The sequence below is a fragment of the Vipera ursinii genome (assembly GCF_947247035.1).
Source record: "Vipera ursinii genome assembly, chromosome: 3".
NCBI classification, from domain to species: domain Eukaryota; kingdom Metazoa; phylum Chordata; class Lepidosauria; order Squamata; family Viperidae; genus Vipera; species Vipera ursinii.
The window spans coordinates 56,193,740-57,237,104 of NC_139516.1; the positions used below are offsets into that span (position 1 = coordinate 56,193,740).

Genomic DNA, 1,043,365 nt, shown 5'->3' on the forward strand with positions numbered 1-1,043,365 from the left:
TCACGGCCACTATATGATCTTCCAGGGTAAGCCGTGAATCTAGGAGGACTCCCAAGTTGCGAGCCCTATCCATGGGGGGTAAGAGCTCACCCCCCATAGAAAGAGATGGAACATTTTGAATGTCCCGGGATGCCGGGATGTACAGCCACTCAGTCTTGTCAGGGTTGAGTTGAAGTCTGTTCCTCCCCATCCAGACCCAAACCGCCTCCAGGCAACGGGACATCACAGCGAGGGCATCACTGGGGTGGTTTGGGGTCGAAAAGAAAAGTTGGGTATCATCGGCATATTGATGATAGTTCAAAGGCCTCAATTCTTACATATACATATACGTGTGTGTGTGTGTGTGTGTGTGTGTGTGTGTGTATTGTTTAGAAATTTCATATTGCAATTTAAATGGAACTAAAAAACAATATTCATTTTCATTTTAGATGACAAGGAAAGACTCTTTTCATCATAATTTTTGCTTAACAGAGATGTAACATTTAAGTATTTGAACTGCGGATTATCTGGTTATTCACTCTGATTAATTTTGCATTTATTCTTCTAATCTGATATGATGTAATCCATTTTTATTATTTAGATTTTAATTTCCTTTGGCAATAATTGGGAAACATTTTTTAAAATATGTAAGTCTTTATAGAGTAAAACAAACTGACTTGAGGCATGCAGTTTATCAAGTTCCAAATTAAAGTGATGTACAGGGTAGGCAGCAGAATTCATCATACGCTTGATCAGTGCTAAAAAAAAGTCTATATCAATTATATATTATATAATTTGATCTAACAGTAATACTGATGTAATATAGCACAGTTTAGGTTCAGTGAAAACAACTTGGAATATATTTATGTAAATCAACTGTACACAGTTTTCAGAATGAGACTGCAATTCTCCATGCTTACCTGGAAATAAGTTTAAACAAAATTAGCATTTAGTACAAAGCCCTGGCTGGTTGAAGTGCACCAATAATCACTACTTTAAAACAAATGAAGCATAAAAACACAAAGTCATCCTGCTAATTTTTCATATTATTTATCATGGATTTTCACATATCCCCACCCCCAAAATCTAAAAAAGCGTAGACATTAAAATTTATAGAGAAACAGCTACATAGCTTTAGTTCTCCAACATTTTTGGCAATATTGTGGAAAAAGAGCCAAAAGCTATTGCATTCAGCAGAAGTGGCAGCAAATCCATTTGAAAGATAAAGCATGTCCTAATTTTCTGGGATGAAAGTACTATGAAAACTCATCCTGCCAGATCTGCAGTTAAGACAATTAAAGAAACAAGATTAAAAACCTTTACAGTATTCTTCTGGAATCCCATTAATTTCATTGGCATTACTATAGCACTAAGAACTGAGATTTTATTACCTAGCAAATGGGGCTAATAGCACTGGTGAGAGGCTCACGGCTCAGCTAGTGCTGACACGAGATTCACGGATCAGCTAGCGCCAGGGCAAGGACCAGCCACTCACACAGCCCAGTGGCCAAGAGACCATGGCCCGGTAGTGGGCCACGGCCCATAGATTGGAGACCTCTGTATTAGAATCCACTAATTCCCAGAGAGCTCCATACTGGATGATCATTTCTAACGCACAAACCAGAAACAAACTATCCCAAGTTAATGGATAATGACACAAAAGCATATGCTTGGAAATAAGGCACTAAGGTATACAAATTGAGCAGCCATTTAAGTTTGAAAAAAAGAGATAAAACAGACACCAAGATGAGTAACTCCATTATTTAATGTTATTACAGTTACAACAGAATGTCTAGTACTCTCATCAGTACTTTTTCTTGTGATAGCTTTCTCACTCATGAACATGTTAATATAGATAAGTTGCTATAAAATTACTTTTGCCTACCAATCTACTTAAAATAGGACCGTAAAGGAAAATTTTCTGCTAGTTTTCAAACCATGATTGTTGAATCAAACTTTGATTTCTACAGATAAGGCAGTTACAACGAAATGTTTATTTATGCATGCAATTCATGCCATAACTCCTAAAAGAGATCTGCACCGAATGGACCCAATTCCTCCTCCTAATTCTATCTTGTACCATATACATTTCAATGGACAATAAATTCCTATTTGCACAATCTAACTTCGCCGTCTTTCTTTCTGCTAGAAGAAAAATCTGAGAAATGAGAGAAAAAAGAAATACAACAAAGGAAGCATCTAACAAAATAACTGAATGGAGACAGTGCTGTTCATATTCTATAGCTCCACATAATCACACCGAATATGGTATATTAGACATGGATAAATTAAGGAACCTATGTATCTCAGAAAGATTCCAATAACTGGAATCTTTGGAAATTAAATTAAATTAGATTAAATTAAATTAAATTAAATGAGCAAGAGTTCTTCCAACTCTTGGCAAATGACAGAACCAGCAGTATTATTTAATATATAAACTCAATCAACAGAAGAGGTGTATGCTGGTATCTTCAGATTGGCCATACTAGTGAGAAGAAGTGCTTTCAATGCAACTGTACATGAAGGAGATGCAGTGAGTAGCATAGGAGGTAGGATATGCGCGCAGATGGCTAACGTGATCAGAGTGCACAAAGTCAACAGTCTTAATAAGGACCTGTTGCTGTCGTCGAGCCTGTACCATGTCCTCGATGTCCCTTGCTAAGATGACAGAATCAGCTTTGGAATAGAAATAGAGCTCAGGCCATTTAGAAGGTTGGTTCAACATTGCTTCATAATGGCTCTCATGTATAAAGCGGGTCACAGGATACAACACAATCCGCAATGTCCCCACCAACACTGCAAACGACAGTAGAAGAAAGTACTTTATGCATATATTGTACGATGCTAAGACAACCGAGAGGGCACGAACCGCACCCTTCAAGTTCTTCCTGCCAGGTGCACTATCGAAAACAGTCCCCACTACCCTCAGATGCTGGAACTGCTGTTGAGTGTGAAGAAGTTCCACAATGTAACGATAGAGCATGAACCCGCCGTTGCTGAAGACATGGAAGAGTAGAGGCTTCGTCTCCACTTTGTAATCAAAAAGGAGCTCCAACAGCTTTGTAGCCAAAGTCTGCATGGATTTTATACCCAAGGATTCTGAAAAGAACACAAGTCTCCATGGAGCTGTATACCGGATCACTACACACCCCTGTGAGGAATACACATGTTTTAGAATAGGTTTATAATTTCTCTTTTTTTAAAAAAAAATGACAAAATGTCTCAACAGGACTCATGTTTAGTAAAATCAATATTACTCTTCTCAGTGTCAATAACTCAAGCAAGTGCTCATAGCTTATAATCGCTGTGCAGTTAACACGGTATACAACCATTCACAGATAGCACAGTACAGCAACTGAAATGTCAGACCAGGAGTGGGAAATTCAGGTTATACTTCACCCTCGAATACAAAAGTTAAAACTGGGTTGTCTTGAACTAGTCAAACTTTCTCACCCCCTTTTCCCTCAGGGTTATTCTGCGAAGAAAAAAAAAGAGGAAGAAGAATTCTGTACGTGCTGCTTTGAGCTACTGAATAAAACGCAGGACATACACCTACCTATTGAAGGTGGTAAAAAGATGGACTTATGACAGGTCCCCTTAGTTATGCCTGTTGCAGAGCCTCTGAAGCCACATGATCAAAATTTGGGCGCTTACAATCACAGAGGTCCTTCCAACTCTCCCCAGGTTAAATTCCATCTTAGTTTTTTTTTTTACATATAATTTTCACAAAGAAACTGATTTCTGGTTTGATACTTTAACAATTCTGAATAGGCCTTTTGTGGGAAAGGTGAAGATACTACTCCTGGTATTGTTGTTGTTGTTGTTTTTTCTTGTTGATTTCTGAGTGAGCCAAGAATGGTTTCTTTCATTTACAGACAGCAGCTGTAAATCGGCGGTCAAGGAAGCTGAATTTAGGTATGAAAAATAATATTCACCTTCTGTAGATAGATGGCGCCGTATTTCTCTAGGTACCTGTCCTTGCAGCCAGCCCACCCGAGCATTATCACCACCGGAGGATTGACTTTATCTCCTTTTTCCGAAAAAGTTTCTGAAAATGAAAAGAAAAACAGAGCTTGCATCTTAGTAACTAATCATAGCGCTATGACTCTAAGAGGATACAGGTGCATTTCAGCATCGGTGGCCAGAAAAACCTCCTCGTTGTACAGCAGGGCTCTTCAAACTTGGCCCTTTTATGACTTGTGGACTTCAACTCCCAGAATTCCTCAGCCAGGCACTCTGGCTGAGGAATTCTGGGAGTTGAAGTCCACAAGTCATAAAAGGGCCAAGTTGTTGTACAGTATAGTCCAGGGGTAGGCAACCTCGGCTCTTTTATGACTCATGGACTTCAACTCCCAGAATTCCTGAGCCAGCATAGCTGGCTCAGGAATTCTGGGAGTTGAAGTCCATGAGTCATAAAAGAGCCGAGGTTGCCTACCCCTGGCATATAGTCCCTTTTTTTTTTCCTGATAAGTTCACACAAGCACCTGAGCGGTGGAACCCGATCCCGGACCTCGGCCAAAGAAACCGACCTCGGCTCTGATTACGACGCACGTTAGACGTGCCGTTTCCACCCTAGCGGGCGCCTCACCCACTCTATGCCGGGCCATTTTTCATTTTCATTTTTTCCAATTCGCTCACTCACCAGCGCTTCGTTCCAGAGGAAACTCCACCACGCAGCCCAACTCCCGCGCTCGCCTGCCCATTGCTGCACCCGCGTTCGCCACTGCCGCTTCCGTCTTATTCCTCCTCTTTTTTTTTTCTCCCCCCTCCCACCACCCGCCTCCGCCCCCGCCGGAAATGCCCGACATTTTTGTCCACCTAAACGGGCAAGATGGCCGAGCACGCGCGACAATTCTATGGCGCTCTCCTTAGCAACTTAGCGGCCCTAGCAACCGAGGCACCCTGCGGCCCTGCAGGAAGAGAAGCCTGGTTAAGCTGTCGGCTGGGCCGAAGGGCATCCCGACCGAAAGGTGCGGAGCGGAGGCTCAAAGCAGTTCATACGCGCCGGGGACGTGATTTATTTATTTATTTATTTTAATTCCATTTATATCCCGCCCTTCTCCGAAGACTCAGGGCGGCTTACAAGCTTAGCAGTAGCCTTATTATTCCACCATGCAGTTGTTAGTCACAGTACTCCTGGTGTGTGTGTGTGTTTGCACCACCCCCCCCTGTGTGTGTACATACATGTGTGCGCACAGTAGAAGTGTCAAAATAAAACCTGGTTTTCAAGGGACAAAGACTTGCAAAGTTTATTCTACTTTGCTCTTCTTCCTCTGTTTCTTTCTCAGAGATCAGCTGTGAAGTGCAAAGTAAAACTGTAGTTTACCTGGCGCTTAATATGGGGAAAAGCGAAGCGAGGTGGTATCTGTGGAGGTTCTCAGTCACCCAGGTCACGGTTGTCCCAAAGGTGCTTTTTTCAGGAGATTTAGATTTTATTAGATTTATATACCGCCCTTTCCTGAAGGACTCAGGGCGGTTCACAGGGCATTTTAAAATCACATCAATATAAAATACAAAGTTAATATAAAATACAAAGTTAATATAATATAATATACAGGGCATTTTAAAATCACATCAATATAAAATACAAAATTAAAAGAGAATTAAAAGATAAAATTATCCCTGAAAATAAAACCCCATTTAAAATTCTCAGCCTGGGTCAGAGAGCTCAAAGAGCCAAGTCTTCATGTCCCGGCGGAATGAGCGTAGGCAGTCCTGAGCTCCACGGGCAGCTGGTTCCAGAGGGTAGGCGCACCCACAGAAAAGGCCCTCCCCCTGGGTGTTATCCGCCGGCAATCTTTTACCGGCGGCACCCTGAGAAGACCCTCCCTCTGCGAGCGCACTGGACGAAGGGAACTTGATGCTGGCAGCAGGTGTTCCCTCAAATATCCCAGACCCAAGCCATTTAGGGCTTTATAGGTCATCACCAGCACTTTGAATCTCACCCGGAGGGCAACCGGAAGCCAATGCAGCTCACGGAGTAGAGGTGTTACATGGGAGTATCGGGAAACCCCCATCACAACCTGCGCGGCCGCATTCTGCACCAGTTGTAGTCTCCGAATGGTCCTCAAGGGCAGCCCCATGTAGAGAGCATTGCAGTAGTCTAAACGGGAGGTTACGAGCGCATGAGTGACTGTGCGTAGGGCATCTCGGTCCAGGTAGGGTCGCAACTGGCAGACCAGGCGAACCTGGGCAAAAGCTCCCCTGGTCACGGTTCGTATATGATCTTCAAAATTGAGCCGTGAGTCCAGGAGGACGCCTAAGTTGCGAGCCTTATCAACGGGGGGGGGGGGGGGTAACACCTCACCCCCCATCATTAAAGGTGGAATAGCTTGGTTAGCCTGAGATGCTGGTACGCAAAGCCACTCAGTCTTGGCAGGATTGAGACGAAGCCTGTTTCTCCCCATCCAGACCTGGACCGCCTCCAGACAACGGGACATCAAAGGCAGTTGGACAAAGGCAGTTGGACTTTCTTGTATGTCTTTGAAGACGTTTCGCTTCTCACCCAAAAAGCTTCTTCAGCTCTGACAGGGGGAATGGAAAGATTTCTATTCCTTGCAGACAGCTGGGCGTTTGGATGGTGCAAGAGGATGAACGGGGTTTCCAGAAAACATTGTGTACTGCAGGAACCATTTGCACTTCAGTTTGAGATGCAGGCAGCCTGCGCCTGTCTTCCAACAGGGAAGGGACACAGGGCAGAAAACATCCTGCAGCCAAGAAGGCTCCACACACATCTGCAGTGCTCAGGTGACCCTGAGGACACAGGTAAACCTCCAAATGGCTTCAAAGACTCTCTAAAAGAATGCAAATGCCTAGCTGTTTGCAAGGAGTATAAATCCCTCCATTCCCCCACCATCCAGTCAGAGTTGAAGAAGCTTCTTGGATGAGAAGTGAAAGGTCTTCAAAAAAAAACCAAACCAAGAAAGTCCAGTTGCCTCCAGAAGAAGCACCTTTGGGACAAGCGAGATGATAATTGAAAATAGGGATTCTCCTAAGCAGAGAACTGAAAAGGAGGGAGGGCTAGAGAGCACCGGATACTTCAATAGCCTGAAGTCTGAGGGAGCTTTGGGGGCTCTTTAAGGCAGCTCTTAAGCAATGAAAGTTTTAAACTACAGTTATACTTTGCACTTCACAGCTGATCTCTGAGAAAGAAACAGAGGAAGAAGAGCAAAGTAGAATAAACTTTGCAAGTCTTTGTCCCTTGAAAACCAGGTTTTATTTTTACACTTCTACTGTGCGCACACATGTATGTACACACGGGGGGGGGGGGTGCAAACACACACACACACACCAGGAGTACTGTGACTCTAACAACTGCATGGTGGAATAATTCTCATCACAGACCTGAAGGCAAGAAGGGGCTTACTGTTGGGACAGCGGGGGTCAGTTTTTAGCTCAAGGTTTAGCAAAAACCTGCCTATGGATATTGTTGTTTTTTTTCTTACATACAAGAAAACCAGCTAAATGATAAATAGCACCAACACAGCTTTATCTCAAGAGGCTAAAAGGGCTGCTCTTGATTTGACATGCAGAAAGAATTTTCAGGAAATTTGAGAGATGCAAGTACACTCAGAAGTCAATAAATAAATAAATAAAATCGGGCAGAAGGCAGCAGTGAAGTACTTTATATATTGTTTCCAGGAAAATACTTGAATGTATCTATGAAGTCACAAGTTGTTTGTTTTCTAGTAACAAGTGAAGCTTCTAGTTTTTGCTCTCAATGAGCATTCTAGTATACAAATTAGTAAAGTTAAATCTAAATTGCTCTTTTTTGTTGGCAGTACTCAGCTATTTCTAAGGATGTATTGTGCTGTAATCCTTGCCTTCTGGGCTCAATTATCTAAAATGTTTTTGCATTGTCAAGCCTCAAATTGACTTGAACAAATAAGACCAGAAGCAGCTAATTAATTTTCAAAGAATAAATTGCATTAAAGGAAATGTGTGGCTGCCAAAAGTATTTAAGGCTGTTGCATATTCTAAGTTTAAAAAGCTGAAACCCAGAAATGTTTGTTTCATATTATACATTATACATAACTAAAACAAATGTATATGCTTGGAATAGCTACTGTTTCCTACAGAACATTAAAATGAGATGAATTTTATCCAGAATAATAGAATTGGAAGGGGCCTTGAAGGTCTTCTAGTCCAACCCCCTGCTTAGCAGGAAACCCTATACCATTTCAGACAAGTGGCTGTCTAGTCTCTTCTTAAAAGCCTCCAATGATGAAGCACTCACAATTTCTGAATGCAAGCTGTACCACTGGTGGATTGTTCTCACTGTTAGGAAATTTCTACTTAGTTGCTTCTTGTCTTGCCTTCTGGTGCTTTAGATTAGAAAATAGGTTGATCCCCTCTTCTTTGTGGCAGCCCTTAAATATTGGAACACTTCTTTTCACTAGACTAGCCATGCCAAACTCCTGCAACTGTTGTTCTTATGTTTTAGCCTCCAGGACACTAATCATCTTTGTTGCTTTTCTCTGCACTATTTCCAAAATGTCAACATCTCTTTACAATGTGGTGACCGAAACTGGATACAGTATTTCAGGTGTGGTCTTACTAAGGCTTTATAAAGTGGTACTAATATTTCACATGATCTTGATTTTACCCTTCTATTAATGCAACCTAGGTTAATTCTCTCCATGTAGATACAGTTCCATTAAGGATTACACGTTGAGTGCAGTTGGTCAGCCAGTTACAAATCCATCTGGTGGTGATTTTGTCTGTCCCACATTTTTCTAGCTTACCAAGAAATAGATTGTGGTCTACCTTATCAAATGCTTTACTGAAATCCAAGTGTTCTATATCCACAGCACTTCACTTGTCCACTAATTTAGTCACTTTGTCAAAGAATGCAATGAGATTTGTCTGGCATGATCTGTTTTTGACAAACCCATGTTGGCTTTTGGTTATAACTTTGCTTGCTTTTAGTTATTCGCAGATCTGTTGCTTGATTATCTTTTTCAGGATCTTCCCAGATGTCAGACTGATTAGTCTGTTTTCCTGGATCTGGTTTTTCCCCCCTTTTTTTGAAGATGGGAACCACATCAGCTCTTTTCCAGTCTCTGGTAGTTCCCTGGTGCTCCAGGATCTTTGAAAGAAATGGTTCCATGGTTCTGAGATCATGTCTGCTAGCTCCTTCAGAGCTCTGGGATGTAATCTCTCAGGTCCAGGTGGTTTTATCTTATCTAGAGCAGACAGGTGTTCTCTTACCATTTTCTTGCTAATTTTAACTTGCATTCCTAGTCTGTCTTTTATGGTTAGGTTTTTGGTATGTTGGGCTATAGTTTCTTTTTATGTGAAGACCAATGCAAAAATGACTTAAGCAGCTGTACTTTCTTTCTACTGCACATTACTTTCTTGCCATCTTCTTCCATTAGTGATCTGATTGTTTCCTTGACTTTTTTTTATATGTTGAAACAAACTTTTTTTATTATTATTTTTGATATTTGTTGCAAGTCTTACTTCATTCTTAGCCTTAGCTTTCCTGATTTCATCTTTGCAAGTTCGGGCTATTTGTTGGTATTCTGCCTTAGTTATGTGTCCCTCTTTCCATTTTTTGTACTTATCATTTTGTCTTTCAGTTTATCAGAGATGTTTGTGCAACCAAACCACTTCTTGGATTTCTTGTTTTTCTTCTTTTTGTTAGATTCCATTAAACCATTTAAATGCCTAGCAAAAGTGTTTATTTGGACAAAACAGGAAGCCAAACATGAATAAATATAGCATGGATAGATCAATTAATACAATGTGCTAAACAGCTCTGGATTTTGAATACTATCGTACACAGATGAATCATTTGGCATGGTTGCCAAAAATTAATAATCGAGAGAAGATGACAAACAAAAGGACACTGATCACCAACTGAAGGTGATGTTTTTGGAGCTTTTTGCCTTCAAGAGTTATATAATACCTCCAATTTTCAAGTCTAATTATGGGATTAATGGAAAGAGGATGTCTTCCTTGATTCTTTTAGCCAACGTAATACTTAAGACAAAATATGTACCAGGTTTCAGCCGAATACAAAAAGCAATGTGTATGTTAATTGCCAAATGGCATAAATAGGCAGCCTCCAGGAATCAATATATTATAGGCATTATTCATAATAATATTTGGAGAATTATACAGTAAAGTTTGAAAAAGGGATCTAATAAATTCAGGTTATAGTCCGGAAATATGTAGAAGGGTAGTTCCGAAATGCTATTTATCTAAAAATAAATAGTATATGTGGTATGAAAAGAGAATTGTATAAGAAAATGGCCTACAGCACTGCTATCTTACTCTTTATATAATCTCCATATCTCATTTCTTGCTAGCTAAATTAGAAAATGTAGTTAATGGAGGGATTTAAGAAACAGGGTAACATTTTATTAAATTTGCTAGAGCTGTTTCTGGGAAGACAGCCTAATTAAAATTAATAGAATTGCTGGTTTCTATTTCCTAAGGTTCTCAAATTATGACTGTTAAGCATTAAGATGAATAATATATTTTTCAGTTAGTTGGATGTCATTAAAAGAACCAAATCTAGTAACAAGAATACGCACCCTAGCATTTAGAAATTCTAGCTGGCTGATACAGTCTCACATATGTAATAATTAACCAATTTAACCTGTTGGCTTGAAGCTGGCTTGAAGCTAAAATTGTCAAACTGAATTTATGATTATTTGCTCCTTTTGTTCAGAATATACTATTTCTCACCATTTGGTTACTTATTCACAATATCAGTACAGCATCAGGAGAAATCTGTCTTGTGCAAAGGGACTTTATTTACTGTTATTTCTTTTCTATCATTATCAAGTGATTCAATTGCCCCTCCAAACCGCTCTTTCACTAACTGTCTGAAGGCAGACATAAGGGACTATGAAAGTTGCAAGATAGAAAGGAATTAAATTCCCCTTTCCAATTCCTTTAATGGAAGAATGGAAGTTGAACTCTAACTACATATTATGTATTGTGTGGTATTATTGTATCAATAATAATAGAGTCTTAAATTGGCACTTTTTTCAGAGATGCGTCAAGTCATACTGATATATTTATTTCAGTTTGGAATGGATTTCTTTAGGATAGATTCTATGCATAGTTTTTTTTAATCAGCTGATTGTCCATAAATGTTGATTTGCAACCTCAGGTTTCACCAACAGAATCTTATGCACTCAACAAGATAAGTTACTATATATTCAACTTTGTTTTGTTTTAAATTCATTTATTTGATATGTTCATTTTACTTCTTAAATTATTTGAATGTCATTGAAGAAAGAGAGTTGGCATGTGTCCTATTAATATGTGTTATTGACTGAATAACTGAATCTGATCTTCAGCTTCTAGTGTGTAAAAGAAAAACATACCCACATGTAGTTTTCATGAACTGAGAAAAAGATATGCTATTCAAAAGTTATACAACATGCAGATTGTACTCCTGCCTTGATCTCTCAGTTACTTCTAAAATCCATACATAAATAGTGGTCCACAGTTCCCATTCTGTCTAAAGTGGGAATACAGGCAGTCCTGGACTTACAACCATAAATGGAACCAGAATTTCCATTGCTAATCAAAGTGGCTATTAAGTGAATCGCACCTGATTTTACAAACTTTTTTTTGTGAATCCTGCTTCTCCCACTGACTGCCAGTTGAAAGCCAACTGGTAACGTCGCCAATGGCAATCATATGATCCCGGGACACTGCAACCATCTTAAATTCATGCCAGCTGTCAATCACCTGAATTATGTTTATATGACAGTGGGGATGCTATGACTGTTTTAAGTTCAAGGACCTGTCATAAATCACAGTCGCTAAATGAATAGTTGAAAGTCAGGGACTCCCTGTATCCTTTCTCTCTTCATAGGTCTGTTGCTGTACTCTGTGTATTTTCCATAATGGAGTTCAAACATAAATGTCTTCATAATGGATGATATTACTCATTTTCTTAAAGGATCATTGCACACAGTTGCTTTTGGCTAGAATGGTTTATATATTAAATATGTTGAATAACTTTATTCTCTATTTTAAACAGTGGCAGAACTCTTTGGTTACAAGAAAAAAGGGAAATCCCATTGTATGAACGTGGGCTTGTCTTAGGTATTAAAGTTCTTAGTAACATTGAGGATATGCAGTAGATATACCACAATGAGCTATAAATTAAATATGGATGGCTCAATAAAAGTAGTATCTTTTTTCAAATGCAAATATTAGTTATAAATAACAGTTCAGAAATTTTCTGTAAATGAAATGATTGAGATATGCATTTTATATTTTGCTCTCTTGCCAGCACTAATATTAGTTATGGCTAATAAATTTTCAGCCATAACTCTTTGAGAAAACTGATTTATTCTGAACTTTTTTCCCATACAGATACTCTGCCATAGACAAAAGCTCCTATGGATCAGTTTGCTAATTGTGTAATGGATTTATGTGCTTTTGTCAGGACTAATTTGGTTTTGAAGATGTGATAAATTATTTACATAAGTTTAATTTTGCCCTAATTGTCTTTTTCTAATTGTTAACACCAACATTCTTGTGTAAGAATCAAGAGTGAGTTTTTGTACCATGTGTAGAACATAAATACATGGTTCAGTGTTCTTATTAAATATGCATTTATTATCAAGCTGGGAGGTATGAAAACTATATTTTGAATGGAATTGAAAAAATGCTGCAAATTTATGAAAATATTAAGATATAAGATGAAAGCATGAAGGAACCAGAGTTGTGAATAACCTTGGCAAAGGAAAGTAATAGAGAAATAATGATATTACTTCCAAGATGGTTGTGTAGAGAGTTTGTTTCAGATCTATTTTAATTAACCATTCTGAACCACTTCACCAAATCTGCCAACTTCTTGAATCAAGCTATTAGCTGGTGAATCTAAAACTATGCAATTGAAAGTTGGCTTGGATTCTGGTCTTGAAATAATTCTGTTAAATATCAGAAAGAACAATATGGTAGTTTTTGTTCTGATTTAAAATCCTGAACCCAAGGATCCTCCCAAATAATTTGTTCGATTTTTGAGACCATTTACGAAAATATCAAAATTGAGATAATATATTGGCTACAATTAAGGTATTCATCAATTATGTATTCATCAGTGGGCAGATTGGGAAAGCTAATCTGAGAAAGTTAGCTAATTTGGATCTTAATGTGATCTTTGTTTTACTTATCAAAAAAGAAAATTAATTTTTCTACAAGCTTGCCAATATTTAAACTCACATAAGAATAATTTTCTTATTGGCAGATGTTATCAGAGATGAAGGAAAATGACTTTAACGGGTTACCCAGTAAAGTTATAATCTTGTTTCATGAAGCTTTTCAGTTGAACTCATATGGGTAAATTGACCATACAATCTTTTATTACACCATACATAATATTGTGCTAGTTTTTTATTCCATCCATTTGTTGAATGAGCTTATAGTACCCCAGTTTACACTAAACCATAAAAGGTAAGTATACAAATCAAATTTGATTACAGATTCATTACTTACATTACGTGCACTGGCATCACTTTATAAAATAACCTTTCACGATTTATTATTTGTTTGAATTGGATCTTTCTGTACTCACTTTATAAAAATGTCTATTTAGGGTTCAATATAATTAAAGTTGCAGTTCTCTTTTTGATTGATACATACTAGTTTTATTATATTTTTTGTGTTGATGTGTGTATACGCACATGCTTCAGTGGCATGATTTTGGAAACACCTAAGAAAATGGCTATGTACTATCTTAACTAAAAAGCCTGGGAAAATAGATTCAAAGAAATGTTTTTGCTGCAGTAGAATGGGTTTGCATATTTGGAATAAAGCTGTCAAATATAAAAATGTGTGAGCAAGTTCTTCGAAAAATATGGAAGTGTGTAGTTATTTTGCCAAGCTGTATATAATGAAACGTAGAAAGGACCTTTCGTCTAAATCATCAAACTAGACAGACTGTCTGAAGATTGCAAATATTACTCTAATAAAGAATCTCTCTTTTTCATCTTCTCACTAGAAAAACCATACCAGACATGACTTCTGTAAAGGAGCAAGCAGCAATCAGTAGATTAATAACTTTCCTACAAGAATGGGATAGTGCTGGCAAAGTTACTCGAAAACGTATTCTTGAAAATTTCATACTTGCTAACCAAGGCAAGACTGGTCCAGAACTTGAGATAGAATTCTCTCAGGGAGGCAGTTTGTTTCTGGCTCGTATAACTGCCTGGCTCCGGCTGACGTATCCCTTTGGAGAATTGATGGTTAGGTAGAGCAAGGAAATACTAGGAAACAATGTTGATGTTGCCAGGATGGGCTACATATTGTAACTACCCCAAAAAGCGCAGTTTTGACATTTGTAGTCTCGGATACAGAAACAAATTCTGAAAGGGTATTCACAATTTTTATTCTTTCATGGCAAAATAAACCCGCCTGTTTGATAGTTTCTTAAAGCTAGCACATTTATTATAGCAGAAATATAAGCCCAGACACAGGATTTTTGTAAATGGCTTTAAAATAGGCAAAAAAAAGGATAGGGGAAAAATAAATAAATTCAGCTAAGGTTTATTCAGCAGAATATAATAAAATAAAAGCCTTAACTAAGACATGATAGCTATATGTACGGAACATGCCTGGAACAACAGTTACGATCAGTTGGCATCTTTCTTTCAGCTGCAAGCGGGTGAGTAAATGATTTTCAGGAGTCAGAGGAACCTTACAATTTTTAGCCTTCTATGTTGTTGAAAGAAGGAATGTTGTTTATATTCTCCTTGTATTATCAAAGGATGTACAGGTAGTTCTTGACTTATGGCCATAATTGAGCCCAAAATTTCTGCTGCTAAACAAGACAGTTGCAAACTGAGTTTTACCCCATTTAATGCCTTTCTTGCCAGAATTGTTAGTGAATCAGTGCAGTTGTTAAGTTAGTAACATAGTCAAGTGAATCAGGCTTCCTCATTGACTTTGCTTATCAGAAGAATGCAGAAGGTGGTCATATGACTCTGGGACACTGCAACCATCATGAATACATGCCAGTTGCCAGGCATCCAAATTTTGATCACTTGATCATGGAGCTGCTGCAACGGTCATCAGTGTCATAAGTCACTTTTTTCACTGCTGTTGTAACTTCAAATGGTCACCAAATGAATGGTTGTAAGTCAAGGACCATCTATATAGGAAGTTCTGTTGGTTATGCTTCTGTATTTTCTTGTTTGATGAATCTGTTTTCTGCACATTTACATATTTACAAGTTCTTGAAAATAAAATGTGTGTGTGGGTTTTTTTTGGTTTTTTTAATCCCATTTATATCCCACCCTTCTCCGAAGACTCAGGGCGGCTTACAATCTAAAGCACAATGTGCTTAGCAATACTGTTTTAAATATTCTTTGGTAGCATCAAGGATACACTGCTTGAATAGTAGCTTATACCAAATTGGAGAAATGTTATATAATCCTTTATAATACATTTGCAGATGTTATCACATTTGAAATCATGCAACATAGCTGCATACCAAGGATAGAAGCAATTCCAGAAAGCATTTTGATGAAATCTGAACCACTATCCCCTTCAGTTTGTCTGGATGGGATGCAGATTGCTACATGTTAAACAGAAATTGCAAGGTCTAATTTTCTGTGATAAAAGTATTGCTAATTTGTATGTCATCACAAAAAAGAAAAAGAGAAACATTGAGGGTGATGACAGTTTACTGAGAAGGCATCAACAAACATGAAGTAATGTTAAATAGTATTCTACTTCACACTCACACACACAAACAGAATTGCCATAAAGCTTTTTGTTTTGTTCTTCAAATTTTTGCAGCCAACGGTACCTTCTTGAATTTCTGGAAATTGGTGGTATCCTCACCTTATTGGAAATACTTGGGCTGAAACAACTGAAAGAGGAAGACAAAATGGAGTCTGTAAAACTTCTTCAGTTAGTGGCAAAATCTGGCAGGAAATTCAAAGAGCTTATCTGTGAAAGCTATGGTACGCTTATTTCAACATCTGTTTAAGATAAGCAGTTTGGAGGTATCAGGATAATTTATTTTCTTACATAATTAAAATCTTTCCTGTCTCTGAACTTCATTGAAAGAAAAGAATTGTTTCCCTTCTGTAATTCAGCAGAATGATGAATCATTTCAGTGATCCAATTTACATTAATTTTAAAACAATGGAAGTCTTTGGTCTTCATAAGTTTATTTCACTTCAACACTTTATGGCCTTTTTTTCTTTATTGCAGTATGTTAGAGCAGGGTTCCCCAACCCCCGGGCCGTGGACCAGTACCAGGCCGTGGCATGCCAGCAACTGGTCCACACAAACAAGCAAAGCCCGATCTGTGGGATGCAGGCAGCACACAAAACCACGCCCCCTCTTCTCTGCGGAAAAACATCTCTCCATGGAATGGGTCCCTGGTGACCAAAAGGTTGGGGACCTCTGTGTTAGAGCCATGCTTAGAGTAAATTGAAGCATAATTCCGCTTTGAAATTGCTGCAAATTGCTAACTTTCTGAAATTCCCTTACAGTATTCCAGCTACTAGAAAGTGAAAAGTTAATTCCATTATCATATATCTCTAGATCTCTATGCAGTATCTATGTATCTATATCTACAGCAGGTTTATCTTTACTATAACTCTATATATCACCCGCTCAGTTGATTCTTTTCTCTAAAATATGGATATATAGCATGTGGAGACCAGATGCTGAATCACAAATTCCCACAGTCCTAGCCAGTACAACCAATTATGAGGATGCTGGAAGATGTAATTTAGCAACATTTGGCATCTAACCATAAGAACTCCATAAGGACTTCTAAGGAACATTTAGTTTTTTATAAAACAAACACAAGAGTGTGCAACTGAGATGTAATCCCAAGCAAGTTAGTTGGATTAACTTTTCATAAGGATTGTAGGCTTCAGCTAGCACAATTTCAGAAACTGGCCTACTTAAAAAGCCAAATGTTCCAATGAACGGTTCCTTGCTTCCAAAACACCATGCATACGAGGGCAATTCGGAAATACACCTCCATTTGGTTATCAATGACAGACACTCGCAGATACAGAACTTTTATTATACACATTAGAAAACTGCAATATTACGTTACTTTTCAACATAATCACCATTCAAATTGAGGTAATTGTCATAACGTCTTAAAAGGTTTGAAATTCCTTAGTAGTAGTTGCTTGGCTCAAAATCTGGGCTATGGGGGAGCTGATGAAAAACATCCCAACGGAACTGCTTCAAATGTTCTTGGGTGCATCTAGCAGTGTGTGGGTGAGCATTATCATAAACCAATACCACACCGGAGGTCAGCATGCCCCAATGCTTGTTATGGATGTCTGTAATGTTTCACAGTAGACTTCTGAATTGATGGTTGAACCACGCTTCAGGCACTAGCAGTACTCCTTTGGCATCTTCACATTTGGCGGGATTTTCTATGGCACCACTTCCGGTGTGATGTTGGTTCATGTTTTTATTGGTTAATATTGCTGATGAGTTCAAAGGAACTCATTATTGGCAGATTTCTCTTAACCTATTTGTTCAGAAAGCTTTTTCCTACACAGGTGTGCGATCAATTGCTCAATTTTTGGCCACTTCCAAGTCAGAAGCGACACAAGAGCAAGTGCAGATTCTTCTGGATACTTTAGGACACGGCAACCCGAAATACCAAAACCAGGTGTACAAAGGGCTGATTGCTCTTTTAAAGTGCACTTCTCCCAAAGCCCAACAGCTGTCGCTACAAACACTCCGGATAATACAGGTCAGCAAAATCAATGAGAAGCGGGATAAAGTATGAAGTGTTGCAACCTCAGTTTTATGGATTGAATAGAATTTACATTAAGGCTGTTTAAAGCAGCTATTTATAACAGGCATATACAATGTAATGGGATCTTAGGCTTGCTCCTAAATCTTCCGCTCCAAAAATTATCCCCTGCAAGCTCTCCTGCTTTGTCCCTGTTTTACTTATCTCCCTCCCTCATTTCTGGGCTTATCAAGAGGAAATGAGAAAAAATGGAACTGGCTGGATTCACTGTAATACGCTCAGCACAGTTCACTTTTCTCCTGGCTCTGCTCAGCTGAACACCTACTGCTTTTCTATTAGGGCAGGGGTAGGCAACCTCGAGTGCAAAAGTTGGGTTGAAACTTAACATTAAGAAAACCAAGATCATGGCATCCCGCCCTCTCAATTCCTGGCAAATAGATGGGGAAGAAATGGAGGTAGTGACAGATTTTATTTTCCTGGGCTCCAAGATCACTGCAGATGGGGACTGTAGCCAAGAAATTAAAAGACGCTTGCTCCTCGGGAGGAAAGCCATGGCAAATCTAGGCAGCACACTAAAAAGCAGAGACATCACCCTGTCAACAAAAGTGCGTATAGTCAAGGCTATGGTCTTCTCTTCCCAGTTGCAATGTATGGCAGTGAAAGTTGGACCATAAGAAAGGCTGAGCGCCAAAGAATTGAGGCCTTTGAACTGTAGTGCTGGAGAAGACTCCTGCGAGTCCCTTGGACTGCAAGGCGATCAAACCGGTCAGTCCTAGAGGAGATCAACCCTGACTGCACTTTAGAAGGCCAGATCCTGAAGCTAAAACTCAACATACTGTACTTTGGCCACCTGATGAGAAGGAAGGACTCACTGGAGAGGAGCCTAATGCTGGGAAAGGTTGAGGGCAATAGAAGAAGGGGACGACAGAGAATGAGGTGGCTGGATGGAGTCACTGAAGCAGTAGGCGTGAGCTTAAATGGACTCCAGAAGATGGTAGAGGACAGGAAGGCATGGAGGAACGTTGTCCATATGGTCGCGATGGGTCGGACACGACTTCGTAGCTAACAACAACAGGCAACCTCGGCTCTTTTATGACTCATGGACTTGCCTACCCCTGTATTAGGGGAACAACCTCTAATCAGAGTCTTCTCCCAGTTATTCTGCAGAGACCAGGGCTTCACCTGCGATGATAATCCCCTCCATTCTGTCTTGAGTCTTGGGTGTTGGTATCTTCTCTCCGTTCCCTTCTTCCAGGGAAGTCAGCCATAGATCTTTCTTCTCCCTTTTCAACCAGAACCTGGCAACTGCTTTGCAAACTCACTTAACTTCGCTTTCCAGCCTTTCTCTCCAGCCACTCTGTTTTGCGCAGACCTTTTCTCTCCTCTCCTTTGCTCCTCCTATCCAATTTTTTATTTTTTTTTAGTCAGACCAGCCACATGGCCCCCAGCAATTGAGATAGGTGCTCCCCCGGAGCTCTAGTCCCCAGCACCTGTGCGCAGGCTGGACCAATAGGATGCTGTTTCCACATCTGCATTTTCTAGCCACAAATATATTGTGCATAAATTTCAGTAAAACAGAATTTGTTTCCTCTGCTGCCTAAAAAGTCATCAAATTGGTAATTATAGAAGGGGAATCGTGGGAGGGATGGGGGCTAATCTAAGAAAGAAAATATACTGTAATACAGAAATGCAAGCTGTCAACTTACCTATCAACTTGGGGAAATAATGTATGCTTCCAATAAAGTGGGTCTGAAAGGCTGCTATAATAAATGTCCATCTTTAAGTCTTTGTGAAGGGACGTGGTGGCTCAGTGGGTTAGGACGCTGAGCTTGTTGATCAGAAGGTCGGCAGTTTGGCAGGTCGAATCCCGAGTGTCGCGTAGCAGAGTGAGCGCCTGTTACTTGTCCCAGCTTCTGCCAACCTAGCAGTTCGAAAGCACGTAAAAATGCAAGTAGAAAAATAGGGACCACTACGGTGGGAAGGTAACAGCGCTCCGTGCGCCTTTGGTGTCTAGTCATGCCGGCCACATGACCACGGAGACATCCTCGGACAAGCGCTGGCTCTTCGTCTTTGAAACGGAGATGAGCACCGGCCCCTAGAGTCGGAAACGACTAGCACGCATGTGCAGGGGAACCTTTACCTTTACTTTACTAAGTCTTTGTGCAACTATTTATTTATGCTGTACCACCTGAATATATCTCACCCTCTGAAACTCAAATTGAATGGAAATGGTTTTCATATCTGAAACAGATCTTGTCTAATAATAATTAGGGCCACTGACTTGTCACAGCAATACATGCTTGATTTGTAGAACAGGGATTGTCTAATGTGATTTGCTAGTGAGAAATAATTATATTATTTGAAACAGAGATGACAATAAAATCCTTTGGCTAAACGCTATTTCAATATCTTATTCAGCAAAAACATGATAATTAACAGAACTAATGCCAGGAAGTTGTTAGCTCCTCAACCAAGCTTTGCCTTTCACATTAGTAAAACTAATTTTAAGAAATCATGGGTTCAAATAACTACTCAAATAATAACCACTGTACGGTCTTCAGCCAGCTACTATTTTTCATCTGAAGAATGGCATAACTTTAATAAAGATAAAATGTAACTGCCTTCTGGCAACTTGCAGCATTATGAGGATACTCCATATCTGGGAAAATTTGACTTTATTGTTCTATTTGACGTGTGAAATATTTTCAAACCAGGCCAATTGTGCATAATTCCTGAAATTTATGCTCTGCTTTAATACCTACTTAAATATTTCTTTGCCAGAGGTATTTATTTCTCAGGCATATTTCTTTAATGTACCTAATTTTTAAAGTACTTTATATGCATGCTTTTAATATATATATACCTGCAAAGATAACTTCAGTGAATGGCACCCATTTGACATTATACATTTACATATGATTTGAATATTTATTATGTATTTATTAATCAAATTTATATAACTTCCATTTCATGAAAAATGGCACATAGTGATATACAATAAGCGGTAAAAAAGAATACATATATAAAAACAGACCTTTAAAATAAAAAAATCAGCATTAAAATATAGATGATTGAAACTAAATATATATATGATAACAATACTGTTTTGTCTCTCCCTTGCATTTTACCTTGTGTAATCTGGTGATTATATTACATGTTTTTTAATTGTATTGTTTTAACCTTTTTTGTTGTTTGCATGGTTTTGTTTTTTGCTTTTTGGTATTATGTTACGTTTTGGCATTCTTTATGCTATCCAGAGTCACAAATGAGAAATGAAATAGATAAATAAATAAAATTAATAAATAGAATTAAAACTAAAAGCAAGTTCAGAATTGTCCAAGGGCAAATACGTAATCTGTTGCTAAAAGGAATTCAGCTGTGTCGGTCAATGTAGTGTCTACTGGAACATGCTAAATCTAAATATTTACATATTTCTGACATGTATTCTCCAATTTAATTGGGCACATGCAGTCTCTCTGAAGTATATGGGCGGTTCAAAAATGTGAAAAATAAATAAAATTAAAATTTTGAACTGAAGCATTCTAAGATGAACTTATTATTTTACAGAATCCAGTTCGGGAAATAATACTCCCTTATTTCTTTTTTAATTTGCCAGTCAATTGTGGGAAAAGCACATCCGAGCATTGTTGATTCTGTGCTGAGTGTGCTTCGCTCTCTGAATTTCGAGGTGCAATATGAAGGTAAAACTGTTTTTCCCCCCTCTCTTCAATGGTTATATTAAGGAAATACATTTACTGGAAACTGAAAATTAGAGTTTAAATGAAGGAGTGAGTAAAACTAACATTTCTAAAGCAGGGGTGGTGGGAGGGGAACTGACTTGAAAACTAAGATTGTATGTTAAGCAAATGTTACACCCAACATGAAATATTATATAAATAACCATAACATTTTCCTTACCTGAGTCATTTCAGATATGTTGCCTATACTGCCCATCATAACAGTTAATCTTGTTGCCAAGGGAGTCAAACCATGTGTGCATAAATTATGTTAGTTTAGTTTTACTGAATAGATGGCAACAAAGCCAAGAGATCTCTTGAGACTAATAGGAAATAAGCAAAATGACTGTCTTCATATGAAAGTAAATGTTTTTATGTTACTAATCATTGTTTTTAAATTTTAATTATTTAAATAAACTTCTTAAAGTTTTGATAACATTCTACAAGTTCGTTATCAAAATTATCTAGCATTTTACAGATCATATTATTTCCACATATCCAGTGCAGTGACAGAGTAAGGCTTAGAATCTTTTATAAAACAAATATAATCCCTCTGGATCCTATAGAAATAAGAAAATATCTTGTATCTTCAGTTTATGAGAACATCCAATACTTTTTTCAGTAGAGCCATGGACCAAATTTTGCTATGACATTTCTCAGTTGATAAATTATCTAAATATTTCCAGTGCTGAGTGATTTACAATTTGTTAATTTATGCTAAATGTATTCTTATAGTGTAAGTCCAAGTTTTCTCCATGATATATAGGCAATAAACATAATTTTGGTGAAACTTTGTTTAGTTATTTAGCAATTATCTTATTCCAAAAGTCTGACAGTTTTTCATATATCTACCAGCGCTGGAAGACTGTTTCCCTTCTGTTTATAACCCTCCAACATTTTGTTGCATAATTATAATTATGCAACTCTTACAGTGGTTAAAGGCTATCAGTGGAAAATCTTCCAATATAATTCCTACATAGAAGCTGTCAGAAATTTCCCAGAGTTCTGCAGCACTTGCCATTCGTTATCCAGATGTTAATTTCTCAAAACTCTTTCAACTTTAGGAAAGAATTTCCTATATCTGTTTCCTATAATTACATATACATTTTGGAGATCATTTCTTTAGATTGAGAAGAGTAATTTAGTATCAATTTCTCAAAATTTGTTAATGGACAGTTGTAAATTACGGTTATTTTCTTGTAACTACATAGTGTAAGTATGACTTTATTTGAATCCGTAAGAACCCCAGTATTTCATATCTTAATTGAAGTTACTGAAGTTACCTCTTGTTTATAAAAATCTCTTATGTATATTCCCTTATCTTTCCACATTTTCCATTAGTTCTAGCCTATATTGATCATAAAAGCTGAGATATCCCTCCTGTATGAGTATTGTATACTCTTCCTCTGGATCTGGATAATGTAGTAGTAATAGTTTATTGATTAGTCTTGCAACCTTATCAATAAAATAAAATAATAAAATAATAAAATAAATAAAATAAAATAATAAAATAAAATAAAATAAAATAATGATAAATCATTGACCTAGAAATTAAAAAAATACTGGGGTTAGAATACAACCCTGTCTGGGATAATAACATATAAATTCATTATTTATTTTATTATAAATAGATCTCAATTCTTTTATATTTTCAATTTTCACCCACTGTTTTGCTTCATATTTCAAAATGAAAGGGATTGTATTAACCTAGCTATGCAGCTTGATAGTATTATTTTAGACTTTCCCCCTTGTCTATTTTTTAAAAAGACAATTATTTATATTTTGCTGATTTCTCCAATAAAAAGAGGTTAGAACACAAAACACACTGTAAGGGCCTGTGCAATTATTGGCTGAGAATTCATGGCTGAATGATTATGTCATAATGATCTTCCTATTAAGATCAATTTTAGACTACATATAACTTTCATTTTTAATAGACACTTCCATTAAACAAAACAAAAATGATCTATAAATTTTAATGGATTTGTTTTAAAAGGACTTAGTTCTCTTTAAGGGATAAGATAGAAAATCTAAAGATAAATTGCATCTTAATTGTTTTACCCAGGACATGAGTAATGGCTGATTTTGACAAGGGCTGATAATGCTGTTTTGGGGAATACCTTTGTATTGATCATTTGGTTGCTCTATTTTTTCCCCTGAAAACAGATTTGCAACTTAATGACATGACATCCAAAGTACATAATCATTCTTGACTGATCTTGTAAGCTGGACAAAGTCCACCCTAGATAGTACTTGAATGGAAAATTACCTCCTCAGTTATGAGCTAAAATATTAAAGTTTAAAAAAGGCACACTGGGAAAAGTAGCAATCCAAGTTGGTAAGACTGATATGAAAATTACATGGAAGTAGTTGCCAAGAATTGAATTCAAATAGAGAGTGTCTTTAGTATTCTGTAATTCCTCCATCATTATAGGCCATTATAATGTCTAATGTTCCCGTGCATATTTCATATATGTCAGCGTCTCTAATGGCAGAGCCATTTTAATGAAATCAGACCATAGAGAATCAGAGCTAAATGATATAATGGGTTTTGTTCCATCCCCCAGAGTCTACGGAAAAAACCGAGGATGTATTGTATAAGAGATACTATCTAATTAAAACTAGCTTGTGGCAAAATAGGAATTTTGATATCTTCCTTCTTGTAGCTATTCAACTGATCAAGGACCTTATGACTTATGATGTGCGACCAGCTCTGCTAAAAGGCTTGGTTACATTACTAAAGCCATCAAGGCAAGAGACAGCCAAGATGCAAGCAAGAATCCTGGAAGGTAATATGTTGAACAGTGGTGTTTGGATTTGTCCATAAGGAAGATGGTTCCTACTTTAATACAGGTGGTCTTCAACTTCCAACAGTTCATTTAGTGACCATTCAAAGTTATAACAGCACTGAAAAAGTGACTTACGACCATTTGCATCAGCCCCATGATCAAAATTCAGATGCTTCACAATTGTCTCATATTTATGATGGTTGCAGTGTCCCAGAGTCATGTGATCAGCTTTTGCAACCTTCTGACGAGCAAAATCAATGGGGAAGCCAGATTCACTTAACAACTGTGGCAAGAAAGGTCGTAAAATGGGGCAAAATTAACTTACAAATTTCTCACCAACGTAAATTTGGGACTCGATGGTAGTCGCAAGTCGAGGAGTACCTGCAATTATAACTGTATTTGCAATAATACAATTGTATTTATAAGTGCATGAGTAGAGGGGAAAATTTTGCTGTCAGAGGAAGCAACATGAAATATATATTATCTAGCTAAATCCATCTCAGTTTCCAAATTTTCAGAAAGTAAGCCTGGGTTCTGAGGCGGTAAATCCCATTATAAAACTTCACCATTGATTGTAGCTGCATATGTTGAGAATGGGAGGACAGGACTGTGTTTTTCAAAGGAAAACATACGTCAACATTGCTGAAAAGTCAAAAAATCAAAATCCCTGTCTTTACTACTGAAATGAAAAATAGCTATCCAAGTCAAATACTGCTGCTGCTTGAAAGCTGGAGAATTTGCAAATGCTTTTCTTGGGAAATCTGATTAAGAATGTTCTACCTAGCTCCAACTCAAATCAAAAACAAAACTTTGAGAAAGCTATGAGATACTGTATTTGATTTCTATATTATATCATCTTTTCAGAAGCCGGCTCTTTGCGCCTGATGGAATCCTTGCCAGCATATGTACAGCAAGCTGCAGCAGCCAAAACCATTGGGTAAGAAATTTTTAGTTACTGGAACTAGCTCTCTAAACATTTAAAATAACTGCTCCGTGTAGCAGAAGAGGTACAAGGAACCACCAGGTCCAAGGGCAAAACAGAACAAGTATGATACAGGCACCCTTCAGATACTTCTTTTTTTTAAAAAAGTTGTTTTGACAAACATCTTATATGTATTCCTGCTTGGTATAATAGAGAAGACTATTATTCCTATGATACTTTACAATTAAGACTTTTATCACAATTACAAAGGAAAGGGAGAAGAAGCAAATACTATTTAATGGGATGGATACATTTTAAATCTTTGCACCTTTTCATTTATAAGCTATTGTTATGGAGGAGAAAAACAGGTAATTCTGAAGGAGGGGATAATTAAATAATTGAACTAATTAGAATGTATTTTTAGGATGTATTTTTAAAGAAATTATACCAGTCCAAATTAATAATGAAAGGTCAGTAGTTGTTTACAAAGATCAGAGTAATTGGAATATTATTGTATATGGACAGTTTTATTGAATGCGGACAGTATAACTGAGTACTTATTATTTTGTCTGAAGCTCTGTTGGTATTCTGATCTTAATGTCCATATTGACATCTGATTTACATCACAATAAGGACAGTGATGAATATCATGCAAGCAGTCATTGAAGGACAGTGATACCAACTACGTATTATTACAGTATTATTGTACAGAGACAGTATTACTGAGTATTTAGTTTGGAGCTTTATTGGTATCCTAAAGAAGGCATGTTTAATTGTTTAGATTGTCATCTTTGAAATGCAAAGTGGTTATTTAAATAAGTGATTTAGATGTTATTAAATTATTTAAATTATGCAATGTAATACATATTTCATAGTAGAGTACACAATGTATATCGGTTCAAGGGCCATATCACTCTTTGCCCAGTATCTTGAATGCTGCATTCCCAAGTGGGGGGAGCAGTTTTTCTTTTTTCTTTAAAAAATAATTGTATTACTTTTACAGATAAAGTGGTATAGCAAAATCAGGCCCAACTCCAGCTTTTTACTTCATCAGAAAAGGATGCAATGGCATTTAAACTATGCTGTTGTTGCTGTTGTTATTCCATCATCTTTTTCCCCCCAACTGGTTACAGTATTGTTATTTCTGTTGCTGCTGTTGTTACAGGGGAAAAAGCAAATGCCAGAGAAAATCTGGTGTATTTATTTATTCAGTATTCTTTGAGATTTGTGTGGATTTAAAGGACAAAATAGATTTTGAAAAAAACCACAAGCAGCCCTTTGCTCTTTAATCACCCATTCAAAAAGAAAGAGGGAAAAAAAACATTTCAGTCCCACTTGTTTTGAGCACAGCAAAAACGAGTGCTGGGGTAGGCCACGTGTAGCCTGCAGTGCTTGAACTATTACTTCATAACAACTACTTCAGTGTTGAACTGAAACACCAGCCATGCATTCAGACCGTACCAAACCAGTCTGGGTTAGTATTTTAGTTCTAAACTAATCAATATTCTCCTCCCAGAATTCTGGCCCAGGAGTCTAGAGAAGTGGCTGAGGAGCTGATCTTCTTGAATGTGGTACATGGCCTTATGTGTGCCATGGGCAACAAAGACCACACCAACTGTCAGAGACAAGCTAGCATCACATTAGAGGCAAGTACCATTTGGAGCTAGGGGGCAACTAGATGTAGTTTATTCCTGTCATTTCTGTAACTGAAATTAAGAGTTTGCATATACGGTTGGGATTATGGTAGTTGAACTCAGGATCAGACTATGGCCGAAGTACAGGGAAGGAACATGTTGGTATAGAAAAGGGAATTGCTTCCATATTTAAGTAAAGCTGGCAGAATGATATTCCTATAGAGTTTTTATTTTAAAACTGCTACCGATAGTGAGTAAAGCTTCCCTCATCTCCCTCTCCACTCTAGCACAAACACAGGAAGAAAAAAACAAAATACCAACTAAACCTGCCTAAGAATTCCTACATAACGTTTTGTTTTAATCGAGCAAATAATTTGAAAGGGACAAGTCACGCAGTGATTTAGTACAAGTGAAGCATCTTAGCAGAGAAGCATCTGTTACTACCTAGGATTGAACTCTCAACCCACTCAGAAAGTTGAGAGTTCAATCCTAGATAGTGGCAGATGTTTTTCTGCTAGGGCACAAAGAAAAAATAGCTGCTGCAAACACTGCATGGTGTCAGGAAGGACATCCATCTAGTTCTAGTAATATGCTCAGCTCCATCCAGTGACCCCAACTCTTCCCCAAAGTAAGGGATTAAAGGGTCACAAAAAGAGGGGTTTTTAAAAGCATTCTTTCCTTGGAGTAGTTGCTAGTGTTTCAAATGCTGCCACTGCCTGCCTACCTAAGCAAAAAGGGTTGCCAGAGGACATACACAGTGATGCAGAAAACCAGTTAACTTTCCAGATGATGCAGCTATTTTATCACTTCAGGCAGGGAGGTGCTTTGGAAAACACTTTGTAAATGTTTCAAATGCTTGCAAAATTGTGATGCTTTTTCTTATAGCTGGACTGATGTTTCCTTGTAGTATTTTGTACAGATATTTATAGTGATTGAGAACTACGTACGGAGGGCCATGGGAGAAAAATTGTTTGAGCTATTCATGGTATGTATATATTGTCCTGTATATGTTGTGCTTGCCTGATGGATTCTCCATTTTAAGCACCATGTTTTATATTTTAAGGGCAAGATTAAGGATTAAAATCAAAATGTATTTTTAAAACATATTTCAATAGCTGCTGAGTACTGTATCTCACTAAGGGAGAACAGACTAAATAAATACCACAAAAAGTCAGAATATCAGCATTTAATAATAGCCAGGTATTATATATAACTTTAAATTAATTACACCAATTTTTCTGAAAATGTTTTTGTTGTTTATATTGGTATAGTGAAAATAGCTTAATATTTTTTTTAAATATTTGTACCATTAACAAACATAGTAATATTTAAAGCGTGCAATGTAGAGGGGTATACATTTAGAGAAATTTAACTGACAGTATTAAAAAGGACATATCGTTAAAACAACAAAATGATTTTTTCCAAACTTTCTATTCCCAACTTTCCAACGAGACTAAATGTAAACATTATTCTCCTCTCCCTGCTAGGTATTTTTAAATAGTCCCTAAATCTGTTCAATTTCGATTTTGTTTTGCATGATTGCCCCACAGCAGTAGTGGTTCCTAGATTTAAAGAAAGGGAAGAACCTGGCAAGGCATAAACCAGTGCTGCTTAGCCATGGCTACTGGATAAACACAACACAGGGGTAGTTCAGACTTAAGGCTAGGAAAAGAATGGCCAAAAGTCCATTGACCAGAATTGGGTGGAAGAAGCTTAAAACACTGGGACAGAGACAGGCAGAAATATAGTGGTTTCTGTTGTTTGCCTTAGACAGATCTCCTGACTATATGACTTTATTGTCCATTTGTTTGTAATGTCATTATTTTCTGACATGTCCCTGCTCCAATATTCTTTCGTCAATTTTGCAATTCTGGCTTGCTCATGACTGATTTTTCTCTTGTTCACAGAATTCTTGCCATACAGCTTCGTTAACCCTATTAGCAGAGGTTACATTTTGCAATTTTGGTACACACTGTATTATAATTGAATTTGTTTACCTGGTATATTTTCCCTTTCAAAAGTCTTTAGAATCTTCTCCATTTCATAATAATTCAATAATGGAGATCAAATTAGACCCATAATGGCCTGGTCTTTATTTGTATTAATAGCACTTTCAAAGGGAACTGACTGCTTAAAAGGAAAAAGGACACATCTGTAAACCTATAGACCATAATGCCTATGCATAATTGTGCCATATTAAGTAAGCCTTATCATTTTATAATCATTTCCAAACAAAACTCCCCATAGAAATGTTCAGAACCCAGAGACAAGATCTTCTGGGTTACTACCAATTATGCATGAATAGAACACACAGCCTGCCTTAGACTGAGATCAAAGGGCAAATTAATTATCTAGAGAAGATTACTGAAATCTGCTATTGCCAAGACCAAGTGTGGAAATCTTTTGCCCCTCAGATTTTAGGAAATTGTAGTTCCCAGCAACCATAAATTTAATTGGACTTAAAACAAAGGCTAGTAATGAATTGGCTAAGCAATTTATATTACTTCATTCCTCAGTGTGTGGAATATAATTGAAAGGTGACAAGTGACTGAGTGAGCACATGAAAAACAGATTTTTTTCCTACTTCATTAGTCACAGTTGGCATATCCAATGTGATCAAAAGACTGGGGCCATCAAAACCCCAACTTAAGGACCAGGACATTAATCTGATTCACATATGCATGTTCATGTCTAATTAAACTGCAGCATAATTACATTAAGACCTATGTTAACTTTCCATTGAAAATGTTTCATATGCTTGTCCATGCATCAAAGTGAAATCGATTGATGCACTTGTATGAACTTGCCCTTTGTTTTCAGTAATTTGTGCTATAAGCAATCATCATGGGATTCGAATTAGGAAGATGTGTACAGAGAATTTAGCTTGAATGGTTTTGAGACAGGCAAACACAAGAGTCATTTGCGATCTCCATGTTCTCAAATTAAAATTATGAACATTTTTCTTTCTGCAGCAAGATGCTGCAAATTTGTACTTGAATATGGATGCTGTACAGGCTGATATACTGGCTACCAATATAGTCAATATTCCAGCAGATTGCTTGGCTAAAGGAAAAACGCTTTTAACAGGTATGCTTTTTGCAGTCATGGGCAAAATCTACAATAAGAAACATATATACAGAATTGTATATACAATTTACAGAATTGTAAATTCTCCTTTGGTACAGAATCAAAAAAGCATTTAACACATACAGCTAAATTCAGAAACTGTTTAAATTAGTCAAGCAATAAAAACATAAAAAGCGGTATTTTTATATATGCTTTTGTGTATGTGTGTTTGTGTATATAAAATCTATGGAAGGAAATACCAGCTAACAACCTAAAATGATTTGGTCGAATCGCTGTGTTCTAACTTTATTGCAAGATAAACTGGTCCATAGTCATTTGATTAATTTTTGCAGCACAAATCTGTGATTTAAGCTGAAAGGTGTTCATGTGTGTACATTAAGTATGCATATACATACATACTTAAAATTAGTCCAATGCTTCAGTAATAGATTCAAGACTAAATTGTTTTTCTTGGGATTGAAATTGTTTTTCTCACCAACCTAGAGAGAGAATCGAGCCCTGAAGAGGAATGGCAGTCTGAAGACAATGAAGTACTTTCTGAGCCACTTGCTTAATTTCATTCAAGCATTAAGTTTATTGTTGATTTTAATCTTTTCTCCATTTTTCTGCACCCTTTGCACAAAGTACCTTTTTCAAAATCTTTTCATGCATCCCTATGAAGAAAGGATGGAGGACTATGTAACTGCAGTGCAAACTATGTGGTAGTTGAGACATTGGGACAGGTGATTCCTATTTTCATTGACTAGATAGTTACTTGCCTAGTTTTCTCATCTGTTGCGGTACAGATTGTACTAAACTATAGTTCCCATAATCTCACAACAGTGGTTCAATACCACTGGAAGGCATAAAGCTCTGGAAAATGTAAGGAACAAAATTGGCTCTTACCATTGCATAATTTTTGGCCAATGTCATAGTCCTACCCTGATTCATATCATTATGAATTATATATTAATGTGAAACAGCTCCTTGTACAACTAACCTAGTCTCTAAAAGAGGAAAAGGAAAATCGGTGTTAAATAAAATTGCATTGAATTGTTGCATTTAATCTGCACTTCAAAGTTATACTTACCTTTAAACTAATTTATTTGCTTACTTACATGAATACACACTTTCTGCTACATTCTCTTATAGCCTGTATGATTGAGAACATATTTCCAATTATGCGTACATGTGTTTGCTAAAAGACCAACCTTAAAGCCCAACAGATTAAATGTTTTGAATTACAATTTTCATTATTCCAGCTGGAAGGAGACTGTAGTAGTTACAACTCAACAACTGGAATAGAGCAGTCTACTCTGAAAGTAGTTTTTCCTCAAATAAATTCATAACGATCATTTATTTGGTCTGAAAATAATTGAAAACATGACTCATCTTTTCTAATAGCATTAATTATTAAATATATAATTATTTATTTATTATTCAGTAGCAAACAAGGTTTTTAGAAAATAAAAATATTGTTTAATAAAGGTTTCTATCTTAAAACCTTTGATTTTAGGTGTAACTACACATACTCAGGGCTATTCATTTCCAGAAATTTATATTTAGAGCAAAGGTTGATATTCATGCTAAGTGATCTATCCATTACAATGTTCAGAGCACTGTATCTTAACTTTATCTCAGTTGTTTCCAATCCCCAAGATTGTAAAATTACATTTTTACTATCTTGTGAATCCTTCAGTTCTGAGCTTAATTATAGCTGTTGACTGCTTTTTTAAAAAATTTAGTCAATAACCCTATCTTTATGTGTGCTTATGGCAATCATTATTGGACAATAACTATCTGAAAGGAACAGCAAAATTTGCTTATTTAACAAGAAATGTGTCATCCAGTAGCACAGCTCCTACCATGAATACTCATCCAATTGGATTCTTCACTCACAGTGAAAAGGTCAGAACAAACTAGAGACCTACAGAAAATGTCATAGTGCTTTTGCAAGGCAGAAGTTAATGAATTCAGGAAAATTTATTTAAACAGCTTCACTCGCTTTTTCTATCTTAAGAACAACAAACCCAGTTTAAGATTCACTGGTTTGTGCTCAGTGGTAACAGATAAAAATATTTAGTCAAAGATTCTATATACACTAGACATATGCACATGCTTAACATGTAACACTAACAAGTCTCTCCTATGCAGCTTTCAGTACTGTAAAAGAGAGGGGGGGAAAGTCCCTGAAATTTCACGCCGAGAGCTGTCCCTTTCCTGCATCAGGTTTAAAAGACCCACTCAAAAGCAGATAGGCTGGATTATCTGTTTGCTTTTAAAATGCATTAATTGCCAACCAAAGAAGTGACAGACAAACAGTGAGGGGCAAAGGTTCATTTAACAGATGGGCAGTTATTGAAGGTGACGTTGATTCAGGTGCTTGCTGGCTTGTTCTTCCATTTGCATGGCTAGCGTTAGTTCATCTAGAGTCTCTGCGGAAAGTGGAAAAGAAGAAAAAAGGCAAGTCAGAGTGAGTGAAGTCCAGAGAATTCAGAGAAAGTTTTTTTCCTTTCTATATTGGAAGGAAATAACCCCGCATGAGCCCCACATGAAGCTTCATTAAATAGAAACATTAACTGGACTAGGACAAATGGAAATGAAAATGTTGGTTTTCCCTATACATCTGAAATAGGGAGCACCTCTGTGCTAGAATGACAGTCACAGGTGCTGGTTTCTTTCATTAGTTTACATCCTAGCACTGTAACTATAAGTAGAAGGCAAAAGGAGAAGGGAACAGCAGTGGATGACATAGCGTCATTGACTCAGTGGTCATGGGTTTGGGTGGACTCTGGGAGACAATGGGGGGGGGGCTGGCATGTTGTGGTCCATGGGGTCCCGAATAATCGGTCATGACTTAATGACTAAACAACAATAAATTAGAGCTTAGAATGGAATTTTGCAAAATGTAATAATAAAGCTTAATCAATAATTCAAGATGAATACAAATGCAGCCTTTGTACCTTTCAGATTGAGGAAGCTTTTGGATCCTTCATTTATGAAGCATTGGGTTTGGTACACAAAGGCCTCTAGGTCATATTCTGGCTGCTCCGCAATGTCCAGGAGATAGTTACAGTCATTCATTTTCTGAATACAGAATATATAAGAAAATTGGGATGGCTTTGTGAGATAAAACAAATTTACTGAATTGACAAAAATCAATGAAAATATCTGCCAAATTAGCAAGAATATGTGAAGGGTTTGGGGGTTTTTTGGTTAATAAGCATCATTCTACAGACATAAGCATAATATTATTATCTATAGCATAATACCTCAACAATATTAGTCACTTTAGAAAACAGGATCTGAATATTCAAATATACCTCCTTGACTTCCTTCAGTTCTTCTATTGCTTTCTCTTCAAGTTCACTAATCCGGGTGAGAGCGTCACGAAAACTGGACAGATGAGGAGACAGCTCATCTTCAGAAAGCTGCTATTCAAAAGGAAAAATATTAGCACAATTGCACCTGTTTCGCTAAATAAATTGGTCTTAAACTAGGCATATACATACTTCAAGAATATGGTCTGATTCTTCTCTGCTAATCTCAAACTCTTCACTCTCAGTTTCCATACAGTTTTGTGCCTCACCAGCTGTTCCATTGCTGGGAAGTTCCTTCACTCTGGAAAGAGAGCAGAGGGATTTCAATACAAGTCCAGCTGTTGAAATAAAGAACTCAAGACAGCGTGATACATAACACAGATAAAGCAGCACAGGAATAGTACTTCAACTTTTGTTTCATATGAACAAACATCCTGCACTCATTTCTTCAAGCAGGGCAACACGGACTGAGCAGAATGGAAAACTTCTATCTGATGCAGGGAGTAACTGTATTAGGCTTTCCTTCCCTTGTAAATTTGACTACAAACGGTCCTGATAATCAGTTTTTCTTCTGCTGCTGCTGATACAGCAAATACTTCCTGAGATTAAGTTGTTACTGAGACATGTCTAAATTGAAGGGTTTTTTGACATTTTGATAAGACTGTTTTTTGAGCAAGGGAAAAAAAACCCCACCAATTTCTTTGTATCGGAAATTCTGGGCAAAATTTGCCATTTCTAATGAGGTTCTCCTACCTGAACCAATTTAGAAATGGCAATCTTAAAACAACAACAACCATAAATCTCTTTTCCCGTTTTGTCCCCAAGAAATGGTAATATTTGCAAGTTCAGATATCACTCACCTATCAGCATATCGCAAGGTATTTAGAGTATATTCACAGGAACTCATGCCTGGAGCAATCATTGCAATCTAAAAGGAAACAAATTTTTTACCAGCTTGCACTCAGCTCTCACCTTCTGCTAATCTACCTGCTTGAACTGACACCTCTGCTATCTTGTCCTTATTTATAATGAAGCATTTAAACTTTTGTAGATTTTTTTTCCACAATAATTACTCAGAATTTAGGGTCCCACAAACTCATAACTTTTCCAATCAAATATGCACCGACCAACCTCATTTAAAAATCTTTTTCCAAAAGTGTAGATTAGTTAAGATCATAAGACCTTGTGTTAAGATCATAAGACCTCCTACCCAAGTTTTTTTAAAAAAAATTATCTCGCCTTTATTATTTTCATAAGTAACTCAAAATGGCGAAGGGAACATACCTAGTACTCATTCCTCCTCCCATATTCCCCACAAAAACAACCTGTGGTATGAATTGGACAGAAAGGCTTACCATGCAGGTTCTGGAATTTGTTCCAATGAAAGAATCCCTCAGCACCTGAGTAAGTTTACTTTCCCGAAAAGGTGTATGTTGTTTATTTTGACCTAAAGCACGAATACATTCCTAAAAGGTAGGAAAAGGAGCAAGGATAATAATTTCCCCATGTGTTCAGAGCCATAAACAATCAGTAGCAAAGAAAGATTGAAGGCCCAACATTATCTGGGCAACAGGGCAATAGGACTTTTCCTCTTGATTGAGGCCAATGATACACTAACAATGCTATTATGTTCTAGTCTGTACCTTTAGGGCCAGCAAGCTTTTGTTTATTTCTGCTGCTTCCATCCGTGTCTGACGATCAGCACTAGATGTATCAGCACCTCTCTCATTGCCAGCTAAATCCACCAAGGAGAACTTGCCATGAAGCTTTCCTTTTCTGCGCAGAATAATTTGAAAGCAAGCATGCGATCGAGAGGAACTGGAATTGGCAAATGTATGTCCAGATGTCCTATAATGATAATAGAATTACTAATTACATGATGCATCAGTAGAAGACAGTATATTTTGGTTAGTCTTACCAACCAAAAAATTTATTGTCAACATCACTATGCTGTGGTATAGCCAACCAGATGCAGTGGCCAAACAGCAGTCAGAGAGGCAGGGAACAAGGGATACAGAATTTAATTGCCTTTCAATTTTCACTTTTAACGTGGGAAGGTCCTAACTGGCCAAAGGAAGAGATGCACAGTCCTCTACTTCTGTGCCTAGTAGGCATTCAAATCATCTACTAGGCATTAAGAAAATACCCATTCTCCTTACTTTGAACTCAAAAGGGACAGAAAGCCACAATGGCTTGCCTCCATCACTGTTCTAAGATAATTCACTAAAGTATAGCTTCTTTCTCAACTTCCCTTGTATTCTCTGATAAAAAATATGCACTGTGCCCTCCATGCTTTATCTTTCTTCCCATAACTTGGGCCCATCTTATCTAACATCATATTTCCATTAGTGTTCCCAGTTCCAAATTTAAGTATTAAAATGTTAGCATATCATGGTCACTAATCTTTGTAATGACCGCAAAAAGACACTTTGCTATTCAAAGTGACACTTGTGTAACTTAAATGATAAAATGCCTTCTCTTGATTATCTCCCTTAATCTCCCTCTAATTCTTTTCATCTTTCTTTCAGAATTATTTTTTCTAATAACCAAAATATTGTTGGATTTTAAAAAATATATAAAAAGAACAAACATGTTTTGTATAGAATTTGATGCAGATTGTTTCCTTGGAACAAAGTTTCTTTTCATTCTGTAATCATGTGCCTATGCTATAGGATATCTTAGCACTTAGATCCTAAGAGTTAAGCCAAACCCAGTCTCTACAATAGCAACAGCACTTATATACTTTTATATACTGCTACATAGTGCTTTACAGGCCTCTCTAAACGCTTTACAGAGTCAGCATATAGCCCCCAACAATCTGGGTCCTCATTTTACCGACCTCGGAAGGATGGAAGGCTGAGTCAACTTTGAGCCGGTGAGGATCAAACTCCTGGCAATCAGCAGCATTAGCCTGTAATATTGCTTTCTTACCACTGTGCCACCGTGGCTCTTACGTAATAGTCCCTTCTCCCCAATAGACCTGGACACGTTAAGAGAACAGGAAACGGGCTAAGCTAAAACGTGGCCAAAAAAAAAAACCAACAACTTACCTGCAGGCACTTCCTATTTCAATCATTCGGATAACATCCTCAGCACAATTTACACGCATTTCTTGTAGGCCAACAACTTGGACCTGTTGTTTGCCATCCTCTAGCACCCGCAGCTTTGCTTTTTTGTTTAAAAGATCAAATAACTGAAATAAGAAAAAAGAAACGTATTAAAACGAAGACACTAAAATGTACAAACTGAAACACTTAAGAGCCCAAGTCTCTTCTGAGCTTTGGGCTGCAACTGAAAAAAAAAATTTGCAATATACAGCTCGAACAATATTATTAAACCCAATAGCTGTCTTAATTCTTTTCTTATAGTAATGATTCCTTCCTTGCATAATAACGTTATTCAAATATCCAGCATGAGCACGGATCTTCATATCCAGTTAATAGTTTGACAAAACTATATTCAGATGTTTTGAAAGGTCTCTGCTTATCACTATGTTAACAACACTGTGATAAAGCTGTATCTACCAATCCACGTTTCATTGGCTAATAAAGAAGGACCAAAGAGCATGCAAGAAATGCAGCAGTGCCAAATGAGTTTGCCATTTATCCAAGCCAAGAGAAGTATCAATCCCGTCAACTCCCTAACAGCAATACATTTTATACAAAAGACTTTATATATATATATATAATTTTTGCACTCACGAATAACACACAAATATACATGGCCTCACCTTTCCATTATAGATCTCAAAGAAGGTCACATATATGTCTAGGCCTTGGGCCCTATACCGTGGCTGATTCTGAAGGAGGAATACATCCTGTGCTAGTAAGAGAAAGAAAATGCCAAAACAAGACTGTATCAAGCTTATGCACTTTCAGCTCATGCGAGTTCTTTCACAGTTGCTTCTTTCAGCAACTATATTGGAAACTATAGGGGTGTTAGCAATCACACAATATTTAACTAGTAACTTGGGGAAAGGTTAGCATGGGCTTCTTGCATCCTACAAGCCTTGGTGGAGCAGTGGGCTAATGCCTCCTTAAGTAACACCAGCTGCCTGCAATTAGTGCAGGTTCACATCCCACCAGGCTCAAGGTTGACTCAGCCTTCCATCCTTCTGAGGTAGGTAAAATGAGGACCCAGATTGTTGGGGGCAATAAGCTGACTTTGTAATAATGCCGCTTTGGGGTGTGTGTGAAAGCCCTAATAAGCAGGCATATACATAGAATGAAGGCTACTGCTAAGCTTGTAAGCCGCCCTGAGTCTTCGGAGAAGGGCAGGATATAAATGGAATTAAAATAAATAAATAAATAAAATACTCTAATGTTCTTGCAGCAGAGAGCATATAAGCCATGCTTGGTCTTTGAACACTTTATCATGAGACCATACTCAAAAACATAGTATGAGCCAAGACAAACCTAAACTTTTTTTTAAGTTAAAATTTAATTGCATTCAGTTGAGATGGTATTTCCCCATATATTTTAACAGCTCTCCCTCCTTCATATTAGAAATTAATATGGCAGTAACATTTATAGGAATTTTGGGCACTGTGTCCAATATTGAGGAGGGTAGCAGGCTGTCCAAAGTTATTGATTTAATTTTTAAAATATTCAAATTGTGATAGTACTTACATGCAAAAGCGTATATTCCTTTTGAAGCCTTCTGTACTTTCCCAGAGAAGTCTCCTCCCATAGTCTAAAAAAGGAACATATATTAGAAGACAAGATCTTAACAGTTAAACAGGAATCTCATTATCTACCACTTTGATTATTTGCAAGCAGATTAGATTTTAATTACTGCTGATACTATCCAACATAATAACCAATTTCATCAGGTTTGCATTCTTATAAACTCTGTAAAAGTAGCATGCTTTTAAGCCAAGAATTTTTCAGTTAATCATTTAGAAGCAATTCAGACTATTTCTGCTTTATTCAAGTTATTACCTAATTCAGGGAAATGGAAATTAAAAATATAACAGAAGCCAACACTCACATGAGTTTTTCCACTACCAGTTTGGCCATAGGCAAAACACGTAGCCTTCCCTCCTTCAAAAACAGTGTGCACAAGTGGCCTAGCAGTAAACCTGACCAAGCATAAGAACAAATAGAAAACATCAATGAATGAAACTATAAAAAGCAATCTGTAAAATATTATCTGCAGCAATTACATCTGTGGTCAATAAAATATTGACACAGATCAAAATTCTAGACATTTTCAGGATCACAAGTTGTTTTAGTAAAAAACTCAAATGCTATTGTTATACACAAAGAAAGGAAATAGGACAATGAAGAGCAGAATTACCTTCTAACGAATATCCTCCACTAAGTATGGATAATTTTCACTATCCTCCAGTGAGCAAAAAAGGGGGAATTCAAGAAACCTTGATTGCCCATGGATACATGGGAGATTAATTTCTATCACTTCCAAAAAAACCCCCGTCTATAACAGCTCTCTATGTCAAATCATGATTCTGGAACTATGGCTTCTTGAAATATATTAGTTGTATTTTATTGGAATGTTTCATTCTATAATTCCAGAATGTAGAATTACTGCAAAAATGCAGCTGTGCAAATATTTAAAACGTTTACAAAACTTTACAAAACACATTAACACAGGTGAAACACCCCTCTTCAAAGCATTAAAGTAGCTGTATGCTGCAAAAGTTGCAGGTACTTCAAAGGCTTAATCTGGCCTCTGTCATGTATGTGAGCGTACAGGCAACATTTCTGTTTACCAGCGCAAAGCTCATGTTAGCAAAGCCCACATAATAAATATGTATATATACAAGTAGCCCCAAAGCACTGAAAAAAGGGACTTATGACCATTTTTCACATGACCATTGTAGCAACCCCAAGGTCACGTATCAAAATTTGGACATTTTACAAGTGACATGAATTTACGACCATTGGACAGTATGCTAGAATGTTTGTTTATTTGTTTGTTTGATTTCTATAGTTGCCCATCTCAGTCAGTGACTCTGGCAGGTTTATAATTATAAATTATATATATAACAATTTATATAACAATTTCCAGATTAAATCTACATAGGAACAAGATAGTTGGCCAATCAGGTAAAGATGCCAAAGGAGCCCTCACAATAATCCCCACTACCACCATAATTCAAACCAATAAACTGATGTGCACTACAGCCGCTGTTATTCTGGAGATGCTAGGATACACAATCAAAAATAACAGCAGTACATACTCCCTCCACCCACCAAAAAATATTAGAGGCTAAGATTAAGGCAATTTAAGAGAGAGGATAGTCAGCAGATAGAATTACGAAAGGACATAAGATTAAGGATAAGACTCAGCTACTGAAAAAGTTCAAGGGACTGACTCCATCTGAGGCCCTAGAAACTGCTAAACAAAGGCTCACAGCACTGGCTACAGATATACTAGAGAAGTAGAGGACAAGCAGATAAATGTCCTCTTTCTTCAAAGAACCATCCAAAATGTACTCCCAACTGGAAAGCTGAGCCACCCATAGCAAAAACTGAATAGTAATGGAAAAACAGAGAATTCCTGAGTCAACAATAGAAATGGGAGGAAGATCAAGCAGAAGAGGTGCCATAGCAAGACAAGATCTTGCATCTGATGTACCATCAACAGACAGATGAATCCTACCAGTGGCTGGAAAGGGCTGCACTAAAAGACAGCATTGAGGCAGTACAAGAACAAACACGAAGCACCAGATCCATAAAAGCAGGAGTCTACCACACTAACTAGGATCCAAGGTGAAGGCTACAGAGAGATCTCAGATACTGCAGTACATAGTGCAAGTTTTTTATGTATTGCCCTGTTCACCGCCCTGAGTCCCTAGGAAGAAGGGCGGTATATAAATTAAATAAATAAATAAATAAATAAATAAATAAATAAATAAATAAATAAATAAAGATGTATGATGCACGCAGGAACAGCATACATTGAACGGCACAACCAAATAGCTGGCATTGCGTGCAGGAACATCTGCACAGTACATGGGCTAGACTTCCTAGGTCCAGACTGGAGATTCCACAGAAGGTTGTGGAGAATCACAGGGCTAAGATCCAGTGGGATTTCTAGATCCAGATAGGCAGGTAGGTACTGGCCAATCAACCAGTCATCATGGTAGAAGGCAAAAACCAGAAGACAGCAGTGGTGATAGATTACAGCAGTGCCAAAGGGCAGCAATGTAAGGAAGGAGTATGAGAAACTGGAGCAGGTTGTGGAGAAGGGCCTTATGGAAGAACTAGAGAGAACGTGGAAAGTAAAGGTTAAAGTTAAAGCCCTAATAAGCAGGCATATACATAGAATGAAGGCTATTGCTAAGCACGTTGATTTGTGCTTAAATTGTAAGCCGCCCTGAGTCTTCGGAGAAGGGCGGGATATAAATGGGATTAAAATAAAAAATAAATAAATAAAGTGCTCCTAGTGGTAGAAGCACTCAGGGCTGTGACTCCTAAGTTGGGGGGAGTGTCTCAACAGATCCCTGGAACAACATCACAGCTCTCTCTCCAAAGAGTGCAATGCTAGGAACAGCTAAGATACTGCGCAGAACTCTCAAATTCCCAGGCCTCTGGTAGAAGACCTGAGATTAAGGAAGACACATGCCACGTATAGGGATAAGAAAGGTGTTTAAATTTTTTTTAAAAAGATACCGTATATACTTGAGTATAAGCCAAATTTTTCAGCCCACTTTTTGGGCTGAAAAATTCCACTTCGGCTTATACTCCAGTCAACAAAAAAACTTACCGAGGGCTTGTGCGCGGCCGAGGCTTTGGTGCTTCCGGGATCGCGCGCACCTCTCCCAAGCCACCGCCGTCCGAGACCTGCCGAAGTTTGGGGAGGTTTGGGGAGGTGCGCGCGCACCTCCCCAATCCTCCCCAAACGTCAGCAGGTCTCCGTTCCTCCGCGCCCTGCCTGCCTGCTTCTTTCCGCAGCGGAAAGAAGCAGGCAGGCAGGGCATGGAGGAACGGAGACCTGCCGACGTTTGGGGAGGTTTGGGCGCCTCCCCAAACCTCCCCAAACGTCGGCATGTCTCCGTTCCTCCTGCCGACGTTTGGGGAGGTTTGGGCGCCTCCCCAAACCTCCCCAGGTCTCCGTTCCTCCGCGCAGACCTGCCGACGTTTGGGGAGGTTTGGGCGCCTCCCCAAACCTCCCCAGGTCTCCGTTCCTCCTGCCGACATTTGGGGAGGTTTGGGCACCTCCCCAAACCTCCCCAGGTCTCCGTTCCTCCGCGCAGACCTGCCGACGTTTGGGGAGGTTTGGGCGCCTCCCCAAACCTCGGCAGGTCTCCGTTCCTCCTGCCGACGTTTGGGGAGGTTTGGGCACCTCCCCAAACCTCCCCAGGTCTCCGTTCCTCCGCGCAGACCTGCCGATGTTTGGGGAGGTTTGGGGAGGTGCCCAAACCTCCCCAAACGTCGGCAGGAGGAACGGAGACCTGGGGAGGTTTGGGGAGACGCCCAAACCTCCCCAAACGTCGGCAGGTCTGCGCGGAGGAACGGAGACCTGGGGAGGTTTGGGGAGGTGCCCAAACCTCCCCAAACGTCGGCAGGAGGAACGGAGACCTGCCGACGTTTGGGGAGGTTTGGGGAGGCGCCCAAACCTCCCCAAACGTCGGCAGGTCTGCGCGGAGGAACGGAGACCTGGGGAGGTTTGGGGAGGTGCCCAAACCTCCCCAAACGTCGGCAGGAGGAACGGAGACCTGGGGAGGTTTGGGGAGGTGCCCAAACCTCCCCAAACGTCGGCAGGTCTGCGCGGAGGAACGGAGACCTGGGGAGGTTTGGGGAGGTGCCCAAACCTCCCCAAACGTCGGCAGGAGGAACGGAGACCTGCCGACATTTGGGGAGGTTTGGGGAGGTGCCCAAACCTCCCCAAACGTCGGCAGGTCTGCGCGGAGGAACGGAGACCTGGGGAGGTTTGGGGAGGTGCCCAAACCTCCCCAAACGTCGGCAGGAGGAACGGAGACCTGGGGAGGTTTGGGGAGGCGCCCAAACCTCCCCAACTGTCGGCAGGTCTGCGCGGAGGAACGGAGACCTGGGGAGGTTTGGGGAGGCGCCCAAACCTCCCCAAACGTCGGCAGGAGGAACGGAGACCTGGGGAGGTTTGGGGAGGCGCCCAAACCTCCCCAAACGTCGGCAGGTCTGCGCGGAGGAACGGAGACCTGCCGACGTTTGGGGAGGTTTGGGGAGGGGCGCGCGCACCTCCCCAAACCTCCCCAAACTTCGGCAGGTCTCCGGACAGCGGCGGTTTGGGAGAGGTGCGCGCGATCCTGGAAGCACCGAAGCCTCGGCCGCGCGCAAGTCCTCGGTAAGCTCCGGGCGGTCACTTGCTTCGCGTCTCCTGAGGGAAGGGGGGGCGACTGGAGTGGGCGTGTTTCCTCGCCTGCTGGGCGCTGCGATTTGCCTGGGGAACGCGCGGGCCCCGAATGGCAGCGTGGAGCGAGGAAGTGGACAGCCAGGGCTTCCCCGAGAGCCGCGGCCACACAGGGTATTCCTGTGTATTCAGGCTTGCAAAATGGCGGATCGAGCCTCTGCCGGCGGCAGAGGCTTGCAGAATGGCGGATCGGCTTATACTCGAGTCAACAACTTTTCCCAGTTTTGGGGGGTGAAATTGGGGGTCTCGGCTTATACTCGAGTCGGCTTATACTCAAGTATATACGGTACATGTATAACAGCAAATACAAAGAGCAAAAGTCTTATTCCACAAAGTCTCTTGGCAGCATAGCACTCAGAAACCATCATGTATGATACATTCCTCAGTATCTATCGTTAACCTTGCAAAGTGTCACTGTTCTGCCAGGGGAAAAAATGCATTACCAGTAAACCATCTCATTGGTAGCTTTTTCATCAAACGAGAAGTCAAATCGAAAAGATTGGTTTTCAAGATATTTTGTCAGATCCACCTTCATCTTTGGTTCATGCACCAGGATGCTGTTCTTGCTAACAACAGTGATTATATCACATTCCTTCTTTCCAAGTTCTGTTTGCAAGGAAAAAGGTAGGAAAAAAAATATTCCATGAATAGGACTTTGTTAATCCCACAAACATTTTAATATGCTAGGAAGACAATAGTTTGGATGATTACTGTTGCAGAAGATCAATAGCCTTAGTACACAATTCGTGATTGCTATGGGAAGTGTAAGAAAACAATTTAAATAATGACATTTGCTTTAGTTGAAAAGTCATAGGATAATTAAAATTAGATGTGATAAATTATAACTCCTCTCCACTGTGGCCCCAAGGAGGTTTGTTCAAGAGGTCTAGTAGTAGTGTAATGTATTCTTCCCTGGTTTCCTGTTTTTGTTTGACATTGCTTTAAAATGATACTTTAACTCAGTTAACAGTACACTAGCTGTCAACGGATAATATCTGAAGACACAAAGAACCCATTAAGAGGAACAATAGTGAATTGAAATATGAATATGTAAAAATGTGAAAAGTATTGAGTATCTTACCTTGCTTATTTAAGGGTCGTTTTCTCACACAGACACAAATTCTGTGCTCTTCTATCTTAAAAAATATAATTGCAGATTGCATTAAGGGACATGTTCAGAAAACTTTTCTCACTAATCCATCAGGGTTGTCCATGTGAGGGAGGGGAATATCAAAAAAGTTAATAATTCAGGCATAGCTATATCTACCACCTTTTTATGACACACATCAAAAAGAGCCAGGGTTTTGACTGTATAGTTGTGGCCATCATCTTGACTAGTGGCACCCCAGAATCCATGCACATTTTAAGAAAAAAAAGCATTAAAAAGCTCATAAGAAAAGACACTTTGTTAAGAACTCTGGATGACCACAAAATGTGAGCCTCAAGGCGGTTGTGGGGAAAAATAAGAAGCAAGATATGTTCTCTGCCTTGAGTTTTATATAAAAAGGCAGGATAAAAAACATTATTATTATTATGAATAGAGATTGAAAATAGTAGTGTTGTTGCAATGAAGATTTTAACTTAAAAATAAAATTAGTTCTTTCAAAACATCATGAAATCTAAGAAAACTCCCTATGTATTATCATAGCATCAGATGATATATACTCAAAAATCTTTTTCAGAAATTTAAATCTGCGGAATGCTGAATATAACAATTGTTAGTTTCCCCTACCCCAGGGGTAGGCAACCTCGGCTCTTTTATGACTCATGGACTTCAACTCCCAGAATTCTGGGAGTTGAGGTCCATGAGTCATAAAAAAGCCGAGGTTGCCTACCCCTGCCCTACCCCTACAAACACATAAGCATCCAAAATTACAAATATTTCAGTTGCTCTCACTGACATAAGTTATCTGCACAAAGCAGATTCGCAAATATTGTAAGGAAAATTAAAAATAGTCTAACGTTAAGTGCCGAAGAAACCAGGAGATTCAGGCAGTTCAAATGAGTATAAAGATTTATTACAAGCTTAAGCTCTCTACAAGAATCTGATCTACTAATGGTCAAGGGAAATTACCGTATTTTCCGGCGTATAAGACGACTCGGCGTATAAGACGACCCCCGACTTTTGAGAAGATTTTCAAGATTTTTCGTCTTATACGCCGGAAAATACTTACATGCCAGTTGCCAAGTGTCTGACACAAGCCCGATTCAGCCCCATCTGATGCAGATGGTGCAAAGCCTCCCTTTTGAAGCCCAAAGGGGCTTTTCCTTCCACCCACCCATTTGAGAGCACATTTGCAGACGGAGCAGCTGCGCGTCTGGAGCCAAGCCCCACCCAGGAGGCAGTCAGCCAGGTGGGCTCGGAAGACGCGCTGGAGAGCTGGGCTTGGGGCGGCCATGCCGAGGCCGGCTGGCAAGGGCCGCTGTGTGGTCTGCGAGCGAGAGGGGCGCCAGACCCACCGGACGTCCCCGGAAGTTCCTGGAATGGCCTGGCGGCGGGCGGGCGCTCCCTCCCCGACCCGCCGGGGAGCGTCTCCCAAAGCGCAGCATCTGGTAGCCGGGAGTCTGTCGGCCTGGTTGCTGGCGAGCTGGCCCGCGGCTGGGGCCGGGGCCCAGGAACCGGTAGCTGGGTGCGGGTGGGGGGAAGGAAAGCTGGGCGTGGGCTTCTGCGGCTGGTTGCGAGGCTGGATGCAGGCGTCTGCCGGATCGCCGGTGAATGGTCTCGAGGCCCCGCTGAATGTCGGGCCCGGCAGGGCCCGGAATGTCGGGCCTGGCCACCCCCTCTACCCAGGGTCCTCCTGCAGGGGTAGAAGACAACTGCCTGGAGAGATAGCGGGTAGCAGGGCGCGCTCTGCTTATGCTCAGATGCCGCTTGGGTGAGGGGGAGGGGCTTCCTGCCGCTCCCAGGGTCTGGCATTTGCAAAGGGGAGGGGAAGGGGCTTACAGGCTCTTGGGGGTGGGAAGGGAGAGTCATGTTGGAGGGGGGACTGGACTAAGGAGGCTTGAAGTTGCTTTGCACGAACGGGGATGCTCGATTGATTTATGTACTATTTTCCGGCGTATAAGACAACTGGGCGTATAAGACGACCCCCCAACTTTTGAGAAGATTTTCATGGGTTAAAAAGTCATCTTATACGCCGGAAAATACGGTAGTACGAGTTATGAATAGAAAGGAATTCAAGGTGGGCTGGACTTAGATCTCTTGGCGGCACAAAGGGACTGATGACATGTTTGACCCCTGACTCAGGCTCACCCTGATCATCTCCTACATCTAGTGAAATCTAAATTGCTATCTTTTCCTCTTTAAATTAATTATTTGTAAGTACACCTTATGAATAATGAAGACATTTAAGATAGTTTACATATCTTTACTTACTGGATCATTCATTGATAATGATTGACAATTAATAGTACTTCGATATTCTTTAACCATTCGTGCAAAATCCCAATTTGGACAACTACTATCAAATTCCTGTAAGATAAAATAGGTGGTCTTAGATTAATGACAACCAAGGATCCAATTTTTTTCCCCTCTTAACTATATGAAATGCTAATTTGAAAATAGAGGGAATATAGAAAAGTGAATAATTAAGCAAAAAATTCCAGCTAGAAGTTTTCTGTTGTATTACTTGGACTGTAGTCTTCTTTATAGAAGCTTTATCAGGTAATAATTTAATCTGCTTGTACAAATAGGAAAGCAGATGCTGTTGAAGCATAGTTCTCATTAACAGTTTGGGTAATCATAAGCAATGCTTGGAATGACAATGCACCACCGTCTGGAAGGCCAGGACTTTATAGACCTTGGCCTGAATCAGAATTTCCCAACTTCCAGAGATATGGACTTCAGCTCCTAGAATTTCACAACCAGCACAGCCATTGCGAAGAATTCTGGAAGATGAAGACCACTCATCTGGCAGCTGTCAAGGTTGGGAAATGGCTAATCTAAAGAAGTCGGCATTCCCAGATCGCTTATTGCAATATACATCAGGCTTAAATCTTTTTTCAGGAGTATAGCCAGTACAGTGCAAAAAGATCCCCCAAATGTTCCAAAAAGATATCACAAAGTACTGTAGAATGTTATATTTCCCGTGTCACACTGATTCTGATGCTGTGGGGTGGTGAGTTTAATTGAACTGAATTGAACTCAACTGAATTCTTCACCTGACAACACTTCACCTGCAGCTCGGGAGAGGACACGAGGCTGGTTCCAGGCAGTTATATCTGCTTCCTTGAGTGAGGGTAATTTCCCCGCCGTCTTGAAGGAGGCGGTGGTGAGACCTCTCCTCAAGAAGCCTGCTCTGGACCCAGCTGTTTTGAATAACTTTCGTCCGGTCTCCAACCTTCGCTTTCTTGAGAAGGTTGTTGAGAGTGTGGCGGCGCATCAGCTTCCCCTGGTCCTGGATGAAGCGATTATCTAGACCCGTTCCAATCAGGTTTCAGGCCCGGGTACAGCACGGAGACGGCATTGGTCGCTCTGGTGAATGATCTCTGGAGGGCTCAGGACAGAGGACATTCCTCTGTCCTTGTCTTATTAGACCTCTCGGCGGCTTTCGATACCATCGACCATGGTATCCTGCTGCGGCGTCTCAGGGGATTGGGAGTGGGAGGCACAGTTCTTCAGTGGTTCTCCTCCTATCTCCTGGGACGCTCGCAGTCCGTGTTGGCAGGGGGGCAGAGGTCGACCCCTAGGACTCTCGTTTGTGGAGTTCCTCAGGGGTCGGTCCTCTTGCCTCTCTTGTTCAACATCTACATGAAACCGCTGGGTGAGATCATTCGTGGTTTTGGAGTTGGGTACCATCAGTATGCCGATGATACCCAACTTTTCATTTCGACCCCAAACCACCCCAGTGATGCCCTCGATGTGATGTCCCGTTGCCTGGAGGCGGTTCGGGCCTGGATGGGGAGGAACAGACTTCAGCTCAACCCTGACAAGACTGAGTGGCTGTGCATTCCGGCATCCCGGGACATTCAAAATATTCCACCTCTTCTTATGGGGGGTGAGTCCTTACCCCCCGTGGATAGGGCTCGCAATTTGGGAGTCCTCCTAGATTCACGGCTTTGGAAGACCATATAGTAGCCGTGACTAGGGGGGCTTTCGCCCAGGTTCGCCTGGTGCGCCAGTTGCGGCCCTATCTGGACCGGGATGCCCTGTGTACGGTCACTCATGCGCCCGTGACCTCTCGCCTGGACTACTGCAATGCTCTTTACATGGGGCTTCCCTTGAAGACCACTCGGAGGCTCCAACTGGTACAGAATGCGGCCACAAGAGTTGTCTTGGGAGTTTCCCGGTACTCCCATGTTACACCTTTGCTCTGTGAGCTACATTGGTTACCAGTTGTCTTCCGGGTGAGATTCAAGGTTTTGGTTATGATCTTCAAGTCCTTACATGGCATCGGTCCGGGGTACCTCGAGGACCACCTGCTGCCGGCGTCAACTCCCCTCCGCCCTGTGCGTTCCCACAGAGAGGGCCTCCTCAGGGTGCCTCCGGTCAGGGAATGTCGACTGGTGGCCCCCAGGGGGAGGGCTTTCTCTGTGGGCGCTCCGGCGCTATGGAACCAACTGCCGGTTGAGCTCCGGATGGCATCGGACCTTCGCTCCTTCCGGCGCGGTCTGAAGACCCACTTATTTGAACTAGCTAGTCTGGCCTGATGGGGAACATTAGGGTTTTTTAATGGGTCTTTTATTGTTATTGTAATTTTTAATTGGGCACTTGTTTTAATTCCTTTTTAATTTTTGTATTGTTATTTATATATGCCCTGTTAACCGCCCTGAGTCCTTCGGGAGAAGGGCGGTATACAAATTTAATAAAAGTAAAAGTAAAAAGTAAAGTAAATACTACTTCCAATACAGAAGATTAATTTTCCAGAATGTTTGTTGTTGTAGTCCTTATAGCTAGGGAACATCCTGTCAGTTGCAAGTACCTCGTGTGTGGAACTATATTGTTGGACATTACTCACCGAATGCAGAATTAATTTTTTATGGAAAATATTCATGAAACACAAAATATTTTGCATGAATGGAAAAATATTTTATGTTACCTGAGACACTGACAGCATTCAGCTGTTAAATGAAACATCATATAGAACATTTAATTGAAGAATTAAGCAACATATTCTTACCTGTGCACGCCTGTTTCTTATTTCAGAAAACTGGGCTTTTTTCTCTTCCCTTTTATTTTTCATTTTTTCCATTTCCTTTACAATATTAGATTTCCTCCGAGCTAGAGAAAGCAGTGTTATTATTGACAAAAACCAAACTATATTCAAAATTGCTATTCTATCTATACATGTTCAGTATGGCCTGAATAACTGAAAAGTTCACCATTTTATTGCCCTCAGGGAAAATATCAGTTAATAATATTAACTTATAATAAAGTATACATATATAGGTTAAAATTTATATATTTTATACAGCATGACCAGTAGCTCCACCTACTACTACATTTAACAGACAGAATTGGTCAGCTGAGTATATTTCGAATATGTGAGGTAATACTCCAAATTGCAGAGCTGAATTTTTTTAAAATTTTTGACTGGTAAAATCAATCCAATTTAAAAGCTAAGCTTTAATTAACATACTCAGTTATCAATTCACCAGCTCCATAAAGAAGACAGTAACAGAGGCTCTCTGCCAGATTGAATACTATTCACTAAAGAGACAGAATTAAGGTGGAAACCTGAACACATTCTTCTACCTTGAATGGCAGCAGACACAATTCTGAGAGACTGTGGAGGTTCTTCTGTCACTTCATTACCATTAGGTTGTATACTACATCTATCAGAAGAATAATTACTTCTAGTTCGAGCTCGTACAACTGTTGGAAGAAAGAAGCTACTGGTTAAAAGGCAGCATAAAAAAATAGCACAATGGCTTATAATATTTAATTCAGAGAAAGAGAAAAATTAACTCATAAAAGGCCTCCAATTTCTCCCTTGACTCATTGTCAAATTGATATCCAGAATTTAATTAAATAATTATCCTCTGCCATCCTTACAGAAAAAATATTAGCCAAATGGTACTTAAGCATTTGCTTTATGCCACCAGAATCTAGTCCAAAATACATCTTTATTTATATATTTTCCCCAGATTTTCTCAACATTCTTCTAAACCAAAATGACACCAAATGGTACTCATAGGCTCAACATTTTAAAAACCTAAAACTTGAACTTTTTTCACTTAAAAGCAATCAAGCTCTTGCAAGTCAAATTCTTCCTGGAAGAAGTGCATCCTTGTTCAATATCAGACAATTGTAATATATATATTTGTGTATGTGTATGTATATGCATTTATGCATACACAGAGAGAGAGTTTATTTTTTGGCGTTTGTGATCCTGCATGAAATAATGAGAGTGTCCAACACATGATCACTGAAGACTATAACATTTGGCTAGTTGGCTATATAGTTAGCCACCAAACTATAGGATTCAAATTAGGAAGACAAATGAAATAAACCAATTGTGTAGTTGCAATAGTGTTCTGCAGCCTTCCAGTGACAAACCAAACTATATCAAACTACTTGATATAAAATATCTGATCAAGACAATAGAAGCAAATGTTTAGTTTTGCAATTAACAGGTAAAAAAAAGTTGGCATTAGACTAAAATGTCAATCCATTTTCAAATATTTAGGGGAGCATTCAAAACACTGATTTATAAGATGTTTGAGAATATTGAGAAATGAACAATATCTTTCTCCAGTTTACTTGCATAAATTAAATATATGGTCAGAATATGTCATACTAATCCAAACTCACCAGGAAGAGCTGACTGGCTTCGAGCTGGTACAGAAGCAGAGGTTTCTACCTCCATATCATTTTCCAAAGGAGTGTTTGGTAGTTCTGCTATGACCGACATTTTGCTGCCTTGGAACCTCGGTGCTAAGCAAAGAACAAAATATTGTTAGGAAGCATCTTAACAGTATGCAGCCAAGATAGAAATTGGTTTAATGGAGCAAATCTAAGACTGTGAATGTGGGGAGGGAGGATATAGCTGATGTCAGAGTATATGGGATCTAACAATGTAACATATACTCACTATTCAAATGACAAGTTTCTATCCATGTGTACAAAAATGTGGAATAATTTAATTTTCCTATGTCATTTTTAGGGGATTTGTTGTTCTTGAGTCAAACTCTGAGCACTGGCATTTGAAGATCCATAATCAACAGTTGTAAACCTCAGAAGAACACATATCTTGGGGCTTAAATTTATGTTATTCCATTACTAAAGATGCACTTAACTATTTTAAATCCTACTTTTCTACTGAAATAACAAGATAATTATGAAAGAGATTTGAAATTATGGCTTACAATGAAATATACTATCAGAAGATTTAATACATCAGTCAGAAATATGACATGGTTAATCAATTAAAGATTTAAAAAATGAGCAAAAGTCCTCAACTTTATGCCTGAAGACAAGAACTGGAAGTAGATGAAGTTTGAGACCAATAAAATACTCTCAGTGGTGTCATGCTTTTTAGGGGTGTGTGTGATATTAACCTTTGATCAAAGTCAAATCAATGGAGAATTCCTTAACACGATTTTCCTTGCTTCTTATGTTCATAGAGCCTTGGTGGAGCAGTGGGCTGATGCCTCCTTAAGTAACACCAGCTGCCTGCAATTAGTGTAGGTTCGCATCCCACCAGGCTCAAGGTTGACTCAGCCTTCCATCCTTCCGAGGTAGGTAAAATGAGGACCCAGATTGTTGGGGGCAATAAGCTGACTTTGTAATAATGCCGCTTGGGGGGGTGTGTGTGAAAGCCCTAACAAGCAGGCATATACATAGAATGAAGGCTACTGCTAAGCTTGTAAGCCGCCCTGAGTCTTCGGAGAAGGGCGGGATATAAATGTAATAAAAATAAAAATAAAATAAATATCACATCACAAGAGTCACAGATTCATAAAACTCTTTTGGTGAAATTATCAGTTTGACTCTAGTATTCTGATCATCATTTTATAATGCTGTTCATTTACCAACCTTTTTTGATGTGGAAAAAAATCAATTCCTCCCTCATTCAAGGTTCACTATTCAATTTTTGCACTTATGTTCCTGTTATTATATAGTGTCCCTTAACATAGAGAAGGATGTACTGCACAGAACCTTTCAAGTCTAAAGTAACATGCTATTTTGAGAAATATTCAAATAAGTAATAAAAACAAGTATTTCCAACCCTCAGAGTATAATTCCACACCTACTTCACATTAATTTATGGTAGAAGCAAAATATCACTAATGTTTAATTGGAAAATTCATTGGGTTCTTTCATCAGCAAAACAATCACTGCTAGCAGATTATAGAGGTATAAAACAGAAAGAAAATCCTACTAAGCAAGTGGAGATTTGCTCAAAGGATATGAATTTGGGTATTAAGATCATTTGCTGAAAAGATTAATTACTCTGTATTATATCTTTATAATGTTCTAGCTCTTAAGAAAATAAAAGTAAATTATTACAGTATAATAAAAAAATACAATGGTTTAAATAGTAGTGAACAATCATATTGTTATGACACATATTCAGTAGGAGTGACATTGTTGATGTCATACTAAATTGCAGTTACGAAAACCCTAAACATAAAATACTTGTCCAAATCCTTGCTTGGACATGGACATAGCTATACAGAATTAAGAGGCTTACACAGTTTATTGTTACTGATCACGTGCCACATGACTAGCTTCAGGAAATCATTTTCAGGACAGAAGACTGGAACTATTTGTAATATTTATGGCAATTAAAATACTTTTTTTACCTTCTTTGGGACCAGGGATTTTTGAAATTGTTCTGCGATTTTGTCTCTAAAATAAAATAAAAAGTTCCAATTTAATAAATAACAAAAGCATGTGTGTGTCTGTGTCTGTCTGTATTGCTAAAAACACATGGAAAACACACCAACAATGAAAATTACTCTCTTGAAAAATTAATTTAACTGGGTGATATTTTTAGGTTGGTTGTGAAGAAGTTGATTGTGGGGGAGGAGGAAAGAGTGCACAGAATTCCTTTATCACCTACAATAGCTAAGAAACCTGATGGCTGAAGCACATGATCTTGAACATGAGAAAAAAAGTACTTATGTCCTGAAGATAGATCAGTTAATGCAATTCTTATTATTTTGATAAATAACAGTTGAGTATATAGTTTTTCCAATATTCCTAAAGAATAATAATCATATTCATATTATTAGTCATTTTGGTTGCCTTATCATAAATCCTGTTACAACAATTATTTCAGTTTATTTCTCCCACCAATATTCTTACTAGTGACAATTTTCTCAACGATTAATTACATTTACATTGGCAGATTTAATTCTATTTTTTCCATATAAGCCCTCTCACATTTTTATATTTCTTAAAAAATAGATAAAAGAATAAAAAGAGAAAGAAAAAAGAAGAGAGAAACGAAAAGGAGAAAAAAAGCAAAAGCAATGAGATATAAGAAATAACATACTACTTAAAATATATATCCCTCCTGTTAATATATATTTCCTCAATTTCTTATTCTTTTTAACCATAGCTGAGAATATATTTAATCTATTTAATCTTTAAGCATTCCATTCAATAGATCTAGTCATCTAATCCCTTAACTCTAATTCAAAACATTTTTTAATACTTTCCTTAAATTCAGTCACATTTAACTACCTAAAACATTTGCTTTATTTAAGTCATTTCAGCTTTTTTTTCTTTACAGAAGCAAAAGAAGCATACTATTAGTTGGAAAATTCATCCCTCTAAATGTAATATATTCCAAAGTTTTTCTATTTCTTTAACCATATTCAAACAAATGCTTCTCCTGGACCGTTTGGGGAGACCGCCGTCTCTCCTAAGTCCCTGGGACTTCCTTCCTTCATTGCCACCTCTCCGGGGCAGCTCCTGGCCCTTTTAGGGTCCCCTAACAGAAAGAAATTCAGCTGAAGGGCTCGGCATTCCAAATCCTGCTTCGCTGCTCAACAGGAACCGGAAGCTCCAGCCGATTTCTTTTCTTTCCACACAGTTGGCAAAACATAAATAGTATTCCAAATGTACAACTTGGGAGTCCTCCTAGATTCACGGCTCACCTTGGAAGATCACATGGTGGCTGTGACTAGGGGGGCTTTCGCCCAGGTTCGCCTGGTGCGCCAGTTGCGGCCCTATCTAACCCGGGATGATTTATGCACGGTCACTCACGCGCTCGTGACCTCTCGTCTAGACTACTGCAACGCTCTCTACATGGGGCTTCCCTTGAGGTCCACCCGGAGGCTCCAACTGGTACAGAATGCAGCTGCGAGAGTTGTGTTGGGAGTCTCCCGATACTCCCTTGTCACACCTCTGCTCCGTGAGCTGCATTGGTTACCAGTTGTCTTCCGGGTGAGATTCAAGGTGCTAGTAATGGTGTTTAAACCCCTACATGGCAGGGGTCCGGAGTACCTTAGGGAACACCTGCTGCCGGCGTCTACTTCCCTCCGCCCTGTGCGTTCCCACAGAGAGGGCCTCCTCAGGGTGCCACCGGTCAGAGAATGTCAACTGGTGGCCCCCAGGGGGAGATCCTTCTCTGTGGGCGCCCCGGAGCTATGGAACCAGTTACCGGTTGAGCTCCGGACAGCGCCCGATCTTCGCTCCTTTCGCCGCGATCTGAAAACATACTTGTTCGAGCAAGCCGGCCTGGCCTGAGGGGGGATTGGTGGGGTTTTTTACTATTTTTATTGGGGGTTTTTTAGTATGTATTAACTGTATTTTTTAATTGGGCATGTATTTAATTACCTTTTATCTTTTGTAAATTTCTGTGTTTTATTCTTGCCCTGTACACCACCCTGAGTCCTTCGGGAGAAGGGCGGTATAGAAATATTAATAAATTAAATTAAATTAAAACTATCAGCTGGGGAAAAATGTTTTGCTGGTTTGTGAAAATGCCCTTTTTGTTTACTAGGGTTATGATTTATGATTTGTCTGTTTGTAACCTTCAACTGGGTGAAACGATGCATCAATTTTTTTTGAATCAATGTGCTTCAAATGGGCTAACTTAAAGACTGCATCCAAAATCCAGGACCCCTGACTCCCATGGGATTGAAATTTGGAAAAATTGTAGGGGCTGCTGTGGTCATGCGATCAGCATTTCTAACGTTCCCTACAAGCTTGCTCCAACAAAATCAGTGGGGAAACGGGCAGGAATTTAGAAGTTCCAGACTGGCAGGAAGGTACGTGGTTGCTGCCAAGTGCAGGAAAAGGCAGAGGCGGCACCGCATAAGACTGAGGAGAGTGCACAAGAGGTACCACATGGGGTCAGGAAGGATGCAAGAGGGTGCAAGAGAGGTGCTGTTCAAATAAATGAGTGTGCAAACGGAAGCAACAGGATGGGCAAGATGCACAGGAGTGTGGAAGAAGTGCCAATCAGATGGGGATGTTGCCCAGGGGATTCAGCATGGATTGGGGAGTGTATGTGAGTGGGTGCATCAAGGGGCTGTGGTGAAGGAGACATGGCGCAAGCATAGGGGGATAGTGTGTGGGCTGTGTAGTGCAGATTGGGGAAGATTTGTGGATAACTGAGCAGGGATATAGACATGAAAGGGAAGCACAGAAAGGCTTGGAGAGGAGGTGTAAAAATTAAACTCAGGTAAGAGAAAAACAGTGTCATATGAAAACCAGAAGTGTGCGTGTGTATATATATAATGTAAATTCCCTGCTTGAATTTACCTATTTTAAATATCATGATACTTAATCAAGAATCAAAGAAATAACTTGAGATTAATATACCTGTACAGTTACATTGTTCTGAACTAGAATTCTCTCTTTTGCATCAGCAACTACTGCAGCTGTAGACAGTTCTGGATTTCTTGCTATCACATCATCAAATTCAATCTTCAAATAGGAAAAAAACACACAAAACAATGAAAAAACTAAAATATGCTTAAGCATGAATCACAAACATCAATTCAATCAAATCAATAATTTGCTTGGCACGGCAAATTAAGCAGTAAAATTATTGTTTCAGTGATTTTTAAGATATTAACTGACCTGTCAACCAATATCATTTTCACAGTTCCATGAGAGGTAGTATATTTCAAGATTGTGGGAAAGCCATTGACCACAAATGCTTTAAATCTTAGTACATCCCAATGATTTCTTAATATTTACTGTAAGACAGTGCAAGTATTACTACTTACCGAACATTAATTTTAAGAAAGACTGACATTAGAAAAAGGGTATTCACTATCCAAGACAAAAACAATAAACTTCTGCAGATGACTTCTCCTTCAGTTTTATGCATTTACAGAAGTACAGTGAATGTCATAACCACCAAGTCTACTTGCTTGAACTTAGAATGACATCACAATCCTATTACTACTGCTGCAATATTCTAACAGCCATTTTCTTGATCTGTAAGCCACCTAAACCAAGCACATGAATCTTAATTTCCAGATAACAATTCTACAGGTATTATATTGGCTTCTGAAAACTGCCACTAATAAAGCAGTAGGTTTTGATTTCAATGTATACATTATATCAAATTAATGATTTATATGTATATGTTTAATATGCATGTTACACGATAATTTAATCCCAGTTGTGTTTATCCTGATGATAAACCCTGTCATATTAAGTATAACAACTCCCAATTACCACATTAGTACTGTAGCCTAAATAGCCAACTTACTAATTCAACCCTTTGCTTTTAGAATCCCTGCTGTATGATATAATATATAGCAGGAAACATATGTATAAATATATGACATATAGCAGGAGAAGCTATTCAACAATAATTGGAGTATATACAGTGGGCAAATAAGAGAACTAGTTATTTTTGTTGCCTTAATACACTAGTATGTAACAGAATCTATTTCTGGTAAGGGACTACACACTAGTGGTGCATCTCTTAAACAAATAGCAAGAAAACAATATAGTAAGACAAATAGATTTCATTTCTTTGATATTTAAAACAAATATAATTGATTTAATAGTTACTATTTTGTGTCACATTAATTACAATGCACTACATATGAGAGTCAGTTTGGTCTAGTCTAGTGATTAAAGCACCAGGGTAGAAACCAAGACAGTGAGTTCTAGTCCTAGTTTAAGCATGAAAGTTGGCTAGGTGACTTTGGACCCAACACTCTTTCTGCAAGCTTGTTGTTGTGGGGAAAATAGGCGGAAGAAGGAGTACTATGTATGTTCACCATCTTAAATTATTTATACATAAGTATAAAAAAGGTGGGATAAAAATAAATAAGGCAGTGCTGGGAGATAAGTCCTTAGTGCTCTATTGCACATGCAATACGGGCAACTTAGAAACAACACTGTGCAGTCATAACCCAATTATTACATTCATCACGAGCAGATATATTATGTACTTATCAGAGTCAAACGATAAACTGTTAACATATTGAAATGTTGCTAAATATATATAATGATGATTACTCAGTTTTGCTTGAAAGTATATAGGGATATATAAAGTCTATTTCTAAGTTGGCGATTCAGGATGCTCAAATTTTTTTCTTCTTAATTTAAATTATAAATTTGGTGGCAACTTTTCAAATAATTCTGGAGACTCTATCCATGGCTTGTAGAAGTTGTATCTCTGTTTCTTTAAGAACTTTGTATCTTCATGGAATACAGATAGTCCTCGACTTACAACACTTAGTGACCGAAGTTTTGGTTTATTGAAAAAAGTGGATTTATGTCCATTTTTCAGACTTATGACCGTTGCAGCATCTCCATGGTCACGTGATTTACATTCGGATGCTTAACAACTGACTCACATTTATGATGGTTGAAATGTCCCTGGGTCATGTGATCACCTTTTTCAACCTTCTGACAAGCCAAGTCCATGGGGAAGGCAGATTCACTTAACAACTAATTTAACAACTGCAGTTGTCAGTTAACAAATGTGGCAAGAAAAAACTCACTTAACACATTTCTCACTTAGCAACCTAAATTTTGGGCTCAATTGTGGTCATAAGTTGAGCACTACCTGTACTCAAATTCATTTGACATAAAACATTTATGTATGCTTTATCTTATAAGCAATCTCAGCAATGTACAGTTTCTATGATTCCTTAAAATACACTGCCATTTAAAATTTCCAATAAGAAAATGTCAACATTTTTAGAGAAACTGCTACTTAGTTGGTCTTCAACAAAAAGAATGAAAAAAACCCCTCTTCCTATTATCAAATGAGAAAAGAATAGCTGTGGACAAAGTAACCTTGAAATCTATATTTAATAATTTCCAGTTAGACTCATCTTACTAATTCTACATAAACCTGTTTTATAGATGATTTGAGGCAGGCTTCAACTCATAATTAAGGAAGAAAAGTGTGCTAAATAGGTCATACTTTCAAATACTCACCTCTTTCCCTTTGACACTGTTGTTTTCAATCCATTCTACAGATACAGTCATTTTTTCCAGACTTATATTTTTGATAGTTGCACCATGGACTGAACCTAAAATACAATGTTATATTTATTTTATTATATTTAATTATTATGTTTATATTAATTGTGTATATGTATAAAAGATATTTCAGAAAAGTACTATAATAAGGGCTAGAAAATAACAGAAGGAAATTTTCATAAAGGTTAGTTAATAAGAAATTAAAAAATAACATGAGTCTATGACAATTTGCCGTGGCCAACTCACCACAGTCAATTCACCGCAGCCAACTTGTCACGGCCAACTCTTTGGGACAAATTGCCACAGCCTAATCTCCATGGGACAATTCACTGCGTGACAAGAGTTACACTAATATCAAAGAAATGGTGAAATAAATCCATTAAAGAAAAGATGCAAAAGGAGGATGAAATGTGAATGACTAAAATTAAAATAATTTATTTTAAATAATTAAACTGAATTGTTAAATTGTTCTGCAACAAGTTGTCCCATGGCAAGTTGACCATGGCAAATTGTCCCGTGGAGAGTTGGCCAAGATTTTTTTTTTAAATTCCATTTATATCCCGCCCTTCTCCGAAGACTCAAGATGAGTTGGCCAGAGCAAGTTGGCCGTGATGAGTTGTCCCATTCCGTCCACAATAGTCTTTTTTTTATCCAGAAACTGGAGGTAAATGCCGGTTTCTGGCCCAAAATTTGTAAATTGTGGTCAGGATACTGCAAATGGCCATAAATATTGACCAGACGCCATGCACCCAAAATGCAGTCATGTGATTTCTCAACCTTCCTAAATTGTCTTTCCCCTCAGAATTCCTACCCATGAAATCATTCCTATTTTTTTTCCCCTTAGCTTATTAAAGTCACTTCTCATGAAATCTAGAAAACACTGATCTGGCTCCTTTCAGTTCCCCCCACAGGGAGTATAGTGTATCTATCTCCTTGTGAAAAAGGCAGTTATTTACAAGCCTTATCCACAGCACCTACATAACTATCATCTCCAGCTGAAACAATACGGACTCCAAAGATTCTGAACATTAAACCATGTTATACAGGCCACGTTTTTATATGTTCTGCAAGGGGGGGGAAAATAAGTATCAATGAAATTCTCATCGGAAATTATCGCCTGGTTGTTCTAAAAAAAGAGGTGGGGAACTATGGCTCCTTTACGACTTGTATACTTCAACTCCCAGAATTCCTGAGGCAGCCAAGCTGCCTCAGGAATTCTGGGAGTTGAAGTCCACAAGTCATAAAAGGACCATAGTTCTCCACCCCTTGTTCTAAGCACCAAGGAGCGAGCCACATGGAGGTGCTTGGCTCAGCACACGCTCAACCCGCTAGCCCAGGGGTAGGCAACCTCGGCTCTTTTATGACTCATGGACTTCAACTCCCAGAACTCCTGAGCCAGCCAAGCTGCCTCAGGAATTCTGGGAGTTGAAGTCCACAAGTCATAAAAGGACCATAGTTCTCCACCCCTTGTTCTAAGCACCAAGGAGCGAGCCACATGGAGGTGCTTGGCTCAGCACACGCTCAACCCGCTAGCCCAGGGGTAGGCAACCTCGGCTCTTTTATGACTCATGGACTTCAACTCCCAGAATTCCTGAGCCAGCCAAGCTGGCTCAGGAATTCTGGGAGTTGAAGTCCATGAGTCATAAAAGAGCCGAGGTTGCCTACCCCTGCGCTAGCCAGTCCCAGCGAGTAACATTGGGCAAAACGGGAGTTTTAAGTTGCTTCTTTGACTCAGAAGCAGCTGAGGGGGCGGCAAGGCAGAAGAACCCGGAGAGGGGAACAGTCTGGCATTTAGTCCGGTTTCTGCATTACAGGCAAGCGATTAACGCCATGAGCATTAATCTCACGGAGCCTCCCGGGAACATCCAGGCTACGGCAGGAGGCAAAAGACACTCCAGAACAAATCGCATTTCTCCTCTCGGCACTCACCATTGCTGCGTTCGATATTAATCGATAACCCAGGCTGAAGGCACTGGTAAATGTTGGCATCCATCTTATGCTACCCCAGAGAAATAAACCTCAGACGTCTGCAGACTAGCAACCCCTCTTTCAAAAAAAAAAAAAAACCCGGTATCGGACAAGAGCACTCAACCAACTGCCGCCGCTTTGAATGCGGCGCGCCGAAAAGGCTGCCGGGAAACGACGTCCGTCGGGAGACCTCAACCGTTTTGCAGAACTACATCTCCCAGCATGCAGCGGGGGATCCTCTCGTTGGCCATTCGTCTACTTTAAAACTACATTTCCCAGAGAGACTGGGTAGCAAAAGTTGGTAAACTCGATTCAAATCTGATACAGACAGTAGAGGAAGCGGTAGTCCGCTAAGAAATGAAACCACTTATTGTTCTCGTGGTATTTGTAAATCGTGTCATCTATAATGGAGTGCATTTGATGGCTGGTGGTCTGTAACTTTAAAAAAAATGGGATATTTTGTTATTTTTTTTTCTTTTAAAATCTTTATAGAAATGTCCCGCTTTTTACCAATATTACTCATATTTTGTTGGTCTTTATGCCCCCTAAACAGGAAAAAAATAAATGAAGTCAGAATTAGTATCATTTTCGGGGAAAGAAAATGCTGGCACATTTATTAAAATACATATAAGTCCTTCCCAGGCATACATAACTCTGACATGTTAAAATTTATGAAAAAGTTTTTCAGTTTTTTTGAAATATATAAAAAAAAATCTTAGTTGCATTGTTACTTTAATTAACTGGATTTCAAACATACTCCAACTTTAGATGTCGGTATAAAAGAATGTTATCAGAAAATTGATTGCCAAGCTCACAAGTCCCTGTGCTGTCCTCTTGTGACTCTTCAAAGCCTTTTTTCTGATATTTGAATCTACCTACTATTACAGACAAGCTGATTAATTTTCTCCTCTGGCTTTATTGCTGTTCGGCTCATCATTAAGTAACACCAGCTGCCTGCAATTAGTGCAGGTTCGCATCCCACCAGGCTCAAGGTTGACTCAGCCTTCCATCCTTCCGAGGTAGGTAAAATGAGGACCCAGATTGTTGGGGGCAATAAGCTGACTTTGTAATAATGCCGCTTGGGGGGTGTGTGAAAGCCCTAACAAGCAGGCATATACATAGAATGAAGGCTACTGCTAAGCTTGTAAGCCGCCCTGAGTCTTCGGAGAAGGGCGGGATATAAATGGAATTAAAATAAATAAATAAATAAATAAATTATGGAGACCCAGAGAGAAGGAAACAGTACTTGCAACTAACTAAGGCTTGTTGAACATCATAACCAATACACTCACTGGCTGCTGGAAAGTATTATTTGCTTTAACAAACAGAAGAAAGTTTGGGCTATAATTTTGAGAACGCTGAATACATTGGGGATGCTTTAATTAGTTCCACCAGAAGAAAGAACTATATAGGCTAGAGTTATGTCTGCAAAGGTGTAAGGCTTTTTATTAGCTTTTCTACCATCTGCACTTCTAATAGTTAATAAATTTGTTTATTTAAAATGCTAGCTTTTTTCCATTGCTTCTGCTTCTCCAATAATTCTCAGATTCCATGGCTGATTTTCTGGGCATGACAGGTTCATGTATTGTGCTAAGCTATGACTTGTTCAGTCGTGTTTTTTTGAACAAGACACAATTGGCTGAATTCATACTAAACTGAATGATTTTGCAAACTTCAACAGAGTTCATGCAACATTCTACATGAAAACTAAACAAGCAGCATTATTGTTTACTATTGTCTAATACACTGTAACACTAAAGATGCACTTTCTTTTATATTATGCACCACATTTATTCTTCCTCAGGATTTGGATTTTATCAGTGTAGATGTCATCCCGGGCCTATTCCAGGCATGCCAGCTTGCAGTGTTGGAAGAATTAAATATAGAGATTCTAGATATAAAATAATAGGATTGTGAAAGCAGCTAGTTGTCCAATGCTTATGTGCACCACTGTCATATTCCAGAGAATAGCCAATTTTTTTAAAAATCCCCCTCCATTACAAATTCCTGAGTCATCTTTCCGCAAACTAATAATGTTCACGCACACTGGAACGGCACCTTCTAGACTTCTAGCCAGCTTGGCCAAAGGATAAAAGTTGGGAAGACTGCTCATTGTAACCCTGGCAATTACAAACATAAACAGTAATAACTGGCATGGTAGCATTTCAAACTACTGTGTGCAATCCTCTATTATTTTGTCAGGATGGTTACACCCCATAACTACCAGCATAGCAACTGAAACTCCAAATGATACTACAGTTCTTTCCTACAAGGAAATATGAGTAGCCAGTACCTTTCAGATACTGATAAATATAACCCTTTGTAAATATCTGGGAACGCTTTTCAAAATGACAGATATAGCATTTTTCCACTGTCGTAACTGTGAGATGGGGTTCCGTTCCAGACGACTGCTAGAGAAGCACACTGAAAAATTCTGCATTGGACGAGAAATGGCAATGAATATAAAATACTGGCACAGGCAAGCAGAGCGTAAAGGGAAAGAGCCCAAGAAAACAGAAATGGCAGACAGCATGGTAAAAGGAACGGCGTGATTTTTATTAATGAAAATTATTTTGAAAGTTACTTTGATTGGCCTGAAGATCAGAGCAGGAGATTGCTTGATAATGGGCTTGATAATAATCCTGCACTTTATACCTGCATTTTTTTTCTGACAGGGTAGTAGGAGATTAAAAAAAATGTTTTTGTATGCTGAATAACCACCTACATGAAATCATCTTGTTTTTCCATGGGGATAACTATGTTCCTTATAGTTTGCTGATATTCTCTATTGGTCTCCTTTCTTCTTTATCATGGTATTAAGAATAATCAATTAACTTGGCTTTAATTTAGGATTTTCATGGAAGCTACTTTTGTAAAACCTTTATTCTAGGGACCGAAATTTTCAACTTGAGAGTCTTCAAAGGAACAGTCAGTGGAGTAACCCATGGAAGTACTTGTATGTTTCAGCTGTTCAGCATAGGAATGCTAAGTTTGTCATCAAGTAAAATAAGCTTTTTAAAATGTTTAGAAGAAAAAATGGCACATGAATGGAGAATTATAGTAGTGCTCGGTGCTTTTTTTGTGAAAGAAAAAGGTGCCAGAACTCAGACATGTCATACAACCCGCCTTGCCTACCCTACAAGGTTCCATCCAAAAAAAGGTACCGGAACTCCGTTCTGAGCGTTCTATGAGAAAAAAAGCCCTGGTAGTGCTCATATACAGTATGTCTGTAATTATGGCACTCTAATGATTATGAGCCACCCTTGATACTTGAATAAATTAATTTCATTCAATACCTCCTTATTGCAACCAAGCATTAGGAAAAGATTAGATGCATCCATTTGTTTATTCTATTTGTACTATTACTAACAGTACTATTAGTAGACAAATTTCTAATTTCTTCTCACAAATATTTCATTTTCCTCTTGAAAGTATAGAATGAGTACTGCTAGCTGGCAATTATGGGAGCTATAGCTAATATATAAAAGACATTCCAACCTTCTTGAATATGTACAGTATTGATTTCTTCGCTCCTTTCGCCGCGATCTGAAAACATACTTGTTCGAGCAAGCCGGCCTGGCCTGAGGGGGGATTGGTGGGTTTTTTTTACTATTTTTACTGGGGTTTTTTAGTATGTATTAACTGTATTTTTAATTGGGCATGTATTTAATTACCTTTTTATCTTTTGTAAATCTCTGTGTTTTATTCTTGCCCTGTACACCGCCCTGAGTCCTTCGGGAGAAGGGCGGTATAGAAATATTAATAAATTAAATTAAATTAAATTTATTTTCTCTCTTGGTTGCTGGTATCTAATGGATCAATATTATTAGCTTCATGTGTCAAAGCCAGAAAAAGACCATTTCAAACATGTGAAGGGGAATGGGGAACACGAACAACAAGTCCATAAAGTTCGAAGCTCCAATGATAATGGAAGAGTTTCAGATAACCAGGCGTTGAAGAAACTGACTGAAGAGGTAAACCTTTCTTTGTCTTTCTCACAGATGACTCTGCTCCTGTCAGCTCATCAAGCTCTACCAGAGTAATTAACTGATTTAGGACTTAGACATTTTAAACTGTACTTTGGCTTTTGGATAATTTTGGCATATCAAATTTCCAGCATCTAGTTCAGATTTCTCCTACAGACTCCTACCACATGGTATTTCTTGGTAGATGAAATAAGTTAATAGTGTTCAAGTATGAATCTTGATATAGCAATAAATTAATCAGTGTTTTTTTAACCAACATTTATAAAGGAAGTATGCTATTTAGTAATTTTTCTGTTTTACAGTTCCACAAATTGAGGATATCACTTGAAGGCACACTTCCAACATTTCGGACACTCCAGGTAAATGAACGTGAGAAAATTTAAAATAATAAAGTGATTCTTAAGAAGACATTGACTTTCTTAAGGCTCCAGTAAAGATTTTAAAACTAATCAGGACCTTGAACAGGTGGTATTGAAAGAATTAGTACAGTGGAATGGAAGAGACTACCTCACCTATACCACTAAAAAGATCTGGTTTTCACGCGCGCCACCTTTTTCTTGGGTACACATTTGCCCGGGAGACAGATATATATCATTGATGCTGATGTAATTAATATTTCCAATGAGATTTTGCCATGTATTTTACCAGGAAACATAAATAGAGCAGGCTAGAAAAGTCAGTGCCCTCCTAACCAGACCCAAGCACTCCAAATTTGTTCGCGATGTCCATTTTGCTGTATTAGTTCACAGTGACCTAACCCTAACCCTAAGTGGAATTTTACTCCAATGGGATTTTCCCATTTGTTTTCCCAGGAAACATCGATAGTGCACCCTAGAAAAGTAAGTGCACTCCTAACCATACCAAAACACTCCGATTTTGTTGGCGGTGTCCATTTTGCTGTATGAGTTAATGCTGACCTAATGCTAACCCTAAGTGGAATTTTCCTCCAATGGGATTTTCCCATTTATTTTCCCATGAAACATAGATAGGGCAGCCTAGAAAAGTAAGTGCTCTCCGAACCATACCGAAGCACTCCGAATTTGTTGTTGATGTCCATTTTGCTCTATGAGTTCTTGGTGACCTAACCCTAATCCAGGCTTTTCAACCAGTGATACATTGGCACCTGGCAGGTGGTACGCAACCATCCTAAAAAAGTGGTAGCGGGGGAATGGAATGAGCTGAAACAGTGGCAGCACCACACAAGCCTTAGTGAGAGATGGCTGGAGCTGCAGAGCTGTCAGGGTTCAGCAAAAGCGCTAGGATCTGCACTTCTTCGGGGCTGTCAGGGCTCAGTGGAAGCACCAGGATGAGTGCCAGGCTCCAGCTGGAGCTTGGCGCTGATCCTGGCACTTCTGAGCCCAGAAGAAGCACCGATCAGCTGGAATGTTGCAGCATCTCCAGGGCCTTGTGATTTACATTCAGATGCTTGGCAGCTGATTCATATTTATGATGGTTACAGTGTCCCAGGGTCATGTGAAGTAATCAAAACCTTCTGCAACCACCCAGCAGATGAGGGGGAGTAAAAACCAAACACCCCCCACCCCCACCCCTGCTACCAATTGTCAACAGAAATGCTCACAACAATAAAAACCTTGGACAGGAGGAAGAGCACCATTGGGCGGGCAGGCAGGTGTCTTGCTCGGCCTGTGGCTTGGGGGGCACTTTTTTCACTGCCATTGTAACTTCGAACAGTCACTAAGCAAATTGTTGTAAGTCGAGGACTACCTGTACTTCATCACTTTTTTCCCTTTTTTTTGGTCAAGTTTTTGACACCTTGCTAGGCAACTGGTGGTACTCGGATGTTGCCATATCCTAAAAGTGGTACAATGGGTGAAAAAGTTGAAAAGCCCTGCCCTAATCCTAAATGGAATTTTCCTCCAATGGGATTTTCCCATGTATTTTACCAGGAAACATAGATAGGGCAGCCTAGAAACGTATGTGCCCTCCTAACCATACCGAAGCACTCTGAATTTGTTGCCGATGTCCATTTTGCTGTATGAGTTCATCGTCACCTAACCCTAACCCTAAGTGGAATTTTCCTCCAATGAGATTTTCCCATGTATTTTACCAGGAAACTTAGATAGGGCAGCCTAGAAAATTAAGTGCCCTCCTAACCATACCGAAGCACTCTGAATTTGTTGGCGATATCCATTTTGCTGTATAAGTTCATGGTGACCTAACCCTAACCCTAAGTGGAATTTTCCTCCAATGGGTTTTTCCAATGTATTTTCCCAGGAAACATAGATAGGGCAGCCTAAAAAAGCTAGTGCCCTCCTAACCATACCCAAGAACTCCAAATTAGAAAAGTATGTGTCCTCTTAATGATAGTGAAGGACTCTGAATTTGTTGGTGATGTCCATTTTGCTGTATGAGTTCATAGTGACCTAATCCTAACCCTAAGTGGAATTTTCCTCCAATGGAATTTCGCCATTTATTTTCACAGGAAACATAGATAGGGCAGCCTAGAATAGTCAGTGCCTTCCTAACCATACCCAAGCACTCCAAATTTGTTGGTGATATCCATTTTGCTGTATGAGTTCATGGTGACCTAACCCTAAGTGGAATTTTACTCCAATGGGTTTTTCCAATGTATTTTCTCAGGAAATATAGATAGGGCAGCCTAGAAATGTATGTGACCTCCTAACCATATCGAAGCTCTCTGAATTTGTTGCCGATGTCCATTTTGCAGTATGAGTTCATGGTGACCTAACCCTAACCCTAAGTGGAATTTTCCTCCAATGGTTTTTTCCAATGTATTTTCCCAGGCAACATAGATAGGACAGCCTAGAAAAGTATGTGCCCTCCTAACCATACCAAAGCACTCCGAGTTTGTTGACGATGTCCATTTTGTTGTATGAGTTCATGGTGACCTAACCCTAACCCTAAGTGGAATTTTCCTCCAATGGGCTTTTCCAATATATTTTTCCAGGAAACATAGATAGGGCAGCCTAGAAAATTAAATGCCCACCTAACCATATCCAAGCACTCTGAAGTTGTTGGCAATGTCCGTTTTGCTCTCCAAGTTCATGGTGATGTAACCCAACCCTGAATAATTTTAGTGTTAGGTACCTGTACTTTTTGTACTGTTTCACGTAGAGATTTGAATGCTGATCCCTCTTGAAACAGCCAGAATAAACTCAAATTTAATGGGATTAAACAAACTACTTTATTACTCATTCTTCCAATCTCAATAACTCACAGTTACAGCACTGGTCCATCCAGAATGCAAGATTGTAATTTGAATCCATCTCATTAGGTGAAAAAATGATGAACTTTCCATCCTGTGCAAAGTTGCATGTTGAAGATGGAGCTTGATATTCCCAGCCATGCCAGGGTTCATCCAGAGAGATAGAACAAAGACAAAGGCAGGAAGTTCTGCCATAAATTATGAAACCTCCACCCACTTAACTAGGAAGCATAGTATTCACTATACAGACTACAATTCCCATAAGGCATCTGTTGAGGAAATAACATTTAACCCTATAAATGCTACATGTTCTTACATACAATGCTACTAAAAAGGCTGTATTAACCCTATAAATGCTGAATACACTAACACAGTTCTTACTTCCAAAACTAGAAATAAAATGGAGCAGCTGAATATATACTGGTCCAGCACAGTATCATTGGTGCTATGCTTCTGATGTTGCTGCATTATAATTCCCAGACATTCCACCAGCATGGTCAGTGTTGATGGAAGTTGGAAGATAAGGTTTAGCATCTGCCTTTGGAGGACTACAATTTGTTGCTCTTGGCTGTAGAAGAAACAACTGTTTGAACCTGGTGTCTTTCCTTGACTCTTAGAATGAAAACCAAATACTTCACCAGCAAGAATACTGTCAGCGTCAAAGGCAAATAGTAGATGCACATGAGCGCCAGTTGGCTGAAATCCAAGCTAGCAACCAACACTTGGAACAGCAAAAAGATGGTAAGTTGAAAATTAGAGATTTTGCTGAATTGTCATCCTTTTGTTCCTGGTTCAGGTTAAGGAGATACCTGAAGCGGAGAAAAAAGTAACAAAGAAGGCTAAATGGGCTTTCATTTAACCAAAAGTGTTTGAGACTAGCACACAAGGGTAATTATGCCACGTGTACCAGATAAGAGACGGAAGCAATTAGTCAAAGGATACCACCTCAATGGTGCTTGTACCTGATATTTTATGTATGGAATTTCCCAGAGGAGACAGAGGAGACCTGGTTCTCATCAAGAGGAGGTTTGGGTGTGGTGTATCAGAGTTGTTCAATCCAAAGGCAACAAATGAGCTCTACGTATATAAATTACAATTTGAGCAAGAAAAGTTCAAAACCCAACTTTCACTCTAGCATGTTAGATTACCTTTCTGTGGTCTTCTTTATGGAGAACTACTTTATCATTTGAATAATTTTTTAAAAAAATTCCATTTATATCCCGCCCTTCTCCGAAGACTCAGGGCGGCTTACAAGCTTAGCAGTAGCCTTCATTCTATGTATATGCCTGCTTATTAGGGCTTTCACACACACCCCAAGTGGCATTATTACAAAGTCAGCTTAATTGCCCCCAACAATCTGGGTCCTCATTTTACCTACCTCGGAAGGATGGAAGGCTGAGCCTGGTGGGATGCGAACCTGCACTAATTGCAGGCAGCTGGTGTTACTTAAGGAGGCATTAGCCCACTGCTCCACCAAGGCTCTATAATTACTTGTAGTGTTATCATATGATTAAGGTGCAGGTATATATATCTCTGATCTATGTAGGAGATGTCCAGGCTGAGCCCAAGGGTGGGGTCAAAAGCATCACCAGTCATGAGTCCCTTCATACCCACAAGAGATCTAAGTCCAGCCCACCTTGAATTCCTTCTACTCCTATCTCCAGCTAATTTCCCTTGGCCGTTGGCAGTTCAGATTCTTGCAGAGAGCTCATAAAGCTTCAATATATCCTTATACCCATTTGAACTGTCAGGATCTCCTGATTTTCCTGGCCTTTGACAATCTACTCCTTCTGAGAAACAGGCCAGAAGAATATATATTAATGAAACACGTATACAGTGTTTCTGAGCTAAATGGATTAGGATTCCAATATATTTTTAAGGCAAAATGGCATACTGCACATCTAATACTCTGTGTGTGTGTGTGTGTGTGTGTGTGTGTGTGACCATTGCATTAATTGATGCAGTTGTTCCAGCACAATTTGTTCCATTTTTTATTTACCTAGAAATTCGTACACGCCTGTCAGAGCTGAAATTAGGGAACTCATCTTCATCTCAGATAGAAGAGTTGTTGATGGAGCTGAATACCCAAGAAAAAAAGAACAAGATGACTTTGAATGCACTGGGGGAACAGGTGAAACTTTTGCAGGCAGCAACAGGGAACAGGTAAGACTCCAAGACAGAGACCTCTGGAAAAGAACACATTCTTAAAAAGATCTATATGACAATGTTTTAGTGCGTGCTATGTGGGACATCAAAGATAGTTCAGACCATATTAATAAGACTTGTAATATGAGTGTTGTAGTGTGCTCGAGAACATAAATAAGCATCACCAATGAATGGAGAAAGCAAAAAGGCCCTTGTATAACAGCCAATTCCCTGCTAAGAAATTCCAACAGGCGAGCTTTTTTCCGTTGTGGCCCCATCCGTGTGGATCACTCTAGCACCAGACGTGACAACTGTTCCTACCATTTTAGCCTTTTGGAAGAGCATTAAAACTTTTGCCAGTTGGCTTGGGGCCCTGAGAGCTGTTGACAGGGTAAAAAAAAAATCTCATCTCTGTGCCATCTGTCTTAATTTTGGTTTTTGTATTGTTTTTTTTAAATTTTGAATCTCCATACTTTTAATATTTTAATTTAATTTTAAGGTGCAAGCTACCCTGAGCACCTTAAAGGGGAAATAGGTGGCATAAAAAATTAATAAGTAAATAAATAAATGCCTCCTTTTTCATTTTTAGAAGCAATCTAGAGTCTGCCACCAATAGAAAGTTGGATAGCACCCTAAATAAAATGGACGAGAATGCCATCTTCAAGTCTATGCTGTTTCCAGCAGCTGTTGGGCCCCTCTCTTCTGAGATACAGTGAGTTGGAAGATGCTGTAAGCTGTAAGAACATGTAACATAATAGTTTCTGTAAAGTTAGAGTATATAGGAATTATTATATCTTTAATTGTTTCTGCCTATAAAACTTTCCCACCACATAGCAAACCTGCATCGGCAACTCTTAAGGCCATTTCCTCTAGCATCACTCAGCTACCTTGTGGCAATATAAAACTGTACTTTTCATGTTTCTTGACATGATGATGACTGAATAATAATATAAAATATCACAAATTTCTAGTGACAAAATGTCCTAAATTGATTTTCTACACAAAATGTGGTCTCCAACAATTGAAATGACAAACTTTTTATTTATTTTATTTTATTGAATTTGTATACCGCCCTATTCCCGTAGGACTCAGGGCGGTTTACAGGGCAGTTAAAACCATGAAATACAAAAATTAAAATCAATTAAAACAACTAAATTAAATTCAAGCCCCAAGAGTAAATCTAAAACCCAGTTAAATTAACAACCCCATAGTCTGGACCAAACAGATCAAAGAGCCAAGTTTTCAGGTCCCAGCGAAATGCGCGAAGGTCAGGGGCAGTCCTAAGTTCCGTGGGTAGTTGGTTCCATAGGGCAGGCGCAGCCACAGAGAACACCCTTCCCCTGGGAATAACCCACTGGCATTCATTAACCGGCAGTACCCTGAGAAGGCCCTCCCTGTGGGGGCGCACAGGACGATGGGAAGATGATGCCGGCAGCAGGTGTTCCCTTACTATTTGGAGAAGGCTTAACTCCCCTCCTAGTGGGACCAGTGAATTAACCAAAACCCTATAGCAACTGCATGAAATGCAGTAACTAAACAAATGCATCCTTTTTCATCAAGTTATCTCCGTGCCATGAAAAGTTGTGTTTTGAGGGGAATGCAACTATTACATATATAGAGAAAAAATTGTAACAATTCTTGATGATGACTGTTCATATTCCTGACAGGATGCTGTACCTGACTTACTTGCAGAATGGAGGCAGTGACCATCACATCCTCCGTCAGATGTATGAACTGCAGCTGGAGGCCACAGCCCTGGAAAAAAATGGCACAAAGCCTGAACAAAAGGGTAGAAAGAAAAGTGAGTTATGTTTTCCCAATCCCAAATTTGGATATTGATCCGACACTTAAGCCAAGAATGTTTGCATCTCTCTTGAGCTCAGCAAAGTGTGAACAGCTAATCACTAGATTCATACCACATGCCCAAACTTAAACTATAATTTATATCTTCAGTGGTTGGGTTCATCCAAGACGGTAAGCCAAAACCAAATAAATTGCAGTAAGCTTAATGTGAAGTCTTAACCCAGTCTATGAGGAAACTGTCTTCCACTGGCTAGTATGACCTTGCCCATGAAAACCCATTTATTACGCATGTGTGAATCTTGAAGCTGAATTATTGATAGATCTTGTAAATCTGAAATCAGCAAATGCTCCTTTCCTCAGTCACAACTTGTAGCTGTCCTTGCTTCTGACTGACTCTCCTTCCTATTTCTGCAGAACATGAAGATAGTCTCAACTCAAAAACTTTGGATGCAGAACTCTTGTCTGTTGAGCTAGAGAATCAGCGTCTGGAAGATGAGATACTAAAAATGAAAATTCTGAAGGATAGAAGGAGAATGGAAAATGGTAGAATTCATAGCCTTTTTTCTTGACTGAGTAAAGATAGCGGCCACAAAGCCAGCATTTCAAATTAGTCCACAAGATGCTGAAGGGCAAATTACTTTCACAAGAGTTAAGAAGACATTTTTTATAATTAGAGGCTTTGGTTTATAGCAGGAGTGACTGGCTGGGGAATTCAGGGAGTTGAAGTCCACAGGTCTTAAAGTTGCCAAAGTTGGACATTCCTGGTTTATAGTTTGCATCTACACATGGCAGCAGTAAAGTTTGGGAACCAACTTAAATATGCTAGCTTAGAGAAATGTTGACTGCACATTCAACCCTTTTCTGCCTTGAAATGAAAACACAGAGGGTCAGCCCATGCATGAAATGGGAGGAGAAGAAAGGCAAAGAGGGATACATCTCCTTTGATTCCTGTGTCGCCAGTGCGGTAAGACACTCTTTTTTGAACACAGGTCTATTGATCTTCTGAAAGCCCAGGTCACAAAAGGAATGCTAAACATGTTTACCCGCCCACCAACATTCTTAAGATTGGTAAGCCTTTGTCCAAAAAGAGCTCAATTGTTAGATCATTGGGACAGAGAAGGGATGTAAAGTAAAGGTCCTGGCTATCCTTCAGCCCGTTAAGAGCTGAGCTATTCTTGAGGTTTATCAAATTTACCAGAAGGCCTGAAGAGGGAAGAGGGAATGGCCTTAATGGACAGGAGGAAGAACTGATACCAAGGCAACAATCAGTTAAAAGGGAGCTGAATCCTGGACAAGAACGTAACCTTGTGTAATAATAATAATAATAATAATTTTATTTGTATACCGCCCTTCTCCCGAAGGACTCAGGGCGGTGAACAGGGCAAACATATAAAAATACAAAGATACAAAAGTTAAAAGAGAATTAAACAACTGCCCAGGCTAAAACAATAGGTAAAAATATTTACAACAACAATAAAATCCCAAACCCATCCCCCATCAGGCCAGGCCGGCTTGTTCGAACAAATGAGTCTTCAGATCGCGCCGGAAGGAGTGAAGGTCGGGCGCCATCCGGAGCTCAACCGGCAACCGATTGTAAACATCTCAGACAACCCCCTCCCTAGTTCACAGGAACATAAAGGAGGAGTGAATTCAGACTTCCAAACTTCTATCACTACGGCTTCACAATAAAACGATAACTCACCTACATGTCATTGTTTTCCTAGTCTAATCTACCTTGAATTGCTTTAAAGGCCAGTAAATGGTTCTACAGCTTCTAGTTAAATGAACTAGAAGGACAAACTGGTAGAACATGTGTCAATTTTATTCTGTCTGCAGATATCTTAAATGCTAGCATGGGTAGCTGCAGCACCTCAAAGCATCCTATAGAACACGAGTGTCAAACTCGCCACGTCACGTGACGTGTCGTGATGTATCGCGACTCTTTTTGCATTGCCGGCAGTGGGGTGGGTGCGGCTTCGATATGATGAAACCGGCCCGTGGGCCAGCAGTTTGGCACCCCTGCTGTAGAATATACAAATATGATTACATAGGCAAAAAATGTACTGATTATGATGATGTTATCCATTCAATTGTGTCTGACTCTTGGTGATTCTATGGGCCAGATCTCTCCACATTTACCGATCTTGCACTAATTCTTTTGAGGTTTTTCTATGCTCTGGCTAGTGTCAGCTTTGACGGTGGGGGAAAAAAAAGTATTACTTCACTGCATTGTTCCTCTGTTAGACAATCAGCAAGAGACCTCAGGTGAAGGCAACTACCATGTTCTGTGCTTACACCAGCTGAAATTCCTGACCTATTCAGTGATTATCGGCATCCCTCTTATATGTCACCAATGTGCCCTGTTCAAAAAAAACCCCAGCATTTTCATGTACATAAGGAGGCTTGAGACATTCTTTCCAAAGCAAAGTGTAGTCAGGATTTTCTATGTGAAGATTCCTCAGTAGAATTCTGGCAGCCCATATCAAGATAAAATGATGACAGAGGGTGGTCAGCAGTGCTGGTGAGGATGAAGCATGCATGCAACATATACAACCCAACATAATTCAACAAAATAAAGTGTTATAAACCAGGCACACAACTGGGAAGTGCACCAATGTTATGCTCTTATAACACTGGCAAAAGGTGAATACTTCATCATGGAGCATATTATTTGAACATTCTGTAAAAAAGGGAAAGATCTCCCATCACTATAAAGTGGATGGTGACTCTGGACCAAATTACAGATTCCCAGCTGACATGTGTATTAAACTCTTGAAAGATCTTATAAGGTTTCCATTGTATGCAGGAAATCTTTGACTTACAATCAGAATTGAGAGCAGAATTTCCACCACTATGCAATACACAGTCATTAATTGAATCCCATACAATTTTGTGACCTTTTTTGCCACTGTTGCGCAGCTAGTCACTACAGTACAGTTATTAAGCAAATCCACCTTTCCCCCATTACGTTTGCTTACTGGAAGCTGGTTGGGAAGGTTGCAAATGGCAATAATGTGGCCCAGAGATGCTGCAACCACTGTAAATACATGCCGATTGCCAAGCGTCTAAATCACAACCATGTGACCTACAATGTTCATAAGTGCAAGGAATGGTTGTAAGCCACATTTTTTAGCACCATTGTAACTTTGAACTACACTAATGGTTATAAGTCAAGGTTTACCTGAATTATCTTCTTACTGTATGATAAACTTTCTGTGGGGTTCTACTTACAGATTCTTAGTGACTATGTATTCAAGACCTGTATTCCTGCCCTGGAAGGAATCACATAAAAAGAGCATTGCTGGGTCAAGAAAAGCCCTATCTAGGTTCAGTGTTCTGTTTTTTGCAGTGGTCTATCAGATGTCTCTGGGGATATCTCCAAGTAGGAAATTGAAACATACACCTTCTGGTCTGTTATCCCCTATACCAGGGGTAGGCAACCTCAGCTCTTTTATGACTCATGGACTTCAACTCCCAGAATTCCTGAGCTTGGCTGGCTCAGGAATTCTGGGAGTTGAAGTCCATGAGTCATAAAAGAGCCGAGGTTGCCTACCCCTGGTATAGGGGATAACAGACCAGAGGTATAGGGCAGGGGTAGGCAACCTCTGCTCTTTTATGACTCATGGCCTGGCATAGAGTTGGTGAGGCGCCCGCTAGGGTGGAAACGGCACGTCTAACGTGCGTCGTAATCAGAGCCGAGGTCGGTTTCTTTGGCCGAGGTCCGGGATCGGGTTCCACCGCTCAGGTGCTTGTGTGAACTTATCAGGAAAAAAAAAGGACTATATGCCAGGGGTAGGCAACCTCGGCTCTTTTATGACTCATGGACTTCAACTCCCAGAATTCCTGAGCCAGCTATGCTGGCTCAGGAATTCTGGGAGTTGAAGTCCATGAGTCATAAAAGAGCCGAGGTTGCCTACCCCTGCCCTATACCTAGTATTTGGAGCCATCCCTAGTATAACCTGAAAGTAACATTAAGCCTTCATTGCTTCAGACCCTTGAGCTGCCCTCCATTAATTTATCTCTCTTTAAAGCCATCCAGTTTAAAGGGCCTTGTGTTAATGAATCCCACAGGTTAATTATGCACTGTGTGAAGAAGTACCGTTTTTATTTGTTTACACTATTTCTTCTAATTTCCTATTAATCAGTATCAATTCAATATCAGAGACAGAAAAACTTCTCTTCATTCACTTCCTTTATGCCATGCAAGATTTACTGGCTCCAGTCATCATCTTTTTTCTAACCTAGAGTTCCAAATGTTATAGTGTACAAACTTCCCAATCATTCTGGAAGTTCTGTTCTGCAATTTCTCAGATTCATTATATTCTTTTTCAAATGCGGCAACCACAACTGTGCATACAGTATATTTCAGTCCCTTTTATAGACTTTTTTAATATAGCATTTATAGCGTTCACCCTTTCCACAGCTATGGCGCATCTACACTGAGCTACCTGCTAGGACCCCATCCCAAGATCTTTTTGTTAATTAGTTATAGACAGCTCAGAATCATCAACTGTATATAGGACGCTGGGAGATGGAGAGTTGCCCTTACTTTAAATTTTTAAACTAGATTGTTTTTGCTATGCACCCAGTTTAAATAGGCCCTTTTAAAGGTCTTTGTAATCATTTTCAGTTTTCACTACTCTGATTAGTTTGGCGATCTACTGATTGATTTTGGCAGCTAGCATGCCTGGGATAAGAGTCTGCTCCGATTATATAGTCTTGGCATTCACTCCTGGTGTTCATCAGTCATCACTCCCAGAAAACATGCTACCTGAATGAGACTGCGCAGCAAGAATTTGGGGGAGGGGTTAGTTTGGTATTACCTATACATTGAGGAAACTATATCCTGTTGAAGGTGTAGCTAAATGTTGATGTCAACCCAGCAAAAATGGAACAGGGCCATGAACTAACTGATGAAAAGCTATAACACCAAAAGAATAAGCACTGAACATTTTCCGCTGATTTAGCTATTAATTTCCCATGTTTAATCCACGTTCTCCAATTAGACCAGCCATCCCTACATTCTTTACTGGCATTTGGAAGTGCTCTCATTGGATACAATGCTACATTAATGAGCTTTTGTGTGTTGTTCATTTTCATTAGGTTCTTTGGACTTAGAGCTGGACAACTTGCAACAAGTACACATGGCAGAAATGGCTCAGCTACATGCTGAGATTGGCAGGCTGAGACACAATAGTGAAAGAAGAAAACTTCAGTGGCCTAGAAGGGGATCACCACCCCTTCTGCCACCTCCTCTAGCACCGCCTCTGCCACCTCCTCCTCCTCCTCCTCCTCCTCCTCACCTTGGGTTCCCTGATCCCACCATTCTGACTAGAAATATGGTGAGTGCCATTTTCCCTGGAAAAATTTGAGAGAGGTTTTGCAGTTATATAAAACTTTTTGGTCTGCACGATCTGCCGTGCTTTTGCTTACAGTGCATATTTTCTAACAAAGGAAGGCAAGAAAACATTGCTCCTATAAGCACAGAGAAAAAGTAGGCAGAGTTTTCTCTAGGATGGGACTTGGTTTTTTTCCCTAAATTCAGCTCAAGTTCAGTAGATGGATCGTGAATCTAGGCTTTGAACAAAATTCAAATTTTGACCTCTAGCTTTTATGACAATATTTTTCTGTCATATCTGTGATGATTTCATTAACTTTAACTCTCAGTTAATGTGCAGTCAAGGAAACAGTGTTGTGGAAAAATGAGCAGGACAGACAATCTATACAACGAGTGGCTGTAGTGCACTTTTGCCCATAGTTTCCTTCCTTCTTCCCTTATTTCAATACTTTGCCGCAGGGAATATACAAGAAAATCTTGCAGTTTCTCTTTCCAACAAATTTGCTTTAGCATCCACTGGCCCTTGGTTGCTGAGTTGAAAAATCAGCAGCCATAATTAGTCACAATTACAGATCCATATTTACAGATATTTTTGACTCAAGTGATGGCATGCCATAAAATGTGTTCAATGTTATATTGAAAAATACACCTACTAGCTACTGGAAGAGGGAAACGAATATACGGTAGCAAGACATTTTTGCATTTATACGATCATCTTAAAAAGTACTACCGTGCCAAATTTCAATGTCTCAGAACGGCTTTTGCATTTAAGAACTCTTCCACATGGCACAGTTCCCCTTTTTCAATCCTTGCCAAGCTTCTTAAATTCAACCATCCAGTCATCTTAAATCCTGAGCGTGAAGGTTCGTTCTCCAAGCTTGAGGGTTGGTTTCCAAACGTTTCGTTACCAGGCTAGGTAACATCTTCAGTTTCATTGGCAAAGTAAAGTAATACGGTAATTCAGTCAATAGTAATAGCAAATATTCTCTCAACTTCAGTCTCCATGTGGGGAAAAATATCCTAGTGATCCTTAGTCTTTTCAGGAAAACAGTTTGGCTACTCAGATGTGAAGATATCAATATCTCTGCATATAAATTCCATCTGAAAATGTGATTATGATATAACACCATACTTTTGCAGCCAGGCATTTTTCCAAATAGGTACTATCAAGGTTGCAGGTTGCACGTTAGGTCTTCTGTGTGCATGTGGGCAAGGGGGATTTCTGCTTGCATATGTGGGGAATAAAAGGACACAACTTGCCATTAATGTTTTTTTACAAGGGTACTTTAAACAGTTCATAGGTATGGAGTGGGGTGGGCATCACAGGGGTCTGGTAATGAATGCAGCTCACAAGTGCTTGGAGGGGTATGTTTTACCACCACAATTTGTCTACCATTTAATCTTTCCAGACAGTAGCATGTTGGAAGAAGTCCTTGGTGGATATGTTTAATTAGGATATGCTGTTAAAGAATTAGTTGGATTTTGCTGATAAAATTCATAAATGTCCTCTTTGTTATAGAATCCCATGGGATCATCTGCTACAGGAACAAATCAGTACTTTCTGGATCCCTCTGACACACTAGGACCAGCTCCATATGATCCAGTGTATGTAGTACTGTAACCTATAATATTCAGTCCTGAGAGACATTCATGGACATGTACAGACAGACAGTCCTTTCTAAATAAGTTGCAGTTAGAATTCACTGCTGCATAAAATATTTGTTGTTTTTTTAATCAAGTGGCCACTTTCACATGAAGTAAATTTATTCATCCTTCTGTTCTTTCTCCATCCAAGCATATAGAGATTTTGATCAAGCTATTTGGATATGATGGTTCTCATCCAGCTCTACAGAAAAAGTAGCAACATGGGATACTATGAATTTAACTACGGTAACTCTATTCTCTCTCTGCAGATCTGGTTTTGTAATATTCTATGATTTTCTTTTGGGATTGGATCCTATGTTCTACCATGTTCGCCTGGTCTCTGGCCTGTATCGTAATGGGCAGCAGCTAGGGAAGTCCACACCTCTTCCTATTGTCTCCTCCGATATGGGGCACTCTCCACAGTCTCTGATGGACAGGCAAAGAGTATGCTGTGCCATCTTAGCAGCTAGACAGCCAGTCCCAAGGTGAGCTTCCAAGCTATTTCCATCATGTCACATCTTTTTTAACCAGCAAGTCATTATGTGGACAGCCATTCAGTTGGCAGTTCTACTATGGTTTTGTAACTGTACAAATTATTTCTAAATTCTAGAAAAATATTTTCTTAATAGCAGCACAAAGTAAAGTTAAAGGCTGTCAAAGTAAAATTTTTGAATAATATAGTATTGCTATTTAATATTTCTATATCTCCAACTGAGTGCCAGCTACTGTCATTTCTGTTCTGTGGCTATATTCATGAGGTACCATAGATTGTTTAGTACACCTTGTAGTATTATTTTAATATGTCAGATTTATTCTAAGAACTTTTGAAAAGTTTCGGCTTGTTTGCACTGGGAACAATATGTAACCTAAATATGCACAAAATGGCTTCTTTTCATCCAGTTTCAGGTTTGCTAAATTCTGTTTCTTCCTATTTAGGAGGTAATTTTACACTAACTGTGTATATTTTCTTAAAAGTCATGGTCTATGCTACAGCACATTATGAAACAGACATACATTGGATCCTTCATCAAAAGTAGCCATATTATTGTGGATTTCCTGTGTTTTTCAGAATCCTTCCTTCAACGTCCATCAGCCTTGTAGCTGAGCTTCAGGCTTCTGGAGGTTTTGATGTTTATGGGCAGGAAATCCAGAATCTGGCCCCCAGAGGATGGGCTAAAATCAACATTTTTGACCACCTGCACCAAGTGATGAGTGGGCATTGGAAAGTTCCTATACGGCTACTTCCTGTAAAACCAAGTCTTACTGAAGAACAGTTGAATGGTGTGCCCCAGGTAAGAAGGAATAGAGCAGAACACAGCAACAGCCTTCCTACCCAAACAATTATTATTTATAAAAAAGGTATTCCAGTAGTTTTTCATAGCCAGCTTCTTAGTATTTATTGTGTTTGAGATTTTAGACAGATTCTCTGCCAGATCTCATCCAGTTTACCACTGATTCTCAAATTGATTATTCATTCTTAGAATACCTGATCTTTGGCAATATATCAAATTATATATATGCTCAACCCGTCGTGTTTGCATTCATCTGTCTGTTCTGATCATATAAAATTCCCTTTAATTTCTCAGGTTGGCAAAGCTGAGCTTTATTTGCGGCTGGTGAACACAAGAGATGCTGATATGCAATCAATGGCTGATATCCAACCTGGCAGTGCTTCCTTATATAAATACCCTCCTACAGTGAGTTGCCATGTCACAAACAAAATATATACCAAATAGGAACAGTTGGAACAGTTAATTTCTTTTGCATAAAACTTTACTTATTGCCTTCCTTCTATATATTTATGCATGCTCAAGTACGCTCCTGATGCTGAAACTGTTAGTATTTTAAGCATCTGTGTGTGGAGGCGAGGCTAATCCTAGTGCTCCAGCTTGAAAACAGAACTTCTCTGAGAAACAAATACACACGAATATCCAAAATCATAGGACAGATAGGAGAGCACTTTCCAGACATGCTGCTAATTCAAAGTGTCAAGAGAGTCAGATTGATCCTATATTTTTAACCTAGTTAGCAACTATCCCAGTCGTACTTTCTTTCTACTGGATCTAGGTAAAGTAAAGGTAAAGTTTCCCCCGCACATGAGTGCTAGTCGTTTCCGACTAGCTACTGGATCTAGCACCACACAATTGCAAGAACTGGCTCAAGGACAGCCATTTTGGAAAATACAGAGGACCCATTCAAATCTTCTAGTTCCCCTAACTGGTACTGCAAATTTCTGTGCTAGGCGAAGACTGAAATATTCTTTAGACAGTGAGCCCTTCCCCATTTGCTAAAAAGACAACAATGCTCCTGACCATGTATTTGCTTGGAAAATATAAAAAGCATGTGTTGAGACAGCAAACTCAGTAGCGGTTGTTAGTATGAAATGGGAAGACTCAAAATATCATTCTGTTTGACCATGGCTGTACTGTATTCACCCATAAGGATGTCTAGGGAACATCTGTTGTAGAAAGAACCTCTCTACTGTATTATTTTATATCACTTTCCAAGAGAAGAAGCATTTACAAACTTAAGGTAGTAAGCTTGAAAAAGGCCAGCAACTCCACATTTATATTTGAAACAATAAAGTTGCAAGCTCTTGAGCGGAGTTGCAATCTTCAGAGTTAAAGTGCATTGGTTTGTTACAGCAAACATGCTTACATTTATTTTATTTTATTTTTATTTTTTTGAGAGGAAACCAGCTCCAGAAAATTTGCAGTGTCCTCTCCTATGGACATGCTGCTTACAATAATACTCTTATGCTCTCTTCTCTCCTACACAGGCATCCAGTTCCAAAGCGCCTCCTATCAATTTTCCTCCAACCCAGCATTCTTTCCATCCTGCCCCCACCAGCCTGTCCTTTTCTGCTTCTCCTTACACTGGTTTAGTTGATCCTCCTCCTAATCAGGAACAGTCTGTCCAGCTAAAAACTAATGAAAGGTGAAAAAAGGAGGATTAACCATTTTCTCCCTCCAAGATTGTCTTTCCTTTCCATTTTAAAACAAATCAGCATAGCAACATAGCTCCCTGCCCCTGCCCTGTTTGTTTAAAAAGCTGTTATAATAAATTAAAAAAAAATTCTAATAAAATACAGTCATGGCCGAAATTGTTGGCACCCCAGAAAGTTTTCCAGAAAATCAAGTATTTCTCACAGAAAAGTATTGCAGGAACACATGTTTTGCTATACACAGGTTTATTCCCTTTGTGTGTATTGGAACACAACAAAAAAGGGAGGAAAAAAAGCAAATTGGACATAATGTCAAACAAAACTCCAAAAATGGGCCGGACAAAATTATTGGCACCCTTAACTTAATATTTGGTTGCACACCCTTTGGAAAAAATAACTGAAATCAGTCGCTTCCTATAACCATCAATAAGCTTCTTACACCTCTCACCCGGAATTTTGGACCACTCTTCCTTTGCAAACTGCTCCAGGTCTCTCTTATTGGAAGGGCGCCTTTTCCCAACAGCAATTTTAAGATCTCTCCACAGGTGTTCAATGGGATTCAGATCTGGACTCATTGCTGGCCACTTCAGAACTCTCCAGCGCTTTCTTGCCATCCATTTCTGGGTGCTTTTTGACGTATGTTTGGGGGTCATTGTCCTGCTGGAAGACCCAAGATCTCGGACGCAAACCCAGCTTTCTGACGCTGGGCTCTACAGTGCGACCCAAAATCCTTTGGTAATCTTCAGATTTCATGATGCCTTGCACACATTCAAGGCACCCAATGCCAGAGGCAGCAAAACAACCCCAAAACATCATTGAACCTCCACCATATTTCACTGTAGGTACTGTGTTCTTTTCTTTGTAGGCCTCATTTCGTTTTCGGTAAACAGTAGAATGATGTGCTTTACCAAAAAGCTCTATCTTGGTCTCATCTGTCCACAAGACATTTTCCCAGAAGGATTTTGGCTTATTCAAGTACATTTTGGCAAACTAATCTTGCTTTTTTATGTCTCTGTGTCAGCAATGGGGTCCTCCTGGGTCTCCTGCCATAGCGTTTCATTTCATTTAAATGTCGACGGATAGTTCACGCTGACACTGATGCTCCCTGAGCCTGCAGGACAGCTTGCATTCCTTTGGAACTTGTTTGGGGCTGCTTATCCACCATCCGGACTATCCTGCGTTGCAACCTTTCATCAATTTTTCTCTTCTGTCCACGACCAGGGAGATTCGCTACAGTGCCATGGGTTGCAAACTTCTTGATAATGTTGCACACTTTGGACAAAGGCAAATCTAGATCTCTGGAGATGGACTTGTAACCTTGAGATTGTTGATATTTGTCCACAATTTTGGTTCTCAAGTCCTCAGACAGTTCTCTTCTCCTCTTTCTGTTGTCCATGCTTAGTGTGGCACACACAGACACACAATGCAAAGACTAAGTGAACTTCTCTCCTTTTTATCTGCTTTCAGGTGTGATTTTTATATTGCCCACACCTGTTACTTGCCCCAGGTGAGTTTAAAGGAGCATCACATGCTTGAAACAATCTTGTTTACCCACAATTTTGAAAGGGCGCCAATAATTTTGTCCAGCCCATTTTTGGAGTTTTGTTTGACATTATGTCCAATTTGCTTTTTTTCCTCCCTTTTTTGTTGTGTTCCAATACACACAAAGGGAATAAACATGTGTATAGCAAAACATGTGTTCCTGCAATACTTTTCTGTGAGAAATACTTGATTTTCTGGAAAACTTTCTGGGGTGCCAACAATTTCGGCCATGACTGTATATACTTCACTTTATGTTTAGCAGTTTGTCAAGTACTTAGTACACATCAAAAGTAAATAAACATTATTTATATTTCAAATCTTAATGGCACACCCTTTTCTTTGAGCTAAAAATCAGACAGTCTGGTGAAGTAGTACTTTTTTCAGATTAACTAAAGGTATCGGCCTTTGAGCGCTCAGCACACCATCAGAGGCATGTGTAACTTGATGTAGGATTTAAATAGAGATGCAAATTGTATGCTACACAGATTACACGCACCTTTTCAATTCAGTAGGGTAGTATGTGAAAAAAAACCATTTTTAAGATCCTTTACATCACTTTTTATATCTAACTATCAAGCACTAAAGGTAAAGGTAAAGGTTCCCCGCACATGCGTGCTAGTTGTTTCCGACTCTAGGGGTCAGTGCTCATCTCTGTTTCAAAGCTGAAGAGCCAGCGCTTGTCCGAGGACGTCTCCGTGGTCATGTGGCCGGCATGACTAGACGCCAAAGGCGCACGGAATGCTGTTACCTTCCCACCGTAGTGGTCCCTATTTTTCTACTTGCATTTTTACGTGCTTTCGAACTGCTAGGTTGGCAGAAGCTGGGACGAGTAACAGGCGCTCACTCTGTTACACAGCACTCAGGATTTGACCCGCAAACTGCCAACCTTCTGATCGACAAGCTCAGTGTCCTAACCCACTGAGCCACCACGTCTCTCAAGCACTAAGTCCCATTAAATTATGTGGAGCTCACTTTCAGACAAATAGGCTATAATTAGCCCTGCTTTTTGAAGAGATAATTGCTGTATAAAACTTTTTAAACTATTAAGCAACATTTTTTTTAAAAAAGTCCCTAATGTACTAGTGAAAATTTATTTATTTATTTATTTGACTTGTTTGCTGCCCATCTCTTCTAGAGGCAACTCTGGGTGGCTTACAAACAAATGTACATAAATAGTCTCCTGAGTAACTGTGAAGTTTTCTAAACAGTTGTTATTGGAAAGCTTCTCACTGAATATCCATAGCTGTGGTTATGATCAGTGACCAGTGTTACAAATTGTCTGACTGAAAAAGGCACCACAGTGATATACAAACAAAAACTATATAGCTGAATTCCTGATGATTTAAATTAGAACTTTCTAATGTTAGCTCATTCTAGATTACTCTGACTTTAGCTTGTTTGTTGTGTGTGGTTTACTCTTTGTTATTGCTTTGGGGTTTATTTTGCTGTGCCCAATAGTTTTCCAAATAAATGCAGTGATTAATTGATCAATTACTTGTTTTTTCTTCCTATGTTCCTTCCAATTTGTTATATTGTACCTACCTGTACATCTATATCACCAATTACCTTTCACTTTCCTCTCTGCTCTCTAACATCCAAATGGGTATGTATTGGGTTTCTTAAAGAATCTTCTGGACTTTAATGTTGTGTTCTGTTCATATTCAACACACACACAACCCCCCTCCTTGTTCATGTCCCCCTTCTTCCACTACACTATTTTCCTGACTGTGGCATTGGCAGCACCTAGAAACAGATCAGAGGCTTCTCCAGCCTATTCCAGGTAAAGATTCAGTGCGATTCGGTTTTCAGATTAATTTTCTTCTCTCTCTCCATGTTGGAAGATTTATTTTCTTAGGGGTTTTTTGGTGGAAAATTATTTTTTCCCCTGGGGCCTGATAAAGATGGTACATATTGTTTCATGAGGTGTGGAAGAAGAATATCTGAACTAATCAGCATCTAATAATTCCAGCAGAGGTGAAAAAATACCCCCAAGTCCAATTGCCGAGCAGAGAAACTGCAGGCAGCCAAAAAAAATACGACTGGGAATCATTCTTGATAAAGTGAAAGGTGCCCCACCAGGCAATGGGGCCATCCGGTTGACAGGTTACCATCAGAAAACTGGTCAGGTAGGTAGCAAATGTGTGAATTTATCATTGGTTAGTCCTTAGTTTACTGAACTGTGACTTACTGAATTAGCCTAAAGGTCCAAGTTCACACATTGCCAATCACATTTTAAATGTGTTCTAAAAACTGAATTTTAATGTGGCATAACATTCAATTTGAAGATGCAAGAGTACGCAAGTTAAATATAAGTTCGTACATCTGTATTTTATGTCTAGGTACAAAGGAAGTTAATTTAGGTAACCATTGTGATGTGTAAATATAATTTTCTACAGTGTTTCTTATTAAGTCAAATTTATTCTTTTATGTATAGTTTAGGCATGTTTGAATTCTTGTTGCACTTATGCATATCTAGGAGATTGGGCTTAAATACTCTTACATTCTAATTTTTCTACGGGAGAAAGGCATATTTCATGCATTCAAAAGGCACAGCCCTTGGTATCTTTGTGAACTGAAAAAGATATGTCTAAAATCCCGAGATCTATTGCCAGACAATAGACAATATTGTATTGAATAGATGAAACAATTTGACACAATAATTGCTTACATTGGCACCCATTAGATGCAGAAGAGTATATTGTCAACTGCAATTTGTGAGGTGCCTGAAGCCAAGCCAAAAACAAGAAGAGCTAAGAATTATTGTAATCTAATGTTATCCAAGGTCCATACTGTATATTTGGACTATAGCATCCCTCACGTTTTGTAGTCTGCAATTCATGTTATTAAGCTTTACTGCAACAGAATCATCCAAGCATTTGACTCAAATATAAGAAATGACTTAAGCAAGGAGACAAACTCTATTTTTCTTAATCCTCTCAGGTGATTTGCACCGGCAATACAGGATTTAATTATTGCACTAATTTCATCAGATCAGATATCAAACACAGTTATTTCATATTTGGAGAAGAACAGGTATGCAGAAGGTTCAGATTGTGGGACTTATATTTCTACAGGAAATCTTTATACTGATCTTATTACATATTCAATTTTCATCCTGCCTTTATTACTTTATAAGTAACTCAAAGGTGGTGAAGATACATAATGCTCCTTTCTCTTCCTATTTTCCCCACAACATAGGATAAGAACGAGTGACTTGTCCTAAGTTACCCAGCTGGCTTTCATGCTTAATGCAAGACTAGAACTCACAATCTCCGAATTTCTAGGCCTGTACCTTAAAACCATTGCACCAAATTTACACAACAGATAATTAATTAATTCCCTACTCTTGCTAAAGGCATTTCTTCTTGGTCTGCAATGTTGAAGCTTTGCAGAGATGGTTGGTGAGCATTTCCAATTCTGCCTCTCAATTTTCAGGTCTCCATTCCCCATTGTGTTAAGAGATTCTTTTACAGGCGTGTCAATGGTTGAAAAGCTCTCTCATAGCAACTGCTTGGATTTATTTGCAATTCATTGTCGTGCACAATATGTGAAAAGGGAAGGAGTATTATTTGAAGGATATTCTCGGTTGAAGAAAACACCGAGTGTTTCTAGGTCTGGAGCAGTGAAGGCAATCGTAAACCAAATTGTTTGGGAGGGATTGGGGAATAAAAATCATGATACTATAAATAGGCCCTTAGATCCTTTATAGCTCACAGTAACATCGTAAGACAATTTATCAAAAAATGTTATTGGAACTGCCTTATAACATAATTGTGAAGATATAAAGAAATTAGGCAATCTTATTGCAGGTAGTCTTTATTAATGAAGGCAATTGGAACTAACAAAGGAGAATATTTGTAGCTCAGGGCTGACATGACGGGTCCTTAGTGCTCTCTGAGCTTACTTGTTTTTCTTGCAGACATTTCATTACCCAGACTAGGTAACATCATCAGTGCTAGTAAGGGGTGCTCCTTACTACACTCCTTACTAGCAATGATGATATTACCTAGTTTGGGTAATGAAATGTCTGCAGGAAAACAAGTAGATAGATAACCTTTATTGTCATTTTTTTACTATGGGTACAATGGCACACGTTAAAAATTAAATTTAGTTCCTTGATCTCAAAGTGTACGCATACATAACACACATTTAAACATACTATATACAACATATGTATAGACCTACACCCTTACATATAAGTAACATATAAATATTAAGTAAGCTCAGAGAGCACCAAGGACCCCTCAGTTGGAACTGGAGTTTCCATGGCTAACCACAAAATACAATGTCACGTGACCACACTGATTAGCGATGGTAGTTCTGGTTGCCATCATTAAGTGAATCCCATACAGTTGTTAAGTACAATGGCATGTGGTCACCATTTGAGACTTCCTGCTGACTTCCCCATTCACTTTGCTTATTGGAAGTCAGTGGCAAAAGTTACAAATAGCAACCATATGATTGTAGGATGCTGCAATATTATATTTGTGAGCTAGTCACCAATCCTCCAAATCACTATCCTGTGACTTCAGGAATGCTGCAGCATCCAGACTTTGAGAATTTATCCTAAGTAGCACTCATCCAGCATTGTCACAAGTTCAAAGAGTCTCTGAATGAATGGTTGTTAAGCAAGGACCATCTTTTTCTACCAAGTAAAGTTGCAAAAGAAGAGCATTTTTCAGAAATGCTGATGCAAGCAGCTGATAAAGAAAAACGGTACTACGACTCTCTGTGAGAAGCTAGTTCACAGATACAGGTAGCCCTTGACTTACAGCAGTTCATTTAATAACTGTTCAAAGTCACAAATGCACTGAAAAAAGTGACTTATGACCACTTTTCACTTACCGTCTGACCTTTGCAGCATCCCAATGATCTTGTGATCAAAATTCAGATGTTTGGCAACTGGTTATTTACGACCGTTGCTGTGTCCCAAGGTCCTGTGATCACATTTTGCAACCTTTTGACAAAGTCAATGGGTAAATCAGATTCACTTAACAACCGTGTTACTAATTGAACAACTGCAGTGATTAACTGCAGTTGAATAAATAAATAAAATAAATAAAATTATTATATTATTATTATTTATTATTATTATTATTATTATTATTATTATTATTATTATTATTATTATTATTGGAGTAAAACTCACTTAGCAACGTAAATTTTGGGCTCAACTGTGGTCCTAAACCGAGGACTACCTGCATAGATTTTGTGGTGAGAAACACCTATTTAAAGAAATGATAGAAGGAATGGATGGACAATGGCAAAAACATTAGAGCCATACAACTTTCTACTGAACATTGTAGATTTCTTTTGATCTCCTCTCAGGTAATATTTTGGGATGTTATGCCACAAGAAGATATGATCCTTGTTGCTCGCTTTTATCACTGCCCCAGTGGAAGGGAAACGTCTGCATTCTGGGACAACAAATTCACCTCCCATTATCCATCTTTAGGGAGTGAACAATGGTTAACTGCCTGGGCTGCGTTCAGACTAACCAAACGGTTTGAATCTTGTGAAGTGATGTTTGCAGGTATGTGCTGCTGTTTTAGAGATCTTGAAGCTATGATTGTCTTCAGGAATCAAGATTTTCATGGTGCTCCTCTCTTACAATAATAAAATGATCTCCACTCTGCCTCTATAGGTGCAAAGAAGGAAAAGGGATCCAGAATGACTACGTGGAATATTGGAACCCATACATCATCTCTGTATCAAAGTCCTGTGCCACCTATAACAGTTTTGCCCACTGTGGTAAGTCCACTCAAATGTAGCATGCCAAGGTTTAGTTTAGGAAATAGTAAATGCATTAAAATTAAGGTAGCTCCTCCTCCCCCTCAGTTAAGAAAATGTTATTCACATTGTAAAATGGGACAATCTGGTTTGCTTTTAGCTTAATGTCAACTAAATTAAGAGCCAAGGTGGCGCAATGGTTAGATTGCAGAATTCCAGCAGGCTAATTCTGCTGACTTGAGGATTTTGTTGAATTCTGACTAGCTCAAGGTTGACTCAGCCTTCCATCCCTCCGAGGTCAGTAAAATGAGGACCCAGATTGTTGGGGGCAATATGCCGATTTTGTAAACTGCTTAGAGAGGGCTGTAAAGCATTATGAATTAGTATAAGTCTAAGTGCTATTGCCAAACCAAGCCATTATTTATCAGCAATGATTTACAACTTTGTGTATTATATAAGCCTAGTACGATTTAGTCAGTAAACAGTAGATTGAGCAAACATCTACATAATATGCCACTCAGTTGTAAAAATCCAGAGATGGCCTCAGATCCTATTCTTATTACTTCAACATTCTTAATTGGCCTATTTCAGTAGTTTTAAACATTAAACCATTTTAAAAGCCATGTTTTACAAGCCATAGAAGCAATGTCATGTGCGTTAAGAATCAATTGATTTAGCTTTCATTCTACTCTATGGGAATGTTGTGTCTTAGTCAAGCCTTATCACTTCTGTCTTCATTTTAGCCAGAACACAAGAGGTATGGTGATGCTACTTTGAGGCTACACATCTTTAGCACCCAAAAACCTGAGCTGCCTTTCCCACCAGAGTCACCAGCCATACTTGATCCTACAGAAGCCTAATCCTATACAAGTGCTAGAGGAAGAATAGTTTGTTGTAGTAAACTAGAATGGCTTGGACTCATCTATTCGAAACAGAATTGGTAGAAGAACCCAAAGGTTTTTTTTGGAAAATCATTCAATTAACATGGAAAGAACTCAAGTGTTTTTCTCCAGTTCTGTTTGTAACTACTCAAATACATGCTGTATTCACATGCATTCAATTTGTCTGACAATTAAATAAAAGGGGTTTTATTCTTCATCTTGAGGATTTTGTTTTTGCAGTGATTTGTTTGTTGTTTTGCGACCTTCTTGAATGAATACATTTTCTGATTTGGAAGTTACAGATAAGTTTATTGATCTAGGTTTAATAATCTACCATATGAAAAACTATTGTGGAAAGAGCAGGGCCAAAAACAAGTTACTCTTACCTTGGAAAGATATCAATCCCTGTATAATCGTATGATTTATAAATGATACTGTTCACTCTGCTTAGGAAGTAGATCTGCACTAATATAGCAATAAAAAGGCTGATTTATATCATTCTATGTAATCAAATTAATAGTGTTTTAAAACTGTTCCTTTTCCATTTTTCCCCTTTTGCATACTTTTTCCTTTACTTCAGTTAAATAAATTATTTTTGCTAATGTAACTACCACTTCTTAAAATGGAATATGAATATTCCCTTCCAAATAATTTAAATGTATTTACCATCACATTCTGTATTTTTGATACTTAAAGATCTTATATTATTTTCCATCATCTTCCTTTAGGTTAATGGTTCATTCAAAGAATTCAAGGCTAAGTGGATTTGAACTCAAATTGAGCATTTTTTAATGAGGGTGTACAATGGTGTAAATATATTTGGCTAGGCAGCACAAACTGTTGCAATGGATGTAATTGCCTATTTATGAATACATAATAAAACTTTTTATGAAAACAAAATACTGCAAGATGCTAAAAACTAACACACGCATCTCTCCTAGTTGGGTCTAGTGCTTAAGGCAGCAGACAAGAAAGCAGGAGACTGCAGAGTTCTAGTCACACCTTAGGCCTGAAAGCTGCCTGGGTGACCTTGGGCCAGTTGCTCTTTCTCAGCCCAGGTTGTCGTGGGAAAAATAGGAAGGTGTGTTGGATATTTGCTGCCTTGAAGGAACTTAAACTTGAACTTCAGTGAAGTTGTCATTGAGATGCCCATGTGACCATTCCCCTAAATTGCAATCCTGGCTCTCCCAATTGCAGTTAAGCAATTAACATAGGGGTGCCTCAGGGGGTGAGAACCCCCCCCCCAGTGCTCATTGGTATGCAGAAATCTGCCATGGGCAGGAAGTTCCTGGCAATGGTGGGATTCAAATATGTGAACAAACGGTTCTCTATGTGGATGCTGCTTTTGGAAGACTATTCTGGGCCTGGACAACAAAAAATTAGCTACTGGTTCTGCTGCAGTGGCGCGAACAGGCTGAATCCCGCCACTGGTTCCTGGCCTTTTCGTTATTCCATTATGCTGGGGGATTCTTTCCCTGTCCCACAATTCCTGGATCTTTTTTACTTTTGCCTTTTTCTGCAGCTGCTGACAGGTATGCCCAGCTGATGCGAGTCACAACTAGGAAGCTAACAACAGGATCTTTCTTAAGGCTGAAAAGAGCTTACCAGATATGGTGGGGAGAGAGAAGACCCAGGCCTCCTGGTATGGTGCAGCAGGAATAAGTAGTCACTGAACATGCCAAGGCAGTTTTGTGCATGCTGGTGGGCTGGGCGGGCAGTTGAGATGGGAGGGGCTCACTTAAAAGGAACTTACATTAAATTCAGCACTCTTTACCATAGAAACCAGTCTCTTCAAATAATATCTTCAATCAAGCACACATATGAGGAATAGATTTAACTAAAGGCTTAATTCCCTGAAGGTAGCTCTGGGGGGAAAAAATGGCCAAATTGCACAGGAGATTTTTTTTTTGCCAGAGTGAGTGCAGATTGTTAGATGCTCTGACAACAGTGCTCTGATGTCTGCTTTGCCTTGTATAGCTATTCTGGTGAAATATTTTTAAAAGTACATACCTAAAAAGATAAAATTATTTTGAAAAAAAAATCTCTTCCTGGAACATTCCCTTCATAGACTACTAGTTTTGATTGAGGAAGGAGCTTATCCATCCCATTAAGCTGTACCAACTGGAACATACATTTCCAGGAGGGTCACCTACAATGGGCAAGTCATAGATGAAAAATCAGATTAAATATAATCCATTGGAAAAGAAGCAGTAATCCATTCCAGTATTGTTAAGAAAACCAATGGACATTCATCATAAGCAGTGCACCACCAGCATATTGGAAGATGTTAGAAATTATCCAACAAACTACTAGAGGAGCAGAGGGAAAACACAAATACTATTGGTACTTATGTCATTAAACTAAAGCCAAAAGGACCTCCAGTCACCAATATGACTGAAGGCAAAAAGAAATCCAGCACTGTAAGGATATGTATACCAGTGCATACCACTGATGGAATGTCAAAATCACGAACCAAGGCAAACATGATGTTGTCAGAGTAAGACTGAACTTTGACATTGTATGAATTAGTGAACTGAACCACTTCATATTAAAAGAACATTAAATTTACTGTGAAGGAAAAAATCATAAAAAAAAACCGATTATCGTCATTATTAACAGAATGTTGATGTTGGTGTTCTGATACAACCCCCAAATGATAGAATTATCTCAATTTTGGTCCAGGGCAAGTGAATCAATTACCATAGATATAAAGGAAACAAAGCTGAATGAATTTGTGATGGTTTGCCACATCTATTCAACACCAAAAAGAAAAAGATGCCATAGTACTCTATGTGACTGAAATGATGAAAAACAGAAAAATCTGGCCTTGGTCTATAAAATAAACCATGACACAGAACAGTTCTGCCAAGAAAAAAGCAATATTTATAGCAAAATACCTTCTTCCTATAACCTAAAAGAAAACTGACTCTACACAGATATCATTGAAAGCAAATTAATTATATATTCTGCAAGTAAAGATAGAAAAATTCTCTTTCATCAGCAAAAGCAAGACCAGGTGCTGATTGTAGCTTTCTCAAACAACCTCTTATATTACTTTAACCTAAAACAAATAAAATAATCAAAGAAGATACAATTTCAGCAATATTCCATGATTACACAATAAAGATTTGGTAAGATTAATTTTTATAACTCAAAATATACTATAGTTCAGGAGTGTCAAACTGCCAGCCGGCCAGCCAGATGCATCATGGTGAAACTGCACCCACCCCATTGCCGGCAATGGAAAAAAAGTCATGATATGTTGCAACATGTCACATAATAATGTGAGTTTGACACCCCTGTTATAGCTGAAAAAATTCAGAAGGTGAAAGACAACTGGTACACCAAATAAATGCAGAATTCCAAAGAACAGCAATAAGAGACAAGATATAGTTAAATAAGTGTTGCAAAGAAATAGAGGCTAACAAGAAAGAACAAAAAACGTATTTAAGAAAATTATAGAAAGCAAGGGAAAGTTGAGTTATATAACATGTTGCAAAATACCATTGGAGCGGTACTTCCCAACCTTAGCAACTTTAAAATTGTAGATTTCAATCCTCAGAATTCTCCAGCCATCCAAAGGACTTGAAAAATATCAATTTATATTCCAATACTAAAAAGTACGCTAAAGAATGCTCAAATTACCAACCATCAGTCTCTCATGCAAAGTAAGGCTCAAGTTTGTATTCTGACTAACAACATATAGAACTGCCAAATATCTATAGGTCTCTCAGAGAATAGTTTAACTAGATTCTATAAAGACAAAAAAAATCTCAAAACACAAGAAATTGAAACAATGTATTTTCCACAGCATTCCTACCCAGAACAATTGTTTTTAAGTGCAAAACATTTGCACTACAGCTGTACTTTTCTGAAGGAGCTCAGTATCAAAACCAATGATGTACTAGATCAGTGCCCCCCAAATTTTTGGGCACCAGGGATTGGTTCCATGGAGGGGTTTTTCTGTGGACCGAAGGGTGTGTGTGATTTCCTGTGCTGCCTGCATTCTGTGAATGGGGCTTTGCTTGCTTGCCCTGGTTTCTAGCATGTTGTGGATTGGTGCAGGTCCAGAGACCAGGGACCCCTGTACCAGATCACTGGTAGGCACATATCCTTCTTTACGTACATATACCACAATTGCCAAAGTATTTTGCAATTATTTATAACTGCTGGACCAATGGAAGTCTGGTGCCAAACATTTCAGAGCATAAATATGCTTACTCCTTGCACTATATTCTAGTTGAACTTTTCTTTTCTTAGTAAAGTTAAATGTAAAACTAGGAAAATCTCAATCGGAAATCCATTACATCAGTATATTTTAGTTTTAGTCTGAAATTGAAGTTGCTATCTCAATAAGTCCATGTCAGTTCAGGTACAAGGTTCAAATGGATACATCTCAAGAGTCTCTATTTGCCCATATTAATAAAATGCCATCATTAGTAAATCTTCCATATTCTTATATTCTCATCAAATGCTACTTTCTTATGTGTCTCAGTCAGCTCTACCTCAAGTCTTATTTTATCTTGGTGCAAACAAGAAGCTAAAAATATATCATGTATTAGGTAAAAATGTTTAGCAATAAGGCTAGTGATGAAAAATATCTCATGTATTTTTAACTCCAGGGAAGAATCAACAAATTGCATCCACTTGCAGAGTAGACACAGAAAAGCATAGTGTGTGTACTTACTTATGGGGAGAGACAATGATCGGTCCAGTGCAAAGCAAACTATCTAGTTATTTCTCTGGAAAAGTTGTTGTCTGGGCATGATACAATTATAGAAGAGCTTTCTTGAAGGAAGTTTATCTTTCCCTTAATTCTTGCTAACTAGGTACTTAGTTAAAACTACATTTCAGATTGTATACTGTTACTAGTAAGATTGCATCGTCTCATATTTAATTCCTAAAGGAGTTTTGGAGCCATTGATTTTGTCCTATCTACAATCCAAAAAGCTACATTTGTTTGGATCAGGGTTCAATAAGTTCATATTATTGAGTGGTTTTTCGGCTTTGACAATTTATGAATCACTTTTATTGAGCACTAGGTAGTAATCCTTCAAAATGGACTATGTGCAAACTTTCTGACTCCACCTGGGTTTTCCTTTAGTCCAGACATGACATCACGCAACGTATTGGGACAGTTTTGCCATTGCCAGCAATGGGGTGGGTGCGGCTTCCAGATGATGCGTCCAGCCTGTGAGCCGGTAGTTTGACACCCCTGCTTTAGTCAGTCATCTTATGCTTTCCTATGATTTCTTAAACTGAGGTTTTGTCATAATCTTGACACTTTGTCTCTATGAAATTTCAAAACTACATTTTAAAAATAAACAGAAACCTCACATTCTAGACTAGAGAGTTTTAAAAACATACTTTTCCATACATTTTTCTTTTCCTATCTACTTATTTTGGTCTGAGATTTTTTGGAAGATTTCCACTTTAATCTTGAAAAACTTATTGTACCAAAATGGTAAAATTCAACAGTACTTCTATTTTAAGTATAAAAACCCCCATACAATAAGTAACTACCATGCTGATTACATGTAAGGCAGATAACCAAATTTTGAAGCCATAGATTTTAAGATTTAATTTTACATATCTTAAAATGACAATGTTAATGTTTGAGTACAATCTTTATTGAATACAAAAAGTTGCCAAAGAGTGAAAAAATACATTATATACAAAACCCACAATCCTTGGGAGGCAGCATGTCCAATATTAAAGAACTATCATACGGTACTTTGAACTGTTTCAACTTGTGGTCTTCCCCCTGTCTAAAAAGAAAAAGTTTAATAAATATATTTCTTTAAGAAGGCTAATTAATTCATGCGTTGTTAGAGGATTTGGTAGTTTGTAAGTCTAGCAAATGGACAATTTGATAGAAGATATTAATATCTATTAGTGCTTAATAATCCTGTTTTAGTATCTTGCTGCACATAATATACACATATGATGCTTGCATAATAGCACTTAAATAAGCTCAAGATTTAAACCCATGTATAAACTGTATGCAATTATCAAGAAGCATACACTGCTATACTTTTGTTAGGAAGCATGAAGTCTGGCAAGGAGAAGGTATTAAGTGCAGTTAGCTTGGATTCATTGTACAACCGCAAAAAGGCTAGGACCCTTAAATTTCTTGGAGTCTTATATAATTGTTCTCATGGGTAGGCTGCCAGAATAAGAAATTCCTTATAGGAAGAACACAGTAGTTAGCCTAAATTCTGCATGTGTGGGTCTGGTTGTTTGCTCCCAACAACAAATTAGGTTTTCTATTTAGATCTGATATATCAATATGTGTTTTAGCATGGATACATTTCCAACTTCAAGATGTTTTGGGAAAAAACCAGCAAGCAATCAAACATAGCTAAGAAAAAAATGCCCAGGAATATTATTTTTCTTTATTTCAATTTATGTGACTCCTGACTGAACTGCCCACCTCCTGTTCCATTTTCTCTGCAACCTCATTTCCATTGGGAGCTGCATCACCACCACCATTGACAGCCGGCTCTGATTTAGATTTCTTAGCTTCAATGTCTCCCTGATGAGGTTCTTCCTCTGGTTTCCTCTGAAGACAAAATTGTTTAGTCATGTGAATCTTAAGAATATTTAGTTATCATTATGCATATTTTATTAAATAGCAACTGCTAACTGCTTTAAATTAAGCAAGATTACAAACAACATGAATATTTATTTGGTCCTCTTCAACTGTTTGAAAATGTAAAAAGTTAATTACCTCAAGTTATTTAGCCTGCATATTACTCTAAAGAGCAAATTTAGGACCAGAATTCTAACATTAGACCAGCAGTTCAAAAAAAAAAGATTAATTATGAGGATCAAATAATTGATTTAAAGGACAATATTGATAATATTGCTCAGGAACTCATATAGTAGTCTGAACATACAATAGAAGAGAATACATGTAGCTCAGGGTTGAACTGTAGAGTCCTTGATTAAAGTGCAGATATTTTATTAAGTGACTAGGAAACAAAACAAGACCTCTGCAAGCAAGCAACCAAGCTCAGAGAACACTGCAATACAAAGATAGCTAAGTAGATTATTCGAGATTGAATGCTAGTGAATAAAATTCTCCATTTCCATTTAAAATAAGGGAACTCAGTTCAGCTTCTATGGATGTTATGTCACCTTTGTACTCTGAAGCAGGGGTCCCCAACCCCTGGTCTGTGGACCAGTACCGGGCCGCGGCATGCCAGCAACCGGTCTGCACAGACAAGCAAAGTCCTATCCATGGGATGCAGGCAGCACACAAAACCATGTGCCCTCCAGTCCATGGAAAAACCTCTCCCCATGTAACCAGTTCCTGGTGCCCAAAAGGTTGGGGACCTCTGCTCTGAAGGACTACCATGGATACTTCTGCAGGTCCTTAACACAGGCAAGTTGAAGTGCCCGCAGAACCCACAAAATCAAGCTTTGAAATTAAACCAGCGTTAATAAAGAGGGTGCTGCACAGCACAAAACCATAAAAGCTATTAAGGAAGCTAGATGGTTCCCAGACTGACTGGCTCCCAGTGGAAAGGATTTTATGCAGGATATATAAAAACTGTACAAATAATGTGATTTAGCTTTTTAACTGCAGGATTAGCTACAAGCCAGTAAGAATTGCATTTATTTAAGAGAATACGCACCTTTTTCCTAACAAGATGGGAGATGTCTGTAGCTCCATCAGTTTTGTGTCCAGCTGGAATCTATTACAGAAACATTTGAAGTTTCTATGAAATATTAACTATGATGGCATAAGGATGCTTGCTATTGCTAGTGTCACTTACTGTTGAAGTTGCACTACTTTCAGACCCTTGTGAAAAGCTAGAAGATCCACCAACCTGGAAAGAAATAAATCCTTTTAAGATACTATTAGAAAGCCTCTAACTACTGAAACTCCAGAAAATAAACAGATTAGGGCAAAAATGCATTTACTGAAATCTACCTCTTGACTTATTGAACACATCTGAATAGTTTTAAAAACAAATATTGCAAGGTCATTTAAAAGCTTAATCTTTAAATCTTCAGCAAACTAATCTTGCTTTCAGTGACAATTATAAATAAGATCTACAGAAACATGGTTATTTCATATTGCATTCAAATTTCAAGATCATTGTGATCAAATGTCATTGTGATATTAAAGATCCTCTGCTCAGATTTTAGGTTTCAGACCTATTAATCATTTTTCATAGTAAAGTACATCCTGCAGGCACATAGATTTATTTGCCTTGATACAAACATTGTTAAATCTGTTTATTTCAACAGAAACAATGATAAAACTTACTAGAGTTGCTTTCAGAGCCAGTTCAGTCACTGTTGCACTGTTTTGAGACTCTTTTGAATCCTCTATCTTTTCTTTGATTTCAGGAAGCAGGCCCTTGAGTTCTTCTATTTCTTTTTCATCCTCAGCTGGTCCCTCTCCCTTTGCTTTTAGTCGCTCAGCCAACATAACTGAAAAAAGGTTACAATATAGGAGGCCATTAGTACTTTTTGTAAGAACAATTCATTTAATTTGGCCACATTATCACTTGGTACAGAACAACAAAACACAATCCTCCCCCCACCAAACAAAATCAGAGAGCAGTAACTGATCAATTTTCTGTAAATTGACCCAATGAGTTTTAAAACAGCTTTATAATGAAACCCCAAATTTTAAACCAAACGTTGGCTCAAGAAAGGCAGAAAGCAAATGATTTGGATGAGGGGAACTCATCACATTTGCAGATGACACCAAGCTGGCAGGAATAGCCAACACTCCAGGAGATAGGTTTAAGATACAGAAGGATCTTTACAGACTTGAACATTGGGCACCATCTATCAAAATGAAATTCAGTGGTGAAAAAAGTAAGGTTCTACATTTAGGCAAGAAAAACCAAATGCACAGATGTAGTTTAGGAGGTACCTTGCTCAATAGTAGCAACTGTGAGAGGGATCTTGGAGTCCTAGTGGACAATCACTTAAACATGAGCCAGCAGTGTGCTGCAGTTGCCAAAAAAGCCAACACAGTGCTAGGCTGCATCAATAGAGGGATAGAATCAAGATCGCATGATGTGTTAATACTACTTTATAATGCCTTGGTAAGGCCACACTTGGAATATTGCACCCAGTTTTGGTCACCACAATGCAAAAAAGATGTTGGGACTCTAGAAAGAGTACAGAGAAGAGCAACGAAAATGATTGGGGGACCTAAGGCTAAAACATATAAGGAATGGTTGTTGGAATTGGCTATATGTACTTTAACGAAGAGAAGGGTGAGGGGTGACATGATAGCAGTGTTCCAATATCTTAGGGGTTGTCACAAAGAAGAGGGAGTCAAGCTATTCTCCAAAGCACCTGAAGCAAAGACAAGAAGCAATGGATGGAAACTAATCAAGGAGAGAAGCAACCTAGAACTGAGAAACTTCCTGACAGTTAGAACAATTTATCAGTGGAACAACCTGCCTCCACAAGCTGTGAATGCTCCAACACTGGAAGTCTTTAGGAAGAGATTGGACAGCCATTTGTCTGAAATGGTATAGGGCTGAACTTGATGACCTCCAAGGTCCCTTTCAACTTTTTCATTATTATTAAATTTAGATCTATTAGATTTTCATTTGTAAAAACAAAAAAAAAACAACCACAATTATTTCAATTATCACAACAAAACCAGAAACAGATTGGTTCATGGTTCACAGATCACTTGTTAAGCTGAGATTAATACCTTATATTTATTATAGGTAGTCCTCTACTTACAATTGGTCGCTTAAAGTTATAACACACACACACGCACACACCTAGGACTTATAACCCAGTTTCAAAGTTCCTGTCTCCATGGTCATATGAACAGATTTTGGGCATTCAGTAATGAGCCTGCATTTATAGCTGCTTGCACACTCAGTAGCCATGTAACCACTATTTATGGTTGCTTTCCCAGAAACTTTCTGGCAAAAACTGGTCCATGGCAAAGGATATGTTCCAACCTTCTCAATTTATGACTGTAATTGCCAGGCTCAATTGCGGCCATAAATCAAGAACTAACTACCTGTAATTTGTCTGAGCAATTTATAAGAAGGTAAAACCAATCCAATGGAACAATCCACTAAGGTGGGTCTCCATCTCCTGGACTGATACCAGTCCATGGCCTGTTAGGAACTGGGTCACACAGCTGGTGATTGGCGGGCAAGTGAACCCTATGTAAACTGCACATGCGTGAGGTCAAGTTGCACATCCCCCCCCAATGAAAAAACTGTCTTCCATGAAACTTGTCCCTGATGTTAAAAAGTGTGGGTGCTGCTGCACTACTGAACTGTTGCAAAACAAAGCCTTAAAGGCATTGTGAAAGCAGGGGGAGGAATGTGATCTTGAATCTCAGGTGACAGTGTTCCCATGTATAGATACATTAAAGTTACACCAAGAAGATACTCTATTAGCCTCAATTCACACAGGCTGTGGATGCTCAGCAGCCCTTTTCAGGATGAGCACACACAATGGATTAATAATCACAACAACCAAAATCCAGAGCAGATATTACTAAAGATGCAGGTGGGAGATTGCATTTTGGACTGCATGTAGTTTCTGAGTTATCTTTGAAGAAAGCCCCAATGTAAATGTGTTGCAGTAAACTAAATACATAGTAATAACAGCATAAGTTTTTATTGGCTTGCAACTATCTCATCAGCTGAAGCTGGGCAAACTTGTCTCCTGGCCACAGGTTCCTCCTGCCTTTCACTTGTTCCCTCAGGGAAAGAGTGACTCTATCCCAGATCAAACTCTTGCTGAAATTTACCGTATTTTCCGGCGTATAAGACGACTGGGAATATAAGACGACCCCCTACTTTCCTGTTAAATTATAGGGTTTGGGCTAATAACTCAATATTTCACTTCCTGGCACACAATCTGCATATTAACAACTCGTTTAGCGTTAGTACCCTTTTTTTATAAGTGCCACGATGTTGCTAAAATAAGAGGTAAACTTTGTGATCCTCCCAGCCCGTGCATAAAACAGAAATGAAAAGTCTTAACCCTTTCCCTTCCCAAATACCAAGGTTTTCCCCGAGTTTTGCGCGGTTAAACAAACGGCATTTGCGTATTAATGTTTCTCCACGAAGCACAAAATTCACCTGAATTAAGGAAAGTGGGGAGCTAAAGAATCTGGGGCTACGGGGAATGCCTCTGGCATGACGGGCAACCCTGGGAAACACGAGGACTGTAGTGGCACCCTCAGTTCGCACATTCCGATCCAGAAAGCGCCCGGAGCCTCCTCCGTTACTTCTATCGGAACGTCTCCACGCCCACGTCCCGCCTTTTAAACCCCGCCCTTTCCCCGTAATGTTTCCCTGCTCCGCCTGCTCTGTGATTGGCCCAGCTTTGCTCCTTCCCCGCCAAAGGGGGGCCTCGCTTTCTTTCCTCTGAGCTCTCTCGCTTGGTGCGCTGCTGCTCTCAGTTCTGCACTCCGTGACTGGGTAAGCAATTCTTCTGGTCGGCGCAGGTCAGGCGGTGCCTCAGCGGGACCAAAGGTGCTCCCTTCCTACTGTCGAGCGGCGTACCTCTGGGGACTGCCTGCCCCTCCTCTCGTCGGGGACCTGACAGCCAGCATTGGAAGCGCCAGCATGGCCAGTCCTAGAGAGAGCAATGGCGGCGGCTGCAGTAGCCGCCCCAGGAGCTGACGAGAGTTTGCCCTCCATCACCCGTTCGCCGTCGGCCGCTTAACCACGGGTCGCCATCGCCTACCTCCATTCACCCAGCGATCCTGCCGTCCAGCAGAAAAGAGAAAAGATCAGAGAGGTGAATAGTATTTTCCGGTGTATAAGACAACTGGGCGTATAAGATGACCCCCAACTTTTGAGAAGATTTTCATGGGTTAAAAAGTCGTCTTATACGCCGGAAAATACGGTAAGTTTGTTCTGATCGATCCAGTCCCTTACATACTCCAAACAGCAAGTAAACAACTCCACAGTGATTATATGCAACAATGTACCAACATGATACTTCATTGTATGTTAAAGGCTTTCCTCCAAAATTTCAACATACATTCACCCTATACTGAAATAACCAATGGATCAACTGTTCCCTTCCCCAGAGCTGAGCCACACACTCAGAAAGGAGCAAAATCACATTCACAGTGCTTCACAATTTCCTTCTCTTCAAGTTCCTACTCATATCATATATCAGAACAAGATGCTTCTGTCTTCCACACAGGTGTAAAACTGGATTGGAATTGATCTAGATAACTCATTCTTTCTAGAATCTTCTGTAGCTGAAAACTGACTTCTCTAAAATCTTCCTCACTCCCCCCCAAAACCAGAAATTGTGGAAGTTGTCGAAGGAAGGTAATGGCAAATTGCACCCAATGTTAATTTGAAACTCGAAACAAGCAGGGAACAGTAATGGAGTAACATAATTAAAAGGATGCAGAACTTCTGCTTTGATTTACCCAGTCTTTTGTCAATTACTTCCATTGATTTACTGAACTGCAGCACTGCTTCCTCATACTGATTGTTGTAGTGATATGCCAATCCAAGGTGGTAGTGAGTCTCTGCAAGCAAACGGTCATAGGCTTCTAAATACTTCTGCTGAAGAGTCAAGCAGGAATGGAACTCCTCTATAGCTTGCATGTAGTTTTCTGTAGAAGACACCAGAAAAATCATGATAAATGTTATCCCCAAAGAAGACAAACTCAATTCTAAAAGCAATATAGAAAAATATTCACATTTGTTTAGGAAAATAATTGTATCATATATTGGAGACAAGTAGTTCAAAGGTACAATTATAATTTTGCAAACCAGGAATTTAATAGCTAACAAGACAATATGCATCCTCCATGTTATCTTTTTCTCTTCTTCAGCCATCATACAGGTAGTCCTCAACATAAAACCATTCACTTAGTGATGATTCAAAATAACAGCACTGAAAAAACATAACTTACAATTGGTCTTCACACTTACAACCACTGCTGTGTCCCTATGATTACAGCATCAAGATTTGGGCACTTGGCAACCGTCATGTATTTATGACAATTGCAGTGTCCTGGGGTCATGTGATCACCATTTGCAATTTTCCCACCTGGCTTCCAATAACCAAAGTCAAAGGAGGAAACTGGATTCATTTAACTGTATGATACACCTAACAACTATGGCAAAAAGGTCAGTAAGATTGGTCATGTGACAGCTCACTTTGTGACTGTCATAACTTGTGTCTGCAGTGGGGAGACTCCATTATGGTTGTAAGTTGAAGACCATATCAGTTTAATTAGGAATTAAGTGCTAGAACAGTGGAAAAAATGCCAGCTATACAAATATAATTTAATTATAATAAAAAAGAAACAACTTTCAATTTATAATACACATAAAAGCATATCAAACTTGTCAAAACACAGTATATGATACGCTTGTTTATGCTACTTCAATTTTGTATAATTTTAATGTAAAATATGACTGAAAGGTTGATAGTCAATGCATAACAGACATGCTCTCATATACAGTCACAACATGCAAAACACTTTAGAAATAGCATGTCTGGACAACTTTAAGTCAATTACCAGATTCAATGCTAACTTCTCCTAGTTTTAGATGAGCCTGAGCAGCATGGAGCTGTGCTTCTTTAGTGTCCTGCCTAGACCAAAAAAGCAAATCAGAAAATACACTGTAATAACATTCGTCTGTAGTATAGTTAAGGACATTATTTTATTAGAACTTCCAAGACAAACCTTTTATATATTACTTTTGCTAATTCCAGCATATCCCAAGCCAGTTCTAAGTTTCCAACTTCATCTTCTTCACTCTCCTGAAGGAATATGATTTATTAGTCATATTAGTACCAATTTCCTATCCCTTAATAGCAATCATAAATATTGAACTCTGCACTGAGTCTTATGAAAATGATAGTCTTTCTCATAGAAATACACTTAAGAGAAGATTTCACACAGCTTTAGAACAGATTATCTTTTTTCATACAACCAGAAAATATTTCTTAAGGAGTTTTTACCATAGAAGAGCCATCTCTTTTATCTTCTAATAGGACATTTTTCTCCTGCATAACACTAATAGCTTTTAATAGATGTGAATACTGACTTATACTTCACCTTTTCTTCAGTTGTAGAATAATTTTCTTTCTCCTCTTCAGTTTTATCATCTTCTTCTGACCCTTCTGTCTCTGTAAGAGGAGTTTCCTGTTTATATACACTAGTGGCATGCTATTTACTTGGTTATTTTATTCAATACCATTCTGACAGCATCATTAACAAGCTTTCTAAACTCAACTGCATGCTATTGTTTTATAATTGTCAAGACATTCAGGAAACATTCATAATTTTAAAAATATCTGCAGATTAAGGATTTAATTTGAAGAATACTTCCACATTTTTAACCAGTTAACTCATTTCTATTTATATGAAATTTTCTGATGCATAAACTGAAAACAGGAAAAGGTACTTGACTCTGCTACATAAAAATTAACTTTTAGAACAGTTCAGTGCATTGATCAGTTTCTCTGGTGAGGATTATTTACAATGGATCCAATTCCAAAAGGATTAATTAAGGTGGGATAGTTCAAGTTGTTAACTCTGCCAGTTTTGAGAAAATATGCTGTTTACAGAACAAGTAAACAGTATTTTTCTGCATCTTACTGGTTTTCATTTAAATACCTAAATACAATCTTTTTTAAAAAAAAAACATTTAGGAGGTAGAATCTGAAGTTTCTGCAAAGTCTGAAATATGCTTACTGGCATGCCTCTTTTAATATATCAATTATATTTTGCAAATAGTTGCAATTATTAAGACATTTAACTGCTTAAAAATTGAACAGATAAATTAACAAAGTCATGTTATAAGGTAGGAAAAACAGCATGAAAATTATGAATTTGCTAGTTGCACCATGATATTTCTAGATATGACAGCAAATTGTTAATTTTTAGCATAAATCTATAATCTCAACATCTTAATGTAATGGTACTATTGCTTTGGTATAAAATGACAGGAGAAAAGCTATGCTTTTGAGTTGATCTTGCAATATCAGAGCATGCAGTGAACATCCATTCAGCATTCTCTAATGGCCACTGCTTTTTAGACAAACAATAACCCCAAATCAGTCAATAGTTTTCCTATGTCCATCAGTTAACTGTTTGGGGGGGGGGAGTAATTATGCTATTCTGTGCACTTTTATATTTCTCCCTAGCTACACCCCTTCCCTCACTCAAGGCAAAGAGAATTCTGAATGGATTAGTGTTTTACTTGGGTTAGCATTCTAACAAAATCCACCAAGTATTTTCTATCCCTGTTACCTTCTCCCTCTCCCATCTCGTGATCCTTTTCTTCTTCCTTTTCTACCTTAGCAGCAGCTTCAGCTTTTTCTTCAATTTCTATTTCACGTGACTGTTCAACAACCCCTGGAGAAGTAATTTCATTTGGAGCTGTAGGCAACGTTTTCCCTGAAGTTATAGGTTCTTTCAATTTTTCCTCCTCTTTCAAATCCACGTTTTCTTGTCCGACGACAATGTCTGTTTCTTGAATAGGCACAGGTGCTTGTTCTCCCTTCTCTGCCTGCCTTTCTGCTTCATCAACAGCAGACACCAATTCTTTTTCCTCTGATGTTTTTGCTGATGTCTCTACTATTGAATTTTCTAGCTTTGCATTTGTGTGTTTTTCAACTGCCAAAACTACAAGCTTTTCTTCCTTCTGTTCTTTCTTTTGTAAAGCCAGCTTTTTTTCTTCTGCGGTCTCTTCCTTCTGTATACTGTCTCCACTAGCTGCTTCTGCAGCCTCTTCTGTTATTAGCTTTTCTTCCCCAGGCGTTTTATCTACAACCAATACTTTCTTAAGTACAATGTCTTCCTGGGTTTCTTCTGCTGCTAGTTTTTCTTCTCCAGCTCTCTCTTCCGGCTTTTCTTCTGCAGCAGCACTACCTTCTAATGAATCTTCCAGAGTTATTTCATTGATACGTTTTTCTTTCACATCTTCTACTTGCTTGGTTGATTTTTCTTTTTCTCCAAGATCGTTGTCTATATTCACAGCTGCCTTTTCTTCTCTAACTTCTTCCACTTCTGCATCTTTATTTTTCACTTGTGCTCTAGTTTCTACCAGAGATTCTTCTGAAGTTTTTCTTGATTCGTTTTCCCCCATGGCATTATATACCTGATCTCTTAATTCCTCCCTTGCTTCTTCTACATGAAGAAGGAAGATGAAGCACAAAGAAATCTTCGAATTTAGTGATAAGCATTTATGATCTTCACATCCCACCCTATGTCCCACTAACACCTTGCTGCCAAAATACCAGATGCTTATTTTTAATTTAAGAACAAGCACCTCTGTAACATTTATGAATTGCAAGCAGTGGAGCTTAAGCAATGAATTGTGTGCTAGCAGGAGTTAACAGCCAAGCAAGAGATGCCAAGCTTCTGAGACACCAAACATTGCAGAGGAAAGCCACTATAAATTGAGGGGCTTAAGCAAATTTGACAAGCAATTATACACTCTCTGAAGTGAATTACATTTATACTTACAACAGAATTTATACTTCAAATCTTATATAATAAGATTAGAGAGCTCTGCACCATATATAAGTTGGTTGCAAGCCCAAGTGTTGTATTTTTATCTGGTTTAGTCTCAAAATTTTTCTTTTAAGGTTTACTTCAAATTGTTTCTAAAACAAGTATAGAAATCAAGGTTTTCATCAAGAAAAAACAATTGATACTCTCTCCCATGAAGAACAAGTGGCAGGATTTTAATTTAATAGAAGCACTGATTTAGCCAAAAAAAATTTAAGTACTGCAATTTTTACTTAAGTGACCTTACTAAATTACTGTAATTTTAAATTTTACAATTTGTGTTAAGAAAATCTGAATTCATGCCTCATATTCATTCAGAATACATAACAGCTTGGCATCTCTCTAATGCATTAAGACAGCTCTACATACCATCTATATTATCAGCGCTTTCTACCGTTGAGTCTTCTGTTTTTTCTTCTTCCTCTTCCACCTGCACTCCTTCCAAAGCATTTCCCAACACCCCGTTTTCCATTCTAGGAAAACAATATTGATGAAATGATTTACAGGCCATGTGTTATTGTGTCATTAACCAGTGTTTAATAGAAACATTAATATTTTATTCAGGTAGTTCAGTATTCAAATTCTAATAAATTACATGTTTAATCTAGGAACACTTGGAAGATTTTAGTGTTATGATAGCATAACACAAACTGGCCCTCATTTCATATTGCATATTTTACTCTGGAATACATGGCTCATTAAAAAGAACAGCTGGGAATGGAGTATCCAAGATTAACCAACCCAAACAAATAAAATAAACTGTATCTTTCCAATTTTTAGAACTATAGTTCATAAATATTTACTGACTTCTACACTGGGTCTAGGAAAAAGCTATTAGGTTCTGATACCACATCTTCAATAATAAAATATCTATAAAATCTATTCTGGTGTCTTGAGACTTGTTGGCAGATTTGCGTTAGTTTCAGAGCAAATATTTAGTATGAATATATATTCACACACACACACTTATGAAAATATGATTTTGGGGTCTTTCTTGGAAAATAAATTGGCATAGAAAGAGTCTCTTGCACATAGAAGAACTAAAGCACATGTGAACAATAGCAATAAGAATTATATGAATTATTGACTGGTTAAATTTTAAATGAATATACTGAAGTTCGGCTTCCGGTTTGCCAAGTCAGCCAACATAGACATTTGGAGGACGGCTCTTGTCTTCCACGCCTAGTTTTGCATCACTGGGGGGTCCTAAAAGGGCCGAAGAGCCACCTTGGAGGGGCGACCAGATAGAAGGGGCTTTTGCAGAAACGCGAGGGAGCCGCAACCCCCCCCCCCCCGTTGGTGCCTGAAAGACTGGCCACTTACCATCAGGCAACATTAAAGCAGAGTGGAAGAGAGGGGGGGGGGAGAGGAAGATTCCTCTCTTATACCTTAATCATCTTCTTTTCACCTAAATAAGCTGCTAAGTACCTCCCCCCTATGGAGGAGGGGGGAATTCAACCCTCCCTTCAAATAAGCAGTGAGCAAGCCCATGGGTGGTTTTTTTAAAAAGTTGAAACGGACTAAAAGAAAAGAATTTTCAAAGTACTTGGGGGACACTCAGTGGCTAAACCTGAAATTGCAATCTGACTTTCTCTTTAAAGAAATCAAGAAACTATTTAAGAAAAACAAGATAAGATTAACCTTGGAACACCAGATGTGAAACTTCACTATGGAAGTTTCAAAAACAAATCTATGCTATGTGGGAAATATCTTATTAAACTTATCAGTTCCTTTTTTCAGCTGGCGATGAAATAAGAGCTTTTGGAAAAGAACTACAAAGCATCTCGAAGAAACAAACTCAAACTGTGACTACAACTAATATTTTATTGGGACAGAACTTAACAGAAGAAATTGAACAATCAAATACATTGGCAGAAGAATTAAATATTCAACAAATACAGACTTTTGAAGATTATAATGGAAAACAGGTGGAAAAAAAGTCTATTCAGACCAGGACAATTATATCAAGAGGCGAAAATAATGAGAAGATTTGGTGCTGTTGAGTCTCCTCAATCCTTCAAAAGTGGAGACTGGAGGGTTACTTCAATATGATATATCAACACAAGAATGCTTTGATGACCCTGAGGCAAAGAAGCGAAAAATGACATGGCAAAGGAAGAAAGCAAGAATAAGTTTGAAGAAATATGGACATACTTAAGAGGCCTGAAATAGATAATACCAAAATAGACAGGATTGTACTTGGATTACGAGATTGTTTTGATGAGTAGATAAAAATACGTAATTAAAAAAATAAAACACAAATGTATGAATACTAACATTGAAATATTGAGTTCCTTAAATGATATGGATTAAGATGTATATATGTTAAAAATGATAGAATGTTAACTAATATATTTGGATGTAGTGACATGAGAGGATGTATTAAATGTTGAAACGGAAGAAATTTTGGTTAATTTTTAGTATGTGGAAACTATAAATGAGAAACAAGAATATTATATTGTCCTCCTCTTTCTCCTCCTTGCAATTGTTATTCTAATGACTACTATTCTAATATTGTACTACTAATATTGATATGAAAATGAGATAAATAAGAAGTGTATTATATTACTAGGTATTGGAGAAAATTGTGTAAAGGGAAAGGAGGTTATTTAGCAATATGAAAATGAGAAATTCTAAATGTTTAATTTTAATATCAATGTAAAATTAAAGCTAGAAAAATATGTAAGGTGTTTGATGTTTTAAAGATGGAATGTTAAAATATAAAATATACTAAAGTATTGATAAATATAAGAAAACTATTAAATGACTGATGGATAGCAATGAGAAGTATGTTAATTTAGATAAGAGATAATATGTATTAAAGGAAAAAAGAGAGGAAGTATTGGTTACAACAATTTGGAGATTTGTAATAATATGTATTTGTCTGAAATGGAACTATTTTAACCGACACCACATTGCTTTTTAAAGATACTATTGTAATATTGGAAAACTAATAATAAAAAAGAATATACTTAAGTTCACTTGGCTAAATGATAGGACATATTTACCTTGCCAACTCCAGAAGTGATTTTCCATAAAAAAAGAAAGCTTCAGCACACTCATTCGCTGTTTCACCATACTTCTTGCCCCTAAAGAAAAAATAGATATAAATTCTCCCCAGTTTTTTAAGAATTACTTCAACTGAACTTAAATTGTATTAAGGGATAATCAGCAATTTCAAATTAACTCATTAACATACTTTCCAAACTGCAGATCAACTTACAACAGTTCATTTAGTGATCATTCAAAGTTACAACAGCACTGAAAAAAGTCAGTTTTTCACTTACAACCGTTGCAGCATCCCCATGGTGATGTGATCAAAATTCAGACACTTGGCAACTGACATGTATTTATGACAGTTGTAGTGTCCCAGGTCATGTGATCACCTTTTGCAATCTTTTGACAAGCAAAGTCAATGGGCAAGCCAGATTCATTTAACAACCATGTTGTTACTAACTTAACTGCAATAAGTCACATAACTGTGGCAAGAAAAGTTGTAAAATAGGCAAAACTCACTCAACAAATATCTCACATAGCAACAGAAATTTTGGATTCAATTGTGGTTAAGTCGAGACCTATCTGTACTGAATATTAACTCATACTGCCATGTAAATAAAAAATAAGCTAGTAAAGAACTAGATAGCAGAGGCCTGAGTAAATTAGGTTGTGTTAAAGGATTTATTCCTTGACTGTAAATGTATTAGTCTTAACTACATAAAGATGTTGTTACGGCTTGACTGAATTGGAATGTAGCTCAACAGACAAAATCTATTCACCTGCTTATTTGCCATGTTAGCTTCTTAATGAACCTTTAAACTATGTAGAATATATAAAAAATAAACAACAGAGAAGACTAAAATCTTCAAATACTAAAAATATACTAAAAATATAGTTGTGTAAACATCTTTTACCCTCCCATTATATATAATCTCAAATCTTCGACATGCTACACCCATTTAAAAGCAGATTTATAGAACGCTCTAAATACTTACAAAAGGCTAGCGGCTTCCTGAAACGCATTAACAGCAGATGGAATATCTCCCATTACCAGATTCTTTTGTCCCAAGCCGAGTAATCTCTTGGCTTCCCCATCTACATCAATACTGGAAGTATGAAAATATATATTGTCTTCCCATAATATAGCTTTTTACATAACAATAGTCAATACAACAACATTTAAAAAGAAAATATACAAACTAGAATATAATTAATTTTAAAAACTTAACATTATATAAAGCACAAAGTAGAATAAAAAGATTAGGTGAAGAGATATTAATTATTCAAGAGCCATCTAAATATGTTGTCAGTCTCTAGGATTCCAAGGCCTGCTTAAACAACCAGGTCTTGAGAAACCTCCAGAAAGCTGAGGGGAAGGATGTTTATTAAAGGGAGGGTACACAGCAGAAGAGGCCTACTACCCAGGATCTGCCGTGAAATTCCTTAGTCAATGGGACTCCCAGCATGCCCCCTCAGCTAGATTTGGTGGAACAAGTAGATGTTAATAGGGAAAAGGTAGTCTCATACCATTTAGGGCTTTAAAGGTCATAATTACTGGTAGCACCAGAACAGGTTGGTAACCAATGCAGCTAGCAGAGCAGAGGCATGTTCCTCCGGATTACTAATTTACACTAGTTTTTATACTTACTGTTTGGCCAAATAATATACCCTCCAGTTACCTTGTTAAAGGTTTTCACACAAAAAATTACCATATCACACCAGCTCTAAAATCAATAGCACCAAATGCTCAAAATACAATTGTGTCATCTTTATCAGCTTGAGTGAAGAGTGCTCAATTAGTTCATTATTCTGTGTCTCACGTTTGTTTTTTATCCAATTATTTCTTACCTCTCTGTTTTGTCAGCAGAAGTAGAGGGAGCAGAAGCCTCTTCTGTCATCTTGAAACTGAAAATTTAAGTTAGGCAAATTAGGAAGTTTTCAAAGTTTAGCCAGAAGGCATTTGGAACATAAACACTAAGCGTTTTATCACATTTTCAAGTATTTAGGCTACCACCTAAATTACTAAGTGTGGTGTAAAATAACTTGCTACCGGATAAGTTGACTATTTTTCTTAAGTTCTCATGCAGTGGCAAATCATTAGCTTTGCCATTGCCAAAAGAGCAATACATGAGTAATATTAAGATTGAAAACTCACAATTGGTTTAAAAGCAGCTTTAAAAAGGGTTTCTATATATTTCAATATACATAGGAAGCATATGTGATCTGATATATATTCCAGTGATTAAAAAATCCCAGCACGGACAACTTGCTATTTCCCATAGCTTTAAAGGACAAGCTATACCAAAGAAGAAATATATGATCTTCTGAAATACCTACACAACAACATGTGAACAATTACTGGAAAAGCTTAAAAAAAATATTTTGCACAACTGCATTTGAAGCTTTTCGTCCCTCAAGCATGTTTCATTTTCTGTCCTCATAAAAACCACAGGGGCTCAAGCTTCACAAGAACCATCCAATATATATATACCCAGGCCCTATAATACGCCCAAATGTGTCGAGAGGCATCAGACTGGCACCAATACCAATAACTCAGGTTTCTCAAACATGTTTTAAAGCCATTTCTTCTGCAAGAGGAAGCGTCCCGCTGCCTGCGGAGGCCTTCCCCTGAGGAGACAATGGGGCCACTTTCTCGCCTCTCCTGTCAGCGCTTTCGGCGCCAAATCTCAACGGCCGCTTCTGATGGGCCCAGACTGCTGGCCACGTGACTCGTTTCCTTCCTTCCTTCCACCATCCCCTCCCCTCCCTCGCTTTGGCGCGCGCCAGATTGATAGCTATTGAAAATGGCGGCATAAACTCCAGCCAGGTCACGTGGTGTCTCGGTTTTTTTTAAAGAACCGCCGCCCCCGTCACGCAGAGGACGGCCCGTAGAAACCCACTCAAAACGGGGAGGGGGGAGGGGAGGGAGGGAGAGAGAATTGGTGAGGTTTCAAAGAAATGGAAGAAAAATTACAGGCTCCAAGAAACCGGCTCCAAAACTGTACAGCTGCGTCCGAACATCACCAGATTACGACCTGAGAACAAACGCTAAAAGGCTCCTTGGTATCGCGGCCGCCGTCGCCCCATCTATTACACGAACCCACCGCTCAACTCCCCCTTCCTGCTTATCCAGCTCGGAGGAAAGAAATCCTGCCTCAAGCCCCTTGTACCTTAAAAGGCGATGGTAACCAACGACCCGCCACAGAAAATCAAAAGCGAAGCAATAATCAGCAGACAAACGCAGCCCACTGCCCCTCCGGATGCTTATATAGCCCTTGAGGACACGCCCCAGTGGCGCGAAGCACGTTCTCCCGGAAAAGAAACTACGTTTCCCAGAATGCCTTGTGGTCTCCTGCTAAGGGCTTTCGACGAACCTCCGGATGCTTGTATAGCCCTTGAGGACACGCCCCAGTGGCGCAAAGCACGCTCTCCCGGAAAAGAAACTACGTTTCCCAGAATGCCTTGTGGTCTCCTGCTAAGGGCTTTCGACGAATCGGAAGGCGTCTTCAAAATAAAGGAATGGCAGTCTCTTGACAAGGGTCGTTAATACCAGTAGCTACTATTGTAGTAGAACTGGGTGGTTCCCTCTGCAATTCGACTGGCATTTTGGGAAAGGTAGTCCAAAAAAATCGGAGTAAATAAAGCTCACCAGCTCGGCGTCCTGGAAAGTACAATCTCACAACGTAGTAGATGTGGGTTCCGCGCGTGAGAACCGGCTTGCAAGCATTAAAAATAATTGGTTGTGCAATATATTTGTTTCAAACAAATTCCCCGGGATTTTATCCCGTTTATAACGTTATTGCTTTAACTTGGATCAACTAGTCTATCCCGAAATAATCCCGAAGAAAAGGTTGTACGCATAGGTGCTCCCAGTCCGCATAGGACAAAATTTGTGTGAAATATGGCTTACTTGATCCTCCTCTCACAGAGATGATCAGGACAAATCTTAAATCTTTTATGCAACTAAGCGCACACCGTTCTATCCACTATGAAAACTTTGTGGAGGAAAGAAGTAGCATTTGCATTTGTGGGAGCAGTAATTGGTGGCTGTTTCCACATTAATCCTTAATTTAAAAAATCATTGTTTACTGAACTAATTAATGTTATGGTCTGCATAATACTTGAACCGTAAATTAACCATCCTTTCAGCGTTCAGACAGAACACAAATTAGCTAACCATACAGTATAATGTAAAAAAATCCAGCTCATGAACAAATCTCATAAGAGGAAATGCTGTATATGAGTTATTTGTAAAAACAGCAATAGCACTTACTTATATTTCTTAGTACTAGATAGGGAGTACTCTCATAAACGAGTAGATGAAGTATTAGTAATTCAAACAAATAATTTCTATGATTATATCAACATTTAAGGGTGATATAAGCTAAAATACTCATCTTTTAAGAGTCCTCTTATAATCTCTGTAGAGTATTACAGTAAGATTTAGTGGATGTAGAAAGACTACAATAACTAAAGTGTTTGGTCTGGGTTGCAAGCTTTCATAAAGGCATCACACTGAGAAATAAAACTTCAGAACTGATTTTTTGCATTGAACATTATTATTGTATTGGTATGAGACGCTTAAGATAAAAAATAAACAAAATTTTAGAATATGCTTCTCTACAAAAACATTGGCCAAGCCCCTATTAGTAGCTAGATTAGCTAATGAACGAATGTAGCCAATCATATTTTAGCCTAGGGTGTGAACCTGGCCACTATGGTTAGTATCAGGTAGAACTTTTGGTCAGGATAGACCATGATTCTATTAACTAGTCTATGGTTAAACCTATTATGCCAAGAAAATCCATGTGTGCATTCATGAGCCATCACTTCTAAAGTCCTTGAATTCATACATTCTTCTATGTGGCTATCAAATCTTTTTTTTGGTAAATATTTTATTGGATTTTTTTTAAAAAACATAACATAAATCGTTGTAAAACAATGTTGACTGGGTAGCATTTATAAGATAATTCTTAACAATTTCTGTAATTTATATTTCATATGTTAATTTCATTTGATTTCTCCTTTCCCCAACATATCTTTCTTTGCAAAACCTTTTCTTGCTTAGCAACAGTTAAATATATAGTTTCATTAGTCCTGTGTATCGTTTTATTTGCCTTATCATAAATCCTGCCACCATGTTTATTTCAGTTTATTTCTTCCCCCAAATTCTAAATATTTTTGTAAGTGACAACCTTTACTAGCACTTAGCTATATTTACATTGGTGGATTTCATATTTTTTTCCAAACCCTCTCATGCTTTTATATTTCCCAATCAATGTAAAAAAGTAAAAAGAGACAACCACAACATAAAAGAAAAAGAACAGCTTATTTCTCCCTCCAAATTCTAAATATTCTTACAAATAACAATCATTTCAACATTCAACTATATTTATATTCGCGTATTTAGTTCTGTTTTTTCCATATAGACCCTCTCATATTTTCTATCTCTAAATAAGAAAAAAAAGGAGACAGAAAAGAGAAGACAAAAACGAGAAAGACAGAGAGAAAAGAAAGGGGGAAACAAAAAAGAGGAGGGAGAAAAAAAAGAAAAATAATTACAAAAAATAACATATAGAAATATATATTTCTCCTAACTTAATATGTATTTATTCCCTCGGTTTCCCATTCTTTTTGAACTTAACTAAAAATATATTTAATCTATTTAAACTTTAAACATTCCCTTCAATAGTTTTAATCATCTAATCCTTTAAAACTCATTCAAAACATTTTTTTATTTTACTTTTGTTTAAATCATTTCAACTTAGAAGATTACAACAAAAACAAAAAGAAAAAGAAAAAAAGAGTCACAATTATATTTAAAAAAAAGATAAGATTTCCCTCTAAAAGTAATACATTTCAAAATTTTTCCATTTCTTATCCATATTCGAATAAATGTCTTTTTTAAAAATATTCTTTCTGATATACTCCATCTCTCTCCTGGAATTTCATTTTAATCTTTTTAATCTTCTCTCTCTGGTCATTGTTTTTCTTAATACCATTTGAATTAAATCAAGGTTTTTTATTTTATATAGTTCCATCGTCAAGTCTTTATCCTCAGAATTATATTTAATCATCTTTGCTATATTTTCCTGAGAAAGTTCTTGAAGTGAAATTAAGTTGAAAATAGGTTGATTGGTGCTTTCAAGACTCCTCTGCATTTTCTTGTAGTTTAAAGTTATTGTCCTTTGGAAATGTTGTTGCTTGTCATATACTTCCTTTTGTGAAATGGGCATTTTATAGAGTTCCTTCAAATCTATATCTTCAGAATTTTGTTCACTCGTCTCTACTGTATTTTCCTGGGAAGTTTCTTGAAGTAAAATTAAATTGAGAATGAGTTGGTTCATACTCTCAAAGTTCTTTTGCATTTCTATGTAGAAAGTCATTGTCCTTTGAAATTGTTGTTGTTCATCACTTATTTCTATTTGTAAAGTATTCATTGCTTCAGCTGTGTTGTTGTTTAAACAGATGCATTAAAGCTTAGAAATTCAGGAAGTTCAAAGGAAAAAAGGAAAAAAAATCCTCATCCACCAGCAGATGTCAGCATTTGCTCATTTATCATGTCTTTCTAGTTGTTGGTTTTTTTTCTTCTCTAAAGTGTAGATTTCGCCGCCTAAGCGAGGCGGGGAGGAATGTAAGTCCCCTCAACCCTTTTCTTTTCTTTTTTTTAAAAATTCCATTTATATCCCGCCCTTCTCTGAAGACTCAGGGCGGCTTACAAGCTTAGCAGTAGCCTTCATTCTATGTATATGCCTGCTTATTAGGGCTTTCACACCCCTCCCAAGCGGCATTATTACAAAGTCAGCTTAATTGCCCCCAACAATCTGGGTCCTCATTTTACCTACCTCAGAAGGATGGAAGGCTGAGTCAACCTTGAGCCTGGTGGGATGCGAACCTGCACTAATTGCAGGCAGCTGGTGTTACTTAAGGAGGCATTAGCCCACTGCTCCACCAAGTTCTTCTTCGGACAACTCTTATTTTGGGAATTTCTTCTTCAGGAAAATAGGTAGGATAGAGGAAATCAGTATTCTTACCCAGATTTAAACATGCTGTTTATTATTCACTGAGTTTAGTCGCTTATGACTCCCTTTGTTTCAGCTCTGCCTGGACACGACGTTAGCCAGTCTTTTCTTCTGTTGGCTTTTGGGAAGCTTCTCCTGGGCTGTTCGGAGAGATTGCCGTCTCTCCTAGGTCCCTGGAATTCCTTCCTTCAGTCCACCCCTCCAGGGTGGATTCTGGCCCCTTAGGGTCCCCAACAAAAAGAAATTTCAGCCGGAGGATCAAGTTTCCCCTGGCTGACTTCACTGAAACCGGAACAGGAAGTCTCGTGGCTATCAAATCTTAAAATGTATCTGTGACTTAACCTAATTACATGATGCTTGTAGTGAAAATGTAAACAGTCTGGGGCTTTATATTAGAAATTATCTTTTTTTCCCCCTGCTACATTTCCCAGCCTCAGCAACTTTAAGGTATGTGGACCAACTCCCAGAATTCCCCAGGGTTAATTTTAGGGGAACCTGGGAGTTGAAGTCACACCTTACAGTTCCTGTGGTTGCTACAAGGAAGTAACCTATTTATTCAGATTGCAAGATTCATTACTTAAAAGGGATTATTAAAAACACTGAAACAGATTAATACACAAACTATAGCTCCCTAATTTCTGTATTCCTAAATTCTAATTAAAGAAGCATAATAACTTTCACAGTGATACTTCACAGGAATAAAAGCTACAGAACAAAAATGTTACAAAAAAGCCTGAAATATCAATTTACTTGCTTGACAGTATTGTTTTGGGAAGGTGACAATCTGTTATTGTTTCAGGTCAGGATATAAAACAAGACTACTTTGATGAGTGATCTGCACTAGGAATCACTAGAGGAGTTGCAGTGCTAGTACTTTTCATAGAATCTTTGGTAACTAATGTCATTGGTCATGGCAGGGGCCACGCTTAAAGCCATTATTTTAGAGTTGTTTCAATGTTCCCTGAGAGATTGCACCATAAGATAGTGATGGAGGAATTACCATTCTATATCTTAACTGCTAAATTACTATGTTCCACAGCATGTTATCTTGTTCCCTATGAAGTTAGATCTCAAATCTATACAGAACTGTGATGAGATACTGTCGATATGCTGATAACACCAACCTCTATAGTTTCCCTCCCAGAAAGCCATCAGTACTCTTGAATACCACCTAAATTCTATAATGGATGGGAGCTGGGAAACATGTTAACGTGATTCTGGGAAGCCTGTTTTACTTATTTACTTATTGATTTTTATCCCATCGTTATTACAAGCAAGGTGGTGAACATACACAATACTCCTTCCTCCTCTTATTTTCCCACAACAACAACCCTGTGAAGTGGTTGGGCTGAGAGAGTGACTGGCCCAAAGTTACCCAGATGGCTTTCATGCCAAGGTAAGATGTAAGGCAGGATCAAAGCTTACAGTCTCCTGGTTGTTAGGCCAGCATCTTAACCATTGCACCAAACTGTTTTAGATGGGATTTCAGTTTTTGTGAAAGAGTACGTCTTTAAGCCATGCGAGACTTCTTTAAATTTCAGCTATGATAAATTCTAGGGTGTATGTATTCCTCTTTGCACTTTATTACATTTTGAGAAAATACTTTGGTCCAGATGTTAAAAAAAAAGATGCAGAAACGTGTTAGTTAAGATCTTGTAAAAATTTTTCAGGTTGTACAATTTATATTGTTAAACAGTTATTTCTCTCAAACCATTGTTAACTCTTCAGGATTAAATGCAATCCTACAGATATAAAACATTATTTAGGTTTTTTTAAAAAAAATTCTTAATTGATGGCACTAGGAGTCCTGAACGGAAATAGACCTCTCATTTTGATAAACTCTATGAATTAATATGGATCATTGAAGGGATATAGGGGGTGTCCAGCATCTCTTGCTATCATTTTGTCCCCCACCTGTGAAAGACAAAGAAAAGTGTTAGTTAAAAGGAAACAATTGTTTCTATTATTTCAAAGTGAATATAGCATTCTCTGACATTTGACTTTATTTAATAACAAAGTCATCATTTCTACTGACAAAAATTGATACTTTTGTATCAATTGCAACCTAAAATCAGCACAATGCAAAAATAGATATGCAAAAATAGCAAATATATCACTAAACTACAGTTTAGGCATCTGAAGCAGCACAGCTTGCAGCTTGGTTTTTTTTTTAATATATAGTAAGAAATCAGAGAAATGAAACAAAAGCTTGGCGAGAACTGTAAACGTTTGAAATATTTACATTTGCTATATCAGATTTATCAATGTATAGTTTTGAAAAGAACACTTTAAAAGAAAGGAGACATTGTACTTTTGCAGATGACCTTAACTAACATTTAGAATTTCGAAAAGGCTTTCAGTCACATTGATACCAGTGATCCTTTGCCATAACCAAACAACCATACAAATTTGATCTCCGTGGAAGATTTTCTGTAGATCAACTTCCCTTTCATAACTCTCAGAATCTAAGTATTGGCAAGGTAGGGAAAGATGATGTGTCCTGGTGCGAGACTCTTCTCATAAGAGATGGTGGGAAGCAACTATGCAGGTTGATCTCATTCTTTCTCAGTGAGCCTCTGTTGAAAGTATCTCACTTGTACACACATTCGTGTTTTATTCATGAGTGTATATAGGTAGTCCTCGACTTACAACAATTCACTTAGTGACTGCTCAAAGTTACAAAGGCACTGAAAAAAGTGACTTATGTCCATTTTTCATACGTTCGACCATTGCAGCATCCCACGGTCACATGATTTATGTTCAGATGCTTGACAACTGAGTCACATTTATGATGGTAGCAGTGTTGTGCCATGATGTGATCATCTTTTGCAGCCTTCTGACAAGCAAAATCAGTGGGGAAACCAGATTTACTTAACAACTGTGTAACTAATTTAACCAGTGATTCAGTTAACAAATGTGGCAAGAAAAGTCGTAAAATGGGGCAAAACTCACAACAAATTTCTCACTTAGCAACATAGATTTTGGGCTCAATTGTGGTTGTAAGATGAGGACTACCTGTATATGCACTGGCCTTGTTACTGATATCCAAATGAGACAAAGGCATGTGACTTATATAGTAACAGTTTCCTAAATAAAAATGATAAATAATATTAAAATGATTAAAATGATTTCTAAGCATACAATCAGAAATGAAATTGCTTAGTGTTTTAGGTTTGTGGTAGTCTGGGAAGAAAACTTCTGACACCTGGCAATGCTTCAGAGATTTAATGGTCAAGATTTTATGTTTTTATATCAGGTCCTTCATCCATATGCTTACAGGAATAAGAACTAGAGCCATCTTCCCCTTTTCTAGAGGGTAGAAAGGCATAGGTAACTGGTGCACTTTTCATGACTGATTCTAAATCTATTTCACCCATGAAATAAACATTATTTGAAAACTAAAAATGCAGCTTTCAAGCTATGGGTGATTCTTAATAATGCTCCTTGTTATCCTAAGGACAAATTCCCATTACGTAATTAACTATTGACAGATATCACTCTCTTAGGCCATTTATAAGAATCCATGAACTGATTAACATCACCAGGAATTTCCAAGAACAGACTGCCTCATCAAGTAGCTTATAAAGAAAAACAAGAGGAACATTTAAATAAACTATTGCAGTATGCAACTGAGATGACAGATAAGGTGATGACTATCAATTTATGTAATACAGCTGAAAGTCAATGAACGACAATGTAATATTATATAACAATGCAAAAAAAATTAAGATATAAAAAAATTAAGATATAAACATTTTCAGCCACCTAGTCATGTTTCCTTCAAAAAAGTCAGCAAGCCCAGCAGCCAAGCTTGATCTTCAACCATTCACTAGTACAGTGTTTCTCAACCTTAGCAACTTTTAAGATATGTGGACTTCAAATCCTAGAATTCCCCAGTCAGCATGCAGACCAGCATTTCTCCAGCCAGCAGCCATCAAGCTGTCTAAGGAATTCTGGGAAATGAAATCCACCTATCTGACAATTGTCAAGGTTGAGAAATTCTGTAGATATGGACATCATTATATCTACAGTATATTAATATGACCAGCGCAACCAAGGTAAAGGTTATATCTAAAGTTATACTATTCTCAAACATATATTCTGTTTTCTTATTATTGTTTGTTAGCTTTATGTTAATATTTGAAGTATTTTAATAGGATGAAACATGACTTCATTCCTTTAATTCTACTTTTTTGACATCGTCTTAGGTTTATCAAATTGTGAGAGTTTTGAAAGGGAACCTTTGTAGCTGGCAACAGGGTCACTATATAATTTTGTTCTATAGCTCACAAGCCGCTAGAGGGCACACAGATTCTTACTTTGAAGAATTAAGCATGAAAATATTGTTACTGGATGTTATGGACTTATTTGTACCTTAATCCATTTCTTAACTGCAACTTTTAATTGAAAGCATTAACAAATATAAAGTTGAAACATGTATTTGTTTTTTGGCAGAACAGGATAGACCAGCTGTTGAAGGGATAGGAGACTCAACACACTCAGTGGGTATTTTACAAATTTCAGTTTCTTTTTATTGATTTATTTTGTATGAACAGAAACAACTATTACCGTAAGCATTGGCACAATATATCGCCAGTTTTTATTCAGGCCCTCAATAAAGCTCATCTCTTCAACGGTCAGGCTGAAGTCAAACACCTAAAACATGTAAATACATTTACTGTTAATTAAGGCTATGATTTTCACTGTTGCTGCTTCATGAGCTGTCTTAATAGCTTAAAAATTCTGCTTGTGGAACACATGTAAATGGAAACAGGTGGAGAACATATCTAAGCAATCAGAGCTGTCTACTAAGAGATGTGCAATGCTTTAGTGCCAAAGCCAAAAGATGCTTTGAAGTGGGAATGGGTGTATATGCTGCATCTCCTTAAAGATGCAGCTTCTTTAAAGTGATGCAGATAGATGTGATATGAATGCAGCCGCCCACTCGGAAGCACATTTTTGGCTGCAGGTCTAAAGCATTGCACATCTTAACCACCCAAAGAAAACATCGTTTTTTGTCGGCAAGCATGCCTGGCATATAGAAATAATCTTTTTCAGTGTTTCTGACACTTTGTAAAAGATCTAAGTGTGGAAAAAAAATCTTCATCTGTAAAGTTTCATTATTCTTAAATTGTGAAGTTATCTCCTTTATGATGACTTCCATTATCTAGCTACTTATAGCACTATACAGAAATAGACCCAAACTTCAGAAACTTGGTGAAACTATTAATACAGGACATCTTGCAAGGAAACTGATACTGGAGACCTTAAAAAAACTCACACTTTCTACTAGGCGGTGCTATATACCAGCGTTTCCCAACCTTAGGAACTTGAAGATGCGTGGACTTCAACTCCCAGAATTCCCCAGCCAGCATAGCTGGCTGGGGAATTCTGGGAGTTGAAGTCCACGCATCTTCAAGTTCCTAAGGTTGGGAAACGCTGCTATATACTATACATTTGGAGTGTAGATTATAGAAATCTTGTAATTTTTGCCTCAATGAGATATACAGCAGAAAAACAAGTACTAAAAAAGCAGTAATCTCTGAACACAGAGAAGCAAATTCCACAGGAGTTCATATTAATAAAGTTTGTTTATTCCTTGCAAAATTTTCATCACAAAAAGCAACTTCAGAACATTATATAATTTGGTGAAAACTGGTGATAGTGGACAATGGTGACTATTGTAATGAGTTGGGAAATTTGTGATCTTTCAGATATTCCTCTAATAATCTCAGCATCTCACACCATTGTCTATAGTGGCTGAATTCACTGGAAATTGGAGCTCATTAACATCAGATTCATGAGTCCTGCTGTAGTAGCTTTATTAATATTCCAACAAGGCTGAAGAGTTACATGGAAGATGTTCAATCGTACGCTCATAGCTGAATGTGTCACAATATATTCAGGCATGTTACTGCAGAAGCTTTTGTAAAGATCCAAGAAAGTGCCATGGACTTTGAAACTTTCTCAACATGCCTAATATGCCATAGTTATTCAAGCAAACTAAGTTACAACGCAACAATGAGAGGATAGTTCATGACTATAGAAGAAATTTGATTTCTACTTGGGATTTCATCATCATGAACTTTTGCAAAATCAAAGTAGCAGGTGATTTACCATGAAAAGGTAAGGCCAAGTCCTACAAAATTGGCTTCCTGAGTTAGGCTAGTGCTGCCCAGCTTACAGCCACCTTCCTTGACTGACAAGATGCCAAAGTGACTATTACTGATTTATTCTCCTGGATTAACTGTTCATTTTCCCCATAACCTAACAAATTTAACTGAATAGAAGACGCAGGAGCAATTTTCTTTCCTGGGTTAAACAAAAAGAATATTTTTTTCATAGATAAGAAATAAACTCAGCAATAATTCTTTGGAAAGAAAAGCACTGATATTAATTCTGCTTCCTATCATTGCAAAAAGAGTAACTTTCCAAATATCTACAGGTGTAATACCTCCCCAGGTAATATTAGAAATAACATAAAAAGCTATTAAAAGAAACAAGAATTTTGCAAATAATTCAAAATTAATCTCTCTGAGCACTTCAGGAGTTTACAAATAAGATAGCATTAATTGTAACACTTTCTGGATAGCCACGGCTCTGTTATTTAATGATTTCTAAATAAGAGGGCTGATGGAGAAGGGATTTATATTTATCTGATGTTTTTTCTAAAGCTTTTGAAAAATATCAAAGGGATTATAACAACTTCAAAAGGAAATTGCAGCATCAAAACAACGTTTGAAGTGCAGTTTAAAGCAACACGGTAATATGATATCACACAGAAATGTTGGATTCTACTGCACCTATCAAGATCAAAAGGGGAAAAAATTCTTTTAAAGTCTGGGAGGCAGAAGCTTACAAGTGAAGACCAGTTAAATATATTGAATGCGCAAACTGCAAGCACCAAATATATTAAACTAGTACAGTGTAGCATGTACAGTGTTACTAGTACAGTGTTACTCCTTAAGTAACACCAGCTGCCTGCAATTAGTGCAGGTTCGAGTCCCACCAGGCTCAAGGTTGACTCAGCCTTCCATCCTTCCGAGGTAGGTAAAATGAGGACCCAGATTGTTGGGGGCAATAAGCTGACTTTGTAATAATGCCGCTTGGGGAGGGGGTGAAAGCCCTAATAAGCAGGCATATACATAGAATGAAGGCTATTGCTAAGTACATTGGTTTGTGCTAAGATTGTAAGCTGCCCTGAGTCTTCGGAGAAGGGCGGGATATAAATGGGATTAAAATAAAAATAAAAAATAAAAATATCGCCACATAAACAAGTCTAGAATCTGTGGTAGTAAGATTCAATAGTAAATTAGTTGTTCAGCTGGTGCTTCAAACAAGTCAGAATGTGCATGTGTGCCTTCATCGGCTCTAGTAAAATGATACCAGGACATATCAGTTGAGAATTATATTCTTCCTATAAAGGTAGTCCTCAGTTACTTACTGCACTGGGACCCGCAACTCTATCACTAAGTGACACTGTAATAAAGTAAAACACCAGTGACCACACCTTACAGTATCAGTTCTGGGTGCAGGCATTAAGCAAACCACTCATTATACATAATGTATGTGACTATGACTTGGGACTTCCTACTGGCTTTTCCATTGACTTTGGAAGCCAGCTGTGAAGGTCGGAAAAAGAGATCACATGATCATGGGATGCTGTGACTGTCACACGTGTGTACCAACTGCCAAGCACTTAAACCATGATTGTGTAATTGCAGGGACACTGAGATGGCTAATGAGAGGACCAGCTGTAAATCTCTATTTTCAGTGCCATTATAACTTCAAATGGTTGCTGAATGAGCAATCAGTAAGCAAGGACTACCTGTACAATGTATTACCAAGGAAAAGACACAGCTAAAGCTTCAATACTGTTGACCAAAGCTGCCTACAAGTAATGTCTTCTTGCAAGTCAGTCGGAAGTCCCACTCACCTGAAGATTTTGGAGTATGCGTGCAGGAGTAACACTCTTGGGAATAACAGCTACTTTCCGCTGAACTTGCCACCTGTTATAGAATTAAACAAACAGCTATGATTTTCTCATTCAGAATAAACAAAATCCAAAGTGCTCTATTCTGACAGGGAAAATATTTTCTCTACAAGGCTACACAATCTTAGGCTGAAAGTTAAATATAATGCCACTGTAACACAGAATATAGAATACTAATCAGGGTTCTTTGAATAGAACTTCAGACTGTATTCCTAGAATCCGAGGCTCTTTTAAAAAAACTGAGCCGCTTCCATGCTTTTGCTGGTTTAATTAAAATGTTTGTAAAGCACCTTACATTGCAAATCTTCATTTTAAACTACAGTTGTTTTCAACAGAATAAAAACATTAATATTGTATAATAAAATAATACTGTAACTATTAACAAAATATAATAATGTTTTTGTTATATAGCAAAAAATAACATTCTTTTTCCTCTTCCTTATTTATTTATATCACTCCTTTATTATTTTTATAACTAACTTCAGGATGGCAAACATGTCTAATGCTCCTTCCTCTTATTTTTCCCACAACAACAACAACAACAACGCTGTGAGGTGAGCTGGGTTCAGAGTATGAGTGGTCCAAGGTCACCCAGCTGGCTTTTCATGTCTATGGTGAGACCAGAACTCAGTCTCCAGCTTAACCATTAAACCAGCTTCCATTTCTCCCTTAGGGAATTTTTCATTCTAAAAAAAAATTGCATTATAAAGGTCTCAGATTCAATCCCTGACATCTCTTTATCAATGCTTGTTTGGAAACTGGAATGCCTCTGCAACTCTTCAGAATGGCCTAGGGCTCAGCAGACCTGTTGTGATTCAGCGTCAGCCTGTGGTTCCGGCAGCTGAGTCAGATGATTCTGAAGAGGAGAAGGAGAAGGGGTTTGGAGAGCCTTTGGTGTCAGAGGAAGGTTCAGCCTGGCCCCTCCCGTCTTGTTCCTCCTCAGACTCAGCTGTGTGAGCATGAGGGATTGGAAGAAGACGATCCACAGTTGCCTCTGTTCAGGGACGCTAGGAGCAGGAGGCAATCAAACAGAACAGAGGAAAGCAATGAGGCAACTCAGAAGAAGGCAATGAGAAGCCACGCCTTGGGACTGCTGATAAAAGGGGAAGGTGTGGGAGGTCCTGGTTGCTGAAGGCAACCGTTTGAAGATCTTCTGCTAGAGTCCCAGTCTGTTATTCTTGTTTAACCTTTTGGTTTAAGTCTTGTTTGAACTTTTTGTTTAACTTTTGTTTGAACTCTTTCTAAATGAATTTGGTTGGGTTTTTTCCAGCCTGTTGATTATAAAAAGGGGTTGTCCTTGACATTCAAACAGGGCTGGTCTTAGGCTGGAACAGAACAAGACCGATGGCCTGACTTGGTGTTGGAATTATATTTCTACACTGTCCTTTCAAGAAGATACTAAATTCGCTTAGCCACCACAATCACTGCAATATTTCAGCACTACAGAACCAAAATTCAAGCGTTTACAAAATCGGGAGTGGTTGGTATCCTTTTGCCATCACATCACAACATTGCAACGCCAATTTTTACTGTACGGTGTTTAGCGAAATGTATTAATAAGGAATATAAAGAGCTTTAGGGTCCAGTTCTCTGCTCTTTTAGATCTTCAATGCTGATCTCTCAAGAGCTAATTTATTAATACCTGAGAAGAATCTGAGCAGGAGATTTGTTGTATTTTTCTGCCAGCTTCTTTATCCCAGGTTCCTCCAGCAATACCGGCTCATCTGGGTGCTTCCACATCCGGTCAGGTGAACCAAGAGGACTATAAGCAGTTACCACCAGCCCCCGCTGATGGCAATGAGCTATTAGTTCTCTCTGGGCTAGGTAAGGATGACATTCCACCTATTAAGAGCAATATACAATAGTGAGCAGACTAGTGCCAAAAAATTAAAATCACTTTGCTGAAAGAGTAGATTTTAGAGTAGTAAGTTCCAACCATTGACAATTTAGGGGAAATTGAGTCCACCATGATCTGTGGGTTGATGGCAAATGTGTAGCTAACATTCTGGCAGACAGTATTGAGCTAGAATCTATGCTGCATTTTTGTCTATATTAGATGAACACTATGTGATAAAAAAACCTGTATGAACACAATCAAGATAATGAAGCATTTTCAAGCGGTACATTCTTTTTTGGAGAAAAACCTCCTAATTTTAATGTCAAAAACGTAATGGCAAAATGTAGAAAGGCCTGTGATAGAAACTGTGTGTGGTTTGTAAGTTGTGCTGCACTAACTAGAAGCAAGATTACTTCACCTACTGCATTATCTCCACTTTGCTTTACATTTTTCCCTCTCGTACCACCATTACATCCGTATCAAGGTCCATAAGGGTAAAGCTTCAGAATAATACAAGGTGTCAAACAGAAGGCCTCACAGGGAAAAATATGAAGATCACTCTTCTTCCTATACCTTCATTCATTGTGGCTGGAGTCGGACATCTCTGGCCCTCCTAATACCCAGCAAGCTTGGCTAGTGACCAGGGATCAAGGAAGTTGCATTCAGCAAGATCTGAAGGTTCACAAATCCCCCATTCCTGTTCTACTGGATTTTAAATTCCTTCTGTAAAACTAAGTGGTTCCATTGTTAATAAAAATGCACTTAACACAAAGGTACATCCTCAAATTACTTTAGGTCAGGGGTGTCAAACTCAATTTCATTGAGGGCCGCATCAGCATTGCGGTTGCCCTCAAGGGGCCGGGTGGGTATGGCCAGGGTGGGCGTGGCCTACTGGGTGGGCGTGGCTAGAGTGCGTATGGCCTGCTGGGTGGGCGTGGCCAGCTCTACATCGTTAGCATCAAGGGTGCCTATGGGGGCCTGGGCAGGAGTGGGACAGATCTGAGGGCCTCTGGCAGAAGGAGGGTCTCTGGGCCAAGGCAGTGGGGGCCATTCCCTCACTGTTTCCAGGATGGCTTCACAGGCCGCATGAAACCACTTTGTGGGCCGGATCCAGCCCCCGGGCCTTGTGTTTGACATGTCTGCTTTAGGTAAAGGTAAAGGTTCCCCCGCACATGCGTGCTAGTCGTTTCCGACTCTAGGGGCCGGTGCTCATCTCCGTTTCAAAGCCGAAGAGCCAGCGTTTGTCTGAGGACGTCTCCGTTGTCATGTAGCCAGCATGACTAGACACCAAAGGCGCACGGAACGCTGTTACCTTCTCACCGTAGCGGTCCCTATTTTTCTACTTGCATTTTTACGTACTTTCGAACTGCTAGGTGGGCAGAACCTGGGACGAGTAACAGGCGCTCACTCTGTTACGTGGCGCTCGGGATTCGACCCGCCAAACTGCCGACCTTCTGATCGACAAGCTCAGCGTCCTAACCCACTGAGCCACCGCGTCCCTTCAAATTACTTTACAGGAGGGGGAAAAAAGGTGCCCCCTCCCCATATCTTGGAAATGAGACATTAACATCAGAAACAAGGGACACTTTTTTGTGCTTTCTCCCTCTTTTCAGGTTGGTTTTAACTAAAAACTATAGTGAGGAGGATATATGATGAAGGAGGGAGAAAGCAAAAATACCTGGAAAGCAGGAGTTGGAAAAACAGAGCAGAATAAGGAATAGGGATGAGACAGCAGAGTTAAAGTAAGAGCTAATTGCTTTGGTCACTAATCCTGCAAGCTATGGGCAGGAGGGAGGGCCTTGGCCAAATGAGAATCAAAGAACAGGTACACCATGTAGTTGTGAATGAAAGAAGAAAGTAATGTAACATTAGATATATCTGCTTGCTGCCAACAGCAGGAACAGAGAAAATGATGCACCGTATAAATGACACTAATTTAGCTAATTTCTCCGTCCATTTTCCTGGAGTGGAATTAAGGCTGAGGACTGACCTGTTGATTTCCTACAATATAGACATGGCTCTTGATCTTCTTGATAGGATCCAAGAGAATAGACACTCCATATGCAGGAAGGAAAGTGCTGAGACGGAACATGGCAAAAGCTAAGCTTTACTGTGGGTTGAAGATAATGTGAGGAAGCGCATAACATGTAAAGAGAAGGGATTGCTAATAACAATGGAGAAAGGAGAACTGGGGCTAGATGGGAAGAGAACTGGAGATAGTGGCCTAATTTTTTTGACGGGATTGTGGAATGTTGCAAAAAAGACTGAGTGGGCAGAGAAAGAGTGATGTTAACCGACAGATTTATGTTGGTGGAAAAGATGGATAAGATTCACCTGAAGAAAAAAAAAGACAGTGGTAAATAGCAACTTTCTGCATCATCAAGGCTCCATGGAAAAAGGGTTTGGTCACTGCCATTTCTGAAGAACCTCAAGTAGCTGAGATATGGTAAGCTGAAAGAGTAGCAAACTTCACTGTATTTATGGGAAATCTGGACCGGCACTGGGACGTGGCAAAAGCAGGTGGAATGGAGGACCAACTTCCAAAGGAGGAAAAGGAAGCTTACAGCATGAGGCAGCACTCTTTTTTTTTCTAGAGGAGAGCCAGGAAGGGTAGAATAGGGGGGAAAAAACCTAAAGATGGAATTGGAATGGAAGGTTACATTGACTTCAACAGGGAAGGGGATGAGAGGGAGAAGGGAAGGGATAGCTGGCGGGGGCCCATGGCCCATTCTGCTAGGGTAACTATATTCTAAATGGCAGAATGGTTATTCAAAAATACAAACAGGATGGTGACAGGATTGAAAGGCTGGGGGTGCCCTGTATTGGGGAGCAGAGTCAGGAGAGGACCGAATGGGAAAGGATCAAAGTAGTGATGGGCAAAGGGAGTATGGGGCATAGTGAAGACAGACTGTTACAGACAAAGGTAAATTGGACACCTGATACCAATCTCCATTTCCGTCCCCCAGCCCCAAGAACCTAGATTCTGAATTGCAGGAGAAGTTGGCCTCAACTTGACTCTTTTCAATTCCAGTTTTATTTAGAGCAGACATGTCAAACACAAGGCCCGGGGGCCAGATCCAGCCCGCAAAGTGGTTTCATGTGGCCCGCGAAGCCATCCTGGAAACAGTGAGGGAATGACCCCCACTGCCTTGGCTCTGGCCCAGAGACCCTCCTTCTGCCAGAGACCCTCAGATCTGTCCCACTCCTGCCCAGGCCCCCATAGGCACCCTTGATGCGAACGATGTAGAGCTGGCCATGCCCACCCAGTAGGCCATATGCACTCTAGCCACGCCTGCCCAGTAGGCCACGCCCACCCTGGCCATACCCACCCGGCCCCTTGAGGGCAACCGCAATGCTGATGCGGCCCTCAATGAATTTGAGTTTGACACCCCTGATTTAGAGTAAGAACACGTCCCTACATGGCCTTGGGTTGGAGGAGGCAGCAGACATGCATGGGCGTGTACCTTTAAGACTGGATTAGGTGAGAATGAAGGATGGCTTTTGTCTTAAGAGCTGCCTGGTCAGGTTTTATGAATATACCAACTTGATGCCAAGGTTGGGAAAGAGGAGAGGCAATAACATTCAATGAGAAATTGATGTGAACAGATGCACTCTTGTAGTAATGACTACATAAAGGTCCCGTACATGAAACTGGGTATCAAGGACAAGCAGGGGAACTGCTAATGTAATATCATCCCTGCTGGCCAGTATGCTGCCTTCCAGAACTGCTTAACATTGTCTAGCTGCTGGTCGACTCTTCCAGACAATTTCAAACTATTGGAAGTATGTTATAGGACAACTTAGAAGTTTATGATTGCATTAACTTTGTTTATGTTTTGTTTATGACTGCCATGAAATCATGGCTTGCCCCAAGTTACCACAGTCCTTACTCAGACAGGAGTCACACATTAGATTGGCTTTTTACCTCAGACCAACTCAAAGACATTAATACCAATCCTTCAAAATGGTCAGATCACTTTCTGATATCCTTGATATTCAAAGGCCACTAACAACCCTGTAGGGAAGAAAGCAGCATTAAAGGGTTGGCCTCAGGTCACTTATGAGTCTGCTTGATTCAAGGGACAACATGGGGACTTTCTCAGCAGTCTACTGAGGAGTGTTTAATTGAAACTCTTAGTTGAATTTAGAAACACAGAACTGAGGAAAATACTTGACAGAATGCCTGAGCATCCTCTCCCTGTGCATTGATCTGGGGGGGGGGGGAAGAGTCATCTTTGGTTTAGAGAGATGCTTCAGAACATAGTACAGGAGACACCCGGAAAAATGGCAGTGAAAAATAAAAAGAGAAGTTGATTGAACGTAGGTGGCAGTAAGGGTGATAAAGCTTCAATATTTCTCCAGTTAGTCTATTGGCCATCCAGCAACCTTATTTAATGTGACCTAAATCATTGTTGGATCCTCTAGTAGGCCACTATGACCACCTTACTAGATATTTTGCCGACAAAATCACTCTTATCTGTTCAGATTAAATGCTTAGAAAGTCTTGTGAGATGACAAAGGTAACATCTTACAAAGTCATCTGGGACTTTTTCAAGCCTGTGACAGCTGAGGACAGGAACAGAGTTCTCTCTTGGATGAACTTCGCCACCTGTATTTAGATAAATACTCCTCCTGGATAGTACATGTGACCAGAGAGGGGATAAAAGGTTGGATACAGGAGTGGTAAATGAATCCTTAGGAGAGCTGGTGGTGCTGGCAGTTTTGAAAGAGGAAGGTGTGGTGCACCCCCTGCTTAAGAAGCCACTTCTTGACCCAGATATGTTGACATGCCTCTCAAAAGAAGCACAACTTGTTTCTTTTACATTGCACTTCCATTACTCTAATCATAATCTTAAGAATCAATCACATCCTCTTTTCCTTTTTCTATCTTACCTGTAAAACTGCTGGCTTGACAGAAGCTATGCTGAGAACATCGTCAATCTGTCGACTATTGAAATTTGAAAGTCCAATAGCTTTTACCAAGTCTTTTTCCACCAATTTTTCCATAGCCTTCCATGTATCTTTGTAGTCAATATAATCATAACGCATTGTACCATCAGGATTCTTGGGGAAGAGATTATTTCCTCGCCTATAAAAAATAGTTAGAAAATCCATTGGAAACGCCGTTAAGAACAAATGCACTTTAAAATAATTACTTAATTATTATTTATTAGCTTACATTTTTATCCTTATGAACTGTATAAATTTTCATAGTATTATGAACTATACAAATTAATAGTAGCCCTCCAGAATGAACATGCAGAACAAAATCAGGAGTCATATGTAATTTTTCTTAAGAGTCTTAGCACTATGCTGAACAAGTAACATAACATCAACATTGTGATAGGAGTTGGATCACATATCACTTCCCCCACCACATTTTTAAAAAGGAGTAAATTTCAGCCTCTCCCTCTCTGTTCCCCGGCCCTGTGCCCCAGGTTTAAATAAATAACGAATTATGGTTTAATCTCTTAATTTTTCTCTTATTAAAACGCACTCGAAGGCATGTGGCCAGTGCATAAGGTAGAGGTCTAGGTAATCCAGCTTTAGATCTTGCAGAGTCTTCCTTAAAGCTGGCTCCACATCTTCTGGGTGGTGTTTGGTGTTCCATAGCTTTGAGGTAACAAACAGTTCTTCCCTTTTAACAGCCTTTAAAAAGAACAACAAATAGTGAAACATTACAAGTGAAGACATGTCACCAAAGAAGAGCATCAAAGATGAGCACTAACTTACATATTGCTCAATTCAATATCACTGCATTAATATTTCCTGTTCTATTTCTGGCTGAGAAGGAAATGGACGAATCTGTGTAGAATGGAAGAAGCTTCATTCCAAAGTACAAATCAATTCTAAAATTCTTACAAGATTGCTTAGATCTCTTAAGACCTCTAAATAAATCCATTTCTATGAAAAGGTGTTGTGTTTCAAAGTTTTAACACACCACCCTGTCACATTTAACATAACTTTATGCCAAACATAACAAGCAAATTTTCATTCTGTCTAAATTATGTTTTGCATTTCTGTTTTATTACAGCCCAGCATTTTTCCTTACATCTCCCGCTCAAGGGGTAACCAGGTCCAACACTGCTTAACTTCCAAGCTCAGAAAAGCCACCATCTGCTAAAACTCTTAATTGCTCTATCCTGATTTTAAATACTATTTTCTTCCTCACTGTGGATCATGCTTACTCAAAACAACCATGTATAAAACTGTTCCCATTATGCAATGATTTTTATGTTTCCATTATTAAGAATCATTGGGGCATGAGACAAGCTCTACATCTGATCAACCGGTTTTTTTATGGCAGGTGGCACAACATAACATTTTACAAGCTTTTGTGTGCACTAGACATTAAATATTTTTTTTTAAAAAAAAATTAAACAAAATGAAACGTAATAAGAAAAATAGTCCTCTTATTTTGCAAGAGTTTGAGTGTTTAATTAAAAAGGTCTTTTGTTGTGAATGGACATGTTTAGGGAAATTTTGGGCACTGCAGGACCACTGGGCATTATTTGATTTTGTGGACTGACTTTGTCAGGAACATGCAGTATACAAATATGACAAATACATAAATACATTTTGCCACCTTCTCATTTGTATGTTACATGCATTTCAGCTATAAAAATATCAAGATATAATACTTTATAGAAAATTGTTGGTATCCTGGGATTTGTGTGGTACCAATTAAGTTCATAAAAAATAATACAAGCAGTCTTCGACTTAAGAGTGCAATTTAGACCAGAATTTCAATTGTTAAACAAGGCAGTTGTAGTCCCAGTTGCCGTTGTTTACTAAATCCCACAGTCATTAGCTGAGGCAACTTCCTGCTGGCTTCCCACAATCAGAGGGATTGATATAGGTTGAGGGACACCTGTATGCCGATTATATAAGATACATGTCCAAAACAGAAAACAAGACATACTTCTTCAATGCATGATATATTTCTGATTCATTCTGAATCCTAGGATTGCTTACTGATTAATATATATATACATATTGTGTGTCATCTGTATTATGAATACGATCCTGGCTTTCACTTTCTGCTCACTATCTAATAAAACTTCATTTCCATAAACAACCAACCTCGGCTTCTCTTAAAAGTGTTTCTTGCGAAAACCTCAGGAGTGAAAGAATGTTAAATAAATAGAACCAGGCAGAATTTACAACACAGAATCACAGCAGAACATTGCTGTTGATGGTAAAATTACAGTACATAAAGAGATCCAATTATAATTGTTCATTAAGTAGAACTGATACGAAATAGACGTGGTTGTGCACAGCTGGCCTTTCTGCCATTCCTTTTTAACAGGAACCCAGAGAGATTCCTTATTTTACCTTGTCCGCCCCAACAGTCTCCTGGAGTGCTTCACCTATTTCGGCTTCGTTGCTATAAGCTGTAGCACAGTCAATGTGGCAATAGCCCACACTAAGGGCATACTTTATAGCCTCCTTTACCTAGAACAGAAAAATGAAAAGAACACAATGGATTAGAATGAGAGAAAGCATATTTGTTTTTACCAAAAAGGCTACTCTTAATAAGTAATGATAAGACAAATAAAAGAGTTGTTTATGATATGTTGCATAGGGATGGGACATGTACATATGCCTAGAGGAAAGAAAAGAGAATGACAGAAGGGAAAAAACTGTAACTTTCATGGCATACTCAGGAGAACTGGTGCATTCTTAGGAGATTACTATGTAAGCACAATTGTCAAAGTTGCCACAGAAAACAGCCCAATTAGAAATGCGTATTATTTCTGTCTTTTGACAAAAACCTGAAGGCATTTATTTTAACAGGTTTTCCTCATCTACAATACTGCCTTGCACCTGATTATTTCACCAGCATTCTTGCCTTAATACATAGCTACAAATTCTAAGAATGGGGAAATGGCTTTAGGAAATATCTTGTTCAAATCACGTAAAAGGAAAAGATCCCTCTTGAGTTGAATTTGGCTCCTGGTGACTTCATGAATACAGGTTTTCTTGGTGATGCTGGGGAAGTGATTTTTAAAACTTCCCACGGCTGGAATTTCTACATGCTCTCCCATTCAAACATCACCACGTCCTACTCCTTAGCTTTTTCAACATCAGCCAGAGTTGCTACTTGCTGCAGACAGGTTGAATAATAGCTAAACTGTAACCTTAATTCTGCAAATTTCCTTACCTCCAGCTGTGCCTCTGTAACTACTTTGGTTTCTCATTGTGTTTCAGTGCTCTCTGCTACACACAGTAGTATCTTGCCTTGACTTCTATTCATTGCACTATTGCTAGTAAGCTGAATTTAGCATATATGCTTCTGAACATAACCGGAGTTCTGAAATAATACTATTTAGATAGCAATAATAACAAAAAAAGATTTATTAAGACGACAAAAAACTCTTTACTTTCGCCCAACCTATATCTTGAAGACAGAGAAGCATAAAAGAAATAGAAAATTCCTATTCTCTTTTAAACAGAGACTTACTTACTTACTTAACTAACTAGAGCAGGGCTTTTCACCCGGTGGTACATGTACCACCTGTGGTACATTAGCATGTGGCAGGTGGTACGCGGCCTGCCCAGCTAAGTGAAGTGGGGGAGGGAACGAGCCAAAGTAGCACAGATTTGCCGTAAGAGAGTCCTCTGGAGCTGCAGAGTGGCTGGGGCGAGGGAAAGGCTCCAGGATTGGCACTTCTGGCTCACCCGGAAGAGAAAGGAGGACAAAGGGGGGCAGAGACAGGAGAGGCTATAAAAGGAAGCAGTTTGGGCAGGAAAGGAAGAGAGGAAAAAAACCTTGGGAGGAAGCGGAGTCAGCTGTAGCTGCACTGAAGGGAAAGAAGGAGGAGGGTGGGAGGAAAGGAGAAATCAAAATCAAATGAGTAGATATACAACTTCTGTGGCAGCCACCTATGCTGGCAGCAATCAACAGGCAAGAAACAAAGCAGGGGAGGGGGTCGCCCTCCACGAGGAATGAAGAAAGGCAGCATCGGCTGGAGGTGAGGCACAGAGGAAGGGAGATGGCAATGAGAAAGAAGGAGGGGCAGGAGGGAGCGAGGTGTTGAATGGCAGAAGCGAAGTGCCATTTCAGCTGAACCACAAACTGGGAGAGTGGAAGGATTCTTATGTGCTTTTGTGACTATGAAGTTCTGGGATTTGTGCAATGTGGGGTTTGTTTTCTTAAGGAGTGTTCGGGAATTTCTATTTGGATGATGGCTGATGTCCCATGTTAGATTCTATTGCTCTGCTATTGTTAGCTGTAAGTTTTGCTGCAAGGGATTTTGAAGTATTTTTCTCCTGAATAGATTTTGCCAGTAGCATTCCTTTACTTATGAATGGAGCCATTTGGGGAGGCTGCCTTAGTCAGCAGCCAATACTTATTCCTTTTTTTTTCTTCCTGACTCCTTAACTTTCCTTTCTAGCCAGTAGCTAATTCTTAAAGGGGAATGTGCCTTTTTAAGCTAGTTCCCTCAGCGGCTTGTCTTTTCTGTCTCTGGAGGCTTTTCCTTGTTTGATAAATATATGGAAGAGGGAAAATACGGGGGGCGGGTTTGGGTTGGGTTCAAATTCTTCCTTCAGAAGGAAGGAGGTGGGAATGAGAAAGAGGGAGGCAGGGAAGGAGGGAGGGAGAGAAGGAAGTCCCGCCTTAGCACTTGGCTACCAGCAGCCATGCCATTGACTTTGCTTGTCAAAAGGTTGCAAAAGGGGATCACATGACCCTGGGACATTGTGATCATCATAAATATGAATCAGTCGCCAAGCATCCAAATATAAATCACATGACCCTGGGGATGCTGCAATGGTCATAAGTGTGAAAAATGGTCACAAGTCATTTCAGTGCAATTGCAACTTTGAACAGGTTTTTTTTTGTTCATCAAGTTTTTGACACCTTGCTAGGTGGTACTCAAATATTGCCATATCCTAAAAGTGGAACAATCGGTGAAAAGGTTGAAAAGCCCTGAACTAGAGTTCATATGAAAAATGATATAGGGCTTTACGTGTGAACACTTGTCTGTCTGTCATCATTTAGCCTGGTAGTCAAAACAGGTTCATAAATACAGAATTGATGCATTCTCCAACAACTATATAATATTGACTCTGGCCTCAAATTTCTTCTAGCTATAAAATATGCTAAATTACTTTGGACTGGTCATACTTCACACTTAAGTCATAATTTGGTACATTTGTTCCTTTGTTCCTTTGGCTGGATGACACAGTGGCACAAAAAAATTTCTTTGTGTCTTTGTAGTCTTTGTGTGGTCAACCATATTCTAGTATATTAGTACATATTCTTTAGACATGCCCCTTGGGAGTTGGTTGGTTAGATCAGGGTCATCCAACCTTGGCAACTTTAAAACCTACTGGCTGCGGAATTCTGGGAATTGAAGTCCACAAGTTTTAAAGTTGCCAAGGATGGACAACCCTGGGTTAGACATCTTTGTTATGGTGAACCAGATTCTTGGGAGGAAGGTAAAGTTTAATGATTTCAAATGCTTGTTAAATTATATCCCAGTGTACAGAACGTGTCAATGTATGAAGAGCTCTGTATATAGCAAGCTTGGACCATCACAAAAACCAGGATCCTGGAAGAACCAGTGCATACTACATTCTAAAGGTTGGCTAAAGGAAACTGGTTAACTCTCAGCCTTTCATTTGGCTTTACAGTATTAAAAGAAAAATAAAATATTGGGCAACATAAATCCATACGGAGGTGGTTTACTCTGGGTTTTTTAAATCTGAGGTATACTAATATGTATAGAGATGGAGCTATTATTCTTATAGTGTATACAGAAGTGTTTTTCTTTTTCTCTGTTCTTTTATTTTTATTTCTTTCTTCCCTTATGTGTTATTAGTTTCTATTATCTAGATTTTTTTTGTACATTTTGGAATTCAGGTATCTTAAAGAACAACATCTCTTATGTAATCCCAACAAGTTCTGGCCCCAGCCAATTTTGGAGATACAACTTTTGGCTGTAGCTACTTGAAAAGAATCTGAGGATTACAAAATGCATCCTAGTGGGTCACCTGAAACTTCTAAGGCTGCTATTTTTACCCCTGATTTGGAAGTATGGGAAAATAACCACTAAAGTAAATTAGCAATACTGTATTTCAACCTTGCAGATTGAAACTGAATGTCATTATAAGGTCTACTGATTCACAACATTTGCCCAGCTTCTCAGAAGCCTAACATTAAGGAGAGCACAGGGTATCTTCTTCATAATTTCATCAGGAGATTCCATTCTTTTTATGAAAATTGAGTATTTTGTAAAAATTTATAAAGTTTCTCCCCTTGAAAATATCGTGCCTATATGTTTTGATCAATAGGAACATCACTGGGAATTTCTTCTTTTGACAATCACAAGTCAAGCCTTAATTTTAGAGTAAATGTAACACCGCTTATGATTTATGTCAAAGGCAAAAGGGGCTAAGAAGGATGGAAATGTAGAATATAATATGATTGTGGAAGAAACCTATTCCTTTCTCCCAAACTTTTAATTAACAAATAAAAAAAACTTTTCCATCAACATACAGAATTTAAGATCTTAAATACTTTAACTTCCCCAATTTAATAGTGAACTACTTACTTGTCCAGCGTCACTCTTCCAAGTACCTAATCCAACCAAAGGCATTCTTTGTCCAGTGTGAAGCAAAACATAGTTGCATTCAAAAGGCATCTTTACCTAAACAAAATGTAATGATATTTTATATTCTAATTGTTTAACTGCACAAAATAGAAAAACTGTAGATTGGACTGCATTTTTAATGTTGATAATGCCACTCAGTTTAAGAAAATAATAATTGGATGAAGTGTTATATTACATCAACATTTTAGTTAATATTCAGTGCATTCATTTTATATTCTGTCAAGGGCAACAATTTTAAAAGAACCATACAAAGTATAACAATAAATAATAAAAATAAATAATGGAGAGAAACAACATATTGAAATATTATAAAATGAGAGAATAGCCTACTAAATCAACCAATCCAATAGCTTCAGTGCCTACCTGAACAAAGTCACCTTGTTCTCAAAAACAAGGCCAAGAGAATAGTAAATGCAAAAATATCTTTTATTTTTTTTATTTTTATTACATTTATATCCCGCCCTTCTCCGAAGACTCAGGGCGGCTTTACAAACTTAGCAGTAGCCTTCATTCTATGTATATGCCTGCTTGTTAGGGCTTTCACACACACACACCCCAAGCGGCATTATTACAAAGTCAGCTTATTGCCCCCAACAATCTGGGTCCTCATTTTACCTACCTCGGAAGGATGGAAGGCTGAGTCAACCTTGAGCCTGGTGGGATGCGAACCTGCACTAACTGCAGGCAGCTGGTGTTACTTAAGGAGGCTTGGGAAATAATGTTGGGACAGGTTGCTTATGTTGTTTATGCATAATTCAATGTGAATGAATTTTTGTTTATATGCATGCAGACACTTATTGTTTAGAACCAGATTCTATTACTTTTTAAAGCCTACAATGTGGACAAAATATTTTCAATCTAAATAGGGCTATATTTTAGATTTGGTGGCCAACACCTTTGCCTTGCCTTGCCATTTTCACAGCACAATAGGAAACATTAAAAACTATTGTTCATTGACTAACCAGTGAATAAGCATTTGACAGATTCCTGGGTTTTCAAATTACCAAATGCAAAAATTGTGTTGCTTTGTTTGGTTCTGGAGCTATGCACAAAAATGGCCAAATATAATTTGTTCGTTTTGAACAGGGATATTTCATTTCAAACTAAGAATTTAAGATTTTTTTGTGCATGCTTCTAGATTCAAGGTAATTTGTAGATGGGCAGTCTAGGTTAATTCTTTATGCGAGTTCCTATACAATCTTGTGAACTATTCTTGGCAAAACAAATTATTATGGTTAACAGTACAGTGCTGTAATACTTCTCCGTAACTAGTTCTAGGAACAAACTCTGAAAATTCTGAGCATGCAACGTAAAAGTTTGACACTAGAAATTTTGCTTGAAATGATTTTATTGGAACTTGGAGTAAAAGGATCTTGTTTACTCCTGCTTTTACTCCCCTCACTCTTTCTTGAAATCATTTCCTTACATTTAACTTTAAATATATAAACTCCATGGGTAAAGATCTGTGAACCCTTTTTTCTAAATTACCAAAAATACGGAAGTGCTACAGAAACCACGCATATCATATTTTACACTAATAAAACACATAGATCCACACATGTCAGAATGTAATAAGAAAAAGCAATCACAAATTTCTAAAGTGCATCAGGGAACTGAACATTTTTTAAAAAAAAATAGGTATTTTGGAGATCAGATTCTAACCTGTAGAGAAATATGGAAGAGTCTTGAAAAAAATATGTATCAACCATTGATAAAACGTAAGTTTAGTCTGTGAAAACAGGACTTTGTAAGAAAAACTCAAAATTGTCCCACTTTTGATTATCTTTGATATAAGGAGGATAGAAGGAAAAACACTATCCGGCTTCCAAGATTGTTCTTTCTTTCTTTCTTTCTTTCTTTCTTTCTTTCTTTCTTTCTTTCTTTCTTTCTTTCTTTCTTTCCTTTCTTTCTTTCTCTTTCCTTTCTTTTTCTTTTTCTTTATCTATCTATCTATCTATCTATCTATCTATCTATCTATCTATCTATCTATCTATCTTTCTAATATTTTAGTATTTCTTTCAATAGACCTGGTCGGCCTTGAAGGTCTGACAAATGTTCCCTTGGATTCCTAAATGTTCTTATCAGCCCCTGCTTCAAAGTTATCAATGGTTCCCTGATAGTAATCACTTTCTAATTTGTATGTTCATGCTATGAAAATATTTATCTGCTAATCAAATTGCTGTTAAGAAAAATGACAGCACATGCTGCACATTTTCCAAGTTAGTTGGCAATTATTATAAATTATCAGAACAAATAACTTTTATGACACTTCCATAAATCTAATGTAAGAATGGAAGTACTGGCCCTGTACAGTTCAGCTTTTTACAGAGAGAGAGAAAGGGAAAAGAAGGATTGGGCACAGGAGATTAAGCTCATTGTCCTACAGTTAGCTGCTATCCTCCCCCGCCTTGAAATCAAATTTTAAGATAATATGAATTTACAGTATGTACTTTGGTTAGGAAATCTGTGCAGGAACTACAGACAGGTTTATACCTGAAGTTTGCCACTTACATGATTGTATTAGTCATTTTCTGAACATAGGCAAGCTTATCAACCCAGCAATCTCATTTGTGATAGAGTGATAGTGAAATCTGAATTTTATAGCAAACATTATAGAATGCCAGATATTCATTCACAAATTCTGTCCATTTCCACATCTTAAATTATAGATAAGATTATTTAACTCCCCCACCAATACCTGTTAACGTGGCTAAATATTTTTGATAATCTTGAATTAGTAAGCAACAAAAAAAGTCTTTCTTTAAATAATGCCTTATAAAACTGCTAGGTGAGCTAAGAACTTTTCTCCAGACGAGAAATTAACACATCAAACTCAATTAAAACTTTCAGTTTCATATCAGTACATCAGGTGTTACTTCTCACTGACAGAATATTACTCATGAAAAAACATTTTATATGCAAAGTAACTGCCAGCTTCAGTTTTTAATGCTCTTATTATTTCTGTGATGGGAAAAGATACAACACTACAATATAAATGGCATTCAGCATTGGATTTTAGTATTCCTTAGATGCTGTGACCATAAGCCCGTTTTGCTTCTATACACACTTAGAGACCAAGATATATTTATATGGAAGGAGCCTCACTAAAAGCAATTATTTGGCGAGGGAGAAACCAGGCAAAAGGACTACAGGGACCCTGCAGGGAGGTATGGCGGAGGGAGGAGAGGGACAGTCCCTGAGGTCAGTTATAAGAGTGAATCTGCACAAATTTTGTTCATGTGACCGCAGGGATGTTACAACTTCCATAACTTCAAAACTGGGTAGTAAGTAGCTTGGGGTGGGTGGGTTTCCATTGTAACTTCTAACGGTCACTAGGTGACCAGTCGTAAGTGAAGGACCACCTGTGGAACATGTTGCAGTTATCCAATCACATGGTGATTAGGGAACAAATCACTGTGTACAAGGCACCCCATGTCTAAAATTGGCACATTAACTAAAGCAAAAGTGACAACAGCTGGAGGAAGAGTTCAGCAGGATTATGAGCTCTCCTAAATCACAGAACTCTTCCTTTGAGGGAAGAATCATTACAGAAAGTGTCTTACTGTAGCCAACATTAGTAGAATCCCCCAACCTTATTGATGATAAGCAACCTAACCTAGGTGGATTTAATTTAAACTTGTTTTGTACCATGTAGATCAGGGGTCTTCAAACTCAGCCCTTTTATGACTCATGGACTTCAACTCCCAGAATTCCTCAGCCAGCATGCCTGGCTGAGAAATTCTGGGAGTTGAAGTCCATGAGTCATAAAAGGGCCGAGTTTGAAGACCTCTGATGTAGATCCTGACAGCCTCCAAAACCCAGTTTAGCTGTCAAAAACTGATCCAGCATACGCTGGTATGGCAATGTAGAAATTGTCCGCTTATTGATAGCACCGTACCATGAAACAAACCTTGCCTATTAGCTTCATATACATTAAATACCATGGGGGGGGGAAGCTACACCCCATATGGGAGTGGTCATGGATTCAAGCAATGTTCCCCTATGATAATTGAGTGGAACCCAATCTTAGGTAGGAATGCAGTGTTTGTAACTCAGTGCCTCAAGCTCGCAACCTTAGCAGACAATCCAGAAGGTCATTATGGTCAATGGTGCCAGGTGGCATTCAAAATGCTAATAGGAACAAAAAGGTACATTTTCTCAAGATAGTAAAGGCCACTGAGCAGAACAAATAATGTCCTACCTGTTCTATGATAGGATCTAATACCTGACAAGCATGGATCCAGATAATCTGTTTCATGCAGGACCCCCTAAATACCGAACACTCGCGGCTTTCAATACAACTTTCCCTAAAAATGGGACACTGATGATTAGACAAGTCTGTCTGTCTGTCTGTCTAATGGGAGATTTCAATTATCCTCATGTCTGTTGAAAACTGAACTGTGCCAAGAGTTCATAGTCCAAAGATTTCTCCTTTCTTGCTGACAGTCTCATTTCTCAGGCAGTGGAAAAAGGAAGATGGGTAAGTCTTATCCTTTTTTTTTTAGTCTTTCCTGGCTTATGAAGAACATTTTGTTTCTAAGAGGAACATCCTGCAGTGATCTAAAAGTTGTTTTACATGCTTAATCATAAGAGGAAATAATGTTTCAAGGGCTCTCAACTATGCAACATCCTCAGTTTTTGCTAGGATCAGCTGTAGAGTTTTTCCAAAGAGCTATTTATTTTCTTTGCCTTCATTGTTCGTGTGTGTGTGTGTGTGTGTGTGTGTTCTATTGTTGTTTGTTTAAAAATATTTTAATGATTTTAAGGTTCCCAGAATCATTGGGAGTTGGGTGGTATTTAAATAACAATAAATTATTATTTTCTCCATGAAATACCACCTATATATAATTAGAGTCCGCTGGAGTTAGGTGGTTAATAAATTCACATTAATAAAATAAGAATGGTTTTTAAATAATCTCTCTACTTCTATAATTAAATTTCTAATAAAAATAATCTTTTTGATACAGCAAATAAGGAAAGCTCACTTAGACTGCAAACTGTACAAGCACTTTACACTCTTTCAAATTACATATTAAACTATGCATCTGCCTTCTTCAAAGAGATAGTTACTGATGCATCCATTTTAGTCAGAATTCTTTTCATTTTTAGATAAAACAAAAGGCAGCAACACCGAAGGGCAGCAAATCAAAACTGAAGGCATAACCATGACACACTGTGTTTGATCACATATCCATCACATAATGTACCCTAATATCTTCAAGCAAGAACAATTTTTTCACTGCTACTATTAAAATTAGACTGTACTACTTATCAAATTAACTTCAGTATTAAGAATTATTATCCTTTCCTTTGGAAGTGAAGGTTGCATTTTGAAGAAGCAGGATAAGAGTAATGAACTGTTGGAGAAGACTCCTGATAATACTGTAGTCAGCAAACAAGCAAAATCAAACAAAACTCCAGTTCTCACTTGAGGCACAAATGGCCAGGCTCAAATTATCCTGTTCTGGACATATTATGCAAAGATCTAGTTCTCTAGAGAACATTTTAATGCTGAGAAAGATGAAAGAAAATACAAGAGGATGATCTATAACAAGGTAGACACAGTTACAATGGTGAGGGGTACCATTGGAAAGCACTAATTGTCATGGGAAAAGCCTATCTATGTGATTGCTAAGAGTCAGTATCAACTTGATGGCACATAATCAAATTCTTTCCTTTGGCTTGGCCAGCAGATGTCTTGAACTAATAGATTTCAGGCAAGCACTTCTGAAACATCGGGTAGAAGATGAGACTGCATTAGTACCTGATTGCAACAAAAGAATACAAACACTACTGCAATCTGGTGATCATCCATTTTTTCAGCCTATATATATATGTATACACACATACACACACACACACACACACACACAGAGAGAGAGAGAGAGAGAGAGGCAGGCGCCTAGGGCCTAGTTAAAGAGAATATGTAGGCTGCACATGCTGAAACTCTATACAGCTGTTATAAAGCAGAATTTCCTTATTTTTATACAGGGAAATGCTCTAATAATATGTAACATAGATCGGCATAGAGCAAGCTATGAAGGGAGAGCAATAAATTCTGATTGTGATATATTCTAGTGGGTTTTTTTACGTTCCTGGGAATGAAATCATTAACTTATCATTATTGTTCCTGGTCCAGCCAAAAATGTGACATACTGTCTCAGAAATAAATCTTATAATTTAAATGGTGTCCAAGAAAATATGGATCGGAGTACAGCTTACACACTTTACTTGGAAAAAAAATTCCACTCGGGCATACGACTAAACGTGCAGTTTGAAGTCCATAAAAGTCACGCATTGTGATTAATATCCTAATACTGTCTTAATACTTTGGCCACCTAATGAGAAGGAAGAACTCACTGGAGAAGAGCCTAATGCTGGGAAAGATTGAGGGCAAGAGAAGAAGGGGACGACAGAGAATGAGGTGGCTGGATGGAGTCACTGAAGCAGTAGGCGTGAGCTTAAATGGACTCCAGAAGATGGTAGAGGACAGGAAAGCCTGGAGGAACGTTGTCCATAGGGTCGCGATGGGTCGGACACCACTTCGCAACTAACAACAACAACTGTCTTAATGTTCTCCGGTGCGTTTAATTCTTTTCCCGTTAACCGGATTGGAGATTCCCCTCTCCGTAACGCTGATCTTTTTACAGGTAGAGGAAAAGGAGAGCGAGTGAAAGAGCCTAACATACCCGCCAGTTCAGCCCCACGTTTCACCCCACCCCTCTGCACAAACCGGACTGACGCAAATCAAGACAAAGGAGATCAGCTTCGAGTAAGTCACAACAGCTCACTCACTGCACACCTTCGAATTCTTTAGTCCTTCGCTGGAGTTCCCAAGAAAGTAAAAAAAAAAAACCCACCCTCGCTTCTGAATTTAATGTTTCCGTTTCCGGGTTGAAATTTAACTGCCCATTCCTCAGTCTTTCTGATTTTCCAAGCCACGTGGGCTTGCGGAGCACCGTATTTCCCTTATTTTGCAACTTACTGGGAGCCGAAACCAATTTCGTTCAAACTCCGGCCGTGCAATTTAATTGAAGAAAAATTCCGCTTACTTTATCGGCTTTGGGGGCGTATATCAAAATGGGTGCATCAAACGTTTAAATAAATGCAGTGCTGGTCATTACGATGGAAAAATGATGCCGAGACCTTCAAAAGTGTGCAGAGAAGTGGCTAACTGGTTTGAGGAACGGTTGAGAGCGCTAGGGTAGGTATGTCTAGCTAGCGCCTATCGAAGTGAAGTGTGTAAGTTGTACTCCTATCCATATTTTCTTGGACACCATTTCAATTATAAGATTTATTTCTGAGACAGTATGTCACATTTCTGGCTGGACCAGGAACAATAATGATAAGTTAATTTTGTTCTCAGGAATTCTGGGAGTTGAGGTCCATGAGTCATCAAAGAGCCGAGGTTGCCTACCCCTGGGTTAGGGGGAGCCATGAAAACCGTCTTCCAATACTTAGGGCAGACATGTCAAACACAAGGCTCGGGGGCCGGATCTGGCCCATGAAGTGGTTTCATGTGGCCCACGAAGCCATCCTGGAAATAGTGAGGGAACGGCCCCCACTGCCTTGGCCCCGGCCCAGAGACCCTCCTTCTGCCAGAGACCCTCAGATCTGTCCCACTCCTGCCCAGGCCCCCATAGGCACCCTTGATGCGAACGATGTAGAGCTGGCCATGCCCACCCAGTAGGCCATAGGCACTCTAGCCACGCCCACCCAGTAGGCCATGCCCACCCTGGCCATACCCACCTGGCCCCTTGAGGGCAACCGCAATGCTGATGCGGCCCTCAATGAAATTGAGTTTGACACCCCTGACTTAGGGGCTGTCACAGAGAAGAGGGGACTTATTCTCCAGACTAGCTAGCACCTGAGCTCTGGACAAGGAAATGTTGGATGGAAGCTCTTAAAGAGAGATTCTACCCAGAATTAAGGAGAAATTTTATGACAGTACAATGGGTGAAATAGCTTGCCTTGGAGTTGTTAGTGCTCCATCACTGAAGGTTTTCAAAAATAGATTAGACAACCATTTCACTGGGATGCTATAAGGTCTCCTGCCTTGAGCAAGGGGTTGGACTAGAAGACCTCCAAGGCCCCTTCCAGCCGTATGCTTCTGTCTTCTGTGTTCTTAATTTTAAAAGCATGATTTTGTTTGCACAACGAAGGTATCACAATTTAACTATCTGTAATCACATTTTAGCCTAGCGTGGCAAACAAACCCATCCTGTGGCTTGGCAATTAAGTATCCTCCATAAACACAGCCAATTAAGTAAAGGGTTAGCCATCAGCAAGATGTATGAACATAATCACTGATTTTATAAAAAAAATGTTCCGTCAGTTTCTGTTTTAAAAAGTTTCTACTCAGGTGTGTTAACATTAATTTTTTAATTTTAATTTTAATCCCATTTATATCCCGCCCTTCTCCGAAGACTCAGGGAGGCTTACAATTTAAGCACAAACCAATGTGCTTAGCAATAGCCTTCATTCTATGTATATGCCTGCTTATTAGGGCTTTTGGGGGGGCCCCAAGCGGCATTATTACAAAGTCAGTTTATTGTCCCCAACAATCTGGGTCCTCATTTTACCTACCTCAGAAGGATGGAAGGCTGAGTCAGCCTTGAGCCTGGTGGGATGCGAACCTGCACTAATTGCAGGCAGCTGGTGTTACTTAAGGAGGCATTAGCCCACTGCGCCACCAAGGCAATTATGCACATATGTGTGTGCTGTATGTACAGACTCAGTCAGGTTCATGACTGGGAGCTAATTCATCAAGTACACATCATGGTAGAATTCAGCTATTCTCAACTGAGTTCTTACAACATGCTAAATAACAAACAAATTATTTTAAATGGATAAAGCTTGTTAAAGTTACTAATCATCAAATGTAAAAAATTGTTTCCCTTTGGGATCATCAGATCTAGTAATTTACAGCTATTATTTTAATACAGTATTGCAGCTGTGGCTGATGGTTAGATAACTACATAGAATGTGAGGTGTGGGATGGGAAAAAGATGATGATATTCATTTGTTGCTAAGCAGCCCGGTAGATTGCTTATTATTAGGGCTACGAATCAGAGCCCAAAGAACTTCATAATTAGTGGCTGAATTGATCTCTCCAGTCCTCTAACTGCTACACACTAGACAGCCATTATTATTTCTGTTCAAGCCTTATATGATCTGTCTGGACAATGTTTTGATAATACCTCACACATCACCTTTTATGTTAGAATTTTCCTACCTACCTCAGCATTCTGGAGTAGAATGAGGACATGGGGGCAACCACACCCAGTTTACCATGGACTATTTTTCTGGAAGTGGACAAACTACCCCCAAAAGTTCAAATTAGCCATATGGTGTTGGGAGAAATGGAGCATTCTGGGAATGGACCACAGTTTTGCATATTCCTAATCACAGGATACATATTTATTTCATAGACCTTCATTCTGGTTTTATTTGAACAATACAGTTAATACACAATGTGATTTGTTTATCACGTTACAATTGCATTTGGACTCATGTTGTGCAGCCAGTTGTGGTTTATTCAGTAAACTACGGTTAAGTAAATTATTGCTTAGACTCGAGTGATTGTATCTGTGAATGTGACAATATTTCACATACTTCTTGGCATAGTCTAGGTGGACTTTGAAATGAATTCTGTTTCTTATTGATTAATGTATCTTTTTCATTTTTGCTGTGATTGGCACTTTGCAATTTCTCAAATTTATATTAGTTAAACATTAACCACATTAACCACATATTCTGTATTGTATTTTTAAAATTATTTCCAGAGATAAATACTGCAATACAATTCACAAGAAGCTTCTTGCTGAATCAGAATAAAAGCATTTCAGCTTGTTTCCAACATTACTTTTTTCAACTCCTGTGCATAGTTATTTGGAACTAAGAACCACTTAATGTCATATATCTTATACTTGTGTAAACACTTCAAGAATACACTGTATATCTTGTTCAGCCTCCTATCTTGTTTAATGTTAGTTCATTTTTGTAAGCTACTGCTGTTTTAGTAACAAGATTTTTCATCATATTTCCACCATTGACTGAATTTGTATGTGTATCTTTATGGAAATACTGGCACATTCATAAAGGCAACTGGGATTTGGGCAGGTGTTATTTGTTTCTGAAATGATTTATTATTGTATTCTCAGTCTAACATCACAATTACTCCATGCATTTGGCCCAAATCCGAAATGTAGAGAAGCAAATCCCAGTTTGCCTTTCACATGGTTATACCTCAGTAGTGTTATATACCCAGGGGAAAGTAAAGTTGAGTAGGAAAATAAGTTGAAGAACAAGTAAGGAAAAAAAATACTACAGGAAAAATAAGTACTTCAGAGTTTTTATGCCTCACTGAACCCTAAACTAATTCCACTGATACTAGAGCAAAATCTGGTTCAAGTATCATTCAACGCATAATTATTGAATTGCATCATTTATAGAAAAATAAACCAAGCACCCATATAAATACATGTTGAATAGCCCAATACACACCTCCTGGAGACAGAGAAGTTCCATGAGGATGGGCTCCAGCATGAGTCCAAAAGCTTGGAAGAATAAACCTCTGGTCCCAGTGACCAACTCAGATTAGATCCTATAAAGAAATAACAAATGCATTGGCACATATGGTTTACCATGGCATATTTAACTATGATTTTTTTCAGTTTACTCGATTCTCATAGCACACTGAACCATAAACCAACAATAAGGCTGGATCTATACAATTCATTAGGCTAAAACATAGTTGTATAGATGGCTGTGTGTATCATATAAAGCCAGATATCTTGTCAATAATACTGATAATTTAACATAAAACTGAATAGGTTTTCCTGCTTGAGTAGGGGGCCAGATTAGAAGACCTCCAAGGTTCTATTCTATTCTATTCTATTCTATTCTATTCTATTCTATTCTATTCTATTCATCTACTCACAATCATAAAATAATGTGCAAGCATTTGGCATGTTGAAATCATATAAGTATGGCAATCAACATTTTTTTAAAAACTATCATTCAAAATTCAGGATAGTTAAAAAAAAATTCCTAAAATTGTCACTCTTAAGAGACTTTTAATAAACAGTGACTTGGTATTAGGTAAGAAATGAATGACTTTTGTGTTAATTTTGTCAATTCATCATCCTGAATCCAAGTACAAGGTTTAATTTCCACTGTCATTAATGGTAAAGTTCAGTCATAAAATATAGCGTGATGAGTTAAATCATATGCAATAAAAACATGCTTTTGAATCTACATTCAATGATTGAGTTTATATGTGGCACAATATCAAACCTAACAAAGCATGAATAATTGTATTTATGAACCTTGATTCAGGCTATATTTGCATAACATATTGAACCACATTTATGGCAACTATAATCCTATAGTATTTAGTGTGCTGTACAAATTCAATTACTGTGATCAGTTTATAGTTCATTAAACATGAAAACATAGGAAATCAAATACTGGTTAAATTTATGTATGTAATTAATAATGGTTAAATTTATGTATTTATTTGATTTTTTATCCCATTATTACTCTACAAATAACTCAAGGTTGTGAAAATACATAACACACTTACCCCACAACAATAACCATGTGAGGTGGCTTGGACTGAGAGAGAGTGACTGGCCCAAGATCACCGAGCTTTCATGCCTAAGGTGGGAATTTACCATGGCTAAACATATTATGCAATATGCTTTGAACCTTTTTCTCATCATATAATGATTTGACTGAAAGTGTTTAATTCCAGTCCATTTCAACTCACCAATACCTAAGACCTGTATATCCTTCATTGTGCTGAGCTTTCCCACGTCCACACTTACAGTTAACGTTCCCACCATAAAGAGGATAAAATAGAAACCTTTTAGACACCAGATGTCAGATTGCTACATGTGAATCTGGCTACTATGGTTGTTAAGCAACTTACAGTTTTGCATAGCATTTTAAATATTCAAGGTTAAATATAGTTGCCAGGTTGTTGTGTGACTCCTGCTAGCACACCGTGGAACCTAGGTTTGGTTATTTCAGTAAAATATGAGTCAGCTGAGATAAATTAGCACAATCCACTATTTTTCTAGATAAAGGTAGCATTGCTGAGTTGACCAAATAAATTTCCTTGGGCCTTAAGCTCAATTCTTTGAGATGCTCAACTATAAACCAGGGTAAGAATGCTGATGTGTAATGTCTATGAAGATTCTCAGTTGTCCCGGTCATGGTTGTCCCAAAGGTGCTTGCTTTCAAAAGGTAACTGGACTTCCTTGTTTCGTTGGAAGACATTTGGCTTCTCATCCAAGAAGCTTCTTCGGTTCTGACTTGTAGAGATGGAGGTCAAGGATATGAAGGGACCGTGCGCAGCAAACTGCCTGCCTTAGTATCCTGTTATCCACATGTCTATGAGCTCATTCCAATTAGCACTGCCAAGAACCAGCTAGATATGAGAGACTCTGCCCTGGCTGGGATGTTAGGATGTTCTTTTAAGATTGACTAGGGCAGGAGTAGGCAACCTCGGCTCTGAAGTCCATGAGTCATAAAAGAACCGAGGTTGCCTACCCCTGGACTAGGAAGTACACCAATAAACAATGCTTTTGCTGTGCATTATTTCCTGCTAGTTAAAACTGTATAAATACAATAAACTCTGCGTAGGCAGACAGACATTTTGGGACACCCTGCGATGACTGGTCTCTGAATCCCACACTGACTGAATGGTGGAGAATGGAAGGATTCAGGCGACCCTGAGGGTGCAGATAAGCCTCCAAGTGATCTCAACCATTTTCAAGACAGAGGGCTAACGATCACATGACTGCAAGGAATATAAATCCTAACTTTTGAAAGAAAACACTTTTGGGCTGACGTGTAATGCAAACGTTTTGTTTAGAAAAGGCCAATTCCTCATGACTTTGCATTTTTGCACCCAGGTGACACAAGAAGGTTTCGGTAATATACGTGGAGCGGTATCTAATTACTTAGCAACATTATAATGAGCAATATTAGCAATATCTGATAACGGGCTCCAAAAGAACCACTCGGGAGGGAGTGTTTCCCCCCCCCACAGGAAAAAGCACAATACGCCGCCAGACTGCCTCGAATTCTATTCATTCATTTATCCTTCCGTCACTCCGAATTGTAATCTGAATGCTCTAGAGCTGCGGTCTTCAAACTTGGCCCTTTTATGACTTGTGGACTTCAACTCCCAGAATTCCTCAGCCAGAAATGAGGCTGAGGAACTCTTGGGAGTTGAAGTCCACAAGTCATAAAAGGGCCAAGTTTGAAGACCCCCCTGCTCTAGAGTCTAGAGCAGAGGTAGGCAACCTCGGCTCTTTTATGACTCATGGACTTCAACTCCCAGAATTCCTGAGCCAGCATAGCTGGCTCAGGAATTCTGGGAGTTGAAGTCCATGAGTCATAAAAGAGCCGAGGTTGCCTACTCCTGGTCTAGAGTCAGACGAGAATCATTCACGCCGAGCGCCGAGGAGCAGCAAATCTGCGAAGTCATGCTGGCACTGCAGCTCGAAACAATGGGCGGGAAGAGAGCGGGCAAAGGAGCCAACCGATAGGAGTATCGGCCTTGCGTCACTTCCATCGCGAGATTTCGGACGGTATAAGATCATGTAAATCGCGCTCCTTCCTCCCTAGCTCGTACTGGGCCAGTTCATTGTTACGGAGTCCCGTCTTGATTCGCTTTAGGTAACCGCAGCTGGGCGAGAGCCGGGCTGGCGGGAGGTTCGTTTGTTAGCCGGGGCTGGATTTGTGGAACGGCTTCTCCCAAGCAAAGCGGGGGTGGGGTGGGGAGGAGGAAGGGAAAACGTAGTTTTCGGTGACGTTTAATTGCATGCTGGAGGGAGCAGGGTGAGACTTTTTGTAATGAAAGCAATGGGTTTAACTTCCGTTGTTGAGTAGTTGGAAGGTTTTGCTGGCTTTCTCGCAGCAGCTGCCTCGTGGCTTAACATGGGCGGAGGCGGAAGAAGGAGAAAAATCTGGTTGAAAACAAGCGAAAACAGTTTACTGCACGGTGTGCGTGTGTGTGGGGGGGGGCACTGATTGCGCTGCGTCTTGGGTTATTAAATTAAGTTGCACTGCCAAGCCACTAAAGGTTTTTGCATTTCTTGTAACGATGTTGCGGTTGAATCGGCTGGAGGTTACAACGAGCTGTTTAAACAAGGAGACCGTTAAGACGAGTCTCCTTTGCAAGAGGCGCTCGGTGCTCTCTGGCTGGAGTTTCTTGGGGATTACTAGACATTTCGATCGAGATGTGCTTCCAGTTCAGACCCAGCGTGGTTTGTTTTAGTTCTAATCTGGCTTGTTTCACTTGCTGGGTATGTAACGTTTGAGCAATTAGCAATTAAGCAATTAGCAGTGGGCTAATGCCTCCTTAAGTAACACCAGCTGCCTGCAATTAGTGCAGGTTCGCATCCCACCAGGCTCAAGGTTGACTCAGCCTTCCATCCTTCCGAGGTAGGTAAAATGAGGACCCAGATTGTTGGGGGCAATAAACTGACTTTGTAATAATGCCGCTTGGGGGGGCCTGAAAGCCCTAATAAGCAGGCATATACATAGAATGAAGGCTATTGCTAAGCACATTGGTTTGTGCTTAAATTGTAAGCCGCCCTGAGTCTTCGGAGAAGGGCGGGATATAAATGAGATTAAAATAAAATAAATTAAAAAATAAAAATTCGGAGGTTAGCGCGATGTACATACATTCGTTCGGGCTTGCAGTTAATGGTAAAACGTGATAAAAGGCTGTATTCTTTACAAACTGATCGGAGAAAATGTCATTGAGCTCACTGGAGCTTGAGAGAGAAATTTGCAACAGCCGCGGGATGGTGAAAGCAACTCATAAACTAACTTCCTCTTCAAGGGTTTCAATTTAGGATAATTACATAATGGAAACGAAATCTATGCCCCCAGAGTAAGCCCCTCTGAACTTGGATTGTTTAAAGATTGCCTTTAAGATTTTTTTTAAAACTTGCTGGCTTTAATATTCAGAATTTTTTCAGAATGCAATGGCTAGCTTGCACAGTGAACTTTGTAAAAAAAGCTGGTTATGCATTGGATTATGTCAGATTGTACACTTAATTTCCCAGGGTTTGGAATATTGGGAGTACTTACATATATTACATACATTTTCTTTCCTGGCTGATAGGGACAGCACCTAGAATTATGGGGGTTCATTTTGGGTAAAGCTAATTTGCATTTAGTTGTGTTTTTTATATTTGGTACAGATTATGACTTGAATATATACATTTAATTGGTATTGTCTACAAATACTATTTGTCTACAATGTTTAGCTTTTGCTGGTTCTTAAAATCTGTGGTAAATAGTATGCTAGAAGTTTGTGCTTGATTGGGGATTGGAAAATCTGTGGCTGCATAAACTTAGCAGAAGGGTGTACTGTATAAAGAACTTTAGGCCCAGTAGGATTTAAAATTCAATTTTAGGAATTGAGGCAGCTAGAATACTTGCTGGTTTCCTAGCATAGTCTAATCCTAGCTGATGGTTGATGTAGAAAAAAAATGCAGTCCTGTATTGAGAAAATCTGTATGAACAAAAGTATGTTGATCTGTAGTTTGGGTAATTGTTATAGGTGAATTCTAAAACGAATGATTGTTTAAAGGCTTAAGATCATTTGTCTTTTTAGGCCATTAAATTTCAGTTTCTAAAATTTATGAAGTTCTGAATAGTTTGGCCAGCTGCACTATCAATCCTCTTTCAGGTGATAACAAAATATTTACTAATCATTTCTCTCTCTTAAGCTTCAGTCAGAATGTCGTCAGGAAATGCTTTCATTGGAAAACCAGCCCCAGACTTCAAGGCCACAGCAGTAATGCCAGATGGGCAATTCAAAGATATTAAACTTTCTGACTATAGAGGTAAGTCCAATAAAGCTTGTTGGATTGGAGGAGGTGGTGTTGTAGAACATTATGCAGATAAAAAGGATCCTGGTCCAAAACCCAGGGTCTTTTGAAATATTCTGTTTAAGATTACAAAAACAGTTTGAGCATCTTACAAGTGATTTATACCAAAATGAATTATGCACACGAATGGAACAACATTAAAATTATAAGAAATGAGACCATATATTTAGGATGTTACTATAAATAAGTAGTTCGCTGCTTATAGAATTGTGGTCTAAAAGAACAGCTTTTGGGGGCAGGTGTGTATATGCAATCCTGAGATCCTGTTCAGAAGATAATTACATCTTCTGAACAGGATATGTTATAAAATAGGATGATCTAAATTAGCCAGCTGAATATAACAGTAGTACACAGTTTGCATATAAGTAACATGAAGGAAGATAATTATAGCAATCAATTGGTTCTTTTGTTTTACACACACACACACATGCACGCACACACACTTTGTTACCTAGCCTGGTAAATGAGACATTCAGAAACCAAGCCACAAGCTTCACCTATATGTATATATGTCTTTAATAATAATAATAATAATAATAAATTTTTGGAAGGGACCTTGGAGGTCATCTAGTCTAACCCCCTGCTCAGGCAGGAAACCCTATACCATTTCAGACAAATAGCTGTCCAGTCTCTCTCTCTCTCTCCCTCCCTCCCTCCCTCTCTCTATGTATGTATGTATGTATATGTATGTATGTATGTATCCCAAAAGCAAAACAAGCCAGTTCTCCTTTTACTTCATATTAATTGTGGCTGCTCAGTGTTAAAAGGCTATGTTGGTTATGACTCAGCTAAATGTTATTTGGTAATGGAGAACCAAGAACCTGATGTTTCCAGGAATCTGACACTTGAGGCTCATTGAATAAATCCAGAGTAAGTTATTTGGCAACATTGTGGCCCTCAGCACATTACTGTAGAAATATGGCTTTTGATTGTGTGTTTGGAGGGAGGGGGGCACTATATTGATAGCACCTACTTTAACTTATCATGGCCTTAAGTAGTTACTGCAGGTGATAGCCAACAGCTGAATTATGCTGGAAATACTGATACCGTACTTCCCCAAATATAAGCCTGGGTCTTATATTCATTTTGCTCCAAAAGACCCATTAGGGCTTATTTTCAGGTGATGTCTTATTTTTTTGCCCTTCAAGCAGCAGGTAGAGATAGACGCCCGCCAGACATGCCACACAGCTGCCTCTCTCCCCCCCCCCCCCCCATGACTCTGCCTGCGGCTAGTGCCACCAAGGCGAGGCAGGGCCATGCCGCAGCCCCTGCACACTTGGCCTGCTAAATCTCTCTTCACTAAATTGATCACACTGGCTAAAATTCACCCAACAAACTCGCCACCAATCCCCTTGCTTGCTGCAAAGCCAGATTTGGAGCTCTTGGGTTGTTCCTTCCAGCCCATTTCAGAGCCAGTCCAAAAGCAAAGGGAATTGTTCTCACCCCACCCGGGCACTTCTGGGCTTTGTTTCCAAAGACCCTCTGCACAGGCTCCAGACAAACCAAGATCAGGGACTGAAAAAGCAGCAACTGGAGTGAAGGGCTGTTCAAAGGAGAAGGAAGAAGGAGAATGTGGGAGAAGCCACTCCCAAACAGGCGAGGCAGGTGGTGGGACGAGACTGGTGCCATGCCATGGCCTCTGCATGCTTGGCCCCCGCCATCCAACCTCTTCCTCCTACGAGCCTGGTGCCCCACCCGTGACAGCCCCAGCGAATGGGAAGGGCAGGGAGCCCCCCCATCCCCAAGAGGCAGTCGGGACTCCCTGCCCCACCCAAGCCCAGCCCCAGAACTGCCCCACACAACCCAAGAGTGTCGGTGAAGCTCCTCCGGTAAATCAGGCCCTATTGCCCACCCTGGTCCTGCCCCTCCTCCACCAGAGACCCCTGGATCCTCCCTAGCCCCACCTGGGCCCTCACAGGTGTCCCCCAATGCAAGTCATGTTGAGCTGGCCATGCCCCATGTCTCTCCCCCAGCAACCACAGTGCTGGGGCTTATTTTTAGGGTAAAGCTGATATTACGAACATCCTGAAAAATCATGCTAGTTCTTATTTTCTGGCTGGGTTTTATTTTCAGGGAAACACGGTAGGTATGTAGCATAATTGGTTAATGAAGGAATAATACACTACCATTGTGCTAATATATCTGGTGCTTGGTGTTTTTGTGTTGAAACTTGCATGCTTTTAAAGATAGGTGCCTACTGTTTTATAGAGTTGTACATGAAGCGCCCACAAATATGGCTGCTTAAGAAGAACTTTCGATAATTATATCATTCTCAGTTTGTACCAGATATCTTTTGTGCTGTTTGGCAATGAGCAAATCTGCAGAGATCCCATAAAATTGCTCTAATATTTGAATTCTGGAATACGGGATTTAGAACTAGGAATGTGCAAAAGCATCCCATGCATGATTTTGGATGATCTGTGGCTGACGTAAAGTGCATGTGTTTGAAAGTTTTGGTTCATATTCTGAATGAAATGAGGCAGTTTTGTTCTGGTTAATACATTCGTATAGGGCAGAAATTGTTGTAGGGTAGTGAAAGTATAAGGGCAGAACAAAGGAGTTGAGTGACCACTGACTTTTCTTTCAGTCACCCCATGACAAATCCAAACAGCAGAACCTGTGGAGTGCAATGGTTTGTTTTGGTTTCAGAATGCTTTCCATTTTGTGCGCATCCGTGGTAATTATATCTTGCTGTAACTATACGGATTTGCGTATGAAAGAAATTCTTCCATGCTATTGACTGTCTTTTCAACTTTTTCCTAGGGAAATACGTTGTATTCTTCTTCTATCCACTTGATTTCACCTTTGTCTGCCCAACTGAAATTATTTCATTCAGTGACCGTTCTGATGAATTTAAGAAGATAAATTGTGAGGTGATTGGTGCTTCTGTTGATTCTCACTTTTGCCATCTAGCTTGGTAAGAATCTTTGGGTTTAGGGCTTTCGTACTGTCAAAGAAATTTTTTCCTAGAAAATAGAAACCTGTTTGTTTCTGTTCAAACCAAAACCTTTGGGGTTAGTGTGGTTTACCCTTGATGAACAGGTACAGGTTGGAAGATGAGTACAAATGAAATGGAACAACTGCCCTGGAAGTGATTTCATCAGCAAGCTTTATATTTCTGATGTCACTTTAAGTACTAAACAATTCATATGTAGTAGAGATGAAACCTAATTCCTGCTTAACAACTTGAGAAACTGATTGCTGAAAAAGAAGTGAATCTCTAGATAACTGTCACAACCTTGCTTATGCGGAGGTTTAAATATTTTTAGAACCTGTTAAAGCTTAGACTAAATCAGTGGCTCCCAACCTTTTCTATACCCGGTACCCCTAGAACACTTCTGATATATTCTCACACCGCTTACAAAAGTTCAAAATGACGGCAACGAATTATGCATATACACTATAATTTTGAAAACCTAAGTTTTCACACCCCCTGGAGTGTCTCACACCCCCGGTTGGGAACCCCTTGACTAAATGAAGCCATTTTTTCCCCTTCCATCTCATAGTAGCTCTTTTAATGCTAAGGAGCTGTGAGTTTTTGTGGCAATTTATATTGCACAAGGACAGTTGGATTGCACCACCAAAAAATTTTCCACTCTGTTTCTATAATGGAAACTGACATTTGGTAATCTGGAAAAGACTCCTTAATCTGAGGAGGATAGTTTTAGATCTCTGCCTCATTGCAATTGTTAAAGTTGCTAAAATACTTTATTTTTGTACATTTGTGCTTCAGTTGTGTTTGGTCGTTTTAAAAGTATTTGAAAAATTGTATACCAATTTTTGAATTCTTTCTTAACTTTTCTTAAAGGATCAACACTCCCAAAAAACAGGGTGGACTAGGCAATATGCGCATTCCTCTGGTTTCTGACACAAAACGTTTAATTGCTAAGGATTATGGTATACTAAAGGAAGATGAAGGCATTTCTTACAGGTAATGTAACAGTCTCCATCTGATTGGTATTCATCAAGCAGATAACCTATTTTTTCCCCTTCAGATAATTTTTCTAAATTGAATTCACTCCCATTGAATTGTTAGTGTGTTAACAGGATCTTGTTGATCAATAGTTTGTGATTTGAGCTATCAATGCTTATGTTTAAATACAGTCACTATTGAGTATCTTTTCAAGTCTACATTTACTTAGTTGCAAAACCAAAACATGTGAATCTGAGCATGCATTATCAAGTTCAGATAGATCCTGTTTTAAAAAAAAATCCTTGCTTCCCTTTTTAGGAAGAATTGGTTATGTAAGGCATGTACGGAATGTCTGTAAATAAGGAATTTAAACTATTTCCTTATAATATGTGGAAACTTAGAGTTCTGTGTGTTTCAGTAGGGAAAAAAAAATCAAAACTGGAAGACTTGAGTTGTAGTCTTTCCTTAGGCATGAAAGCTAGATAGGTGACTTGAGGCTAGTCATTCTCTCAGGGTTATGCGAAAAATGGGAGGCAAGAGCAGTAAATATGTACACCACCTTGGCGTGACAAATAAAGGCAGGGCAAAAATCTAATAAAACATGTTCTAATGTTTTTCATGGCTGGTTGAGTTACAGTGACATTAGTGGGTTCAGCAGTGCCCCTATTTGAAATTCTTTATGCCATATGTGGAACTGGAATTTACTACTTTCAAACTCAGGAGGTTGGTCACCAATTTTGATTACTTTAAAAGGGAATTAAATAAATTCTCAGAGGATAAAGCTATGAGTGCCTCATCCTCTTTCAACCTAGTGTGTATATTTAAAAAAGCTACTGACAAAGTGGTAATAGGGGGGGAAAAGGTGACATTCTGATAACCTTCAAGTAACATGTAAAGTATGTAAACTTGTCAAATGCTTGATAAATCTTAGATACTTTTTGTCTTCTATTCAGTGGTTGTCTTTGCCAGTTTGGGGGAAACAAAGTGATGCCTTCAGGTTGCTTTCCGATGGCCAGGCAGGGGCGGGCTGGATGGGAAGTATCAGCATTGGTTCAAACCTGCTAAGACTGAGTGGCTGTGAGTTTTAGGGTCCCTCATGTCCATCTAATCACCGTATCTAGTGATTTTCCATCTTTGGGAAGCCTTGCACATCTATATCTTATGTGCCAGTAGTACCCTTTCTTCGATTGGGAGTACTGCTCAAAGTCACTCATGCCTTAGTCACCTCCCAAGAGACTATTCCAGTATGCTGTAAATTGGACTTGAACATGAAAAGCATTTGAAAGCGTCTAGTTCAGAATTCAGTAGCACTGAGTAAGTGTAGTGAGAGGTAATAGTGTTGTTGTGTAACCTGCGCTACTTTCAGTAGACTTTCAGGTGCAGTTCCGGGTGGCGGTTGTCACTCTTAAAAACCTACATGGCCTAGGGCACAGGTCTGCAACCCGCGGCTCCAGAGCCCCATGCGGCTCTTTTCAGCCATCTCCTGCGGCTCCCAGTCCTCTGCCATGTGCAGTCCAAAAAAAAAAAGTGGGACTAAAAAAGTTCAAACAATCAATTCAAATATGCAGGGTAGGTGCATATCTCGCCTTGGCTCCACTCTTCAGTCAAACCCTGTTCTGCGTATGTACGCGCATGCGCACGTATTTTTTGCGGCTCCTAGTTTTTCCTTTTGTGAGGGAACCGGTTCTGAGTGGCTCTTTCACTGTTTCAGGTTGTTGACCCCTGGCCTAGGGCCAGGTTACTTGCAGAACTGCCTATCCCTGTTGTTTTCTGCCTGTGCTGCTAGATCTGGCAGGGTGGGCATGGAGGAGTCCCCCTAGTGAAAGAATGCTATCTAGTGGGAACTCAGAAATATGCTTGCTCTGTCATTGTGCCTGCCTTATATGGAGTAGCCTCACCCTGTCCCATCCCATCCCTGGAGGGATAGATGGTGCTGATTCTTTTGGCTTTTAGGAAAGCTGTGGACACCTGGCTTTTCCCCCAGGCGCACTGGAGCCAGGATGTAAATAGTGCTGGCACAGGGTGGTTGATGGATGAATGTAAGCTTTTATCAAGGCCTCAATGTTTGTTATTTTAAAGAGTGTTTTTATTGTGTTTTTAATTGTTCACCGCCTTCTGGTGTGGGTGGACAGCTAGGTGAGTTTTCTTCGATAAATAATACCAGGCAAGTTTCATCATCTCATCTATTATGTTTCTTATACTGTTCAAGGTAAAGAAATCTGCAAAAAGCTAATGTTTCACATAGCACACGCAGGAATCAGTGCCTTATATTTGCTATTTGCTTTGACCTCTATTCTTAAAAATTAATTTAGGGGAAATTGAATTGCTGTTTGCATAACCTTTAACTTTTTTTATTGCTCTTTTCTATTTTAGGGGCCTCTTTATTATCGATGATAAGGGGATCTTGCGCCAGATCACAATCAACGATCTGCCTGTTGGTCGTTCAGTTGATGAGACACTCCGACTAGTTCAGGCTTTTCAGTTTACAGACAAACATGGAGAAGGTGAGATAGTTATACTTTGTAAAAATGTACTGGCTTCATAACCCTAGTGGGCTCTAGCAGCTTACAAAACTAGGGAAATTTTATACAAAACTTTTTATATTTGCCAGCTTATATTGGTAAAGCAGGAAATGGAAGGTATTGGTTAGCCAGAACATGCACTCAGAGCCAGTTTGGTGTAGTGATTAGGATCAGGCTAGTAATTGAGAGACACTGAGTTTTAGTCCTGCCTTAGGCATGAAGCCAGCTGGGTGACCTTGGGATAGCCATTTTCTCTAAGCTGTAGGAGAGAGGCAATGGAAAACTTATTTCTGAAAAAGTTTGCAAGGAAAACTCTGGTGACTTGTCCAGGCTTTGTTCTTGAGAACTGGACATGATTGAAAAGAAGAAGAAAAAAAGTACGATTAACATTTTGTCTACATAGCAAAAATATTTTTAGAATTATGTAAATTACATACATATGAATACTTGAGAAATTTTAGCACTTTTTCAATACATTTCAGCTGCCACTTGGATTGTATTTTTATGATTAAGAAGAAAGCTGATAATGTTGGATGAATAGAAATGAGCCTTGTCCACAAAAGATTTACTCATTTGTGGTACAGGTTTTTAGGCTGACTTGCACAGAGAGCAGTTGGTGAAGTGACAGAGTTTCTTTCAATGAAAAACAAAAACTTTAAAGGTTGAGGATAAGTTTATTCACCATTGTAAAAATATGTTGGAGTTACTTTCTCTATAATCAGTGCAAACAGAGTTTAGTGGCACAGAGTGCCACATGTGATTTACATAATAAATGAAATAAATTTATTATCAGAATTATCAGCTTAGTGTCTGTTTTTCATGTCTCTTGGAGAAGGCTCAAGTTTTTTATTCTGAATATTTTTAAGCAACAGTGTTTAGGGTTTATTTGATCTTTCCCATCTCGAAATATCAGAAGCCCATGTTGCTGATTTTCAGCAGATGTGATGAGAAAGGGTTCTTGGTATCTCAAAAATGGATGTGGTATTGCACATGTTCCCAGTTTATGACAAAGTGTAATGTATGACCTCAGGTGGTTGTGGCTTATTCAGTAACATAATTCTAGATTTCATCATACTAAATAATGGTATGATACTGTCTTGTATTGCTAAAATGTTTTCTAATTGAGAATATGAAAGTTGGCAGTTTATGGCCATAATAACTCTTTTGGCCCAAATAACCCTATGCAACAGGGTTTTTCCAACCAATACAATTCTAGTCCTGTACAATTCTTGTTTTCTGCTAGGTTGGGGGTATTGATCTAGTTATGAACACACAACTCTGTTTTTTATATGACCCAATAATGAACTTCAAATGTATTTTCTTTAGTGTGCCCAGCTGGCTGGCAACCTGGAAGTGACACTATCAAGCCAGATGTCAAGCAGAGTAAAGAGTATTTCTCCAAACAGAAATAAATGTTGCATGTTGTGTTTTGTACAAAAAAAGTATACTGTAACGTATGACAGAGCAGTCTTCCCATTTCTTATTTAAAGAGTAGCCATGTTGTGAACAGATTGGTTTACTGCCTCATTTCCTAAGTCTTTTATTTTGGATCGTGTGGATCTGAATAAGTGGATTACAGATTGACATATTTTGACTAATTATCTAGCTTATTCACCTCAGCCAAAGTGTAGAATCTGCTCCTTGTACTCATGCACGTAGCTGACAGTTGTTAGCATAGTAGTGAATCACTCCAGTACATGTGGAACAAATGGCTTTTCTTGTATTTTGTACTGTTATTAAACTTCTGTGAAAAACTAGAAAAAAATGTGTCAATTATTCTCAAAATAGAAACACATGAATACAGTCCTAATAACAACATAGTAGCCCTTGTGACTTTGAATTTGCAATGGCATTGAAAACAGTTGCAACCAGTCCTTAAAGTTGATACAGTTGAACCGACCCAAAGTCACATGATCAAGAGTGACTTGACAGTCGATGCCCATTTACAATGATTGTAACATCCTGCGATCACGACCGCCTTTTGTGCCCTTCACAGCTTGTGTCTTGACAAGCGAGGTCAATGGGAAAGCCTGCAGGAAATTGCAAGTCGCTTGAGTATCTCACTTGATAACCCCAGCTGAAATTGATACAGGTAGGCATGATCATGTGATGTCACAAATATTGTGCTGCTTAGCAACAAAGTTGCCAGTCCCTCTGTTGCTACTGGGGAGGATTGCCTGTATGAGTGATACACTGTTTTAAGATGCAATGTTCTTGCCAGCGGAAGGGAACAATGCTTTAGTAATCAGTATGTGAATATCGGATTACTGCCTTGACCTGTCCTTTTGTTTCTCATTCAGCCATCTATCAACTATTGTCACCTTCAAGCTAATATTTCAAATATTAATTTATGTGCACCATTTTCTGTATACATGCAATACACTGAATTAATTGTAGGTTTGATTACATTGTATATAACTGTCTCATTTGTGTCCAGTGTGCTGCAAGTATGAATTGGGCCTTAAGACCTCTTAATCAGTGTTATATTAACTATTCTGTCATTAGCATCTTCCCACAACCATTTATTTTATGCAGCAGCAATCTAGTCAATAATGGCACTTAGATTTATTTACCTCTTCATAGTGCCTTACTACGCTCTGTAAGGCATTTACAGATCATATTGCCCCCCAACAATTTGGGTCCTCATTTTACCGATCACGGAAAAATGGAAGACTGAGTCAACCTTGAGCCAGTGAGAATCGAACTGCCAGCAGTTGGCAAAATTAGCCTGCAATACTGCCCTCTAAGCACTGCCACATGGCTCCTATCCATGTAATAGGCATCAATTGTATTTTGGATTTTTTTTAAAAAAACCACCACAATATCTTAGTACCATAATCTCAATATCTTTTCAAGCCCCGGAATAAAAAAAAGATGCTCAGGTGTTAATATCAATACTGGATTATCCTGTCTTCAAAAGAGCTTTGAATAAGCATGTGTAATACCAGAATTTTTTTAAGAACCTGCAAATGGTTTCAAAAAATATAATGAAGGCTATCTTGTATTTTAAAATAAAGATGATAAGGGCTAATTTTGTATACTATAACAGATTTTGATATAAAATTAGAGCAAAACGAACAAGCTTGCATTTATTTTGGGTGTCAAAGCAGTTACTTTTTATTTTAGCTTATAACTGACCATGTGAAGTGCAGCAGATTGCAATTTCAATTTATGGCAATCAACATTTCCCTGCTCTACAGTCAAAATAAATGCAGCACTGGCATGTATTTGCATTTTTAGTGTGATATAATTTCAGACCATAAAATCAAATTTTATTTCCATTATTGGAGGTTATACATGAAGGGAGAATTCAGCATTTTTTTCTCTCTTTTTAAAGTTTTCCCTATTTTCATGAATACATAGTTGAGTAATTACATTTAAGTAAGCAAGTCTGTTACCATCCCATTTGTTCAACTCCAGAGGGGTGGGTGGGTTTAGGGTTAGGGGTCAGCTATTTGTGACTCAGCTACTGTAAACTATGCCTTTTGGCAATGTGGAAACCCAGCTACACAAGCCTGATTAAAAAAATCATGATTAATACAAAGTGATTTAGTGTAATATTTGAACTTCCACCAAGGTAGAAGCCAATCCTGTATTCTATCTCAATTGTTAGAGATACCGGTCCTCGGGGTAAGATAGTCTGCTGATAAAAACAGAAATTCCTCTAGGACAAACTTAACATCACATATTTGTTCTGCAGAGAGGTGACTGCTACTCTCATGTTAATTTCTTTCCTTAGTTGTAAATGTAAGCACATCGTGTTAGTACATGAACCATGGTTTATAACCCCTGTGACTAAGAAGACAAAATCACACATACTAATTTCCTGCTACAAGACTCTGCATGCTGTTGAAGCAGGCAAGATTCTAAGGCCACAAAGACTTCTTGGTTGCTTGTTGAACTTGGACCTGGAAAGTATGTTGAGTTAAACCACACTTTGAAGAGTTTCAAGTTGAATTAATGAAGCTAGGGGATTAAATACTGTTCAGAGTTTTCTTCTATTGGAATAGTTTATAAATAAACATTGTAAAGAAATAAAGGGCTTATTTTTTAAAAAAAAAACACAAATGCTATGTGTATTTAACTTGCAAAAGAAAAGACTAAGAGAAGATAAGATAGTGATCTACAAATATTTAAAAAGATCATATGCAGAGGGGGTGAATTAGTCTTGTTGAAATAGAGCAGAACAAAAGTCTTAGCATTTGGTCTGCTTAATTGCAGATTGTGCTTACTTGTACTGTGCTTGTCTAGTTTCCATAGTGAATTATTAGTGCATACTAATGCAATGAGAGGGCTGTTCTTCAGCTGGGTTTTCACAGAGCCTGATGTTATTTTTGGTGAGAGGGTGATTGACCCAGCCTAAGAGACTCTAGAACCTGTACCTTGATTCCTAGTCTGGCACCTTAATTACTACACCACGCAGACTCCTTACAATAGACTAAGATCTAGGAGCTTAAAATTAAAAAGGAGACTCAAGCTGGCTAGTAGGAAGAATTTTTTCATGGTAAGAATATTTAAGAAATAGAACAGTTAGCCTAGAACAGTATTAGATTCCTCCTTGCTAGCAATATTCAAATGGGGAAGGAACATCCATTATTATTTGTTAACCACTATATTACAATTTGAGAGCCATTTAATTGTAGTGATTAAGGCATCAGGCTAGAAATGGGAGACCATGAGTTCTAGTCTCACCTTGGTAATGAAGTCAACTGGGCTGTTTCTAATACTGCTACACAGGCAAGGTAGTAAACAGCAGAATAATTTTCCAGCACATAGAGCTAAATCCAGACATTGTCATGTTTAGACAATTAGTGATAGCACTTAAGCATGTTTAAATGAAATACAGTAGATACAAACAGAACTACTTTGGAATTCCTATCTGGATCTATCTGCCATACATCCAAGTCAGGTCCTTTAAGCTTAGCATTATGTACATGAGCATTTTGTTTGTTTGTTTTCAGCAGGAACGTGTTGCCAGCTTTGTCTGGTAATGCTCAGACCTTCCTCATGGAAATCACTGAATTACCAATTTGCTAGCCCCAAGCAGATAGCATCTTTCTGTAGCTATAGCACATTTTAACTATGATCTGAAATGTCAAGGCTTCCTATCTTTGGTTTAGTGTGTCAGTTTCTAGCTACCTTCATAAACATTTACCACAAGTTCTTATTTCCTCCTGACTGAGCAGAAGAGCAATGTGGACTAACAGCCTCTTTTTTTCCCCTGACAGGGCATTTTAAACAATTGCACAACAGATAGAAAATCAAAACCCGACTTCATTTCATAATTTCAACATTCACTTATATTTCAGTCTGCTATTTTGCAATTAAAAACTTATATCATGGTTGATTCCTGGTGGCTGCCTGCAGTTTTCTTGGCAAGATTTCAGAAGTAGTTTGCCATATGGCTTTATGCCTAAGACACGACTAGAACTCATAGTCTTTTGATTTCTAGCCCATTGCCTTAACCACTATAACCAACATACACTTCTTCCAGTCAAAGTTCCTAGGTTTATATGTTAGATCATTATTTATTATAATCCTGGTTAAATTCAGTGGGCCAGCTTTGCTAGGAGTTTGCAGTGTATAAATAAACCAAATAAATACCTGTATATTGTTATTTTAAAATGCATGGTTGTTTTTTCATGTTTGATTTATGCCAGTCAGTCAGTCAATCACACTTTATTGTGACTGATCTAGACTTCATTAGAAAAAAGAAGAAAAATTACAATACTACAAATTGCAATGTAGTCCTGTAATTACGTAGTCATATGTAGCCTATTGCACTTTGCTGTGAACAGTGTGTGAATTCTTCAGGCTACAATGTAAACTTTGCAAGTGTTTATTTTGGAATCTTCATCTTTATCTGGCAGAAGAAGTTGCATTTAGAATTCTTCCGTTTGGCCTGGATATGAGCTTAAAGGAAGTATTAGTCTTATGGGTTCTTGGGGGATGGGATTCTCTGGAAAAATTGCAGTACAGTAGGATACTATCCCGTGATTCAGGATTCCCATGTCCATAGGGACAAATCCTTTTAGAATAGGTGATTTATCCTCTGACATTGCTGATAGTTAGAAATTCAAGTACAGTGGTACAAGGACTTCCCCTCCCCAAGTCTGCTTATTTATAAATTGAGCCAGATGAAATGCTGATTTAAAATTAAATTTGTTATGCCCCAATTGCGCTCTTAATAACATTCTTGGCTTTTAGCCAATATCTAAGCCTGCATAGCCATCCCCTTGTTATAAACTCTGCCTGTGAATGTGCAGCAGTGTTAGGAGCCCTACTTGAAATAGTTTTCTTAGGAAGCCAGATTAAACATTCTCCGATTTTTCATAGTTGAGACCTGGATTTAACTGCACTACATAGAGCGGCTGTGAAATGGTCTTGGCTTCAAAGCAGCTGGAATATTTGGGGTTCTTCTGGAGCAAAAGAGAGAGTGGACTGCTACTGAGCTCCCCTGAGCATGCAAAGAAACCCGAGAGATGTGAGTATGTTGTTTCCCTGAATAATGCAGAACAACCCTCAGATATGTCAACAAGGGAATTGTTCAATTATGTGTCCTTTGAAGGTCCAGTGAAACTTTTTGAAGGCCTGGCAAAATGCATGACCTTTGTTTTCACATAATTAATATTTTAATTAATATTAATACCTTGGGGAGCACCTGCAGCCGGCGTCAACTTCCCTCCGCCCAGTACGCTCCCACAGAGAGGGCCTCCTCAGGGTGCCGCCGGTCAAAGAATGCCGACTGGTGGCCCCCAGGGGGAGAGCGTTCTCTGTGGGTGCACCGGACTTATGGAACCATCTTCCGGTAGAGCTCCGGATGGCGCCCGACCTCCGCTCCTTCCGGCGCGACCTTAAAACCCATCTCTTTAAGGAAGCGGGCCTGGCCTGATGGGATGGGGTGGGTTTGTTATTATGACTTTAATTTTAAATTTGTACTATTTGTACTATGGGCATTGTTTAATCATGTTTTAATAATTTTAACTTTTGTATTTGTCTTTTATGTATTGCCCTGTTAACCGCCCTGAGTCTCTTGAGAGAAGGGCGGTATATAAATTAAATAAATAAATAAATAAATATGTAAAGAGCGTTCTCTACAGAAATGGATCAATGATTCTGTGGCTCTTCTGATACCTACTGGTCTCTGTGACAGTAGCTCAGCTACTGTGTAAAGCAGTAGATTTACTAGTCACTTTTGAGGGTGTAAAACTCTCCCTTGCCAATGGCATTTACCACTACATTACTATAGTAATTAAAAAAATACTGGGGGCAAAATGCATCCTTGTTTAACTCCTTTACTAGCTGGCACTGTATTTGAGAAATGCTGAGAGAGGGTACATCTCACCCTCAAACCGGTGTACTTACAAAGTATATACAATAGGGTTGATAACTATCTATCTGTTGCAGAGGCTCTGATGTTTTTTTCCAGTTGCTCTAGAGCAGGGGTAGGCAACCTCGGCTCTTTTATGACTCATGGACTTCAACTCCCAGAATTCCTGAGTCAGCTGACTCAGGAATTCTGGGAGTTGAAGTCCATGACTCATAAAAGAGCTGAGGTTGCCTACTCCTGCTCTAGAGGTAAGAGTCAAAAGCTTGCCTGAGATCTACAAACAAAAACAAAACAGCTGACATAGGTAATTGAGAGCATGTAGTCCTTGATTTTCGACCATAATGGAGCCTGTCCATTCTGGTTGTAAGTTGTGACAGTTATAAAGTGGGTCACCCATGTGACTGACCTAATTTTGTGAGCAATTTTGTGGTGGTTGTTAAAAAACGATGCCTGGTTTTGCTGAAAATCAGAAGTAAATACTGGTTTTCAACAGAAAAATATCATAAAATGAAGTCATGTGACCGTGAGAGGGTGCAAACAGGCAGAAAGGTGGGTTGGTTGATGAATGCTCAAAATGTGGTCATGTGATCATGGGAGGCGTGTCCTGACGGTTGTAACTTCAACACTGGATCATATGTATTCCCTGGGGAAGTTCATGATCATTTAAGCTAAGCAACTGATCATAAGTTGAGGTCTATCTGTCTATTTTTCAATGAAACGGGAGAGTATTATTCCTTGACTGAACACAAAGAAAACTCCCTGAAAACTTGCCTGCTGAAATCTTCTCCGTTCCTCCACTAAGATCTTGTTTCCTTCCAGCCATTCTAATAGGGTTCTAATAAAGATGTCTAGCTAGATTTTATATATTGTATTATGTTAAACCGACTCACTGGGCATATAGGTAGCCCTCGACTTATGACCACAACTGAGTCCAAAATTTGCTAAGTGAGAAATGTACTGAGTTTTGCCCTATTTTACAACTTTTCTTCCCACGTGTCTTAACTGAATCACTGTCAGTGTTGTGACAATTAAGAAACTGCAACCATTTTACCTTTCGCTTTTACTGTGCTTTTTCTGCGGTTTGACATATTCAGATGTAGAAGTGGGGAGGAGGGGAATGCTCGAGCGTTTTCAGTTAGCCATAACAATTGCAGCTGTGTGTGTGGTGTGAACTCAAGGTCAATGTTAGATAAAGTTTTGGCCGGTTGAGAAGTTGGGAGGAGAGCCCACGTTTTAGAATAATTGGTGAATGTGATTGATGACAGCCTTTCTGGGGTGGGAATTACAACTTGTTACTGGGGGAGGAAACTTCAGTCTTGGATTCAACTATGTAGGTGCCGATACTTTGTTTCCTGAATAAAATGTTCTTTAACATTGCCTTGGAGCTCTTTTAATTGGTTTCATCTATCGGAACCATGATAATCACTGCAGTTGTTAAGTTAGTAACATGGCTGTTAAGTGAATCTAGCTTCCCCATTGACTTTGCTTGTCAGAAGTTTGCAAAAGGTGATCACATGATCTTGGGACATAGCAACGGTTATGAATATGAACCATTTGCTAAGCATCTGAATTTTGAATCACATGATCAAAATGCATGGGGATCCTGCAAAGGTCACAACTGTGAAAAATGGTCATTTTTCTGTTGTAATTTTGAATGGTGACTAAATGAACTGTTGTAAGTCAAGAACTACCTGTATTTACCTGCCCTGAAGTCTACAAGGCACTGATAACTTTCATAATGGGGAACTAACTGTTGTTACTAACTTAACAACATCATCTGCCTATGGGGGGAAGAGTCAAAAATAGCAAGGTGGCTGAGACTACTGAAGCTCCAGTTTTGTTTTTTTTAAAAAAAACATGCATCTCTGGCACAATTAAAAAACTGTGGAGTTTCAATCATGCATTTGCAGCTGTGGTTTTTGCTGCTTTGACCCTGTGCAGATGACCATGGAGTGGATAGTGCTGGATTGACAACTGAAAAACTCTGGTTCAAAATTCCATTCCATGAAACCAACTAATCTTGGGGCAATCACTCAATCTAGCCAAACTCAAGAGGATTTTTGGGAAAATAAACCAGAGGGGTAAGAACACGTATGTCACCTTATTCTTAGACCAGGGGACAGATATAGTTAAAAAAAAGAAAAAGAAAAGAAGCAGCAATTTCTTCTAAGTGAACTGCAGTTATAGAGAAAAGATGAAGTCAGTTAAAGGTTAAGCTTTAGCAAATATTTTATAACCGTGTTAACCACACTCATATAACTCAGGGTCTTTGTGCAATTTGTTGTAAAGGCAAACAAGACATAAAGCAGGAAAGAAGTAAATCTATCAGAAGATTTTGACAAGGAACGCATGACTAGGAATAATTTTTAAATTTGGTACCCAAAGCAAAAATGGATTTGGTCATATGTGTTTGTGCACATGTTTTAAATAAAAGACTTTGCTTTAATTTGTAATGCTTCTGATCCATGAAGATACTGAAAATGAAGATTTCAAATGCAATTTCAGATAGTTTATTTCCACCAGAATGCAGTATTATTTTTACTCAATACATGATGTATCCATTTTCATTACTTTTTTTGCCAATATGTCAAGAATACATTTTCTTTACCAGTTCATCTCATAATGTTCTGCTACTTATTTAAGCTTCACCCCAAACCTTCTGACTACATACGGTGAGATGTATATAGAAGCAAGTAACATTTTTGTAAACCTAGTTAATTACATTTTATTCTCTTGATTCTGGCAAACCTTTTGTTTCCAGGATCACCACATAAACCACAATCCTCAAATTAGCCATCCAGGTCCATGGGTATTAATGTGCCAGATTTATTTCCATTGCTCTCACTTAGTCTGTCACCCTTCCTCAAATCCTAATTCTGATCCTCATCCCATCTTTCCATTTTAGTTAACTACTTTTCTGAACAGTTTCAGGCTGCAGTGACTGTAATATTCAGGTTACACTGCATACTTCATTGAGTACAGAAAAGTAGGAAATGTAAAGGTGGGGAATCAAAACTGATTTCCCAGCAGCAGCAGACTAAGTGCATACAGAAATAGAGAATACTTATAGCTCAGGATTGAATTGTGGGGTCCTTGGTGCTCTCTAGCCTTGGTGGTTTTCTTGCAACTGTTTCATTACCAAACTGGGTAACATCACATGAACTTCTAACTCACAGAATTTGCAGCTGGTGCTATATAGAAAATTCTGGGAGCTTAAGTCCACATAGAAGATAGGTGTGGTAGTGAGAAATACCAATCTGTGCTTCCACAAAATAGTCTTCTGAGAGACAATGTCTGGAACCTCTAACTCACAGGTGTGAAACTGGCGGTCCGTGCCTGGATGCGTCATGCACTGGCCACACTCACCCTGGCTCCGCAAAGGCAAAAAAAGTCATACGTCACGATACATCACGTGATGTGATCGAGCTTGACACCCGTGTTCCAACTGTTCAACCTATGGGCTCAGCCCTGCCAATAAACCACTCGAGTTCAAGTTAATTATTGGTTACATCACAATGAAAGAAAACCTATTATAGATTAATATGATATTGTCCCTCTGGAAATAATGTGGTTTCCTCTGGTCTCTCTTATTGTGAGCCAACATGGAACCATTCCTTCCTGAAATGTATAAATTTATTCCTTAGGTATTTCTTATATTGCTTGCTTAATTTTTTTAGTGTAAGATTTTGGGGTTCCTAACAATTGTATTCCTAACAGAGTGTGTTTCCATACTGTAGACATTTAGTGAGATTCCCTTGTGTGGTGGTTAGCTGAACGGTTTTGAGAATGGAGGGATGGTTGGGCTGTGTTAATTCCCCCATGGTGGGAATGGCTCTGGACTACGTGTTTGAAATTAGGCGTTTCTTGATTTTTCTTCCCAGGCTGACTTTTCAATACTTCCAGGCTCTTCACTTTGTCTCTGTGAGCCTCAGTTGTCATCACAGGAGTACTTGCTGCATTATTCACCTGTGAAATAGTAGTAAGTTCTGACATATTATAAGACGGACTCAAAATGAAGCCAGATGGAACAGTTTAAGGGTGAAGGAAAATGACATATATATTATTCTGAAGTGATCTACTTGCTACATGTTTATATTCAGCTGCGAACAAAGCACCAACTACCAAAGTGAATTAGCTTTGCAGAATATGTTGCTAGTCTTCTAGCAAACATAAATTCTTCTTCTGTTGCTGACTCACTCAAGGCAATTTTTCTAATTTTAAGAAAGTGGTTTTAAAAAGTACGATTCTTGTAACCAGGTGCTAAGATTATAGATTTACACATAATAGATTAAACAAAATTAGTTCAACTGTTTTATCCCTGCTTTGTAGACTATGACATAGTTGGCTGGATTTGCATAACAAATTATGGCAGAAGATAAAAAGTACAGCTCCACAATATATGTCATAGGAAGGAGGGAAAATGAGGGCAAAGATACCCTTGCATTTTGATACAAATATCTATTACTTAATAGATTTCTCTCTTCTCAAAGCAATTTTTTTATTATATTTACTTCCTATGTTAGATAGACAAAGAGAGTCCACAGGTGCAGAGAGACAAACTGCAGGTTGGCATGTCCCTTTAGCCTTGACCAGGGGTAGGCAACCTTGGCTCTTTTATGACTTGTGGACTTCAACTCCCAGAATTCCTGAGACAATGATGCTGGCTCAGGAATTCTGGGAGTTGAAGTCCACGAGTCATAAAAGAGCCAAGGTTGCCTACCCCTGGCCTTGACCATCATAACCTGCTCTTTGACCTGATTTGTAACTCCTATTCAGCCATAGTGGGTATTGGTATAGCATGATGTGCAAATCAAGTCAACTGCTCTTTATTCACCAGTCGTGGTTAAGCAAAGTAGAGTTTAACACAATGTGTGGATTCGGTCAATATGTAACAGAAACAGACCTGGATGTAAATAATTAAATATGGGCCCTTTGTGTGACTCTAAAGTTATTCTTTCAGATCCTTCAGCGCAGTCCCTCCTATTACAGCTAAAGATACAATTGAAATATTCCAGTTGTGCTTGTTCTCGTACACTGTGAAGGAAAATATGAAACACGCCTTCCCTTTTACTGTATTTCTCTCATCCTCGTTGAATAAAATGTGCAAACCAGAAAACGTGGAGAATTCTTAAGTATCAAAAAATAAGCTGAGCAAATAAGAAATGTCCGGCTTAAACAGAAGAGCTAAAGAGAGAGAGAGAAGACTTAAACTCTTACCTCCTGACTGCTGTTCAGATAATACCAGGAACAATTGCCACAATAGTCTTTGTGGTATGTGTAGCGCACAGCTGCCTCAACATATGGTAAGTGCAGAAAACTGTATGGCAACTGGATATGGAAAGTGAGCTTCTTGCACCTGCAGAAACCGGACGCCATGGAAGAAAAGGGCAAGAGGTTTATTTCAGAACACTCATCCATGCATGAGCAGAAATGGTTATAATTTGGCTGAGCTGACATTTTTTATCAATGATAGAATGAGAAGAAAAGGTCCATGTCTAAAGGGAAGGAACACGCCTCTTGCCTTCTTTCCTCTACTGTATGTGCTCTACAGATAGGGTTGTGGTTTTTTTTTTTTTGCTTTTAAGCTTTAGCCCAATCAGTTCCTTTCAGCCCCCACTGTAGAATCGGTAGGAGATGATAAGGCTGAGCTCGAGAGAAGGGCCAAATGCGTCATAAGCCTTCAGTATTTACGTGCCTGCAAGAAATCTAAGTCCAGCCCACCTTGAATGCCTTTCTTATTTCCAGCACATTTCCCTTGACCGTTAGTTGGTCAGATTCTTGTAGATAGCTTAAGCTTGCAATAACTCTTTATACTCATTTGAACTGTCTGAATCTCCCAATTTCCCTGGTGCTTGACAGAATCCAAGAGTGTTACAATCATGTTGTATCTGTATATCCACTTGAAAGGATTCTTCCCTGTGTCAAGTACTACCAACCTGTCATATATCAGAAAGTCATCCTTGTTGCCCTTTAGAATTTGCCAGACATCAGATTCCAGGATTTGTTGCTGGTAAACTGGGATGCCTTTGGGTGCATGTCGTTTGAGCTCCCAATACATTGCTCTGGAGAAAGGGGTCTTTTCATTCACAATCATGAAACTGACACTGGCCATGCCATCGCCAGACAATTTCTCTTGCAAGCTGCCAAGGCTGGTTATAAAAAGAGCAATAAATACACATGCAGAAGTGTAATTCTCAGCGCCCACCCATCACTAATACTGGAAATTCAGATGTGTTGGGCTGTAACTCTCACCATTGGTTAGGAATTATGAGATTTGAAATCCAAGGCATTTGGAGGGATAAATTAGGAAGGGTGCTTTGTATAATTTAGGATAAAATCTGTAGAGCAAGAGAAACCATGCTATTTGATGTCTCACTAAATGGCCTATTACAGCTGAAATTCTTTTAGAGATATCTGACTACACATTACGCAGTACTGAAATTCATGAGTTAAACTATAGCAATTCCTCTTTGTATATCACATCTTGCATATTACAGCCAAGGGTTCATTTTACATCTCGCTGAACAGGAATTGATGGAGAACCAATTTCAACAGTTTAATCAATGCTGCATTCATTTCAGTATTTTCCGCAGAAACCTCAATGCCAAAGACGTGGTTTCAGTTTAGGCTCTTTATAGCTCTTGAAGCAAACAATCTGTTCTATGGGCTGAACTCACCTGGCTGCTTGCTTGAGACAGAACTGTCAGCTGGCCTTCAAAAGAACCACCACTGTCACCTGGCCCTCCATTCCAGCCATTGGGTCTATGCCATTTATCTCCCAGAGTGGGGCTGGTTGGCATATTCTGGTTTGGTTCTCAACCACAACCCCTTCTGCTATTGTAGTAGCAATCATTATTCCCAGCAGCAAGGCTTTTGTGGTCTGGGGCAAGTAGCCCATTGCAACTACTTCCCTTCAGCCTACAAGAAAAGACAACAGATTTAAGGATCTTTCCCAGAAAAATCACTTTCCATGGCATAGCCTATTTTGCACCACAGAAAATAAGCAATGCTATCCCATTATGCAGTGGAGTTCAGTCTTTAGTCGTATGTTGAGGGTTGCAGCCTGGATGTTTGAGAGAAAGATCCCAACAAGGCTTCTATCTCATCTACTATAGCTTTTATCACTAAAGCCAGCTGCTCTGTGCATGAATACAAATTTTGCAAATCCATAGTACATACATACGTATCAACTCATCACGTTGTTCCCTTTTAGGCACAGTGCAGAAAAGGAATAAGAAATAGTCTGCAAAAGTAATTAAAGACATGAGATAAAACAAAATTAAAATGAAATGTAGCTACCGGTATATTTAATTTGTATCACTATATCTACTACACCTATGGGAGAAAGGGAAAGAGAGGGGTGAGAAATGCACTCAATTGGTTATACTAAAAGAAAAAATGAGGACTGAAAAAATATGGAGGAAAATTACATGGGTTGAGGGGAAGGGAAAGAAAATGGTGGTTGCATGTAGCTGATAAGATCTGCAAAAACCTTCTCTAAATAACATGTACCGTAATGTACCATACGCTTTTTTCATTCATTTCCCAGTAACACGCTGAAAGCAAAATTGTGGTCTGCCAAAAAGCAGCGCTGCATTTCCCAATTTTTTTTTATCATTTTCACTTGTACCCTTTCAATCATAGCTGAGCTGTCTCCTTTTTGTCCCTGTTTATCAGTTAAGTTTAGAAGTTACATTTCCATTGACAGACAAGGATACTCAAGACTCCAGGAAAATAACTCTGGGGCTCTAAATTATAGACTTGGGTCCCACGTGTTTAGCTTAATAGAAGTCCTGATTTCATGAAAAAAAATACATTAGGACACATCACAGATATCAGAAGTACAACCAAAGAGCGCAAATAAAAAACCAAATATTTATTTAAATGGCTGTGTCCTGATCGTAGAAAAGAAGCAATGTAGGAAGATAAAGTTCTTTACGCTGGACAAATTAAACAGTTTTCTTGGCCAATAGTCTTCTACTACTATCAGCCAGACATGTCTGGGGCATTATCAGCAGCTCTTTTACCAACAGCAGTGTTGACATACCCAGAAATCATCTATAGCGTTGTCCTCTCCCCATTTACTTAACACTATGCAACAGGTCTGCAATTCCTGGCCTAGCATTGGCCTAGCAGTCCCCATTCCCTTCAAACATGCGCTTTTCTATCTTCCTGCACTCAAGAAAATAATCTGGTAATAATAGAAAAGGGCAGGATGTCATGCTCAGAAAATACCTATGAAAAAAGTTACAATGCCTTCCTGCTGCAGGATTCAAAACCTGTTACACTCTTAACCATTGAAGTCAGTCTGGTGGAAATCCTAAAGGTGCTTTTCAAAAGGCAACTGGACTTTCTTAGGGGTTTTTTTCCCCCTCTTGAAAATGTTTCACTTCTCATCCAAGAAGCTTCTTGGGTGAGAAGTGAAATGTTTTCAAGACAAAAAATAAAATCTAAGAAAGCCGAGTTCCCTTTTGAAAAGCACCTTTCGGAGAACCATGACCCGGGTGATTGAGAATCTCTGTGTAGACCAGGGGTAGGCAACCTCGGCTCTTTTATGACTCATGGACTTCAACTCCCAGAATTCCTGAGTCAGCTGATTCAGGAATTCTGGGAGCTGAAGTCCATGAGTCATAAAAGAGCCGAGGTTGCCTACCCCTGGTGTAGACAGTCTAATGGAAAGTGATGTGGCATCCAAGTTGTGCCCTTCAGGAGCAAGTCCAGATATTGACTAAGAAAGAATTGTGCTTTTTTACATCTTCATTTACTTCCTCCTACCCCATATTCATAGTGGTAATCTTTCTGGGTGGAACCAATCGAAAATCCTTAATTATCTGCAGAAATCAAATTCCACTATGTAGAATTCCAAACAAGGTCATACGCTACCTTTTCCCTGGTGAATTTTGCCGTTGTTCTGCTCCGTCCACTGAGAAAGCTGGGACTCTCCTGATGTTGCTCTGATGGGTCTAACCTCCCAACTCTGCACTGACCTCTGGTGTAAGTTAGTTTTCATTCCAGATCTCTCCACCCAGAAGGGGCTGGGAGAAAGGAGATAGCTGGGGGAAGAGCCAACTACAGGCGTGTCCCTGGAGATATTCATAGCACTAGGCTTTGTACTTACCACAGCCTGTCTCCCAGCTGTCCTTGTTTTTCTCTCAGATTCATCACATAAGAAATACCATGCACTGCCAGGCAGTGAATGCAAGAAAATATAACTTTGGAGGAGGGCAGCAACTAATTCCTAATCATTTAAACTATTACAAATATTCTTAAGTTAAATTGCTAATAAGAGTGGCTGTGGTCATCTGAACTTTTATCTGGGGCCAAAAGTGAAGACGTGAATAGATTTTCTCCCCTAACAAAGTATGTGTAGTTGCAGCCCTATTCCTATTTCCTAGGACAGGGGTAGGCAACCTTGGCCCTTTTATGACTTGTGGACTTCAACTCCCAGAATTCCTGAGAATTCTGGGAATTGAAGTCCACGAGTCATAAAAGGGCCAAGGTTTCCTATCCCTGTCCAAGGACTTAGTCCTTCCAGAGAATTGTTTTTCCCTCCCAAAAAGAAGGTGGTCTTTGTCCTGCCAGGAAGAGGGAAATCATTTGTATCTTTTCATCTAGGCAATAGGCATTTGCCACCCAAAGACTTCTTTGCTCTCTGCTATCCTATGATCGCTAAGGTAAGGAGTAGGCTCCAACTTCTATCCTGTCTTTAGATGTATCATACTAACACAGAAAGAGTTTATGCAGGGATCAGACAAAAGAGGATTGTATGGAAGGGATTTTATTATGCTTAAGGTTGATATTAGTAATATTGATATTAGTAATGATACTTTGTAATCATATATATATATGTATTTGTTTATGTGCAAACAGCTTTGTAGCTGCTTTATATTGGGAAATTAGTTATATAAAAGCAAATGTTTTATGCTTTAGGTACAGGTGATTGCTTACATCAGACATGTCAAACACAAGGCCCGGGGGCCGGATCCGGCCCGCAAAGTGGTTTCATGTGGCCCACGAAGCCATCCTGGAAACAGTGAGGGAACGGCCCCCACTGCCTTGGCCCTGGCCCAGAGACCCTCCTCCTGCCAGAGACCCTCAGATCTGTCCCACTCCTGCCCAGGCCCCCATAGGCACCCTTGATGCGAACAATGTAGAGCTGGCCACGCCCACCCAGTAGGCCATATGCACTCTAGCCACGCCCACCCAGTAGGCCACACCCACCCTGGCCATACCCACCTGGCCCCTTGAGGGCAACCACAATGCTGATTTGGCCCTCAACGAAATTGAGTTTGACACCCTTGGCTTACATGAAAAGAACATGGTAAAAGGGGAGGGGCAAAAGGAGTTATGGTGGAGCCTGGGTTGCTGTGTATGAGTCATTATCTAAGAATTATTTTTCTGTACCTTTTGGTTCCTAGTCTTTGTTCAGGAAAGGTATAAAAGGTGGAAGACATCTTTCCTGGTTGTTGCCTTCATCTCTCTACCTGCCACGAAGAGAGATGTGGCCACCCAACTCTATTTTGATCAAAATAATAGTTGTTTGCTTCTTGAAACCTCGGCTCAGGAGTTTCTTTGGCTCTGAGTGTAAAACCTTACAACCAATATAAAGCACCTACAAAGCTGCTTGCACATAAATATATATATATATATATATATATATATATATATATATATATATATATATATATATATAAAGGGATTTTATTATGCTTAATAAAATCATATATATATATATATATATATATATATATATATATATATATATATATATATATATATATATATGATTTTATTAAGCATAATAAAATCCCTTCAGTATCAAGCAACAACAGATCCTTTAAAAATAAATGCTTAAAGGAGATTAGGGAGTCAGAATTATATTACCACCAAGTCTCATAATCCAGAGACTTATACAAGAAAGCAGTGGCAACAGGCTCAAAGACCTGTTTGTGAAGTAATAATGCTAATATCCCAAAACACATTCAGTGATTTTTCTTATCCCTGAAAATAACTGCTACCTACACTTTAAAATATAATACTTCAGGACTAGGATGTTGGGCCTGTGCGCACAAAGAGCATTTCTGATCTTCCCTTCGTCTGTAGATTTCAGAAATACAATCAGATACATGACTTTCAATTTTTTTTCCTGGTTCTGCCTTGCAATGGCAAGTTTACCAGTAGAATATTCTGAGATTAAAGTACTGGTAGCTCTCAATTTATAACCACAATTGGAACCAGAATCTCCATTGCTAAAGAAGGCAATTAAGTGAATCATGCCCAAATGTATGACTTTTTTCTATGGTTAGTAAGTGAATCACTGCAGTTATTAAGTGAGTCATGGGATTATTTAGTGAATTCAGCTATCCCCCATTGACTGCTTGTCAGAAGCTGACCGTGCTGGAACACCGCAGTCGTCTAAATCAGGGGTCTGCAACCTTGTGGACTTCAGCTCCCAGAATTCCTCAGCCAGCTTAACGTAGCATAGCTGGCTGAGGAATTCTGGGAGCTGAAGTCCACAAGTCTTAAAGTTGTCAAGGTTGCAGACCCCTGGTCTAAATATATAATGGTTGCCAAGCGCTCTAATTTTGATCACACGACTGTGGGGATGTGATGGTTGCGTGAGGACTGGTCAAAAGTCATTTTTTTCAATGCTGCTGTAACTTGGAACAGCTGCTAAAGTGTTGTTGTTGTTAGTTGCGAAGTCGTGTCTGACCCATCGCGACCCCACGGACAACGTTCCTCCAGGCCAGGGGTCCTCAAACTTGGCCCTTTGATGACTTGTGGACTTCAACTCCCAGAATTCCTCAGCCAGGCACGCTGGCTGAGGAATTCTGGGAGTTGAAGTCCACAAGTCATCAAAGGGCCAAGTTTGAGGACCCCTGCTCCAGGCTTAACCTGTGTTCGGATTCAGCTGCAGATGATGAGAATGACCACGAGATGGTAACAGAGTACCAAAATCTCTCTTTGCTGCCATCTAGTAGTGGGTTGTTTTTTTTTTTACAGTCCTCGGACGTTCATCATTACATTCCTTGTCCGAGGTCTAAACCCTGAAGGAATACGGACCCCTGTCTTTTAAAACTAACTTTCCAATTTAAAAAAAATACAAGCCAGTCTCTTCTTCCCAGAGAGAACAGCCGCATGCCTTGCCTCACACAGCGCCTCATTCTTTCTGTTTTCCAATTGATATCTGAAAAGAAGGAGCGCTGGGGGGGAGCTTAGTGGTAAAGCTCGTCGTAGCCCTGGATTATCCAAATCCTGTAAAAGCTCGTCGTAGCCCTGGATTATCCAAATCCTGCAAAGTGCGGTGCAACTGCCTTTAGGCGCAATCCCATCCTCGAACATCTTCCGCTTCCGTCTGTGCTGCGGAGCTGCTACTTTTAAGGTCAAGGTGGTGAAAAAGTTGGCGTTTTGCCGTGTTCTGCCCCACCGCCGCCGTTACGCATTCATTCCCGGCTGGAAGGAGAGAGAGAATAATAATACGGCAGGAGAAATAAGGAGTTCAAATCAGGTGAGAGGCGAGGGAGTGGATGCGTGGAATCTGCCGGGCAGCAGCAGATGGAATCGGCACGCGGCAGGGGAGGAAAGAGGAAATATTCACGCTGCCGAGTAAAAGAGTACGAGTAAAAAAAAAGAAAAGCAATCCTTGTCTTTTCGAGTGAGAATGAGGAGTTGGGAGTGGGAGGGTTTGGATAAAACGTGCCTCTTAAGATTTATTGCAGGGGTGTGTGTGTGTGTGGGGCGGAAGATCCCCTTTCCTTTTTGCAACTTGTTCCCTTGAGGAAACGTGGTTTTATTTTTAAAGATAAAAGGAGCAGGTATGGGAAGTGTTTTAAAATGCAACATGTTTCATCTTTCATCTCTCCTACGGATTGATCTAAGCAACTTGAAAGACAACATGCTTGTCGAGAAAACTCTTTCTTTTTAAAGGAACAGTTTGTAGGTATTTCTTACTGTAAGCCCAGAACCTGTTTTCCTTAAACAGTCAAAGAAATGGTAACTCTAAAGAAAGGAAACCAACCTCAAATAATATGATCAAATACAAGTAATATTTAAAATGGCAATTTTACTTCACTGTGGCAGGACAGTGTCACTCATCCCTGCCCACTTCTTGGGGAGAGCTGGTTGAAATTGACTGTGTTAACTCTTCACCACCAAGTTTGGAACAATTACCAAACACCCCCCCCACACACACACACACACTAAAGTCTACATTTTTGGTTCATGTTGTATCTGAAGAAAATGTAATTAGGAAAGGAAGCTGCAAAGCCAAGAAGGTAGCCATGGAAGACCAGTGCCTCAATGAATCTAAGATGGTCAAGAGGTAACATGAGGTGAGAAACTTCCAAACCGGGGGTCTTCAAAAGTGGCCCTTTTATGACTTGTGGACTTCAACTCCCAGAATTCCTCAGTCAGCTTGCCTGGCTGAGGAATTCTGGGAGTTGAAGTCCGCAAGTCATAAAAGGGCCAAATTTGAAGACCCCTGTTCCAATCCAACCATCTGGCCCTCAAGCACTACAGGTTCAACCATTTCAGTCAGGAAGATTAGTGCAATTTCAGATATATGCATCTGAACAAGAAATCAGTTGGCTCAGCCACCGAACATGATGGCATGGGATCACATAGCTTTGGGCTGTGTAAAGGGATCCTGTAGGACAGGGATCTTTCATACTTGGTCCTTGTTGTGATTCAGGGTCAGCCTGTGGGTTCGGCAGTTGGGTCGGATGATTCAGAGGAGGAGGAGGGGGGTGTTGGAGAAGTGCTGAGGGTGTTGGAGACCTTGCTGATGAGAGCCCTCAGCCAGGCCCCTCCCACCTGGTTACCACGCAGACCCAGCTGTGTGAGCCTGACAGCGTGGATGAAGATGACCCACAGCTGGCCCTGTTCAAGGACGCCCGACGCAGGAGGCAGTCAATCAGGAGTAAACAGAGGAAGGCAGTGGGGCACCTCAGAAGGAGGCAGAGAGAAGCCACGCCCTGAACTGTTTAAAAGGGGAATGCGTGGGAGGGCTGGTTTGCTGAAGGCAACCGTTTGGATAGTTCCTGTTTCATGGTTCGTGTCTTGTTTTGCTCTATTTGCTTTTGTGTTCATAAATTTGGCAGGCTTAGTTCCAGCCTCTTGCCTTCTTGTAAAAGGGGTTGTCCCTGCCTTATCTGCAGGGCCGGTAGTAGGCTGGTACAGAATAGTCCTTTTATGACTTGTGGACTTCAACTCCCAGAATTCCTCAGCCAGCATGCCTGGCTGAGGAATTCTGGGAGTTGAAGTCCACAAGTCATGAAAGGGCCAAGTTTGAAGACCCCTGCTGTAGGATGTGAATCTATAGTAGAAAGTCAAAGCAGTTTCCAATATTTGCTTTAAGATACATAGCATGAGATCATGTAGCTCTAACTGATTCTGGAGAGGCGCAAAGGCCTCTTTTATGAAAAACCCTCAGTTGTGATGAATGACAGAGATAAATATCTTCCAACAGAGATAAATATCTTCACTTATATACAAATGTAAAGTAAGATTGTAGGGTGGCTAAAATAGCAGTGGAGAAATGAAATGAAATGAAATGAACCTAACAAATAAAATGGAGGTTACATCCTTTTCCTCTGTGTCTTTTAGAAGAGAGCAGGGCCAAACCCAGTTCATCAGTTTGCCTAATTCCATATAAGCCTGCTCATCAGCTCACAGCAGAGTCTAAGGGCAGCCTTAGGAACAAAAAATGCAAAATTGCAACTTTTCATCCTTTATCATCTGATGATCTCACTATTCAATCTTTCTTTGCCTAATAATAGAATTAATCCCAGTTACACTGATAAGGACCAATCAGGCTCCTAGGATTTCCTATCTTGTAGCCCTCAACTTGTATAAAAATATTTGTTTTCCCATTGTTCAAAGTCCCTCTTTCTTGTAAAGCAGGCATCCATGCTTGGTTCTTCTCTTTAGTGTTATGTTCCTTCTAGATGGGAATCCATGACAAAGTGTACTTTTAAAAACAATAAACTCTACAATCATATTAATGTTTCTCATATTGTCATAATAAGCAGGCATATACATAGAATGAAGGCTACTGCTAAGTTTGTAAGCCGCCCTGAGTCTTCGGAGAAGGGCGGGATATAAATGGAATTAAAATATATATATAAAAAATAAAAGTGCATCATATCACTGCACTGAAATAGTGGCAGGTGGCTTTGTTGAAAGACTTCTGTGCATATGCTCGGAAGCGCTCTTGTTTAATGGTGATGGCAATGTGTGCGTAGCTCTGTGCTTTTGAATTTCTTTGGCTGTTTGGGGGTGGGCCTGAGTGGTGTAAATGTCTACTCTGTAGGAGCCAAGAAACTTTGCTCATAGCTACTGTTATAGTTTTGCTGTTTCTATGCTTCACCAATTGTGCATTCTATTATCTCCAGATGTCCTGTTCTTCTCCTTTTCTGAGTGGGAATATTCTGAGACAGGACTACAAAGTGAGCAAAAGGCATTTAAGATATATGTTTTCTTTACTGTGCTTGAAAACAGAATGTGCCTGCAACCTAAAGAATGGAAACTGAATTGCTGGTTTGGGCAGGACAGAAGCCTGGACAAGTTCTTGTAGTTTTCTTGGCAAGGTTCATTGGAAGCAGTTTGCCATTGCCTGCTTCTAGGACTGAGAGAGAAGGATTGGGCCAAGGTCAATCAGCTAGCTTTGCACCTAAGGTGGGATCAGAACTCTTGTCTCTTGGGTTTCTAGGCTGATGCCTTAACCACTACAACCAAACTGGCTCTTCCTATGAAATCTGAGGACCTTTCATTGGCGCAAGAGAATAGGACCCAGTTTCCATTCAGTTCCGGTCTGCCACTCCTATCCCTGTCTTAAGATATTGATCTGGATTTTTTTCTTTTTGTTTTCTAGATTTAATAGCAAAAGGATATGTTGCAACTAACCAACCACAAATTTCACCATGTCTGATGTTCTGAAGCGGTTGTGTTACATTGGATTCCATGTTCTTCAGGGTCAACAGCTGGCCAGTCACCTGGTGCAAAGATTTGGCTTTGAACTGTTTGCTATACGGGAAGCAGAGAGGAAGAGGCAGCAGGCTTTCCGAAGAGGAGATGCTATTTTTGTTGTCAACGAAGAGCAGGAGCTGACTGGGAAAAACATTTTGTCTTCAGATTTACCTTCAAACTGCTATAAGCATAAAGGGATCCTGTATGATGTGAACCTGCAGTACAGAGTCAGTACAGCTTCCAATATTTGCTTTGAGGTAGAAGATGTCCCTGGCATCTCCCGAAATCTACAAGAGAAAGGCTGCAAGATCCTTATTCCTCCTTCCACTGAAGCAGATGAAAATGGCTTTGTTACTTACTCTGTAGTGAGATCCATTGTAGGCAATGTAAGCCATACTCTTCTTGACCGATCCCAGTATTGTGGGCCATTCCTGCCTGGTTTCTATGAAGTTGAAGTTGCCCCCAAGAAACTCCAGAAGGAGACCGTACATTTTGACCACATCACCTATGCCTGTCCGCAAGGTAGCTCGCAAGCTGTGCTGGACTGGTACAAAAACTGCTTTGGTTTCCAGCGCTTCTTCATCCACCAGCAAGATGACGCTGTAGAAGGCTTTCAAATTCAGGGGGAAGACATGGGCCTTCGTCTTACTGCCATGCAATACAGTGATGATCCATCGTCACTCTTGGAGCATGACTGTAAATTTGTTCTGGCTGAGTCACTGCCAAGGCAAAGGATGGGCCAGGTGGACACTTTCTTACAGCAGCATGAAGGTGCCGGCATCCAGCATGTGGCCCTTTATACTGCAGACATCCTAAGTACTGCTGCAGCCATGGCCAAGTCAGGAGTAAGCTTTTTCAAACCGCCAGTATCGTATTACAATGAGAAAAGCAAAGAGGAGGAGATACAGCAAGTTGGGCAAGATCTTCAGCTCCTGAAAGACTACGGCATCCTTCTTGATGCGACAATGGACGACGAAGGACAGGACAATCGCCCTAGCATGCCTGAGAAGCCATACCTGATGCAGATCTTCACTAAACCTCTTTTTACAGAAGAGACCTTTTTCATAGAGCTCATTGAACGCCACGGGGCTGCAGGTTTTGGTGAGAGAAATGTCCGTGCGCTTTGGAAGTCTGTACAGGATTATATGGATCGGCAGCAAGGACCCACTGTACTTGAGAACAAAGTGTGACAAGATGTTTATTTTGTTCTGCTCAAGAGACGCCTTGAATTGTAAGATGGGCCCCAAATAAATTGGATCAATAAATTATAGCTGAACAATATAGTGCTGCCTCAGATTTGTTAACACAGGATTAATGCCCATGTTAGAACAAAGCATAGGGACTGATATGGTTTAAATATGTACTTTCACTATTGATTTTGCAATCAGTGCTAGCTTGCATTAAAAAGTATCCAAGTGACCTGGAGGCCATCTAATGGATATCTGATGAGAACTGAAACCTGACTGAAGCAAGGTTGTGACAATAACCACATCTGAAAACATGAAGGTTTTTGCCTTGCTAGCTGAACTACTGAACTGGTAATTGATTTTTCTCTAACAAAACACAAAGGCCTGAAGGAATGGCTGTTATATTTTCCCTAGGAAGAGAGAAAAGCTCTCTGTATTAGAATAAGTGACTGCTATCTGCGGAACCCCCACAGTCTTTGGGACCATGGAGTTCAAATCTGAAAAGGTACAAGATCCCTGTTGCTTAGCTACAGTACTCTTAGTGAAGAAAATTACCAAGTTAGGTAACAAAAAGTCAATGAAAACAACCAAGCTCTGAAGATGCCAAGAGCAAACTTTGGACTATTTGGACTCTCTACTATTGGAAGAAAATCAGTTCTCCCTGTTCATACTTGCATCCACCAAATTTGGTGTTAACTGGAGAAATAGGAGGCAAGAGAATCTGTTAGCCACTGTCTCATGAATCAGGACATCTTTTTAAATACCAGAACATGGAACCACAGGGAACCTTTGGCATGGATCCAAGCATATATAGTACTGATGGAAAGTAGCTACTGTGCTATTTACACTCCTAAAAAGTGAAAAGAACCCGACTTACTCTTTATCTAATATGAAGAACTGTGTATAAATGTTGTGATTCTCAGAACATATTGCTAATAAATCTTAATATATGTCCAAAATTGGCTCAGTAGTTCTGTAGAAGGGCCCTTACTTGAGAATCCGTTGACTATGAAGAGATTTACTCAGTTCAGTTCTTTAGATGTTACTGAAAAGTATCCATGGTTTAATTAATTTAGTGGTTACGTCTATTAATAAAGCGTCTTGTCATGTCCACTTGCTGTTACTGAATGCTACAGCTAGAAAAGTGGTGAAGTGGTAACTGCTCTCCCTGTACGTTTTCCTGCTCACAAATATCTACCATAAACTATTTCTTGTCCAAATATAGTTCTATTTGTTGGATGTTCTTGAATAGCAGAGTTATGTTTCTCCTTGCTAGATCAAGTGAAACAAATCACCGTAAAATAAAAGAAAGGCTTATAACTCTATACACTGTATCTTGATTTAAGAATCAGGGGGATAAATTCACTTTTCAACACCTCACTCTCATAAATTTAGTAAGTTTTGGGAAAACAGCTAAAAATGGAAGCTCACTAAGTTTTTTTTAATAATCATTAAAAGTTTTATTAGTGAAGCCAGAGTTATAAAACAAGACATTTCAAGCATTAAAATAGTTGATCATTCAGTTACTTGTTCCCAAAAGAATCTGGCTCTAATAAAAAAAACCTTTATCCTACTTTTGCCACATTTCTTTCAATGTGCCATATCACAAAAAATGCTAGTTGGTATCTTTCTTTGGCACATCTATAGCTGCAACTCAGATTGTGGTTGGGCATGCAGTGCTAAGAACCGTGGTTATTTAATAAGACATTTAGCAAATGAGTAGGAAATCAAATGACAACAGGATGTGTTCCAAATTATCTCACATACTGGGCAGACACATCTCACTTCATGAGATGTGAAGGCCTATTCCCAGGCCTTTCAAAAGGTGATTGACCCAGATTTCAAAGTACTGTACAAGAATATTGGGAGTGCAAAGATGTACACTTTTCATGTTTTTTCTATACTGTGCCTGAACTTGCAGTCAGCTATTGAGATCAGCTCTAAGAAACGAATGCAAAGAAAGCAGGTTCTTGGAAGAACTAGTCTGTTCTTTAGGCTTTAATTGGCTGGTTCTGAGAGAGTCCCGTTTCTTCTTCTTCACAGCCTGTACAATGATAAAAAGGTGGAGATTTAACAGAAAACACCCTGCAAACAGTCACCTGTTTCATCCTCTCCCACCTGATCCTGTAAGCAAGTGTTCCCCAATCTTTCCAGGGTGGCAGCCGAGCGGGGGGGGGGCAGAGGGGATGGTTTTGTGCAAAGGGAAGGTGCGCATGCACACATGCACAGATTCATTTGTGTGAGGAGTGACACCTGTCACTCGCATGAGTGGGGTTGCGAGTGCCAGCATTCACAATTCATGTGAGTACAGCTATGAGTGCACTCTGCTGACACTGCCTGGTCCTGAATGGGCCACGGCTAGGGGTTGGGGATCCCTGGTGAAAGCACTACTGTGATTAGTACCTTGGCCAACCACAAGTTGTGTTGGGAGTTTCCCGACACTCCCATGTCACACCTTTGCTCCGCGAGCTGCATTGGCTTCCAGTTGTCTTCCGGGTGAGGTTCAAGGTGTTAGTAATGACCTACAAAGCCCTACATGGCATGGGTCCGGAATACCTTGGAGAGCACCTGCGGCCGGCGTCAACTTCCCTCCGCCCAGTACGCTCCCACAGAGAGGGCCTCCTCAGGGTGCCACCGGTCAAAGAATGCCGACTGGTGGCCCCCAGGGGGAGGGTGTTCTCTGTGGGCGCACCGGATTTATGGAACCATCTTCCGGTCGAGCTCCGGATGGCACCTGATCTCCGCTCCTTCCGACGCGATCTTAAAACCCACCTTTTTGAACAAACCGGCCTGACCTGATGGGATTTGGTTGGGTTTTATAAATTAACTTTTAATTTGTACTAATTTATTACGGGCACCGTTGTTTAATTACTTTTAATAATTTTTAATTTTTGTATCTTGTTTTTATTATGTATTGCCCTGTTCACCGCCCTGAGTCCTTCGGGAGAAGGGCGGTATACAAATTAAATTAATAAATAAATAAATAATAAGTCAATCACTGACCAATTTGGGGACTTCCTTTAAAAAGAGGCAAGAGACTAAGAATAGGCAGCTAAACAAGGCATGAGCAAAAGCTGCTTGGTTCTATGAAAAGATAAATAAACTCACTTGGGCATTGTTGATGCTACAGCTCCATTTTTCATAAACTTTGAAGACCTAAAAAAGAAAATAGAAACTATACTCAAATAACTGTAGGGCCATTTTTAATGTGGATAGTATGTGCCAATGCTCAGCCTATATATATATACACATATATATACATATATATATATATAATACATATACGGTATATACATATATATGTATATATATATATATATGTATATATATATATATATATATATATATATATATATATATATATATACACATACACACACACACATATTTATATATATATATATATATATACAGTATATATATATACATATATACATACATACATATACAGTATATATATATACACATACACATACACATATACATATACATATACATATACATACACACACACACACACACACACACACACACACACACATTCGCTCTTCTGGGAGAAGCCACCAGCCTGAGGATGACGGATGAGATTTCGTCGAAACGTTGCCCTGATACCTCCAATTCTACGTGGGAAAAAACCCGAATGACCAAAGATCTACATACAAACACCCACGAAAACCTCAGAAAACACACACAGACACACACACACACACACATATACACACACACACACACAGATATATATATATATATATGCATGCATGTATGTATGTTAAATGTTAAGTATTTAGAATACACTTGACAAACATGGGTATGGCGGACTGATGAGAACAAATAAGTTTGAGATCTTATCTGTCTCCCTTTATTCTTTGTTAGCAAGCCAAAAAATTTACACACACACACACACACACAGTGTGTGTGTATACATACTGTGTGTGTGTGTGTGTGTGTGTGTGTGTGTGTGTGTGTGTGTGTATATATATATATATATATATATATATATATATATATATATATATATATATATATATATATATATATATATATATATATATATATATATACATATATATGTTTAAGTATTTGTCAAGGCTTTTTGAATGGACCTTGCTAATTAACTCTTTCATTCCTGTTTTGGCCCGGCTCAGGGCTTATCCACAGGAACTAGTCAACTTATGACAGCTCATTATTTGTGCAAATTATTCAAATTGCTAATAAAGAATTTGGGAGGCTAAGATGATCATTTTGAACTCTTTTTTGTTCTTTTATGTTTTTATGTTATGTATATATATATACATAACATACATACTGTATATATGTGTGTGTGTGTGTGTATGTATATATATATATATACAGTCATGGCCGAAATTGTTGGCACCCCAGAAATTTTTCCAGAAAATCAAGTATTTCTCACAGAAAAGTATTGCAGGAACACATGTTTTGCTATACACAGGTTTATTCCCTTTGTATGTATTGGAACACAACAAAAAAGGGAGGAAAAAAAGCAAATTGGACATAATATCAAACAAAACTCCAAAAATGGGCCGGACAAAATTATTGGCACCCTTTCAAAATTGTGGGTAAACAAGATCGTATCAAGCATGTGATGCTCCTTTAAACTCACCTGGGGCAAGTAACAGGTGTGGGCAATATAAAAATCACACCTGAAAGCAGATAAAAAGGAGAGAAGTTCACTTAGTCTATCCATTGTGTGTCTGTGTGTGCCACACTAAGCAAGGACAACAGAAAGAGGAGAAGAGAACTGTCTGAGGACTTGAGAACCAAAATTGTGGACAAATATCAACAATCTAAAGGTTACAAGTCCATCTCCAGAGATCTAGCTTTGCCTTTGTCCACAGTGCGCAACATTATCAAGAAGTTTGCAACCCATGGCACTGTAGCGAATCTCCCTGGTCGTGGACAGAAGAGAAAAATTGATGAAAGGTTGCAACGCAGGATAGTCCGGATGGTGGATAAGCAGCCCCAAACAAGTTCCAAAGAAATGCAAGCTGTCCTGCAGGCTCAGGGAGCATCAGTGTCGGTGCGAACTATCCGTCAACATTTAAATGACATGAAACGCTATTGCAGGAGACCCAGGAGGACCCCACTGCTGACACAGAGACATAAAAAAGCAAGATTACAGTTTGCCAAAATGTACTTGAGTAAGCCAAAATCCTTCTGGGAAAACGTCTTGTGGACAGATGAGACTAGGATAGAGCTTTTTGGTAAAGCATATCATTTTACTGTTTACCGAAAATGAAATGAGACCTACAAAGAAAAGAACACAGTACCTACAGTGAAATATGGTGGAGGTTCAATGATGTTTTGGGGTTGTTTTGCTACCTCTGGCACTGGGTGCCTTGAATGTGTGCAAGGCATCATGAAATCTGAGGATTACCAAAGGATTTTGGGTCGCACTGTAGAGCCCAGTGTCAGAAAGCTGGGTTTGCATCCGAGATCTTGGGTCTTCCAGCAGGCCAATGACCCCAAACATACGTCAAAAAGCACCCAGAAATGGATGGCAAGAAAGCGCTGCAGAGTTCAGAAGTGGCCAGCAATGAGTCCAGATCTGAATCCCATTGAACACCTGTGGAGAGATCTTAAAATTGCTGTTGGGAAAAGGCGCCCTTCCAATAAGAGAGACCTGGAGCAGTTTGCAAAGGAAGAGTGGTCCAAAATTCTGGGTGAGAGGTGTAAGAAGCTTATTGATGGTTATAGGAAGCGACTGATTTCAGTTATTTTTTCCAAAGGGTGTGCAACCAAATATTAAGTTAAGGGTGCCAATAATTTTGTCCGGCCCATTTTTGGAGTTTTGTTTGACATTATGTCCAATTTGCTTTTTTTCCCTCCCTTTTTTGTTGTGTTCCAATACACACAAAGGGAATAAACCTGTGTATAGCAAAACATGTGTTCCTGCAATACTTTTCTGTGAGAAATACTTGATTTTCTGGAAAAATTTCTGGGGTGCCAACAATTTTGGCCATGACTGTATGTATGTATGTATGTATGTATGTATGTATGTATGTATGTATGTATGTATATATATATATATATATGTTTTCTGAGGTTTTCGCGGGTGCCTGTATGTGGATCCTTGGTTTTTCGGGTTTTTCCCCGCGTAGAATTAAAGGTGTAGGCGCAACGTTTCGACGGAATCCCATCCGTCATCATCAGGCTTCTGCTTCCTACTTCTGGGAGAAGCATGTGGCTCTTGCTCTTTGTTCCTCTTTTTTAAACTGCCAGAGGGGGTGTGTTCTGTGGAGGTGTGCTCTGATTGGGTAGGGGACCAAGTGTGTTCTGATTGGGTGGGAGTGTGTTTTGAATGGTGGGGGTGTTCTGATTGGGTGGGGGTGTGTTCTGAGTGGATGGGCTGGTCTCAGCTGCCAGCTCCAGAACTGAGCTGGTGAGTTGTGCTGCTTTTGTTCGGCTTCGTGTTTGTGGTGGTGCCATGTTTTTATAGTGGGTGTCAGTTTGCTTATTGTGTGGTTTGGAGGGGTTTAAAGTGGCTGATGTTGCAGCTGTAGTTAGGTTTCTGTTTTGTGGTTGTGTGTCTTTATCGTTGTGGGTTCGGATTTGCTTTTTGAATGGTTGTGTGGTGGTGATGTCATGTGATGTTATCATGAGTTTGGGTCTGGTATCATTCTTGGTGGTTGGGCTTCGTCTGTCAATCAAGGCGGGTTTCCAAATGGCTGGTAGACGAGAGGTATCATCTCGTTTATTCATGCTGTGGGGGCGTTTTTCTATCTCAATGGCTTCTCTGATTATTCTGTTGTTAAAATGTTCAATTTTGGCGATAGTTTTGGTTTTTTTAAAATCAATTTCATGTCCCGTGGCTTCAAAGTGTTGGACCAGGGATGAAGTTTGTTCTCCCTTTCTGAGTGAGTTTTTGTGCTCTTCAATGCGTGCACTTATTCTTCTGTTGGTCTGTCCGATGTATGTGGTGGGGCAGGTGGTGCATGGGATTTCGTATACTCCTTGGTTTTCTAACCCAATTATGTCCTTGGGGTTTCTTAGGATGGTGGATATTTTTCTGTCTGTGTAGAATGCTGTTTTGATGTTGTGTTTTTGGAGGACCTTGCTGATTCTGTCTGTGGTCCCTTTTAAGTATGGGAGGAGGGCTTTGCCATTTTCTTGTTCTCTGTCTTGGGTTTTTGTGGGTGTCTCTCTTTGGATTAAGTTGGTAATCGTGTTTCTTTGGAATCCATTGGCTGTTAGTACATTAGTGAGAGTGTGTAGTTCGGTTTTTAGGTGTTGTTCGTCAGCTAGGTGTTTTGTTCTGGAGATGAGTGTCTTGGCTACGGAGTTGATCTGTGCTGGGTGGTGGTGTGAGAGTGCGTTCAGATAGCGGTTTGTGTGTGTTTTTTTATGGTAGATAGTGTGTCCTAGGGAGCCGTTGGATTTCTTGTAGACTAAGACATCAAGGAAGGGAAGTTGATTGTTAGCTTCTGTTTCCATGGTGAATTGTATTTTGGGGTGTAGGCTATTGAGGTGTATGAGGAAGTCATCCAGTTTTTCTTTGCCGTGTGGCCAGATTACGAAGGTGTCATCTACGTATCTGAGCCAGAGTTTGGGTTTGTGGTTGGATTTTTCCAGAGCGAGGGTTTCAAAGTGTTCCATGTAGAGGTTTGCGATGACAGGTGAGAGGGGTGATCCCATGGGTGCTCCTTCCATTTGTTTGTATCTTTGTCCATTGTAGATGAAGTATGTGTTGGATAGGCAGTGGTTGGTCAGATCTAGGATGTGTTTTGGGGGGTTGTATTTATTTAGGATAGCTGTCAAGGCTTCTTTGATTGGTACTTGGGTGAAGAGGGATACAACATCGAAGCTCACAAGTAGGTCCCAGGGCTGTAAGTTTAGTTTACTTATGATCTCTATGAATTGGAATGAGTTTTGTACGTGTGAGGTGATGGAATTTGCATAAGGCTGTAGTTGTTTGGCAAGAAATTTGGCTAGATTTTGTAGAGGTGAGCCTATGGAGCTGACTATGGGTCTGAGTGGGGTTCCTTCTTTGTGTATCTTGGGCAGACCATAGAGCTTAGGACATCTGGATGATTTTTCTCTGGGAATGATTGTTTTCTGGATCTCTTCACTGATGGGTGTGGCTTTTATTTTTGATTTTGTGGTTTTTTCCAGGTAGGTGGTGGGATCTGTCTTGAGGAGTTTGTATGTGGAGTCTCGGAGTAGGTTGGATAATTTGGTATGGTAGTCAGATGAGTTCATTACCACCGTGGCGTTGCCTTTGTCTGCTGGCAGAATGATTATGCTGGTGTCATTTTTTAGGTTAAGTAGTGCTGTCTGTTCCTCTTTGGGTAAGTTGCTTTTGGGTGGTTTGCTGGTGCAGAGGATGTTGGTAACTTCGAGTCTGATTTTGTTGGCATCATCAGGGTTAATTTTGGTCAGGCTGGATTCGACTCCGCATATAATGGTTTCCGTGGGAATGTGTTTGGGAGTGACTGCAAAATTAAATCCTTTAGACAGGACGTTGGTTTCGGCTATGGTGAGAATCCTATCTGAGATGTTGTGCACAGTTTGTTTCATGTGTTGCTGTGGGAGAGGAGGGGTTTGTTTCTGGCGTTCCTTTAGTCTTCGGAGTTTATTGGTGTGTGTGTCTGTTTTGTAGGCAGTCTCTGTTTCAGCTCTCCAGACAGCGATTTGTTTGAATTTGTCCCAAAGTGTGGGGTGGATCTTGTTGCTGAGTTTGAGGTGAAGTGTGAGGAGGTCTCTGTTGATTCGGTCCAAGAGGAATCTTTTTGTGTGGAGTTCGTTTCTGATTAGGGCCAGTTCTGTTCTTATCAGGATGCGTTTGATGGCTGCAGAGTTGGAGTGGAATTTCAATTGGAAGGATGTGGGGATTAAATTTTGGTCTCGGCAGTTGCGTAGGAATGTGAGGTCACACAGGATGGAAGCTCTTCGTACTTCGAGTTTTTCGTAGGTCTTGGTTAGCTGGTAGATTTCCTCCCCGTAGAGGTAAGATATTTGTTTTCTGAGGTTTTCGCGGGTGCCTGTATGTGGATCCTTGGTTTTTCGGGTTTTTCCCCGCGTAGAATTAAAGGTGTAGGCGCAACGTTTCGACGGAATCCCATCCGTCATCATCAGGCTTCTGCTTCCTACTTCTGGGAGAAGCATGTGGCTCTTGCTCTTTGTTCCTCTTTTTTAAACTGCCAGAGGGGGTGTGTTCTGTGGAGGTGTGCTCTGATTGGGTAGGGGACCAAGTGTGTTCTGATTGGGTGGGAGTGTGTTTTGAATGGTGGGGGTGTTCTGATTGGGTGGGGGTGTGTTCTGAGTGGATGGGCTGGTCTCAGCTGCCAGCTCCAGAACTGAGCTGGTGAGTTGTGCTGCTTTTGTTCGGCTTCGTGTTTGTGGTGGTGCCATGTTTTTATAGTGGGTGTCAGTTTGCTTATTGTGTGGTTTGGAGGGGTTTAAAGTGGCTGATGTTGCAGCTGTAGTTAGGTTTCTGTTTTGTGGTTGTGTGTCTTTATCGTTGTGGGTTCGGATTTGCTTTTTGAATGGTTGTGTGGTGGTGATGTCATGTGATGTTATCATGAGTTTGGGTCTGGTATCATTCTTGGTGGTTGGGCTTCGTCTGTCAATCAAGGCGGGTTTCCAAATGGCTGGTAGACGAGAGGTATCATCTCGTTTATTCATGCTGTGGGGGCGTTTTTCTATCTCAATGGCTTCTCTGATTATTCTGTTGTTAAAATGTTCAATTTTGGCGATAGTTTTGGTTTTTTTAAAATCAATTTCATGTCCCGTGGCTTCAAAGTGTTGGACCAGGGATGAAGTTTGTTCTCCCTTTCTGAGTGAGTTTTTGTGCTCTTCAATGCGTGCACTTATTCTTCTGTTGGTCTGTCCGATGTATGTGGTGGGGCAGGTGGTGCATGGGATTTCGTATACTCCTTGGTTTTCTAACCCAATTATGTCCTTGGGGTTTCTTAGGATGGTGGATATTTTTCTGTCTGTGTAGAATGCTGTTTTGATGTTGTGTTTTTGGAGGACCTTGCTGATTCTGTCTGTGGTCCCTTTTAAGTATGGGAGGAGGGCTTTGCCATTTTCTTGTTCTCTGTCTTGGGTTTTTGTGGGTGTCTCTCTTTGGATTAAGTTGGTAATCATGTTTCTTTGGAATCCATTGGCTGTTAGTACATTAGTGAGGGTGTGTAGTTCGGTTTTTAGGTGCTGGAGCTGGCAGCTGAGACCAGCCCATCCACTCAGAACACACCCCCACCCAATCAGAACACCCCCACCATTCAAAACACACTCCCACCCAATCAGAACACACTTGGTCCCCTACCCAATCAGAGCACACCTCCACAGAACACACCCCCTCTGGCAGTTTAAAAAAGAGGAACAAAGAGCAAGAGCCACATGCTTCTCCCAGAAGTAGGAAGCAGAAGCCTGATGATGACGGATGGGATTCCGTCGAAACGTTGCGCCTACACCTTTAATTCTACGCGGGGAAAAACCCGAAAAACCAAGGATCCATATATATATATATATATATATATATATATATATATATATATATATATTTATATATATATATATATATATATTTGTGTAAATATATATATATATATTTGTGTAAATATATATATATATATTTGTGTAATATATATATATATATATATATATATATATATATATATATATATATATATATATATATTTATATATATATATATATATATATATAATTATATATATATACTGCTCAAAAAACTAAAGGGAACACTTTAACAACACAATGTACTGTATTGAATAGTAGGATGTGTTATTTTTGTGTTCCCTTTATTTTTTTGAGCAGTATATATGTATATATAGCAAGACTAAAAAAGGGCATGGGACAAAGCAAGTTCTGTTCTCAGGAACCCTGTATATCTGGTTCCATTTTGTAAATGCTCATATGTTGTGCAGGAGTATATTGAGAAATCAGTTAACTGTTTGTGAATGTATCAATGATTAGAAATCTTGACATAACTACACATGAACTTATCAACTCTACTGCAGAATGTAAGAGACATCTATGTGGCTCCAAGTTGTTACACTGACAGGCTGAGAGTCTGCACAGAGTTGGTTCTAATTCTAATGAGGACCCAGATTGTTGGGGGCAATTAAGCTGACTTTGTAATAATGCTGCTTGGGGTGTGTGTGAAAGCCCTAACAAGCAGGCATATACATAGAATGAAGGCTACTGCTAAGCTTGTAAGCCGCCCTGAGTCTTCGGAGAAGGGCGGGATATAAATGGAATTAAAATAAAAAATAAATAAAAAATTCCACAGAGACATGGGCAGAAAGGATGGCTCCTGCTTCTGTGCACTGAAGTCTTCTATCAAAATCTCAAGGGAGGAGGTTGGGATAGAAGAAAATGGACAACTGATTGCTACGTAAGTTGTTACGCATTCCTACAGGAAAGGCAAAATACAAATAGAACACATTTACCTACATATTGATTCCTCACATACCACTTTTTAGAGATTTGCAAAGAATCCACTGCGACAGTGTTTAAACCTCAGATTTTCAGTACCTTTTTCATAGCTGTGGAGATGGCTGCTACCTGCAATTCTGTTTTGGTCACCCATCGGGATGCTGGCAGTTCCACATCCCTATTCCAATTTTCTTCATCTTTGTCCACATTCAAAAAATAGATCACATATGTTTGGCGGATGTGGGAGAAGATATGGATAACCTGTGGAGGGAAAGATGGATATGTGGATGGATGGATCCTGTTAATATTATCATGGGCAGAAGGAAGACACTGAATAGCAGAGACAGAAGCTAAATGCCCCAAGGAGAGGGATCCTTGGAGTTCTTTTTTACTATTCCCTGCTTTGAGACAAGTAGATGCAGGGATATGATAACTGGATTTAGGAGCAAAGATATGGAAAAAAAATATTCTGCTGCATTGTTATAACAATTTGGATAATGGCTAAAATTGAAATTAAGATCAATACTTTTGTAATCCTGCAAGTTTTAATAAGACAATAATAAACTGATAAATTTTGATGCCCACATTTCTGGGGGAACTAATGTCATTGCTCTGTAGCTATCTCTTTGCAACCTTGGCTAATTTCAACATCAAGCAACCATTTCCCCAATATAATACATTCATCTTGGTTCCGTGCAACTACTCTACTCTAAAACTTTACTATAACTGTAAATATAGCAATAGAAATTCTAGTGCTAATGCTATCCCAAAATGAACTGGGCTGAAGATCCAAGACACAGTGAAAATATGGGAGAAACTTGTTGGAAAACAATCAGCTAACAATGGCTGATTATAAGAGCATTACCAATTCCTTTCTGGGATCCAATTTACCTCTCCAACATACTGTAGTTGCCTCAGTGCCAAGTCATTGCCAAACGAGGCTAGAAGATGATCTGCCAGAATCACTTTCTGTTGCTTTTCCTGCCCTTGTTCAAGGAGGATGCTAGGAAACTCCCACAGTCCAGCTAGCAGACCTACAAGAAAATGTCTAATCAGTGCAATTTAATATAACGTGTGTGAACTTGAACTTTCTGCTTTGAAGAAAAAAAAGCTACTGAAATGCTGCACACTTTCAGCTAAAACATTATTTCTACAGTAATTGTATATGGAATGAGTATTCTCTATTAAAGGTAGTCTTTCCCTCACATAGGTCAAGGAATTCAATAAATTTTGTTATTCAAATGCCTTCTCAATGAGAATGGAAAAACATGACATTAATCAAAACATGCTTGGGCCCACACCACTGGGTAGTACTCTGGAATGGACACACAAATAGAATCAGCTCTTGGTTCAGAACGATAGATGCTCACATATTTGTAGTTTCTTATTCAAAGCTACCAAGATAAAATTGGCTTCTTTATCCTAAGAAAAGCCGTTAAACATCATCAGAGAAACAAAGCTTCCTGGTAATTTCTCCTTTTTAAAAAATTAGACAAAAAGAGACTTTATGAGCAAGATCCAAATTTCCGTAACTGCTAGAGAACTAGAGCTGGAGATGCAACATTAGCCTTCCTTGGTGTCTTCCTCGGCTGGTTACCTGAGCTGGGCCTCCTCACAAGAAAGTACTCTGGATTCCCATCACTGCATCTCCTCTCTAGCACGCATGTGGCTGTGTGTTCTATTCTGGGCTGCTTCTTGGTAGCTTTTCTTGGGAAATTAGTGACACCAAGGCTGGGCTCCCATGGTACTGAAGGAGGCAGGCAGAGGGAACAGCTTCCTGAGACAGCAGCTGATAATGAGAAGGAAGCAGCAGGCGATCAGGCAAACTCTGAAATGCTGTCGGTAGTAGGAGTAGTGCTTCATTATAATCTATTTTCATGGCCATCTAGGACAGGAAGGCTTGGCTTGGCAAGAAGAACCACAGTTCTTCTGAACCTGCCCGTCCCATGGTTACAAAGCTCAACCCACCTCCAATTCTTCCTTCCCAAGGAAGCCTTGAAAGCTTAAATTAATAAACATAACAGAATAAAATACATTTCAAATAGAAATATTAACAAGTATAAAATAAGCATTACACAAGGATGTTATTTTTTTTATCCATTTGCCATGACCTTCAGATCGCACGATTACATCCAAAAATGATAGCTGAATGTCACCTGCAGCAAAGACGACCTCAGCTTAAAGATGCAAAATTTCCAAACAAGTAGGCTCTTTAGAAGCATACCACACATTCAATCCACTTTTTCCCACAGGGACAGTACCAAAGCCTTAACAGTGAAGGTAATTGAAGACAAAAATACAATTTATTTTGAGGGACTAAACCAGCTGATTTGAGAGTATGAACAAAATTCTGCCCCTCCTTTTCATGCAACTATCAGGAAAACGAAGCAATGTCTGTGGAAAGAGGTTAATTGGGAATGAAGTTGTGAGAGCCTTCCTCACTTTTATAAAACCTTAATTCTCATTCTTAGTGTAAACAATTATCCTGGTAATATAAATTCTTATTAGCACTTACCACATTCCTCCATATCTAGCACGGGGAGGCTTTTAGAAGCAGATTTTCCTAACAGTCTCTTGGTGGAATTTAACCGATCCTTTTCCACCTACAAAAGATAAAGGGGTTTTGTATCGATAAAAGTGTAGGAAGAGGGTGCAGATGACAACAGGGAGAGACCTGTCTGGAAGGACACCAAGACCTGCCTATTTAAGGGTTCAATTAATGATTCCAAATAAAGATTAAGCCAAGTGAAAAATTGGACTGCAAAGTTTGTTATGCAGCAGCCTCTCTTGTACAAATTTTTGTTGTAAATAAATAAGGTGCAAACTTCAATTTTTAGAACTTCTCAGGTAAAAGATGGACACTAATCTCACAATCGATACAAAAGTTATGATGAACAAAGAGCCATGGAAAGAAGCATGCTCGGCATTACAAGACAAGATAGAAAGGCCTGCACATGGATTAGAAAACAAATGAAAGTGTATGACATCACCAAGAGAGTAAAAGAATTGCAATGGGAATGGGCTGGTCACATGGCAAGAAGAACTGATGGCAGGTGGACCAAGGCAGTCATAGAATGGATCCCACTTGATAAAAAGCATCCATGAAAGAGACCTAAAACAAGGTGGATCGACAAAATCAACAAGTATTGCAGGCCCCATTGGCAAAAGGAAGCTCAGGACTGTATCGGTTGGAAGCATGCAGACGAGGCCTTCATCCTGCAGTGGATAGACAATGGCTAAAATGATGATGGCTATTATTACTAAGAATCCTGGGAGTTGAATTCCATGCAACTACAGTATGCTCTGATTGGGGAAGGTAGTCAACACTTAAAAAAAAAGAGTTGTAGTAGAATTAGTATGTGGAAGAGATTGTGAAAAATAATTTTCATTCTGATAAGAACAAATATAACGAAGCCTCACTGGGGCAACATTATTAGGCTCACAATGCAGGCCTATCCAAATGCACTCAAAAGTATATCTAAGATCTTGAAGAATGACTTATTTCTGAATATATATGCATTAGGTTACAACTTTAATTATATTAAAGCAATACATTAAGACTACAACTTCCCAAATTCCCAGTCTACAGAGAAGGCTGTATTCCCTCTCAACCTCAAGATTCATTTGTGATCCTATTTATTGTCTTCCTGGAATCTTCACCTATTCCATACATGTATGTCCATATGGTGTTTTAGTTTAAGATACAAAGTCAGTACACCACACCTCACAAAAGAACAAAGCTTCCATCATATCATTTTTGCATATCTGGTGGAACATTGAAACAAACAGGGTGTCCTTACTTTATGGTGACCTCTGCAGTGCTGTCTCACTGGACATTCCGTGCATAATGGGGTCTTGGGAGTACACACAGTTGCACCCAATTCCATCATTGCTTGATTAAAATCACCTGGATGGGTCTGATCAACCAGAGTGTTGGCTAAGACCCTAAGAACAATAGTCATGTTATTCATTAATGCTATACTGTAGGGGAGGAATTCAAGTTAGAAAAGGATATGATTCACTTATTCAAATGTAAAAAGGTAAAGGTAAAGGTTCCCCTGCACATGCGTGCTAGTCGTTTCCAACTCTAGGGGCCCATCTCCGTTTCAAAGCCGAAGAGCCAGTCCGAGGACGTCTCCGTGGTCATGTGGCTGGCATGACTAGACGCCAAAGGCGCACGGAACGCTGTTACCTTCCCACCGTAGTGGTCCCTATTTTTCTACTTGCATTTTTACATGCTTTCGAACTGCTAGGTTGGCAGAAGCTGGGACGAGTAACAGGCTGTTACGCGGCACTCGGGATTTGACCCACCAAACTGCCGACCTTCAGATTGACAAGCTCAGCATCCTAACCCACTGAGCCACTGCGCCCCTATTCAAATGAGTCTCCTGCTATTCCACAAAGTGCATTGCATACAATTTGGAATAACATGAGACAACCCTGCACTCTATGGAATGGTCAAGATACAATTAAGTTAATGTTTTTTTCATGAACTAGAAGCTAAACCAATAAGAAATGTGGAGTAACAAGTACATTAAAAATTATGTGTAGTTTTTTCTTCTTCAAGGTGAGAACATTATATACTGTATTTTGTTATGTGTGCAGAATCTTAAGTATACTAAAGCCCCGACTTTTCCCATTGCAACAGAGATTTCCCCACAACTTTCCCTAAATCAAAAAACACCACCAAATCTTCTTTCTCCATGATGTATGCCATCATTTACAGCATATTAGGATGCAGCTTAAATACTACACTGTAATCTGCTTTCTAGGAAATGACATCTTATTTCGTTATTCATTACTTTCATTGTTAAGTCTTTGCAGGTACAGGTAGTCCTCGACTTACAACAGTTCAGTTAGTGACCATTCAAAGTTACGACACTGAAAAAAGTGACTTAGGACCATTTTTCACACTTACAACCATCGCAGTATCCCCGTGGTCACGTGATGAAAATTCAGAGGCTTGGCAACTGACTAATATTTATGACAGTTGCAGTGTCCACGGGCTCTTGTGATCCCCTTTTGCGACCTTCTGACAAGCAAAGTCAAGGGGGAAACCAGGTTCACTTAACAACTGTGTTCCAGCTTAACAGCTGCAGTGATTCACTTAACAAAAGTAGCAAGAAAGGTTGTAAAATGGGATAAAATTCATTTAACAACTGTTTCGCTATACAATAGAAATTTTGGCCTCCGTTGTGGTCATAAGGCAAGGACAATCTGTATTAACACTAACCATCACCTGTAAAACCTCTATAAATCCTTCCTCTGAAGTGGAGTCAGACATTAGTTTACTATTTTAGAGTACTTTGGACCTAAAATATTAATATGAGCCTATATAACTTCACTTTTTTATTTTAGTAACTTCAGGATAGATTATAAGAAAAAAAACCTGATATAGGCTGTCCTCATCTTACGACCATTCATTTAACAACCATTTTAAGTTACAATGGCACTGAAAAAAGTGACTTGCCCAGTCGCAAATGTGATTTGGGTGCTTGGCAACCAGTATGTATTTGCAACGGTTGCACCATCTTGTGGTCATCTGACCGCCATTTGCAACCTTTCCAGCCAACTTCCAACAAGTAAAGTCAATGGGGGAAGCTGGATTCATTTAATGACTGTATGATGCACTTAACAACTATGGCAAAATCTTTTGTATAATTGGGCACGATTCCCTTAACTGCATCATTTAAGTGACTCAAGTTCTGGTCCCAATTATAGTTGTAAATTTGAGGCTACCTGTATGAATGCTAATTGTTCAGCAAGTATGTTATTTATCTTTTTCATTCCATTCTGGAAAAGTCTAACATGTTGACATGACAGACAAAACTTATTACTAAGATATTAATGTCTTAATACTTGTCTAAAATATTAGAGATAGTTATGACCCCATGTATCTTGTGAACATAAAAATTTTGATTTATTATATTATATTGATGTGATCATTATTTCTAGGAATATTGGGGAAAAATCATATATGTAACTATTATTTATCAAAATAATAAGAACTGTATTATTTCAAGGTTTGCAAAGAAGACATTTTGGGGAAATCAACTAAACGTACTATGTGAATTATGGATTACAGAAACCAATTGTTAATGATTTTTCTTTACAAATGTAAACCCAGCAAACACACTGTACCAAATTATTAAGTGATTTATGTTTGAAAAAAATCAATAAAATATATGGAATTTTTTTTATATTATGCTTCCTACTTCAAGTGTGTCCAAGGCAATGGCTATGGGGAAGAATGTGCAAATAAGCACCTCTGTTAAATGAAAAATAAGAGAAAAACGTATTTTGTTTAGAAACAATTATCTGACTGTAAGCCACAGGAAAATCTGGCCAACAAATATCTGCACTGAGCCCAGGTTTAAAAGGTTATCTAGAAATGAATGAGAAAAATATACTCTTCCTCTATAGAATCTGATGGCATAAACACATCATTTTAAGGATCTTTCATTTCACTATTTAAATAAGGGTTTTGAAACCTCATAGTTGTGGAAAGATTTTGAAAACATGCAAACAATGTCCTGGAAATTTAGCTATCACTGCAAGCACTATTTTTACGTATGCTATCACCATTCTTTATAGCCTCTATTCATTTCTCAGCATATTGTTTAATTCAATCCTAAATGATCCTTGTGAGATTTAAATCTTGCTTCTTCTGCAGGAACTCAAGGCAGCTGTAATTGGATTTCTCATTTCATCCAACAACAATCTGGTGAGGTACACTGGACAGAGACCTCTTAAGTCCTCTTGATTTCAAAGGGACTGCTTACACGCAAAGCACTGCATTCTCTATTGTATGAATTATTGCTTTATAAATCTTAGTGCCTTGTAGGAATGAAAGTATTTCCTTACCAGAGTGTGTCTGCAATAGCTGAATTGGCAGGGTCAGCACCAATGGCTCTTGTGCGACACAAAACTCGAGTCACGTTCCCATCTACCACTCCCGTCACCTGTGTATTTTGAACAAAAACCTACTGGTTCATATACTTGAGAAAACTTGCGTTCAGGACAAATGAAAGAGAAAATCAGATGCTGAATGATAACAAAAGGCACCTGCAATCTGTCTGAAACAACTTTATGAATTTGAGGGCACTACAGTGCAATAACTAAAAAGCAGTTAAAATCCTCTCGCTCTCAGGAAATTACTTGGTAGTCTTAAATAAACTAAACTCATTCAGCTTTGGGGCCTCTATTTACAAAATGAGGGATGATATTAGTACTAAGCTTCCTTACAGGGCTGCTGTACAGGGTTAAAATTAGAAAACAAACACAAAAACCATATGAATACAATTTGAGAGCATATGTCAAAGAAATGCCTCTCCCCAATTTGATAAATTAGTATTTCACTCTTCCTTCAACATATATAGTATTCTTTCTTTCAATGATTCCCCATAAGGCATGAGATACATCTGGCTCAAAATCATCCAACAAGCTTTTATGCTTGAGAGATTTCAATGAGTCTTCTAAACATACTCATGACCACGGTACCCTACAGGCTGTTCCACCTTCCATGAAGGGAAGTAGATTGTTACAAGGGAGAGGGCCTTTTCGGTTGGGCCTCCAAGGTATGGAAACCCATCCCCAGTTTGCAACTGATGTATTTTCAATGCCAGGCTAAGACTGATTGTTCTTCCTTCCAGGCATTTTACAGTTCATATAGACATCAGGAGCTAAGCTAGAATAAAAAGATTTATATTTATGTCTGTGCATGCACATGGGGTATTATGATAACAGTGTTCCAATATCTCATCAGTTGCGAGTCAAGAGGGAGTCAAGCTATTCTCCAAAGCACCTGATGGCAGGACAAGAAGCAATGAATAGAAACAAATCAACGAGAGAAGCAACCTAGAGCTAAGAAATTTTCTGACAGTTAGAACAATTAATCAGTGGAACAACCTGCCTCCAGAAGCTGTGAATGTTCCAAAATTGGAAGTTTTTAAAAAGAGACTGGACAGCCATTTGTCTGAAATGGTAAAGGGTTTACTGCGTGAACAGGGGGTTGGACTAAAAGACCTCCAAGGTTCCTTCTGACTATTCCATTCCATTCCATTCCCATGTATGATAGACCTTTCCTGTGCTACTTATTTTATTGTTTACATTATTTTAATTTTTTAGTAATTTTGTGATGGGTTAAAAGAATCTCAATTATTGGATGTCACACATATTACTAATTACTAATGTATACCATAAAACTTATGTAAATAGAGCCATTCTTTCAAAAAATAAAAGCAAGAAGAATAGCCTCCATTTTACTGGTTCTACTCCATCCTACTGGAAAATATTTCATCTTTTCAATGAGCCCTTCCAGCAAGGAGAGATGCCTTTTTTTGTCCCTAAACACATAAAACAGGAACAAAATAGAAGAAGCCTAAAGCTGCAAAAGGGAGATGTTCGGAGAGCTGGGAGTGATCATTTTTGCAAAACAGAGACATAGATGCCGATGTTATCTTCCATATGCACCCTAAAGCAAAGTTAAACACCCATAATGATGGTCTTGTTACCTGGCCAAATGCTATGGAGGCAATAGCTCCAGCAGTGTACTTCCCTACTCCTGGCAGCTGCTTTTGCAACTCTTCTGCTGTTCTTGGCATATGACCTGACAGTTGTGACATTACCTGTAAAAGACCAGTGAAGAAAGCAATTCAAAACAAAGGGAAACAAACAAGCTGAAGGTCTACTGTACTCTTAACAAGGTTGCACTGCATTCCACAGTATTTCCCAACACAAGGATCTTTTTATTAAAAACACATCTCTAAGAAGTTCAGATATCCTGTTGAAGGCTAATAGTTCTTTAAGATGTTCCCAACCCTGTTGACATTATGTAGGATCTTGAAGACCTGGCCTAGGGCAATGTGTTGGATGAGCCCATTTATAATAATTGGCATGTGAAAAGGACTAAAGTTTGGCCTTGGATGTGCTTATTTATTTATTTAAATATATTGGCCACCCAATTCCAGTGGAGTCTAGGGTTGTTGGTTGGTTGTTTCCCCCCCCCCCTTTTTGTTGGCTTATTCTTGGATTTAATCCTATATTAACCACCCAGAGTCTCAATTTGTGAACTGACTATAAGCCAAATAAATAGTAGCACCTTCTTGCCAAAGTTTAGCACCACAACCCAGTCACCTAGTCACTCATTAATTCTGTCTACATTACCTTATGCGCGCCTTCCTGGAGTCTTTTACCTCGAGAATAGTAGCCAAGGCCTGCCCATAGTTCATTCACTTCCTATTCTCAAAGCAGAAATGAGGAAAAAAAACACCAAATTAACCCCAGAAGGATAAGGTCATACATATAAATTTCTTTTTCCCTTTACAGTTAATAAATGTGTGCATATTCATAAATGTATTTAAAATCTTTATCTTTATCTTTATTATATTTGTATACCGCCCTTCTCCCGAGGGACTCAGGGCGGTGAACAGGGCACATAAGAATACAGAATACAAAAATTAAAAAAGAATTAAATAAGAGCCTGAGCTAAAAACAGTAGAATAATAAAAATCCCCAATAAAAACCCCAGCACATCCCCCATCAGGCCAGGCTGGCTTGCTCAAATAGGTAGGTCTTCAGGCCGCGTCGGAAGGAGCGAAGGTCAGGTGCCATCCGGAGCTCAACCGGCAGCTGATTCCATAAAGCCGGGGCGCCCACAGAGAAGGCCCTCCCCCTGGGGGCCACCAGCCGACATTCTCTGACCGGAGGCACCCTGAGGAGGACCTCTCTGTGGGAACGCACAGGGCGGAGGGAAGTTGACGCCGGCAGCAGGTGATCCCCGAGGTACTCCGGACCCATGCCATGTAGGGCCTTTTTACCTCTAATGAAGCTTCAGCTAAATCCTGCAAGGTTGGCCATTTCTACATCACAAAGAAAAACAGGTGTTTATTTATTAGAACAGATGCACAAATAATTCAGAAGCCAGAATACTGGTGAATGTAAATGTAAATTGGCCACAAAGGAAGGAACTCAGGATCACCTGCATCCAACGATTGTAGTAATTAATCACTGAAGCCACTTGGGTTTGCTGGAGCATGATCTCCGATACCCACACTGCAAGCACAAAGGGGAAACAGCAGCATCAGAGACTGCTGATTAAAGATGCCTAGATCAAGGAAGCATGATAAAAGAGGTATACCCCTTAACAATTATATTAATAAAAAATAATATATAATCAAATATATTACCCAAGCCAAACTCCAATCAAATCACTTGCTTTGTTGATAAGAATTTTGGGGCATTTAATATAAAGGTAAAAGGTAAAGGTTCCCCCGCACATGCGTGCTAGTCGTTTCCGACTCTAGGGGCCGGTGCTCATCTCCGTTTCAAAGCCGAAGAGCCAGCACTTGTCCGAGAACGTCTCCGTGGTCATGTGGCTGGCATGACTAGATGCCAAAGGTGCACGGAACGCTGTTACCTTCCCACCGGTGTGGTCCCTATTTTTCTACTTGCATTTTTACATGCTTTCGAACTGCTAGGTTGGCAGAAGCTGGGACAAGTAACAGGCGCTCACTCTTCTACGTGGCACTCGGGATTCGACCTGCCAAACTGCCGACCTTCTGATCGGCAAGCTCAGCGTCTTAACCCACTGAGCCACCGCGTCCCTTATATAGACCCCCTGAAATAGTTGAATTATTGCTCTCACCAGCATATGCTCGTCTGTCATCATCAGTTTCAGTTGCAGCCTGCAATAGAGGAACAGCAAGGATGAAAACCCAACACAATAATTATCTCCTTATTTCAAAGAAAATAAAATATTTCTGAACCACCCCTTAATTTTTCCATACCAGTTGCCTCCATGGCAAATCTCGTTTATATTTATTATACCAAGACAGCAGTCTCTTCTGGAAGTCTCTGATTTCAACTGCATCACTGAATGTGTGAAATACAGACTGGGAACTTGGCACTTCTGTAGTAAAGAGAAATTAACATTTTTAAATTAGCATTTCTTAGGGCTACATTGAGGGGGAAATCAAACTGTAATTGAGTTTTTCTGCAATTTCTTAGAATGTATAATCAAATAAAAGATTGTTAGGTGTTATCACCCCAAGATAATAACACTCTAAATTATATTTTATTCAATACAATCAATTAGTACAGAGCTGGAAAGGACCTTTGGAGGTCTTCTAGTCCAACTCAAGCAGCCCTGCTCAAGCAGGAGATCCTATACCATTTCAGTTAGGTGGCTGTCCAGTCTCTTCTTAAAAACTTCCAGTGATGAAGCACCTACAACTTCTAAAGGCAAGCTGTTCCACTGGTTAATTGTCCTCACTTTTAAGAAGTTTCTCCTTAATTCCAGGTTGCTTCTCTCCTTGATTAGATTCCATCTACTGTTTCTTGTCTTGCCTTCTGGTGCTTTGGAAAATAAATTGTCCCTCTCTTCTTTGTGGCAGCTCCTCAAATACTGGAATACTGCTACGTCACCCCTAGTCCTTCTTTTCTCTAGACTGGTTACACCCAATCTGCAGCTGTTCTTCATATGTTTTTGTCTCCAAGCCCTTAATCATCTTAGTTGCTCTTCTTTGCACATTTTCCAAAATCTCAACATCTTTTTTGTAACGTGGTGACCAAAACTGGATGCATTATTCCTGGAATACTGCATCCAGTTTTGGTCACCACATTACAAAAAAGATATTGAGACTTTGAAAAAATACAGTATTAGACTTTTCATTCTTCTGTTTCTTGAGCAAAATCTTTGTGTAGCTCCATTACCTTTGTAAAGTACAAGTCCTTTTTTCACATTTCTGTGATGATTTTTGGATTTTCCCATTTTGCTGCACTTTGACGTTTGACGTTTACTCATTGCCAAGCTAGGAAGAGCATAAAGTACGTTATGATTAGATTAGATCAAACTCTTTCCAAATCTAAATGTAACCATTTGCGCAACACTCTATATAAATACTCCAAATTGTTACCAATTTAGTATGCAAACAGACAATCACAAATTACAAATATGGGCAATCTGGAAAAATATGTTCTAAGGAGAAATCAGGGGCTACAAAGTCTTTTTTTTTATTCTTGAAGGACTCACTTACTCACATAAGACTGGTGAATATTCCAAAGCATGAGTGACTTCACAGTGCAAATAAAGATTTTGTCCCCCCACCACTATATAAATATAAACCCTATATGAAAACTCTATGTGAATACAAAATAAAATTAGATCAGGCAATCTTCCGCTTGGCAACTAAATCCTACTTTTAGAAGAGTGCGATTTCCTTCACTAACCTAAATTAATGCAAACTATTCTAGCTTTCCATGCCTAACAAAGCCGTCGGTTCTCCTCACCATGTGCCAACAACATCCGTTGTTCTTACACGCTCAAAAATGGAACAATTATTAGAAACAGACGTCCTTTCAAAGGAGGCATACAACGTTTCCTTTTTTCCCCCTTTTCTCTCATCTGTACGGCTCTTTGTAGCCCCAGAGCCATCACGGAAACGCTACCGGTTGGCCATGCACACAAACGGAACAAACCACGAACTACACAAACAGCAGATTGAAAAGGAAAGGGATATACAAAGCTCACCAACCGCAGCGCTATTGTAGGAAGCACAAAAACCTAGGCTCTCCAACGGTTATTTTCTCTTTTATCGATAGATTTCTCTCTTTGGACGGAAATGAAAGTAAAGGATTTTACCGTACTCACGTATTTTCCCCCTACAACTGGAGGCTATGCACTTTCTAACGTAATTCTTACTCCGTGTACAAAGAAGTGTGTTTCTAATAGAGAGGGGACGGTGTTCTTTGCAAGCTGCCCTGCAATTAATTAATATTTCAAGCAGCAAATAGACTTGAGACTTAGTTTGTGCTGTTCTGCAGATTTTGCGATTTGGAGGCGCGAAGTTTTAACTCGGCGAAAGCATTGGGGAGGAGCAGAGACTAACTCTTTCTCCAGATCTTTTTTATAAATCATACCACCAGGTTTTATGTAGGTGGTTTTATTTATGTGATTGAAAAACTAAGATCTTAGTAGCTAAAGCCTGCTAGGAAAAGAATTAATCCTCGTTAAGCTAGCGCTGGTCATTTGATGAAAAACAACCAAACGTGAGCATGCCAGTTTACGCTTATGTATAGTGTAACTGCCTGCTTGATACTATTTTGTAATTCGCATATTTTAATTTTTTCTTCAAACGTTATTAGCTACTTTCCCGCAGCCAATTATGAAATAAAAAAGTATATCGCTGATTTATTTTTTTAAAAAAATAAATGAGTTGTTGATAAGACTGCAATGGAAAATCTTTCCTCCCACTCGGCAATTTTTGTAAAATATTGAATTGAAAACTCTTGCCCGCTTCCAAGTCCGAATATGATATTTTAAAAATGGTTTTTAAATGCATACTTGCATCTATTCTCGGCTTGTAGGGATCTGCTTTCAAAGTAGGCTGGATGCAGCGTTTACTTTAATATGCCGCAAAATGAAATTTTTGATGACCTCGGAAGTTGGGTTAAATTTTTTTTAAAAAAATATGCAGAAAACCCCACAGTTGCTAAACATATTACCCCATCGCCTTTATTTTTGGATAGCATGCCAAAAACTTTTAAAGCGTCTGGGCTAGGAAAGCTGGAATACTACATTCATTTTTCTGCGAATTATATTAATTTGAATGAGACTCCTGTTTAGACAATCTTACATAACTGCGCTAGTATCCAACGAAAGGCACTTAAATAGGCAGCTAGATCTGTACGCCATCAGCAGGAGAAGGACCCTTGAGTTCGTAATGCGCCGGAAGTTTATGGGGGTATCAGCGGGAGACGAATTCTACTAAGCTTTTAAGGGTAATAGAAAATCTGAAAACTTCCAGGGATTGCTACAGTTGAATGTGAGTTGCTGGATTCTGTTTGTTTTGATTTTTATCTCCTTTATAGTTTTCCCCAGGCGGTTTGGTACCCAGGAACGCAGAGAAAATAGCTCTGCCAAACGCAAAGCCTGCTCCCCTTTAAACATTAGCCATTGCAGTATGATTCTTTTTGTTAGAGCTACCATTTCTACGCTGCACAAATCCGGAGGACCGGTAGATGGCAGCAAATAGTTTCCTGCGTCTCTGCTATCTTCTGCAGGTTGTCTGGATTCTTGCAACTGAGACATGTCACCTATATTTTTTGAGCTTTGATGGAAGAGATGGTGTAGGTGGAGAAAATGTATCAGTTCTTTAAATTGACTAGTTGGCAACCTTTGGCTTGTTTTACTTTTTCACCATGGTTTCCCCAAAACAAAGTTAATAACTGGATTATTAAAATAACAGATCATATGTGACTTGTTCCCAACAGCTGTATTATAATGGCCTCTTTAAGGGTGCCCGTCATTGATGTCCAGGAAGACAATTTCAAGGAGCTCTGGCCATCCATGCTCTTGGCTATCAAAACTTCTAGCTTTATTGCTGTTGACACAGTGAGTAGAATTACTCTTTATTGGTTTTAACTTTGGAACAAGAGAAAAGGGAAATTGCAGTCAGACTCCTGAGAGTTAGGTAAAATTTATCTCTATTTTATGTAGTTGCATCTTCGATCGAAGACTGAAAGTGTTATCTTTATCCATAGGAACTTAGTGGGCTTGGAACAAGGAAGAGTTTGCTGAATCAGTAAGTACTGTGCTGCCACTCTTTCTCTTCTGAAGTCCTATGGTCAACGTGATATCAAATTCTGAATGATCAATTTGTTAATGTTGAGCCAAATATTTTATTCACAATACTTACTAAATATACTTGTCAGATTTTTAGATAGAAGCATTCAATAAGTATAAGCTTTAGATGGAATTGATGATTTGATTAAGATTATTTAAGCAGTTGTCCCTTCTGAAAAAAAAAGACTGTGTTAACTACAGGTATAGGCATCACTGCACGTGTCTAATACTCTTGGAATTGGGGAGGATCTTTGTCATGTTTAAAGTTAGGGGATGTAGTTAGGTCAATGACAAGATTCTGTCGTCAGATCAGAAATCATACCGAGTATTGGCAGCTACTTTATAATGATCAGATTATTGGTCCATCTAGATAGGGGTTATCATGCACTCTGCAGATTAAATTTTCTTTCTTTGCTTTTTATTAAATTGCCTAATGTTTATCACAGGTGCATTGAAGAACGATATAAAGCGGTTTGCAATGCTGCTAAAACACGCTCTATTTTGTCTCTTGGAGTTGCTTGTTTTAAACACCTTCCTGACAAGGTATGGTGCTCATCTTGTGTCTAGCCCTCTGTTGATATTTCTGTGAGGACAAGAGAATCCTACCTATGATGAATATTGAATGCAAACCTTAGAAACTTAATCTAAAGATGATGTCTGGTGTTACTAGCATTAGTTTATAAAACTTTTGAATTTTTGGGGTATTATTGTATTCACAGAAAAGAGAGAAAACCCAAATTTAAAACAATTATCCAAAAAAAAGAAAGAGTAGACACAAACAGTGCTGGAAATCTAACAAACATTTTATTTTGTGTTCAGCTATCTCAGTTAAGATTGCTTACTGTAGCTGAAATCAATGCTGGAGATTTTCTCTGCACAATAAATGTGTACATGCCATATACACATATCTGAATGTATGTATGAGACATATCATATTCCCAACAATAGTAATTGTTTCATTGGATTGGCTTTTATTTTGCAGACGGAGGACACATATCTTTCCCAGATCTACAACTTGACCTTGCTGTGTATGGATGATTATATAATTGAACCACAGTCAGTCCAATTTCTGGTGCAACATGGCTTTGACTTCAACAAGCAGTATTCTCAGGGCATTCCATATCACAGGGGCAATGATAAGGTACAAGGATTCCTTAATTTAAGGACTAAATCTGATGGAAATATAAGAAAGAAATTGGGAAATGGGTTTGGATTTCTTACCTAGTAGATTTCACAGAATATTTTGTTCCATAACTTGGTGAAAGTTTATTGTCAACATCAGGTTTAGAAACCAACCCAGGTCGAAGCTTTTTGATAAAAAGGTCTCATATTACTCTCAGCTATTGAAAGGAAAGTTACCAGTAGTAGCATTTTTCTGTGACATTGGAGACCTTACTGTTAAGGCCATTATTTAGATGATGTAGTTCTACATTCAGTCATTTAGTTGGTAGCTAACAAATGGTAAGCAAAACTTTATTGCCTATACAATACTTTACATTAGATTGTATTTTCTTTAGATAATAGGTCTAGAGGAGATAACTTTTGGCACCCCATTTGCCCCTCCAAATCTAAAGGACTGTCAGAAGAGGACTTAGTGGGATGCCTAAATAACATTGTTTCCATTTTGTTTACTCACAGGGAAATGAAAATCAGAGCCAGTCAATTCGTACTTTTTTCCTGGAAATAATTCGAGCAAGAAAACCTATCATTCTGCACAATGGCCTAATTGATTTAGTTTTCCTCTACCAGTGCTTCTATGCCCACTTACCTGACAATCTGGGCACTTTCACTGCTGACCTTTCTGAGATGTTCCCAGCTGGCATCTATGACACCAAATATGCCTCAGAATTCGAGGCACGTTTTGTAGCGTCTTACCTAGAGTATGCCTATAAGAAGTGGTATGTATCATTTAACATATGCTGTAAACACCCTGCAGATATTGGAGTTGTATTGCTCCTCTTCAGTTTCTTGTTTATATATAAAAAGATTTCAATATTCACATGACCAAGTAGGGTAAGAAGATAACTATCTTTATACCGATTAGTCAGGAGGCAGTTTTTAAGCTGCTTATAGATCATTCTCTTTATGTATATGTTGGGGCAAATATTTAAATTGAATGTAGTTCCAAAGCAGTGCTTTTGACATTTTTAAAAAACTCTTTTCCTTCTTTTGTGAAAATGGGAGGGAAAACATCAGAATAACTTACATAAATTTTGGTTGATTCACTAGCTAGCCATTTATGATTATCGCTGGCTTTATTACTGTTCTGAAATGAATTTTAAAGTCTTTTTTCACTCTGTGCGCTGGTGACTATACTGATTCAGAATAACGCTGAAGTGTGGCAATTAAATGCATGTCAATCTGCATTCTGTGTTCTCCATGTGGTCCAAAAATAGAGAAGGAGACATTGCATAACATGTTAGAGTGGAATAGGAATGGTAGGGTTTTTTCCTTTGGTTAAGTAACTAGAGGCAAGGCTCAGCAAGGCAGATATCAGGAAAAATGCTAGTGACAGTTAACTGGCAGTAGCATTTGTATAACTCTATCAGTAGACAAATTATACAGTTACCCAACAGCACTTCTGTATTAAATTTCAGCTCAGTGATAATTGTGTTTGTTTTGAATTTAATTTTTCCCCATCATACCTCTTTTTCCATGTTTTCTAAATCTTTTGTGTGATTTTGTAAAAGAAAAATCCTGAAAAATCACTGATTATCCCCATACATTTGCTATTATAATACTGCTCTTGATTTTCAGCAAACGAGAAAACTTCAGGTTGAAAGACTCTAAGAAACCATATCTCACCATAGAATTCTGCAGCTATCCTGCCAGCATGGATGCCTATGTTGAATATCGGTTCTGCTCTCTGCCTAATGTCAGCCTGGCTCAAACTGACAGCGCTAGCAAAATTGCCATCTGTCAGCCATTTTCGGTTAAGTATTATTGGCTCTTTCCTCTGCATATTAGGATCTTAAAAATCTCTATAAAACCAAATTGGAAATAACTCTTTTAGTGCCTCAGATGTTGATAGATACAGACTATGAAGACAAGCTGCCCCGAATAAAAGAAGTCTGTCTTGCTAGATCAGCTTTTCTGGCCATTAAAATATGCTACAGGGAAACCAGATATTTTTTAATTAAATGGGTTATTTTAAAAGAAAGAACAAAACTGGAGTTTTTTGCTTCATTGAGGAAAGAGCTACCTTGGGGGGGGTCCAAGTGAGGAGGTTTAGAATCAATGGTTATGCATAGTGTTGTTTTCTAGGAAAGATCGACTGGATTCCAGTCAATGCAAAATTTTCAGATTTTTTTAAAATCTATCCTAATAGTTCTCATTCTCCTTCACAGGCTTATGGCTGGTGCCCAGATGGGCTGAAATGTACACAATCTCACAATATTGATCTAATAATTAATGAAGATGAGAATCAGAAAGAGGGGAAGCGGAAGACAAGAAAACAGAAATGGAAACGGCGGAAGAACTTAGCAGAGTCGACGAAAGAAGTTGAACTGAGCAGCCCCATGGATGATGTAAAATTAGCTTGGAATAAGGAAAAAGGTTCCCCTTCCAAACAGTCCTGCCCTATTAACTTGATTGTTCCTATTGTAGATAGTGCAGATGCAGAAAGAGCATCTGGTAATGGGGAGACTTCAATGGATGTGGAACAAGAACTAGTTTCCCACAGTGCAGTTGATGCCAGTGTTGATGGCAATGTTGCCATTGCCATAGACAATGAGAATGTCATTTCTTCACCATTCAAAGACTTCCAGCAGGAAAAGGAAATAAAAAGTGAAGGAGCAGAGCCAAAAGCCCAGTTACAGAGTGATTCGCCCGTGACTTTGCCTGTCACAGATAACGTAGCACCATCTAACTGTTCACGAGGGAGTATTCACCGGGCTGGCTTTGATGCCTTCATGACAGGTTACATAATAGCATATGTCCAGATGCTCAAGAATGATAAACAGAGAGACTCAAATGATGGGCCTTGGTTACCAGATTGCCATAACAAATTGTACCTTAGTGGAAAGTCTGTGCCTCTTCAGATTGTGAAAAGTTTGTTTTCTAAATCTTCCAAAGCCCACAACCAAAAGATGAAATTGGCATGGGACAGTAGTTAGAAGCAAAACACCGTATCGCTCAGGATCACAGATAATGCTATTATTATCAGTTGTTTCCTCAAACCAGAGCTACTATAGAGACATTAACAAGACATGATAGAATATGTGCAGCAGCCTGAATATGGATTTATTTTTAAACGTTTGTAAAATTATGTATTAAATTTTCCCATTGGGGATAGATCCTTTATATTGCAGATGAAGCATTTTTTTCAGACACTTAAGCAAGCGCTTTCTTTTATAAGGCTTGTACACCACTTTAAAAAGTGTTTCCCATTTGTTTATGTATTCATACACAATGCCTCTTGAGGAATGGCAGTGCTGTACATGTATGAGAAGACAGATGGCATCAATTTTCAAAGCAGCCTTGTAAACTTTCCCAAAGAATCATCTGCATAAACATTCAGAGAAATGTTTTCTTTGTACCAGGGGGATTGTGGAAAAACATTTTTTACATGGATCACCTTGCACCATCCTCCATCCTAATGTTTATAAGATCAGGTAGTTAGCTGTATCCCTGTTCTCTAACTTCTGTGTCTTCAGCAGATGAGCTGAAGTCATTACAGCTCTCCATGCAGTCTAGATGCCTACTTTAGTAGACTTTCAGATTTATAGACTAGTACTTGTTTTTAAGCAGATGCTTAAAACAGCATTAGTTCCTTTTCAGACATCCCAGCTTGTAGAGCCTGACCAGAATAGGTAAGAAGTGCATTACCTACCTTTTTAAGCACTTGTGCATTCAAGTGAATATTTGAGAACAGTTATTACACAGGTGTCAAACTCAATCGCATCATGTGACATATCACGTTTTTTGCCTTTGCGGAGCTGAAGTGGGCGTGGCCTGCACATGACACATCCAGCCTGTGGGCTGCCAGTTTGACACTTGAGTTTATTTCTGTTCTTGCTTAACTTGTTCTTTATTACATTTGAATATTTAAGCCCCAACTCTGTATCACAAATTTCTAATCAGTTTCTGAAATTTTGTGAGGCTTTTGTTTTGGGGAATAGGAATGCAAATAACAGTATATCAAATATAAATTCATCTATTTTTATAGCAGCCCAAAAAGGAGACCGCAGCCATCTAAATCAACTACAAAGCTCTCAAGGCTTCAGAAATCTAATTCAATCTAAACTACCATAACATAAGGTGATATCTGATTTTCTTGTATTACAGTTTGTCATTAGCAAACAGCTGGTTGTCTCCTGTTTCTGGATATCCTTTTGAAATCACGCCCTCTAAACTGTTCTTACATGTGTTTTATATTATACTGTTTTGTTTTTAGTTATTTTAAATCCTTAAGATAGGACAACAAAAAAATAAGGAAAAGATAAGGAATTATTGCAGCCTTATTTTCTAAATGCAAATTAAGCTTTCTGTTGAGAAAAAAACAGTAATGCAGGATAGAGTTACAAATCAACATCTGGAAGGTCATAGGCTCCCAGTCCCATTCTAGTGTAATTATTCAGAGGGATATCTTTCTTCTGTTCCATCACCAATCTTTGTTGAAATAAAATATTGGTGTTTCACTTATTAAATAATGTTTAGCTTTTTGTATTAAAATATTTGACAGACTGGAGGCTTTTTAGCTGTTAATTTATTGTTGCAAGTCTTATTGTAATACAGATCGTGAAGTTATGTATTCCAGTTACACACAACAAAACAGTAATGAGATCTCTTGGAAGCTAAATAATGATTCTTTTATTAGTCTTATCTGTTCCAGATACACTGCTGGAAAGCACTGATAACAGCTTTATTGGGGTCAATAATGTTCAACTTATTAAAAACTGTTGCTGGGGAGAGCAATGAAGTAGCTAAAGCTTATCATTAATACCAAGTTAGAGAAACAAAAGCTCAAGCTAACTGAATAGCTCTAGCCAGATGTTATCAACATGTGGGATGGACAGCAAAATGACAAAATTTGAAATCAATGTAAAGTGATGCAGCAATCAGACACAAATTTTATATAAATGTTAATACTTACAAATTTTATTATTTATACGTTCACAGGAATTGAATAAAACTATAATTTTGTATCCATCTATATTCCAAACGTATTTGATATTTGAAGGATAACTGTTAAATGTGAAGTCAAGAGCTGTTTTTGGTATAAGAAAAATGAAAGCATTTAGACTGTTTTACTCTGTTTTCCTTTAAGGAGGTATAGAAATGAGGTGGCAGATTAAAAATGGTTAGTAGGTTTTATTGTACACTGCCCAGAATCCCTCTGTGAAGGAGATGGGCAGTTGTTAAGTAAGATAAATAACTTAAACAGCAGGGAGAAATTTTTGCTCAAAAAGAACCTTGAATCATTTAGTGAAAGTTGATTGGTAATTCTGTCCTTCATTAATGCAGTTAACTTGAAAACTTCAAGATGGATACATAGATTACTTAGAAAATAGAAATAACCAAATTAATAGAGCACTGATCTGTAGCACAAATGCAAATGCCTCAACAGGACAACTGTCCCGTTACTTGTTATATGAAAGCATTTAACTTACCAACAAGACAAGAAGACATTGGCTCCAGTTACTATCTTTTTAATATAAGGTAACTGCAGCTTACACACCATGAAATGTGACGTGTCTTGTCTAGAAAGAAATGTTAGGATAATCTACCATCAGCATTAATTTTTGGTGAATACAAAATTGAAAATCTGAAAAAGTGAAAGCACAATAAGGAATTTCTTCTGGAATGAGACAAAGACTCTCCTGGAATCTGACTGTTGTCACTTGCATAACAAAATACTGGAATGTGTGAATATTAAATCAGAATGGGTGTTTCCCAGAAATTGTTTAGAACCATTTTATATTGCTTCTTTGCGTCACACGTTTTGTCTTCTCAACCACAAAAACATATTTGTTTTTCTTCTGACAGTGAACTGGGGAATGGTTTACAAAAACTAATAAAGAAAATTTGCAGATATTTTAAACTACATTTATCTTTGGTTATTTTTTTTAGTCCCAGTGAAACATACTGCTTACGTAATTCTGGGGGGGGGGAATCAGACAATAAGAATCAACACACACAAATCAAGATTTGTTTTCTTAAACATTCATAAATATCTAAAGTATTAGAAAACTGCTTTTTCAAAAATCCTTTTCCTGGCAGTATTAAATTATACACATGCTATAAATTTTTTTCCTAAGCTTTAATGACAAAATTTAGCTATTTACAGACGGCAAATATTAAGACATAAAATTCCTTCATAAATATGAAAATAGATCTTATAAAGATCTATAAACCTTAAATCAAATATTTGGCTACCTCAAAGGTTATTTTTGCATAGAAATGTAGTGACATGCAGTATAAACAGCAGCATTAAGTGCAAAGAGGAATTATTCAAGTGTCTAGTTAAACTGGCAAGAAATACCAGTGTTCTTGGACAAGATCCAGCAACCAAGAATCCATAGTACACTTTTTTTCTACTCAGGCATCAATTTGTTACATTACATGTATTCACAGTCTTTCATCAGTTGACCACATGAATATCCTCTGATATGCTTATTAAATGTAATTTAGACAAAATTAATGAATTAAAAATCGACTGAAGATCTTACAAGTGTTTTCAGGTGGCTTGTCAAAAAGCAATATGCAAATCAAACATGCTGAAAAGCAAAACCATCTAGCATTGTTGTGTTTGTACAAATTATGCACTCATTTGGCCACATTCTGTAGAGTACAGATGATGGCCCATAGCTGCTCCTCAATGCTGGCTTTCCATGGTGTACCCCAGGGGTTTTCAAGCTTGGCCCTTTTATGACTTGTGGACTTCAACTCCCAGAATTCCTCAGCCAGCTTTGCTGGGAGTTGGTCCACAAGTCTTACAAGTTGCCAAGGTTGAAGACCCCTGGTGTACCCAAAGGATGTGATAATAGTGTTTACATGTTGTATAAAAGGACAGGTTACTTTTCTGTTTAACCATCCAATAACTGTAGTTTGCCTTCTAAAGCTCCTATGAAGCCAACTTTTATTAAATGGCAGTCTAGAAAGACTTACTTTTGCATCAAGGACCTAGGTTGTCACTAACACTCTACCAAGAAGGCAGAGCAACTGCAGTAGGAATCCATTATCCCCTAACAAGAGAGGGTACCACTTCTTAGAGTCTATAAAAAAACCAGGAAAATACAAAGGGGAGGGGGGAATGTGACCAGAATGGATGTAATTTGTCACATCTAGCCTTCAAAAGCAGTAAAAGTGAGATATTGAAAAGCTACAAGAATTATAAACTAATAATAAACTAATTTGAGTGAAGGAGTGGAATACTTTCTGGAAGTGAAATGGCCTCTGAGACACATTGCATGCTTGGTGCTTTCCAGAGCTGAGCATAAGTTACATTCAATTGTTTTGCTTTGGATGGGGTGGAGGAAAATGCTACCAAATTCAAAATCGCGCCACCTGTTTAAGTGGTTATACTTTTTAACTGTTTAAATAAAGCAGCCTGATAATAACCACTAGGATTCTTTATCACTAATTCTGAAAGAGGAAACAACTGAACTAGAATATGGTGCTACTTTAGAAATTTTCAAATGAATAGTTGAGAAGACAATTTTGTTCTCCAGCTTGAGGCTGTCATCAACTTCTATAAACAAACATAGCTTGCAAAACTGGTCTGCTCAATATTTGTGACCCTGCTTTTATTGCTTCATATTTTGTGAGGATTTGCCCTTTCTATAGTTCAGTTTTGAGGAATGAACATGAGGAAATCTATGTTCACCAGAAATAATTTCAAGTGTATTCTAACTAGAGGCAAGATCTGGGAGTTTAATCCTTTTTATATAATCTATATTAACTCCTATTAAGTTCTGAGCATGTAATGCTGGTCTGGATGTGCTAGTTCTGTAGCTACACTTTAAAATTCACTTTCCATTTGAGAAATTTCAAGCAACCTATCTACAGAATTTATATAAATTGTACACATGGACCATGTTTAAATTTGAGTGAAGCACATAGACTAATTGAAGATATGCATGCAAAACTGGATTTTTAAAAGATGTTGACGAGAGTTCTTCCATGCCAAACATTTGATGGTCATGTGTTTCATGCTTCTACAATAAAGGGAATGAGGTTACTGAAGAGATAAAAAATATTCATCTCATTTTGTTTCATGAACAATTTATTCAAAAAAGGAACTTTGCTGTTCCTTCAGTAAAATGGCTGATGGAAAATTTCCTTACCAGCAAATAAAACCTGGACAAGCAACTAATAATTTAACAAGGAATGCCTGAAATAGGAATGTGCTCAGTGCCTCCACTGTTTGCAACTGGACTGGAAAAGTTAAGGAAGCTCTTGTAGCCAAATCTCAACTCATTTAATAATTTTTATAGAATTTGGAGTCATATTCTTCCTGTTCATTTATAGCAAGAGTGGGGAAGTATCATTGCAAAACATTCTATTTTGGTTGATCCAAAATAGGATATTGTAGAAATGAATCAATTCAAAAATGATTTCTTCCAATCATGGACCAAGGTTTTTTTGAGTATGGTAGAAATGGTTTGATATGTTGAACTACTTCCAGAGTAACTGATTTTGAACCTGAAATTCCCATGACAAAAAGTCTTGTATATGTTTTGGGGCAACCTGTAATAATAATGGACTGCAACTCATCAGCCCTTGTTAATGGCCAGAACAGTTGTGGTTGTAGTCCAGTAATATCTAAATCAACTGTCCTTAACCTTAAGCAACCTCAAGTATAAACTTCTATTCCCAGAATATTCCAACAATGGACATTGTTCAGAATACTGGGATTTAAACTTCATACTTTGAAGGTTGGCCAGGGTAAGTAAGACTAGTCCAGGACAGTTTGCCCCTGACTCAGGCTACTTGTTATTTTAAATATTTTCCACATAAATATCTATTGCTGCTCAGCATTTTTACTGCTAATGAGACAAAGATTTTGAAGGTTCAAGGAGACACTAAGTTTTAAAAAAAATTTAACAGAACGTAAACAGTATGAATAACACAAATAGAAATATGGAGAGATGTCCATAATCTCACTCTCTCTATATAACTGTGACCCCGCATGAATCAGGCATTCAACAGCAACCCTTATTCCTGTATTAGTTTCTTCCTGAGGTATGCTGAGAACTCTTTTCACACATCCTTGCATGCATACGATCTCTCATAATACGTTTTAGAATTTTCAAATGGACTGGTTACATTTCTATACTGTTTCAGAGACATTTGACACAGGAAGTTAAAACCATAGTTAGGAGTGTACCATCTCAATCATCCAATGGCTGGTTTTTAAATGTCACATTTTGGCTGTCCACTTATTGATGCTGGTGTGTCTGAAGGCAGCAGAGAAACATTTGAAGTGTCACTGTCCACCACTTCAAGGAAGGTGGAGTCTCTGCCTTGCTCTGAGGAAGGATTAATACTGAGCAACCGTTTAGAAGATTCCAATTTGGTGGAAGGAATATTCCTTTGAGTTTCATCTTCCACCTCCATTTCTTCAGAGGTGGTACAGCTCATGAACATTTCTGGGAATGGATTTTCTGGGTAGTCTAAGATATTAGCCACTTGGCCAGAAGTGTTTTGCAGCACTTGTCCCTCAGGCTTCCCAAGTTCTGGCTCTTCAGCTGAACATTTTACAGAATACCCATTTTTGTTTAGAGGCTCCAGTTCATCAGAACAATCCATTTCCTCCTCTTGCAGAAGCAGAGGATGAGAGTCCTGCCTGCATTGTTTAACCTGAAAAGGAGGGATCTCAGATACACCATACTTACTACTGCATAGTAGCCTCTGGCGCACCTCAGCCCCTAGCTGCGTGGGATCACAGCTACTGATTGTTGAAGAGAGATCTCCAAATGTACTATAATCTTTATGAACAAATTCAAGAGAAAATGGAAGTGATCTGCTTCTCCTCACAGGAAGGAAAGAAGAGTCTTGCCAATCACAGGCATAGGTGTGCTTGAATAGTGGCTGGCTCATATTTAGACATCCCGTGGCTTCTGGAGAGTGCAGGTCAAATACAAGAGATATCACGGATTTGCTAGGCAAGTCAAAAAATTTTATCTTCCCCCCTTTCAAGTCTTCCCTAGAATTGAAGGGGTTGACTTTTCGACTTCCCCCTTTGCTTGGTGTATAATATGGATCCTGAACATTTATCTTGTGGGAAGGTTTCCGAGAGAAGATGTCTGACTGACTGCGTGATAGCCAGATGTTGCGCCGTGGCCGGGGTGATTTAGGTGGAATCTTGTCATCCAATGAGCTCAGCCTTTTGATACCTTGTCCCCTCTCTAGCAATCCTAAAAAATAAAATCAGATTTAAATCCACACATTACATCAGTGACAAAGCTAGACTCATATACACTCACAGGGAGAGATAATCAATATATACTTGCTGTTCTCATATCCTCCACAACCATACACCCTTAGGAAGTTTACAAATTCTCATAAAGCTCTACTTTTTTTCAATCTCAAATAAATTTTGTAGAAGCCATTTCTGTAGATAGAGAATGCAATCCATTACGTATTGTTATATTTTGTCTTTACACTCTTCTACAAGTCTTCTATCCTTCAAATGCATAGACATATTTAGAAATAGCTAATATGACAAAAATATATTCTTCCGATTGTTTGTATACCCTAAAAGTCTTCCCAAGAGTGAAAGTTAAAGAGGACACTCCCCTTTTAATTAACTATACCACATTCCATGCTATTAATGACAATAGTTTCCAGAAGTGAGGTTTCCCTGGAGCAAAAGACACCCTTATGCTGTGAAAAGGGCAGGCAAACAATAATACTTCCCTGTGGAAGTGGTTATTTTTCCACATCAGCCTTGAAACAGCACATTGTCCAATGTAGAAACTAGGATACACAGCACTTGAGCTTGGGGAAAAAATCTGTTAAATACATTTAAATAAAAAGTCACTAAACAAAGCAGCTATAAATATTAAGGTCAGATGGAAAGTGTTTAGCTACATTACAAAAAAATTCTCTCCTTTTAAGATATTTGAGTTTATGTTTACATTTTCCTAAGCATAACACAAAGCACCCTGATACTTTAAAACAAGAATGGATAACCAGCGTATAGCCTACAGCAGGGATGTCAAACTGCCGGACCGCAGGCTGGACGCACCATCCGGAAGACGCGCCCATCCCATTGCCGGCAATGGCGAAAAGGCTCTGATACGTTGCGCGATGTCATGTGACACGTCTGGCCTATAGGATCTCAAGATCATGCCATCAAAATTTTGGAACATTCTGATTTGGATAATTTAAGAGTGGGAATAGTACCATTTTACCTCCTGAAAACCTCACACTCCTATTCAGTGCTTTTTTTGTAAAAGAAAAAGGTGCTGGAACTCACACATGTCATACAACCCGCCTTGCCTACCCTACAAGGTTCCATCCAAAAAAGGTGTCGGAACTCCATTCTGAGCGTTCTATGACAAAAAAAAAAGCCCTCCTCCTATTCCATTCTTCCCTCTGGAAGCCAAAATCAGCAGTTTTTTGTGGGACAGATAGTCCTCATTTAGCAACTATCTCATATAGTAACCATTTAGTTACAATGGAGATGAAAACCTAACTTTATGATCAATCCTTATGTTTATAATCTTCACGGGTCTGTAAAGTTAAAGGAAAGCTAAAGTAAGATCATAAACACAGTCACAGTTTCACTTTGTTTAACGACGAAGTTGCAAATCCCAATTGTGGTTGCTAAATGAGGACTACTGAATCAGGGAAATGAAACAATGGGAATGGTAATTTGCCCCCTAGATGTTTCCAAAAGTCTTCCAAAAACACCAACATTTATAGTCACAGTACTTTCAGCAACATCCCATCACCAGATTGTTTCCAGTAGCACTCCAAAGATCATTTTAATTTAATGTTTATATGTTTCATTTGTATTATGTTACCACTGCTAAAATTAAGTATCTGGTATTGATTTAAAAATCTGTTGTAAAAAATCCAGGGTCTTCATGGATTTCCTCATGTTTAAGAGCCGTTTCATATGGGTTTCTGTTAAAAAAATGTAAATACATCTTTTGGCCTGAAAACTATGCCAAGCTTTCCAAGGCATATTGAAAGCTGCATTCATAAATATGGACTTGCTTTTGGGAGAAATTCTAAGGAATGAGATGGATGCTTAAGCATCTATTTTGCTCAATATACAAAATTAAGGACCATGTTTTGCTCCTTAAACTCCAAAAAGCCTTCCAATAAAAGGAGGTCCAACCATTGTCCCAATCTTCTCTTGGGATCACAGAAGACACATGCTTGTGGAGTACAATTTATATATCTGGTCCTTAAGAATGAAATGAGTGGCAAATTCAAGATTTAAACTGGCTCAGCTACGGAATTCTAACATAACTAATTTAAATTTCCCATCTAAATGAAAAAAAATGTCTTAAATCTTTATACTGTGGTCATAGCAGTAAAACCCAAAAAGCCATAATTTAGAATTTTGTTTTAATCTCGCCTTTATTACATTATAAGTTAACGCAAAGCCATGAACAAACATAATACTCCTTTCTCCTCCTATTTTCTTCAAAATAACAACTTTTTGAGGTGGGTTGGGTTAAGAGAATGTGTCAACCAGTTGGCTTTTGGATTGCCCAAATTTTAATTCAGCCTCCATCTTTTTTTCTTTTCTATTTTTAAAAGTTGCTGCAATTCAAGCTGATAATAAATATCTCACAAGACTTATGGTGATTCAAAATAAGATATCCCAAGCCATAAAGAAAAGCACTTAATTTGGACTAAACTCCAAGAAAAGTTTATACCAAGGACTCATGAGACACAAAAATCCTTGAACATTTTCTAAAATTATACATCATAAGCAATGATCAGAACATAAAAAGCTGCAGTAATAATAATAAAAGTAATAATAATTACTTTTGTAATATTTTTCTTAGCCATAGAGTTAGAATTTGGGTGTCAAACCATCTAGTCTTTACAAGACAAAATAAAAATGACCATTATCAAAGATTTAAGTCTACAAAAGAGTTCTTTGGAAAAACAAGGTAATTATACCAAGTGACAGAGTTGTCTTCTACACCATTCTGTCACTAAAAACATTAATAAAGCATGGATACTTCAGTCGAGATGCTAACCACTAATCACCAACATTGCAAAGTGATTTTACACTTTTCCTTTGTAATCTGATTAACGCACCAAGCCCCTAATACAGGGGTGTCAAAACGCCAGCCCATGGGCCGGATGCATCATGGTGAAACCATGCCCACCCCATTGCCGGCAATGGGAAAATAGTCGCGATACTTTGCGACACATCACATAATGTTGCAAGTTGGACACCCCCGCTCTAGTTAGTACAACCATTTTATTGTGTTTACTACAAGACTTCCTTATACTACATGCAGGGCAATTCTATTTGTTAAAATCTATGTGATATTCCTAATCTACTGGCAACAGATTAGGAGAGAAAAGATCAGAGAGGAATGGTGTTGCTAACTTTTCTCATCATTTTTGTTAAAAAAAATGTTCAAGATTTCAGGGGCTGTTCTTCCACTGTTGGGGCTATGATGATAAACTGGGACACTTGTGATTACAACAATTTCATACCACGCACGCCAACTGAGTCCCTTTTTCATGATTCCCATTAACCCTAATGTGAGAGTTGACAATTTTTCGGGGGGGGGGGGGGAAGAGAGAGAGAAAAGTCCTGAGACTGCTTCTGAAGTGGAAAGCCTCTCTTTCATATGAAAATGCCAGTAAACTCTGAGTCTGTCTATTTAGAAAACTGATTTGGGCCATCTTCTCCAAATCTGCCTACACATTTGAGGTTGGAAGGAATGTTGTAGATTCTTGCCTTTCATTATAAAGTCTGTGGAGGAAAGACTAGAAAGCCAACTTTTTCTATGGTTGCCCTAGGTTGCCTACCATGGTTCACAATGCAGGTAGTCTAGACTAATGTTGTTTATGTATCTCCCTCAAGTTAACATGAACAACAACATCAAAATTAAACTCCAACCTATCAGAGTGACTTAAGAAACTATGTGTCCAACAAATATGTCTGTGGACTAAATCTGATTCTTCAAGGAAGACAGAAAGTGAATTGATTGGATATACTGTGAACATCAAATTGTATTTCCAATTAAACGATTACTTTTACAAGTAAATTAACTCTTATTCAATATACGATTATATTTAGTTAGACTTTGTTAGAACATTATAAATACAATGGTTCCTACTTATAAATAAAAACACAATTCATTAAAATAAAATATTTAATGTTTGCTTGGCAAGCTGGGCAGTTTTATGACCATATTGCTTGATCCTACCTTTGGAAACAGAGATGGGTTTTCGATCTGTAATATCCAGATTTAGTAGCTTCCTTTCTCTTTCATCTTCTTCTATTTTCAAATTGCTCAGAATTTCCTCCAGTGTTTTGACAATATCAGTAAATGAAGGGCGTAACTTTGGGTCCATCTATGAAGATAAGAATAAATGCTAAATTAAACACATAACACAAAATCTATGCTTGTATGTCACAGTTAGTCCTCAACTTATGAACAATTGCTTAGCAACAATTTGAAGCTGACCACCCCCCGAAAAGCTACTTACAATCTAGTCCCTAAGTTACAGCTGCTGCAGCGCCCCCCCAAAAGTCTTTTGCCTTTATGACTGAATGATGAAATATCTGTTATCAGAACGCCCCCTGCTTTCCACCACATGGGATCCTACACCTTCCTTCTCACCTTGCTTCAACCCTTGCTACTTTTATTTCAAAGCTCTCCGGAGCTCTGAAGCTTGGGTTAGGGAAGAAGGACAGCCCACTCTGTTGTTGTTGGGCTATGCAACATGATCCCTGAAGCAGCTTCCATTTTCCTAGCAGCTGCATTGAATTCTGGCTGCTCAGAAATTGGCAATTCCATTTGGAATCACGCTGCATGACCCAGCAAGTGAGTGGCTTGCTTTGCTTTCCTAAAATGAGCTCTAGAGCATTTCGAAAGATAAGTGTGTGATGGGTGACATGGTGTGAAGACGAGGGTGTGGGGCTGGTGGGGCCCTACAGAGACCTTAGGGGTGGGAAGCAAAGCAACCGGTACCTGGGGGGGTGGAAGATGCCTTGGGAGGCCAAGGGAAGGGCCTGCATTAGCCTCAGAGGCAACCCATGCTCCACTTAACGACTCGTATGTTCATTTAATGACCACATTGAGAAGAGCAGGGATGGGGGGTTTGTAACTGAGGCAGACATGTGGGTGCTTCACTCAACAGCTGTCACAACTTCTCGCCATAACGGGCAAACTCCATTATGGTTATGAGTTGTGGACTATCTGTATTCTACCAATATAAAAATGTTTTATCATTAACATTTTGTGCACATGCACATATAGAAACACTCTATAAAAGAAAATTTACTGGATGCTTCATTTTCATAAAACCTTGTCTAATATAATATAGGAAAGAAGTATAGTGACAGCTTTTTATATCCTTACTTTATATTTTGCTCATTTTTATACCAAATCTACACATAAGTAACAAATGTTATAAACAAATTCATACAAATCATTCATATTTTCCCTTCAAAACACTTCATAATTTGTGAGCTACAAAATCTCCCAAATCATTCAGCATTGTATTTTTAAATTTAACATAAGCTGGGATTATAATTTTTTTTTGAGGATACTGACGTTGCAGCAATTGAAGGCTAACTGGAGAAAGTCGGGAGGACAATCCCCCACCATGTGCTGAAAGGCATCATAATCCAGTCCAAAATTCTACATGAAAGAAGAAAAATGCTCTGTTAATAACTAAATAAAACAAACGCGTATTAAAGAAAGCAGTGGGGAAATTACCAGGGTTAAAAGATAAAACACAACAGATAGAGAACTTCATTCTCCTCCTGAGCTCTGGGTCAGTACTTCTGTGGATTGGACAAAGAGATGCTGATGTTATTTTCTCCTCCTTCATTGGCCTAACAATGCTTTCTGAATCCAATATAATATTGTTCCATCCTTCTCATTGCTCGGCTTGATTGCCGACTGTCTATTATCATCATTTCTCAACCTTGCAACTCTAAGATATGTGTGGACTTCAACTCCCAGAATTCAAGCAAAGAAGCAACACTGGATGAGGAATTCTGGGAGTTGAAGTCCACATGGCACAGAATTGCTAAGAAACACTGAGAAACCTGCAGCTCCATCCCAGAAGCAGCTGCCAGTTTCTGATTGCCGACTGTCTATTATCAGCATTTCTCAACCTTGCAACTCTAAGATATGTGTGGACTTCAACTCCCAGAATTCAAGCAAAGGAGCAACACTGGATGAGGAATTCTGGGAGTTGAAGTCCACATGGCACAGAATTGCTAAGAAACACTGAGAAACCTGCAGCTCGATCCCAGAAGCAGCTTCCAGTTTCTGATTGCCGACTGTCTATTATCAGCATTTCTCAACCTTGCAACTCTAAGATATGTGTGGACTTCAACTCCCAGAATTCAAGCAAAGGAGCAACACTGGATGAGGAATTCTGGGAGTTGAAGTCCACATGGCACAGAATTGCTAAGAAACACTGAGAAACCTGCAGCTCCATCCCAGAAGCAGCTGCCAGTTTCTGATTGCCGACTGTCTATTATCAGCATTTCTCAACCTTGCAACTCTAAGATATGTGTGGACTTCAACTCCCAGAATTCAAGCAAAGGAGCAACACTGGATGAGGAATTCTGGGAGTTGAAGTCCACATGGCACAGAATTGCTAAGAAACACTGAGAAACCTGCAGCTCCATTCCAGAAGCAGCTGCCAGTTTCTGAGCAGCCAGAATTCAATGCAGCTGCTAGGAAAATGGCAGCTGCTTCAAGGGTCATGTTGTGTGGCTCAACAATGGAGCAGCCTGTCCTTCCTGAACCCAATCTACATGTTAACCAGCAAAATTCCAAGGACCGATTTAATACTACATTTCATGATTCTAAAACATCCACAAGTATATTAGTTTGCTTGCAGACCATGAGATTATTTCTACAGCATGTACTGAAACATCTTCAGCCTGTACATAGCTCAGATAGATGCACCATGCTGAACGAAAGGAAAAGAGAAAAAGCAACCCAGAATGCTACTGCATTTATTCGGGAGTCAGTTCTGAAACTGAAACTAGTACAGAGAAATACCGTAAATGTTTGCCTTTCTGTCTATGCAGAACACTCAGCTCTTTGAATGTTGGAAACACAGCACCAATTCAGCATTTTAAAAATACATTTGGAGAAAGTATTCCAAGAGATAATAGTTTCAATCCCATAGTCCAAGTTAACTCCTCCAATATAGTCTAACATTTAGAACTGTGAAAGAGGAGATACATAGAGAAATTTATAAATGTGTCCAGACCAAGAAACTTAGCCGCCAAGAAGTCTAGCATGAAATGCATTTACAAAAGAAAGCACTACTATACAGTACTTGGCCAATATCATATTACAATGTAGAAACAATCTGCACAGTCACTTTGTGATGCAATGACAACATAAACCACTTATGACAGTAGTTTTGTAATAACTTTAGTGCGGACTGCTTATAACATTGCTAGTTTTCTTAAAGATGATTCTTAAGAATATCTCCGTATTTCACCTACATAATATTTCACAGAAATGGGCTCTGCATTAGCCAATTTTGTCCATTTGTTTTGGAAGCAGCTCTCAAAAAGTATTAAAACAGACCTGTTAATTTGATGTTGAACATGATAACAGCAGCACGGTTACTGGTGGGACAATATTGGAAGAAGGATAGTTTGCCTACTAAAGAAGAATGGGTGTTTAAAGTTTCGAATCTTGCAGAAATGTCTAAGATTTCTGCTTACTTGAAAGATCATTCACAGGAAAGATATATTTCAGTTTGGAGGAGATGGATAGATTATATTCAGAATAAATATGGGACTAAAAAGTTCCATTTATCTTATGAGTAGATTTTAGAGGGATATTGTTATTGGTACTTTGTAGGTAGTTATGTTAAAGGGGAGTTAAAGCACATTATGAATTTGGTCAATTGTATATTATGCCTAATTTTTATTTAGAATATGATTATTATATTTAGCTGTATTTAGCTCTGGGAAGTGGGGGGGACGTGGGCGGGTTTGGGGTGGGGGGGATTTGGGGATATATTGTAAAATCTTGTTTTTGTAAAGCTCTTTAATAAAAAACAAACAGACCTGTTACGTCAACTGCTATCTAATTCTTTTTACTGGGCTTGGAACTTTCAAGCACAAAAACAGTGTTCTCTCACTGAACTAGAGTTTTTTTCGCTTTAACATTTGTCAAGATTCCTAATGCATGTACTTTAAAAACAGTGTCGATGTAAAGCAAATAAGTGATGATATAGTATAAACAAAATAGCCACCCTTTCATCATGATCTGTGAAAAGGCAAAAAGATGCGGGTGAAATCTAATCAAAAGAAGAAAATGTCCTGATCAGATTGCCCTCTTCTCATGAATGAAGGAGCCATAGAAACGACTTTGGTATTACGACAGTTAATCTCTTGAAAAGTGGCTGATTAATACAATATTCAGTCCAATATTATGCAAGGATAATTATGTACTTTAAATGAGGAAGGGAGGAGAGAGAGGGAACAGCATTCTGTGCCAAGCTTGGCATATAAATGTAACAAAGGATTAATGTTTTATTGCAACTTTTATAGCCCATTTGGCAACTCTATGGAAATTAATGACCCATGTAGCTAGTTTTTTCCCCCCTTGATAATCCTTATCAGTGAACTTTGCTCACCTCTGTTCGTGGGAGATAGTCTGGGTCTGCCTGGATCCTTGCAATAATCTCACAAAGGATGATCCCATATGAGAACACATCTGCCTAAAAAAGAAAATATAATCCCAGATTTATTTTGCAGATATACTCTTTCTCTTCTCTTCCATCGCTGGTTCCCCCCCCCCCCCGTAGTATAAGAGTATTCCTATCACATAATGCACGCAAAATGGGTGCCTAACACATTGCAAAAGCTTATATTACCTACTGCACCATTTCTAAACTTCTGATGTCACCCAAAATTCCACCAGCTAAGAAAACGACTGCAGTATTGTTTCTTTATCATTAGAGGGAGCTATAAAACTTGAAAAATATTTACCGGATTTTTTTTTTAAAGCTACAGCTTATTGGAAGAAAGAATATTGTTATTAACAAAATTATAAATTAAGGGAAAAAATGGCATTGTCCCTTGATAAGTCATGTAACTTTGATTTACATGATTTAAAAAACACTATTTCACAAAAGATGGATAAGGACCTATAATACTGTTCCCAAAGTTAGCTAAAAGTAAAATCTAAAATTTTAGATTCTCAATATAGAAAGCAAACAATTGCCCCATAGTATATCAAATTTATCAGAGACAACAGCATTTTCATGAGGTACTCTAGCTAGAAAGAAAAATAGAAAATATATCTTATGTAAAAGAAAACAGGCTAGATACAAGTAAACATTGCTTGCTTAAACATTCCAGGGCAACATTTTATTTTATTTTACCTTTTCATTATATGGCTCATCTCTCAGCACTTCAGGTGCCATCCAGTAAGGAGAACCTACCACTGGCAACTTCTCACTTCAACAAATTTAGAAAGGTAATTATTAGAAGTGTTTTCTCATATATTATACAACCCCCCCTTTAAGTTCAGCCAGGGAATGACTACCATTCCATTCCAAGCAAAGCATATAGGACAATGTCGTCATTATTTCACATATTTCACAATCCTGAAAGGTATTCTACCAGGAAGTATATTACAAAGTCTATTGAAAGAAGAAAATATTTACGTGCCACAGTGAAACGTTTAAGCAAAGTTATACCTACCTATGTGTGCAAATCATTTATACATACATGGCAATCAAATCTAAATGGATATCTTAAAGTTTTTTTTAAAAAAAACTGTTAAAACTAAAAAATAGCTCTTAAATACATTTAGTACCTGCATCAGTTACCTATCACAAATCTGCTGTTCATGCATATAGAGAATGATTATATTCAAAAGCTAAAAAGTAAGCAGTTCAGTAAATAATCCGAAAGACTTTTTAGTCAAATGCTGAATCTTAGAAGGCAATGATCAGTGATTCACAATTGTTTAGCTTAACATCATAATATTATTAAGCTCTAATTGGTGTTTACTGAGAAATAATGCTTACCTATAATCAGGAATTTTCTCTGCCAACCCAAAATCACCCACTATAGCAGAATATCCATTCTCATCATTCTTTATTAAACAGTTCTAATAAAAGCAAAGAAACAATAATGAATATTAAGTAGGCATAGTACCGCTATAATATCGCTGCAATAAACAATTTGATTTTGATTCTACCACCTATGAACATACCAGTATCTGCCAACCTCTTAGCCCATTCTGCCTTTTAAATGTTGAAAAGATTATTTAACAACTAACAGAATTTTAAAAATGACATGCTGCAAAGCTAAGTGCTGTCCTCAACTTTTGATGAACAGTTCCACATAGGACCCATGGATAGACTTAAAAAAATAAAAATGGTGAATGGGAGCAGCTAGTGCTTTGTTTGTAAATACAATAATGGTAAGCCAAGGATTGAAAACAAGTGGCCTTGAGGAGGCAGTAAAAAGTAATAGCAATAGCAACAGCACTTAGACTTATATACCGCTTCACAGTGCTTTACAATCCTCTCTAAGCAGTTTACAGTGTCAGCATATTGCCCCCAACAATTTGGGTTCTTTTACTGACCTTAGAAGGATGGAAGGCTGAGTCAACCTTGGGCTGGTGACAACTCAACTGCCAAACTCCTGGCAGCCAGCAGTGAGCAAAAGTAGCCTAAGCACTGTTCCATCATGGCTCAAAAAGTAAGCCTACTATTTGACCTTTCCTTCTACAATGGCTATTTGGTGAAGGCAACCTTCATGTGACAGACATTTCACCAAGTGCCTACAACCAGATCTCAAAATATTTACATAGGTTGAGGACCTATCTACATGGTATAGTACTGTTCTTTATTTCTCGCCAATTAAATAATTTCTGCTCCAACTGTACTGAATATTGTGCATAGCATATAAATACATATCTGTTAAGAGTAAGCAAGAATGAATATCAGAATAGGTTGAAGGCATCTTGTGATATTAACAATATTGATCATGAACAATTTAAAGAATAAACAATGAAGTTGGGAAAATACATTTCATTTATTTGTATCCCGCTTTCATTACTTTTACAAGTAACTCAAGGCAGTGTGCATACCTAATATTCTTTCCTCATCCTATTTTCCCCAAAAAACCACTCTGTGAGGAGAATTGGACTGAGAGGGAGTGAGTGACTGGCCCAAAGTCACCCAACTGGCCTTAACCACAAGACCAAACTGGCATTATACTATCAAAACTTCAGCATGTTTTTTCATGCACAAAGATTTTAATTCTAAATATTAATTCACACCTAAATGAATTTTAGAATATACAGCTAAATTTGGATTTCTAACTGTACATAAAGCCACCTGAACTGTGCTTACCCAATGCACTTTGGATCTTTTCATCTATGACTATTGTTATTTCTAATTAAACAAATGTATTCATTTAGTTTATTTGAAATTGAATATTTGTTCACTGCAAAATGTACATAAATCCTAAAGGAATAACATTGATCATAATGCAATGTTAAAAACATTGTAAAAATCCACACTTGAAACTAGCTTTTTGTGGGTAGCTTCAATGATTTAATGATAGTCATTTGTTTCCCTCTCTCCATTAGCACATAAGACTGTTGTTTGATTTGTAAATATTACAAAGGAATTATTTAAAGTACTATTTTATTAAGGTTCAGTAAAGAACCATATTTAGAATTTGTGAAAAAGATATTTATCATAAAAGGAACAGTGATTTCTTAAATTCTTGGTTAGTTTAATCCAAAGCTCTAGGAGTTATAGGCAATTGTGTTCTTTTGCTACGTACTGTTGGGAAGTGACTTTAACATACACATGTACACTATGCAATTTTATTAGTATGACAATATTTGCAAAACAATTGTAAAGAAATCCCAGCGTTAATTGTGTAGGAATAGAATACGGGCATATTGTATGTCAGAGAAGGGGAATGTAAAGCAATACGAATATCCAGGCCTTTCTTCATGCACCTTAAAGTTGCTTCTTTAAAATCTACATGAAGAGTCAATTTTTTGCTGCTCGGTAGGGCGGGAACAAGGGATTGCAAGAGTAGCAGAGAAACTGTTACAGAATGGAACTTTGAAAATGAAGATCAGGCAATCATAGCAACAGCTCAGTAGCAGCCAGCGGTACTGAAGCAACCACAACATTTCCTAGTTGCATTTTCTCTGGAGTTACGGATCCCTAATGTAGGCACATTCTGTAAGTTAGCCCAGCCTTGGTTCAAAAATTGTCATCCTATGATGCACCAATTCACCCAGGTAAAGGTCATGAGAATTTTAGTAGTATATAGATATTCCAGATTCTCATTTACAGTTCTGGCATATACACAAGTGACTAACTTCATTAAAAAAAATAGGTATATTTTAAATATGTATATTTGAAGCACAGTTTGAAAGCAACACCACTACTCATTTTTAATAAAGTATTATGTTTTATACCAACAGATTAGCCCTAGAGCAGACATGTCAAACTCGCGATGTCACATGATGTCGCGCAACGTATTGGAGCTTTTTCTCCATTGCCGGCAAAGGGGTGGGCGCGGTTTCCTGGTGACGCGTCCGGCCCGCGGGTCGAAGTTTGACACCCCTGCCCTAGAGTGTTACAGAAGTTAGAAAGCTATAAGAACATTGCACCAAATAAGTTAATTTTACATTTATTTTCCTGGAAATATAATTCTTAACTCACAGTTGCAGTTTGCTTTCATCTGATAATAAGACAATACAGCTTTGAGAAGGGATAAAGAGATCAAAAGAATTCCAAGAAATTTGCTGCCAGCAAATACAATCAAACTGAAGAACATTACCTTGGAAGTCAAATCTCTGTGGAAAATTCCTTTATAATGAAGATAGCTGAGTCCAAGAGCAATATCCAGTGCCAGCTTTACTCGCACTGTCCAGGACAAGTGGTGATTACTATCTAACAATTGTTCCAGGTTACCACAGTTGATGTACTGTAAAAAAACAAAGCTGTGATTAAAAATGTAGTTCAAATAAAAAAAAATACTGGTGAGAAAAGATGGTACATTTCAAAATGGAGCTGGGTTTAGTGAAGAGCTCTTCTTTGTCTAGTACACTAACAAATTAGTGTAACTGAATTTAAATATCCTATTGTAATCCAATACACAGTTACTGAATTAATACACTGTGATTAGCTCCTCTAGTCAAGCAAAAATTATAATTCTATATTATAAAGATAAGATTAAGCACTTAAAGAAGATACAGTAATTTTTAATTTTGATTCTTACTCTGCCTAATTCCTTAAAGTGCTCATAAAAATAAACAATGTAAGTTTAAGAACAACAGGCAAGTAAAAGTAGAAATTTATAACATAGTATCCTGGATTTTCATAATTATAGTTACTATTTACCAACAAAGGTGATGAGATTTAAAGCCTTTTTCTCCCTTATATTTGTATAATAATTTGTTTTCCTCTATCTCACTTATAAATGTTATGATTAAGAACTATACAATTTTGTAAACTGTGGGTGAAAGGGGAATTGCAAAGAGAATTTATAATTTGGGATCGCTGATGTAAGGGTTACACTAACATGGGAAATTATTTCTGATAATGTTAACTGAAGCAAAATAGATGAGCAACTAAGGATAATAACTATAATTGCAATTATTTTAATTACTGCACTTCTCAAGTTCAAACTAAAGAGAGGAATAAAACTAGATCCTATTACTCAGGTGAATTTTACTACCTGCCAAATTTTACTATCTGCCAAATGCCATAATTATGGCTTTTCAAAATGCCCAACAGGATTAAGTTGAATGCTTGCAAAGTGTTTCCTAATTCAAAAACCTGTTGTAAAAGGGGAGGAGAATTTACCGCTTTTTCTTTTCTTTCAGCACCCAGCCAAGGTGGATCCTACATGTTAAATGCTAAATTTAATTGACCGCTTTTCCTTCTTGGTTTGTACACTATTTTTTTTTCCTTATTGTTAGGGTTGAATGTATGCTTTTGTTTTGTTTCATTTTGTTGGTTTGTTTTATTGTTCTGTTTTGTAATTTATTCTCTATGATAAAACAATAAATTAAAAAAAACCTGTGAGTTTGACAATAGTCAATGGGTTGAAAGTTCTGCTGCTGAACACCCAATGAATAGGAAAACACGAGTTGGTCAAACTGTTTTATCACAGACCTCTTTCAGGTTTCTCTGCCTGGATTCTCTACGTAGCAGCAGGCAAAGATACAGAACTTTAGTGGTCTATTATGATATTATTATTTTATTTTATTTTATTTTAATCCCATTTATATCCCGCCATTCTCCGAAGACTCAGGGCGGCTTACAATTTAAGCACAAACCAATGTGCTTAGCAGTAGCCTTCATTCTATGTATATGCCTGCTTATTAGGGCTTTCACCCCCCCCCCAAAGCGGCATTATTACAAAGTCAGCTTATTGCCCCCAACAATCTGGGTCCTCATATTTAGTGTATATTATAATATACACTAAATATCCTCATCTTATTTTGAATGTGAGTTTCTGAAGGGTGGAATTCTAGACATAATAGGCTCTCCGTTCCTAAGCTTTCTGGCCCACGGAAGCAACTGATACATAAGTTTTCCCAAATTGTTTTGATAAAGATCACCCTTGAGTTAATGCTTTAACTTTATGACTGGACTTTGGACATTTTATGGATGTGGAAGAAGGTAATTAAAGTGATCCACACTAAAAATTTATGTATCTAAATAACTTCTCAATGTTCCTTACAAAATTTCTTAGCATTTTAGCAAGCATTTTTCTTTAAAAAATCCTGTTTGATTTCATTTTCCAAAATGCAGAAATGAGCTGAGAACATGGCAGAATGTTCAAGAGCATCTTGTCAAATTTGAATATAGTACAAACTATAACAAGCTAATATACCAATGAATTGTATGGTTTTATTTGTTGTGTTGGGCTGTACTGATTAGTGTTCACTGTAGATGTTTAATTATTATACTGTACACTACTCTGTAAGTCACTAAGGATTATTTGATTGTGGCAGGATACAAGTCTAGTCAATAAATCAATCAGAATACCGGTAGTTATTAAACAGCCAACCAATGTATTTATAATAAGAGAACTTTGACTCTGCAGGATAATAAAATATACTGAAACTGAAATCCAATATATTTGCAAGGCAAGAGGATGAGTAATCTGTTCAGAGATCTGGATGGCTCTCAGCCTGAAGGTGTTCAAGAACCTACTAAAAATGAACTTTCACTCTCACCTATTAAAAAACTGGTTATTTTCCCAGTCTCTGGGGAAGAGCAAAGATTGAGTCCACAATGGATGGATTTTTTTCAGTTCACGTTGTTTCTAGGGGTGCTCATGTTTTTCTGAATGTTGTACATTATAAAAAAAACCTTTTAATTATAAACTGTTCAGGATTTGGGCAGTCTATAATTGTTTAAATAAACAAATAGCCTCCAAGGCTCTGTATGTAGTAGTATCTTGGCTCCAGATATTTCTGAGTGCAATAGATTGTCCATTTTAATCTAACTTTATATATGGTTATGGAACAGACTTCAGATGGCCCATTATAGACCCTGACCTGGTGTTAAGGAATGCTCCTCTATTGGTTTTGTAGAAACTCTACAACTATTAATATCATTAATCCTTACATACAGTACATCTTGACAACTTATCTAAAATGGCACTAGAAATCCAGTGGTGCTAATCCTTTTGAGAAGCACATTTTCAAACGATTTGCACTATGAGATACCTATTTAATAACATAATTATTAGTTTATGGTATTCCTCGCTCAACACAAACATAACCCCTGAAGAGATTGTTTATAGTTTGGGTACTGCTGTGACTATTTCTTCATATGGTGCCTGTTTTGGTTGTCTTGCAACGTTTCATAACACAAAATATACATAGGGTTTCCATGACCATATTCTCCATTGTTATGGGAAATAAAAATTTAGAACAAGATGCAATTTACAAACTACTACTATTCCATTGTTATGTCCCAACTGAGGAAAACTGATCTGTAATTTGAACAATCATTGTTCATCTAAGCAGAATAAGCTCTGCATCCCATTTGGAATATACTAGGGACTCCTATTTTAAAGATAGATGCTGACAACCTGAAACCATGCTATGGAGAGTGGAAAGAGGGCATATGTATAAGTAACTCACAGCTATTTAGTATCATATTAAACTACAGTTCAGAGATAAGTGAAGACTTACCACTATTCAAAAACTTTAATAATGCAGCTATATCCAGTTTCATAATAATTGGCTACTTTGTTTCAAGAACTTTGTTCCTTGTAACACTAACTTAATCTAATCTCAGAGCAATTAGCAGGTGAAAAAGGCAATTGCACAGAGAACATATTATACGACCCAGGGGGGAAAAAAGTAATCTGGAGAAGCAGAGAACTCGTTTATGTTTTCCATAGATACCAGATCTGTGCGGCAAGATTTTGCATCCTCTGTGACTTTGTTGTCATATGGTGGGTCTTAGATTTTTTTTTTCAAATCTTTCTCATATCCACAAAGTCTTACAATTTATTTTACCTTTCATAATTCTCCCTAATCAAAACCCTTAAATGAAAGATAATCACATATTTACGGCCCAGATGTAAATATGGGGAAGAAACAGCAAACTGAGAATGGCTCCTTTAAAAGTAGAAGTGACCATGGTGGAACGAAGAGCCAGCAAGTAGACTGGCTCTTCTAAATACGTCTCTGGACAAGAAAAGGTCAGAGGATCGCCCAAAGTGCTCCATACAGTTTTTCTTCACACAGAGATCGTAAGATACCAGTCTTTGGCTCTGGAAGATGAGGGAATGCCATTTCTGCCCAAACTACAGCCAGAGCCTTTATGGAACTGAGCTGCGTGCTTCCTTTTCTAATCACTTTTGGAAATGGTTTTGTCAGAATCCATTTATATCATATTCATAAATGGAATGTTTCAAACATATCCCATGGATTCTGCCATCTCCCGAAGAGAAGAGGATAGATGTGTATTGAACCGGCAATAGGCATTTCAAAGGAAAGGAGAAGCCTTTTGAACTGGGGAAACAAAAGGGGGGGCTAGCATCTGGCTTGTGTCACGGAAGACAGCAATAAACAAAAGGGTCCTAACTTCCTTTTTCCCACGAGGTGGATGATACGAGAGGAAGGATGGGGGGACTGACCAAATGGGGATTAAGGGGGGAACTCTTTATAAGAATTTACATTGTGGAACCATTAAGCCCTGTCTCATTTCCTACAACCAAGCATGTCATAGTAAAGATTTCTTTTGGACTAAAAACCTGACTCCAAGAGTTTTTGTCTTCCTAAGACGTGGTTTGGGGTGGGTCCTGACAGGTTTGTTAATTGCTTTTCAGATATTAAGATCTTTCAGAATGATATTTTTATAGCCCCAGGTGAATTTCCTTCAATCCTTAGTGAAGTAAGTTTTAAATACAAAATTTATTTGAAGGGATTAAAGATTAAGATGATAAAGTCAGTTTATCTGATCAAGATTAAAATAGATTTGTTATCTCTGATAACCCTTAGTGGACTATTGGTGACTAGGACTGTATGATGAAGCTTCTAAGCTTTATAGGTAAGAGAATAAATATCAGGAAAAGATCTTTTGTTGAATTTTAAGAGAAGTAATACATTATTAAAGTTGTTTGTATTTATTGCGATGAAGAGGGAAGTCATTTATTATTATTTTTCTTAATTATATTTTTATTTTTTTCTATTTTTCTCTGTTCTACACTTTTTTCTTATTCTTTTAATTTTAGTTCGTATTAGCCTTTGTATTTTATTTGCAAACTTTAATAAAATTACTGCAAAAACAAAAAAAAAAATGGACTGAAGGCCAAGAACACTGATTTCTGGGTCAGTAGATATGACTTAGCACAACCAAATATTTTGACATTTTCTTCCATAATCTTTTGAGAGATTTATGTAGATCTGGATGCAGAGTCTGGAGCAATGAAAAATCTTTCTGAAATAAAGAAAGGTCTCAAGATCATCTACATGTCCTCCATTTACTTCTCATGAGTAAACCCTAGAAAAAGATGTTTTGTGATTGGCTGGTGGAGCAGTTGAGAGATTCTATTGGAACTTACAGCTGTTTTGGAGTCAAAGTTCTGCTGATTCTCATTTCTTAATTACTGAACTTTTTAAAACTACTTTTCAAAATATTAAGAAACTTTTAGGTTTTCAGCGGGTGAGATTTTCTTTCAACCTTTTGCGAACAAAGTTTTAAATATGATTTTAAGATTTATAAAAAATTATAAATTTTCTGTTAAGGAGTTAATAGCAAAAGGAGAATTGAACATTGTTTTTGAAAAATTAATTATGGATGAATGGTCCAGATGAATTTATTATAAATGGATTAAGGAAATATAAGAATTTTCCCCGTGGGAAAGAAGTTATGTTTTACTATTGGCATGTAAACAAGATGGAAATTTGAAAATTGATCACTAGAAGGTGCCAGAAGTGAACAGTACAATGGATGACTAGAGAAATGGGATCAAATGGCTCAAAAATTAATCTTAAAGATTCTGCCACTGTTGATAAATTTATTGACAAAATAGATGATGGTAGAGAAGAAAAAGAAATATTGTGCTGGACAAGGAGCCAAAGATATTGTACTGAACAAAAAAACCTGATTTAACAGTTTTTAAATAATAAAAAAGACAGATTATAAGAAGGACATAGAACAAGATGACTTAACCCAAAAAGCATGGAAACTTACAGCCATAGACTCTGACCTATATCCTGAGATTGTTCAGAATTTCCAAATTTGGGGAACAGTATCAACAAGTAAAATCTCAAAGGTGGAAAAGCACAAAAATATGAGGAATGGTTTCTTGGGAATAATGCCCTACTCAGGAACCCCCATTTGAAAACTCTGTAGTCTAAATTATGTATGTATCAGTTGGGGCTTGGAGACAAAAGCTAGAAGTCTTTTGTATAGTCTTCAGTTAGAAAATCATCCCATTATCAGCTCAATATCTTACATACGACCTGTGACTTCCTATCTTGAATCTTGCCCTGGACTTCTGGACTGATTTTTTGGACTCTGACTCAGTTTGTATTCTGACTTTTGCCCACATCAGTCTGAAACTTTGAGTATATGCTTGACTGACTTTGAACTGTCTTTACAGTACATTTTCTGCCCAACCATTTGATTACATATTGATTATCTTTGAGAAGCTTTAAGCCTATCCAACTATATCTGCGCCAATTTTGGTGAGCTCACTGCCTGAGACAAAAGGAAAAATGAAATAATTGGAGAGCCATGCTTTATACCTTTACGTACTCATATGTCGCAACATATTAATTTGGATCTTAACATTTAAGATCTATATTATATATATTTTCCTATAACAGGGAGTAGTTGAGAAAATTTATTCTTGGTTCCAAAATCAAGTCTACATAACTCACATATTCATGCCTAGACTATGAAAACTTAAAGGGGGAAAACCCATACTTAGCAAGATCTTTATTTAAACTAAGCCATGATACCATATTTTCTTTGTCAGAGGGGTGTTGCTCCCTATTGCTTAATGAAACACTAATAAAAACATTTCTATTGTGCTGTTCTATTGTTTATGCTTAAACAGTTGCAGTACATTGGCTTAATGAGTTTTATTTTAGGAAAGAATGCGGTATTAAAAATTAACACTCCAAAAGGCAATTTTTGTTTGAAATGCAGTAGACTTATAACTCTTTTGTTATCCTAGTAGGATTGAGGCAGCATATAAACCAGTGGTGGGATTCAGCCGGTTCGCACCACTTTGGCAGAACCGGTAGCTAGTTTTTTGTTGCCCAGCATAGAATGGACTTCTGGAAGCGGCATTCACACAGAGAACCGGTTGTTCACATATCTGAATCCTACCAATTAAGAGGCTTGGCCTCTTAATTTTCTCCACAAGATTCCTATTATGTATGGCATTGCATCAAGGAAACATCATGTGCATAAGATAAATCAATATATTAGGAAAGAAGTCAATAATCATTTCTACAGGAATAATGACACATGTTTTGCAGCTATAGAGAGAGATGCCACCATCCTAAATGTTTAGATACCTGGCACTTAATTCATATTAAGGATGGTTTATGCATTTCCATTATTGAAAGGAATCACAGTATCCAACAGTGTGAAATACAGACTTATTTCAACCATTATTTATTTAACTAATATAGGTACACAGAATTATAAGTACACATTTTAATTGCTAGGCTTTTGAGCACTTGTACATTCTTATGAGATGTTCTTATGTGTTAATCCTTCAAACATCAGCCATCTAATTCATGCTAAAATAATGGGCAGAGTCCTATTGAAATTGACATTTGAGTGTTTTGAAAGTATCCTAAATGGCATACCAATACTAATCATGTGACAGCCTATATTACCAGAACTCTAAGAGACATGCACACTTCCAACATAACAACAGTGTTAAAATAATATGGGTGGATTCACTCTATGGGCTGACTTACTCATAAGTAATAAAACATAAAACACAGTGAATGTTCAAAGTTGCAAAACAGGGAATATAAAGTTTTCAAAGTACTGTATGAAGCTTGTAGACTTTTCACTTTTAACAAAAACCTTACTTACATAGAAGAAAATTAGATTGCAGTTGGAATACATAGTATTTATGTATATGTTTATTTTTTAATTTCAATATTTGAGGCCATCTAGTCACTAATGAGTCTGGGTGGCTAAAATGTCCAAATATGTCATATTATTTTAAATCAAATACACAAATAAAACATTAGGCAGATTAAAGATTATTATTTTTAGAAAAAAAATTACTGTTGTTCACTATATTACTGGAAGAAGATAAAATCCATCTTTTGAGCAATCGGGAGAATCTGAATAGACTATGACTCAGTTAAGAAGCATTAGCATCACAACCGGCAACCAAGACTCTTGAGATCTTGCATGCTTTTCATACAATTATCCTCAACTTGCTGTTTATTAACTATACTGTGTCATTACATACAATACTTAGTACTCATTACCAAATTATGATTCACAAAGCCATTTCACTCCATGTTCTCAAACTGTGGCTTGGTAGATTAGCGAAAACTAGAAATTGAGGAAAAACTCCAAGTAAAAAGAGGGGAGGAGGAGAAATGGTTTGTTGGGATATTCTTCCACAGGTAATAACTTAATATTACATCTTAAATGACTCATAATGGAGGTGAAGCTACAAAACAGCTTGCTTCACTGCAACCCATTTGATCTGCAAATAATTTCATCACCACTATACATATTTTGCTTTCTGCAATCCTCATCAACTGTGAATCACACTTCCCTATTTTCTGTGACAATGCAGTTCATGAACAATACTTTCATCCAATTATTTTTCAGACTAAATTATCCAACAGCTGAATGCAAAAATACATCCAAATGCAACTAATCAATGTGTAGAAGCCCCATTCCCTTTCACAGTGAAAGCAAACTTTGCTCACCATTTCATGTTTTATATGCATGACATTTATGAAGTTACCACCTCCTTCCCCTAACAGGCATTTGCCTTTTTATCTATCTATATGGAACCTTATTAAACATTCCCTCTCAGAGGCTCCACTAACAGGTATTGTGCAGAGGTGTTGTGGAGGCACCGGACAGTCACGGGACTCTTTCAAGGGAAGAATTCATTGTGAACCAATTAACAAGCTCACTAAAAAGCTAGAAAAGCTTATCCTGCCAAATCAGCTTTGTTGATGGAGTGTATTTCACATAGCTGAGAGTTTTATGCTGGCAAAGCAGCATTCCTGGACTTTTCCATGACTAGGGATGATGAAAACAAAGTAGGGAGACAAGGGATGCAGTAAGCATTCTACCCAATAAGATGATCCCCAAATGTATCCATCTGTCTTCACCTTGCATCTTTACAGAGGCAAGGAACACGAATTACCACGTTTTTCAGGGGTGACGTGATTATTGAGTGACAGGCCATTCACAAATTGTAACGTTACATCCTGCAAAAAAAATGGGGACATATAGTCCACATATTTAATTTTATAGGTATGGTAGAATTCATAGTCCCTTGACTCTAGTTATTGTAAATTTCCCTAAAAATTCTAATTATAGGGCAGGAGTCCACAACCTGTACGCCATGGCCCACCACCGGTCCATGGCCTATTTGCAACGGGTGGTGTAAGTGGCTGGCTGGTGCACACAAGTGCCGTGGGCACTTAGGGCCCCAGTCATGCAGGTGTCACAGGCACTCGTGGCCTCACTCACGTGAGCGTCACAGAAGCTCATGGCCCACTTGTGTGAGTGGTGCTAGCACTTGGGACCTCACTTGCAGGAGTGTCACGGGTGCTCTTGGCCCCACTCACACGAGCAATGGTTGTTCATGCATGTGCACATGCACGCTTGCCCCTCCCACAAAACCATCCCCTCTTTCTCCCCCTCTGGGCTGCCAACCTGGAAAGGTTGTAGAACTCTGTTATAGGGGAAGCAATCTTTGATGACCAACATCTTCCCAGCTTTTTTAAAAGAAGCAGGAAACATTATCACCATGTCTACTCCTCTTTGCTATAATTTATGGAATGAATTGCAGGCTCTTGTTTTTGCAATGGTTGCTGCCAGACTAATCTATAGGATGTATTGTACAGTACAGATAAAATCTGAAGCTCTTCCTAAATATGAAATCATCTCTAGAAGTTAGGTAGGATATGCCTTTGGTACATTGTGAAGCAATTAAATAAAACTTATTCAGTACACAATTTTAGTGGAATGTTTTAGGTATATAGCACAAGTTACTCAATAATTCCTCTAACTGCAATAAAACAATTTTATATTGGAAAATTAAATTAGGTCAAGAAGCTATTCAGTTGGGTACATTGAATGAACATAGCTAATATCTCCTGGACAGAAACAGTTTCAAACTTTCAGCTCATAATATAGCACAGAAGTCCATTTTTAAAACAATCTAAAAAGTCCACTGACTTAAACAAACTCATGGATTCGTTTAAATTAGTTCCTTGGCTGGCCCATTGTGCTTTGGATATGTTAAGAATATGAGATGGCCAAAAGTACTATGGAGGATTTTCAAGGCAGAATCTCTTTTAAAAAATGCCATTCAGGATAGCTTTCATTTAGAAAATAAGATACCAGTTATCACTCCGTCTATTTCTTAATTGTTCATGTCTAATCTCTCTTCCTTTCCTTTTCCCACCTCCCCACAACTTCTCATCCTCATCCAAAAACCTCAGTGCCAGAGGAGAGGAAGATCTTTACCATTTAAAGCTCTGTGATGCCTTCCTCAGGAATCAGAGGTTCAGAGCTTACTAGTTTATTGTGAGAAATATGACAAACCCTTCCAACAGTGCTTTTGTGAAAATTATGTCGTTTATTTTCTTTTCTTAAATCAAATGCCCACGTGTACATTTAACAGATAAATCCTGAATAAGAAAAAGACCATCACATATCAGTAATATCTTCTATTGTGCGGGAAGAGTGGTAAACTCTGTTCATTTTTTTTTCAAAAGGCCATGACAGTTACTAAAAATAATTTCATGAAATATGCATTAGGATCTCAAGAGAGTTCGCTACTAAAGTATCTGAATCATTTGGAGACAGTATCCAAGCCAAAAATAATACTGTTTTTTTTTAAAACTACACCATGTCTTCTTTTGTTTTGAACAAAAGTATTCTCATACAACAATAAATATTTCTTTTATTACTGGTAAACATGGGACAGATTTTTCCTTGATCCAGTGCCAACTAAGCAGTATGTATCTTCCGACAAATCACTTGATTCTAAAGGGAGGCCTGTGTTAAAAGAGACAGCCTATCCACAACTCCCAGCTCTGTCAAAGCAACTTTCACCAGTGCTCAGAATGTTTCTCTGTTAAATAGGGCCTCCCACTCTCACATTGTTTACTGTTTCTATATCCAATATTTCAGGAAAACTTTGCCACTTTCTTTCGCCTCACAATTCCCACATTCATTGCAATGGTGCTACAAGGATTAAAATAAGTGTAATAAAATCATTTCATTATGTATGTATGTATGTATGTATGTATGTATGACTGATGAGAACAAATAAGTTTGAAATGATCATATCTGTCTCCCTTTATTCTTTGTTAGCAAGCCAAAAAAAAATTACACAAATATGAGCTGCCACTGCTGTGGCTACTGCCTGTAGATGGCCTTAGGCTAGGCTGAAACAGGAAATAAGATTTGTCCCGTGTCTGGGACCAAGCAAGTGCATTCTAAATACTTAACAAAGATTTAACACATATCTCCCTTGCTTCTCAGCTAACAAAGAGAGAGAGAGAGAGCCTGTGGCCTAGGGGTTAAAACAACTGCTTAAGACGCAGTCGGCCCAGGTTCGAATCTCAGAAGGGTATGGCTGACTGATGAGAACAAATAAGTTTGAAATGATCATATCTGTCTCCCTTTATTCTTTGTTAGCAAGCCAAAAAAATTACACAAATATGAGCTGCCACTGCTGTGGCTACTGCCTGTAGATGGCCTTGGGCTAGGCTGAAACAGGAAATAAGATTTGTCCCATGTCTGGGACCAAGCAAGTGCATTCTAAACGGGTGTTTGTATGTGGATCTTTGGTTATTCGGGTTTTTTCCCCACGTAGAATTGAAGGTGTAAAAGCAACGTTTCGACGAAATCCCATCCGTCATCATCAGGCTGTTGGCTTCAGCTTCCTTCTTCTGGGAGAAGCATGTGGTAGTGACTGTTTGTTCCTCTTTTTTTAAACTGCCAGAGGGGGTGTGTTCTGTGGGTGGAGGTGTGCTCTGATTGGGTGGGGGATTAGGTGTGTTCTGATTGGGAGGGAGTGTGTTTTGAATGGGGTGTGTGTTCTGATATATATATATATATATTTGCCCTCCATCTAGCTGAAGAGAGAAAAAACTAGTTAATTTTGTCATTCGTTTCCCTATCAGAAGTTGCATGTGCTACTTCTGTAAGTAATAAAACTACATGTTCTACACATCTCTCCCCAAATGAAATTGAAAGCATTCTCCCTCAATCCCTACATCAGTTTGCTATAGTAGAGAAACTTCTCTGTCAAAGGCCATGCTCTATGAGAGGCATTTCTCACAAATCCATTGGTGGAGAGAAAGCACCTACAAACACTACCTCTTTTCTCCCTCTGGCCAAGAATCTAAAATTATTTTCTTACAGAGCTTCTGAAAATACAATGAGGATTATATGCCATATTATGATTATAGCCTGTTATCCTTTTCAAATTGAAGCTAGCTCTTAGGACCTTTATAGTAAATAAAAATAGGAAAAGATAATGGCAGAGGAAAAAGTCAAGTAACTAAATACAGAGGTGTTAAAACCAAAAGCACCAGATCCTTTCAAACTAAGCTTTTCTTTTGACTTTCATAGGTTTTTTTTTAGTAAAGTACATTAGCAGCTGCATTTTTAATTACTTCTGATAACTTAATCTTCTTCTAGACAAAATACTAAGCTTTTATTACTGTAGTTTCAGATCTCTTGTATAATATAATCAGTGTAAGAACTGAAGGTAAATTCTACAGAAAGTAGAATTTCAAATAAACTCTACAGAAGCAACCAAGGACAATAATTTTATCACAGTGCAAGGTTTTGTAACAACTGTTCGGAGTTCATAAACAACTCCTGTTTATATCTCTTATTCATTTGTATAGGATAACCTCTACTTTAGTGACACTTTCTACATGTTCAGAAGTGTATTGCAATAGTTTTAGATAATACTGGATAGAGGAAAGAAGGATACACTTCTTTCTCACTAGTGCTTACTTTTTTTTCAAACAATGCAAATAGGTTCTTCAACATTAATTTGCACCAAAAATCTTTCCATTGAATGAAATTCCACTCTTTAAAGAATAAGGAAAACAGTAAAATGGAAAAGGCTGAAACATTATGCCAGTCAGTTATTACAGCATTAGAGGTGAGGAATTTAGTTCAGTTTGGGAGAGAGAGAGAGACTGAAAATATACATTCCATGATGTGAGATGGGCCTTCCATGATGAATTTAATGTCTTCTTTTACAAACTTTCAAACATTTTAAAGTCAAAATCCTGTGTACGTTTATTCAAAAATGCAGTCCTACATACAGAGATTAGATAAACTTTTACCAATAGGTCTATTACAGTAAAAACTAATGAAGATCATAGCAGGACACAAGAGTCCTGTTAAAAATACCTAAATATCTGTGAAATATACCGTATTTTCCGGCGTATAAGACGACCCCCGACTTTTGAGAAGATTTTCAAGATTTTTTGTCTTATACGCCGGAAAATACTTACATGCCAGTTGCCAAGTGTCCGACACAAGCCCGATTCAGCCCCGTCTGGTGCAGATGGTGCAAAGCCTCACTTTTGAAGCCCAAAGGGGCTTTTCCTTCCACCCACCCTTTGGAATAAACGCAAGAGCTACGTTCACACAATGCGCTCTTCCAGGCCAGACTCTGCAAACGGCACGCCAGAAGCTGCAACCACCGCGGGAACTCCGAGTCCCCGCCTTTCGGCAGCCTGCACAGCCGAGCGCAATCCGGCTTTGAGAGTACATTTGCAGACGGAGCAGCCGCCGCGTCTGGAGCCAAGCCCTGCCCAGGAGGCGGTCAGCCAGGCGGGCCCAGAAGATGCGCTGGAGAGCCAGGCTTGGGGCGGCCATGCCGAGGCTGGCTGGCGAGGGCCGCTGCTTGGTCTGCGGGCGAGGGGCGCCAGGCCGCCAAGTACCGCTGTCCAGACTGCCGGGAGAGATAGCGGGTAGCAGGGCGCGCTCTGCTTATGCTCAGATGCTGCTTGGGTGAGGGTGAGGGGCTTCCTGCCGCTCCCGGGGTCTGGTGTTTGCAAGGGGGAGGGGAAGGGGCTTAGAGGCTCTTGGGGGTGGGAAGGGAGAGTCATGTTGGAGGGGGGACTGGACTAAGGAGGCTTGAAGTTGCTTTGCAAGAATGGGGGCGCTCGATTGATTTATGTACTATTTTCCAGCGTATAAGATGACTGGGCCTATAAGACGACCCCCCCAACTTTTGAGAAGATTTTCATGGGTTAAAAAGTCGTCTTATACACCGAAAAATACGGTAGCATATTTAGACAAGGCACCAGTATTACTAGAGGACATAGATTGGCAAGAAAAATGATAATGATCAAAGGAATCTTGAAGAAAATGGTTTTAGAATTTCTCCTAAATTAAAGAAAATAAACATATACTGGCATAGAAAGAAGGGTGTCATGATCACAAGAAAAAAGTTGTTTTGTGATAGGAATGGAGAACAAACAGTGTAAGTCACACAAAGCAAACCATCAGATTACAAAAAATATCAAACCCAAGAGTGTATGCCATGTCTATGGATATTTGGTAAACCAAACTGGTACAGCCATTTGTCAGTTTTGGCCTATCACATTAAATAAGACAGACATTAGCACATTCTACAGAAGAATCCCAATGGCAGTTAAGTTCTACAAGCTGAAGTTTCACTTTACAAATGTAAAATGCAAAATTCCTATTGCAGAAAATATTACACGTAAGACATCTTACAATTAATGAACAGATGCATGGAAAATGTACTAAAATTAACATGCAAGAAAACCATAATCCAAAAAATAAAATAAGAACATAGTTCTTACTTCTATACCTTGCAACTGGAAACCAAAGCAGAAATCAGTATGGAACCTTCTAGTTCCACAATATATACGCAACTCAAAGCAAAAATATACGGAAAAGCAAAAATCACAGAGAAAATCATAAAACAAAGTTCAGAGATCTTTGACCAAGTTAAACAACTCTTAATAACATAAATATTCATAACTCCCACAATATTCAGTTAGTAAGGATAGCTAAGAATTGAAATTAAAATGTCTCCGAGTTACCAGGTTGCCTATCAAACAAGATGTTCCATGTGTATGGGTACCATTATATACATAGCAATCTCGCTAAAATGAAGCATTGAGTGATGAAAGGCTACCTGGAAACTCCAAAAACGTTATCTTAGCATTGTTGATAGATGAAATAATGCAATCCATAATGGTGACTGAAAAATATTTGGTTAACAAAAATCTAACATTTCATTTTCATTCACTAAGTCCTAACTATAATTGACACTCACAAATATGCACAAATATTACAAAAGAATAACCTACAATTGATTAGTAGAGCGACGGCTTCTTAATTGAAGAGCTACTTTACTTTGTCCTTAACTACTTCGGAAACAATGAGTTTGCTAAGAGAAAAGTGTGTCTAAAGATATTTTCACTGTGCAAAAGAGTGGGATAGCTGAGGCAATGGGGAAGAACAGCCAATCAAAAGAGGGCAATGCAGGACACCTCCTCCTAGATTATATTCCAGGAAAAGAAGGTTGGAAGTGGAGGTGGATTTTGGAGGTGGATTAAACTCAAAGAAGCCCAAATCCCAAACCTCAGAATACATACTACGGTCAGGAAGATAGAATAATTTTAGTAACAGGGTAGGCTAGTATTGATAGGCTAGTAAGGTATTTTCTAGAAGTCAACCCATTTTAAATTATTTCATATAAATGAACTTGTCCCTTGTTTCTATGTTAACAAAGTGCTTGTTCCAACCTATATCTTTTTCCATATTCTACCTAGTATTGTTATTTTAGATATTTTGAAAACTAGAAAGAAGATTTAATGATGGCAGCAGAACAAATAGATAACTGGGGCGGGGGGGGGGGAGAGAAGGGTATGCAACTATAAGATGAGATACATATTAAATAAGTGAATAAACATCAAATTAACATTATGTGAAAATCCTCAAATCCAAAATATTTTCTGAACATAAAGATCCTTATCAAAAACTCTCAAAGCATCTTCCTAAAGTTTCAGCTTACAAGCCTAAATTAAGCATTTTATCCTACTTTTATTATAGGCTGCCAGGCTTCTGACAGAACACAAATGTAAGGAGCTTAGAATAGAAGAAGCCATTCATATTTTTGCACAGTATCATACATAAAAATAAAAGATCCATTAAAAGAAGGGCTAAAAAAGAATCCATAAAACAGAAAAAACAGAATCTATAATAGACTGATACAAAATGCATTGCAACTGTATATTACTACTACTTACAAGTAATGATATACAGTCATTTATAGAAATGCTATGTAGCTAGAAAATGTTAATATCCCTCCTTATATTTTAAAAATTGTATTGCATTTAAGAGATATTTCAGTTTAATGCCATATGGTATAATCTGAAAGGGTAAAAATGATTCAACCATGACAGCAATTTTCCATTTTGATAAGAAACTTAAAACATGTTCATGCCAGATTAAATACAGCAGCTACAATCATTCTATAAAATTTGATCTGCCTAATCACTAACTGATATTTACACACACACGCACTCACATGAATGTAGTGTGTGTGTGTGTGAGAGAGAGAGCCCTGGGCCCTACAAGGGAAGGATGAGTTAGAAAAATAGTTGCAGAGCTGTTCTGAGGAATTTTCTATGCATCTGGAGGATAGAATTGCTCTAATCTACTCAGAAATAGACATTATCTAAGCAAGTCCTAACATAGTAACAAAAAATACTTTTTGAAAGGTTATCTGGGATAAGCCTTTGAGTCCTAAGTAAGTAGACACGTTCTCTCTAATATAAACTCTGCAATCAATGGTTTGGATGTTCGTTCTTCCTAGTTGATAAAATATCTCTAGCGAGGTAAATGAATAACTGGTCCAGGGTGATGGTGAATTCATCCTTGGAAAAACAGATGCTTCTGCCTGTCTTGAAGGTGATGGGGTGGGTACAATCCTTCCTCAAGGGTCCTTCATGTACCCCAAAATCCAGAAGAATTATGGATTTATTCAACTTTCTCTTTCTGGGAAAGGCTACCGAGAAGGTGGTGAGACTGCAGTTGCAGAAAAACCTTGAAGAAGCATTACCTGAACCAATGTGATTTGTGTTCAGAAATGAACACAGCACCAAGACTACACTGCTTTCTTTAAATAACTCCTGACGAGAGTGGGAAAATGAACATGTGACCCTCCTTGTGTTCTTTGATTTCTTAATAACTGTTGATTTCATAAATAATAGTAGCATTTTAGACCATTTCCAAGGATTGCAGGGTACTCAAAAGTACTATTTTGTTCCTAGGGTACCTACGTGAGAACTATACTAGTCAACTTCATTAAATACATTGTTTACCATCACCATAAGAAACTTTGCAAAGCGGAGGGAAGGAGAGGTAATCAGCTTACCTCAGTAAGGGCATGCAACTGTCCTTCATGTACACAGACACCCATAAACCTACAAAACAGGAGTAAAATCTTAAATCAGAAACAGTGGATTTTGTAGGGGTTCATTATTTTTGAATCATTATAGTACATATGCAGTTTTAAAAAATTAGAAATATTGGATGACACCAGTTCCAAAAGCATTACACAACTGTTCTGCAATCAAATATACTACTTTGTATGTAAGACGGTAACATTTTCCTTTTAGTTCAAGCATAAATAATGAACTAGTGTATTTGACAACAGGAAATAAGTTCCAATTCTCCTATCCTTAAATCTACGTGGAAGTTTCAGAATGTATGTAATTGTTCACATTTTCATAAAAAGTTTAAAAAGTCTTTTATGAAGAAGTCTTATGACCATTACAACATCCTTGTGGTCATGCGATCAAAATTCAGACGCTTGTCAACTGACTCATGTTTATGATGGTGACAGTGTCCAGGAGTCATGTGATCCCTCCTTTTGTGACTTTCTGACAAGCAAAGTTAATGGGGAGGCCAGATTCACTTAACAACCATGTTACTAATTTACTAAGTGAAGTGATTTACTTAACAACTTTGGCAAGAAAGGTCTTAAAATTGGACAAAACTCACTTAAATGTTTCACTTTAGCAGCAGAAATTTTGGGCTAAATTGTGGTCATAAGTGGAGGACTACCTATATGATACAAACTTTTTAATAAATTAGAACTGAAATAACAAGTGGATATAGGGTAAGTAGACCCATCCCTCATTTTAAGCAGAGTACCAAATTATGTTTTGTTAAACAGCGATAAACAATTTTAAAGACTTGTAGCCAAAAGAATACATAATTTTACATGCAGCAATAATAAAACATCATAACAAAATTAGAAAAAGCATGACCTATTTATTGTAAAATGTTACATTAAATGAAAGTTTTTTATACTATAAGTTAATTATATGGTATTTATAGGCCTTATTGCATAGGAACATATCTTCCTAGTTGCTCACCAACCCTCCCTTCTCTATTTTATTTTAGGAAGAATTGGAGAAGAGAAATTATTTATTTTCTAAAATCAACTTTTCTGGCTAGAAAGCAGCTGAACTTTGGCCTCCATCCACAATACACCTATGAGTCTCACATGTACATAAGGCATTTTTCAAAGTGAAAGGAATCCAGAGCTCAGTTGTTTCCTAACCACTAGCCAAAACTTTAAAAAAAAAAACATAAAAGAGGGATAAGGAGAAGAAACAGTTCCTGCAGTGAGAAACAAGTGGTGGGAATGGAAAGGTCACAATGAGTGAAACAGAATCTTGCATCCCAAGAGCAGAAGGAAGAATAAAGAATGGAATCTGAGACATGACTGTGAACAAGAACCAACAATGAACAGACTTTGTACTTTATGGTTTAGACCAGGGGTCTCCAACCCCCGGTCCATGGCCTTGGTACTACGCTGCAGTCCATAGGGAACCAGGCCACACAAGTGGCAGGCAATCGTGTGAAACCATCCCCTCTCCCCCTCCCAATGTCCCTGCTACTGCCAGTCCATAGAGTAGGAAAAGTTGGGGACCACTGGTTTAGACATTACCTCCACCATTCAGTTCTTGGGCAATATGTTGCTTTTCTTTTAACATCAGACAAGTACCTCCCTCAAATATTTCTTTGGTATTTTGCCATTTTAGTAACTGCTATTCCTTATGCAGCTAGCCACTTTCTAACACAGCCTATACCATTTTCAAAGAATTTTATAAACTGAATTTGAAAATGGAGATCCAGATTAAGTATCATGAAACCTGAAAAATAAAATTCTTGATAGGTTATATCATAAGCAAATGAGTTCTTAGTATTTTATATTGCTGTTGGGAAAATAGCTTTAACTATGTCATCTCGGGGACACGGTGGCTCAGTGGGTAAGGACGCTGAGCTTGTCGATCAGAAGGTCGGCAGTTTGGCGGGTCGAATCCCAAGTGCCGCGTAACAGAGTAAGCGCCTGTTACTCGTCCCAGCTTCTGCCAACCTAGCAGTTCGAAAGCACGTAAAAATGCAAGTAGAAAAATAGGGACCACTACGGTGGGAAGGTAACAGCGTTCCGTGCGCCTTTGGCGTCTAGTCATGCCGGCCACATGACCACGGAGACGTCCTCGGACAAGCGCTGGCTCTTCGGCTTTGAAACGGAGATGAGCACCGGCCCCTAGAGTCAGAAACGACTAGCACACATGTGCGGGGGAACCTTTACCTTTACCTATGTCATCTCAGATGACTGCAAATATACATGTATCATTTAGTTCAGGACAACACTAAATTCTGGAATTTTTCACTGAAGAACTGAAAATATATTTCAATAATAAAAGTAGGAAATAATTCTGATGAACTAACTTACAAAGAAAGTGCTATTTTACATTCTCAAATACCATTTTTAATACTAAAAAGTTAGTATTTATGAAAATCTGTCTTGAATAGAAATTAATTCTCAGCACCGAGTTGCCTATTAGCAGGAGCGAGTTTATTTATTTACCGGGTTTATAAGGCATTCCAATTAGCCTACAGTTGAGCAGCACACAACTCACCAGTACATAATTGGGATTAAAAACAACACAAATTCAATTTAGAAACAAAATATTATAATAATACACATCTAGTAGATACATGCAGAAAAAATTAATTCATCCTCAAGATGGATAGTAATAGAGAACTGGCCTTCCGGTTAGACAAAACAGCCAGGTTTTCAAAGCTCGAGAGGGAACTATTGAATGTTGGGGGAGGGGATAATATTCCATAGGAGGGATACTGACAGAGAAGTCACAGTTCTATGATCCATGAAATGGCAGTCTCCTATCAAGGGCATATGAAATTAGTCCCATGGTAGATCTTATAGAGGGCAGAAATACTGGGAGAAAGCAGTCCTAAATATACCAAGACCATGAACTATAGAATTTTAAAGGTGACAAACAGCACCTTGAATTGCACCTGAAAGCTAAATGGCAGCCAGTGCAGCTCTTGTAGTAGAGATGTCTTGTGGAGGGGCATAAAATGCGCTTAAAACTAGTCTCACTACTGTATTCCGAACCTGTGATAATTTCCAAATATTTTTAAGGGCACCTCCCATATGGCGTGCATTGTAATAGTCCAATCAAGAGGTAATTCAGGCATGAATGACTATGACTATTTCCTCTCACTCCAGGAAAGCCTGCAATTGGTGCACAATATGAAGCTGTGAAAAGCCCTCTTGGCCACAGCTGCACTTGCACTTAAGCAGGAGCTATGAGTACAAGAAGATCCCTCCCATCCCCAAAATCAGCTCTATTTGGGAAAATGCATTCTTTTCCAGATCTAACAATGGAATCTCACTGGAATTATTAGGCCTTCAAACCTCAAACCACTCCTTCCACTCTCCTTTCAGTTCCAGACAACTTCCATATATATGGTGAGCACTTTGACAGGATCATCTAGGAGTCAAGTTAGGTATCATCAACATAACCCAGGGGTAGGCAACCTCGGCTCTTTTATGACTCATGGACTGAGTCAGCTATGCTGACTCAGGAATTCTGGGAGTTGAAGTCCATGAGTCATAAAAGAGCCGAGGTTGCCTACTCCTGACATAACCAATAAAACCTAGGCTTGTACCAACAGATTTTGCTTTAGTTACGTAAATACTGAATAGAAATAGAACAGTGAGCCCTGTGGCATCCCACAATTGAGAGACACAGATCTCAGTCTTTCCCACCACACTAAAAATGAAGCTGTCCCTTCAGAAAGGAGAAAACAATGCCCACCCTGCTCCTAACTCCCACAGATGTCTCAAAAAGATAGCATGATATCAAAAGCCATAGACAGATCAAACAGAAGCATGAAGGTCATTCTGCCTCTATCTCAGTCTCATCAAAGATGACCTATAACTGTGTAATCCATCCACTTTCTCTGCCACCTTCCCACAAAAATTGTCCAGTATATCCAGACTGAATGGTAGTTTCTTGAAGAGGGGGGTTTAAAAGAGGGTAGTAATACCTCCCCTCTCAAAGATGAATTCACTATTGTCCCAACTTAGCTCCTACTATAGTAGGCTTTCACCAATCAGGAAGGGCCAGAGTCCAAACTGCTATTCACTTCCTCAGGATTCACAAGATCAAACACAGCCTCAAATTTATCAAAGTAGAGTCCAGGAAAAAAAAAAGGAAATAAGCAGTCAAATATTTTGAAAATCAGTTTATATCTACGGGTGTGTGTGAAGTAACACTACTACTTCATCTTGCAATTAAACTGGAAACAAGGACTGGATTAGTGTAGCACACGGACTCTTTGATGAAAATTTTATTTTCAAGTGGTTGTGCTTACTGTATTGTGCTATTAGAAAGTGGTTAATATAATTATATATTATATTGCATATTCCTTTGACATTTCAAACGAAATGTCATTAATTATGGAACATAAAGCTAAAACCCCTTTTTTGTTTTTCAAAACTTACTTTCACAACCTCTTTGTAAAAATAGAAAATGCTGACAGAATGTCAGAGTTATGAAATTTTTATTTTCCTATGTCAGCTTTTCAGAAACAAATGTATTAAGATGCACTGGAAATCCAATTTTATTATAGAAATTAAGTCCCCAGAATTTCTTAGTTTAATCTAAACAGAGCATATATGTATGTACTAGTTATTAGATACAACTTCCAACAGTTTCATATAGTTGGGAAAACAATTTTGTAGCCAGAAATAATATTTGGAGCTATTGATCCATAATTTCAAATGATACATGAAACTTTATTGAAAGTTTAAATTCTAAATTCTCAGTGTAGTTAACAGAATCTACCAAATGAAATATCTCACTATTAAAAAATGGTTTCCAAACATAATTCAGTGATAGTTTTAACCTATAAAATTATAAATCATCTAAGATGGCAGTAATTAAAGGATCACCTATTTGATATGAGTACTTATTTCCTGTTTACTGAGATCTTAATCAAAGTACTACCTCAGTGTTTTAATTTAATTGTAACTTTTTAATCCTTTTGTTGCTAGTCATCTTTGGGGAAAGAAAAAACTGGCTATCAAAGTGGAAAAGCAAGTTACACATTTGTTTACATGAAGAATTGGAAGAACTGTAGAAATTAAGTTATCAGCATTTCCAAATAATTTTTTCCTAGCTTGCATAGTGACTGCAAATCAGAGGTGACATAAGATTTCCTTAACCTCCAATTCTTGATCATCACTGGAAAGCTCTGAATTTGCTGGGGGAAGACCTCATAGATTTTTTTAAAAAATAATATTGCATACCTAGGATTCACTCTGTAGTGCTGATCTGGCACATAATGAAGAGGCGGCTTTTGAAGCCTCTTGATGTGCTAATTAATTTTAAAATTGAATCTTCCCTTATAATCACCTCCATAGAAGTCTGTGAAGCAAAGCATTTTGCATGTCACCAGAAATATATTCAAATACATATGATGAACACATGGACTAGGCACGTATTAGAAAGGAACACCAGAAACCCATTTGCTTTCTGTTGGAAAAGGCTGTTAATTCATAGAGAATTAAAAGGTTTAAGGGCAATAAATACAGTAATGAGCCTCTGAAGCAGAAAAAAAATAGCATCGAGGGTGACATCCTCTGGATTCGGCTATCTTTAGAGCTTTTTGAAAGTTCCAAACTCACAAGCAGGTAAATAATACCATGCTGAAACAATTTGCAAATGGTAACAATAGTGTAAAACGGGACGGGGGGGGGAGAGGGTTTTTTTTAAAAAAGTGCGTTGGAATAATTAGCAAATAGAACAGGGGTGTCAAACTCAATTTCATTGAGGGCCACATCAGCATTGTGGGGGGCCGGGTGGGTATGGCCTCGGTGGGCGTGGCCTACTGGGTGGGCGTGGCTAGAGTGTATATGGCCTACTGGGTGGGCATGACCAGCTATACATCGTTCGGATCAAGGGTGCCTATGGGTGCCTGGGCAGGAGTGGGACAGATCTGAGGGTCTCTGGCAGAAGTAGGGTCTCTGGGCCAGGGCCAAGCCAGTGGGGGCCGTTCCCTCACTGTTTCCAGGATGGCTTCGCGGGCCACATGAAACCACTTCACAGGCCGGATCCGGGCCCCGGGCCTTGTGTTTGACATGTCTGAAATAGAAGGACTAGCAGTATATCAGATCTCTATGTCCATATAAAGCTCTTTTGCAAGATCCCTCCGTCTGAAGGACAATTTACATGATATGTCTGAATTTTACTTTCACAATTTTATTTTTAGCACCTTAATTTTAAAAATCTTATCATGATGGATTCAGAAGTAAATTATCTGATCCAGATTCTTTTCCAATCTACAATGTTCTTCTGCAAAACTTGCTGGAAGAGTTATATTTCTATTCCTTCCTAAATACTAACATACAATAATATTCTCCCAAAATATGGATTGTTCTTTTGCAATAAACAAAAACAGATGACATATAAAAAAGGAACGTTTGGAATGACTCATTTCTGCTTTGTTTAATTTGCTCAGGATGGGTTTAATTAGCAAGAGAATTGTTAGATTTGTGTAACTATAAAGCAACTCTGGTCCAGTCACAATTCTCAGCCCAACTCATTTCAAAGGATTATTGTTGTGGGGAAAAATAGGAGGAGGAAGAGGCATCACTTATGTTCACTGCCTTGAGTTATTTATAAAATAAAGATGGAATTAAAAGTAAAATAAAAAATAACTACACATAAATTTTTTCTAGCATCTCTTATTTTGGGGAACTTGGATATTTGAAGAAGTTTTCATAATAGCCACATTTTTTACAAAGACAAAGCAAAGAAAAAATGAAGAACTACAAAATTAAACTGTAATTTCTATTATAAATAGAAAAAGAGCACATGTCAGATCCTCAGAAAACCATTTTTATCCTGAAAAATATCATAGTTTCAAGTCATCTTTCCTATGAACCTGAATGCAATATCATGCCTTTCCTCCATCTTCTTTTCTGCAGATGGTTCATCCATGACAATAATCAGACAATATATATCAACAACTAGATTTTATCAATATCAATATTGATAAGGTTGACATATCAAATTATATACAGAGTCTGATCACTGATCCATTTAGCTCAATACTATCTATTCTGACAGCAACTTCTCAAGGCCTTTGATAGAGAACTCTCCCAGCACTGATAATCAATACTGGTTTTAACTTGAGAAATGCCAGGAATTGAAGCTGAAATATTTTAAATGCAAAGCAAATTATATTTTTCTTCGCACAGTTATAAAGCAAATAAATATCAGATACTTTAAACCAGGATACAAAAAATAGACTAAAGTCATTTCTGTAGAACACATGTAGTAAAAGCTCATTTCTAACAGAAAACTACTATGAAGCCATGTTCAACTATGGAGGCATAACACAAGAAGTAATAACTCAATCATTGGTTTAGAAAGCTTAGAAAAATAAACAAACATCAGTAGATAGTGACTCATAAATTTTACCAGTGTTAATTGTGAATATTCTATAATATATAGGTAACCTTTGGCAAAGTTGCTATTATATACACAATAATACAAAATCAGAGCTGCCAGTTCTTTAGCTGGTGTTGCCTTCATACGTATCAAGTTCTTCCCAAGAATGTTGTTGTTAGCTGCAAAGTCGTGTCTGACCCATCGCGACCCCATGGACAATGTTCCTCCAGGCCTTCCTGTCCTCTACCATCTTCTGGAGTCCATTTAAGCTCACACCTACTGCTTCAGTGACTCCATCCAGCCACCTCATTCTCTGTCGTCCCCTTCTTCTCTTGTCCTTAATCTTTCCCAGCATTAGGCTCTTCTCCAGTGAGTTCTTCCTTCTCATTAGGTGGCCAAAGTATTTGAGTTTCAACTTCAGGATCTGGCCTTCTAAAGAGCAGTCAGGGTTGATCTCCTCTAGGACTGACTGGTTTGATCGCCTTGCAGTCCAAGGGATTTGCAGGAGTCTTCTCCAGCACCATAGCTCAAAGGCCTCAATTCTTTGGCGCTCAGCCTTTCTTATGGTCCAACTTTCACTGCCATACATTGCAACTGGGAAGACCACAGCCTTGACTATAGGCACTTTTGTTGACAGGGTGATGTCTCTGCTTTTTAGTGTGCTGTCTAGATTTGTCATGGCTTTCCTCTCGAGGAGCAAGCGTCTTTTAATTTCTTGGCTACAGTCTCCATCTGCAGTGATGGAGGATGTTCTAATGTACGGGTGTAGTATACCATGATGATGATTAGTCTTATTTATTAAAACTGTACACCATCCAATTTTCAATAACTCACAAAAATCAAAGAAAAAAGCTACAATAAAAAATTAATGTAACTTAATTTTAAAAAATTAAAATCTTTAAATAAGTGTATGTCATATCAAGGTGCTTTAATAATTTAAGTCTGACAATACAGGGTTAAGAGAATGACTAACAATAGATACAAAATTAAATATGCTTGCTTTGGAAGCATAAGTATTTATTCTGATTTATATAACTTCATTTTCCCCCCAAACTAAGCTGACTCATTTAGAGAAAAAGAACACACAAATCATGCGTGACTTAGTTTATTATGCTTGTTTTTATATTTTTAATCTTGAGAATTCATGTTCACATTTTATAATATTAATGTCAATCATAGAATGATTAGAGTGGGAAAGGACCACAAAGATCATCAATCCTCTGCAATGTGCAAGAAAACCTATTAAACCTTCCTTGGGAGGTGGCTGTCCAGTCTTTTCTCTAAAACTTTGAGAGATGCAACCAGCTGTCAATTAGATCCTTGCCTCTTCTGATCGGTGAAATCCTCCATTATAGTGAGGACAAGGTGGATTCAAGCAGTGATAAATTCGTCACTGCAGGATGGGACATTTCCGGACCTTTTAAGGAGACCCTGGTTCACTCTCTCCTTAAAAAAAACATAACTTGATCCCACCTGCCTGGACAATTCTATCTAGTTTCCCATTTTCTCTTGCTAGGGGGTGGTAGAAAAGGTGGTTCCTTGGCAGCTTCAGGGGGTTCTGGATGAAAGGAATTATCTAGACCCCTTCCAGTCATGATTCAGACCAAGTTATGGGATAGAGACAGTGTTGATCACACTTGCTAATGATCTCTGGTGAGAACAGGATGGGAGTACTGCAATTATCCTTGCTCTCTTTGACCTCTTAGCACAGACATGTCAAACACAAGGCCCGGGGGCCAGATCCGGCCCGCGAAGTGGTTTCATGTGGCCCACAAAGCCATCCTGGAAACAGTGAGGGAACGGCCCCCCACTGCCTTGGCCCTGGCCCAGAGACCCTCCTTCTGCCAGAGACCCTCAGATCTGTCCCACTCCTGCCCAGGCCCCCATAGGCACCCTTGATGCGAACGATGTAGAGTTGGCCATGCCCACCCAGTAGGCCATACGCACTCTAGCCACGCCCACCCAGTAGGCCATGCCCACCCAGGCCATAACCACCCAGCCCCCTGAGGGCAACCGCAATGCTGACGCGGCCCTCAATGAAATTGAGTTTGACACCCCTGTCTTAGCAGCTCTCAATACCACTGGCTATAGTATCCCTTTGGGCCGGCTATGGGGTTTGGGGATGGGCAGAAGTCTTGCGCTGGTTTGGCTCCTTTCTCCAAGGCTGGTCCCAATTGGAACGGAGTGAGAAGTCCATCCCATGGCCACTCCTTTGTGACATACCACAGGGCTCAGTACTCTCTCCACTTCTTTTTTAACCTCTTACATAAACCTGCTGGGTGAGATCATTCGCCACCATGTGTTGAGGTATGATCAGTACGCCGATGATACTCAACATTATATCTCCACCCCTAGTGATCCAAGTGATGCTGTCATTGTACTCTCAAACTACCTGACGTCTGTGGTGGCCTGGATGGGGCAACTGGTTTCGGCTGAATCCTGGCAAAGCTGAATGGGTTTGGAGGCATAGAGCATCAAGACTTTAATTCTGGATAGGGCTGCACTTCCCCAGACAGACCCAGACTGCAGTCACAGCTAGGAGAGCTTTTTCACAACTTTGTATTGTATGCTAGCTGTGGCCCTTCCTTCATTGGGAGTCCCTATATCAGTCACTGAAGCCCTGGTCATCTCACATTTAGAGTACTGCAATGCACTCTACATGGGGCTACCCTTTGAAGAGCATTCGGAAGCTACAACCAGTCAAAATGCAGTTGCATGGGCAGTTCTTGGAGTCTCTACGGTGATCCATGTTACACCACTGCTCCATGATTACTCTATATTATATTTTAAGGCAACACATTATATCAAAATATTTATTTCCATGATTCCAAGTCACATGAAAGAGGAAGAGATCCAATATCAACCACAGTACTTAATTTTTTCTATATTTATTATTTTAAAAGATTTTAAAAATAGGAAAATGTATTTTAGGAAGCATAAAATATGAATGGAATTTACTTTAGGTTTTTTTTATAGATATCAAAAATCATAAATATTTACATCTATTTATGTTGAGTTTATTCTTGCTACTACCCTTTATAGGTGGACAAGCTGCCATCACTTATCTGAGGAGCCATCTCACCCCACTGGAGACAGCGGAAGAAGCCTGCCACAGATGCATCTGCTGAGCAATTCTGGCAGGCAGGATCAGGCAGAAGAGCTTTTTCTGCCGTGGCCCCATTCCTGTGGAATACTCTACCAATGGAGAAGTGCTACCCCCCTTTTGGTCTTCTGGAAGGGTATTAAAACTTGGCTTTGGCAGTTGGTTTGGGGCCTCAAGAGGGGCACTCACCACTGGGAGGAGTTGACGGGATAAGACGACTTTATCCCTGTGCTGTCTTCTTAGTCCTGTTTTTTGGTATGGTTTTAACTTTTTAATTTGCATAGTTTTAATACTTTCATTATTTTTCTATTTGACTTTTTATAATCTGTAAGATGCCCAGAGTCACCTATAGGGGAAATGGGTGGCCTAAAAATTTAATAAATAAATAAAGTTTAATAATTTTATGTTCTCTTAACATTTCATGAATTCCGTTCAGTTATATTCCAGAAATTTCCAGTGCAAGCTAAAAATTAAATTAGTAGTCATGTTTATAGAAATTAATAGCATACATGACACATTTCAAGGGCATATAATTTTAATGGAAGGTTCCTCATATGGTAACATATTTCCGTAATTAGTCTAGACATACATCTGAGAGCTAAAAGTGATTATTTTATTTATTTTGTTTATTTTTATTCCATTTATATCCTGCCCTTCTCCGAAGACTCAGGGCGGCTTACAAGCTTAGCAGTAGCCTTCATTCTATGTATATGCCTGCTTATTAGGGCTTTCACACACACCCAAGCGGCATTATTACAAAGTCAGCTTAATTGCCCCCAACAATCTGGGTCCTCATTTTACCTACCTCGGAAGGATGGAAGGCTGAGTCAACCTTGAGCCTGGTGGGATGCGAACCTGCACTAATTGCAGGCAGCTGGTGTTCCTTAAGGAGGCATTAGCCCACTGCTCCACCAAGGCTCTCAATTAGGAAAGGAATTCATGCAAGCCATATTTACTTCTTTAGACCTTTATGACAAATTTTCAATCTGTTCAGTGTACCAAATATTGGACCTGATACGTACATCAATACTTAGACTGGACATACATATACCGTATCCTACACCAATACTTTTGGTCCTTATATTTCAAACAAATGCTTAACAACAAATGTGAACATAACCCAATCTCCTTTCTGTGTAGGTTAGATCCAGTATCTACATTTTACATTTTGTAGGACTGTGCAAAGGATTCAAAGGAGCTCTTTGAGTGACACAGGTCACTAAAGCAAAGCAGTGCTACAAGGGTAGCTGATTCAACAGCTTTCTCAGATTATAACTGCATACACATGCACTTCACTCCTGTCAATCCCAGGAGAAGTGCTATTTATTTATTTATTTATTTGTTTGTTTTTATAAACCGCCCTTCTCCCGAGGGACTCGGGGCGGTGTACAGAGTAAGGTAGGTATACATATTGAAACAATACTGAAAAACAATAGTCAAAACAAACTGGGACCCCAATTAGAGCTATCAGGCCAGGCCGGACTGCTGGAACAGGTAAGTTTTTAAGTCGCGCCGGAAGGTGTGGAGGTCGGGGGCCATCCGGATTTCAGTTGGCAAGCAGTTCCAGAGGGCTGGCGCACCCACTGAGAATGGCCTCCCCCTGGGGGCCACCAGCCGACATTCCTTGAGCGGTGGCACCCTGAGGAGGCCCTCTCTGTGGGAGCGCACAGGACGGTGGGGTGTTGACATTGGCAGAAGGTGCTCCCGTAGGTAGTCCGGACCCATGCCATGTAGGGCTTTGTATGTCATTGTTAGCACCTTGAATTTCACTCAGAAGGCAACTGGAAGCCAGTGCAGCGCACGGAGGAGAGGTGTGATATGGGAGTATCGGGAGGCCCCCAAAAGTGTCCGTGCCGCTGCACTTTGCACCAGTTGAAGCTTCCGAGTGGATCTCAAGGGCAGCCCCATGTAGAGAGCATTACAGTAGTCTAGGCGAGAGGTCACAAGGGCATGGGTGACTGTACGTAAGGCATCCAGGTCCAGATAGGGTCGTAGTTGGCGCACCAGTCGAACCCGGGAGAAGGCCCCCCCCCATGCATAAAGGCTACATGGTAAGGTCTCCAATAAGTCACAACTTGACTCTCATGCCTTAACACTTTTAAGGTGTGATTTGTTTGTGCCAACATGCTTGGTGAAACTATTCTTTGAGTGCTTTTCACTAACATTTTCATAAATGTATTTGATCCAGGAGGCAAGTGAATAGAAAGGACACCCAGAAATATAGCATAGACAAATAGAAAGGATTAAGAATAATAGAAAGAGACAAGGAACTAAGAATATACATAAGCCCGAGACAACATTGGCTTCTGAGCTTCCAAAGAGCACTGTCTGAATATTTAAAACATGAAGGATCATATGCAGTATGTAGTAAAATTAAAATTAATTTGCACCTATACAGACAAGTGTACTTTAAAATTTATTTGCACCTACACAGACAGATGCACTTGTGAGCACCCAGTCACATACATGCAAACACACACACCTTTTCTTACTTTAATATGTTTGGGTGTGAAAGTCTATTCATGAGCTGAACTTCTTTCAACATATTTGCACGATTGCTGCTTAGTGTATTCATCTTCAGGGCCATGACTTGATCTGATACTTTATGCCGCACCTAAACAAATCCAAAGAAGAAAAAAGATGAATTCATTTTCCCGGTGGAACATAAGAAAAACCCATTGATTCAACATAGCCTATAACATGCAATTTTATTTAAAGCACTCTTGACAAATTAATAAACATTCCCACAACTTTAGAGGTTATGTAATTTCATTCTGTTTTATTAATCTATGTACATTTGCTTATGCAATTAGTGAAATCTGAATCCATGAAAAAATGCATATATTTCTTTTTTATAGCTTCATTGGCAAATTAGCATGTTTAAAGGATTGATGTACACATTAGTTCACACTTTACATTTCACAAGCCATAAAGTCTTTTATGGTACTTCTACAATAGACAGCTACTGTTATACATCATAATGCTAACAAAAATAATGTATTTTAATCATTGGACCTCTTGTTCGAATGCTAATATTCCACAGTGAAGTTTTCTGATTTGTCCAGTGTTCGCAGTTGAACACATTCCCTTCAACTGCAGTTATTAACTGGAAAACCATTGGAAAGGCTTTACTTCTGGGCTGGCTTGCACTTCCTGGGCTGATGGCCTTTGTTTGAAGACCAAGTAGAGGCCACAACCAGGATGGTCTTTGTCCAACTTTGGCTGGTGTGAAAAAATGTGGTCTTTCCTGAAGTAGTGGCACTAAGGACAGTCAATCCCATCCTTTCTGCCGGATTACTGTAATTTATATGGTGCTGTCCTTAAAAAACCACCTTGAAACTTCAGTTGGTACAAAATGCAGCTGCGCAGATGTTTTATAGGACAGAATGCATGATAAGAGAGTGTGTCTGCTGTGGATCCCAATATACTGTGGTATCCAAGAAGAGGAGGTGTGGAATCAAGCATTCCGTTACTGTATTTGCTCTGGAATGAACAACAGCCTTCCCTTTTAATATTACAGAATCTTATCAAGACATGACTATTCTGGAAGGCCCTTAGTCATTTCCCCCATACCCAAGTTTAGAATGATGAAGCACTAGAAATAAATGAGGATGAAGAAGATTATAGTATTACAATTAGTAATAGGTTGTGATATTAATATTGTACTGTTTTATATGACTGTTTTTATCATGCATATAACCGGATTATGAACTACATGGGTTGACTGTAACAGGATGGAATAAGATTTCATAAATCAACTGTTAATTTATATGGTTATTCACAAATCATTTTATATAAAACCTCTCTGTTTCACAGAACTCAGGAAAAATACAATAAAAATACAACACCGTACACTATTGCCTACTAAATACATGCAAAAACTTAAACCTTTTCTGCATACCAACACAACTGCATCGAACCACAAATGATAAAACAGGGAAAGTATTTGTAGGTCTTTGCATATCCCATGTTCCAGAAAAGAACCTGTTGAACAAGATGCCACAAATAACCTTCTAAAAATGCCTATAATTGACATTTTCATTTTATACTAGACATAATTTGGTCTGAAAAAAGCTTTCATCATATTTGTCTATTATTTTTCCTATGATCTTGCACACTAAGAGAATTGGTACTATCTATTAAGCATAAATTATTTTCAGGTATATCTCTCAGGTGACTGAAGGTTTGCTAAAGACATCAACACTTAGGAACTTTTTGGAAGCCCTGGTGGAGCAGTGGGCTAATGCCTCCTTAAGTAACACCAGCTGCCTGCAATTAGTGCAGGTTCGCATCCCACCAGGCTCAAGGTTGACTCAGCCTTCCATCCTTCCGAGGTAGGTAAAATGAGGACCCAGATTGTTGGGGGCAATTAAGCTGACTTTGTAATAATGCCGCTTGGGGGGTGTATGAAAGCCCTAATAAGCAGGCATATACATAGAATGAAGGCTACTGCTAAGCTTGTAAGCCGCCCTGAGTCTTCGGAGAAGGGCGGGATATAAATGGAATTAAAATAAAAAAAATATATTTACATTCTTGTACTGAACAACCATCATGCCTTCAAATGATAAATCCTGCCAGAATGGACTAAGAACTTCTGAGACAATGCCTTACTATCCTCCTCAAATTGCATGAGGAGGATCTTCCACTGTAATCCTTAGATTGAAGACTTTGCTCTTCTGTAGAGTCCTTGGTACTCTCTGAACTTGGTTGTTTTCTTGCAGATGTTTTGTTAAGCAATTAAATAACATCTTCGGTGCTAGAAGGAAGTGGGGTTTGTTCTATTTATCTACAGTAGATTGTCCTGGATTGTTTGCTTTGTTATCTCTTCCCCCTCAAATTTTAAATAAATATTTCACTACATGATTTTTACTATTTTGCTTTAGTAATTTAATGGTAAATTGCCTTGAATGTGCTGTTTGGGAAGTGTTATCTTAAATAAATAAACAATCTAATTCCCTGCCCACCATATGTTGCATGAGGTTACACTGCTTTAAGTAAGTAGTTCACTGGTTAGAATGTTACAGCTAAAATGAAGTATGCTGCTATTTAATGCTGGACAAACTCTTAGAAGAGTCAGAACACTAAATAAATGGATTACTTTTAGGGAAAGTTTAGCGTGGGGGAAAATCAGAAACTAACTTTGAAAGTTCCAATTTAAAAAGAAGTTTGATTCAAAGTAAAAATCAAGTTATGAATTAGTCTTGCCTATTTAAGTATTCTCACAGAAATAGAGATACTAAGTAGTTCCAATTTAGATTTATGCCACAAAAGTAATATCTATTCTTCTCTAAACACCCCAACATGTCTAATAAATATTATACACAATGACATGTACATATATATGGTCCTTGTTTAACAACTACTAATTCAGTGATAATTCAAACTCATGACAGTGCTGAACAAATGATATTTATGATTGGTCCTTAAACTTCAGCTGTCACAGTGCCCCCACGATTACATGACTGCAATCCAGGTGCTCAGCAACTTGCAGTGTCTTGTAATCACATAATTGTGATTTGCAATTTTACCTGCTGGCTCCCCACAAGCCAAATCAATGGGAAAGCTGGTACGAAGTCAGAAACAAAGTGAAGTCCTCACTTAAAAAACCCATGGTATGCAATACCATATGGTATATTAGAATACAACTAGTATAAGTCCTTGGGTTTCATGAGACACTTAAAACAGGAGACATCATAAATCAGTTCATCAAATAGAAAAGAAAATGTACATACAATATATATTCCCAAACCACAGAGCATTGTGTTTTATTTTTATTTTTATATTGGGTTTTTTGTTTGTCTCACTGGTTGCGGTTTTTTGCATTTGGGTTATTTATTTTTTACTTTTGATTCTTAAATTTTTGGGACTTCTTTGCTTTGAGTGTTTTACTGATCACATTATGTTTAAATATTATCAAATTTATCATTATTATCTAATTTATTGCTGCCCATCTTATGGTTCAAGGTGACTCTGGACTGCTTACAGTAAGATGTAAATAATTATTTTAATCAAGAAATAAAGCCACAGGTTATCATTAAATCATTTATATTGTAAGCTTCCAACGTATCACTTGATATATTCCATTTTTTAAAAAAAAAATGGCACTGTGTGGCCTATAATTCTAAATGATGATGTACAATACAAACCTATAACTACTGAGCCAGTCCCTTGAGACCAAATGCCAAGATCAATGCCTGTGAAAGGAAGTTATCCTGAAAGCCACCTGTTCTATAGCAAGGAAAAGGAATTTTTTTTTTCAAACTAAATCAAATTGAGATATAAATATTTAACTAATAGTTAGTGAGAACTAAGAATAAGCATTAAACTTTGCCAGCAAATGCATACTCTGCAATCAACAAAGAGACAGAAGTACTGTAACTAATTTTTAAAATAACCCTATACATTATGTTTTACATATTGTTGATATGTTATTATTTATTTATTTTATTACATTTATATACCGCCCTTTCCCGAAGGACTCAGGGCGGTTTACAGGGTAATTAAAAACCAAAATACAAAAGTTAAAAACAAGTTTAAAAAAATTAAATTTGTCCCTGTATAAAATAAAACCCCAATTAAAATAAGATTAATCCTCAGCCTGGGCCAGAGAGCTCGAAGAGCCAGGTCTTCAGGTCCCGGTGGAATGAACGGAGGTCGGGGGCAGTCCTCAGCTCCACTGGCAGCTGGTTCCAAAGGGCAGGCGCCCCCACTGAGAAGGCCCTATCCCTGGGTGTCGTCCGCCGGCAATCTCTTACCGGTGGCACCCTGAGAAGACCCTCCCTGTGGGAGCGCACTGGACGAAGGGAACTTGATGCCGGCAGCAGGTGTTCCCTCAGATATCCCGGACCCAACCCATTTAGGGCTTTATAGGTCATCACCAGCATTATAACTGAAGGTATATAGGTTTAGGCATAGAATTAAGTTGATAGAACTTAAGTTTCCCTGAAAATACTGAGATATTGGATTACAATACAGCCCACCTTCACTTAATTAATCTAGACCAATACAACACATAGGACTCTGAAAAAGTGTCACCATGTTTGCAAGTTAGTAAGAGTAGTAAGAGGAAGTACATACTTACAGTTTTAAAAACTAATTCATAGGAATTTGCACAAGCAGCAAGGAACTGTGGCTACACAGTGTTTACATCAATAAACCTCATGTTCTAACTGTCAAAATGAAAACTCTTCATATCATCCCCCATTAGCATCTATGATACTAAATTAAATTTGGTAAGAAACGCAAAGTATTTGTTTCCTAGAATCAACTGAACATGAAGAAACTGAAACTAAAAAGTAGGTCTATTATTAATCACTTATCAAATTTGAATTATTATTGGTATGAGATTTAAATTCATAACTTTTTATAATAGTGATTAGATTGGGGAGGGTTTCTTTTGGCAAACTTACAATAAGGTAATAGTTTTCATAGTCATTTAAGTCAACATAGTATTCCTTTGGTAAAATGCATACATATGTACAAATGTGTGTGCATGTGGAGAGAGAGAGAGAGAGAGAGAGACTGTATAAATATATACATTATGTATATGTAAATATGAATTTAAACTACAGACTTTTATTTACTTTTATCTCACATTTTAAAGAGCAGCCTTAAAAGAGTCAGGTTAAGAAACACTAATGCATAGAATGAAACTCTTTGAATTTGGGAAGAGCCTTGGTGGAGCAGTGGGCTAATGCCTCCTTAAGTAACACCAGCTGCCTGCAATTAGTGCAGGTTCGCATCCCACCAGGCTCAAGGTTGACTCAGCCTTCCATCCTTCCGAGGTAGGTAAAATGAGGACCCAGATTGTTGGGGGCAATTAAGCTGACTTTGTAATAATGCCGCTTGGGGTGTGTGTGTGAAAGCCCTAACAAGCAGGCATATACATAGAATGAAGGCTACTGCTAAGCTTGTAAGCCGCCCTGAGTCTTCGGAGAAGGGCGGGATATAAATGGAATTAAAATAAATAAAAAATAAATAAAATGTATTGCTCATCTTAGGTTTTCTATGCCATATGATTATTTTGCAGCTGCTACTTTATCTTTCCTTTTTATTTGTTTCCTTTTTCATATCTTTATTTGCCACAGTCTTCTTCTAACATATTCTTCCTCTTCCCTTTTCAAAGAAGATTAGGCTGTGGTTTTTATACTAAATATCAGAATACAAACAGATGAAATACTATGGTCTCATTTTTACAGCTAGGTTGTTCCAAAATTATTTTTCCTCCATTAGATACATCAGCAGGACAGACCAGAAAGAAATCTCATAATCATGATGAAATATATTAAAATGTTTTTAAGAAAGGAAGATTATACTAAATGGTAATATTATCTGAAATACATTCATTTGACAATCTTAGCATACTTAGAATTAAAGGCCCAACTTGACTAACAACATTGCTAGAATTAAATACAGATCAAATTATAATAAAAATCATTTAGTCTTAAATTTAGCCACCCTAAAATTTTAAAACATAAACCCTAGGTATTTCTGTACAGTCCTAATATAGCAAGCTGTAATTAGTTGCAATGCATTTTGATAGAAGGACATCTATCAACTTGTTTTTCTTCTAACAGATCTCTCCTTGTAAGCTTAACCACACAGAGAAAGTTTCTGTGAATTAGCCACAAAGAAACTAATTTTCCGGATTACAAAACCTTCCTGTCTGGGATTTGGCCCCTTAGAAAATAAACCCTACATGTTCTTAAGTACCGTATCTGAAACAGACAGCTAAAAGGAAAGAATACAGTATCAGCCAATTATTGGAGAATATTCATCTATTTCTCATCCTATCACATCTTATTCAATGGGCTTGTTCACATGGTAACTCAAACCATAGCATGTCACTCAAAGTGACTTCTGATACGTAGCTGGGTTTATAACAGGGACCCTTCGTTATAAGTGGCAATCATGCTTATAGTACATTAGTTCATCTGAATCTATTCAAATCCAGACAGGAGAGTTAAGCAATGACTAACTCCTCCTTCCAGCTTCCAAACACAGAATCAGTGAACAGGAGTAGCTATAATTTTAATTCTTGAAGTTGTCTCCATTACTTTTAGAACATATTTTTTTAAAAAAAGTAACAGCACTATTTCACCATTCTGCACATGACATCCATACCATTTGGGATAGACAGGGACAGTTTTAGGCATAAATTAAGCAAGCTATATCTTAGGACAGTGGTGGCAAACCTATGGCACGCATGCCAGAGGCAGCACTCAGCCCTCTCTGTGGGCTCGTGCGCCATCGCCCCAGCCCCACATCCCCCCTGCGGACCCCTCTTCAGCAGTCCCCCCAGAGGAGAGTTGCCTCCGAGTGTGGCCCACATGGAGCAGCACAGCCAAGGACATAGCAGCTGGGAAGCGGGGACAAGACTCTGCCGTCATACCCCATCGCACACAGTTGATGCTGCAGGGTGCCAGCGGAAGGCATGGCTGCCATGGCACTGCTGAACCGCCTGGGGGATGTGCAGTGGGCCGTGGAGGTGGTGGGTGGCCCTGTGGGCGGATGGGCTGGGACAGGGGTGGGTGGAGCATGGGTGGAGCCAGGACAGGATGGGGGCGGTGTTACATTTTGGGCATTCGGTCTCTAAAAGGTTCGCCATCACTGTCTTAGGACTTTGAAGTCTGAAGGGATCTCTCAAAATTTCAGGGTTTTTTCCCATGTTTTAAAGTTTTATTCTGATTTCATATCTGAAGTCTCCTAAATTAAGCCCTCATTAATATATTTTTGCATTCAGCTGTGGGCCTTCTCCACACCACCACAAAACTGTTATGCATTTTGCTAGTGTAAGTTGCAAAACATAAACTGAATTGTTACATAGCCTTATTCTCTGTTAATGCTTGCCAAATATAGTAGTTTCCCGCAGCTTAAGGTCTCACCATGTGTAAATCCAACCCTGGGGATGGGAAGGATATTTTTTTTAAAATCAAGCCTGAAAGGTTTACCTAGTGACCGTTGGGGTGCCTAGGATACCAGGAGAGGGACTGAGCTCTCCATGAACAGGTCTCTTACTCTTAAATAATTCAAAAGCTGGATAGGCATGTTGTATAAACACTTATCTACCATCTAGAAAATGAATAGTAAATGTGGCTTTATTTTCAAATTATCCTTAGATAAGCAGAATTTAATTGTGTCAGGGAATGGTTCTACTGTTCTGTACCAGCCTGCTACCGGCCCTGCAGAAAAGGCAGGGACAACCCCTTTTACAAGAAGGCAAGAGGCTGGAACTAAGCCTGCCAAATTTATGGATACAAAAGCAAACAGAACAAGACACGAACCATGAAACAGGAGCTATTCAAGCGGTTGCCTTCAGCAAACCAGCCCTCCCACGCATTCCCCTTTTATACAGTTCAGGGCATGGCTTCTCTCTGCCTCCTTCCGAGGTGCCCCATTGCCTTCCTCTGTTTACTCCTGATTGACTGCCTCCTGCGTCGGGCGTCCTTGAACAGGGCCAGCTGTGGGTCATCTTCATCCACGCTGTCAGGCTCACACAGCTGGGTCTGCGTTGTGACCAGGTGGGAGGGGCCTGGCTGAGGGCTCTCATCAGCAAGCTCTCCAACCCCCTCAGCAACCTCTCCAACACCCCCCTCCTTCTCCTCTGAGTTGTCCGACCCAAATGCCAAACCCACAGGCTGACCCTGAATCACAACATCTACAATGGTTACATTAAAGGGAAACTTAAAGGTCAAAAATCAAAATGCAACTTCTCTAACCTGGATTTACACTTTGAATTTTGACCACACACACAGAATGTTTGTGAAGACTGATGTAGCTATTAAATTTGAATATGCAATTTAAAACCAGAATACTGATTGTGTATCGCCACTTTTTCTAGTTTTCTGGTAAATCATGGAGGATGTATTAAGCAAATAACAGTAGATATTGGATACCACTGTCTATGACTTTGTTGTCTATAGTGAAATAGAGATAACTATAAATCTGAATCTCATCAGTAGTCACAATCCGTAGCAAACCTTGCAGCTGGAATGAGCTGATGAGCAATTACTTTGATAATTTCTTTTTGGTGGAATTCTACCTTGAAGAATTATACTTGAATGCTATATCAGATTTCTCCAAAATGCATTTAAAACCTCCTTTATGTGTTTTTTTAATACAAGTATACTGTATTCTCACTTACATTTTAGCATTTCATTTTTGTTCTGTATATTTATATGTTACTTTATGTTTTTATTCAAATCACTGGTTCTATTTGGAAAAAGGAAGTTAAAGAGGTAAATATAATGTACTATATATGTTTCTGAAAGTAATGTGAACAAATTAATCTACAAAGTTTTTTTTATATCGTTTCATTTAGAATCTTTGTCACACAATTAACTTTGCATATTCAAAACTTTTCAAGGAAAGACTATTGTACTATAACTAGGCTGCAAAAAACAGAAAATCACATGACAACAAAAGGTTTTCCACCATTAATGATCATTTGTATTTCTGCAGTCAGATACAGTAACCCTATATATTATACAGAACACAGGATTCATTATGTCTTGCTCCAATTACTGTATTAAAGAGAAGATGAGGAAATAATTGTCATTACTCACCTTGAATACTTCAGAGAAGAAACCAGATCCTATTTTCTCACAGGAGAAGTCATCAAGTCTTGTAAGTCTTGAAAAGGCATTTATCAAGGCTTTATATGAAGAAGTCCAAACTCTGCCCATCTGGGACATGGTCCCATCATTTCCGCCACCCCCATCAAAGTCTTCAATGCGCTCTAAACGTGGTGGAAATCCCGCTATTGAATTTCGCTTGCTCCGATCCATTTTGTAAAAACAATCCTTTAGAAGAAGACCTCTCACATCTTAAGTGGTTGACCTCTGTTTCTTCCCTCTGGCTGAATACTGAAAATGAAGGATACATCAATGTTTTCTTTTTCCAAACTTTTCTTATTTAAAAAAAATGTGTGAAATTTACACGGGACAAATCAAGAAGAAAAAAGAAATTTTGATTAGTCAAGGCTTTTAATCAGATAATGATAAGATTTCAGTCCAGGAGATCAGAGGAGGAGGTTCTACAAATTATTTTTTTTTCCATTTAGGTGACAGTACATGTTCATATAGTAAATGATTTAGTAAACTGTTGTAACTAGTAGAGATAGTATATCTCATCATTTTCTCTATAAAATATGGAATAATTTCATCCAAAACTTGCATTTATACAATATGTTAAAGTCTTTGCTAAATATTTGTGAATGTAAAACTGTCAAGCACTAGAACTCCAAAGAAATAATTCAATAATTGAAAATAGTGACTGGTTTTATTCCACAATATTTTAGATCAGCCTAAAAGTATTTTCTATCTGAATTGTCCTGTCAATTGACTGTCAAGTATCTACACAGCCTAGTAGGTTAGGGGAAATTCATTTTTATTATAAAAAGTTTCATGATGCAAATATTTCATCTCAGTTACCAAAAAAAGAACATAGTAGCTTGGCCAGGTACTCCCTCTTTAGATAGAGTTCAGATATGTGCTTTCCCTAGCCATAATATTTTAAATAAGAACTGTTACTAGTGCACACATACATTTACACAATAATTCATTCATTCTTGCAGGACTCTGCCAGAAACATACAGGTTTCAATACTATAATCTAGAGGGGTAGGCAACCTTGGCTCTTTTATGACTCATGGACTTCAACTCCCAGAATTCCTGAGCCAGCCAAGCTGGCTCAGGAATTCTGGGAGTTGAAGACCATGAGTCATAAAAGAGCCAAGGTTGCCTACCCCCCTGATCTAGAACCATGTCACAGAAATTTATTTCTCTATAGTTTTGCACTAACAAGGTAGTTCTTTCTTCTTAGAGGTTTGTTTCTTTAAAGAAACAAATTTGTCCTTTCCCTTATACTACTAGAATAGAAATGGCACTTGAATCATACAGTGTATATACCCCTCACTAGTGAGGAGATTCCAGAGTTGCCTATGATGGCTGGGAGCGGTAGCCTCAATACATCTGAACTGAGGGTTACCACCAAATTGAATTGACATCAATATCTTGTTGACAAGTGTTCAAAATTACCATTAGCCTGTATTCATATTGATTTAACATTGTTTTCCACTGATGTAGTTATCACTATATTAGATAAGAAGTAGGATGTGAATTGTTAGATGTGAAGTTATTTCCCCATTCAGATAGCAATGTGCTGAATAGGTTATGGGCCCTCATTTGTCACAAAGTTATTGGAAAGAAGAACTATCACTTCCTAAATTCTCTGGAAGAAGGATAGGATACCAAAATATACCAAGCAAAACCATTATACTGTTGATTGATCACCCTATTCAAATATGTCTCCTGTTCAAATAGGTTTCCATACTTATAACAGTACATCTAGATGTGTTCAATGAGATTACCAGGGCACCAAAAGCATAAAGGATCGCAGATTGGAGTTAATTAGCCCAAGAAATAGTTACAGAGATAGCCAGATCAAAGTATGATGATGTAATTTGGAAACAAAGTCTGTAGTGCAATTTAGATTCTTGAAACGTGAAAGTTCAGGTTACAAGTAAGGCAAGGTCAGAAGAACTAGAATTCAAAGCCAAGAACTGAAGAAATGACTATTTTAGCAACTACCAACCTTTAGCTGTTTTAAAGAACTCTACCCAGGGGTCAACTGTAAATAATTAGTGTACTTCTCAATGTCTCCTTTTCTTGGCAACAAATATATTGGTAGAGAAATTTCCAATTGATCCAGTTGGGAATTTCTTTATTACAAATAAATCTTGGACTCTTTCCAAATTCCTTGCACAGTATAACCAGGAAATTAACCTAACATCTCAAGCACCATGAACCTCCTGGCTAGCATCAGTTTTGCCATCAGACTTGATAAAAAGGGATAGATTGAATGGTTTAAATCAGGGGTGTCAAACTGCTGCCGGATGTGTCACGCCAAAACCATGCCCACCCCATTGCCGGCAATGGGAAAAAAGTCACGATATGTTGCGACACGTCATGTGATGTTGCGAGTTTGACACCCATAGAAGAGGAGATAGTGTCTAGAATATTTTGTAGAAGATACAGCATATGTGAACCTGATGCTGTATCATTCATTATACCACTTCATAGTAAATATATGTGATTTTCTACACATGGAATTCTTGACTATGGCTAAGTGATAAATTAAACCAATCTGCTCTGACACCTATTTTAATCTAATTTCTCTCCCTAATAGCTTGATCTTCATAAAAAATGTAGGACTTCCATTACAAGAAAATAAAGTTTATACACCAAAATGTTGCAACACTATAACACTTTCAGTTTTTACAGCTAATTATAATATTCTAGAAAATTATAAAAAACATGAAGCTCATCATTCATTTTTTAATTTGTATGTTTTCATATTTACCCATTTTAATGTTCAATAAAAACATACAAAAGTTTTCCAGAAGGTCCATCTGTTTTTATTTTATTTGGAGGAATTTGAGTCAGTTTCTGACTCCTGGCAACTGTCCGGATTAGTCCCTGCAGTTTTCTTGGCACGTTTTTCTTTGGAAATGATATTTTTGGAAGTGGTCATTCTCGGCTTCCTAGTACAGAGAAAGAGTGACTGGCCCAAGGTTACCCAACTGGCTTTATGTGCAAGAAAGACTAGAACTAAGCATCTCCCCATTTCTAGACTAATGCCTTAATGACTACTAGCTAATTTGTAATAACCTAACCATACTGTACTTTTCATGATAGTGTACAAAGTGTATGGTATCATTAATGCATAACACATTCCTTTTCTTATGCCAGCACCATTTAACACCTTTGCTGTAATTTATAAAATGTAATTTACTAAAAGTCTTAGCAATTCATATACTTTTCCAGAAATATTCATGCCATTTTCTTTTGTAAATTGGGAACATTTTCATACTTAGCAGAGTTTATTAAAGCATGTTGTATCTTTATTTCCACCTGTCAGCACCATATACTCTTTTCAACATTGGAAAAACGCAGTTTTGGTGCTAAATGGGGATTAGAACTCTGTATCATGATGAAGCTGAAAAAAACTTTTAGGGCAAGAATTGAGAAGAGCACCAGGTTGGGAAAATGTTTTAGAGTACTGATCATTTAAGTTTCAAATATGAAACTAATCCAAATATTTGACCTTATTATCAATTTAGAGACAATAATAGTTTATAGCGTTATTTATAAAAAGTAAATCAGACATGCCTGAAATGAGATCATAAATTCTGATTTACCAATCTATACAGCCTTTTCTAAAAATAATGGCACGTTGTCTTAACAATGCTGAAAAACATCCAACAAGCAAAGATATGAAAGTTGCTTCCTGCCTGAAAACATGCTTGTATCCATATGAAGGGCAGATTTTTAATTTACAAGAGATAATTCTACCAATTATATACACAAAAAAGCATATTATCCTGCTGTATTCAGAGACTATTATAGAAGCAGCAGACTGCATTAATTTAAAGGACCTCAAAAGAGATGCACACATAAATCCATGTGCAACATAAAAGGGACAAAGGAAAACTCCTCACAATTAACACTCAGCTTTTCTATTCAGGACATGCTACTATGCTGTACTGCAGAGGTCTTCAAACTTGGCCCTTTTATGACTTGTGGACTTCAACTCCCAGAATTCCTCAGCCAGTGTGCCTGGCTGAGGAATTCTGGGAGTTGAAGTCCACAAATCATAAAAGGGCCAAGTTTGAAGATCCCTGCTGTACTGAATGAAAAACCTAAGCAGAAGCCACAAATCTTAAGATTCCGTGGCACTTAATAGTATCAACTCTATAATTTCAAAACACCTACGGAAACAAGCTCTATTTAATAACACTCAATAAGATTTAGTGCTTCCTAAACGAGAAGATAGTCAAGCAAAACATTACAGTGTGCAACAGACACAGGGGGAAAAAAAAGAGGTAAATAAAGGAAGTTATTTTTTCGCCTTTCCCCATTAGCCTCATCCAGGTGGTCAGATACTCCTCCATTTTTGACCGGGCTGTTGCCTGGTATCGCTTTTTTAGGACTCAACATAGGGTCCAATGACAAGTTACCCAAAGTTCTGCTCAAGCACAGCCTACTACCTCCATACATGTTTCCTTCGGAGCCCCGACATACTTATCTCTAGCAACTCTAGATAAGTCTTTAAGTCTTATTCTTCGGGTATTGACCTCCAGGAAGTCACCCGGATCTTCACGCCTCTGTTAACGTCGGCATGCAAAAACTTAGGGAGGCGCGCGCGGGCGCGCACACATCCAGGCATTCGCTCGCTCGCTCCTGCTCGGCTCAGAATCCACCCAGCCCTGCTTCCTTTCCCTCCCGCTGCACACCTTGGGAAGGACCCTTTCCCCCACCACACACACACACAAACACACACACCCCTCCGCCTCGACAGTAGGCACTGCGATTCGCCATCCCGCTCTGCTGCCCTTTACCTGCCTCGAAGTGGAGGAGGAAGAGAGGCGGTGCATCCCGCATTCCAAGGGACAGCTCCTATTCACAGGCCTTCCAGGACAGTGGAAGCGCGATACACCGAGTAATGCTCCGCAGTAGATAGCCAGGCAAGGTAGCGGGACACGGAAGGGAGCAACTGGTCGCTTTCCAGCAGACCCAGTTACGCAAACCTGGGCCGCAGCGGCCGCGGGCTCTTCCCTTCCCTCCCTCCTCTCCGCCAAAGTCCGCAGCACCGAGCGAAAGAAAGAACGGCGGGCGCGCGCCCAGCTGAGTTCCCCCGAACCCTACAACCCAAACTAAATCGCCCGAGCTGGCTGGAGGCCACCACAGGGCGAGGAAGGGCGGGACCTGCCTGCGGATTGCCACCAATCGAGAGAGCTTCCTGTTGGACGGGCAGCGAACGTAGCTAATCGAATTGAAGGTTGACTCACAGCCGCGGTCTGTGTCTCCTCTTTGGTTAAGAGAGAGAGAGAGAGAGAGCTTGAGTGGCAGCTCAGTTTGACTTCGGCACAACAACAGTTCCCGAGCCAACGCAAACGAAAGGGCGGGACGAAGAAAGAGCTGAGGTTGGACCACGGATTGAAGGCGGATGAGGAATACTGTGTGGGAATGTCAAGCCAATGAGAATAAGTTTGCCCCTGAAAGCGAAAGAGGAAAGCATTCTAAGTTGTTTGCACAAGGAGGGAAGAATTCAGCTGTCAACCGAGCCAGAGTTAATTGTTTGCTGCACAAGGCAATGCTACCTAAATTTGCTGCACCGAGTCTTTTGGTAGGCGACAGATTTTGTAACAGACTACAGTGTTGCACACGGGCGCACTAACAACTACTAATCGGTTTTGGAAATGATATAATTCATGAAAGTCCTCTCTGTCCCGTGAACAGCAATAAAGCAAAATTACCACAAGACTTTTCACTTACCACCTTCCTTTTCACTAAGACCTTTGTTACTGGGAAAGTGCCATTAACAGGGTACCATACGACTTACCTTCCTCAATGTCTTTAAACTGTGGGTGTCTTTTGCATTGGGGCATTTAGGCTTAATAATGAGCACAGTTCATTTCATCCATGGGACTTTCTCCTGGCTAGATACCAATAGGATTTGTCTCATGAAAAATTATCCCTTGTAGTGGTATACCTCGAGACTTCCATACTGAATCATACATATATTTAAACAAAGGGTCTGATGCTTTGTCAAAAATTTTTTTAACGTGTCACAACATCACAAGGCAAGCTCAGCCCTTCTTATAAGTGTGTACAATATCACAGCATACGTGTAAAAGGCATGGAGCTTGGACAGCAATGTCATAATTTCGCCATTTATACCCCTTTGACTACTCCCAATAGTCTTCTATTTGAGGTGAGGTCAGGATACCTGTTGTAGGTGAGACTACAAACATGGTTTTGGCATGATGAAGTGTGGGTGTATCCATTCCTCTGACTGTTCCAGCCTCTGCAGGAGCCATTTCTTTTCCAGTAATTACCCTCTTAGATTAATGCTTGATTTCCTGAATTGCTTTCATTTACATCACCACCCCATGTCTCTTTTTCAGAAAACATTTTATATTGCTTCTTATTTTATGAATGTTTGTATTCAAAGTAATTTAAAATAAAACTTCATTTTTAAGTTGGTTTCTCCAGCCTTAATGGAGTGTAAAGCTTACTGTTTTGTGAGAAAATTACTAATGTTTATAGCAAACTAAAAGCTGGAGGGTTTTTTTTGTTTGTTTTTTTGCAGACTGAAAGAAGTAATCTCTTGAAAACCCTTTAACTGGACAGGGTAGCCAGCCTATATTGCCCATAATGCAGTACAGTTGCTGCTAAGAAACTCTTTGCATTGAGCCACCTTACCAAAGCCATGTATTGTACTTCCATATTTGTGCCATTAGAACTACCCATCGGAAGAAATTGTGTGATTTTATTGACTGGAATATCGGCAGTTTCTCAGCACAAGCAAAATTCTTTCAGCTGTCAAATCTTACGTTCTGATGACTCTTAGTGAAATCTGGCTCTGGTTCTGTACAATTAGTTCTCTGTTTAACAACACAATACTGGTTACTGTATAGAAAAACAAAATATCAGCATGATAGACATTGTCATGAAACAGAGAGACCTGAAGGAAAAGTTGTTCAAAAGAAGAGATGTGTGTGTTTCATGCAGCTGCAGGTCAAGGCTTTTCTTAAAAAGAAAACCAGTTCCAAAAATATGTTCTTGTTGCTTATTTTTTTAAATGGTGGGGAAAGCACTTTTCAATGAGCTGTCATCATTCATATGGGACCTGAAGACCTGATCCCATATGGAAACAGGTAGAACAAATTCCTGCTGATGACTTATTTAAACATACACACACATACATGTTGTTTTTCTGGTTATAGTCCAAAAGTAGTTTACCATTGCCTTCTGGGATATATTTTTGATCTACAGCCCTGGTATTCTCTAGAGGTCTCCTATCTAAATACTAATTAGGTTTAAACCAGCTAAACTGATCTGTTTCTGCTTTGTACCTATAAAATCAATGAAAGAAAATTATTTGATAAACTGATATGTACAAAGAAATATTGTCCAGGCAAAATAACAGAATGGAAGAAAGAAAAAAGCCAGCACATAAGCACTTGGCCCAAGCCATCATAGATTTTGGAAATAAGATATTTCCATTTTTATGGCATTCTGGTATAATTTTCCAAGTAGATGCTTGGCACAAATGTTCTTGTAGGATGGATTTTCCCTATTTGGAATATACTTGACAAATGAGAGAAAATAAATGGAATTGGAAGGTCTAAAATCACTGCTTATTTATAGAGTTAGCTGGAAACACAGGCTCTGCCAAATTCTCTAAGGCCTCCTTAAAAACCAAAAGCATTCTTCAAAATGTTTCTTGTGTAGGAAAATACTTGGCAGAAGTAGTATTGAGCAGTAGTTCCCAATCTTTTTATGATGTTTGGGGAAAACTAATATATTCTAATTAAAGTGTAAAATTTGTCCAGGATAGCATGTTGGATATGTGTCTACAACTTTTGCCCAGGAAATTGAGCTATAAATCAACATTTATAGGTACATGTATCAGTCTGTGATTCAATAAAAGTTAAAATGAGAGTGACATCTTGTGTTCAAACTACAGTAGTGAACAAAAGGTTCCAAATATGTAAAATTAAAATCCTTAACATTTTGTGTAACAGTTCTACTTCTTTAGAAATTAAGATAGAAAAAGTATTTTAAATGGAAATGGACAGGAGGCAAAAACAAAGCTGGTGGAAATGAATGAAAATATGAGACATTACTGAAATAAGTATCGACAATTAATGCTAGGTTTGAAAAAGTCTCTCAAAGCATTTGTGTTTGCTCTGGAATGCTGGCAGAGCAATCCCCTTTTAGGAGTGACAGTAGCTTTCACCCAGATTACACTTGTGCTACTTCTCTGTTCATGGGTTCCAAGGAGGCTTCTGGTTTTTAAAAAAAAACTCTGGCAGATAAAATGGCAGAAGAGAGCGGAAGAGATGCCTAGAGTGTTACTGGGGAAAGATGAAGATCAAATCCGATTAAACATGTATAAGTCTCTTAAAGGATTATCTTCTCATGGTAAGAATATCAAAATATAACTATTTTCCCACTTTGATAACATCTCCAGAACGGGGATTTTGCTAGGGTGATACCTACACACCTCTTTCTTCCCATCCAAGTCACTGCAACCTGAATGGCTATATTTTTAAGGCCTGCCCTAGATCTGGTCATTTCCCATTAATGAATTAGGTTGGGTTTTCCCAAATAAAGCTGGTGTGTAATTTGGGGTTTCTTCTAGATACTTGGCTCCTTCTTAAAGACTAGGTAGCAATCATGGCTAAAAGAGTTCTTACAAAAATCGTTATTGCTCACCAACTGAGCTCATTCCTAGATGGAGGTTCTGCTCACATTCACTCATACCTTGGTTACCTCCTGTCTGATAACTGCAATGAACGCTATATGAAACTGTCCTTGTAGATTACTCAGAAGCTGCATTTGGTCCAGAATGTAGCAGTACAAGTTATGGGCATACCATAATATGAGCATATAACACCAGTTCTTTGTGAGCTGCATTTGGCCCCAAGCAAGTTTCTACAATAAAAGATGCTGGTTATATTTAGAGACCCCCTTCAGGCACAGGGCCAGGTCATTTGCAAAATAGCCTGTCTGCACTTTTTTCTGCCCAATTCATAAAATATGACAGGTTGGACATGCCCTTCTCTTAAAAATATCATTTTTATTATTTTTAAATGTATTTTTATACCGCCTTTATTATTTGTACAAATAACTTAAGGTGGCAAACATATCTAATATCCTTCTTCCTGTTTTCCCCACAACAACCTTCTGAGGTGGGTTGATGGGATCCAGGAGATGTATCTTTTGATACTGTGCCTACATTGTGGAATTGCTTTCAAGATCAGGATGGTTCTCACCTATCTTGTCTTGTTTTTTCTCTCAAGACTTTGGACCAGGAAGTTAGGTAAGCTCATGTTTAGAGAGTTGAATTATTATTTTTTTATTTATTTTATTTTAATTCCATTTATATCCCGCCCTTCTCCGAAGACTCAGGGCGGCTTACAAGTGATATGAAGTGCCTCATTGGGCTTTGACTTTTGCTAGTGGTTTTGTTATTTTATTTGGATTTTAGCTGCTCAGAGTTGCATATTTACAGGGAGGAAATAGAAATGGTCCCCTCAGTTCAATTTTATTCACAACATCATCCAGTTATATTTTGAAAGCTTCTGTTTAAGATAACCAATATACTTTCTTCAAAAGGGATTACATGGGCAAAATATACTAAGTAAGTAAAATCTGGTTGGCTAAATTATTCAGTAAGTTTATTTACACAACACTAAACTATGATTTACTGCATTTGATTTACTATGATTTACTCCACCAAGAGCCTTGGTGGAGCAGTGGGCTAATGCCTCCTTAAGTAACACCAGCTGCCTGCAATTAGTGCAGGTTTGCATCCCACCAGGCTCAAGGTTGACTCAGCCTTCCATCCTTCCGAGGTAGGTAAAATGAGGACCCAGACTGTTGGGGGCAATTAAGCTGACTTTGTAATAATGCCGCTTGGGGTGTGTGGGAAAGCCCTAATAAGCAGGCATATACATAGAATGAAGGCTACTGCTAAGCTTGTAAGCCGCCCTGAGTCTTCGGAGAAGGGCGGGATATAAATGGAATTAAAATAAATAAAAAATAAATAAAATGTATTGCTCATCTTAGGTTTTCTATGCCATATGATTATTTTGCAGCTGCTACTTTATCTTTCCTTTTTATTTGTTTCCTTTTTCATATCTTTATTTGCCACAGTCTTCTTCTAACATATTCTTCCTCTGGTTAGAGATCAATAAGGACAATAGAGATAGGCGCTCCTGGCGCGTAAATGAGAATTTGTTTAGAAATCAGAGAAATGTGGAAGAATGTAAAAAGCAGATGAAAGACTTTTTTGAAATTAATATGAACAAGGATACTTCTATGGACATGGTTTGGGATGCTAGCAAAGCTTATATGAGAGGGGTGTTAATATATATGAATAATAAATACAGACGTAATATGGAAATTAGGAGGAAAGAACTGGAGAATGAAATTAGGGAAAAAGAAAAGGCCCTAATTTTGAATCCATCGGATGTGAAGATTAAAGAGGTTATTAACTTGTTAAGAGGACAATTTGATAAGTTGATGGCTGATCAGGTGGCAACTAACTTACGGTTTGCTAGGCATAACACTTTTTGCAATGCCAATAAACCAGGTAGGTGGTTAGCCTACAGGTTAAGGAAAAAACAAAGGGCCTCTAACATAGATAAAATTGAATACAAAGGAAAGGTTGTGTTTCAACAGGATCTTATCAAGGAAGCCTTTGTGGATTTTTATTCTAAACTATATGTTAAGGAGAAGATTAATGAAACAGATATTGATGTATATTTGAAGAATGCTAGCATCCCGGTTCTTACACAGGAACAAAAGGAGGAGATTAATCAATTGATAACAGAAGAAGAAATTTTTATAGCAATTAAGGAATTGAAGTTGGATAAAGCGCCAGGTACGGATGGTCTGACGGCGGTCTACTACAAACATCTACAATTGGAGCTGATAAAGCCATTAAGGGAATTGTTTCAGACAATTCAGAAGAGGGGAAAGGTGCCTCCGTCTTGGAGAACTGCTTTTATTTCTTTAATTCCGAAGGAAGATCAAGATGCTACTCAAGTAAAAAACTACAGACCAATATCACTTTTAAATACAGACTATAAGATATTTGCTAAGGTATTAGCTAATAGATTGATGAGGGTTTTGCAACAGATGATTCATGGGGATCAAACCGGGTTTATTAGTGGTAGACAAATGAAAAATAATGTGAGGCATATAGTTGATGTGGTGGAGTTTTTGGAAAGGAACAACCAGATCCCTGCGGCGCTAATTTTCTTAGATGCTGAAAAAGTTTTTGATCAATTGAATTGGCAATTTTTGATGAAAGTTTTAGATAAAATGAATTTTGGGGATAAATTTTTACAACCAATTAGGGCATTATATCAAAAACAAACTGCCCGAATAATAGTTAACAATAGTCTGACTGAAGTATGCAATATTGAGAAGGGCACAAGACAAGGGTGTCCGTTATCACCTTTATTATTTGTTTTAACATTGGAGATATTATTGATAAAAATACGGAATTCGGAAAAAATTAAGGGTATTCAAATTAGAGATCAGGATTATAGATTGAGGGCGTTTGCAGACGATCTGGTTGTTATGGTGACTCAGCCAGAAAGCTCTGTTGTGGACCTGATGGAGATAATAATGCAATATGGGAAGGTTTCTGGATTTAAGGTTAATGTACAAAAAACAAAAAATTTGGCCAAAAATATGACAATACCGCAAAAGGCCCTTTTAGAAGGATTAACTGGATTTGAGATTGTTAAAAGGGTTAAATATTTGGGCGTGTATCTGTCACCCTCAAATGCAAAGTTATATAAAAATAATTATGAAAAGTTATGGGGAAAAATTCAAAAAGAATTGGAGAGTTGGGAAAAATTGCAATTGTCTTTACTGGGAAGAATTGCAGCAGTGAAAATGAATGTCCTGCCTAAATTTTTATTTTTATTCCAAATGATACCGATTCTTAAAAAAGATTCTAATTTGGAAGAATGGCAACGGGGTATCAATAAATTTGTGTGGGCAGGGAAAAGGCCACGAATTAAACTTAAGATTATGCAGGATACTCGTGAAAGAGGTGGTCTTAAAATGTCTAATTTTAAATTATATTATGAAGCTGCTGCGTTGTCAGGAATAAGTGATTGGATTAATTTGACACAAGGGAGATTATTAAATCTTGAGGGCCACGACTTGTTATTTGGCTGGCATGCATATTTGTTGTATGATAAGAAGGTAGATAATGTATTTAAAGTGCATATTTTAAGACAGGCATTGTTGAGAGTTTGGAAGAAGTATAGACATAAGTTAGACTGCAAGATGCCGTTGTGGGCAATCCCGAAACATGCAATAGAAAACATAAATGTAGGCTTCAAACATGATGTGACTACGTATAAGGAGATCTTAAGTTTGGAAAGGAACGTCTGGTGTTTGAAGCCGTACAATCTCTTGCGAGATGAGAAGATTGTTCAAACTTGGTTCCAATATACTCAATTACGTGCCAGGTGGAAAGAAGACCAGAAAATTGGTTTCTCAATGACTGATGAAAATTTGATAAAGCAAATTAGAAATCAGGGTCCAGCACATATTAAACGGATTTATCTCGCATTGATAGATATTGACTCAGAAACAGAACTTGTTAAAGACTGTATGATAAAATGGGCCCAGAATATCCAAGAAGTTATTACAATGGATATTTGGGAAAAGATCTGGGTGAGGAACGTAAAATTCACGCAAGACCAAAACCTAAGAGAGAACTTTTATAAAATGTTTTATTGATGGCATTTAGATCCTAAAAAGCTTGCAAGTATGTATCTGAATTATCAACCTAAATGTTGGAGATGTGGTGGTGAAGATGCAACGTATTTTCATATATGGTGGACCTGCAAAAAGGTTAAGGATTTTTGGATAAAAATTTGGTGGAATATGCAGAAGATCTTTAAGCAAAGGATAAAGTTTTGTCCGCAATTGTTTTTGCTGGGCATAATTACAGACGCTACTGTTGTGGACATTAAGTTGATGTTGAATTTAATTACAGCAGCAAGACTATTAATAGGTCAATATTGGAAAAAGGAGGAACTGCCGACTATAGAAGAATGGACTCTAAAGGTTTCTGACCTGGCGGAAATGGCAAAGATTTTGGCTTACTTGAAAGATCATTCGCAAGAACGTTATATTATGGAGTGGAAAAAGTGGATTGATTATATTCAGAACAAATATGGGACTAAAAAGTTTCATTTAGCATTTGAATAAGTTTCCTTTTCTTTTTCCTTTTCTTTTTCTTTTTATATGTAACATTAGTATTGCTTGTAGCCATTTTATATGAGCTAGAGGGCGATAGAGTTAATAGTTTATTGTTTTTAGCATATGGATGTTTATGATTGTTCTATGTTTTTATACCTTGTACTTAGCTCTGGGAAGTGGGGGGGGGGAGGGGGAATGGGGGGGAGGGATAGGGAGGGTTAGGTAGGGGTGGGGGGAGGGGGGATTGTTAAAGATAAAATGTACTGTAAAACTTTTCAATAAAAAAAAAAGGTTGACTCAGCCTTCCATCCTTCCGAGATAGGTAAAATGACCCAGATTGTTGGGGGCAATTAAGCTGACTTTGTAATAATGCCGCTGTGGTGTGTGTGAAAGCCCTAATAAGCAGGCATATACATAGAATGAAGGCTACTGCTAAGCTTGTAAGCCGCCCTGAGTCTTCAGAGAAGGGCGGGATATAAATGGGATTAAAATAAAAAATAAAAATAAAAATTTGGCCAATTGGCTGACTCTGCAAAACACACTGCATAAAAATTAACCCCTCTAATTGGATTTAATCTGGCATAATCTGTCAGCGAACTAGCCACAGTAAACACTAGGCCATTTTTTTTCTTTTAATGACCCTGTAATCCCTTGCATTGGGGTCAATTTGGGGCAACTGGATTTACTGGCCGGGTACCCTTCCTGACACCTATGTGGAGTTCACAGCAGATATTTGCACCCAGAGAGAGAAATATCTGCCACTACCTAGGATTGAACCCACAGCCTCCTGATTGTGAGGTGAGAGCTTCATCTCTAGGCCAGGGCTTTTCAACCTTTTCACTCATTGTACCACTTTTAGGATATTGCAACATCCAAGTACCACCAGTCGCCTAGCAAGGTGTCAAAAACTTGATGACCCCACCCCCCCAAAGAAAAAAAGTGATGAAGTACAGGTAGTCCTCGACTTACAACAGTTCGCTTAGTGACTGTTCAAAGTTACAATGGCATTGAAAAAGTGCCCCCCAGGCCACAGCCGAGCAAGACACCTGCCTGCCCACCTGGCGGCACTCTTCTTCCTGTCCGAGGTTTTCACTGTTGTGAGCATTTCTGTTGAGGATTGGCAGTGGGGATGGGGTGGGGTGGGGTGTTTGGTTTTTATTCCCCCCGTCTGCTGGGAGGTTGCAGCAGGTTTTGGTCACTTCACATGACCCTGGGACACTGTGAGTGTCATAAATATGAATCAGTTGCCAAGCACCTGAATGTAAATCACAAGACCCTGGAGATGCTGCAACATTCCAGCTGATCGGCGCTTCTTTTAGTCTCAGCAGAAGTGCCAGGATAAGTGCTGCTTTCCAGTTGGTTGGTGCTTCTTCAGCTGGAGCCTGGTGCTGATCCTGGCGCTTCCGCTGAGCCGACAGCCCCGAAGAAGCGCCAATCAGCCGGAGCCTGGCACTGATCCTGGCGCTTCTGCTGAGCCCTGACAGCCCTGCAGCTCCAGCCATCTCTTGTTCAGGCTTTTGCAGTGCTGCCACCAGTTCAGCTCATTCCCCTCCCCCTCTACCACTTTTCTAGGATGGTCGCGTACCACCTGCCAGGTGCCAATGTACCACAGGTGGTACCTGTACCATTAATTGAAAAGCCCTGCTCTAGGCCACCACAAAATTTCCTCTAATTCAGGGGTATCAAAACTGCCGGCCTACGGGCCGGATACGTCATGCCAAAACCGTGCCCACCCCATTGCCGGCAATGGAGAAAAAGTTGTGATACATCACGACACGTCACGTGACGTTGCAAGTTTGACACACCCGCTCTAATTTATTTGGTACTAGCCCAATATAGTTTGTGCTAATATTAAGAAAGTATGCTATGAGAAGGTTAGTTGCATGGGCAAATTACACAACTTGGATCATTTTGTGTTGATTTCATGGCACATAATGATTCATCATGGCTCATACTGGTTGCCAATGTACTAATTGTTGTAATCTATAGCCTGACATAACAGAATAGCCAAAATGTGTATTTTCCCAAAAAGCCAAGTGTCTGCATTAGAAATGCAATTTTCCTTACACACAGTGAAGCTTATTTGCCTTTAGCAATTCTATTAATTAGTAGTAATTAATCCTGCCCTTCATTACACATGTAATTATATTTCAATGCAGAGGAATGCTTGATTTTCATAATTACTCATAGGTTAAATGGACATATTACTTTTAAAGGATGTCATACATCTATGACAAGTTTTAGCAAGCTAGTTCTCCTGTCAGTCACTAAATTTATCCATTAAAATGGTGCATAGTTTATTGTTTGTTATAGTTGTTCTCAAGTACCATACCACCATAAAATGGATGTCTTCTGCAGTGTATTTTCCTTATCATTTTTCCATTGTATCCTACAAAATTTATGTAAAATGATGCATAACCACTACTTTGTAGTTTTCATTCAGAAGTACACTATTTTACATAGTATATTTCATAAAAGGCTTTAAAAATAAAATGTCACATTATTTTTCTAAAATTGCTAATTGTTTGAAAATTAGAAATTCACAATTAACTTTTCAACATCTATAGAATGTCTTATCCAGAGAAGAAAATCTTTGACAGCATTTTCCTTTCCTCTTAATAATAGTCAACATCTGACAATTTAGTTTTTTTCTCACATCATATATTTTCTCCAAGAAACTCTTTGTGTTTGTCTATAATTTCCTTCAATAGCATTCTAAGTAACTATTCTGATACTTTTGCTATAATGTATATTTAATTTTCTAATCAAGTGTCAGCCTTTTGAGATAGGCAAGGTCAAGAAACAGATATCACAATAATTTTTGGAACTCTTCTATATTGTTGTAGGTTACATAAACAGCAACTTGAAAAGTTAAAAGTATTTACTTCTGCACTCTCTTTTGGCAAAGACCATCAAAGCAGAATTATCTTCAATTTCTTTCTTGGGTGTAAAATGATGTTTATTTCACTTGCTTCTTTTTTCAGTTTTACCTCTGAACTCCTCTATTTTCCCTGGAATGTTCATATTACACCCTGTTTCATGTGTATTATATTTTATGAACAGTACAGAAAATTTAAGGTGAAGAGTTGGTTAGCAGGCTATTAGTAACTATTATTAACAATATAAATAAGCCAGGCCCTGCTTTGCTTAACTATATTTTATTTAATAAACATTATAGGCTCCATTCAGACATACCAAATAATAAATTATGGTCTATAAACCACAATTGTTGGATTCACAAAGACAAGCACACCATATACATACGCTGCTATCACGCAACATGCTTCCGATTTATGTAAACACAATTTACCTACCTTCACATATTAATCGCCTACTTTCACATATCAATATTGTAGCTGCCAAGATATATTTCTTTTGCATTTAAGTGCCAGGGAAATGCCCCAAACCGGGACACCTTTTGAGTTTTCCTGCCTGGTTGAGGACGGATCCGTGTAGCTTTTTTTTTTTTTTTTTGGAAATGTTCTACCTTTTCTTTTTCCCCCAGGATTTTTCACGATTCACCCTAGCGGGGGGCTCTGCCTCCCAAGTCCTAATCAGATACATGTAAGCTTACCTTTCCAACATCAGCCAGGATGAGCTAGGAGGTGCTGCCACCTAGTTGGGTAAACCTGTTAGATGGTAGTTTTAACGAAGCATTCCGGGCGTGTCCGCTCAAACATATAATTTGAAACTTTTTTTCCAGTTCTGCGGACAGGACTTCCCGATTCTCCTTCGGCAATCCGACTCTTCTTCAGCCAGCACGGATGACTGTTAAAACAGATTCCCAAAGCTCCTTCCGTCACCAATCGCCGAGAGCAGCGTTTCCCAACCTTAGGAACTTGAAGATGCGTGGACTTCAACTCCCAGAATTCCCCAGCCAGCATAGCTGGCTGGGGAATTCTGGGAGTTGAAGTCCACGCATCTTCAAGTTCCTAAGGTTGGGAAACGCTGGCCGAGAGGATGGTCTGCTTTGACCCGCCGGCGCCGACGGTGAAGGGGCGGAGCTGTTCTCGCAGCGCCGGTCTCTTTCCAGACTCCGTCAGTGGGACGGAGTCCGACCAGGCAAACCTTTCGTATCGGCTCCTCTTGTTGAGCTTCTAGATTAGAAAAGAAAGAAAAAAAAACTCTGGCCAACTGCGGAGAAAGCCCCGGCTTCTGACTTTCAGCTGGAAGAGGGGTCGGCCCCCGACAGTGGGGCAGATTGTTTTTGCAAGGGGGCGCGAGAGTCGTGTGAATGATGCGGGAGGACTGAAGAAACTCGGGCATTTATTTTTTTTTTGCAAGAGTTGGGGAGCGAGAAAAAGGCCTCAACACGCCCCGACTAGTCCCATCCTTGTGTTTGTGAAATAAACCACGTGGCAGTGACTCACTCTCCACGACCAGATCTTCACGGACGTTGCTGGGGGCGCCGGTTCTCTCTTTATTTTTTTTCCTCTCTTGCCCTGACCGATCGCCGCTAGGGCCGGCCCACCATGGTGGGAATTCGTCGCAGCCTCTACAACCTCGCGGCCGTTTGTTGCTTCCTGGCTGGGAGCCTCCTGTCTCTGCCAGGTACGTGCACCGCTCGCTCCATCCCTCCTGAAAGGTCGGGTCTCGGGTGCAAGCAGGCGCGTTTGGAAGCATCCCAAACTTTTGAGGAACCTCAGAAGCCATTGCAAAACCAAAAAGTCCCTGGCAGCCCTCCCCCTGGCGAGTCTGCCCGTCTTATTTGGGTTGGACGCGCCAATTTTTCTGCCATCTAAGAAGGCGTTGCTCTCCTGCCTCCGTTAAGCCTTTCTCTCTACTTCACTTTCAGCCTACATTTCCTGGAGGGGCTCATTGGCCAGCTAGTGATTCAGACTTTCCTTACTTCACTGGGTGATGGGCTATGGGGTGCCTTTCCTTAGGACTGGCACCCAGTTCTTCTCCCCAGAGCTGAAGCTCCCAGGTTTAATGCAGGCCCTCACTACCCCTTGGGCTTGTTGTTTACCGAATGACTGGTGTTAGAGCTGCCACGTCCACCACCAGGGCATTTGGGAACTCAAATAAGGCTTGATCAGAACAGTAGTTTGGAAAATACACCCAGAAATGCTCTTACCTTTTCTTTGTATTTTTTTTACAAGCAGACTGCCAGCATTCAGAACAGTTTGGGTCAGAGCTCTGGTTCAAAACCTGGCTTTCTTTTTTTCACTCAGGTTATATGTTTAACTACACGACTTAGCAGAAATTCATGGCTTTTCCTTGCTCGCTAAATTTCTTCATTTCTGTTACCTAGGAAGTCACAATGTTCTTTCTTTGGTGTATGTGCTGCACAGTTAGAATATTTTCTTCAAAACGTTTACTGATTGCAGATTTAAGATTTGGGGGTTCAGGATGTGGAAAATAAAAATGTTGTTTTTGCATCAGACCAAGTTTAACAAATACTTGGAAAATGAATGTGGCCTAGGATAACAAGAAAAAGCAAAGGTTTAGAAGCACAGGAACTGTCTGTGGTCTTAAAACAAGCTAGCTGACATTTTAACCAAAGGAGTCCCAAAGGTGCTTTTTCAGGAGGCAACTGGAACTTCCTTGTTTTTCTTTGAAGACACTTTTCGTTCCTCATCCTAGAAGCTTCTTCAGCTCTGACTGGATGGTGGGGAATGGAAGGATTTTTATTCCTTGCAGACAGTTGATCATTTGCATTCTTTTAGAGAGTCTTTGAGGTTTGTCTGTGTCCTCAGGGTCACCTGAGCAGTGCAGATGTGTGTGGGGCCTTCTTGGCTGCAGGATTTTTTCTGCCCTGTGTCCCTTCCCTGTTGGAAGACAGGCAGGCGCAGGCTGTTGGGGATGAGTCTGTGTTGTCTGCATCTCAAACTGAAGTGCAAATGGTTCCTGTAGTCTGCAATGTTTTCTGGAAATCCGTTTATATTCCCTCAAAAACAAGAAATTCCAGTTGAATGAGAATCTCCATAGACATCAACCATAAGAGCTTGCACATAATGATGAAACTAATTGCTTCTGCTTATGCAGATGGGTTCAAAGAGAACAGGACCTTGTAAGCTAGGCAAAACTGCACACACACACTGCTAATAGGGAAACTAACTTAGAAAAAACAAATGAGGAACATGGGTATGACACTGGTAGGGGATTTACATGGGGGAATTAGGCACTTCGGATAGGGTGTGAACCTTGTGGCCTTGTCACATGCAGTGGCAAGGGAGGGACTTTTGCTTTGGACTTAGTTAATAAAATGGTGCTGAAATCTATCTTTGGGTGTGCCTACTTTGCTAGCCACCTGTTCTTGCAAAAATGTATTTTTCAATAAACTGCTTGCTGCTTCACTTAGTGACTCTGTCAAATTTCTGACTGGTGAGTGCATTTCTCACAAGGACATCTTAATGAGGTGGGATATGGGAAGGTGAGACTTCTTCTGCCCAAATAGGCGTGTTTGTACAATGTACCTAACTGAGTCAGTTATAGATCCAGTAGCTGTACTTACCAGTTACATACCTAGCCTCTGAACTCAAAACTTTTGATTTTGTGCATACGTATGTGTATTAGCATGTTAGGCAAATTCAACCTGTTTGATTGGCTTATAAGTCTATGTTTAAGGAGAACCCAGTAAACAAGTTAAGCATGGATGAATTCAGGCATAAAGCATGCCTGTCCCAAGGGTTCTTTCTCTTGGGGTCCAAAGTAACAATCACTGAACTTCTTTAAATCCAAACTTCCTATCACTGATTTGAAAAGCAAAAGGACCACAAGAGTGAAGACAAGTGAATTGTTGCCTCTCTTATCTACTTATAATTCTATGGCTCCAGACACTGTTGGTTCTAAAGCAATTTTTTAAATGACACTTTCAGGCTATTTAGAAGACCATAGCATTTTAATAATGGTATTTATATATCCTATACTAACCAGTTAACAAAGTAACATATTTATTTAATACCTGAGTCCATAAAATGAGAGAAATCTACAGAAGATAGAGATTTTTAGAACACTTAAAATAATTTTAGAGCTGGGCTGACTGCATCCAAAAACACAGTGCTGTACAGTCCTTCATACTTCTGACAGGGTCAACTAAATCAGCTACTCTATCCAGATAGATATATAGAGGATGTTTTTAAAAATGTAAGTTCAGTGTCATTGATTGATTTACTCAGATTTGTATGCCACTTCTGTTCTTTAATTTAATTCCAGTATGTTTTATAAGACTTAGAACTTTATGCAAGTTTTCAAGGTCTCATTTCACAAATGGCAGACTGATATGCCTTCCCTAGTCTTTTATGGTCTTGTAAGGATACAAATATTATACCTCAAACTATATTCAAATAGATGAGAGTTACTTAACTGATATTTTTATTCACTCTTGTCAATAGATTACTGTAGAGATAGTTTGTGTGACTTTATTATTTTGGTTGATTTATATAAATCATTTATAAGCTGAGATTTTAGATTTGTATGGAACAGTATTTCCTTTTATGTTCACTATAGTGAGGTAAAAGTTTAATAACAATTACCAATTTGAACATTGTTAGCTAATATAGATACAAAAATTAATGAAAAGACTATTTTTGTTTGCAATGATGTATCTTCATCATAAGTGTTTGTTGATAAAGGTTAAAATATTTATATATGACTACACGTATGCTATCTTGCCATATTCTTTATTTAAGAATGACAGGATAGAAATCAGAGATGTACCATTTCTATCAACTCTATGATTATGCAAAATGTCAGAAACTATATTCCCAAAGTTTAATTTTCTCCATAAATTTCAAACATAACACAAAATCTCTCTTCCCCCCCCCCCTCCGCTCTCTCTCATATCATGGATTAAGCATTTTGATTTTTCTTTTGATTAGGGGAAAAGAGACAATAGCACCATAAATATACGGAGGTAATTTCCCTTGAAAACACACTCATGCAAAATCTGATGTTTTTAGTTACATTTCAAGTGATACATCTTTCTATTTAATCCCCACTGTAGTTTTAAAAATATAAACATGTTAATGTTAATGTTCCTTTGGCTGGTTGTAGAGTGCAATGAAAGAGAACAATTATATTTACAGTTTAAAAAGAAAATATTGACTAAGCCAAGGGCAGGTGCTGTGCATTTCCTCTCAGTATAAAGTTTCTGTGGAAATTTTGCAGTATCTGTTAGCAATTGCATATTTATAGCACTTTCAGTTTTTAATTGCAGTAATCTTTATAACAGTCATGTAAGAAAGTCAAGTGTGTTTATCTTCACATTGCATATATAAGATTTCAAATTCATTTGACTATGAAATGTGAACTTCCCAATTTACATTTGGGAAGGAGAAGATGGAGTATTTTATCCTGTCATCAGCTAAGGATTCTTCAGATAGATATCTCAACTTCCTGAAAATATTATAATCTTTACTTTTGGAGGAGCTCTTTACAGCCTTTGCTGCCTCTCCACCATCTTGGCTCCGCCCCCCTCAAAAATATTATAATCAAAAATTATGCTGGATATTAAAAGTTACACTGATGTCAAATTAAGGTTTAGTTTATTGTTATATTTTCTCCCAAAGCTTTATAAAGAATGCTAATAAGTGAATCAGTAAATAACTTTTATCATATGGAAATGTTTAGGAAACTTTTTCTGAAGACAAAAAATGATGTATTTAGCTGAAAGATTTCTTCAGATGATTTATTTTTTAAATGAAACATCCTCAATTACCTGAGAAAATGAGAAAAATGGAAAATTAGGGGTTTTTTTTTAAAAAAATCTAATCTTTGTTTAGGTGCAGGTATAAATTTAGGATTATCTTTCTTTGTAAATACTTGGTATTTTTTCAGATTGTTTATTGTGAATAGCATTGGCTTCTAACATAAAATGAGGTTGGAGTGGAAAAAAAGATCAGTATGAAACATTTGTGGACTGCAATCTTCCTCCTTTTTCTTCACCTCTTCTCTCACAATTTATTAAATTGTAGTCACTGTTACAGATTAATCAGTTATCAGATTGTTCAACTGATAACTTTCCCTCTTTTGCTAATTATGTTAGAAGAAAGTCTGTGCTTATTACAAATTTGCCAAGCTCACTACTGTTTATAAAATGATTCCTTTGAAGTAAAAAACCAGAACTGGTCCAAATAAGCACTGGTTTCTTTTTTAAGAAAGAATTCCCAGCACTGCTCAGTTGTTAAAGTTATAAATATACTGGAAGCAGTGTGTAACACATAGTCATTGCGGATTTGCCATATTTGAAAATTGAATGGAATGTGTTCAGTTCAAGAGGTCTTGTGCAGAGAATACAATATACACAGAAACAGATTTGTTGAATACAGTCTGTGTACTATTGATTTTGGAAGAGAATCCTTAACAGAGTGTCCTGTTGAAATAGCTTATTCTATTTATAAAGCTTTTAGACAAATATTGATATATTTCTTTCACTTGCTGTTAACCATTTTTAGATATTTTGTGCTCAGGTAATATATTTATTCTTGGGCTTCGACTCTTGGCTTGCAATTAATGTGTTGGATTTGTGCACTCTGTATTAGTATAAGCACTGGGATGAATGAAAGAGTGTCTTGAAACAGTTTGGCAAGCAAACATACCTTTTTCCCCTTAAAGTTCTTAGACACATTACTCTTTGAATTAAATGCTCTGGGCAAATGTAACATATACAGGCAAATCTTAATTTTATCTGGTCACAATGGGTTCATCATATACATCAGCCTTTCTCAGCCTCATCCCCATAAGGACTGCAGTTCTCAAAATTCCCAGTCAACTTGGGAATTGAAGACCCAATACATCTGGAGAATACCAAGTTGGGGAAGGTAGTATATGCAGTTCTGAACACTTCTGAAGGAGTGTGCCATACGAATACTGTATGAGAGTTACTTTATTACTGAGCAAAAACTAAGCTGAGAGATAAAGACAATCTCTCCTCTAAGTGTCCCTATTTCTTCTAAGGAATCACTAGCCAGATTGTACATCAGATTAACATGTACAGTAACCTAAATCAACAGTGGTTGATTTAGGTTGATGTACGTGTTAATGAAAACAGTGTAGCATTCATTGTACCAATCCATAGCCATACAATCCATAATGTTGTTCCTATAAAGAGTACACACATTTTTAAAGATTATGTCTGTTTATAGCATAGGCAAGTGGTACAAATTATAAGGTAGCACTGAAATTATGAAGCAAGAGGCCCTGTAGAAAAGGAGAAGTAGATTCATATCCAAAACAATTGCTGTGAAACCGACAGCGAATTGGGGAGTAAGTGTTTTTTCTAACTGAATTCTTTTCAGAAGATACTAACGCTGACATATTTTTTACCATATGAACATTTCCTTCCTCTAATAGAGAAAGCTTAGTAAATGGAAGTAATTGGAAGAAATTGTGTACTGTGATAAAAGAGATCAAACTATACATGATCACCACTGTCATTTCCATGGATGGAATTCAGGGGGTATCACCAGAATTACCACATCATGAATCCAACAGAATAATATTTCTCCTGAGCTATGCTTGCATTTTTGCAGATTTAACTATGTTTTGGACTGTTCTAATTTCCTTAGAAAAATTGAAAATAAAAGAGACCTTTGTTGTGAAAAATGTTGCTTGGGGGGAAGGGTGGACACCACTTTCAGACTTTTGGACCATCAGATCCAGATTTCGTAAACTAGACTCTGATCTGAGAGTGGAAAAAGGGAATTACATGCAACTGTATCAATACAAGAGGTAGTTGGCACCAGGTCACTTTGCCTGGGCTTAGAAACTAAACAGGACTGGACTTGATTAGTTCTGAGATGAGAGCATTAGGGAATGCCAAATTTTTTTTTATTAGGCAGACAGAAAACAATGCACATGCAAAACCTGGGTGTGCCTATTTTATTCCAATTAGAACAGGGAAGATTTTACATTAAATATTCATTCAGAGTTTCTCTCTGGCTTGAAAATAGTATTTTGTATTGCTCTTTACCCACCTTAAGTCTTCTAGATTGACAAACTGGATGTGAACAATATCGTGATCCTAAACATGAAAACTGGGACACAGCAATCAACATGTTTCAAAGCACCAACTTTACAAGAAAGGTTCTCTCTTCATGCAAAGTGAAACTAATAAGTATTAGATAGATCAGGGTTCCCCAACCCCTGGGCTGTGGACTGGTACTAGGCTGCGGCATGCCAGCAACTGGTCCGCATAAACAAGGAAAGCCCCGTCTGTGGGATGCAGGCACCACACAAAATCACTGGTCCGTGGAAAAACCTCTCCCCACGGAACCAGTCCCTGGTGCCCAAACATTTGGGGACTTCTGAGATAGATTAATAGTAGCAATGAACCATTCACAGCAGCAGCACCCTAAAGGCCACACACAGTAAACCTATTTCTTACAATTCCTACATTTACAACCTTAAAAAGTTCTTATTCCTGTGTTCAGTGTTTCCTTTCTCATTTACAATGCTTCTAGAGAGAACATCTGAAAGTCAAAAAGCAAGTGGAACTTAACTAACAGTAAAAAAACCAAAAAAAAACCTCCATGTCAAATCCCAAACTACCACAGGTAATATTTATTTAAATTATAGAAAAAACAATCTAGCGCCCATTTAGTATTAATTAAAATAAAATATAACATTGTACTATTTGAGGTACTTTTTGTAGGAAAAAACTCAAGATTGGTTTTCTTTTCTATGCAAAAAAGAGGTATTGGATAAAAGCAGTTAACAAGTTAGACAGAAATATCTGAATAAACACTTTTCCCTAAAAATTGTGCCCACAGTAAATGTAATCCTCGACTTACAATCACAATTGAGCCCAAAATTCCTGTTGCTAAAAGAATCATTTGTGAAGTGAATTTTGGCCCATTTTATGACCTTTCTTGTCACAGTTGTTAAGTGAATTTCGCTTCCCCATTGACTTTGCTTGTAAGAAAGTCACAACATTTAAATTATTTGTTAGAAAAAACACTTGCTCCCCAATTCGCTGTCCCTTTCACAGCAATTGTTTTGGATATGAATCTACTTCTTCTCCTTTTCTACTTATTTCTCCAGCTGATCTTCTAGGGAAGGACATATGTTGTAAGGATGCTGCCAAATTTTATTTTCCTGTTTGTTTTTCCTATCCTAGGAGATGGGAAGAATGGGTCATCTGCTTCATACAGCACAGTTTCTCAGTTCACGCTTCCTCACACCGAGGCTAGAAGCTTCCAAGCCACAGCCACCAGTAGGGATGACATTATCACAAGCACCTCACAAATCAGTGTCAGCAGCATCGGTCAGATGGATTATCTGACCACTACTACACCTGGCTATTTGAATACCACAACAGGGATACAGACTCAGACTGCAAATAATGCCTCTAATAGTAGCACTGATCCTTCTTTATTTCTTACTCCAACTACAAACTTACTGGAAACTAATACGTTGGGTCTGGATGATGATAGAAGATACATCAGTACCATCACCTTGCTTACTTCCAGCAGCAAGATCCCGGCTACGGAAATTTTCCAATCAAAGGAGACACAAGGTAAGACTGGGCAATTATCAGTAATTTATAATGGCAGGTGGTTTAAATAAATATGGCCAGGATGACTTATTCTGCTTCATAGTCACAGCCTGTAAAAACATCTTATTAGATTACATTAGATACTCTGTATTTCCCAAAAATGGAAAAAAGAAAAGAATACACCATCTGAGCTAAAAAACACTTAAGTTTGCAAAGTTATGGTTAAATATTTCTGTGGCCTCAGCATACTAAAAAATATGTTACCGAAAGAAGGGAAAATTTGTAGCTCAGGGTTGAACTATAGGGTCCTTGGTGCTTTCTGAGCTTGGTTATTTTCTTGCAGATATTTCATTACCAAACTAGGTAACATCATCAGTTCTAGTAGAGAATTAAGCTTACTCTCATTTTATATACCAGTGGCTTGCCCTGACAGTGTTGGTAAGAGTGGTCTTGGTGGTTCCTTGATTAGGCTGTTATTTACTGTTAGCTTGCTTGGCAATTTCTTAATTGATTATTGTTTGCTTCTTGATTGTTAGTCTAATGTTAACCTTAATGTTAATCTCTGCTTATCTGTGTGTTGATTGCTCTTGAGAAAGTTTTCAGGTCTTTTTGTTTCCTTTTTGGCTTTGTAACTGTCTATTTTGAATGGTTTAGTACAGGGGTTTCAAACTCAATTTCATTGAGGGCCACATCAGCATTGTGGTTGCCCTCGGGGGGCCGGGTGGGTATGGCCAGGGTGGGCGCGGCCTACTGGGTGGGTGCAGCTGGAGTGCGTATGGCCTACTGGGTGGGCATGGCCAGCTCTACATCATGGGCATCAAGGGTGCCTATGGGGGCCTGGGCAGGAGTGGGACAGATCTGGGGGTCTCTGGCAGAAGGAGGGTCTCTGGGCCAGGGCCAAGGCAGCGGGGACCGTTCCCTCACTGTTTCGAGGATGGCTTTGGGGGCCACATGAAACCACTTCATGGGGCGGATCTGGGCCCCGGGTTTTGTGTTTGACATGTCTGGTTTAGTAGATGTTGCTCATGCCTAATGTGCTTGTTGATGGCTGATTTGTTTGAGTCCTAGGGTTCCAGGAAATTTCCAACATTTTTGGACTCGACTTTGTCCTGGATACTCACAGTTTCCCAGTTGAAACTATGGTTAGGTTTGCCCATGCATGATAAAATTAAGGAACTTTCATCATGTCTTCTGACTGCTAATTGGTGTTCATGGATGATCTGCCTTTTTGTCTATGTAATCCTTACATTGTATCCTATAGTTGACTCTTTTTCTTCCTGGGTTGCTGGGTCTTGTGGTTTACGTAGGATGCTTGGAGGGCTTTGGTTGGCTTGGGTGCTACAGTGATATCATGTGATTGTAAATAGTCTATTGGTGGTTTCTGAGATGTTTCTGATGAATGGCAGTGTTATTCTTTTCACAACATGTATTGGTTGTCCTACATCGGATTGAGTGGTCAGGCACTTTTCAGTGACATTGTGTGGAAAACCATATTGTTGTAAGATGTAAGAATGATGATCTGTTTTTTTTTCTGATGTTCAGGGTTGCTGCAGTGTTTTTGTGCTCATCTAAAGAATGTTCATACACAGTTTCTCTTGTGGGAAGCTCAGTTGTTACTTTGCTACTGGAACACTTGGTTGGTGTGGGTGGTTTTACAATAGATTTGTTTCTGATTTGCCGTCACTGCCTCTACTGTTGAGAATATTCAGGTTTTGTTTTCATGTGAATTCTCTACTTGATCCTTTTTGATTATGATAGGGGTGTCATCTACATACTAGAACCATATTTGGGTTGTATATGTGGGAATGCTATTGATTCCAGGCATTCCAGGAACATGGTTGTTAACTGAATCGGGTTTCCCCATTGACTTTGCTGGTCAAAATGTTGTAAAAGACAATCACATGACCCTTAGGACACTGCAACTGTCATAAATATGTGTCAGTTGTCAAGCATCTGAATTTTGATTATATGACCATGGGGATGTCTCAACAGTCTTAAGTGTGAAAAATGGTCATAAATCATTTTTTTTCAGTGCTGTTGTAATTTTGAATGGTCATAAATGGACTGTTATAAGATGAGGACAACCTGTATGTGGTTAGGTAGAGATTGATAAGATTCATGATTTGGGGTATTTCAAACTTGGTGTATTTGTTTAGGCTGGTTGTGTGCTGTGTAGTAATGCTGTCATGGATTCTTTGGCAAATTCTGTGTCACTGGATGTAAAAGTGCTGTGACATCAAATTCTTCCTCACTCAAGGAAGAATTTACCCCTACTAGCACCCGGTACCTAGCCATATATCATATTTATTTTATTTATTTAAAAGGTTTATAGAGCCACTCATCTTTCAGCCAGTTCTGGATGGCTCCCAGTCAAAGATTAGAAGGTACATGAAAATGATAAAAACTATAATACACAATCAGTAAAAACATAAAACATTGAAAAAAATGTTCATGTTTTAGTCAGATAGGATGAAAATGGATCTAATATACAGGTGGCTGAGTGGTGGGTGCCCCAGTTATCTTTATAGAACCTTTCCCAAGACTGGAATCTAACTGTGGACTTGCTTTATTCACATACTTTTTATTAAATTTGCTAACTACCAAGATTTATGTTAGAACTGCAGAAACATTCAGAAAAGGTCTGGCCGAAATAGATTCTCTTTATTTCTGAATTAAGAAGAGGCAGGATTGCCAACCACCTTCACTTTACTGACAGTTAAATGTTTCTCTGCAGGAACATCAGCTGCTTCCCAGCCAAAATCTTCTACATTCATCACCACATGGCTGGCAAAAAATACCACACCAGTCATGGATCCCAAGGCTTTCACAGAAGAGAACACTGTTGCCTCCACATCATCTCCAAAGACTACTCTTGGTGAACAAGTGATCACATCCAATACTTCTCGATCAGTAACGTTTGAGGTTGCCTCCTCTACGTTCTTACCTCACAAAATCGTATCAGCAGAGACAGAGCAACCAGCTAAACCTGAACACAAGACAACTGTATTTGATGTGGGAAACAATCAAGGTACACATTTAGCAATCTTGTCTCATCTAGGGAATAAATGATTTAGAATGGGTTGGTGAGAACCGAGAAATAGTTAAACTCAATCTTGGATAAAACTATGGAAGAACTACTGTATATAGCATAGTGACAAATCATATGCTCTGTATGCAGAAGGAAAAGGCTACATAGTCAGTCTCTGACATCTCCAAATTAGGCTGGGAATTACTTTTGCCTGAAAATAATTTTGGGGGAAATATGTTGGGAGAGGCAACGCAAGTTTGTATAAATAATACTAAAGACAATGGTGGATTTGGGTTATGCAGCTCAATGTATTCCTCTGATTGTTAAAATATGTAGCTATGTGAGCACCTTCATAGCTTTAAAAGATGAACTACATTTTATTGCCTTCTTCTTGCTTTCAGATCTGCCCAGTATACCAGTATCCAGTCCAATAGGAAAGGATCCCCTGGTGATTGCTGTCATTGTAATTTTTGTTGTGACAGTAGGAATTCTGAGTCTCCTGGGTTTCTTGAGGTATCGACAACATAGCAGTAGACTACGGTTTAGACGTCTCCAGGACTTGCCTATGGTGAGCATCTGTGTAATCAAGTTGGGCTTTTACCCATTCTGTTATTTTTCCTCTAGTTCTAGCATTTCGAAGGGGAGGAACAAATGTCACAATCCAAATGTGTACATAGAAAGGTGAATGTTGATAATAGATCCTTAGGAGCATTCAGATATAATTAGTGAAGGATTATGTACTGAGAGTAGCAAACATAGTGAATATTATTATATGCATGGAGTTAGGAAAGAAAAGGGATTGCTATGCCTGTAGCTAGACTTTTTCCAGATTAATGGAATAGCCTTATTTGAATAGTCTACAAGTTGGTATCATGACAGCTATCTAAATCAGTTCTCCATTTCAAGCTTAATGAACTATGTAATATACTTTATCATCAGGAAGCATGAGAATCTGGTCTGGGACATGGCTTCATTGCCACTGTACCTTAATATTAGTTATCTAGTCTGTCTGTTCCAAAGGGTAATTCTTTGAGATGGCAGAGGCTCAGATTCATTAAGTGATGGTTCAGAAGTCACTAAGAATATATATATAGTACATAACTTAGTCTTAGATATCTCCCACAAGTGTCTTGGCTAGCACAAAATTAAAGTTTTTCTCTTTCTTACAGGATGACATGATGGAAGACACACCTCTTTCCCTCTACAGCTACTGAACAACAGAAAGACTTTTTTTTAAAAAAAAAATCAGAACCTTTTAAAGGCTACAAAACTTGTAAAGGATCCCAATTGGGGAGCAACTCTAAAATTTTGGAGCTGCTGTACTGACATGCAAATAACTATAGAATTGCAAGTCAAATGACTTACTTTTTTAAAATGCTGTCTTTTTTCCCTTACTTTTGAAAATCAGCTTAACCAAGACCTTTTTCCTCAATACATACGCATTTTCTGTGACTGGATACATGCAATGCTGGAGAAAAATGATTCAACAAGCTTTTCAACTGCAGGCTTCATATCAAAGATAGGTGTGTTGGATTCTGAGAAAATACACTGTATAGGGTGCTTTTTTCACAAAAAGTAAAAAGTATGAATATGGAATATGATGTGTTTCTTGAGAATGGAAATGCAACCAAACTGTGACTGAGAGATCAAGTTGGCTTTCTTATTTTTCTTGAATTACATTTCAAGTTTCTATCAAGATTTAAAACATGTTTCAGAAGGAAGTAGTGATCTCATCCTTTTAATCAGGGCCCTCTGAATTATACTAAAAGAATTAGTCCAGCACTCATTTTCATATGGGGCCATGCAAACGTCTCTAGCAAGTTGAGACAAAGTTAAAAGCAATAATCTTCTATTCCAGTTAATGGTATTCAGTATTCACACTGCATAGTCTGACTACTATTACTGGAGTACATTTTCCCTCTACAGTGTTTTTGCAGAGAATAAGAGTAGCTGTAGTTTATACTGTTTTCAGCACTTGATTTAACATCAGTTTACCAAGGAAATTGTACTCCTTTATTCAATACTAAGGGATGGCACGTGACATGTTTTTTGTCATTCTTAATATTTAAGTATTTGTTTAATCCTGCCAGTATTGTTGACAATACTTCAAACAATAAGATTGTGCAATACCTCTCAATTGGTGCTGCTGTTTGAAGGCTGGTCTAGCTTTCTGTGTTACTATTTACCAAGCTCAAACAGTCCTGGCTACTTGGAAGGCATGAATATCTGAAATGTGCCTGTTTACACATGCAGCTTTTATCAATTCATGTCATTTATCATATTCAGAAGCTGTTATGTGTTCATGTATATGCTGGGTAAATATACTAAAATAAGCCTTAATGCTGTTTATTTGGTCAGACATGTCAAACACAAGGCCCGGGGGCCGGATGCGGCCCACGAGGTGGTTTCATGTGGCCCGCGAAGCCATCCTGGAAACAGTGAGGGAACGGCCCCCACTGCCTTGTCCCTGGCCCAGAGACCCTCCTTCTGCCAGAGACCCTCAGATCTGTCCCACTCCTGCCCAGGCCCCCATAGGCACCCTTGATGCAAACGATGTAGAGCTGGCCACGCCCACCCAGTAGGCCATTTGCACTCTAGCCACGCCCACCCAGTAGGCCACGCCCACCCTGGCCATATCCACCTGGCCCCCTGAGGGCAACCGCAATGCTGATGCGGCCCTCAATGAAATTGAGTTTGACACCCCTTAGATTGAACAAGATGGGTAAACCCAGCAATTGAGTTTTTTAACTCAAGGTTTATGGCTTGGCATGGTGTAAATCCAGTTATTTGTATCGTAGTCAAGATACCACATTTGAAACATGGATGCAGGATGATTTGTGATTTACTCTGGGATTGGGTTAGCTTAAATAGAGAAGCCTGAGAGTGATACTTGTTGAGGATCTCTGTACTAGAATCTCTAAGTGTCAAGTGGACCTTTTGCAGGACAAAACAACCATGGAGCCAATTTTTAACCAGCCTATAACATCAAAGGTCTGCTACTTCATTTCAAGATCACATTTTCTTATTTTATTTAGTTTTGTTAGCCTGCTTTTCTTACTTTATAAGTAACTCAAGGCAGTGAACACACCTAATACTGCTTCCTCCTATTTTCCCCACAATAATTAGGCAGGAAGTCACTAAATAATATAATTTTCTTATGACAGAAATGTAGTAATACCATTAACTCAAAGCTTAGTTTTCTAAAAACCAACAGCTCTCTTCTGAAAACAAGACCAGTGATTTTATCTAACAGATTTTTTTTTGCCCAGCATCATTGCCATACTTTCTATGGTCTTCAGCACCAAAAATAAATAAAAGAGCCACCAGCAAAAAGGCTTGCCTATCCCTGTATTAGACTATTTCTCAGAAGGTCTTCAATGATGATGGGCCTCAAATGTATCAAGGAATTCCTAGGCAAGTCTGCAGGGCATATTCTACAGGTTCTGTTAAGCTCAGCTGCCTCCTTCAGCATTGTAGCTTCCCTGAGGCTAGTACAAAGGGGTACTCAAGGTTTCACTTCACAAGAAGTACTCTTCAACAGCATTAGTGGGCAATGTGCCAAGTCCTTATAGATCCCTTTGAAGGTGACAGAAAGCTTTGATAGCTTGTGAGTTAATTTTTATTAATTCCAGGCTCAGGTATAATTGTGTTCATTGGCAAGAAACTAGAAATCACTTTCAGTGATTACCTTTGAAGCTAGAAAGGGTGGGACACTAATCAAGATAAAAAGAACTCTATTACTGCCGCCAATCTGTTTACCACTGCAGTATGCATTATGGTATAGCTACCCGGTATCAGATCAGGGCTGCAAAAATAGATAGCCACTAGATGGCATCAGGACAATACACAATATAATCTCTGCTACAATTTAGTGATCAATTCACATCTTAGCTGTAGTAGCTCTACTGTGTATTTTGTTTACATATTTATGGTAAAGTATCAATACAGACTTGCTTTCTGCAGAGCAGAAAATTCATGGCCTTAAAAATTAATTGAATAAGTTTGCTAAAAAGGAAAATTACATTCAGGGATGAAGAAGAAAAACCTACTTAAGTAGATTTTTATTCTGAGTCATCTACAGCACTGAAAATGTAATTAGACTTTAAATAATATCAATATCCAATTATATCTCTCAATTCCAAACTGACCAAGTGTTGCTGCTAAGGTCCTGGCTAAGTACCTGGAGGTTGTGTAGGCCTAGATAGGAAGAAAAGATTGACTTAATCCTTCCAAGACTGAGTGGTTATAGATATTAGGGCCCCCTCAACCTTCCATCCAAGGACCTTCCACCCATACTCTTGAATGGGCTAGCATGTCTCCATTTGCAGTGTGTGCAATGGGGGGGGCCTTCACATAGCTCAATCTAGTGCACAAGTTGTAACCTTTCAGATAGTCACTCGTTTATCCGTGTCACCTCAAGGCTCAGCTACTGCAATGCACTCTACATGGATGAGGCTGCCTTTAAAAACCACTCAGAAACATTTGATGCAGAATGTAGTGGCGTGTGCGATGGAACATGTTTTAGTATGTCACATGGCATCTCTGTTCCTCAGCTGCATTGGTTGCCAATCTGTTTCTGACTGCAATTCAAGGTAATTATTACCTGTAATGCCCTACATGACATAGGGCGAGTTTACTTCAGGAATCACCAATTTTTCATATATGGCAGTATATTTGGCACACACTGAGTCTCTTTGATTAGTGTCATTTACAGTATTGGAATCTGGGAAGTGGACCTCCCCGTCATGACACCTGCCCTTTGGGATGCAATCTCTCAGAAATCTATGTGGTTCCCATCCTATTGATGTTCCCTAAGGACTTGAAGGCTAGCTATTCTCTTCCTAATCCCTTCTCATTGTTCAAAAACTAAACCTCAGAAAAGGTTTCTACCAACGTCCAATTTATTGATGAATACATGCAAGCTTTATTGCATTAATACAACCACATTCATTGTGACAAATTGTTCTGTCCAGAGATCACTGAATTAAAGATTTCTGTTTATGCTTCCCCAAATCTGAAGCAATGAATGCAGTGTGTGGGAGCAACCATTGCTTCTTTCCATCACTCTCTGAACTATTGGAATATCCACTGATTATATCTCCTGTTGCCAAATCCTCATCTTTTCTCCTCTTCTTTGCCTGTAACCGTTTTCCTCTTCTGAAATTACTTTTACCCTGAGATTGGGGATGTTGCTATTCAAGGCTTTTTTTCAACATAGGATATGTGAGAGATGCAGCTTTGTCCAGTATGCTGATTTGCCATACCTACACGAATGCCAGTGGTTTCATTAATCAGAATAAGATTGAGGTCTTTATGACAATTTTAGCAGGTCTCTACTCCTCCATCTAGGCCTTGGGAAAAGAAGATGTAATTGTAAGAGCTGCAATACAAAATTAGTTTAATCTTATCTTCAAAATTGGATGGTTCAGAAAAATATAAACAGCTCTTGCATTAAGCCGTGGTGGGAAAGTGATTAGAATGCAGTGTACTGCAAGCTACTTCTGCCAGCTGCCAGCAGTTCAATTCTCACTCGTTGACACAGCCTTCCATTCTTCCGAGATCAGTAAAATGAGGAGCCAGATTGTTGAGGGCAATATGCTGACTCTGTAAACTGCTTAGAGAGGGCTGTAAAGCACTGTGAAGTGGTATATAAGTTTAAGTGCTATTGCTAATATATTCTAATTAGTTAATTTGTCACTATAAAGATGTGTAAGTCTGGGACCTTCTATGATTAAGAATTCTGGGGTTGCAATTCAGATAATAGTTTTCTCACAAAATTTATTTGCTCAATATACTTTTCTGCTTCCATGGAGTAAAATGAGAATCCCACATATTGAAAAATACAAGCTGAAGCACTGGGAAGGAAAACATGCCTTATTTTTTAAGTTTTTTTAAAAATCTGTGGGTAGTCCGATCAATGAGAAGAATGCATCACTGCATAAATTACCGTAAATCCAAACTTTAACGAAAATGCAAAGACTACACATTTGAGAGATGTAAGTTTAGAGATATCTAATATGCTATATTCTTAGTTTTATTTTTCATACATTCATGATTTTTCTGTTAATAATTCCCACAACTGGAAATCTTTGACTTTAAAAATTGCAAGGATGTCTTGCATGTGTGTATGATTTTAACCATAAAGCTGTCAAGGAAAAAGTAACCTTTATTGCAATATTCCTCTGTTCAAAAGTGTAGTGACACAATGCAACCTAAGGAGTACTTAATCACAAATCCATGTGTACTTTGACATATTTCCTCATTGACTTAAATAGTATACACTTAGTTTTAGCTTGGATAAAAACCTAACTATAGCATGACTCTTAGATTTTGTTCTAACATTTGCCACACACTGAAAATGACTCAAGGCATGATAATTAAGAAGTTACACTTATTTCTTCCCCACCTGATCCAAAATCAGTAACCTTGGACATACTGTCACTTAGACAAATTAGTTCCCTTATGACTCCAAAGGCTACAGTGTAGCAGCTCAGTGGCGAACAAAACAAGATGGGCGCACACAGAATTGTTCAATAATTCCAGCTGCTCCTGAAAAAGACATGATGAACCACACTGCCCTGAAAATTTGTCTACTACCACAAAACTAATATCCATCCATCCACAGAAAAGTTTGTCTTAGTCACTTGCTGGTACATGTGGCAAAGTAACGGTTTTATACATGTAATACAGTAAAGACTCTTCTGGCCTTTAGTAGATGCTTCATTCATGGATTATAGATACTGACCAAATTAACAGGCTTTGTAGTTTAAGATGAATTAATTTCCAGAACATCTTTTTTGCCTGTGTTAGGTTACAGACTATGTTAAGTATTTGAAAGAAAGAGATATATTTTATGTACATTGGGGTTCATTAATACCATTTTTTCATTTTCAGAGAGACCCTGCATGCTATTAACAACCTTTGAAATGATTCCAAACCTAATCCTGATGTACCAACATGACCCAGGATAAGGGCTAAGATCACTCCTCCTCCTAACTCATGCAACATCTGTACAAAAGCAGCTTAGCATGTTGAAAACAACGCCTTATGTTTTTCTCTCTTTAATTTGTTTCCTCATTAAAAAGCATGAGGCAGCCCTTAAGTGATGCTTTAAAGGTCACTGAAGTTGAGCTCAGGCAAACTGGTGGATAATTCACTGCTGATTTCTGCCGTCTCCAACATGCCACCAATTGCCTCTCCGGGGATATTCTCCAGTTCCAAACTTGGTAAAGAAACCGTGTTATCTAAAAGATACAACAAGTGTAATTAGCATATTACTATGAATCATTAAATAAGTTAAAACATTTCCAATAGGACCTTTTATTTATTTATTTGAATGTATTAGCCACCTAATTTATTAGCCGCCCAATTCCTATGGGTTCTGGGTGGTAAACAACATTTAGTGGGTTTTCTTTTCCCCAAGTGATGCATTTTAAAAGAGCTGCAGGAGACCCTGTTAAATAAATATCTCTTTGTAAAAAACAGGATTGTTCAGCTGACATCAAAGGGCATACGTATATGGCAAAATGAACTAGTGAAGTTGCAAAGTACTGGAAGCTTCTTGCATGAAGGAGTGGAACCAAATGTACAAAAGCTGGGAACTGCCCATCTTTTTCTTTTCTTTTCTTTTTTTAAAAAAAGGTAAATTAACAGGATTAGAACAGAACAAAATCCAACTAAATTTAGGAAAACCATTCTTCCAAATCATGCTAATGAGAATGCTGAACAGCTTAATGAAAGGGTATTAATCTCTTGGAAAAGAATGTTAATCCTATTCTCCCAAAACATTTTTTTTCAATGTGATGAAATAAATAGGCCTTGAAGTTTCAAGAAGTGGAGAAAGAAAGAAAGAAAGAAAGAAAGAAAGAAAGAAAGAAAGAAAGAAAGAAAGAAAGAAAGAAAGAAAGAAAGAAAGGGAAAGAGGTATCTTTTTAGTATTGCCTTCCCCTTCTCCCCCCCCCCCCCGCCCCCGGCAACATCATAGTTCAGTATTTCAAAGCAAACTAGTGCTTACCAGCAAGTTGTACAACTTCTGGTTCACTGAAAAGTTCATCTGAGCTGACATCTGTGAGACTGAATTCAGAGATGGAATCATCACTACTCAAGGAGGACAAGTCTTCATACAGTAATTCTTCATTCTTTTCTAGCAGACAAAACAATGAAAAGAGATCAGGGATCCAGCAGCAACTCATAACCACAAGCCCAATTTTCCAAAGGAATATGAAAAAATAAAAACTTATAAAAAACAACAACAATAGTGCACCTTGTTCCATCTCGGCCATTTGTATTGGCTGCACACTGGAATTTGCAACATGAAGTATTAGGAAATGTGTTTATGTTGTACAAACATTTTTAATGGGTTTTTTATTATTTTATTGTTGTTGTATTTTAATTGGGCATTGGTTTAATTTCTTTTTAATTTTTGTACTGCTATTTATATATGCCCTGTGAACCGCCCTGAGTCCCTCGGGAGAAGGGCGGTATAGAAATCAAATAAACTTAAACTTTTCACATTATATTAGAGAACACTAGTTAAAAGATTATATTGAATTACCATTTGTAGACTGAGGGCCATTTTAAATTAGTAATAGATTTATTTATTTATTTATTATTATTTATTATTGGGACTTATATGCCGCCCTATCTCCCGAAGGACTCAGGGCGGCTAACAACAATAACGTACAATAAATACAGTAGTTAAAATAAAAATTAAAATTAAAGGCCCCTGTAGAATAAATAAAAATAAAAATTAAAATAAATTAAAAATTAGAGTTAAAAATTAAAAACATAATTAAAATCCCTGTCAGTCCAGGTCAGCCAGGTGGAAAAGGAATGTTTTGAGGCCACGGCGAAAGGACTGGAGATCTGGGGCCATCCGAAGCTCAGGGGGGAGCTGGTTCCACAGGGCTGGCGCTCCCACAGAGAAGGCTCTCCCCCTGGGGGTCGCTAGCCGACATTGTCTAGCCGACGGTACCCTGAGGAGGCCTTCTCTGTGTGAGCGTACTGGGTGATGGGAAGTTGTTCCCGACAGCAGATGGTCCTGCAAGTATCCCGGGCCTAAGCCATGTAGGACTTTAAAGGTAAGTACCAGCACCTTAAATCTCACCCGGAGGACAACCGGTAACCAATGCAGCTCACGCAGGAGGGGTGTAATATGGGAGTATCGGGTTGCTCCCATCACTACCCGCGCAGCCGCATCCTGCACCAGCTGAAGCCTCCGGGTGGTCTTCAAGGGTAGCCCCATGTAGAGCATTGCAGGAATCTATACGGGAGGTAACGAGTGCGTGGGTGACTGTACGTAGGGCATCTCGGTCCAGAAAGGGGCGCAACTGGCGTACCAGGCGAACCTGGGCAAATGCCCCCCTAGCCACGACTCCAATATGATCTTCAAAACTGAGTCGTGAATCCAGGAGGACGCCTAGATTGCGTGCTCTATCAACGGGAGGTAATATCTCTCCTCCTATAACCAAAGATGGAACCTCTTGGACTAAACAAGATGCCGGTTTGTAAACCCACTCAGTCTTGGCCGGGTTGAGCCGGAGCCTGTTCTTTCCCATCCAAATCTGTACCGCTTCCAGGCAACGGGACATTACATCAAGGGCATCACTGGGTTGGTTCAGGGTGGAGATGAAAAGCTGGGTATCATCAGCATATTGATGATACCTCACCCCGAAGCCATGGATGATCTCTCCCAGTGGCCTCATATAGATGTTGAACAGGAGAGGCGAGAGTACCGACCCCTGAGGCACCCCACAGCTAAGGGGCCTAGGGGTTGACCTCTGCCCCCCTGCCAACACCGTCTGCGAACGGCCCGAGAGGTAGGAGGAGAACCACCGCAAAACGGTGCCTCCCACTCCCAACCCCTCAAGACGACGCAGCAAGATACCGTGGTCGATGGTATCAAACGCTGCTGAGAGATCTAATAGGACCAGGACAGAGGAATAACCCCTATCTCGGGCCCGCCAGAGATCATTCACCAGCGCGACCAATGCCATCTCCATGCTATACCCGGGCCTGAAACCCGATTGGCACGGATCCAGATACTCAGTTTCCTCCAGGACCAAAGGAAGCTGCCGTGCCACCACGCTCTCAACAACCTATATAAGCAGATAATTCTGGAAAACAGTCAAAATTAAATTATTTTCTGTCTTTAATTCACTGGGGACTAGGAAATTGCCCCATCCCTTGTCAGTCCCTCACTGACCAAAGAGAGATTACCATGTCTATTCTCTAGCAACCACAACGCTACATCATAGTAATTGCAACTACAGATCTGCGTAATCAGAAAAATAGAAAAAAGAAATACACTACATCTGACAAAAGTATAAGGACTATTTCACTCTATTCTGCCTTAAAATTACTGTCAGGAGAACCCTTAGAGCTGTTTTACACTAGTTAGCACTTATCCATGTAAAACCCTAGCCCTCTTTGGAACTTGTATGTCATTAGCAAAATGAGTTAACTAGGGTGCTAACTAGTATAAAACAGGGAACAGGATGCTTGTACCAAAAGATTTGCATTGATTGCCAGCTGCTTACCAGGCACAATTTAAGCAGCTAACATTGATTTTTGAAGTTTTAAATGGCTTTGGACCTGATTCTCCCATTACAAATTAATCCCATTGTTTAGATCTATAATTTAGCTTAATTTTTAAATAAAATAGGAAAGGACCCTTGTAGAGAGGGCCTTTGCATATTTGTCTCCACTGCCAGAAGCACTCCTTTCTGGTAACATTGAAGAAGGCTTCCTCCTGCATTATTTTCAGACTACTGAACAATCCTTAGAAGTTTCATTTTGCTCTCACTTTCTCCCTATTTAGAAAATCTACACTGGCACATCTCTTACACAGGCCACTGAATGGTTTTAGCATTAATTTTAATCTGTTTTAAAAATTTTATGCTTTTATTTTTCAAAACATTTGTCAATATAAGTACTTTCAAGATTAGAAAAGTAAGCTATATATCAAATAAATTAATAGTTAAGTGGAAAGCATGTTGTTTGTTGACTGGTAAGAATTCAGGTTATGTTTAAGGTAAATCCCAAGTATTAGTGTCTAGCTTATGTCAGACCATTTCCTTGATTATATGATTTTTTTTACACAAGATCATGTGTATCTCTTCTAACCAGGTATAACCCTCATGTTAAGAGTACAGAGAAGAGCAACATAGATGATCAGGGGACTGGAGGCTAAAACATATAAAGAACAGTTGCTGGATTTGGGTATGTGTAGTTTAACGAAGAGAAGGATGAGGGGTGACATGATAGCAGTGTTCCAATATTTGAGGGGTTGCAACAAGGAAGACGGGGTCAACCTATTTTCCAGAGCACCTGAAGGCAGGAAAAGAGGCAACTAATGGAAACTAATCAAGGAGAGAAGCAGCCTAGAACTAGAAGAAAATTCCTGACAGTTAGAACAATTAACCAGTAGAATGACTTGCCTCCAGAAGTTGTGGGTGCTCCAACACTGAAAGCTTTAAAGAAGAGATTGGATAACGATTTGTCTGAAATGATACAGGGTTTCCTGCCTGAGCAGGGGGTTAGACTAGAAAACCTCCAAGGTCCCTTCCAACTCTCTTATTCTGCAATATTGTACAAACAAGCTCTTACCCAGATCAGTGCTATCCTCCTTGGGTTGCATAGTATACTTGTCTTCTAAGCTGAGACATTTCACCTGTTCTTTTAGATCAGTCACTGTAGATCTGATTAAAAAAAATAAAATCCATAGTAGTACTGGTTCCAAAGGAAGAAATACATGGAATCCGAGACAACCTTTAATTCAGGGCAGTTTTAAAGAATTCAAAGAGTTACAGTAGAAAAATATTAAAAAAGTATTCTATTGTGCTTGTGGACAGAAACATAACCTATTTTGACAGATGCTGTTGTTCAAAGCAAAAGGCTCAAAATTGCAATAGGGAACAGAATAAAGGCAATTCATCTTACTAATCAATTTTCCCTGTATGCATCAAATTCATGGAGTGGTCAGGCACTTTTATTGGTAAAGTAATTATGTAAACAGCGGGCCTCCTGGTGGCAACTGCCTGCTATCCCTACATTTTCCCCCTTCATTACATTGTCTTCTGAATAACAGCAATATGTACCAGAATTTAACAACCATGTACTCTCCAATCCTTCATGAAGCTCTAAACATGTTCTCTAAAGCAGAGTTCCCCAACCTTTCTGGCTTTGTGGACTGATGACAGGGGGAGAAGGATGTTTCCTTGCGTGGGTGTCCAGCAAGCGTGCACACACACGCCGCTCCATTTGGATGAGCAGTGCGCAAGAGCCCACTGCTCACACAAATGGAGCGTGTGTGCACACGCTTACCCACTGCTCGCGCAACTGGGGATGCGTGGGTGGACTCACCCGCCTTTCCATGGCCCACTTTCAACAGCTCATGGCCCACTAGTGGGCCGCGGCCCAGAGGTTGGGGACCCCTGCACTAAAGCATACAAAGCACAATATAGAATGGCTTACTTGACAACACTGAGCTCCTGTTGAGTGTTTTGAGTTTCATTCCTTGTTTTGTCAAAATCCTGAACCTGAGTTTTATGAGTGTTTATTAATTCTTCCAACATCTGGAAAGAACATAAAAGTGTAGTTGGAAATATAATTTTTCAAGATGAACAAGAATGAATTAAAAGGGTATTTTTTCTTATAGGTAGACAATTCACAACTCTCCTTAGAAGACCATATTGTAGCTGTGACTAGGGGGGCTTTCGCCCAGGTTCGCCTGGTGCGCCAGTTGCGGCCCTATCTAGACTGGGATGCCTTACGTACGGTCACTCATGCGCTCGTGACCTCTCGTCTTGATTACTGCAACGCTCTCTACATGGGGCTACCCTTGAAGACCACTCGGAGGCTCCAACTGGTACAGAATGCAGCCGTGAGAGTTGTACTGGGAGTTTCCCGATACTCCCATGTTACACCTTTGCTCCGCGAGCTGCATTGGCTACCAGTTGTCTTCCGGGTGAGGTTCAAGGTGTTGGTTTTGACCTACAAAGCCCTTCATGGCATGGGTCCGGAATACCTTGGGGAGCACCTGCAGCCGGCGTCAACTTCCCTCCGCCCAGTACGCTCCCACAGAGAGGGCCTCCTCAGGGTGCCACCGGTCAAAGAATACCGACTGGTGGCCCCCAGGGGGAGGGCGTTCTCTGTGGGTGCACCGGATTTATGGAACCATCTTCCGGTTGAGCTCCGGATGGCGCCCGATCTCCGCTCCTTCCGGCGCGATCTTAAAACCCATCTCTTTAAACAAGCTGGCCTGGCCTGATGGGACGGGGTGGGATTTTTAATTAATGAATTTTAATCTTAAATTTGTATTAATTTTATGGGCATTGTTTAATTATGTTTTAATAATCTTAATTTTTGTATCTAGTTTTTTATGTATTGCCCTGTTCACCGCCCTGAGTCCCTAGGGAGAAGGGCGGTATATAAATTAAATAAATAAATAAATAAATAAATAATAATTCCGTTTACTTATCTATACAATCAGGAAAAAATATATAAATATACAGAAAAGGAATTGGCAAATTTATATTCACATTCTTGTGGCCAACATTATGACTAAATTCCATCCTTAAGAGGAATCTAAAAGGGCAACTGCCATGATATTACATTATGCTTATATAATTGGAAAAATACAATGTATTGATGGCTGCATATGCTTATTCCCAGCATAGCACTGTCTTGGTATAGTCTGTTTTCCTTATTCCACCCTATTTTTGCACACAGACATTCCTGATGATGCTAGAAGAAAACAAAAAACAAACTAGCAGCAGCTTTGTGTAGCCCCTCCTCCAAAATTATAGAAAACTATTTTTAGGAAGAAAGAATGCTTGGGCAAATGAGTCATGGATGGATGATTAATTTTTCCATTTAATTCTTAGAATTAGCGAGGAATTACACTGTGATCCTCAATAGTCACTTCCAATTTATTATTATTTATTTTGTCTTCTATAGATAAGCTTCATTAGACAAAGACTGAAATTCACTTTTTATCTGGGGGTAGCACTGTTAGCACTAAATCACTGAGCAATAGAGAGATTATAGTTGTACCTTACAGTACCGGTTTTGGATTCTCTTAATCTCATGAGTTGCAGAAACTTGATTGTATAGTTCATCTTCTTGGCAATCTAAAGCATAAAATATACAATTTTTGAGCTGCATATCTCTTTCCCTCTTCTTCGATAGGGCCACCAATAAGTGGTCCTTTGCTTGATGCAGAAGAAAGCTATGGGAACAGGAACCTTAAGCATTACTTGCCAAGTTTACGTTTCAGCTGTTCTATCTCTCTCTTGATGCACTCATATTCTTGCCATAGGATTTTTTTACTGGAATAAGAAGAAAAGTAGGAATATCAGCTACAAGACAAGGGCTAGTTCTTTGAACTAACTACAAGCTCCCTTAGAAAATGAACTCTAGTTTTAAATTATTACCAGAATTTGAGAACTAGCAAATAGGCTCTCTGTAATTTTGATGTACCGAGAGATAGTAAATTACCCAGCTGCTTTTCATGGGCTAGAAACGTCTGGGACAGACAAGCTCACGCATTCCTAATTATAATAAGCCATCTCATTAATATTATTTATTACAAGCAAATCACTGTTAAAATCACCGTTCAGAAAGAAAAAAGCATTCTTTCTAATCCAACAGTTTCATGGTATATTCAAGCTTCTGAAAATGCTCTTAAAAGTTCTTAACGACATATAGGAATGCATGTTCATCCCGGTAAGCGTGTCTTCTAGATGATAGTAGAAAAGTATAGCTGTTGTTCCCTACCACAGTAGCCTGCCAAGTTATTTATGCTTGTTAATTCATATGGCTGACCTCTCCAACATATCTTGCATGACGCCAGGCCGGGAAAACAGATCGGGAGTACAATCCCCATCTGACTGATGAAGCACCTGTTGCTGAAGGCCGCGGAACTCACTCTTCATTCCTTTCATGCTGCATCCCAGCAATGACTCAAAGCCACCAGGCGAATTATGTTGTAGGCGATCCATTTCACCTGCATAAATAACCAGGATAGGAAAAATAAAATTAGCTCATGCCATGCATTCTAGCTGCTAGAACAGACAACAATACTTGGCTTTAGTGTCATTTACTAAGTGTTAAGTATTCCAGCGGAGATTGATTTATCCCCATTTCAATAACAAATTGTAAAAAAAATCTCCAAAATCTACTTGTAAGAAAAACAAACAGGGTAGTAAAAATAAGGCATTTTTTATAGCTTAGGATTTCAGTACCATTCTCCATAGCCACTGATTTTCACCACGGAATACATTATACACTTATACATGTCTACAGGTTTCACTGTCACAAAATAAGTGGATTTACAAAAAGAAGGTATCCAAGGCATTTAATACTACAAACAGAAGCTTATATACTTCTCTTGCCAGTGAGGGCGTTCATATTCAGTACATGATCAGAAAGAACTGAGAAAGACTACAGTACTATACTCAAACCATTATTATTTAAGACCCACTTTTGTTTTTATTTTACCGTTAACTGAAGTTTCTATGAAGTGTGGGATATAAAAGGAATAAATACTGATCATTCTGAATTTTGCTAAAACTCTCCCATTCAATATCATTCACCGCTTTTTAATTTCCATTATTTCTTCCAATAATGGGCTGAAATGATGCCAAACCCATCCTGTGTTTCTGAGTTCAGGGAATAGAAATTGAGGCATTTTTTCATTTTTAATTATGGCAGGTTCTGGTATTTCAACAAAGGTACCATAAACTGTAAATGCTAAATTTATCAGGGCAGGGGAAGCAGAATCACTTCACAGGTTTTCTGGGATTAGAGAAACTGTTTGGAAAATTCAAAGGAATGTGTCAGCTTTGTTTTGATAACGCCTGTTTATATCTGAAGATGGGAAAACTTTGAAGCCACTGAATTGTTAATTATTTACTTTATAGGCGCAAGTGAATTAGGACAAGGTTATGTAGATAATGTCTTCCTACTAGAATCTGCTCCAATATCTGCTTCAAACCTTTTTTTTGGTATTTTCCCAAGAGATTAATTAAGTGTGGGTGGAATGTACCAAGACCACAGTTCTATAGCTAGCACCTCTAATCTTAAAAGACTATCTTTGAATTGTGCTTTTTTAATATGATCAAATTAGAAATTTTGGGAAGAGGTGTATTAACATTTAATATAAATTTAATTTTAGTCCAGGATAGGCCAGGCCCTGCCCACTTTAGGGAGATCGGTCTCCAGCACACCCCTCAATTAACAAATGTGGCCTCACTTTTAAAAAGGCCACAAATCCCCATGCTAGGCTATGGAATTCAATTTTGTGAGAAACCCTCTTTTATCACATGCCTGAGGGCTTCCTCCTAGTTTGCAAGGCCTCTCTTCCGATAAATATTTTGCCTGCCAATTTTGCCAATGTTTTAAATTGCTATTTAAAAACTTGGTATTCAAGTTTTTAATCTTTAAACTAAGAGAGTGAACCTCTTTCGTGAACTGCTTAAAATCATTCTTAATCACCCTAAATATTTAAGTAGAAAAGGGAGTAAGATTTTTTTTTTAAAAAATCACGCTCTTTTAATTTTCTGAAGACAAGTTTTGTCTCAAAGATAGACCTCACAGTAAAGGGTGGGGAAAGGTTTTGGAAAAAAAGAACTGCTAATCTTTCATACCTACTAGGTGATTGATACTCTGCTGCTGCTGCTCCTTCTCTTGTTTGAGCCGACATACTGCTTGGGTGAGTGACTCTATAATCTAAAAAAGGCAGAAAGGAGAACCAGAGCCATAGAATCAGTAAACATCTCCTAATTACATGTTCCGAAAACTTCCCAAAATGAATAAGGCTTGAAAAAGCACCTAAATTATTAGAATTTTGGTATTTATAATTTCCCTCCTCTGCAGCTCCTTTCCACTTTGAATTTAATTCTTCCTTTCTTGGCTACCATTCATGGGCTTTACCTCTATCCTCTTCTAAATATGGCCTCTTTGGTGAACTAAACTATGGGAATAATTGGACCAATCTGAACAATTGCCTGATTCATATATAACATTAAGACAGTTTTTACGTCAGGTGCAAACAACAAGAACCCTACGTTGTAAGGCATTTCAAACTAGCTACATTTACTTCTATGCCTATTCCATACGAAACTTCCCAGACTGGTAGCTTTCACGTGGGAAAGACTAGATAAGGTTCAGGGCATTCAGGGAGGCAGGGGGTCAGACCTTGCCCTGCTGTGTTTACATGACAAATCCAAACTAATTTCCCGATTGGGATGGTTGCTCTCCAACATTTTCAAACGCATAATCTATTAATAAGCCATAATATTTTGGCCCAAGAGAATGTTAAGCTATGATAACTGGACTCACACATCGTACCCAAACAATGTGGATGCAAATTTACTTGGCTCAAAGGCTACATTCATATGAATGTCAACATATCCAAAATAGGTCACTATAACACTAAAAGAATCCAATTCCAGAGGAGGTAAACATTGTTATGCTGCAAAGAGGTGCTTTAATCTCTACAAAGCTTAAAGCTTCCATCTGAATCTTAAAATTTCCCCATCCACTCTTAAAAATGGGTTGGAGTTTTGACTCTGCCTACTCTAGAGGCAGAGTACAAATACTTTGGCCACCTAATGAGGAGGAAGGACTCACTGGAGAAGAGCCTCATGCTGGGAAAGATTGAGGGCAAGAGAAGAAGGGGACGACAGAGAATGAGGTGGCTGGATGGAGTCACTGAAGCAGTAGGCGTGAGCTTAAATGGACTCCAGAAGATGGTAGAGGACAGGAAAGCCTGGAGGAACATTGTCCATAGGGTCGCGATGGGTCGGACACGACTTCGCAACTAACAACAATAACAACAACTCTAGAGGACTTCTGGATGCTATAAAAGTAGTGTTGGTGGATTGTATAAGCCGTACATTTTTTTGCTTTCTGCACTGTACCTAAAACATAAACAATGTTATAACTTAGCATTATGTATGAATAAGACTAATAATACTAAACAGTAGTTTGGAGGCCAGACCTATCCTTTTTGAGCACAATTACTCAACTGTTTTAAAGCATATGACACTTCATGTTTTGTTGAATTGTTTTAATTGATTAATTTGAGATCACCAAGCTATAGACAATTTCACAACCTTAACAAAGAGAAAACAAAATCTGTACGCATCTACATATTTATGTCTGCCCCACAGAAAAGAACTATGTATTGATGCAGTATAAGTTACCTGGGCTTGTGAATGTAGTTGCTGGCTGATAGTTGAAAGCTCCTCATTGGCCATTCTACAGCACAAGTGAGTTCCACATGTGAAATGCAAGGGTGGTAGTCCAGTCTGTGGCTGAGTCAGAACAGTACTCTCAATATTTATTCTGCCCACTAACAAATCAGCTGCAGGGGTGGAAAATAATTAATTAGACTAAGCTTGCAAGCATGGAAGCAACAGTGTTATTTTATTTGTTCTAACTGCTAAATATAAATTCCAGTTACATTAATAATAAATAATTTTGTTCCTTTCATCTTCCTTTATTTTAACTACTCCATAAGCAGGCAACTGGATCTGTTGAGATATTGATCATTATCTCAACTGTATTGCGTAAAAGTCAGAATGTTTATATTTTCTTCTAAATTTTCTATTTCAGTCAGCTTTATGGTTCAAATTTAGACACAGAAATTGTTTTTTTAGTCCTCACTATCATTCTCTTTCAAAATTCATTTTAGCGTTTTAATGTTTCTCAGTTATTATTTCTAAAAAAAACCTTTTTTATCTACTGAGAACAGTAAAATCTTTACTCAGGCCCTTTCTTCTGTCTTATCTTTCAGTTCTCTTGATGGTTATCCTTTTGTTATACAGGTGAAACTCGGAAAATTAGAATATCGTGCAAAAGTTCATTTATTTCTGTAATGCAACTTAAAAGGGGAAACTAATATATGAGATAGACTCATTACATGCAAAGCAAGATAGTTCAAGCCGTGATTTGTCATAACCGTGATGATTATGGCTTACAGCTCATGAAAACCCCAAATCCACAATCTTGGTAAATTAGAATATTTTGAAAAGGTGCAATATTCTAGGCTCAAAGTGTCCCACTCTAATCAGCTACCGTATTTTCCGGCGTATAAGACGACCCAGCGTATAAGACGACCCCTGACTTTTGACAAGATTTTTAAGGTTTTTCGTCTTATACGCCGGAAAATACTTACATGCCAGTTGCCAAGTGTCCGACACAAGCCCGATTCAGATTCAGCCCCATCTGATGCAAATGGTGCAAAGCCACGTGCTCTTCCAGGCCAGACTCTGCAAACAGCATGCCAGAAGCCGCACGGCCAAGCGCGGTTCGGCTTTGAGAAAGCATTTGCAGACGGAGCAGCCACCGCGTCTGGAGCCAAGCCCCGCCCAGGAGACGGTTGGCCAGGCGGGCCCGGAAGACGCGCTAGAGAGCCGGGCTTGGGGCGGCCATGCCGAGGCCGGGTGGTGAGAGCCGCTGCATGATCTGCGGGCAAGATGGGCGCCAAGTACCGCTGTTCCGCACTGTGACCAGGCAAGCGATTCTTCCGGTCGGCGCGGGTCAGGCGGTGCCTCGGGAGGAGCAAAGGTGCTCCCTTCCTACTGTCTGTCGCGGACTATGGGCGCAACATTCAGCGGGGCCCCTCTTCGCAGCACGCCGCACGGGCCTCACCTGTCTCCCCATGGACGCGCCTCCCTCGCTACGGGAGCCACCCCCGCCATCCCTGCATGCCACAGACGCAGGCCCACCTTGACTCGTCGTGAGCCTGCCTTCCGCGCGTCGGCTGCTTCTTCCGACCGTCCGACGCCGCGTCCGTCTCTCCAGCGATCGCCGGCCTGGCTCGGAGGCAGGGTAGGCTCACGAAGAGGAGGCTTCTCCCTCCCGTCCGAACCCCGGTGGCGATGGCGACAGCGGCAGCTCAGCTCCAAGCCATTCCGTCCACTCGCCCGATCCGATGAGTGATTGACACACCGATGCCCAGCAGCTGGCTAGCGCATGCGCACGCGCAGGACAACTCTGCCAGGTCTCGCCTGGTGCCAGCGGGCTCTGTGGCGTCCTTGACCGGGACTGGACCCATCCGGGCTGCAGTGCCTAGACGCGGTGTGGGCTGGGAAGTTTGGCGGTGACATGCTGGCTGGGAGGAGGCTTTGGAGCGCGTTGCCAGGGACTGCAGATCAGAGAGGTGAATAATATTTTCCGGCGTATAAGACGACCCGGCGTATAAGACGACCCAACTTTTGAGACGATTTTTATGGGTTAAAAAGTCGTCTTATACGCCAGAAAATACGGTAATTAAGCCATAACACCTGCAAAAGGTTCCTGAGCCTTTAAATGGTCTCTCAGTCTGGTTCAGTAGGAATCCCAATCATGGGGAAGACTGCTGACCTGACAGTTGTGCAGAAAACCATCATTGACACCCTCCATAAGGAGGGAAAGCCTCAAAAGGTAATTGCAAAAGAAGTTGGATGTTCCCAAAGTGCTGTATCAAAGCACATTAACAGAAAGTTATGTGGAAGGGAAAAGTGTGGAAGAAAAAGGTGCACAAGCAGCAGGGATGACTGCAGCCTGGAGAGGATTGTCAGGAAAAGGCCATTCAAAAGTGTTGGGGACTTTCACAAGGAGTGGACTGAGGCTGGAGTCAGTGCATCAAGAGCCACCACACACAGACGGATCCTGGACATGGGCTTCAAATGTCGTATTCCTCTTGTCAAGCTGCTCCTGAACAACAAACAACATCACAAGCGTCTTCCCTGGGCTAAAGAAAAACAGACCTCGTCTGTTGCTCAGTGGTCCAAAGTCCTCTTTTCTGATGAGAGCAACTTTTACATCTCATTTGGAAACCAAGGACCCAGAGTCTGGAGGAAGAATGGAGAGGCACACACTGCAAGATGCTTGAAGTCCAGTGTGAAGTTTCCACAGTCTGTGTTGATTTGGGGAGCCATGTCATCTGCTGGTGTTGGTCCACTGTGCTTCATTAAGTCCAGGGTCAACGCAGCTGTCTACCAGGAGATTTTGGAGCACTTCATGCTTCCTTCTGCAGACGAGCTTTATGGGGATGCTGACTTCATTTTCCAGCAGGACTTGGCACCTGCCCACATTGCCAAAAGCACCAAAACCTGGTTCAATGACCATGGGATTACTGTGCTTGATTGGCCAGCAAACTCGCCTGACCTGAACCCCATAGAGAATCTATGGGGCATTGCCAAGAGAAAGATGAGAGACATGAGACTGAACAATGCACAAGCGCTGAAAGCCGCTATTGAAGCATCCTGGTCTTCCATAACACCTCAGCAGTGCCACAGGCTGATAGCTTCCATGCCACGCCGCATTGAGGCAGTAATTGCTGCAAAAGGGGCCCAAACCAAGTACTGAGTACATATGCATGCTTATACTTTTCAGAGGTCCGATATTGTTCTATGTACACTCTTTGTTTTATTGATTGCATGTAATATTCTAATTTACTGAGATTGTTGATTTGGGATTTTCATGAGCTGTAAGCCATAATCATCACAATTATGACAAATCACGGCTTGAACTATCTTGCTTTGCATGTAATGAGTCTATCTCATATATTAGTTTTCCCTTTTAAGTTGCATTACTGAAATAAATGAACTTTTGCACGATATTCTAATTTTTCGAGTTTCACCTGTATATATTCAATTTATTATCTCCAGATTTAAGTCTCTCAAATCATCCCATTATTTGTATTTTTCCTTATTCATGTTGCAGCTTTCTCATGGCTGTTTAAACATGGAAGTATTTCCTTTTAAGTATTCAGTTGGTCTCTTTATCTCATCTAAAAAAAATATGAAGATTTATATTTTTTCCCTCATTCTTCCCCAAAACCCAGTATCCGTTTTATAGTTACTCTTCTCTACTTGTAGGTTAATTATTATTTCTTTCTTCTCTTTAATCGTGTCTGATTTTCAGAGACTGCCTAGACAAATTCTTTCAATTTTCTTGGCAATTTTTTTCCAGAAGTGGTTTGCCATTGTCTTCTTCCTATGGATGAGAGAAAGTAACTAGCCCAAGGTCACCCAACTGGCTTTGTGCATAAGGTAGGACTAGAACTCACAGTCTCCTATTTGTAATCTGATGCTTTAACCACTGTACCAAATTGGCTCCCTAAGGTTAATTATAGTAACTTTTAATTGATTATTCTTCACTAACTCCTTTCTAGCTAGCTCATTTCCTTTAGCCTCATGTTGTTTTGTTAAGATTGTGGAAGAAAAAAATTGTTCTGCCTTGGTTGGTTAGTAACCAATAACCTGAAAATTTGATTAAATTTCAGTTTTAGAAACAAAGCCTCAAATTAAAAAAGGAAGAAAAGCAAGATGGGGTAAATAGCACTGCCACTGATTAGATTTAGTAAACATTAAGAATTCTCTGTCTAAATCAAACCAAGTTCTGCCTCAAGGATAAAGAACCTATGTTTCCAGATGATGCTATACTGTACTTCAATACTCTCCTTACATAGCTGCCTATTCAACTTCTAACACACCAGTCCCTATAATGCTATTAAAGCAGGGCACCTAAATCATAGCCATCTTTTGTTTGCTTGAAAAATATATTTTCTTGAAGTATATCCTCGGAAGAAACATACCATTAAAATTCTAGCAGGAGTTTTTTTTTCTCCCTTGCTGAAAACGTTTTGCAATGGAACAAATTATACAAATCTCTAAGAAGTATTCTGAAAATATACAGAACATGTCAATCACTTTTACCTTTGGAAGAGATGCTGTCTGTGTTTAGATGTTCCTGCAAAAGAGAAAGAAACAAGATGATTAGAAAGTTACCACATATTTCAAAACACAATTTGGAAACAATTATGAAACAAAAATGCAACTTCAAATTGGTATCAAATATGAGTAAGTTTTGTAAAACCGTTTGAACAGAAAGTATTAGATAGAATGTTTTCATTTATTATATCACTTTAATTGGCATGCAATTGGAGAAAATGTATTCAACATAACATAAGCAAAAATAACATTCATTTGTAACTTCAAATAAACATTCTTTCCTCATAAAAAGAATTCAAAATTGTTTCATAACCACTATCTCAATATATAAAATAATGCTGAATATATCAAATCAACATTAAATATAATTAAAATAGTTAATTCAAGCCTATAAATAAATGGTTTAACAGTGGGGAAAATACACAATAGGACCGATCTGAATGAAATCAGTGTTTTATTTATTTAGCCACATCAGCCAGAAAGTCAATGAACAGCATTATTATATAACCATTTTTTACTTCATTATACTTCCAAAATCTCAATGTGCTTTACACTACATTCAATGTAAAATATGGAACACTACTAATGCAAGGCAAAGAAACATTACAACAATAGCAGTCTCAGGTCCACTGTCCATGTTCTTAAGGTTTTTAGAATAACCACTTTGCAAACAAGGTAGTCTCTTTGTACCTCAGGGACAAGGCGTTTCATAATTCTAAAAGTCTGTGGAGTATTTTTTTCCCCTGGAGACTAGATGTAAGCTGATATAGGGGTGGTTGGTAAATCCCTAACTATATGAACATGTATAAGGGATGAAGATTTCTCTGAGATAACTCAGACCAAACTACACTATCAACTCCCCAGCACTTTTTCATACCACTGATGACAACTGCAATACTGCAAACATATGGAGGGCCGCATATTCCCCATCTGTTCTACTCAACAAAGCCCGTAGCTTATGTTAAATCTTGATACATCTCTAGGAGTCTACATAATTAATTCAATACAAATCTAATGGGAACAAGTCAGAAAGAGGTATTCAACACTTTCCATTACCAATGTAAAGGTCAGTGTATCATCCAAAATATTGTCATGTTGCTCTACTGTTTGAACTGAGCATTAAAATAGTGGTCTCTTTAGTCAATACTGAAATATTTAAATATGACCTCAATGCAGATGGCAGCATGTAGCTGAACAAGCAGGACGGGTGCTACCAAGTACTTGGATGGGAAACTTATCACAAAACATATGCTGTGGACTTTCCAGGCTAGTAGTTGAAAAAACACCCTAGAAGAAACAATTAAAAACAACTTATGTACTGTTTTTAACAAGCTGCACATATATGTCCCTACAAAGTCACCAGGAGTCAAGCCTCAATTAAACACTTTATCTTTTCCTTTATCCTTTCCCTTTTTATTTTGGCACTTATTATAACTTGTTCACTTGCCCGATAGTTGCAAAAGCTTGGTGGTCAAAAGTTACAGTATTAAAGACAGTGGTTTGGGTTGGGGTTTTTTTGGTTTTTTTGGGGGGGAAACCATCAACATCTTTTCACTTACCAGAATACATCTCCTAAGGTGTTTTTGTATCTACATATTTAGGATATGTTTAGCATATGTGTGTGCATACAAACAGAATACTCAAGCACCAAATATTTTTCACCAACAGAGTAGAAAAACAATATATTGCTCTGCAGCTTAACTTGCCTTAATTTTGGCCATGTTGCTGTCTGTTTCAACCAATATAGAACTGAGTCGTGTGTCCCAATCCATGCTGTTGAGGAAAAAGATGCCTTTTAGAAATCCACTGGTTACCAGTTTGTAACCTTGGGAAAATCTTTGGCTAGAAAAAGAGTATCTGCAAAAGCAGTCAGAAAAAATGTTTATTTTTCCGCTGTTATCTTCACAAAAATATATCGTAGCACAAAAATAATGTCATCACAAAATGAGGACTTGAAACTGCAGGTCATTCTGTATAAAATCCGCTGCAAATTTTCTGCAAAGCAGCTGAAGCGTACCCAATATAGAAAATACCATTAAAAGAGTATAAACATATACTCTCCAGAATTTTTTTCAAGGTCCCAAAATAGATGGAGAATGGGAACTATGCAAAATATTTGTAATATGTGAGAAGTATCTCTTTAACGTTCAATGGATGAAAACAGTTTTAAAGTAATAATATTGGTGTACAAACTGAACAGCATAACCAAGTATTAAGAAAATGTTAGTATGTGGTGATGCATTTCAATAAAATGGACTGAAATACTACAGTGACATTTTCATGTTGGGAAAGGGACTCACAACATTCTTTAAATCATCAGACCCAGATTTTAAACTACATGCTTCAGAACAATCTTTATTTTTTAATCAAAAGATAAAACCAGGTGGGTTCCTTTTCTAAGAGCGACTGGGTAATGCTACCTCTTTTTACCTGCAGGAAAAATTAAAAGTTGCTTATATTGGGGAACAAATTCTTTTCCTGAGTACTTTACACCACACGATAAAGACGTTTTTATGACAGGGAACAGCAGAACCCAACTTTCAGTAATACTAGTTGGTTGAGTTCACAGAACTACTTCTGGGACTGCCCTGTATTGGCGCCTTACCAGCAGGCTTGTGTGCAGAGGTTTATTCAATGAGTATTTTCCTGATAAGGTGCACCCACAGAAGAAGAAATCTTAATTTTCCAAACGTCAATTGGAAGGGGAGGGAAGAGAGCGAAGAGGAAATGGGAAAGATTGCCAAAAATTCCAGTTGTCTTCCGGGTGAGATTCAAGGTGTTAGTAATGACCTACAAAGCCCTACGTGGCATGGGTCGGGAATACCTTGGGGAGCACCTGCGGCCGGCGTCAACTTCCCTCCGCGCAGTACGCTCCCACAGAGAGGGCCTCCTCAGGGTGCCACCGGTCAAAGAATGCTTACTGGTGGCCCCCAGGGGGAGGGCCTTCTCTGTGGGCGCGCCGGATTTATGGAACCATCTTCCGGTCGAGCTCCGGATGGCGCCTGAACTCCGCTCCTTCCGGCGCGATCTTAAAACCTACCTTTTTGAACAAGCTGGCCTGGCCTGATGGGATGGGGTTGGGTTTTATAAATTGATCTTAACTTTTTAATCTGTATTAATTTATTACGGGCATTGCTGTTTAATTACTTTTTAATTTTTGTATCTTGTTTTTTATTATGTATTGCCCTGTTCACCGCCCTGAGTCCTTCGGGAGAAGGGCGGCATACAAATTAATTAATTAATTAAATAAATAAATAAAAAGGGAAAGAAAAAAAAACAAGGACTGCAGGAGATGCTTATTTCTCGGTTCCTCCCACATGATGGTCTGGAGAACCCCCTTACCTGGGGCTGGGAGACCAGACAGAGAGGACAAGTTGAGAGCATACAGGAAAGAAGCAGCCATCCTTTGTCTACCCCAGGGGTAGGCAACCTCGGCTCTTTTATGACTCATGGACTTCAACTAAGCTTGTAAGCCGCCCTGAGTCTTCGGAGAAGGGCGGGATATAAATGGAATTAAAATAAATAAATAAATAAACTCCCAGAATTCCTGAGTCAGCTATGCTGACTCAGGAATTCTGGGAGTTGAAGTCCATGAGTCATAAAAGAGCCGAGGTTGCCTACCCCTGGTCTACCCTTCCCGCCACCGTGTTGACTCCACCTGCTTTTCCCCTCTAAGCCAATAGCGCCAGGGAAGAAGTGCGAAGCCCGCAGCCATTGTGCCAGCGAGTAAATCTAAATGGATGACGAGCGATACGGTTTCTCCCCCCCCCTCCCTTCCTCTCGAATTCCTTCAAAGCCGGCCGCCTTTTGAGGAAATTGCATCCACCGACTCCCCATCCGAAACGACCCAATTAAGCCGCCTCTGGCCGAGTCAGTGACCCAGGCCAGCCCCGCTTCCGAAAGCCTTTGGGGGAAGGCGCCTTCACCCTCGCTCACCCTCGGCTCTTGCAGCCAGCCGACGGAAGAAAAGCGGCGGTCGGGGGGGGGGGGAGACTCGGAACCGGCCTCGGGAGGCTTTTAGGCGACGATCCAAGCAGGAAGCAGCGGCCGCTCCGCTCCGCCAAAAACTCCGGGCGATTCCGCAGACTGCAAAGAGCCCGAGGTTGGCCGATTCCGCCTTCCGCTACGCCGCGAAGGCTTCTGGACGGGAAAGTCCGGGCGTCCCGTGATTTTAGTCTTGAGCTGGGATGTTACTGGCCAGGCCGCGATCGGGGACGTCCGGGGGATATAACCGAAGAAGCTTCTCGCCGTAACTAGTCGCGGGATACTCGGAAGAAGGACGTCGCCGGCAGTCGCCCTCCCACGTACCCTGGATCGTTGTACACCTCTGGCCGCGCCGGGCATGTGGGCGAAGGCCTTTCGTGCGTCGCGAAAACTACATTTCCCATAGGACCTAGCGGCCGAGCACCATGGAGTTACATGTGGTCCACCTGGAGAGAAAGATCCGCGACCTCCTGGAAAATCTGGGTTTTGAGATTTATCCGTTTAAGGTACCGCGTGCATGTTAGGGGCAAGAGCGCTCAGTTAAGGAGGGAAATATATACATATATACATACACGCACACACATATAATTGTTCTGTACTGTCAGGCAGAAAGGCGTAAGTTGTGGCTCACAAAATATGTATTAGTCCAGGGGTCTTCAAACTTGGCCCTTTTATGACTTGTGGACTTCAACTCCCAGAATTCCTCAGCCAGACAAGCTGGCTGAGCAATTCTGGGAGTTGAAGTCCACAAGTCATAAAAGGGCCAAGTTTGAAGACCCCTGTATTAGTCGAAAAAGGTGATACCAGACTTCTGATTTTTTTTTTGCTTGTAGAGTAGACCAATTTTTCCCCCCTCCCCCCCCCGTAGATCAATACAGCTCTCCAACTATAGTATTTAGAGAGTTTCCTTTCCTTGACGTAATGCAGTGCTTATAATATTAAGGAATAACCGTCGCTGTGTGAGTGTGGGTGTAAGAGAGAGAGGAAGGCGATTATTGATTTACTATTTTTTGGACTTTCCTACGCATTGGACGTATTTTAATTACACATATGGGAATTCATATGTGATATAATTGACAATCTTTTAATATTCGTAGAAACAATATATGAGGCCTCAGAACATTTTGCTGCAGCATAATTTGGCAGTTTTAGGTGAGTTACAGGTAGTCCTCAAACTCCAACCACAATTGAGCCCAAAATTTCAATTACTAAGGGAGACAGTTAAGTGATTTCCCCCCACTTTATGACCTTTCTTGCCACAGTTGTTAAGTGAATCACTGCAGATGTTAAGTTGGTAACCCGGTTGTTAAGTAAATCTGGCTTCCAAAAGCATTTGGGGAAGGTGCTTTCAGAATAACTTTCTGAAGTACTATCAAACCTGTGGCATTAAGAGGAAGTACTGTTGATAGGTATAAAATTAGAGATACGGCCAATAACAGCTTATATGGAAATGAATATCAAATAGCAAGTTAAACATTTATGCTGAGCAGGTAAATCGTTTCCATAGATGCAGGTCCCACCTGTAACCAATGGTGCAGTGGTTAGAATGCAGTATTGCAGGCTAACTCTGCCTACAGTCTGGAGTTCAATCCTCACAGGACTCAAGATTGAGCCTTCCATCCTGCCGAGGTTACTAAAATCAGGGCCCAAATTATTGGGGGCAATATGCTGACATTGTAAACTGCCCAAAGAGTGTTGTAAAGCACTATGGAACAGTATTATATGTCTAAGTGCTATTGCTATTGATTGAATAATCTGGGCAGTCAAAATAAAATTGTACATACAGTAAATTGCTGTTTCTAGTTGTTTCTTCTAACATTTGAAGAGCTGAAAGACTTAGAGATATTCCTATTTCTAATTTAAAAGGGAAGTATTTTATTTGCATTTTCTAACAAGTCAAATAGACATTTTTCCAATCAAGTTGATTATAAGCTACCAAATATGAGAAATTCTTCACCAAATTATTTAGGGTATCCAACATGTCAGATAAACAAATTGTGTCAAATGCCATTTTTAAAATAGTGCAAACAATAGGAATGTGATGCCAGTTCTGCAGAATTTCTCTGTTTTAAAATCAGCAAAGCAACCCTATTATCTTGCCACAAAGTTGCCAGCCAGTGATCATATGAAGTAATTATATTATAGTTTGACTTAGCCAAACCAAAACAATAAATACCAGTGCAAATGGGACATAGAAATCCAAATGACTAGGTTTTATTCTATTAAAGTTCAGAACGTCAACTATACACACAGCCATAGTGTTCTATATAACAATGTTTTTTTTAAAAAAAACATTTTTAAAAGCAGTAGTGCTCCCTGTAAACAGGTTTGAATTCTTTTACAGAAGCTGGCTTCTCACTGAATCAGGAGCTAGTCATAAAAATATGCAACACATTAACCCCTAGTTAACTGAACCAAGGGTTCCTGAATTAATACAGATGTCTCCACTTTTTGTAGATAATCATATATTTGATGATGCACATAAAGTCCTGGCATCTCTGAATTCAGGTTCATCAAGGTAGCGTAAGGGAGGACTAGATTGCAATTAAAAGAAGCATACTACTCTTCTAAGAGCCAATGTTAATATTTTTATTGAATGGTACACTAGGAAAGAAATGGGCAATGCAAGCTTGAATATGGAATGAATAAAAGTCAAAGGTAACAAATCTGAATAAAGTCATACCTGGGCAGAAATAATTATTTTAGAGGCAAAAAAGGCAGAGGTAAAAAAAAGGCAGGTCCTTCCTGCACATATGATGTAGGAAGATTGTAGAAAGGAAAATACAAAATGGGCATATCATGGCATAGGTCCAAATGTAGATGCTAAACCATGATTGTATAAAGTGGTGATTTGTCATTAAACAAGAGGACACTTAACACTCACCTTTTGTTCATTGTCAGCTCACAGTGTACTATATTGTGGTTTGTTAAATAAGACTCAATAGCTAGATTCACATAACTCCCAAATCTGTGATTTGCAAACTTAATGTGACATGTTCAGTCAAAAATAAATAAATTATATTATGAATTAGTGCAATTTATAAACCCAACCTTGACTTCTTGCATCGTTTGAATAATCTCTTACAAGTTTTCTTTATTCAAATGCAGGCTTACTCTCCTTGGTTTCTGGGGTGCACCAGTTCTTGCCTCAGCAGAATATATCTTTATGGTTTTTCTTTGGTACCAGATTTCATGGTCCATCACAGAAGTAGTAATAGGAATTAGCATCCTTTTTCTTATCTCAAGTGCTGAGCTGAGTCCTTGTAATATGAAGTCTTTTCAGCTTCCATTTAGAGTTCAAGACTTGCATACATTAGAACTATATGATGGTAGGTAGGACCCCATCAACTAACACAGACTGACAATGATCAATTGCTAAATCCAAGCTTTTCTTGAACAGTTTCAGAGATCAGTTTGTAGAACCAGCACCCATTAATAGGCTTGCCCTCCTTTTTTTAATTGTAATTGTTTGTGGAGGACTTTGCAAATGTGCATTCATCTCTCCATTTCTTAAGCTAAAACAAAAAAGGAAACGGCTTCATTATGCCCTTTTCTCCTGATACTGTTCTCTTGAACTTCATTGGAGGGATCAGCCTCCACCCACTCAGAAAATTTTGTTTTTTCTTACACGGCAGACAAGGAAAAGAAGATTGCTTCCCTAAAACCCAGTTGCACAGTAGTTGTTTATGTCATGGTTCCGATGAATAAGACAAATCAACAAGTGATTAATGTACAGTAGTGGGTAGTATAATCACAGAAAGGAACTTACCCCTTCACTCTAAGGAATTGTAATAATATCTGTGGGTAGTGTATTTGTAATGTTCCATGTGTCCATCTGTGATCCTGGAAAGCAAAAACATACGTGTTTGGCTAGCAGTAGCACACTTTGCTTCAGCATGTTATGTGAATCATACTGCAGTGGTTTCAAAATCAGAGTTTATGACTTAATGTGTTATACAAACACTTAGGCAAGTGAGGTTTAGTGAATAAACCATCGGCAGGGAAACTAAGGCTTGGCAAATGTGAATTATGCCATTCTACCCCAACTCTGGGAAACACTGCTAGCTACTTTGAGGGTTTACTCAAAAGTATAGCTTCCATTGATTGCAAGGCCTGGGGGAAAATGAGAAGGTTATCCAAAATAAAGCTTTCCTAAACTACCTGTATAGTAGCTTTCTCCTTATAACTTCAGCTGAAAAATCCTGTCCAAATGTTTGTGGAATCCTAACACAAGGAATCTATGGTAGAACATGGTTTCTGGGGGAAAAAAGATTAGCAATCTGCGCTATTCTCTTGGTCATAATGTTTGTACAAGATCTTCCATTTTGAGCAATGTTTTCATAATAATAATTTACTTTGCCCAGTTGCATGGCATTAAATTATAAGATAGTACCATAGCATAGGCTTGGATGAACAAAACTTGTCAGACTAAAATGTCATTAGTATTTTGCAGCTAAGTCATGCAAATAGCATATGACTTTTTTCTAAGGCTGAGGTTGTTTTAAGCATGTGAAACAAAAGGAAAGGGAATAAAACTCTATTCAGCTGAGTAAGGGGGCTTCATGGCAAAAGTTTATGTGATGGTATGGTTGGATTAAAATTAGCCCAAATTTTATATGCTGGCAGTGCAGACACAGGAAGAAGGAATGAGCAAGTCATTATGACCAATGTACCACCCCCCATGGTCACCTGAACACAGTTCTGGTGCTTGGCAGCTGGCTTGCATTTATGACTAGTTGCAGCATCCTGTTGTGACATGATCACAATTTGCAACCTTTTTTGCCAACTTCCAGCAAAAAATACCCACTGAAGAAGTGGAGTCACTTGATTCTGTGATTTGCTCAATGACTGTGATTTGCTTAAGAACTGTTGTTAAAATTGGAACAACCAGATCTCTGCGGCGCTAATTTTTTTAGATGCTGAAAAAGCTTTTGATCAATTGAATTGGCAATTTTTGTTGAAAGTTTTAGATAAAATGGATTTTGGGGAAAAATTTTTGCAACCGATTAGGGCATTATATCAAAAACAAACTGCCCGAATTATAGTTAATAATAGCCTGACAGAGGCATGTAATATTGAGAAGGGCACAAGGCAAGGGTGTCCGTTATCGCCCTTGTTATTTGTGTTAACATTAGAGATATTATTGGTTAAAATACGGAATTCGGAAAAAATTAAGGGGATACAAATTAGAGATCAGGATTATAGATTGAGAGCATTCGCAGATGATCTGGTTGTTACAGTGACCCAGCCAGAGAACTCTGTTGTGGACCTGATGGAGATAATAACATAATATGGGAAGGTTTCTGGATTTAAAGTTAATATACAGAAAACCAAAATTTTGGCCAGAAATATGACAGTTTCGCAAAAGGCTCTCTTAGAAGGATTAACTGGATTTGAGATTGTTAAAAGGGTTAAATATTTGGGGGTGCTTTTGTCGCCCTCTAATACAAAGTTATATAAAAATAATTATGAAAAACTATGGGGGAAAATTCAAAAAGAATTGGAGAGTTGGGAAAAATTGCAATTGTCTTTGTTGGGACGGATTGCAGCAGTGAAAATGAATGTCCTGCCTAAATTTTTATTTTTATTTCAAATGATACCTATTCTTAAGAAAGACTCTAATTTGGAGGAATGGCAGCGAGGTATCAATAAATTTGTGTGGGCAGGGAAAAAGCCACGAGTTAAACTTAAGATTATGCAGGATACTCGTGAGAGAGGTGGCCTTAAAATGCCCAATCTTAAACTATATTATGAAGCTGCTGCATTAGTAGGAATAAGTGATTGGATTAATTTGACACAAGAGAGATTATTAAATCTTGAGGGCCACGATTTGTTGTTTGGCTGGCATGCATATTTGTTGTATGACAAGAAGGTAGACAATGTGTTTAGAGTGCATATTTTAAGACAGGCATTGCTGAGAGTTTGGAAGAAGTATAGACATAAGTTAGATTGCAAGATACCACTGTGGGCAATTCCAAAACATGCAATAGAAAATATACATGCTGGTTTCAAACATGATGTGACTACGTACAAGGAGATCCTAAGTTTGGAAAGAAATGTCTGGTGTTTGAAATCATATAGCCTCTTGCGAGAAGAGAAGGTTGTTCAAAACTGGTTTCAATATACTCAGTTACGGGCCAGGTGGAAAGAAGACCAGAAAAATGGTTTTACAATGACTGATGAAAATTTGATAAAGCAAATTAGAAATCAGGGTCCAGCACATATTAAACGGATATATCTTGCATTGATAGAGATTGACTCAGAAACAGAGCTTGTTAAGGATTGTATGATAAAATGGGCCCAAAACATCCAGGAAGTTATCACAATGGACACGTGGGAAAAGATTTGGGTGAGGAACGTAAAATTTACACAAGCTCAAAATCTAAGAGAGAATTTTTACAAAATGTTTTACAGATGGCATTTAGATCCTAAAAAGCTTGCAAGTATGTATCCGAATTATCAGCCTAAATGTTGGAGGTGCGGTGATGAAGATGCAACATATTTTCACATATGGTGGACATGTAAAAAGGTTAAGGCTTTTTGGATAAAAGTCTGGTGGAACATGCAGAAGATTTTTAAACAGAGGATAAAGTTTTGTCCGCAGCTTTTTTTGTTGGGAATAATTGCAGATGCTACAGTTGTGGACACCAAGCTGATGTTGAATTTAATTACGGCAGCAAGACTTTTGATAGGTCAGTATTGGAAGAAAGAGGAACTGCCGACCATAGAAGAGTGGACTTTAAAGGTTTCCGACCTGGCAGAGATGGCGAAGATTTCGGCCTATTTGAAAGATCACTCGCAAGAACGCTATATTATGGAATGGAGAAAATGGATTGAGTTTATCCAGAACAAGTATAGGGTTAAGAAGTTTTATGTAGTATTTGAATAAGTCTTCTTTCTTTTTTTCTTTTTTTATTTTAGTTTCTTTATATATATTTAATATTACTAAGGCTTGTTTTATCCTATATAAGCTAGAGAGTGATGGATTTTAGAGTTTATAGTTGTTAGTATATGATTGTTTATGATTGCTTTTTATATATATACCTTGTATTTAGCTCTGGGAAGTTGGGGGGGAGGGGGGGAGGGGGAGAGGTAGGGGGGGAGAAGGGAGGGGGAGGGGGGTTTTAAAGGAAAATTGTATGTTAAAACTTTTCAATAAAAAAAAAGAACTGTTGTTAAAATTGTTACAACATCAGGTCCAACTTGACTTAAAACCATGATGACTTATGACAGGAATTCTGGTCCCAATTGTGCTTGTAAGTCGAGGACTACTGTTATGATTTACTGAACACAAACTAGCTGATTGTGTTATGTCAACCCAGCCCATGTAGCCAGTTAATAGTTTGCTGTGTGCTTATCTAACATGCTTATCCATGGTTAATTTACACTCAATTATAAACTAGCCAACTAGTCAATCATACCGGGGTTACACAAACACTTAACCACAAACTAGCCAACCACATTGTAGTTTTGAGTTTTATGTGGATTTGGCCCATCTGATGTCAGCATATCTGACCTTTTGCTTGAATAAAATTGTTTATATTGGCAAAGTTTCAACAGCTACCAGGATAGGTGTTTCATCCTAGAGTTGAAAGGACAGCACAATTTAAACGTAGGCTTGTACTCACAGTGGTACAAAGATCTTCAAATCATTTAATCCTCATTTAGATTTAGAGAGAGAAGGGAGAACAAAAGCAAGATGCTATCGCTGAGTAGAGATCTTCCTATTCATGGATTATCCAATTAGCCCCCTTTTCTGTGTTTGAATGATATACTATATACCAGGGGTGTCAAACTGCCAGCCCACAGGCAGGATGCATCATAGTGAAACTGTACTCACCCCATTGCCAGCAATGGCAAAAAAAGTCGCGATACGCCACAGCACCCCTGCTATATACTGTGACTTGGAGTCAAATTAGGTACATGTTAGAACCATGCGACTTAACCCAGTCATGTAGAAATAAGTTGCAGGTAATAAGAATTTTTACAACAAAAAACGTCTGTGTGACTTTGTGAAGCACACAGAATCTTTACCATCTTCTCTTCCCAATTTGTTTCTCACCCACAAAGCTACAATATGCTGTGTTCAAATCAGATATTATTGGAACATATTACTGAGAATTGCTTCATCCCCAGTAAAAACTTCATGCTTCTTTTTTTAAAAAAGGGGTTTTGTTTAGTAGAATACAAGCACCTACTTTTAAAGTTGTATGCCAAAATGCACTCAAAATTGCAATCATATCTCTCTGAGTAAATAAGTATCAGATTGCAGTCTGATTTTTAGACCATTAGTACCTGCCTTCAAGTAGCACTTTCAAAATGTGTCTGGTAATCTCCTGCTTATGACCCCAAGTGTTTTGTTTGTCTTTTAATTCATCTTTGGGTATGAAACACATAGTTCAATGGAGGCCCCAAGCTTCTTGCTTACTTCTGTTCACATCCCTTATGACATCACAAGAAGCAAATACGCTATGTCATTAACTCACATCAGAGGTTGTAAACCCTAAATTAATTCCAGTTTTCAAACAAATCAATTAGTATTCAAAATTAAAATTTAAATATCTACAGTTTCATTTTTTGTATTATTGATGTTTGCATTGTAAAATCATAGTTTGAAGTTATTTAAATTCACGTTTCCTAAACTTACAATCATAATTTGGTCATTAATACAGATGCATCAGAAAGAACACTGGTGGTCCTGTTAAAAGCTTATCTTGGCTAATTAGGTTGAGATAATGATTACTGTTTTATTTAGTCCCTCCACACTTTTATTCTGCTAACTAGTTCTAGTATTAGCCTAACAGATAAATATGCAAACCAGCTTCCCATTTCTCTGTTTCTATTCAGGCCTTGAAAGATAATTGATTTTGAAATTTTGGAAAGCTGCATCTTAGGAAAAACATGCAGCTGTTGTTCAGTTTCTGTGTGTTTATCTGGTCTTTTTTAAAATACATCCCAAAGAACCAGATTATGGAGTAAAGAGGTCTGGAACTTTTTTGATTGTTTAAAAAAATGTAACTGCTACTTTTTTTCTTCTTTTCAACAAGGAAACTTCCTGCATTCAGACTTTGCCATCCAGTCATTCTTAAGAGGCCAATCTTCCTATTCTTATAGCTTTTTTCTCTCTCTCTTGAAGGTAGGATGGTACAATGAGGTCCTTGCTCCAACTTGGCATTTACAGTATTCTGACGATACTCTGGCATTTGTAGTACTTAGCATTCCTGCTATGTTTGATAAGGCATTCAAACCCTTCCTGAAGAAACAACTGAAGAAGATTCACGATCCAGTGGATCAATGCATTTCTTATCATCTCTCGCTGGTTAGGAAGGTAAGACTCCTCTGTTCCTCCCTTTGGTCTCCATGCCCCCTCTGGTCCGCAGAAAAACCTCACCACAGAACCGGTCCCTGGTGCCCAAAAGGTTGGGGACCTCTGCAGTATCCTATTTCTAACAGTAGGTAGCCATTACATCCACGCACACAACTAAGGCCTATTATTTGCATTTATTCAAAGGCAAACTCATGGTTTTGGCATCTAAACACAATGCTGGCATGGTTTGGCAATGCCTTTTCTGACCCAGACAAGCATGTCCTGCTCTGATATGTAACAAAAGCAAGCTTATGGACTTTCGTTCTATTTCACTCCTACAGGAGGTCTGTGGCTGATCTCTAGTGCATGATTTAGCATTATGTGTTAACCCGAACAATTGTAGTTTATTCATGAAACTGTGACCAAGAATACCATAGTTTTGTATGTTCTGCAATCTCAGCTAATATGTCTAAATATTCACTCACTTTTCTCAGCCCTCTCTACCTCATGTGGAGTTACTATGAAAAAAGGTAGAGAGAGAAAGCATGATATATGCCTCTTGGAACTGCTGGATGAGCAGTAATATGAATCTAATAATCTAACGGATTATCTAGACTCGTACCAATCGGGCTTCAGGCCCGGGTACAGCACAGAGGCGGCATTGGTCGCGCTGGTGAATGATCTCTGGCGGGCTCGGGACAGGATGTTCCTCTGTCCTAGTCCTGTTAGATCTCTCAGCGGCTTTTGATACCATTGACCATGGTATCCTACTGCGGCGTCTCAGGGGGTTGGGAGTGAGGGGCACTGTTTTACAGTGGTTCTCCTCCTACCTCCTGGGCCGCTCGCAGTCGGTGTTGACGGGAGGGCAGACGTCCGCCCCGAGGCCTCTCGTTTGTGGAGTTCCTCAGGGATCGGTTCTCTCTTCCCTCTTGTTCAACATCTATATGAAGCCACTGGGTGAGCTCATTCGTGGTTTCGGGGTGGGGTATCATCAGTATGCTGATGATACCCAGCTTTTTCTTTCCACCCTGAACCAACCCAGTGATGCCCTCGACGTGATGTCCCGTTGCCTGGAGGCGGTTCGGGTTTGGATGGGGAGAAACAGGCTTCGACTCAATCCCGCCAAGACTGAGTGGCTGTGCATACCGGCATCTCGGGAGAACCAGTTTTGTCCATCGTTAACTATGGGGGGTGAGGTGTTACCCCCCGTTGATAGGGCTCACAACTTGGGTGTTCTCCTGGATTCACGGCTCAGTTTGGAAGATCATATAGGAGCCGTGACCAGGGGGGCTTTTGCCCAGGTTCGCCTGGTGCGCCAGTTGCGCCCCTATTTGGACTGAGATGCCCTACACACAGTCACTCATGCACTCGTGACCTCCCGGTTAGACTACTGCAACGCTCTCTACATGGGGCTGCCCTTGAGGACCACTTGGAGGCTTCAGCTGGTGCAGAATGCGGCTGCGCAAGTTGTGATGGGAGTCTCCTGATACTCCCGTGTAACACCTCTTCTTCGCGAGCTGCATTGGCTTCCAGTTGCCCTCCGGGTGAGATTCAAGGTGCTGGTGATGACCTATAAAGCCCTAAATGGCTTGGGTCCGGACTATCTAAGGGAACACCTGCTGCCAGCATCAACTTCCCATCGTCCTGTGCGCTCCCATAGGGAGGGCCTCCTTAGGGTGCCGCCGGTCAGGGAATGCCGGCGGATGATCCCCAGAGGGAGGGCATTCTTTGGAATGATTTACCTGTGGAAATCCAGACTGCCCCCGACCTGCGCTCGTTTCGCCGGGACCGGAAAACCTGGCTTTTCGATCTATCTGGCCTGGACTGAGGGGTTTTTTAGTTTTAAGTTTTAACATTGTTTTATTGTTGGGCTATTATTAATTTAATTCTTTTTAATTCTATTTTTATCTTAATTTATATTGTCTTTTAAATATTGCCCTGTAAACCGCCCTGAGTCCTTCGGGAATAGGGCGGTATAGAAAACTAATTAATTAAATAAATAAATAATAAATTCAATTCTTATCCATACATATTAACATTTTCTTTAATACAATATTATGCTAGCTTACCAGTTATGCTACATATAATTGTTGATAGTTTTAATAGTTAATAGAGCTTTCCTGATTTTTCTTGGGGCTGTAATGCTTTCCATAAATTTAGGCAAGCTAGAATTAGGTTAGCAGATCCTTCGTTTCTTTTTTAAAAATAAAATCAGTATTTCTTTTCCTGCTTTCCACTCATTCTACAGAAGGCCAGTTTTAGTGACCAGTTGCTTGTTTTTGTAAAAGGGTAACAGTATTACATTTGAATTTTTTAAAAAGCTCTGTATATACCAGTGAAATACAGGTATTTGTTTTTTATTTGCTATTTAGCTCTGAAGCTTCTTCTCTTGTCTTTTATTTAGCTGTTTAATTGTTCTTATTAGGTGTGGTCATAATAAAAAAAAAGTCATAGAGTGAGTCGGGGAAGTAAAATAGGTAGATGAATAGAATTAATCAGCAAAGGACCTTGAAGCATTTTACAATATTTGTTCTGTTATAGAAATGGAAGTGTTATTGGCTAGTCTTTACAATAGACTTCTATAATCTGGGTGTCCTGGCCAGAGATTAAGGGAATTCTATCCTGATGTATCTGGAGGCATCAGTCTGAAAGGCAGCATGAGATTGTTGCTATGGGAATGAATAAGAGTAGAATGCCACATGGCAAAAGCAAACAATACATAGTTGGCATTGTACAGACCACAAAGCACTTATCAGGCCCAAGAATCCAATATCATAGAGAGGCTAGAATGACAGCAAAGAATCAGGCTTTTCTGTATATCTTTGCTGCCATCTCTTTGTAAGCTGGAATTTTGCAGTTCAGATATGATTGCTCTGGTATATCCATGAAAATAACTAACGGCTATGGTAATTGCATTAGATTAGCTGGCTGGAGAATTCTGGGAGTTGAAGTCCACACATCTTAAAGTTGCCAAAGTTAAAACAAACACTAAGTTAGATCACTGCACTTTAGGGAAACGCACATCTTCATTTTTATCATTAACAACCTAAATAAAAGAGACAGCATATCTTTCATAGTTCTGATTGTATTTTAATTTGTAGAAGTCATAGTTATGTTTCTAATTTTATTGTGATGATATTACACACAGATGATTTAATTCACTTTAGGCTAAAGGTGAAGGATAATTTTTCTAAATATTTGAAATTTTGATGAGGGAAAAAACTAGTACAAAGGTAAATGTTATTTATACTGTATCTGCAAGCAGACACAAACAAACATCCTTCTTAAAAACCACATGTTTTCAACATGTAACAACTTAAACATGCTTTTCCATATAATAAGAGAGAGAAATATAGAAAATTATCTTTCTGCGCAAATCTTCCTTAGGAAATTGTGGAGCAAATAGTTACCTCAGACATTTGTTTTAGTTATTATCTTTGCATCAAACTCACAATATGCTGATGCAATTGAGAGAAACACTTTGTGGAGTTTATAGCTTTGATTCTTTTATAAGGAAAAGCATATGATCGTAAGCTGTCCAGAGTTACCCTGAGGTGAGGTGAGCAGCCAATAAATTTTGTATGTATGTATGTATGTATGTATGTATTTATTTATTTATTTATTATAAATAAATAAATCCATCATAATGCCTTTATGTCATGGGACATTTCACTTTTTGTGGCTTTTCTTCCAATTTAAAAATGGCTTGACAGGTGTGCAAACACAACAATACATCTTTCCATTATACGCAGACCTGCTGAGTGGTTGCTTCTACACACAGAGGCAATTATGGCTGTTAAGTTTCTGGCATAGGATAATTTTCTTTGCTTTAATTTGGTTTGCTCCAATATCCCTATTATAACCAGGGTGATAGACTTTGCTTGGCTATAGTTAAGTTAGTGCTATATAAAGGTAATTACCAATAAATTTGACCCTTCAGAGTAGTTTTTCTTGTTTCTCCACTTTCCGGTACGGTATTTAGAATGTTAAAATTCAAATTGATATCATTCAGCTGCCTCAGTTTAATATGTATGCAAACAAAAAATAATGAAACCTGTGTGTGGAGACTTTTTTTTTTACTTTAGGATTGTTTATAATCCACTTACTGAAGGTCTTGCTTCTTCTACACATGAGAAAACCTATGAATTTCTTAAAAGGATTGATGAAATAATTTGTGGAATCCCAAGATAAAAATCAACGATACCTGAGAGAATACAATGTCATGTATGGTATTTCAGATCTTGCCATTGTAAGACGTTGTAACTTCCTCATCACCATTTCATGTCATTAGACAAAGCAGGAGTTTGTAGAGATGGTTCGTACATTTCTACACATATCTGTAGCCACTATTCCTTTACATTGCAGGTTCATTTGTAATGAAAACTCTTCTTTCCAGAACCTTGCTGACCAGAATATGGATATCATGTATGATTATGAGGTCCTGTCCAACCGGAAGCCCAAATTCCTGGCCCAGACAGCAGCACACGTGGCTGGTGCTGCCTACTTCTATCAGAGAAAAGATGTACATCAAGATTCCTGGGGAGAAAAAGTAAGCAGATTGGGAACAGCAGGGAAGGTATTTTTCTTTGAGAACTGATGGGTCATTCCTGAGTTATCAATTCAGGAGGATCAAGTATATTTTGCAGATTGTGCACTGTACCTGATTTCCTCTTCCATTCTACCTGTATTATTATCAAGCTTGCATCTTACACCTTGTAACTACATACCCAGTTCCATGGGTATGTGCAAGACTATTTGCTTCCTTCCCTTGGACAGGTTATAAAATTGGAGATCAGTGTAATACAGTTACCTTTCTTTAGTACAATATGTTTGTCTGTGTCTGTGGAGATTCTCAGTCACCCAGGTCATGGTTGTCCCAAAGGTGGTTTTTCAGGAGGCAACTGGACTTTGTTGATTTTCTTTGAAGACTCTTTTCGCTTCTCATCCAAGAAGCTGCTTCATCTCTGACTTGATGGTGAGGAATGGAAGGATTTATATTCCTTGCAGACAGCTGGGCATTTGCATTTTTTTAGAGAGTCATTGAGGTCATTTGGAGGTTTATCTGTGTCCTCAGGGTCACCTGAGTAGTGCAGATGTGGGTGGAGCCTTCTTGGCTGAAGGATGTTTTCTGCCCTGTGTCCCTTCACGGTTGAAGACAGGCTCAGGCTGTTGGAGATGAGTTTATGTGGTCTGAATCTCAAACTGAAGCGCAAATGGTTCCTGTAGTCTGCAATGTTTTCTGGAAATCCATTCATACTCCTGCACCATTTGAAGGGTGTTCGTCCCAAAGTGCATAGCTAAATGTCTGTGGAGATTCTCAGTCATCCAGGTTATGGTTGTCCCAAAGGTGCTTATTCAGGAGGCAACTGTACTTTCTTATTTTCCTATCATCCAGTTAGAGCTGAAGAAGCTTCTTGGATGAAGAGCAAAAAGAGTCTTCAAAGAAAAACAAGAAAGTCCAGTTGCCTCTTGAAAAAGTAACTTTGGGATATGTTTTGTTAGGTTTTTCAAATACCGTATATACTTGAGTATAAGCCGACTCGAGTATAAGCCGAGACCCCCAATTTTACCCCCAAAAACTGGAAAAAGTTATTGACTCGAGTATAAGCCGAGGCTGGGAAATGCAGCAGCTGGAGGCTGGATCCCCCTGCTGAGATGAGAGAACGGGGTGGCAAGCCGCCGAGAGAATGGGGCGGTGGAGTGCTCCGCCGAGAGAATGGGGCGGCTTGCTGTTCTCTCGGTGCAGCACGGCAGAGGCTGGATCTCGCGAAAGAAGTCTCCGCTGAGCGAGAGAATGAGGCGTCTCGGCGCCCATTTTCTCGGTGAAGACTTCTTTCAGGGGATGCAGCTTCTGCTGCCCCTTTCTCTCAGCTGCCCAGTGGAACAGCTTGCCACCAGAAATCAAGAGTGCTCCATCACTGGAGGTTTTTAAGAAGAGACTGGACATTCACCTGTCTGAGATGGTATTGGTCAGTGGTGGCGAAACTTTTAGAGACCGAGTGCCCAAACCGCAAGCCAAAACCCACTTGTTTATCACAAAGTGCCAAGGCAGCATCGGCATTCTGGTGCCCTCGGGGGAGGGGACAGGGAGGCGCCTCTGAGTGCCGTCTCTGGCACGAAAAAAAAGGGGGAGCAAAAAATGGGCCACCGTACCGCAAGGCACAAAAACGCCAACCGCCGTGCCGCAGGGTGCAGATACAAGGCACCGCATCACGTGAGAACGGGGCTGGGCTAGTGAGTATCACGCAGGCACTAGCCCCGCCCCCTTTGCAGCATGTGCCTGCTCGTGGCCCCGTGCGCGCATGCACGCATGTAAAATGCTTCCCCCTCCCTTTTCTTCCAGTCCACCAACCAACAAGGACCTGCTGCTGGCAGCGGTGGTGGCGCACGTGCCAACAGAGAGGGCTCTGAGTGCCACCTCTGGCAGGCGTGCCATAGGTTCACCACCACTGGTATAGGTCCTCCTGCTTGAGCAAGGGGCTGGACTAGAAGACCTCCAAGGTCCCTTCCAGCTCTATTCTATTCTATTCTATTCTATTCTATTCTATTCTATTCTATTCTATTATTTTATTCTATTCTATTCTATTCTATTCTATTCTATTCTATTCTATTCTATTCTATTCTATTCTATTCTATTCTATTCTATTCTATTCCATTCACTTTCTATATTTCTATTCTATTCTATTCTATTCTATTCTATTCTATTCTATTCACTTTCTATATTTCTATTCTATTCTATTCTTATTACCATTCTCTATTCTATTCTATTCTATTCTATTCTATTCTATTCTATTCACTTTCTATATTTCTATTCTATTCTATTCTATTCACTTTCTATATTTCTATTCTATTCTATTCTATTCCATTCACTTTCTATATTTCTATTCTATTCTATTCTATTCTATTCTATTCACTTTCTATATTTCTATTCTATTCTATTCTATTCTATTCCATTCACTTTCTATTCTATTCTATTCTATTCTATTCTATTCACTTTCTATATTTCTATTCTATTCTATTCTATTCTATTCTATTCTATTCTATTCTATTCTATTCTATTCACTTTCTATATTTCTATTCTATTCTATTCTATTCCATTCACTTTCTATATTTCTATTCTATTCTATTCTATTCTATTCTATTCTATTCTATTCTATTCTATTCTATTCTATTCACTTTCTATATTTCTATTCTATTCTATTCTATTCTGTTCTGTTCTGTTCTGTTCTGTTCTACGTTCTGTTCCAATCCATTCCATATTTTCTATTCCATTCTGTTCCACTGTCAGAGCCCATCGGAGGCAACCCAGTCAGCCCAAACAGGAGTTACACTAAGGCTACGCAGCCTCTCCTCTCAACCTGAACCCCTCCTTTCCTTTCCTTTTATCTGCATCCTATTTTTAACTGCCGGCTCTGCCCTGCCCTATTTTGTCCTTGAGCACTCGTGAGCTCATCAAGAACAGAAGGTAACCGTGGTTGGAAAGGCAGGGCAAGATCTGCAAGATCCCCATTTGCATTTGACTTTGCCATCCCATCTGGTTCGAGATAACACACCACACACACACACACACACACACACACAGAGAGAGAGAGAGAGAGAGAGAGAGAGAGAGAGAGAGACGCACACCTCAGCAAAAAAGAAAGAAAGAAAAAGAAGTATTAGAAGAGGCAGAGAGCCCCTGTGGGTAGGAGTGAGGATGGGGAGAAACAGCAAGAAGACCGGGTGGGGTGGGGTGGGTTAATCACTAAACCTTCCAGTGTTTAACCAAAGCAGCTTTTGCATTTGTCAAGCTCTGCTAGCAGGGCACTGGACGGGCCTGGCGGAGCTGCTGAAGGTGAACGGGAGAAGGTGAGTCTTCGCCGAGAAAATCTCAGCGCCCATTTTCTCGGCGAAGACTTCTTTCGGGGGATGCAGCTTCTGCCGCCCCTTTCTCTCAGCTGCCCAGCTAAGAGAAGGGGTGACAGAGGCTGGATCCTCCGAAACAAGTCTCCGTGAGACGAGAGAACAAGGCATTGGAGCGCTCCGCGAAGTGTGGGGTGGGGAAGCTTGCCGCCCATTGTCTCAGCGACGAAGACTTCTTTCGGGGGATGCAGCTTCTGCCGCCCCTTTCTCTCAGCTGCCCAGCTAAGAGAAGGGGTGACAGAGGCTGGATCCTCCGAAACAAGTCTCCATGAGACGAGAGAACAAGGCATTGGAGCGCTCCGCGAAGTGTGGGGTGGGGAAGCTTGCCGCCCATTCTCTCAGCGACGAAGACTTCTTTCGGGGGATGCAGCTTCTGCCGCCCCTTTCTCTCAGCTGCCCAGCTAAGAGAAGGGGTGACAGAGGCTGGATCCTCCGAAACAAGTCTCCGTGAGACGAGAGAACAAGGCGTTGGAGCGCTCCGCGAAGTGTGGGGTGGGGAAGCTTGCCGCCCATTCTCTCAGCGACGAAGACTTCTTTCGGGGGATGCAGCTTCTGCCGCCCCTTTCTCTCAGCTGCCCAGCTAAGAGAAGGGGTGACAGAGGCTGGATCCTCCGAAACAAGTCTCCGTGAGACAAGAGAACAAGGCGTTGGAGCGCTCCGCGAAGTGTGGGGTGGGGAAGCTTGCCGCCCATTCTCTCAGCGACGAAGACTTCTTTCGGGGGATGCAGCTTCTGCCGCCCCTTTCTCTCAGCTGCCCAGCTAAGAGAAGGGGTGACAGAGGCTGGATCCTCCGAAACAAGTCTCCGTGAGACAAGAGAACAAGGCGTTGGAGCGCTCCGCGAAGTGTGGGGTGGGGAAGCTTGCCGCCCATTCTCTCAGCGACGAAGACTTCTTTCGGGGGATGCAGCTTCTGCCGCCCCTTTCTCTCAGCTGCCCAGCTAAGAGAAGGGGTGACAGAGGCTGGATCCTCCGAAACAAGTCTCCGTGAGACGAGAGAACAAGGCATTGGAGCGCTCCGCGAAGTGTGGGGTGGGGAAGCTTGCCGCCCATTCTCTCAGCGACGAAGACTTCTTTCGGGGGATGCAGCTTCTGCCGCCCCTTGCTCTCAGCTGCCCAGCTAAGAGAAGGGGTGACAGAGGCTGGATCCTCCGAAACAAGTCTCCGTGAGACGAGAGAACAAGGCGTTGGAGCGCTCCGCGAAGTGTGGGGTGGGGAAGCTTGCCGCCCATTCTCTCAGCGACGAAGACTTCTTTCGGGGGATGCAGCTTCTGCCACCCCTTTCTCTCAGCTGCCCAGCTAAGAGAAGGGGTGACAGAGGCTGGATCCTCCGAAACAAGTCTCCATGAGACGAGAGAACAAGGCGTTGGAGCGCTCCGCGAAGTGTGGGGTGGGGAAGCTTGCCGCCCATTCTCTCAGCGACGAAGACTTCTTTCGGGGGATGCAGCTTCTGCCGCCCCTTTCTCTCAGCTGCCCAGCTAAGAGAAGGGGTGACAGAGGCTGGATCCTCCGAAACAAGTCTCCGTGAGACGAGAGAACAAGGCGTTGGAGCGCTCCGCGAAGTGTGGGGTGAGGAAGCTTGCCGCCCATTCTCTCAGCGACAAAGACTTCTTTCGGGGGATGCAGCTTCTGCCGCCCCTTTCTCTCAGCTGCCCAGCTAAGAGAAGGGGTGACAGAGGCTGGATCCTCCGAAACAAGTCTCCGTGAGACAAGAGAACAAGGCGTTGGAGCGCTCCGCGAAGTGTGGGGTGGGGAAGCTTGCCGCCCATTCTCTCAGCGACGAAGACTTCTTTCGGGGGATGCAGCTTCTGCCGCCCCTTTCTCTCAGCTGCCCAGCTAAGAGAAGGGGTGACAGAGGCTGGATCCTCCGAAACAAGTCTCCGTGAGACGAGAGAACAAGGCGTTGGAGCGCTCCGCGAAGTGTGGGGTGGGGAAGCTTGCCGCCCATTCTCTCAGCGACGAAGACTTCTTTCGGGGGATGCAGCTTCTGCCGCCCCTTTCTCTCAGCTGCCCAGCTAAGAGAAGGGGTGACAGAGGCTGGATCCTCCGAAACAAGTCTCCGTGAGACAAGAGAACAAGGCGTTGGAGCGCTCCGCGAAGTGTGGGGTGGGGAAGCTTGCCGCCCATTCTCTCAGCGACGAAGACTTCTTTCGGGGGATGCAGCTTCTGCTGCCCCTTTCTCTCAGCTGCCCAGCTAAGAGAAGGGGTGACAGAGGCTGGATCCTCCGAAACAAGTCTCCGTGAGACGAGAGAACAAGGCGTTGGAGCGCTCCGCGAAGTGTGGGGTGGGGAAGCTTGCCGCCCATTCTCTCAGCGACGAAGACTTCTTTCGGGGGATGCAGCTTCTGCTGCCCCTTTCTCTCAGCTGCCCAGCTAAGAGAAGGGGTGACAGAGGCTGGATCCTCCGAAACAAGTCTCCGTGAGACGAGAGAACAAGGCGTTGGAGCGCTCCGCGAAGTGTGGGGTGGGGAAGCTTGCCGCCCATTCTCTCAGCGACGAAGACTTCTTTCGGGGGATGCAGCTTCTGCTGCCCCTTTCTCTCAGCTGCCCAGCTGAGAGAAGGGGGTGACAGAGGCTGGATCCCCCGAAACAAGTCTTTGCCGAGAAAATGGGTGGCAAGCTTCCACCGCCCCATTCTCTTAGCGGAGGCTTGCAGAGGTGGCGGCGGAGCTGCGCGCGCAGCTCTCCAAACCGCCGCAGCCCGTTTGGAGAGCTGCTGCCTTCGTCCATGTTTGATGAAAGCAGCAGCTCTCCAAACGGGGGTAGAAGTTCTTTTTTTTTGTTGTTGTTGACTGGAGTATAAGCCGAAGTGGAGTTTTTCAGCCCAAAAAGTGGGCTGAAAAATTCGGCTTATACTCAAGTATATACGGTATTCTGATGAAGATAGCAAAGTAAGAAGAAATCAAGATCAATCAGCAAGATTTCTGGCTCTCATGTTTATTTTATACAGGTAACGAGCTGAGATTAGGAGCATTCTCTTAAAGTGAGTGCTCCTAATCTCAGCTTGTTATCTGTATAAAAGACACCTATCCACAGAAGCAATCATCAATCATAATCCAAACTCTCCACCATGGCCAAGACCAAAGAGCTATCCAAGGATGTCAGGGACAAGATTGTAGACCTACACAAGACTGAAATGGGCTACAAGACTATCACCAAGCAGCTTGGTGAGAAGGTGACAACAGTTGGTGCGATTATTTGCAAATGGAAGAAACACAAAATAACTGTCAGTCTAACTCGGTCTGGGGCTCCATGCAAGACCTCACCTCATGGAGTTTAAATGATCATGAGAATGGTGAGGAATCAGCCCAGAACTACACGGGAGGATCTTGTCAATAATTTCAAGGCAGCTGGGACCATAGTCACCAAGAAAACAATTGATAACACACTACGCCGTGAAAGACTGAAATCCTGCAGCACCTGCAAGGTCCCCCTGTTCAAGAAAGCACATGAACAGGCTTGTCTGAGGTTTGCCAATGAACATCTAAATGATTCGGAGGAGAACTGGGTGAAAGTGGTGTGGTCAGCTGAGACCAAAATCGATCTCTTTGGCATCAACTCAACTTATTGTGTTTGGAGGAGGAGGAGGAGGAATGCTGCCTATGGCCCCAAGAACATCATCCCCACCGTCAGACATGGAGGTGGAAACATTATGCTTTGGCAGTGTTTTTCTACTAAGGGGACAAGATAACTTCGCCGCATCAAAGGGATGATGTACAGGGCCATGTACCATCAAATCTTGGGTGAGAACCTCCTTCCCTCAGCCAGGGCAGTGAAAATGGGTCGTGGATGGGTATTCCAGCATGGCAATGACCCAAAACACAAGGCCAAAGCAACAAAGGAGTGGCTCAAGAAGAAGCACATTAAGGTCCTGGAGTGGCCTAGCCAGCCTCCAGACTTTAATCCCATAGAAAATCTGTGAAGGGAGCTGAAGGTATGACCAAATGTTACCCTTGAAACCTTAATGGCTTGGAGAAGATCTGCAAAGTGGAGTGGGGAAAAAAATCCTTCCTGAGATGTGTGCAAACCTGGTGCCAACTACAGGAAATGTCTGACCTCTGTATGTAATAATGGGACCAAAAGAATGTGTAAAAATTATAAAAATTAATACCTCTCGCAACTAATTTTCAACTTTGTTCAAAACTATTTCTTAAAGTAACTGAAAGGAAAGTTTCTATAGGCATGAGGGTTTGAAATATGATTGCAGTAGAAAACTCCAGGTCAAATCCTGTTACTAAAGTTCCACAGTTATCTTCTGAAAATAATAAAATTGGGACCATGTACGGTATCTATTTAATGTAATTGATTATTTTGCCATAAGGCATTGTGTGAATCCACTATTGTACTATGTTTAACAATCCAGGGATTAACATGATGCATGTACTGAGTCAACATTTGTCTTTAATATTTAATATTTTTTAACTTTTGTATTTTTGTATTTTTTATATCTCTGCCTTGTTCACCGCCCTGAGTCCTTCGGGAGAAGGGCGGTATATAAATAAAAATATTATTATTATTATTATTATTATTATTATTATTATTATTATTATTATTATTATTATTATTATTATTATTATTATTTTCTCTGCATAGGATTTGAGCATTGGTTTTCTTTAAATACATGTCTTAAACCTGTTTTCTTTCATTTCAGAAGATCTATGGTGTTTGTATTCACCCCATTTATGGAGGTTGGTTTGCAATCCGGGCTCTTCTGCTTTTCCCAGATATTAAGGTACCCTTCTTGTTGCAGAAAAGCCCTAATGATTGTGTACCAACAGAAGAAAAAAGAATAGAACTGCTGGAGAAATTCAATTTCCACTGGCGGGACTGGAGCTTTCGGGATATTATTGAAGTGAAAGATAAATACTCAGAAGAACAGAAAACCTACTTTGCAACTCCTCCAGCTGAGCGGTTAAAATTGCTGAAACTGGAAGAAGAATTGCAGAGAAAGATAATAGACTAAATAGGTATTTTCACTGTGCAAAAATATACAAAACGCATTCTGCTGTGCCCACTGCTATAGGGACTGAATTGATGGGTGAGTTGGTAAACCCAAGATGGAAGGCAAGTGCACTTTCCACAGAGTCAGTGAGCACAGAAGGACTTGCTTTCAAATAAACACAGAATTGGATTACAATATTAGTAACGCCTGTTTATTCAGGCATAGAAATGTGTAAGTTTTATTTTATTAGAAATTGGGGGAAGGGGTCAGAATGATTCTTTGGTAGAAGGGGTGAAATTATATGCTCAGGAGAGACATATTTATAAATTGCACTTTTTGCTATCCTGTGGGAGAAATTCTCCATACAGCAAATGTTTTGAAACATAATTGTCTACTATTTCACAGTATAAAGATATTTTTGGTACGATACCATTTTAGTAATTCCCAGCACATACTCTGAAGCTTTGAAATAATTTTCATTTCGCTTGCTTGGTTGATTTCCAGGCTTTCCAGTGGGGGGGGGGGGCTCGTCTAACCCCTGTGATGAAAGAGAACTTAAACAGTTTTAAAGAAAGCACAATTAAAACAAGCCGAATGATCTGACTTTTTATTATATGTTAATTATGTGAAAATTGTATGGCAATTATGCAGTTTAGTGAGAAGACATACTACTGAATGACACTGAACAGCAGGTTAGATTCACATTTTTGAGAAAAGCAATCCTGCAAAATTACGCTGCTGAAAATGGATAATTTTGCTGCCAAATTTTGTGTTAGATCCCTGTGTTGGTTTTAGAGCACATTTTGTCCTCCCCTGACATGGGGGGGGGGGGTAATATGGAAACCAGTGCATGCAGCAGGAAGTCTAATTACATTATAAAAATGCTTCATGATCTCTAATGGAAACTTCTTATGGTTGAAGAACAGCCAAAGGACAATTGACTCTGTAAGTTTACAGAGTGGACCTTCCTGTCTCACCTACTGGTATTATTACTTTATCACTATGGTTTTAATACAATCTTCAAACAGTTTTGATTTCTATTGTTCCATCGCTCCCTAACCAAGGTTATTTTCCTCTCTCAATTCTTTCAGTAAAACATAACTTTTATAATAGTCTACTATATGGCAATGCTTGCGCTCACTCCTGTAAGATTTGAATATATATTTTTAGTCTTCTTGTATGACTGGAAAATGCAGTGCAACCCTTAAAATCAATTAAAACAGTTAGTGCAGAAACATCTCCCATCTAAACCAGGGAAAAGGTGACCTCAGGGCTTGGCCTTATTATACATGCAAAATAGCCCTGTTCACCTTCTTTTGTAGCCTCTTATACAGTCTGCCTTCACCAAAAATAATGTATGGTCATCCAAAGGTTGTTAATCACCACTCTGCTAAATAATAATAATAATAATAATAATAATAATAATAATAATAATAATAATAATAATAATAATAATAATAATAATAAAGAATACCTGTACATTATTTGTCCAAACTGACTACTGGTGGGTGAGGAAAATGGAACAATACTGTGTACAGCATTAAGAAATGATTCATAACATGTATCCAGGAGAAGCCTTAATGGTGTCAAAATGATGGCATGTGTGTCATGATGCTGTTGGGCAAAGGATGAGAATATTGGGTTTGTGTTAATTTGCAGCAGATTGCATTGTGACACAGTTATATCACTGGGTCATTTGTGTTAAGATATACATATGGCATTATTTCCCTGGCAATACAGATATAGATATCAACTCTTCTGTATGTTAGTAGCATGTAGGCTAATCTAACAATCTGGTTTGTTTAGTTTTGTCTTAGCTTCTGGGAAGCTGAAATAATTTTTCTGACAGGGCTTTTAGAAATTAAGAACTATGTTTTTCCTCTCCGATCAGCAGTGTGGTTTCTTTAAATTTGGGATTGTTTTTATTTGCATGATTTGACTTGTAAATTATCTAAAGATGGATAATCTGAATGGTACTGAAACACTAGAAATAATATAAATATTAACTTCCCATCGCCCTGTGTGTTTCCACAGAGAGGGCCTCCTCAGGGTGCCGTCGGTCAGGGAATGTCGACTGGCGGCTCCCAGGGGGAGAGCATTCTCTGTGGGTGCGCCTGCCCTCTGGAATCAGCTTCCGGTTGAGCTCCGGATGGCTCCCGACCTTCGTTCGTTTCGCCGCGACCTGAAGACTTGTCTATTTGAACTTGCCGGCCTGGACTGAGGGATTGGGATTTTAGATCTTAAATTTTAAAAATTTTAAATTTTAGAATGTGTTTATTGTTTAGGGCTATTTGATTTAATCTCATTTTAATTTTTATACATTGCGTGTTGTTTATAGCGTTTTAATTGCCCTGTACACCACCCCAAGTCCCTTCGGAGAGGGGCGGTATATAAATCCAAATTTTAAAAAAAATGTGTCTGTAAGATGTAATTTGGTATTTATTTTGAAAAGAGAATAAAGCTGCAAAGCAGACAGAATTTAATCAAGTAATGTGATTTATTTTGTTCTTAAAAATGTGACTGAAGCTCATTATAGTGAAATCAAGGTAGTTTCTTTTCTTGATGTCAGTGCCAGTGTTTTGGGACAAGAAGAATCCCAAAATGTCAGAGGGACTTACAACCTCTGAATGAGTCAAATATTTTAGGGGACTTGGCAGACAAAGTTGGAAGTACAACTAGGAAAAATATGCCTACAGAATTACACAGTTAAAACAAAACCTACATTACTTTATGCCAGAACCTGGGAGAAGAACACTATTGTTTCTATCTGAAATCCTGAAAAGAACTTAGGTTACTAATTTACAGTTCCAGCTAAAGTGGTATCTGAGCTTTATAGTGACTTTCTTAAGGGAACTGTGGAAGTCCTATGTTTATAGCATATCCCAGAATTTATTTTATGTTTAGGTAGCTGAGAATAGGTGAGGTCAGTTTTACTCATCCTGGTGACCTCTAGATGGTTAGACTACAATTTCCATGAATTCCAGCCAGTGCATTGTGATGTGTTCCTCTCATTCTTTCACAGTTTTTCCATGTTTATTGAGAAGCTCATCTCCGATTTATAGCAGAGCAAGCTTTATTAAACAATACAATTTATATGTGTAAATCTGGGGTCCCCAAGGATGAAATTATATTCCTTTGGTGAGTTAGGAGCCAGACACATTTTTCCTATGTTTGAGACTATGTTTGGTTTGCTTGTTTTTTCCCTTGGCAGCTGTTCGGCTGTACAAGGCTGAAATCCTTCTGCATTAAGTGGCAAATTGGGTGTTTAATCCTCACTGGCTGTCATCATAAGCAGCTAGGATTGGAAGCCCGTATCTTAAACAGTCATGTCTGCAATCTGCCAGAGGATAGCTAATTTCTAAATCCTTCACAGCCCCTTTTTCATTGGTCTTCCTTTTGCAGCTTGTCAGCTGAGGGGCTGCTGCTGGAAATCTTAAGAGCAGGGTCAGGCGCAGTTTTTCCTTGGTATTTCTGCATGAACAGCTTGATACCTGGTGATAATATAGGCTTCCTCTGAGAAGCAAATCAATTGTTATCCTGATGGAGGATGGCAGCTGCCATCCAGTCAGTTACACTGTTTTTATTTGAAAGAATTCTGATGTTTAATGTCAAGCTCCTTTCTGGCTGTTGTTATTTTTTACTTTCTGCAAGGATGATATCCCATGGCTGTGTACCATGAAGAACTGCTGGAATGTCCTGCCTGGGTGCCTTGAAATTACTTTTTACCAATTGATTCTACAGTCTAATGGAAAATAAATCTGCCCAGTAGAACATTAAAATGGCAGAACCTTAGAGAAAGGTTACATCCCATCTCCTGCAGATTATTGTGGTATCTACATTATATGCCAACAACAGAGTCCAGCAAAAACTTCAAAGGAGCCAAACCTCTTTTCTGAGATGAGAAGAAGTTTAAATTCAACCAGCCAACTATCAGCTCAACTAACATTTTACATTTTGACTACTTAGGATTGTAGGTGCAATTCTTATTATTTATAAAAGACAACATTAGTCAAAGAATATGCTTGGGGTCAAAAGAATAAAATTGAAAACAGAAAGTTGCATTAAAATTCTGTTTATTGTTTAAGAAAACACCCACTGAATTGCATTATTTCAGAGGTCTTCAAACTTGGCCCTTTTATGACTTGTGGACTGGCTGCCTGGCTGAGGAATTCTGGGAGTTGAAGTCCACAAGTCATAAAAGGGCCAGGTTTGAAGACCCCTGCATTATCTTCTCTGTTCCAGAAATAGATTACAGAAATCTTTTTCTTTTCCACTTCTACAACAGCTGGAGTTACCCAGTAAAAAAGTTGGAGAATTGCCAGTGGGACTTCTTTGTAAATATTTCCTTAGAGGCAGCAGCTGAGATTGAAAAAATGGACAAATAGAAATACAAACGTAAATAAATCATATATCTGAATTCTTAAATTTAGATCTCTCCCCATTGGTGCACCTATGACTTTAGGATGGAGGGAAAATTCAAAAAGGAGTATTTTCTTATCTCTTTACTTGATTGATTTATTGAATAGCTAGACATATAAGTGTCTAGATGAATTCCCATAGTCAATCAAACAATGAAATACTTGATGAAATAGTAAGGTTTTAACAATTTTCTGAAACACAAGAAGGGAAGATGCCATTTTTGCCTCCAGGAAAAGCGTTTTCCATACAAAGTTATCTTCACTCATCCAGGCTGATCAAATTGACATTGTTTGCTCAGAGTTCTTCCCTCTGTGTGATTTATGAGACTTGGACAAAGTTAACTTTGGCAAAGCAATATATGACATAGCCCCTTCTGATACAGGAGCAAAAGCAACATAATAGAAATTATATCTTTACTGTAACCTGGTCCATAACTATGTGTTTTGCATAGTATCTCAGTTGGTGTTAGTCAATAAACTAGAATAATAATAGAGTTGGAGGGGACCATTTCAGATTAGGTTAATTGTTAGGAATTTTCTCCTTAATTCTAGGTTGCTTCCCGATTAGTTCCCATCCATTGTTTCTTGTCTGCTGGTGCAATCTGGATAATAGGTTAACCTCCCCCCCAACTTCTTTATGGCAGCGCCTCAAAATATTGGAACGCTGCTAGTCTTTCTTTTCTCTAGACTTGCCATACCCAATTCTTGCAACCGTTCTACATATGTTTTAGTCTCCAGGCCCTTAATCATCTTGGTTGCTCCTCTTGGCACTCTTTCCAAAGTTACCCTAGTTGCTGCAGCCATCTCAAACCAGTACCCTTCAAATGAATTTGTTTTTCATATCCATAGTTCCCAGTAAGAGATCAGAACATTTCTGCTTTTTTAGAGGTGATTGATTTGAGGCCAAGATTGAGGTTTCCTGATAAAAATGCCTGACAGCACTGTCCACTTACTGCCATACTAAAATTTGATAGTAGTCTGATGAAAAGAGAATATAAGTTATCCTAAAGACTGATTTTAAATGTTTTGTTTATTCCTAGTTGGTTTTGTTTTATCCATGTTTTTTTCAAGTTGGTAAAAATTACCAAGTTATTTTAGCATTTCGTATTAGTAGAGTCAATATGAAGGATTAGGTAAAGGTAAGATTCCCCCGCACATGCGTGCTAGTCGTTTCCGACTCTAGGGGCCGGTGCTCATCTCCGTTTCAAAGCCGAAGAGCCAGCGCTTGACTGAAAACGTCTCCGTGGTCATTTGGCCGGCATGACTAGACCCCAAAGGCGCACGGAACGCTGTTACCTTCCCATCGTAGTGGTCCCTATTTTTCTACTTGAATTTTTACATGCTTTCGAACTGCTAGGTTGGCAGAAGCTGGGACGAATAACAGGCGCTCACTCTGTTACGGGGCACTCGAGATTCGACCTGCCAAACTGCCGACCATCGGATCGACAAGCTCAGCGTCCTAACCCACTGAGCCACCGCGTCCCTCATGAATGATTAGAGGGAAGCATAATTTGTTAGGGCTCCTTTTTGCTGAATTCAGCACTGCTTTCAACCTAGGCCAGCTAGGCCAGGAACCCTTTTTCCTGGATTGGTGAGTCACGTTCTGGATCTTAAACCCTCTTATTAGCATATCTTCTCGAAGGATGAAAAGGACAGCAATTCTTTCCGCAAGGATCTCAGGCTTTCGTTGCAGCATCTTTCTATTTGTTAGCCTATGAAATAATTGTTGGCTTCCAGAGAAAGGGGTTTTGTAACTGAAGAATAAAATAATATACAGGATTACTTTTCTGTTATACTCTGTTATATTTTGTTAGTGGTTGGGCACTGAGTTTGAAGGAAAGTATAGTCCATTTCCTCTTAGTTTATTTACATTATGAAGTTCAGACAGTAGACTAAAAACCAAAACAGAAGCAGAAATCTGGAAGACAATTATCAGTCCATTTAGTCATCTTGTCAATTAATACACACATGAAGGAGTATTATTATAATAAATATACTCCAGTGAAAGTTCTTTTTACCCTGAGGCCCCCAACCTTTTGGGCACCAGGGACCAGTTTCATGGAGAGAGGTTTTTCTGCAGACTGGAGGGTGTATGGTTTTGTGTGCTGCCTGCATCCTGCGGATGGGGTTTTGCTTGTTTCTGCGGACCATTTGCTGGCATGCCGCAGCCTGGTACTGGTCCACATACTGGGGGTTGAGGACCCTTGTTTTAATCCATCTGACCTCTAGCCAATTCTTCTAGATGTCCTAAGGCTTGGCTGAAAAATTCTGGGTGTAATCCCCAATGATCTGAAAAATAAGATTGGTTTAATGCAATTCTTCTTAAATTTTTCCTTTGTTACCCAAAACCACTTATCAGAAAGTCCTTATTTAAATGTCCCTGTTTTGATTGGGTAACAGGTTATGTTGTTACCCAAAGAAAAAAAAATGCTTTAACCCAATTTTGGGTAATTTACTCAGGTTTGGGAAGTTTTGGTTTAATGTGAATAAATGAAGAATTATGTGCCTTTTGTCAAGAATCCTTTCACCACTCAGAATTCCAAACAAAGTCAAACTAGCTAGTTACAGGTTACTGTTTAAGCAAGTTTGGGGATTAGAGGATATATAGAATTCATTGCAAAGAAGATAGCTTTGAGAGAGAACATTTTGGCCTCTTGGTAACTGTTTTGAAACAGACATGAATTTGAAGTGCATATTTGTATAATCTGAGATAAAACCTGGGAAAATTCAAACTGCCTGTTATTTTTTTTTGTACCACAATGTCAGTGGTCCAATTCTAACTGGATAAACCATTCTGTGAAAGAATCTAAGTATTAGATCTAGACTGGGATACAAAAGATGAGATTTAGTTTCTTGACATGATGTCAGCTTGTCAGATCTTCCATGGGGATACATCAGAACATAGGGATTCCTCACAGTACAATATAAATATTGAATTGTGGATTTGCTGGTTGTTGCTCTGCCAATATGTCTGAGGCTGGCAATGGAAGGGATTGTCCTTCTACTTTAATTAGGAAAGTTATGCCATCTATTTCTACTTTTGTTATATTCCAACTGAGCACTGTGATTATTTAACTCTAACACCTTGTAGATATTCAATTAATAAGTTATTGGGTACATTTCAGGTCTATTAGCAAAGATCTTCTGTATTCTTAGACCTTTACCCTTTATCACTTAGCTTTTACCCTCTGTCAAGAAAGAAGGTCAAGCGGGAGAGTCAGCACCCCAAGACTATGCAATATCTGTGAGTGAAACTCCATCTTTTTGTAAAGAAAAAAGATATCTCTGGAAAAATGTAATCACACCTTAAATTTTGTTTTTAAGGTGAGCATATAGTATATGAAAAATCACCTTTTTGTTAATTGTCAAATACTGAGTATAAGCTTACACACAGAGAGGCATGCTATATAGATATGTGTATGGTTTCATGGTCTAGAGCAGGAGTGTCAAACTCGCAATGTCACGTGACGTGTTGTAACGTATCACAACTTTTTTTCCATTGCTGGCAATGGGGTAGGCGCAGTTTTGCCATGACGCATCTGGTCCGCGGGCCGGCAGTTTGACACCCTTGGTCTAGAGCAGGGGTCAGCAACCTGAAACAGTGAAAGAGCCACTCGGAACCGGTTCCCTCACAAAAGGAAAAACTGGGAGCCGCAAAAAATGTGTGCGCATGTGTGTACATGCGCGAATGTGCAGAACAGGGTTTGACTGAAGAGTGGAGCCAAGGCGAGATATGCACCTACCCTGCATATTTGAATTGATTGGTTAAACTTTTTTAGTCCCACTTTTTTTTTGGACTGCACATGGCAGAGGACTGGGAGCCGCAGGAGACGGCTGAAAGTGCCGCATGCGGTTCCGGAGCCGCGGGTTGCAGACCTGTGGTCTAGAGGAAGCGTACACTAGACAAGTGTTTGTCAGTCCTGGCAACTTTCCTTGGCAACTTGAATATGTGTGGACTTCAACTCCCAGAATTTGCTTGGAGGCAAACCAGCTGGGGAAAACTGGGAGTTGAAGTCTTCACACATTCAAGTTGTCATGGTTGAAAACCTTGTCCCAGACAGAAATTTCACTGCAAGTATCCCAAGAACTGCTGCAACTCACAAAAGGTTAATGTACGTTAGAGATCATCTTTCATGTGTCTGTTAGTTACAACTGAACCATACATTGATTTCCTTTTTCTACCACAAGAGGGACTTCAGTTTTAAAACACCATTACTTAGATTTAAGTCTGCTTAATTTCCTTGCAGGAAACAAAATTGCACCTCTCCCTTCCTCCTCCCCAGAACTGTAGAAAAGGATTAAATGATTGTTAGCTTTCTCTTATTTCTAATTTGACCCAAATGAGCTATAAAAGGGTAAAACTATTACAAACAAATGAAATGGGGGTGATAGGGAGTAGTAAGAAAGTTTAGAGAATTCCCTTTTCTCCATGGCCAGTAGGAATTTAGGGACTTGCTGCCAAATGATGATAGATTATAGGCAAATGATTGCAGTGCATGGAGATAAGCATTTCCCTTAACCCGATTACTTATTGTCTTCAGCAATAAATTGAAACACACACATGCATTTGGTATTTCAGTTGTTATCCTAAAATAGAATTTATACAGCACCTTAACAGTAAAGCTGCAGGCTTTAATATATTTAATGACTGACTACTAAAGGTAAGAAGTGCATTTCAAACTTTATGTCTTTAAGAAATTTGTGTCTGGACAATGAGTTATTTGATTGTAGAATAATCACTGCCTAGCTATATTGGTATTCACACATGTTATAAAGGATTTGGGGGGGCACTTGGCACATAATTCATTGGTTATCCTAGTCAAGGCTTCTGGTCCAGTCTTCCACAGCTGTTCACGTATAGTTTCATTTTGATAATTCAGTTTCTTATCCTAAATAGTTATGACGTGCACCCCCTCCCTCTCTATTTCCCTGTCTGTCTAGTTGCCTGATACTTTTTTCCCAATTTTGTCAATACTGCTATAGGAATCATTCTTAGCGATCAGAAGAATGACAAACAACAACAACAACAACAACAATCTCACTACTTTACCTTCTTGGAAGGGTTCCCAGATGGCAAGAAGAAGATACAACTTTCTACATTTCTATCTTATCTTCTTGTAGTCGTTCTGAATATTACAGTCCAGAGGTGATAGCCCTAATTTTGTTATTGTTCACAACTACCAGAGCACTGCAACAATTTTTTTAAATAACTTACTCAGTGCAAACTATTTATCTGTCCCCTATCCCAAAAATAAGTTCACCTTGTACTAGTATATGATAAGGCTTTGTGGGAAGAAAGATAGAACAAAGGGATCCTTGGTGTTCTCGGAGCTTGGTTGTTTTCTTACAAACTTTTCATTACCCATTTTTTAGTAAAAATCAGAAACAGATATTGAAGATATCATAAAGGACTCCTTCAAAATAATGGGGCCTATTAAAGGCAAGGCAATAACAGAATGAAAGATCAATTTTACAAGATCCTTGATTCATTAATTCACAAGTCCTTGATATACAGTGTAGTAACTGATTAGCCACTGGAGAGGAGCCTAATGCTGGGAAAGATTGAGGGCAATAGAAGAAGGGGACGACAGCGAATGAGGTGGCTGGATGGAGTCACTGAAGCAGTAGGCATGAGCTTCAATGGACTCCAGAAGATGGTAGAGGACAGGAAGGCCTGGAGGAACGTTGTCCATAGGGTCGCGATGGGTCGGACACGACTTCGCAGCTAACAACAACAACAACTGATTAGCACTGATATTAGTTGATAAGAATTTGATTTATAATTAATCAATATTGATAGGAATCAGTATTGATTTTTACAGTCTGTGCCATCTATTCTATGTCAATTGACTCTATTTTGAAGATCTGGATATGCTGTCCAATCATAGGTTTTTCTACTTCTAAACTGTACATCTTTCAGAAGCATACAGTACATGAGGACAAAAGGAAAGACATTTATTGTCATAGGCTTTTATTCACAGAACATGCTTAATTCTTCTATTCATAAGACCATGTCTCAGTCCTGAAAAATTAGAACATTGCCTCATGTTTTAAAAAATGACTTATTTAATTAAATGACTTCCTACATTCTACCATAAAGGAATGTGTGTTGTATTAACATTGTATAGTGGGAGTGTGGATTATTAGAAAATCATGATCTGAATGCATTAGGAAGTGGAGCTTCTGATTTATTTATTTTTGAGATTTATGTTCCCTCTGCCAACAAGAAAGCTAAGAATTATATTTTTCACACATTAGCTAAAGCACAGCAAAACACTCTGTAAAATGATCAAAAATACAATGTATTCAGTCCAGATCTGCTACAGATCAAAACTATATCAAATACTACTTTTCAATATTGCTTGAAAGGCTACCTCAGGAAAATCCATGTAGACTATTGCTCTGCAGGAGAATTTGTGAATGCTTCAGGATGTCTGTGTAGTGCTGGTGACAAGAGAAGAATCCTCCGTTTTTAAATATCCAGGCAGCCCCAACTGAAGTATGTAGTCCTTTAGGTAGCTTTATAAGTCATAACTAGCAGTTTGAACTGTGCCCAGAAACAGACTAATAGGAGATCCGTTTTTCAAAAATAGCAAGGACACAGAATTCTGGAGTAACTGTACTCTGAAGGATTGGAGTTCAATCTATGAATACCAGGACCAGTAACTTTTCTTATGCACATAGTGTTCCAGTCTAATCTGCAAGAGAGGAGAAGTGTACACACACACACACACTCCTTTTTATCTGTCACAACCCACTAAATACTTTATTTGGTGTGCTTTGTTTGTGTCCTTGTCTGTTATTTTCTGCATTATCCACTGTTCTCCACAGACTGGTCTCCCATTGGTTTGGAACCTATTTTACATTGCATTCAATTTTTGGATACTCCTAGTTGTTCCTCCACAGGGTTATCGGGCAGTTAGCACAAAATGTATTGTTGCCTACTGTATATTACTACAATAAATATCCTCTCTTTTGCCCTTCACACATACACACATGAAAAAAAAATGTTCAGGCATGCAAAATCTAAGGTAGGAGCATCATATTACTCTTCTTTTTATAATCCTGACTAATCATCAAAAGCATAGATCATGTTCATTTTTTTTGCATTTTATGCAAAAGGCTTACAATCAGCAACAAATGCAGATAATATCTTTTCTTTAATCAAAGAAGTCACTTTATCCATTTCAGCAAAATCTTGCAATTTCATCAACCATTCCTCCATAGTGGTAGTGTCAAATCTTTCCATCCCGTTCACATACAGTAGCAATTTCACAGCAGTAATCTACATTGAAATAATTTCCCATCACTTTTTTATAAATGTTTCTCCATTAATCCTAAAAGGAAAACTTCCAATTTCTAGCAATCCTTAAAATCCTTTGTATCAAACTATATATTTGAATCCAACTTTTTTTAGCATTTTACGTGTCCATCAAGCAAAATAAAGTGTCCCTTCACATTGTTCACATTTGTAATATACATTTGAAATGCCTTTATATATTTTTTGGTATCCTATACCAACAATACATCATTTTATAAAAGGTCTCTAAGATGATAATAATGTAAATTTCAACCACATATCTTCCCATTCATCTATCTATATATGACAAAAAAAATTCTTAGTCCACTTTATCATACATTCTTTAACTTGTTTTTCCTGTTTAAAATTTCAACAAAAGTTCGTACATTTTAGAAATTATATGTTCATCATCAGTACTCAATTGTAGTTCAAATTCTGACTTACTTTGCACCATTTGTCTTTTAATCCATTTTAAATCTTCCAGATAACTGTAAATGGGAAAATTATTGACAACTATATTTTTCTGCTATTAATTGTTCTCTTGATTTGATTTTAAATTCCCCTTCATAGTTTTCAAATAAATCTTGGTATATCAATTCTTTATCTGCAATTTCTCTAATAATATGCTTCTTGAGCTGAGATCCATAAAGGTGTTTTTGCGCACAACCTGGGTTTATAGCTCTATCATGTTCTCAATATGGCATATCTGATAAAATAACTTTTGAAGTTCACATTCATTTTAACTTTTCCATCTCACAAATATCCATGCCATCCAAATCTCAAATTGTGATTTTCTATTTGTAATTTGATTATCCAGAGGAGATAATATGATTTAACTTTAGAGAGAAAGGTTAAAATATTTTTGTACTTATAATTACTATGAAGAGTATCGGAAGCCACTTATTTATATCTTTTTTTTTCTATTTTTCTTCTATTTTTTTCGTTTCTTCACTTTTTGCTTTTTGTTTTCTTCCTTTTTTCTCCTTTATATTAGTTTGTGTTTTTATCTTCCAGTTTTAATAAAAATTACATAATTAAAAAACAGCTGAGGTTGAAGCATGTTTTCTTTTAGCCAAAGTTCCCAGTTCCTGCTTTTTACTACTATTCCCAATGAAATCAGCCACAGAGGTGGAGGCGGTTGTTGTCAGTTTGTGTCTGTGTCATATGAACATATCTCATACCCCAAAGGAATGTTGTTGTTTTTCCCATGGGAGGGACTTGAATGTTTGTCTGAGGAAAATTATGTGTACTCTCTGCAGGCTCTTGCCCAAACAACACCCTTTGCTCCATGCCTGGAATGGACTTTCCTTTCCCATTTTCATTTTAAATATAGGGTACTGTAAGAGCAGTTACAGAAATGTTCCTGTTGGTTTGAACTCATTGGTCAACCTTGTACCAGTGAAGATGGTACTTCCAATGAAGATGACTTCCTAACCAACATTATTGGTGGCATTTTTACCATGGGACTGAACACAACTAGGACCTGAAGCCCTGTGGTTGGCATACTACCATATTTCCATTCTCAGTATACCTAGAAGATAGTTCTATTAATGATTTTATTGTAGGGATTACCATAAAAATGCATAAAATAGAGAACATATATAAATGTTTAATGAATTACTACCTCTCTAAGTTAATACATACTTTTTAACACTGCTTTGCTATCTACTAGCAAAAACTAACATTTTCTGCATGGCACAAAAATTCCTTCTTCCCTGTGGTAATCAAAATTTAGGGAAATATGATTTAGCTTTGTATCATAAAATAGTTCATATAGTTCTCTCATTTCTGCAGACTTGCTTATTGGCATGGCTTTTCAAAGCATTGAATAAGAGTTCTGCGTGTGTGAGTGTTTTGCTTCAAAGAAAATAACAAGCTTCTACAGAATATATGGCTGAGTCAGGCACACATCTTGGTTTGAGGAATTTAACCTGGGTGAAGATCAGGTTTAGATGTACAAGTTTTGCCCACCAATTTATAGTTGGATTTGGAAACTTCCTGCTAGCATATGCCAGGGTCAGCTGTCAGGTCTGAAGAGATATAAATAGGAAGGCCAATTAATTTCAGTAAACAATCTACATTATTTGATTGTTATAGTGAAATAATTACCGTATACTCTAGGTAAAGGTTCCCCCGCACATGTGTGCGAGTCATTTCCGACTCTAGGGGCCGGTGCTCATCTCCGTTTCAAAGCCGAAGAGCCAGCGCTTGTCCAAGGACATCTCCGTGGTCATGTGGCCGGCATGACACCAAAGGCGCACGGAACGCTGTTACCTTCCCACCGTAGTGGTCCCTATTTTTCTACTTGCATTTTTACATGCTTTCGAACTGCTAGGTTGGCAGAAACTGGGACGAGTAACAGGCGCTCACTCTGTTACGCGGCACTCGGGATTTGACCTGCCAAACTGCCAACCTTCTGATCGACAAGCTCAGCATCCTAACCCACGGAGCCACCGCGTCCCTCGACCTTCTGATCGACAAGCTCAGCATCCTAACCCACGGAGCCACCGCGTCCCTTAATTATACTCTACATATGCTCAATTAATCTGTGCACTGTTCTAAAAATGATAAATACCCAGTTACCTTCCTTTTAGTTAATCTATGTACAAACGCTTAAACTAGAAAAAAAAAGGCGTATTCATTTTTTTTTAAAGTGAACATATTGGGGACCTTCACGTTTCAGGAGGTATATTTGGGATGGAAATCATTGAAAAGATCCTTTGAAGAACACTTATTCATGAGAATAGAAATAGCGATTGCTTGCTTTGTGGATTTCTGGTAAAACGGCAGGGTATTTAACTATATTTACAACAGGGGGCCCTATGGAGTTCTTGCTTTTCGAGAAGGCACTTTCTCCGTGTTAGACTTCAGTATGATTACTGGCTAAAAAAAAGAATATTAATACTGTCGTGAGGAGTCACAAAAACGGATTTTGCGTAGTGTGAATAGAGAAGGCAAAGCCGCGTTGGCAAGACGGGAGACGCTTCCCTATTCGACGCCGCTTCCCTATTCGATGCCTCGTTTCTAAACCAGGAGGTGGTGGAAAGTTCAAGCGCGTCCACCAGCCTTGGCACACCAGCCTTCGAAGTGCGGCTTAATCCTAGGTGCAGCGGTGTAGGGCGGGTTGTCAGCACCTGGGGCAAGGCAAGTAATTTGCGCCCCCTAACCCGTAGATTTTAGCACTCGAGTCTCTTCCACTAGCTTAGTTAAAGAAACCCTTACCCCCCCTAACCACATGTATTGTTTGTTATGAAAATAGTGATGTAATTAAAGTAAAATGCATCTAATGTGCCCCCCCAGATGTTGCACCCGGTGCGGCCGGGGCCCCCTGCACCCCCCACGCTACGCCACTGCCTAGGTGAGAGACCCGACAAGCCAGTAATCTCCCGAGAAAAGTCGCTGCTGGAGCCGGGCATGCCGTTTAGAGTCCGACTTTTCTTTCCAGCCAGGACGCAGCCCACGAAGGGGCTGCGCGGCGAGCAGATTCCGGAGCAGAGCTCTTGGCGAAGTAATCATTCCCCGTTGAACATCGTCCCCGCCGGCAATCTTGCTTCCCTGAACGCGAACAAAAGCATTCTTTCTTCTTCCCGCCCCCCCCCCACCGCTTTGCGGCCATTCAACGCAAAAGGAATCCTCGGAAGAGGAAATCTCGGTCAGATTAAGAATGGGAAGCGCTGCGTGAGAGTGCGGAGGGGGGGGGGAGGGAGAAGTCAAGTCGCGAGTAGACAGCCCGCACCTACGCAGGTTGCAGACAGGACGGAGTAATTGTTCGGGAAGGGGGGGGGCTAAATGGTAGAGGCGGGGACCACGTGACCCACCTCCCTGCCTGCCTGCCTCCCTCCCGCCGCGGGTCTCTGGGGCAGCTGCCCACACCGGGGTGCCCGTCCAGCCTCCCTCCCTCTCTCCCTCCCTCCCTCCGCTTCCCCGCCGCCGCCGCCGCCGCAGTCTCCTCCCTCTACCGCCCTCCGCCCCCCCCCCCCCGCGTTCGCGGGCGGGCGGCAGGCAGGCACCGGCTGGAACTCAGTGGGTCGGACGCAGCCATGGCGGAGGGAGGCGAGGGAGAGGAGCTGCTCCGACCGCCGCTGCCCGCCGCGGGCTCGCCGGGCCCTAAGCGCCTGTGCTCGCGGGTGGTGGGGGTGGCCACGCCGGCCCGATCCGGAGGCTGCCCGGGAGGTCCCGTCGGAACGGCGGCGGCGGCGGCCGGCGGTGACGGCGGCGGGACGCGGGGCTGCTGCCCCCCGGGCGGGCCGGGCACGGGGCCTGGCTGCGGGCCGGAGAGGGCGCTGCTGCCGCTGCTGCAGCCCGAGTCGCTGCTGGACGCGGCGGCCAAGCGTGTGGCGGGCAGCTGGGCCTTCGAGAGGGTAGAGGGCCGCTTCCAGCGCATCCCGGAGCCCGTGCAGCGCCGCATCGTCTACTGGAGCTTCCCCCGCAGCGAGCGTCAGATCTGCATGTACTCCAGCTTTCAGCCCGGCCGAGCCAGCTGCAACGGGGCATCCGGCGGTGCCTCGGCAGCGGCGGGCGGCGGCGGGACCACCGTCGGAGGAGAGGAGAACCCGGCCACCGTCCCTGGTCCAGCTATTCCCTCGGCGGCGTCCGGCCCGGCCCCTCTGCCGGCCGCCGCCAGCGCCGCCATCTCCGAGGGGCTCCCGTTCCGCAGAGGCATCCGCCTGCTGGAGAGCGGCGCCGTGGATAACGTGCTGCAAGTGGGTGAGTGAGTGAATGCCCTGCCACGGAGCGCCGACGGGAGGTCGCTTCTTCTGCCCCGTCATTCCAGAGATCTTTTCCTTTTTTCTGCCCTGTCTGCCTCCTCCTCCTCCTCCTCCCGTCTGCCCTTCCGCTGCCCTCCCGCCTGTCAAGTTCCATTCCGGTTTCCAATCTCGCCCTCCGCTTCGCTTCCCTTTCCACCTTTATACCCTTGCCTTCTTCCTCCCCCCCTTCCCCCCTCCGTTTTATCGTCTTTCTCCCGTTCCCTTCCGTACCTCTGTGCTCCAAGATCCAGACACCCCCCCAAACACACACACACACACACACACACACACACACACACACACTCACACTCGCAGCCTTTGTCTGCTCTGTTTGTAATTTGACAGTACTTCCCTCCGCGCGGCCAGCTCTGAAAACCGAGATTAGGGGTAGGAAGAGAAGGATATGTGGAATGTGTGTTTGTGGCAGTTGAGAAAGGAGCAAGCACTATTATTAAGGTTATATTTCTGTAACGTTATTGGTACATGGGAATGTGGCTAAGGGTTGGGAGACAGACGTTGTTGGGAAGTCTCTGAAAGCATTAGGCAGCGGCCAGTTGAATTGCTGAACTAGACCGAGTAATACACCTTTCACCCAAATTGTGCCTGTAGCATTGCTTTCTTGCCCAGCCACTCCCAACTATCTCTTCCCTACCGGTGAGAGAGCTGAGAGCGGGACAGCCAAAAGGCCAGATGAGGATAAGAAAAATAGCATCACCTAAAAAGGCAATTTGGGAAACTGTGCAGACTATACATCACTATGATGCCTTTAAAATGGAAGACAATGCTGATTTCTATCCAGAGAATCGTAACTTCCCTGGATTGTAACAAACACTATTTCTTAGAAAACAAAACATGTTTAAACTCTGACAAGTACCTGTTAGTTAACATTTTACTATTCCCTTTTGTTTAATGTAAAAAGATACAGCTTTTAGTACTGCATTTTATTATTCCATTCAAAATAAAAAAAAGACACGAATCCTTTGACTACCTTGACATAATGCACAAAGTTCATCGTTACTACATTGATCAGAGGCTTATGAATGAAAACAAAGCAACAATATGAGAGAAATATTTTTTTAATCTAACAGAAAATAATCTCATTTACATAGCTAATAGAGATAAATGACATGAGTGTTCTCATCAAAACTGGTATCCTGGAAGGATTTGTTTTGCAAATCTGAAATGTAAAGTTATGTGATATTGAGTCTACTGTTATTCATCAGCAGTAAGGTTGGCAAATCCCCTTAATTCATTTTTTGAGTCATACTGATTCTTTTTTTTATGCCAATTCAAAGAAGGAAAGATACAGTGGTACAACATAGACTTAATCCAAAGGACAAAGATATTATATAATGATTTTGGTATCATAGTCTGATATATTTACATGCCACAATGGTAAAGAGATTATTTCGTTAGATTTTTTTTTCCAGTCGGGAACCTTGTCCAGTTTTGATAATAGATTCTAAAGTCATTTAAGATAATTAAAAAGGGTGAAATGAAACAATACGCATAACAAGAAATGAGTCTTAATAAAGACTTCATTAGAGTCTTCCTCTAATAAAATATTTAATTGTCTACCCAATTTGGTATCTCTACATGATAGAACATTTCGGACTAAAGGAATAAAAAGTATTAAATTTCTTATAAAAGAATACATTAAATAAGTAATACATTTGGTATGTGAATGTGGGGGCTGGGGATTTCAGGATTGATTTAATGTATATAAATTAATTTGGAGTGATTTTTAAATGATTTTTGTTGCAATCATATGTACCACGATGTGGAACAATATGGGTAAATTATAAGTAGCTTGCTCATTTATAGGAATCTTCATGTCATGCTAAATTCTTTAGTATTCTATTATCAATATTTGCTATAACAGTTTAAAAATGCTTCCTCTAAAATGAGTACTCTTAAAACGTAGGGAGTAAGTAAACAATTTATAAGTGATAAAAATTATTTCAGTCTCTTAATTATAATAACGATTTATCTATCTAAATCACAAAGACACATTTCTTCAATATGGAAAAGAAAATATTAAGTTTGTAAAGGTGTTTCCCTAGTACAATCATGTTCAGTTTCAGTGTAAATCAAATTACATAGGCCTGTTGATGCTTATAGCTAAATTATGGGCATTGTTACAATAACTTGGCCATTTTATAATTCCATAGTTCAAATATCGAGACTTGTAGATAGTAACAAAACTTCTTATTTTGCTAGGTTCTGTATTAATAAATGTAAACTTTAAATGCAGACTGGTATTTTTAAGTGAATTACTCAGCACTGTCAGTGATAGTTTACTAGTTGAACTATGAATCATGAATACGTGCTTCATGTAGGTATGTAGCCTATTCCCATGATACCAAACAAAAGTTTTCAGTTTGTACTGATGCTCTATCTCAGGGTTTTTTTTAAATCCAAATCTTAAACTAATTCATAACAGGGTTGGAGAAAGAGATGAAAGATTGCTTACTTAATAGGGGAAGGAGTTAGTGTTTATTTGCATAATACTGTAGTCTGTTTGCCAGAAAGGGGCTGAGCAATAATTAAATAAAACAAACATAGTCTGAGGTGACAGATGTTTATTTTGTTCAGGTGGTGGGGCATAGCTTATTCTGTATCTCTACAGTAAACCACATTTTTTAATGTAAAGAGAGGCATAAACCTAACCAGCAAAGAAATTAGTTAGGCCTAGAAATATTTGCACTGAAATTGGAAATTTGATGCCTGGATATACTTAATGGGATCATTATATTTTAATGGCAAAAAAAATCCTACCTATGAAATCAGTTCAGCTGCCAATTTATAATAAACACTACCTGTGGTTCTGCGTTTCTTTATGTTGTTATACAACCAATGCATTTTTATGTCTCTTTATACCTGGTAAAAATCATAGAATAGAAAATGAATATTGTTTCAAAGGAATACAGACATTTATAAAACAAATGGTTGTGTATTTATGCTAAAGTAATAAAAAAATAACAGAGGTGGACAGGATAAACTGATTTTTGCATGTAACCTTTTGGTACCTACCATTATGGACAGTTTATTGCTGTGTCATATTTGGAAAAGCAAACACTCTTTTATTTTAATTTTACAGTTATTAAATTGAGTTTTCATATTCAGAAAGCTGTTGAATTTAAGCATCTAAGCACATACTAATACATATTTAGTTTTGTGTAGCAGTGGTGGAAGTATTTAAAAAATACTAGATGCATTAAAAGATAAAAGTATACAGAATCTTAACATGAAACACTAATGTCTGGTGGGATTTTCTGAAAATCCAAAACATGAGGATATTAATATTTAGTAAGCTAATTTTCATATTTTTTCTGCAATTGTGTAAATGGAGACTATTTTTTAAAAAAACAGATATACTCAAACTTTGTCGTGCTAAATAAGTATATTTGTGTCACCCATGTTAAGGATTTCATTTGGGTTAGAACTAGGCAAGGAATAAATGTCGCATTTACTGAAATACTGTATATGTAACTTTCATGAGATATCCTATGCTCAGGCTTACTTTTAGCTGGGCTACTGTAGATTAGCTTCTGTCTTAACTGCCTAATATTTTTACCCATTTTGAAAGGTTAGGAATTTATAATGTTAAAAATGCAGTACTGAACTTTGATAACAGAGAAAAGTATATATATAGACAACTCCAGAGATTGCAGATATATTCTTATACATCATGTCATGTAAGTGTGATAGGCAGTATAGAAATTTGATAAATAAATAAATGTCATGCTAGAAATCATGAGCTGGTGGGAAACCATTTGCCAATTGCAGTACTGCTGTGATTGACAGATATTTTTGACAGATGGCTTAAGTGGATCCACAGATTTAGCCCTCTGTCAAAACTTTCTTCAGGCTTTATTTTTCACCCTGACAGTATAAGCTTGCTGTGGCTTTAAAAATATTTTGCAACTCATTTCTAAATTTCTCATGTTTCCCCTGGAAGCAGTGACCTACAATTTGAGAACTCCTATTCAGTGGAACTGTTGCTATTATACATGTACATGTACGTATACGTATACGTATACATATACATATACATATAATAATAATATAAAGTTGGAAGGGACCTTGGAGGTCATCTAGTCCAACCCCCTGCTCAGGCAGGAAACCCTATACCATTTCAGGCAAATGGCTGTCCAGTCTCTTCTTAAAAACCTCCAGTGTTGGAGCATTCACCACCTCTGGAGGCAGGTTGTTCCACTGGTTAATTGTTCTAACTGTCAGGAAGTTTCTCCTTAGTTCTAGGTTGCTTCTCTCCTTGACTAGTTTCCATCCGTTGCTTCTTGTCCTGCTTTCAGGTGCTTTGGAGAATAGCTTGATTCCCTCTTCTTTGTGGCAGCCCCTGAGATATTGGAACACTGCTATCATGTCACCCCTCGCCCTTCTCTTCATTAAACTAGACATACCCAATTCCAGCAACCGTTCCCTATATGTTTTAGCCTCCAGCCCCCTAATCATCCTGGTTGCTCTTCTCTGTACCCTTTCTAGAGTCTCGACATCTTTTTGACATCGTGGTGACCAAAACTGGATGCAGTATTCCAGGTGTGGCCTTACCGAAGCATTGTAAAGTGGTATTAGTACTTCACTTGATCTTGATTCTATCCCTCTGTTAATGCAGCCTAGCACTGTGTTGGCTTTTTTGGCAGCTGCAGCACACTGCTGGCTCATATTGAAGTGATTGTCTACTAAGACTCTGAGATCCCTCTCACAGTTACTACTATTGAGCAAGGACCACCTATACTATACATATACATATACATATACATATACATATACATATACATATACATATACATATACATATACATATACATATACATATACATATACACTACGGTATATGTAATATAGTTTTTCCTTCAGTGGCTTTCATGCTTAAAAGCTTGTATTGTATTGATTTTTGTTATACAATTTATAGAATCATAATCAAGTTGGAAATTAAAACATCCCAGCTGGTTGAACACATCTAAAAGAGAGCTCAGCATCTCTGTGGGTAATTTGCTCTAAACTGCTGTGATAGAAATTTTTTCTTAATGTTCAATGGGAAACTGCTTTCCTAGAATTTAAATCCATTGTTCTGTGTCTGACATTTTGGAACAAGAGAGAAGTTGTGGACCTTCTTCTATACAGTTGTACCTGGGTACTTGTTAATTGGTTCTGGGAGTTGTGATAAGTACCAAAAACAATGAGTACTAAACAAATTTTTTCCATAAAGAATAATGCAAATAAATGCTATGCATTCCCAAACCAATGACAAGGCACATTTTTAAGGCAATATGTAAAAAGATAGGGATGTGTATCATTGCATGAGAAATAAACCTAAGAATTAATAAATACTTAGATTAAATAAAACAAAAACTTTACCTATTGTGGTGGGAACAAAGCCCCAAAATACACAAAATGACCACAGAAGCTAAGATAAGGCTGCAAGGGGATGTGCACAGGGCAAGAGCTACCGCGTGATTAATGCGTCACCCTTTGTTTTGGCTGGAAAGGGTAGCGAGTCACCAGGCTGCCAACACCGAAAAGTTTTACCTTGCGTGTTGAATACCAAATAAATGACGAGTACTGGGACAAACTTTTCTTGTCAAAATGAGCTGAGTACCAAATTTGATGAGTTTCAAAGCAGTTGAGGTACCCCTGTATAACATTATTTGAGGTATTATCATATTCCTCATTTCGAGATTAAAATTACTACATACCAGCTACTTCAATGAGTATTCACAGGACTTCATGTCTAGTTTCTTGGTATCCTTATTGTCCTTTGTGGAATTTTTTCCATTTTTAGTTAGTTATTTAATTGATTTATATGACGGTCCTCTTGCCACGTGACCTTGGGTGGCTAGCAAAGTGAACAGAATTAATAGAAATTCGTCTCAGAGGTGCTTTTTCAAAAAGCAACTGGAGTTTGTTTTTTCCTTGAAGATGTTTTCCTTCTTGTCCAAGAAGCTTCTTCAGTTTTGGAAAAGCTTCTTGAATGAGAAGCAAACCATCTTCGAGGAAAAAGCAAAGTCCTGTTGCCTTTTGAAAAAGCACCTTTGGGACAACCATGATCTGGATGCCTGAGAATCTCCATTGACATTAATAGAAAGTTGTAAAATAATAAACAATAAGGTAAAATATATTGTGCAGGGGATCAGACACAAAACACGTATCTGACTCACCTGCTTTCCTCAGACAGTACCTACAAAAAAGTCCAGTCTTCTGGTCCTTCATAAAGGGTGACAGGGATGGGGCCAGTCATATTTGGGGTTGTTGAGGGGGCCTGGAGCTGCATAGGGCAGATGCTGAGAGAGTGAAGATATATATACCTTATGGTTCCTATATGTTGGCATTATTTGGTGGGGTCTATATTATCTGTTAGATAATATAGAATGGGAAAAGACAATAGTAGATAAATAACCCAGACATAACAAGGGCTTCATAGGAGAATCCTTTCAGTGAATCCTTAGTGTAATTTATTTATTTATTTATTTATTTTATTAGATTTATATACCACCCTTTCCCGAAGGACTCAGGGCGGTTTACAGGGTATTTTAAACCAAACCAATAACAAAAGTTAAAAACAATTTTAAAAAGATTAAATCATCCCTAAGAAATAAAACCCCAGTTAAAAATTCTCAGGCTGGGCCGGAGAGCTCAAACAGACAGGTCTTCAGGTCCCGGCGACATGAACGAAGGTCAGGGGCAGTCCTAAGCTCCACGGGCAGCTGGTTCCAGAGGGCAGGCGCACCCACAGAGAAGGCCCTCCCCCTGGGTGTTATCCGCCGGCAGTCTTTTACCGGCGGCACCCTGAGAAGACCCTCCCTGTGTGAGCGCAGTGGACGAAGGGAACTTGATGCTGGCAGCAGGTGTTCCCTCAGATATCCCGGACCCAAGCCAGAACTTGGAAGAAAAATCTGACCAAAACCGAATAAAGTATAACTATCATTTCTTATGCTTTGGAAAATGTATGTCACTTGATGTGATTCAAAACTGTAGTTGCTTCTTTGTTTGCTCTTTTGCAATAACATCATATTGCTGCCTCATATGCAATTTGCAATTCTGAGGTAATAATAATATCGAGTACCATTATCAAATTATGTATCCCCCTTACTACAGCTCAGTTGTTGAATTTTGTTTCCAACGTGAAAAGCTGTGCACAAAATTTGTGTTAATTTTAATTCCATTAATTTCAATCACTGACTCTGCAAAGATTGTACAAGTACTGTACTCCTCGACTTAAAACAGTTTGTTTAGTGACTATGGTTTGAATTTTTGTAGTTGAATTTTTCTGCACTTGAAGTACCATATGCGTCTGCTCTAGAGAATATTAAATGTGTTTTTCATAAGAGGTACTGTACAAGGAGAGGCAGAAAAATATACATATCTGGCTAATTTACAATTGCTCAGTGAGGAATATTTGATTCCTCTAGATAATTATCCTGATGAATTGAAAAAAATTGACATAATTAGGAAATGAATTTAGCTTGAAATGATTGTAAAGTCTATTCAAATAGACATCTTTAGGGTTCTGATTCCAGGGTTCTGATAAAAAAAATGTACTGCAGTCAATTCTCTGAAATCTGCCTGACTCAGATTATAAAAGGTAAGCATTCCAACATTTTGACATATTCTAGGCTTTTGAGGACTGTTAGTTAAGTAAAATTTGAGCATTTTTTGTTCCTTGGGAACCAGTAAACAGATTTTGCAGATTTTTGTATTGTTAGTAAAACCTCTCATCTTGTACCTAATTTACTAGACATGATAATGAGACCAAAGAAATAATACACAGGGAGTCCTCGAATTATGGCTATTTGTTCAGCAACTGTTCACAGTGATGATGATACCGAATAAAGAAACTTGTGCCCTGCTCTCAGTCACTCTGATGGCCCCAAAGTCACGTGAACAAAATCTGGACACTTCGCAACTGGCTCACATTTATATTGGCTGTGGCAGTCACGTGATCGCCAACTCCTCTGCTGACTTCCCACAAGTAAAGTCAGTGGGGAAGCCAATGGGGAAGATGACAAGTCATTTGGGTAAATCTCCCCTCCCTCGCGCCTTCCTTCACTCTCACACATCATCCCCTTCACTCATTCACACCCAGCAGCCCTTTCCTTCCCCATCCTCCCTGCATTTGTGAATAGACATGCATCCACCAGCTCTCTCCTTCCCTGGACTTTCCTGCGCTCGCACACAGGCATGCTCCCACTAGCATCCTCCTTCCCTGGCCTCCTTGCACACACAGACATGCAGCTACCAGCACCCTCCTTCCCTGTGTCTTCTTGTGTTCACACACAAACGTACATGCACCTCTCACACTGTTTTCCCAACCTCCATGCATCCCACGCCCTCTTTCACACACGTCCTTGTACCCTACACCTTCTTTCACACTCTCCTGAGGTTCACTCTGCAGTGCAGCACACACACACACACACACCCCCCAATTTGTGCATATCCTGCACTGTGTCTCCCAGGGCCTCCTCCACCCTCTCTGTAGCACCCAACTGGTCCTTATCTGAGGCTGCCTTTGCATCCTACTGAACAACCTGAAGAACTGCCTAGATAGCTGATTGGTGGAATTTGGTTAACAACCGCCACAGGGGATGCCAGGATTGCCATCACTAAGTGATGCACTCATGCATCACTCAGGGGCAGCAATCCCAGTCCCAATAGCCATTGTAACTAAAGGACTACCTGCACATGTATACAGTGTAGCCCTTCTTAAACCATTTTCAGCTTTGAACATTATTCAGTGTTAAAAACTACATTGAATTTTTATCTTATCACTCTGACATCTGACTTCTTTTGAAAGTATCCAACACATTCTCCCAACATGTTTGATTCCGCTTTTCTCTCAACTGTCTGCTTTTTTCCAAGAATAATTTTTGGGGAGTTCTTTCAGGGTCACTCATGAGAAGAAGAAGGGGCAATTAGAGGGTGAAATAGGAAAGGGATAATAAAGAAATAGGATATATGTAAGCATCAGTTTGGAAAGCAGTAGTCCTTTTCTAATGGAGAGTCCAATGAGCAAAAAGGCTCTTATTGGCAGTCCATAGTAGCATATGATATGTGAGCACCTTTTTCAGTTGACTGGGTACTGTATCAAATGTTCTATGGTGCAAAGAGCAGAACATTGTTGCTTTATTAGTAAAAATATCACTGTTATTTTTCTTTACAGGTAGTTCCCAACTTATAACCATAATTGAGTCCAAAATTTCTGTTGTTAAGTGAGACAGTTGTTAAGTTAATTTTGCCCTATATTATGAGTTTTCTTTCCACAGTTGTTAGTGAACCACTGCAGTTGTTAAGTTAGTAACACGGTTGTCAAGTGAATCTGGCTTCCCCATTGATTTTGCTTGTCAGAAGACTGCAGAAGGTGGTCACATGACCCAGGGACACTGCAATTGTCATAAACATGAGCCCGTTGCCAGGCATCTGAATTTTGATCACATGACCATGGGGATGCTGCAATTAGTGTGAAAAACAGTCATAAGTCAGTTTTTTCAGTGCTGTTGTAACTTTGGTCACTAAATGAACTGTTGTAAGTCGAGGACTACCTGTATGTAGAAATAAGGAAGGAATATTGTCTTCACCTTCTATGGAAAGAGGAATCTTATGACTTTACAAATATAGCTTTGCGTAATGGATATTTATGATGGTGATGGGGAATCATAGCATGTAGTTAGCTGATGCGGTTAATATGTTCTTTGAATCTCCTATTATTTTTGTTTTCATCTAATTTACAGGTCTACAGTGGTATATGACCTGTATTTGTGTAAACAGCAAGTGTGTCTAGAAGAAACCCACTAGAACGGTGCCACATAGATAAAAGGGGTTACATTATAGATCCCACTCCTGATGTTCCTGGATATGTATTGGCAGTGAAAAATCCTCTGCAGTTGAAGCTTGTGTGAAGAGGATGGGCAGACACAGTAAAATTAATGTTTCTACATACTTAATAATTATGCAGGAGAAGAAGTTTCAGCAGTTGATTTTCATACAAGCTGTACTTCCTGTTCAGTGTTAAAGGTACCCCTTACACTATTTTGCATCCAGGCATCCAATAAATGCAGCCTTAGCTTAACAGGGCTCATTTTTATAATTGTAGCATATTTCAGCTCTCACGGCAATGGAATTTATTTCTGGTTAAGTACACCTTTGTGTTTCCTCTAGGCAATATTTTACATTTTAATCTTCTTTGGTTTAACAACTATTACAGGTTACTTATCCTCAACACATTTTGTAAGGATTAAGTCTCACTAAACTACATTAACAGAAAACCTTTTTTGACTACTGTACTAGACCTGTTTGGGTGAGGATGTAGTGATATAAAGCAGGGCTTTTCAACCTTTTCACCCATTGTACCACTTTTAGGATATGGCAACATCCGAGTACCACCAGTTGCCTAGGAAGGTGTCAAAAACTTGATGACCAAAAAAAAAAAGAAAAAAGTCATGAAGTACAGGTAGTTCTCAACTTACAACAGTTCGCTTAGTGATTGTTCGAAGTTACAATGGCACTGAAAAAAGTGACCCCCAAGCCACAGCCAAGCAAGACACCTGCCTGCCTGCCCAGCGGCGCTCTTCCTCCTGTCTGAGGTTTTCATTGTTGTGAGCATTTCTGTTGAGGATTGGCAGTTGGGGTAGGGTGGGGGTGTTTGGTTTTTATTCCCCCCCTCTGCTGGGTGGTTGCAGCAGGTTTTGGTCACTTCACATGACCCTGGGACACTGTGACTGTCATAAATATGAATCAGTTGCCAAGTACCTGAATGTAAATCACAAGACCCTGGAGATGCTGCAACATTCCAGCTGATTGGTGCTTCTTCTGGGCTCAGCAGAAGTGCCAGGATAAGCGCCGAGCTCCAGCTGAAGCATGGCGCTGATCCTGGCGCTTCCGCTGAGCCCTGACAGCCCTGAAGAAGCGCTGATCCTGGCGCTTCCGTTGAGCCCTGACAGCCCTGCAGCTCCAGCCATCTCTCGCTCAGGCTTGTGCGGTGCTGCCACTGGTTCAGCTCATTCTCCTCCCCTGCTACCACTTTTCTAGGATGGTCACGTACCACCTGCCAGGTGCCAATGTACCACAGGTGGTACCCGTACCACTGGTTGAAAAGCCCTGATATAAAGCAAGGAGTAAGAGTCTATGTTATTCTACAAAGCAGCTTTGAGGACAAAATAGTTAATATAATGTTTGAACTGCTTAGTGACATTGCAATAGATCCGTGGTGGTGAACCTATGGCATAGGTGGCATGCAGAGCCCTCTCTGTGAGCATGTGCACCATTGCCCCAGTCCTAGGCCTTCAGATGGATTTTATAAAACCTTTTCACTTAGTCCTCCACCTCCATGTGCAAAAAAAAAAGGTTCAATCAATCAATTTCAACCTCTTGGGGGAAAAAAAGATCTTCCAATGTTGGAATTGATTGATTGAACTTTTTAGTCTCACCTAGTCTGCCATTAACACCGCAGCCACGTCTACCCAATGGGCCATACCTACTCAATTGGCCACACCCACCCGGCACCTGACAATACATAAGTGGGTTTTGGGTTGCAGTTTGGGCACTCAGTCTCTAAAAGGTTCGCCATCAGTGCAATAGATGTAGTCCTCAAGTCACGACGGTATTTGAAATCAAAATTTCAGTTTGCAAGGCTAAGCAAGTTGGTCCTGGTTTAATGATCTTTTTGCCATGGTTGTTAAGTGAATCACCTCAGTTATTAAGTGAATCACATGGAAATTAAATGAACCTGGCTCCACCCATTATCAGAAACCTGCTGGAAAGGTCACATATGGCAACCACATGACTTTGGGATGGTGTAAATACATGCTGGGTGCCAAGCACCCAAATTTTGATCATAGGACTATGGGGATGCTGCAACCGTTGTAAGTGTGAGGACTGGTCATGTTGCTTTTTTCAGTGCTGTTGTAAGTTCAAATGGCTGTTAAATGAATGGTTGTAAGTCAAGGACTACCTTTATTAGATCAGTCTTCTCAGAGATAAATCAATTGGTTTAATGGAATTTATCCTGGAAATATACACTATTGAATATGGATACTTCTAGATGGGCTATTTATACTTGTCCAAGGACACAAAACAAACAGGATTATAGGTTGCTAGAGTTAAGCAGTCATAAATTCCTATTGTTTTCTGTAGAAGATTAAATCAAAGGCTTTAATTCTTCCATTAAATTTAATAGGGTGCTATGATTTAAATATTCTGTTTGCAGTTTTGACAGTTAAATATTCATAATTCGAGCTTTAGAATTAGATCTAAGTTGTTCTTTTATGTAGAAAAAACAGCTTTGTCTCAATGCATCTGATAAAAAGTCTTAGGATTTTAAAAGTTTACAGATTAACTTTAATTCTTATTCTTATTAAATGATTAAATAATAATAAATAATTTTAATAATAAAATAATAATTCTTATTAAAGCTTTTAATTTAAAATATGTAATCTTGAGAGATTTATCATATAACAAAATGTAACATTTTTTAAAGAAAAAGTATAATTAAAAATATGTAAATAATTTCCACAACTGCTTTCTTGGGAACATCTAGGTCAGGGATGTCAAGCTGCCGGCCCGCGGGCTGGATGCGTCCTCTGGAAGCTGCGCCCATCCCATTGCCGGCAATGGCAAAACTGTCCTGATACGTTGCGCAACGTCATGTGACGTCGCAAGTTTGACATGTCTGATCTAGGTCAAATTATGCAAATATGTGTTTGGATGCTGTAGGTAATTCTTAATTGTAATGTAGCACTTGTTCTTAACTGTTGTGAAGCTCTGGGCCAAATTCCAACGTATTCTATACTGTATGTTGTATTCAAGTGCAAAATAATGCATTTAAACGAAGCCATTTTATTTTGCACTTTGCAAGCAGTGAAACTGGGAAGAGGAATGTTGAGCAATGTTAAGGGATAGAGCAAATTTTGGGGAAGAAGTGGAACAGTTTTGCCTAAAGCAGACCTAGAACTTGCTGTCTCCTGATTCCTAGGCCAGTAGCACTATGCCAAACTGACATAATATGTTTTTAATGCTATGTGCTTTGCTTTATTATTTGTTTTCTGCTGTATACCACCCAGAGTCACATTGTTTGAGTTGGGCAGCCTTATACATACATTGAGTCAATAAATAATGGGACAATCTAGATAGAAGGAGAAGAAGACAAACAGGAAGTGGCATAAGCTCAGTAACAATGGCAAAGGGGACACCAGTGGAAGACCTGAAGGGCCAAATTGGGGACAGGACTATCTGTGTGGTTGCTAAGAGGCAACACCATCTTGATGACACATGATCACTCACTCAATCAATCAATCAATCAACTTTAGGTCAAGTAGTTTTCAGAATCTTTTCTCCTTTGCTCTTTCCTTTTTAAAATCCTTTCCTTGTTTCTAGCTTCATTGTTATATAAGGAGAGAGGAATCTTGGTGGCTAGGTGCTACACCTAATAGTTTTTGTAGCCCGAGGGCTATATTAGGAAATGCTGCAAGGTATTTGGGGATATATGCCATGCCATGTGGCTGTGGCAAAGCAGTTTTTTGCTTGCTTTTTTCTTTGTTTTCAAGGGGAGTTTGATGAGATTTCTTTTTTCATTATTAAAATAAAAGGTTTCTTATTTGTTATTACATTGAGTTTTTAAAATTATTGTTAAGCATGATCTAGGGATTATAGTAGTATATGTTTCAAGATCAAATAGTTGAAAATTGTGCTGCCGGTTTTCAGCAACTGTAGGTGTAGAAATGTGTGGGCCTCACAAAAATTTTGTGTCTTGGTGGTTTAAATGGTTTAAATGGTGTTTGGCTTTCTTGCCTTTTCATTCTCCAGCGCTCTATGCTTCTTTCATAACTGGATTCAGAGCCTCTCTGTTCACACAGGGCTGCTTTGCATTTCTTTGCAAGCCATGAACAGCAGCAGTTGTCTCCAGGCCCATAATTTGCTTTTGCTTTCAGTTAAACTAGTCTCTGTCTCGTGAGGGACTGTGGCTAATACCTCTTGCCACAATCGTTAGAAGACTCATAACGTTCATGTTAGAGAACCTCAGATAATGAGTGAGTCCCTCACAGGGAGCAGGTGGTTCTTGAGAGACCAAGAGAGAAATAAGCATGATTCAGCACTGCAGTACTAGAGCAGTCAAAAATACAGCACCTTTTTCCACATAATTTCAAAATAGGAAAGATTTAGTATGCTATTTTGTACATAATAAATATCTCTCTCTCCCATTTCTCTCCGTCTTTTTTTCCTCTCTCTCTCACGCACATCCACACTATTTATCTATTTATTTATCTATTTACCTATTTATTTATCTATTTATTTACCTATTTATCTATTTATATGTTTATGTTTATGTCTATCTATCTATCTATCTATCTATCTATCTATCTATCTATCTATCTATCTATCTATCTATCTATCTTATCTATTTCCCACCTTTATTATTTTTGTAAATCAAGGCAGTGAATACAAACAATACTCCTTCCTCCTATTTTCCTCACTACAACAACCCTGTGAGGTGAATTAGGCTGAGAAAGAGTGGCTGGTCCCAAGTCAGCCAGCCAGCTTTCATGCCTAAGTATGGAAGTAGATTTCGCAATCTCCTGTTCTTCTAGCTTGGTGCTTTAACCACTAGACCAGGGGTAGGCAACTTTGGCTCTTTTATGACTTGTGGACTTCAATTCCCAGAATTCCTGAGCCAGTTGGCTCAGGAATTCTGGGAGTTTGAAGTCCATGAGTTATAAAAGAGCCAAGGTTGCCTATCCCTGCACTAGACCAAAGTGGTCTAGTTTTTTTTTAATTTAATAAGTACAATATGTTATCATTTTTTCCCTGAAGCCAGTGGTTGTAATGTAGTACATTTGAAGTTGTATGAGTTCCCTTAAAAGCAATAATCCCTGAATCAAAAAAAATTTTCATTAAAAAAACTATGAGTGCAAAGCACAAATGACATAAAAGAGATTGAAAAATTGTGAAAACATCAATCGATATTATTCTTTCACCTTTTTATTCTTTGAAAAGTACATATTCATTAACTATTTCAAGAGCCTTCTTGTGAGAGATAAATGTTCATGCTTTTGTTTGTTCATGAATGTGCTAGATGTCAATATGCCTTAATTAGCATTTTGTGAACATTTTTATCAATGCTGTCATTGTAAACTAGAAATCACAGGATAAAATAAAATATGCATTTGTTTACCTGTATTTGGGCTCATCTTCTGGCACAGTGGAGCCTGAGCAATTGTGTTAATCCACTCTCAGCTGATGACATCCACAAGTCACGTTTCTTGCCCCTAAAGGGAGTAAAAATGCTCATGTGCTTGATTAGCAGAGGTCAGGGTGGAATTCTACAGATTGGGCAGCCTTAATTGCCCAGTCTCTGTACATACTTTGCCTGGTTCAGTAGAATAAATGTCTAAATACTAAATATGGGGTTTCTGAAACTAGAATGAACTGCATATCTGAGTTTTAGACAAAGTCATATGTTCAAAACTTCACTCTGATTAGTAAGCAATTCCTTGTAATGTTGGACAAGCTGTATGTGGGGGAAAAATGTTTGTATATGAGTAAATTGCAAATACATACAAGTTAACGTGTTAAAATGTTTACATACTTCTTAGTTAAAATGTAGAAACTAGAGAATATCATATCATATCACATATACACTCACTTAAAAGCTGTGCCTTCAAGCCAGTTTTGACTCCTAGTGATTCCTCGCTGCATTTTTCAGAAGTGGTTCGTCATTGCCTTTTTTCTCTGGTTGAGAGAGATTATCTGTCTCAAAATTACTTGGTTTTATATCTAAGGCAGAACTAGAACTCATAATCTCTCAGTTTCTAGACTGCTGCCTTAATCAGTACACCAAACAAGCCCTAGATATAATTTGCAAGTCACTAATCAGTGATAATGGTGATTGATAATTTGTAAGCACTTAAAATTGTTTATTGTTTAAAATGTTATTTCAATGTAAGAAAACTTAAAAAATAAAACATTACACACAAAAAATATTTACATACTGAAGCCCCCTCTTCTCCCTCTTCTGTCTTTCTTCTGTGGATGCATTTTGAACTTATTTAAACTTTAATTATGGACAGTCCTTTACTTATGAACAGCTTACATTCTGAGAGGCTGTTCATAAGTCACATTTTGTTTGCGAGTCCAACTAAGTATAAAATATATGAACAGTACGGTTTTTTCCTCACATAGGTGGTGCTTACATTTAATTCCAGAAATACTATAATTCACAATCACTACACAAAAGAAGTTTATTGCAAATTGAACACTACGAGATCAGCAAACAGATAGGAATGGATAGCAAGCAAAATGGCACACGCTCAACTTCCCAAAGCATAATGGTGCTGCCTTCCAGGATCTTCTAGGCTGGAGTTGCAGATTGGTTTGTTCGTATCAGTGAAAGTTCATAACCTGAAAATTTGTAAATAAGAGACTGTTTGTACTATTAATTTTAAAATTGAAATTTTTATAAATGTAATAATTGTCATGGACCTTGTATGGCCTGAAACCCAGCAGTTATTAATTAAAACTTTTGAGAAGGGGGGTGGGCTTGTGGGGTCTGTTAGGAGCCACCTTTCAGTGTGGAGCAGGCCTGTGGCATGATTCCTTTGTCTATAGCAGGGGTGTCAGACTCGCAACATCACGTGACTTGTTGCAACGTATCACGACTTTTTCTCCATTGCCGGCAATGGGGTGGGCGCGATTTCGGCATGATGCATCCTGATGTGCTAGCTAGGCCCAATGTACAGCTTTTAGCTGCAAGACTGGGAAAGGACTGCTGTCCTAAGCAAAAGGCGCTTCTCCCAGAAGCTCTCGCTCAGGCCATGCTGTGGCAGTGCTGAATGATCACCATTGCTCCAGTAAAGCTGAGACTTCCTATGTGGCAGCTTGTGTAGGAATCCTTGCTAGCCCAGTGTTTTATGGTGCTTAATTTATAATAATAATAATAATAATAATAATAATAATAATAATAATAATAATAATAATAATAATAATAATAATAATAATATCATTGCAGTCAGCCAGATGTTCAGACTGGATTTGGCATTTTTGTCTACCTATCGAGTCCTTACCAAGGACCTGGGATAGGCAGATGTGGATGTTTGATGGTATTATAGATATCGTCGCAGGATGGAAGCAGTTCCTAGTAAGGCCGCCTTTTGCAATTGACTAATGACAAATTTGTCAATGGCAATGGTGTTCAAGTGGTGCTCCAGTTGTTTTGGGATTGCACCCAAAGCGCCTATTACTATTGGTACTTCCCTTGCTTGCCTTTGCCATAGTCTTTCTATTTCTATTTGTAGGTCTTTGTATTTTGTTATCTTCTCCAGTTCTTTCTCATCTATTCTGCTGTCTCCAGGCACTGCCACGTCCACTATCCAGCCTTTTTTGTCCTTCTTATCAACAATTGTTAAGTCCAGAGTGTTATGTTGCAGGTGCTTGTCTGTTTCAATCCTGAAGTCCCAGAGCAGCTTAACTTTAACATTTTCTATGACTTTCTCTATTTTATGATCCCACCAGTTCTTGATTACAGGCAAATGATATTCCTTGCAGATCTTCCAATGCACCATTGTTGTTACTTTGTCATGCCGCTGCTTGTAGTCAGTCTGCACAATCTTCTTGCAGTAGCTTACTAGATGGTCCACTGTTTCTTCAGCTTCTTTGCATAGGCGGCACTTACTGTCTGTTGCTGTCTTCTCAATTTTGACTTTGTATGCATTTGTCCTTAAGGCTTGGTCTTGTGCAGCCAGAATTAGTCCGTTGGTCTCTTTCTTCAACTTTCCTGCTTTTAGCCATTGCCAGGTCTTGTTATTATCTACTTTCCCAGCTATTTTTTTAATGTACTGGCCATATAGTGCTTTGTCTTCCCATGCCTCTATTCTGTTCTTCATTTGGTCTTTCTTGTAGGCCAGTTTGGTCTCTCCAGTAGTCAGTAAGCCTTCCTGATATACTAATTTCAGTGCATCTTCATCATTGTCCTTCAGATATTTTTCCAAAGCCATTTTTTCTTCTTCAACCATCTGATGTACTTGCAGCATTCCACGTCCACCTATTTGCCTTGGTAGATAAAGTCTGTCAATGTCACTGCGTGGATGAAGGACATGATTCATTGTCATTATTTTTCTGGTCTTCCTATCCATTGCTTTTAGTTCTGCTTGAGTCCAGTCCGCTATTCCAGCTGTGTATCTAATGACTGGAATTGCCCAGGTGTTGATTGCCTTCATGGTATTTCCTCCATTGAGTTTGGACTTTAAGATCTTCTTTACTCTCTTGATGTATTTACTTCTAATCTTTCTCTTGAGTTCAGTGTGCTTGATGTTGTCAGCTTGAAGGATACCCAAGTATTTGTAGTAATCTTCCTCAACCATACTCTTAATGTTATTTTCATGGGGCCTCTTGATTCCTTCAGTTTTCACTATTTTTCCTTGTTTGAGAGTAAGTGAGGCACATTTGTTCAAGCCAAACTCCATTGCAGTATCTTGGCTACATATATGGACAGTGTTCAGCAGCGATTCTATTTCAGATGATGTTTTTCCATACAGCTTCAGATCATCCATGTAAAGGAGGTGGGATAGTCTGGCAGATGTTTTTGATGTTTGATAGCCATGTCCTGAGTTATTCAGTATTGTTGACAGAGGAAATGGTGCAATAACAAATAGTAGTGGTGATAATGAATCTCCTTGAAATATTCCTCTCTTGATATTAACCTCTCCCAGTCTTTCACCATTGACCTGCAACTGTGTCTTCCATTGTGCCATCAATCTTTGCACAAATTTTCTGATGTTTCTACTGACTCCTGTTATTTCTAGGCACTTGATTATCCAGTCATGTGGCAGAGAATCAAATCCATGCCACATTCAGGTTGGTCTTCCTTTTCTTGCAGTTTTCCAAGATCATTTTGTCTATTAGGAGTTGATCTTTTGTTCCTCTGCTATTGAGGCGGTTTACTTTCTGCTCAGGTGGAAAGAGATTGTTTTCAACTAGATGCTTTTGTACTGCATCAGCTACCACACCAGTTAGCAATTTGAAAGTTGTTGGTAAGCAGGTAATTGCCCTGTAGTTGCCTGGTGTTGTCCCTTTTGCTGGATTTTTCATTATTAAGTAGGTTTTCCCAGTTGTTAGCCACTTTTCAATTTCTCCTCCTTGTGGCATATTGTTGAACTGCTTGGCAATGAGTAGGTATATAACAGTTAGATGTTTCAACCAAAACCCATGCAGTTCATGTTCACCTGGTGCTGACCAATTTTTGATCTTCCTTGCTCTTTTTTCTACCATTTTTGTTGTTATTACTAGTTCTTTCTTTTCAACTTTTGTTTTATTTGCATCCACCTCTTTTAACCAAGCCGCATACTTGTTGTGTTTCTTTGGGTTAGGATTTAGAATTAGGATTTATTAAATTTATATGCCGCCCTTCTCCCTAAGGACTCAGGGCGGCTCACAACAATAAAAATTAAGAGACATAAAATACAAAAATTAAAAAAGAATTAAACAATGAATATAAGAAATACGGGACAATTTAACACAATAAAAACCAAATTTAAAACCATAGTCAGTCCAGGCCCTTTTGTTGGAACAACCATTATCCATCCCATATCTGCTTCCAGAACTGCACTGTTTCTTCCTTGTCAGGTACTGACTGATTCATTGCAGTTTCTCCATTGATGGATTGGTAGAAACGTTTCTGATTGGATTGAAATTGGAGGTTCTGCCTGTAATTTGCAATTTGAGCTTCGTATCTACTGATTTTCCTGGCAATAGCTGTTATTTGCTGCTTTATTATTTCTAGTGCTTCCTTGATCTTCCTTGTTTCTAAGTGGTATTTCTTGATTAGGTATTCTTTGGTCTTGTTCTTCAGCTTCTTTTCTTTCATCTGTTCTAGATTGCTTGCATGTGATCTTAACTTGCTGATCTTATTTTCTAGTCTAACCTTCCATTTTTGTGGTGCACTGTTTGTTTGTTTTTCTTCTTTGTTGATTTTGCATCCCAGGTATTCAGTTATAACTGCAGCTGTGCTGTATATTAGTTGGTTTGTTTCTTGCAGTGAATTGGTGCTTATACTTGATATTGCAGTGTTTGCATCTTTTAATGCTTGTGCTAGCTGTTTCTTTGGAACAAGCTTCAATGCAGGCAGCCTTATTCTGTTGTTTTTGTGTTGTTCTAGATCTAGAAGATGCTCAGTTATTCTTTGTTTCAATTCTTTTATTTCTTTAGTTAGAGGGCTTTGTTCTTCCTGAGGAAGAGGTGCCTGGTTTCCAAATGAGAACAGTTGTATATCTCTGCTGGATTCCTTCACTGCCAACTCCCCCTGGCTTGCCTCTACATTCTGAATTACTTCTGGCAAGGCTTTGATTTCTTTGCCCTGGGTAAACCTTTGCAGTTCATCCAATTCTGTTTCTGTGAATACTTTATTTCGTATTATAAATCGCCGTTGATCTGCTAGTCTCTGTTCTGTTATTTCTGATTCTGGATGTTCTTCTTTCCAGAACTGGTGCATTCATTTTAGATATCCTCTTCTTGTTGGACTTGATCTGTAATAACAGATCATTATTTCCTGTTTTCAATCACTGTGTATTTGTGACGAGTAAACACCTTTTCTTCCAGTAGTTCTGCAGCTGCTGGCCCTGGTTGCTCAGCCAATAGTCCTGAGTCCTGTAACCCATTTTTCACCAGATATCCAGGAACTCCAACATCTAGCGCAGACCTTGTTAACCTGGGCGACATCCGAGCCGGTATTGCATTCTGAAATTTACGTCTCACCATATTTTTTATGGGAGAGACACTCTTTGTCTGAATCCTCTGATGAGACCTGTCCAGTATGGTTGGATCTCTGGGATAGCTCTCATGTTCCTCAGAGTACACAAGCCCCACAACCACATCAAGGTAGTGCCTCACTGGGCATTGTTGTTGTTGTTATCATCATCATCATCATCAAATTTGCAGATGCTATATCAGTCATTGGCCTCATGTAGACGGGAAAACAACTGGCCCTGGGGTGCAGCTTTAACTATCTGAAGCTGCATACACTTAAAACTGTAGAGATGAGAGTGGACTTTAGGAGGAGCCCTTCTATTTTACAATCTCTTACTGTATTCAACAGCACAGTAGAGTCCTTCAGATTGTTGGTTTCTGTCATCTCCCATGACTTGAAATGGACACTTAACATTAGAACCATCATTAAAAAGGCACAACAAAGAATGTTCTTCTTCCATCAACCCACGAAGTTCAGACTGTCCCAGGAGCTGTTGATAACAGTTTTACGGAAGAATTATTGAATCTGTCATATGTACGTCTGTAACCGTCTGGTTTGGTACAGCAACCAAACAGGACAGGTACAGACTTAAACGGATAGTTCAGACTGCAGAAAGAACAATTCCAACCAGTCCTCTTCCATAGAAGACCTGTATATTGCATGGGTCAGAAGGAGGGCTGAAAAGATATTTGCAGATCCCTCATATCCTGGACATAAACTGTTTCAACTCCTCCTCTTGGGATGGCACTACAGGGCATTGTAGGCCAAAACAACTAGACACAGGGACAGTTTTTTTCTCCTCAGGCCATCACTCTACTGAGCACCTAATTCTCACGCTGCTGTCTAATGTCTATGTGTAAGTAATATGGCTGTGGCATTATTATTTATCCTTCTTATTATCTCTCTTACTCCTTATTTAATAAAAAATATTTCATATTCTTTCATTTTTTCCTTCTCTTTATATTCTTTGATCAGATATATCATGTTCTTTAATGTATGTTGCCTGAAAACATGGCACTTTCTCACTATCACTCTTACAGGAAAATACAAACCAATCCAAGATTTTTAGTTAATGTTGTTATACGCAAGGACGACTTCCAAGAGGGTATGATCAAACAGCTTATTCAGAGCTTTCTGTATATATTAAGTACAATTTGCACCATATGAAACTCTGACGTTTGTCCTGCCACAGCATATTTGAAATTTTCTTATCTATGTGCTTGTTCTGTATTGTTTTGTAATATCTAGAGTTCTATTAAATGAATTTTCTCTTTGACCTTTATCTTGAAGAAAAACAGGCTAAGCCATTTGTAAAAGAAATGTTGCAGTCAGCAAAACTGTGCAAGGTTCTGGTTTTGCATGGCAGATAGGCTGGAAGAATGTACTGTGGACTTTGCTTTAGGAGACAATATCTACTAAAATAAATCTTTGTCAGATGCTAGAACAGACAAATAAATGCTGTTCTTTTTTCTTACCTTATTACACCGCTCTCCAAAGAACCCACTATTGGTCCTTTTAATAACATTAAAACAGTTTTTATGCGTATTATTTAGAACAGGGATCTTCCCTTTTATGACTTGTGGACTTCAAGTCCCAGAATTCCTCAGCCAGCACAAGTCATAAAAGGGCCAACTTTGAAGACCCCTGATTTAAAAGGTATCAATAAATATTGCAAGGAGTAGTACTTCTTTAAAACATAGTTTGAGCCAATGGATGTAAGCTTTTTGGTCTGAAAATATCAATAATGGATTTTTTAAAATTGCAAATGTCTGCTTGTTGCAACTGTAGTGTTTGAGTATAAAGGCTAGAAAAAGTATTTCAGTGATCAAATGGCATAATTTTTTTTAATATGGAACGAAGTCCAAGATGTTACCGAGCCTGGTAACAAAACGTTTGGAAACCAACCCACAAGCTTAGAGAATGGACCTTCACCTTCAAATATTCATATTTCTACTGATAGTAATGGTGTATCATATACAAACAGGAGATTTTATAGAGCCGTTGTGGCCTAGTGGTCAGAATGCAGTATTGCAGACTAATTCTGCCAACTGCCAGAAGTTCGATCTTGACCGGCTCAAGGTTGACAGCCTTTCATCCGTCCAAGTTTGGTAAAATGAGGACCCAGATTGTTGGGGGCAATATGCTGACTCTATAAATGGCTTAGAGAGGGCTGTAAAACCACTGAAGTGGGATATATCTGTCAAAATGATGTTGAAGAAATCACAATTAAAGAAGAAAACTATACCAAACATAAAAAGACAGTAGCTAAATCTAAAATTAATCATAGGTACAATGACCTAGACACAATTTTGGAATAATTTTTTAAAGGAAAAATTGATATAAACAATGTTTGACTATTTTGGAGAGTGCTTTAGCAGAATATTTTCTCCATTTTGTTTTAATAGAAAAAGTAAAATAATACATTTTCATTCTTCTAATATACTTTTACTAAATTTCTGCAAAAGATAAAATATAAAAAAGAAGAAAAGATTAAGAAAAAATAGGGATGGGTAAGATGCAAAGAAATAAGGAGAAAAGAAAAAAAATTGAAAAAGGGTAACTTTCTATTGTATCTTTCTTTGATACAGTTACAAATATAAAATACATTACTCTTTTGATCTAAAATTCAATGTTATACAGTGCTGCTATAATTGTAAATAATTCTAATTTGTCAAATCTCAAAATTAATATAATTTCTTTTGCTTTGTAGCAAGAAGTAATGGAAACCAAAAGTGGTTTCCACATAGAAACAAAACTAGACAAAGTCTTTTCTTTAATCAAAGTAGTTAATTTTGCCATCTCAGCCAGTTCCATTAACTTCACCATCCATTCTTCCTTTGTGGGAATTGTAAGTCTTTCCATCTCTGTGCATACAAAAGTGTCCCTGCAGTTAACTACATATAAAACAGAGGCCCATGATTTTTCTCCATCTGGTTATCCAAAATTTTCATTCTTTTGAATGTTATTTCTGGAATTACTACTACAATGTCCTGACATATATAATATCTTTACAATTTTTAAAGTGTTAATTGCCTGTTCAAATTAAACTATTTTAAGACCACAGGAGTTCCTAAAATAACAGATGCAATTTTGTTTTGCAGCTGAATAATAGAAACAAAAAAACCCATAGATGTATGGAAATTCAAATCAATATTCAGGCTGCACTAAGACTGAATATTGTGGAGTATTCTAGTCAATTTTATGGTAACAGGATTCTTTGAAAATAAATGGAAAATTCAAATATTACACCTTTCTTTTGCAAATAGCATTGCCTTCCTCAAAAATCTCTTGGAGCTTGCTATAGGTTCTTGGGTATAAAAGATTTAGCAGTCATAGTGAGCTTTTCCACAAAGAAAATCTGCATTGCACTAAGACTAAATAATATGACATTAGAAATCCTCCTTGAAATTTTCTGTGATCACTGTCATTGCATGCATAAAAATTCACTGCCTAGAGCTCTTAACCATTCATTTTGAAAATACATTCCTTATCTTACCTAGAACCTGCCATTAAATTGATTGATAGACCATCAACTGCATAGCTTCCTTTTCTTGTAATGCTGTAAAAATAATTTCTGTAGTAAATCTTAAAATACTACTCAAATAAATAGGTAGAAATTATTTGCTTGCGGCATTACATCAGTGACAAGACTGTTTGACAAGTACCAATTAAAAAACCAAAATGTTTATCTGCAATTAATTGGTCAGACACTGGTCAATCAGAGCTTTAATACCCAATGTACTACTGTATGATTAATTTAAATGCAGTTAGTATTGTTAGTTTAATAATCTGCAAATATAGAGAAAACAGGCCACTTAAGGAATAAAAGACAATACAGTATAGTTCTTTTTCATGCAGTTGCCATTGCTTGTTTCAAATTATTTTGTACTATCTTGTGGTCTGCAGCAGACTCCCCTAAAATGTTCTCAATTCACAGTAGTCACAACCATATTCTTCGTAATATGACAATCAAACTATTATTTTCTAAAAATTGGAAATTTTAGGTGCTATAAATAAGGTATCAATTTCAGTAAAACCTCATGTTTTCTCCCCAGTTACACGTAGTCCTTGCTTAATGACTGCCTGTTTAGCGACTGCTGAAAGTTATGATTTGATTGGAAAATAAACTTTATTACTGATCCTCTCACTTACTTTTATTGCGGTATCCTCATGGACACCACATAATTGAGATTCAGGCACTTTGCAAACAATGGGTATTTATGACTGTTGCAGCATCACTGGATCACAAAATCAACATTTGGGCATAGCCAGGCTTCTGAGAAGCAGAGTTAATGGAAAAGCCAGCAGCAAGTTGCAATTATGTGGTATCTTGCTTAATGACTGTGTAGCCTAGCTATTGAGTTGCTGGTCTCAGTTGTGTTTGTTAAGCAAGTACTACCTGCATTGTAGGGACGCAGTGGCTCAGTGGGTTAGGATGCTGAGCTTGTCGATCAGAAGGTCAGCAGTTTGGCGGGTCGAATCCCGAGTGCCGCGTAACAGAGTGAGCGTCTGTTACTTGTCCCAGCTTCTGCCAACCTAGCAGTTTGAAAGCACGTAAAAATGCAAGTAGGAAAATAGGGACCACTACAGTGGGAAGGTAACAGCGTTCCGTGCTCCTTTGGTGTCTAATCATGCCGGCCACATGACCACGGAGACATCCTCGGACAAGCGCTGGCTCTTCGGCTTTGAAACGGAGATGAGCACCGGCCCCTAGAGTTGGAAACGACTAGCACGCATGTGTAGGGGAACCTTTACCTTTACCTTTACCTTTACCTGCATTTTAATTTGTCACTCTTTGAGAGAGAATAGTTTTTTTTAAATATATTTGTGCTTCTGAGGACCATAGTGGTATGAGTGTTTAGACATTTGCAGAATGGTGGGAGGATGCAAATAACAAAATGTGTCATGACACTACGGTACAAATCATGTGACTTATATATTTACACCCAAAGTTTGGACCTGATACAAAAGACTGAAGGTTGCATTATGACATCACACTGTACATTTCATCATTTTGGTATCATTGCAATTTGTGTGGGAGGCCTGTGTGTGCTAATATACACAACACAAAAAATATTTAATTAGTACTGCATACTTGAAAACGACAATAAATTGTTTCGAAAGGCATATGCTTGGTAAAATAACTAAAGATGCAAAGAATATAGAATGTCAATATTGGGGTTGTATCTAGATGTTTGATTCTCACTTGACATTGATCAGAAAAGGCAATCATTCTGCTTATTGACTGAATATTTATATCAATGTACGCAATGTCAACTTTGGTCATATAATAACAATAACAACAACAGCAACAATAATAAAGTTGGAAGGGACCTTGGAGGTCCCTTATGTATTTGCCACAATTTCTGAACACATCTAACAAAAATCCATAGCAAATAATCAACAGGGTACAAAATTGGAATGATTCAGGTTTCATTTTTATACCCACCTTTACAGTATTGTTTGATAGGTTTAAGAGGTACAAATCAAAAGTTTTTTTGAACAAAATAAATCTCTTGAAAAATGCACAGCACTGAGCTGCTTACAAGTAGTCCATACAATCTGGAATCTGAAATTTCTGTCATGAGGTATCCACATGATGAATCTAATTTTATGACATTTTTACAGTTGATGTTAAGCAAATGCCACAATAGTTAAGTGGACTTATTGTCCACAATGGGCATTTTCCCCCAGGAACTGGAAGTAAATACTGTTTCTGACACTTATGAGCATTGCCACATCCCCATAGTCACATTATCAAAATTCAGATGCTTGGCAACTGGCACATATTTATGACGATTGCAGTGTCACAGGGTCATGTGATCACCTTTTGCAGCCTTCTGACAAGCAAGTCACAGTGGGGAAGCAAGATTCATTTAACAAGCATGTTATTAACTTAACAACAGCAGTGATTCACTTTGACAAAAAGGGTCGTAAAATGGGTCAAAACTCACTTAACAATTGTCTTGCTTAGCAATGGAAATTTTGGACTCGGTTGTGGTTGTAAGTAAGGGACCACATGTAGTAAATCAGTCACATGACCACAGAATGCTGCCAAATAGTCATAAATACGGACTGGTTACCAAGCATTCAAAATGCAATCAGGTGAATGTGAGGACGGGCGGGGGGGAGAATTTCCTAAGCCTTCTGTACTTTGAATCTGTCATAACTTTGATTGGTTGCTAGTCATAAACCAAGGACTACCTGTATTAAATGGAACCATTATGTTGCAACAAATAGTAGAAACTATTAAATACGGTAAGTGAAATTCAATAAGGCTTTCTGATCCATGTAGCTATCTTATAGATTGGGGTAAAGCATTTGCTTGCTTGCTTGCTTGTTTAGTTACTTACTTACTTACTTACTTATTTGATCCTATTTAGAAGGAGCATGGAACCTGTTCTAGCTATATATTGCATTAAAGTTGGTAACAAATCCCAGTCTGAAAAGAACTGAAGTTGTTGGGCAAAAAATAGTGTTAACCATCTTTGCTCAATATCATTTTATTAATCTGTATTTTAACCGTTGCCTAAAGCTTTGGTTCAGTTAACACGTTGATCCTGGCATGACACCCGTGCATCAGATTTGGAAATTCTCAAATCAACAGTTAATTTTTATGCAGATTAAATGTTAAATGTTACTATTAGATATTGGAACTTGCAAGAAACTTGAAATAAAGATTTGGATTATCGTGCATTAACAAAAAGCTTTAAAAAGTGTTAAATATATATTTATCAGTTTAATATGCAATTAAATAAAAAAGTTTAGTTATATGTTTATTGGATGCTACAGAGGATATTCAATAAGAAATGGATTTAACTTTTGGTATGCCTTTGGCGTCTAGTCATGCCAACCACATGACCACGGAGATGTCCTCGGACAAGTGCTGGCTCTTCGGCTTTGAAACTGAGATGAGCACCGGCCCCTAGAGTTGGAAACGACTAGCACGCATGTGCGGGGGAACCTTTACCTTTACCTATGTTAAAAATCTAGTATTAGATAGTGAATGTTGATTCATATATTTGGGGCTCGTTTTATACAGCATACTGGAATATTAATGTTTTTAAAGTTATTGTGTTGTTAATCTCCATATTGAAAATGTGTAAAACTATTATTATTCTGTGATTTTGTCACAAATAGAGATGCTGATATGTACATTGTCAAAAGAAACCCTACACAGAAAAAGTGCTTTAACAAAAAAGTGAAAGAAATACAAGAAAGAAAAAAGAAAATTATATGTCTTAGCAATAAACACTTAGAATTCTACATATGTTTGTCTAATGCAAACATTATTCAAGTATGTATCTATTTCTAATACATTTATACAAGTATGTGTGGTGTACATAGCTGCCTTCCTTGTTTATATATTAAAGGAGTTAACAAATTGAAAACAATATTCCCACCATAAGATATTGAGACATCCCAGATACAGGTTTCACAAAATGCATCTGTTCTGAGTTGGCTGGCACTGATGTGGTTTCATTATATTTCTTTTTAAGCATAGAGCAACAGTAAAATGTTTTGGAAAATATGAACTGTTCTGTATCAAAAAGGCCCCGGATCCCTTTATTTTGGAACATGGAGACTGTTTTGTATCAGTAAAACATTGGTCTGTAGCAAGTAGTTTTGGAAAATAAATGTTTTCTACCAGAAATTACTGGTTTGCAGTTATAAACAACTTCTGGAAGTAATACTAAAGTCTAAAGTCTTTTAGTCTTATTGCTCTATATCTACCTAGCCCAGGGGTAGGCAACCTTGGCTCTTTTATGACTCGTGGACCTCAACGCCCAGAATTCCTGAGCCTGCGCATGGCTGGCTCAGGAATTCTGGGAGTTGAAGCCCACAAGTCATAAAAGAGCCAAGGTTGCCTATCCCTGACCTAGCCAGAGGGATAAACTGAACCACACTTTGGATGACTTATGGCCCATTGAAGCCCACTCATACCGGCTCACAACAGCTCATTGTTATATTTTCTGTGAATTGGTTGAAAGCAGTGCAGAGCGATGACACCTAATGAGCTGGTTAGCTGATTGGTGGCTAGTGGCATGTGTGAAGGTGCCAATGGAGACGGCAGACCTGGTTGTTATATATTTATCAGCACACTACTGCTTATGGCCAGGACCTCAGTAATAACTGCAACAATCAACTCTTATGTTCTACATTTCAGCCTCTTGTCAGTTCAGACTAGTTGCACTTAGGGTGCAGACTCAACAGTGCTGATCAGGGAAACAGATGGGAAGCAGGGGTGCAGTTTCGTGGTGAAATGGCATTTGTGATGGCTGTGGCTCCATTCCTTGGGCTTCCCTGATGCCACCACAACAATTTGCGGGAAGGTACTAGCCTGAGATTTTCTGGAGCATGTGTTTGAGGCATGATGACTTGCTCCAAATCATAATTGCCCCAATCAAACAGGAATAGTTAGCAGACATGGCACAGTGAAACACAGTGTCATTTCATGGCTTTTGGCTGTTACAAAAATTATTTAGCCTAGAGTGACGTCCTACTACTATGCACTTCATATGGCAGAGGTCAAAGAAAGTGTAAAATTATAAACTGGAAACTATGACTGTGATCTGACATTGAGATTCTGTCTGCCCAAAGCTAGTTTTATGTGCTATCATGCCAACATTTGCTTTTTTTGAATGTTTGAATTATGACATGTAAAAGAAAGCACTATTAGAATGATAGACCAACTGTTTTGGCTCTATGCAGTATTTGAATGAGGTAGTATTTTTCCTGGCATACAACTAAAGAAACATTGTTTTGAGACAGACGTTTGCCCTTGATGTTAATAATGTTTGCATTAACTGTAAAAAAAAGAAATTTAAATAACTTCTTGGGTGTTGAAGAGCACTCTTGGAGGTATTATCTACCACAAAGATATTTAACCCATCAAAATGGCATCTCTATTTGATATATCTAGGTGTTGAAAAGAAAACTTAATTTTAGTGCAGAATAATTTTAAAATATTTTCTGCATTTGAAGCTATCTGGAATTCTGCATCAAGAGAGAACCTTGCTAAGTACAAAGCAAAATATATCCAAGGCCCCCTTATCTGCACAAGATAAATTACCATTGTTTAGGAAAGACACTCCAGGGACTGGAGAATTTAATTAAATACATAAAGGTTATGAATATGCATGTAAATTAGACAAGGTCGAGCTGAAGTAGCTCTGCTGTAACTGAAGGATGTTTTTTTTTACTTCAAATGAGATTTAAAAGGATATTTTTTTAAAAAAAATCTGAGTATAAAAACCAGTAAGCATCCTTTTCTATTTTGTCAGCCTTGATAACCTGATAACAAATAATAGCAAATCATTTGTTGACAGCCTGTAAAGATGGCACACTTGATCCTTTTTCTGTTATCCTGGCCCTAATGAATCTTGACAAGAAACACTAGGGTAGAAATTGTGGTTACACTGACCCAGATAAAGGACTGGGAAAGCAGGGAGGAGGTGTTTTTATTGTGCCTGAAATAGAAGGGATAACGCAGGCTAATGAAAGATTGGACAGGTTTCTGCCTGCTTACATTCTGTGATTAGTCCCTATGTAAACAATATGCATTTTAGGTTTAAATGATTACTGAAGAATTCATATTGCCTTTGCTGTTGCAATTGTAATAAAAGGGTGAGCCTAGTTAATGTTCTAATGGCTGGATATGGCTTTTAGCACAGAATTCATAATGTTAAAGATATCGGGACTATTGCTCATATTTTAATTCCAGGCATGTGTATTGAAAGCTTCCCTCCCGTTGTCATTTGTACAAATAATATCACACCAAATTTGTATGAGTAAATGGTGTTGCAACAGAGAATCTCAGACTATATTTACTTCAGTGTATTTGTGGGAACTGAAAACTGGTCACTCTCTTTAAGAGCTTGGGGAGCTGAAAGTTCATTGCGTGTTTATTTTCCCTTTAACTGCACCCTGATCTCATGTAATAGTTCTTCACTGACAAATAAACAGCATCATGTAGAGAAATCCCTGAGCTGAAATAATACTTGGGAATATATTTTACCTGATTATTTACTATATCTTGAATAAAAACACTGATCCATCTGACAACTTAAAATATTGAACTATATTTTGGATGACACCTCTTTCTTGTGTAGTACCAGAGACTAGATACATCAGGTGCCTACTCTGAACAATTTCTAAACTTTTTAACAGAATGATTTGCCTTGGTTAGGTGAGATATTCATGTGCATTGTTTTTAAATTCTGAGATGTTTTTAAAAGATGATTAATTGTGTACTATATTTTTGTGTACATATTAAAGAATCAGAAAAAAAAATAGTAAAGCACCTGGGTGCTTTATGACCTCTCTATGTGAAATGCTAGAAAAGAAACTAGCAGAATTACCATTAAAGGTGATGAAATTTGAATAATAAAAATAATACCAGAGTTTGGGGAAGAGGTGTATATAATGGAAATACACAAAGAATGGAATGATCTGAAGAAATGTTAATCATATACTGTAGACCGATTTATTAAAAGTTGATTACAAGTTATTTACCACTATAGTAACTTAGCATGTTAAGGAGTACATTTGTTAAATTATACATACAGATCAGATAGTTTACACTTCAAAAAGAAATACTACACAGGGTATTTTCATTTTTTGTTTTCCTTTGTGTATTTGTTTATTTTGTTTATTTCCTTTTGTCCTTAGGATAGTGTTAATTGCATGGTAGGAAGTTGGTGGCAAAAAGTATTGCTTTACTATTGGAGAACAAAGCACATCTTTTATTTCTATTGCCAGCAGCTCAGTTAATAGTTAATAAAATCTTATTGTTATTCCAGTTTAAGGCAAGCTAATTCTGATTTGTAGGAAGATTGATTATGATAATGAGGATACTATCTATTCAGTTCTGTCAGATTCTTGTTGATTGAACTTTTGCTTAAAGTATGCAGTTGGACTTAATATGCCAGATATTTTTTTCTGGACAAAATTTTCACCTCTTTGTAACCATAGAAATTTGCTTTTCCTTAAACATTAATGATTTGTTTATGTTAGTATTTTCAAATTCACACAGTTTTGCAATTTATTAACAAAAAGGCACACTCATTCACACTGTCCTTGTTTTCTACACACCTTCTGTAGAGGCATTCTTGAAATATAGAAGTGATACGGGACTGCATCCCAGAGTTTCCTTGAAAGTATAGCCATTTGCTTGGAAAGAAGACAGAAATAGAATGAGACGGTGGAAAGCATCCTGTGAAATTTAAAGAGCATCTTGAAGAGTAACTTTAACATTTTGTCTGTCTGATAAACCATCGTAGCCATTTTGTAGGAATGCTTGTAACGTGCTTTCAGAATTCTGAATAAAATTCTGCTCTCCAGTTGGGACAAGATTTTGGAGCTCAGTACTAAACTGTTGTTTGGGCAGAAGACTTGGAGAGAAAGAAAGAGAGAAAGGAGGGGAAATTTGCCTCCCTCTCTACCCCACTGCTGGCATTAATAAGAAGATTGACTCTACAGCTGGCAACACATAGGTATTTTGTCCAATGTAGGCTGATTTCCTTGGTAAAGGATAGAGTCTATTTTCTTTAAAGCTAATCATATAAAGAAGATACTTACTTCCTGAGGATGAGGTTGAAAGTCCCTGGGAAAAGAGGTTTTAAGGTTGTCTTCCAATCTACTACTAGTGTTCCCCCTTTCAAGATCCCTAAGAAACAGCTGAGCTATAACAAAGGAGGAGCTGCTATTTCATAAGGTCATATCTTAAAGAGTTTCAATTACTGCACATTGAATGGAAAAGATAAAGAAGGATGCTTTACTCAAGTTCCTTATTGTGAAAGTGAATGATAACGCAATCTTACAGGAACTGCTATCTCAAGATGCTTCAGGTGACTCAGCCATCCAACACACTGGTATTCCTGCAAAGATTTGGTGATTCAGAGGAAGGTCTAAATCAAGATTTTGGGGGGATTAAATTTGACCTGCAGGGTGGATGTTCCCAACTACTGATTTAGGTAATAAAAATAACCAACATGTTATTTCTTTACCCTAAGATTTTAGATATGATTTTAATTTGCTCTTACAAGGCAGGAGTGAGACTTGAAAGTAAACATCAAGGCTCTAGGCCCAGAAAAGATTGTGTGGCACAGAGGTCCCCAACCTTTTGGCCAACAGGGACTAGTTCCATGGAGAAAGGTTTTTCCATAGACCGTAGAGTGCATAGTTTTGTGTGCGGTCTGCATCCCATGGATGGGGCTTTGATTGTTGTGCGGACCGGTTGCTGGCATGCTGTGGCTCGGTACCAGTCAACGGACCAGGGGTTGGGACCCCTGGTGTAGCAGTAGGAAGACAAACTGTGTAAAAATTCACAGTCATATTAATCTCTTCCCTCCCTTAAATATATGCTGTTCTCAAGGGAAAATGCTCTTTCATTACTGTAATGGATTATTGTTTACAGATCAGGCTCTGGATTATATTTCTTTCTGACAGTGTATTGCTTTATATAAATTTGCCCTTTTCTGCCAAGATCGCAACTTGTGTTTTCAGACTTTCTGTATTATAGTGGTAACAAAGAAACGCTGCTAAGTAAAGAACAAAACAAAACTTGATTATAAAATGTTATTGAATGTTACTGTTTGGAGGAATTGAAGAAATAATTATAAATATTAGAGAGATACGAATGCTTATGTTCTCTACATTATGAATATCAAATATAAATTTTCTATCGGTTATTGTTGTGTTCTCAGTTGATGCAGAATGATAGAGTTTGAATTTATGTTACAACCAAGATATGGTTGTTACCAGCCTTCGTCTCCTTCATCTCCATTATCTTTGCAATATCCCACTAATGTATTGTAAATTTGAGGAAGAATATTGTCTGATACTATACACATTCAGTATTTCTTTTCTTTTTCTAGTTAATTGGGCTCTTGTTAACAAGAATCTGGTGGGAGTTGGATTATAGCTTTCTTTCATCAAATGCTACTAGAAGGATGTATTTGAGGAAGAAGTTGCAGATCTCAAAGAGAATGAACCATTTGTTGATGGACAATGATCTTCAAAATTTCTTCCTATAATAAATCAGTATATTTGACTGAATATATACAGTTGAATAAATAACAGTGTAATCTAAGATAATTTTACACATTAATTTCGTATTTTGGCTTGTTTAGAAGCCATTAATAATTACTTTCTGGAGATAATGTAAAATTGATTGTGTTATCTTTTTGGTATGTTTCCTGCTTGTGCCAAAAGAACAACAAAGTTGTTATGTTATTCATATCCTGGCTTACATACTGGACTATTACTGTATATGCAGTGCTTTTTTTCTAAAAAAAAAAAGGTGCCGGAACTCAGAGGTGCTGTCACTGGGAGCGATGCTGGTGTCTTGCTATGGCGTCGCCGCCCATCCTTTGCACCCTGCCCCTGCAGCTCAGAGCCACATGCCACAGGGATTCCCCTTCCCGCAGTTGCCACGCCGCGGCCTGTACTGAGCCCCCACCCAGAGCTGCTCCGAACCCCAACCCAGAGCTGTGTTCCTCGTGGCAGTGGTCTTCGGCACCAAACAGCTGATGTCCTCCAGCACCGGCACTCGTTCACTTACTGCCCCGTCGCTTCCAAATGCAGTAAGTGAGTGAGCGAGCAAGTGGCGTTTCGTTTGGAAGCATTTGGAAGCGATGGGGCAGTAAGTGAGTAAGTGAATGAGCAAATGGCATTTGGAAGCATCGGGGCAGTAAGTGAGTGTGTGAACGAGCAAATGGCGTTTGGAAGCAACGGGGCAGTAAGTGAGCGAGCAAGAGGCCTTTGAAAGAGATGGTGTGAGTGGGGGAGAGACTGAACGAGGTGCCTTTGAAAGAGACGGAGGAGTGAGTGAGAGCGACTGGAGGCTTTTGTGAACAAAGTGTGAGTGAGTGGGGGGGTGCTTTTGCAAGCAAAGGGTGAGAGAAAAAGGGAAATGTGAGGGGGAGAAGGGAAAAAGAAAAGGCACTGACTTCTGACTTCCTCTGTTACAGGAGTAGAAGGAAGCATTAACATTGAACCTCAACTTTTTGCTTTACTATAATATTATAAACTAGCCATTTCTATAACAATAAATGAATCTAAGCAATGAAACCCAAAATACCCCCCTCTTTTTTTTAGTCATCAAGTTTTTGACACCTTGTTAAGCACTGGTGGTGCTTGAATATTGTCATGTCCTAAAAGTGGTACAATTTCTGAAAAGGTTGAAAAGCCCTGATGTAAATGCAGCCTAAATTGTTTATTGCCATCCTATTTGCAAATAATATCTTACTTACCTAGTTGAGGTGGTGTAGTTGGGCAGCAGGGAGAGGTGCAAAGTTCCTGCCTTTGCTGCAGACAACTTGCCTGTGCAACGTTTGCCGGCCAGGTCTTTTGGCGTGCTCAGCAGCAATTTCTATTGGCTTTTGAAAGCCAATAGGCCAGGCGTAGACAACCTTGGCTCTTTTATGACTCGTGGACTTCAACTCCCAGAAGATGTTACATAACCTAACGTCTACTGGAAGATGTTAAACTGTCCTTCTGTTTCTTTCCTTCCCAAAAATTGTGTTAATGAGTCCTCTCTAAGCTCTGCTAATCAGCTTGTCCTGGATTGTTTTGCTGCAAAATGGAATTGTTTGCAAGTTGCAGTTGAGACATCCCATCTCATTTTAGATATATCACCTATAATTGAAGATTGTAATTAGTTGCGTGTGCACGTTCAGCAAGTGTGATGTATTTGTACTGGCATTTCTAGGCCTCTTTCCAACCACATCCAGAAAAATTTGTAACAAACATTGGAATTCTCAAGGCCATGTTTGGTATTTCCCAGCAATCTGTTACTGGAAGGAATTTGCATGTATGCAGGTATCCTTAGGGTGCCATAGTTATGGATGAGAAATATTGGTTGCAAAGTTGGCATTTCTGGATGTAATACAGATATTTTGGACTTATTTTTGTTTCTTTGCATGTTTGATATTTTTAAAAAGGCATATGCTACTGACTACGCTTATCCACATATGTAACATCTTTTGCAAGGATACATGTCCACTGCTTGTCCAGAATATGAAAAGTGAAAGATTGTGACTAAACAAAATTTTAATGTACAGAAATTATTTTACCCTTTTTAATAAATGTTGTTATTGATGTTAAGCTCACCATGGAAAACATCATACAGTTGCAAGAAAAAGTATGTGAACCCTGTGGGATTATGTGGTTTTTTGCATGAATTGGCCATAAAATGCGCTCTAAACGTCATGTAAGTCACAACAATAGAAAAACACAGTCTGCTTAAAATAATACTACACAAACATTAGCTGTTGTCATGTTTTAATTGAACATAAGATGGAAACATTCACAGTGCAGGGTGGAAAAAGTATGTGAACCGTTGGACTTAATAACTGGTTGTCCCTCCTTTGGCAGCAATAACCTCAACCAAACGTTTCCTGTAGTTGCAGATCAGACCTGCACAACGATCTGGAGCAATTTTGGACCACTCCTCTGTACAAAACTGTTTCAGTGTAGCAATATTCTTGGGATGTCTGGTGTGAATTGCTCTCTTAAGGTCATGCCATAACATTTCAATTGGGTTGAGGTCAGGACTCTGACTGGGCCACTCCAGAAGGCATATTCTGTTCTGTTGAAGCCATTGTTTTGTTGAATTACTTGTATGCTTTGGATCATTGTCCTGTTGCATCACCCATCCTGTGCAGAGCTTCAGTTGGTGGACAGATGGTCGTACGTTTTCCTGCAAAATGTCCTGATAAACTCTGGAATTCATTTTCCCATCAATGACAACAATCCGTCCAGGCCCTGAGGCAGCAAAGCAGCCCCAAACCATAATGCTCCCTCCGCCATGTTTTACAGTGGGGATGAGGTTTTGATGTTGGTGTGCTGTGCCATTGTTTCTCCACACATAGTGTTGTGTGTTTTTCCCAAACAACTCAATTTTGGTTTCATCTGTCCACATTTGAAGTTTGCAAAAGAGCACCTGGATGTTCCACAGCACTACTGGCAAAATATACTGTGGACAGATACTGTTGGCTTTTTTGAATTAGCTGTTTTAGATTCTAAAAGTTTAGTTCCTAAAGAAGTAACCTTGTAAATAATTTTAATGTCCTCCTCTAGTGCAAGGTAGGCAACCTTGTCTCTTTTATAACTCAAGGACTTCAACTCCCAGAATTCCTGAGCCAGCATGGCTCAGCTTGGAAACCTCTCTCTTTCCCCTCAGCGTGGCTGGCTCAGGATTTCTGGGAGTTGAAGTCCACGAGTCATAAAAAAGAGCCAAGATTGCCTACTCCTGCAGTAGGCTTTTGAAAGCCAATAGAGGGAGCTTTTTTTTTTGCAAAAAAAAAAAAGGTGCCGGAACGCCATTTTGAACATTCTATGAGGAAAAAAAGCCCTGTGTATATGTATCTGATTATGGAAAATATAGAAATAGGACTGGTAATCCTTTTGACTTCAGCTTTGATAGAAACCAAAACTCTTCAGTTTTTCTCCAGGGATGAAGTAGATGCATGTTTAAAATAATATGCATCAACCTTTTCACAGAACAGTGAATAATCCTGATTTATCTATAATCCTGACATGCACATTGCAGACAAAGAAGCCTTTGATAGGGGAATAAACCCAGGCTTCTTAGCAATCAACATTTTGTGTTGCACTGTGCATTACAAACACATAAGAATCCAATGATTTATTCATTCTTTGTGTCTATGGAACAAAGCTGCATGAGGTCACATGAACTACATGAGTTCAGCAGCCAGAAAAATATAAACAATTTTGATTTCTTATAGAGGATAGAGATCTAAGAATAGTATCTACCATTTTTTTTATGAGAATGCATTTCATGTGATATGCTGATGAACCAAACTTTCAATTCCCTTCTGCTTATACTTTGATAAGAGGCACAGGATTTATCTGTGACTACTATTGTAGCTGTTCCAACTTGATCTTTTAATTTTGCTGCTGAGGAACCACTGAATAATTTATTATCAATGAAATCTGATTATTTTTATTAAAATGAGAGTAGCACATATAATCTAGTAGTACTGAGGTTCAGGTTGATTTCCATCTTCAAGCAAAGGGAATCATGTAAGAGCTTTCTGGTCTGTTGGATAAAAGGACGCCAACTTGATTTGGAGCAGTAGTGTAAAAATTATACTTACCACTGATTAAAATTTATGGAGACAAAGTACCAGCACGCATGGAAATTCTTTAAAAAATACTAATTCTTTCTATAATTGATCCTAAAGAACTTAATAATTGGATACTGGAGCCTCTCCTTAGCATTGAATTTGTTATGTATTTATAGATAATTAAATATTTGTACAAGAGAATATTGAAATACATGACTTCCACTTATATTAAAGGAATATTCCTCACTTTATTATTTTGAATTCATAAATTGGCACTAAACCTAGCTTATTAGTTAATTTTTTTAGATATAAAGCAGTATTTATTTAGGTTTTTTAAAGTCCCTGTTGTTGAATTTGAAGCTGTATGTTCAGTATTTACAGAGTGAAGCTGCTCTTATTTTTTCCTGTGCCAAACAGCATTTAGAGGAGTCCTTTACATGAGAGAAGCAGCAGGAAAAAATATGTAATCTTTTTTTCGATAGCCCAGGCTATCCTGCTTAGCTGTGACTATAATCACTATTTGCAACAGAAATCAGTGTTGCCTTCTTAATTACTAGAAAATATAAAAATAAGTCCAGACTGCTGCAGCAAGTATTATCTGATTGTAATAGATGTAAATCAAAGTCACTATTTGAAATCTAAACAGCAAAATTAATTAGCAGCAAACACAGCTGACATTTTGTTCCTCTGGAACCATGTACCGTAATAGGCCAGCAATCTCCACTGGGATCATTTATCAAATTCTTTTGATTACATCAGCACAAAGACATCTCAGAGCCTAGTAAAAATCTTCATTTTGCTTTGCATATAGAAGTAGAATACCGAGCGACCTTGGCTGATTTTGAAGAAAGCTAAGCAGGGTCCTAGGCCCACCAGGAAATCTATGTAGGCTATATTGGCAAATTGGGAGGGAAAACATAGAAGACAACTAGTAAATTCCTTATTGTTTATGTTTCATGGAGCACTTATATAGCCACCAGGAGTCAAACATGACTTGAAGGAATTTTTACTTCAAAAATCATTAATCCTTTCTGAAACTCCTACAAAATCAATTTCAGTAATAATTCCCTTAAAAGTACCAGCTTTGGATTGAATGAACTAATTTGTACGTACTGTTTTAAACTAAATCCTTTTTTCTTTCCCCCAGTTTTTTGAGTGTCTAATAATGTATGGATGTAAAAAATGCAATAAACAGTTTTGGAATCACATGCATTAAATAAATATATTCCTCAGGGATCCGAGATAAGATACTAAGTCTCTGAATGGCGTATTCTTCCTGAGCATTTGCTGTCTTTGGGCCTATTTAGAAAACAAGTATTCAAACCCTCTGAAACATTGGCCAATTTAGGGTCCAGTTATACTAAACAGGTATCTTCATTTTCCAGCTTTAAAAGCTACTAGTAACTAGACATATTTGGTTATTGATAGATAAGTAGTTAAGCCAAGATTGTCAGCAATTGCTTCTTTCACTTCTTATAAGCTCAGGCCTGTGTTCTCAGTGGCAGATCTACGATAACTTGCCACAGCCGACTAACCATGGCCAAATTGCTGCAGCCGACTCACTGTGGGACAAGAATTACACTTAATATTGAAGAAACAGTGGAACAGAATCATTAAAGAAAGGATGTAGACATGGCAAGAGTAAAATGTCAGCAAAAAGAAATTTGAATACACAATGTTTCGCAGTAGCGGCTTGAGCCCTGTTTAACGCTCATAGGTTGGAGCTGCAAGGCGAAAGAAATCATAATAATAAAACTGCAGTATAGCAAGTTCAAAAACCCATAGTGCATTGATTAAAAAAAACAAAAAACCCATATGTGTGTGTGTGTGTGTGTCAATGTCTATGTGTATATGTATATATGTAATATATACAGTATATATATGGTATATATATATAGTATATATGCGTGTGTATGTGTGTGTTTGTGTATATATGTGTGTGTGTGTGTATCTGTATATGTACAGATATACTGCATGTCTTATTATATTGTAACAACAGAAAGCAATAAGACACACCAATAGCAGATTTCTTGGTGAGTTTCTGACTTTCAAGAATATTTTAGGCTATTCCTAAGTTTAAAAGTTTCCTTGGTTTTTAGTTGGGGAATTGCAACAAAAGTCAAAAATAACAACAACAACAAAAAGTTTCTTTCAACCTGTAAAAAACAAGAAAAAAGTCAACGAAATGATTGGTCCATTAATGGGAGAAAATGGCAAGAAGGTGATAAAAAGAACCGTTTAGCTTGGAGATAGGGAGAAAGCAGAACTATTTAACTCGTTTTTTGCACTGGTCTTTACACAAAGGGAAAAAACAAAAAACAGTCCATCCTGTCAAAAACAGTTCCGTAAAAAACAGATTAGGAATGCAAGTTAAAATAGGCAAGAAAATGGTAAGTCAGCACCTGTCTACTCTAGTCGAGGGAGTCAAGCTATTCTCCAAAGCACCTGAAAGCAAGACAAAAAGCAACAGATGGAAACTAACCAAAGAGAGGAGCAACGTAGAACTAAGGAGAAATTTCCTGACAGTTAGAACAATTAATCAGTGGAACAACCTGCCTCCAGAAGCTGTGAATGCTCCAGTACTGTAAGTTTTTAAGAAGAGACTGGACAGCCATTTGTCTGAAATGGTATAGGGCTGTGGTGGTGAACCTATGGCATGCGTGCCACAGGTGGCACACAGAGCCCTCTCTGTGGGCACGTGCACCGTCGCCCCAGTCCTAGGCCTTCAGCTTGGTTTTATAAAACCTTTTCACTTTAGGCCTCTGCAGCCATGTGCAAAAAAAAAAAGTTCAATTAATCAATTTCAACTTCTCAAGGAAAAAAAAGATCTCGCAAAGTTGGAATTTATTGATTGAACTTTTTAGCCCCGCCCAATCTGCCATTACCATTGCAGCCATGCCCGCCCAGTGGGCCAAGCCTACTCAATTGGCCACACCCACCCAATGGGCCACACCCACCCAGCATCCGACGATACATGAGTGGGTTTTGGGTTGCAGTTTGGGCACTTGGTCTCTAAAAGGTTCGCCATCACTGGTATAGGGTTTCCTGCCTGAGCAGGGGGTTGGACTAGAAGACCTCCAAGGTCCCTTGCAACTCTGTTATTCTACTCTATTCTGTTCTGTTCTATTATGTTACATAATGTTACATATTTTCATACAAAAACAAATCAATTCATGATGATTTCTTTGGTAATTTGTTTTCTGCCTTGTAAATATACTTATATTGCCCATATGAGTGCCATTGAGTCTTGATAGCTGCCATGCCATTCTTACTCTCATAAGAATTAGCTAGCTCAAAATCAGGAAAAAGGGGGAAATATGTGCAGGCTTTATCTGTTTATAAAACACACACACACACAAACACAAGTGGGTTTTGGGCATCTGGTACTTTGGACATGAAAAAAATCATGAAACATAAATGAACTTTGGTGGATAAAAATATAGAGTACTGTATGATCTTGTTTGCACCCCAATGCTTTGGGGACCAGGAATTTCGAGAGCATGTCGAAATAGTGTTCTATTTAAGTGGATAGCTTCCCATTTGCTGTTTTTTGAAAAAATCAAATGCATCTTTTAAAAAAAGTCAAGGAGGCTTTGCACCAAAAAGATATTTAGCAGATTGGTTGGTGTCCAAAAGGCACTACATTGACTTTCTCTAGGATAAGCTAAAATGGCTCTCATCTCAACATGTGCTGTAAATCCTATTGCCTGCCGAGAAGCTGTTATGCATTCTTATCCTTTTGCTCTTGATACTCCACCCTGCTCTAGGGATTTGGCTTCAAGGATTTAACAGTTTGAATGTTGTAAAGCTTTCTTTCCCCAGTTGGTCCAAGCCTATTTTTAAAATGTTAGCAAGTCTTTTTTAAACATCACTTATCTAATCTCATTAAGTTTATCTGAAGCCTTAATTAAGTATGCAAAAGAACCCCCAAAACCTTGGAGATAGGGAGGAGTGCTCACCGCTTCTGACAGTGGGCCTTTACTCAAAAATAGTTTGCTGATTAATTGTCCAGTTACTATATACGATGTAGAGCTGAATTCTACTCTCATCCTAAGGAGGTGTCTAATTTGTGCCATTGTTCTTTAAAGGGCTTGCATATGCAGAAAAAAAATGTGAAATTAACATATATATTTATTATGGAAAGAAAAGGGGAAGAAGAGAGCAGAGAAGGACAGGGGAAATCAAATCAGTGTTCGTCCCTACCAAGCTTATGAGCTTTGCCAAAATCCACAGAGACCCCCTCAGGCCTCTCTCAAGCATGCAAATGTAATTTTCTGTCCAGACAACACTCTCTCTTCTCAAAGTTCATTTAAAAATGAACGTATATTAGAACCAGGAGATAATGTTATAATAAAAGACTAAAGTAATAAACAGTTGGGGAGACATCGAGGGGTGGGGAGTGACTGTGTAACTCTCAGAATTTAAATAGAAGTAAAAGATAATGAAGGTAAGGGGAGTTGTAAACAACATTGTTTGGGGCCTCTTCAATCATCCACTGTGTCTGCTTGCTGGCTGAGGTTTTTTGCAAAGCAGGGAGCAGGAGCAATTTATGAATACTCACTTGAACTGAAATCAGATTAATTAGTGGGAGGGGTCCTTTGTATGTGAGTTGCTTTCTGCCTTTGGCTTGATTATGGTAACATTACAAAAAAAAGAGAGGATTCTTTGTACAGTTGTGAATGTGGAAGTTCATCCATGTGAAGGGGAGGAGGGAGACCTACAAGCTGAACGCAGCCAGTCTGGATAATGTCTGAGAGAATTTCTCTGTAATCCAGGAGTGTAAAAAAGGAGGGTACTCTAATGTCTGGGATGAGACTCTCTTAAACTGATTGACTGTCCTTGTTTGTTGATTTCATTAGGTCTCCTGTGTTGGCAGAAACAAACGTATTGCTATTCTAAGGGTTTCCCCCACTAATGGTGTTACCCTCCCATCTTTGAGTCAGCACAAAATAATACCTATATAAAATGTGCTGTTGCCATTGCCAATCTTTCTCCTGCCTTTGCTGTATCTGTTCCAAGTTACTGTTGAATGGCACTGAATTGTGAGTTATGATAGGCAGAGTGATTGATTTTCTCTTCTGACTATGCTGCTGTGCTGTCCCCCTTTAGTACGTCACTAACTGGCTGGGACAGACGCGCCATTAACAGCACTGCAACAGGAACAAGGTAGGACAACTTAGTTCAATATCCCTCATTTTCTGAACACTGCAAAACAGAAAAGTGAGACTGCTACATATAATGTTAAAGATAATTTCAGAATAGCTTTATAAAACACAAAAACAATTCCCATTCTTATAGTAGGGGATGGACATTAAAGAAACAAATTGCTAGTGGAGAAAACAAATGCTGGAAGAGAAATAGCTGCTCTGGAGGTTGACCAAAAGGGAATCATTTCAGCATTAGCCAAATATTGTTGCATCACATCCAAAATTAATCAGTGGGTCCTACCTCTAAGATAATGTATGACAAAGCTTTACAGATTTCACACCTTTTGAAGATGTAGTAGGATAGTGTTGGCTTAAGGGAAGAATGGTACTTTAAGGCAGACTGGGGCAATAACATGGGCATGGCAACTCCACTCTTGCTGCAGTTTTGAGAGTTGAAAATTCTATTGAGTTGGAGAAGTCTTTGAGATTTTGGAAATGAAAAAAAAAGGATGAGCAAGTTTGTTTTTTGTCACTGTTTTATGTCCATATTGCAGCATCTTGGATATATTTCCAGGGAGTCTCCTTAAAATGATTACGGGACAATATATGCCTTGAAAAGGTCACAGGATTTTAATTTAAACTGAGCCTTTGATTTGAGAAAAGCTTTATGCCAGTGGTGGGATTCAAATATGTGAACAACCGGTTCTCTGTGTGGATGCTGCTTCCGGAAGTCCATTCTGGGCCTGGGCAACAAAAAAATTAGCTACCAGTTCTGCCGAACCGGTGCAACTGGCTGAATCCCACCACTGCTTTATGCTACCACAATATATATTACAGTTATGGTTGTAGACTATACCTCACTTTCTGGTTCAAGAATCAACATTAAGTCTACTCTATAGATAACATTCCTACTTAGAGTTGAGAGTTCCTTATCAAAGGCATTATTAGAGGGAACAAAAAGTCATTGAAACTCTTGTCACATGACAAAGAGAAAACAAATCAGAGTGAATACTAACTGCTTTTTACCAACAGTAGCATCTTATCAAGTTCCTGTGAATGTACAAGACAGCTTTTCTTCTTTGCGGAAGAACAGGGTAGAACAACAGCTAATGACCCTCTTTTACCGGTCTACCATAGAGAGCGTCCTCTCATATGGTATTGTGGTTTGGTATGCCGGTCTGACAGCCGCGGATAGGAAAGTATTACAGAGGGTAGTGAGCACAGCACAAGACATTGTGGGCTGTTCCCTGACACCACTGGATGACATCGCCAGGGCTCGTTGCCTTGGAAGAGTGAGGAAGATTCTCAGGGATGACTCACACCCTGGACGGTATCTCTTTACTCTCCTACCATCCGGTAGGAGATATAGGAATATAGCCAGCCGTACCAACAGGCTGAAGAATAGCTTTTATCCGTGGGCTGTTAGGCTTTTGAATGGGATGTAATCTTATGCAGAGTTGACTTGGGAGGCCGGTGTGTGGTGTAGTTGGTTCACATAGTGTGGTGGGATGGAGGGTTTGTTGTCACTGTGTGTTGGGTGGAGAGAGCACAGGGGGAGGCTCAGCTAATCTCAATGTACACATGTTGTACTTTGACAATAAAGGTTTATTAAACAGGTGATAGTTTCTGTTGCATGTATGCTGTGAACAAGATCATAATATCAGCCTGTCCTTTCTTTGAAAAAAAAGTCATTTTATTTGAGTGTTTGGTACCAAAGCAACTATTCGCCAATTTAGCTCTGTTTATATATTTTTTTCTGCTCCCCATGTTCACCTTTGGTACCTTTGATGTAATGCAGTGATTTCCCAGGTTCTTTTTAGAGAAATGACAAGTTATTGATAGCAAATGTTTATTAAAATATTTCATTGAGTTGAACTATACTAGTAGGAGAGAATAGCAGAAGAGAATTTTCTGTTTTTCTGTTAAGTTCTTTGTCAAAACTTTGGTCTTTTCTCTATTTATTATCAGACCTGCAACCTCACCATATTGTTCTATTATGGCCAACAATTTTGTGCTTGTTTCCAGAGGTTCTTCCAGTATAAAGACCAAGTCATCCGCGAATGCCTGCAATTTATATTTTTCACCCTTTATCTCCAGTCCTTTGATCTCAGAGTCTTGTCTAATATTTCTGTTCAATACTTTCAAGGTTAATATGAATAGCAATGGTGATAAAAGACATCCTTGTCTTGTGCCCTTTTTAATATCAAAGTTTTCAGTATAGTTTTGACCAAAGTGTTGACAAAGAACTTAACAGAAAAACAGAAAATGCAACTTGCAAGAAAAACAAATCTTCAAATAGTTAAAAAAAGTTAAATACTTGGGAATTTATTTAACAGCAAGATGTATAACAGTGAAAGAGGACAACTATACAAAATTATTAAAACAAATAAAACTGGACTTAGAAAAGTGGAAAAATCTCCAACTGTCAATATTGGGGAGAATAGCTACAGTTAAAATGAATATCTTACCGAAAATACTCTTTTTATTTCAAACCATTCCGGTAAAATTAGAAAAAGCCTTTTTTGATGAACTGAATACCATAATATTGAAATTTGTTTGGCAAGGGAAGAAAGCACGAATTAAAGTGAAATTGCTACAGGACATTAGAGAAAGGGGAAGACTTGGACTTCCAGATTGGACGTTATATTACCAAGCAGCTATTTTAATGTGGATTAAAGAATGGATAACACTTAGAGACAAAAGATTACTATACCTAGAGGGGCATGACCTGCAGATTGGCTGGCATGCCTTTCTGTGGTATGGAAAGAATAAAGTGCATAGATATTTTCAGAACCATGCTATAAGAAGTGCACTTCTCTTAGAACGGGAAAAATAAAAGAAAAAAAATTATACTAAGATACCGGAATGGCTCTCAACAATGGAAGCCTTTGCTTACCCAAACTAAATTAAATATGATAAACTTGTAACATATAAAGACTTACTGGACAATGAAGGAAGATTGAAATCTAGACAAGACTTACAACAACAAGGTATTGACCTACCATGGTGGCCATATTTACAAATTCAATCGAGATATGAAAAAGATGTGAAAGCAACGGGGCTGTATAAGGAACAGACAGAACTTGATCTTGCATTGTTAAAAACAGATGAAAAGCTGATTAAAAAACTATAGATTACTGCTTAACTTAAAGATGGAGGAGGAACAAGTTAAAGAAACAATGATAATATGGGCAAAAAATGTAGGTCATACTATAGAGCTTGAAGAATGGGAAAACCTATGGGATAGAAATATTAGATTAACCAAAGCTGTATCATATAAAGAAAATTTGTATAAAATGTTTTATAGATGGCACATGACTCCAGTGAGACTAGCTAAAATGTTTAAAAATACTTCAAATGTTTGTTGGAAATGTAAGCAAAGACCAGGTACTTATTATCATATCTGGTGGACATGTCCCAAAGCAAAAAGATTTTGGCTTAAGATACATTTATGGTTAGAGAAGATGATTAAAAAACAAATAGAATTTAAACCAGAATTGTTTCTCTTAGGAATGATAGGCCCTAACTATGATAAGGAGAGCGGATACTTAATGTTACATGTATTGACAGCAGCGAGAATTATGTATGCCCAATATTGGAAAAATGAAAAGTCACCGACTGAAGAATTATTAATTAAGAAAATATTGGATTGTGCAGAAATGGATAGATTAACTTTAGAGATTAAAGAGAAAGAGCATTTAGTTTATTATAGAACTTGGAATAAATTTTATCAGTGGCTAGATAAACGAGTTAGAGAGAAAGGAATGTGATATGCAACTTTGAATTTATTTGAGTAAGAATGATATCATACATTGAAAATTTAGTATTGTTTTTGATAACTTATTATACCTGTCAGTGTTATTGTTAGCCTTATTATCTTTATTTATGTATGTTTACCCAGACAACATGCTGTTTGCCAAATATTGAATGTTATTGGGGGAAAACCCAACCCTCATCCCCAATCTTTCCTCTACCCTATCCCAAATCCCCATTTCTCTACCCTCCTTTTTAACCCTATAAAAACTAATAAAAAAATTTTCAAAAAAGAAGAAGAGAATTTGAGGTAGTTCAATTATAGAACAGCCAGCACATCAAGCATATATTAATGACAAGACATACAAGGCTTCCTCTTTGAGAATAGGGCTTTTTTTCACTTTTATGTTTAGAATGGCCCAGTCTTTTTTGAAAGGAGAAAACGTTCAAAGTTATGACTGTTTCAGTGCTCGTATGGTCATGCAATCAAACTTGGCGAACCATCCACACTTGCAACTGCAAGGGCACTTAAAATCCCCTACTTGCCCATCCTCCCATCTCTGCCCTTTTGGCTGCCCTGCACAGAGGCACTCATCTATGGTTTTGCTGGGGCTAAAGAAAAGGCTTTAGCAGGCTTCAGCAGACTCATTTGTCATCACCTCTGCTGGGCCTTTAGTTCAGCCACTAAGGCAGGGGTGTCAAACTCAATTTCATTGAGGGCCGCATCAGCATTGCAGTTGCCCTCAGGGGGCCGGGTGGGTATGGCCAGGGTGGGCGTGGCCTACTGGGTGGGCGTGGCTAGAGTGCATATGGCCTACTGGGTGGGCATGGCCAGCTCTACATCGTTCACATCAAGGGTGCCTATGGGGGCCTGGGCAGGAGTGGGACAGATCTGAGGGTCTTGACAGAAGGAGGGTCTCTGGGCCAGGGCCAAGGCAGTGGGGGCCGCTCCCTCACTGTTTCCAGGATGGCTTCGCGGGCCGCATGAAACCACTTCACGGGCCGGATCCGGCCCCCGGGCCTTGTGTTTGACATGTCTGCACTAAGGCAATCCTTAAGGAGTGCTGCCTTAACCTGCCAGCCTTGCCACCCTGCACTCCACTGGTACTGTAGGCCTACTAACCCTGCTGCCATGTGCTCACTGGCCCTGCAGTCCTCAATTGACCTTCGTTGGCTTCATTCTGCTGCTGCTGAGGTGCACCTGGACTGGCCTTAATGTCAGGCAACTGCTGGTTATACTAGACCATGGGTATCAAACTTGCCACATCACATGACGTGTCGCGATGTATCATGACTTTTTTTGCATTGCTGGAGCTGGGTGGGTGCAGCCTTTGTATGATGCAACTGGCCTTCCCCCCAAGGCTGCTCATACCATTTTCCAAATAGCTTGGGCCATTCTCTTGATGCTTCGGAAAGCCTTTAGAAGACTTTTGAGGCCTTCATATTATTCTATTTTCTGTTTCACTTATTCTCTTTTGTTGGATTATGGCTAGTATATGTGGCTGTGGTAGTGATTAATTTCTAAAAGGTTTTTAAATTAAAAACCATAATACAAAAATAGAAAATGTTCGTATGCAGAATTCAAATTCAAACAAGGCCAAATTATTTCTGATAGATAATGTTTGTGCCTTAGACACTTCTAAATAATTCACTGATGGTGTAAATTCTTTTGAATGAAAACAACTGAGTTGCCAGCAACCATTTGAATTTTGTATATTTAGTAGAGAATGCACTCAGCCTCACATCTGGCTAACTATGGCACAAGGATGCCTGACTAACTCTTTTAAAAGGATGCCAGCTTTGATACCAGCTTTGTCTCATCCCCTGCCCTCTGAGAAGGCAGCTGTTGTGTAGTGAGTTCTTCGCACAGGAAAGGAGACGAGGCAAGTGAGTTCAACAAAGCTCATGGTTTATTGCTTGCAGGATCTGAACTGAGAATTGGGCTGCAGCTTGCAGCAATTTATAGCAACCCATTGCCGCCTAGGGGCAGCCAATAGCAGCATTGGAGACCTGGCGTCTGGGTTGCTGGAGAGCCGTTAGCTGCTCCAGCTTACCACGTGGTGTTACAATCGAGCCCAATACATAACACTCCTCCCCTCTTAGATCAGACAACATCATAGCAATAATTGGCAAATAGTACAAGTTACAAGACTTAACATTATAGCAACTTTTGTAAAACAGTACAAGTTACATTAGAGCATCAGTTAGCCAGAATGAATAGACTTCCATTATAGTACACAAGACAGTTAACATCATAGCTCCAATACTGTTTCAGTACAGTGACAAGTTACAGTACAGACAACTTTATAGTTCCCTTATTTTACAACATAATCAGCTAGATAAGAAGGAGGCTTGCGTGCCCTTGTGGAACGCCTTGGGGTTCCAGTCATTTTCTGGTCTACCAGCTTACCCATCAGGCCAGGTAGACCAATGTCCCTTGGTGCACTTGAGTCAAAGGAATTAGATGCTCTCTGGTTGGCCTCTCCAGGTTGGCCCACCCCAGAGTAATACTGATCAGCAGAGTTGGCACAGCGGTTGTTAAAGTCTGGTTGGCTTGCTCCTTCAGGGGATCCATGTTGTACCGCTGGACTCCCCTCCTCTACGCCCAGTTCCTCATTGCTTAAGAAGGAAGGGTCTTGAGAGTCCATGTATGGGCTGGCTTGGCTGCCAGCTTGGGGACTTTGGGAGGGACTTATGATGCAGTCCTCGCTTGGTGGCTGTTCTGGAAACCATTTTCTGAGTTGATCAATGTGGCGGCTGACAACTCACCCTCCCTCCAGCCCCACTTCGTAAGAAAGGGGACCAGATGATTTGGTAATTTTACCAGGAACCCACAGATTCCCATGTCCATAGTTTCTGGTCCATACCCAATCGCCCACTTGCAGCTCCCTTGGGGGTTTTGGTCGAGAGGCTTCTGCTGCCACTCTATCTGGATACATCCTGTCCAGTTTAGTGATCAGTTGCCTCCCCCAACGAAGTTCTGCAGGACTTTTGCCTGTAGCAGTGCAGGGGGTAGAATGTTGGCACAGTAAAAAATCTGCCAGTCTGTGATGCTAGTCACCTGTTACGATGCGTTTGAGTGATTCCTTTGTGGTCCTTACCATTCATTCAGCTTGACCATTAGAGGACGGGTAAAAAGTGGCAGATGTTGCATGCCTGATAAGATTTGCTCTTAGGAAAGCCTGAAATTCAGCAGCAGTGAATTGGGCCCCATTGTCTGAAACTAAGACATCTGGCAACCCATGTGTGGCAAAGAGTTTTCTCAGCACCTGGATGGTCCTAGCAGTAGTCATGTTTGCAACTGGGATTACTTCCGGCCATTTGGAGTGGCTGTCCACCACTATGAGGAAGAGCTGTCCCTGAAAGGGCCCAGTGTAGTCTATGTGAATTCTAGGCCAGGGAGTGTACGTTTTTTCCCCACCTGTGAACTGGAGCGTGTGGCATCTCAGGCCTAGATTGCTGGCATGTATAACAACCATGTATGTACCTGTGCCTCAATGTCCTTGTCAAGGCCAGGCTACCAAAGGTAGCTTCTTGCTAAAGCTTTCATTCTGACAATGCCTGGATGGCCCTCACATAATGACTGTAAAACTCTGTCTCTCAGTGAAGAGGGGATTATGACTCTGTTTCCCCATAGGATGCACTCCTTGTGAGCTGATAGCTCATGTCTTCTGACAAAATAACTCTGAAACTCAGAGCCTGGGCTTTTATCTAACCACCCCGTATGTACCCATGAAAGTACTCTACTAAGTGTTCTATCTGTAGCTGTTTCTGCAGCAGTGTCCCCAGCATGGAGGGGAAATTCTGGTAGGTCCTGAATGGAGAGAATTCTGGCCACAGGGGCCGGGTCTGGTTCCATTAGTGGCAGTGGAAGTCTGCTGAGGCCATCAGCATGGCCCATTTCTTTACCAGGTTTGTGAACCAATTTAAACATGTATGCAGATAAGAAAATAGACCATCTCAACATTCTTGGGGAAAGTATGTGGGGGGGTTGTTTGTCTGTTGTGAAGAGTCCCAACAGTGGTTTGTGGTCTGTAAAGACCGTGAAGTCCCTGCCATATAAATAGTCATGGAATTTTTAAATTCCTGCTACAATGGCTAAGGCCTCTTTGTCAATTTGAGCGTAGTTACGCTCAGCAGAGGACAGTGTCCTTGAATAAAATTTATTTATTTATTTATTTATTTATTTATTTATTTATTTATTTATTTATTTATTTATTTATTTATTTATTTATTAATGGGACTTATATCCCGCCCTATCTCCCGAAGGACTCAGGGCGGCTAACAACAATAACATATAATAAGTACAGAAATTAAGATAAAATTAAAATTAAAGTCATCTGTGCAATAAATTAAAATTAAAAATTAAAAATAAATTAAAAATTGTAAACATAATTAAAATGCAATAGGGACTTGTGTTCCATTCTTTTCTAAATGACTCAAGACTGCCCCCACCCCATACGGAGATGCATCACATGCTAAACAGACTAGTTTAGACTTCCTAAAATGAGTTACAGTGGATTTAACTGACAATAGTGCCTTTAAGTCCTGGAAGCTTTTTTCATGAATGCTGGTCCATTTCCATGGAGCTTTCTTATCTAAGAGCCTGTGAAGAGGCTCTGCCAATGTAGCCTTGTTAGGCAGGAAGGCATGGTAGAAGTTGAGGAGGCCGAAGAATGCTTGTAGCTCTCCTTTGGATTTAGGACTAGGAGCCAATTGAATGGCCTTCACTTTGGATTCAGCAGGATGAATACCATTAGCTTCAATTCAGAATCCTAGAAATTCTGTTGAAGGAACCCCAATACTACATTTACTCTTCTTTAATTTGAGGCCTGCTTCTCGAAGCCCCTATAAGACAGCCCTGAGCCTGCTGGCTAACATTTCTGTAGATTCTCCAGCAATAAGTACATCATCAAAATAAGGGCAAACACCCTGAATGCCTTTAAGTGTTCGTTCCATGATTCCCTGAAAAATGCCTGGAGCAACGCTAACTCCAAATTGTAAATGCTTTACTTTGAAAGCCCCCCTTTGAGTCACGATTGTCTGAGCCGCGGCTGTGGCCTCATCAACCGGCAGTTGCTGATAGGCCTGTGCTAAATCTAATTTAGCGAAAATAGCTAAATCCTCCTGTACCCAAGATAATCCTAAAATCTCATGAGAATTATAAAAGGTGGCTTAAAATGCACCAAAAAGCAGTAGCCGGTAAGACTGTATCTACAAGCCCTTTCCTTATCTTGCATTAAAGAGAAACCCCACTCCCTGGCCTTGCTCCTGAAGCACCGTAGAATTCAGCAATGAGGACCAATGTCATTCATGCTGGAATTCTTTTCTGCTTACTCATGAGGAGAAAGAAAACACTTGAGCACAGCTATAGCCACAGCTATAGAGTAAGAACATCAGAATTCAATTTCGGATGTACGTACATGAAATGTAAAGGGACATTACAAAAATATATTTCCCTCCAATGTTGTGCAAATTGTAAAAAACGTAATACCATTGTAGCTGTCAATTGTTAGCTGAGGATTAGTTTGTTTCATAAGATGAATATGGTCAAACTTCCTTTCTCGTGAGCCTATATTTTACTTGGCTAGGTCTACAAATTTTGATGTCAATGTGTGTCTGCCCTGATCTGATCCCCATGCAAGATGGTCTCAATAATAGAGAGCTGATATTAGTCCAGACTGTCCCAGCTCCTCAAACTGCAGTGAACTTGCAGTATACTACTGAGGAGCCAATGGCTGCAAAATTTTATCACTGTGTATATGTGTGTGGAACAGTGTGTAAGTGGGAGACATTTTTGTGTTTTTTAAGCATGCTGTGACTATTTTGTAGCTTTTCATATTTTCATCTCATAAACAGTTGTAGGAAATTTGTTGCCAATTTTCAGTAGGCTTATGAGACAGCTCCAGGGCCATAGAAAGTGTTCTGTACCAGCCTGCTACCGGCCCTGCAGAAAAGGCAGGGACAACCCCTTTACAAACGGCAAGAGGCTGGAATTACGCCTGCCAAATTTATAGCTACAAAAACAAACAAGACATGAACCAGGAAACAGGAGCTTTAAGAAACACGAACTATCCAAGCGGTTGCCTTCAGCAAACCAGCCCTCCCCACACATTCCCCTTATATAGAGTGCAGGGCGTGGCTTCTCTCTGCCTCCTTCCGAGAAGCCCCATTGCCTTTCTCTGTTTACTCCTAATTGACTGCCTCCTGCGTCGGGCGTCCTTGAACAGGGCCAGCTGTGGGTCATCTTCATCCACGCTGTCAGGCTCACACAGCTGGGTCTCCGTGGTGACCAAGTGGGAGGGGCCTGGCTGAGGGCTCTCATCAGCAAGATCTTCAACCCCCTCAGCAAGGTCTTCAACACCCCCCTCCTCCTCCTCTGAGTTGTCCGACCCAACTGCCGAACCCACAGGCTGACCCTGAATCACAACAGAAAGGGGACCTGAGGAATGCATATAGTTCTGAACTACAAGTTGCTCACCTAGGCAGCTGGATGCTATGCTTTGGTTCAGGCAATTAATTGTCTTGTATGATTTAATTTGATTTAATTCACTGAGCGTCTTCCCTATCACAGAAATTTTAAGTGGTTATTTTTTTGTTGTTGTTCCTTAAAGACTCACAGTAAAGTGTATCTATATATGAATGCCTAGTAAGAGGCAGAAAAGGAAGACGCTAAAGAAAAAGAATTTAAAATACTCATGCAGGACCATCAGGGGAAATTCATTCCATACTCAGTTTAGGAAAAAGCACAAGTTGGAAGCTTGAGGTTTATGAGCAGTTACTGTATAAGATAAATGATTATTTTACTTTGCCCCCATGTCATTAGTGTGCAAAGTACATTATGTAATACAATATGAAAGGTTTCTACCTAAGATTATATAGTCTAGAATTGAGACAGGAGAAAAAGAATAAGGGATGGGTAATAAAACAGAGATGGGCAAAGAAAAATGTATACCTAGTTCAAATATATTCGATTGTTTAGATTTGCTGTAGGGTTAGTGAAATGTAAATTCAAGTTGAACTAAAGGTGAGCTTTGAAAACAATGGATGCTGGTAATTTGAGCTGCTGTAAAGTCTTTTATATAAAACAGACGTCACTTGCTTATTAAATTAGATTTAAATTATTGAAACTTTCTAGCTGTGATAATTGTCGTTGATGCCTTAGGCTACAATCTCCTGCCTGATTACTTAAGAGCAAACTTCATTAACTCAGAGAACCAGAACTGAACATTTTCTGAGATGCTGACTAGATGTTGCTATTTTGTACGGAATCTTATAAACATGCCACTGTTCCTCCTGAAAATCAAAGAATTTTCCAAAAGCACAGGCAATGATTAAGAAAAACATTATCTTTCCTCTTAAGTCTAAAATATCTATTCTAATTTGAAACATTAATTACTTGCAAGAAAGTATCTCTTTGTATACTGTAATGGAAATTAAAAACATATTATTTTGTGTTTAATCTTAACTGCTAGTATTTTAGTTTTAGCATATGGTGCTTCTAATTTTTAATATGAAGTATGATCTGTTTTTGTTTTAAACAGATAATTTCAGAGCTTAATTTGAACCAAAACTTCCCTTGAAAGTATAAATTATTAAAAGAGAGTGCTTCTGAGTAAAGATTTTTCCCGCCAACTAAAGCAATAATAAAATCACATCCATGCGTTTTGAAATTAAAAGAATGTACTTTTTAATTCTGTTAGTTTGGTTTTCATGCAATATTAATGTGGTCCCTGACATTTCTTGCCTGATTCTCCTTTCAACCCCACTGAGTGGTTTGGGACTTCCAAACAAAGAGGAAGAGAATTGTGTTGTATGTTCAGAAGAAGAAGGGGCCATGGAAACTTAGTGTAGTGACAAGAAAATGTAAGTCAGGACTGCAAACTGATGTTAAAGTTGGAAGCATCCAAAACTCTAGGTATATAGGGATCAGTTCAGTAAATGATAGATGTCTGATGAGATATGGGCCATTATTTGTTTTGTAAATTCTTGCCTACTGTGGTTATTTGCATTTTATTAGAGAAAAGAGGCTACATAGATAGATATAAGGAAATAGTAATGATGCTGAGTCAGAGGAAGCATATCTATCTTTGGTTTAAAAGAGGCAATTGCCGAGTTTTCTTTTAAGAATCTCTTTTTAAGATTCAGAAAACTAATAACAATGCTGTGGTGATGTCATGATTAAAGTGTTGGACTTGGACCTGAGAGACCCAGTTCAGACCCACCCTCAGACACTGTTGATTGTATAACTTTGGGCCAGTGTCTTAATTCAATTTACTCTACATGGAGCGAGAGGGAAAATTGGGAGGAAAGGATGCCCCTGGAAGACAGGCAGAATGTAAATTAATGAAGTTTTCCCACAGTGCAAATGTCCTTTTGGAGGTGGAAGAGGAAGTGCAGTTTTATTGATTCTCTTTCGTTGCTCAACAGCTGTTGATATAATTGACAATGATATCCTTCTGAATTGATTTTGTGGGTTGGGAATAGTAGTCATGCTAATTCTTCCTGCAATGGTAATATTAGGGAATTGTGCTAAGACCTTCCAGAGTGGTTCATGAACCATATCCTCCCCTGATTAGAATTTATATGGAGTATTGTGTATTATTGGGTATTGTGGTAGATTGTGATGTTAAAGAAACTAACTTGATGTTGAACATGATAACAGCAGCACGGTTACTGGTGGGACAATATTGGAAGAAGGATAGTTTGCCCACTATAGAAGAATGGGTGTTTAAAGTTTCGAATCTTGCAGAAATGTCTAAGATTTCTGCTTATTTGAAAGATCATTCACAGGAAAGATATATTTCAGTTTGGAGGAGATGGATAAATTATATTCAGAACAAATATGGGACTAAAAAGTTCCATTTAGCTTATGAGTAGATTTTAGTGGAATATTGTTATTGGTACTTTGTTTGTAGTTATGTTAAAGGGGAGTTAAAGCACATTATGAATTTGGTTAATTGTATATTATGCATAATTTTTATTTAGAATATGATTATTGTAACTATAATCCTGTATTTAGCTCTGGGAAGTGGGGGGGAAGTGGGTGGGTTTGGGGTGGGAGGGATTTGGGGATATATTGTAAAATTTTGTTTTTGTAAAACTCTTTAATTAAAAAAAAGAATTTATATGGAGCCATTGCAGAGTCTGAACCAGAGATTTTTAATGGACACACTCAGGGCTTTTTTTCCTCATAGAAGGCTCAGAATGGAGTTCCGGCACCTTTTTTTGATGGAACCTTGTAGAGTAGGCAAGGCGGGTTGTATGATATGTGTGAGTTCTGGTACCTTTTTCTTTTACAAAAAAAGCACTGGACACACTTGTACATATCTCTCATAACTCTTGAGTTATGTGGGGCATAGAAACTCCTGAATTAAGGCCTAAGATGATATTTAGTTTTGATAACAAACTAAAGCCGAATCCTCTCAAGACAGATTCATAGTGGATAGCTAGCTCTGGAAATTGTTTTTTTGACATACAAAATATACTTCCTCTTCAAGGCAGATACACATGGAATGTGTTTATAGAACCCACTTTGTCACTAGAGTTTAAATTGATCTTGATAGAATAGAATGATTTTTGCCATAGGATCAGGAATTTGAAAACTATAGGTGCTGTGGTATCCTTCTAGTTGGATTATTGCAGGGTTATTACACATGGGTGCTCCTTGAATTTGATGCTTTAGTTGATGCAGGAGTTACCTATCATTGCTTAGGTTATGTAGGTAATACCACTTTCGAAAAAACTCCAAGGGCATATTCTTCATTTGATGCACTTTCGTCCTATATTGCTCTGTCCACTTTCTGATAGTTAGGCAAACTTTACCAACAAACCTACCACTGATTTTTATCTTTTTACTTTTAAAAAAATTCTAGACAGTACAATACATACGTACACACACATGCACACAGACACACATATGTATGTGTGTATATGTATACTAAAATGTAATATTATATATAATTATTTTATACTCTTTTAATTGTTAATTGAAAGTAGATGCATTATATTTTGCTCTAAATTATCCCAGAAAATTTACTTGCAAGGTAGAATAAAATTTATTCTTATTCAGACTTTATTTTTTCTAATTTATCATTTATCTTTTAACATCTTCCACATTCCAAAACCAAGACACTTAGTTATGAAAAATCTATCAGTTACTGCCTTGCTTAGGAAGGCAGTCTTTTGCCATTCATCTGCAGGGAGGGTAAAAAAAATCATATGGAAGTAACATCAATATGATTGAGTCTTTATCTTCTAGTCTAGTTGCTGACAAATTATATTGATTAAACATTCATATATATATAAGATGTGTAAATCATGATTCATAATGCAATTAAGAACAAAAAAAGGCCAGTTTAGTCTAGCAGTTAAAGCACCATGTTAGAGACCAGGAGATTTTGAATTCTGGTCCAGCCTTAGGCACTTAGGTGATCTTAGGTCAGTCATCCTCTCTCAGAAGGATCTACGACAACTCTCTACAGCCAACTTGCCATGGCCAACTCATTGCAGCCAACTCACCATGGGACAATTCAGCATGGCCAGCTCACCACAGGACAACTCACCATGGGACAAGAGTTACACTAATATCAAAGAAATAGTAGAATAGAATAATTAAAGAAAGGATGCCAAAGGAAGGACAAAGTGAAATGTGAATGACAAAAATTAAATTAATTTTTAACTCTCTTAAATAATTATATTGCATTGTTGAATTGTCTTGCAGCGAGTTGTCCCGTGGCGAGTTGGCTGTGGACAATTGGCCATAGTGATTTGACCGTGGCAAGTTGTCCCAGTCCACTCTCAGCCCTAGGAACAAGGCAACCTCAAATCACTTCTGAAATCTTCCTAAGAAAACTTCAGCGTCTTGTCCAGGTAGTTGCCAGGAATCAACACTGACTCAAATGACAACCCACCCACTGCAATACGGATATAGGATACTGGCTCCTGAAATGTTACAGGAATGATTGACTACTACTTTCCTATTTTATCCTGATCTTCTCCTGGTTGTGTTTCATTCCATGGATGTAACCGTGAATACTGTTTTCAAGTCTACTCCTATGAGGATATTACACTCTTATGCTACTAATCAGAGAAAACTTACCAAGGTATATATGTGTGTTAACCTTTGTGTATGTGTTTGTGCAATGATTTAAGAGTCAAGAAAGAGACAGGAGAATCTTCCACTCTTAAAGTTATGTTTACCATGTAATGGCAACTTTATGGGATATTTTGACATCCAAGAGACCGAGCATAGTATTTTGTATCATCTTAATTATCCTTGTTTAGCTGCAATAATATCTCAGCACTTTCTAAAAGGAAAATATATTTTAGATTCAAAACGATAAACTAGATAGTTTTGATAAACAAAAAGCATTGGTTGTCTCTATGTGATTCTTGTGCTAAAATAACAGGTCAGTAGTTTTGTAAAAGTCACTGAAGCAGTAGGCATGAGCCTAAATGTATTCCAGAAGATGGTAGAGGACAGGAAGGCCTGGAGAAACGTTGTCCATGGGGTCGCGATGGGTCAGACACGACTTTGCAACTAACAACAAAGTTTTGTGAAATATTCAACAAAGAGACTTCTCTTTAGAATGGGATAAGAAGTACTGATATATTCCCCAAATATGAATGTGTCATGGCAAAATTGCTCCAGGTGTTCCTGAATGACACATGTTCCTTAGACTGTTTTCAGTGTTGCTTCTTATCTGGTTACATAAACAACAAAAGTTTATTTACTTAACCTGGAAATAGAGCTGATATATTTCTCTGTGTTTGCGTTGTCTTCTTAACAAAGTTAATCACTGTGGACTATGAATTCTTCTTGCACCATCCAGATTATTTTAGGAAAATACATGTTTACATTGGATTACCATATCTTATTCTTGTCAGAGCAGTCATTCACAATATTTACTGATGGCTGTATCCAGTGATAATTTAGTAAATATAATTAATACAGTGGGTATCCCTGTTTCTCTTCCATTCCGCAGTTACCTCTCACATTTACCATTTTGCTAAACCAGATTTAAAGAATTCATTTCCCAATGTTGCCTGTTCTGCTGCGTGAAAGAGGAACATCTGATGCTCTTACTTTGCTTTCTAGAAGATACAGTAGAAAAGGTTGGACAAGTTAATATTCTCATGATAGAATGAAATATTGGGGATACATCAGTGGTGGGATTCAAATATGTGAACAACCAGTTCTCTATGTGGATGCTGCTTCCAGAAGTCCATTCTGGGCCTGGGCAACAAAAAATTAGCTACCAGTTCTACCGAACTGGTGTGAACTGGCTGAATCCCAACACTGGGATACAGTTGCAAGAAAAAGTATTTCAACCCTTTGGGATTATGTGTTTTTTTGCATGAATTGGCCATAAAATGCGCTCTAAACGTCATGTAAGTCACAACAATAGAAAAACACAGTCTGCTTAAAATAATACTACACAAACATTAGCTGTTGTCATGTTTTAATTGAAGATAAGATGGAAACATTCACAGTGCAGGGTGGAAAAAGTATGTGAACCTCTGGACTTAATAACTGGTTGACCCTCCTTTGGCAGCAATAACCTCAACCAAACGTTTCCTGTAGTTGCAGATCAGACCTGCACAATGATCTGGAGTAATTTTGGACCACTCCTCTGCACACAACTCTTTCAGTGTAGCAATATTCTTGGGATGTCTGGTGTGAATCGCTCTCTTAAGGTCATGCCACAGCATTTCAATCGGGTTGAGGTCAGGACTCTGACTGGGCCACTCCAGAAGGCGTATTCTGTTCTGTTGAAGCCATTGTTTTGTTGAATTACTTGTATGCTTTGGGTCATTGTCCTGTTGCATCACCCATCCTCTGCGGAGCTTCAGTTAGTGGACAGATGGTCATACGTTTTCCTGCAAAATGTCCTGATAAACTCTGGAATTCATTTTCCCATCAATGACAACAATCCGTCCAGGCCCTGAGGCAGCAAAGCAGCCCCAAACCATGATGCTCCCTCTGCCATGTTTTACAGTGGGAAAATGAGGTTTTTCCCAAACAACTCAATTTTGGTTTCATCTGTCCACAGTATATTTTGCCAGTAGTGCTGTGGAACATCCAGGTGCTCTTTTGCAAACTTCAAACGTGGACAGATGAAACCAAAATTGAGTTGTTTGGGAAAAACACACAACACTATGTGTGGAGAAACAATGGCACAGCACACCAACATCAAAACCTCATCCCCACTGTAAAACATGGTGGAGGGAGCATCATGGTTTGGGGCTGCTTTGCTGCCTCAGGGCCTGGACAGATTGTTGTCATTGATGAGAAAATGAATTCCAGAGTTTATCAGGACATTTTGCAGGAAAACGTATGACCATCTGTCCACCAACTGAAGCTCCGCAGAGGATGGGTGATGCAACAGGACAATGACCCAAAGCATACAAGTAATTCAACAAAACAATGGCTTCAACAGAACAGAATACACCTTCTGGAGTGGCCCAGTCAGAGTCCTGACCTCAACCCGATTGAAATGCTATGGCATGACCTTAAGAAAGCGATTCACACCAGACATCCCAAGAATATTGCTACACTGAAACAGTTTTGTGCAGAGGAGTGGTCCAAAATTACTCCAGACCGTTGTGCAGGTCTGATCTGCAACTACAGGAAACGTTTGGTTGAGGTTATTGCTGCCAAAGGAGGGTCAACCAGTTATTAAGTCCAAAGGTTCACATACTTTTTCCACCCTGTACTGTGAATGTTTCCATCTTCAGCTAATGTTTGTGTAGTATTATTTTAAGCAGACTGTGTTTTTCTATTGTTGTGACTTACATGACGTTTAGAGTGCATTTTATGGCCAATTCATGCAAAAAACCACATAATCCCACAGGGTTCACATACTTTTTCTTGCAATTGTACATGCATATTTGACAGCAATGAAAATGGTATGAGTTACCCAAATGTGAACGAGATTTCTAGAAATGTGGTGCTTTCATGGAAGCAGCCCTTAACTGAGATTCAAAGCTTTAACCGCACTGAATTTATGTTTGTGTGTGAACATCTGTTACACTGGAGTAATAATATTTAAACTACTGTATGCCTCAATTAAGTCACAGCTCCTGACCTCTTCACATCCTTTTTCTCTACTTACACATTTGAGTTTCCATTTAATAAAGAAAAAGTAAAAATAAATAGGGAAGGAATGAAAATGCTTTATACTTCACAAATGTTGTAGACATAATTTGGCTTTGACCAATATATTCTAATATTGCAGTAATTAATTAGAAAGTAGACTATTGTCTATTTCATTCTGCTCCTTCTGCCACTTGTTTTATTTTGAATTGAAAACTTTAAAAAGAGGTGCGTATTTGTTTTGGCTTTCCAAGTGTTATATAGTTATGGTAATATCTATAGTGCAATTTATATACATGATCACAAGAATATTCTAAAAAGGACATGTAGGAGAAAAACTAATTGATCTGAAGGTTAATCTAAGGACAGCCTCAAGTTGCATAAAATCTATTAGCCTGGAGATAAAACCAGGTGATCTGTTCTGGATATGATGAGAGATGTATTTTACAAGTCATGAATGGTAGAGGCAACCCTTGACCAATTAATAGTCAAGAATTCCAATTATTTGGAATAATTGTTTCTTGAATTATGTTAATACACATCAACTTTCTTACCTGATTAGCTACTGGGCTACCATCTTTCTTACTTTACTTATTTTTATTGCAGAATTTCAGCAAAGTAGAACAGAGCCGAACAGAGATCTCCACAGTTTCATTTAGGGAAGTAGAGAGAATGTGTACATATTTGCCACTGTCCCTAGTTTCAATCATTTTGCCCCCTATTCTTCCAGTAAAATAAGGAGATGTAGTTGTCATGCTGCAGATCAGCTTCATTTACTACCCCGCCCCGCCCCCCCTACACAACAAGGTCTGTCTCCTTCCTGCTGATAGCTACTGTATTTCTGTACTGATGTTGTCTCAAAAGTTTATTACATGTTATTGTAACATGGGGGAGAGGAGGAACAGACATATTAGCTTACAGAAACACAGACAGTCCTAAAATAAGACCCATCCCATTTCTTTCACAGAGTTGCGACAGGTAGATATTTTTCCTTGCGGCCTCCTGAAAGGGAGAGGAAGCAAAGCTAAAGAAAAAAAAATTCCCCCAAAAAACTTTGAACAGTAGGATAGATTCAGATTGGCAACAGGGAGAGGATTAACATTCTCATTTTTTGTTTATATTCTTAACAATTTGAAGAAGGTTAGAGGAAGATTCCCTATTGCAGAAGACGTACTTTTTTAAAATGAGGCTTCCTCATGTGTAGATACAATGATTTTTTAAAAAGTAAAGGTAAAGGTTCCCCCGCACATGTGTGCTAGTCGTTTCCAACTCTAGGGGCCGGTGCTCATCTCCGTTTCAAAGCCGAAGAGCCAGCGCTTGTCCGAGGATGTCTCCGTGGTCATGTGGCCGGCATGACTAGATGCCAAAGGCGCACGGAACGCTGTTACCTTCCCACCGGAGTGGTCCCTATTTTTCTACTTGCATTTTTACGTGCTTATATAATTTATTATTAATACTTTTTACCAGTTTAGCTATGCAGAATATTAGAATAAGAGTATTATAATTTCTTTTTTATTCTCTTGAATATTTGGTGTTGTATTAGCTACTTCAAATCCTGTGGTTAAGAGGCCAATCTAATTACAGTTTGCATATTTTATCCAAACATTTTGCACATTAATGTTTGGATAAAAGTTAGTCATGGATTGTTGAATGTGGGGAGCATAAATCTCTGAAGGATTTCTCAGTTGACAATTTGTAGTTAAATGTTTATTTGGATAATATGTTTAATTTTGGCAGATAATTCTAAAATAAGTTTGCATTTCAACAGTTCTTTAGCTACTTTCCTCCCAAAAATCCTCTTGTGGAAATTGTCTAAAATATTCTCCAGTGAATATAAAAATAGTTAATTCATTCAGTTTTTCTAGTATCTCCCTAGTGTTTTTCTACAACTCTTTTACATCTTTATTGGCACCTACCAGAATTCCTGAGGATATTTTCCACTTCTAATTTTCACAATGCTAGGCCATACTATATTAGTTCATTCATATGCTAAACTAAAAACAAGCAAGTCTCAGTATGGTTGAGGGTAATACATAATTTAGACCAGATGGTTCAACCTTTATAGATAAGAATATGACAGAAGAGCCAGCATGATTGTAACAGTTCAAAGATGAACTATCTAGATGTAAGTATTAATCCATTTTCTAATATTATGAACTTTTAGATCTCTTGCAATAATAATAATAAATATGTATTTACTGTGTTCCTTGCTTCATAAACTACTGCGATCTTTACCTGAGGAGCCAAGTGTAGTGCTCATTTTATAAAAGGTTTTCTTTATCTTAGCCAGAACAAATTAGTCATCTTTATTTGTTCCCAGTCAATTAATGTGGCTGGTTTCATATGGGAAAAATATGCAGTAATTCCCTCATATATTTATGAGACAGATCTTTAGGATAGTAAATTAGCTAATTCCTTCCTTTCCCCTCCCTTATTTTGAAGTCATACTTTAATCCTTGCAGTCAGGAAGTCTTAGAATCAAGTGACAGTTTACAAAACTTTTTTCAAGTTATGCTTTGTCCATTTATTTAATTTTCTTGTACAAAGTTAAGTATCTACATATGGTTTGCAATATTATCTTTCTGCTTCCCAGGTCTTTTACAATCAGCTGAATGCTTTAACCAACATTCTGGGTTAAATGCTGTGCTGTTTCTCAAGACAAAAAGTGACCTGTGATTTTATAAGTTAATTTCTTTATACAGATTACAAATGGACAAATCATCCCTCTAAAAATTCTCCTCAAGCTGAAATGATAGGTGCAAAACATTTATCCTGCATCTCTTCTTTTGATGTATAAGATCAAAAAATGGTCTCAGAATAACAGAATATCAGAGTTGGAAGGGACATTGGAAGTCTTCTAGCTCAACCCCCTGCTCAAGCAGAAAACCCAGTACCATTTCAGACAAATGGTTGCCCAATCTCTTTTTAAAAACCTCTAGTAAAGTCTCCAGGAGTTGGAGGTTGACTAGTAGTCATTTGCTATTCAGATATCCTTCCAGAGGACTGTGGGATGTGTATTGCTGTAACATCAACAGATATTTGGGCTCCTTTTTTCCTGTTTTGTGGGGATTTTTGAGGGGGAAATTGGAGCAACAGTTTTGTGTGTTGCAAGTAATTCCCATTCTCTCCCTTTAAAGCCCCTTTCCTTGCCTTCCAAATGGTCTGAAATGGTGTGAGTAGAGTAGTTAGTGTATTAGGATTGTGCAAATGCTTTGAAAGAAGATAAATAGAAGAGGTACTCTACTTCAGTTAGGTCACATAGGATTGTCATCCTTTGGGACCCTTCTTTGAAGCAATGTAATCTGACAGGATCTAGGAAGCTTGATCTCTGTTGCAGCATCTGCCCTCTGGACCGATCCTTTTCTCCTCCTCTAGTCCTCCGCTATATGGTTGGCCCTCCACCATGTTGGCTTTCAAAAAAGCATTAAAAACATGGTTCTTTCTTTGAGCATTAGCCCCAGGATAATTTGAATTTCTTCCAGGAGGTTTTGTAGGCCATATTTGTGTCCCTAATCACCTTTTAATTGTTGTTATCATTTCAGCTATGCTATTTGCTTATTGTATTACTTGCTTACTGGACAATGTCTAGAGTCAGATTTGGCTGGGATTTTATTTATTTATTCATTCATCCATCACATTTCTATATCGCCCATCTCACCTAGTGATTCTTAGATTGGACAGCCATATAAACTCTTAAATAAATTAATTAAAGATGAAAAGCAATTTTGGACAACATCAGCGAACCCTGATCCCTTAGTTGCTTAAAGTAGTATCATAATATACAGTGTACATTAAACATATTTACTAGCTTTTACAGTAGAACCACTTAAAATAGTCTAGATTTAAAATCCTGTGAAAGCTGTAATATATAAATGTTAAAGTCTGGAACAGACTTGCAAATACATTAAATTCATTTCTCAAAGATACTAAGATTCCATCAATCCTGCAGCAATTGTTTAGATTTAGCTCTTTTATTAAATGAATGTAATCTAAAAACATTTAAAGAGTGAATCTGATGTTCGGGACATAACGGGGTAACACTTTTAATATATGTCCTCAAGGTAGGGCTGGGTGAGTCATTGGGACCCAAGAAAGGAGGATTACATTCACACGATGAGGTAACTGTTGGTTGTGGCAGACGCTGTTCCTGGCAAAATTAACAATTGCATACCTGGGGTGTGTTCATTGGTTAGTAATAATCTCTTCAACTGAATATAAGAAGTAAAAAAAAGGAACATTTAAGGATCTGCCGTTAATCAAATAGAACAATCAATCATTCTCATCTCCCTCCCCTACTGGCAAAGCTTGTCCCCCACTGTGTTCAGAGAAAGGGAGGAGCTCTCACTTGTATCTCTGATAAATTTTAAAAGTTGCTATGAAGTGCATTTGGCATATTTTGAAAGCTTCGCTTAATTTTTAAGAGAATAGTTTTTCTTTGAATACAGATAGAATAAAGGATATTGATTTAAAACATTAAAGCTGGTGTTATGGAATTTAGAAAAAAGGAAAAAAAAGAAAATCAGGAGATTTAGTGTTGGCATTGCTTGCTGCCTTAGGCTTTTGGTGGTTTCTTTTTTCCCCCCTTTTGCAAATAGGGGGTTGCTGATGGCTATGTATGGTGAGAGAGAAGGCAATTGTGTTTGAAGTCTGGTTTGCTGGCAGCTGGCAGCCAGCTGTGAGACACTCCCTGAATTGTGGTTTCCTATTCATGTTGAAATGTTTGATATGAACTCCCAGGCCTCCATGTAAGTGAAGTTAAGTGAATTGCACTGGTTTCCTGCAGTGTGGCTGTAGAGTTGCTTAGTCTGATTCAAAGAGTCTGCAGAAAACAAAGCAATGGAGGAAAGGAACAGGGAAAATTAGGTTTGTTTTCAAGTCTCTGCCAGCTGCACTTTTATGCTAGAAGTGATATTTGTGGAAAGCACATTCAGAGCAGCAACCTGAATAACTCAAAAACAATTCAGAGGTTGTGAAGAGTATTCAGGAAATACAGAGTATTTTGTAATGCAATGGAGCAATCTGAATTTGAAGGATGAGGAGCAGAATGCATGGGTGCAAATTTCGCACCTGCTGGCAATTCTCTAAAGAAGCTTAATCTTTCCTGGTTTTCCCAGGAAACGATCCATTTGATATAGGGAGGTACCAACAGACATAACATATATGTTCCAGGTCACTTTTTCCCCTTGCAATTCAGACTTTTGAAAATCCTTCTGTTTTCAAGGTAGAATTATTCTGATAATAAACTAGATTGTGTAACCCAGCTTTCAAAATTCTGGAGGTATTTGTATTAATATTAATTTTAGTAAAACTGTAATAATGTATGATAAGAAGCTTGAAGAGGCAGCCCTCTTGTAATTCATACACAAATGTTGTTCCTTGATTATTGAATATACTCTTCTAAGATTTATGAATTCCACTGTGATATGATTGTTATCGAACAGTATTTTCTAAACTTTTTCAATTGTGGATCACTAATTAAATTTTCAGGAAATGTGGGGAATCAAAAGATACAAGCGTATCTTTTTCATCACATAGTGATTACATTTGAATTTATGTATGCCTTCCCTTCCTATCTGTTCCCCTTTTAAAGGCTTTTTGTATCAAAAATGAAACCAAATTAAGTATTTACACATTATTTGATGTTTTGTGTGCTCACACTATGACAATAATTCTTAGGATTCATTCGCTCACTGATCAGGAACATAGCTCAATAGAAATCTCTTTGAGTAATAAGCAGATAAGGGATGACCAGCTCAATGAAATTCTATTTTAACATACAAATCATTGGTCCTATTTGAAGACTTATTTTGTGGGGTTTGGGGATGCTTATGGAAGATCACAGTTCCACTTAGCACAGCTCAGGAGAATTTACAATCAGTAATTACATTTGACACTCTTTCACTGTTGTCAGGTTTTGAATGTTAGTATTTGCATTACTACTTGTATGTTGTTGACTGTGATCTATATTGTGAACCAGCCAACTGGCAGGGAACATGGGGAGGCAGGCTCTGAGATGGTTGAGCACTGATTGACGATGAATGTTAGTAGGCTATAGTACAGGATATCTTGTGGACTCTGTGTCCACAGATAGTGCACAGACGGCAATTTGGACTCACTGGTATAGAATAGTAATCTTCTGTTTTTAGAGCTGCTGCTCCTTGATTTAAATATATTTTCTGTGGTAGGAATTTTGTACTCAAATAATCCCAATAGCTTTATGAGAATTAGTTCACTAGCCCAAGGTGTCCAATGCTGATGCCTTCTCATACATTGATATGAAAATCTAGTTAGTACAAAATTAAGAAAATGAAGAGTCTCCTGTTATGCCAGTAAACATAAATTTATTAAATTAAAAAAACTTTGCTGTTACTTTTTCATCATTTCATTTGGCTATTTAGATTACAGTGATAGTTGTGCCAGGACAGTTGAGATTCTGACCAAGATTGAGACTGAGATTGTAGGAATGGCTCTTAGTTAGGGAGCCATTGGTTCTATGGATAAGACTCTGGGAGCCTTGTTTTAATTCAGAAGTGCTGAAAGTCCAGGCACAGATGCTTCTTCCCCTCCTATTAGAACTGGGCCTGGGCTATTGTGCTGCACTGAGCTCATCAGTCTTGCCATGGTCTTCCAGTGCAAAATCTTCCCTGGGAGAGTGAGAGAACAAGGCCATCACAGCATGGATAGGGCAGCTATCTCATCTGGTATTGCAGCTCATTTTTTGCATCAGGTTAAGCTGGAGAGATGCACTTCTTTGCTCTGGTGGGAGAAACCAAGGAATGGGTGCACTCCTAGCCCTACATCAAGGTACTATCACAACCAGAGCCAGGACCTGTTCCTACCACCATTGCCATTGTTGCAGACCTATCTTGTTGTAGAGTTTGGATGAGAAATGCAGGCCTGGCTCCTTGTGATGAGTATGCAGGTACTGATGCCTTGAAACAGAGCTGGGATATCCCTCAACGTGACCTGCCTTGGTGTGGAGTTGTTCTTCATACTCTAAAACCATAGTCAGGAGGAGTGGTGAGAAGTTAGGCTGGCCTTCCAACTTGTCCCACATTTTCCACAAATGTCACATTCCTGCTTACAAGTAGTTGTCAACTCTGAAGAAAGATTACTGTCAATCTGATGCCTTCTTTGGTTTGCATTATAAGATAAAAGTCACACAATATAATTGGAGGATTTGAGACATCTGTGCTATGATCCTTTCCCCGCAAACCGACTGTTTATACGTACTTCTGTCTGAAAATAACGTTCCATACATTTGATGAAGAGTGGATTGTATTCCACAAGCGTTTATGTTAAATACAGCTCTTAATTTTTAAAGGACCACAGTACACTATTCTTATATGTAAGAATGACTTGCAGCAGCAGCCTGACTCACATCTGAAAACTGGAATCCCTTTTATTGGAATCACACTTGAAAAGATTAACGAAAACTTCTCCATCTGCATTAAATGAGGAGGTTACCATATGTCCGCCCTATTTCACAAATGATAAATTTATAGAGAACAGCTTCTAAATCTGGTTTTTTTTTACTTTAAAATGGCATTAATAGTGTGACTTTCTGAAAACTAGCTTTTCATGTTTTTTAGAGTTTGTGAATTCTAATGTCATTTAAATGTGTGGCTGGAGGTTAGTGATTGTAGTGCATGTGCTAAATAAATGGATAATAATAGATAGATAGATAGATAGATAGATAGATAGATAGATAGATAGATAGATAGATAGATATTGTAGTTGGTAAATTTTTCATCTGTTTTCTCAAACTGTATATACTGATGTCACATCAGTAACATTCTTTCAGTGCTGAGATAACCCAGTGCTTTCTGAGGCTATTTGGTTGAGGCGGCATTTGCATGCTTCCACCAAAGGACGTAACTAGGGTAACAAGTTTAAGAATCATAAGGCACCTTATGATTTCTGAATCATATTTGTGTCCATGTAGCTCTTTTTTTCATATTGCTCTCCTTATTTATGCCCAGAATATTGAAGTAAAAAAAAGTTTTACGTAATCACAGTTTCTTCTAATTTGCATTATTAGCCAAGGTACAACAGTTAGTCAGCTTTCACATATGTAAACATGGATGTATAACCATCAGCAAAAGATCTGACTAGTTTAAATTGATAGATAAATTAATCACTTCACTTGTCCCAAGGTGCTTTTCAAAAGGCAACTGGATTTTCTTCATTTTTTTTTCTTGAAAACATTCTTCAGAACTGAAGACGCTTTTTGGATGAGAAGCGAAATGTTTTCAAGAAAAAAAGTAAGAAAGTCCAGTTGCCTTTTGTGAAGCAACTTTGGGACAACCATGACCTGAATGTCCTAAAGATGCTTTTTCAAGAGGCAACTGGATTTTCTTGTTTTTCTTTGAAGACATTTCATTTCTCATTCAAAAAGCTTCTTCAGTTCTGAAGAATATTTTCAAGAAAAAATACTAAGAAAATCCAGTTGCCTTCTGAAAAGCATCTTGGGACAAATGATGTGATTACTTTATTCACCTGAATGAGCTGAATGATTGAGAATCTCCATAGACCATTGCTTCACTTGTTCCTTGTCTCTGATTCCAGTTTAGGGTCATTAGTAACTGAGCATCCAGATAACTGTAATTGACAAAACTTTTCTTGCTTAGACAACTAATAAAGGAACAAGAGTCTTGACTCTGTTCCTGTGGCTGTAACCTTTTTAGTCCATAATCCAAGCCTTCCAGACTTTATTTACTTGCTTCTTGTAAATATTACTTACCCTCTTGTTGCTAGGTTCCATTTGAATTTTTGCCTCTGTTCTATTTGCCTCAGTTCTGTTTTTCTCTACTACTCATGCTTTCCTTCGGTGACTGAGTCAGGCGGTATCAACTTAGTATCATTGTGAGAAGTTTTCTAAGGATTCTCATGTAGCACGTATGCTCTCCTGACTTGAGCACAGCTGTTTTATTCTAGATTTTCCTTGCATCAGTTCTCTGCCTTTTATGTAAATCCCTTAGCTGCACTACTCCAGAACATTTGGAATAATCTTCTCCATTAATATCCAGTTATTAACATGACTGGAGAGATATGTCAGTTTTTCCTGCAGCAGGCACTTCTTCTGAAGGTAATATGAGTAGTGGTGTACACAAACTAGATTTATCTGAAATACAACTCTTTTATATGATGGATCCAGGGACTAAGAGTGAGTAGGCACTGGCTTTGGGCACCAAAGCTTAAGAAGCATCCGTGCTCTCTCTCCTTCCAAATCAGTCTACAAATACAAATCTTTGTATCTGTGGGAAGTGGCAAAGTGGCCTTGAGGCACCATATACTTTTGAGACAGCACTGCATGAACATGTCCTAAGTTTAAAAGAATTTTATGTTAAGAAGCATTGAAAAATTCATTTATCCTCCAGAAAGCATAAATGTTGGAACTTAATGCTGATTGCATAATTGGCATACTGTATAACCATAAAGAAGTAGCATTGTCTCATATACTGTTTACTGTTTATGTGCCAGCATTCTTCTATCTGCTGTTGGAAGTAGTGACTTATGTCTACAAGAGTGATGCTCTAGATCTTGTTCAGATGAAAGTAGAAATAACTGATACAATGCATTCATCCTTTCTTTTGTTGGGACCAGTAGGCACAGTTGGCTCTCTTATAAATAGGCGACTCACAAAATACTCATAATCCGGAAAGGAGACAAAGCATTGGCTTGCAACTACTGCAAAAACACTTTCATTTTTTAAAAATGCCTCTGGGATCTATGTGTGGCTGAGAGATTTTGCTGGAAATACAGGTTATGCTTGAGTCTACCATTTTATTCTGAAATTCCAGTATTTTTTTTAATTAGGAGCATCTGAAAAATTAATATAGGAACTAGGTAGGTACGTTAGTGTTCTGGGGCGCCATGATGTGGATCCAGCTATATCAAGTACGAATGATTGAATATAAAAATTGTGAAGCTGAAAAGAAAACACCTCATTGGGCTAAAAAGGATAGCATAAAACATTTTTATGCCAGATAGTGGTAGATGCTTGGTTCTGAGATAGGACAGAAGAGCATAAAAAAAAAAGATCTAAGATAAATCCTTTTGGAAATCTCCTCTTCTCTCTATTGTACAAACAGATAATATGAAGGGGGAAAAAGTTCTCCTAGAGCAGACATGTCAAACACAAGGCCCGGGGGCCGAATGCAGCCCGCGAAGTGGTTTCATGTGGCCCACGAAGCCATCCTGGAAACAGTGAGGGAACGGTCCCCACTGCCTTGGCCCTGGCCCAGAGACCCTCCTTCTGCCAGAGACCCTGAGATCTGTCCCACTCCTGCCCAGGCCCCCATAGGCACCCTTGATGCGAACGATGTAGAGCTGGCCATGCCCACCCAGTAGGCCATACGCACTCTAGCCACGCCCACCCAGTAGGCCACGCCCACCCTGGCCATACCCACCCGGCCCCCTGAGGGCAACCGCAATGCTGATGCGGCCCTCAATGAAATTGAGTTTGACACCCCTGTCCTAGAGTCTTTAGTATATGAGTATGAAGACAAGTATAAAACTGCCTCCCTAAACTTGGTATAGTCCTAGTGTATTGTGATAACAAAGCCCAACATTTCCAACCAACATAGAAATTGCTTTCCAAATACAAAGTGAGGGGATTAATTGAAGAAAACTGATCTAAGGTCAATATCTAGCTGTGTTCTATAAACTATATTATGGATATAAATATCAAGATTTGTGGATGTGTAGCTGACAGGTAGGTTGGCTTGGTTGCTAAAAAGTGAGACACTGGTGAAGCAGGCACAGCAGCACCTGCACTTTCTGTATCACATGAGACAAGCACAACTTCCTTCTCCTGTCCTTCCCACTTTCTACAGAGGGACGATCGAGAGCCTCCTATTATATTGCGTTACAGTCTGGTTTGGAAGCATTACTGCTTCAGACAGGAAGGCGGTGCAGAGAGTGGTGAGGATGGTAGGAAAGATTATTGGCAGTTCACTTCCTTCTATCCAGGACATAGTATATAAGCAATACGTGAGCAAGGTCCTCAGGATTGTCTGGGATGCTACACATCCTCTTCATGACCTGTTTTCCTTGTTACCTTCTGGCAGGGGGCTTCGTGATACCCGAAGCAGAACATCCAGATTCAGTCACAGTTTTGTTTCATATAGTATCACCTTGTGAACTTTCATGTTTTTTCTTTCTGCTATGTATTCAAAATGGACAGTGATTAAGATATACGTGTGTGTGTGTGTGTGTGTGTGTGTGTGTGTGTGTGTGTGTGAGAGAGAGAGAGAGAGAGAGAGAGAGAGAGAGAGAGAGAGAGAGAGAGAGAGAGAGAGAATATGGGTATATATTTACTTTTTTTGAGAGCAGGTAACAGAATTTCATTTTTAATGTGTGCCAGTGTGCTCACAGTAAAAAATGACAGTAAAGGTTATCTCTCTACCTACCTACCTATTATCTATCTATCTATCTATCTATCTATCTATCTATCTATCTATCTATCTATCTATCTATCTATCTATCTATCTATCTATCTGTCTATCTATCTTCCAGAAGAGTAGAACAACAAAGTAGAAAGGTATATAGAATATAGCTTATGGAATTCTTTCCAATAAGTTAATAAGATCTTTGCTGGTTTATATGATTAGGACATTGCTTAATAGGAACGAGTCAGTAACATTGCCCTTCCTATAGGGATGCATTGGGGAACTTTTTTCTGAATTTTTCTTCAACCTCCACTCAGGCACATCTGTCTGATTTTCTCCTGGTTTCTCCTCCCATCTGAAGTTTGATTCTGTTCTGTTCAGCTTTGGAAGAGTTATCTTGCTGATGAACAGAGGAATATTATGGCAAAAAATGCTCAGGAGTAAGTTTTGTCAGTCTGCAACATATTCTCTCAGATGCTTTTCCTTTGTAAATATATAATATATGGTTGTTAAATTGTGTAATCTTGAAGTATGCTTATTATTTATTAATATTTATACATTATATCTATAAAATATAAATATAAATATATATAAATAATAAATTTATTAATATAAACTTATTTTTAAAATTTAGATGCCGTCCACCTCACTGCCCAATGTGATTCTGGATGTGGATTGTGATATGTAAATAAGAAAAGACATAGAGTACATGTACATTACAGTAAACATGAAATATATTAAGCATTGGAAATTGTTAATTTATGACATGGAAGTTGTTAATTTATGACAGTTCTATTCAGTGCTTTTTTCTTAAAAAAAAAAACCTCACACACGTCATACCTACCCTACACGGTTCCATCCAAAAAAGCTGCCGGAACTCCGTTCTGGACATTCTATGACAAAAAAGCCCTGGTTCTATTTCATTTTCATTAATTTAATCTCTGATTTTGCCAGTACCCAATTCTCCTTGAAAGTTTTTCTCACAAACCAAAGGTTTGAGAGAGATGGTTTGAGTGCAAGGTCTACTTTTTCCAGATCAGCCAAGTGTTGATCCATTGGTTGCAACAGGTGTCATTGCCTGAGCCTGACATCATGAGCTGAGAGAGAATGACTGGCGCAAAATCACCTAACCAGTTTTTAGCCCTAAGGCAGGATTAGAACTTACCATGTCCTGGTGTCTTAACCACTAGACCAAACAGGATCTCTTGTGGTTTATAAAACACATTTTTAGAGCTGGGATCCCTGCCAAGCAACCTGAAGAATTTAACTATTAAAATGCAGATGTATGTTATAAAAGGTAAAGGTAAAGGTTCCCCCGCACATGCGTGCTAGTCGTTTCCAACTCTAGGGGCCGGTGCTCATCTCCGTTTCATAGCCGAAGAGCCAGCGCTTGTCCGAGGACGTCTCCGTGGTCATGTGGCCGGCATGACTAGACGCCAAAGGCGCACGGAACGCTGTTACCTTCCCACCGTAGTGGTCCCTATTTTTCTACTTGCATTTTTACGTGCTTTCGAACTGCTAGGTTGGCAGAAGCTGGGAATTACAAAATGCTTCCATGTGTTGGTTTCAACCAGGTTGATATTTAACAGCTTAGTTTCTTATTGCAAGAATGCAAAGCTTGTCAATTTATATGAAAATTGTAATTTGAATTTAAAATTTCTATATGCATTTAATGTAAAAAAAGGAAAATAATCCACAAATTGTTTGTATATTGGTTAAGACTTCTGAAATAAGTACCATGGAGTGTTTATGTATTTACGTTAACACAGATATTGTTGTAAGAAACTGAACAAGGTCTCTGCAGCATTATATATCCAACCTATGATAGGCCTGGTGAAAAATTCTGCCTACCTCTTATGGCTTCTCCTTTCTATTTCTACTCCAGGAGGTTATTGGTTGTATATGTAATACGTTGTCTTTCAAAGCCACTCTACCTACAAGTCTAATTTTGTTCAGTGATAAAATTCTTATAATGCAAGCATCAATTTTTTTGGCTTAAATAATTTGCTCAATATCTGAAAGTAATCATTACTATGGAAAAAATGCTAGGCTTGCAAGACAGGTGAAATTGCCCCCTCACTGTCTTTTGCTTGCAAGAAACAGTAATCGCACAAAGGTGATTTATAGGGATTGTTTTAATTAATTTTCCATGTCATCAATTTGTGTGCCTCGGGTAGGTACGGGAAGTGTTGGGATTTATAAAACACTCTCCATTTGAAATGTGGTCAAATGTGCAATTGAGGGAATATATTTTAATGTTTAGTTCCATCAGATTCCTTAAGCTAATTCAAGAGACTTTTAATAGGTTTTTGTAATTCTTTCTGCAAGGCAAGCTCAGAATTGCTTGCTGCAGCAAACCTCTTTGAAGTAATTCTTATTCTACTTATCAAACAATGTTATTATAACAGGGATACCCATCTTTTTTTTACCAGATGGCATCTTTGGATTTTGAGTGTTTATTCAGTCATTTGATCCCAGTTTTCCCGCAGGAACTCAAGGTACGATATGGGATGGGTCCTTCTCCTATTGTTCCTGCTGCAATAATCCTGTGAGGTAGATTGTGGGATCTAGGTTGCCATGGGGTGTGGCTTGCCTCTTCACAAAATAGCTGCTGTAGTGGCACAGCCAGTCACAAGAAAAATCATCTGAGGGCATCTTGGTACACACAAGTTCTACATTAGGGATTTGTGCTGTACACGAGGTACAGATACCATCAAAAAGCATTTTTTATTCTGTTAAATATGGCTTGAAGAGAAAAATATAACTTCAGTAGCCAGTACTGAAAAATGAAAATACCTTGTTTTATTTCAATTATATTGCTTCCAGAAAATTTATCTACACAGAATGAAAACAGAGACAGAAGAAGATTAAGAAAGATAGTAGAAATATCTTCCTTCAAGGGATTTTCTGATGAGATTATTGTTGAGTTGGTATAATTGGCAATAATAGGATATGGATATTAAGTGATCAACATATTTTGTTGATTGGCTCCAGCAAAATCGTTAGTCTCTTTTTTCTGATGAAGAATCCTCTACCAGATTGCTGAGAATAGGGGCCACTTCACACATTACAAAGCTGGCACTTTAGTGTAGAAAATCATTGACATGCAGCATGAAAATAATTGTATATGCTAGGTCTATGTGTCCATCAGTCTCTGTATAGTCATACAGTATTGTGATCGTAATATCCATTTTATACAATATTCGCTGTAGAAAATAAATTCTTTGCAATTATTGCTGCATAATTAAAACTCCTCACAAAAAATTCTTTCAAAAATTATATGATTTAGTTTTCTTTATTCTGTAGAAAAGCCTACTTGTTCAATCCCAGAACAAATTGCTCCAAGGTCTCCTTGCTTTTCTGGCTTAAAGTACTTTTTGAAAATGCACAATAGTGCAATAGTTCACTATTGTCTTCTAACTGTAGGATACAAATCAAAATTAGTGCATGGAGCACAGAAATACAGGTACAGTATACTTCAGGATGTTCAGTAATATAGCATAGTCCTTTCACTTTGCAGCACTGTTTTAATTAATTAAATACAGTGGTATGCTGCAGCTGGCCAAAATCTGTTTTAGATACAACAGCTGAATCTGCATTTTGTGGCCAGAAGAAAAGCATTTTGTTGAAGGCAATCATTAGAGCAGGGGTCTTCAAACTTGGCCCTTTTGTGATTTGTGGACTTCCAACTCCCAGAATTCCTCAGCCAGCGTGCCTGGCTGAGGAATTCTGGGAGTTGAAGTCCACAAATCATAAAAGGGCCAAGTTTGAAGACCCCTGCATATATGAGATAGGGGGGCGGGCAGGCTTGGCTTAACAAAAAAAAACCAGATTGTTTTTAACAGCATTTCATATCTTGCAGAAAGCAAGACCACCATTGGAATGAGTGTATGGGTGGGGAAGAAGTTCTCTTATGGACAATGAAGGGACTTGTTTGATTTTACTGTACATCTTTTACTGTACATCTTTTTTCTCTTAAAAAGCTAGAGACTGAAGGACAGATTCAGAAATAAGATGAAATAAAAAATTCTGAAGACATGCTACAATTTCAGTAATATTTTGAAAAGGGCTTGCTTTATATGATTTGATAGATTGGTGGGTGGCTACCCATGGGCTAGCCATGGTAATGAGACTGTCTAACCACCCCACAATATAGTCATATTCTCATATACCATATAGACAGGTATGGAAACGTTTCCTCTTAAACAATGGGAGGCTTTTGTTAACTTGCAAAGTAATTGGGAAGGTCACAGACCCAGAGGGTGAATTAACTTCTCTCTCTCCACACATTATATCCCATAGACAAGCTCTCCCCATGCAGCTGAGTTGTATAAAACTCCAGTATTTCTTTAGTGGGAGACTCTTCTGGAGCTGAATTTTATTTATTGGTTTACTTTGTTTCGGTACTGCCAAAAATATGCATGTAAATCAAAAGTGATGTGATATAAAACCAATAATGATAATTTGTATTTGATGACATCGATCTACAGAAGGATCTTGATAGACTTGAACATTGGGCGCTATCTAACAAAATGAAATTCAGTGGTGAAAAAAAGTAAAGTTCTACATTTAGGCAAGAAAAACCAAATGCACAGGTATACTATAGGACAGTGGTACCTTGCTCAATAGTAGTAACTGAGAGGGATCTCAGAGTCCTAGTAGACAATCACTTCAATATGAGCCAGCAGTGTGCCGCAGCTGCCAAAAAAGCCAACATAGTGCTAGGTTGCATTAACAGAGGGATAGAATCTAGATCACGTGAAGTGTTAATGCCACTTTACAATGCCTTTGTAAGGCCACACTTGGAATACTGCATCCAGTTTTGGTCACCACAATATAAAAAAGATGTTGAGACTCTAGAAAGAGTGCAGAGAAGAGCAACAAAGATGATTAGGGGACTGGAGCCTAAAACATATAAGGAACGGTTGCTGGAACTGAGTATGTCTAGTTTAATGAAGAGAAGGGCTAGGGGTGACATGTTAGCAGTGTTCCAATATCTCAAGGGGTTGCCACAGGGAAGAGGGAGTCAAGCTATTCTCCAAAGCACCTGAAGGCAGGACAAGAAGCAACGGATGGAAACTAATCAAGGAGAGAAGCAACCTAGAACTAAGAAGAAATTTTCTGACAGAACAATTAATCAGTGGAACAACCTGTCTCCAGTAACTGTGAATGCTCCAGTACTAAGTTTTTAAGAAGAGACTTGACAGCCATTTGTATGAAATGGTATAGGGTTTCCTGTCTGAGCAGGGGGTTGGACTAGATGACCTCTAAGGTCCCTTCCATCATCATCATCATCATCATCATCATCATCATCATCATCATCATCATCTAATATTGGGAGACCTCAGTTTCCAAAGACCCTACAGGCTAACTGTGTTCAGGTAGTTTTTCAAAAAAGACCGGACTATAAGAGAAATCTTCATAGTTTGTTTTGTCGATAACTTCTTTGCTGTGCGTAAGTGGTCTCTCTGTATTGGTTTGAGTATATGTTTCTGCCTGAAGAGAGTATGTAGAAATAGGATATATGCCTATGGCTTGGGCTTTGAGTATACCTGCACATGTATATTGTTCAGAGAAGACCCGTTAATGTTGTGGAGAAAGTTTAATTTATTGAAACATTTGGGAAAATATGTGATGTTTTATAATTTGTGGCAATGAGGCAATTCAGAAACTGCAGTTGGTGTTTTGAGCAATTTGCAACAACTTATGCAAATGTTTCTAAAGTAGGATGGCCTGCTTTATTACCAGAGTTAGAAGGCTGCTCTTATTATTTCTGTAGTGTGTGTATAAGAAAAATCTCTTAAAGCTGGGTGGTGTCTTAAATTATGAATTAGTGTTTCCTGGAAGGCTGCCATATGACTGGGATTGAAAATCTGTTTTAAATGAGTTGGATTTTGGGACATCGTTTGCTTACAGATTTTCCACTACTTCCTTTTCTTAGCAGAGAATTTTGTGACTTGTCAACAGTGTTGTTTTTAAAATGATTTATTGCTGTAATAAACAAAACATATTTCAAGAGGAACTTTGTATACTTGCATATCTCTATTGCAAATGTTTAAATATTTGTTAAATCATCCAAATGTCAAAAACCTGTTAAAAAGTTGTAATATGCTTTGATGAAAGTGTAATGTTTCATCAGAAAGTGAGGTTTTTAATGTAGTTGAAATGGACAAAACCCATTTCTGCATTGTCTGAAATTGCAAAATTAAATTAGCAAAAAACATTTCAAAAATCCCAGAATGAAAAAACAGTCCTCCAACACAGAATTAATTTAACAAATTAAGTTGCTTTTATCTTTTAATTTAGAAAGATATATAAAGGCACAAAATACCTTAATTACTGAGCTTGGGAAATGGAAAATCAAATAAATTGAATAGTTTTTAAATTTCAACTTTTAAAGGAGATATAACATTGTACTATAATTGTATTATATTATATATAATAAAATGCTTTTATTTTGATCATTCATCAACATGAAATAAGATAGCTAATATGAGATTAGGTCCTAATCACAATGATGCCAAAATGATAAAACATGCATAATGCAAACTCCATCCTCTAGTCTAGTACTTGTGTTGTGTCATCAGATGCAAGTATGTAAGAAGTGTTTGCGTAGTCACACAGCAAACGAGCAATACTTTTATCAGCTCCATAATTTAGAAATCACATATGAAAAATAACACAATATACTAAGGTACCTGCTGACAGCTACAAGAACAAATCTGGTACAACATAATAAAATAGGAACCTTGCTAATGTTAGTAGATTGGGAGAATATGCAGCAAAGACAAAATTCACAGTCTGTATCCATAATAGTGGCACAAATCATCAGGCTTAAATGATCTTCTTTTGGACACAATATGCAATGTCATCTTTCCCAGGTTGATCAGATCTGTGAGGTGGGTTGGGCTGAACGTGTGTGAGCTTTCATGCCTAAAATGGGACCAGAACTTACAATCTCTTGGCTTTTTTCCTAGCATCTTAACTACTACACCAAATTGGCTACCAAGCTCCAGTTTAAGTTTCAAGCTCTGCTCTTAAATTGATGTTGTTATCGAGTCCCCTAGTTATGCTCCCAATCCAAACTCCAGACAGGAGTCAAGCCAAGATGGGTTGTGACTTGTGATTAGAGATAGAAAATATACTATGAGAAAACAGATTTGTAGAAGAAAGTACTGTACCATCTCATTTGCATATTTCAAATGGGGGCAAAAGACAGCAGATATTAATGAGAATTTGAGATCAGAGAAATCAAGTACGGTAATGAAAAATGGTGAGGCAGGGAGAGCAAAGTTAAGTTTGGAAAGTGGATTGGATTTAAAATAATCAGTAGGGATCCATTAGCAACTACTATTGCTGTTTATGGTATATATGTGTACTCAGTATAGTATTAGTCCAATATTTCCTCATAAAGACATGCTTGTTGTAGATGAATTCTTTAGGTTGGTTGATTGATGAATTCATCCTGATACCCAGCCGTCCTGTGAAGTCTGTGACCACCTAGATCAGCTGTATATTCAGAATTATATATAGGATATTCAAGTACTTCCTGCAATCTTGTGTGTTTCTCTCTCTCTCTCTCTCTCTCTCTCTCTCTCTCTCTCTCTCTCTCTCTCTCTCTCTCTCTCTCTCTCTCTCTCTCTCTCTCTCTCTCTCTCTTTGTGTGTGTGTGTGTGTGTGTGTGTGTGTGTGTTGGTTGGTTGGGTCAGTGTTGACTTGTGGCAACTCCTTGGACAAGTCCCTACAGTTTTCTTGACACGTAAGTGACCTTGCTACTATAATTTAACTGGGTGTGTGTGCTGCCTCCCTATACTGTATTAATCTGTATCATATCATTTCTTTTTAATCAAAAATACCTTGTCATGGGTAGTTCGTCTTACAACAGTACTGAAAAGTCACACATAGATCAAGATTAAAAAATGCATTTTCCCTTGCCCTTCCCGCTTCTAGCTGTGACCATGGTGGCGTCAGATCAAACAGTGTGCTCTGGTTGAGTAGAATATGAAAGTAATAAACCCTTATTGAAAGATTTAATCAACTATGGCTATTTTTAAACAAAACAGCAGTGCTCTCCGCTTCCAACACACATGCACAAACTGTGCACTTTAAAGCTCTCTCAGATTTTGTTCATGTTAACATATTAGACTGTTTTGTAAAGATAGCTTCAATTGCAGGTACTGTATTTGCATTACTTGACTACCATTTTAACAAGTGCAGTTTTAATAGCTGGAGCATCCCAATTGGGCATGAGGAACAATGCCAGAAAATCTAATAAAGAGGTATTAGGAGGTTATAGCTTTCTCAAAAGGCAGCGTCTCCAGTGGCAAAAGGATTGTTGCTCCTCTGCTGCTGTTGGATCGCTCAGAATGCAAAGCCAGCTACCCTAATTCCTCCAAAATTATGTGTTATAATTCATGACTTTGGCTGAGTGCCTGGAATGGCTTTCTTTCTGAAATGCCTCTTCTTGCCGAAGCCATGGGGATGGTTGCAAAGTGCTTCTGGAATGCAAGCCAGCATTCCTGCATCACAGGCTCTGCTAAGAAAATCCAGAGGGTTATTGTGTTAGGCACGTGGCAGGCATTGGTGCATGGAATGGGGGGAAAAGATGTGGCTGAGGTCTTCATAATTTTTGAAATGGATTAGGCAGAGTACTCCACGTTCTTAACCAATCAGTTTAGTTTCCAAGATTATGAAGAGTTTTAGAGTATCAGTTGCATGGAAAATATCAGACAAAAACTGCTAAATGTCCAACATCCTGTCTCTGGTTTTAAAACATGACTGCAAATGAGCAATTTAATGAGCTGGAACTTTGCCTTCCCCTTTTTTTATTTGCCAGCCTTGGATACACATTAGGTGTACAATATTTGCATTGTACATCTTAACAGCCAATATGGATAAAAATGTAGTGCTACATTATAGAATTCAGCGGTGCGATATGAGTTGAAATGCATCCTGGCAAGGCAGAATAATTAAAAAGCCAATCTATATTTTAATGTCATAGTGACTCAGTTGCTTTATGCTGAGCAAATGAAGTCCAGAACAAAAAAAGACTACAGGATGTGAGAGAGACGTTGCCAAGTACACTCCCAGAATTCCTTCTGAATGTGATTTAACACTGGAAATTAATATTTTGTTTCTTAGGAAATAAACTCAGAAGGAAGTGGGTGTTTTAATGGTTTGCTGTCAGGTCCAGTTTCTAAGTAAATTGTGTAGATATATATCTTTGTAATTATCAGAAGTCAAATTTAACTTGATATATTTTACCTTTAAAAAAAAGTGTATGGTTTTCAACCTTTTTTTTAAAAGCATGCTGGCATTTATAGGCCAGATTAAGACAGTTTTTTGGAATATTTCTGTGCACAATAGTAGATCACAGTGTATATACATTTCATGAATGATGCACAAGATGAATGACGTACGTGCTGCAGACACACCCTAATTTTTAAAAGTTGTTCCCTTAATTCCATTCCAGCAATATCCTAGGGAATTATTTTCCCTTTTCTAAAATCAGGGCTGTGGATATTGTCTGTCATAGGCAGCAAAGATCTATCAATGGGCTTATGTTTCCAGAAAATAATGAGCTTTGTTTATAGCATTATATACAATGTGATTTATGTTGCCATTGGCCAGCAATAATCTAATGCAGGGGTGTCAAACTCAATTTCACTGAGGGCCGCATCAGCATTGTGGTTGCCCTCAGGGGGCCGGGTGGGTATGGCCAGGGTGGGCGTGGCCTACTGGGTGGGCGTGGCCTACTGGGTGGGCATGGCCAGCTATACATTGTTCGCATCAAGGGTGCCTATGGGGGCCTGGGCAGGAGTGGGACAGATCTGAGGGTCTCTGGCAGAAGGAGGGTCTCTGGGCCAAGGCCAAGGCAGTGGGGGCTGTTCCCTCACTGTTTCCAGGATGGTTTTGCGGGCCACAAGAAACCACTTCGTGGGCCGTATCCAGCCCCCGGGCCTTGTGTTTGACATGTCTGATCTAATGCATTCTACATAGTCCACTCTCTGTGCAAATCAATAAAGACACAATCTGACGTTAGAAATGACAATATTCAAAGACCACGGCTGACATTAACCTGGGTATTTTTGAGCAAAGAAACTTCTGTGGGAGCTGTATGGCAAGCACCTCTAGATAGCTAGATTAACAAAAGCACCCCAGCATAATTTGTTCTCTCCCCACAGCCAGTCTCTATTCTGTACCACAAGAGGGTTTGACTGGTACTCTTATGACTGTTTTATGTGAGCCAAATTCAGGTGCAGCTGCTGGTGATTTCCTTTCTCTTCCCACCTGCATTCCTACTCCCACCTACCCGGCAGGAAAAAACAAGCACCAATTGCTGTCTTTAAGCCCATCCTGGGCTAAAAGCAGAAGCAATTTGATAGTGTTGACAATGAAATTGAAAGAAATGCTCTGTGCCACATTCCAATTTCCAGAAGTGACAGGCTGTTGGTGTAAATCAATCAAAATGTGTATCTATGTGTGTTTGTTGCAGCAAGGAGTTGGATCTCTCTCTGACTCACTCTCTGTGTGTCTCTTTCTCTCTCTGTGTGTCTCTCTGTCTCTCTCTGTACTCCCTTCTGTACCCTCCTATCCCACTTATTCCAATGTATTTTGCAATGATCACCAAGGCTGCCATGCTAGGAATAACTGAATAGATGATGTGGTATGTGGGAATGGCCTTGGGAAGTCAGCAGGAAGACCGTTGCATAGGCAGTGATGGATAGCAGTCTTTGTGGCAATTCCAGTATCAATTCTTCTATCGGCTAGTAAAAAAAAAGGTGCCTGGGAATCAGAGTGAAGCTGAAGAGAGTTTAGTTAATGATTTCTCAGTACTCCCCACTGCTTCTTTCCATACTGAGACCCCTTTGTTTTAGCATGTTAACGCCATAATATATCTGGTGGATGATTGAATGATGGAATATTGCAGGAACCACTTGTTATCGATTAGCAGCACAGAGATCACCACCTAGAATGAGAGCAGAAAGATCACTGTGCACCACTGTTTCATTGGGCATCCAACAGAGTTCCAATGAAAAGCTGTTCTCATGACGTATGTTGTGGTTTCTTGAAATTTCTTTCATTGAAGTATAAATCTTTAATAGTGATTAACAATACATCAGTGCCAGAATCAGGCTTTCTTTCACAGCAAAGTTAACCATCTCTGCAATTTTTGGAGAGCAAAGTCTATCACTCTTACTGGTGCCTCTCACAAGACCATTTAAGTTACATTATGGAAGAGGTTTATTGGGAAGCCAGATATCAGTTCAGCCATGCAAACCAAAAGCAGGCATGGAAAACGATGCAATGGCAGGGAAAAGAAATATGTATGGTACAGTTGTAAGCGGCCTTTAGGAACTGGGCAGATCTGTCTCCCTGATGGCATCATCACCATGGTTACTGCCCAAGTGTGACAAATTGTGCCTTCAGTAGGACTTGTGATCAGAGAAGGTAGAAATCACCAGTTTCACATTGGTCACTTACATGGGAAGTTAGCTATGATTTGGAATGGGAGGGAGCATGCATCATGCGCACATGTCCTTTATAACCTGCTGTGAAACCAGTGAAGCATTGCTGAGTCAGGAGATAGGTGGATATGTGCATGGTATGTCAAGATGTTCAGTTCTATCTTCTGTCATTTAAACTGGGATCTATTAAAAAAAACTCACCATAATTTAATTAGCTGATGTTTAGGTTATCAGCAACAATTATTTTGTTCATGGCCTTTGCTGATAATACTGTTTTCGTGCAGTTCGTAAATCTTTTGAGCTCAGCAGTGAATGATAACTTATGCTGTGAGTCACCTGTTAGCCTTTAAAGGGCTCAAGATTTATTTATTTCATCTATGTATTTATTTATTTTACTGCAGCGAGTTATTTCTCTGGAAAAGCATGTCAGATTTCTTTTAAGGATTTGAAATGTGTTTGGAGAATTAAACTTCATTTAAGAAACTGATATAAGGGGCCTCCGATTTTATTTCTGAAATATAAATCAGCCTTGCTTTGTCTAGCTCTTGTTGTTTTTCCAGACACATGGTCACTTAATCATGAAATAGTGAATAAAATAGCTATGTATTTAAAGCTTGACATCAACTGCTTACTTGATTAGAGCTCTGTCAGAAACAAAGCAATTAAAATTATTAATCCAAAGTAAATGATTGAATTCTCCAACTAAATTCCATTTATGTAATGTGCAACTTCCTCGCAACCTGATGTTCTCCAGATGTATTCGGATTATGCGGTACTGTCAGATTTTTGAAGTAGGCCAATCAAGAACAGACAGCCCAGGATTCCAGGAACGTGACTTTATTGTTGCAATGTATGATAACAGAATTATGAAAGCTTGTTCACATTTCTCTCTTTTATACTAGCCAATTTATTCTGAGTTTCTTCTTCAATGTCTGGACTGTGAAAACTCTTGTCCAAGTTCCTCCTTAATGATTCTTTAATATCTTCTTCTCCAAGATCACCTCTATATTTGTTTACAATAACTGTTAGGATTCTCAGAGAAAATATAGTCCCAACATATTTTTAGGTTGTCAGTTTAGGGAAGGCCATGCTAATTTACAGGTCTGTCATGTTAAGAGCAAAATTCTTACATGCCTGCTGGATATAAAGGTATTTATCTACTATCCTACTGCTATAAATATTAGCATTATACCTACTTGGAAGGTTATTTGAAAGATAGAGTTAGGCTGAGCATGCATACAACACCACTTTGCTCTTAATTAAAACAGTCCAAATTTGCTTGGATTTAGTTATGAGCTTGCAAAAAAAAAGGCATTGCCAAGAAAACTGCTGCATCTCTTTTCCAGGCTGATTGAATAGCAAATATGTATAGCTAAGGGCTTCTCACACATGTGCATATGTGTACAAACTTTAATGGGCAAATTGTATTAATAGGCTTTAATAAAATATGGCCATTGTTCACTGTCATAATCCATACATAATCTGTCAACTATAAGGAATTCTACAAATTGCCATTTATGCCAAGTCTTCAGTCCAGTGAATAACAGCGCACATATCTCCTGTAGTAACATTTTTCCATTTCACTTTGAACTAAGGAAAAATTATATTTTATAGATTTAGATGACCTTTGAAGTTTTTGGTTGATGTCCTTTAAAAATTGGTATAAAATTATACTGATCTTCCTGCTTTTGCCTATGATTCCTGATTTGCTTACCCAAAGATAATGTGGCCCTCAGACTAAAATAAATATTCTTTTACTGAGTAGTAATCAAGATGCATTGAAATATTGAGCTTGCATCTCTCACATCTATTTCTGGTTTCTGTTGTTTTGCCAGATATTAATATATATAAGAACAGGTACAAAATTATGATTTCATTATGAATTCATTAGATAGCATGATCTAACTATATATCTAACTGTAGTAAGAATACTGAACATTGGTTGCTATAGATATCTGAGATCAAGTCAGAAAGCTACCAGTGAAGGGACTCCCAAAGGTGCTTTTTCAAAAGTCAACTGGACTTTGTTTTTCCTTTAAGTTGTTTCACTTCCCATCCAAGAAGCTTCTTCAGTTCTGACTGAATGGTGGAAGATGGAAGAATTTATATTCCTTGCAGTCATCTGGTTGTTAGCATTCTTTCTGAGAGACATTGAGGCCACTTGTTTTATCTCTCCATATACTTTCTTTATACAACTTTCTATCTTCCTAACATCTTCTTTCATCTCCTCTCTCAACTTCAAAATTTTTTCATCTACCCTCTTTTCAAAATCATATATTTTATTTTTTATCTGTTAAAAGTTTCTGAAGAGTGTCTGTGTAATTATTTTTTCTGCAGGTTGCTCTAGTGAAACCCTCCTGCCCTTCTTTGCAATTTTTCTAGCAGCCATTTCAAAGTAGTAATCCAAAGATAAAGATATTTCAAGCAGGCAAAGTAAAAAGACAAGCATTTTTTTCCCTTTATTATCTTTTTATGGTGTGAACACTTTAGTTTTAATAGCTCTCAGTAGATTCAGCCATGACAGGCAACACATCTCCATGGAAACTAAACATCACAATCTGATTCTTTACCTCATCTTTTGTTATGTAGAGTCTGCCAATGAAATGCACCCTTTAAGAATAAATAAAAAGTATTCCCACACCATACTGGTGTCTTTAACTAACTTATTGAAAATTTATATCAAAGCACCTTTGTCAAAATTAAAAAAATATATAGTGAGGAACCACTGTCTGTAGAGCACTTGGTTTATCTCACAATCTCTTTTGATCCAGTGTGTTTATGCTGGCCAGAAATTGCCTTCCAACCAATGTTTATAGCTATGATGTCTCTCTCTATATTCGAGGGGAGAGACCACCATGATTTCCACCCATGGAAGCTCTTCATGCTTTATGCCTTACTAATCCAGCTATTGCTCCATTCTAGTCAACCTTGACTGATCTCAAAATGCGAAGTATTTTTAAATCTCATCTCTGTTTGGATGAGAGATCACCAAAAATATCAGGGGAAGGAAGGAAGGAAGGAAGGAAGGAAGGAAGGAAGGAAGGAAGGAAGGAAGGAAGGAAGGAAGGAAGGCTGGCTCCTAGAAAGCATCAGTGGAAATTACTTTCACATTATTTATGGAGATTTCTTTTGGCAACATAGCTATGAATTCATTAGGAGTTGAATTCAGCTCAAAATAATTTTACTCAAGCTGTAGCAAAGTTATTCTAGTTAAAGGCAATTGATAAATATGGTCTACTATGTCAAATAAAGCAAAAAATCTGAAAAATTGCAGGTAAAGGAGAGAGACTATCTTGCTGAAAAGCAGGTTGAGAATGGAATGTGGAAAACAAAGGAAGTAATAGAACACAGATCACAAATGGAGAAAATAGATACAAAGAGACCACTATGAACCATTAATAGGATTAAGCAGACATAGCTGTTTATTTTCTTCAGATCGGGTTTCTGATACTAGGCAGGACCTGAACAAATTCTTGGAACAGTTCAAGGAGAAAGGAAATGGTCTTAGCTTTTGACAGTTCTTGAACTGAGCAAAATAAAATATTTACTCTACAATTCCAGAGTTGCTTCCAGGTTGGACTTGGCAGTCATCTTTGTCTCAGTTACATTATTGTATAAGAAATTCAGAAATTGTGATTTTTCACTTGGAAAACTGTTTTCCTGTGTTGCTACTGTGTTTTTGTAAAAAATAATAGAACAACCATAAAATATTTAATTTAATTTAATTTAATAATTTAATTTGTATACCGCCCTTCTCCCGAAGGACTCAGGGCGGTGAACAGGGCAATATACGGTATATAAGATATAAAATATAAGATTCACATTAAAATAGATAAACAGTGAATGATTGCAAGAATACTAAAATAAATTAAAATAAAAATCTGTGTATAGCTTTTTCACAAATAAGGCTTTGATAAAAGATGGGTCTTCAGTAGATACTATTTCAGCCTAGTAGATGTCTTTCAAATATCAGTCTGAACAACATTGTAAAGACCATATGGCCATACATTAGTGACCACAATATGGTAGCTTACAAGTTCTGGGTCATGGGCATTCAGTAGCTCCTTCCTGTATAAATAGTGGAACAATTTGCAAAAAGGCAGACAACATATCAGTTGTCTTGACCCAAAGATGGTTAGGGCTTTATATGCCTTCAAAGAACATCGAAACACTTTTTTAACCTAATTGGTAGCCAATGCAGTTTCATTAGTACAGATGTCATATGCCCTTGGCCAGGAGCCCCACACCTAAACATCAACTGAAACGTCCAGACCAGAAACAAGAAAAAACTTGTTAAAAACAGTAATCCAAATGTGAGGTTAGCAATGAATAAATAGCAGTAGTTACATTATCCTTGTTAGGATATAGCTGAAACTGGAATATGGGATTCCTCGCCAGAGAAATCAGCTCTAGACAACACTAGCAATCATGAAGTTTATAGGAGCATCCTTAGATTTTATTTCTCTTCTCTGTGGAGGAATGCAACCCTATTTAGAATAGGTTCCCCAGTTCTCATAGCCAGAAACCATCCATCTTGAAAGTCTATAGACTCAGATTATTTCTTATCCAGTCTGTGATTGCATCTTGGCACAGTTCATGCATGGCCTTTCCTGTTTCAGATAGAAGAAGTAGAGCTGAATTTTATCAGCATATTCAGGGCATCTTATCCCCAAACTCTTTACAGCTGTGTCCAGTGATTTTATATTGATATTAAAGGATACTATAGACAACATATTTGTCGGCAATGTTGTAAATGATTCATCAATAGAATGAAATGGATTTTAAAAATGGAATTTCAGTTTATTTGCAATATTTTTATTAAACTTTGTTGAAGTTTAATAAAAATATTAAACCTTGTCAAACCATATACCCTTTGTCAAAGTTTACTGAAATAGCTTTATATATTCTAACTGTTGTATGGATATTTTATACTTCTTTTAGAAAAGGTCATCACTTTCCCTCTTTGGAAGAATAGTTTTGTGGGAAATAATTTACTACCTTAAGAATAAATCTGACATAGAATATTAGTCAGAATAGAAACTATTTCTGGACTTTAATACATAGATTTGTACCTTGCCTCAAATTTTAGATTTTCAGAATATATTTCGATTCAATCTATTGCAGGAAATAATTTTATTTGGTGATTTATACTGTGTTGACTGTGATTATTTATCCTTGTTTAATTGTGATTTGTAGTTATTTAAGGCAATGCATTATATTCAGCCATAATTTATCAATGATATGTATGAAAATGTTTATGAGCATTGGCTTCCAGAGAAAAAATTAGCAGACCAAATATAGCTCTGCAAAAAGTGGAGCTGACGATTGTAATGAAGAATGAAAAGCTGGTTAGTAGCCCTTTGGAATTTCTCTGGGCAAGGAGAAGACAGGAGATTGGCCACATGTACTCCAAACAGTTGCTTCTCGTGAAGAGACCACAAGAAAGCCATCCTGGGCAGGTTTTGAACACTACTAGATAACAGGAATAACTGTCTGGCTTATAGCTGTGGTCAGCACCTTTTAACACTAAGTTTGCAAGTTTCCATTTCTAATATTTGGAAATAGCTATTATTCAGATTGAGAAGTCTGAAAACACTGGGAAGGCTGCCTCCATTCCTTACCGAAAGAAAATTTTAAACATAAGTTTAAGATTTTTTTTTAAAAAAATGAAATAAACAGGAAAAAGCTAAATAAAATTTTGATCTTAGAAAGTTATGAACAGATTAAGGGTCCAAATAAATTTGGAATTAATTGTAAAGAATCCTTCTGTGAAAAAAATAGATTTGCTTGGACTTTTCCAAGACACAATAAAAATAAGTAATTTTAAAAATTGGATGCTAGAGCGAGCTAAAGATTTAGGTAAACTAGAAAAATACACAATCCTGATTAAGAGCTAGTTAATTAGGAACTTATAAAATGTTGCAAAACATGACATTTGAAGAATGAAATCAGAAATTAGTATCAACAATGTCAATAGTGATGTTTGCTTCTACAGATAGAGCGTGTCCAAAAGATGTTATGGAAGAAAGGCAGATGAGGACAAATTTTATTTGACAACAGACGTGGCATCGAAAGTAGATATACAAATGAGAGGCTATGAGAATGACTTGGATATCTCACTGGACAAATGAAAAAATCTAGTTGTTTTAAAAATCATAGGGGAAATACGAACAACAAACCCAAACAATGACCTGTATGTTTTTATACTGTATTTACAAAAAAGGGTTGTTAAAGCTTTGAAGAATTTTGTGAGGAGAGGCAAAGAAGAAATGAAAAGAAACCAAACTCTACAACATTATATGAATAGACTAAAGATTAAGTCTGTTAGAATAGTTGACTTAACTGATCAAAGTTAAAGTGAGATTTTTTTCCCCCTGGAAACATTTAATGGACTTTCTGCTGTCACTAGGACTGAAAAGGTGTTTTATGGATTTGGGTATAGAGAGGAGATGGAAGATGGGATAAAGAGATTATTGGTTGAAAACTAAGAGGAGGTGAAGAGTTACAAAAAATTGTTTTTACTTGTGATGAAGCTGGAAATCACTTTATACATTTCTTTTCTTTTTTCTTTCTATTTTCTTTTTTTTCTTCTCCTTCTCATCCACATGGATGTAAGTGTCTTCTTCATTTTTGAGTCCACTACCAAAGACTTGGGAGTTTGAGGGTTCTTGTTTGTATGTCTGCTATGTGGCCTGCTGATAGTTCCACCTCACTTTCCCTGTCTTGACTACCATTAAGCCACACTTCTCCATTCTTTGAATGAATCCCAATGTCCTTACTAAGGAATTGTGTCAAGTGGATGAATGAGGAAATGTCTCACACTTAGCATACAGTTTCATGCTGTGCATGTAGAGGTGATGGTTGATGATAGTTCTGATTTTGAACTCCTCTCCATATCCAGTCCTTCTGATTAATTGGCTGAGGAAGTTCAACCCTATGCAAAACAGCAACAGGGACAGTGCATCACCTTGGTATATAATCCACTTGATGACTGCTTCTATAAACTATTGACTTCCAGTGTTGTCTTACACTCCAACTGAGTTTTTGAGGGAGATCCTTAGTGTCCTATTAACTTTGTATAGCACCAGACATTCTCGGATCCATTTGTGTGTTATTGAGTCTTAGTGTCTATGGAGATTCTCAGTCATCCAAATCATAGTCGTCCCAAAGGTGCTTTCCCAAAAGGCAACTGGACTTTCTTGGGGTTTTTTTCCTTTAAAAATGCTTCATTTCTCATCCAAGAAGCTTGCCTTTTGAGACATTGAGTCATAGGCTTTCTTGTAGTCAATCCAGGCTGTACTCAGATTGATCTTTGTAGATCTTGAATTTTGGGTGTCCTGAAGTTATGGAACCTGCAGCATACACACCCTGGTCACAAGCTCAAAATTCAAGTACTTGACACTCTGCCCACATTGACTGTGGGGAAGCTTCAGCTCCTCCCACCTACCTATCTCCCACCATCTATGACCTTTTGGTCCCCTGCACTCCACAACCCCTGATGCCCTAGTAGTTGACCTTCATCTTCTTGTTCTTATTGTTGACCAAACACGTCCAGTCCGGCCCTTCATGCAGCAGCTGTTGACCTTGTAAGGCTTTCTTCCCAAGGTTTTGTACAGTGGTTTACTCGTGAGACCTGGGGATGATGGCCTCACATGGCCAGCAGCTACCTCATGAAAGGACAAGGCAGGCATGCCTCATCAGCAGCAGGTAGTGAAGAAGGTAGTGAAAGTCTGCTGTGGTGGGTAGAGTGCTGGTGGCAGAGGCGTTAGAGTGCAAGGTGGTGAGGTTGCTTGCAGCTGAGACTGGACTGGGTTGGCTGAAGCTTCCCAAGGTGACTGCAACTTTGCAATATGCACTTGAAAATTCCTGGGGAAGCAGTAGGTTTTCCTGCATTGCTGAGGTGAGCTGCAGCTGCAGCTTCACACCATGCTATGTGGCTGGGGCAGTGGAAATTTTTGGGGGGAGCCGCAGCTTTGTGCTGTGTTATGGGTCAGGGGCTTCTTGCAGCCATGGAACTGGGGCACACCAAGAAGCCCCTGAAGCCACAGCATGGCTGCTTTTCACCTTACAAGGCAGGATGCAGGCCAGCCAAAAGGGCAGTGTTGGAAGGAATAGGCAGTTAGTGGAAGCTGAAGGCGTTAGGGTTAGGCTCCCTTACCTTGGAAGAACCAAGGCTCAGAGCTGGGAGGAACCAAGCTCGGAATGACTTGGATTGGTCCTTGATCCTTAGCTAACACCCAGTGGAATTTGGTCAATAACAGCAACCGGAAGTGCCAGGATAGGCTAAGCAATGTGGTCATGTGACATGGTCATGTGACATTACAACTGCATCACTCAGCAATGGAAATTTCTGATCCAATTACCATCCTAACTTGAGGACTAACTGTAACTTACATTGACTGCATGGTGGCCTAGAGACATATCTAATTCCTTGGCGAACTAACAGAGTATGCATGTATAATTATGAAACTCTTATATTTCTTTCCCCCCCCCCCCCCTCGTGCAATCACCATTAATTCACAGGGTCAAATAATTTTGCTTTAAAGGAACAGTATTGGTGTTTCAGTTAAGCATGTTTATTTTATGCTTGCAAATTTAATTCCTTGTCTAGTATGGTTTTTGAACACATCTCTTTTTCTCAGAGGTAAATAAATAAATCCAAAGCTATGGTATTGAATCAAAATACTCTTGGTTGATTTGCTCTTGATTTTCTATAGATGAAAGTATATGTGTTTGTGAAGAATTAGTATTTCATTTGTTTCAAATTTGTAGGTTGTTTGGTTTGCTACAAAGTGAGAATACACATATCTTCCACTGTTAATATGATCAAAGACTTGTATGATTCAGCTGACAGTTTCTTCTGACTGAAGGAGCAGACTTCGGAGAAGAAAGTGCAATTACAGGGGAAGTGGTCTTCTCAAACAAAGGCTTTTTGAAAAGTTTTTTAATTTAATTTTTTTCTTTCACAACAAACGTGATTGCATGAATTTGGTATCTGAAAAGCAGGCATGGGAAGATTAATGATCCATTTCACTAAGGAATGACAGCCTAGATGCTAGGGTTGGCTGTTGCCTGGATCCGGACTGGAAAAGCAGGAGATAGCCTAGGGCTTTTGTTAAGACATGTTTTGATACATTCTTCTTATCTTCTAATAATTTGCCTCAAATGGATATGGTAGATTTTTAGGGTTTGATTTGTTTTACTGGAAAGAAGCACAGAGAGTTCTAAGCTGGCCAGTGGGAAAAATTCTATCATTTGGCTTCCAAATTAGCAAACATTCCAAATCCTGTATGCATAATAGTAACAAACAGTGAGAAATTGAGTTAATACTAGGGCATCTGGGTAAGTGAATGCTTAAACCAGGCTAGCTGCATTGTTCTTTAACTCTACTAATGCTGGAACAGATGGGAAGCGAAGACCACTTCACGCATTAGCTGGCGCAGATAAAGAGCAAAGCAAAGGAGGGCCCTTGTGGGTGATTAGAGGTTAACAGGAATAGAAACTAGCAGACTGACTCTTGATTTGCAGGAGGTGTTCTGGGAAAGGAACAGATGGCAAGAAGAACATCCCTGCAGCTTATTCAGCTGCTCTGAGAACTTTATAGCGACCTCTAATATAAACAAGCCAATTTAGAATCTTTCATTTCAAGGCAACTCTGTGCCGTTTCATTCCATTGCCGAACATGGCTGTTCACCTAAACATGTGGGTGTTTCCTGCTCCCTTCAATGTGTTGTGTGTATTGGCTTTCTTAAATGTAGTATTTCATTTTAAAATGTTACGTGAGGCAGGTTGGAAAGTCAAGGTTTTGTTGTTGTTGGTTTTTTTTTAAAAAAAAGCTTTGTTGATTTTTTTTCCCCCATCTGGGTGAATTATTTATTGTTTCCATTTTCAGTAGAGCAGGATCCTGGCTTGGACATTGGTGTCCAATAATGTGGAGCAGGAGGGAGGAATAGGAAGACAATTGCAAAGTTAATGAAATACCTCCCTATTTTGTTGCATCAGCATTATTCCCGAATAAAAGCAGTCTCCTCCTGCTAAAGGGAGGACACACAGAAAAAGATCTTTTCTGCTTCTGTGCCTCCCTGCACATTGTCCAAAGGTCCAGTTGCCTTGGAAAAAATATAGCTTTCTGAGGAGAACGCGTATACAGATGTGAGCTTACTCTTCTTTGTTGTAGATTTTTGCGAAAATGAACTTACATACCTGTGTTTGAGAAATGATAATATTTACTTCTCTCTTTCTCCCCCTCCCCCATTCCTTTCTCTTTTGAGAAGTGAAAGAGGATATGTTATATTGCAAAGATTAAATTTTCTTTTCCCCCTTTGTGTGTAGCAACACCTGCCCATGGAATCTCTGAATTAGAGGAGCAGCAAGAAAAGCAGGTTTAATTGCATGCATCTTACATGGAGCCTTTCTTGCACTTATAACACAAAAGACCGTCACTGAGCTGCTTTCACTGAGTTGGGGAGGGCCGGGCTGTGAGAAGAACTCTCCACGGGTTCTCAGAGGCAAGCAAATCACTTTGCAGGAGCATTGTCATGTGGAAATGAGTTCACGAGCCCATCTTCTTTCCAACTGCAAGGTCAGGGATAGAGCAATTGTCAGTTTCAGTTGGCTGGAGCCATTAATCTGTTCGTTAGAATGTTGCTTATTTAGTTCTTCACTGTGCCAGCATAGTCTTATAACCATATACACAAATGAGCATAAACGAATATGCTTTCACATGACATTGGCTTAAAGTAATTCATAGAAAGTAGGAGCTGATTAGCTTTGGGAACGAAATGTGATCACTAGTCAATTAATGGAATTTGTGGTGGGTAGGTCTTTTTTCTTGAAAAAGTATAAAGGTTTCTTTCTCCTATCCTATCAGCCCATGTAAATATTTGTACATTGAGGAAAAATTACAATTTTCCCTATTTTTCAGATCAGACAAATATAAAATTATTTTGGATCATAATAATCTTACCTTGGTGACTTTTCCAGAACCTGCACATATTTCCCTAGCACTTTTAATTCCCTCATTGGCCTTGTTTGTTTGTTTACACTGACTTGGTTATCTGGAGGATAAGACATTGAATGTTATTTTATTTACAGGCAAATCACTCTCTAAAACAGGGGTGTCATATTGGCGGCCCACGGGCTGGATGCATTAGATGCAGGCCACGCCCATCCCGGCTCCACAAAGGCAAAAAACACTGTGATAAGTCACATGACGCAATCGAGTTAGACCCCCGTGTTCTAAAAGGTCCTGGAAGTTTCAAAATTGAAATTTGCTTTGGCCTTGAAGGATAATGGATTTAAGGAGAGGAAAAGGCTTGCTCATGATTCAAATGGAAGAAAAGACCGATAAAATTAAGTTGATTCTGGATGAGTGTGCAGTTTTAGCCGATTCAGTATTATGTTTCCTTGGTCTTGATAAGGGTTATAATCAGACAGCAGATTGTTATGTACAACAGAAACACCCTTGAAATTAGGTTTGCCCAATTAGATGTCGGTATTTCAGAGCTAGAAACAGAACATGCTCAGTAAGATAATATGCTGTCTCAGCATGATGAAGAGAGTCAGAAAGCTGCTTTGTTTCTGAGCAGGTGCAGCTTGCTGGTCCCATACAAGAAAACTCATCTGGGTTGCCTTTTCCATTCTGTAAAGTGAAAATGGCAAATTACAGTTTACAGTTCATAGAAGGCTTGCGAGAATTTTAACTCATACACAGCCATGTTTGTATGCATGCGCTGGCAACGTTTCATGTTAATTTGGTCCATGTCCATGGTACACTCTTTGTATCATCCAGTAACATTCTTCCCTAATTTTGTGCTTATAGAAAGAGACAGTTGTTTAGGTTTCAGATAGGAAAGTGAAGATTTGTAACAAATTGAAAGACCTATTTAAGGATGGAACCGTAATTAAGCTTTTTATAATACATTTATAATTGTTACTAAGGAATAATTATTTGTCATAGAAAGTTTGGAAGAGGAGAGCTGGTTCGCTTAATTTGAACAGAAAATATAAATGAGGTAATTGTGATATATATTTTCTGGTACAGCCTGGGAAAAAACTTTAATGTTTGCTTCTGCTAATTGTAAAGGACTGATTCCCTACTGCTTCCTGGAAGTTTGGAGAGTGGAGAAGATCACATAGAAATAAGAAGCAGCAATAAGCTGCTTGCAAGCCTCTTAAAAACTTTTTATGAGATGATTTGAGGAAGAGGGTATGAAGAAATGTCCCCTTTTTGCTTATTTGTTCTTTGAAGCTGATACTTCTAGACAGCAGGCTTTGGGGAAAATCCCTCATTTATATGAACCCCTGTAAACAAACTTTTGTGGTTTGGCAAACATTAAAAGAAAACCAGACATTTATTGGGAGCTTGGGGTGTTGATATTTAAATAAAACATATGATGTTATTCATCATGATTCTTTGGAGAGCTAACTTTTTTAAAGTTTAGAACATAAGAGTATTTCTGAAACAGCCCAAAGACCTATCTGGTCCAGAATTCCACAGTAGCCTGTCGGAAGCCAATGGGAAGCTGGATATTAAGAAAACATTTTTATTACGAATGAAGGTGAATATACGTGTCCCAGGATAATGCTGCAGGATTCAATCTGGGTTGGTCTTCCAAACTTTCACCTGTGACTATGTAGGACACATGGGGAGGAAGCTAACCACTATATTGCAAAAACACAAGCGAGTAGTCAGACAAGGAGACCCAAATTCATTGGGTCATATTGCAATAAACAAGGACACACATTCAACTTTGCAGCTACTAAGATTGTTGGATGAGCAGGCACAAAAACAGCCAGGGAAGTGATTGAAGCCTGGGAAACAAGCCCCTTGTCAGTTAACAGGGGTGCTGATTTACCACCAGCCTATCAAGTACTTAGAAGGCGAGGGCTGGGCAGCACAAGCAAACAACAGCTAATGACTTAGAAGGCAGTCATCAACACACTCCAATCAAAGTCTAAAAAGCCACTTACAACAGGCACTATAAATACCACACGCAGAACAGCACACACTGTGCTAGAGAGAAGTTCCCTGAAGAGGGGCTCTGTCACGAGTCCGAAAGTGGGATGACAAAACCTCTGGCCTGGTGACTGACCCAAGTTGGATCCTGCATATTTTATTACCTTTGTTGTTGTCCCACAGGAGATGATAGAATATTGATTTCATGAACAATATTCTCATTTCCCTTAAAATAGCTTAAGTTGATTACTATCTTTATATCCTCTTAATGAATACCATACAGAGGAATCTGTTAGATTTATATCCCTCCTTTCATGCAAGAATTCAAGGCCTCATACCTAGTACTTGCTCCACCCATTTTTCCTACAAAAACAATCCTATGAGGTGAGTTAGGCTGAGAAAATGGGCCCAAAGTCATCCCATGGTGAGTTTCTGTAGTTGAGATTGGATTAAAATCAAGGCAGATCCTGAATCGTAACTATTAGATAGGCTATATGTCATGAATCTATCATTCAGACTCACTAGATTATTCTGCTTTCTAATAGAATAAGAAAGAAAGAAAAATATTTCTTTACTAATTTTCTTCATCTGCTGCATAATTTTAAGTAGCCCTGTCATGATTCTGTTTTTCTGAATCTTTTTCAATACTGCATTCTTTTTTTCACACAGTAAACAGTATCACAACCAATAGATTGCATTGTGTGGTGGCTGTATTCTAATGGTTATTTCTTTTTTTCTCAGTATATGATATGCAAAATGTTTTGAATTCAGTCTGGTTCAAATAGAAGTCAGTTGTCTCAAGGTTTAAACAGTGTCAAAGTTTAAACAATTATTCAGTCTCAAAGCTTAAACAAATATTTTTGGCCTTACAATGGGTTTCAATTATTTGTAAAGTTTTAAACTCGGAATAGCTTTGTTTCACATTCTGTGGTTGAAATGCAGAAATAAGGCAGAAGCGATCCATTTGAAGCACTAAACAATTGATTAACTTGGAAAGACATTTCAAATTTGAAATGGTTAAATTAAGAGTATTTTTTCAGATTCTTAATATATTTGCAATTTTATTATATTACACAAGAAACAAAATGTGTAATGGCTTAACTGTTAATAATGCGGTGTACGCTAAAATTTTAAAAAGAAAGAAAATGTGAGGTATATTAATTTAAATAATTATATTGATTAATTAAATAAAAATTGGCCTAGTTTGTTGTAAGGTTTTTTTTGTTGCTCCTTTGTAAAAAAAAAGCCAAACAAAAATTAGATCAAAAGTTGGCAAGCAAAACAAAATATCAATGCACTAATGCTGAATTAAAATATTTTGTGAATGCTGTGAATGATACCTTTGGTCACCTCCAAAGAGAAAAAGGCTTATAGTTCTCGAGGTCTTGACTTAATAAAATCCACTTTTTATTCCTGATGCCATTGTCTCTTCTGAAATGCCCATCAGTACTTGAGTGGCTGCATGTTGAATCAACTGTAATTTCCAGGTAGTTTTCAAGGGCAGACCTATGAGGGCATTGTAAAAAATCAAAGATTTTAGTCTCTATTTTTAGCTTTAGGAGCAAGTTGCTTACATGGAGCTATCCATGGTCCTGTAACTATCATACTGTCTTGCTAAGGCCCTGTTAAGGCCAGAACAGGACATTTGTACATGCCATTTTATTTCGTTTATTCACCCGTTTTTTCATATTTGAAACCTGCTTATTTATTGGTTTTGAAAATGACCACTGTTTTTCCCTGCTCTTTAACTAGTTGGTTGATTCGTAAAGGACCTAATCTTTAATCTATGACTACCGAATTTTCTCAAGAGTGACAATTGTATTATCAAAAACCTTTTGAAAATTCAAGTATACTATGCTTATCACATTATGATTTATCATTCAGCAGATTGTGTGTATGTGTATGCCACTTATTTGCACTTCAACCTTGTATCGAAACCATCTCAGATGTAAATGGATCTTCCACTATTTCTGAAAAAAGGTTTATGTCAGTTACCAAGCAAGGAACTGGTACTACATCCAATGCAGATTTATTTGGAGCAGGGATGTCTAACCCTAAAAAAATATGTTTTTTTTTCCAGCCTCAAGTATTCATTGGGTCATAGTGACATTACTAAAGGGGATTGGGTTGAGGTGCTTGGTGATTTGATTTGAAGGGAAATAAATAAGTTAAACCCATGGTGGATTAACATACCTGATTTAAATTTTTGGATTTTTTTTTAAAAAAACCTTAAGGATTATACTCTTAAATCTGTGTATTTTGCTGCTTAAATATGGGGCAAAATCTGGCAAAGGACAGAGGCTATGTGTTGTCCACTTCTGCTGTGGAGTGATGCATCACAGGTAATGAAATTGTAGCATGTTGAAAAAGAAAGACTGAAGCACTTGATTTCTCCAGTCTGTGTTACTAGGATTCCCCAGCTTGTGCAAAATCTTTCCAGTTAGAGGAATTTTTTTCTCACCTTATTAATCTAGCAATCTTTGTTCCTTACACTTCCTAAAATCTCTAAGCCAGAAAGCAACTTTTTCTATATTTCAGCTTTGTTATATTAATAGGATGCATGTGTGTGAAACATCTCATGGTTAAACTATACGACAGCCTTTTCCAAACTGACATCTGAGAAAACAAATCTAAGCATTTCCCCACTATTCTCAGGTTTGATCATCTAAAACATCTAGAAAGGTGGTACTATGTGTTATTTGCTTTCATAATGCACGTTTGAAATGAATGAATGCATATATTTTTCCTCTCTACAATACAAAAATCCTCTCTTTCTCAATACAAAATGTATGTTCAACAGCATCTGAGTTTGACAAACTAGATTTCCTGAATAGATAGAAACAGTGATATTTTGTAAAAGTTGTATTCTTCATTTCTGGCTTCTGGTTTTCCGGTACTATTAGTGGTTTCCAAGAAATTTGGCCAAATGCATCTGAAATGCTAATATAAGTGAACTATTCATGTTAACATGTCCTGCCCCCAAAAACTAGTGTTTAATCTCTGGCTAAGCTTTTGATAAATATTTTGCATATGCTCTTCCCTAGTTAATCTTTGACAGTTTATTGTGATGACAGCTAGAAATTAAAGTGATTTTTGTTTTAAAAGCTTAAACATTAAAAAAAATTGATGGACTCTGGGCACATTTATATCTTACTTAATATAAAAAAGTGAATTGCACCCTCTTTCTTGTAGACTGTCTCAGTCTTCGAAATTGGCTAAATGTACAATGGGTAATCCTCATTTAGCAATTAGAGTGGAGGCTAGGAACTTACTCATTAAGGAAAGAAGTCATTCAGTGAAACTGACTGTGCTTACAATTTGATTTCAGCCCTCCTTTGCTTTATAGACCTGCAAAAGTCATAAATGTCAGGCTAATTGAAGCTTTATTTGGATTGGTCACAAACTTATAAACTGTGAATAGTTGCTAAATGAATCAATTATTAAACAAGGACTACTATAATATGGCACTTGGTTACCATTCACAGTACCTGAAGGAAATTATATTGAAGTGGAACTTTTACTTGGATCCTGATCTATTTTATGAAATTCCACACTTTTAACTATGATAACATCAGCCTACTAATAGTACTGAGCTTGATTTTACAGCGAGCTGGGAATGTGCTGCAGACTTGCAGGCTTTGTCTCTTTCCTGTGTTTCTGAATTGTATTTTGGCATGACACTGGAACTGGGCATACTCCAGTTAACTTTAGAATCCAAACCACAATCTACAATTTGTTTGCAATATATGTACAACTTCCCAACCGTTCCAACTCTTGGTGATATATCAGAAAGCATTAATACTTCATATGTTAAAAATACAATATAATTTACCTTAATAGAATAAAATACAAATGTTTACTTTTTAATCATCCATAGTCAAAAGAACAGTTGGAACAAGATTGCACAATACACTGATTTGAGATGGTATAGGTCAGAGGTAGGCAACCTTTGCTCTTTTATGACTCGTGGACTTCAAATTCCAGAATTCCTGAGCCAGCATGAGCCCTGGTGTAGGTTCTCCTGTTTGAGCAAGGAGGTGCACTAGAAGACCTCCAGGGGTCCCTTCCAGCTCTATTCTATTCTAACTATTTATTCTAACTATGTGGAAAGCTACCACTGAAAGGCTGGAAAACAACAGAATGATTTTTAGTTTGGATGTCATGACATGTTGTCAAACATATAAAAATGTAGATACGTAGCAAGAAAGGAGTCTGTAAGCCTATAGCACCGTGCTGGCGAACCTATGGCACATGTGCCACAGGTGGCACGCAGAGCCCTCTCTGTGGGCATGCGCGCCATTGCCCCAGTCCTAGGCCTTCAGATGGGTTTTATAAAACCTTCTCGCTTTAGGCCTCCACCACCATGTGCGGGGAAAAAAAGTTCAATCAATTTCAACCTCTCGTGGGGAAAAAAAAAGATCCCGCAAAGTTGGAATTGATTGATTGAACTTTTTAGTCCCACCCATTCTGCCGTTACCACCGCAGCCATGCCCACCCAATAGGCCATGCCTACTCAATGGGCCACGCCCACCCAATGGGCCACGCCCACCTGGCATCTGACGATACATAAGTGGGTTTTGGATTGCAGTTTGGGCACTCAGTCTCTAAAAGGTTCGCTATCACTGCTATAGCATATTCCAAATATAACAGCATAAATTGATGCAACATTTACCAAAGGGTTAGTACTGTTGTATTCAATGTTTTTTTTTCATGGCAAGTACACTTAGGATTGCATTCTTAGTTATGGTAAATAATTTACAATAAGCTGTTGAATACTAAGTATGTCAAGTTACTATTTTTTAATAGACTTGCAAAAATCCTATAAGAAACTAGTTCTTTTCAGGGTCTTTTCACGCAGCCTACTGACTAGAACAGGAATATGCCCTCCTTGGCAATATTTTTTTTCCTCCCGTACCCAGTCTTGTCACCTTCATCCTGACCCAAGTTCATGAGTCAGTTTAAAATTATCCTTAGCTGTTGGTTAAAGTAGTATTTTCTTCCTTTCTGCCACTGTCCAGCAGCGTATAAAATCTGTTAGGATTTGTGATGCATTACCTTGTTGCGGAATGTGCGGTGGGTGGGAATCAATGACTGCAAGTGATTTGATACAGAGAAAGGGTAGGCTTTGCTGGCAGTTTTCTGCTTGCTCCAGAATAGGTACAAAGTACTTCTGTTCCAACAGTGGAGAATAAAGAAGAAACTTTTAAAGCAATGAGATCGATTATATAATCCAATAGAGTAAGAGTATGTTATCTTTCTCTTTTTCATAACTTTCATTTCATTTAAAAAAAAATCAGTACATTCAGAGATGCCTCTGTCTTAAAAATAGCCCATGTTGAACTGTATTGAACAGCCAAACATCAGCCCAGAAAAAGTTTTCTGGAATATTTTGCATTTTGTCATAAACTACTTTATGATAATGTCATAAAACATTTTATAAAATTTGCCAAATTTCAATTCTACAGGAGTCATGGAGCATGGATTAAGGACTCCAATTATTTATTCAACAAACCATGGATTCTTTTTCTGGTTAGTGTAAAAGCATACTAGTTTGTTAGCCATACCCATTCATACAGTTGAGATAGTGTAAATGATCATCCTCATTCTTGACTAAACCATATCACTTATTAGTATAATACACAAATGGTCCTGCTGTGGTATAGTAGAGCCTGCAAATTGTTTTATATGCTATTTAAAGTGAAATATATGAAGAGAAATGATATAGTGATCATAGAGGTTTTCAATGGATAAGACTTCTGAATATATTTCTGGTTTTTACATCAGTCTAAAAGCTTTCATGTCCTATTTACAAGACTTATTTTTAAAAATCCAGTTTTTAAAATGAAACACTCTTCAGTCCTTAATCACATCTGTATGTGGGTTTTGGCACTGCTTTAAAAAGAACAGCATTATATAGATAGTTTTGATGCTGCTGATTAAAAACCTCTGAAAGAATTTGTCTTATAAAACTTGTAAGAGTTGGCAAAAACATAAGGCATATATGCAGTTAATCATTTTTTCATCTTTTGTTACACATACATCTGACAGTTTGATATGAATTTACATAAGAAATACATTTGTGGAATATTTCTAGCAAGCAAAAAAATATAGAAATGCAATAAGTGAATTACATGAAAAACTTCATAGATTACATGAAATACAGTAAGTATCCAGACTTTGTATATAATCATATTATGAATTTAGGAAAGACCACTTATCTTGTACCTTATTATTGTCTTTTTTAAAACAAAGACTGCCTCAAATTAGGCTCAACACTTATTGATAGGCCCCAGTATGTACGAGCTAGGACTAATATTTCTAACACCATTTTCTTGTGCACATGTTCTCCTCATGGCCGTGTCCTAAAGTCTGCTGCTGTTCACCCTGTTGACCCATCTGTCATGCCAGGTTTGCCACCAACCATATTGTGAAGTATCTACATGGTGTGTGTGTGTGTGTGTGTGTGTGTGTCTGTCTGTGTGTGTCTGTGTGTCTGTGTGTTTGTAGATATACACTTTCTTCTGAGAGCAGGCAATAGAATTTCATTTTTAATTGGGGCCAGTGTGCTCATAGTAAAAAATAAAGGTTCTCATATCTAACTCCTGATCTTCTTGGTAACAATATAGAAATGCTATTGCCAAGATCAATATAGAAAGATTTACTTTTTGTCTTGTTCCAACATCCTAAGCATTTCTAATGAAACTTCATCTCCCAGAGCTACTCAGTAAAGCAAGGGGACAACTGGAGTTGATGAACAAAGAGAGGCTGCTTGGGAACAATCTTGTTGAGGCGTCAAGTTGCCTTCTGTTGCCAGTGGCTACCCAGGCAATCAATAGAGCTACCTATCAGGTTGCCTGGTAAATCACCAGCTGCCTGCTGAAGTCCATCTGGATTCATATGGTGCCTGGGGCATGCCATTTTAATCAGTCTACTCTCCCTGCAGGGATTCCATGAATCGGACAGTCTCATCTGGACCATAAAATGATCTGACCATAGTAAATGTTAGATGACACAACCTCCGAATCCAGTTTATCTAGCAACTGCTCTGAGGCAAACACAAAATCAAGAGTGTGACTGCTGGTGTGAGTCAAGCCAAGATGGTTTTGTATAAGTCCATGGTCATCATTGAGACCATGGAATCTCAAGTCTTCTCAAGGCTTTGCCACAGGTCATGATTGAAATCACTCAGTGCCAAAAGATGTTGTGATTTCAGCCTTGAGAGTAATGGAGAAGCTTTTCAAAGATTGTAACAGGCAGCACAACAGCCAATGCACAAGAAGAATCTTTAACTTGTTCCTCTAGTTGAGTGTAACAAACAGGCACTCAGTAGCCCTGTCCCGAGTAAGCTGCCTCTAGATCAGAGCTTTTCAACCTTTTCACCCATTGTACCACTTTTAGGATATGTCAACATCCGAGTACCACCAGTCGCCTAGCAAGGTGTCAAAAATTTGATGACCCCCCCCAAAAAAGGAAAATGTGATGAAGTACAGGTAGTCCTCGCCTTACAACAGTTTGCTTAGTGACTGTTCAAAGTTACAATGGCACTGAAAAAAGTGCCCCCCAAGCCACAGCCAAGCAAGACATAGCCTGCCCTCCTGGTGGCGCTCTTCCTCCTGTCCAAGGTTTTCATTGTTGTGAGCATTTCTGTTAAGGATTGGCAGCGGGGGGTGGGTGGGTGTTGTTCGGTTTTTATTTCCCCCCCCCCCGGTCTGCTGGGTGGTTGCAGCAGGTTTTGGTCACTTCACATGACCCTGGGACACTGTGACGGTCGTAAATATGAATCAGTTGCCAAACATCTGAATGTAAATCATAAGACCCTGGAGATGCTGCAACATTCCATCTGATCAGCGCTTCTTCTGGGCTCAGCAGAAGCACCGGGATTAGCACCGAGCTCCAGGTGGAGCATGGTGCTGATCCTGGTGCTTCCGCTGAGCCCTGACTGCCCTGCAGCTCCAGCTGTGTCTCGTTCAGGCTTGTGTGGTGCTGTCATTCCCCTCCCCCACTACCACTTTTCTAGGATGGTCACGTACCACCTGCCAGGTGCCAATGTACCACAGGTGGTACCTGTACCACTGGTTGAAAAGCCCTGCTCTAGATCATTGCTACTCCCAGATTTCCCCATCAGGCTTTGGCAATAATCATAAATCCAGTGTCTAGTAATGCTGGACTATTATTGTATTATTTAACCCTTAATTACAAATGAAATGGTTGATGCATAGGATGGTTACAAAGTAGGCCTTCTGACAATACTGTAGACATGTTACAATGTGAGACTTTCTGATTATCTATAAGGCTGGGAAGGAAATAAATAAATTGAGCAAGGATGGGCAGAACAAATGCTTTTATTTCTGCTTTTCCTCTTCTGAATTGCTTTCAAGGGTGGGAAATTATAATCACTGGGAGAATAAGTTTCTGGAAATACTATTTTATAGTGGAAACTCCTGGCAAAGAGATACACACTTACGCTGCATTAAATGAACATCATTCTCATTATAAAACTGGGCTGCGCTTCCATTCTGTCTTAAGGTTTTCCAGTAGTCAATTGTCTTATTGTTATTTAACCTGGGGACTTCAAGCTTCTGCTCAATTCTGGTGGCTAGAAGTATATGCACCCCTAACCTTTTCTGAGAATTTTACCCTTCATTTAAAAAAAATAGAAGACCACAAAATTGGAACTTTGTAAATAAGCAAAAAGGAAAAACTGCATTGTTTGTTAGGTATTCTGAAAGTTTGTGCTGATGCCAGCTTTGATGGTGTCTAGTCACCATGTCTTTTGTGGCCTACCACGATACCACTTTTTATTTTCACTGTCCACTTGCCTCTGTCACAAAATACAACTTGTTTATCTTTACTGCTGTATATTATTTACAGTACTTCATTTTCCACTTTAGCAAATGAAACCGTGCAGAGCATTTGTATGTTTTTCAACTGGGTGAACAAGGCAGTGTCACTATACAGATTGAGATCTTGAGTGGGAGTGGCTTAAATATTTTAATGCAGTGTGGTCTCACTTTTCTGAAATTAATTGATGAGGTTTACACGTCTTGCACCATGAAAAAAGAGAAGTAGCTTATATTGATGTGCTTTTATTATCAATTTTGCAGATTAGTTATGTTTGGGGGTAATTTGCTGGAATTAATACAGCAAAAGAACCCTCTTTCTGGTGGTCCTGTCCATCCTAGATGTATTCTGTGGCTGGTTTTTTTAGCATCTGTGACTCATGAGATTAATAAGTGATGCGTGTGGCAATTTTCTGGTGGAAATGGTTCTAATTTTGTCAACCTTTTTTAATGTCCATCCATCCACGAAATATGGCATATCTAAGGATACTTTGTCCAAAGTTAATGTACATTTTGATAATCATGTTGTACCTTGCATAAGTATCTGACATTCAGATAAGTTTGAAAGGCTTGCCTTTTCTAAAATATGTTAAATCATATTTTCTGGAGGTGACAGTTAACAAAAGTGACATGTTAAATTTCATTAGCCAGGGCTAGGAAGGGTTGGGTGGCGGGAGGGGGGGAGGGATTGTTAAAGATAAAATGTATTGTAAAACTTTTCAATAAAAAAAAATTTCATTAGCCATCAGATGGAGAAGTTAAGTAATGTTCATGGTAATTATTGGTAGTAAAATGAAGCAATGATTACAGCGGCCACATTGCTGCTAGGTATTTACTGGAATTATCCTAAATATTTTTCCTTATGACAGCCTAGTAAGCATGTGGGAATATTAGCCAGCTTAAGACTTGGCTGCACTTCCATAGAGGTGGTCCTCAACTTACAACAGTTCATTTAGTGACCATTCAAAGTTACAGTGGCACTCACTGAAAAAAAAGTGACTTACGACCATTTTTTACACTTGCCACCTTTGCAGCATCCCCATGATCATGTGATCACAATTCAGATGCTTGGCAACTGACTCATACTTATGACCGTTGCTGCGTCCCAAGGTCATGTGATCACCTTTTGCAACCTTTTGACAAGCAAAATCAATGGGAAGTCAGATTCACTTAACTGTGTAAGTAACTTAACTGCAGTGATTCACTTAACAACTGTGGCAAAAAGGTCATAAAGTGGGGCAAAACTCACTTAATCAATGTCTTACTTAACAACAGAAATGTGAGCTACCTGTACAGAGTTCTGTGGCACTAGCCCTCTGAAGTCAATGTATCTTACCTCTTATAAGATGCCAGTAGGATTGCATTCCGAATCAAGTTAAGTTGGAATGGGCAATGGGAGCTTATGTGTTTCAGAAAGAAACTGAATATTGTGTACACTCTTGCATTTTATAGTTATTGTTAACTGGCTCAAATCAAGAACACAGGCTGCTCAGCTGGAAGGATGTTCAATATATATATATGTTGATATTTTGATAGAGAAGATTATTACCTTTGCTGTGGTTGGGCATATAGGGAATTATGTGCCAATGCACCTGAAACATACCAGGTTGGGGAGGGCTAATGAACACATCTTGTGAACATGGGTATAACTAGGTAGTGGTGTGTTATAATAAAGATCTCTTCCCTAGTAATCTATTTCTTTTCTTTTTTTTCCTTTCAGGATTCCACCTGAGTGGCACTGTGACAGAAGCAGCAACTGCAGCAGAACCAGAAATGACCTACAAAGTGGCCATCAGCTTTGACCGGTGCAAGATAACCTCCGTGACATGTGATTGTGGGAACAAGGACATTTTCTATTGTGCTCATGTTGTGGCACTCTCCCTCTACAGGATTCGCAAGCCTGATCAGGTCAAACTCCGTCTTCCCATATCAGAGACTCTTTTCCAAATGAACAGGGACCAGCTCCAAAAATTTGTTCAGTATTTGATTACAGCCCACCACACTGAAGTGCTCCCAACAGCCCAGAAATTGGCTGATGAAATCTTGTCCTCCAACTCTGAAATCAATCAAGTGCACGGTAAGTCAACGAGGCCGAAAGAAATTCAGGCCAAATCATAATAACATGCTCAGTTCCTGATGAACCTGAAGATGAGAAGAATCTCTCACCATGTTTATACTGTCTGAAGCACTTAATTCTTTAAAATATAGAATCTTTACAGCTCCCTGACAAATTGTGTGCAGGCTCATATCTTTCACCAAAAGATATTGGCTGTCACAACTGTTTGTCTCTCTTCAGGAAAAGAAGTTTATAACCACAAACAATGCTGGAAGTGGTTGAGTACCTAATACTCTGGACTCTAAATATACTGTGACACTGTCAGGTCATATGTAATGTTTGTACTTTCTGCTTAGGAGCATGAACAAGGAGAGAAGCTAGTCACTTTTTATAAAGTAGCATTATATTTCTGTTCTGAAGGTTCCTTCCTTAGCGTTGATAGAACTGCTACTTTTCTCCAGTCTGTTCATGTGGGTAGGTATGATGAGAATGGTTCTCTCACACATAAGGAGCTTGCCTTGTTGAAAAAGCCAAGTACAAGTGAAATTTGATTCATAGTGACTATATTTAAAAAGGCCCACATTTCAAGGAAAGTTGAGAGTGGTGTTCAGTTTTTTCTGTTCTATAACGACTGAGTTTTAAAAGTTAAATGCCCTGTATTTGTTACTGTGTGGGGATTTATCAGCTGCCATGTTGCTCGCAGAAGGTTACTCAGAAGCTTGTTACCGTGATGTCAGAAAAGACGTGGTTGCTATTTCTAGGTATATTAAAGTGAGAATGAGTGATTTTTTTTTTACAGTCTCAATTTAGACTCCAGCTAATTATTTTGAGTTGACAGATCAGCTGATGGTATACTTTGTGCTCTCTGAGCTTGGATGTTTGCTTGCAGAAACATCAGCAAGCAAATAACCGAACTCAGAGAGCACCAAGGGCTTCACAGTTTGACCCTATGTAGATCAGCTTTTTATATCATCGCTTTTTAAAATTCCGCCTTTATTATTTTTATAAATAACTCAAAGAGGCGAATGTAATACTCCTTCCTTGTCTTATTTTCCACAAAACAATAACCTTGTGAGGTGAGTTAAGCTGAGAGAGATTGATTGGCTCAAAGTCACCCAGCCGGCTTTCATGCCTAAGGTGGGTTTAGAACTCAGGCTCCTGGTTTTTAGCCAGGTACATTAGCCATTAGACCAAACTGGCTCTTACAGCATCTTGCTTTTTTTTTTAGCTGCTAAATACAAAGCTTATACAAGTTCTCATCCTTTAGAGACTGCTTTGTTTGAAGTTCTCTTCACAGTTACAACAATAATGAAAAAGTAAACTTGTAATCAATCCTTGCATTTACGACTTCCACAAGTCTGTTAAGCAAAGGAAAGCTGAAATAAGAGCATAACTTACAGTCTCCTGGTTTCTAGCCTGGTACCTTAATCACTAGGCTAAACTGGCTGCCTAATTAATAATTTAGGAAAAGGGAATAATTAAGGCTTAATAATTAAAAGAAAGGAAAACAATAGAAAAACAGAAAAACGGGTGAACCCAGAAAAAAAACACATGTTACATGACACAAAGAAATCCACCAGGTACTCGACCTAACCCAGGCTCAGGAGCACAACTATGTTTTTATAAAGTCGTGGAACTCCTAGGGCAGGGGTGTCAAACTCGTTGAGGGCCGCATCAGCATTGCGGTTGCCCTCAGGGGGCTGGGTGGGTATGGCCAGGGTGGGCGTGGCCTACTGAGTGGGCATGGCTAGAGTGCATATGGCCTACTGGGTGGGCATGGCCAGCTCTACATCGTTTGCATCAAGGGTGCCTATGGAGGCCTGGGCAGGAGTGGGACAGATCTGAGGGTCTCTGGCAGAAGGAGGGTCTCTGGGCCAGGGCCAAGGCAGTGGGGGCCGTTCCCTCACTGTTTCCAGGATGGCTTCGCGGGCCGCATGAAACCACTTCGCGGGCCAGATCCGGCCCCCGGGCCTTGTGTTTGACATGTCTGTCCTAGGGGGTAGAAGCTGCACAAATCTTGGGGGTGGGGGGTAATGATACACTAGGGAGTCAGACACCATAACAGAGAATGTACACTTCTAGGAGCACAAGGATGGGTGCACCCAACCCTCCCCTGCCTCTGTCAGAGGTAATTGACAAAGACCATTAATGCTGTCTCCACACTGTATCCTAGTCTCAAAGCCAATTGAAATAGATCCAGATAATCTGTTTCCTCCAAGAACTTCTGCAACTATTGTCTAACCATCATCTCAACAACCTTCCCAAGAGACGGAAAGTTGGTGACTGGATGATAACTGTTCAAATGAGTTGGGTCCAGTGACAGCTACGTAAGGACAGGAGCCATTACCTCTTCCTTCAAGGCTAGAGGGAGAATCCCATTCCTGTGAACTGCTAAATGCCTGTAGCTATCTCCCTTCTTTCCTCATGCACACACGCTATTCTTTCTATTTGGCTTTGATTCTGATTACCTACCACTGTGTGAATTCATTGGAAGGCTGCTGTTAAGAAGAGGGTGTTTCTATTAAAGAGACATAGAGTTCATCTACCCTCAAGGAAATGCTTGAATCAGTTAATTCCTTTGGAAACAGTTGGTTTCAGGGATATCAACCTAGTTAAATCACTATTTAAATTTCATCCCAAAGAACTGTAGTAAAAGGTCTGTAAAATTTTAATACAGACCAAAATTAAATTTACTGATTATTAAGCTTTCCCCTCATAATTGTAGGAATCACTCCGGATGGCCCCCGACCTTTGCTCATTTCGCCGGGACCTAAAAACCTGGCTATTCGAGCTTGCTGGCCTGGACTGAGGGTTTGGGTTTTTAGTTTTTAATTTTCGGGGCTATTTAATTTAATTCTATTTTAACTTTGTATATTGTATTGTTTTAATTGCCCTGTAAACCGCCCTGAGTCCTTCGGGAAATGGGCGGTATATAAATCCAAATAATAAATAATAAATAAATAACAGACTTAAAATATAAAACTGGGAATAAAAATAAGAGTTGCCTATTTTGAAACATAGAAAGAAGTATAAACAGGGCAAACCTTGATACTACTGTCAGTTGGTTCTGGGCGACACGATGAGTACCCAAAACAAATATTAAACAAATTTTTCCCATAAGAAATAATGTAATGAGTCATAAGGCAGCTGACACTAACAAGTTCTAGCTTGTGCATTGAGTATCAAACAAAGGATGAGTACCGGAAGAAAATTTTCACATCAAAATGCGTTGAGTGCTAAGTTCAATGATTTTCAAAGCCATTGAGTACCAAGGTACCATTGTATTGTTTCTTTTCCTTTTTTCTTACTCTTGCTTTGTTTAGAAAAGTAATTCACTTGTGCTCATCCTAGAAATAAAGATTATCTTCTTTATAAATAAAATAAAATCAAAGTTGACAGATATTTGGACCTCCCATTGTCTGACAGTTGTAAACCAAATAATTGTTACTAATATGTGTAAAGATAAAATCGGTAATGAAGAAAGCTGGAGAAACATTTCATTTACTGCTGGTGAACCTGGCCCATGATTTATGGCAGACATGTCAAACTCGCGACGTCACGTGACGTCGTGCAATGTATTGGAGCTTTTTCTCCATTGCCGGCAATGGGGTGGGCGCGGTTTCCTGATGATGCATCCGGCCCACAGGCCGGCAGTTCGACACCCCTGATTTAGGATGACCAGAAATATTTTAATGACTTGAACATTGAATGAAAGTCTTCCTGCTTACGAAAGTCCAGTGAACGCTCTGAAAGTTGGGGTAATTATAGACTGGTACTTTTTCTGTAAGGTACAAATCAAACCCTGAGGCTTGGCAGGCAAGCCTCTTCACTGATTGTTGAAAACTCTGGCAAATAACCCAGTGAAATCAAAAGGTTTTGAGCAACAAGTCCTAAAATCCTTTGCCAGTGGCTGGGTTTATTGAGGCTGATATAAATTTAAATTCAAACTTATCTACAGAATAATGGATTACCTGCCCCTAGTTTAAATGATAACTAAAGTATACATAAAGGTGGTCAATCTGTTCTCCAAAGGACCTGAAGGCAGGACATGATGCAATGGATGGAAACTAATCAAGGAAAGAATCAATTTAGAATTAAGGAGAAATTTCCTGACAGTTAATTAATCAGTAGAACGAGTTGCCTCCAGAAGTTGTGGGTGGTCCAACACTGGAGGTTTTTTAGAAGAGATTGGATAACATTTATCTAAAATGATATAGGGTTTCCTGCTTGAGCAGGGGTTGGACTAGAAAGCCTCCCAAGGTCCCTTCCAACTGTGTTATTCTGTTACTTTCAGTTGAAGATGCCTAGGGATTGCAAAAACTGCTTTGCCCTATTGCTCTGCCCTGTAGTTCTTATGAGTCATCCGGCTTCTATCTGATGGGACAGTTACAATATCATTTTTCTAATTTCATTGTTATAATATATTGGTTTGGCTCCACAATGCTGCTTATTTTGAGAGTGTTAATTGCCTCTGAGTAGGATTAAAGCAGGCATTTACTGTCCTGCTTTTTCTTAATGGTGGTAGAGATGGAGCTTTATTGACAAGGATAAATCCAGTTGACTAGGTTCAGTTGGAAAGGGCTGCATCTATCTTTTGCCATGTCTCCTCACTCCAGTTATGAGCTTTTAACTCACTGAAGAGTAGTAAATAAACATTAGAGAAATGGGATAAAGGTTAGTGTTGCATGTTCCGGGCACCACGATTTATCCCTAACTGAAATTACCATCCCGGAGTTTTCTTTCTCTTCTTTTGCATAAGCCAGTATAAGATTAGGATTTTTTATTTTGGTTTTTGTTATCTAATGTCAGACATCCAGATCGATAATGTTGGTAATTTCTGTATAGAAGCAATTGTCTTTACAAAGTTGCCATTGAAGCATTTCAGTGATAAGAAAACAGAATATATTTTTTCTTAGCTTTTGAAGTTGAGTACAACGATATAACAATGTGGAATGCCATCTAATTTCTTGGGAGTGCTGTACAGCTGAGTGCCTTGTAAATATTGCCTTATTCTCTCTTTTTCTAGAGGCTTCAAAAAATAAAAATAAGTGCTCATCAATTTGGCATCTCACTTTATAGCATAGCTCCTTTTAACTTTAGAAATATTTTTGTTTAGTCTTATGGCATTAAGATGCTTTGTGAGGAAAGATTTCGTTGTGACTAGCACATCAGTGAGGCAGTCAGCTGTTCTTACAGACAAATTGTGCCACTGAAAAGTTGAAGCTTGAAAAGTAAGCAACGCTAAATGTTTGCATTTATTGCAATGTGTTGTGTAGGGGAAAGACATTGAGAAGCAAGAAAAAGGACTTGAAGCTCTGGAAATAGAAAAGTCTGCTTTTTGGATATGATTATTCTTCCTTAATAAGCATTCTGCTGCAACCTTTAAAAGTCTGAGTCTTAAGTGCGGAAACAGACAATACATAGTTTGCAGAAGTAAATCTTAAATATTTCCAAGGCTGTAGTTATCTAAAGTAATGTAAAAGACCTTAAAAAGTATTAAAGCAAGAGGATTCTAAATGATTAGGAGTCAGTAACCTATTAAGTCCAAGTCTAGTCTTACTAACTTCTCCTTGACCTCATCCATAAGTGGAAAAACATGTAGGCATGTTACCAACAATATACATAAAAGTACGTACATGTATAGAACTTAATAGCTTCCAGAAATTACTGCAGCTGTTCCTGACTAAATAGGATTTTTCCCCAGCCTTCTTGTGTTGTTTCTTACTGATTGATGAAAGATAAAAAAGATTTCCCCATTTTCCAGTTTATCTATGGGATGCTTGGGCCATCCCATACATACAGTACTCAGGAAATAGTTTATTAGCTAAAACTATGTTTGGGATCAGGAATTGAAAAACACTAAACTCTTCTTTAATGTTTGAAGGCTTTCTCAAAGCTCTTGAATGATAAACTGGCATCTAACGTCTACTATTTTTGGTTTTCTCTTTCTTGAGTTTGGCTTGCACAGTAGATAGGATTGTCTTTATATCTTCCATTCAGCAGGCATACTTTAAAATCAAATATTTTTAGTGTCTTTTTTAGTGTCTTGGTTTTTCAGTAGTCAATGGGATATTATTCCAGAATTTCATATAGCAAATATTAATTGCCTCAAGATGCTACCCAAAGTAGGGCTATCAGACTTCAAGCAAAAGGAGGACAAATCTTCCATCCAGCAGGCATACTTTAAAATAAAATATGGTCTAGCTTAAGTGTCTTTGGTTTTTCTTTGGGTGGGGGTATTTTCGGACTTTTTTCACAATGGCAGTCATTCAAACTTTTATGTATTGTGATCTTTTAAATTGCTCTTTTTCTATGTGAATAAACTAATAGCCTAAATTTACAATATTTAATTTATTTCCTGATTCCAGCAATCAGGTTAAATCCATCCCCTTCAAATCTATGATCCCTATAACCGGTAGATTATACAACTTGTCATATTTTCTATGGTGAAATTTGAAAAGCATGTCATCACCAATTCTATATTACTGCCAGCATCTGTTCTTCAAAATAAAGATTTGTTGGGAAAATATTATGATTAGAAAAATCAGTCTTTCTGATGATGGAAAAAGTGATTTCATGTACATGTTGGCTGAAATAGGGCTTTTTGCAAATTTTTGCTGTAATTTTTGAAATGGATGCCAAGAAAGTTAAACGGTATGTTTCTCTTTTGCAGTTGTTCACATCCTCCTTTGCCTGTACAGATATCTGGTAATCCTAGCCAAAGGAATCCTTGATCGATAACTTTGTAATAGTAACAACATTGGTTCCTTCACTAATAGAAAGAAATCACTCTCAAGCTGTTGAAGATAATGTTTATTTTGGCCCCACCATCACTGGCTTTCATTGCTTTCAGCCTGTTTCATGTAATACTTAGTCATTCTTAAAATAGTCAACATAGCTAAGATTAAGTGTGTCCGAAGAATGTTATCTTCTGTATGGACATCTCCAAACATTTTGTGAAACCTCTGGGCTCAGCAATGTATTTTTTTTGTGTGTGTGCTGTCTTTGAGAAGTTCATGGCTTTAGACCAGTGGTGGTGAACCTATGGCATGGGTGCCAGAGGCAGCACTCAGAGCCCTCTCTGTGGGCACCCGCGCCATGCCCCAGAGGTGGCAACCATCCCTCTTCAACCAGCTGCCTGCTAATTTGCCGAGGTCCCACGTGGCTGAATGCATCCCGGCACGGCTGGTTTCCCTCCCCCACATCCCGTCCTTCCTGGCCTTGCATGCTTTCCTTTTCCCAGGCACGACCCACTGCATCACCTCTTCAGCTGTTGGCCGATCATCCATCTCGGAGGTGGCTTCTTTGAACTGCTGGTGACGGGCTGTGGAGCCCCAGAGTGCGCCTGTTGAGGGGCTGGCAGGCTGTGGCTACTGACGGACACCGTTGGCCCCCATGCGCTCACTGGTCTCTGTGTGCGGGGGCCGATCGTGTCAGGCAGCAGCTGCCCCAGCCCTTGCCTTGCCCCATGGCAATGGCACCCCCACCCTGCCTCGCCTCACCCCCACAGGATAAGTCTCCTGCCTACCGCCCCACCTGCCAGAGACCTCCTGGAGCTCCCCAACCCTGCCCACCCCCCACAGGTGTCCCTCCCCACGAGCAACATTGAGGTGACCACACCCACCTTGGCCACACCCACCCAATCTTCCATGACCACCACAGCCACACCCACCCAGTGGGCCATGCCCACCTGCCACCCAGTGATAAATAAGTGGGTTTTGGTTGCAGTTTGGGCACTCGGTCTCTAAAAGGTTCGCCACCACTGCTTTAGACTCTAAACTTGTTTAGAGAGATAGCTTCTCTCTTTTGAGGCCCAAGAAAGATAGTCATATATGAATTGCTGAGTAGACATCAGCATAGGAAGACCAAGTATAAGTCTTGGTGGGAGTCATTTGGATCATCTTAGAATTTAAACTGGACTTTCTTTGCCTCCTAAATTTATCAGGAGGGCCTCAGTGGGGAAAACTGAGCTAAGGAGACTTTTCATGTTAGATATTACCCAAAATGATGCATTATAAAATTTTTAGTAACAAAGAAGGGACTCATTCTTACTTTGTTTTTAGCTTACAGAAGGAGCAGTTGTGAGGAATACTACCAACGTCAAGCCTTTTATGGCATAATAGAGCTGAAATTTCTCCCTTGCTTTTCTGATTCTTTTTAAATAAAATTATTTGGGCCAGGACAATAATTTGTTATTTTACTACCTTTACAGTATTTTATTTGGCTCTACAGCTGCAATTAAAACAAACATAACCCTACATTTTTTGTTCGTTTGAAAACAAAAGTACTAATTTGAATATTGTTTTTTTTTAATTACACATACTGTGGTACTACACTGTTGTTTTTTCTAAAGAACAGTTTGTTTTTTTCCCCCTTTGTATATACCTCAGCACTTGGTAGAAGGTGGCTGAACCCTAACTCTAACCCTAACCCTGTTTGTGCTTGGAAAGTAAGTAGGTTAGAGCCTGCTTAATAACTTAGATAGGAGACTGCCAAGGAATACCAAAGATATAATTTGGTATTTAACGGAAATCCTGGAAAATGAAATGACAAACCAGTTCTGTGTTGTGTGGATGTGTAAAGTCACCAGGAGTTCTTCTCCATTTATGGAAACCTTACAGCAGTGTTTCTTAACCTTAGCCACTTTAAGATGAATTTGGCTAAGGAATTCTGGGAGTTGAAGTCCACTCCTCTTAAAGTGGCTAAGGTTAAGGAACTTGTTTTACCGTATAATAGAGTTAGGGATAATAGGCAATTCCACCCTTTTAAAGCCATGGACAAGGTTTCTTTTAACAGCTGAGTTTTCTTGCCATAGGTGCTCCAGATCCTACTGCAGGAGCCAGTATTGATGATGAAAATTGCTGGCATTTGGATGAGGAACAGGTTCGAGAGCAGGTGAAGCTGTTCCTCTCCCAAGGAGGGTACTATGGCTCTGGGAAGCAACTCAATTCCATGTTTGCTAAGGTGAGACATAGATTCCCTTTTCTGTCACGTTTGCAAAAACTTCTTGCCCTTGAAGTTTTATAATATTCTTTCAGTTTGCTGTTCTTTTCTCTGTGGAATCAGCTTTGAAACATTTAGGTTTATATCCTTCAGTCTTTTCCAAAGAATGGGCTGGCAGTGGCATGTTAAATTGCATTGGTGCAATGGCCACTAGGAGTCAAAAAGTATATTATATCTTACACTTATCATTACGTATTTGGTTTTGGTAGACATTTTTGGTGTTTTCTGATGATTAAGTTCACTCAAGAGAGATGTATCAATCAAACCCTTATAGTAGAGATTTTGGTTTTAATAAAGGATTGCAACATAGAAAAATAATAGTGGAAAAAGTGGAACATATAACCTTGTGTTTCTCCATTGCTGGATTTTGGCATGTGCATGTATGCAAACATGCACAACTGCGCCAATACTTTTTATAATGAGTAAAACTAAATGATACAGTATACAAAGCCATCTGAACAAGTAAGACTTGCTTATGATTCAATAGCAGCAGTGACTTTTTTTAATCATTCTCCACGACAGTCCTGTAAGGTGAGTTGGGCTAAAAGAAAGCGACTGTAGCGGTGATTTCAAAAGCAATTACTAAAGGCTTTTTTAGAAGTATGTGCTACTTTTACTTAGAATTTAATGCTCTTGGTTTTTATTCTAAGTCAACAGAGTTTGAACAATATAGCAAATTGTTCTTTCACATGACTATCATGAAAAAAGAATACCTAGAATCTTTCTTATGAATACATATAAATTCCAATATGAACTGTATGAATGAACAGAACATCAGTATGTACTGACAGTGTATAAGAGTGTTGAAAGTAGTATTTTCAAGAAAGTATAAGCATTCAGATCAATAAACTACAGTATATAAAGGTATTCACATTGAATTGATCTATGCTTCTGACAAAAAAAATAGTAAGTACATGGCCTGAGATTAATCCATAAGCATTAATGTCTAGTTTTTCATAGCCAAGTGCAGTCAAGATGGTCTAAATATTAATGATATACAAAAGTTATTTTAAAAAATAGGCAGAAAATACTTGTATGTATGCATAATTGCAAAGTTTAGTTTTAGAACTGTTCCAAATATGTTGTTGCAATTTTATAACAGTCATTCATTGATAGATGGAAATATATTTAATTGTATTTAGGGCAATCTATATAATTAAGGATATAAACAGTCCTTGCTGGATCAAACCCATAAGGCCACGTAGTCTGGCAATCTATTTTCACTTTGGACAACTAACTATACAAGGCAACTCACTAGCTTGTCTGCAAATAGCCTTAGAGGCAGTTACACGGTCATCAGGACTAATAGCTACTGACCCCCATAACATATTTTGTAAATGTTTATACCTCATATAAATCAAAGAATATTTTCAGTGTATATCTTATTCTAAAATGTTCCATCTGGGGATTCCACATTTTGAGAAAATATTATTCAGGGACCTAGTGTGTTAGAGAAATTCTAGTTAGATCAAGTGATATCTTCCCTTGCAGAATCCAGCATGTAAGAAATGATAAATGGCATTCTGTAAGCAATTCTGTAATTGTATCTCTTGAGCAGGATATACGCCTTCCTATATTGGAAAATGTCCAGGTATGGTGATTCCACACCTTACTTCGAAGATCTATTCCATAAGGCAGGGCTTTTCAACCAGTGGTATGGGTACCACCTGTGATACTTTGGCACCTAGCAGGTAGTATGCAACCATCCTAGAAAAGTGGTAGTGGGGGAGGGGAATGAGCTGAACCGGTGGTAGCACCGCACAAGCCTGAGCGAGAGATGGCTGGAGCTGCAGGGCTGTCAGGACTCAGCGGAAGCGCCAGGCTCAGCGCCCGGCTCCAACTGGACCTCGGCGCTGACCATGCACTTTTGCTGAGCCCAGAAGAAGCGCCGATCAGCTGGAATGTTGCAGCATCTCCAGGGTCTTGTGATTTACATTCAGATGCTTGGCAACTGATTTATATTTATGATGGTCACAGTGTCCAACCACCCAGCAGAGGGGGAGGGAAATAAAAACCAAACACTCCCACCCTACCCCACCCCCACTGCCAATCCTCAACAGAAATGCTCACAACAATGAAAACCTCGGACAGGAGGAAGAGCTTCACTGGGCAGGCAGGCAGGTGTCTTGCTCGGCTGTGGCTTGGGGGGCACTTTTTTCAGTGCCACTATAACTTCGAACAGTCACTAAGCGAACTATTGTAAGTTGAGGACTACCTGTACTTCATCACTTTTTTCCTTTTTTTTTTTTGGTCATCAAGTTTTTGACACCTTGCTAGGCGACTGGTGGTACTCGGATGTTGCCATATCCTAAAAGTGGTACAATGGGTGAAAAGGTTGAAAAGCCCTGCCATAAGGCATTAGATATCATTGAAACCAAAACTTTCTCTTTTAAACAGAGTTTGCATCAGATTACAAGATTAGACATTTTACTTGGAATTGTTCAGATTTTCAAGAACCTATCATTAGGAGAGATTCAGAGTCTGAAGTGAAACATCTAACCCCCAAATTATAGAACAGTAAAGGGAGACAAGCTGATTACCAAGAATTCTCATAATCTAAACCTACATTTCAAGGTATTTTTTTGAGGAGGGAATTTGGAAGTTCAGTAATCCACAGAGCATTTGGAGTTGAACGCTGTCGGAAATGGGGATCGTGATTTGAGTTTATCTGGCTTAGCCGGTACTGGCTGGAGAATATAAAAATCACCATCTGGCTTATCATATTCTTTATTAATGATTTTGTATGCCACTTATTCTCGGGAAAAATGCTTTCTTTGGCTTGTCTGAATAGCTTGATATTTGTTCAGCAAGATCTACTCTTTAGAGACATTTTCAAACCACGTAGGCAGCTTAACGATGGCAAGCTTTTAAATCATTTTATAAGAAGTACATAATTCCATCCACCCCCCCCCCCCAAAATCTGGTATCTCCGTTCCTGTCAGTTGCAGCCATCATGATCACCCGGGATAATCAGAGTTGTAATTTAGCTCCAAATGTATGGTGGGATATCCTATGGGCAAAATGTGGCAAAGATTATGTAGAAGCTAACCCTTAATCCAGTCCCCATATGATTGAGAGTATACATGCCCTCCTCTTTTATCTTAGGTCCGTGAAATGCTGCGCATGAGAGATTCTAATGGAGCTAGGATGCTGACGCTGATAACAGAGCAATTCATGGCCGATCCACGTCTTGCTCTCTGGAGGCAACAAGGAACGGGCATGACTGACAAATGTCGACAACTGTGGGATGAGTTGGGTAAGTCCAGTAGTATGTAATGCTTGAGGATAGAAGGAACTCAGATCGGGAAGGCTGCAAGAAAATAGCCGATCTGCTCTGAGCAGATGACTTATGGTGGCAGCTGGAAACTACACAGAGCTGGGAATAGCATTACTATAGGCCAGGGGTGGGGAACCTTTGCTCTTTTATAACTTGTGGACTTCAACTCCCAGAACTCCTGAGCCTGCTGGCTCAGGAATTCTGGGAATTGAAGTCCACAAGTCATAAAAGAGCCAAGGTTCCCCACCCCTGCTATAGGCTATAGACTATATGAGTTAGTATATGCATTTGTGTCTATGTCTGTGGGGGAGGGAAGGAGAGAAAGAATGGTTCAAAGTCAATTTTAAAATTAGTCTTCTCCTCAAAAATAGGAAACAAAGTTAATCGTAAGATATTTCCCATTACCTGCTAATTGATTCGTTCTAATAGAGATGCCAGGGAATTTTTGTGCACAAAAATATTCTCTATAAATGATCTATAATCTCTCCTAAAACTAATGTTCCTCTTTCCTTAGGCTGGCTCAGGAATTCTGGGAGTTGAAGTCCATGAGTCATAAAAGAGCCAAAGTTGCCTACCCGTGCCCTAGGTCATATGCTTGCACTGGAATTTAAAGTCTAATATGAAAAAAAACCTTTTTGTTTTTCTTTCATCAACTACATAAAAAAAAGGTTAATACCCAGAACTTGCCTGAATCTCTGGATTTTGTACAGTCATGGTAATATGAGCAGAGTCTGCTGTGGAAATAATATATTTGACCTTAGCTTGTGACTTAGCACTGAGAATCAATATCTAGGATGTCGATTGATGTTGGACGCATATGGACATTTTGAAAAACAGTGGAATATCATTGAAAGGTTGCAGTAGCCCTTGGCATGGATGTAAGATCTTCAAAGTTTTCATCTCCATTCTTGAATAATCACAATGCATAATTACATTTGAAACTTAAAATGAGATTAAACTTAATTAGATGCATCAAGTGGAGCTTAAATCTTGCACTGACAAATGCTAGCCATCTTGACCAGTCACTAGCAATAACTTCTGACTGTTTTGTGAATATTCCAACGAAACTTTTTGATTGTGATCTTACTGAAAAGAGTTAAAACTGGTGAGGCAAAGCCCCCCCCTCCCCGATTCTCACACTGGCTATGACCATGGGAGAGTGTGACAACAACTTCAAAGTGGCAGGTGCAACCAGGTGATCAAAGTCCTGCTCTTTTTAAATGTGTGTTGGAGACATTTAAAAAGGGGAAAAGATTTAAATTGATCAGTCATGCTTTTATTATAGAGTAGATGACCCCCCTCCCTTCCTCTGCATATGCTTCTATCAACACCAGAAGTAGCAGCTTGGTAAACAAAGGGGTAGATGAGAGAATGCTTCAGTGAAGCCAAAAATCCATAGTCTAAAAAAGAAGAAAGAAACCCAGGATTTGACCCTTGGCACTGATACACACAGAAACATGCAGGGCAAGATTCCTATGTGCTGGCAGAATTATTATTTTTTTATTTGTGCATTTGGCTTTCTAATCTAGTAAAACTGCTTATGTAATCTTATGTTAGGGGACGCGGTGGCTCAGTGGGTTAGGACGCTGAGCTTGTCGATCAGAAGGTCGGCAGTTTGGCGGGTCGAATCCCGAGTGCTGCGTAACAGAGTGAGCGCCTGTTACTCGTCCCAGCTTCTGCCAACCTAGCAGTTCGAAAGCACGTAAAAATGCAAGTAGAAAAATAGGGACCACTCCGGTGGGAAGGTAACAGCGTTCCGTGCACCTTTGGCGTCTAGTCATGCCGGCCACATGACCACGGAGACGTCCTCGGACAAGCGCTGGCTCTTCGGCTTTGAAACGGAGATGAGCACCAGCCCCTAGAGTTAGAAACGACTAGCACACGTGTGCGGGGGAACCTTTACCTTTACCTTTTTAATCTTATGTTTGATTGGAAAGGCAGAACTAAGAAAGAGAGAGTTGTATCACACTATCTTTGGCAAACCGTCCTGTTGTTTACCAGTTGCTTTGTTTCTCTTTCTCTATGTCCAGCTTTTGTAACCACACGTTCCATTGGTAAAACCATTGCTTTCATTATTCTGATCTTTATTGCCACATTCTTCATGATTTTATTTATGTTTTTCATTCCTTCCTCCTTAGTATTAACATTCTCTTTGTTCTCCAGCACATAGTTTTACTGTTTGGGAGCTTGGTAAAACAAAATTACCTAACTTTGCTCCGCCATCGATTGTACATTCAGTACGGTTGATCTTGCCTTTTTTACTTCAGTTTTAACATGAACTTAGATGTTTCACTTTTGCTTTCATAATAAATTTTCCTACATGTTTTACTTTCAACAACAAAATAATGCTATCTGCATCCCTCAAATTGTAAAATTGTTGAGGCAGTGAAGATAAGTCATTGAGACATTTTGTTTAGTAGCAGGAACTAGAATGAATATTTTAGAGTTGGGTGTACAAGTCTATCAATCAACCTGGCTATCCTTAATAAAAAAAGGTATCCAGATAGTCCTAATTTAGCTACTAATTTGTTTAGCAACTGTTCACAGTTATAACAATGATTGAAAAAGTAACTTTGTGACAACCCTTGTATTTATGACCTTCAGAAGCCTGTCAAACAAAAGAAAACTGAAGTAAGCTTGTAAGCCCAGTCATGGTTTCACTCAGCAACTACTTTGCTTAATGACTGAGTTGCTAGTCCCAATTGAGGTCACTGAATGAGGAGTACATGTAATTATTAATAAACAGTATATTTTCATGGTTGCTCACACAGTCAGCTAAGTGCTTAGATGGGGTTTGACATTTTTGGCCATCTGTCGAGTCCTTCCCAATGACCTGGGATAGGCAGATGTTGTTTAATAATCTTAAAGGTATTGTTTCAGGATGTAGGCCAGACATGTCAAACATAAGGCCCGGGGGCCGGATCCGGCCCGTGAAGTGGTTTCATGTGGCCTGCGAAGCCATCCTGGAAACAGTGAGGGAACGGCCCCCACTGCCTTGGCCCTGGCCCAGAGACCCTCCTTCTGCCAGAGACCCTCAGATCTGTCCCACTCCTGCCCAGGCCCCCATAGGCACCCTTGATGTGAACGATGTAGAGCTAGCCACGCCCACCCAGTAGGTCATACGCACTCTAGCAATGCCCACCCAGTAGGCCACGCCCACCCTGGCCATACCCACCCGGCCCCCTGAGGGCAACCGCAATGCTGATGCGGCCCTCAATGAAATTGAGTTTGACACCCCTGATGTAGGCTATTCCATGTAAAACTGCCTTTTGCAATTGACTAATTGTGATTTTGTCAGTTCTGATGGTGTTGTGCTCCAGACTGTTTGGAATTGCACTGAAGGTGCCTATTACTACGGGTACTGTCTTTGCTTTCTCTTGCCACAGTGAGTCTACTTCTATTTGCAAGTCATAATATGCTACAGTTTTTTCTAGGTTTTGTTCTCTTCTCTTCTGCTATCTCCAGGTATTATGATAAAAACAAATGTACATATATTTATTTTGTTCTCTCCAAATGTCAGAATACAGCTTTACAGGGTATCAAGCCAACCTTAATTATTGCCCCTTTAGCAAGGCTTTCTGATATTTTCTCAATCTGAAGAAAATTAGATAAAAAAAACTTCTTCCTGTTATTTGGAAGGACCATCTAAATGGTTGATGCTCAAATAGAAAGTCTCAGAATTATGACCTGGTTTATAATTTAAATAAAGAGGGCAGGGATTGAAAAAGGAAAGTTTTTTCAAGTCTTTTCAAGACATTGAAAAATCCATATAAATGTTCCTACATGATTCTGTCAGCTGAAACACAAGAGGAAAGCTGGTATCATAACTGAGAAATGTTGAAGCTTTAATCCCATTGCAGTGATATTAAAGATTAGATCCTAATTGAGTTGAAAACAGTTGGATTATAGCTCGACCTTAATCTCTGAGAAGCTTAATCTTTATTTGTTTACAGCTGGACACCAGAAAGGGGAAGAAAACAAAATGTGGGAAAAATTGGCTTGTTTCAAGTGAAACCTCAAATGAAACAAATCTGGAGCTGACATGCTCCAGTTATTTCTCTGTTGGCCCTTTTGCTAGAATCTGGCAAACTGTGGTTTGTGTAAACCAGTTGGGAAAAGTGCATTAGCTGGAGGCTTGATCTTGTAATTCTCTGGCGTTACATCTGAACTGAGTAATTGTATTTTTTTAATTGAGTTGTTGCTAGAGTTACTATTGTTCTTCCTTCTGGTCAAGAGTAGTTTCTCCTTACAGCATTGGAGTTACATATCCACACTTGAGTAGTATTGTCCGGAACATTTGTCTGTAGTTCTAGCCATACATGCAGGATCAGTGAGGTTTAAGAACTCTACTCCTATTCTATACCCAAACAACATTACCTCTGCTATTAAAGTTATTATTATTGTGGTTCTCCAAATAAATATTTAAGATTGTGTCCTTTGCTCATTTCTAATCTGGTTTTTCAAAAAATGCAGTTATTTTATGTATATGCATACCAGTAGTCTGAGATTTTGAATGATCGAAAAATATGCCAATTGGGTATTTTATAGGAGTCTACACATTTAAGTGGGAAAATAACTTTAAAAAATACATAGGAAATTATTATGGAACAAGAGGAGAGCAAGGGTTCAACCAGCTTTGTTCATAAAGGATAATCATTATAGCTAATGGTTAACATACATTTCTGTAAAGGTAGTCCTCCTCTTAAAACTATAGAATCTGTTTGTAAGTCATTATGGTTGTAAATTACCATAACGACTGGAAGTAATTTTTTGGTCTTTTTCATCATGGTCATTATATGCAAAGGCAGCAGTGATTAAGTGAACCCATTTTTTGAATGAGCAGTTTTTACCAGAAACCAGCAAAAACAATTTGCCAGAAAGTGGCAAATAACATTGCAAATTGCAGTCATGTGATTATGGGAAGCCGCAAGAGGTCATAAAGCTGACTCACCCAACATGTGACCTCTGTGTGTGTGTGTGTGTGACAACTATTTACAAAGGCTGAGGGTGGTTTACGGGCCATAAAGCATACAATGGCCATTGTAACTTTCAGTTGTCATAAAACGACTGATTCCAAGTTGTAGATTACCTATACAAACATAAACATGCATATTTGAAGGTAGAAATGGGAATGCTATAGATCAGTTATGCCATCTGGGAAACATACTACAGCATTAAGAAGCAAAAAAAATCTCAAATATATTGCTTTGATACCTTTATACAACAAAACAGGAATACTCATTTATGATCCCATAAACATGTGCAAAAAAAACCCCATGTGTTTTCATTAGAACTTCAGAAAATATCAGTATATGCCCAATAGATGTCTACTGAACCCTGATCCATGTTTATATTATCCTTCTGTTGACATATTGTTTCCACAGACAGTAACTGGGACCATATTTTAGAAGAACATGTAAGGGAAACAGGGCAATTAGAGAATTTTCCATCCCCTGCCATTCATTGTCTATACACCAATGCACATAGTATGAGGAATAAACAGGGTGAATAAGAAATTCAAGTAAGTGAGGGCAGATATTATATTGTTGCCATTACAGAAACGTGGTGGGATAAAATCCACAAATGGAATATACAGCTAGAGGGATTTAAATTATTTAAAAGAAACAGACCAAATAAAGGAGGTAGAGTTACACTATATATAAGAAATAACTACATCTCTACAGAAATAGAGCACAACAATGATGAAAACTGTCTTCAATGCATTTGTGTCAATATAAAAGGGGAAAGATGACATTGCCATAGGTGTATACTATAGGCCACCCAACCAAACAGAGGAAGTAGATGAACTTTTTGCCAGTCAGTTAACTAAGCTATGTAGGAAGGACATCACAATAGTAATGGGGGATTTAACTACTAATATCAACTGGGAGACAAACTTTGCACCAAGTGGAAGATCAAGCAGGTTCCTGACAAACCTAGCAGACAACTTTGTCTCCCAAAAAGCAGTGAAGGGAACTAGGGGATTAGCCATATTGGACTTAATTCTCACTAACAGAGAGGAAATTATAGAAGGTGGTAAAGCTACAGGAACCTTGGTGAGGGGAGTGATCATACAATATTGGAATTCAGCATTATACAAGCACAAGAAATAGAACATTATCAAACTAGAGTCTTGGACTTTAAGAGAGCTAATTTCAATAAACTTAGAGAGAGCTTGGGAAGAATTCCATGGATGAGAATCCTCAAGGGGAGAACAAGCCAAGAAGCTTGGGAAACTTTGAAAACTCTAGAACAATACCAATGAAGAATAACAGCTCTCAAAAGAAACCAACATGGCTATGTAAAGAACTCTGACAAATTGAAAGAGACAGAGACAAGGACAAGTATAAAAAGTGGAAAGAGGGGCACATAATTAAGACAGAATATCAGCAATTAGCTCAAACCTGAGGCTCAAAATGAACTACGGCTTGCAACAAAAGTAAAAAATAACAAGCTACTTTCAACATGTAAAAAACTAGAAAAAGGTCAAGAAAACAATTGGTCCATTAATGGGAGAAAGTGGCAAGAAGATGACAAGCAACAGGGAGAAAGCAGAACTGCTTAACTTGTTTTTTGTTTTTTGTTTTTGCATTCATCTTCACACAAAAGGGGAAAAAACCAGTCCAACCTATCAAAAACAGTACCGTAAAAAACAGATTAGAAACACAAGTTAAGATAGGCAAGAAAATTGTAAGTGAGCACCTGTCCACCGTAGACAAGTTCAAATCACCAGGACCAGATGGATTACACCCCAAAATTCTGAAGGAACTGGCAGACATGATCTCAGAACCACTGAACTATATCTTTCAAAGATCCTGGAGCTCCAGGAAACTACCAGAGGACTGGAAATGAGCTAATGTAGTTTCCAACTTCAAAAAAGGGGAAAAAATAGATCCAGGAAACTACAGACCTATCAGCTTGACCTCAATACCTGGGAAGATTCTGGAAAAGATAATCTAGCAATGAATCAGTGAATACCTAGATGCAAACAAAGTCATAACCAAAAGCCAACATGGGTTTGTCAAAAACAGTTCATGACAGACAAATCTTATTGCATTCTTTGACAAAGTAACAAAATTAGTGGATCAGAGGAATACTGTGGATATAATTTACTTGGACTTCAGTAAGGCATTTTATAAAATAGACCACAACCTCCTACTTGATAAGATAGAAAAATGTGGGTTAGATAGCATCACCACCAGATGGATTCATAACTGGCTGACCCACCGCACTCAATGTGTAGTCCTCAATAGAACTGCATCTACATGGAGGAAAGTATGCAGTGGGGTACCCCAAGGCTCTGTTTTAGGCCCAGTACTCTTCAACATCTTTATCAATGAAGATTATGGGGAACTCATCAAATCTCCAGATGACACCAAGCTAGCAAAAATAGCCAACACTCCAGAAAATAGATGTAAGATACAGAAGGATCTTGACAGACTTGAACATTGGGCTCTATCTAACAAAATGAAATTCAGTGGTGAAAAAAGTAAGGATCTACATTTAGGCAAGAAAAACCAAATGCACAGGTATAGTATATAGGTGATACCTGGCTCAATAGTAGTAATTGTGAGAGGGATCTTGGAGTCCTAATGGACATCACTTCAATATGAGCCAGCAGTGCACTGCAGCTGCCAAAAAAGTGAACACAGTTCTAGGCTGCATTAACAGAGGGATGGAATCAAGATCACATGAAGTGTTAATATCACTTTATAATGCCTTGGTAAAACTACACTTGGAATACTGCATCCAGTTTTGGTCACCACAATATAAAAAAGATGTTGAGACTCTAGAAAGTGCAGAGAAGAGCAACAAAGATGATTAGGGGACTGGAGGCTAAAACATATAAAGAACAGTTGCTGGAATTGGGTGTGTCTAGTTTAATGAAAAGAAGGACTAGGGATTACTTGATAGCAGTGTTCCAATATCTCACTGTTGCCACAAAGAAGAGGGAGTCAAGCTATTCTCCAAAGCATCTGAAGGCAGGACAAGAAGCAATGGATGGAAACTTATAAAGGAGAGAAGCAATCTAGAACTAAGGAGAAATTTCCTGACAGTTAGAACAATTAATCAGTGGAACAACATGGCTCCAGAAGTTGTGAATGCTCCAACATTGGAAGTTTTTAAGAAGAGACTGGACAGCCATTTGTCTGAGATGGTATAGGGTTTCCTGCCTGAGCAGGGGGTTGGATGAGAAGACCTCCAAGGTCCCTTCCAACTCTATTATTCTCTTTTATTCTATTCATTCCCAGCAGTCTGAGGTTGAGATGAGTTGTTTTGTATAAAAGAAAGAAAGAGTCTAAAAACTTGCCACCCAGGAGTCAGATCTATGTATTATTTTATGCTGAGCATTGTGGCTCTTTATCAAAAGTTCTGATTCTTTAAACTGCCAGCTTTGGAAAAGAGGCCACTGGACATCAGGAGCAGACTTGCCAGCTAGGAAACTTCAAAAAAGCCAGGTCTGTAAAGCTTCTTTTTTCCTGTTCAGTATGAGGAGGGAAACTCTTAGAAGCTCAGTGATGGCTACCCTGCATTTATGGTTAGGCTCAAAAAGAAAACCCCCAAACCATCCCAATTCCATAATGAAGGGGACAGTCTGGGAAATATGAGGGAACTTGAGATGCTTAGTAGCAGGGGAGGCTGAAAGTGGCTATTTACAGATTCAGGGCCCTTTCAGTCTGCCACTGGTTTCCTAAGCACGCAAAAGCAATTTGTTTTAAAGAAGTCCACACTTCTACCAAGGAGAGCCAAAAAAATCATTAACTTGCCTCCAGTTGATGCAGGAGTTGGAGGAGCAAAAAGTTTCTTACTTGCTTCTACAGGTGAAACTCAAAAAATTAGAATATCGTGCAAAAGTTCATTTATTTCAGTAATGCAACTTAAAAGGGGAAACTAATATAAGATAGACTCACCGTGATTTGTCATAATTGTGATGATTATGGCTTACAGCTCATGAAAACCCCAAATCCACAATCTCAGTAAATTAGAATATTGTGAAAAGGTGCAATATTCTAGGCTCAAAGTGTCCCACTCTAATCAGCTAATTAAGCCATAACACCTGCAAAGGGTTCCTGAGCCTTTAAATGGTCTCTCAGTCTGGTTCAGTAGGAATTACAATCATGGGGAAGACTGCTGACCTGACAGTTGTGCAGAAAACCATCATTGACACCCTCCATAAGGAGGGAAAGCCTCAAAAGGTAATTGCAAAAGAAGTTGGATGTTCCCAAAGTACTGTATCAAAGCACATTAATAGAAAGTTATGTGGAAAGGAAAAGTGTGGAAGAAAAAGGTGCACAAACAGCAGGGATGACCACAGCCTGGAGAGGATTGTCAGGAAAAGGCCATTCAAAAGTGTTGGGGACATTCACAAGGAGTGGACTGAGGCTGGAGTCAGTGCATCAAGAACCACCACACACAGACGGATCCTGGACATGGACTTCAAATGTCGCATTCCTCTTGTCAAGCCGCTCCTGAACAACAAACAACGTCAGAAGCGTCTTACCTGGGCTAAAGAAAAACAGACCTGGTCTGTTGCTCAGTGGTCCAAAGTCCTCTTTTCTGATGAGAGCAACTTTTGCATGTCATTTGGAAACCAAGGACCCAGAGTCTGGAGGAAGAATGGAGAGGCACACACTGCAAGATGCTTGAAGTCCACTGTGAAGTTTCCACAGTCTGTGTTGATTTGGGGAGCCATGTCATCTGCTGGTGTTGGTCCACTGTGCTTCATTAAGTGCAGGGTCAACGCAGCCATCTACCAGGAGATTTTGGAGCACTTCATGCTTCCTTCCGCAGACGAGCTTTATGGGGATGCTGACTTCATTTTCCAGCAGGACTTGGCACCTGCCCACACTGCCAAAAGCACCAAAACCTGGTTCAATGACTGTGGGATTACTGTGCTTGATTGGCCAGCAAACTTGCCTGACCTGAACCCCATAGAGAATCTATGGGGCATTACCAAGAGAAAGAGACATGAGACGAAACAATGCAGAAGAGCTGAAGGCCACTATTGAAGCATCCTGGTCTTCCATAACACTTCAGCAGTGCCACAGGCTGATAGCTTCCATGCCACACCGCATTGAGGCAGTCATTGCTGCAAAAGGGGCCCAAACCAAGTACTGAGTACATATGCATGCTTATACTTTTCAGAGGTCCGATATTGTTCTATGTACACTCCTTGTTTTATTGATTGTATGTAATATTCTAATTTTCTGAGATTGTGGATTTGGGGTTTTCATGAGCTGTACGCCATAATCATCACAATTATGAGAAATCACGGCTTGAACTATCTTGCTTTGCATGTACTGAGTCTATCTCATATATTACTTTCCCCTTTTAAGTTGCATTACTGAAATAAATGAACTTTTGCACGATATTCTAATTTTTCGAGTTTCACCTGTATATCAAAATGGAAATAAATGGCTTGCTCTGCACCCCGTCTACATCCACATCCTTATGTCATGCGTTATACAGTTTTCTGATTGTGTCCAAAAAAGAACAACCCTGAACAATTCCCAGAAGAGTTGCTGCCAAGCCGCAATGTTTCTTGAAACATCTGCTGAGGGCTGAAGCCCTGGGTGAGGCAGTAGTTTCTGGAATTGGGAAAGAGACTCTCCACAGTTCTATGGGAACAACTAATTTATTGTGGTTTTTAAACATACCATAGCTGAGCCAGAAACAAATCTGCTTGGCTGTCAAATACAACTGGTGTCATGGGATCATAGATTTCTAAATGATGGTTTCAAATGGAGCGAAATTCTCCTATGAAGATGTCCCTAGAAGTATATGGAAAAGACTGGAAAGGGAAAGATATAGATATAGGGTAGATTGAATAATAAAAAGACTGACCATCAAGTTCAATTTATTTCTTTGTTTTGATGTAGACTGCCCAAATCAAGAGCAACTCATAGTTTACACTGTAGAAGAGCAAAAAGAATGAAAACAACAAAAGAGATTGTGTACATCTGGGCAAAATATATTACATATACTAGGAAAACACAACTGACGGAGGCTCCACAAAAACCCTTCCCCAAGAGCATGAAGCAGTAGCCAGGTTTTTAAAGATTTCCAGAACACATCCAGATGGGAATCCTACAATTTCTGGGGGAATTTTGTTCTAGAGGGCAAGCATCATAACAGAGGAGGCATGCTTCCTGGGACCCAGAGAACACCAGCTCTCTCCAATCTTACTGGATTGGCAGGAGTCATGGAAGATAGCAATCCCCTCAGATAACCAGGCCCTGCACCACGATCCAGTCTGCTTACTCCATTCTAAAGATAATATTTGCACAATTCTGTGTCACAGATACCAAGTACACAAATGTATAGACTTCTGTTAAACCAGTGTAAGCACATAACTGGTGAACATTCAGCTCAGTGAATCGCAAATCACAAAGGCCTGTAATCCCTGGTTTTGAATGAAATTGGTTCAGGCTTAGGAGAAGGCCCAGCCAATTCCAGTTCTAAGAGGTGTGAAACCTACTTAAAGTGCGCATCCTGAGAGTTTTAATTTTCTGGGTATAGAAAACCTTTTCTTAGAGCTGCTTGTACAAGTTTTCCAGTTATACAGAAATCTGCACACACTGTTATTAGATACTTGAACATATATCTGCATTTACTGCATCTTTATGTGTCTTAGGATTTCTGACAAAAATATTTTAATCAAATGGAATAATAATAAAATCTAGAGAAGCTTGCTCACAGGCAGAGAGAAATATTTTAAGAGATAGTTGCATAGTATGAAGTATATAATTAAGAACAGCATATAAAAATAGAGGTAGCCACAAATCATGTGATATCCATAAAACTCATAATCTCTCTTTTAAAACTGTAAACAACCATCCAGAGTTAAGTGTGGTTTTTTGGGCTTTATATCTGTGTCCCTCATCAGCATCTAATTGACCTCAGCTGGCCTGAAAAACTTAAGTGTTGAGCCTGGTTGGGATAGGAGATCACTGGAAAATGCAAGGGTTGAAGGCTAAATTGGAAACTGAAAAAAAGCATTGTGTAATAAAACATTTTTTCCATAGGGGTGCCAAGAAAACTATATGCATTCCTGGCCACAAAGTCATTAGAAGTGAAACTCAATTGAAAGGCAACTGTTCCTTTAGTCTTTGCTTAATTTCAGATTCTTTTGCCAAAGAGTACTTAATATATATTTTTACATATACAGCATTAACTGGCCTGCAAAGCTGAACTACAGTACTGGGAGCAGTAATTACACTGTTGCTGCTGATTATGGGGCAAATGCCACTTGCCTACTGCTTTTCTAAAATGGAGTAAATGTGCAGTATAGAAATTGGGCTATCATGTGGTGATTCCAACACTGGGACTTGCTGGCATACATTTAAGCAGTCTTTGAAGTACAGTTCAAACAGTCGATCTATCCTGGCAGACAGAAATAATCTTGGTTGCACATTGCCTCTCCATTTTCAGCTCTGAGGGATACAATTAAGCTGATTTATGGAAGATGTTTTCTTGAGTTAGTTAGCTAGTTTCTTTTATAAATTCTCCCTCTGGGCTCAGTGCAGTCCCCCGAAACAAGATGTAAACATTTCCAAAATCTTCAAAGCAAAGAACCTAGGGGGGGGACTCTTGTTGCCTGCTCAAGTAGAAAAATACTGAATGCATTTTGACACTTGACTTGCTCTTACAGGGGCCCTATGGGTGTGCGTTGTATTAAATCCACACTGCACGCTAGAAGAAAAGGCATGCTGGTTGCGACAGCTCCGGAAGTGGGGTGATATGGATGTTTGTCCACTGGAAGATGGAAACTACAGCAATGAACTTCCCAACATCACTAGTGCACTTACTCAGAGCTCTAGTCACAGGCAAAGTAAGTGTCTATTCTGTAACATCTTACTCTAGTTTCCATAAGCAGCTAAAAATAATCTTATAAGGTCCCAGTTGTGGATTAATAGCAATCTAATTCATGCCATAGGACTGTTGTTCTGCATTTCAGCTGGTAGATCAATGAACAAAAGAATCTTGCCTGATATTACATGCTGTGCATAATGCTAATCTGCATTCCCGTGACTGTTTGATTGCTTGTAACCTTCAATTGGGTGAAATTGGTGCATCATAGAGCAACAATTTTTGAGTCAAATAGGCCAATTTACAGAATTCAGGACCCATGACTCTTGCGGGCAAGATTTGGAAAATTTGGCAAAATTGTGGCTGCTTCTGCGCTGCCACAGTGGCACAGTCAGCTGCAGTCATGTGATCATTTGCAACACTCCTTGCCAGCTTTCTACAAGGAAAGTCAGTGGGGAAGTTGGCAGGAAGTTGGAAACCATTCCTCCCTCCCACTGTTTTTTTTTTTGCTGGTCAGTGGTCATTCTGTTTCCCTGTTAACGTAAGGGATTATCTTTGAAATGATGGGGCACGGGTTGTCTAGTTCTTATTAAAATGTCCCAATTGAAGGAAAATGGTTTTGACTCAGATTGTCAGGAGCTCTATAAATCTTGTGTTCTTCCTAGCTCCCAATCTCATAATGGGATGGTGGCCTGTCTCTCTCTCTCTCTTCCTCTGTTCCTGATTTTCTCTTTACTTCCCTCCCTGTATTCTTGCTCATTTATCAGTACCAGGCAGTAGTTGGACCCTGCTGTAGGTTGTTTTTTGTTGTTGTAATATTAACTGGAAATTATCCAGTTTAGAAAAGAATTGATCAGCATTATCTGTCTCCTTAATTATTTCCTTATGCTGTTTGGGGCTGGAGATGCTATAATTTGTATAGCTGGATCTTATAACAATATTTGTTATGACAGTTTTGCTAACAATAGTCAGCAAAAGCATCATTTATATCCTTTGCAGTCTCAAACAATTCCTGCCCAGCCTCAGATACGTACATTTTGTTTGAATTAAAGATCTCAGTCAGGCCCTAAAATGAACCACCATGCAGGTTGAATGCATAAAAATTGACTCCTATTACTTAATATATAATATGTCAGGGGTTCGATGTCACAATCTTTATTTGCAAAGTTTCCAAGTCGTTGCTTCCCAGTCTTCATATTGGGAGAGATATTTTCAACATAGCACTGCAACAGTGTTCTTGCCCTGACTTTATATTGGAAATGGCAACAAATGCTGCTAATAGAATTATTATGGTGACAACAGTCCTGGAATGTTATACAAAGATTTTGATGTTCTCCGAGTCTGTTTTTTTTAATGCCAATAGGTACGGTAGCTTAAAAATTGTGTGAATAGCACAGCATAGAGTTCCTGTAATAGTGTGTAAAAGAATGCAGTCCTTGTTACAATGACCTGCTTAGAACTCTTCCTAGCCCTTCTGTCAGGGGTTGAGTTGTAGTATCTTTTTCCTAAGTTCAGTTTTGTTCTTGCGAGCACTTCGGTGGTAAACAGGTCCATTGTGACAAACGGATTGCCCCAAGCAGGGTGAATAGTTTGGGAAGACTACTCTGTACTTGGATGTTCTGTATGATTAGCCTTGATGGATGAGTGACTGCTTTTGATGGCCATCTGCTGAAAAATTAGTTAGCTTCCTTGAGCAATTGACTGTCCCCTGTGAGAATCGATGCCCTGTTGGATGGAACAGGGGTCTGATCCAGCAGGATGCTACTTGGGTTTTTATGTTCTTACCTGTTTTTTCCCCCCCTTATAGGCTCTTTAACAAGGCCACGGCGCACAGTATTCACTCGTGCCATTGAAGGCTGTGACCTCCACTGGCAGGACAGCCACCTCCAGCGAATAATCAGCAGTGATTTCTACATTTCTCCATCTTACCCCAGGGAGGGTGAGGGCCTTCTGTTCAACTCACAAGGACAACCGTTGTGGCTGGGTAAGCTTCCTTGTTCTGGTTGCTGTGCAGTTTTATTTTTCAAAAGAGTATTTGTTGAAGAGAAAGTGGTGATCCCTCTAGGACAGAACAATATTCTTGCATTTGTGGGTGCTGTCGCTCTCTAAGGAGACCTACTTCGCTTACTTACTTTCTAGAAGGTTGAGAAGCCTCAGTCTCTGGCAATACTCAATACTCACAGGGCCTTCGGAGGCAAGGTGGCCCTTTTTTTTCCTAGCTCTGTATTGGAATACTGTGTATTGAAATGCTCCTAATGCAGTATGGAAAGAGTTTGCTGCTGGTGTAATTAAATGCAATAGTGCATTGGTAACTAGACCAGAAATTCTACTAATAACAAAAGAACAGATTGGTTGAAATTAAATGAAAGGCATTAAAACTGAAATCTGTAGCCAAACCCTGAAGTTATATAATGATCGTACAGTAAGACTGTAATGGGTTTTTCATCTATATCAATGAACCCTACTATACTAAATTAGTCCCATATCATAATGTTATAGATCCACTTCTTCACAGCTTCGTTAGGAAAGTAGGACCCATGTAGCACAGAGTGTAGAAATCCAGGGATACAGCGTGCATGGGACCTGGGTTTGGTGACAAAACTTTTTAGCCATCTCTGCATCTTTCTTCACCTCCTCAATCCTTTTTATTTGAATTGGCCAAAGACATAAATGAAATGCATTGTCCAGTCTTCTTGCTTCTTTTTCTTGGAGCTCCTCCTGGAGGACATTGAGAGCATTGAGGATTTGTTTTTGATTTGCCAGCAACACTTGAATGGTATAATTTTAAAAAGGTGTGCATACTATACATACAATGAGCAAACTTTCTTGAAAGGGATCCAAGCATGTTCTTCAAGAGCATTAAAACCCATGGAGCAAATCAACTGAGGATTTGGAGGACGACAAGGAAAGGCGATGTGGCTATCATTACAAAAATAGTTTCTTCACAGATTGTGACTTTCTAACTGCATTCCCCATGACAGGGACATTTCAAGACGAAGAAGTCCTTTGCAGCTTTCCCACCACTCTGTGTCATCTGTTCCTCTCCAACTCACTGTGACCTTTTTTGGGGTAGGGGGTGTGGAACAATAATCAAGAACAGATTAGTTTCTATGCCATGCAGTTGTGTTGCCACGGGACAGATTGTTCTCTCGTGGTAATACTATCAGGAACGGCACAGAACATACACTTGATACAAAATCACTTGCAGAGAGATATTCTAGAGGTTGAGCAGAAGTTATAAAATATAGGCTTCTATTTCATAAAGAGCTTTGAGTACAGAGGAGGTTTGAAGGATGGAATTGTAACTGTGGCTCCATTTGACTGCCAGATGTATTGTTTTAAGACTGTGGGACCAGGAAAAGTACAAAACATACTGTACATAGACAACTTTCTTTTACAATAAAATTAGAAGGTTAGGAGAAAAGGCAGTTGTTCGCTCGTTTGCCTTCTTTTTTCTGAAAGGGGGATCTTTTAATATTTTCATTTAACATTATATACTATAATCAGGGGAAATGTTGCCTTTGTGTATTTGGGTTATCTTTTGAATGGAAGGAGTTGAAAAATCTATTTCATGGGTGAACATTATACCATTATGGGTTTTATTTGGTTTTATTAAAAACACAAGGTTAGGACAATAATTTGTTTGGCAGATACAAGAGCTGAAAATATAGTACATGAGCTGCATATTACAGCATTCAATGCTGCCCTATGAAAAAGGCAAGCAAAAAATTAAGCAAGCATCATGCATGTTTGTCATAATTAAAGGGGAAGGGGGAAATCAAGAGAACAGAATATATAAATAAAGCTTAACCTTAAATTCCCACTGTGTGGTTGATTCTTTAGCATAAACTGTCTGTATAATTCATTTGTCTCTAATTGAGGCTTAATTGCCTTCTTATCCTTACATGATGCCATAGAACATGTCCCAACTGCTTGTGCCCGGGTTGATGCCCTACGTTCCCATGGATACCCCAAGGAGGCACTCCGTATAACTGTGGCCATAATCAACACCCTGAGACTGCAACAACAGAGGCAGCTGGAGATATACAAACATCAGAAGAAAGGTACGAATTAGCTTGTGTTTGTGACTTTGGTTCCATTCAAACTTTCTGAATGTTAATTTGGAATTCTTGATACATTATTTTTGTGCTGTTTGGAACATAACAGATCCCTAGTTTGCCATCCTGATCTTTCCAAACAAATTTTAACCATAGAGCAATTATTTTTGCAACTATCTTTTAAAGAACGGCTGTCCATTTGTAGTTGATGTTGCCCGCATAAAGGATACTTGCATGTGTGAGTGCTGTTCGACTGAGTTGGCCATTGGTCTTTTTGTAAACACAGAATGCATGGAACTTAGAATACTTCAAAATCTGAAGCCAAAACTGGGCACAACTTTGTTGGAACGACCTTGTCAGAATGGAAGAACAGAGTATAGATACAACTAATTGAAAGGAATCCCTAATATCTATTGCACATTTTCAGGGATAGTTTTGAACAATATGTTTTTGGAAGATGAAGCCAAAGAGGATGCCCCCTATGACCTTACTCTGGGATTTTTCTTGTATTGTGCTGTCCTCTAGAACTATTGCAAAGAGGAGCAACCACCATCACAAACCTGGAAAGCTGGGTAGGACATCCTCTCAATCCGATTGGCTGCTTATTTCTCACTCTGACGGAAGCATGTCGAATAGAGGATGAAAACAGCCTTGATATTTCAGGTATGAGAATGAGAACTCCAGGTTGCACGCTTTGAATTCAAACCAGCTTCTGTTCTTTTCCCTTTTGTTCAGTTTGGAGCCATCCACAGATTCCTGTCATTGTTATTGAATGCTTATTTTTTTGTCTAAAAGCTGTATGTATATGAATAAATAAGAAAAGCCCAGCCCACAATTTTCAATGGAAATTTTCCTGTGAGAGAGGAGATGCAGCCTTCCACTGGCCTTTAGATTTTTGTCATGTAGCTCTCTAGCTCTAGCTGATAATAATAAGATATCTTTGACGTTCTGCTCTTTGGCATCTGCACTTGGCATGGTTGACTTCTCCTGCTAAGCACAGGATATTCCCCAGGGACTGAGGAAATCAAGAGAAGTCAAGTTCTTTGTGTGAAAATGCAAAAACAACGGTTCCAGAAAATATTCCACCTACTAGCAGAGTAAGCAGAATTTCACTCTTTTCATTTGTTCATAGTCCAAAGGTTTGTTTAATGCTCCTTATGATTCCTATGCAGTGTACTTCTCCAGGCAGAAGGTGCAGGATGGAATTAATGAATCTGTGCAGCTCAGCCCAGCTGCACCAAGCATAATTGAGCACATGAGTTGCAGCAAAAACAGTCACTGTGTTGTGCTGTCAGTGGATAGTTTGGACCGATAGCATCACTAGAGCCAACCTGATTGTGCGTCTTGGAAGGCGTGAGAAGAAATTACAATTACTATATGGAGTCTGATCCTCCTATCCTCTTAATTCTTTCCTTTTGCCATCAGATGCTGGTGAGTCAAAACCTCCAGTGTATCAGCATGTGCCTGTGGCCAACAATTGCCCTGAGAGTGGGGAATCCTACCTATCTCTGGCTTTGGAAGTGGCACTGATGGGGATGGGGCAGCAACGGGTGATGCCAGAAGGCCTTTATGCGCAAGACAAAGTGTGGCGTAATGAGGAACAGATTATTGCCTGCCTGCAAGAGCTGGAGCTTGATGCTGTATTGGTGCAGACCCTACGCAAGCAGTGCATTCTGCTTCTGGAAGGTGAGAGATGTCACTCATGAGAAACTAAAGCTGTGTCTGCAACCCAGAAATTTTTTTAGATTCCCTCTGGTAAATTCCATATCGGAAACCCAGTCAGTGTCCCTTGGTCACAATAGCAAATGCCAATGAGATAATGCTGTCAAAATACTTTTGAATAGAAGAATTTGGTAATAATATGTATTGGAAAAGAGGTTAGGAATATCAGGATTAGATACTAGATTACATAGTATTAGAGATTGTAGGAAGAGAATTGTGTTAGTCTTTGATGGCAAAAGATTCAGAAGGACACTGATAACTCTTTTTCTGACTAACCAGTTTTATTGAAAGACACGATTTTTTGTGAGTTGCAACTCACTTTATTAGACAACAGAGTGGCTAGACGTATATAGGTAGAATTGGAGTGAGGGGAGCAGAGTGGAGGGGAAGACACAGTGGTGGTGCAGGTTCTGTGTGAAACAGATTGAAGAACCTTATTAATTAGCAACAGTAATGAGGAACGCATTGTGTTTGATGAGACATTTTGAGATTGCCTTGGCTTGATGGTGCTGTTAAAAGTCCAGCTTTGCCAAATGAAATCATTTTGCAATCTGCAGTGATGTACCCTGGCAAGTTGCAATGTTCTGATATTACTTTGTCCTTGTTTTGAGTCTTGATATTAAATTTGTGTCCATGAATTCTTTTGCACAAAGTTTGTTCCATTTGTCCTTTGTAGCACGCAGAAGGGCATTGCTGGCAGATGAGGGTATACACATGACGTATCACATTGGAGGGAAAGCATATGAAAGGCCTCTAATCTTTTGTGTGTACTTGTTGGGGCCTGTGACAATGCTGTTGGCATAGATGTGAGGGCAAAGAGGAACTCTAGGATTGTTGCAGGGGCTGGTTCCCATGTTGTCTTTTGTGACTTGTGAGAATCTGATTCAGGCTGAGTGGCTGTCTGCATGCAAGTATGGGCCTGGCACTCAGTGCTCCAGAAAATTCAGTATCATTGCCCAGTATAAGCTGTGGATTATTAACAACACATTTGAGTGGTTAGAGCTGTGAGCTGTAGGTGACAACCAATAGTGTTCTATTCTTCTATTTCTGTGGTCTGTCTTTTAATATGTCCTCCCTGGGAATTTTATCTGGCTCTATTGATTTGTCTATTGATCTACTTCAGTGAGTAGTTTAGTGCCCTTAACCTCTGAGCATTAGAGGGGCTACACAAATATTTTCTTAAATTTGAATTTTTAATGTATATATTTCCTCATCCCCTACTTTCTTTTTTTCTTTACTGAAACAGGAGCCCTTTGCAGTGATTGCTGTAGCTTCTTGTCTAGAGGGCTCTGGCAGTTGAATTTATAAGACAATCCATGTTAGTGCCTTGCACTGCTTTAAAAATGCTGCTTCTCCCTCCTCATTTCACTGTGGGCTCTAAAGCCTGTGTATTCATGTGTGTGCAATTTCCTTTGAAAAGTAGAGGGAATTAATGGGTAACTTGGCCTTTGCCATACAGATGGAAGGAGAGGAAGACAAGGTTTTTTTTAAAATCCCATTTATATCCCGCCCTTCTCCGAAGACTCAGGGCGGCTTACAATCTAAAGCACAAACCAATGTACTTAGCAATAGCCTTCATTCTATGTATATGCCTGCTTATTAGGACTTTCGCCCCCCCCCAAGCGGCATTATTACAAAGTCAGCTTATTGCCCCCAACAATCTGGGTCCTCATTTTACCTACCTCGAAAGGATGGAAGGCTGAGTCAACCTTGTTGTGTCTTTCTAACCACACTGAGTTGAAAATGTCAGAAAGATGAATAGGAGAATCTGGTTTTAAATTAGATGGCGGGAAGAGGAATATCTCCAAACCATTTGTGTCATAACATTAGAGATCCAGGTTCGTATCCAACATTAGCCGTAGTAGTTCACTGGCTGACTTTAGGCCGGTCACGTACTGTGAGCCTAATCTACCTCATAGGATTATTGTGCGACAGTTGGAGGAAGGAGCACTTTGTGTGCCATCTTGAACTCTTGATGAAAAGATAAAGATATAAATCTGATAAATAAGGTTGGTTGAAGGAGAGACGCTGATAAGTTTCTGCTTTTGCCTAGGTGGTCCCTTTAGTGGCCTTGGTGAAGTAATCCACCGGGAAAGTGTGCCTATGCACACTTTTGCAAAATACCTCTTTTCTGCCTTGCTGCCCCATGATGCTGACCTGGCCTACAAGCTGGCATTGCGCTCCATGAGGTTGGTACCACTTTTTTTTTACTCCCTTTGTTAATAAAATCAAAGTGAAAACATCAGTGATAATTTTTTTTTTACTAAAGCTTGGCATATGTTACATTCTTCTCAACTTTCTCCAATATCAACATTCTTGCAGCATTTTAATAGATTTTTAAAGAGACCATGTTCACATATGTTCATCTTTTTTTTTAAGTATGTGAAAATAGAGTTGCTGATTAGCAAGTGTGGTTGGTCAATTTCATTGATAAATGTCAATTCTCTACTATAACTTAGGATTTACATTTTAATCAAAGAGTGGGTCCATTGTTGCAAGTTTCAGTGGTAAAACATAGCTTCTGCCACAGGCCCATAATAGAGAATACAAAAATCAAGAGCTTAATAGGAAGCCTTCACTTATTGGCCACAGTTGGGACTGGCAACTCTGTCATTAAGTGCTACACACATTAAGCAAAAAATCATGTGTCCGCACCAGGTTTATATCACTTCCACTTCCATCATTAAATACAGAACCATTCCAGTTGTTAAGCAAGATACAGCAGTCACTTGTGATTTTACTGCTGGCTTCTCAGTTGATCTGCTTCAGAAGCTGGTTGCAAAATGCCGAAATGGTGAACACATGATCACAGTGATGCTGTGACCACCATACATTTGATGACCACTCAAAAAACAGGTGTTTCTTTTAACTTTGAATGGTTGCTAAACAATTGGTGAGGACTACCTGTATATTTCAATTGCAGCACAGCTTCCTAAACCGTCTACTGCTTGTTGAAGTCGCATGTAGTAATGTGCATTGCTGCTCCAACCAAATGTTTGGAGGGTTGCTTAGACTCAATAAGACAATTGTAATTTGCCATTACCAACAAGGTTGTAATAATAAACTCGGAAACCGTAGCCTGTCGATAATTGCTGCAAATCCTGGGTAGAAGAGCTTGGGGTTCACGTTTCCTAGATTCCCAAGCCTCTTAACTACAGTACTTTCTTAATGACCAAGAATGGTTCAGTAACCATTTGAAGTTATGCTGCTGCTGCTGAATGAATACTATTTCCAGCAGGTACGGCACACCTAGCCTGGCTCTATGTAAAGCAGCCCCTGGCTGTGCCAGGCCTTCTTCTTGAGTCTGCTTGTGCCATTCTCCAACTCGCATGTGCTGTTCACACAGTGATTCAGGAGGCCTGCAGAGGAGGCAATCCCTTACTTTACTGAGGCATGGGGCTGGGAAGGATGAAGCTGGGAAAGATTTGGATTGTGGTGGGTCCTCATCTAATAGTCAGTGGGATTTGGTTAACAATGGCAATGGACACTGCTGAGATTGCTGTCATTAAGCAATGTGGTCACGTAATACCATGCTTCCATTCCTAATCATCATCATAACTCAAGGACTATCTGTATAAACATGCGAACAAATAGTTCTAAAGTGCATAAGATACCCAGAAAGAACTTACACCTGCACCCCAGAGCAGAACCAGATAACTGCAATGCAAATCAAGTTTTGCTCTGACATAAAACTGTAAGAAATGTGTACATCTAAAGTTTTGTTTTTCTTTACAAGTATTTAAATCCCTTCTTAGTTCTCTAGTGACCTTTCCAGTTTGTTCAAGATTAGTGTGGCAACCATATGCTTCTGAAAGCCTTTGAAAGGTTTTCCACATCATCTTCCCCCAGCGTGCCACAAGAAGACAAATCAGAGAGGATTTAATATGATTACCAGCAGGTATCCTTCTATTGACCTAATGTTGTGGCTTTGTTTTTCCTAGGCTGCCTGTTTTGGAGACAACTCCCTCAGGTGATGTCGCACATCCTCACCATATTGTTTCAGTGGTCCCTAGCAGGTATCCCCGTTGGTTTACTTTGGGGCACTTGGAATCGCAACAGTGTGAACTTGCTTCCACTATGCTGACAGCAGCCAAAGGTGGGTGAAGGATTCCTGATATAACTGAACATAGACCACTAGAGATCCAGGTGAAATATTCACCCGCTGGCCTTTAAAAGAAATCTATTAGAAAGTCAATATTTGTACATGTCAAGCAGAGACTGCTCTCTAGCAGAATAGTGGATACAGTCATTCCATTAAAAACAAACGAGAATTATAGAAATAACTTTTCCTGAGTAACTGTTGGATGCAGCAGTTGTTTTCAAGAATTTCTTTCAATCTGGACAAGAACGTTCTGACAACGAGACGTTTTTGATGCCTGAGAAGTGAAAAGAGGTGTCGATGTGCATGAGCAACTGGGAACATCAGCTGTATGCAGATAGTGGACCTACTCACAGCCTTTATGACTAGTACCAGCAAACTGCAGACTATTTCTTGCTGGGCTATATATATGGAAGAGGGAAACTGCTGGGCAAGATCATTCTTTCTCACTTTATCAACAAAGACAAATTGCATTTATTTATTTATTTATTTATTTTAATCCCATTTATATCCCGCCCTTCTACGAAGACTCAGGGCGGCTTACAATCTAAGAAGCACAAATCAATGTGCTTAGCAATAGCCTTCATTCTATGTATATGCCTGCTTATTAGGGTTTTCGCCTCCCCCCCAAGCGGCATTACAAGTCAGCTTATTGCCCCCAACAATCTGGGTCCTCATTTTACCTACCTCGGAAGGGAGTCAACCTTGAGCCTGGTGGGATGTGAACCTGCACTAATTGCAGGCAGCTGGTGTTACCTAAGGAGGCATTAGCCCACTGCTCCACCAAGGCTCCACCAAGGCTCCATTGTTGATGTGAGCCCAGCTGTCTATATTAAGAGGAAGGGATACTTACCTTACTGGATGGTGGGACTCCCAGAAGTCCAACACTCCCAAAAAAGCAAAGTTAAATTACTCTCAGGTTTCCCATCTGATATATTGCAGTGCAGGGGTTGGTTCTGTGCTGCATTTAGGAGAGTTGCTAATACTGGAATGATGGGCCAATGGGACAAACTACTGTGTGACTTACATAATTGCCTCCTTCGTGTCCCCTTTTCAGGCAATTACTTTTCCTACTTAAAAAGTAAAAGGTAAAGGTTCCCCCGCACATGCGTGCTAGTCATTTCCGACTCTAGGGGCCGGTGCTCATCTCCGTTTCAAAGCCGAAGAGCCAGCGCTTGTCCGAGGACGTCTCTGTGGTCATGTAGCCGGCATGACTAGATGCCAAAGGCGCACAGAATGCTGTTACCTTCCCACCGTAGTGGTCCCTATTTTTCTACTTGCATTTTTACGTGCTTTCGAACTGCTAGGTTGGCAGAAGCTGGGACGAGTAACAGGTGCTCACTCTGCTACGCGGCACTCGGGATTCGATCCGCCAAACTGCCGACCTTCTGATCGACAAGCTCAGCGTCCTAACCCACTGAGCCACCGCGTCCCTTTTCCTACTTACTATTGAGGAAAGCCTTGAGACCCTTTCTTTGGTTTGATTTCTGTATAAGAACTGTAGATCTAATGGGATTCCCACTTACATAGGGCTCATCAGTTTGTGGCCCAGGTATTCTTCCTGAACTGTGCTTAATATTTGGCCAGATGTTACGAGAGAGACAGTTCTGAAACAAACCAGAGCAAATCACGCTCATTAGCTACAGTTTTGCTGAACTCTACTAGGACCCAATTGCTCTTTGTCTTATTTTGAGTGGTTGCTGGCTCTCACTGCTGTCTTGCTTTCTGCATGACACACTTGATAGTGTTTACTCTCTAACCACTTTTAATAATAGTTTTGGTTCTGATCTATATGGTCCACCTAGCGAGACAGATGGACATTTAGCTACTTGAGGTGAACAAAAGGCCAGGAAATTAAACCTTTGGGCTTCGGAGACCAAAGACATCTCCAAACTTATTCCATAGAATATATTTTTTATCTGTAGTTGAATTTTTTAAAAATAAGTTTTGCTGTTGTAGATTTTTTTGACTTTCATAATGCAATCTAATGTGAGCTAATATATATTGCCAGCATATTTTTGTCTGGTAATTTATGATTGCAGTTCAGATTGCAAATGATATACATTGTGTAACAGCCTTTTATTTCTGTGCAGTACCTGTACTTATTTCCTTACTTGGCTCCAGAAACAGACAAAATGCAGATTTGTCATAGAATCCCTTGCATGAGCTGAATTAGGCTAAGTGGAAAGACACTGAAGGGTTTGAGAAGAAATCTGTAATTGAATATTTGAGCCCTCTAGCAGGATATACAAAATAAGAATAATGTTGCTTAGGCTTACCCAGTTTACATAGGAAGATATTTACTATTATTTTAAAAAGGTTTATTCGATGGATAATGGATAAACTTTCTTATACTGCAGGTGACATGCTGCGTCTGCGAACTGTCCTAGAAGCAATTCAGAAGAATATCCACTCCTCTTCCTTGATCTTCAAACTGGCTCAGGATGCTTTTAAGATTGCCACACCCACTGATAGTAATGCTGACACAACACTGCTTAATGTGGCACTGGAGTTGGGGCTACAAGTAAGGATATTAATAATCATCAAGAAAAATGAATAATTTCCAAATCTCCATAATAAGATGGAAGCCCGCCTTGAAGGTTAATGAAATGTCTATGAGCCAAAGAAAAAGTCTGCCAAGTTGTGATCTTAAGCACTAACCCTGCTCTCTTACAGGATTGTGGCCATACTGGCCATTTAAATCAAGGGTCCCCCAACCCCCGGGGGCCATGGCCCAGCACTGGGCCACATTCCATTGGAACTGGGCTGACCAAACAGCAGGCAAACGCATGCGAAACTCCATTTGTGTGAGCAGCGTGCGTGCATGCTCACTGCTTGTGCAAATGGAGCTGAATGCACGCCTGCCCCTCACACAGAACCATCCCCTCTCTCCACCGCCACTAGTCCACAAAGCTGGAGAGGTTGCGGGGGGTGGGTGGGGGGTGTCCCTGATTTAAATAATTAAATAATAAGCACACTTACATTTCTCAACTGAAAAATTCAGAATGGGCCATTATGCTTCCCACGTGGCCTCCAATCTAGGCAGTTTATGAAGCTAGAAGCCAGACCTGCTAATCTTCAAAACGGGTTGAAACCATTTAAGTTGTTATGATATGCTGCTCTAGGTGGAACACAACCATTTCTTTGGATATCACTGGTGGGTGAAAAAAAAATGATTTCTGTTTATTTCTACTGTTGCAGGTGATGCGCATGACCTTGTCAACACTGAACTGGAGACGGCGGGAGATGGTGCGATGGCTGGTGACCTGTGCTACAGAAGTTGGTAGGTATTTCATGAACCTATACTTAAAATGAAGACTGCAGCTGAGAGAGAGCCTATTTCAGCCTTTCTCAACATGGGCTTGAGATTCTGAGAGTATAACTCCCCAAACATCAAGAAGGTATGCATGTGTCGTATGTTCTGCTCACCCAAAAGATATTAAGATGCTATTGGGCACCAGAGCCAAATTTGGATGACAAATTCATGATAAAGCTGAGTGATTTCTAACTCAGTCTGTTTCTCCCGATATTGGCTCTCTAGGTTGCAAATATGTAAGGATTTAATTATAAAGAAAACATACCAAGCGAAGATAGGATAGATAGGATATATGACATTTTCCAACTGAATTCAGTAAGTAGCTCAAATTATAGCAATCTTTTAAATCTTTTTTACAATGGAGCTCAATCCTTCATTGTAAAAAAGAGAGGTGTCATCTCCTACAGGCTAGTGCTAAGCTAGACAGTGATATGCTATTTTCAAGACAGTGAGAGACAAAAATATAATTGACTGCAATATTGGTCTCCTGACACAATTATGACCTTGGTGATGAAAATACAATTATTGCTCACTGTACTTACCACCATTGCATGAACCTTCTTCACTACTGGCTGAGCAGTTCACGATTCTTTCTTTGCAGGTGTTCGGGCCCTAGTCAGCATCTTGCAGAGTTGGTATTCACTCTTTACCCCTACTGAAGCAACTAGCATAGTAGCAGCAACGGTGATGTCCCACAGTACCATCTTGCGCCTCAGCCTGGACTATCCACAACGAGAAGAACTGGCTAGTTGTGCTCGCACGCTGGCCCTGCAGTGTGCCATGAAGGACCCGCAAAACTGTGCGCTCTCAGCTCTTACCCTTTGTGAGAAAGACCACATTGCTTTTGAGACCGCTTACCAAATTGTTATAGATGCTGCATCCACTGGCATGACTTATTCCCAGCTCTTCACCATTGCACGGTATATGGAGCACCGTGGGTACCCATTACGGGCCTTCAAGCTGGCATCGCTTGCCATGACACACCTCAACCTTGCCTATAACCAGGACACACACCCTGCCATCAATGACGTGCTTTGGGCATGTGCACTCAGCCATTCCCTAGGCAAGAATGAGCTGGCAGCTATTATTCCATTGGTAGTAAAGAGCGTGCACTGTGCCACAGTGCTGTCTGACATTCTGCGACGCTGCACCATGACAGCACCAGGCCTTGCTGGCATTCCTGGCCGCAGGAACTCTGGGAAACTGATGTCGACAGACAAAGCGCCTTTGCGCCAACTGCTGGATGCTACAATAAGCGCTTACATCAATACCACACACTCCCGTCTTACCCACATCAGCCCACGGCATTATGGGGAGTTTATTGAGTTTCTGAGCAAAGCTCGGGAGACGTTCCTGCTTGCTCAAGATGGCCACATTCAGTTTGCGCAGTTCATAGACAACCTTAAGCAGATCTATAAGGGCAAGAAGAAGCTTATGTTGCTAGTGCGAGAACGATTTGGTTGAACTTCTGCATTAGGGAAAAAGGAAGAAGGAAACCCTGATCATTGTTGGTGGAATCATGCTTATCAGGCAAGACTAATTGTAGTTGTCATCGTAGAAAAACCTCCCGATTCTTTCAGGAACATAAACCAAAAGTAGCATGACAGGAAGAGTTTGCTTCTCAATGGCCACTTACTTGCAAACACTTCAGCAATACCAAAAGGCTAACTAGGAAATTGAATACCTCTTTCCCAAACAGCATGGTGGATGGAGGCAGAGAAGCAGCCAATATGGAAGCACATTACTCAGTCTCTTGTGCTGCCATCTGTATTCTCAGCTGGTGGATTTTGAGATGTGCATCCTGTCATTACTGGCATCACCATCTAGTGCAACCTTCTCCAACCTGGTACCCTCCAGATTTGCCAGACTTCAAACTATTTGCTTGGCTGGGGAATAGGATGAGTTGCCTCCAGAGTAAGTGGGGTGAGGGAGGGGGGGTTATAGGCTGGGGGGTGGTTGGTTTAGTATGTGTGCAAGTGGGTGCGTATGAAAATTCTTAATTAAAAAAAAAAACTAAAGTTAACGGTTCTCAGGGATTGCTTTACTAAAAGTAACAAGCATTTATGATACTGTAAATACAATAGTATATGTGTCAATTATTAAATTGTAAAGTTCTAATTATTTATAATTATTCTTTTTTTTTGTTTTGTTTTGTTTTTGTTTGTTTGGGGATACTTGAAATGTGTTGTGGGCTGGGCTAAGCTTTTCCAAACATGAGAAATATGAATATTTCTCAGGTTTTCTCCCAGCATTGTTGGCAAAAAAAAAAAAAGACAGGTGGGTGGGGTTTGACCAATGGAAAATAAATAAAAGCTCGAGTAGACCTACCACAACACACAACCTTGGAAGAGAGGAGACCAAGGTGGAAACCGCAAAGCCAGATACACCTCAGCATTTCAAGGCCATCAGGGTGTGGACTTGGCCCACTGGCTATAAGCCACAGCACACTACTTGACTCTGCTACTTCATGCCATGGTTCCAAATATGGGATGCAAAATGATCCCCAAGAAGCTGAAACAAGACTGTGAGCCAGTTGAGGCCATAGTGTAAAAAGCTCTATTTTTGGCCTTTCTCCACGTGCAAATGAATTGATTTGTGCAAGACTTGCATTACTCTGTGAATTTAGAAAGGATTCTATTTTTATTTTATTTTTGTCATCTCGGGAGCAGGGGCAATTAGTCTGCATATGTGTCTTTATTCTCAATTTCATTTCAAAACTACTGTCTTTGCTGGCATCTGCTAAGGCTGGTGCCTTCTTGAGGACAGCTGTCTGCCATAGCGTCTGCTACTTTTATCTCCTACTATGGCTTTGGATCCATCTGAATGTTTAATTCGGTCCCATGAAAGGGAGTGTAGCAGGAGCAAAATAGTTTTTTCCCCTTTTCTAAATGTCTTTGTGTTCCCCTCTTCCAGTGCATCTTAGTTCTAAAAGGGGCAGGGAGGGAATGGATGGGGCAGGGGTTAAGATGAAGCGTAGTTTAGGAAATGTGGATTAAAATTACGTATTGTCTGACTCCAATTTGTTTTTTATTTAAAAAAAAAAAGAAAATCCTGAGAAACTGGTTCGAAGACCAGACAAGCCCTACTCACCCAGTATTTGTTGCCATAAAAGTATCATTCTTCTGTCTCTTTATTTTGTATGTACAACTTCTTGATCTGATGTTTAATAATAATAAAAAAGGAAGCCATTCATCGTATCACTCCAGCCCTTTTGGTATCATGCTGCCAGTCGGAAATCATGAAAAGGAAAGCCATTCAAAGACAATCTGTGCTGCTACTGAGATAGGATCATGGAGAGGTTACAGTTCCATATTCTGTAACTGGAAGGGGAGGATATAGTTCTCCCTTTTCTGGTATAATCAAGGTAATTTGCATATAAGCTAAAAGGGGAGTATCCTTTCCTCAGACACAGGATACCTAACCTGCAAAAGCAGACCATTCAGGCATATGCATGAGGCATATCTTCTCCTTCTGAGACGTTTTGAACATCTCCCCACATCAGAAGCACCACTCTTGTGCCACTTCTGCATATCAAAAGCAACCAAAACAATAAAAAAAGTATTTCTGCAAGAAACAGATGGGTAGGAAGCAAGCTAAGACGGCCAAATTCTGTGCGGAAGGGCAGATGAAGTTCACTTATAATAAAAGGTGTTCGCTGATTGTCAAGAGGTGCTCGGATTAGTTTTGTAACCGGTAGGAGCAATTTGGGGATAAAAAGTACACAGCTGGGGCAATATATGTTTCATAATGAATCCATTTTCTATGGTAGAGATTGAGAAGAAGAAAACATATGTGTGAAAAATCTGCACTATCCGATTCCTTTTGCTACTTCCTGCAGCAGCCTTTGTAGCTAATTACACTGAGATCCTTTCCAGCATGGTACCTCTCAAAAACGGTTACATTTGCTTAGCAGATCATCCATTTCTTTTCTTTTTTGCTTAAGGACTGTTTTCTCCGAATCTCTAAGAACATTTGTTCAAATTGCGAGAATGCATGTGCACAGCATCCACAAAAGCCCCTACGTGTTCTGGATCGATGTCAGGATAGAGGCCGTGGCCCAAATTGGCAATGTAACGCTGGGAGCCAAAGTTTTCCAACATCTTTTTTACCAGCTCCCCAATCTTCTCCTATGGGAAGTGAAAAATGATTAGCAGACCAGATAGCAATAGCAATAATAGTACTGCTTCACAATGCTTTACAGACTTCTCTAAATGGTCTATAGAATCAGCATATTGGCCCCAACAATCTGGGCCCTCATTTTACCAACCTGGGAAGGGTGGAAGGCTGAGTCAACCCAAACTCCTTCAGTATCGAACTCCAGGTTGTGGGCAGAGTCAGCCTTCAATGCTGCATTCTAACCACTGCGCCATCTCGGCTCTTTTACATCACATTCTCAATCTTCAAAATTATTGGGGAACTGGGTAGACATTGCCTAGCATAATTCCTTTGCTCTTTTGCCTAGCTTGCTGTCACATTAGATAAATGGTTAAGAGTTGACTGTAGTTTATGACCAATATATGCTTGCAGGCAGTCTGAATTAGAGACAACCACGTTTTGCTCACACTATGCAAAATTCTGAATGGGTTACATAAGTGAAAAAGAAAGCGGTGCCTTCAAGCCAACTTTTGTTGTTTCCATAACAAAAGCGTGGCTTGAAGTCCTTGATTGCTCACTTGATCCACAGCAAAAGAAAAACTGGTTGGTAACAGCATTTTGACCTTTGTTAACCTATAAGCAAGATTTAGGATTTGAAAATTATTTTTACTCCATAGCTGAACTTCTCTGTCAATGAAAGGCCTTGGTTACTTTTTTCTTTAAAAAAAAGACAAGAACATGAGTTTTCAAAATATTTCAAGCCGCAGAACCGATTTTAAAAATAAAGTCTCAAAAACCCTAATCAAGAGGGCAGGGGCTTATCCATGTCAGTTACACTGTTCCTTAGTGGCTAAGAAGAAGAATAAACTTTCCATTAAGGGCGGAGGGGAAAAAAAGTCATATTTCTAAAGATATTTTTTTCTTTGTCACCAAGATTTTTTTCCCCTCCTCTCTACAAGGGACTAAGATAAAATTCTCTGCAAGGGAATTTTTCCCCTTTAATACTTTGTAGTTTTTTTTCCCTTTGTCCCACAGAACCCATTCAAGTTCCATAGAACCAGCTAGACAACAAATGAATTTATGTAAGAAGTTGCTAGCTGCCGAAATGAGTATAACCCAACAAGTTAATGCATGTTTCCTTACCTTAGATGCATATAGAGCACATGGATCTAAATTCCCTTGTAAGGTGACATTTCTTCCTGTCCGCTGGCTGAATCAGGAAAAAAAATAAAGTAGAAGAAAGGCACTTAACCAAGATAAAATTGCTTGTTGGACTTCATTGCCTCAACATGCAGTGATAACTGCTAATTTTAAAATAAAGTGTGTCTCTCAGAAGCTATTAAACAGGTGGCCTTTTGAACTGAAATCAATAATAAGCAGAGAAAAGCTACTATGTTCTGTAGGAAGACCCAGATTCTATTCCACTCTCAGCCACAGAAAAAGTGATTTTGAGCCAATCACTCTCTCTCTCAGCTCAGCTTACTTCACAAAGTTTTTTGAGAGGAGGAGGAATAGAAAGAGGGAGTTCTACACACATTACACTACCTTGAGCTCCTGAATAAAAGGCAAGCTATTAGTCAAATCCAGCTTCCTTCCTTCCTTCCTTCCTTCCTTCCTTCCTTCCTTCCTTCCTTCCTTCCTTCCTTCCTTCCTTTTCCCTCCCTCCCTCCCTCCCTTCCTTCCTTCCTTCCTTCCTTCCTTCCTTCCTTCCAGCTAACTCCAGCTGAAATGCTGAAGCAGATGAAAGACGTTAGGTAGCAGAGTCTTAAGTAGCAGAGGGAAAGCAGAAAATTACTCATTTCTCTATATGGTTTCTAATGAACCAAACCAAACTGATTTCGTAAAGGGAAAGCAAGAGAACATTCTGTTCTATCTGTTACACTGTATTACCCTAACCCGGGGGTAGGCAACCTCGGCTCTTTTATGACTCGTGGACTTCAACTCCCAGAATTCCTGAGTCAGCTATGCTGAGGGGAAAGACAGAGGTTTCCAAGCTGAGCTATGCTGGCTCAGGAATTCTGGGAGTTGAAGTCCACGAGTCATAAAAGAGCCGAGGTTGCCTACCCCTGCCCTAACCTGTCCTAGAAAACTCATCTCTATGCAAGTATAATATTTCATGCACAGCCCGTGATTGGTATCTTTACTGAGTCTTACCTTCAGCTACCATCTCTTTATGTTTCAAGTATCTTATGTGGAAGGGATTTGACTTTTATGACAAGCTACTCTTATTATTGCAAAACTTGAGGAAATATATCATTAGAAGAGATGACACCCATACAAAGCCCCCAAGGGAATACAACCCATTTCTCACCGAGCCTCTTGGGGACACATGGTCCAGTCCAGGCTAACCACGTCATACCCAGATTGTGCCAAATCCTCCAATGCATAGTGGGCATCCTTAGCAAAGATGATCTAGTAGGTGGAGAGGGGAGGAGAATATTAAAAAATAGGATTATGTGGACAGGGTTACAAACACTTCGTAATATAGGAATTCAAATTTTGTATGAAGAAAAGTTATATTATCTCGAGTAAATATTATGCAGAGTGACATTCACTTGCATATTATCCTTTTTTTTCCTAGTTAGGCATTAGAGAGGGTGAAAAAGAAGCTTCTATAAAGAGGAATGGAAGTGCAAGCCTATTGTCCACCACTTCTGATTATGGAAAATCTGCACTATAAAACCAAACTTTGGAATGCCAGCTTTACTCCCAGTTATGGTTTGGGGGGGGGAACTGTTTTACTTTAACATCCAAATTGTAGAAACTTACTTCGTATTTTAATATTGTTTTGATACATCAAGAAATAGTTATGACAAAGGAGACTAAAGAAAGAGAAAGAAGAGAATAAAGCTTATTCTCTTTTTATTGGCTACTAAATCAGGGTAGCTATGAAGTTTCTGGCAATAGTCGATGCGACATATTTTGCAGTAGTAGTTGCTGGAGTCCGTAACTAATTATACTCGTATCCAACTTGCAAGCACTCCCTGGCCATCTGAATGTGGGATTATGTAGGTCTGATCCAGGTCTTTTTACCATCACCTAAACTTTCCCTCTCCTTTATGTCTTCTAGATTAGAAAATGTCTGTTAATGGTTTTTCAATCATTGAGAAAAAACATATAGGTGAAAAAATGAGCTTCAGGATCTACCAAAATGTGATATTTGTCTTTAAAATAAACAGAACACTGTCATTCTGGACAGAAGTGCTGTAAATTCTGGGAAATAATTCAGAAAAAAAGCAGAAGGAAGCAGCTCTATCTCTTTACCATTGGCACCACAGGGAGAGCATTTTCTTGTAGCTTATTCTTCACACCCTTGGCAATAGACCGAATGAATGGGAGGGCAAACTCTGCAAACTGGTCTGGCCCCAGATGTCCTGCGTGGGAGTCAAAAATCTGCAGAGCCTGGCAAAAAAAGACAAGCAGAGAACCAGAATCACTTCCTGGTTAACAGCTGTTCCCCCTCTTCCCTTCCAGTTATCTGGAAGGCCCTCCTCCCACTGTACAATGCATTCACTCCAATCTGTCCTGGCATAGAACATATCATTCTAGGGTTCTTCAACTGGAACAAATCCAAGTTTCAATTGCCAAAATGTATTTAAGACAAAAACCCTCAGGTTAGTAGTGTTCATTGTTCTTATCTTTCTTGAAGGTTTTGTCCCGGGATTAGATTGTCACACGATAGTTGCAGTGTTTAATCCTATTCTCAAGTGAAAGAATACAGACGACAAGGTTGCAGTTCCTATATATTTGGTGTAATATAAGAATGAGCTTTATGTAGACAGAATCTATACCGGTATGTTCAAGAAGCCTGGCATGATTGCCAGTTACACTGGATGGATCTCAGTTTCATCATAATAGTAACTGCAGGCAGTTGGAAGAAGGGCAAGGGGGCTAGTCAGCAAATGCTTACTGTCCTGGCTATATATATGAACTAGCTGCAAGAAGTCACCTCTTGAAACATTTTGGGAAGAAGAATAATTTGGGAGAAAAGAAAAAGTGCTTTCTGGAGCTTATAAAGCCAGATCAAAAATATCAAAAGTTGAAGGTGACTGGTACTTTATAAATCATTTGCTGTGGGGGAGAGTTGTGCTCTGTCCAATGCCACCAAATTCAGCTTCAATCTGTCCTTGTGAGCTCCAGAAATCTACTCTTAAAAAACACAGAGGAAATACAATGAGATATTTATGAAAAGCTATGGTCTAGGACCAGTAGTCTAAATGATACAGTGCTGATTTATTGATTCAGTTAACCTTCCTTGGAAGAATCCTTTTCGGCAGAAAGATAAAAGGGAATAGTACACCTTCAGAAACCAAGAACCGATCTATTTAATGAACTGTGATGTCTACAAACTTACAGACAGAAGCTGTTTAGGGTCTACTCACCTGAGCACCTGCAGCCACCTGTCTCACCAGATATTCCACAATAACGTCAGTCAATAAAGTGAGCAGACGACAGCTGGCCTCAGGATGCCGGTAGAGCCAAGCCTTGGCTTTGGCCATGGTGTTGGAGCCACCACCTTCAATCATATAGGACATCAAAGTCCACTAGGAATGAGAGCGAGCAGAAAGGAAAAGTACATATGAATAAAAAAAGTCTACTTCCAGAGCTAAGCCAGCTTCTGCAACTACATGAACTGTGCAGAAACACTGAAGCAGTTCTACTACAAACAGATTACATGGTTGGCATTGTACTGTGCTCTCTTCTGAAACTGTATCAGCACTTTGCTCATTCTGGAGAGTTACACAGTCCATCCCACGAAGTACTTAGTTTGTGAAACAATTAGTTTTCATGTTCAACCAAGTCTTTTGGGATGACATGCAAAAGATACAAAACCTATCTGGCTCAAATCACATGTCACAAAATAAAACTTGGTAGATCTTTGTGGAGTAGATGGTTGGCCAGCCAGCTGATCAACGTATTATGTTAATGGCTAAAGAACAAGAATATAAAAGGTCAGGTTGAAAGTATTTGAGAACAAAGACATTTTCTCCATCCTAATGACTTATCTAATGCTGTTGCCAAAGACCACAACCCTCCTCGTGTCCAGTAACAACACAGAGTTCTAGCACACTCCCATACTACCCAATAGAAAAGTGCATAGACGCAAGCAGGGATTTGTTGTGATATGTTTTTCCAAACAACTGAACTTACTGGGGCACCAGAGAAGCCGATCAGAGGCACCTTCCCCTCCAATCTGTGCCGTGTCAGTGTGATAGCCTGGAAGACATAGGCCAATTCTGTTGCCACATCAACCTTTTGCTGAAGCTTCAGCAGGTCCTCTACTTCCTTTAGTGGTTCTGGAAATGTGGGGCCTTTTCCTGGTACCATCACCACTTCCATGCCCAATGCCTGAAAGAGACAAGTAATGTGGGACAGAACTCATTCCGGTTGTGAAAGTTTTGTCAGTCCTCTTCTCCCAAGTAAAATCATTAGCAGCATGTCCTTGTCCCCAGCCATTTCCCATACCTGAGGCACCACCAAGATGTCAGAGAAGATGATGGCAGCATCGAAAGGAAAGCGTCGCAGAGGCTGAAACCAAAGAGAGTAGAGACAACACCTAAACTTGATTTTTAACTAGGCTTGATCTGTACGTATATATTTGAAACAGGTGAATCTAGCGTTCAGGATGGTGGTGAAAATATTCGAAAATGTAAAGCAACTTGATTGACCAAATTCAGAGAAAAAGTAAAATGGAGCTAGGATTTTTTTTATGATGCGTAGTAACTGCCATTCTGTGTGGAGCGCTTTTCTATATAAAAGAAAATTAAGAAACTGTAATTGTAGGCCTCCCCAGAGGCAGCTTTAAGTGCTTCCTGGATAATTAACAAATCCGGCATTGCTGTATCAATGGCACAATCTTGCCTACCATACAGACATATACCGAGCACTAAAGAATTTCTCTATAGACTAGTTCTACTGCTTTTCAGAATCCACATCACCTCTGATAATACTCTCTTGTTAATATTAGTCAGGTTGAACCAATGAGGCATCACCCTTTTAAATATAGACTGAAATTTACAAGGAATGCAAGAATGCCTAACTTAGCAGGGGGAAAATTCTTGTATATAGTCATATAAAATATGATAATTAATGAGGATCTTTTCAAGAGCTACAATATGACACTACAAGAACCATTGTGGCATAGTGGTTAGAATGCAGTATTGCTGGCTAATTCTGCATTCCCACTGCCAGCAATTCGATCCTGACGGAGTTCAAGATTGAGGATCCAGATTGTTGGGGGCAATATGCTCACTCTGTAAACTGCTTAGAGAGGGTTGCAAAACACTATGAAGCAGTATATAAATCTAAGTGCTATTTCTATTGGAGGGTGGCAATAATTGTGGGTATATACTCTAGTCAAAATTGCAAAATTGCAAAATTGAAAAGTAGCTCTGACGAAGATAGTGTATAAAGTTGCCAATGAAAGTATTGAAATATCATGAAAAGTAGTGATTAAAAATATTATAAAAGGGTGAATATTAAAAAGTTAAATTTTAAAAAACATAATTTCTATTTTAAAACTAAAATTATATTCAGGTCAAAAACAAAACTTTCAATGGGCCAAAACAGAATAAGATTAATGTGTGGGGGGGGAAAAGAAAAGAGGATTTTTTTTCAATATGAAAATTATAAAAACAGACCCAAGTAATGTTTAAAGCGATGCTGTCAGTCTGACAATAAACACGGAAAAAAATACTGACACGTTTATAACAATATGACAGATAACAAAGGAAGCATTATATAAATAGAAGATTAAAAAGCGGAAAAAGAAATCCCAAAGCAGTCAACAGTGTATATAAGTGTTTTGCAGGCAAATAAATGAAACTTTAGGCTATTAATATGTTTTCAAAAAGAAAGACAAAACTACACTGGGTAAATAAAGATGAATGAAAATAAACCTAATGAAAATATTCCAAATTAAGTTCTAACAGAAAACATTAAGAAACACAGGCAGTATATCAGTGCAATAAGGATGAATAAATAACAGGAGCAAAGGAGGAGGAAAGACACTCAGGATTCACAGACATTAAACAAGTGGAGCAGAGATAATTTTAGAAAAGAACAAAACGAAAACAGACTTAAGAGCTAAGTGATATCCTGAACAGAACTTCAGTCCCGAACATCAGTCCTAATTGAAGGACAACATAAAGCTCCCTCCATACTTGCAGTGTGAGTTCACAGCATGTCTCTGGTGATCGACAGGTTGCAAAGAAATCCTGAGCTGCTCGAGTCTCACGGAATTCTGCAAAATAATTAGAAAGTGGATTGAACGTGGATCGAACGGTTATAAAACAAACTCTCGTAAGTCGAGGACTACCTGTATTCACTCCCAGGATTCTCCCTAAGAATCTGATCTTTAGAATATATTTTTCCCGTGCCCTCTTCTCACTTGACAGAAATTGTATTCTCACCTCATAATTCATGGCTTATATATCTTATTAACAGGGCTTTTTTTCTCATAGAACGCTCAGAACGGAGTTCAGGCACCTTTTTTGGACGGAACCTTGTAGGGTAGGCAAGGCGGGTTGTATGACATGTGTGAGTTCCGGCACCTTTTTCTTTTACAAAAAAAAGCACTGCTTATTAAAATACCCAACTCAAGACAGGCAGTCTGATATGGTGATTAAGGCATCGGGCTACAAACTAGAGAGCTCTAGTCCTGCCTTAGTCCCAAAACCAGTTGGGCAATTTGGGGCCAGTCACTCTCTCTCAGTCCTAGGGAGAACAAGCAAGGGCAAATCACTTCTGAAAATCCTGGGCCAAGAAAACTGTCCAGGCAGTCAACTGGAATCAACACTCATTTGAAGGCACAACAACCAAAAGCACCTCAAATACTACAAATCACTTTTTAAAAGTCACAAGGTATAGACTAGAATATCTAGTCTCCCTAATTCAGATCAACTAGTGGGTGTTCTGTACCAGCCTGCTATCAGCCCTGCAGAAAAGGCAGGGACAACCCCTTTACAAACAGCAAGAGGCTGGAATAAAGCCTGCCAAATTTATTAACATAAAACAGACACCAACCATGAAACAGGAGCTATGAAACAGGAACTATTCAAGCGGTTGCCTTCAGCAAACCAGTCCTCCCACGCATTCCCCCTTAAATACAGTTCAGGGCGTGGCTTCTCTCTGCCTCCTTCCGAGAAGCCCCATTGCCTTCCTCTGTTTACTCCTGATTGACTGCCTCCTGCGTCGGGCGTCCTTGAACAGGGCCAGCTGTGGGTCATCTTCATCCACGCTGTCAGGCTCACACAGCTGGGTCTGCATCGTGACCAGGTGGGAGGGGCCTGGCTGGGGGCTCTCATCAAGCTCTTCAACACGCCCCTCCTCCTCTGAGTCATCCAACCCAACTGCTGAACCCACAGGCTGACCCTGAATCACAACAGTGGGGTCCCTTTTCTCTTTGCCGCCATCTAACAGCTATCTGGATTTTAACAACTCAGATATGACACACTGACTAGACAGCAGAAACAGTATCATTGGGACTATAATTCCATTCAATTCAACCAATATGGCCAATGACTAGGAATAACAGGCACTGCAACTATTTGAAAGCGATAAACTGGGCACCCTCTTATATAAATTCAAGTCAACCTTTCTGCTCTACTTACCTGGCAGGTATCTTCCTGCCTGTCTCATGCACCAAACAGGAGCATATTTTGTCTCTTCTCCACGTGCTGCCCGCAAGAACGTATCATTTTTCAATTCAGGAAACCCTGTAGGACTAATCAGAGGAAAACAAAAAGCAGTGTGAACATAGAAGATGGAGACTTTGAACTTTCCAGATCACTATAACGGATGGCATTAAACGGTTAATTCTCAATATAAATTCTATAGCCTTCCTTACTCTAGGTAGGAATTCTAAGAGTGGAAATTCTGCATCCGTACAGAGAAAATCGAATAATATCTTTAAATTCCTCCTTGGATTAAGGATGCAGTCAAAAGCTAATGGTTTCTGCCAATCAATATTGTGACAGTTGATTGCAAAAGAAAAACAACGTCAAACGTGGCTTTGGGAAATCTTTCCAAGCTGTTTACCAATGGGAGGCATCCGTACTGAAGTAACATGCTGCATTTGTGTAGGAGCATTTTTGTTCCTGTCCCGTGGTGTCTGCGCACTGGGAGGAGAGTGGGCTCCATATGTTCCACTCTGGGGCACACAATTGTGTGTCTAGAGGAGAGAGCAGGAAGGCTGCTTACAAAAGAGAACTGACAACATTCAAAGCCGTGCCCCTTAGGGGTGCACTGTGGGCATTTGTTCAGGATTTCTTTTTCTATGTGCTCCTGGCTGTGTCAAGCTCATTTTGATCTTGATCATTTTTTTCCCACAGTGTCTGTGCCTACAGCCTTTTTGGACCCATTTTGTTCTCTTTCCAGACTGTTATCCTGCTGACAGACAGACAGGTAAGAGTCTCAACCTATTCACATTTCTTTCCAATATTCCAAAGGGTTGGAATAAATAGGCAAGGTATTCATAGCTTCTGGAATTCTTTCCAATCCCCTTCGCCCCGTAAGCAGCCTTAGGAAGCATCTGTGTTTCCTCCCATATAATGATGTGGTGTACTGGGTGCACTTTCTCCCCAGGCACTTGTTCTGTACCAGCCTGCTACCGGCCCTGCAGAAAAGGCAACCCCTTTATAAACGGCAAGAGGCTGGAATGACGTCTGCCAAATTTATTACTACAAAAAACAAACAAGACACGTACCAAGATACAGGAGCTTTGAAACACTGTCTGAGCGGTTGCTTTCAGCAAACCAGCCCTCCCCAAACAATCTCTTTATAAAGAGTTCAGGGCGTGGCCTCTCTCTGCCTCCTTCCGAGAAGCCCCACAGCCTTCCTCTGTTTACTCCTACTTGACTGTCTCCTGCGTCGGGCGTCCTTGAACAGGGCCAGCTGTGGGTCATCTTCATCCACACTGTCAGGCTCACACAGCTGGGTCTCCATGGTGACCAAGTGGGAGGGGCCTGCCTGAGGGCTATCATCAGCAAGATCTTCAACCCCCTCAGCAAGGTCTTCAAGACCCCCCTCCTCCTCTGATTCGTCCGACCCAACTGCCGAACCCACAGGCTGACCCTGAATCACAACAGCACTAAGCAGGCTGAATGAACACATAGATACACACATGCATTAGAGAGACATAATTGAGTGAGTGTATATGCAGATTGCGTATGTTTGGGTGCGCTCCCCTTATGTTGTACATGTGTGTATTATTTATCCGTATGTGCACCCAGGGAAGCACAAGACAGATGACATATACTCTGTCTCGGTCATTCGATCATAGTGAATGCAGAGTTAAAAGGGAGGTGCCATAGATTCACATTATAATTTTTTTCTGCACTTTTTTTCCTCTGCAGCTCTGCAGCTTCTTCTGATCCATTTTCAGACTCGCTACCTCTATTGTCAGCTTCTCCCCAGATATCTATCTATATATTAATAAAACTTTCATTGCTGTGATCTTTAACTGGCTGAAATGGTGCATCACAGGGCAATGGTTTTTGGACCAAGGTACCTTTAATGGGCTAACTCACAGAATTATGTTCAAAATCCAAGATCCGTGACCCAAGGGAATGAAATGTGGGAAAGATGATGACTGCTGCACCCATCACATGATCTTTATTTTCAAATTTCTTTTACAGTTTCTCAGTCAGTCTCATAATACTTTGCTCCCTCCCCACCCAGCAGCAAATTATCTGTCTTCTGGGATGGGAAGGGATGGGAAGGGGAGAGAGGAAGAGGAAGGAATCCCTGTGCAGCCCATCTTGCCCCACCTGTCCCCACCCCCTCTGCATGCTCCCCCGACCTGTGCTTACATCCCCACACACCTTCCCAACCCCACACACATTTTCCCCAACCCATGCAACACCTGTTATGCAACCTCATGCACTCCCTGACCCATGCTGCCTCCTTGTCCATCTTCCTTGACCCACATGGCATGTCTTGTGCGCCCCAATGCAGCTTTCCTGACATGCATTGTTCCCCATGTGTCATCCCTGATCCACAGGGCACCTCTTGTGCACGGTCATGCCCCCTCTCCAATCCGTGCCCCTCTGGCACACCTTCTTGACCCAGGCAGCATCTTTTGGGAATCCCCATACACCCAGGCTGCTTCCCTGGCATGCCATCCCTGACCTGCACAGCACCTCTTGGGCTCCCACTACTCCTTGATACCCTTCCCAATCCACATTCCTCCTGTGAACCATCCCCTACCAGTGCAGCATCTCTCGTAATCCTTGTGACCCCCCCATGCACTCTTCTTGAGCCGCATTGTCCTCTGCATACCTTACTTGAACCACGCAGCCCCTCTTACACCCTGTGATCTCCACATCCTTGTTCATCCACACTTCCCCCACCACCACCTTGCATCCTACTTAACCTTAGGCACCTCGGACACCCTTTCCAACCTACATTACCATCTGCACAACCTCCTTAACCCTGATGACATCTCTGATGTGCACCCACATATCCTTCCCAAACCACATAGTACCTCTTACGCACACCCAGGTATCATTACTAACTTGTATCTACATGCACCTCTTTGCTGGCTTCCTCGCTGACATTCTCCCTGTAAACTTTCCACAAACAAAGAAAATAGGAAGCCAATAGGAATTCTACGGAGGAAGGGAGGAAGATAATAACAGAATGATAGGGAGGGAGGGAAGGAAAGGAGGATTTCTGGTGCTCCTTGCCAGTTTCCCACAAGGAAATTTTTAATGGGGAAGCAACAGGAAATTGGAAGTCACCCTGTTTAGACTGCTTTTTTTGCCTTCCCACAGTCATTCTGTTTCTCTGTTTAGGTAAGGTAATATCTCTGGAATGATGACCCAATGGGCATGGAGTGGTCTAATTAGATATCAAATTAAGTTCCATTCTGTTCCATTTTCTGAGAATTATCCTAGTGAGGGCCAAACAGATAAAATCCTGAGATCCTTTACATAATTTCTTTCCAACAGGGGCAGAAAGCTGAAAATAAATGAGGCCTCCCTCTCAATGGCTAATCTTTTAAATAAAAAAAATATCAGGTGTTGGTTGTTTTTCTGGAAATGATTATTGCCTCAGTTGCAAAAGGAAAGCATTCTGAAGATTTTTGGAAATATTCTTACTTCTGATTCCTAAATAAAAATTATAAAATAAGCTTTACTCCTACATGCAAACCTCAAGTTCTGAATGTAGCATCCTCATTTCTTATGGCGATATATCCAAATGCTTTTAAACCCAGTCTTGGGTTTTGTATATGCAGTTATGTAAACAGTTCTCAAATGAAATCAGATTTTTCTGTGTTTCTCAAGTAACATAAAACAGATGACAGGAAGTATGTGGCAGCTGAACCATAATTAATTTTTGCAACTTGACACCCCCCCCTCCAAATAAAGGTGTTTACTAGCAGTTTCTCTTCTCAGTTCGATTCCTCTTTATTTCTTTTATTTCCTTATATTAGCTATAAAATCCAATGTTTCAAACTAGAAAATCACCCCACACATATACACCAAACTACACTATGAACTGTCACTAGTTATCAGAAACAAACACTTGTACTGAATGAGGAATGAAATATATTATAACCTACTCTAAAGCCCTTCCACTATGCCACTATTTCTCCTCACCAGTTCCAAAACAATCCATAATCATCTTCATTTACTGACTCAGAAACAGAATAAGTAATTAAAATCATTACCCCATTCTAAGCATGTCTCACGACCTGCACCTACCAAATATACCCCCTCCCCCCACTAAAATAATTCCTGCAAACAGAAGGAAAATATATTCAAAAACTTAATAGCTTGTCTTTGAAAGGGATGGTGCCTTGATAACAGAAATGGAAAACCGATTGAAGCCTGACAATACAATATAAACCTTGGCTCCCTTTGCCTGGGGTTCTGAGGCAGAGATGCAGAGCTGCCGAGTCAGCATTCTCCTTGCACAACCTGTTCGGGTGCTGAAGTTTAGGGTTTGGGATGAGAGAAGAGATTTGTATAATGGTCATAATACATCCTCCAAAAACTCTGCAGAACTCCAGCCCTTTGAAAACTAGCATCAGAGCGGTTCCTCTTACATCATAGCAGAGCTAAAGTTAATTCACCTCAGTTGTCAAAGAGACATAACAGTATAGGATTACACGTGCTTAGAGTTTATCCAGAAGCAGCTATATATCTCAAGTGTCCTCTAGTCCAGGGGTAGGCAACCTCGGCTCTTTTATGACTCATGGACTTCAACTCCCAGAATTCCTGAGTCAGCTACTGACTCAGGAATTCTGGGAGTTGAAGTCCATGAGTCATAAAAGAGCCGAAGTTGCCTACCCCTGCCCTAGTCCCTATGCTACCGTCACAGAATAACAATGTTTTTTCTAACTTAGCAAAATCTTTTTTCATTGTCTGAAATGCAGAGTAGCAGTTAACTTGTTTACCTGCTTATACTGTCAACATTATTGGTCAAGCAAAGAACAAAAAAAAGAAATCTAGGATATTAATGTTTTAAATGCAGGGTGATTCTGAAAGAACTTACCCTAAATTCCAGGGGCTTATTCCCAGGTAAGTGTTCATAAGGTTCTAACTTCAAAGGTCCATGTACATTTTTACAATCCCCTTCCCTGAGATATGTAAAATTGTACTGACCCACACTTTTAACATACTATCCCAAAATTAATTCCTATTCAATCACTAATGTCATCAGCTAATTCAACTACTTCCAGAAAAATGTATATATTTTTTTCAAGTAATCATTTCCTCCTAATTGTACTTCCCTTACAAATGCAAAAAATAATAATAAAAAAACAAATACTAGGCTCAAGGTCCTATGGACCTGTGACTCTCAGAATTCCAGCCATTTTGGTTACAAAGTCCGTGAGCTGAAGTAACAATACAAATTGGGAAAGAAATGGCTGGGGAAAGCCATTCTCTCTAAAGAGGTAAAAGATACAGTAGATAAATTCACTCTGTAGGCATAGGATCATGCATTGACAATCATAGCAAAACTGGGACTTTATAAATGTCCCTTTGGACCTCAAATTGAACTGGACTGTGTACCTGTACTTTTTATTGCAAAATGTTCTTATCTGAAAATTATTTCAAAATATCAGCTTTACAGCCCAATTCTGTCATCCCACTTTGGGATGACAGAATTGGTTTCATGTCACCATATATATTACAAAATGATTACATAATATTTTCAATTCTTTTTGCATTTATATTTCTGGAGAAAAGTAACATAGAAAAGGAGGGTGGCGTGTAATGTTCCAGATGTTATGAATTGCAATTCTAATGTCCCCTGACCATATAGGCCGTGCCAACTGGGGCAGACAGCAACTAGACTCCAATCATATCTGGAAGGTTACAGCTTTGCCTTCCTTGAACTAAGGAACAATTGAAGAGAAAGAGGGATTCTAAGAATACCATGTTCTTAGGCTGCTTCCCACACCCACAGATTATCTCAAAAAAGGGGGACAAATGAGACATTTGAGCCCGATTTTTCTACCGAACAAAAACCACTACTAAAACCGAATCTCTCCCCTGTCAGTAGTATCTATTCACACGTTAAAAGCAAGAAAGGCGAAGGGGAATGAGCTCCTTTAATAAAGTCCTGCTTTTCATTCTTGACACATCCAGCTCAGGACGGACTGGGAATTTCTCGCTGGCTGCTGCTCATCCTTGTGTGCAACAGGGCTGCAGACCACGAGATTTAATAATAATAATAATAATAATAATAATAATAATAATAATAATAATAATAATAATAATAATAATAATAATAATATAAAGTTGGAAGGGACCTTGGAGGTCATCTAGTCCAACCCCCTGCTCAGGCAGGAAACCCTATACCATTTCAGGCAAATGGCTGTACATTTCACAGTAAGTGGCTGTCCATTTCTCAGTAAGTGGCCTCCTTTTCCTGGGCCTTCGATTTTGGGGAGCAGGTCGGTACGTGAAGCCACCTGCTGCACCCCCTGAAGACCTAATGACTTTGCCATATGGGGTGGAAGGGGGGGAAAAAAGCAGTAACTCCATTTCTTGGAGCATAACCCGGTGCCTCTGAGAAGCAGAGTTCTCAACTCTTGGGCCTCGTCCCCATGCAGCCCAATTCCTGCCGGACGGGTTCGTACACCGCTCCCTAATTTGCCGTACGCCAATGCCCTCCCGACCGAACCCAGGGCAGCCTCCCCGACCTTGGTGCATTGCCAGTTACACTACATTTCCCAAAATTCTGCCGGCCTTTAGCTAATGACCGCGAGACTTTGGAACTATGGGAAATGTAGTCCCGTAACCTAGAAGAGCAGACAAGAGAAATGTTATTATTCGCTCTCTCCGTTTCGTCTCCGCAGCCGCTACTCACACGACCATCCCATTCTTTTCCATCTCGCCCTCTACGCGGCGGTGCGTGTCTTTTTCCCGCCCTGCTGCCTACCAAAAAGGAAAAAAAAAAGCAGCACCCCTCTAGACTTCCGGATTCTTTTCCCGCCTGTCCTAATTGGTGCTTATGAGGACCGCCCAAGGTTTGCGTCAGAAGAGCGGGGCACCATTACCGTAATGATTGCTATAGTAGCTCCGAGGTAATAATAATAATAATAATAATAATAATAATAATAATAATAATAATAATAATAATAATAATAATAATAATAATAATAATAATAATAATAATAATAATAATAATAATAATAATAATAATATAAAAAAAGAGCAAAACCGAAGGCGGCTCTAAATTGCATGATGCTGAAACCATAAGCTTGAACTCGTTTAACATTCAGCTAAAATCATGTTAACTTAATAAGCCATCATTTATTTGTTCATGTTTTTTTTTGATGGGGTTAGGTGTGACAGTGTAATTTTCAAATATCTAAATGTTATGTTTACTCAGAAGTCCTCTTGAAGGCAGCGAAGCTTTCTTCCAGATGAGCATGCACACAATTACAGTTTACATGTTCTTAAAGAAGCAAGTTTATCAGGGCCTGTGATTTAATAGTTAGATAGTTGCAACACTCATATGACAGATTGACTAATGCATCTTGTTAAAAACAAGCTAAGAACAAATATTGCATATGTGTCAAGAAATTTTTAGATACAATCTAATCATAGCAACTAGGAACATACCCACGGTTTCTGTGTGGTAGAATTTGACTGAATTCTGCATCAGATCATCCAGAATTCCCAAAGCCTAAGGCTCCCTAAAAATACATGTAAAATTTGGGTACCAGATCTGGACTGTATAAAACTTGATTCTCTTTGCAGTCATTGTCCGTATTTTTTCAAATCAGATCTGCTAGATTGAAAAAGGATCTCCAAGAGGTTGTATCAAGAACTGAACTTGCAACTTTATATAACCATGCTGTATGAATCTGATTATGCACTTTTGTAATAGGATTAGAAAAAAACTCTTAGGATTATTTTATGACAACTAATCCATAACTTACTAGCTCAGTCTATCTCTCCACCCAGGGTTAAGTTAGGCCAATCAATTCATTAAATTATAATTTGTGAGCAGCAAACAACAGTATTACAGCTCTTTGCTACCATCAAGTGGTTACCTGGATTTCTGCAGCTCTAGCATGACAGCAAACGGTCAGGCTGTGTGCATAAAAGAAGAAATAGTACGCTACTGAGAAAAAAATGCTCAACTTCTTTTTTGTCATTTTTAATTTTTAGAGATCCCTCCATTTCTCCTTCAAAATTCTCCAAGGGTTGAAATGATCCTAAACATAAGGCAGGACAAGAAGCAACGGATGGAAACTAACCAAAGAGAGAAGCAACCTAGAACTAAGGAGAAATTTCCTGACAGTTAGAACAATTAATCAGTGGAACAACCTGCCTCCAGAAGCTGTGAATGCTCCAACACTGGAAGTTTTTAAGAAGAGACTGGACAGCCATTTGTCTGAAATGGTATAGGATTTCCTGCCTGAGCAGGGGGTTGGGCTAGATGACCTCCAATGTCCCTTCCAACACCATTATTATTATTATTATTATTATTATTATTATTATTATTATTATTATTATTATTATCATCATCATCATCATCATCATCATCATCATCATCATCATCACATACTGCTGTTTTAGTTATGTAAAACTGAGTACTTGGAAATGAAGTGTACAATATACCATATTTTCAATGCGCTGTGGATTCTCCCGCCGCCCCCCTCCCCGCCAAAATAGGTTGAAACAAAGAAACTGATAAAACTGGCTTTGACAACACCACAGGTTTTTATCTATAGAATTCTGAATGGTGCTGTGGTTAAGGCCATTTTTATCTGCAAGCAGAGTGCATGGTGTATCTGTAGAAGAGTCATGCATGTTTTTTATCAGCTTGAAGCAGAGGTGGCCTTTGACAGTTAATATAGGAAGACAGCACACAATTCAGAGCTCAGAACTTATAAAAATCCCCAAATACTTAATTACCAAACATGTAATGATAATATAATTAATAAAGATATACATGATTAGCAATATGCTGCACAGTCATATGCAACACAGAATAAAATTGATTTCTAATGTAAGCAAACAGACCTGAGCTTAAGGCTTTAGCCATCACCAGCGTTAGCCAAGGCATTTTGCTGCCTCAGGTAAAGTGGTAAATTTCCCCTTCACTGCTGTCACATCATGGTATAACACACCCACGTTTGGTCAAGCTATTTTATTACCTGATGTGTAAAAATCTTACCATTGCCTCTCCTTTCATGCCACCCAAAACCAGGACATCAAGAAAACAATTATCATTTAATCTAATGACATAGTTTGCATCTTCATCTGTTTGGAAGTGCCTTGAAAAAGCTATGTTATATTCTTCCCCTTGGATGAAACCCTAAACTGATTCCAACATAAGTGCTAAAAATGAATGACTCCCATATTTACTTTTAGAGGCATCAGTGAAAGTTAGATCCTATACTGACATATACCTTTAACAGATAACCATCTCTCTCTAAAGTTTTTCTCCCTTTGACAATGTGACTTACATTTACATACTCAACTTACATTTGAGAAAATAATTCTCCTGTAAGAGATGTAGTTCAGTGGCAAACCACTGGTTTCTACAATGTCTCAGTTCAATTCTTGGCATTTATATAAAGGCAGTGGGGAAAATTTAAAACATTACTACAGCCAAACAAACAAAAGTACTAAACTAGCTAGGCAAGTGGGTTGATCCAGTGAATAAAAGGCAGGACATTAGGTTTCTAATCCACAGGAAATATGGTCCTGGGCTTTCTTCAAAGCAAACTGCTTGCTGAAATTTCAAGATTAAGAGAGGTACTTCTTTCAATCATCCTAGAATGTTATTAAGAAAACAGACAGTGAGAAAATGATGCTTGATTCTGGGAAGGAAGAGGCAGATGACAGAATTAGCATGATAATCACTGATCCACTAAATTAGGAAAGCATGGGCTGGATTCAGAGACTACACTAACACAAAATGGAATCCATCCAGTATAATCTATCCTTACAGGTTGGAAAACTGTCTGAATCCAGCCGATTGTGATTTATCCAATAAGCTCAGGTAATATCCTGGCTTAATGCGTCATAGGGATACAGCCAGAGTGATGTACATATAATTCCTCAGACCTTGGTCTTTCCATAAGTCAGAGTAAGTCAAAGGAACAGAAGAGGCATTGGAGGACAGAATAGGGATAGAGAAGACATAGCCGGTTATGTATGCCAAAAACTAATAAATTGCCCACTGATGTAATGCAGCACAGGATCTTATGTGGCATTAACATAACTACAAAATTCATTTAAGGTATCATTCATCATTTTTTAAATTGTTCTTTGTTATTTATTGTAGTGGTTTTTATATATAATGCCTTCTGAGTGTCTCAGACATTATATGTCATAGAGTAATAAGAGTCCTATTGGATTGTAACTGGATGTAACTGGATTAAAAAACAAACAAAATACATACAGTATCAGTACATATATAAAATGCAAGCATCAAGCAAGCCAGTTTCTATACCTGGAATGCCAGTGGGAAGTCATATTGTCTTTTGCTTCCAGCTTTGAATCCAACCTATCGAAAACAGTGCCACCCACCACTATTTCAGCATTACCAGCTCAGAAGGCGGCCTGTCCCTCCCACTCTGTGGCACCTCCAATTAAACCCTGAAGTGAAACTCTAAGACAGTGGTGAAAAGTGAGACCATGCCTCCCTGCATTGCTCCGCCCAAATGGGTAGACCAAGCTGGATGGATTACCGACAGATCAATCCACAGACGGCCCTTCTCAATTGGTCACCCTCAAGGTGGGAGTTGGGTATCCCCAGAGGAATCCTGGGAATTTTAGCCTTGAGGACATGGGTGGGGTGGGGTGGGGGGAGTTAAGCCTCTTCACATATGTGTTGGCTGGATTTGCCTAGGAAGATTCAGGTTCAAATCCACTTGACTATGGACTTCAGGGTGGGCATTCAGCCCAACGCTACTTCCCAGAGTTATGGAGAGAAAATTAGGGAGGAATCCCAGGTAAATCATCTTGTGTTCTTTCAACAAAAAACATCAGTACAATAAATGCACGTTTTTTCTAGACAAGTTAAAAGTTTTGCCGTCTGTCTTGCTGTTTTAAACACCAGATATTTGTTTTTCCCGTTTTCTACTGTATTCATATTAAAAATAAATAAGAAACTGAAACGTGGACAGTCGCGTTATCCAATAAATGCCTTTCCTTTCCAACCTTTGGACCGAAGCCTCAATGGAGGAACCCTTTTGTCTGCCAGTAGTATTAACATCTGCCCAAAAAGGTTTTTGCTTCCCGCAGACGTAATCAATCGGTGCAATGTCCGATTGGGCACATACATCTGTAGAGGTGACTGTCAATCATCGATCGATAACCTAACCCAGAGGTCTTCAAACTCGGCCCTTTTATGACTGGTGGACTTCAGTTCCCAGAATTCCTCAGCCAGCATGGCTGGCTGAGGAATTCTGGGAGTTGAAGTCCACCAGTCATAAAAGGGCCAAGTTTGAGGACCCCTGACCTAACCCTAACCTTAACCCTAACCTACTTGGTGGGCAAAAAGTATGAGGCAGCCAAAAAAAAAAGCAGATCTTAATTGACTGATGTGCGAAACTCCCCGGCGGGCAAAAAAGAGCAAAAATCTCGCCGCTCGCTAGCTAACTGAGCCATTTCCCACGCCGCAGCCTCGCAAAATCTCTTCAGCGCGACGGCCCTGATTTACTTTCCGCCGATAGAGGATGCTTTACGGTAGAGGAAGTAGGAAGCGACTTCGGTGGCCGCCTCCTCCCGACCGCCGTTGAGCTGTCGCCGGCTGCGGCAGGGAAGGAGAGGAGAGAAGCGGTGGAGCGGCCGCCGCAGGCTCCGTCCGCCCGAGAACCGTCAGGATGGTTCCCTCGACTGACAGCGAATCTCCGCACCTGCTGCTGGGCCGGCTGCGCTTCCTGAGCGAGGCGATCGGGTGCCTGATCCGGGCGGAGCCGCTGCCCGCCACTTTGGGCTACGTGCCCCGCGAAGTGCAGTACAAGCTGTGCAAGGATCCCAGCGCCCAGGGCTCCGCCTCGGGCCGGAGCCTATTGTCGGTGTGGGAGAACCCAAGCAAAGCTGCGGGCGGTGCGGGTCCCGGCATCAGGAAAAGTCCAGGCAGGGCCACCATGGAAGTGCGCAAGGGATCGTGTATTCGAGCCAGCGGCGAGGAATACTGCAACGGGCACGGGCTCTGGGTGAAGCTCACCAGGGTGAGGGACAAGGCGTGGCTCTCTCGCGCGCCCTTTGGACCTGGAGGCTAAATCCGAAGAAACTGAGCGAAACCCTGGCGGGTCTGAACCGTTTAGATCAGGGGTAGGCAACCTCGGCTCTTTTATGACTTGTGGACTTCAATTCCCAGAATTCCTGAGACAGCTATGCTATGCTATGCTGACTCAGGAATTCTGGTAGTTGAAGTCCACGAGTCATAAAAGAGCCGAGGTTGCCTACCCCTGGTTTAGATCCTGTGTTAGTTCCGGGTGGATCCTGATAGTCAGATCAGGAAATTTCTCTAAAGAGAGGCTGGGCTGCATAATGAGCATGCTCAGAGGCACTCCAGAGTTACTATTTGAAGCGTGCCAGGGCTGAGCTGCACTTCAAATTAGAAAATAAAAAAAGAAGGGGCTTAATGCATATATGATTTGAGATAGAGGTGAAGATTCCCATTTATCCCATTCTATTCCTTTCCATTTGTGGCTGTCTGGCACCCATGGTCGGGGTGGGGGGGGGAGGACCTCAGAGTTCCCATTTTTTGCCAAGTTTGCCTCCTAATGATTCCATGGGTGTACCTTGTAGTTTCTTAATAGATGGGGTTTACCACTGACTTCTTTCAGCATGATTTCTTCCCCTCCCTCTGCAGATTCCCACTCCATCCTATAGCCTTGGGTTTCCTGGTCTCCATACCTTGCTTAGCATTTTGCAGATCACTTGCAGCCAGCCAGGTGCAACCACCTGCTATAAGTCTTGTCAGTGTTAGAGTTGCAGGAAACAATGGTTAGTTCTAAACTTGGAATAGACTATAAAAGAAGTGCATGAACTGTCGGATGTCAGACTAGAGGCATCACTTCATAGCCCTTGAAAGCTTATGAGCTTATGGGCTAGGAAACCCAAGGCTGTAGGATCAGTCTGATCAGTCTTACAAATATATGCCAAATTCTGAACATCCACGTAGAAACTTTTATAATTAATCAAATTGCCAGTTCCATAGTTTGTTGTATAGGATAACATTTTGTATATTGCTGTAAATATACCTTTTTGATTTGTATACATCTTTGGTTTCTTCCAAAAATGGGAGTGAATGTGAATAGTGAAGCTTGCTATTTATTATTTTATTTTACTTTTATTTTATTTTATTATTTTATTTTATTTTTATTTTATTTATATATTTTTCCCAGGACCTGAGAGCAAAGAAATATCTCTTTGTTTTAGCCCCACTATACTAACTCTCTGAGTTAAACTGGGCTGAGAGAAAATGATTAGCTCAAAACCACACAGTTCTAGATGGCTCTTAGCTCTAGTTCACCATCTTATTCCCTGTATTTTATTGACTCTGGAACTTGTACCGGCATATTTATGAATCACAAAGATACAAGTTGAATTTAAATAAGGATTTAATTGCTGCTGCACATTTAGTGGTCCAAATAAATAGTGCAAAGCTCTTGCGTATTTAAACTCTATATGTTTATACTGTGGTAATGAAGCCTCTTTTTGACCAATTTAGATTTTACTGCTCATGTAACTTTGTGTTCTGCCCACATAGGAGCAACTTCAGGAATACAAGACTGGTTGTGACCTGGAAGAAGGTTGGGTTCTTACGTGTAAACATGCAGATAGTGGGGACAGGCTGGTGCCAGTGGAATCAATGGAGAGGATTCAGAGGCAGCAGCAGCTCTTTGGGATGGATTTTAAACCAGTAATCAGGTACAGAATCTCACTTCTGCTTGGTTGGCTTTGGAGGAGACATTGTGGAGGATGCTACAAATGTGACTGTAAGCAAATATATTTTATTTGTCCATGAACCTCTGTTTGTCAGAGCATTCTCACAAGAAAATGTGCGGCACCCAAAGGAAGATTCTGGAGAGGGGCTATTTTTTTCTAAAATATGTAGGTATGCCCATTTTTTAAGAATACCATTTGTTGAATTCTAGTTAGTGAATCGTTTGTCTGTAAAAGTTGTTTCACATTTGTTGATTAATTGATCTGATAAATTTGTTTCTATAACAAAATAGATTAGAATTGTAATGTTGTTGCACCTTCCACAGATAGGTGGAATATTGGTCCTTTGATGTGTTCTTAGAACTTTTCTAAGCCAATCAGTTTCTCTAACCTGGAATTTAAGTTTATGGTTTCTATTGCATTTTTTTTAACTGCAGATGGGAACAGGTAGTGGATTTAACATATTCCTTGCATCTTGGAGCAAAGCCAAAAATCATGGAGCCAGATGTGGCTGCAGTAGAGAGACTCCGGTAATTTCATTTTATTTGGTTGCTTGGGGTAGCCAGTGCTATTACTTTGGAAATAGTGGTTCAGCCTATGGAGTTGAGTTAGGCTTTGTCATCCACCATCAGTGGAAACAGTACTTTGGTATAAAGCTGACTGAAATAACATGCATTATGGGATGAGGAGATGAAAAATACGACTAAGAATGGAGGAATAAATAGAATACAGTTTCTGACTATACGCCTCAGTGCTCCTTCTGTGCTACTGACCACCATCACTGCTTTGTAGATTTGTACCACCCACATGGAGCTATGAATGTGATGAAGATCTGGTGCATTTCCTTTATGACCATATTGGCAAGGAGGATGAGAATCTGGGTAGTATCAAGCAATATGTGGACAGCATTGATGTCTCCTCTTACACGGTATAATATTATCAGTGGATTGGATCTCTTTGTAGAGGAAACTTCCTCAGAATATCATCTGGAACTTATTTATTTATTTATTTATTTATTTAATTTATTATCAAAGGTTATGAATTTATAGTCGATAAGCAAAAGCTAAGGGTTGTCTCGTCTATAAATTGTTCCTGCAACTTTCACAGTTGATGATGAAGGATGAGAGGCATTGTCTGCTTACCCAGCTCAGGTCACAATAAAAGCACCATTATTTTAGTTTTAGAATAATCACTATTCTTCAGACTGGTGCCCTTCAGTAATACTGAACTTCCATTATTCTTAGCCAGTGTGGCCATGCTGGCAGAAGATAACACTACAAGCCAGCACTTTCACATTTCATTTACTTGCCTCTGACTTTGGAACTCCCTTTTTTAGTCTTTGTAAAGGATTAGATACATAGAAATGTGATGACCTCAAGGATAATCTACTCCACACATCCCACCTCATTCAGTGCAGATTCTGCTACACTAGAGCACTCTCTGGCTGACACCTTGTACAAACTGAAAGTTCCTGCTAAGCTGTAGCATGAATCTTATCTCCTGTTTTAACTAAGTAGATCTTGTCCTCTAGAATAAGAGAAAATAAGTACACTTCTTATTTGTATACACACACACAAGGGACGCGGTGACTCAGTGGGTTAGGACGCTGAGCCTGTCGATCAGAAGGTCAGCAGTTTGGCGGGTCGAATCCCGAGTGCCGCATAACAGAGCGAGCGCCTGTTACTCGTCCCAGGTTCTGCCAATCTAGCAGTTCGAAAGCACGTAAAAATGCAAGTAGAAAAATAGGGACCACTACAGTGGGAAGGTAACAGCGTTCCGTGCGCCTTTGGCATCTAGTCATGCCGGCCACATGACCACGGAGACGTCCTCGGACAAGCGCTGGCTCTTTGGCTTTGAAATGGAGATGAGCACCGCCCCCTAGAGTCGGAAACGACTAGCACGCATGTGCGGGGGAACCTTTACCTTTACACACACACACTGTTCTTCTGAGAGCTGGCTCTCCTGAACTTAGACCTTTTCTTAACTTACAGTTTGTTGGATATGGTACTCCAAATGAGGTCTGAGCAGGTTAATAGATGCAGTTCTTCATTGAAATGCTTCTCAAGTGAAGCATATTCATCATGAACATGTCTGTGTGAATAAGAAGGGCTGGTTCGAATGTGCTAATGTGCTGCTCTGCTTCTTTAGGAAGAATTCAATGTTTCATACTTGACCGACAACCACGATGACACCTACTGGGAGAGTGATGGATCCCAAGGCCAACATTGGGTCCGTCTCAACATGAAGAAAGGAACCATAATAAAGTTAGTAATTAAATCTGTTCCTCCCTTTCCTAGCTTTTTCTCTGTATGGCAAGATTTTCTTTTCTGTCATTAGATACAAAGTGATTTAGGATCAGTCTTTGCAAACAGTTTGCTGCTCTAATTCATGTGGCCTTCCTGAAAAACAATTATTTTCTGTATTCCATTGAATGTAGACCAGGTAGCAAGAAAGGTTTAAAAATATGGTTTGTGTGTCTGGCCCTGATTTGTGCCTAGGCATTCTTTTTACAGAAAAATTGGGAAATGTTTAATAACAGAAAACATCTTAATTTTCTTGCACAATAACCTCAGGCGCTCATCCATTACTATGGCTTTTCAATTGCTTCCAGTATAAATGTAAGGCTAAGACACTATATTAGATTGCATCACAAAATCTAATAAATCTAATAAATCTAATAAAATAAAATGTGCAGTTCTACAATCCCATTTCCTTTTTAGGTCAGAGAGAGATTAACACTTTCTCTTCTTCCAGTGGCTTTTTCTATTAACAAGGACCTGAAGCTGAGTGACACAAAGTAAATCACAGAATTATGAAGCGTACACCCTCTCTTCTTAATTCAGAATAGGCTTATTTTTTCCAATCTTTTTTTTGAAGAATATTTGAAAAAGTCCAAGTATAGTCTTTCAGAAAACACGGAATCTGATTGAACTGTTTTAAGGTGGGCAGTTCTCCCTTCCTCTTTTCCCTCACATTTTCTCTGATTTAAAAATTGCAGGAGAGGGTTGCAAGAATGGATGCCAAGAGCGTCTTCATGTTTCCAAACATCTACAGTGATGGCTTGTAAGCATGCCAAACAATCCTTTATTGACAGGAATTGTAATAAATGAGAAAGTTTTCAGCAGGAGTTTTTTGTTTAAAGAAAGCTCCTTGTGAGTTTCCAGCCTTCACAGAATTTTCTTGCATGTGAAAGTTTTCCCAATACCCATTTGCTTTGCCTCACATTTGTTGTTTCGATTCTCTCCATCAGGAAACTCTTTCTGACCGTGGATACAACAGATGAAAATTTCATGCCAAAAAGGGTGGCTGTATATGGCGGTGAGGGTGACAATCTGAAGAAACTGAGTGATGTCGGCATTGATGAGTGAGTCAGGGCAGTGAGGGGAGATGGGGCTAGCTGAAAGAAACCATTCTACTAAATTTTATTCAAGTGGTTTAATAATTGCCCAGAACTGGTCGTTTCTTGTGATATGAGAAGGAGAAGGGGAGAATAGAAAATGAAGAGTGTTGTCTTGATCAAATACTGCTGCAAAAGAAGGAATTAATGGTCCAGTTTCTGCAGTGAAATAAAGATTCATAGGAAGTTGTCGATTTTTTATTTATTTATTTATTTATTTATTTATTTATTTTAATTTATTTATTTATTTAAATTTTTATACCGCCCTATTCCCGAAGGACTCAGGGCGGTTTACAGGGCAGCATAAAATACAATATAAAAATAGTATAAAATTAAAATAGATTACATTAATTAAGCCCAACAATTAAAACAATATTAAAAGCTAAAACCCCTTCAGTCCAGGCCTGATAGATCAAAAAAACAGGTTTTCAGGTCCCGGCGAAATGAACGCAGATCGGGGGCGGTCCGAAGTTCCACCGGTAAATCATTCCAAAGGGCAGGCGCGCTCACAGAGAATGCCCTCCCACTGGGGATCACCCGCCGGCACTCCTTAACCGCTGGCACCCTGAGAAGGCCCTCCCTGTGGGAGTGCACAGGACGATGGGAAGTTGATGCCGGCAGCAGGTGTTCCCTTAGATAAAAGATTGTTGATGTTGGGGTCAATCATATCCCAGGGAATTAAGGCAGGAAACAACATTATGAAAAAGCCCACAAATCATTACTAGCTTGATGCTTTTATTAGCCTGCCTGGAATTAACAGGGTAAGAAGCAAGAACTCTATCTCTTTTGCTGTGGACTGATCTATTGTCAGGTTGTGTAGAGCAGGGGCCAGCTATGCTGGCTGGGGAATTCTGGGAGTTGAAGTCCACAAATCTTAAAGTTCCCAAGGTTGGGGACCCCCGGTTTAGAGAGAATAGAAATTCTTTCTTTGGCAATCTGTTTAGTTTCTATACTGGGTTCACATAGGGACCAGCCAATTTTGGACAATTTGCTGGTGTGTAATTCCTTGTTACCTAATGCCTAGTATACAAATAAAAATAGAGGACTGCATTATTAATATCAGCATAATTATAGAAAGAAACATTGCAGAAGTAATCCTCCCCTATCAGCTGCCTCATTTAGCATTTAGCAACTGTTCACGTTCCGAAGGTATAACAAATAATAGTTTTGCAATAAATCTTTACATTTATGATTTTCAGTGCTTTGTTTTGTTCCTGACATCTCTACCGTCCATTTTATCCAAGCTGTTTTCTTGTCCTCAGATTTATTTTGTAGTCTTAAGGGATAGATTGTTTTTCCAATTCTTGTGAATTTTTCTCCACTAGGATTAAATCATGTTTCCTTGTTTTGTTAACTTCCATCTTTAAGTCTCTATTCTCAATTCTATATCCATTTATCTGTTTTATCTGTTCCTTCTCTGTTGTTGTTTTCTGGGAAATTTTGTTGTAGAGTTAACTTAGAAATAGATTGATGTATATTTTCAAAGTTATTTTGGATTTCTTTGTGGTTTAGTCATTGTTGTTTGAATTAGTTGCAGTCCTCCTGAGAAGCATTTATGTTTTCTTGATATGTTCTTTCTACATGTTTCTTATCCATGATGGCCAAGAATTTGAATTTTTCTCTTCCTTTCTTTTCTCTGCAAATGGCTTTAGAGTCCCAATTAAATAGATATTTGTAATCCAAATAGTTCAAAAAATTTTTTTTCTGAAATTTATAATTCTCTCTTTGTCTACAGCCCAGATTATCTTTTTTTTGGTCACAACTGTTCTTTGTTGTTAAACCTTTGAAGGTCACAAACACAGATTAGCTTTTCCCAGGTTTTGCCAAGTCTTATATTAAAGTCATAGCTGTCATAGTCTTCATCCACCACTAGGTGTCAGCAACTATTTGTTTTTCAATTTCGAAAATGAACAATTATTTTTAAAATGAGAGTTTAAACCATTCAAACAATTTTAGATTTATCCAGATTTAAGTTTTAAATTTCAGGTTTTATATTTATTTCACTTCCATATATTTTGATCATCCATAAAAAGATTAATTCGCCGCTTCCATTAGTATAAGGGTGGGGCAGAAATCCCCCTCCTTCCCTTTCAGAGGTATTTTGCTTCTTGGGGATCTTTTCCAGGAAATTAAATGTACAATAGAAAAGAGAAGATCGAATTCCTCACCCAGTTTCAGGCACATTGTTCACAGTTGTGCTAGTTAGTGCTTTTGCAGTTCGGTTGCTAGTAGCTTGTGCTGGTTGATGCAATATGGCCAGCCTTTCTCCTGTCGGGCTAGAAGGCTTTCCCCAAGTCAAATGGAATGGCCGCCACTGTTCCAGAATCGCTGGAGCACACTTTTTTCTTCATCACCTCTCTGGGGCGACTTACTCATTTAGGGTCCCCAGGCAGGGCGAAATTAGCTGCGGGAGTGCGGAGAATCAGCAAGCCCTCAACCAGTTGCTACTGCGCAAAACCGGAAGTCTCACCATTTGCATGCTTAACGACTGGTCCCTGACAAGCAGAGTTTAATGGAGAATGCAGCCATAAAATGGCAAATCTCAGCCACCCAACGACTCACTTTAGAACCGTAATGATTCATTTAACAAGGCAGTCTTATGTACAAATAGATATAGGCAATATCTATATTTTTTAACATCTTGCCTAATACCTGTAGGCAAGCTCCCTTATGTCCTATCTGACAACACTGTTTTAGGAGTCAAATTTCCATCATCCCTCCCCTCCCCCATCAGTGGGAGTTTGACAGATCAATTTGTGCAATTCAGAAGGTTGGAAAAACGAACTAGGAGTCTTTGGGTCCCAGTTCCCATCCACAACCCAATCTAACTTGCTCCCAGTTTTCAGATACATAAAATTAAAGGTTTGGCAGAGGGGAGAATTATACTACTATGTGCAAGATGAAATAGATGTGGTGTTGTGTGTTTTTTTTGTCCCTAGGAGCTACATCGGGGATGTGTGTGTGCTGGAAGACATGACTGCTCATTTGCCTATCATTGAAATCCGCATTGTGGAATGCAGAGGTGTGTAGGCGTCAGTTTGAGGATGAAATTTTTAATCCTTGGGAAGATCATTTGATAATTCTGAAACGGATTTTATTCCATCTGTATATAAGTACAAGGAGACAAATTTAACAGTTTCCCTATCGCCTGTCCCAAGACTTCAGTTATGGGCTCTGTTCTTGAGGAAAACAGCAAAGCCCATTATCTGTTAGCACATAAACTAAGGGAGGTGGTGATGATGATGGATAGATAGATAGATAGATAGATAGATAGATAGATAGATAGATAGATAATGTAGTTTTAAAAGGAACATAAAACTACATAAATTTATACTGAATAAAGAAAACAATGAAAGAAAAACAGACAAAAGGAAAAAGACACAAGTGTAGAAGAAAAGATATAGGAGCTTCCAATTTTCGTTACAGCAAATATGGGTATTATTATTATTATTATTATTATTATTATTATTATTATTATTATTATTATTATTTATTGAATTTCTATACCGCCCTTCTCCCGAAGGACTCAGGGCGGTGTACAGGGCAGTTAAAATACAACATACAAAAGTTAAAAGTAAAATTAAATTGTTTTAGCCCTAACAATAGTTAAAAATAAACCCCAAACCCTTAGTCCAGGCCGGCCTGTTCAAACAACCAGGTTTTCAGGTCACGGCGGAAAGAGCGAAGGTCGGGAGCCAGTCGGGAGCTCAACAGGCAATTGATTCCAGAGGGCAGGCGCACCCACAGAGAATGCTGTCCCCCTGGGGGCCGCCAGCCGGCACTCCCTGACCTACGGCACCCTGATGAGGCCCTCTGTGGGAGCGCACAGGACGAAGGAAAGTTGACGCCGGCAGTTTCTCTTGCTCTGTGTTTCCAAAAATGCTTACTTTTTTCTATTATGTAATTTTTTTCTAATCATCAAGACCACAGGTCATAAGTGCACTTTTTTCTGTTTCATGCAAAAAAGTCTATAAGGGGTTTTCAGTCAGCCATACATGTAGATATTTTCTTTTCTCTAATTAAGGAAATCAGATTAGCCATCTTTGCAAGTTCCATTCATCTTCACCAAGCATTCCTCCATTGTGGATAATGTCAAATCTTTCCATTTTTGAGCATATAATAATTTTGCTGCAGTTGTCATGTATAAAAATAAAGTTCCATAGCTTTTTTCTAACTATCTCCATTAATCCTAAAAGAAAAGCCTCTAGTTTCAATTGAACACATTGAACACATTCTGAATTAGTGTATTTATTTGTATGCAAAATTGTTTCTTTTTTATATGTCCGCCTTACATGGATATGATAAAATGTCACTTCACATTGTTCACCTTTCCAGCATAAATTCAACAAATTCTTTCTGTAGCAAAACATCATTTAGTGTCTATCTGAAAGAACTAGATTTTATTTTATAAACCAGGCTCATAGGATTATGGTTTGCAAAAATCTCTCTTGGTAAAATCTCTACTTTGGAAAAATCTAGTTGCTAAGTCTGTTGAAATCCAAATCATGTCCATTCTTTAAAAAAGAACTATATCTTTCTGAAAAACCGTGTATTTTCTTCAGCTGCCATTTTTCTGCTTCATAGTTTTTTCCCTACGGTAATTTCTTCTCTCTATACCAGGGGTAGGCAACCTTGGCTCTTTTATGACTCATGGACTTCAACTCCCAGAATTCCTGAGTCAGCTATACTGACTCAGGAATTCTGGGAGTTGAAGTCCATGAGTCATAAAAGAGACGAGGTTGCCTACCCCTGCTCTATACAGAGGAATTAATTATTTATTTAAATTATTTGCTCGCTGCATACGGTCCTTTCCTTTTATGCAGATGACGGGATTGATGTCCGGCTCCGGGGCATAAAGATCAAATCTTCTCGGCAACGAGAATTGGGACTCAATGCAGACATGTTTCAACCAGCCAACCTAGTGAGGTATCCACGACTGGAAGGGAGAGAGCCTGATGTGCTTTATTGGCGTGCTGTGATCCTGCAAAGGTATGGAAGTGCTAGTTAAGAACGCCAAGAAAAATTGGTAAGAAAGAAGGTCTGATGAGCCACCTTTCCACAAACTGTGGGTGGGAATAAGAAAATATGTGAGAGGTCTCTGCGAGCAGTTGAAATAATTAAAAAAAAGCATCAAGTTCTTTTTCATCACTATCCCATCCTAGGCGTGTATCAGTTTTCTTCTAGTGTATGTGGGAAAAACCTTGGGAGACTGAGCCAAGAGAAACTGCCTAGGAAATGGTCAGATAAGAGATAGCTTAGCCTGCAGCTCCATAGTGGACAGGGAAGAAGGCTCTTCGGACACTCTCTAATTTCTTTGGCCGTAAAGGAGATTCGGGGAAGAAGGATTGCACTTTGAGACTTGCAAGATTGATGTCAGCCTTATTAGGCACAGGAAACAAGAAACATGACCAGATGACCTAAGTCTGCTTCATTGTAAAGTTGCATTAATGTCTCAGAATACAGTTCTTCCACTGTCTCCTTTACAGGTGGAAAAATTAGGGAGAGTTTCTAGCTACGGGTTATGCTGTCTCTTATCTGACCATTTCTTGCTCCAATCTCCCAAGGTCTCCTCCGTATACCATTACACCTAGGAACACAATAACTCTTTGATTGCAATGCTGAAGCACTGCTTTTTTGAATGCTTACTTCCATAAATTAGGAAGCCTCTCATTCTTCCACTAGCCTTTCCAAGTATTACGATCATGTGAATTCTCTTCCTTTTCATCGCTATTCTTCATTTCATGGTCATGTCTTCATGGATACCTTGCAAATGTTTTTAATTATAAAAGGCTCAGAGAATTTGTTTGGGTAGAAGATAAACAACGCTCAGTGGTAGAGGGATGCATAGGAAAACTGTAGGAGGAAAAGAGTACTATCTTGAACTCCTCGTGGACAAATGGAATATAAATCTAATCATACATTGTTTAATTTAAATTACTGTATGGAATCACATTGTACCCTCATCATGCATCACTGTACGTCATTTAGATATTTTTCCACATTCTTGGTGCTGTTTCTTTTTGTTGTCACAGGTTTATCAAGATCTTGGATAGTGTGCTTCATCACCTTGTACCAGCCTGGGACTACACGCTCTGCACCTTCAATGAACTAAAGGTGACTAAAAATCCTACCAATGGATCAATATCTTTTTTGTCTTCTCACAATCAATGCAGTGATAGTGATCATTTTGTAGTAGCCAAACCTGCCTTTACTTGGAAAACAATGAAACAGTTGAATAAATGTTTCTGCTCCTGCCTAACGAGACAATCAAACAGGCTAACGTTGCCATCCTGTTCCTTGAAAGTGAGTTGAAAGTGACGTAGCAGAGAAGATGTACAGATGCTGTTGCTGGGAACTCTCCTTCAGCCATTATATAAGCAAGCCCAGCATTTTAAAAAGCAGGGCTCTCTTAACTTCACTGTAACACGAAAGCGCACTTTGTATTTTCTTTTCATTTTCAAGTTCATTTTTCAAGCTTCAGGAAAAGTCTTTTATTCGTCATTCTAATGAGATCCTTTTATATCTGAATTTAAATTAACACGGCAACTTAAAACTCAGTGGAATAACTGAATTTTAATTCTTTCTCCTCAATGGTGTCCACAGGTAGTCCTCATTTAACCAGCCCTCATTCAGGAACAAATATGGCAACTTCTTCTACAAGATTGCTCATAAATCTTCAATAAATTATCATTTTTAATAACAGATGGAAACGACTCTGTTCATTAAATGCACATTTTCCTTTTATCAGAATGTTTCTAGCAGGAAAAAGAACTAAGTTATCAACGTATCAAGAAGAGTTGGGGGTGGTCATGATGGCTGGAAAAGTTGAGGGAAAGTGCATTAGCTATTGCCCTCTTTGAATCAATTGTTATCCCCTGACAGCATATCAAACAGTTTCTGTTGCTGTCCAAACGACGCACAATGCTAATCAGTCAGTGCCTCAAGGACTCTGAAACCAGCAAGCCCAACTTCATGCCGCGTCTCTACATCAACCGGCGCCTAGCCATGGAGCATCGCGACAATCCTGCTCTTGACCCTTCCTGTAAAAACACTGTCTTCACCCAGGTAAGGGGAAACAATATAATAGCATGCCTTTCTCCACTATGGGATCCTCCAGGTGTGTTGCGATAATTCCCAAAAGGCTGCCTGATACTCTGGGAGGTATGGAACTCGCATCTAATGAGGACCCAGATTGTTGGGGGCAATAAGCTGACTTTGTAATAATGCCGCTTGGGGGGGGGGCGAAATCCCTAATAAGCAGGCATATACATAGAATGAAGGCTATTGCTAAGCACATTGGTTTGTGCTTAAAATTGTAAGCCGCCCTGAGTCTTCGGAGAAGGGCGGGATATAAATGGGATTACAAAAAAATAAAGAGTACCAGAGTAGGAAAACTTGCACTAAATATTATCTCGGAGAAGTAAGTTTCCTTCTGTACTTCAGAATGTTTTTTTTTACGCTATCCTCTTGATACAAGGTCCAGAATGAAATGCTGTTGATGTTTATATCACAGCTGACAAGCAACTATGGTGCAGCCTTTTCAAGATTGGGAAGCATCACTTTGGGCTCCTTCAATTTATAATAGAACTTTTACAGGAATGTTAAATTTGTGTAATGTATGTGTGATGCAATTAAAAAATTGAATTTTAATCCTTTGTCCTCAACCCCCAAGCCGCGGCCCACCACCAGGCCATGATGATAGCTATGACCAGTCCTTGTGCTTATGGCCACCACAGCACCTCCACGCTCACATGACTGCAATTTGGATATTGTGAACTTTATTTTCTTCCACTGTTAAAGCTGCATTGAATAAAATGAAATAAAATAAAATAAAGCTTTAGCTGCACTTTATGCTCTTCCTAGGTATATGAAGGCCTGAAACCTTCTGACAAGTATGAGAAGCCACTGGATTATAGGTGGGTGATCCTTGAACCATTTGTCTTTCTTCCTTGCCCTTTTCTATTTCAAGTTTTTGGGGATGTGAAATTTAAAGGCCTGGATGACAACTATCTTGGGATTTGCAAATAAACCAAAAGGTCATTTTTCAAGGATAGGGATTCTTGGTGCTGTCTGAGTCTGGTTGTTTTGTTGCAGACATTTCATTACCCAAACTAGGTAACATCATCGCCATTGTTTTGGGATTGCACCCAATATGCCCGTTACTATTGGTATTACCTTTGCTTTCTTTTGCCACAGTCATTCTATTTCTATTACAAGTTGTCTAGCGGTTAATATAATCATCATCATAATTAGCTCTAATATTTTGACTAATGCCTAGCCCACTTGATAACACTGATTTTTATTTTATCCCAGGTGGCCATTGCGGTATGATCAATGGTGGGAATGTAAATTCATTGCTGAGGGCATCATTGATCAGGGTAAGTATGAAACTCTGCATAGTCCCAAATGATGGCTTGCTTAAATTTAACCTTTAGTGCCCTGCATTGTTCAATAAAAGTAAGGCAAATAAAAGTAAGTTTCTTGACTTTGTGTTTCAGTTTTGAGGAAATGGAATTAAAATGACCACGTAAAGGTCTAAATAATCTTTCTGTCTTGGTTCCGATTAATGAGACAGATCAAAGAACATTCATTGTTTTTCTAAAAAGTCTATAATAATGAGAACGAAGCATGGGCACTCACGGATGGATGCCAGAATCTGGATTCTCCTTCACTAAACACATCATATCATACACAGTTCCCTCCCTTAATTACAAGTCATGAATCACATTCTCCAATTAGTTTAAAATGCAAAGTTTCACTTTCTTTTTGTAGCCTCTATTTCTTATCTTATCAAAACAACCAGGTCAACCTTCTCCTCCTCCCCCCCCAGCTTAATTGATTAAAAGCAAAACAGTTTAAAGGAAAAGGCTGCCTCTTATATTGTCAGAGCAAAAACATCCAATGTTTGCAGCGTTGACACTTTCATGTTCCTTGCTCCCAATTTGTGTTATTTTATTGTGCCCACCATTATCACAATTGTACCTGCAGATATTACTGATTTTGATAAAGCTTATTTAGACCTTTAGGGGGACCATGTTTGGATTATAGGCATGACATAATCAAGGTTATAGGATTTCAGACCTGGAAATTTGGCTGTTGCAACAGCCACAAAAATAGCTATTGTGTAACTATATTTTTAGTAGTATCAAATTTTATTTTCAGTACAAAAGTCCTGCAAAGACCTGACCAAATAAAAGTATATTAAGCAAATCATAATTTTGATTTTTTCCCCCCTGGATGTATTCTCCCCATTAAAAATGGACTTTCTAAAGTGATGGGAGTGGGAAGATCAGAAATCCAGTGAAAGTTGATGTTTGGCAAACATGTAAAATGGACTGCCCTTTTTTTGATTTGTTTGTTTTCTTTCTTACAGGTGGTGGTTTCCGAGACAGCATTGCTGATATGTCTGAAGAGTTGTGTCCTAGTTCATCTGAGACACCCGTCCCACTACCTTTTTTTGTCCGTACATCCAATCAGGTCCTATTCTTTGCTCAAACCAAAATTAGATCAAGTCTTTCAGGTTGTTAAGACAAAGATAAAAGCTACCTAAGAAGAAAAAGTGTCAGAGGCATTGTTGGCAAGGAAACAATGCTTAATTTTCTTGATCTTTTCCTGGTGCCGTTGAATTAAGTGTTCCAGAGCTGCATTTTTTTTATTGAAAAGTTTTACAATACATTTTTTTAACAAAACAAAACCCCTCCCAACCCCCTCCCCTCTCCCCAACCCTCCCCAACAGCTCCCTCCCTTCCCCCTCCCCCCTCCCCGACTTCCCAGAGCTCAATACAGGGTATAAAAATTCAAACAATCATAATCTACCTTATGCAAACAACAATAAACTATTAAATCTATCGCACTTTAACTCTTATAAAATAACTACAAGCAATATAAATATCACATCAATACTTATTCAAATGCTAAATGAAACTTTTTAGTCCCATATTTATTCTGGATATAATCAATCCATCTTCTCCACTCCACAATATATCTCTGTTGCGACTGGTCTTTCAAGTACGCTGACATCTTTGCCATTTCCGCCAGGTTGGAAACTTTTAAAGTCCATTCTTCTATAGTCGGCAGTTCTTCCTTCTTCCAATATTGCCCTACTAAAAGTCTCGCTGCCGTAATTAAATTCAACATCAGCTTAGTGTCCACAACAGTAGTATCAGTAATAATGCCCAGTAAAAACAGTTGCGGACAAAACTTTATCCTTTTCTTAAATATCTTTTGCATGTTCCACCAATCAGAGCTGCATTGTAACTGTTATCTCTATTACGGCGGCTTGTTCTGTTCAGTGTATTAAAAGTGCTTCAAATCAAGTTTAAAAAAAATTCTTATGTCCAGGTTAAGGCACTAATAGATGCCAGAAAATGATGCAGTATCTCTGTTGGCCTTTGATGGATTATGTATTGCTAGGTGCCATGATGTTGAACAGGGAATTCTTGTATGGAGTTATGCTGATAGAATCATTACACTCTTGCTTAGTTGTTTTGTTTTAAATAAGATATTTGTCATTTTAGGGCAGTGGAACTGGAGAGGCCCGAGACATGTATGTCCCAAACCCATCCTGCAAGGAATTCCTCAAATATGAGTGGATTGGGCAAATAATGGGTGCAGCTCTACGTGGCAAAGAATTCCTGGTTAGTATCCAGTATTGACTAATTTCTCCTTGATACCAAATACCTTGATACCAGAAGGGAGATATTGGAAAAATGTCATTCCAGAAAGAAGAACAGTCCATTTCTTGAAGATAAGTGCTTCATTTTTATTTATTGATCAAGTTGAGGCATATGTTCTCTTTTTTTCTGGGATTCTTTTATTTATGTTTATGGTCATTTCCTTTCATAGATGCATTTGGTTTGTTCATTCAAAAACTTTGTTTCTTTTTAATTTAGAATTTTGACATGGCTTAGGGTCAAGCGTAAGTTGTCTCTTTCTCACATCAAAACTGACCAACAGCCCCTAATTGTGCTATAGAGCTTATTCTCATCAGGCATTTGAGATAACTTGGGACAATATTTCCTAGTTTGTTGTCACAAATTTAAGTGTTTTTAAAAGAAGCTGCATTGGCAACAGAATACCTTGCACCTGACCCTTGGACATATAATGCAGTTAGGAAGGGGCAATGCTAAACTATAAATATCCTTCTCAGTAGACATTATCCTTATCTTTAATGGAGGACTGTTGACCAAACAACTCCCAATTCTGGATATACAAATAGCAAGTTCCTTAGCCTTAGCATTTGTCAGCTCTTCCAGAAAAATTTGACGATGACAAAAAACGCTAACACTGTTTTATTATAAGATTATAGTGACAAAATTTTGCAAGTCTAAATGTGCTTTTTCCTCCTTTTATTCTCAGTTATTTCTACTCCCCTTTTCATTGCCTAGGTTTATGGTATGATCTGGAATTAATGCCTTAAATTGGAGACAATATTCGGTTTTATTCTTATGTATATACATTTCTTAATTTTATTTTTAAATACCACTTTAATAAAAAGCTCAAGGCAGCTAACAAAAAGAAATGCACTTAAAATAATATAAAGATAATGAAAAACACTAAAACATATCACAAAAGAAACAAAGTAGCAATATTTGAACTAAGAGTATCCTCTCTCCATTTTTGAGCATCTCTTTAGACATAAAGAGATCCAACTGACTGCAAATACCCTTAAAATTCTGCTTATCTTCTTTTTTGTTCAAGGTCCTTGCCTTGCCTGGCTTTGTTTGGAAGCAACTGACAGGCGAAGAAGTGAGTTGGAATAAGGATTTCCCTGCTATTGACTCAATGCTGGTAAGTCACGAGTGGTGTTTCTGTTTCATGAATAAAATTGGCGTATAGGCTTCTCTCTATTTACTTGCTGCTGGGGATTAGAAATATGGAACAATACATAATTGAGCTGATGGCTTGAACTTGTTTTTTAAAATAGTTATTGAGAAGGAGGGATAGAAATTCCTTGCACCTTAGTTTTTGTAAAGGATATAACCTAGAAATATCAATATCTATCAAAACCATCAGAATGTATCTCTTTAAGCGTAATAATTTTTTGTTCTTTTGAAAACACTTTGACCCTATGTTATTACACCAGGTAATGATGGCTTCAATTTAATCAGAAACCCAGTGGCCTCTTTCTAATTTCCTCTGTTTCTTTCCATGCTGTCAGGTAAAACTTCTGGAGATGATGGAAGGAATGGACAAGGAGACCTTTGAATTCAAGTTTGGGAATGAGCTGACCTATACCACAGTCCTGAGTGACCAGCGCATGGTGGAACTTATTCCTGGTGGCATTCGCACTGCAGTACGCTATGAGAACCGGCTGGAATTTATCCATCTGGTACAGAAAGCACGGCTGAATGAGAGTAAGGAACAGGTAAATTCATTGTGGCATTTTAGAGATATGATCACTACTTTTTTCTCTATAGTATATCATCAGTCTGTATCAACGTGTTTTAGGAAACGTTGGGCATTGTTTAAGTGAATTGATTACAGAGCTAATATTGAAGAAAATTTAACAGAAAACTATTTATTCTCATGGACTTGTCAGAAAACAGTTACGTGACTTCTTTCCTATGCATTTGTTTTTGTTCTTACATATTCTCTTCTTAACTTCTTTTTCCTAATCTCCCAGATTGCAGCCATGCAGGCTGGACTTCTGAAAGTAGTTCCTCAGGCTGTCTTGGACCTACTTACTTGGCAGGAACTGGAGAAGAAGGTCTGTGGTGACCCTGAAGTTACAGTTGAGGCCTTGAAGAAGCTCAGTATGTATCTCTGATGCTTGGACTTCCTGTTGTGAATGAGAATGCTCTCATCTTGAGGAATATACTGCACACATTCATTATACCTACTGTTAGCGCCACATGCAATTGCTACTTAGTACAGAATCCCAGCATAATTACCTTATTTAAAAAGTGTATGGTGAGCTTATTTAGTAAAAATTTGTGCCTCACAACTAATATATCTTCCTCTCTTGTCAGCATGTAGTTGACATTACTGTCTCTGCACTGTTTCTAATTTTATCTTACAGCTCGTTTTGAGGATTTTGAACCATCAGACACCAGAATTCAGTATTTTTGGGAGGCCTTGAACAACTTTACTAATGGTATGCAGAGTAAACAAATGTTCACTGTTGTTTATTAAATGGTTGCAGAGCCAAGCATATTTTAAGAAACTTTTCCCACTGATACTACCATAGTTTCTCCCACAGAACCCATTGCTGAAAAATCGAACTTGCTGTAAACATTTTTCTTTTCTTAAAAAAATAGTTCTTTCAGATGAGAAGGACGGAAGTGGTGATGGATTAAGTAAATTTCAGAATAGAGAGGGTGAAGCCTTCACCACAACTGCTGTTATATATTTGGTTGCAAGTTACATTTTGAGCCACTGAATAAAAAGTAATTCCTGCTTTCCAAGGCTAGCATATTGAGATCTATTTCACTTTCAGGGAGGTAGATTATGGAGAGGGACTTGTGATGAACTGATGAAAGTCATGTGCTTTTCTCCTTAGAGGATCGTAGTCGTTTTCTGAGGTTTGTTACAGGAAGAAGCAGACTTCCAGCTCGAATTTACATCTATCCTGATAAATTAGGGTGAGTTCCGCTTCCCTCTTTGGGAGAAGACTGATTACTGGTCCTTTGGAGTTTTATTATCTGGTAGATTCTTCTGACTTAACTTGTTTTCTTCTGTCTTATGGCCAAGCTCGGAGACCACCGATGCCCTCCCTGAATCATCCACTTGCTCCAGCACACTGTTTTTGCCCAAATATGCCTCGTAAGTCTTATTCTAGAAAACTTCTTTATGATAGAGCAAAAGTGGGAAATGATGCTCCTTTTATGATTTGTGGACTTGAACTCCCAGAATTCTGCTGGCTCAGGAATCCTGGGAGTTGAAGTCCACAAGTCATAAAGGGGCCATTGTTCCCCACCACTGTAATAGAGAGACACAGGAAGGACAATTTGGGGAAGATTATATAATAGCAGAAGAACATCAAGGACTGTTACATGCTGACCAGGGAAATGATATTCACAGTAGAGAATGAGAAGAGAAGATAGTTATGGAGTGGAAGAAGCAGAGAAGTGTAAGCCGGAAAGTATTACTCTGTACCACAACACAGGCAAATAGGGAGACTATGATAGTGACATAACTTCCATTGAACAATCACAGACAGGTAAGCTAGAGATGTACTGGGAATTTTCAGAATACCTGGAAATGTTAACCTGGTTTTTTTGTATTATTTCTAGTGCCAAGGTTTGTGAAGAAAAATTGCGTTATGCAGCTTATAATTGTGTCGCCATTGATACAGACATGAGTCCATGGGAAGACTGAAACTCCACACTGGGAAGGATGATGGTCTCGCTAATGGTGGTCTGATTTTTGTCCTTGCTACCTGGAAGAAGCTCTCAATACTATGTTCATCATGACCCACCCTCCACAAAGTGTATATGGGTGTACATATCTAGAAAATAAAGTATCAAATGTGAACATTATATTAATATGCTGCTTTTCAAGAGAAGCTTGAGCAAAAGCGTCTTGTTAGTGAAAAGTTAGATAAGATTTATGGTTCAATAATTCAGTAATGCTTTTCCTTCTCTGAGAAAATATTTTTAAATATAGTAAAATACTGCTTTGAAGTAGGATTCTTTCATTTTTTGGAATCAGACATATTTTGTGACACAGTTCCCTGCTGGAGTCTTTTTACTTTTTCATTTCTGTTTCTTCCTTAGACTGCAGTTGTATTGACATGTATCTGGGAGTAAGCTTAATGGAGCTCAGTGGGGTTTACTTTTTGATTACACATTTGGACCCCCCAAAAAATGGGTGAATTACATGTAAAACATACTTTCCTGTCCCTAATTCATTCAGAGATTATATTTCAGGGTCTCTTTTGCAGCTTTGCTTCCCTTTTTTGCCTGAACTCTTATTCTGACAATTGTGCTTTAATGAGTTTTCTTTTAATAGCTGCATAAACACCTCCAACCACGAGTGGGCATTATGGAACCATAATTGGGGGGGAAAAAAACCTCCTTTAGTCTACTACAGTTAAGATCATGTTTTGGGGTTTTATTTTAATGGTCAGCGTCTCCTTACCCTTCTTTCTGTATACCTCTGCTCCATACAACCCCAAAGGAAAGGAGGGCAATTCTCTGCTTGTGATGGGAGGAAATCTTCATCCGGCTTGTCCCAACCGAGCTATTTCTTCAGCCTAACTCCCTTAAAGCCTTCTCCTAAAGTTCTAGAAGGGACGCGGTGGCTCAGTGGGTTAGGACGCTGAACTTGTCGATCGGAAGGTCGGCAGTTTGGCGGGTCGAATCCCGAGTGCCGCGTAGCAGAGTGAGCGCCTGTTACTCGTCCCAGCTTCTGCCAACCTAGCAGTTCGAAAGCACGTAAAAATGCAAGTAGGGACCACTACGGTGGGAAGGTAACAGCGTTCCGTGCGCCTTTGGCGTCTAGTCATGCCGGCCACATGACCACGGAGACGTCCTCGGACAAGCGCTGGCTCTTCGGCTATGAAACGGAGATGAGCACCGGCCCCTAGAGTCGGAAACGACTAGCACGCATGTGCGGGGGAACCTTTACCTTTACCTAAAGTTCTACCTCTCGATTACCATCTTGAGTAACGCTGCTAAAAGATGCTAGTTTCTGAAAGCTAAAATACCAGATCCATATATTTATTGTGCAAATAAGGGAAGGTACAAACTGGAAATAGCTTTTGGGGAGTGGGGGGGGGGAAGAGAGACAAGTTTTTTGACAAGCGATAACAGAAGGCAATTCATACCGCCTTCACCCTGATTCATACTGCTGACCTCCCCCTTTTACTGTACTCCCATGGTCGCAGCTGTATTGGTACATTATTTGCCTGTTGATGCCCCAACATGAGGACTTGCGACAGGATGAGAGACAAGAGTCCTCTGCCAAAATGCGCAGGCTGCGGGCTGTAGGTTAGCCGCCTGGGTGGGCCACCCGAGCTGGCGGCTATTGTTGCCACATAATGGGGCTCGATTGGGAATTGGGGAAGGGAATTTGGCGGGAAGGTGCGGGGGTGGGGAGAAGAGGAGGGACGGTGCCATCTCTGCAGCTGGGCTTTTGTCATGCAAAGCGGGGAGCGGGAAGGGAGGCTTCTCGGTATCTGGCAGCTTCCCTTCGGGGCTGCTCCCTTCTTTTACGCTTTATTTCTTCTTCTTTTTTAAACCCGTCGCCTTCGTTTCGTCTCTCCAGACCAGCGTTTTCCAACCTTAGGAACTTGAAGATGCGTGGACTTCAACTCCCAGAATTCCCCAGCCAGCATAGCTGGCTGGGGAATTCTGGGAGTTGAAGTCCACGCATCTTCAAGTTCCTAAGGTTGGAAAACGCTGCTCCAGACCAGCCAGGCCTCTCCGTCTGTCGCCCTAGCGCGGACCAGCCGGGCTTTCCGAGGAAGTCCGCGCACCCTCGCCAAGGAAGGCGCCCTTGCAGCGTGCACGACGAAAGCGTCGGGAAAAACCGACGCCCGCTGCGGAAAGTGGGGAAGGGAAGGGAAGGGGGAGGGAGAGAGAGAGAGAGAAAGGCGTCCGATTCTGCCGCATTCATTGCGCTCTAGCACTTCATCACTGACTCGGACAGGAAAAGCGGGGGGGCGGGAGACGAGGGTCTCTCGGAGGTGCTGGCGGCCCCCCGAGGCGAGTAACAAGAACCGGGGATTAGGCGGGGAGGCCTGCTGGGCGAGGACGTGTAAGTCCCGTACCGCCTGCGGCGGGGGATTAATTACGGACCACCCAGCAGGCGGGGAAGGCCCCGGCAGGCCTCAGTTAGGAAGGTTGTGTCCCGAGTTCAAGAGGCAGAGAAAGACGCCTGTTGGCTGCCCTGCGCCTGCGGGAAGAGAGGAGAGGAGCGCCCCGCGCGCCGCCTGGCTTTTTCCTTCCTCCAGGCTTCCCAGCTCCGAGGCGTGTTTTTAGGACGAGGTCGACACTGAAGGGCTGGCAAGGCAAGCCGAAAGCCAGGGATGGACGAGGCTTTTGGGGGCAGGGGTGCCTCGGCCCCTGGGAGATGAGCTTTGCTTTGCTTTGCTTGGGCTTCATTTTCCTTTCTGAAAGAGCAGGGCAGCATCTCTCTCTCTCTCTCAGAATTGGAAGGGACCTTGAAGGTCATCTAGTCCAACCCCCTTCTCTCGCCGGAGACCTATACTGTTTCTGATAAATGGCTGGCCAATCTCTTCTTAAAAGCTTCCAATGATGGACCCACGAGTTCCAAAGGCAATTTGTTCCACTGGTTGACTGTTCTCATTGTAAGGAATTTTCTCCTTAGTTCTAGGTTGCTTCTCTCCTTGGTTAGCTTCCCTCCATTATTCCTTATCCTGCCTACTGGTCCTTTGGTAAACAACTGGAGCCCTTCTTCTCTGTGGCAGCCCTTCCAAGTAAGGGAAGATGCTGTCTTGTCATCCCTGGTCCTTCTTTTCTCTAAACTAAGCATACCCAGTTCCTGCAATCATTCTTTGTACGTTTTAGCTTCTAGGCCCCTAATCATTTTGTTGCTCTTCTCTGAATTCTTTGCAAAGTCTCAACACCTTTTTTGTGTTGGGGGTGACTGAAACTGGATGCAGTATTCTAAGTGTAGTCTTACCAAGGCTTTGCAGAGTGGTACTAGAGTCGGAAACGACTAGCACGCATGTGTGGGGGAAGCTTTACCTTTACTAGTACTTCACATGATCTTTTTTCTATCAATCTGTTAATGCAGCCTAGGATTGCATTGACTTTCCTGGCTGCTGCCAAAAAAGCCAATGCATTCTCATTCATTCTCTCTCTCTCTCTCTCTCACACACACACACACACACATGCACACACACTTTTTATTAGTTTATAAATACGATAAAAGAAAAATATAAATATGATAAAAGAAAAATATAAAAAAGAAGTACCAAGAGATAGAAAAAAAACATAAAAAGTAAGAAACAAAGATATATAAAAAATGTCTCCCCATCCCCTCAGACAAGCATAAAAAACTTTTGTAATTTTATATCTTCTCTAATATTTCAACTTTTAAAAAAGTTCTCTTCTTCCCTTTTCTCAACTCTCATCAATAAATCCTTCAGTTCTAATCAGCAAAAATCTAGAGCTACCGGAAACAAGTAACATATTTTAACCTTGAACTAATAAATCCATTTTGTATTTCAATTTATCACTTTCAGTAATGGAGCAAAAAGAAATATCTCTCCATTTATAGAAAGGACAGCATTTCTCAAATCTTATCCACTCAGTGATACCGTAATTAAGTAAACATTTAGAAAAGAATGGAATTGCCCAATTAAACATCTATCTTACGAGGGGTGGGGAGAGTGGGGGCTTGTCATGTTTTTTTGGTGAACAAGAGAATTATAAATGCATCTGTGTCAAAGACCTAAATTTGTCACAAAAATAATAAAAAGTCCAAAGTCAAGTATATGTTTGCTAGTTGAATTATTTTATGCAACCTCTGGAAAATAATTATTAGCAAACTTAATGGTCAAGAATGCTTGTCTAGAAATTTCTGAGGGATAAATGGACTCTAACCTCAGGGAATCCCACTTTAAATATTGCTGTAGTTCCTGTTTGCACTTTTCTTTGGGACTTGTGTGAGTTCATGGTTGGATTATTGCTTGCAGGACCAGTGAACCAGGTTGCAGGCCCTGAAGCAGTTTTGCAAATTTGACTGGTGGTAAACCAGGGGTGTCCAACCTTGACAAGTTTAAAACTTGTGGACTTCAACTCCTGGAATTCCCCAGTCAGCATGTTGAAGTCCACAAGTCTTAAAGTTGCCAAGGTTGAATACCCCTGTGGTAAACTGAAAGAAACTTGTGGAGGGCAGCTTCAGAATCCCTGTGGTTTGAAGCCTGGGCAGCAGCTGGAGACCAAGTCCCTTTATTAAGGTGGCCATGGGAGCTGCAGGGAAGGGAGATAAGGTAAAAGGAGGGGGCTAAAGTCTCAAGGGACGCGGTGGCTCAGTGGGTTAGGACACTGAGCTTGTCGATCAGAAGGTCGGCAGTTTGGCGGGTCGAATCCCGAGTGCCGCGTAGCAGAGTGAGCGCCTGTTACTCGTCCCAGCTTCTGCCAACCTAGCAGTTCGAAAGCACATAAAAATGCAAGTAGGAAAATAGGGACCACTACGGTGGGAAGGTAACAGCGTTCCGTGCGCCTTTGGCATCTAGTCATGCCGGCCACATGACCACGGAGACGTCCTCGGACAAGCGCTGGCTCTTCGGTTTTGAAACAGAGATGAGCACCGGCTCCTAGAGTTGGAAATGACAAGCACGCATGTGCGGGGGAACCTTTACCTTTTACGTAAAGTCTCAAGGGCTGTGAAAAGATTAGGAATGGTGAGAGCTGGGTTCTATGCCACCCTTAGCCAATGACTTTGGGCTAATTGTTTTCTTCTAGAAAAATGGTTGATGTCGGGAAAAATAGGGAGCATTTTGCTTGCTCCCTTGAGCTGCTGAATGAAAGGCAAGAAATAAAAGTGAGCAGGCTTTTTTTTTTTTTTATTGAAAAGTTTTAAAATACAGTTTTCCTTTAAAAAACCCCCCTTCCCCTACCCTCCTCCCCCCCTACCTCCCCCCTCCCCCTCTCCCTCCCCCCCCTAACTCCCCCCCTCCCCCCCTCCTTCCCCCCTACTTCCCCCCCTCCCCCCTACCCCCCCCCTGACTTCCCAGAGCTAAATACAAGGTATATATCTAAAAAAAAACAATCATAAACAATCATATACTAACAACTATAAACTCTAAAATCCATCACTCTCTAGCTTATATAAAATAAACCAATCCTTAATAATATTAAATATATATAAAAAACTAAGATAAAAAAAAAACTAGCGTCATTCATGTTAAAAAAGAAAAAAAAAACAAAAAAAAACAGAAAACCTTCCTCCACTGTCTACATTCTTCCACAATTATCTATTTTCTAAACAAATTGTCATTTACACACCACAAACACCTATCCCTATTATCCTAATCACTCTCTAACCAAAATAGTCTATAATAGATAATTCTTACACAAATTAACCCACATTAACCCATAAAACTTTCTTCCATTTCCTCTGTAGTAAATTTAATCCATTAGTTCCACTGCTTAACTGTAAGTATGTAGCAAATTTAGTCCATTGTCCACTGCTTAGCTGTAAGTACATTATAGAAGTTCCATAGATTTCTGCAAGTCTTATTTTTTAATCTTCTTTGAACGTTTTAAAGCAGCACGCGTCACTCTCTGTTCTCTAGGGTCATCCAAAAGATTTATGGCTTGATCTCCTCCTACACCCTTCTCATCTGTTTGTCCATCTTCATCCTCTTGATATTCTCCTTCTCCAGATCCCTCTGCATCTTCCGAAAGTATTGATGGGATTACTTTTAAAACATTGTTATAAAAATCACGCGCTTGCTTCACAGTAACCAAACAATACCTTTTGCCTTCATACGTCAAGCTCAAGCCAAGTGGAATCTCCCATCTGAACCTTATATCTCGTTGCTTAAGCTCTTGCACAAGAAATATAAAGTCCTTCCTTCTCTTTAAAATCTTTGGAGGAATTTCTTTTAAAACCAGAACTTCTTGATCAGCAATCACAACTTTAGTATCATAGGCAGCTTGTATAACTTCATCTCTAATTTCCCTTTTTAAAAAATAAACCACCACATCTCTAGGCAGCTTTCTCTGTTTAGCAATCCACGAATTCACACGAAACACTTTGTCCATGCCTTGTTTTATTTCAGATGCTGGCTGATTCAATACCACCTCAAAAGCCTCTGAGACCAGCTGCTTTAGGTCTTCCTTAATATTCTCTTTTAAACCTCTAATTCTAACAGCAAACTGCATCTGGTAAAATTGAGCCAGACTCAGTTCGCTATCCATTTTGTCTTTTAACTCTTCGATTTCCAATACTTTTGCTTCTAATATAGCATTCTTTTGAGACAAATCTTCCACTTTTTCCTCCAGATCTTCCACACATGCAGCTACTTTATGCACTGAAGTCAAAATGTCTACCTTCATCTCTCTAAATTTTTGTTCCATCCTCTCTTCCATTCTCTCCTCCAATTTCTGCAATTTCTCCTCCATCTGTAGAAATTTAACACCCATTGATTCCAAAATTAACTGGGTATGCTTTTCAAGATCCTTCAATGTCAATACATCAGAAGAGTGCAGCGCCTGCAGTAATGAATGTTGTTGCACCGGAGAATTTCCTGCACTCCGGAAAGTTTTAGGAGGAGGTTTAGCCGCCATCTTTTACTTACAGTTGTGACGCACTTTCACTTTAAGTTTTAGAAAAAGTCCATCAGCTTTTTTGTTTGTTTGTTTCTTGCCAGGAATTAAAGGTCATCAACTGGACTCAGATCCCAAACTGAACAATCTTAAGTTTGTTGATTTGAGTTTCCACAAATACAGTAGTGGCCAAAATTGTGGGAACCTTTTGGGAAAAGTGTACAGTAGAAATGCCACCTTTGGTTAAGTTTCCACCTATTTTTCTTCTAATTTCTTTATAGCTGTAGCCTTGTTCACGTAATAGTACTATTTTACATCGCTTTCTGGGCAACCAGTCAACTCTTTGCACCATTACTTTAATTTTATTACGTTTTACAAGCTCACTAAATGAAAGAACACAAGAAAACCCAACCAACTGGATAGCGATCACATAACACACCGACAAATGTCCTCTCAGCTTCAAGTACATGACATCAATAAGTGAACCCTACTGTGATCTGATTGGCTCATTGCCAAAACAAGATGACACCTGATTGGCTCTCTAAACACTCATGCTCATTGGCTGAAATCAGGTGAAGGAAAGCTACCTGATATCAACCTAAGCAAGTTGTGCTTCCTTTTTCTGGTTATTTGGCTATAACTTTTCATAGAATACAGTACAGATAATTGAACAAACTTTGTTGCATTACATTCTTGATTAAATTATCTTTCCATTGATATATAATTTTATGGTACTATTCCCCCCCAAAACAGTGGTGTTATTAGCCATCAAACCTCAAAAATATACTTTTCCCAAAAGGTTTCCACAATTTTGGCCACTACTGTATGTATATTCCCTTCACTTTTCAGTTCAGTGGTATAATTTATGTAGATTTCTAACGTGTGTCATTTTAGTGCTGCTGCTGTTGTTAAACAATTGGAAACTAGATATCTGTATATCATCCAGAAAACTGCCAATAGATTTTTCTGCCTGTCTATTCTGGGAACAATGTTCAGGATTTTGAACTATGTTAAATGCTGAATGCAGCTGAAAGAGAAAAGTCCTACGCATTGCTCAAGCTGGCAATACTGAAGTTGGATTGATTTATTTACTTACAGGGAGTGCAGAATTATTAGGCAAGTTGTATTTTTGAGGATTAATTTTATTATTGAACAACAACCATGTTCTCAATGAACCCAAAAAACTCATTAATATCAAAGCTGAATATTTTTGGAAGTAGTTTTTAGTTTGTTTTTAGTTATAGCTATTTTAGGGGGATATCTGTGTGTGCAGGTGACTATTACTGTGCATAATTATTAGGCAACTTAACAAAAAACAAATATATACCCATTTCAATTATTTATTTTTACCAGTGAAACCAATATAACATCTCAACATTCACAAATATACATTTCTGACCTTCAAAAACATAACAAAAACAAATCAGTGACCAATATAGCCACCTTTCTTTGCAAGGACACTCAAAAGCCTGCCATCCATGGATTCTGTCAGTGTTTTGATCTGTTCACCATCAACATTGCGTGCAGCAGCAACCACAGCCTCCCAGACACTGTTCAGAGAGGTGTACTGTTTTCCCTCCTTGTAAATCTCACATTTGATGATGGACCACAGGTTCTCAATGGGGTTCAGATCAGGTGAACAAGGAGGCCATGTCATTAGATTTCCTTCTTTTATACCCTTTCTTGCCAGCCACGCTGTGGAGTACTTGGACGCGTGTGATGGAGCATTGTCCTGCATGAAAATCATGTTTTTCTTGAAGGATGCAGACTTCTTCCTGTACCACTGCTTGAAGAAGGTGTCTTCCAGAAACTGGCAGTAGGACTGGGAGTTGAGCTTGACTCCATCCTCAACCCGAAAAGGCCCCCCAAGCTCATCTTTGATGATACCAGCCCAAACCAGTACTCCACCTCCACCTTGCTGGCGTCTGAGTCGGACTGGAGCTCTCTGCCCTTTACCAATCCAGCCACAGGCCCATCCATCTGGCCCATCAAGACTCACTCTCATTTCATCAGTCCATAAAACCTTAGAAAAATCAGTCTTGAGATATTTCTTGGCCCAGTCTTGACGTTTCAGCTTGTGTGTCTTGTTCAGTGGTGGTCGTCTTTCAGCCTTTCTTACCTTGGCCATGTCTCTGAGTATTGCACACCTTGTGCTTTTGGGCACTCCAGTGATGTTGCAGCTCTGAAATATGGCCAAACTGGTGGCAAGTGGCATCTTGGCAGCTGCACGCTTGACTTTTCTCAGTTCATGGGCAGTTATTTTGCGCCTTGGTTTCTCCACACGCTTCTTGCGACCCTGTTGACTATTTTGAATGAAACGCTTGATTGTTCGATGATCACGCTTCAGAAGCTTTGCAATTTTAAGAGTGCTGCATCCCTCTGCAAGATATCTCACTATTTTTGACTTTTCTGAGCCTGTCAAGTCCTTCTTTTGACCCATTTTGCCAAAGGAAAGGAAGTTGCCTAATAATTATGCACACCTGATACAGGGTGTTGATGTCATTAGACCACACCCCTTCTCATTACAGAGATGCACATCACCTAATATGCTTAACTGGTAGTAGGCTTTCGAGCCTATACAGCTTGGAGTAAGACAACATGCATAAAGAGGATGATGTGGTCAAAATACTCATTTGCCTAATAATTCTGCACTCCCTGTATTTAGTAATGAAACTTCAATTATCATAAAGACAAAAAAAATCTGGGTCAAACATCAGATTTCCTAGGATTGATGCTGTTGTATGTGTGAATATGAGCATTAGTATCTATAGCATATGTGTGAAAGGCTGATTACCTTCAGTTAATTCAAGGCTGAAGGAAGTCCCTACTTGCTAAAGGGGTTTGAGAGAGGTTCTGCCTCCTGGAATTTCTTTTACCCTATTAGTTAAACAGGGACACGGTGGCTCAGTGGGTTAGGACGCTGAGCTTGTCGATCAGAAGGTCGGCAGTTTGGCGGGTCGAATCCCAAGTGCCACGTAACAGAGTGAGCTCCTGTTACTCGTCCCAGCTTCTGCCAACCTAGCAGTTCGAAAGCACGTAAAAATGCAAGTAGAAAAATAGGGACCACTACGGTGGGAAGGTAACAGCGTTCTGTGCGCCTTTGGCGTCTAGTCATGCCGGCTACATGACCACAGAGATGTCCTCGGACAAGCGCTGGCTCTTCGGCTTTGAAATGGAGATGAGCACCGGCCCCTAGAGTCGGAAATGACTAGCACACATGTGTGGGGGAATCTTTACCTTTATTAGTTAAACAGACTTCAGGGTTTAAAAACAAGATGAATTCTTTTCCCATTCAGTGTATCAACAAGCTGAATATTTATTTTAACAGCTGACTCTCTCTCTCTCTCTCTCTCTCTCTCTCTCTCTCTCTCTCTCTCTCTCTCTCTCTCTCTCTCAGAAAAACAATCATTATTGCCCATCCCTTGCCATCTTCATTTGACATTCATAATTCACCTTTTCTCTGAGCACAAATGGGCCGAATGCCTCAGGAACAAGCAGCCTTGATATTGAGTATCGTGTTATCATGTTATCCTGTCCTGCCAAACGTCTTTCTTCGAAGCCTTCTTTGCTCTCTTTAAGTTACAATTAACAACTAGGATTGCAGTCTGTGTGCTGATTTCAATAGAAAGGTTAAAAAAGGGGCAACTTCCTGACTGTTCAGATTTAACCTGGCATATGACAGATCTATCTTAAGGAACAGATTTGGTCTTTTAATAATTGTCATAAATGTAAGTAGAAAAAGGGTAGGTTTCTTCATATTTGTAAATCTGGAAAAGAGTTATAAACCACAGGGTAGTTGCTAGACTTTTCTTATAAAATGCATGAGATAGTATGATAGATCAATCTCCTGTATGGGTAGTCCTCGGCTTACGACAACAATTAGGGCCAGAATTTCCACTTCCAAGAATCAGGAAGCTGATTTGTCCTGAGAAATGGATTGATATCATGCTATGAAGCAACTGGCTTGAGAACAGAAGGATTGGTGCTTTTAACAGACAGACACTGAGCTTGGGACCCTATAAAACCATTGTGAGTTGGTATAAAGGGATAAGAAACAGCTTAGCTACCTTGTTCACCTGATACTAAATTGGCAAGAAGATTAGGGCTTGGCATTGTGATTTCTATAGGACTTACATCAACAACCTTGAAACAAAGTTTTTGAAAAGGACTATTTCTCATCTTATGCATTCTAGTAACACCCGATTAATTGCATTTTTACAGGCTGAACTTGAATCCCTATTGTTCAACATGGACAGCTACTTTAGTTGCTAATCGGAAATTAACTGGCTTAGCCTTCTAGGAAGATTCTACATTCTTTCTCTTGGGAGTAGCCATACTTTTGAATTAAAGTTATATGTTGATGCATCGAACATCTGCCTCTCCATATGCTTTGATTGTTTTCATAATCAAATTCTTTTGCTAAAGCCATTGCACACTGCAAACTACAAAACAGTAGGAGAAAGGAGTCACACTGCTTTTAAAGCGAACCCCTAACTGAACCTCTAGGCTTCAGTGCTGTGTGAGAGAACTCGGATCTCTATTTGTTTTTCTTCGTTCTGTTTGTTGCTCTGCTTGTGGAATTGGCGCAGCTGTGGTCCCTGTGGCTGCTGACAAGACACATCCATGCACATGTAGATCTGCGCTGCCTATGGGCTATGGAAAAATAAAAACTACCAGACAGCTGCAGTACAGACACTACTAAGAGGAAGGTGGAGTAGAAAGACTGATTTTTTTCCAGGAGGACTGCATTAGGGATGGGTTAACTCAAGGTGCAGGCCTTTCTCTTGCAGTCTACCTTTCATTTTTAAAATAGTAAGCTAAGTTGTATCATCCTGGAACAATTGTTTTCACATTGTTCACTGAGGGTTTTTATGAAGAGACTGGACAGTCACTTATCTGAAATGGTATAGGCCCCGGGGTGTCAAACTCAATTTCATTGAGGGCCGCATCAGCATTGTGGTTGCCCTCAAGGGGCCGGGTGGGTGTGGCCTGGGTGGGCGTGGCTGGAGTGCGTATGGCCTACTGGGTGGGCGTGGCCAGCTCTACATCGTTCGCATCAAGGGTGCCTATGGGGGCCTGAGCAGGAGTGGGACAGATCTGAGGGTCTCTGGCAGGAGGAGGATCTCTGGGCCAGGGCCAAGGCAGTGGGGGCCATTCCCTCACTGTTTCCAGGATGGCTTCACGGGCCACATGAAACCACTTCGCGGGCCGGATCCGGCCCCCGGGCCTTGTGTTTGACATGTCTGGTATAGGGTCTCTTGCTTGAGCAGGGGGCTGGACTAGAAGACCTCCAAGGTCCCTTCCAGCTCTATTCTGATTTATTGATTTATTGATTGATAAGCCTCAGTTCTCTGCCAGTTTACTTGGAATTTTCTTTCCTGCAGAGTTATTGCTATCTGAGTCTATAAAAAACCCTCTTCTTGAGAGTCTGTTTGCCGATATCAAAATTGGGGCTTTTTTTGTACACATTGCATAAAAAGCTTTGACATTTACACTTGGCTTTAAATACTCTTTTCCTGAATTTTGTTATATTTTCTTGTCAATATTCACAGGTAAAAACATAAGACTAAAAAGTTACTTAGTATCAAGAGAAGATAATATATGCAGCTCAGAGTTTTACTATGGAGTCCTTGATACCTTTTGAGGTTGGTTGTTTTCTTACATTTTGTTATCCAACTAGTTAGCACAGATGTTGCCTGATCGGTAACAAAACATGTGCAAGAAAACAACCAAGCTCAAAGAGCACCAGAGACTTATTTGTTGAACCTGTGAAAGCTGACCAGGAAAATCATTCAAGTTGCATTTAAAAAAGTGCAACAAGCTGAAAGCACAAAATGAACACTGAGTGGAACCCTTTTTCTTGCCTGCAATTAGTGCAGGTTCGCATCCCACCAGGCTCAAGGTCGACTCAGCCTTCCATCCTTCCGAGGTAGGTAAAATGAGGACCCAGATTGTTGGGGGCAATAAGCTGACTTTGTAATAATGCCGCTTGGGGGGCCCAAAAGCCCTAATAAGCACATAGAATGAAGGCTACTGCTAAGCTTGTAAGCCGCCCTGAGTCTTCGGAGAAGGGCGGGATATAAATGGAATTAAAATAAATAAATAAATAATGTGCTTTAAAAATGTAATTTAAAATTATATCTGCAGAGAGCAATAATATATTTGTACTGTATATATTAAATGTAAATAAATTATATATTTTGTCTATAGCACTTGCATTTTCTTGAGGCAAAATTCAGTCTTAATGGAAGACATCCAGCTCTGTGTGAGTATGTGTGTGTATCATACACACACACACACACACACACACACACACACACACACACATATATGCAGGTATTTTATACAAACTGATATAATCCAGACTTTTTTAAGATGAATTGAAGGAGCCTTGGTGGAGCAGTGGGCTAATGCCTCCTTAAGTAACACCAGCTGCCTGCAATTAGTGCAGGTTCGAGTCCCACCAGGCTCAAGGTTGACTCAGCCTTCCATCCTTCCGAGGTAGGTAAAATGAGGACCCAGATTGTTGGGGGCAATCAAGCTGACTTTGTAATAATGCCGCTTGGGGTGTGTGTGAAAGCCCTAATAAGCAGGCATATACATAGAATGAAGGCTACTGCTAAGCTTGTAAGCCGCCCTGAGTCTTCGGAGAAGGGCGGGATATAAATGGAATTAAAATAAAATAAAAAATAAATAAGATATAGGCAAGAGGCCACAAATTTATAATGAAATCACTTGGGCTATCAGTGTAAACTTTTGGCCAAGCATATTTTTCAGATGGAAATCTTCCACTACAGGTCCACATCTAGAAAAACCACAGGTTCTTCGACATCAGCATGGAACAAAGAACAACACACAGGGTCACTAGAAGATAGGTTTATATATAATATATATTTACTTTTAAAAATAAAAATTCCATTGCAAGGCTAGAAGTCTGTACAAACTACAAAAATAAATTTTCTTTTTCATATAAATAATTTATATGGCATGACAACATTATCAGGTTAACAGATCTCTAGCACACCCAACTACATACTCTCACACTCGCACATACGCAAATACACATACAATGTGTCCACTTTTCATCATGTTTCACTGGTCCCAGATTTGGTGAGGGGGAGGGATTGATTTTTTCAGAAGCACTCAGTTCTTTTTAGTCAGTGGATGGAAGGAAGGAATTCAACGGTGGGAAAACCTTGATCTAAATGCTGGCCAGGTCAGTGGCCCTATATAGTAAATTAGTTTTGGGAAATTTCTCTGGACTCCAGAAATCAGTGATGGTTTAAAATAAACTGAATGTGCTCATTTTAACAAGAGACATAAACCTACTGAAGTTTTCACCTTACACAGATGTGAAAATCTCAGGAGTACATTCCCTTGGTAACAAGAAGTGAATGCAACTTTGGCTGGGAAATAAATTTACAGCAGTTCTTGGTGAAGGGAAGGGGTTAAAGTGCCTGGGGTTTAGAAGGAAGAATGTCAATGGATTCCAACAAGAATCAATTCTTGTAAGAATATGGGTTGATTGTGATAAGTCTCTGTGCTCAAAGTGATGATATCTTTTTTTTTTCTAAGCATGTCACAAGTTCAAGTGAAGCCCTCAGAGTGGCTAGCAGACAATTACACTGACAATGCTTTAAAAAGTTAACTTACTGAACATAATAATGCCACGGTTAAAATGGCAAACTATTAGTGTCTAAATGTTGGGCAGCATCATGCCTAGAAGTCTATAGGGAGGGATTTCCTAACTTCTGAAATCCCCAAATCAATAATCAGGATCAGCTAAAACAATTTACCTGCCTTAACTGGTACATTAATTTTGTTTTGAATCATTTCATCTTTTTTGTAAGAAAGCTGCGTGTGTTCGCATGTATGTAAATAATAGGTTAGATAGTTTCTATCTCAAGATGTCAAAAATCCTTCATTTAAGTTTTGCCAGTTGCAGGCTCAGCCTCTAATTTCTTGCAACCTATGTGGGCAGGCAACCTAGTACCTTCTTGATGTTTTGGACTACGACTCCCACAATTCCTTGCTAGCGGCCATGCTAGGACTAATGGAAGTTGAACTGCGAAATATTCAGAGGGCATTGAGTTGCTTGATCTCCAGTCTTTTGGATTGATGTAGGTGGCTAATGAAATCATCTAAATCCATATGCCTTGCTTTCTTATTCTTTGTGGAAATTTGCCATGTTTGGCAGGCTTAACATCCAGCAGATGAAAGAATAGTACATTAAGGAAATTTATCATTCAGTTCAATGCTAACTTAAATAGGGAGTAGTTTAACATAAGGAAGTTGGTAACCTTATGTAAATAGACCCCATCCAAAGAAAATATTGCTCCAGCTGCCATCTTTTCTCCTTTGGAAAAGGACAGAAAGAAAGGAATAAATAAATAATTATAAGCTGTTTTAACACCAGGAAAAATTGCATTTTAACATATGTGGTGTCAGTTATTCTCTTGCGGTGCCCAGATTAGACCTGGCCAGAAACCGTCACTTTAAAGTTCATGGAGAATGCAAGCTGACATTCTGAAAGAGAATGGAAAAACCAAACTGTTTTATAAAGCAATATTGACTTGGTTATGCAGAAACCAAGCCCATATATTGGAACTGGGACTTCTCCTCTAGAAGCTCTTGCTAAATGTTAATACATTTTTAATTTTCTACCAAAGAAGTTGAACTAGAAGTCTTCAAGAACAGAACCTGCAACTGTAGGTTTTAGGCAGGAGATCCTAAAGATTTCTGCTTTAACAATTGCACCAAAATCTTACTCAATGGGAAGGGTTTCTGTCAGCTCAAAATATCTCAAAATAAAATCAAAAGTTTCTTTTACATAAAAAATTTCCTCTGGTAAAGGGGAAAGAAATGATTAGGCCACACTTGGCTACCAAGTGCAGCTTGAGTATTTTACTATAACCACAAAGTTCAGGAAGCCAATCATCTCAGCAGAGGAAAGATATTATCTGTAAAAAGATCTCAATGAGTATGCATGACACCACCCCAATAATAACATGGAGTGAGTGACCTTATTTCATAACACTCTCTCAATGAGGGCACTACGCAAAATCCTTGTTTCTTCTTTGAGTGTTTCCCCCCCCCTAGATATCCTCAATCCTTATGTGCAACACAGGCTTTGTAATCAACGTATGTATGCAACCATTCTGTACCCTGGCATTGTGCCACGTACCAGGAATAGGGATGAATCTATCTTTCTCTGATGTTTGAAGACCCGACTATGTTTTTTCCTGGGGGGGGGGGAATTTAAAAAACTCTTCAATAATCCCTTATTTCTATTAGTCATGAACAGAACATTTCAACACTAATCAGAAATAACTTAGGGGACATTTGTGTGATAAACATTTTCAGTTGATACAAGAGGCAAGCAACGTAAGAGAAAGTTTATACAGTATAGGGATGGGGGTGGGTGGGTGTAGGAATGGGATTCAGAATAGTGACATCCCAGATGCTAGGACAGGCGGTACTACTGGTGGGAACCAGATAAGAATGCAGTCTGTCCCACACAGTTTGCATAGAAACTTAAGACACATCGTGCCCCCACCATTACATTCTCCTTTCACTCCACATTACAATAGGGTGACTCTCCCTATTACAACTTCACCCTGGTGTTTCCCTTCAAAGGGAAATTGCCACATATTTACTGAGAGAGCCGTGAAAATAATAAAAATAATTATTATAATTATAAGGGGGAGGGTTGGTGACTCTTTTTATACAGTTTAAAATAATAATAATTATTATTATAATAATAATATTAATAAAATAAAAGAATAGCAGCACAATGTGGGAGAGTTCCCCACACCTAGTTGAGTCCTGTTTTCTCCATGGAGGGTGGCTGTTTGAGCAACAAGCCCAAAGAAGGCCATGAGATGGTTCACATAGCTTGTGGAGAATGGTCATTTTCATTTTTCAGATTCAAGTAGGCCTGATATTAAATGGGTCACTTGCCCGAACTAAGGGTACAAAAGCTAAGCCCTGACACCCAGGAAATCAAAATGCTTTTTGGTGCCAAATACACCTGGAAATGCTGAGATATTCCCCTATCAGCTTTTTTGCAATATCAATACTGATCTGGTCTCTTTGTTCTCAGCTGTACTGATCGTGCCCGCAGTTGGTTAGATGCAGTGCAAGAGTTTCCATAAATACAGCAAACTTCACAATCTCTGATGTGGGATGTTTCTGGCCCCCCGTTCTCACTTGGGATGCTGGCCAGCCCTGAGGCAAGAGTTCTAGAGCCAGTGACTTGGCTTGGCAAATGTGGATGGCTAATGATTCTGCTTTAGGTCCTGTAGTTCCAAAGCGTCAGATGGTTTGGGGCCAGGTTTTTCAGAGCTTTCATCAGATTCAAATCCCTCGTGTGTATAGCCCCGGCAAGATCCAGGCAAAGGTGGGTGCAAGGCCAACATCACCGAGGCAGTAGCTGTTACTGTAGTGAAAGTGCCACCAGGTCCTGAAGGTGGTATTTTGGTGCCATGAGTAATGGAGTTAGTCTGAAGAGGATTGGGAGTAGGCTGAGCCAACTGAGACCCTAGTCTGTGATTGGGCTGTTCTTGCTGCTGCAAACAACTTCTGATTTCTGTGACAGATGCTGGCAAATGGCCACCAGGAGTTGTGGATTGGGTCCATTCTGGGCTGCACAATGATAACGGTGATTCTAGGCTTGTCTTGTAGCTTTTTACCACCTGCACGGGAGAGCAAAGACTACTGTGAGCTAGTTAGGTATAGAACGAAACAGCACAGTAATACAACATTGCTCTGAGTGAGCATTTCTCATGACAGTGCTTCTCACAAACATTTAGAAATAAAAGCATTAGCCGTACAAGGAAATAATGACGCCTAATTCGTTGTTGTTCACCGTTTATAAGGTCATGAGAGAAGACTTTTAAAAAGTGACTCCTCAATATTTCCCTTTGCAATACTATTATTTGACCTTGGAATACCACCTAAAGTCTTGTTTTCTCAGTTTCAATGACTATGTGTCAATGTGCTTCTCCAATGTTAGGTTCTTGGTGCTCTCTGAGCTTGGTAGTTTTCTTGCAGACATTTCATTAACAGACTAGGTATTATTATCAGATGTGGTCTTCATTGAAAAGTGCCTAACTCCATAAGTCACCAGAACATAGCAATTGCAACCTACTAAATGGACAATACTTCTGTATGTCAAAAACATCTCCAAGGCAACCAACACACTTCCACAATTGGTCAGCATCACTGTAGCATGCAAACCAACAACATCCCTCTAAAACATTTTAAGCAAATCAGAAAACTCAGTAAACAATGAAGAGAATAAAAAACAGGTATCATCAACACCATATTATGCAAAGACTGTAACAGCCACTGTGTAGGAGAGACAGATAAAAAAGTGGCAGACCATATCTACCAACACCAATTGGCCATGATGAAATCTTAACACATGGATAGACTCAACTGAGAAACTGTTAATATTTTAGATCCATCCAAATCCAAAAATGCTAGAGAATTCCTGGAAGCTTGGCATTCAAATAAATCAGTCATCAGTAGATACATAGAAATAAACTCCATTTACATATTATTAAAGGTGACAATCAGAAGCCAAGGAAGGAAATAAAAAGCCCAGAACATATCCTCCCCCCCTACACACACACACACACACAGCAGCCAATATCCAACTAAGCAGAAAACTGTACCAGATAAACCATCAGGGAGAAAATGATACCCTAAACAAATAACATCAAGGAGGAATCAAAGATTGCTAGCATAAACTACTACATATAAACAGCTAGCAAAGTCTAATCTCTCTTGCACTAATGATTTTACCTAACCTGGTAATGAAATGTCTACAAGAAAACAACCAAGCTCATGGAGCATCAATAACTGAATAGTTCAGTCCTGAGTCATGTATAATCTCTTCCATTGGCTCTTCTCCACTGTGCATAGAAATATAAGTGGGGGAAACATCCTAAAGCAGTGGTTCCCCAACCTTTGCGGCTTGGCAGGGGGTGGAGAGGGGAATCGGGCCGCATGAGTGGCGGGCTGGCATGCATGTGCGCAGCAGACTGGCACACATGAGCACACAGTCCAACTTGCATACCGCACCGACACTTGCACCATTCAAGCTGCATGTACATGCGTGCTCGCTGGCCCGCCGTTCGCACAGCCTGGTTGCAAGTAGGCCTGGTAGTAGGCCAGGGCCCAGAGGTTGGGGACCCCTGTCCTAAAGGATTAGTGATAAAAAAAATCAAGAATCTGATTTTGTCCCTCCTCCAATTAAGGAAGGAAAATATGCTCTTATTGGGAGCTGCAATCTAGGAGCCTTTCTTCTTCTCTTTTTATGATGTAACACTGACTATCCAGAAAAAACAAAGCTGGTTGTTTTGAGCCCTGATGGATACTTACAGTGATTTGGGGGAAATTAGGACTTTTGCTGGCCTTGACCAAGATCTGTGATTGTGCTGGGGAGATGATATATGTGCTGCGGTCATCTTCACCAGTCTCTGATGCACTAACTGTCTCTGAATAGTACTCTGAGTCTGAGGAGTCACCGAAAGCATTTCCATGTTGGCGAATGTAGAAGCTATGATGGTTGATAGGTGGTGGGACAGGTGATGGTGTTGGCAAGCGGCTGCCATTATCTGCTGGAGTGACCTGTATGATGAAAAAGAAAGAGACGTGTACAGAATGAGGGAACTATGCAAAAGTTCTCCGGATGTTGTGCTTTCAAATGTGACCCTCTAAGCAACCAGCTCAGTCTGAGGTCATTACCGGAATTGCTTAAAAGTTCTTATAGCTGAAGAGCACATAACTGGAAAGGGCAGCTCTAGTTATCTGTGTATAGCAAATGGTAAACCACAGCTGGCATATATTTCTCTTAATTCTATTAATCTAAATTGGCACTTCCAGTAAGAAAATGACATAAGACCCCTGGGATGAAATAGTGCATATCAGAGCATCTATATCCTATTGTATTGTTTTGTCAAGGAATCACAAACTTCGAAGGAGTCCAGTTGCCTGATTGGTGCAGGAATCCAGGTTAAAGCAGTACCAGTCTTCTGCATGAACACATTCAGGAAGGAAAACTTGCCTTCTCTTTTGGGGATTGATGCTCTTTCTATAAATAATTATTTTGTAGGATTCAACTTTACCCTGCATCATTATTCGGTTCTCAGTCACCAGGTACTTAAAAGTGTAATTATATCTCCCACTCACATAATCTACATTTCAAGGCTAAAAATTGCCAGTTCCTTTATCTCTTCCTTAAAAGATTTAATTTTGAAATTTGGAATAACTTTTGTTGCACTTGTCTGCACTGGTTCCAAATTTTTGCAATTTTTTCTTAAAATAAGGTGGCCAAAATTCAATCCATTCTGACAATGCAGAATATAAAAGAACAATTCCTCTTTCATTTCTGTTTTAAGCTTCTTGAGCAGAAATTATGCTACAAATGGTACAATCCAAAATTTTATAGTCAATCATTTTGCTGAAATCAAACATAATGGAATATATATTCCTCTTCTCTGAGAAGACTGACTTTGCCACTTTTTTGTTATCTATTGCTCTGTCACTTTTATGAACAGCTTTTTCCCTTTCCTTTTATTTTGAAGAATGTATTTGAAGAAACCACTACAGAGTCAGAAAACTGAGGGTTTTTTTATTGTTATAGTTCTTAACTTCCCTCAACCATCTCAGCTCATTTGGAGTTTTAGTTTTGAGACGCTACAGATAGTCCTCGACTATGACCACATTGGGACAGGGATTTTTGATTGCTAAGTGATGTGGCTGTTAAACAAGTCATCACAGGACCAGACTCGATTTTACAACCATTTTTATCATGGTTGTTAAACGAATCACATGATTGTTAATAGTTAAACAAATCCAGCTTCCCCAATTGATTTTGCTTGTTTGAAGCCAGCTGGGAAGGGGACAAATCGCAACCAAGTGACTGTATGATGCTGTAACTGTTGTAAATGCGTCCAACATGCGGGGGATGGTAAGATGGGTGGGGTTGTAACTTCAAGAATGGTTCATATGTCACTTTTTCTAAGGCTGTTGTAACTCTGAAGTTTGAACCATCATTAAAGAAATGGTCGTTATGTCAAGGACTGTCAGTATAGCTTCAGTTCTAAGGTTGTCTATCTATATATATATATCCACTTTTCACCTCCTATATGTGACCTGCCTCATCTTCACATCTTTCCTGAAGTTTTTCTTAGGCTGCATAGGCTCCTTCATCTACCCTCCCCCCCACACACAAACATTACAATTGTTTGCAAATGTGTTTTAGTATCTCAGTCTAGGAATTCCCACCTACTTTTTGATTTCTTTCCCATGTTACTAAATTTTTGTCCATGGAATCCTACTTATTGTTCAGAACTTATTATGTTTTGCTTTCTTAAAGTTCAAAGTATGTCTGATTATATTTGATAGTAACTACCCTTAATATTAAAACTTTCATAATTATACAGCAAACCCTATAAGGGTATTGATGGTAAACAAAACAAAACAAAATAAACCCCCAATGTCCAATCTACTTATTGATAATGAATTCCCATAGTACCTGGACAATCTCTTAACAAAATCTGCCCATAGGACTCAGAATCCTTTGTTCTTTCTTCCCTATTAGGTTTTTTTTAAAAAAAATGTATCCTGGAACATGCTATCTGGGAACAGAAGATCACTTACCTCTGCAGGTGGTCCAATAATAGAAAGTAGCACAGGCAACAGTACCAGGCCATTAAGTAGCCCCAGAATAGTCAGGATAGTAAGCACAGCAAAGAAATACCTGCAGTGGAAGATGGAATTTAGTAATTGTTGCATATTTGGTTCATCTGCCCATAATACCTTCATTGCTGTACTGTCATTTTTCCTACTACTTTCATTCTCCATTCTGGAGCATGTAACACAATATGTAGGTTCAGATGACATGCTAAACCATAAGCAAACAAATCACATAATAGATTGGTGCAATGTATGAACTTAGCCAGGGGGAGAGAAAGGCATTTATCCAGAAGGTAGTTGTGAGTCCCACTAGGTAGTCCTGACCAAGAAATCAAACACCATGGGAGCGCTAAAACTGCTTTTATTGGGAGTGGCTGCAGTGGCTATAGAATCTGGCAAGTTTAATTGTGCTGCACCAATTCCCTCTTCCTATGCTCCAGTGAATCAGGAAATCTACCTGAACTGCTAATCTCTTAGGTTAGTTTACTACTTGTACTTATTCAACTGAAATTCCCCATTAGCCATCAGGGGAAAAAAAAGAGCCTTCTTCTTACTGATACCCTAAGACATGGACCAGCAGTTTCAAGTTGTTGTTGACATACCCCAGAAGGCCAAAAAAGGATGTTGACTCATGATCTAAAGCTTTAAGACTGTCCATAGGACATTTGCCATTTTGTTCGAATATATACAGAGAATCAATCTAATATTCAAAAATACATATTTGATAAATGGAAAAGAAAGAACTGTACCTCAGAATGAAATCAAATTCTGAGCCTGCCAACATAAGTACACCAAGCAGAGTGGAAACAGCACCATCCATTACAGGAGCAAACATGTGCTCTAAAGCCACAGTGGAGCGCAGGTTCCGGCTGCCAATGGCAGTGACAAACCCCTGAAAATAGAATGACAGTCAGAACATAGCATAAAAGGATACTTTACAGCAGGGGTGTCAAACTGCCGGCCCGCGGGCCGGATGCATCATAGCAAAACCGCTCCTACCCTATTGCCGGCAATGTCAAAAAAGTCGCGATACGTCTCGACACGTCATGCGACGTTGCGAGTTTCACACCCCTGCCTTACAGCCACTCTTAGAGACTACTAACTACATAGACGCTGAGAGGATCTAATAGGCTGGATCAGTTCTTGTGCACAGAGTTAAGTACCAATGACAGGAGTGCAGAAAGCCTCACCTGGAAATGATACTTCTCACTCTAGTTCTTTCAAAAGAAAAGTACCTTCTAATACAAAATAATCAAGAAAGATACCCAACTATAGAGTCATGTATCATAAGTTAGAGTAGATTAAATTCTCCTCTAACCATCCATATTAATTTTAAAGAGAGTACAAATCCATTTTAAACTATGATACTAGTTCATTGGTCCCATTCTTTTCAGTGTAGATCTAAATAAATATATTTTTTAAAAAAATAAAAGCTTGTGCCCACAAAATCTAATGACAGCAAAATGCATTCACACAATATTTTAGCTTGGCCACCCAATTAATGCATAATCTAACTAACAGGTTAGCTTTGTCCAGCACACTAGCCATACCCAGCTTACTGTGTTGTGCAAATGAACCACTAGCATAGTTAACAGCAGTAGCACTTAGACTTATATACCACTTCATAGTGCTTTGCAGTCCTTTCTAAGTGGCTTACAGAGTCAGCATATTACTCCCAACAATCCGGTCCTCATTTTACCATCCTCGGAAGGATGGAAGGCTGAGTCAACCTTGAGCCGGTCAGGATCAAACTGCTGGCAGTTGGCAGAATTAGTCTGCAATACTGCATTCAAACCACTGCACCATCACGGTTCTAGTTAAGCATGTTTTGTCATCACAAGCCATTGAGTCTTATAGCAATGCAAATATTCTTAGGTAAAATCTTACTTACCAGAGCTACATGTACAGTGAATTCCACACCAATGCCTACAGAAGCAATTAGGATGACAACAGGGATTGCACTCAATTTGATGCCCATCAAGCCCATGATGCCAAAAAGCTCAACTGTCATCATTGCCAAAACAAATACCTATATATGAGAGAAATCACCATGAGTACAGCATTTAAATCCAATGGGAAAACAGAATGCTTATGAACACAATTCCACAATCGGTGATGCATGAATAATGTTTCTTGTAGAAAATTTACAGCTGCTAAAGGTTTAAACACATATTCTGAATATAGAAGGAATTGTCTATAGCCATGATCTGTTGTTAAAAAAAAAGAAAATTAAATATTAAATATATTAATTACACTTGTGTCATTTAACTTGTGTCATTTAACTGTTATGTCTTTAGTATTCTTTTATATAATAGATGCTCTTAATTATCAATATATGTTCCATGTAGTTATGGATATTAATTAATTATAAATGTTAAAGCCCCAAATATAACTATTCTGAAAATAGACTAACAAGCATAGGAATAATGTGAGGAATTTTATGAGGAATAATCTTACAGAGTTGTGGGGAAAATAGGAGGCGGAAGGAGTATTATATATATTGCTGCCTTGAGTTACTTATAAAGTAATAAAAGCAGGATAAAAATCTAATCAATGCATCTAACAAGCTAGATAATTAGTCCTTAAAATTCATTGTCGGCCATTAATCTTCCACAAACAGATTATCTGCTAAATTGTTAATATGATAAAATTTAATATTTTTTTTTAAAAAATAACAATTACTTCTTAAGCAAGCAAAGGAATAGCACCAGTGCAAGGCTGCAGATAGACATCCATCTATTCTATAATAATGGTTAAGGAGAAAAATGCAGTGTGCAGACTTCTATTAAAGTGGATCAGCATATAACACATCAGTTTGTAAATAAACTTTATGTTAACTTAAACCTGTCAGAAATATAGAGAGAAAACTGATGATAGAAATAGGCTGATCCACATTTTATATGGTAACTGGCATCTCTCTCTCTCTCTCTCTCTCTCTCTCTCTCTCTCTCTCTCTCTCTCTCTCTCTCTCTCTCTCTCTCTGTGTGTGTGTGTGTGTGTGTATAATGCAAACAACCAAAATAATTATTTATTTTGCAACCAAGATAAATAATGCAAACTACATCAACATATTTTCAGAATTATATTCCTGTTGGAAAAATTGAGTATCTGAAGAATTGTAATTGTTTAGAATAGCATTTTGGGATAAAAATTAAACATTTTAGAGTATTGTATAGATGAGAATAAAATAGAGGCTGAAGGGGAATAGTAGTAAGGCAAGAAAGGGAATCAGGGAAAAAGTAGAAGTCCTCTAATCTCAGGAAGCTTCACACAAATTAACCTAACCCCGCTTTTAACCTTGCCCCCTGACTTATGAGGGCTAGAAATGATACTGATCTTACAAAGCCAATTTGAAAGTCATACATACATACATACATACATACATACATACATACATACATACACACATACACACACACACACACACACACACACTACAGCAGATAATGTTTGAACATGGCACTTAAACATCTCTGTTCTTCCCCAATAACCATAAATGAATATACTTACAATGATACTGGCACTCCAAGGATTGAGCAGCAGCAGGGTGCACACCAGAAATGTGCAGGCCAGCACAATGCTGATGGCCTGCAGAAGCCAGTGGCGCAGGCCAATGTACTGCTCCCAGAAGAGGAATGGATATCCACTGGGGTAGCTAAATACTCCACGTGTCTGGGCCACCTCATCACAGATGGCACGCACACTCTCAATAGCTGCCACGAAGTCCGATGTCTGTTGCAGCCCATTGAGGTAGAAAGGGAACTGAGCAAACTCCAGGGGCTGTGCAGCTGGGACTAAAAGAAGCAGAGGCAGCCATTAGGAAACGTGACCTCCTGGTCCCCCTCTTGTTTCTAGGCCCCAAGGTTGATGGTTTCCCCCTTTGCCCACATGCCCCCCAAATAATGAAGCTAGGCAGGTGATTCCATTTGTGTAGCTTTATGGCACGACAAAATGGGACTTGGGTTGAAACACTGAAATGTGACACAAGGCTGAATGGAAATGGGGCTTTCATAAATACTCACTTCGAAGGTTTTCACCGGTAGCGTCATATTTATCGTGGATCCATTCTGGGGGTGGCGGATAGAAGTTGGCCTGGGAAGCAGCAAAACCAAGCGGGTCATTGCTCACCCACACTGTCAAGCAGATGTAAAAGATATCAGGGGGAATTATCCCACTTTCATCAACCAGACGACGAGCTGTTAGCTGTGGGGCAGATGGAAGAATGAGAAAATCGAGCAGGATAAAACTCAATTTTCCAAACGAATGCAGATCTTTCATGTCCCTTCAAACCTTTATTTCCAAGAAACACCCGTTGCATAACTGCAGCAGGGAAACATTCCTTTCCCTATATTTATTTTGCAGAAATTCTCTTCTTGCAGTTACTATATTGTTCATTCTTATGGTTTAATAAATACCATTCATCTATCCACTTTTTTCTCCCTATCAACTTACTGAGTTATTCTTAATGCTTACTTGATTTAAGTTGAAAGGCTCTTTCTTGTTGCCCGTCTGGATAAGGAGTTTATAAGCAAGAACACCATCTTCCGAACCATTCCGATAATTTTCCCTGGTGATGTGCCCAGCTTCCCAGTCTTGGTCAAAGGCTGCCTGTAGATCTGGCATTCAGAGAGTTTAAAAGTAAATGACAGCTCTCCAAGAGATCTGCCCATATTTAGCCCCTCTTCGGGCCATTGCTCTTATGCTTTATCACAATAATTTCAGCCATGATGCACAGGAAAGGATTTACATAGTGAAGAGAAACTGACTTTGAACTCTTACACACAAGGCATTTAATAGAGTTAAGCAATATAGGAATATGTGATTATTATCAAACAGCTTACTGACAAATAAGAAAAGTACAATATGACTAATATGTGCATCAACAGATGTTTTACCAGTGGGAAAGAAGAAAAACACTGTTTTTCAAGAAAGTATTCCAGTATTCCCTAGCCTCCAGTCTCTGCGTACAACAATATTAACATTAACTTATAAGAACACAGTTTCAGTTCTAAAGAATAAGAAATATTATGTGGTTCTATATGTCCTATATGGGCAGCAAGACATGCACACACAACACTTCAGTGTGCAGATAAACATTGCCAGTTTAAGTTTACCTCTGTGCAAAATACAAACAAGCAATTCCTATATGAAACACAGCTCTGATGAAAATGTTGCTGGGGTTAAAGTGTCTACAGAAAGATCTATTAGGGTTTCTGGTAGCCTAGAATATATCTTATCCTGAGTGCAGTTAGGGTTAGGGTTAGGGTTAGAGTGAAATAGAGATATGAACTTATCTTCGTTAAACAAAGTACAAAATCCTGGTTGACCCTGAAATATAAACCAGTAGGTTTATACTCAAAGAATCCTGCACAGAGAACTAGAAAACATCATTTTTGATGTGTTTAGAGAAGAGATTGCAGTCTAAGAAAAGTGAATTGCTAAAGAGAAATTAATTCACCTTGTAGCCAATCTCGGAAGTAGTGCAGCCACATCTTTGGCAACTGGCGGTTCTCCTCACGTACTACATACTGGATGGCAGCAAAGGCCTGATGCAGGCTGTAAAGAGCTTCCTGTGAGCTTGGATAGTCAAAGCCTCCATTTGTTACCACAAACATGTTATAAAAGGAGAAATACTTGAACTGAGCTGAAATGAAGGCATGCTCCTTTGTACCTCGTGGTACAATATCCGTCAGGTAGAGTCCATCATGCACCTTGGTGGTACCATAGAGGCTGAGGCCCAGCAGGGCTAGGAATAGAGCTACCACAATTCCCTGAAAATGCAGGGGAAAAAATGTGTCAAGATGGGTGTGAGCAAACAGTACCTTGCTTTGCATAATCCAACTTTTTCGCTTTTGTTTAATATGAGATTTGGCCCATTTGGTTCTTTGGAAATTGTATTTCCAGGGTTGGATGATAGGCCAGATGATGCTACTGAAAGCCTTTCCCCAGATTCAATTAGTTATCAATGCAGGATGAAGCAGACAGACATGTTTTCCCATCTTATGCTGCCCAAAGGCAATCTAAGTATGATAAAATGGAGGGAGCCATTGCTCCCAGTTTGTTCAACTCCAAGTACTTTTTCTATGTATGAGGTAAAATAAAAGTCATTGTAGCATCTCCTTCAGTACAGAGAATGGCTGTGGATGCTCCAGATGAAGAAGTATTTGCAATGTGCTTCTTACAGCTTGAACTTTTTTTTAATGTTCCAGGAAGGCTGCTAGAAGAGCCTGCAGGCTGGTTATACTTAATCCCCTAGTGGGAGATCCTAATGCTTGAAAGAGTGGGGTGAGTTGCCCTTCAGACCTAGCCATTTTATCTTAATTTACTCAGTTCTCATTCCGAACTGACTAAATGTACAAAGGATCCATATCTGCTGTGATAAATATTTCCCTCTTGTGGGCTGACTTGGCAAGGCACGACTAACTCAGTGTTTGTTAGAAGCACACAGTGAGTACATGGTTTGCAAAGGAACACAACTCTCATTTCCAGTTGGTTGAGATAATCAGGGAAATTTAGCTTCCAACTGGCTTTACTCCTTGAATTGCAAATTGTGCCTAGGACGATACAGTCTTTTTTCCCCCTACACAGATCAAGATGCCCCACCCCACCCCGCGACTCTGTCCCCTTGAGAATGACTCTGAGCTGCCTACCTTAGTTTGGCTCTGCAGCAGGAGGGGCGCGTATTTGTCGCGAGCAAAGCTGGAAAGATTCCATCGACAAAATGGCAAGGGTACACATTCTTGGGCTCCTTTACTTTCATCTAGCTGTGCCAGAAGATCTCGAGTGGAATTGGCAGGAGTGAAGATTTGTGAGCCCAGAGGATTGGCAGGAAGAAGAGTCGAGGGAGTGGTAAACACATGCTGTGTGGGTGGTAAAATAGTGACTACATGTCTCCCAGAGGAGTCACACTGAGTGAAGGCCTGTACAGTGGTGGTGATATGTGTGCTGGCTGTCAGGGCTGGATGACCATGGGGATATGTCGGAGCAGTGTGGTTATCATTCACATCAGCATATTCTTGCGGTTGGATCTGGATGACACGGGCAGAACAGAGGCTGTGGGTGGAAGAAGTCATTGAAAACTGTTACAGCAAAGGCAGGTACACAGGATACATTTTCTGGTTATGACCAGACATAATTTTCAGACTCTGGAATGATGAGGAAGGACAGCACTCTCCCAATAGTTTTAGATCCCGCATGTCAATTTTTAAACCTCTGTTTTTAAGAGACATTCTTGAATGATAAAAACTAATATCTAGCTTTTGGTGGCTTTGGCATTTTTTTTCAGAACTGAATTTGATTTATTTTATTTTTTTGCTGTATATAAGTGCTTTTTTTCAAATTATTCTCCTCTCTTAGAAGCCCAGTTTGCAGGAAAAGCGTTAAGAGGCCTCAGAAAGATACTTGTCTTTTCACTCCACTCCTAAGATAGTACCTGTAGAAGCAGCAAAGAATATCAAGCCTCTTGTTTTCACGCCTGTGAAGATCCAGACTCAGAATGGCAGGAAAAATGAACAGCACCATGGCAAAGTTAAAAACAACCACTACTGCAGCCTGCAATAAAACAAGCAGATTTTTTTTTTAAAAAAGCAAAGTTGTCACGGAAGATTCAAAGATCTTGAATCATGGAATCTTTTATAAATGAGAATTTATTCTTCTACCACTAGTTCCCTTTAAGTGAATGGATCATTCCGCTTGCTAGAAGAGGCCAGAGATGCTAAGGGACAATTGCACATGACTTTATGCATCTCATTTGCTCTTCTGCGTAAGAGTTTTTCCCCCCACAAATAGGCAGTCTGAAGGACACACTATGAAATGGAAGGCGATATTCTACTCTCCATTGTACTTCCACTCATATGATTTGGCTTTTACATAAAAGCAGAGAAAAGCAGCAGGGGATTTCACCTGTAGGTGACTTTTAAGGCCCTTTCCAACTTTAGGATACTATGATTCTATAAGCTTATTGTATGAAAGCTGTTAGCAGAGGAGCTTACCTGTAGAGAGAAGGCACGCAATGCTGGGATAGGCACAAGGGCAGCCATGAAGAAGGCAATCATGTTATTGACAGATGTGAGTGCCACACTGGTGCCACTACGCCGCAGGCATTCGCCAGTCCGTTCCTGGGTAAGAAATGTGAAAATGAGCAACACAAACTTAGAATGGATAGACAATAAGGGCTGAGGATACAACTGACAGTACACAGGATCCCAAAACCTAGACAGAGATACTCACCTTGACAGGGACATGTTGGCTAGTCTCTGTGAAGGCATGTGCTAGCAAGAACATGTCATCCACGCCAATGCCAAGTGCCAGGAAAGGCAGCACCTATACAGGTCAGGATGGAAGCATAACAAAAGGAATGTGATCAGAACCAATCCAAGTTTTGCAAAATTAGACATAGCTCTTAGTCTATGCAGGAAAGAGAATGGCTGGAAGTAGACATTGGGAATCATGCTAAATGCTTAGTTGAGCTTTTAGGTTTAGGCATTAGAAAATGCTAATATTTTCTTGAAAATTAGAACAGAGGTTTCTTAGGCTTAGTTTTAAATAGGGTATAAAAGACCTGACCTTAAATGCAAAGGAGCAACAATGCTTAGCCCTAGCGATCTATGACTGCTCTACATTTCCTCAACTGCCTCTGAGTGTGGAAACAGTAGCTAAAAGGCTACAGCAGGGCTCTTCAAACTTGGCCCTTTTATGACTTTGTGACACGTGCCTGGCTGAGGAATTCTGGGAGTTGAAATCCACAAGTCATAAAAGGGCCATGTTTGAAGATCCCTGGGCTACAGGCTTTTGAGAGCTGAAAGCAGTATGGGGATAATTTTGGAGCCCCAAGAGTAACCACAAGTTTGAAATACTCTCTACAATTCAACTTATTCACGATGTCATGCCAGAATAATGGGTTAAATCCAACTCAATGCTTAATGTTGAAAAATCTAACAGGCTGAATAATAAACCTTTATTGTCAAAGTACAACATGTGTACATTGAGATTAGCTGAGCCTCCCCCCGTGAATGACTAATACTGCAGAACAGGGAGAAAAGAAAGGATGGAGAATGAAAAGTTACATTTTTAAAAATAAATAAATAAATAAATCAGGAAATCTAGACCTCTCAAATGGGTTCTCATACCTGAGTGGTGGCTGCATTGAATGAAAGTCCAAGTAAGGAGCAAAGTCCAAGTCCTGCTGCTACTGAAAGAGCAACTAGGAGAACCCCAGCCAGGCCCACAGCACCCTGCGACTTGGAGCAGTCCCAGCGCAGCAGGGTGACGCAAGCGTACGCTAGCTGCAAGGAGATGAAAACGGACATTGTAAGGGTAAGAGTACGAATGGGGAAAGTATTAATTGGCCATGATTTATAGTGAAATAAATAGGGAGGGATAGATGGGAAGAAGCTACTACGCACCATTAGCAGATAACCACCAGCCACACGGATGGCACTCACATCTGAAAAGGACTTCATGATATCACTGAGTGTGGTGGTAGAGAAGGCGTGAATAGTCTGAGAATAATTGGAAGGCAGAGATTCCTGGGCCACCTGGAAAGAGACAAAATTTGTAAGACACTGCAAAAAAAAAATAAATCTAAGGAAATATTTTGCTGACATTCATATAATAAAACAATCTTTCTCACAAATATGCCTAGCACACTCCTAGGGAAAGCATATGCTCACAAAGAAACTATTGCTCAATTAACTCACTGTCTTGCACAAACACTGAAACTTTTCCAGGGGGAAAAAAATTCTCCCGCAATCAACCTCTCGCTTGGCATGTCAGTTACGTCCATCCCTAGAATCCAAATCAAGTAAATCTCTTTCTGATACATTCTGTACAGTCCTCATTTGGCTGGGCCTTTTTTATCACTAGGTAAATGGTCATAAAATGTCAAAGAGATTTTTAGGCACGCATGAATCTGTATGCTGCCACACGTATCACATATTTAAATCTTAGCCTGGGCAATAATTGGGCTTTTTTTTTTTTGCTTGTTAAAGAAAGAACTCTGCTTAGCATGTGATTCTGTGTATTTACAAGCAGTCATGCACAAGCAGTCAGTTTTATATTTATAAGCATATGTTGAACATAGCTTTGCATGATATATAATCACACACACACACACTGACACATATTTGTGCCTCATTCTGCATGCAGCTTTTAAACTCTCATTCCATCCTTGCATCAGGCAGCCCATGTCGGGCATCACATCAGTGCCACTGCCAAAATAACCCTATTGGCACCTCACCTCAACAAACTCCCGCTGCCAAGCTTCCAGCACAGCAGCGGCCTTCTCCTCACTCCAGCTGATATCATGTATCTCGTAGTCATCCCGGTAGTGCTCATAAAGTTGCCGTGGGCTCATCAGCAGGAACATGCTTTGCAGGGCTTCAGCTCTGGAGAAAGAGAAGCTGGCTTAGAGACTCCTTCTTCTGCCCAAACTCTGCAGCCAAAGCATTCTGCAGAAAAACCAACAGCCTGTCCCAATGGCCCATGATGGCCAGTACTGTAGGCCTATAATTTGTGCCTGTGGAGATGATTGCTCATATTGTTCACCATGGGTTTGTTCCACCCATTCAAAAACACACGCCTTCATGCACTGAAAGAGACACTGTTAGAAGGTTTACTTTCTAGAATATCTTGTACTTGCATCTGAATCTTTGAAAAGGAAAGATGTGGGCATGTTTTTTTTTAATTTCCTGATTGCTTTGTTGCATTTATTTTTAAAATGAAAACGGCTATTTCTCTTCTCATCAGCAATCTTTATCTTTAAACATTTACTGTATCTGGAGCCCTTTGCCTTGCCAGACACGAAAGAGTTCAGGGACAGAGGCATCCACAATAACTTCTTTCTAGCATGCATAATGTACAAGAACATTAAGTGATGATCCTGATCGCACCAGGATGTAGAATATGTCCTACTATACTTAAGTAGCAGTAATCTGGCCGATAAATGGCTATGGATTCAGCACTGTATAAAGGATGACAAAGAGATTGGAAGAGGACCAAATTTACAAAGTGGTCTTGGTACAGGGAACAGTTTTGAAGGTCAGATTATGTTGAGAAGCTCAAATGTGCCTATATATGAGCTCCCTCTAGAATCTGATGTTCAGAGTACTAAAAACAGGTGTTTTAGTTTTAAGGCAGCATCCACATTAAGTGGAAGGGGTTGGAGTGAGCAGTAGCTTCAGGAAGGAAGGGATAACACCAGCCCAGGTTTCAGGGATCAACATAAATCCCACGGCTGAGAAATGCTTGCCAGTTGTTCCTGGGGTCAAGCCATAGACACGCACCCATCACTCACAGAAATTGAAGCCTCAGAAGCATCAGGTTACATGCTGGCTCAGGGGCCAACATAGCACCATTCCAAAGGGTAGAGGAGAAAGAGTGAAATCCACTCATTTCCCAGCCGCATGTCCTTCTTTTTGCATTGAAAAACAAATGTGCTGTACGACACTGGCCCTCATCTTTACTTTTCTTCTGTGCAAAGGGAAGTCTCCTGATCTGCAGGCAGAATTTCTTGGTTGTCACATTTCGTCCAAGACAGAAACCTTTCCCTAATATACAGAGGGACTCACAATCCAACTTACTTTTGCAGTTTGCCTTGAGGATCCTTTACTGTGCCCCCCAAGATGAGTTCCTCCTGCCAGTGCATGTATTTCCGGGAGAAGCCATGGCAGCCACCTGTGAGTTCAGAAGGGATGTGTGGTTTCTGGCAGGCACAAAAAGAAGAGAGCGTAAAGTGAGTATGCTACCGGTATCAAAGAGTTTTCCATAGTAAGCGATTTCTAGCTCTTAAATTACAACCATTGAATCCCCATGGAGCCCTGTTTTGCTTAAGACTGATTATTTACTGCAAATGCCCACATACTGGTTACTATGGCAAACAAGAGTAAATGTTGCTTTTTGGATAATGTCAGATCCAAAATAAACCAAGACGTTATGAGAGGCAGCAAAACCTAAAAGAAAAATATCAAACTGGGCTTAAAAAGGTAAAGGTAAAGGTTCCCCCGCATATGTGTGCTAGTCATTTCCGACTCTAGGGGCCGGTGCTCATCTCCGTTTCAAAGCTGAAGAGCCAGCACTTGTCCAAAGACGTCTCCATGGTCATGTGGCCGGCATGATTAGATGCCAAAGGCGCACGGAACGCTGTTACCTTCCCACTGTAGTGGTCCCTATTTCTCTACTTGCATTTTTACGTGCTTTCGAACTGCTAGGTTGGCAGAAGCTGGGATGAGTAACAAGCACTCACTCTGTTATGTGGCACTCGGGATTCGACCCACCAAACTGCTGACCTTCTGATCAACAAGCTCAGCGTCCTAACCCACTGAGCCACCGTGTCCCTACTAAATTGGGCTTATGAGAAAGCAAAAACATTGTAGTATACACACACACACACACACACTGCTCAAAAAATAAAGGGAACACTTAAACAACACAATGTACTGTATTTAATAGTAGGATGTCTTATTTTCTGTTCCCTTTATTTTTTTGAGCAATATATATATGAGCTGTCACTGTTGTGACTACAGCCTGTGAATGGCCTTGGGTTAGGCAATATCATTCTATGAGCCTTTTGGATGAGTGGAGTTCTGAACTTGTTTGCCAAAAAGACTTTCTAAATCCACACTGTTCATGCTTTAATCTATCTCTATCTATTCCATCTGCTTGCAGGTTTTCCATACATCAGTTATGAAAGCAACAGAGCACCTAACTAGACAAACAAACAAATCCAATCGGCATTGGATCATATCTATCAAAATAAAGACATATAAAAAGTTCTAGTGATCATGTCAGGAAACGCTTACAGAATCTTTCTGGTTTTCTATGACTGTGAAAAATGAGCAAACACACGCTGATTGCATTTGGTCAGAAACCTTTCTAAATATAAAACCCTCTTTCTGTCTGTGTTTGTGCACACATACACCCAGGCACAGATGCTTGACCGCCGGCACATTGGGTATTTTCTTTCAGACCTAAAAACATATCTTTCCTTTTTCTGTGGTGGAAAAAAGAGAAACGGGATAGCCATAATGATAACAGTCTGGCTTTCAAGCCAGGAAATGTGGAATTATGGCTGCAATCCCGCCCTCCCACTCGCTGAGCTGGTCCTCCGTCACAGGGCTCCCAGTCTGTGTGTATGTCAGTGTTCACAGGCTGCTGCTCCCTCCTCCTCTGTTTTCCAAAAGCTGCCATGCTGCCATCTGTTCTGGGACACATTCCAACCATGACCACCTGCTGGTCAGCCCTTGCACTACGTCTGCCTGAATCAGCACTATCAGTCCAGCCGAAGCCTCCTTGGCATAGGGCCATGCAACCCGCTTCTTTTATTTGGCCTCCCCATACCCTGAATAAGAAGGGCAAAGCTAACGAAACAGGGGACCCTATAATTAGTTGAGCCTGTTGGGCCATTCATAGTCTGAAAAACGTGCCTCTGGCCTTCAAGAAACTACCATACGTTTTCATACAAACATATATTTCCCATTCTACGTGGGGAAAAACCCGAATGACCAAAGATCTACATATAAACACCCGCAAAAACCTCAGGAAACATATTACACATATATATATATATATATAGAAGAAGAAGGAAGCTAAAGCCTGATGATGACGGATGGGATTCCGTCGAAATGTTGCGCCTACACCTTTAGTTCTACGCGGGGAAAAACCCGAAAAACCAAGGATCCACATACAGGTACCCGCGAAAACCTCAGAAAACATATATATATATATATATATATATATATATATATATATATATATATATATATATATATATATATATATATATATATATGTGTGTGTGTGTGTGTGTGTGTGTGTGTGTGTGTGTGTGTGTGTGTGTGTGTGTGTGTGTAAATTACTTACGAAGAATTAAGGGGTAAGAGGTAAATACACTGCCTAATATGCAATCAGCCCAGGTTCGAATCTCAGGGTATGGCTGACTGATGAAGACTAATGAGTCAGAAATGCATTTCAGTCTCCCTTAATTCTTTGTTAGTAATTTACACAAATATATGAACTGTCCGGTGTGACTACAGCCTGTTCGATGGCCTTTGAGATAAGGCTGAAAACAGGAAATAAAGATTTGCCCCATGTTTGGGGCCTAGCAAGGTAATCTAAATAGTTAACATTTGACACACACACACACACACACACACACACACACACACACACACACACACACATATATATTGATGTTTGCAAGTTCATCTACTTGGTTCTCTCCTCCTCTCAACCCAGAGAATCATCTCTCCTTAAAGCCAATCTCTCTCATTTTCACACATACAACGTAATGTGTACTTGCAGTTATCTTGTAGCAAATAGCTATGAATGACAGGAGAGAAAAAAAACAACCCCAAGTCTTTTATTTCGATAATTTATTTTAAGCACTTGACTATTCTTATTCATTTTTCCTTTGTTTATCAAAAGAATGCCAATTTTCAACTTCTTGCTCCTAATTTATAGGAGTCTAATTTTCTAAAGGGATGCGGTGGCTCAGTGGGTTAGGACACTGAGCTTGTCGATCAGAAGGTCAGCAGTTTGGCAGGTCAAATCCCGAGTGCCGCATAACAGAGTGAGTGCCTGTTACTCGTCCCAGCTTCTGCCAACCTAGCAGTTCGAAAGCACGTAAAAATGCAAGTAGAAAAATAGGGACCACTACAGTGGGAAGGTAACAGCGTTCTGTGCGCCTTTGGCGTCTAGTCATGCCGGCCACATGACTACGGAGTCGTCCTCGGACAAGCGCTGGCTCTTCAGCTTTGAAACAGAGATGAGCACCGGCCCCTAGAGTCGGAAACGACTAGCACGCATGTGCGGGGGAACCTTTACCTTTAATTTTCTAAATTCTTTGCACCGATGGCAATTTTTGTATACCTTCCACAAAGTATTCTATATTCTTTTTGAGAATGATCTGTAATGTTATAATGATCCCCCCTTTATTTATTTTTTAAAAAAAAAAACATACTAACTGGATCATTATAGAAATTCAGCACTGTGAATATCTTGCTGTATCTTGTCAGATCCAGTCATAATGGAAAATAAGAAAAATATTACTTGGAACAGTAAACTATTTGCTGAAATAACAATAAAAATAATGGCAATGACTCTCCAAGATTAGCAGCATGTATAAAAATACTAGGACTATGGGAGGGTCAGATTTAAAAAGAGATAATAGAAGCTGATTATTTCACATTAAAGCATTGGTTTATCTAGCCCAATTTGATACAATTCTGGATTGGTATTGAATGGTGTTGGCATAGCCTTGGACTTAATATGCAACACTAAACTTCAGAAAATGATAAGAAAAAATACTACAAAACAAAACAAAACCTTAAAAATTCATAATAAAAAATATCAGTGAAATTGGAGAAACAGAGAGAATAAAATTCAGTATTTGATAAATGCTCAGAAATTATCTTTATATATTGTCAAAATACAGGGATATTTACCCCGGTTGAATATAAATGTCACTATTAAAACAGATTTTCCCCCCCAGTGACTATCGATACTCTGAACAGCAGGTTCTCATGAAGAAATTCAGTTTAGACTGGGGAAAACAACATATGGAAATGAATTAAATAGACCAACAATCAGGGAGTAAGCAATGCCCTAATCAAGGAATTGCCTTGCAAGCTAACAGTAAACAGCCCAACAGAAGGACTTCCAAGACCAACTTCCACCAACACGGACAAGGCAAGCCACTAGAATATAAAATTGAGAGTAAAACCCACTCCTTACTAGCACTAATAATGTTACCTATTTTGGATAATGAAATGACTGCAAGAAAACAACCAAGCTCAGAGAGCATCAAGGATCCCTCCTTTCAAGCCCGAGCTACAAATATTCTCCTTTAATAGATTAAATAACCCTTTAATGGATTAAATAACCGGTCAGTCGTAGAGGAGATCAACCCTGACTGCTCTTTAGAAGGCCAGATCCTGAAGTTGAAACTCAAATACTTTGGCCACCTAATGAGAAGGAAGGACTCACTGGAGAAGAGCCTAATGCTGGGAAAGGTTGAGGGCAAGAGAAGAAGGGGATGACAGAGAATGAGGTGGCTGGATGGAGTCACTGAAGCAGTAGGCGTGAGCTTAAATGGACTCCAGAAGATGGTAGAGGACAGGAAGGCCTGGAGGAACGTTGTCCATAGGGTCGCGATGGGTCAGACACGACTTTGCAGCTAACAACAACAACAACCCTTTCCCACAGCCCAACTCCCTCTCCTCCTTCAGCAAATTACTTTGAACTTAAACTTTGAAAAAAACACATTAGGTTGGCTCTTATTCTCATAAGTACACCAAAAATCAGGGAAAACTCACCTTCCTGTTTTGGCTGTTGGGAGCACTAGGAGGACACTCAGGGTCAAAAGGATCGAGACAAGGTCGCTCCATATAGGCCTGGCCAACCTCTGCCTTATCCAGCATCTCCTTGAATCCTTCCAGTGAGGCAAATTGACCCAGTTCCTCCATCAATTGAATAGGATCTAAATTGGTCCACTGAATATCCCGCCGGCCCCTGTAGAGAAAAAATGCCGTAGATTAATAGAATTCAAAAAGTATCAGTTGGCCCTACATATCCGTAACACTTAAAGTGGTGATACCTCTTATACTCATGCCCACTTTTTAAATCTCTCCAACCCTCAAAGCCACATCCACTCTGCCTGGATCTGGATATCCCAAAAGAGGTACTTGAAGGTGCAGTAATGAATCATTTCTCCTGCTCGTGTGAGAGAGAATTCCACTTTGGGAATCTGAGAGTTGTTAGAACTGAAAAAAGAGTTTTGAAAAATAGAAAAACAATAAATGTCCACTGAGGATGCATGTGATGAGGACATGGTGTACTAATTAACAGTTAGGATTAAAAAAATACCCAGGACTGGGAATGGGACTAAAAAATGAGCGGAGTCATTGGAATTTTGAATGAGAAGCATTCCACACCACCACACTGTACTGCAAATTTTATTGCATTCCTTCTACTTATCTTTTTCTTGCAGTGAAATAGTCATAAAAATGTTACAGGGTGGAACTTTAAGTAGCTCTTTGCCTCTAACTGCCTTAAGAGAGTTGCTATTGATTTTGCTCCAAAATTGCTGATCTTAATTGCATTGGTTGGATTTTAAGGAACATTTTTAATCCTTTGTCATACAGGGGAAAAAGACATTTTGAAATTCAATTATTGGAGTGTTTTGATTTGTATTTTCTTTGCAAGAACAACAGCGGCACCAGTCCAGTAGGCCAGCTATTATTCCAAAGAGAGTTCAGCTAAGAGGAAGCTGTAGAGGAGGACATAACTGCCCTGAACTGGCTGCAAAAGACTTATTTAGGGATAGGAGGGATTTGTGCAGGGTTTCAACAGGGCTTCATTCCCTTTGTCCCCATATGTTAACAGGATCAGGCGTACATCTGATGTATCTATATGGAACCTGCAGTAAGGTACGGATAACCATACATTGGCTTCTATACACCAGCATAATTATCCACATTTTTTTAGCAGTGGCCACTACTGGTGGTACTAGCAAACATAAACAGAACTGCTTGTTCCCTTCTACATCAGAATTCAAACAAATACTGACGGTGTGTGATCTGAATGGGTCCCTGTTCTTGTCTAGGCCAAGGTGGAAGATACTACCTACACAATTCTGCTGATGTACTGATTATTCTAGTGGAACCTTCCATAAATTGGTGCCCTCCAATGGTACTGGGATTACAGCTTTTGGAATTTACCAAATAATAAATATTGGGTAGAAAAAGAGAGTTGAGGTCCCACCACATCTAAACAGCACCAGGTTGGGAAGGCTGCCCCATCCATCACTAATGCCTTTATCCACTCCTGTCCTATATCTGCTATGGGGCAACAGCTAAGTCTACTGAAAAGCAATGAGAGGCGGTACAGCAACAACATCCCTTTTGTTACGAACTTGATCGTCTTTTTTTTTAAAGAATAAAAATTATTCATACATCTCTTTTCCAGAAGAAGTAGTCCTGACGCTGGGAAACAAATAGCTATTGAATTTCTGGGTCTGTAATAGTGTAATCGTACGTGGGGATGACTTTGGCAGATCAGTCAGATCAGATAAGAGGCAGCAGAGTCTGCAGCTGGCTTGCGCATGGGACAAGAATCTCAGCAAACCCTCTCTAATTTCTTGGGGGGTAAAAGGGAGGGGAGAATTGTATTTTCACACTTGCAAGATTCTGAAATCTTGCAATATAACACACCTACATACATATACTTACACACACACACACACACACACACACACACTTGTGTAAATTTTTTGGATTGCTAACAAAGAATTAAAGGGAGACTAATATGGCCATTTCAAACTCATTTGTTCTCATCAGTCAGCCATACCCTTCTGAGATTCAAACCTGGGCCGATTGCACATTAGGCAATTGTTCTAACCTTTAGGCCACAGGCTCTTTCTCGCTTTGTTAGCTGAGAGGCAAGGGAGATATGTGTTAAGTGTTTGTTAAGTATTTTAGAATACCTTGCTAGCAATCCAAAAAATTTACACAAATATGAGCTGTCACTGTTGTGACTACAGCCTGTGGATGGCCTTGGGTTAGGCTGAAACAGGCAATAAGATTTGTCCCGTGTTTGGGGCCTAGCAAGGTATTCTAAAATACTTAACAAACACTTAACACATATCTCCCTTGCCTCTCAGCTAACAAAGTGAGAAAGAGCCTGTGGCCTAAAGCTTAGAACAATTGCCTAATGTGCAATTGGCCCAGGTTCGAATCTCAGAAGTGTATGGCTGACTGATGAGAACAAATGAGTTTGAAATGGCCATATTAGTCTCCCTTTAATTCTTTGTTAGCAATCCAAAAAAATTACACAAATATAAGCTGTCACTGTTGTAACTACAGCCTGTGGATGGCCTTGGGTTAGGCTGAAACAGGCAATAAGGTTTGTCCCGTGTTTGGGGCCTAGCAAGGTATTCTAAAATACTTAACAAACACTTAACATATATATATATATATATATATTTGTATATATAAAAACATATCCAAGTAATCCTCAACGACCACAACTGAGCCCAAAAATTCTGTCACTAAGCAAGACAATTTTTAACTGAGTTTTGCCCCCTTTTACAATTTTTCTTGCCCCTGTTGTCAAGAGAATTGCTGCAGTTGTTCATTTACTAATATGGTTGTTAAGTGAATCTGGCCTCCCCATTGACGTGGCTCGTCAGAAGTTCGCAAAAGGTGATCACATGACCCGGGGACATGGCGACCATCATAAATATGAGTCAGTTGCCAAGCATCTGAATTTTTATCACGCGACCGTGGCGATGCTGTGACAGTTATCAGTGTGAAAAAATGGTCACCATAATTCCCTTTTTTTCTCCGTGCTGTCGTAACTTGAACAGTCACTAAATGAATTGCTGTGAGTCGAGGACTAGCTGTATATGTTTTAACGTTTTGGCACTGGAATAGCAAAATATGTTCCTATTTAATAGCTGCCCAGCTGAAAGATGTTAGAGCTGACTTCTTTTTCTCATGCAAAGCTGGCAGCTTCCTGTAAATTAACCCTCCACAATGTGGTGTCTGCCAGATGAATGGTGACTGCAGTTTTCAGAGTGCTTAATCAGTGTGGCGTATCAGAAAGACTCCAGGTCAGGGAAGGCTGATGCAGGATTCTCCTGGCCAGATTGACTGGTCTGCTAGCCAACTTCTGCGGGGGGGGGGGAGTCAGTTCTTCTCCCTTCTGTCAGTTTGTTCAAATCAAACATAAATCTCTCTTCAGAGCCTTCTAAAAATGTGATTGTCTCTCCCTAAACCTGTGGTGAATTCTTTAGCGTTTTCCTTGCCTAAGGCTATTATGTGACTATATCATTTTAACTTTGAGAATCAAAAGAAAAGGTGACCATAATATTAATAAAATATCGATGATTAATAAATTATTAATAAAATAGATTTTTTTTCTGAGATCTTCAACAAGAATAATGAAGGACGCCTTGAATTTTTTTTTTTATGGTAATGGATAAATACTAAAACTCAAAAGATGGGAAAACGATGAAAACTCAGGCAGAGTAAATCTTGTCGTGGTTTTGGCAGAGCCACTCTCCAATCATTCATGAAATCTCAGATCCCGAGAAGTTTCCTCCTTGCTTGATTCCCACATTCCAAACAGCCCAGCTCCTGCCTCTAAAGAGAGCTTCTTTTATCTCCTGTTCCTTGCTTCACTGAGCCAAGTCCAGCCCTTTTGTTTTTCCATAGATTGCTGCCTTTTGTTCTCCGAATTTTCACTCCCTTTGCGTTAAAAGGAGAGAGGAGAAGACAGAGAGAGAGGGACCCTGAACTGAACTGAAGCGGAAGCTGGAGCAAAAGCTCCCCCATTCCAGACATTCAGAAGAAAAACTTTTGGGTGTGTGTGTGTGTAAAATATTTAAAGAGTAAAAAGTAGGATATAAGATAGGAAAGGTAAACTCAGGAACCAAAAGACAAGTGCAAAAACAAGGAAGCAAAGGCTTTGCATTTAGTCCTGTCCACTGTAGTGTCTGAAAAGAACTAAACAACCTGGTCAATTGTCCTTGTTGTACAAGATGTGTAATACTTATGATAATCTACTTTAAAAGAAAAAAAAAAGGTTAAGGATATTGTAATCAGGTGGTTCCTCAAAATCTCAAGCATGGTTTTGGCAGCTTGAAAGAAATCATGCTACATTCCTGGGGGTGAAGAATAAATCTCGTCTTATTGACCCAAAAGAGCCAGTAACCATGTCATCAACATCCAGTGCAATGAAATTAGATCCTGTACTGCTTGCCTTGGATTTGTGCTGCTACTGAGTTCAAGGGGAAAGCATTGCACGTCCCCATAACCTTTCTGGCAGTTGGATGCTGTAATCCCTCCCTCTTTGAATGTTTTTGTTTTAGGAATCTGTTTTCTCCTCCTTTACTCACTGTCCTCTTCCACTCAGCAGCAGACTGAATAAAGCCACTATTCCATTTGTTGGGCAACTTGGAGCTTTCAAAGTATCATTAGCATGAGAATATGTGGTGTTGCCATTTGCTGACAAAGCATAAGTCTCCAGGGCCCCTAACAGACAAACACACTTGTAAACAGAAAGAATGCCGGCAATTGTCCCTGGCCTTCCCTCCCCCTCCCCCTTCCCTGCAGAGGGCTGGTCTCCACAACTTCAGTCTCCCCCTCCCCCCATTCATCCCCCATTTTGTACACCTTAATAGAAACATAATTACAAGGCAGCAGAAGTAATAAAACAAAGCAACTGGGCCTAGAAAATTTGGGGAGGGGACTGATGACAGCAAGTGGTACCCCCAACCCCCTTTGATTTGGAAAGAGGACAAGGAGCAAACTTTGGGGCTGTAGACAAGAGCCCAAAATCCGGGGCAGTGCTGGAGGACATAATATTTCTAGGCTCTCACCCATAGACTGCTATCCTCTTGCATTGAAAGCAGGTGAAAAAGGCACGCTATATTTCCTTTTTCATGTTTTGTTTCATACAAAAAGAAGGTAAACAGTAACACTATCAGGGTAGAAGGGAGCTCTTTCCCTATCCAAATCGACATTACGAAACATTTCCGCCTATGCCTCGGTGTCACATCCATTCTTCAAGAGAGAGGATGCTGAACAGCTTAATTCCTGATATATCTGCCCTGAGATCAATCAGAATGCCCACTGCTTCCTTCCTTATACAAGCAAGGATCTTGAATACATTCTGTCATAAACCTAAATATCTTGAATGCACCAGATGCAAAGTGAGCCTTATCTAAAGTTGTCAAGGAAGAAAGCTATTATCAGACAAGGATCCTATGGTTATCTGTACAGGAAATCAGTAAAGGACAAAATGTTTTCAAAGGAACATTTTAAAAAGGTCTCCTTTCCAGTATCATCAGTTAGACCAGGGGTAGGCAACCTTGGCTCTTTTATGACTCGTGGACTTCAACTCCCAGAATTCCTGAGCCAGCATGGCTGGCTCAGGAATTCTGGGAGTTGAAGTCCACGAGTCATAAAAGAGCCAAGGTTGCCTACCCCTGAGTTAGACTGTTCTACAGTCTGCCTGAATTAATCCAACCTTTCCCCTAAGGTGCCCAGGATAATTGAGTTTGAATGTTGTGCCTGAACAGTACACAATTTAAGAGTAAACCTTTGCAATGCCCTCTTTATGTTTTTGGGCTAGAACTCCCTAGCCTCCATTTTGTAGCCGATGACCATTCCTTATCACAAATATTCAATGAACCCTTCCCTTTTTTAATCAGTGATCTCAAATCAGTAACGCTGTCCATCCTTAATGGACATTACTTAGCAAATAGAATCCTGTAATACAGTAAACTAGGAACTGGAAATCCTAGATTTAAATTTCTACCATCCACAAACCACCAGGGAAGTCTCCATTTCCTAATTAACTTTCAATAATATATCCTTTAATATTACAGTGCAGACAGGAGCAGCTCACTGTTTATAAAAGGAAAATAGCAATAAAGGGAGGAGACTAAGGGAAGTAGAACAGAAAAGCGGTATGCTGATAGCCAGCAACTTCACTAATCTTCACAATGACAATGTCAGTAGAAGTAGGTTGTGTGGCAGTTTCCTCTGTGAAACTCTGACCATATAAGTTGGTTATCATCGTTATTGTGATTATGTTAGCTAAGTGCTTTCAGTGTTTACGGGAAATGTTTCATAATATTATGAATAATATCAGCAACAACCCTTCCTTTCTCCACATTTACAGAAACTGGGTTTTCCCAAACTTCTTAGCCTTGTCAGTTAAGTTCTTTTTTTTTTAAATTCCATTTATATCCCACCCTTCTCCAAAGACTCAGGGCGGCTTACAAGCTTAGCAGTAGCCTTCATTCTATGTATATGCCTGCTTATTAGGGCTTTCACACACACCCCCAAGCGGCATTATTACAAAGTCAGCTTAATTGCCCCCAACAATCTGGGTCATTTTACCTACCTCGGAAGGATGGAAGGCTGAGTCAACCTTGAGCCTGGTGGGACTCGAACCTGCACTAATTGCAGGCAGCTGGTGTTACTTAAGGAGGCATTAGCCCACTGCTCCACCAAGTTCAAAGAGTTGGGTTCATACTTAGCACATGGTACAAAGCCTATCAATCTGGTTTCATTCTATTCCAATATATTGAAGAAATGCAAAAATAATAATAAAAAATAATAAGTAACCAAATTAAGTTTGTTGCAGAACCCAGGTAGTTAATGGAAGAGCATCACAGTGCTCTCATTAGCTGAGGGATTCTTTGAAAGAAAATACTTTTAGTGAATATTAAATAGAAACATTTAATGGGGTAAGTGGAAAATGCAATTAGAGGAGGGCACATATTATTGCATTGCACAATTATTATCCCTATGAAAAAACAAAGCAGTGGTGGCTAATCACATTACATCTTTTCATCAGAGTTATGCAAGGTAAGGGCAGAAAAAACTCTAGTCATAATAGTCACTGCTTAATGAACTGTACCTTTCTAAAAATTAGGGTCCCATCATGTGGCTGCAGGATGGAGGGACAGAATGATATAGCAAAAAAAGCAGTCACTTACGGTAGATAAGCAGATCCGCCTTGCAGTTTGGCACCATCCCAGAAACAATCCAGTGGAGTCACAATAACACAAGGGAAGAGCTTCTCAATCATCTGGCAATAAAAAGAATAATAATCATGACACATAAATATAAATTCATGCACCCAGTTCTCATATGTCTATGGGGATTCTTTCCTCTATTTTAATTTATTATTATTTTTTTCATTTTACTGCCTACCTGATTACTTATTCTGCAATTCTTTCTCTAGTATACTAAAATCTAAAAACTTATATTGTTTTTTTGGAATAGAAATTTGCCCTGGGAACCAAGGAGTACCATCTTAAATACAAAGTCTACAATCTAAATAACACCTTACTCTGTAAGATATTGAATGCCAAGTCCTAGCGTTGGCTAGTCAAGTCATGGGAAGTCTTCACTTTAAGGATAGCATCCTGACTAATATGACAGTAATTTGGTGACCTTGTACAAAGGGTCAAACACTGCAGTTTCTTACAATCCAAGCCTAAGTACGGTAATATAAAATCCTTTTTAGCAAAGATCAGGCACTGCTGAAAACAAAGAAGGACAAAATATATTTTCCTATTCCACAGAATGGAATGGATATAAAAATTCACAAGTAGCCGATATCTTGAATAGAGATGAGTGAATATTATTAGAATAAAAAATCCAGCATATTAAAAAACAATTTCTGAATCCAAAAGGATGACTTGGAAAGCTGCTCTTTTGTGATGGCATTTTTAAAAGATTCCACCTATTCCCATAGCAACCGTAAGATCACCTCTAGAATCTACTCCATTCTCCAGTAAAACCAGGAATCCTCCAGGAAATTACAGTATTCGACAAAGAGAACTTTCCCACATGTTTCACCTCCTTTCTGTAGCTACTACACAATGTTGGGACAAACGGTGTTTTTGTTTTGCCTGGCAGCTGCATAGATATATGTTTTAGATCAGTGTTTCTCAACCTGGGCAACTTGAAAATGAGTAGACTTCAACTCCCAGCATTCCCCAGCCAGCCCATGCCAGGTGAATGCTGGGAGTTGAAGTCCACCATCTTCAAGTTGCCCAGGTTGAGAAACACTGCTTTAGATCCTTAGGAGGACATGTTTGTGTAACTGAAAATAGTTGGCCTTTGGAGGTGGGTAAAGGTATTCATGGATGTGTTGTTTTTTTTAAAATCCCATTTATATCCCGCCCTTCTCCGAAGACTCAGGGTGGCTTACAATCTAAAGCACAAATCAATGTGCTTAGCAATAGCCTTCATTCTATGTATATGCCTGCTTATTAGGGCTTTTTGCCCCCCCCCCCCAGCGGCATTATTACAAAGTCAGCTTATTGCCCCCAACAATCTGGGTCCTCATTTTACCTACCTCGGAAGGATGGAAGGCTGAGTCAACCTTGAGCCTGGTGGGACTCGAACCTGCACTAATTGCAGGCAGCTGGTGTTATTTAAGGAGGCATTAGCCCACTGCTCCACCAAGGCTCTTGCTTGCAGAGTTCTAGTGATTCCCTTATATACTCACCCGTGCAATCATTCCATTTTCAATTATTGGGACGCCTGATTTGTAGCATATTTTGTTGAGATCCCATGATCTAAGAGTAAGAGCAAAGACAGCGAACATCAGGAAAACAGGAGTTCTGGGAGAGAATTGTCCTAACTAATACAAGGTTTATTTGAAGATATTTAAATGAGACTTCAATATATTTCAAGTCAATACATTTCTGAACATCAGATGTTGGACAGAAGACCATGATTTGTATGCCCTATTTATGATTTTGGGGTAGCATATAGTTAGTAAGTGACTACAACAGAATATTGAATTAACTAGATCTTGGTTTACTCCAATAACGGGTAATTCTGCAGATCAAGATTGCTTGTGTTCCATTACTATGGAAAATGCAGTTCAAAGAGCCATAGAAAAGCCCAACTACTTTCCCAGTTGCCGTTAGCAGATAGAAATCTGCAATTATTGCCATCGCCAGCCAATTGATTTGCTGGTGAGTAAGGGATGATAGTAGGCATTCTGACTGTCTTGTTGGTAAGTTAATTAGCAAATCAGCTAATCGGCGGGCAATAAACAGTTGATTCTACATCTAGTAGAATTCTGGAAAAAGGAGGAAAATGTCATGGCTTCTTTTGAACCTGCCCAAAATTAGCAGGAGGAAACCAGCCACCTCCAGCAGAATTGCTGAGAAGAAAGGGATGGTGTTACTGAGCTCTACCCAAACAAACAATAAAACTGCCAATTTCCTGCAATGGAAAACCAGAGATCTGCAAATAGGAGAGGGGCTTCTAATCTAATGAATGAATGAAAACAATCCAAAAGAACAATTCTTATTATTAGTGTAATACAGCTGCTCCATTTCAGACTTACTTTCCAAATAATAAGACTTGCACTTTACTAGCAGCCAAAGCAGCTTCAAGATGCATTTCCAAGGCATCTGGAGTTAGAATGTTTTCTCCTTCCTGTTTGGGAGTTTGTATTAGCATCTGGGATGTGTAGAGAGATTCTTCACCAAGCTTTTCTCTTGTGTATCGGAGCTCTTGGCTGACACGACTGCCCTCTGGAGAGAGAGAGAGAGAGGGAGGGAGAGAGAGAGAAGAATGGAATCAATGTACCTTTCTCTTATCTCTGCCCCCGTTAAATCAGTTTTTACATTACAGTACCATCAGTCAAGAGATTAAAATTGGGAATATGTTCATATAAAATGCAATTCGGTTCAAGTTTTATGTACTACTAACTTAATTTTAAGGGACGCGGTGGCTTAGTAGGTTAGGACGCTGAGCTTGTCGATCAGAAGGTCGGCAGTTTGGCGGGTCGAATCCCGAGTGCTGCGTAACAGAGTGAGCGCCTGTTACTCGTCCCAGCTTCTGCCAACCTAGCAGTTCGAAAGCACGTAAAAATGCAAGTAGAAAAATAGGGACCACTACGGTGGGAAGGTAACAGCGCTCCATGCGCTTTTGGTGTCTAGTCATGCCGGCCACATGACCACGGAGACGTCCTCGGACAAGCGCTGGCTCTTCGGCTTTGAAACGGAGATGAGCACCGGCCCCTAGAGTCGGAAACGACTAGCATGCATGTGCGGGGGAACCTTTACCTTTACCTTTTTTTTAACTTAATTTTAAAAGTAGTCCTCAACATATACCTACTTGGTTTGTGGTCTTCTGAAGTTACAATAGCCCTGAAAAAAGTGACTTACGACTGGTCTTTGCACTTACGACTGAAGCAGCGTCCCCAAAGTCATATGATTAAAATGTGGGTGCTTGGCAACCAGCGTGTATTTACGACTGGTGCAGCATCCCAGGGCCGTGTGATCATCATTGCAACCTTCCCAGCCAACTTCTACCGTAACAAGCAAAGTCATTTAATGACATGATTTACTTAATAACTACAGTGAGTCACTTAACAACCATGACAAAAAATACTGTAAAATTGGGCACAACTCACTGTCTTACCTAGCAGTGGCAGTTGTGGTCCCGATTGTGGTAATAAATTTAGGACTACCTGTATTTGTTTCAGATTCAAGATGAATAGTTCAGTAATGCATTTTTCTCATGCTCAGACTTAAAATGCAGATTCAACATTCTAATATATGTCATAGTAAAAGACTTGAGCCATCACAGAGAGTATCTACACCAAGCTAGCATCAATACCACAGTGTCGTATTCACACAATGTCATTCTTATTGGGTATCCTAGCTGATTAGTAGGATCACTCATCTCAGCCTGCTGAATTGTCCGGTAGATTCCACAGTCTTACCAATGAAATCTAAATCCTTCTCAGCAGTTTTACAACTTTCATAAAAAAATTATCTTGGTTGTTTTTCCCTCTTTACATAATCAAAATATATCAACTAACTAAATGAAATACTTCAGGTCAGCTTAAATCAATTCCATAATCTCTCTTAAAACAAATCCTGCAGATAAGCAAAATGTTTTTCCTAAATTTTTCCCACATTGCATTTTTCAGTCTTTAGGCTCAAGCAAGTTGTCTCTCATCTCTCCAACCCAAAGGCTGTGCATTGCAACTTACAGCCATGGTTGCCCCATTTGAAAAAGACTTGGGTTGTAGTTTTTAATTAGAATGTATATGAAGAAAATCTGATCTGATAGTCAGGTTGCTTTGGTAGAATGTCAACAAGACAGATTTATGTACTTTCCAAAACAGACAAACACATAGCATGTACTGAAAATGAGGAGAAAACAGTTATTTTTTCTCTTTTTTGCAACATGTAAGGATATGCTCATTAGTCCAGGAATTGCTGTAGCTCAGATGGAGCTACTGATTGACTGAAAATCTTTACACTGGCCTGTTGGCCAGCTGGAAAGATTCATGGCGTTCCTTGCCTGTTTGTAACATTCTGAAGTCAGCAGGAATAACTCTCACTGCACAAATGACTTCAAAATGCCTTGAGAACTTGGGGAGTTGAAGCGGTAACATTAAAAAGTGCTATAAATGGAGCTAGACAGAAACAAATGTTAGCTCTGTTGAATCTTGAAAGATATAAGGTAAGAGATGTGCTCAATTCCCATTCTTCTTTGAAAGCAATAGATGGGGGGAAAATTAAATACACCAGCTCCACAGCAGGAGGCTGCAAGAATGTAGACAGCTGGATCAAGCAGATCCAAAACTGGTTCTGATTCACTTCTGCCCTGAAATGGGACCTTCTGTTGGCTACCCCCACTCTTTTTCATCTGCCAAAGAACAGCAGATACTTACATTATGATGGAGTTGCCTCAGCAATGCTTTTATCTATGAAGACTCAATAACTTGCAGTCCTAATGTTTTCCAGCTATCCATTTTAAGGGATTGGGATTACTTTTAACTGTGTAATTAATTAAAACTGCCTAAAATACACAAATTAAGAAATGCATAATGTTAAATGCACCTAGCATTTTACATTTCTAAATTTGACAAATGTAGTTTCAACAGTTATCAACTCTCTCCCTTCCTTTCCAATTATTTTTCCACTAACATTCACCTGCCAAATTGTCTTCATTGTGGAGGATCTTTCATCTAAAGAAAATATTGGGCAAAAGCATAATGCAAGGCAGCAATTTCTGTGGGCTGGGCCTAGGAATTGGCCCTTATACATCTCCCACAACAGATTTCAGCTTTAGTGGTTATGGTGTTTTCTGTTTGTGTTTTAAATAAAAGCATAAAGGTATGGTAAGACAAGTGGACAATAAAGAGGACAAACTTGATGGGGAATTCTATCAAGTTCCGTTATCAACGCAACAACAAAAACTTTGCTTGAGTCTAAATTATGGGGAAGATTACAAACACCTCAGATAGACCCCCCCTCCAATCACATAAATCTAAAAAAAGAAAGAGGGGAAACACAATTAGATTTGCACAATTACATTACTATTGTCATGGTTTTGACTAACAACAACTATATATAAATAAAGAGTTTCATGGACTCTATTTCCTAATCTGGTTTACCTTGTAGAGTAGCAAGGAATCTTACATATGCAGAACACAATGTGGCCATTAATTTTGTGACATTGAAAATTGACTATTGTACATTGTAGTGTTTCAGGATTCACAGAAATGGTATAAGAAATGAGAGTTGCTGTAAAGTGAAACAGGATGGATTTCAAAGAGCAAAATACTTATTTGTATCAAGAGAGGTACAATGTACCTTGGAACTGTAGAAAACTTTAATGGTGACCTCCTACAAGATAACTCTTCTTCTTGTCCATCAAATTCACATAAAAGCAGTCTCTTAGACATTCTTATGTCAAGGTGCCTAAAAGCTAGTACAGGCAGCCCATTTCTGACCTCTGCCTAGGCACCCAAAACTGTGCCATTCCAATATCTTATCTCTTTAAAAATAGACAGCTTTCAATGATGGACCTTTGCTCTCTCAGAAATAACTGTGAGAGCATAAGATAAACAACTTTAAGTTGTAAACTTAAAACACGTCCCCCCCCCAAACCGTCTGAAATTATGCTGCCAATCCCACTCTGCCACCAGATTTGAAGAGTGGTGGCGGTTGAAATTTTTTTTAAATATTAAAGTGGAAGTGACTTGCTTCCAGAAATTTCCTGCTTTCTTTCCCATTCTTAATACTCCTAAAATCCAATCCACACATTCTAGAAGGGTGATGGCATCCGGTATAGTTTTCTAGCTAGTTAAAGCAATGTGTTATAGCCCAAGACTTGAGAAGTTGTAACCTTCATGGCTCTCTCTGTAGTCAATCCTCTGTTCAGTTTCCTGGGCCTTAAATATTCTTATAAATCTCTTCTTGAGATTTGTAGCTGGTGGTTTCAGTTAAGTGTCTCTGGGCAACTCATTCCCCTTTGACTTTGCCTCCACTCATATCTAAATTGGGATCACTTACTGGGGAACAGAGCAATACCATTCCTGTTGCCTACCATTAGCAACATTGCTGGCCCTCTTCTAGATGCTCCCATAATAGTGTTGATTTCTCCAATGAAGTAACACATGTAGAGCTAGGTACTTCATCTCAAAACAAACATAATGACTTAGACTAGAACCAACACTGCTCTCCTTATCCCTCCACCAGGGTCAAGATTTGCTGCATTGCATCTTAATGAAGTGGGAGGGGGATGTCTGCTAAAACATCTTGCCAATTTATCATAGAAACCCATGAATATCACAGATGAGTTTAGAATATATTTTGGAAGCGCAGTGAATTCAGGCTGTGAAATGCCCAAGTCTCTGGTCTTATTGTCATCCTGGACAAACTAAGAGCGCACCTGGCACAGGCATGTATCCTCTGTGGCTGCATGTTGCTTGGTGTAAAAGATGAAAATGGACAGTTAAAGCAGCATTTCAGAACTATTCAACTAACTGATCCGTCTTCTCATTAAAATGCATCTCCCTCATATTCTTCCCAGGATCCCCATGTTGAAGATATTATTTTAAGCTACTTCTTATAAAACTATATTTCTTCACTTTGCTATAAAATCAGTTACTTTAGGGTACAAGCAACTTTATATTCCTTTTGTAAATTCACTTTATTATTTTAAAGGGACTGACATTCAATTCAAAGCACCCCCACAAAAATGACACAATTCCTATGTTTTTGGAGAATGGTCCTACTGTTACACCAATCCCAAACCATTTAAATCTACAAAACAAGTATATTTTTGATTAACTTGTACCATACTGTAAGGGCACAACTGCTCTTTTATTTTATGTAGACAAGGAGAGCTCAAGGCACAGAACTTCCAAGACTGAATTCTATTCTGCATCATATTCTCCCAGTTTCATGTCTAATGCTCTGTTTTCTTAGTCTGCTAGAAAACATACACAACACACATAGTAGACACATTTCAATTGCTAAAATGCTACAAAAGCTGTTAACAGAATTTCACTGATAAAGCAATTTTCTAATTAAAGTTAGCTTATTCAGAAAGATCAGTAACAAAGAAATATTACGCATCCTCACTAACTACAAATTTTAGGGTTCATTACTGAGTACGAAAACCATATTATGAAAAAATCAAAATTATGATGCAAGTATGCCTTGTGGAAGAGCGATGGTCACAACAAAAGTATTGCACTAGAAAAGTCCTTAGTAATAATCAAGTTGCTACTCAACCTACCAATAATGTAGCTAAATTAAAATAAAGATAACCTAAATATCTGTATTGTTTACAGCAAAGGTTTTTGATTATCAGGGCATTTCATTATCAGGGTATTTATCTTTGGCATAACTTTTTAAAAACATTTTTAGATTTGTTAATGAGGACATTAACAAAAACTATAATTTAATAATTATTTTGGGCTAATGTTGACCTGTTAGATGAGATTCTTTAACAAGGATTATGGTATATACTGTATCTTCTAATAAAGATAGCCTTTGTTTTTACGATAATGTCATTGCTGAAAAGCTACTATTTTGTGACTTTTCAGTATAAACTATAATTCTAATATTTTGCATTAGCTGAATTTTTTTTAAAGAAAAAGCTCTCCATCTCTCCCTCCCTCCCTCCTTTTTCTGCAAAGATACTCCTGGGATGCCAGTAAGGGAGGATGCCATGCCAAGGAACGTAGGGAGGGGATAGACACACTACATCCTTCTGAGCTGGAGGGGAAGCATCAGACTCAGAATCCAAACCATTCCAGGCTGTTTGGGAGGCAAAACACCAGGAGTCATGCTGCGCTATGCTGATCTTGACTAGGCCACCCAGGAGGAAAACCACACATGCAAAACCAGAATCTGAGGAAGGGCGGAGAATATGTTCAGTCCAAATTTTAAAGCCACAGGCAAAGATGGATCCCAAAATTTAAAAAAAATCCATCCTGATGGGCTTTAAGTATAGAATCTCATTAACAACGGCTTGGATATGGTTTTATGTTGTACAATGGCCAGGGCAAAAATAAGCATGGAGAGAGATTGGCATGCACACAGTCCCTCCCTTTGGCATAAGAAACTGGCTTAACTTTGCCCTTCTCATTATCTGCATTGTAGAAAAACTCCTGAACTGAGCTAGCCTTGTTTTTGCTCTTAGGTGAGTAATGGTGGTTTAAGAGACACTAGAGGCATTTATTTCTTTATTACACCCTTTGTAGTAAAAAAAAAATAGAGAGCATCTGCAAGCGTTGTGAAGAGGAAAGAGAGGGGGGGCTATTCTTATAATTAAGTTTAATTTGGAGCAGGAAAATCTGAAGCTTCAAAGTGGATTGAGGAAGCCTCAAATTCCAACACCTTAATTAACCAGGGAGCAGCATGAAAAGGCAAGGCAAACTGTGAGAAGCTGCCAAGTATGCTTATATGGGGCACTCTCCTCTCTGACAGAAAAGGAGTTAAACCAGGAACTGTCAGTCATTGTACACCCTCCCCTTCCACATCTGCTGCTGTTCACCTCCCCTATACTGAGAAAACTGCTTTGTTTGATGCAAAATTGAGAGAGGAGGTTCTAGGATCCAATGAGGTAGCAACAGCAAGCATGTTAATGAGAAGCCCTATGCAAATTCTTTGTTATTCCAATTAACAAAGGAACCCCTCTCCTTTTTCATGCAAAAGAGCCTCTTCCTCCAGGATCAAACCTCAATTGTATTTCTGCTGAGTATTAGATTGGATTATCTCTCATTCCTCTTCCATACATTGCACACATAAACACAGGAGAGATACTATAACCCATTCCCACAGCCTCTCCAAAATTAAGTTTCCTCATCCAAGAGAAGCAGGGATACAAATATTATGCCTGTAAACTGTAGACATCTTGGATCCCAACTGTGCAGTGCATCACACAGGATTTGCACCTGGATTTGTTATTGCAGACCTAGTGCAAGAATCTGTTTTGAAACCTTGCTTGCTACAGAGTATTGTTAGATTTATTTATTTATTATTTATTTATTTATTTGTTTTTATATACCGCCCTTCTCCCGAGGGACTCGGGGCGGTGTACAGAGTAAGATTGGTATACAGATTGAACAATAGTGAAAAACAATAGTAAAAACAACTGAGACCCCAAGAGCTATCAGGCCAGGCCGGACTGCTGGAACAGGTAAGTTTTTAAATCGCGCCGGAAGGTGCGGAGGTCGGGGGCCATCCGGATTTCGGTAGGCAAACAGTTCCAGAGGGCTGGCGCACCCACTGAGAATGCCCTCCCCCTGGGGGCCACCAGCCGACATTCCTTGAGCGGTGGCACCCTGAGGAGGCCCTCTCTGTGGGAGCGCACAGGATGGAGGGGTGTTGACGTTGGCAGAAGGTGCTCCCATAGGTAGTCCGGACCCATGCCATGTAGGGCTTTGTATGTCATTGTTAGCACCTTGAATTTCACTCGGAAGGTAACCGGAAGCCAGTGCAGCGCACGGAGGAGAGGTTTGATATGGGAGTATCGGGAGGCCCCCAAAAGTGTCCGTGCAGCTGCACTTTGCACCAGTTGAAGCTTCCGAGTGGCTCTCAAGGGCAGCCCCATGTAGAGAGCATTACAGTAGTCTAGGCGAGAGGTCACAAGTGCATGGGTGACTGTACGTAAGGCATCCAGGTCCAGATATGGTCGTAGTTGGCGCACCAGTCGAACCCGGGAGAAGGCCCCCTTGGTCACAGCTCCTATGTGATCTTCCAGGGATAGCTGCGAGTCTAGGAGGACACCCAGGTTGCGGGCCCTATCAACAGGGGGTAATAACTCATCCCCGATGTTAAGGGATGGAATGATCTGAGTATCCTGGCTTGCCGGTACGTATAGCCATTCAGTCTTGTCCGGGTTGAGTTAAAGCCTGTTCCTCCCCATCCATTCCCGGACCGCTTTCAGGCAGCGGGACATCACGTCGAGGGCATCACTGATGCTGTTTGGAGTTGAGATGAAAAGCTGGGTGTCATCAGCATACTGATGGTACCCTACTCCAAAACCACGAATGATCTCACCCAGCGGTTTCATGTAGATGTTGAACAGGAGAGGCGAGAGGACCGACCCCTGAGGGACTCCGCAAACGAGAGGCCTCGGGGTCGACCTCTGTCCCCCTGCCAGCACTGACTGCGAGCGACCCTGGAGAAAGGAGAACCACCGCAGAACCGTGCCTCCCACTCCCAGTCCCCTGAGGCGCCGCAGCAAGATACCATGGTCGATGGTATCGAAAGCCGCCAAAAGGTCTAATAAGACTAGGACAGAGGAATGGCCCCTGTCCCGGGCTCTCCAGAGATCATTCATCAGAGCGACCAATGCCGTCTCCGTGCTGTAGCCCGGCCTGATGCTACACTATATTTTATTCTTGCAAAGCCATAGCACGCCACAGCCTGTGATTCATTACATGGGACTATTATGTGGCCATTCACAAAAGCATCCTAACAGATTCTGGGACAACCCAATCAACTATCTTACCCAGCTGAGAAATGGACAGTTGTATAACTGAATTGCAGATGAGATCAATTACTGTTGTTGACAAAAGCAGTGTTTCAGTTAACACCATCTTTCTCCTATCTCTCTCCCCTTGAATACTGCAGAGCAAAGCCACATCTCCGGCAGTGAAACTTCACAATTATCCCTATAATTATAGGTTCTTGAATAAACTGCTGGACACCTTCTCTTTCCTGGGTGGGCCACCCAAATGAGTCCCCTTAATAGACCCTCCTGTTTTGCTTCCAAACCACCTATAAGAGTCCAAATTAAAGAAGATAGGTTAGAGTTTTTATAGTTATTGGTCCCCCTGGCAAGGGAAACTAAAGAGAAGAATAGCAAAGGAAAGGAATATTGTAGCCTTACAAACATTCTTTGCTATTGAGTACTAAAGCAAGGGTCTTAGAGCCCAAGATCAGATGAAAGTAATTAGAAGGAAGTATCTCTGTTACTCTTTTGCAAGCAGAGACATTCACATAGACATTTGGCAATTAAACTGACCCCTGAAGTTTGTTTTAATTAGGGCTGATGTTATTCTGCTTATTTATATTTTAATAGTGCTAAGCCGCCTTGAGCACGTTTTTGGCATATAAGCAAAATATAAATGCCATATCTAAACAATGAAAATAATCAATTGACAACTCTTCTCCAAGAACAAATGTGAAATATTTGTGTGTAAGTATAATTACCATATCTAGGTTCCAAAAATCTAGATGACAACTACATAACAGCAAAGATACAAGAAAATTTGCTGCTTGGATTTTTATAGCCCAAATATGGAAGACCTAGAGTAATTTAGAACCACAGCATAGGCCAAAGATTTAAATCCTTTTCCTAACATAATCCTCCTCTAGATATTTATTTATTTATATAATAGCACCTTGGTACTCAATTGCTTGAAAACTCATCGAATTTAGTATTCAGTGCATCTTGACATGAAAATTTTTATCTCGGTTATCATTGTTTGTTTGGTACTCAATGCACAAGCCAGAACATGTTGGTGTCAGTTGCCTTGTGACTCATTATACTATTCCTTATGGGAAAATTTGTTTGGCACTCATCGGTTTTGGTACTCATCATACCTCCTGGAACCAATTAATGATGAGTATCAAGCTACCATTGTATTTCTCATTTTTAGATCGCCCAGATTCCTATTTCTACCACCAATAAATGTTCATTAAAAAGAAATAATGTCCAATAATATATTGTTTCACACAACCTAGTTTATGGTTAAATGATCAGAGCTGTCTTAGCTCCTGCTGGACTTTGCCTGTGCACAAGCAGGCAGGAAACATGCACTTTGGGTTCTGATCTTTAGTTGGTATAAAAGAACTAATGTTCTACTCAGAGACATAGAACACATTTTATTTTCCATGCGTGGATTGTTGGGGAGCCTAGAAATGGTGAGGGAAATCTCATGCTACAAATATGTTCCAACCCGGAAAATATATGTTTAGAACAGCGATGGCGAAACTTTTAGAGACCGAGTGCCCAAACTGCAACCCAAAAGCCACTTATTTATGCTGGGTGCCAGGTGGGTGTGGTCTACTGGGTGGCTGTGGCTGTGGTGGTCATGGAAGATTGGGTGGGTGTGGTCAAGGTAGATGTGGTCACCGCAATGTCGCTCGTGGGGAGGGACACCTGTGGGGGGTGGGCAGGGTTGGGGGAGATCCAGGAGGTCTCTGGTAGGTGTGGTGGTAGGCAGGAGGCTCATCCTGTGGGATAAGGCGAGGCAAGGTGAAGATGCCATGGCCATGAGGCAAGGCAAGGGCTGGGGCGGCTGCTGCCTGACACCATCAGCCCTCGCACACAGAAGCCAGTGAGCGCATGGGGGCTGATGGTGTCCGTCAGTAGCCACAGCCTGCCGGCCCCTCAACCGGCACACTCTGGGGTTAGGGTTGGGGTTCAGCAGTTCAAAGAAGCCGTCTCTGAGATGGATGGTCGGCCGACAGCTGAGGAGGCAATGCAGTGGGTCGTGCCTGGGAAAAGGAGAGCATGCGAGGCCAGGAGGGATGGGGTGGGGGTGGGAGGGAAACCAGCCATGCTGGGATGCATCCATGTGGACCTCGGCAAGTTAGCATGCAGCTGGTTGAAGAGGGACAGTTGCCACCTCTGAGGCATGGCGCTGGTGCCCACAGAGAGGGCTCTGAGTACCGCCTCTGGCACCCGTGCCATAGGTATGCCACCAGTGGTTTAGAATGTCCAAAAGACTAAAATTTTAATCTAGAAAGAAAAGCTATTACTAAAATGAAGATGGGATTGTTAACATGTGATAAGCACTAATATGTGCCCATGGTTCCCAGGCAACAGATTTGGATGATAAGAAACGTATCTTAATCTTTTCAAATATTGTAATTTTAGCATTGGAAAAATTGCTGAATTCCCTGAGAAAGGAAAAAATCCAGCACTGCATCTTCCAGTTTAAAAGTGCAAGGAAGCTCAGTGGGGAAGCTGGCATGAAGTCAGAAGTTACTCCCACTCCCAATGCTTTTTTGCCCACCCAAGGTTATTTATTTAGTTTAATGTTTAATGAAGAGAAGGACTAGGGGTGACATGATAGCAATATCCAATATCTCAGAGGTTGCCACAAAGGGGCTGCCACAAAGAAGAGGGAGTCAAGCTATTCTCCAAAGCTCCTGAAGGCAGGACAAGAAGCAATGGATGGAAACTAATGAAAGAGAGAAGCAACCTAGAACTAAGAAGAAATTTCCTGACAGTTAGAACAATTAATCAGTGGAACAATCTGCCTCCAGAAGTTGTGAATGTTCCAACACTGGAAGTCTTTAAGAAGAGACTGGACAACCATTTGTCTGAAATGGTATAGGACTTCCTGCCTGAGCAGGGGGTTGGATTAGAAGACCTCCAAGGTCCCTTCCAACTCTATTATTGTTGTTGTTGTTGTGATGATGTTTAGGTGAGGAAATATCTCTGAAACAATAACCCAGAGGGTACAGGCTGTCTAATATACCAGTAAAACTCTTGTAGTCATGCTGTTTAACTGGGCAAATCAGTGCATCATAGAGCAACAATTTTTGAACCAAAGGCTAACTTACAAAAATATGTCCAAAATGCACTATTTATAAAATACAAATAAGGCTTCTTCATTTAAATAACACATGACATTTTCTGTGTTTAAATAATTTTAACTGCATAATATACCAGGAATATACAGTATATGTAGAACAGTTGAAAAATCTTTTATTACCACCATTGTAGACTTTCCCCCTTCTTTAATGTGTCTTTTTTCTTTTTAAAATTTTGTAAAAAATATTTTAAAATGCATATGTTGCTTAGAAAGTCTTTGATTTCTAAGATACTGTACAAGTTGCAGTCATTCCTAAACCTGGTAGAAAGCACTATCTGTTGGAGTAAGAAATTGAGCACACAGAAGCTTCAATAAGTGGTCCAAATTGCTTTTTTGTTACGCAGAAGTACTAAATTGCCCTCAATGAGACTGCATTTTGAAAGCATTTTTAATTCCCAAGTGTGAAATTTGTGATATTCCCAGCCCAGAAGAAGACAGTCTTATAATGACAGTCTGATAAATTACATGTTTAGAAGCAAGAATAATTTGTTATATTTATAACTTCCAACATCTATAAAAAATAGGTTGACTTGATTTAGATTATATAAATTCAGGGTATATTGTATAAGATGAAAACTGAAATATTTGCTGAGGACTAGCAGCAAACAGCCTAACATTCCTAAGAAAGCCAGCATTCTCACTTGGAGCATTCAAGGATTTTCTCTGAGAGAGTAGAGAATACAAACAAAATCCTTGTTTTGCTCATCCAATTGCTTTGGGTTTTAATAGGAGAGTGCTTTCCTTTCAAAATCTTCAGAAAAAGTCATTGGTATAATTAATTTTTAATTTTCCATTATTTTTAAAACCACTTAGCTTGATTGCAAAACAGAGAAGAAACAGGATAAACACAAGCAATAGATAACTAGGTATACAGATCCACAACCTGCAATCCCTCTATCTGTATCTGATCCCATTTTCCAGCTACTTCATTTCAGAGCTACATGGCTGAAACAGTTATTCAAGATAGGAGCTGCTTGCATTAAGAGTAATGTCTTAATTTTATATTAAAAAGCCTGGCACTGCCACATAACATCTGAACATACTGTGTCTTAGGCAACCATCTCATGATGATACTACATCACTATTGTGATGACTACGGTATATATTCCTGCCACTTCAAGAGCAGAATTCACTATTTATACAAAATTACTACAAGGTTTGTATCAAGGCAGTCTCAATAATCAAAATGAAGATATTGGAATCTAAAGTTCCTATCTGTGGCAATTCACTTGATTACATTTGCTCTGCTTTTCCTCCTGCAAATATTTGTATACTGGAAATATGCTACTTATTCATGGCATTCAAAATTTTATGAACTGTTAAATACTAAAAGTAGTACATCATATATATAGTATCTTGTATTCTGCAGTTTTCCAGTTCAGTAAATGATACTGATTTAAAATAAAATAGTATTATATTAGTCTATAGCAATCTGGAAAATATGTTTCTTATCTGGATCTTAGGGATGTTCAGAGCTGTTTTGAGTCAATTGAATGCATTCACTTTTCTCCTTCTACAATTCCACATTTTCAAAAGAATAAACCCAAATCCAGGCCTTAGTCTAAAAGCTGAAGATAATTCTTACTGCTTTGTGCTCAAGTTCCAGCTGGGATCTTTCACAGCATTTGCCAGAAGAAAGGCTTCAGTGATCAGATCCCAGCAGCTGAGTGAACTCATTTGAATTGGGAGGAACAATTTTCAAAGCTAGCATGTCTGGAATAGATAGAAACAATCTGAACTGTTCTTGAAGTGAGTAGTGCTCGAACCAACACAAGTTTAAGGAAGTTTAGTTGAGAAAAAAAAGATTTCGTTCATATGCTGTACTAAGCCCTGGGGTATTAAAACCATGTTTTTTCTTAATAAATCACAAGTGGTTGGATTAACACATTTTAAGCCAAAAATAAATTACATTATAGTTTAGCGAAATGTGTGAATTGAATCACATTCAAAATAGGCAGGTTTAACCAACAAAGTGAGTTAAGAATATGATAAAAAATGAACATATTTAGAAAATATTCAGTTTGAGCCCTTATAAATAGAAGAGCACTGACAAAGACATCCCCAAAACAACGCTGAAGATGTTACCTAGCTTGGTAATGAAACATTCTGCAACCAACCAACTCGGAGAACGAACCCTCATCCTACATCCGAACTACAGATATTCGCCACTATTGCACATTCAATTTAAATTGTCATTCCAAAACACATGGGCTGTTCTTTCAGATTTGGATAAGGCATTCCTGTAGTAGTAGTAGTAGTAGTAGTAGTAGTAGTAGTAGTAGTAGTAATAATAATAATAATAATAATAATAATAAAGCTCTTGCTTCTCAGCATCTTAATGCTCTCAACTATAGTGTCATCTCAAACTATCTCTATGAACTGGGAAAGTGAATGTACCTTGTTATCATGATTCAATTACTACACAGGGGACTATTTTCTGGAGATGGGATTTGATATGCTTTGTAGTATTTTAACATCTATTGAGGAAATATGCCATAGAGAGTTGAATTTATGATGAAACTAAATTCCATTCTTAGGTTGAGATTTATTGAGTGTGAGCTAGACCAGGGGTCCCCAATCCCCAATCTGTGGACCAGCACTGGTCCGTGGCATGCCAGCAACTGGGTCCGCACAAACAAGCAAAGCCCCATCCACAGGATGCAGGCAGCACACAAAACCACACACCCTCCGGTCCACAGAAAAACTTCTCTCATGGAACTGGTCCCTGGTGCTTAAAAGGTTGGAGACCTCTGAGCTAGACAATTTGCCTGCTTTAGATTGAAGAGTTTTACAATTTGATATCTTTGTCGGCAAAGTCTCAGACAGCCTCAGTGACTAAGAAGTATCTTTCTCCTGCATTGAGTGGAACAGCAGGAATTCCTTGACAGAAAATCCTTAGCCATTATAACTGATTCTCAATATGCTAGTTTGTTGCAATGTGCTCAACCAAGAACTGCCTCAATATCAGTTTAGAAGACTCAGCTAATGCAATGCACAGCAAGTAGAATGCTTAATAGAACATTAATGAACACATTGATCCAATGCCAGGAATTGCATATTGACTAGCTATTCATTATCAGTTACAGGGTTTTCATACTGAATTACAAGAGTTTAAATAGAACAGGAATATCTTTTAAAAAAACCACTGCATTACTTATACAGTGGTACCTTGGTAGTGATTGTTAATTGGCTCCAGGAGCCACGATAACTATTAAAAACAGTGAGTACCAAACAACTTTTTCCCATAAGGAATAATGTAGTGAGTCACAAGGCAGCCAACATCAACAAATTCCAGCTTGTGTGTTGAATACGAAACAATGAGTACCAGGACAACATTTTTGTGTCAAAATGCATTGAGTACCAAATTAAACAAGTTTCAAAGCACTTGAGTAGCAAAGTACCATTGTAAGACATATTCAAAATAAGAAGATTGCATTTATGAAGTCCCAGTTAGCATTTTGACAACTTATTAAGATTATGTAATTTAGAATTGCTTCATGGAATGGAGTGGAGGAGAACCGCTTCGCGTTGATTATTATCCCATGGCTGTGAACACTGTACACATCATTTTTATCCATGGTTAATGCAACTGTTTACTCAGTTGACTCTATATTCTAGTTTCACATGGCACAGTGTACTGAACCACTCTGACTACAAAAGCTAGGTTTAATTATTTGCCTAGTAGCACCTAGTTGACATTGGTTGATTTAAAAAGTTATGGATGGTCAGAGCTGCTTAGTACTTAGATGGGGGACCACTGGGAATTCCAGTGTTGCTTGGCAAATCACTTCTATAAAACTGCTAAGAAAATAAATCTATGTATGTGCAAATATTTTTGCTTAGATACACTCCATGAATAGGTGTGCCAGAGAAGTGGGAGAAACCAGCTAAAATTTTAGCATTTGATGTACTTTTCAACGAAAGTCAGGATTTTCTCAAGGCAATTACAACTTTATTGAACAATATAAGAGCTCCTAATACAGGCATCATTCAATTTACAAAGCTTAAAAGAAAAGGTGTACTAAAGAGAAAAGCATTTTTACTTTAAATTCTTAATTCTGCTAAAGCAATTCTGTTCACTTATGTTCAGCATAAGCATCAGAATTGGAAAGACTCAGTCACAAAATATTTGAAGTTACCAAGAGCCAGTTGCCTAAATTTCCTACTTCCTGTTAGATTGCCTATATTTATATGTACATTATATTTGTATGTATCCTGGGGGAACTACTCCTTTTGTCCAAGAATCTAGAGCACTGATCTCTACTGCCACTTGTCCAAATTTCCCTATTTAAAGAAGAATATATCCAGATGAACCTTTCAGAAGATATTGATTTAGTGGAAAAGAAATCAAAAACTTTCCTTGGACACAAAACCTTTCAGCATTCTAGGTATCACAGCTATCAAACATAACACAAACCATAAACAGCCCCCCAAAATTAAAGCACTTATAAAGCGCATCTAATTCCATTTGCTAAGTGGTATTAATTCAAGCATATCATTCTCCATAAAGCCCAGAGAGAATCCTTATAATGTTATTGAAACAGATTTGTTATAGCTAAATCTCTACAAACTGTCACTTGATTGACTAAATACTAAACTGAGCATTTCTATTGTAGAGCTAGCCATGTGCTAGCGAAAATCTATCAGACTTTCTGCAAGATGCTACACCATTCATATACATGAATGCATCTTGTGAATTTAGAGATGGCATTAGAAGAAAACTAGAGCATCTCCAAGAACATTGTCTACAAAATGTATGTTGGAAAAGTAAATGGAAATATAAACATTCTGATACTTGATACTTTTGTCTTTATCTAGTCCCGAGGGCGGTAATGATTTGATGAACCCAGAGAGAGATATGGAATAATACCCTATGCTCTTTTGGTGGCATTATATTTTTTTATTCTATAAAATTTTGAGTTGGCTTTTTAAAAAATCATTTTTAGGTTCTTTGTTCATTATTGATATTTGATCCTGAAGACTACAAAAAAGAGCAGAATCTCCTTGGTAGTAATCTTCTTTTTCTTTATGTCAATTGCCTCTTCTAAGCTAAGAAAGGCACAGCACAGTTATTTTCATTTTGCTGTGATCAGAGTTCCCTGTCTGCTTGAGCAAGAAAGCAAGAATATAGAGATATTTCTATGGATGAGATGTAGTGGCGAAATATGGGAAAGGATACACTTTAAATAAAACAGGCGGTCATAAATAGTGATTCGCCAAGAGAAACATAAGCCACCATCTAGGCAGAAAAAGCATCCACTTTTGTTGCTACTTGGAGCTAAGGAACTGTGGAATTGTTACTGATTGGCAATGTACAAGGTAGAGTGTCTGTTTTTCACTTGATGAGGCATATTTATGCAGATCTGATTTTCAAGATATACAGCAAGAATAGAAAGCACAGCCTTCTAGGTCAGGCTTGATCTTTACAGGATGGTCTCTCCCTAAGGACATCTGCCTGTTCTACAAGATCAGATAGGGTGCGCATGCTCCTACTTCAGTCCTAAAATGATGCCATTTTATGGGACCTAGGCAGCATGGCTTTTCCATGGCAATCCCTGGCCTATGGAACACCCTCCCCCTGATGTTTGGCAGGTCCCCACCCTTTCAACTTTGCAAAAAGCACTCGGGACCTGGGCTTTTCCTTCAATCACTGGAATAGGTTTAAATGAACTTGTGAGCTGTACAGTTCTGCTATGGTGCCAAGTCTTACGGTTTTACTGTAATATATTTAATTGTAAAGAAGTGTTGTTTTATTTTTTTGGTTGTGAGCCACCCAGAGTTTGGTACACGATGGGCTGCTATATAAATGTTTTAAATAAATGACCAAAATAACGAAGAGTTCACAATATAAATAAAGGAAAAATATTAAACACAGTACATAATGTTTAAAGTAAACAAGATAATGTGCATTTTGAAGACAAAGTAAATTATTTTTTCATATTTATAAATGCTTTGCCAAAGCCCAAGTGCACTTCTTATTAAAAGTTTGTGAAAGTTTAACTTGGGTAAACATAGAAAAATGCAAAATCAGGGAATACTGCTTTTTCCCCCCCTCAGGCTAAAATTGGCTTACATTTGGTCCTCAAGTATCTGCAACCAACATATTCTTTTTTGCTCTTTATTCCTGGTTTTAGCTAACTTGCTTACCTTTTACAATTCAGAAACCTTGTACATTTTTTTCAATTACGTCTTTTGAAGTTTAATATTTTTGGGGTCTGGAAAGGTTTTTTGATATTACAGCCAAAACTGTGTGCACAAATATTTTGTGCTGGAATCTAGAGAATTATAGGCCAAAAGCGATGACAGTAGTCTCATACTAATTTACAATATTTACATCTGTATGCATTGTTATACATTGTAAGAGCCTAACAGATCATTTAAAAAAGCACATCTCTTACTGGTTTCCCTTCTTATTTAGAAGAGAAATAAAGCAAATGTTTTAAATTTTAAAATAAGGTAGGGAAAGCATGCAGAACATAGTTTCTGGAATTCTTTTCCAATCCTTTACCAGCAGCATAGGCAACATCTGTATTTTGTTCTCTGTTATGAAGCAATTAATTTTGTCCATGGGTATAAACATCTCCTTTCTCCCAAATATTAAAAAGGTGTGTGCATATGTGTGGCACCTCTCTGTGAGATGTGACAGTTTAATCAGAGTAAGTCCATATGTGGTGCTCCTGTGGATGGATGGTTTGGTTTAATTAAGGTTTATATATGTATTGCCACTGTGTGCATCTGCCTCTGTGGTGATGTGCAAGTGTGCACTATGAAGGTTGCTCCACATACACTCCAATCTGATTTATATGATAAGGGGGGAGGATAGTTTGAAAGGGAGGAATCCAAGCAACTGTCCAAATGCTTCTCCCATCAGGATGCACTGGAGATTTTTTTTTCTTCACAACTCCTGTCTAAATGCAGCCCATTATAGAGCTAAATCTTTTTCTGCTGATTTCTGCTGCCATAATGGTTTGGTTTTGTTCTGTTGCATTTTGAGTTCTAGTTGATGGACAGACATACACAAACCTAAGCTCCTTTTTCACCATGTATTTCTATTGCTGGATCGGTTGGGAAGAACAAAAAGCAATAATTAAAAAAATCACTAAAGGAAATACCTTAGGATTAGTTATTATGAATAGTTGTATCCATGATGATTCTTTTTTTGCTTTATAGTTGACTAAACTAAAAATATGTCTTAATATTAGATATCAATGCTATGTTACATAAACTTGTTGCCTAATACAAGAATGTGTCAAATGACAATTTTTAGGAAGAATTATATCATATTTTGTCTTCACTACAGTCCTATAAGGTTTATTTTGGTTTACAGACTTGAATTATTATGAAACTTGTAAACTCCTTTTTTAAAGGACTGAAGAATAAAGTCTGGTTGAAGCCTTCATGCAGGCAAGTTACCCCATATCCGCTCACTGCAGTATTAGGAAACTCCTCAATAAACAATTAGGAGCTGCCTTATAAGAAGTAAAAAACTAGTCTAGATAGACTTGGACTTGAGCCAGGTTGACAGTAAGGCTCCAGCATGGACAGTTTATGTTTGGTTTAATCCATGATTACTCCTATCAGCAATTAACTGAATAATGCAGCCATAATGGAAACCAAGGGGACAGCTGTGTCCCCTCTAGTTCCATGTGGGGATCTGATTTCTTGACTGACCTGAAAAAGAAAGCAGGATAGTGGAGCAGCAATTCCCTGACACACACACACACACACACACAAACACACACACACGGCCGTGGCAGCAGCAGCCACCCCTGAATCTTGATTTTTTTTTTTTGGAAGCGTCCCCTGCACAGAGTAAGCAGCACGCACATGCCATGGGCCACCTTCAAAGTGTTGAGGGGCGGATTAGCTGGATTAAGGCAGCTATGAAAGGAGCCATGCTGCTCAGGAGGAAGTCTCGCTGGGGGCAGGCTAAAAGAGCCATTTTTACCTGTCCTAGCTGCTCTGAAAGGCTGGCTGGCCGCTAGCTGCCTACTGCTGTCAAAACACATCCAGCCAGGATCCCGTTCCTTGGCTGGCTCCATCAAGGGAAGAAAAGGTGCCTGGGCACCCTATTAAGCTTAACCGCTTGGGGCTAAACAGTTTGAGATAGGGGGAGATGTGCTGCATCCCCTGGTGCTTGTTCTCTAACAAACCTAATGGGACAAAGACAGAGACGCCAAGCTGCTTTCTAAATAAACAAGGTGGGGGGGAGCACTGAGCCCTTGGCAGGCTGGGCGGGGAGGGGGGATCCGGCTTTAAGAAGAGCAGTGAAAGGCTTGTTTGAGGCCTATTCCCCAATCCTCAGGCCTGGCATGCCCTTTGTTTATTCCAGACCTAAATTAATGTCTTTATTTACCAGACATGCAAAGGGCTCAGGTTCCCAGTGCAATGGGGTGGGGGCGAGCGGGGAGAGGAATGGCCTGAAGGAGCTTTGGCCAAAGATGAGGGGAAGGCCCGACCCCCAAAAAAGAGGGCTAAAAGAGATTCAGTTGGGAGCCATTCACTGCTAAGACTCTTGTCAGCATTGACATAAATTTCCACTGGTGTTGGCATTTACGCATTTGGCATTTCCATATGTATAGAGTTGCCTGGACTAATTATGCTAATCATCTCCTCTGTTGGCCGCTGTGAAAAATGCCCACATTAAGCACTCCACTGCCTGCTAATGTGACTTAATGTGGGGTTGAAACATACATTCATCCCCCTCTGAATGGTCAGATTTTTCCACATTGCTGCCTTCATTCAGGCAAGAAATGAATTTTTTGAACTCAGACCACTTTTCCAAGCCGGGGGGGGGGGGGAATGAACCAGAGAATAACACTCCTTTCTCCTTTTTGCTTTCTTCATTTTCTGTCCTATAGTTAGCCCCTTGCCAATAAAATAACATTTAAAAAATCTCAACATTTTTCCTCACTTATGTCTTAAAATTTTGATTGCATATTTCCAAGCAGATCAGCAAGGTGATTTTATTTTAACTTGTCTTTCCTACTTCTTTTCTCTTGTTCAGATTCCCCCCCCCAAAAAAAGGCTTCTTCCTCCCCCAATCCTTCAATTCTTTGGAAAACTGAAACAGCCCAGGAGTGGCAACTCTAGCAAGTTTCAGCTAGTCTTGAGAAAAGAAAGATCCTTTCAAAGCAGGCCATCACAGTTAGAAGATGCTTCTTAGAGCAAATGTCAAAGCAAAGACAGTAAACAAAGCAGATTTGGAAGACAGTGGGCAAATTTCTTTTTTTTTTGTTATTATATTTCTATTTTTAGGCTTATCTGAAAACACTTTCACTCTCTAGAATTAACTATCGGTTCAAGAAACTGTCAGAGCAGTTATTAATAAGGGGGCTAATAAATAATTACTTTGCATGAGAACTTTAAATTTTCCTGAAGGCTTTATTGCCAACATTCTATTTCTGACATTAATACCACTAATATTATTTTGTACTACAGGTATAAAATACTAACTTTTTGGCAAGCAAGGAAAATGTTTTCTTCCTCTTGTTTTTTTTAAAAAATATGCTTCATTTTCTATTTTCAGTGATCAATACAATGTGATTTTTGTCTCTGATCCAGAGTCACATATATGAGATGGGTGATTGTATAAATTTATTAAATAAATTTATACCGGATGCAGGCTAAAGTGATTATGGGAGTAACTTATTTTCTTAAATCATCACAAAGGGAAATTCATGTAATTATTTTTTGTGATAGAGTTGCCATTTCAGTAGAGTGGTTGGCCTATCTATGAGTATACATTGTTTGTCTAATTTAAGGAGCCTATCAGCAGATACTTCTTTCATATAAGAAAGAAAATAATTAACAATCTGGCTTTTCTTTTGTAAACAAGGCACTTTCTATAGAATTTTGAGAATATGTGATAATTCTTTGTAGCCTGTTTCTATGAATTACCTAATTTCTTTGGTATTTGCTGGATCCTGATGCTTCACAGCATTTTGAGATATGTTTTTATGCATATGTTTCAGTTTGCTGTTTAATAATAAATTTAATGTTGGCTATTCAAGATCGATATATACTTCATGTGGTCAATTGTGTTATCTCAAGTTCTATTTCCAATTTCTTTTGCATCTGTGAAACACTATGAGAAGTACATTTCAGCCTATGGCATCCATCTTACCCATGGCTTTACCCTTTTCAGATTTTTTCCCTTCTTCCCTCTTATCAGCACCTAAACCATTCAGAGCCTTCAGCTAGCCAGTAGGCCACCCACCTCTGCTGCCCACCCAAGAATATTACTTACACATATACATTGAAGCCCCTTGGCCTCTGCATTCAGCTGCCTTGGGGGCTTGTTTATTTATTCGTATGAGTGAGGTATGCAGACCCCACAGTCACAGTTTATTTATCTGTTCACAAGGCTGGCTAAAGTAGAAAAGCCTAATTGAACATATGATGGCCCATCTAACATTCTTCAAATTGCCCACTTTGATGGGGTTCATCTCCAATCACAAACATCCTGTGGTCTGATCTAATTCAAAGATAGCTTCATTCATCCCATATGCAGAGGCGTCAGGCTAAATCTGTTTCCATCAAACATCAGCTCTCTCTGAATGAATATGTATCTTCTATTTTCAAGTCTCAGCACTCTATATACACAATTCTTTCATATAGTTCAGGCATTCTTCATTGAATATTATATAAAGAAATGTTAGATCACGGTACTAACAGAATGGAGTTAACATGTCAGGCTTGTATATTCTGGGAATATCCAAATATCAGAATCTTTCTTCCTCTTATTCTGCCTCAAGTCACATATTATATTCAAATACACAAGTTAACTTGCTCCTGTATTACTAGCCCCTTTCTATGTCACCAAGCTAGAACTGAATCTAGGATTTGTTCTGTCCCAGTCTACAGGATAAAATCTGTTGTCATCTCATCCATTATTTAATGTGCTAATTAAGTCATTTGATTTTGACTACTAAAAGAAAATCAATCTTCCCTGAATGATCCTATTTAAGAGGAAGATCCACAGCAAAAAAAAAACACCCAGATGTAACTCCTGGAGCAGGAAACACAACCAACTATCGTTTAATCTATCCGGACATATTCAAGATATGGAAACATATTCAAAGTCAGAAGACTCTTGTCTACCACTTTCGAACAATAAGCATCTGTTTGTTCACTAGCACTTTCCAGATCTCTGGGTAACTAGCATTTCTTCATCTTTTTTTTCTGTTCTTGTCCACTTAATATGAATGGGCAAAAAGCCTTCCATATTTTTTTTCTATTTTTTGCACATTCTAGGGAATGCAAGATAAAAGCGTTTAGTCTGCCAGAATAATCATCCAGTAGCAGCTACTTTTAAAAAGGCCCTGCGGCCAGCTACACTAAAACATTCTAGTTAAAAATTAAACCTGCCTTCTTTGAGGTCACCCTGGCCTATAAATCAGCCATGACCTTTTGCCTCCATAATACTTGCTTGTTTCCAAGCCCCAAGCTTTAGATTTAATCCCTAATGAGCAGTCTACCATGGTTATAACTATGCCAACAGGCAAGTGCCATCAAAGAGATTAACCTATAAGGCCTTCTAACCAATCCCCTTGACATCGCTATCAACTTTTTCTCTAGTATGAAACTGGTTAAGATGATCACTATCAGTATTACTCATAAGCATGTTTAGTATTTTGTACTCTGATGTGCCTGAACATTAAGAGGTTCCTTCCTTGCTGTGAAATTTCCAAAAAACAGGTACTAATTGGGGAAAAAAAATCTTTATAAACCAAGATAAATCCCTTTTAGAAGAGTGTTTGGAAAACAGAACAGCACCTGTGCAAGCTCCCACACATAGTTTAAAGTAATACAATCCCAATATTATCACCTTGACTTTCACATTTATGTTAAATAAGGCTTAGTTTACTTATGAATGAAGATACTACTATTCCCATCAGTTGATTCTAAGTGAAGCCTTATAAATCTGCCTAGAGTAGACCATGTGACATGAAAAAAACCCTAATCCAGTGAAAAAAATGCCATGAGCTTTCAGAGAAGTGTTTAGTTCAAGTATTTAGGATTACTCATTGTAATAAATACTTGTAATATATAACAGAGTACAGCATACAAATTTGAGAAATCCTCTGGATGCTTATTCATCAAAACTTAAACAAAAGCATATTATTTATGATTTCAATTCCATGCCAGTTTTTTTTCTTTCTAATGAGGATGCTGTTATTATCAGGCTATAACTAACCACCCATCAGTACATAGAAAGATGCAAGAGATTGAAAAAAATAAAGATTCAGATTTATAATGCTGGTCTTTGTGGGGTAATGTAGAATAAACTCATGTTTTTTGTTCCAGAATACTTGCAAACCTCCATACTATTCCTTTATCACATTTCTAATTATAAGGTGCCAATCCTGAATGTTGCTCATGGAATATATTTAAAGTATCTTAATTGTCACTAGCTCTTGACAATTTTTTATGCATAGAAAACACATCTTAATGTGTCCAAAAATGATCCTTTAGTAAAAATTTAGTTAAGGAAGAAAGCTTATGAAAAAAAAGCTTGAACTATCCCTGCTAAAATCACATTTCAGTGCATAAAATTGGACAATCATTTGTACTCAAAACTTGAGATGAATAATGTCCACCTAAAAGAAGTAAGAACTTAGTGTATCTTTAGATCCATGGAAAAGAATCTAGCCAGGATATTGTATTGCCTTCTGTCTCTGAGTCATTTAAGATATCAGCAGCAGAAAAAGTTATTTTATTAAAAACAAATAATGGTTTGATCTTTTTCCAGAATAAACCACAAAAGATTTAACAACCTCGAAATCTTTTAAACCATTCATAGTTCAAAAACATCAATTTAATTTGGCAATTGCATTGTCTCAAACATTCTTACAGACTAAAAGGCATAGCTTGCAGAAATCTTTCAAACAAACATTTTCCTGCTACCATTCCCAATCAACTGCTTTACCTTCATATCATTCAGTTCTGAGGTAAAGAAATAATGGCCTCAGGATGAGGGAAAGCCTGAGTGCCTTTAGATGAGGAAGATCATATCTACACTATACAAACCAAAAGCACCAAATCCAGGTGTAGATGGCAAGTCTTATCCACACTTGTATCTATACCAAATCTTTTCCAATCTGGTATTCTTCTTGTGTGTTAGGAATCATGGTGAGGAATGACAGGAGTTGCACTCTGAATGGTAAGAGTCTAAAGAAGGATAATTTATAACAACATTGCAGATAGAATAATTAGGTGGAAGGGATCTAAAGAGGGACGGTATTCAAGAACAGGAGGCAGCCATAATTATTTTGATGAGTAGAAAAACAGAAGATCAGGTGTGATGTTGATTTCTACAATACCTATTTTCCAAGTTCTTTATTTTGCATAGTCTCTGCTATCATTTTCATAGACACTATAAACCAGACATGTCAAACACAAGGCCCGGGGGCCAGATCCGGCCCGCGAAGTGGTTTCATGCGGCCCGCGAAACCATCCTGGAAACAGTGAGGGAATGGCCCCCGCTGCCTTGGCCCTGGCCCAGAGACCCTCCTTCTGCCAGAGACCCTCAGATCTGTCCCACTCCTGCCCAGGCCCCCATAGGCACCCTTGATGAGAACCATGTAGAGCTGGCCACGCCCACCCAATAGGCCATACGCACTCCGGCCACGCCCACCCAGTAGGCCACACCCACCCGGCCCCCAGAGGGCAACCGCCATGCTGATGCGGCCCTCAGTGAAATTGAGTTTGACACCCCTGCTATAAACCGATAATTTTCTGCTTTAAGAATCAATGTTCTGTTTGAAGGATGTTTCCCATATCCATTGTAATATCCATACTGATAAAATAAATTCTGAGAAGTTGCCACTGATATGAACTGACAGAAAGAATTATACTACAGTAGGATAGAAGAAGTCTCTCCCTAGATCAGGGCTAACAATCTGTGTCGTGCGATCCACATTCCACTTTCAACCTGTGGATGAGCCCAGATTTAAATCGGAAAGTTTAGGGAAGAGAAAAAGACGGGGGTAGGGGGGAGGAATTCAAAGTACAGAACAGAAAACAGGATTCCCATGAAGCCAGTAGTTCTGTTATCTGGCATAAATTATTTCTTCTTCCCACAAGAATTACCTCTATATGAGGAAAAAAGAGGCGGATAAGACAAGGGAATGGGCAAAGAGAGGGGGGGACACACCCACTTTCAACTCTGGTCTATCTATTTATGGTTTCAGCCTTGTCAATTTCTGAAATGCAGAAAATGTTTTCCTCTCATTATCCAAGATGTATCTGTTTAGGGTTTTTCTCAAATCAAAACAATCAAAGATGACTAAGGATGTAGCACATGTCAAATTCAGTCATGAATCCAAATAGATTTGCCTGCTTTGTATTCTGGATTGGTAACATAGATTTAGAAATCAATATCTTAATAACCAACTTATATTTAAGAGACCCACAATAACTACAGAGAAGAATGCAGAAGCATTCAAAAAGCACTTTCACATCAGTACTTATTTCCAAGAAAGAAGCTGTGTTTTAACTAGCCAAGGATTTATAACCACATTTATAGAATAGAAGATGGAGGAAAGCAAGAAAGGAGACATATAGGTGCAATCTTCCCTTACTTCCATGTATGCCAATTTTGTGTATCCAAATTTCCCAGCACATAGCTATCCATAACAATCTATCTCAAATATATTGTGCCTGGCAAATTCTAGTCAACTGACAACATTGCATTTCACTGAAGTACAAGCACAACCAGATAATAAACAACTTGTGGTGTTGAGAAGTATAGTGTACATTAAAATGGGATCGGTGAGAATTTCTTTTAAGACTGTGGATAGGTTCTCTTCAATGCAGCAGTCAAAGCTGAGCCCTAGATCCTGCAAGCGGCAACTCAACACTGGAAGAGGCAACAAAGAAGAATCCTGCCCTAAAGATTGATCAAACTGTCAGTGTCCAAACAGTAACTAAGAACAAACCCAGTTCTGTAGGTTCTCAGGGGGAGGCTCTTGATTTGGACTAAGATGTGTTGATTACAAAAAAGGGAATTTCCCACCTTTAAATGTTTAAACAGCTGCAGATTTTTGATGGGTCTCCTTTTTGCCGTGAGACTCTATCACACAGAGGCAAGAAGTAGGGGAGGGAAAAAGGCTAAGGCTGAGGTATTTTCTTTTTTTTTCCCAATCCCCTTTCAGAGTGTGAAACAGGTGGGTAAACTTTACTGGCATTCATGTGAGTGTGGTTTTATTTAAAAGGGAGTGGGAGGGTGGAAGAGTAAAGTTGCCTTTATTGTTGAACAAAATCCAAGAGTAGTTTAGGACCACACAGGGAGTTTGGGTTGTGCAGGGGGAGGAGGTGTGGAACGCCAAAGATCGCTGACAGTCATCACAGAGAAACATCTGCTCTTGGAAAGCTCCCAGGCTGTTTGCAAAAAAAAAAAAGTATAAATAAATAAATAAGTCCCAGGGTGTGAAAACTCAGCACAACCTGGAGTTGGAAGGGAGAAGATTGCAAGGGACTGGATGGAAGGGAAAGAACGGGGTGAGAAAGCAATAGTTTTTAAAAAGATAGCATGCTGGATTTCCTAAAAGCATCCGGGGTTTTTTTTTATCAAATTAAGATGCATTCCTAGATGATACCATTATTTTGAGCTGGCTGCATTTAACCTGAATTCATTCTCAGTTGCCAGAGAGTGGGATCCAAACTAAAGTACAACTGACAGCTTGGTTGCAGATTGTAATTATTCACTCCTTCAGTATCACCTTCAGAAAGATAATTCAGTGTTCGAATATCAATAATGTAATGAACCAATCAGGAAGTGGTGGCAAGAAAAACCATAGCTGAGGGAAGAATATCAATTTAATTATACTTGTATTTGTGGAGGAATGCATTTTCACTGATAGAAATCTGGATTGCACACACTTACAATGAGACAACGTGCATAAGCACACATGTGCAGAGTAGCAATAAAAGGTTTATACACATACACTCCTACGAACAAGTCTGGCACAGGAGTCAAACTGTCTCTTTAAAAAAAGTCATTAAATCTTTGGCTTGTGGGTGAGATTTGCTTCCTTAAACTTGTTGCTTTAAATAATTTCTTAATAGATTAATTTAAATGTGACTGAACAAACCAGAGATTAAAGGTCAGTCTAGAGATTAACCATGATTTCATTCTTATCAGAAAATGGCCTGCAGAATGACTAAAACTCTTTTGCTTAAACTATATAGGTGTGCCTCTGCATAATTCTTCACATGCCAGACTAGCAACCTGGAAGTTTCTCAAAGAGAAAGCAAAGTGTAATAAATAGGTAAACAACTAAATAAGTAAACATCAAAATCTATGGTTTCCCAAAATTTCAAAAGCTCTCCCTAAAATGTTGCATCTCATTAGTGAAACCCTCAAAACAGATACCTTCTGGATACCTTTTAGCCATACAATCTGTGGAGCAGTCTTAAGTGACAAACAAAACTGAAGTAAAACCCATCTTTATTTTTTTACTTTGTGGTTGCCTATAATTCCATGAGAACTACTGTAAAACATGGAAAGTCTGTACTCCATACTTTTACAACATCTGCCATAGAATAGAATAGAATAGAATAGAATAGAATAGAATAGAATAGAATAGAATAGAATAGAATAGAATAGAATAGAATAGAATAGAATAGAATAGAATAGAATAGGAATTTGGAAGGGACCTTGGAGGTCTTCTAGTCCAGCCCCCTGCTCAAGCAGGAGAACCTATACCATTTCAGACAAGTGACTGCCCAGTCTCTTCTTAAAAACCTCCAGTGATGCAGTACGTAATTTAGGAAATGTCCTAAAATTATTGTTTCATAGAAAAATATTGATATACCAGGTCACAATTATTTTTCATTTTTGCGCTCATGAGATTTGCATAGAAGTTGCTTATACATGTATATATTCCCCATATAACTATTCTTTTAAATAAAAAGATCTATTTTGCCCAGTGGTTCTGGAGATTGTAGAACATACTTTATGGTCACACTCTACACTTCTTTCTGTTACATTCACTGCATATCTTGAAGACAAGAGATAAAATCCCTCAAAATGGAAGAAAAAATTAATATCCAAGGGATTAAATATAGACTTGTTGCTTGGTATCAGTCACTTAAAAGAAGGTGTGCAAAGTGAGAAGCTCCATGCTTCCATCCCGCATGAAATTTTGGAGTCTGCTAACATCTACTTTGCAAAGGCATTTAATTGCTGGTACCAAAACTAAATTTTATTCCAATGTGTTAGACAACTTCTATCTCACTCCTAACACACTCCATGCTACACGTAGTCCTTCTAGCATTCACATCAACCAGGAAGAAACTTACCTTCTACCCAGAGCTGTTCAATGTCAGTCTCGATGGAGGCTACTCGCAGCCCTACTGCCAATGCCCCAAAGACCAGCAGCCCCACAAAAAGCACTTTGCCACAATGACGCTGGATCCAGCAGCCCAATGTAAACAACAGAGCCTGGAACTGGGCTCGCAGCCACAGTGGGGCTTTCTGGCCAACAGCCTTACCCTGGGGAGAAAAACTGAAAGTTAGCCAAAATGCTTTCCTTACATGGAACATCCTGTTTGAGGATTAGCTAGCACTGGGGTTAAGGAAGATTTACTATCTTTAAATAAAGCATTCCTGTGAAATCCTACTCACAGATTTGGGGACATAGGTGTTAACGTGTAGTCAGTCATCTGTTACGGGGTCAATTGAATCTATTTGCTAGTAACTTATTCATCTCCTTGCTGATTCTTCCCTTCTAGTTTGAAGATACGAATTTGTTCACCCTCCTTTTGCCTTCCTTGTGCAGTTCCAGATGCATTGGACTGTACCCCATAATCTTCACACACTGTATTTTAGGGTTGTGTTGGCTGAAAATGATGGCTTTAAGCCTGCTACACTAATGACTGGTGCCTCTAAAGATGGGCCCATTCACACTTATATTTTGGGCAGCTACTATGCAAAAAATGAGAAGTCACTGCAAAGTTTACACTTAAGACTTGGTGGGATTGTCCCACCCAGATGACGACTTAGAGAAGGATTCTCACCTCCTCTTTTTCCTGAACACCGCTCTTAACTGAAGCTTCTTGTTTGGTGTCTGTAGCCTCACTGCAGCTAGAAGGTCAAGGATCTGGTCAACTTAACTCCCAGATACTCTCAAGGGAAAGAGGGGAGAAGAAGAGGTGTAAGCTTTTTCTCCCCATTTGTCAGCTCTATCTTTTCGTCTTATCTCAGTCCCTCATCCTCTTCCACCCTTCTCTCCGTGGGATCCTTTGATCCTCTCCAGTGTTTCTTCCAAAGCCCTGACCAGGACAGGACTTCTCTTTCCACATGACTAGGGGAAATCCATCCTCCTACTCACACTCCAGCGAGCCTGGGTGGGTCCTCCTGTTCCTAAACCCCTTCGCATCTTCTCAGGAATCTTTTCGGGAGCGGGCCTTTCCTGACTCCCCATTAGGAACAGTCCCCCAGGACGGCTCTGCCTCGTCTCCCCCTCTTTTCAACAAACAAGCTTCGGGGACCCCAGAGCAGACTGTCTCTGGAGCACGCATGCGAGAGCCGGCCTCCTCCTTGCATCTCCCACCCCAAAGAAGCCTAAGGCAGCGTTTCCCAACCTTAGGAACTTGAAGATGCGTGGACTTCAACTCCCAGAATTCCCCAGCCAGCTATGCTGGCTGGGGAATTCTGGGAGTTGAAGTCCACGCATCTTCAAGTTCCTAAGGTTGGGAAACGCTGGCCTAAGGGACTCTTGGAGGATCCACCACCGCGCAATCCCCGCGCCCGCGCGAGCTGCTTTCGCCTTCACCCCTTCGTAACGGCTCCCGGAGAGGAGGAATCCCCCAGGTTTTGCCCACTCTTCCCTTCCCCGTCCGTGGGTGGGAAGGGAAGCCGCCGTCCCGCTTCCTTACCTTGGAGATCTGCTTGAGGGCAAAGGCTGCGTGGCAGTAGCTGGGTCTCCGAAGGAGATCGGAGCTGGCCGCAGCTGCGTAAGGGGACGGGAGCTCTCCCAAGAAGCCCCGGGGACCGGGGACCGGCTGACCCGACGCCATGGTGCGGGGTCGAACGAGGACGGCGCTGCCGGGCAGCCGGGGAGCTCCGGCGGCTTCCCGAGCGCGCTTAATCCACCCGAGCAAAGTGCGGGCTCCGAGGCTTCAGAATGGCTTCGGCGGGGATCCCCTGCCAACATTATGGGGGCGAATCCGGGGCCATCCAGGCGCCCCCCCGGGCGCCGCCCAGCGTGGCCCTTAGACACGCGGTGGGAGACGGCGAGCGAGCACTCACACAACCTCCGAGGGCGAGAGGAGTAGCGCTCGGCTGCCCGGCTCTGCAGTGCGCCTCGGAACCCGTCCCACCAACATTTGGAACCAACAGCCTCCTTCGAGATCCTGAAAAGAGGAAAGGGGGGGGTGGGGGGGTGGAGGAGGAGGAGAAAGGAAGGTTTGGTTTGATGGGAAAGCGCTCCAGTTCCCATTGGCCGAGGAAGAGGCAAATTACTCCGCAAACATCTCCTATTATTAGCTGCTAAGCAACAGCTCACCAAAGTGGAGAGAGAGAGAGAGAGAGAGAGGAGACCACCCAGGCAGCGCCTCCCTCCTCCCCGCCTCAAATCAATGAGGGCAGAGGGAGGGGGGAGGGAGGAGGGAGGGAGGGAGGGAGAGAGCCTGGCCTTCCACACAGGAATTCTGCTCCATGGATTTTCAAATGCTTACTGCCCGTTGTCCCTTCCCAGCTTCTCCCTCCCCCCCCCACTCCCCACATCCAAACCAGCTCCTTTATTTGTAATTGCAAGCGGACGTTCGGATACATCGAGACAGCTGCAAACTTGAGGGGGGGGGGGAGAGGGGGGGGACGAGAAACTTTGGAGTAGGGTGGGGGGGGGGAAAGAATAAACCTTTTAGTTTAAGGAAAGGGGAGCTTGGTGGGATTTCAGGAAAAGGATAGGGGAATCAAACTTGGAACTAACTTACTAGGGCATACAAGAGAAAGAACGGTCCCTGTAGAGTGGTGACGGGAAGGAATGATTTAAGTAAGTAATTGCCAAAATACAGTGCAAAACGTCCGGTGCTTACATCAGGAGTTAGGCAGGATCTGTAAGCAAAAGGAAGGGTTTAATCATGTACAGAAGACTGTGATTTCCCCACAGAGAAAAGTGCTTTCTCTAAACCCTGTGGGCCCAGAGAAGGAGGGGATCAACAGGGATGGCTGTGAAATTTCCAAAAGAAATTGAGTCCCGTCATGTGTCACTTAGAACTTAAAGTCAGTCTGTTGTTACCCCTAAATTTGTTGGTTTTTTTTTAAGGGAAACTACAGTCATTAACCTAACGCATTCAACAACTATCTTATCGCTTTTGGTCTCTTTCCGCCAATTTTGACTGTTCCAAAATCAAACGGTATGTCAATGACCCATTTTCTGCCATATTGAGCAAGGAAAATGGTTTTGGAAATGTGAAGAAATATCCTGTCTTCACAGGCGAAGGATTTCTGACCACTCATTTTGACCTATCTTAATTTGTCAGGAATGGAAACAAAATCTATAAAATGGAAATAAAACCTGGTGGTGTGGTCAGAGGAGAGATAAGCCAGGCTTCAAATGGTCCAGGATGATGCTTCTAGATAGGTGACTTGTTCTTTTAAGATGGGGAATTGAGCAGCATCCTTCACCACATCTAAAGACAGAAGACTTGCTTGGAGGCCAAGGGTAAACCTTGGCATACCCAGGTATCTCCGCCTCTTCTTTCAATCATACAAACCCTAGCCCTAACCCTGCTTCCTTCTCATCACTGATAAAACACAACCAGGCCAGTTATCACCCCCCAAAAAAATCCCTTCCTTTTCCATTCATTCAATTTTCCTATAAAATTAAAGCACTTTGATGAAGGGCGGTATACAAATATAATAAACTATAAACTATAATGCAAGCTGCCTAATGCAGTGACCCTGTCAGCCACCTCCCACACGCTAACCTATCTAAAACAAAGAGTAACTGAAATTTACAAAAAAATAATTTCCCTATCCTACATTATGAAGACGGGATGTGGACTGTTCAGATGTAGAATAGAAGACCAAAAGAAGGTTTCCTGCCAATTCTGAGGCAAGTGAGTAAAAAAAAAATCTGGGTGGGGTGAGCTTCTTGATGGACAGTCTTATGCTACTGATCAAAAGCCATCACCTCTTTTTGCTGGAAAAGGGATGCAAGTAGAAGATGGTATAGTCTGGACTGCCCCCCCCCCCGTCCCAGATAGGACAATTACAGAATAAAATTCTCTTCTGGAGTATGGTATAGGGTTAAAGTACTGGATATCTGGGGATACCTGGGTTCAAGTTCAGACACATACTTAGAATTTATTGATAATTTTAAATACACTACTCTGTGGAACCTCCTATATCACAGTGTAAAGGAAGAACTAAAGGAGACAGTGCTATGTACACTGCCTTAAGCTGCTAAAAGAAAAGCAGGATGTACATTTAACACACAACAAGCCACATGAATAAGCCACATGATTACCTACCAGTGCTGTTTAGATTACAGCAGGCAACATCTCTCCTTTCCCTATTGTAGTCAGTTATCAAGTAATGGGCCTTTAAAGGGGATATTTTCTTTCAGCCTGCAAGACAGTTACTATGTTTATACTTCTGTCAGGAAGCAGGAAGAAGTGTGCATGCATCTAATCAGTGCTTTTTTTGTAAAAGAAAAAGGTGCCGGAACTCACACATGTCATACAACCCGCCTTGCCTACCCTACAAGGTTCCATCCAAAAAAGGTGCCGGAACACCGCTCTGAGCGTTCTATGAGAAAAAAAGCCCTGCATCTAATAGATACTCATTTATATAGCTACAGACCCTGAGCTGGATGAAAATGGCCCACCGTGTAGGAAAGACCATCATGTAACCACCATTCCGAAATGGTGGGTCTAATTTCTTCAAGGAGATGTGAAGCAGTCTTAGTATAGTCACACGATTCTTTGAAGCAAAGCTCAGTTTGGACAACCCAAACAGATCAGAGTTGTATTTGTATGCATTTCTGTATCCTCCTTTGACGGGAACGAAAGCTGTGTTCAGTAATCCATCATGGTAGAGTCACCACCACTTTCTTATCAGGCAATAGGACAAATATGGAGGATCCTGGGGAAATGGCATAGTGGAATATTTTATGAACAGATCAAGTGAAAGAAGGGAAGTTCTCAAAAGCAATCACACAGAATTTTGTACAATCCATTTCTAGAACAAATTTGGTAGCTCATTACAATGGAAACAATGTTCACTATCATTATGTCTGAAGACAGTAAGGAAGATTACTTGAATGGAGATATGTGGCACAAAGAAATGAAGCATTTTTTAAAATCCAGAGAATGAGATAACATTTGAAAATGGCTCAACCTTCCTAATTCACTCCAGAGGAGGAGGAGGAGGTATAGCACAAGATTTTCTCATTATAGCTAATCTCAATAAAAGTAGCTTTAGTCTTCCCGGGGACTTGATTTCCTGGTCTGGACTACCTTGTATGGCTGATAATACAAATAGTCCTCGACTTACAACAGTTTATTTTAGTGACCATTCGGCACTTGTGACCGTTTACATCGGCACTTGTGACCGTTTTTCATGCTTACGACCGTTGCAGCATCCCCATGGTCACATGATCAAAATTCAGATGCTTGGCAACTGGTTCATACTTATGACACCTGCAATGTCCCAGAGTCATGTGATTTCCCTTTGCAACCTTCTGACAAGGCAACGGGGAAGCGAGTTTCATTTAACAACCGTGTTAGTAACTTAAAACTGCAGTGATTCACTTAACAACTGTGGCAAAAAAGATCATAAAATGGGGCAAAACTCACTTAACAAATGTCTCACCTAGCAACAAAAATTTTGGGCTCAGTTGTGTATCTCAATATAAGAACCTTAGTGCTTCTGTTTGTTAGTTTCATTTTTGTTGCTACCGCAGTAGACTGCTACTACTCCCACAACAATGGTTTTATGTCTTAACCATTAATAGTAAAAAAAATCATTTTTATTTTCCGAGAAAAAGTAATTTAATGGGTTGCCTAGTTTTATCCTGGACTAATTGTCTCCTTTATGTTTCCTTTAAAGTAGCCTTTGCCTTAGTTAAGTTGCAAAATCTGCTGGAACTGAGCGAAAAAAGACTGGAGAGAAAAACTAATGCTTTTTGAAATAAATTAATCCAGTCTTCATATAGATCAGACATGTCAAACACAAGGCCCGGGGGCCGGATCCGACCTGTGAAGTGGTTTCATGTGGCTCGCGAAGCCATCCTGGAAACAGTGAGGGAACAGCCCCCACTGCCTTGGCCCTGGCCCAGAGACCCTCCTTCCGCCAGAGACCCTCAGATCTCTCCCACTCCTGCCCAGGCCCCCATAGGTACCCTTGATGCGAACGATGTAGAGCTGGCCACGCCCACCCAGTAGGCCATACGCACTCTAGCCACGCCCACCCAGTAGGCCGTGCCCACCCTGGCCACACCCACCCAGCCCCTGAGGGCAACCGCAATGCTGATGCGGCCCTCATTGAAATTGAGTTTGACACCCTTGATATAGATCACCGGTGATGAATCCATAGCCTTTCAGATCTTGATGAACTGTAATTTCCAGCAGGTTTGCTTGCCCAGTAGAGGCAGGAAAAGTTGGAGGATAATAGGTTCCCACTCCAGATACACTGCCCACTCTTTTCTGCATTACGGTGTGTTTCAGCCTTATCATCTTTAAGACATGTGGACTTCAACTCCCAGGAGTCCCCAGCTGGCTGAGGAACCCTGGAAGTTGAAGTCCACACATCTATAAATTGCGAAGGTTGAGAAACACTGCTTTAATACAATCAAACAGCATTGAAACAGCATTTCCCAATTTGATGCCTTCCAGGTACCTAGATTCCAGTTCCTGTCATTCTCTTTCAACTCTGTGACAACTGGGATTGTTGAGATGTTGAGTCAGATACATTTGAAGGACATTGGCTTGGGAAAGAGTCTTCTAAGCCATCAGAAAGTCAGCAAAACTAATGTGATTTTAAGATTCTGAACTGGACTGGTCTCTATTAGTAAAATATTGCCTCCGACCTTTTCCTATGAGGCAAAGGGATACTGACATAGTTAAAAGAATCCAGCTAATGAGAACAAGTTCTCTGCATAACATCCCACACATTCTGTCTGTTTATGAGTCTGCTGCAGCAGCTGCAGTGACAACCCCCACTCCATGCTGATTTAGACTTCCTCAGTGCTCAACTACCAGCTTGGTCTGCTTCTAGGCAACAATATAAGTAAGGTCCTTAGGTTTCCCCACCTTGAAGTACTGTCAGCTATTCTGGTGTAGAATTTGAAGCCCTCAAAACATTGCTGAACTACAATTCCCAGCATCCCTCACCACTGACCAGGCTGGGTCAGTCTATCAAACGTTGTAGTCCAACAACATCTGGAAAGCTATAGTTTTTCACTCCTATTTATTGGCTATTTGAAACCGGAGGGCTTTTTTTTGGGTAAAAGTCCAAAAGGAAATCTCCAATATTTCTTTTTCAGGCTAAATACTTCATTAACTGATAAAATAGATTGTTTATGCTATAGCATGTTTGTTGGTCTTTGAGGAACCACAAGGGACACTGTTTTTGCTACCTTCTATAGAAGATTATAGGCCCTGAAAAGAATATTCTTGCAGAAATAAACTTTGATTTCCATCTGCTATACTGTCTGTTCAGCATAGGTGTTCAACTAAAACAGGTCACATCTGAAGAAACTATCTAGTTTTTACCAGCTTTCCTCAGCTCAGAGCAGACTGGGACTACAATTTCCAGGTGGTTATTCTACACTTGAAGATCAGTTACTCAAAGAAAGATCTCAGTAGTAATACTGCAACATTCATTGCTCTGGTTTTGTACAGAAAAGGCTGTGCTTTTCTCCACAAGTAGCACATAAAGTCTAATTTATGGGCAGGATTCTTTTATCTCATCATTTACTTTTTAGCTTTGGTTTCTCTTCTGGGGAAGCAGAAACTCACAGACCAAATTCAGTTTTCTCTCAGTCCTCCAGTGTAGCAAATTTTCTTGATGGGTATTGATAGCAAACACTCCTTCCCATTCTCTTTTTTCTGGTGAATGAGAAGAATTAGAAGTGGTCCAGAATAAATCCATAAGATCAGTCTTAGCCTTATCCCATGTACACTAGCAGCAATGTTATTATAATATTGATGTTATCCATCAATAAATATAAAGGTAAAAAAGCAATTAATTTCTGAAACTTATGCAGCAAAACAAGGCTACCATGAAAAATGTAACAGTACCAGATGGATAAATTTGTGTCTAAAACTACTCTCACAATGCTTGTTAGAATGTGCAAATTATCTTAAACTATTGAGGGACTACTTGTTTTTTAAAGATTTTAAACAAGATAGATAGCAAGAATATAAGCTTAAGTTAGCTAAACAGTATCCATTTTTTCAAGAAGGACAAGGAATGTCATACTATTTACATCCCATTCGCTGGGAGAAACCCATACAGGACTTCACTTTCAAACAAAGCCATCAGCCATTTAGAATGGAAGATATAACAAGTTTCCAACTAGTTACCCTTTATGCTCTTGTAATAACTTAACAGGGGAAGATTTTACCTATTACTTATTGCATTGCAAACTTTAGAAGGAACCTGGAGCTAGATTCATTACGCCCTTGTTAATCCAACTGAATCAGTGTAGTTTAGAAGAAAAGAATCTTTTTGTTGTCTGATGAAGACAAATATGTAATAATACAAATTATATTGTTTGTATTAGCTGCAAGGCAGACACAAAAGCATATTCTGACAAATGGTGCTGTTACTAATAAAGGGGGTATATTGAACTGATATGGATTGCTGTAATTTTATTTGAATTTTGCTAAAATCTATCTTTAAATGTTTCAATAAAGGAGAATATTTGTAGTTCAGGGTTGAAATGAGGGGTCCTTGATGCTCTCTGAGCTTGGTTGTTTTCTTGCAGACGTTTCATTACCCAAACTAAGTAACTTCATCAGTACTAGTAAGGAATGGATTTGCTTTTAGTTTCTATTCTAGTAGCTTGCCCTGTTAGTGTTGGTAGGGATGATCTTAGAGCACGGGTGTCAAACTCGCCACGCCACATGACGTGTCCCAACGTATCTCAACTTTTTTTTGTGCAGTTTGACACGCCTGTCTTAGAGGGTCTTTGGTTGGGCTGTTTCCTGTTGGCTTGTTTTTCAGTTCCTTGATTGGGGTATTGTTTACTTGACTGTTGGTCTGATGTTAATCTTGGAGTTAATTTATGATCATCTGGGTGCTGATTGCTGGTGGGTAGGTGTCCTGGTCCTTTTGTTCCCTTTTTGGCTTGTTGTCTCTTTTGCATTGTATATAGTATAGATATTGTGTCTATTTGTCTATGGCTAATTTGTCAGAATGCCAGGCTTCTATAAATTCCCTAGCAGTTTTGGACTTGGCCTGGTCTAGGATGGTCACAGTTTCCCAATTGAAACTATGGTTAAGTCTATCCATATGTTGTGAAATTAAAGTGTTTTCATTTTTCATTTTTAAAGATTTAAAATATTTAAATTTTGTTTTGCATTTGTTTTTCCAAATAATTTTAATCATGCATATAGAGTAAGTGTGAATTTCTATTTCTTTTTTGGCCATCTCGTATCATTTTTTCCAGAGAGCTTAGCTCAGTATCTTCAATAACTCAATTGGTCATTGAAATGGAATCACAACTTTAAAGGAGAAAGAAAACGAGAATCCCCCTAGTGGACAATAATGGAAGAAACTGCCCAAGAATATCTTTTTTATGCCCTTATATAGTATTCAGAGTAAACTATACTGCTTTATTATACATCTATTGATAACTGTGACAAAACACTGATAATGTTGACAGTCTTAATTATTTAGTTGATTTAGATTAATGCTGAGATTTCAGAGGGGTTATCTGATTCCCTATTGTTACTAATGCTCCTTTTATACACTTATATACTCCTTTTTAAAATAGAATTTTAAAATCTTTACTTATGAAATAAAAAAAGAACATTACATTAGAAAGTGAGGTTATCCTGTGACTGATAATAATGGAGCAGAATGGTGCTGTCTCCTTGAATAATAAACTATTTATCTTCCAGCTTCATCTACCCTTGTTACCGTAAAAAGAAATGGATATTAAGTCTACTATAGATGACTGCATGCAGGCAGATACTGAATTTCAACATCGTCTCTGATGTTCATTAGGTAATTAGACATCAAACAAGCTTGCCCTAAGCATTTTCAACAGAATGGATTTTGTGTATTAAACAGTCTGTTGTTTGACCAAATTGAGTGGGCTCATAAGCATCCAGTAGACGCCATGGTGGATATTACATATATGATAGCATGACACAAAATATGTAGTTAAATACAAATGGTATAATTTGTCCTTTATACGATGATGTCAGGATGCACATGATGCCATTTGTCTCCACCTATCCATATTTGGGCTTCTGATACTTAAAAATAAAAACAAAATAATTTTGTTCTAATTCAAACCACTGGTTCATTTAGCCTGCTGGAATTGTTTACCTCTAGTGCGGATGATCACCAGTTTTGGGGCATCATACCCCCCCACCCCCAAATCTAACCTCTGTATGCTCCAGAGCCTCTTCCAATCCTAATTACTGAAGTGTGGTGCCATGATTTCGTTTTAAGGCAGGAAAGACAGAATAGCTATAAAAGATACCTTAATGCAGATTTAATCCCTCCAGAATAATACAAGAAAATCCTGGCCTCATCTACTGTATAGCATTATCTTGGTTGTCTCCAAAATGTTAAACCCAGCTATTAAAAGGCTGGCCAACTGTGCCTTCTATGATTGGCCATATCCTTCGAGGACTTCAGACAAGAGTCGGTTCCCCTGAAGATGCCTTAATTGCTTAGATTTTTATCCCACCTTTGTTATTTTTATAAATAACTCAAGGTGGTGCATATACCTAATACTCCTTTCTCCTCCTATTTTCCCCACAGCAACAATCCTGTGAGGTGGGATGGGCGGAGGATGAGTGCCTGGCCCAAGATCAGCCAGCCAGTTTTCATCTAAGGCAGACATGTCAAACACAAGGCCCGGGGGACGGATCCGGCCCGCGAAGTGGTTTCATGTGGCCCACGAAGCCATCCTGGAAACAGTGAGGGAACGGTCCCCACTGCCTTGGCCCTGGCCGAGAGACCCTCCTTCTGCCAGAGATCCTCAGATCTGTCCCACTTCTGCCCAGGCCCCCATAGGCACCCTTGATGCGAACGATGTAGAGCTGGCCACGCCCACCCAGTAGGCCATACACACTCTAGCCATGCCCACCCAGTAGGCCACGCCCACCCTGGCCACACCTACCCAGCCCCCTGAGGGCAACCGCAATGCTGATGCGGCCCTCAATGAAATTGAGTTTGACACCCCTGATCTAAGGTGAGACTAGAACTCACAATCTCCTGGCTTCTAGCCGGGTGCCTAACCCAGAACTTTTATTCAACACCTGTATTCCATCTTTCAGACTACCTGTTCTTTTTAGGCTCAGTAGATAGCACTTTTCTCAAGTTTTTACTTTTTTTTTCAGTATTTCACCTGTATGGAGTTTTGTTATTTTAATAATTAATCAGCTGATTAATCAACAGGCAGTTCAGAAATATGATTCATTTACTCCTCAAGATTCAAATCAAAATACATTTACTTTTGAAAACGTCCCAGTCTGTGACCTGCAGGTATGTTAACGTACAGTGTCTATATGCATTTGTAGTCCTACAGCAAAAGTTCACTGACTGAAAAGCAGCAGGATTATAGAATCAGGTATCTTTGATATTATTTACTTGTGAGTAAACCCTACTGGATTGTGCCTTGTTACTTGTATACAAGTATATTGAGCTGCCTAGTATCATTATATGAGATAGGAGGTCATATACTGTATAGCCCGTAAAAAAATAAGTAAACAAATAAATATGCTCTTAGGCCAAATGCTTCACTTGTGAAGAGAAAAACAGCATTTAGTAAAAATCTTACACCTAAGCACTTTTAAAAAACAAAATTAAGTAAACCTTTTGGATAGAAACACATCTGGAATCTGGATATGACTCATATCGGCAAGAATCTATACGGCTAGAATGTATATTCATTGGGATTCACTAATTCTGTGCCGACTTACTTAATGTCTCTGAGAAAATGTCGAGTGTTTTTTTCCAACTAATCTCTACTATGTCAAGAGTAATTTTTTTTATTAGAACAGTTCCTAAGCATGACTAATTTACAGGTTTGAAAATTGAATTATTGTAATTCATAATGTTCAAGCAGACAATCTAATGACCCAGAAATGAAAGGATAAGTAAGTGGAGATGGATGAGAAGGAATAGAGGGCTGCTCAAATGACTTTTTCATCTTCCTGACATATCTTAATCAACTGGCAGGGTACCTGCTTATAGGCAGTGAGGGCAAAACTGTCACCAGGGCAATACCATCCCAAACCAATCAGAAGCCAGATCCGTGAGCAGTACAGTACTTCGCCCTTCCAAAAGCTATGATTTTAGGAGTAGTTTCCAAGGCTGCAAGAACAAGTCTCAAACAAACTTAACAAGTTTGGCTAGTACAATGCTGCAGTTGACTGAGTTTCTATATGAGGCTAATACAGAGAATTATCTAATTTTCCACCATTTCTAATATCAAATTTTCATTGGCTCAAGGGTTTTGCATTGGAGCTTCCACAGGGCTACTAGATTCGAACTGCAAAACTCTGGACAACCATGAGGTGCAGCAAAGAGATTTTCTGAAACTCTCTTTCCTCCCGTCTAATAGTCACTCAGATTTTTATAGCCTAGGATCTAATAGCCTTAGTAGCCAAGCAGGGGAGGGGGAGGATGGGCTGGGGAATAGAACCTACGCATGTTGGTGAAGTAATCTGCACAGAAACCAGTGTGTATCAGTGGGGTAACATGGGGTGGGGAACAGGCAAAAAGAAGACAATTCTGTACTCAACTCTTACGGTTTGTCTCACACGCCAACTGCCTACCCAATGCTTTAGACTGGACCTGATGACACAACCATCACTGCCACCTTTGGAGACAGAGGGCCTCGCCACCCACCGCCAGCCACAGGATTAATTATGATAATGTATTTCTTTTCCCTTTTGTCACCCTAATGAATGGTCTCCTTTAAGATTTTAAGGCCCTTTGTTTGTCCTGTTTTTAAGGCGGTATTGTAGGATAGGGGATAGCAGGTGGCACGGCCAAAACAGGGTCTTTTGTCTTCCTCAGGCGCTTTTATTTTTCTACAGGGGGGGCTGGGAGGGGGAGGCTGGTTGAAGATGTAGGGAGCAGAGAAGAACAGAACAGGGAAGCTCCTTAGTCACTTTTGCTGTACTGACAGTAATGGAAGAGGAGGGGGAAAATGGGAGGAGAAAGTGCACTTCTGACACATTCTCTGTGCGTAACTCTTCATTCTGATCCACTTATTCCCAATTTATATTGCCATTGCAAGATTCACAACTGAGGAAAACTTAACCGGGGATTGCAGGCAGATATCCCTGATCAAACCATCCACATTAGTTATATCAAATGTTGGAGGCAGCTGGAACTATTGGAAATCAGGAATGTCCATGATATCCTATGTGGTGAAAATGTTTGTGTGGTCAGTTAATGTCTTCTAGCAATTCCTGTTCTTTTGAGGAATCTAATCTCAACCTCCTTTGTCAATTCAATTTGGTCAACATGTAAATCTGCTTCAGTTCCAATACGCCTAAATGCTAAGCCAAATTCTGGAGGTTATTCATGTTTTGAAATGCCTAAAGCATGACATGCCTATGCACAAAGTAAACACATACATACTTGTGGAATTTATTTTGTCCTGTAACAGACAATTTATTCATACTACTAAGACTGAAATGCACCATCGAAACTCAGAGAGTGCTTTTGCTCCTGTGTCCAAAACACAAGAAAGCAGATGAAAGATTTTTTTTAAAAAAATATATGCAAAGGAACAGATAAGCTGAGCTTCCAGGACATATTTTGTTCAGAATCAACTACCTGGAGGCCGATATAAAATGGTAACTCTACTAGTTATTTAAGGAAGAGTTATGCACAGAGCTCGTTCAGTCAGAAATTACTTCTTGGTATCATAATTGATATGATTCTTCTTTCCTACAAAAAGAAATCATTTTAAAAATAACATTTTGTTCATTTCAGAATTTAGGAAGGGAGAAATTATTTTACAAGGCTCAAGGTTGACTCAGCCTTCCATCCTTCCAAGGTAGATAAAATGAGGACCCAGATTGTTGGGGGCAATTAAGCTGACTTTGTAATAATGCCGCTTGGGGGGGGGCGAAAGCCCTAATAAGCAGGCATATACATAGAATGAAGGCTACTGCTAAGCTTGTAAGCTGCCCTGAGTCTTCGGAGAAGGGCGGGATATAAATGGAATTAAAATAAAAAATAAAATAAAAATAAAAATTATTGAACAGTAATGAATTAGTTATGACTTGCAGTTCTGCACTGCAATTCGTCTTGGGATCATTCCGTTGATTTTCTGTTGCCTCTGTTATACAAGAATAGCAATAATATCTTAAAGGAAAATGGTATGAATCTGTATAGTTGACAATTTCTTAGGTACACAAAGGGAACCCTGTATATTATTCATTAGCAGCATACATTATAATTAATCCTAGAATACAGTTACAAATCCAGATGCCCAGAAGAAAAACAACCATTTGAATCATTAAAACATACTCACTTAAACTCATGGTTTTAAACCTGAGCAGAGTGGGGACCAGATATACCTGGGGGGGGGGGAATGGGGAGAGGAAATGGTGTTCCAGAAGCTGGTACTGTGACTGAAAGTACTTTTCCCAGGTCCTCTCAGATGACAGTGTTTAACAGAGGGGATCTGGAGCATACCAACTCTGCCCAACTGTACAAACCAGGCAGAAACTAAAGAAGACTAAACTGGAGATCCTACAGCCTGATTAATTATTTTCATTTGAGATTTGTATGAAAGCACAACATACACACATAAAATGTACATGCAATTAATATGGAGAGATCACAACATTTTTACAACATGAAATTGGTCTTCAGAATATCCCAATAACGTGGGACACTGGGTAGTGCATAGAAACTGAAATTGGTCATATTGGATAGTGTCGGGGTTTTTTAAAAACTTAATATTTGACTAAATAATGTTTATTCCAACTTTCCTCCACCGAGCACTTGCAGTTGTATTGGGTTTGTAGTTCTCAGAATTCCCAACAATTCCCAAGGGGTTGGGAATTATAAGAGTAGCAATCTCAACACAGCTGGAATTTTTCTCAGATTAAGAAAAGCTGTTGATGCTCTTTCCCCAAACAAGATTGACAGATTCCATCTGGATTTTGCATAAAGTTCAGTCTGCTCAGCATCTCTCTGAAGATTTAGGGAAAAAAACCATTAACTCTAAGAAAAGCAATGGCAACGAGATTGTCCAAGTGCCCTTTTACTCAGCACATCAAATATTTGTTCTTTTTCTTGCATTTCCTGGGACATATGCAGAAATAATCCTCACATCATGCACCTGTAAGAATTGCAGCAATACCTTTTATAAGCCCAGTATCTATCTAATTATTGGCCGGGACACAAAATAAAAACTCCAGCTTTACCAAACAGGCTGAAGTTCTCCTGTTGCTTAAATTGCAGACAGACAGAAAGATAGGCAAAGCCATGAAGGACACGTATCCCAGCAGTCCTTTTCACACCCAGCTCTGTTTATGAGGGAGGAAATTGTTTGCAATTTGGAAACACAGAAGCAAATGTAGGAAAGTGCCCTGTGACGGTGCAGAGGTCAAACATCCAAGCAAACACCATGAAACTTGGGTGGCCTCTGCTTGATCAGGCAAGAGCACAGCTTTTTATCTCGTCCCTGCTCTTCACATCTCATCTCGCCCTTCCTCCTCACACCCACAAAATCTGCATGAGACAAACAATAAGGGAGCAGTTCTTTGCAACAGGACATTGAACTGGGGCTTGCCTGGAGGAAATAGGGAGGGAAAGGTCCATTTTAGCAATGAACTCACCCACATAGATTCCCAGCACAGGCATTTGTGCATACAAGTTAGAACAATCTGTTTTATGTACATACGCATACATGAAGAATGAAGGCAATGGCTGTCTCCAACACAGATGACAATAATAGATATGTAAGTAGAAGGCCACAATTACACACACATATTCCAGGAGAAAGTGGGTACTACTCAAGATTCCTACCTTTCTCTATTAACCTAAGAAGTAAAATAATTGAACGCTATTTACTGTACAGTATCATTTCTGATTCAAGAGAAGATTTCAGTACATGCAGGAAGCAAAGTTCTATCAGGCAACTGTCTGTAGCATATGGCTATACCAGAGTAAACCTGGTTGGTCAACCCTCCCAAATTATAGTCTGGGACATACATCATGCTAAGTCATGGCTTGTTTAAATAATTTAAACTGAACAGATTCAAACAACATGCCCAAATACTCCTGTTTAAGAGCATTCCTTGCTGTCAAGTCAAAGGTGCAAAAAAGATAAAGAGTAGAAGCAATGACAGGGCTAGGTTGCTGGCCATTTTGCGAACCCGCTTCTCAAAGTTAGTTTCCTGTACACTAGCTGTTGACATAATATAGATTGTGTTTGCTGTCATAGCGTACTTAAACTCTATCCTTTGGCTTACTTTGCCTCTTTTAAAAACAGCCTAGGTTTTGTCCAGTGCTTCAGTTTTTCTTGGGCTCTAAAGCCTCAGGCTGTTAAAACAACATTTGAAGGCCTTGACAACAGTTGAGCGAAAGAAAACAGAACTGCTCTTGCATTGCCCCCTCCCCAGGCACACAGCAAACTTACAGATGAGCGAGTTTTCCACATATTTGTCTTGAGGACTAGCCAGGCCTTGTCTCCTACCAAGCAACGTGTTCCTAATTTTTTGTCGTTTTAACTCCAAATTAATTTGTAAGGGATCTGGATGCCTTGTTGTATGAAGGATACCTAGCTTTGCAAGGGGAGGGCCTGCCAGTTGAAACTTAACAGGGGGTAAAAGGAAGGCAGGGCAGACAAGCCTTAGAAGCAGAATCTCTGTGAGGGCTTAATGAGGTGCTGGCCAACCTTGTTTACAGACTGGATTAAGCGTCTGTGACACCAGAATACAGGCTGGGGTAGGAAAGAGAATTGATATTCAAGTCGGTAAAAAGTGGGGAGGGAGGCTGTCCAGCAAGGCAGAGTAATATTGAGCCCAGTGCCAAAGAAGACGAGGAAGACAAACTGAAGTCCACTCAGAACTTGTTTCATAGCCTTGTGGCAAAGAGGTATCATTGGATTGTCTCAAATTTTTCCACTGGGATTTGGTAGCCTGATGGAGACACCAGGGTGGGTCTTGAGTCACCTAACTCTGATTTATCATGACAGCTGCACCTTATTCAACAATCCATGGTTAAAAGAAACTATGGCGTAACCTCTCTTGGAGGCACGGCAGTACATTTAAATCTTGATTAACTCAGAGCACTTGGGGAGATTTTCTAAAATAGTATACAGGCAGGGCAGGTATAAATGTATGACCTTATGAGGCAGGAAGAGGAATCACAGATAGGATCTGTGAAAGATGTCTGCTCAGAAAAGGGAGATGAGAAAGTTTTCACTCACAAAAGGGGATGAGAAAGGTTTCAAAAGGGATCCTGTCTCGTTTGTCAGAGTAAAAGGAAAGGAGAGGAGGCACCAAGATTCTGTTAATGTAGCCTAACAATAAAGCTAGAGTTACTAGACTTGGTTGTGCTGCTTGTATGGACTACCTCACGGGGCTAACAGCAGACATCAACAGAGGGGTCTCCTACTCTCTTTCTGCTGCCAGAAACGGATGGCAACTCTGAACATATGTGTTCGGTGAATGTGCCTTAAGTTATTTTTGCAATATAAGTTTATCAATGACATTTTCACCAAAATTCATCAAACATCTTTTTAACGTTTTCGTCAGAAGCATCAACTTAGCTCCTTCTCCTAATATCTCTGTGTAATTTATTTAGCCCCTGGTTTAGCACTGTCATTTGACTGTACACTTCTATCCAAGGTACCCTTCATCTGCTGGTCGTCAGCCAAATCAAGCCTCTAGAACAGGGGTGTCAAACTCAATTTCACTGAGGGCCGTATCAGCATGGCGGTTGTCCTCAAGGGGCCGGGTGGGTATGGCCAGGGTGGGAGTGGCCTACTGGGTGGGCATGGCCAGCTCTACATCGTTCGCATCAAGGGTGCCTATGGGGGCCTGGGCAGGAGTGGGACAGATCTGAGGGTCTCTGGCAGGAGGAGGGTCTCTGGGCCAGGGCCAAGGCAGTGGGGGCCGTTCCCTTACTGTTTCCAGGATGGCTTCGCGGGCCACATGAAACCACTTCGCGGGCCGGATCCAGCCCCCGGGCCTTGTGTTTGACATGTCTGCTCTAGAACAAGGGTCTTCAAACTTGGCCCTTTTATGACTTGTGGATTTCAACTCCCAGAATTCCTCAGGCGTGCCTGGCTGAGGAATTCTGGGAGTTGAAGTCCACAAGTCATAAAAGGGCCAAGTTTGAAGACCCCCTGCTCTAGTGGTATGCCTGCATTTTCTTGATTGCTGCCGTTGATTGCAGCATCACAATTAAATATATATTTCCTATAAATTAGCTCATACCTACTCCACAAATTGGATAAGCTGCTGTTAAACTAATAAAGCACACCACTATATCGGAGAATATACTGTTGCTGATCAGAATCCTGCAGCAGCAATCTTTCCAACAGGAACATTTCAGAGAATTTTTCATCAGTGTCTATTTTGTTGCACATGTGTAACTGGCAAATAAAGAACACAAACTCTAGCTTTTAAAGTACTCATATAAATAGTAAAGAGACTGGACAACGATTTGTTTGAAATTATATAGGGTCTCCTGCTTGAGCAGAGAGTTGAACTAGAAAACCTCCGAGGTTCCTTCCAACTCTATTATTCTATGTTCTGTGTTCTGTATCACAACACTAAATGCAGCCAATCGTGACTGAACAATTTTTTGCAGTGGCTTCTGGAATGAAGATGTTCATTTTTGACTAGCTCACCTCCAAATGCTGCTTCATATATTGGATCCAAGTTAGCCAGGACTGACAGACATTCCTACCATAGACCAAGGGTACAAACCTAGTGATACAGTCTAAATCAGATCTAGCTCATAAAAAAGTAAAAGCTGAGGCCAGCCCTGAACATAAAATCTAGGCATGTATATTATATTCCCTGACTGAGTTATAGTATTTGGAATTGTCCTCCACAAATTCTGATGAAGAATTGAATCCTCGTAATAGCTGAGGGGGTCAACATTGGCTTAGTGTGTGTGTGCGTGTGTGTGTGTGTGTGTGTGTGTGTTCAATTACTTTATTTGTTAGATTGGGAACAGGAAAACTGGGTTTGGTCTACCCTCAGTCACAGAGGTTCATCAAGTGGCTTTGGAGTAGTCAATCTTACTCAGCCAACTGACCTGACAAGGTTTCAGTTATGGAGAAAAGCAGTAATAGGAAGCACCATATATGCTGCCTGGGGCTATCTATCAATAAATCAAACAAATAAGAAATGAGTATAAGCCTAAAAGTCCCAAATGACACCGACTAGAGTCTAAACAACAGTGAGAATCAAGCTTGTATGATCAAGAAGTGGATTCCCACATCATTAATTGGTTCGATACAATGAAAATATCTATTTTTTCCAATGAGCAAGAATAAGAATGAGGGGTGCAGAGAGCAGAAAGGTAAGCAAAAGGAGAACACAGAGGAGGTTAGCAGCTGTGCTAGAAAGGTGTTATCCAGGAGTCAAACCTTTGGGCTGAGGAGATCAGAAGAATTCTGAATTAAGGAAAAATACGGGGGTGGGGGGTGGGGGGGGAAATAAGGAATGAAGTCCAAATCTCAGGACTGCAAGCCAGGTTTTACTTAATGATAGTGCTAGAAACTGAGCCAGAAACGTTTTCCAAGAGAAGCAGCGAAGAGGATTTATCCCCCTTTGGAAAGATGCTGTGAAAAAAACAGAAGACCAAAGCCAAGGGAAGAGCAATTGTGTGAAAACAGTTATAGTTCAGTAGTAAGAGGACAGGCTTTGCGCACATATTGTCCAAAGTACAAATCCCTTGCATCTGACTTCTGTCTGAAATTCTGGGAGCTGCTGCTAACCAGGACAGGCAACGTTAGGCTCAGTGGATCAGTGGTCTGCCTCAGCACAAAACTTTCTATGTTCTGCCGAGGAACCCCCCCCTCCCAACCCCCCTGGAGGGCAGAGGTCTCACAAAGGATGAGTCTGCATAGGTGTGGAGAGTGAAAGGGGTGGTGTGAGTCTTGCACGGTGGCTGCAGCAACAGAGATAGCAAGGGAAGGACGTCAAAGAGTTCCTGGTAAATTCCTAGTGAAGAAAACAAACCTCTATACTGTATTTTGAAAGGAGGAGCGCAGACATGATTAAGTTGGCCCAGGGCCTTGCACCATGGGAAGCATCAAGGTTTGATTTGGCTTGCAAAACGTTTTAACTTTGGCATGTGGATAGAAACGTTTTTGTTCCAAGAGTTGCTCTAAGTAGTACCTAGTAAAGCTGGCTGAATCTCTGTAGACTGTCCAGCACTCATCTCTGGCCTCCTCAGCCAGGAAGGGAGGAGGCCAAACCCACAGCAGTTTACCAGCATCCCAGGGCTCCCTACTCTTAACAGGCCACAGCTAGAAACAAGGAAGTCTCTCACTCCCACTAGGAGCTAATTAACGGAGGCGGGGATATTTTTAAAGTCTGCCAGATAAGCAAGCAGGAGTGTCAGTCCCAATGACAACTGTACAAACTTGGCTCAACTGCACCACCTTTACTGAAGAGTCATCCTACAAGCCTCTGCCCCCTTACATACACACATAAACACACAACTACTGGCAAGCTTTATGAATGATAAATTCACAAATTCATTACTTGTGCAAAATGCAGTGGTAGCCTAAGTTATTTGATCATTGGATTAGATGGATAATTCAGCCTTTAGAAATCCAACCAGCATGCAAGATATAGAAATGTTTAGGTGAGAGGAGAAAAGAACCCAAGTCTGAATTTAGCGGGAAGTGTTCTATATATAGCAGTAGCACTTAGACTTATATACCGCTTCACTGTGCTTTACAGCCCTCTCTAAGGGGTTTTACAGAGTCAGTGTATTACACACACACACACACCCAACAATCTGGTTCTACATTTTACCAATCTCGGAAGGATGGAAGGCTGAGTCAACCTTTGAAAATCAAACTGCTGGCAGTGGGCAGAGTCAAGCCTCTCTTATCTTACTTCTGAATAACGAAATTATTCCACTTAGTTAGCTAAAACTGCTTCTGAGTAGATATGTATAGAACCATGTTGAGCATCATTAATTTAATCGTATTCAGTGCTATATAATATAGAGAGACATGATTTGGCAACTTTAAGACTTGTGGATTTCAACTCCCAGAACTCCTCTGCCACAAGTCTTTAAGTCCACAAGTCTTAAAGCTGCCAAGTTTGGAGAGCTTTGTTCTAGGTGTCAAGATACTCTGAATCTAAAGATGCTCAGAGAAGCATCTCTAAGTACTCCTTCATTTAACAACCACAGTTGTACTGGTAACTTGCTCATTAAGCGAAATGGTTGCTCAGTGAACCCACAATGGTGTTTATGATCTTACTTCAGCTGTCCTTTGCTTTAGAGACTTGTGAAGCTTGCAACTGTGAGAATTGGTCATAAAGTTACTTTTTAATCACCATTGTAACTGTGAACAATTGATAAGTAAGGCAGTCACTAAATGAGGACTATTTGTATACTCCTCCTCTCTTATTCCTAGCTTTGGACTTATTTGAGGAAGCTGCAGGTTCAAATTTATTTTCAACCCCAGAAGCTCAGGATAACCTGGGGCCAGTGAATGTTAGTCTAACCTGTTGAGGGAGGTGGAATATACGCTCCCTTGAATTCCTGGAAGGAAGGCAGGCTATGCATCTACTGCATAAAAACACATCTTTGTATCAGCCTTGTGAGGGATATCAGGATAAAAGATAATAACTAGTGACAGACCTTATAGTGAGCTGCAAGGCTTAGTGGAGACAAAAGTACAACTCTCCAGTGTAGCACCTCCCCCATTATAATACCTCTAGAGCAGAGCACTTAATGATCTCATGGTTCATCAAGGTTCCACATTATAACAAGTAGTACAACAGGTACTTTATGATAAAATATGCAACAATCAGCTAGCTTCTGGCCAAAAGCATTAAAGTTTACTCTGAGTCAGTGACTAATTAGGAAATATTAAACTAAGACCATATCCTACCAGTGTGTTCCATTTCCTTCTTTTCTTCTCTCCCCCCCTTCTGAGACTACTTTTAAAAGAGAAAGGATGATGGATTCTACAGTATTTTATTGGCCTGTGGCAACTTAGCCATACCAAGCCCTGAGTTAAAAAGTGCCTGAAGATTAAAAACAATCCCAGGAATTTGTTGCAAACTTCCTGGATGATTCCCCACACGCAGTGGCGTTTTCTTGGCTGCTTGGCTTATAATCAGCAGAGTGGAATGTTGTAAATTAAATATTTTTAAACAACTTTGCTCTCTCCCTGGTTAAACATTGCAAAGATTGCTCTTTCTTGTCTGTTTCATGCTGGGTGGTCTCTCTCACCCCCCCTCCATTTGCTGTATGTCTTCCTCAAATACAATTAACCATTTAGATGTTGCACAAAGGATTAGCTTATGCATACAAGGCCAGCCACTAGTCCTTTTTGTTGGGGAGGGGGCTGAAAGAAGGGATGAGAGGCAAAGAACTGGGGGCAGATCTTTTACTTTCCACTAAAAAACAAAAGCCGGGAAAATTCACTACTCTTCAGTTTTCCTGGAATCATAAAGACCGAACTATAGCTTCCCACATGTTTTCAAGTCTGAGCTTCACAAGCCAACAGCTTTCTTACCTTCCCAGTTAAAGTGTACCACTTTTTGTGACATTCCAGAAATTTTAATACCTTTTGAACCTGAGATTTAATTAAACAAGCTGTTTACATATTTTGCAAGATTCCCTGTCAGGATTACAACTATTCACAACTTCATTCATTGTATGGCTACCTTCTATTCTCAATAGAAAAGGGAAATATAACATTTTTTAAGATATACTGATGCAATTAATGTTTAAACTTGTGTATTTTCCCCCTTAAATAGGAACAACAGCTCAACCATGAGAAATCAGGCTAACCGTGAAGTTCTGCTTCTGCAGAATTAGCCGTATTCTCAACCTGAGTTACCAGCACTGAAGAACAAGACTTCATAAAGGTAAAGGTAAAGTTTCCCCCGCACATGCGTGCTAGTCGTTTCCAGCTCTAGGGGCCGGTGCTCATCTCTGTTTCAAAGCCGAAGAGCCAGCATTTGTCCGAGGACGTCTCCGTGGTCATGTGGCCGGCATGACTAGACGCCAAAGCCGCACGGAACATGTTACCTTCCCATCGTAGTGGTCCCTATTTTTCTACTTGCATTTTTCTGTGCTTTCGAACTGCTAGGTTGGCAGAAGTAGGACGAGTAACAGGCGCTCACTCTGTTACGTGGCACTCGGGATTCGACCCGCCAAACTGCCGACCTTCTGATCGACAAGCTCAGCGTCCTAACCCACTGAGCCACCGCATGACTTGAGAAGTGACTTGATGCTAAATGCTCTAACTACTACATTTCCCCTTGAAATACTCAGTTGCTAACTAACCCCATCCTTGCAAAATCCTGGATGTGCTTGTGGGAATTTTAGAAGGAAGAAAGGCTGCCGGATTGTCATTAAATGCAACACATGATCAGAATACCTCATTTTATATTTTTATTGTTGTTGTTGTTGTTGTTGTTAGTTGCGAAGTCGTGTCCGACCCATCGCGACCCTATGGACAATGTTCCTCCAGGCCTTTCTGTCCTCTACCATCTTCTGGAGTCCATCTAAGCTCACGCCTACTGCTTCAGTCACTCCATCCAACCACCTCATTCTCTGTCGTCCCCTTCTTCTATTGCCCTCAATCTTTCCCAGCATTAGGCTCTTCTCCAGGGAGTCCTTCCTTCTCATTAGGTGGCCAAAGTATTTGAGTTTTAGCTTCAGGATCTGGCCTTCTAAAGAGCAGTCAGGGTTGATCTCCTCTAGGACTGACCGGTTTGATTGCCTTGCAGTCCAAGGGACTCGCAGGAGTCTTCTCCAGCACCATAGTTCAAAGGCCTTAATTCTTTGGCGCTCAGCCTTTCTTATGGTCCAACTTTCACTGCCATACATTGCAACTGGGAAGACCATAGCCTTGACTATCCGCACTTTTGTTGACAGGGTGATGTCTCTGCTTTTTAGTGTGCTGTCTAGATTTGCCATGGCTTTCCTCCCAAGGAGCAAGCGTCTTTTAATTTCTTGGCTACAGTCCCCATCTGCAGTGATCTTGGAGCCCAGGAAAATAAAATCTGTCACTACCTCCATTTCTTCCCCATCTATTTGCCAGGAATTGAGAGGGCCAGATGCCATGATCTTGGTTTTCTTAATATTTAGTTTCAACCCAAGTTTTGCACTCTCCTTCTTCACCCGCAACAAGAGGCTCTTTAGTTCTTCTTCACTTTCTGCCATTAGAGTGGTATCATCTGCATATCTTAGGTTGTTGATGTTTCTTCCGGCAATCTTAATTCCAACTTTTGATTCATCTAGCCCTGCCTTTCTCATGATGTGCTCTGCATATAAGTTAAATAGGCAAGGCGACAGTATACAGCCTTGCCGGACTCCTTTCCCAATTTTGAACCAATCAGTGGTTCCGTGTCCAGTTCTCACTGTTGCTTCTTGGCCCGCATATAGATTTCTCAAGAGACAAATAAGGTGGTCTGGTATGCCCATCTCTTTAAGGACTTGCCAGAGTTTGTTATGATCCACACAATCAAAGGCTTTAGCATAGTCAATGAAGCAGAAGTAGATGTTTTTCTGGAACTCTCTAGCTTTCTCCATGATCCAGCGTATGTTGGCAATTTGATCTCTGGTTCCTCTGCCTCTTCGAAATCCTGCCTGTACTTCTGGTAGTTCTCGATCCACATACTGCTGGAGTCTAGCTTGTAGGATTTTAAGCATAACTTTACTAGCATGAGAAATGAGTGCAATGGTGCGATAGTTTGAACATTCTTTGGCACTGCCTTTCTTTGGAATTGGAATGTAAACTGATCTTTTCCAATCCTGTGGCCACTGTTGAGTTTTCCAAATTTGCTGGCAAATTGAGTGTAGCACTTTTACTGCATCGTCTTTTAAGATTTTGAATAGCTCAGCTGGGATACTGTCACCTCCACTAGCTTTGTTGTTGCTCAGCTTTTCTAAGGCCCACTTCACTTCACATTCTAGGATGTCTGGCTCGAGATCAGTGACCACCTCATTGTGATTATCAGGGACGTTAAGCTCATTCTTGTATAGTTCTTCTGTGTAATTTTGCCACCTCTTCTTAATCTCTTCTGCCTCTGTTAGGTCCCTGCCATTTTGGTCCTTTATCATGCCCATTTTTGCATGAAACGTTCCTTTCATCTCTCCAATTTTCTTGAAAAGATCTCTGGTCCTCCCTATTCTATTGTTTTCTTCTATTTCTTTGCATTGTTCATTTAAGAAGGCATTCTTATCTCTTCTAGCTATTCTTTGGAATTCTGCATTTAATTGGGCATATCTTTCTTTTTCTCCCTTTCCTTTCGCTTCCCTCCTTTTCTCAGCCATTTGCAAAGCTTCCTCAGACAGCCATTTTGCTTTCTTGCATTTCTTTTTCTTTGGGATGGTTTTAGTTGCTACCTCTTGTACAATGTTGCGAACCTCTTTCCATAGTTCTTCAGGCACTCTGTCTATCAGATCTAATTCCTTAAATCTATTTGTCACCTCTACTGTATATTCAACAGGGATATGATTTAATTCATACCTGACTGGCCTAGCGCTTTTCCCTACTTTCTTTAATTTAAGCCTAAACTTTGCAACAAGAAGCTCATGGTCTAAGCCACAGTCAGCTCCTGGTCTTGTTTTTACTGACTGTATAGAGCTTCTCCATCTTTGGCTGCAGAGCATATAGTCAATCTGATTTCTGTGTTGACCGTCTGGTGATGTCCATGTGTAAAGCCGTCTCTTGGGTTGTTGGAAAAGAGTGTTTGCTATGACCATCGTATTCTCTTGACAAAATTCTATCAGCCTGTGCCCTGCTTCATTTTGTACTCCAAGGCCAAACTTGCCTGTTATTCCAGTTATCTTTTGGCTTCCTACTTTAGCATTCCAATCCCCCATGATGATAAGGACATCATTTCTGGGTGTTAGTTCTATAAGGTGCTGTAGGGCTTCATAGAACCGGTCAATTTCATCCTCTTCAGCACCGGTGGTTGGGGCATAGACTTGGACTACTGTGATATTGAATGGTTTGCCTTGGATTCGAACTGAGATCATTCTGTCATTTTGAGGGTTGTATCCCAGTATTGCTTTTCCTATTTTTTTATTGACTATGAAGGCTACTCCATTTCTTCTGAGGGATTCTTGCCCGCAGTAGTATACCTGATGGTCATCTGAATTAAATTCACCCATTCCTGTCCATTTTAGTTCGCTGATACCTAAGATGTCAATGTTTAGTCTTGTCATCTCTTGTTTGACCACGTCCAGCTTTCCTTGATTCATGGATCTTACATTCCAGGTTCCTATGGAGAAAAAATCTTTACAGCATTGGACTTTCCTTTCACCACCAGACATATCCACAGCTGAGCGTCCTTTCGGCTTTGGCCCAGTCACTTCATTCTTTCTGGCGCTACTAGTACTAGCCCTCTGCTCTTCCCCAGTAGCATATTGGACGCCTTCCGACCTGAGGGGCTCATCTTCCAGCGTCATATCGTTTTGCCTTTTGGTACTGTCCATAGGGTTTTCATGGCAAAGATACTGGAGTGGGTTGCCATTTCCTTCTCCAGTGGATCACATTTTGTCAGAACTCTCTGCTATGACCTGTCCGTCTTGGGTGGCCCTGCATGGCATAGCTCATAGCTTCATTGAATTACGCAAGCCCCTTCGCCACGACAAGGCAGTAATCCATGAAGGGGATATTTTTATTACTATCTTTTAATTTCAGCTTCCCTCCTAATCTATTTTTATTTACTATCTTTTAATTTCAGCTTCCCTCCTAATCCATTTTAATTTCAGCTTCCCTCCTAATCCATTCCTCTCAGTATAATGCAGAATGCATTCTCTTCTGTCAAAAGATGTCTACAAATTTACAAGAATGACCACTTAATCACAATGGCTAGGGTAGCTAGCACTGGGGACACCCAGTATGTCTTTGAGTCTCAGCCTTCACCTTTGCGTTTCATTGCCTGCAAAAAGCCCATTCCTTACTTCAGCTCCCACCTGCCACATTTACCATCAGTCAGCTGATCAAAATATATGATATAAAACCAAAAAGAGTTCTGTTGAAGAACTTTTTTAATTAAATTTATATGCCACCTATATTGCTATCAATATTCTTGACCAGCAAGTTATTACTGACTACTTATAGTTACTATATGTTTGGGGCCATTTAATTGTATGCTATCCAGAATTGCTCTGAATCTCTAAATGAGAGGGAGGGAGGAGGAGGAAGGGGGGGGAGAGAGCTAGGTGATAAATAAATACTTAATTTTGGATTAACATTTTAACAATTTAGTCTTAAAAGGCCTTTTAAAAAATGGAGGAGGATGGGAGCACATCATGCTATCAGAATAAATTTGTATTATGAATTACATAAACTCCCATGCTCTTAACAATGAAAACATAGGGAGAGAGATGGTTGTTGGTTTAATTGAGTGCTGTACGGGTTAGGACGCTGAGCCTGTTGATCAGAAGGTCGGCAGTTTGGCGGGTCGAATCCCGAGTGCCGCGTAACAGAGTGAGCGCCTGTTACTCGTCCCAGCTTCTGCCAACCTAGCAGTTCGAAAGCACGTAAAAATGCAAGTAGAAAAATAGGGACCACACCGGTGGGAAGGTAACAGCGTTCCGTGTGCCTTTGGCATCTAGTCATGCCGGCCACATGACCACGGAGACGTCCTTGGACAAGCGCTGGCTCTTCGGCTTTGAAACGGAGATGAGCACCGGCCCCTAGAGTTGGAAACGACTAGCACACATGTGCAGGGGAACCTTTACCTTTACACGTTTATGAGCCATGAACACAAATGATTGAAGAACACTGCTTTAGATACTATGCAACTCCTGTCCCATTCTCAATAGAAAGGCAGCAGTTCCAGGACTTCAAGAATCGCCAGTCTATATCATAAACAGACCATATTATATGTTTCCCCACCTTTGTCATCAGTAATAACCTGATATGAAAACAGGAAGGGCTACAATCACTGTATCATTCTTTGCCCAAATAAAAAATCAGAAAGCACACTCAAATTACAACCTCAACAAAATTCAAGGACCATATAAATCAATATGCCAAGAAGCTTGGATCTAAAGCATTTCCCTCCAATTGGTTCCTTCCCAGATATTTTGGCTGCCAAGTCTCATCATCCCTAATCAATATGTTTCTTCTAGTCCAACAAGTTTAAAGCTAAAGGTAAAGGTTCCCCCGCACATGCGTGCTAGTCGTTTCCAACTCTAGGGGCCGGTGCTCATCTCCGTTTCAAAGCCGAAGAGCCAGCGCTTGTCCAAGGACATCTCCGTGGTCATGTGGCCGGCATGACTAGACACCAAAGGTGCACGGAACGCTGTTACCTTCCCACTGTAGTGGTCCCTATTTTTCTAGTTGCATTTTTACGTGGTTTCGAACTGCTAGGTTGGCAGAAGAAGACTTCATAAGATATTATAAAAAAGGTGTTTCTTTGCTGGAGAATTTGACAGTGGCTGATAAATCTTATCCTAACTTTGGCTTGGCAATAGGCTACAGGCTACAAACAACTAAATTGATAGCAATTGTATAATGGGTAAAATCTTTACCTAATACTCTATGCAGGGCAAGACAATGAGAAAGCTGACAAAACAGGTTGGTTTATATAGCATTCATAGATAATGGAATTCCTATGAAATTATGTGGGATCTACATAGGAGAGGATATCATTCTAGTCTACTGGTTTGTTTAAAGCAAATGATATAAATGTATGAATGAGTGATGTCCAGGCTAAGCTTGCAAATGTGTTCTGCCCAGTGTATGTGGGAATAAAAATGTGAGATGAGCCATTGTTGGCCTCCATTGTTGATCTGTATAGGGAGACACACTGGAATTGTGAAGGACAGAGGAAATAAGGCAGATGGCATTGGATAGGCTGTTGCAAGAGAAGACTTGTATACTGGAATGGAATGGAATAGAATATTCCCCTCAGATACTGGAATATTGCTATCATGTCTCCCCTATTTTTTCTTTTCTTTAGACTAGCCAAACCCAAGTCCCGCAGCTGTTCTTTGTATGTTTTAGTCTCCAGGCCTTTGATCTTAGTTGTTCTTTGAATTTTTTCCAAACCCTCAACAACTTTTTCGTGATATGGTGACCAAAATTGGCTCAAGTATTCCAGGTGTGGTCTTACTAGGGTTTTATAAAGCGGTACTAATACTTCATGTGATCTTGATTCTATGTCTCTGTTTATACAGCCCCGGATTGTATTAGGTTTTCTGGTTGCTGCTGCACACTGCTGGCTCATAGTCAAGTGATTGTCCACTAGGACTCCAAGGTCCCTCTCACAGTTACTGTTTTTGAGCCAGGTCTCACCCAATCTGTACTTGTACCTTTGAGTTCTGTTCTTCTAAGCCAGTTGTTCCAGTTCTGGGAATTAACAGGTGTCTTGGTTCCCAGCTACTAAATGCCAGATGAATAACCCGATTGTTTCTGCCTTATGATCTGGTGCTAATTGAGTTTACAAACTTGATTGGACAGAACCTTCTAAGGCTTTTAGTTTTGGGTGATTTAAGCATTTGGGTGATTTAAACATTCAAGTCTTGATGGAGGGGCCAAGTGCGCATCATGAATTCATGGTATCCCTGTTGATCATGGGCTTGTCAAACTACAGCCCCAGAACATGTTGCTAGCATGCAATTAGTCTGGTCTTTGCTTTGGAGCAGACATTAACTGTTGATGAAAGACATTAAAATTTTCCTTTTGCTGTAAGTAGGTCACTTGCTTTTCATACCGTAGATCATGGATGTCCTAGACCTACACAAGGGTGGTGGGTCTATTAGAAAGATTTACCTGAGGTACCCAGTAGATTCAGAAAGTTTCTAAAGTATGCTTTGGCATTTCCCCAACAATTTGGTAGGCAATTCCTTTATGTCTCTGGTTGATATCTAGAATGTGCAGATGGTCAGGATATTGGATCAGGTTATACCTGCAAGATTTCTATCAGCTTGCTGATTCCAAGCAACTCCTTGCACCACAAAAATTGAAGCAATTGGAAAAATGTTAGAACAATATTGCACAAAGCCACAAGTGGACATGTCCAAGCACTGTAGATACCTAGTTCTGCTTAAAGCAATCTAAACCCTTTTTGAAAAAAGGGCAAAATATTGCACAGGCTCAACAAAATGCATGATTTGAAAGTTTCTTGTAGATAAAGTTGCTCATATCCTTTCTAGTTGGAATGTTAGCTGAGCAGAGTTGATTGTGTTGAGTAAAACATTGTGACCATTTGGGACTCTTTCAAGCTTATGAAGTATACTTTGAATACTGCCATCTGTGAGCTAGCTTCTTCAGGCAGCCAAGTGGAAGGCAAGATTTGGGAGAAAGTAAATATTTATTTGAGGGAAAGTAAAATGCCACCTGCTTTGAAGGTAGTAGTGTGAATATCTTTTCTTACAGTCTGTGCATGAAGGAACTGTTGACAATTTTTCCCAAAACTTTTGGCGTTATCAATCATGCCATTCTTTTGGACCACCTTCAAGGATTTGGAGTCCAGAGCATCATATTATGATTATTCAGATCCTACCTGAATAAGTGATTCTAGTGATTCTTGGGAGCGGGGCGGGGAGCTTTTTTAAAAATATTTTTTAAAGTAAAAAAATGAGATAAATATTTGAGCCCTATAGGGCTTGTTGCTCTCTTGTATATTATTTAACATCTAATTGAAACTCTTGCATAGATTACAAAGGATTATCTTGACAGAAAGAAAGCAACAGATAAACATGGCTTATATTTGTAGATAGATAGATAGATAGATAGATAGATAGATAGATAGATAGATAGATAGATAGATAGAGATACATAAGACAGGTGCCCTATTAATACATTATTTGATTACTAATTAAATAAAGCAGTATGGGGTGATATATACTTGTAAGTGCTAAGTGCTAAAAGAGGGAGGATGAGAAGCAGATTCAGATTGTAAGATTCTGTTACTATAGCCATTCTAATAAAAGTAGGCCTACATGGTGTCTGTTTCTTGATTTGATCTACTTTGAAGGGATGACACCTGGAAGAGATCTTCTGTCACTTCTGTAACAGTCAGAGTCCAGATGCCTGGAGACAGTTAGGAACTGGGTAGGGTAAAACAAGCTAAAATTAAATCCTATCAAGACAGGAGTTGCTGTTCAGTGGTAAACATCTGGACAATCTAATGGTAGTTACTCTGAGGGTTTGTGCTCCGTCTGAGGAGAGGTAGTTTGCGACTTACTTTCTGGATTTGTAGTTCCCACTTAAACAGCAGCTGCAAATCCAGAAACATTAGTAAGTCACAAGCTACTCTCATAAACCTTGAGTACAAAACCCTTAGAGTAGTCAAAAAGATCTTCACTCACCTCTAGCTGTTGTATCACTAACAATCCTACATAAGTCATTCATTTGGACAACTGTAATACATTTATGTGGGTCGGCTTTTATAGGTGACTCAGAATTTGGTATAGTGGCAAGTGTGTTGGGAGGATAATCCTACCACTGTAGAACCAAATAAAGGCTCTAGGCTAGACTTTTGGGACTAATTCAAAATGCTGGTCATTACCTGTGACACCAAGATCCATCTTACCAAAACCAAATCTACCCATCCAGTCCAAGCATTGATTAAGGACCTGTTGAAAATCCTTTTTAAGAGATACATGGAGTGTGGGCTAGGCAGTAGGTCGTTTTAATATTGGCTCTGAAACTATAGGATATGCTTCCTTTGGAGGTATATTTGTCTTCATCCCTAATAATAATATTATTTTTCATTGTTTAGTTTGTAGAATTGCTTTTATTCTTGCTTAGTTGTTCATCACTTACAGTCTTAAAAGATTGGGCAGTTTAGAAACATTGTAAAAGTAAATAAAAGTATATAAACACATTTGTATTTAGATATGTATAATATGAAGCTTCAGTCCTCTACACAAAACCTTTGAGTTTGGCAATTGTTGCTGCAACTTTATTTTGATATGTATACTTTAAACTGTATATATCTAATTAGATTTTGTGTAAAATAATTAGATTTGTTTTGGGGGAGGTGAGTCAAGCTATGGAGATTTCTAGACCTCCAGCTATAACTTAACAGTAATTAAAATTAAGAAAACTAAATCTCCTCAGTAATTAGTCTATTTAGAGAAAATGCTATTTAACCGTACCAAAATTACAAGAGGTAATTGACAAGGCTTTGGCCACACACCTGGTTAGACCAAAAGCACAAGATTTGCCTTGGATCAATTTTTAAAATTACATTAAAATGTTGCTTTGTATTCAGAACAATTTTTAAAATTAGCAACTAACTTTTTGAGATGACATTTCCATAGACATATTAGTGTCTATACAACATGCTGATTTCCTAACAGAAATAGAAATCTGTAAAAATATTACACAGCCAAGAGTTCTGACACAATATAAACTGTAATTTATTGGAATTTATAAGAATACAGCAATCTAGGCCAGGTTATTTTTTCCCCATTTTCTGATTATTAGAATATTAGATTCTCCAGATACCAAAACCACATTACAGGATGAGTCTTTGGGGGGGAAAAAAAACTCTGGAAGACAGAACAGAATGAAATAGATGAGGTCAGTTACGTTTATCCAATCCCCAATATGATAATCCCATTTGGATATGTGTTTTAGAAAACTAGAGGGATAATATAATGCAGTTTTGGCCTGATTAAAAAAAGGAAATGTAACAGGATTTGGACACGTTGTTCCGTGGAAAATAAAGTTGTCTACACAGATGAGGAAAAGAGGTCATATTTTACAACCAAAGGATGCCATTTTTAATCCTGGCATCTCTAATTAAAAGAATCAAGTAGCAGGTTATGGAAAAAAAACTTGAAGTGACTCTACCTATTAAAACAGATAATCTAATACTAAGTCACAACTCGAAGAAGAGGCAAGGAGCAGTTTGTTATTAAGCAAAGAAGTCCACCACGGCTTGTTCAGTACACCACCAAATGAACTAGGGAAAAAAAACCTCAAGTTAGCTATACATGAATATAGAATTAAGCTAAATGGACAAAATGATCTTATGTAAGGTACCAATAAAGGAGAATATTTGTAGCTCCAGGTTGAAATGAGGGGGCCTTGGTGCTCTCTGAGCTTGCTTATTTTCTTGCAGACATTTCATTACCCAAACTAGGTAACATCATCAGTGCCAGTTTCCTCATTGTGTAAAGAAATTCCCCACATTCCTAATAAGTTGCAATTCCTATTTCCTGGTGGTGTGGCAGAAAAAGTTTATATGCCAGGAAGTGCCATATTGCTTTTTATCAACTGCACAACCCAAGATGTTGCTATAATTTTTTTTCTAGCCTGTTAGGAAGTATGGGGTAATTTCGCTACTTGCCACCAGTATATATCCTGTATTGGGATGTATGAGAAGTATGTATTGAAATTATTGGGAAACTATATGCTTATGCTTACATCCCACTCCTAACTATGGATCAATTTTAAGTATTAGAATTTTGTTGTTGTTAGTTGCGAAGTCGTGTCCGACCCATCGCGACCCTATGGACAATGTTCCTCCAGGCCTTCCTGTCCTCTACCATCTTCTGGAGTCCATTTAAGCTCACGCCTACTGCTTCAGTGACTCCATCCAGCCACCTCGTTCTCTGTCGTCCCCTTCTTCTATTGCCCTTAATCTTTCCCAGCATTAGGCTCTTCTCCAGTTGAGTCCTTCTTTCTCATTAGGTGGCCAAAGTATTTGAGTTTTAGCTTCAGGATCTGGCCTTCTAAAGAGCAGTCAGGGTTCATCTCCTCTAGGATTGACCGGTTTGATCGCCTTGCAGTCCAAGGGACTCGCAGGAGTCTTCTCCAGCACCATAGTTCAAAGGCTTCAATTCTTTGGCGCTCAGCCTTTCTTATGGTCCAGCTTTCACTGCCATACATTGCAAGTATTAGAATACTTGCATATAATAATTCAGTTATAGATATATATTTCTACAGAGAAATTGCTTGAAGCATATGGCTTCTGAGGTACAGTAATTGTCTATCTATAGTTAGTTGGCTTGTGAATTCTTCAAATAATAAGAGTAAACCAAAGTCTGCCACCTCCTATACAGTAAATGGAGCTATCCGAAGACTGCCTTTCTGATAGCAACAGACATGTAGGAAGTTGCTTTTTCAGGATGGGATCCAAATTCTTACCATCAGACCATTTGAGGGTTAAATTCCTAGCAACGATCCTGCACTTTCTGAAGGAAAACATTATTTGGAATTATTTTTCATAATTGCAGTACTGCCACACACGATGTCTACATCAAGGATGAATCTTTGCTTTGATAATCTACTTTTATCTTGCCCCAAACACCTGCAGGTTATAAAAGACAAAAAGGAAAAGTCAGTGTACCATTTGCAAGTTGCAGAGTGCACGGATTAAAGGCCTTGGTTCTCATTTGCACACTTTATCTTCTTATGGCTTTTCATCATACTGCAAAGTAAGAGCATAAAGACAGGATGACTCCTCAGATGTGGGAAGTCAGTACAGAAAAACGTTATAAAAACTATGCGAACTTCCTTGTGAAGGCAGAAGAAGGAAGCCATTACTTATGCGTGGAAAATAGGGATTACATCAAGGATTGCAATATCTATCTATCTATCTATCTATCTATCTATCTATCTCTCTATCTATCTATCATCTATCTATCTATCTATCTATCTATCTATCTATCTATCTATCTATCTATCTATCTATCTATCTGAGATAGATGATAGATAGATAGATAGATAGATAGATAGATAGATAGATAGATAGATAGATGATAGATAGATAGATACCTAAGACAGGTGCCCTATTAATACATTATTTGATTACTAATTACCGTAAATAAAGCAGTATGGGGTGATATATACTGAGATAGATGATAGATAGATAGATAGATAGATAGATGATAGATAGATAGATAGATGATAGATAGATAGATGATAGATAGATGATAGATAGATAGATAGATAGATAGATAGATAGATAGATAGATAGATAGATAGATAGATAGATAGATAGATAGATGTGGGCCCAGATACTTGTACAAAGGATGGACACCTTGCATCATATGAGAATGGCAGTTCTGTTAATTTTCCTTAACAAAATTAACAGTGTATGTTTGTATTGTATGATGTTTGCATTATTTCAATCAGTAAGCATATTAACCAAATCACAGAACATACAGGATTAGACCTAGGTCATTTTGCCAGTGTGAAGTGGGTTACAAGGGAATAAGTTAAAGGAAGCATGAACATGGGTCTTAATTTGTAAACTGAAATATGTGAGGCATCATCCAATTTGCTAGTCTGAATTTAAAACCTTATGTTTTATAACAGCATCCTCACTATGTAAAGATCAAGACTCCCAAGTGATAAAGTTCTTTTACAGTAATAGATTTTATGAGAAAGCTTTGGAGCGCTCTGTTTTCCCTTCAGCTGAATAAAGAAAAGGGAATGCCACTTAATTTGATGAACTTTTTTTCTGGTAAATTTAGCAGATTTGCAATTTTATACACTTAACAAATGTCATGCAAACCAGGCACCAGAGAAGCTTGTGAGGTTAATTTGGGCTAGCGCAAGTATGTATTACATTTGTATACACATACACACATGGAGACCCAAGAAACCTTTCATCTGAGACAGCTGCTGCATCACATTTTTCCAGTCTAAGCCAGTTCTTTAATGTGGTTTATTTTTCATTTATGAAGGATTGGGCAGGGCTGGTTTATAATTTTAATGCTCCTGTGTGAAACAAAGAAACAAAAACAAAAAAAAGATCCCCTCTGGGAGGAAAAAGATGAGGAAGATGTTTATCACACCAACTAATGAAAATGAACCAGTATACCTCTGGGTCATTTGCTGGAGGCCTTTACAGGTGCAGATATGTGTTTTAGAATCCTACTTGAAAGATTCCTGCAAGCCAAACATTTTAGGGAGAAAACTATGTGTTTCCAAGAATCTTTAGTTCATCACGCTTCAGGCATATTTTAAATTGTTCATTCTTGTTTTTCATTAATTTCTTATAATCTACCTATTATTGACAATTGATTAGAAAGATAAAATGTAATTTCATAATAAATAAAATACCAAATATAACCCAGGTATGATTAGAATTATTGCATTAGGATGCCTCTGTAAAATGTGATCCAATATAATATTTTAAATCTAAACAATCACTCTGTGTTGAAAGCTTGGTCAAAAATATTGTAAAAATAGTTTGAATCAAGATTGTTCTCTCACATGGGCCCCCAATCTAAAAGATATGGGTTATAGATTCAGCAACATCACTGCATAGTTTGTATTTTCATAAAGTGGATTTCAGAGTCACAAGAACTACCAAACTGACCTGGTGATTTCAGAAAGGCTATGCAGAAGCCAATAGTAATTGTATCCAAGTAGTTACTTGTCCACTACAAGTAATTGTCTTAGTGGTCAGGACACACTTAATGTTGATCAGATAATGGTAATCTGTGCCCTTATATGCTTGTCCCAAGCTGGAATGAAAATGTTCATTATACATTTTTTGGCAAAATCTAACAATACTCACTGTTGACTTACAAATTGTCTACAGTGTTTTTCCTCTCTTTTCCAGACAGCTTTTTATGATTGAAATAGTTTGGACAATAATTTTTGGAATTACAGACAACAGAAGCTGGTAATTACTTCCACTCAAGAAAAAGATAAGCACACTATTCACAGTCCAAACTGATATAACAAGAGAGTATTTTTCTGACTCTTCACCACTTTTTCTTCTCCCTTTATCTAATGTTTTTTAACCTCATATGCAAAGTTGAATCAACATGCACTACCTTCCTTTTCTAATTAGTGGTACTCAGGGAGCTGGCACTTCCATTGCAGCTACTTTGGCTCAGCTGTTCTTTTGGTGGAACACAATCTGTGTGGTCCTTGGCTCTTAGCTTGGCTGGCAACAAAGTGCGTTCGTTGGATTTACAAGAACCATATCAGCCTCTGCAAAGCAGCCTGCCTGTCAATGAGAAGAGGAGCAGGGAACTAGTTAAATGAAGGAGACAGACAGATGCCACTTGTAAATATTTCTTTATTAAGAGGTAAAGAAGAAGTCGGAGCAGGGGTGGCTGTCAGTGTCAGTTATGCCAGGAGAAATTCATGTAGCACAATCTCCAGCTGAGCTATAGGTTCAGGTTGCCAGAAATCCATTCTTCAGTTCTGCCAGACTCAGATTTCCATCAGCTGTTCAGTGCCCATAATAACTTCATTTGCATGTTTAGCTGAGAGAGAGAGAGAGAGAGAGAGAAGTTATGCTTTGTACACTGTGACACAAAAGAGACTATGTGGTGCGTATGGCGGTGATGGCGGTAAAAGTGAAAGCCTCAAATATAATGTTCCAATCTGAGTCAAATACCTGATTTCAGAACTTGAATGAGGAAAACTTTCATGTCTGTATCACTGCAGTCAAGTAACACAGCTGGAATGGAAGAAGCAGTTTTTGCTGGCAGGAACAGAATCACATAACATAAGCCTAAAGGGAAGGTAGTGCTCTCCAAGCCTAAGCACTGTTCAACTTTCTTGGGTTAGCCCTACGTGGAAGTGGGCCCACAATTACTTTTCAATTCCTGGTTAACGCTTCTTCAACTGGCTTCATTCTGTTCTCAGAGCCAGATAAGAATTTACAAAGTCTCCACCTCCTCAGAAATTTTTGACCAGGCTGTCTTTTATTTGACATTGGCAGGGCTACAGATGCATTCAAACCACACAGAAGAGGGATTAAAGAAGGTACTTTCAAAACTGTCCCAGAATTTGCTGGCATGAATGCTTCAGACCAAGAGCATCTCTGGCACACAAGATTTGGAGCCACAACAGAATGTCAGGGAGGCAGGTTGCCTGGCACAGGGGTCCCAGGAGCTCCCACCCGAACGGCTTAGACTCAGAGAATGGAGCACTTATTTTACAGGGGGTGCAAGAAGAATCAGACCTTGAAAAATGTAGGTGTGACAAGCTTACAGAAAACCCGGGCTCTTGGAGTTTATGGACTACAGTATCGTATACAACGGTGCAATCTGAGCAAACATAAGGACAACAATGACTCTGTTCCAACAAACTCTAACATAGTACTGGATACTAATGGCAAAGTATTCTCTCCCCACCCCAATTGGATAGCGGATATCTTCTGGCAGCATCTCTCCTTGAGAACACTGCCTTGGGGTGAATATGAAAGCATCTCCTTGTTATTTGCTCAATTAGCCCCAGACAGAATGCTGCTGGTGGTGGTGGCAAAGCTAAGCCATAAAGGAGGAGGAGGAAGAGAAGGAGGAGTGTGTGGGAAGAGAAGAAAGAAGGGGTTAGGGCCAAAACCCAGGACCACCACGAAGCTCCAGCCCTCAGGGGCTCAAAAATATTCAGTTTACTCACTCAATTACACAGTGTTTCATAAATCCTTTTAAATAAAATACAGTACAGTCCCTGGCACCAAATTAATCTTCTATTATATAGCACTGCCGAAAGACTCTGCTACGTATGAACACTTTTTAAAAACTGGAGACACTTTTAATAATAGCGTTTAAAAAAGAAACATTGAGTCGAGCATAGGAATGAAGCTACAGAAATGTAGACATACAAAGGATCGTGTATGCACCTCCACGAATGTGGCTTTAAAGTGCAACTCTTTTGGTCCCTATTCCCCCAAGCATAAGAGCTTTGATGACACTAAGAGCAAATGCAAGAGCTGAATATTTATTTATCAAAATTTGAAACTGCCCATCACACTCATAGTGGGTCAGGCACACCATCTGTGCAGAATTCAAGCTAATTACTTTATTATATTCTGCCTATTATTCAGGAATCTCCCCAGACTGATTGCCTTCTCTTGGGAGCAAATAAACAAGCCTCTAGGGCAGGGGTAGGCAACCTCGGCTCTTTTATGACTCATGGACTTCAAATCCCAGAATTCCTGAGCCAGCCATGCTGGCTCAGGAATTCTGGGAGTTGAAGTCCATGAGTCATAAAAGAGCCGAGGTTGCCTACCCCTGCTCTAGGGAGTTTGGGGGAGAGGGTGAGTTGTGGATTTCTTGTGGCTGTGCAAGAATCCAAAGCTAATTCCCCACTTGCGACCTCCTCACTGCTTGGCTTAATATTTCCCAACACAAATCTCTGGGTGGTGTACAAGTAGGAGAGAAGAGCTCTGGAAATTCCACGTAGTTAGGAGAGAAAAAGGAAACAGGCTATTTAGCGCAGAAAACAGGAAGGTATGGCCAATGTGTTCCACTCATAGATTTTATTTTGACAGTGGATGGAACTCAGGGCATTTTCCTTTTGGCATCAAAGCAACAAACATTGGCAGCTTTATTGTGGGTGCAATTTGGCATGCTTTACCAACTATGCTGCTGATGTCACAGACAGTGCTCTTTTTTTGGCCATGGGATCAACTCATCACTGTTTGGCTAGTTAAAGCTGGTGTGGACATAACCCAGCTCCTCTGGCCCCTGTCCTCCATTACTTTGGGCAACAAGGAAGCTTAGTTTTTTCCAATCCACACCAAACCCTTATACTGGTCCTGGGACCTGGTTCAACCTCCCAAAGGGCAGCTGACCAGCAACCTTGGTGGTGGTGCAGGATTGTGTGGTGAAGCAAAAGAGAAAGAACCAACCCTTTCTCTGATGATTATGGCACAAAGCACACGCCTGCTGGCTTCCAGAACAGTATTAAGCCCATAGCCCAAAACTGCTCAACTATCAATTGACAATCAGGCTTTCTTTGAATATACCTGCATAAAACATTTCTGCAAAACAATAGTGAGTCCTGATGGATGCCTAAACCAGCCAGACCTTACTGTATATTTTGGCACCAAGTAAAGCCATTTTTTTATTCTTCCAAACCTCTAATGCAGGGGTGTCAAACTCAATTTCATTGAGGGCTGCATCAGCATTGCGGTTGCCCTCAGGGGGCCGGGTGGGTATGGCCAGGGTGGGCGTGGCCTACTGGGTGGGCGTGGCTAGTGTGTATGGCCTACTGGGTGGGCGTGGCCAGCTCTACATCGTTCGCATCAAGGGTGCCTATGGGGGCCTGGGCAGGAGTGGGACGGATCTGAGGGTCTCTGGCAGAAGGAGGGTCTCTGGGCCAGGGCCAAGGCAGAGGGGGTCGTTCCCTCACTGTTTCTAGGATGGCTTCGTGGGCCACATGAAACCACTTTGCGGGCCGGATCCGGCCCCCGGGCCTTGTGTTTGACATGTCTGCTCTAATGTGTTAATGCTTTCGTGTTTTCAATTTTTCATTCCTGCTATTAGTTTTAAGTTTCTATTGTTTGTCTGTTTGATTTGATTTTCTCTTTATTCACTGTTTATATAATGTCTAGAGAGGCAGTTTGGTATAGTGGTTTAAACATCAGACTAGAAACTAAGAGACTGAGTTCTAGTCCCATCTTAGGCACAAAGCTAGCTGTGTATCCTTGGGCCAGTCACTCTCTCTCAGTCCTAGGAAAGAGACAATGGCAAACCATTTTTGATAAACCTTGCCAAGAAAATAGCAGGGATTTGTCAAGGCAGTCCTTGAGAATTGGATAAGATTGAACAAAAAAAATACATATAGTGCTTTAAAGCATGGGTCGCCAACCTTTCTGGGTTGGCAGCCTGGTGGGAAAGAGAAAGACAGGCATCTTTATGTGCGCATGTGCACACACGCAAGTGTGGCTGCACGCAAATGTGGCTCCACGCAAACGGGGCTGTGAGCATGCACGCTCTGCAAATGGGGCTCCTAGTGCCGGCGAGAGGCTTGTGGTTCTCCTACCGCCGGCTTGCGGCTCGGCTAGCGCTGGTGTGAGATTTGTGGTTTAGCTAGGGCAGGCACAAGGGCAGGGGCTGAGCATGCACACATGTGCCCGTGCACTGGCCAGCCACTCACGCGGGCCGGTGGCCAAAAGGCCATGGACCGGTAGTTGGCCACGACCCATAGGTTGGGGACCTCTGCCTTAAAGTATGTTTTTTAAAAATGTTTTAACCCATTGTAACTTTAATTGTAAATCTATTTAAGATTTCTTTTCCTGGAAAGCAATAAATAAATGATTAGAATCAATGAATAAACTTCCCTGGACGTGAGGAATAAATGCCCATTTTTCTAACCATAGCAGGAAACTACTGGCTCTGCTCCAAAACCTGAATTTCACACCTTCCCATACTTCTGACATGATACCTATATGTTGTAATTATTATGGAGGAAAGAATAGATTCAGTAATCATTTGCTGACCCGGACTGCTTCCCATATATTTCAAAGCCAAGAAAGCGCGAGAGCCTTTCAATGAGAGGAAGACCACTGATTATGTCTACCAAAGGGCTGATGTGTCCTTCTTTTGTTGGGAAAAACATTCAGTAGGTGCCAGGGGAAACTGGAAGCTTAATCCTCTCCAAGGATTGCAAGCTAGGACAGAAAGAAAGAGAAGCAATATTCACAGGAGAAACAATCAAAATGGGGGAGCTCACTGGACTCAGTAGAGAGGAGACAGGAAAAAAGAGATTTCTTTCAAGGGGGGACTTTCATACAACCCACTGGGAGAGGGAAGAAGCTTATATGTATTTAAGATATTTTCCCACAAACTCTTTGATACCTTGGCTAAGGAATGTAGTTTATTAAACGCCAGATAGTTTGACTACAACGCCCAAATGTTCACCCAGGAGGGATTTTAGGACTTGATCACAGATTTTAGTCTATGATATCAGGTTGCCTACATTTATCTAGGGGAAATGTGTCGCTCTGTGTGGTTACTTCAGAATTAATATCTTCTGTAGAGTTATGAGTGCTGATCAGCCATAAGTTTGTTTTCAAAATCAGAGTAGGGGAACCAACATTTTAGAACTCTCTCTCCCCCATAGCACAGGTACAGTGGATAATTTTTTTAAAAAAGGTTACTGAAACTTCACTGTTTTTCACAAGCTTTTTTCCCCCCCCAGTTCCAGGTTTTAATTATCCTATACTATTCCTTACAGTTTGCATTTGTAACTGAAGGCTATCACTTTTATAAATTATAATTAAATATTGTATTTTAACGTGGGAGTTTTTGTACTATTTATAATATGCTAAGCTACAGTGAATGCTGCTTTGCAGATAAAAAGCATACAAATATCTCTCCGTGTGTATGTAAGCTGAGTAAAAGGCGTTATTTGTGGACAGATTTTAAAATTAACTGTAGCAGTAGCAAGATGAAGAGAACGAAGAGAAGATTTTTGCATATCCAATATCTCTTTTACACCTTTTTACAGTTATAAAAGATTGAATGAACAGACTGCTTGCTGAAGAGTCTTATTGAACTAGGAAGAATTATTGGCGTGCCAGAAGATAACCTGTATTTTTGTAATGCCTTTCCTTTGTCCTACCTTGCTTTGCCTTCTCACAGGTGCTGTCAAGTTTCCGAGGTATGGGCTTTTCAAGTGACTCTGAGGCATTGTTTACCTTAAAAGTCCTTTATTAGCCTAATACAACGGGAAATGCTTGCTCGAAGGAAGCTGGAATCTGAAATCTCCACCCTTTGCACAATATAATTAAACACAATTCTCCACCTTTCTAACTTTGTCATTAATCATATTCTCCAATTAATTTAAAGAATCAGCTTCCCTTTGTGAGAAGAACCGCCAATGCCTTATCTTCTTTAGAGGGACAAATGGCCTTCAGAGTGCATTCCTACTCTTCCCTCCCACCAATTTTAAACTAAAACAATACACAAGTCTTAAAGTAATACACAGGTTTAAGCTACTTCTTCATCTCATGTCAAGCAATAACATTTGATGTTAGCAGCGTTGACAGGTGCCTCTCTACAGCAAAAGTACTTCTATCTTGTCTGCCTAACAGGTTACTACTCTTTGTGAGGAACTTTCTAAATTAAGTCATGGCAGCGAAAGAGCAAGTTGTGCAGCAGTGCTCTGCAGTCATCACCAGTGAGCGTAAAAGCTGGTGGTCTGCATTTGAAGGGCTCCCTAGCCCATCTTAGAAGGGAAAGTAGGAAGCAATAACAAGGAGATATATGCGACTGCGGATTCTTGGCAAGGGGTTTTTCATATACAATCAGAGAGTTGGGTCATATACAGATGGCACTTGATGTACACAGCCGGTTCCCTAGAGTTAAATTTCTAAGACCTTCCAGATGCACAGTTGCTATTATACAAATGTCATATGGTGATTTGGACTGCTAACAACAAGGTCTCTGACTCACATAGGCTGTTTACAAAGAATCTCAGGCCACACAGAACAGTTTCCTGTTGTGGTGGATTCTAATCCAGGATAGACTTCTGCATTCAAAGGAGCTTTCTCTCGACCTCTTGACTAAAGGATAATCATTATTACAGAAGAATTATGAATTTTAAATCGCTAGGTGACAAGCAGTCGAGGCATGGTTTCTGTTGGAATTTGGATTAAGACTACTGACAGCTACTAGCTAAAGAGAATCTGATTAAACATAATGTAGAAGCTAACTATGTATGTTATAGACATCAGAAAGCAGAATATATGTCACTATGGATAGAATCAATTTATCTTGATTATGTTTTTTTTTAACTTACAGTGCCGTAATAAAGCAACTTATCAAACTAGCAACGATAATTTATATACAATACTTATTTCTTTTTCAAAAAGATCTTGGATCTTCAATTTCAAAAAGTATTGCATAGTAAAAGATGTACTAACATTCATACTTCTGAAACACTTTAAGGAGGCAGTGTTTCAGCACCTCGGAAAAGAAAGGTCAGAAATACGGATCAGAATATAAATGAGAATTTGCAATGAAAAGATTATAAAATGGCAAAGTGAAGTGATTTAATTAAACATAAAATAACTAAATAAGAAAGCATAATACTACAGTTCTGTGGTACTTTGGCTGAGTAGTAATATTCTGAATTTTGGCTATATATTTTAAATTGAAAAAAAAATCCAATAGAAGCCTCAAAGGTAATTCCATTTTCTTCCTGGCTCATATTAAGACAATAAAAACTACCGATGTTTCATAATTTAAGATATTGTTCATCAGAGAGGAAAAAGAATAAAAGAAGTTACCAAATATTGAATTAAGATAGAAAACGTATGGGGTAAAAAGAGAAACTGTAATTACTTTTATAGCAGAATAAAGCGAAGATAGAAAATAGTTCCTTCTAGCTGTAAAAATAGTCCAGCCACCAAACAAATTACTCTGTAATGCTAGGCATATATTTTCCTGAATTAGCATCCTTCAGGTCTATATTAAGGCTTAAGGATTAAAGAAGGTTACTTTATTCTTGAAAGCCGATGTTTAAAGCAAAAGAGAGATTGAAGCAAGCTATACTTTGATGGAATGCAGAATAACATCCAAGTGACAGAAGTAAGGCATAGGATACTTTCAATATCAAAAGAAATGATGAAGTCAACTAGACTTCCTGGGCACTTTCTACATGTGTGTGTGTGTGTGTGCTTGCGTGTGCATGCGCATATATGTCTGTCTGTCTGACTTTCAAAAAGATGTTACTGATTGCTTTAAAATATTATCCATCTCTAACTTTCAGATCCACAAATTTAGGGATAAATTTGTTCAAAAATACAAAATACAAAAAAAAAATCCTGCACAGGGTTTGTCCATACTCTGGAGAGTTAACTGCCTTAGTGTCCAAATTAAATGACAAAAACATAGTGTAAATACTTCTGCAATAAACGTAAATACAGTGTATATATAAACTCAGCCAGTCTTTCCATTACAAATTTTGAAGACCTTAGAAGCACATTGCCCCCACCACCAGCATATCCAGCTAGCCTGTAGTGTTTTTCACAGGCCCACACCTAAGCAAAGGCAGATTAGCACAGGATTAGGCAAAAAGTACACGTGTAAGTGATTTTCAATACATTGTCAAGGGGTTGTCTCCTGGTTTTCTAACAATAATACTTAAACCAGAGTACCGAAAAAGAACATTGGTAGACATATATGTCTGAATCTGGCCCAACCATGTTCTCACTTGAACTAATGATTTGCTCTTTGCTCCTGCAAGTACATTTCTGAGTTTTAGTAAAAACAACAACAGATGCTGAAAGTCTGAATAGCAGGTATCATTTTATAAGGGACTGGCATAAACTATTGGAATCAGCTTTAAGACAGGGTTTTAATAATTAAGCTCTAAATTCTGCATGCTTTCTGCAAATATTCAAATGGTCTCATAAAAGTGGTTACCTACCAATATTTTGTGCAATTTACTACTCTTTACATGGCCTAAGTTTTGTCATTTTGAAATTTAATTTTAATCTACAGTGAGCAACCAAAAGTGCTTCTACTATTTTAATTTGGGTTGGACTTCTAAAGCATTGCTTCTGGCAGTTCCTTCTACAATTACTGTGTTATTAAATCTATAGAGTGGATTAAAAATGAGCTAGTTCATTTGCATAGCTACAGAGGACAATTCCAGGAACAAAGATGGATTATAGCAATGTTTCTCAACCCCAGCAACTTTTAAATGTGTGGACTTTAACTCCCAGAATTCCCCAGCCAGCATCGCTGAGGTTGAGAAATACTGGATTACAATATCAGCCCTTTTAACAATCACTGGTTAGATTCCACTTACAATTAGTTTCCAGGTGCTGGCTATTTCCAATCAAACAGTCCTTGAGGTCACTTCCTTTCTCTATCACAGCATGATGGCAAACAACACAGTTCTGTAAATTGCATCTGTAAAGGTAAATGAGGATTTTGAACAAATATAGAAATTAAAATAACCATCATTATTATAACCAAGTAAGTGCGGAAGTGATGGGGACGCAGGACATTTGCAGCGGTTCAGAAAGTCAAGATGGCATCGGTGACTTTGCAATTGAAGCCCCTCCCCTTTTACATATGGTGCATCCACAATGCATGTATAAAAGGGGCCAGGCTTCAGTCACATGGCTGCAGCTGTCATCCTGATCATTCCCACAGCTCTTGATGGAAGCCTTGTGGGAAGGAGATAGGCAATATATTTAAGTGGCAAAGTATATGGTTTACAGAAAATTAAAGCTTTCTCTCCATTTAAAGAGTAGATAAATGAAAGTACGAAAAATCTTCTATCCAAAATTCTGGAAAGCCAATGGTCAATCACGGTTGACAACTTTGGCGGACATGGTTAAATAATTTCTATTTACAAGAGATATCACAAAGGAAGCACACAAAAAGGAAGCTTTGCATAAAAAAAATATAGTAGGGAAGTTTAAGGAAATGCAGAAAACTGTTATATGGCTTTAGAAAATCTGGCATCAGTTACACTGAGGGAGCAATCAATGACCCGCAAGCTGTGAACTTCGTTTATTTTTCTGCCCAAGAACAATGTAAACTATCTCCCAAGAAAATGGAAGCTCTGCCTTCTGCAGAAAAAAATACTGAAAGAGATTCAGGTATTTTCACTGCATGTCCCCCATATACTGGATGAATGAACGGCAGAGAAAGGAGACAAAAGGCAAGGAATAAGCAAGACCACCATATTTGGACTGCAAAAATCCAAATGGCCAAAAAAATGGCAACAAAGACTTACTAATTGCCATCTGATGTTTACAGCCCAAATATGGTAGCCCAGGAGTTCAAGAACATGACACATGATCCAAAACACTCAGGAGGCATTCAGTGCCACTGGAATTCTATAGTAGTACCAGGTTTTTCTTGTGAACCTCGACTATTGGCAGATAATAAATCAAGCAGCGCTAATGAAAACATTCAGATCTACCCAGAAACACAAGTGTGTTGATCACATCCCTCACATAAGAGGAATGAAGGCACACCAATTGCAAACATATCCTGATGACTGGAGTTTGGCCTCCCAATGACTGTATTCAAGATGTGAGTTAACACAAACAGCTGAATACTATCCTTTACTGCTCATCTATACGTTGGAACAAAGAATGTGCCGAGGAAAGTTTCTAAAATTTATGAGGTTCTAGGTAGGAAAATGAAGGAATGAGAGTTACAAGCATGTTTTAATTACTCCTTCCTACAAGACAGAAAAGGATAGGGTAAAGAAAGGGGAAACTATCTGGCAACAACGAGGGTATCGTCAACAAAAAATATTTTGGTAGATCTTGATATCAACTATGAGGAGTTCCTTCAGAGTGATGGGGTATAAATTCTAAAATATTGGCAAAGTACTTTTTATAATTAACAATACTAATTCCTAGGAGCCAACATTGGTTTGTCAAAAATCTTGCCAGATTAAACTCAATAATCTTTTCCTGGCAATCAATAATTTGATGGATACTGAAACAGTAAGAGCACAAAGTATTTCCTACAATATCCTTGTTAAATGAGACAGTAAACATAATTAACGACTGAATCTTGGAAGATGAAGCAGTAGCTTGAAACTAAATGAGAGAATTTAATCTCTCAATAAAATGAGACTGAATTAAACAAATATGAAGAGGACCGGCTGACAAACAGATTTTAATTCAATAACTTCCCTTGAATAAGTTATTTAACAGTGAAACAGATTGTCTATGTAGCCAGTGAATTCTCTTTCTCTGGAAATATCAATTAATAGGACAGCTGTCTTGAAATAGAAAAATAAAAATTCAGTTCTTCAGTTATTCACACAGATCAGGTTGTATCATGTTGTTTACAAACTTGAGTTTCTAGTCCTCATGGAAAAGGAGAAATCGTGTTTTTTTTAATCTGCAGACAGAAATTCAGTCCTATAAGGGGTTAATGGGAAGCTTCCAGTTGGTTGGACCGCAAAATAATTTCTCAGGCCTTCCACAGGGGTTTCATAATGATGAACCACAAGGCTACTTATGCTAATACTCCACATTTTCCATCTGAAAGCTTCCAGAATAATTAAAAGCAGGCAGTTCTGTATTCAGGGTTATAATCTAAAAAGACATGGTAGAGAAGGAAAAGACAATGGGAATGAGAAAGAAAAGCAAGGTACAACTTTTTACAATGACTAGGATGATGTTACGGGAAGCCCTACTGGTTGCTATGGTTATTCTTCCACTGAAATATTGCTGATAAATTAGGCAGGTCATCCACAGTTAAGTGTAACATATCACAACAGAGATCTTGATTTCTTAAAGCTTCAGAAGTGCAAATGGAGTTTGACAAGAACACCAATTTTTGTCATACAAGTAGAAACTGGTCTTCTATGGTCACAGCCAAACTGACATCTCCTACAGTCTAGGGAAGAGTAGGTCTATGGTATGAGAAGGAAGAAATATTTTGAACAGGAAGGACTTGACTCAAATCTTAGGCCAGCAACCTCCCCTTTCACATAAGACAGAGTTATGCATGATGGAGTCATCTAGCTCAGGTTGCCTTGGCAAAGCCTCTTATTGAGATCTTAATTCTAAGGGAAAGTCTGAACAGACAGCTCTTTCCCTTGGTTTCTTATTCCTGCTGCACTGACACAGCTGTTTTCTTTCCAACTGCTCCAGCAATGATGGCAGGAAGATTAACCACCCACTCACATGGGCAACAGGATAAAAATGTCATTGATCCACGGGTTTACACACATTTTCTGATGTGCCCAATAAGATAAGATAGGATAACCTTTATTGTCATTTTTTACTGTGAGCACACTGGCTCATATTAAAAATGAAATTCTGTTGCCTGCTCTCAAAAGAAAGTATATTATTCACCCATACACATACATAACACACATATACACATGCTATTCACACACACACACAAATATATATACATACACACTACTACACGTACACACACACACACAAATATTAATCACTGTCCATTTTGAACACATAGTGGAAGGAGGAAACTTGAGAGTTCACAAGGTTGATACTATATGGAACAAAGCTGTGTTGAATCTGGATGTTCTGCTTCTGATAACATAGAGCCTCCTTCCAGAAGGTTACAAGAAAATAAGTAAATGGGAAAATAAGTGTTGAAGTCATCTTCTCTTATGACTGGATGATTAGTATTCTATTCAAAATACTATATATTTGGAATCACCCAACCAAAACTAATTTCAGTGCTGATAATAATTCAGGAAATAGACTGCTGCTAATGCATTTTGAACAAATTGTGAAAACCAATCATGATTGAGTATATTGCAATTTTCTATAGTTTGGAAAAATATCAATATCTCTTGCAGCAAGTTAAATGATTTAAAACTTAGCTAATTAATACACTTGTTACTGAATTTAAAAGATTTATCTTCCATTTTCACTCAGATTTCCAAATATATAAATCTGTCATATGAATAAGGCTCAAAGTTGCATTTCCATTCAATGTTTTCCAACTATTCCTTATACCATGAAGTAAGAGTTTTGACTAGAAAATAGGAACCAAACTTCAGTTATATCAGGAGCCCCATAATAACTTTCATAAATATGTCCACTATGGTTTTTGACTTTGGCCACTTAAGATTCCATAAAGAAACAGAAGTCAAAATGTATGCATAGCAAGAAAGTTGAAAGTCGGGAAAGTTAAAGCCTCATTATTGTATTGTAGTTCTTCATCTGTAATTTAGATAAAGAAAATCTTGGGGGCTCTCCCATTAAAAAGTTTCTTGGTAAACAATCTACCTGAAATACCTTACAGATATTACCATGGGAATCATACGGATACATATATAAATCTTGAAATAATATTATTTTTACAATATTTATCCTTCTGTATAGTCACTGAGATCTATTTATATAAATATTAATCGAAAATAAATTTGTTTAAGAATGTACATCTAAAAAGAGGAATTGGGGGAGGGGGAGAATAAATATTCCAAGATATTCTGAAAATTAAAACACTAATTAAATACCAATTATTTTCCAGATTTTCATAGATTACAGTTTTTAAAAGTAGGTGAAACTTACTTCAATGAATTGAGTAACCTGATATTTTACAAACTGATGTATTATGTCTATAATCTTAATATAGAACCTTGATAATTATCACTACAACATATTTCATGAGCATGCAATAGTGATTTGTGCTGCTCTCTACTTTTATACCCAGGATGTACTTCAAATCCTAATAAAGAGAGGCCCACGATAACTGATATTAAATGTAAAGAGGAAAAATATTTTTGATGAATTCCATCTTGATAATTCACTTTGTAATGACTCTGGTCAAAGGAATAAAACTCCAGATTTTAATCCAATTAGCAGGAAGGAAATCATCACTACAAATCCTAGAATGTACATCTTAAGTATACAAGTAACCAAGATTAGGTAAGCAAGATTTCTCAGCCTTTTTCTGATACTTGATAGCACAGGACAGACAGTGAAACATGATACCATCTATGAATAGTCTAATGCTAATGCTGCTGTCAGATTCTGAGTTCAACAGTTAGCAATAACAATAGCACATAGACATATACCACTCCACAGTGCTTTACACCCCTCTCTAAACAGTTTACAGAGTCATCATATTGCCCCCAAAAGGAAGGATGGAAGGCTAAATTAACCCTGAGTCGCTCAGAATCGAACTCCTGCACTGAGCAGTGAGTTAGCCTGCAGTACTGCATTTTACCACTGCACCACCAGAGCTTATCTAAAATATCTGGGTACAGTTTGTAGAAAATCAGCAAAATTTTTACCAACCTTCAAAAACATCATTTGAAAAAGCATAACTATGAATCTCCAGCAGTAGAGGAGCAAAACCTGTTTTTTTTGATAGTGCATAGGTCTTTTGTTATTCAACAGGATAGCTATTAAAATTCAGCTTTTTTTCTTGTTTTCATAAGATTTAATAGTATTTATTGACCAATGTAGAAAATATCTATCCCTTCTGAAAAAGATAACTAAGCGATTTCATAGTTAACTACAAATGTCATAATAAACAATGGTGCACATAAAATGCCAGTGTTTTCATAGATAAAAGGGAAAAAAAAGAATTGTCATTCATCTGAAATAAACTTTTCAAAGAACTAAAAAGAAAAATACTATAAATAGAAAAAAACCTGCACCAAAACAATACATTTTAAACAATATACTCTCTCCCCCCCCTAAAAAACTCTAATGCTACAGGAATTTCTTGAAGACATGTCCTGAATATATATATATATATATATATATATATATATATATATATATATATATATATATATATATATATATATATATAAATATATTTTTGGTACATAACTTTTATATATCAACATTTTGACTGGCAAAACCAATCCTAATCAATCTGCAAGTTAGTTTGAAATCATCACGAAAGGGCTCGTAATATAATAACCCCTCCATCTTTTTTAAAACATTGAGCCTATGGAACCTTTAAAAAAATATCTCAATAGCTACGTGTGACTTTCAGTTTGTTGTATAAAAACATACAGATCCTTCTTCTTGTTAGGAATTGCTGGAATTAAAAAAAAAACCCACCCTACAACTGCACACATTTATTGAAGTTGAAAGAATCAGTAAAAGCGCAATCCTCATTTTGGAAGCTAGCAAAACTAGAGTAACTTCTCCCCTGACAACAGGATGATTGAAGCATACCAGGCCTGGAAACAGTTTAGAGTTCAATCTCTGTATGTAGGATTTCAGGCACACATTGATAATTCTAGCTCCTGCTATGGCCCTGCCACACAACAGAGCAATTTGGCTAGTATTTACCACAGGAGTAGAAAACAAATTGAAGCACATTTTGTGGGTGTTCCTTCCACTCACTGACAGCTGTAATACAGCCATTTGGAAATTAGTTGCAAATGCCTTTTTTGTGCACATTTTGAAAATCAAACCGTAAAAGACTGCCAACAGAAGAAGTATATGTTTGCTGAATTTCAATCTCATTTCTGTCCTTCCTTACCATCCAGGATAAAGAACTAGAAATAAATTTATATTCTTATATAGCAAGCACTTTTGTGTTGTGGCCTTCTAATTTTCAATTCTGAGCAGTGCCACTTTATAAAATTACAAATATTAACATTTATTAGCCCTTGTAAGTGGGTTGATAGCAGCTATCTATACAATAACATATTTGAAGCAGTGGTTTCTAAGATTAATGGTACAGATTGTTCAGAAATCATGATTTTAGAGCTTTTACAACAGAAAGGCACACCTCATCATAAAGTTGGAAAAGGTTTAAGAGTTTATGTTTTGAGCAGTAAGTGCTAACCTCTCTAACACCATGTTAACTTGCAAATTTGGGGTATGGCTAAGTCTGCCCCAAATGTCCTGCTATGCTCTCCCTTGTGGCAGCAAGAACTGCTCCTATGAGGGGTGAGTGGAGAATGCCAGCAGTGTATGCCCAGAGTATCTTTCCTAGTAGGCCACATGGAGCCCAGCGAAATCAAATTGACTATATTATTGGTAAAAGACAGTGGAACAGATCAGTTATAAATGCGAAGTTGTACCCTCTCACAGAGGTAAAGCAGCCCCCTCAACCTAATACCCTCTAGATGTGCTTGGGCATGACACCATACAGGTAGCAGGGACCAGAATTTCTGTTGCTAAGGAAGGCAGTTTTTAAGTTGCCTTGAGTGGCCATGTGTGAGTAGGTGGCAATATGGATTTTCTAAATAAAATAAAATAAATAAGTGAGTTGCACCCAATTTAACAAGCTCTTTTGCATGGTTAAGTGAATCACTCTGACTGTTGTATAATTCACATGAGCAAATCCAGTTCCTAGGTTGATTTTGCTTCTCAGAAGTTGGCTGGGAAGGTTGAAAAGCATGTGATCCTGGGACACGGCAACCGTTGTAAATACATGCCCATTGCCAAGTGCCATCATTTTGATCACATGATGTGAAGATGCTGAGATGGTCCTAAGTGCCAGGACTGGTTGTAAGTGCCACTGTAACTTCAAACTGTTGTTAAACAAATGGTTGTAAGTCAAGGACTACCTGTAACCCCCATCCAGCAAGACTCCCACAGAATTATGGGAACTAAAGTCCCAATTTACATCTATATTGGAGTAAAATATGAATTCTAAAACTTCAGTGTAAAAATTGATATATGAAAAAGAGGAAACATTCAACAATATTTTTAGCCCAGAGCTTCTCTCAGTTGAGAAATGCTCCCCCCCCAAAAAAGGAACTACTTTAATCAATTATGAAAAATTAATTGTGATCATGAAGATTCCAAATAAGTTTTATTTAAAATGTACTGTCAATTGTTACTTGCTATTTACAAATATGGAATTAATTTTAAAATGAAATATGAAAACATTTGGCAAAACAAAGAGTCTGACTAGGATTAAAGCCTTCTTAAATGTTTGGGTAATTTTATTAACATTAATATGCTAGAAACAGCTGTTTAACTTGATCTTTTACAAATGGAATACAGTGATAATATTCGTAATGTACATTTTATACATGTTATAGTATGCTCTTTTGGGATAAGCAAAAGTATGCGAAATGCAAAAAAACAAGCAAGAAATAGCAGTGAAGGGAAATTATGCATAGGATTAGAAAAAAGAAATATTGCTAAATGTCATTTATATCAATACCAGTCACTATCTCTCTCCATATTTTATCTGTCTGTATTTTCTTCTTGATCCATTCATTCTTTTTTTGGAAATTTGATCATTCTTTCTATATGACCAAGCTGTCTCAACATATTTCTTACATACAGATCACTTGTGTTAGTATTCAATCCACAACAATTCATTATCATTCATTCCTGGCTTGTCTTCTTTTGTTGTTGTGTTTCTTATGTGCTCTATTCCCACCGCATACAATTTACTTTTATGTTTCTTCTAACATACCCAATTCTCACTTCCATATAAGAAAACAGGCAGAGATATTCCTAAATGCAGCCAGTTTTGCTTCCTGACAAACATTTCATCCATCTTTATTAGTCTATCATGGTCCACAATTCATCAACTTCTTTTAACATTTTTGCCATAAGCCATTTTTCTTATATGTTACCTGATGAGAAACAAAAATTTCCATTCCCCTGCCCAGCATAAAGCCCTACTAATGTTCAATTTTTCTCCTTTTTCATTGCTACCTTTCAGTCATTCCATTGTTTGCCATGTACCTATAGTTCCCATACATAAATATCACTTTCAGCATTTTTCACTTTTGTTTCATTTCAAATTGTCATTGCTTTTTGTTCTATTCATGCTGCTGGGGCTCCTACTTTAGCTATTTTTCATCTACCTCCAAAACAATTATTTCCATCAAAATTTCTTTGCATTCTTCTGTGTCTATTGACCATTCCTTGCTCTCCCTTACATTCTTTGCAACTCTTTCTCTATAGAAAATCTTCCTCTCATCTGCATTTTTGCATTCATTTTCAATTTTCTCGCGTGTGCACTGACATAAGCTCTTAAACTATGTATTCAAAACAAATAAATTGTCTTTTTAAGCACATTCTCACCAGTTATCATACTCATTCATTCTTGGATATCTGAATGGCCCAAATAATCCATTTGCTTTTCCTGGACTCTCTCATCTTGTTCCCAGCATCCATGCCAATTAACAGAATAAATTTTCCCAGGAATTTATTTATTGAGAGTGTTGTGCAACTTTTTCCAGAACTTATCTCTGATTCTTCCAGATGTCACATGTAATGTGATCTTTTGTATATCTAGTGGAAGGATTCTAACCGTTACAACATACTGGCTTGAATTCAACCGTGTCTACTGATCTACATGACTGATAAATGTCCTTACAATACCCTTTTTTCCCTCTGTCCACTTCCTAGGGACCCAGCAATGTGATCCTAAAAATGGGGGCAATATAGTCTTGATTTGGGAGTGGGTATAAAAGACCTACACAAGAAGGGGAGGGAAAGGAACTTCCATCTTGTAAGCTGAAGGATGTCATTCATTTGCTTTACTTTGTTGAAGCATGTCTACAAATAAAGGGTTGTGCAAAAACATGCATTCATTTATGAAATACTGTGCTGTATCTGCCAAAAGAGCCAATGCAGTTGGCATCAATAGAATTATGGGGTCAAGTTCACAGGAAATGATAACATTGCTCTATGTCACACCCGTAAATACACTATCCAGTTCTAGCCACTACAACCCCAAAAAGAAAAAATGTTGAAGAATTAGAAAGAGTTCAAAGAAGAATAGGAGGTGGTAAGGGACTTGGAGACTAAATTCTACAAAGAATAGGTAATGGAAGTGGGTACATTCAGCCTAAAGGGACGCGGTGGCTCAGTGGGTTAGGACGCTGAGCTTGTCGATCAGAAGGTCGGCAGTTTGGCGGGTCGAATCCCGAGTGCCGCGTAACAGAGTGAGCGCCTGTTACTCGTCCCAGCTTCTGCCAACCTAGCAGTTCGAAAGCACGTAAAAATGCAAGTAGAAAAATAGGGACCACTGCGGTGGGAAGGTAACAGCGTTCCGTGCGCCTTTGGCGTCTAGTCATGCCGGCCACATGACCACGGAGACGTCCTCGGACAAGCGCTGGCTCTTCGGCTTTGAAACGGAGATGAGCACCGGCCCCTAGAGTCGGAAACGACTAGCACGCATGTGCGGGGGAACCTTTACCTTTACCTTTTTACATTCAGCCTAAAGAAGAGAAAGTTAAGGGGAGATATGATAGCAGTCTTCCATATATGATGGAATAGCATCGCATAGAGGATGGATTTATTCTCCACAGCACCCAAGGTAAAACATGAACCAATCAAAGGATGCTCTGCAGGGAGAGTTGAAATAAGGATGAGTTTCCTGGCTGTGAGAGCTATTAAAGCTCCGTAAGTGGTGGATGCTCTGTCGCTGGAGGTTTTCCCAGAAAAGATTGGATGACTATTTGCCCAGGATGGTATCAGAATACCTGCAATGGACAGGGTGCTGGAATAGGAAGACTTCCCAGGACCCTTACAACCCTATGATTCTATGATTTTTTAATTCACAATTGAGGTGTAACCTTAACATATATGTATATAACCTGTAGACTATTTGTTCAATGAATTCAATTCTGAAGAATGTAAAAGCTTGTTTATTTAAATTTGTTTAAAGCAGAGCTAAAAGTCGATAACCTTTTACATTAATAAGAGAGAATTTAACCTACTTTGGGGTTTGTAGCAAAAGCACAGCTAGCATATTATTTAGATGTGATGAAAGCCAAGAGGGTTTGGCTTCTCTTTAACAGAGGGCACATGGAGAAATGATGACCAAGAAGACAAAAGGGAAGGCAGTAGATTTAAGTCTTTAAAGCAGAGACCACCTAACAAGATAACTCTGAAATGCTTCTAATTTCAGTAAGGCTGCAACTTGCACCTCCCTCTCATTGTAAACAACTAATCCCAGCAGAAAACAACAGAGAGTAAAATGTATACTCATTCTGCAGCATTCCAGACCCTGCTTTATCTTTTATTTATTTTTCTAAGAGGTCAGAGATTGGGGGGTGGGTGGGTGGGAGGAAGCCAAAGACACAGGCCATCTCTTGTGTGGCCTTAAAGGAAGCTGTTTTAAAGGCAACGTCCAAGAACACACAATCTGGAGTTTTTATAGCAGAGCAATTCCAGGCTGCATTCTCTCCTCCCCGCCACTCTTTTGTGGTAAAGTTACACAGCTTTAAACCAAAGGACAGGGTGGTCGACTGCTTCGGAAAGAAATGTAAAGAGTTGGGAAATAATTCCTTTTCCTGTTGAAACTATAAATAAGAAAAGCTGATTTACAGAGTGCCAGGACTGCTGACTTTCGGAGCTTGCTATCTATCTATAAATCAAGTGTGTTGAGCAAAGTTAACGAGGGGGGGGGAGGGGCCTCTTTTGCCTAAAATACTGAGAGTATCAAAAAACAACAACAACCCTGTGGCTTTGCATTCTCTTTAGTCCAAGAAAACAGAAATGGACAAAAATGAACACCTAGGAAGAGTCAGAATAATCAGGGAGGCTGAAATATGCACTGTTCGCAAACAAGAAACAGATTGCAGCAATGCAAAGACAGCCCATAGTTAGAGGCTATATACCAATTATTTAAGACTCATTGATTCACAGCATGATCAATCCTTGCCTTATAGTCAGTCTGCAGATATCAAGAGGTAGAATACATCTGCTATTCTACCTGGGCATTTAAATGCTAATCCGGGGTATCAACCAACTCTTAAGCTGCACTTTGCAGGGAGCATATTCTGCTCCACTTACGGTTGGCTATATGGTAAAGCACTTGCCTGGGAAAGGCAAAGAGAAGTGGGGTTGACTGATCTGTAAAACTGAATCTTCCTGGTTGAACATTCTACGTGAAACTGTTGTCTTTTCTATGTCTGGGATCTGAGACAGCTTGGAAATCTTATATGAGATCGGGTACTCATAGATTTTTGGTTGACCTGTCCTAGAGCCGTCACTATTATCTTCTGTTTTTTTCCGACATTATCGCTGTTTACTCTGGAAAAGAATTAACACCTCTGCACTGTTTTTCTCTCTCTCTAAAACATATTAGGCACAATAAGGAACTGCTTTGAAGCCGTGAGAGGGGTAATAAATAGAAATGACTCAATTTTTCATGCTGGAATTTAGTATCTTGGTAGGATAACAGGGAGACATGGTATCATAAAAAGCAACACATTTCACTCAGTGGGCATTTCCATTAGGTCACAGGGCACCGTGCCATGGTTCTGGGTGGTCTGCTTACTTGGGTGTTCCATAATGGCGAAGGACACTTAAGGTGTCAGTGAGCGACATTGTCTATTAGTATAATGCAGTGCAGAACTCATCCTGGAGCTCCAGAAGCATAGCTGTCCAGGCCCAATGCCAAAGCAAGCATCTTGCTGGCTGTTTTTTTTGTTGGTCTCTGGCAAGAGCTATTGGATTTAAATATAAATCTTACAAGGAGAATATTTTCTGTATTTGGGCCCTTTTTAAATAGCGACCAACTTCCACAAAGATTATGGAACACACCTCCATATTCATACGATCCCATATCTGTTTTCAGAGTGGCTAATATGAGATCTGTAAGGATAAAGTTAGTATCTTGGTTTGTTTCCTCTAATTCTTCCTCTTTATATTAATTCTGAGACACATGGCTTAGTGCACGTTGCCTATACTATGAGAATCTGTTCTTTTATGGGATCTAGTGCTCATGGTCCTGCACACTGGGATAAATGTGGCATGCATGGCTAATATGAGAGGCACTCAGCAAGTCCTGTGAAAGGAAGATACCATCCCAAGAGTATAATGTAATGTATTTGATTATCTCCACATGACTGTCACATTATTTGCAGCTTTGCAAACTATGAAGTTGGAAGCAAGCCTCTTTTCTCCTGAGGGAATGTCCTGTAAAAAGTGTGTTATGACGGTACAGTATATAAATATCACTTTGGAACAAGTTTGCTCTAATGCATGCATTATATAAGATGGACAGTGAGTGAAAAGTTTTGTGCTGCAGCCTATGAATCCCAAATCCTCCATGGGATTAATTAGAATTTGTTCAGCTTGTCCCTAGCTCTGTACATCAGGCACTATTAAGAAAACCACCTAATCACTCCATGATTAATTTTCAACCAGTTTTATTGCTTTCTTTTTAACTTCTCTTTTACTTGGCCATATTCTCACAAAAAATAGCATTAAATTGGAGACATGTGGTAGGTGGCAGCAGGGTTTAACTAAACACACATGCTCTCCCTCATTCATAATCTTGCAGTAAGAACAAGACTATACCATTTGCTAAGGCAAATTCACTTGGCTTATGCATGAGCTGCAGAACAGCAGCTCTTGTTTAAGGGCCCAGATTTAACAGGTTCAGCAATATGTTCTTTAAATTTTTATTCCACATATCTATACTATTTGTGTTCCAAATGGCTTACAAATTACAAGACAGCAACAGTGCACTAAAACAATTCACAATAATAATTTCAGCAGCAATAACATCTCTAGGCAATATGAAGAAATAAGGTTTTGAACTTGTATCTGAAGTTCATCAGAAAGCAGCAAGGAGACCAAATGTTACTGTTCTTAAATGACTATAAAAGATCTGGCAAGTCAGCTCAGTTAATTTTCATATAAATCTTGTAGTTATTCTTCTTCATTTCTTTCAAAATCCACAATTATTATCCAGGATTGCCATCCAACCTTGGGTGAATGTTTCTCACCTCACTAATCACTTGGGTATTCAACAGTAGTCCTCCCATGGTGGAAGGTGATGTGACAACTCTAGTCCAAACCAAACTTGGGGCTGGAAAGTAACAGATATCATCACCATCATTTTAGCCACTGTCTATCCACTGCAGGATGAAGGCCTCTTCCGCATGTTTCCAGCTTATACGGTCCTGAGCTTTCTTTTGACAATTGGGCCCACGATATTTGCTGATGTCATCAATCCATCTTGTTTTAGGTCCCTTTTGTGGACGCTTTCTATCAAGTGGGGTCCATTCTATGACTGCCTTGGCCCACCTGCCATCAGTTCTTCTTGCTATGTGCCATTTCCATTTCAATTCTTTTACTCTCTTGATGGCATTGTATACTTTTGTTTGTTCTCTAATCCATGTGCAGGTCTTTCTATCTTGTCTTGTAATACCAAGCATGTATCTTTCCATGGCTCTTTGCGCCACTCGTAGCTTTTGTAACTGATATATATGATACTACTAGACACAAATGACAGTTGAAAACAGGTTGGTTACTTCTGTTAGGATTCCCACTCTTTCACTGGAAGAGTTGACCTAGAAGACCTTTTCTATGGATTATGACACTAGGATCCTCTGATACAGGTATCAAAGTGTCTATTGATATTGGTCTTCCATCTCCACACCTATTCACAAAAACCTTGCACAAATCCTAGTAGTGGATCTAAATGAGTCCAATTGAGAACCTTTCTTTGAATTCTGTTTTAATAGAGACCAGGGCTTAAAGCCATTTAAGACTTCCCTGTCTTTAAACATGTTTATTTAATATATTCCAATATTACTTCCTATAAAATAATTTCAAAGCTCTTTAAAAAGCTCTTGAGTTGTTCAAGACAATATGGCAATGGCAATATACCAAGCAGTATTGTGAACTGGCAATGAACAACAATTGCCATAATTCCCAATCAATATGGCTGTCCAACATATCTGAATGACACATATCTGAATGACACAAGTTGAAAGTTTGTCTCAATTATAAAACGTGTCCTCTTATAATAGCCTCTAGTCCGGTGGTATATTCTATCTTCTCTCTCTCTCTCTCTCTCTCTCTCTCTCTCTCTCTCTCTCTCTCTCTCTCTCTCTGTGTGTGTGTGTGTGTGTGTGTGTATGTGTATCTTTGAGACATTCTACATACCATAAATTGGAGTTCAATATGGATTCTCTGGGCTAGAGAGAAAATTATATTAGAGAGATTACCATATTACCATTAAAGTTAGATCAGAAAGCATTTTGTTGATTTTATCTATTCACACAGACACAGATGCAACATTTTCTGTGCAACTTAACAAGTTTAAATTCATGGCTTCTGGGAACAAAACTGAGTATATACTCAAAATAAAGAAGAGTAGCAATCTTGCCAAACATGTTTCTATTACAAATGACATCAGTTTTACTCTGACATCCACTGCTACTTTAAGCTTGTCATCCAGCCAGCTAACTTCCCAGATGTGCTATGTATGCTATTAGATTCATCCAGCCAACTCACTGCTGTGAGAAATGGATTGCCACTTCTAGTGAAAAGCTGTGTATAGCAAATTGACTACATTAAAGTGAAGATTTTAAAAAGATAATATTATAGCACCTTGGCAAATAGTAACACAATCTCTTTTCAGGGAGTTGACTCAGCATATGATTAACACATCAGATACTTGTTAAAATGCATACTGATAATCTGTCAATTAAGAATCCTGGAGGTGTTTCCCCTATATTCATTTACTTGTCAAAAACTGGTAAAATATTGATGTTTGGGTTTTTTATAACTCAAACAAAATATAAAATTGGGGACTACCTTACAAGAAAATTACCACTTGAGGTAGGCCATTATTTATAAAATGTACAAAAGCTATAATTTATTACTTAAGTTCAACAAACTTGGGATAATATTTCACAACCAAAACCACATTGTCTTGACTTAAGGGTATTAATATCTTTATTCTTTCCCCATCTCACTTTGGAGAGAAAAATATATACTCAAGGCACTAATACAGAGATTACATATATTTTCCATGGGAATCAGCATACATGTATTGAATCTCACTTATTCAGGTTGATTATTAAGTAGAATTCATCACAGGAAACTGCCAATATGCTGTCACAGCAATTGTTATGGAGAAAATTAGAAAAAGAACAAGAACTCTGCTTTTTATGGTATTTCCAGTGGTAATGCTGCGAAGTTGTGTCACGATGGGTTGGACACGACTTCGCAGCTAACAACAACAACAACAACAATGCTACTGGAGGGAGAATGGGAAAAATATTTAGTTTTTTTAAAGCAGTTATTCAAAATTAATATGCAACCTGTAGAGGCATAACACTTCTATTCTTTTATTTAAATTTTTTTTTGCCAAAAATCGATGGTGTATTTCAGCAGCTCAATCTGGGGGAGCACTGAAGGTCACAAAAACAGGCCAAGTACATGCTGCCCACCCACCTATGGATTAGAGCAGAGGTCCCCAACCTTTTGGGCACCAGGGACGAGTTCCGTGGAAAGAGGGTTTTTTGCGGACCGGAGGGGGCGTGGTTTTGCATACTGCCTGCATCCTGTGGATGGGGCTTCACTTGTTTGCACAGACCGGTTCCGGGATGCCGCGGACCAGTGCCAATCCACAGACCGGAGATTGGAGACCCCTGGATTAGAGAGCCAGCAAAGCTTATACCTGGTTATACAGTAGTTTTTCCTTATACCAGCATGAAACAGGTTCTAGTAAGTGACATAAATAAATGACATCCAATGTAGCATGGTGGTTAAGGTGTATCCCCAGGAATGGGGATACCAAAAAAGTCTACCCAACCCCTGAAGCTCATAGGATGGCTTTGGGCCAGTCACTCTCTTTTAGACCAATCTATCACGCATAGTTATTATTGTGAGGAAAATGGGAGGAGGGATGCTAGGCACATTGCTCTGAACTCCTAAGAAAGGGTAAGATATAAATTGAATGAATGAATGAGGTGAAAGGCAGTACTATTTTTAAAATTAAGAATATTAGAAAAAAAACTTTTTATTAGTGAAGAGGAAAAAGAACCATCTATATGTACTAAAGTCAACTTGAGTGCAGAAATTTTGGTTATAAAAAAGCATCCGCTTCCTTAAAAAGTCAAAGAGGGACAACTTCCAGGATGGCTATGTGATGTAACTGATACTCCTTAATTTGTTACATATGACCCAAGAGGGAGCAGAAATGAGCCAAATATAGACAGGAGATATATAGTCAGAATTCTCCCTTCAGTGCTAGATGCCATCACTCACTGCATGCTAAGCAGCCTGAGAACAGAAATTATCCTGTTCTTGCCAAACTATTACTAAAATAATGAAACCAAGACTCATTTTCTGCTAGATTGAAGGAATCCAGAAATTACTGTGCAGCGTGAACAGAGGCACCTAGATGACAATCAAAAGGCCCCTGCAGCTTGGTTAATAGAATTATTTCTTCCAACTATACATTTTGATGTGGCCATTTCGCATTGATCCTTGAGAATTTTGTCATAGTTAACAAAAGTTAAAAGCAAAAACTAATAAACATAATTACAAAATGTAAAATCTAAAAACTAAAACATAAAGTAGCACAGGAGATCTCTGTAGTCTGTCAAGTAGATATAAGGCAAGGATCTACAAACTCCAATACCTTTTCAATCTTAAGACTAAAAAGTTGAGAAAATAAGGTAAAAGGTTCCCCCGCACATGCGTGCTAGTCGTTTCCGACGCTAGGGGGCGGTGCTCATCTCCGTTTCAAAGCCGAAGAGCCAGCCCTTGTCTGAGGACGTCTCCGTGGTCATGTGGCCGGCATGACTAGACGCCAAAGGCGCACGGAACGCTGTTACCTTCCCACCGTAGCGGTCCCTATTTTTCTACTTGCATTTTTATGTGCTTTCGAACTGCTAGGTTGGCAGAAGCTGGGACGAGTAACAGGTGCTCACTCTGCTACGCGGCACTCGGATTCGACCTGCCAAACTGTCGACCTTCTGATCGACAAGCTCAGCGTCCTAACTCACTGAGCTACCGCGTCCCTTTGAGAAAATAAAGAATACTTTATTGCTCTTTATAATGTTATTTATTTAAATATTAATACCCAATAGGCCATTTTAGAAAAGCTTTAATTGGGCCACTGACACATGAAAATCTCTCTCACTCTCTCTCTTAGTAGAGACTGTCTAATTCTATTTAGAAAATTAAATGTGTACACTCTTATCTCCTCAATTCTTCATTCTTTCCAAAGAGCTACTCCTCTCTTTGGTGAATCTCAACAGAAGTATAATTTATTGTTTTTTACAACAGCAGAACCGGCCTTGTCTGAAGATGAAGTGGAAATTATCCTTTATCTTTATAGTATGGGAATTTAATTTATAGTATGCTGGTAATTAAATGTGACAATTATATATATTATATATTATATTATATTCACTTATAACCTAGTTTTGTAACTGCAATGTGCTTCAGAAATCTAAGCTTTTTGTTCACATTATACAAGCATGTGACTATGATAATCAACTTCAAGGAGCAATTGTTTTTAATTCATTGCTTAATGTTTTTAATTCACTGATACAAGAAATTGCCTGCAAAGGGAGGTGGAGCTCTTATACAACAGCCATCATTTACATAATAATTTAACTTTTTCAACCAATACAAGAACAGTATGGGACAACCTATTGAGAAAGGACAACCTATTGAGAAAAACCTTGCCAAAATAAGGTTTGTGGGAGCAATTCCTATGTGAAATAACACATATAAAATATGTTAAAATAAATAACTGTGTAAAGTTAATCAGCATTAATACCAGTATTTTTCCCATCTACTTGATCTATATTGCATACAATATAATTTTTCTCCAACATGTCCCTGTCATTAATCTTTTAAGTTAAACATTCCCAGTACAATACTGTTTCCTCATAGGGCAGTTGCTTTAGCCCTCTGAGTCTTCTGGTTGCCATGGTTTGACCGACTACATTTTTTTCACTGCTCCAATAAGAATTAATCCAAGATAAGTCACGCCATAGTTTTGGAAAGTTCTAGAAAGTTATTATAATATCAGCAACTGCTTTTTTCCATAATAGAGAATTTACTTTTTGAACAAGAGTCTCAATAAAGAACCAAACTTTTCCTGGTCAATCAATTGTCAGCTCAAGTCTAGAGTTAACCACTTGTCAGAATCCATTTATATCACATTCATAAATGTATGTTTAAAACATTATTCCCCCCCATGGATTCTGCCATCTCCCGAGGAAGGAGGAGCGCATGTGGATTCAGCCTGCCTTAGGTTATTTCAAAGACCAAGGGAAACCTTCTGAACTGGGGGAACAAAAGGGAGGGTTAGAGAAGAAGGCATCTGGCCAGTGTCTCCATTTGAATCTGTAGTGGAAGAAGGCAATAACCATAAAGATTCAAAGTTCCCTTTTTTCACATGAAAGGGATGACACGAAGTAAAATGATGGGGGGCTGACCAAATGGGGTTGAGGGAAGGGGGGTTGAACCAGGAACTCTTTATAAAGTTTCAATTTGTAAAGCAATACCAAGTCTTGTCTTGTATTTCCACAACCAAGCATGTCCTAGTAAAAATTCCTTTTGGACTAGAACTGACTCCAAGAGTTTTTATTTTCCTAAGACGTGGATTGGGGTGGGTCCTGACACCACTGGCAGTTCTCTTTCAAAGGAAAGTCTCGTAAACAAACAAACAAACAAACAAATAAATGTACTTATCACATTTATATAGCAATCCATCTCAGGTAGTGACTCTGAATGGCATATGTACTAAAACAATCCAAACAGATAAAATTCATTAAAAATACAACCAAAATAAATTAAAAATATTTTTAAAAACGGTGAAAAGAAAAACCATGCAGAGTGCATTCAGTCGATCATTATGTAACCATCCAGCAGGCTTTTCTCTATCACAGTATCCCCACAACATCTCACATATATATGTCTTTTAATAATAATAATAATAATAATAATAATAATAATAATAATAATAATAATAATAATAATAATAATAATAATAATAATCTGGGCTTTTTTTTGCTTCTACCATATCTGTGTTAAGTACCACTCTGATATGCATCTACCATTCAAAAATACCGTCCCTTTTTATTTTAATCATGTAAAATCATTTGATTTCAATAGGGGAAAAAAGGCTATTTCACCTTGTATACATAATTTCAAAATTGTGATTAATGTTCATTTATTTCTCTTTTGGCTCCCTATTCTTAAACAGTTGCAATCTATAAGAGGATCTTTTTACTATTAAACTGCTGTATCTGCTCAGGAGCTTGATGAAGGAAAAACATTTCTTGAAAGGACAAGCAAACAATGTTATCTAAGTGACATACAATCAAACTACTCTACAGCAGGGTGTCCCCCAGCTGTGGCCTGGTATCGGGCCGTGGCGTGCACAAGTGGACGAGTGTGAAAGCTCCATTTGTGCAAGGGAAACCATCCCCTTCCCCCCTCCCCCGATGGCACTGTTGCTGGTCCATGGAGCCAGAAAGGTTGCACTGATGTACAGTGTTTGTGGTCATAATTTACTTCTGTAGAATTCATTTAGCATTTCTTCATTATTTGAAGATACTGAAACTTCTTCAAGCTATTTTACTTTCATGTATCATCTTCCCACCAATTTATCCAAAATAGAGCTATTCTACTTGTAATTTTCTGAATGTTCTCTGAATCATATTTAAAAAGCATGGCATTACTCTTGTTTTTAGCTTCCCATATTATATGCCAATGGTGATCTTTTAAACACTACTTTAACTGACTATGTATATCAGGACGTTTTAATATTTCTCAGAGGCACCTTGCAGGAATGAAGGCTTTCATCAAATTGATAAAAAAAGAGAATTGCACAATCATGGTACAGTACATGTACAAAAGAGGTACAGCTTGCATCACAATGATACAATGTTGGTTTGTACCCTCTTGTGGCCCTCTTGTGGATGCCTCTATTCTCATTCATAATTCTGTTTTCTCTCCTGGAAATAAAGAAGTGGCATCCAGCCAAACAGGGTATGCTTTGGATATTCCATAATTAGTTCATGCTACATGTAATTCATGTAGTTAAAGCTACAATTCTCTATATAAAAACCACAGAATTTTTTTTTAAAGGCCACCTACCCTTCTTCAATTCTGACAGAATTCATGATGATGCAGTTGGTAATTTTAACTTTATCTTTGATCAAACATGAAGTACCAATGACAGAATGCTTTACTGAAGTCTTTTCGCCTATTTGAGAAGATGCACCTACAATGCTGTCAGATCCAACCTGCGGAGGAAGAGAAAGAAACTGAACAATATCTTCTCCTTGAGTTGCTGATAGCTGCCAATTAACAGATTGAACAGACCCAAATAAGCTTTAATGAAGCCTCAAAAATCCTTTTCTTTTTTCACGGGAAAAGGGTCTATTTTTTCTGCTGTATATTGGAGAATACATAACACTCTAAATGGATTAGTAAAAAAGAACTGGAGAATGTTTGAATATGTTCCATAGATACTAAATTGATGTTCTGGTGATTTAAGATTTTTTTGACTGCACTTTTCAAGAACATAAAAAGAGATAATTCTGTCATCTGGCACTTTCTCTGAAGTTAACTGTTTCCAGTCTACTGGAATAAATAGTATACATTATAAATACATACGATAGTCCATTGCAGGTAGTCAGCAAACCCAGACCTAGACAGATATAAATGCTATTTTTTTCTAATTAACAAAAAAACAGTGCACTTTAGCAATACCAACCCAGCAGGTCAAGCATACGTAATAAGTCTTGTTTAACTATCTAGGAGAGTTCTAAGAGAAGCATGACCTACACAAACACACGAACAAGGGGACAGGAATTTTGTTTCTGCCATGTGAGAAAAACTGACCTGATCAAATTGGAAGGTGGTCATTTCACACAGTTCTACCTGCCTTGTGCTCGTACCCAGACCCATTCTCTTTCTCAGCAAGTCTGAATGCAGTGCATACATTTTTTATGGGCCTTGAGGTTTCCTGTGCAACTGCCTCTGCTTTATTCACAAAAGAGTATCATCCACATAGCAACAGAAAGTTTGTTAGCATCTGTCCTACTTAGTTTTGCCTAAACTAAGGTTTTCTTTCTTAGCTGCTCTAAAACTCAGAATCTTAACCTACTGATTGACATTGGTATAAGATGCTAGCTGTTCTGAAGCTGAAACCACTGCTTCCTACTTCAGAAAACAAGACAAAACAATACACTTATCTGTACATGCAGATGTGCAGAGAAATGGCTAAAATACAAAGGTATGATTGTCTGAGTACAGCTTGAAAGAGCTTTCGTTAGAACAATATTTACCAGGAAACAACATCAAGAACCAGGAAAACAAATTGCACAGACTCATCCATATTTATTTACCTCTACCTTCCCATTATCCTCTTCTTGCTACTCACCATGCACTTATCAATAATCGATGCAGAACTATGAACCAGAGGTTCTTCAGGACAAAGTGAAGGCAGCATTTTGGGAACCTGAAAGAAAAATTTTGAAATCATACATTAATGGCCCCCAGATACACTCCTCTTTATAATATAAACATTACCCTCAGTTTACTTAATTAAAATTATTATCTTCAAGTGACTAAAAAGGACGCATGATGATTTTAATTTTCTAAACAGGTAGCAGGCTTCAGGAGACTATATAGGAAGTTAAGGGTACACAAGCTATTTCATATTTTTAGTCGAAGTTTGAACATTGCTTGGCAATGGCAAAACCATCCTGATACGTTGCACATCATGTGACGTCGCGCGTTTGACATGTCTGCACTAGAAGAAGTATTTAAAAATTATATTGCCTATACTGGCGTATATGCTCATTCATCTCTTTTTATTGTTAACTGGCTTAAATTGTTCTTTTAAGGGTAATATGCGCTGTGAATTTATGTAAGGTTATTTCTGTTTAGAACATAAAATATACATGCTTGAAAGCGTCTCTCTAAGATGGCGGCGCCTGGAATGGCTGCGGCTGCATTGGCTCTTGAAGGCCAATAGTTTTGGGAGGGATAGTAAGGGTTATAGGCCACATGAACAGGAAGATTTTAATGTGTTTGAGCAACATGGTGGAACTAAGGTAACATACGACATTACGGCCGACAATCTTTGCTGGCATGGCGAGTTTCTAGTTGTTTTGGAACTGTTGGTGAGACCGTTAAAAGTCGTTGGCGCTGTTTGAATTTGTTCTACCAGCAGCAAGATCTGACTGCTGGCCCAGTGATGGATTGTATTGCAAATCAGGGCTGTTTCCAGAGGAGGCAGAGGAGGAGAGGACCTGGAGCTTATGGAGCGAAGGAACTGGATGAGGCTGTCAGCAGGCCCAGAGGAAGAGAGAGAGGCTTTTGGAGGAGTTGGTGGCGGCGGCAGCAGCGTGCTCCAGGGGCGAAAAGAAGCAAGGCCTCTTTAAGAAAAAGGTGGAAGAGTCAGGATCAGAAAAAGGAAAGAAGGCCAGGTTGTCAGAATACAAGCTAACCTGAGGGCTAATCCACATGGAGCCCCATTTCCATCTGTCCTGTTTGCCATCGTTCACTCCCTAGAGACTAAAATGGACAATGTGAAATTTGAGCGGGCCCCGAACAAGGAGTATATATCGGAGGTGGTGACCCTTTGAGAGCTGTATGCAACGAAATTTCATTTTGATGTATGCCAATTGGTGTACATTCAAAGTGACAATAAAGTTATCATGTTGCCCGTCTCTCTCTCCCCCCCACTTCCTACCTTTACGTATAATAAAAAAAATTAAATATGCTGTTATATGGGAAGCAACTAGTGAGACAAGCAGTGGCACAACAGAATGGTCAGGGAGCGCCGGAGCCGAGGGGAAGTTTAGTTTAACTTTAGGGTGCTTTTTTTTGGGTGAAGTAATCTACTTCTTATTCCCAAATACTACTCCCTCCTGCTGCCACCTGCCCACACAAAGGGAGCAGCAGACTGAAGAGGTCAACTGAAAGAAGTGAAATATTTCCTAAGTAGAAAAACAGGGGACTGAAGTGCTGTTCTGTTCCTGCTGCTAGTTCTAATGCATCAGCAGCTGCTTCATGGGTTACGAACAAAAAAATATAGACTGTGCTCACGCTTCCATATTTGTGCAAGCATCTGTTGCACAACATGGCTGTATATGATGACACTACAATCCGTCCCTTCTCCTTTCCGTGTGTAGAAACAACGGGACACTCAGACTAGGCAGAGCGACCTTACTCTCAAGCTAGAAGACATAAAGGAGGCAGCAGAATAATCATGCTGCATATAAACTTCACTGAATGGACTTTCTGAATACATTCCTGACTTGGATAGGCTTTCAGTGGAATCCAGTTGCTTAAGCTAGCTGACAAACAGCTAGAATAGATGAATAAATTTTCACATATTAAAAGAGTAAGGGAAGTGTGAAGCAGAAAATAAAATATCCACAAATCAAAAATTATGGAATATTGGGAACCCACAACAGCTTAAGCAAAACAAAAAGCATAAGACTATTAGAATTCTCTTTAAAATGTGAAAATTCTCTGAAGGATTGATAGTTTGCCTTATATTGCCATTCCAGAAAAGATACTATTGAAGAAAATTTGTCTCTGATCACTGAATGTTTTGTACAAAAATACAGTATATATATATATTGGAATTATCACATGGGGAGGGAATATTTGGAGTACTGACTCCAAATGAATAACATATTTAGACAGACAACTAGAGTTTGTTCTTCAATTCATTCTTGCACCTTCTAAGAATGTCAAACTGCACCAATCTTCTTTCCTTCTTTTAAACCCTTGAAATTAAAATATAGCGATTGTGCATTTTTCTTTCTTTCTACAAAATGAGATCTTCTATCTACTATTCCATATTACAGACTCCAAAATAGCTCACCTCTCATAGGACAAAATAAGTTTTGACTTATTATTAAATGTGCCTTAAAGTCAGTTCATACAAACATGCCATGAGAGTGTGGTCACTCCTAGAAAATGGCTTAACTTTCATAATAGACTTGATAAGGGATAAATCCAGAAAATATATACATGCTATTGATGAATAATTAAAGGCTTTTATGACTCTGATTCAGTCTATTGTGGATGAGGTTTCACTCCTCCCGAAAGACCAAGTCCACAGTTTGGAAATATTCCTCAGCTGTTACTATTTTCCTAGATGACAGTTATAGTGAATAGGAAGCACAATTAGTGTACCAACTACAACTGTCCCTCAGCAATCAGATCTGATATCTATGCCTGTGTTATCCTTGAAAAGTGTCAAGGCACAAGGTAATGGGCACCAAGTGTCCAGAAGCTCACGTGAGCAACTGGTGCAGGGACCCCTTGATCTTTAAATAAGTCAAGGCCTGGACTTTTTTAGATGAGGCTTCCCTCCGCCCAGTACGCTCCCACAGAGAGGGCCTCCTCAGGGTGCCACCGGTCAAAGAATGTCAACTGGTGGCCCCCAGGGGGAGGGCGTTCTCTGTGGGCACGCCGGATTTATGGAACCATCTTCCGGTCGAGCTCCGGATGGCGCCTGACTTCCGCTCCTTCCAGCGCGATCTCAAAACCTACCTTTTTGAACAAGCTGGCCTGGCCTGATGGGATGGGGTTGGGTTTCATAAATTTGTTTTAACCTTTTTAATGTGTTCTAACTTATTCATGGGCATAGTGACTTACATATATTGCCTTGGTGGAGCAGTGGGCTAATGCCTCCTTAAGTAACACCAGCTGCCTGCAATTAGTGCAGGTTCGCATCCCACCAGGCTCAAGGTTGACTCAGCCTTCCATCCTTCCGAGGTAGGTAAAATGAGGACCCAGATTGTTGGGGGCAATAAGCTGACTTTGTAATAATGCCGCTTGGGGTGTGTGTGAAAGCCCTAACAAGCAGGCATATACATAGAATGAAGGGTACTGCTAAGCTTGTAAGCCGCCCTGAGTCTTCGGAGAAGGGCGGGATATAAATGTAATAAAAAAAAATTGTTGTTTAATCGTTTTTAATTTTTGTATCTTGTTTTTTTAATACCGTATATACTTGAGTATAAGCCGACTCGAGTATAAGCCGAGACCCCCAATTTCACCCCCAAAAACTGGAAAAAGTTGGTGACTTGAGTATAAGCCGATCCGCCGTTCTGCAAGCCTCCGCCGCCGGCTGCTTCGTTCCGCAGCAGAAAGAAGCAGGCAGGCTGCTTCGTTCCGCAGCGGAAAGAAGCAGCCTGCTTCGTTCAGGCTGCTTCGTTCCGCAGCGGAAAGAAGCAGGCAGGCTGCTTCGTTCCGCAGCGGAAAGAAGCAGGCAGGCTGCTTCGTTCCGCTGCGGAAAGAAGGCTGCTTCTTTCCGCAGCGGAAAGAAGCAGCCTGCTTCGTTCAGGCTGCTTCGTTCCGCAGCGGAAAGAAGCAGGCAGGCAAGGCACGGAGATCCGGAGACCTGCCGACGTTTGGGGAGGTTTGGGGAGGTGCCCAAACCTCCCCAAACGTCAGCAGGTCTCCGGATCTCCTCCCCAAACCTCCCCAAACGTCGGCAGGTCTCGGGATCTCCGTGCCTTGCCTGCCTGCTTCTTTCCGCTGCGGAAAGAAGCAGGCAGGCAAGGCACGGAGATCCGTAGACCTGCCGACGTTTGGGGAGGTTTGGGGAGGTGCCCAAACCTCCCCAAACGTCAGCAGGTCTCCGGATCTCCTCCCCAAACCTCCCCAAACGTCGGCAGGTCTCGGGATCTCCGTGCCTTGCCTGCCTGCTTCTTTCCGCTGCGGAAAGAAGCAGGTAGGCAAGGCACGGAGATCCGGAGACCTGCCGACGTTTGGGGAGGTTTGGGGAGGTGCCCAAAACTCCCCAAACGTCAGCAGGTCTCCGGATCTCCTCCCCAAACCTCCCCAAACGTCGGCAGGTCTCGGGATCTCCGTGCCTTGCCTGCCTGCTTCTTTCCGCTGCAGAAAGAAGCAGGCAGGCAAGGCACGGAGATCCGGAGACCTGCCGACGTTTGGGGAGGTTTGGGGAGGTGCCCAAACCTCTCCAAACGTCAGCAGGTCTCCGGATCTCCTCCCCAAACCTCCCCAAACGTCGGCAGGTCTCGGGATCTCCGTGCCTTGCCTGCCTGCTTCTTTCCGCTGCGGAAAGAAGCAGGCAGGCAAGGCACGGAGATCCGGAGACCTGCCGACGTTTGGGGAGGTTTGGGGAGGTGCCCAAACCTCCCCAAACGTCAGCAGGTCTCCGGATCTCCGTGACCTGCCTGCCTGCTTCTTTCCACAGCGGAAAGAAGCAGGCAGGCAAGGCACGGAGATCCGGAGACCTGCCGACGTTTGGGGAGGTTTGGGGAGGTGCGCGCAATCCCCAAACTTCGGCAGGTCTCCGGACGGCGGCTGCTTGGGAGAGGTGCGCGCAATCCCGGAAGCACCAAAGCCTCGGCCGCGCACAAGTCCTCGGTAAGTTTTTTTTGTTGACTGGAGTATAAGCCGAAGTGGAATTTTTCAGCCCAAAAAGTGGGCTGAAAAATTCGGCTTATACTCAAGTATATACGGTATGTATTGCCCTGTTCACCGCCCTGAGTCCTTCGGGAGAAGGGCGGTATACAAATTAAATTAATAAATAAATAATAAATAAATAAATAATAATTATGGGTCTGTCTGGCCATGAAGCACTGCAGGAGAGGCCCTTGTGAAGATATCTCCAGTGTCAGAAGTTTACTTATTTGACACGCAAGGGAGGATCTTCACTTACATCATTCCCAAGCTTTGGAACATACTATTAATTTGTTGTCACTCTATTTTTTAAAAAATGTTGTAAGTCACTGTGAATGATTTCTGACCAGAAAGATGGGGGTGCAAGTACTGTAAATATATGAACAAATATACTTGGGTCATTCAGTCATTTCCCCCTTCATAATGTAACCAAGATAAAGATATTTCAATCTAATCTCCCCATTCTATCCCTCTCTTAATTGTCATAATTACACAAGTACCAGTCCTGAGTTAAAAACTTTCTTTTTCTATCTTACCTGCCTATTTGCTTCAATATATAGTCCAAGAGTGTTCACTCGGTAACATAGTCCGTCTCTCATGATGTGTACATAGCAACGAATTTTCCCTCCATGGAATGCCTCTTTTACATCTCCTCTGCAATTGTTCCAACACATTTTGTCTGTACCCAGTTCCAACCAGCTATCACCCTTCATAAAGTTATAAATGTCTGTGGAATACAAAAATATAAATCATAAACATTTTAAATGGAATCAAAGTAAGCATTATATATGGCCTATTTACATTTCTTTCTATGCACAGAATGAATGGGTGGGCACAGAGTAGCTGAATTTACTCTTCACAAGTGACATTATGTCAATATTTGCCACTGCCCAGAAGAACAATGGTCCCTGGGATTGTTGGCCTATAGGTAAAATATCAGGGCAATGAAAAAAAAACAGTGTGGCCTCATCCACCGGCTAGAAAAAGAGCTGCTTCTGGAAGAAATTGCTCGCTAACACCCAAAAGATCCCTGTTTTAACTGAGACCAAAGAAACAAAGAATCGAAGTACCAGCCAAAAGAAAATGCTTTGCTTTTTCCTCCCAGAAATAAGACTAATTTCTGCTTCAATTATAAGAGAATACTGTACTTTTGTAATATATGAACAAGGCCCCATAAGTTCCTATCTCTTATATGGCTGCCAAATGACAAGAGTTTCTTTCTTTAAAACAGACCCAAACTCCCTCTTTCAGCCAAATTCAGGAACCCAATGTTTGTTTAAACTGATCTGTTAAACAAGCCGAGTGCCTTATTATAACAAATGATAACTTCCCAGTTTGGATATAATACAGAACACTCACATCTGGCATAATCGAACTGATCACCCTCATTATTTTTCCTTTCACCTTTTACTATGTTGTTCCTTATCTTTTTCAACCTTGGTGGAGCAGTGGGCTAATGCCTCCTTAAGTAACACCAGCTGCCTGCAATTAGTGCAGGTTCGCGTCCCACCAGGCTCAAGGTTGACTCAGCCTTCCATCCTTCCGAGGTAGGTAAAATGAGGACCCAGATTGTTGGGGGCAATAAGCTGACTTTGTAATAATGCCGCTTGGGGGTGTGTGTGTGAAAGCCCTAATAAGCAGGCATATACATAGAATGAAGGCTACTGCTAAGCTTGTAAGCCGCCCTGAGTCTTCGGAGAAGGGCGGGATATAAATGGAATTAAAATAAATAAATAAATAAAATAAATAACCCTGATGGCAACAATCTCTTCCATGTTTATTTCTATATGGATCACACTACCAACATTTTACCAGATTTTTAATTGAGACAAGCTGTTTTATTTGTCAAGAAGCAGGCTAAAAAGAGTTTATGAACCGGGAGATAACTGCTTTCCCTATATTGGAGTCATATTTCCCGAGTGACATTCATTGTCTCCTGCATGGTTTTTTTGTTTTTTTTTTGGACTAACCTGTTTTCTGGTCCTTTTTCTTTTGGCCCTGTTCTTTGTACTTTGGGTCCTGTTGAAACTGTGCAGGCAAGGAAAACTGCTTTCTAACCAAGTACGGGATCAGTTCACTTCTGATTGAAGTAAAAGTCCTAGGGAAATTAAAAAAAATAGCACTAAAACGTAAATATATTATTTACAAGTTCCTTAGGGAGGGGGGAGAAAGGGTTTCTTCCTTGTGTCTGATGTTCAAGTAGCTGTTGGTGCAATCTAGATTCTAAACGAGAGCAGAACACTTCAAGAGTAGTCAAAACATTAGACTATTAAGACCATTAGACGAAGTTTGTAACTAAACTATAATATTGGTCCTCCTGGTATCCCTCCCAGACCAGCTCTCAAATTGTTTCCCAGCTGCAGTTTGTGTTTGCATCTCAGGTGATTTATTTCTGACTGAGCTGCAATGTATCCAGCATGGCAAAACCAGTTCTCCCTTTTTATAGCCCTGAAACTGAGCAGAACTTGTGAGTGGTCCATTTTCTCTTTGCCGGGAATTCTTGCCCCCCACCCCCACCCCCGCCTTTCAGCAGCAACAGCATAATGGTCACAGTCCATTTAAGGGGAATGGTGGCTTGACACATTCTCAGCTCCCTTTTTTTGCAGCCAATCGAATGCAATCCAACCAGCTGATTTCACTACAAAATGGAGCTGTCATTGACATTGGCTATTTGGATTATTTATGGATCCTTTTAAATGATTTTGAATGGCCCAGTAATGCAGGCGAAGGGAGGTGGGTAAAACTGACCAAACTGGAATGAAATGTATCAAACTGCTTAGGTGCTGTGTTGTTGGGTGCAGCTGTTCCACAGGTGGGAAGCCCGTAAATGCTCATTTATATGTCCTCTCCTATTAAATATCCTGGTGACCCTTTGCAGGAGCACTGAATGGGCTGATTGTATCTGTCCATCTGATGCCTGAGCAGAGCCCTGAAAAATACTTTGGGCATCTGATAAAATGGACTACGATGAGGCACACACAAAAAAAAACAGGCATTATAAATTAGTTAAGGTGCCACAACATAATTCTTGCTGCAACAAGATATCACTGCAATCTCTTCAACCTGCAAAGTATTTGAAACACATGCTAATATTATTTCCTAGCAGGAAAAAAGCATAAAATCTACTTTGAGTCAAGCTCAATACTTGGTGACGTTATTACACTGGAACACTCTGAAATGTTGTGGAGCTCACATTAGCAAAGCAAAGTGCTTCATTGCTGGGCTGCATGGCATATTCCCGGAAGCAGCCATCATCCTAGCGGCTACAATTCACTGTGATCACTTGAAAAATGTTGACCACTTCCAGAATTGCACCATGAGGTCCATCAATGGAGCAGTCTGTTCTCCTTCCTTAACCTGACCTCCTGAGCTGTAGAAATCTACAAAAGGTAAGCGAGGAGGAAGGTGTGGGTAGGGGCCAGTGGAGTGGGAAGAATGTCTAAGGTGCTGCAGAAACCCAGTGTGGGGAATGAAGGGGGTGAATGGGCAGGGGGGTGCTGCAGAGTCCCTGCAATCGGTTGTAAGGGCAAACAACTGCAGACACGTTGCGGCTGCCACAACTTCAAGACTATGTTGTAAGTAGCTTTTGGAGAATCTGCTGTAACTTTGAATGGTTAAGTGACCAGTTGTAAGTGAAGGACTCTAGCAATTTTAACAGAGAAAGAAATTCTAGTCAATTATTTAAAAATATCTTATAGATTTAATTCTGCTGTATTTCAGAAAATGAGACACAATAGTAAAAATGTAATGGTAGTGGTCAGGGGAAACGTAAAACATATTTTTTTAAATAGAAGAAAAAGAGGTGAAAAGAAAAGTTAATTGTGAATCCTATAGGTATATAGTGAATTCAAATACTGTAATAAAACAAGTTATTTTCCCCCGCTCTCTAATATCCCGAGTTAGAAAAACCAGTTACCATTCCTTTCTTCCCATCCTGACTGCTATAAAGAAAAGTCAATTCACTTTAAAGAATAAAAACAATGCTGAGAACAAGGGCATTAGGGAAATGATATTTATATTCTAGCCAACATTACAATCTCAATGCAAAAGCAGGGAAAATTCCCCTACTATATACTCCCCTTGCTTGTCTCTTCAAGGAAATGGGAAGAGAACTGAAAAAGAGTTAATGCAGCCTCTTGTTAGTATCATCTGCCTCTTTGACTCCTTAAGTCAAAGTTTGGGTTGATCTCATATAATATGGCTTTGGTGACCACCTTCTGAGTTTGCAAACAAAAAAAACTCTGCTTGATCAATTTATTCCTTTAAAATGTACAGAGTTTCTGAGATAGAGAAGTAAGGTTATTGGTACTAACGGAAAAGTTAAGCAAAAAAATCTGATTGCAATCACATCATTTTCCTCTCCCAGCTCCTGAACTATACTTTTAAATGACAAGCGAAAAGAAATGTTAAAGTAGTCAGGCAGACCAGGATATTATAAGTAATTCCATGTGCATTACTCAAATTATAACCACTGTGACTGTAAGTTTAACACAGCATGCCTGCCTTTGTGTCATTCGGCTGTGAAATTTTATGGCACAAGAGGACCAAGTTTAAACTGCTGCTTAGGTTCAAATCTTTTTGCAATTGTTTATTATACATAGGAAAAAAATAGGAAGAGCTGAACATGACTTCTGGTGACTGCATAGACACCTCTACTGAATTTCAATGGCAACAATATGGGGACTGGCTTTTTCCAGGAAAGTTTTTTTCAATTTCAACTAACCTGGGATTTTCTGGCAACTTCTCATCCGTGTACTAATCCTTCGGCACGCACAGAAGTTGGTTGCTTTCCTTTCAGACTAAATCAAATTGCACCTAGCATGTCTCTCAAAAGAAGCTTTCCTCCTGGCTTGATCATATTTTAGCTCTAACCCTTCTGCAAAATAGACACAGGGGCGTGTTTGCTTTGCAAATCACGCAGGGATATTCTGGCTATCATGTGCAAAACACACACACACACACATATTATCAAAACCGAAGTATTATATAAACACCAAAGAGCTCAGGTTTCAATAAACTGAACATGCAAAAATGAAATTTTACAATTCACAAAACTTAGTACTAAGCTTCACTAAAAATGATAGCATCAGGCTGATTACATCTGAAAGCATGCTCTTCTGACACCTGAACGTGTAGCTGAGATGAGAGAAAACAGGAGAAAGTCTGGACAAAAAAAAAAAAGCTTATGGAACTTCCTATGCAATTTCCATTCTGTTCATGGTTTATCCTCACTTGCTGCAAAACAATTTCCAGTGTTAATTGCTTCCTTCTCTGAAAGATGTCTCTTTGCATTTTTTACTCCAGTAATCTGCAGCTTTTTCGGAAGGGGTTTGCACGCTTTCTTTTTAAAGCAGCAGATGAGTAGTCTTGGCTTCCTATCGGATGCACATTGAAGCCGGAGACCCAACTGGCCTCGGTGTCTTAACCTTTTATCAGCTTAGGCAAGACAGAATAACCCTTGCACGGACTATTCTGTTTAGATCAAAGAAATTACACGTAGGGCTTATTCTTAAAAACAAAGCAACAAAGTTTGTTGAAGAAAAGGCAGCTCATCTGAAAAATAGGACTCGTGGATACGTTCACCTTATGCCACGGTTTCATCAGTGGAACAAGTTCCCAGCCCATTTTTGAGCTCAAAATCTAGTTTTTTTGTTTTTTTAATTCCTTAAATGGTTTCAGGCCAAATTACTTAAAAGAAACAATTCCTCACATATCTACCTATGTGATTCTATGTTCACGTACGGCTTTTCCGCAAGTGCCAATACCAAATGAATGAATCAGGATCACGAGAGGAAAAAAAACTTTTTGGTAGTATCTTTCGGGTTTGTGGAACAGCCTCTTCTAGAGAGGCTCTTTTGAGCCTGTGCATATAATCCTTGCCCTACGACCACAATCAGGGCTGGAATTTCCTCCATTAAATGATGTGGTTCTAAAGAGTGACATCTTAGCAATGGCAATCTAGTTGCCATCGTAACTCTAGAGGCATAGGTTGTTAAGGAGAACGTGGAGGGGGTTCCAGGTAAAGATCAGGGAGGCCAGGAAAGAGTGCATGGTTGTGAGCATAGGGAAACTGGGGAAACTATACGTTGCATCTCAAGGGCTTCTTGGTGTGCCATGGTTTTGTGGTTGCAAGAACCCCCTTATCTGCAGCAAAGTGTGAAATGCAACCTCAACCCAGCCCAGCAGCACAGCAGAAAACCGCAAACGCCCCAGTCTAGCCCCAACTGTCCTCACTTCCTTGCACTCCAGCACTTGCTGCCCTACATGTGGCCACCACCCCATGACCTTAACTATGTTCTTGTTCCTGCTGCTGACAAGCATGCCCAACCTGGCTCTTCACAAAGCAGCTGCCAGCCACACAAGACTACCTTCTCCAGATTATGCATGGTCCTTTCCTCATGAAACCTGGGCAAGATGGCTTCAAGTAGTCAGCATTTGCCTCACAAAGGGATAGGCTGGGCATGCTTGGACAGCAACAGAAGAAAAAAAGATGATGAAAGCCAACTAATGTCAGGTGCAAAGGATTAGGATCATCCATTAAGTTGCAGCACCGAAAATTTATTCAATCCAATACACAAGAATATGGTCAACAAAAGTTCAACACTGAACTGGTGCCAGATAAGGGCAAGTGGACTTTCACCATTTGTGGGAACATAGCAATTCTAAGCTGATGATAGGCTTAACTCCGCCCCCAGCTCTGTCTTCTCTCCTCCTCTAGCTAAAGCACCAGGGACCACAAGGTAGGTGTGTGTGTGTGGGGGGGTATAGATGGGGAGGGGAGATAAGTGGGTATGAGGAGTTCAAGCTGCCATGAAGTCCAAAGTACAGGCAGGCTGCCGAGTGCCCAAATTTTGATTACATGATGTGGGAGTGCTGCAACAGCTATAACTTCAGAGATCATTTGTAAGTCCCTTCGTTCAGTGCCACTGAATGAGTGGTTGTAAGTTGAGATCATCTATATCAGGGGTCTTCAAACTTGGCCCTTTTATGACTTGTGGACTTCAACTCCCAGAATTCCTCAGCCTTCTGGGAGTTGAAGTCCACAAGTCATAAAAGGGCCAAGTTTGAAGACCCCTGATCTATATTATGATTCTTTGGTATCACTACTTTTTTCCCATGACAATCAGAAATCATTTTAGAACACCGTTTGCTGTTATTTTATTGTAATTGCAACTGTATATTAGTCTTCTTATTGCATCAATTTTATTCTATTTTACTCCTTGTTTAGTGCTTACAATTAGGACCAATAACTCAGTTGTTAAACGAAGTGGTCAATAAGTGAAACTGCCACTGTGCTTATGATCTTCAGCTTTCCTTTGCTTTACAGATCAGCAAAGTTGTAAATGTGTGGACTGATCACAGATTTTTCATCACTCTGGTAACTGAATGGCTAAACAAGACAGTTACTAAATAAGAACTACCTACATTTTAAATTGGGCTTGTTTTAAACTGTATGTTTTAATGGATTTGTAGACACCTAGTAAACTGTTGGTACTTTTAAAAAATCAGATGAAAGAATGCAGAAGTATTACTAAGCTAGATATGGGAAACAAGGAGCTAGAATATCTTGTTTTAATAATTCAACAGGCAAGAGTTCTAAAAAATATTAAATTTGTAGTGTATGTTCTAAAAAGTGATGAATAGAAGAAAAAATGATTTTTCATTTTCAGTTTACTACAAAGGATACTAGCAAGGCTAGATCTCAACCGTATGTTGCAAGCATAATTTTACGGAAGACTTTGGGCATATTCTACAGCTGTATTCATTTGGTTTAATATTCAAAGATTCCTAATACGGTGTTGGAATAAGAAAAAAATTACAGATGTGACTGTGCTGCTAAATTATATATGAAACATTTGGAAGTGAAGTATGAAGAATTCTAGATTTACAGTGTGTGGTCTGTGGCTAGACAGACTGCTGTACTTTGATGAAAACACTCTAGTACACCTGCTTTAAAATCCTATATTAAAGACATATGTTCATCGTCCATATGTCAATTGGTTTCCTATCAGCACAGTGGAAAGGTCCAGTCAACATTATTTCATGTGACCAAAATTTACCTCACTGTTTGGTAATTTTTTGTTTGTTTTATATGTATTTCATAATTATAATTTGCCTATTCCTCTATGGTCCATTTCTGTTTGTGATTCTTGATTTTATTTGGCTAATGTCTTTATATATTAGTGCAATAAAAAATGGGGAATACTAAGTTTATAAATTATTTCTCTCTGAAGCAACCTAAAACTCTCTGTGTGTGTGTGTGTGTGTGTGTGTGTGTGTGTGTGTGTATACGTACTGGCATGAGGAAAAGCAAACACTTGACTAGCCAGTATTGCAAAAAGTGATGCTAACAATAGGAATGTTTTACTGTGACTATGGCTAATTGTAAACGGTGATCTCACCAATCTGTACCTCAAATTCCTTACAGAGCATGACAACTGTATACCAAATACAAACAAAAAGCAAGAGTTATATTTGTAGTGTGTATTGCACATTAACACTAATCACAGGTGGCTTCAGCCACCAACAGTTAACCGCATAGGAAGAAAAGAACAGAAGCTGAGGGCACAGCAGGAAGACTAATCAGGGTATTTCAGGTTGTGGAGAAATCCTTCCAAATGGGCTCCTTTTATGTCATAACAAGCAGGAATTTTCAAAGCACTCCAAACAACAGCTGTAGATGTGAACTGCTCTGCCAGCTGCAGATTGGACACAAGCAGCATTAGAAATATTCAAAGCAAATTCATGTAGATTACGGCAAAAATATCCAAAGGATTTGTTGCAGCTGCAAATTCCCACAGTGCCAGACAAGGATTGGATGTGAACACAAAGAGAATGAAGAACAGGTGAAACATACAAATATGGAAGAGCAGTCCTGCCGCACTTACATCTAGTTCTCCTCCATTTTTATTAGTGATTCACCAACTTTCCCAACAGAAACCCACAGGACAGATTCTATCCTGAGAACCAGTAATACTAAAAAGCACAATGTAACTCTCCTTGGTGTACAACATTTCCCCTCCATTAAAAACATGCTTTTTGCTTATGTTCCTTTGCATACAGTCACCTTACTGTTTCCCCTTAAGAGTTGCGGATCTGTTTCACAGACCCGGCACCATGACTCTGGAATAGTGTGTTTCAAACTTGGCAACTTTTAAGATGTGTGGACTTCAACTCTCAGAATTCCCCAGCCAGCAATCCACACATTAACTTTAAGAAGTTGCCAAGTTTGAAAAATATTGCTCTAGAATCAGTTTCATCCTACGTTTTGCTCTTGAAAGTCAGTTGGCTTTTAAAGACGTTTTAGGGACATTTATTATTATTATTGGGTCCTGGTTATTTTACCCTATTCCCATTAAGACTGGCAATTTGGGGGTATTTATTACATATGATTTCTGGATATATGTGAGCTCTGCAGTATCATAGGACACTCCTTTAAATATGTATAAAGGTAAAAGGTAAAGGTTCCCCCACACATGTGTGCTAGTCGTTTCCGACTCTAGGGGCCGGTGCTCATCTCCGTTTCAAAGCCGAAGAGCCAGCGCTTGTCCGAGGATGTCTCTGTGGTCATGTGGCCGGCGTGACTAAACGCCAAAGGCGCACGGAACGCTGTTACCTTCCCACCGTAGTGGTCCCTATTTTTCTACTTGCATTTTTACGTGCTTTCGATCTGCTAGGTTGGCAGAAGCTGGGACGAGTAACAGGTGCTCACTCTGTTACGCGGCACTCGGGATTCGACCCGCCAAACTGCCGACCTTCTGATCGACAAGCTCAGCGTCCTAACCCACTGAGCCACCGCGTCCCTTATCAAATATATATGTTGTATTATAATTTTACTTGTTGCTATTATTGGTTGATAAGTTATAAACTAAGTTATTGAGTAGAAATTTATAACTAATTATGTAACTTTTTTTTAATCTACACCAGACATGTCAAACTCGCAACGTCACGTGACGGTTTTGCCATTGCCGGCAATGGGGTGGGTGCGGCTTCCGTGTGACGCATCCGGACTGCGGGCCGGCAGTTTGACACCCCTGATCTACATCATCCCTTGGTAAAAGCGAGTACAGTACTACAATCCCAAGGGTAGGATAAACTATTAATACTTGAAGATGAATTGGCAATTCATTCTCAAAAAGTTTATTGATACACAATAATTATTGTATTAGTAGTAGTGTGGCTGGGATGAGAATTGCAATAAAGTAAGCAAAGTGCTCGCTTACGTAGTTGCAGCAATTCTGTTTCCACTTGCAGTTGTAAATTGGGGACTATTTTTACAACCAATACATTATTATTGGGCATAAATAAACATTTTGAGAATGAATTACCAGTTTATCTTCAAGATAACAATCCAGGCAGTCCTGGTTTGGGTTGTAACTCCAGACGTGTGGGTCATTATGTGGGAAGCAGAGGCTGTCCCAGGTAAAGATATGGAGGTGCTGCAGCAGTGTAGGGGAGGCGCTGGGAGGTCCAGTGCAAGTCACACACAAATTTGTGGGGGGGGGGCACGGTTTCTGTGGTATGCTGCAAGTTCAGACAGGCTACAAAAAGAGGATGCAAGGGTGAGTACAAGTACCGGGAGGCCAGAGAAAGAAAGTGTGGGGTTTGTGCAAATGCAGGGAGGCCAGGAGGTCCAAGAAAAGAGAGCTGGGATGCATGCAAGCAAAGGAAAGGAGGAAGTTGTGGGGCATGCAAGCAAAGAAAGGACAGTTGCCAAGTAAACTTGCGGTCTTCCCTGCTGGCTTCCCCACGGACCTTGTCTGTGGGAAGCCAGCAGGGAAGGTTGCAAATGGCAATCACATCATCGAGGGGTGCTGCAAGTGGTTATAAGTGCAAGCTAGCTGGTTGCCAAGCATTCAAATTTTGTGCATGTTACTGTGGGGGTATTGCAACAATCAAAACTTTGAGAACCCACTTCATTCAGCACTGCTATAAATCCGAATAGCTGCTGAACAAAATGGTTATAACTTGAGGACTACTTGGAGTAAACTGATACTTGTGGAAATGCTAATCACCCCTAAATCTTTCCCTGTAACACCATTTAAATTTTCAGTACATCTGCAGGAATGGCCTACCTTTAGCTGCCTCTTTTATATTTTTCATTTTATTTGGCCATTTTGTCTGTCTGTCTGCATTTTAATTCCTAAATTTTAATCTGTTCTCTCTCTCTCTTTTCATATGGAAAATACTCACTGTATACAATCTGAACTTTTATCAGGAAGAAAAATGCACTCCAGCCACAGAACTGACGTGCTCTCTCTTCAGTATCCACGCGGCAAGCTCTCTTTTTACAGACATTTATCCGGCAGGAAAGAAAGAAAGAAAGAAAGAGAGAGAGAGAGAGAGAGAGAGAGAGAGAGAGAGAGAGAGAGAGAGAGAGAGAGAGAGAGAGAGAGCATGCATTAAGGCAGAAAAAGTCTGACTCTGCCAGACCTCCCTCACAGTCCATAGGCCTTGCCAGGAAACACAGGTGACAGCGTGAATGATAAAAAGGCATTGAGAGGGAGAAAGCAAAACTACAGACTGGTTTAGTCTGGGCAATATCTTAATGTAAACCTGCAGGGGCCTCTGTGTACAACATACCACGCAGCAAATCAAGCAGAAGCCCGTGGACAAAATTTACTCTCATCAACCAAAACACAGCTCCTACCCTCTGGCAATCTTGGTAGTAGTGTTCATGGAAGGTACAGAACTTTGAAGATTTTTCTTCACAGCATTCCTTTCAGTCTGCAGCTCAGATGGAAGAAAAAATAATCTTTTTCTGGAACAGCTTTCCAGAAAAGGTCTCTATAAAGATCTTGGGAGACTGGCTGAAGGGAGGAGGAAGGGAATGGCAGAGGAAGTGGCTTATCAATAGCCAATGTTTTTAAAAGACACATAAATGCTTTTTTTTCTTCTTTCCCAAAACATATCTGATACTTTGCTTCTCTGAATACAACCGAGCCAAGTGTTTCCGCTTGAACATTAAACGCTTTTTCTGAAAAGCAAATTAACTTTGCTCGGGGAAACTGCTCCACGTAGAGCTATTAAATCTGACATTTATGGGTTCAAAAGTAACAAAATATGACAAAACTAATTACTTAACTTATTACTCTTTAGACTTTATCCACAAGAGTTGTTCCTAATCACCCTCACATCATTTCTTGTGCTGTGGCTAGCTCATAGTTCTATTTTTGTCTTCCTTGTTTCCAGGGTCTAGGGATGGGAAAGATACAAATTCAAATCCATCGCCTTTAAAAATGTACCATCTTCCTCTGACTTCTTCGATAAAGACGACGTGATGGTAAAACCAGAACAAGAGAAAATGGACACTGATTTGAATTTATTGGGGAAAGGTGGGAGGCAGAAATATAATAACAGATAAGAATTAAAAATGTCGTTTCCATGTTTAGATTTGGGATATTTGTAGCTCAGGGTTGAACTGTGGGGTTCTTGGTTCCTCTGAGTTTGGTTGTTTTCTTGCAGACATTTCATTACCAAATAAAGTAGTATCATCAATGATTTAGGTACAGCTATCAGGAGTAAAAAAAAATGTTACAGTTAAAAATCTTTAAATTTGTCCATTGCTGTTCCAACTGATAAGTTGGCACTATAATTTCAGAAGGCTTCTGTTTGAAATATTCCACTTTCTCCTACTGGAAAGATTTTGAATCAATCCAAAGGTGCTTTTTCCAAAAGACAAAAACTCCCTTGGTGGTTTTTTTTCTCCCCCCTTTGAAAATGTTTCACTGCTCATCCGAGAGGCTTCTTCAGTTCATTTCAGGAGGATATAGGTAAATATACCTGTAGAACAGGGGTGTCAAACTCAATTTCATTAAGGGCCGCATCAGCATTGTGGTTGCCCTCAGGGGGACGGGTGGGTGTGGCCTGGGTGGGTGTGGCCTACCGGGTGGGCGTGGCTAGAGTGCATATGGCCTACTGGGTGGGCGTGGCCAACTCTAGATCGTTCGCATCAAGGGTGCCTATGGGGGCCTGGGCAGGAGTGGGACTGATCTGAGGGTCTCTGGCAGAAGGAGGGTCTCTGGGCCAGGGCCAAGGCAGTGGGGGCCGTTCCCTCACTGTTTCCAGGATGGCTTCGCAGGCCACATGAAACCACTTCGCGGGCCAGATCTGGCCCCCGGGCCTTGTGTTTGACATGTCTGCTGTAGAAGCTAGCTATAGGTCACATTGATAATAACTGGGATAGCGGCAAAAGAAATATTGAAGTAGGATTCGTATATTAATGCAGAAAATTCTTTAAGTGAACATAAAGATTAAACCAGATCAAACTTTTCTTCTAGGTCTAATGGGAAGAGAACTGGGGGGAAAATTTGGAACTCTGATTTTATATATGGTGACGGCAGCAAGATTGCTCTATGCACAAAAGTGGAAGGATGCCTCGATTCCTGCCATGGACGAATGGTTACAAAAGCTGATGGAATTAGCAGAGATGGCCAAATTGACTGTGCTGATAAAAGAAAAGAACTTAAGTACTTTTGTTTCTACTTGGAAGCCGCTTCTGGACTTTGTGCTTGAAGTGGGGAAAAAATGATATTACGATTTTGGGTTTTACTGATTAGCCAATGCAGAAATGGCTAGTGCATACTACTAGAGAAATGTAAAAAAAAAGTCGAGATTTGATTTTAATGTCTGATTTTACTGCAAGAGTGAGTCGGAGGTCAATGCCTTTTGTTTCTTCCCCTCCCTTTCCTTCCCACTTTTTTTGTTTTCCCTTTCTCTACTGTGGTCCCTTACTATTTGCTTTTCCTAATTTCACATGTTATGTTATAAATGAATAAAACTAATAAGCAAAAATAATTGGGATAGGGAACTCTATTGCTAAGCAATGACTGTAAGATGTAATGTCATGGGGCCACACAATCTTATGAAGGCAGTTAGGGCACTAGTCACAGAATCCCATGCTCACGTGATCACCATTTGCAACCTTCTGCTGGCTTCCCCATTGATTTTACACGTTGAAAGCAGGCGGTGAAGGTTGCAAATAGCAGTTCTTGGGGAACCTTACTGGAGAGGTAAGCGCTATGACAGATAAGGAGCCTTTCCAGATTCCATACAGACGGCAATCTTTAAATTTGGAGCATACCAATCCTGCTGGATTGAAGTGGCCAGGAAGATATTATGGGAGACAGAACCCTAACCCTCACATAGCTGGGCCCTGCGCTATTTAGGGCTCTGTAGGTAATGACTAGTACCCTGAATCACACCGGGAAGCAAGCGCACAACTGCGGCATCTTGTGAAGCAAAGGCACACCAAGGCGTGCCCATTCCTGTCCATCCTGCCACATTCTGGACTAGTTGAAGCTTCTGGTGGTCTTCAATATTAATGATCTGGAATATTTCAATAAAGAGAAGCTAACTGATCAGGCCGTTTACATGAGGATTAAGAGGAAAGCAGCGTCTTTTCTTTTGATTTATATCTCAGGAAGTAGTAACTTCTTTTCAAACTGCAGAAACCTAACTGCCTGTCTCAGTTTGGTAGCAAAGCACGTAGCAAATTAAATCTTTACCTTACATCAGGGGTGTCAAACTGGCAGCCCGTGGGCGGCAACCCCATTGCCAGCAATGGGGGGAAAAGTTCCGATACGTCGCACGTCATGTGACCGAGTTTGACATGTCTGCCTTACATCCTACAGATGTATAGAACTATCTTTCTTGTAGCTACACGGTTGGCATGTAGCCAATAGCCAGCCAGTAGTAGTTGTTGTAACAACTTTACCATGAATTTATTATTAAGCAGAGTACAGCTAAATCAACAATACTATAACATGCTATCTACTCTATCTAATCTAATACATCAAAATATAAAATAAGTAGCCTTTAAACTAAAAGGCTGATGAACATAAAAATATCAAGTTTATACATTCAAATGCATGTGCAAGAGTTGTTTTGAAAATGGTTTTGTAGAGGCCCATGCAAAGAAACATTCTTAGGACTATTTTAAGACTTTACTCACTACCTAATCTGTTTCTGCCCATCTGTCCCTGCCATAATCTGTCATGACGTTTAGGGGAAGAGGGAATAAAAACAGGTCTTCTTATTACAGAAATCTATTTACTTGTAGGGAACTTTTTTTGCACATTGGTCATCCTTCACCTCCTTACTTGTCTGTCATAACATTTAAACTCCATCCTTAGCATCTCATTTTTTTCTTTAAATCAACTGTGGCTTCTGCAGTATTTCAAAGGAGCAAATATATTCTGGAACACATCTGTTTCAACTCCAGCAGCATCTGGAGCAGGTGGGACCGAAAGTTATGCCTGGGGTTCAGCTTTAAGTTACTTCTAGTTTGAGGTGAGTACATATTCTTCATTACCGCTAAACCATTATACCCAGGATCTCTCTCATCTTCCATAAAAGGCTGTCTTTCTTCCTCTCAGTAGGTGGTCACAATTTCATATTAGGAACACCGCAAGATACACAGGATGTATCAAAAATAGTCAACATGAAGATTTATCCAGAGAAGTCTTGGATTTACAAATAGACAAAAATAACGTACGAAAAGAAGACCCATACAAAAAGAACAGAAATGCTCATATTACTGCTGCACAAGAATGCCCTAATAAATACAAATGAAGACAAAGCAGGCACGTATTAGGTTTCGGTATGAAGTCAACAAGATTATTAGTTCAGTGTGCTAATCCTCCATTGTCTAATGCTACTGGGTGGAAAGTTACCGTCATATACAAAAGTGAGGCAGGGGAGGTAATGGGTTGGATTTAATTTCCAGTGTCCAAACAACTTGTTTAGGTCTTGTCAATTAGAGTTAATTGTCTAGCATTCATGTTGAATAAACTTGCCCCTCGCTTGATATATTCCAGAAAGCAGACATCCTGCAGATAACTCTCAGTTAAATGGAACTTGTCACTGTCGCCTTCCTCTTTAAACTGATCTCCCACTAAAAACCAACAAAGTTTGGGTGGCCTTGATGGCTAACAAAAAATTGTACTCACTTACACATGTCCCAACCTCTGAAAGACAAATAGAAATGCTCCATAGCATCCCTCCAGCTAAGGAACAGGAAGAAACTGAGAACGCTGAGTGATTCCCTATGCAACAAGCAGAGAGGTAAACTTTTATTTCCCCATTCTCTTCTTCCAGTTCAAAACAAGTGAGATGTGGTAGATACAGTTGGATTATCTTTAAAAAGCCATATGGAAGTTTAGAGGTGGGAAAGAAGGAGAACGCTGCCATGCATTTTTCATAAGAGCTTGCCTTTTCAATGCAGCTGTCCTACATAAGTCTTCCTCCAGCCCAATTATTTTAAAAACATATAATTAAACCTTACTCACAGATGATGCTTCATTTGCATGTTCTGCAGCATACGTGAACGGTAGCAATAATTTTAATTTTCTCAGGCACCCTGCTCATTGTTAAATCTCATTTCGGAAAGGCAGTGGAGTGGGCACTGGAAAAACTCAGCCGTTGTTTTGAAAGGGAATGCCGCCGAGGCTGAGAACAGGATTGGAATAGCTTGTAGGAACGTATTCAAAACTGAAACATGGTACCTAAGAGGAGGTAGGAAGACGAAAGGATCCTCTCCGTGTTTTCTGCTTCTCTCATCGCTTCTCGGCCTTTTGGCTAAGATCAAGTATGTTTTCTGCTTCTCTTTCGCTTCTTTTACACTTGTGAGAGCCCATAAGCAGAATAAGAGGTAGAACTGCTGCAATGCACTGTACATCATTAAAACGCACAGTGCACACCTTGCTAAAAGGAACGCTCATGGGACGTCAAGGAATTGTGTCCGTATGATCACAAACTGAAGAGGGCGTTCTTATATTTAAAGCCAGAAAAAACACTAGCCGTATATTGCAATCCTGTAGATTAAACAAGGCCAAGGATGTTTCCAGTGTGACATTCAAACCTTTTTGACGTGAATTGGGGTCCTAGATCCTTTTCCTTACCTGTTCTCCACAAGGAAGTCTATGACACATTTCTTCAAACAGTACAGATGAGCATCCGTCAAACCTGTCCTAATGTGAATTCGTGAATGCCTGGAGAGGAAACAACAGAGAATGAAGTCACTTAGCTCTGCATTCCACAGTTACTTTAAGAGCTCCACTTTAAAACTTCTTGATGGTAAAATTTTACAAGGGCCATCTGTGTTCCCAAACCTTTGCTATGGGATTAGTGGGAAGGTGAATTGTGATGGCTCCCATGACTTTAATTTGTCATACAAACACACACCTGCTTATCCAGTTTGTCACTGATCCCATTCTGTAAGTACATCAGGCTCTAATCCATGAAAACAGATTTTACATTAAATCTATGTAGCAAGTTCTTCCGCAGGAGACTTCTGCTTTAGGTTTGGTATCAGAGGGAAAGACCGACATGAACCGTAGCAACATTTTAATTTAGAAATACCAGTGTTGTCTAATATTATTTCTACAAACTATTTGCAATGTTTTCTTTGTAAGATTCTCTTCTGCTTCCATACAAATACATTTTTTTCCAAATAAATTTTACCAGTTTAATTTCTTTATTTCTTTCTTTTGGGGAAATACAACAAGAACATGACATTTAGAGAACATCACTTTGGTAACAACAAATATTTCTAACCGTGGAAGGCACCGGTTCATATTGGTTGTTTCCACTGATTTATTTTCTAAAGTTGAATTTATGAATTTTAGAGAAAGCTTTAGGAACTGTGATATCGTGTATTTTATAAATCCTTTGTTCAGCCAGATAAGTGTGCTCAACTTGTGTCTTATTTACCACCGTAGTAACAGGAAATGTAATCTATCTGAGATAAGATTTTCAGAAAAATAATAATCTCTCTATTCTATTAATCAGTCTTACCCAACCCAATGTTATCACATCAGGAAAGCACTAAGTTGAAGAAAGCTATTTTCAGTCACCTAAGAAAACAAATGAAAGGAAAAGATAAATCCAACCCTTTTTGATGCCCCTGAAGATATATTTGTTTTGATGGGGATTTCAAACATTGGTTCTAAACACATAACGCCTCTAAATAAAGAATGCACAGTAGACCTTGCTTAATTTCCCTAACTGTGACTTCTAAGTGAAGTGGTGGTTAGGTGGAACATTACATGACAGCACTACTTAGCAACAGCGGTTTCAGTAGTCCTGGTTGTAGTTGTTATGGGAGGACCGTTCCATCATTAGGTAAGAACTTCTGCCTTCTCCTGCCCCGCTGCATCTCCCTCTGTTTCAACATTTCCATCCATCACTCTCTCTCCCGTTTCTGCCCTTTTGGCCACCCTGCGCCATCTTTTTCCCCTCCGAGATGACAAAGGTCAGCGACGGCCAGCCAGAGGCGGTAGGGGTGAGTGGTGGCAGTGGAGTGCAGGGCAGTCAAAAAGGGGAGAGAAGGGGGGAAGTTGAAATGTCCCAGTGGACGATGTAAATCAGGGGTCCCCAACCTTAGCAACTTTCAAGACTTGTGGACTTCAACGCTGACGGAGGAATTCTGGGAGTTGAAGTCCACAAGTCTCAAAGTTGCCAAGGTTGAGGACCCCTGATGTAAATGATGGCAGGCTGCTAAGCGCCCAAATTTTGATCTGGTGACTGCAGGGGAGCTGCAATAAATGTAATTTTGAGGACTGGACCTAACTACCCCGTGTTCAGCACCATCATAATATCCATCAGTTGCCAAATGAATAGCTGTTAAGCAAGGAATATCTGAACTCATTTTTCAGAATAGAACAATTCAAAACAGCAATTTCAAAGTCATCAAAGACCTTGTAGGTATTGACTTGTAGGAGAGCAACGGGAGCTTTGGATTTAGAAAGCAAGTCTAACTTTTAGATTTACCGACTCAAAGAGATTAGAACGGAATGAGAAGGGCCTCTCGAAAACAGGAGAAACATTTTCTGACCTCTTTGAGCATGTATTGTATCTTATTTTTTCCATTAATCCTCATGTACTTTCATAACTATCATGTACAGAAAGACATATATAAAAATGATAAACCTACAAAAATACTTGGAAGGGAATTCATAGATTGCTACCAAAAAAAACTCTAAAGAGGGCAAACTGGGCTATTCTGAGCTAGAGGTGGAAGTGGCCCTAGGCCTAGAGTCAAAAAGCCTATTTTCTGCCATGAACCCAACCTCTGGCCACAAAAAATTTGCCTGTCCTTGGAAAATGCCAATAGCAACACACTTAAATAAATATTCTAGATTTGATCCTACTGTATTTCTGTCATTTATATCCCTGATCAAAGATGAAAGTTAGAATATGCACAAGTATATGGCTCTATCATCAGAAGCAAGCCCATCAAATGGACAGTGTTTAATGTTCATATGTTATGTATATGTAGGGGTGTAGGTCTATACACATGTTGTATATAGTATGTGTATGTTGTATACAGTATGTTTAGGTGTGTGTCATGTATGTGTTCTCTGTGAGAGCGCTCAACTAAATTTCATTTTTGATGTGTGTCATTGTGCCCACAGTAAAAAATGACCATAAAGGGTATCTTATCTTATCACTAAATTTAAGGGGATTTTTCACCCTAATAGGCAGGATGATTATCTGGAGGTATTGCTGAACATAACAACACTTAATATTTTGTAAGAGTGTTTTATGTTAAAGAATGTTCCACAAACCAAGTCTTCTCCATTACCTCCAATGACAGGAAAGCTTATATGCTTAGCCAGTTTACTGCCTTCGAAAAAGCCCTTGGAAAATTCAACTCTTTCTCTATCCTTCTTAATTGCTACAGATTCTGAAATTCTCATTTGTTCCTACTCAAATCCAGGGAATCTGCAAGTCACATTCAACAACAAAAGCCCCATAAGCATTGCATGAACAACACAAAGCAGGAAACACCTCCTACGTTTGGGCTTGTACACCCACAAAAAATAACAGGGTTTTTGTTTATATCTGAGTTTTAAGAGAGCAATTCCAGAAACTGCAAGTTCTTACATGTTAATATTGATTTAATTATCCTGCATAGCACATTTTGTTTGTGCTAAAGAGACCTCCAACACATTTATTAAAATGGAGTCATAAATGTTAACTGCTTGCTCAACTACTTAAAGATGACCGAGAGAGAAGATATTTCAAATCATCTGAAAACTTTTTACAAGTAAATGCAACAAGTTTTAAGTGAGTTCAGACTGCATTTAATTAAAAAAAATTATCCAGTCAATCAGATCATACAACTATTGCAACCATGCCAACAGTCAAATACAAATTAAAGTTATGAAAGAATTCTAGAAATACAAACCCTGCGGCACTCCCGCTCTATTCCTGGCAATGAGGACAAATTTCCATGTTAAAACAAATCTAGACACCAATAGGATTTTAAAATAATGTCCCATTTAAGCAAAAATGGCTCCTCTTAGCTGGAAGCTAAATTAAGATTCAACTTGCAACTTAACAAATTAATATGAATTGAACAATATCGACATATTCATAATTATTCTTAAAATGTTTGCTTTCCTAGGTATTACCCAGATCAGTAATAGTTTACATTATCACAAAGCCTAAAATATAAGGCAACAAGATACCTAAACTTCATAAATTAATAGAAAATGCTTTCAGAAAAGGTATTCATGCAGCTATTGATTATGATTTAATAAAGAATGAATGAGCAATATATTGATGCACGCAATCTGTTAATTCATCTTACTCCTCATTTTCGACAAGTCATTCAGGGCTGATCTGCACGACTAGGCTACCATGTTAAGTGCTTCTGGAGGGGAGGAACATACAATGACAACCGTTACTCAACCCTGCCCCCTGCCTTGCATCAAAAATAGCGTTTTACGATTTCTACCATTGCAAGCAGCACTGTCCAGTTTGCATTCTGTGTACTTTTATTACAATTAATTACTGTGTGCTGTGGTAGGAATTGGTTGGGCTACCTTCCAGGGTAAGGAACAGGAAAATTGGTAAAAGGTGTTTTCTTTTTTTATTTTTTTTATTTTTCCCAGTCCGTGGATTGGCACACAGTTTGAGGCAGAGCCAATGCAGAAGGGTCCATACAAAAGGTCTGTCAATCGAATCCACATGTCCTCAACGACTTACTCATGGAAAGCAAAACCATTGTTGCTTCATTTCCTGGTATGGGCCAGAGGAGTTAAAAGAAAAAAAACAAGAGGCGGCCACTAATTGGAGGGCACAGTCCAGAGAGAATACCAGGCCCTTATGATGGTCAAAGCAGAGGAAGTAGTTGAAATCTAGGACAGGATTCTTAAACCAATTTCATTTCTGGGAATCAAGCAGCTTAAGAATGCAGTGTGTGAAAAAGCCCTAAGCAAATATGAAAACAAGACTGGCAACGTCCTAACTGGAACTTTATAATGGATTCTCCCCGATTTCATACAGCATTCGTTACTGCCTTGTTTAGGTACAATAAACCACTCTCTCAAGTTTAATAGCCAAAGATTATACAGTACCTCCCTAATTGACTTATACTATTACACAAACCGAGAACAAATGAACCAGTTCATTAGCCTACTGCTTGTTTAAATTTCAATGTATTAAATTGAACGTCGTGTCTTAAAATGACATGTGAATATCACTATGTTTCCTTAATTCTTTTCCGTTATATACATTTTGCATGGCATAAATTTAGAGATTAAGTTTTAAACCAACCTGAAGCCCATGCATGCGTCAGTGGACAGTTACGGTAGTAATACGACCCGCACAAGATCCTAAATTGTTAACATTATGTGATTTATATACATTAACTATATATTTTGTATTCGGCCCAAAACAATTCCTCTTCATTCAATGTGGCCCAGGCAAGCCATAAGGTTGGACACCCATATATTAAGTCTTAATGCCCAAATTATGGCCACCAGTTTCATTGAGCTAACGAGAAAATTATTTTGGGGCATCGTCCTGAGGCTGAAGAGTGAGCATACAAACAAGAAGATGAAAAAATCACTGAGAGAAAGTGGTCTTATGAATCTAATTTTATTTAATGGTCTGTCCATCCGTCCGTCCATCCATCCATCCATCCATCCATCCATCCAAATCTAATCTAATCTAATCTAATCTAATCTAATCTAATCTAATCTAATCTAATCTAATCTAGCTACAGAAGCAAGATAAAAATTGTTTAAATGTATTAAACTAGCCACACAAATGTTCAAAAAGTATAAAAGTTACAGCAGGGGACTACTTGTTTGGGTTTCAAGATTCTACATCATGGTGCTGTTCGATTTGAACAACACATCATAAAATGACAATCCACTGAAACTGAAACAATGGCTTTTTCTTTATCAACAGGACTGTTGGTAACAGGAGCAATTTAGAGCACAACGTGGCTACAGAACTTGACATGAAGCCCAGTGGCCCACTGAAACTCTGCTATCCAAGAAGTCTAACAGTGAGGTGGGCTGACTGTTTGAATTCACAGCTGAAACTCTCCTATTGTAGACACCACTGTTAACAGTACATACCAGATAATTTTTATAAATATTGTAATCTGTCTGTTGTAACCCTCTGCATAAACATTAGTGTCTTCTTTTAGTTGTTTCTGTTTGTAGAGTGTCCATGAGGAAGGAATATATTTTAAGCCATTGGGCTCTAGTAAAGCTAGTAAATTTTATTGGAACCTGGGATTTTTATTCCGTCTCCTTTCAAACCAGGGATCCACGTAACAATGGAGGCTGTTCTATATTGCTGTTTTTCATTTAGGCTCTATAAACGTTGAGAACATTTCTAATATGCAAGAGTAATTCAACAGAGATTATTTGTACGTTGTGCTAATTATATCATATTCACACGAAACGTGTTGGTGTAGTGCAGGGCTCTGCAACCTTGACAACTTTTAAGACTTGTGGACTTCAGCTGCCAGAATTCCTCAGCCAGCATAGCATAGCTGGTTGAGGAATTCTGGGAGCTGAATTCCACAAGTCTTAAAGTTGTCAAGGTTGCAGACATCTGGTCTAGTGGTTAAGACCCTGTCTTGCTTAGCAACAGTAATTTGAGACTCAATTATGGTTGTAGGTCAAGGACTACCTGTAATGTTGACAAAATCCTAAAGAATGGAAGGGTATACCAGTCAGGAAGGAAGAGTTGTGCCAAGAGGAGCTTCATATATTTTAGCCCTAGGTTTTGCGCAGAAGGTTTTCCAAGTTATATAAATGGAGACTGAGAACTGGCAGATCTGTGAGGAAAGTATCGTCAAGATCAAAAGCCACACTTAGTAATTCAACAAGAGATTATTCGTACGTTGTGCTAATTATATCATATTCGCACGAAACGTGTTGGTGTAGTGCAGGGCTCTGCAACCTTGACAACTTTTAAGACTTGTGGACTTCAGCTCCCAGAATTCCTCAGCCAGCATAGCATAGCTGGTTGAGGAATTCTGGGAGCTGAATTCCACAAGTCTTAAAGTTGTCAAGGTTGCAGACATCTGGTCTAGTGGTTAAGACCCTGTCTTGCTTAGCAACAGTAATTTGAGACTCAATTATGGTTGTAGGTCAAGGACTACCTGTAATGTTGACAAAATCCTAAAGAATGGAAGGGTATACCAGTCAGGAAGGAAGAGTTGTGCCAAGAGGAGCTTCATATATTTTAGCCCTAGGTTTTGCGCAGAAGGTTTTCCAAGTTATATCGTCAAGATCGTCAAGTTATATCGTCAAGATCAAAAGCCACACTTAGATATTTCACATGAAAAAGCAACATTAGCAAAGGGAAAACCTAACTTTTCTGTGGACATACGGCTGCTTCTCACTAATCAAACCAGGACAACAGGAAAGTGAAAACACTTTTTTTTACTATGAAAAGATGAAAAAAGCAAAAGGAGAAATCTCTGCCTCCAAGTACATACCATTTCTTAAGGCAAATTCAGACATAAAGTACTAAACAGGATATGCTTTCTACTATTTCCAGCTTGCAACAAAACAAAACAAAAATGTACAAATGCCTCCAGCAAAAAAAAACCAAAAAACAAACCCCAACTCATTTATTTTTCTCATAGCAAAAGTCTAAGTTGCTACATCAGATGTTTCCAAAACCTGAAAAAGAGAACCCGAATCACCTGCACACTACTTTTTGGCACTTCTGAACAATACCTGGCACCCTCTAGTTGAGTCATTCCTTTCATTAAGTTTATTGGTAACATCCAAAGTGACACATTGTAGGTTAAGCAAAACTCCTTTAACTGTAAAGCTATGTTCAAATGCTTTGATATATATGTAGATATAGATAGATGTGTGTTTGTGTGTGTGTGTGTGTCTCCACAGTATCCATGCACAATAGTTAACAGTTAGAACAGAAGGAAGTCTTTCACATAAGGATTAGACTCTGCCATCTTCCTCTCAGAAGGTCGTAATATATTTTAGTTGTGTGATGAGTGAAGACAGAAAACTGCCACAGGAAACAGGATTAAGAAGCAACCTTTCTCCTTTAAGCCTTTTCCTAGCTTTCTTCTCCATCTCCACTTTAGACAGACATCAGTCACACATCTTATTGCTTTAAAAAATAATAAATTAGTAAATTGCAAGTTAAAACTAGTTGGTATTAGAATCTTTATTTAAGGATTAAAAATACCTTATACAATGATGAACTAGGAATGGAGTATGTTATGTAGGCTGAATCTCTGAGTTAATATTTTTATGATAAACGATATCTTTCATACAGGTATAGATGCAAAGGAGTGTTTTTTTTTAAAAAAAACCAAAAAAACAAACTCTCACTTTTGTTTATGTCATATTATCTCTTTGTAACAAGATGAGTCATGCAGCTATAAGACTCATGCCTACCTTTCAAAAGGCCTATTTCATTTCTACACCAATATCATAAGGTATATCCAAAAGAAGTTGGGATAGGAAATAAGAGCAGAGCATTAGGAAGCACTATAATTTTTGTGCAGATGATACACTTTCCCATCTTACAAGGGTTAATTGCATTTCCCAAAACAAAGGGGGGAAAAAAACAAACCCCATATTTCAAATACCCCCAGTTTCACTAAGAACGCTTAGGATAAAAGAGGGGACCACAAGTAATGTTACAGCATAGAAATACAATAATTTTGACAACTGCAACTCAAGCACTCCATTAGGATAAGAATGCTGCTGAATGGAGGGAAAAAGTCCATTATTCTTTCAATAGAGTCTGGTACAGCTAAATATGTGCCCACAGATTCTTCTTCCTGAAAAGCTTTAAAAATTCAATAGCTTCTTGGCCTGGGAAAAATATGTGCACTGAAATCCTAAGGCATGGATCAAGCATGAAACCCTACATTGCCTGAAGAACAATATTTTCAAGTGCTCTTAAAAACAAAGGCTATAGGAAGAAAGGAGTCTGAAGAGTCTGAGCAACCCTGTTCTCAGGGTTGTTAGAGTGACTTAAGCAAATTGTATCTCATGGCCACTCTTTAGGGGCAATTCTTCAGCCATAGTTCAAACCCCTACATTGCAAAGATGGAAAAATTATATCCTTCCAAAAATAAGAAAGCTTGCCAAAAAGCCTCCCCCCCCCCACAAATGGCTTTCATAACAGTGCAAACAAAAATTGGCCTTTCACCTCGTTTTTAGATGAAAATTACCAAATATTGTTTACTACTTAATACAATTCCACTCTGGCTGAGATACAGTGCTTCAAATGGGGGAACTCATTTTCAACAACTTGCCACTTACTTGACCGTCCTGAACATCTAGACAGCTAGACCAAAAGCTCAGCAAATTGACTGGTGGTCTTTAAACTTCTGCATGAATAATTTCTAAAGCACTATGGAGGATTTTGCTCTCCTTTCCTTTTTGCTTTCATAAATGCCAGTTACAAGCAAATTTGTACAATATTTAACCCTTTGCATTGTTACAATAAATTCATATAAAGTAACCATCCTTCCCAGCAAAACATCCCCATCAACAGGGTATCAAATTGAAGAAAACAGATGCAGAACATCTTGGACATAACATAACATAGGAAATCCTGCCTGGTTTCTAACTTTTCTACCATATTACTAAGCAGCTATATGAAGCCACAAGGAAGAGTATGGGTTCTAAGCCAATAGCCACTAGGACTCTGATGCTACCCAGTTGTATTTTGCCTTTCCTGCAAGCTCAGATATATTCATGCACTAGTAACTCTATGTTGAATAATCAGTAATTGTTCAAATAGTTGTACTTAAGTTATTTGCCGAGAATCAATTTATCATATCCCTTGGGCCCAGACTGTTTATGCCAGTACAATTTACCTTGCATTCTTAGATCTTAAGACATATTTTGCAGATACCGCTACAACAGTTAATTCTACTTTTTTCATGTCAGGATCTAATCTATGCAACAGTTTGCTGCTAGAGCCACCACCTCCCCCTGTCATTCAGAAGGACTTAATAAAAGTATTTCTTTTTTAGCATTAAGACAGATTTCTTCCAATGTGCCTTAGCAATGAACAGAACACACGTTATAGTCCTAATAGTTTATAGTAAATAATATGAAATACAACTTAGTGAAATAGTAGAACTACCTATCCCTGACTTTTCCTCCTTTCTTTCCTCTCTAAGATTATAAATTCCAGGAATGTGGAATTTATTACACCTTATTTTTTTAATATCCTATCCTATATAACAATTGTGTTACCTACAAACACATTCATAGGGGTTTTTTTTACACACAGGTTTACTCAAAGGGCAAGCAAACAACACAACCAGGAGCTGCAGTGTCATGGCAATGATCCAATAAGGATAAACCGCAACCAGGAGTGCAGCCAAAATTCCTTCCCTCCCTCTCCCCAATCTGTTTTCTTCTTAACTTTTTGAAGTTGATTAACAAAATAGGCGCACTGAAGATCTGCTCTCTGGCAGCTCTGCCTATTTTACTTCTTCTTAGACCAAACTTAAAATATGCTTTAATTGGCAGATTGCTACCTACAATGTATGTTGACAGTTTCTTCCTTTTCTCATTCTCTAACATCTAATTTTAAGCTTGTTAAGTTAAACTGGTGTTATATTATATAAAGGTAATGTTATAAATGTTCCCCCGCACATGCGTGCTAGTCGTTTCTGACTCTAGGGGCCGGTGCTCATCTCCGTTTCAAAGCCGAAGAGCCAGCGCTTGTCCGAGGACGTCTCCGTGGTCATGTGGCCGGCATGACTAGATGCCAAAGGCGCACGGAAGGCTGTTACCTTCCCACCGTAGTGGTCCCTATTTTTCTACTTGCATTTTTTACGTGCTTTCGAACTGCTAGGTTGGCAGAAGCTGGGACGAGTAACAGGCACTCACTCTGTTACACGGCACTTGGGATTCGACCCGCCAAACTGCCGACCTTCTGATCGACAAGCTCAGAGTCCTAAACCACCATGCAATTGTTCCTTTGGCCACTTTTTGCTATCAAATGTGTGGCATCAATCTTGACCAGGATCACCATCATTCTTCCTTTTTCCCTTCTCTGCCCTTGAACTATGGCTTTCTGATATTTATTTCCAGTATGGGGCTTTTCTTTCTTTTGAACAATAACACAGGAGAAGATAAATTTCAGAAAGCAGCAAGATGAGAGCAGGGAAACTCATGCTGACTTTGTCACTTTAAAAGGTAGAGGCTGCTATATGCTCTAAATAAAAAACTCCAACTTTGAGGGGTTTATAGGTATATTTAAAATCAAATGAGTGCTCTCACAAAATGACTGCCATGAGAAAGGAGAATTGGGTCTAGGTTGGATTAGATTCATTCATAAAATAGCTGCCAGCTGTTAGCAATCACAAAATACATTCAGGAGAAGGCAAACTGGGGAGGAATCTCCTGCCATTTTTGTTACCCTCTTAATATGTTCTCAGCTACCCCAGCTTATCATGTTATGGGCAATGAGTATATTCCCAATAAAACTTTGTGTTGCCACCGCTCAGCATTTTTAAATTCTAAGAACACCTATGGGGCCCATATGGGGCCTGAGACATTTGTAGCATGGCTGATTTCTACTTTACCGTTCCCACAAAATGAAAACATTTTTTTTAAAAAAAAATAAGTCAGGCAATCAAATGTTCTTGAGGTTTAATTTTGCCCTCTGGTTTCTTAAAAATAAAGAACAAAGGAAATAATATTTCTGGTCTCCCATACAGACAGTCCTTGACTTACAATCACAGTTGGGACCACTCAACCAGTTGTTGAGTGAAACAGTTGTTAAGTGAGATGCCCACATGATCAGTTTGCTCAATGACCACAATAGTTGCAGTTGTTAAATGACCGTGTGGGTCGTTTGAGTGGATGGAGCAATATAATTGCCTGCTGAAGGAACACAAGTAGCTCCCCTACGTGCATGGAAGGGGACCCCCTGCAGCAGGGTGCAGAAACAGAGCTTAGATCTTCAGGATTCTCCATTTATCCAGCCTAGTGCTGGAATTCCCCTCCCCTCCATGAGCAGACAGAAATTCCTGTGCTGGGCTGGAGAAATAGAGCTCAGATCTTCATGATCCTTGCTTTGTTTCTCCAGCCTAGTGCAGTAGTTCCTCTCCCCTCCATGCATGGAACGGAAGTCCTGCAAGGTGCTGGAGAAACAAAACTTATGATCCTTGCTTCATTTTTCAAGCTCAGTGCAGGAGATCCCCGCTGATTTCCTGGAGAAACAAGCAGAGAAGTTTACAATTGGCAATCCCATGGTTATGGGACATTTCGCACTGGTCGTAAACAGGAACAGGTAGTCAAGCAACCAGAACGTGATCACGTAACCAGAGGTGTGTGTGTGTGTGTGTGTGTGTGTGTGTGTGTGTGTCTGTGTGTGTCTGTGTGTGGCTGGAACTGTGTATGGACCATAAAGCAAGCTTTCGGAGCCGTCATAACTTCAAACAGTCCTTAATGACTAGTCTTAAGTCAAGAACTACCTATACAGCCAATCAGTAATTGCTATAGGAATTCTCTTTGCCTACAAACAAAAAATTACAGTTCAGAAAACCATTCACACTTAGGTGACTTCCCAATTGGTCCATTACTTTGCAACGGTGATTCCTGCTGCTATTTGGTTTTGTCAACTTTCTCAGCCAAATTGCACCGCTGTGATTGTGCTGGTTATGCATTGTTAACCCAGCAGCCAATGCAGTAAGTGTAGCAAATTGTCATTATGTAACTCCAATTAGTTCAATCAGTACCAAATGTAACCATAATTCTGAAAACACATTCACTGGTATGTCTTTTTAGAAAGCATTATGACTTTGAACTAAAATATAGGGTTGATATAAGAGTTCTTTCAAGCTAGCATTTCTTGGAGGACAACAATTAAACAATTCCCATCGGTATTTCCCTGTAACCAGCTAGAAAACCCTCTTATACTGCTCCATATTTAAGATTGACTAGATAGTTTAAAATAAAAAGCCTCAGAAACTGCTTAGGCTTTGTTATCACAGATCTCAAGTATCCCAATGACTGAGACTATTTAAGATTTTAGGAAAGAAAAGACAAATGCCTTATGCTATTCTCGCAGTTGCTTTATGTAATATTTTCTCTCTCCTCTGCTTCTTTACATTTACTAATATATTTACAACCCGGACTGGGGTGTTAACTAACTGCTGCATTCCAGTCTGCTTTGCGTCATGGAGTTCCACAGCTATTGATGAGTAACATATGTTTAACATGTGGCCAAGAAGACTCGGACTGTGTTCAAATAGGCATGGATAACTCTGCTGACCTTAGACTCAGTCTTCTATGCCATCTGAACAGCACAGTAAAGTGATTCTATGAAGTTAAACAAGTTAGGAATTGTCCACTGAGAAAGATCCTGTAAACATTCAAAAGACCAGGGCATTATCTCTTTTATGGTCTGGTACTAATGTGTTGGATTACACTCTCATGGTCTATTGTCATGCAGGCTGGGAAAGACGAATTTAAATACAGCTAGGTGGTAAAAAAAATGGAGGGTTAATTTATATAATTTATACACACAGACACATGCTGAGCTTTGACAAAGTAATCTGAAAAGAACAATTAGATTCACTCACTATTTGCTCCCCTGCTGAAATCCTAATGTAATCCTCCCCCTCAAAAAGGAGCACGGTAGGTTATAATTAAAAAGCGGCATATTTTTAAGAAATAGAAATTCCCACTCAGGAAACTTGATTATGTTTTTTTCCAATGTTTTTTTCCTTTGAAAGATAGCAGAAATACTAAAAATGAGAGAAGCTCAAATTGTAAGTATGGATGCACCAAAAGGTCAGTCTCTCCAACTGCCCTAAAACAAGTCACGAGCTCTTTACCTTTGAAATCAGAAACCATAGTTTTACTAAGAGCGCTATAAGAGTAAAACAAAACAAAATCTATCACGGGCAGGATGTTGTAAAACAAAGTAAATATAACATGCTTCTCCGTTCATCCAATAAGCAGGTAAGCCAGAACAGAAAAAAACGAAAGTTCAAATTCACTGATCAGTTTGACTTGGAGGCTTCCCTTTCTGAATGTATACACACCCACACAAAGGCAAGGGAAGCATCTAGAACAGTGTTTCTCAACCTTGGCACTTTGAAGATGTGCCGACTTCAACTCCCAGAATTCCCCAGCTTCAAGTATGCCAAGGTTGAGAAACCATGATCTAGAACAGGGGTCTTCAAACTCGGCCCTTTTACGACTCATGGACATCAACTCCCAGAATTCCTCAGCCAGACATGCTGGCTATGGATTTCTGGGAGTTGAAGTCCATGAGTCATAAAAGGGCCGAGTTTGAAGACCCCTGATCTAGAACATAATTCGTAGGCTCTGAAGTACTGATATATCTCAATCATTTAAGTATGTTAAGACAGTTCACACATGCTGAAGACAAGAGCTCTTTTGGCTGTACTATGATCCCTTTTTAATGGAATTTTTGAATTCAGGTATAAATCTATACAATAATCTTCCATTATTTTTATTCACACCTTGGAACTCTCTTTTTCACTCTTTTCTCTCCCAACTCAACCTAAAGAGTCTCATCAGTTCCAAAGACTTGCAGCTATTTCCTGAGCACTTAATAGTGTGTAATTAAAATGTAAAATTAAAACATGAGATTTTCAAGTGCAGTATTTCTGTAATTCTGAATTTCAGCTACTCGTCTCTGCTGTATTCTATCATTTGCCAATCCCAACAACCCTGCATTACGCATACAGGAGTCCTTAACTTACGACCACAATTGAGCCTAAAATTTCCATTGATTAACAAGACAGTTGTTAAGTGAGTTTTGTCCTGTTTTATGACCTTTCTTGCCACAATTGTTAAAATGAATCACTGCAGTTGGTAAATTAGGTACATGGTTGTTAAATGAATCTGGCTTCCCTGCTGACTTTGCTTGTCATAAGGTCACAAAAGGTGACCACATGACCAGTTGCCAAACATCCAAATTTTGATCTATAACCATGGTGATGCTGCAACGACCCTAAATGTAAAAAATGCTCATAAATCACATTTTTCAGTACGGTTGTAACTTTGAACAGTCACTAAATGAATGGTTGTAAGTCGAGGATTACCTGTATATTAGCGGTAGAGTAAGTGGTAGATTCAAAAGTTTTTGTTTCAAATCATCCCTCAGCCAAGATGTTCCTTGGGCAACTTTGCTTAGTCAATCATTATCTTCCAGCCCAACTTACTATGCAGATCTCTTGAAGTAATGAATTATATTATCACAAGATCCTTGATAATTGACTATTTAAAGAGCAAAGATTTATCAAAAGAAAAGAAAGCAATTAAAACTGCAATAATGTTCATTCCGTTCTATTTCTGATGGCAAGATTTCAGACATCTAAGTCAAAGATGTGCAACTGTTTTTGGGATGAGAACTGCCCTTGGCCACGAATGGCATGTCAGGCTCCATATTCCACACAGTAGGAAATGCCGGGAAACATCAGTGAGGCTAGGACAAAAACTGAAGTTGATTTCCTTTAATTTTAAATTATTTCAATTAATTTAAATGCAGTTAATATGATTATGCATTTAATGTTTTTCACTCTTACTTTAAAAAGTTAAAAATTCAGGAAGGCCTCTGAAACAGAGCTCCCCAACGTGAGGGCCACAGCCCACTAGTGGTCCGTGAGGGAATTGCAACCGGGCTGCAAAAACGGCCGGTGACTGCACTCACGCGCATCCTCATTTGGAGGAGCTGTGAGCACGCTTGCCAGCTGCAAGCGAGAAATCACCCCCTCTGCCCCCTCCCACTGGTCTGCAAAGCCGGAAAAGTTGGAGAACTCTGCTCTAAGGGATCACATCCAAGGCTTTTAGGAGCGTATATGACCTTTGGACCTCAAATTGGAAACCTCTGTTCTAAGGCATAGCCTACAGCAGCAGCTGCCAACCTTTTCTCTACCCCGCAACCCTAGAACACTTCTGATATATTCTCGCACCCCTTACCAAAGTTCAAAATAATGGCAACGAATTATGCATATACACTCTAATTTTGAAAAGCCAAGTTTTCACACCTCCTGGAATATCGTCTCGCACCCCCAGGGGGTGTGAACACCCCACCCCACTCCGGTTGAGAACCCCTGGTCTATAGCAAGAATCCAGAAACAGACTTTTCTTCCTCGGCTTTCCTCTCCTTCCAGCAAGTTTCCCTCCTGAGTACCAAATTTTCTGCCTGGCTTAGGAGCATCAGCTAGAGACGAGGTAGGTAAACACCAAATATGGCTTGGCTCACTTTAAATTTCCTATCCACTCTGGCACAAACATGTAACAACCCAAATAGCGTTACACTTTTTTGTTGTTCAGTGCAATGCAAATGAGTGTACAATTCAAAGATTAATTGATTGTAAAAAGAAAGTTTATAGTTCTTTCCAAGCATGGCTTTTTCATGGCAGTTTCCTCAGTATATTATCATGGCTATCTGAAGCCAAGAGCATGTAAGGCATGTGCATGCGGACATTTGCACACTCGTTGTATAGGCAGCAATCAATTTCATTTAGAGGAGTTCCCTCTTCATACTATTTTGGGATAACAGCTAAACTTTACTTACAAAAGTAGGGGGAAAATAAATTGACTCTTACAAAGAGAATATTCTCTTAGCTACTTAACATGCCGTTCTCACTAGGTAGCCCTTTTCGAATCATGATGATTTACAATGCCTTGGAGGCAACTATAAAAACCTCAACATTGACATACAATCCCTAATTAACCTGAAATATGCGCTAACATTATGGAAAGTATGCAATGTTATGGAATTACACTGTAAAAAGTGTAACAGAAGTTCATAGAAGCAATTTCATGAGAACACCACAGTAATAAAGATTACTGTATCATTATAGGATCCACTCCTTGTTGTTTAAAGAAACCTCCGCTGTAAATAACAAAAATGACATAACTAACTTTGTACTCTCTTAGTATTTCAGAGGTGCCTAATACATTTCTGTGCCTGAACAATTCTTTTAACGATTCATCTCCACACTTAAATATGATTTTCCTCCCACAAAAGGATTTTAAAGAGGACGAAGTAAAACCACAATATCCTTTTCATACATAAAATGGGTTAGGTCTTTTGAATAGAGACCGCATTGTCACTTCAAAGCCATTCTTGCCATTACCCAATATATATTCATACAGGAGGTATTCCTTTTTTGTATGAGGTAATGAGTGGGCCCAATTGTGGCTGTGATTTATTAGTGCATCCTCTTTAGAGCAGCACTGCACCTGCATTTACAGAGATGGGACACCCACGAAGGTGGATGGCTTATTAGGGACAGCTCATCCCCAAACAACCTACAGCATTTTAAGGGGAAATGATCCAAATTTAGACCTGCTCTAACAGGTGTCTTTTAGAGTATTTTTTAGAATACAGTCATAAATATCTCAGATGAGGCAAACAATTCTTTGCTTGTAGTAATCACTCCATGGAAACAAGTATAACAGCTCCACCATCACCTTTGAAGGTGAGAGGTGGAGAAAGGGCAATGGAATTCTCATTATTGCTCAATGTTGTGGCTTGCCAAATGCTTAAAAAGATAGAGCTTAGTGAAGTAAGACTTCAAAGTACATACCAAATCCCCAGATCCAAACTTCTATCCAATATTTATCCTTAGGATAATGCAAAGGTGGAAAGTCTATGCCTCTCTAGAAACACTGCCCATAGTGAGTGATGCTATGAATTATAGTTCAGTAAAATTTGAAAAGATACAGATTTCCTATCCTGGTTTAACATAAAGGTAATTCAACATTTCTTCATTTGGCATAAATTATGACTTAATGTTTGGGTTATCGCAGCTAAGATTTGAAACCTGGCAAGTGACAATGGAAATGAAGAAATCCATTGTAAATACAAAACCCACTTTTCTTATAGCAGTCTTCCCCAGCAACCTTCCACAACTTGGCATATTCCACATATATTTTGCATGCTCCACGTATATTTCCCATTCCCAGCATTCCCACGGCTACTGCTGAGAATTATGGGAGCCAAAATCCACATATCTAAAGGGTATCCAATTTGGGAAAAGCTGTCTTTAAAACTGAATGTTCATTTGACTTAGGTAGATGTATGTATTAGAATGGTCTTTGGTTACCATGATACTAATAGCCTTATTGATCAGTCAAAGAGCTAAATGTATCTTCCTAGGCATTTTAACTATGAGTTTAAATGCATTTTTTTCGGAACAAAGATGAAAAAAGTTAAGAATTTCCCAAATCAAGCTCAACTCCTGATGTTTGGACACTCATGTAGTTCAAAAGTGTTACATGAAGGCAACTGAATTTAGTTTCAGAAGCTAAGTATTTTTCAGATTCTAGTGATAAGCAATATTTTAAATTGAATTAAGATTATCTAGTAAGGACTGACAGCCAAGTAATTAAATGTTTAAAATTATAAACAAAAATTATTATTACTGTCTGAATATAGATAATTTTCTTCCCTCTGTATTATAAGATCTAATTCAATGTAAGATGTAGCTCCCTGCTAAAAGTCTACTAGGAATGAGCAGGCTATAAATATTGTGAAAGGAAGAAAAGAATTTGATATTACCCAAACCCATACACTTTAAAATTATCCTAATCTCAGCATTATGCAAAGGGCCACATGTGTGTGGCTGGGTAGGTGTGGCTGATGGGCGTGACTGGGTCAGCCTGACTAGATAGGCATGGCCGGGTGGGTGTGGCTGGGTCACCGCAACTAGGTAGGTGTGGCTGGGTGGGTGCATCCAGCCCAGCCCCACTTCTCCGAGGAGGTGCCCGGCCACACTTAACTCCTCGACGTTGCTGCTGCTGTGCTTGCTCTCCTCGGCCAGGTTGCTAACGGTGGGTATGGGAGGATAGCCGGGGGTTGAGGCTGGTAGGCGCCACTCCAAGGTGGCTGGTTCACCCAGTGGGCTGCGATCTTCCCAGACTGGATGAGAGCAGAAGGGTGATGGGACTCCTGCTGGTTCTGGCTGCTGCTGCCGGTGCCACCACCATGGGGGTGAGATGAGGCATGGCGAGGCAGGTGGCAGGGTGGCAGTGGCCTGGCTTCAGGGTCCCAAGGTGCATGAGTGCGGTACAGGTGGGGTGGGACCGAGCGTGGCTTATTGGATGCTCCAGGCTCACATCCAGCTGGCTGTCACTGCAGACAAATCAGCGGCCAAGGGGCTAATGAGCTGCAGCTGCTGCCAGGCCCTATCAGGCCCCACGTGATCACTGCCTCCTGGGGAAACGCCCAGGGGAATGCACAGCCGGGCTGGGGTGGGCCGTGGCTGAGGTGGCAAGGGCTGGCCCCTCGAAGTCTCCAGGGCAGCGCCACGGGCCTGGTCTAAACATACCATGGGTCAGATCTGGCCCATGGGCCTTGAGTTTGACATATCTGCCTTACATTGATATTTAGGAGTAGTTATTTTTGAAGCCCTAAACTAAACCAACTAGTTGGCTGTGTTGCTTGTTATACTTTTAATTTTAATTCTTATAATCAAGTGGCAATGATATCACAGTGATTCAAGTTTATATTCTAGCAACCCAGGGTCAATTTAAGATTAAGTGGCACCTAAATTGAATAAAATGGATACAAACATACATACATACATGTACCCCTTTTATTTATTTTAATTCTACTTGTCTACCTTATAAATCTATAATTTCATTTGCTTAGTGATTTTCCTTTACAGTTGCAAGAAAAAGTATGTGAACCCTTTGGGATTACGTGGAGTTTTGCATGAATTGGCCATAAAATGCGCTCTAAACGTCATGTAAGTCACAACAATAGAAAAACACAGTCTGCTTAAAATAATACTACACAAACATTAGCTGTTGTCATGTTTTAATTGAACATAAGATGGAAACATTCACAGTGCAGGGTGGAAAAAGTATGTGAACCTTTGGACTTAATAACTGGTTGACCCTCCTTTGGCAGCAATAACCTCAACCAAACGTTTCCTGTAGTTGCAGATCAGACCTGCACAACGATCTGGAGTAATTTTGGACCACTCCTCTTCACAAAACTGTTTCAGTGTAGCAATATTCTTGGGATGTCTGGTGTGAATCGCTCTCTTAAGGTCATGCCACAGCATTTCAATCGGGTTGAGGTCAGGACTCTGACTGGGCCACTCCAGAAGGCGTATTCTGTTCTGTTGAAGCCATTGTTTTGTTGAATTACTTGTATGCTTTGGGTCATTGTCCTGTTGCATCACCCATCCTCTGCGGAGCTTCAGTTGGCGGCCAGATGGTTGTACGTTTTCCTGCAAAATGTCCTGATAAACTCTGGAATTCATTTTCCCATCAATGACAACAATCCGTTCAGGCCCTGAGGCAGCAAAGTAGCCCCAAACCATGATGCTCCCTCTGCCATATTTTACAGTGGGGATGAGGTTTTGATGTTGGTGTGCTGTGCCTTTTTTTCTCCACACATAGTGTTGTGTGTTTTTCCCAAACAACTCAATTTTGGTTTCATCTGTCCACAGTATAATTTGCCAGTAGTGCTGTGGAACATCCAGGTGCTCTTTTGCAAACTTCAAACGTGCTGCAATATTTTTTTGGACAGCAATGGCTTCCTCCGTGGTGTCCTCCCATGTACTCCATTCTTGTTTAATGTTTTCCTTATTGTAGATGTGTCAACAAAAATGTTAGCATGTGTCAGAGATTTCTGTAGGTCTTTAGCTGACACTCTAGGATTCTTCTTTACCTCATTAAGCATTATGCGCTGTGCTCTTGCAGTCATTTTTACAGGACAACCACGCCTAGGGAGAGTAGCAAGTGCTAAACTTTCTCCATTTGTAGACAGTCTGTCTTACCGTGGACACATGAACATCAAGGCTTTTGGAGATACTCTTGTAACCCTTTCCAGCTTCATGCAAGTCAACAATTCTTGATCGTAGGTCTTCTGAGAGTTCTTTTCTGCGAGGCATGGTTCACATCAGACAGTGCTTCTTAAGACCAGTAAACCCAAAACAAGTGTGTGTTTTTAAAGGGCAGGACAGCTGTCAGCAACACATCCAAAATCATCACACTGATTGGAGTCAAGGTTGGCTCACTCCTGGCTCCAATTAGCTCTTGGAGAAGTCATTAGGCTAGGGGTTCACATACTTTTTCCACCCTGCACTGTGAATGTTTCCATCTTATGTTCAATTAAAACATGACAACAGCTAATGTTTGTGTAGTATTATTTTAAGCAGACTGTGTTTTTCTATTGTTGTGACTTACATGACATTTAGAACGCATTTTATGGCCAATTCATGCAAAACTCCACGTAATCCCAAAGGGTTCACATACTTTTTCTTGCAACTGTATGCTAGTTAATGACCGTAAAAGGAATTAATGATAAAGCTAATTTTGTAATTCTACTTTATTGTGTTAAAAAGGTTAGAAAAGAAAATGCCTAGAAATTATTATTCCAATTAATGTTGTCAAGCAAAATGAATTTGGAATTTCACCATCTATGTTGCAGAGAATCTTACTGCAAATATTCAATTTTAATTGTAATGTTAATATACAGTCTATTAGCACCACCTTTGAAAGGAGCATTAATGAAATGCCTTTTTAATGAATGCTTCAGGGGCTCAGATTTTCATACTGTGGTTTGTATCAAGTTAGAAAAGAACAACAGTAGATAAACATAACATAAAATAATCAGTACCACATGTATTTATATGGAAAATTCAGAAACAAATATTATTCTTATATTTACATTTTGAGATATCCCATTTTGCATTATCTTATTTCCTCCTTCCCAATTTCACTTTATCAGTAAATGTTTGAAAAAATGAAAATAAAATGAATCTATTGGCTTTCCATGTTAGTTCTACTTGCACAATGATGAAACAAATGGGAAACAAAGATAAAGAAATTGTAATAAAAGGAACAATCAATACAGTAGCTTATCTGCTGTAGGAGAGAGTTAAGAGGCCGTAACATTCACCCCATTTCCTCCTGGATTAACAATAAGGTGTGAACTAGCTATAGGAAATAAATAATTAAATTGCTCAATTTCATATTACAATTTTATGGTGCATATTATTATGCTTTATAATGAATATTTAAAGACCTTGTAAATATCCTTGAGTAGCAGCTTTGAAAAACATATATAATAACTATAAATACACATCACAAAAATTTAGATTCTGGGTGAAATGGAAAATTTTGAATATATACAGCAGCTAGCCTTCATCTCCATAATTACTTGTTTTCACTATATTTCATAAAACTGTTAATTTGGAAAAGGTGAAGTCCAAAGCTTACTTTTGAAGGATAGATCTCTTAATGACAATTTCTTCATCCAGATCTGCTTCATTGGCCATGAAAAGCAACCTCTTCCCTGAGCTATCTACTCCAATGAAGTCACGCTGTTCCACTGAAATAGAAAATCATAACATCACTCTTTTATAATCCTTCTCTGTAACCCAGGAAGAGTATGGGTAGACCAGGGGTAGGCAACCTCGGCTCTTTATTGACTTGTGGACTTCAACTCCCAGAATTCCTGAGCCAGCCTGGCTCAGCTTGGAAACCTCTCCCTTTCCCCTCAGCATGGCTGGCTCAGGAATTCTGGGAGTTGAAGTCCATGAGTCATAAAAGAGCCAAGGTTGCCTATCCCTGGGCTAGACTCCTGAAACAAAGTATATACATGTAGTCCTCAACTTATGAGCACAATTGAGATTAGAACAAAGCAGTTGTTAAGTGAGTTGGACCCTATTCTATGACCTTTTTTGCCATGACTGTTAAGTGAATTACTGCAGCCAAGTGAATAATGTGGTTCTTAAGTGAATTACAACTTCCCCCATTGACTTTGCTTGTCAGAAGCCGGCTGGGATGGTTGCAAGTGGTAATCACCTGGCCTTGGGACGCTGCAACCATCGGGAGTACATGCCAGTTGCCAAGCATGTCAGTTTTGATCCTATGATTGTGGGGATGCTACATTAGTCGTAAGGGAGAGGACTGGTCATAAGTCACTTTTTTCAATGCCACTGTAACTTTGAATGGTCAGGAAATGCATGGTTGTAAGTTGAGGACTAACTGTTGAAATGTCAACAAAGTTTGCTCATTAAACCTGAAAGAATTTTCCGGAAAATTCTAGCAAGGGTGTTCCAACCAGGGAAGAACCAAAGAAATATAAAAAAAGTTCCACGAGAGGTCCTTTAGCTATGTGTGGCTATAGTTTGAAAGATGCTTGTATTGCCACTTCCCTGCTTCTACAATTTGAATTATTGAATCAGGGATAACGAGGGAATAGCTGTTTTTGTCTTCTCACTAAAATCTTATTATTTGGGGCATAGCTAGCAACTATTGAGAGACATATTGTTTCGTATAATATTCATTAATAGCTAGAACCTTGGACTTACGTAAAAATAAAGGGTAAATTTTCTAAGAGAGATTCCAAAATCGAGGAATCATTTCTAAAAGAGACATTGCCAAAGTTAATGAATACAAACAGGAGAACCTAAACAGCAGTGCAGCACCAATTTCATTTCAGAAATGTATGTTTATTCTGCCTAAACAGAATGGTGATGGAATGCCACAAACAAGAAATATTTTGACTATTATAAGATTTAAAAAGTAAGTTGCCATATTAAGTATTGTAGGAAGAGAAGCTGTGTTAGTCTATGGCAGCCAAAATCAGAAGGAATCTGGTAGATTCTTTTCAAACTAACAAATTTTTATTACAGGCATAATCATTTAAGTCAACCATAGTTTATTTTGGGGTTCTGATCGTGCATTTTACCTGATGGTATAAATCAATCCGATTCAATATTATTGCTAAGTACTCAATCTTTTGTGATTAGGAATAGAACTGCTGCTAGAATATAACAGAAAAATGACAAGGCTTATATTGCATGGTAACATCATAATACTAATTATAGTAATTATATGGTCATCAGGAATTGGAAGAGAAACTGAGATATCATTTCAGCTTGCATACAGCTTGTGAAAAGTGTTAATACTCTGCAAAAACTACCAATTCTTGTGAAACTACCAGTGGTTCACATTCCAGAATAAAGCTCACTAAATTACCTAATTTTTTCTTTCCTTTTTGTCCAGGTCCGAGTTCGGTGGGTTCACAGACCTTCTTCATTAACATGGAGACTGTGGCATCATGAGTTCGGAATAAATCTACTACTTCATGAAGAGCAACATCTGTAATTAGATCACAACTCAGCACCAACACATCTGTCTGTCAAACATAAAAGAAAAAATGTTTCCTTATAAACATGTAGATGCATTCTTTTGAAATATGAAGAACAGTACACAGGACGGCTTCTCAGCAAATGCTGCTAAAGCCATTAACATTCTGCATTAGTCCTACAATACAGCTTTTTATTATTTTATAGGTATTATCTATCTGTTTATTATTTCTTGCCTTTTAAAGGCACTTCATCTGCCAGACATTTATCTTATTTATTTCTTATTTGCCGCCCCTCTTGCTGTGGGGTTATTCTGGGCAGCTTACAACAGTAGAAAATTATAAAAACGTAAATATAAAAATAGTAAAACAACGGAACAATGAAAATAAATAATTAAAGTACAGCAATATGACTTAAAAGGTGGGCAAGGGGGGAGGGCAAGATGTGCAGCAGGGGGAGGCGGGTCAGCTATTAGTCCAATAGCCACCTTCAGTGTGGTACTCCCGCAATGCCTCTGCCAGATATGTTATTATATTGCATAAGACTTCAGCAGTATATTACTTTAACATTTCTGTTATTACCATTATATTTGCTAGTGGTAATGAACGTTGTCCATAGGGTCGCGATGGGTCGTTCACGACTTCGCAGCTAACAACAACACAACAACAACAATTTATTTTAATCCTCCCTGTGCCATGTAATTCTGGATTGCAGAATGCTAAAAACGTGCACAAGTTTATTATTTACAGTGACAAACCTGACGTTTCCTACCCAACAGCATATACCATGGCATTAAGAGCAGCACTTGGGAAAGGTATTCAGACATAGTGATGTGTCTATATCTACCAATATTAAAATAGTGCAAGAAATAGTATTCCCTGTGACAATCTCTGGAAGTGAAAGTTGGTATCAACAGTACAGATGTTCTTCAACTTTCATGTTGGAAAAGATTCCAGAGAATATAGTGGACAGGCAGAAAAAAAATATGGATCACTGGAGATGTCAACCCAGAGTTCTCGCTCAAGGCACAAATTTCCAGGCTCAAATTATTCTATTTCAGAAGATGATGACCAGCAGCAAACTGGATGGCCTCAGTTATCCAGTAATAATGGTTGCACCATTAGAGGACCTGAAAGACCAGTTAGGGACAGATTGTAATGGAAAAAAAAAAAATCTATGTGATTGCTAAGGGTTAACACTGACTAATTAACCAAAGTGCAGCAAGTCAGTCATACTGAATTAAAGCAGTTTACATTTTTCATCCTCTTGTAATTTTAATTTCATTTTATGACTTCTTAGTTTTAAGTTTTAACATTGTTTTATTGTTGGGCTATTATTAATTTAATTCTTTTTAATTCTATATTTATCTTAATCTATATTGTCTTTTAAATATTGCCCTGTAAACCGCCCTGAGTCCTTCGGGAATAGGGCAGTATAGAAAACTAACTAACTAACTAACTAACTAACTAAATAAATAAATAAATACCTCAAGAATTCCCAACAGGAACTATTTATTTATAAATACCCCAAGTCCATTATGCCAAGGTACTGTACTTTATTTAAATTTCACCGACACAAAATGTACTACGAGATAAGATTAGTTCAAAAAACATCATCAATGCTATTCCAAATTAAAGATTTGATAATTCTAACAGATCTGTTATTAAAGAAAATGTTACAGGCGAATATCTGGAATACTACAAAGCAAAGTTCAACTTCCGCTCCTGCTTTTATTTCCAAGAATGCTACTGGGTCTCATAAAGTTTCTTAGAAAATAAAAATGGAGCCATGCTATCTTTGGAATGATGCCCATCTATCCAGAAAAAGGGGAGGGGGGGAACGTGAACAGTAGGAACAGGAAACATCTTATAGAGGAGGGAGGAGGCTGATGCAATGATGTTTTAAGAATGTCTACAAAGTAGGATGTAGCCACCTTCTGAAGAGGTCAGCCTGCCCAGGCAAACATTGTAAACATGCAAACAGTCCAAACTGGGCTTCCTGCTCCAGCAAACCGAAATTTATAAACACATATTTCCAACATGGAAACTATGACAGTTTTTGCACTGTTGTACCAGGAAACTATCTGCAAGGTATGGTATATTCTGTTAATATCAACATTTAGGTTTTCTTTTTCTAGGAAATACGTGTTTTTTTTAAAAAAAAATTATTAAAAAAGAGAGCGGGGGGAAAGCTCTCATTATTCACAGTGAGCATGACATAAAATATTCTCCGCAAACCAGGCAGGCATTCAGGTTTTTTGTCTCTGCATCACTTTTATATGAATATACACCTTACCCTTTGTGCATTTACAACACTTGTAAGTTACATCTGTAGGGAACAGATACACTAAAGTGTTGTAACTATTCAGCACTGTTTCCTATAGACATAATTTCATTCCACCTATTAAAAATCATGCTTTAGATTACTTCTCCGTACAGGCTGCTTAGAGAGTTTTGTACCTGTGAGAGTGATAGAAATAAGAAACTGTAACCAAAGATTTCATGCCATAAAGCTACCTTCCTCAATCTGACTTATTAAGCTTCAACCCCAGTTAAGTCTTGACTGAGGTGGCCAAGGACACATGTTCCTGGAGAATTCTAAAGCCCCCAAGGTTAGACCGCTTAGGTATAAATATGTAAGTTTAATAAGTGTCTAATTTAATACATAATAATAATCACTGAAACCTGTAATAAACAAACAAATAAATAAATGTGAGATAGATGTTGCGGCAGCGTTTCTCACCTCTTCCTCTATCCCACATAATAAGATGTATACTCCAAAGGGAAGGCAGAAATGAAGCTGTCAGCTTTCCTAGGTAGACCAGGCAGGGAACAGGACCAGATCAGCTAGTTCTACTTTATTATGAGGCTACATTTATCAGAACCTTGCAAGTTTGATGGTACAAATCTCCTGCTGTCTCTTTGACAGCCTGAGAAGTTAGGGAAGGATCTTTTCTGAGTCTCTTTCTCTGCCCATTATGCAGCTGTGGCTATGCCCTGCCTCATCTGATTCTTCCCTAGGGGCCATCTTTTCTCCGCTATCTCCTTAGGTCATCCCCATATACAGAAGCATACTAACTAACCAATAAGTTCAAGACATTCAAGTGACAGCCTGGTATTTTCGTTTTAGAATTTTACAGTGTACACTAGTGCCTACGGAGGGGGAGCTGGTGAGATTACAGTGAAGCAGCAGGAAGGAGGGATCACATTCCAGAAAACGGAGAAGGGAGCACAGCCCGGAACTAGATAGAAGACAGAGGAAGAGAGTTAGAATAGCTGATCCCTAGAATCTCTCGGGTTATATCCACTAGGCTGGGAGGAGTAAGGATTTAGTTCAGGGGTAGGCAACCTTGGCTCTTTTATGACTCGTGGACTTCAACTCCCAGAATTCCTGAGCCAGCCATGCTGAGGGAAAAGGGAGAGGTTTCCAAGCTGAGCCATGCTGGCTCAGGAATTCTGGGAGTTGAAGTCCACGAGTCATAAAAGAGCCAAGGTTGCCTACCCCTGGTTTAGTTCGTATTATGTATATGCAAATAAAGAACTGAACTCTGGCTGAATTGTTCTATGTTCTTCTTAGGCTTAGCCTGATATATATGAATGCCAATAAGAGGATTAAGGAAAACATTTTCATTATCCCACACAACTTTTCAATTTTCATTATCTTATCTTGTTTGCAAGTACTGCATTGAGTCTGAAGGAATGGGATAGGATAGACAGGACATCAGCTAAAGGATGCACTGGATTCCTCCCTGCTTTGCAATTCTATATTTTATATAGAGAATGTTTCTTTCTACATAGCACTATATTTTTTTAATGAAACTTTAAATGACTATGAAAGGTAAAACACAGGAAAGCAATCTAGATAAAAAGTTGATTTGTAAACTATTTTTTTTTCTAATTCTACTTGAAAACCATTTTTTTTAAATGACTGAAATGAATTACCACGGCTATTGTACTAAAAGTATTGCTGGGAACAATTTTACAAGGTGATTTGTATTATCTAAAGATAATTTTCCCCCAGATCAAATGTGTCGTTTTCACAGAGACACATCATAGCATGTTATTAACAAAGATGATCAATGTTGCCAAAAATCATTCCATCATTGAAAACCTTTGAAAACCTTTTTAGACAGGTGACATTACATTAATTTTTCATATTGTGCAGTCATTATAAATAAAACAAAAACAATTTATTTCATCTTAAACTATTACAGAAGTTCTGTGCTATTCACAATATTCCTTAAACAGAAGACATTTTAATTCCTCTTCCTTTAGCTTCAGGCAAAATTCTGAACCTATATTCCTTTAATAGAAGAATATAAATATTGCTGGTTTTGAAAAGAATAACATCAGCCTGGAATGATAGAGTCATTGGTTTCCTTCTCCTCCTCCTCACCCACCCTCCATAAAACCTTCAAAGAATAATGTGCCAGTTTCACTAACTATTAGGTAATAATTTAATACTATTACAGTGTTAAATAGAGAGAGTAGGACCTAGGTCATATCCAGCAATGGGTAAGATGTAAAATTTAAAAAGAAAAGTATTTGCAAATACACTACAAAGGTATCCCCTTTTTAACCAATTTATCCGCATACAAAGCAGCTTTTCAAAGATAATATTTCAGAATATTTCACAGGAAAAACTGAATAAATAAAAACTGATAAATAAAAATGTATCTGCCTATTATAAAGTAATCCCACGTAACCTGACAGGGGCAAATAAAAAATAAAATTCCACACCAAACAATAATTTGAATAAATGTTCACATAACTACTGGTGGTGCACACAACGAGCCCTTAAAAGTTAGGAATTGTATCTGCCAAACATATGGCGACAACGCAACATTTTGTTGAAACGTTGTGGACAAGGTTACAGTTTAATTGCTTTTAAAGACTAGATCTTTTTCCAGTAGGATACCTCCTTCTTCTCAATGATGAAAGGCACCTCAGGCATGCCTTCATTTTGGACTTGTTAACTCCATCTTGTAATTATTTAGCTACACCATTTTAATCTGTCATCCTCATAAACTGCCAACAAGGCTTTCATAACTGCGAACAGGCTTCTCGGGGTTTTTTTTTAGGATGAACTCTGGCAGAGGCTGAATACAAGACCCCTGAGGGGCGTAAGGGAACAGAACCACCAAATGTCTGGTTGCCATCTGTTCTACCCATTTACTCTTCAATATGTAAATAAACGTCAGAGAGCACAGGGACCAGTGAAACACACGGTTGCTAAGTGAAGCCCAAATTTCTGCCTCTCCTCCTGATGAGCAGAGCAGCGGCCTCAGATACACGCTGAGAGTACACCATGAAAGGCTCTTTTGGGATTCAACAGCCTCCCCTTTGAAACACCAACACCCTCATAAATAAAGTTCTTACTGTCTGATGGATGCCCTTTTTCCAGTATGGAACTCCTGAAAGAATAAACTAATGCCTGAATGAAAAATAAACTAGGCAAGCACCCTAGTAGTCACTTCTATTTTCCTTTACTTTCAAGGGTTGGTGTGGCAGAAAGAGGGGGAGGGGAATATGGTCTGTATTTTTTTAAACTACTTAGTAAGAAAATCTAATTTATCCTAAGTATGACCAACGACTGGGGAAAAATCCTATGCCCGTCCATTTGATTAAAAAAGGCAGAATGGTATTATTTTAATTTTACGCAAAACTGATATAATGCAAATGGAAAATACAGCAGTGAAACCACTATGAAATACACAGCACATCCAAATTAACAATTAAGGCTTTCTGATGTAAGATATAACATGCCAATTACGTACATACAACAGATTCAAGTAATGTAAGCAGAGATTAAAATCAAAGCAACTACAGATTTTGAACATACGTTGCAATGCTGACAATTGGATTTAACCCCCAAGTTAAAAATATAATTGATTTAGATAGCCCAGAGAAAATCCCTGAAGACAGATGATCCAGGATCACCCAGTCCACATAAAGAGACATGTTATTCTTATTTCAAATTAATACAGTCAAGCCAGTATTTTTTTAAAAAAAAATCCCTAAAAAACATGTGCTGCAGTCCTATGCTCATTTAACAAGGACACTTTACTAAACTCAATAAGACAGTTTTGGAGGAGGCATCTAAAAGATTGCAGTCTTAAATTGTTGAATGCAAAAGAAATAGTGTATTTCTTTTGCACTGAGATCATAACTGAGATCATAACTACACAGAGTTTGTGGGTTAAAATCTGGCCACATAAGATTCTGTTATATTGCAACAGAAATACAGGTATGTTTAATTTAATAACGCTCACAACAATCCCTACAGTTCAGAAAACTGCGCTAACAATAGAACCCTGTAATAATATATATTACAGTAGATCTTTGTAACAATATATATTACTATAATAGTTTTCTAAACATACAGAATTAGTGTTATAAAGTTTATTTTTATTTATCTATCAAATTTAGATACTGCAATCTCATTCTTAGAGTGACTCAGAGCAGTTACGTTAAGCAGTACCTTAGCTGCTTTCCTAGGAAACCACTTTCTTAAGTGGATAAGCAACTCCAAACAAGACATTAAAGAGGTTTTTAAAACATTTTATTGAACATTTTTAATGCCTGAGTATTTTTTTAGTTCACAATATCAGAATATGGCTTTATCCAATTAAGTTGGATATCAGAACCAATCAAAGGAAACTTTTTTTACTTGACATAAAATCGTAGGTTTTCTTTAAAAAAAATGATAACAAACCAAGGGTCCTTTAGGGTGTGGTTCTTATTGCATATAGTCGGATTTATAGTTTTTACAAGAGTTTTCATTTAAAATCTCTTATGTTTTTCCCATATTCCAACTTCTGTTTGAAGACCTCCAGCAAGGCAGAACCACTTTCCAATTACCTGCTTCTAATGTTATCTATTGATGCAGTAGTTTCTTCCTATTTTTCAACTAATGCATTAAGTCCCATCCAACCCATCTCTTTGGAAACTATAATCTAGGTATCTACTATTCCAAGTCAGTCAACAGATCCCTAAGGCTAAACACCTGTTTCACCCCAGACATGAACATGCAGGATTCATTCCAGTTTTACAATAGTTAAAGCAAGACATAAAATATTCAGATACACTGTAGTTGGTTCATTTATCCTTATTGGCTTTGTTTTTAAACTGCACTAGAAATTTTTGCTGTACTGTATAAATCCAGCAGACTATATGGTTTAGGAAACCAAAACTATAAAGCTTTAGTGCCCCCCACCAATTTCAGAGTTTAGCAGTAGTGTGTGTATGTGTGTGTGTGTGTGTGTGTCCACGCGCACACGTGCTTGCACACACATCCACACCTTCCACCTGGTAATTGACAGATCATTGCAGTTTTCTTGACAAGATTTTTCAGAAACGGGTTGCCATTGCCTCTTATGCGCAAAAGCGACTAGTCTATGGTCACCTAACTGGCTTTGTGCCTGAGGCAGGATTAGAACTCATGTGGTCTCACATTTTCTAGCCTGGTGTCTTAACCACCATACCAAAGTGGCTCCTTTTATAATATTATTTACCAATATGTTATTATATAAAACACGATTATCTTTCTTTCTGATCCTTCTATTTGAGTAAAATATCTAAGATTATAATTCAAAAGTCTGAGACTTTTGGCTTAAGATACACACGTGGTTGGAAAAGATGATTAAAATACAGACTGAACTTAAACCAGAACTGTTTCTATTAGGAATACTAGGAGCTAAGTATGAGAAGGAGAATGAGTATCTAATATTGCATGTATTGATAGCAGAGAGAATAGCATTTGCCCAATACTGGAAAACTGAAAACCGACCAAATGAAGAGATCTTAATCAAGAAAATTTTAGAGTGTGCAGAAATGGACAGATTAACTTTAGAGATTAAAGAGAAAGAGGATTTAATTTATTTTAAAACATAGGATAAATTTTACCAATGGTCAAAGCGAGAAATTTATTTTATTTATTTATTTAGTTACATTTATATACCGCCCTTTCCCTGAGGACTCAGGGCGGTTTACAGGGAATTAAAATCCAACATACAAAAGTTAAAACCGAATTAAAAAATATTAAATTGACCCTGTACACAATTAAAACCCCAATTAAAAATTTCTCCTCAGCCTGGGCCCGAGAGCTCAAAGAGCCAGGTCTTCAGGCCCCTGCGGAATGATCGGAGGTCGGGGGCAGTTCTCAGCTCCACCGGCAGCTGGTTCCAGAGGGCAGGCGCTCCCACTGAGAAGGCCCTATCCCTGGGCGTCACCCGCTGGCAATCTCTCACCGGCGGAACCCTGAGCAGACCCTCCCTGTGGGAGCGCACTGGGCGAAGGGCATTTGATGCCGGCAGCAGGTGTTCCCTCAAATAACCCGGACCCAGGCCATGTAGGGCTTTATAGGTAATAACCAGAAATGAATGTGATATGTTATTTTGAATATATATTAGTAAGGAGAATGATATGTATTGACTGATACCGTTTATGGTTATTGTTTAGCATAGATATTACAGCTATTTACTGTTATATTAATTAGCGTTAATTAAACATATGTACCCAGACAATAGTCTGTTTGCTAAAGCTTGAAAATATTATTGGGGAGCAACCCCAATGTTGTTCCCAACCCTGTTCCCACCCCAATCCCGATCCTAACCCCACCCTAAACCCTAATCCCTACCCTGGTTATATCCCCTCCCTAACCTTATAAAATTCAACTTTTATATATATAAAAAGTCTCAGACTGAACTTAAAAATGGTTATTTTTATCTCACCTTGCCAACAACTGGATGAGACACACCTTCACTATCACCAGTTTATTTTTCCCTAATCAATACATTATAGAATATAGATGGAGAAAACTGAAAAAATGCCAAATTGGTTTTGTAAGATGTTCAGAATTTCTACGGATAAATATTTAAATTAAGCTTTCCTTTTCAAGAACTGTATCATTCAACCAAAATGACAATAATTTAGAGTTATCTATCAACATTACTCTGATCCAAATCATTACAGATGGGAATCTAGACCTATATACACATTCTAAAGTTGTGAACAAAAATATAGCAATTGCATAACTTCTGTGAGAATCTCTGTAAATAATTTCAGGTATTACATACTATTAAATTACAGCACAGGGAATAAAGCTGTTTATATGGAGGAGATTCGACAGGAATCAGCATGAAAGAAGATGTAACCATCTTCTTTAAGGACTATATATCAACTTCATATGTACAGTACCAATACACTGATACTAATATAAGTATATACTGATACTGTGTTGCACAATTCCCACTAAGTATTTGGGGAGCTGTAATCCACATTTACAACTTACCACTACTGGTGAAGATTTGTCTAGACACACATATTTATATAATTTCAATATGGTCTCACTGAATTGATAAGACTTATTCAGCTTATTATATAACTTTAAAATAATCAGCGCCAAGAATACATTTTTTCTGGAGCTCAACTTCAATCAAATACCTTATCAGTTTCTGCCATCCAGGAGACTCAAATCTTGCCATTTTTTTCTACTTTCATGATCTTTTAAAAGAGAATATAGCCCCCATTTCTCTTCAAAGCTCTAATGGTCTATACCAGGGGTAGGCAACCTTGGCTCTTTTATGACTGGCTCAGGAATTCTGGGAGTTGAAGTCCACGAGTCATAAAAGAGCCAAGGTTGCCTACCCTTGGTATGGACCAATAAAATATCCATAGTAAAGAAAGAATAGTAGCAACCTAATTCTCAATTCTAAGGATAATAATAATAATAATAATAATAATAATAATAATAATAATAATAATAATAATAATAAGAAGAAGAAGAAGAAGAAGAAGAAGAAGAAGAAGAAGAAGAAGAAGAAGAAGAAGAAAAAATAGTAGTAGTTGTTGTTGTTGGAAGGGACCTTGGAAGTCATCTAGTCCAACCCCCTGCTCAGGCAGGAAACCCTATACCATTTCAGGCAAATGGATGTCGAATCTCTTCTTAAAAACTTCCAGTATGGAGCAATCACAGCTTCTGGAGTCCGACTCCCTCTTCTTTGTGGCAGCCCCTGAGATATTGGAAAACTGCTATCATGTCACCCCTCACCCTTCTCTTCATTAAACTACACATACCCAATTCCAGCAACCGTTCCCTATATGTTTTAGCCTCCAGTCCCCCAATCATCTTTGTTGCTCTTCTCTGTACCTTTTCTAGAGTCTCGACATCTTTTTTACATCGTGGTGACCAAAACTGGATGCAGTATTCCAGGTGTGGCCTTACCAAAGCATTGTAAAGTGGTATTAGTACTTCACTTGATCTTGATTCTAGAACTTTTGAGAATACACCCACAGGAGAGGTAACCCTTCTTCTCTTCTACAGCAGATGCAAAAGAGGTATCTTTTCTATCCCAAAGGTGCTTTTTCCAAGAGGTAACTGGAATGTGTTTTTCTTTCTTTGAAAAGATTTCATTCTCATCCAAGAAGCTTCTTCATTTCAGCTTGGAGAAGCAAAACATTTTCAAAGAAAAAAACAACAACAAAAACCAAGAAGGTCTAGTTGCCTTTTAGAAAAAGCATCTTTGGGACAACCATGACCTGAATGATCGAGAATCTTCATAGATAACTTTTCTAATTTCAATAGTAAACAGACTAATTCTGTTTTGAAGAAGCATCATCAGTGCTTAGAAAGTATTATAAGCCATTCCATTCCAAGTTTTTATGGGGCACGTTGCACTACTTTACAAGATGGGCCTTACAGATAAGTTGCTGCACACGTTTTTCCACCCTCTTCCAGAAGTAAAATAAGGGAACAGCAAATATACACAGTGACCTTCAGCAAGATGAACAACTCCATACTTCCCTACCACATATGTACCGGAAATACATTTATTGCTTTGATCAGCCCATAGAGGAAAAATGTTTACGCAAGAAAACTGGATTAACATAACCTTAATTGAACTCGACTTTGATATTCCCTACAGTGGTCCTCTCTGTAACCATTCCCTTTTCATAATAGGATCCAGATTTAAGAGAGAACTTCAAAATGAATTCGTATCAAGGATGAGCAAGATAATATTATTATTATTATTATAGTTTTGTTTCTGGATTGTGTGTGGTGACCTAAGTATTTTCACATATATTCCACTATGAGACACAGACCATACCAAAACTCCTATGATTTTCTGTTATTTATTCCACTGTCAATTTCTTGAACTCTTATGATTTTTGTTGTATAGACGTCTCTGTGATGTTGTTAACAGAGGTGAGTGAGGCATTCTAAAATATTTTTACTGTAGAACTATACACGGCGCTTCAGAGAGCATCAGTTAAGCCTCAGTAAAAGAGGTCTGGTAAACTGCTTTAAGAAATGAAATGCTCTATTTATTTATTTTAAAATTAACTCATAAGCAAAGGAGTAAAACATCCATTTGTCTCTATGCACTTATTTCATGGTTTGTTTTTCAATCCACCAACAGTCCAAAAACATCTCTGTTACAAGTTATGCTTTTTTTCCATGGTCACCAAACTCATCTCAAGTGTACCAGAAGCAGAGATTCCACTTCCCAGCCATTACAGTGAGCTTTCTTATGTCATGTATTTGGAAAGGAGGTTTTTTAGCAGAGGAAGTGAAGCGCTAAACTTGTCTGTCCAAAACTACATGGATCACTGACCCTCAGCAGCATACAGACCACTGCTGTGACATCACACTTTCCACAATATGGCTCCAAAAGATGTACCCAGCACGCAAATCTGCATTGCTTAGCTCTTCCAAGAAATAACTGCTTCTTTCATTGTTTATACAATACAATAACAGAGTTGGAAGGGACCTTGGAGGTCATCTAGTCCAACCCCCTGCTGAGGCAAGAAACCCTATACCATTTCAGACAAATGGATGTCCAATCTCTTCTTAAAAACTTCCAGTGTTGGAGCATTCACAACTTCTGGGGGCAGATTAATTGATTAACTGATCCATTGATTAATTGTTCTAACTGTCAGGAAATTTCTCCTTAATTCTAGGTTGCTTCTACCCTTGATTAGTTTCCCTCCATTGCTTCTTGTCCTGCCCTCAGGTGCTTTGGAGAATAGCTTGACTCCCTCTTCTTTTGGCAGCCCCTGAGATACTGGCAACCCCTGAGATTATGAAGGATCATGGGAACATTTTTGTAACTTTTATTTATTTTATTTTATTCTACGTAGACCACCGATCATTACTTCACAGTCAAAGTCCTACTAGTATCTAACTGTATGGTTAGAGGTTCCATTAGAATAAGTAAACATTCATTAATGCAGGAAAATGTACATTTTTCCACTCTGTTATACTGCTGGAATACTATATTTTAATAGCTGGTTAAAATGTAGTTACTGACATAAATTGGAGAAGACCTTTGACAGGATGAGAGGGAAAAATAATGCGTCAGCTTTCATCTTCATATTCCAAACCAACATAACATTATCTATGTACATGCCAGCAAAAATGGAGGGTCTTCTTACCAAGGCAGTACAGTTTGGGGCCATATCTGTGGTTCTATATGTCTCTGGCTCACACCGAACAGAGCAAGAGCCCTTCCCATCATTACTCTTAATTGCACAGGGCTTTTCCTTGTAATTTTATAAAGAAGTGAGAGTGTGTAGGAAGTGCTGACGGTGGGTTTCCTTCTCATGCCAAAATTGCTTCTACTCCCAAGAGAAGTAATAATAGCATTTGAAGCAGCTATGCCATGGGCTCTTCCCGCATAACCTGAGTCTACAGATGCTGCTGCCAAACCTCAGGAAACAGACGAAATATTGCCCAAGTTCACACACTGCTTTCTGCCAGGAAACAAAATATTGCGATGAGCTGGATGCAAGGCCACCGAAACAGAGAAGGAGACACTTTCCCCCTTATTAAAGAGCTCCAGTCAAAGAGCACCACGTTAATTTTACGAAACCAGTTCTGTTCGCGGCCGCAGCGATAAGAAGGTCCAGTTGCACCATACCAGAAGTGGATACACAGCTCAGACTAAAAACTTATTGCCAGTGTATCTTTTTTTTTTATTGAAAAGTTTTTCAATACATTTTATCTTTAACAAAACAACCCCTCCCCACCCCCACCCCCCTCCCAACCCAACCCAACCCTCCCCCCCTCCCCTTCCCCGACTTCCCAGAGCTAAATACAAGGTATAAAAGTAAAAAACAATCATAGACTACCATATGCTAACAACAATAAACTATTAGGTCTATCGCACTTTAGCTCTTATAAAATGACTAATACGTTGCATCTTCACCACCACACCTCCAACATTTAGGCTGGTAGTTCAGATACATACTTGCTAGCTTTTTGGGATCTAAATGCCACCTATAAAACATTTTATAAAAATTCTCTCTTAGATTTTGGGCTTGCGTAAATTTTACATTTCTCACCCAGATCTTTTCCCAAGTATCCATTGTAATAACTTCTTGAATATTCTGAGCCCACTTTATCATGCAATCTTTAACAAGTTCTGTTTCTGAATCAATTTCTATCAATGCAAGATATATCCGTTTAATATGTGCTTGACCCTGATTTCTAATTTGCTTTACCAAATTTTCATCAGTCATTGAAAAACCAATTTTCTGGTCTTCTTATTGCCAGTGTATCTGATGCAACAACAGGTTCATTTCATGACCTAAGGTTATGACTTCCTCAATTTTCATTTCAGTGCTTTTTGATATTAGTGATGTAGATTTCAAATTATTTAAATTACTGATTAAGAAGTGATTAAATTAAATGTTTAATTCAGCATCCAAATAATTTATACTGGATCAAGGTACCTCAGAAAATGTTGAAAATTAAATATTAACCTTAAGAACATGTAATCATTAAGGAACATGAAAAATCAATAACCTAGGCCTGAAATATTCTAATGAAGTTTGATTTACATGCACTTTAGTGTACCTATAAATACAATATTGTTTCACACTGGATAATGAAAAATGGGGTCATACCTAGAATTATTTTTGTTCCTGTGTTTCAGTTCTCACTGAATTTAGAAATAAACTAGGTCTCTTAGAAGAAATCTATGATCCATAGTGAATTTATATTTATTTAATTATTTGTATCCCGCCTTTATTATTTTTAGAAATAACTCAAGGTGTAGAACATACTTTGTATTAGTATTAGCTTCTAAATAGATATATGAATCCATTTTTAACATTATTTAGCAAATGGATTTCTCTCTCATACTTTCTCAAAGATGTGGCACACATTACATTATTGTTCATTGGTTGGCTTAATTTGTTCATCTTGTCCCTAAAACTGAATTGGACACAGCAGCAAATAAAGAGTTCAGAAATGTATACATGCTTTACAAGATATAAACATTTCCTAAGATGAGGATTTATCTTAGTTGCCCAGAATCACCTTGTAGGGGAGATGGGCAGCATAGAAAACAAACAAACGAACAAATAAATAATATTATGCAACAGCACTATACATAGATAAAATATGGGTAAGATCAATTTGAAGTAGTCAGTGGAAATAATAGTAGAAATTTATCAACAATGCTCATATTTTCAGCTGCCGGTGGAACTCCGGATCGCCCCCGACCTTCGCTCGTTTCGCCGGGACCTAAAAACCTGGCTATTTGAGCTGGCCGGCCTGGACTGAGGGGTTTTTAAGGTTTTAAATTTAATTTTAAAGTGTTGGGGCTATTAATTTAATTGTATTTTAATCTGTATATTGTATCTCTTTTTTAATTTGCCCTGTAAACCGCCTTGAGTCCTTCGGGAAAAGGGCGGTATATAAATCAAATCAAATCAAATCAAATCAAATCAAATAAATAAATAAATAAATAAATATTTGTGTACATTCATTTTTAACACAGTATTTAGATATTTTAAAAGTTTGCTTAATCTCCTTAGTGAACACTGATCTATTGAATTCTTTCTATATTTCACTCATATACACATTACTCATAGTATGATCAATTAAAATGATTTTTAAATACTTAGTATTACCTTTATTTTTTCATGAATATGCCGTAATGAGTCTGCAGTTCCCATATCTGCATCATCAGCAATACATACAATATCCAGCTTCAGTTTTGTCTCCAAGTTTAGCACTTTCTGAACATCTTTCGTTGTAACCACAATGACTTCTACAGAAGAGGAAAAAAAGTTAATAGATCTATGAAATAGTTTACATTCTTCAGATCATTTAATTTTAAATAGTTTAAATATAACTTTTAAATGTAAATGTAAAGTTTAAATAGTTTGAATTCTTTTAAAGTCGTAAAACCTTTAAAGGGACCTTACAAATTACAAATAACTTAAGCAAGTTCTTCAAGGTTTCAGAAATCTCATAGGCCAAAATAATTTACTGATCAAAATACTAAGATGTGAATAGGTAGCATTATTCCTGCAGAAAAATAATTTATACTATTTTAATTAATATAATTATTTTGTAAGACCTCCTAAGCAAAATATAAGATAGTAAATCTAAAAAATTATTAGGTAAACTGGCATTTCTGTCACTATTATATCTATGTATTTAACACAAAGCTACATACTAATAAAGATATGCAAATACAACCTGAATAATGGAAAAGTTGAGAGGAGAAAACATCTATTAATCTTAAATGTCTATTAAATCTAAAAACATATAATGCATACTAATTTATATTATTTGTGCAATGGTATAATTACACATTATAGGGACGCGGTGGCTCAGTGGGTTAGGACGCTGAGCTTGTCAATCAGAAGGTCGGCAGTTTGGCGGGTCGAATCCCGAGTGCCGCGTAACAGAGTGAGCGCCTGTTACTTGTCCCAGCTTCTGCCAACCTAGCAGTTCGAAAGCACATAAAAATGCAAGTAGAAAAATAGGGACCACTACGGTGGGAAGGTAACAGCGTTCCATGCACCTTTGGCGTTGTCATGCCAGCCACATGACCACGGAGACGTCCTCGGACAAGTGCTGGCTCTTCGACTGAAACGGAGATTAGCACCGGCCCCTAGAGTTGGAAACGACTAGCACACATGTGCGGGGTAACCTTTACCTTTACCTTATAATTACACAATTGATATATATTTATGCAAATAGCATAAAGTACCTCACCAAAGTTTCTTTGGATGCAACCAATTTGTCCTTTATTTTAGGAGATCGTCTAGATGGAATTTTGTCTTCCCAATTCAAATTCCATTAAATCAGGCTCTTGAAAAAGCACTTATGAGCCTTCCCATGTAACATTCAGAAGAATCTGAAATACCTGTTCATTTGATTTAATTGGTTTTAATCCAAGAGTTCTAAAAAAAGTCTCCCATATAAAATTTCCTATCCCTAAAATCAGCAATTGTAGATAAATGATCTTGAAGGGGGGGAGGGAGAGAAGAGAGAGAGGATAGAGAGAGAGAAGGAGAAAGAGAGAGAGAGAGACAGAGAGAAAGAGATAGCCAATGTAATACCAACTTTTTAAAGGATTTAAGAAAGCACAAGCTTTTCAGGATTACATTTATTCCTGATATATTGCCAAGTTGAGAAACTGTTTTAGAGAGTCCCAATGTGGATGTGGACAGTAGTAAATTCATATGCACTGATTATTGGGATTCTCAAAACACATTTGATAGATCTCTCACCTTTTTTCTGAATAAACTAACAGTAGAATGAAGGTTTCTTTATTCATTTATAATTATCTGATTTGCAGACCTTAGACCTTAGATTAGGAATAAATGGTCAACTTTCACAATAGTTGAAACTAAACAATGGTACACCCAGGGAGTTGCACTGAGACTACCACTTTAAATTTATATTTATGAATGACTTAGAACAAAGATTAGCATAGTAATCTCCAGATGTTTTGAACTCCCACCTGATGTATAGGGTTAATCAAAACATCTAATCTGCGACTTCTGGTGGCGACGCGACGCCGAAGACAGCCGTTTTCGGGCTGCCCGCTCCGCAGCTGTGTTTTTCCATCGTAAACAGCGCCGATCAGCTGTTTAGATGGATTTGAAGCCCCCTCCTCGGGAGAAGAGGAGGGGGTGAGGCCCCAGGTAGGGGTTGAGCTCTCCGGGGCCGCCTGAGCTGAGAGCTTGGGCGGCTGAAGGATGAGCCCCCCCGAAGCCTGGGTTGCTCCGAGCTGCGCAGCGCCTCTGCTCTGGGATTATTGGAGCAGAGCCAGGCGTTAGCAACCACCCCTGCCAAAAGGAAATACTTTTGATTATCAAGATGCAGGCAGAGTGGTACAGGAGGTCAAGGTGAAGTGGACTCTTTATTTTTACTATCTAGCTCAATGGATTTTATAGCTTTAAAGTGAAAGTGCGTAATAAGTGAAAGTGCGGGAAGATGGCGGCTAAAACTTCTAAAGCTCTTCGGAATGCGGGGTCTTCCCTGGTGCAAGAGACCTCATTGCAAGCTTTGCTTCCTCCTGCATCTCCCCCGGTATTGACGCTTAAGGATTTACAAGACGCTCTTGGAAAGCATGCACAATTGATGTCTGATATGATGGATGAAAAGTTGAAAAAGCTGGAGGAGAAAATGGAGGAGAAAATGGAGAAATTGGAGAAGAAGATGGAAGAGAAGCTGAGAGCAATGACGGTGGACATCTTGTCTATAGTTGAATCCGTAGCTGAATGTGTGCTACAGCTGGAGATAAAAGTGGAGGATCTCAGTCAAAAGAACTCTATATTAGAAGCAAAGGTATTAGAAAATGAAAATATAAGGGATAAAATGGACGAAGAATTGAGCCTTGTTCAGTATAATCAGATGCAGTATGCTATTAGAATTAGGGGTTTAAAGGAGAATGGTAAAGAAGATTTAAAGCAGCTGATTTCTGAGGCTCTGGAAGGGGTACTGGGCCAGCCAGCATTTGAAATTGAGGGAAATATGGACAAAGTTTTTCGTGTAAATTCATGGATTGCAAGACAGAGGAAGTTACCCAGAGATGTGGTGGTCTATTTTACAAAGAGAGTAATTAGAGATGAAGTCATTCAAGCTGCTTATGATACTAATTTGGTAGTGGCTGAGCAAGAAGTTTTGGTTTTAAAAGAGATCCCTCTGAAGATCCTAAGGAGAAGGAAAGATTTTGCATTTCTAGTACAGGAACTTAAGAAACGTGATATTAAGTTTAGATGGGAGATTCCAGTTGGATTGGTGGCGACGCACGAAGGTAAAAGACATCGTTTGGTTACTGTGGCTCAGGCACGTGATTTTTATAGCAATGTGTTAAAAGCAACCCCCCTATCATTTTTGGAAGCTGCAAAAGGATACGGAGTGGGAAAGCTTCAAGATGTTGCAGATAGACAGACAGAGGACAATGGTGTTGGAGGGGATCAAGTCACAGTCTCATCGGTTGCTGCAGGAGGCCAGAAGATGACGCGGCACGCCCTAAGAAGAGCGAGACGAGAGCAAGAGCAAGACCAGCAGAAAGCTATGGAATTTTCAAAGTGTGCTTACAGTGAAGATGTGGGAGGAGAGCGGTCTAAAGAAGTTTTGGGGGTCATGACAGAGGTGCTCCAAAAGTTTTGGGGCGTTAAGATTGCTGATTAAATTTTAAGATTAGAATGTCAATGGAGTAAAATTATTATAGAGGAGAAAGAAAGTTTTTTTTTAATATTTTACATAATTTAAGATTGATGTTATTTGCTTGCTAGAAAAGTATATTAGGGTTATGGACTTAAAGTATGTGTTGAACTAAGAATGGGTATGTAAGCTCTTAATTAACAACAAGTTGTCTTAGAGATTGCTTAAATCTTTTTTTTATATGCTCTTTTTATTTGAACTTTTATTTGAACTTAAGGATGATTTGGAACTGCGAGACATTTGGTGTGATACATGCAAGAACTATTTTTGATCATAATTTAGTTGGTCGGAGATTATTAAGATTAACAGAGATAGGCGCTTTTGGCGTGTAACTGAGAATTTGTTTGGAAATTAGAGAAAGGTGGGAGAATGTAAATAGCAGGTGAAAGTTTTTTTTTTCTTTTCTGGTTTTTTTGAAATTAATATGAATAAGGACTGGGATTAAGAAAACTTATTTTGAGTAAAGCTCTTTTTCTGTTTTCCTCTTTTTCTTTTCTACTTTATTTGTAATATTAATATTGTTTGTATTCATTTTATATGAGCTAGAGAGAGATAGAATTTATAGTTTATTGTTGATAACATAGGGGTGCTTATGTTTGTTTTTCGATTTTATGCCCTGTATTTAGCTCTGGGAAGTCGGGGGGGGGGAGGAGGGAGTGGGGGAGAGGGATAGGGAGGGTTGGATAGGGGTGGGGGAGGGGGGATTAAAGTCAAAATGTATTGTAAAACTTTTTAAATAAAAAAAAACATCTAATCTGCATAGGAATTAAATCCAAAAGGAGTTTTGAATCAACAAGGGAACAGCTAGGCAAATTCATTCATAATGGAAAAAATTCAGAATTAGGTTGTTTTAAGCCTAGAATCACTTCACTGACTATGGAATGCATTGCCAATAATATTTTAACTTTGAGCTAAATGTCTATTTCTTTTGGGCAGTGAGAGGGAAACTTCTGTTCAAATAGGATAAACTTCTTAGGAAATAATTTGTTATTTTATTAAGAGAATTTTATTTTGAAATGGGGTTGGGTTGGACAGTTTCTCATTAAGTCAGTTTTCTCTTCCAATCTAAGACCAAGTAGAAAAAAAGTCTTCTGCATTTTTCTCAGTTTTGAAGTTACTTCAAAGAAGGAAATAATTTTGGAAAAATTCTCATGGCTGGAATTTGGTGTGGTGGAGGTTGAAATCTTTTGTTTAGGCATTTGAACATTACTGAAGGTAGAAATCTGACTTGAGCAATGGTTAGAAAAACAAATTTTGTAACTAACATAAAAGAGATTTCTAGGAAACGCATTATAAGCAAAGTCTAGTATGGAGCTAACTACATTTTGCCAGTTGCAAGTACCCTAAACTCATGGGAAGAAAGACAGAAGGAAATTGAGATTAACCATTTGTCAGACAAAGAGCAGGCAGAGTAAAAGGCAGTGTGCTAGTATTGAAAATTAAATTACATTGTCATAGAACTCTAATCTGTTCAGGCAATTAGCTCTGATTTCCTTTGAAGTAGGAATGGAAAAAGCAGAATTAGTTAATTCGAAGAAAACAGGATCTAAGGCTTTTGTAATAATTTCTTATTCTATTCTCTGTGCCAGAAATCATTTACTATTTCTCTCTTTATCCTTTCTTCAATGAAAATACATATTAAACATCAATATTGGAAATAGTCAGTAATCATACCTCATATTTAGTTCCACTGATAATAACTAGATTAGTTTCTATATAGAAGATGCAAGAAGTAAACATATTAAGCATTTCTTGACACATCAGCTTTGAAATTAATTATTTTAGAGAATGGAATACTTTCTGCCATTTAGATAGGTGTATTTACTGTTGCAAGGGCAAAGCCACACATTAAACTGGAACAATTTATGACAATAGTAGACATGGCTCATTCTCTATTCTAGCTTCAAAACTTTCTGAAGATTCTCCCTGAAGCCTCCATAATACAACCTTAATAAAGAATACCTCTTTATTACTGGGTTATAAGAAAAAAGTGCATCTACCCCAGACTTTTGCTTTGACATGGCAGAAAATACAAAATTCTTGGCTCAGAGAAGAGATACAACCTGTAAAAAGCCTAGTGCTTATTTATAAGCCTATTTTGCCAACTTTGTTTTAGAAACTTTACCAATCATATGATAATTAATTCATAGGAACCATGAATAAGAATCTATTAGCATCAGAATTTCTAACAAAAACTATCCTAAAAAGGAAATGACATACTGGAAAAAAGCATCTAACAAGCCAGAAGAACAGCTTGCCTTCAGAAGTTGTGGGTGCTCCATCACTGTAGGTTTTTAAGAAGAGATTGAATAACAAAATAATAGAGTTGGAAGGGACCTTGGAGGTCTTCTAGTCCAACCCTGTGCTCAGGCAAGAAACCCTATACCATTTCAGACAAACGGATGTCGAATCTCTTCTTAAAAACTTCCAGTATGGAGCATTCACAGCTTCTGGAGTCAAGTTGTTCCACTAATTAATTGTTCTAACTGTCAGCAAACTTCTCCTTAGTTCTAGCTTGCTTCTCTCTTTGACTAGTTTCCATCCATTGCTTCTTGTCCTGCCTTCAGGTGCTTTGGAGAATAGCCCGACTCCCTCTTTTTTGTGGCAACCCCTTAGATATTGGAACACTGCTGTCAGGTCAGCCTTAGTCCTTTTCATTAAACTAGATATATCCAATTCCATTTATACTAAAACTTCTATAGTTTAGACCTTTTTCTTAGAAGACTGTAAATGCAGATAGAAGATATAATTCATCACAAACTAGTTATGAACATAGGTGATACGATTGGTCTCTTACACTGGGTTAAGCCAAGAATTGTTAAAACGCTGACCACCATAACAGAATTGAAGAGGTAGATTAAAATGTAGCACTAACTATATTATAATCAAGCCTAATTATACAACAATATTACATGCTTTTTCCTATGATTGTACAATTTTCCTGCACAATTCCACGAAAAAGCAAGCTGTTTTAAGCAACTATACACTGGTGCGATATTTGTGCATTCCACTGAGGATCCATTTTGCCTTGAAATCTGAAATACTGTATTACCCCACTAAATATCCATTATAAACCATACCAGTTAACCCAAACTAATTATGTTGAAAGGAAATGAAATGTTTAATATAATTTGCTTATAATGTCATGTATACAGCAATGAAAATTCTAGATGAAAAATATAATCAGTGAGCGAAGTGTTTGGAGAAAATCAATAAATTGTGATTCTACAGATTGCATATTATTCTCGCATAAAGCCTGTGAAAGGAAAGGGTGGTTTACACTGCCTTTACATATAAATATGGCATTAGTGCAATCTCTCTCTCACATGCACACACATACACACACTCAATCTTCTTGGAAGTTTCCCACAGAGCTTCCAAAACTACTGTAATGTTCTTTGAGCTACATTAGAACTCAGGCCGGTTTCAAAGCATAGCCAGATGCTTTAACCACTACACTGGCTCTATTTTGTTAATAAAAAGGTAAATGTCCAGTCATGTCTGACTCTAGGAGCATGATGCTCATCTCCGTTTCTTAGCCAAGGGAGCCAGCGTTGTCCAAAGACATTTTTTGTGTTCTTGTGGCCAGCATGGCTATATGACAAAGGTGCATAGAACACTGTTACCTTCCCACCGAAGTGTTATCTATTAATCTACTCACATTTCCATGTTTTTGAACTGCAAGGTGGGCAGAAGCTGGGGCAGGAACAGGAGCTCGCCCCACTGTATGGCACTCAGGTCTCGAACCTAGCCTGTCAGCTTTCTAGCTGGCAAGCTTAGCATCATCGCACCCCCTTATTTTGTTAATATTCACATCAAATTCCCAGAAAAAGAAAAAAGATAAGAAAAATTACAATGTGTGCATTCTTTATATGGAGTGCTTGTATATGTTTACTTAAATATAGAGATGATCTTGAACATATAATCTCCTTCTTCTAAATTATGTTAGAAGTCAAGTGGGACATTCTGAATTAACTGGACTTCCAGCTATGGTGCCAAAGTCCTTGGATTTATTGACATAGCTCATTTCCAATACTGCTGCAAACAGTGTCCTTGACTTTCTGTTATGTCATTACTCAACAGAGCAAAATATCATATTCAAGTCTGCTCACCTTCAAAACCAACTTGTTCCAACAGGTTGAGTGGGTACCATATCAAAGGTTTATTACCAATAGGAAGAAGAGCTTTAGGGATATTTGAGGTCAGATCCATCATGCGGGATCCACCACCTACAGCCATCACCACTGCTTGAAACTCCATACCAAAATCTGAAAAGATGAAATAATCCAAAAAATCAACCAATAACCAGACAGCCGGTGCTCTTTACAGGAGGAAAAAAATGCAGAACTAGTAACGTCCCATAATCCATAGTAAGATTTTAACAACCCAGAAAAACCAGCATCTTCAGTCTTCTGTTTTGCCATTTAACTATCTCCCTTGTGTTCGATAACTACAACTAGTGTAGCCAATGTTGGAAAACGCAGAAAACTGTAGGTAAGCCTCCGAAAGATTATACATTTCCCATTCTTGTGTTAAACCTTTGTTTTCTGAGTTACAGCAGCGGAAGACCTGGTCACTTTAAGCTGTAAAGAGATATTCTTCTCTTGCTCATAGACTTTATTACCTCATTTTTCTTTCAGTTTATTAATCTAGACCAGGGGTAGGCAACCTCGGCTCTTTTATGACTCATGGACTTCAACTCCCAGAATTCCTGAGTCAGCATAGCTGACTCAGGAATTCTGGGAGTTGAAGTCCATGAGTCATAAAGGAGCCGAGGTTGCCTACCCCTGATCTAGACCAATCTGCTGTGTTCTTCAGCCTTAGTACTGCCAGGCCTAAAACCACGGCAAGAAGGCAAAATATGCTCCACGTGAATGAACCCCCGTGTTAAAAAACTCCGTTGCAAAAGCCAGACATCAATTTTATACCTAATAAGCATGCGAATCCAATAATTTTCTGCTTTATCCTCCTGTCGCAGCGGAAATAAATGATAACTGTCAGGCTACGCGGGGAAAGGGTGGGCTTCTCTTCCCAACGTCTCACCAGCGCTTTGGTACCTGAAGCCTAAAGGGCTGCTGGTTTCACCGTGACAAGGAGGAACCAATAATAATAGCTTCGCTTTCCCTCCGGTGCACTTCCGCGTCTGCGCCGCCGTCAAAACGCGCACACGCTCGCCGCACCGTGTTTACTTGCCGAGCGAATCGATGAACAGCCCTAACGAAGAACACCGAATAATCGATCTACTTGTTACTGGTAGGGGAAATAATCAAGTTAAAAGAATACCGAGCTATCGATTTCGGAAGAACGGGCGCCTTACAAAGAGCCCAGAGATATCGCTTCCCCTCTTTCCTTTCGGAAGAGTAGTGAGAAAAAGCGGGGGCGAGGGAATAGGTTGCTGTTTTCCTATTTTTCTGAAATAAAATAGCATTCGTTCACGGTGAAAACACATCCTATAATTTTCCAAGTTTAACCGCAATGATCAGGGTGCTTTTAAGATTAAGAAACAAAAAGGACAGGGCTTGAAGGTCAGGTGCCAGTGGGTAAAAAAAGTTTAAAAAAGGGAAATTCTATGCCTGTAATCATTGGCAAACCAAATAGAATTGCCAACATATTATTATATAAATAATCTATAATGAAACTATATTTGGAGTGTTAAACCTTGTACAGATCATTAAGTTTTTTTAAAAATAGAAAAGATGCAAAGAGAAAAATGTGGGAATAATACAGCACCTTCCCTATATAGGAAAGATTATAGTAATTGGTCCTTTAGCCTAGAATGGAGGGTAAAGGGAGATGTGACAGACGTTATAAAATCGTGCATGTTAGAACTTGAGGATTGAAACTCACTGAAGACAGGCCTAAGGGCATCAGCCTGCAGGTAGGGTAGCATGCGTGCCACAAAGAAAAGAGGACTGTTGATACAATTAGCAATGCAGGTTGCACAATTCTGTGTTAACTGAACTAGCTTGGGATGGTAAGAGACAAACCTCCCCCCCCCCCATTTTGGGTAATCAGTGACAGTTGCCCAGTTACATTTTTTGTCTACCAACTGATAAGATGCTGTTTTCTAGGGAAGATAATTTACAACATTTTGTCATTCAGACCTGAGTGATGACTTGGTGAAACAAACTTATGATAAACATATTTTTATGGATTTCCTCAAACAGCTGAGGGCCAGCCATTTACCATACCTTCCCGATTGCTAGCAACCTGCTCAATACCTAGCTGTGTCCAATAGTGAAGGGCAATTGCTGCCTCTAAAATATCAACTCACATGTATCAAGCTTATTCCACTGACCAATGACCAATTTGATCAGTGGAACAAGTGATACTGGGATGATCTCTGACCCAGTCACCTGAGAAAGGTGCACTGAGTAAGAACTGTATGGTTCATCTGACTATCCCTTTCAGTCTCTCTGAGCAACCACTAACCGAATGTATAAGTTCAATCTTATGTAGAATAAGCTCCACATGGGCTTATCTAGCCCCAGCACATCTGAAGGCACTGAGATTCAACTCCCATCCCTCTTATGGCTCCTTTCTTTCCAGAGTCTGATTCCCATGACTCATCTATTTTCAAGAATAACCAGTGATGAAGCAGCTGAACCTCAATACCTGATCATCCTGGATCAAAGACAGTAATGAAGGTGATGTCCAGAAGCAGGCCATCATTCCAGTAGAAATCATCAATATTATTTTTCCTTCCCCACAAGTTCTATGCTGTTGGTGTGCTTTGGTTCATTTAGCTCTTTTGGATTTTTAAAATTTTGGTAACATTGATTCATTCTTGCATTCTGTACACTGCACTTTCTTGCCCCTATTGTTTGTACAGATTTCATAGTACATTTCAAATCCAGAAAAGTCATGGTTAGCCTGCTAAGCAAAGCAGAAACAGGTTGGAAGTGTGCATCTTGCTCATGCTTTTTTTGTAATACTGATGGGGGCATTTTTCTGCAAAGGTATGCTTGTCCTTGAGTTTTAACCTGTATGCTGCAGTTCTACACTTTTAGCATTTCAAGTGTAAAAAGGGAGAGTTGTTTTGTTGAGCAAGGGTGTACCCCTCATGATCACTCTTTCATTTTGTATGCCAGACATGTCAAACACAAGGCCCGGGGGCCGGATCTGGCCCGCAAAGTGGTTTCATGTGGCCCGCAAAGCCATCTTGGAAACAGTGAGGGAACGGCCCCCACTGCCTTGGCACTTGCCCCGGTCCCATCTCCTTTTGCCAGAGACCCTCAGATCTGTCCCATTCCTGCCCAGGCCCCCATAGGCACCCTTGATGCGAACGATGTAGAGCTGGCCATGCCCACCCAATAGGCCATATGCACTCTAGCCACGCCCACCCAGTAGGCCACGCCCACCCTGGCCATACCCACCCGGCCCCCTGAGGGCAACTGTGATGCTGATGCAGCCCTCAATGAAATTGAGTTTGACACCCCTGTTGTATGCTGTTGAGGACTACTGATGTAAATGTAATCTACATTTAGCATATAAAAGCTGGCAGCCAGGCAGTGAAGGATATTTATGTGGTGTGAAGCTTGTCTTATGGGGAAGTACCTGTCACTAATCATTAAGTTACCAGATAGAAACCACAAAATTCCTTATTTTGTTTTTTTGGCAGCCTGTTTCAGGTAAATTTTTAAATGGAAGAATGAACAGAGTTATCCTTGATTGTCTGCAAGATTAGTTTTAGATGTAGATTTAGGGGGGAAAAGTATTTTCTTAAATGGGACCTACTAGAGTTATTTTATTTCTTCCAGTATAGCCTTCTGCCCTTAAGACGTAGTGAAATTAAAAGTTGGTCTCTTGTGTGAGAGATAAAACACAGAACCAATGTCTTTCTGCTTACATTCCTTGCAGTGAAAATACCTACACTCCAGGCACAAATGTTTGTTCTAGTTTCAAGGGAGTTACCACATCTGCACTGTGAAACTACAGATGACCACTAGATGGCAGCAGAGAATGTTCTGTAATGTTTTGCTTCTATCTGGTGGTTGTCCAATTTTTTGCAGCCCTTCCAGATCCCAATTTTCCATGCCTGAAACATCTGAAACTGCTCTGAGTTTTATTTCTGTTGAAAGTGAATCCACTACATTAATTCAGGTTTTTTTTCTGCCCAGGGGTGCCCATAGGGCATGGTCAAAAAAGCCAATATGATGGTATGACAGTGCGTGAGGTTTTTTATGTGTTGCAAACTGCCATGGCTGCCATCTTGAGTTTCTGACCAAAATTTGCAGACACCTTTGTTTCTATGAAACCAAGATTGACTTGAAATGAGGCAAATTGACTTCTGGAATGTAATGCTTTGTTTCAAGTTACAGACGGAACTCGTTTTCTGTTTAATGCACACCCATGATGATGAGAGGACATTTGAGAGACTGCAAAGAAAAAGAGCCAAAAACAGAGAAACGGGAATACTGTTTAGAATGTATTTGGCAGGGTTAAGCATGGCAGTTGGAATTAATTCAGTGTTACTTATTTCTGCACTTTATTGTTCTTGCCAGGAGAGGCTAAAGATACTGTACTATATTTTAAGATTGAAATTTCAAGGTGGAACTAATTTTGAGTGGTAACATCACATTCTGGAAAACTGGTTTATACAATATATAGTGTTGCAGGGGTTACTATAGCCCATTGCTATACTATAAATCAGACTACTCTATATTCAACAGTATTTTAAACCAAGATTTTTTTATAGCTGATTAGTTCCCCTATAAGAATGCTGAATACTAATATACTGTATAGCCTATTGTAATTATTTGAATTATACAAAACTCACATAAAAAAGCAAACTATATTTATGTTGTATGACCACAAAAATGGAAGAGCTGTTTCGTTTTACTTCTGTTGAAAGAGTTAAAAGTTTCCAACAAAAAGTCTACATGCCTGCAGATGTGCTTTCCTGTATCATAAAGCCTGTATTTGCTATTGCTTTGATAACTTAAAAATTTCCATATTTAATTAGTCAGGAAAAAAATCAGGATTAAGGAACATTTTAGGCAGCAATTGAATAACGGTGATGCTTTTATTAATCAGAGCAGCCCTTCTTTAATATTTCTCCTGAGTGAACTCTTAACTTATTGCTGAATACTTTATTTCTTAAATGCATTTTCTACAATCCCACATCTGGAAGCTTTCTCAAAATATAAGTCTCCTGAGCATGCCTGGACTAAATAAAGCCGAAATTGGAATCTCCATTCTCACATGGCAGTCTGTGTTTTAAAATTCACTTTGAATATGGATAAAAAAACATTGCAACCTCCCTCTATTTAAAACAAAATATCAGAAAAAAATACATAGGTAGCCCTCACTTAGTGATCACAATTGGAATCAGCAATTTTACTTCAGTTTTCCTCTGCTTTACAGATGTACAAAGATTATAAATGTGAGGATTGGTCATAAAGTTACTTTTTCACCACAAAGGTAAAGGTAAAGGTTCCCCCGCACATGTGTGCTAGTCATTTCCGACTAGGGGCCGGTGCTCATCTCCGTTTCAAAGCCAAAGAGCCAGCGCTTGTCCGAGGATGTCTCCGTGGTCATGTGGCCAGCATGACTAGACGCCAAGGGCGCATGGAACGCTGTTACCTTCCCACCGTAGTGGTCCCTATTTTTCTACTTGCATTTTTACGTGCTTTCAAACTGCTAGGTTGGCAGAAGCTGGGACGAGTAACAGGCGCTCATTCTGTTACACGGCACTCGGGATTTGACCCACCAAACTGCCGACCATCTGATCGACAAGCTCAGCATCCTAACCCACTGAGCCACCACATCCCTTATTTCATCACTATGGAGCTGCAAATGGTCCTCTATAAGGCAGCCACTAAACAAGGACTACATATAAAGTAACACTAAACACTTCCTCTTCATTAGCACACCATTCTTTTGTTAAAATCCACTGATAACATAAAGTTGGTTATAATGGCAACACATACACTGTGGTTATGATTGATTCTGTAGTGATTGATTCTCAGTTTTGCTATGATTCCCCTCACCTGGAATATTAATAGATGTCTGTCTCAGTACTCTAGACATGAGAATCCAACCCTACAGACTACCCCATTCTAACTACAATAAGTTCTTGGAAGGATAGTGGATAACGTATAAACAAGCATTGCTACCAAGAGTGCCTGAATTATTACTTTCTCCCTTGCATCTTAAACCTTTTCCCATGTATGAAAGCTTTCTCTTGCTATGTTGTTGTAAAATTCCCTTGGGTCTTCCATGCAGAGGCCAGTTCCTCCATATGACTGGGCTACCATGAGAACTCTTGTCTTTCAACATCACAGACTGGATGCATAGAACAGAATGAGCTGTGCCAAAAGAAATACCAAAAGAAACTAGTTGTTTTCATTGTCATTGAAATCTTCTCTCCCTTCAGGTTTCAACATTCAAGCGATAACTTTCCCCTTTTTTCAGGCACAGTGTTGCACAACTGAGAGTTACACTTCTTTGTTCCCCTTCACTTTTGTTCTCTGTAGGCTAATAGGTAGAGCTGCTGAAGCTAACAAACCATCTTGCACATCATGGAGATTTATGACATCTCTACCATCTGTGGCCAGGATGCCCTCCCATTGGGGAACAAAATGACTGTGTACTTATCCAAGTCCACAGAAACACATTTAAGAATGTGTTCAGAAATGGGAAGGTCAGTGGTTAGTTTTGGGGATTGAAAAACTAGGCTTAAATGCTCCCACAACCATAACATTCATGTACTGTCCTGTAGTGTCTTTAAACTAGTTTCTTTTTTACATCAAGGTCAATCATTGTGCTAAACCATCATTCATTCATTCATTTGTTCAACTTCTATAGTTGTCCATCTCACTCAATGACTGGATGGCTTACAATTAAAAAAAAGATTACAATTAAAAATACTAAAAACATTTTAAAACAATAAAAACACTAAAAACATCCAGATTAAATATATATACGAGCAAGGTAAAAGGTAAAGGTTCCCCCGCACATACGTACTAGTCGTTTCCAACTCTAGGGGCCGGTGCTCATCTCCGTTTCAAAGCTGAAGAGCCAGCGCTTGTCTGAGGACGACTCCGTAGTCATGTGGCCGGCATGACTAGACGCCAAAGGCGCACGGAACGCTGTTACCTTCCCACCGTAGTGGTCCCTATTTTTCTACTTGCATTTTTATGTGCTTTCGAACTGCTAGTTTGGCAGAAGCTGGGACGAGTAACAAGCGCTCATTCTGTTACGCAGCACTTGGGATTCGACCCGCCAAACTGCCGACCTTCTGATCGACAAGCTCGGCGTCCTAACCCACTGAGCCACCGCGTCCCTTATAGGAGCAAGGTACTTAGCTAATTAGCAATACACCAGGAAATGGGGCCCTTAGTGTGTCTGATTTTCACTTAGCTTAGCACATTGTAGAAATCTAGCTAATAAGCTTTTTAAACTAAATTTTTATAACTTAACTGTCACCCCAGCCAATAGTGATTTATCGAACAAACCATAATTAAATCATACTTTATATTAATTCAGTCATAGATTCAGACTGGTGGAATTTTGCACAAACAGGAGCAGTGCAAACCTTGCATAATGTCCTATGCACCTTGCAGGAGTTTAAAATAAATATAATGATATAAATTGTAAAAATTATAGTGTAGCTTGAATTTCCACAAGCTGTTGCTATTCCCTTTAATCTTTTATAAATATTTTGGACACTTAAGTGGTTGAAGATGGGGTGAGTTATCCCATACTTAATATTATCACTGGAGAGACAATATCCTAATTTCTATTTCGTTATTTTTATTCTGAACATTTTTCTGAAGTGGCGTGAGCATGATTTTGAAGCTAGTAAGAACATAATTTGGAGGAAGAGGGGAGAAGGAGGGGAAGAGGAAGAAGAGGAAATGGCAATTGCAGCAGAAGAGGAGGAAGGAGAAGGACAAGTAGTTGTTATTGTGGGAGAGGAGAGGAGAGACGGGGTAAGATGGCAAATGATGTGTCACAATGCTAGCCCTACTCTTTTTGTATTATGTCAACTTCACATACATGGTGCAGGACTTATACGATGACAACCTGCTTTTAATCACCACTGCTGCAGCTAGGAATCCACAAGCAACAGAAACTGAAATTTATCCAGAATTACAGCACTCATTGCAAGTAGCAGGTTATCACGTTTTATGAACTATTGTTGTAACTGTCAAGAGGTAATTTTCAATTCTCGCTAAGGATCAAGAGAGCACCAGTTCATTCAAGTTTTTAATGGATTGTCTTTGTTTGTTTTTAGTTATAGCTGTAAATAAGGCTGGAATTTGTGAATAATTTTATTTTAGTAATGGACATAAATGGACCTTGGAAAAATCTTATCAAACAAAATGAATGTTTACAACTTAGTTCTGATAAAAATAACCCATTTGGCTGATCATGTGTAAACATACTGCTACAAAAGAAAATTGGCTTGTTCTTTAAAGAGTTAGTGCAGAACAGCATCTCTGCCTATAATACTTATTTGACTATGGAGTATTAAAAAACCCATTTAATCTATACCATATTTAATAAAACACACTAACTTTTATGTGTCAAAGATATGTAAATGATTTGGCATCCAGTTGGCAAAACAAGATTTTTTTTGCAAGAGTGTTCTTTCCTGATCTAACGAAGTAACTAGGATATATGGGGCTTTTTCCATCATGAGTTCATATCCATACAAATTTTTATTAGGAAACTAAGAATTGTTGGAATCTTTGCCAGCTATGTCATCAAACATGTTCCATAATCATCCCTTTTAATTTTAATGATTTCCAGCTATATTAGCTTATATTAAGTTTGCTTCCAGCAAACGGGTCCTAGAACTAATAAATCACTGGTTTTTTACAGTTACGTATCAGAATATGATGATCTTGGATAGAGATGTTGCATATATGATTGGAATACATTGGGGAAGATCCAAGTAATCAGAACATTGTTTTTTTCAAAAATAGAGGTCAGCACATATTTGTTCAAGCATGATTAGCCATTATGACACATGAAATGTAAAACAAATCAAGCTTATAATGCAGGGGAAAGAGCACAGTTTGTTTTCTATTACTTTTGTGAGTGGGGCAATGGATATTTATCCATTGGATCCAGAGGAACCTTAGGATTAAGCATTTGGGTATTGTAGTGGGGGTGATCTTGGAAAAAGAGATGCAGCTAAGGAAGACTCAGATAAAAGGCAACATAGCCCACAACGAGGCAAGAGACTCAGAAGAGACTCTCCATAGTTTCTTGGGCTGTGAAGGGGAAGGAGAGAGAGATACGCTTTTAGTCTTGCTAAATTCCGTTAGTGTAATCTTATAATAAAGTAGAATTATCTCCTCTAGTTATGTCTCCTGTCTGATTAAAAGAAATCAAATTATTAAAATGGCAGCTGAAAAGCTGTTTTTCTTCGTCTCAAAATTTACGCATAAAGACTAGCAGCTATTTAAAATTACCCTGACAATGTTTCAGTTAAATTACCGAAATACAGCTCTACTTATCCAGACACAGATAAAACTTAATAATATGCTGCAAGGTAATTTGTTATGAAATGATGTCATCGTAAAGAGTTATGCTGTAAAGAGTTATCGTAAAGAGTACCTCGGGGAGTCCGGAGTACCTCGGGGACCACCTGCTGCCGGCGTCAACTTCCCTCCGCCCTCTGCGTTCCCACAGAGAGGGCCTCCTCAGGGTGCCTCCGGTCAGAGAATGTCGGCTGGTGGCCCCCAGGGGGAGGGTCTTCTCTGTGGGCGCTCCGGCTTTATGGAATCAGCTGCCGGTCGAGCTCCGGATGGCACCTGACCTTCGCTCCTTCCGACGCGGTCTGAAGACCCATCTATTTGAACAAGCCGGCCTGGCCTGATGGGGGATATGTTGGGGTTTTAATGGGGATTTTTATATTGTTATTGATTGTTTTAGCTGGGCTACTATTTAATTCTTTTTAATTTTTGTATCCTGTATTTTTTATATGTGCCCTGTTCACCGCCCTGAGTCCTTTGGGAGAAGGGCGGTATACAAATATAATAAAACTAAAAACTAAACTAAACTATGCTGAATCTGTGCTTATTGCATCACTTCCAGGCTCAACAGAGTCCTCAAAAACCACAGGAGGGTTACCAACAGATGGTAGTAACACGAAAAAGATTCCATAAAATGTGTGAATAAAAAAATGTGATGCCACAATGCATCTGGTGCAGAAGCAATGTTGGCCTTAGCCCCTCCATTCTTAATTTTCATACATTTCTATACAGATGACTCAAGATGTCCTTGGATCAGGTTTTGTTTCTGGGGAAAATTTCCATGCAGTTTTCTTGGCCAACCCTACAGGAGTGCTTTGCCAGTGCTTTCTTCGAGGATGTCTGATCAATTTTCCAAACTAGCCTATTCCTCTGGAATTCCCTGGAGGTTTCCCATCTGAATACGCACCAGGTCCAATCCTGATAACCCTCCAAGCAAAGCAAGGCTGACCAGATGCTGCCATCTGCTGACCCTTGAGAGATGACACCATGAAAGCAATGAGCAAGTAAAAGTAACGGAGGCTGTGGACCCGCCTGTCCGACACTCCCAGGTTTACTGATGGCTGGTTATTGTTTTCTGCTGGACCCAAGCAGTGTTGCCTGCTCAGCTAATCCCCATTGCTAAATGAGGCCATCCTCTCTCGAGCTGATAATGGGCAGAAGGGGTAGTTGAGCTGCATCGGTGAGAGAGACGATAGCCTCTCTCCCGTGCAGACTCTCTCTCCGGTCCCCAAAAGCCCTTTCTTTCTATTAACCCAGAGATCCATACACATGTCAGAGAGAGAAAGAAGCCTCCTTTTCACTGTTCTAATCCTCATCCTCCTAATTAGAGCCTTCAACCCCCTCCTCAAGTATGTTTTTCTTTCTATTAGGGAAACAGTTACCAACTGAGGCAGGAAAACACCCGCCTACCGCTTTATCTCCGGGCTTCCAATTCATTCCTGGGGCCTCCTTGGCTCGGGAAACATTTCTAGTTCACCCCTTGTAAAGAAAAATAGCTGCCAATCAGGGGCCTGAGTAGTTTTGGGCCCAGTTTGCTCACCTGCTTCTGAAGAAGATGCTCAGCAGGCAATTGCTCTGAGAACATCATAACCAATTAAAATCATTAACCCCAAAAGTATATTAGAAAAGAATTTAATCACAATACTAATATAAATATTCTCTTGAGCCTTCATCTACCTAAAGAAGGGACTATATTTGAGGGCCTCATTCTTTGACTCTCCTAACTTTTACAGAGTAAGTTTAAAAAGGAAACAAGACTAGGGACAATTAAAAGATAGGATGCTGTAATCAAAGACAAGGACAAGGCAAAACACATTATTATAACTACAGTTATTTCTCTTGTGAACATTATAATTACCCATTGTAGCCTCCAGAGGGAATAACTCAAATTTGCTCTGGGTGTGTGTATACTTCCTAGAGGCTGAAGACATATGTACCTCTGAGGGCGTGCACAAATGTGCAGACATGTTCTTGGGATCACACCGTGGGTGGCTTTCTAGTGGAAACTCATCCTCCCCACCCCTCCCCTCTCACCCAGCATTTGACTTCAGAGCTGCTTACTCCCTGTCTGAACAGAACTTGGAAGCCTTAGCAAAGCCAGACTCACTAGGGTGTCTCACCCACAAAACCAGCTGACTTCCTCACAGTGCTCCAGTCTACCAGATGATTATCATGGAAATGCCTCAAGCTGCCTCTGTGTGTGTGTGTGTGTGTGTGTGTGTGTGTACACGTGGGGGTGTGCGCATGCATGGGGAGGGGATTTAAGGAGGAAGGGAGGAAGAATCAAATCCAAAGATGTTCATAATTACCCTCTTTCAAAGAACAGCTAAATGATGGTACAGGCAGCAGGGTGGAGTTAAAAAAAACCCACACATCTTGAACATGGTGACTCATTCAGCTGGTGGGTACCCACCCTTGCTATAGCAGCCTTATTGAAGCTGTCAGTCAATCACTGATCATCGGCTGACATGCCTGATTATGCCAAGTAGCAGAGTAAGTTCCTGAGCTTCCAACTTGTCTGGAGACGGGAGAACAATAGTTTCCTCGCTGCTTTGAATGAGATTCCATGCTGAATGTGTGTTTTGTCTCTGTGTGAGGGAGAGGAGGAGGGTGCCACACTTCTCAGCCAGATCCAGAATAGAACGCTGTCACAACATGAAAGAAACATAATCATGGTTTGTATAAATCCTGCCAGTGTTGGCAAGATCTGTGGATCACTTAATGGCTAGATCCCACCCCTACCTCACCATTTGCCAAAAAGATTATTGGATTTACTTGAAAAACATAATTAACACCAAACATGGCTTGAGGAGAAAGAGAAAAGCATGCAGGAATTTCAAGCATACTTATTTAGAAATAAATTCTAATGAGCTATGTGGGTTGTACTTCCAAGGATTAGTATTGAAAAGAAAGAGAAAGACTGAAATAAAAACAAGAAATTCTCCAAATTCCACTTCTGTAAAAAGGTTACCAAGAAGACAGAATCCTTTCTATCAAAAATGTCATGGAGTACTGCTTATCTATCCTGAAGACATAGATATTAAGTTCCAAATGAACTAAGGTAGGTTTCACGTTATGATTAATGTCCTTTGGAACTCCCTTCCCTGCAGTATGAACAAAAGTGAAATTTAATGGCCAAAGTTAGATAAACTTTCTCGGAGTTCAGGGAACAAGAGACTGACTCTTCCATTACATATTCATGCAGCTTCTTAGATCAACAGATTTTATTTATTTTATTTTAATTCCATTTATATCCCGCCCTTCTCCGAAGACTCAGGGCGGCTTACAAGCTTAGCAGTAGCCTTCATTCTATGTATATGCCTGCTTATTAGGGCTTTCACACACACCCCAAGCGGCATTATTACAAAGTCAGCTTAATTGCCCCCAACAATCTGGGTCCTCATTTTACCTACCTCGGAAGGATGGAAGGCTGAGTCAACCTTGAGCCTGGTGGGATGTGAACCTGCACTAATTGCAGGCAGCTGGTGTTACTTAAGGAGGCATTAGCCCACTGCTCCACCAAGATACCGTTCCACATTTTAACAATACACTAAATATATAAAAAAGCTGTTAGCTCTCACAAATTTAGTTATCTTTTTCATGATGCCATGATATTTAGAGATTATACTAATACAGGTACTCTTCAACTTGTGACTACAATATGATCCTGAGCTTGCTTTTGCCAATTGGGCCTGCAATACTTGCTGATGTTGTCGATCCGTTTTCTTTTAGGTCTGTTTCGTGGATGCTTTTTATCAAGTGGGATCCATTCTATGACTACCTTGGTCCACCTGCCATCAGTTCTCCTTGCTATGTGACCAGCCCATTTCCACTGCAATTCTTTTACTCCTTTGATGATACCAGTATACTTTTTGTTTGTTCTCTAATCGATATGCAGGTCTTTCTATCTTGTCTTGTAATGCCGAGCGTGTATTTTTCCAAGAAATATATGGATGAGAAAGGATGAGTGACCACCGCTGTAAGTACTCTTACTTCAGGTGTTCAAAATAATGAGGAAGGATTTTAGATCTTTAGGGCATTTCCAAAGGCTTTTGTGGGAGGGGGTTTCCAGGTATTGCCATCCTTCATCTTTTTTTTTAACTGCTGTAAAGCTGTTGAAGAGGGAAAGAAAAAAATAGTAGGCACAATGATTGGTAGAAGGAGATGTCCATCTAGAGGCTCCTGAGTCCTCTTGCAAAAAGGCATCTAACTCTTTTCTCTCTTTTGCTGCCTGAACACAGATCCCACCCTCTCTCGGTAAATATGAGAGATCAGAATGCACCTACTCCTGGGATTTCCCCTACACTTGTATTGGTGTGCTATAGTTGAGCAGATCATAAACAACATTCCTAGCTCAGACCTCCCTGGTGTTACTCTGCTGGGTCTCCTTGGTTCTTGAGGATAGCCTCTCCCTTACCCACTTCAAATCTTTCCAGGCAATCCTTACAATCAGCCATCTGCTTCATCTTTACATGGGATGGGAAGGGCTGCTGCCTCCCTGTGTGGCCCTAGCATGGGAAAAATTGCTTTAAGATGGATACAAAATCAATTGGCAATTTGTTCTTTGGAAATAGTAGTTAACCAGTCACAACCATCTGGGGAGGCTGCACTAAGTGAAGCTGGGCCAGTGGCTTATCATTCGACCCCTCTTTGCCCATATGGTTCACTTGCCTAGAACAAAAGAGCAGGAATCACAGCTGCAAAACAAGAAAGCAGCAATGCATTTTCCAAAATGTAAATAGGTCTGGCGTTTGATTACTGATTAGATCTGGACTTAAGAATATGTTTACAAATAATGCTTTTTTAAAAAATCCACTGGATGTGTATAAGATGCTGGCAGCTGTCACACTTTCCCAAGACATTCTGAGGATAAATATAAATATTTGTAATTGCAATATAAATAGGAGCAAGCTGGTACAGAAAACTAGGCAAATGACCATAAGGAAAACTCAGGATGAGGTGATAGGGTGAAAAGCCGCAATGACAAAAATAGGGCTGGGTGTTTCTTCTATCTCTTATTTCCAGTCAGAGAACAATAAACACGTGCTCTTTTCCAGTTTGCCTTCTTCAGAGGAAAATGTCTTTTTTCTTTCTTCGAGTAAAAATATGGAAGATTAGAAAGTAGCATGCATTTACTGAAGATAAGTGAAACATAAATATTCCAGAATAAGGCAAAATAACTTTGAAGCTATGTTGGGCAGATTATATTTCTCAGTGAAAGTTTCCTTGTTAATCGTCATTCCCTCACTTTTCACCTGGCTTGGTGCTTTCTTTTGCTTTTGCTTTTCAAATACATAATCTCACTTTCTACTGTTAACTACAGTGACGCTGTCTAGAAGTCCTAGGAAATCAGTCTTCCACAGGACCACGTTGATTGGAATTCTGGCTGTTGCAGTCCTGACACATGCAATCTCAAATTAAATGGAAGATAGCACATTGAGGATGATCATTTTAGAGACATTTCCATGAAAAAAAATTAAGAAATTACACAGTTCCTCAATGTGAGGAACATTCACCTAATTCTTTATTGTTATTACTTAGTATTCTCCAACTTTATCTATGGAGTTTCAGCAGCAACATGTCACAGAAACAGAGGCTCAATTCATACGGCTTCTTAGTATTAGGGATGGGAGAAGATGCCATCTTTGTCTCAGAGAACAAACGGTCTCAGGCCAGTTGTAGCTGGCTCTTGCAAGCAAGTCTTTCTCTTAGCCTAACCTCTGCTCTTTGCAGAACATCTGGGTAGATAACGTGAGAGAAAAGAAATATGGTTATGAAAGAAGAATAGGACAAAGTATTTGGCAATGGCAAACCAGCAGTCATCTCTCCGCTGATCTATAACAGCCAGGTGCACTTGCAAAACACATGCATGGAGCTTGAGGGCAATGCTCTCCCCTGCATCTGCTCCCTTCTTCTGTAGTTCAGTAAGGCCTGGAATGTTGTTAGAAAATAAATTTGGTGGATCACAAAACTCCAGAGGTCCAGAAGCCTGTACAAATCAAGTTTACAATTCCCTGTTAACACAGAGAGGTGGAGGGGAAAGGCAGAAACAGGCATCACCCCCCAGGCATATCTGTCACATATCCAGGAAAAGAGTTAATGTCATACCTGTAATGAGGCTAAAAGAAAAATATGCAACCTTGATTATAACCTTGCATGTACAGGTCAGAAGAATCAGAAATAATTCTCTGTGGCTTTTGCTAGGGTTGATCAATGGCTAAGCTCCAGTTAAAACATAGCTAAGCAGCACCATCTACAGGTACCAGTAGTACGTTTTTTATGCCTGCATGTAGATGCAATAATACTCTGCTTAAAAAAGAATATAAAGTGAGAGTGAAACTATGAAAACGTTTGCATATTTAGAAATAATTAGTGCTTTAACCATCCTCCTTTCCTTTCCTTTTCTTTCCTTTCCTTTCCTTTCCTTTCCTTTCCTTTCCTTTCCTTTCCTTTCCTTTCCTTTCCTTTCCTTTCCTTTCCTTTCCTCTTTCCATCATTGTATCACGTGTTATTGTAAGTTTGTATTTTGAGATCTGTAAGATGCTCCAGAACTTTAGGCATTCTGTAAAATACATACAGTACATACATATACATGCATTATAATAACATCGCCCACCACAGCTGCAGTGCAAATAATTTTAAAAGGTTTTTAGTTTAACTTTTCATTATATAAGGCACTAACTCCACTTACATTTGTAATCTGAAAAATAGAGAAATACAGCTCTGATGATACTAAAACTCTTGTACCGAGATGATTTTCCTCAAATAATTACCTGAGATTGTTGTCAAGCATCCCAAACTGACTACATCTATACCAGACATGTCAAACTCACGATGTCACATGAAGTCGTGCAATGTATTGGAGCTTTTCCCCCCACTGCCAGCAATGCGGTGGGCACAGTTTCCTTGTGATGCGTCCGGCCTCTGGGCCGGCAGTTTGACACCCCTGATCTACACTCTGATCATTAACCTAATTATTGCATTTTCAACTATGATGAGTAGACTTCCTGAATTTATTTGTTAGGAAAAAAACACCTACATAGAATTGCATCAACACTGGAGGTCAGTTTCATATTTTTCAATCAACCAGGACATCCATAGGGCAACTTATCAAATAGCCAGGAATTTATCTTATGGTAGTCTGGAAGTCTTGCAAAGATTCTGAACTGGTTGCTGTTAGGGTCAGTATACAGTCACAACCAGGAAAAGGGTACAAGAGAGACAAATTGGCATTTTCCTTACTTTTTCAACCCAACCCTTTTTTTCAGTTTGATCCAACCAATCTGCAGGAAGAAATTAATTAAAGAGCTGAGGAAGATCATGGTCCATCAGCAATTATACTCACTTCGGATTTCTTGTTTGCTTCCTTGATGCATTGTAGGAAAGATATTGATAAGCACTAGTGTTTTTTTTGTAAAAGAAAAAGGTGCCGGAACTCACACACGTTATACAACCTGCCTTGCCTACCCTACAAGGTTCCATCCAAAAAAGGTGCCGGAACTCCGTTCTGAGCGTTCTATGAGAAAAAAAGCCCTGATAAGCACTGTTTTATAAAGTATGAAATCCTAAGGAAATTTGCCAGCTTGATTTGGCAAAAGAAAAGCAGAAAGCAGGTGGCACAAGAAGGCACAATTGTAAGGTACAAGAATACTGTACAAAGAAAAAAACTGGAGGAACATGAGAGAACTAGGAAGGATAGGACTCTGTGATTTTCAGGCACAGCTGTGTGTAAGGAAGCATGTAAATAACTGCCTTCAGCCAGATCTTTCTCTGAAATTTTGACAGGCTGAATCTCAAAGGTTATATTAATAATAGCATGAATCAACTCAATTTTCAAATGAACACAATCTGGACTAAAAAAATTTAAATACAGAATTGTGCACACTGTACATGACTGCCCCAAGGAAATTCATACATAGGTTTAAAAAGGCACGCCATTTGATCTTCATATACTCCCACTTTAATATGTCCTCAAACACCAAAGGATCAGGGTAGAAATGGGTCATCATGGTGAAAATTACCTATGTGGTCACTAACAATTTATGGCACATAATCAATAAGTTCACACCAGGTTTGAATATTTATACCAGAAAGATCCTATATCAGAGTCTATAGCAGGAACTGCAACTTGACCCTGAATAATTATTGTCTTTGCTTCAATAGTCATATCAGTACACAAAATTCCTTTCAATATTAAAAATTGCCTTTATCCTCCCATTCATTTAAAATTCAATATTTTCCCTCATATTTGGCACATTTTTTAAAAAACTGGAAATTTAACTCAGAACTATTGGATTATTTTAAAGAAAATTATGTACATCTGTCCTTGTTATCTATTCATAATTTTTGTATGTTTTCCCACCATTATTCACTTTTCTTTCCACCACAAAAATTCCTGGAGTGGCAGGAAATGGAATAACTGGGAAATGTACTTGAAGATGTGATTAATGTGTTTCTTTTTGCTGACCCAAGCTTGAGGATTTGCTTCTACCACTAGGGGGCAGAAGAAACAAAACAAATACTGTAAAAGCAAGTTATATTGGCTAAGTGTAATATCTATTTTAAGGCTAAGAGCATAACAATATAAAAACTTTCCAGATCTTCAGAAAAGTAGAAGCAGCTTGGGCAGAATCTGGGGGGTTGGGGGTGCTGGGGTGGAGGAGAACGATTTGATGCTGAAGTCACAAGATGTGATGAAAGTTTCAATTTACTACAATGAAATTAGATTCCAGTGAATTGTGATATCCACCAAATTTCTAAAATGGGTAGGATAAAGAAGTAATGAAATGATTCTTCTCCCAATTTAAAATGTAAATTGACCTAAAATAGGTGTTGCCCCAGAGTGACCACCTAAGGGCAATCAAAAATTGAGACACCTAGTTAATATCTAGCAAAGAACTGTGTGGTTTAACAGGTGTCTTGCTTTTCGTAACTTTCATATTTACCTCAGCTCCCTTATTTCTGCCTACCTACATCTCACCCAATCTTACCCACCTACATGTGAGACCATTGTCATGAAACTTAGTGAATATCTCAAAGGTGCTTTTTTCTTCAAAAAGCAAATGGACTGTTTTTCTTTGAGGGTTTTTTCCTTCTTCTTCCTCAAAGAAAAAAAAGGAAAAGAAAAAGTCCAGTTGCCTTTTGAGGACTGAGAATCTCCACAGAAACTCAGTGGGTAATTTTTAACCAAGCACTGTTTCTCAGCTGATCTCTCTTTCTCTCTGTGTTAGTCTGGTTCTCAGTTCCTGATTTTGTCAAAGAACAGGAATACGGTAAGCATGGAGTAAGAAAATGATTCTCTAATCAAATTTGTGATATCATATCCTTTAAAAGTCTGGTATTAATGAACTTTCCCTAATCTAGTAATAGGAAAGAGTAAAAAGGTGCCTTCTAGAATGTAAAATTTACTCAGTCTGCAGGTAACCGTAAATTGCTTATCTTGACTGGTTTATTAATAATTCTGGATAACAAGAAAATATATGTTCCATAGAATTCCATCCAGTAAAAATAGAGAGCCCCCTTAATTTCATTATGTATGTATGTATGTATGTATGTACGCCCCTTCATGGATTACTGCCTTGTCGTGGCGAAGGGGCTTGCGTAATTCAATGAAGCTATGAGCTATGCCGTGCAGGGCCACCCAAGACGGAAAGGTCATAGCAGAGAGTTCTGACAAAACGTGATCCACTGGAGAAGGAAATGGCAACCCACTCCAGTATATTTGCCATGAAGACCCTATGGACAGTATCAAAAGGCAAAACGATATGACGCTGGAAGATGAGCCCCTCAGGTCGGAAGGCGTCCAATATGCTACTGGGGAAGAGCAGAGGGCTAGTACTAGTAGCGCCAGAAAGAATGAAGCGACTGGGCCAAAGCCGAAAGGGCACTCAGCTGTGGATGTGTCTGGTGGTGAAAGGAAAGTCCGATGCTGTAAATATTTTTTCTCCATAGGAACCTGGAATGTAAGATCCATGTAAGAATGTATCAAGGAAAGCTGGACGTGGTCAAACAAGAGATGACAAGACTGAATATCGACATCTTAGGTATCAGCGAACTAAAATGGACAGGAATGGGTGAATTTAATTCAGATGACCATCAGGTATACTACTGCGGGCAAGAATCCCTCAGAAGTAATGGAGTAGCCTTCATAGTCAATAAAAGAGTAGGAAAAGCAATACTGGGATAAAGGTAAAGGTAAAGGTTCCCCCGCACATGCGTGCTAGTCGTTTCCAACTCTAGGGGCCGGTGCTCATCTCCGTTTCAAAGCCGAAGAGCCAGCGCTTGTCCGAGGACGTCTCCGTGGTCATGTGGCCGGCATGACTAGACGCCAAAGGCGCACGGAACGCTGTTACCTTCCCACCGTAGTGGTCCCTATTTTTCTACTTGCATTTTTACGTGCTTTCGAACTGCTAGGTTGGCAGAAAATACTGGGATACAATCCTCAAAATGACAGAATGATCTCAGTTCGAATCCAAGGCAAACCATTCAATATCACAGTAGTCCAAGTCTATGCCCCAACCACCAGTGCTGAAGAGGATGAAATTGTCTGGTTCTATGAAGCCCTACAGCACCTTATAGAATTAACACCAAAAAATGATGCCCTTATCATCATGGGGGATTGAAATGCTAAAGTAGGAAGCCAAAAGATAACGGAATAACAGGCAAGTTTGGCCTTGGAGTACAAAATGAAGCAGGGCACAGGCTGACAGAATTTTTTCAAGAGAATACGATGGTCATAGCAAACACTCTTTTCCAACAACCCAAGAGACGGCTCTACACATGGATGTCACCAGACGGTCAACACAGAAATCAGATTGACTATATGCTCTACAGCCAAAGATGGAGAAGCTCTATACAGTCAGTAAAAACAAGACCAGGAGCTGACTGTGGCTCAGACCATGAGCTTCTCATTGCAAAGTTTAGGCTTAAACTGAAGAAAGTAGGGAAAAGCACTAGGCCACTCAGGTATGAATTAAATCACATCCCTGTTGAATATACAGTAGAGGTGACAAATAGATTTAAGGAATTAGATCTGATAGACAGAGTGCCTGAAGAACTATGGACAGAGGTTCACGACATTGTACAACAGGTAGCAACCAAAACCATCCCAAAGAAAAAGAAATGCAAGAAAGCAAAATGGCTGTCTGAGGAAGCTTTGCAAATAGCTGAGGAAAGGAGGGAAGCGAAAGGCAAGGGAGAAAAAGAAAGATACGCCCAATTGAATGCAGAATTCCAGAGAATAGCTAGAAGAGATAAGAATGCCTTCTTAAATGAACAGTGCAAAGAAATAGAAGAAAACAATAGAATAGGGAGGACCAGAGATCTTTTCAAGAAAATTGGAGAGATGAAGGGAATGTTTCATGCAAAAATGGGCATGATAAAGGACCAAAATGGCAGGGACCTAACAGAGGCAGAAGAGATTAAGAAGAGGTGGCAAAATTACACAGAAGAACTATATAAGCTTAACATCCCTGATAATCACAATGAGGTGGTCACTGACCTTGAGCCAGACATCCTAGAATGTGAAGTGGGCCTTAGAAAAGCTGAGCAACAACAAAGCTAGTGGAGGTGACAGTATTCCAGCTGAGCTATTCAAAATCTTAAAAGACGATGCAGTAAAAGTGCTACACTCAATTTGCCAGCAAATTTGGAAAACGCAACAGTGGCCACAGGATTGGAAAAGATCAGTTTACATTCCAATTCCAAAGAAAGGCGGTGCCAAAGAATGTTCAAACTATCGCACCATTGCACTCATTTCTCATGCTAGTAAAGTTATGCTTAAAATCCTACAAGCTAGACTTCAGCAGTATGTGGATCGAGAACTACCAGAAGTACAGGCAGGATTTCGAAGAGGCAGAGGAACTAGAGATCAAATTGCAAACATATGCTGGATCATGGAGAAAGCTAGAGAGTCGCCCTGCCTATTTAACTTATATGCAGAGCACATCATGAGAAAGGCAGGGCTAGATGAATCAAAAGTTGGAATTAAGAAATATCAACAACCTAAGATATGCAGATGATACCACTCTAATGGCAGAAAGTGAAGAAGAACTAAAGAGCCTCTTGTTGCGGGTGAAGAAGGGGAGTGCAAAACGTGGGTTGAAACTTAACATTAAGAAAACCAAGATCATGGCATCCGGCCCTCTCAATTCCTGGCGAATAGATGGGGAAGAAATGGAGGTAGTGACAGATTTTATTTTCCTGGGCTCCAAGATCACTGCAGATGGGGACTGTAGCCAAGAAATTAAAAGACGATTGCTCCTGGGCAGGAAAGCCATGGCAAATCTAGACAGCACACTAAAAAGCAGAGACATCACCCTGTCAACAAAAGTGCATATAGTCAAGGCTATGGTCTTCCCAGTTGCAATGTATGGCAGTGAAAGTTGGACCATAAAAAAGGCTGAGCGCCAAAGAATTGAGGCCTTTGAACTATGGTGCTGGAGAAGACTCCTGCAAGTCCCTTGGACTGCAAGGCGATCAAACCGGTCAGTCCTAGAGGAGATCAACCCTGACTGCTCTTTAGAAGGCCAGATCCTGAAGCTAAAACTCAAATACTTTGGCCACCTAATGAGAAGGAAGGACTCACTGGAGAAGAGCCTAATGCTGGGAAAGATTGAGGGCAACAAAAGAAGGGGATGACAGAGCATGGTGGCTGGATGGAATCACTGAAGCAGTAGGCGTGAGCTTAAATGGACTCCAGAAGATGGTAGAGGACAGGAAGACCTGGAGGAACATTGTCCATAGGGTCATGATGGGTTGGACACAACTTTGCAACTAACAACAACAACGTATGTACGTATGCATGTACGTACTTACTATCACATTATACGGTTGCCCATCTCACAAGACTCTAGGTGGCATGTAAGAGTGATTTAAAATATACACATACAGATGCTACTGGTACAGCTGAAAAACCATCATACGTCAGGAAACTGATTGTATATACTACACTGCCCTACACTGGCAGTTTCCTTTTATGTCACAGTGCCCATTAGCCTTGTGGATAGAATTGAGGCCACAGTGGACAACTCTAGAAGTGGCTGTTATTTGAGCATGATGCAAGGACTTTTTGAGCATCACCTTATTCAGCAGAATCAAGGTAACATTTCCTGGACACCATTTACATACTGTGTATCCAGTTCCTTGCATCTCTCAATCTCAGTGAGGCCAAAACAAGTTTCTGCTTTCAGATTATTATTTTTTTAACAAAGTACCACCTGACAATTTTACTGCATGTCTGCTTGATTGACGTCCTTGTCTACTGTATGAGGCTAGCAGTACACCAGCAAAATGCACTACAAAAGCCTAAAAATTGCACTTCCTTACCACTCCTTGAAAACTAATATTTCGGTTCCTTCCTCTATATCTCCTAAGAAACTCCAATGAGATCATTCTGTACTTTGGGGCATTTTCTTTCTCACTGGAGAACCTAACTATCTGACACTACTCCACTGTTCTATCTCCTTGATTCATGCCCATTCTGAGGAAATGTCTTCAAATGCAGCTTTGCTATGCTATCAGGATTTTGGGGACTAATGCATCTCATGAGCTTGATAGAACAGGGCAATAATGAATCAAAGGCTTTTTTTTGCTTCTACTCTTGTTTCATGGAGCAATGGAAACCGTGGAGGAGAAAAATAATGAAAAGAGAGTGAGCACTGATAAACTAGTGTTCTCAGAAATCAGCTACTATATTGATTTGTTCAGTTGAAAGTGCTTCCTAGCTACACTAAACATGACTGGGATCTGTGGATGGTGAGGACAAAGCGGTTGAATAAAAGTTTGGTTCAAAGGTCACTGGGAAATGATGGTATGCAGTGGATGCTGAGTTCAAAGATGCAACAGTGAGGATAAATTGGTCCCTAAAGTGCTATAAGGAGTGGCTGAAAGTCAAGATGTGTATTATTTGATGTTGCCAAGCAGGAGAGGGTGGAGAAATTCCTAAGGAATTTATATTCTCAAATGTAATTGCATACATGTACATTCATACATATGGAAATGTCTTTGGATAATGCTGGCTCTCTCAGCTAAGAAACAGAGTGGGAAATGATAGGACAGGGAAAATCTTTACCTTTCATACTGGCTATGGATTGTGTAGGCATAAGACAGCCATTTTTACATAGCAGCTGCATACATGAGGGGGGAAAAACAAAAAAACCTCTCCCAATGCTGTAATAAGCAACATACAAAATTAAAACAGCCTTAGAGTAAAAGCCACATGAAGTAAATGGCAATGAGGAGGGACTGTCAGCTTTGACTCACCTTCCACAACCTGCTATCTTCCAGATGTTTTAGACTGTACATCCAATCATCCCCACTGGTCAATCTGGATAATGGTCACGTTGGTAAAGAAGGCTGCTTATTGTAAGCCAATTAATCTGAGGAACAAGACTCAGAAAGACTGAGTTGGATTCAAGAAGCAGTTGAGAGAGTAGAGGTGACAAACTCTCTTACCAATGGAATCACCTAATCCAGGGGTAGGCAACCTTGGCTCTTTTATGACTTGTGGACTTCAACTCCCAGAATTCCTGAGCCGAGTTGAAGTCCACGAGTCATACAAGAGCCAAGGTTGCCTACCTCTGACCTAATCCGTTATAGTGTTAATTAAAAACAGAACACATAGGAAAAGGGAATACAGTTGTACACTGACTTGCATAATTGACGTAAGAAAACAACAAGATGGGAGCACATTTATTAATTCAATGAATTTTCCACTTAAATAAATAAAAGGGTGCAGCTGGACAACACAGCTGTACAACCCAGAGAATAGCCTACTAGAACAGACGTGGTCTATTAACAAAAGGACTTAATTCTGAATAGTTCTATGAAGCTATTCTATAGTTTTACTGTAGTTTCAAATGCTTTCAGCGTTTGAAAGGTCTTATGTGCTCCTGGCTTTTTAAATAATGCATTTGTCAAGGTTTGTTTTGAGTATTAAATACAAGTGCTTTGGAATCGCGCATAAAATATCACAGCATAATAGGTATCTTCTACCTACTTCCAAAATGGCAAATAAAATCATGGAGACAGGGCAGTTGGAATTCAAATCATGACAAGAAACAAAAAACGTAGTATACAGCCCCATAAGGCAGTAGCGACCTAGAAGTGGGAAGGGGATTATTGCATCTTCATTAATATCTCCAATCTGTTCTAAATCCCTCCGTCTCATAAACAATTGCATTTACAATTTTTAGAAATCACATAATGCTCATGAAGTGTGGATCTTGGTTTACCTGTTTGCAACATATTTGTTATTTTAGATTATAACTGCGTTAACCATAAGCTCTTGGCTAATCTTACTCCCACTCTCATTTTCACACAGAGGAGAAGCTGATATTAGCAATGCCTGAACCAGGTGATTCAATATATTGCAACAGGGTGAAGGAGAGGTTTCTTCTGTATTCTCCAAGTCATTGGCTTGCCTAGCAACCAGGCACTCTCAAACAAACAAATCTAGGCAGGGCCTGGATCTTGATCTAAAGCAGCCGGGGTATCTGGCATTTACTTGACTGGAACAGCAGATAGGTTATGTTAATAGCCACAGTACAGTCAGATCTGATTCACTTTGAATTCTTATGGCACAATGGTGGGGCAAGTCATTTACTTGGCCCAGGTTACCTTGACCCACCAGTATGCACACCTCTACAAAGCTGCTTGTAAGAGCCAACGCAGCAAGGAAGTTGCTTCTAAACTGGCACATTTAAAAAAATCTTTTAAAAAGAAAACTCACACACAATGATGAACCAATAGATTGCTATTAGTGCTGCTTGTGTGAACCATTAGGTGTTCCACACAAAAGGGTCCATTTTTATATAGTCCATTCCATTCATGTTGAATAACAGCAACAACACGCTGTTGGAGGAGGTGGAGGAGAATTCTATGAAGGCTAAGAGAAATTTTGGAATTCTCTCTGCATGATTCTCCATCTGGATAAGCAATGGAGGAAGATGGATGATATTACACACACACACACACACACACACACTCCAATTTAAAGTATAACAAATTATTTCTATAAAGGCAAGGGCAGTAGTCTGATCAAGAGGTCAGGTAGTTTCAAGTTGGGTGCAGATTGTTACAAAACCACCCCTCCCCAGTGTAATCACTCTAAAATGTTTGGCATCTGTTTGCAAAAGGATTGTACGGTGATCTTCAGACAGGAAGACAAATATTTAATAGATACAACAAAGAACTGGTGGGATGGGCCCTATGACTGGAGCATAGCTATTTGCTCAAAAGGAACAGAAGAAATAGTGAGGAAGACAAGGCAGTGCTATCTTAAATAGCAAAAGGAGGCAAATGGGTTAAAGTAGAGGAATTAATAGCTGATAAGCTTCTCTGATGATTAAAAGCAAATTGTTCATTTTGGGTGGAAGGAACAGCCTGGAAAATAATACAAAGGGGAGGAGGTCACCCTCAAATTCTGGTCCTGTTTATGTAGGTACAGCATCCAAGGGAAACCCAAAAGCAGCAAACCATACCAAAGAGAGGGGTTTTTTTATGTATAATTTTATGTATAATTTACTCAAGGCAGTGAATGTACCTGATATTCCTCCTCCTGTTTTCCCCACAACAGCAACAACCCTGTGAGGTGGGTTGCACTGAGAAAGAGCGATTGACCCAAAGTCACCCAGCTGGCTTTCATGCCTAAGGCGGGACCAGAACCCGTGGTCTCCTGGTTTCTAGCCTGGTGCCTTAATCACTAAACCAAACTGGCCCTTGCCTTGGCATAAAAGTGCTGCTTCCTCCTCATTCCAAGGATACCATGTCATTTATGCTGTGGGTCAAGGTGGCGATGATGGACACGAGGCAATGTGCCACGCCGACGCTGGCACGAGGAGGATGGCATCCCACGCCTCTTCCACAGAGCATGGGTTTTCCAGGCCTCAGCAAAACTCTCTACCTAGGAGGAGGCAAAACGGTTACGGAATATTTGAACCGGTGCTGTATAGCAATGGAACTTAATAGGTAACACATTCAGAATGTGTTACAGAGGCGCCATGGGAAATGGATGCGTCCCCTTCTCTCTTCTCAAAGACAAAGAGGCCATCAACTGCCAATTACTAGTTATACTTTTCTTAGTCACAAAGCCTTTCCCTACAATGTTGGGATTACTTATTTACAACTGGGATATGCAACAAAGGATTGTAGTTTGAATAGTTCCCGTTCAGTGGGTGGGCAGCCAGACATGTCGGCTCTGATATTAATCCATTGAATCCTTCCCACTGCACACACTCACACCCCACAAAATGTCGTTAAGCAATCTATTATGGCAACAGAGCCTGTCCTATCCCAGTAGACTGGCCAGTATTTCCTTAATATATTTTTGCTTCAGATTTGTTTGTACTTGGGCTGTGATTGGCTTTTCTAAGCAAGACTGGACAGATCAGTGGGGGTTTCAAATTTTACTGATTTGTTTCATTTAATTCATCGGTGTGATTCTTTTTTAAAATAATCCCCCAAATTTTCAGTTACTATAACATGATTTTTTTAATGTTTTTTCCCTCTCTCTCTTTCGTCTACACAGTTTTCCTAACAAATGGTCTTCATAAACCATTTTACAAAGGCGTTCTTCCCAAATATGATCAGATTTTTGTACAGCTTTTGAGCACCCAGTAAGTTCTGTGAACTTCTGACACAGATGGCAGCAGCTCTATTAATTTCTACCATCTATTTTGGTGGGTGGGGTATTTCAAAAAAATAATAATCCTTTGATGGATTTCCAATCAAGTGGATGAGACCACCAGAGGCCCTATCTTGTGCAAGTTAATTCACCCCCGGGAGCAGGACAACAACGTAAGAACACGCAAGCCAAGGAAATTACAAAACCTGTACAAACTGAATGGCAATGCGCCAGGTCTGAAATGCATGCAGAAACTGCACAGAGGCTGACAGCCACCCTCACCGGAATCATCTGGTCTTTTTTGTTCTCTTCTTCCAGAGAAGTCAGCTCCCTTGGGGACAGCAGAGCCAGACGCAGCTGTGGCACCACGGGTCGTGCCATATCAGGCACAGTCCTATCCAGCACAGCCTGTAGGGAATAAGTACAGGGCCAGCACAGGTTTGAATGGCTTTAAATAATAAAGACGGAAAATAATAAAATATAAACTAGTATAAAATATAAAATATAGCAAGACAGAACTGTTATTGACTAGTATAATTGCCATTTCTCAGCCCGATACTGGAGTTCAAAGTAAATCTATTTGTTGGTGCTACAATTCCTGCTCTAATTACAAAATAATATAGGGATCTTGGAAGAAAAAACATTTACTGTAGACACCTGAAATAGCAAAAGATCAGAAGGAGCTGCAGTTCACAAATGCTTATATCTTTTAATAGAGTGTGCTTGTCAGAAATGGTGCTGCCAGACTTCTGATGGTTTGCTACCATAGGCTAGCATGGTTCCCCTCCTACAATGTACCCCCAATAAGTGAAAGATGCCATTTATTGGCCGAAAGTTATTATATGCCATTATTTTCAATAGAATTAGAAATAGCCAAAGAATCATCTGATCTGTTATCACAGAACCAGTTTTCCTGAAGGATATCAGCATATCCTTCAGCATTGCAGCTTTTGTAGCTTGAGAATGCTAACAAGCCTCTGAAAGGGATGGGAGCAGTGTACTCTTTCATGACTGCCTATCCTGACATTTGAAGTTACCCAGGATTAGATTCTGTTTATTCAAACACTGCAACAAAAGTCCCATTCAGACGGCGGTCCCCAACCTTTCCAGCTCCGCAGACTGGCAGCGGCGGGAGGGGATGGTTTCGTACGTGCACCCGCCACTTACGGAAATGGAGTTTCACATGCTCACCCGCACTTGTGTGGCTTGGTCCCCAATAGGCACTGCCCGGTACCAGCCATGGACCGGGAGTTGGGGACCCCTGCATTAAGAAGATGGTACAGTTCCGATAGTTTTAAAAGAGGCAATGACAACCATTTTTTTTAACATAGCTTAACATGCTATTTTTGTATAAGATTCTAAACTGAGGGATGCCTTCTCAATTGTAGACATTTTTATAGGATAGAACATTTGGATTCATTCAAATCCCGTTTTTTCATCTGGATTTGAGATGGAATCTATACTGGAGCATCAATGTACAGAAAGTGCATTTTGCTGAGTTTCCTGCATTGAAGGCAGTCAGTGCTCATGATAACAGATTTTATAGTATCAACCTAATACTGAATTGGGGATATGGGGCCTTTATTGCAAGGGGCCTTTATTCACTTGGAGAGAAAGGCTAGTTTCAAAAAAATGGTACTGAGAGACTTCAAGAGTCCTTATTCTCCAGATCTTCAGTAGGCCCTGAGTATCAGTGACTCAGTAGGCCCTGAGTCTTCGGAGAAGGGCAGGATATAAATGGAATTAAATTAAATAAAACTACTATGAATTATTGTCTCAAGTAAATATCTTTGATTACTTTCTTATTGGGCTGTGTGAGGGTTCTAAAACCTCTTTTATTATACTTTTGCATGAATTACAAGATTATTAGTTTTTTATTCTCCTATCTTATCATCATCTTGTACAATTTTTATTTAATGACCATATCTCTGCTGTTATTTCAACAAGTCTATCATTATCATAATATTGTTTTACTAACACTGACTACTGCAAAGTATTTGAGGAGGATTATTTCTAGTTCTGTGAAGCTTATTTTTTAAAGAAACCTTAAATCCTTTCCCCATTTCTCCCCCTCTAAGCTACCGTATCAGTACTTACAGACCCAACATGAGCCCATTCTCGTACAGCATGGATCAGCTTCACCTCGTCAATAGCCAAATAGTCACTCTGCAAAATAATTTGCATTGCCTGTTCTGACAGTTCCAAGAACCCACGTGTTTGGATCACCTCCTACAGAAAAAAAAAGATGCTGTATACCTCTGAGATACAGAATACAATATGAGGATGAAAAACTTTAGATAAAGATGAAGTGTCTCTGGGAAAAAACAGAGGGTTAGAGCAATCCAGTTCCCCATTATATTACTCTCCAACATCATTTCTAGACTCACTGCCACCATTTCCTATTGCACCATTCAACAAAAACAACAAATATATATATTTGTTGCTGTTGTTACTTGCAAAGTCGTGTCCGACCCATCGCGACCCCATGGACAACGTTCCTCCAGGCCTTCCTGTCCTCTACCATCTTCTGGAGTCCATTTAAGCTCATGCCTACTGCTTCAGTGATTCCATCCAGCCACCTCATTCTCTGTCTTGCCCTCAACCTTTCCCAGCAAAATATACACACACACACATACACACACACACACACACACACACACACACACAAACACACAATTTACCTTGGCCATCACTGGCTATTGTGTGTAACTGTTAGGTTTTTAATGGTTATGTACTACCCAGCGTCACTGTTGTGAGGTGAATGGCCATATTAATTAAATGCATACATACATGTATTCATACATACATTCATACATCTGTACATATATACCCATGGTCCCAATAGGAAAGAAAATTACATTGATTTAAAATAAATTCTCTTTAGTCTCCAGTGTCTCGGTTAGAATGGGAAACATTGTATTGGGCCTTTCTGCATGTCATCTCAGTGTCTACCTCTTCTTACCTGAGTATAATTCTCAATAAATGCCAAGCAATATGTTTGCAAATCTAGGAGTCCATATGCCACTGCTGCCTGTCATAAAGAGAGTAAGAATAAAAAATGGATAAAATGACTACAGTGGGTAGAACTGCATTTATAGCCTATATTTTTGAAAGAATTAGTATAGGAAAGAGTAAAATAAATAAAATATTTGTTTCATGGGTGAATCCCTACATACTGTAATCATTAGCAATGCCATATAAAAAGACAGGGAATGTTGCAGTCATTTAAAGTCTCTGCATTTCTCTGCTCCACTTCTCTTTTTCATAATATCTTGTTAGGACTTCCTTCTGGTATCTTTCAGATGTGTTTACTCAGAATGGGTGAAAATTGATCTTAATAACTGAGAGTATAATTCAGTGTTACTGGCAGATACATTAGATCAATTGGCCTCTCCCCAGTTACATCTAACAGGACCACCAGAACAGGAAGCCAGGGCATGTTGCAAGTCCCACAACAGGAAGGTACCGTACATCTAGACATAGAAAAGGGCCCTTCTCTGTGGTGGTTCCCTCCCTTTTCCACAAGGCATCGAAGATATAGTTTTGTCAGCAGGCTTGGGGGGGCCTCCTTTAGAACTTATCTGACTGGGTTGTTGGGTGCCATGGGGTGAATGGGGAATGGGGGACATAGCTTATTGTTGAACTAATATTGTCTGTAATTTTAACAGGAACATATTTTGTTCCTTTTATGAAAGAAATTTCAAATCAAGCTATTTTTATAGGCAAAATCTGCAAATCGCATCCTAATAAACAGTTGTGGAACCTTTTCCTCTGACCATTAACTGAAAAAACAAATTGCATCTATATAGGGCATGTGGCTTCCACATCTCATTGTCTGGTATTTAGATTGCACTGACAAAATTGGCAGCAAAATTATGCATTTTTTTAAAATGCCATTTTTGTCCTATTGTCAACTTGTCACTATCTGGATTGGAAGAAGGCAGAAAATGTTCAGCCCCAGCCACTGACCATATTACTTTATCATCAGACATGTTTCTGTTGTCTCTGGAGATCAAACATTTTGCTTTTAAGTGCATCGCCAGGCTTTTTCTTCCTTTTTTTAAAAAAGTCACCGGTGCTTGCTTTAGATTCTTTAGAGTAAAGGAAACATCTATGGATGTAGTGCTGAGTTCATTTCAAAAGTATGGAGAGTAGCTATCTTATGCGTAGACTTAATGGAGTTTCAGTCTCCATATGACATGTTTACATCCCATTTTACTTGCTCTACTGCTCCCCATCAGAATGAAACTACTGTTTTGTCTGACATATTCCAGGTTCACTAAGCAGAACTGTAGCTGGGAGTGAAAAGGAATAAAAACAGGCAGTCTGCAAGATATAAACAATTTCTGTTACAAACTATATGTGTGAAAACAATGTGATTGTGGCAAACCACATTATCCTGCCAGTTGAACTCAGGCTGCGTCAGTTCTAAATAGGCCAAGCATGCAACTCACCAACGGCTGGCTTCAAAAACAGTAAATACCAAACACCACGCAAAACACACCTGACCACACACCTTTGCGATACTATTATTTGACCTTGGAATACCACCTAAAGTCTTGTTTTCTCAGTTTCAATGACTATGTGTCAATGTGCTTCTCCAATGTTAGGTTCTTGGTGCTCTCTGAGCTTGGTACTTTTCTTGCAGACATTTCATTAACAGACTAGGTATTATTATCAGATGTTTTCGTGTTTTGATCTGGTTCCTATATTTACTGAAAATAGAACACAGACTATGATTTTAGTGGCCACACTTGGTCTTCCCCTGATCTGCAAAATGGGCTAATCAAGTAATGTATATATTCGTAAATAAATACACATCATTTGACAAACAAATAAAGGAAATGCTGCCAGGTGGTTATGGAGAACACAAAAGAGGGCATCTATTTTTAAATGTGTAGGTGTGCCTCAGAAGCACAAAGGGCAAGTTTAGCAAACCCCATCATGACACCACAAAATTCATCAACTGCATACAGAGGTTTTTCCGTATGAGCTGTTCTTTTTGCAGAAAACGAGAAAGAATGTACCCACAATTCTAACCACTACTTTCATTTTATTCCTTGCTCCTGGATTACTCTTGAATCTCTCCTGGACCTACAAATGTCTGTGAAAGACTAAAGAACCTAATATGAACTCAAGTATAGAAGAGGCTCTTTTGTGTTATACCATACCAGTATTTCCCAATCTTTGCAACTTTAAGAAAGGTTCACTTCAACACACAGAAATTCAGAACATTGAAAAGATATTGCATGAAATTCTGAGGACTGTTCATCAGTAGAATAATAATGTTCCAACAATGCAACAGAACAGGACCACCTTGTGTTGGGAGAGAAGAGCCAGAGCAAAGCTACTCTACGGCTATGCACAGAGTTCATACCCTGAATGTTTTACCTGCCTTTTTAAAAATGTAATTTCAGCCAGAGATTCTAGAAGAAAGGCTGCCGGAGGCTGTACCAAGGTATTCAGGGGCTGCACACTATTCTAAAGGTCTCATATTATATAAATGTGATCCCTAAAATGATTTCAGAAATAAGTTTATTGTAAATTATAATCTCGGACATAATATTTTATTTATTTATATATTTTATTTTATCCTGCTTTATTTTATTTTATTTTTTTTAAAAAGCCCCGGAAGCAATACAAATACAATATAAAGGTAAGGCAGTCCTGTCTACAGATAGTCCTCGACTTACCACCATAATTGAGCCTGGAAGTCATGCAGGTTGTTAAGTGGGTCATCACATGACCAATCCAATTTTACCATACTTTTTTGCAGTGGTCATTAAGCAAACCCATTGTCTGCAATTGGCATTTTTCTGCTTGAAACCAGAAGGAAGCGCCAGTTTCCAGCCCAAAATATCATAAATCTCAGTTAAGTGACTATGGGACACTGCAAATGGTTGTAAATGTGGGCCAGCTGAGTGCCCCAAATGCAATCACATGATCGTAGGGGAGGGGGAGGGGCCATTGGAACTTTGAATCTGGGTTGTAGGTACCTTTTTGTTGGGGTCCGTTATAAATTTGAATGGTTGTTAAGCAACTGGTCGTAAGTTGAAGACTACCTCTATTGTGTCATGATCCTGATGAGCAAAAGCAAACCACAGTTTAGGGCTAGGCCAGGGGTACGTAACCTTGGCTCTTTTATGACTTGTGGACTTCAACTCCCAGAATTCCTGAGCCAGGCTGGCTCAGGAATTTTGGGAGTTGAAGTCCACAAGTCATAAAAGAGCCAAGGTTGCCTGCCCCTGGGCTAGGCCATCTTTGGTGGTCAAGAGTGGCAATTAACCAGGGAATGCTAAACTTTGCAAACTGAGTGGAGGCACATTTTGGGTCAGGTCTGAATTCTGTTAATAGGGGAGTTTGAGTTTATTTTCTATTTTTCACTCTGACATACCCATTTTACAGCTTTTACAATGGCGTTCTTGTGTTTCCCACATGAAGATACTGTGGTAAGAAACTGTGCCATCAGTTTTTATCAGCCAAGCTTAATACTTCAGAAGGTCATAAAAAGTGCCTGCAGGCTTCCTACCCCTTGTCTGGTTGGAAGGAAAAATATGGTTTTATGTATTGAGTAATTTGGGGTAGCTCTTGTCGGCCCATGATATCACTTGCTTAAAGTTATAGCAAAAAAGCAATATACGCTAATAGTGTTCACCTAGGTTGTAGGGTAATTGCAGTATAGGAACTGCAGCAGTGCTCATTTCTCATTAAACCCCACCCCAACAAATGATAGGTGCCATAATGATGCTGTTAGAGCAATTAAACTCAATTAGAGTGAATCAGTGGAGGTATTGAAGTGGATGGAGGATTTCCTCTCTATTATCACTATAGTCCTCAGGTTACAAAGATATCAGTTAGATCCATTTAAAAATAACAACACTAAAAATAACAGGCAGTTAACTGGCTTTAGTTCCACCATTATTTCACAAACTTTTTTTTTTGGAGAAAATTACAGCCAACAAAGAATGCATCTGGAGACACAAGATACAGCATTTTAAAAAAAACACTATATGTTTAATTTGTATTTTAATTTTTGTAAACTCCCCAGGGAAGTTTATTAACAGATTATAAATTTCTACAATATATAAAATATATTTAAAAAATAAATTCACACATGCATGCAGACATACATATAGACGTAAAGGTATCTGCATTGAAAGCTTTAAAGGAGGAGGCTGTTATCTGAAGTGAGGAACGGAGATTAACCATGCAAAAAGACTTTTAATTTTTTTAATTTTAATTTTAATTCCATTTATATCCCGCCCTTCTCCGAAGACTCAGGGCGGCTTACAAGCTTAGCAGTAGCCTTCATTCTATGTATATGCCTGCTTGTTAGGGCTTTCACACACACACCAGCGGCATTATTACAAAGTCAGCTTATTGCCCCCAACAATCTGGGTCCTCATGACTTCATGACAAATTCTTAGTTCCAAATTTAGCAGAGGAAATCATTCTTTGAGAACAGGATTGGGCAGAATTGAACCTCTTTTTGAGAAAGATGATTGACTTTTCACATCCGAAACAGAACTTCCTTGTAATTTTACAGTGGATGATTACGTATTAATTTAGGAATGTGAGAAACAAGCTAGCATATCTAGAATGTCACTTCTTGTCTTTTATGAGTTTTATAACATGACATGGTTATGCTGATGGGCAAACTACATAGTTACAGAAATCCTATGATCTCTGTCACAAGCAAGGAATGTGGGCATATTTGAAATACAGATTCAGGGGCACACTGACTATGAATCACAAGACGGTGATTCAAGACTGCACCTTAAAACACTTCTGTCTGCAATTTCTTCCCCACTATCATATTACAGTAGTGTTTGCCTAGCTCAGCTGGGCATCGTTGCAACAGAACTAGAAATAAGGTCCCAAAGGCTCTCAATTTGTGACCCCAGCTGTCCAACCTAACACCAAGCTGTGTATGCTAATATCACTTTAAGCTAGGTCCGGAAAGCTCCATATTTATTTTATCAATAGAAAATTAATCCAGACTCTATTGGCCACCTGCCCCTGGAGCAGACATGCCCTCTCCTTTCCAGTTTCTGAAAATTACGTATCTTCCAGGGCCATTCTGATAAAGAGCAGTGGGAGAGTCCAATTCCTGAGTGAATCTGCAGGATGAAACGTATCTCTTTACTGTTGTTCAGACTTCTTTTGAATACAGTATGGGTCTCATGCTTTTTTTGAACACAAGACTAGCATAATTCCTGAATGAGCTATTCTGGACTAGCCATAAATTTGTGTCCAAAAGAAGCTGAATGGTTAGCTGAAATCAGCTGATGGTGAGGCTCTCTTTGAACACACCTGAGCACTTGTACAAAATCAGCACATTTTGAAAGAAGGCTAAACCTGCTATCTGGCTCTTTGTCATAACCAACCTCCTCCTTCATATTTTTTCCTATAGGGAAGGATGGCTCTTTCACCAGCTGAAGATGTTTTTTTTTTGGGGGGGGGGAAGAGGAAATGAGGTAAGGTGAATCCATCAACTGTGTCTTGTACACCATAAATAAAGACACCATCCTCTCCCAACATTATGCTTGTGACAGAATTGGGATCATTGATGGGGATAAGAAGTTTTATACTGCTGATGTTGCTAGTAAGAACAAAATAACTGGGCCACGTTGAAGAGTCCCAAATCAGCACAGGTCCTTTTGTTACAGCAAAGTTTCTCCTCCCCCTGCCACGTACACAGAATATGTGCTATTGAACTGAGACAGCATAGACAAACAACACAGAAATGGCTGTACTACATCATGTGGCACATCCTGTTAACTTTTACGCAGTGACACAGGACAAAATCCAGTGCAAACAGTAGCAGAGTAAAGCAACAAAAACCAAACATAACAGGAACCATTGTATTGTGTGTTTGATCTCTGGCTTAGGGAAATGTTGAAAGCTGCCAACATTTCACATAATGGTTTCTCTTCAATTTCAGTTTCGGTATATGGCTTCTGCATGTCAGCTACTATGAAATCAGCCAGGGTAAATGTTCGTCAGCGTTGAAGGGCTTGCAGTACAAAAGCCTTGGCACAGTGGGGTACTTTGTAATATCCCTTAAAAAGAACACCAAAGTGGGGGAAGTTTGAAGACGGCAACGTTTCACTACTCTCTTTCAATACAGAACGGAACAGAAATCGGGAAAGGAGAGGACATGTGAGAGAGGCTTTATGTTCCATTACCCTGAATTGGAAAATCCCTTCTTACAATATTGAAAATTGCAACAGTAATGGGTTTCCAATGCTTTTCTCACCATCAGATGGATGCTGTTTTTCCAGATATTTTACCAACAATTCAGCTTTTTCCCTCAGAGTTAAAAGAACTGCAATAGCTATAATAAGAATCTTCTGGTAAACAGACGCATTTACCAGAAAGCAAAAGTAGCCTCTGTTTAGTTCCATTCCATTCCATCATCTAGTCTTTATATACCAATTCATTTATTGTCCAAAATGGCTGGAGACTGTAAGGGTCTGGATGGGAAGGAACAGACTCAAATTCAGCCTTAGCAATACCAAGTAACTGGATATCTAGACCAGGGCTTTTCAACCAGTGGTACGGGTACCACCTGTGGTACATTGGCACCTGGCAGGTGGTACGCGACCATCCTAGAAAAGTGGTAGCAGGGGAGGGGAATGAGCTGAACCGGTGGCAGCGAGAGATGGCTGGAGCTGCAGGGCTGTCAGGGCTCAGCGGAAACGCCAGGATCAGCACCAGGCTCCAGCTGGAGCTCGGCACTGATCCTGGCGCTTCTGCTGAGGCCATAAGAAGCACCGATCAGCTGGAATGTTGCAGCATCTCCAGGGTCTTGTGATTTACATTCAGATGCTTGGCAACTGATTCATATGATGGTCACAGTATCCCAGGGTCATGTGAAGTGACCAAAACCTGCTGCAACCACCCAGCAGACAGAGGGTATAAAAACCAAACACCCCCCCACCCCCACTGCCAATCCTCAACAGAAATGCTCACAATGAAAACCTCGGACAGGAGGAAGAGCGGTGCCGGGCAGGCAGGCAGGTGTCTTGCTCGGCTGTGGCTTGGGGGGCACTTTTTTCAGTACCATTGTAAATTCGAACAGTCACTAAGCAAACTGTTGTAAGTTGAGGACTACCTGTCCTTCATCACTTTTTTCCTTTTTTGGGGGGGGTCATCAAGTTTTTGACACCTTGCTAGGCGACTGGTGGTACTCGGATGTTGCCATTTCCTAAAAGTGGTACAATGGGTGAAAAGGTTGAAAAGCCCTGATCTACATCACCTGATTTTAAAGAAAGTCCATCTTTAGCAATAACATTTAGACTTATACACCACCCTATAATGCTTTACAGCACTCTCTGGGGGGTAAACAGTGTCAGCATATTGTCCTTAACAATCTGGTAATCATTTTACCGACCTCGGAAAGATGGAAGGCTGGGGTAACCCTGAACCCCATTAGGATCAAACTCCAGGCTGTGGGCAGAGTTGGCCTGCAATACTGCATTCTAAACCACTACAACACCAAGACTCTTTAGTCATTAATAGGGCTGCTGTTCCCTATTCAGGATCTGTACACAATTTGGAAACATTCCTAGACTTACAGCTCCTCCTTGAAAAGCAATTAGTAGCTAGTATTAGGAAAGCTGGAGGCTTTGCAAAGCTTCATCCTATAAAGTAGCTGCTCCCATTCCTGGGCTCTCCAGGCAGACACTCATGCCTCAAACACGTGTGGATTGTTGCAATGCATTCTACATGGGACTATCTGAAAGTCCTCTTGGAAGCTGTGGCTGGTCCAGAATGCAATGACACAAATAGTATTGGGCATGCCATGGCATTCCCTGTTTTGTGAGCTGTAGTAGTTGTCAGATAGTTGAATTATGGGAGCAATTCAAGCTCTAGTTACTATGTATAAAAACCTTCAGACCATATGGCCTCACTATTAGGTGAACAAATCTGTCTTACAGCATTTTTCCTTTCAACAGTATTTGCTTGTTTGCTTGTCTGCTAATCTACATATCAATACATTTCAACATTATTCTCTTTCCCCATCCAACTGGTAGGATGGAGGCAATGCTTACTCATCACGCGTTATCAGGAAAGGTGATTAATTGCAAGTTTGCTAGTGCTTGTCTTTCCATGCTAATTGCTCAACATATGTAGTCTGTGATGAAGAGTTCTACCACTGCTGTCTGTCCATAGTTGACATGATTTCAGGTGTTTTACCAATTAAGGTATTGCATGCCTTTGAATTCAGCCTAACAACAGGAATCTGTGTGGAAATAGACAGATGCCAATGTCTGTAGCATTGGTTGTCTGGGAAAGATCTCCTGCTTCTATCCTTAAAGAGATTCAGGGACTGCTATATGGGCAAACCTTGGAATATCACAACTTACCTGAAAGGCCTCACCTGCTTGGTTCACTTTTAGTGTGTCTTTGATGAATTCAATGCATAGCTGAAATAAAAGAGACTGAGAATCAATCAGATGTGTATTGCTGTAGTAAGGACTCATACAAGAGGGATAGGAAAGCAAAGGCTTTCTCCCAGCAACCCTAACTAATAGCAAGGCAACTTGAGAGCTGTAGTTCAACAACATTTGGCGAGCATCACATTTCTTACTGCTTCAAAATTGCAATATATTTTACTTTCATGCAGGGGTGGGGGGGTGTTTTCATCTTTTTATGGTGGAATGGGGGATTCACATTTCTGCTTTGAAATCCAGTTCTGAGTGTTGCCTCTGTTCTGGAGTCTCTTTCAAACTGAAATTTTTTCACTGCTAGCTGAGAGCTACTTCTTGTAGTATTACCGAGGAAGCTGACCAAAACAAATACTTTATGTGACTTGTTCACAGATCCCAGTTCATCAGCTGTATGCCAATAGCCATATATAAATGTTTCTATAAGAGCAGCGTATAGTTTCTCATTTATTCCCTAGGCTTTGCATGTTAATAAATTTAAAACATTTCACATTGTGAATTTTAAGAAAGATGAACATGGGTTTACCCTTGACTGGAAAATATAAAAGAAAATATTTTTTTATCCAGACCTGTCCTAGCTTGGTTTTGGTTTTCTTTTGCCATCTGGAGCCAGATTATGAATGCTTACTCAGTTTGCAATGATAACAGAAAGGCTGAAAAAAAGCAGATCTTGGACCAGAAGGCTAGTCTTCTTACAGAATCATATGCTGTTTATTCATTTATGGAAGTAGACGCAATTTTGCACTCATTCACCTCTTGCTATTGAAACTTTTTGTAGAATTTCATTTGACTTTTCACCCCTACTTGCAGTTTCTGACTTCATAGCTATAAATATTGTTCTGTTAATGAGCAGAGTACCAGTGGATTGGAAAAGAAATGAGTGCAGAGGATTATATGGCTTTTGGGGGTTTCCCCAGGTACAGAATAACCACCCACCCACCGTTATTAGCAATGCCAACTACTGCATATGTGTGACTCATTATAGCTCAACAGTGGGATCCTGATCATTTTAAAAGACAGTCCCCTGTAATGTGATGTGGAAGAAGTCAAAATTAGCCTTTGCTGAATCACGTTGGGTCTTATTCACTCTGCAGTACAAATAGAAAAAAGTTATTCCTATGAACTCTCATTGTCAATCTATTTTCCACTTTCACTAATTTAAGTTCAGACATTACTAGGAGCTTTTGGGTTGCAAATTGTTACAGAAACTGTGCACACCCAAAAGTCAGAGCAGGGGGGGGACCAGCTTTGCGTGCATTATATATATATAATGCGCAACACACCAAAAACAACCTCTTCCTGCTCTTTCCCGACCCTATGAGCCTTAGATTGGAGCTGCACACAGCGAAGTTATCACCCCACACAAGCCACCACATATCGGGCCCAGCAAACCCTTGGCAGCAGTGAGAGAAGATAGGAATTTGGGAGAAAGTAGGAAATGGCCAGTTTCTAGCACGCCACATACCTAAGGCCCCCTAGACCACCACCCATGCAAGGCAAGAAGTGCACTGTGCATATTTTTAAGCTTGTTGAATTTGCGAACAAAATGTAATCTGTTCTTAAGTAGGGGACGATAAAAGAGAGGACCAACAGTAAATAATGGTTACTGGAACATGGTCGGTCAGGAAGTGAAGTTAAAATCTCTTCCCCATTTCAGCTTTCTTGATTCTGGATAATGAAAAAAAATAGTACTGATGAAAGAACACCAAGGAGGTGAAAGGTCATTGAACAGGGAAAAATACAATGAGAAATGCCTGAGGAAGAGAGACTACAAATTTACTGCCAGTCTGTTGCCTGGCTTTCCAGTCTCACCTCAAGATCCAGGCAGCTGAACAACTGGGCAAAAGTTGATGCTTTTGAATGCCAGATCTGGCTGCAATAAAACTTCATGATTTACTCAAGGACAAGAGGGCAGACCCAGCATGTGTCACTGAGACTTGGCTTGAAAAGAAAGGAAAGTCCTACTCAGTGAGACCTGTCCAATCAGGTTTTATGTCTTGGATCAGTCCTAATTTTGGGAGGGAAGAGGCAGAATGGCAATTTTGTGTACTATTGCAAGGATCACTCTTCTTCAAGTACAAAGTTGTTAAGTCACATTAACACTTTAACGAAGGGTTAAAGAGATGAGCTTTGGGGATGCTGCTATTGTACAGTCCTCCCAACTGTGTTTCAACAATCTTTCCTGAGATGCTTGATATCATTTTAGGGATAGCTACAATGAATATATCAGATTCCTATTTTCCATGTCTAGTAAAATTCCTAATCTGCCCCTGAAATCTTAAAGAGTTGCATCAGATCTGGAAAAAAAAGAAAGCAACAGATGGAAATGTTCATATATTCCTGCCCCCATCAGCTACTGTTTCCCAAATTATCTATATTATTAGCAATATTGAGCCTTGTTGACATCAAGGAAACATATTCAACAGTCATGTGGATTCTATGTAAAGCTATTTGAAATGAAACTTACTATCCAATAAATTGCTTATTTACATCTCTATTTCATTACTTGTAGACTAGATGTTTTTCTGCTTTGGAAACAAGAGCTACAATACAGCTGCCAAAGCCACTCCTTCTATTTATTCCAACAATGAGAACTGGGAAGGGGCCTGAAGGCAAAGCATTTATTTTAATCTTGGAAGCTGCATTCACATCTTCTATCCCTTTGGAGTTCCAATAACTCAGGGCAAAACAGATTGCAAAACAACTTAGTGACTTTCCCCATCTATTGTTAACAGAATGTGTTAAATAAACATGAGCTGTCCCAATACTATAAAGGATTGGATTTGACTACTTAAATGGAGGGGGGGGAATCAAACCTCTTCCAGAGCTTTATGAATATTTGGAGTTTACCATAAACACTTATAAATTACTTTGACAAAAGAAGTGCAACATTCTATTCTGCAATTCATAAAAGAACAAATGATGTAGATAGTTCTATCTCACGTGTATCAAACATGTAATAATTTGAAATATGTCATAGCAAATTGTAAACTCTATCAATATGGTATGTATTGCGGCTGGGTTCATATGCCTTTTTAAAAAACATTTAACCATGTTTTGAATATACCCTAATTCTTATTCATGCACTATATTATCCTAAAACCAAACAATTCATGGTATAATCTAATATGATATATGAACTCAGCTTATGCAGTTAGCTTATGGTTCAGTATATTTTACCATAATCAAAAATTCATTCTATAAATTGTGGTTAAATTTGTCATAGGTAAGTATAACATGTGAATGCAACTGTAGTCACATGACATGCTCACTGTTAACCTAATCATATTTTATTCAATTAAACCAATTTTCACCGCAGCATACTGTAAACTAAATGTATGGATTTGATTTGCTACTTTGGGAAGTCAGCCCCCCCCCCACAGAAGAAAATATTAAAAGGGCAGAATATTATATTTCCTCCAAGGATCTTAAAGAGATAGAAAAGCATGCCCAGTTTTTCTCAATAGCCCCATCTCCCCAAGCAGAAACCAGCTCTGTAGAAATGCAGATGTAATAATCCATTCAGGAAGGTTGGCGCCGTCCAGCTAGAAGCTTAGGAAGACAAAGATACCTAAAATCTAATACCCCGCCCAAACTCTAAAACAGGACATAATAGGATTAACCCACAGATGTCAAAGGGGCACACTCAGACTCAGGTCAAAATACATGACACAGGAAATACAAAGCCTCAAACAGGAACAGGAAACAACTCTAAACAAAAGCCCAAGAGGGTATAAAACCTACTCCCTACTACATGTGGGCTCTCTTTTCTTCCAGAGCCATCTTTCTGTCTGGCTCTCCTCTTCAATAAACTGCAACCTTCTTTCTAAAGCAGTCGCCATGTTGTTTATTCCCGGCTTGGACTGGATTCTGGTGAAGACTTTTCCTTCAACTCTACCATTAGCTAGCTAATCATTAGGATTTTAGATAAGGAACTTTACTGGTCCATCTTGAGGATGCTGGAAATGAACTTGGAATATTTTATATACAAAGAACATAGTTTTTGTTAGTTAGCACTGGTAACTTCCTCGCTCGTTGCAGCAGACAACCTTCTGAAGACAGGATCAGTACACATGAAATGCATTTACTAGCAGTTTCCCCCAGTGTTTCAGTTGAATTAAAAAAAGAGTCGTAAATGTGAAAACTTATTGCTTCAATAAAAGATGGAATATGTTAACCTAACAAAATGTATAGCAGCCACTTCAGCTTAAGATCAGAAAGCACTCAAGAATAAATGAGGATATTTGACAGTTATCAAAAACCAGAATATGTTACAGCAATATGTGCACCCACTCATCGTATTTGGTAGTTCAAAATGAGGTATGTAATGTTTTCCCAAACTTTTTATTAGCATTATTACTGTTGCTGATATTAATATTACCCAAACTGCATCTCATTGTTTTTTAAGGGCACTGACAAGCTTCCAATGGATGAACTCTTTGATAGGCACATTGTGATTTTGGCTGCTTTATATAAAAAAACCATAATTCCCACTTTGTGTTATAGTTCCTTACGTCTGCTAGCAAGCATTATGCATGTATCCATAGCAACACTTCTGATGTGCTCACAGCAGAAAAAAAAGAGTTAAAAAAAGAGAATGAAAAAAATCCTTGTTATAGAATTATGAATGATGTAGAAGAAACCAAGTGCAATGGTTCCATCTCCTTCTCCAGGATGGTGCCCACTACACTGGCCTTCAGCTACCATAATCCAAAACCAGTATGGCCAAGGAGTCGGCGCTCATGGAATTTGAAGTTCAACATACAATATCCAATTGGGAAGAATGGGATTATAATCATAATGAATCATGCTATCATCAGTTTCAAAAAGAAACTCTTTTAAGAGAAACTTCAACAAGAATACCTTTTTTCACAACCACAGTTATTAATTTATCATTAATTAATTAATGGTTTCTGTACAATTAAAAGTACAGAAATTCTATTGTCCTGTGCAGTGGTAGGATTCAAATATGTGAACAACTGGTTCTCTGTGTCAATGTCGCTTCCGGAAGTCCATTCTGGCAACAAAAAATTAGCTACCGGTTCTGCCAAAGTGGTGCGAACTGGCTGAATCCCATCACTAGTCCTGTGCCTTCTTAACCCGTGACTGTAAATCTATATTCTAATCCATATTCTTTCATTTCATCCTTGTTCAAACAGGCCTAACGAAACACAGCGTCACATGGGCTGCAACACAGCCAGTAGGACTATAAGAGGTAATAATTAACTCTGAGGGATGAGTATGGGCAAAGAGTATCCAAGAAGGATATTCAGCAGCATTACTGCTCAGAAGATAGGATAAATTACACAATACCATAATGTGTAAAGCAGGGGTCCTCAACCTTGGCTACTTTAAGACTTGTGGACTTCAATTTCCAGAATTCCTCAGCCAGCTTTTCTGGGAGTTAAAGTCCACAAGTCTTAAAGTTGCCCAGTTTGGAGCCCCCTGGTGTAAAGCCTTTAGCAGAGACACAGACATGAGGGTAGTAGACAGTTACTATTATGGAACAGTCAACAATAGTTAATACAGCTAAATAGAGCAGGGACAAAGTGTTCAAAACAAGGCTGAACTGAATGTGAAACATTCAGAGATGAGATCTGGTTCAATCCATGACTCCATGTGAAAAGTAGAGTTAGAAATATGAATTTGGTGACAACAGCAAACTAAGTTGTTATGGGTCTGCAGCTGAGCACAGAATGTAGGTAGGTAGGTATATACAAAAGTAGATTGGAATCCTTTGATAGATGTAAAAAAGGGGGTTCAACAGGTGTAGAAAAGTTTTTTTCCACAAAATAAGCAAAAACAGAAATATGTTGTAATTTTGTTATAAAGTACTTATTTATGTGGCCCTAATTTATTTTTCATTTATGAAATTCTTTGAGAAATCAGCTTTTCCAACATAAATGTTTACGCATACATAACAGAAAATTGCAGAATGCTTCTTTAATAGCTATAAATGGGGGTACAAAATCTGCTTTCACAGGAACCTTTTAAGGTGCAACGAGAATAGTTTAATTATAGTAATTTTCTGGAGCATCAAAATTATAGCCCTCAGCCTTTAGTCATCAGCCCTTGACTAAATCTGTGAGGCCTTGTTTGTCAGTGATATGCACTATTCCACATCCCATGCTCCTACTTCTGATGTTGCACAAGCTGTTTGATCAAAGTGGTGAAGGGATGGGGATAGGGGAAAGAACCATATGCAAAAAGTGTATATATAATGCAAACTTGGACATTGTTACTCCTAGACATTTATTCTTCTTTTTCCCACTTTGCAACTTATTCTGGAGCTCTGAAAAGGAAAATGGTTTCTGAACAGTTCAGAGTACACATCATATATATATAAACAACTGCCATGCAGGTATAAACAGGCAGTAAGAGGCAAAGAATGACTGGGGGGTCTTGCAACAGCAATGCCAAGCCTAGAAAGAAGCAGCAGAGCTGTAAAGATGCTCATACAGATCATTTTTGCAAGAGAACCAGCTATTCTGTGCTGACAAAAGACCTACAGTTATCGGCTGATTTTCAAGAACAATAAATAAATTATACAATACATATACATGTAGTGCTTTGATCCAAAGGAGAAATGAAAGCCATTTGGGGTCACTGTTCTTAAAGTAGCTACATCTTTTCCCCAAAATTGTAATTATCCCCTCCAGCTGTTGTTTGATTCTAAAATGATGGGTTTATCTCTGGTAGAGATCTATTTATCTCTTTTAATAGCAAGGGGCACCAAGCTACACAGAAGTCTCATTTTATAGCTTGACATGATGTATTTTGGATGGCGCACTTATAGAGAGCTGAGAATACACTTTTTAGGGGAACAGACATGATAAAGAACAGTTAACTTGGATATCTGAAGTCATGCTAGACTCACCATTCAGGAATGTAGTACAGGGAGGTTCCCTTGCCTGCCACGTGGTAATTGAGTTTAGATGATCTCACCTCCTTCCCACCCATCCCCAAGTCTGGGACTCAGCCAGCTTCCAGGGGAAGGGATGGACTCAAAGCAGATGACTCTATGCAACTCCAATCTCTTTCTTGCCTCACTTTTCCACTAACAACTCTTTTCTCCTTAGGTAGTACAGGTAGACCTCAACCTACGACCACAATCAAGCCCACAATTTCTGTTGTTAAGTGAAACATTTCTTAAGTGAGCTTTGCCCCATTTTACGACCTTTTGTGCCACAGTTGTTAAGCGAATCACTGCAACTGATCAGTTAGTAACCCGGCTGTTAAGTGAATCTGGCTTCCCCATTGACTTTGCTTGTCAAAAGGCTGGCAAAGGCGATCGCATGACCCCGATACACAGCAATAGTCATAAGTATAAACCAACTGCCAAGCATCTGAACTTTGATCACATGATCATGGGGATGCCACAAAGGTTGTAACTGTGAAAAATGGTCATAAGTCATTTTTTTCAACGCCATTCTAAATTTGAATGGTCACTAAATGGATTGTTATAAGAATTACTCCCCTGTATTCTGAACTGGGGAGTCATTGCCTCCTCTATTTCCTAAAGTCCTTTGCCCAAACATGCCCACATTCCATTATCATAACAAGTAGCCCAGATTACACGGCTGATAACATTCTTCCTATGCATTGCTTCCTCCCAGTATGCTGGATTACTAATATTTTTCCTTCTTTCTTGCATACCTGCAATATGTTATCTATTTGCAGTTCTTTAGTGATGAGTTATAGATTAGCTGAAGTAAGCCCAGTAGTCAAGGTATGTGTTCCCAATGGTATGATGAGGACATTTCAATGTATGTGTTGTTCAGATCACATTTCTCCCTCTGGGAAAATCTAACCCCAGAGCCTGGGAGAGCAAAAACACATGGCTAATCCATTATGTTTGGAAATTCTATTAAACCACCTCATTTGGGGTAGTTACCATGCTCCCTCAGCGACAGAAATTGGACCTCTAAAAGTAATTGCAAGTGATAATTATGATATATACAGCCAAAATACTGCTACTATAGTATAGTGTGTATCAGCATGCTTGGGGAAAAGCAGAAAACAGTAGGAAGAAGAAAAACGTCCCGAGAAGGCAAGCATCTCTGATACAGTTAATCCAAACAGATTAGTGAGGAATTAGTACACTGAACAGGCTTAGAATACTAATAACTGAGGAATGAGAAATGAAAAGTGGGGGGAAATTAAAATTAAATGTAGAATATTGGCTGGCTAGAACTCTAAATAGGAGAAATCCACCCTGCTGCGCTTTGCTATAGATCCCACTTATCCCACTTAAATATCAGGATGCTGAAGGCAAACTTGAAGAAAAGGTTGCGTTTTCATTTTTTCCAGGAGAGATATGGCTGGCCCACCTAGAACGAATGTCTTTTCATGTTCTTAGACCATTTGAAATAATGAAGTGGGACCATTCATGGCCAGGGGCCCTTCCCATATACCTGCAATACATTTTTACCTACTTTTTCCATCTATTTTTTTTTCTAGTCTACAGAATCATTTCCTCCATTACTCAACTGCTGAACAGGGAGAAAAGATGTTGGAAGACATGACATTTTTAAGTTCCTGTTTCTGAAGTCTCCCTTCCCTCCTTGCCTGTTCTGATGATAGGCAGGAAACAGTTTGTTGCACTTCTGAGCTGAATGTAAAGTGATTATCTAAAGATGACACTAGTCATCAGTATCATATGACATCCAGAAGGTTACCCATGAAGCTAAGACTGAAAATTTTCCCCATCCTTGTATTAAATCTTCAGATATAAAAATGCAACAAGCATGTCTGATTCTTTCACAATTTTAATTCAAACATACCAGCTGGCTTCAGGTAGTCAGTTGCCACAATTGTGCTAACCACTTTTCAATGAAAAAACTGCAATTTGCTGGATTGGCATCATCACAAGCTAGACTACAGTCAAATCTCTACCATAGAGTTTTACCCCAATAGCCCTGTTATAATGCAGTAAGTGCATAGATCAGACATGTCAAACTGCTGGCCCGTGGGCCGGATGCGTCATGCTGAAAACATGCCCACCCCATTGCCGGCAATGGGGAAAAAGTTGTGATATGTCACGTGACATCACATGACGTTGCGAGTTTGACATGCCTGGCATAGATGAAAAAAAGTGTTCCTCCTTTTTTTAAAAAAAATCACATATTAAACAGAACTGTATGACACGACAGCTTTACAAAACAGAATTCAGGCCTTTATATTGTACCACAACTATTCCTTCTTACTGAAAATGAAGTATGTTCTTCCCAACAGAAAGATAGACAAGAAATTCTCAACTTCAGTGCTTAATGTGAACTAATATTCAACAGTACCTCAGAGCATACACAGAATGCTTTCCCTCATGCTAATCTCCACATCATTCCTCTTCTGGAATTAGGAATCAAACTTTGACTTTGACCCTTGGATCATCAACAGCCAGTCTCCAATATTGTATAAATCATCAAACTCCTGAAAATCCTCGGAGTTTTTTGTTTCTTTAATTCTCAGATATACATTAACGAGAACTGAAATGTGGTTACATATAAGCACCAAACTTTCTTCTACTTGCAATCATCAAAGCTAACCACACGATCCTCTTTAGACTCTGAGAGCAAATTTGCACATGGAATAAAAACACAGAGTTTTTACTTTAAAAAAATAAACATTCTTTAAGAGTCAAAAGATAAATAGAATTATTGCAGGTTTGTAAACGCTTGCTGTATCAATTGTGGGAGCTCTAATGGATTTACCCTACTATCTTAGGAATGTTAGTTTGTTTATTTAGCTTTCCCCCCCCTTCAGTCTGGTTTTGTTGATGACATTGTCTAAAAATAACATTCTGATAACCCCCTGCACTTCATGGGAACGGCAATCTGCATTCCTCTAACACTACTGTTATTCTATTCTAGCTCTGGAACAGGAAATTATTCTTCCGAAAGCAAAAGCTTGGAAGATAAGAAAAGTGATGAGTCTGCCAGGAAATTGCCACAAAGCACATGGGCCCCAGCCAGCTCTGTGCAGCTGCTGACTCATAGACAAGGAGCAACTTGAATTTGTGGACCAAAGACACTGTATACTTCCAAAAGTTGTTATTGGGAAAAACCATAGCAAAGATTTGTGTCAGTTCTCAGTTAAACGGATTAATGGGATCTCTGTTATGTCTGCCCAAGAGCACCTCAGACAATGAAGAGTATCTCTTTAAAAAAGGGGATAGATTTTTATTTTTTTTTAAAAAAAAATCCATGACACAAAACATGAACAAGCTACTCTCTGTTCTTAAAATAGCCTTCCCAAATCTGCAGGGCTGTTCCTTCATGCCCAAATCTAATTCTCAGCAAATGGATGAGAAAAATTTCAGAATTTGTCTTCAGTTTCATGGAAATTGAATTCCAGTAATAGTGGAAAGAATATACTTAGGAAGTATAGAAAGTAATAATCTGAAATTGTGGAAAAGATGTCACACAGAGGGAAAAGATCACACCTTCCCCCTGACTGACGTTCATGATCCTGATTTTAGCTTCCCTTCTCACTCATGTGACTTAGAGGAAGCATCTGAGCTTCAAGCTTCTAGTTTGATAAATCAGAGCTAATTAGGGGGCCTTTGAAACATGCATATGATTTAGGGTACTTAATATAATTCCTGGAAATCCTTGGGGATTTTTTTTTGTACTGAGGTGCAATCAATTACATGCAGAGAAGAGTTGATTGGATATGAACCAACTATTTGTATCTGCTTTGGTTTATCCAGGCTAATTAAGATGAAAGGATTAGAAAATCCTATTGATTAGAAACCATAGCTGACATCCGTGACAACATTATGACTTCTTTCACTTCTACTTCAATCTTTTTGCACTTTCCTCTTCGTTCTAAAGACAAAATTTATAGTGAACATTCCTGATTATTCTTAACTATCATGCCAATTCTGTAGACTAGACCTACGGGTGAAATATTTTTAATATAAAACCATCTCCTATTTATAATTTGTATTAATATGTTTCTTCTAAGACAATTTGAAAGGAAAGATAGTGAGTGAAAACAAACCACACCCACAAGGTCTACCATGAAGGCCAGGAGTGTTGCACGCCGTTTGCCTAATGCAGGGCTCCCCAAACCACGGTCCGTGGACTGGCACCGGTCCACTCAAACAAGCGAAGCCCCATTTGCGGAATGCAGGCAGCACCTGAAACCGCGCCCCCTCTAGTCCACGGAAAAACCTCTCTCCACAAAAACAGTCCCTGGTGCCCAAAAGGTTGGGGGCCGCTGGCCTAATGGATTCCCTCACACAGAAGAAATGCAGTCTTTCTGTTCAACTTACTAACTCTACAGTGAGGGCGATAAGTCAGAAACAAATGTATTACTGTGATTCTTAAGTAAAACTATATAAACAATATAAGCCATAAGTATGCAGTATAAAAGTAAATGACCTCAAAATGCCTTTTGCCATACTAACCTATCTTAAGCTATTATACAGGGCTTGTCCTGGAAGCATATAATGTAACAGGCTTGCTAAAGTCAAGCATGTTTGGGTCTGGATAGTGCCTAGATAAGGGAGCTTGGTTCACACGTCATCACACTGTCAGGACCCACCCCAATCCACGTCTTAGTTCTAGTCCAAAAGGAATTTTTACTAGGACATGCTTGGTTGTGGAAATACAAGACAGGACTTAGTACTGTTTTACAAATTGAAATTTTATAAAGGGTACCCGGTTCAACCCCCCTTCCCTCAACCCCATTTGGTGAGCCCCCATCATTCTACTTCGTGTCATCCCTTTCATGGGGAAAAAAAGGAACTTCGAATCTTTATGGTTATTGCCTTCTTCCTCTCCAGAATTAAAAGAAGACGCTTTCTTTCCTTTCTTCCCTTCCAGAAAGTGAACATTCCCTCAGTCATTTTTTTTTACTTCTTTACTCCCCCTTTTATTGTTGTTGTTTATCTTGTTGCTTTGCATGTAACACTGAATGCTTTTGTACCGGAGACGAGTTCATTGTGTGTCTAATCACACATGGCCAAATAATTCAATTCAATGAAGTATTTCATTCAAGAGTCTTCAAAATTGGAGACTAAAAGCAGAAGCAGAGTGCCTGATGGTCACACGAGTGTAATAAAGGAGGCTTTCCACCACCAGTGATTCCAATAATGAACGAAGCCTTAGAGTAACCCATCACTCCCTAGCTTAACAGAGCAGAATGTTCCTCACCTATTTGGCCTTTAAGGGTTACTAACTTTTCCCGGTAAATAAAAAAAAATATGGGACAATTCTTGTCATGCCAAAGTTATACCAAGTAGATCAGAACAGATACTGTTAAAAAGATATTGTAAAAAGCTGAAAACAATAGTCTTGAAATATACATGGTCTTCTATCTTATCTCTTTCATATAACTAGCCACTGGTAATCTGTGCTGCCATATATTCTTCTAGATCAGACATGTCAAACACAAGGCCCGGGGGCCCGATCCGGCCAGCGAAGTGGTTTCATGTGGCCCGCGAAGCCATCCTGGAAACAGTGAGGGAACGGCCCCCACTGCCTTGGCCCTGGCCCAGAGACCCTCCTTCTGCCAGAGACCCTCAGATCTGTCCCACTCCTGCCCAGGCCCCCATAGGCACCCTTGATACCAATGATGTAGAGCTGGCCACGCCCACCCAGGCCATACGCACTCTAGCCACGGCCACCCAGTAGGCCACGCCCACCCTGGCCATACCCACCAGGCCCCCTGAGGGCAACCGCAATGCTGATGCGGCCCTCAATGAAATTGAGTTTGACACCCCTGTTCTAGATAGCGAATTGATCATTTTGAGACACGTTGATTATGTTCATGGATAACAAATTACAGCTCCATCCATGACTGCTGGGCCTGGCAACTGAACTAGCTTGCTTCTTAGAACAATTCAGAGGAAGAACTCTTTAATGTTCACAAGATGTTGAAAAACCCACAAGTAAAATCACAGTGCCTGGATTCACATATGGTGGCCTGTTTCATTTTATTTTACACAGCGTATAAGATGAACTAAGGTACTCTCACAATCATTAAGAAAACATCTTCTGAAATAAAAATGAATAGCAGCCCACTTAGGTAAGATAATCTTTATTGTCATTTTTTACTGTGGGCACAATGGCACACATCAAAAATGAAATTTAGTTGCCCGCTCTCAAAGTGAAATACATACATGACACACACCTAAAGCGTACTACATACAACATATGTATAGACCCACACCCACACCCCTACACATACATAACAATAAAATATCAAATACTGTCCATCTTGAATATATATAACGGAAGGAGGAAGCCTGAGGTTAATGCTGTATGGAATGAAGCTACGGTTGCATCTGGATGTTCTCTCCGGGCATCCTATTCATGCATAATGGAATGGCAAAATTTCCCCCATGATGACTTGACAGCAACTTGATCTGAGCTGAATCCTTGTGACTTCAGGGATAAAACCATACAGTTTTCTTGGCAATAACATGACAGTGTTTTGTCATGTACTATTGACTGCCCTTTTGGACATGAGTAACATTTGATAATTAAGTAGACATTGTAAATGGATAGCTGTGTTAGTCTACGATGGCAAAAAAAAAAGGCTTGATGGCCTGTTTTCAGACTAACAATTTTATTAATAGCTTTCATGAGCTGCAGCATTAGCTTCATCAGACGCATAGAAGGGTTAGATTGATTTATAGGTTAAATTGGGGTGGGGGTGGGAAATGCAGGAGACAGGTTGGTTAGGAAAGTGAAAGCTACAGGTGAGACACATTGCAAGTATCTTAGCAATTAGTAGTTGTAATGCCTCTGATGAAATTGCAAAAGGTTATGCCTTCTGATAGAATGTGTTGATTGAAAAGGTACTACTACTAGATTCCTGGTTTTTTTACCATTAGGTAATATGGCTGCTCATCTTGCTCCATATGGGATTAGAAACTGCATTAATATCAATCTCATCATTTACAGTATGTTAAACCAAAGAAATGCTAGATGTTTTTACTTAAATAACCAGAAGATATTTAATTATTTTTAGTTCATGGCCCAAACCCACTATGTAAAGTTTCACATAACAAAAGGGTTAACCTTTTTTTTAGGACTCCAGGGTGGCACAAGAAGCTGAAAGATATACAGAAAAATCCCAAGAAGTACGTAAGGCAGTAGAGAAAGATCTGCAAATAGTTTCTTTGTCAAACGTTTGCACACCTGCAAGGGTTTGGCTCTCACACCAGGGATTACTTCCACTCTTGTCTGTTCCACTCACTCAAAGTCATACTCAGATGTTGCTGGGAAACCCTGGGAGAGGGTGGGGGGGAATGGAAGCAGCATACATTCTCACCAATTCCCAGCAGGTTGGATTGTAAATCAGTCAAGGCTAGTGTTAAGAATCAAAGGGCAAGAGGAACTCGGCCATCTCCCCAGAAAATTCACTGATACTTCTTTTCTTGTTCCCTTGGAAGAATCTCAGTCCCAGTGTAATTCAGCTCCATCTTTTAAAGACATTTTCTCCATAAAGCAAGAGAGCTGACTACCGACTGGATGCTCTGGGACCGTATGTTTGTTGTTCTAAGATCTCTAAAGGACAATAGTATTGATAGTGTAACTAATGCTTTTCACTGTCCAATTCTTAGAAGAGCTAAGAAGCACACCACAGGGATAAAAGATTTGATGTGATATCCAGTTGCACAGTTCACTGTGGGCTCTCTGCATTGGCAGATAAACTAATGAACCCAGTATTTCATACCCTGCCCGTCCTCCCCTTGATAGAAACAGAATAATATTTCTAAGCTTATCATGTGAGGTAGTATATTCCCACCCTTAGCATTCTTTGGTTGCAGGTAACAACTCCCATCATCTCCAGCCAGCATGGTATTGGCCAACAAAATTTGTAAGAATTGTAGCATAATCCATTGGTTGTACCATGCCTTAGGCTACAATTGCCCCTACAGATTTGTACTTTCTTTCTAGCTGGCCCTGGGAAACGGAACATGATTTCAAATTAGCTGCCAAGTATTTTTTGCCTAATAAATTATAACATATTAATGTGATTGAGAATTGATTAATGCTTCAGTGCTGGCTCCTATGATTTATGATATTTTATTTGACCGGCTTGTCTTCTTTCTGTTGAAGAGCAATTGAAGTTATTTGATTACAATAAACCCCAAACCTGTTTTTCATGTCTTTTCCAAAGCATTCAGCAATGCTCATCAGCAGGACCAGCTGTTGGTATCATGCTACCCCTATTTTTATTAAACTGGTAGTAAAAGAAATCAATGTGTCCTCAATTTGTTCTTGTATTTGTCTTGCCAAAGTATATTCACTTATCTTCAAATAAGGGCTCGCTAACGTTGCAGTTACAAAATGCTGAATCTATACAAAATGAGATAGAGTTGAGGCTTCTGGGAAACTTCAATCCCTCTGGAATTAAACAGACTGTGCAAACATTTCAGCTCTTGTTTATTTAACTCTGGGGGTTAAACAGGAGAGGTTGAATCAGAAAGAAGTAATAAAGCTGTAGTGTAGTAGTTGTTACCTGGTATCTATAAAGATATTTTTAAAATATTTATTAGTGAAACAAACAGAATTTTAAGAAACAAGTTTTAAAAAGTATACATATGGGATATCCTGGAGCTAGAGTGGGCCACATATGGGCACATTTACAATTAGAGAGTAATTTATATTTTTAGCATAAAAAATATTTGAAGTGCTTACTTTGTCAGATACAAGGAGTAGCTAAAATGGTATAGGATTTAACTTGATACAACTGACAAACATGCCAGACTTTAAATAAAATAATTAATAGGCCCAAGTTTGACATCAGAACAAAGACAAAATAATAGCAAAGCATTTTAATCTCCCCAGATGCTCCATTACAGATCTCAGAGCAGCTACTATGGAACAAAAAACTTCATCAATAATATTTAGCAAGAGACTGCTGAACTCCTATACATCAAATGGTTTAGGTTTTCTCTGAAAATCTCAACAAACACAGTAGGTTTTAACAATTGTTAATTGATAAGGTATTTGCAATCTGATTCACCAATAACTCGCATGAGCATAACCACACTGTTTTCTTCCTCCTTTACCCCTATATAATTCCAGTTTAAATTCTACTTCATTTTAGCTATTCCATGCCTGTGCTGAAGTGAACTGTAGTGTGATGATTTTTAATAAAACTGAAAAGATGGCACCAGACTCCTTCTAATTTTTGGCTACCACAAACCAACATGGCTCTTCCCTCTGCAATCTTTACAATTATCTAATTCTACTTTTCTCTCTCCTCTTTGTAGATACTATTATTCCATTTTTTTCTGTTCCCTCAAAATTTTTAATATTTGCATTACAATATTATATTGGGTAAAATCTTCAAGTCCATACCATCGTATTTTCTAAATCTTTTTCCCTTTTGTTTAATCTCCAAGAATTCCCACATTCTAGACTCAATACTTCCTCCAAATTGCCAGGGTCATGGCATTAATTCCTTCTTATTTGCCTTTGTGAGCTACCTTCTGTTGAATATATGTTCTCATCAAAATGTAGTTTCCTGCTACTCCCACATTCTAAGATACTTGTATCAATTGGAAAACTCCCGATGGTCACATAAGGCTATTCTTGGATCATCAAGTCAGCAAGGAAATGACAGGTTATGACAACTCCCCAGTGAACAGTGCCTAGGCTTTCAAGCTTTTGGAAAGCAGATGGATAAGTTTATGTCCCTAGTCAGCTGTCACTTCTCCTTTGTTTATTTCCATGATTTTCCTTCTATTCTCTTCCTAAGAAAGTCCCTCCAAAAGTCACTAATTCATGTTAATAGTCAAGACCTAGTGCTCTCTCATCCAGCTTTCCCATCCTTTTGTGAGTCTTTGTTGCTGTGTTATTTCTGGGAACATATGTTTACTCCTATTCAGAGGACAGAGAAATTCTGAATAATCTCACGCTGTTACAGAATTGAGAAAATATGTCTTATCTATATATACACACAGATATATGCAAGAAAATCAACTAAATTAGCACTACCAGTTAAAGTACCATCTTTAGATGCATTCTCAAATGTATATAATCTTATTAATAAAAGGCATTTTTCTCAAGCCTATGTATATTCTTACTTGTAATAACAAAAATGCAAGGGAATAGAAAAAGCTCAGAATGTTTTATGTTTCCCCAGAAATCTCCCAAGTGAGTTAGTTACAACACTAATATATAAAAAGGCATAAGTAATATGTTGCTCTAATATTTCTTAAATATAAAAAGGGGAAATATATCATTTATGTATATAAAAAAAGAGCTAACAGTTTAGAGTTCCATAGTGCCATCTCTAAGCGCAACACACCGACACAGGATGTAACTAATCTGAGCATGTAGGGTAACCCCAAGGTATATTTTGCAATTCAGTGTCAAGCCCTTCAAAAATCCATGGATTCACATTCACAAAATAGTTTTTGCTTCTTTTCTGGTAGTATTGTTTACTGAAAAGAGGATGGGTAATATAACTGTACAATCAATCAAAAACATATACTCTCAGGTTCACTTTTGTAGCTTATACATTTCTAAGTATCCTAGATACTAGCTACCAATGTCCAGAACAGAAAGCATAGAGAAAAATGGGTAAGGGGTACATGGCTCTTGACGTCAGAGTTCTTGCAAATGGAATTAATTCCTTTCACCGGCATAAGAGTTTGCATAATTCCACTTTATCTCCTAGAACTGGACAGGGGAAACAGAATGAAGTACTAATGTCTTCAGGTAGATTGGATTATATGCTACAATCATTGAAAAATACTTTAATATTGCCATAATTATCTGGAGTTGTTTGCTTAGTCCAAAGGGATATTAATTTTCTCTCACTTTTGGGAAATGTGAGCATGAATTAATACTAGTTTCTTTTTTCCCTTCTTCAATAGTAGGTGTATTGCTAGTATACAGTATGTTCGCTTTTCACATATCTATAACTAGATTACAGATGCATAAAAAATGCATCTATGACTCTAGTTATTTGGATGCATCTGCTTTGTTCTCTTAGCAGAACAAAACAGTAAAACATAACATCAAAAAGGCACAATCTCACTATCATCCAATTTAAAATCACAATTAAAGAGCTTCAGTAATTGAGTGGTCCATATGATTTAAAACAACCATTAAAACTACATTTAATGTTTATTATATCTTACTGCATAAAAATAACGCCTAAAGCAGGATAACAAAGGCCCATAAGAAAGAAACATTTTTAGTATCTTTTAAAAATCTGACAGATCAAACAGAAGGTATACAACTGGTAGAAGCTGATTCCATAGGACTGGCACCGGATGAGAAAAAGCTCTAAACCATGATGAGGTTAGTATAAGAAGCGCTGTCTCCCCTGGCTAGGCAATTGGGTAAAGTGCATAGGCATGTGAGAACAAGCACTATTCCACTGTATAACACCCAGTGAGTTAACACAAATTAAAACTGGTACTATTTGTGAATACCCAACCAGATTTGGCCAAAAAAAAGGAGACCTTCCATTTCTGCTGTGCAATAGCAACCCACCCAGTGTCATTATATACAGCATAACTTTTTTCTTCTGAAGTTGGCCTATACAGGGGGGGAAAAGACCGTATCTTTTTCCATAGGTTAAAATAAGAAATAAGAGCACTCAATGTTTGTAACCGTATCCCAGTGACCTTTATTTGGTCTACTGAAAATGGTGCTTAGAATGGAAAAGAACCAAACACAGAACAAAGTAAGATATTCAAAGCAAATTATAACAGATATTATGAAGGAGATTGATCAGAGTCTGAGAAAAGACCAGCACTAGAGCTTCTTTCAGATTAGAGCCTTGGTGGAGCAGTGGGCTAATGCCTCCTTAAGTAACACCAGCTGCCTGCAATTAGTGCAGGTTCGCATCCCACCAGGCTCAAGGTTGACTCAGCCTTCCATCCTTCCCAGGTAGGTAAAATGAAGACCCAGATTGTTGGGGGCAATAAGCTGACTTTGTAATAATGCCGCTTGGGGTGTGTGTGAAAGCCCTAATAAGCAGGCATATACATAGAATGAAGGCTACTGCTAAGCTTGTAAGCCGCCCTGAGTCTTCGGAGAAGGGCGGGATATAAATGGAATTAAAATAAATAAATAAAATAAATAAATTACTCCTAGGAAAGTCTATACCTTTTATATTAGATACTAGTTCAATAGGAGGAAAAATTCCAATAGGGTGGAACTAGAAGATCAAAGAGATGGCTAACTATTTGGACTATATTTCATCACTACTATTAACTCAGTACGTTTGTACAAACAAAATAACCAAAATTCCAGAATGTTATAATTGGAATTGTGTAAACATAGGAAAGAAAAAAGAGAAAGGAAAAAGAAAAGAACCTGATTATCAATTTGTCAGGAAACTGGCTAAATGTAGCTAAGGGTTTAAAGAAAAAAAGCTCTAGAACTAAATACTTGGAGGGAGAATATGGATTTTGTCCAAAATAGAAGCAGACCAAATGGGGAGACACAAAGCCTTCACATAATAGGAATTATCCAAATTAGATTTGTCTAAATAGGACAGATGTTAATGATGTCATCAGAACAGGGTTCTACAATGTCAGCAGTTCCTGTGTTAAATAGCAGCTGCCGTGCCAAAGCTCCGTGGTGCCATCAATAATGTGACAGTTGCTGCTGTTTTTATACAACTGATGCAAATCTGAAAGTAGCCAATATGTGCTGCTCCCTCCAAGTCACATGCAGTTAATTTGTGTGTGTGTGTGTGTGTGTGTGTGTGTGTGTGCACATTTACAGAGGATTATCAGTTTCCAAAGTAGAATTTCTAATTTTTTTAATTTAGATTATAGGACTTCCCTAATGCTGTTCCCACAGCAATTCCCTGGGTTCTTTGATATCGGTGACAATATATTGTCAATACGCAAAGCTTCAATTAATTATTAAAGTCAGAGGTATTGTGAGTTTTAACAAATAGTATGTAAGTTCCAATTAATGAAAAATCCACCTATAATGAAGGTCCAGTTTAAACTCCACCATTGAATCTTACATTTCTGCCTAATAGACCATAGCTATGACAATTTTTCAACAAGACCTTCCTCTATATGCAGGCCTTGCTTGGCTTCCGCTTACTAGGCGGCCTTTCCCCACCGCTGAGTAACCCCCTATCCTTTAACTGGCAGAAAAGGATATTAACAGCGTGAAATTCCCACTGCCATGTCCAGCTTAAATTGCCTCCGTTTCAAGTCACTGCAATCATCTGGTCTCTGTGAGGTAACCAGTGACAAAGCCTGTCTTTGAATGATTTGAGAGCGCCATTGGAAGGTGCTAGAATAAGGGGCCCCTCCATTGTGCTAAAGATGACTTAAGGCTGGCTCCACTCAGTGCTCAGTACCAAATCTGAGCTGATATAACTCAATCAGGAGGGGGGGGAATGTTCCCAGGACAGATTTTTGCCAAGATTGGGTTCAAGTGGGAAAAAGCTCTTATTAAATCACCTCGCTTTCCTACTGGTAGAAACTGCTTTGATTATTTTCTTTCTGCCATTTACTTACAAAATCTTAATAATTTACTTAATATTTTCTTAGGCTTTCAGGAAGAAGATAGTAGGATGGCACACCTTGGGAACAGACAAAACTGAGGGAGAAAAATAACAGGACAGAACATTTTGATAATGGGCTGAATCAAGATGTGGTTCTCTCCTGCCAATATCAATACTGTACTTACAAGATTTCTCTTTCATAGCGAGGAACGGTAGAAAATCCTACCATTATATTAGTTCTACATAGGCAGGGATCTCAAGAATTTGGGTTAAATGAGCTGTAGTCTAGTCTAGAATAGCAAAGTGTCTAAAGTAGTATAAGGATACAAACCTTACAGTCTTTGAGTCAAATAAGCCAGTATCCACTGCTTGCAGTATATACCACTAAATTACATGGCACATGCTTTCATAGATTATAAAATCCTAGATCAGGATTAATAAACTGTAGTGTGAGATCCTTACCTTTCTGAGGTCATTCAACCCATACTCAATGGAGGAAGTCAAAACCTCAAGGGCCTGCAAATAAAATGAATAAGGCAAATATTTTGTAATAAGCCACATCCTTTATGTTGTCAAAGATGAAAAACTGTACCTAAACTTTTTATTTTCTAACTTTCCAGCACTATAAAAAGTTCCTACGTGATTTTATCATGCTTTGAGCTTTTTCAGTGTTTATTTTGATCTTCTCAGAAATGCTGTATATTGTTAATAAAATCACAAATTATTTAGACTGATATCTTCAGGATTGTTGGGAGACACTATCTCTGCCAGCCATGCATTCTTTCTAACTATATGATCATTTTTTAAAGGAAGGGAAAGAAACCTGCAACTTTCATCATTCCTCAGGAATTAATATGCGGGCTTGATGGAAGCTGTAGCTCAACAAAATATAATGAGACACAAATTGCCCATCTTTATTTTAAGATAACATCTGCAGATTTTAATTTACATATTCATTCAGCTCCTCTAGTAAACAGAAAAAATGGTAGATGAAGCAGATTTAATGATACATTCTATTTTATGATTTATGAAAGAATACTTGAATTTCTACGGCCTTGATGATTTCAGAAATGCATACTAATGACTTTGCATTCTGTAATTCTGGACAACTCACTCTGAAGATTCTTGTAAATATTAAAAACCAAGGGAAGCAAATTGCAGATTAAAAAAAACCTATAAGAATAATTGGTATACACTGAACTAAAAATCTTGATACTACTTCTGCCACATATGTGGGAAAAAATGTACCTTTTTGTTTCCAGTAAATGAAACTAATCACTACTAAAAAAAGCAGAGAGATCCAGAATAATTAATAGGATGACATATGCTCCACAGATATGTAGAAACAATATGATAAAGACAATATCTGCCCCCAAACCCAACATCAATTCCATATGGATGGTCATCTTCATCCAAATAGGATCTTCTATTGCAGAAAAGTCCTTCATACAAGTGAGCTTCGTAGATGATAGTGGGAAAGATAAAGTTGCTGTATTTCTGCAATTAAACAGTACAAATGAAGAGCCTAAACGCTAATTTAAAAAAAGTGCTAGCTTAATAAGGAATTTCAGGTTGACTGGGATCACAATGTCTAATTTTCTGTATCCAAGAGACTTTCCCTCCATGCTAGTAAAGGAAAAGACAGCCTTACATACAGTGTGCAGTTTTGAAACACATTATTCAAAAATCATTTTATTGCTTTCTTATATCAGAACTGTGCCAGTGATTTTGGGGTGGCTGCCAACAATGTTAAATTAGCAAAAAAGCTAAGCAACAAGACTTATTATCTGGAAGCTATTCAGAGTAATCGCTTAAGCCAGCATTCCTGCACAAACATCCTTCTTCCTTCGCATCTTCAACCAGCTTCCTATACTGCAGGGGTGATAGGATTTTAGAACTGAAGGTTCTGCAATTCAAGACTCCATGGAAAAGATTTGCTTCAAAATATTAAGAATTGTTAATATGAATATGGATCAAATTCAATGTAAACACTAATGCTCATATCACTACCACAAAGGCTGCATCCAGAACTGAGCCTTCATTCACATTACGTCATGGGGGGGAGGGTTTGTTGATGGTGGTGGTGGAATTGCAATACAGATTGTGCACAGTTTGTTCCTGCTTTTTTTTTAATCACACTTGCATACAAATTTTAAAAAATACAAATTGTGGACAGATTGTTATAGTTGCCATAGACGTAAGATAATTTTCTTTTGGGGGGAGAAACAGCCAGTAAGAAAAGATAAGAAGTTGTGAGGTGACAAATTTGTATTCTGAAAGTCTAAAGCTGAAAAATATACACATGTTGAAATAAAAGCAAGCATAAAACCAAATAGAAAAACGCTGAACACACAGATACGTAAAATGGCAAATCAGGGGAGTATAAGTGTATAATTTCTTTTAGGAGAAAAAAAAGAGATATAAAACTTGGCTGATGACTAAAATGAGAAAATATTCTCTGCATCTTCAAAGAAAATACGGTAATGAGCTTTATCGAGCACAATTCAAAGCAGACTGAAGAGGTCCCCCAGAATGAAGACGAAACGATTGCAAGCCAAATCACCAAGCTCGGACGTCAAACCAACAGCCCAACTACCAACCCGAACTACTAATATTCAAACACATCTCAACAGTAATGAATCATACATGCTGCACATTACAAGTGCTATTTAGACACATCTAGAATCTTAGTGTCAGTTCGGTGAATTAAAAGAGTCTATTGATCATTCGCCCACCAGGATATCTAACTGATTTTTTCCAGGCCACTAATTCACCATGGCCTTTTACAAATTATCATCTTCACATTAATTTTTCATTATCATGTGTCGAATGCACACTTCACTGTCCTACTGGAAATATCTAAAGGTGGTTCTTGGTAAAAAAATATATTTAAAAAGACAATAAAAACAGCGAACTCACAGTTAGAAAAGACTACATAATATGAACAGATTTCCAATTTGCAGAATCAATCAAAATCAGGAAAAGAGAGAAAAAAACAAATGCTTTTATATGTCACTAAAAAGATTACAAGGGATGCAGTGGCTCAGTGGGTTAGGACGCTGAGCTTGTCGATCAGAAGGTCGGTAGTTTGGCGGGTTGAATCCCGAGTGCTGCGAAACAGAGTGAGCGCCTGTTACTCGTCCCAGCTTCCGAGGAGACATCCTCGGACAAAATTCATCTATTTCATCTTAAAGGTAAAGGGGAAACCTTTACCTTTATCTTTAAAAAGATTACAGAATTTCAAAATTCATCTATTTCATCTTAAAGGTAAAGGGGAAACCTTTACCTTTGTCTTTAAAAAGATTACAGAATTTCAAAATTCATCTATTTCATCTGAAAGGTAAAGGGAGAACCTTTACCTTTATCTTTAAAAAGATTACGGAATTTCAAAATTCATCTATTTCATCAGAAAGGTAAAGGTAAAGGTTCCCCCGCACATGCGTGCTAGTCGTTTCTGACTCTAGGGGCCGGTGCTCATCTCCGTTTCAAAGCTGAAGAGCCAGCGCTTGTCCGAGGACGTCTCCGTGGTCATGTGGCCAGCATGACTAGACGCCAAAGGCGCACGGAACGCTGTTACCTTCCCACCGTAGTGGTCCCTATTTTTCTACTTGCATTTTTATGTGCTTTCGATCTGCTAGGTTGGCAGAAGCTGGGACGAGTAACAGGCGCTCACTCTGCTACGTGGCATTCGGGATTCGACCCGCCAAACTGCCGACCTTCTGATCGACAAGCTCAGCATCCTAACCCACTGAGCCACTGCATCCCTTTGCTTTTTTCATCTTACAAACTAATTAAAAATAATTAAAAATTAAAAATAATTTAAAATTACTAATTATTATTAATTAAAAATTAAAAATAATTAAAAATACCACTAATTTTAATTATTCCTCCATCCATTTCTGTGGAACCCCCACCCAGCCAGTAGTATAAGTGATGCTTACCGTAAGACTGTTGAGAGTGACACCATTGGTGTACAGATACTCAATGACTGTAAGGAACACTTCTGGCTGTACGTGATTCAACGTCAGCGGGACTTGTGTCTCATGGGGCTGGCTTAGCATTGCATGGAGAACTTGGCAGCGGGTGGAGAGTAGACAACGATGGGCAAAGACTTTCTGCTTCTCTTTGCCAACCAGAAAAGTTACATCACTGTGGAAAGAGAGGTAACATAGTTCTCAATATAACTAGCACAGTTTACCATATAGATGGCTCAGCTTCTTAGCCTGTTCTCTCTCTCTCATCTTTCTTTAGATGCCTCCTTTTGAGAGTCAGCATGCAGAATTCAGATGACCTTTGGTAAAGCAAGTGAAACCAAGGGCTGCACTACTAATTAAAAGCATATTGACACAAGGATGTATTTAAATGCAGTTCTAGATTTCTCTGATCCTGTAACATCAACGCTGTTTGACTGCTGAACCTTGTTAATTTATGTAATTATTTAACACTTTGGTCTTTCTCTCTCTTTTTTTTAAATGATCAAGCTTATGGCAATTTTAATCTATTTCCCCATTTGCAGGGATTGCTCCATTCCATATTCTGGTCTTCAGGACTTTCAAGGAGAAAAATGGCTTTTTTCAACACCTGTTATAAACTATTAGTTATGTGGGGGTTTTGAGCAATCAGGAAAATATATATAGAAGAGTAAATAAAGACAAAGAAAGGATGAAGCCATTAGAACAGGGGTCCCCAAACCCCAGTCCATGGACCAGTACTGGGCCGCGGCATGCCAGCAACCAGTCTGCAAAAACAAGCAAAGCCCCATCTGCAGGATGCAGGCAGCACACAAAACCAAGCATCCTTACCAGCAGTGAGGAATTGGTTAAAATTGAAGATGACGGACGTCTTTGAAAAAATAATCATATTATACTCGAATTTAGAGACTACCGTAAACAATTTAACTCGAGAAGGAACAAATTTCCTATTCCGCATCAGATAACAAAACTCATTGAATAATCATGCTGCCTTCAACAAAAAGTAGCAAGCGAATACCAAATAATGAATAAGTATATAACAAGATCAGAAAACATTACAAGCAGAGAAAATAAAAATGAGGCAATAACCTCACTAATTTAATGAGTAGAGCCTCATGTACTTTTTGTTTTCCAAGCAGTGCTGCAGATGAGGCAGTTATATATTTTAGGATCATTAGATTCAAATGATCTGTTGCACCAGAAACAGTATCAATTATCATTATATAGTACCACTGAAGAGCAGACACATACAATCTGCATCATTTGGAATATAGTCAGAAAACATGGATCAAGATAGCTCAAAAAAGCAAGACAAAATATTTTCATCATGGAAAAGGTAGAAGGGATCATTCAATATATGGTCTATCTAGCATTAGCAGTTGGTTTTCATCAATGTTAATCATCGTTCTCTTGAATGCTTTAAATAAATGGGATATCTTGAAAAGAACTGCCTTCTTAAAACTTTTACTAGATCACAATTTAGGACTTTGATCTTCCCACAGACTGGCATTTCATTCTTCTGTTTGCTGACCCTGTTGTATACACTGTGAAACAGAGAAACAGGAAATTCAGCTACATAACTTTTAACCGAAATCTAGGTCTAGTTATAAGCCTCTTAGCTTGTAGAGACAATTGGCTGTCTATACCGTTAAGAATTATGAAAGGACTTTAATTCCAAATCTAACAAATTAGGGTTAATAACAACCACACAATGTTATTACCAATATGCAATATATTGCAAAATAATCTCATAAGTACTGGAGGCAGTGGTTTTGTGTCCATAACTTATAATTTATTTTTTCCTTTTAATTTTGTATCAGTCAAAATCAAATCATATTATAGCATAGTCAAGATGCTACAGTATACTAAGCACAATAAATACACTAACCGATTTGCCTCATCATGAATTACTGAATAAACTATAACCATAGTAGTTAGATTTACAGTAATTCATGATGAGGCAAATCGGTTAGTGTATTTATTGTGCTTAGTGTACTGTAGCATCTTGACTATGCTATAATATGTGACAGTGACAGGCTTGTTCACCCCGATTGCTGAAAAAGCCTGCTACTTAAAATAAGGCATTTAAATGATCTCTGGAGACTAACAATGTAATTCAAATTCCCATTTAGGAAAAATGTATTGGTTGGTTTTGTCAAAACCTGATATTATAATTATAGTTTCCAGCAGCAATTACATCAAAATGACAACATGTGCATCATCAAAATGCCACTCTTTTATACTTGTACCACAAGTACCTAAGAAACTAAGAGTTTGTCACATCAGAAGGCACATTTTGCCACTTACCCTTTTTCTACAGACACTTGCGGTTATAGATATTTTTTTCCTGTCAAGAACAAGTGTTGTGAATAGATTATAAGAGGTGTTTACACATTTAACACACTGTAGTTTAATTGACTTGAAATAATTATCTAGGACAAAGTAGTAGCAATGATACTTGAGAGCTACTAACTCTCATATTTTAGGCTGTCAATGCACAATAAATTCATGTAACTGTGCATTGAACCATTCATGCTGGACTGTTAGAACATGTTCTACATGGGGCTACCTTTGAAGAGGATTCAGAAGCTACTGTTGGTGCAGAATGCAGCTATGAGGACTGTTTTGGGGATCCCCTCAGTGGCTCAGTGGGTTAGGACGCTGAGCTTGTCAATCAGAAGGTCGGCAGTTTGGTGGGTTGAATCCCGAGTGCCGCGTAACAGAGTGAGCGCCTGTTACTCGTCCCAGCTTCTGCCAACCTAGCAGTTTGAAAGCACGTAAAAATGCAAGTAGAAAAATAGGGACAGCGTTCCGTGCACCTTTGGCGTCTAGTCGTGCCGGCCACATGACCACGGAAACGTCCTCGGACAAGCGCTGGCTCTTCAGCTTTGAAACGGAGATGAGCACCGGCCCCTAGAGTTGGAAACGACTAGCACGCATGTGTGGGGGAACCTTTACCCTTACCTTTTAGGGTGACCCATGTTGTTACACGAGTGCACTAGTTGCCAGTTTGCTTCGGGCTCCAATTCAAGGTGTTTGTTATTACTTAAAAGCCCTTAACTGCATGGGTCCATGTTACTTGAGGAACCATTTAACCCCAATGGGATGGGCTTGCCTGACCTATGCTGACATGCTGGAGACCCCATCAGTCAAAGAATTCCACTGGTGGGTTGGGAAAAGAGGCTTTTCTGCCATGGCTCCCACACTTTGGAACACTGCACCCCTTGGCATCCATAGGGGCCTTAAAAACCTGGCTCTGACAATTGGCCTGGGCCCCTGATGGGAGCTTGTCATACTTGAGTGGTTAATGGACTACAGAAGTTTCCACCTTCATCCTGTTTTTATTTTGCTCCCATCCTTGCTACCTTTGTTAATTTTAATGTGGATATTTATGATCTTAATATTTTAATGTTTTATCTTGTTGCTTTTACTCTGTTGTAAACCACTTAAGAGTCACCTCTAAGCAAGATGTATGGCCCATAAATGTAATAAATAAAAATTAAAATTTCAGGTTTCACAATGCATACCTGTAAAGAGATACTTTCATTGTCATTTCTCTCAATAGTCTGCAAAACAGCTGATCCAAATCTTTGGGCATCTACAGGACAACTCTTTCAAAACAGTGACGTGACTCACTTTTTCCCTTCCATGCTTACAACTAGAAAGATTATAAAATCAATGCTTATTTTGAAAGGAGGGCTTCCATTTCTTGCAAAGAATCGTTTCTTTTTACTAAAGAAGCAGGGCCCAAAGGAAAGAAGACCACACACACTATATGTGCAGCAAGCAACCATTTGCCTTTGTATGCAATTTTACAGCAAACCCAGCATTTCTTTATAAACCGAAGCCACGTAGGCCGGAAAGAATCTCTCTCTGTCAAATCAGACGCGCAGTTGTGATCTGGAGAGATTCAAAGAACCAAGCACGTTCATTGCGGTGCAAAGTCAGGGAAATTGTTTAAAAACCACCCAAAATTCGTCTCTTGTTTCTTTGTGATAACGTATCAACTTTTCCAACAAGTCTAATGGCACGGGCTTGCCTTCCTTCCCGGTCACATGATTATCCCTGCCCGTTCTTCGGGCTGATTCCCACGGCAGGCAGACAGGCAGATTGGCTGGCACGCTTACCTGAACTGGGGGTTGTTTATGAGAATCTTGAGGGCGGCAGCAAAAGCAGATGGATCCCCCAGCAGGCGAACCGAGCCAGAGGCGGCGGCCATAGGTCGGCCCTGGCAGGGAAGGGCAGCCAAACACTGGCTTTATGCGAGTTTCCTTGGTTTTGCTTTATTGCTTGCAATCGCGATAATACTGAGAATCGACACGGCTGGCCGGAGCCTCAGCGGCAAGGCAGGAATGCAGAGAAAGGCCAAAGAAGCAGAAAGCAACACTTAACGTTGCTGAGCAACAGGCAGCTGCCAAGGCCCTAATATCCAGCTGTTGTGGGAGGGACCTCAAAAATATAGAAGGAAAAGGCTGTTGCAAAAACTGGGAAGGAATCCCAAGAGCAGGCTCGGAGAAATCCTTCAACCAGGGATAAGGATTATTGTAAAGAAAACAAATAGGCTCTTCTCCTTACCTGGGGACATTGCATGTATGGGCTTTGTGCTCAGAACCAGATCAATGTTTGGAAAAAGTTCGTGTTTGGAACTGAGATGTCATCTAACTGCCAACTATTCTGTCAACAAAATTAAAACAACACCTCTCTGCATGGAATGGGGTGGAATTCCTGCTAAGGAATTTCATATTGTTTCCAGATTAGATTAGATTAGATTAGATTAGATTAGATTAGATTAGATTAGATTAGATTAGATTAGATTAGATGCCATCAGGTCAATGTTGACTCTTAGTGACCACATAGATAAATGTTCTCCATGATGATCTGACCCTAGCCTGGGCCTTCAGCTCTTTCAACTGTGCACTCATTGCCATTGTAACTGCTTGCTCCTGGTTATTCTCCTCTTCCCTTCCAACTTTTCCAGCTTTGATAATGTTCTCCAAAAAACTAGGGCTTTGCATAATGTATGTGAAGTAGTATAATTTAAGTCTGGTCATCTGTACCTCAAATAAGAATACTGGCTTTCATTGGTTGTTTACATGGCTGTTCACAATATTCTCAAGAATCTTCTCCAACACCAAAGGGGCATATTATACATCTATGTGCAAGTTAGGTCATGTTCATGCAGATCAATTTTGGGAATGAGAAGGGAACAGGATGCAAATGCAACAAACTCATTCACCCCTTTACTCTGTAGTAGCTCAACAAATAGAGAAATGTGGAGGCAGAACTATTATGAGAGACCAATGGGTTTAGAATAAAGTAACATAATGAAGGTGACATCATCCAGAGGAGATATTTTGGTAGACAGCTTTCCATGATGATTTCCAACTAACGCTGACAGATCTGAAAGAGCCTGTTACTAAGTTGAGAAATAGCCATGAAGCACTGGGTTGTAAGTAGACTCGCAAGTTTTAAATAATCCTGAAAAAAGTAGTGACAAACCAATTCCATTTTACTGCCAAGGAAACAGCATGACTACAGTCATGCTTGAAATTGTTGGCACCCCAGAAATTTTTCCAGAAAATCAAGTATTTCTCACAGAAAGGTATTGCAGGAACACATGTTTTGCTATACACAGGTTTATTCCCTTTGTATGTATTGGAACACAACAAAAAGGGAGGAAAAAAAGCAAATTGGACATAATGTCAAACAAAACTCCAAAAATGGGCCGGACAAAATTATTGGCACCCTTTCAAAATTGTGGGTAAACAAAATTGTTTCAAGCATGTGATGATCCTTTAAACTCACCTTGGGCAAGTAACAGGTGTGGGCAATATAAAAATCACACCTGAAAGCAGATAAAAAGGAGAGAAGTTCACTTAGTCTTTGCATTGTGTGTCTGTGTGTGCCACACTAAGCATGGACAACAGAAAGAGGAGAAGAGAACTGTCGAGGACTTGAGAACCAAAATTGTAGACAAATATCAACAATCTCAAGGTTACAAGTCCATCTCCAGAGATCTAGATTTACCTTTGTCCACAGTGCGCAACATTATCAAGAAGTTTGCAACCCATGGCACTGTAGCTAATCTCCCTGGTCGTGGACAGAAGAGAAAAATTGATGAAAGGTTGCAACGCAGGATAGTCTGGATGGTGGATAAGCAGCCCCAAACAAGTTCCAAAGGAATGCAAGCTGTCCTGCAGGCTCAGGGAGCATCAGTGTCAGCGCAAACTATCCGTCGACATTTAAATGAAATGAAACGCTATGGCAGGAGATCCAGGAGGACCCCACTGCTGACACAGAGACATAAAAAAGCAAGATTAGAGTTTGCTAAAATGTACTTGAGTAAGCCAAAATCCTTCTGGGAAAACGTCTTGTGGACAGATGAGACCAAGATAGAGCTTTTTGGTAAAGCACATCATTCTACTGTTTACCGAAAATGAAATGAGTCCTACAAAGAAAAGAACACAGTACCTACAGTGAAATGTGGTGGAGGTTCAATGATGTTTTGGGGTTGTTTTGCTGCCTCTGCCCTCTGGCACTGGGTGCCTTGAATGTGTGCAAGGGATCATGAAATCTGAGGATTACCAAAGGATTTTGGGTCGCACTGTAGAGCCCAGTGTCAGAAAGCTGGGTTTGCGTCCGAGATCTTGGGTCTTCCAGCAGGACAATGACCCCAAACATACGTCAAAAAGCACCCAGAAATGGATGGCAAGAAAGCGCTGGGGAGTTCTGAAGTGGCCAGCAATGAGTCCAGATCTGAATCCCATTGAACACCTGTGGAGAGATCTTAAAATTGCTGTTGGGAAAAGGCGCCCTTCCAATAAGAGAGACCTGGAGCAGTTTGCAAAGGAAGAGTGGTCCAAAATTCCGGGTGAGAGGTGTAAGAAGCTTATTGATGGTTATAGGAAGTGACTGATTTCAGTTATTTTTTCCAAAGGGTGTGCAACCAAATATTAAGTTAAGGGTGCCAATAATTTTGTCCGGCCCATTTTGGACACAGACACACAATGCAAAGACTAAGTGAACTTCTCTCCTTTTTATCTGCTTTCAGGTGTGATTTTTATATTGCCCACACCTGTTACTTGCCCAAGGTGAGTTTAAAGGAGCATCACATGCTTGAAACAATTTTGTTTACCCACAATTTTGAAAGGGTGCCAATAATTTTGTCCGGCCCATTTTTGGAGTTTTGTTTGACATTATGTCCAATTTGCTTTTTTTCCTCCCTTTTTTTGTTGTGTTCCAATACATACCGTATTTTCCGGCGTATAAGACAACTGGGCGTATAAGATGACCCCCAACTTTTGAGATGATTTTCATGGGTTAAAGTCTTATACGCCGGAAAATACGGGTAAATAGGAAGTCAGGGCTGCTTCTCAATTAGGTGAAGGTGTCGCGGCCCAGGGGCGCGACATTCAGCAGGGCCCCTCTTTGCAGCACGGCGCACGGGCTTTGCCCGTCTCCCCACGGACGTGCCTTCCTCACTACGGGAGCCACCCCCGCCATCCCCGCACGCCACTGACGCAGGCCCACCTCGACTTGTCGTGAGCCAGCCTTCTCCCACGCGTCGGCTGCATCTCCCAACCGTCCGACACCGCCTTAGAGATCGCCTGGCAGCTGGCCAGCGCATGCATGTGCAGGACACCTCTGCCGGGACTGCGCCCGTTACACCTACTAGCCTGGCTGGGAACGCGTCGTAGTCAGAGGCTGAAGAGGGGTCCATGGACTGGAGCTGGGAGGGGGCCATGCACGGGTGGGTGATAGGCATGGTGGGAGGAATGGTGGGCCACGAGGAGGTGGTACAATGGAAGTTTACCTGGCGAGCGGAAGACGCCGGGAGGCAGGGGTGAGGCAGGAGGCATTGTCAGGGAAGGGTGGGGTGGAAAAAGGGAGTGGGCGGGTGTAGGCATGTATGGGTGGGGTGGGCGGTTTATTTATGAGGAGGCCATCTTTCGCCATTCTCGAGCACTGGATTTGTCCGTTTCCACTAACGTCTCTGCTCCCGAGGATTTACTATTTTCCGGCGTATAAGGCGACTGGGCGTATAAGACGATCCCCAACTTTTGAGAAGATTTTCATGCATTAAAAAGTCGTCTTATACGCCGGAAAATACGGTACAAAGGGAATAAACCTGTGTATAGCAAAACATGTGTTCCTGCAATACTTTTCTGTGAGAAATACTTGATTTTCTGGAAAAATTTCTGGGGTGCCAACAATTTCGAGCATGACTGTATGTTTGTGAAATCTCCAAGGATTGAGCCCAGTTTGAAAGAGAGTTGTATCTTCTAAGTATACTGGACTTCAATCTACACAATAGCCTTTGGCAATGCTACTTAGGGATTGTGGGAATTGAAGTTAACACATTTGGGGGGTTTGTAGTGGGATGGACAGACATAGCAAACCATCTGTTTTCCCAAATATTAGTGCTTTCATAATAAGTCAGTGATGAGACTGAGTGCCCAAAGTGCAACCCAAAACCCACTTATTTATCGCTGGGTGCCAGGTGGGCATGGCCCACTGGGTGGGTGTAGCTGTGGTGGTCATGGAAGATTAGGTGGGTGTGGCCAAGGTGGATGTGGTCACCTCAATGTCGCTCGTGGGGAGGGACACCTGTGGGTGGTGGGCAGGGTTGGGTGAGATCCAGTGGGTCTCTGGTATGGCGGTAGGCACATCCTACAGGAGAAGGCGAGGCAGGGTGGGTGTGCCATTGCCATGGGGCAAGGCAAGGCCTGGGACAGCTGCTGCCTGACACCATCAGCCCCCGCACACAGAGGCCAGCGAGTGCATGGGGGCCAACGGTGTCCGTCAGTAGCCACAGCCTGCCAGCCCCTCGACAGGCGCACTCTGGGGCTCCGCAGCCCGTCGCCAGCAGTTCAGAGAAGCCACCTCCAAGATGGATGGTTGGCCGACAGCTGAGGAGGCAATGCAGTGGGTCGTGCCTGGGAAAAGGACAGCATGTGAGGCCAGGAGGGATGGGGTGGGGGTGAGGGAAATCAGTCATGCTGGGATGCATCCGGCCACGTGGGACCTCAGCAAGTTAGCAGGCGGCTGGTTGAAGAGGGACAGTTGCCACCTCCGAGGCATGGCGTGGGTGCCCACAGAGAGGGCTCTGAGTGCCGCCTCTGGCACCCGTGCCATAGGTTCGCAACCACTGATCTAAGTGATGTTATTACTTCTTCTATGTTAGGATCCCATGCTACTGAACTAAATCTAGATGAATTACTTATAAACACACATTATGACAAAGTTTCTGCTGCCTACATGTTTACCATTCACATTCTAGTATCATCTGTTTAAAGAAAGCAGCTTGCCTATGAGGAAAGGTTGCAACACTTGGGGTTTTTTAGTCTCAGTCAGGTGAACATGAGCGGACATGATTGAAGGGTACCATGCAAGGTGTGAATAAAATGGACAAAGAGAAGCTCCTTCCCTTTTTCCAAAATACTAGAACAAGAAGTTGCCCAATGAAATTGAATACTGGAAGAACTAGAATAGACAAAAGGAAAACATTTTTTTACACAATGCATAATTAAACTTTGGAATCTGTTGGCATAAGATGTGGCGCTGGCTACTAGCTTGGCTGGCTTCAAAAACAGGTTGAACTAATTCATGGAAATTATGAAGATCAAAAGCTAATAGCTTTGATGGCAATTCAAACCCTCCAGTAACTGCCTCTGAAGACCATCTGCTGAGAGACTAGGAGGATTCTTGGTCACTGTGAGAACAGACTGCTGGACTAGATGGGCTAGGGGATCCATTGCTGCAGGTCCATTCTTCAGTTCTTATTATAAAAATTACAACTAGCAGGATCATGAATAAATATCCTTATAAAGAACACTGCTCACCTTGTTTCCCATATGCTAATCACTTCAGTGTATTGTGCAGAATAAAACACCATCTTTTAAAACAGCATCTTATGAAACTGCCTCTGATAATTGTATGAATTTCCAGTAGGTTGTTTCATTTAATCTTGGCTCCCTGGAAAATGCCTTGGCCTATTCCAACTATGAAAGTAAGCTGATCTGGTGGGATTTAGCCAACAGCTCGATGAAAGTCATATGAGAATATGTTATTACAGTTCTTTGCTCCTTTGTAATCTAACCCTCTCTTTGGTTAGCTGAAGACCTATTATGCACTGGCTTTGTATTTGAAAAAATATGAGACTGAGCAAGCTCTCTTGTTACCGAAAACTACTTAATTAAACTTCACATTTTACTTGCCTTTAGTTGATCTAATCAAATCCTAATTAAAGACAATTTTTCCCAAGACCAAGCTGTACAATGCAATTCAATAAATACAACTGTACCTGGTAATTAAATGCTAACACCTGTCAAAATGAATTTCTTATGTTTGTGAAGAAATCAGTTCGGATTAATTGGAAGGAATTACACGATCACAGTTAGATGCACACATCCCTGCTGCCCTTGCATTTCTTTGGTCTAAAAAGAAATATCCAGGAAACATTTTGAAATATCAAATCACTGTCAGTGTACCTGTCTAGTACAATAATGGCTGAAACTTGGCTTTGCTAAAAGAGGGTGGGAAGCAACCAAAGATAGTATTGGAATAGGTTATGTTGTAAGCAGCAGTAACCACAGAGTTAGCCTTGTATTTTGAACATATACATATTGAACTATATGCCAGTTATAAACATTTGTAATGAAATCCTGATGCTTCATTCCTTAATGAATTCCTGTCAGATTTGTTTCCAGCTCAGTTCAACTTAGAAGAAAGAATTGTTGTGGAAATAGAGTACCAAACTCTTCCCTGGCTTATTGCTACCAGAATAACAGAGTTGGAAGCGATCTTGGAGGTCTTCTAGTCCAACCCCCTAGTCAAGCAGAAGGCCCTATGCCATTTCAGACAAATGGTTATTCAATCTCTTCTTAAAACCCTCCATTAATAGAGCACTCACAATTTCTGAAGGCAAGTTGCCCCATTGAGGGCAGGAAATTTCTCCTTATTTCTAGGTTGGTTCTCTCCTTGGTTAGTTTCTATCCATTGCTTCTTGTCTTTCCTTCAGGTGGTTTGGAGAATAGGTTGACACCCCACCCTTCTTTGTGGCAACCCTTTAGATATTGGAACACTGCTATCATGTCACCACTACTCCTTGTTTTCATTAAACTAGGCATACCCAATTCCTGCAATCACTTCATATATTTTAGTCTCCAGTCTCCTAATCATCTTTGTTGCTCTTCTTTGCACTTGTTTTAGAGTCTCAACATCTTTTTTATATAGTAGCGACCAAAATTGGATGCAATACTGCTAGTGTGGTCTTACCTAGGCATCGTAAAGTGATACTAACACTTCACATGCTCTTGGTTTTATCCCTTTGATCTTGATTCTATCCCTCTCTTTATTTTGTAACCCTTCTCTTAAAGTTTCACATGAATAAAATCTGCAAATGTTAAACTGGGCTTTATTTAATCATTGTTTATTGAATAAATTGCAATTGGTTCAAATATTTTACTAAGCGATAAACCATAGTTTAAGCCTTGTCCGAGAATCGTGATATACCATTTCTCTAAACACACAATGGCTGCAAAGAGTTAAAAGGGAAATATATCCTTGGACAAACCCTGTGTCACATAGCAACAAAAATGTTTCACCATAAAATAAACACATAATTTCTTGAATCCTTCTCTCCTATAATAGAAGTTCTCCAAATACGGTACGCAAAAGGTAGCCAAACAAAGGTGTGCCAGAAATAAAATAATGCTTTCAGCAGAGAATGCAGAAATGAGTTTCAGCTAAACAGATTAGGAAACTGCTACCTAAGTGAGGATATATTCAAGGCAGTAAATTGTTAGGGAAGGAGTGGTCATATGGGGCCAGAAAGACAGGTATTGAAATTAATAGAATTAGGATGAACCTGAATAAAAAGTGAATGTTTGAGTAGATAGAAAGGTGATTGTGAAAATGCAGAACAATCAGCATAAAAATGTTTGACATTTGCCACTACCTTACCTTATTGTTGCTTTCTGAGTTGTCCTGATTTGTTAAATAGTCTTCATTATTGTTTATTAACAGAGTTGACCCATTAGAAACTGCATGTCTTGCAGTTTTTAAATCCAGTTTGAAGCCCTCTAGCTCAGAAAGCAACAATAAGGTAAGGTAGTGGCATTCCAAACAGCTTACTTCATGTGCTAGGGTCATTTCAGAGAATATAAGAGATATATAAAATGTTTCTAAAAAGTTTGCTAGAAAATGTTTCTCATCAATCTTCAGTAAATTGTAGCTGTACATAATAAGCTTCTAAGCAAGTCCTGGTACTGAAAACAACTGTCAGGAGTGACCACATCATACATAAGCCTTGGAATGTAATTTTAATCCTTCCTGTAGGAGGAGTGGCAGAACCTGGAGGCAGAGTCAAAAGAGGGATCAGCCTAGTATCTCTACGTAGCCACAAATGGACTACGTTCAATTCCTTTTTAATTCTGTTCACCTTATCTAGCACCAAAATAGTATGAACCATTAGTTCAGGGTTTTTCAACCTTTTCACCCATTGTACCACTTTTAGGATATGGCAACATCCGAGTACCACCAGTCGCCTAGCAAGGTGTCAAAAACTTGACCAAAAAAAAAAGGAAAAAAGTAATGAAGTACAGGTAGTCCTCAACTTACAACAGTTTGCTAAGTGACTGTTCGAAGTTACAATGGCACTGAAAAAAGTGCCCCCCAAGCCACAGCCGAGCAAGACACCTGCCTGCCTGCCCGGCACCACTCTTCCTCCTGTCCGAGGTTTTCATTGTGAGCATTTCTGTTGAGGATTGGCAGTGGGGGTGGGGTGGGGTGGTGTTTGGTTTTTATTCCCCCCACCCATCTGCTGGCTGGTTGCAGCAGGTTTTGGTCACTTCATATAACCCTGGGATACTGTGACCATCATAAATATGAATCAGTTGCCAAGCATCTGAATGTAAATCACAAGACCCTGGAGATGCTGCAACACTCCAGCTGATCAACGCTTCTTATGGGCTCAGCAGAAGAGCCAGGATCAGTGCCGAGCTCCAGCTGGAGCCTGGTGCTGATTCTGGTGCTTCTGCTGAGCCCTGACAGCCCTGCAGCTCCAGCCATTTCTCACTGCCACTGGTTCAGCTCATTCCCCTCCCCCGCTACCAGTTTTCTAGGATGGTCACATACCACCTGCCAGATGCCAATGTACCACAGGTGGTACCCGTACCACTGGTTGAAAAGACCTGCATTAGTTGATTCCTGTGCATATATGTGGTCCTGATGTTTCGTACCTAACATTTCCATACTTTAAGCCTTCTGCAACTTCAAGCATTACCCAAAATTGGTTGGTAAAATTGGAAACTGCAGTCCCAAAATTGCTGCAAGGTACCTCTTTAGATAAATTCACTTTTTAAAAAGCTTTTGGCATTTTGACTTTTGTTACAAATCTTTTAAAAGAATCTATTAAGCTTGTAAACTAATTGGGTTCATCTGAAAAGAATATTACCAATAAAACTCACTGAACAGTTAAAGCTGCAGTATCAAAATACATCCCTTCTAGTTTATAAAACTGGAAAATCTATTTAAACTGAGGATACACTTCACAAACCTGTGGCCATATTTTGATTTTTTTCAAAGTAAACTAACAGTTGAGGGGATGCCTATATAAGGACATGTGTGCATTAAATCTGGTTTGGCTCATCAACTTTCTGCAGCTATGAAAGTACTACTTCAAATTCAAAAGACAAACTTTGAAGTAAAATAAGAGACTCTAGGGAAGCCTGTTGAAAGGAGACATTTTAGCTTGAACTAATCATTAAAGAGTCACTTGTCCAGGTCCAGATCCTTTTACTGGATTTCAGAAGCCATCAAGATGCCGAGAGGCATTAACGTTCCTCTTCACGCACACCAGTCTGCAAAAATAATGTAAGTGATACAGTCTCCATGGGGTCACACATTTTGGATGGCAGGTTGCCCAGCCCTACTGCAGCCCTTTGGATGCCTTTCCCATTGAGCTGTCACTTCAAAGAGCCAATGATTTACCATGGCCAAGGGAGAAACTTATTAAGACAGGGTAGTAAGGGCTCCAGCAGGTTCCTGCAACAAGCCTGAGCAAGCGTTAACAAGATAACAGTATTAAAAGCCTTTGCAATCTGCTGTAGGTCTTAGATCCAGCAAAGCTCACCTGCCAGGAAGCCTACTAGCCTCTAGTCTGTATTGCTTCCAGGTATGTTACTTATTATTTTAGCATATACCCTGCCTTTCTATCCCTAGAGTACTCAAGGTGGTTACGGTAGTAGCCAAAATTACGATATAAATAATTAAATCATAGGAAACAGCTAGAATAAGATTATGCTTGCGTACCATATGAATCACAGTTCCACTATGGACTAAGCCAAGAACTTATGTGCCTGTGACAGAGTTGTTGTTGTTGTTAGCTGCGAAGTCGTGTCCGACCCATCGCGACCCTATGTGACAGAGTAGCAAACTACATTGCCTAGGTTCACACAACATATTGAGCTGCAAACCACTTAACCTTCTTTTAGCCTAACATAGACCTGGCTAGAGATTTCCCCTGAAGGAAGGAAGGAAGGATTCAAACTCACCATTCCATAGCTTCAGAACAATGCAAAAGAATGTTCTCTCTGGGGTTGCTTGGAAAAACACGCCTCGGAAAACAGGAGGGTACTACCGCCTAGCTAGCTATTCAGCTCTGATTTTCTTGTGTGCTATAGAATTCATATACTGTGTGCCTGTATAATCAATTAATCTTAATGTATTATCACCAAGGAAGTTTTAATCATTGCATTGTTGATTATAACAATAATCATATAGATAGCAGGCAACTTTTTCCACCCATCCGAAGAATGTTTAAAAAGAGAGAAAGCATGCTAGGTACAAAATGCAGGCTAGTGATTCCAAGCTAAAATGGGTAGATAAAAAAGGGAACAGAGAGATATTTCAAAAGTTTCTACCAAAAATCTAGAGTGGAAAATATTCCTTTATTATAATTTATCATTTATTATTGAATAAAAAAGCTTGGAAAACAATTTTAAAATACCACAATTTGCATTAGGTGATCAAGATTATATTCCCTAATTGCAAAAAAAAAATATCAAATTCCTAGTATCAATAGAATTTGTTTAAATACTTAACCCATACTATTTAGAAGAAAACAGAATATTTAAAAGATTTATTCCAATATTATAAATATTAGTCTTCAAAATAATTTAAAATTGAATTTTTAGAATATTGGTAACATTAAGACTTTACTTATTTCTATGTGGCAACGATGTTTATTACAACAAGAGTCACGATGCATTCTTGATTTCTTTTATTTCGCTTTTATCAACTGTTTTGCAATTTAAATAATTAAAGGAAGCTTATCAAATATTTGGCTGTTATTCTTCTCTCATTAGCTTTATGATTTTAGCACTAGCCTATTTATTCCAGTCTTATTTTTTAATCATAAACATTTTTCATAATGATAGAGGATTAACACACCAAGATTATCAAGATAGAAGAAAATATATATGAACAAATGAGTATATCACATAATTTCATTCTGTAATGTAATTTTATATATGAAGATAAATTAAAGTTTTGTTTGCTTTATTTGGAGTGCTTTTCAAAATATTCAGTCCATTGGAGTTGGGTAGCTAATAATAAATAAGTAAATAAATCTAATAAGAGGAGATATAACAGTAATCCCTTCAATTTTATTAATGGACATACAGGTGAAACTCGAAAAATTAGAATATCGTGCAAAAGTTCATTTATTTCAGTAATGCAGCTTACAGTAAAAGGGGAAACTAATATATGAGATAGACTCATTACATGCAAAGCAAGGTAGTTCAAGCCGTGATTTGTCATAATTGTGATTATTATGGCTTACATGTTATGTTTTTCTTTAGCCCAGGTAAGACGCTTCTGACGTTGTTTGTTGTTCAGGAGCGGCTTGACAAGAGGAATACGACGTTTGAAGCCCATGTCCAGGATCCGTCTATGTGTGGTGGCTCTTGATGCACTGACTCCAGCCTCAGTCCACTCTTTGTGAAAGTCCCCAACACTTTTGAATGGCCTTTTCCTGACAATCCTCTCCAGGCTGCGGTCATCCCTGCTGCTTGTGCACCTTTTTCTTCCACTTTTCCCTTCCACATAACTTTCTGTTATCTTTGGGAACATCCAACTTCTTTTGCAATTACCTTTTGAGGCTTTCCCTCCTTATGGAGGGTGTCAATGATGGTTTTCTGCACAACTGTCAGGTCAGCAGTCTTCCCCATGATTGTGATTCCTACTGAACCAGACTGAGAGACCATTTAAAGGCTCAGGAACCCTTTGCAGGTGTTATGGCTTAATTAGCTGATTAGAGTGGGACACTGAGCCTAGAATATTGCACCTTTTCACCATATTCTAATTTTCTGAGATTGTGGATTTGGGGTTTTCATCAGCTGTAAGCCATAATCATCACAATTATGACAAATCACGGCTTGAACTATCTTGCTTTGCATGTAATGAGTATCTCATATATTACTTTCCCCTTTTAAGTTGCATTACTGAAATAAATGAACTTTTGCATGATATTCTAATTTTTTGAGTTTCACCTGTATAGCAAAAAAATAATTCCACAAAAGAAGTCTACCACATTTAATACAATTAAGAATATATATATATATTGCGTACATATACAAAGAAGAATGAGTTCTGGGAAAATAGGTTCCAGAAAGAAATCATTTATAACTGTGTGCCTCTTTTCTTTTCTAGGATTTTACTGCTGAGGTATGGTAGATTGGCCTCTGGCAACATCCCAGGAAACTTTCAATTAGGTAATGGATTCAGAAGATACTGATTCCACCCTTCCAAAGAGAAAGTCACTGCCTCTCCATCAAAGCTCCCAGCCTACAGATATGGCACCCAGACCATTACTGCCTCTGCAGAGTATTGAAGGGAAAGCCCCCTTCCCACCATCCCGGAGAAGCTCCATTATGAGCATCCTCAATGCCCCATTTTCAAGTAGGAGAAATTCATTTGCTACTGGAGGAAGGCGCCTTTCTATTGGGCCCTGGATGCATTGTGGTCGAGTGAGCTTTTCTGGGCTACCACTCTTTGAACCCATTCAGGAAACACACTATGAGAACACCTACAAGATCCAGCCAGATAAAGATTACAGGTTTAATTCCTCACGCACACAGCAGATTCTTGAGTCAGTTCTGGCCAGCTACTTCAGCGATGTCAAATACAATCCTGCACTTAGTGGGCAGTTGGTCCAAAACCTGTCAGATCTTGTCAGGAGCAGGGTCAAAGATCTAACCCCACCACGCTACAAACTTGTGTGCAATGTCTTTCTGGGCCAGCTGGCCAACCAAGGCTTGCACATTGCTAGTCGGTCCCTCTGGGATGTGGAGAATGATAGCTTTGCTTCAGCCACTTTCACAAATTCATCACTTTTTGCTGTAGTCACAGTACATGGACTATATTATGAATGAGTCAGGCTTCTGAAGATTAACTTCCCTCTCTTCTAATTTTATCTTGCTAGAGATTATGGTCTAGGAGGTCCTTGTTGCTCTCTGAGCTTGCTTGTTTTCTTGCAAACTTTTCATTACTCTAACTAGGTAGACTAGCACTGATGATGTTACCTAGTTTAGGTAACGAAATGTTTGCAACAAAACAAGCAAGCTCAGAGCGCACCAAGGACCCCTCATCTCAACCCTGAGCTACAAATATTCTCCTTCATTAGATTATGCTCTGTCAGATCTGGGTATGTATCTGGACATAGTTTAAAGTAACAACAGAGTGTGCAAAATATATATGCTAAAATAATAGAGTAGCAATAGATATAACTAGGAAAGCTGCCCCAGTGGGTCAACCCAACTCCTTAAGAGTCCTTTTGTTAAATTTGCAGTTAGAATTATTTGGTTATACAATATTTATATCTTTGCTTGTAACTTATGTAACTTCCTTTTCCCAAAAAATAAACCCATTGCTCTTCCTTGAGCAAAGAGGATCTTTCAAATCAAGATTATGTTAAAGCACAGGTGTCAGACTCGCCACATCACATGATGTGTCGCTACATATGGTGACCTTTTTTTCCATTGCCGGAGCTGGGGTGGGCGCGGCCTCTGTATGATGCAACCAGCCTGCAGGCCGGCAGTTTGACACCCCTGTGTTAAAGGATGTCCAAAATATAGCTGTTTAAGTATTTGCTGGATTTGAGACATACTGCAAGTGAAAGACCAAAATATCAAAAGGCCTCTCTTTGCCAGCACCAAGACTTTTAAAAACATTGAGAATGTTTGAGACATAGAAACACCCTTTCTTGTCGCTGCATCCTAGGTCAGTGTAACTTTTTCCATTGAGGTCAAAAACCTAATACCGTCAACACAAATATGGGGAAACCCCAACATATTCTTGACTTAACTCTTGAAATTATAACTGATTACCTTTACTGCTTTGAAAGAAAAACGACAATATAGCCAAATATTAATAATAATGGCAGTTATGCTTTAACACATTGGGTGAACACTAATTAAGGGAAAGCTATGCATCAAATATGAATTTGCCATTTCTGTCAACTTTGCTAAATGGGGGTAATGATGTCCAAACTATTAGCACCTATTGACTAGAAATGAATTGCTGAAGAGTTCATACGGGGAATACTCTCCCTGTATAAAATTACTTAACTCCACCTGATTGACTATTGAAAGAAGGGATTTTAGTTACCAAGGCATGTTACCAAAAATGGCAGTAAGATTCTGCCTTGCCACTGTACTGTTTTCCATTCTAACTGATAGCTCATTTTAATCTTTAAGTCTGTAAGAACTGAGACCACTTTACCATAAAAAAACACAAGACCATTTATCATCTCAGACCTTATATAAACCAGTTCATGCTATCAACTTGTCCTTGACGTAATTTCCTATGAAAGACTTGTCTCTTACTTTCTAACTATAATTAAATTTGAAGTAATTACATTTAATTAAACCTAATGTTTATTTTCACAGAACTTACAACACCTACAATTGTTAAAATATCTTTGCTATTGCTAGAAGTTGTTTTAATTCTGTTGATAGAATTGTTTACATTGCCTATTAGAATGTAGGTTACGACGTACATTTTGTCAGGTGATACTTCAAACGCACAATTGAGTGATAAATTCTGATAAAAATACTAACATTCTGCATTACAGTCAGAACCCATCAGATATTCTAGGTCTGTAATATCTGGCTTCTGAGTGGCAAAGTATAAATTTTATTTAAAAACCTATTCTGGTTATTCAGTAAAGATACCCAAATAGCTCCACTCTACTCAGAGGGCAATAAAGCATAAAAAGAGATTACAAAAGGGTGCAAGTATCTCAAAGTATCTTTCAAATATCTGAAAGTTTGGACATCAGGTTTTCTGTGTTGGAAGTATAAAAATTGAGAGGTTTCATTAACCCATGGGATACGGTCATCTATTCCTTTGAAAATGGGAAAGTTTGAGTTCTAATCCTGAATTGGGCACGAAGCCAGCTGGGTGACTTTGGGCCAATCACATTCCCTCAGACCTAGGAAAGAGGCAATGGCAAACCACTTCTCAAAAACTTGCCAAGAAAATTGCAGGGACTTGTCCAGGCAGTCCGAGTGTTGTACATGATTGAACGAAAAAGAGAAAAAAAATATGTACATAAGTAGGTTTACTGGAAAATCTTCATATGATAAAGATGTTAATGCAATGTTGTACTAAGCTTTAGAATCTGTTCATCAGGAAATATGATTGAGGGTGGCTAAAAGAATATTGAGAAATTGGAAACATTATTCCAGATGTTTAGTGGTTGTCAGAAATATGTGATGTTTTAGAAAAGGTAGAATTTTCTACTGATCAAAGGTTGCAACTGCTGAGGTATGGTAGATTGGCCTCTGGCAGAGATTGAGATATTTTACATGTTGTTACCATGGCAGAGATTGAGATATTTTACATGTTGTACCGATTATATTAATGTGTTAGCAAGTGTCGATAAGTATTAAATATAAGATTTTTTTCCATAATTGCATTTTTTGAGTTTGCATCTTTACTATTTCTTTAAGTTTAAAGATTATTTTGTTAATTGGGTATTTAAAAATATTAAATAAAAATTATCCAGAAAGGGGGAAAGAATCTCCAGTGTGTTTACATGACAGGGCAAGAACCTAATCAAGGTAATTGATCACCTAAATTCCTCTGATGACCCATTGCCAGGCAAACTCAAGAAGCTCAGGGGGGTTGGGACTTCCCCAGGTTGGCCACATGCTTAGCCCTGGAGATGCACCTGACCCCTTCACAGCCAGCCTTCCTCAAAATGGTTAAAATAATCTTGCTGGGATCAGCTTTTGAATTTTAATACTATTTATTATCGAGTTGTTCATCTGGGATTTTATCTCATTGATCCAAGTTTGATAATAGATATTTTTGTGCTCTACTTTTCATGGGAATTGGCTATAAACTGGCATCTTTCAGGATATGCAGTAGAAAAATGAATATACTGCAATCAATAAACAGTAAATGTCTTTTGTCAGCGTCTCTGGATAATAGGCAGAAGAATGCCAGAAGTCTGAAAATTATTTGGAAATGCAGAGCACCCAATCTGTCCACCACTCAGATATTTGTTTCTTTGTACCAAAATACTGATGTAAAACAATTTTTGTGAAGAGCATACAGCATATTATAGCATGTGAGAATGTGAAATTATCGCTCTAAAGAAATCTGTGTGGTCATCTGCCTTTCACCGAGGTCCACAGTCAACTGGTTGCCACAAGACACTGTTTTGACACAAAATAAGCATTTCTTTGCTTTTATTAAAAATGTGTTTATTATAATCAAACTGCTGCATTTTGGGAAATATGGTGTGCGTGATTGATAGGACATGTGCAAAATAAATAGTTGGCATAAATACATAAATAAAGTTCTTTGATGTTCACACCATGTAGCCCCCACAGCTGAACAGTCTGTCAGGTTCAAAACTTCAAGTGGGCAGCTTCTATTTAAGCTGTTCAAGTCTGTGCCAATTTATCAGATCCCCTGCTGTACCCTGGACCGAAAAGCAGCCAAGAAATTGAAGCAAACAGGTCATTCACAGTTTCAGCAAAAAGGCATCCCATTTGCTTAATTAGTGTAATAGTTATATTACCCAACATGTCCTTTCATAGCTTCAAGTACTTCGCAGTAACACCAAAAGCCTGAATTGATCCAGATTTTAAGGCTGAACATTCAACGGTCTATTAACTACTAGTCCTTCCAAATTTGGAGGAGTTCCTTCTCTACCAGTTCTAGAGGACAGGCAATCGGCACTCTAGCCAACTAAAGTGGCTCAAGCATTTTTGTTTGAACTATATTATAGCTGGAACAAGAAGCTGTTTATCTGCTTTCACAGTAGAGAAGTCAGCCATGCCACAACTGCTTCCTTGCATAAGCTTTTTTCTTCTCTAGATAGCCACACCCAATTCACAGCTTTGGTCCATGAGTCAGAGCCAAGTGAAGCTTGGGTAGAAACGCACTCCCAGCAGTGTTATGCCAGTTTCCTGAGCAGATGATGGTAGTGTTGCAAGGATTTGAGACAACACATAAGTAAAGCCACCAATTTCTATATTTGTATTCCTCTTTCCATCTGGTACACCACTTTCCACACCAAATATCTAGTATCAGGCATTAGACCAAAAGCCTAGAAACCATCATAAAAAATATTTGTACTTTTTTCTTTACCCTGCACTGTACATAGTGTATGGAGCATAATTTCTCCACCCTTTCTACCCAGTGACACCATGTGCATAACCAATTATGCAATGATTGCACAGACATAAAACTTAAGGCATCTATCCCTACACCATTTTCCTGTGAACTGAAGCATTCACATCAAGCTGATGTTGTTGTGTGTTTTTTAAAAAAACAAGAAACACAATGATGCAAGGGATCCAGAATTGGGTGAATCCTGAGGAGTGGTTTGGAGCTACAGATGTGTGCAGATTTGAAGTTTTCCTTTTTAGAAAATTAGACATCGGAATGTTTTCACTATGGATGCCTAGAGTTGCCATCCTTTATGTTATTAACATATCCATCCTGAGGTGTTCCGGTGAGACTACACCATTTGCAGCCTTAAGCATCTGCTCGCTGTAGCAGTAGTTTGAGAATATACTTGAGCCGACGTTGAAGTTCTGGTGAACAACCCAGTTCTGCGATGCTGCTCAGCTTGTAAGTATAGGAATTCCTGTCACGGTTTATGTAGGTAAGGAGGCAGGAATGGTCAGGTTTGCTGAAGATCACCTTGGTATGATCGTTGTAAAAGTTAACCTATATAAAAAGAGACAGCACAATCCCTTTCTTAACACTCATCACTGATGGGTATTTAAAAGTATAGCATTTATTTTGGATTCTCCACGTTTATATTGCATGCATCTAGGTCAAGGGTCCTCAAACTTGGCCACTATAAGACTTGTGGACTTCAAGTCTTGGGAAGTCTTGCCGGCTGGGGAATTGTGGGAATTGAAGTCCACAAGTCTTAAAGTGGCCAAGTTTGAGGATCCCTGATCTAGATTAAGCACAAAGAACTCTTCTACAATTATAGACTGCTGTAGGCAACGTTCTATAACTTCAGCAGAAATAGGCCTGAAATTTTAGATCTGCTTTTTGGTGGATACCTTTTATATTATGTGGATTAAGCATATAAGGCTTTGCTGGACTTACTAAATTTCACCTCCTACTGAAAATTGGCAAGAAATTGAACAGCTACTATTTAGTGGCTTGCTACTAAATTCTGGCTGTATGATCTTTGTGGTTATGGAGATTGTAAAGAATATGCATGCCACGCCCTTGTTTAGCATATCTGCTAGGAGACTAGGAGACTTTGGCTGTAGTTTTCTTCCTCTGTTCCCTTCAGTTAAAACACTGGAAGGAAACAAAATGCAGAAGTTGAACTGAAGGGCTAGAAAACCAGATATACAGAAATGGGCCTACAGGTATCCAATATATGTTAAACTACCATGACAAACGTATATGCACTTATATCCTGCCTTTTCTCCAAGTCTAATAAGGTAGCAAACATGATTGCGCTGTGCAATATATAGGATTGAGGGGTTCCCACGAACCTCCTCATAGGCAACTCCTATCCACTGCAACATCAGTCTTTTAACAGAATATTGAAGGCACAGCCTTATATTTTCATGAGGAGGAAGGAGTGTTCGGTATGTTCACCACCTTGCATTATTTATAAAAATAGTAAAGGCAGGGAAGAAATAAAAACCTTCAAAAGATAAGCTACCTTTGGCATAGCATCTTCCTGTAAATAAAAATACTTCTCATGTCAGTTAACACGAAGGAGCCTTGGAAGTGTTTGGCATGAGAAGTCTGTCTAGAACTCTCTTAAGTAGAAGAGGGCGCAGGTCATAAATACTTTTACCTAAGGGACTTGATGCATCACACACCTGTAAAGTTCCATTGCTGAAAAGCATCAGTAAAGCCTGATTAGTCTTCACCCACTGTAGGAGCAGCATAGGCAGCTGTCCAGTCTCTTCTATGCTGGGCAAATCTCCACCCTTTGAAAAGAGGATAGAAAAGTTAGAAAAATGGACGAAAGAATGGTCAGTTCCTAACATTCCTCCTCATCTATTCTCAGCATTCCTACCCAAATGAAAATAAGTAATTCTCAGCTTCCACTGCAAAACAATACCTCAGGTACCTCAGTGATGGTGATGACCTATAAAGCCCTAAATGGCATGGGCCCAGATTATATACGGGAGTACCTTTTGCCGGCGTTAACTTCCCATCGTCCTGTGCGCTCCCACAGAGAGGGCCTCCTCAGGGTGCCGTCGGTCAGGGAATGTCGACTGGCGGCCCCCAGGGGGAGAGCATTCTCTGTGGGCGCGCCTGCCCTCTGGAATCAGCTTCCTGTTGAGCTCCGGATGGCTCCCGACCTTCGCTCTTTTCGCCACAACCTGAAGACTTGGCTATTTGAACTTGCTGGCCTGGACTGAGGGATTGGGGTTTTAGATTTTAAATTCCATATTTTAAATTTTAGAATGTGTTTTATTGCTTAGGGCTACTTGGTTTAATTTATTTTAATTTTTGTATATTATGTGCTGTATATTGTGTTTTAATTGCCCTGTACACCGCCCCGAGTCCTTCGGGAGAGGGGCGGTATATAAATCCAATTAAAAAAAATACCAGAAAACATATTTAAGAAAAGTCAGATTAGCAGAATTTCACTGCATTCTGCAGAATTTTAGTTAAAGCTTCATTACACCTGTGGAATAGGCATAGCCAGAAGGATAAGGCATCACATATGAGAACAGATCCAACAATGGGACCAGCTGATCAAACAGAAAGGAAGGGAGAGAGGGAGTGAGTATTTAACTATTCTCTTTATTTATTTATATTTATTTATATTGGGGCTTATATGCCGCCCTATCTCCCGAAGGACTCAGGGCGGCTAACAACAATAAAATACAAATAAGACACAAATATTAAGAAGAGATTAAACTATACCAGGCCCCAACTAAAACCAATAAAACGTTAAAACCATATTAAAACCCCTTATCATCAGTCCAGGTCGGCCTGTTGGAAAAGAAGTGTCTTAAAGGTCACGATGGAAGGACCGGAGGTCAGGGGCCATCCGGAGCTCCGAGGGGAGCTGATTCCACAGGGCAGGTGCCCCCACAGAGAAGGCCCTCCCCCTGGGGGTCGCCAGCCGACATTATCTGGCCGACGGCACCCTGAGAAGGCCCTCTCTGTGTGAACGCACAGGGCGATGGGAAGTCGTTCCTGGCAGCAGACAGTCCTGCAGGTATCCCGGGCCTAAGCCATGAAAGTATTATGAAAGATGCCTATCAACCTCTAGATGAAATGGTTAGAAAATTGGCAATTCCTTCTGCATTCAGAAACCAACACAGCATAAACATGAACATACGTGACATCTCACCTTCATGAGATGCTCCTCCATGTATGAAGCAAAGTACTGCAGAATCCCCATCTGTTCCTGTAGCTGTTCCGGAATTGCTGAAGTCGGGAAGGAGAAATGTTTGCTATTTGTCAGATTGTAATGTACTTTCCTAAAAGGCAAGAGAATGTAGTTAGATAGCAGTAGCCAGAAGCACCTTGGATCTATTACGATGTACAAATTATCTATGTATGGCAGAATGAAATGGAGAGGCGTCTCTTTTTTTTTTTGGCCATTCAACAATTTAGCATTGGTAACATCAACAATCCTGCCGTCTGACATGGGAGTGGAGCTCATAGCTCCTAAACAGGGCTTCTAATGTAGGGATAAATATTAAAAGATTTTTTAAAAATGCATATCAGGTCTTCTAGAGCATCCCAAGGGGGGAAAAAAAAGGCAAGCACAAATTGTTGAGCTACTTTAAGCAGAAAATGTCACTTTCCCTTTGTTGTGATCTTCTGGCTCATGTCTTCAGTTATCCATTATTTTATATTGCCTGTACTACCCAGTGATTATCATTCGGCACATAAGGCTGAGCAGGCCTTCCGCTGTAGTGAAGAGCTGATCCAAGTGCATTACCAGCCTCAACTATGTGCATATCCCTTCCTCAACTCCTCAATCAATCCATTTCTTCCACTTACTTCCAGTCAGCTGAGAGAGACATGTGAGTTCCATCATTGAAGAGGACACCAATGCTGTGGTTGGAGAGCTGGTAACCAAATCCGTACTTGTTGGAATAATCCACCCACTTGCTCACCCAAACAAAATGTTCATGGCAAGCCAGGGAAGCCGGGTTCGTCTCGGCTGGACAATGAATAAAAGATACTTATTAATTCAGGAGAAATTATTAGTATTAGATTAAATAATCCTCTTCAAAGGATTGTACTGAAGACAGAAAATATAGAAGGAGCAAACTAACATGGCTCCTCTTCCTCTTTCTTAACACCAGCCTCTAAATATGGAGAGTAAATATGTGAGCCAATAACTATTCCTTATTTATGAAGAACCACTCTCTTCCAATTCATGATCAAGTGCGAAAAGCCATTTGCACGTTCAGCAGGGAAAGCTCACATATAGAGAGCTCTATGATTTAGTCTCCACACAAGTTCAAATCCTTTGTAAAGAGCGTTTCAGCTCACATATAAGCCTTTGCATGCAAAAGGAGGCTTCCTTAGGGCAGTTTCAGCTGACACAAACATAACTGGAAAAACAGGGTTCGTCCTAGCTGCTTGCATGGTCAATTTTAATCTTGAATAGGATTACAATTTTCCAGGGTTCTAAGTCAGGGGTCCCCAACCTCCGGTCCGCAACCAGTCCGCACAAACAAGCAAAGCCCCATCCGCGGGATGCAGGCAGCACATAAAATCACGCCCCCTCCGGTCCATGGAAAACCTCCCTCAGCGGAACCGGTCCCTGGTGCCCAAAAGGTTGGGGACCTCTGTTCTAAGTCATAGTGAGAACCCCTAAGGTATCTCTCCCACTATGAATGGAGGGGGTGATATGGAAGATTAAAATATGCTCTTTTCCATTCAACCTCCTAGTGAACAGACCATGGGAATAAATACTCAACACTTGGGCATTAATGTTAAAAAGGACTGGGAGAGGGAAAAGTGTTTGGAGGTTACCACATAGAGCTTTATGCATCCTGTTTGATATTAACTTTCAGGAGAGAAGCTCTTTCCACATGGTCCACCAACCCATTCCGGATTTCTGAATTAATACCCTTTACTTACCTGATGGCATAATAGACAGACAGTTCTTCAGGAGCCCAACAGCAGATTCAATAAGAGCTGATGCTGTGACACACTCTTCAAATACTAGACAAAAGAAAAATAATGGCACAAGATGATTCCAGCTTCTATGGAGCAAGCCTAGAGAGATTCTTACTTGCGAAGCTAAAAATCTGAATATACCTGGTAGGGAAATTCATTTTTATTAGAAGATGATATAAAACTACGTCTGGTTCACCAAATTAATTAGGCTGAACTTCTTAAAGGTATACTAAGACCTTTTGCTACTCCCAGCCAGATCATGGCAGAAGACTCTGCCATGGAGACCCAGGTCTTTGGCAAGGGAGAGCCTTTGGCATTTTTATGCACCTCTTAAGTCCTTCCCAAATACATGGTGTAGTAGGCCAGAGGTAGGCAACCTCGGCTCTTTTATGACTCATGGACTTCAACTCCCAGAATTCCTGAGCCACCTGGCTCAGGAATTCTGGGAGTTGAAGTCCATGAGTCATAAAAGAGCCGAGGTTGCCTACCCCTGGTATAGGCAGATTTTGTTTGATATTATTGCAGGATGGAAGCTGTCCAAGTAAAGCTGCATTTTAAATTGACTGATGATTTTGTCAATGACAATGGTGTTCAGATGGCGCTCCAGATGTTTTGGGGTAGTAACAATAGCACTAGTTGCCTTGGGTACAATCTTTGCTTTCCATTGGCACAGTCATTCTAAACTATTTGTAGGTCCTTTGTATTTAGTTGATATTTTTCTCAATTTCTTTCTTTTCTAGTCTGCTGTCTCCAGGTTCTGCCATGTCCACTTCCAAACTTTTTGTCTTTCTTAATAGTTGTTAAGTCTGGGGTGCTAGACTTGATCTGTTTTAAATTTTAAAGTCCCAGAGCAATTTAGCTTCTTTATTTTCTATTATTTTATTTGTTTTGTGATCCTACCACTTGTTGCTTGCAGACAAATAGTATTTCTTCCAGATATTCCAATGCAACATCGTTGGTACTTTGTCATGCCACTGTTTGTGATTAGTCTGTGCAATTTTCTTCAGCAGCTAACGAGATGGTCCACTTCAGCTTCTTTTCAGAAGCAGCATTTGCTGTCTAATGCTGTCTTCTCAGGACTGGTTTTGTATGAATTTGTTCTCAATACTTGGACTTGTGCAGCCAGCATTAGCTGCACAAGAAAGTTTCTTCAACTTTCCTGCCCTTAACTATTGCCAGGTCTTTTTGTTACTTGTTTGCTATACTGGCCTTGCTATACTTTGCTATACTTACTATACTAGCCATGTAATACTTTGCTTTGTCATGTGTCTTGTATTCTTCATTTGGTCTTTTCCTGTAGGCCAGTTTGATTTCCCCAATATTTAATAAACCTTCATGATGAATTAGCTTCAGTGCATCTTCTTCACTGTCCCATGTTCCTTGACAAGTATTATCCTATATCTAAGAAAGGCCAGGAATACGTTTTGGTTCTGCTGTTTGACTAATAGCTACCTTGAGTGTCCAATATTATGAGTCATCTGTTCAAATTACAATCCTGATCTCAGGTATTTGCAGGTCTACTGCTACCAGTGACCTCTTTCTTGCTGGGCTTAATCCACTTATCCAAGTTTGAGTAAGTTTAAAGATAGCCACTTCTCATTGGGTAAACATACTCTGAGCATCAGCACATCCTATTGGAGATAATGGCAATTCTCACCTTCACAGCTACTAGCTGTTGTCCCACGAATGAATCTGGAGATGGACTTCTGTGAACCCTCTTCAGCTAGGGTCTCTGTAGGGCTGGAGCTAGGACTCTGACCATTCAGAGGAGTGACCTTAAAAAAAAAGCCATTTCAGTCTATATCCTTCTATCCATCCAATCTTTTACTTCTTGTTAATTTCAGCGTACACCATTAATCTTTTTTTCTTCCCCTTCTGAAAGAGCCAAGTGATTAACCAAGTTCCTAAAGTTAACTTACTTCATTTCCATCCACAGTTTTGTGACTTATTTGCCTACAGATAGAAGTCTTTACAAGGCCCGATACTAGCTTAGAGATGTCATCTTTCTCTTCAGAAGAAGCCTTCTTAACTGTGGGGGGGAAAAAATTCAGAGCAGTTATGTAACCGGCAATCCTATAAGTGACAAAATGGATTTAAGAATGATAATATCTATATGAGATTGTGTTAGAATCAGAAATCTACCTTCAGCCTGACCACAATTCTATCCCAAAAATGATAATATAGGAATAAATAAATAAATAAATAAATATAGATGATGACATAGCCAATTTTACAGCTCCCTTCTCCATTATTTATATTTCAAGTATCGTATAGTAAATTGTTAAAAATAACTTGTCTGTTGCCAATTCTAATACTTTTAGATTTCCAAGACATGCAGAGGCAACACCCAAACCGATTATAATTAAATATTAGTCCTTGGTCCAAGACATGCAATCAAAAGGGCCACAAACTAACTGAATAGGCTAGGCATGCTACTACTTTTTGTCCAATACATTTGTATGATTTTAGGAAGCATGTCATACACTGGGACACAGTGCAGAACTCACCTTTGGACCTTCTTTTCCCAAAAAGTGTCTTTGTGACCTTTACCAAAAGGCTCTTAGCAGGATTGGGGGGGCTCAGTTCAGGTGCCATCATGCAGCAGCTGGGTGGGAGCTTATCAGGTGTATAGGCCTAGAAAGTTAAAAATAATTAGTAAAATCAAACTAAACGTCAGAACAGAAAGCATTCATTACATTACATTTTCCCAGCTTTTTCAGAACTCTCATGCATGTTTGAGATTGGGCCATTTTCATCAAATCTTCCACAGTCATAGGTTTTAAAACTCTGCAGAAGGTTCTGATTTAAGAGGCAAGAATGTAACCATCAGGTTGTTCAGAAAACAAAAGCCAGAGCCAAGAGCAGAATCGTGTGAGTGTTAATTAGAAGCAGGATGTAATTATCTAAATTACAATCCAGGCAAGATTCCAGGAGCTCACGCCCTTAGTAATAGGGGCAGTCATGTTCTTGCGCTGCTAGGGCCTCAATCATGGCTTCCCCTGAAGACTTTGCCTCTAGAAGGACAGTGTCCAAGCAAAAAGACAGAGATACAGCTACCAATAGTATATACTTTGCAAAAGCCCAGTTTGTGGTCCTGGCATCCCTGCGCCAAAGTTAAAGTAGTGCACTTTTGATGGGACTGCCACTCACTTTAGTGAAAAACTCATGGTCCAAAATTTCTTCCAATGTGAAGCGTTCCTGCGGATTGCGTTTCAAGATGCCAGCGAGAAGGTTTTTGGCCGATATAGAAAGGAAAGGAGGAAGCGTGTACGCAACATGTTTGATGCAACGGTAAGTCTCCTTGAGATCTGAAGTCTCAAAAGGCGGGTTTCCACATAGTAAAGTGTACCTAAGGAGTGAGAGGGAGAGAAAGAGGAGAGGGCAAATGAAGAGTGCTAAGGAGATTGAAGGATACCACTTCTCTGCAGTCAGCACTGACAGGCTCTCTATTAGCACTTGACTCAGCAGCAGCCATGGAGGAAGTTTATGTTAGACAACACCCAGGCTTAAGTTGTCTCTGTAATCAAGCTCATGAGACATTGCTATTCCTCCAAGTGCCTGCAGACCGGAGGCACATCCGGCTGGCAGATGACAGCACTCCTCCATGTGATCAGAGCTAAAGAATCTCTTCGGAACTAAACTTTTCTGGAATGAATCTGAGCTGAAGCACAGGGAGTTCTTCTCTTAAAAGGGATCTTCTCAGTGAAGATCCCTCTCAGTGAAGATCCCTCTCCCCTTTCTCAGCATTTAGAAGCACATTTTCTATATGTGCTGTGTAAACAGGAAACTGTGGGTAACCAAAGCAAAGAAATCTAAAGGCTCAGACTGTTTTTCAAGATACTCCGGAAAACTGCTGAATACCACCTGAGTTAAACAGTTACCCTGCGTGTAACAGACAGGCCACTTTTTTCCATCTGTTTTGCAGAAATTAAAAGCAGATCATCAACGTTTAGTAACAGCACTAATGCTTTGAGTTTTAGAGCGGAGTTATATACATCGACGCTTACAATACGTGAATCACACACAGTTTAAACTACACGATCTACACACAGTCTAGATCAGGGGTAGGCAACCTCGGCTCTTTTATGACTCATGGACTTCAACTCCCAGAATTCCTGAGCCAGCTGGCTCAGGAATTCTGGGAGTTGAAGTCCATGAGTCATAAAAGAGCCGAGGTTGCCTACCCCTGGTCTAGATAATCACCTAAGCTTTTTCTTGAGGCTAATTTTTATAGACTGCAGGCACAATGAAATTAGACTGTTATGGAGACCTGGCATATTTGGCATCAACTAGGGAAAGTGGATGCACTTTGTCATCAACTCCTTTTAATACCCTCAGGGAAACATTTTTGGACAACCATTTGTCTGAAATAGCATAGAGTCCAAATGAGCAGGAAGTTGGACTAGAAGAACTCCAGGGTCCCTTCTAACCCTGTTATTCTATTACGTTTCATCAGAACACTGTATGTTACACACATATGGAAGGAGTATTAAGATTTGCAGAAACCAAGAGAGAACTAAAACAGGCCTCATGCAAGTTACTGCCTCCATGTTTATGTTTATGTTTATTGGACTTATATACCGCCCTTCTCCCGTAGGACTCAGGGCAGTTCACAAAGTATTTAAAATAACAATACAAATTACAAAAGTTAAGAACAATTAAAATAATTAAATTTAGTCCTTGAATAAAGTATAAAACCCCTGTTAAACTCCAATTAAAACCCAATTAAAATAAAATTAAAATTAAAATTCTCAGTCCTGGCCGGAAAGCTCAAAGAGCCAGGTCTTCAGGTCCCAGCGGAATGAACAAAGGTCAGGGGCAGTCCTGAGCTCTACGGGCAGCTGGTTCCAAAGGGCAGGAGCACCCACAGAGAAGGCCCTCCCCCTGGGTGTTACCCACCGGCAATCTTTTGCTGGCGGCATCCTGAGAAGGCCCTCCCCGTGGGAGCGCACAGGACGAAGGGAGCTTGATGCCGGCATTTTGACATGGGCTTATATGGAACTCAAGAAAGTCATTGATTTATATATCCCATTGCCAGCTGTTTGTCAAAGCTTGGGGGGAGGGTCATATAATGCTATTTCATGATTACTTTGCAGTTTCCCCATAATACTCTGCTGAAACTGGATTTAGTGGCTAGAATTTGGCCTTTTGCCAAATTCTATTTTGCCAAATTCTATTCATTTTACTAGAATTTCTATTCAGGTACTTGGAATGTCTAACTTTTGGCCTAACTTTTAACTGACAAAACCTAAGCGGATTTTTAAATGGTGTTTTATATATACATGTGCGTGCACCTATTAATGCTTACTATTTCATTTTATTTACCCATTTGAAAGAGCAGATCTGTACAAAAGCCATGCTGCAGAAGCAAATAATCGACTGTAAAGTTTGAGGTCTAGACTTACATGACACAACCCAAAGACCATACATCTGATTCTGGCCCATGTCCTTGTCGCACTAGCACTTCTGGAGCAAGGTAATTTGGAGTGCCACAGATAGTCCTAGAGAACAAAAGTACATAGTATGAGACAATGAACCAAGCATAACATTTCTGCAACTCCCTTTTGTTCTTTCTATTCATCCGGGCAAAATACTTATTATGCTAAGGGACATATTTTCCCAACTAAGTATATAAGTTTAATAAAATAAAATAAATAAAAAATAAAACTTAGTACCCTTCATGTAGTCAGGATAGCTAGAATTTTCAGCTAGTTCTTCTTAAGGGTATACATTTAGAGCAGACATGTCAAACACAAGGCCCGGGGGCCGGATCCGGCCCGCGAAGTGGTTTCATGTGGCCCGCGAAGCCATCCTGGAAACAGTGAGGGAACGGCCCCCACTGCCTTGGCCCTGGCCCAGACCCTCCTTCTGCCAGAGACCCTCAGATCTGTCCCACTCCTGCCTAGGCCCCCATAGGCACCCTTGATGCGAACGATGTAGAGCTGGCCACGCCCACCCAGTAGGCCATACGCACTCTAGCCATGGCCACCCAGTAGGCCACGCCCACCCTGGCCACACCCACCCGGCCCCTTGAGGGCAACCGCAATGCTGATGCGGCCCTCAATGAAATTGAGTTTGACACCCCTGATTTAGAGGGTAAAGGTAAGTAAAGGCAATGATCCTGCTGCTTCTGCTGCCACCACCACATAGCAGATCCAGTAAATAGGACTGAAGTGTCCCCCCCCACACACACACACAAAATAGCCTCCCAAATTAGCCAGGTATTTGCTAAACCTAAGTTATCAATACCGGGAAAAAACACAGTTCCAGTAAATCCAAAATGAGCCTTTTAAGAAAAAAAAATATATAACAAGCTATTTTTTATTTTAAAATTCCACTACTGCTAGGGCTGACTTTTGTTTAGCTATAACTTGATCCATTCATGGTTAGGTCTTAGGGAAAATTAAACTTTTCATCAAGGGTGCAAGAAAACAAAACATGGTTTGACATTTTTTATTTTGTTGTTTCTTTTATTCTGCAGCTGGGCTTCAGAAACCTTCCTTCTTCCAGCCATTTCATAAGTCATACGAACGCATTGCTTTGTTCCACGAACAGGACGTGCAAGAAGCTTTTTTCACAACTCCCCAGTGAGGAAGTATGAGCCTTCTGCACCTAACAACCTGTGATAGGAGACTGACACTGCTTTCCCACTAATACTCGTTTCTGACGGGCACCAACTGCCAACGTTTGCACAAAGAGTAACACAATATAAGATTAGCCATTGTTCCCCTCCATGGAGCAAACCACAAGGTCTCAGCCTTAGACATTACTACAGGCACCACATTGTTTCTTCGGTGACCAAGTTCCAGGCTGATGCAAAGGAGTCTATTTCAAGTCCCTTGGTCCCTATTGCACTCAGATTCTTCCCCTCCCCCAACACACAGCTGCAAAAAGAATGAAGCACCAGGACAATAAAGCTCTGTAAAAAGAAGACCCTTCACCCAAACTTAGAATGAAAAGTGGATTAGAGATGGCAGCATAAGAACATAACCCCAGAGGAATACAGTAGGGACTGACAACATGGGCCTGCAAATACTAATATTTGCATCAGTTCACCCCTTCTAAGAGTAACCCTCATAGTCTCCTTTGAAAAAACAGAATTTGGAACATCCAATAAAAAATCTCCTGATTTTCAGTCTTGCAGGGCCTAGAGAAGGGTTAGGCAACTGGGGGATATTATGCAATACAGCAAAGACCTGAGAAATTGCTGATGCCCGGCGTAAAAATGTTGAGCCACTTACTTTTTCCTCTGGTCTGCAGGCTCCTGGCGAGCAGCCAAACCGAAGTCACCGACTTTCAGTTCCATATTTTCATTGATGAAAAAGTTACCTGTAGCAGACATTATTTCCTTAGTTAATATTACCTATTTCCTGCCTTTCTACCTCAAAATCTGATATTAAGAGAAATATTCCCAGAGATCACACTTGGCTTCTAGGCCAAGAAGTTCCTAATCCTATCTAAGTGCCATGTAAATAAAAAAAAAGCTTAAAATGAATGTACGTTTTAGCATTTAGAATCTCAGTTTTTACTTTTTTAAAAAAAAAGAGAGAGAGAGAATTATACGGTGTCTCCTTAAGGCAATCTCATTCTCAAAACAAGTATCGTAGTTAATATGTTAAGATATATTTTTGGCATATTTTACTCATGAGTAAGAGAGCAGCTGTGCTGTACATACCCAACTTGAGGTCTCTGTGTAAAATGCCTTTAAGGTGGAGGTATTTCAAAGCAGAGATTATTTGTTTGAGGTAATACCGAACCTCTGGTTCCAGGAGGGTATGGCGGGACTTCCAGATATGTGCCAAAGACTAGAACAAGACATAATTAATCATAAAGAGGCTATAAGCAGACTGCTGTTTGGCGCATTGTTCATAACTCAAGTTCAAATCCCTACTCCTCCATGAAATTCAGGAGTCAATGTGAGCCAGTCATTAATCTAATCTAATCTAATCTGCTCCACAATTCTTCAATTTGGTGAGATGGAACACTTTAAGCCCTACTGGTGGTTGATGGCAGAAAAAGACTGATAAATACATAGGAGATAGACATGAGTGTCCCAGTTACCGATGAAACTCATGACCAGTAAAGGATTAGAAAGGGCTTCTCCTCAATCTTTTACATATCAGACATGGGCAAATTTGGGTACATTAGAGTTTGTTATATTGTACTATCTTATTGACAACATTGGTCATGCTAGCTAGAGATGATAGGTATTGAATACATTAATATATTCAATACCTATGTTGCTACTGAATACCTATGTTGCTCCTCTCTGTGCTAACACTGCATGCTCCCGAAGTCAGTCTAAAATGTTCTAATTCAAGTATGTTTCCATTTGATGCTAAACCCTCCTCCCGTCTATATCTCTCAGTGAACTTATGATGGTATCTATATGTGTTTCCATTTTATTCTGACCACAAATAAAATTCATGCAATGTTTCCATGTCCACTTTCCAAAATACAAGAGAGTCAAATTACTAGAAATTTTATCTTATGAGTGTAGTGAAATATGCTAAAATGTATATGAACTGCATGAAGAACATTTGGTATTATACCTCAAGAAAGTTCATCAAAGAAATTTTCAAATCTTAATAGCCAATTCTAGCAAAGGTCATTCTTGTCTTAAGCAATGGCATGAATTCTGATATAACATCTATAAACACTATTCCAACAAGTAATCCTTGCTGGACAGTTTAATACCTATTTTGATGTACCCCAGAGCAACTGAAGTCATTAAAATGCCATAAGATGACATTGTTTATATGAAAATAAAGTGCAAATAAAGAACAAGTAACTAAAAATAGAACAAGCGCTACTTGTGGTAGTCTCAATGTCTATACTGAAAATACTTCCTATGACAGATTTTTACAAAGAACATTTTTATCACTCTAAGAATACTTTCAAGGAGGAATGAATTTAGGAAGACAAGCAGGAAGCATCAAAGTGGCAAGCTGCAATACACACCTCCAGTATTGGTAAGCAGCCTAGAAGGGCACATCTTTACTGTCAAGGATGTATTGAATATCTATGGTTCTCAACTCTCTTAAGATATATGCTGCCAACAGTATTACCGCCCTTCCTCTTTCTTCTATTTGTTAAAATCTAGCATTGGCCCCTTTGTTTTGCTCCTATAATGAATCTTATAGTATTCTATCATTTCCAACACATAACAGAAAAATCACATCTACATTCTCCTATGGATGTGATAGTTATAGCTTATAAATTATGCCCTGTCTGGAACAAGGATTCAGTGCTATCATCTTGCATGGTCCATTTCTGTTAGTTAGTTCACAATGCTACAAAATGTTTTTGCTTCAGCTGGTCATGTGATAGCAGCCCTAGTTTCACTGCCCGGCTCTGATGAAACAATAATGGTCAGAGACTGTTAAGACATCAAAAGAACACACATATTTGTAAAAGGAGAAGGCTACAATATAGTAAAACATGCTTCAGGGAACACACAAGGTTCAGAGACAGAAAGTAATTTAGTACTCACTTTCCTACTACAATGCTCAAGGAAAATATAAATGTTGTCTGCATCTTCAAAATGATGTGAGAACTTCACGATATGTTTGTGATGCAAATCTCGGTGTAGTTCAATTTCATTGATGATCTGAAAGAGTCACCAGGAGGATTACAATCTGCAAGTTCAGAACCAACGTCCAGCACAAGGTGATTACTTCACTTATTCTCAGCCTGCTCAGGCCTCAGTCACATACCTTCTCACGTTGGTGTGGTTTAGCCACTCTGCTGTGAGGGATAACTTTCACTGCATACATTGTGTTGCTTGAGAGGTCAATCGCTTCATAGCATCTTGCGAATCCCCCCTGCCAATCAAGAAGCAGAAATTACCTATGTATACTGCAGGAACTTCCCAATTTTTCCTTGATGCACAAGTAAATGATTGGAAGGCACTTTTCCAAGACACCCACATTATTCTGAATATAATATTCATAAAATTCTGAACATAAGATTGTAGTCAAGGTTCTTGGCCATTCTTACTTTTTTTTAAAAAAACCGCCTACCCTACCACCTGAATGGCCTATATGCTAATTTGCAAAATTAGCCAATGTACCCATTGTTAAAAAGCCTCAAAGAGGAATAACCGGCAGGAATATTGTCAAAAAGATTAATTTCTGTGATAACCTATTTATAATAATAGCAGATTTTCTCAGACCTCCTGCTTTTAGTGACAGCACTGAGCACTAATATACGGACCTAAAACTCCAAGATAAATACCTTGTCAATGGTACGAGTACATAACTGCATAAGTAGGATGAGGTCACCTAGATATATTCTAGCCCATGTTTTATGTCAAGCTCTGATACTTTGTGTTAGAAAGATGTGAAAATGTGTCCAAAACTTTTGCCCACATTTGTCTCCTCATTGTACCTATGACTCAAATGCGCAGCAAATTTAAATCAGTTGGAGATGAGCACAGTTCAATACTCATATTCTGGCTCATGGTCATTCAAATTTTAACCACAAAACAATTACTTTTAAACAGCAAATATAATGGTAAGAAACCTAGAAATTGAATCCTATGATAAATAACTAAAATAACTGGGATTACGTGGGTTGGAGAAAAGATAAGTCTTCCTTAGATACTGTATCCAAAAAAGCAAATTTAATTTTTAGAAAGTTATTGGTGGCAGCTTGCTGACAGTAAAATAGTATGTTCCAGAAGATAATATGCTTCTTGGAAGGCATTCAGCAGAAGTGGGTGGCTAGAGATACTCAATGCAGATTCTCACACTGAGACCTAAATCTTCAAGCTCTTGTTCCAAATTTAAAAACAACATGCTTGATGTGCTGACTACACAATCAAATATTTACTTTCTTCTAATGTTTCTCAGGAATGTGCAGGTACAAATTTGGTAAATTTGATCCAGCAATTTCAAATATACTATTCTTTCTCTGTTAGGCATTTTTTTTAGGATATAATTTTGCCTACGGCTGTTTCACTTCAGTCACTGGCAGGCCTTTTTTTTTTAACAGAATGGCTAAGCCCTGTTCATATGACACCCAGAGCAAAATTACTATCTAGACAGGTTTTTCAAGCAGCATAGAAAGTACAAGCTTGGCTGCACCATACTCCTTTGTTTGAAATAGCTTCATGCCTAAACAACATTTTGGCCAAGACAAACCAGTTTCTCTGCAACAGAGAATCCTGGTTTGGGTATTGTCTTTACAGAAGCAATTTAGGCTGGTATCATCAAAAAGAGTTACCAATAGACAGCAATTAGAAAACAAGTATTTCACACAATGCCACATTCGATGCAAAAGATTGTTTTTCCTGATATTAGATGAAAGTATCACTATAGCCAACAGATTTTTCACAAGACACACTGCTTTGTATAATGTAGAACAAACAGAACCAAAAGTTGCACCCCTTCTATCTTTGGAATGCGATCAGTTTTCCTGGCAGAGATCTCCCGCATAAATGCTGCTGTTTTCTCCAATCCATTTAGAAAACCAGTTATGTACACATTTTGTATGACCAAAAAAGAAAATATATTTTAAGCAAAACATTCTTGCTCATTATATATACATCTTAACTCTCTGTATCCAATAATATATAAATCAGCAGCAGTCACAATCATATATTCAGTTAAATAACAGCCTTATAGCATCTTAAATGTAACAAATTCCTTTTTATTGCATAAGCTCCTGTGGATCACAGTGTGCTTCATCAGATGCATGGATCATTGTCACAAACGCAGAGTACATTCTGACTCCATTAGGACAAAAATACAGAAACAGCCATTATCAAAACAGTGGAAGAACGTGACATAGACCTATATGTCATAGACCTATTAAATCCACTTCTAGGTACATCCTTTAAAAATTAAATGTAAGCTTCCATGAGTTATGCAGTAACTTTGTAGTGCAAAACCAGATTAAGAAAACATACAAAAATTCTTTGATTGGAATTCATCCTTAGTTTATTTTCACAAGGACACATTGCTTCTTTATTGCTTCATGAATACTAAAAGTCAACTGTTTCTAAAGAAAGCACTTTTGAAGCCTCAAAATACTAGAAAAAAGAGTGGGTTCAGGCATGGCACTAAATCAGTGATTTATTTAAAAAAAAATAACACAGCTCAGTGGAGAATATCATAGTCACATTACAAGTATAGATTCCACAGCCTCCATCAGCAAGCAACATAGCCTTTTTCAATGTGATGCTACTAAATACATTGAAAATTAATTCCTAGCATTCTCAGCAAGCAAAAGTTTTCAGTCACACTAGCTATAAATCCCAAGGCTTGAAGTCCTATTCAACTGGAGAACAAATATAATGGACTGCCTATAGATTCAAGCTATTCCTATTGAGTAACCTGTCTCAGCATGAAAGAGTCATATGAGGATACAGTCCTCTAAATGCCTTTGGCACTGATGCCCCACCTTCTCTCTGGGATGCTCTGGGTAGCTTATAATGAGATAACCCTCAGAAGTCTGAGGATTAGGTTAAGCTCATAATTTAAAAAAACTCCATAATCATAATTCAAATCAAGGCCACCCAGTCCCAAATCCAATTTTGTGCTGGCTATTTTTTTTAACCAGAATTTATAACCCATTTATAACCCATGGAGATGGTCAGCATATAAATTAAATAATAAAAAATTGGAGGCCTAGTATGTGGAACATATTTATCTGAAGAATTCTAAACCCAGAAATTTTAGCTATCAAAGCTGAATCGAGTTTTCAGTCTTCATAAGCCAGAAATCCATTGGCATCCCGCTACCGTCTAACTACACTGTATTAGATTACACTTGTTTGCCAGTTTTGTTCTATTGTTGTGAACACTTATATTACTATGTTTTTTTTGCTTAACCATCGTTTAACCATGGTTTACAGTTGGTTTTTAACACAATACTAAACAAAAAGTCATGTAAATTACTAGAGGTTGGCCAGTGGGTCCCTAACTGTCTAGTTTCTGCTAATCCCTAGTCAGTCAAGAGAGAAATTCTCTGCTAAGGTCAGTCTTCACAACCCCCCCTCCCAAAAAAAACCCCATAGTTGTATAAAATTTGCTTGCTCGCAATTAATTAAATAAATTCTTCCAACATCAAACAAGCTAACCATAAGAACCGATTCCCATACTGTAAGCTAGTTAGACTTCAGCGTCTTGTGAACACAGCCATTAGCCTACAAATCCTTTTCCCAATCAACAAATTATTTGCAGGGCAGAGGGAGAAGCAAACTATCATCTATCGTGTATAACAATACGACTAGCAAACCAAACCAGGCCCGAACTCCAAAAAAATAAATAAAATCCTCTTATAGAAATAATGGGAAATCTCTGACGCTTTCAAGGGGAAGAAGGGAGAAGAGCACACAGGCCCGGCGGCAGGGGGTAGAGAGAAGAACCAGATCATATCAGATCCCTCGCCACCCAATGGGGAGAGCACAGCGGGAGCCTTGCCCAGACAGGCCTGCCTCGGATCAACCGAATCTCGCTGGGAAGGAAGAGCCTCAATCAGGACGGGAGAAAAACCCAGGCCGGTGGAAGAAAAGCTTTCGGAGGGCAAGCGCGAAATCAAAACGCTTTTTTTGCTCCCCCATCACAACGACAACCCTCATTTGCCACAATGATTCTCACGTGCAATAATCCTTCCCAACGTAATCCACTTCTCCTTTAAATCCTTTCTCCTAATCGCGAACGCGGCTCAATTCAGCCCTTTCGGCGGACCGAAGAGAGGCCAGCTTGGAGATCATCCCTCGGACTCAAGGATGGCAGAGCCGCCCCCCGCATCGCGATCGCTCCGTCCGGCCGAACCCTTCCTACCCGCGGCGAATAACAACCGCACGTACCTTGCCGAGCAGGCGGCCTTTGCTGTAGGATCTGCCCGTGACTGGGTCGCTAATCATTCGGGTGGGTTCGGCCGGTCTAGACGGCTCCACACGGATGGATTTAGGCGCCTCAATCGCGGGAAACGAAGGTTTGTACGGATCCGAGGCCATAACGCGGTCGTTGAAAGGATGAGAGGGGGGGAAACAAATGGGCTCCATCATAGCTCGGCTCCTTCACTCCCTTCCAGGAGGGAAGCAGTCGGCCCGCGTCCCGGCGCGTCTTCCCAAGCGCTCACAAAGACACGTGTCGCGCCGGCGGAGGAAGTTTCATCTACGCTTTCTGAGCCCACAGTCAGGGAATCCCGATACTTTTATCAATGAGTGCGTCTGACGTCATCGAATAGGAAACCCCTCCCGCCAACTAGAGGGCGGGAATGAGCCACTTAAAGAACCCGTCACCTCTCCTAAAACAAAAGAGAGATGCAAAATATTCCATCCGTTCTCTGGAAGAGCAAAAAGGTTTTTTTAAAAAAAAAACAACAACAACAACACCGGAAAGCTGTATCGACGGAAACTAGAGACAAAACTAGAAGTGTCGCTTACAGTTGCCGGGGAAAGTTTAAAGGCCGGCTGGAGTTTTTTCCATCTAGGTCAAGGGTAGGCAACCTCGGTTCTTTTATGACTCATGGACTTCAACTCCCAGAATTCCTGAGTCAGCATAGCTGACTCAGGAATTCTGGGAGTTGAAGTCCATGAGTCATAAAAAAGCCGAGGTTGCCTACCCCTGATCTAGGTCTTAGGAGCCCTGTTTTAACGCGGGAAAGCAGCTGCCATCTTCGAGATCTGAAAAAACAGATTTTGTAGACGTATGGGACGAAGCTAAAATTCTGCATTTCCAAGAGCGCTGCTGATTTGATTCTGCAAGTTGCAAAAACTGAAACGTAAATCATGCACATGTATTTAATTAAACTTAGAATATAGCAGGTCAGGTGGACACAGTAGATTCACACATCTCACTAAGCTGTAATATAGTTTGTTTCTTTTTCACTTTGTGTATTCCAGAAACCCAGCTATTGTGGTTGGTAAACAACAGCAGTAGTGTGAATTAACTGCTGTGACTTAATCGTGGTTTATTCAAGTAAGCATGGTTAAAGAATTGTGGTTTAACATAATATGTAAACCTGATCCCAATTAAGTTGTAAATAGCGTTCACATGATACCTTTGGCCATGATTAGCTTTAGTGTACTCAGATCATCTGGCTATATTTATGCGATACATTAAATTATAAACTATTCACATTGGCTGGATTATATTACAATATGGCTAAAACTCACCAGGCTAGGCTAAAATAAGGTTGGCAAGTCAATGACTCATATGAACCCAGGCCTGAGTAACTTTGAGCCATTCACTACTTCTAGCCTAACCAGCTGGGGCTAGTTTTTAAAACCAGAAGACAATAATTGTATTGGATACAGATTAGAATCATTATCTAATAATTAGGCTAGATTTCATGTAACTTAAAAGAACGTGGTATTGGATATGCAACTGATGTGCAACTGTTTCCAGATAAGTATTTATAGTGGAATGTGTATTGCTCATTCACTTATATTTTACACGGCCTTTATGATGGTATTTAGTTGTAATTCACTATATTTCCACAGTTCTATTTTTATCTGATTCACTCAACAGAAAAAGCATGATCTTCCAGAAGCACAGAATACCAACCCCATCCCAATGTATCTTAGCATTTATGGGTTTGCTATAAGGAGAAAAAGTATTTTAAAAAACCCTTAGCATAAAACTTTCAATTGAATATAGCAGTAAGTATCAATACATTACTATTTCAAATCATGTTAGTAGGATTTTTTTTCTTTGTGTGAAATGCAGTATTCCTTAAAATTATATATACATGTTTGTGTTTGTTTATGTATACTGGCAAAAGTTCCTTCTGAGTTACTGTCATTTTAACAATTTTGAAATTCACTATTCTTTTAAATATAGCCACAATATTTTAACACTCTCTAAATAATTAACTTTTAAAAGTAATAAAACCAGCGATAGGTGCAAAAGATTAAATGTGTTTGAGCAGTGGTGGATTCATCTTCCCCAATAAATTAGTACCCATTTCACAAATTTCTGAAAAATTGGCATAAGGGTTGTAATAAGGCCCAAATAGGTGTTTTGTTGCAAAAGCGCAGTAATTCCTAGCTGAATGAAAATCCATAGAAATTCTATGTCAAGCCTCTGTGGGCTTGCCACTAATGGGAGGGGAGAGGAGGGGACAAGATGGGCATGGGCGATATGGGAGAAGGAGGCATTTGCAGTATGGTGGGCATTGTCGACTTGGCGGCATTTCCTGGAGGGAGCCAAAGAACCGTTTGAGGTCTGGACGGACCATAAAAACCTTGAGGCTTTGCAGACACTGTGGCGCCTATCCCCAAAACATGTTCGATGGGCACAATACTTTCAATGGTTTCACTTTCGGCTGAAATATGTGCTGGGGGGTAGGAACTTTTTGGCGGACACTCTGTCACGTATGCCCCAGTACAATAGCTGAAGGGAGGAGGTAGTACAGGTCATTATGCCTCCCTTCCACTAGTCAACCGCTCAGGTGGCTGCACGCAAACCGGTGGACGACCTTTCTGGGTGGTTCATGGGGTGGAGTTTATCCCGATTCCCAAGTGCCCTCAGGGGGACCTTTCCCCCTGCCAACACCAGGATTGGACAGACCACATACGGGGGGGGTCTAGGAGACTGTAAAAAGAGCACTACAAAAAGCAGCAGAGGCATATAAGGCTCAGGCCGATAAGAAATGGGCACCTCACAAGCCCCTTCGGGTGGGGGATATGGTGTACTTGTCGACCAAGTACCTGCACCTGAAAATACCCTGCAAAAAACTAGGGCCAAATTTTATAGGTCCATTTCAGATTGTACAGGTCATTAACCCAGTTGCTGTGAGGCTACAGCTACCCTGTCTTTTGGGGAAGGTGCACCCAGTATTCCACTGCAGTTTACTGAAGCTGGTGGAAGACTCCTCGTTTTGGTCCATCAGGCAGACACCAGGTCCTGTCGCAGGGGACCATTACAAGACCCACGAGGTGCTAGGGGTTGCTTGCAGTATCTGGTACGGTGGAAAGGGTACCCTGTCATGAACACGTCATGGGTGGGAGAAGCGGACATAAAAGCCCCCCCATTTGCTGAGACTATTCCACCGACGGAATCCATGTAAGCCAGGAGGGGGGGTTTAGCTGCATCATCCGCCATAGTTCATGAGTAATTGCACGTCTCTCCTTGCCTTCCAGGTGGAGCCCTGGTAGAGGGGGCCACCTGTCAAGCCTCTGTGGGCTTGCCACTAATGGGAGGGGGGAGGAGGGGACAAGACCATTGGATGGAGGCAGCAGACGGGACCATCAACAGAGACAGGAGCAAAAGCCCCTTCCCTACCATTACCTGGATGCTGGAAGGGGGACCCTGCGGAGCTCAGCTACGTGGCCGTCAACTCTGCGGTCATCTTGCTGAACAGCAGATCAGCAGGAAGAAGCAGCAGGAAGCCGGAAGCGGCAGGAAGCCGGAAGCTTGCCTCGCGTCCCAGCCTGGCTGCTCTTAATGGTGCGCAGGCCGAATGCTGGCTAGGTGGGTGGGGCATGGGGCCAGTCTGGAGGCATGTATTTAAAGCACTGGGAAGCAATTGTTCCCAGCGCTAACTTTGTTTGCTGTTTCTTTGAATACCACCTGCCAGAACGTTTCGTGAATAAACCAACCACCTGTGAACTCAATGGCTTGTTTCCTGTTGGAGCCAGGGGTGTGGCAAGGACTTCTAAGATTCTACTTATAAGAAGAAAATAGCAATGATCTACTTGCGTTGAGTCCAATGAAGCTGGGTAGTTCAGAAATGTGAAAAATAAATTGAAAGACATCAGCAGGGAAGGAAAGATGCCATGAGATTAGAATTGTAGCCCTATTTTAAAAAAATTAATCATAAACATCAATACAGTTTTGCTACTTGGAAATATCTCCCATTGGCTACAGCTTTCTTTGCATTGTTGTTTTCATATAGATCCCATTCCTCCCTTTTGCATATGGACACAAAACAAAAAATAGTGATTCAGTTACTGTGCAACTTGAAGTGTGTAGTATCTGAAGCTTGCCAAATTATTTGCCAACTAAATCAGAAAATCCACAAGTACCACTATCTTTCCGTATCAATAATTGCCATTTGCTGCGCTGTCACTAATTCAATGATTAACTGCCCAAAGTAATTGTCTTAGTGGCTGTATTGGCATAACATATTTAATTATGACTAATTTAACCATGGTCTATTCAATTGACCCAACTTTTTCAGTTCACAATGTACAATGAGTTGCAGACAAACTTTGTGGCTTGTATTTGAACAACACAGTCAGCTAGTTTGAGGCCAAGACAATTAGACTTAATTGCATCATCCCCTGTCCTGAGTCAATTGTAATCCCAGCATGTTGTTTGAACCCCAAATGCAGACATTATGTACAGAGTTGTTAATTCCTTTGGGATTCACACATTGTTGGAGTAGAAGAGAATGTTAGATTAGCCCTCCCCTCCGACCTCTATCATAGAGATGAGTTGTTCCACAATAAAGGGGCTGTTTCAGTCCATCCACTGTCATTTGGACAATTTCTCTCCTCAATGAATAGAATAGAATAGAATAGAATAGAATAGAATAGAATAGAATAGAATAGAATAGAATAGAATAGAATAGAATAGAATAGGACCTTGGAGGTCTTCTAGTCCAGCCCCCTGCTCAAGCAGGAGAACCTATACCATCTCAGACAAGTGACTGTCTAGCCTCTTTTTAAAAATCTCCAGTGATGGAGCTCCCACGATTTCTGGGGCAACCTATTCCACTGGTTAATTGTCCTCACTGTCAGGAAGTTTCTCCTTAATTCCAGATTGCTTCTCTCTTTGGTCAGTTTCCAACCATTTTTTCTTCTCCTGCCCTCTGGTGCTTTGATGAATAACATGACCCCCTCTTCTTTGTGGAAGATCCTCAAATACTGGAATACTGCTATCATGTCTCCCCTATTTCTTCTTTTCTTTAGACTAGCCAAACCCAAGTCCTGCAGCTGTTCTTGGTATGTTTTAGTCTCCAGGCCTCGCTAATCATACAAATGACACTGTGGGAAGACAGCAAGTTGCAAAAACCTACAGTTTTAATGGCTTTTCCTGCCCTTTAATATCTTGGGAATGGTTGAAACAACTGCAGTCTCTGTTTTTAAGGCAAACAAAGCTTGGTGGGGGAGGGGGGGAGATAGTTTTCTTTGATTATGGTGGGAGGGAGGTTTAATTATTCCTTTAAGAGTGGTTTGATGTGTGTGAGGTGGATTATATATAAAAAGCTGGCATGGAATAATTTAATTTAAAAATAATAGGTAAATTCCATTTTAATATAAACTGCTCCTCTAATAATAACACTTTTTATGAATTGACTCTAGGCTGTTTTTTTAATTTGTTCAATTAATTTATCTGAAGGATTCTTGACAGTTTGATTGACATTTTTTTATTCAGTCTATTTTGACCAGATGCAATTGCTATTTCTGAAATCTCATGAAGATCAGAGGTTTGGGTGGAATTATAACATTGGGTTACTTGCCTTGCCTATCTCTTACTGGCATGAACTTCAAGCCCAATGAGGCTTCATGAGGGCTTTAGTGAGTCATGCAAACACAACCATTTTGCCTCAAGGTATGGATGATCCACCCCACCTTTTAATCACCGTAGCAACCCTGTGAAGTGGGATAAGACTGTGGAACTAAAGCTAATTATGTGATGTATATCTGTTTTGCTTTACATTTCATTGGTTTTCAAATTTATTTTAAACTATGGGTTTACTCTGAAACTTTAGACAAGGCAAGTCATTATGGGATATATTTTTTCATTTGCTTGTTAATGTTATCTTAAGGTTAGCATTAATTGTTTGGTACATTCATTTGACTAGTTTAAATAACTTTCCATAACTTGCTGGCCCATGATCAGGCCCTAACTGAGGAAGCTCCAGGTCCCTCCCAACTATGGAGTGATTAACTCTGATAAAAATTACAGCTGTAAAACATCCCCTGGCCATCCTAAATGATCACACACACAGCTTTCCTCCCCCTTCATCACATGACTGCATGTTGGGCACATGGCTACAGGTCACATTTATGACCAGCTGCGGCATATTGCAGTCACGTGGCTGTGATTCACAACATTTTTTGCCAGGCTCCAGCATTTTTCTGGCAAAAAACTCCCATTTGAATGGATTCATACTTGTAACTGATGCATTCAGTTAACTGTCACATTTTAACATCTATTGTATGACTTACAACTCTTAGGGAGGAGGGAGGGTTCTTCTTTTGGTTGTTTGGATGAGGGGGGCAGTCCAACAACCTCTGTTCAGGCCAGTGCCGAGGCGGATCGCGGGGGGGAGGAGCGGGGGTCGATTGCTTCTGGGGCTCCAGGGCCAGTCGTGGGATTACCCATTCCCACGACGTTAGGGAATGGCAGCAGGTGTAGGAACAGAGGGCCGTATCGATCTCAGGGAAGGTCTCTCCGCTGCTTACAAGCGGTGAGGCACTCCGACCCTCTGGTTCCGCCCCGAGGTCCCGGGAGTGAGGATGTGCAGCCTCCTGAGCTCCGGCTGGTGTACTTGAATGCCAGGTCGGTCGTTAACAAAGCTCCTCTCGTCCGTGACTTGGTCGAGGGTGAGCAGGCGGACCTGGCTTGCATCACGGAAACTTGGTTGGGCCCAGAGGGCGGCATTCCTCTGGTTGATCTTTGCCCACCAGGTTTTCCGGGTGCTGCACCGGCCTCGGGCTCAGGGTAGGGGTGGGGGAGTGGCTGTTATGAGGGAGACCTTGTGCCCACGGGAGGCCACCGTTCCCCAGATAGTCGGGTGTGAGTCTCTCTTTTTGAGATGCGGCCCTGGTGCGCAGTTGGGCTTGCTGCTGGTGTACCTTTCGCCTAGTCACGCAGCAGCAGCCCTGCCTGAGCTTCTCGATGTCCTCTCTGGGTTGGTGATTGAGTTCCCGAAACTTATAGTTTTGGGGGACTTCAATCTACCATCTCTGGGAGGATCATCTGAGTTGGCTCGGGAGTTCATGGCTTCCATGACGGCCATGGACCTGACGCAAGTAATTTCGGGACCGACTCATGAGGGAGGCCACACCCTTGACCTAGTTTTCTTATCTGGACGGTGGTTAGATGATCTTGGTGGGGGCTCCCCAATTGTTATGCCCCTGTCATGGACCGATCATCATCTCCTGCGGCTGGTCTTCCGTTTTGCCACCCCCCACCGTGGGTGTGTGGAACCTATCAAATGGTACCGCCCCAGACGCTTAATGGATCCCCAGAGGTTCCAGGCGGCGCTGGGGTCCCCACCTGCCTCCCTTGCTCACAGCTCGGCAGACGCCTTAGTGGAAGCCTGGGAAAGGGCAGCCACTGAGGCTCTTGACCGAGTTGTACCCCTGCGGCCCCTGACCCGGTGCAGATCCCGTCGAGCCCCATGGTTCTCCGTGGAGCTCCGGGAGATGAAGCGTTGGAGACGGGGCCTAGAGAGCGGTTGGAGATCCAGCCGATCCGAATCCGATCGATTGCGACTAAGAACCTATACTAGGTCTTATCTCGCTGCGATAAGGGAGGCGAGGTCTAACCACTTCGCCACCCTTATCGCGTCCGCAGATAATCGCCCGGCCGCCCTGTTTAGGGTGACTCGCTCCCTCCTGAATCAGGAGGTGAGGGAGGATCCCTTGCAGGGTCGTGCCGAGGAGTTTAACCAGCATCTGTTGGACAAAATCGCTCGGATTTGGACCGGTCTGGACTCTGACTGGGCAGAGTCTGTCGAGCAGGACACGGGTGGTCTTGTCGATATCACCTGGGACTCTGGAGGAAGTGGACAGGATCATGGGGAGGCTGAGCACCACCACATGTTTATTGGACCCGTGCCCTTCCTGGCTGGTTTATGCAGCCCGGGAGAGGACACATAGCTGGTTCCAGGCGGTTATATCGGCCTCTTTGAGTGAGGGTAGCTTCCCCGCCATCTTGAAAGAGGCGGTGGTGAGGCCTCTCCTCAAGAAGCCTGCCTTGGACCCAGCTATATTGAACAACTTTCGTCCTGTCTCCAACCTTCGCTTTCTTGCGAAGGTTGTTGAGAGTGTGGTGGCACATCAGCTCCCTCTGGTCCTGGATGAAGCGGATTATCTAGACCCGTACCAATCGGGTTTCAGGCCCGGGTACAGCACGGAGACGGCATTGGTCGCGCTGGTGAATGATCTCTGGAGGGCTCGGGACAGGGGGCATTCCTCTGTCCTGGTCCTATTAGACCTCTCAGCGGCTTTCGATACCATCGACCATGGTATCTTGCTGCGGCGTCTCGGGGGATTGGGAGTGGGAGGCACGGTTTTGCAGTGGTTCTTCTCCTATCTCCAGGGACGCTCGCAGTCGGTGTTGGCAGGGGGGCAGAGGTCGACCGCGAGGTCTCTCATTTGTGGAGTTCCTCAGGGGTCGGTCCTCTCGCCTCTCCTGTTCAACATCTATATGAAACCGCTGGGTGAGATCATTCGTGGTTTTGGAGTTGGGTACCATCAGTATGCTGATGATACCCAGCTTTTCTTTTCGACCCCAAACCACCCCAGTGATGCCCTCACCGTGATGTCCCGCTGCCTGGAGGCGGTTCGGGTCTGGATGGGGAGGAACAGACTTCAACTCAACCCCGACAAGACCGAGTGGCTTTGCATACCTTCATCCCGGGTTTATTCGGACATTCCACCTCTCGCTATGGGGGGCGAATTATTACCTCCCGTAGATAGGGCTCGCAACTTGGGAGTCCTCCTAGATTCACGGCTCACCCTGGAAGACCACATAGGAGCTGTGACTAGGGGGGCTTTCGCCCAGGTTCGCCTGGTGCGCCAGTTGCGGCCCTATCTAAGCCGGGATGATCTATGCACGGTCACTCACGCACTCGTGACCTCTCGATTAGACTACTGCAACGCTCTCTACATGGGGCTGCCCTTGAGGACCACCCGGAAGCTCCAACTGGCACAGAATGCAGCCGCGAGAGTTGTGTTGGGAGTTTCCCGATACTCCCATGTCACACCTCTGCTCCGTGAGCTGCATTGGTTGCCAGTTGTCTTCCGGGTGAGATTCAAGGTACTAGTTATGGTATTTAAAGCCCTACATGGCAGGGGGCCGGAGTACCTTAGGGAACACCTGCTGCCGGCGTCAACTTCCCTCCGCCCTGTGCGTTCCCACAGAGAGGGACTCCTCAGGGTGCCACCGGTCAGAGAATGTAGATTGGTGGCCCCCAGGGGGAGATCTTTCTCTGTGGGCGCCCCGGAGTTATGGAACCAGTTACCGGTTGAGCTCCGGACGGCGCCCGATCTTCGCTCCTTTCGCCGCGATCTGAAAACATACCTGTTCGAACAAACCGGCCTGGCCTGAGGGTGGGATTGCTGGGGGTTTTTATTATCATTTATTTTAAATACATTTATTAATGTATTTATTGTTTTTATGGGCATGTATTTAATTACTTTTTAATTTTTGTAACTTTATGTTTTATTCTTGCCCTGTACACCGCCCTGAGTCCTTCGGGAGAAGGGCGGTATAGAAATATTAATAAATTAAATTAAAATTAAATTAATGACTTACAACTGGATTTCTGGTCCCAATTGTGACTGTAAGTTAATGGCTATCTGAAAAATAAAGAGTACTTTTTTGCCGCTTGATCAGATGACATTTTTGCTTGTAGAAGTATAAATCAAGCAATTGAAGATGAATGGAAAATAGTTTTTTGTCTGTAAGGTTTCACCACAGTTTACTATGGGCATGATTTAGAATTTTAATATAGTTTTCTAAGTTCATCTTCTGGAAAAAAAAAACCCTATAGTTGATGATTGTTTCCTTTAACTGTAACTATCTCAAAGGTAACAGAGAATAGAAGAATTCTGGGCTGTTTTTTAGTAGGTGAGTAAGTTTTTAGTTATGTCACTTCTGCATTTTTTCCAATTGGTTCTTGTATCACTGAAACACAAGACCAACACAAATTACTATAGCAACAGTACAGTGGAACTGAGATAAAGAGAAGTGGTTCCCCTTTTAAGGGAAAGTTTTTAAAGCCACAGGAACTTCTAAGTAATCTTTACAAAATTTGCAAATGAAATAATGCCAAAATGATACATACCTGTGTGAAAAATGTAGTTGTCTAGGTATAATACTTAGATTAAAAAAGCCCTAAGAATTAAAATAATTTATGCTATAGGGCTGTCTGAAAGAGACGTTGACTACGTTCAGAGTGGTATCCAACAGTGCCTTCCATTCCTAGAAGATACTCCCAAAAAAGATACTCACTTCTTTGTTCCAATTAAAAGAATCTGAATATGTTATTTCCAATCTGCTTTTGATTCTTTTATGGTATCTGGATGCCTACATCAAGACTGACCATGATTTATTCAATAAATCACAATGGATAGGTTCGTGCAGCATTCTAAGCCCACTTTCCACATGAAGTTTTAATATAATGTATAAATCTAGCCACTGTATTTTCATAATGATTTGATATGCTATTTTATAAGTTAGCTTACTTAACCATAATCATTAGTCTGGATTCAAACATGCAAATCTACAAACTAGTTAAGCCAAAAAGAAACATGGTTTCAGACTGTGATGGCCTCTGTAATTTAACTGCTTTCTGCAAAAATGTTCAGGTTTAGGAAAATTTTCGGTTATGGCACCAACACTGGAATTCCTTTCTCTAGGGAGCACTGTTTAAGAAAAATGTAATAATTTGATTCTATATTTTAGCTTCCTTCCATACAGAGTCTGCATTTGTTGTTCTGACCTTTTAATGTCAATGCAGTGTATTTATATGGTTATTTTTATTATGATTATCTAGAATAAAAATGTACACATGCTCACATTAGTTGCTCTTTATATACATATGTGGGTCCATGCATCACACTTTGTCACTGTTTGTTAAATAAGCATGATAGCCTAGAACTGCACAACACACTAAGCCAAACAAAACATATTGCAGATTACTATTAAGTATGAACCAGGTTTGATTAGAGGGAAAAGCAAAGGATCTTTCAGAAGTATTTTGCTGTAAAAGCTAGTCTTTCCCAACCCAATGCCCCTAAGAGGCATAGAATTATTGTCCTCTTCACTCTCAACCATAGTGACTGGGGATAATGGGGTTTGCAGTCAGCAAAACTAGAGCACTCCAGTTGGAGAATTTAGCTGCCAAAATTCTTTAATACTCTCCAGAGCTAGTTTGCAACTTTTTCCTAAAGCCACTCAGGAAGGATAGAAATCTGATCTGTACAGGAAGATTGTTACAGAAGACTGGCATTGCTTCCTGGCTCCAGTTTCTCTATTTCTCTATGACGGGGCACCAGAAGCCGTTGTTTCCTAGAATGATCAGGCTGATTCAGGCAGTCCAGTAGGTACCCAGGGGCCACATCATAAACAACTTTATAGATCAGAGCCAGCCCTACAAATTATAAATAAAGGAGGTAGTAGTATCAAGTATATTTGCCATCTTGAGTTACATATAAAAAAGGCAGGATAAACACAGACACCCCCTCCCCCATAGAATATAGAATAAGAGCTAACTGATGGTCAGTGCAAGGTCTGTTTAGTTAGCTGGATCACTGAGGTCCCAATAGCAGAGAAGATTTTCTCCTTAAAACATTTCTAGATCCAGACTATATCTACTGGCAGCTACTATAAGCAGGGTAGACTACAGGGAGTGCAGAATTATTAGGCAAGTTGTATTTTTGAGGATTAATTTTATTATTGAACAACAACCATGTTCTCAATGAACCCAAAAAACTCATTAATATCAAAGCTGAATATTTTTGGAAGTAGTTTTTAGTTTGTTTTTAGTTATAGCTATTTTAGGGGGATATCTGTGTGTGCAGGTGACTATTACTGTGCATAATTATTAGGCAACTTAACAAAAAACAAATATATACCCATTTCAATTATTTATTTTTACCAGTGAAACCAATATAACATCTCAACATTCACAAATATACCGTATATACTTGAGTATAAGCCGAATTTTTCAGCCCACTTTTTGGGCTGAAAAATTCCACTTCGGCTTATACTCCAGTCAACAAAAAAAACTGCGCGGAGGAACGGAGACCTGCCGACGTTTGGGGAGGTTTGGGCGCCTCCCCAAACCTCCCCAAACCTCGGCAGGTCTCCGTTCCTCCTGCCGACCTTTGGGGAGGTTTGGGCGCCTCCCCAAACCTCGGCAGGTCTCCGTTCCTCCGCGCAGACCTGCCGACGTTTGGGGAGGTTTGGGCGCCTCCCCAAACCTCGGCAGGTCTCCGTTCCTGTTTGGGGAGGTTTGGGCGCCTCCCCAAACCTCCCCAAACCTCGGCAGGTCTCCGTTCCTCCGCGCAGACCTGCCGACCTTTGGGGAGGTTTGGGCGCCTCCCCAAACCTCGGCAGGTCTCCGTTCCTCCGCGCAGACCTGCCGACGTTTGGGGAGGTTTGGGCGCCTCCCCAAACCTCCCCAAACCTCGGCAGGTCTCCGTTCCTGTTTGGGGAGGTTTGGGCGCCTCCCCAAACCTCCCCAAACCTCGGCAGGTCTCCGTTCCTCCGCGCAGACCTGCCGACGTTTGGGGAGGTTTGGGCGCCTCCCCAAACCTCCCCAAACCTCGGCAGGTCTCCGTTCCTGTTTGGGCGCCTCCCCAAACCTCCCCAAACCTCGGCAGGTCTCCGTTCCTCCGCGCAGACCTGCCGACGTTTGGGGAGGTTTGGGCGCCTCCCCAAACCTCCCCAAACCTCGGCAGGTCTCCGTTCCTGTTTGGGGAGGTTTGGGCGCCTCCCCAAACCTCCCCAAACCTCGGCAGGTCTCAGTTCCTCCGCGCAGACCTGCCGACGTTTGGGGAGGTTTGGGCGCCTCCCCAAACCTCCCCAAACCTCGGCAGGTCTCCGTTCCTGTTTGGGGAGGTTTGGGCGCCTCCCCAAACCTCCCCAAACCTCGGCAGGTCTCCGTTCCTGTTTGGGGAGGTTTGGGCGCCTCCCCAAACCTCCCCAAACCTCGGCAGGTCTCCGTTCCTCCGCGCAGACCTGCCGACGTTTGGGGAGGTTTGGGCGCCTCCCCAAACCTCCCCAAACCTCGGCAGGTCTCCGTTCCTGTTTGGGGAGGTTTGGGCGCCTCCCCAAACCTCCCCAAACCTCGGCAGGTCTCCGTTCCTGTTTGGGGAGGTTTGGGCGCCTCCCCAAACCTCCCCAAACCTCGGCAGGTCTCCGTTCCTCTGCGCAGACCTGCCGACGTTTGGGGAGGTTTGGGCGCCTCCCCAAACCTCCCCAAACCTCGGCAGGTCTCCGTTCCTGTTTGGGGAGGTTTGGGCGCCTCCCCAAACCTCCCCAAACCTCGGCAGGTCTCCGTTCCTGTTTGGGGAGGTTTGGGCGCCTCCCCAAACCTCCCCAAACCTCGGCAGGTCTCCGTTCCTCCACGCAGACCTGCCGAGGTTTGGGGAGGTTTGGGGAGGCGCCCAAACCTCCCCAAACAGGAACGGAGACCTGCCGAGGTTTGGGGAGGTTTGGGGAGGCGCCCAAACCTCCCCAAACGTCGGCAGGTCTGCGCGGAGGAACGGAGACCTGCCGAGGTTTGGGGAGGTTTGGGGAGGCGCCCAAACCTCCCCAAACAGGAACGGAGACCTGCCGAGGTTTGGGGAGGTTTGGGGAGGCGCCCAAACCTCCCCAAACGTCGGCAGGTCTGCGCGGAGGAACGGAGACCTGCCGAGGTTTGGGGAGGCGCCCAAACCTCCCCAAAGGTCGGCAGGAAGAACGGAGACCTGCCGAGGTTTGGGGAGGCGCCCAAACCTCCCCAAAGGTCGGCAGGTCTGCGCGGAGGAACGGAGACCTGCCGAGGTTTGGGGAGGTTTGGGGAGGCGCCCAAACCTCCCCAAACAGGAACGGAGACCTGCCGAGGTTTGGGGAGGTTTGGGGAGGCGCCCAAACCTCCCCAAACGTCGGCAGGTCTGCGCGGAGGAACGGAGACCTGCCGAGGTTTGGGGAGGTTTGGGGAGGCGCCCAAACCTCCCCAAACAGGAACGGAGACCTGCCGAGGTTTGGGGAGGTTTGGGGAGGCGCCCAAACCTCCCCAAACGTCAGCAGGTCTGCGCGGAGGAACGGAGACCTGCCGAGGTTTGGGGAGGCGCCCAAACCTCCCCAAAGGTCGGCAGGAAGAACGGAGACCTGCCGAGGTTTGGGGAGGTTTGGGGAGGCGCCCAAACCTCCCCAAAGGTCGGCAGGTCTGCGCGGAGGAACGGAGACCTGCCGAGGTTTGGGGAGGTTTGGGGAGGCGCCCAAACCTCCCCAAAGGTCGGCAGGAGGAACGGAGACCTGCCGATGTTTGGGGAGGTTTGGGGAGGTGCGCGCGATCCTGGAAGCACCGAAGCCTCGGCCGCGCGCAAGTCCTCGGTAAGCTCTGGGCGGTCACTTGCTTCGCGTCTCCTGAGGGAAGGGGGGGCGACTGGAGCGGGCGTGTTTCCTCGCCTGCTGGGTGCCGCGATTTGCCCGGGGAACGCGCGGGCCCGAATGGCAGCGTGGAGCGAGGAAGCGGACAGCCAGGGCTTCCCCGAGAGCCGCGGCCACACAGGGTATTCCTGTGTATTCAGGCTTGCAAAATGGCGGATCGAGCCTCTGCTGGCGGCAGAGGCTTGCAGAACGGCGGATCGGCTTATACTCGAGTCAATAACTTTTTCCAGTTTTTGGGGGTGAAATTGGGGGTCTCGGCTTATACTCGAGTCGGCTTATACTCAAGTATATACGGTACATTTCTGACATTCAAAAACATAACAAAAACAAATCAGTGACCAATATAGCCACCTTTCTTTGCAAGGACACTCAAAAGCCTGCCATCCATGGATTCTGTCAGTGTTTTGATCTTTTCACCATCAACATTGCGTGCAGCAGCAACCACAGCCTCCCAGACACTGTTCAGAGAGGTGTACTGTTTTCCCTCCTTGTAAATCTCACATTTGATGATGGACCACAGGTTCTCAATGGGGTTCAGATCAGGTGAACAAGGAGGCCATGTCATTAGATTTCCTTCTTTTATACCCTTTCTTGCCAGCCACGCTGTGGAGTACTTGGACGCGTGTGATGGAGCATTGTCCTGCATGAAAATCATGTTTTTCTTGAAGGATGCAGACTTCTTCCTGTACCACTGCTTGAAGAAGGTGTCTTCCAGAAACTGGCAGTAGGACTGGGAGTTGAGCTTGACTCCATCCTCAACCCGAAAAGGCCCCACAAGCTCATCTTTGATGATTCCAGCCCAAACCAGTACTCCACCTCCACCTTGCTGGCGTCTGAGTCGGACTGGAGCTCTCTGCCCTTTACCAATCCAGCCACGGGCCCATCCATCTGGCCCATCAAGACTCACTCTCATTTCATCAGTCCATAAAACCTTAGAAAAATCAGTCTTGAGATATTTCTTGGCCCAGTCTTGACGTTTCAGCTTGTGTGTCTTGTTCAGTGGTGGTCGTCTCTCAGCCTTTCTTACCTTGGCCATGTCTCTGAGTATTGCACACCTTGTGCTTTTGGGCACTCCAGTGATGTTGCAGCTCTGAAATATGGCCAAACTGGTGGCAAGTGGCATCTTGGCAGCTGCACGCTTGACTTTTCTCAGTTCATGGGCAGTTATTTTGCGCCTTGGTTTCTCCACACGCTTCTTGCGACCCTGTTGACTATTTTGAATGAAACGCTTGATTGTTCGATGATCACGCTTCAGAAGCTTTGCAATTTTAAGAGTGCTGCATCCCTCTGCAAGATATCTCACTATTTTTGACTTTTCTGAGCCTGTCAAGTCCTTCTTTTGACCCATTTTGCCAAAGGAAAGGAAGTTGCCTAATAATTATGCACACCTGATACAGGGTGTTGATGTCATTAGACCACACCCCTTCTCATTACAGAGATGCACATCACCTAATATGCTTAATTGGTAGTAGGCTTTCGAGCCTATACAGCTTGGAGTAAGACAACATGCATAAAGAGGATGATGTGGTCAAAATACTCATTTGCCTAATAATTCTGCACTCCCTGTAGTTTCTTCCAAAGAATTAATGATATTGCAGCAGTGATAAGATACTGCCATCTACCGATAATTAAGAGAATTGTGCACCTTATTCTCAACATTTTTGACAATACCTTCTAGAGAGAATCTATTTAAGAGGGGGCCAAAAGTCAGGCTTCTTCTGTGAGGTTTCCTTCTCCTCACTAATCATACAAATGACACTGTGGGAAGACAGCAAGTTGCAAAAACCTAGCAGTTTTAATGGCTTTTCCTGCCCTTTAATATCTTGGGAATGGTTGAAACAACTGCAGTCTCTGTTTTTAAGGCAAACAAAGCTTGGTGGGGGAGGGGGGGATAGTTTTCTTTGATTATGGCGGGAGGGAGGTTTAATTATTCCTTTAAGAGTGGTTTGATGTGTGTGTGAGGTGGATTATATATAAAAAGCTGGCATGGAATAATTTAATTTTAAAATAATAGGTAAATTCCATTTTAATATAAACTGCTCCTCTAATAATAACACTGTTATAAATTGATTCCAGGCTGTTTTTTTATTCAATTAATTTATCTGAGGGATTCTTGACAGTTTGATTCACACTTTTTTTTTTATTCAGTCTATTTTGACCAGATGCAATTGCTATTTCTGAAATCTCACAATGATCAGAGGTTTGGGTGGAATTATAACATTGGGTTAGTAGAACAACAAAATGCTTGATTTCTTTCCCCTGAGATACCCTCAGCATATTTAATGAAGTGGTTGCAACGACTTTATTATTGGGGATGAAACACAAAAGCTAAAACATCAACATGAGCCAGCAGTGTGCTGCAGCTGCCAAAAAAGCCAACAAAGGGATAGAATCAAGATCCCATGAAGTGTTAATACTACTTTACAATGCCTTGGTAAGGCCACAGTTGGATTACTGCATCCAGTTTTGGTCACCACAGTGTAAAAAAGATGTCGAGACTCTAGAAAGAGTACAGAGAAGAGCAACAAAGATGATTAGGGGACTGAAGGCTAAAACATATAAGGAATGGTTGCTGGAATTGGGTATGTCTAGTTTAATGAAGAGAAGGACGAGGGGGGACATGATAGCAGTGTTCCAATATCTCAGGGGCTGCCACAAAGAAGAGGGAGTCAAGCTATTCTCCAAAGCACCTGAAGGCAGGACAAGAAGCAACGGATGGAAACTAACCAAGGAGAGAAGCAATCTAGAACTAAGGAGAGATTTCCTGACAGAACTGTTATGTATTAGGCTTTTAGGAACATCTAAAGCATTGCATAAGAGTCACCACCAGGAGGCGTTGAACTGTAACTGTTTTGGCAGGAAGCAGTTTTGGCGGGAAACAGAGGTTCAATCTGATTGGTTGGTTGTATACCTGGCCAGGTACTGGCCAGGTATATAAGGAGTGCAGGTAGCCCCTATTCCCGGGTACAGTCACTTCCACCTAATAAAGAGCTGTTATGTTGTACTCATCGTCTCGGCGTCCTTCCTGCTCTCCAGAACCCACTACGCAACAGTGGCGACGAAGGTGGGATTCTGCTTTGCCTTAAAGAGCTGAAATCACAAGGGGACAGCTTTTGCGTGCTGGAGGAAAGAGGCATCTTTCCCCCCTTCTACGGCCAGCTAGTCACCACGCTAGCGGCCACACATACTCAGAACCAACCATCTGAGTCGGCAGAGCAGGATCCGAGAACAAGAGGAAGAAGATGCCAAGGGTCAGCCAGCCCAGAGAATTCGACATCCGCCATCCCGAACGATGGCCATCACACCTGGGACAAGTCGAGAATTATCTCCGGGCGAACCAAATCGCTGAGGACGGCCTAAAAGCAGTGACCTTGCTTTGCATAAGAGGGCCTGCCACATTTGATTTGGCTGAAAGCCTATTCGCAACGACGCCGATCGGAACCGTCTCATACAAAGACCTCACGCAAAAGCTGAACGGGCATTTCAAGCCCCGAATGTCCGAGCTGGCCTGGCGGTTCCATTTTGACCAGAGGGTACAACAGCCGGGTGAATCTGCATCGGAGTTTATCGCAGCCTTGCGACAGGCCGCCCGCCTCTGCAAGTTCTCCAACCTGGATGAGAGACTTCGGGATAGGCTGGTGTGCGGCCTAAGAGATAAGCAACTGCAACAGAGGCTTTTCGCAAGGCCCGATATAACTCTCCAAGATGCTCAAGATGAGATCTTGGCCGACAAGGTGGCCGGAGGTGCGGTGCAAGCAGTACAGACTCCCCTGCCCAGCAGCCCAGAGGAAGCAATACATTACGAAGGCACTATGTATGGCCAGCACAAAGACGAGGAAGAAACCGACATCGACCAGATCCACCGAAAAACGGAACAACAGGATCGACGACGCGAGCACAGGGAGAGCCAGCAGAAGGCAGCTCTATCCCCAAAATGCGGAGGCTGCGGAGGCAACCACCCGTGGGTGAACTGCAAGTTCCGGTCGGCCACGTGTCAGGCCTGCGGAAAATTGGGCCACATCGCAGTGGTCTGCCGTAGTTGTTTCCAAGAGGGCCTACCCAAGCGACAGTTGGAGGACTCATCGGGAAAAGGTACTGGGGCCCGGAACTCGACAAGTGTTGGGTTTTTCGAAAGCCGGAGGGCCATCTGCCGAACCGGGGCCCGCTGGCCGCTTAAACCCAAACTAAAATTGGAAGTCCATTTACAAGGCATTCCTTGTAAAATGAAGCTAGACTCCGGCTCGGCAGTCTCGATTATTTCCGATGAGACATTTAAACTTGTTTGCGGCCTGAGTAAGCAGTGGGTTAAATTGAGACCCTCCAGTATCATGTTAACCAATTTTCAAAATGCCCCAGTAAAAGTTAAGGGGGAGGCCACCCTTTCCGTGTGGTTTAAGAGGTTTCAGGGGTACTTGGATGTTATCGTAGTTGAAGGCTGTAGGACCAGTTTAGTCGGGTTGGACTGGTTTGAGGCATTGGGCACTGTAATATCTGGCATCCACATATTGCAGGGAAACAACATCGAATCTGTCTGCAAAGAGTTTGCAGACGTATTCGATAGTAAGCTGGGAAGGTACACAGGGCCCCCCATTTCATTTAAATTAAACCCCAGTGTATTACCCATTAGAATCAAACCCAGGAGAGTCCCCTTTGCACTCAAGCACAAAATTGAAAAGCACCTAGACAAATTAGTAGAACAGGGGGTCCTGCAGCCGACAGACAGGGGAGAGTGGGAGACCCCAATAGTCACCCCCCTCAAAGCTAACAGGGAGATCCGTATCTGCACCGATTATAAATGCACTCTAAATAAGGCCCTAAACCAGCACGCTTACCCGGTCCCCACGGTCAGCCATGTTCTCGCTTTCCTCCAAGGCGGTGCCATCTTTGCTAAACTAGACCTTGCACAGGCGTACCAGCAGCTGCCAGTTACATGGAGACAGCAGCAGCACAAACAATTGTAACTCATAAGGGAGCCTTCAGAGTTAACCGCCTGCAGTTTGGAGTAAGTGTAGCGCCAGGAATTTTTCAGGAGGTAATGGAGCGAACACTTAAGGGCATCCAAGGTGTATGCCCTTATTTTGATGATGTCCTCATTGCTGGAGAAACAGAGGAAGTGTTAGCAGACAGACTTAGGGCAGTTTTAGAGAGGCTTCGCTCTGCAGGTCTCAAACTAAAAAGAGACAAATGCAGCATAGGGGTTACATCCACAGAATTTTTGGGGTTCAGGATCGATGCCAGTGGGATCCATCCCACAGAATCCATGAAGGCAATTAAGATGGCCCCCACTCCCAAGAACAAGGCGGAACTGCAAGCCTTTCTGGGATTATTAAACTTTTACCACTCCTTCCTACCCCACAAAGCAGCCATAGCTGAACCCCTGCATAGACTCCTAGATAAAAAAGCTGCATGGAAATGGACCAATGTCCATGACAAAAGTTTCCAGGACCTAAAGGCTCTACTGTCCAACAAGTCCACAGTCACCCATTTCATGGAAACCAAGCCTATCTGCATTGCTTGCAATGCTTCACCATATGGAGTGGGAGCAGTGCTAAGCCAACTGGAGGGAAATGGTACACAGGTTCCCATAGCTTACTACTCTAGAACCTTGTCAGGGGCAGAAAGGAACTATGCACAGATAGACAAGGAAGCCCTGGCAATAGTGGCTGGGGTCAAAAAATTCCACGATTATCTGTATGGTAGGGACAGTGTTTACAGACCATAAGCCTCTATTAGGCTTATTCACCACAGACAAACAAACCCCACAAATACTCTCCCCTAGGATGCTCAGATGGTTCATATTCCTATCAGCTTACAATTTTAAACTGATTCATAAGCCAGGGAAAGAAATGGGCCATGCAGATGGGTTAAGAAGGCTACCCCTAGCAAACATAGAACCAGATCCAGCACCAGCTGCACAGATACTGGCAATCCAAGAGCTACCGGAATGCCCTCTCCATGCAAAGGACATTGCAGCAGAGACAGCCTCAGACTAAATCCTGAGCAGTCTTGGGTATTCACAGGGTGGCAGGATAAAAGTCCAGGCCCGGAATTCCAAGCATATTTTTTAAGGAGGCATGAATTGTCCGCTCATAAAGGATGCCTGTTGTGGGGTAGTAGGGTTATTATACCATCAACGCTAAGAGATAGAGTCCTGCAGTCTCTACATGAAGGCATAGTTCGCATGAAGGCTCTAGCAAGGAGTTATCTTTGGTGGGCAGGGTTAGATAAGGCAGCGGAAGAGCAAGTACAGGGATGCTACACTTGCCAAAGGTCCAGATCTGAGATGCCCCAAGCGCCTGTCCACAAATGGGAGGCAACACATACACCCTGGTCCAGGGTCCATATAGACTACGCTGGTCCATTTCAAGGACAGCTTTTTCTAATAGTGGTAGACAGCCACTCAAAATGGCTGGAGGTAGTGCCAGTCCCAAATATGACCACGGCCAGAACAATCCAAGTGCTCAGGAGACTTTTTGCCACACATGGTCTGCCTGATGTTGTGGTATCAGATAATGGGGCTCAATTTACCGCTGCTGAGTTTCAGGCCTTCATGAGAGCAAACTTGATTAGACACACCACATCCGCGCCCTTCCACCCGTCGACTAATGGACAAGCAGAAAGGATGGTGAGAACAACCAAAGACGCACTCAGGCGCATTATCGTCGGTGATTGGCACCACAGGCTGGCGGAATTTCTATTATCACAACACACCACACCATGCACAGCCACGGGGAAGAGTCCTGTGGAGCTCTGTTGGGGTAGACGCCTCATCACCAAACTGGACAGGCTTCACCCCGACAGAGTGGCTTCTGAGGCCGCGCAAACCAAAACTCCAAGAGAACTACACCCGGGTGACTTGGTTTGGGCCAGGAACTATGGTCCGGGACACTTGTGAATTTTGGGAGTGGTGGTTGACAAAACTGGGCCCTTATCTTACATAGTAGGGGTGGAGGAGGGTCAAGTCAGATGGCACATAGACCAAGTAAGGAAAAGAGTTCCAGAACGGTCATCAAGCGACCACGGGGCAAATTACTCCTCACTGAGTTTTCAGGCTGGCACACAAGCTAGCTCACATCCCCACTACCAGCACCACCAACAAACAACTGCGTCCGAGCCCGAGGAGGACCAGGTTGACACAGAACTGCATCGGGAGAACCTCGATCAACCAGGACAGCAACCCTCCCAGGACAGCTGGGCTAACCCTGCCACAGGGTCCAACTATGGGGTGGGTCTACCAGAAACGGTCAGCCAGAGCTTACCTGCTGACTCTCCTGTTCAGGAGAACTTGGACGTCCAGAATACGCCGAGTAAGGCGACAGCCCACAAGAGGGAAGAAACCCTAAGACGTTCATCTCGGGCCCATAGGCCAGCCGCGTACCTCACAGACTATGTGCGCAAATAAGAGAAGCCGGAGAGCTAGGTTCATTGGGATGTTTAGTTGTCATAAATGTAATAGTTGTATATGTATATAGTTTCATCCTTAAGGGGGAAGGGGTGTTATGTATTAGGCTTTTAGGAACATCTAAAGCATTGCATAAGAATCACCACCAGGAGGCGTTGAACTGTAACTGTTTTGGCGGGAAGCAGTTTCAGCAGGAAACAGAGGTTCAATCTGATTGGTTGGTTGTGTACCTGGCCAGGTACTAGCCAGGTATATAAGGAGTGCAGGTAGCCCCTACTCCCAAGTACAGTCACTTTCACCTAATAAAGAGCTGTTATGTTGTACTCATCATCTCGGTGTCCTTCCTGCTCTCCAGAACCCACTACAAAACAAGAACAATTACTCAGTGGAACAGCCTGCCTCCAGAAGTTGTGAATGCTCTAACACTGGAAATTTTTAAGAAGAGGCTGGACAGCCATTTTGTCTGAAATGGTATAGGGTTCCCTGCCTGAGCAGTGGGTTGGACTAGAAGACCTTCAAGGTCCTTTCCAACTCTATTATTATTAGTAGTAGTATGTGAATGGGAATTAATCTCCCTGCAGTGGCTCCTTGCCATTTTTCCCAAAGAAATTGAGATTATTCTGCTTTTCTCCTGCACTATAAGTTAGTGCAGTGATTCCTGTATTGACAGTTTTTTTTTGTTCTTCCTCTGCCTTCCATTTCTGGTAATGGTTTTTTTTTGCAGGGGGGAGGCAAGCACAGCCTGGCACTATCTCCTTCACTGAAATGAAAAAGGTCTGACTACTCTCACGCCCCTCTTTCACTATTTTTCTCATGCCTTTCCTTTACCTGTGGCAGGAATATTTCAGGGAGTGCCATGGAGGTCCTGGCTGAAGGGATTTAATCATTAGTAGACAATCACTTCAATATGAGCCAGCAGTGTGCTGCAGCTGCCAAAAAAGCCTACACAGTGCTAGGCTGCATTTAAAGAGGGATAGAATCAAGATCAAGCGAAGTACTAATACCACTTTACAATGCTTTGGTAAGGCCACACCTGGAATACTGCATCCAGTTTTGGTCACCACGATGTAAAAAAGGTGTCGAGACTCTAGAAAGAGTAAAGAGAAGAGCAACAAAGATGATTAGGGGGCTGGAGGCTAAAACATATAGGGAACGGTTGCTGGAATTGGGTATGTCTAGTTTAATGAAGAGAAGGGTGAGGGGTGACATGATAGCAGTGTTCCAATATCTCAGGGGCTACCACAAAGAAGAGGGAGTCAAGCTATTCTCCAAAGCACCTGAAAGCAGGACAAGAAGCAACGGATGGAAACTAGTCAAGGAGAGAAGCAATCTAGAACTAAGGAGAAACTTCCTGACAGTTAGAACAATTAACCAGTGGAACAACCTGCCTCCAGAAGTGGTGAATGCTCCAACACTGGAGGTTTTTAAGAAGAGACTGGACAGCCATTTGCCTGAAATGGTATAGGGTTTCCTGCCTGAGCAGGGGGTTGGACTAGATGACCTCCAAGGTCCTTTCCAACATTATTATTATTATTATTATTATTATTATTATTATTATTATTATTATTATTATTATTATTATTATTATTATTATTATTATTATTATTATTATTATCCAGGCATTTTTACTAGCATGTCTGCTGCAGTAGCAACTCAGTTGCTTGGCAGACTACCCAGTGATCCCCAAAGAATGCTGTTTCTGTTGTTTGAAGATCTCCCTTTCAAAACTCTCCTGTGGGCTAAACTGCCTCTTGTTTGGACAGTGGCCCTGGCTGTGGCTCTTCCCTGTCTCCCAAGATCATTTGCACCTACCATTAAAGGGGAGATTTTGTGTCTTTGTTAAATGTTAATATATATTGCTAGTCTATGTATTATATGCTGTATGCTAAATAAAATAAATAGATATTCATATCTTTATTCACGAGTGGTCTCACATTGTGACTGCTAACCCCATAGAGCAGCGTTTATCAATCGCAACAACTTTAAAAAGTGTGGACGTCAACCCCAGATTTTGCCAGGCAGCATGTTAATACCAATTCACATGACATAAAAAGGTATTTAAAGGCCAGTTTTCCGGAAGAAGAGCACAATTCAAAGCACCCTGACGATGTCTCCTCGCATGGTGATGAGAGGTTTGCCACCAAGTTGCTAAGCTAGGGGCTCAAACCAACAGCCTTAACCACCAACCCGAGCTACTGATATTCAAACATATTTCAGCATGTTAGTATTGCAGTGATATGATCAAGCGAATACACTGAGTATGAACAGAAAGCAGGGTGAACTAGAAATTCAGGTAAATGAGGGCGGATATGATACTGTTGCCATTACAGAAACATGGTGGGACGAAACCCACAAATGGAACACACAGCTAGAGGGATTTAAATCATTTAAAAGAAATAGACTAAACAAAAGAGGAGGTGGAGTTGCTCTATATATAAGAATTAACTTTATCTCTACAGAAATAGAGCACAACAATGATGAAAACTGCAAACTTGAATGTATTTGGGTCAATATAAAAGGGGGAAAAATGACAAAGATGATTAGGGGGCTGGAGGCTAAAACATATAGGGAACGGTTGCTGGAATTGGGTATGTGTAGTTTAATGAAGAGAAGGGTGAGGGGTGACATGATAGCAGTGTTCCAATATCTCAGGGGCTGCCACAAAGAAGAGGGAGTCAAGCTATTCTCCAAAGCACCTGAAAGCAGGACAAGAAGCAACGGATGGAAACGAGTCAAGGAGAGAAGCAACCTAGAACTAAGGAGAAACTTCCTGACAGTTAGAACAATTAACCAGTGGAACAACCTGCCTCCAGAGGTGGTGAATGCTCCAACACTGGAGGTTTTTAAGAAGAGACTGGACAGCCATTTGCCTGAAATGGTATAGGGTTTCCTGCCTGAGCAGGGGGTTGGACTAGATGACCTCCAAGGTCCCTTCCAACTTTATTATTATTATTATTATTATTATTATTATTATTATTATATTATTATTATTATTATTATTATTATTATTATTATTATTATTATTATTATTATTATTATTATTATTATTATTATTATTATTATTATACAGGCATTTTCTACTAGCATATCTGCTGCAGTAGCAACTCAGTTGCTTGGCAGACTACCCAGTGATCCCCAAAGAATGCTGTTTCCATTGTTTGAAGATCTCCCTTTCAAAACTCTCCTCAGACTTGCCAAATATTCAGGTTCTTGACTGGGCAGCCCATCTTCTGTGTTCGAGTTCTGTTTGCCATATATTTATTGCAGTTAAGGTGGGAATGACCTCTGGAGAAAACACTTTTTATTTCTATTCTTGGCATAGCATTGTGGGTGTATTGTATTTGTTATGTTGATAATGGTGCTGGTTTCCCAATTGCTAACAGTGGCTGACCATAAAGAAAGCATTATTTATCATGAAGTTTTGGCCATGCAATCTAGGTTTTATTTTGAAAGATCATGGTCCTATTTTTTCTTTCTTTCTCTCTGTTAAACCTGGCCAGTAATTAGACTACAGCAAAGAGGCAGATTATCTGTGAGGCTGAATAATGAGATTTAATGGTGCTGGCTATTCCTTACTGCTTGTATCTATCATCAAATAATTCAAGAGGCACTCCCCTTAAATGCAGTGAGTCCAGTTTTAGTCTGTATAGCCATCTAAGCCAGAGGTCATCCCACAGTCCTGTGACAAGGAATTTTGTAAGTTAATTATTACTTAAAGAAAAACTTTTTGTGTATATTTTCTCTATCAAAAGTAAGTTAAAACTAGTTTGTAGCAGCCTGTTACAAACCAATTCTTAATCTGTATGGCAGTGGACTGTTAAACTAATTCTGGCTCCTGAAATTTGGAAATACATACTCAGTGTTACAGTTAGTAATACGTGTTATAAATAATCATGATTGCATAAATACATCTCATTTTACAGAAAATTAGTTCAGATAGACAGATGATTCCTGTCTCAGTTCATTTAGTCGCATTTTGAATCTAGTGTACCCCAATCTCTGTCTCCTTATCAATCTTTGATTCCCTTTTGAATTTCTTGCCCACAAGATTCAGAGACCTGCTTGTTCCTAAGCATTTTGCTCATTCCAAAAATGAGCTCAAAAAGAAGAATCATTGTTCAACTTCCTGCTTCTTTTTGCTTTCTCTCATACAGTAGCCCCAGTGTTGCAATAAGGCAGGAAAAGCCAGCCTTTTTACAGCTGCAGGTTGCCTTTCATTTCATTTCATTGGCCTGTCAAGAGCTTTTAAGGACAGAGATGGCATTCTGATGTTATCAAAGGAGTGGAGCTTACACTGAAATATGGAATACATAGTTCATCACTTTACTTCTTTAGGGCTTAATGTGTTGTGTGAATCCAGCCACTATAATACATAAAATTTGCTCTATGACTTATTAATTCTGATTTATTGAACAAATCATGGTTAAGCTAATGATGGGTTAATGCAGTGGTAGGATTCAGCCAGTTCGCATCACTTCGGCAGAACCGGTAGCTAATTTTTAGTTGCCCAGACCCAGAGTGGACTTCCGGAAGTGGCATCCATACAGAGAACCTGTTGTTCACATATTTGAATCCCACCACTGGGTTAATGTGTTAATCAGGCCAACAACTTGCTTGTAACCTTCCAAAGAGAGATCTTAAATCTTCTAATCTGTTATAAAGGAATCATAGGTCCCTCAACCAACATCCTTGCACATTAGTTGGACTGTTTTGCACAGATGGAAAGCATATGGCCTCCATATAAAGCTAAACTATGATTCTCAGCACCTTCACTAGTACAGCAATATTTGAAGAACACAGATTGCCCTCCCTTGCTACAGTAAGAAAGAAGGAGATAGAAAATGGGAAAACCCAGGGCTTTTTTTGTCATAGAACACTCAGAACGGAGTTCCAGCACCTTTTTTGGATAGAACCTTGTAGGGTAGGCAAGGTGGTTTGTATGACATGTGTAAGTTCCGGCACCTTTTTCTTTTACAAAAAAAGCACTGGGAAGACCAAAAGTTCACCAGGGGTGAGTTAGCATACTTAAAATGAGCCTGTAGCACCATTGACTTCTAGATTTATATTTTCAGAGATGCTTGATCTTGATTCGTGCTAGAAGGGAAACAACTCAAAGAAATGCATATCAGAGGGGCACTTTTACTTTGGGTACTGTATAAAACTATCGACATTACAGCATAAGGACAGGAATGTGGCTTCCTATATTATACCCTGGATGCCTTGCAATGAGTTTTGTATCTCCAGGGCTGGTTCTAGTCCAAGCAGACCTGTACGTGTCACTGTACTATATCATTCATAGAACGTTAGGGGAGAGCCAGAAAACATCCTCCTTTTTTTAATTGTTTCATATTTTTTTCTTCCCATGCAACATTTACTAAGAGCAAATAGAAGAGTTATACATATAATTGGAGCATTGGGCATAATCCATCTGGCAAGACCACAGTTCAGTGATTTTCTTGGAAAGGGTCTCTAGAACAACTCGTCACAGCCAACTCACTGCCAGCATTATATGCATAGGCCTTGACCTATACCTGCTTTCATGTTTGAAATCAATCCTCAAGTTCCTTTCCCCTTAACAATGACTCTGTGTTCTTCTTTGGAAGACACCACATTGCACTGCACCAAGGGGAGTGGTATCATCAACCTGTACTTTCTGGCTGGAATGGAGCAGCTGTGATTTGAAGGATAAACAAATTCAAATAATATTCCATTTGAGTTTATTGAAGCTCCTCTGAGGAAAATTAACCATCCTAACATAGCTTACTTATCCAGGCGCCTGCTTTAAAGCCCTGAATTTAAACGCCAGAGTTTGAGTGGAACTCTTGGATTCAGCCATGTTAGATGAAACAAATTACTGTGTGCTGATACAGGGTCCGGTCTTAGAATTAGGAAATGTTTTAATTAATTCACCTGGCCTAACTCTCAATAAGAGGGTTAATTCCCCTAAAGAGAGGATCCTTTGATTGTTCCAACTTTAGCTCTTTTATGTACATAACAGGGGCAGAATAGAGATAGAAAGTAAGACTCAAGGTGACCCCTTCTTTATTGTGCATGATAAAGAAACATTTGGTGGACGGTAATAATGAAGGTGATTTTTTAAAATTATGAATAGATATCTGTCTGTTCACCCTTTAGCATCTGACTCAGTAATTAACTTATATTCAAATGGCCCAAGCAAAACTTTTTTAGACATAGATGAAACAAGAGTAAATGGAACTTAGCATCCTTCTAGATGAATATGTGAATCTGGGAATGCAATGATATGTGTGAGTGACCTTGGGGGACAAGGAAGAGCTTAGGCAAGGCCATTGTTGGATAAGAGGCAGCTTAGTCTGCAGCAGGAATGTAAGCAAGACAAACGTTAGGTAAAGGTAAAGGTTCCCCCGCACATGTGTGCTAGTCGTTTCCAACTCTAGGGGCCGGCGCTCATCTCCGTTTCAAAGCCGAAGAGCCGGCGCTTGTCCGAGGACGTCTCCATGGTCATGTGGCCGGCATGACTAGACGCCAAAGGCGCACAGAACGCTGTTACCTTCCCACCGTAGTGGTCCCTATTTTTCTACTTGCATTTTTTATATGCTTTCTAACAGGTTGGCAGAAGCTGGGACGAGTAACAGGTGCTCACTCTGCTACGCAGCACTCGGGATTTGACCCGCCAAACTGCCGACCTTCTGATTGACAAGCTCAGCGTCCTAACCCACTGAGCCACCGTGCCCCTATAAGGCAAACATAGAAGGTTCTATTAATGAAACCTTATCCAGATAGTCCTTGACTTACAACCATTCGTTTAGTGATGGTTCAAAGTTAAAACAGCACTGAAAAGGGGGACTGATGACCATTTTTCACACTTACGACCATTGCAGCATCCCCGTGATCAAAATTTGGATGCTTAGCAACTAGTTTATATTTATGACGGTTGCAGTGTCCTGGGATCCTGGGATCCCCCTTTGTTACTTTCTGACAAGCAAAGTCAGTGGGAAAGCCAGATTCATTTTACAACCGTGTTACTAACTTAACAACTGCAGTGATTCACTTAACTGTGGCAAGAAGGGTTGTGAAACAGGGCAAAAGTCATTTAACATTGTCTCACTTGCAACAGAAATTTTGTGCTTAATTGTGGTTGTAAGCCAAGGACCACCTGTAATAAAAAGGTTAGTTTTTCTGGGTGTATTTCTTGTCTAGACTAACTCAGAAAGCGGACGTCCATCTTGCAAGTCTAAAGTTACATTTCTTCTTTCTCGCCTTTGTAGCCCAAGAAACTAGAGAGGGTCCCTTCTGAGATATTTGCCATATCCACATTCCTGCTGTGGGCTAAACTGCCTCTTGTTTGGACAGTGGCCCTGGCTGTGGCTCTTCCCTGTCTCCCAAGATCATTTGCACCTACCATTAAAGGGGAGATTTTGTATCTTTGTTAAATGTTAATATATATTGCTAGTCCATGTATTATATGCCGTATGCTAAATAAAATAAATAAATAGATATTCATATCTTTATTCACGAGTGGTCTCACATTGTGACTGCTAACCCCATAGAGCAGCGTTTATCAATCGCAACAACTTTAAAAACTGTGGACTTCAACCCCCAGATTTTGCCAGGCAGCATGTTAATACCAATTCACATGACATAAAAAGGTATTTAAAGGCCAGTTTTCCGGAAGAAGAGCACAATTCAAAGCGCCCTGACGATGTCTCCTCGCATGGTGATGAGAGGTTTGCCACCAAATTGCCAAGCTAGGGGCTCAAACCAACAGCCTTAACCACCAACCCGAGCTACTGATATTCAAACATATTTCAGCATGTTAGTATTGCAGTGATATGATCAAGCGAATACACTGCTGAGCAATTAAAAGACATTGTTTACCCACAGTATTAACAACTGTAATGGCAGGAGAATTATGTAGGCCATCTGTTAGCAAATCGTTAAAATCTTAGGTACTTTCTCTGACTGAGAAAGTCAGATTTGGATGCGGTTCATGAGATCCTTCAGAAAAAAATGAAGTATGAAGTTTAAAGAAAGAATATATGACTCAAGTGTATGATACGGCGGAAGCAAATATAGTTTGCAACAATAAAATGCTATGGAAAGGTTTAGTGACTGAGGTTAAAGTAAACTAGTTTTAGTTTTTCTTTCCTTATTTCCTGATTTTAATTTACTTGGCTCGTTACTTTTCACTCCTCCCCCCCATAAGTTGCTTAGCCTGAAAGGAAATAACATGATGGGTACATATGTATTATGTGTGTCTACAAGTAAAGAATAGCAGTTAGGAACCAAATTTAGAATTTATTTATTTTTTATTTTAATTCCATTTATATCCCGCCCTTCTCCGAAGACTCAGGGCGGCTTACAAGCTTAGCAGTAGCCTTCATTCTATGTATATGCCTGCTTATTAGGGCTTTCACACACAGCCCCAAGCGGCATTGTATAATTGTATAATCTCCTGAACTTTGAAAGGAACCCTTCTTGTAAGCTACTGCCATTTAGCCGCTGTGATTTATGAAGAATAATTCACCCTAATTCTTGGATTATGATATTTATCTGTGCAGGGTTAGATAGACTTATTAAAACAGATTGCCTGCCCTATCTCATGTTCACCAGCTAAAGAACAAAACGTACAGACTAAGGAAAGTGGGGTGAATGTCTCAAACTACCGTTGTTTCGGATTGCTGTAATTTACAATCATAACCGTATCCATACTCGTGACTCCAACTATGCAGTCTTTAAATACGACACAAACCAATTACGGACTATTTACTGGTGAAAGGTGAAGAAAAAAATAAATAAAATGTCTACTCCGATTAGTCACTCCTGGTGTAGGGCGAGGCGCACTTTCGGCTCTCCCTGAACTCTTTCTCGGGAGAGGCGGCAAGCGAGCCTTCCTGGGTTCGAAGCCCGCCACCCACAAACTCCTCGGGGAGAACGCGGCCTCTCGAGCCAGGCGAAGGCCCCCCAAAAGCGGCCACAGCAGCGAGCACTGGCGGGAGGAAGCGTACAGGCGCCCGCCGGCTCGGTTTCTCCCTCCTCTCCACGAGATGCCTTTTCCGACAGTTTCTCGGGCGTCGGGAGGGCCACGCCCCGGGGAAGAAGGCAGAGCCCGGCGCTGCCCGAGGAGGCTAGCTCAGCGAAGAGCGCCTTTTCCCGAGCCCGAGCCAGGCATGGAACAGCCTTCTTGACCGGGCTTCCCGCCACGCGGTCCGGACAATGGGACGGGACAGGCCACCGGGGGCAGGTGAGTAGCTTGGAGAGATTCTCCAGGCCGGCCTTTCGTCGGCCGTCATCCTCGACGGTCGAGGGAATTTTCAGGCTTCCCGGTCGTCGGAGCGCGCCTTCTTGGGAAGCGTGAGCGCGGTGCCTCGCGAGTTGGGCAACCGAAGGACCTAGTTCGGGGAGCCCTTCCTTTTCCTCCGCGCAGGTCGACAGGTGTCCCAGAAAAGAAGGCAGAGAGGGGTGGCCGCTTCCCTCTCTCCTAGGAGTCCGGCCGAGACCAAACTCTTACTTTTCCGGACACGGCCAGGGCAGTTGGCTTAAAGGAGCTGGGACGGGCGGGAGAAATCCGGACGGGGAAAAGAGTCCGCGCGGGCCTTTGGGCTTTAAGCCCTCGGCATGAGGACGTTTGCCAGGCCGCGGCTGGGAGATGCCTTCTGTTTATAATCTTGTATCCTGGGAGACGGACCAGGCTCCGCTTATTTTGAGAAAGAAGAACGCCGCGGTTTTGTTTTTTTTTTTGCAAGCGACTCTTCCAAGAAAGCGGGAGCGATCGTTGCGCGGTGGTCCCAAGCGAAGAAAAAGGCAATTGGTTAGGGCAGCTCGAGTTACTCTTCCGCCCGCTCCAGGATATATAGTAGCTGGGGTGGGATCCGTTTTCCCTCTTGCAGCCAACCACTCACGGATCCCCAACCCTATTTTCGGCGGGCGGGCTGGGGAGAAGGGGGGGCGAAAGGGTTAAAAGCACCAAATGAAATGCAGCAGAGAAACCAAAATAAAATAATTTAAAAAAAAAGATGCTAAAGACCGGGCCGATTTTTTCAGAACGGTGCTGGAGTCTTGAAAGAAGAAATAAAGAGTCTCTCATCACTACCGCTTGGCTGAATGAAGTATTGTACTCAATTAAAAGGGTAGCTCCCTTTCCAACTGCTGTCAATTTTCTCTGCTGTTTCCCACAGTCTCTGACTTGCTATTCTCTCCGGACAGTTGCACTTCCGGTACTGCAGAGGGCAGCAGGTATCGGCGGATCACTATTCAAGATGTGGGGTTTTATTTTATTTTATTTTATTTTATTTTATTTTATTTTATTTTATTTTATTTTATTTTATTTTATTTTATTTTATTATTTTATTTTTTTATTTTATTTTATTTTATTTTATTTTATTTTATAGTTTGCAATGGAATGATTATAACCAGAACAGCACAAAGTTGAGTGAGGCTGCATTTGCTTTTCACAATACTGTGCTGATAATAATTGCATCCTCTGAGATGCTTTTTTAAGTTTCAGCTTTCTTCCCAGATAAAAGGTCTGGGTTAATAGCATGGAATCTACTGTCAGAGGAGTCCCCCAATAAACAGAATGTGTATCCTGTGTACTGGGGGCCTGCGGCCTCCATTTTTATTCCAAAAAGTTGCTAGTGAGGACATTCCTGTTGGCTCCAGACTGGACTCCAGCACTGGGAGTTTTTGAATTTCCCAGAAGAGCATTGAGAGACTAAAAGTTTCCTGATTCTTCCTTCCTCCTTGCCCACCTTCTTGAATCATAGGAGAAAAGAAAGTGAATCCTGCAATTTGCTTCTGTATAGCTCACACAACGAAAATTGTATTCCTGATCAATTGTCTCTTCCATCTCAGTGGCATAAGGAACTAGCAGGTGCTTGTAGCTTTAAAGTTGGAGATAATGACTCCATTCATAAGACCTGTGCAATCTCTCAGGTGTAACCCTAACTTGCTTTTCAAAAGCAGAAGATTTTTTGACCATAGCGTAAGTGGTAGGGATCAAGGAGTTCAGTCATGATTCATTCACCTACTCCATGCAATAATGCATGACAAGAATATTTAGAGGACTTGTTTCTGCTTTGAAGCCAACCATTTCCTACCCTTCTAAATAACATATTGAGGTAGCTTTTCCCTTTACAGCAAACTGACAAGTGGATCAATGATTCATTTGCTAATCTGAAAGCAGTTTGTGCTTCTTAGGATATATTTTTTTTCAAAAACCTTAGTATTAGGGGACAAGTTCTATTATGTTTGAGGGTTCCCACAGTATGCACAAAAACAGACTACCTGTCAGTTGACTCTGTCATCAGTAGTGAGGAGATAACATCTTTCACTGCACCCAAGGACAGCAGGCCACCTTAAGGACGCTGAGAAGAGCATGTAGCACAGACAAAACTATCCTTTAACAACTGTCACTGTCCCATCTATCACCTGCATGCTCTCTGCTCAGATAAATGTGCAATTGAAGCAATAGACATCATCAAAAGCAAAACTAAATTTGCAATTGAAGTAATAAACATCATCAAAAGCTGCTTGCTGAGTCAAGGCCCTTTCTCAGTACGGTCAGTGATATGTTGGGAAGAGGCCAAATGACACTAGTGATCCAGCAACAAGCAAAGATCACTAACATTAGAATAGTAGCTCAACAGGAACTGTTACCAATACCAGTGCCTGCTTGCTCCATATAATGGTAGTGCTAACTATGAAAGAACTGTAAACAAAGAGATCACAGGCTGCCTTGTGGATATCAACTGATCAAATAGAATACCCAGGATCAGATGCTTCAAAAGAAATTGTGCAGCAAAAGTGTGTTTGTGGAATAAACTATCCATTTAAAATCCAGGATTTTAACAATCAGCAATGTTAGGTTATACCTTTTCCACAAAAGTCTTCCCATTGATTATTTTTGTCCGACTATCATAAATTGGTAAAATACATTGGGTACTAAATTATATAATTTCACATCAGATTATCTGGTTGCTTTTTTCAACTGTAGGCAACTGGTGCCTATCAAAAGCTTGGGATTACAATTTACATAATTTTTATTTGGTCATGTTTATTTGTGTTAATGGATGTAATAGTCCAAAACATCTAGCATAAGCATATTTCAATCTCCATTAACATCAGCACTGATGTGATTTAACCTTAAAAGTGTAATACAGTAAATTTCTCCCTTTATGTTGTAAATTCTTATGGAAACTAATACTTATTAATTCATTCAGTTTGACTATTCATCCAAATGACTATTAATGATCTTAATATTCTATTTTAAGTGTCAAGGATGTTTGAGAACCAAGCCTGAGAAGGAAAAGCTGATGTCATTGGTCAGGAAGAGCTAGGGTGGGATGCTATTCTGGCTCAAGGCCTGCTAATTGTTCCTGCGGAATGTAGATTAAATCAGTGTCTCCAGCACAGGGGCCACCATACCACAACTTCCGATTCAACACAATGGCAGAAGGAAAACATTACAAAATCATAGCAGCATTGGATCTGCTTTAAACCTGATTGGAAATTATTGGGAGATACTAACATAAAGCCAATTAGCTCTTCCTGAATGTTGCAACACAACTTTCTAGCAATTAATCTTACATAGCCCTGCAATATCTTTTGAAGCTTTTGTTTCATCTGCTAGCTAGTGCATTCTGTATATAATATACAGTATTTGGAAATGTCAAATGTTTTCATCTTTCTTCCTATTGTACTCTGTGTGTTCCTACCGGTAGATAAAATTATTTCTAAACTTCTAAAATAATTTATTCTAATATTGCAAAAACATAGTGATTAAAGGACTTAACTGTTCTTTATTAATTATGAGCTTTTACATATATGTGAGCAGGAGTTTACTGCGTGGGAAATATGTCTATAAATTTGCTTGCTTATGGTTCAGATAACATCTTAAGTCAAAGTCACAGAAATCATATTATGACTTTAATCTGTGAAACCAGCCACAGACTAAACCAACTGTTGTTGTTGTTAGCTGCGAAGTCGTGTCCGACTCATCGCGACCCTATGGACAACATTCCTCCAGGCCTTCCTGTCTTCCACCATCTTCTGGAGTCCATTTAAGCTCACGCCTACTGCTTCAGTGACTCCATCCAGCCACCTCATTCTCTGTCGTCCCCTTCTTCTATTGCCCTCGATCTTTCCCAGCATTAGGCTCTTCTCCAGTGAGTCCTTCCTTCTCCTTAGGTGGCCAAAGTATTTGAGTTTTAGCTTCAGGATCTGGCCTTCTAAAGAGCAGTCAGGATTGATCTCCTCTAGGACTGACCGGTTTGATCGCCTTGCAGTCCAAGGGACTACCAACTACAACTTAATAATAATGTGTTTATTTCCAAGCAACAAGAAAGAAGTGGTTGCTCTTTGTAAAGTAGCATTGTTCCTTTGGCATACAGTCATTATTTTCTGACATTAGACAAGGTTGGTGCAAAACTCTTCAACATGTGAGAGGTGAGAACAGTAAGCAGGGCCATTTTGCTGCCAAATGATCTGAAGTAGAAGTTGAATCTTCCTTCAACAAGTAGGATATTTTTTTTCCAGTTGAGAGAGTGCACTAATTTAAAGAGTTTAAGGCAGCCTGTGCTCTACAGTTCAACAAGACAGGAATGATCAGAGAATATAAGAGGAATCATTAGAATGACTTCTTGCTTGCTTGCTTTCATAGCAAATACAATACGAATCAGCTGTTTTACTCTGCTCCGGCTACAGACAGCCCTAACTGGCACAGTACATATCTAAGCTATGATTTATTGAGTAAACTATTTATCTACCTATTAGAGTTGCTCAGTGAGGGAGATGGACAGTCTCCAAATTTGATATATAAATGTAATGAAATAAATAAAAATAAATAAATGCTACTGGATTGTACAGTACATTCGATCATTCAATACATTCAGCATAGGGTTTATATGACTTAATGTCTATGTTAACTTCATGCTCTTAGTCAAAATGAAACAAACCATATTATGATTGAGGGCTTTTGGGGGCAAGTGGCATTCTGTAGTATGGAAATACTTAATTGGTAACAAATTTATACACGATCAACATAAGGCATTCTCCAAACAAAAGGCTTTGGTGCTACATCTTTTCTGGAATGAAAAAGGGATGTAATTTTTCTTCATAATAACATTGCTATATACAGCATCAACCAAAGATTAAGATTTCCCCTTCCCAGTGGGGTTTCAGACACCTAGCCAGGTCTATGATTACTTATTCACTCTTTTAAAAGTATCTGTTTTCCTCCAAGCAAACAACTTCCATTCATTCATTCACAGCTCTCCTTCCCATCTCTTTCAGAACTCAGTTACTTCACTTCTAAAGGAAAGGAACAGTCTTGTATCTATAGCAGGATAAGGAGTGAAGGAAGCACACCACTAACAATAAAAATATATTTCTCAGGAGAAGGAAGAAAAAAATGCTGTGAACAGGGGAAGTGACTTGTGTTTGGCAGGCCATAAGTTCCTTGGATTCTCTGAGAGTTGTCCCCTGGCATTACAGAACAAGATACTATGAGACACAGCCCATGATATTAGCAGTCATATAAATAGACTAGCCTCATAGTGTTTGTTTTATGATGCTGTACCCCAGGTTGGTTAGTGCTGCTCCCTGAACCCTAAAAACTGCTAGCTTTTCCAAGAAAGTGACAAGCAACCATTTTAAAACATTATTTTATTTTCCATGCATATTGTGGTTCAAATTCTGGTTATAATGCAAACATCTTTTGTCCTATTTTGTGGCTGCAGCATTTCTTTTTTAAAAAATTATCTGATATCTGATACTTCCATTGTGATAAAAGCTGTTTTCAAAAGTTGGGGGACTTTCTTGTTCAGCTTGAGCAAAAAGTGATGGAATGGGGTGCAGTGGAATGGAAGAATCAGCCATGTTTGCCTCAGATGGATCCCAGTGTCTTCTCTGAATAGAAGGAGACTTTCCATGATCAGTACAGTTAGTTTTGATATAACCTATTATTAGTGAAGTAAAATATTGCAATTCAGTTGTTTATTGATAATTGTTTATTGAATCAGTGAGTTAACCGCAGAAAGTGTTGATTTCTAATTGCAATTCATAATGCAAATCTGTGCAAAATGTCTAATACTTGCCATCTTTTTTTATTTAGATCAGAAGAAATGGACAGTTATATTTTTTGGCGGGATGATATTAGCAACCAAATTTACATTTGGAGCAATGGAAAAGACCTGCAACTGCAGCACAGATATCAGTTTCCAGAAATTTAGGACTAAATTAGCTCCTGAGATATGTTGTTTGAATTTCACAAGGACTAAAATCGATACTTTGGATTGGAGCATTTTTGCTGGAACTGTAGGGTTGAAAGAGCTGTATCTATCAAACTGTGGTATATCACATATTAAGAATGTAAGTGTTGATTCTTTTAGCCTGGAAATTATATACTTGGACCATAACAAATTAAATTGGCTTCCTGATAATTTCCTGAGACATGCACCTAGACTGCGTGTTATTCACTTGGAGAACAATCAACTCCAGAATTTATCCAAGTCATTTCTGGAAACATCTAACCAAATTCAGGAGATCTACCTTGATTTCAATAAATTATCTTCCCTTCCTTCTGGGATTTTCAAACCTTCCCTCCTCACACTTGGTCTATCTCACAACAGTTGGGATTGCACCTGCAACTTTCTTGAACATCTAGGAAAATATATCCTTAGTTCATTTGACATTGTTTGTCACACCCCAGAACATTACCATGGCATAAATATCAAAAACATTTCCAAGGCAGAATTGTGCCAGACTCATAGACTCACTGCTCTGTTTATTTGCTTACCTCTGGTTGCCATTCTTGTCTTGGTCACCTGCTACTTCTGCAAGCGCAAAAATAAGACAAAGAGAAAGACGGGCTTTGCTCTTCATAGTAGAAAGGAATGCCGGTTGGCTACAGTGGAGAAGAATGGAACCAAAAGATCAGATGATCATCAGTGCTCTATTCCACCTATTATGCCTGCTCATGGTGCTGCAGAGAGTGAAAACAACTTGTTGAGAAATCAAATTTTGCTTAAACCTTCAACTGCACTATTAGAGAGCAGCAGAGATCTTTCTGAGGAAGTGGAGATTAAACTGGGGGCTTCTGATGATTCCTTGACATGTAGAAATCTCGACCAAGAAAAGTTGGGAACAACAAAACCAGTCATTGAAGAGGAAGAGGTGATAGATGAAGCAGAGACATTGAGTGTAACAGATGTTCTGAGAGATTCAGCAGACCGTGAGAAGCTCTACATGAACCAATCAGTAGATTATTACAACCTTGTCCCCGGGATTGAGTTGGAAGACTCAGACCACATGGAGAATGAGAATGTTAATCTTTGCTGAGGCTGCTTGTCAGAAGAATAGGATTTTATTGTCCATTAAATTGAACTGTTGATATGGAGGATCATCTTAAATAAAAAAAATGGGGCCATATCACAGCTTTTTCTATTTTGCAGGATTAGACAGCTTTGAAAGGCAACATCCACTGTAATTAAGCATAGAAAAAAAGCAATCTTAGAGGAGTTTGAATAGTGGGACTAAGTGGGCTGTGTAACTGAAGTTCCTTTCCAGCCCAGTAATACTATGCATTTTAACTATGTACTTCATGGTTTTCAAAGTTAATACTTCTCATAATTAGATATTTCTTGAGAGGAAAGGCTCAAAATAAAAACCTTTCAAAACCTGAGGCTTGCCACCCCCATATGAATAAGAAAGGGGAGGTCATTTGAAGCAAAATGCTTTTATTCCATTTTAAAAACAACCTCCCATTTCTCAATTCACAGCGCTCCCATATTTTTACAATATTATTTATATAATATATTATTTATGTTATATAAAATTCTGCATTATTTTCTATTTGTTTTTTCTTTCATGGCTTTTTCCAAGCCTACCTCCTGAATTCTGACATTCTGTATTCTGGCATTTATTCTTGCATTTGAGCTAGTCCAGGGCTAGGCAACCTTGGCTCTTTTATGACTCGTGGACTTCAACTCTCAGCTGGCTCAGGAATTCTGGGAGTTGAAGTCTACAAGTCATAAAAGAGCCAAGGTTGCCTACCCCTGAGCTAGTCTCTCCAATCATCCCCGCCACATGTTTAGCTACATCAGTGATTGTAACCCTAATCACTTATCTTTTCTTCATCTCTCCTTCCTTCCTTCCTTCCTTCCTTCCTTCCTTCCTTCCTTCCTTCCTTCCTTCCTTCCTTCCTTCTTTCTCCAGTTTCTGTTTCAAACCCCATTTGTTTATTTTTGGATTTCCTGCCGCTTGGCTTTCATGGTTTCAGGTCTCTTTCCTCTTCTCCTATTTCTTAAGACATTTTGTCAAGACCACAAGGTTGTGTTCCAGTTAAGAAAATGTATTGCTCATAACTCTACACAAGAATCTAGTCAAATAATAAGTCTGCACTAAATTGGCACTAGATAAGGGTCAATGGAATTCAAAGGGGGCTGGACTTGGATCATTTTTGGGAATGAAATGACTCCAGTCTGATTCCTCTCTTGACTTCTCCTCCAGGCTCCACCTCGTCTTCTCCTATATCTTTAATTATGATGATGATCATGATATTATCCATTCAGTCCGGTTTGACTCTTGGTGATTCTGTGGGCCAGGTCTCTCTGCATCTTCCGATCTTGCACTAGTTGGTTTAGTTTTTCTATGCTCTTGCTGGTGTCAGCTTTGATCTCTATAACCTATATCTTTAATATACCCTATATCTTTAGTTCCAGCAAAGGGGCAACTTTTCACTCCCTATAGGTGTGAAACCTTTACTTATCTAGCAGTTGAAATATTTGTGACATACCATCTGAATCATTTAGTATTATGTGTTTTACTGCTGTTAGCACATTAAAATGTAGGACCTTATCACAGTTAATTATGTTCAAAATTATATTATGTAAGAGTTACATTTATACAAATGTTGTTTATTACTACATTTTCACAGCTAAACAAATGTTAAGAACTGGTTCAATCCAACCATTTACAGTTCAAATTTAGGGAAATTAAGAGGAATGGTATTTTTATAACTTTCTCAATGCATTCAATATTCAGAAAATCAGGCACACACTCTCACACCAGTATGTTAGACTAATGGTCCAAAATAAAGCAAATATAATTTTTTAAATCTAAACTGTTAAGAAATAATTTGATACTGACATGGCTTACTGTGAAGATGGGGCATGTGTATGTGGGTGGTGTATGTGGAATTATATGTGTGTATACCTTTTGTACTAAGTTGTTTTATCTATGTTATTGTAACTTGTCTCAAAAACAGAATAAAATAATATTGCTAAAAAGGAAAAGCTAATTTAATACCAGATTAAATATATTATTGTGGAATAAATGTTTTAAAAACTAAGGGAATTACAATAGTACTTGTTTTTCCTATTAAATACTGTAGGATTTTTTTAAAAAATACCTGATTTATAAAAAAAACACCAAACATTTATGCAAATTGATCACTTCAAAGCATGAACATTTTAATGTCTTGTTATTTAAACCATTTAAGCCACACAGTCTACAGTCTCATTTTTATTATTCTCTGGAATCTCATACATGTCCCTTGATCAGTTAGTCCTGTTTTTATTATCCCCCTAGAATGTGGACATTTGTCCTTGTTAGCTCAGGATTGGCAGAGTGCAGCAAGAGGGAAGTTCTAATGCCAAGTCAGGAAAATATAATATATTGATCTGTACACTCTGGTGCTGATGTTCCTTTTATTTACTCGTGTTAAGTCACTGTAACTAATTATATGAAAAAGGCATTGGTCATCTTACCATTATGAAGAAGAATGAGCTTCCATATTCAACTCAGAAGTACGTCTATATGTTACAATTTCATTTCTTCCCTTATTTAATCAGAAGTTTTCTCAGTGGAGGAGCAGAAAGCATTACAGCTATACTCATGAACTGATTTTTATTTTTATTTTTTTAACATAAGAGAATTACAGTAATAGGGAATAGCATCATACTTAAAGATGCAAGCAAGGCCGGACATTCAAAGGTGTTAATACTTTTCTTATGCACTAGTTATCTTATTACGCATATAATTGGTTTGGAAATCTAGTTTCACTTTTGCAGCGGTCCATAGAACTCAACTCTCTTCCCATTCCTATTTAACATATACATGAAAACTTTGGGCAAGATCATCTGTCAGCATAGGGTCAAAAATCAGTATCCTTATGATACTTCGTTATACTTCAGAGCTCTGCCCTGGGTTCATTGATTCTGAATGAGATAACAGACTTCCAGGCAGAGTTGGTGTGCAATTTGAGGATACTCCTGCATTTTCAGCTCCCGCTTGAGAAACAGATGGCAGCCATTGCCAGGACAAACTTGACACATTTGCATCTTGTGTGCCAGTTGTGCTTGTTCATAGATTGGGAAGCATTACTCGTAGTCACTCATGCCTTTATCACCTCCCATTTGGATTACTGTAATAGGCTTTACATGAGATTGTCCCTGAAGAACATTCAGAAGCTGCAGCTGATCCAAAATGCAGTGGCGCAGATAGTATTGGGTGCTCCACAGTATACCTATGTTATACTGCACTCTGATGGCTCCCAACAGACTTCCAGGTGCAGTTCAAGATGTTCGTTGTCACATTTAAAACCCCACGTGGCATTGGGAACAAGTTACTTTATGAGACCTCTGCTCCCCAGTGGTTTCTGCCCATCCCACCATCTGGCAGAGTAGGCACAATCTTGGTTCCTTCAGTGAAGCAGCATCACTTGCTGAATCCTAGAAAGCTATCTTCTCTTTCATGGTGCTTCTTCCCCCAAGATATAGTCAGTCAAATGTCTGATTCTGCTGACCTGGATTATTCACTTAGGCACTGGGACCAGGGGGCCAATAGAGCTCTCCTGTGGGTACAAGTGTATCTTGTATTTCCTAGTAAGAGTTTTTAGGGGCCTCAACTTGGTTTCTTTTATCTAACAGTCTGTGATTGTGTTTTGTGTTTACTTGGTTGCCACACAGGTGCCTCTGTTAGATTAACTGCATACAGAGCTGAGTAATTTTTGTTTGATGGATGCATAAAAAGCAGAGGATCACAATACCCCAGCAAGCAATACTGTATATGTGCAGCCGAACTACTAACTAGAGCAGAGGTCCCCAACCTTTTGGGCACCAGGGACTGGTTACATGGAGAGAGATTTTTCTGTGGACCGGAGAGGGCGTAGTTTTGTGTGCTGCCTGCATCCCGCAGCTGGGGCTTTGCTTGTTGGTGCAGCCCGGTTGCTGGCATGCTGCGACCTAGTACCGGTCCACAGATTGGGGGTTGGGGACCCCTGGAGGCTTCCCTGATGGCTTGCAATATCTGTAGTAAAAGCTCTGTAGATCCAAAGTAAATAGCTGTTGCATATGCCTTCAGATTACTTATCATACAAACCAAACCATCTAGCCATAACTGTAGGTCATCACAAATCAAGCTTATACAGTTCAATTATAATTATTTTATAAATTTACTGGATACAATTTTGTTCAATCTTTTCTCATTGTTATTTTGAATGGCATCCCTTTAATAAACCAGCTGTCATTTGATAGATAAGTCTGGAGCAAAAAGTCTTCCTGTAAAAAAACAGAACTTGTCTTAGCTTAAATATTTAGGTTCAGATCAGCAAGTACTATGTGCAGTGATAAACACTTTAAAAGTTTCTTCCAATTGAATGGGAGTTAAGTGGTCTTTGATAAGAAATACAGTGATGCTGACTGAGGTCAGAGCAACCAAGCAAGGACAAAAGTACTTTGAAGGATAGATTTACAGGCAGCAATAACTAGGGCAGGCCAAGAGTTTGTCATCTGTGAAATAAATTATAATCTTGTGAGATTGCAGAGCTATAAATTCTTGCCTGCTTAAACTCCCATCTATTTCCCAGGGGAATTCAAAAAGAACAAATGTTTAAACTATTCTTCAGGGACAATTTTTAGCACCAGTGGGACTGAACTGAAAGGACTATATAAGAATATCAGTGCAGTTCACATCCATTTCCTTTTCTCCTCCATTTATTTAGTGAATAATGGATTATATCAGTCTGGATCAAATCTATAATTCTGGGGAAGTTCTGTTTTCCCACTGTGGAATGTATAAGTGCAAAGAGTAAGAGCTATGCTTCCTGAAAAGAGGGGCAAACACATAGCACTTCTCTAACCTGTATTTTCAGAAGCAGTTTGAAGGTGATGATGATCCAAGATTGTCTTCATTTATGACTACTAGACATGCAGAGAACAATAATGAAAATCACTGGCCTGCCCTGGGCTCCTTTAGATCTTGCAGCAATGAAAATCCCTGCACCTATTTCACACAGAAGGAAAAAAAAACTCTACAACTGCCTTTGTCTTATTTTTAAACATGCTCTGTTCGAAGTTTCAGATGAATATATATGGCTAGGAATCAAGGTCAGGACAGAAATTGGCAACGAGGACAGCAAATTTCATGCAATGTAGATTCCTGCTAACTCAAGGACAGATGGATAATAATTCAACTCAGTAATGGAGAAAGGGCTTTAAAATATTTGTCCTAGAAACAAATATCTAGACATTTTGAAAGTATTTTGCTACTCATGAATGCTAACAAAGCGAGCTAATTTCACATCATTAATTATATACTTAACTATTATATGTAGCTCTGTACTTTTCAAACTTAAGTTACATGCAAATCCTGTGAAATGTGCAATGACCTTTAATTTACCTGCAGGTAGCAGCTTTTTACAGTATGCATTATGGATTTTACAATTGTGGAGCAGATTATTAGCAGTGTGGGAATGAGGTGCCCAACTGCCTGGGACTTATACAATTATCCATGGACATTTCCCTGCTTTGACATTATAGCCCATAATTCCAATCTGCCATTTGAACTACAAGGAATCAGGACAGAAATAATGAAACACCTTAAGAATACTAATTCTGCATGAACATGGATGTGAGGGCGATCTGGCTGCGACATCTGTCACCCCATTGATCGCCAGGGTTGATTCGGCTGATCTGGCTGGCTAGGCGGGTGTCCCCTTCCTCCCTCACCGCTCCATGTGCGTCCCTCCCGAAGCTGCGCGCTCGGTGGAAGAGGACGACCATCCCAGATAGAAGGAGTGTACCGATCTTCGGTCAAGGGTATACGATAGCATGAACATAAGTAAAGTCCTACAGCAGCCTATTCCACTCTAAATTGGGATAGCTGAGGGAGTGGGGGATAAGCTTGAAGTGGGAACAGGAAGAGTGGAAGGAAAACCCTATGCACCCATTGCCTGGTAGGCTTTTCAGAAAAAAAGGAGAATATAAATTAATATTAAATGTGTTCCTGGCTTAATCTGAGTCAAAACTCAGCTTTCTGTCTTGTTTTTTTCGAGTCTTCTGAGTTGTTTAAAGTTGCATTTTCACGAAAGCTTTACAAAAGTAAGTTTAATCATGCCTATCCCATGTGAAGTTCTATAGTTCCTTATTCTTGGACTACTGATAGCCTCCAATCCATCATTCTAAGCATTTTAATTTATTGACTACGTGGAAGATATATAAAGGAAGTTGGTAATAGATGTTCTGGTCTCTTCAAATTAGAGGGAAAGTTACAGTCCATATCTTATGGCTGGTAAGTACTTATTCTTGTTTCTCTTCATCAGAGTAACATCAAGTCATCTTTTTTCCCCTGGCAGGGACCCTGCCTCTTTAGGAACAGTGTAACCCCCTATAAAAACTATGCATGTGGTGCAGCTGTTACTTAAGCACTCCTGCTGGCTTATACATTACCCTCTTCACCCACCCACCCACCCACCCCAGCAACTCTGCAGCATGTTTAGAAATTCTTCTCTCCTGTTGTTCAATTATCTATTTGTTTTGGGGCAGCTCAGTGCAATTTTAATATGTTATTCAAAAGTAATGTCCCCTGGTTTTAAGTGATTTGTCTACCCCATCAGACTGTGGGCTGTGGGAAGCAATATCAGCAGTTCACTTCCCTTAATTGTTCTCTTTCCTTCATGGTATACCATCTTTATTCAACATCCAGTCTTGCTTGAAAATGCAAGAGAACAGAGAAGCTTTAATCTGCCCCCAAAGTATGATGTGTTTTGATTTTCAGAACTAAAAGAGAGCAATGCTGCTCCATTTAAAAGTATAACGTCACCCAAGCTGGACTTGGATTGGTTCTCCTCCTTTTCCCCTTCTCCATCTCCTTCTTCTCCCCTTCCTGGAATTGCCATTTTGAGAAGTTGTGGTCTTGTTTTTCAGTGTTTCTTTTCCTCTCCACTCCCTTGGCTTCTTATTCTGGGCTTATTTTGTCATAAGTCACAAATAGCTTACAAAGTGCTAAGAAGCAAAGCAACACTGATGCTTCTAAGAGCTTTCGTGCTGTTAATGGAGCAATCTTCTCTGCAGCTTAATTGGTTGTTTGCTTTCCAGTGACCATAGTTTAAGATTGCAATTTGAGCCTTTCTTAATTGTTTCAGCATGAGTTTCTGTTTTGATAGGTTATGTTCCAAATATCAACCTCTCTGAGCAAGCAAAGGCATAGAGCACTTTCCTTGAACCAAGCAGAATAACTTGCTTAATTTTGCTGCAGCAGTTTGCATAGTCTTTGTAATCCGAGTATCAACGATCATCTATTCTACATGACTTTAATTGTAGTAGTTATGGTACTCTATAGCAAATGCCTGCAGATACTTGTTTTTTCCATCCTTCAGAATATTTGGATTGAAACTCATGTTCTGTGATAGTAATAATCAGTATTTCTTCGCTATGCAGCAGCTTCTTGCAACAACAGCTCTATTCTGTCTTCAAACTGGGAAGAAAGAAAGAAAACATGAGTTTTTTTCTTTACCTTCAACGTTCTCTGTTTTTGTGACTTAGTTTGTGTCTGCACGGGAGATAGACAGAGCAGCCATGACTGTCTCATATACCTTGAAAGTGGCCAATGCTCGCTTTGGGGGCTTCTCTAAGCTGCTCTTCCGCTGGAAAGGGAGCATCTACAAGCTGCTCTACAAGGAGTTTCTGGGCTTCATTGTGCTGTATGCAGGACTGAGTGCCATTTACCGGTAGGTTGGCAATTATAATGATTCATTAGAGATTAAAACTTAGAAGTTTGCAGAAGAGATCATTGCACCTTTGTAAGCATCCTCCTGCAAATGAACCCTATCCTAAGCAGGCGTCCGTGTGAACTGTAATTCCCCTTAACTTCATGAGAAATGCAGGATGGGATGTCTTCCCACAGGTTTTGTGAAATAACTTTCTGACCCTGAAATCTGTGAAGTGCGGTTTGGAAAATAGGTGGACAATGTTCATGAGAAGTGAAAATGGATTGGGGAACTTGGTACAAATTTCCAGTGGTCTGAGAATAATTTACGACAGGATCTTAAAACTATAGCTTCACTTTTCCTCCAACCCTTCCATACACCCATAAAATTGATATGTTTGGTTAGAGCAGTATTTATCGACCTCAACAAATTTAAGATTTCAACTCCCAGGATTGTCCAGCCAGCATATTGCCTAGATTGGAAAACACTGGTTGGGATGTAACCTGTTTTAGTTATATGGCCCTAGACAGTGTACAACAATGCATATGCGCAAACACACACACGTGTGTGCATTAATAAAACCACAGGCTCAAAAACAATATCATAAGATTAGTATAAAGTTATGCCATGATAATAAACCAGTTTCCTAATCATCATTTCATTCCAATAAATGGCAAGACTCCAATTTTGTTTTGTTTCCTCACACATTCAAAGGCTAATGCTCATGAAAACCAAGTGAAGGAGAATTCATTTTCCATTCCTTTTGGAAAACTTCACGTTATAAGACTTATTCCTAAAATCTCCAAATCAGGCTGCTTGTCCCAATGGCAGAACTACAGTACACATTCCCATGATTGGTGAGGTATGATGAATGGGGGCCTTTACGGGAAGGCAAAGACTTCATCCATCTCGAGATCATTTTACACAAGGGTTAATTTGACTGTGGCATCTGTCTAGAAGATATATTCAAAAGGGTAAAATGGATCATCTAAACCAGAGAACCATTCAATTGAGGAAAGATTTCCAGCCCACCCCCCCCACTGTCTTGCCTTAATGCTGCACAGAAAGCCTGTGTAACATACACCTTTGTGGACAGAGGGGTGGGGAACTGACAACTGAGTATCTGACAACAAACACTGGACTCTCCAACCATGTAGAAAATTGCTGTAGTTTATTTTCCCCAGGCTCTTAAGCATTCATGGTCAGTGGTTGTCATCACAAACAGACTCTTTGGAGGTTCAGCTGTCCAAATAAAGAGCTCAAATTGATTTCTCAAAATAAAATATCAAACCAAAGACATAAATGGGTGTGGAGTCCCTGATCTCTCTGAGCTTGATTGTTTGCTTGTGTATATTTTATTACCCACCTAGGTAACAACATCAGTTTAGTGTGTGCGGAGTTTGCTCCTGTTTATATACTTTGCCCTACCTGGTTTCTCCTCGGTAGTTTCTTGATTAGGGTACTGTTTTCGGCTTGATTGTCTGGTGTTATTTCTCTGCTTGCCTGGGTATTAGCTGCCGGAGGAGAGATGTTTTAGTTTAAATGGCTGCAGCAGCAGCCATTTGAGGCTTATTCTCTCCCTCTTACAGCAACAGTCGCAATGTAAAAGTAGAACTATTCCCTAGAGATGCCGATATTGTGTGTTTAATTTAACTAGCAACTGAAGGGACTTCATCACAAATCCCATAATATGCAAGTGCAAATTTAAAGTATATGTTAAGTAAAATTCTAGTTAAGTCCATGGAACACCATTTTCCATTCAATGGTTAATTGTGGTGCACAGGCACTTTCTTAATATTTTCCTATAGTTCATCTGCAATGAATTATGACCTCTAGTTCAGAATCTACTCACATCAAAATGAACAGATATATCAATATTGCTTTGGCAAAGTGAAAACTAATTTTGTTTGTTAGCCACTGTTGGGCAAAACATAAAAAGGCTTCAAGCAGTCTGTTTTAATAAATCTTGAATATCTTGTATGTTTGGATCTTGAGTAAGTGCCATGCAAAGATTTGCAACCTGTAGCAGCAGAGTGATCGGAATATCAATGCTCAGTTAAACACTGTTCAGCACAACAAATGATATATCTCACACAGCTTACAGAAACTGACATATCTTATATCCCCAAACAATAAAATATACATACAGTAATGTGGTTTGTGGAATAAAATAAACCAGGTAATCATAAGATGCTAAGTCATAAGCTAGTTTACAAACTACAGTGGAGCCAAGTCTATGATGAGATTATCACCCAAGTAGACTAAGAGCAGGGCTTTTTTTGTCATAGAACGCTCAAAACGGAGTTCCGGCACCTTTTCTGGATGGAACCTTGTAGGATAGGCAAGGAGGGTTGTATGACATGTGTGAGTTCCGGCACCTTTTTCTTTTACAAAAAAAAGCACTAAGAGACAACTTGCTTTGGCAAGGATAGGCCAAAGAACCTCATCTCTTGTTAGTTTAAAGAAGAATATTTAGCATGATAAAATCCAAGCTTGGTATTCCTTTCCTCTCTCGCCAGATACCTTCTCAATGAAGATCAAAAACGCCTCTTTGAAAAGGTGGCTAAATATTGCAATCGCTCCACTGACCTCATCCCTCTGTCTTTTGTCCTAGGTAAGATTTATTTACATACTCTTGATGGCACACCTTGCTGTGGTTTCCGTTTATCGGCTTTTGTTGGTCAGTTGAAATGGCAGAGATGTGATGAAAGTAACTGGGTAATTTAGAATCCTATATTACTTCTTGTAGGTCAAAGGGAGAGTGCATGCTTTGCTTTTTAAAAAAGGTCACAGCCAATTCTGTCTTCTTTAGCTAAGTAGATCCAATAACAAGAGAGATACAGAAGCCCTGTGGCCAGATCTAAGAGATAGTTCTGAACTAGGCAGAGAGGTAGTCCAATAGTCCTGCAAGTTACTTTACACATCCCTACCTATATATGTTCCTACATGAAAATGTGGGCTTAAAATTCTATATGAGAAATGCAAGAGTAATACACAATGATCCTTTGCATCTGGGATTTCCAGTTCAAAAACAGACAGATTGAAGGATGAAATATCCTATAGCTACCAAGAGTAGAATCCAAGGAAATCTGTTTCCTTGAAAGAGAAATCCAACTACATTCATAAATGAACTCTTATGTAAATATAAACTCTCATGTAAACATCTTTTCTGTTAAAACATTTTATTTGTTAATAACTAACAATAACAATAATTTGTTGAATTTATATGACTCTCGGCAATTTATTTATCCTAGGTATGACTATGAGCCTGAAATCTGAGACTTTATCCTGAATTTAATCTAGATGACTTTAGAATTTAATGATTACAAGAGAGCCGTTTTAGTGTAATGGTTAAGACATCAAGTTAGAAACTGGAGAGTGTCTGTTCTAGCTCCACCTTAGGCACAAAGCCAACTGGGTGACCTTGGATCATCTCTCTCTCTCTCTCTCTCTCTTTCTCTCTCTCTCTCTTTCTCTCTCTCTCTCTTTCTCTCTCTCTCTCCCCACCCCCCACCCCCACCCCCCAATAATAATAAGAAAGCAATGGCAAACCACTGAAATCTTGCCAAGGAAACTGTAGGGACTTGTCCAAGCAGGTTTTTGGAGTATACACAGACTTGAAGGCACACATACAAAAATAACCATCACAAATATAATATGTCAAAGTAAAAAAACAAACAAACCAGAATTGATTATTTCCCTCAGTCTAGTGCCTTCCAGATGTGCTGGGATTACAAATCCAAAATTCCTTTGCAATCTGGAAATCATTAGACTGGAGAAATATGGATTAGAGTGTTAGAGCTTTAAAACTTCCTCATATAATGTCATGTCAACATGTCTTCTCATAACCAGGAAAATGCCCCAAATTCCTTGTTTTATTTTCATGTCCTTCAAGAGCTAAATGAAAAACTGAACTCCTTGCTTCCCAGTTGTTTCTTTCTGGCTCTCTAAGTGACATTCCTCATCCATAGATGGCAAGAAATTCTGCAGTTCTGGATGGTTGCCTACTTTCTGGTGTAACTCCCAAGCCTTTTCTTTCCTTTGAACCTAGGAAGAAATATCTCCAGGACAATCCCTTTCATTGTATGGAGCTTTGCCCTCCCCTCCCCTCCCCTCAACTGCCCCTCTCTTTCCATCCCCAAAGAGACATTTCCCTTGTAAACTCTGGAGTCATAATCCACTGATATCGCATGATCTCTCCTGCATACAAAGTGTCCCTTTTAAACTCCAGGGCTGGGAGAAGAGCTAATTAAAGAGGAGGAAATGGGGAAGTAGAACATAGCCACAAGGTAAACGTCAGGGTGGGGGGGGGAAGGAAAAAGGGAAGTAAAGGGGGAGAAATCAGGTAACTAAAGTGAAAAGGGAAGTGACAATCTGGTTTAAGAGAATTAATGCCTATATTATGCAGAATGAACATATCCAACGTTTGAGGGCAAATTGACAATACGATGGATCTTGTTTTCCTTCAATAAAGGACATTCATTTTGTTCTCAAAAGGGCATGAAGAGTAAGTTTTCAGAAATTAGCTGGTATGGTCAGAAAAGTCAAGATGGTGCCCATGATTGTGTGATCAAAGCTTCTGCCTGTGGTGAATCTTAAAACTAGAACGTCGACCATACTATAGCGGACACCTTCTTGTGGTCATAACTGTATATTGTGGATACCTTCGGTATTAGTTTATTATTGCTAAAAAGAATGAGCCAGGTTGAATGAACAATTTTTTGTGCAGGGCAATTTTTCTTTCTTTTAATTTTGAAGAACTTGTGTCATGCTGCAAAATACAGGAAATATATTGCTTTTTTCAGGAAACCAGGAATTGGTTAGCCTAAATTTGAGCAAATATTGAGAAGAACAAATGTTTCTGTATCAGTCCCCACCAAAATGGCTCCTTTAAAATACATCAAGCTTCTCTGTTTATTCTGGTTGTGATTGTTACTGTCCTGACTTAGAACTGGCTGAATTTCTTGTATTTTTATTTGAAACAAGAAAGCTTTTACTCTAGAAAAGTGAGATTTTTATGGCTAAGACTTTTTACTCAGCTGAAGTTTCAGACCCTTCTAAGCATTTTGGTGGCGCAGTGATTAGAAGGCAGTATTGCAGGATAACTGTCGAAGTCTGGAGTTCAATTCCGACGGGCTCAAAGTTGAGTCAGCCTTCCATCTTTCTGAGGTTGCTAAAATGAGGACCCAGGTTTTGGGGGGCAATATACTGACATTGTAAACCACTCAGAGAGTGCTGTATGGAACGGTATAGAAGTCTTAAGTGCTATTGCTAGTGTTATTGCCATATCTAAACTGGGAAACAGAACCATTTTTTATGTGTAGTGACCCTGAAGACCTTTGGTGATTGGTCTCTGACATTTCATTGTGTTGGAGCTATTTTTATCGGGGCTACCAACAACCAGATGACCACAGATAGCAGCAAATGTATACACACACACACACACCCCACTTTATTTGGTATTTTGCTACCACACATTAATCAACAATCTAATAGTGTTGTAAATCTCCAGTTTTATTTTTGTAACTGATTGATTAAGAGCCTTCATCTCCTCTTTGGCATCATTTAAAACCACAAGAGCAAGAAATGTCTAAAAAGCTAGGTTGTCTCAAATCAGACATAAAGCAACAGTTTAAATCAACAATGATTTAAATAGCCTTTGGATTTGAAATATGTGGAATTCAAACAACAGCCACTCACTAAAATTGATTGCTCTCCCTCATCTTTGGACAAGGAACAGGTCCCAGCCCTTATTCTTTTAGGACAATCAAACTTCTCTTTTGGCAGGTTTTTACGTCACACTGATTGTGAACCGTTGGTGGGCCCAATATACCAGCATTCCCTTGCCAGATCAGCTGATGTGTGTCATTTCCAGCAATGTTCATGGGAGAGATGACAAAGGTCGCATTTTGCGGCGCACACTCATTCGTTACGCCAACCTGTCTTCTGTCCTTATCCTGCGTTCGGTCAGCACCAGAGTGCTTAAGAGATTCCCTACTATGGACCACATTGTGGAAGCTGGTGAGCCTGACTGGGAAGGAAAGATATAAGATTTGAGGGAGTGAGAGTGGATGTGCGAAGCTTCTCATATTGGGGCTAATGCCAAGAGAAAAGCAGGAGGAAAGTCAGTATTGATCTATCTTTGCAAGTCCTTGCATTGGCTCATCTGCTCAATGGCAGTCTACTTCACTAGGGTGCCTTCAAGAACCTTAGCTCTATAATTTATTTTATTTTATTTATTTATTTTATTTTATTAAATTTATATATATAACCGGCCTTTAGAGGGACAACTTTTTCAATGCATAAACTTTTTTTTACTGTATCGCTATAGGATGTAAAGTTGTCTTAAGGGACATCACTAAAACTGCTTTGCTAATGGCTAATTCGGGAACTCAGAATAATCCCTGCATAGGAAAGTCAAGCTGCTTATAATGCATCATGCTCTAAGCCCATTTCCCCAATTTGTTGGCCTACAATTCTAGTGGACTTTAACTTCTCAGAATCCCCCAGGTGGATTGGGAAAGGACCCTGTACTTTAAATCTTTCAAGAGAGTGGTTTTTGAGAAATTGGGGTGACAAAACAAGGAACTGAGAAGGGACTCTTGAATTTTTTTTCAGTTTAAACTTGCTCAGTCCATAGTATTGACCCTGTGAAAACTCTATTCTATATTTTTTTTTAGATTTTTATAATCCCACCTTTATTATGTTTATAAATTCAGGGCAGTGAACATACCTATTCCTTCATTCTAACACAAAGTATTACTATAATAAATGTGACTGAGTCCATATTTTGAACCTGCTTTCAAGCCAATTTCTACAACTTTCCCATGCCCCCCTCATACAGGTTTCATGACACAGGACGAACGTAAGAAATATGAGAGTCTCCATTCAGATTTCAACAAGTATTGGATCCCCTGTGTATGGTTCACCAATCTAGCTGCTCAGGCACGACGAGAAGGGAGGATCCGTGATGATGTGGCACTCAGATTGCTCATGGATGTAAGTTCAAGGAACAGTGGAGGAGGTTATAAGTACCTAAGTTTAAAATAATCTAATTCTTGTTTTGCATCATTTACCAGGATTATTCTTGGCATTCTTGGCATATTCTTGCCTTCTTGAGGTCCACTATCTGGCAAAAAAACAACCCAACAACCTATTGATCTATATAAACCTAAAGGATATTGTAATTTATATAAAAGTGACTTCAGTTTGTTGCCTCCTCAGTTATGATTTTAACATCACATATCTTATCTATGCTGCAAAAAAGCCCTGATTCCATGAATTGGCTGAACACATCCATCTTCTTGTCTATAAGCCTAACGGAAAAACTACATTTCAATTTAAAGGAAGCCTCAAAATGCACAGCTAAAAGCTGGATATTGCAATACAGACCAAACTTTTTATCAAAGCTGCAAATTCTGAAGCTTCTGTTTTTCTCCCATGCAGGAGCTGAATCTCTACCGTGCCAAATGCAGCATGCTTTTTCACTTTGACTGGATCAGTATCCCCCTAGTGTACACACAGGTCAGTACAAGAGGAAACACATAAAGATAGCTTGCGTCTGCAGCTATGGCTACCAAAGCAAATTAAAAAAAAAACCTAAAAAATTAAGAGCCACAGTAAAATATTTGGAATGTTTCACTGTTTGTAAGTGGGTGGTGGATGTGCATGAAATAAAGGTTTTAAGAAACTCATTTAAATGGGAAAATAGATTGCTTAAAAAAATTGCTGAGTCCAGTGATATCCAATGGTGATGTCTAATACCAGACATAAATACCATCTTCTCCACAGGTGGTCACTATAGCTGTCTATTCTTTCTTTGCATTTTGTGTGGTTGGTCGCCAGTTTCTGGATCCAGCTCATGGTGGAGAACTAGACATGTATGTTCCCTTGCCCACACTCCTGCAGTTCTTCTTTTATGCTGGGTGGCTGAAGGTGAGAATGTTGGCTTCTAGCAAATTGTTTGATGTTTTTCACATTACAGTAATAATTTAATAAAAATAAAATAGCTCAAAGTACTCTTGCCATATGATCTGTCCTACAGTCAATCTGGTACTATACAGTTCTTGAATAGATTGCGCAAACTCTCACTTTTGAGCTTTCAAACCAGTTTGTTCCACAAATGGAGTCACTATACTTAAAACTGGGACGCGGTGGCTCAGTGGGTTAGGACGCTGAGTTGTTGATAAGAAGATCGGCAGTTTGGCGGGTCGAATCCCGAGTGCCGCGTAACAGAGTGAGCGCCTGTTACTCGTCCCAGCTTCTGCCAACCTAGCAGTTCGAAAGCACGTAAAAATGCAAGTAGAAAAATAGGGACCACCACGGTGGGAAGGTAACAGCGTTCCGTGTGCCTTTGGCGTCTAGTCATGCCGGCCACATGACCCCAGAGACATCCTCAGACAAGCGCTGGCTCTGCGGCTTTGAAACGGAGATGAGCACCAGCCCCTAGAGTCGGAAACGACTAGCTCGCATGTGCGGGGGAACCTTTACCTTTTATACTTAAAACATAGCGACACCATTTGTGGGATAAACTTCTATGAAACAAACCAGAAACTCAAATCACTCTCAGGATCTTGAATGAAACATTAGACAGCCTATCCCACATTTTGTCCCCGGTGAAAGTTTACTGAATCTATCAACTATCTTTTCCTCTTCGGGCAAGAAGATGTAGCTTGTGAAGCTCAGCTTTTTAATGTTTTTAAGTTGCATCACAATCTATACAGCATTCATTTATTTCTGTTTAACAGAATGCCTTTGGACTGTTAAGGTACAGTAATGTTCTTGCTACATAGCTAGCCTATTAAACCTAGCTATAGATTAAGATTTACAAAATCACTGTTCCTTTTAAGCAGGTTCACTGCTATCTTCAAAATATTGAATAAGTGTTCCTTCCCATATAGGTGGCTGAACAAATAATTAACCCTTTTGGAGAGGATGATGATGATTTTGAAACTAATAAATTGATAGACAGAAACTTTCAGGTGAGTCATATATAAATACATAAAATAGGAAATATGCTACTTAGATGAGGCACAAATTTTACCTGGTCTAAAAACTGGTGCACTAGGATGTTAACTGTTGCTAGTGATTTAAAATGTCCTTATGGTAGCTACGACAGCATGAAATTAATCTGGGAAATCTGGGTAATCCTAGCCATTCTCAACGTGATGCTGTCAGATGTTTTTAATTTCAGACCGTACGGCAAAATGGCACCAAATGCCTATCAAAAGAATAACTTCAATAATCTGGAGCAGACATTAAAAGGACAATTATGCAAACCAAAGATTTGAATCTAACATTAGAGCCACAATAATTAGCAGACATTTAGGGTTTCACCAGCTACTCTTCAATAACAGAAGAATTGTCTTTTTTTGGCTAGGTATCGTTGCTTTCAGTGGATGACATGTACCAGAACTTGCCTCCAACCGGGAAGGACAAATACTGGAATGAATCTACAGCTCAACTACCCTACACAATGGCCACGATGGCAGAGACCTTGAAACCGTCCTTCATGGGCTCCACTTTTGATATGCGGTAAGTTCAACTGCTAAATGTGTTTGATGTCAGCCAACTTATCTATCGAGGCTAGCAAATACGACAACTCCTGGTAGAATCATAGCCTCTGGCTTTGTGAAGAACCTCCTCATCCAAACCGATAACATGATAGATATAAACAGTGCTTTTTTTGTAAAAGAAAAAGGTGCCGGAACTCACACATGTCATACAACCCGCCTTGCCTACCCTACAAGGTTCCATCCAAAAAAGGTGCCGGAACTCCGTTCTGAACGTTCTATGAGAAAAAAAGCCCTGGATATAAACTATCATGTAACATATGAATGTTCATGCCTTCTTGCTGCGACACAAACCGGACGTCAGCTGTGCAATTAATCTTAAAACTGGCACAGAAATATAGCTAGTACTGAGGTTTCACATAAGGCAACACCTGTTCCTGCAAATAAGAACAAATTCTACATTAAAGCAAATTCTCCATTTACCAGAAGGTTAATGTATTTAATTCAGTGAATTTCTACTTAAATCAGTCAAATATGATCAATTTGTTGCTTCACAAATGAAGGCAAGAGCCTTGGTGGAGCAGTGGGCTAATGCCTCCTTAAGTAACACCAGATGCCTGCAATTAGTGCAGGTTCGCATCCCACCAGGCTCAAGGTTGACTCAGCCTTCCATCCTTCCGAGGTAGGTAAAATGAGGACCCAGATTGTTGGGGGCAATTAAGCTGACTTTGTAATAATGCCGCTTGGGGTGTGTGTGTGAAAGCCCTAACAAGCAGGCATATACATAGAATGAAGGCTACTGCTAAGCTTGTAAGCCGCCCTGAGTCTTCGGAGAAGGGCGGGATATAAATGGAATAATATATATATATATATATATATATATATATATATATGTGTGTGTGTGTGTGTGTGTGTGTGTGTGTGTGTGTGTGTGTGTGTGTCCCAGGATAATGTGAGACTGAATTTGGGTCAGCCAAATGTGACTATGTAGGGCGAACGGAGTGGACACTAACCACTAGATTGCAAGAACGTAAGCAAGCGGCCAGACCTATCTCATTGGCAGCCTCACAATGCAATGAAGGACACTCATTTAATTTCGCAGCTGCTAAGATCATTGGCCATGCAGGTACAAAGACAGCCAGGGAAATGATTGAAGCCTGGGAAACGGGCCCCCTGTCAGTTAAAAGGAGTGCTGAATTACCACCAGCCTATCAAATACTTCGGAGCCGAGAGCTTGGCAGCACAAGGAAACAACAGCCAATCACCAGCCATCAACACACCAATCAGCCAATAGGAAGGCACCACATAAAACACGACTCACAGGGACAGCCCAAGGCACGTATTCCAGTAGAGAGAGGTTCCTTGAAGATGGGCCCCAGTATGAGTCCTAAAGCTTGGAAGAGTAAATCTCTGGTCCTGGTGGCTTACCCAAATTCGATCTCACAATTTATTGCTTCACACGTTATATATATATATATATATATCCCTGCAATTGGTCAGTTGATATGAAATCATGAATTATCATAATTTTTCATTTCACTCAGTTGTGCGTGTGCTAAATCCGTCTTTTCCCCTTTTGTGTAGGATGAGTGATGACCCAGAGCAGAACCAGCAGATCGATGCATCGCCCAGTATGAACCGCATACAGACCCCCTTGCTCAGCCGCTTTTATGCTGCTGCTGCCTCTCCAGCAATTAGCCTCAAAAATTTTGGGAAAGGCAACCGGATCTCCCATCCTCAGTTACTGCGCTTGAGATCCGAGGGTGTCTTTTCTTCTGCCAGTCCCAATTTCAATCGCAGAGAAGACCCAGATGCTGTTGGCCGTATCGATGAGGAAGAGACAGAGGACGAGGAAACCAGAATTAATGAGACCCGTGCTCCTCTCAATGCAGAAATAGAGAGAAAAGACATACCCATTATTACTGTGATAGGATCCCTAGATGACAGCATCAGCAGTATTGAGCAGTCCTCTAGCTAAGGTCAACAGATAACCAAGATTTCTAGCTGCAATTATTTGTTGATCAACTGTGGAGATATTTTCAAAAGTTGCATTTTTACAATTACAGATCCCACCCATTTTCACCAGCATACTACGGACAAGCAAGTATGGTTGCAGTGAGATAAATTTTTGGATGCCTAGAAAAGTAAAAAAATAAATACCAGGACATAAAAGTGGGCTCCAATGTTCGCCTTCCAAGAGTCATCTCCTTTATGGTAAACACATTGCCATTTATCCGACCATAGACCCCTTTTCACTCAAAATTAACCTAGCATGTTGCTCAGAACCTAACCTGTGCCTTCACATTTAGCCTTCTGAGTTTTGTGCCAGATGTATTTAGAGATACTGGTATGTATTTTAATACATTTAATGCCATTTAATAACCTAATTTTATCTTCTGATTAAAAAATAGTCTTTTAAGTGTGTGTGTTCTGAAACTTTTTTTATGATATAGGTATCTGAAGAATATTGAAATCCAAATGAGCCAAATATTCAACTAGGAAGATACCTTGTTAATAATTCTTATTTCATTGGAATCCATGTAATTTGAGAATTCAGCAGCATAACCTTATTTATTCAGAAGTAACTCACACGACTCTTAAGTGAAACTGACTCAATAACATTTTAAAGATTGCGACAAGGAGAAAAATGAGGGCGCTGAAAAATAATAAGCTGCACACTAAATATAAAAGTTCTCTCAATGAAGGAGCAACACTTAAGATTTGCTTAATATTATATTCCAGCTGCCCAATTTTCCTTACACATTTGTCCAGCTTTCCATCAACTTATACAGGTGAAACTCAAAAAATTAGAATATTGTGCAAAAGTTCATTTATTGCAGTAATGCAACTTAAAAGGGGAAACTAATATATGAGATAGACTCATTACATGCAAAGCAAGATAGTTCAAGCCGTGATTTGTCATAATTGTGATTATGGCGTACAGCTCATGAAAACACCAAATCCACAATCTCAGAAAATTAGAATATTACATGCAATCAATAAAACAAGGAGTGTACATAGAACAATATCGGACCTCTGAAAAGTATAAGCATGCATATGTACTCAGTACTTGGTTTGGGCCCCTTTTGCAGCAATGACTGCCTCAATGCGGTGTGGCATGGAAGCTATCAGCCTGTGGCACTGCTGAGGTGTTATGGAAGACCAGGATGCTTCAATAGTGGCCTTCAGCTCTTCTGCATTGTTTCATCTCATGTCTCTTTCTCTTGGTAATGCCCCATAGATTCTCTATGGGGTTCAGGTCAGGCGAGTTTGCTGGCCAATCAAGCACAGTAATCCCATGGTCATTGAACCAGGTTTTGGTCCTTTTGGCAGTGTGGGCAGGTGCCAAGTCCTGCTGGAAAATGAAGTCAGCATCCCCATAAAGCTCGTCTGCGGAAGGAAGCGTGAAGTGCTCCAAAATCTCCTGGTAGACGGCTGCGTTGACCCTGGACTTAATGAAGCACAGTGGACCAACACCAGCAGATGACATGGCTCCCCAAATCAACACAGACTGTGGAAACTTCACACTGGACTTCAAGCAACTTGCAGTGTGTGCCTCTCCATTCTTCCTCCAGACTCTGGGTCCTTGGTTTCCAAATGAGAAGTAAAAGTTGCTCTCATCAGAAAAGAGGGCTTTGGACCACTGAGCAACAGACCAGGTCTGTTTTTCTTTAGCCCAGGTAAGACGCTTCTGACGTTGTTTGTTGTTCAGGAGCGGCTTGACAAGAGGAATACGACGTTTGAAGCCCATGTCCAGGATCCGTCTATGTGTGGTGGCTCTTGATGCACTGACTCCACCCTCAGTCCACTCCTTGTGAAAGTCCCCAACACTTTTGAATGACCTTTTCCTGAAAATCCTCTCCAGGCTGCGGTCATCCCTGCTGCTTGTGCACCTTTTTCTTCCACACTTTTCCCTTCCACATAACTTTCTATTAATGTGCTTTGATACAGCAGTTTGGGAACATCCAACTTCTTCTGCAATTACCTTTTGAGGCTTTCCCTCCTTATGGAGGGTGTCAATGATGGTTTTCTGCACAACTGTCAGTTCAGCAGTCTTCCCCATGATTGTGATTCCTACTGAACCAGACTGAGAGACCATTTAAAGGCTCAGGAACCCTTTGCAGGTGTTATGGCTTAATTAGCTGATTAGAGTGGGACACTTTGAGCCTAGAATATTGCACCTTTTCACAATATTCTAATTTACTGAGATTGTGGATTTGGGGTTTTCATGAGCTGTAAGCCATAATCATCACAATTATGACAAATCACGGCTTGAACTATCTTGCTTTGCATGTAATGAGTCTTATCTCATATATTAGTTTCCCCTTTTAAGTTGCATTACTGAAATAAATGAACTTTTGCACGATATTCTAATTTTTCGAGTTTCACCTGTACTTCAGCAGCTGTATAGTTTAATTTCACATAAAGTTTAAGCATTTCTAAAAATCTACCCCATCGTGCCTCCATTTTCTACTGGGGAATGGCAGCAACAGGTCTTCTCCCAAATAAAAATGTAGCAAGTTTAGAAAACGAAGTAGCTTTTGAAAGGATCAGTAAGAGAGAGTATCAGTGAGTATTGTTTTTCTTGGGGCTGCAGTTAAGTCACAGCTTGAAATACATTGGCGCCAGAGTGAAGCAAGCCCAAACTTTCTTTCCCAAGATGAGGTCTACAGTCCTCAATATTCGTATAAATTCCACTCCAGCGCTGACCACCAATATACTTTGTCCCAATGCTCATAAATAACCACATCACTCATTTATAACAAGACTCTTGAGATATTTATTAACCCTGTTAAGATACAATAAATGGGTTCATTTGCCTTTTCTGGCTTTGATCTTCCTCAGATAGAATTCTAGCTCCTTGCCTTCCAGAATGTAGCCATCTGCTCGGCCACACTGTCCAGGTCTGGAGGCAATGCAAGCTGAAAAAGGAAAGGACAAAATTAAAGGAAAAAGTGTCAGTTAAGACCAGCGAATATGCTTCTTTAAATGCAAAACCCTTCTTGCTATTAACTTCATATCAACACAACTATGGTCATCTTCTCACTAAGTGTAGGTAGGCCTTTAAAAATTTAACAGGCCTTCCCACAGATGAAGTTACCTTCAGAACTTGAAATGTCACCACTCACATTCAGTAGCAGAACTGGACAAAGTTTTCATCAAAAGGTCAACTTCAAATCCATGGTCAATCATGTAGGATAACATGGTGATCACCTGACACTTGGCTTCCTGGTTCTAACTTGTATAAAGTAGCAACAACTAGAAAATAGCTCTAACAATTGTCAAGCTAAGTATTATTCCAAGAGTTGAAACAAGTAAATCCTGCCCTAAAGAAGCTACAGATTTTTTGTCAACTCTGAGAATAGACTGCCACCGTCACGTAATTTATCGAAATTGTACATCTGTGTAAATCTTCTGCTGTGCCTAGCAAGCTCAGCTGTCTTGTTTTTTACACCTTACCAAGCAGCTTTCCTTGTTGGAACTGCTCCTCCAGGAGGCTACTGATCTTGGCATTCTTTTTCCGCTCATCATACTTCTTCTGAATTTTCTTTGAACGTTTTTTGTTTAGAATCTCTTCCTCCTCAGGAGTCTGGAACGAAAGCGAAAGTGGCTGTTACTTCCCATGACTCCACAAACACCTGGAACATTCAGCACATTTGGGGGGGGGGTTTGCAAAATTAAAAACTAGCATTGAACAAAGCATTCTGTGCATAAACTCTTTTGCACATAAAAAACCCAACTTGTTCTATGCCTAGACCAAAAATGTGTCATGTGCGTAAGTGGAAGAGAAAAGACGACTGAGGTGGAAGAGGCCACCCTGTCTGGTTGGATATACTACAAAGTCAGATTAGCTTTGGTCACTGCCAATTTTCCACAACTTGAACAGTGGTTTATTCAACCAGCCTACCTCCCCCCATTTTTCAAGCCCCATTTTTTTTCTCCACTTGCAGCTATCAATGCCCACTTCCTTGTAGTCAGGAAAGAATTGGAAATACGAGAGCGCCAATTAGATGTGAAGTGTCTGAATAAACACAGATAGTGGCAGTCAAGGGAAGGTGCTAAGAATTTACAAATAATGCACACACGTAGGCCACCTAAAACAGACATGTCAAACACAAGGCCTGGGGCCCGGATCCGGCCCGCGAAGTGGTTTCATGTGGCCCGCGAAGCCATCCTGGAAACAGTGAGGGAACGGCCCCCACTGCCTTGGCCCTGAGACCCTCCTTCTGCCAGAGACTCTCAGATCTGTCCCACTCCTGCCCAGGCCCCCATAGGCACCCTTGATGCAAACGATCTAGAGTTGGCCACGCCCACCCAGTAGGCCATACGCACTCTAGCCACACCCACCCAGCAGGCCACGCCCACCCTGGCCATACCCACCCGGCCCCCTGAGGGCAACCGCAATGCTGATGCGGCCCTCAATGAAATTGAGTTTGACACCCCTGTCCTAAAAGAAGAGGTATAGATATGAGGTACACAGGTCTTCTTACTCACCCCATCAAACGTCTCCAGATTTTGTTTCAGCCAATACCCAGGGCAATCAAAATGCTTTGGGTTTTGCCAAACTGCAGCCTACCCAGAACGGTTTGGCAGAATTCCTGAAGCAAACTTATTTTGTTTGGGTTTGTGCATACTCCTAACACAATCTACACAGTGTGACCGGCATGCTGAAATCTTTGCTAATTTAAAACAATTTCCAAATAAATTGAGATCTAAGCACTGATGGTATAACAGACTGTAAGCATTTTCCAATCTGGAACCCACAAACAGTAATTTATAGAATCTTTTTTATTCAAAACATTTGCTTCCGTGCTTCAGCGCTAAGATGCTCTAAATAGGAAAGGGATTCTACACAGCTTGGGTCTCATGTCTTCTTCAGATCAGTAGATATGCCATCACTCTCCTTCAGCAGCAGAACTGGTTAACAGTATCATCATAAGAAGACAAAAATATTTTTAAACCTCTGAGTATTGTTACCTACCAGCTTGGCGCCCTTCTTGCGCCCAAGGGGCAAGGCGTAGTGGGCCTCATACCAGTGTCGATATGGTGTGCTGTCAATGAGGACAATGCAGTTTTTGACTAGGGTCTTTGTGCGCACCAACTCATTATTGGATGCATTGTACACTACATCAATTATTCTGGTTTTGCGGGTACAGCCTGTAACAAAAGGAATTTATTTTTCAAGAGTAAAAAAATAAATAAATAACTGAATGGTATAAGAATCTCATGGACAGATAAAAATAGGCTTTCACACTGTGTGGGGACTGCTTCCGTTTCCAAACCCACCCCATTTAAAAGAATAAAGAGCAGAATTTAAAGAATAAAGAGAATTTACAAACTGCAAAGTATATGCGACTCTGCAAACTAAAATGACTGGAAAATATGAAGATATTTGCAAACAGCATGAAGACCCTGCAACAGAAGCTTGCCTCCTTTACACATATGTGCAACATCACTGATGATGATGCAAAAGGGGCCAAGCTTTATATCTCTGCAAAACATCATAATCAGCACTCTTAATTAGAAAATACAAAGAGTCTCTTTCATCTTATATTACATCTCTTTCAGCAGCCCCAACAAAGTCCTCATAAACCAAGTTCCGTAACAAATATGAAATAAAGTAAATACGGAATCTGCAGTGGAGTATTAACCTCACCAAATATATGAACTGACCAATTAGGTACACCTGAGTAGGTACAAAGCTATGCTCTTAAGCAAGCCTGCAACCCTTCCCTCCCCCAAAATACTAGTGAGGCAGCAAACTAAACATGCAAACAAATGTTCAGATTTATCGTAATGGTTGTTGTTATACTTGTACCATCTACAACACTCTCTTCATCACTAAACAGCAGCCTTTAAAACCATGCTAACCGCTTGTTTAAAGTCTATCTCAACCCCTCAGTTTTTGCCAGTCTTGAACCAACCTTATATAAACAATTTGTCTCCCCTTTAACATTCCTATAGCAACAATGCACACATACTCAGGGTAACTATGACTCTCTTATCACTGAGAGCTAGGAATTCACCAAAGCTCTCTAAAGGTCAAAGTTATCATCACAGTTTTTTTATTTGTGCTTTTTGGTTACTAACCCCCACCCCCACCTAATACTCTAGAAAACATCTACTTCACACTTACATTCAGATCCCCAAGAGAAGTTTCCAACATCCAAACGGAGAGCACGGTATTTTTTATTGCCACCACGAACTCTTACTGTATGTATTCTTCTGGGGCCAATCTGTAACAAAGTACCACAAGTTTGTTCAGGTGCAGCAATTCATGGACTACTAAAACCTTGCCTCAAATGCCCATCCTACACAGCAACATGGTCAGTGTAACTATGACAACCCCTAGCATTGGTGACTGTGAAGAAGACCAGAACAGTCTACACACCCACCTAAGGTGTACTTCTCATCACTCCAGTTGCCTCCACATCAGTATTTCCAAACGAAAGCACTATGCAATTATCTCAGCATGACCAAAGTAACGCTGGATTGGAGTTTACCTCAAATCTTTCAAGGATCACAGGAATTTCAAATTAGAGATACGGTGCCCTGATTAAGCATATATCTGCTTATATCTGCTTTACACATAAAACAAACATCAATCATTCCTAACTACACATTAAATGGTATTGCCATTAAATTTAGGGGCACACTAACTATAACAGTTCTTAAAAACACACGTGTGCATAACCCATACTATTATTTTATCAGAAACAGTTGTGTTACAAACATATCATATAAAACATTTATCCTTTACCTCAGGGGTCTTCAAACTTGGCCCTTTTATGACTTGTGGACTTCCAATTTGCTGGCTGAGGAATTCTGGGAGTTGAAGTCCACAAGTCATAAAAAGGGCCAAGTTTGAAGGTTCCCTGCTTTACCTGGACGTTATTTCGGAATTAACACACTTCTGATGATCTGCTATAAATACAGGATTTTGGATTAAGTCGAGAGCAAAGCGCATTTGAATTAAAGCTTCCACTTGTTCCTTCTGCCTGGAGAGGGAGTTTCCCAGTTGGCCTACAACAATTCAGATTATTCAGGTAACATGTAAAGGTAAAGGTTCCCCCGCACATGCATGCTAGTCGTTTCAGACTCTAGGGGCCGGTGCTCATCTCCGTTTCAAAGCCGAAGAGCCAGCGCTTGTCCGAGGACGTCTCCGTGGTCATGTGGCCGGCATGACTAGACGCCAAAGGCGCACGGAACGCTGTTACCTTCCCACCGTAGTGGTCCCTATTTTTCTACTTGCATTTTTACGTGCTTTCGAACTGCTAGGTTGGCAGAAGCTGGGACGAGTAGCAGGCGCTCACTCTGCTACGCGGCACTTGGGATTCGACCCGCCAAACTGCCGACCTTCTGATCGACAAGCTCAGCGTCCTAACCCACTGAGCCACCGCGTCCCTTTTATACATAACATACACCCCCTTAAACACTTTACTCCTACGGAGAGCAGTCTGAACTCTTCCCAAACATTCTCCCCTTTAAAGCAGGGGTAGGCAACCTTGGCTCTTTTATGACTCGTGGACTTCAACTCCCAGAATTCCTGAGCCAGCCTGGCTGGCTCAGGAATTCTGGGAGTTGAAGTCCACGAGTCATAAAAGAGCCAAAGGTTGCCTACCCCTGCCCCTAAAACAATGAATCGCACGTACTTTGGTATTGGCAGGAGGTCGTCCCAACTCATACTTTCTTTTCTTATGGTAGGGCTTCCGCTTTCCCCCGGTCTTGCGGCGTTTGTGCCAATTATCCCTGGAGATACCTGCGTAAAAAGAGGGGGGGGGGGAAAATAAAATCAAACGAAAGACATGCATTAAGTACGGTCGCTAAACTTGTCCCGTCTACGGCAGGGATCTTCAAACCTGGCTTTTTTTTTTATGACTCGTGGACTTCAACTTATTTTATTTTAACTGGAGTTTTATTCACGCAGGGACAAATAAATAATTTTTTTTTAAAATTTGCTTTTAACTTTTGCATCTTGGTTTTTTTAAGCACCCTGTAAACCACCGCCCTGAGACCTTCGGGAAAGGGCGGTATATAAATGTAATTAATTAAATAAATAAATAAATTCCCAGAATTCCTCAGCCAGCCTGCCTGGCTGAGGAATTCTGGGAGTCGAAGTCCACGAGTCATCAAAGGGCCAAGTTTGAAGACCCCTGGTTTAGGGCTTGGAGGAGTATTTCCCGATGCCCAGGGTCGCTCAGTTCTCCAAGGTAAAGTTTCCGCATGGCCTACTCGGCCCTAATGCAGCAGTGGAAGAAGTTTCATCATTGCAACGACGGGCAAAGGGACCAATAAAAAAAAAAGGGGGGTGGGCCTTTGGGCGAGAAAAGGCTTTTGCTCCCAGGAAGGCCCCTCGCTCGTGAAGACGAGGCAACGCACAGCCAAGGCCGACCGGGAGCCAAGGCGGGCCGGCCGAATCGCCGTCGCTCCACAAAACCGAACCCGAATATCACACGCCATTTCACGGGGCTGAACGTCTTTCTCTCGGTTTACCAGACCGGGAGCTCGGCCAGGAGGCCTAGCGGGGGCGGATGGCGGCGGATGTAACCGCCCCCCTCCCTCTCCGTCCGGCAACTCACCCATCCTGCTGCCAGGCGCCGACTGCGAAAAAGAAAGACGCAAAGCATGTCGGGGCGGTTTGTTCCACGGGAAATCTCGCGGCAAAAGGCTCTCGGCTCAAACTGACCGCGCGCCGTTGCGTCATTAAAGTGGGACATTTTTAAAAAAAATAGGAAGAAGCGGGTGGTTCTAGGACAGGGCTAGGCAACCTCGGCTCTTTGATGACTCGCGGACTTCAACTCCCAGAATTCCTGAGCCAGCTGGCTCAGGAATTCTGGGAGTTGAAGTCCGCGAGTCATCAAAGAGCCGAGGTTGCCTAGCCCTGTTCTAGGACGTTTATTAGCTGGACCGGGCGGGGGACGGTTCCTGTATGTTTTGTGTGAAAAGAAGCGAATTCGGTGTACTCGGCTTGTTTTTCCGATAATTGCTCAATAAGGGGACGGGCTGCAAGTTTTTTTTTTTTTACGATTGTGAGGCTTGTTAGTTGGCAGGGATTGTTTTTGAGAGGAACGTGCGGCACTTGCTTCTCGGATCGGGAGGTTTCCAGTAACTGATCCGTCTGTTTTCTACGCGGTGTTAAGGCACAAGGTGCAGTGCTTAAAGAGAGACGTTAAACAGTTGCAAACAATATGCAACGAAGCCTATAGAGATGGTTGTAAAAGTAAACTAATATAACGAGTGTAGTTTATTGCGTTAAACCCGTTACACCTGGACCGTCAGTCTTCGGGCGATGAAGGCTACTGCTAAGCTTGTAAGCCGCCCTGAGTCTTCGGAGAAGGGCGGGATATAAATGAAATTAAAATTAAAATAAATAAATAAAATAAACGGATTCAATTCTTCGCCATCAAGTAGATTAAAGTGTAGTCCGCAGGATTTTTGCAGCTGAGCTCTGGTCTTGGGAGTGAAATTGGTCCGTTTTCTTCTGCTATTTCACAACATTAGTGGAAGATCTATCTCGGCTCTGAAATAGCCCCTTAATTTAAAATGACCTTTTATAAATATTAATAAACAAGCCATCACTAGGGCATAAGTCCTAGCGAGTGCAAGTGGTTAGATGCCTTTGTCCAATAGTGAAAAAGCTTAGGACTAAACCTGGATAAAATTTAAGTAGGAGATACCAGGTGCTGTGGACTGTATTGTGAAGCTGGGTCATTTTTCCAGCAGAATATTCGAACAGCAATTCTTTAGAACCGGTTCTTTTTCATCATTTGTCACGACTGAATTCATGGAAATTTCTCTTAGATCTCACGACTGGAGCCTCTCATATTACTGCATACAGAATGGATTTTGGTCTAGCTGAGCTGATACGTTTATGGTATCATGATGCACGCTTTAGTCCGAGATGCCAATATTCCTCTAAAGTGTATAAATTTCTAAAAATTTTCAACTATTTACTTAACTAGGAATATAATTGTTAGACTTTTGCTGATGCCTAGTTACCAGAAATACTAACACATATACACTGATTGGTTTAGCACAAGAAATAAATTGTGTATATTGAAGGAGGCTTCAACTGGTGCAGAGTGCAGCTGCACGGGTAGTGATGGGAGCACCCCAATACTCCCATATTACACCCCTCCTGCGTGAGCTGCATTGGCTACCGATTGCCCTCCGGGTGAGATTTAAGGTGCTGGTTCTTACCTTTAAAGCCCTACATGGCTTAGGCCCAGGATACTTGCAGGACCATCTGCTGCCGGGAACGAATTCCCGTCGCCCAGTACGCTCACACAGAGAAGGCCTCCTCAGGGTACCGTCGGCTAGACAATGTCGGCTTGCGACCCCCAGGGGAAGAGCCTTCTCTGTGGGAGCGCCAGCCCTGTGGAACCAGCTCCCCCCTGAGCTTCGGATGGCCCAAGATCTCCAGTCCTTTCGTGGCGGCCTCAAAACACTCCTTTTCCACCTGGCTGACCTAGACTGACAGGGATTTTAATTATATTTACAATTCTAACTTTATTCTTTATTTTATTTCAAATTTTATTTTTTAATTTACTGTACAGAGACCTTTAAGTTTTGATGTTGTTAGCCGCCCTGAGTCCCTCGGGAGATAGGGCGGGATATAAATCCCATTAATTAATTAATTAATTAATTAATTAATAAATATACACACACACTGTATAATTTATTTCTCACGTGCTAAACCAATTATAAGCATTGCTTTTTACCATGTCCAGGATACAAAGAAAGGATCTTACTAATTACAATCCCTGGTAATTTTCATCTCAGTATTCCAAAATGAAGAGCCAGTTTATAGACAGTGATAGTACTTCATCCACTTAGCACACTTTTAACTTAAAAAAGAAAGCAGTTTTATTATTGTTTGTAAAAGGTGAAATAGTCAGATCATTTTTGTTTACAGTTGCTGTAGAAAACCTTTTAAAATGTTTCTGATCATTTAAAATATTCCTAGTCATGAATGACTTTTTGTCTCACATGGGCATGTACTTTCAAATATTAAAACAGGATTATTCTCCACTGTAATGTCTTTTGCCATTTCGTGCTGTTCTAGATTCAAGCACTGCAAGTAAGGTCATCCAAAGGCATTTTGATATTCTGCTGGAATAAATTCCTCAGAAAGATTCTAAAGTTGTATTCTATGTGTTTTTTGTCATGGAAGAAGTTTGTGCATCCCACTTAAGGATTCAACTACAGGAATGTTTGGAGGCATATGACTAATTGCTTTAGGAGCTTTTGTGTGTAGTGCTTACTATGCAATCTTTGTGACATAGTCCATGGACACTTGAAAGAATTAAGGTAAAAGTAAAGGTTCCCCTGCACATGCGTGCTAGTTGTTTCCAACTCTAGGGGCCGGTGCTCATCTCTGTTTCAAAGCCGAAGAGCCAGTGCTTGTCCGAGGAAGACTCCGTGGTCATGTGGGTGGCATGACTAGACGCCAAAGGTGCATGGAATGCTGTTACCTTCCCACCGTAGTGGTCCCTATTTTTCTACTTGCATTTTTACGTGCTTTCAAACTGCTAGGTTGGCAAAAGCTGGGACGAGCAACAGGCGCTCACTCTGTTATGCAGTACTCAGGATTTGACCTGTCAAACTGCTGACCATCTGATCGACAAGCTCAGCGTCCTAACCCACTGAGCCACTGCATCTCTTAAAAGGAATTTTAAAATTTTAAAAATTAAAAATTTTAAAAATTGAAAGAATACATGAATATACTTTTATTATGATCTTAGGATACAGAACTGTTTACTAATGCAGCACTGTCAACATTAAAAAAAAACTAATCCAAATACAATTACAGAAGAATGTATTCTTTCCAAACCCCGTACCCCATTATAATTTTAACATGCATTTTGAAATACTTGCATCACACAAGATGCTTTTTGCCTAGCTGGCAAGGAGAGTGCTGCATGAAGTTGAGGTTTATTGGTTTCTATTATGTTCAGTAGTCAGACTGACTCTACAAATTAAATACTTTGTAGGTTGTTTGTCTTCCTTTAATCCTAATGATTGCTAGCTTGGCAAATTATTATTATTTTTTTTTAGCAAAAACCACTTTGGTGTTCTAAAACAATCAGTGGGCTCTAGTAAGTGTCTTGTTCCTTGACCATTAGGAATGTAGTGCTTTGGATGCCAGCCATTGTATAACGTTATGCTGCACTTTACGGCTATATGCCAGTACAGTCTGGGAGATTTGGCAGATTGAAGTATGGATGTGCTCATAAACATCTCATCTGTGGGAATTTAATTATAACCAACCTTGAATGATCTTCAAAACTAAGGGATACACCTGGGTAGTATTTGGATAGAAAATTACCAGGAAATTCCAGGACTATAGCCTATATTAAAAAGTTGGAAAAAAAACATCCTGGGAGAAGGCAAAAGCAATGGCTTCCATATTATTCCAAAGAGAAGTATACAAACTTGCCCCGAAAGTCATACTTCTACACTTGATAGAAAACCAATTTTTTAAATGTCCAAATGCTAAAACTTAAAATATTACAAGTTAGTGAATCTTGACAAAAGCAATACATGCATTACTATCCGTCCATGCTCCTTGTGTACTGTATCAGAAATTAAACATTAGATTTATACAAGGATAATCACTGCCCAATATATCAGTTTTGTTATATACTTAATGTGAACTTTTTCATTACCGATGAGAAATTCATATTGTTTTATAGATATCCTTTTTAAATATAAACTTACATTATAGGACTAGAGTGATTCATTTATTCATCAAGAAAAGCAAATTAGATTTCTGCTTTGAAAAATTACTGCTATCTGAAGATTGAAATACAAGATCTTATTTAAGAAATCTAAACTAATAACTTGAGAAATGACAGACTCAGAATTGGCAAACTGATGCAAAATATTTATTCCAAGTTAGTTATCTTTTGATGCAGTAGTTTTCCCCCTCATACAGACTCAATGTGATAGTCACTTTTTAAAATCTGTAAATAATGTTATCAAAATAATCTTAATCTTTGAAATCCCACAAAAATTTTATATTTTAACAATCCACCCTGAATATCAAGGTTGCAAGAACACAAACAATTCCTATATCCAAATATTTTACAGCTGTACCCCCCCCCCAAAAAAAGAAAAACCAAACACGCCTGGTTAAGTGATGAAGCTCCCCGAGCCGCCAAAAAATAAAAAAGTTCCATGTTATTAGCATTAATTTAACACAATTAGAACTTCCGTAGCCATTTTGTCATTGACAATGATTGTTTTAGCACATTATTGCCGCACGACATTTTGCAATGTGGACGGCAGTATGAGAAGCTTGTGGTTGCCCAACCTAAGTCTTTTGCATCCTGCTCCTGATGAGACTGAACCCATGCCTTGCTCCAGAAGGCGGAATGGATTGTTCTCCTTGAAGCACAGAAGGGCAAAATCAAAAAGTAGTAAGCCAATAGCTTTCTTCTTTGGGATACAATTCTTTCCCTTGTGCATGAAGTTTTCAACAATAAAAAACTGAACAGACTTGAGATAGAATAAACTCTGCTTCATTCGAACCCCAAACATTTATGTGCTGAACTACAAACTGAGTTTGCTGGGTTGGTTTTATATTATGGATTTTTTGGTGCCCATCTTCAGGCATCGTCGTCAGAAGTTTCACTGCTACTTGTTTCTGTATCTGACTCTTCAAACTCTGTCTTAAAAGTGCTTCTCCAGTGGGAGAATAGTTGACTGCTGCCTTGGCCTCGAAGAAATTCACTCTTCCGAAAGCCATTTCTTCTTAGCTAGAGACAAAGGAAAGAACATTTTCATACTTGTTTCTCCTTTTCATTCATAATAAACTAAAAATCTATTGTTCTCAGATGCACCAAAACAAAATTATTTAATTTTGACCTCACAGTTTGCTGTAGTCAATGTTCTCAGAGGTTTCAACACTTGAGTTATAAAAACTAAAATGATGCTAAAATGATGCTAAAACGAGTAAGCAGTTGAACATACCTGCTCTGATTTTATTTGGAACTCTTTGAGCTCATCCTCTGTGAGGGGAAGGCAATTCTCATCGTTTTCAGGATATTCCTGCCATCCCATTGCTTTCAGTAATCTAGCATGGAAAAGGTAAAGAATAAATAGAAAAGGGACTGGATTAATGATTGTCATTATTTTGATATTTTTGATATTTGATATTTAATTTTTTATATATACCGCCCTTCTCCCGAAGGACTCAGGGCGGTGAACAGGGCAGATATATAAAAAATACAAAAATACAAAAGTTAAAAAAAAATTAAACATATGCCCAACTAAAAACAGTAAATACATATATTAAAAATGACAATAAAAACCCAACCCATCCCCCATCAGGCCAGGCCGGCTTGTTCAAATAAGAGTGTCTTCAGATCGCGACGGAAGGAGCGAAGGTCGGGCACCATCTGGAGCTCAACCGGCAACCGATTCCATAGCTCCGGGGCGCCCACAGAGAAGGACCTCCCCCTGGGGGCCACCAATCGACATTCTCTGATCGGTGGCACCCTGAGGAGGCCCTCTCTGTGGGAGCGCACAGGGCGGAGGGAAGTTGATGCCGGCAGCAGGTGCTCCCTAAGGTACTCCGGACCCATGCCTTGTAGGGCCTTAAACACCATTACCAGTACCTTGAATCTCACCCGGAAGACAACTGGTAACCAATGCAGCTCACGGAGCAGAGGTGTAACATGGAAGTATCGGGAGACTCCCAACACAACTCTCACGGCTGCATTCTGTACCAGTTGGAGCCTCCGAGTGGTCCTCAAGGAGGAAAAGTGATTTTATTCCTTTTAAAGCACAAGAAAATCCAGCTATTTTACAATATTGCTCTTTGGAGATTATAAACAGATATAAGGGGGGAATCACTATTTTTATATTGATCAGCCTTGCATAGACAGTGGGAGCACTGTCAAAACTTATTTTGGGCTTTGTTCCTCATTTTGTCTGCAAGCTCACCTGGACAACTGCAAGACCATAGTCTGAGGACCCTGTGATTTAACTATTAAAATTTATTTGTTGCTTATGTCGTTATTGAAATAATTTGTTCTATTCATGGTGAGGTGATGTCACAGAAATTCATCAACTATTTTGGAAAGAGCAGAACTACAAAATTTGAGAAATCCTGCATTAAGGTGGTAAAGTTTTTTTAAAAATCCTGTTTGTGTCCTCTTTAACTACAGTAAAACTATGGTTCTCATATAACTTAAAATTACATACTTGAATAATCGTTTTATGCTATATTGTACACTTGTTTTAACACTTGACAGGATTGAAGAAATAAGAAGACAGTTTTTAAACAAAGTCTTTATTGTTTTGGTTCTTTGACAGTAAGCAGAAAAAGATAAATCTACTTTCACCCCATTCTAGTTTGCTAAGACGGACTGTGTAGAAGCAGATGTCATCCTTCTGCTGTGTCTGATGAAGCAGCTCTTTAGCCAGATTGACTTGTGCCTCAATTCAAACCTCATGCAGGTTTCAAGACTGAGGAATATATGATTAGGACATTAAAGACTGTTTCCATGGAATTATTCTTGCCTTATCAATAAGGAGGGGCATTCCTTTCCCTCTCCTGTGAAACATTTCAAAAAGAAATGGCAAAAAGGCAATGCTTTCATCAGAGCGTATCAATCACAGGGTATCATGTGGATAACAGAAGAGAAGAATGTTCATTACAAGAAGCCAAAAACTTTTACTGTATTGTACTGGATGACATGGAGTGATGGGGCTATGTCAAAAAACCACAGGTTCTTCTTCTAGAGCTGGTTAAACCTCTATTGATTTCTATACATTTATGGTGGGTTAATATTTTCCAGACCAATTGCCTTTTTTCTCACCTGTGTTCTGCTTCTAAAGAGTGAGAAAGATTCTCTCCCTCTTCCAAAGGCAAAGAAAGCCCATTCTGATGGCAGTTCTCCTCCCAGTTTTCCTTTGGTTCTGCTGTACTGCCACCATCCACCTAGTTAGGAACAAAAGACACATCAAAATCATAGTTGTGTAATAGCACAAATCAATTTATTTCAGAAAGTTTTCTAAATTACATGTTGAGGTATAGGCTTTATGATGAGGCTAAGAATCTCAAACTAACGCTTAGAAACAACTATCAAAAAATGCTAATAGCTACTGTAGTTCTACAGTTTAATTTATAATATATTTTTATTAAGACTTGTGATTATAATAATAAAATCTAATACAAACTAAAGTTAAAATATCGGAGTAAAAAGTATAAGAAAAAAGAGAAACATAATAAAAAAGGTGACTTCCAACCTTCATCATAAGTATAAAACCAATTTAGTAACACTTCACTCTGTCTAAAGTTACAAACATTTATCTCTTCATCCTATATCCCATTGCTTATCTACCAACTGTTACAACGATGCTGAACAAGACAACTTATAACCAGTCCTTGTGGTCATTGCAGCATCTCTCGTATTATGTAATCATGATTTGGGGGCTTGGAAACTGGCTCACAATTAAGACAGTTGCAGTATCCTACAGTAATGAGCACTACTTGCAACCTTCACTGCCAACTTCGGCAAGCAAAGTCAATGAGGAAGCGTGAGCATGTGTGTGTGTCATAAATTGTTATCACATGTTGTTGCACTTAGCCATGTGGGAGTTCCTTATTGACAGCAGTTCTGTTGCAACTGCTGCCGTAAATTGGTTACGGTACATGATATTGCATTTTACAATCACATCATTCAGCAGTGGAATTACTACTCCCAATTATCATAGTTAAATGAGAACGGTCTGCATGAGTTTATAACACAGGATCAAGAATAAAAAATAGTAACAAAGTCCACCATCACTGTAATAATTGAGAATTCCCATCTGTTGAACTAATGTATGGGAAAGTAACTCTGCACTGTTGCAAAAAAATGCACGAAGTCTTAAAGAAAATAGTATCTATATAATAATAATATAAATAACATAAATAGTATCCTACCTTCAAAACTATCATTAATATTTGCCACATTTTTTATTTACCACATTTTATACATGACAGAAACCAGAATCATGATGCATACGCTAGCATTTGGGGAAAGTACCAAGTTTACTAAATATGCATGCAAGAAATACTAGAAAATTATTTAAAAACAACTCTTGACATCATTATTTTTAAAAAAAAAAAAAAAAAGACATGGAACCCTTACATCCTCCAGTTTGTTGTTCTCATGGCGCTCTGACAATTCTCCATTCCTGTCATCCTTCAGAGCTTTTAAGAACTCACTCTTCTTATCTGTGGTGCGGCGCATCAGCTTTGTCAAGCGAGAGGAGTTTATTTCAATAGGAGGGGTGGTACTAGAGGGACTCTGGGAATAGAGTAATTGCATTGTTAAATCTATTATAATTCATGATTTGCTAGAGCGAACCAAAATTGGTTAATTTTTGAAGTACCTTCTGATTTATAGCATGCTCATATCCATCATACATGCTTACCTCTTTGGAAGAGGTGAGAACAGAGCCACTGGTTAACACAGCTGGTTTGGTTACAGACACAGGACTGGTAAAAGCTGAATCACGGCTGGAGGTTAGTGAGCTTGGTTTATGTTCACTTCGGTTAGATTTCCACTGATTTGGCTATAATGAAGAAATGTACAGTAACAATAGCAATACATTTCCATAAAATCAATATTGACTTAGTAAAAATATTGTCTTCTGAAAATCTCCACCTATTTAAAATGCCCCTTTTGGAATCCCCGTCATACATTTATCTGACATAGCTATATTCCAGATCCTAATAACAGCTAACAGAATATCAAATGATTTGGAAAAACAACAAACAATCCCAAATATTTTGTCCGTCAAAGTAAAAAAAAAAAACAATGCTAGAAAATGAAAGTGAAGAAAAATGTTTTATTAATTTTGTTAAATTTGTCATGGCCACTCACTCCAATAGATTCTTACAAAATCTAATACCATTTAAAACAATGAAAAAAGGCAAAATAGGACAGCCTGGATTAAAAACAGCCACTCGCATTTACCTCAGGGTCTCAGAACAAAGCCAGGTTTTAAGAGCTTTATGGAACCTGAGGAGAATGAGTTTGTCAACCGTATCTCTGAAGAGATGCTTCCTTTTGAATCTGCCTGAATGTACTTGGCGGGCAGAAACAGTGGAAGAGAAGCAGTCCTTCAGATAATCAGACCCTATGCCATAAGTAGCTTTAAAAACCATGAACTTGCACCAGGAAACCAAGTGGTAACCAATGCAGCTTTTCTGTGACATGAGCAGAGTGAGTAGTGGCAATTATTGCTCATACCAGGCTCAAGGTTGACTCAGCCTTCCATCCATCCTACCTCCATCCTGAGGTAGGTAAAATGAGGACCCAGATTGTTGGGGGCAATTAAGCTGACTTTGTAATAATGCCGCTTGGGGGTGTATGAAAGCCCTAATAAGCAGGCATATACATAGAATGAAGGCTACTGCTAAGCTTGTAAGCCGCCCTGAGTCTTCGGAGAAGGGCGGGATATAAATGGAATTAAAATAAATAAAATAAATAAATACCACTCCATTTTAAACCAGCCGTGGCTTCCAGATGATCTTTTAAGGATAGCCCCATGTAGAACAGATTGCAAAAGTCCAATTGTGAGGCAAGCAGAGCACAAGTGACTGTAAGGACTCTTAACTGAGAAAGGAGCACACCGGTGCACAAGATGAACTTGTACCAAAGTCCCCCAGGCCACAGCTGCCACCTGCTCTGAGAAGTAGCTGTTAAGTCTAGGAGCTCAAGGTTGTGCACCTGCCTTGAATGCCAAAGTACAGCCTCATCCAAGTGGAATAGCAAAAGTATCCCAACTCAGGGGGACCCAGGCAGCCAGAGCCACTCAATCTTGTCGGCATTGAACTGAAAGCTATTCCTCTCCATCCAGACAGAGTTTTCAGAGAATGGGACAGTACCTCAACAATTTGACGTGCACCATCAGGGGTTGAAATGTAAAGTATGCTGATTATACTAAACTTCTCATCCAGCAATTTCATGTAGATGTTACACAGCAAGACAAGAGACCGCTGAATCCTAAGGCACCCAAGTGAGGGGCCACAGGTGCAATCTCTCCCTTCCTGTCAACACTAGTTGTAACCAACCACAGAGGAAGAGGCATGCCACTGCAATACATGCTTCCCATTCCAAGCCTCTAGAAGCTAGTCCAGGCTGCTGATACTATCATGGCTGAGAGATCAAAGAGTACAAGGATTGATGCACCACTCCAGTCTAGCTCTGCCAAAAATCATTTGTAAGTGTAACCAATATTGTCTCTGTACTGAGCCCTGGTGTGAACTTCCAACTGAAATCGGTTTGGATAACCTATTTCTCCCAAGAACTTCAAAGAAGGCCATCTTCTTTTAAATATCTACACAATGCTAACCGAAAATATAAAAAAAAGTTGAATCAAGCTTCCAATAGTAAAGACCGGGAAGACCTCATGGATCCTCCTATACTGTTAGTATTTTATTTTTATACAAAGAATGCACTTGATTGCGCTATTAGTATAGCACAGATATTTATATTGTATTACTATATTACTATAACGTAATTTCAATCATCCCTATTACTAGTATAATAGCTTTTCACTAGTATTCTGTGTACCTTTGATGGGGGTGCTGCAGGCTTAGGAACCAGATTTTTGTAGACACTCGGGACAATCGGGGTTGTCTTGTTGCCATTTGAAAGCTGAGGTCCTGGTGATGTGAATGCAGCTGAGAAGGCAGCAGCAGGGTCCTCTTTTGAAACCTTTTTGATGACCAGCATCTTGGTAGGTTGCTTGGCACTAGGAGGATTTTCTAATAAAACAACATGGAAGAAGCTTAGTATTTCAACAAAAAAATGAATTCATACTACTCCATCAATTGCACCTGCTCACGTTAAATCAGTGCAAAAGTTATCAGGGCTGAATTTGGAAACCCTATAATTAACAATAATCTAAATAAATCTGTTTTTTAAGAAGTACTGTAAGAATATTTTTATGATCTTATAAGCTTATTTTTATGCCCAATTGAACATAGTGCTGTTCGAGTACCAAAAACCTGCATAAGGCTTAAACATACTAATCCTGCCCAACTTAATACGATGGGTAGAAATGATTGGAGGAGATGGTCTTTCAAATACCCTGGCTCCATGCCATGTGGAGCTTTTTAAGTAATAATCAGCACTTTGAATTGCATCCAGAAGTTTGCAGAACAAATGTGAACGTGGGCATAACAAATCTATAATTGCCTGGGCTGCATTCTGAACCAACTGAAGTTTCTTAAAGTTCTTCATGGGCAGCCAAATGTAAAGTGCATGGCAATAATCAACTCAGGATGTGACCAAAGCATAAGTGACCATATGAATTGCCTCTGGATATGGATAGGATCACAATATGCAATGCAAAGCTGTGGAAGGCCCTCCTGCCCACAGTACCACTTGCTCTTCAGACAGGACTAATGAGGTACCCCACATAAGAGAGGCTGTCAGGCAGATATCTCCCCCCGCCCCATCAACCATGACTGGAGCTGACCCTGGACGAAGAAGGAAAATTAGTATTACACTCTGCCCTCAGTACTAACCCCTCTCATTGGTCCAGAATACCATGGTGGATGGTATCAAAAGTTGCTGAGAGATCAAGGGGAGTAAGAATTGACATGCTATCCCCATCCTGCTCCTTCCAGAAGACATCCAAAAGTGCAATCGATGCCGTTTCAGGTGCAAACCCCTTCCTGAAACCTGACTTAGAAAGGATCCAGGTAACCTGCTTTATCCATGGCCCTCTAAAGCTTCAAGGCAACTGTGTTTAGAATCAAAGCATTTAATTTAGAATATTTCTATTTTATTAGATCATGGCGGCTGTTAGAAAAAGCACTTCACTATTTTGAAGGACCTAGCTGAAAAAGCTTATACAACAATTTTTTGCTCTTAATATGAATTCTGATTTTAAAGTAGTTAAAAATAAACCCTGTTATAGGTTTTCTGAAGATCATGGAACAGAGTTTCAGCGATCCAGTCTGAAACAAACATGTAGGAAAAAAAATAGTAATGGAGTGTCAGTTCACATTTTTGAGGCACTGTCACTTCTGAATGAATCAAGGATCATGCAGCTACTCAAAGATGCCGATGTAGCTCTCTCTTCTTCCATGTACCTCATGACCTTTATGTAAACATTTTGGGCAGCATCTCTATGATAATACATATAATGATACATAATGATAATTATGATAATACATGATCGTCCACATGAAGGTCACAAGAATTTCATTTTTGGAATGGACGGAATTATAGGTATTAAGTATGAAAAACTTTACACTGCCCACTAAGGACCTTTCTTAAGTAAGATGACTTTCTACAAATCTTCTGCTATGGAAGTCTTTAAATCCCCCCATTTATGGGACCTATGAAATTTACATCATCCAACATCAACTAAATAAGTATGATACTTAAAAGCACTTTTCTACAACTTCTAGTGCTTAGGTTCTTTATGCATTTCTTGAGTGTGCATAAACGTCTGAGGTTTATGAATCAATACTAATGCCAATCTGGGAGAAAATGGGACGATGTACCCATATCTAGTTTCTGCACAGTATTCTACCATTCCTAAAAATAGGCAAGCCTCTTACAGTTTATTATTAAAGTATAATTTCTAATATAACACAGAAAAGAGAAACTTTACTTGGTTGTTTTTAAACAGACTATAGACCAAATAGAACAAGATTAGACTATTTCTACAACTACAGAAAACACCTCTCTGCCAACGCCTCAGTACCTACCCCAAACACCAGATGGAGTTCCAGCTGGTTTACCCTGGCTGTGCTGTTTTCCAGCTTCTGGATTCAACGATGGCTGTAACAAGCACAGCAAAAAGTCACGCACATTTCATGTTTTGTTACAGACTTTCAATTTTATTAAATTTCCTAGCTAATAATAAGCATTTGACCCAATATTATGCCCTCTACGTATATTAACATTCTGTCAATTTACGTACACAGAATCTAGTATTTGTTTTGTAATGGATTCTGACGGGAGAAAAATGTTGCATGTTAAAACCATAAGAAACCATTATAAATGTTCTGAAGCCGGGTGACACTTGGTGCACAATTAGGAGAAAAAATCTTGGCCACCTGAAGTCCTTCTATTTATGACTACAAAATTACTGATGCTGATTCCTATACCGATAGGAATGCAGGAAATGTATGGAAACTATAGAATACTCTGTAATATCAATTTAACATCATTTTTAGAAGCATAAAGTCTCCCCAACTCTGCTGGAAAAATGAATAGAAAGTCCTGATCCCCTCCTACTATTATCTGGATAGGTGTCCTCCCTTGATGTACAGCTTATATTCTCAACCTTTTTTTCCTGGCTCAACAAGTTAGTATACTAACAGATGGTGTGACTGATATGCTTGAGTTGTAGCAACTAAGAATAAAAATATTCTAGGTAAACAAATTTCTTTACTAGCTGCCACTTCTTCAATTTTCCATTTTCCTGAATAACTGAGATTGTTTCAGGAAATACAATATGGAGAAAACCAGTATAACATTAGGATTAAGATGTTGGGGAAACCATGCTTAAAAACCTCTCAATGGTCAGTCACTTTTTTTCAGCCTAACCTACCTCACAAAAGTAGGAATAATGTATCTGAACTCCAGAATTACTTTGCAATAATAAAAACAAAAAATGTTGCCCATTCCTTGATAATTTTACACTACTGATTAAAAGAAATTGTGGATTGTATAAGCATCTCCACCATCACTTAATCAGTATTGTTAACCTTCCAACGATAGAAAAGTGGAAACATTTGCTCTTTAGAGTGCCAAACTTCAGAGAATATTCGTAACATAACTGAGTTAATAGTTTATCAACACATGAAATTATATAATGTTTTAAGTGTGCATGTGTTTCCCAAAATTTAATTTAAACTAAGTTACATTTGCAAATTAAATATTACGGTAGTCCTCAACTTATGACCGTAATTGAGCTTGCGATTTCAGTTGCAAGTTGTGATGGTTGTAAAGGTCACATGACTATACAATTTTACAACTTTTGTGGTTTGTTGCTAAACAAACACAACAGTCATAAAGCAAATGTCACAGTGCTTAAGCAAATCTATTATTTGCTGGGGGCCATTTTTTTGCTGGAAATCAGGACGACAATTTCTGGCAAAAAATCCACTGTAAGTCATGGACACCTGACTATGGGGACACTGTAAATGGTTGTAAATGCAGGCTGGTTGCTGAGAGCCCAAACTGTGGTCATGTGACCCAGGAGGATAATACTGGGATTTCAAATCTGGGTTGTAAATTCCTTTCTCAAGCTTAGTCAGAACTTTGAACTGTCGCTAAGTGGCCAATCATAAGTCAAGGTTCTACCTGTAACTATTACTTTTTGTAATGATTTTTGACAGTGTATATATGTTAGGCATGATTTTATTTAATTTTCACATTTCTGAACTGCTCATCTTCCAACCAGTCCCACAGCTCTGGGCTCCCATGTGAGACCTCAGAACCGTGTTTTAACTCCTGTTTGGAAGGCCAAGAAAGTGGGGGATTGCCTCACCTCTGGGGTAAGAATATTCCACCGGGCAGGGGCCATGGCAGAGAAGGCTCTCTTTCTAGATGCCATCATTAAAAAATTTTAATGCAACATGCCTTCCCTGCCTGACCAGGTGGGATGGGTTGATGTAATGAGACAAAGACTGTTAACCTGGCACTATGCCATGTGCCAAACCACAACCAACACCGACCTTGAAGCAAACTGGCACCCCAGTGCACCCCACAGAGCAGAAATGTTACATGCCCCTTCTTTGGGTGCCATATGGTTGCATTTTGTATCAGCTGAGGGTTCTGGATACTTCTCTAGGGTAGTCCCATGTAGAGTGCATTGCAATAGTCCAACTGGGAGATGACCAGGACATGAGTGACTGAATGGAGAGCTTACCTATCCAGGAAGAGCATAACTGGAATACAACACGAAGCTGAGCAAAGGTCCTCCTAGCTATGACTACCAGCTGCTCTTTAGACAGGAGCCTTGAGTCCAGGAGGACCCCACGCAGGATCTGTACTGGGGTAGTGCAACCCCATCCCAGACCAAGGATAATAAACTTATGGAAACAGATTGATATTTATATCAATCTCCAGGAAAAATTGTACACTTAAGCAGCATCTTAGTGAGCATACATTTAAGTAGCATCTTAGTGAGCACAAAGAGCAGACTATTCAGTAATTGATTACAGTTCAAAAAGAATACTCAGCAAACTACAATACACACACACACACACACACACACACACACACACACACACACACACACATATATATATATATATATATATATATATATATATATATATATATATATATATATATATAATATAAATTATTCAAATTGCTAATAAAGAATTACACAAATAATGAACTGTCGTAAGTTGTGACTATAGCCTGCGGATAGCCTTGGGTTAGGCTGAAACAGGAAAGAAGATTTAACCAGCAAGGTATTCAAAAGACTTGATAAATACTTCACACACACACACACACACACACACACACACACACACACACAGAAATGTTGGAAGGGATCTTGGAGGTCATCTAGTCCAACCCCCTGCTCAGGCAGGAAACCCTATACCATTTCAGACAAAATGGTTGTCCAGTCTCTTCTTAAAAACTTCCAGTGTTGGAGCATTCACAACTTCCAGAGGCAAGTTTTTCCACTGATTAATTGTTCTAACTGTCAGGAAATTTCTCCTTAGTTGTGGTTGCTTCTCTCTTTGGTTAGTTTCCATCCGTTGCTTCTTGTCCTGCCTTCAGGCGCTTTGGAGAATAGCTTGACTCCCTCTTCCTTGTGGCAACCCCTGAGATATTGGAACACTGCTATCATGTCATCCCTACTCTTTCTCTTCATTAAACTAGACATACCCAATTCCAGCAACCGTTCCTTATATGCTTTAGCTTCCAGTACCCTAATACATGTTATGAAAGTCAAAAGACATTTAGGTGCAGAATGAATTTATTATCTCCTTCCTTATTCCATTCTAGAATAGTTGGGAACTTTGTAAAGCAGATAAGAGGCATACACAGACAGTATAAAAGAAAGCTAAGAGAAATCTTATTATAGAAATGACAGTCTTCTTACTTAATATTGGTTGTTGCTAGATATATTCTGGGGCTGATGAGAAGATAGTTTGAAATTTCATTCAGAGTATACTTACAAAATCTTCCTCCTCAAACTGCAATTTCTCCTTCTCTTCTTTCTCCTCCCTAGCTTCAGCAGTTGGCTTTTCCTGAAAAGCTGAATTCTTTCGGGAGTGGAAATTGCCATTCCAATGGCGATGAGATCCAGTTCCTCCTCCTCTCTGACTCATGCCATCATGGCCACGTGAAGAACCATGCCAACCTGGCTGACTGCCAACTAGCCCAACATGAGCTCCTTTAGAAACACCAGAATCCACAGAATCATGGCGGTGCAGGGAAGGCTGATGCCAGCAGTCTGGATAAAATGAAGTAGTTACATAAACAAAGGTAGTTGTTATTTGAAAAAACACCACAATATACAAGAGCTTCTGCAAAAGATTAGATACAACAATATAATCTCATTACAGGAGCATCTCCTGACTAATAAACTGATATTCAATTGAGAGAACTCACTGATATTATCAGAATATCAAACTACTGGAGTTCAAAACTGGAGGGTGGGAAGCCACAATGACAGCAATGAGGGGAGGGGACACCAGCTGAAGTTCAAGTCTATTTTTTTCTCCCATGCTATTTACTTATCCAACAATGAGTTATATACCTCCAGCAGTTCTGAGGGGGCCATTATTAAAGAAGCCATCGGAAGAGTTGTGGCGTCTCCGGCTCACACCAAAGCGGCCTTCTCCCCGAGGAAGATGTTCTCCATGCTTTTCAAAAGAAGCTCCAGGAGCCTATGAATAAAAGGGAAACATGTAAAGACTGCTTTGATAGTATTAATAGTGCATACAGTCACATATACATGAACTTTCAAAAGCACGCCAACAGCAAATGTAAAAGACACATAGCATAACTTTATGTATCACTTTATGTATATTAACAATATAATTTTGCAATCTTTAAAATATTTCTCAGAATTCATTTGAAGTCTTTAACAATACAGCAAAAGTCACTCTGTGAGATCTCTAGTTTCCAAAATATGCTAAATATAAAAAATTAATAAGATATTTGTTACTACAGAACACTAAATTGATAAGTCTCAATTTAGGACCTGTATAAAAATATATGCCCCAAAACAAATTACTATATTAAAAAGACCCAAACATGGGGTTATTTCACACAAATGCATTGTTCAAATGATATCTCAAGATTAAACCAACCTACTGTTAAATATATGTCTACTTTATTATAAAATAAGAGCAGAAATCGATTTGTTTCTTGTTCCAACAATGTACCACTCTATTAATCAACTTGCTTAGATACCACTGGTGGAATATGAGCAACTTTCCAACAACAGCTTTCACTCTTTAAGAGGCAGCAGGCATCAACTAATTTTTTAAATTAAAATTAAAGAAATAAGAAATTTGGCCAAGATCTCGTGTGAGGAAACAAAATTTTGCTATTTTGAAAAATAGTCTATTATAAAGGTCAGAATATAATGTCCCATTTTTCTATCAAGTTTCCATTTTAAACTAAATGCGTGATTTTACCAAAATATCCTGAGTATGTTGATACACTGCATATCACTCCTATAGTATCTGCTGGACAGACCACTTCAATCTTGCAACTGAATAATGTCACCTAACAAGACCCCAGAAGCAAGCCTTCTCTGTAGCAGCGCCTACCCTCTAGAACAGGGGTGTCAAACCCGCAATGTCACATGACGTGTCGTGAAATATCATTGCTGGCAGTGGGGTGGGGGCAGTTTCGCTATGATGCATCTGGCCTGCAGACCAGCAGTTTGACACCCCTGCTCTAGAATAAAGGGCCCCCACTCTATTGTTCAGATTCAATCCATAGCTCGGTTCTCAGCCATGGGAGGCCTGGCTTCAGTGGTAAGCTCCATTCCCCCCCGCCCTAGCTAGATTTTTAGGCATGCGCCTCGCCCCAAAACTAGGATTTTTGGGGTAGGGCTTATATTAGGTCCAGCCCCAAAAATCAAGCTAGGCTTATTTTGGGGGTAGGTCTTTCTTTTGGGGAAACACGTTATCTTTTATTGATGTTACTGCAACGTTACTATTCTTTCATCATTGTGAGCCACCCATGGCAGTATACAAGTTTAATATAATAAATGGGAACCAACAAAGCAGGACTACTGGAAACAAATGTTTGAACAATGGAAAGTAATTTATCCATATTTAATTACCACTGAACAATGATTAGCAAAAAAAAAACCCAAAACAATAGTAGAATAATAGAAGAAGGTCACAATAACAATTGGAAATACAAAGGAAATAACCAGGGCTTTTTTTCTCATAGAACGCTCAGAACGGCATTCCGGCACCTTTTTTTTTTGCAAAAAAAAAAAAAAAACTCCCTCTATTGGCTTTCCTAAGCTTATTGCAGGGCTAGGCAATCTTGGCTCTTTTTTATGACTTGTGGACTTCAACTCCCAGAAATCCTGAGCCAGCCATGCTGAGGGGAAAGGGAGAGGTTTCCAAGATGAGCCATGCTGGGTCAGGAATTCTGGGAGTTGAAGTCCTTGAGTCATAAAACAGCCTGCACTAGAGGAGGACATTAAAATTATTTACAGGGTTACTTTTTTAGGAACTAAACTTTTAGAATCTAAAGCAGCTAATTCAAAAAAGCCAACAGGAAAGAACCTCAGATTTTTCATCTGCTTCTGTCTTTTGGAAGGTAAAATTAGATAACAAAATAATCTATTTCCTATGTTAACATCTCTGTAATGATGATTTCATAAAGGTAACAGGAAAGAAATGAGAAACATTTTTCTCAATGTAATATGTCTAATTTAGCTGATGCTAGAAAAAAAGTAACTTTTGTACTATTTTGTACTATTGAAAACTATTTTGAATCTAACCATCTATTACAACTAGACCACTTTAAATTAAACAATTCTTAAGAATGAAATATTCTTAATTTGGACTTTACTTTTACTGTTTGGACTGTTGTGTGTTTTGAAAAATAGATTATTTAGAATCTAGTTATGTTGCACTTCAGTCTTTAAATAATTAACCTAGTATATACATAACAATATATGTTTTCCATGGTGAGCTTAACATCAATAACATCATTTATTAAAAAGGCTAAAATAATTTCTGGTGGTATTATCTGTACATTAAAATTTTGTTTAGTCACAATCTTTCACTTTTCACATTCTGGAAAAGCAGTGGTCATATATTCTAGCAAAAGATGTTACACATATGTGCATAAGCGTAGTCAGTAGCATATGCCTTTTTAAAAATATCAAATATGCAAAGAAACAAAAATAAGTCCAAAATATCTGTATTACATCCAGAAATGCCAACTTTGCAACCAATATTTCTCATCCATAACTATGGCACCCTAAGGATACCTGCATACATGCAAATGCTTCTCTGGGATCAGTAATGCAGCAGGGATGTTTTTTCCTTCCAGTAACATATATCTAAAACCAGTTTATTGCATTTGGCAATTGTACTAAAAAAATCTCATTGTCAACCAATATAATTCATTTAATTTGAAATCAAGTGAAAAATTGATTTAAATTATTTTATTAAAACAAATTAATGGCAATTCTTTTATAAGAAGTTGCCTCAAACAAAATGTCATGCCTGCTCTAGATAGTTGAATGCTCCAAAATAAATTCTAGGCCAGGCCTGTACATGCAGCCTGCCAAGCACCCTTGGATAGAGCACAGACTTTTAAAAAAAGTAATAAAATCAACACCACTGCCCTAAAAGTCATGTTGCCTAGTGTCTCCATGGCTTACCATGACCATGAGCTCCAACACTGTAGATGCTCCTCTAGTCACCAATCATTGATTAGTCCACCAGCATTCCTTTGCAGACCACAAAGATTTTTAATTTATCAGTGTGGGCCCTTCCCTTCTACAAGTTGCACAGACCTCTTCTAGATTTTCCTCTTGCCTTTCCAAGTTAGCTCCTTGGTCTGTCATTGAGCAAAAATTGACTTTGTAGGGAAGCATATTATCATTTGATGTATATTTAACATATGTTCTACCTTTATTTACTGATTATATAATATTTGTATGCAATCCACATGGCGAGGTTTGGGGCAGAAAAAAATAGAAAAAATATATTTTTAAAATCATAAGACAAACATAAAAGCAGGGCTTTTTTCTCATTGAACGCTCTGAATGGCGTTCTGGCACTTTTTTTTTGCACACACACACACACAAAAAGCTTTTGCTCAAGCTATGCTACTCCCTCCCTCCCACAAGCTATGCTACTCGAAAGCCAATAGGAATTGCTGCTGAGAGCGCCAAAAGACCCGGCTGGCAAACGTTGCACCGGCAAGTTGTTTGCAGCGAAGGTGAGTTGGCAGGAAGTTTGCATCCCTCCCTGCTGCCCAACTACCCGTGTCAACCAGGCTGGTGGCCTACCCAGTGCTGGACCTGCGCCACCATCACCTCGCCCTGCGCGCCTAAGTGGCCGCCCTGCATCACCTGGCCCGCCACGCCTCTGCCACCCGCCTCGCGCAGCCCTGCCATATAGAGCGGGCCCCGCTGCTCCCACTGCACTAGCCACGCCGGCTCTGGCCCCGGGGGACAGCCCACTGCCAACACCCCTCACGCCCATGACCACAGCAGAACACCCCCCCCCCGCCTCCTGCACCTGCCAAGATGAGAGTTCCGGCCCTTTTTTTGTTTTTTTTAGAAAAAAAGCCCTGGAAATAACTGATATTGAATTACAATATTACACAAATGATAACTTAGAATAAATAACAACAGAACCAGCACAGCCTAATACTGAAACTGACCCACCAACAAGAAGAATTAAGAGAAGATTATGGCATATGCAAACTTTCCAAACATTGCCAGCATTGAAAGTAGTGGCCAAAAAGGTTCTGGCACCTATAAGGAAAGAAGTGAATAAGGTGCTTGCAAGCATTAATATAACATCCATCAAACAAACCAATCAGCTTGCCTACAGTACAGTAGCGGTCATGACAGAAGAACTAGATTTAGAAATTAGGAAAGCAAAAGCAAAAACATATTCAAAGCGAAAGCAGATGATCAAACAGGAGGCCAAGATAAAGAAATTTTATTTCTTTATCTTGGAACAATCTAGAACTGAACACACTTAAAACTGTAGAGATGATAGCAGATTTTAGAAGGAGCCCTCCTATTCTACCACCTCTTACAATATTATGCAACACAGTATCAACAGTAGAGACCTTCAAGTTTCTGGGTTCTACAATCTCCCAAGACTTGAAATAGACACCTAACGTTAGAACACAACAAAGAATGCTCTTCTTGCACCAAATCAGAAAGCTCAGGCTACCCAAAGAGATGCTGATAAAGTATACAGAGGAATTACTGAGTTTGTCATTTGTACTTCTATAGCTGTTTGGTTTGGTACAGCAACTAAACAGGAAGGTATAGACGTCAGTGGAGGACTACAGAAAAAACAGTTGGAACGAGTATGCCTTCCATTGAGGACCTGTATGCTGCAAAAGCTAGAGTTGACAAAGTATCTACAGACCCCTCACAACCTGGACACAACTGTTTCAATTTCTCCCAAGACACCACTATAGAGCATTGAATGCCAAAACAAGTAGACACAAAGACAACCCTTCCCCCACATGCCATCACTCTGCTAAACACCCAATTCCCACACCACTGTCTTATGCCTAAGTATATCTAATCATGTAGTAGGACTGTATTACTATTATCCTTCTTATCTTTCCTATTACCTACTCCTATTGGTATCTTCTGACATCACTTTGATGGTTGTATCTTATGATTTATGATTTATCATTTTGTTGTTTGTATGTATATTGACAGCTTATGCACTGGAGACAAATTCTTTGTATATCCAATCACAATTGACCAATAAAGAATATTCTATTAAGATCTGATGCAAGTAATTAAAAAAAAACACAAAAGAGCCAAATTTGAAGAACGTAAGAATCAGATCAAGCCTAATTAAAAAATATTCGCTTAGCACCAGACAATTAAAGCTTTGGAAACCACAAAGCAACCAATAACAGCAACAGGTGGTAAAAGTGAACGTCTATAAAAGTTATCATGTGCTAGTAATGAAAAATTAGTGTGATAATTCAAAAAATAGTCAAAAATGAGGTGAAAATATTGTGGGATTTTCAAATACAAACTGATAAAATCTTTGCCCGTAACACAACAGATTTAACTGGCCGAAAAGAAGAAAATGTGGATAATTGATGTGGCAATGCTAGGATATAATGAACAGAAGACAAAGAATTGGAGATCATAAAGTGTCAAGATATGAAAATCAAAACTGAAGATAAAATAAGATAAACTTTGTCATTTTTTACTGTGGGCACACTGACACATTAAAAATGAAATTCTCTTGCTCTCAAAAGTGTACACATACATAACACACATATAAACATGCTATATACAACACATGTATATACCTATGCCCTTACATATAAATATATATAAATATTAATCACTGTCCATCTTGAATATATAGTGGAAGGAGGAAGCTTGGAAGTTCACAAGGTTAATACTGTATGGAACAAAACTGTGACTGAATCTGGATGTGGAATCTGGAAAGATTATGGCATAAACTGCGCCTAGGGTGGTTACCACTTGTTATTGACACACTTGGTGCCATATCAAAATATTTTGGATGGCACTTAGGAAATATGCACATTGACAGTATTTTCACTTGCTTGGACTTGCACATTATTCTAATGCAGTATAGCATTCTAAGCTTTTGGGAAGAACTCGCAGCTATGATTTCATATTTTTTGTTGATATAATAACAATTACTACTATGTCGATTTACAGCCTAGATTAAAGATATCAGATTGCATAGAACAGTATACACTGTTAGGGTATATCTGGGCTTTGGTTGCACTTGTAACCAACATGTTGAGAGACTCTTTAACATTAACAGTGAATGCTAGATATGGCATGGATACAAGTAACAATAGTAATATAGGCTATACTTTATCTTACCAAAAAGTATTATCCGAAAGCTCCAATTGGCCAAAATTATGAGCTGGGAAGGTCAGTAACTATAGATGGTCATCAGTTATGATCACTTATTCAGCAACCATTTGAATGGTTTGTGATGGGGCTTGAATGAAGGAGACCTATGACCAGTCCTTAGAGTTATGGCCACTGCAACAGTCTCACAGTCATATGATCACAATTTCTGAGGTCCCGTCAGCTTTCCCCAAGCAAAATTAAGGGAGAAGCTGACTGGACGTTGTAAGTTGCAGTCATGTGAGGTTCTCTCTTAACAATGGCAACTAGAATGGCTTGAATTGCCATCCCTTAAGAATATGGTCAGGTGACATTACTACAGTAAGTCCTTGACTTATGACCACAATTGAACCCAAAATTTCAGTTGTGAGACATTTTGCCATTTATGAATTTTCTTGCTCCAGTTGTTAAGTGAATCTGCAAAATCACTCTGGTTGTTAAGTTAGTGGCACAGTTGTGAGTGAATCTGGCTTCCCCATTGATTTTGCTTGTCAGGTTGCAAAATGTGATCACATGAGCTCAGGACACTGCAACCGTCATAAATATGAACAAGTTGACAGGTGTCCAAATTTTGATCACATGACTTTAGGGACACTACCACATTCATAAATGTGAAAAATAGCCATGTCACTTTTTTCAATGCCACTGTTAACTTGGAACAATCACTAAATGAACTGTTGCAAGTCAAAGACTACCTGTACTATGTACAACCCCATCACTTAGCCACAGCAACTCTAGTCCCAATTGCCATTATATCCCAAGGTCTACAGTACTCATTTATATATATTACATGAATGCAAAATATATATAATGATAGTAATCTCATTATGTGTAGAGCTGATGAATACAGTTGCAAGAAAAAGTATGTGAACCCTTTGGGATTACGTGGAGTTTTGCATGAATTGGCCATAAAATGCGCTCTAAACGTCATGTAAGTCACAACAATAGAAAAACACAGTCTGCCTAAAATAATACTACACAAACATTAGCTGTTGTCATGTTTTAATTGAAGATAAGATGGAAACATTCACAGTGCAGGGTGGAAAAAGTATGTGAACCTTTGGACTTAATAACTGGTTGACCCTCCTTTGGCAGAAATAACCTCAAACGTTTCCTGTAATTCCAGATCAGACCTGCACAACGATCTGGAGTAATTTTGGACCACTCCTCTTCACAAAACTGTTTCAGTGTAGCAATATTCTTGGGATGTCTGGTATGAATCGCTCTCTTAAGGTCATGCCACAGCATTTCAATCGGGTTGAGGTCAGGACTCTGACTGGGCCACTCCAGAAGGCGTATTCTGTTCTGTTGAAGCCATTGTTTTGTTGAATTACTTGTATGCTTTGGGTCATTGTCCTGTTGCATCACCCATCCTCTGCGGAGCTTCAGTTGGTGGACAGATGGTCGTACGTTTTCCTGCAAAATGTCCTGATAAACTCTGGAATTCATTTTCCCATCAATGACAACAATCCGTCCAGGCCCTGAGGCAGCAAAGCAGCCCCAAACCATGATGTTCCCTCTGCCATGTTTTACAGTGGGGATGAGGTTTTGATGTTGGTGTGCTGTGCCTATTTTTCTCCACACATAGTGTTGTGTGTTTTTCCCAAACAACTCAATTTTGGTTTCATCTGTCCACAGTATAATTTGCCAGTAGTGCTGTGGAACATCCAGGTGCTCTTTTGCAAACTTCAAACGTGCTGCAATATTTTTTTGGGACAGCAATGGCTTCCTCCGTGGTGTCCTCCCATGTACTCCATTCTTGTTTAATGTTTTCCTTATTGTAGATGTGTCAACAAAAATGTTAGTATGTACCAGAGATTTCTGTAGGTCTTTAGCTGACACTCTAGGATTCTTCTTTACCTCGTTAAGCATTATGCGCTGTGCTCTTGCAGTCATTTTTACAGGACGACCACGCCTAGGGAGAGTAGCAAGTGCTAAACTTTTTCCATTTGTAGACAGTCTGTCTTACCGTGGACACATGAACATCAAGGCTTTTGGAGATACTTTTGTAACCCTTTCCAGCTTCATGCAAGTCAACAATTCTTGATCGTAGGTCTTCTGAGAGCTCTTTTCTGCAAGGCATGGTTCACATCAGACAGTGCTTGAGACCAGTAAACCCAAAACAGGTGTGTGTTTTTAAAGGGCAGGACAGCTGTCAGCAACACATCCAATATCATCACACTGGTTGGAGTCAAGGTTGGCTCACTCCTGGCTCCAATTGGCTCTTGGAGAAGTCATTAGGCTAGGGGTTCACATACTTTTTCCACCCTGCACTGTGAATGTTTCCATCTTATCTTCAATTAAAACATGACAACAGCTAATGTTTGTGTAGTATTATTTTAAGCAGACTGTGTTTTTCTATTGTTGTGACTTACATGATGTTTAGAGTGCATTTTATGGCCAATTCATGCAAAACTCCACGTAATCCCAAAGGGTTCACATACTTTTTCTTGCAACTGTATATGTATGAAAATGAAGTGTTTTAATTATGAATGAAAAGTCTAAAATCCATGCTACCCCTGCCCAATGTGGCATATCCCATCAACATGCTTCTGTTCTATCTCTGCAACATACTATATCTGTCACATTGCATATTCCAGTGACATAACTCAGCAGCCTGTATAATCCCTACATCTTCTCTCTTTTGAACGTCTAATACCATTTCAGTATAAATCAAGTAGCTCCATTTCAATCTCTGCCAGATTAGAACATCAAACTCTACATGTTCCATGCATGAAGCATTTCCATATTTCTTGTTGAGTTAATGTGCCAATTATAAACTTTTTGTTTTCAACATTTACTCTATAAACAATCGCATTATTTGCGTTTTGTTTTACAGCTTGGCTTGTTTGATTCTGGTTAAATGTGATTTATTCAATAAAATATGATTAAAGAAGCTATGACTCCGATACTTTATATACAGTGTGTGTGGTGTGTATGTATAAGCTGTATTTAAAATCCCTTCATGAATCTTTTAAATCTTTATAGGTCCCTGTTCTTAATTTCAACTATTTACCGGTAAGTTATAACAATGACATAGAAAATATATGTTCTGTTATGTTCTTTCTACATATCTTAGATTTAAACATGACTGTCTATATCAGAGGTCCCAACCTATGGGCCTTGGCCAATTACCTGGCCAAGGCCTCTTGGGTGCTGGCCACTTGAGTAGTTGGGCAGTGCACACATAAGTGTGCTCACCCCCCCCATTCCACTGTTGAGACGAGTGTTGTGCAGGCAGTGGCAGTGGCGCTATTATCACACGGGCGTCATTGCCACAAACATTGTGCAGGGGGGTGGCAGCACTGCGAGCGGCAGGTGGGCAGTGGCACGCCCCATGCAGGTGGCAGCATTGCCACCAACTCTGTGTGGGTGGTGGGTCGCGGTGCGACCCTCGCATGGGGGTAGCAGTGCGATTCTCACACAATGGCACAATCCTCATGCAGGGGTGGCAGTGCGATCCTCGCGCCGGGGCGACATTGTTGCGGGCCGTGGCGCAATCCTCATGCTGGGGTTTATCTTGCATCAGATTAGTTTACATAATGGTATATTACATGTAGTGGGATTCTGTATAAAGTTAATAAACGATATAAGAGAAAATCTGATTAGACATTGCAAAGGTAATCATATTTGAAAATACAATAATTTGAGAAAATGCTAATTGTAGTAAGGGAAGTTTTATAAGATTAAATGAAGTGTTCCAAGTTATTACTAGGAATGCTTACTATGAAGCTGACAGCTGACATTAGGACTATAGTGGGACATACATAATATGATGGCCTACTGCATTTTCCCTACAATTCCTGCTCATTACTTGGACTGGGATACTGGCTGCTTTCCTTCAATTCTTTCAGTATCCAAAAGCTCTTAAAATGGAAATTGCTCATAATCACTGTAACAAACAATTGCAAATATATCTGTTTGATAAAGTTGTGGAGCAGACTCAGGTTTCTACCTGATGGTTTTAACATAAACAGAGAATATACCTCTGTAGCAGTTCTTTATTGTTCAGTTAACTTACTTTCAAAAGAAAACCTACAAAGTCAAAGACCAATACCAAACTATTTTGCCCATCATATAGCTACAAGACAAAACAAAACAAACAAAACAAAACCTCTGGCCCCAGTGACCGACCGAGATTGGATTCTGCAGCTATAAAACACTAAAAAATACTGATTTAATAGAAGAATAGCAAAGGGAATCAAAATCTAGAGAAATGCTGAATGAAAGAAAAAGCTCAGCAATGACCAAGAGAAATAGTCAATACACTCTACTCCTAGTGTAGCCACCGGAGTACATGGCACTACCAAGAGCCTTGGTGGAGCAGTGGGCTAATGCCTCCTTAAGTAACACCAGATGCCTGCAATTAGTGCAGGTTCTCATCCCACCAGGCTCAAGGTTGACTCAGCCTTCCATCCTTCCGAGGTACGTAAAATGAGGACCCAGATTGTTGGGGGCAATTAAGCTGACTTTGTAATAATGCCGCTTGGGGTGTGTGTGAAAGCCCTAACAAGCAGGCATATACATAGAATGAAGGCTATTGCTAAGCACATTTGATTTGTGCTTCTTAGATTGTAAGCCGCCCTGAGTCTTCGGAGAAGGGCGGGATATAAATGGGATTAAAATAAAAAAATAAAAAAAAATAAATGCTAAAGTGTGTGCAATACAGGATAAGGTCCCTACAAAAAACAACAACCCCAGCATTAGAATGTTCTGAAATAATGCTCGGCACAGCCAAGAATCTTTGGATGCTATATCTAAACCACAAAAATATTTTGATTAAGCATTTAAGAAAGTTTTAAGACCAAGTTCCTTCAGATTTGTAACTTATGCAGCATAATAGGGAGATGGAAGTTCAGAAATGTGAAAATAAATGCTATTTACGCATTTCACAATCCAAATGAGAATTTAACCGTAACTTTGTCTGAGCAACTGATCTAAGATGTAATAGTTACCTTGGCAGACTGTGGCGTAGAGAAGTTAAGCCAGGCAGGAACAAAGTCATGCTGCGCCATTTAGGTCCAGTGTCTCTCTTCAATCAAGTGAGGCATCAAACCTCATGGCCAGGATCTAAGACAGAACAAGCACCACAGACGCTCTCAGTCTTACTAAAAGCAATGGATAAGAGCAGATTCTTCTGAGCATGCTTCCAAGAGTCTGGAAAACATCTTATCATCTTTCTAGGTTAGGACGCTGAGCTTGTCGATCAGAAGGTCGGCAGTTTGGCGGGTCGAATCCCAAGTGCCACGTAACAGAGTGAGCGCCTGTTACTCGTCCCAGCTTCTGCCAACCTAGCAGTTCGAAAGCACGTAAAAATGCAAGTAGAAAAATAGGGACCACTACGGTGGGAAGGTAACAGCGTTCCGTGCGCCTCTGGTGTCTAGTCATGCTGGCCACATGACCACAGAGACGTCCTTGGACGGGCGCTGGCTCTTCAGCTATGAAACGGAGATGAGCACCGGCCCCTGGAGTCGGAAACGACTGGCACGCATGTGCGGGGGAACCTTTACCTTTACTTATTGGAGCTAATGGAAATTTAATTTGACTCAGCATCATGTTGAGTTACTGTAGCTATATTGTTCTTATTTAGTTTAACTCCCTTAAGCCACTTCAGTCAAAATCATCAGAGGCCAGGTTCTACCATCATCATTACTGGAACTAAATAAAACTGAGGAAGAATTAAGTGTAATTTTCCTCTCCAAAATAATATTTCACTAGCAGGGTTTTCTTTACAAAATTAATTTGGTGTCTACTTAATCTAGAAATAGCCCACTAATTTAATTACTTATAATGTACAAATTAAAAACTTTTCTTCATACATATACATTATACAAATGCATTAAACATGTGTTATTTTTAATTATAAACAGAGTCCTACAGTGACTTACCCAGTTTGGCCTTTGTAGTCCACTCTCACTTTAATACTTTGATTTCCAGGTTCCTTCCTTCGCCAGGGTGCACCTATGCCAGCTGTGTGGCAATGGTGAGTCCCAAAGGAAGCACAAGAAGCCGCACTTCGTGCTGACTGCACCCCTTACCCCTCTAGCTGCTCATCTTAAATGCTCTCTGAACTCATATGAGAAAAAAAAACCTAAAATGCAGTGTGCATTTTTGGAAAGCTATAACTACATTCACCTCATTAAACTGTTCCCTGTTGTCACAATGCTGTGTAATTCAGCTATTACATTACAAAAGTAGTTGTCAAATTTGTACAGCATTCAGAAAAGCACCGTAATTAATGGTGAATTTCACAAATCCACTTTGTTCATCTTCTGCAACAAATGAATTTGAAACAAAAAGACAGGGGAAAAGGATGCTGAGGAGTCTTGCAAATTCTGGTGCAGTAAACCTTTGTTCTTATTAAGTGCTAAAATGCAGGGTTCATTTTTAATGGTTGCTAAAAATTAGCTTTCTTAAAAATAGTATTTTGAAAGGCTTTTCACATAATGTCACTTAAGTTTCCTTGGTAAGGAACTAAAAGCAACTCGAAGATACAAGATTCAATTATTACTATCTTTCTACTGTTCCTAGTTATGCGTTCAATTAAAGCTAAAAGTAAAAGGGCCAAACTAGCAAGCTATTCTTCTACTGTATTTGAATTGCTGCTTTTAAAAACAGGGGGAAAAATGGCTGTATTTTAATGAAGAATTCACATTCGGACAATGGTCTTCTTCCATCAAAATGAGTAGAATTCACGAAATACTCTGTAAAGAGGGGGAAAATAATACAACCTATCAGTAATCATAAAAGTGGCCAAAAGGATTATCAAAGACACATTATTTAGGACCCCTATTTCTCATGAAACAATATAAACTAACAAGTGTAGTATCTATGGTCAGTACCAGCGTGCCATTCTCATTTTGGTAAATTAATGGAGAGTCCTCACAGTTACTGAGGAGTGATACCAGCAATTTACCATAACGCAGATTTCAAGTTATGCATACATCACAATTTACAATATAATAAACTACGTACCTTTTTGAAGCAGAAAGAACTTGCCTATAGAGGATGGAACTGGGAATGGTCAAACAGAATAGGACATGGAACAGCACTCAACAAAAACTAAGCACTTGATCCCAGGTTAGCAGCCTGGAATGCAGCCTTTCTTACTGAATTTTAATGAAGTGTTTGTCAGTCTGTGTTTACATTTCTTAGGAGCAAACATTAGCCATTCCCCATCAAGCAAACTTATATTACATATCTGCTTTGATTTTATTATTGTGCTCAGATACAATATAAATGAATGTAAATAAGCAATATGGTATATATACATTTGTTTTAAAAATCTTAAAACTATAAAAGCTATCATGGATACTAAAATTACTCCCAAATAAAAAGAAGAAAAAATTGTGATTTATCAATCCAGAAACCTTGGGCAATTACTAATCTGAATTCTGAGGAATACAGGAATCTGATATGTGTGAAAAGCATAAATGTGGAAGCCATAAAACGCCCCTTACCCGCTCATCAATGTTCTAGCCTTGCAGCTGAACAGAATCTTTTTTTACCACCTTTATATATTTCACTACTTCTGATCTGAAACATCAACTTCTATTACTTAAGCAATATCTATCCCAGTGGCTAGAGAAGGCATTTGCTGAGAGGGGCAGGAATACCAGACTGGGAGGTTGGAAGCAACAGTCTTGTCAAGAACCAGTGCAAAGAAAAGTGCTGAACATGGGAAAAGCAGGAGAAACTCAACTGACAGGAACACAAAAACACATACGGAAAGTGTTAAGACAACACTCTGAACAACCCACTTTGTCCTCTGGAACAAGAACCCTAAACCTGCTACAGAGATTTCATAATCCCTGCTTTCCTCTTTACCAATCCCTTTTCAAATATGACTTTTGGCTGTTGGATCAGAAGTGGATCACGTTTGCCAATTTTGGTGACTGATTTCTACACTCTTGATATTGACTGATATTGATTCCACCACAACCTGTGCTCCTAAAGAACAGAATACTTTTTCAATCAAAAACATAAGGCTATTTTCAAGAATATCTCATTCCTGCAATAAATGTAAGGGAACTGTCTGCAGATTTTGAATTATTATATAGCACTATAACTTCCATTGGATCTGCCCACTTTTCTTGACAAGATATTTTTTTCTTCTTCAAAGCAGCAAAATTAGAACCATGAAATTTTCTATAGGCAAAACCTTTCTATTCAGCAATGAAGTACATACGGGTAGTACATGTAGTCTTGACTTACAACAGCTTATATAGTGACAATTCAAAGTTATAATGGCATTGAAAAAGGGGACTTATGACTTTTTCACACTGTTGCAGCATCCCCATGGTCACATGATCAAAATTTAGAAGCTTGGCAACTGACTCCTATTTGTGAGTGTCCCAGGGTCTCATGATCACCGTTTGTGACTTTCTGACAAGCAAAGTCTGTGGGGAAGCCAGATTCACTAACTTAACAACTGCGGTAATTCAATTAACTGTTGCAAGAAAGATTGTAAAATGGGGCAAAATTCACTTAACTGCTGTCTTGTTTAACAAGTTAAAAACAGAAATTTTGGCCTCAATTCTGGTTGTAAGTTGAGGACTACCTGTATCTAAATCTTAGGTAAAGGCTCATTTCACTCATACTGAATGTTAAGTGCTATCCTGAAAGTCAGCTAAAACAATTTATTTGGGATGGGTTTTTTCCTCTGGGAAAGTTAGGCATGTCCAAATGCAAACCTGCATTAACAAGTACTTATTGAAAGCCTTTCCTGAAACTCAGAAGACTTTTACTTATCTAAATCACCTCATTTCCATTTTTAATCTAATTTTTATGAAAAGATTTGGGAAGAGTAAAAGAACTACAACAAACTAAATTAGAGCATAAAAAATGAGTAAGAAACATATAAAGCTAGAAGTGCAATTAGAAACCAAACTAGAAGGAAAAAGCAAGATATAAAGAAAAATAATATAATAAAAAACTAGAAATGTAATTAGAAATGAAAATAGAAAAAAGCAAAGAGGAAATATATTTCTTATAAAAAGTAAATTAAATCTGAATTGTAACACAACTTAAAATTTTAATCTAAAATATGACTTTTTACAATTTTACTGAAGATGGCTGTTCAACTCAACATCTAAAGCTAAAAAAAGAATATATTAGAAGATTAAAAAAAATCCATGGTCTACTGCATGCATTTCTCCTCAGGAACTTCCTCAGATGTCCCTAATCTTGTGTAACACTTGCAGCACTTCCTGCTTTGGAGGACATTCCATCTACCCACTGTTCTGTACCTGCATATTGCAACCCTCCTTGACACTAAGAAAGATGAAAAATAAGCAACTTTAAGATTACTGCACAGCAAAAACATGGTAATAAACCCCTCAGAACTAATTTTAGCAATGTATTTAGCAATGTAACTACAGTACTATGAATCAAAAGCTTTGCTTTTAATATAATGTACTATCATCTGAAAGTAATGCAAATCTTCCAAAGCAGCTTTTTATATTACAATAAATTAGTATTCATAAGAATACACTGAAATGTATATAAAATTTTAGATGCACACTTTTCAGTTTTATACTTAGTAGTTCTATTCTGTCAAATTTCCTTAACAGCCAGCTTGTGACACAGCCAGAGGGGGGAAAATTATGATTAATTAAACTACAACTTCAGTTATCTAAACAGGGGTAGGCAAAGGTAAATGTATCCATTAGAAGATTTCTAAAATTGCATTTCTGGTTTAACAATAGTTTACAAAATGATCCCCATAAAAATGTATTGCCTCTAAATTATACCTATGAAATCAATACAGATTAAAGCTATCAAAAATCAAGTTCTGTATGAAAAATCAATGAACTCTATTCAACTCTAGTATTTCAAACAAAATCCTAAACTCAGAATTCCAAGCATTTTACACAAAATTCTACTTGCTTTTTAGCTTGTACATACAAATATACTAAGTGAAACCTGCAAACCAGTGTCAAGTTGTAGAGTGCTTTTCCTTTTGAAATTCTGAATACTATAGCACTTTTATAACAGTAACCTATTAGAAGAATTAAAAGCGTATAAGAAAAAGTTATCTACTCTGGAATATGAGGAACTTTCTCACAAACAACTTTTAAAAATATCTTTTTTTTAAAAAAGACTACCATAATGGTTCAATAAATAGGAGAATACAGTATAAGTAACAATTCAATGTAAGCTTATATTGATCAGACTCCCATTTCAAGTTTTATATTTCATTGTTTATCACACTTTAAAAAGAATTCAGACAGACTGGAGCAAGTTCAGAGAAGGGCAGTGGAGATGATCAAGGGCCAAGAAATTGATTTCCTAAAGCACGGGTGTCAAACTCGCTGCATCACGTGATGTGTCGCGACGTATCGTGACTTTTTTCGCATTGTCGGTGCTGGGGTGGGCGTGGCCTCCACATGATGCAATTGGCCTGCAGGCCGGCAGTTTGACACCCCTGCCCTAAAGCAACAGCAAAGAAATGGGAAATGTTTGCCTTACAAGAAAACTGAGATATGACAGCATTCTACACATATATGAAAGGATATTATATACAACCTATTACAAAAGGCTCTAAGCTACCAAAAACAGTAGGTTTAATTTACAGGAACAAAGGTTCTGATTCAACTACAGAAAGCTTTTCCATATGTAAGAGACATTTCAAGAATGGAATCTACAGTATTATCAATAAAAGTTTAAATACTCCTCTTTGGTGATTGTACATCGTAGAAACTTTAATTTGGACTCCTGTGTTGGAGTAAAGTAAGACTAAGAGTGTCCCTGCACGTTTTACCCTGCTAAAAACTTCAGGGGGCGGTGTTCGTTTCAGTTTCTTGGTCAGGTGGCCAACACGATATCACACCACAGCAACACAGCGTACGGCAAAACACTGTGTTGGGGTAGAAAAGTTTAAATTGGGCTTGCTCCAGGGCTACTTCTAGAGGGCCAGTTTGGTGTATTGATTAGGGCACCAGACTAGAAATCGAGATCATGAGTTTTAGTCCCACCTTAGGCACAAAACCACCTGGGTGATTTTAGGCAAGTCATTGTCTTTCAGCCCTAGGAAGCAGACAATGGCAAACCATTTCTAAAATCCTGCCAAAAAGACTGCAAGGGCCAGTCCTGGCAGTCCCCAGGAGTCAATACTGGTTAAAAAAAAGTGTGCTATTATTTCTACAATACTCTGTTGAATTATCGGAAACAATTATTGCTATAGTATTAGAGCACTCATATACCTAACTAGGTTACATAGAATGATCACACCTATTGTATCGTGATGGCACCAGAGTTTGCTTTGTTGCCTTCACTGCATCCTCATATAGCCATCCAGCCTAACATTCTCCAGTGATTCCTGTAATGTATTCTGAAAACATTATTTTACAATCTTCAGTCTTGCTGTTATATATTTGTACAGTATCTAAAGAATAAAATTCTTTCAAAAATAAAAAAACTTATCTAATACTGTACAGTAGGGAATTCTGAAGCACTTATGTCTACATCTAGATGATAGAAAGTATTTTAACTAAAATAATGCCACTCTTCATTTATACTATTAGTCAATTTATGACTTCTTTAAAAGGCACATAAATGTCCAATACATACAAAACAGTATTTATTTAATTGTAATTTTATATCTATAAGCACCTGACATCTACATGGTAATGTGGTCTTCCACTGACCTTGTATTGGACCATTCCTAATTCTATGCCCATACTTCTGAACATATATACACATTCTAAAACTGTTCATAGTTATTACAATCTTATCATTCCATAAATCAACTGTTAAATCCTCAAGTATTAGACAATTGTTCTGAAACATTAACAGCACTTGATGTCTTGACTTTAAAATCTATTTTATCTAAACATACTGCCACTTTCCTCAGTACTTATATTCCAATTCCTTAGATAAGATATAATGTATTCTTATCAATAGGTTAAAATATAGAATGAACACTAAATCTTCCAACAAAAGTACTGTCTTACAATTTTGAAGTTTGGATTCCCCCATATTATTTTTCAGCATATACATAAAATGAAACCAAATCTGATGTGCTATTGTGTACGATGTCTCTTTTGCAAACTGGAAGAAGAGGGAAGTCTGTATTTTTCAAGCAGTTGAACATGTCTAATTTACAACAAGCATCAAATATGCCAATTCCAGGATGGCCCTTGAGGGAAGTATCCAGTAGGCAAAATAATCCCATTAATTAACTCAAGAAAATTTAAAACCTTTACTGAAGATAGAAGTTTCCTGAAAGAAACTTAAAGAAAATCAAGGCAAAGAATTTCTCTCATTAAAACTCTGAAATAGTGCATTAAATTGCTGAATAATACCTTTTAGGAACATGTAGAATACCCAGAGTAGAAATTATCCCTGGCAAGATATGCCTTTTTAAAGTATTAGCTGGATCTCAAAATATATTTCACTTTTACTACTGTAACAGTATATCTATGTTTGGTTTTATTACCTAATATATATCGAGTACTGTCATATCAAAATAAGTTATTGGCTCCAGGCACTATTTAAACTATCCAGAGAAAATGCTTTTGACAATTAGTATTTCACAAATAGTCTACAAATCTGGAATATCTACACAACTGTTTTCCTCAATTGTCTTTGCCATCCTGTAGGATCAGCCATAATGGGCATACTCTGAGTCTCTTCTGCTGAACAATGCCATCTTATTAGACACTATGCCTTCCCTGTTACAGCTTTGGCCTCTGGAATATTTGCCCAGAGATCCATCTCTACATTTTAGGAAGCCAAAGAAAACCTTAATTTTCAAACAGGCCATGGGCTGAAGTGTTTTAGGTACTTCACCATATAATAATTTATTTTTTATACATTCTGATTGTTTCTATTGAATTTTTAATGTAAACAATATTGAGCCATATTAGTCTAAAACTAATCAGTTCGGATTTAAATTTAAATTATTATTCTTGGGAAAATAATTAAAAACTCAACTAAATTATATCTATTATAAATGATAAAAATTATAATTGTTAAAAAGGAGATACATGTTCATGCAGCATGCAGCACATGAACATCAATGGTAGTATTTGACATTTATAGGTCACATTTCTATCCCTTTAAAATAAAAATTTAACATTTGCACTCCACTATGAGGATCCAAATGTAAATGTATCTCAGAGGTCCCCAACTTTTTGGACGCCAGGGACCAACCAGTTCCACGGAGAGAGGTTTTTCCTCAGATGGGAGGGTATGCGGTTTTGCGTGCTGCTTGCATCCTGCGGATGGGGCTTTGCTTATTTGTGTGGATGGGTTGCTAACATGCCATGGCCCAGTACTGGTCCACGGACCGGGGGAGAGGGGTTGGGGACCCCTAATGTATCTAACTCTCCTTAATTACAAAAATATACAGCTTAATTTATAGTTTGTGAAGAGGGAAGCAGGCTACTATGTAATTATGAGAAATAGTATGAAGCATATGCAAAAAAAAATAGGAAGCATGAATTTAATCAAATTGAACAGAAGCTTTACTGTTGTATTAAATGCTTAATAGGTATCACAGAATTTAAAGCACAATTTTCTTTAGCTTCCTTTTTGGATTATGCTGATATTAATATTTTACATCTATGTATAGTAAACAGGAAAATGAGTTCATGTTCATATGTTGTTAAATTATAAAAAATGCTCAATTGTGTAAACTATTACTTTTTGCTTGAAGAGATAAGAAAAAGACTACCTTGGAGAACCATACATTACTTAATTTACTTCAGAAGTTTAATGCTTTACTTTAAAAGAAAAATTCAAAGTAAAGGGATATCCAGTTTTGTTCTCCACAAGAGTATATATAGTACAAGTGTTGTGATCTTTAATAATAGATCATAACAGCAATTACATGGTTTTTAAACAAGAATATCTTCAGTTGTCACTAACTTCTGTTTTCTATGGCTAAATATGTCTACTATTACATTCATTCCTATTATTCTTTAATCATAAATTGTAATGGATTCATTCATCAGCCAAAATGCTGGAAAGCTATGTGGCTTAATGAATAGAAATGACACAATTCACAATTATTTTTAAAATCTGTTTTAGTATAAAAGAAGTGGATTCTTATCTGCATAACTTTATATGATAAAATATGATTCTTCCTGCTTCAATATTGTGTGATATTGTAATCTAGTTATTTAGATTGGTCCCACAAATATATGATCTACAAAGCGCTTCTAGACCAGATTTTTAACTCAGCAGTTCAAGTATAGTGGGAATACAGCTCCACCCATAAGCAGGTTGTTACATAACTTACAGGGATATCATTAAAAGTAAAGCCTCTAATAGAAACAAGGCTTGATTTGCTACGTCCAAACTATGAACAGGTATTTTACTACCTTAATCCTGGCCAAATAATACATACATATGTATATACATACTTTAGGGATACAATTAGTGAGGGTAACTCACTAAGTAATTTAGAGATTAAATGTCCAAATATACAACTTTAGCAGGCTTTCCTTTTTTCTTAACAGGATCATACAATATTTTAATTAATATCCCTCGTGAGTAGGAAAAGTGAATAGTTTTAAGTTAGTGACCAATTCACTCTGAAAAAATTCTCTAACAAAGTTAATCTCAATTTATAAAGTATTAATATAATCCCATATATCTATTGTGTGTTACATCTAATATTAAAATAGCAACAATTTTCTTCTCAAGCATCTTGTGTAAATATAGCATTCCCTTGATTTAAATCACGTGACAGCAATGTGAATAAATTCTTGTTTGACACTGAACCATCAGAATATTCTGTATTAAAAATGTTGAATATAGTTTGCCTTCATATTAGCCCAAAACAATTCTGGTGATCTAGCAGCAGTTTATATGAAGGAAACAGTTCAGAATAATATTTAGTCCAATGGTTTCAATTCTGTTCCAGTTTGTGGTTTATCAAAAAAAAAAACACCTCTGTAAAGAGATAACAAAATTCTTGAAACGTTACTCAATAACTAGTATTCCAAAAATATTGATCAGAAATGCAGTTTGCTGTTAACTTGGCATGTTGTGGGAACCCATCTGTGATTATTCAGTAAAATTTAAAAATGCGTAAATCCAATTCCTATGGAAAATGTATTTCACATTTCCCCAAATACAGTATGCTGCTCCAAGTTGACAGACGTATTTGTAACCAAAGTCTTCAGAATTACCTAACTAAAAATCTTATGTAAACTTTAGCAATAGTGGCTGGAGTAGAGCAAATATATTGGTTAAAATGTGATTGGCTCCTTTCTGGCTCTAAGTGTGTCCTGTGAATCTAGCCAATGTGGTTAGCTTCTGGTTTAGTGCTGTGCATAACAGGCAAGCAGATTCATTCAGAAAATCCTGATTTTAGTTTAGCACAAGTCAATTCTTTCTTGCCACAAAGATAAAATTCACATCTCTTAAAAAGAAAAAAAAACCCTATGTTTTTGCAGAAAAGGCAACTATTACTAGTTAAAACTAGTAATAGTTGCCTTTTCTGCAAAAACATAGGTTTTTTTTTCTTTTCAATCACATTTTAACCAATATATTTGCTCTACTCCAGCCACTATTGCTAAAGTTTAAATAAGATTTTTAGTTAGGTAATTCTGAAGACTTTGGTTACAAATAAATACGTCTGTCAACTTGGAGCAGCATACTGTATTTGGGGAAATGTGAAATACATTTTCCATAGGAATTGGATTTACGCATTTTTAAATTTTACTGGATAAAATTAAAACTAGTACTAAGTAATAAAACTAGCTAAAAGGCAGATACCAAATCCACGCCACGGGCACTACTTCCTTAATAAGCGGGGGCTTCGAAAAATAGTAAAAAAAACCCTGCTTCACAGGTAAACAAAACGTAAGCTAAAACCTTCCTAAACGTTTCCTGTTTTGTTTTTTTTGCCTCATCGCGCGGAACAGAATGGTTTCCTCGCAAACCAGATTTCACCCTCGGCCACCCAAGGACTCTTCCAAACTAATCACGCTTCTCCTACTCCCGAAGCAGCGTACTCCGCTTTCGACGCTCTTTCCGACGACACCGAGAAGTTGCCGCCGTTTCCTCCTTTCCTACTTTGGCACTTCCAAAACCCAAACCCTCACGCCTGCCTGCCCGCCTTCCCACATGCATTATTACCCCCTTTCCCTTTCGCCTTCTACTCTTCAACTCACACGCCAGCCGCCCTGGCCCACCCCGCCCCCACTCAAGTTTGCACTTCGAGGCCTACCGCAGCTTCCTATCAATCCTCCCCAAGCCCAATCGAAGCTCGCTCTCTCTCTCTCTCGCACCCCCCACCCCTCCGCCAACCCTCCCGTCTCCGGCTTCCCTAACCCACCAAGCCTCCTCTTCCTCCGCCTCCATTCCTCACGGAAAACGGGGGTCTCGGAACTCCCTCCCTCCCTTCCTATGGCCATCTCCTGCCCAAACCCGTGTCCAGCATCTCTCCATCCAACCGCTCGTCCCAAGCGCTTCCGCAGCCCCTGTCCTCCCCAGCAACTCCCCACCACCACCCACTCTCTCTCTCGCCAACCAGGTCAATACAGCAGGCCTTCAGCCACCTTCTTCCTGCCTCCTCTCCCAATTCCTGCTCTCGAAGCAAGCGCTTATTGACATGCCCGCCCCCTTGCCTACTCTGGAGTCTCCCCCGCTGCCTTCCTACCTCAGTTTCTCCCGCGACGCTGGCAGCCGCTCAACTCCCTCCTTTAAAGTCCAGCTCCTCTTCTCTTTTTTTTTTCTTTCCACGCAAGGCCGTGCTCACAGAACCAGGCCCCGACTCGCCCCCTCACTCTCTCCGTAGCTTCAGTTCCTCAGACCGAATCATAACAAAGCTCTGCCCAAAATGGCTGCCCGGACCGGCCGAGGGCCGGAGAGGGGCGGGGCTATTCACGCGAGGGAGGGGGGGTTAGGGGGGGGAAAGAAACACGCCCACCTGGCCCTGCCCGTGCCAAGGGTGGAGCGCACGCGCGCTCACTCGGTAAAGCCATACAAAATAGCCGCACGCGCAACCGCCTATCAAAGACTCTTCGGAACGCTGGCTCGAATTCGCCGCTTCTCTTACGCATGCGCGAGCGTGTGTTATCGTTCTGTTGGCGTTAAGTTATGCTCGGCTCGGTCTGCAACTCTATCTTCCGCGCTTTGTTCTCTCGGCCGCTCTCCAATTGGCACAACCCCTGGTGTTATTATTGCTCGATAGGGTGTCTATTCTCGCAGCACGGTTATCCGTAGATAACTCGGTTCATTGTCCAGGGCTCGCGTGACACCCTGAACCGTAATGAACTAAGCGCATACCGGAAGGCTTTGCACTTGTCGATTTAGTTTGGAACTAAATGAGCCGTGGAAGCTGTATAATAACGTTTTATTTTTTTTCTGCTTTCTCTATATGCTTTCGATAAATCAAACTTGACTAGGTGGAAGTCAGATCAAAAGGTTGGCATCACAATTACAGATCAAAATTTAGTAAAGTGAATTAGAGATTCAAATTGTGCACATATAAAGAGGATATATAATGCTTTAATTGAATTGGATTTGGAAACGGAACTGGTTAAAGATTGCATGATAAAGTGGGCACAAAATATTCAGGAACCAATTTCGTTGGACACCTGGGAGATAATTTGGGTCAGAAATGTTAAATTTACCCAGGCTCAAAATTTAAGAGAAAATTTTTATAAAATGTTTTATAGATGGCATCTGGATCCCAAGAAGTTGTCTAACATGTATCCTAATTTACAGTCTAAATGTTGGAGGTGTGGTAGTTTAGAAGCTACTTATTTTCACGTGGTGGACTTGTAGAAATATAAAAGCTTTTTGGATTAAAATTTGGTGGAACATTCAAAAGATTTTTAAGAGAAAGATAAAGTTTTCCCCGCAATTGTTTTTATTGGGTATTGTTGTAGATTGTGATGTTAAAGAAACTAACTTGATGTTCAACATGATAACGGCAGCACGGTTACTGGTGGGACAATATTGGAAGAAGGATAGTTTGCCCACTGTAGAAGAATGGGTGTTTAAAGTTTCGAATCTTGCAGAAATGTCTAAGATTTCTGCTTATTTGAAGGATCATTCACAGGAAAGATATATTTCAGTTTGGAGGAGATGGATAAATTATATTCAAAACAAATATGGGACTAAAAAGTTCCACTTAGCTTATGAGTAGATTTTAGTGGGATATTGTTATTGGTATGTTGTTTGTAGTTATGTTAAAAGAGAGTTAAAGCGCATTATGAATTTGGTTAATTGTATATTATGCATAATTTTTATTTAGAATATGATTATTGTAACTATAATCCTGTATTTAGCTCTGGGAAGTGGGGGGGGGAAGTGGGGGGGTTTGGGGTGGGAGGGATTTGGGGATATATTGTAAAATTTTGTTTTTGTAAAACTCTTTAATAAAAAAAAGATAAATCAAACTTGAGATTAATTTTGCTCATTCAAAATTAAGGATGTGTCTGTTACTTAAGAAAAACTTAGTAAAAAAGTTTAATCCATCCGTAGCTGTTGTACCCAGTATGTTAAATGAATGTGGTAAATTCCAGCATAGCCCCCTTAATCATACTTTTCGAGCTGTGTTTGTCCCCGTTTGTCTGCCATCTTTGTTACTTTTATGTTGCTTTTGCGTTTTTTGCATTGGTTCCTTGTTTTTAAATTTTCTAACAATTTGTAAACCTTCCGGAGTCGGTGAGAGTCAAGCATCAAAAACATTTAATTATTAACCATAAACCTTGGTGGTTAACTAATGGTTGTGTTCATGTAGAAAGTTAAAACAAACTAATCAATTAGGGCTTAAAATGTCCTAGTCAAACAATAATTTATTAAATTTATATGCTGCCCGTGTCCCCTATAAACTTGCATTATGTTTGGTTTTAGTTTAAACGTTGTGCTTTGTAAACCATAAGTTGTGTAAAGACATCCATGAGCTAGTAAAATTTGCTGAATGAGAAATGTTAGACTAATATGCCCTTGTAAATGGGCTTTTACATTCCTATAATGAGTCAGATCTAGATAAGTAGATCTATCATTTTTTTAAAGCTACTAAAAAGGTTATGATCACAAATAGTTGCAAAAGCATGCCAAAGGCAAGAATTCTAGATTATCTGTTCTTCTAAATCCATCCTCTATTTCTCAACTGTTCACATTAGACAACTGGATCATTTCTATTAAAAATTATTTAAAAGGAAGAGAAATATCAGACACTTTTCCATCCTACTCAGTCCAAGAATCCAAAGTATGAATGAACCCATAAAAATATTTATTTATTTATTTATTTATTTATTTATTTATTTATTTATTTATTTATTTATTATATTTTTATACCGCCCTTCTCCCGAGGGACTCAGAGCGGTGTACAGGGCAATAAATACAAAAACAGGATACAAAAGTTAAAAGCGATTAAATAAATGCCCAAGGTTAAAACAATAATTAAGACGTATTAAAACCCAAACCCTAACCCATCAGACCAGGTCAGATAGGGATAGCTAGTGTTTTATTTTTACAAGACAGCACTGTTGACAAACTATCTTTACAGGACATACTGAACCATAATCATATGTAATCATATGAAGGTTAGCAAATGTTAGCCGAGCCTGTGCAAATTCAGTCTGTATGTGGTTCAAAGCATTATGCAATACGGAATACTGGTTGAAGAAACCACAATTAAGTCTACTATAGATTAACCCATCAAATAAATATAGTTAATGTGTTGTGCACAACCAATGTGATCAGTTTATGGTCCAAGACTGAACTGGACTAATCTGGTAAACTATCACCCTAGGTAACCATTAATAGCTATGGTATGTGTATACATCCTTTCTCGGCCATGCAAAAATATCTGCTTCATTTTTTTTTCTGTACATTTTTCTTTGATGCCAATTAAAGTATGCCAAATAAGATAAAATTATTATACTTAACAACAAAAGGAAAATGTATAGTACAAAGCAGAGCATTTTATGGATAATTAAAAGGAATATAATTATGAAACATGTGGAATATATTCTTTTTGATCATTCATACAGATTAAATGTTTTTACTACTTAAACTGTTCAGAGCACCGAACAGTAAATATTATGTTTTCATTTTCTAGAATTTTAAGTAATAACCACTGCCCTTTTGGACTGAAATAATCTGCTTGTTATTGTTCTCTTAAATAAACCATCTTTCACACTTTCATATTCAGTGCAAATCTGGCTGCGATTGGAATGACAGTTTTGTCAGTGTGAAATCTGTCTCAGAAGCACACAAGAAAAGTTGTTAAATCTTTGTACCTAGAAATATGAGCCAAAATTGTCCATAATTGTGTTGGACTAGCACTGGGGGGAGGGGGAACCATTGTTAACCATGAATGCTAAATGACTTTAGGTCTCATCTCAGAGATTTTATGGGGGGGGGGGGAATTACAGGAGTGTTCTGTAAGTGATTTTTTGCTCCTGATTTTTGCATGGTGCTGTGTGGAAAAGCAGGATATACTTATAACACATAAAATATGTATTTCATGTGTTATAATTATAGAATAGAGCTGGAAGGGACTTTGGAGGTCTTCTAGTCCAGCCCCCTGCTCAAGCAGGAGGACCTATACCATTTCAGACAAGTGACTTGTCTAGTCTTTTCTTTAAAACCTCCAGTGATGGAGCACCCACGATTTCTGGAGGTAAGCTGTTCCACTGGTTAATTGTCCTCACTGTCAGGAAGTTTCTCCTTAATTCCAGGTTGCTTTTCTCTCTGATCAGTTTCCAACCATTTTCTTGTCCTGCCATCTGGTGCTTTGGTGAATAACATGGCCCCTCTTCTTGGTGGCAGCCCCTCAAATACTGGAATACTGCTATCATGTCTCCCCTATTTCTTCTTTTCTTTAGACTAGCCAAACCCAAGTCCTGCAGCCGTTTTTCATATATTTTAGTCTCCAGGCCTTTAATCATCTTAGTTGCTCTTCTCTGAATTTTTTCCAAACTCTCAACATCTTTTTAGTGATATGGTGACCAAAATTGGCTGCAGCATTCCAGGTGTGGTCTTACTAGGGTTTTATAAAGCAATACTAATACTTCATGTGATCTTGATTCTATGCTTCAGTTTATACAACCCAGGATTGTATTAATTTTTTTGGCTGCTGCTGCACACTGCTGATTCATAGTCAAGTGATTGTCCCTCTCACAGTTACTGTTTTTAAGCCAGATCTTGCCCAATCTGTACTTGTACATTTGATTTTTTTGCTGCCTAAATGTAAAACTTTTGCTTTTTTCCACACTGAAACTAATTTTGTTGGGTAGGGCCCATTGTTCAAGTTTGTCAAGATCTTTTTGAATCCTGAGTTTCTCTTCTGGGATGTTGGCTACTCCTGTCAGTTTGATGTCTGCAAATTTGAAGAGTTCCCCTTCATTTCCCTCATCTAAGTCATTGATGAAGATATTGAAGAGTACTGGGCCTAAGACGGAACCTTGTGGCATCCCAGTGCTTACTTCTCTCCCTGTGGATGTAGTGCCATTGAGGACTACTCATTGAGTACCGTTTGCCAGCTAGCTACAGATCCATCTGGTGGTGATGTTGTCTATTCCACCTTTTTCTAGCTTACCAAGGAGTAGGTTGTGGTCTACTTTATCAAATGCTTTACTGAAACCTAAGTATACTATGTCCACAACATTTAGCTGGTCTACTAGTTTAGTTACTTTATCAAAGAATGAAATAAAATTGGTTTGGCATGATCTGTTTTTAACAAACCTGTGCTGGGTACTGGTTATAACTTTGTTTGCTTCTAGTTGTTTGCATTTCTGTTTTTTGATTATCTTTTCTAGGATCTTCCCAGGTATTGATGTTAATTAAACTGATTGGTCTGTAGTTTCCTGGGTCCATCCCCCCCCCCCATTCTTGAAGATGGGAACCACATCAGCCCTTTTCCAATCCTTAATTACTTCCCCAGTGCTCCAGGATTTATGAAGGATGTGGTGCAATGGTTCTGAGATAACATCTGCCAGTTCCTTCAGAATTCTGGGATGTATTCTGTCGGGTCCTGGTGATTTATAAGTTATAATTCAAGTTGTCTTACCATTATAAAGAACATTCAGTGTAGCCCATGATTGGCATTTAATGTACCATATGGATGCAATCAATGTAAAAAGTTTTGTATAAAGACATCCAAATAATAAGAAAGACTCCTGATATATTGTCATTCTGGATTAGGTACCTATAAAGCGAAAATGGTCTTTCCCCACCCCTCCCCCGTTGCTTCTTAATATGTAATTGTTATTTGTAAACCAGGCTTGTGGTTCCTGAGGTTGCATTCATCCAATTCGTGCAGTAGACCATGATTACAGAAATCACGACTACGGGTCTTCTGTATTCACTGCCCCACAACAGTCGCATAATTTTTAGAATGAAAGTCATCCTGCACGCCAACAAAAAAGCAGTACTAAACAATTAAAAAGAGAAGAGCGGATATCGCTCACCTTTCTTAATACAAAGCAGGAACTGAAGGGAAGCCTCTGTTTCAGGCTGAGAGCCTATTGGCCTGACACGCATACCCGGCGGACTTAAATGGGAGCAAAGGAAGTGCCTTTGCCTTTCAAGCGGATAACGGCTCGGGTGTTGGGGAAGTCTCTTTGCATGTTACTAGGCTCCTACTTAGCCCGGGGAAAAAATAAGTTTCTACTATTTCTTAAAATATGATACGAAACTCGTAGGCTGTTTTGCTTTCAGAGTGCCTCTACCTTTCTGGAAAGCCTACTGTGCGAACCCGGAAAGCCATTTAGCAGCGTTTCTTCCTCCCACGCTTTTTTTTTTTTTTTTGCTAAAACCGAATCGAATACCGCATGACTTGGCTTTGGATTCTCCTCTGAACATTCGCTTCCCTATTACCTCCTTCAGTTTTTCCTGCAGCTAGCATATGGTGAGTATCTCTTACCTGGACTGACAGGCATTTTAATTATATTTACAATTTTTAATTTATTTTTAGTTTTTAATTTTAATTTATTGCACAGATGATTTTAATTTTATTTTTATCTTAATCTCTGTACTTATTATATGTTTTGTTGTTAGCCGCCCTGAGTCCTTCGGGAGATAGGGCGGGATATAAATCCCATAAATAAATAATAAATAAATAAATAAATAAAAAATCAATCAATCAATCAATCAATCTCCAGTCCTGTAAATGGGGAGGGAGCAGGTGGCGACCTGGGTTTGAGCAGCAGAGTGCCAATAATAAGGTAGCTGACAGCGAAGTCAGGTAAAGGAAAGGAATTTACTTTCGGTGTAATAACTTGAGGAGAAAGCAAGAAGGATTTATCTTTTAAGTTTTCAAAAGGGTTTGAAATGCCTTTCTCAAATTGAAATTAAAAATTAAGTTGAGAGGTAAGTTTAGCGGTTAAGGTGTTGACCTAGAAACCGGGAGACATTGAGTTCTAGTCCTGCTTTAGGCTTGAAAGCCGGCTGTGTGTCTTTGGGTCAGTCACTCTCAGTCCAACCCACCTCAAGGGGAAATAGGAAGGAGTATTATGTATGTGTGCTGACTTGAGCTGCTTATGAAATAGTAAAGGGATTTTTTTTAAAAAAAATCTGTTTATATAAATAGAGTACGGTACACATATACAATAAATCCTGATTGGATCTTCATGGGAGACCACTATGAAATACCAAAACTGGTAACTCTGCATTTGAACAGGCAGACAATAACATAATTACTTTTAGATTGGTATCGGAAAAAACTACATGGACTGTCAACGTGATCATGAAGAGTTGAACTTTATTATGTTTTATCTTAACAGAAATGTGGCGTACATGCTGATTTGAGTACACTATTTTGCTAGTTTGTTTCCACAGCTAGTTAGTACATTGTAATAATACTGAGGCTTTAATAATACTGAGAAATATAAACCTTGTTTTAAATTGAGATTTTTCATACGATCAAAAATGTAGTTGAGGGTTCAGAATATCCAGCCAGGGGGCACATTTGGTATTTTGAGAGAATGTTCTGATAGTAGATTTGACCAACTAATAAGGCGGCTTCTCTCTAGCTTCCCTAGATGTTGTCTATTGTATTTTTCTGGATGGACTTTGTAAAACTACAGTATTTCCAGAACATTTGGCTGGAATTTTTTTTTCTCCAGAGTATGAGATTGAAATTATCCTTAACAATAGAGATTATGCTTGAGGCAAGAAGCATGCTAACTTGCTTAATTCAAAATAAAAGTAGTATCAGTGAGAATGGAGTCTTGTTAATATCAAAAGAGAAGTCTGTGAGTGCCATATTAGGGATGTTTAAGGGTAGTTTGTGGATGAATGTGTTCTGGAAATGTGTTCTGGTAGCATGGTTGGCATCTTATTTAGTATTTGTATGAAGCCAGACAACTCGGGTAATTCAGTAACCATGATTAACTACAGGTTAGAATGTGTACAGATGTGACTTAAATGCATATTTTTATTTCAAATATTGCTACTGTAATGAAGAGTTTCTGTGCCATTAAATTAATTTAGGGAATTGTTATTTCCAGTGGTGGTAATACTTAGCTGATCTTGGAAAAGGTAACTGCTGTCAGATCTGATTGGTACTCAGATAAGAGACTAACAAGAAATTCCTTGTTTGGCAACCAGACTGGAAATTTGAACAAATATTCTGGAAGGCCAAAAAACCCATAGTGCTTTCTCTGTCTTGTTATTAGGAACTGAGCTTTTGAAGGCATAAGCAAAGGGATCTGGGGATACATAGTACATAACACAGTATAATATAGTTATTGCTTATATGCTGTACAATGTTGAATTGATATCTAGTATTAGACTGATAAAGCTGTTTATATAATGACATCATTGTAATGTCTTTCAACAGCTTTAACTGCTAGGCTCCCTGGAGTTGACTTTCCAATTATGACTGCTATACCTTAGACATATCATGCCTAAATTATATCAGGATTGTTTCAGTGTAGCATATTTTAGTGAAGTGGAAAATATCACCCAATATTCATGCATGATATTCTAATGTTAACCATCTAACTGTTTCTCTGTCTTTTAAGGTCTGTGAAAATGTTCCGTTTTATACAACAATGTGGTTTCCAAATTCCTTCCAAGGTAAAATTCTCCCAGACAGTTGAATTGGAATTTATTCTAGATTGTTTTTTTAAGACAACTTCTATTACACACTAGGTCAGGGCTTTTCAACCTTTTCACCCATTGTACCACTTTTAGGATATGGCAACATCCGAGTACCACCAGTCACCTAGCAAGGTGTCAAAAACTTGATGAGAAAAAAAAAGGAAAAAAGTGATGAAGTACAGGTAGTCCTCGACTTACAACAGTTCGCTTAGTGACTGTTTGAAGTTTTAATGGCACTGAAAAAGTGCCCCCCAAGCTACAGCCGAGCAAGACACCTGCCTGCCCGCCTGGCGGCACTCTTCTTCCTGTCCAAGGTTTTCATTGTTGTGAGCATTTCTGCTGAGGATTGGCAGCGGGGGTGGGTTGGGGGGGTGTTTGGTTTTTATTCTCCCCCCCCCATCTGCTGGGTGGTTACAGCAGGTTTTGGTCACTTCACATGATCCTGGGACACTGTGACTGTCATAAATATGAATCAGTTGCCAAGCATCTGAATGTAAATCACAAGGCCCTGGAGATGCTGCAACATTCCATCTGATCAGCGCTTCTTCTGGACTCAGAAGATGTGCTGGGATCAGTGCCGAGCTCCAGCTGAAGCCTGGTGTTGATCCTGGCGCTTCTGCTGAGCCCTGACAGCCCTGCAGCTCCAGCTGTGTCTCGGTCAGGCTTGTGTGGTGCTGCCACTGATTCAGCTCATTCCCCTCCCCTGCTACCACTTTTCTAGGATAGCTGCATACCACCTGCCAGGTGCCAATGTACCACAGGTGGTACCCGTACCACTGGTTGAAAAGCCCTGCACTAGATTAAAAAAAGAATAATCCTAACATTTGTCTTCTAAGATGTCAAGTTTGTACTTTAGCTTTTGTGAAATACAAAAATCTCCCCAAATATTTAATGTGTACAGTTATGGTTCTTTTACATGCTAAAAGAGATTACATTTTAAATGAGTTTCTCTTAAAAATTCTATTTTTATCAGAATGAAGGCATAAAATCAACATGTTCTACATTTATTAATAGTACTAAATATATAGTACAGTGTTTTGCAGTAATTTATGAATAGAAATACTTTCCCCTTATAAATGTAGGTATCGGGAAATATTCTGACAATATTCATTTTGTGCATTTCAAGTACATGCAGTGCAGTGAAGACGTAGACCTCATACGTTCTCTGGAAAGATACTAGAAATATGGAAAATATTTTGAATTTGAAAAAAGACTTGTCTTAGTTGAACAGCATCCAAACACTTCCTGTGAATGAAAACAGCTTGTTTTGAATTTGAATCTTTTTATCGCCCCTATTTATTTCTGTCATTCATGCATTAGTAAATTGTATGTGAATTCATGATACTTCATGCCTTGAATGGAAATCTATTGTAGTTCCCAAATAAGAGTAGGTTATGTAGTAGCCTAAAGACAAAGACTAAAGTTTTTATATGATTTTGCAATTAGTTAGGTAAAAAGGGTAAGTTTGAGGCGAAATGTGTAGCAGTTGCAGGTTTAAACTCATACATTTCAGTGACACGCATGTTTATATTTTGCAATTGCAGATAATTCACCTTCAAAGGTTTCTGCAGCCTAGGCATAACTCTTGCCATTTTCTTCTTGACTACCGTCAGAGCTTCCTGACAAAATTACAGTTATCTAAAAAGCCATCTTTGTGCACAGCTAAGATGCAAGGATTCCATTCCTCCGCTTGCAGCTGGAACAAAAAAAGGCCTTCAGAACATACATCTGATAATCAGGATATTCGACTAGTTGACTTGGCATCACTTAAGGACACTCCGAAACCTGCCATTTGTGTAGCAGCTTCAATATTATTTCCATTTGTTTCAGTGCCACTAGTAATGGCTATCCAGAAAGCCTCCTACCCTGAGTTGGCATTTGCTCAAATTGCATATGCTGCCTCTATATTGTCTTTCCTAGGAGGGGTCAGGTGGGGATTTACTCTTCCAGAAGGAAGTCCTGCAAAACCTGACTGGCTTAATTTGGGTAACAGTATAGTTCCTTCTATAATAGCCTGGATTACTTTGCTTTGTAAAGATCTCACTGTAGCTGGAGTCATGGTTATCATTGGTTTAATGATTGCCCTTAATAATGACTTGGTTCTTCTTCCCACCTATCCCAACTGGTTTAAAGCCTTGCTGTTAATTTTAACTCTAGTGGCTGCGCTTACTGTATTTGTCACATTAATTTATGTGAATTTCTATCCTGAAAGATATCTAAGTTTTAAATTAGGGGAAACGGAAGATTCTAAGTAAACACACACAAGATGCAGAGCCTTGTGGGAGAAACAGAATACAGAAGGGAAACAATATTCACAATGCATGAAATGAATTTGGAAAATTGTTGGAACAGAAAAAAATAATTGAATTATCCAATTCATTAAATTTATAACACTAGCCATAGAGAAGCAAATTAGAAAGGAGGTTGGGTGCTGAAAACTAGTAGATGTTTTTTTTTTAGATTACTTGGTTTTCATTTGTGTGGCTTTAGTGGAATTTAGTTTCTCTTAATTTTTTTTACCAAATTTGATACAAATATGAAACAATTCACAGCATTACTCTTGGAAATTAATTCTGGGTGGGTTAATACCAGGGTTATATGAAGCATGTAGAGCAGTGTTTCACTTAAAACCTGGCAGCACAGCCTCTTGAAGGCTCATACAGTTGTTTTAATAGCTTTTCCATGCTGTCTGAACACTTGTGTGCATGCGTGCAGTGAATACGTCTACTGGGATTGGTGCTAAAGTTTTATTACCAACAAATTTTAATGAAAGCAGTAAGATAGCTTTGAGGAAATTGGATAACACACAATTGTTTCAGTGATTTGAAAGAATAATTATGGCCCCAAAATATTTCTACATAGTGGATGCTTTTCTTATACTTTGGGTAATATGTTCTAAATATTTAGACATAAAACTATAGATCTACTACTAATGGAAAATATAAAATCTTTTACATTAAGCAGTTTTTAGAACTTTTAATTTCTTGTGCTAAGTGTTGAATTGCTATTTACTATATTAACAGAAAAACCCCCAGTATAAAAAATTCCTATTTTTTTATAATCAAAATTACCAGAAAGATTTAAGAATACATTTGAGGTTTAAGAGAAACATATTTAAATGTGCCACACAATTGATCAAAACCTTGTGCTAGTCTGTGACTGCAATAAAATATTCTCTCAATTTTTGACTACAATTTTTTTTACTTTTTTTTAGTTGTCTATTGCTGAGTTTGCGTAACGGCACAAAGTACAGTTGAGACATTTGTTATATTTGGCTTGAAAATAACTAGAATTTCCATTGTGCTGTCTTATAATAGGGCAAATGTTGTTTAAGATTGGATAGGTTACATCATGAAATTAAATTCATAACTTGCTTAAAATCAAGTAACACGTTTTTCTGAAGTATCAAGAGAAAAATCAATTTGTTTTCAGCAGAAGGCTTCTGAAGTCTCAAGTTCAATTAAGAATCAGGCCAAATAGAGGCAAAGGTTAAATATAAAGCCTTTCCAATAATTTATTCTAAATTGTAAAGCAAATTTCACGATGGGTAGGAGGAGAGGAAGAATATGTTATTAGAATTGGGTGCAACCTACTGTTATCTCCTGCATGTATCCGTTATTCATTGTACTGTGTAAGGCCAGAGTCAACCTGGTTTTCCATCAGTCAGCATAAATGTTGATGCATATTTTGTGAGTAGCCACCCAGCATTCAAAATAGTGTGGACTCCCTGCTGATCTAAATGGCAGTGTTTCAGTTGGAATGTACACCACCTCTCAGCTATAGCCTTTAGAATGTACGTTTGGGAGATTCCCTCAGCTTCTGCCCTCTAAACACAGAAAAGGCATTGTTCATCCAGAAGACAAAGGGAAATCTTTGGGGAAACTGAGCAAAGAATTTTGGCACCTGAGACGGAAAAATAAGTGGAGTGTACCATCTTCCCAACAACTCTTGATACATGGCATACAAACTGAAGGAGTGCCAAGATCACAAAGCAGAGGACTTTGCTTTTGGATTGAGTTTATCTCTAAGGAATGGATAACTACTCCAGCTAGACATTGCATTGTTTTAATTTCTTTTACTTGTGTTAGAAACTATAATCTTGTTTCTATAAATGTAGAGCATTTAGTGTAATTTTGGCTAGAAATTACCTGCTTCTCAGATGACAGCTTTCTTTTGAGATAACTTGTTATAGCGGGCCAGCACCATCTTGTGGTCTGAGAGCCTTACATGCTTTCTTAAAAATAGAACTTCCTGTATCTTTTGAGTTATGTTTTTCAAAATAAAGTTTGATTTTGCTCATCTCCTACTAGGTTGATTTACCTCCCAAAGAACACGCCTTTATGCTACAAAGCTGAAACATTTTATGAAACAAAAGTTGAAACATTTCCCCCTATTTAAATGTATAAGATGCAGGAGCAGGCCAGGATTACAGAGGACTCCAAAGTGAAATATGTGGGAAGATGTTCTGGCAGTAGTAGCTATTGATAAGGTAAGATCAGAATGTATAGACCCAAAATTTCAGCTTCCTTCAGGAAACTTGGCATAAAAGTCACTTTGGGGTGATCACTGGGAAACGTCATTAGCCTGCCTGCTACATTTCACATTGAGCAGTGAATATCTGGAACTGGTTGGTCCCCTCTGAATTTTGACTGAGCTGGGACATACTTCTCCCTAGCTATTGCATTAGTTTTTATCACAGCACTTTGCAAATAGGTCATCTGTTCATATACTTGTTGCTGGTGTTGTAACAATGCCAGAGAATCGTACTCTAGGAAATTAGGGGTCTCTTCTGAGCCTCTTTCCCCTTCCCTCACTACCCAGCTAGGCCCAATCTCTCAAGGTCATTCCCATAAGCCATTATGCTAGCAGAGTTGGGACAGGGGTGGTGCAACCATTCTGACATTCATTGATCTATCGATAGCCTTCAGTATTATCACAGCATTGGTTTGGGACAACTGAGGATTGAGGGAATGATACTGTGATGGCTCTCCACATTTCTACATAGCCAGTTTCAGTTGGTGGATTTGGGGAAATGAAATCCAAAATCCCTGACCTATAGGGTGTAGGGAACTCAGTGGTCTCATCCCTCTTAACATCTACATGAGACCACTAGGTAAGGTCATCTGTTGACACAGGGTCAGGTATTTCAGTATACCGACGATAATAAAACGTTATATACCTTAACCTAGTTGATCAAGTGATATCAGGTCTTATCCTAGTCCCTGGAGTTTGTGGGGGTGTGAATGGAGGGCAGCAGACCTAAGCTCAGTTAGGTCCCAGTAAGACCAAATGGCTGTGGGTGCATGTATCTTAGGGAACGAGACTTTCCATTTCTAATTCTAAATGGGGTTGCGTTCCCAGAATTACTCAAAAATTAAGTTTAAGTTTATTGAATTTATATACCGCCCTTTTCCCGTAGCAGTAGCAGGTGTAGCTAGAAATTCATCTTCAGCACCAACTCTACCCAGGAGGCTGCTTTGAGTCACTCATACCTTGGTTTCCCATGTGTGGACTACTGTAATGTACTTTACATGGGCTGTCCTTGAAGACCACTTAGAAAGCTCAGCTGGTCCAGATTGTGCAGACAAGAGCAGTTATGGGCAATACCATAATACAACCCTGAGATACCTTTCTTTTATGAATTGCCCTTGTTACCAGGAAGCTTTGGGGTGCAATTCAAGATTTTGGTTACCACTTACAAAATACTAAATGACATAGGGCCTAGTTGTTTGAGGGATTGTCTCTTTTTCATTATTTCATTAAACAGACTGAGTGTGCTTCAAGTCTCAATCATTAAATGACATCTGATACAACCCTGGATGCTTGGATTCTCAGTGTCCTTTGCAACAGTCTAAAAACTCTTAATGAGTGTTGAAGATCTCGTTCTTTCTCCCCGCATTGGGCTAGGCTGGAAAATGAGCTCCCTAAGTAAGAGGTTTTACTATGTTCTGCTGGGATGACCATTTTCTCTTTCTTTTCCTCCCTCCCCCTCCCCCTCCCTTTCTTTGTTATCTGATGTACAAATAAATCTAAAGTGCATCACACAGAGTCATGTGGTTGGGCAATTTAAGAAATGCAAATAAATACTACTGTAAGCTATGAAATCTTATGGGAAGATTTAGTTTGACAAGTGAATTAGATCACTGATTCACATTAGCCAATCCCATATTGCCCCAGAATGAGGGGCCTTTAGCAAATCTCAAAGAAATAATGGATTTTCAAAAACATATATTAAATATTGAAATGGATTTGCCAATTTTAACTTTCTCTGTTTGAAACGAGGTTCCTAACATGCTAAACCAACAGAAACTTTCCAAATGTCAATGGCAGATATTAAAAATCAAGAAGTTTCTATTGTCAGAATTACCTGTAAACTGTTCCAGTTTAAATAAAGATTTAAATAGTTTCAGTAACAACTGTTGTAAACTTCCGGATATGCTTTAAAAATCAATCCCTCTAACAACTGAACACACTTTCTTAAGAGCTACCCAAATCTTCAATTTCTTTACAGCATTTAAATTCACACTTCAGTTTTTGCTGGGTTTTTTTTTTAAAAGCATGGTATTCTTCAAAGGACTGCCACACCTCCTTCACAGCGGCTGGTGATCATGTTAGCAGTTTCAATCCAACTATCTGTATGTGGATTATACACTTCCACAGAATCTGAAGTTACAGGAGCAGCTGTATCATAGCTGGCAGTCCTGCCTCCTGTGACATAAAGGAAGCCATTCACAGCTATGACACATACTCCAGCTCTTGGGGTTTTCATTGAAGCAACTTCCGTCCATTTTTCCTGATAATAAAACAAAAAGAATTATCTTTGTAGTATACTACTTTTGCCTTCCGGAGCAAACGAACAGCTATAATGGTCTTTCGTCCACTGGCAGGGTAAAGTACTGCTATTTATTAGCAATCCAAGAGAAAGATAGTATTTATTCAACTCACAAATCCAGAAAAAGTGCAGAGACAGAACAGAAAATATTAGCATTTGTGTAATGAATTGGATTCAAGAGCAAAATTCTTGATGGCTCTTTAGGCAGAAGAAGAGAAATTTCTCAGATTTTGCCTATGTTCCTTGAAAATCTCTGTCTGTCTGGAAGTTCATCCCGGCCTGGCAAACTGACTCTGATCAGCAGGTTATCTTTGAACTTTGTTCAGTTTAGTTTTATATTTGTCCCAGAAAGACATTTCTTTAGCTACATAACATTTATACACAAAGCATAAACTGCTTGTGCCATTCTGGGGAACAATCAGATACAATCCTGACAGTACATTAAAAGAAAATGGGAAAAATTCTAAAAGGCAGCACAAATAGTTACTTTGATATGAAAATTAAATCCTACCTCTTCAAACGAATATTTCTCAACTGTTGAAAGAGCACCTTGAGTTTCATTCCACCCTCCAACAGCATAGATGCAGTCATTCAAAGCAGCCACTCCGAGATATGCCCTTCTTGTGCCCATTTCAGGAAGGGTAGACCAGCGCTTAGCTAGCGGGTCATAGACTTCCGCAGAACATAGTTCTATTTCTTCATTGCTAATGCCTCCAACAACATAAATTAAACCTATGAATATAACAAATTTCCTATTAGAGCCCTGCCATTTGAATACAGTTGGTGACAAAGAAGCCATCATGCAAAATTGACTGCAACCCCATCTATAGGAGGAAATCAATAGCTTTCTTTATTGGGATTGCTCTTGAATAAATTACGGATTGTAATTTCTGCAGAATAAGGGCTGTTTTAAACCATTTTATATTGTAAATGGTGTGTTTGAATTTTATTCTTCAAAACAGGACAATCTTATGAGGATATCAAATTTTCTGATCACATCTTAACTGAGCAATGTTAGATTTCAGCCCAACTTAGAATTCAGCCCAACTTATTTCCTGAAACAGGAAATAAGATTTGTCCCGTGTCTGGGACTAAGCAAGTGTATTCTGAATGCTTAACAAACATTTAACAGACACGAGACAAATCTTATTTCCTGTTTCAGCCTAGCCCAAGGCCATCTACAGGCAGTAGCCACAGCAGTGGCAGCTCATATTTGTGTAAATTTTTTGGCTTGCTAACAATGAAGATCTCCTTTTATTCTCTGTTAGCAAGCCAAAAAATTTACACACACACACACACACACACACACACACACACATATACACACATATGATTTCAGCTTAAGTTTTATATATTAGGAAGAGCTGGGTAGCACTATTTCAGACTAACTCATTTTATTAAAAGGTATAAGCTTTTATGAGCTAAGCTGGTGATTTTTAATAAAACCTATTAACCTGTTACTGGATTCTGCCTCATTTTTACCTAATATAAACTAATGTAGCTCTCCACCTACAATATTTAAAATACTGAATCTGGAAATGTTAATGCTTATCACAGTAAAAGCACTTGCAATTATTAGGATTGCTGTGTTGGATATAGTTATTAACCATAATGAATGTAGATGGACTGCTGCCTATTATATAATTTGCACTAAGCAAAATGGTCCCAAAATTCAAAATCCCTCACCTCGTATTTCACAACAGCCAAAATTGTAACGTGGCACAGCCATGCTGCCTACAATTTCCCAAGTATTCTCTTCAGGATCAAAACGTTCAACAGAGGTGCCAATCTCTGCTCCAACCCAGCCTCCTGAAAATCAAGGTAAGTATGCAGGTAAAGAATATTGCATAGTAAATGGATTGTCACATCCTTGAAACAATCAGATATATGATCGATATAAAAGTAATGTAGATTATATCCCTAATACCTAAACATTCCTCACAACATGTTTTACAAATGTACGCTATTTTAGTGGCACAGGTTCTAATATTACATGGCTCTGGCTTTAAAACAAAGTATAATACATTATGTAGCATACAGCAATAATTAAATATCCTGTATATTATCTTACAAAAGATACCAGGTGGTAAGCAAGCTGGTGAATCTGTTCTAGCAGCACCTTAGCAATAGCCCTACCTTTGGAATCTCTCAGGAAAAACATTTGTGTTTAGCTATCAGAAACGCTATTAATCAAGTTGTCACCAGATGTCTCACATGATTTGAAGAAGACTTTATTACAGTGTATTCGAAAGCTGCCATGCTATGTAGTACATGGCCCAAATACAACATTGCTCCTAACTGAAAGTTATAGATTCAGTAGTCAAAAGACTTGCCCAAAGCATAGATAGTCCCATAAGAGGTGCATACTCCAAGGCCACAGCGGGGATGATTCATTGAAGCTACAGTTGCCCATTGCTTTGTAATAGGATCATAGCGTTCAGTACAGTCAAAAATCATAGAGTCTTTTTCACCTTGGAAAAGAGATAAGAATGTGCAGAAAGTATGTTTTACAACAGCTTGTGAAGTCAATTACTGTACTGTGGCAGAGTACTGGCTCAATTCATCAATCTGAATCACTATCAATGCAGATTACAAGTTAAAGCTGGTAGAAAGCTAGATGACCACAGCACATTGTGTAATCTCTAAACTGAGTGGCATAAATCTTCACTAAAGGAATTGTAGTTCTGGTCAGCTTTTTTTTTATCCTCCAAATACACTTTTCCTGAATAGATATTATATCACTAATAATTATTGTCTCTGAATAATATTTAAAAGAACTGGAAAAAGCAAATTTACATCTGGAAGGAAGAAAAAGTACACAGAAACAATCATGGCCGGAATTAAATAACAGTAGTAGAAGTAGTAGTAGTAAATTAATAATAATAATAATAATAATAATAATAATAATAATAATAATAATAATAATAATAATAATAATAGAAGTTATATTAATAATATTTGTCTGAATAACATTTAAAAGAACTGGAAAAAGCAGGTGACATTTGGAAGGATAAAAAATATATAGAAACAATCATGGCAGAAAGAAAGCCATGCTTGTGCAGAATTCAAAGAATTTCTATATTAGGAAATTGTTAGAGCAACAGTCCATATGCTTAGGGCAAATTTGTCTACTTTACATAATCACAACAATAAAATGTCCTAAAAATGGTAAGCATAGTATCTACCAATGAAAAGGCTGCCACCTAGTGTATGACTTACTGTGTATATGGTAAATTTTGGATGTTATTGTATAGCTCCTATGCACTCTGCAATGGTGTATATCAAACTTAAAGATAAGTTCTCACCTTTAAATAATTAAATTATTGTCTTGGTCTGTGGGAAGGAACTTGGGAGATAGGAGAGCTGCACAACCAGCAGGTATAAGATGTCTCAGCCCACAGAAGGTGAGATGACTTAGGAAATGTTACAGAAGGCACCCTCCCTATTTTTCTGAAGGGTAAAAGGAAAGGAGAGTAATAGGTTCAGGCTTGTAAGATTCTGTTATAATGTAACCTTACAGTGAAGACGGCACTAGTGCTTCTTGTTTGGACTTACAGGGCTAACAGGTACCAAATGAGCAATAAAAACAATAGCCTTTATTTTTCTCAATGATTTTTAGTTACCTCCAATAGCGTAGACCATTCCTCCAACTACTGTAACACCCAGGCCACTGCGAGCCTGGTGTAAGGAAGACACGGTAGTCCAATACTGACTGAAAGTGTCGAAACGCTCCACACAGCTGAGAGCCCTGCTATCACTCCAACGGCCTCCCTGCAACCGAGTATAGCCACCTACACAAGGAGGGGGAAACAGGATGAACAATCATGTGTTTCGTAGGCATCTCTTGACCAGTTAAGGTTTCCAAATATTTAAAAGCTAAGAATCCCCACCTACTGCATAAATGTACTTCCTAGCTTTTCTCCGTGGACGGGTCTTAATTGCCTGGAAAAAACTGCTCGTCTTGTTTTCTTTGGGAGACTGACCAACTTCACAGTATTCTTTCAACAGAGTTTGAAGGGCTACTCGAAGACTGAAATCTGGAATCCCTGAGAAAGAAAACAGTCAAGTGATACAAGTAATCCTTGAGTTTACGACTGTAATGAAACCTGCCAATTATTGCCGTAAGTCGAAATGGTCCTAAAGGAGTTTGTCATGTGACCAACCCAATTTTACATTTTTTTTGCATCAGTCATTAAGCAAATACTGCAGTCGGAAGTACAAATGCTGCAACTGTTAAGTGAACCCATCGTTGACTATGGTGCAGTTTTGCACAATACGGGAAATAAGGACCAGCTTTCGGGGAAACCGTCATAAAACACGGTCACATGATTGCAGAACACTACACATGACCATAAATGCGGCCACGTTGCCAAGTGCCTTCACTGCTGTCATGTGACCACGGGAAGGGGGGGCTGAGCATTAGAAGTCTGGATCGGGGTCATAGGTTTCACTTTTCTGGTAGGTTGTAATTTTGAATCGTCGCTAAGCAACATTCGCAAGTCAAGGACTACCTGCATCTAATTTGTAGCTAAATTACATGTGTGCAGTTTACATTTATTTATTAAAAAAAATACATGGAAATGACCTTGAGAGACAGGATGAAGAGCTACAGACTAAATAACAATCCCACAAGCTGTAACTGAGTTCACAGAACGAATGGCAGTGTGTCTCAGAAGGGATCCTTCCTACTGTCTTGGACTATAAAGGTGAATGGTGGAAAGAGACGGACTTTCAGACTTCCAAGATTCGTTAATGTAACCTTACAATAAAGTCAGAGCTGGTACTTCTAGGTGTGCTTCTTCTCTGAACTACCTTGCAAGGCTGACATTATCAATTACAGCACACTGTGTTTTGATGTAGTTTTTTTTAGTTGCTGGTTAAGTGTTAATTTCTTAATACTATTTTGGTCCTTATACTGAAGATGATCCCCTCTGAAAACCTGATTAATTACTCAAGGGGTGGGAGGGACACTGTTCCACACATATCTAGACAAGATTTAAACAAAGAAAAAATAACTAAGACATCCATCTGAATCTGTATTCTTCCATTAGGGAGAAAGAACAAGAGATATCCCTTTCTGATCCTCTCTCAACCTAAAAAGTAGAGATATGGGTAATCCATATCTATAAAGCAGGGAAAACTGGCATTACCATAATATCTTATTTTCCTTCAAATAAAAAATAATAATCCAGTATCTTCCTGATACTGGAGCAAGTAAAAAGCAAGTGCCACTGTGTTTTGCATCATGCTATAGGTTATTTGCTATGATATTCAATTTGTATTACACCCAAATTGCATTTTAATAAGTATATTTATTTTATTATTTGTTTTTCTTAATTTGTAGTAATACTGTTGTATTATAAGCCACCAAGAAATCATATTAAAGGACAGCATACACAATGTACCGTAATTTAATTCTAAGATCACAGTAATTTAATGTAATAGAGCAGAGTACTATTACATAGGGTACACATGTATACACAGTTAATAAGTCTTCATAAAACCAATTTTTCATTCTTATATTGGGTAGCTGAGTATTCTATCACTATTCTACAATTTATTATTAGATTTATATCCTGTATGTCCTGCCTTTATTTTATGCAACTCAAGTTAGCATATTTTCCCCACAGCAACCATCTGTGAGATGGGTTGGGCTGAGAGTGAGCGACTGGTCCAAAGTCACCCAGCAAGCTTTTGGGCTTAAGGGAGGACTAGAACTGACAGTCTTCTGATTTATAATCCAGAACCTCTACACCAGGGGTGTCAATCTGGTGGCCCATAGCTGGATACATCACATACAGGCCACACCCACCCGGCTCCGCAAAGGCAAAGAACGTCACGGTACATCACATGACATGATCGAGTTTGACCCCCGTGCTCTACACCAGACTAGGTTTCAAGAAGTTACCTTCTATGTACTTTAAAAGTCTTTGTGGAGGTAATAAAGGAAATCTCACTGCATCCAATATTTCCACAGCGTGTTTCTTTCTTTTCCCTGGGTTTTTCAAAATCCACTGCATGGCAGCCATGAAAACCTGATACTCATCTTCTATACTTAGGTCTTCACTTCGCAATATCTTAATCAGCTGGTCTTTTGTCAATGCCAAGAATTCATCTCCATTGTGAACCTCCAGGAAGTGGGCATGGATGTAATTCTCTGCAAATTCTAGCAGGTCATGACAGGCAATTTGCTCAGCAAACTGGAAGAGTCCAACGCAGTTCATAGGATCAATCTGTCCCTTTAGAAATTCACAACAAAGGTCCACCACCTCTGACAGCTGAAACATGTCTGCTGCCACAATCAACTCCTGGACATTATTTTCATTAATGCTGACAATACCTGAAAAAGGAAGAATGATTTTCAGCTGACATGAAATCTTACCAAGACTGTTAAGTATACAAGGAATCCTCAATTTACTGTTATCAGTTTCAAGTTATGACACTAATGTTCAAAATTATGGTGGTGGTGACTTACAACTAATCCTTGCTCTTATGAACATCACAGCATCCCCCTGATCATGTGATTAAAATTTGGGTGCTTGGCAACTAACAAGTATTTGATGGTTGCAATGTCCCGGGTCACATGGTCACCATTTGTGACCTTACCAGGGGACTTCCAACGAGCAAAGTCAATGAAGAAAGCCAGATTGGCTTAATGACCTCAGCAAAAAAGGTTTTAAAATTGGGAATGTCTCACTTAATGACCGCACTGCTTAGCAATGGAAGTTCCAGTCCCAATTGTGGTTGTAACAAGAACTATCTGTATAGCCTGTCTACAAGCAACCATACCTGCAACCATCCTTTGAAAGATATTGATGTACTGCTAATAGATAAGCAATTAAAATAATGAAGATAAAGATACTCTTTTACAGGTAAAAAGTACATTTGCAATGGCGCAGAACAAAGATTTCTACCAGAAAAGCTGTGCATTGAATCTGCTTCAAAATCTCTTCATATTATATACGGGAATTTGAAAAAAATAACACTCTTCCTCATCTTTCTGAGAACTATTTCAGAGAGAAAGCTTTATACTTGAAATATTGATTTTAATGTACAAATAACTGGCTTTATATGGCAATCTTTCCCTTGAATTTAAATGTGCAAACCAGTCCAGATTTACTTCATTTAGCTATTTATGAAAATAAGTGTGCTATATAGAAGGAGGAGGCCCTCTATAACCAGTAACTACAGTAGGTTCTTTTATCATTACATTGAGGAACAGAGCAAAACAGACTCCTAATTCATGCTTACTTTGATTTGACAAAATGCCGTTGAATTTAATGGAATTTATTTCCAATGCTGTGTTCACGTAGACAGTAGTAACACACAAACTATGTGAATAAAACATAGTCTGCTCATGTCATGCTATCTAACTTGTTCTTTTTTTAACTATTCTGAAATAACAGATGGAGGTTTGCGAAATAGTGTTTATTTCAGCAAGTACTAACTGAATCAAAACATTCAGTTTGCAGGTTACTAGGTAACTAAGACGTTAACCCAAAGCATGGTAAGGGAAAAAAAATAGAAATTCTTCTACCTGTATAAATAAACTCCAGGAGGATCTGGAAAATATTAGCATCCACACCCAGGATCTGCACAACATCCTTTGAAGACTCCTTCATCCCTCCAGCAAACAAAGCAGCAAAATAAGAGCTACTTGCAGCCAAAACGAGCCTGTGAACTTTATATGCTCCTTCACCAACCTGGAGCTGTACATCACAGAAGTATTGCCCGCATCTCATCTTGTTGATCTGGGCTAACAAAAGACGAGCATGTCTATCTGCCAAGAAAGGGAACTCGCATGTGCTGGGGCAAGCCACACAAGCCATGATAGCTTGACAAGGTCACAGAGAAACTGACTGACTGATGCTCATCAGTTTCCAGTGCTGCCCTAGGAGAAACAGGAACATATGAAAATGACAGACTTAACTGTGAAATTACTGTTGAGCATGAGTAAGATTAATGACCACAACTCAATTCTTCCCTCTTTAATTAAAGTAAGAACACTCTGAAAGATCTTCAGCTCAAATTTGAGTTTGGGACCAATTCCCATTTTCATATCATAAATGAGAAAGTGATAGACCAGGGGTCTTCAAACTTGGCCCTTTTATGACTTGTGGACTTCAACTCCCAGAATTCCTCAGCCAGCTTTGCTGGCTGAGGAATTCTGGGAGTTGAAGTCCACAAGTCATAAAAGGGCCAAGTTTGAAGACCCCTGTGATAGACAATATAAAATCACTAAAACATACCCTGGACCGCAAACCAGTACCAGTCTGTGGCCTACTAGAAACTGGGCCATAGAAGCGGGAGAGAGACAAGTTTCATCTGCGCATGCACAGGATCTAGGTTGCATGTGAAACCATCCCCATCCCATTCCCACCCCCATGGGAAAATTGTCCTCTATGAAACCAGTCCCTGGTGCCAGAAAGGTTGGGGACCGCTGGTGCAATACATAAAGTGGTTACAATTAAATGATGGTAAATTACATTTTTCCCCCCCATCTACTGTCCAACATCCAGTTTGCCACCTTATCTGCCCTCCTTCCTTAAGTTACCCCATCGGATCGTAATCTATTAAGCGATACACTCGGGTCCCTTTTTTTACCAACTAATTGTGGTAAAAAAAAAATTGTGGAACAGCAGAGAAACAGTTCAGCAGGCCAGTCCTGTAAACAAAATATATGGTTTGACTTCCCCTCCCCCCCAAATGCCAAACCTACCTAGCATCTTTTAAGGTTTTTTTTCCCCACATTATATTTTTGCCTTATACATCATTTCCGAGTTTCTCCCTTCGTTCCCCTTCAGTCATTCTTTTTAAACTATCGCTGGGGTTCAGCTCTCCCACCTCCACCCCCACCCAGGCACGGCCACCGGAGGCCCAGGGCATGCTTGCCGCCCGTCCGACATCTGAGAAGCCTTGCACACGGTTGTTGAGCGATCCGGTACTCACTTCTGAGGTGGCCGAGAGCTGTTTACATTTCATTTTATTTCCCTGCCTTTAAACACTGTCTCAAGAGCCGGTGAGAGCCTCTGTTGTCGCAGTACCGGCCCAGAAAACGAACGGAGGGCAACCCCCACCCCGCCGCCAATAATAATCCTCAGCTGCAAAGATGCAAAGCGGCAGCCGCCAAAAAGTCGCACCTAAGCGCGGAAGGCGGGCGGGAAAGGCGACCGGAGGAAAAGGAGGAGCCGGTCAGGCCGAAGTTGTGTAGGGAAGAGAGGCGCAAGTGACGCGACACCAGCAGGAAAAGCCGAGAGGGCTTCGCTTGAGGTCCGCCGTCCTGCGGCAGGCGGTGGAGGCGCTGCCGCCTGCCTTCAGCGCCGGAGGAGCTGGAAGGCCGCTTTCCCCCAGGCAGGGGTCGGCAACCTCGGCTCTTTTATGACTCGTGGACTTCAACTCCCAGAATTCCTGAGCCAGCAGAGCTGGCTCAGGAATTCTGGGAGTTGAAGTCCACGAGTCATAAAAGAGCCGAGGTTGCCGACCCCTGCCCCGCGCGAGAGAGAAGAAGCTGCCCGGTTGGCAACGGAGGGAGCAGCGAGTTTGTGGAAAGGGAAAGAGGCTGGTGGCTGAATGGCGCGTGGCTAAGAAGTTAAAGCGAAGCTTTTTTTTTCTCTCTTTGCAACGGCTTGATTGATTGATTTTGGAGAACTGGCTTGAACTATAAACTAACTAACCCGTGTTTGTCCAACCTCAATTACAGGTTGCCCTTGACTTACGATCACAACTGAGCCCAGCATTCCCGTTCTCAAGTGAGGTATTTGTCAAGTCAGTTTTTGCCCCATTTAACGACTTTTCTTGCCACAGTTGTTAAGTGAATGACTGCAGTTGATAAGTTAGTAACCCGGTTGTTAAGTGAACCTGGCTTCCCCCTTGATTTTGGTTGTAACTCTGATAAATGGTCATAAGTCACATTTTTCAGGGCCGTTGTAACTTTGAACAGTCAGTAAAAGAAATGTAAGTCGAGGATAACTTGTACTTAAGATGTTTGGACTTCAACTCCCAGAAATCACTAGCTAGCCTATAAAATTCCACAGTAATTTTATGAGAAAATACTGGAGAATTCTGCGTGTTGAAGTCCAGACATCTTAATGTACTGTAGCTCACCTACACTGAGCTAGCTAACCACTCTAATCTAGTACTGTATGTAGTACGAATCCAGCCTTGAGACCAGTTTGCGGGTTTCTCTTTAGGGTAATTAAGAAAATAGACACAGCATATGTAATCACTAGGTCACTATGATCACAGAACGTTTCACCTTCCCATTGGAAGGCTTAATTCATTGTTGAAATTGATACAATTAAATTGATACACACTACCAGACATATATTCTCTTTGTTTTTGAAACACTATACACTGTACAGCACGGGTCCCCAACCTATGGGCCATGGCCCGGTCCCAGGCTGTGGGCTCGTGGCCAGCAGGCTGTGGGAATGGCTGGCCGGAGTGCAAATGTGTGGGCGTGCATTCCCTCACCACTCGCACTAGCGCCGGCGGCCCCCTTTGTGCATGCACATGGTTGCAAATGGGGGCATTAGCTTTGGGGGGTGCATGGCCATTTGTGCATGCACACGGCATTGGTGCGTGCCACATGCACAAATTGGGGCCGCTAGCCTGGGTGGGTTGCTAGCCATGGGGTGTGTGCATGAATAGCACCAGCGCATACTGCATGTGCAAACAGATCCATTAGTGCCGGACCAGCGTGTGTGTCCCTGTGTGAGCACCAGTTTTGAAGCTGCTCTCCTTCTCTCCGGTCTGTGAGCCCAGAAAGGTTGGAGACCTCTGGTATACAGTTTTGAATGGCATGTCAACCAAATCCCAGAAAAGTAATTAAAACTTCTCATTTCTTTACATCAGGCTTCTCTAAAATGGTCAATATTTATTCTCAAGGATTGAGGGGGCTATTATTATCATTATCCATAGTATTACAGTATTAATTATAGTAATATGTGAGGTTAAGAATAACTGAAACTTTATGGTAGTCAATGAACTGAAGAATTTGGGAACTCCACCATAGACATATAAACACTCGTTTATCATAAAAGCTCCATATGGCTGAGAGACAGACCAAGAATATATTTAATTCTAAGGTAGGCAAATATTCTTTGGCTAGTTGTACACTGAAGAATCAAGAGAGCCTGTTTAAATTGTTCAATAAAAGTTCATGTGTTTAATGTTAACCAAATGATTCTTGCACAGTTATATCCTCACGTTCTTACCTACTCATGTCTCAGAATGATAACAATATAGAGATTTTTTTTTTCATAAAGCAGAAAATTATATACATAGAACATACTTATTGATGTTTCTTCAACCAAGATTTTTTTTCATACCAGCTGTGGGTGACAAGCTGCTTAAGGCCATCAGATGGATTTTTCAACTTCAGTTCTCCACTAGGAAGAGATGGGAGGACAAAAGAAGTCAGCCTTCTGGGTTTTTTTTACCACTGGGTAGGGCAGAGAACCGGGAGAAAGGAGGAGGGGAAGCCTCCTTCTGCAAGCCAATGGGCCTAGCTGGCCATGGCCTTCCCGGTATAGCAGTACATGGAGAAGGCCTAGGCTTTTTGGTAGCAGTGGTTCAGGGAGAAGGGACATGTGCAAGTGGGCCTAGCCAGCTAAGGCCACCTGACCCATGATTTTCACACATGCTGTTTGGCATTGGGCCTCCCCCACCTCCTGAGGCACCCTCGTGGTCATTTAACAATCACAATATGGAGAGCTGGGACTGAGGTTGTTGAGCAAGTTGGTCATGTGTGCAACTTGCTTACTGACTACAAAGACCACTATCAAAATTCTGGGCTCAGTTGGGGTCATAAATCAAGGACTATCTCTACTCTGCATTTAGTGAGTGGTATAGTAGAGCTCTTAGCTTTATTCAAGCAAATGTGAGAAGCATAATTTTGAGTACGTTTTAGCCGAGTGGTTGGATCCCGCTATTTTGAACAGTAAATGTATTAGGTATTTTACAAAACACGGCTTCAACATGAAGTTAGTGGCTTAAAAATCTTAATGGATCCACATCAACATACTGAACTGATTCAGCTCTTCCAGTGATTTGTGCTGTTTATATTTTCCTCATGGCAATATTATGCTATAAAGCAAGGAGAGCTCCATATATTATAAACATGATAACCTTTCTGAGAAATTACTGAGGAAACAATGATAATTGCAGTAACAATAATAATAATGGGTATGTCATGACAAGTGTAATAACATTTTATGTGGAAAGCAGAAAGAAGACAAAGAAAATAAATGGTTTGAGGATTTCCAAAGTGAGAGCAGTTTTGGAACATGCAGTCTTCTGAACAGTCTTGGTAGAAAATAGTTTCTAAATTAAGTTCATATTTCAGAAAGTCAAATGGTTTATGAAGTGAATGCTTTGGATTCTCTATCAGCTTAGAGTACTGTTGTTGTTTTTTAATAAGAAGCCAGTTATGCCGCTGTTACAACTGACAAATGTCTGTATTTTATGTTTGTGAAAGAAGTCACTGTTGTAAAAAATATATATGTTTGAGCACTGGTGATTTGGTGACAACCAGTGGTGGGATTCAAATATGTGAACAACCAGTTCTCTGTGTGGATGCTGCTTCCAGAAGTCCATTCTGGGCCTGTGCAAGAAAAAATTAGCTACCGGTTCTGCCAAACTGGTGCGAACTGGCTGAATCCCACCACTGGTGACAAGATAAAACTTTTTCTGTTACAGTATAGGTGCATGCTCCCAAGTGTGCAGAAAGTGTAATGTATATTTATTTGAGGTTTAGAAGAATCGTGAGCTCAGAAATGAAAAAAGTAAGGAAGGAAGCGAAAGGGAAGGGAAACATTTTAGTAGCCCTATTCAGTTGACAGAATTATTTAAGGTTTGTGTATAATAAAGTATGCAAATCATGAGTAGAATATGCTTCTGACTTTTAAGGTGCTGGCCTGATATCAAATGATAACATTATTAAAGTAAATCAGACTTTAGGAATCTGAGTTACAATTTAAAACACAGTGTTGGAAAATAAAATCTTACTATACATTGTAAAATCTCTAGCTGACAAATAGGAAAGTGTAAAGAATGACATTCCATTAGGCCTTACCCTGTTCAGATATTTAGTTTGCAAATAATAATAATAATAAATCTGAAATTGCTATGAGAACCAGCTATAAAATATCCAAGACAGTGTTGTTGCATATAGGATTCGTAATGTTATTTCCCTGACATGAGGCTACAGTGCTTGAAAAGGGAAGAGGCTAGCTTTATCCCTGAGATGGCTTAAGATTTTCCACCAATGGCAAAAACAGCCCATCCACAAGTTCAATAGAATCCCAGTCTTCCAATAAAAAAATATTTTTTGATGCAATTTGAGATGCGCTGCAATTAAACCTTAAATAAATCAACTTAAATGTCAAATACTGGCATAAAATCTTATACCAGAATCAGCTAAGAACTTGTGAATATATCATGTGGAAATGTTGTAAAAGGGTTGAAGAAAATAAGATAAAAAGAGGAAAGGAATAGTTGAAATAGCAAGTTACATGGAATGATTATATAAAAGGACTATGGCAGATAAAGACTATGGCAGATAAAGAAAAGGAAGAGAATTACACAGAAAGAGTAAAGCATGGATGGAAGGAAAAGGAGATACTAATGGTTGTTCTACTGACAGGTAGGACAACATCTTACAGAATGAAGATAAGTAGGGAAACTAGTGACTGTGCTACTTATTGCTCCGATAACAATATGTTGCTGCTCATTAGGTCATTTGCATTCTATTCCATACTATTTTCATTGCCCCAAATCCCCAGAAACAATTTCAAATGGACTCTTAGCTGTCTTTGCTGCTATTTCAAGATACAGATACGGGTAGCCTGACTTACTACCATTCAATTCATGAGTGTTCAAAGTTACAATGACATTGAAATATGTGACCTGTGATTGGTCCTTGCATGTACCATCACCATGGTCACGTGATCAGAATTCGGGTGCTTGGGAACAGGCATGCATTTATGGTGGTTGCAGGATCCAATTGTTAAAGCAAAAGATGATTTTGAAATGCAAAATATTACACCCGCAGACTTGATAGATTATAATAGTAGTATCTAATTGCAGCTGGTTCAGATGTCTCTTGGAGGACTTGAAAGTGTTAGTAAATTTTGAGGCTGTAAATTGTATCAGTAGGAGGAAATCTTTTTTAAGTATTTCAATAAATGTATATTCCCACAGGTGGCACAATTGCAGCATGTTTTAAGCATATTGATTTATAACAACTGGTTTAATTAATTGTGGAAGTGGTTCAAGACAACTATTTTATTATAAAGTTATTGTAAATGCAAGCTTTGTCACTGGTTTAGCAGTGGCTGCCACTACACTACAGAGAAGTCAAGGGCTATATATTTACATTCACAGCTTCTACTCTAGAATTTTTCCTCTTGCTCTTTCCAAGTTTATGGAACTTGACCAATTTCTCTGGGAGGCAGAAGTATTGAACTATGTTTACATAATAGTTCTCTGTCACCTGGTAACTACAGATCATTGCCTCCACAATTGCAACCTTTACATCAGTATTGGTTCCACTCCCCAATCCTTCAAAGTTATTCTGAAGTTTGCCTGGAATTACAGATAGTCCTCAGGTTACGACCACAATTAAGCCCAAAATTTATGTTGCTAGGTGAAACGTGTTAAGTGAGTTTTGCCCCATTTTATAATCTTTCTTGCCACACCTGTTAAGTGAATCACTGCATTTGTTAAGTTAGTAACACAATTGTTAAGGGACTCTGGCTTCCTCATTGATTTTACTTGTCAGAAAATTGCAAAAGTGGAACACATGACCCCAAGACCTTACAAGCATCATAAATATGAACTAGTTGCCAAGCATCTAAATTTTGATCAAGTGACCATTGGGATGCCGCAATGGTCATAAGTCACTTTTTCCCGTGCCATTGTAACTGAACGGTCTCTAAATCAACTGTTGAAAGTCGAGGACTATTTTTATCTTTCTTTTGTGTGAATTTGCAAAACTAAGAATGATTATTTAGTCAAATCAATCCAGTGCACAATGAAGTCCTCTTTGTTGAAGGCTAGGGCTGTAATCTACCCCACTGGTCTAGTTCAGGTTGGTAGATACATATTTTTTAACGTTAGTGTCAAGTCCAGGGCTAACAAACATTGACATTGAGCTACATTGCTCAGCGGGCTTCTATGTGTAAAAGAGGATGAGAATCTGTGGCTTCCTATTCCTAGTCCAAGGTTAAAAATAAGGAGCAACAGTTTGCCCTATTTCAACCTACTGTAGTCTGGAATAAATAAAACATCCTTCATTTTGTATTCTATGAATGCTTACATACATATGAATTATCCATGCCCTTGCTATATGCATTTGTCAAGTGATAGCAGAAAGGAAAAAAATCAGACAGTTGTTTTGTGAGGCAAGAGATCCTACAACTGGGGAAATGGACCATTAAAAATAGCTTCACAGAACTGCAATATCTGGAAGAAATGATTAATTTTAACATGATTTTAAATTTAGTTCTCTGCAATTGGTATAGGTTCTTACAGTATATGAAAGCTACCAAATTCATAAAACTATTAGGCATAAACCATTCTCTTCTGATATAGTTGGACATTTGTCCATTAGTACTGAACCAACCATAAGCAGCTTCTCATATGTACTGGTATGTAGGAAAATATCCTTGCAATATTTTAGACATTGGCAGACATTTAGACAAAGACAATGTTTAAATGCTACATCTAAGTAAAATAAATAAGGCATTTTGCTTTTTATGAGCAAAGTTCCTGAACAATGCATGTCCAAGTTCTGAATTATACCATGTTAATACATCTCACTTCTCCCTTAGGAACAATGACTGTATTATGAAAGTAAATGGTTATAACAGGAAATTAACTCAAAAGTCTGTGTAAGGAATTCATCACAGCTGTGCTGCCAATAGGAGGATCAAATGTTTCATTTGCCAAGAGCTTAATGCATTTTCATTCCAAAGGCAGAATTGGAGATAATCCACAGACACAAAAAGAGCTCAGAGTTATAAAGGGGTGTAGTCCCATAGAGTTACAGTTGTGCACACACACACACACACACACACAAATACTGAGTAATACTATGAGAGAAAGAGGAAATGAACATATTTTTTTCTCTTTTTCAGGATTGATATTGTATTAAATGTTCCTCCAAACCATCATTTGGGTAAAGCAGTTCAAGAAAACCTTTGTCAACCCCCAGCAGCCATTCATACTTAAGGCTAAATGCTCTACAGCAGGGGTGTCAAACTCAATTTCATTGAGGGCCGCATCAGCATTTTGGTTGCCCTCAGGGGGCCGGGTGGGTATGGTCTGGGTGGGTGTGGCCTACTGGGTGGGCGTGGCTAGAGTGCGTATGGCCTACTGGGTGGGCATGGCCAGCTCTACATCGTTCGGATCAAGGGTGCCTATGGGGGCCTGGGCAGGAGTGGGACAGATGTGAGGGTCTCTGGCAGGAGGAGGGTCTCTGGGCCAGGGCCAAGGCAGTGTGGGCCATTCCCTCACTGTTTCTAGGATGGCTTTGCGGGCTGCATGAAACCACTTCGCGGGCCGGATCTGGCCCCCGGGCCTTGTGTTTGACATGTCTGCTCTACAGTATTATTAATCAAATTCAGCAGAATGTTGTTATAGCTGTACATTCAAAAGAGCATTTTGTTCCATAACTTTATATAGATTCATATGATGAATTCCCCAATGTACCTTTCTTCCTTATAGTGTTTTCCCCCTCTCCCTTATGTGACAATTTTTATATATGATGATGGCTTTAGAGTGTGACAGAATAAACATTCTGTGACAATTCTCATACTGATAAAGATAGTAGCTACTATCAATCCACGTACACTGATAAAGGAGGCAAGCCTCTTCTGCTCTGCATGGCAGGAGGAAATAAACTTTCACAAAGTTTTGTTGTCTTAGTTTGCCTGTACATATATTCTAATTGGGAAGCAGAATACAGTACTTGCTAGAATTCATATAATCTAAATCTTTCTAATCACAGCTCTTTAATTCATGTTCCTGGGATTAACTGTTTCAATCCAGACAGCAAGAATAAAAAGCAGTTGTTGGAGCCTTTGAGCAAATTTAGTTAGTAAAGAAATGAGGCAGTGTGTGTGCTTGAAATTATTTGGGAACAGAGAAACAAAGGAGAAATATAACAAATAAATGGATGAAAGAGATTGCAGGTGTTTCAAATCTTGACGCTAAAGGTATTTTTTCTATATAGAGAAGAAAAATGAGTTTAGGTATTGTCATTGTTGCTTTTAATGGCAGAAAGTGAAGAGGAACTAAAGAGCCTCTTGTTGCGAGTGAAGAAGGAGAGTGCAGAACTTGGGTTGAAACTAAACATTAAGAAAACCAAGATCATGGCATCTGGCCCTCTCAATTCCTGGCAAATAGAGGGGGAAGAAATGGAGGTAGTGACAGATTTTATTTTCCTGGGCTCCAAGATCACTGCAGATGGGGACTGTAGCCAAGAAATTAAAAGACGCTTGCTCCTTGGGAGGAAAGCCATGGCAAATCTAGACAGCACACTAAAAAGCAGAGACTTCACCCTGTCAACAAAAGTGCGTATAGTCAAGGCTATGGTCTTCCCAGTTGCAATGTATGGCAGTGAAAGTTGGACCATAAAAAAGGCTGAGCGCCAAAGAATTGAGGCCTTTGAACTCTGGTGCTGGAGAAGACTCCTGCGAGTCCCTTGGACTGCAAGGCGATCAAACCGGTCAGTCCTAGAGGAGATCAACCCTGACTGCTCTTTAGAAGGCCAGATCCTAAAGCTAAAACTCAAATACTTTGGCCACCTAATAAGAAGGAAGGACTCACTGGAGAAGAGCCTAATGCTGGGAAAGATGGAGGGCAAGAGAAGAAAGGGTCGACAGAGAATGAGGTGGCTGGATGGAGTAACTGAAGCAGTAGGTGTGAGCTTAAATGGACTCCAGAAGATGGTAGAGGACAGGAAGGCCTGGAGGAACGTTGTCCATAGGGTCGCGATGGGTCGGACATGACTTCGCAACTAACAACAACAACAAATTGTTGCTTTAGGTAAACGTAGAATTGTCTTCAAGTTGAGCTTTATCCTGCTGACTTCATAGATAACTTGAAAATTTACACTGCTAAAATTGTGAAGTCAGTTTAACATTGCCTTCTTCCAGAATATTTTTCTGACTTCCCAAACTAGACTGATGTATTACTTTGCCATTTGCACAATTCACACAGGATCAGAAAACCAGCTTGGTCTAAATCAGAGGTGTCAAACTGCCGGCAGGTGGGCCGGATGCGTCATGGTGAAACGACACCCATTCCATTGTTGGCAATGGCAAAAAAGTTGCAATACGTTGCAACACATCACATGACGTTGTGAGTTTGACACCCCTGGTCTAGACTCTAGTCGGTTAAGGCAACACAAGCTAGAAAGCAGGAGACCATGAATTCAAGTCCTTTTTAGCCTTGAAAGCCAGCTTGGGCCAATCACTTTTTCTCAGCCAAACTCACCTCACAGGATTGTTATGGGTAAAATAGGAGGGGGAAGATATGCTGAACATGTTTGCTGCTTTGAGTTATTTGTAAAAATAATAAAGGTGGGATACAAATAAATAATAAATGCAAACATGTCTAATGTATTAATATAGTGGTAACCATCAGGAGCTCACCCATAGTAGGCATAATAGATAGATAGATAACCTTTATTGTAATTTTTTTCCTGTGGGCACAATGGCACACATTAAAAATGAAATGTAGTGCTTCCTCTCAAAGTGTACACATACATAACACATTTAAAACATACTATATACAACCTAGACCTACACCCTTACATATAAGTAACATATAAATATTATTCACTGTCTATCTTGAATACATTACGGAAGGAGGAAGCTTTAGAGTTCACAAGGTTAATACTGTATGGAACAAAGCTGTGACTGAATATAAATGTTCTGTCTCGGATATCACAAAGCCTCCTTCCAGAAAGTAACAAGGAAAACAGGTCGTGAAGATGTGCCATTTGTAGTTCAACCTGAAATCCAAATGTGCAGGATTGATTCAACGTGACAGTGCAATGGAATATTATCCTTTCCAAAATATAAAAATATTGGTCAAGTGGAGCAGAATCTAATAAAACTGCATACAGAGTTGATTGCAAAACATTTTAGAAATGTCGTATTTCTCTTTGGGTCTCTGTTACAACATTTGCAAAGAGAAAAAGATTTTTTAAAAAAACCTGTTGAACTACAATTAAGCAACTGGACCTACTACACTTATTATTTGTTGTTCTCATGATTCACAGTATATTTTACTTCCTGAATGCCATATTTTATATATATGTCCACAAAACTAGCAGGACTGAAACTCAATTTGAAGGAGAGTTTATCTCCCCAGAGAATATCTCAAAATAGTTTACCAATCAAATTTAACATGATAATAAAACAGTACATTGAAATATAATATATACATTAAAGTGAATTCAAGAAAAAGACAAATAAATATTCCTACCATTTACCCATAGATGGGTGGAAACATCATTTTTCAGTAGATGCCTAAATTATTTAACAGTAGGTGCCCTTGAATATCAAAGGAGAAAGCATCCTAAAATGCAGGCATCAGTACCAAGAATGTCTGTTTGAAAGTGGTCCCAATATCACAGGGTTGTCAAACTGCTGGCCCACGGGCCTGATGCATCATGCCGAAACCACATCCATCCCAGCTCCGGCAATGGGAAAAAAGTTGCAATGCATCACGACACATCACATGACGTGACTAGTTTGATACCCCTGCAATATCACAAGCCACAGTTCATACACTAGCATGAATGAAACTTGAAGAACACAAATACAGTAGCTTTAGTACAGATATAGCATGTAGATAGCAAGGTGCTCCATTCAACAACTTGGCTTTTGCTGTTTGCTCCAGTTGTAGCTTCCAACTTGTTGGATACTGAGCACATTATGGTACACAAAATGCAAAATGATTATGGTGTGGTAAAGGGCATAACTAGTAACAGGTGCTCCTAGTCATAAAGATCACATGGGCCTGTTGCAGACACTGTGGGAAGGCAATGATATTTGTTGTAGCTGAAATTCAGAAAAAAATCAGCATCATTTCCGATTAACATGTTATATTCAAAGGCATATATTTTTGCAAGTTGTAAGCTTATTCTTTTTGGGGAAGGAGGAACTGGCTTATCTCTGTTTTGATTTTATAGCCATCAGATTTACTGTCATGCTGTTTTTCTCCCAACATGTAAGAATTAACTCTCACAATCTCTCACAAAGTCTTCAAAGAGATCAGATTTCAGTTGCAATTTATCCATTTCATCACTGCATTCAAGCAATAGTTCAGGATCTGATTCTGATGTTACCCAGAAGAATTGGTTGTCATCAGTGTATTGGTGGCACTCTGTCAGCCGGTCCTTGACTTCTCACTATGTATAGTTTAATTGTGAAAATTAATAATAATAACAAACCTTTATTGTCAAAGTACAACATGTGTACATTGAGATTAGCTGAGCCTCCCCCCGTGCTCTCTCCCCCCAACACACAGTGACAACAAACCATCCTACCCAGGGCTTTTTTTGTCATAGAACGCTCAGAATGGAGTTCCGGCACCTTTTTTTGGATGGAACCTTGTAGGGTAGGCAAGGCAGGTTGTATGACATGTGTGAGTTCTGGCACCTTTTTCTTTTACAAAAAAAGCACTGATCCTACCACACCATGTGAACCAACTACACCACACACCGGCCTCCCAAGTCAATTCTGCATAGGTTCACAGAGATTATATCCCATTTAAAAACCTAACAGCCCATAGATAAAAGCTATTTTTCAGCCTGTTGGTACAGCTGGCTATACTCCTATATCTCCTACCGGATGGTAGGAGAGGAAAGAGATACTGTCCAGGGTGTGAGTCATCCCTGAGAATCTTCCTCACTCTTCCAAGGCAACAAGCCCTGGTGATGTTATCCAGTGGTGTCAGGGGACAGCCCACAATGTCTTGTGCTGTGCTCACTACCCTCTGTAATACTTTCCTGTCCACGGCTGTCAGACCAGCATACCAAACCACAATACCATACGAGAGGACGCTCTCTATAGTAGACCGGTAAAAGAGGGTCATTAGCCGTTGTTCTACCCTGTTCTTCCGCAAGACCCTAAAAAAGTGAAGCCTCTGTTGGGCCTTTCTAGCCGCCTGGGTTGTGTTAACTTTCCAGGTCAGATCTTCACAGAGGTAGACTCCCAGAAATTTAAAGGAGGAAACTCTCTCCACACAGTCCTCCCTGATGTAAAGTGGGGCAGGTTCCTCCTTTTTTCTCCAGAAGTCTTAACACCATCTCTTTTGTCTTGCCGATGTTTAGGTGCAAGTTGTTGTTACTACACCATATGGATAATTTTTGTACCTCCGCCCTATATGCTGTCTCATCCCCACCTGTAATAAGACCCACCACAGTTGTATCATCTGCGAACTTGATTATAGCAGTGGATGGGTGTTGTGATTCAGGGTCAGCCTGTGGTTTCGGCAGTTGGGTCGGACGACTCAGAGGAGGAGGAGGGGGGTGTTGGAGAGGTTGCTGAGGGGGTTGGAGAGCTTGCTGATGAGAGCCCTCAGCCAGGCCCCTCCCACCTGGTCACGACGCAGACCCAGCTGTGTGAGCCTGACAGCGTGGATGAAGATGACCCACAGCTGGCCCTGTTCAAGGACACCCAACGCAGGAGGCAGTCAATCAGGAGTAAACAGAGGAAGGCAATGGGGCACCTCGGAAGGAGGCAGAGAGAAGCCACGCCCTGAACTGTATAAAAGGGGAATGCGTGGGAGGGCTGGTTTGCTGAAGGCAACCGTTTGAATAGTTCCTGTTTCATGGTTCCTGTTTGCTCTCTTTGCTCTGTTTATGTTTTTATGTTAATAAATTTGGCAGGCTTAGTTCCAGCCTCTTGCCTTCTTGTAAAAGGGGTTGTCCCTGCCTTATCTGCAGGGCCGGTAGCAGGCTAGTACAGAACAATGGGTCAGATGATACACAATCATAAGTGTATAGAGTACAGGTAGGGGCTAAGCACACAGCCCTGTGGCGTGCCAGTGCAAAGCTTCAAGGGGGTGGACAAAGCAGACCCGACCCTCACTATTTGTAACCGATCCCTAAGAAAGTCTTGAATCCAATCGCAGATGGCGGGGGAGAATTTCAAGTCAGTCAGCTTCTCGATGAGAATGCTCGGCAAAATGGTGTTGAAAGCCGAGCTGTAGTCGGTTTGATTAAATAACTAATCAAAAGTTGTCCTCTAGAGGTGTTGTCAGGCACAAGCAACCAGAGCCACTTATGCATGGTCTCCAGCAGAAACTTTATTTTTAGTCACCTACAAGAATCTTGCCAAACTGACTACAATCCCTTGGGAACAATCAGATAAGGCTTTGGGGATTCTGTTACAAATCAGATCTGTGCAGCTTTCCGCACTGCAAGAACTCCAAGCTTGGCTCCCTCTTAATACCTCCCTCCAGTCTAATTGGAGATTCCACCACATCTGTGTTTTATAAACCATAGTTTATCACTTAGCACGTTGTGTCAACACAACTATGTTGCATTCAACAACGATCAGTAAGTAAATCACTGGTTAATGCAAGGGTTCTCAAACTAGGGGTCACAAGCATATTGGGGTGGATCACCACTTTTTAATGTATTTCATGAATTGCTGTTTTTAACACAACTAAAATGGCCAAATCACTCGTTTCAGCAGAGAATAACAACTGATGCCTACTGATATTGTTGATGTTTCTAACATTTTAGAGTCCAATGGTTTTGCAGCACATCCGCTGTTCTTACAGTGATGTCGTCCATGCTTGATGTATTGAGAAGCATTATTTTTTCAGCCAGCTTGTTACAGAAACCAGTGCTGATTTGGGTTGAGAGTAAATGACTTGTCCAGGTTGAACCAGCTGGCTTCGATGCTTGGCAGAGAACTAGAACTTAGATTTCCCCACCCCTAGTCCAGGACCTTCACTACTACTATCTCATTGGCTCACACCTATTGCTACAATGTCAAACTGCTATTGATAATGGCAATCCATTGTCACTGATTATAGCTAGTGGGACGTGACTTTCCTCAGGATTAATTATGCAGAACTAGTATCTCTTTTGGGTTGGCATAGCAAAAAACCTTTTTGGCCTGTCTGTAGAATGGCATATGTCAGTGAAGGCCAGTTTGTTATCTTTTTTTATTTGATAAAATTGCATGGTTCCGTTGCTGTTTTCTTTGATATAAAGATTGAAATTTAATTTTAAAGATAAGTAATATATATTTTCCTTGCTCCACAATAATGACTGAAATCATTAGTTTTCATTTGGAGGTGTGCATATACAAACCCCTCTATTATTTTAGGAATCAAGGAATTGGAAAGTTTAATGAGTCCTGACAATGTAACAAAGGAATACAATCTTTCCAGTGTCTAGTCGAGTGGACAATGCTTACTTCCGCTTCAAACAAAGTGAATGGGATCCTTGCAACAGAAACTAATGAGGAGAGCAAGAAACCAGCACTCCTCATCTCGGCAGCAGACCATTCCTTGACGCGTCCCCGGGGTTGTACTTAAGTTTTAAAATATAGCCTCCACTATTGCCCCAGTGCCTGATGCTATTAAAAAAAAAATGTTTCAAAGTTTAATTGCATAGAGACACTGGTGTGTGCATGTACATTTCCCCTAGTTTTCACTGTGGACCTTCCTCCTTGCTGGTAAAGCACTTGTCCAGGAAAAATTAGGCCCTTGAATAGAAAGAAATTTCCTTGTCTTGACATGAAACAAAATGGCATCTGCCCTCCTTTAACATGCCCTTCCGCTTCAGAGCATGTCAGTAGAGGTATCTTTGTTCCACAGCAATTTACAGAGTTGAACCGGTGATGCCTTTATGTGAAGGACACATGTCTTCTTCTTTTACTTGTCCCCATACACCTAAAGATTTTTAATCTAGAGCTTTAGTGAGCATATTAGTCTTCTGGTACCATTGCCTCCTCAAGTCTGATCGAATGTAACGCTGGCTAATAATTGCCGCAAGCGTACGCAGATAAAGATGGCTATGGAATAGCCTTTCCACCTGCACCCCCACCTGAAGACAGTGGCTGGGAATGCCGAAAGTTTCAAACTGACTGCCTGGAGTTCACCAGATGAGGAAGGCTGACCCGGAAACTTGATGGACAGATTTAAGCAATAACATCAGTATAAAAGTGACCAGGGATGAAATATTGGATGTTTGGTCTTTATTTATTGATTGATTGTTAGTAGAAAATCGGAAATCAGCAGTCTGCTGAGCAAGCGTATGCTGAAACACAATGCTGCTTGATTTCTAGTGGTCTTCAGGTAGGATGTTTGTCAGATGAAGACTCATACAATTCATATGTCACTGTGGGGGATGAAAAAAGTCAAAACATTTACATCGTAAAAAACGGCTCAACAACCATTTCATGGTAGCATTGCTCGAGGAGCAAATTCACAAAAACTGTTTTTTTAAAAATAATGTTTAGAAGATACCAGATTTGCTTGAAACATTGTCCATTTGGCAAATTAGTTACAATAAACAGCTACGGTCCTTCTCTTTTATTCAGACTGAATTTCAGGAAGCGGACTTAATCTCCAAAATATGCTTCCACTAAGAATTTACTTGGCACAAGATGGCAAGTATTTCTACTAATCCTAATATGTTCCCTTGATTTTGTACAGAGGTCATGGTATCGTACATCTGGAAGTACAGTTGTAATTGTGACTGTGCAGTGTCTTGGCAACATATGTATGTGTCTTTGTTTTCAGCATCTGTCATCCCCTCTCCTAGCAAGTTTTAACTGGCAAATATGACTTCTTTTATGAACATACAAAATATTATGAACAGAAATTTCTTTGTGTGAGCCTGTTGAGACAAGAGAATGATATGCAGACTAAGACTCAAGAGAGGCTGACGTAGTTGCAAATTATTTCAACCCACCAAATGATTATTTGGAAACATTATCTAGTGCAGATTTCTCTATATTTCTCTAGATGTGTTTTAGAACAAATTCTATCATCCATCATGTTAGCCATAGGTGATGAGAGTCACAATAAAACACATTTGGAAGATGCCTTTTTGACAAAGGAGGGATTTAGGAAGTTTTGATATCTTTGGAAAACAGCTACTGCAAACATATTTTCTCAAGATGCCTTCTTTTTATTTATTATTTTTTAGGTGCACTTACAAACTGCTTCCTGTTATTAAAAAAATAGTTGTGTAGAGACAATTGCACCTGGAGTGCTATATAAGCTCAGCAAAATAATACAGCAAATACGCAAACAAAACCGTAGCAGCTTTCTTCTTTATATAGAACAACTAAAACCAGAATAATGAAAACGTAGTTAGTTCTAGTTGCCATGGCAACCCATTCAATTATAATTCAACAAGATTGGGAATAAGCTCTAAAAGAATCTAAGTGTATAATTCAGCGATGTGTTGAGGTTTTCAAGTATTCTATTTTTATCATAAATGGCATTAATTGGCTCTGTAATATTTGGGTAGACAAAATAAATTAGAACACATTGAACTGACAGCTGATTTTATTGACCTTTTTGATCAGTATTCTCTCTCAAGAAGCTACCACCAGTATGAGTAACTTGGTTATCTGTCTTGATTAGACTATTTTGGAACAGGAATACTTGAAACACTACACTTAGGAGGCCTAGGTAGCACAGCCAATGTGAGAAATACAAGGAGTTACAGCTGTTGAACAGCAACATCTGGAAGATCAGCGGTTCTGGCAGGCCTCTGACAAGAAAAAGTGAGACCCCTCACTTTATCATGCTTGCCATTTTTTATCTTTATTTTTTATGTTTTATTTGCTTATAATGTCTTTGATTGATAGTTGAAAACGACCCAGAGTCATGAGAGTTAAGTGGCATACAAATTATAGTAATTATAATTAATAATCTTCCAAGGTGATTCATTATCATCTTAGTAGTTGTCATTGTCACCGTTTTCAGTGATTTTGAATAAAACAAATCTTGATTATCAAACAGCAACCATGCTAATAAAATCTCACGTTTGCTTTAATCTGAAGGTTTATAAAAAATTAAAAATTGAATTCCAGGAATTGACAAACACTAAGAATTTTACTACTGATATAGCAATGGAGTTTGGCCTAGAAGACACCAGAAATAACTGGTTAAAAAGAAGAAAGTGTGAATAATCAATGTGGCAATACTGGAGATAATAGAATAGAAGACAAAGACAAAGAATTGGAGATGATCACAAAATATCAAGATCTGAAAATTGAAAGATTATGGCATAAACCAGTCATGGTCTATTGGCACAGTGGGTGCCATACCAAAAAATCTTGAATGGCACTTAGAAAATATGCATATTGACAAAAAATCCACCTGCCAATTACAAAAGGCCAATTACTGCTTTGATCCCAGTAGGGATGTCCACAGTGTCAAAATGGCAGCTAGAATCAGGTGACTGAACCTTGCCCTTTTTACTTACGGTAAGCAAAATACAACAAAAAGTGCAGGCTTTGATCATTTAGACATGTTTGCTGTTTGGATAGTGTTAATGTTCCTTCTACAGAGACCTTTGACCCCAGCTGTACTCTTGGTTCTGATGGCCAAGCCCTTCCCCATATATTCTAGTGTGCACTGATGCTTGTTTGATTTGCCATTGCTGGACTTTCATTTCCACAAGCCCACTTTCCAATCATGAGAACAGTCAGTCTTGGGAGCAAACCAGAAAGCTCTTGCAGAAATCTGTTTAGCTCTCTAATTCTTTAACTCTTGCTGCTAGGTAAGGACAATTTCCTTTTATCAAGTTCGTTTAGTTTTGGGATATCGAGTGCTGATTTTGATGTTTAAGCATTTGCCGTGTGAGTTGCCTCTCAGTCTTAAATTATTTTATTTATTTGCTTATTATTTACTTGTATGCTTTTGCCGCTGACAAGGTGCCTGCATGATGATGGACAAAGAGAAGAGAAGCAAGGAGTGAAGTGAAGAAACATGCCTCATTGTAATACAAATTCTGCCCCTTATGAACCTCTGAGCCTGCACTGTGATGTTGCAATACACGTTCTACCATGAGGGCATCACTGTGGTTAGATGCCCAGAGCTGCTGAAGGCCAATAATGGCAATTATATAAAAATAATAATCTAATATTACTTACCCAAACCAAAATGCTCATTATTTTTCCAGGCCTTTATCCTATTCCTGCAGCTCTCCTCCCATTTGCAACTTGGACTGACAGAATCTTTCTCTATCATATTCGATGCTGCTACTACGGCTGCTGCTGCTGCTGCTGCTGCTGCTGCTCCTGAAGACTTTACCCAGTATGAGCGTGATGCCCTCGGGATCCGTTTCATCCATGTCGAGGCAGAGGCAGGAGGAGTGACTTACCTTCAGTGAATCACCCCATATTTTCTCACACATGTCAGTTCCACTGGCATACATCTAGAATTCATAAATGGTCTGGTTTATAGTTTACCATCAGAGCCACACTGTCTTCCTTATTTTGATCTTTAAGGTAAAGGTAAAGGTTCCCCCGCACATGCGTGCTAGTCGTTTCCGACTCTAGGGGCCGGTGCTCATCTCCGTTTCAAAACCGAAGAGCCAGCGCTTGTCCGAGGACATCTCTGTGGTCATGTGGCCGGCATGACTAGACGCCAAAGGCGCACGGAACGCTGTTACCTTCCCACCATAGTGGTCCCTATTTTTCTACTTGCATTTTTACGTGCTTTCGAACTGCTAGGTGGGCAGAAGCTGGGACAAGTAACAGGCGCTCACTCTGTTACGCGGCACTCGGGATTCGACCCGCCAAACTGCCAACCTTCTGATCGACAAGCTCAGCGTCCTAACCCACTGAGCCACCGCGTCCCTTGGATTTTGATCTTTACATCTAGGCTATAATGAAAAAGCAAGGCAGGAAGTGCCCAGTTCAGTTGGGATAGTGGATTGGGAAACTAGTTTATTCACTCATTCGGGATCCAGAGCATAAACCATATCAGAAATTTCCTAAGTGCTTTATTATGAGGCTAAAAGGATTGGAGATGAAAAGAAGCAATTCTTCCCAACCCTTTGTTTAGAATTTTAGCCTCTCTTCTTTTTAGCTTTATAAATGGATCTTTATCATATAATCATACCAAGGATTTTGTCCATTTAATCCAATATTTTCATTTGATTAGTATTTTTCCCCCCAAAATATGTGTGGGCAACCTTTGATAGCCAGGAATTGCACAGTTTAAGTTCATACTGTAATATTCATGCAATTTTTAGTTTCAAAATTGGGAAACAATGGCGCTTATATTAGTGAATTCATCTTTGTTGCTGCTGCTTCTGCTGTTGGAGGATCTATCCTGAGTGAAGTTGATTGCCTTGGGATCTATTGCATCCTTTTCTGGCCAGAAACAGGACGAGAGTGACTTGCCTTCAGTGAATCACCCCACGTGTTCTCAGGAAGATGCTTCGGGAACCGTGTGTGGCGCTGGGGTTTCACTATGTTTTCATTTGTTCTAAAATCTCTAGGAAACATTTTCCTAATTTTGCTTTTATCTAGAGATGCATGAGTTCTATCACTGAACTGGCCAACACATGCATTTCTAGATCAGCCTTTCTTCCCACAACAGACATCTTCCAGATTTCTAGCTGGAGTGTTAACGATATCTCAAAATATAGTAATGCATTGCTTTTTAAACTAATGTGATAAAATGGCACTTTGGTATTCATTGTTAACTGGTTCCAGGACATACAATGAATACCAAAAACAGTGAGTACCAAACAAATTTTTCCCATACGGAATAATGGAGTGAGTCACTGATGAGTTCTAGCTTGTGCACTGAATACCAAATAAAGCATGAGTACCGGGACAAAATTTTCATGTCAAAATGCATTGAGTATCAAATTTAGTGAGTTTCAAAGCAGTTGAATATTAAAGTATCACTGTAATTTCTATACTGTATGTGCAAAATGACAGAAGATGTCCTTTGAACAATATAAATACCGTATTTTCCGGCATATAAGACGACTTTTTAACGCATGAAAATCTTCTCAAAAGTCGGGGGTCGTCTTATACGCCCAGTCGCCGTATACGCTGGAAAATAGTAAATCCTCGGGAGCAGAGACGTTAGTGGAAACGGACAAATCCAGCGCTCGAGAATGGCAAAAGACGGCCTCCTCATAAATAAACCGACCAGCCCAACTGAGGCTGAGGCTCTAGCTTACCGGCATCCTAGGGCAGCAGCCCTTTTTTTTTGGAAGGGAGCAGAAGTTAAGCATGTGCCAAGCCGCTGGCGCTCCACGAGCACGAGAGCTCAAGGGAGCACGGGAAACCAGGCAGAGGCCAACCTGACATGTTCGTGCAGAGCTAAGCTTCACCTGACCCTAGGAGTTTGACTTCAGGGTGTGGTGCCGCGGCAGACCTACAGCAACACCCGCCCGGGAAGGCGCAGCTCAGGAATTGCTACAGGCAGACCGCAGCGGAAAGCTGGCGCTGGGGCTTCAGCAGCCTGGGGTCGCCCTGAAGTAGAAGGCGGCCTTGGGGAGGGTGTGTGTGTGAATCTTAAATTTGCGGCGCAGGGCTGAGCCCATTTCTTCCCCCCCCCTTCCCCACCCTGTTCATTAACTAACCTATGGAAAGAACCGCCTTCTTTCAGACCTGGTGCCTTCCCGAAGTGTTGGGCCACAATGCTCGTCGCTCCTGGCCGAAACAGCCAGCGCGTGTGGCTGAAGTAAAAGGGGGTGCCAAGGCGAGAGGAGACGAGGTTTAGGCGAGGCAGAGCAAAGCTGATCTCGAGGCCAAAAGCTCTTGATAAACCTTCACCTAATTGAGAAGCAGCCCTGACTTCCTACTTACCCGTATTTTCCGGCATATAAGATGACTTTTTAACCCATGAAAATCTTCTCAAAGGTTGGGGGTCGTCTTATATGCCCAGTCGTCTTATACGCCGGAAAATACGGTATATTTTTTTGGTTTGGGAAACAGTCATTTCAGATTAACCTAATTTAAAATAAATATTGGTATATTATCTTACCTTAATATCCTCTTACTGCGTTTAAAGTTTGGAAGCCAGACTTCAAAATTATGCACTTAATCTGCGTTTTAATTTAAATGGCATAATTGGTGTATTATTTAAAAGAATTATTGGTAGCACACACTACCAATACTAAAATATTTTAGAATTTAAGAGAGGGTGAAGATATGAGTTTCCCCTTGTTAAATTACATTAATTTGTTAGATGAGAGGGCTAGTCACAAGTCACTTTTTTCAGGGCAGTTTAACTTCAAACAGTAGCTAAATGAATGTTTTTAAGCTGAGGACTACTTGTATAGAAAGCCATGCAACATTTTAACGTTAGGGTACTATGTATGCCTCAGAAGTAGCTTACTGTACAATACATTACCTCACTGATTGGGATGCAGTCATTGTTACAGTGATTCTCTCCTTTATCATCAATTTCCCAATCAGTCAACCAATTGCTGACACAAGTTAGATCACTTTTACAAGCTTCATACCTATAAGAGAAAACACAAAAGTAGCCTTATCTATGTTTTTGCCACCTCACCCCATAATGCAACATAGAAGAATGTGTTTTATTGACTAATTTTTTTAAAAAAATCAAGTCAATGCTCCTTCAGGATATGATTGGATATTATTTATAAATGTACAGGGCAGTTTAAAACAAGGACATTTTCTGGACAAGGAAAGAAAAAATAATATTTATTTATTTTTATTTTAATTCCATTTATATCCCGCCCTTCTCCGAAGACTCAGGGCGGCTTACAAGCTTAGCAGTAGCCTTCATTCTATGTATATGCCTGCTTATTAGGGCTTTCACACACACCCCAAGCGGCATTATTACAAAGTCAGCTTAATTGCCCCCAACAATCTGGGTCCTCATTTTACCTACCTCGGAAGGATGGAAGGCTGAGTCAACCTTGAGCCTGGTGGGATGCGAACCTGCACTAATTGCAGGCAGCTGGTGTTACTTAAGGAGGCATTAGCCCACTGCTCCACCAAGGCTCATAATTAAACCATGTGGCTTGTTACAATGACAGAATGTATGTTAATAAAGACCTGTAACTTTCCTAAGTGATAGCTATTAGACTAATAAGTAGGGAAGAATAATACTGTACTTAATGACTAGAATTATGGTCAAATCCAAGTTTCCAAAGAGTGTTATTTTCTCCTCATCATTACAATGTCAACCTAGGCATGAAAATATTCTAGCACCATTCTGGAGCTTATAGAGTGCACCTCGTTGTTTCTATTTCTCATTCCTCAAAGTCTTCCAGTGGTTTTGACCCTATAATTGTCTTCACTTCTGCAGATGAGACTACAGAAAGTCGACAGGGAAGATTAAAAAAATATCAGTGTCATGCTGTAGTCCAGGGGTAGGCAACCTTGGCTATGCTGGCTCAGGAATTCTGGGACTTGAATTCCACAAGTCATAAAAGAGCCAGGCTTGCCTACCCCTGGTCTAAAGTGCTACGGGTCTTGAAATAACACTTTGCAGCAACATGGTTGACGAAACACTTCTTTGAAAGTTTTCCACAGCTTCTCACTACCTCTAAGTGGAGTTTATGTTTGTGTGAAGGTTCTGAATGAAGCCGGGAGGCTATGTTTTTGTGTTAAGAACCTATAAACAGAAAGTAGCATCACCTGAAAATTGAAGATTCAATTGAAAAAAAAAATGCCATTCCCAAAATCTTCAACCACTCCAGTTAAAGTTTTAATTTTATTTTTTGAATATCAGATTTTTTGCCAGCACCAACTTTAAACTATAGCAAAACAAAAACTGGTAGCTTGCCATCTGATCTATGGATCAGAGCTATTATAAAACAATAACAACATCATTTGATCATAACTGCATCATTTCAAAGTCTCTTTTTCTAAGGAATATCATCTTAAAATGAATGATGCATACTATTACAAGAATTGAAAATAATACTTTGTCCTGCCCTGGAAATATGCAGGTGGATTTACTTCTCAATATTTTTTTAAAAAATGCTAAGAGAAAGTTATTGGTAAAGTTAACAAGATTTTAAGAATAATGAAATTGCACAGGAAAGTTTTATTTTACCTCAAAAAACAAATAATTAATAATAAATTTAACTGCAAACAGAATTTTTATTTTTTTAAAAAAAATAGCAAGAAGGTTCACCTACCAGTCGTCACAGAATCCTTCGCATATGGGAACTGAAGAAATAGCAGCTGCACGATTGGGATGAGCCCACAAAGCGGCATATGGTGAACACCTATAAAAGCACTCTATTTTCTTCATGTAAGTTTCACACCTGTTTGTATGAGGAAAACATTCACTGTTATTATATGAAGAATCTCCAACAAACCAATTGGAAAATTGTTTGGGAAGTTTAACTCAGTTGTTCCTTAAGATTTATAATTCTGAAATTATACTGCAATCTTATTTAAGTAAATGCTAGATTTCATATCAAGGCTACATTAATACTTTATGGATCTCATTGATAACACTGGGTATCAACACTAGAGGGCTGAATAAAGGATCTATTATTTATTTATTTATAAAATTTATAGGCCTCTTTTTTCACAAAGTCTCTCTTGCTACCTTGTCTTAATTTCAGGTAGTCCTCGACTTAACAACCACAATTGAGCCCAAAATTTATGTTGCTAAGTGAGACAGTTGTTAAGTGAATTTTGCCCCATTTTACAACCTTTTTTTGCCAAAGTTGTTAAGTGAACTGCTGCAGTTGTTAAGTAAGTAACCTGGTTGTTAAGTGGATCTAGCTTCCCCATTGACTTTGCTTGTCAGGTCACAAAAGGTGATCACATGACCCTGGGACACTGAAACCATCATAAAGATGAACCTGTTGCCAAGCGTCTGAATTTTGATCATAGGTATACTACAGTGGTTGTAAGTATGAAAAATGGTCATAAACCACTTTTTTCAGTGCCATTGTAACTTTGAACGATCGCTAAATGAACTGTTGTAAGTCAAGGACTACCTTATTTGCTTTAATTCAATTGCCTTGCATTGAATTAATATACTACGTCACTTTGGGAATCTTTGGATTTTGGACAATGAAAAAATAATTATTAATATAACTGTACTTTTATAAGAAGAAGAATAAAAGCAACATCTGGAATACTACTTGAATATCATCGACATTAAGAAAATTAGCAATCGGTCAAATTGCAAAAAGCAGTTTCACTTGGAACTGTGACGCTACCTTTAAAGCCATCAAACAACATCTGCCTATCTCAGGTCCTTGGGAAAAACTCAATAGTTAGATAAAAATGCCAAATCTAGTTTAAACATCTGGCTGGCTGCACAACAAACCATGTAATGTATTAAACGTACACTCATGTCACCTAATTTCCAGGAACTCTTTCTTTATGTTTGTGCTCTTGTTACAAACAGCAACTATGGCAGATATATGGCAGCTAGCATATCCCTAGAAACATGTGGAAAAGGGAAAAAAAACCTACATTGAGCTAAGATTTCCACATCTGTTCCAGAAGGTATTATCTATTTTAACAACCGGTGACTGAGCCAGTTGTTTGGTAATCTCTGCAGAGCAACAGGCGGCTGTGGGGAATTAAAAAACAAAGAATTGTTAATAAAGGCTTACGTTCTAACACAATTAAAACTGTGAAGTCTCTGGCCTAATTAATTACCAACAGAAGCCAAGGTTATTACAATTGGAATTGAGTTGTGAAGCACTTTTAGATGAGGAATTGTTTTGTTCTCCTTCTTCCAAATCCTCTTGAAAATGCAACTTGTCGGCCTGTTTTGACTCCTCCTAAATGTATGTTTCATACAGCTAACATAACTGACAGCTAATTAGTTGTTTTTTCCTGTCAACATCTGAGCAAGGGTAGCTATCAGCCAATCACATTCAACTATTTGCCACTACGTAATTGATTACTTCCTTTGCCTGTTGGTTTCATACCTAAATGTGCATATCTTTCCTGTCTTAAGAAGCCTATCAACTATCCATCTACCTACCTATCCTCACCTTTCTTTATCTTAATAAAAAGTGTTACTGTCAGCCACAGTTGCATGGCAGAGGTGGATGCCTATGAGCTCATCTGTAGTGACTGTGTGTGTGTGTAGCAATTTTTTTAAATTTGGAATGTAGGAGGAAGTAAGAATTAAAAGAAAAGAAAATAGATATGTGGAGAATCTGTAAAACAAAGAAAAGAAAAAAAATTAACAGAAGGTGGTCTGATTTTGTGACCTATGAGGAAATGAAAGCTTGAAAGAAAGCACTGAAGTTATGTCAGAAATTATGACTTGATAGCATCTATACTGTTGTGCGAATGTTGGAAAGTAAAAATTCCTAAGTGATAGTTGCACATTAAGCTCCAGTGAACCATGATAAAAAAAACCCAACAACAACTAGAGATAAGTTTGAACAAAACATAGTGGACCATTTGTTATTCTATTAGGGACTATGAGTGGATGGGTGGGAAAAGACTAAACTATACAGAAAAATGATTGGTCTTGCTTGGAGAGCAATGAATATATGAAAATAGTGACTGGTTAATATCTGCTTTGTAAAACATCTACTCTGAATACATGTTTTAACACAAGTCTATTCCTACATACACATAGAAAAATTATAAAAAACAATAACTGGTTTGATTGTTTATGATGAAAGAACTGAAAGAATTACTGAAGGAAATTAGAGTAATGAAGTGTTCTGAAAGTGGGGATTGATTGTACGCCAACAGGATGTGGCTGACTCCCAGATACCGCATAGATTTTTCTTGGCAGACTATTGTTTAGCAGCATCAAGAATGGAGCGCTAGAAAAAAAAACATGGAAGAAAAAAAAGAGGCAGTTGTGAAAGTAGCTGTTACAGGAGGAGAAAGTATGAATCCTGGATTAAAACTAGTAGAAAATAGATTACCCTCTCCCCAGAATAAATGATAAGTGGACATGAGCAAGAAAGATACGGAAGCTGCTTAAAATAGGATGAAAAGAGTGATGTCACACAATGCCACAGAAAAATGCAACAGTATTCTAGTACAAACATGTCAAATTTGTGACATCATGTGACGTTGTGCAACGTATCAGGACTGTTTTGCCATTGCCGGCAAAGGGGTGGGCGCGGCTTCCACGTGACGTGTCTGGCCCATGGGCTGGCGGTTTGACATCCCTGTTCTAGTAGGAAGTATGGAAAAGGATATTTGTGGCATCCTCCTTTATGTTAACACCCAGAAATCTAAAGCTTGCCACCCTCTCCACTCAGTCTCTGCTGATGATCAGGGGCTGAATGTCTGATCTATTCCTCCTGTAATCTACCATAAGCTCCTAGGTCTTAGTGGTGTTGAGAACCAAATTATTGTCTCTGCACCACAAGAGCAACCACTCCATCTCATCCCGGTAGGCAGACTCATCCCCCTTGGAGATAAGCCCCACCACTGTGGTATCATCTGCAAATTTAACAATAATATTGCTGGGATGAGTGGAGGGTGCAGTCATAAGTGTAGAGGATGTAAAGTAGGGGGCACAAGGCACAGCCCTGTGGGAAGCCAGTATTAAGAATAAGGGCTGAAGAGATATAGTTGCCTAATCTAACCCTCTGAGAGCAGCCAGTCAGGAAGTTCATAATTCAAAGGCAGATTGAATGTGAAAGTCCGAGATTGAGAAGTTTAGACACCAGTGTGTATGAAAGAATTGTGTTAAATGCAGACCTAAAATCCACAAAAACCCACTGCTCCAGATGCGTCATATAAATGTGTTAAATCAGTAAGTAAATAAATAGACAAGAGAGCAACTTTGTACAGTGTTTTGGGAAATGGGTGAAAAAAAATAAGATGTACAAATGCTGTAAAAAGGTAGTGGGTAGGATTTGGTCTGTTTCCTCCTACCCTTTTGGGTCAATGGGTATTTGGCCTGTTTTTCTCCAGTTGACACTGGAATGTACCAATTCCATCTTTACATACCGTATATACCTGAACTGAGCAGCACTGGCTCTCACCTCACTGGCTTTTAGTCAGTGAATTACTTATACAAAAGAAGTATGTTGAAGTGATTTGATTCTAATCTATAGAGTGGATGAATGAAGGGCTAACTGCAAAACTGGTATATGAAGTAGGTGTGAATGGGTTGAAATAAAACGAAGGCCACAAGTCATGGGTGGAGGGAGTTCATGAGATACTCAGAAAAGTGATGAGAGAAGTTTAAAAGAGCAAAATGCAATATGTGATGTAGGGATATGTAGGGAAGAACAATAGTTTACAAGGATACAGAGTAAGAAGAGATGTAGTGAATGATTTGGTGTGTAAACTTTATCATTTTTCTTTTTCTACTTCTACTTCGTCTCAAATTTCTTGCTTATTCATTTTTATTCTTTTCTGTGCTTTTTATTTTAATACTTATAGTCCCTGTACTTTGTTATTATTTCAGCACAGAAGTAATCTATTAACCCCTCGTTTGCATGCGGGTAGGTATATATACACAACACACACAAATGTAACTGCATCATGACATTTAGCTCACATTAGTTGCATGAACAAATGATAAAATACAAAGTAATCCTTCAATACCCCCTGTTAAAAAAGGCACCCACACACAGCCTGTTGGTCACATAAAGTCTAATTTTTAACACAATTTTGCAATACTTACAGTTGGCATATATGGTACATTCCTGCAAGTATTTCTCTTTGGTAGGCCTTGGCTTGTGACCAGCCCCTCTCAAACATCTATTTCTCTTTCCAGTGCTAAGCATTAAGATAGTAAGGAACAGGAACAGTGAAAATCGCAACATCTTGTTACTGCTACCGTTACTGCTATTCTTGTGAAGGATCCTGTATGGAAGATGACATTTCAATCATACTGGTGGTTTATGAAACATAGGGGCAACCTTAATGTGAAATATCAGAAACTATTGCAACTAAAATATAGTAAGTGGAACATGGTTTTCCTTCTTATGTATCTGCCTTAAACAATTAAACTGAAAATTTATTTATTCAATTTAAAAATTTTGTTCAAATAAATGTGTAGGGAATTTTGCCTTTAAAGGAAATATGGCTCATAAAATGCGATATGATAAAATATGATCCCTTTAGATTTGGATTTTTCCCCCTCTCATGGTGAATACAGTTAGTGTTGCCTTTGAACTGAGAATATCAGCATACCTTGTGCAATTGTTTCAATTCAAGAACTTTATTTGTGGTTTCCGTGTCTCAACTTTCTATAAAGAGGACAGTGTGGACAAAGTCTCCCCATAACAGGCATGCAACATGTATATACACCGTATTTTTATCTCCTATCTCAGTGCTGCATCCCATCCCAATATGCATCCTATCTCTCAGGCCATAAGATGTAATATAAACAAATATTAGTAACTGGGGTTGAAGCGGCTTTTGCCGTTGTGGGAGAGGCAAATTAAATAATGAGAACAAACTATGTACTGTACTACATTAGTATTCTGAAGTCACAAATGGCAAGTTATGTTCCGGCACAAAATGTCCAACTTGAAAAAGTTTCGTGTTCACCACTTTGTCTACTATGTCATCTCTGGAGTTTACCCTGTTGGCTTTCTATCTTCTGATTAGCAGAATATATATATGTTGCTTTCCATTATGAATCCCACCAACGTAGAGAAGTCACAGACACTTGACTTCTTAATATCTCTTGAGGAATCGATGTTTCCTTTTCGGGTTCCAAACTTCCTGGCCAGTTAATATTGTTTCACAATATAGAACATAGAACAATGGGGTCAGAAGGGACCTCAGAGGTCTTCTAGTCCAACCCCCAGCTCAAGCAGGAGACCCTATACCAGGGGTCGGCAACCTCGGCTCTTTTATGACTCGTGGACTTCAACTCCCAGAATTCCTGAGCCAGCTATGCTGGCTCAGGAATTCTGGGAGTTGAAGTCCACGAGTCATAAAAGAGCCGAGGTTGCCGACCCCTGCCCTATACCATTTGAGACAAATAGTTCTCCAGTCTCTTTTTGAAAGCCTCCAGTGTTGCTTGGATTTCTCTTTAGTTGTATTGCAACAATAAAATGTTGCAAACATATATTTTTTCTTATCTGAGAACCTTTGAGCTGGAGTAATAAACAGTGTTGCATAATTTAAAAACTTTTCTGTATTAGAGGATACTTAAACTGGAGTAACAATTGGTGTGCGTGTGTATGGGGGGGCATACATGCCTTGGTGGAGCAGTGGGCTAATGCCTCCTTAAGTAACACCAGCTGCCTGCAATTAGGTGAAGAGGATTATTTTATTTTACTCTCGAGCTTGATGGACTTTTTAAACTTAAAGTGAAAGTGCGTCACAATTGAAAGTAAAAGATGGCGGCTAAACCTCCCCCTAAAACTCTTCGGAGTGCTGGAACTTCTCCGGTGCAACAATCATCATTGCAGGCATTGCATCCTCCTGATGTATTGACATCAAAGGATTTACAAGATGCTCTTGAAAAACAAACTCAGGTAATTTTGGAATCAATGGGTGATAAATTTGCACAGATGGAGGAGAAATTGGAGAAGTTGGAGGAGAGAATGGAGGAGAGGATGGAACAGAAGTTCAGTGCGATGAAGGTAGACATTTTGTCTTCAGTGTATAAAGTGGCTGAATGTGTGGAAGATTTGGAGGAAAAAGTGGAAGATTTGACTCAAAAGAATGCCATATTAGAAGCAAAAGTATTGGAGAATGAAGATTTAAGAGACAAAATGGATAGAGAATTGAGTCTTGCTCAATATTTCCAGATGCAGTTTGCCATTAGAATCAGAGGTTTAAAGGAGAATATTAAGGAAGATCTAAAGCAGCTGGTTTCTGAGGCTCTCGAAGTGGTATTGAATCAACCAGCATCTGAAATAAAAGGAGGCATGGATAAAGTGTTTCGTGTGAACTCATGGATTGCTAGACAGAGAAAGCTGCCTAGAGATGTGGTGGTTTATTTTGCAAAAAGGGAAATTAGAGATGAAGTTATACAAGCTGCCTATGATACTAAAGTTGTGATTGCTGATCAAGAAGTTCTGGTTCTAAAAGAAATTCCTCCAAAGATTTTAAGGAGAAGGAAGGATTTTACATTTCTTGTGCAAGAGCTCAAGCAACGAGATATAAGGTTCAGATGGGAGATCCCAGCTGGGTTGATGGTGATGCATGAAGGTAAAAGGTACCGTCTGGTTACTGTGATGCAAGCGCGTGATTTTTACAACAATGTTTTAAAAGCAACCCCATTAACACTTCTGGAAGCTGCAAAGGGATCTGGAGAAGGAGAACATCAAGAGGCTGAAGATGGACAGATAGAGGAGAATGGTGCTGGAGGAGATCAAGTTACAACTTCTTTGGATGATCCCAGAGAACAGAGGGTGACGCGTGCTGCTTTAAAACGATCAAAAAAGATAAAAGAACAAGATCAGCAGAAGTCTATGGAACTTTCACAACGTACTTACAGCCAAGCAGTGGGAGGTGGGAAAAGATTTGGGTAAGGAATGTAAAATTTACACAAGCTTGAAATCTAAGAGAGAATTTTTACAAAATGTTTTATGGATGGCATTTAGATCTTAAAAAGCTAAGTATGTATCTGAATTATTAGCCTAAATGTTGGAGGTGCGGTGATGAAGACGCAATATATTTTCATATATGGTGGACTTGTAAAAAGGTTAAGGCTTTTTGGATAAAAGTCTGGTGGAACATATAGAAGATTTTTAAACGGAGGTTAAAGTTTTGTCCGCAACTTTTTTTTTTTGTTTTGTTGGGAATAATTACAGATGCTACAGTTGTGGACACTAAGTTGATGCTGAATTTAATTACGGCAGCAAGACTTTTGATAGGTCAGTACTGGAAGAAAGAGGAACTGCCGACCATAGAAGAGTGGACTTTAAAGGTTTCCGACCTGGTTGAAATGGCGAAGATTTCGGCCTATTTGAAAGATTACTTGCAAGAACGCTATATTATGGAAGGGAGAAAATGGATTGAGTTTATCCAGAATAAGTATAGGGTTAAGAAATTTCATGTAGTATTTGAATAAGTCTTCTTTCTTTTTTTCTTTTTCTATCCTAGTTTTTTTTATATATATTTAATATTACTAAGGTTTGTTTTATCCTATATAAGCTAGAGAGTGATAGATTTTAGAGTTTATGGTTGTTAGTATATGGTTGTTTATGATTGTTTTTTTTATATATACCTTGTATTTAGCTCTGGGAAGTCGGGGGGGGGGGAGGGGGGGAGGGGGGAGAGGAAGGGGGGGAGGGAGAAGGGAGGGGGAGGGGGGATTTTTAAGGGAAAAATTGTATGTTAAAACTTTTCAATAAAAAAAAAAAGAATACCAGAACAAGACAACATTTTCCCAGGGGAAGGACAAATGGGTCAGAAAGCAATTTAACTTTAATCTCCAATCCTCTTTGACACAGTAAATGCTTTAAACATTATTGTTTCAAAACACGAATTAATTTATATTACCAATAATTAACATTTGATTTTTACAGAATGTGAAATATAGATGATTTTAGTTACTGAGGAGTTCAAAAGAACTAAGCATATAATCCCTTGCCGGTGCACTTAAACTACAATTCCAAATTGTTGACAGATGCTGTTTTTCCCCCCTAGTACAATTATTAACTGTGGTAGTTTTGGCATAATATAGATGGTGGTTACTTGAGAATTGCAAACACAATATCTGTTTACTGATGGTCTATATAGTAACTCTCTCTATATACGTGTGTGTGTGTGTGTGTGTGTGTGTGTGTGTGCGCGCGTGTGCACATCTCTTATGTACATTAGAGTAGGTGTTGACTCCTGGTGCCTGCCTGGACAAATCCTTTGTAGTTTTCTTGGCAAGATTTCAGGCGGGCTTTGGCATTGCTTCTTCTTTCATGGGCTGAGTGTGTCACTGGCCCAAGGTCACCTAGCTCGTTTTGTGCCTTAAGGCAGGACTAGAAATCAGTCTCCCAGTCCTTGGCCTTGTGCCTTAATCGCCCTATCAGACTGGTTCTTGTGTCCCTGTCTTATATTAATTATACCACATCATTGCTACTTGTGCATACAGCTTAGCAAACATGATCATTTATTTTCATTCAGTTGCTCTAAAATAATATGCTGACATTTTATGGATTCTCTGGATTTTGGTATTCCTTTTGTTTTGAGGAACTGGTTTTTAAACATCAATTTAGCTGTTTAAAACAGTTAACACTGTTAACTGTTTTCACTTCCCAAATTCTAGAGAAACAATTTGGGGCCAGCTGGTGATTATTCTCACTTCCATCATCCTTGAAATGCAACGTAAAGCATATGAAGCCTAGTACTCTCCAACTAACCAGTTTTAAAATGTGATAAATAAATACATAAAAATAACAAACTGGTAGAAAGCCATAAAAATGATATCTGTCCCCATTCACAGTGTATTTCATTCTCTGATTAAAATTTTTGTAATGCGCTGGAAGAGGGAGGATGGCTTCAAAGCTCTGGTGCCATGATGATACCGTTCCTTTATTAAAATAGCAGAAAAATTAAAGCTTGAAGGTATGATGGCTTATCTCCACCTGGGGTTGCATTGTATAATACACTGCATAATGTAACAATAATGGAATTTACATTGAACAGTAATGCGGTTATTTTTATTTAGCATGTTACACACCCACCATTTATTAACTATAGTTATATAGTGCAATATGTTGTGCAAGTTCAGCTATTACATAAACAAAATCTGTTAATGTACCATACAGTATATCATATCTGATGCAATAGAGGTAAAACCAGGCACAATGTTATATTTAATATGTGTGTGAATGCATTTAATATGTTGATTCCTTTTCAACAGTAAGAATGTGGAGCTGAATGAAGAGAAAGAATATAGGAACAATGCTTCCAAGAAAGTTCCAGTATGTAAAGGTCTAATTTAAAAAGCCATTATGATACCGACTCACTTTTTCTTCCAAAAGGGAAGTTTCCATCATAATCTAATAAATTGTATAAAGTGCTGAACATAATTTCAAGTAAAGATTTCTCAAAGCAAGGATTGCAGAATTGGTATTGGTAATTGTTCTAATTAATAAGTTCCAAGGCAAATGAAGCCAAATCTAAACATTGATTTCTTACCTCTTTTGCTGGCTTTCTCCTCTGGAAGGAGACAGAGTAAAAAAAAAGGTTTCTGGTCTTTTCTGTCTATTATGCCCTTTATATATGTTGATTGTCAGCAAATAAAAACAAAAAAACAGTTTGCAAAGTAAAGCTTCCTAGAATTTTGCAAAAGCTAACAGACTTATCTCTGGGTCATTTATAGCTGGGATGTTGACTCATTTGCTTTGTTGGATTAGAGAAAATAACTTGACAAAGAAACATCCAATCAGAAACCTCTACAGAAGGCTTGAAAACTTGCAATTCATCTAATAAAATGCTACAGATAGATATTGGAAGATATTTTCATATTCAGTTAGAGCTGAATTACATTGCTCATACACTAATTTCAATAATTACAATAATTACAATAAGCTTGTAAGCCGCCCTGAGTCTTCGGAGAAGGGCGGGATATAAATGTAATAAAATAAATAAAATAAAATAAATAAATATGTGTACAGTATAGCAGGGCTTTTCAACCTTTTCACCCATTGTACCACTTTTAGGATATGGCAACATCCGAATACCACCAGTCCCCTCGCAAGGTGTCAAAAACTTGACAGGAAAAGAAAAGGAAAAAAGTGATGAAGTACAAGTAGTCCTTGACTTACAATAGTTTGCTTAGTGACTGTTCGAAGTTACAATGGCACTGAAAAAAGTGCCCCCCAAGCCACAGCCGAGCAAGATACCTGCCTGCCCGCCCGGTGGCGCTCTTCCTCCTGTCCGAGGTTTTCATTGTTGTGAGCATTTCTGTTGAGGATTGGCAGCAGGGGTAGGGTGGGGGTGTGTTTGGTTTTTATTCCCCCCGTCTGCTGGGAGGTTGCAGCAGGTTTTGGTCACTTCACATGACCCTGAGACACTGTGACCGTCATAAATATGAATCAGTTGCCAAGCATCTGAATTTAAATCACAAGACCCTGGAGATGCTGCAACATTCCAGCTGATCGGTGCTTCTTCTGGGCTCAGAAGTGCCAGGATCAGCGCCCAGCTCCAGCTGGAGCCTGGTGCTGATCCTGGTGCTTCTGAGCCCAGAAGAAACACCGATCAGCTGGAAAGCGGCCCTGATTCTGGCGCTTCTGCTGAGCCCTGACAGCCCTGCAGCTCCAGCCATCTCTCGCTTAGGCTTGTGTGGTTCAGCTCATTCCCCTCCCCCACTACCACTTTTCTAGGATGGTCGCGTACCACCTGCCAGGTGCCAATGTACCACAGGTGGTACCCGTACCACTGATTGAAAAGCCCTGCAGTATAGAGTTTGAGGCTGCAGAATTGTCTTTCTTTGAAGTACAAAGCTGCAACAAGTCCCTCTTCTTCCTTTATGTTTTAAAATCTCCTTTTAGTCAAGAGTATAAGCTGACTCAAGACAGCTTGGGAATCAGCTTTCCTATTAATAAAAGCATAATTATTAAACTTCTGGCAGGCTGCTATGTTTGATGTAACTATGCTAGTAATGCAGATGTTTGCACTTATAAAATAGCTTCATTTTTGATTCTCTGGAGTAAGACAGTAAAGGTTGGGGAGTGTCATTCTAATACATCAGGAAGATACCATATTACAAACATGCCTGCAATTTATTTTAATTAGTTATTTAGAAAATTTACATTCCTAATTTCTTTGAATGTGGAGCAAAATTTGCCCTCTTTTTGCTTGTTTTCAGCAAACAGTTTGAAATTTTATATTAAAAAACCATAGTAGTGATTAATATACATATAATCACAATTCTTGAAATAAAAACTTCACACAAAAAGATAAAAGATTATGTAAAATGTCTCTACATTTTATAGTGAATTACTAATGATCAGATAAAGTTGTGAAACAGGTAAAAACTAATAACAGGCCACATTTGCTACCTGTTAATGATAAAACCAACTGTTTCTGAGAATGCAGCAATTCCACAAAGAAAGAGAAGGAAAATACTAAACCTGCAATTTTATGTGAACCTGGGCATCAAGTTTTTGATGGCTGATAGTGATGCAGGAAACATCGTTATCTAGGACTGAAGCTACAAATTATAATAATTTTATACTTGTTAAAAAGAATGGTCGTGTCTAAGCCCAAAGACTCTAGACCAGACATGTCTAGAAGAGCGGTATATAAGTCCAATAAACATAAACATAAACATGTCAAACTCGTGACGCGCAACCTATTGGGACAGTTTTGCCATTGATGGCAATGGGGTGGGTGTGGTGCATCTGGCCCGCGGGCTGAGGGTGAAAAAACAAACCAAAAGTTTCTACGATGGAATTTATTTAATATTTATCTAACAATACCAAGCAAACTGCATGCCTTGAAATTGTGTGTGCCTGCATACATAATATGATAAATTTTTATGTTACTTATATGTACAGGTGTAGGTCTATACATATGTTGTATATAGTATGTTTTAAATGTGTATTATGTAAGTAACACTTGAGACCAGGCAACTAAATTTCATTTTTAGTGTGTGCCATTGTGCCCACCGAAAAAAAAAATTACAAAAAGATGATCTAATCTAAATCTAATCTAATCTAAATTATAGTGACAATCTTGTATAGAAATAGAAGATTGTTACTAGACAACCGAAACAGCAATACATTAAAGAACTATTTTATTTTCCTTTGTTTTTTTTTCCTAAGTTGCCACATATCAACTGGGGTTCACAAATTATATTATAGTATTATACTAATAGTATAATAGTTTTATACTAATGTGTATACTAATTGTAGTCTGTAGGTTTATGTTTTCAATCTTTTCCTATGATTCCAATATTTTTTCATATATTTTGCCACAACTAATTAACCTTTATGGACATATGTGAAATATTCAAAAATGTCTTTTATCAGTAAATGTCCCACCTCCCTCATGGTAAGTTCTTTCAAACAAGATATTGGCAAATATATTTCTAAACTGTTCAGGTCAAACTGACCAGGACTATATCACCCAGATGATAAGTAGTGATTATTACTAAAGCTCTGCAAATATATAGTCAACCTTTAACAATTTTCCTAGTTGTTTGTTTTTTAAACAAAATCTATATACTGATTTATTTCCAGGCTGAAAACTCTTATCATCTAATAGGGAGCAAGACTGACAACTGACAAAAATGCTAAAATCAAGACGAGTCACACAATTCTTGTTAGGAGAAGATGCTATATCAAGGAATAACTAATAAGAGCATAAAATAATATAGCTGTAATATAGGGGAAAGTATTTTTGAAGAATATTTCTCCAGATGTGGGAAAACCTTTGGGGTTAGTGGATACTATATACAGGTAGTTCTTAACTTACAACTATTCATTTAGTGACATTTCAAAATTACAACGGCAATGAAAACAGTGACTAATGACCATTTTCACACATCTGTTATAGCATCCCCATGGTCATGTGATGAAAATTTGGGTGCTTGGTACCGGCATGTATTTATGATAGTTGTACTGTCCTGGAATCATATGATCACCATGTGTAACCTTTCCACTTGGCTTCCGACTAGCCAAGTCAATGGGGGAAGCCAGGTTCATAACACCACATGATTCCCTTAACAATAGTGGCAAAAAGGTTGATGAAGAATCTCAGAAGGGTAGGGCTGACTGATGAGAACAAATAAGTTTGAAATGATCATATCGGTTTCCCTTTATTCTTTGTTAGCAAGCCAAAGAATTTACACAAATATGAGCTGCCACTGCTGTGGCTACTGCCTGTAGATGGCCTTGGGCTAGGCTGAAACAGGAAATACGATTTGTCCCGTGTCTGGGACTAAGCAAGTGTATTCTGAATGCTTAACAAATGTATGTGTGTGTGTATGTGTGTGTGTATGTGTGTGTGTGTGTGTGTATAATGTGTATTATGTATGTGCATGGGTAGATATATATTTTTAGAGCAGGCAACAGAATTTCATTTTTAATGTGGGCCAGTATGCTCACAGTAAAAAATGACAATAAAGGTTATACTATCTTGTCTTGAAATGGGGCAAAATTCACTTAACAATTGTTTACCAATAGAAATGTTGGGCTGAATTGTGGTTGTAAGTTGAAGTCTATCTCTAGTCTATAGAGATTATGACATGCTTTGTGCTACAATGAAGAAAGGCTGCTATAATTAAAACGGTCAGACCTAAAACACTGTATGTCAAAAGGCAAATTATTGGGAATGAGCTCCCTATCACTTTCTTTGTAGCAGAGACTAAAAGCAAACATGCAAATGCAATTAATTTCTCCATAATTGCCTAGAGCATTAGAAATGGAAATTAATTTAACTTGCAGAATATAACTATAATGAATTATATTAATTTCAATTAACAGCTATTTCCCCCAAAATTAATTGTGCATGGATTTAAGAGACTGGGAGGGTGCTTTGTATCTTACCTGTAGCCATAGCCCAAAGAATTTCTGGCCCCATTTTATCTTCTTAAGGAAGTATGACTGGCTTCCTGGCTGTCTTGTTTAGACTGGAACTCATGGAAAATATTTTCATCTAGATATATATATGGGAAACATTTAACCAGGTTAAAAGATTCTATCCAACAATAGCTAGACATGTCTGAGATATTTTTTTAAAATCACTGTATATATAAATTATGTATGTTATTGCTTTTATAATTTTTAAGTTGTATCTTTCATTGTCATTGTTTATTTCTATAGATTATAAGTAAAAATGCTCAAGTAAAGTCTGGCTAATTCTGAACAGAAGCATGTGTGGTATGTGTGCATTGAGATCCAAAATAATACATTTTATGAGCAGTGTAAATATATGCATGCCTAAGATAGAAACCTAATTTTAAAGTAAAAATTTCTTGGATTTTAGAGATAAATTAGTGGTAACACTAAGATTAGAGCATTCATTCATACTGAAGAGTGAAAACAAGACTGTTTATTCTATCAGTGCAATGCAGAAGCCCCAAAGGCACTTGCAACAGCCTCAAAACTGGTTTATTAGTTGTTCCACAACTTGCTGCTCAATGTTGATGCTTAATGTTCGAAGTCATATAATAGGACGTTATGGAGGAAATAATATTATATATATTAAATTAAATTGATTTTAAATCGTACTTTTTATCCTGAGATCTGGCCACATTTTGGAACATGATCCTATCCTTGGGCTGCTATGTTTAAATAGCAGCTCTCTCTCTCTCTTCAAAATTCTTAATACTTGTTTTTGCCAAGCAAACAAATCTTATGATAACAATGACTTCATTTGTTGTAAAGACTGAACAAACTGCATAAAACTCAGAAGAAAATGTCAAGCTTTTATGGGATTAGCAGAAAACTATTTAAGAAAGAACTATTTAAAAATGGAGATGGTCAGTTTACATGTCAAAGCTCTTTGTTTTGATACTGTATGTAAGAAGCCAAACCAATTCAATAATAAAAGCAAAGTACTTCTTACCATAACATTCCTTTCAGTTGTAGCACCAATGGTGTGTATCTCTGCCATGGATGTTGCTGATAAGATTTCAGTTATAATGGGCTATTCTATAAATACTCCTGTGTAAAAGAATACAGATAGCCCTTGACTTATGACCAGGTGCTTAACAAATGTTCAGTTACAATGGGCTTGAAAAAAGTTTACAATCTGTCCCTGAAGATATGACTGCTGCACCACCTCTCTGGTCACAATTACATTTTGGTTGCTTGGCAACCAGCTTGCATTAACAATTGGTTGCAGCATTCTGCAGTCATGATGATTGTTTGTTATGTTTTTGCCATATTCCAGCAAAAAATGCCCATTTGATAAAACAGACTCATACTTATGAGCAGGTGGTTTTCTTAACAGCTGCAGTGACTCACTTAATGTCATAAAAACTGTCCTGGATTGAGTCTGATCATGTGATGCATTAACTTAGAACTGCAACAACTTATGACCGAAATTCTGATCCTAATTGTGGTTGTAAGTTGAGGACTACTTGTTTCCTAAAAACTCACAGAAATCATTATTTTCTTTAGTAATGATAATTATTTCAAACAGTCCATCATGCTGCTAACATTTTTTAAAAATACTTCCTGAGATTAGATGTTAGCCCTTCAAAAACAGATTGGCCAAGATTTTATTCTTAGAATTTAGAAGCTGTTGGAGAAAGACTGGCAAAGCCAAGGGGAGGAGTCAAATGGGGAATTAGTCTGGAATCCCTACATGAGCATAAGAGATGAAGTCCGACTCCTCTTCAATGCCATTGAATCTTATCTAGTTTTACCCAGGTACAACCTGTCAGAGAGGATTCCCGCTATAAGCTTGAGCAACAAAACAGCTAATTGAACTCTTCGTGTGTGGATCTGATTGTTCATGCCTGAGTCTAATTTCTTCATGGTCTCCAAGAAGTTACCCTGATATTCAAAAATCAGGCCAAGCTGTTAATATTTGACAGGATATGACTATTATTATTATTATTATTATTATTATTATTATCCAATATTGTTGCCTGCCTTGCAGCTGGAAATCCTTTCAGACCAAACTCCAGATACGAGTTCAGAAATAGCTCAACAGGTCACAGACGTTCTGCACCGACAGCCCATTAGGCAACTCAACTAGGTATTCCAAGCACTGGCACCCACTCCCACAACCCTTCTTCACCACACATTAAGCATAGTGGTAATGTTTCTCCTGCCATCAGGTGTTGTGTCTAGCAGGAAAAAAAACCTGGACCTGGAAAACTCACCAATCATTATCCTAAACCCATTAATCTTACATTAGGACAGGAAAGACAGCACCACTGGTCAGCTGCATAAGGATCAGCAGCGGGGCAGCATAGCAAGTTGCACCAAAAAACCTTTCCTTCCCCAGCTTTACCTTCCAGCCGAAATGGCATAAAGCAGAGGTCCCCGACCTTTTGGGCACCAGTTCTGTCCAGTTCTGTGGAGAAAAGTTTTTCCGTGGACCGGAGAGTGCGTGGTTTTGTGTGCTGCCTGCAAGGTCGCATGGTTGAACGGAGAGGCGGACACTTGAGCTGGGTATTGATTCTTTATTGAGTCAGAAAATGAAGCTGGAGCAAAGGGGTTACCTGGCGTCTCTTATACCTACCCAGGTGAATGATGACCAATAGATTTAAACCTGGGCTTCCCGCCAGTGCAGGTGGCCAATGGATTTAAACCCTGGCTTCCCGCCAGAGCTGACCATGCCCTGGGGCTGTCAACGACTCGCTCTATTTCGGCTTTCCCGCCAAAGTGGTTATAGACTGGAACTGTCCAGCCCCCTGCTGTGCTGTCATTTCCATGTATGCTTTAAAGGCATACACTACCCTGCCTGTATCCCACAGATGGGTCTTTGCTGTTTGTGCGGATCAGTTGCTGGCATGCCACCGCCCGGTAACGGTCCACGGACAGGTGGGGGGGGGAAGGCGGGGGTTGGGGACCCCTGGCATAGAGTTTCCTGCCTAAGCAAGGGGGTTGGACTAGAAGACCTTCAAGGTCCCTCCCAACTTTATTATTCTGTACTTGGTATTGACAGTACTGGAGAATTGCACTGGGAGTGCCCTTATTATAGGAGACACTGCTGTTCTCCGCTGCTGCTATTTGGGCACGAAAGTCCTAAATAAGACTGCGTTAAGGAGAGCTTCACCATTCAGATTTAGTCTTTAGTTTTTTTTTAGTAAATCTCTGTTACATTACGCCAGGGGTCTTCAAACTTGGCCCTTTTATGACTTGTGGACTTCAACTCCCAGAATTCCTCAGCCAGCTTTGCTGGCTGAGGAATTCTGGGAGTTGAAGTCCACAAGTCATAAAAGGGCCAAGTTTGAAGACCCCTGCATTACGCGATCCACCTTTGTATTTACACAGATCCACAGTCCCGTCACGTTTCGCGAGCCAATTCAGTT

General features: G+C 39.5%; 29 protein-coding genes and 1 long non-coding RNA gene across 46 annotated transcripts; 12 read left to right on the forward strand and 18 right to left on the reverse strand.

Moving 5' to 3' along the window:
* Window positions 1–1,516: 1,516 nt before the first annotated feature.
* On the reverse strand, window positions 1,517–4,787 carry TMEM53 (transmembrane protein 53; the record flags this gene model as incomplete). The annotated part of the gene is made up of 3 exons (XM_083359018.1): window positions 1,517–3,130; window positions 3,915–4,027; window positions 4,622–4,787. 3 exons carry the CDS (start codon window positions 4,785–4,787, stop codon window positions 2,465–2,467), a joined length of 945 nt encoding a protein of 314 aa, XP_083215144.1. The 3' UTR covers window positions 1,517–2,464.
* Window positions 4,788–4,812: 25 nt separating this feature from the next.
* Window positions 4,813–31,187, forward strand: ARMH1 (armadillo like helical domain containing 1). 2 transcript variants are annotated; one of them, XM_083359016.1, is made up of 12 exons: window positions 4,813–4,949; window positions 13,955–14,176; window positions 14,549–14,617; window positions 15,754–15,920; window positions 17,496–17,692; window positions 21,312–21,396; window positions 24,099–24,221; window positions 25,086–25,158; window positions 26,660–26,789; window positions 27,685–27,762; window positions 29,750–29,864; window positions 30,348–31,187. In XM_083359016.1, the coding sequence occupies exons 2-12, from the start codon at window positions 13,971–13,973 to the stop codon at window positions 30,416–30,418; spliced, it is 1,314 nt and encodes a 437-aa protein (XP_083215142.1). In that variant the 5' UTR covers window positions 4,813–4,949; window positions 13,955–13,970; the 3' UTR covers window positions 30,419–31,187. The 2 variants fall into 2 exon arrangements, with proteins under 2 accessions (XP_083215142.1, XP_083215143.1); XM_083359017.1 differs by lacking the exon at window positions 21,312–21,396 and having other exon boundaries at window positions 15,754–15,788; window positions 17,477–17,692.
* A 653-nt stretch (window positions 31,188–31,840) lies between these two features.
* Window positions 31,841–59,868, reverse strand: KIF2C (kinesin family member 2C; the record flags this gene model as incomplete). The annotated part of the gene is made up of 21 exons (XM_083358452.1): window positions 31,841–32,278; window positions 32,807–32,930; window positions 33,167–33,277; window positions 33,356–33,464; window positions 34,024–34,091; window positions 34,519–34,629; window positions 34,807–35,011; window positions 36,214–36,356; window positions 36,894–36,985; window positions 37,792–37,855; window positions 38,153–38,243; window positions 42,961–43,123; window positions 43,599–43,649; window positions 45,890–45,989; window positions 48,637–48,737; window positions 49,212–49,331; window positions 50,271–50,393; window positions 52,265–52,310; window positions 55,239–55,343; window positions 57,831–57,925; window positions 59,805–59,868. The coding sequence occupies 21 exons, from the start codon at window positions 59,866–59,868 to the stop codon at window positions 32,199–32,201; spliced, it is 2,166 nt and encodes a 721-aa protein (XP_083214578.1). The 3' UTR covers window positions 31,841–32,198.
* A 2,323-nt stretch (window positions 59,869–62,191) lies between these two features.
* CCDC17 (coiled-coil domain containing 17) lies at window positions 62,192–89,260 on the forward strand (the record flags this gene model as incomplete). The annotated part of the gene is made up of 19 exons (XM_083358594.1): window positions 62,192–62,377; window positions 63,674–63,817; window positions 64,132–64,188; window positions 67,634–67,757; window positions 69,020–69,179; window positions 69,751–69,873; window positions 70,829–70,962; window positions 71,379–71,507; window positions 76,068–76,306; window positions 77,822–77,907; window positions 78,216–78,431; window positions 79,016–79,238; window positions 79,533–79,643; window positions 80,726–80,883; window positions 84,405–84,558; window positions 85,373–85,465; window positions 87,761–87,965; window positions 88,077–88,183; window positions 88,906–89,260. The coding sequence occupies 19 exons, from the start codon at window positions 62,192–62,194 to the stop codon at window positions 89,020–89,022; spliced, it is 2,766 nt and encodes a 921-aa protein (XP_083214720.1). The 3' UTR covers window positions 89,023–89,260.
* A 5,391-nt stretch (window positions 89,261–94,651) lies between these two features.
* On the reverse strand, window positions 94,652–111,850 carry NASP (nuclear autoantigenic sperm protein). Its single transcript, XM_083358668.1, has 15 exons — window positions 111,724–111,850; window positions 110,402–110,458; window positions 109,549–109,659; window positions 108,565–108,645; window positions 105,926–106,029; window positions 104,294–105,172; window positions 103,097–103,167; window positions 102,722–102,798; window positions 102,554–102,627; window positions 101,450–101,638; window positions 97,322–97,488; window positions 96,825–96,878; window positions 96,684–96,743; window positions 95,477–95,605; window positions 94,652–94,811 (listed from the first exon to the last, which is right to left on the reverse strand). The coding sequence occupies exons 2-15, from the start codon at window positions 110,449–110,451 to the stop codon at window positions 94,767–94,769; spliced, it is 2,091 nt and encodes a 696-aa protein (XP_083214794.1). The 5' UTR covers window positions 110,452–110,458; window positions 111,724–111,850; the 3' UTR covers window positions 94,652–94,766.
* A 5,503-nt stretch (window positions 111,851–117,353) lies between these two features.
* Window positions 117,354–143,891, reverse strand: AKR1A1 (aldo-keto reductase family 1 member A1). 4 transcript variants are annotated; one of them, XM_083358669.1, is made up of 9 exons: window positions 143,829–143,891; window positions 136,967–137,062; window positions 132,741–132,860; window positions 130,903–131,054; window positions 130,299–130,494; window positions 125,211–125,410; window positions 123,512–123,584; window positions 120,145–120,231; window positions 117,354–117,489 (listed from the first exon to the last, which is right to left on the reverse strand). In XM_083358669.1, the coding sequence occupies exons 2-9, from the start codon at window positions 137,054–137,056 to the stop codon at window positions 117,424–117,426; spliced, it is 984 nt and encodes a 327-aa protein (XP_083214795.1). In that variant the 5' UTR covers window positions 137,057–137,062; window positions 143,829–143,891; the 3' UTR covers window positions 117,354–117,423. The 4 variants fall into 4 exon arrangements, with proteins under 4 accessions (XP_083214795.1, XP_083214798.1, XP_083214796.1 ...); XM_083358672.1 differs by having other exon boundaries at window positions 143,822–143,834; XM_083358670.1 differs by lacking the exon at window positions 143,829–143,891 and adding an exon at window positions 143,716–143,823.
* Window positions 143,892–150,624: 6,733 nt separating this feature from the next.
* On the forward strand, window positions 150,625–161,120 carry PRDX1 (peroxiredoxin 1). 2 transcript variants are annotated; one of them, XM_083358083.1, is made up of 6 exons: window positions 150,625–150,718; window positions 152,785–152,901; window positions 155,710–155,863; window positions 156,755–156,877; window positions 159,233–159,363; window positions 160,708–161,120. In XM_083358083.1, the coding sequence occupies exons 2-6, from the start codon at window positions 152,796–152,798 to the stop codon at window positions 160,791–160,793; spliced, it is 600 nt and encodes a 199-aa protein (XP_083214209.1). In that variant the 5' UTR covers window positions 150,625–150,718; window positions 152,785–152,795; the 3' UTR covers window positions 160,794–161,120. The 2 variants fall into 2 exon arrangements, with proteins under 2 accessions (XP_083214209.1, XP_083214208.1); XM_083358082.1 differs by lacking the exon at window positions 150,625–150,718 and adding an exon at window positions 151,022–151,043.
* A 7,460-nt stretch (window positions 161,121–168,580) lies between these two features.
* LOC310637585 (selenoprotein Pb-like) lies at window positions 168,581–175,721 on the reverse strand. Its single transcript, XM_083358081.1, has 5 exons — window positions 175,595–175,721; window positions 173,389–173,629; window positions 172,648–172,860; window positions 171,929–172,067; window positions 168,581–170,677 (listed from the first exon to the last, which is right to left on the reverse strand). Exons 2-5 carry the CDS (start codon window positions 173,607–173,609, stop codon window positions 170,453–170,455), a joined length of 798 nt encoding a protein of 265 aa, XP_083214207.1. The 5' UTR covers window positions 173,610–173,629; window positions 175,595–175,721; the 3' UTR covers window positions 168,581–170,452.
* A 3,293-nt stretch (window positions 175,722–179,014) lies between these two features.
* Window positions 179,015–184,813, forward strand: HPDL (4-hydroxyphenylpyruvate dioxygenase like). Its single transcript, XM_083357366.1, has 2 exons — window positions 179,015–179,219; window positions 182,583–184,813. Exon 2 carries the CDS (start codon window positions 182,632–182,634, stop codon window positions 183,865–183,867), a length of 1,236 nt encoding a protein of 411 aa, XP_083213492.1. The 5' UTR covers window positions 179,015–179,219; window positions 182,583–182,631; the 3' UTR covers window positions 183,868–184,813.
* A 500-nt stretch (window positions 184,814–185,313) lies between these two features.
* On the reverse strand, window positions 185,314–208,769 carry MUTYH (mutY DNA glycosylase). 3 transcript variants are annotated; one of them, XM_083359584.1, is made up of 16 exons: window positions 208,626–208,769; window positions 206,996–207,093; window positions 206,071–206,192; window positions 205,929–205,968; window positions 205,263–205,336; window positions 205,102–205,143; window positions 204,449–204,520; window positions 203,797–203,910; window positions 202,148–202,245; window positions 199,084–199,228; window positions 197,799–197,886; window positions 196,881–197,072; window positions 196,175–196,317; window positions 195,383–195,544; window positions 186,973–187,020; window positions 185,314–185,908 (listed from the first exon to the last, which is right to left on the reverse strand). In XM_083359584.1, exons 2-16 carry the CDS (start codon window positions 207,084–207,086, stop codon window positions 185,786–185,788), a joined length of 1,554 nt encoding a protein of 517 aa, XP_083215710.1. In that variant the 5' UTR covers window positions 207,087–207,093; window positions 208,626–208,769; the 3' UTR covers window positions 185,314–185,785. The 3 variants fall into 3 exon arrangements, with proteins under 3 accessions (XP_083215710.1, XP_083215711.1, XP_083215712.1); XM_083359585.1 differs by lacking the exon at window positions 208,626–208,769 and adding an exon at window positions 207,572–207,586; XM_083359586.1 differs by lacking the exons at window positions 206,996–207,093; window positions 208,626–208,769 and adding an exon at window positions 207,572–207,665 and having other exon boundaries at window positions 185,315–185,908.
* A 30-nt stretch (window positions 208,770–208,799) lies between these two features.
* On the forward strand, window positions 208,800–214,208 carry TOE1 (target of EGR1, exonuclease). 2 transcript variants are annotated; one of them, XM_083359582.1, is made up of 8 exons: window positions 208,800–209,106; window positions 209,555–209,675; window positions 209,825–209,865; window positions 210,353–210,449; window positions 210,889–211,047; window positions 211,545–211,804; window positions 212,664–212,838; window positions 213,254–214,208. In XM_083359582.1, the coding sequence occupies exons 2-8, from the start codon at window positions 209,565–209,567 to the stop codon at window positions 214,019–214,021; spliced, it is 1,611 nt and encodes a 536-aa protein (XP_083215708.1). In that variant the 5' UTR covers window positions 208,800–209,106; window positions 209,555–209,564; the 3' UTR covers window positions 214,022–214,208. The 2 variants fall into 2 exon arrangements, with proteins under 2 accessions (XP_083215708.1, XP_083215709.1); XM_083359583.1 differs by having other exon boundaries at window positions 208,800–209,675.
* A 1,006-nt stretch (window positions 214,209–215,214) lies between these two features.
* Window positions 215,215–278,408, reverse strand: TESK2 (testis associated actin remodelling kinase 2). The gene is made up of 11 exons (XM_083359581.1): window positions 278,118–278,408; window positions 273,284–273,583; window positions 264,212–264,333; window positions 251,206–251,254; window positions 233,881–234,027; window positions 231,090–231,172; window positions 230,439–230,514; window positions 229,689–229,772; window positions 226,619–226,705; window positions 225,266–225,413; window positions 215,215–221,266 (listed from the first exon to the last, which is right to left on the reverse strand). The coding sequence occupies exons 2-11, from the start codon at window positions 273,503–273,505 to the stop codon at window positions 220,263–220,265; spliced, it is 2,022 nt and encodes a 673-aa protein (XP_083215707.1). The 5' UTR covers window positions 273,506–273,583; window positions 278,118–278,408; the 3' UTR covers window positions 215,215–220,262.
* A 12,107-nt stretch (window positions 278,409–290,515) lies between these two features.
* LOC310639063 (uncharacterized protein) lies at window positions 290,516–308,991 on the forward strand. The gene is made up of 6 exons (XM_083360455.1): window positions 290,516–291,075; window positions 298,586–298,984; window positions 301,698–301,991; window positions 302,393–302,559; window positions 303,161–303,516; window positions 308,886–308,991. The coding sequence occupies exons 1-5, from the start codon at window positions 290,997–290,999 to the stop codon at window positions 303,203–303,205; spliced, it is 984 nt and encodes a 327-aa protein (XP_083216581.1). The 5' UTR covers window positions 290,516–290,996; the 3' UTR covers window positions 303,206–303,516; window positions 308,886–308,991.
* LOC310639062 (uncharacterized protein) lies at window positions 308,140–329,047 on the reverse strand. The gene is made up of 12 exons (XM_083360454.1): window positions 328,645–329,047; window positions 326,425–326,491; window positions 324,704–324,737; window positions 320,201–320,361; window positions 318,641–318,722; window positions 316,818–316,998; window positions 316,254–316,321; window positions 316,047–316,123; window positions 314,466–314,566; window positions 313,599–313,690; window positions 310,006–310,134; window positions 308,140–309,235 (listed from the first exon to the last, which is right to left on the reverse strand). The coding sequence occupies exons 2-12, from the start codon at window positions 326,488–326,490 to the stop codon at window positions 309,102–309,104; spliced, it is 1,125 nt and encodes a 374-aa protein (XP_083216580.1). The 5' UTR covers window position 326,491; window positions 328,645–329,047; the 3' UTR covers window positions 308,140–309,101.
* MMACHC (metabolism of cobalamin associated C) lies at window positions 328,978–352,257 on the forward strand. Its single transcript, XM_083360456.1, has 4 exons — window positions 328,978–329,208; window positions 337,839–338,030; window positions 342,406–342,558; window positions 350,560–352,257. The coding sequence occupies exons 1-4, from the start codon at window positions 329,128–329,130 to the stop codon at window positions 350,869–350,871; spliced, it is 738 nt and encodes a 245-aa protein (XP_083216582.1). The 5' UTR covers window positions 328,978–329,127; the 3' UTR covers window positions 350,872–352,257.
* A 14,314-nt stretch (window positions 352,258–366,571) lies between these two features.
* On the forward strand, window positions 366,572–516,040 carry ZSWIM5 (zinc finger SWIM-type containing 5). The gene is made up of 14 exons (XM_083358470.1): window positions 366,572–367,275; window positions 474,536–474,892; window positions 483,687–483,835; window positions 486,980–487,130; window positions 499,804–499,983; window positions 501,769–501,945; window positions 503,879–504,025; window positions 504,545–504,682; window positions 505,445–505,705; window positions 507,795–507,930; window positions 509,683–509,837; window positions 512,201–512,364; window positions 513,042–513,123; window positions 513,758–516,040. Exons 1-14 carry the CDS (start codon window positions 366,609–366,611, stop codon window positions 514,618–514,620), a joined length of 3,627 nt encoding a protein of 1,208 aa, XP_083214596.1. The 5' UTR covers window positions 366,572–366,608; the 3' UTR covers window positions 514,621–516,040.
* On the reverse strand, window positions 511,395–513,145 carry LOC310637871. The gene is made up of 3 exons (XR_014491986.1): window positions 512,823–513,145; window positions 512,120–512,358; window positions 511,395–511,447 (listed from the first exon to the last, which is right to left on the reverse strand). It is a non-coding gene; the product is annotated as an uncharacterized lncRNA (long non-coding RNA).
* A 228-nt stretch (window positions 516,041–516,268) lies between the features above and the next one.
* Window positions 516,269–536,240, reverse strand: UROD (uroporphyrinogen decarboxylase). Of its 2 annotated transcripts, none has more exons than XM_083358468.1 (10): window positions 536,182–536,240; window positions 525,864–525,976; window positions 524,415–524,494; window positions 522,718–522,780; window positions 522,403–522,600; window positions 521,634–521,795; window positions 520,516–520,653; window positions 519,563–519,663; window positions 518,395–518,461; window positions 516,269–517,283 (listed from the first exon to the last, which is right to left on the reverse strand). In XM_083358468.1, the coding sequence occupies exons 1-10, from the start codon at window positions 536,202–536,204 to the stop codon at window positions 517,119–517,121; spliced, it is 1,110 nt and encodes a 369-aa protein (XP_083214594.1). In that variant the 5' UTR covers window positions 536,205–536,240; the 3' UTR covers window positions 516,269–517,118. The 2 variants fall into 2 exon arrangements, with proteins under 2 accessions (XP_083214594.1, XP_083214593.1); XM_083358467.1 differs by lacking the exon at window positions 536,182–536,240 and adding an exon at window positions 532,576–532,688.
* Window positions 536,241–536,375: 135 nt separating this feature from the next.
* On the forward strand, window positions 536,376–557,507 carry HECTD3 (HECT domain E3 ubiquitin protein ligase 3). 2 transcript variants are annotated; one of them, XM_083358451.1, is made up of 21 exons: window positions 536,376–536,466; window positions 539,455–539,615; window positions 540,068–540,160; window positions 540,423–540,558; window positions 541,779–541,894; window positions 542,881–542,994; window positions 545,967–546,049; window positions 547,851–548,016; window positions 549,060–549,141; window positions 549,910–550,092; window positions 550,891–550,943; window positions 551,341–551,405; window positions 552,401–552,504; window positions 553,545–553,664; window positions 554,728–554,817; window positions 555,188–555,394; window positions 555,653–555,782; window positions 556,049–556,123; window positions 556,529–556,610; window positions 556,720–556,791; window positions 557,262–557,507. In XM_083358451.1, the coding sequence occupies exons 2-21, from the start codon at window positions 539,557–539,559 to the stop codon at window positions 557,344–557,346; spliced, it is 2,115 nt and encodes a 704-aa protein (XP_083214577.1). In that variant the 5' UTR covers window positions 536,376–536,466; window positions 539,455–539,556; the 3' UTR covers window positions 557,347–557,507. The 2 variants fall into 2 exon arrangements, with proteins under 2 accessions (XP_083214577.1, XP_083214576.1); XM_083358450.1 differs by lacking the exon at window positions 536,376–536,466 and adding an exon at window positions 537,438–537,907.
* Window positions 557,508–574,492: 16,985 nt separating this feature from the next.
* PTCH2 (patched 2) lies at window positions 574,493–635,357 on the reverse strand (the record flags this gene model as incomplete). Its single annotated transcript, XM_083357942.1, has 23 exons — window positions 574,493–574,909; window positions 576,603–576,851; window positions 578,886–578,985; window positions 579,671–579,813; window positions 580,813–580,950; window positions 582,432–582,715; window positions 582,944–583,124; window positions 583,395–583,537; window positions 584,380–584,692; window positions 585,572–585,974; window positions 586,354–586,472; window positions 586,913–587,038; window positions 587,151–587,243; window positions 588,050–588,205; window positions 588,326–588,457; window positions 589,159–589,306; window positions 590,501–590,622; window positions 595,232–595,427; window positions 602,428–602,519; window positions 603,951–604,020; window positions 604,803–604,992; window positions 633,639–633,831; window positions 635,217–635,357. The coding sequence occupies 23 exons, from the start codon at window positions 635,355–635,357 to the stop codon at window positions 574,493–574,495; spliced, it is 4,149 nt and encodes a 1,382-aa protein (XP_083214068.1).
* Window positions 635,358–670,647: 35,290 nt separating this feature from the next.
* Window positions 670,648–769,926, reverse strand: EIF2B3 (eukaryotic translation initiation factor 2B subunit gamma). Of its 3 annotated transcripts, XR_014491985.1 has the most exons (13): window positions 769,707–769,926; window positions 768,891–769,046; window positions 761,220–761,359; window positions 746,192–746,351; window positions 744,425–744,536; window positions 722,837–722,926; window positions 707,906–708,033; window positions 706,472–706,662; window positions 700,924–701,001; window positions 699,633–699,781; window positions 698,226–698,273; window positions 679,163–679,266; window positions 670,847–670,875 (listed from the first exon to the last, which is right to left on the reverse strand). XR_014491985.1 is itself a non-coding variant. In XM_083358459.1 (12 exons), exons 2-12 carry the CDS (start codon window positions 769,036–769,038, stop codon window positions 670,823–670,825), a joined length of 1,353 nt encoding a protein of 450 aa, XP_083214585.1. In that variant the 5' UTR covers window positions 769,039–769,046; window positions 769,707–769,926; the 3' UTR covers window positions 670,648–670,822. The 3 variants fall into 3 exon arrangements, 2 of the variants coding, with proteins under 2 accessions (XP_083214585.1, XP_083214586.1); XM_083358459.1 differs by lacking the exon at window positions 698,226–698,273 and having other exon boundaries at window positions 670,648–670,875; XM_083358460.1 differs by lacking the exons at window positions 698,226–698,273; window positions 768,891–769,046; window positions 769,707–769,926 and adding an exon at window positions 761,907–761,991 and having other exon boundaries at window positions 670,648–670,875.
* Window positions 769,927–795,036: 25,110 nt separating this feature from the next.
* BTBD19 (BTB domain containing 19) lies at window positions 795,037–835,988 on the reverse strand (the record flags this gene model as incomplete). Its single annotated transcript, XM_083357982.1, has 8 exons — window positions 795,037–795,171; window positions 796,174–796,299; window positions 797,989–798,120; window positions 798,854–798,922; window positions 807,264–807,323; window positions 828,261–828,314; window positions 831,740–831,947; window positions 835,897–835,988. 8 exons carry the CDS (start codon window positions 835,986–835,988, stop codon window positions 795,037–795,039), a joined length of 876 nt encoding a protein of 291 aa, XP_083214108.1.
* Window positions 835,989–848,499: 12,511 nt separating this feature from the next.
* Window positions 848,500–849,204, forward strand: DYNLT4 (dynein light chain Tctex-type 4; the record flags this gene model as incomplete). Its single annotated transcript, XM_083359441.1, is given in 2 exon segments — window positions 848,500–848,541; window positions 848,545–849,204. Coding segments are annotated over 2 exon segments (702 nt in total).
* Window positions 849,205–852,527: 3,323 nt separating this feature from the next.
* Window positions 852,528–872,550, reverse strand: PLK3 (polo like kinase 3). The gene is made up of 15 exons (XM_083361088.1): window positions 872,249–872,550; window positions 868,150–868,257; window positions 867,927–868,043; window positions 866,109–866,238; window positions 865,675–865,762; window positions 863,839–863,934; window positions 861,584–861,782; window positions 860,941–861,067; window positions 860,353–860,462; window positions 860,091–860,208; window positions 858,395–858,478; window positions 857,303–857,465; window positions 856,644–856,773; window positions 855,151–855,261; window positions 852,528–854,020 (listed from the first exon to the last, which is right to left on the reverse strand). The coding sequence occupies exons 1-15, from the start codon at window positions 872,447–872,449 to the stop codon at window positions 853,826–853,828; spliced, it is 1,977 nt and encodes a 658-aa protein (XP_083217214.1). The 5' UTR covers window positions 872,450–872,550; the 3' UTR covers window positions 852,528–853,825.
* A 45,416-nt stretch (window positions 872,551–917,966) lies between these two features.
* BEST4 (bestrophin 4) lies at window positions 917,967–929,590 on the forward strand (the record flags this gene model as incomplete). Its single annotated transcript, XM_083358462.1, has 9 exons — window positions 917,967–918,121; window positions 920,620–920,714; window positions 923,888–924,121; window positions 924,945–925,099; window positions 925,547–925,624; window positions 925,892–926,035; window positions 927,001–927,081; window positions 927,480–927,634; window positions 929,197–929,590. The coding sequence occupies exons 1-9, from the start codon at window positions 917,970–917,972 to the stop codon at window positions 929,588–929,590; spliced, it is 1,488 nt and encodes a 495-aa protein (XP_083214588.1). The 5' UTR covers window positions 917,967–917,969.
* Window positions 929,591–932,368: 2,778 nt separating this feature from the next.
* Window positions 932,369–942,945, reverse strand: RPS8 (ribosomal protein S8). Of its 2 annotated transcripts, none has more exons than XM_083359020.1 (6): window positions 942,941–942,945; window positions 937,266–937,373; window positions 935,750–935,849; window positions 934,595–934,770; window positions 933,073–933,202; window positions 932,369–932,534 (listed from the first exon to the last, which is right to left on the reverse strand). In XM_083359020.1, the coding sequence occupies exons 1-6, from the start codon at window positions 942,941–942,943 to the stop codon at window positions 932,425–932,427; spliced, it is 627 nt and encodes a 208-aa protein (XP_083215146.1). In that variant the 5' UTR covers window positions 942,944–942,945; the 3' UTR covers window positions 932,369–932,424. The 2 variants fall into 2 exon arrangements, with proteins under 2 accessions (XP_083215146.1, XP_083215147.1); XM_083359021.1 differs by lacking the exon at window positions 942,941–942,945 and adding an exon at window positions 938,193–938,234 and having other exon boundaries at window positions 937,266–937,372.
* On the reverse strand, window positions 942,479–978,526 carry GPBP1L1 (GC-rich promoter binding protein 1 like 1). The gene is made up of 12 exons (XM_083359019.1): window positions 978,320–978,526; window positions 967,593–968,408; window positions 966,660–966,774; window positions 955,369–955,498; window positions 954,785–955,062; window positions 951,344–951,416; window positions 949,191–949,384; window positions 947,044–947,184; window positions 946,758–946,916; window positions 945,441–945,562; window positions 943,588–943,690; window positions 942,479–943,373 (listed from the first exon to the last, which is right to left on the reverse strand). Exons 3-12 carry the CDS (start codon window positions 966,717–966,719, stop codon window positions 943,224–943,226), a joined length of 1,410 nt encoding a protein of 469 aa, XP_083215145.1. The 5' UTR covers window positions 966,720–966,774; window positions 967,593–968,408; window positions 978,320–978,526; the 3' UTR covers window positions 942,479–943,223.
* A 5,543-nt stretch (window positions 978,527–984,069) lies between these two features.
* TMEM69 (transmembrane protein 69) lies at window positions 984,070–991,025 on the forward strand. The gene is made up of 3 exons (XM_083359748.1): window positions 984,070–984,529; window positions 986,646–986,700; window positions 988,269–991,025. Exons 2-3 carry the CDS (start codon window positions 986,656–986,658, stop codon window positions 988,977–988,979), a joined length of 756 nt encoding a protein of 251 aa, XP_083215874.1. The 5' UTR covers window positions 984,070–984,529; window positions 986,646–986,655; the 3' UTR covers window positions 988,980–991,025.
* A 1,803-nt stretch (window positions 991,026–992,828) lies between these two features.
* On the reverse strand, window positions 992,829–1,002,636 carry IPP (intracisternal A particle-promoted polypeptide). 4 transcript variants are annotated; one of them, XM_083359744.1, is made up of 9 exons: window positions 1,002,506–1,002,636; window positions 1,001,094–1,001,447; window positions 999,465–999,896; window positions 997,447–997,602; window positions 997,180–997,347; window positions 995,890–996,027; window positions 995,243–995,365; window positions 994,068–994,288; window positions 992,829–993,517 (listed from the first exon to the last, which is right to left on the reverse strand). In XM_083359744.1, the coding sequence occupies exons 2-9, from the start codon at window positions 1,001,383–1,001,385 to the stop codon at window positions 993,293–993,295; spliced, it is 1,755 nt and encodes a 584-aa protein (XP_083215870.1). In that variant the 5' UTR covers window positions 1,001,386–1,001,447; window positions 1,002,506–1,002,636; the 3' UTR covers window positions 992,829–993,292. The 4 variants fall into 4 exon arrangements, with proteins under 4 accessions (XP_083215870.1, XP_083215871.1, XP_083215872.1 ...); XM_083359745.1 differs by having other exon boundaries at window positions 1,001,094–1,001,442; window positions 1,002,506–1,002,609; XM_083359746.1 differs by lacking the exon at window positions 1,001,094–1,001,447.
* Window positions 1,002,637–1,020,743: 18,107 nt separating this feature from the next.
* LOC310638864 (riboflavin-binding protein-like) lies at window positions 1,020,744–1,030,234 on the reverse strand (the record flags this gene model as incomplete). Its single annotated transcript, XM_083360225.1, has 5 exons — window positions 1,030,148–1,030,234; window positions 1,027,000–1,027,099; window positions 1,025,700–1,025,828; window positions 1,023,935–1,024,046; window positions 1,020,744–1,020,989 (listed from the first exon to the last, which is right to left on the reverse strand). Coding segments are annotated over exons 2-5 (489 nt in total). The 5' UTR covers window positions 1,027,002–1,027,099; window positions 1,030,148–1,030,234.
* Window positions 1,030,235–1,043,365: the final 13,131 nt, after the last annotated feature.

What these genes read in the sequence shown, in the direction of transcription:
- EIF2B3 (XM_083358459.1), bottom strand. Translation starts at nt 769,038, where the DNA reads ATGGAGTTTCAAGCAGTGGTGATGGCTGTAGGTGGTGGATCCCGCATG. An exon ending in GGAACAAGTTGGTTTTGAAG is followed by an intron (nt 761,360 to 768,890) that starts GTGAGCAGACTT and finishes CCTCTTCTGTAG; the next exon opens with AAGTCATTGTGGTTACAACG. An exon ending in AAGAGATCTATCCTTCAAAA is followed by an intron (nt 722,927 to 744,424) that starts GTAAGCTTTGGA and finishes TTTCCTCTCCAG; the next exon opens with GCATTCACGAATTCACATTA.
- ARMH1 (XM_083359016.1), top strand. Translation starts at nt 13,971, where the DNA reads ATGACTTCTGTAAAGGAGCAAGCAGCAATCAGTAGATTAATAACTTTC. An exon ending in GCTTATCTGTGAAAGCTATG is followed by an intron (nt 15,921 to 17,495) that starts GTACGCTTATTT and finishes TTTCCTACACAG; the next exon opens with GTGTGCGATCAATTGCTCAA. An exon ending in GCAAGCAAGAATCCTGGAAG is followed by an intron (nt 24,222 to 25,085) that starts GTAATATGTTGA and finishes TCATCTTTTCAG; the next exon opens with AAGCCGGCTCTTTGCGCCTG.
- TMEM69 (XM_083359748.1), top strand. Translation starts at nt 986,656, where the DNA reads ATGTTCCGTTTTATACAACAATGTGGTTTCCAAATTCCTTCCAAG. An exon ending in GTTTCCAAATTCCTTCCAAG is followed by an intron (nt 986,701 to 988,268) that starts GTAAAATTCTCC and finishes TTGCAATTGCAG; the next exon opens with ATAATTCACCTTCAAAGGTT.
- HPDL (XM_083357366.1), top strand. Translation starts at nt 182,632, where the DNA reads ATGTCTGATGTTCTGAAGCGGTTGTGTTACATTGGATTCCATGTTCTT.
- MMACHC (XM_083360456.1), top strand. Translation starts at nt 329,128, where the DNA reads ATGGAGTTACATGTGGTCCACCTGGAGAGAAAGATCCGCGACCTCCTG. An exon ending in TTGAGATTTATCCGTTTAAG is followed by an intron (nt 329,209 to 337,838) that starts GTACCGCGTGCA and finishes TCTCTCTTGAAG; the next exon opens with GTAGGATGGTACAATGAGGT. An exon ending in ATCTCTCGCTGGTTAGGAAG is followed by an intron (nt 338,031 to 342,405) that starts GTAAGACTCCTC and finishes TCTTCTTTCCAG; the next exon opens with AACCTTGCTGACCAGAATAT.
- ZSWIM5 (XM_083358470.1), top strand. Translation starts at nt 366,609, where the DNA reads ATGGCGGAGGGAGGCGAGGGAGAGGAGCTGCTCCGACCGCCGCTGCCC. An exon ending in GGATAACGTGCTGCAAGTGG is followed by an intron (nt 367,276 to 474,535) that starts GTGAGTGAGTGA and finishes TTTTCCTTTCAG; the next exon opens with GATTCCACCTGAGTGGCACT. An exon ending in TGAAATCAATCAAGTGCACG is followed by an intron (nt 474,893 to 483,686) that starts GTAAGTCAACGA and finishes TTCTTGCCATAG; the next exon opens with GTGCTCCAGATCCTACTGCA.
- PLK3 (XM_083361088.1), bottom strand. Translation starts at nt 872,449, where the DNA reads ATGATGGAGCCCATTTGTTTCCCCCCCTCTCATCCTTTCAACGACCGC. An exon ending in TTGAGCATTGTAGTAGGAAA is followed by an intron (nt 866,239 to 867,926) that starts GTGAGTACTAAA and finishes GTCTTGTTCTAG; the next exon opens with TCTTTGGCACATATCTGGAA. An exon ending in CCTGCAGACCAGAGGAAAAA is followed by an intron (nt 863,935 to 865,674) that starts GTAAGTGGCTCA and finishes TTTGTTCTCTAG; the next exon opens with GACTATCTGTGGCACTCCAA.
- LOC310639062 (XM_083360454.1), bottom strand. Translation starts at nt 326,490, where the DNA reads ATGGATTGGGACACACGACTCAGTTCTATATTGGTTGAAACAGACAGC. An exon ending in ATGCAAGATATGTTGGAGAG is followed by an intron (nt 316,322 to 316,817) that starts GTCAGCCATATG and finishes TTCTTATTCCAG; the next exon opens with TAAAAAAATCCTATGGCAAG. An exon ending in GGAGGATAGCACTGATCTGG is followed by an intron (nt 310,135 to 313,598) that starts GTAAGAGCTTGT and finishes TTTGTCTGCTAG; the next exon opens with AAAAGAATGAAGAATTACTG.
- LOC310639063 (XM_083360455.1), top strand. Translation starts at nt 290,997, where the DNA reads ATGGTGGGAATTCGTCGCAGCCTCTACAACCTCGCGGCCGTTTGTTGC. An exon ending in CCAATCAAAGGAGACACAAG is followed by an intron (nt 298,985 to 301,697) that starts GTAAGACTGGGC and finishes GTTTCTCTGCAG; the next exon opens with GAACATCAGCTGCTTCCCAG. An exon ending in TGATGTGGGAAACAATCAAG is followed by an intron (nt 301,992 to 302,392) that starts GTACACATTTAG and finishes TCTTGCTTTCAG; the next exon opens with ATCTGCCCAGTATACCAGTA.
- IPP (XM_083359744.1), bottom strand. Translation starts at nt 1,001,385, where the DNA reads ATGGCTTGTGTGGCTTGCCCCAGCACATGCGAGTTCCCTTTCTTGGCA. An exon ending in TGGGACTATCTATGCTTTGG is followed by an intron (nt 995,366 to 995,889) that starts GCAAGTCTTTTG and finishes CTTGATTTTCAG; the next exon opens with GAGGCTGGGTTGGAGCAGAG. An exon ending in TGGCTGTTGTGAAATACGAG is followed by an intron (nt 994,289 to 995,242) that starts GTGAGGGATTTT and finishes TTATATTCATAG; the next exon opens with GTTTAATTTATGTTGTTGGA.
- RPS8 (XM_083359020.1), bottom strand. An exon ending in CTTCTCTTGGGGATCTGAAT is followed by an intron (nt 934,771 to 935,749) that starts GTAAGTGTGAAG and finishes CTTTTGTTACAG; the next exon opens with GCTGTACCCGCAAAACCAGA. An exon ending in CCAACAAGGAAAGCTGCTTG is followed by an intron (nt 932,535 to 933,072) that starts GTAAGGTGTAAA and finishes TTCCTTTTTCAG; the next exon opens with CTTGCATTGCCTCCAGACCT.
- TESK2 (XM_083359581.1), bottom strand. Translation starts at nt 273,505, where the DNA reads ATGGATCGGAGCAAGCGAAATTCAATAGCGGGATTTCCACCACGTTTA. An exon ending in ATGAGCCATATAATGAAAAG is followed by an intron (nt 229,773 to 230,438) that starts GTAAAATAAAAT and finishes TTTCTTTTTTAG; the next exon opens with GCAGATGTGTTCTCATATGG. An exon ending in ACCCATCTCTGTTTCCAAAG is followed by an intron (nt 221,267 to 225,265) that starts GTAGGATCAAGC and finishes TTTATTTTTTAG; the next exon opens with GATTGCTAGAGAGGGGACAA.
- MUTYH (XM_083359584.1), bottom strand. Translation starts at nt 207,086, where the DNA reads ATGAGTAAACGTCAAACGTCAAAGTGCAGCAAAATGGGAAAATCCAAA. An exon ending in ACTACAATCGTTGGATGCAG is followed by an intron (nt 205,144 to 205,262) that starts GTGATCCTGAGT and finishes TTTGTGATGTAG; the next exon opens with AAATGGCCAACCTTGCAGGA. An exon ending in GCTATTGCAGACACACTCTG is followed by an intron (nt 199,229 to 202,147) that starts GTAAGGAAATAC and finishes TATTGTTCTTAG; the next exon opens with GGTCTTAGCCAACACTCTGG.
- GPBP1L1 (XM_083359019.1), bottom strand. Translation starts at nt 966,719, where the DNA reads ATGGCGCAGCATGACTTTGTTCCTGCCTGGCTTAACTTCTCTACGCCA. An exon ending in TTCTCACCTCTTCCAAAGAG is followed by an intron (nt 946,917 to 947,043) that starts GTAAGCATGTAT and finishes CTCTATTCCCAG; the next exon opens with AGTCCCTCTAGTACCACCCC. An exon ending in TCCAAATAAAATCAGAGCAG is followed by an intron (nt 943,374 to 943,587) that starts GTATGTTCAACT and finishes CTTTGTCTCTAG; the next exon opens with CTAAGAAGAAATGGCTTTCG.
- AKR1A1 (XM_083358669.1), bottom strand. Translation starts at nt 137,056, where the DNA reads ATGCCTTTTGAATGCAACTATGTTTTGCTTCACACTGGACAAAGAATG. An exon ending in CCTGCTCAGATTCTTCTCAG is followed by an intron (nt 123,585 to 125,210) that starts GTATTAATAAAT and finishes ATTCTATAACAG; the next exon opens with GTGGCAAGTTCAGCGGAAAG. An exon ending in ATATTGTGCCAATGCTTACG is followed by an intron (nt 117,490 to 120,144) that starts GTAATAGTTGTT and finishes TGTCTTTCACAG; the next exon opens with GTGGGGGACAAAATGATAGC.
- PRDX1 (XM_083358083.1), top strand. Translation starts at nt 152,796, where the DNA reads ATGTCGTCAGGAAATGCTTTCATTGGAAAACCAGCCCCAGACTTCAAG. An exon ending in CACTTTTGCCATCTAGCTTG is followed by an intron (nt 155,864 to 156,754) that starts GTAAGAATCTTT and finishes CTTTTCTTAAAG; the next exon opens with GATCAACACTCCCAAAAAAC. An exon ending in TACAGACAAACATGGAGAAG is followed by an intron (nt 159,364 to 160,707) that starts GTGAGATAGTTA and finishes TATTTTCTTTAG; the next exon opens with TGTGCCCAGCTGGCTGGCAA.
- TOE1 (XM_083359583.1), top strand. Translation starts at nt 209,565, where the DNA reads ATGGCCTCTTTAAGGGTGCCCGTCATTGATGTCCAGGAAGACAATTTC. An exon ending in GAGTATGCCTATAAGAAGTG is followed by an intron (nt 211,805 to 212,663) that starts GTATGTATCATT and finishes CTTGATTTTCAG; the next exon opens with CAAACGAGAAAACTTCAGGT. An exon ending in CCATCTGTCAGCCATTTTCG is followed by an intron (nt 212,839 to 213,253) that starts GTTAAGTATTAT and finishes TCTCCTTCACAG; the next exon opens with GCTTATGGCTGGTGCCCAGA.
- UROD (XM_083358468.1), bottom strand. Translation starts at nt 536,204, where the DNA reads ATGACTTCCCACTGGCATTCCAG. An exon ending in ACTTCCCACTGGCATTCCAG is followed by an intron (nt 525,977 to 536,181) that starts GTATAGAAACTG and finishes TCCTCTGATTAG; the next exon opens with TCCTACAGGGTTTCCTGAAT. An exon ending in AGGTGGCTGCAGGTGCTCAG is followed by an intron (nt 520,654 to 521,633) that starts GTGAGTAGACCC and finishes TTTTTTTGCCAG; the next exon opens with GCTCTGCAGATTTTTGACTC.
- HECTD3 (XM_083358450.1), top strand. Translation starts at nt 537,557, where the DNA reads ATGGTTCCCTCGACTGACAGCGAATCTCCGCACCTGCTGCTGGGCCGG. An exon ending in TCTGGGTGAAGCTCACCAGG is followed by an intron (nt 537,908 to 539,454) that starts GTGAGGGACAAG and finishes CTGCCCACATAG; the next exon opens with GAGCAACTTCAGGAATACAA. An exon ending in TGAATGAGAGTAAGGAACAG is followed by an intron (nt 555,395 to 555,652) that starts GTAAATTCATTG and finishes CTAATCTCCCAG; the next exon opens with ATTGCAGCCATGCAGGCTGG.
- NASP (XM_083358668.1), bottom strand. Translation starts at nt 110,451, where the DNA reads ATGACAGAAGAGGCTTCTGCTCCCTCTACTTCTGCTGACAAAACAGAG. An exon ending in CGAGATGGGAGAGGGAGAAG is followed by an intron (nt 103,168 to 104,293) that starts GTAACAGGGATA and finishes CTCCTCTTACAG; the next exon opens with AGACAGAAGGGTCAGAAGAA. An exon ending in AAAGTAGTGCAACTTCAACA is followed by an intron (nt 96,744 to 96,824) that starts GTAAGTGACACT and finishes TTTCTGTAATAG; the next exon opens with ATTCCAGCTGGACACAAAAC.